The sequence below is a fragment of the Brassica rapa genome, chromosome A03, assembly GCF_000309985.2.
Source record: "Brassica rapa cultivar Chiifu-401-42 chromosome A03, CAAS_Brap_v3.01, whole genome shotgun sequence".
Taxonomy (NCBI): domain Eukaryota; kingdom Viridiplantae; phylum Streptophyta; class Magnoliopsida; order Brassicales; family Brassicaceae; genus Brassica; species Brassica rapa.
The window spans coordinates 24,636,174-25,765,940 of NC_024797.2; the positions used below are offsets into that span (position 1 = coordinate 24,636,174).

Here is a 1,129,767-nt window from a genome sequence, read left to right on the forward strand (position 1 = left end):
ATTTTTAATTAAGTTTTTAGATTATGTGTTATATTCTAAATTTCCAATTAAGAAGTTATATACTAACAAAAAAAGTTAGGTTTTTCTTTTTTTGTTTTATATTTGTGATTTTTAGATTTTAATGAAGATTTCATTATGCCAGAGAACCAAAACTAGTTGATGTGATTTAGTGTTAGTTTATTTCCGTTATTGATCATTTATTATAATGATTTTTTACTTTTGGTTTATTTTGTATAATTTAATTTATTATTCACATTAGACATTTAAATATTTATAAATTTTATATCTTTATTTTTTTGATGTCATAACTCTTATCTTGTTAGACAAAATTATAAATAGTCTAAATTATTTTTTGATATTTTGTATATCAAATGAAAATAAAAATATAGTAATTAAAGTTAAGTATTTTCTAAATGTTATTTAACATAAAAATATACATATCTAAACTATTATTTTATGTTTATAAAAATATTTAGAAAATATTAAACTTTAGTTTCTATATTTTTATTTACATAGCTGATATATTATTATATAATAAAATTAATTCATTTATTAATCCGCGGTTTGCCCGCGGTCGATCCAGTGATCCAGCAACCCGGTAAGTCGTCCGGTTCAGTGTCCGGATCGGGTTTAAAAACATTGCCCGTGAGCAATGACAAGTCGATAGGAAGCAGATCGGGAGCATCACGTGACCCACTAGATTTAACGGTCATGATTGGATATAAAACCCATTTATGGTCCCCCTACAAAACGAAAGGTAACCTGTCACATTCCTCAAGATGCCGTAATCACTGCCACGTATCTTGGATTCACAAAGTAGTTGAGCTAAATTCTAGATTAACATAATACTAATAGGTTACATATTCGTAGTGCCTCTTTATACATGGATAAGTCATAGTTGGATGGATAATTGCTGGCCACTGGATAAGAATAACGTCAAAACGATATATCAGTTAGATTTTTTTTCAAAAATAGACATAATGTTATAAAAGCAACATCATATTCTTGCCCATTTTATTTCTTAATTTTGAATAAAAGCATGGAACTGTTCAACCAAAAAAAAAAAAACAATTCTTCTTTGTATACAAACCGGCGTCGTACGGTCAAACATAATTTCCATTGTCTACTTTATTATTTAAAAAGCCTGAGCACGTGTAAACACTCAAGGGGTATACTTGTAAATTAAAATACACATGTATGGTAATTTCGACTTTTTCTCCACCCCTGTCCCTGGTAAGTGCTTGTTCATTTATTACTCACCACGACCCAAAACAAAAACAAGAAGAAAAAAGCGCCAAAGTTAGTTTTCTATCCGGCGAGTTTTCTCTCTCTCTCTATCAGCTAACAACTACAAGAAGAAGAAGTAAAGGTCGATGACTTCGGGGACTAGAACGCCGACGTGGAAAGAGAGAGAAAACAACAAACGGCGAGAGCGGCGGAGACGTGCGATTGCGGCTAAGATATTCGCGGGGCTTAGGATACATGGGAACTTCAAGCTCCCTAAACACTGCGATAACAACGAAGTTCTTAAAGCTTTATGCAACGAAGCTGGTTGGACCGTCGAAGACGACGGAACTACTTACCGGAAGGTAATCCAACAAAACTCAATCCTCTCATCTTTCATTGAAAACTATGAATAGATGATAGATCTGACCTTTTAATTTTGATAGAAAAAAAAATGTTTTCTAAATTATACTAATCGTACGGCTGTGAATTAATACTGGCCGGTTTAGTTGTCAATGCAAACGTCAGATCAAAACCGTTCTGGTGAACTAAAACAAAAAGCATGAATGTTGTTGTAAGTAAGATTCGCTGATGCTTAAACACTCTCTGTTCACATTCAGATCAGAATATTAAAATGTAATGACTAGTTTACCCTAAGCTTGTTACACTGTCTAACAAAAATTTGTCTAGGGTGTTATCGTCATTTGGACCATCTACTCGTTTTTTTCAAGCAGTAGCTTTTTCTTTTTTTTTGGCTATAAATTTTCATTTTGTGTTTTTGTTTGGTTCCCTTTTGCTTTAATAAAAAACTTTAGTACAACGATCGAGGAAGACTTTTTGCCCTTTTCAGACTGGCGACGCTTTCTCTGAAATTTCTGTTTTTCTTTCTTTTTTTTTGCTTACGTTCACACTTACATTTAGTTACATTGACATTAAGAATCAGTTAATTAACCTTCCAAGAAACTATCCATTTTCACATAATAAAGGACCTCGCACGAGTGTTTATTTGTTGCTTGTTAAATACTTAAAACTAAATAAATGTCGTAATTCTTGTTGAGTAAGTCAATGGGTGAGACTGGGAAAATGATTTCTCTTTTGCCAACATCTAATGATGATGTTTGGGTTTTGCTTGTATGGGGGAAGAATAAAATGGAATGATTCATTGTTTGACTATAAAATGCCAAAAAAAATCATTCTTCTTTTCTTTCTTATTTGCATTTGGATTTTCAACTTATCAATGATGGTGTCATCTTGTTCGTGCTCACCAGCTTGTGCACTAGTAAAGATTGATCTCAAACAAACAAAATCATTGTTCTATGCTTTCTTTCTTTATTTCTTGGTACATATGGAGTTTCAATTATCAATCATTATGTCATTTTTGTTCGTTTCTAACCAGCTTTTGCATTTTTGTAAACTCTTTTGTAGGGATGCAAACCAACGGATCGAATGGAACTCATGAATGGTTCCACTTCAGCGAGTCCATGCTCATCGTACCAACCTAGCCCTCGTGGCTCCTACAATCCAAGCCCTTCATCTTCCTCATTCCCTAGTCCTACAAACCCATTTGGTGATGCTAACTCACTTATCCCTTGGCTCAAGAACCTCTCTTCAAACTCACCTTCCAAGCTTCCTTTCTTCAATGGAAACTCTATAAGCGCTCCCGTGACTCCACCATTGGCTCGAAGCCCTACTTATGATCAAGTTACAATCCCTGACTCTGGATGGCTCTCTGGAATGCAAACCCCACAGAGCGGACCATCTTCTCCTACTTTCAGCTTGGTTTCGAGAAACCCATTTTTCGACAAAGAGGCTTTTAAAATGGGAGATAGTAGTTCACCAATGTGGACTCCTGGACAAAGTGGAAACTGCTCTCCAGCTATTCCTGCTGGTGTTGATCAAAACTCTGATGTACCAATGGCTGATGGAATGGCGGCAGAGTTTGCGTTTGGAATGGTGAAGCCTTGGGAAGGAGAAAGGATACATGGAGAATGCGTTTCAGATGATTTAGAACTTACACTTGGAAACTCAAGAACCAGATGATGGTTTCAAAGAAGTATCAACGGCGTTTGCTATCTATCAACTTTCTTATCAAATTAATTTATCTCTTACTTTCCTTTCCATCTTTTGTCTGTTTTCTTTTTAATTCAGTGTGATGATAAAAGGTGATTGAGAGAAAAAGAAACATTTCGAACTCTTTTTTCTTGTGGTCTTTTGACTGAAGTTGTAGTTAAATTTTATTTCATCTCTCCATGTTTTTTTAATTATTTGTAGAAAGTCGATTTGAGATTGGTAATGTTGTTATTATAGTGGAAAATTCATATAAAATATTGAAGCCAAATTGGACTTTTATAACCATTTTGAACGCGGGTTACGTTGAAATCTTTGTACTTTTGCATGTAAAAGATACCAGAAAACTAGGGTGATGATTGTTTCATTAGTTTTTAGTTTTAGTTTTTGGTTTTTAGATTTTAGTTTTTGGTTTTTAGATTTTGGTTTTTGGTTTTCAGCTTTTGGTTTTTAGTTTTTGGTTTTTAGATTTTGATTTTGGTTTTTGGTTTTGCAGTATTTTTTTTATTTTCAAAAATTAATTAATAGATTACTTTAAAATAATACAACAAAATAGCTATAAATATTTAGATTTTACAATTAAAACTTATCAAAATACTGTGATTATTATTTTGAAATAAAATACAATAACATATTTTAATTATTATATTTTTATGAAAATATATTATATAAAATATATATAAATTACACATAAAATTATGAAACTAATTATAAATTTTCTTATATAAATTATTTATATTTTCTTAAAGTTGAATGGCAATTTTTATATTTCAGGATTATAGAATATATTGTATTAATAAAACATATTATGTTTTATAATATTTGTTATTTTTAATGTGACTAATAATTATTAAAATAATTCAATTGTTTGTTTATAGAAACTAATAGCTAAGTTATAATATATAAATTGATTTAAAGATATGAAACACAAATTAAAATATTTCACATTATTGTTTAAATAATATCTAATGTATAAAATATTTTATGATAATTTTATTTTTATGAAAATATTAATTATTAATTATTAATTAATTAAAATATAGTAGTTTCTACAAAATAAAATCAAAATTCGTTTTTCTTCATAAAAGGTCCCAAAAGTTGGTTTTTGGTTTTTCTTCATAAATTGGTTAAATTTTTCAAAAACTAGTTTCCCTAAATTTTAGGGAATCTATTTATTGAAAATCTTGATTGGCAACTCAAATAGTTTTTACAAAAACAAAAACAAAAACCAAAATCTTGATTGGATGAAAAATGGTTTCTACAAAAACAAAAACCAAAAACTAAAACAAAAACTACAAACAATCAAGCTCTAGATTACGTTGAAAGGACCAAAGATATGTCCAGGAAGTCTTATGTTAAGTAACGTAACCCAGTGGAAAAGTCGACGAGAGCGAACCCTTTATAAGTTCTCCACCTAATTGCTTACACTCTTTGGTACGTTATTGTCACTTCATTGCTATAATAATTTATTTTATATTGTCAAACTCCATGTGCAAGGTTGTATTTAGAACCGCTAGGATACTTCCGATCTTCTTCTTGTTCGGCTCAGTTTCCTAGTTGTGATATATTTCAGATTAACCCCACGATACGTAATGAATTAAGAAATAGGATTAATATATCTTTTTCTACTTCTATTGGAAACAACCACGAGGATTTACTGAAGTTGTTGCTCTGATATTCCTAAAGATAACATACTCTGAATTTATGTTTTCTTAACACCTCTCTGAATTTATATTATAAAGTAGTTTTTGAGGCATATAAGGGTTTTGTATTTCACCAGTCTCATTCTTTTATTGTTTTGATATTACAAATATTCTTTTATATAATAAATTTCACATTTCAATAAAAAATGTATATTACCATATTACTAAAAGGAATAAAACCCAACACAACCTTGGATTCAGGATCGTAGTTTTTCAATTTTAGCATCTTTAATTTAGATTGTGGACTTTCTAAACATGTATTGGCTGAAGTTAGTGTACGCTCTAATTCTTTGTGTGTATAAATAAACACACTTTTCACCTAATTCACACCAGAATAATAAAATACTTATTCTTGGGTTCACCCCCTAAGGTGAACCTCTAGGTTCACCAACCAATAGGATTATGTTATTTAATATTCGAAATTTTTTAAAAACGGAAACAAAATATTTTTTCAAGCTATAAGTTATATTATATTTTTTAAAATAAAAAGGTAAAAATAAATAAATTAAAAAAAGTAGTAATTAAAAAAAAATATTTTAACGTCTTCAGCAAAATACTAAACCCTAAATCCTAATTTCTAATCCCTAAACCCTAAATCCTAAACCCTTGGGTAAACCTTAAACCCTTGGATAAATCCTAAACTTCAAATCAAAAACACTAAATACTCAAGGGTTTAGGATTTAGGGTTTAAGGTTTTAAGATTTAGTGTTTTTGATATTTAGAGTATGAATTATCCAAGGGTTTAGAGTTTGTCCAAGGGTTTATAGGGTTTATGATTTAGGGTTTAGGGATTAGGATTTAGGGTTTAGTGTTTTCCTGACGACGATAAAAATATTATTATTTTTTTAATTTATTTTTCTCTAACTACTATTTTTTCTAATTTTTTTAACTATTTTATTTTAAAAATATAATATATCTTGACAATTTTTTTTTTCTAAAAGATATCAAATTTGAAATAATAAAATTATATTGGTTGGTGAACCTAGAGATTCACGCTCGGGGGTGAACCCAAGAATAACTCATAATAAAAAAAGAAGGATCAATCATATTTCCCTGAAGAACAGAAAATGAAGGCATGTGTGATATTAGTGTTGGTGATTTGTGCTGCTGTGATTGTGGAGCAATCAGATGCTAAACAAAAGTATTTAATTATTGACAAATGCCGTCTTTTTCATCTTCCCCCGGGATGTCAGATTCCTCATGGACCTCCTCTCCCTGTCAGCAAATACCGTCGTGGTTGCTTTGAAATTGATCGGTGCCGAGGCGGGGCATAAATCTAACAGGATTTCTTTTTCATTGATCCTTCTTTTATATGATATCTTTTTGCTTTTAATATTAATACATGTAAATACACATATAACAATATTTTACCAAAAAATATACATATAACAAATAACTGTTATACATATTTTTATAGATACATTGTTGTATATGAAAACTTCAGATTATTTATAAACTAATTTTCCAAATTCAGTCACAAGATCATATATCTTTTGAAATCTTTTATGGACAGGCGTCCTAAACACCTATCACACACACGCACATATATAAGTATCTGATTATATTGAAGGGTAACAAAACTCCTTTTTTTTTTTATAAATTGAAATATTTGTATGCCTATCAAATTAAAGCACCAAATGTCAACTCTTTTTTTTTTTCTCTAAGACCAACAAACTACTAATATTCCAAGAGTAAACTGCAGTGTCACAAACTTATCTAGGAACACTGTTGTATCTGATGACATCAAACCGAGCTTTATCTTACGGATCATACTCGATTGGTTTTGTTCTACCTCAAGTTTCACAAGGGTCGTTATGAAGAGATGGCTTAGGGTCTCTTTTAAAGAAAAGAAGTTTGGTCCATCATTAGGAACAAATATCCCAAACTTCTCTGAATTGGTCTATCTAACCCTAAACAAAATCATTGTTCTTTAATTTCTTTTTTTCTTGGTTCATATGGAGTTTCAAATATCAATCATTATGTCATTTTAATTTGTTCGTTTCTAACTAGCTTTTGCATTTTGTAAACTCTTTTGTAGGGATGCAAACCAATGGATCGAATGGAACTCATGAATGGTTCTACCTCAGCTAATCCATGCTCATCCTACCAACCGAGCCGCGTGGCTCCTACAATCCAAAACTTCTCTGGAGCCGCATGGCTCCTAAAGAGACTACAATCCATGAATGGTTTAGAGTCTCTTTTAAAAAAAAAGTTTGGTCCATGATTAGGAACAAATATCCCAAACTTCTCTGGATTGGTCTATCTAACCCTAAACAAAATCATTGTTCTTTAATTTCTTTTTTTCTTGGTTCATATGGAGTTTCAAATATCAATCATTATGTCATTTTAATTTGTTCTTTTCTAACTAGCTTTTGCATTTTGTAAACTCTTTTGTAGGGATGCAAACCAATGGATCGAATGGAACTCATGAATGGTTCTACCTCAGCTAATCCATGCTCATCCTACCTCAGCTAATACTTTTACATATGATTAATCCGGTAATTTCACAATGATTTTATAAGTTTTTACAATTTCTGTTATTTGTTAGAATAAAATAATCTAACATTCTTCGTGATATTACTGAAACATAAAGTAATACAATAAATCAAGAATAATATATCAAATATATTATTTTATTGATAAAAAACAAAAATATAACGTATTTGTTCAGGAATCAATGAGAATTAGGGGGGTTATCGGGAAAACATGAGCCGGAGGACATAAATCATGAAAATAGAAAAATACGTCATACCCTAAATAAAAAGATTGACTTCATGGATGAATATCCTCAACGCTACTTAAAACTTAATATAACTTATAAATTTTAAATTATTTGATATTTGACAATGACGATATAAACACACAAATTTTATTATATCACTATATCAAATAATTTAATATTTTGAAGTTATATTAAGTTGTAAGTATTACTAAAAATTATTAATTTAGGATGTATAAATTAATGTATTAAAGTTTATAAATTAGTTTTAAAGGCTTATATCAATATAAAACAATGTATAAATGATAATAAAGTTTTTAAACCATTTAATGACTTTTAGTGATAAAACCCCTCAACTATTTTTGAATCATAAACAAACCTCTCAACTAAGTTTTCGACATTATAAACTCTCAACTTATAAAACGTTAACGTATGTCACCCTCCGTTACGGTTTTTTAGACGGAGGGTAACATATGTTAATGAAATTAAAGTTGAGGTTTATTTCACAGGATTTTTATTTGAGGGTTTTTTTACGATTAATCTTTAGTTGAGGGTTCTCTTTTTGTTCTTTGTTTTCGGTAGATCATTGGTGATTTCAACGAATTTAAGAATACATTGATCTTAGGTATTCTTAAATTAAATAAGATCTTTGTGTTATCATAGCTTCCACTTCATATTTGTGTTTCTAACACCTCTTTGAGTTTATGTTATAGAGTAATTTATGTTATAGAGTAATTTTTGAGGCATAGAACGGTTTTGTATCTCACCAATCTCATTCGTTTATAGTTTCTGATGTTACAAATATTCTTTTATCTAATAAATTTTATATTTCAACAAAAATTTATATTTACCATATTACTAAGAAGGAATCAAAACCAAACACAACCTTGGATTCGGGATCATAGGTTTTCATTTTTAGCAATTTTAATTTAGATTGTGGATTTTCTAAACATGTATTGGCCAAAATTAGTGTACGCTCTAATTCTTTGTGTGTATAAATAAACCCACTTTTCAACTAATTCACACCAAATTAAGAAAAAATAAGAAGGATCAATCATCTTCCCTGAAGAAGAGAAAATGAAGGCGTTTGTTATATTAATGTTGGTGATTTGTGCTGCTGTGATTGTGGAGCAATCAGATGCTAAGAAAATCCATAAATATATAATTATTGACAAATGCCGTCTTTTCAATCTTCCCCCGGGATGTAAGATTCCTCATGGACCTCCTGTCCCTGCCAACAAATACCGTCGTGGTTGCCAAGCAATTTTTCGGTGCCGAGGCGGGACATAAATCTCACAGGATTTCTTTTTGATTGATCCTTCTTTATATATATAGATATTTTTTCTTTTAATATTAATATATAACAAATAACTGATATACGTATTTTTATAAATACATTGTTGTATATGAGAAGTTCTGATTCTTTATAAATTAATTTTCCAAATTCAGTCACAAGATCATATATCTTTTGAAATCTTTTATGGACAGGCGTCCTAAACCCCTATCACACACACGCACATATATAAGTATCTGATTATTATTAAAGGGTAATCTTTTTTTTTTTTTTCCGTCAAAGTTTTTTTTAAATTAGATAAATGGGCCATGCCCAGTAGGCCGAAGCCCGATTACAGCAAAAAACTGCTACAAGCCCAAAAGATTACGGGTAAAATGAAAAAGGTAAACGGGCCCTCGGCCCAAACTCAGAAGCCACACGACCCAGTCGGATAGCGTGTTGAGGAGGCTGACTCGACACGTGGAAAGATATGCTCCATTAACGCGTCACGCGTCGTAACCGCCTCAACTTGACCGCCTCCGCCTCTACGCCGCCGGAACAAACCAACGAAATCCTCGTTCGTCGGAGCTCAGTAACCGACAAGCCTCCAACGAACCCATAGCCATTCTTCACCGCACTGTCATCACGCCGGAGAGTTCCATCGAACCTTGAGATCTCCTCCGACTTTAAAACACTTCAAAACCTAGATACACGAACCGAGAACCGAGAACCATCGCTTTCTTTCCTAAGTCGTCACCTCGCCGGAGAGCTTCATCGTCTACCGAGATCTCATCTGCAGTGACCCAATCTTACTTTGACGACAACCACGCCGAACTTGACACAAATCAAACCTAGTAACCTTTACCCAACGAACACCGGGTTCTTAAGCGGCAGCGCGGAGCTTTGCTAGCCTCCGCTCTCCGTAACCAAAAGTCGGCGAAGGCGAATTTGAAGGAGATTCCCTTCCCGGAAGCCAGAGTCGACGACGGTGGATCTGAGTAAGCCTCCATCTCTCGGAAAACATCACATATGAACATGCAAGCCGCTCCTTCTCCACCGAGGACCTCCAGACGAAAGCGTAGTTACTCCAAAACCGACCCACCGTTAGGGATGGAAGCGGTACCAGAGCTCGGACAAGGTGTCCTTGATAGGACGACGAAAAAGGAGCGAAGGGGAGCCACTACGACAGATAAGAGAGGACTCCGGCACCGACACAGACGCTCACGCGCCGACCGAACGCCGGTCCCCAAAGTAGATCTAACTTTTTTCTCTTTATTGAAGGGTAATCAAAACTCTTTTTTTTTTTTTTTATAAATTGAAATATTTGTATGCCTGTCAAATTAATGCACCAAATGTCAACTCTCTTTTTTTTCCCTCTAAAACCAACAAAATACTAATATTCCAAGAGTAAACTGCAGTGTCACAAACTTATCTAGGAACACTGTTGTATTTGATGACATCAATCCGTGCTTTATCTTACGGGTCATACTCGATTGGTTTTTTCCTACCTCAAGTTTCTCAAGGCTCGTTATGAAGAGATGGCTTAGAGTCTCTTTTTTTTAAAAAAGGTTTGGTCCATGATTAGGAACAAATATCTCAAACTTCTCTGGATTGGTCTATCTAACTCTAAACAGTTTTTAACCTTTAAGTCTCGCAAGTACCATAGCAAAACAGCAAATTTCTACCAATCTAAATGAACACGCCAAAACAACCTAACAATCACAACAATCATGTGAAAATGGTGAAAAGGGGTAATATCATTCTCACTTATTAAAAAAAAAAAATAGATTTAGAACATCTAATTCATGCAAGAATATCTAATAAAATTATTGCATCAATTTATATTAGTAACGCACGGAATATATAATCCTTTTTAATGCCTAATAATTTGTAAACATTAGCGGGAATGTCTTCAGACATTGTAGTCACATCGTTGTTATTTGATTACCATATAAATTGCATAGAGGCAAAGTTCTAAATGGTATGAAATGCTTCAAGGCCAGTAAGAGAGATAGATAGAAGTACATTGGGTGCAGAAAAGTTGTATGAGATGGAGGAGATTCCTTTGTCTTGGTCATGTGCTTGGTCTTAAAATGGCTAAGAAACAGGATGATATGAAACTGGTTTACTCGGGAACAGTGTGGATGGTAGTCACGAGGATGAAGAAGCCGTAGCAAAATCTTTTGGTAAATCTTCCAATAGAAAGAAGGCTTCTATACGATGGAGGTTGATGAGGTATCTGATGGATTGACAGAGTTCAACATGGATAACTATGATGAAGAGGATGATGGTATGTTCAGTTTTTGTTTGTCTCTTTTGTACAGAACAGAGTTTTTCCACATTGACAGTAACCTTCTTTTTGTTGCTGTTTTGGACTTAGACATTCAACTCTTCAGCTCTGGGATTTGGGATCTTTATTATCCAAGTAATGAGTTGGATCCTACTCGCTTTCTGTAGGTGTAAATGTCTAGTATTGGGGGATCATATGAAAGCTATGTGACCAGGTTTATGTGTACGAGGAATCATCGAAAGCTAGTGCTAGTGCCGACAGAAAGGTTAAGGTTTGGGATGTGGCTACTGGACAACGTAAGATTACTATGGAACATCACACAAAAGAAATAAGAACATGACTTATACATAGTGCTAGTTCTGAGATATATATCCTAATGGTTTTTATTGTTTTGTTTGGCTCACAGGTTCAAGCGGTTGCTTGGAACCATTATGCTCCAGAAGTGCTTCTCAGTTGGTCGTTTGATCAGACTGTTGTATTGGTAACTCCTTTCTTCCATGTTCTATCTCGCATGTTCCAAATTTTTTATCATTAACATGAGTTTGTATATTATTGTTGCAAAAAGACGGAAAACAACCTCCACACTCGGGTTTCAAATGGTCTGCCATGTCTGATGTTGAAAGCTTAGCCTGGAATCCCCACAGTGAACATTCCTCTGTGGTGAGAGCTTCACTTCCCTTTGCTCTCTTATTATAGACAATCTGAGGTTATAGCAGTTTTAAACATTTTCTTACCAACCGTTCCTTTTAGGTAAGTCTTGAGGATGGAACCATGAAAGGTTTTGATATACGCGCCGCACAGTCAGGTTTAGATTCTGACTTAAGACCAAGCTTTACTATCCAAGCGCATGACCAAGACTAATGAGTCTCCTCCTTCTCATACAACATTTCTGCACCCAATGTACTTCTATATCTCTCTCTCTCTTACTGTCCTTAAGCATTTCATATTTTGTTTTTGTAATCGGATCTCACTTTTTTATGATCTGTGATTAACAGCTTTAAGCTACGGGTTCTATGGATAAAACGATAAAACTTTGGGGCCTTACGAACAATGAACGTTTATGCATTGCTTCACACAAACCAAAAGTGGTAAGAACCAATTAAACATAAAATATTTGTTTTACTCATGTATTCTTAACCATTCTGATTTTGTCAACAGGGAGCTGTATTTTCCATTTCCTTCTCAGTGGATAACCCTTTCTTGCTCACCATCGGTGGCTCAAAGAGAGAGTTTCATGTGAGTAGATAGATTAACACAAAGAAACTGATACATATTCACTTTTTATTAGAGAATATAAGTACTTATCTTGTATTTTTTTTTTGTAACACACTTATCTTGTGCTTATATTTGCAGGCTTGGGATACACTTATTAGACGATAATATCTCTCGCAAATATGGGAGCAATCAATCTTGAAAAAAGCCACAAGGATCACTTGTTTCTTTAAATCTGAGATAATTGTCGTTATATTCTTTCACAATTTTGCCAGAGCCTCTTTTTTTTTTAACTTATCAAGAAGATCTAAGTTTGTAAAATCACATTTTTTTTTTTACATTTAGTAAATAAGTTCACTTCGTGCGTTATAAAATGATGAAAATTAGGAAAAAGTCCAAGGTTAAAAGTCCACCTTTGCGGTCACCTCACACGAGTTCGATTCCACTAAGAAAGTAGCGTTGCTTCATGTTGTAGCTATAGATTGGGGACTGGTGACAAACAAAAATGATAAAAACTAGCATTTCCAATTGTTGTATACTTGTGTTGCAAAGTGAAATTATAAATTGAAGATACTGTATACTGTATTTTATGTAGGGTGGTGGAATACATTTAAAAGTAGTTTGACATCTTAAAATTAAACGGAGATATTAGGACCTATGCATCTAGCCTAGCAATCGCTACTAGATGAATTCATATGACGGATTGATTGTTGTGGAGGTACGTATACATGACGTTTCTTTTTTGACTTTCGGAAAACTAGTCATGCTACATTAAAATCCAAACTCTAGACCATAGAGCATACTTGGATTTGACTCTGGCAGTTGAAGAACCCCATGAATAAATTACGGAACCGCGATTAAGTTATAAACGACTTCTACGACAGTAGGTAATTAATTTCAACACAGAATCATAAACAGCAATGTCTAGTAAATAAGTCGTTGTCTGCCACAAAACTCATGAAATCTTAACTAACCCCTTTTATGTTTTTGGCTATAGAGTCAAAAAGCCTAAGATCTTCACAAGATTAAAGCATTTAGTAGCTAATAGTATGTGCCCGTAGCATTTAAAGGCGGTTATTATATTGTGTTGGTTAGTCAAATTTAGCATATATGAATCAGTACTTTTAACTCTTAAGGAAGAGAGTGATCCAACAATGTACATATGCATATTTATTTATTTTTGGTAAAATATGCATATTTATTTTATTGTGAGCTTATCACTTATCTAGTTATCTAACTATGTTTCTGATTTAATTTGTCGTTCTAGTTTTTTAGCTAAAAATGTACACAAATTACAAAGTCATAATATCTTCAGATATATATAAAATTGATGGCATATATGTATACAGAACTTGTTTTCATATCGCTTTGCTGGGTTTTTTATTACCTTAAAGTTTAAACCGAAACTCGTAATTTTGTTCAAACCCGACGCCATAACATATAAAGCATTGATTACTCGAAGTCTCGAACATGCAACTTCTAGGTGATCTATAAACTTCACTTTGTGTATTTTTGCAGTTGAGTTAACAAGACATAGTATTTATGTGACGGGGTCTAATCAATTAATAATTCGTCTAATAAATAAATACTAGCTTTTAAAAATAGTCCATTTTATTCTAAAACCAAATGTATAGTCATGTGGGAATGGGATCTCTGTTGAAGGTAAATGTAAATAGTGGGAGGTTAGAGATTCTGCATGCGCACTGAAAAATACTATAACCATAGTCACTTTTAAAGTACACATTTTCATTATGCTCATCATTAAATTCATAATCATGCTAAAGTCTTTGTTATTGTTAAATTTTTTTATAATATTAATACTATTTAACTGAAACTGTCAAACTCGATGGACGATGCAATAGTCAAAGTCTCGATTTAAAAGAAACTTGTGCATATGTCAATGACAATATTATCAGTTATCTTCTCGACCAATAACATTAGATGGTGATATGAGTAACATTATTACTATTATTGAAATGTTTGTGACATAATTATCATGAAATCACCACGACATTGTGCATTCAATAGATTCATCCCTTTTTCTAGCTTTCTTCACTTATAACTCCGTTGATCTGACGATATTTACTCGCTCCATCTTTATGAAATTTCTTTCTAGACATTGTATGCCAATCAAATGAATCAAATCATCAATCTATATTATTTTCTTAATTGAGATAGTTTTCGTTATGAAACGTTTTACTTATAATCTTATCAAATGCTAAAATAAAATAAATGCATGGAGTTATTAGAGCACCTCTAATGGTAGAGGTACTCACTTTAGTTTCTTAATAATAAAAATATTAATACTTTAATAATGTTTTAGTTTTTTTTTAAATTTTTGAATTTTATAATAAGCCTATTCAATTAAAAAAGGACATCTGTACTGAAGAGTCTAAAAAGGTTCCAAAAATATTTTCTGCAAGAACTTCTTCTGATACAAATATTTTCTTTTTGATTTTTTTAAAATTGGTCAGAACCCATCAATAACTTGTTGATGGAGGTGCTTTTAGTGGTGAAAAGAGTACCAGTTTCTGTAGAAAATGGTTGTTAAGATGTTTTAATTGACACTATAATTAGGTCTGGGCAAAAAAACATGAATCGAATAACCAAACCGGAACATAAATACCAAAAATTGAAATCAGATCAAAATCTTCAAATACCCGAATGAATGTCATCAACAAATTTAGTAAAGGTTTCAATAAAAAATAAAAATAAATTTAGAGATTTATGTTTACATAAATTATTTTTTTATTCTAAGGGATTATAGGCTAATTTTTCATATGTCTATGTCTAGGACCGGTTTTGCTACTATCCCAACAACTTAAGGACCCTCAATCTTGAGTTTCTTCCTTCTCCCTTCCTCATAAGGAAATATGTATTGGGGCCTGAAGTTTATCACCTTATGGCTCCAATCTCGGGGTATTTGTTTATGGTTGATTATCTTCCTTGTATAGTTTCAATTTTTCTGCTTATACTATGGTTTAGTAACTTTCAACGTTTAAAAAAAAGAAATTTAGCATATCTTGAATGATTTAGTTACTAAACATGTGACTAAATTTAAAACGAACTAATAATACTAAAAAAGATTTCCCGTGATCCGTGGCTCATGACCATTATTATATAACAAGTTTGTATTCTGGAGTTTTAAGTCACCCTTCCCTTCCCATGGGAACACAATCCAACAATCGAAAAGTCAAAAATATCTCATATGATTTATCCATACAAAATTCAATGTATGTCCGAAGTATTTAAATTCGGGAGAAATCACAGACGCATAAAAAATAACAGTGGATGTTCTCACATACAAATACAATGACATATTCTCATTTATTCAATCGTGTATATATACATATATCTTAGTTTTCTTGTCACCGTAGGCATACGTCTCCAACTTTTTGGCACATGGGGAACTAAGATTAAAAATTATTGATTTATATGTGATGATTTGAACCAGTCTATCACATATATATACACACATTGAAGCACGGGTTGGGAGACGAGAAGTATAGATTGGTGCAAATTCATGAAAGTGTTTCTAAGATTTTAGTTAAATCCAAAGTTGTGAACTGTATAGAAGAGTATTTTTGGTATAAAGCACATATTTCATTCTTATAGTTAGTCACATGTTAGGACGGATAAGACCGTAACATAGAAATGTAAATTGAATTCTGAAGTGCAATTCGATATGGTCTGGTCCGAACATAGAAGTTATGCCTGCATCTAGACTCAAAAATAACTTTGAACTTTTGTAATAACTCTTGTACTGTTTGTTTTATACTATCAACCATGCGTCCATATTTTCGGTTGGTAGTTGAAGACTTGAAGAGGCCTTCATCAATTCCATCAAGTGACATTTGTTTAATTTCTCATAGATGTTTCTTATCATAAAGTTTGTATGGCCAAAATGTTTTTTTAATGGGTCTATATGCTACGATCAAATATGGGTGTCTCAACATCCAACAACATCTAATCGGAGAAATGAGCAGTGTATCGGAAATTGGAGCATCCAATGTTTTGCTATTCCAAGATCCAAACTGGAGCTTTTTTTCTACATAATTTTAAACATATGCATAATTTTTTTATAATTATGTAATAACAAAAGATATGTGATATATATTTCCTTTTTTTTTGAAAAAAAAACAGAATTAAACCAGAGTCTATTAAAGATACAAACCTAACTTCCGGGTGAAAGATGCAGCCCACGGATACACCTTTTCCGGAATATTCAAATGGACCAAAAAACAATAGTTCATATCCGTATAGGATGATTTAGTTTCATATGATAAATAGATCGAATTTAAAATGTGGTGACATCCCAAATTTTTTCCCTCATCACTTGACTACAAGTTCTCAATCTATATTTCCCTATTTTGAAAACACCTATAACGAAGAATGCGATGTCTTTTATAAAAAAGCTCTATAAGTATCAACAAAATTATTCTTAAGCTGTAATATGACATATCATAAATTTTTATACGGATTTATATCAAAATTTGGATTCAGAAATTTAATTATTATTATATCTAGATATAGCACTACAACATGCAAGACATTAAATTTCATATATAAGTTTTTGAAAAATAACTAGGAAAAATGATAATTTATGGAAAGTTCCTATCCAATAATTTAAAACTCGATTACCTGGCATAACTTTATCGCTCGGAAACATGGATAAATGCCACATCAATGCTATGACGATCACATTAACCACATGATGTGGATAAAAAGTAAATGATTTTCTTTTTCAACTTATGGAAATAATATGCTTTTACGGATAAGATCAGATATATTCACTTTTTTGCTAGTACAGGAATTATATACCAAGAATTTAGAGAATAAGATTACTTTACGAAAGTATAAGAGCAATTATGTAAAAGTATATTTACAGATTAAAACTTACACGTAAACAAACATAAATAACAACAGATTCATGAATGTATAGAGTAACCAATGAATAAATATAGGTAAAGTTACAAAAGAAATATAGGAAAATAGACGATATTATTTTAAAATATTATATACAAAAATGTAATACAGCCAGAAATATTTGTTTATTTTGTCAAAAATTCCCAGAAATTTGTTAAGATTTTCTCTAATTATGGAGGAATTTCAACGCATTAAGATTTTTTTTTTCTTAACTTAAAGATCAGACATATATCAAAAGTACAAAATATGATGATGGGATGACAAAAAAAAAATCAAAAATACAAAATATAATAGCGGAAAAGCTTACACGTGAGTTTTTGTTCTGCTACCCGAATCAGCAGGTTTTGTTTTAGGTTTTTAGTTATTGTCAAAAAAATGTTAAAGTTCTTAGTAAGGCAAAGTAATAATGGTCAAAAAGATATCATGTGCAATAGTTTCCTACTAAACATAACATATCATCGGTTATTAATTTAATAAAATGTGGAAAGTCCAACCTCTTTCTCTCTCCCTGACGATTTGTCAATAAATTGGAGATAATCGCCACCAAACTCTTTCACACAAGTCGTAACGGTCCTTCAAAGATTTTGTTTTTCTTTTCTTCTTTGGTTCTGAAAGAGAAAAAATTACGTAATGGCGGAGATCTCGGGAAACGGCCATGGTGACTCCAAAGAAGGAGCAGTGATGGTGAACATCAACCAAGAAGTTGAACTTCAACAACAACAAAAAGAAGCTATTCATACCACAAAATCCATGAAGAAACAAGACTCAGTCCTCTCGTTCTCTGTCCCTTTCTTACAAAAGGTGCTCACTTCTGTTACCCTCAATCTCCAAACAACAAAAAACAAAAAAGTCTTTCACCGATCTCTCTGGTGTTTAGACTCTCTTCGATGAAAATTTCTTCTGTTCAGTGAAACTAACTCTGTTTCTTATTTTGTTGCAATTGCTCTGTTTTCAGTTGATGGCGGAGATTCTTGGAACGTACTTTTTGATATTCGCCGGTTGTGCATCGGTGGCCGTAAACGCCCAACACGACAAAGCCGTGACTCTTCCTGGGATCGCCATCGTTTGGGGACTCACCGTCATGGTTCTTGTTTACTCTCTCGGTCACATCTCTGGCGCTCATTTCAATCCGGCGGTCACGATTGCGTTCGCATCTTGCGGCCGTTTCCCTCTCAAACAGGTCAACACATACACACAATATATAACACCTATCAAGTTTTGTTTTTATGTGTCATTTTGAGTTTGATGGACAAACTAGAACCTTGACGTTTTTTGTTTGATAACTCTAGCTTATCTGTCTTCTTTATTGTACTGCACGCAACTAATTTTAATACTAATATAGTTTTTTTTTCCCTAGCCGATAAAGATTTTATGGTACACTAGGGTTGGCCCGCCCTACGGGCGGGAAGCTATAATAAAAACTATTTATATTATTTATATTAATTTATAAAGCATTTAAAAATTAGTATAGAATAAATGAATAAAATTATGAGATAGGGATACAAAATAAATTATAGAATTCTGAGACCATATTGTTATTTTTAATAAACATATTTTTTCTAATAAACATGTTTGATTATATTCGTTAATTATTTCGATGATATTTATTTTTATTTTAGTTCTGTTATTTGGTTAATTATATGTGTGAATTATAAATTTTATATGGGATCACTTTTTTAGAAAGTAAGGAGATTGGATCTTAGTATCGTTGCATTTGGCTAAATTTATAATATGATACTTAAAATGGTATAAAAGAGAGCAGTGTTTAGTTTTGATTTATGCTAGAAAGCTAATTTTTTTTTGTTTTTTTACTTTAATTTATGTACGATCATGTTTCACCTACATATTTTTTTCTGGTTATTGTATTTTAACTGAGTTCATCCAAACTATGCGAATATTTATTGTTTTATGCTTCTATTTTAATAAAAAAAATTATGGTAGAGTTTTTTCCAATTATTATACCGTATAGATAAATGTCAACGTCATACAAAAATTATTGATGTTTGGCGAAGAAACTGTACCCATATGTCCCTGTTGTCATAAATATTTTTAATAACATAATCATCCAAAGTCTAAAACACAAAGAAAGTATTTGTTACAAGGAAGATAACTTACCACATTAAATTATTTTACCATTTTCTCTATATCTTAAAAGACTTTGATGTGAAACAATGGATCGACTTGTGCTCGGATTTTTCTTTCAGATTTCAATTTTCCATTATATATATATACTTATTTAATACTATAAACAAACACCATTTAAATATATTAAAGCAGAGATAAGTCCAAATCAGCCTATATCACAATTCACAGCCCATGTATAACACCATATTAGAGAAATGTTTCATTTTGTTCGTCTATTAGTAAGATTTGTAGCATAGAGAGCTTCTTCGTAAAGATAATTTTTTTCCAATAAAGCATTATGTTTACTTTGCTTTTTGCTCTCGCTAGCTCGTCGTTACTTTGTTTGAGCTCAGTTGAGTCATTTTTTTTCTCTGCTTGTAGGACTCTAAATCAATACCAAAATAGCAATTTTTATCTCTATGTAAGGCGTTGACTGGTTATTGAGGGATGAGTTTCTCGTAAACTTGTGGGGTTAGTTGTAGGAATTAAATTCAAGTGGAGCCTCGAAAGGGACTTCGTGCTTCTCTATTTCATCAAAGGTATGAAATTTGGTGTTTCTTTTTAACTTTGCTTTTATGTTGCACACTTATCTCTTGATCGTCTGCTGGGTGTCACTAAAAGTATGAACTTTTCATGGAATATTCAGTTTGTTCAGACTCAAAGGTATGCATTTTGAGTCTGTTTAGGCTCAAGTATAGTCACCAAAGGTTAGTTACTGCGTCCCACAATATGTAAAAATGTATGAATCGAGTTCTGTTTCCATGCGTTAACAATTATCTTATCCAATAGTGGAACAGTTTCCTGACCTGGACTCTTAGCAGACTCGTACACAACATTTTGATTAGAAAACTTTGGCCGAATGAAAAATATCATGACATAAGTAAGGTATACGTTTTTCAAAAAAAGGTATACGTTTATGTTCATTCTCGAGTTATACGCAGAAACGTATGTTTCAATAGTTCTGACTTTTAGTTTGCATTTTATTTCCAGGGCATTTCAACTTCTAGGAGCGTTGATAGCATACTACAGCTTGTTTTGGGTTCTAGTAGTAGGAGAGTCTCTTATTCATCTTGAATAAGTACACCGGTTGAGTCATAACCGAGTCAGCAACTCGTCCGACAGACAACGATTCCAAACTGGAGGAATAGAGTTCCACTTTCCGTGATATAAAGTGACTTTGTAACACATGCTTGTATAAAGCTAATTGACAGAAAAGGTACGAAAAAAATTGGGAGTGTTGGGGGAATCGGTGAAGACGAAGTAGCAGTAGATGCGAAACTCAGTAGATGCAGATGAGACAACCTTCGTTGTGGTGGCTGAAAATACGGAGAGGAGTAAAACGACGGTGTTACGGCGGCGTGAAGCTTCTCCGGCAAGAATATTTGCTTGATTTACCTCGATCGTCTTGCTCGGCCAGCCTCGTGGAGTGAGATCTTCTTCTTCTGTAATATAAAGCAACTTAATTATGTTTGTGGTGTTAATTGAGGAGCTACACGGTGAGAACTGAGAAGCTGTTTCGAAGAGGCGATGCGAGGTAATGCAAGAAGACGACAAAGGTGATGAGACTTGGAAAAAGCTAGTGATAAGTCGCTCGAAACGCTAGATTTGCCGATTGATTGCCTACGGCTGAGAAGAGAGCGTGAAACAATAAAAATTTATATAGGTATGGGCTTAATAAAGCAAAACACACAGACAAAATATGAAGCCCAACAGATTCTGAGGAAAAAAAATGAAAACGGGACGTTTAATAAGATGAACACGTGTTGTCTTTATAGAAAAAGAGTTTCCAGGTGGACACACAGGAGAGACACCAACAATTTTTTATATATATACATTACAGTTTTATTTTTATATCTTTCAAAATTTAATTTCTGAAAATTAGTTTGTCAGACAAGTTTTTTAAAAGAATTTATCCATATTAGATCAATCATTTACTAAATTCCGTATTCAGCTCAAGGGAGGAATTATTTAAAGCCGATTACCTTTAATGCGACATTAAACTACATTTTCTAAAGTTTATCAATATGATTCTTTGATATTTTAGGTTCCGGCTTATGTGATATCACAAGTGATCGGATCAACGCTTGCGGCGGCAACTTTGCGGCTTTTGTTCGGACTTGATCAGGATGTTTGCAGTGGGAAACATGACGTGTTCGTCGGAACATTACCGTCAGGATCCGATTTGCAGTCGTTTGTGATCGAGTTTATAATCACTTTCTACCTAATGTTCATCATTTCCGGAGTTGCAACCGACAATAGAGCGGTTAGTATTTCAAAATCTTCTTACACTGCATGGAAATCATACAGTATTTTTAACAAAATTATATATAGTCAAATTTGATGGCTGTTTGTTGGGGATTCTTGCTATTTTAAGCATGTTCGATTAAACTTTAGCTATTTCTTTTTTCATTTTACCTTTTAAGGTTTTTAATGAAAATGGTCTTCGTACACTATTTTATAGTTTCTCTTAGATTTTAAATTTTCTCTATCGTTTATTTATGTATTTATGTTGTTATGATTAGCTCAGCAATTACATATATTTATGATAAAAGTAATTAATATTGGACCCGTTGACAAAAAAAAGTGATTAATATTGGACCCATACGTAACAATCAGATTGGAGAACTTGCCGGGCTAGCTGTAGGGTCGACGGTGCTACTTAACGTGATAATTGCCGGGTAATTGTTTTTACTTGTAACATATTTATATTTTACCGTTGTCCAGATATATATAATTTTCTTTACCAAAATATTAAAATGATATGGGTTTGCTTATCTTTAAAAAAAAAAATCAGACCGGTGTCGGGAGCTTCGATGAATCCAGGAAGAAGTTTGGGACCTGCAATGGTGTACAATTGCTACAAAGGAATTTGGATATACATAGCGTCTCCAATTCTCGGTGCAGTTGCGGGTGCATGGGTTTATAACACGGTTAGATATACCGATAAACCGTTGCGTGAAATAACCAAAAGCGGCTCGTTTTTAAAGTCCGTGCGAAATGGTAGCTCTCGTTAACAAAACAAAGTCATGAGATACGTTAAGTTAGTCATCGGAGGTTATGTTGTATTATCAATAGAAGTAATGACTGTTTTGGTAATTGTGTTTCTCTAAATGGATACTACCACTAAAAGTTTAAGGATGTATGGTATGTAACGAATATATAAAGATAATTTACCAAAAAAGAATACATAAAATTATGAGTTTTTAACTTTTTAGCATATAATCCGTTATCTTGCGTAAATTTACAAAAACAATCATCACCAAAACAAAATACAAGTCAACCTTTTACGTAATCAAACCTTTGCTGGTGTTGGGATTGTATAATCCGCATATACCGTGTACCGTTTTGAACAGTTACAACCCCATGAAAATATGTAATGGAAATTCAAGCCCTTGATCTCTAAGAAACTTACATTAACACGTTATCATTTTACCATGACAAATATATAGATGTATTCAATAAATCTTTGTTGCTTATCGAACAAAAAAACATAATTTGATACTTGTCCAAAATTTTCGCCGTACTCTATCCCGTCGCAACTACCCAACTCGGCGACGATTAAACCGTCTAATGCGTCACAATTATTAGAAAATTTTCTCACCGTCTAATTTGTTTTGGTTTGTGGTTATGCTATTTAAAGTTTTGTATATATACATGTATATATTGTAATTACGATCAAAACTGTTGTGACAAAATGATAGTGTGTTTCAAAAAAAAGAGAGCTCAGAGGTTTGGATTTTCATTTCAGATTTCTAGATCTTTTAAAATGTTGCAAACGGTATAATTTTGATAACTATACATGGTTATATACGTGTTGTAAAATCTATATAATAGAAGTTATACTTACAATTTGGAAAATCAGACGTTATAAAAAAAAATTATACTTATAATTGACTCTATAACGAAAGGTTTGCTTACATTTTATTTTTTTAATAATGACTATTTCTCTACATTTAAGCGAAGTGAGGGTTTTATTTGAAAAAACTATAACAACCTTGACCAGGCCTTACGTATGGTTGTAATTGTATGAATTTTTTCGATCTCTTCCTCTCTTTTTTTTATGCGAAATATTCGATCTTCATATTTAGGAGGATAATGAAATCAGTTATGGAAGCCGACAAACTTTTCTTTTAAAAGCAATTTTTTTTGAAAATTACTATTTAGAACTCGTCAAAAGAAGCACAAAATACGGAATTGCTAACATTGCCAAGTGCGCAATACATTGTCCAGAGGACAATCGACCAAGTGTAACTTTGTCCACAAAACGCCAATGTTAACATCGCTATTATTCGCCACATCTGAACTCTATAACCATTTGCCACATATAATAACTTGTTACATCCAAACCATCGTCATATTTTCCTCATGCAACATCACTCCTGTCAAAAAAAAAAAAAAAAACATCACTCCTGTCTTGTAAGACCCATAGCACAGAACAAGGCTTTTTAGTCGTTACGCGATGGCGTCAAGTGATAAGGCTCCTGTGGCGTGTCCAGCAAGCATCGGAGAATGTAAGGAGCCAATGGGAGATCCTACGAAGACAACTACGGCGATACTAGAAAAAGGAACGACTACGATGCAGTCTATGAAACCAATCAAGCAAATGAGTCTCCACATGTGTTCCTTCGCTTGCTATAGCCACGATCCTGGCCGTCAGATCGAAGTTCATATCTATGATCACCGTGTAAACCATGACTTTCTCCAGTGTGCTGTCTACGATTCCAGTTCCTCTAATGTCCTGGTTGTAACGTTGAGTATTGAAGCTTTTGCGTTAGATTATGACTTAAGATTTATGATGTGTTTTTATTGTATTAAATTTCTAGGGATCGAATATATAGTGTCAGAGAAGTTATTCGAAAGCCTCTCACCGGAGGAACAAAAGCTTTGGCATTCCCATGATTATAAGGTTCTTGATTTTTCATTTTGTATACATTTCCGGTATGTTTATTTATTTTTATCAAAGAATCAAAGATGATAAAATTGTACGTATTGTTTGTAGATCCAGATGGCTCTTCTAGTAACTCCAAGGATCCCAGAGCTCGTTGCAAAGCCGGAGCTTAAAAATCTTGCCAAGTCCAACGGAAAATTTTGGTGTACATGGCAGATCGATCGCGGTAAGCAACTACTCGTTGTAAAAAAAACCATATATTATTATTTTTGATCAAAAATAAATCATATTTTCATGTAGAGCAATTTTCGGCAAAGTCTTATGAAACATTCATGTTGGCTCCCAAATTTTAATATATATATATATGTGTGTGTGTTTTACGGTCCCAAATTATAAAGGAATATTTTATAGTAACAATTTTGTAGTAATAAATATTTCAGGACAGCCTCTCTCATAGTATGAGTTTCAATTAGGGTTTTTCGTTTGTTTTAGGGGATAGATTACCACTAGGTGTACCATCATTAATGGTGTCTCCACAAGATGTGAATCTGGGGAGGATAAAACCGAAACTTGTGAAAAAGAGAGATGAAGAACATGGGATCTCAACGGAATCGTTGAAGCCGTCACGGGAAGGGATTTGCGGACCGGGGAAAAAAATTTTGGTTGCTGATTATTTGCGCTTGATGTCGTTGAGACAGATATGAAGATAATAGCTCCCTTCCCGTGACTTTCTCTTGTTTTGATTTTGTTTCCTTGATGAATTTCGAGATATTATGAGTTCGTAAGCTTATAGTACGTGTTTTAATATATGCGTTTCAGTCTATTCTATACAACTTCTAGTCAATATCATCTTGTGAATAGGAAAAATTTCGTGGACCAACTATGATTTTGACTCGACGAATCTTTTTTTTGCCAAAATGTGAATTACCATTTAATAGGAACGGGTTTGTAACTTATTACAAAAGATTTAGATCCAAATAGGATTTACCTTGGCAAAAAAGTAAAACAAGGTAAAGCCTATGATGTTATGCTAGTTATTAAGAGAACTGGTTACAGCTCAGTCATAGCGAAGCCACTCCTGCATCAGAGTACCATATTGCCTTCGATTTCTCTTTGACAGAATGGCATCCCTGATAAAGCGATCCAATTGCTTGAAGATCGTTCGAGGAGAAGTGGAAATGTTGTCATGAAGCCTTTTATTTCTTTCAAACCAGATGCAGTAGATTGTTGCAAGGGCCACAAGGCGTTTGAGATACCTTGTGGTAGTTGCATCTTTGATATCCAGCCAAACTGAGAAGGCTGTCCAAGTATAGAATCCTGCTACCGTGACACCTAGTCTGGAGAGAGTAAGACGCCACAGTTCCTGGCTCCAAGAGCAGGTTAGAAAAAGATGATCCCTGCATTCAATAAAATCATCACAAAGACAACAAGAAGTAGGAGTATTAAGACCCCAACTAGCAAGCCTAGCTCTTGTAGGAAGTCTATCAAGGTGAACAAGCCACATCAAGAAAGAATGTCTAGGCACATAACCCTTGAACCAGACATGGCTTGTCCAAGATTTAATAGAAGCACGCTGTCTCATGTCTTCCCAAGTGGATTTGGCTGTAAATTTTTCAAATGGCACATCATTCACCAGCCAAAAGTAATTGTCACTCGGACTTTCAACGGAGGGAAGAGGGATGGTGGTGAGGTAGACTTGTAGCTGTTCTGCGGCGGGTGAACGAGCACCCGGAAGGGCCCATCCCGAGCTGTTGCATGCTTCAGACACAGAGGCAAAGAGAGGTACATTAAGCTCCCTCGGACCAGTAACCCCAAAGAGATTGATAAGTTGGCCTAGTGGTGTCCAATGGTCCCACCAAAAACTGATAGAAAGACCCGTGCCCAAGTTGGCTCTGAGATAGCGAGAAGCAAAACATCTCAAGTTCAAGACAGAGCGCCAAGTCCAAGAAGAAGCTTTCTCCACATCACAGCTCCATACATTCCCTTCCTTAATTCTATAGCTTTTAATCCATTGAGCCCAAAGGGAATTGTTATCCGCATATAACAGCCAGATTAGACGGAGGCATAGAGTCTTATTCCACCTTCCAAAGTCTCTCAAGCCCAAACCACCTTCATTTTTCGGTAGGCAAATAGTTGTCCATGAGACTTTGTAATTGACCGGGCCTGTAATACTACCACTCCAAAGAAACCGGGAACAAAGACTTTGAAGCTGTACTAAGCACCCCTTTGGGAGAATAAAAGCTGAAGCCCAAAAATTGATAGATCCATATATAACAGAGGAGATAAGCTGCTTCCTCCCTGCATATGAAAGGGCTCTAGCCGACCAGTTGGTGAAACAACCCGCTACCTTGTCCAGTAGAGGTCTATAGTCTGATATACGCAGCTTCCTATGCATCAGCGGCAACCCGAGATACCGGATAGGAAGGGAACCAAGAGTGAAACCCAGACTTGTCAAGTCAGAGGTTTCAGACTGGTTCAAACCCCCTGCATAAAGCTCTGTTTTCTCTTTGTTCATCGTCAGACCCGACCATCTTGAAAAAGCATCAAACACCTCTGAAATATTCTGAAGAGAGGACCTAGACCCATCGAAAAATACCATAATGTCGTCTGCGAACGCCAAGTGAGACACTGCAGGGTCGGATGCTTTTGGGTGGTAGCCTATGGAGCCGTCTGTGTACTTAGCTCGTAGGAGCTGAGAGAACACTTCTATGCAAAGTACAAAAAGGTAGGGTGAGAGAGGATCACCTTGACGAAGACCTTTAGTACCTTTGAAATACCCACACAGCTCCCCATTTATAGCCACTGAGAACCGAGTAGTTGATATACACTGATGGATCAGATTTCTGAAAGCCGGTGGAAATTCCATAGCCTCCAAAGTATTCATGATAAACCCCCAGTTGACTGTGTCAAAGGCTTTTTTGAGATCCACCTTGAGCATACACCGTTTGGATATTGATTTCCAGTTATAACCTTTCACTAGTTCAGTCGCCAGCAACACGTTTTCCACCAGCAACCGCCCGGGGATGAAAGCAGACTGTGCATTTGAAATGAGCTGAGGCAGAACCGTCTTAAGCCTATTAGCTAGTAGCTTAGATATGACTTTGTAGACTGAATTGCAGCAAGAGATCGGTCTGAACTCCGTGATTTTGGATGCATTTGTCTTCTTTGGTACGAGAGAAATTATTGTTGCGTTCCACTGCTGAAGGAGACGTCCCGTGGTGAGGAATTCCATAACTCCATCAATCATATCATTACCAAGTGTAGACCAGTGAGCTTTGAAGAATTCTCCCGGGTAACCATCAGGGCCAGGCGCCTTACTCTTAGGTAATGAAAAAAAAGCTTCTTGAATGTCAAGTCTGGAGAAAGGGGCTGCTAGAGTTTCTATCGCAGCTGGGGAGCATTTAATACTGACCAGGGTCACAATTTCCTGAGGCGATGAAGTAGTGGGGGTTACTACCCCTCCTAGCAAATTCTTGAAGTAGGAAACCACATGATCTTTAATGGCATCCAAAGAGTGGATCACTGAACCATCCTCATCAATAAGGAGATCTATCTGGTTTTGGTCCCTGCGTGATTTGATAGCTCGATGATAGAATGCTGTGTTGGCATCACCCTCAGATGTCCATTGAATCCTTGATCTTTGACATAAAAAAGAGTCCTCGGCTTTTGCAAGCGTTGACCACTTCCGATGAGCTACCTCTTCAGCTGCAGCAGCAGCAGGTGAAGGAGAATTGAGGGAGACCTGCTGACAAGAGATAAGGTTATCAAACGCTTCAGCCACCCTTAACTCCAGATTAGAGAAATTCTCATTACTGAATGTCCTTATTATATTCTTCAGCTCTTTTAATTTCTTGGAAATAACAAGCTGCCGAGAACCTTCAAAGTTAAGACCAGACCAACAACCCTTTATAATCTCTGCGAAGTCTGGATGGTTGTTCAGATGCGCAAAGAACTTGAAGGGACGCTTTTGTTTCGGTCGTAATTGATCAGTGAAAACGCAACATGGACTGTGATCCGAGATCCCAGGCTCTCCAAATATTCCAAGAGAATCCGGAAAAGCCAACAGCCAGTAATCATTTACCATAATTCTATCGAGCTTTTTGGAGACATGCCTGTTGGACCAAGTCATCGAATTACCGCGGAAAGGAAGATCAGAGAGACTGCTGCGTTGAATACATTCGTTAAAGTCTCGCATCCCTCTTGTAGTGGAGAAACCGTCTCCATTAGAATGTTCCAAGGAGGAGGTAATTTCATTGAAATCACCGAGAATTAACCATGGAGAGGCTGAAGTGAATAGACCACATGCTGTAGTTTCAATTTCATTCCAGAGAAGACGCCTCTCTACAGTACAATTCGATGCATACACAATAGAAACAATTATCTCAGTGGCGACGAGTGGGAGCTTAACTCGACATGTAATCATCTGAAGAGACTTTGAGATAACCGAGACTTTAACTGATGGGTGCCAAATAACCCAAATCTTCCCAAGATCTGAGAAGTCATAATTACTATCAAAAGACCAACCCGGCAAGGAACGATTTACTATATTCGCTGCTTTAACCGGCTGTACATGCGTCTCAATAAGACCTCCGAAAATAGGTTTGTTTTTCTTCATCCATTTCCTAAACCCACGCCGCTTTACAGAATCGTTGAAACCTCTAATATTCCAACCAAAAATATCCATTAAAGAGGTAAAAATTAGAGGATTAAAGGGCCTCTAGCCCTAGCCTTCGCCTTCTGTCTCTGCTTGTATCTTTTCGCAAAAACTTCAATGAATTTATCCTCAGGGTTTTCCTCTTCTTCTGTCAATGAATCCATATCCGAGGTAGAATCTCCTGATCCAGACGATTGTGACGTCAATGAGGTCTCAAAAGTACCTGAGAGATCAACACAGAGGGATCCCGTACTCAAGTCATGGACAGTGATTTTTGAGAGCTCATTTGATGGAGTTTTCGAAGTAGAAGCAATATCCGCACGAGGAGGCTTCAGAGCTCCTAAGGGAAATTCTGATTGTCCTGCATGGTGTTCCAAGGGCGCAGCAGCAGGAAGAGAAGGAGGGTGATTGGAAGAGACCGGTGGGACGGATTTCAACACTTCTCTGTACACTGTCTTCAACTTCTTCCTTTTGGGAGTAATAGGCAGCAGACTCTTTATTGGAGCCTTGCCTTTGTCCTTGACAGGAACACCCTGCCCTCTTGGACAAGCCGAAGTTGGGTGCTTTACTGAATTACACAATGCGCAGGTTTTAGGAGCAGCCTTGCAGCGTGATATACTATGACCCACTTTCTTGCAGTAAGAACATAAAGAAGGAAGCCATGGGCTTGATACTCCAATGCGTCGGGTATCACCACTCTCAAACCTTGCATTCACAAACTTTGGTATAGGCTTCCTCGGATCAATCACAGTGTAGACCTTGGCGACCTCAATGTTTGTCAAGTTTGCAGTCGAAGGGTGCAGACAGACTGGATGGCCCACTATGCCTGCAATCTCTTGAAGGGCATCTTTGTTGAAGAACTGAAGAGGAACTCCCGTGAATTCCAACCATACAGGAACCATTTCCAGCTCAGGTTTAACCTGTTGCAAGCCTGGTGCCCATTTGGCTACAAACATTGTCTGTCCGTCAATTTGCCAAAGTGGCTGACTCAGGATTCGACGCCTCGCATTTGGACAGGGAACTCTGAGAAGAAAAGCATTTCCTTCCATTTTTGAAACTGAAATGTCTCTTCTCTGCTTGCTCCATATACCATTAACTATCGCATGAACCGCTCCGCGGGGCGGAGCCTCCTCGTAAAACTGCCCAAGAATGAAACACTCCCAAGCTTTTTTATTTTTCTCCACTACAGCATTAGGGATAGTGACACAAGCTTCACCAGATTCCAAAGTGTAAGGAGTTTCCTTCGGCTGCAGCTTTAGTTTTGTCGGTTTTACAAAACCTTTCCAAATATCAGCTGAAGACTTCCTTTGTTGCAACTGTTCCTGCGAACCACCTAACTGGTCGGAGGATGAAGGTGGGCTACCACCGGTTACAGCAGAGATGGCCAAAATTGGAACTCTGTTGTTATCAACAGAAACCGTAGGTACAGAACTCGGATTTGACACTGTAGCTAGGATCACAGCTTTGGGGCTTTCCATTTTGTTGGCGCAAGTCTCTGGACTCAGAAGATTGGCGGCAACAGCTTGATGAGATACCATTGAAGGATTCTCACGTTCGACAGTAACATCTTTAGGTAGTGACGCGACGGCGGCTGTAGAAGAATCAGGCACCGAAATTGACAGATCTACTTCAGTGGCTCCACCGGGCGCGGTAGAAGACAGAGGAGCAGGTATTTCAGGCAGAGCAGCAACGAAACTGGTCTGATTTGCAACGGCAGAGGCTGGCTCAGTCGAAGCTTTCGTCGACGAGTTCGACGCAATAGAACGAGAGGGTGTCGATCCAGTGGGGACACGATGAGAGGCTTTGTTTTTGGGGGGGTTTTTCTTTGCCATGGAGGCGGGTGGGGACCGCCGCCGTGAACAGCGACGGTGAAGGAAGAACGAAAGGGATCTCAGGTTGGAGAGAAAAGTCTTCAGCGCGTGAGAAATTACTATACTCGACGAATCATTTACTCCATTTTTTTGTTAATCTTACTAATATATATTGTTCAATGAAAGAAAGCTGATTCGATAAAAACCTCCCTTAAGAGTAAAAGGGTGTGGTCTTTATCTCTGTTTTAAAACACAATTTGATTCAGGAAACTGCATCGACTTCGTTAAGGCTCTCAAGATAGGAAAGGTAACTTGTCAAAATATATCAAACTTTTTTTTGAAAAAAGTTCGTTACTTCAAATATTTTTCTGTGGGTATGTTGGTATATTTGGATAGCTGAAGAACAAGCTAGTTTTAGAAGGGAGACAGATCACCCCGGAAAATACAGTATCAAAAACCATATGGATGTTAGGATTGTGAAATCCCATGTCCAATTCTATATTATCCGTTTAGTACGATATTGTTCATTTTGGGCTTTAGAAGCTGGCCCGCATGGATTTGCTTTTGGTTTCCATTCCAAAAGGCCTCGTACTAATAGAGTTGGTCATCTTCTTATATATTAGACACTTTTGGTCTAATTCTCCAATGTGGGACTTAATTTGTTATCTCACATTCTCCCCCTCAAACTAAGGATCACATTCATCTCGTGTCTCACATACCCATTCATCACTCATTCATCATTCAAAGGGTATTTCGGTCTTTCTTACAGATTTCTCGTCAACTGCGCTCTGATACCAATTGTTAGGATTGTTAAATCCCGTGTCCAACTCTATCTTATCTTATTAGTACGATATTGTCCACTTTGGGCCTTAGAGGCTGGTCAGCATGGATTTATTTTTGGTTTCCTTCCCAAAAGGCCTCGTACTAATAGAATTGGACATCTCTTTATATATTAGACACTCTTTGTCTAATTCTTCAATGTGAGACTTAGTTTGTTATCTCACATTCTCCCCCTCAAACTAAGGATCACAATGGAGCGCAAGGGAATGGAATATGGCCAAATTGGATACTCTCTTTCGGACTCAGACACATTGCTCAAACAGTTCATTGATCACTCCCGACCTGGATGATCTAATTACATGTTTCTCAGACACCGCATGGAGACTCGAAACAACATGGCAGGGTTTGGATGTATCTTCAAGAACAAAGCGGGTGGTACTGATCACCAAGCTACTGGGGTGGAACTAAATATCGCCTCACCGCTCGTTGCGGAAGCACTGGCTCTCGATGGGCTCTCCTCACAGCTTACGCACGGGACTACTCCAAAATCTGTTTCAACACAGATTGTCAAACGCTCTTAATAGTGATCACTTCGAAGGCTCCTCCGGCTGACCTCTATGGGATCATCCAGGAGACCAGGACATCGATCAACTATCTCTACTTTTCATCACTGTTTCCTTTAAATATGTTGCTTGATTGTCAAATTCAGCAGCTGATCATCTTGCTAAGACTGCATTATGTACGGCTATTTCATCTCTTTCCTCTTCCGGAGGTCTGAGCTTTTAATCAAAAGTTATGTTTTGTGTTAAAAAAGAGTAAAATAAATTGTTTAGGCTTCGTATAAGCCCATTAGGTATAGTAGTAGACACGGAATTTTTATAGTCTAGATAATCCGAGTAAAATATATGCATCTTGTGGGATTATTTCTCTAGTATAAGTCTAGTTAAAGTAGTTTGGTCTCCTTGAATAAGGGTGAACTATCCAAGGATTTGAATTATTGGATTTTATATCAGAATGATAAAAAACGATTTATGAATAAAACAATAAGGATCTAATCAGAAATGTTGTTGACATTTGTTGCACTACCTACTTAAATTCTTTTCCAAAAGGTTTGAATTCAAATTAAACGATAAGAAATTTTAAAAAAGTTTTGGCGATGAGATGATTGATAGACGACGAATGCCCTTTGCTAAAAAAGAAGACAGTGAAGCTTATAATTGCAAAGAGGGCCATCGTTCAAAGCTCCATCAAATTAAGTAAGCTTAACCCTCATGGACTTAAAACGCCAGTCTTATTTTCTCTTCACCATTAAACTGGAAGGGACAGTTTTGCATCATTGTTTCGTTTAGTCCATGACATTGACCGGTTAGGCCCGGTCCACTTTTTGTATCCCCTAGGTTGATAGAAGAATGCTGGCTAGATAAACCCACCACACGACAGAGATATTAACAAACAGTTTGAGTTCATTCTACATCATATGGGTCACAAGAGGCAATAGAGGGTCTCTCTCTCTCTCTCTCTCTCTCTCTCTCTCCATCTCTCCATCTCTCTATTGAGATTGTTGTTTGTTGGCTTCTGGATTATGTTTTATTTAGTTGATTATACTAAGAGACACTTTTTGACTTTCTCTTACACTTAAAGACACTTCTTACATGTGACACACTTTGTTGTGGGCCAGTGGTAGACTTTGGACAATTTTGCCCTTAATGAAAATGACAATTGTGGATACTAAAGTGATGTGTGGACGGATGATGCGTGGATGGGTGATTTGTGGACGGAATATACGTGGACGAGTGATGTGTGTATGAATGATGAGTAATGTGTGGACAGACGATGTTAATGTGTTTATAGTAGATAACGTGGACAAACTCTCTGTTTTGATTCCACAAAATTGTAGGAAATTACGTGGACATGGACTCATGTTACTAAAGTTATACCACAAAACGTAGACACAGACTACTATCAAAACTCTCACCAAAAGAAAAAAAAAAGATTTTGTCCATACATAATTTCTTTATTTTGATACACAAGTTGTGGACTAAATCAAAACCAACAAATATGTTTTTGATACAATTCCATGATACTGCCAAAAACTATAACGGAAACCAATAATATATGGATAGAAAACAAAAGTTGTGGACAAGGTTTTGTGTCCACGTCCACAAACAAAGTTTAATCAAATTTGTCGTCTTCCTCCAAGAGAGAGAGAGAAAGCGCTTGAGATCGTCATCACCAGGACTTCTGAATTAACCCAGGAAGAACGACTCGAGTTGGTGGAATCAATCGTTGAGTTAAGCTTCTCCTCTCCAACAAACACAACACATCCTCTCCAACGACGACCTGACTCGTTCCTCACTCACCACAACCAGACGCAAGTTCGAACCCAAAATCCATGATGTTTCTCCTAATTCATCCTCGCTATCTCTATGGGTTCACTCCCGAAACAATCTCGTTGTATCACAACACAAAAGACTAAAAAACTCTAATACTGAGTCGACTCGAACAAGACTCATCTCGAGTCGCCGGAATCACCACGAAACCATATTCTCCATTGAAGATATTGACAGATCCTATTTCAATTTCGTTCTAGATTTGTACCCTCGAGGGTCTGAGAAATTAAGATGCTTTTTCAATGGGGAGATATGGTTTTTGTGGAGAAGAGAGATTCCACCATTGTAGTACAAATGAGATGTGTGAGGATCTGGGAAAATTAGAAAAGATTCTCCAAAAACTGACCTTGTATGTCGGGATTTTTCCAATCTACGGGATCTCCGTTTCCTTATGCCTACAGAACTGGAAATTTTTTTTTGTCAAGAAGAGAAGGTTTCACCTCACGAAACTGATTTCGCCAACCCTCGACTGTTATTCTTTCAATTTTTCAATCTCTTTCTTCTTTCCTAAATCTCCATTACAGAAAGCTTTCTTCTTGTCAGAAGCTCTTATGGGATTTTGTCTCATTTTTCTTCGATCGTCAGGTGATATGCAAATAAAATAGAATAAATGTTTTCGAGAAAAGCGTGAGAATGATGAAGACAGAGTGAAGAGGAGAGAATAAGGTTTTGTTTAGGTTGATGCTATTGACAATGGATTGTTTCGTTGATGTTAATAGGGTTGTGTTCTTGGATTCAGTTTAGATAACGAGAGAGAAATAGGATGTTTATATAGAGAAAATAATGTTTGAGTTGAAAGAAGGGTAAGATGGACAAAGAACACTCATAATGTGTTTGTCAAGTGGAATGTGGCTTGGGATGAAATTGCAAAGTGAGAAAGTGTCTGAGAGAGTAAAAAATTTCTTTTATTTGTGTCTAACATGCTTCTTTCTTGTACATGTTTGTATCAGATGAGGCCATTCACATATTTTCAGAATTTCTAACACAAGAAAAAACATAACTGGGATATGAGCAGCCATAGAGGCCCATGACGGCTCATCATCCGGTTCACATTTATGATTCTTTTAACAGGTTAAGAAATTGTTCTTTTGTATTCCTTCCGATTTAGTGCCCCCCTGTAATTTTGTTCTATTACGGAGAGTCTTCGTGTGGATAAAAGCTGCATTTTTATTATAGTATAACAATTGTTGTGAGATCTATGGTTTTAACCTCAACATATATATGCTGTTGTATCTAAAATTGGTGTAAATTTTATGAATCTACCTTCAATATGTGGTCCTTTGATTCTAGCGCAGCGAGACTATGGCACTGGCTTGAAATTTTCCCTATAATAACATAACGCTTAGTGGTTAACAAAAACAAAAAAAAACAATAGTGATCAAATTATGGTAGAGAGCAACCTCCATCTCTTTCTAAAAAAATCAAATTTTGAAAATAAAAGTTTATTTTAAAAGGATATATGTTTTACATTTTATGAAATATTAATTAATAAAGAATGATACATTATAAACTTATAAAAATAAATTGCAGTTATTAAAATACCATTGGTTAAACTTATGAAAATATTTAAGTACAAAAAAAAATGTATTTATAATCAACTGTTACTATATTTTACTAATATATGCAAACACACAAAAACATACATCATTTAAAAATATAGGAAGTAGTTTTTAAAACCCACTCCGACCATGGAAGCTTTATCCAAAGGACCTGAGTTGTTAACTCTTATGAATGACCTAATAAATTTATCTATATGTATGATATAAAAACATATAGTTTTTTATATTTTTACTAATTCATACATTTATCAATTATTTTCACATGCTAGGGAAATAGAAATGTAGTGTTTAGTTATGTAATTTCTTACTAAAGGTGTAACTGGTGACAAATAGAAAGAATATGTGGAATGATAGAAATTATTATTTCTGGAATTAAATAGAATGAAATCAGTATTCCATTTATTTCAAAAAAAATTTGGAATGGGATGAAATGGAATATACATTCCATTTTTAATTGTAACTGGTAAATTTTTTTTGAAATACACATGAATTAAACATTCAGGAAGTTTTCATTCCAAAAATGCATTTTTGCAGCCTAATTCTACTATAACTCTTACTTTAAAATACTTTAGAGAAGGTAATCTATTAAGTTAGAATAATATCAAGAATTACTAAATTAAAAGGTCACTCAAAAGAAAATGAAGTACCTTGTGCAAGTGGGTGCATATAGCCAATTGCACGTTGCTCAAAAAACAAAAGCTAATTGTACACAAAATATGAATATGCATTGTATATTGGTTTCTTACACTCTCTCCAATTACCCTAAATGGGTTCATAAAGATGGAGATCAAAGACTACACATCACATGCTATTCTCCCTCTTCTTGTGGCATAATCTTACTTAATTTATGCATTGTGCTCCCCAATAATTCAATATGTTTATTTCAACTCAATAAAGAAAAATATCAGAAAATCTACACTTTTCATTTCCTCCACATACACAATATTTCGCTTTTTATCTAATGCCGGGGGGATCTCGATTATAAGAAGTTGATATTCTTGTCATACAAAACATATATAGTGGTCGACTTTTATTAAAATTGCGATGGAAGAACTTAAATTTTGAGTAGTTGGAGATGAGAGAAAAAGTCTAGTTACCTTCTATTTGAGTCAGAAGCATTACACTTAAATAACTTTCCAAATTAAGCCATACGTCTTGTTAAGCCCCATAAAAGTACGGGTTCATCTCCCTATGTCCCCTATATATCAACCCTAATACCCTATTTATCTAATTAAGTAACCAATTTGTTTGTGTCAATATCACAACAAGTAAACATCATTAACTCAAAATCACAGTAAGACATAAAAAGTATGTTAATTTTCTTCACAATCTGATTAATTTTCTCATTTGTACATCTTTTGACTCTCTATTTTCCAGAAAATAAATAAACATATTCGTACTCACACTAATGTTCAGTTTAGCCAAATAGATGTCTACAGAATATTTCTTATTTGTTACAACACACAATCAGTTCACATATGAAAAATAAACTTAACAATTTAAGTTAAGCATGTTAAAAGAACATTTAACTGAAATAGTTTTTCCTTAACATTGAAATTGGATTTTTAATAATTATATTGACTTTGGTTACTATTCAAAATACACTTAGGGAAATATTCTTTCAAGTAATATTAAGTCTAAGCAGTCAGATATTCTATTTTCTTAGAATTAACGAGGAGTTGACTTATCCCTTATATATTAATTGAGGAACATTTGAAAAGATGTAACCTCAATTTTGTATTAATTAAAAGAAGCCCCAATGCATAGGTGGCACTCAATTAGGTAGTCAATTACATTCAATTGAAAAATAAGTAGGTCCACATTCGATTTTTATATGTTGTTAGATACATAAGTTGGTAAAACTATATGATATAATGATATGATATGATATTTTCTTTCCTTAAATAAAACCTACGGAATTACCATAAAGGACTAATATATATATGACAATTAATGATTTTAATAATAAAGATTTGATAACAATGTATATCTCCTCCATCACTTTTTGTTTAATTTTATATTATTAAAATAAATTAAACAATCAAATTAGCTATAAAAATAAAATTTAGTTTTTTTCGTATATGTTATATTTTGAATTTTTAAAAACGACAATAAATGACTAAAACTATTAAAATTATTATGTTAAAAATTAATGATCAATAGTTTAACATTTTTATTATAAGAAGATACATATGATTTTAAAACCATATGAGCAAAAAATATCATTTAATAATAAAATAAATATATATATATATATATTAAACACTATATACCATAAGATTACATAAATATTTTAATATTAAAACTTTCAATGAATTTTCAAGAACATTTAAAAATTATAAACTTATTAAAGATTTCAGATTGAAAATTTTGTTATCGATGATTTAAATATTTTGTTATAAAACGATATGAACGATCATAGAACCGTATGATTATAAATTCCTATTTAATAAATAACTATACAAAATATACTATTCCTAGAAAAATAGGTTGGTCCATCTTAACTTATATTACACTTTTTATTAAACTAACTATCGAATTGATAAATAACGTACCAAAAAATGTTTTGCACTTTCCTTAAATAAAAGCTACGAAATTACCTAATATGATTAACGTATATGTGAAAATTAATTATAATGAATAATAAATATTTGATAACAATTTTTGTTTCTTAGTTCTTTTTTTAATTTTATATTATTAAAATATATTTAAAAATCACATTAAATATATAATAAAAACATTTAAATTTTTTCTTATATGTTATATTTTGAATTTTTCAAAACGTCTATAAATTATTAGAAATTTGAAGATCCCCACTCTGAAAATTTTGTGATCAATAGATTATTTTTTTTGTCATAATAAGTTACAAATGATCATAAAATTGTATTAATATGAACTTTTATTTAATATTATAAGAAGATACACATTATTTTAAAACCATATGAGTAAAAAAATATCATTTAATAATAAAACATATATATATATATAGATTATACTATATACCATAAGATTACATAAATATTTTAATATTAAAACTTTCAATGAATTTTCAAAAACATTTATAATTTATAAACTTATTAAAGATTTCACATTGAAAATTTTGTTATCGATGATTTAAATATTCATTTATAAAATGATATGAATGATCATAGAACTGTATGATTAAAAATTCTCATATAATAAATGACTATATAAAATATACTATTCTTAGAAAAATAGGTTGGTCCATCTTGACTTACATTATATTTTTTATTAAACTAACTATCGAATTGATAAATAATCTACCAAACTTTTTTTTGCACTTTCCTTAATTAGAAGCTACGAAATTACCTAATATGATTAACGTATATATGAAAATTAATTATTATGAATAATAAATATTTGAGAACAATTTTGGTATCTTAGTTCTTTTTTTTTAATTTTATATTATTGAAAGATATTAAAAAATCACATTAAATATATAATAAAAACATTTTTATTTTTTCTTATATGTTATATTTGAATTTTTCAAAACGTCTATATATTATTAGAAATTTGAATATTCCCACTCTGAAAATTTTGTGATCAATAGATTATTTTTTTGTTATAATAAGTTACAAATGATCATAAAATATAACGCATATGAATTTTTATTTAATAAATATTCAAACTAAATAATATATATATATATATATGTACACTAATGATTTAAAACAACAAGATTGGCTGATCAATTTAGTCGTCCAGTTGAAATCTTTCAAAAGTATGTGAAAGACTAAAGTCAAAGTAAATATGGATTTAGAATAGTAGTTATATTTTACTAACCAAATATCGAAAAAACCGAACCGAACCGAAACCAACCCGATATCCGGATTGAACACCTGTAATCCAAATGAAGCCAAACTATTGTTTCATTCTCCAAAATATAATAAAAATAATAACTTAATCCCGCGCAAGGCGCGGGTCTTATCCTAGTTAATATTATTGTTAAAACCCAAACTCTTGAATCACCTAATATGAGTCTAAGGAGTCGCATATTCTATTTTCGTTAGGAAAATATCTTTTTTTCTAAGAAAATATCTTTTTTTTTCTAAGAAAAAATTAACTTAACATGATTTGAACTTCACCCTAGAGATATGTATGGATCCAGAATTTTCTAGTCATTCAGGAAAAAAACAATTGTTATTAGAATTATATAGATGTATATCCACACGTACAATTTTTTTGTATTACTATATACAACTTCCATAAGATCTTATACATAAAATTTCAAAAAAAAAAAGAAAAGGGAATAGATTTGATAAATTTTCCTTTTTGAAAAGATCAAAATTTAGTAAAAACAAAGAAGAAGATCAAAAACTTTTATAGGAAAAATAAAAAATGTACTGAGATTTACTTGCCCAAATTAAGATTTTAGTGCCTCAAAAACTTTCACATGAAAAGAAAGACAAGCAATGGTAAGTAGAGTCTGCATCTCATGAGTGGTTGTCCAACTTAGCCCTCTTTTCATTTAGACATTTGAAGACCACACAAGAACTTATCCACCAATAATAAAACTCTCTTTTCTTCTTCCTTTTTTTTTTTTTGAACAACAAACTTGATTAGATGATAAGATTAAGTCTAGTACATTGCATGAGAAGCAGTACGCAGAGCTGCTTTAGCTAGAAAGTCAGCTGCTGAATTCTGGTCTCTCTTCTTCTTCCATTTTCATCCTTTTCAACAGTTTTTCAATTCGGGATATCCTTGATAAGTATTATATTATATTTATGAAAATTCTAGGCGTATGGTCGGGTATTAATTATGGTAATTAACCCTCTACTTATTTTTTAAGTTTATTTCATAAGTTTCAAAAGCTGCTGTACTCATGATTTATATGAATATAACTTTTAGATCGGTATTTGTCAAAATATTTTTTTATTATATTATATCTAGTTTCTGTTTTAATTTAAAATGAGTAACATTTCAAATAACTAAACTCACAAAATAACAATTAAGTACACACCTCTAGTTAATTATGATGATCTTACACCGTAGAGTTTCATATTCTGATATATATGTTTTAGAAAGTGCATGTACATCACCATCTAATAAAGATGAACACATAATACTTATCTCTTAGATTTGATTTATGAAACAACACTTTGGTAAAAACAAGTAACTAACCTAAATTGACAAGTGCACAATATGGATAAAAACTTGGAAACTAAAATGGTGATAAAAATAAATAATTAAAAGAAAATAAATTATTCCTTTATAAATGTACCTATCTCTTCATCAGCACTACCTTACCTTCCATTTTTGAAACTTCTCCAAATCTCATACTGTACTTTCCAGAAAATTATTTTCCCAAGAAAAATAAAACGTTCCTCTTTGTTCATCTCCCCCCAACAGGTCAGTCTAATATTTTGGTGTTCCCCAATCCTTCCAAACATTATCTTCTTCATTATATTACTTTGTTTCACTTACTTTGGTCCTTATACCAAATCTATGTTCTTCTTTAGTCTCCTTTTTCCTTTTTTATAATTTGATTGTTCTACTATTTTTTAGAGAACAAGCTTCAAAATCCTATATATGATCTTCTTTGCTCTTAAAATTGTCTTTTCACAGTCTAGATTTACTTGTTTCAAAAGATTTGTCCTAATTTCTACTTGTTTTCTTTTCCTTTCTTCCCACACAACCAGATAATTTTTTAAAAGTCTCATGGTTAACGCTTGTTAATTAGGAGAATATGAATTACTTCCTTTCTTTTAGTTGTGTGTCGGCAAGAGATTAAATTAAATATTTCTAATATAAATTTGATCTCAACCATAATTCAAACGAATAGAAAATATGGCAGATCTGGAGCCTTTTTCAAGAACCTTTGTTCATGCTTTTCTTGGATTCTTGTTTTTGATTGATCAATTTTGCCCTAAATATTCATGGTTTTGTAGCATGTCAAACATGGCCTACCAAATGGAGCTAGGAGGAGATTCCTCTCCACAGAGGAAATCTGCAGGGAGAGGAAAGATCGAAATCAAACGGATCGAGAACACAACAAATCGCCAAGTCACTTTCTGCAAACGCAGAAATGGTTTGCTCAAGAAAGCTTACGAACTCTCTGTTCTTTGTGATGCTGAAGTCACACTCATCGTCTTCTCTAGCCGTGGCCGTCTCTATGAATACTCAAACAACAGGTTATACTTCTTCTGCTCTGTTCTTAGTTTCTAACTAATACTAGTAGATTAATAATTAATTTAGGGTTATGTCAAAACTCGAATCTTAAGTAGGGTTTTCGATCTTCTATGTTAGATTTGATTTGATTCTTACGGTTGGAACCCTCTTATGGGTGGAATAATATTTTACTTTGTCTTGAAGTTTGTGAGAATCTTTGTTGGTACATATAAATGTTTATCTTAATTAGCTTGGAAATGATCTAGACCTAGTTCGAATTCATGTTCTTTCTATAATATATATAGGGAATTTGTTATATAATACGAAGTGAAGAAAATGGTACAAAGTTATGGAGATCTGAGCGAGAGTTAGATAATAAATGAAAAAAAACAATTAGATTTTCTAATGTGGCGTTTTAGATTCAGTTTTGTGGAACTAAGATTCACATTGTTGGGGTTTCTTTCATCACTCATTTCTGTTATATGTAAAAAATTCTGATCACTTTCTATATTTTCTACTAAAAAGTACTTCAAGATTTAGATATATTTTTAGATCTGGTGTTGTAATAGGTAAAATCTTGATTTTTATTACTATAAAAGTAAGTTTTGGGAAACAAATTGGGAGAGTAAGGACTATGAGGTCATGTCTTCTGGTTTGTGATCATCCCATCCTCCATTGTTGTTAATTTTCTGTGTCCCTCTTTTCTTCTCTCCTTTCTCTTTCTTTCCTTTCTTATCTTTGCCTCTTTCTCTCTCATGAATTATCATATCATGTATTTGATGCAACCACATGTGAAGACAAATGAGTGTAAAATATGGTAAAATAGATGTTTGAATGTTCATATCTTGAGTGATAGAAATCATGGGAAATGCAATTAGGACAATATGGTCATAAGTTTTTTTTGTCCTATGGATGTTGAGTTTTATTTGTTTAGCTATCGAAAATTTTCAAATAATATCTGAGCTGGAATTACTTAGAAGTGGTCATAGCCAAAAGAATTAAAAAGTTGTTCTACTATTTTGAAATTCAATTGGAATTTCAAGATTCCAAACTCAAACTAGCAAGTACGTAATAGCTATTTCCACATGTAATTTCCCATATTCATTAGTATACGCGTGAGTTTATCACGTTAAAATAGTTGAAAAACATAAAACATTTAAAAATGAAATGGTTTACAGTCAGTTTACCACGTTATAAAAGTCTCTTTTTTTCCTAATCGCTTACAGTTGTCAGTTCATGTCCTAAAATATATTTTGCTCATGTCCAAAGAAAATAAAAGCTAACAAAAACTTCCAATCAACCTATCAAAAATTAATCTTCATTTACCTAACAATATCTTTTATTCAGTGGGGACTAAACGTAATCAGAGTTTTGTTTCTCTTTATAACTACTTTCAAGTTTTTTTAGAGATTGGTATTGAGCGCAATGCTAGGTTTGGTCTCTGTATGATTTGTTGTGTTTGTTACAGAATTTTTTATCACGTCATCACACGGATGTTATTTATTTTATTTATCATTTACATTTATTAGCAGTAAAAAGTTGTGTTAGTTCAGTTCTTGACTTCTGACAAAAATGTTTATGTCACGTTGAATTAATTTGGAAAGTACTTATAAATTCAAAATATCATAGTACTACATTTGACCCCTTAATATTCAGCTTCACATTTGGACAATACCCATTGTAATTATTCCTCCTAATGAAAGCAAAATAAAAATTGACTTCATATTAGGTGTATATATACACCAAGAAAATACACAAAGAGACAAATAAATAAGGATATACTTAATATGTTTCATATGTCTAAGAAGTAAAAGATTAATGATCACTGATTCAATAAATCTGGTATAGATACATTTATGCAATTTATGTTTGGTGTAGATACATTTATGCATTTTCTGTTTCTTGTTTTTAATATATGTTTTTGTATTGTCTAGACAGCTAAAGTTAGGGCTTTTCTCATTTTCTCTCTCTTTATGGGCAGAGAAGAAAGTGGGTTTTTTCGTACGGGTCCACTTAATTAAGTCTTTTCAGAAAATAAAATTAAATACAGTCTTTGTTTTGCCTTCTGTGATTCCAAAATGGACGCAGTGATTCCTCCATCGAAGGTTCAGACATCATAGTCTATGATATGTCATCGTACTTAGTATGTATATGATGTATTGTGTACATAAAACTCAAAAAAAAAAAAAAATTGTGTAGAATAATATAATGATATTCTAAATAAGGAAAGAATGGAACGTTGTGATGTTACTCGGACAAGTCATTTGGTTACATCCCAGTTAAATTAATCCGATGGTTAACAATTTAAAACTATCAAATGTCTACTGGATTTACCAATATGTAATGGTTTTTCGACACGTGTCACATGTCTGAAACCCTAGACATGTTCAAACCAATCTTGTCACTCTAATTTTTCCAGCGTGTCATTTGCAACCCAATCACTAGCTCGGTAACTTTAAGGTTTCAGAGGAACAATGGTTCTTTTTTTATTATAAAACGAGTCTTTTTACTAGTTACAACTTTACATTTTAATTATCTTCTTATATCTATTATTTTCTTCACACCATGTGTCACGTTATGTCTCATTGTTCTGACTCATAAGAACTAATGTTAGCTTTTGAGGTTTCGTATTAAAATCACTTAACTGAGCAAGTGGGCGATTTGACCCTTACAGTTATTTTTGTAAATGCTGATTTAAGCGTAAATTGTATTTTTAAACTTCTAATTAACGTATCAATTCCTTAACAAAACTGTTGCAGTGTAAAAGGGACAATCGAGAGGTACAAGAAGGCAATATCGGATAATACTAACACCGGAACCGTGGCAGAAATTAACGGACAGGTAACTTAAGACTACACATATGAATCAAATTTGCTTATTAATATGCCATTTATAATAAATTTTATACTTTTTCTGTTCAAGTATTACCAACAAGAATCGGCCAAATTGCGTCAACAAATTATCAGCATACAAAACTCGAACAGGTTAATATTACCTAAATAACTTGAAATTGATTAATTAAACTATTTTTTATTAACTGTCTGATTTATTAATACTTTTGAAAACTTAATTAGGCAATTGATGGGTGAGACAATAGGGTCAATGTCTCCCAAAGAGCTTAGGAATTTGGAAGGCAGGTTAGACAGAAGTATTAATCGAATCCGATCCAAGAAGGTAATTTTATTTAGTAAATATTCTCCGAAATCAAATTGTTTCCTACAAAATTATTTATATATTCATGTTTGCTAAATTTATAAATTATACTTTAAAATGTTTTTGCAGAATGAACTCTTATTCGCTGAAATTGACTACATGCAGAAGCGAGTAAGGCACATCTTATTATTTCCATTGTTAATCTTTATATATATGATAATTTGGCTCACTTCATTTGTAATGAAAGTCTATGCAGGAAGTTGATTTGCATAGTGAGAACCAGCGTCTTCGTGCTAAGGTAGATTCAGACTGTCTTGATTTGTTTTAACGTCCAAACGATTCGTTTCTACATATATAACACCAATTTTTTTTTAAATAATGAAATACTAAACAAATATCTATGATATATTTGGTATATAGATAGCTGAAAATGAGAGGAACAATCCAAGTATGAATCTTATGCCAGGAGGATACGAACAGACTATGCAGCCGCCTCAAACGCAATCTCAACCGTTTGATTCACGGAACTATTTCCAAGTCGCTGCATTGCAACCTAACAATCACCATTACTCATCCGCAGGTCGCCAAGACCAAACCGCTCTTCAGTTAGTGTAAGAAAACAAATATTGGTGTTGGATGATCAAAGCCACTCTTCAGCATTGATTTGATCAAAAATTAACTTCGTTTCATTTTTTTTGCAGGTAATATTGGGTGGAAGCCTTCAGGGACGAGGAGTGAATAAGAACCAGGGATTAGGTTAAGGAATGAGCAATATAAAGCTAATGCAGTGTTATTATAAATGTGTAATATCTATATTTATATTTCACGAGTGTTGTGTCAGTGATTTCTATACTTATTTAAATTGCTTATGGCGATGTGAAATTCTACCTTAAAGACATGTCATTAATGTGTATAACTGTATTTTTAGTTCAAATGTTTTACTTTACCAATTCATGCCCTTGTGTTTTACTTGTTGGCTCGATATCTACTCTTAGAACAAATAGTGCTCATTGTCAAGCTTATTTTCCATGCCTTCCTTTCTAGATTTGGAGGGAATGCAACATCTGGCCCCATTGCTAGGAATCTCAACCAGGAACTGTATTTAGTGATGGTCCATCTATACTAACTTTTCTGTATTAATTCTCTTGTTTCTTAGAAACTTTTTGAAAACATTTAGTGTCTTATTATTCAACTAGTATACCCTTTACACTTAAGTTTTCTACATTTAAAGCGTAACTGAACTAAAAGTTTTAATATTTAACCAAAAATATCATCAAATTGCCGTTTCACTCTGGTTTTCAATTCCATTTCAACTTATGTCTAGCTTGAATTTATGGGTCATATATTAGCTTTTAAACATCAGAACACTGGGCTAGGCCCGTTTTCCTCTCATGCGTTTCAATTTTCAAAACAAGAATATTCAAAAGGAAGTTATCATTTTCAACACGTAAATGTGTGTTATGACAGAACAACATCCAGTGAAAAGTTAAGTTGGTGCTTGGTTAAGATCGTCAAAACATCCCAAATTTTTAATCATACATAAAAAAAAAAGAACAGAAAATTCATGTCATTATAGAGAACAATGATACATTAGCTCCACAACACAAACAATTCTTCTGCAACAAAAAATAAAAACAAGTATCAAACACAAGCAAAAGATTATATATATATATATATATATATATATATATCTCTTTTTCTCTCTTTGTTTGTGTGGAGTAAGTTTCATGAACTAGAGCATAGCAAGCTGCTGGATATCATAAGGGTGAGCATCAGATGGAGATTCTCTCCTAAATGATCGACTACCGATCACGATATTCGCTGCTTCTCCCGGATGAAACGCGTCCCAGAACACAAACTCATCCCTGTTCAGACATGGAGCTTGACCTGGAAGACAAGTTATCTGTCCATTGTTCCTCCCTACTCCACAACATCCCGCGTTCGTCACCCTAAACCCTGAAACCATTAATGTAAACTAATCAAAAAAATGTTTCAGGCAACTACAAATCCCATCGTGTTATGGTTTAAGAAGGTGAGACTCTTACCATAGCGAGAAGGATTAGCTACCATGTCTTGGAAGATACCATAAGCATTGATGTAAGTGAACTTAGCGTCTCGTGTGTTTTGGTTGAAATAGTCCACCAGAGACACGAGCTTGCTGTTGAAGATCCTGTTTGCTGAGTTGATCCTTTCGTCACAAGTCGTCCCGTCTCTGCTGTTCTGCGCCAGCTCGTTAGGGCTACATCCTATTGCGCCGATACCAATTAACGCAAACTTCCTCGCTCCATTGTTATACAATATCTACTCCAAACCAAACAAAAAAACAGAGGAAACAGAGTATATATAAACATTAGACACAAAAACAGAGGAAACAGAGGATATAGCACGAGTAAATGAACGGACCCTGAGTTGCTCGGTGTATCGGTTGATTAGATCGTTGGCAAAGGAATCTGGAGAGTACTGGTTACCGGTGGAGTAGTATAGAGGCATAAAGTAGTTGTTGAGATAGTCGTTACTTCCCAAACCGATCGAGTAGATGCATTTACTTAGGTAATTAGCAGCTTCGTTCTCGTCTCCGAGAATGTTCACCACTTGCGACACAGTGTTCACGTGATTAGCTACTTGCCCTGCAAACGTTATTCTAGCTCCCTGAAACCAAACAAAAGTGGAAAGACAGTTATGCTTCCTAGTCAAGAAACTTAAACCCTAAAAGTGATTGAATGACTTACCAGCTGACGGCCGGTTTCTTCTCGGACTCCGGCAGCTGCAGAAGCGTAGTTCACTCCTCGTAGGATGTCTTCCCCGCTTGCTTGAGAATATGGTGTAATGTAGTCATCGAAACCAAGAAGCTCAGCTTTTCAACGAAAACACAACAAGTTAGTTGTTTTTTTTTGTTTTCAGTAACATGTTTTTTTGGACAAAATAAGAAATAACAGAAAAAGGGTGTTGTTATAAGATTACTGATGACATCGACGGTTGTTTTGCCGTTACAGAACCTGCCGGTTGGACCAAACTGGAAGTCGATGCCGTAAGGGAAGTAGTCAGCTCTTGCTAAGGACTGAAGCTGATTGTTGTTTCCACTATCAACCAAAGAATCACCAAATATGAAGTAACACGGTGCTATTGGTTCACCTATAGCCACGTTCAAGACCATAGCTACTACCATCATCATAATCATTACACAAACTCTAGCCATCTCTCTGGAAAAACCTTATCCGGTAAAAGAGAGAGAGAGTGCGTGAAGAAGAGGAGAGAGACTTGTCTGAGAACGTGAAGAATGTAAATGGGTGTATATAATAGAGGTCAGAAGAATATGGAGGGAATTACAAAAGAACAATAAAAAAAAAAAAAGTTTTGAGCTTTTGATAGTTGGAGAAGCATTTAATGTCACGCGGTGATAATGTTTTGTGTAGATATGTAAAGTAACTCTATAAATATGGATCTAGAAACAGAAAGAGTGTAGCAGAGTTATTAATACTCTGTTTCTTAAAGTACTCAGGGCCAACTTGTATGTAATGTGATAAGTCTGTTATTACACTTTGCCAGAAAAATTAAGAAACTTTATCTTAAGAGGGAACTACATGTTTCAATCATGATTGGATTGTTGATGGGTTATTAAAGTATTAGGAAGTTGATATTTGAAACCAAGATTGAGATGGTGACAATGACTTCTTTTTTTTGCTAACATTTGGTGCAATGGTGACAATGACTTACTCTTTTGTTTAGCTTGTTTTGCTATAGATGGCAAATTGTAATAAAATCATGAGATGTGAGTGAGGGCCACTTGCATAATCTTGATCATGTGTCCTGTGTCCTGGGATTGTGGCTATCTAACGGTTAAGACTTATCATGGTTGGCTTTGAGGGTGAGGTATGGATGTATGTATTAATGGAGGTAGATGGAAGAAACATTAAATGGGAAGAGGAAGAGACACTATGGCATGAAGATCATCATCATGATAAATAAAATATGGTAGTTGGAGTTCATAAATTCTTTGTCTTTGTTCATGCTTCTTGTTCAGTGATAAATAAACAAAGTAATCACTTTGGGACACAGATTCAAGTTTACTGTACTTAGTAGCCACCAAACGAATTAACAAAGACGAAATTAAAATAGGGTTGGTAAATAATGAAGATAGAATGGAGCATTTAAAGAATGATAAATGAAGTTGTTGTTATAATGTGACTTTGAAGTTTTGAAGTCAGAGGTACATAAATTTGAAGCATGATCTTGTGGGGTTTTGGAACAGGGTAAGTTAGTTAAGCAGCCACTCTGGATTCTTTACCAAAATAAAGAAACCATTCAAAAAAAAAGAAAAAAAAAGATAAGAACAGAAGAAATGATCATGTCTACACCAACCACATGCAACTATTTATGAACACTACAAAGCATGAGTGTCATTTAACACTGACAATTCATTTGTTTTATCAAGAAAAATGATAAGTTTATTAATGTAGATTCTTTCTAGCATCTTCTTGGTGAATTAACAGTTTAGATATCACAATCAGGATTTAAGAGCTTTGGGGTAATGTTTTTCACTAGACTACTCGACTCGTGACACAATCGATAGCAACACTTGCACTTGAGGCATAGGAAGCCATGTTGCTTACTTGAATCACACGGTGCGATTGGCTTGTCTTCAAAGCTCCATAAACCGCCTCTTTTTTCATTTGGGAGTCCATATAGCTGCTACTTCAGAGTTGTAAACATCATGGAATGCTTTATTAGCGTTCTATGATGTGCTTTCTTCCATTACTTTATGTATCTCCTTCCTACAATAAAAAAAAAACAAAACTTACTAGCTAAACAACCGAAAACCTGTACTTGTAGTTTGGTGGTGATTAACTTAAGGGCAAAAACCCAATACAGTGAAACCACCAAGATTCGAATCCTAGCCACTAGGAAATTAACATTTCGGCATCACCAGAGACAAATAACCGATATGTGACTAGTCTAGACCACTTCTGTAGGGTCATGATACCCATGTATAATTCAAAAAAAAAAAACCAAGACAAGAAAACGTAAACAGTTACTCAGGAGAGATATGGAACCATACTTTAGTCAAAACTACAAATATCACTTGTTTGATTCAAGAACTGATGAAGAAGATCAATTGAACTCACTGATAATTCCTGCAGGGGGAATCCCAGGAGATTCAATACAAGTTACATAGCGCCATTACTGTTCTGATTGAAGATTTTTTATAAAAGGAACGGTGCAAATTGATTCAGGGTTTATAGATTCGAATTCGAGTGATGATTGATAATTCAGAAGAAGCAATTTGGTAAGCCGAGGCAATTCTGTTAATTTAATTACTACACCGACTAATAACCGAAACAATTTTGGTTAAAATTTTAAGTCAACCTGATGATTTAGAATGTATATATTGGGCTTTTAAATTAAATATGGGCCTCATTTGAACCATTTTCAGCATTGCTTATTGCTTGCTAATTGTTTATGACTGAGCAAGTTGGAGTTCCTCGGTCACTCGGTGTCTGATTATCTAGGAGACTAGGACATATGATCTACTATTGTTTTAGTAAACCAAAGCAAGTTGGTTTAACCCCATTGTTAAATGATTAGACCGTGTATGTCTTCAAAAAAAAGACCTTTTATATACATAAAGGTGGGCATCACTCTTTGACTCTTTCTATTTCTTTTTTTGGTCAAAGTAGCATAAGTTTAAGAAAGACTTCTCTTTTACATATGATACATAACAAATGGAGTATATTTTAATCATCTATAAGTTTTACTTGAATTGATCATTTAAATTTTAGTTCTACAGTATTAGATTTCATTTTTTAGAGTATGTGATCCGTGATATTGATTCCGTTGATTAGGACGATTTGAGGTGTTTCATTTTAGTACATGATGACTATCGTCTATGACCATCTCCAATCAGGGGCGGATCCAAGATGAGTTTTAGTATGGGACAATTGCACAAAGCTATTTTCTGATAATTCAAAGCTTATTATAGATGTAGTTGATTAAATTTAGTATTTTCTCCGTTTTAAAATGATCTATATTTTAGAAAAAAATTATTTCTAAAAGATTCTTATTTTACTTTTTCAATGTATGTAATAATGGTAAATTTTAAATTTCAAAGACATTAATTGTATTTACTAAACTTAGATTAGTTAAAAATCATAGAAAACAACTAAACACGGAAAACAATGCATCTATTGTCAAAATATTACGTATTTTTTTTAATAAGTGTGAAAGCTATAGAATATACAATATTTTAAAACGGAAGGAGTGTTAGTTATTAATGAGAAAAAGGTAAAGTGTGGCACATGCCACACCTCCTCATGCCTTTTGGGTCCGCCCCTGTCTCTAATGATACTCTATAATTTATTAAGTATATCACTTTAAAATATAGTAACTTTATTATGGAACTTGATTTGTTATAATGATTTACTCTATAATAAAATTACTCTATATTAGAATAGAATATAGAGATATGTTGTTTTTTTTACTTTAAATTTGAAGTAAAAAAACATTATTTTGGAGATGGTCTTATAGAATAACTCTATTATAGAGTAAATCACTAGAGCAAATCAAACTTTATCATAAAGTTACTCTATTTTAGAGTGAAATATAGAAAAAATTATAGAATACTATTAGAGATATTCTAAGACAGAAAATCGAACAATGTTCATTGTATCTTTGTGAACTTGAAACTAGGCGGTTGATTATACCATTAAAAAATGTAGATCACTCTTTCAAAGAATGTTAGACCTAGGAATATAACTGACTCTGTACACAGTTGCTCTTATACCATTAAAAAATGTAGATCACTCTTTCAAAGAATGTTAGACCTAAGGCGCATGGATTTCCAATTTAGTTACTATGTACTCCCTCCATTTCAAAATAATACATATTTTAAGATTTTCACGCTTATTAAAAAAAAAAGTTTTAGTTATTAATGCATAATTTTTTGTAATTTTATATTTCTTATATTTCTAAACCAATAAGACTTCAAGAAATGCAATTATTGTTCTTGAAGTTTATAATTTTTGATTATTAGTTGACAAAAAATGCATTAGAAATATAAAAAACACATTTTCTTAAACAAAATTTATTTCCAGAATATGTAACTTTTTGAAAAAGAGGGTTTTCTAGACTTACATGTGTCTAGTTGAAGAATAGGTGTAAATAGATATTAACAGATTCTAGCAAGACCAAAAAAAAAGGGAACTCTTCTCTATTAAAAAAAGAACTCTAGGGAAAATTAACATCAACGTCCATGTGACTAAGAAGATTCCATACAAATTGGTATATATAGCTAACACTTTGTCTCTATCTCCACTTCTCCCCAATTAAGTTGTATTAATATCATGTTAAACCATTTGTAATTAATCAAGGCACACAATCTATGATTCATGCATGATATGACTATAAACATATGATATATGAAAAAGAGAAGAAAAATGCATCTAATGCACCGGATTGCATATATATACGCTTATTTGAAATTCATTAAGGGGTTACTAGCACTAATGCACTGAATCCCATAAAGCTCTAGCCAAGAAATAGCATTTTTTTTTTTGCTAAACAGAAATAGCAAAGATTTTAAATAACAAAATGTATAGATGGAAATGATAGCATGATAATATATAGTTGTGTAATGATAATTCATATATAGGAAACAATGGTAACATATAAAATGACATTACGTACATAGTGTTAAACAATTATATTTTTGAACAAACCATATATTCATTAACTTAAAAGGCTGCAAAGTTGATTTTGCAAGAGAGAATCAGCCTCAACATTACGAAGTCGCGGAACAAATTTAAAAGAGATAGAAACAAGGGATCTAGAGGGGATATGAATATCATGAAAAATGCCTTGGATGTCCATAAGCTTATCTTTCGAAGACAAAGCTGAGATAAGGGTTTTGGAGTCTGACCAGATAGTGATCGAACTAAACCCTGCCGACACTGCATCTGAGAGAGCAGTTTTGACCGTAAGAACTTATGCAACTAGGTCAGAGCCGACATGGCTGCGGTTTGGAGACATAGACCATGAAACACCAGAGATAGGATCGTTAATGACCCAACCAAACCCACCAAGTTGTGACGCCAAACTCCATGCTGCATCTACAAAACACTGTGGTTCCGCGGGCAAAGTATTGGGTTGGTTAGACTTACTGGTAGTTATCGGGAGAGAGAAGGGGGCCTTGCATTGTTGAGCATTCTGCCATGGGCGTGCTTCCTTGATAGCCAAGGTAGCCACTTCCTGTTCAGAGAGCAGAACATTTTCAAAACATAACTTATTCCTTGCAGTCCACAGGTACCAAAGGACCCAGGGAGACAGGGCAGCATCCGGTATGAGTTGTGTGGTCGAGTTGACATTGATAGACGATGGCATATGAAGAGCTGGGATGAGATTCCACACGCGGTTAGCAAAAGGATACTCGAGGAAGAAGTGGAGGTCTGTCTCATGTTGCCCACAATGTTTGCATCTGATATCGCCAGAGAGACCTCTCCCTGCCAGGTTCAATCCAACTGGAATGGCACCGTTTTGATTTTCCAGAGAAGGTGTTTCAGTTTTAACATTCAAGATGCATGCTTCCCAGTTGAATTCCAAGTTAGGCGATTCAGAATTGATTTCAGGAGCGCATATCCTGATTTAGTGGAATACTTTCTAGACTATGAGGCGAGCCAGACTATATCATCCTGCATATGAAAGGAGCTTGGAATAATCAGTCTAATTTGATCCTCATACTGAGGTAAACAATTAGTTCACCTTTTTATCAAAGAAAACAATGGTTTCACTTTCGAAATGTAAAGTAAGAATGTTGTTTATGTTTTTTTCTTAATACTAGCAAAGCAGTATGCACCAAGATCACAAAGCAGGATACGTAAAACTAGCAAACTAATTATTTGAGTTTGTATGTATTTGGAATGGTTTCAAATTATGAGTATCCAACATCTGAAATTATCGAAGGGACCACTAGGAGTAGGAACCACACTTGTCCAAAAATATCCTAAGTTTTGTCAAGTCATTGTCTTTATGATGAGATTATTTGCATCTATCAAATGCCCCAATTCGTCCAATGTCCAATTCACTCGACTCTATCTGTCTACCGTTCTGTTCACTTTGATTGTCTCTTTTCACTTTTAAGATTTGTAGTAGGATAAGCACAAAATTTGATTTCACCGAATTGTTCCAACATTAAATCATATAATAAATAATGGTGTGTGCAATAATGCATTTACGTACCGTGTTTGTTTTGTTGTGAACACGTAAAAACGTAAATACAAAACTACTATACATCTTAAAACGAATTGTTTTGTTTTGTTGTGAACACGTAAAGACACCACTAGTCATATAAATATCTATACTACAAAAATACAAAAAGGAGCATATAACAATAACTTGTGCCATCCTAATTTGAAGTATTGTTTTCTGAACAAAGAAAAATCTTTTTAATCATTGGACATTTCAAAACTATTACCTAACTAAAGCCTGATAATTTGTATACTTTTGAATTACCACTTAAATACATTTTTTTTGTTTACTTAAAGTTTGATATACTTCCCATTCAATATTTCAATATTTGGTTTGTTTTGTTTGCTTTGCACTAAATGCATTTATTTCGTTTGTTTTGTTTCACACCTATCAATCATTCTCTAATTTTAGTTTTGTAAGATTTAACAACTATATGATCAAAATCACAAAAGAAAATTTTGCCTCAACCATCGAAGGTTCCTAACTCTATGATGGTTTGATGGAATCAATCATTTTCAGTAACCCTTTTTGTTATATGTACCCCTCAAGGCATGTCTTGCTCACTAATAATCGTGTCTCAATTAATAAAATCTTGCTTTTGCGACAACTTCACGGATAAATTTTTTTTGTCAAGAAAATATAACTAAATAACTCAATAAATTTTAAATTTTCTTTGGAATCACTCAACCAAACCCAGAGAAATATCAAAGAAGTTCTGTTATATTTCAAGAAGTTCCTCAATATTTTACTTTTAATAACTTACTTGATATTTTTAATTTATTGAGTTATTTTGTTATATGATTGAAAGATTAACTTCATTACAACTTCATGCCGTACTAACTTAATACTCCCTCCGTTTTTTAATATAAGTCGTTTTACAGCTATGCACATAGATTAAGAAAATCATTAATTTTTTATATTTTCTAAATAAAAACATCATTAATTATTTACCTAATCACATTTCAACCAATAGAAAAATAGAAGATATATTATCATTGGTTAGACAGCATTAATTATTAATAAATTTTACATAGAAAACCGAAAACGACATATAATTTGGAACAAAAAAATTTCTCTAAAACGACTTATATTAAAAAACGGAGGGAGTAGTTTGTATAGCGCGTTAATAATAATCATACACACAGTTTGTTTCCTTTAGAATCAACATTAATATGCAGTTTTAACAATTTAGAAGATGACTTTTTAAGCCACATTTGATTTTTTCCCTTTTTCTTCTCCGAAAGCAACGAATTGTTGGCCGTTAACAAACGCCGCCAAGTAATCACCAATGACCCAGTTCTGGATAATTCGGACACGGCACCGTGTGGTTCAAGTTAGCGCACGAGTGGAAGGGAATATCATAGCGTTGAGCGAGTAACCGCGCAGCCACGAAACGCGCAGGACTTGCTTTCAGTAGCGTTACACCTACTCAGCTTCGCAATCATTGAAATTTCGTAGCAAGTGTAAATAGAATTTTTTTTTCCTGAAGATGTAAAATAAACTTAATTTAATAATCATCAGTAGATGAGTTAATTTTTTTTTGTAGATGAGTTAATTAATACATACATCAACAATATATTTATTTAAACAGCTAGATGCAATGTCAGATAAAGAAAATGTTAAGAACTTTGAAGTTTGAACTATAAATTACTAAAATATTATATTTGTATTTATATTTCGATCCACATAATTTATATGCTAAATATATTCGAATAGTTGAAATTATTTTATAATAATATATATACAGGGCCAGACCTTAATATTTTAGACCCTCAAAGATATCAAATGTATTGGCTCATTAATATTAGCTTTTGAAAAAAAATTCAAAAACGGATTTGAATTTGTGATCTTCATTATGCACACAAAGACAATTACCAATAGAGTCATAGGCATTTTTACTAACTATTTACCCCTTAAATTATTAAAACAATTTTAGCCCCAAACACATATTTTGAGTAGCTTCTAGTTTTTTTCTTCCCAAATTGAAATTCATTCATTCACAAAATACCAGTATTCATACAAAAGCCGGCGGCCAAACTAAATAACCTCAGAACCAAGAGCCCATAGAAAACGACAACTAGAATCCATATTGGGGCGACTCGAACCCACACAGGGATGACTTACCAAAAAACATAAAACTAGATTGACAGTAGAACCAGGAACATTTAACATATATGCGTAACACATCATAACACCTAGCAGTCTTTCGAAAAGAGAAAATGCCAATGATCAGGAGTTACCGTTGCTGCTTATAGCCCGCCACCCGGTACCTTCCACTTCTGCATCCAAACCACACTTATCGCTGCTGCCTCGCCCACCAAACGATAAGATCAAGACCCAGAGACTTCAAAACTCGACAAGGAGAACACGCTAATCGATCCACACGCCTTGGATACATAAACACTTTACGATCTCAGAAAGAAGCCCACCCAAACACCAAGACGATGAAGCCTTGCCAACCGAACGTCTCCATGAACACTCACGGGAGAAGAACCAAATGCCAAGCAACCAATGGACACATTACCCCTAAAAGAGAGACTGCTAAGTCACAACTATCAAAACGCTTACTACCTTTTCCATACCGATTAAGACTCACAAACACAAAGATACAAGAGTCCTTTCAACACTCTAATTATTGACCAGAGATGCAAAACACGGGCTTGATACACCCGCCACTACGACAAGACATGCTTGAGACACCCACTGTCCTGAAGACCGAAGCCATCGAGACTCATCTTGAGAAGAGTTGAAAAACGACTCCGAAGCCGAGATATTAAGGCTACCGAAGAACAAAGACAACGACTTCCTCACATCGCCACGGAGCCAGAGACCAGAACCGCGACAGGAGACTCACTTCAATGACCATCCACCGGCGGAACGGAAACAGATCTGAAAATTGTCCGCCAGATCCAACAACTCGAAAAACCGACTCCACCTCTTCCCTTGACACCACAACCACGTCTAGACACCGGAGACGACCACCATCCTTCCGATCTGTCACTGGATCTCCAGATCGAAGGCCCTAAACTCCGACGGCGCTCTAGGGTTTCGACAAAATGGCTATAGGACGAAGGGTTGAAGGAGGAGCAAATATAAAAGAGGAAAGGGTTAGAGGGGAGCCACCGGCGAAGGTGCAGAGGCCACCAACGCCAGCGTAGAGAGAAGGAAGGGTTTGTTCGCAGTCTCCGCTTTGTTTGCCGCTTTCATGTGTATTTCTCTGTCCTTGTTACAATGAGTAGCTTCTAGTTAGGCCGGCATATATATATATCACAAATTGGGAAACTAATAATAAAATTCTTTATTCGTTTCAAAATAATCCATGTGTTAGAGTTTTCAGACATTAATAAAATACTAGGGGGTTTTCCGGGCTACGCCCGGATTTTTTTCCTATAATATTAATTTTTAATATGATAGTAAGAAAATTGTATTTTTAATTTTAATATTTGAGATCAAAATAGATTTCACTGCAATATCTTTTTTCATTTTTCCTTATTTTTTAATTTCCTTTTTCTGTTCCTAACTTAATTGGGTTTGATTGATCTTTATAATGTATATAACTCAATTTCCTCAACAGCTTATACAAATATTGGATCTGGTCATCTGCTTGGGAGTTAGCCTTCTCATTTTCACCTTTATAAATACATAATAGTTTTGAATGATTTCCCAAGTTCTGATACATATACACACTCTTTTTTGTATCTTATTTGTCATAGAGTCAAAAACATTGAACTCATGTGATATACTATTAAACAAAAGTACAAAGTGAACTGAAGAAGCAAGTTTCCACTATGAATCCCTTAGATCGCAAGAATGACTTTTTATTTTTAAACTCTAATTTTCCGAGTCTCTACTTGTAATGTCGCTATTCTATAGTTCAGAAGCTAGATCGCAAGATGACTATATGGCTCAACCCTATAAGCTATGAGCAACACACTATACCATATCCTACCGCGGCTTAGACATCCTTTGGCTTGGAAAAGACAAAAGCCACAAATCTCATCTAAAACTCGTAAAGCATCAGCTCTAATGAAACTAAAATGATCAAACATTGAACTCAAAAAAAGAGATCATTGTACATAGTATAGCCAACACAGATCATAAGAAAGATAGTCAATGATGCAAAGATAAAGTCTGAAATTGGAAAAAAAAAAACAAAGCATAGAGTTTCAGTAACCATAAAACCACCACTTAACACACCTTAGCCACATTTGGCTCGCTTGGGATCTTCTGCCTCAACATTATCAGCAGTTCTTTTCACCCCCTGACCATCAGATTCTTCAAAACGTGTGGAAGGACCATCCTCAGCAACTCCCTTCTGCAAAGGTTCATGGGCATCTGGTAAAATCACATTTCCTACTAAATTGCCTTCAAGTTCTAGAACTTCTGGAGTGAGCACCTTTGTCACAGTCAAAGACTGGGTCTTGCCGGTCAAATTGTGATTTGATACCTTCACAATGAATTTGTGAGTCTGTCCTATGGAATCGATCAGAGCTTGAGGCACCGGGACCAAATGATCATCTCCTACATCCTCATTGGCCTAACATACACTTAAAACAATTATTACTATATATTTCTAAATATATGGGGGAGAAGACAGTTTCACATAACAAAGAATGGCAGGTTTGCAACTACCTCGAAATAACTCTCAACCAATTCAGAAGCTTTCTTTCCAGTCAACTCATGACCAGCATCACCAAGGAGAACAAAAGACGCATGATCATCATTATCGTAGACAGAGATCCTGGCTAAGTACCTGTGTCATGGGCAGATTATCAATGAATGTATTGAAGTATGAGTGTATGTAAATCTGAGCCACTTACTGTGCAACACCAACAATATCGCTTTTCCCACATTTTTTACACATAAGGGTGGTAGGCCCTTTGGTTGCCTTAGTATGGCACACACCACAGCCTATGTAATACCATGCTGAACCATGCGCAACATCACCAATGGTTGCTATGCACTCGAACCAAGCAACCTGCAAAATATTAAACAATTAAATGAGAAACTATGACTATCATATTGAATGTGTTATTCATTGGCACTGTACGACCTTGGCAGCTTCTTGCTTCATAAAGGAAAAGAGCTCGCCTATAGTCACTGTCTCAGTCTTAGTGACAACGTCTGCATCAACTCTGTTAGCAACAGCTAAGTTCGAGTTCAACCTGAGCAAACATCCAAACATCAAATACAATGATGGAATAACAACGAACAACATTTAATAAAGGAATGCTTACCAAGTGAGATAATCACGGGTTGCTTGGACATCACTGTCCAAAAATACACGTGATGATGTCATAGTGGAGAGAGTTAGGGCACCTATAACAGATCCAGTGTTATAATACAGAGTCAAAATTTGATGTAAAATGAGATGTATAATAATATATATATATCCATAATATTTGTTATCTCAGAACATAACGGTTCCCTCATAGCTAATAAGCGCCAATTTCTATCAAATGCAGTCATATTAGTTAAAACTAACATGACCAGATAGATTCATTAACCATCCTATGTACTTCTTAAAACAATAAGTAAAGTTGATAATACGAACCTCCAAATCGTTTCGGGTTTAAGGTGGTGACCAAAATAACACGTGCAGTTCCTCCAGATGCTTTAATTTTTCCACTAAAGTCAAAAGCAGCCTTATCCCATAGGTACAACTTCATCACCGGACCACTACAACATCGAAAACTCGTGTGATAAGAGAGACAAAAGGATGGATGAATTTACCAAAATGAAAAGTAAAAAGATACAAATTAGCTTACTCATGAGTTTGAACATGAAGCAGAACTCGGCGGGATGAAGCTATCTCAGCATCATCTATCACGATACTGTCACTAAGAACCTGCCCATTCACAAGTTTGATGTGGCCAACATAATCTGCAAAATAAAACAATCAAACTCAATGCTTTATATTTTATAACCCAGCAACGAAATCTAAAAATGTAAGTCGGGATCAAAACACAATCCTAGCCAACAATGCTGAATATATTTGATCGATTGAAAACATATCATCTAAGATCAGATTAAACATTATCCTATACAACAGTGAGGACCTACCATAAAGATCCCCTTTCAAGTCGCAAGCAGCATCGAACTCCTCATATCCACGGAACCGGAAACGGTCCTCAGGGATACAAACCAAACTGTCCTCTAGATCAGAGAGGACAGAAGTCGATGAGAAGGTGATGGTGACACTTGGGTCGGCTACCCGATACAAAGTCTTGTTCTTAGACCCGTAAAAACTGTTGAGCCTGTAAATGCCACCAGCTTCCATGTGTGGCAAATAAGTCTCTATCCTCCCAGCTGGAATGAAGCCCTGGATAACAGTTTCCTGTTAACAACATTAAACAAATTAAATCAGAAATGCTAGAGAGGAAATCTTAAAAAAAAAACATTAAAGATATATAACCCGTACTGCATTAAGCGAACAAAAGAATAAAACGATAATTTGGATTTAAAATGATTTATCAGTATCTCAGCTAAACAATTTTTAAACTAAACTGTAATAAAGAATACGGTTTATTACCTCTTGGTCGATGAGAAGCATCTCGAGACCAATAATCACCTTCGTCAGAACATTTCTAGCTTCCCAAAAATGGATCAACCGAAACCTCAACTCGCCTTGATTAGGTCCGAATTTCACATCTTTGAAAGCCATCACTTCCCCAACATCGGAGACAATGGCTTTTCCCTTGACGCCAGAGGAGACAGCAGCTTTGCCTCTGACGCCTGAAGAGACACCGGTCTTCGTGGTGTGAATGATCGTACCTGCAGATGAATATGAACGTTGCCATCATCAAAAAAGGAAACTCAACTCTGTACCACAATTACATATGCTTTTTAAATTTCTGAATAATCAAATATAATGATTATAAAAAAATTATATTGTTCATCTCATTATCTTAAATCACAAAGCTGCAGACTCTATAATTTTTTTTGGCAATCAAAAAAATTATATTGTTCATCTCATTATCTAAAATCACAAAGCTTCAGACTCTATAATTTTTTTTGGCAATCAAACGGACTATATAATTGGACAACGAAACGCTACGGGTTCTTACCATTGAGGTTCTTGCCGATGGGTTTAGTCAGACCGGAGGAGACCGACGTCTGGCCTTTGGCTGTCTTCGAGTGGGGATCGCCGATCGTGAGGCCGGAAGAGACATAGGGTGCACCGATGGGCTTGATCGGTCCGGGTAAGGAGTCAGCCTCAACGCCTTTTGGTTTCTCCGAGTTGGAATCACTTGCAAACGTGGATTTTCCGATGGAACTCATCGCAATGTACTAATGAGAATAGACAACGAAGCTTAATCGGAATAAAGCTCTGATCAAGAGTTTTATAAATTAAATCTGAATGAGAAAAGCCTAGAGAAGCCATAAATAAATGAGGGTGAAGGGAGATGTATCGATTGTTCGTTTGTCAGATCGTGAAACGGAAGAAGAAGTGGAAGAGCAAAGGAACAGAACAAAGAAAAGGAAGAGCAAAGGGGTGATGAATCGATCTGAAAATTAGGGTGCGTAGAAATGAGAAAGGGCGAGATCAAGAGGTGAGGTATCAGATGTCCGTCTCGCAAATCTGATGGGCTACATGGGCCAATAATGTAACACGACATATTAACAAAAGAAATCGGTAAGCCCAAGTTATACAACCACAATCTAACGTGGAAAAAAACTGTAATGTGATTGGACGATTATAATGTCCTACGTGGACAGGCTCTCTGATCAGCTTATTCCCCTTTTAATACTTGTTTGATATTATTATTTTTATATAAATTCATTATTATGGTGACAAAATGCATTATTTTTATTAACTACTTTTTACAAGTTTTAGTAAATAACAGTACAGTAAATACTATTAACTATTTCGAAGTGTCTAATTTACCTTTACTACCTAATAAAAAGCATATTGAAAATATAAAAAAATGTATATTTTATAACAATTTTTTAAAACATGGATTATTTTGAAACGAGTAAAGTATATATTTAAGTTATAACTTTAAAAATAGAAAACATTGAAAATTATATATTTTGCCCCGTTTCTAATAATTGTGGCATTGTTCAAATTCCCTAAACGTCATTTATGAGAAACTTTGAATCAAACGAGGCATGAATGCATGATGTTACTAATTAGTAATTACATACCCACACGGATTACGATTATTTTGTGGCAAATTGATGTGTAAGTGTATACAAAGTCTTGTGTAATTTACGATACTTGTCACATCCTTAATGATTAATTAATTATTACATCGAATCCCTTGACTTCACTCAAACACATTCACGATGACGCCATCTGATGCAACACAAGAAAATATTAATACACACACATATACAATATATATACGTGTAAAACATGAGATTCTGTTAGCGATTATATAAGTTCCATTTTCCCCCATAGTTGTGTCTTCTTGTCCTAACCACGCTCTTCAATAAAGTCATTTCCCTAACGTTCTTGGCAAAGATATTTTCGACCTTTCAATGTCAGAAGAACTTCAAGAATCAGAGGTTATATTTTCCGATGAATATTATACCAGGAACAAGAACAAGAGTAGCATCGACGAGAACAACAAAACAAAGACGACGGCGATGGAGAAAAAGTCATCTCCGGTGAGAATCCCGTCGAGAAGTATTTTCCGGCGTGCGGAGGAGGAGGAAGAGGAGGAGGGAGAGATCACTCCGCCACATATAATCATCGGAAAACGAAGAATGGAGGCGCAAATGGCGTTTTCCTTTTGTACACTCAAAGGGAGAGAGTTGAGTCGTCACCGTAACTCCGTTCTTAGGATGACCGGTTTTTTGGAAGTATAATTGAAAACATTTCCGGTTTAGTTTGCTCTAGTTTGGTTCGGTTTCATATCGTTTTTCTCAATTCTTCCTTTGGGGTGTATACAACAGCACAGAAAAGAAACAACGGAGAACGATTTTTTCCTTTACTTGCTGAATGAAAGTTTCAAGTAATAGGAATATATTTTCCCATGTTTTATCAGGTAACAGTAAGATGTTAATCTTTTAATATTATTTATATTAACTTATTGTTTGGTTTCTTGAGAAGAGGAAAAACCATAAGAATCAAATCTTATGTTTAAATGAGTTATATATGGGTTTGCTTGTGAAGTAATTGGTTTCTTGGCTTGTAAAATTTGTTTTTGGTCCACATCCGTGGGATTCTCCAATCTGCTTGCTAACATGAACCATAAAACTTTTTTTCGCTATTGTGAACTCACCAGAAAATCGACATCTGGGAAAGGACTGTTAAATTAAATACATGATTTGTTTAAATAAACCAAATTGATACCTTAAAAAATCAATCTTACTTTTGGTTGGGTATATGCAGATGATCCAAATATATATACTAATCAACATGGACTTTATTTTATGTTCATGGAACGTTACATGTCATCTATTGAACACACGAGTTAAAAAAAGAAGTAGTTGCTTAATTACAATTTATAAAGTTCAGATCAATTAGTCATTCGAGTATACGACTAGTCACGAATGACTAATATATCTGAACATATAAATTGTCAGCAACTACGACTAATCACTCGTATACTCGTAGTGTATGTTTAACTTCAACCTATTTATTCATTAGCTCCTTCCCTATCTTTAGCTTTTATTGGTCCATAAGGACTACCATTTTTTATTTAGAATTGGCTTCCATAAGGACTACTTTACTACTAGATTAAGGCTGGTATAAGCTTAAACCTATTTCTCAAAAGCTACGCTCTCAAGCTATATGACCGTTAGTCATATCCATGTAAAATTTATTTTGCATTTTAATAGAATACCATTAAACAATATAAATAGAATACCATTAAACAATATAAGGTAATAAAAAAATAAAATAGCAGATTAAGATTTTTATGGTATATAATAACGCAACAATGAAGCTTACGTTTTGGTAGATTTCGATTTTTTCATTAACTATAAAATTTTAACATGTGTGCTCTATATAAGAAATATTTTAAAATGTAAACGTGAAAACATGTTGAAATCTATAACAAAAACACTATATATATACATACTCGGGAATCAATTCAACTAATTAATGCTATAGTTCAGCCGATACCACCGGCGTGGACCGGTTCCGCCTCCGTCTTTTCCGTGCTCTATGCACTTTGGTATGACTACCACCAAACTTCAACCGTCCTGTATCCCTAAACCGGTCCTTCTCAGCTGTTAAAATCACGCATTCCGGCGGAGGTACCGCGTATCGTACGGTATCATAACAATACGAATAATACATGTAACGCTCTCTGAACCGTCGCATTGCAGCTGCTTGTTTAGGACTAATGGTTGAGTAATCGCTGGTCATGAGAAGTTGGTCCGAGGCAGAACAATTGATATTGTTGTAGTTATCTCTGGTGACGGTGGTTAGTGACTCGGAGACATTACAACCGTCAAGAGCAATGTCTTTGAACTCAGAGACAAAAGGTGAAAATGTGTAATCGACTCCGAATTTACCGCCGGAAGTAGCCCAGCTTGAGGCGTCCCAAATGGTTGCGTAGAGAGACATTGGCTTTTGCGGGTAGTCTCCTTTCATTTCTTCTTTTCTTTTGATTTCTCTAATTGGCACATCGTCTACCCAAAATCTGTAAATTATAAATTAAACAACATTGTTATATATTGAATTTTATCTTCCATATTTTTCCTAGGCTAATTAGAGCAAGTTTATCAATATGATTTTCAAATCTTGTGACCTAAACCGATTCAGTCTTAATCAAACTAAATGTGATCATATTCGTATATATACTATGCAAATCCAGAAATAAATCCAAAGTGAACAGGATCATTACTCTCATGCGTGTAAATGAGAATACATTTGAAATATGTGTTTGCCGTGTACATATTGCGGTTACATTTCATGCACACTATGAAAGCTATTCAAAACCACATGCACTATCTTTTTCTTGACTTGAAAAACTACTTTTCTAGATCACCTAACAATGAGTTTATTTTTTTTTAAATTAGCTCGAAACAATACTATTTTACTCTCCAAATCATTTACCTAACAATTTTTAAAACAATGATTATAAGTTGTTGAGAAACAAAAGAGTGAGAAAGAGGAAACTAACATTATTTTGGTAGGGTTCCAAAGGATGCTATAACGGTGAAACTCCTTGGAAGGATCAAACCAAAGACGGTAACGTTCTTCACGGCCACGGCTTGTGCTACCGTTTCCATACATATTTGTCTGAAACCGCCACGGCTTCCCTTCAACGTTCCCTAAAAACTCTATGTCTAATTCGTCGTGGTTCTTCACAAACACATCGCCGTTTGATGTCTGGATTGAATGTTACTTCACATCCAATCACTTTTACTAAATTTTAAGAAATCGAAAAAGATTAATGACTTACATAGAAGGCGACTACAAGACCGGCCGTGTTAGCTCCTGGCAACTTTATCAACGAACTGAAAAATCCATGTTGATACATGCTTGAAGATATGAATCCTGACCCTATGGAATTCATTTATATAATTAATTTCGTATTAAATCTATATAATTAAAAACCCAACGACTTTAAGTAGTGACATATTTTCAAGAAAATTTATTAACAAAGTTGACAAACGGTGAAATAAATAAATTGAGTATGTCACATCATTTGCTTTTACATGAACATGATGATTGAATCTAGATCAAGATTTTGCAAAAGTCCTTTTTTTTTTAACTTTAATTTTGCAAAAGTTCATGTTTGGTAAAAGATGGTATAATCGCATGATCATGTGAAAACCATTATAACCTGATTGAATGTATGATACAAGATGGTTTAATCGCATAAGTATGTTATCACCATCGAGTTACCATTCCATTCATATCCATTACTATAATGTCCATGCAACTCACAAAATTAAAAGTAGAGATTATCATCATTATCAAAAACCTAAAACTCGAGTCTCTTAACGTGAAACTAATTGTATTTCTTGAGAAATCTTTGTACTAATAATATCTAAATAATTACTTGAAAGACAAGAAAATTACCGGTGTATTTGTCGAGGAGTAATCGAACGCTGCGATCATCAGGAGATCGAATGAGATTAGATTCACCAAATAAATGAGAAAGACCTTCATCGAAGAATATGGGATTTATGTTCTCCAATCCCAAAACACATCTCCAAGAAACGATCGCCATCATCATCACCATCACCTTTAGTCGATATTTTAAATCACTCATAACTTCTTTTGTTCTCTTTGCAATTTTGAAACACAAAGAGAAGATTGATTTGTTTTTCTCTTTCTATGACTGGTCTAAGATGTTTGTTATTGGTTTTCTTCTCTTATGATGGCGTCAAAGTGGGAACAAAGACCATAGAATTGTCTAAGTTTTGCTCCTATATATATACTTTCTTTTTTGGTTCTCAACTAGTTCCTTTGCCAACAATAGATAAGTAAATGTCACTATTGTTATATAGTAACCTACTAAACCCATCTTGAACTTTTACATTAGACTTTTTTATATAGTAAAGATATAATTCTAGAGCCGGTTAATTAAAAATGATTAATAATTTAACACGTTTTTGAAAGAATGGCGTGGAAATATGTTAAAAAAGAGTTAATACCAGAGATAGTGATGGCTGGAAGATCAATTGCAAAATCCTTGGTGAATACTAGAGAATGAATGCTATTATAAAAATAAAATAAAAAGTTGTTTATCCGTTTGGGTTCATAAGATATATTCAAACTCCCAAAACGTTTATACAGAGAGAGTAGCATTCAGACAGAGAACTTGACGCCTTCATCATCTGCTGATGTTCCTTTAAACAATGCAAGCTTGCCTTTGTTCTCTAGCAGCTTCAAGGCCCTCATTAGAATAGTCCTATCAATCCCTTCAAGTTCTGAAAAGAAAGAGAACATATTAGCATTCACATTGTACAAAACAACAACAACACCATACTTATACTATTCAAAGCTAATAAAACAAAACAGAGCATGTACACTACTATTCAAGATACAAACTTGAAGCAAGATGTGGAGATTGAACATATAGCTAATGAAAGATTAAATGGAATCACCAAACCGGTGGTTATGTCAATTGAACAATACACAACACAGAACTAACCATGGAGAGCTTACAGATGGTAAATGAGTTTGAGAACATGTCTGTTTCAAATATCTCAAAGTCTGAGACAGGTTTTTGTCAACTAACAATAAATCCCTAACTAAAACCGCCGAGGATAAGGTGAATCGGTCTGGAGAGTGGTACCTGACTCAGAGGTGGTGATGAACAATGAAGATGATTGATGCCTTGATAGAGAGAAAAAAAAAAGCGAAGACGAATGTTTCTTTTTTTTGGATTGATTACTTCCCCAAACCAAACCGGCTAAAAGGCTTGTTCAAAATTCAAATAGACAAATCCAAACCAGAGAAATAACTAAACCGTAATTGACAAATTTAAAACAAGAGAAGAACCAAACCGAGCTAATAAAATCAGAAAATAACATTAAAAAAAAGAAGCATGGAGAGGATGAGATATATTCAGAAAATAACATTCAAAAAAAGTTTTCACACAAAATACATCTTTGTGCTTTGTCTCTTCTAAAGTAAACTTGACTACTCATACGTCCAATTAATGGGGGCACTTACTAAGCAGGCATTTACACTATTGACGCATTGTAAAGAGGATATATAAACAAACTTTTTTTTAACTATGAACTGATGTTACAGAAATAAACATTGATGTATCGAATCAAGAAGAAGCTAAAGAAGTGAGCATTTCCAAAGAGCCACCAAACACTTCTTTTTTTTATGTGACAGAACATATATGAAGTTTGATGGTAATTTCTCAAGGGGGGTTGTTAAGGAGTCATACACTATATTATTAACCTGACTCCAGATTTGGAACTATAGCCGAAGACAGCTCTATATGCGAGACCCGAACCGCACCTATAAGCCTCTCCGGCAATTCTTCCGGTGCATTTGCCTGCCAAAACCAAACCAGATTTGTTGTATAATACAATAACCCCAACTACTTGAGAGCAAAACTTATAACATTATGTGTCCGTTTGTCACCTGTACAAGGAAAGCCATTTCGACACCCAACGATGTGATTACACCAATGACGAGGCCCAACACTCCATTCGCAACAGTTGATGAACCAATATCCACATCAATCTACACACATGAACACGATGAATCACTGAGTGATTATTGTTTACAGAGAGCTTTGAATTCAACACTATACAACTTCACTCACTTCTAAGTATGTCGGGCCACGAATGTAGTTGCAGTCCACTGCTTTCCCTAGGAGACATGGAGTGCTTCCCACGCTTTGCCTTACTATCCATGACCCCTTGTATAAATTTCGGTTAAATAAGGAAAAAATGTCAATATACTTGTTAGTTGTAATCACAAAGAGAAAGAGAAATAAACATACCTTAGGAACTAAAGGTATAAGCTTTAGCCGACTATTCCGAAATTCATCATCACCATCCACAAATCGTTGCAATAGAGACCCTGGTACAAGTTCTTTTGTCACAAAATAAAACACCATACTGTAGTGTGTTGACCCTGGAACCTATACAACCAAATATGACTTTGAGGTTTGTACATTATGTTCTGAATCTTAATAATAGTTTGGTTGGCAGAACTTACTTGAACATTTACCACCATTGAGAATAGACCTTTCTCTGCAGCAACCTGAACACATTTATCAAACGACTCAATAATCATGGAGATACCTTTCTAAGATGAATCCAAAGGCAAGAGAATAGTATGGGAAGGGAAGTATTTGAAGATTTGATTGTAATAGTCTCTCCTTTAACTAACTAAAGAAGGAAGTTAACGAACAAAAGTCAAGTTGTAATGTATCTTACTTGTGCTGCACAGCCCTTACGTCTAGCCACATGATCTATTCTTTTACTGTCTTTGAACCAATCAACAGCAACGAGATCCATTAGATTCTTCCCAGCAGGAATCTTCAGCATATGATTAAATAGACAGGAACTGAAATTAGCTGGATACAAGAACCGAACCATTCTAAAGAACTAAGTCAAAAAGGTTTACCGACCTTTCTTTTATCATCACAGAAGTTCTTGCTACGAACTTTGAAGTTGTTCCCATCAGAAGTCCTCCAGCAGTTACGTGCATTTTCATTTTCATTGCGCTTTAGGTTACCGGAGAAGCATGACAGATCAATCTTGTGAGCAGGTTCTTCTTCTGAATTTTCAATTCACATAAAACTATTAGATCTCAGGGTAGAATTTTTATACTTAAATCATAAGGTGCTCGCCTGTTTTCTTGACATCAGTCTCTATCTTACTTGTTTCACCCTGAAATTGTACACAAGAATGACGATTCAATACCACATGCAGCTTAATATTAGATGATGAAAAGGCTTGATATTCAAACCTCTTGTTCTGATTCAGCTATCTGAAACTCATCATCATCATCTGAGTCTTCATCCATGAGCACAGAGTTTCTGTTGGCGGCATTTGTTTGATCAACAGAAAAGGCAGACTGATGCAGAGACCTTCCACTCTTTCTCAAGCTCAAGGAAGATGATGCCATGTTAACCATAACAGGGATCCGGGTATGAACACCTCTCTCATCTGTCTGTGAAAACCATTCCCGCAAACCTGTGATGTTACAACGGATGATAATAAGTAGCCAGTGGGATTCTCGTACCCTAAGGACCTGAACAAACCAGCGGAAAGGAAGCATGAGAGAACTTACCAGCAACACTATTCAGCATCTGAAGAAGGCAATGTTGTTGAAATGCTGGAAGGTAGCCTGCACCCCACCCTTTCAGATCAATTTGTATTAGATGTTGCACCTGTGTTCTTGGCCTCCCATTTCGTGGCTTTAGTGGGGCAATATTATATCCTCCACCTAAGATAAACAAAAAACTAACAGGTTAGATATCAATACATCAAACATTTAGTTAATGCTGAGATATGTTTAGGTTCATAAACTTACTCTCAAGATGAGCACGGACACAACCAGGTTGTGGACCACAGTTATCATGCTCCCTAGAACGGAACAACACAACTTCACAGAAAGAGCGAAATAAATAACCGACAAGCTATTATAAAAACTACCTTTCCAGATTATAGCATGAGTAAAGGAGGAAAGAAAGGTACCATAACTCCCATCATCATTCCGGCGCCAATAGCGGACATAACAAAGGTCACGAGGCCACACAACCCTGGAGCCATTTGATATAATTAGGATAAAAGAATCAAAGTAAACTAAATGGTAGAAAAAAAAATCAACGACAGCATACAATCTAGGCCCTTCAGGACAACCGAGTCTATTTAGCTAGAGATGTATCAAATTATCACTTGTCAGTTATTCATTAATAGATTATGTTCGGAAGGAGTGACTGTAACTGGACGATGATATTTTAGGTGCAACATTACATTGGAAACCAGTCGAGCAAAAGTCTATGATAGAGCACTGCTGTGTGACCATCCACCTCTTCCACTAAGCTACCATACTGAAAGCTGCAGTCCCACCTGCACCCCACAGGGAAAGAAAAAAAAGAGGAACAAAAATAACTTCAGGTACAGACCAGAACACTTAGAACAAAACACTTCTGGATGCATACTATAGACAGAAATGAAGAAAAATGAACACCGTGCAGACATGGAGAAACAGAAAGCAGAGAAGCACCTACTCATAACGAGTGCCATCCATGCTCATCACAAGTTCGAATACTTCCTCACATGTTGCCTCCACTACTCCAACAGCTTTCATTGCCCTGCTGTAGCTTCTCGGCTGCACATGTAGCACTCAAATTAGCGGTTCTTGTCTAGATAAAGTTTCTACATAATCAGCTGGCAATCACGCCACAAAGATGACAAGCTATTAGAAACTTCCATACAAGGTAATCAACTTCAAGAAGCTCTTCAAAAATCCGAAGACCTGTAGAAAAAACAGAAAACAAAGAAAGATTAAGGTCAAATTCTAGCTCTTTCCTTTACCAGTTCCTATAGAAGATATAGCAGATAACTAAGGAGAGCGCTTGATTCCACAAGTTCCACACAAGATATATAATTTTGTGATTTAACATGGGAAAATACTAAACGATGTTGCATTGCAACCCTGCAACACCACTAACCATTTTGGCACTGAAGAAGACGCCAGTGTTTTCTAGAGAAAGCTTGGTTATCAGAATTCTGGTTCGCCAACTCTGCATCAAACTCCTTAGTCCAGTCAAGTACAGATGGCGGGGGACCTGCACATTTGCTTGAGGTGATTAGATTACAGTCAGGACTGCAGCTGACCAGATTAGCTCATGAATAAATGATTTCGGAACGAACCATTCCCAATAGTTGTCCGTCTAACTAAACGACGCCTAGAGTCATCTTCATCCTCCGGTGCACTGAATCTTAATAAAATTGAAAATATTTAGTGCATAACTATATGCATATTACATATCAGATAGGGACTCACTGGCTTTCATAATCTGAAGATGAAGCAGTCCTTCCAGTATCCATTCCAGACTTATATTCAAATGCAACATATTGCTGACCATTTGGAACTTGAGACTCTTGATGCTGCGCCAGTGCAAACACACAGTGAGGTAAATCAGATAAAAGCACCAATGTACGCAAGTCTAGATAAGTAAATAGGCATATGACAGACCTGGTCTATAACAGACTCAATTTTCTCCTTCCACATAAGTGCTTCCTGGATGTTGAACGCTGCCATCTAGCAAAGAATATACTACTCCATGATTAACTAACAAGGTAAAAGGTAGTGGTAGCTATTTTGGGAAGTAAAGAGAAGATACCGTTATTCTATGGTGCTTTTCTTTCTTGTTATAGACAGACAACACGTAAACCATCTGCAGAATAGAGTTGACAGCACAAACAAATTTAAACGGCATTAGTGATGGTACAGTCAAGGTTATGATAAATAGGAAGTAAACTTGGCATGAAGAACCATCAACTGATTCACAACAAACATTATCAAATGTCTTTAAACTGCAGAAAGAGATTGTAAATGCTGTAAAAAGCTGCCCTTGCTTTAGATGACCTCTCTAATTTATTTGTTTAAGCTGTGGGAATTTTATAGCATACATATAAGCAACATGTGTGCATTAAATGTTAATATTCTCAAGAAACATGGAATACATTTGCTAACCAAATTTAGTTGAATCAAGTATTCTACATATTTACTTAGCTCAGATAAGTTTTCCTCACAACTAAGAAAATATTTCTCTACCAAGCAGCCACTCCTACTTCCTATAATAGAAGCCTTCTTGTCCTACTCATTAAGCCGGGAAGAGAAAATAAGCCTAAATTTTTTTCTGAAAACCAAAAAGGCAAAGAGATGTATTTATAAGAAAGCTAGCTTAAAGACATCATATCAAGATGAGTGGTTGCAATTCACAAAACCATATGCCATCAATCTATAAACCCTTGTGAGTGACAAAATAGTAACAGAAAGAGTAAAGTTAAGACTACTGACATGTCCATGATGCGTCTTCAAGCCTCGATCTTCAACTCTGCAGTTGCCATCAATTAACATGGTCTTGATAGGAACCTGTATTCACCACATGTAGAAAAGCATCATCATTCATCACTCACCCATGTACAAGAAGAAAACCCTGAAACTCAAATGGCAACTACACACACATCCCATAAGTTTATAGTAGACTTTTTTTTCCTATAAGCATAGTGCCTTACAGTCTACTCTACTATCTCACAAACATACTTGGAAACCCAGAGACATTTAAATTAAGAAACCCAAAAGGGAAAGTTTGAAACTTGCAACTAATACCTACTCAAAACAAGCAAATCAAACAGATACAATTAGATGAGGTTTAGACCTGAGAATACTGAGGTTTCTTCTTGTAATAGGCCAAAAGACGAGGCTCCAAAACGAAGTACCTCATGTGAATATACGACCGTCCGATCTTCCTCCTTCCATACCTCACCATCCACCCTTCGTACACTACCTTTGACATTCTCCTTGTCCGTACGAGAAGGAAGAACAAGGACACAACTTTCCCCACGGAAAACCGAAACTATGTGTATTTCCGCGGGAGATGATCATATACTACTAGGACATGACCTGTGTTGTTCATCGGAGCTCCGGCGCCGGAATCTGGTGTTGGATTCCGGCGAAGATTTTAAAGAGCTCAAAGTTCCGGAGAAAGAATCAAGTTTGTAGACGACGAAAAAATAAAGAGAAAGCGATTCAACTTTGACAGAAACAGAAAATTGATTTCTTCTTCAGGACAAAACTGTAGAGAGACAAAGAAACAAAATAAAAACTGATTTAAATGGACAACAAAAACTAATCACGCCAAAGATGTCTTCTTGTTGGATAAACAAACAAAACATAATTAATATGGTAATAAATTTGAGTACTCACTATAATTCATTAATTTAAAATTAAGACATGTCAAATCAGTTCGAAACACACATTTCCGATTTGTCGTCATGTATAGCTGACTATTGGAGGTCGCTGACGGCGAGCTTATATTCCGTTAGACACGACGACGTATCAACAAATTAGATGACGTGTGAGCCACATACCAAAAAGTTTATTTTTTTTTTTGCAGCGAATTATTCCTGCGTCAAATTTAAAAAACTCGTAATTTCAAAACTAATTACAGATCAATAACTGCATTAATAATTTTTTTTTTTAAAGAAATCACAGATCAATTTTGCAGTGACCAGATACGTATAGATTTAGCAGTGTATTGGGTTTTGTTTTGTTGTTTTATAAACATAAACAAATTTGAAAAAAAAAATATTACATGGTCCAGTGGTCTTGCTATGTGCTGAGCTAACGAATTCAAAACCTCTTAGTCACTAAATAAATGATATGAGTTAAAAGAAAACTTATAATACATGATGAGTATTGAGTGAAGAGGATGAAGTGCTTGAAGCATAACTACACTTATGCACTCTGTTTTCCTTTACCTAACCTGAACTGTCTGTCCATAAATGCTATTGCCAAACACCAAACCTCGCACATGTATCTATGTAACTGTAACATGGACTCACACACAAATGCTTCAGGTTTGTTTCATAGTGTGCCCTCCAACCAAGACAGGAAAGTAATTATTCAATCAAAATCTCGACAGGAGCGTCTCAGATGCTTGAGATCCTCGTGGTCTAACGTCATTACATAGCTGATGAATCTCCACGTTTCTTGTCTTTCAAACCTGAAAATAAAGTTTGACACATCTTTTACTGTTTTCTCTATCCACTTTGTCCTAACAAACAAAATGATCGATTCTATCCACTTAATAGAACAACATCTCCAGACTCCAATCTAGAGAATCGTTTATAATAGCACGAGACTGAAAAATGTTGGAATGCTCAGGATATAGAAGCCATAATTTATACCTTTTCTTGTATTAGCAAAACAAGAAATCTTAAGACAACAATATGTCTTATCAATGACAAGAAAACAGATAGAGAAGAGCTTTAAAACATTAATAGAGAAATAAACATATAGACAGTGAAATGTACCTTTGCGCATATAGAGAAGATGGATCCCAGAGCTTCCACAATCATGTGGAATGAACAAAGGCAAACTTTTCAAGTCAACGGCATCATCTAAGAGAGGAGGCTTCTTGTTAAAACCAGAGCACATCTCACTGACTTGTCTCTTCAACCCAACAAACTGAGGCATAACATCGCTCCACCCATCAATTGAAAGACTATTACCAAACAACTTAATAGCACCCTTTCTAGTTGCTTCTACAGCTAAAAAAATAACATGAAAAAGAAGTTCATCAGACGAAAGATTACTTGTAATCAAGAAATTTCATAGAAAGAAAGAGAGAGAGTGAGTGTGTGTGTATCTACTGTTATAAGGAGCTGCAAGAAGAAGGTTTGTGGGGAGACCAATGCCAAGACCAGCGAGCGTAATGCCAACACTGAAACCAACGCCGCAGCCAGCACCGACGTAGCCAATGACCTCAGGGCCAAAACCAGGTCCCCATCCGACGCCACAGCCAATGCCAATACCCATTCCCCAAAAGGCTCCATAAGTAGGATGAACAGGATTCCATTTCTCATACCTCCTGAATATACCCTTGATGATCATCACCACCTATGAAGTAGGTTTGAAACACAACCGTAAGATTACCATTGACCCACTAGAATGATGATCTTCAATACCCAAATCAAATGCACGTTGAAAGCTATAGACAATTAAACCAACACTATGTATAATATCACCAGCAAAGCATAAAGTAGATATGAGAAACCAGTTCACTTGGTGGCAAACCAGACAAATGATGAAAACAAACATTCAGACCAACTGGGATAAATCTAAGAAGAAACAGAGACAAATAACAGAACAGAACATCTAAGGTTTACCATTAATGGATTGCTGTTTCAGCTTTTCTCTTCCGTTTCGATCTTGTTCCTTCTTTGTTTTTCACCTTTGATTGGATTTGCATCAGCCTTTTCGCCGACGGTAACCACTCGTCGTTTAGCGCTTGGATAAAAGGAGGAGAAAAAAAGAACCGGTCCAGCTATGCTTGACCGTATAATTCGACCCGGTTTACCATCCAAAAATCAAAAAATTGAAATTAAATCAATAATTGGACCGGGTAAAGCGGATGTATACCGGATCCAACTGAACCAGCATTAGAGGATAAACCTTATCCATTTCCCCCCACTCGAAAACAGAACAGAGAAAGAGAACACAAAATATTTTCCTCAAGCAAGAGAGAACAGAACAAACACAGCTCCTTTGATGTTTTCTTGAAACCAGTACAAGAACATACTTCAAGAGTGTACATCTGCCAATCCCCAAACGCAGCTATAGCAATGATTAGAAAGTACCCAGGTACAACACAAATAGTCCCAAGTCGAACTTTATTGCAAACCATCAAGTCAATCGTCACGCATAATACAAACCATCACACGACCGAAAGTATGAAAAGAAAATGAAACAAGAGCTGCAGACGACACATGACCGTCGTGTAACTGAAAAGACATTAAGGTATTTGATTTTATGGACAAACCAGAGTATAGAGTAAGATATTTATCGTAAAAGTATTCTTCAGAAGAGGCTTGTGTTGAGGTTTTTTTTATTTTGGGTCAGCCGGCGACTTTCCTAGAGTAGGCATTGGTGGTGGATTGTGTTGGTCTAATGAACATGTCACGTGTTTCTCCTACACATCCTGCCTTCATCTGCAGCGGCTTCAGCTGCTGTTGCTGCATCACAGACACTGAGTGTCTTCTAGACACGGTTCCTCTGATGCTCATGTTCGAGAGCTTATCACCAGTTTCAGATACACCACGAGCGACACGGTTCTTGTTCACCGATGAACCTGCTGCATTACCTCCAATTGAATGGTTTTGTTTTAATCAAATGAAGAAAAACAACCATTGTACGTGTATAATAAGGGTGGTTTTAAGGTTTTTACTTACAAGGACTCTTTCTTCCGGGTGGTCTGTATATGGTGTCTTTGACGGAACTTCTCACAGGTTTAGTGTTTCTCGTAGCATCTTGTTTAGCCAAATCGAGTTTCCTATGGACACCACTACCAAAAGCAGCATTCGACTTTGGAGAAGAATGGCTGTTGAAGGTCTTAGCTTTAGCAAGAGACACTGGTTGCCGTTTAACTGGTTGCTGCTCGAATGATCCCCTTGGTCCAACTAGAAAACATCACGATATGAAATTTAGTTTTGCAACAATCTCAATACAGATATAGTAGTAATCCATATCCTGATATCGGCAACCAACAAACTAAAAATATTTTACCAGGCGGAGTTCTTGCAACAGATGGTTTGGGTCGGAGAGATGGTTGGACATAAAAGCAACTCTGCCACATGAAAACATGTTTTAATCAGCTGATCAAGAGTGGAGCTATAAGAAGAGAGTAATTTCCGGTGTACCTGAAAGAACGGGTGCTGCAGGGCCTCCGCAGCAGTCGGTCTGTTGCATGGATCCCAGGAGCAAAGCCGCTGAACGATCACGAAAACAGGTAAAGATTAGTGTCACGAAATATGTCCACAGCTATAGGGCAACTCCTTTTAAAAAAGTGTTAGTTACCGTAATAAGATTAATTGCATCTTTACTAGCAGATGGCATCAGGCTTGAAAGAGGAACGCCAGAAAGCTGCAAGATGACAACAGTTAGTCCTTGATAAAGAAAACTATGGAGGCTCAAGACACATTCAAGCTCGAATAATACCTGGGGGAATTGATAGTTTATGGTGTTTGCAAGATTAAGTCCCTCTAACCAGGTCTCTTCAGTTGGACTGCCTATGACATCACAGATTTTGTAGATTTCATCTGCTTCACTACAAGGATGATACGACAACATTTTCACTCGTTTATTAGCTTTTAACTCTGCAACATTTCTAACCACCAAACTACAAAGCAATCACTGCTAAGTTACCTAGCCCCTGGAAATATAGGACGAAGAGACAACAACTCAGACATAATAGCTCCCATCGCCCACATATCTGGAAAAGGAAAATTAGCAAATTGTTTAGCACTAGATCAATAAAGAGAAAATATATTTATTCCTTACAACAGTATGGATACTAACCAACTTTTGATGTGTATACATATGACTGAAGGAGTACTTCAGGTGCCCTATACCTATTAGTACAAACACTTTTGGGTCAGTACGGCAGCAATTTATAGCATCTAATCGACATATGACTTGTGAGTAAAAAAAGACTCATTGCAACAATAACAAAAAAAAAGAAAGAGAAGTGAATCTTACCAGCGTGTAGAAACATACTCGGTAAAAGGTGGACTCGAATTAACCTCCCTTGCCAGACCAAAATCAGCAATCTTGATGATGTCTTTAGAGACTAATAGATTTTCTGCAACAACCAACACAGTATAAAGATAGATTCTTGACAAAGTATTGAAACATGATCGCTAGAAAGACAAAGTGATTAAGGCGATCGATTACCTGGCTTAAGATCGCGGTGGAAGTAACCACGCTGATGCATATAAGAAAGGCCTTGGAAGACTTGAAAGCACCAGTTTCTAATATCAGCTTCTGCGAAAAGCTTTTTTCGATCCTTCATAAGCTGATAAAGATTGCACTCCTGATCAAGTACGAATGACATGCGCAGATTCAGTTAAATGAATTAAAGTGTACGCAAAAAATAGCAATCTACAAGCAGGAAGAAGTATACCATGTACTCAAAGACAAAGTATAGGATATCATGTTCCCGGATGACTTCCTTCAGCTTCACGATGTTTGGATGATTCATCCTCCTAAGGGACTAATAGGAGAAAAGGGGATGAATCAGTCAACATACGTTAAACAAGACAAAAGAGCATGTCAACAAAGGAAATTCACACTACCTTCACTTCTCTCAGATTAATGCATTCGTCCCATGAGTAGTACTTCTTTTTCATTTTCTTAATTGCAACCTGCTCATTGAAAACTTCAGTTGGTAAGAAAACCAAGAACAGAACATTATGCAGGCATATATAGCTCTCAAAGAAAGAAACATACAACTTCACCCGTTTGCTTATTGATAGCTCGCCAAACAGTACCAAAAGTTCCATCACCAACCTCTTTTATTAACTTGTACCTATAAATTCAGGTCAGGGAGAAGCAAAATTATAAGCAATATATCAAGGAGACATATACCAAAAGGTGTTAGAAAAAAGTTGAGAGATCTTTGAGCTACCTGTCCATATTCTCTCCGGTAAAGCAAAGTAACCTCTTTATTTTATTTTACTTTTTATGTATGTAAAGAACTTCTGAAAGATTTATATAGCATTAATCTTTCAGTAGTTCGTAGCAAGGACTGGACACCAAAGCAGTAAAACCAATGATTCTCCAGCTGGGTAGACTGACCGTTATTTACTTTGAGAACCAATGGGTTGACCATTAAGGAAAAAGAAAGAGAGCAAGAGAAGAGGAAAACACATACTGAGAACTCAAAGACACAAAGGAACCAAAATGTGTTGGCTAACAGGAAGGACCCGAAGCTCACAACAACTCAGGTAGGGGTTCAGACTCAAGAAAATAGCATCATGTAAACTTGAAAAGGAAATTGGTATATTCTTCTTCAACCAGCGCCCATAAGAACAAGAAATGGAAGAGGGGGCTAACAAAGCTTTTGTCAGCAGGGGGCAGATAAAGAGGTTTCTTTAGGACTATGCGAAGGAAGAATTTGCAGACTTCAACCTGAAAAAGAAACAAAATTTCTTAACTTTTAGCAGTTTTACCATTTCTTATACTGATTTTGCATTTACCAGTTTAAAAAAAGTGAAAATATCTAAATAAAATCAACTAAAACCTCCAATAGGAATATTTTACAAGGAACTAAACATGTACTAAATACATATCACGAACTAAAGTTCCAGCAACGGCAGTCATATAACGAGGGAAGCATAGTGTAGAACAAAAACAAAACTGTCAACAGCTTCAACTGAAAAAAAAAAACATACCTGTTTGCCTCACGCCTTCCCTAAAGATGATAGGAGAGAGTTTGAGAACTAAGTGCAGTTAACGAAAGAGCCAACAAGGAAATCAGAACGAACAAGAAACCGCCAATCAAGCGCTTCTTGGAAAGAGAAAAGCCGATGATGGAAGCAGCTTGGCCAGACGAGAACTTGCTCCATATCTCAGAAAAAAAACACACAATCCACCCAAAACTAAGCCTGATACAACCTGTACCAACGATATGAACCAATCAGATCATGCAAACCCCAAACACCTAGCAGGAACAAATCAAAATGCAGATGCGATCACAAATCACAAATCACAAGCATAAACTCCACTTTAGCTCATACAACATTTCTAATTCGAAGATATATCTATCAATTCCACCCAAATCGATCTCCGTAAACCCTAAAATTCAATCAATACATCAAATCAGCCTCCCCTACACACGATTCCACGCATACAGCTAAATTAAGAAAGAAAAAAAAGCCGAAATCAGATCCAATCTGATGAAAACGCGAAAACAGATTGATAATCAAATTCGCAATAAGCAAACACCAGAGACGGAGATTTGAGATCAAGTACCTCAGAGCCAACAGGCATAACCACCGTCGCCGCCGACGGAAATCCAGAGCTTCTGCTACCTCTTTCACCTTTCTACTTTTCGATTCCGTTACAGCAAATATCAATCCTTCCCTCTCTCTCCTCTCTTTCTGTGTGCGGTTACCTCGTGAAAGAGAATATTTTTCCTTGCCTTTGATATTGTGGTCTCGTTTAAAAAAAACTTATGATCTTCTGTGCAGCACTACATGAATATACGGTGTGCTTTTATATATAACCGTCGGATTATCAAGGGGTGATAGGAACCGTCCGATTATGAGGATTTTCACGGTATCTTTACGTGGCCGGCTCTTTACTCTTTTTCTTTTTATTCTTGCCTTCCACGATGTAACTGATATAAAATACTTATTTCTTTGACCTTTCGTGATTGTATTAAATATGATTCAGTAATCATGGCGGGAGATTAACAAAACTAGATTACACCTTAAATTTTGCTTGTTAATAATTTCATCGAACAAATAACTTCTTTACAAAAATCAAATGACAATTATATGGTTCGTTGATTTCATTATACGCTAAAATGAATTAAAAAAGTCAGGTTGATGTGAAATTGTGAATTGTGAACGAAAAAATTGGTAATCATAGTCAAATAATGGACTTTTACTTACTACCACTGTAAAATAATTTGGAGGGAAATAGATTTAAATAGTTGTGGGTGTTAAAATCTAGAAGAAAAACAAAGTTTGTTTCCCTCTAATATAAATTTAAACTTGTAGCATAATGCCCGAATATACGATTTTTGGAGGTATAAATTAAAGGAGATCGTTTACTTTTCGTCTTTTTAATTGGATTTCATGGACTAATGTCGATTTTTTTAGTATCCTTTTGTTTCAAAATATTTTTATAAAATTGTTATGTCATATTCAATTACAAACCTTCCACCTAACCAAGCCGACCATATTTACTTTTCAGTTTTAAAATACTCCCTATCATTCACTGTCCTTTAACTTTTTGGCTACAATATTAAAAACACGAACCAGATCATTACCACAAATGGTAGTCTTCTTTATTTGGTAGATATAATTGATGGAAAGATAAAACAAACACACAACTATTTTCTTTATGCAAGAGGAAAAGTTGGATAAAATTTGTAATTGATTAATGGACCACCAACGTAATAACGTGTAAAACAATACAACTGTATCTCAAATCAATATACCTAACTTTGGAGAAATCTCGACCTTAACCATTTAAAATTTAAAATTACAGTTTAAACAAAAAGATCAATAATATATTTCTCACCAAGCATATACTATAAGCAAAAATCGAAAGTTGATAAATATGCTGGGATAATAAAATAAGAAATGGCAGCTGCTTTAAACACCTTTCTTGGCTTTGAAGCAAGACAAAGAACCTATGTTTGTTGTAGTGACTTTGTTCTCAAGAAACCTCCAGGACACACAAAACCAAGGCTTTAAGCTTAAGCTTAAGATTTTGCCCCTCTCACTTTTTTACTATTTTGTTTCTGACGTAGCGTTAGAAGAATACCACAGCTTCTTCTGGCAAATCAAGAGCTTCTCATTCTCCGATTCGGACTCTGTTTGTTCCTTACGGCAACTCCATCTCAGTCCTTTAGCAACCGATGCAATATTATCCACGAAATAGCTCGACTCGCGTATAATCGCATACCCATTAGGACGCAAGATCCGATCCATTTCCAGCATTACATACTTCATCTCACACCTGCATAATAACATATCATTACTTAGCACTTATATCACAGCATCAACGAGTTTCAAAGGCTTTGAGAATTACCTTTGGCTCTCAGATGTAAACAAACCATCAACGTGAAGAAGATCGTAAGTTCTTGGATACGTCGAAAAAGCCTCACACCTGTCACACAACATAACGCATTATGTATGCAAATTCAAATTGATTAAAAAAAAGTAGAAAGAATAGGCTTTTCTAAATTTTACCAGTCGTGATATGTTCCAATCAACCCACGATCAAACACCACAGGAAGCGTATTCGCAGCGTAAGAGGAAACAACGTTCATAACCCACAAAGGATCATCGACCAAAGCAGCAGCCAAACCACCATAAGCAGTGTTCATATCCATCACATTCCTTATCTTATCAGACCCAACAGCAGGCAACAGCTTCTTGTAATGCTTAGCCCTCGCTTTCCACTTGCTACCATCGCGCTTAAACAAACCACCGTTCCCTCCAGGAACATCAGAGATCCTCTCAGGAGTCGCGTGCAGTCTCTGAGGCCATTTGGGTGTAGACTCCAACCCCGTCTTCTTAAGCTTAGGGCTCGGAACCACCACGCAAGGGCGTATGGGAGTGTACCAAGCGGAGTCCGGCTCGAGGCTGTCGTCGCATTTCGGCGGGTACGCGTCGGGGTCGTTAGACAGCTTGTTGTAGCACGTGTTGTCTGAAGATTTTTGCCACACCGCGATGTCGTCTTTCTTGGCGTACATTTTGAAGCACATTGAGGTTAAGAGATCCTGGAGCTTCTCGTAGTTTGATCTCTGCGCTTCGACGGTTGTGTCCCATCCTTTCCAACGGTTCTCGTAGTTGACTGGGGGACCGGATAGGACCCAGAAGCCACCGGGTCTTAGGATACGGTGAACCTCCAGGAGATAGACTCCACCTGAAGTCAGCAGCAAAGAGAAAAATACTTACATGAGTTTTCATCGTATTATCAGATAATGATTAAATGGGTAGCCGACAAAAAAAAAATTAGAAAATCAAGATAGCTCTTCATTACCAAACTCAGTCCATGGAATAAGGCATCTTGAGCAATGAGCCATGTCGAATGAGTTTGAAGGGAAAGGGAGGCGTTGAGTTGAAATGATGCCGAGTATCGCAGGGATACCACGTTCTAGAGCAAACTGGACTTGAGCTTCGTGGTTATCTCTTGGGGCGAGTGACACCGTGAGGATACCACGGTCCAATAAGTCTCCTCCCCAGCTTGCAACCTTTAAAACAGAGCAAAAATGTAAAAAGTTGAAGAAAAGGAACCTCTAATGTTTTAAGTTGAAATTTCAAGAAAATGTATAAACTCACCCCACAGCCAGTGTCAATGGCAGTTCGTATAGTCCCATCTTTCATTTCAGGGATCAGGTCTTGCATTAAATCGACGTAAGCACTAACTCCATTTGGAAACATTGTGCCTCCACCAGGGAAATGGAATTTATCACCCTCTTTCTTTAGCCAATGCTGGTTAGATTTTTGTTTGTTAATCCAATCATATGGCACATTCCTGAAATTAAATCACATCAAATTGTCACTTAACTTTAAATATGTGAGGACAGGAGAGATCTAGAGAAGCAATATTTACCTGTACCAACATTCATTTTTACTCTTAGGCCATCTTATTGGTGACTTATACCCATTAGGAGGAGGGACTAGACATTGCTTTCTATCAAACACAGGAGGACAATGACGTTCCATGAAAGTAAGCCTGTGAGTACCATACTTCTTCCATTTCTACCACCATGCCAAAATTGAAAAATAAAAAAAAATTAGCTAAATATATTTTTCAAGATTGATCAAGGACTAAAGTATACTTAAGAAAATTGAGTGTACCCTTGGATCCGTGCAGGGAGTGTAATCTTGGTAGTCACTACTGCACTCTGGAAAAGAAACAGATTTGACTTGAGGAGAGTTATCAACAACATCCAAGGAAGATCCAGCTTTTGCAACATCGTTGACTTGGAGTTTGTTCTTTCCACAGTAAAGTCCACCAAGATAGAAAGAAAGCCCACATAGCAGAATCAGTAAGACTGTCTTGGGCAAGATCTTTGTTGAACCTCTCTCAGCTTTCTCGTACTTGTCATCGTTATCCTTCATCGCCTTTGGACTGAATTAAAGATATAAATAGAATTTTTTCTTTTGTTAGAAACTTGACAACACCAGCAAAAAACCAAGAACTAGCCGTAGTCAAGAACAAATATAACAATAACTCATGTAAAAGGTCAAAACAACAGTTTGGATCAAGAAATGACTAGACAAGTACAGCATGAAACACTGCCATTACCAAAAGAAATTTTACTAAAGAGGAAAGATAACTTTTTGGGTAAATCTTGAATAAACAAATGATGGGACAGACACTCTTTTGACAAATGAGTGACTTGAGGAAACAAAAGGACGTAGAGATCTAATAAAGGGACAAAACAACAACGTTGCCGACATATAGAGAGTGTTGCTTTAATGTTAATCACATGGTGTTTGGGTCCCAGATTCGACCGCCATAACATGCTCTATCAAAGTAACAAACTCAAGGAGGACAAAAAACAATTAGATGGATAATAAATAATAAATGCATACACATGAATGATTTTATTTTGTCACTGACACATGAATGATTTAGAAAATAGAGATAACGTTTGAAAGTGTTTCTTCAGTTTCGCATTTAAAACTCTAAAAGCTTGCAGACAGCTAAAAAGGCACAAAGGGGAGTCAGGGGAAGAGAACTAGCATTAATCATTACTTGGCAGACACGGAAAGTCTTTAATCTTTTTGTATTTTACACATACAGTAAAACCAGAGAAAGCAATAGATGAAGACGAAACACACAGAAAATTAACAATGAATGAGTCAGTACTCACACACGAAAACAAAACTTAATGATATGCAATCAAACGAACACAAATGAAGAAGAACCACGGATAAAACTTTAGATCTGGTTTAACCTTGGCTTGAACTAGAATAGAAAATCAATGAAGAACACAAATTAAAAACGAAGTATGTAATTACCGTAGATAATAATTCTAATGGTCTCCTAGAATTCCTGAGGAGAGGATTTTCTGGCGACGGGGAGAGACTTCAATTCTCTCTCTTTTTCGATTTTTTTTTTCTGAAAAAATCCAATGAAAAAAATATATTATGGGGAGAGAGATGAAAGATTGCAGAGAAGCTAATGTTAACATATATAGCTTCTTGGGTGTACACACAATTATTAATTATTTTCTTTTTTTTCCCGTTCACTCTGTGTCTCTCCTTTCGTTTTCTATCTTTTTCGTTAGTTTAATTCTGACTATTATTTTCCACTTAATTTCACTGTTTGTTTTTATCTAAATAATAGTCACATGTTGTGTTCTTTATTACGATTCAATACTATTCTCTACCAAAATACTTCCGGTGGATATAACTAATTTCTAATGAGAATATTACCACACACTAAAACAAAACTGTAAATTATAAATTATCGAGAACAATAACAAAACAAAAAAGAAAAGCTCTCTAGAAACAAACGCTCTAAAAACAAACTCAGGAAACCTTGTTCAGCTCCGGTGTCCGGCGTCCTCAGCTGGTACCGGAGGCGCTCTGTTTCTTTCCTTTAGATCTATGCTCCGCCCTCTTCTTTCTCTCTCCCTCCGATATGCTATTGACTCTGGCGAAGGGATACGTCGACGGCCTCCTGCTCCGCTCGAGAGGTTCGCAGATCCGGTGACAAGGTCCTTCCCTGGAGCCACGGCGAGGTAGGTTGACAGCGTTAGAGCACGGAGTCGGCTTTTTAGGGTTTCGTGCCCAGATCTATTTTCCCCTCCAGATCTGGTCCTCGATGGAAGAAAGCGGCGGAGTCCTGTTGCTCTGTCTCTGCTGAGGTCTTTGCGCTGGTGTCTTCAACTTCGTTTCCCCTTGTGGGTGACTGGGATTCTTGTTGTAGTAGAGAAGAGTGGCGAGGGGGTAGGTGTTGAAATCGTACCGAGGAGGTTTGGGGCGGCGGTTGTTTACTTTCCTCGTCAAAGAGTGCACCAGAGGTTCTTTTACTCGGTGGCGCGTGCAGGATTGTGTGTTTGCTGTGTGGTGGCGCGTGGTCTCTGGTTCCGGCGTGTGACAGGTCGTCGGGCTTCGTTTTTGCCTTGTCGTCTATGGCTAGGTGATCTAAGCTTCATCGACTGTCCTCTCTTCCTTCAAGCTCTACCAGTGTTTTGGTGTCCTTCTTGTCCTCCAGGAAGCTTGTCTTTCTCTGAGGTGTTTTGACTCTCGGGCTCATCCTTCTTTCCTCTTTGTTGGCACCGAAGGGACTTCTCACGGTCACTGTTTCTGATCTGTTCTTCGGTTCTCGAAGACAGGCTTATGGCGTGGAGCTGGTGTAGTCAGGTTGTTCTCTGGTTATACGGTTTCTCGGTGGCTCCATTCGTTAGGATTTTCGCATCCCAGTACCAGCATTGGTCTTTTGATGTGTTGGTAGCGATTCCTTTTTAGATGGTGCAGGTTTTACGAGTCTCAAGGATTTCAGGACAACTTTCGTCGCAAACCCGTTTTTAGTAGTTCAGTGCTTGGAACGACACAGTACAGGTCACGTCCGGGCAAATAAATGCTCCGTCTGGTTGATGCGGGTGTGCGTGGCCTCTCCCTTGCTGTGTTCTTGGGGACAGGTGCTTTTGAAGTCCTCGGCAAGCTGTTCTCGGATGGGCCATTATCTTTAAGAGCGGATTCATCGGGGAGGCCAAAATTACCGGGTTCCGACTCTCGGTTGAACTTGGTTCGTTCTTTTGCGGCAAGCGGTTGGTACTAATTTAGCTGAGCCTCCGGCTTTCGGTTTGGGTTGTTGTGTCTGCCCCTGTTTAGGCTAGATAGAGTTTGTGTTTAGACTTTATTTTTATTTATCCGCTCCTTGTCGTCCTTGTAGTTCTGTCAAAAATATAAAATCCTGGTAATAATATCTTTACATTTTTACCAAAAAAAAAAAAAAAATTATAAATTATCTTACGTGTAAAAAAACATACTCCAAAGTACGAATTTCTATAAAATGACAGATCCTCCTCGTCTAGGAAATATTACAACGACTGTTTTTAAATCGCCATTCACGGAATTCTATGTTAGTTTTGAAAAGTATATTAATTGTTTTCCTTTTACTAAAGTAGCCAATCGTCTCTTTTAGGATTCTTATTTAGATTATTAAATATAGATAGTATAAGTGGTTCCACCACCGACAAAAGGAATCACCGTCGGCATCAGCGATACGACTTTCCTCACCATTCCCATGCATATCTACATAAATGGAAAATACCAATTTTCTGGTTATTATATTTTGGGATTCAAATTTGAATACCTAAATGAATAATAGCTGTGAATTTTCCATGTTTTGAAACATTTTTATAATCTAAATTCATAAAACTGTAAGACAGACGAATCGAATTTTGAAATGATTTTTTTCTTTGCACTTTTAAAGTTTGTTACACAAAAAGAAAACCAGACAATATACTTTGGATAAAAACCAGAACAACATTGTTTCAAACCAAGAAAATATCATGACTGTAACCTATATGTAGGGTCTGGAATTATATACACAAAATTATGAGAATATTTTCAATATATTCGAAATTAATTAATTAATTAATAGAAACTGTTGGGATCAGACCGAGTTAGTCGGTGGGTTTGTCACTTGAGATAGATCCACGAAGACACTGAATTATTAAGTGTTGACTAATTAAACCGCGTTTAAGTACACACACACTCTTCCTCCAAGACTATAGTGTATTTATTTGAAAAGAACAAAAATTAAAAGACTATAATGTGTATATAAATATTCCAGATTCTACAGGTTATGTAGATATTGCCAGTTTAACTAACATCGTCTGGTACATAATGTATTGTTCAATATCACTATGCAAGAACTATGATTATTTTAGATCTTGTTTTTTTGCCGACAAGAACTATGGTTAACTACTCTTCTGTATGTGATATAACCCAAGCTGATAAAAACAAATTCTGGTCAAAGTAAGACACAACTACAGTTGACTTTTATTTAACATATATTTTTTGTCTAAATTTCTTTTTTGACGACTGTAAATTTTGAAATTCATATAAATTCATTGTTTTCTCTATTTTGTTTAATCTTATAAGTTGTACTCATAATTGCAATCACAAAACGTCATATCAGCCGGATCTAACATCGAATGATCATGGGTCATAGGCTATGAACTGTGACATACGAACCAAATACTTTTGAATAAGTCTAAAGTTCGAGAAAAAAAGCATGAAAGCTGACCTTTATTTCCCCATGTGGAATCAGTTAATGGTGCATCATCTTCCCATGTGAGTGATTAGGTCTTTTTACACAAATTATTTGTCTTATTTTTATAATTAAAGAATAGGAATAGACGAAACCTTTGTAGAGGTTTAATGTCGATCATAATGACAAGCGATGCAATGCATTCCATCTTTTTTTGTTGTTGTTGTTGTTGTTGTTGTTGTTGTTGTTGTTGTTGTGTGTTTGCATTGCAGCATGAAGATATTTATGAATTTCAGAAGCATAACATGTCTTCATTTAATTATGTTATGTATCTTAGCTCTAATCTGATTTTTGTTTCTAAAATTTAAGTATCCGGTTAATTCTTTATTTTTAATTCGATTTCATGCAGATTTACTTATGCTGAAATGGATTTTGAACGCTGTTTTATTAGAATGCTAGTCATTTGTTGATATATTAGGTCGATGAATGTCTTCTAAATCTTACTCTAAACAGCTGTCCTGCCTTTTGGGGCATCATTCTTTTTTTTTTAATAATGAATGTTAGATTTTATTCACCAGAAAACTGTTTTACAATGAAGGCTTTTTTTTGTTTGAAAAATGATTGAAATGCAAAGATCAAAACAAAACTAGAACTAGGGCTGATATCTTCAAGTGTTTCTCCTTATACAGTTCTCATGTTGAACCACTTTCACGGTGCCTTGTTGAAGCTCCGGAGCTTCAATCTTGGGACAGGTAAAGTTTTGAGACAGTAACGTTTATCATGTGATTGTTGGTAAATCTGCTTAATCAACCGACTCTGTTACTGAAGGTATAAAAGAGAACAGAGAAGAGGTCACAAAAATTGAATGCTTCTCACTATCTAAATAGGAGTTTGTTTCTTGGTTCATGTCTTGTCTGGTTCAGTGGCTTCTGCACCATGTCACTCCGAGCTCTCTGCTCATACAATATCTTCTTCTTCCAGGGTAACCTTCTCTCTCGATCTCAATATATCCTTCTGTGTAGTATACTGAGGCTGAGTTGACTTGTTCCTTCTCCTCTTTCTGTCGACCAATCTGGTAGCATTGATTCAACTCGTTCCTTCCTTGAAACTTCTTTTGGTTTACCAGTGGTCTCAAAATCACTAATATAGGAGCCGCTAAACGATCATGAAAAAAAGAGATAAAAGATTGGTGTCCGAGAATCGAAGGCACCTGATGGAATACTTTAGTATTGATACTAACCAACTTTTGATTCATAAGACTATAGAAGTACTTCAGGGACTCTAATTTACCTCCCCTGCCAGTTCAAAATCAGCAATCTTAAAGATTCCTTTAGAGACTAACAGACTTTCTGAAACAACTAACACAACATAAACATACATTCTTGACAAACTATTTAACCATGATTGTTATAGAGACATAGTGATTAAAATCAAAACTGTCAATCTTCATAGCAGATGTTTGAAGTTGTGTATCAATTAACACACCAAGGCTATCAATTACCTATCAATTACCTAGCTTAAGATTGCGTTGGAAGTAACCATGCCAATGAAAGTAAGAAAGGCCTTGGAAGACTTGAAATCACCAATATCAAAATCAACAAAAAGCTTTTACCAATCCCTCGTAAGCTGGTAAACATTTCACTCCTAACCTAATAAGAATTGCATACGAAGATTCAGTGCCAATGAACCAATGTCAGCAAATATCAAACTGGAAGCTGAAGTATAGCATGCACCCAAAGACATAGTATATCTCGCCAAGCATTACCAAAAGTTCCATCACTGACCTCTTTGATTAATTTGTACATATGAGTTCAAAGCCAACTCATTAGTCATAAGCCACATGTTCATCGTGTTTCAAGTAATAAGCAAAATCTGAGCTACATGTTCATCGTATTTCAAGTAAAGCAAAGTAGCCTCTTTATTTTATTTTATGTATGTTAAGAACTTCTGCAAGATTTATTAATTTGAACTTATTGTTTGGTTTCTTGAGAAGAGGAAAAACCATAAGAATCAAATCTTATCTAAAATTGAGTTATATATGGGTTTGCTTATGAAGTAATTGCTTTCTTGGTTGTAAATTTTGGTTTTGGTCCACATCAATGGAATACTGCAATTTGCTTGCTAACATGAACCGTAAAAGATTTTTTTTTTTTGGCTATTGTTAACTCATCAGAGGAATCAATATCTTGGAAAGTATTGTTCTTAAATTAAATACATTATAATGATTAGTTTAAATAAATCATATTCATACCTAAAAAAAACAATCTGACTTTTGGTTGGGTATATGCAGATGATTCATATATACGAATCAACGTGGACTTGATTTTATGCTTATGAAATCTTACATGTCATTTATTGTACACGAGTTAAAAAAAATTAAAGTAGCTGCTTACAATTTATATGACTAGTCATGGGGCTGATTTAGCTGAGTTTTGATATGGTGGATACAATTTATTATTTAATCGATCAAAATAAAAAGAATTATGAATATGCAAAATCAATTATCATATAATTTTTTACGTTGAAAGTATTTAAAAATCATACAAAGTTGAAAACAACAAAATCTATTTTAAACTGTTTTGATAAATCATGAATCAAAATGATGCAATCATACTTTTGATGGGACTACGAAAACATCTGGTATCCTACTTTTGGAGCTTCTTATTAAAGGTTACACTGGTGATCTCTACATAAATGTGTTTGTCGAGTATGTTTGTGATCCATAGATAGGAAATGAGAGACTTTTGAGATGCATTATGGTAAACAAACTACTAGTAAGCTATTTTTGTAATCTTTTTCCCATCTCATCTTATGTATAGTTATATGCCATTCTTCTTCTACTTTCCAATGCACTATGTCTGTACTAAATTTTTCTCGAAGAAGAAAACAAGAAAGAGAGGTGCGAGAGGTAGGATGATTTCTGATCTTAGTTTCTCGTAGGCTCAGAAAAATGTAATTTGATATTTGTATTTCCATATACAAATCTAAAAAAGAATAGAAATGATTAGTTTTAAATGTATTTATGATATTTGGTGAGATGATCAAATTTGGGAATAACATTTTATTATAGTCAAATATTAGTCAAAAAGATTTATAGCATATATTTACTCAACCATTATCATCTCTTCTTTCTGCTTGATATATGAAATTGCTAATTAGTCTTAGATTGTTATAGTAATTAAGGGAATTACCTCTTTTGTGTTAGACACGGTAAAAAGGCTGAAAGATAATAACACTAGGCAACACTTGTACATCAAGTCACAAAACTATATAATCTGGTGCATGATTACTTATTTATTTCAAGTTGGTGTGATCGGAGTAACAAATTTTTATTGGATTGGATATAGGCAACATAGAAAGATATGAGCAGTCTTGGCTCTTAGATCTAAACCAACCATGAGCCAACCTTCCTTTTTCTCCTAAAATTTGGTGCTCATTACTATAGAGTATAGAATTAACCGGCTCATAAAATACTCTAAACGCGTGTATATTTAGCATGTTATGTTGAAAACATTCAATCATTCAAGCCCATCATCAACCTGGGCATTCGGGTATTCAGGTTCGGTTTCAGATAGGAACTATTCGGTTTCGGGTATATCAGATAAATATTTTTATATCCAATAGGTATTTATGAGATTTCGGTTCGATTTCGGATACCCGTTTAATATGTGAATCAAGTATATATATACAAAATCTATCATCTAACATGTTAATATAAGTGGTCTAATAGTTACACACTTGCATATTTATAAATCCAACTAGAGTTCGAGTCACTCAAGTATTTATTTTATAAGTATTTACTCTATTTTAATACATAAATACCATATAAATATGTATAACATAAAAGATAATATAAAAGATAAAATGGTATGGTGGTAATAATGTTTTCATTCTTCCTGTCCAACTTGGATTCTAATGGGGTTGATAATATTTTATTTTATATTAGAAAGCTGAACCTTATTTTTTTTTTAGATATTCGGATACCCGTTCGGTTCTTGGTTCGGTTCCGATTCCAGTTCGGTTATTCAGATATACAAATATTGAAACTACTCGGATATTTGAAGATTTCAGTTTAATTTTTTTGTTTTGGTTCGGTTTTTGGTTCCGGTTTTTTTGCCTAGGGCTATCCATCATCGTTAGCCATTGATTTGGTTGAGACTGTAATCCTTACTAGATTTTTGTTCACGCATATTATGTATTATAACTTTGTCTAATGTTTTGATATAAAAACAGTGTGATTAAAGTATATGTCTTTTCGTTACAATAATAAAAATTAGTGTGATAAAAGTATATGTCCATCAAATATAAAATAAATAAATAAATGTTACACTACTCTTTTGTATGTGAAACCCTTATATTTTAAGAGTTCTATATTTAACCCATGCTGGATAAAAACAAAATTCTGGTCAAAGTAAGATACAACTACAGTTGACTTGTATTTTACCACAGATTTTAGCCTAATTTTAAATTTTGACGAATATAAATTTTGGAATTCATATAAATTCATAGTTTTCTGTATTTTGTTTATTCTTATAAGTTCTACTCATAATTGCAACCACAAAACGTCATATTAGCCGGATCTAACACGAATGATCAAGGGTCATAGGCTGTGAATTGTGACTTACGAATGAATAAAGTCTATGGGATCAGTTAATGGGTGCATCATCTTCCCATGTGCTGTGATTAGGTCTTTTTACACACATTATTTGACTTATTTTTATAATCAAATTAAGAAAAGGAATAGACGAAACCTTTGAAGTAGTTTGATGTCGATCATAAAAATTTCCAACTTTTAATTTGTTGTGTCTGCACTGCAGTATGAAGATTATGAGTTTCAGCAGTAATAACGTGTGATCATTAATAATTTTATAAATCTTCCAACATGTTGTATGTTTTTTGCTGTAGTGTTGAGATAAACAATTTGAAATCTGCTTCCATTTTATCCTTGATGGACGCTACAAGACAGTGTAGTTTTAGAAAAGTATGGAAAAGCCAAGTTCCAAAGTCTCTTGCATCAACCGCATCACCACCATTACACGCAACAATGAATAGCCCGAGAGGCTTTGTGACCGATCCTAAGAAAGCCAAAATGCAAAGACCAGACTGCTCTGAACTTGCGATGACTTCCAGAGATAGTGACCAGCAGAATGGATTACCACTCTTCATTGGTCTGATACGTATGAAACTCTTTAAAAAATATCTTAGATGGTTTCTGTTTTCATGCCAACACAATATACTTTTGCCAAAAAATCACCATACATAAAATGAGACTCAAATGTGAACAAAAACTAGTTTTGAAGTTTTTGCAGAATGACAGAGAGAACATAATATCATAAATAACCTACAAAGGCTCCAGAAAAGCCTGCCATTATACCAAAAGTATACAACAGAGTGAGCGAATCATCAAATGATGATTGTAGTAACTTCAGTAGCTTCCAACATGTTGCCTTGGTAGTCCTCCTCCATAACTCCCCGAGCCTCCATAAGATCCTCCACCCATGTACTGCCCTTGAGGCCCACTCCTAGTGTTTGGACAGTTTGCAGAAACATGACCAGTGTTTCCACAGACATCGCAGCTCATAGCACCACCACCACCATGAGGCCTAGCGCCATTGCTAGACTGATTCCCATATTGATCTGATTGGTTTGCAGGTAAACCAAACTCCCTTCTTTCCACTGACGAGACATCTCTTGTTCCTGAGGTTCCAACACCAGAGCTGCCAGCCTCAGCGGTCCTGAGTTTCTCCATAGCATCTAGAATAGTCCTGGTATCTGATGAGTAGTTTACCTTGTCCACTTTCACAACCGTTGCTTTCACAGTAGGCTCATCCCCATACGTCTCTTCTTTAACCTTCAGCTTGAAGATGTACTTGGTAAAAGCAACCTTGCGGATGATATCTTCAAACTTCTCCTCATCATTGTGCTCATGCTTCACATAATACAAATCTTTAGCAGGCATTCCCATTATCTCCTCACCAGCCTCTTGAAACGCTGTGACCCAAGTAAGACCTGTATGGTCCTGTAACTGGAGCTGCAGTATATACCTGTAGTCACACTCATCCACGCACTTATCACACTTCTCGCACCGCCACGTCCCGTCTCCGTTGTCAGTCACCTTTTTGTTGCACTGACGATCACCGTTCATGAGAGGACAAGCCGTGTAGTAGAAGTTGTCCACCTTCATGTATATAATAGTGGCGTTGACTGTGATCCAGTCAGGCTTCTCCGAGGTCCCTAGCTTCTCGTCCTTGATTTGAGAGATGGTTTTGCGAACATCTACTCTGCCGCCACCGGTGAACTCTCTCGAAATGGAGATGCAAGGAGCGCTCCTTCCTTCTCTAGCAAACCATTCCTTAAGCTTCTGAGCTTCAGCGAGGTCTGGCTCAACGAAGAGCTGGCTTGAACCAATGGTGCTCACTGCCTTCCCGTTAAACTCGCTGACCCTCCCCGCCTTAACTGCAAGAACAGGAAACTCACCAGAGTCGCAGAGACTCTGCAGCTTCTGTCCCTCTGCGTTGCAGAAGCTACCCCACATGGTCACCTCAACGCTCCGACCAGACATGTCCTTGAGCTGAAGAGATCTCTTCTGCGTCTCAGTACCCGTTTTCTTCATTATTGTTCCAGTGGGGCTTATGGACGAGACAACGCCAATCACATCTATGATGCTGTTAGTCTCCATGCTTTCGATATCGCCAATGGAACGGAAGTTGTACTGATTCTGAGGAATGGCAGCGTCCTCCTCGTGGCATTGCTGTATCGTTGACACTTCGTCTAGCGAGATTTCGTAGTCGTTAGGGAGGTGATTATACTTCTTCTGAGCAGGACGCAGGTTCCCCCTTGAGATTAGGTAGAGATTGCCAACGACGACCTGGTCAAAGAACTGATCAGCCACTGCGTTGAAGCAAGTGACTCGTATCTCTCCACCATCTCGGTCTAGAAGGTCGAAGTTGAACACTTTCCCACCGCCGCGCTGATTGTTGTAAGTCCTGAGATCTCCTTTACTCGTGACCCTGGCCTTGATGGTCCACCTGCCTGAGTAAGGGTTGAGAGCATTGATGGGAGTGATCCTAGGAGGTGCCTCGTTCCTCGCCACTGGTCCCCTGTTCTGATACATCGATGGTGGTGGCTGGTGGCGCTGGAGGGGATAAGTGGGTGGAGGGTCACGCACAAGACCTGCAGATGGATTGTTGTAGGACCGAGCAGAAGGTGGTGCTGATCCAGGTAAACTAGAACCAGAACCAGAACCATACACTTGTTGTCTCTGTTGGCCAATACCTGCATGACTCGTCCCTGTCCCGTTGTTGTTGATTTGACGACCACCAGACAAATCACTCCTACCATGTTGCTCAAAACTAGAGCCAGAACCAAACACTTGTTGTCTCTGTTGACCAACAAGACTTGTCCCTGTCTCAGTGCTGTTGATTTGACGAGCACTACTCACATCACTCCTACCGTGTTGCTCATAACTACTGTTACCAGCGTCTCCTCCTTGCTGTTCATTAGCCTTTCGCCCTCGCGCATGATCTCCAATAATATCAGACTTAGTTGTAATCACTTCCAATTGCGCAATAACAACAATCCTAACATCAAACAAAACAAAACAAAGATCCAAACTTTAATAAACCTTATTCCACAACTAATTATCATTCAACAAATACAAATCAAACAAGCAGGCCAAAGTGACTTACTTTTTCTTCTGGATCTCACTACAGACGAAATGATCGAGCCTAAGGATAGAACCAACTTGAAGAACCCCATCTTTGACAAGAGGGTTGAGAGTAATCCCAAGCATCCCTTGAATAAAGGCCGTCCCGTCTGATAACAAGACTCTAATCCGCTCCTTGGACGGTTCTTGCTGAGCCGTGAACAGCTTCAATTCCGTCACTTGAAGAACCGGCTTCATGTGTTCATGGTTCTTCACTGTATCGTTTCTTATCATCTCGATTACCCCCGCCGTCAGAATCTCCCCCATCGAATTCGATTTGACCCACAACCGGAAAACGAGAAAAGGATTGAACTTTATGAATCAATTCGAAAATTGAGGAGAGGGTTGGGAAGGGAAGGGGAAGATTTGGATTAAAAACGGTGAAGAAAACTTTTGAGAAGCCCTAGAGAGTGGAAAGGTGCGAACTTTACGCTCCGATAGAGAGAGAGAGAGGGAAACTGAAAAGGTTCGTAATTGCATATATGCTCTTCTCAAAATTCCCTTGCAAGCTTCGTTAGGCCCATTAAGTTATGGATAGGCCCATTTACAGGCCTATAAAGCAAATAAAAACACTTGCTTAGCAAGTGTGCTGCTGAGTCAGCCAGATATCTGATCTCACCAATCACATTCACATTGAACACCTCTTGTCTGAAAAAAAACATTATTTTAATTTTATTCACAACTAAAACTGTCGCGACGACAAGAGAATCAAAGAAAGGGCAATAAAAATCAACCGATTTGATTTTTCCGGTGAACCGTCGTGGTTTTCATGTTTCGATCACTGTGAAAGAAATGGATATTCGCTCTGATTAAACTCACCGGCGAAGAAGAAGAAGAAAGCTTAAATGGATTCAGAAGAAACGGCGTCGTCTGTGACGAAGAATCAAAAGAGAGTTTTCTCTACGTTAGCTTTGCGATTCTGTACAGCGATAGTTTTCTCGATCATCGGCTTCTTCTTCTTATCGTTTCTATTTGGGATCTTAGTGATTCTACTCAGCGAATTGTGGGTTTCTTCTTCTTCCTCCTCTGCCTCTCTTGTTTCCCGCTGCAAAATCGTCTCCAGCTGTAAGTTAAAGCTATAACCTTTTTTGGTAACTCCATCATTAAATGAATGATAGGTTCTTCTTAGTTTGTAGTACAAATGATCTATGAGTAGTTTGAGACTGAAAGTTATCACATTGATTTAGTTTGTTAACTCGAGTAATTTTGAGTTTTGGTGAAGAAAGAGAAGGCTTTTATAGATGAGAAGGAAGTGAAACTGATGTTGGTCTTACTTGCTTTTTTGGATGTAGCGGTTGATCTTAGGTCGTCCAAAGTGTGCAAGATTGGACTTTTGAACATCAAAGAACAACATGTGTTTTACCCTTTTGAGAGAGATAAATTCAGATGTCGCTATGATTACTATTGGGCTTCTGTCTTCAAGGTCACACTTCTTTCTCCTCTGAATTTGTCTCTAAGGTTTAAGCCATTGTTTATCTTTTGGTTATGAGTAAAACGCCATTCATGTACGCAGGTAGAGTATACAGATCACTTAATGGGTCAAACAAGGTTAGCCTTCTCAGAAGCACCTAATAAAGCTCTTCCTCCTGAGTGCAGACCTAACTTTGGTGCCGCTTTGCTTACCAAAGACAACTTCAAGGCAAGGTTCTTTTCATCATATACAGATACTTAGACTGGAATACACTTTGTTCTCTATCTCACTGTGTTTTGGATTACAATCATTTTTTTGTTTCGTCCAGGTGAATGAAACTTATGACTGCTGGTACACACTAGGGATTCCAAAAATCAAGCTTTATATGGATGGCTTTTTCGGTTGCCAAGCAGATGATCTGTCTTTCACCGACATTTTTAAACAATACGCTGTCTTGTAAGCTCATAAGCCTTCTTTTCTTTATTAATGTTGGAGTTTCAATCTTTATGCATTTCATCATCACTAAGCTTAGGAAGCTTGTCTGTTTAGTTTCTCAGTCTTGTCTTGTTATTGATCATCATTCCACTTGGTTTTCTTTTCTCCAGATTCTCTAAATTGTTACGGTCGTGGTTAAGTGTAAATGGAAGGCGGAAGTACTGGAGATATGATGTGATCGCTGGCATTGTATCTGGCTTCTCAACTTCCATAATCACGGTCTTCATTGTAAGCATCTTGAGACATGCGAAATCTTGGTTCCCTCGAGCTTGCTGTTCAGTTAGAAGCCAGCTTTCTAAAGTGAACCTCTTGGTGCAAGTGAAGCGTGCTTGTTTGGTTGTTGTTTACTTCTCCATCCTAGGGTGGATGGTTACACAATACTTGAAAATTCTAGAGAGAGAGAGAGAGAGAGAGAGAGAGAGAGAGTTGTTATGTAATGATTCGTATGTAATCTTATCCAGCAAAAGAAAGCAATGCAGAGAACAGCTTTGATTGATTGATTGATTAGCTAAAAACGATCAGTTACTAGAGAGTATGATGGATGTTACAAGACGTTTCAAGTAGAAATTTCCGATGGAATAGTGTGAAGTTTCATTGTTTGGTTCCTCAGTTTCTTCATTTTGATCAAGCTTATCAGTGTCCTGAAGATAGTGTAGAGCAACTTTTGGCTTTTGCGATTTCGAAGAAGCATTTTCTTTCTCCTCTTCATCGTCACATCTTCAAAATCCCTTTCTTTTCAAATCCTTGTTATCTCCTTCAATATCACAACTCTCTGGTTTCACTTCTGTCTTTTTCGGTTTCTCTTTTTCACATTCTTCAAGGAAACTCCCTAAAGACAATAGAGTTCTCACAACTTCCAAGTGTCCCCTTTGGGAAGCAAAGTGAATGCCAAAAAAATGGTTTAGAGGAAGAGAGTGATAGATTATTGAATTGGTGTTAAATTAGTGAATCACATAAGTATATCAATGAATTACATCTCAACTGAAACAGATAAACATTTTGCTCTCATGAATATTTCCTTTCTTTTTCTTTTTAGATTCTATAAAACAGGAAAAGAGAAAAAAATAAATAGTGTGGAAGTGATTAAAAAAAAACCGTGCCAATAAACGTCTTCTACTACATCTTAAGCCAGCGACAAACTAAGATCTTCTCGAGACTGTGATCTCCAGCTTTGGAGACGCATTTGACTCCTGCGAGGTGAGGACCAAAAGGAACTACTACCGTCAACTTGCATTTCTCCTAAGCTATCAGAAGAATAACTATGCATAACGCTGCTGCTCGATGAGTACAATGAAGAAGACTCCATGAGTTGTATGCTGCTTCCAAAACTAAATGGCCTATGCGGTGAACTCCTCACTGTTGGACTCAACGGTGTCTTCACCCCTGAATGAAAAAGGAATCAATATCTTCAAGAACATGCCATAACTCAAAGATTATGCAAATTGAATTACCTGGGCTCATAGGACCCCATCGCTGGAACTTGAAGGGATATGGTATGTTAAGGGAAGCGCTACTGTGTCTAAAAAGTGGGAGATATGACTTTCTAAAGAATCTTGGCATACAGTTGAGAAGCAGAAGCAATGAGACGAGCAAACCATATATAAGGGCTATTGGGTTTATCTTCATGCTCAGAGTCTCATAGCTCTTTAGTCCCAATGTAGAAGAAGATAGAGCCTTCCCTGCTTCCAAAAGAGCTACTCCGAGTGTCCAAGTTATACTCCCAGACCCAATTACGATTTGCTTATCCGTTATATACAAACCTTCTCGTAACAGGGAGACTATGTACGGTGCTCTAAAGCAGTACTGTTCAATGAAAGGCTGTGGAGAAACACTGGTTCTGGTTACTTGCCAAGCCTTTTCACAAAAATCCCTTCCCCTTTCCAAGACATCGTCAAGGGAAGCTTCAACGCTTAGATTGAAAAACCGGTAGACCACGAAGAATCCGGATACAGCGTAGAACTGACCGTGGGGACGCGGGTAGCCATCAGGAAGGGCACAAGGCTGCAAGTCACAATCAGCTCCATGTTCCGTGTTTGACCACTCAGAGCTATTAACAACAATTTTTGCTAGAGCGCTGCACTCTCCCCAGTTTGGAGCACCAACGAGCTTGATAGGAACTCCTGTCTTCCCATTTTTACGTCGTCGGACACTGGGAGCACACTGAGAACATATATACTGTCCCTTGTATCCAGAATTCAAACAAGGATGTTTCATCTCCAGTTTTCCTCCAATCAAATCAGATTTATTGACATATGTCTGCCTCTTTATCAGATTAACAACAGACCATTCAAACACATCGTTGAGACCATATCCGGCGAGAGAATACACACTAAGATGATGGTTAACCGACCCAATTCTGAGATTCAGGTTGGTCTCATTATGCGTTTGCTCCTCGTTCTCAAACGTTACCTGCAACGATGAGCCGCCTAAGTCAAGTGCACCAAAGGTTGCCTTCTTTGGAACGGCTCCTAACATGCTCGTTTGGTAATTAAGAGCCGTCCATCCAAAATAAGCTTCCTATGTACCACTGATGATCTTAACCCACTCCCTCCTACAAGTGAAGGGAGACTTCGCCAGTACAAACCACACATTACCCAGAAGCCAGCTTGAATCAGTAGCACGGAGCCTCCTTACACCCGCTGTTGCATATACAAAGAGAGACGTGGTTCTATGAGCATGCTTGGGGATTTGCTTCTCTGCCCACTGGATAAGCGGCTTTATAGCAGTTTTCAACCCCGATCTGTTGTTGACAAGCTTGTCAAACCCAGGTTCTGTCTCCATCCGATCGTAAGCACGGCCACTAGTCTTTCTAGAAAAACCTTCCGTCAGAGACTTCATAACAATGGGAAGACTACTAACTTTCCTGTAATTTATAGATGCCCGATAGACATAAGCACGAGTCCCTGTGCTTCCGCAGTCAAACACAACATAGTATCTTGACCCCCCGCGAGACCAGTTTGTATAAACATACATGGAGACTATATCCACCAGAAAAGCAAACAGAACCAAGCACATAAGGATCATAACCGCACGGACCCATTTACGCCAGCTCCTAGATGGATTGCTCCCATTAGGGAGACCTCCCTTGTCCTTGGAGAAACTAGACCCATTTTTTCCCCATGTTATGTTTTGCCGAGCGAGAATGGCTTCTTCAGGATCAAAGCCGTGATAGGAAGAGAAGTCTTGGAGAGACGCTGAGTGTCTCAAACCATTCTTTCGTCCACTACTACCAAAACTGATGGAATCTGGCGCTGAGGTCCCGTCTACATTGGGAGTAGGCATATATGGAAGAGAAGGTTGTGTAGCAGCTCCAAACTGATTCGAAGCAGCAGTGAATAGTTGAGTGATCCTACCAAAAAACATGTCTCTCTGCTACACTCAAAGCCTACTTGGAGACGGCACAATAAGACATTTAAAAGAGTCAAAACTAGGTTCGAAGCTCAACAACGTCTTCAGATGTGAACTGCACAAATCAAATCAAACGCATTCTACATTAGATAGAACCACAAAAAAAATCAAAACTTTCTACAGTTTAATCGAGCGATCTTCAGTAAAAACCAACACTGAAATGATTTCGAAAGTTAGGGTACGGTACCAGAAAGAAAGAGGCATTGGCGAACACGGACGAGCCACCGTCAAAGCATTTTCCCAGCACTAGATCTACGAAGCACAAAGCTATTCTACGAATTGTTCTACAAGAGAATCTAGAATCTCCGGCAGATCTGAGGAGGAGTATCGGTGCTGAAACCACGACTCACACCAGAGGAAACAAAGACGAAGAGAACGATCTCTATGGCTTTGTTTCCTTCTCTATGTAGAAAGCGTCTTGCTCAATTTTCCATATCTGGGGAATATTTGGAACATCTGAAAACATTTGGGGTTGAAACGTAAATAAAGCCTTCTTTAGTTCCTTTTTTCTAAAATATTATTGCAATGCTGGGCCCATAATTTGACCGACCCAAGCCCAATATAAAGCGAATCGGGTCAAACCTGTCGGAAACTGACAATCCAGAGAAGCCCTAACATAATAGCTTTTCGTGTCACTTGGACAAGGCATAACTCCAAGGCGCGTGTGCTCTCTCTCTCCGCTGGTTCCTTTAAAAAATCGACACACGCTTCTTCACCTCCATCATCCTCGAAGCTCAGCTCAATCTGAATCTCTCGATTATCTCAGGTCCCTCTCTCTCCGTTGAACCTTTTGATTGCAAGTTCATATGATTCTCCATATCCTCTGGGGGTTCTCGATTGATTCACTGTTAAGTCTTTACATCTAAATTTTATCGAAAGCGTCGATCTTTCTTCAAAATAACTTCTGATTACGTAAAAAAAAAATGTTTATAGATTATTTGGTCTTTTTATCACTCTTTGTTTTTGATACTTTGGAAAGTGTCAACCTTTGTAGCTGTTTAGATGATTTATCTGGAAGAAAAAAAATTGCTTCACCTTTTTATTCGAAATACTGAATTTACGTTTATCCAAGCGTTAAATGAATAGTGTGTTCTGCTATCAGATTGTGTATTTAAATATGCTGAATCTTCATCAGGCAGTTAAACTTTTGGTATTGCTTATTTATTTAGAAGATCTTTGAGAGATGGCAGATCGATTGACACGTATTGCTATCGTGAGTTCAGACCGTTGCAAGCCAAAGAAATGTCGCCAAGAGTGTAAGAAGAGCTGTCCTGTGGTCAAGACAGGTACTTTTTTGGAAAGTGTTTGCTCTACTTTGATTGATTGCTTGTGTCACCACTCTTTGCATATGCGTAGTGACTTCGTAGTGGTTAGGCGACGTGTGAAGCCATAAGTTTGTAACTTCATTACTACTGACTTGATATGTTTTGTGATCACTCTAAAAATTTTAGTGCCACTTATACAGTTACTTATGTTTATCGTAGGAAAACTTTGTATTGAGGTGACTGTTGGTTCCAAGCTTGCTTTCATCTCAGAGGAGTTGTGCATTGGTTGCGGTATTTGCGTGAAGGTATGTCTGTATATACCATTTCTGTTACCGAATACATACCTATGTACATTTAACCATAACTGGGACGCTTAATACTTTATGTTGTTGTACAATGGCAGAAATGTCCATTTGAAGCTATTCAGATTATCAATCTTCCCAGAGACTTAGAGAAAGACACGACCCATCGTTATGGTGTAAACACATTCAAGTTGCACAGGTTTGTTTATCTTTTATGTGTTCCTTTGACAAAAACTGATTCCTCTCCTAGTTTTAAGACAATGTAAACGCTGTCTTTGCCCCTAGGCTTCCAGTTCCAAGGCCAGGGCAGGTCCTAGGGTTGGTTGGGACAAATGGTATTGGCAAATCAACCGCTTTGAAAATTTTGGCAGGAAAGCTCAAACCAAACTTGGGCCGTTTCACTGTAATAGTCTCTCCTGTCCTGAGTTTCTGAATTTTTGTCTGAAAATTACATCTCTGGAGTCTTGACTAGTTGATTTATAATAATTTCTCCTTCTTGTGCAGAATCCTCCAGACTGGCAAGAAATCTTGACTCACTTCCGTGGTTCTGAACTTCAAAACTACTTCACCCGTATTCTTGAAGATAATCTAAAGGTATAATTGTAAATTGACCTTTCATTGAATGACATAAATTGAGATTTTGGTGTCCACGACAGGCCATTATAAAGCCTCAATATGTCGACCACATCCCAAAAGCTGTGCGAGGCAACGTTGGAGAGGTCCTTGACCAGAAGGACGAGAGAGATAAGAAGGCGGAGCTCTGTGCTGATCTGGAGCTGAACCAGGTCATTGATCGTGACGTTGAGAATTTATCTGGTGGAGAGCTGCAGAGGTTTGCTATCGCTGTTGTTGCCATACAAAACGCTGAGATATACATGTTTGATGAGCCGTCTAGTTACCTTGATGTTAAGCAAAGACTCAAAGCTGCTCAAGTCGTCCGTTCCCTCCTTAGGCCTAATAGGTTTTTGTTTTTTTTTTTCCATCTTCTGATTATTTTGGTATAGAATAAAGCTACTTACGGTTATTTTCCTTTTTCTTCCAGCTATGTCATTGTGGTGGAGCATGATCTCAGTGTTCTTGACTACTTGTCGGATTTCATTTGCTGTCTGTATGGGAAACCAGGAGCCTACGGTGTTGTGACTCTCCCCTTCTCTGTCAGAGAAGGAATCAACATTTTCTTGGCTGGATTCGTTCCCACAGAGAATCTACGTTTTAGAGAAGAGTCGCTGACCTTCAAGGTAAACTTCTTTCTTTTGATGGTGATGTCGCTTCACAACGGTAGTCAACATTGTTTCCTTAATGAGTTCTTCTTTTGTTGGAAGGTTGCTGAGACTCCACAAGAAAGTGCTGAAGAAATACAGTCGTACGCTAGGTACAAGTACCCAACCATGACCAAAACTCAAGGAAACTTCAGGTTGAAAGTGACGGAATGTGAATTCACCGACTCTCAGATTATTGTTATGCTTGGGGAGAATGGTACTGGGAAGACGACATTTATCCGGATGCTGGTATATTCTCTTCCTCCGTTATAATCCTCTCTTTTGTTTAAGAGTTTCAGACTCCTAAACTTGTATTAATTGGTAAAAATTTTAACAGGCGGGTTTGTTAAAACCAGACGAGACAGAAGAATCAGACATAGAGATACCAGAATTCAATGTTTCTTACAAGCCACAAAAGATCAGCCCCAAGTTTCAGAATTCTGTTAGGCACTTGCTACATCAAAAGATTCGGGATTCTTACATGCATCCTCAGTTTGTGTCGGACGTGATGAAGCCGCTTCAGATTGAGCAGTTGATGGATCAGGAAGTTGTCAATCTCTCTGGAGGAGAGCTGCAAAGGGTTGCATTAGCTCTGTGCCTCGGAAAGGTGAGTATCTTGTGTTGGAAGTTTATTTTTCTTTGTCTCTCAGTGATCTCATGCATACACAAACTTTTGTGCAGCCTGCGGATATATACCTGATTGATGAGCCAAGTGCATACCTCGATTCAGAGCAACGTATTGTGGCTTCTAAAGTCATTAAGCGGTTCATTCTCCATGCAAAGAAAACTGCATTTATAGTCGAGCATGACTTTATAATGGCTACCTATTTAGCCGACCGGGTCATTGTCTATGAAGGACAGCCATCCATTGATTGTGTTGCAAATTGTCCTCAGTCACTACTCAGTGGAATGAATCTCTTCCTCTCTGTAAGTCTCCTATACTCTTATACACTCATGAGCAAGCGAAACATGACCTAATGTTTGGTGCTAATGATTTCTATTTCTTGCAGCATCTGAACATCACCTTCAGACGGGATCCCACAAATTTCAGACCAAGAATCAACAAACTAGAGTCGACTAAAGACAGGGAGCAAAAGTCTGCTGGCTCATACTACTACTTGGACGATTAAGACAACTACCGTGAGGTTCTTAATCTCTAAAATACCAATGTTGTTTTTATCAATCACACAGCATTTGATGAGAACCAATATCTGAAATGTTTGTTCTCTATTTATTTCCTTTATGGATTCACAGAACTAGGGCATGATCTGGATATAGAAACATTGTCTGAATCCCATGAAGGTCTTTCGCTCTGAGGAAATTGATCTATGAGCTCGCAACCATCTTTTTCCGAGGTCCTAAGGAGATGTTTCTCTTCTCAAGCTTTTGATTGTCAGTTCAGTTTTGCTACTCAGATTTTGCTGTATACTTGGCAAGGTTTTTTATTACATGAGCAATAAAACTCTTTGATCTTTTTAACTATATGTACTTTCTTTACTGTTGTAATGTTATTATTTAGATTTTACAAGGAATCTACTGCCTATTACTATTTTATCTACTTCTCACAAAGCCTAAACTAATCACTGATATATGAAACTTTCAAGAAACATTATCCTACAATCCTACACTAACGTCAATACTACTGTAACCAGGAAGCTTCTTTAATGCTTTATCCTCCACTGTCTTACGTAGCCGCGCAGCTTCTTCCCATGCTCCCAACCTAACATATGTATTCGACAATGAAACATAGTAAGATGCATTGTCTGGTTCCATTTCGAACAAAACCTCTGCAGCTTCTTTCCCCAACTCTGTATCTCCATGATAGTTACAAGCACTCAACAAAGCTCCCCATACACCTGCTTTCTGTGGCTCTCCACACCCTTTGATGAACTCATAAGCTTCTCTTAGCTTCCCTGCCCGGCCAAGCATGTCAACAACGCAAACCCGATGCTCTGTGACTGGTTTCACCCTGAATTTATCCTCCATCTGGTTGTAATATTTTAGACCTTCTTCTACAAACCCTGAGTGACCGCAAGCTGAGAGAACACTGATGAAAGTGCTCTTGTTTGGTTCCATCCCTGAGAGACTCATCTCACTGAACAGTTCAATTGCCTTGTCTCCCATTCCATGGAATCCGTAAGCAGAAATAACTGAGTTCCAAGCAGCAATTGATCTCACCCCTGAGTTTCTAAACACCTTCATGCCGGTTTCTACCCTCCCGCAGCTGCTGTACATGTCCACGAGCGCGGCACAGATGAAAGGGTTAGCTTGAAATCCACGGCGGATGAGATAACAATGTGCCTGCATACCATAGCCTGTAAACCCGAGCTGAGTTGAAGCTGAGAGAAGGCCAACGAATGTGATCTCATTCGGCTCTACCTCGAGTTTTCTAAACAGCTGAATCGCTTCGGGTCCAGCCTTGTTCTGAGACAAAGTTGATATCACACAGTTCCAGGAACATAAGTTAGGGTCAGAGATCAAGCCAAAGACCTTCACTGCACTATCGATGTCTTTACATCTACCATACATGGTGATCAACGTGTTCTGCAATTGGGTCTCAGACTCTCTCAAAGTCTTAATAGCAAGTCCATGAAAACATCTTCCTTCTGAGACTAGTCCGAGGTTTCCACATGCCGAGATAGTCCCCAGAAGAGTAATCATGTCATGGCTAACTTTCCCTTCATGGCTCATTGCTCGAAACGCTCTCAGTGATTCTGAATGGTGACCATTCGATGCACAGCCATAGATGACAGAGTTCCAAGACGCAAGATCCCTAGTTTCGGATATCATCTCTAACAGCAAAAACGCTGAAGTTAGGTCCCTGCAGCCGATGTACATGTTTATAACTGAGTTAGCTGAGAGGATAGTGTTCCCAAATCCTATCTTTAGCTGCCAACAATGTACTGATTTGCCAAATATGAGAGAATCAGATGAACAACACGACGGAAGAATTGCCAACACGGTTGACAAGCTAAACTTTGAACGAGAATACTCACTGACAACTTCCTTGAACAGATTCTTAGCTTTTTGAGTAAACCCATTTTGCACAAAAGCAGAGATCATCGAGTTCCACGAAACCAAGTCTCGGTCAGTTGTTATCTTGAACAACAACTCAGCCTGCCTTGCTAAGCCACACTTACCATACATATCAATAAGGCTGTTAACTACCACTAACTCTTTGGACTGCTTCTCCCTGCGAACAGTGTAACCATGAATTGCTCTCCCCTCTCGCGACAGACACATATCACCACAAATAGAAGTTACTGTAACCACCGTGGCGATATCAGGCTGAATCCTATTCAACGACTGCATTTCCTTAAAGATACCAAATGCTTCTTGAAACATCCGGTTTGAAGCAAAACCATTGAGGATTGCATTCCAAGAAATCACATCCTTGCAAAATAATTTTTCGAACACGGTCACAGCAGCATCGATGTCCCCACATTTGGAGTACATCGAAATGATCGAGTTGGCCACAGAGACATAAGCTTCTGGGACATAACCTGATCTAATAACCATCCCGTGGAAGGCTTCACCTAAAGAAAGCTCTTCAAGAGAAGCACAAGCTGAGATAACACTCGAAAAAGTCACATTATCAGCTTCTTGTCCTGAAACAGTCATCGACTTGAAATATTTCAACGATTTCCAGTATTGGCCATTTGCAAGACATTTTGTCACGATTGTGTTCCAAGAAACAACGTCTCGGCGTTCCATATGCGTGAACACACGCTCCGCAGCGCTCAAATCCTCGCCTTGTGCATAAAGATTCATCAACGCGTTGCATAAGTTGGCATCAGATACCAAGCCAGCCTCTATTCCCAAACAATGAACCAGTGGACACACTTTCGAAAGGTTTAAACTTGATGACGCAGACAGTGCAAGTAACAGCGTTGTCGAATCAAACCCAGTCCCCTTCTGAATCATCTCAACGAAAACTCCAAGAGCTGCCGTGGAGCGACCATTGTGGGTCAGAGCAGTGATCACACTGTTCCAAGCAATCACATCTTTCACTTTCAGCTCACTAAACAGACCCAAAGAAGACACAAAGTCCCCTGCTTTACCGTAAAGCGTCAGAAGCTTAGAAGACGCATGCAAATCTTGAAGAAACCCACTCTTCAGAGCAAAACAATGGATGCTCCTCGGAGTCTCTGCCTCCGCTCTCATCATGGAGGATCTAAGTACATCTCGAACGAACATATAGCTCGACTCCACCGTCTTATTATCTCTGTTAGGCATTTCGTCGAACACCTTATGGTCAATAAGAGTATCTTGAGACGAAACAGATGAAGCGAAGTGTCGTTCATGTTTTTCTTTACTGGTGTGAAAATGGGAAGAACAGTAACCGGAAAGAAACTTCCGGCGAGGAAACGAGCGCCTAAAGGAGTAGATTATGTGACCGGAGCAATAAAGTCTCAGCTTTTCCGGTGAAATTGTAGAGCTTCTTACCATCATCCAACACCTGGACATGTCGGGTTTCCCGGCGGCGGCAAAAACCATTTAAATTTTTTCTAATTGGGCCTTTACTGGGCTCATTTCATAGAGCCTTTTTCTTAAATTGTTTTTTTTTTCCTGACACGAATGTTTTTTATAAAGTACATGCATGCATGTGTATTGTCTTATGGTTGGTTGGCGAGTAGTTATTCCCTTTGGGACATGAATGCTCATCTTATTCCTTTCAGACCATTTGTTTATAAAATTTAAAATAAATAACTAAGAATTCTATACTTCTTATACACTACTTTATTATTGTATTACAAATTATGCAAATTATTAAGAGACCATTCTACAATCAATAATTCTATTTGTTAGAATTTACGTCCAACGATTCTACTTTCACCAATGAACCATATTTCCACTACTAGTTTGAAGTACAATTATACAAGGGCTCTTCAACATATGTGTAACATCCTGAATTGTGATATGTGAAAAAGCTTAACAGAATTGATTTGGCTACCTATGTCACCAAAGTTGATATACCTTTTCCGAAGTACATCCTGAAAGAATTCCAGAGTTAAGCGTGCTTGACCTGGAGTAGTGGAAGGATGGGTGACCTATTGAGAAGTGATTCGCGATAGCGTGCGAGCGAGGTTAAAGCATGGGAAAAGGTCGGGTGGTGATTGCAGGGTCAGTAAACAATGATTTCGAGCCTTTAAAAAAATTAATGGACCGACCGTCAGACGGGATGGAGCTCACGGGCCGAGAGAGCGGGCGTGGGTGGTCCATTAGCCGTGGGCGGGTCGGGGCGTTACAAGTGGTATCAGAGCTGGTTAGCCATCTCGGTTCTGACCCGAGAGGCGTCTTGAGACCTGTCGTGGGGCGCAACGAGGACGTTGCGTTCTTTGAGAGGGGGTGAATTGTAACATCCCGAGTTGTGATATGTGAAAAGGTTTAAGAGAATTTATTTGGCTACCTATGTCACCAAAGTTGATATACCTTTTCCGAAGTACATCCTGAAAGAACTCCAGAGTTAAGCGTGCTTGAGCTGGAGTAGTGGAAGGATGGGTGACCTATTGAGAAGTGATTCGCGATAGCGTGCGAGCGAGGTTAAAGCATGGGAAAAGGTCGGGTGGTGATTGCAGGGTCAGTAAACAATGATTTCGAGCCTTTAAAAAAATTAATGGACCGACCGTCAGACGGGATGGGGCTCACGGGCCGAGAGAGCGGGCGTGGGTGGTCCATTAGCCGTGGGCGGGTCGGGGCGTTACAAGTGGTATCAGAGATGGTTAGCCATCTCGGTTCTGACCCGAGAGGCGTCTTGAGACCTGTCGTGGGGCGCAACGAGGACGTTGCGTTCTTTGAGAGGGGGTGAATTGTAACATCCCGAGTTGTGATATGTGAAAAGGTTTAAGAGAATTTATTTGGCTACCTATGTCACCAAAGTTGACTTACCTTTTCCGGAGCACATCCTGAAAGAACTCCAGAGTTAAGCGTGCTTGAGCTGGAGTAGTGGAAGGATGGGTGACCTATCGGGAAGTGATTCGCGATAGCGTGCGAGTGAGGTCAAAGCATGGGAAAAGGTCGGGTGGTGATTGCAGGGTCAGTAAACAATGATTTCGAGCCTTTAGAAAAATTAACGGACCGACCGTCAGACGGGATGGGGCCCACGGGCTGAGAGAACGGGCGTGGGTGCTCCATTAGCCGTGGGCGGGTCGGGGCGTTACAAGTGGTATCAGAGCTGGTTAGCCATCTCGGTTCTGACCCGAGAGGCGTCTTGAGACATGTCGTGGGGCGCAACGAGGACGTTGCGTTCTTTGAGAGGGGGTGAATTGTAACATCCCGAGTTGTGATATGTGAAAAGGCTTAAGAGAATTGATTTGGCTACCTATGTCACCAAAGTTGACTTACCTTTTCCGAAGCACATCCTGAAAGAACTCCAGAGTTAAGCGTGCTTGAGCTGGAGTAGTGGAAGGATGGGTGACTTATCGGGAAGTGATTCGCGATAGCGTGCGAGTGAGGTCAAAGCATGGAAAAAGGTCGGGTGGTGATTGCAGGGTCAGTAAACAATGATTTCGAGCTTTTAGAAAAATTAGCAGACCGACCGTCAGACGGGATGGGACCCACGGACCGAGAGAGCGGATGTGGATGGTCTATTAGCCGTGGGCGGGTCGGGGCGTTACAATATGATTCTTAGGGATTAAACTAATGTCTCCAAGACCACAATGGTTTAATAGTTTATCAATTAATAATAGTCGACGAGATCCGTACTGTACTCGTTAACTCTCCCGAAAGCATTGCATATCATAAGTTTCGTGTCCCCGAAAGCATTGCCTATAGTATTTTTTATTATTGACCAAATTAATAAATCTTGTTTAAAATGCATTAATTGTTAACAAACTACTACGTACATTATTTTTGTTAATGCACATTGACTTTCTATTTGACTTTGAGATCGATATACCTGTGACGTACACCTGTTTTCATTCTCATCAAACTAAACCTAACCACGTGGCTTCTGCATTTACTAGTATTATTGGTCAATACACTAATATTAAGCTTGCATCAAAGTCAAAAGAATACTTTTCTTGTTTTTGTCGAGAAAAACAGTTTATTATAATGAGTCACGACGATCGAGTTGTTATAGTATTGAGTAATAATACATATGAAGGTATGGTTGAGTTTTTGCATTCAGCTTATATTATAATAAGAGTTCATTTGTCGTAACTGAGTTATGTGCAATAATTTGATTATGCATTGACATAAAATGTTGATTAATTATATACTGACTATACTTTCTAAATAACTACGTGTTCCTATCATAAACACTGTTAAGAAGTTTATAGGAGTGCAAATCAAATTGTAAAACCCTGATCGGTATGCATGGATGAACGTTGCTAACATGATGCAATTGACAAGTTAACCAAGTGGTCTTGGTCTAGTGATAAAGGGGTTCCAGCTGGAGCTTTCGCCCTGAGTTCGATTCCCTTTGGTCATCTATAGACGTTTTAAATGACAAAAAAATCCGAATTTCTATGAGCCTCTTTATGATTAGTCACTGGGATTAGAAAACCTTTGGGATCACACCGAGGTTATAAAAAAAGAAGACAAAGTTACGTACATATTAATTTATTTAATTTTTGATAGTGGGTCAATCAATATTGGCTAAATACTTCTAATCACATAGTTAGTTAAATCAGATTTGCTTATTGCATAAAGTCTGATATATATATATATATATCAACTTGTACACGAATTGCTCCGTCACTTTACATTGGGCAATCTAGTGTTTTAACTTTTCTTATAGTTTTATACTATATGCCTCATAACTGCTTTATATATCATAGCATTGTAATTTCGTATATTCGTAAAACCAACAATTGTTAATGAATATAATTTTTATTGGAAAAGAACGAGTTATATACATTATTAATGTACATATGTATGATTCTGAACTGTCATTTTGTCTTATATAATACGTATGCATCCTAATGTAAATTTTATTAAATAAAACTCGACAATAAGAACCACAAACTGACAAAACAAAAGGATCAGCATATGAGCATAAGAATATTGAAATGCAAAATTATATATATTCTAGCATATTAAAACAGATAAATATATTGGTGTGACAACTAGCAACTTACGAGTAACAGAAAGCTATCCATAGTTTCAATCGATACCGCTTAGTGAAGCCCATTGTTCTCTCTATTTGATTCATTTTCCTACGTCTCTACGTTTCTTTCATAACGTAGTTACTAATCAATCTTTGTGTTTTATGGGGGTAATATTGTTTTTTTTTGTTGTGTTTTCTCAATTATTAATGTCTTCCTTATTATTATTTTATTACTATAGAAAAAGAGTATATTTCGTATATCGATATTTTGGATGGCAACTAAAATAAATGGTCGGTGAATTAATTTCGAGTTGACTTCTAAGCCCGGTATAAAGAAATGTGTAAATGTTTTTGGGGTTCCTGAAAGCTTAATCGTCATGGCAAAAATTGATTTTGGACACCAAAATTAAATAACTTGTGGAAATAGTTTATATATACAATTAACATTAAAAAGATAGTTTACAAAAAAAAACATTAAAAAGAGATATATATATATATATATATAAAATAAACATTTAGAACAACTTTTCCTTTTTACATCAATTTTATTTTCACATTATCCATACGAATTAATACAATTATTTTGTCAGCAATTTCATTAAAGTTATGAAATATTTTTTTAGAAAACAAAAAAAAAGTTTAGTGTAAACAGGGAAAGTATAATTTCTCAGAACGACTTTTTCATTCTATTATAAAAACGATAGCATTGAGAAACCAAGCCCGTTCTTCTCCATCCAGAAACCTCCATGTACGTAAACCAAGTAAAGAAAATCATTTCGAACACGTACGTACGAAAATTATATTTTTTTTTCAAATGTAGTCCTTGGCGCATATATGTAGTCAAAACTCAAAAGAGGGGATAAATACGAGCATTATCGAAAATGTGAATATTTTCAAATTTCAAATACAAATGTGACACGTGCATTTTCTGATTGGACACTTTTCTAGTTGGTCAAATTTTGTGAACTTGATATGTAAATACTCCACAATCGACATTTTCCAGTCTAATAAGTGGGAACATACAGTAGCTGGAATTTATTCGCACCATTTTGATTCTATATCACTTTTCAAATTCAAATAATACTATTCGATCGACGATTTGCTAGTCTAATAATTAAAAAATGTCTATTAGACATTTTACCACTCCGATTCTATTATTATTGAGAATGACTATTTACATTATTCATGTTTATATTCACACCATTTTGATTTTATATCACTTTTCAAATCTAAATAATATTATTCGATCAACGTTTTATCGATCTAATAGTAAAAAAATGTCAAATAGATCAGATACGAATATATGGAAGTGCTCTTTAGAGAATGTATTTATCTAACCACCACTTAATCTAGTTTTAATGTGCAAATGCCAAAAATATGACATTATTCCACTCGAATTCAATTCTCGTTAGAAATAATTAATTACACTAATTGGGTTTATGGCAAAGAGTTAAACCCACTTTTTTAAATGGTGGCTTTAGTGGTAAAAAACTTAGGTATGGTATAAACTCATATGTCTTGAATTCGATTCATTCTAGGAACAAAATCATTATTATTTGGTCAATATGAACTTGGGTTTCATCCCATTTAGTTTATATGGTAGTACATTAACAAATGTCTGGCTACAACTTGGTATTAGTCGAAAGATATATACTATAAGTCCAATAACATTAAGTAGATTTCTCCTAAGACCGATTAGATTTGCCGATTAAAAAAAATCCATTTGATAAGACCCTTGTTTTGGCGTCTTGAAACTTTAATTTTGTAGAATCATTGTAACATAAACAGTTATATATAAATTAACATATTTTCCAAATTGGATTTAAGTTAGGTTTTAGAATGTAAAGATAATAATATAATATAACACATTGACACTATTAAAAAAAATATCAAGAATGGTATTGTTCAAATGGTTAAACCATTAAAACAAATTTTGTATAGTTAGATGTTTTTGAAAGTAGATGCTATTCGTCATAATTATGTTTGCATGGTACAAATTAATAACTTTCATAACATTTTTCATATTTGACTTGAGAGTATATGCACTCGTATCTTTACCACTGAACCACGCAAGTCAATTTTATTTATCAAGATCAAAATTTTAACCAACCAAGAAATAACCGTAGCTGCGTTAGATCAGAAAGATAGCTAGCTATATCAATTACAAAGCATCATCTTATTCATTGTTCTCTTTCTGTAACAGATTATACATAAATATTCATTGAGAATTATTCCCTCTGTTCCAAAAATTTAAATTTTCTTGATTTTTGTTCTATAAAATAAAATTATTTTTTTATTTATATATTTAAAAAAAATTAAAAACTGATTAAATCTTATTGTTAATAGTTACTATAAATATATAATAACAATGAATAGTAAATTAAATTGTAGACATTTACTAAATTCTTAGCATACATTAGTACTTTTTTGTCAAGGCATATGTTAGTACTTTAAAAATCTGGAATTATATAAGATAAGATTTAAATCCTCGGAAAAGGGAACAGTGAGAGCAATGGATGGCAGATCTGGATCTAGGTCGTAATCCAGACTCATTGAAGGCACAAACCGAACTAGTACCACCACTTTTATGGATAAAAAGAAGAGGGAAAGGCAAAAAGAAAAAAATTCATTAGTAGACATAAGGTTCAACCAATGGTACTAGTTCCGATTGAGGATTGGGCGGTTGAGACTTTTGTAATTTTAAAGCATTCATAGCCAATATTTATGTAATCAAGTTTTGAAGACTTTTTCTATTTCTAAAATCTATAGTCCTTTTAATTATTTTTCTTCTTTTGCGCTAATGATTTAAAAAAACAAGTAATTTGTGGCTTTAAACATCTATACTATACTAAAAGTAGAATAACTTGAAAAGAGAGGTTGTCCACATCAACAAAAAAAACCAGCCAACCATATGTTTTCAAATTGACATGTCATATTCCTTTGCAAAAAAAAATACGAACTTTGATTATTAATTTATTAAACCATAGCCGACGTATACGATGCTCCTCCTTCCTTCGATCTCCACTTCGCTGGCTAAAAGAAAACCAGAACGTCAGGTGTTTAACTATGAATCTTTTTTTTTGGTCAACTCACTATATATCTTATATATCTTTATCTCCTTATTTTCCATGTTCTCCTGTAATACACCTTTTCAGATTCATAATATATAATCACCACTCTTATATAATAACATTATACTCTCAAACCTCAATATTGATAAAGTAATTAACATTTACATGTAAGAACACTTACGGAAAAATATAACTTATTAAGTTAATGTTGTAGAAAAGAGGAACAGAAAATAAAAAAAACATACATAACATATTTGCAACAAATTAAAATATATAAGTCAGTAGTTGGGTGTAGCGCAAGAAAATCTCTACGATTTAAGCCAATTTTAGCATTCTCTTAGAGTGTACTTCATATGATATTTTCAGATAAACAGCATAAAACGTTTAACTAACTAAATGAATACATTGTGTTTAATTTGTTAAAAAAATAAAGAAATCATATTTATAAATAAAAATTAAAATTCAGTAAAAATAAAATTAAAAATTATCTTAAGAGTTACTTTGATGTCTACTCTAAATGTTTTATAAAATTGATATCAAAATAAATTAAAACAAAGTTATGCCAAAACGTTTGTCAGAACATACAAGATTTGTATATACTAAATAAAGTAAATAATTAATGAAACTTTGTGGCTTTTGGTGTGTACCACTGAAACAAATCATCATATACTATTAAAGTAAAAATTAAAATATGTTTGTGGCTTTTGATTAGCTCATTACAAATATTTTTCTGAGAAGTTTTTTAGGATGACCTAAATTTTTTTTGTTACAAATATAGCATTCAAGGGTCAAAATGACAAAAAGAGATTTCATTAAAAGATAAATAGACATTTATACTTCTATGGTTAACTAATATAGAATTATGATTTAAGTTAGAGGGGTGTGTACATGATTTTTCTTTTAAACAAACTACACATTTTCAACATAAAATTTTTTAGTTTCAGTAATAATTTGGGATTTCAAGTTAAAATATTGAAAAATCTGAAAAAATAAAAAATTTCGAATTCAAAACTGTATTATTCAAAAATAAAAAGTATTATTGTATTGTTATTTAAATAATTATTATATTTAAATCTATAAAATAAATGTAGAAAGGTCTTTTACTTCTTTAATGAAACATGTTTTAGTCAAGCTCCTCTTTGTGAGTTATTAAATCTTAAAAGAATAATTTGAGAAAATTTGCCGTAATTCTTTTAGTTGTTATTTCCAGTCTATCATATATATATATATATATATATATATATATACCATTAGATTAATTTTCCATCATTTATTTATAATGTTAACCCAAATAATTTTGTGTAAACTTCAATTTAGTCACCAATCAATGCATTATGAAATAATTTTCTGTAAAGATCAATTTAGATTAGAACATCACCAATCAATGCAATATGAGAAAGTTTTTCAAATCTCGAAAAATTTATATTCTGATTTCCGCTATTTTAACTCCATTTTAAACTGTTTAATAATTAATAATTAATAGTTAATTTAAGAGTGTAAAATAGTAATGGAAGTATGTTTCTACTCTAACATGCAAACAATATTGCAATGTCATATATACATATATATATATTATTTTCTACACAACAATAATGACTAATAACATCTGCATATTTGAAATACGCATAATCTATCCAAAGTACTTTTACGTAGTATCTAAACATGGAATCATTCTACATGAAATCTCCAGATTTCACATTTTTTAATAAATTATCATTTAAAAAAAAGTAAATACCAAACAAATTTTAATATTGAAAAACTATAGTTTCAAATTAAAGATTATTGAATAATTTTTATTGGTTATCAAACTTTACAGATTTAAGTATTCAAAATGATTACACATTTATGAAAATATATATATATATATATATATATATATATATATATATATGAAATGAAGGTCATTTACCCATTCTTCAAATAATAGTTTAAAAATTAAATCAGATTACTTATAAAGAAATATATGAAACATAAAAAAATAGAAAATATTAAAATTTATTAAATATAGAGTATTTGAACTTTTAATAAAATTTAACATGATTACTAAAAGATTAATAGAATTTTTAACTATGTTTAAATATAAATATATATTGAAATATAAATAAACAATATTTCGAAGAAAAAACTTATATTTTTTAAAATAATCCTTCTAATTTGTGAAATATTATATCAAAACAAATAAGTTAAATAATTAAATTTTGCCGTTTAAGTTTAATATTAAAAATATACATGCAAGTTTTATAGACAAACAAACCGCGCATAGCGCGGTGATACCTCTAGTTTTCTTAAAGTCACGTTTAACTTTTAAAATCTAAGAGTATCAGCAGAAATAAAAGCTCTAACAAAAAGCTCAAATTATAAGATTAATATAATTTTGTGCATTGATTAAACCAATAAAAGCTCTACCAAGAAGCTCAAATTATAAAATTAATATAATTTTGTCCTGTGGTTAAATTATAAACACAACAAAAATCATACTGATAATAACATAACACCTATTCTCACTTCTTATTTTTACGTTCATTTGAGAGCAGTCTCTCTTCTCTGTCCTTATGTTTTTCTTTATCTCTCATACTTTTTTCACCGATACCATTATTTTAATAATAAGAACACTTGGAAGGTCTCTACAACAAATTTTTTAAAGCCTACAGCCTCTACAACAACTTCCAGTCGGACCCAAATCGTGTACGAAAAGAACTTTTGTTTTTTATTTCAAGAACCGGAGTTTTCTACTATTTCAAAAAAAAAAGTTTAGTAACTGTCACTGAAATTGAAGCTGTCTACATGCATGCATTAAATGGTTTGTGCTTATTCACTATTGGAGAATTTGATTATCAACTAGATTGCGATAATCCTTGGTCAGAGTTCACAAAGAAATTAAGTGGTTCTGCAAGTTTTGGGTTTGACCTTTTTTGTTTACGTTAATGTCCTCTGCGCATCCGTTGGTTTCTCTTTTGATCTTTGTATAAGTGTTGTATTCCCCTTTTGTTTAGGGCTTAAGCTTCTGGGAAAACTTTGTTTTCGCCGGGGAATTAACTAGTTTTCCGCTGGTTCAGTGTATAACCCTTGTATCTTACCTTTGAATCCTTTAATGTTATAATATTTTCAGGGTTCAGTTCAAAAAAAATATTTTCAGGGTTAAAAAAAATATAGTAACTGTCACTAACTACACGTATGTGATCACTATAAGCAATATTACTTTTATCTTTCCAATCAAATAACCAAAATGATCCCCCACCCCTTCTCAAAGTACTCTTGGATCTGCTTTATTTGTAAGTTTTGCGGCTGAAATGGGAGATTAGGGGAAGATATTATCATATACATCATACCATACTAAAATCGTTTGGTGATATATTTGATTATTTAATTTAGTGGAAAAATCTTGGTTGAAAATATATATGCAAGAACATGTACGCCTCCCTACTTCAATATCCAGTATTTACATTGAGAAGGATATATATATATATATATATATATATATATATATATATATATACATGAGGATCTCGAATGCCTCCACACGGCGCATACGCCATTCCACATTTCTTAATACAAGAAAAATTAATATTCTAGATTGAAACATGTAATTCCTCTGTGTCCTTATATAATAATTATTTTATGAAATAATAATTTTAGAGTCTTTTAACAGTGACATGTTTTATTAGATAACTTTTTGTTAAATCACTAATTTTTTCCAATCATGGTCTATATTTTTCTGAAATTACAAAAGAGAAATTCTTCTTTTTAGTTATAGAAAAAACACCTAAAACACTTATATTTAGCTTGATTTTTTTTATGAAATCATTAAATCTTATCAAACATACAATTATAATCTCACAGAAATATATCTACAATCACTGCAAAAAATTTACAGTTGCAAGAAAATAAGAGTCAATTTGCTCATAATACAAAAATAACATAGATATTAACAATCTGCCAGTAAATTTTGGTGTCTAGCAATCAAGGTACCATTATGTGGGATTTAATTAGGATATTCACCTAATTAGCAAGAAATTTTTGTGTACAGGGTACAATTTCTCAAAATAATATATCGCCTTAATTTTTTTAAATGATACTTCCTTAATTCTATAGCAAAAAAAAACTAAAACTACACATTGTTTCAATCAACCTCTTATTAAATAATAATTTGAATATGTATGTATATAAGTGGTTGTAAGTAATTGATATAAAATCTTAGATCCCTTTATATAAACCCTGAAATTCAATATTACTAGGATTAAATAAACTAAAATTTTCTTCTTCTTTCTTAGTTACACATTACCACAGTACCTATGTGTTGCATCCAAATTGAAACCTAAATTTATCATATTTATTCTGCGACATAGGTGTTCTTGTAGATCCAACTAAGATAAATTTAGTATAGTCTGCAGCCTTCCTTTTCTTATACTAATTCTCGTTAGTTCTTTCAAAATATTTAATAGCTTTTTTAGTCATTTTGACAACCTAGTATTCTAAATTTGTATGCTAATGCTCTGCTCATCTAGACATCTACAACGGTGTCCTGTCATGCAATTAAAACGAAAAGTTGTAAAGCTTATATTTTTATTGTCTTTATAGAATGTCAACAAGTTAGATGCAATTAAATGTTATACTATAATAATACAAGTTGCAGGCTTGGTTGAGACAATCTTTTTTTTTTTTTTGAAACAAGGTTCAGACAATCTAACTCATCATTGTCACGTCCATTTTTTGTTTTTGTAATTACTTAGACATGATACCGTGTGGGGGCATATAAAGAAACAAATACAAATCAACATTACTTCTAAATGTCTTTATGAACGACAGTAGTTTGGTAACTTGATAGGGTTTCTCTAATTCTTATTTACTTGATGTACGTAAAATAAAATTAGAGTGTTTTCTCTTTTCTCTAATTCTTATTCCTTTTGCTTCAAGCCCCCCTTCTCACCCGCTTCCGATATGTGGCCGTTCCTGGAGCTCGCTTGTCCACCGGCGGAGGAACCTAGGCTGATTCCGGTGGTCCTTTCGGTCCTCTGGTGACGCTGCGAGGTGGTTATGGTGACGGTGGGGGTGTGGAGTCGGATTTTGGGTAGGGTTTCGTCTGATCTCATGTTTTCTCTTTTTGAGATCTACGGCGAACCCCTTCGATTGGTGGCGCGTGGCTTCGTTTGGGGGCTCCTCCGGCCCGGATCTACTCGTTTACCGGTGATTAATGTCTTCGTTGTCCCAATGGAGTGGCTTGTGTGCGCGTGTTTCTCCAGCGCTCGAGGCGTCTCGAGGTTTGGGGTTCTCGCAGCCCATTGTGCAGTTAGTACGGCGAGGTTCCTCCTCTTCGGCGCGTCTGAGGTATCTCTGGGTTCGTCGTGTGTCGGCTCCGGCAGTGTCTCGTTGGCGTGTGCGTCTGCGGCTTTGGTTCGTTTCAGAGTCGTCTATGGCTTTGTCTCTGCCCGTGTTCATGGTGCTTCTTTCTTGACCCCCTCAGGCCTCGGCTCTTCCCCCTTCGGCTTCTCCTGTGTTCGTCTCGGCTGCGCTTAATTGTTCTTGCTTCTGTTCCGGTTAGCTAGCTGGTCAGTGTCCTGGTTCTCAGGATCTGTCCATGTCTGAGTCGCTCTTCCTCTCCGAGGGGTCTTCGGTTTAGGTGGTGTCTCAGGTTTTCTTGGTTTGAACTCATCATCCCAGCACTGGAGTTAGTCGCTTGCGTTCTGTCTTCGAGTGTATGGGTTCTTCCGGCTGGTGTTGATGTTCTGGTGTGCCTTTGTGGAGATGTTGCTGTCCTCAACCCGTTTTGTAAAGGTCTTTGGCGCATAGCTACTTTGTGGCTGTCCGTCGGAATAAGGCTCGGTCTTGTTATGTAGGTGTGCTAGGCCTCTGGCTTGACTGGTGTCGTGTTGGCGGATGTTCAGGAAGTCTATCTCGAGCTGTTTTTGGTCGAGCCAAATCATAAAGAGCAGTTCATCGGGGAAGCCAAAATTACCGGGTTCTGTCTCTCGTTTTAACTGTGGTTTAACCTCTTGCGGCAAGTGGTAAGTATAGAATGGTTGAAGCCGCTTGATTTCGGTTTGGTTGGTTGTGTCTGTCCCTGCTAGACTAGATCGAGTTGTTGTTTAGATTTTGTTTATTTTTCTGTTTCTTGTTGCCTCTGTACTTCTGTCAAAAATTTGAAAATTGGTAATAATATCTTTACATTTTACCAAAAAAAAAAAAAATTAGAGTGTTTTTATTTGATTTGGTTAATTGGTTTTAATTAACTTTAGTGGTTTTATTAAAGAAAGTGTAGTCAAAGATTACGATTCAGCGATTTTTTTTTCCCAAAAGACTTGACATTGACTAATCGGTTTACCACGGCCACGTTTCTTTCTAACAAACAATAAACGAATTTTTTTTTTCAATTCACTTAATATTTATTAAAATATTTATAGTCTCGAAAAGATAATATTTACTTCATATCCAAAATAAGAGATACGATTCTGTATAGATACGATTTACTGAATCTGTATCCATATGATGATAGGAATATGACTTATCGGTCCCATATTTTGAGCAAGAGGCTATGGACATAGCCAACTCGTGTACAGGAAAACAATTATAACGCATAACGTTAAAACCAATGATTTCTTTTGAAATTATTGAACTCTGCGGTGAGAAATTCCAAATTAATTGGGAGGCTCGAATATAATGTCCTCTCAGTTATGATACTGGTACGATGGTCGATATAACATTATAACATATCAATCTCAATTATTGTTTGTGACATTAAATTCTCTCTAGCCATAATGCTCTTCGTCGACATTCATATTTAAACTCGAAGAAGAGAGTACTTTTGTCATATATTACATCTATGATATATGTAAGCATCTGTCGACATGTGCATATACGCATATTCTGCAGAATGTGAATTTTCATATCTATTACGTATATCAAATTGGATCGGTTGACAGTATAAATATATATATAGAGATAGGAGTTTAACAGTCATTAAAACATAAATAATAAGAACTGCTAAAAAATAAATTGTAAGAACTACCGGTTCTGTGGTTCCAAGCTGGGCATGTAGAGCATCAATCTTAATTTTGCAGATCAATCGGTGACAACTTATCATACGGAAGAATTGTTAAAGGGTGAGATCTTGGATTCGAGGAATGTCATGCGCACCAACAACTAAATTAAAGAGTCAACGAGGGTTCATAAGTGAGGGATTGGGGTTTATGCTCTGCAGGGTCAGCCTTGAGCCTACGAAGCACGTTGTTACAATAAAAGTTGATTTTTATGTGACAACTCGTCCCGCGGACCCAGTCTTACAGCCCTGCAAGACACCAACCTTAACCCTTCACATGTGAACCTTCAGTACTGACTCCCCCATGTAGGTTATTGGTGCGTTTGGCGTTCTTCGAACCCAATACCTCACCCTTTAACCACATTCCAACAGTATAAATTGTCACCAATTGATCAAAGGACACCGACCCTAACCCCTCACATGTGAACATGGGTCTGCGGGACGGATTGTCATACAAATTTTATACTCGAGTAGTTTCGTCATGTTGAACGGTAACAAGAACTGAACGATGCAAGGAGACTTAGTAAGAGACCATTTTATATGGCACTGGAAAAAACTTTTTATACGTACCCATGTGTCTAAAGTTCTGTTGCAACCTTTGCTCGTATATATATATATATATATCAGTATCGGCAGGCTCGTCTTATTTTATCATGGTTTAGTATTAATGGAACTTTTTTTGTTGGAATTTTCAATGTTAATTGAACATTTGCGAAAACTTTATTTCCTTAACCAAAAAAATACAGTTGTCCACTGTATGGTACAAATCTTGAAGATGAGAAAAAGACCCAAGCTAGTAAAATCGATGGGTCAAATTTTCATACTCTCGCTAGAGAGATCATGTTTAACAATTTTATGCATATTTATATATGGCTAATTAGTTTATCACTATTTGGCCAGTATAGATGTGAGTTTCTATCCAAATATGGTGGATTATAACATATGATCGGTATTTTTCCTAAGACTAGTAAAAAAGTATTCTAAATTCGAGTCATATAGTACGGTAGTCAGTCCACTCTGTAGCATTAAGTGCGTTTTTATGAAACTGACCGGTCAGTCGTATGATATAAAAAAAATTGTTTGCGGGATTAAAAATGTCTCCTATTCGGGTATCAATACCTATTCTTGTTAGGATGTATATACTAACTGTAAATCATAATAGAAAAGAAAGGAAAAAACGAATTCTCTACTTTCTTTGTCAGCATTATGGAAAAATGTGGATGTAATATTGCATGGATGTTGAATATCGTGGACCTTGGTTATATGCAGGCCCGTCCCTTCTATAAGGCCAATGAAGCATTGGCTTCAGGCCACATATTATAAATACAAAAAATAGGTCACATTTTCAAAAATTACTTGTAGCTTAGATGGGAAAAGTAAGAGATGTTAGACCTTCTGGTCTCTAGTTCGAACCAGACCACAGCCAGTTTTAAATTGGTAATTTTTATGAAGGGCCACATTATTTGACAGGCTTTAAGCCTCATAAATCTTTCGGACGGCACTGGTTATATGTTTAATCCCATTACTAGCCAGAGAACTACTGCCAAAGAGGCGCACGAAAAGGCATATTTTAGTTTTGTTCGAGCTAATTACATGTGTTGAAGTTTGGTGATACCAATATTCAGGGCTGGCTCATTACCATGTAGGGTCTCGGACAACATAAATTTATATGCCCTATAATTATTAGTTTTAATATTATTTTTAAATATTAATATTTAAGATAATATCAAAAACCAATAAAATAATTTAAACAGACTAACTAATTTTATTTTAATCCAGTTTTATGATTAAAATATTTTACATTAATATATTTACAAAATTATTTAATCTAAATCAAATATTTTTTTGAGCAACCACATATTATATTAAAACTTGGGAAGATTTTTTAGCCCAAAGGCCAGTCCATAGAAAGATCAGATACAATAGAGTGGGCTTTTAGGGCCTGTTTAGCTAATGAGTCAGCAGCCATGCATGTTTCGGGAACGAGGGATATGCTAAAAAAAAGATAGAGACAAACTCAGGAGAAGCTTGATCGATGTCGTTGAGAACACTATAGATTTCCTTGAACTGCAGTTTGTTGTTAATTACTCTGATGAGCGTTGAACAATTGAAGAAGAAGGTGATGCTGGAGATTCCTGTCTCAATAGCACTTTTAATTCCTCTTTAGAGAGTTAGGGTTTCAGCCATGAAAGGGGAAGCTACATTGTTGATGATTTGGGTTCCCGGTCGGGGTGGTCCGTTCACGATCCATGCGATACCTGCTCTGTTTGTGGCGGCATCGCAGGCTGCGTCTATTGAGCACGAGAGCGGCATCTCCAATTTGAGCTGCTTTTCATGGATCTTATGGTTTATTTGCAAAAATCAGAATGGAAAAATTTATAAGAATCAGAGAAGGGATCCTTTCGAGCTCCTCCGGACTGCAGAAATTGAGAGTGTCACGTGGGCGGAGTCACAGACCAAGGATTTTCCAAATGTGGGGTCCTCATATAATGTGGATAACCTTATTACAGGTGATATAAGTAGGTGTTATATCGATGGAGCATGGAGGGCACAAGACTCGTGCACAGGACAAGGATGGGTTTATAACGCAGGTGAATCAACTGATACTATGATGGGAGCCATGTCTATTCGCAAAAGTCTATCACCTTTACATGCTGAATGTGAAGCGTTGATATGGGCGATGGAGTGCATGAAGACCCTACGAATCTCAGAAGTGGTGTTTGCAACTGACTGCTCTCAACTGGTGAAGATGGTGTCTACACCAAAAGAAAAGTCGGCGTTCACTACACATATGGAGGAGTTTCTGCGATGTAAGGAATTTTTTCATCCCTTTACTATTCAGCATATCCCGAGTGCACAAAACACAATGGCGGACAAGCTAGCACGAGGTGCTAGAAATCAGCTTGCTGCTATGGTTTATGTTGATTCAATTCCCCCGAGGTGGTTCTTGGTATGAATCTTTTTAGGTCTCTTTAGTTTTTGTTGAAAGAAAAAGAAAAAAAAGTGCAAGTTAACTACCAAAAATTGATGTATTTTCAATACTGATACGTGTATGTCTCTTTCTTATTATTATTCCCGAAATACTTTTTTATATTGCCGTGTTGATAAACAAATTTATTATTGATATTTCTATGTATATATACAAATAAACCTTGCTTATATAGTATCTGTAAGTGGCTGAATATGCGATGGCAGAAAATAAGACTTTAAACTATATTAAATGGTCTGTTTTATTATTTACTCTTTAAACTTTTAAGAAATAAGAAAACAGAGAAGATATATATTCCAAAGTTTTCTTACAAACAAAAATTTAGTGGTGGTCGTTGTAACTTTCTTATCAATCTGGTTTCCTATAAGCCACATCATCTGGAGCATTTTTGGATCTAAGAAAAACACCGGACCTTGTATAGTTTTCTTCTAGTGCAATAAATGACAAAGCTTATACAAAAATATATTGACATTTGACAATATCATTGTGTAAGTGTGAGTAATGAATAGACCAGACCCAGTCTCACTTTTGCTTGTCGCTTTTAGGAGATGATACGATAGATGCTCTTTTACCTTTCTCTTTGCAGCTTGCACATTATATCCGGACACGAGTCCTCCTAAATGGTTGTTTTTTATCGCAGAAAATATTATTATAACAGTCTTTTTAGAGCTGTAACCACAAAAGACTTGCATGATAACGCCATTATATCTAAAATAAAGAGATCAGTTCAAAGAATTATTAATCTATTTCTGTGAATCTGCAGTCGAAATATAATGACATGTGGTCGAATCATATCATATCTTATTTATTATATAGATTCATGTCCTCATCACAAGATATAGAATAAACACCTACACTTTTTGTTGGAGAAAATAGATATACAATCCGTTTTAATGATATAAAATTGATATATTCCCACTCGGCTAGCTATCAGTAAAAAAAACTATATAGTAAAATATGAAAACTATATAAGCTTTTAAGGGTATATTCTAATCTTTGAAAAATATTAACCAATAAAAATTGACTAGTTTAAAAAAAAATAAAAAAAAATTCAGAATCTCTAAAAATAATAAATTATTATTTTCCTCATTTGTTATGAGTTTATTGGTGAAAATTTTTCTCTTTAACCAATAGTTTACACTAAATTACTTCTCCATCCGTTCCATTAAGATAGACTTTTTAAAAAAAAGTTTACTTCACAAAGATACATTTTTTGTGTTTTCTGTGAAAAAATTATAAATTTCGAAAAAATTAATTGACTTTATTGAATTATTATTGGTTAAAAGTTATTAAAAATTAAAAATTATATAAAACGATACATTTATTATAGTAGTTTAATGTGTTTTCTTGATAAATCTGTCTTTACGAAACTAATGGAGTATAAAATAATAAAAGAATAGAATAGTATTCTAAAGTGAACTAATGAATTATTTTGTTTTGAATTATTTTATACGATTTATATTTTGATTGACAAAGCATTTGCAAAAGAAAATATGCTTTTTACTATCCAATCAATTATTACCGTACAATCAAAGTATACTTTTTAATAATATGGTTTTGACTAAAAGTACAAATGAGCAATGAGAGCGAAACTAAAAATATTATGGGAACGGAAGCATACTTTTTAATAACTAACATATGTGACCGATCATCATACAATTAAAACAAGATATTAACGTATTAGAAAAATTAACAGAAAATTTAACGGGAATTTAAGAATTAAGAATGCATCAAACCGTTGTAATGCATTAATTATCATGAATAATATTTTTTATTTGGCCAAAACACATGAGAAAGGATAAGTTAGTTAATAAAAATGTGAAAAACGAAGTCCGATACTCAGGATTTCGATATTAGCTATTAAAAATTAGTAACAGAAAAAAAGAAAAAAAAAACATTAACAGTATCAACGTTTACTTACAACTTAAAAAGATTATTTAGTTGACAAAAACGATGATGACGTTTTTATATGGCCCCCAAAAGAAAATTGGTAGAAGAAATCATAGGCAAATTCGTTTTCTCTACAGTAGACACGTCAAGATATACAAAGAGAACATTTTGATTAATGTTTATATTTTAAAACCGAAAATGAATCTATATACATAAATGTATCAGTTTGGAATACGGAAACCCTAGAAGTCGTATAGAGAGGTGATCACTAACGACACGTGTGAGAGTAGCCACATGTAAATTATCCTTCGCGATTCTTAAAGTTCTCTACCACGTTTAGGCGTTAGGTTCGATCCTTATTTAATTGCAGTTCTACTTTGTGAAGTTTTTAGTCTATCCTTTATACATACTTACATTTGCACAATGTATTACATTCATAGTTTTGTTTGAAACCATTCATATTCGTAGTTAAATACGACAATGTTGATGAAATACGTTTATAATGATGAAATACGTTTATAATGCATACTTAATTAAGCAAGTATGCAGCCAATAATATTTTCAAGGCAGCCTTGTCCAATTATATATCTAAATATTGAAACTATTAGATTTTCAGGATCTTAACCTCTTTCTACATTTGCAATCGATCTCCTGTTGTTATTCGTTTATTCAACAAGTTTGCCCTTTAAAGACTCACTAGAACTTGACCCGCACCCCCGTGCAGGTGTTTGATTTAATTTGTGTTTAACATAAAATCATAAACCGCTGGTTTGATTAAAAAAATTTCATATATATTTTTTTATGTTTTGTAATGTACATATAGAGTAGAATCGTCTATGTAATCTTTCTCATATCATAATTGTAATATCATAATAAATCAGCGTTAAAAAAAGAGAATAAAATATATTATTTTATAATATAGATGTTTGATAATAATTTTTTTATTTGTACATAATATTATATTATTTTTTATAACTTAATGTAATTTGATGTAATTGTATAATTCATATATTGATCTGTTGTTTTTCTGTTAAGGAAAACATGCCTAAAATTTAATTTTTGTATTAGTTTTCTATGAATTATTATTAATTTTATGATATTTTATTTTCTTGAAAATTAAACTCTCAAAATTTTTATATTTGACTAAACTAAATAAAGTAATACTATATTTAAAATTCTTTTATATAAGATATACTATATATTTTAGTTTTTTTTTTATATTTTCACTATAAAGAAACAACAACCATTGTAATTAATTAATTTAAATTAATTTTAAATGTAGTGGCAGAATCTATAAATAAAAATACAAAAAGGAAATATATAATTTATAATAAATGTAATGACTAAATGTGTAAATAAAATAAAGTAATTAATCTGCTATCCATGTTACCAAACAAATTCTCATTTATGTTTTATCCTTGTTTCCAAATAATTCTCATTTATGTTTTATCCATGTTTCCAAACAGTACTAAAATGTACTTCAGTTTTAATAATATAGATGGTTGAGTGTTTCCACTTTTTAGATTAATATTGGGTATTCAAATCAGTTGAAGGGTTTAGAATAATATCAATAAATTGTTTTTTAGGCCAAAAAAATGATAATTATATCATATTAAGCTAACCTCATAACTTTATGTCTTACTAGTCTAAATATTTTCGAAATTACAATTAATAAAACAATTTTTAAATATCAAAATATAACTTTTAACTAAAATAATTAAAATAAATATTAAAAATTCTAAAAAAATAAAGTTCAAAGTTTTTTTTTCTCAAAGGAATCGATCAATCCCATAAGCAACCATTTGATCTAAACTGGTCGATCCTGATAAATAAATCTAGAACAATGAAAATATGCATAGCATATAGTGATCGACCAAGCCCGCAGAAGCTTAATCCCACTTCGAACGGTCGCGTCTTCGGGATCGATCGATCACGTGCCCATGTAAGTCTTCCAAATCGATTTTTTGGTTTTCGTCGGTTAAATCTGGTTTGATTCTCACTTGATTTGAACCGAACAAACGCGAGCTGAACTCTTCAAATTCAATTTCTAATCAATCAAACTCATTTTTCTCTTTTCTTTGAAAAAACAAAGGGGAGAAGAAGATGGCATGAAACAAATTTTCAAATCAATGTTTTAATTTTTTTTAATTTAGAAATTGATTTTATAAATCACTATTTTTTAAATTGATTTAATAAATATAAAGAAACTAAATATTTCCAAATATTATCTTTCCATATTTTTTGGAACTGATTATCTTTATCCGTAGAATTTGTATTCTACTATATGTTGAACACAATAAACATGTTTGAAATCGATTTCTACCTGTTTTAGATTTATAGTAATGTGTAGATTCCGATTTCTACAGGTTTTAGATTTATAGTAATGTGTAGATTTCGAATTCTACAGATTTTAGAACGATAGGTTAAGCATGGAATGTGTGTTTCCAAATATTTTTAGATTGCTATTAGTTACGTAGATTACGTATTCTAAACATATTAGATTCAATGAAAACAGTGGATTACATTTTCTACTGTGTAGAATGTCAATTCTACTTTTTGTAGAATAAAATATGAAATTATGATTTAAACACTTCTAGAACTGAAAAAAATATCAATAGATTGATATAGGTATTTTATCAGTAGTTATTATTTTTGAATTATTTTTTTGTAAAACTATTTATTTGATTTATTTTGAAAAATACTAAAAAGTATTAGAGGAAAAAATATATAGTACAAAAAGAAATTAGTCTAATAAGACATATCTATCATTTTTTGTCATAAAAACAATTTTCCTTAAAAAATATAACTCTGGATAAACACTCTATCCGGATATGCAAATAAGTTGAAAACAAAAATTTATATCCAACTTAGCTTCTTATAGTAAATGAATCAAATCTAAAATGTGTCCGAAGTCCGTTTTTTTACCACTTAATCACAAAAATTCCAGACAATAGTTTTTTTTTTTTCAATTCCAGACAATAGTTAAATAAATAAAACTAGGATAAGACCCGCGCTTTGCGCGGGATTAAGTTATTATTTTTATTATATTTTGGAAAATGAAACAATAGTTTGGCTTCATTTGGATTACGGGTGTTCAATCCGGATATCGGGTTGGTTTCGGTTCGGTTCGATTTTTTCGGTATTTGGTTAGTAAAATATAACTACTATTCTAAATCCATATTTACTTTGATTTTAGTCTTTCACATACTTTTGAAAGATTTCAACTCGACGACTAAATTGATCAGCCAATCTTGTTGCTTTAAATCATTAGTGTTTATATATATATATATATTATTTAGTTTGAATATTTATTAAATAAAAATTCATATGCGTTATATTTTATGATCATTTGTAACTTATTATAACAAAAAAATAATCTATTGATCACAAAATTTTCAGAGTGGGAATATTCAAATTTCTAATAATATATAGACGTTTTGAAAAATTCAAATATAACATATAAGAAAAAAATATAAATGTTTTTATTATATATTTAATGTGATTTTTTAATATCTTTCAATAATATAAAATTAAAAAAAAAGAACTAAGATACCAAAATTGTTATCAAATATTTATTATTCATAATAATTAATTTTCATATATACGTTAATCATATTAGGTAATTTTGTAGCTTCTAATTAAGGAAAGTGCAAAAAAAATTTTGATAGATTATTTATCAATTCGATAGTTAGTTTAATAAAAAATATAATGTAAGTCAAGATGGACCAACCTATTTTTATAAGAATAGTATATTTTATATAGTCATTTATTAAATGAGAATTTATAATCATACAGTTCTATAATCATTCATATCATTTTATAACTGAATATTTAAATCATCGATAACAAAATTTTCAATGTGAAATCTTTAATAAGTTTATAATTTATAAATATTTTTGAAAATTCATTGAAAGTTTTAATATTAAAATATTTATGTAATCTTATGGTATATAGTATAATCTATATATATATATAAATATATATGTTTTATTATTAAATGATATTTTTTACTCATAAAGTTTTAAAATAATGTGTATCTTCTTATAATATTAAATAAAAGTTCATATTAATACAATTTTATGATCATTTGTAACTTATTATGACAAAAAAATAATCTATTGATCACAAAATTTTCAGAGTGGGGATCTTAAAATTTCTAATAATTTATAGACGTTTTGAAAAATTCAAAATATAACATATAAGAAAAATTATAAATGTTTTTATTATATATTTAATGTGATTTTTAAATATATTTTAATAATATAAAATTAAAAAAAGAACTAAGATACAAAAATTGTTATCAAATATTTATTATTTATTATAATTAATTTTCACATATACGTTAATCATATTAGATAATTTCGTAGCTTTTATTTAAGGAAAGTCCAAAACATTTTTTGGTACGTTATTTATCAATTCGATAGTTAGTTTAATAAAAAGTGTAATATAAGTTAAGATGGACCAACCTATTTTTCTAGGAATAGTATATTTTGTATAGTTATATATTAAATAAGAATTTATAATCATACGGTTCTATGATCGTTCATATCGTTTTATAACAAAATATTTAAATCATCGATAACAAAATTTTCAATCTGAAATCATTAATAAGTTTATAATTTATAAATGTTCTTGAAAATTCATTGAAAGTTTTAATATTAAAATATTTATGTAATCTTATGGTATATAGTGTTTAATATATATATATATATATATATATATATATATATATATATATATATATATATTTATTTTATTATTAAATGATATTTTTTTTACTCATATGGTTTTAAAATCATGTGTATCTTCTTATAATAAAAATGTTAAACCATTGATCATTAATTTTTAACATAATAATTTTAATAGTTTTAGTCATTTATTGTCGTTTTTAAAAATTCAAAATATAACATATACGAAAAAATCTAAATTTTATTTTTATAGCTAATTTGATTGTTTAATTTATTTTAATAATATAAAATTAAACAAAAAATGATGGAGGAGATATACATTGTTATCAAATCTTTATTATTAAACTCATTAATTGTCATATATATATTAGTCATTTATGGTAATTCTGTAGGTTTTATTTAAGGAAAGAAAATATCATATCATATCATTATATCATATAGTTTGACCAACTTATGTATCTAACAACATATAAAAATCGAATGTGGACCTACTTATTTTTCAATTGAATGTAATTGACTATTTAATTGAGTGCCACCTATGCATTGGAGCCTCTTTTAATTAATACAAAATTGAGATTACATCTTTTCAAATGTTCCTCAATTAATATATAAGGGATATGTCCGCGGTTATATACAATCGGAGTAGTGAAAATTTTCTAAAAGCGCTGGTTACAGAAGAATCTTAATCCTTACATGAAACAAATGTGATCACATGTTTTAAGTCCGAACTGATTCCACATCTTTTGTTATTTAGAATCGTCTACATAAGAAATCAATACCAAATTATATTTTCTAAATTAACTACTGTTTTTCTGTTTCTTCGTCGGTCAATTGCATGGAGGGGAGAATTTTGTTTAGATAAAAGAGGTTTGAATTTAAAAGAAAAAAACAAAGTCATGGCTCCTCAGTCCTCAAGAATATTCATGATTTGACATAAAATACTTTTGGCTTGCAACGAGAGTATTTTTTTAAAAAAATCATCATTTGTAATCTCTTTATTTTTTATGTCGACTTTTGTTTCGACAAAAATTACCCTGTTAACGCTGCATTCGGAAACGAATTAGTACATTAAAAACCAAAAAAAAAAAAATGCAGGCGAGCGACAGTTGTTTTCGATAATGGAAACCGAGCTGTATCTTTGGAAAAATACCTTTCTCCTTAACCAAAAAAAAAACTTATCCTTCTTTTATCTTTTTCTAAAATATAAATAGAGCGATACGGAAACCAACAACATTTTCAGAAAAGGTATAAAATAATGTATCAAAAAGGTCTGATTTCGTGTCCGCGTACGTACATAAATGTACAATACTGGCCATATGTAGACAATATAGCGAACTGACTCAATAAAGTCTTTTTAGTTGTGTTTGTCACTACGAAATCAATGCAAAAAGGTAAAGGCTAATTAAAAATGATTTTTAATTATTTATTCAAAATTATGTACATTCCATATTTTGCCTTATCGGGACATAACTCGCATCCTGATCTGTTGTGGCAAATATATAATACCTTTTTGGTAAGCGTTTTGAATTATTAATCAATGTTCGTAATGGTGCCCATAACCCATTTGTCTTCTTCTTTCCTTCGCAAAATGTTTATTTTTCCGGCAAAAAAGGGATAATTTAAAAAAAAAATTAAAAAGAAAAGATATGTACCCAATTGGGAAATTGCCAACGTAACTCCTTTTTCTTTTTTGGCAAATGCCAACGTAACTCTATATAAAGTAATCTTCTGTCAGGCACGCAAATAAAGGTCTGCATGTTATGAAAATTATGGTCGGTCGAAGAACGATCTACCTTTGGGATATTTAGTTTTCCCCCTAATATTATCTTCCTATATTATAAAAATAGGTGGTTTGCTAGTGTTTGTAGTACATATACACGTAGAACTATTTGTTCACGTGCATTTATTGAATTTAAATTCGTTGGAATACTATTCGTTGTAGATTGTCATATTTCATTCTTGATTATGTTTCTTAGATGATTTAAAAGATGATTACATTCCAATTTTTAACTAAGCTTAGAAAGTATGTAGTCGCTACTATGTCAATTTTACAATGATAAGAAAACTTAAACAAAAAACAATCACCAGTATTACAATAGCATATCAATGATCATGAATGATTCATGATCACTTCTATCACTTGGTTTTATATGATACTAAGAGCATCCCCATTAGTGAACCCCATGAAAGGGGTTCACAAAACATTTTTTTATTTTTTTTTTTTGGGTTGATTTTTGTTTTTAAAAAAAAAAAAAAAAAAAAAAAATTATTTTTTCGGACCAGTCGCGGGCCGCCACGTGCCGTGGGGCCCGCGCTACAGTGATGAACCAGGTTCACTGAGAAGGGGTGGAGAGAGACAGGTTCATCACTATTCCTTATTTTAATAATTTTTTTTTTTTGGGAATGTGTGTGAACCCCCCATAAGTTCACTAATGGGGGTGCTCTAAATACTTTAGTAAAGTACGTAAACTAATAAATTGTTAAAGCAAAAAAACATGTCAAGTTAACTAATTAATTCGTATGTGCCTACTTTTGGGACTACTCATTCTTAGATAAACTTTTGAAATAGTTAACCTAAAATGATATATACGCATAGTGCAGTGAGGATGTTAGTTATATTATGTTGTTTAAATTAGAATAGGTCATACCATTCGTACGTACAATAAGCAACCACCCCGCAATCAATATATTTCCGACCGCGTATGCTTCGTGTTGCCAAAACATTAAATTTGGGTTCGCCTGTATGATCTATAAATTATATATTCAGATTCAACTTGACTACTTGACTGGGACAAATTTATTTAACTAGTTGAGGCATTGAGCTACCCGGCCGTTAGTTGTTTTGTTTGTATATATATAGTTTTGCTAGTATATATTCCTGAAAAAAATCGCTTCGTGATGTCCAAATGCAGTCTATTTTGAAAAAGGGAATCTAGCCTTCATTTGATGGTTCATTTCATTTGAAGTAATTATAAGTTTGTATAGATTCGTCGTCAGGTTGAAACATTTTTAAATTATTCGTTTTTAATAGTCTGACATTTATATTATATATAGATCATGTAGTAGGATGTGATTGGTAAAACTTGGCATAATTGAGAGGAATATAATTTGGTGGAAATGAGTGAAAAGGTAATTAAAGAGATAAAAATAACGCTGGAGTAAAAGTTTTATCCATAGGAAAGAGAAAGGATGTTTTGCGCCAGAAACTCAGAAAAAGACAAAACAAATTACTCTGCATCAAATGTTACTTTTTATTCTGATTGGTTTTGTCCTAGCGTAACTGAGCTGAAAATAACTTTTACTCCAATATTTTTACTCTAGAAAGGCTATCCAATCAGACTCGTAATGTGGTATTGTGCTTACAAATATGAAAAGTTGATCTTAGTATTTTTATCATTGAGATCGATTAAAAAGAGGCCTGACGCATGGCGAGCCAGGTGTCACTGAAATGTTTTGACGACATGAAAGTCGTCGCCGAACTTTTAAAACCGGGAGAAATAAGTTTTGATGGTCCCAAGTTCAACAGTCACAGTTGAACATAAAGCAATTTCGTGAAACAAAAGTATCTGAATAATCTAAGCTAAGTCATACATTGCATTTGCCATTTATACACATAGAAATGTTCTTGTTTTGATCAAATCAGGCTAGGTTTAAATCCCATAATTGGGTTCATTAATTAATTCGAGAAAGATGCTTTTAGTTATATAATACTAATAATCATTGATATTTGGTTGTGTGTACGCTAATGTAGCAAGTGTTTGTGATTAGTAAGTCAAGAGAAATATGACCAGGAGATGTTTGGTGTTTTTGCTGATGCAATCTACGTATAATAATTCAGATTAAATCTAAATAACTTATATTCTTGACAAACAAACAATACATATGCGTCTTTATACGTAATTACGTATCTATTAATTATTGTAATTTTCCTTGACAATGTTGTAGCTGGGTTGTAGCTAGTCATTACCCATATATATACACATATGTGTGCAATGTATTTCCTATAAATTATAGGGTTTGATTGGTGACATGTGGTAGGGTTGATTAAGTTTGAGTTAAGCTTGTAACTCAAAAATGTTACCAATCATGCATTAAATTTAATTTTTTGATTTTAAGTTTGATTTAAGATGTGTTGTAGTTGAGTTACAACTTTGACTTAAACCCTTTATAAAATTGCTAACTCAAAACATAAACCTACATCAACTAAAATCCCATGTTTTAAGAGTTGAGTTACAAATTTAATTGATTTTTCTGTTTTAAAAAAAAAAAAATCGTGAACAAACCTTCTTACAACAAGAGAAAATCGTGAACAACCATTTGAGTGTCCCATAAATACTCTACCTAAATTTATGCTAGTTAAAGATTTTATAATCTTTCTTGTTCCTAATTTTTTAAATTATTCAAATGTTTAGTCAATTATACAAAATCTTAAGCATAAATTCTATTTGATAATTCAAAAAAAAAAAACACTTGTCACAAAATTCTATATATATTGACCTAAATTAGTGTGGTATCACGTCATTTTCAAAACCCGAAAGCTTAAGGTCTGTAATTTTTTTTTAATTTTCACGAACATTTGTAATTTTTTTCTATTATTTGGTTTTTTAATTTAAAGTTCATGATAATAATATTATTTCATTTAATTTAACTTATTATTGATATTAAAATAAATATTATTAGTAGTTATTATAATACTTAGAAAATTATATATACTGAAAATTATTTTTTAAAATTTTATACTTATTTAAAAAAATTATTTCTATTTATTTTAAAAATAGCTTAATACGAAAATATTTATTTCTCTGTTTTTATATTCAATTCTTTTATTCAGAACTCATACTGCAACTTATACATCAAAAATGTTACCAGTCACAAGTTTTAGTAAAATGATAACTTTTATTTTTACTGCAAAACTTACCACATAAACTTGCCGTTTTTACCACATACTTTTTACTGCAAGTTATATCGAACTATAAATTACATGTTCAAGTAATTCAACTCTAAAACTACATGTCACCAGTCGGAGCCATAATCAAGTTAACAAGTTAAACAACATATGAAATCAAAAAGCTAAACAAAAGATTAAGTCAACAAGTTAAACAAAATAATTATTTGCATATCCGATAAGGCATGCTGACGTAGTGTTGGATCTTAACATAGATGGGGGGGAATCGTATAAGTGGATCTTAACATGGATTTACAATGCCATCTAATTAAACGTTTAGGCCAAAGTTTATTGAATTTCTTAGGTCTTGATTAGAAAAGCCAATGACAAAGCAAATACTGATATACTATAAAACAGTATGTACTACGCAGTATGCTGCAGAATTTTTTGTCTGTATATATTTACTGATGTTTTCATTTTATTAAAAATTATTATACGATATAAAAACCACTCATCTTTTTTTCATTGAAAGTTCCATTAATCATAAACAGAGATTTACATGTGACGAGATAAAAATCTACCAAGTTAAAACTTACCTCTAGAACCAGCAAGCAGGAAACAAATCTTTCTCTGGAAGAATAAGCCGACAGAATTAACCAAATTATTTGGAGATAAAACAACTAAAACAAAGACTAAAATACAAACATATATCAATTCTAGATCGAAATTACAAGACACCCACCCATATACGAGGAGACACAGAAAGATCGAGGGGAGGAGCATAGCGGCACCCAAACACCAAATTTTATTAGGAAAGAAGCCACACTTCATAATTTTCCTTTGAAGATTACTCCATAATCTACGAGGAAGAAAGCGGACCATACAACTCATGAAGATGATAGACACAATTTTTAACATTCAAACTTTCACGGCAGAAGGCATAAAGAACCAGAGCCCCAATTCCTTGAGAAAAAACCAGAGATTCTATCCACCAAGACAAACGATAAGGAAATCAATCCGGGATCTATTCCATGGCAATATATAGAAGCCAAGGAAAAACCAACTCTTACAATCCTCAGTAGAACCACCACATGAAACTGATAAAAGAAAATGCAACCAGATCAGGATGGAAAAACCATCGAAAGAAACAAAGACTCTTGAATTAAATACACAGCGAAAGATCTCTGAAACCAACAATAGAACCTAGAAAAAAAAAAAAACATGCTAGGGCAGAGAATAAGCTTCAATAGTTTACATAAAACATAATTCGGAGCAACACTTGTTTCTAAAAAATACGAATAACTCAAAAAGGTGTTTAAATGTGTTTATTTGAGATTTAACATGTCCATGGACATAGTTAATGGAAAACAATACAATGGTTAGTTCTTTAAAAAATGAGATAATGAAATTGTTACGCACAAGATGATACATTTAAGACCAAATAAGCCTTTAAAGCATAGCCCTTCAATTAAAAAAAAAGGGTCCACGGAGTTCTGACTAAATAAAAAAGACATAAACCTTTCCCGTACCTTACATTTGTCTCTACTTAAGGTTAAGGGCCAAATTGCTCTTAATTCTTTCATTGTATAATTGATTAAGATTAGGCTTTATAATAAATAAAAACTAACTAATTAGTCCTTTTGAGTGGCTCTGCATCTCTTTTAATTTAGTTGCTTCTCTTTAATAGTTTGTTTGTTTGTTTGGTCAAAATCTCACACGCTCTTTTTGCATGCTCTTTGCCACGTGCTATCGTCGTCTCTCTCAAATGAGCTGTCTCTCTAATCAGTGTTTTTCTGTATAGGAACCTCTCTCTCTCTCCCTCTCTCTCATCGTTTTTCTCTCTCATCTAACACATGAGAAGAGCCTATAAAACCCCTTCACATCTCCCACTTGGTTTGCATCACAATACATCTTCCCATTACACAAAAAACAAAAATATAACAAAATATCTTTTTTCTGTTTTGTTTTAAATAGTTTGAAGTCACAAGTTCTTTGTTGTTCAGCTGTTTCCCCCTTCCCACTATCATCATACGAAGTGGGGTTTCGCTGGACGAATAAACGAAAACTTTAATTTTTATTAAAGAAAAATGGATTTCTCCGCCTTGCTTCTAACTCTCTTCACCGGAATTATCTTCCTCTACTTCCTCCGGTGCTTAATCTCTCAGCGCCGCCGTGGACCCTCGAAACTCCCACTCCCGCCGGGAACAATGGGTTGGCCTTACGTCGGCGAGACTTTCCAGCTCTACTCTCAAGACCCTAACGTCTTTTTCGCATCAAAACAGAAAAGGTCGGTGCTTTAGAAAAAAATTGCTATAATACTAATTGCCAAAAACAGAGGATCTCGTGTTGAATAAAGCTTTGGTCTTTTTTTTTGACAGGTATGGATCGGTGTTTAAGACACATGTATTGGGATGTCCGTGTGTGATGATCTCAAGCCCTGAAGCTGCCAAGTTCGTGCTCGTGACCAAGTCTCATCTCTTCAAACCTACTTTCCCGGCGAGTAAAGAGAGGATGCTAGGGAAACAAGCCATCTTCTTCCACCAAGGTGATTACCACGCGAAACTCAGGAAGCTCGTCCTCCGTGCTTTCATGCCTGAAGCGATCAGAGACATGGTTCCCGACATCGAATCAATCGCTCAGGACTCTCTTCGAAACTGGGATGGAACAATGATCAACACTTATCAAGAAATGAAAACAGTAAGACGCATACTTCCTCTGTTTCGCCCCTCAAAACAGAGCATCTCTGTTTTTTTCTCTCTATATACTCTGTTTTTTTTTTTTGAAACTGTTGTTTTTCTTTCTTCAGTACACATTCAACGTGGCGCTGCTCTCGATCTTCGGAAAAGACGAGGTTCTATACAGAGAAGATCTGAAACGATGCTACTACATTCTCGAGAAAGGCTACAACTCGATGCCTGTAAACCTCCCTGGAACGCTCTTCCACAAAGCTATGAAGGCTCGCAAGGAGCTCTCACAGATCCTCGCTAGGATCTTATCGGAGAGAAGGGAGAACAGATCCTCACACAACGATCTTCTCGGTTCTTTCATGGGTGACAAAGAAGAGCTGAGCGACGAACAGATCGCTGATAACATCATCGGAGTGATCTTCGCCGCTAGAGACACGACAGCGAGTGTGATGACGTGGATCCTTAAGTACTTGGTTGAGAATCCCAACGTTCTAGAAGCCGTTACTGTAAGTTCTTTTACTGACACGTATTTGACGTTTTCTGGTAATAAAAGGGGTAGTTTTGTAATTTATGTTGTTGTTCTTGATGGTTTTTATTTTTTTGGTGTTTAACAGGAAGAGCAGATGGCAATAAGGGAGGACAAAGGAGAAGGAGAGTCTCTAACTTGGAGCGATACAAAGAAGATGCCAATAACTTCAAGAGTCATTCAAGAAACATTAAGAGTTGCTTCAATCCTATCTTTCACATTCAGAGAAGCTGTAGAAGATGTAGAGTATGAAGGTATTACATAAAATTTTCATAAATCCCAAACCTTACTCTTTGAACTTGTCAAATTTATTCTAAAAACGTTTTTTTTTTTGTTTTTTGTTATTTTGGTATACAGGATATTTGATACCTAAAGGATGGAAAGTTCTGCCGCTTTTCAGAAACATTCACCATAGTGCTGATATCTTTTCAAATCCTGGGAAGTTTGATCCATCAAGATTTGAGGTAATGTATTTATCTTCTAGAAAATATCTTTTTTTTTTCGTTTTGGAGATTGACTTGTATTGATATTATTATTTATTTGGTACGTAGGTGGCTCCAAAACCGAATACTTTCATGCCATTTGGCAATGGAACCCACTCGTGTCCTGGAAATGAACTAGCCAAGCTTGAGATGTCTATCATGATACATCATCTAACCACCAAGTACAGGTGTGTGTACTATTTTTACTTATTTACCTTTTCATTTACTTTAAAAGTGTTTTGTTTCTCTATGCTGATAAGGAGTACTTTTGTAATTGCAGATGGTCGATAGTTGGAGCTAGTGATGGGATTCAGTATGGACCCTTTGCGCTTCCCCAAAACGGACTGCCCATTATGCTGACCCGGAAGTCGGAAATCGATATGTAGAGTTACGTGATTGTCCCTTAGCAATTCTTTAGAGGGAGACTACAGAAGAGAAACTATAATTGATTTTTCTTGCTAAAGAAAAATAGGGAGAAATGGAAAGAAAAAAAATCAAGATTTTGGTAGGTAAAAAATTCTCAAAAATGGGAAAACAGGAGAAGCACCAATTGTAAAAAAAAGAAGCAATTTTTCTTATTTATTTATTTTAGTTTAAGATGGGGAAAAGTTGGTCATTGAGTCTTCAAATTCAAGGAAAACGTTATATGAATATCTTAATTGTATTTCATTCACCCCAAAAATATCATGAATATATTTAACTGATTCGTCCCGTACTTGGACTTTCCAAGTTTTTTATTTAGTTTTATAGTATACACCTATATGTGTACGTGTTAGAGCATCTCCAAAGAGACTCTATTTTTTTTTCTATAATTTATATTAAAATAGAGTAATTTTATTATAGTGTATTTTGCTCCAATGGTGTTACTCTATAAGTCTATTATAGAGTGAAATATAGAGAAATGTCATATTTTATTCTATATTTGGAGTAGAAAAGTGACATCTCTCTATTCACTCTATAATAGAGTTACTCTATTATAGAGTAATACTATTGGAGCAAAAGTTACACTATAATAGAGTTATTCTATTTTAGTGTAAATTATAGAGGAAAAAATAGAGTCTCCCTTGGAGATGGTCTTAGAGCATCTCAAAAATACACTCTATAATTTTAAATATAAAGTTTTTTGCTCTCTAAAAAGGAATTTCAAAACTTCAAATTTGAAGTTTTGAGAAGTGAAACTCTATATTCAAAGTTTCACTACTCAAAATTTCAAATTTAAAGTTTCATATTTTTATTTGTATTTTGGTCCTTACAATTACACATAACATTTATGATTCATAAATAATTTTTTTGTTTATTGTTTTAATACTTATAAAAATTATATCTCATAAATATTTTAAGTTTTGTTTACAAAATCTAAGTTTTACACATAAAATTAAATAAAATTTTAAAAGAAAATTTAAAATTAGATTAGACAACAAAAATATACAAAAGAAACTTAACAAAAAAACTTTTAAAAAATTACATGAAGATATAACTATTATACAAAATATTACAACACCACTAATAGTAATGTAAGTTTGATCCGAAACCTTCAAAATTTTCAAATATCATCTAATTTTTTTTTTGTAACTGAAGATGGTTGTTGTGGATGATGTCTTTTTGTACAATTATTTCTTGTTCATATTGAATATATTCATGAGTATTAATATCATCAATAAAAGTTAATCTTTTAGCATATATATATTTTATGTTTCTTTTTTATTTTCTTGTTCTGATCTAATGTATTTACAAGTATTAATATCACCCGATTTCAATAATTTTTTTATCTCTAATCTACAAATTAAAAATGAGAAGAGCCATTTTTACTTTTAAATGCATTAGTAGATCATATATGCATTATGAAAATCACTTTATGGAATAATATGATATTTTGCTTGAAGTTTAATATTAATTAAGTTAGTTTGTTTAAAATTTTATATTATAATATAATATGTTATTAATTAATATTGTTATAATTTGTTTATATATGTGCTAGTTATTTACAAAAGTTTTATGAATTCAAATTAGTTATGTCAAATATAAAGACCATATTATAAAATACAAATAGTTTTAAAGTTAAGTTTGAAGTTTTGCTTTTGGAGAAGAACACGTTTAAACTTCAAATATAAAGTTTGGAAACTTCAAAATAGAGTTCCTTTTTGGAAATGCTCTTAATGATATCCCAAAATCAATATTTTACAGTTTGTTGATCTTTTTCGTGCATTACACAATAATCTTTTGAAAATGACAGAAAATACTTGTACTACAAAAATTGGATGAAATTAACAAAGAAGCCATATATCAAACATAACATGCGTTTTTCTGCTCTCGTATTAGGCACTGGAGATCGTGTGGTCTTTTCTGTCCTTATGCGGCCTTGGCGTTGTAGCGGTAATTTTACTACCCGCGATTGGGTCTTCTTCTAAGCTTCGGTCTGTCTCGTATCCGCTATTTTGTTGTGTGCTTCAGAGATAATTAAGATTGCAAGACTAGTAAGTTCATCGGTAACTAGCTACATTGGAGACGACGTGAAGAGACCCCGGAAACCGAGGAAATGAGGCGAATCTCTCCTCCTCACATTCTTCATCAAAGGTTGAGAACGGTGCTCGATACTCAACGATGTAAGAATCTATTTAGTGGAACGCGCTTCAGATTTGAGTAATTTTGTTCGAGCCAGTCTTGTAATCAAAATTATTCTTCCCGTTCTTAGGTTGATGTTATAAAATTTAAATTAGAAAAAAAACTTGTGTTTTGATATGACCCAAAAATATTATAAGCTATACATATGGCTCCGCGCAAGAATCATGCTTACGCCATCTTCTTATAGAAATACTTTCGTTCCTCTCTAGACAAGTGCTCAAGTAAAAAATACCTCTCCTTTTCGAGTTGCTAAAGCACCTGGGATGAACGTCCTCTGATCTAAATAAGAGCTCCTAATTGCTTTCTGGCAATGAGCTACATGATATTTACTTTTCATCGAATTAAAAAAAAATTATTAGTATTGAAAGATTAATTTTACAATGTCCTAACAAAAGAAATAAAGTGCACACTGATAGTTGCTTTTGTAATATATACGTTTTTCTGAGATTATGTCTGAGATTATGTATGTTTATTTAAGAATTTAACTCGTCATTGCACCATCTCACTATAATACATACTATATATAGTAGTACTATCTTATGTAAATTTTGAGGATATTTATTTCGTTCCAAATATCCTGTAAAAATGAATGAGGATACTTAAATAAATTATGTTGTTCCAAACTTCCAAATATAATTTTACACCACAACATAGTTTGTTTGCAGACTCAAGTAAGTACCAGATCAATGAATGAGTTTGGAGTCGTTGGAATTGCCACAATGTTTATAGACATTTGTTAGATTGACGGACGACTTTGACCATCATTCACCTATGAATTATGTGGTCATCGTCGCTTTATATAACTTTATATACTTATATCATGATTGAAGATATTGATGCACAGCTGTAATTGATTCCCCGGGGAAAAAATATCAAACGGGCTATCAATTTCTAGTCACTATCTGTCTTATTATCGTGTTATTTCAATTACTTGTGTATTTATATTCTGATATAACTTATAGCAGATAGTACTAAATAGTATCTTATGAGTGTTGACAAAAAAGTAGCATCAATATGGGCAAATGAGCAATGGACAAGTGAACCAACAGTACACTATGATATATAGAAAAAAACAATTCTGTAAGATTGTCTTCGAATAGAAAATCCAAACAGAAATCCTGTGCGTCCTTTCTCACTGAAAAGTTCCATGACAACCAGGTGTAAATTTGATGTTTTCACAAAATGATGTGTGAGATTACAGGAAAAAAACGGATGATTACAGATTACTATGGAAAAGAAAAACAAAACAAGTTTATATTTCTAAAAAAAAGTTATACTATAGACCAAAACAATGTTTACTTGTTTTGGGGACTTTGTATTATTTACGTCATATTGTCGTCCTTTAAATGTACCAAGCTTCATGATTTTCACGTTCATATTCTAAATTTAGAATAATATAGATATTTCATGATCAATGGTCCCGAAAATGTCGGTCCGTGTAGTGATATTGCATTATCTTGTTTTTACAAGTTCGTAAGTATATACATGGGGAAAAAATTCATATGTAAAACCGTGTAGTGATATTGCATTATCTTATATCTCAAATTACTTTATGTTAACATATATAATTTTCTGAAACTACTAGGTTCCCATGAGTTTTTAACTACATAGTAAAAATGTACAGCTAGGTATGGGTGAAAACATCTACAACCATTTCGCATATAGAATTCAAAATCAAAACTACGGCCAAACGATATCTAATATGATAAATTTAAGACCATAGTTTAACTATATGTCTATTTTATCTGCACAAATACACCGTAAACCACATATGAGAATATGCATCGATCTAAATGCCTTTTAATGTGGAAGTACGAATACATCACATATATACCGCTGGTACGTTTCAACCCAACTCCGACAATAAACCATAAATGAGCTTAAGCTTATAAAACCCCAGTCATATCGCAAGCCGCAAGGGGATTAGATTTCAACATAAGTTTGGGCATTTCTTTCTTGTGAGCATTGTGACTATCGATCTTTTTGAACACTTGTTTAGATTTTTTCCAACCTCCATATAATCTTCTCGTTATTCCACTTCTTTCATCAAACAATAGCATCCTGGATTCACTCTTGATCTGACTGTGAACTGTAATCTTCTCATGGGTGTCACGTATTTTATTAACCATTGCGAATTATATCAACCAAAACTCCACTCTTCACAGTGTTTACAAGAATATTGACCTTTAGTATACATTTTGTAGATAGTAAAAAACTTTACTAAGCATATACAAACCCAAAAAAAAAAAATACAAGAACTAATTAAAAACATTTATAGGATATCGCATACCGATATTTTCTACGTAATCATATTCTTTCACAGCCCTACTTTCATTTATTTGGTACCAATCGAATATTTTTACGTATCCGTACCAAATCGGCCAATCGACGATTTGTCAACATATCGCATATAGAATAATGATGTAGTCACAAGTAATCATAATGTAAATAATTTTTTTTAAAAATATGTCGTATTCAGCTGTACTTATGCAAGTAATGATTCATGAAGAAGCAGGCTATTTGCTTTGACCACAAATAAATAACTTAGAACTATAGCTCTTATACGTAGAAATATCTATTTGACTTGTGAACATATTAGTTATATATTTGTAAGTTAAGTACGTGTACTATCTATCAACTCCATTACGTGGATTGTTGCAGGATAAATATATGTGCTCGTTTAATTAATTACGAAGAATAAACAGTCTGGCATAGAGTGTTTGTATATTAGTTGACTTTTGGCTGCAAGCCATAATCTTAGATCAAATATATACTACAGTATAAGAAACTAAATAATTATTTACGAGAAACATATAGGCTAATTAGTTCTATGGCCGTTCGATTGACAGAAAGACTTAGATCATTCTCTAATGTTCTGCTCTATATCTTTTTAAATAGAATAACTCTATAATAGAGTTAGATTCTACTCCAATCATATTCTATTTTAAAATAAAAAATAGAATAATGAAAAGATAAATTAATTCTTCTATTTATTGAATAAACCTAATTCATTCCTTTAGTTACCACAATTCATGTTTACTTTCGAACATTTTCACAAATGCATTCTTCATTAAAGAGGCAAAAAAATTTTATGACTGATTTATAGATATAAATATAAAAAATTATTTAAATAAAAAAATATTTTATAGTTTTATATTATACATTATCAAATTTGAAATTTTGGTAAATTTTTGCAAATTTTCTTTTTGAAATAAGAAATTTCTTTTAGAAACTATTTTTAAAATAATTTTAAATTTTTTGGGCATTTATTTATATATTTTTTAAAATCATAAAGCACACCCCATAACTCTAAACCTAAGTCTTGATTAGTTAACCCTATCTATTTACCTCTTTAAAAGTGAGGGGGGGGGGGGTAAATGTGATTAATATAAACTTGAAAAATAGTATTATAAATATGGTAGTTTAGTGTTAAAAAGAATGTGGTAGTTTAAACAATTTTTCTTGATCAGTATATACCGAAAACTATTTAAACGTTAACTGCTATATTTTCTTTGGTATTCTAACAAAGAAAAACCAATACCTAAATTTAAGTAATTAGATTGAACAACGAAATTTCGTTTCTCAGTCTAATTTATGATTTCTGGTTTCATTATGTCATAAGTCATAGGCCAGATTAATTACATACCGCAAATAAAATGATCTTTCTGACATTAAATAGTTGATAAAACAAACAATTTAGATGTGAAGTGTAATGGAATCATATCGTCGGTAGAAAGTACACAATCACAATGCGTTGTTTGTTGAGTGACTCGAGTCCGAGTCATCCATTATGAATGTCTACTGGTACACCAACAGTTTCATTTTGTTTATTACGAATATTTGATCATTTTCAAAAAACATGTGTAAAGTCACAAGATGATCAACGTTCAACAAATATTATTGTTGAATAAACAAATATTATTGTTGAATAACAAAGTCACAATATTTTTGTTTATGTAGTTTCATAAAAAAATATGTTTGTTTATGTAACAACTTATGAATTTTCTCAACATCTTTTCTAACAATAGAAAGTATTTCAAATTAAAGCAAACCAAAGTACCACTCATTTTAACTGAACCACAGAACCATTTTTTTTTTTTTTGTCAACCACAGAACCATTTAATCAGAGACACAAACAAAAACTGGTTTAATCTAGCTTCTCGGCGGTTTACACATGAAGCAAGAGTCGTGCATTGAGGCCCATTACGTTACCTATTGCCCATACGATTACCAATTTCGTTACCTATCCATTCATAATGTTCATTATTCATTCTCAGTCTTCGTCATACATGAGCACTTATTTACGGCTCACTGAGGCCCAAATATGATCATAATGTTCATTATTCATTCTCAGTCTTCGTCATACATGAGCACTTATTTACGGCTCACTGAGGCCCAAATATGAAGCTACCGCCAACGCCACACGTAATCCTGGGCCTATTATCCGAAACCCTAAAACCAAACGGAAACCGAACCCAAAATCCGAGACCAAAACCGGATAAAAAATTACAAAAACCCGAATGGTTCTTATATTTTTAAATCCGAAAAACCGAAACCGAACTTAGACCGAACGGGTATCCGAATATTTTGAATATATTGAAAAAAAATTATTTTAATACATATAAAATAAAATTTATAAATAAAAAATATCTTAACAAATCCGAATAACCCGAATAACCTGAATATTTTTTTGGTTTTTTCCGGGTTTAACTCGGGTTTTTAGGATTAATCAGTTTTTTGGATTTTAAACCCTAACCAAACCCGAATTATTTGTAATACAGTTCCACTTCAGGTTTTATAAAAAAAATAGAAATCTAACCCGAACCGAACCAATCCGATGGTTCCTAAACATTTCAACCCGAATAACCAAAAAACCGAATAAACCAAACCGATCCGAACCAAAAATCCGAATGCCCAACGCTAGCCACACGGGTTGTCTTTCCCTTTGTTTTTAAAACCAAGGTTTTGTCTTTCCAAATTCCTATAAATATCAACCAGCTTACAACAAAAGCAATATTCCAACAAGAGAGCTAGAGCAAGAAACTTTAATAGTCAGACTAGTTCCTCTTTGAGTTTCATTAGAATGACGAAGACTGAGAATTTGCAGTATCCCTTGACTTGTCCATCATCATTAATTACCTCCTCCCCAATATCAACATCCAGAACTGTACATAGAAAGCTTCACCAACCTGGTTACTAGCTATACAAAGGTGTTCTATGTCATCTTGATTCCCAAGATTCAACACTAGGTCTGCGAAACGGTATGGATTCTATTTGAACCCTTCAAATCAATAACATTATGTTTTATGGTATATAGTGATGTCAAAAATTAATTTAGCTACATATGTTGTTGGATAAGCTTGAATAACTTAGGGAATAAGTTAACTATTTCTTACCGAGATATGGATTAAGAAATAGATAAGTCCTTGATATTTAGGAGTTATCTAAATATCATATGTTTAGGAGGATTAGGACTTTGCGATTTATATAAATAGAGATGTCGAGGTGTGGCATCCTAGTGTGAGTTGTGAGCTTTAGTTTTGAGAGGATTTTCTAAGGCATTGAGATATTAATAAGAGAGCAAATTCTTATTGATCTTGTTTGAGTTATACATTGATTCTACACGTGGTATCAGAGCTTAACCAGAGTTCGATCACTAACAATGGGAGACATAATACCAGCTTCAACGAAGCTTAAAGATGGCGGACCTTCCTCCTTTAAATGTCCTATGCTAAATTCGACAAACTACACTGTATGGGCAATCAGGATCAAGGTCTTCCTTAAATTACATAAAGTTTGGGATGTTATTGAAACAGAGTCTGATGACTCTGAGAAGAACAACGTGGCGATAGCAGTGCTCTTCCAATCCATACCCGAAACGCTTATATTACAGGTGGGAGACTTAGACACCGCAAAGAAGATTTGGGAAGCAGTGAAATCAAGACACATGGGGGCAGAAAGAGTTCGCGAAGCTCGACTTCAAACTCTCATGTCAGAGTTCGATAGGTTAAGAATGAAAGATGATGAGAAAATAGATGATTTTGTGGGAAGGATAGCAGAAATCTCGTCTAAATCAGCCGCTCTTGGAGAAACCGTTGAAGAAACAAAATTAGTAAAGAAATTTCTTTCAAGTCTTCCCCGGAGAAAATACATACACATCGTAGCCTCTTTGGAACAGGTTCTTGACCTCAAGACTACAAGCTTTGAGGAGATTATCGGACGTATTAAGACGTTTGAAGAACGTGTGTCTATGGAAGAAGAAGAAGCACCAGACAATCAAAAACTTATGTACGCAAACTCAGATGCTCTTTCTACGAACCAAGACTCAAATGGTTCTTATCGTGGTCGTGGACGTGGAGGAAGGTACTACAACAGAGGTAGAGGAAGAGGTCGATACAATGGAGGATATAATGGACGTCACAATGATCGATACTACAGCGACATCGACCTATCCAAGATTACGTGTTTCCACTGTGATAAGACCGGGCATTATGCGTCTACATGTCCTGATCGTTTGTTGAAATTACAAGAAGCAACAGAGATTAAAGAGAAGGAGACTGATACAACAGAGGCAGAAGAGCTAATGGTACACGAAGTCGTTTACTTGAATGAAAAGAATGTCAAACCAAGAGATCTCGAGAGCGATTCTGATAATGTTTGGTACTTAGACAACGGCGCAAGTAACCACATGACCGGAAACAGGAGTTACTTCAAGACCATGAATGAATCAATCACAGGAAAGGTGCGATTTGGAGACGACTCTCGTATAGATATAAAGGGAAAAGGATCAATCCTGTTCTGTAGCAAGGATGGAACAAAGAAGGTACTAGCAGACGTCTACTACATACCGGACCTGAGGAGCAATATAATCAGTCTAGGCCAAGCCACAGAATCCGGCTGTGAAGTAAAGATGAGGAAGGATTACCTTACATTGTGTGATAAAGATGGAAAGCTCATAGCTAAAGCAAAGAGGTCTAGAAATCGATTTTATAAAGTTCTTATAAATATTATTGATCCGGTGTGTCTGCAGGCTAAGGTTTTGACTGAATCTACTCGATGGCATGCACGCCTTGGTCACATAGGAAAGGAAGCTACGAAGAAGATGATCAAGAAGGACTTAGTTTACGGGATACCTAACGTTGAGGTAGAAAAGGATACTTGTACATCATGTATGCTTGGGAAACAAGCAAGGCTTCCATTTCCACAAGCAAGCGCTTATCGAGCTGAGAAGATACTAGACTTGGTTCATGGGGACCTATGTGGTCCCATATCACCTCAAACCCCGTCTGCTAAGAGGTATATTTTCGTGCTTATAGACGACTGTTCTCGTTACATGTGGTCGATCCTTCTAAAGGAGAAAGGAGAAGCGTTTGAGAAATTCAAGATTTTTAAAGCAGTGGTAGAGAAGGAAACAGGAACCACTATCAAGACGTTTAGGACTGATCGTGGAGGAGAGTTCATCTCGAGTGAATTTAATCTATACTGTGAGACCGCAGGTATTGTAAGGCATCTAACAGCTCCTTACTCTCCACAACAAAACGGAGTGGTGGAGCGACGCAACAGGACTCTAATGGGAATGACTAGAAGCATACTAAAGGCGATGGAATGTCCTAATTATCTTTGGGGTGAGGCTGTGCGGCATAGTACCTACCTTATCAACCGAGGAGCAACACGAGTACTTGAGTCTAAAACTCCATATGAAGCGCTAAAGGAAAAAAAACCAACAGTTAATCACTTAGGAATATTTGGGTGCATATGCTACGCTAAAGTTGAAGGTCCATACCTCAAGAAGCTTGACAATCGCTCTCGTATGCTTGTTCACCTCGGGACAGAACCAGGCTCAAAAGCCTATAGGTTATACGATCCTAGCACTCGAAGGATAATAGTAAGCAGAGACGTAGTCTTTGACGAAACCAAGATGTGGAACTGGAAACACAGCTCAGAAGAGACTGGAGGCAGCTTCAATATTATTCATGATATGTTTGGAAACAGAGGAATAAAAGAAGTCGAGATAGAAGGGACAGACAGCAGCAATGCTATTGTTGTAAGTGATCAAAGTGCAGAAACTCCGAATCTTGAAGCAGATGAGGATCAAGATGAGGATGAAGATGGAGAATCTGCACTTAGAAGGTCCACAAGAGACAGAAGAAGACCAGCCTACCTAGACGATTATATACTCCTAGCTGAGCTTGATGGTGAGCGTCTTCTTCTTACTATGAATGATGAACCTTGGGACTACAATGACGCAAAGGGTAAGAAGGTATGGTGTGATGCATGTGATGATGAGATTGCTTCGATTATTAAGAACAAAGCTTGGGAGCTTGTTGATCTTCCCATTGGAGCAAAAGCTATTGGCTTAAAATGGGTGTTCAAGGTTAAGAGAAACTCAGATGGTAGTATTAACAAATACAAAGCTAGACTAGTGGTGAAAGGTTACATACAGAGGCATGGGATTGACTTCGACGAAGTCTTTGCTCCGGTAGCTCGCATTGAAACAGTGAGGTTTCTAGTAGCATTGGCGGCTTCAAGAGGTTGGCAGATTCACCATTTAGACGTGAAAACGGCGTTTCTTCATGGTGACTTAAAGGAGGAGGTATTTGTCAGTCAACCACAAGGTTATGAGCTTAAGGGACAAGAAGGCAAGGTATACAAGTTGAGAAAGGCGCTCTATGGCTTACGACAAGCACCGCGTGCGTGGAATGAGAAACTTAAAGTGTGCTTGGGAGTTTAGGCTTCTTGAAGTGTTCTAAAGAGCCTGCACTTTACCAGAAGATGGAGAAAGAACACGCCCTTCTAGTAGCCGTCTATGTGGACGATTTACTGATAACTGGTACAAGTCTGGAGCTCATAAACGAGTTCAAAAATGGAATGGCAGAGAACTTTGAGATGAGCGATCTTGGTAAACTCACGTTCTATCTAGGTATTGAGGTGGATCAACGTCAAGATGGAATTACTATGAGACAGGAGAGGTATGCCATGAAGATACTATCTGAGTCTGGGATGAAAGACTGCAATTCAGTACATGTGCCGATGGATCCAGGCTTGAGTTTGTCTAAGTCAGTAGAAGAACAGAGTGTGAACGAGAAGGAATACAGGCGGAACATAGGTTGCCTCAGGTACTTGCTACACACGCGACCAGATCTTTCTTATGTTGTTGGAGTTTTGAGCAGGTATATGCAATCGCCTAAGATATCTCATGAAGCTGCATTGAAGGTTGTGTTGCGTTATCTGCAAGGAACATTGACGTATGGTCTCAATTTTAAATGTTCAAGCAATGAAGGAATCGTAGGATACAGTGATGCATCTCACAATGTTGATGAAGATGACGGAAGAAGTACGAGTGGTCATGTGTTCTACTACGCTGAATGTCCGATAACATGGAGCTCACATAAACAAGAAACAGTGGCTCTGTCCTCTTGCGAAGCTGAGTTTATGGCAGCTACTGATGCAGCTAAGCAAGCCATTTGGCTTAAGGATCTTTTGGGAGAAATAACAGGAGCAGAAGGTATGAAGGTGCCGATCATGATTGATAACAAATCGGCCATAGCGCTGACCAAGAACCCAGTGTTTCACGGCCGCAGTAAACACATTCATCGTCGCTATCATTTCATTCGTGAATGTGTTGATAGTGAGTTGATAGAAGTATATCACATTGCCGGAGTTAGGCAAAGAGCAGATATATTAACCAAAGCGTTAGGGAAGCTGAAGTTCAAGGAAATGAGAGAGATCATAGGAGTTGAAGATGTATCAAGCTTAAGGGGGAGATTGTTGGATAAGCTTGAATAACTTAGGGAATAAGTTAACTATTTCTTACCGAGATATGGATTAAGAAATAGATAAGTCCTTGATATTTAGGAGTTATCTAAATATCATATGTTTAGGAGGATTAGGACTTTGCGATTTATATAAATAGAGATGTCGAGGTGTGGCATCCTAGTGTGAGTTGTGAGCTTTAGTTTTGAGAGGATTTTCTAAGGCATTGAGATATTAATAAGAGAGCAAATTCTTATTGATCTTGTTTGAGTTATACATTGATTCTACATATGTTACCAAAATTCATTTATCTTTTCAGTCATATATCCATAAAGAGCTATAAGATGAATTGTGTTTAAACTGGGATAGTGAAAAGATGGATAACTTGCTGAAAAGTAATTTGTGATATCAATTATGAAATCATCGTAGGATTATTAAACAAGTCTTTCGAGATAGGGTGGATCCAGATGCCTAGAAAGAGCATCTGGCACACGAGAGGGGAGGCATACATGGGCGTTACATATCCGTTTTGATTCTTCCCTTTTCTTGTTCATCAATTTTCTTTGAATTTCCATGTAAAATAGAGTTACAATTTTTGATATACTAATCCTTTTTTTCTCTTGATTGTTTTTGTGCAGTGATATGGTATGGTAAAGAGGGGAGGAATAACAACGGATTTTAGATTCCGTTTTCTAATGACGTTCACAGTTACCTTGTCTCCAAGACGACTCAAATACGTCTATAGAGATAAAGATAACTATTTATATTGTAATTATCTATAGTTATCTTTATCTCTAATTTATGTCCTTATCTCCTCTATAACTTCTACTTGTGTTAATGTGTATCAGTTTCATTCTTGTTTGTGCTTTCGTTTTCTAAACAAATCATACTTTCCATTTTATTATGTGCCGTCAACTTTTGAAGAAAATAATAGTCACTCTTCCATCGAGCTTTAGGAGTTGTGGTTATCATTACGGTTATGGTAGCTTAGCAAGAGAAGCTACGATCAGTAAAATTCTCCTGATACCATGAAACCACCACTCCCACTAATGTCCTCATAGTACGTTCATAACGGTGCAAAGACACGCCAGAAAGTTCCATTATTAATATCCAGCAAACCACAAGCTGCTACTACAGATGATTCTGATGCTGAGGGACCTGTCGATGATGGATCACAGATCGCTCTACCACAATATTTCGGTTCAGATTTCTACCATGATCCTTGTTTTATGCCTTGTGATGAGCGAAATCATCATCAAGCTCCTACAAACACTACCTCCAAGCTGGTGTTTGCTCCTAAATTTTTCTTTACCACTTTTTTGCCGGGAATATATTCATATCACACACTCTCTTTTACATTACATGATGTCACTTTAATACAGAGAGCATCGCACTAATTTTACTTGTTTTTTTTTCTTCTTTCTAGATGGATGAAGGATTCAATTTTGAGACATTGACTGAGAACATCATCATGCATTACGGGTTATGGGGTAATCTTCAAGGAAGCAACAAAAATAATAAAGGGCATCCTAATACTATTGATGGATCTTTTTACCGGATTTCGCACAATCCATTTGATCCTATCGGAAGACCTTGCAATGCGTTTGGCCCTACCGAGCGACCCTTCCCACACCTTCCCTCTAGTCATGAACTGGCAGATTTGTGCTTTGTGTTAAAATGGTATCGCTGTGGCACATATCATTGACGAGTTCATGTGTGATTTTGTCTCATGAATTTTTTTCTTCTAGAAAATGTTGTTTCTGTTAGTGCAGATGAGGCTACAAAAAAAACAAGTGCAGAAAGTAAAACACACAAAATTTATTAACGGGGTTCGTTTCCTACATCTCCGTGACCTCGTCCATATTTCACTGAATTAGAACAAGAAGTAACCTACAATTGTTATATGGTACAACACACACTAGTGTTTACATTCTTTTCTAAGTAAGTACTTTATGAAAATAGGAACCAAACACACATGCATAGATCACTATCTGGCTCACCGAAGCTCTCTGTTTTCTACAGATGCAATCTTCACAGACCACCACAATGAAACTGCATGTGCTAAACTCCACCTTGAGTCTAAATCTTCCACATTTCAGAAATACTTCACCTAAGTACGTCACCACCAACGCACACCAGTGACACAAAACGCTTGATCCCCCAAGCATACACGAAGTTCACCACGAGTTACACACGATGGCTAATTTTACCACACAAAGCGTCAACTCTAACGTCACCAAACTAAGTCCACATCAGACTCCATCAAAACTACTTCACATTGCTTCAACACCAAGCAATAACAAACACCAAAGAAACTTCTCTCTCTTCTCTAAGGTCTGGTTTTCTGATAAGGCACGTCCTTCCTTATATATCAGACCAGAACTTGTTTTCCACGTCTTGAACTTGCTCTTCAAGTTTCTAAATACTCTTTAAGCAAAATTCCTTTTCCATTTAAGCAATTTTCCTTTTCTTGTAAAGGTAAACCTTCTCTCCAAACAAAATCTTTTTGCTTAATGGAAAACGCTATTTTGTCTTGAAGCACACATTTCTTTCCTTTTTCACGCTTAGAAAGCCAATGCACATCACAAAACCCGTACTCCAGTATAGCCCAGTACTACCGATCCTGTTCGTGAACTGGTACAAGTCATATTTCTGTAGAAACACTTAAATTCTACGAGAATACGTAGCAAAATCATGTTTATCTAATTATCCATGTACATATGTATATTTAAACCATAGTATATTTACTTATATAAGTAAAGAAGGAGAGAGCCGGTACGTAGAGAAACAGAAAGAAACAATCAGACGAAGAGCGCAAGAACATGATGCCCTTGAATAGAATATTTTATACGTTGCAGAAAATGTAAATCTAAATCGGATAGAGAAACATTACAAATCATGTTTATCTTTTAAGGAAATATAACATATATTTCAATTTCTTCTTTCCTATATATCAGCTTAGAAAATCCTTATATTTCAAATTTGACAATACTGCAAACAAGAAGCGAGGTACAGGAGGAGAAAAAAAACCCTAACCAGACTTAAAGACTCTTCGTCTTTCTTAAATTTCACTTTAGTTTGGTCGGAATGATGGCGACAGATAATTTCCAGCGTATCTCGTCATTGTCATCATCTTTACGGAAACCACAGCCACAAAATCCACATCCCGTCGATTACATTGGAAGCTTTATGACACTGGTCTCTAAATACGGTTTACGATACCAAGGCTTTCTCTATCATCTCAATCACGATGAAAAGACTCTATGTCTTATAAACGGTACGATCTGAAACCGATCTGTTTGAGATTTAAATAACCTGATATGTAGTTTTCGTTTAGTTTACAGAGAATATTTCGATGAAGTAATTGTTTTTTTTTTAATGTTGTTTTGATGTTTGTGCAGTGATATGTTACGGCACGGAGGGCAGGAACCTTATCGGGTTTCATATTCCACCTTCTTATGAACTTTATAGTTACATTGTTTTCACCACAACTCAGATAAAGGCAAGTATGTGCGTTAACTTATGTACGTATCATCAATTTAATATTCTTTCTAATTTGATGCTTTCTTGGCTAAACTCGTTCCTCATTTTTTTGGTAATTCATTTTTGCAGAATGTAGTAGTTGATTCTCCAGCGAGCTTAGCACGAGGACTAGGTAGTAAGATTTATCGTCCCCCAAAACCACCACTCCCATATGTATACTCGTCATACAATCAAGACGGTGCTAAGATACGCCAAAAAGTTCCATTATTAATTTCCAATGAAAAGCTCAGCAAAACGGAAGCTATTTATGATTATGATGCTTCTTTAAGTATGGGATCAGTCAATGATGGATTACAAATTGCTTGTAAACCTCTTGCTTTACAGCAATATCCCGGTTCAAATTACTATGATCCTTGGTTGAACCATCTTTACCAACCTGTGCCTTGGGCTCCACTATATCAAGATCCTGCATATGCTGCACCGTCATCGATTGCTTCTCAAAGTTTCTTTACCACTTATCCATCTGTTCCATTTTCTCTTGGGCAGGTAATATATATCATCATTCTCTCTTTGTTACATATATCTGCATTTTATTATGTATGTCACTTTACTTGCTTTGTTTTGGTTATAGGGTAATGGAGGGTTTGATTTTGAAGCATTGACTGAGAACTTCGAGCCGTACAAGCTATGGGGTCCTGAAGAAGACAACAAGCAAGAAGATCAAACTTCTTATACTGTTGATGGATCTTCTTATCAGAACGAGACATGGAATTATCAAGGAAACAACAAGCAAGAAGATCAAGGTGCTTATAGTGATGATGGATCTTCTTATCTGAACGAGATTTTGAATTATCTAGTAAACAACAATCAAGAAGATCAAACTGCTTATACTATTGATGAATCTTCTTACATGAACTCGCGCAAGCCGTTTGATCCTATCGGGATACCTTGGAATCCGTTTGGCCCTATCGAGCGATCCTTCTCATATCTTCCCTCTAGTCATGAACTGGCAGATTTGGGATTTGTGTAAAATCTAAATTTCAAAAAGGAGTGGGTGGCACATATCATTGACAAGTTCAAGTTCATGTGTGTTTCTTCTGTCTAACTAACTTGCCTTTTGTTACTTATGAATTTTCGAATCTCACTTTTATTGAAACATGAATTAAAAAAAACTCATTTAAAATTTAGTGTTATTGAACTTAACATTTTTTAAAGTATTCTGTAATCCACTGTTATTGAAAATATTTTAATTTGTGGAATTTTAAATTTTTCAAGTGATTTTAGAGTGTTTGGATAGAGTTTTTTATTTAAAAAAATTAAACTCAAATCTCATGGTTTTAGGTGATATTCATGAATGGTTTAACAAAAATCATTTTATTCTCTGCAATTCCTTAAAATCATCTAAAACCTAATGAGAAATCAAATCACTTCAAATTTTAGATTGAATACACCATCTAAAAGTCCTTGAAGTTTTTCTACTTCTATATTTTGTTTTTAATTCCCTTTTGGACTTTGACATAAATCTGACAAGGTCAACTATGGTTGACTTAGATATTAGTGCATGGTGATGTATGCATCTTGAAGTTTTCTTTTCATTATCAATGTTGTACATTACCTTAGACTGGTCAGAGTTATGTGGAGCATTAATAGTAGCTTGTAAGGTTATGATTGGTTAAAATCTTCTTAATTGCATGTCATAAATTGATTAGATAAAGCAAATAAAATATCATAATGTAAGACAAAAATAGGATATATGGCAATTATTTTACCAGGACATAATCAAAAGAACAGTGGGTAAAGTAGGGATTAGTAATCTTGTAACCAGGACATATTTTCTTTTGGTTACTGTCTTGTGGTTTTGGAACACACCTACGTTTCCACTGATCTGAGCAAGAGAGAAGCGAATAACAGCGGCTGTTCCGAGCACAAACGCATGGCTTCCTAGTACATAGCAGTTCCTTTATGTGTCCCATCGAATATCTTCTTTCTGGGCAGAAGGTTGTGCAATGTGCATAGTTTCAATGAATTCTGTGCCTTTGTTAGATTCGGTTCCTTCTGAATGGAAAAAATCAATCGGACGCAAGTACATATGTGTATAATTCTACAACACACAGTAAAGGTTCAATCTTTTTGTCAACTAAATAAGAGAAAAGCTTCGAACAAAAGAAACAAAATAAGAGTGGGAAAAAGCCATAAAGGATAGTGTTCTTAACTTTTTGTTATTTGAGGCAGCTTCTCAGAGAAATTTTCTTTGTCAGCTATATATTAAATATATATATATATATATATATGAAAAACCTGGAGAATAAATTATAATATAAATGGATAATATTTTTAAAGATTCTAAGGAAACAGATTTGAGTAAAAGGGAGGTCGGTGTAAATTATTTGGCCTTCATAAACAGAACAAAAGCAAAGTATTGATTAACTTAAAACATTTTGTATTTTGTATTTTTTTTTTTTTAAAAAAGGGAAGTTAATTTTTTTTAATCCATCTATCGTATCTTTACTCTCTTACTATTTATTTTATCAAATAAATTTTCTGAAAAAAAAAATCTAACATCTATCTATCTATACTATTATTTACGAAGTAAATTTTTGGAATCGAGCTCTCATATTAAAAGTTAGAGTGGTTAATATCGTTTTTACCATTAATGAATAAATAAAATGTATAAATAAATTAAAAAATAAAAACGAAATTTTAATTTATTTGATTAGATAATTGATTAAAATTAATAATAGTAAAAATTATCCAAAATCTAAAAATATAATTTTAAAAAGAGATAATTTTTGTATATATAGTATTGTTATCTGAAAAAGTTTTTTAGTGAAAAGTTAAAAACATAATTATATATCTAAATATTAATCAAATAAAATTCTTAATTATATAGTTAAAAATAGAATATTGAATTTTTCAAAATCTAAAAATATAATTAAAAAAAGAAGATTATTTCTATACATATATATTGTATTGTTATCTGAAAATTTTTTTTAGTAAAAAGTTAAAAAAACATAAATTATATAATTAAAAATAGAATATTGAATTATTTTAAAATTTATTTTAGTGTAATGAATATAGCGTACAAAGAACTTTTTAAAAATTTATGAATAGTTTAAGCCCGCATCGCGGGCAAGCACCTAGTTCCCAATTATTCAGAATGAATGGAATTATTGTCACTATTCTTTACCAGAAATAAACTTTTCCAGATTTAAATTGTACTCTAATAAAAACATAAGTTTATTAAAAAATTATTAAGAAAGCATATTATTTTTTTTTTAATATGAAAAACTTAAGTCTAGTATAAACGAGACTTCACTTCTTTTTAAGAGCCCCAACAACATTAAGTCCAATACAATAAGCAATTGACTGAACGGTGACCATCGGATTAACCCCTAAAGCCGTCGGAAAAACACTTGTATCCGCCACAAATAGGCCTTCGACCTCCCAAGTCTCTCCCATTGGCCTCACCGCAGATTCTTCGGGTCTTATCCCCATCCTACAACTTCCCATTTGATGAGCTGAACATATCTGTCCAGACAAATCCTTCAAGCTCTTTGAACTCTCTTCTCTCACAAACCTCTCAATCTCTACCGCACTCGCTGTTCTAACGTTCAAACTCTTACCTTTTGAGTTATGTGTCCCGATCTCCTCAGCTCCAGCCGCTATCAAAATGTTCAAGACACTCTCAAGACCTTTCTTTAGACTCTCTTCGTCTTCATCGTTTAAGTTGTAGTCGATGTAACTCTTTGAGTTGATTGTTCCGGTTCCTTTATCTCTCAAAAGCGTGAAAACGTGTGCGGTTCTTGAGAATTTGAGCATTCGGGTTTTGAAATCATTGCTTGACGTCCAAGGAATGACCCCTGAGAACATCCCTGGATGAAGAGAAGGCGTTTGGATCACCGTTTCACCATAAGTAGTCTTTGCTTCTGCGTTTAAAACGCTAGACATTGCTGTCATTATCCCTCCCTCGTAGCTCTTTTTCTTCTTCTCTGGCCACTTCTCCTCCTCAGGGAACCATCCCCAAGCCATAACAACTGGATGTAAACAAAGGTTTCTCCCAATGTTACCATTCTTCAAACCGCTGCGTTTCAACAAATGAGGTGTTCTAAGCGCACCGCAGGCCACTACCGTGGCCCTAGACTCCACCACATAGATGTCTTCCCCAAACGCAAACGCAATTCCAGTAGAGGTCTTCTTCTTGTTCCCGCCTTCACACTCGTACAAGACTTCCATCGCTTTGCAACCTGGAAGGATCGAACCATTACCAGATTCCACTAAATCTACAAGCCAAGTCTCTGAAGTCCCCTGCTTTTGACCTTTCTTGCATCCCAAGGAACAAAACCCACAGTAATGATCCTTTGAAGCATTCCTCGGAATATTCTTCACTTTTAACCCTAGTTCTTCACAACCTTTCCTCAATACCTCATTATTAAACCCTTCTTCCACAAATCCGCATTGAACACCCATTCTCTCACACACAACATCCATTGCCTCTCTATACAAATCGCTTTCAAACAACTCGAGTTCTGACTTTTCAGCCCATTCCTTCATCACGTGTTCCGGTGTCTTGATCGAGGCCGACCAGTTAATGGTTGAACCGCCTCCGACAGTGGACCCGGCGAGAATCACTACGTTCATATCGGAAGTTGCTAGTAACCCACCGGATAAGTACATCTCATCCATTGCTTGCCCCTCAAGTTGAGAGAGATTGCTTCTTGCATAGTAGTTTCCTTTCTCCACCACCAAAACTTTAAAACCCGCCTTGGCTAAAAGTCCGGCCACTACTCCTCCGCCGGATCCAGACCCAACCACCACGGCATCACACCGGATTGTCATCACTGGGTTAGAAATAGATGATCTGTTGTTATTGCTCTTTTGAGTTGATACTGTGAAGCCATGATCTGTTAACTTCTTTGTCACGGCTTCTCTAGGCTTTTTGAGATTGATGATGCCATTGTATAGTGGTCCAAAGATCTCCTTAGGCATCTCTTTGTTAGTCTTCGTCTCATTTAATTCTTCTTCATGATCACTATGATCTGAGCTGGGTCCATTGTATCCTATTGCTTTCCACGCCAAGTTCTTTCCTTTTTCATCCACCTGAAAATTATTAAATTATTTAAAATAATTAATCTTTGTAATATCAAGCTGTCAATTTTTTTTTGGTTGATATACATGGGCTTCAACCTACAATCCAATTTTAATGTCCGGTTATATATTCCCTCAGTATTTTTTTCTTTTCTTTTTAAATTTGATTTATTTAAGAAGACCACAAAGATTAGTTTTTATAAATTTCTATACAAATTAACGTTTCTCAATACGAAATCACGTGAATGGAAAGCAAGTTTAAACTTAATATTGCTTAACTTTTAAAAAGTGTTTAAAATTATAAAGACAAAACTTAAAGAAAGATAAGGAGCATAAATGTATATGTAAAAGATAAGGAATGAAAAAATCTAATGTTTTGCATGGGGTTAAATGTTTACCTGGGTAAAGAAGACAAGGGCAGTGATAAGTTTGATGGACCTAAAGAACATTCTTAGGAGTAAGAAATAGCTTGAAGCCCAATTGAGCAATGTCTCTTCTCTCTGTTTCTTTGGCAGCCGGCAGAATCTCTGGAAGAATGGAAAGCCGCCGATGAAACTTCTCCGACCACACAAGACGAGACTTCCAATCCATGTGGAGAGTGACCACAGTCCAACTCTTAAAATCCACTTCCTTGGGTGGTGAAGTCTCTGACTCATTAACCTCGCCACCTATTATTGTGAATTTATGACATAATAAAAAACGCAAATAAAACTAACCAAGATAATACAAATCAATGATTAAATAATATTTAAGTCTGTTTAACCTATATTAGTTTTCATATTGTTATTATAAAGCTAGTATTTGTCTGAAATTGGACCCAAATGTTTTGGTGTCCACGTTTTACAGTTTTGGCCATCGTATGACAAGAAAAAGAGACATTTGTATCAGCTATCGTAGTGATATTAATACCATATAGTATATAACCATAATAATAAGTATAAGCAACCAATAAGTGGTTGCGAAATGAAAATAACGTATGTGACAATCAATTTTGAGATATATTTTGCATACGTGACGATCGACGGATTTTAGTTGTACTCGAAACCTGTCGGCTCTATATTTCACTAAGAGTACTGACTTTTTGTTCTCTTCTTAAGTGATGATTCTTTTATTTCAGGGATGAAAGGACTGAATCACATGCATGCAACAATATCTATGTTGTTACAAAATAATGTCATGCTTTATTAAAGAAATTAATAAAACATATACATATTTAATTGCTAAAAATTCATCTAGTTCAGTTATCGATAGTTTAAGCAGTGAAACTGTGGTTTCAACGTTGTCAAAACCAGCTGTGAATAATGAGAAAGAAAAGGTTCTGCGTCTTGTTCTACAACTTTTTTTAAAATGATCCTGAACCAAGAAAGACTACAAACTTAATTAAGTTGTGTCGTCTATTAATCATTTAAGTTGTTTCTATATTAAAGAACTGTCAATTTATTGGTTTGTTACTTTAAACTTAAGAAATACAAAAGCCAAATTAAGTTCAGTGGATGTAAAAATTCCAGCAACCAATGGTTTCAAATTATATAGTTTCAAAATTCAAATCACTCACAAAAATAGGTTATATTCTCTTTTGTTTGTAAAAAAAAGGTTAGCTATAAATATATTCAAATGCATGTAACATATATAGTTGAGGAAGCATATATTTATATATTTACAGAGTGAAATGGATAGGTAGATATAGAAAGATTGTCTTTAATTACATGATCAAGCATGTGTATAACATATATAAATGAACGTAAATGCATGTTTGTATATATACACACTTACACGGTCGGGAGTTCCAGTATGAGAAGCAGAGGCGGAGTAGTATCCAGCGACGCCGTCATCCAGGTGTCCTACTTCAGCGCCGTCGATAGATGGTATTAGAGTATCGCAGATCGCAACCAGAGATTCCATCTCACGCGCCGTCAGTGAGTTCGCATAAAGCGTTTTCGTTTCATCTTGCTGCCGGGGACTTCCAAATTCGACGTCAAGTTTTGCTTCCGTCGAATCTTTATGAAGACTGCTTTTGTTTTGATATTCCATTAACTCAAGAATGGTTTTTGTTATTGTGACTGGTAAAGAATGTGTTTTATGTGTTTATATAGATGGACAATGGCTAATTATACATGCACATTTATTAAATAAAATATATACAAATGGAATGTGTAGTATTTGGACAAGTCAGTTATGCGTGAACCATATCAAATTTGGTACCAGCAGGAAAATTCGGATACCGGCAAGAACACAGGATTGGTCCCAACTATTCACCAAACTATTCTATTAGCACAGTGTCTTCTTACGATTGATATATATGTTTTCTGTAAAAATAATTGAGTTGTGTATTTTTATCGACCATCTTGGTATATTATCTCAGAGATTTGTAAATTATACACTAAGAGGTACATCCATCTCATATGAAAAATAATTAAAACTCAATGAAAAGTCAACTCATAGAAAAAGCAACCATAACCTTTTAAAGGAATGGATTGCATAACCTTTTAAAGGAATGGGACTGATCTCATAACACATTTGTTTGATACAAACCAAATTGGGGTAATATATATACGTATAATTATTTGTGTATGTATCGCAAATCTACTCCAGATAAATGACAATGAGAGGATGAGGATTAGCCAATATAATTATGATGAAATATTTTTCTTCAAAAAGGAAAAGATATATGAGTATATTTATTATTTTATTTTGTTCAGAGCTTTTATAATCAAGGCTATGAATGGTTTAAATGTTTCCATTATACTAGTTACAGGCTAAATAGTTTATTCACGACGCGTAGAAGTAGTTCCAGTGACGTAACTATTTGTGTTGCAATATGAAGTGATCATCTCGGTTTTTTTTTTTTTTTGAAACATCATTTCATGGTTTTAAAACATTGTTTGCAATACTCAATTAAAAGTCAACAATTTTACAAATATTTTGACCTCCACGTTTGATGACAAAAAGCTGATTCTAATGATGAATAAACGTCTTAAATTTTTTTGATATTACGTTGGAAGCCCTCGAGGCTGAATCATACATGTGAATGCTGCTAGATATGTGACTCAAAATAAAAGAAGTAATGATAAAGCATAATTTTGAATGATTAGGAGTATTTGGTAATAATGCTAAAACAAATTGACAATGTTCATAAATATGATAGAATCAATAAAAGTCCAGAGATCAAGAAAGGACCCAAGGACTGCATGATATGAGTATCAAACTGGACCCAATGAAAAAAAAAACAAAAGAATTGAATGTCGAAGACAGTACAGTTAACAATACCTGTCCTCCATAATTGTATCATTCATTAAGCTTCTGATTTTCTCCCAGATTTAGAGTTTATTTTCCCTCTTTTATGTAAACTAATACGTGCATTGATATCATCGATTGTCCAATGCAAGTTGACGTTGGGGTAGATGGAATTTAATAGAAATGTAGTGTTTCGTTCTTCATATATTATTATTTATTAGGTGATAACATGCGCCTTGCGCAGGATGAATAGATTTAAAAATATAATCACTTTAAATATGTTGATATTAAAGTTATAGGAAGAAATATTACATGTTATAAAATATGGGTTTAAACGAAATTTAGTATGTCAATACAAATTCTGTTTTTTTTTAAACTTGTATATTTGTTTTGTTTAATTGAAATATTTTATCATGCAAGTAAATCAATAAGAATAAATAAATATTAATATAAAATAAATTATGAAATGACAATTTGAAATTCTTTGTATGGAGTAAATGGATAAAAAAAATACTGACTTTCAAATGAAGTAAGCTATCCATGTTAAAAGTAAATAATTAAACTAATGTTAATATATCGAGCTCTTTAACTAAGTGGTTTAACACAAATTGTTCATGTGATGCCTAAGCTTTAGCTTAGTATGATATATATACACAAAATATGATGTTTAAACACATTTTATTTTGGTGAAATGAATATATTTTCAGCATAATTCAATCATAAAATTCTTGATTTCTCCTTTCCAAATTTTAATTTTTGGAAAGTATTATATGCAAGGAAAAAAATATGAAACAATATATTAATCATGATATTTGACCATAAACTTAATCATTTCAAAATTTTAAATTGACTCATAATTTATCTATTACCATTTATGATGATTTTCTAATTACAAAGTTAAATGTGTGATTAGAATTAGTGATTACAATTTCAAATATTCACTTTCCAATCATCCATGTTGAAAGTGATTTTTTTTTATGGAATATTTGAAATATTGATTATTAAAAATGTTTAAAAATGTTTTTTTAATATTAGTTTCCATTCATTATTGATTTCTTATTCATATATTCATATAAAATATTATCTAACATGTACCCATATAAAACTATTGTAATTTAAAAACTATTTGAAATGTTGATTATATACACCATGTGTATTGATAAAATTAAAACTATAATCAAAATCGTAAATATATGGACATAATAAAAATGTATACTTTGCGAACATTTAAAAGTTGTTTGACTATCTTTTTGATGATATATATTATTCTTAATATGAAAATTTTATATACATAACTTAGTATATTTGGAATTTATAATGCAGATATATTTAAAATTTGAAGAAAACAATTGTTATATTGTGAAACGTAATTTATTAGCAAATATATGAATATACCATAAATGATTTGTAACATACAATTGTATACAATATATTCGAAACTAATTAATATGATCAATGGTAATTTATGTAATTAATCTAGTAAACTAATCCTTATTAGATAAAAGGGCTGAGAGTGATTGTAGAACTGCCACGTGTAAATGACACTCTTGTAAATCACATGAAGACAAGGTTTATTCTTAATAATGTTCCTATTTTAATATATAAGGGATATATCCCTAATGCTCGTTAAATAATTGCGTAGAGTGAGTGAATTATTTACATTCAAAGTTTATGACGTAAGCAGTTCGAAAGATAGACCTACAATCATAAGACCACCCGCATCGGGGGTTTATGAGAGAGTCACGGGCTCGGTATCATAGGCCTTATCGATTAAAAGAAATAAATAAATGGGTTTCAACCCGTGAACCGGGTCTTCCAAGTGAGCCCGTATGATACGGGGTCATGCCACGCGGCGCAGAGGGAGTGGCTACGCGATCGCGCGGGTTGAGTGCAAAAAAATGGGTTTCGCGTGAAAGATCCCATTTTCCCTTCTCTCTTCGAAATCTAGGGTTTCTCCGTCTGTGAGGCGATTTCGTGTCGGAGTCCAGAGCCGGAGATTTTCTCGATCAATTCGCCGTCGGAGTCACTCGTAAACGCTCTCAGGTGAGTCTCAATCACTCCGAGGACGAGATAGCTTCGATTTGATCTCGAGAGGTTTCTAGGTTAAGGAAGTCGATTTGGGGGTTTCGTCTTAGGGTGGGAAATCGAGAAGGGGGTTTCGATTTCTTGGTCAAAATCGACATACGGTTTCCTTTTAGGGTTCGTTTATCATGGATTTCATTTCGATTTGGGGGTTTCGTGTAAGGGTTCGAAATGTAAAAGGGGGTTTTAATTTAGCACATGAATATAACCGGACTTGGCTCTTTTAGAATTGTTTTCATGCATGATAGGATTAGACCTTTGAACCGAATTTTTGACATAGCAATATAGATAGCATCAATGGTTACTAGTCGATTAACAGCTTCAATATGCTTTCTTGAATGGAAAAACAAACCACATTTTTGATTTCTATAGTTCTGTGGTCCTGTGTGGTCTATAGTAGTTTGATGCCATTTTTTTTAAATTGGAACTCGATTAATACATGTAATTGGAACTCGATTGTTGCAGATGGAAACTCCCCGAGAACCTCATTTCTTCAAGCCTCTTCTTCCTGGTTTTCAAAGTGGCGTCGCAATACCACTTGACTTCTACTCAAAACACATACAAGGGGCTGAGATCAATAAACCATGGAAGCTAAGATCGGACGCTTCGGATCAAATTTGGGAGGTGATCCGAGAAGGCAGGACACTCACCAAAGGTTGGAAAGAGTTCACCGAAGCACATGATCTTCGAATCGGTGACATTGTCATCTTCAAACACGAAGGAGACATGGTCTTTCATGTGACTCCTTTTGGTCCTAGCTGTTGTGAGATTCAGTATACACATCCTCACATCGTTAAGGAAGAAGCCGACGCGGATGATGCTCCTACTTTCTCATACGACTACTGCTTCTTGGCTGAGGTTACTCCTACAAATCAAAAGGACGACAAAATGGTGAGTAAAATTTAGTTATTTATTGTGTGATTCTAGTACTGCTTCTTGGCTGATGTTATGTATGTGTTTGTAGTTTCTTCCTGTGGAAGCTATGAGGTGTGGTGCTTTGAACCAACAATGCAAAGAGGTCAAACTTGTCAACAAGGAGGGAAAGTCATGGACTGCGCGCTTCGGATTTAGCGAATCAGACGGTGCATATTACATCAGCAGAGGGTGGAGAAAGTTCTGTCGTGATAACAGATGCACCAACGGAGATTTGTTTGTGTTCAACGTGGTTGGAGACGGGACGACAACTCCATTACTGTGTGTATGTCCGGAAAGGAAGGAGTGTACTGAACTACTGATCAAGCACTTCAGCAGAATCGATGGTAAGTCTTCTCATTTGACTTTTTTGTGTTGTATATATCTTCAATGTTACTACTTTGGTTCTGCTTTAACTTGTGTTCTCTTCTTCTACAGGTAGCATTGCTTCTACCTCACGAAATTAGATGGCTCTTTTGCGGTCTTTCCTCTCTATCATCTTAACTTGTTTCTTTTTGTTTCATTAGCAACTTATCAACTTATGTATTTCGGTTTGTAAAACTTGAATGGTTTTTCTATGTGTACTTTTATCCTAAGTTAAACATTCTCGAACTTAATTCCTTTGTTGAATGCGTAGACTGATCATCGAACAAAATGTTTCTATGAATTGAATTTAAGTTAAGAAACAACATAAAATTTTAAAACATAGCTTTTCTACATTTGAAAACACAAACCAAAATATTAAAACATATCTCGAAAGCCAAAACTTAAACTCCAAAACTCTAACATAGCTTTTCTACATCTGAAAACACAAACCAAAATATTAAAACATATCTCAAAACCAAAACTTAAACTCCAAAACTAAAACATAGGTTGAATAAAATGTTTTCATAAATTTTATAATATATTTTAATATTTTATTCATGTATTCTGAATAATTTTAAATTTTAAAACAAATAAAAAAATATTATTATTTTATTCCTATGAACTCGTTCTTCGGATTCACTAATGCAGAAAACAACAAATTTGGGTTCATAACTGTTCATGAGCCCACAAAAAATATTAAAAAAATTTGGTGAACCCCAAAGTGGGGTTCACCAATGCTCATGCTCTAAGTACGGGTATGATTACCGAAAATTCCGAGTTCGGATTTATAGTTTCATATCAAATCAGACATGCATCATTAAGTTTTTTTTTTCTTCTTCTTCTTCTTTTTATTCAGTAATGTATACCAACCATTTTAATTTTTATGATGGTTTTCTATAAATCCTTCTGATTTTAATGTTTTATGTAATGGAATATATAGAGTTTAAACTTTAATACTTTTTTGTCAATAACCAAAGTCATCTTTAGATTATATTTCAAAATAATTTCCACCTTTCGGTAAGAAATCAAATATAACTATAATAAATCTTTATAAAGTAACGCTTGATCAATTAAGACACTATGAAACAACACGTTTTGTTGATTCAACCTTTAGGGGGAGAACATACGCCAAAGAGACTTGATTTATTGGAAGCATTATCGTGTGAAATCGACTCTGAAGTGTCGAGATTGCTAATGAACAGCTCGTAAGTCCCATTCCAAAGACGAACATCATAGTTCCAAGAAGGTGTATCTACAAATATGGTGTATATCATAAGCAACTTATCGATTTAGTTGTTATATATGCATTAGTGCATATAATGTTCTAAAGCTAAACCATAGATATACAAAGTCTCATTAGCATGATTATCCCTAGCACCTCTAATAGAGTTCTTAATCAAATTTTTTAGTAATAAATGGGTGTTAAGCACTTAATTTAAGAAATCTCTAAATTGTTGTTCTCCAATGCAAGTATCTTATTTAGAGGTTCTTATAAAATAAAAAAAAACATTGAGACACAAAATATTTCAAACACACTCTACAAAAGTTCACAAGAACACAAGTAATAGCATCGTAGTCATGACAAGAGACATGAATCATAAAGAGTAGAAGTATTTCAAGACACAAAACATTAACATAAGAAGTGGATACCTTCTTGATCCTGAGCTTGAACAAGACCAATAATAGCAAAAGCTCTTAGTACCATCAACAATAACGGTAGCCACACTCTCTGCACTGGATCACATCCCCACTGCAAAATGACATATGTCTCAATGAATCAGAGGAATTAAGCAAACAACAAGTGAGATCAAAGAGGTCAAAGAGGTCAAACAACAGGTCAAAGAGCCGGAGCCGGATCGTTATCCTCCTCCTTCTCCAGTGGTGGTGGATCAACAGCTTGATCAAGAAGAGGTTCGGTTCCTCCTTTGAGGAGAGAAAGAGAGATGAGAGAGAGAAATACTTTGTCGACGTGTGTCCCATAAGAAGCGACTCTTGTAATGCTTAATTAAGCAGCGCCTCTTGCATTAATAGGTAATTTTTATTTTCTTTTAAATCATAATTATCTTAGCAACCCTATTAAGCGCCTGCGATATTAATGCTCTTAGTGGCTTCTACCATAAGTATTATCACCTTCCCACGATTCACAGAATATTGCACAAACGACTCTGCGACATACAGATGTCCCTGCACCGATCAAATACCAGAGGGACAGATAGGAGCTAAAGCTCACGAGCACCCATTTTAGGTGCTAAAATTTGTAAAAAAAATTATAGAAAAATTGTAGGGCATCAAATTTTTTGGTGTAATGATTTATGGGTAAAAACAAATTTCGTCCTTTAGGAATCCAAATACATAAGATCGGGCCTGGGGAGAGCATAATAGTTTTAGAGTATAATGTGTTGCTTCTGTAAGATGCAAATAGATAAGATAAATTTACACTGAGGATTCAAACATTAAGCAACTAAATACTGATACAACTCTCTTTATATTCACGCGGGTGATTATATCGACAAATATCTTTGTACAAACCCAAACGCAAACGCATGCACTTATAAATTCTACGACAATCCGATCTGCCGATCCAATCCTAAGCCCAATATTCTCTTTGGTTTCCAGTACTAGTTAATTCGGTTTAATTAATCGAAATATTATACTTCTCAACTCTTGTACTTTTCTGCCAACAGTACATGTTAGCATGTCACAAGAATAATGACACTCTCATCTTAGAAAAAATAAAAGAACAAGAAGAATGACATTCCCCTTGTCCGAACAACAACCACATGGACTTGATTTGCGCGAGTTTCAATCAGTTCTCTTGCCCACATGTGTTTATCTGATCTATCCTAGCCACATATCCACCACTACCTTCTTAATCTTAAGAAATTGTTATGACCATTTCCAATAAGGTGCTGTTCTTTTGCTCATCCAGGTTATCCATTTGGGTGAAGATGCAAATCGATGTTTGTTTTATACATAATAATATTACATCAAAATGAATCATCCAGCTGAATTTTAAAAACTCATCTCAATTTTTCACCCAAATGAGGATGAATTTTGATGGTGCATCTGCATGCAAGTGCATCTAATTAAGTTTAAAATGATAAATGGCAAAATAACTTCTTAAAATCAAAATATTATTTTCGAACCAAAAATCCTATATTTTCCCTTATACATTTTTCCGTCAAAACCGAAAAATGCATTTTCTCGCCAAAACTGAAACACACTTTTCGCCAAAACCACAAAAATACGTTTTTCCCCAAAAAGCGTAAAAATGCACATTTCCATAAAACATACATTTCGGCCAAACTAGTAACCCACACTTTTCGGCCAAAACGATAAAAATACACTTTCCCGCCAAAATCTTAAACCGCACTAAAACCGAAAATCATACTTTCCCGCCAACACAGTAAAAACACACTTTGTCGCCAAAAATTGCAAAATACATTTTTCCACCAAAACTGGAAAACACACATTTTCTCGCAAAAACCGAAAAAATGCATTTTACAGTCAAAACCGAAAACGCATTTTCCATCAAAAACGTAAAAACATATTTTTCCGTAAAATCTAGGGGTGGGCAAAAAACCCAAACCGAACCGAACCAAACCAACCAAACCGAAGTTAAACCGAACCAAACCAAACCGTGCTCTTTATGTAACCCAATTGGTTCATGTTTTACTCAACCCGAACGGTTTGGTTTGGTTTGGGTTTAAACCGAACCAAACCGAACCAAACCGATAATCTAATATATATATAGTAAAAATATATATGATATATATATATATGTATTAACATATTGCAAATTTTAGTTAAAGTTTCGTTTTTCATTTTTTCATAATTTCCATATCTTAAAAAAAAAATATAAATACGATTCAAATAATACTATTATATATAAAATCATGTAGCATAAGTTTTTATATTCTCACTCTATCGTTTATGAGTTGATTATTTTTTAATAAAAGTATAAAACTGATGCCTTCATATTTTATAACTAACCCGAACTACACCGAACCAAACTAGACCATTATAATGTAAACCGAACTAAATCTAAACCAAACCAAACTGAACCGAACCGAATTAAACCCAAACCGAACCCAAACCAAAGCTACTTTGGTTTTAATTGGTTTGAGTTTTATAAAACCCAAATTACCCAAACCAAACCGAACCCAAACCGAACCCGAAACTAAACCGAAATGCCCACCCCTAGTAAAATCTGCAAAACACATTTTTCCGTCAAAACCAGAAAAACGGATTTTTTCGCCAAAACCGGACATACACATTTTCTCACAAAAACCGGACAAACGTATTTTCCCGCTAAAAACGCATGTTCCTGCCAAAATCGAGAAAATGCATTTCCCGCTAAAAACCAAAACCGTATGTTCCCACCAAAACTGCAAAACGCAATTTCTGTCAAATCTGCAAATATACGTTTTCTCCAAAAAAGCGTAAAAATGCACATTTCCATAAACACACACTTTTTGGCCAAACCAGTAAAACCTTACTTTTCGCCCAAAACGGTAAAAATACACTTTCCCGAAAGCAGCATATATCATAAATACGCTGTAAAATGCGTTTTTCTGATTTTGGCGGGGAAATGCGTTTTCTGATTTTGGCATAACGGTTTTGACGGGAAAATACGTTTTTCCAACTTATTTATTTTTGATTTTCGAAAATATCTCTTATTTATTTATGTAAAAACGTTATTTATTTACAGAGTATCTCGAAAGCTCAGCAAATATCTCTATGAAATGCATTTTTCTAATGTTATTGATGCGAAATAAATAAGAGATATTTGCTGAGCTTTCGAGATACTCTCCCCGTTTCAACGTATTTATGATATTTTAAATAATTTTTGTTATTTCATAATAAATGACGTTTTTACATATTTAGGTAATTTTATCTTTATTAAAATTGGTATAACCAGTTACATTTTAGTATTTATGTTCATAGCTAAAAATTAAACTTAAATTATAGTTAATGTAATTTTAAGAAAAAATAATTTTTGTAATATATGTGCATTGATGCAAAAACATCATCTAGTATAAAACAATAGGGTATTTTTTATTAATAGATATTTTCTGGAAAAAGAAAACTGTCGGCGTCGTAAAAGACTGCAAAATACCACTATATACATTCACATACATTGGTTAAGAATCTATACCATGAACTGTACACGCTTGTCTATTATCACAGAAATAGAACCAGGTTCTCTTTAAAGTGATTTGATTTAATTTGACAAAAAAAAGTGATTTGATTTAATTTAATTTTTAATTAGAAAGAACTTCAACGTAAAAATTCGGTGATCATTAATGTTTACAAATATAATAAAACCTTCTGGATATCCTTTGTTGTGATGTTTCCGGATATTCTGATTTAGAGAAGACTAAATGTTACTAATTTTACGAATATAATTAATTAAATTATAGAGCATTTTAGAGAAAGTAGTTAACATCACTTTTTCTCTTTTCGACAGATGAATTCTAAACATTTCTAACCTAACACTAACTCTATTTAATATGATTTCATACAACATTTTTTTAATCCAAACATGATTTCATACAAAAAAATTTCAATCTAACATTAAAAGTCACAGTATTTTAGTGTAATACTATAGTGTTTATATTCAGTACATTAAACACTATTCACTTATGTTTATTAATAAAATATATAACTAAATAAATGATAAATAAGAAAAAAATACATATCAAATTATAAATTAAATATTTATAGTAAAATATTATATGTATTGAAATACTAGATATGTATTTAAATATTATTATATATTTAGTAAATGTTTATTATAATGTGTTTTATGTAATATATTACATAATAATTATCTATGTTTAAATATTAAATAAAAAGTTTTAATTTAATAATATGATAACATATTTAAAGTGAAGTTTGGTGTTGTGCTTAGAGACTATTTTTTTAGTGTTGATTGAAGTTAAATTCAAGGTCAACGGCCACAACTATCGTATCCCATACTATCTTACCGACAGAATCTATCCGAAATGGTCAACATTTATCCAATCCATCCAACTTCTTCAAGGTCCTAAAGTAGAACTATTTGCTGAACGTCAAGAATCCGTCAGAAAAGATGTCGAACGTGATTTTGGAGTATTGCAATTGAGGTTCGCAATAATTAAAAACCCAGCTTGACTATAGGACAAGGAAAAGATTGGAAGGATTATGAGAACTTGTGTCATACTGCACAATATGATAGTAGAAGACGAACGACACAGATACATTCTGTTTGATACATCTGACTTCATAGCAGGAGAGTCAAGCAGAAGTTCCCATGTTGATTTCTCGTACTCTACGGATATCCCGTCCTATATCAGTAATATGCTTTCTATTCGCAATCAAATTCGGGATCAACAGATACATGATCGTTTGAAAGCTGATTTAGCTGAAAATAAATGACAAAAGTTTGGTAATCTAGATGAATAATATTTGTATGTTCATGAATTCTCATTGTATTAAATAAAAACTTTTATAAAATATTAAAAAAAATTTTTTTTAATTCCTAAGAACCCCGTCTTCAGGTTCACCAATGGAAGAACAAAATAGATACATGTTCACCACTATTCATGGCCTCACCAGAAATATATTAAAAAATTTCTATGAACCCCAAAAAAGGATTCACTAATGGAGATGCTCTAAGTGCCTAGCCACTCTTTTACAATGTCACTACCTAGACTATACATATGGCATTGATTGGAAAATAATTTGCAAAAATATTATGCTCTTTATTATTTAATTAAACAATTATTAAAAAATATTTTAAAACTGTAAATGCTTTCTAAATATTTTTAACCAATGCTTTTATAAAATTTGTTTGTTAAAGATCATGAACTGAACCGCATGAACTACTTCCACCGGAAAAGAACATAACCTAAATGAAGAGGGACGAAGAAAGGTGAAGAACAACCCATCTCGCATCACCACCACCTAAACACGACGAGGAGACAACCGAAAACGATGAACAAGATAAAAACAAAAAAAATGCATGCACAATAAAACTTACATATCCAAATAAATTATCTTGTTCAAAATCAGACAAAGAATAGACTAATCCGAAGGACAACTATTTGCCAAAAACATATATATATATATATATATATATATATATATATATATATATATAACTTTTCTTGTTCTTATCATCAGAAGTTAAGAACATTTCGACGTTAGTGTTTTAGAGATAAAGCAACTAGATACATGACATGTATTCAGAGTTAAACATATGTCTATTCCAATACCGGTCCAACATTTTTAAATTTTTTTAATGTCTTATGCTCAATTAAAATTTGGCCAATTTTTTTAAATAATTATTTTTAAGTTTTTGTCACAAAATAACTCTCAAAAAATAAAATAACCAAAATAATTTCTTTTCATTTTGAAATTTTTAATATATATTTTTTGTTTTTTAAAATTTGAAACCGTTTTCTCCAACTCTAAATTCTAAGTCTAGATTAGTTAACTCTATGGTAAAAATACATTTGACCTTTTAATAAAATTTTAAAAAACTATCATAAAGAATTTCTCTTTAAATTTAATTTGTGCTGTTGTTATTCATGTAAACTTTTTATAATGTTTATATACAACTAAAATCATTACTTTAAACGATCGGGCTCTTTGCCTACACTCCGGATCGGCTCTGGGTATGTTCCAGATGATAAGTAATCAAATGTAAATATTTCAGTTCTGCATGTTATCTTTCTTTCTTTTTTTGTCAACACATGTTATCTTCTACCAAAGATATTATTTTATTGTTTTTTTTCAAAAACACTCTTATTAAAAAAATTATTTATACAAGAAATTTCTATTATCTACCAGACTACTATTTACACCATAAAGTCAAAATTTGAAGACGCAGAAGTAGTTAACGTGACATGTACAGACCAAGCTCACGTGGTTTAACTGTGGAACGACGATGGCTTTCCGTAATTTTTTTATTTAGGTCGGAAAATTCATACTTCGTGAAACTCAATCTACAAATTAATATTTAACAAGTTTTTAAACTAATGAAAATTTAGACTAAACCAGTTTAAAATTTAAATAATAAATGATGATATTGTTTCTATAAAAATATACTATGATTTTATCATATCATTGCCTAGTAACTAATAGTTTTTCATTTTAAGTAAACAATGTTTATAAAAAAAAAATTGAAGTTATATCATGTTTTTGTTTTTATTATTGATTATAAATTACAACAAAAATTTTAATTATTATTTAGAAAAAAAATTATTAACTATAAATTAATAACTGCAACTATATATAAAATATTACAGTTGTAGATTTTTAGTAGAATTTGATTTATACTTATATCACTGTCAATAAAAGAATGGGCTGTTAGAGGATTTCTAGTCTTAATTTATTTTTACTCTATAATAAAGTAAAGATTAGATCTACTCAATAAATAAAATAATACAGTTTTTTGTTTATTCATTACTTTACTTTTTACTTTAAAACTAGGGATTAACCCGGGCTACGCCCGGGATTTTTATTATTTTTCTAATTTAAGTTGTTAAATTATTTATATTTAAGGTATGATATATATTTATATAAATGTTAATATGCATGTCATAATTAAAATTTATTTTTAAATTTTAACACGTTAAATTAACATATTTTTTACTATTTAAATATCTTTTTTGTAATATTGTTGGCTATCTAGTTATCATATTTAGCAAAACAATCCGTTGAGTGTTGAAATAAATGTTTTAGATATTTAATTAAACTGTAGAGTATTTTCGGATCGACCACATGCTCAACAATCGATCCATCCGTAAAAAGATGGTCGATCTCCTTGGCCAGGTAAGTACAATTTTAGCAAAAATATCTTTGATTTTCAAATATTAAGTATATAACTATTCTTTTGAATATTGTTTTTTTGAATTGTATTTTTTGATTAAATTATTGTATTATAATGTTTATGTAAATATTTTTTGATGTTTGAATTTGTGTTGTTCGTATACTTAACCTAGATGATATTGATGTTTAACAATTTATTGTTTTCTGGATATAGAAAATAATGATATATCAAAACATATCTAATACTTGTTAAATGATAGTATAATGTAAATTACTTCCATTATTTGAAAATAACCATTTGTTGTTTTTATTTTTGTTTTTAATCAGAAATTATTTTTATTTAAAAACATCATTCATATATAATATAATTGTTTAAGTTTGGAAGATTAATCTATATATATATATTTATGTATATTTAAAAAACAAAAATTTAAGATATTATATATTGAGTAACTGAATAAAAGCTGAATTTCTTATCTTGAAAATCAAATATTTATAGTTTTGTCTTCATGTTATACTCACCAATCCATAATTGATATTTATAACTCAGTATGTTTTTTAAAAAACTTAGTTTTAAGTAATAAATAAATTTAATAAATTAAATTCATCCCCTATAATGTGCTGTAAACTATATTTAAAAACTCTCTAAAATTATATTTTAAGCATAATATTACTATTATTTAATTTAAGTTATTTTAAGCATAATATATGCTAAACCATCTTAAATTATATTTACAATAGGACCATCCTAAACCGGTTAATAAACCAAAAACAATACTAAACCAACATGAACGAATACCTGATTCGGCGAGGAATGAAGTGTTTCGGGATAAACACTTGAATGGTTATTAACTGTAATGGTTTGATCATGAAAGAGTTAGTATGAATATTAACAATAAAATTATGGATTAGATTAATTTAAATTTGTAAGAATATCTTTGAGTCTAAGAAAAGCAATTCAATTCCCATGAATAAGTTTGGCTTTTGGAAGTTGCGGGTTTTCCAACAATGAATCCACCTAACAAAAAGTTTGTTGTTATAAAAAATCTCCTTCAAGGTCATTAAAGGTTTTTGGGAAGGCAAGATTTGATGGTGGAACCATTTTTTTGCTCGAGTGCTATGAAGTTTTTTTGATAGTGTGAGGTTGATGTTGATAGAATAATGAGTTTTATAGAGACTTTCTTGATGTAAAACTATATTTTTTTTGTTTAATGTGGTATTTTCATTTTTACATAATTTACTACCATTTTAAGATAGATGTCCATTTTATTTAATGTACTCCTTCCATTTTTTTGAAAACTGTGCATTTACTTATTATTGTATATATAATTCATATATTTATATATTTATAATATTTACTTATTATTTATTTTTCTATATATTTTGTATTTCTCTTTCTTATATTTTATATTTTGTTAATATCTATATTTTATATTTTAAGATATATGTTTAAATTTTAATGTATTTTTCCATTTTTAATGTAAAACGGCAATGTTTAATAGAAGAACTGGACAAATTGTCAAATAGTTATATTTATGTTTTTTTCTTTTTTTATAAAATGGTAATGTTACATTATGGAGATAAACCGTTTTTTTTTTTGTGAAAAATGGTAATCTTACATATGTTTAATGTTGTTTTTCCATTTTTTATGTTGTATGTTTACATATTATTTTTAAAAATGTAAAATAGTAATCTTACATATGTTTAATGTAGTATTTCCATTTTTATGTTGTATGTTTACATATATTTATTATTTTCGAAATTATATATAATGTTTTTTGAATTTTTTTATAAAACGGTAATGTTACATTATGGAGATAAGCCGTCTTTTTTTCAAGTGAAAAATGGTAATCTTACATATGTTTAATGTAGTTTTTTCATTTTTTATGTTGTATGTTTAAATATTATTTATAATTTTCTAAATTAGTAATATTAAAATGTAAAACTATATTTTATGCCACGTGTCATCTTTCGGAAGAAGTTTTTTTTGCTTATGTGGACGCTCTATGGAGCCTCAAGGTTATAGAGCAAATTACATGAGTTCATGGGTGTATCTACGCCAATTACTCTATATTTAATGTAGTATTTTCATTTTTTATGTTGTATGTTTACATATTATTTATTATTTTCGAAATTATATATAATGTTTTTTTTTACAAAATAGTAATGTTACATTATGGAGATAAACAGTCTTTTTTAGTGAAAAATGGTAATCTTACATATGTTTAATGTTGTTTTTCCATTTTTTATGTTGTATGTTTACATATTATTTTTTAAAATAAAAATGTAAAATAGTAATCTTACATATGTTTAATGTAGTATTTCCATTTTTATGTTGTATGTTTACATATATTTATTATTTTCGAAATTATATATAATATTTTTTGTTTTTTTTTATAAAATGGTAGTATTACATTATGGAATTAAGCCGTCTTTTTTTTTAAAGTGAAAAATGGTAATTTTACATATGTTCAATGTAGTTTTTCTATTTTTTATGTTGTATATTTCATATTATTTATAATTTTTGAAAATTAATAATATTAAAATGTAAAACTATATTTTATGCCACGTGTCATCTTTTTTCGCTGATATGGACGCTCTATGGAGCCTCAAAAGGTCCATTTTATTGGTAATATTACATTATGGAATTAAACCGTCTTTTTTTTAAAGTGAAAAATGGTAATTTTACATATGTTCAATGTAGTTTTTCTATTTTTATGTTGTATGTTTCATATTATTTATAATTTTTGAAAATTAGTAATATTAAAATGTAAAACTATATTTTATGCCACGTGTCATCTTTCGGGAGAATTTTTTTCGCTGATGTGGACGCTCTATGGAGCTTCAAAAGGTCCCTTTTATTAGTAAGGATTGAAATTTGAGTTGGATTGGAACTCAAGAAAATTACATTAGAGATGCTTACGTGTGTTAAAAACACTACAAAAGAGGCTAAGGTTGTCTCTGTTTGATAGGGTTCTCAAGAAAAACAGAAACACTCTTTTGCCTCAGAACGCCGTTACACAAACCTTTCTCTAAACTTGTGCTTCTCTCTTCATCCTTCTTCGTACTCTTATCTCTCTCTGTCTTCGTTTTCTGTTGTTACAGAGATAGAATCACCGTCGGGCTCGGATTCGCTTGGTGCAGGTCGGGACACAAATCACTGGTGCTTTTGCCTTATTGGTTTGTGAGCAGGGATTGGCTCCCGCCTTGCATCAACTGAATCGGAGCCTCCAATGGTGAAACCAATCCTATTAGATCTGGAACTTATATATATATATATATATATATATACTCTTCTCCTCTCTTTTTTTTTTCTTCTCTTGAATTCTAACTTATATTATAAGACCAAACCTAGAAATTAAGGATTAAAAAGTGTGTTTCTTTGAATATTAAATCATGTTGTTGGCAAATAAAAAGTTATCTAATTTTGTTTGGTTTTAAGCTATTGTGTTTCCCTCTTCAATCTCTGTTAAGTTGAATCTTTATTGTAGATTTAATATTTTAGTTGATATTGTCTATGTTTGGACAATTTTTAGAATTTGCTAGATGCTGGAGGACAGTTTTATTCAAGATCTAGGGTTTGAATTCTTACAGTCCTACTTCATATAATTTGATTTCTTAGGGTAGAGATTACGATAGCGAGCTCTGTTTTTTTTCTCTTGAGAATCTTTATGGTGTATGATTGGTTTTACTCTTAAGTTAAAATCATTAATAAAACGTCTGTTAATGATAATTGAGGAAACGTATGGTTCAAACTCTGTCTTGTTGTCAGTCCCTGAAGTTTCACATTCAAGCTCAACCCAAACCTCTATATAGAAACATATGGTCACAGTTTCAGATTTTGTTTACTACAGTTGGTCTGGTTGGTTATATATATAAGAAACTACTTCATTCTTTGATTTTCACATTTCCACATCCAGCAATATGAAGAAGAAGAAAAATATAAAGATCTTGGTGCATCAGCAAATCTCTTGTCTTGATTTTCTCTATGTTTCTCTAAGAAGGTTCCATCTACGTTTTGATTTAGTTTCTTGATGAAATGGTAATCTCTTTTCTTACGTAAGAAAATGTTCTTAAATGGTAATTGCAGGGTATTTCCGCTATGTCAGAGGAGTAATCTGCATTACCTGAAAAACAATGACGACTCTTGATATCAAGTTTGAAGCTTGTGAATAACAAAATTCAACAAGACAAAAAGACTCTGATCCCGCTTCAAGAAGTTGGCCAGTTTCAGAGATTACAAAGCAACAACTCTGGATTTTTACAGGACTGGAACTGGATCAAAACATTTGTATGATGAGACGAGTTGTTAACAAAAATGGAACTTTTTTTTTACTGTACCCACAACAGGCATGTACAAATTGATATCTGATGCGCATAAATGAGAAACCAGACTACAAGTTTCAAATCCTATATTATTAAACGACAAAAGAAAGCAAACAAAAACTTACACTGGTTGGATCCAAGAACAAAGGCTGCACTTGTCTTAAAATCTTATGCCTCAGCAGACATCAATGATTCCGATTCATTAGTCTTATTTCTAATACGTATGGTTATTATGAAAGTGCATATTTTGGCTTCCCTCGTTTGCACATCAAAAATGCTTGTTGGATTTGAGTTTATAGAAGTTAGAAACATATACTAAGCAAAATGAATACAATGTAGCCCCTTGTATCTAACCAAATCTGATGGCTTTCCTTGTATTTGTGATCTCTCTATGCTCTGTTCGACCGATGATAACCCGTTAGGAACTTGTTTATCAAACCTCTTTCTCCCTTAATTAACTTTTTAAGCACTGATCAACAAGTTCACTACAAGCTTGTGAAATTACAGATAACTAGCTGTATTAATAATTTGCTAATAACAACAAAATCTTGTCTTGATCATCAACATCAACCTGACTAGGACGTCTAATCATCACTGGATTAAAATCGTAATGATCAACGACTAATAGCCAATACTAGTTTTATTTATATCACCGTCAATATAACTTCTTTTATTTGTAATTAATTAGCCTATGTGATCACTGGTCATATATATGATCATTTTTTTCGTAACTGTATGTATGATCATATATATGATATTTTTTTTTGTAACTGTATATATGATCATTTGCTGCTACCATTATCAGTTTTTATGTTATTTATTATCAGTTCATCATCAACAACTTCATATATAGTTCTAGAAGTAATGAAGAAGAACATGTCATTCGTATTGAATGGGATAGGTAAAGAGTCAAGTCAACATAAGTTACCATATATAGCGGTGCAAAGACATTTATGACTTTTGTAGAGCATATAAGCAATTTGTAATTGTGGTCCTCGTGAAAGTTAATAATGTAGCTACAATGTTATGCATGTGATTCTTCATGCATGGACAGTCGTGACGTCGTGTTACTATTCATACGTACAACATAATTTAGTACACACTCACAATTAGATCAGTTTAGACCTTAGAGTCTTTCGCTAAATTTCTTTTGGCGTGTAAAGAAATAGTGAAAGACTCCAAATTAGTTAATTAATGACTTAATTCAATTGTGTAGTGAACGCAGAACTGGTGTTGGACATAGTCAAATAAAATATTGGCTTTGGCTCATCTTATATATTAAAACAGAAGTCATGACTTTTTTTTCATGTGTGATTTTTTTAGTTTAGACAATTCCTAAAAAATATCATATTTTACATAAGTTCATTATTATATCTTTTAATATCTTTATATTTTTATATGAAATACAAATGAATATATTTAAAATGTTCTAACAAAATCTTTTTAAAATCTTCTTAGAATCTTTTTAAATTTACTTTCAAAAATAAGTTAGTTTTAATTTAAATTATCATAAAATATAATTAGAAATTAAAATTGAATACAGTTTTGGTTTATATACGAAAATTTAAATAAAATGAAATTAATTAATTTCAAAAAAACATCTACTAATAATTTTTAAAGATTTTGTTAGAAATAAATATTTATTTCTATTTTAATATTTTCAAATGTGTTTCCTAATAAAATAAAAATCATGATTTTTTGATGAATGATATTTTTATTTGGACCATCATTTAAATCTTATATATTAAAACAGAAGTCATGACTTCTTTTCATGTGTGATTTTTTTTAGCTTGGACCATTCCTAGAAAATATCATATTTTACATAAGTTCATTATTATATCTTTTAATATCTTTATCTTTTTATATGAAATACAAATGAATATATTTAAAATGTTCTAACAAAAATGTTTAAAAATCTTCTTAGAATCTTTTTAAATTTACTTTCAAAAATTAGTTAGTTTTAATTTAAATTATCATAAAATATAATTAGAAATTAAAATTGAATACAGTTTTGGTTTATATACGAAAATTTAAATAAAATAAAATTAATTAATTTCAAAAATAAATCTACTAATAATTTTTAAATATTTTGTTAGAAATAAATATTTATTTCTATTTTAATTTTTTCAAATTTGTTTTCTAATAAAATAAAAATCATGATTTTTTGATGAATGATATTTTTATTTGGACCATCATTTAAATTTTATATTAAATGTATATCACTAATGCTAATATATATAATATTTTTAACTACTTTAATCATAATATCTTTTATATCTTTTAATTTTTTTTAAAATTTTTTAAAATTCTAACAAATCTCTTGAAAAATATTATAATAAGATCTTAATTGTCATAAATTGAATATAAATATTTTCAACTAATTTTGTAATTAGTAATGAAATGTTACTAAAAGAATAAAATTATATCCTATTTTATCAATTTTATAATAATATCAATCATTTAAAAATAAAAATTTTATATTGAACAAAATATGATAAAATTATTTTAAATTGATAAGTTAACATATTTTATTTTCATAAATATAATATGTTGGTAGAATGGGTTAATATTAGTAAACTATATAATACATGTATAAAAATTGAATTTATCTTAAACTTTTTAATATACAGTAATTTATTATATAAAATTAATAAACATTAAAAAATTACAAAAAAAATCTAGCGATTTGAATTAGAGATCATGATTATAATAAATTAAATACAAAATTGTTTTCATATATATTGTTTCATGCATTAAAAAATTTAGTTTAGCAATCAAATGCAAATTCAATAGGACAAATATATAATAAGCAACATATATATGTGATGATTTTAATTTACATCATGAAAACTATAAAATTATTATATTTGGCATAATTATACAAACATTTAAATATGTGAGTAACATTAAAAATATATAATAATTATGTAAAACAAATATCTATATATATATATATATATAAATGTGAAAATATATACTCACACGGTTGTGCGGATGTAAATCTAGTAATTTATTAAATTGAGTAGTGACGCAGAGCTGAAATATTCAGGCTTTGATTGAACGTCACAAATAGCGATATATATTCGGTGGAAAACATATTTACTCTCATTTCAACCAATATTCAACCAATTAGGTTGAAAACTTTTCACTTACTTTTCTGCTGGTTACTATTTAAATAGAATAAAAGTGATTATTTTGTTCCTCTTGATTCAGGTGGAAAAAGTGTGTTGCGCTGGATTCAAAATTTTTTTTATTATACTTCCTCTGTTCCTAAATGATCTATATTTTGGAAAAAATATTTGTTTCAAAAAGATATATATTCTATGTTTTTTATGAAAAAATTGCAAACTTTAAAAAAATTAATTGGTTTATTAGATTACTATTGTTTAAAAGTTGTTGAAATTGAAAATTACAGAAAACGATAAATTTATTATAGCGATTTAATACGTTTTTTAATACGTGAAAACTCTAAAAAGTCTATCTTTTAAAAATGGAGGGAGTTTAATCTATTTATTGTTACTCTCAGTTCCTCTTTATTTATTACGCTCTCATCGATACCAATCACACTCTCAGTTTCTTAGAGCAACATTAACCCTATTACCCCAAAAGGGGTTCTTAATGCTTTTTTTATTAATTGATTGTACTTTTTTTCACCTAAGAACTTAAGTTAAGAAACAATTAGAAATGTGTCCTCCAATGGTAGTTTCTTAATTAGGGGTTCTTAATTTTTTTTTTAAAATAAAATTTATTTATTAAATAAAACATAATAAAAGAGGACATTTTAAATGTAGATTTTGAATTAAAAAAAAACAAGGATTACTATAATAAACGAGAATAATTTGAAAGAAACATTCCGAATTCAGTTGTTGTCTTCACCACGTCCAAATTTACTCCATAAATGTTCAATCAAATCATGTTTGAGTTGTTGATGCATTTGTCTATCACGAATTCTAGTTCGAACACCCATCATATTGGCGATATTTGTAGGCATATCCGTAGAATAATCGAGATCGACATGTGAACTTCCGGTCTCTTCTCCGTGTTCGAACTCTGAAACATTAAAGTGAGCATATCCAGCTCGTTCGTCCTCGACTATCATATTATGGAGTATGATACATGCTCTCATAATCTTCCCAATTTTTGCTTTATCCCAAAAAAGCGCGGGGTTTTTAACAATGCGAAATCGAGCTTGCAAGACTCCAAAAGCACGCTCGACATCTTTTCGGGCAGCTTCTTGATGTTGAGCAAATAAAACCGCTTTCGGCCCTTGTGGCATTGAAATAGATTGAATAAAAGTTGCCCATTTCGGATAAATACCGTCGGTGAGATAGTAACCCAAATCATAGTCTCTTCCATTGACAGAGAAAGTCACATGCGGAGCTTGACCTTGTATTATGTCATCAAAAACGGGTGAGCGATCAAGAACATTTATATCATTTAAGGTACCTGGAGGTCCAAAAAAGGCATGCCATATCCATAGATCATATGAAGCAACCGCTTCTAAAACAATCGTGGGTTTTCCCGAACCACGTGAATATTGCCCTTTCCAAGCGGTGGGACAATTCTTCCACTCCCAATGCATACAATCGATGCTTCCCATCATGCCGGGAAATCCACGGAACTCGCCAACTTCAAGTAGACGTTGAAGATCAGCCGGTGTTGGTCTTCTGAGGTACTCATTGCCGAATAAATTTATTATTCCTCACACTTTCTCTTCTTAGCGCTTCCACCAATCTTACTAGTAGCATGCTCACACCATTTCTGGTCATAGCGGAGCTCCTCCCAAGCATGGTGAAGGTTAAACTTAAGCTTGTGATCGTTGAAAAAGATCTCGTGTGCCAGTTTCACAACATCACTCTCACTCTGCCCACTTGTCTTCTGTCTTGTTGCAGCCGCATAGGATCCACAGAACTTGCACACAAGATCGTTCAGCTTCTGCCACCTCTGCTTACACTGAAGAGGTTCTCGCTTATCACCCTTTTCCACCTTTGGTGAAGCTTCATAGTACGATGCAATGCGGCTCCAGAAAGCACCGGCTTTCTGCTCATTGCTGACGACAGGATCTTTACTGGTATTTAACCAGGCGCTAATGAGTACAAGATCATCAGCGGGAGTCCACTTCTTTCTTTCTTTGCGCTGGGTATGTGAGTCTTCACAAAAGCTTGATGTCTCAGCACCTTGGGAAGTAAAGACAGGGCGCTGCGAAGAACCGAATTCATCAGGGGGATAATCTTGTTGACTGTTAAGCAGATCAACAAAATTAGGGCCCTGGCTATATGGATTATAGGAATCCATATTCTAATTGCAGAACGAAGAGAGAAGAAGATGTTGGAAGATAAAGAGAAGAAACAGAGTTGAGAGATGAAAAGAAAGACAAGAATGATACTCGAATTTAAAGAAGAAAAAAGAAGAAGATGAGACCAAGCATTGAGGTGAGTTGAACTGAAACAAACATTTAACTCACTAAGCATACTCGATTGATACTGAACTGACATATAGCTAACGTATTTATTACTTAACCATCACCTTAAGTAACGCTAAAACAAGCATTTAACTCACCAAGCATACAGCTTTATACAGAGACCAAGCATTGAGGTGAGTTGACATATATCTAACAAGCATTCAGTTCTATCCACTATTGAAACATTAATCAGACGCATTCATCACACACTTTAACTCTAACCACAACCTAATTCTCACAACCAGATAATCTTAAACTCTATCAACTACTACCAAACGCAATCAATTAAACGCTTTTAGGAATTGAACGTTACCTGGACTAGCAATCAGGAGCAGCTTCAGACACTTCCAAGCTACTCTCCTCTGCTCCGCCTCTTTGTTCCCTGCAATATAAGCCCACAAAATTAAATTAAAACTTGTGGAAACTATTAACTTGGACGACAATAAACAAGCATCTACCAAATAGTATATGCATTTTACAATTAACAAAGGAAAGTATACCTTCAAGAGTAGAAGCCGTTCTTGTTCTCAGGATCAGTGACATCAATCTGATGAACAAGAACGTTGTCCTCTATTATCTTCTCAGTCACTCAACAGTTTCAATTGCTCCGGTAACTACAAAAATAACAGAGAAATAGAATCAGAGACATCAAACGATTTGAAGAAAGAGAGAGGAATCGAGGGACTCGCCGTGGAACTGAGAAGATTGGACGAATCGATCGACAGAGGAATCGAGGTAGAGAAGGATCGAGGGACAGAGGAATCCAGAAAGATCGAGGGACAGAGAAATTGTCGGCCTTGGTTGTGGGTTTCCATCGGTGTTGTGTTTCGATCCTTTCTCTGTCACGGAGAACACGAGAAGACAGAGAGACAGTGGTGGTGAAGGATCGGTGGTGGGTTCGAACCTTTCCTCCGAACGGTGGTGGTTTCGATCGGTGGAGGATCAGTGGTCGTTTGGAGGATCGGTGGTGGTTTTGATCGGTGGTGGTTTTTATCGGTGGTGGTTTCTATCGGTGGAGGATCGGTGGTGGTTGCTATTGGTGGTGGTGGCGATGGGTTTCGCCTCTGTCTTTTGAACGGAGAAAACAAGAAGACACAGCGACGAAGGCAAAAAAGAAAAGAAAGAAAGAGAAGAAAGAAATAAAAGAAAATACAAAATATAACTTAATCTATGAAATTGACACGTGGCTTTAACACTCCACATATAATCGATCACCAAACACCTAAATTAAGGATCGGTAACCCCTTTTTTCTTTTCTTCTGATTTAATTTTAATCACCTTTTTGCCTAAGAAACCTAATAAGGTTCCCCGTTAATGATGGTCTTATAATGTCCAGCACATAAATACGAAACTATTTAGCTCTCTAGTCTACTCGGCATTTGTAATATTTTATTACGTGTATTTTTTATGATTGTACGTAAGTCGAAATCACAACGCAACACGGAATTAATTTAAATATAACATTAATATTAGTTACATATATTGACGTATTTTTTACACATATACGGACTTTCAACACATTAAACAAAACGAAATGCTAAATACAACTTTTAATCACGTATGCTTGGATATTAAACTAATTACTGTAGGGTAAAACTGGAACAGAAAAATATGGATCGACCACAACCATAGTGCTACTCCCAACAGAAGTATCACAAGAAAACTCATTGTAAAACGCTCTTGCCTTCCTTAATATAAAGCTTATGGAACATTTCATGTACCACAACAAGCTCAAATGAGCAACTTCACGTCTCAAATCTATGTCTTTCGTTGGGATGATCGACTTACCGTCGTCTTTGTGGTTGCATATGGACAGCTTCCCGTGTTCTTGTTGTGTCGACTCCTCTTCTTTAACTGGTTGATGTTCCATAAAGAGTAGTGAATTAGTAAGAGGGTCTGAATTGTTTAGGTCATTTTGATAGATTTCCGTAAGCGTTTTCCCAGGAAAAACATTGTTGAACATGTTCTCGCTTATGGATTTGGATGGTTGGGGCTTGTTTTGGTTGCATCTACGAGGTTTTCTGGTCGAAATTGAGATTTTGGGGCGGTGGACTTGACCGAGGGTGACGAATTTAGTAGCCATGAGAGTATTTGCTATATGGTATAAAGTGATTGGTTGTGTGAATTGCTATTCACTCCTTTCTTAGGATATTTATATGCACACATCTATACATACCCATTACATAAATGTATGGCATGTATATGTGTTAAAGGTTTGGTATAACTGTAAGTTTTTTTTACCTAAAATTAAACCAAAAAGCTGTTGATGGGTACGTTTTACAGGGATGGGAACTAGAAAGTGATAAGTTGGTCTAACCGTCCAATTTTAATGACGAGTCACTGTCAAGTTTTTTCTTAGATTTAGACCAGGATTATCGCAGTAAGTTTTTTCTTAGATTTAGACCATGATTATCGCAGTAGATAAAGGAGTTTCATAGTGTGTAGGCTCCGCAAAAAATGTTAAAAAGCGGTGACATAAACCACCAAATAAGGATCGCTTGTTAAGGATCGCAGACCCTACCGACACGTGGCAACCCGCGACTGATTCGATTTTTTTTTTTTCAAATCAGACAAAATAAAAATTTAAGAAACCTGTAACGGTTTTTACGATAATCCTGCTCTTAAAGTATATTCTAAAGTATTTGGTCTAAATTGGTGAAAAGAGGGGTCATGAAAGGTGGATAAAATGAAATGTACTTTCCATTAACAAGTGACTTTACCTCTTTCACTTCACAAAATATTTACCTACAAATGACTTAATTATGGGATTTAGACTAATCACTCACACATTGTTTGAGATATAATGAGAAGAAGAACCTAGAATCTATGGAATCTAGATACGAACGGATGTAGAGAGTGAGAATGGTCCATACCACGAGCGAATAGTTTGGTATCTGTATGTGTTTTCCATTGTTCTTTTCACTAAAAAGCATGTGGTCTTACGTATTTTCATGTTTTCCACGGGTCTAAATTGAGATTTTGATATGAAAGGTTTTTCTCTAAATCAGTATTTTTCATGTTTTCCACGGGTCTAAATTGAGATTATGGGGGGGGGGGGGGGGGGGGGGGAGGTGGACTTGAGCCGAGGATGATGAATTGAGTAGCCATGAGAGTGTTGAGTGTGATTGTTATATGGTAATTGGTACGAAGTGATTGGTTTGTGAATTGCTCTTCACTCCTTTCTTAAGATATTTATATGCACACACATCTATATGTATATGGTACAATATGGTATATTGGTATGTATATGTATTAAAAGTTTGGTATAAGTGTAAGTTTTTTTTTTGGCTAACAAAGTGTAAGGTTTTTTATCCAACAATAAACCAAAAAGCTTCACTTGTTGATGAGTATGAATATCTTAAAGGGATGGAAACTTAAAAGCGATAAGTTGGTCTAACCGTCCAAATTGTAATGAAGTGGCAATTTTAAGCTTTCTCAATCTTTCGTTGTATATTGCCTAACAATTAAAAGGCAAAACCTATATATAAAGAATACTTAACTACATAGATTGTTTTCTTCTAAACGTGATGTTTTCTTGACATATTTCTAATCGGTGATATTTATGAATTATAAAAATACATATTAGTCTTCTACTCTTCTCTGTACATGCTCAGACCATACGAGTAAACTCATGTTCTCATATAATGAGAAGTGAAATCGCATGTTCTCGGACTAAATATTCAATTTGCAGGTCCGTACTGTACGGAATGTGTTTGATGTATGAAGCTAAGGATGATTCTATAATTCTATGTGACATACTACGCATACATAAACTGTACATATTATAGTGTACCTCAGATCATGTGGTTGCTGGATCTAAATTGGTGAAAAAGAGGGGACATGAAAGTTGGATGAAAATGAAATGTACTTTTCCATTGACAAGTGACTTTACCTCTTTCACTTCACAAAAAGTTATAAATGATTTAAATACGGAACCTAGAGTAATTTCATTCACAAGGTATTTGAGATAACAGAAGAACAAACTAGAGACGAACGGATGTAGATAGTAAGAATGGTCCATACCACGTGATAATAGTTTGGTAGCTGTATATGTGTGGGCTTACATATCTTGTATGTTTCAGAGATCCCCAGCTTTCAGGGTAATTGACTCTCAACTTACCCAAAACTTAGGTTCTTTTCAGTCGTCCCAAGTGTGTACAAGTTACTTATTATCCGATCCATACTAGGCCTTAGGTGAAAGAAAGTGACAGATATTAATATATCCATAATACAATTTATTGGATAATGGCAAGTAATCTGTGACTGTGGGTAGTGTATTTTTTTCTTCATGCATCCAAGAGTCCTAACTTTCGCCATCTTCTATATTGAATATGAGTAGTTAAGTATTAAAGTATATATTTTCCATACAGTATATGTACATCTAAAACAATATTTTCATCAGCTATGTATGGGTTTGCTCCATCCCTTAATGTTTGCTTGTGACTATGCTCTCTTTGAATGCATACCCATCAATAAGTGCTGTATAATGAAAAACATTCGGTTCCAAACCCTCCTCCTTCATCTCCTCGAGGAGGAGTTTCGCTTCCTCAACAAGGCTAATTACTGACAACCCCTTTATTAGTGAAGTATATGTAGCACAATTAGGTGAGATTCCTTTGATTCTCATATCTTCACTGAGATGAAAGGCCATTGATAGCCTCCCACTTCTACAATATGCTTTGATTAGATGATTATAAACAACACTATCTGGCTGCACGTTCTTGCTCATCATCTCATCAAACAGTTTCTGACCCTCTTATACTCTTTCAGCTTTACAACATCCATCTATCATGATTCATGACTGAATATGTATTAACATCTGGAAGCATACCGTTCCGTTTCCAAGAACCCCAAAGCTGTATGGCCTCCTCGACTTTATTCAAATCAAACATCCCACGGATCAATATGCTGTAAGTATGATTGTTAGGCTTAAGTCCTCTCTTAGCCATTTCATCCATAAACGTAAAAGCTTTTTCCAATTTCCTCTTTCTGCAAAATCCAGAAATCAACATGTTATAAAAATGTGTATGTAATAAATCCACGCCCTAATATCTCTTCTCTAATCCTAAGAGCTTCCTCCAGCGTCCCTTCTTCACAGAGTCCATGAAGCAAAGCATTTGAAGTCTTTGTGTCTACTACAAAACCTTCCGGCCTCTATTAAACCATCAATCAAATTTCTTACCGTGTCGTATAATCTGAAGGAGAAGCTAAGCGAGTCAGAGGCTTAGTTGAAATAAATCTTAAGCAGTCTTGGGTTAGCTTTGGATCGTAAGTCAGGGAACTCATGAGGCGATAAGATAGTTATGAGTTGTTTAGACTGCTCATAATCTAGAGATATCTTAGACAAACAGCCTCGGATAACCATGCCGATCACAGGAAGCTTCTTCGGAGTTACCCGCCAGGCGAGGCTTCTGTTGCAGGTAGTGGCGCTTTAGTACGTAGCTTCCGCGGGAGAGTCTCCTCATATCCATGGGAGATAGAGCGAAATGTGAGGAAGTCACTTCGAGGGAAATTTGATAAAAGCCCATGATAGTGATAGATATCTTGTTATGATAATAACACGAACTTGGATATATATATACACATTATATAATTGGGCTGAAAGATGGAAACTTTTGACCCACCATAAAATTTTGTATTGTTTTTCGTTTCATTACTCTTCACAAACATTTCATTACTATTGTTTTCATTATTCTATAAAATAATGCTAGACCTAGATGTTCAGGTATCCATTAGGATTCATATTCGGTATTGTGTTTTCAGGATTTTGGTTCAATCTCCTAGGCTCTATTAGAGTTTTATATATGTTCTGTATAGATTTTGTCTTTGTATAAGATTCATTTTGAATCCTGAATCCAATTTTATTTTAATTTGGGTTTGGCTATTAAGATAATTTTATATATAACATCAGAATAAACATGAAACTGAGTATTTTTATTTATTTATTTAGGTTTTAAATACTATTTTCATGTATTAATTTGGATCTTTTTTTTTGTCGAGGATTTATTTAGATATTACAATTATGAGAAAGATTACAAAGACGATTCGATAACCGACAACACTACCTGCCTTATTAGGATCTACACCTAACCGCATAATTTGAGCCGTCCTATGAAGATCACGCCTGACCGGATTTACTTGCACCATGTTGAAAAACTCTTGTAAGCCTTTCTTCCGTAATCGCATAATTGTTGAATAAATCGCTTGCTCCGGGAATTGAAACCTGGATTTCCTGTGCAATCTGCAAGAAATTGCATAGTCTGGGATTTGAACCCCAGAACTGGGTGTAGAAGCTTTTAAACCTTAACCAATAGGCTACGGTGCTTCCACTAATTTGGATCTTCAGATTCAACTTTTTAGATTATTTTGGTCTCGGATTTCCGTTTGAATTCATGTTGGATTTGGATAATACATATAACTCAAAATATCATCTTAGATTCGAATATTTTTTTTTAAATCAGATATGAATTGAGTTTTCTTTTTGTTTCGGGTTCGGTCTAGATCTCGGATTCAAATATAAAATATTTAGAATCACGTAGCTATAAACTATAAACTTGTCAACAATTCGCTCACATGAAATCATAAGAGTCAAGAGTTCTACGGAATTCTTCATAATCACAGGTTCTAAGAGCATGAGCATTGGTGAATCCCACTTTGGATTTCACCAAATTTTTTTAATATTTTTTTGTGGGCCCATGAGCAGTTATGAACCCGAATTTGTTGTTTTCTGCATTAGTGAACCCGAAGAAAGAGTTCATAGGAATAAAATAATAATATTTTTTTAAATTAAAAATTATTGAGAATACATGAATAAAATATAAAAATGTATTATAAAATTGATGAAATCATTTAGAGTTTTGGAGTTTAAGTTTGTAGTTTCAAGATATGTTTTAATATTTTGGTTTGTGTTTTCAAATGTAGAAAAGCTATGTTTTAAAATTTTATGTTGTTTCTTAACTTAAATTCAATTCATAGAAACATTTTGTTCGATGATCAGTCTACGCATTCAACAAAGGAATTAAGTTCGAGAATGTTTAACTTAGCATAAAAGTTCACATAGAAAAACCATTCAAGTTTTACAAACCGAAATACATAAGTTGATAAGTTGCTAATGAAACAAAAAAAAACAAGTTAAGATGATAGAGAGGAAAGACCGCAAAAGAACCATCTAATTTCGTGAGGTAGAAGCAATGCTACCTGTAGAAGAAGAGAACACAAGTTAAAGCAGTAGCAAAGTAGTAACATTGAAGATATAGACAACACAAACAAGTCAAATGAGAAGACTTACCATCGATTCTGCTGAAGTGGTTGATCAGTAGTTCAGCACACTCCTTCCTTTCCGGACATACACACAGTAATGGAGTTGTCGTCCCGTCTCCAACCACGTTGAACACAAACAAATCTCCGTTGGTGCATCTGTTATCACGACAGAACTTTCTCCACCCTCTGCTGATGTAATATGCGCCGTCTGATTCGCTAAATCCGAAGCGCGCAGTCCATGACTTTCCCTCCTTGTTGACAAGTTTGACCTCTTTGCATTGTTGGTTCAAAGCACCACACCTCATAGCTTCCACAGGAAGAAACTACAAACACATACATAACATCAGCCAAGAAGCAGTACTAGAAACAAATAAATAACTAAATTTTACTCACCATTTTGTCGTCCTTTTGATTTGTAGCAGTAACCTCAGCCAAGAAGCAGTAGTCGTATGAGAAAGTAGGAGCATCATCCGCGTCGGCTTCTTCCTTAACGATGTGAGGATGTGTATACTGAATCTCACAACAGCTAGGACCAAAAGGAGTCACATGAAAGACCATGTCTCCTTCGTGTTTGAAGATGACAATGTCACCGATTCGAAGATCATGTGCTTCGGTGAACTCTTTCCAACCTTTGGTGAGTGTCCTGCCTTCTCGGATCACTTCCCAAATTTTATCCGAAGCGTCCGATCTTAGCTTCCATGGTTTATTGATCTCAGCTCCTTGTATGTGTTTTGAGTAGAAGTCAAGTGGTATTGCCTGCAAGTAAGAGAAGGAAGGAATAGTTAAACATAAATCCTAAATACCAACATACAAAATAAGGAAAAATAGGCTTCAAGAACTGAGAATACCACGCCACTTTGAAAACCAGGAAGAAGAGGCTTGAAGAAATGAGGTTCTCGGGGAGTTTCCATCTGCAACAATCGAGTTTCAATTACATGTATTAATCAAAAATGTGGTTTGTTTTTCCATTCAAGAAAGCATACTGAAGCTGTTAATCGACTAGTAACCATTGATGCTATCTATATTACTATGTCAAAAATTCGGTTCAAAGGTCTAATTCTATCATGCATGAAAAAATTCTAAATGAGCCAAGTCCGGTTATATTCATGTCCTATGTATAGTTCTATGATTATGTTCCTGTCCTATGCATGCAACTATAGACCACACAAGAAGATTATGTTTTTGTCCTATGCATGCAACTATAGACCACACAAGACCACACAAGAACACACAAAATCGACAATATTTAACACAACAAAATGAAAAAATGCAAACTGAAATCGAACCTTCCTAACGATTTAAACAAAAAAATGCAAACCAAGAACGGAAAATCGATTAGAAATCGATGAGAACAGAACCATTAAACATACTACTACTCGATTTAGATCCCTCACCAAAAACTCCCAATATTTTTTTTTTCACAATTCGATTTAGATCCCAAAGAAATGAACCTTAAAACATAATAATGATGGAATATGATTAAACGAACTCTCAATCGAACTCCCTTATCGATTAAGAACCCTAAGAAAAAAACCCCCAAATCGATTTTGAATCACACAATTCGCAATTCGAAAAAACTCCCCAAATCGACTCTAATCCATATTTAATCAACTATATACTCACCTTAGAGCGTCGAGAACAGAGACCGTCGTCGATTTGATGGACAAAACCTACGAAATTCGCCGTCGCACCAAAGATCGCCGCAGGGATGAGAAACCCTAGCTTTTTTGAGAGAGGAGAGAAACGCAAAATCCCGTCTTTCCACAACGTCAACGCGGAATCGACCAGCCAATCTGTGCGTGACGCGTGGCTTGAACTCGCCCCTTACGGGTTCATAACTAAGGCCCGGTTCAGCGATATATACCCATTTTATATTTTCTTTTAATTGATCGGGCCTAAGATCCCGAACCCATGACCCTCCCATAAACCGCTGATGCGGATGGTCTAAGTGTTTTCGTTTGTTTAGCCTTAGCCACATAAAAATGTAGCTATATAGTAGATAATTCTACTAGTGATGTGCAAACTGCAATGAGGCAGTCGTTGTAATACCATCCCAACCTGCAAAATCATATGTTTTAATAGCATTAAGCTCCGTAAACCTTTCTAAGTTGTAAACACTAGTGTATCATGGGCATCTTTAATAATTTGAAATTAGGTTTTTATTTATCCATATAGGCTCCGTTGAACCCAACTGTTAGCTGCTCTGATACCGTGCATATTGCTCTACGTTAAAGTTGGTTTCGTCGAAATTGCTCTATATTTGCTATCTGTAAATTTGGAGGCAATGAGATACTAAAAGAAAGGAGACTTGGTAACAAAAGTAAGTATGATGCAGCTGTAAGTCTTTGTCTTTTGTCTTTACTTCGTCTTCAGTTGACGAAACTTTCATTTCCTCAGCGAGAATCCTCTTATTTAGTGAAAATGTTTATTTTATTGGTTCTAAAGTGAAGTGTGGTATCATTTCTGCGTAGGAGATTGTAGTATAACGTGTTTTCTGGTGGCTATAGCTGCAGAAAGTCACCCAATAGAAATTGCATGGGTTAAGGACAACTTGCAATTAAAGTTTAATTGACAAAAGAGGCAGAAGAGGTGTCCATATACATGCTTGATGTCCTACCCCAAACAACATAGATCTTGAAAACTTTCAAATTAGAAGAAAAAATATTTTAAGCAAGACTTTAATAAAACATCACTGATGAAACATTTTATTTGATACTAGTCTACAATTTTTTTTTTACATTATTATAGAAACAATGGGTTTTTCCCATCTGAGAAAATCTTCAAAAAAATGAAAAAGTAGAAATATCGGAATTTTTTTCTTTTTAGGTTTTAACTATATAAATTTTATATATCTGGGTAATGATTGATACTTAAGAAACTGAGTTTAACCCCCAACATGACAAGGAAAAAGCATAAGTAATACGATTATCATATGTATTTCATTTCTGGACAAAACTAAAACCTGTTTTCCAAAGAGAATTTCTTCTCATATGATCGAGTGCTTCTCATCTCAGTACACTATATATTTAGCATTTTTTATTTAGAATCTAGATTGTTTTATCATAATATCTAGATTTTATACTATATTTATCTAAGAAGATCTCGTTGTAGTAGTCATAAAAATTATCAAAACTTTTCGGTTTCGGCTTAGTAAATAATTTTGATTATTGGTCCAACATAAAAATTCAGTCAAAAACAAGTTAAATAATACAGCATGGCCTTTTCCACTTTGTAAACTATTATTTTTATTGTTTTAATTTTAACTTATTAAAAGGCGTTTACTTCTTTTTTTTTACTTTCATTGAGGGTTCACTTTATAAATGGGACCTTCGTATAGTCTGAAACTATCGGGTAAACCGAACCATGTCTTCTCATGCCTCTTGCATCTTCCTTTTCCTTTTCTCCTTCCTCACTACTAGCTTCCGAGCTACTGCTGAAAGTCCCTATTTCTTTCACCATCTTTGTCGGAATACTACAAGGTATTCATCGAACAGCATTTACTCCACCAATCTCAAAACACTTCGGTCCTCTCTCTCTTCCACCAACGCCTCATACTCCACCGGATTCCAAAACGCCACGGCCGGACAAGCCCCAGATACGGTCACCGGACTTTTCCTCTGCCGGGGAGACGTCTCGCCGGAAGTTTGTCGTAGCTGCGTCTCCTTTTCCGTCAAAGATATCGTAGCCAAGTGCCCCAATCAGAGAGAGGCCACTATCTATTACGACGAGTGTATGCTCAGATACTCTGACCAGGATGTTTCCTCGAACCTCACACTCGCGGACGATTTTTGATGTATAACGATTACAAAACTGCACCTAAGGATGTAGACCTGTTCAAAAAAGTGGCGTCGACCACGATGATGGAAGCTGCCTTTGAAGCGGCGAACAGTTCTCGATATTTCTGTACGAGAAAGGCCAAGTGGATCGACTTCAAGGATTTGTACGTCCTGGTTCAGTGCACTCCTGATCTGACAAGAGACGACTGTTTGTTCTGTCTGCTACAATCCATAAACGGTTTGAATTTTGAAAGTATTGGATCAAGACATCTTTCTCCTAGCTGTAATTCAAGGTACGAGGTTTACAAGTTCTACAACGAAACCGAAGTTAAGTCTCCACCACCCCTAGCTTCGTCTACTACTCCACGACCTAGTTAAGTCTTTCTTCTTACTTGCTTTTGGCCCCATTTTTTGAAATAATCACATACAATTAGAGATTTTTTTATTTATTAATGATTTTATCCTTGTGATTGATTTTATATTAAACAAATGGTCTTCTAGAAGCAGGGAAACGTGGGAACTCGAATGTGTTAGCCATTGCCATCCTTGTGGCTATTATAATGACTTTGCTACTTTCCATAGCTGGTTATTGTTTCCTTGAGAAGAGGAAAAAGAAGACTTCTGATAATGCACCAACCTTTTATGGTTAACATTTGAATGATTAAAAATCTTAATTGAGTTTGATTAGTGATTACTATCACTGATCAGTCTTTTTTTTTTCCTTACTGATTACTACTATATTTATTGTGCACCAGGAGATGATATAACAACAGGAGACTCGCTGCAACTTGATTATAGAACAATTCAAGCTGCAACAAATGATTATTCAGAGAATAATAAGATTGGGCAAGGTGGATTTGGCGAGGTTTACAAGGTATAATCGGTTATGTAATCAGGATTTTAGGGGCCAAAATCAATATTGGATTATTTTTATTTTATTTAAATTTTGCTATATAAATTATTATTTTATAGAATTTTGACAAAATATGAATATTTATCAGAAATATAATTTCTATTATGATAAAAAATATTATATCTTGAAAATAAAATTATATGAAATATAATAATTAAATATATCTATAAATATGATAAATAAAATTATAGTTATAAATTAATACAGTAAATGTAGAAAATGTTATTATATAAAGTGATTTAAAAATAAAATATATTTGAATAAAATCACCAAAAACAAAAAAGCTGTTAAATACATAAATTTACTATAATGGATGAATTTGTAATTAGTAAAATAAACAATAACTGAAATACATTCTTTAAAGATTTTTTTTGTAAAAATTATTACCATATATTGTCAATAATTTACTAAATTATAAAGGACTTATTGATGGGTTCACCCCATAGGTTACCTCTAGGTTCACCAACCAATAGAATTGTGTTATTTCATATTCGAAATATTTTAGAAAAAAAAACAAAATAATGTCAACTTATATTATGTTTTTAAAATAAAAAGATAAAAAAAAAAACAGTAGTAGTTACAAAAAAAAAAATTCGTCAGCAAAACAATTTTAAACTCTAAATCCTAAAATCTAACCTTTGGATAAACTCGAAACTCTTGAATAAATCATAAACTCTAAATCAAAAACACTAAACACTAAAACACTCAAGGATTTAGGATTTAGGATTTAAGATTTAGGGTTTAGTGTTTTAGTGTTTAATGTTTTTGATTTAGAGTTTAGAATTTATCCAAGGATTTAGGGTTTACCCAAAAGTTTAGGGTCCATGATTTAGGGTTTAGTGTTTTGTTGACGACGTTAAAAGTATTTTTTTATAATTTTTTTGTAACTATTGTTATTTTTATTTATTTTTTATTTTAAAAACATAATATTACTTAGATAATATTTTGTTTCATTTTTAAAAAAAATATGGAATATGAAATAACACAATCATATTGGTTGGTGAATCCAAAAATAACTTGTTAAATACACCTCTTTTTCTATGCCTAAGGCACCGCTCTGGATACTACCACTAGTATACATTATTAACTGCACAGACCTGACGCTGTATATTTTTCTCTGAAATTTTGTGCCAACCTATTTAAATAATTCGAATGATGCTCATATAAATGGATAGGGTACATTTTTGAATGGGACTGAAGTTGCGGTGAAGAGACTGTCAAAATCATCAGGCCAAGGTGAAACAGAGTTCAAAAACGAGGTTGTTGTTGTTGCAAAGCTTCAGCACAGAAATTTGGTAAGGCTTATGGGGTTTTCTCTAGAACGAGAAGAAAGGATATTGGTCTACGAATATGTGCCCAACAAAAGCCTTGATTACTTCCTCTTTGGTCAGTAGCATTTATTGATTTCTTTCGGTGAATCTTTAGACTTTTTAAAAAAAATTGGGGACACCAATGTTTAAATTTACCATGAATATACAAACATAGACCCTACAAAGAAGGGTCAGCTATACTGGACACGGCGATACAAAATCATTGAAGGGATTGTTCGAGGGATGCTATATCTTCATCAAGATTCACGGCTCACAATCATTCACCGTGACCTCAAAGCAAGCAACATCCTCTTGGACGCAGATATGAATCCAAAAATCGCTGATTTTGGAATGGCAAGAATCTTTGGAATGGACCAAACTCAGGAGAACACAAACAGAATTGTCGGTACCTAGTAAGTCATCATACACATTACTTCTCATATTTAAGTTGATGTTTGTAGAACATGATTTTGTCAATATACTAAATTTTGGTGAGGATTTCAGCGGTTACATGTCCCCCGAATATGTTATACATGGCCAATTCTCAATGAAATCCGATGTCTATAGCTTCGGAGTGTTAGTTCTTGAGATTATAACTGGTAGGAAGAATAGCAGCTTCTACGAGAGAGACGGTGCACATAACTTGGTCACATATGTAAGTTGAGGCAACCATTTTTTCTATATATATATTTTTATCACAAAGCAGTTTTTCTATATATTATTTTAGTTTAATATATACCTCTCTTACTATAAGCAACGATTGCAACAATTAATTGGTTGATTGATATTATAGGCTTGGAGACTCTGGACTAATAAATCAGAGTTAGATCTTGTGGATCCAGTTATAGTAGATAATTGCCAAATGAGTGAAGTGGTTCGATGCATCCATATCGGTCTTTTATGTGTTCAAGAAGATCCTATAGAGCGTCCGACCTTTTCAACCATTTTGATGATGCTCATAAGTAACAATGTGATTTTACCAGTGCCTCAACAACCAGGGTTTGTCACTCAGACTAGACGGAAAAAAGATCTGCCTGATTCGAATCAATCTGCGATGACCAAGTCTGGTATAGGGTCTGTTGGTGATGCGTCTGGTCACTGATTTCTATCCGCGTTGATTATGGTGTTAACCTTCACGCTTAACTAATTGGTAATTATTGAAAACACGTGTTGTTTTTGGTTGTTAAAAAGTTCAAAACTTGTTTCAGCGACCTTTAATTCGGTACGTAGTAGTTTCGTTTTGATTTGGTTTTATTACTCTCTGTGTTTCTAAAAGTATGATGTTTTTAAAAATTTTGATGTTCCAATATATAAAATATTTTTATTTTTTTAGGTAATTTTTATTTTATTAAAAACTGTGTATCCATTCATATTTTACTAGTTTATTTTGTAACTGGTTGAATATCATTAATTTATAATATTAATGATACATTCTAGACAAAAAGTAGTTTTCTTAATATGTGTATTTCTACTTAAACATCTTATATTTAGGAACAGAGGTTATAGTTTTACAAAATCAACATTTATGTGATTTCTCTCGTATTCTAAATTTGGTTGAGTGGCGAATAAGCACAATTCAGACTCGCATCTAATAATGAATAAAAAATCTTATCACCTTCAGGAATAAACCTTTAGCATTTGATTCACGTGGAAACAAAAGGATTCAGAGAAGGCGCCTTACTAACATTCGTACCATTTTTTTCTGGTCAAACTAACATTCGTACCTATCACTCGTTGTGTCCATAATTTAATTAAATCCATCTTTCAACCTTTCTCTAGCATTCCATTATGTTAATAGTATATTTGATTACGATTGCATATATGATAAAAATGGAACATAATCGGTGAAAAGCTTTAATTAGTGACGCAAAGAATCGGTAACCAAGTAAGCTGTAACTTTCACATGCTGCAGTATCATTATTGTCCAGTAGTCATTTGTTTTTCCTTCTGTCGGCAAACGATTCTGTAATCTTATAAAGTAATAAATTTTCAACAGTTTGATTCTATAGTAGAGATTATGCAACATTGATCTAAGAGACAAAACAATCTTTGGGAACTAAATCTTGCAACATTTTTACTAAGTTATTAGCTTTTCTTTTGATGAGCATGAACTTGTAACAAAGTTTAGGTTCAGCTAGGAGCCTAGGAGGGAGATATTTTCAATATATATATTGCATGCAATAGCTTGATGGTGTCTCCATTCTTGAAGCTTATGAGGGTGAGTGTTGCTGACTAGAGCTGGCATTTTGAACTCTTTGAATCTCCACAAAAGTTCTTCTATCCATACAAGTCTTATTAATCTGCATTACAGCTTTGTAAGAGCGTATATATGCATGCTTCCATCTCTAAGGATCTTTAAGTGGGCTCTATAGAGGTTTATCCCTTGAGAATAACCAACATTTAACCACTTGTGGTTTATATGACACCGATGATCTATCTACAAACACAACAAGATGTGTTTGCTTTGACTATAGCTTCCCGGACTGTTTTTGGGAACCATATATTCTCTCTTCCTCATTTTACAATGAGTAAGTATGAATGTGATCTTCTCTGGATCTGTAGAAGGAAACAGTTTCAGACCACATGCATAGTTCCATCCGTGCTTTACTGCTAATGTTAGTTTGGGATGGACCATCTCTATCATTTCTCAAATTCATTTTCCAAGTCCTCCATATCAAACGAAAGGGAACAACGTAATAGGAAAGACTGATGGCTATATCAAAGTACAAATTCTCAATACTGCCAGCTAGTGACTTATTTTTAAGTTGCTTACTTGGAGGATGTTGAGCCGGAGAGAGCTCCCAGCCTCCCAAATCTCTCTAGAGAGAGCATTTGGTTACTGTTTTCTCATTATTTGTGTTTATTTTTAGCAAATGTATTTGCACTTAAGTAAAACTAAATAGAGACATTCAAGGATTGTGTTAAAAAAAAAAGAGACATTTAAGGAGAGAAAATATAAATACATTTTTTGACATATACCATAGTCCTTAACATATACCTTACCGCCATTGCTAGACTCTAGTCATCTCCAAAAGACACTTTTAAATCTTTTGCCTTTGAAACTTTTAAAATCAAGCATAAATCTTATTAATCATTTTTTTTAAATGGTTACATTTATAAATAAATAATCAAAGTTTGACACGTAACATGAGAGTTGTTATAGTATAATAATATAATTTTAATTTATTTGGTCAGCAAAATAATTGTTTTATTTGTAATATAAACACACACACCAAAGGAGAAAGTTTCACACTCACACACAACCACCTCGCGTTCTCTCTACCATACAATTTACAAACAAAACCAAAAACTAAAATAAACAAAACCAAAACCTCAGAGATTCGATCTTCATTCCCCGACGACGCCGGCGGAGCTCTTATGGCGGGACAGTCGCGAAAATGGATGATTCTAGTGGCGACGATATGGATTCAGGCTTTCACCGGGACGAACTTCGATTTCTCGGCTTACTCTTCGGAGTTGAAATCGGTTCTGGGGATTTCGCAGGTGCAGCTTAACTACCTCGCCGTGGCTTCCGATCTCGGGAAGGTGTTCGGGTGGTCGTCGGGGCTCGCGCTGATGTATTTTCCGATTTGGACGGTGCTTTTCGCGGCGGCGTTTATGGGGTTCGTCGGTTATGGAGTACAGTGGCTCGTCATAACTAACTTCATCTCTTTGCCGTATATTGTGGTAACTACGTCACTCTTCTTTCTACTTTTTGATCAAACTGTTTTTCATTCATTTAAATTGTTTTTTTTTTAATTATTGAGAACCACTACTTTATAAAGTACTATTCTATCATATTCTTCTTTTTATTGAGATTGAGAATCCTACTTTATGATTGAGCATAATTCGTTATTAATTAATCTAGGAGATAATATGTTCATGAAAAAAATCGTGAAAACATAAAATAGAAATGCAGAAAATGTATAATCCACAAATTATCTTCATTTTTGAGAAATTGAAATATTATCCAACAACGCATTGGTTACACAAAAATGAAAAAAAAAAGTTTTAATTTTGAGTTTGTATTTTTCGTGTTAGACTGCAAACCTAGTTTAGTTAAGGTGACGCATATTTTTTCATGATTTGTTACAGTTTTAACTGTGGCTGTTATGAGCTTATGAAATGATATCTTTTTTTTTTGAAACACTTTTTTTTTTTTTTGAAACACTATGAAATGATATCTATGGTGACTTTTTTCTTGAAATATAAATAATTTGTGGAAGAACAAGTATCAGGATTTCACTCAATTTTTTTTTTTTGCTCATACGTACTTAATCGATTATTTAGTTAAACAGACAAGTGTGTTTAGTTGACCCACCATAAAAAGACAAGACAAGTGTGTTTAGTCGAATTGTTATTAATATAAAATCCAAACATTAATTTTTGAAAGTTGAAGTATAGACGACTTATCTTGTAAAATTATTAGTTATTTTAATTGATATAATAAAATTTATCAAATTGCTGAAAGATACAAGACATAGTTTTCTTCTCTAATAAAAACTATTTTTTGTTCGTTTGGAAAGTTTAGTTAGTTTTCTGTTACCATAAAATAACTTGTGTTAATGCCAATTGGTACATATTTAAAGTTATTCATATAGTTTTGTTGCAATTCACAACTCACATTTTTTGTTGTTGTCGTTTTGTCCTTTCTTTCTATTGGTAAATGCATTTATTTTTTAAAAAACTTCGACAAGGTTCCAACTGTTAAGCTAGATGGACTTCCAACCTAAAACCAATTGGTGCTAAGTGGAGTTGCACATCCATCTTATATATTGCTAAGGATCCCTTCCAATATCCGATGTGGGACATTTATCCCTAATACGCCCCCTCGAGATGATGGCTCTTTAAGCGTCAATCTCGGAATGCTCGGGCAAGGATCGATGGGCCGACTTTGGGCTGGATCGATAATGGATCGGATTGGACTGCGTGGATCGGGCTCTGATACCATGTTAAGCTAGATGGACTTCCAACCTAAAACCAATTGGTGCTAAGTGGAGTTGCACATCCATCTTATATATTGCTAAGGATCCCTTCCAATATCCGATGTGGGACATTTATCCCTAATACCAACAAGTCTTCTTCTTGTCATTTTCGGCTTGGCCGCCTTGTGTTTGATGGCTGCTTCAAAAACCTGCAATTATTTTTGATATAAAATATGAATAAAACAATTTTATCTGCATTGTTTTTTAAGAAACTTTTGATTAATCTTGGTTACCTTCTGTACAGGTGTTCCTCTGTTGCTTACTCGCTGGTCTAAGCATCTGTTGGTTCAACACAGTCTGCTTTGTCCTCTGCATCAGTAACTTCCCTGCAAACAGATCACTTGCTCTTTCCCTCACCGTCAGCTTCAACGGTGTAAGCGCAGCTTTATACACTCTCGCTTACAACGCAATCAACCCAACCTCTCCAGAGCTCTACCTTCTCTTAAACGCTCTTATCCCTCTTGTCATCTCTTTCACTGCCATCATCCCTATTCTTCGCCAACCGCCTTTCGAGCCTCTTCCACCAGATGGTGTTCGCCGTGACTCTCTCATGTTTCTAATCCTCAACATTCTCGCTGCTTTAAACGGTGTTTATCTCCTTCTCTTTGAGTCAAACTCCTCTGCTTTAACCTCTGCTCGTCTCCTCTTCGGTGGAGCTATCCTCCTCTTGATCCTCCCTTTATGTATTCCCGGTTTAGTCATCGCCCGGAACTGGTATCTTCGCACGATCCACACCAGTTTTCGTCTCGAAGGCTCCGGTTTCATTCTTGTTGATCCTGATGAGCTTGAGTTGCATAAAGGGATGCTTGCACATGAAGCCAATAGAGAAAGCTACCAGTTGCTGACCGATGATGTTGTGCCAAACCCGGTTAAGACTATAGCTGTGGAGGAAGGTGATGCTGATGAGTCTTCTTGTTGCAAGAAGCTTATCACAAGAGGTCAGCTTGAGCTATTGGGAATTGAACATTCTCTGTGGCAGCTCTTAAGCAGAGCTGATTTTTGGTTCTACTATGTCGCCTACTTCTGCGGTGGAACCATTGGACTTGTGTACAGCAACAACCTCGGACAGATTGCTCAGTCTTTAGGACAAAGCTCAAACACCACAACTCTTGTCACACTTTATTCCTCTTTCTCGTTCTTTGGAAGATTACTCTCTGCGACACCAGACTATATCCGAGCGTAAGTGAAATTTATTAATTTACTGTATTTATTAATTTATCAAATATTAATCTATAGAGTTTATGGTTTGGTTCTGCGAGTTTTGACTTGGTTTAAGTTGTGCAGGAAGGTTTATTTTGCAAGAACCGGGTGGCTAGCAATCGCGTTATTACCAACACCAATCGCGCTCTTCTTGCTCGCATCATCAGGAACCGCGTCAGCACTACAAGTTGGAACCGCTCTGATGGGTCTAAGCTCAGGATTCATATTCGCAGCAGCGGTTTCCATCACATCAGAGCTTTTTGGACCAAACAGTGTTGGAGTTAACCACAATATCTTGATCACAAACATACCAATAGGATCATTGATCTATGGCTTCTTGGCTGCATTGGTCTATGATTCACATGGTACGACAGGGATCAAGTCCATGACAGACTCGGTCGTGTGTATGGGACGAGGTTGCTATCACATGACGTTTGTGTGGTGGGGATGCTTGTCGGTACTTGGACTAGGTTCGAGTCTTGTCCTGTTTATAAGAACTAGAAAAGCTTATCAACGGTTTGAACAAGCTCGGATAAGTTCAAACATTGATTCATAGAAACTTGTCTCAATCCCCCAATGGCTTGTGTGTATATCGTTATATGTAGGATCTACATTTTATGACAGAAGTTATAGTGGACTGTTATAGATTTTTATATAAACAAAGATTCACTTTCCATTTCAGTACTTACAACTTTAGGGATATATACAAAACCTCTGATCTTTAATACAAAGAAACAGCCGCTCATAAGCCAAAGTCATCTTACTCGCTGTGAACATCTCCGCCGCATACTCTTTACACTTCCTCCCTCTCTCAGCCAACCTCTCGGTTCCTTCCGCCACCGCGACCTCCATAGCCGCCGTCAGAGCCTCCACGTTAGGTGCAAACATAAACCCAAACTCATCATTCACCAAAACACTCCCCTTTATGCTCGGATACCTCGACGCCATCACTGGTTTACCACTCAACATCGCTTCCATCAGCGTCAAATCAAGCCCTTGTGGTCTAAGCGTCGGATTCACGAATATATCGATTCCATTGTAAAAGCCCTTGAGCTCATTTGCACTTAGGGATCCTAAAACGGTAACTTTATCGCCAAGTTTCTTGTAACGTTGCTCCCAAGGTCCTGTTCCAGCTACCACGAGGTAAACATTAGAATGCGTTTCGATTAGTTTCGAAAAAGCTTCGAAGAGCAACGGATGTCCTTTGTCTTTCACCAATCTCCCTGCGACTCCTAAAACAATCGCCGATGACCTTTCTTGTAGCCCAAGTTTCGACCTAAACAGAGAACGTAGCTTCTTGTCTGATGCGAATCCCTTTTCATCGACCCCGTTGAGGATCACATGAACCCTTTTCTCAGGGATCTGGTAAACGTCTCTTAGCATTTCCCCGCAGCTATCGCTGATCGCTACGTGATGAGCGTAGTTGTGAAAGAATCTGATTTCATCGAGTATCTTGGGAAGCACGGCACTGTATAGACTTGCGTTAAAGCTTTGTAATCTTGGTTCTCCTGGTTTGCGAATAAGATCTTGGTAAAGGCTTGAGTGTAAGCTCTCTAGCGCAATGCCGTGCCATGTTACAGCCAGGTTTGGAACCTCCCGGGCCTTCCAGTACGGTAAGGCCACGCTCTCGGAGTGGACCACGTCAAAAGGTTGTTTCTGGTTCTCTTCTTGGTAAAGCTCCCAGGCTTTTCTGTATTGCCATTTGCCTGGCTCTGAACCTCCGTGGGAATGTATTTTAAGGTTTATGATTTTGTTGGTTTCAAGGGAAGGGTGTAAGGGAGAGGTGAAAACGTGGACACGGTGTCCACGGCGGGCTAAGGCAGTGTAGAGAGTGAAGGCGTGGCGTTCCATGCCGCCGGGGTTGGGTCCATCGGGCCATTTACGGGAGAAGACCGCGAGTTTTAGAGTTTTGGGAGGAGGGTTGGTTAAGGAGAAAGCAAGGCGGTTCCAGGGAAACTGGGCGGTTCGGAGGTCGCCAGACCACGGTGGCTGATATGTGTAAGAAGAGGAGAATGCGGCGGTGGAGGAGGAGCATGAGGATGTGTGGAGGAGGAAGAGAGATAGGATGCTAAAGGGGACGGTGAAGAAGAGAAAAGTGCAAAGTCTAGGTTTCTTGTGTTTGGTTTTTGAAGGCATTGTTTGACTTTTTCTTCTTCTGTCTTTACAGATTTTAGCTCGTCTTAAAAGAAAAGATTTTAGCTCGTCTTATAAGAATAAAAACGAATAACGAAAAACACGGAACGAATCTGGCTCAGCTCAAGCACAAGAACACAAGAACTTTGAAGTGAATCAAGAGCAGAGAGAATGGATTTTGAGTTTTTATTAGTCTCGAGGTTTTTAGTCGACGGTGGTTACTTGATTCCACATGCCGAAAAACGCGCGCATCACATGGCTCATGGTTTGAATAAATTGTTATTGGGTCCTCATATGTTGTGGTGTTTCTTTAATTGGCAAAGACTTTTAATTATTGATCAATTTGTTTCTTTTTAAAAAAAAAATGTCTAGAAAATAAATTATTTGGAAAGCAAAACAGAATACGAAAAAACTCAAAGACAAAGTAGACTTTGGCAGGAACTATACTATTTATATATTGAGCTTATTTATCATGCAATGATTTTATATCCACAATATAATATATTATGCAAGATTGCAAGTAGATTGTGATATTGTATACTGTTTATATAGTGAGCTTATTTATCATGCAATAAGTTTATATTCACAATATAATATATTATGCAAGAAGATTTTGATATCAATTATACTATTTATATATTGAGCTTCTTTATCATGCAATAATTTTAAATTAAAAATATAATTATGTATAATAGTTTTCTCTCCGCAATAAAAGTTAGGACAATTTCTTAAAATTTTTTTTTTTAAGTTTTTATCACAAAATAGCATTTAAAGAAGAAACGATCAAAATAACATATTTTGTGAAAATAAACTAAAAAATTTTATCCTAGGGAATTTTTCTCTATGAAAATAATTGTCATGATTGATCTTTACTTATTACCAGATATTAGGCTTTGCTGGCTCTATGTAACGATGAACAGAACACTCATACTCAGCAAAAGAGAGTTCTTCCTTTATTCTTTTCCCGTTTATTAGCTCTTCTTCTTGTATACAGAAACGGCCTCTCTTGGACACAACAGCTTCATCCATTGCGGTTTCAGTTTCTTTTCCAGATACCGCTTTCTCGAGGCTACTCTCATGTAGTCCCTGCAATCTACAATCATTCTCATCAGGTGCATATAACAAGCTCATCCCACATTTCACCACCTCACAGCAATCTAGCTTTCTTTTGGATACACCATCAGTAACAAAGAACTTGAACGAGGCTGTGGTGTTGCAGCATCGGTTGAGATCATGGCTTTTCTTGGCGTGGAAGCAGTTGTTGTAGCTGATGAAGACGTGATCAGAGGTAAGCTTTCTTGGTTCTTCTTCGCGGCTAGATGATGATCCACATTGCTCTTTCCATCCTCCGAGATTACAAGTAAAGCTGATGCAATCACCGTCCTCGTTTCTGAACTTGCACTTGCATATCACTGAAAATCGGTTGGTTTTATCTACATAGTCCTTGAATGAGACAACTACGCAGAGAGAAAGTCCGATGAACTTATCGTCGCACCAGTGTGGAGGCAGGTGGGTTTCCATTGAAGATCCCATTCTCTGATGGCGGAACCATAATGGCAAATCGTTTCCTGGAAAACTTGCACTAGCTAAAGGCTCCGAAACAAGTCCCTGAAATGATTAAAAAGAATGTTTAAGCATGTGATGTGAATAAAAATGTCACTTGAATAATAACAGAGTAAAGAGAGTTGGACCTTATGGTTACGTTGAAGAGATCCATTCCCTAGTATTTGACTCTTGAGTTGAGTATGAGCCACAATACTTTCTTGCGCATCTCTGTTTAGCTTGAAACAATCAGTGAAGACGAAAGTAGACTGGTTCCTTTCAGCTACCACAAGAAGCGTCATGGGTTTAGCCACTGTTTCGAGTGAGATACAGCCATGAGCATCCAGATACTGCAGATTTGATGGAAGCACTGGAAGAGAAACGAGCTGTTGACAATGCTTCAAGTAAAGAGATTTGAGATGATGAAGTTTCTTGATGCTTCCAGGTAGATTTTTGATATTGTTTCTGCTCAAGCATAAAGTCTGCAGCAAGGATAAGCAGCTAAAGCTGTCTGGCAACTTGTACAGATTACAATCTGTGAGATACATGTCTGATAACCGCGAGCAGCCAGAGAAAGGCAGCAGCTCCAAACACGTGAGATCATGGACTTTAGATCCACCAAATGAGAACAGCTTGAGATTGCTCATATCCATTTTTCTGGGAGTTTGTTTGATGGCTGTATCATCCATGAGCAGAATCTCTAAGCTTTCCATGTCTTCGTTGATGTCCGGGAAACTCTCTAGCTTTGAACATCCAGAGAGAAGCAGCTCTTTAAGAGACTTCAGCTTGCAAAGAGTGGTAGGGAGATGCATCAACCTGGAACACTTCTTCAAATTCAACACGGTAAGTTTCTGGAGATTTTCTATGGATTCAGGAACTCTTTTAACCGCTGTGCCATCCAAATACAGAGATTCTATGTTTTCCGAGATTGTTGGAAATTTCTTGAGTTTTGAACATCCACTGAGGATAACAAACTTCAGAGACTTCAAACTGATTCTCTTTGGAAGACTCTTGAGGTTTATGCAATCTCTGAGATTCAGTGAAACAAGACTGTCCATCTGCCGGATCGCTGAACACTTGGTTAAACTTGTACAGTTTTCAAGATTCAGTCTCTCGAGTTTACGAGCTTCCAACAAGCCAGTTAGATTCATCAACTCTTTTGAATAACTGAGATCGACCCACCTTAACTCTCCTGTGTTCTGCAATAAGCAGATCAATAATTTAACAACCACATACATAATAAGTACTAACTAACACTTTAAAGCTGAATTTGTACCTTCTCATCTTCACACAGTTGCATAATGTTGCTATAACGCAGATTAAGATAAACGAGTTTCTTCGGGTTGAAGTTGGATGGTAGATACTCCAGAGGGTACCCTTGCCAGTGGAGATAAACCAGCTCATCTGGAAAGCAATCAAGACCCTTGGGAAAACGTAATCGACAATCATTCTCACACCACTTGGAACAATGAGAATTGTAGAACTTGAGGAACTTAAGATTCCACATCCTCGCGAAAATATCAGCACTTAGCTTCATGCTATCTACATTAGACATATCTAAGAAGATGCCTCTGATCTCTGCAGTACCCTGGAAAAATATAATGTCAATAAAAAAGCCTAATAGAAGAATCACATTCATAAGACAAATGAAACATTCTGGCTCACCGTTTTGTACTTTAAAACGCGACAAATGTCTTCTTGGTTCCATAACCGCCCGCGGTTACCAGCCTCTTTGATGGATGATTCATAACCAACCTCCCTCCCCATTGTAAGCAGTAAGTCATGCATCTCAAGCCGGTTATCCGAGACTGTTATCAAGCACTTGTCAATAAGGTCACTAATCAGAGTAGAAGCATCGGTATGGTGAGTGCTCAGAACACTCGAAACAAAATCCAACTTCTCTGATCTAAAGAAGCAAGCAACATCCAGAAAAATGCTCTGTTCTTCCTCGCATAGTTCCTCATAGCACACTTTCAGCACGTCATGGATCTTCCCATCTGGTCTTCTCTGCAACCTCTCCCATTTCAGCTTCCAGTAAGACTTATCTCTTTGACATAGATCAGAACCTAACAGCTTCAGAGCTAGTGGATGCCCTTTAGAATAATCCACAAACTTGTTTGATAAGTCCATTAGCTCCGGAGTGGCGCAGAGATTACTAGAAAACGCACTCAAGCAGAAAAGCTCTAGACTCTCTCTTCCACTCAACCTCGGAACCACGTATGTTTCATTCACAACCTTCTCTAGGAGTTTCTTGTTACTTGTTGTTATAACAATCCGTGTTCCTTCTCGGTACAGCTCCTTTCCCGCTCCACCAATAAGATTTCTTAGTTGATTTTCGTTAGCCACATCATCAAGCACAATAAATAGTTTCTTGTTCCCAAGTCTATCTTTAAAGGCGTCATGCGCACCTTCAGGAGCTCCAACATCAAGATTGTCTTCATCTAATAACTTACGGAGGAGTTTCCGCTGCAAATGATCTAATCCATGGAGCTTTGACTCGTTCTGAACGTTTGCAAGAAAGCAGTAACCATCGAAGCGATTGTAGTTCTGCTTATAGACACAGTCTGCAACAGTTGTCTTGCCAATCCCAGCCATGCCAAGAACTCCGACGATCCGCACACAACTTGTCTCTTCAAAGTCAATTAACTTTTCTAGCTCCATCATACGAGATTCGATCCCCGGAAGACCTCGAAATTCTGATGGAGACAGCTTGTTTAGCACCTTGAACGTTTCCTTGGCAATTTTGTCAACAAAGTCACACTCCGGGCTGCCAAAATGCATCATCACGTCAACAAAAGTAAGGTTAACAATGAAACTAAAAAGGAGAAAAGTTTAATCTTCATGAAATTTTGTTGACTTGCATTAGAAACTACAAGAGTGATACAACGCAAAGCACCTAACTTGGCATGAATAAGGTTCCTATTAGTAAACCGTAATTCAATTAAACTCGAGCCACTGAGCCAGCATCATCCAGAGAGTAAACCGAGACTTAACCAGATGATATACCGGAGCTCAATGAAAACACTCAACTCAACCTCCTTTAAAAAGGTAAACCGAGGTCTCAACCAAATATAAACCGGAATTCACTTACAATTCTACCGGACTTGAATTACAATCCTAAACCGAAAATTTCAGATCCAATTATTAAACCATATCGAGAGAGTAAACCGAGACTTAACCAAATGATATACCGGAGCTCATTGAAACACACGACTCGAGTCCCTTAAAAAGGTAAACCGAGACTCAACCAATTCTAAACCGGAGTTCAGTTAAAATTCTAAACCGGATAATTCAGATCCAATTTCATATGGCTAAGGTACCTTCTCTCCGGGAGCACATAGCCGGCGATGTCAGATGCAGCTCTTAGAGCTTCTTTCCACGCCGGGACTCTGTGTTCAGATCCCTGGAAGACCTCTTCAGATCTTTCGAACGGAGCTCCGAATTTCCCAGTTTGGTACCTCACGTCCGACGCCGGAACTTTGTAGAAGACCGGCAAAACCACCTGATCGAAAGTCCTCTTGCAGTCCATGATCTTCGCGAGTTCCTCTAAGCACCACGCGGAATTCGCGTAATTCTCGGAGAAAACGACGATTGAGATCTTCGATTGCTCGATTCGTTCGAGAAGCCCCGAGAGATCGTTGCCTCGCCGGAGTTCCTCGTCGATGAAAGCGTCGATCCCTTTCCGGCGAAGAAAATCGAGGAGATAGCACGTGAAGGAGTGGCGCGTGTCTGCGCCTCGGAAGCTGAGAAAGACGTCGTACTGCCGGCGGGAAGGATCTGATTTGCAGGAAGATGCGGCAGCCATGGAAGAGGAATTCGAGGTATGAAATGAGGATAAGCATAAAAACTTTGGGATCTTATTTTGAAAGCTAAATTGGATATATTTAATAAATCAAGTGGGGTTTAACAATGTTATAAACACACACAAATCAATGAGGTGGGTAGGTGAAAATGATTGTACTATGAACAGTGAGTCTTCCCATTTGATATTTTTTTTGCTAATTCCCATTTCGCAGATCACACTGGTCAAATTCAATGGAGATTCTCTTCGAGAAATGTTTGACAACCAGCGATCTCAGTAACCTTGACACTAATGTCGTCACCGCCAACGAGGACGTTGGTAAGTACTTTCGCTTAGTCACCGTCGTCGTCAGAGGTACTGAACAGATCCTTAGAATAGAGGATGAGGAAGGCAAGCCATGGCAGTTCGGGTTCACAGACCTCAACGTTAGCCAACGCTACGTCTTGACCAAAGGTTGGAGCAACTACGTTAAGGAGAAGCAGCTTGGTGTCGGAGACTTTGTTTTCTTGCAGCGGCTTTTTACGGACAGCAGCAGGCTCTTCATTGGCTTTAGAAGGCGCGAAGCTGTTCTCGGACAGTGTCAGGATTTAACATCATTGGCCACAGCCTCTGAGAAACTCAAGGAAGTTGAAACTCCTCTCCAGCTAAGAAGTCCTAGGCATAGCGTTACAGGGTTCGACGGTATTTTACTGGTTTCTGGTGGTGACAACCAGGACTCCGAGGAGAGATACTTCATCAGCTATATCTCCAAAGAGCTGTGTCTCCGTGGCTTTACCCCTTTGATATATGATCTTACAAAGAGCACATTGGCTGGTGTGGAGATGCTGCACAGATCACGGGTGGGTATTATCATTTTCTCCAACAACTATGCTTCTTCTAGACAGTGTCTGGATAAATTTGTGGCAATCTTGGACTATTCGAAAGCAAACAACTTTGTGCTTCTTCCGGTATTTTTTAAAGTGAAGGTGTCAGACATTAGGGGTCAAAGTGGCTCCTTTCGAAGAGCATTCTCACGACTTGAGCATTCAGTTCTGTCATCCCAAGTTCCCACATTAACTGCCATCAACAAATATCAGTATATGAAAGGGTAAATATTTTCTCTCTTTTCTCAGTATGGTGTGGTAAATGTCTTTGATTCTGATATATTTTCTTCACAGGGAAGATGTTATACTTGCCAAGAGTATTGTTAGTGATGTCTGTTTGCTGCTCAATTCTGAAACTAACATGAAACTAAGAGGAAGGCTTCAAATACAAAGTATATTGTCTTTACTAAATTGTTCTCATTTCTCAGCCCCACATATTGTTGGACTTTGGGGTATGGCTGGCATAGGGAAAACTGCCATCACTAGAGAAATTTTCAGAAGACAAGCTGAGAGATATGACGTCTGCTACTTTCTGCCAGACTTCCATATAGTGTGTCAAACGAGAGGGCTGAGTCATTTGCGTGATGAATTCTTCTCGAGAATCTCTGGGGAAGAAAAGGTTACTATAGACGCATGTGATACTAAACTAGGTTTCATAAGGGATAGGTTCCTTAGTAAAAAGGTTCTCGTTGTTCTTGATGGCGTGAGTAGTGCTAGAGATGCAGAATTTTTGGTTGGAGGGTTTGGCTGGTTTTCTGGTGGACATACACTCATCTTAACATCTAGAAATAGGCAAGTTCTGGTACAGTGTAACGCTAAAGAGATTTACGAAATCCAGAAACTATCCGAGCGTGAGTCTCTTCAGCTTTGCAGCCAGTTTGCCACTGAACAAAATTGGAAGGGAAGCACGTCATTGGTCTCGGAGCTGGTAAACTACGCTAGTGGGATACCATTGGCTCTGTGTGCCTTAGGATCGTCCTTACAAAATCAATGTATTAAAGATGAGAAGCAACATCTGAAAAGATTGCGTCAAAATCCTTTAGTTGAGATTCAGGATGCATTCAAAAGAAGTTTTAATGTACTAGATGGCAACGAGAAGAATACATTTTTGGACCTTGCATGTTTTTTCCGAGGGGAGAATAAAGATTATGTAGTGAACATCCTAGATGGTTGCGGTTTTCTTACAGAGTTAGGAATCTATGGTCTCATTGATGAGTCTCTCATCAGCATTGTAGATAACAAAATAGAAATGCTCAACATTTTCCAAGACACGGGTCGATTTGTTGTTTGTCAAGAGAGTAGTGAGACAGGGAAGCGTAGCAGATTGTGGGATCCTTCTGACATTGTTGATGTGCTGACCAACAACTCAGTAAGTCAGAGAAAATGTATATCTGTTACTTCCACTGCTAGAAAATGTATATCTATTACTTCCACTGAAATTTAGAATACTGTTTAGGTTCCTTTGTACACTTAGAAGCTTATGTTTCTGAACTCATTTGCCATTTTTCTTCAGGGAACAGAAGCAATTGAAGGCATATTTCTCGATTCAACTGGCTTGACAGTTGAGCTGAGTCCTACTGTTTTTGAGAAGATATATAGACTTAGATTCCTCAAGCTCTACAGTCCAACTTCTAAAAATCATTGCAACGTATCTCTACCTCAAGGCCTGTACTCTTTGCCTGATGAGCTACGTCTACTCCACTGGGAACGATGTCCTTTAGAATCCTTACCTCGGAAATTCAATCCTAAAAATATTGTAGAACTGAACATGCCCTATAGCAACATGACAAAACTATGGAAGGGAACAAAGGTATGTTTTGACATTATAGTGTTATCTGCTGCATAGATAAAGTAATTAGCTCTTACTTGATGAGCCATTTTGTTGTTGCTGTTGTAAACAGAATCTTGAGAACCTAAAGAGGATCATTTTGAGTCACTCACGACGGTTGATTAAATTCCCAAGGCTTTCAAAGGCCAGGAACCTTGAGCATATTGATCTTGAAGGATGTACGAGTCTGGTTAAAGTTAACTCATCTATTCTTCATCACCACAAGCTTATTTTCTTGAGTCTTAAAGACTGTTCACATTTGCAAACAATGCCTACCACGGTTCATCTAGAAGCTCTTGAAGTTCTCAATCTTTCCGGCTGCTTAGAACTTGAGGACTTTCCGGATTTCTCACCGAACCTGAAAGAGCTATATCTAGCTGGGACTGCCATAAGAGAAATGCCATCATCAATCGGTGGTCTCAGTAAACTTGTTACACTAGATCTGGAGAACTGTGACAGACTTCAACACCTGCCACCAGAGATAAGAAACTTGAAAGTTGTGGTTACCCTTAGCGCCAAACGTCCTGCTGCTTCCATGAATCTATCTAGCGTGGAGGATAAAGCACCACCATACACGAGATGTCGATTGAAGAGAGTTATTGAATCTGTTATTCTGAGCTTAAGAAAAAAGAAGCGAGAAAATACGGTCCCTAGGGCTGACATGAGGGTTAACGAGAAGACAATGGAGGAAAAAGAAGTAAGAGAGAAATCGGTTGATGGTGACAACGATGACGATTTCGATCCGTTTGCTACTTTGTGTGATGACAGGAAGAAGAGTATTCTTAAAATTCAGGAGAAACTTGAAGATCCTGATCTGGTTTTCTTAATTTTTTTTTGCTTGAATCTAGGTTGTTTCCTTTGTATTTGATTTCAGCTTTAAAGATAGATTTATTTGTTTGTGTTTCAGTCTGAAGAAGCTTTGGTTGAGTTGCTTCAGAAACTGGAATATGTGGACATAACACTGAAAGATCTTCAGGTAATATGACCACAATCAAATTCGTATAGAGAACACTCTTGATTCTTCGATTGTTCATAGTTTTTTGTCACTTTAGGGAAGTAATATCGGGCGGCTTGTGAATTTAGTGCAGAGGCGTCGAACGGGAAATGCTAAGAGATTAGCTCAACAGCTTATCAAGTACGATCAAATTCAGAAACTTTTTCTGCTCAAATTCAACCATCAAGAACACTCTTGATTTTCCAGTTCACTGTACTTTTTGTCTCTGCAGGAAATGGAAGGAAACAGTAGAGAAAACTCTCACAGATAAACAGCCTAGTGATCTCAAACCTCCGAATTTAATAGGTAAAAGAAAAGAGTGCAACTCTGAATCTCAGAACAAGCATCGTTCTCATCCATTTCATCATCCAAAAGACACGGAAACCTCTGTGCCGGAGGGTTCCTTGAACCTCGAAGGCCTCCCCTTACGCCCGGTAAGCTACGCATAAACTAGTGGTAACAGACGTCAATTTTCCTTTCTTTGGACTTCATCATACAACTATCCAACAGTAAACTCTTGTTTGACTTCAACCTGACGTCTGTTTTGTCCATCTCATTGCATTCGTCTGTGTGTTTCACGCTCAATTTTTTTCTCTACTCTTTCAACAGGGAAAACCTGTGTGTGCCTCGTATTTTCACACTGGAAGCTGCATCTCCGGTCCTACTTGCATTTTTGATCACCCATCGTTGATACCAGTTCACAAGACCACATCTCTGTACTCGAATCAGCTGGGATTGTCTTCTTCAATTGGAGATTCATCAAGTGACCTTGTGGGACCAGCAACTAAGCAACGAAGAATCCATAAGAACACATCTTCCATGGCTTCTGAGACACTGCACTCGAGTCCACTAGGATTTGCTTCTTCAATTGGAGATTCATCAAGTGAGCTTGTGGAAGCATCAACTAAGAAACCTCCAGTACACAAGAACACGTCTTCTCTGGTTCCACAGATGCCGCATTTCAATCCGCTAGGATTTTCTTATTCCATTGGAGATTCGTCAAGTGAGCTTGTGGAAGCATCAACTGTGTCTGAGATAACACACACAAACGTTGGTAGAAACCCCTCTGATTCATGGGATGATGAAGAAGACTCTCAGTTTTGGTTGCATCTATGAAGCACGGTTGTTAATTGAGGATTCATCAAGTGAGCTTGTGTAATCATCAATGTTGAAACCCACAATTAGGACCTTCTTCTTTGCTTAGCTTAATCAAGTTAGCTTGTGGAATGGTATGTTATAACACAAGCAGCCGTCAAGACTCCATTGGTTTATGGTATGTTAATGAAGATGACTCAGTTTCGGTTACATCCATTTTAAAACCCTCAAGTTTACTTTCTTCTTCAGTAGCTCGTCTTCTTCCTCGCAGAGCTGACTTATCTTGGCCACAACAATAGCCTCACCTGTCATTGAGCATCTGTTTCTTCTGTAGATACAGCTTCAGAGATATTATTATTACTATGGCTTTTAGCTATCTTTTGGTTCCATCGATAGCAGAGAATGTGTCAATGTAGATATATTAAGAGTAACGGTGGAAGCACACCATAATGAAATAAATTATCTGCTAGAGACGAGTCTGTCTGAAGCAGAACATGATTAAGTGTAATGCTTTTGTCGTAACTCACAACAAGAGGTGTAAGAATTTGTTGATTGTTGATGAAGAACCAGATAATCTTTCTTTTTTTTGACAACGAAAGAACCAGATAATCGATTGTATTATTATTACAGAGATTAACAAAACAATAACAGTTAACAAATACACCATGAAAACTATATTTTTATTCAATGGAATGAAAACAGAATGCAAATAATCGGATCATGTTACAATTACGATATTAATAAAATATTTCTTTTTATGTAGATGACGTGGATAGTTAATCGACCGTCCACTGTATCTTCTCAGTGATACCCAGCACTTCTCACGAGTCACGACCACCCCCACCTCTCGACTCGAACCATCTCACCGAAGTCTCGACCCAGAGGCTTCTTCCTCAGTCCAGATCCAAACCTCACCATTTTTGTCACACGATTCGATCCACTCTCTTCCAAAATCTCTAATCCCATTTCGAAATTCAAATTCACTTTCGTTTCATGATTTTGATCTCCTGAGCCCTCATGGATCCTCACCCTTCCTTAACCGGAAGGTCCATCGGAAACAGCAACCGATCCAGCTTAGATCTCGGCCACTCTTCCTCCTCTTCATCACATTCACCCTTAACCAAATCGATCTCCGACGCAAGCAGCCAAAGCCTCGCCTCGATCCTCAACAACCCGCACGTCGGCAAATCCGGCGTCTACGGCACCGACGCCTCCTGGGTCGGCTGGTGGTCATCCTCCGTATCCCCCTCCGAGTTCTCCCCCCTCGCCGCAACAAAGCTCCCCGGCTCGGACCTAACCAGATCCGACTTCAACACCTACCTCTCCTCCATCTCCGACTCCCACAACAGATTCGAAGACATCATAAACCACACTAAAGAGGAATCGAGCTCCGACCTCGATCAGGAGCGCCACGTGTCCGGTCTAGCTTCCTGCCTCCGCGAGGTCCCTTCCCTCTACTTCAAGGAGGATTTCGCGTTAGAGGACGGAGCCACATTCCGCTCCGCGTGCCCCTTCTCGAGCTTGAACGAGAATCTAGCGCTTCAGGAGAAGTTATCGCAGTATCTCGATGTTGTGGAGATGCATCTCGTGAAGGAGATCTCGGTGAGGTCCGATTCGTTCTTCGAGGCGCAGGGACAGCTGGAGGATTTAAATGTGAAGATCGTCGAGGGGTGTGGGAGGATCCGTGAGTTGAAAGAGACGATTCGGGTGATCGATAGGAGTTTGGTGGAGTCGGCGAGGCGGATTCAGGAGCTGAGCTCGACTAGGGTTAATTTGTTGGAGCTGCAGCGTAAATTGAGGGTTATTTTGTATGTTAACCAAGCTCTCACTGCACTCAAATTGGTAATTTTTTTTATTTTTTTATGATTGGTTTTGGTTAGAGTAGTGTTTCAAAGTTGGATGCTTTTTGTGTGTGTGGATGTTTGATTCTTTATTGTTCCAGCTTGTTGCGTCTGCAGATTGTGCTGGGGCTTTGGATATAACTGACGATCTTCAGAACTTGTTGGTGAGTTTTGTTTGTGATTGTTGTTTTGAGGGTGCTTTTTCTTGAGAAGCTAAAGTGGTTTCCGTCTTTTTTTTGTAGGCTGGAGATGAGCTAACTGGTCTACATTGCTTCCGTCATCTTCGTGATCATGTTACTATTTCCATTGATTCCATAAACAGGTGCGTCTCTTTTCGGGTTATGATAATGACGAAAATATGTTAGATTCAGTCTGCTTGTAATGCTCTTTTGGGAGAAGCTTTTCGAGCTTTTGTTTTAACGCCGATTCTGAATTTAATGTTTAGGGAAGATGTGAAAAATGTGATCTAGTGATTATGTTTTAGTTTTGCTGTTGAACCTTTGGGAGAAGCAACCAACTTTCATGTTAATTGTGCCAAGTAACCTACCATAGCAACCGACTAATTCTGAATTCAATTCTTGTAGATAAGAGGTGAAAATGTGGTCTTGGGATTACGTTTCTAGTTTTGCTGTTCAGCCTCTTGGAATTTTTGTACAACCTGTAGCAAACTAGTCATTTGTGTCAATTAAATGTTTAGTATATGGATTTTCTTTGGTATTGCTGTTTCGTGAAGATGATTTAGTAGTTCACCTTCTATGTTTACTAGTCATGTTTCCCTATCACTCTCATCTTTTATTTTGTTTATTTAGTCTATTGTGTGATGGATTGTTGATTTTTCTTTGTAGTATTCTCACAGCAGAATTTATGCGTATCTCAATACACAATACTGGGGAAATAGATGTACTGATCCTATCTTCAGCAAAAAAACGGGGATCCATTTCATCTAACCAGGAGACCGGTGATGAAGTAAGTCTCATCCGAAAATGCAAATTTTAATGAATTCGGGCGCTTCTTTTGTACTACGTGGAGCTTAGTTGTGGGTGTAAAAACTAAGTAGAAGATCTTAACCTGTCAGAAGCTCTAGATTAATCAGAAAAAGAACGAGAATAATATTCAGCATGAATCTTATCTTTCACCTTTGCAGGTTAAGCTAGAAGAAGAAGAAGATACGTCTACCTTATGTGATCGGCTTCTTCCTCTAGTAATTGGATTGCTAAGAACGGTGAGTGGCCGGTCCTGATTATTTTTCAACACATGTTACCATTGAGGTTGACAATGCTTTACTGTTTTAATTTCTTCGTTAGAGCTGTCTCTGGTCATTATTGTTGGTTTGTAGTGCTCATTAAGTTTTTATTCTGAATCCAGTTCCTTATTTGTTTTTCTTGGACTGTATTCCGTAGGCAAAGTTCCCCTCAATTTTGAGGATGTATCGTGAGGCACTAACATCTGAAATGAAAAATGCAATCAAGAACGCAGTTGCTGAGCTGCTTCCAATTCTTGTTGCAAGATCGCTGGAGTCTGACTTTTCACATGGGGAGCGCTCAGTAGATGTTGATGGTAAAATTATATCTGTTATTGCTATGTAGTTAGATTGTCATGTGAATTAGTTTTTGCATGAAATCATAGTTGAAGATAAGTTTAGCACGTGAAAAATGTGAAATACCAATATTCACATGCTTGTTTTCTTTTTGTTCTCTAATTTGATTTGAGACCTGGCTGAAACATCAGTGGAAGAAATTAGTCTACTTAATGAATGTTGGCCGAAACTTACTTTTAGGACTACAATGAAATTTTTTATCCTTTCTTATGATAATGTATTCTACTTCAGTGGTAATTTGTCACTCTAGAATCCATGCTTATTCCTAGTGCTACTACAGGTGGTGGCTTATCTCTCGCAAGCAAGTTGAGGACTCTGTCATCGGAGGCGTTTGTTAATCTCTTAACTGCTATATTTAGGATTGTTCAGGTAATATATGCATCAGTTATAGGACTTTTAATTACGTTAACAAACATCATAGGAGATACTACATATATGTCCACTTATGTTAAACCTTTGGCAGCAGTTTTAGTTTGATTTTGATACATCTACTATATTGAGGTTTGGGACCTTTCACTTCATATAAATTATCTTTGGTATTGCTGTTTCGTGAAGATTTAGTAGTTCATGCTTCATAATATTAGTTCACCTTCTATATTTACATGTCCTGTTTCTCTATTACCATAAGATGTAATATGATTTCATTTCATTTAGTGAATGCAGGCACATCTCGTCCGGGCTTCGGAAGTGAAAAAAGCAATTGAATGGATCCTCTGCAATATCGATGGACATTATGCAGCTGATTCCGTTGCAGCTGCAATTGCTGTTGGTGCTATAGCGGCCGAATCAGCCCAGGAATCAGGTTTCCAAAGCGGACAGGTAGTGTCTTCTCCATTGGGTAAGACTACCTCAAAGACCCCTTCATTGCAGAGAAAATCAAGCGACGCAACAAACTTGATGAACATGTCAAGAAACTTCAGGTTTTCTATTTTATTTATGTTTATATGTTCCAAATTGTCGTAGTTGCCTGCAACACAAGCTTTGTTATGCTTGGAACAGTATTTAGTTTTTTCTTCTCCATATAGGGCCGATGTCTTGAGAGAAAACACAGAAGCTGTCTTTGCGGCCTGTGAGGTTACTCATGCTAGATGGGCAAAGCTACTAGGAGTCCGTGCTCTTCTTCATCCAAAATTGAAATTGCAGGAGTTCATGAGCATTTATGATCTCACCCAAGAATTTATAACAGTTACGGAGAAGGTATTTGTTCAAAACTTCTCCTCATAAAAGAGATAAGAAATTGCATTGGTTATTCTTGCGTGACATTTGTTTGGAAATTCACAGATTGGCGGACGGTTGGGATCTAGTATACGTGGGACGCTGCAATCACAAGCCAAAGCCTTTGTAGATTCCCAGCATGAAGCTCGGGTTAGTCTCTGTATATAAATGGTTATAGATTTTACAGAAAGGACATGTAGTTATTTTTTTTTAGTTTCATGGATGACAAAATTTGTGAAAAGTACATTTTATAACCGAGTAGTGTTGAGCTATGTTGACTTAATCCCATAGATGCATATTCCGTAATTAGTTTACCATCACATTTCTTTCAATATCAAGAGTTCTGGTCGTTACTCTAATTTGTATTTTGCTTTACTGTAGATGACAAAACTAAAAGCCGTGCTTGATCAAGAAACATGGGATGAGATAGATGTTCCCGAAGAATTCCAATCCATAATCAGTTCCCTTTTTGCATCCCAGGAGTTGATTTCTGGGAAAGGTGATGATGCTGATATTAAAACACACAGAAACCCGCTTCCTCTCAATGGGTCTCTCACTTCAGGAACTGAAGATCAAAGTACTGTATCACGAAACGAAAAATCGGAATCTAGTGAAGGTGCTGCAGGTAGTAACGCACAAGTGAAATCTACAGTCAAGGCTGGTTCTGTTACGAATAATCAAAGTAATCAGAAGGCGCACGGAAAATCTAACCTTTTCTATCAAGGAGTTGGTTACCACATGGTAAACTGGTTAGTGTTCATGTTATGCATTTTAACCTTTGTCTAGTCGGTTAGTTTTCTTGTTATGCATTATTAACTATTTCTAGCGTTTGATAGGTTTAGATTGCTTAATATTTAGTTGCTGTCCAGGCTTGAAATGTTAGTTAAGCTGGTGCATTTCCTTTGGTGTCTGCAGCGGGTTAATATTGCTCAAGATGTTGTCAGAATACATTGGTATGAACAATTCTTTGCCAGCTTTGTCCTCGGAAATTGTTCTTCGTGTTGTTGAAGTGTTGAGATTTTTCAACACTAGAACATGCCAACTTGTTTTGGGTGCTGGTGCTATGCAGGTAAAAATATGCTTTAAATGGAGGAAAATAGTAGCTTCATTGCTGATTTGCTTTATTAAGTTTTCTAACTAGTAACCTGTGATCTATATTTTAATCAGATGTAGTCTTCTGCAATTGAACCTTAACATAAAAGAATTTTAGTTTCTATTCACACAAAACAGATGTAATCTTCATTACTTTTGACCTTTTGGCCATACGTACGTGCTGTAGGTGTCTGGTTTGAAGTCTATTAAGGCAAAACACTTGGCGCTTGCAAGTCAAGTAATCGACTTCACTTACACTATTATTACTGGTATGTGATATTTTATCTTCTTCTTTTTCCCTAACTGTTGCAGTCATAATATGCTCGCTAAGATTATATATATTCATATCATTTGATTCTCCTCTGTAAAATGTTTTACTTGGTGTTATCCAAGCATTTCCTTATTCACCTTTTGGTCCAAAATATGTGGTTTCTTATGGTGGTAGTTGGATGTTTTTACATGTCCAATATTTTTCTAAGATGTCAGCTTAGTCTCTCCGCTTTTCAGCTTCCCAATGATTTTTGTTTGAATCATCCCTAACTCATTATCCCATGCATAACAGTCTTTTTTTTTTGTGGTTGTAGAATCCAGAAGAATTATGTTTTCAAAAGTACCTGAGACTAGAAAGCCACTATTGTCGGTAGAGATTGATAAAGTTGCTCAGGTACGTTTTTCTCTCTGCATTCTACCTTTTGTCTCTTTACTCTTACATGGTGTAAGGTTTTTGAGGTTGTTGCACACCTGATAAGGAAGTAGTTTGGGAAAAAGTTCAAACTAGTTGGTTATCTATAGGTTTCTAGTATATAAGTTTTAAAATGGCGGTCTCCAATAACTTCGGCATCTGGCCAATTCTCAGGATTATAGGGTTCATCGAGATGAAATATACACAAAACTAGTTCAGATAATGAGAGAGAGGCTATTGGCGCATCTTCATGGGTTGCCTAAAGTTGTTGAGGGGTGGAACAGACCGCCAGACACCAACAAACAAACTAAAGAGTTTGCGTGGCCACTCACGAGGGTGATTTTATTCTCATTCACTAATCTTGTAAATATAATAGTAGTGTTATTTTGTCTAATTCTCATTTAACAATACAGGAAGTTGGCTACCTTCACCGTGTCTTGTCCGAGACACTGCATGAAGCGGATGTCCAAGCAATCTTTAGGTGAGAATTCATGCAACTGTCATAGTATATACATTCAGGCATGCGCAAAAAAAATATCTTTCTTATAAATGCTATAGCCAGGAAGTAATCTTACAGGTTCTAAACTCACTTCTTTTTTACATGCTCCTTAATTCGTTTTCACGATTATTGTAGGCAGGTGATTTTGATAATTCACACACAAACTTCCCAAACGCTGGCCAACATGGAGATAAGCTCTCCAGAGGCAAAGAAAAGGTTACTTTATATCTTTCCTTCGTACATAAAAAACAAAACAACTTAGCCTCTGTAATAAACGTTCTTGTTGTCATAATCAGGTTGAAGCTTCACGTTGAGCTTATCCTCAAATGCATCAGATCGTTACCATCCGACAATACCAACCAGTCAGGCATCCCAAATTGGGGGCAACTAGATGAATTCTTTGCACAACACTTTAGAGAAGAAGAAGAAGGAGGAGGAGGTGAAGCTGAGTGATGAAGTCGTGTCATTGTACAGCAAAATTGTTTCTTCTCACTTCCTTTATAAGTAAAAAGAATCAGAGTTCGAGTATGAGGATGGATAACGTCCTGTAGATTTAGCTTACAGGTAACATATTTCTTACGTCTTACTCCATAAACAATGAACCATTATGGATCTGTAATCACCTCCTCGTTGTGTTTCATTCCGTATCCGAAAATAACCACGTTTTGGTTCAGCTTCAAATTGCAGGTACTACAGTTGCGGTCTCATATAAAAGATATATCAAACTATGGTTTGTTATCGCTTTCCTTGATATCTCTTTTCTTATTCTCTTTTGACCCGATTTGTAAAAGTCACGAGTGATTGAACTAGAGTTTTTGAGAGAAGTAGATTTTTAGACGTACATATATGTTTCAGTGGGAGAACATTTTCATGTGCTTTACTATATCCAGTACTTTCATTTTAACAAAGAAATCTAATGTCAAGCAGCATCTGTTTAGACTCCTTATTCTCTATCCGATTGCATAATCAATCAATCCCAAGCTAATCAGCTTCAAAGATTACTCTCGGACCAAGACCACATCTCCCAACAGCATTTTAAACACTTGAAAGGGTTACTCTTCTTGTTTCCATGTTGCTTTCTTCCCAAGAATTTTCCGACATCACAGCATTGTGAATTTTGGGTAAGTTTCAACTTTCAATACGTGTTGTTTGTCATGATGCTCATATGTATCGTAGCCTTCAATTTTTATACTCATACAAGGAAAGTCGAAGACCTCGTACTTTTAATGTATTCGACCTAAAATTTTCAACGCGGAACTTCCCATAAAGATGATAAAATTTCTTCGGTGATTATAAACAAAGAGATATATGGGGCCACGATTTTGTGTTCTGGAGGAAAAGAACACTTGCATGTTATATAGATGGAACCTTTGGGGTTGAAGCAAAAGGTAGTTGTTGTGTTGGAACATTGACAAAGAAAATATAATGGCCGGAAATACTTGAATGATACAAACTGAAGTTATCATCAAAATGTAAGTTAAAACACAACACCAATAAAATACACGAAAATAAAGACAACAATTTGGGTCTTGGGTAACTTTATAACAGCCATGGAACACAATATGACTAGACAGCATACGAAGATGGAGGGTAAGGCTGAGCTCCGGTATTGTAACCTTGGTTAGCTTGTTGTGCAGTCGGGTAAGCCGTAGGCATTGCTGGTCCACCAACATTAGTTATCCCTTGATGTCGACCCATGTAGAAGCATCCTACACAACCAGCAACGGCTAGAAACACCATGAATATGAACAATGGTAGCGAGAAATACACAATGATCATGGCTTAAAAATCTCTGGTTTTGTAGTTAAACAAAGGAAGTGAGTTTATGGATTTATAAGGGAATGTTGTTGAAGCTGTTGGAAACTGCAAATGTCAGACGAAACATAAAATAGTAATGACTGGCAAGTGTTCTTTGTTAATAAGATAGTACAGAGTTACATAATATGTGCATCAAAAGTCAGATGAGCACATGAAATTAAAGATTGATCTAAATTCTATGAAAGTCATTTTATTGTTTTGACTTAATCATTAACATTTGTTATATTTGAGTCCATGAGAATCTTAGGATTTTTTTAAGTATTAACATTTGTTCATTTGGTTGGTTATTATCTAGTGAAAAAACCTTAACTGGAGTTTAATTCTATTGTATGAAATTGATATAGTTAGATATAAAAAAGTATCTTGATTTTAAAATTATTTAGAATAATTTCTGAACTAATTTTAAAATAGTTTCTGAAACTATATGCCAAAATGTGAAGAAGTCAAGTGTCTCATATAACAAGTCAATTGCTTTAAAATTTATTGAGTTTGGTACAGTTGTATTATTTGTTAGGACTTTTTTTTGAAACTGATTGTTACGACTATATTGTATGATTATTTCATATGTATAGGCTGGCATTACTTAAATATAGTTTATTTTCCACCATGTCTAATTGACTTCTCCATATAAGCTTCGTGGTTTCCACTTTCAAACTAACTTACCGAGTTTTGGGGTCTTGTTAATAACTATTGTTTTTGGATATCGAAAACATGGCCGGTCTTAAAATTTAAAATCCATAAATATTTTTAAGTAAATTTTAAATTTTTTTCCTTACAATTTGAAGGCATAACATTTATATATGATAAGTTTTAAAATGAAGATGAGAAGATGAATGTTTAATAAACATGAAAGAATAATATGAGAGGCAAACAAGATAAATCATATGCACAATCTTCACATCAAGAAACTAGATTGTAATCCTCTTCAATTATAATTTTAATTATAGTCTAAAACATAGTCTCCAAAAAAATAATTCTTGATAATACAATTAATGAAATAGTTAGAAATAGAAAAAGGAAAATAATTCTTGATAATACAATTAATGAAATAGTTAGAAAAAGGAAAAAGGAAAAAAATAATTCTTGATAATACAAAAAACGCTTTCACGACTGAAGGAGAGATAAAGTAGATCTAGTTTTTTTCCGGCGACGGACGGCGCGTGAGCGTGCGTGCCGTCGCCGGAGCTCCTTTGTGTGACCAATCAAGCTCGTGGTTCTCGTTTCTAGCTCGCCTCCTCTCCTCTCCGCCTTGCCTTAGCTCTGAAACAAGCACCCACGGTGGTTCTCGTTCTGGAGTAACGGCGCGGTCACGTTGAGGTTGGCGCGGGGAAGCTGTCCGTTTTGTCCAGTTTGTGGTTTATCTCCGAGAGACGGAGGCTGAGTCAGCCTCGTCGACGTCGGTTCTGTTATCGGGAGACGAAGGCTTTGCCAGCTTCGCCGTCGCCGAGTTTGTCGCCGGAGGGTGAAGACTCCCTATGTCTTGCGCTGTCGGCTAAAGTGGGTCCAGGTCTTTGGACTTTTCTGGAGCGGTTTGTGATCTGATTTTGGATCGGGTTTTTTCTAGGGTTAAAGTTAGAGTTTGGGTCACGGCGGTTGGCTTTCTCGGTAGTCGATGAAGCCCTCCGGTGGTGGTGACGAGGGTTTAAAGGGAGAAAGTGGTGGTTCTCGTTTCGCATGTCCAGTGTTTGAGGTGGTTCAAAGTCGGAGAAGCCGTGATGTGGCGGTGAAATTCTCTGGCGTGAAGACTTTGCGGAGTAGATTAGATCGAGGTTAGTAGAGGCGGTTTGGTTCTTGTAATCTGTGAGGGGTTCGTGGGTCGCCGACGATGAGATATCAGTTTAAGCTCTCCGGCGACGGCGATGAAGTTTTTAGAAGAAGTTTATGCGGTTCTCGGTTCGACTGTCCAGCGTTTCTGGTGGTCCAAAGTCGGAGGCGTTCTCGGTTATCTGATGAACCCTCCGGCGTGAAGACAGTACGGCGGTGAACGTGTGTGTACGTGCGGAGGCTCTGCAGGTTCGGAGCTCCGGCGGTAGTGTCTAGGGCGAACGGCCCGGTTTCTAGTTGTTTGGCCGTGTGGCCGTCGTGTATTTCCTGGGCTTGGCCCATTGTTTGTTTATGTCTTCTGGCCCGTTTCGTGGGTTTTGTTTAAATTCTGTTATCTTTGGGCTTCGGCCCTGGGCTTGGCCCATCTATTAATAAAAACAATTTGGGAAAAAAAAAAAAAAAAAAGGAAAATGCGCACTTAAAGATAAGTAAGTTATGCTTTATACTTTGTAATAAATGCTATCAATTTAATTATAAAAGACAACAAATGAAGTAGTTAGAATTAGTTAAAAAAATCTGTAAAAACGAAATAAAAATAAGTATTATTTTGTAATTTAGTTTTAATAGAATAGACACCTCAGTTAAGGTATGATCAATTTTAACCTCCTGCTCCAAGTTAACTCTTCTCACATTATTTCCCCCAACATCACTCTTCTTTTTATTGTTACCAGGAAATTTCTTTTTTTGGCTCAAGAATTTGTCTAGGAGCCTATTCCAGATACAGAGGAGAACAACCTAGCCGTCAAACATCACAAAGCCTTGTCTATCCAAGTTAAGAGGTTTGAGTTATTTAAATGTAGAAAAAGTCAACATGTTAAAAAGGTCTATGCTAGTTTGTATATCCAAGTGTAACCTGTACTTGTCCATATGCTATTAAGTACCTAATTTGCTTGGTTATCAAGAAAGCCTTTGGCTACGGAAATATTATGTCCATGAACATACTGAAAGAAGGCACGTAAGGCCTATCTACTACGTAATAAAATATCCAAAATTCACTATAAAACCAATGTAAACAAAAAGATGAAAGTAAATTAAAGGGTAATACAGCTTAATAACTTAAATGATCTGGGGACTGTAAGCACAGCATTCAAACTTACAACCTCTCCCAAATCTCTAACTGTAATCCGAAGAAGCACTTCTTCAACTTGATCACCGCACACCAATTCTCTTGTTTTTGCAGACATGTTTCCGCATTTTCCCGGCCACTGAAACTCGAGTGAATGTAGCTCGTCCCATAAAACTAGGATACTTCCACAACCATGGTTAGCTAACAGAATTGTTGTATGGTGGTTAACATGAGGCTTGGTACACACATCTTTCAAACCCTTAACACTGAACCAGTGTCCACACTCATACCACATAAGCTTGCTTTAAAAACACTAAACTTTACATTGTCTATAACGCACCAAGGTCCATTCCTAGTATAAGAAAACCCTGGATGTTCCTTCCATGTTCCTTGTTTGGGGTCAAACACATACTTTTTATGATTACTTGTGGTGGCCAATAGCTCTCCTCTACGAAGCTGAACCTCAGGGTAGTCGTTGTCTTCACTAAGGCTAGGCAATGGATTCCAAGTCTGAGACTTTAGGTCGAAAACCTCAGACTCCTCTGTCCCTCCTCCACCTCCAACTACATAAAGATGAATAACGGTAGAAACATCCTACACAACCAGCGATGGCTAGGAACAACATGAATATGACGTAAAGTCATCGCTGGTTGTGTAGGATGCTTCTACATGGGTCGACATCAAGGGATAACTAATGGTAGCGAGAAATACACAATTATCATGGCTTAAAATCTCTGATTTTTTCGGTAAACAAAGATGTAGACAAGCTGAAAGTCGAAAGAGAAAGAGAAGGAAGAAGAGATGAAGAAACAAAGGAAGATAGTTTATGGATTTATAAGGGAATGTTGTTGAAACTGCTGCAAGGTGCAAATGTCAGAAACATAAAATAGTAATGATGGGCACGTGTTCTTTGTTAATAAGATAGTACAGAGTAATAGAATAAGTGTGTCAAAAGTCAGACTATTACATGAAATTAAGGATTGATCTTAATTTCTATGAAATTTCTTTTTATTGTTATGACTTATCATTAACATTTGTTATATGTGAGTTCATGATTAGGATTCTAAAAGCATTAACATTTTTTTTCATTTGATTGGCTATTTATCTGGTGAAAAACCTAAATGACCTGGGTTTAAGTCTTTTGTATGAAATTGATGTAGTTAGATATATATAAAAAAAAGTATCTCAATTATAAAACTATCTAGAATAATTTATGAAATTGTATTCCAAAATGTGAAGAAGTCAAGTCTCATATAATAAGAAGTAATTCAAGCTTTAAGGTTTATTGAGTTTGGTACGGTTATATTAATTGTTAGGATTAATTTTCTCTTAACTGATTGTTAGGACTATATGATGTATAGACTGGCAAAAGATTTTTATTTTATCACTTTAAGGATAGTTAATTTCAACTATGTCTAATTGACTTCTCCATGTAATTAATCTTCGTGGTTTCCACTTCCAAACGAAATTGAATTTTTGGCTTATGAAAATTCATAGCTTACAACTGAATTTGTCTAGTTAATAACTATTGTTTTCAGATATATGGATGTGTAACAAGATAATATCAAAAACAAGGCTAGTCCTAAAATTTAAACCATAAAATATTCTAAATTTGATATCTTTCTTACAGTTTGAAGGCCTAACATTTTTTATATAATAACTCTTTAAAATGAAGATGCGAAAACTAATGTTAACGAAATGAAAGAATACTTTAGAGACAAACAAGAGAAATCAAATGCACAAGAAAAACACATAAGAAACTAGATTGGCTTCCTCTTCATTTAAAATTTTAATTTTAGTTTGAAACATAGTCTTCTAATAAAAAAATAATAGATACTTGATAATACATTTGATCAATAGCTACTTGGCCGAGCGGGTTACCGAGAGCAAGCTTGAGCTCGATCCAGCGATAGCAGGTGGTGATTGGAGCGTTTGGCCACTCTCAGAAGAGAAGATACTTATGTGAACCATGTCTCGTGTATATGAGAGAGGTGTGCAGTGTAGTTAGTGTAGCTGCTTAGTTAGGAATCTGATGATGATGATGATGATCTGATCTGTATGAGTTCTATGAATCGTTTTTGAAACTTTGAAGTAATTAATTGCTCATGATTTATTGATGAAAATAGATTCCTCTTCCTTACGCATTGACTGATTTGTTTTCATGTGGTATTAAATTTGTTTGATTAATTTATTGTCCATGATTGAACGATAGTGAAAATACAATGTGTTTCTTGGAGCACACTCCATCTTGTTGTTTGATGATGGCTTGATCAACTTTCAGGTGGGAATCTCATCTCACGGAAGCAGGCCAGACGTGAAACTTTCCCTCAACAAGGTGTGCTTGATCGCCCGTCTTCCCGGTGTCCTTCACGGTGGGAGTCGTTTGGCGGGGTTCCTGAGCAATGACATTTTTTTGGCATAAAAAAATTTTTCCAATAAAAATTAACCGGATTTATGGCTTTGCATCCTCTGAATAAAATAAGTCAGAATGGACTTCTACTATCGTTTAGATTTTATTTTTAAATTATCAAACTTGATCAATCATAAGGTTTGATTTGAGTATTAAAATAATCACAATTTTTAAACTTAGTGTTTTCTTTTAAAAAGAAGTTGGTGTATTAAAATGAAAAAAAATACTAGACTCCATAGTAAAAAAATTGGGCATTAAAAAACTTAAATGAAATTTAATTGGGGTGTTTTAATTTATGGATTTTCCCATTTAAATACAATTGTTTTCATTGGTTTTGTGAGATATCCTAAGTTGTGAACTATGAATAAATATGTTCTTAGAAGCATCAAACATCGATAACGCTTTATTAATGACACAAAAATGTGCTGCGTTTCATAAGAAAAACTATAGTTGAGAAAAACATCCAAACAAAATTAAATAAAATGATTGCAGAAACATATAAACATATATATCCACAGAAGCAATTAGAGAGACATGAAGTTCTCAATGTCGTCAAATCCAACAACGTCCCATCTTTTGGTGTTGTAGCGGTTGGATTTTATGTAAACTTTTCTCAAATGATTCTTTTGTAGATTGTAAAGAAACACGTAGAAAAGAGTTGTAACTTGAGGTAAAACGATAAACTGGTCGTCGGGTCCAGTAATATGTTGAGGAACCAAGATAACGTCACCGTTTCTAGTTGTACCTTGTACCCTCAAACTCATGTTGTGGACTATATGCATTTTGACCATATTCATATGAGAAGGATGCAACACCAAAGTCTTCCTTGACCAACTATTCTTCTCTTCATCTTCCCTCACCCATAGTTCCATCACACCGTCTTTTACAAGATCGGAATAATCTAAAATAGCTAGTTTTCCATCGTATTCTATAATCTCAGTATAATAATACCGACACCAAAAGGCATCTTCAACATTTTGGAGCACGCTGATTTTTTCAGAACTAATATCGAATCTCACAAACACAGGAGAAAGCAAATCAGGAACCAAACCTAGGTAATACATACGCCCATTCATTGTCAATCCTTGTGTGAAAGGACTATGTTGTGGACATGGACTTGGTATCTTTCTCCATTGTCTAGACACACCTCCTCCTAGTGTGAAGACCCAATGCTCCATCCTTCGAACATTGTGTGTTGAAACTATGCAAACCACTTTATATTGATCATGAACTGGGTCGTGTCCGATACGGTATATGACCTTCCTAAACTTGTACTCTTCAGCTATAATGTTGGATTCTTCTATCTCAGGCAAGACAACAAGTTGCCTAGTGGTTGTGTTAAAAATTTGTGCATTTGTGCCATTTGTAAAGCACATCAACCCGCGATAAACGTGAGATACCGAGTAGCCTTTCATCGCTGAGATTGTCAAATCTTGGTCAATTACAAAGGAACTGTCCAAGTCAGGAGAAGAAGACGATGATACTAATATCTTTTCTTCGTCGAAGCCCAACCACATGTATATACGTGGCGATGATGAAAGGTTGGTGAAATATTGGGAACAAACAATGGATGACCAGAGCTTTGAGACTGCTTTGAACCTCATTAGAGATTTGGGAGGGAGTCTCGTGAAAATCTCTATCACGAGATCTAAAGGAATCTCCAGTAACGGTTCATGGCTCTTACATATGTCTCTACGTCTTCTTCTTCTTATTACCTTCGATCTCCTCTTCGTTCTTTTTGTGTCTCCTTGTAAGATGACTGCTAGGTCAAAAGAAAAAACCATATTTTTTTTAGTATCACGCAATATTGTTTGTGATAGAAAACACTGATTATGTGTTTTTTTTGGTATCTAATTTAAACCCGAGAAACATCCTTTTTCTTTTTGAATTAGGAACTAGGAACTTATTATTAAAACGTGGTTTGCTTTGCAAATAGTAAAATACTCACAGATATCAATTACTTGATTCGCAAGAATGCAAACATAACTAGAATTTTAACAAAAGAGATATTCTCTCAAGAAACCAAGAGATAATTTTACCAAAAAATTAATTATTAAAAGTTAACCGATAATGGCTTTGCAACCGCCAAATAGAACAAATCACAATGGACTTCTAATATTTTGTTTAAATTGTATTCTCTCTTAAGAAGCTAATGGCTTGCTTGATGCCAGGATGCAGATATATTTCAATTCTCTTTCCATTAATACCTGAGTACATATACAAATTAGCTAGAGCAAAAACATTAAGCAGCTCCGACTTTGATCAGCTTCATTGTTAACGACAAGAGGGGAAGGATTAGATAAGTGAGAAGATGTGAAGCTCATAGATGATGATGGCTCCATTGCAGACAATCCAAACTGGAAACATCTATATAGGAATTTTTCTTTAACCCACACATCTGATTATGTCAAGTAAATAAATACCATAAATAAATCAGCAAGAACATTAATCTTTCTTGCAAGATTTGTAAAGTGATCAAATTCTTTTTATATATAATTGCAAACAGTTTCATACAAAGTCATTTCTTGGAGTTCATCAAGAAACTAAAACTCCAACAATTTCTTTTGGAGGGCGAGAGACTCTCTTTAGACCTCCTCTCAACCCCATCATCATTCTACTCCACTTTCACTGGCTATTAATGTACTCTTCATAGTAATCATCACTTATAACCGACACAAACCTCTCCAGCCAAGGTAGCTGGTGTATATCTTTCATGGCTGCTTCAACATACGATGACTCTCTACATGGAGGCTGCAGCGGCGGGGACTGATAAAAAGTATGGTGATCACTGATATAAACCCACCACCCGCTAAGAACCTTTGGATCAGAGCAAGCTGAGATCTTTCTTGCTCTGAGTAAGCATCCATTACACTTGGCATTGAGCTGAATGCGTCCCAAGGCCATTGTTCAAGTTCTTGGATTGTGTTTTCTTGATATTCTTCTTCTTTTTCATCATCCCAAAAATCACAAGTGCAACTCTGTTGTCCTTCTCTGTACTCTCCTCCACAACAGTAGCAAAACTCATGCCCACACCTGCAACAAAAACACAAAGAGAGGTTTTCAACATTGATATGAGAAACATTCTGTGGAATGTAATGTAATGTCTTTACCTGCAAGTCATGTGGTTGCAGCCTTGAGCAAGCTCGACCATTACACGGCACTGCTGACACCGTCTCCACCTCTTATACCTAGCCAACCGATGCAATGTGATATCATCAACAGGAAGAATCTGAAACTCTTCACAGCGCATTTTCGCTTCCTCGAATGATCTGAAAGATGCGACAGGAAGAAACAATTTGCATTCTGAGGCAGAGAGATGATTGTTGCATTGAACTTGAGGACACCTGATGGGAACTTCTGAAGACTCTACTCTCCCTTGGACATATGTTTTCATGCAATAAGAACAGGACTTGTGAGTGCATTTCAACGTCAGCATCATCTCGGCTCGACGGTCTTCACAGCAGATGGAGCAGTTCTCACCTTGTTTATCATCCACAACATCAACATTACAAATCCCAACCGCTACTCGAGCAAGGGTAAGAGCTTGGTCAAGATCACATAAAGGAGCAAGCTTTAGAACAAACCCATCAAGGCTACTTATTTTCTCCAACACCCTTTCTCTCAGAGCTACAAAGATAGGGGTCTCAAGCTTCTCCTTATTGGTTATCTGCAAAAGCCATTTGATATAAAACAAACAAAGCTAACAAAAGAGAGATAACGAAACCATTTTGAAAAAAGAGGACTTGCCTGATTATAAAGCAGCTCTGAGTCAGTTACAGCAACCACAGAGCGGAGATTGTTCTCTAAAGCTACTGTAAGACCATCGAGTAAAGCTAAGTAGTTAGCTACAGAGTCTTGAGCATAAAAGTCCAGCTTCTTCTGGACCTGAATCAACTCAAAAATCTTCTCCTGACCTCTTCAACACAACACCGATTCCTGAATGACCAGAACTTGAATCTCCTCTCTCGGTTATTGAAACTCTTTTGAAGAACAGCTTAACAGAGAACTCATCATCAAGTTCATCTCTCTCTCCTAGAATGAATGACGTAACTCAACAGTTTTGTACTTTATTTTCAGGATTCGGGTATCCATTTTGTATATGGATCTAATTGATTTTTCCAAGTATTAAATTTTCAGGTTAAAAATTTGCAAATACTGGGTCAGATTCGAGTTGGATCCTCAGTTCCTCACAAATTCCGATGGGTCAGTTTACTGATATGTAAAAACCAGAAAGTAACCAATTATCTATTGTATTTACTTTCTATTGTAGTTGATGTGGGTTTGGATATTTTAAACCTAAATAACCAAACTAAGATTTGATTCAGATATTTTATATTTCAACTATCTAAAAATTATTAAAATATATATTAAATATGGTCAAAATCATCATAGATACGATTGATTAGGGGACTTTATATCCAAGCTATCTAATTTTATTTATAAAAAAATAGCTAAAATATTTGATTTATAATTTTTATTTTAGTTATTATAATTAATACATATATATATATATTATGATACTTATTTACCTTTAGGTGCGGATTATTTTTCGGTGTGGATTAGGTTTGGATTTTTGAATATAGTGATATAGGATTCATTCGAATATTTAGATTTGATCCAATTAGGCTTGAATTCTAATTTTCGGATTAACTCTGAAACGATTGTTCGAATGTAAATACTTTATTCTTTCTTTTAATTATTTTTTATTTACTTCATGTATTTCTTGGCTGGTATTCTCGAACTTTGATGCAAGTTTATACATTTCTCCATGGTTTCATGGTTAGTTAGTACTCCCTCCGTTTTTTAATATCAGTCGTTTTATAGAAACTTTTTTGTTTTAAATTATATGTCGTTTTCGGTTTTTTATGTAATATTTATTAATAATTAATGTTGTCTGACCAATGATAATATATCTTCTATTTTTCTATTGGTTGAATTGTAGTTAGGTAAATAATTAATGATGTTTTTGTTTCGAAAATATAAAAAATTAATGATTTTCTTAATCTATGTGCATAGCTTTAAAACGACTTATATTAAAAAACGGAGGGAGTAAATAATTAAAATATGTGAAGACAGAAGACTGATTAAGTTAAACCTGTAATCGAATTGGATTAGTCCCTGAAGAAGTATAGCTTAAGAAACCAAAGAAGCACATGGACTTTGTCTCCTCTTGTAATAGAGAAAAACAGCTGTAACTTCATAAAAATAGTAGTTTTATTCCTTTTCTGACTTTCAACGTCCAATAGCCACCACTATTCCCTTTAAATAAAGATAACAAAAGGAAAAGTTAAATTTTAAAATGAACTATTGCTGCCATAGAAAACATTCAAGAACACTCGTGGCAGCAACAAGTTTGAAACTGGAGACATCAATCATTAGCTTAACTATTTTAACTTAAATTAAATAGGGGAATCTGAATATCGACTTAATAGCTTTTTAGAGCATTTCTAACCCATGACACCATTTTAATATCAAAATTACATTATTTTAATATAGTTTTAGCACCAAATTTTTTTAACCAAAATATTAAATGTTACACCAAAACAGTATATTTTTCATTATTTTAATAGAAATCATAATTAAAATAATAATTATATTTAAATATAATATTATAATAATATATTATTAAAGCATAATGTTACATGAATTAATTAAACTCACAAAATTTAAATTATAATATACTAAATCTAAAGATTATAATATTCCAACCACACATGTTTAAATAAATTTTTATGAATTTTAAATTTAATTTATATTTGCTTTATTTAAGCTAATAGTTATATTAATTAAAATATAACAAAACAATGATGATATACAAAAATTATTTAATTCAGTTGTAAACTAATCATACAAATCAAATGTAGTCAAATATAATTAAACAATACATAAATAAATAGTTATGATCAAAAAAAAATCTCGCTACAGTGTCACACCAAATATAGCGTGGCACTGTAGCAAAAAGATAATCGCATAAATATGTAGTTGGATTAGAAAAAGAAAACATCAAATCAGACACTATTTTGGTGTATTTGCAGTGTTGTTGGAGTTAGCCTGCAGTGTTGTGGCAAGGGAACAAACAATACAGAACAAGAGAAATAAACAAAACAGATGTGATTGCTAAAAGAACAAACCAAATAAATTGAACAATAACATCCCTTGAATGATGATCAAACTAATATAACATTGTTTTCACTACATTAAAAAACAATGTAATAGATAATATTATATAAGCCTATAAAAGAGTTTTCAGATATTTTCAAACTTGTTTTTTGAAAAAACGTACACTGATGTATTAAACTTGTAGATAATATGTATCTTAACCAAGATGAAAATATATTTTCGGTTTGATGTATCAGTCTAAGGAACAAAGTTATATTCCACTATTTGGCAAATATCATCACACATTGGCATTGTCGAGTTCAGTTAGTAGTAAAGTTATTCTTATCGGAAATACACATTCTATGTACATATTTCACATATGTTGTCAAGTGCAATTATTCTGAGTGTACCCTGAAAGAAACACACTATATGGGCCTGTAGATAAAGCAAATAAGCAATATAGCCCAATATAAATAGATGGGCCAATCAAAGTTTTCTATTTTTAATATTATTATTATTATATTATAGTTTCTTAATAATTTTTTTTAACTTAGCAATGTGTATTTATTTTGACGCTGATATATATATAACACAAGACATTTTCCCCTTATAAGAGTACTAAACTACGTGTATGGTTTCGGCATGATCCACACCCTCCACCCTATTAAACAAGAATAAGATAATGTGCAATACAATTCAAAACCTTTTGTATCTAACAATGTACACACACTGTCAATAAAATCAGGAATTTGATTCTCTAGCTAGTGTAATCTTTTTTTTCTTCTATTGATTTAGCCCATTATTTATCAGTGACTTCCCATACCAGCACCGATAATAGGCCGGCAGATATGCCTATATAAACCAACCAAAAGACAAAACATTGATTTCATCAAACATCAATACTATATTCTAATGGCTACCAAACTCGTCTACATTCTCCTCATCCTATTCACATTCACCGTATCTCCGGCGATCTCAACCGCCCCGAAAGATTGCGACCTCGGCTCGGAGAATCCGTGCATCAACAAATCTAAGGCTTTACCACTCAAAATCGTCGCCATTGTAGCTATCCTCACGACAAGCTTGATAGGTGTAATGACTCCTCTTTTCAGCCGTTACATTTCTTTCATCCATCCTGACGGCAACGGTTTCATGATCTTGAAGTGTTTTTCTTCCGGAATCATCCTAGGAACTGGTTTCATGCACGTTTTGCCTGACTCTTTCGAGATGTTGTCATCAAAATGTCTTAATGATGATCCGTGGCATAAGTTTCCTTTTGCGGGATTTGTCGCTATGGTGTCCGGTCTAGTCACTCTAGCCATTGACTCCGTTACCACCAGCCTTTATACCGTCAAAAACACAGTCGGACAAGAGCCTGAAGAGTATGGCATTGATCAAGAGAAGGCGACTCACACTAGCCACGGTTATGGTGTTGTGCTAGCAACTAAAGATAATGGATCTTCTGATCCACAACTTCTACGGTACCGTGTCATTGCTATGGTTAGTGTAAATGAAAATAATTTGAGCGACGTTACATTTCAAATAAAATAATACTTTGATATAAATCTTGAACCAAATTATGAAATTCATGGATAGGTATTGGAGCTTGGGATTTTATTTCATTCCATGGTCATTGGACTATCTCTAGGAGCAACTAATGATGCATGCACCATTAAAGGACTCATAATAGCTCTTTGCTTCCATCACTTGTTCGAAGGCATAGGTCTCGGTGGCTGCATCCTCCAGGTACAAATATACATTCATATTCTCTTATCTCAAATTATTAGTTAGAGATTTATCTTCATATATATGTACACAATTTATGTGAAACAGGCAGATTTTAGAAATGTGAAGAAGTTCTTGATGGCATTCTTTTTCGCTGGAACAACACCTAGTGGTATCTTTCTTGGGATCGCATTGTCAAGTATCTATAGAGATAACAGCCCAACGGCGTTGATAACGATTGGGCTGTTAAATGCTTGCTCGGCGGGAATGCTCATCTACATGGCCCTCGTCGACCTTCTGGCTACCGAGTTCATGGGATCAATGCTCCAAGGTAGCATCAAGCTTCAGATCAAGTGCTTTGCGGCTGCTTTGCTCGGCTGCGCCGTAATGTCTGTCGTCGCCAAGTGGGCTTAAAACACTCTAATTAACATAATTAATCAATTATTTGATTCATTATATACATTCAAGGTGAAAATGATTCGCCTCTGTACATTTGAGGGTGTAGTTTTTAATTTTATTCCATACATTTTATTTGTATATTGACATATTGATTATTGACATGGCAATATGGCATTGTAAGAGTTTGAAATCTACTCTATTAATAGAGTCCTACTTTTTATTTACTTAAAAATGTTGTCATTTTAATTTGGATATATTCACAATTCTTTAGAGTAATTATAACATCTATACTATTAAAGCAGAATACTTCTTATGAATCTGCCCCTAAATTTTTCTATTAATTACAAAACATTCCATTTTTTTTTCAATTGTTTTTTCAATTGTTTGAAATGTTTTTCGAAAATGAAAAGCCCAACAAATTTGCTACTTACATTTTTGTTTTAAGCCCATTAAGTCGTTTTAAATCTCATTTACTCAGAAATTTACGGAATCAAATCAAATAAAAAGAAAATCCCCTAATTTGAGGAACACGCAGAAAAATATTTTAATTATTTGACATGGTAACTGAATTTTCGAAAACTAATATTAAAATCTAGAGAGATTCGATTTTAAAGAAAAGATCCCCCAACTTTCTCCTCAAGTTTTTCCTAAAACCTAACACTTTGCTTTGAATCCGATCAATATTATAAATAGGCAGCACCTGTTTCCTATTATTAAATATTTATGTTATTATAATTTAAAATTTATGAATTAATTAAAAATATGTAGAATGAAAAATGTAACGTCTATTACATTTTTCATATAAGATTTATTTAATAAGTTAAAATTATAAATAAATAACCTTACCAAATATATTATCACAATATGATTAAATTTATTGAGTAGGAATTTACCATTTTAAAATCTTTTAACTAATTAATTATTACACAAACAAAAAATTTTATTTTAATAATAATTAAAAAAATAAAGAAGATAATATTATAAAAAATGACTATAAACAAATTAAAAAATCTATTAAAATATAGATTAGACAAATATTTATTAATTTAAATGAAATTTTAAAAAGAATCGATCCCGCGCTTTGAAAGCGCGGGTCAAAATCTAGTTCCTTATTATAGCTTATACAATATAACTTCTGTTTAAAAAACAAAGTATATTCTTAAATTTGATTCTTCTGTCTGGACCTATTCACAAAAATAACTTCGTATTTGAATCGTTGACTGTGTAAACTATACTTCTTTTGGTAAAATTAAACTATAATTCCTTTGAAAATATTAACCAAATTTAACCAATACGACATACTTATCAATTATTCAAACATTTACACAGTTTATACGGTTTCTCTTTACAAGTTTCAATTTTTTCTTCTCCTCATTATCTCATGTTTGAATCTGTTGAAGTAACTCTAAATAATAACTAAGTTCAAAAAAAAACTAAATGATAATAATTTCTTCTCCACACTGTAATGGATGTATTGTTTCTCATAAAACAAATTTACCCACACCTCATCTTCATTCATATGTGGATGATTGAATTCATCAACATCTATAATAAATTTTTGCAATTTGTATTAGTTTACTTTTCATGTGTTCAAGAATTAATATATTTAACATTTTAAAAAAAAAATTTCACTTTATGCTCACAAATATTATATATAAAAAATTATATATAATAAAAATAAAATGATATGTTTAATATATTGTTTATCATAAACTTTCAATATTTTAAATAAAAATTAATTAAAATATAGTTTTCTTTGATTATAAAAAATATTTAAAAATCAAATAATTTAAAATATAAAAAATATAAAAATTTAAATTAAATAATCAAAATATAATTATCGTTCACATGAATCAATATCTACCATTTTGGTTCATAGAATCTGTATAAGTCTGCAGTTGATGTCAAAAAAAAAAAATATATATATATATATAATCTGCGTAACGCGGATAAGAATCTAGTAATAATTACATATGACCTTGTAAATGTTTTTTTAAGAATCTGGGATTTATTCTTCTTTGGATATTATTGGGTTTTGCTGATTAATCATCAGTGGTAGTTATAAATTAGGTCTGAATTCTGAAACTACAGTGCCATGGATATCAAAGCTATACGGATTAATGCTATATCTCATATTAGAATTTTATCGGCTTAAAATTAAATTACACAGTATTCATGACAACTACCAACATTAACAAACACATATAGGGCCACGGATAGGGTACTCTAAAAATAGCATAAACTCATTAATAACAAACTAAAGCACATAAAATTGTATGTCTTACATTTCTTTAAAATGACCTCTAAGTCTCTAACCATATTCTGTCAGATTGGATACACGAGAATCATCTATTTATATATTTATCGGATTACTTATGTACATATTTGAGCTTATCCTTTTTACCAATATATATATATATATATATTTGAACTTATCCATTGTACCCTATAAATTACAATAAAATACATAGTAATTAATCAAATTGCATATATGTAGTTCATTCCACTTCATTTTTTTCAGAGAACACGGTAAATGGAATGACTGAAGAATAGACTATATAAGTTATGCCAACTGGAATATTTGTAAATTTTGAGTCTCTAGAGACGAACTGAACCATTTCATTCTTTTATCATCTTGTACTATTCATTTCAAGGATATGTAAATGAATTTTGAACACGGTGTTACAGCGACTTAATATAGTTTTAGCATTATCTTTTGTAAAATTATATACTTTTCTTTATATATTAATTGAGAACATTATAACATATGGGTTTTGTCCAGTTCAAAAAAAACATATGAGTTATGTTATGTATCACACTATAATAATTATTAGAGATTTTAAAGAAATATATGGGTTTATCTAAATATATATTGTATTTCTTATTTTTTTTTTTTAACTCTTAATAACTTTCATTCAAATAAGGGGCGGGGGGGGGGACAAGATAGACCTCAGTCCAAACCAGTTTGAAAACAAACAGAACACAAGCAAATAAATTAAGGGAACCAATAGGACCCAGAAACAAGCAAAGGAAGTAGAAACGTGACACCACAGACAGAGGGGAAGGTGAGGAATGAGACCAGACCAGTCATGGATAAGGTCTTATCCATTAAGAGACTTCATGTGTCGTCCTTTGCATCCTCTTCAATCAGCGATCGTAGCCAAAATGGTCCACCACGAGCTACGTATGATTGATACCGCTGATCCCTAGTAACACTTAGAGCTATTTCGTGGGCGCATCTATTGCCTTGGAGTTGTGCATATGAGATGTTCCACAGTCTAAAGCCACTCAGTTTATCACGGATATGAGCCAACAGGTCTTGAAAACCAAGGAACATTTCAGGTCTGAGGATCGCTTCACCTGCAAGGTAAGATGATGATTCAAAGACAACTTGACCAAAACGTAAGTCTGAGAGACAATCTATAGCCCATGAAAAACTTAAGAGCTCTGCCTCAAGCTTAGTAGAAATGGCAGAGAAGGATCGTCGGCTATGCAACAGAGGCTCCCCTGAACTATTACGAAGGAGCCAAGAAGCTCCAGTGTTCTCATTCTCACTGACCCACGACGTATCGATGTTACATTTAACAAAGCTTAGGGATGGTTTCTCCCATTTCACGATCGCAGTACCAGCAGCCATGTCATCAGACTCTTGAGATGAATTTAAGATATTTACCTCTGCCCAAGCATTATAATCATTCTGAGCCTTGTCCATAACTGTTGCTGCACCAAGACGAGTATTAGCAAAGATGAGTTCGTTCCTCCCCTTCCAGATATGCCATAAGACCCAGGGAAACAGAAGACGAAGATGTTGAGGGATCGATTGCTTTGTACTACACTGCAGTAGGTACTGTAACTTTAACAGTACCGAGTTAGGAGAGAAACCCATCGGAGGCAAAGGAAAGTCAGACAAACGCCAGACCTCCTGAGCGGTAGGGCAGTTAAATAGGACATGGCATATTGTCTCCGGCGCTGACTGACAAACTTTACAAATAGGATCAATCTGGAGACCTCGAGTCCGCAAACGATCAGCCACAGCTAATGCCCCTGCAAGCGCCTTCCACAGAAAGTGTCGTAGCTTAGGCAAGGTTTTCACTTTCCATAGATTGGACCATAGTCGCTTCTCCATCGGTGGCATCGTCTGAGGGTGGGTAGTAACCTCCTGTATGGTTTCAAGTAGCTTATACCCACTCTTAGTGTTGTACATACCATTACGCTCCAGCCCCCACACCACTGTATCAGCTCGGTTCATATCAATTTTCAGGCCCAAGATGTAGTTTGCGTCTTCTTCAACAAAGAGATGCCTGACTCGTTGTACGTTCCAAGTACCATATCTTCTATCAATAAGTGCAGAAACTGTGAGAGATAAATCAACCTCATCAGTTCTGTATCGTGGAGGCCGAGGAACGTCTAACAAGATCCAATTATCATACCAAACATGTGTACTCTGGCCATCCCCAACTCTCTTCATCAGACCTTGCACTAGCAGTTCCCTTCCATGCATGATACTTCTCCAAGCATACGATGGTCGCGTACCTATGCCACACTCTAGGAACGTTCCATTTGGAAAGTACCTGCTCTTCATGACACGGGCTAGTAGGGAGTGAGGTTTAGACCATATCCTCCAAGCTTGCTTACACAGCAAGGCCTGGTTGAAAAAAGCAATATCACGGAACCCCATTCCTCCAAGTTCCTTTGATTTACAAAGCTTTTTCCAAGCCACCCAAGCGATCTTTCTTTTCTCAGCACTCCCACCCCACCAAAATTCAATCATCACGCTTGTGAGCTTCTCACAAAGACCCTTAGGAAGTTTAAAACAAGACATGGCAAAGACCGGTAGCGCAAGCCCAACCGATTTTAAAATGATCTCCTTCCCCGCCGGGGATAATGTTGTAGCGCCTCCCCCACGTAAACGAGCCTGGACTTTCTCATGGATATAGTTCAGTAGCTTACTCTTGAAACTACTAAAGCATTCTGGTAGACCTAGGTAGGTTCCTTCACCACCCTCAATAGTTATACCCAAAGCCTCTTTTATAGCTTCTTTTACTTCCCCATGCACTTTGGATCCAAATATGATTGAAGACTTAGCCTTGTTTATAACCTGTCCTGAGGCATCACCATATAGTTTAAGTCTTCTAACAATCTCTTCACTCTCTGCAACCGTAGCTTTGGATAGAAGGAGACTATCATCAGCAAAGAGTAAATGATGAACTGCTGGACCTTGTGCACCAAGTTGAATCCCAGTAAGGCTTCTCTGTCTCTCAGCATTGTTGAGAGTGTTCACCAGCGCTTCAGCACATAGTATAAATAGAAAAGGGGAAAGAGGGTCCCCTTGTCTAATACCCCTCTCTAGTTTTATGAAGCCGTGTTGCTCACCATTCAGAAGGACTGTGTACGTCACAGAGCTGATGCATGCCATTATCCAGTTTACCCAGAGTCGAGCAAACCCCATCCTTTCCAATAAAGTTTCTATGAAACTCCACTCAACCCTATCATAAGCTTTAGACATGTCAGTCTTAATAGCCATAGAGGTTTCAGCAATCCCGCTCTTAGTTCTCAAGGCATGTACCATCTCATGTGCCACCAAAATATTATCTGATTTAAGCCTGCCATCAACGAAAGCTCCCAGTGTATCAGAAACAATATCAGGCAGTATCCTCTTGAGCCGGTTACAGAGTATCTTAGATACTATCTTGTAGTGCACCGAACATAAGCTTATCGGTCGCAAGTCCTTCATCAGCGAAGGGTTAGGAACCTTAGGGATGAGGCAGATTTGAGTATGGTTCCAGTCCGAAGGGAGGACAGCAGTTTGGAAGAACTTCTGCACCTCTCGTGTAGTACTTGGCCCTACGACCGACCAGAACTTGTTATAAAAAACTCCAGTGAGCCCATCAGCTCATGGTGCACTGCTACCCTTAATAGCAAAGGCCGCCTCTTGAACCTCCTCCTTAAGGACTGGGGAGGTCAGCATAGTATTCATCTCGCTTGTTACCTTGCTGGGGAAGCTATCAAACACGCTCTCCAGATCCCAAGGGTTCGAGCTAGTGAAGATATCCCGAAAGTACTCAGCTGCGATATGACCTTTTGAGCCTTCAGAAAACTGTTCTCTTCCTTCGGCGTCACGTAACATCAATATTCGATTCCTCAGCTTGCGGCTCCTAGCACAATGGTGGAAATAACGCGTATTTCTATCTCCCAATTTTAACCAGAGCTTGCGACTCCGTTGACGCCAGAAAGCCTCTTCATCCCTATGGGCCTTAGCAAGATCCCTCTTTAGTCGTGTCATCCGTACCGCACACGGTAGCAGTTTAGAGATCTCCTTTTCAAGCGCCATTTTAAGCCTAGCAATCTTCCCTCGAGAGCCCATCTTCGTTATGCGTTTTCATTTAGATAGTTCAAATCTGCATCGTCTTATTCTTTCCACCAATGGTGTGTTAACCTCCGACTGGTCTTCACCCCATCCAAGCTTCACAATATCAGCAACCCCAGCCTGGGACAGCATACGCTTGTCAAACACAAACCTCCCACGACCCGTAACTCTCTCTTCCCAGACAAAACTTATCAAGATAGGTCGATGATCAGAGGCTCTCATGTCGCAATATTCCATGTGAGCACGAGGGAAAATGCGATACCACTCATCATTTCCAAAGCTTCGATCTAACCTGCATTGAACCCATATCCTATCTCTCCACCCAGTCCAAGACAGCCAGTTACCAGAACTTCGGATCTCCTTAATACGGCAATTATCTACCATATTTCGGAAATCCCAAAAGGTCGATTCTTCCCGTGTAGGTCCTCCAACCTTCTCATTCGCATTCAAAAGCTCATTAAAATCACCAACAAGTATCCAAGCCTCGTCTCTACTAGCTCCAATACTTGTAATCCTGTCCCAAACAAGGTTCCGTCGAGCACGAACTGGATCACCATAAATACAAGAGAGGAAAAAGGTTAGGGACCCTATCTTCACTCTTAAGTCAATAATCCTTTTATCCGCCGTTAGAACCTCAACACCATAACATTGTTTCCAAAAGACAGCCAAACCACCACTTAGACCAACTGGTTCCACTGTCAAGACTTCATCATACCCATACTCCTTCTGTAACCCAACCATGTACGCACGTTTCTGTTTAGTTTCCGACAAAAATAAAAAATCCGGGAAATGATCTTTCCTCATTTCTCGGAGGCGCTGAACTGTCTCGTCGCTTCCTGCTCCTTGACAGTTCCAGCTCATAATGCTCATTGGGATGGCAGCGGCTTCAGATCGGAAGCCACCGAAGGTAGGGTTGTTTTTGAAGATTTAGGTAACTGTTCTTCTGCAGTCAAAGGAGTCTTACGTTTGGAGATGGTGGTACCAGCCAGGGGAAGCAAACCATGATCAGACTCACGCAGGCCAGTGTCAGAACCATCCTTATCAGGAACAGAGGCAGCAAGTAGATGAGGCTTATTAATTCTCTTCCAGCGCTGAGGACGTCGACGGTTCTTTCTCCCCTCACTCCTAGTCCCGGGAGGAGGGTTTCCAGCTGAAGAGCCCATAAGAAAGCCCGTTGGACCCGGCGGGAAGGAGGCAGAGGATGCCTCGTGATCAGAGGAGTCATAATTAGAGTTAGAGTGTGCTCGCAGAGGACTCCTCTCATAGTTTCCAGGTACATCAGTCATAGTAGAGGACCGTTTTAAGGGCCTATCATTCTCCTGGAAGACAAAGACATGTCCCTTTCCCTTATTCAGGTCATGGGAGATTATGGGTTTCACAACTGTGGGTTCCACAAACCCTGGGGCCAGAGACTGTTGGACACGCAAAATTCTAGCTTGACGTTCCGTAGCGTCACTATGTGATATATATAGCATTGCAGCATTGCGCTCCTCTATTGGCAGCTCTGGGAACAAAGGAGCAAATCTTGGAGGAACACTGAGATGCTGGGAAGAAGGTTGAGTCGGTAGAGGCTGGAGCTGAGAGGAAGAGGGCGGTTCAATCTGCTTCATCGGTGTTTTGTTCACGTCCCTTCTCTCTCGGGGCTCTTTAGCTACTGCTTTCTTGGTAACAAAGGGACAACTCGGTCTCTCATGTGTAAGTCGCTGACAATGAAAGCATCTCTTTCTTAGTTTCTCATACTCAAACTCAATGACCACACGTCCACCAGATGGGAGGTTCATGGGCTTAATCGCAATCGCAGGGTTCGCAATGTTAAGCCTCACTATCGCCCTTATGTAAGCCTCCTTTTGTGAAGCTTTCGGATCATATGCAATCTCCACCACATGACCAATCTTGGAAGCAAGGAAGTCCATCGTTTCAATACGATAATGGTTCATCGGGATGTTCCTAATGCGAACCCATACATCAACCGTGGTGAGGAAATTAGCTGGAGGGGAGGGGATCCAGCGATCCAGCAGCATAGTCCAGTTGTTGTACGTCCAAGGACGGTCATTCAGAACAGTCATCATATCTTCTTCTCGCTTGAAGATAAACTGGAACTTATCCCGGGAAAGAGCAATCCCCCTAACCCTATCATAGACTCTCCATATTTGAGGCATAGTCTCGATCATCTTGTCCATAGGCTGGCAATCAGGGTTAAGGAGACGTCCAAGGATACTCATAGCATTTTCCTCATACACATGGAAGCTCGGGTTGTCGGGGAGATCAACAGGTTCTTCATCATGCAGAGACAAGGAGTTAATAGCGGTATGTAGGTGCTCTGCCATCATGTTGCAGCCACGAAAACGGTGGTTTGTTGGGAGGACGGGAGCGGGGAGCTTCGGTAGCAGATCCACACAAGAGGAGGAGGAGGAGGAGGAGTTAATGCAATTATTGTCGTGATATTCATGAATGATTTTAAGAGAAATCATTATGATTGATATCTTGGAGAATACTCAAGCCACAAAAGGGAAAGAAAGACGTTGAAAAAGGAAATATTCCACGACTTAGGGTGATGATCAACGAGAATATGGAAAAGAATAAATTAAACCACCAATGATTGAGATGTAAAAGAGGAAATAATAGAAAACTCGCAGCAAGTAATAATTATCAATTCCAAAGAAGGAAACTCTAGACCACCGCACCAAAATAAGGAAACCAAACCGGAAAAGATTTCCGGTGGAGAGCTAAAAAGAGCTAACAACGACTTGAAATTTTGATTGTATTTCTTATTAAACTAGCCAAAAAGTAATATACTTGCCAAATATTGAAATCTTTACATTAATTAATTTAACAGTTTCCGAAACGAGATATAGGGATTTTGTCACGTTGGTGGAGTATATATGAGTTTGGCACGTAGTGCTTCGTGCTTGTCCAACCATATGAAAACGTGGAAACTAAAGCGACAATTAAACGATATTATAAACCCAATTTTGATTTCTTTACTTCTTTATTTATCCTTTGACCCAAAAAATCGAAATGACAAAACAGAAATTTTCCGAAGTTGACATATAAGGAGGCATGACTTTAATAATGGGGAAATTAGATACATACTTGTTATGAGAATGACCAGTATTACAGGATAATATGAATAAATTTATTTTCCTTTGCTATGATTTTCATGCTTATTTTCATGACAATCGATCTAAACAGTATAAAATTAATACAAAATAGATTCCCTTTTTCATAGTATAGGCTTTTTCGAGTGTTGATTGTGTCTCCGTTAGAAGTTAAAACATTTACAGACATAAAGAAGAGATGTGTTAATTAGGGCAAAGAAACTTTAAACCAAAAGAAAAAAAGGAACACAACCTTTGAGAAATAATTCAAAGAAAAGAAGGCATATAACTGAACAGAATTCAAGAAGAGTGAGAATCACTGAATCAGTGCTCTTGTCCGAAGGCTGGAAGAGTGAAAATAGTCGGTTTTGCATTGTGCGATCTATTCTGCGAATGATGTCTTGTGCTGTCTGAGACATTTTTTTTTTTTGACATCAAGTCTGAGACTTATATACATGTAAAAGTTTGCAATAACTTTCCACCTACCTCATTGGTTTGTTTGCCTTTTTTCTTTGGCTATAAGCCATAAGAGAATCTTCAACTCCATTTCATATGCCAAAATAGAATTTGAAGTAAAAAATAATCTATTTTATTTTCTACTTCATTTTAGAGTTCTATTTTAAAGTAACAAAATGGAATGGTATATTGGAAATGCTCTAATTTCATCGGTTTAATCTTTTGTTTTGATTTTTTCATGTCATAATTATTCAAAACAGTCCTAATATTACATGAAAATTGTACATAAGTCAGCCATTTTTTTTTATTATAAACTAGAGATTGATCCACGCACTTACATTTTTATACATTGATATTTATTTTTCATAATTAGTATTATATGTTTTAGATGTGTCGTAATATAACTAAGTGTATTCAAAAGACCTAAACCGAATCAGGTAATACGGTTATTTTGGTACAAATATTCAAACCCGTTTCAGATACATTTTTTATTTAGATATTTTTAGGTTTCTATACATTAGAACCGAACTCATCCAGACCTAGAAGAACCCAACTCAAAACCCACATATAAATTTATAATATTCAAACGATGCTTAATTTAAAAAAAACAATGATACCCGAAAGAAACAATTTGTACCTAAATGGATAGCCAATTTTCATGCCTAACTAATTTTATAAACTAATAAAAAAGACTCTTTCTATGTGTTTGGTTAAATCAAGTGAAATAGAAAAAAAAATTATTTAGTAAAATACTTATATGGAGTGGAAAATTAAGTGATAATAAATATAATATATTTTTATTATTTTTATTTAAGTTATTATTTTATTCACAAAAACATGTTTTTGAATTATGTTTTTGACTACTTAATTTTCCATCGATTGAAACTAAAATAATTTTTTTAGTAAAACAAACTAAACCGAACGTTTAACCATATGCAAAATCCAGTTATTGTACATTTTTTATTTTATAATTGGCACAAACTTAATGTTGATAAACTAATAAATAAAAATTTGTACTATTATTATTATGGTAATAAAATTAATAATGTGGTGTATTGTTGAGTTAATATAATTAAATAAATTGTGAAACTGAGTGAAATATGAAAAAAATAATTTTTGTAATTATATTAATGAAATTATTAAAATATATTATACTTCTTTTTATATTGTTATTAATGTTTTCAAACAATTCTCATTTATACTACTATTCATGTTTCAAAACAATTCTAATGCATACTTCAGTTCTAATAATATAGAAGTCATAGTTACTATTTTCCGAGTGTTAAGAAAGTTAATTTATGGGTTGTTAATAAATTAAACCTGCAGATATATAGTTCAAATAAAAAATCATTCTACCGTTGTTATGAGTAAACTTAATTAATAATGATACATGCAATATATTGAAAATTCAAGCTATGAAACAAGGAATTTACTTTCATACTGTGATGAACGTATGTCTGGATGATTCGACTGCAACAATGCATGCACTGAGCACGAGCTCGTCACGTGTTATTTTGTGCTCGTCGCAATCATATAAAGTAGATATAAACCTGAGTCACAATTAGTACGTATCTGCTTAGTCAGCTAAACTTAAATAAAGGATTAGAGTAACGTTTCGGAGAGTTGACGAACAGAAGTTGCAGAACTATCTAAAAGACGCATGGGCTTGACTTCCACCGCGCTCGACAAACGGCATGAAAATTGCGGTTATGGAATTCCCCTCTTCAGTCGATGGATGTGAACATGTGATTCGAATTTAGATGCACATTACTAAAAACCATTTAAATATATCAAAGTATGATTCAGTTTTTGGATTGCTGGTTATTTTGGTCCAGAAGTGAAGCAGATGCAGCTCCAGAGGCTACACCTGCGGATGGGCCCTATTCGGTTATTGTATAACCCATTTTTATGGTGAACCCGAATAATTGCGTATTAGTCTGTTACATGAGCGCTATAAACAATAATTCCATGCACATGAGCTCATCTCTAAAAACATTTTTTTTCTGGTCATCATCTTTAAAAACATTCTTCCATTAATTATAATTATATTTACTTAAAGAACAATTTCCCGAAAATTATATACGAACACAGATTTGTTTGATGAATACAAAAAACTACACATGCTTGTTACAACCAATCCTCACTAAGCAGAAAAAAAAATCAAGCTAATTAAAAATAAAAAGGTACGACGACAAGAAGAGAGAAAAAACCCACAAAATTACTATATTATCTTTTCACGTAGATGCTTGAACTTTCGTTATTTAAGCAAGTGGCTAACATAGATATCTATATTATTAAAACTGAAGTACCTTTTGGTACTGTTTGGAAACTTAGATAGTAGATTAAATGAAAGTTGTTTGGAAACAAGGATAGCAGATTAATTTTTTTTTATTTACATATTTAGTCATTGTATTTCTTTCTCATTTACAGATTCTGTCGTTTGGAAACTTGGATAGCAAATTAAATGAGAATTGTTTGGAAACACAGATATCAGATTCAATATTTCTTTTTATTTACACATTTAGCCATTGTATTTCTTTCTTATTTACAAATCTGTCACTTCACTTAAAATCAAAATTTTTAATTAATTAATTACAATGAATTGGTATTTCTTTTTGTTGAAATAAAAACACAAACTGTAATATATAGTATATATTAATCTGCTACAATACAATTTTCAAGAAAACCAAATATCATAAAATTCATAATAATTCATAAAAACCTAAAAATTAAATCATTTTTAAATAAAAAAACAAAAAAAACCAATAGGTTAATATATGAATATTACAATTACATCAAATTGCATCAAGTTATAAAATTATAAATCTAATATTACGTACAAATAAAAAATTATTATCAAACATTTATATTATAATATAATATATTATATTCTAAATATATTTTACAAAACATAAAAATATAAATTGATATTTTATCAAATCAATGGTTTATAAATTTACATTGAACGCAAGTTAAATCCAACACCCGCGCATGGGCGCGGGTCAAGATCTAGTAAATATTATGTTACACATATTTTGGGAAACTATAAGAATGGGGTTAGCAGCGTTAGCTTGAAAGACCTATAACTAAAATTTAAAAAGTAATATTAAATCTTACAATTTTTTAAGAATTCTCGTTAGTATATCCTACGTATATGTGTATATATATATATTTATACCTGCAGTTTTATTATTTGTAAAACTCAATATCTGATAAGCATTAGTAAATCTACAGCTTTTATATAAATCTTGTAAACTATATGGTATAGTCTTGAACTTGTAAATAGGGCTTCAGACTTCAAAGGACTCAAAAACAAAAAGTATTGCATCTCAATATATATATTTTATAAGTTTCTTGGTAAGTATCCCCTTTTGAAATATTGATTAATTTTTTTTCACACTCCACATAGCAACTAATCTTCATCATCAATGACAACAAATGGCATGAAAACAACAGGCACACATTATTATATAACTTGACTCATCTAGTAAGTCCAAAGCACCTTAAAACAATCCAAACACACAAAACTCCAAGAGAAAACAAAGATGGCTTCAACTCCAACAGTTCTCATCAAAACAGTCTTCCTCGTACTCATCTTTGTCTCTTTTACAATCACTCCGGCCACTTCAACGGCGCCGGAAGACTGCGCAAGCGAGTCCGCGAACCCATGCGTCAACAAGGCTAAAGCATTGCCTCTCAAAGTCATAGCAATCGCCGCAATCCTCATCGCAAGCATGATTGGTGTTGGATTACCTCTCTTTAGCCGGAACGTGACGTTCCTTCAACCCGACGGGAACATTTTCACTATCGTTAAATGTTTCGCTTCAGGGATTATCCTTGGAACTGGTTTCATGCACGTTTTGCCTGATTCTTTCGAGATGTTGTCTTCACTATGCCTTGAAGAAAACCCATGGCACAAATTTCCTTTCTCAGGGTTTCTAGCTATGCTGTCAGGTCTTATTACTCTTGTCATTGATTCCATGGCTACGAGCCTATACACTAGCAAGCATGCAGCTGGGATCGTACCCCATGGTCATGGTCACGGCCCCGGAAATGACGTTACCTTACCAACAAAAGATGGCGATTCCGGGAGTGCACAACTCTTGCGATATCGAGTCATTGCTATGGTTAGTACACTTAAGTAGTCAGTGTTAGCAGTTTAAATGATACATAACCAAATCTAAATGGTATGAATACGTAGGTACTGGAACTTGGAATCATTGTTCACTCTGTAGTCATTGGACTATCTCTAGGAGCAACAAGTGACATTTGCACCATTAAAGGACTCATCGCAGCTCTTTGCTTCCATCAAATGTTCGAAGGCATGGGTCTTGGTGGTTGCATTCTCCAGGTATATAGAACTATTTATGATTAAAAAAATTTTTATCTCCTGTCAAAATGTTAAATTGTAAATAATAAAATGTTAATGTATTCAGGCTGAGTATACGAACATGAAAAAGTTTCTCATGGCGTTCTTTTTTGCGATAACAACACCATTTGGAATAGCGTTAGGGATAGCTCTTTCGACCGTTTACAGAGACAATAGCCCAAGTGCATTGATCACTGTTGGATTGCTCGATGCATGCTCGGCCGGATTGCTCATCTACATGGCGCTTGTCGACCTTCTTGCGGCCGAGTTCATGGGACCAAAGCTTCAAGGTAGCGTCAAGATGCAGATCAAGTGTTTCATCGCGGCTCTTCTAGGGTGCGGCGGCATGTCCGTCATTGCCAAATGGGCTTAAAGGACTTCCTCGGATAGTACTGCAGAATTTGAAGTCATGTGGATTTCGTTGTGGAACTCAAAACCTTATTAGGTTTAAGCCCGACTCTTTATCGTGTTTTCCCTTTTACAAGATATATTTACGTGGTATCTATCATATTTAATGTCTTTTAATAGATATGTATTGTGATTGGTTCAACGAGTATTTCCTATTGTTTTCGAGGTAATAATTCTTGTTCGTCGTATACAGAGTCGTGCCTAAGGCATACAAAATGAAGCAATTGCCTTAGGCCCTCTCCAAAACTGTTAAATTTAGGACTCCTTTTTTCCTAGTACTTAGTTTAATTAGTTATATTAATTACATTTAATTTTATAATTTAGTTAGTTATTATATCACATGGTAGTTTGTACATTGAATTGGGATTCTTGAATTTGCAATGTTATATTATCTATTTATACTATGAATAAAGATATAAATTTATAAATAGATATATAGTTTTATTTTTCATGGTTGTAAATAAATATAAATATCTACTATATTATAAATATCTTATTTTATTTTCAATATATATATATTATATTCTATAATTATAAAATTCTAAATTTTTGGTACAAATATAAAACCTTGTACAATTTTATTTTATTAATAATTTTTGTAAAAAAATTTAAACCTAGATAAAACTATATTATTTGTCTCGGACCCTCACAGTGCTTCGCACACGGCACTGGTCATATAATGTTATTTCATGACATTTAAATAAATAAGATTCTTTTTGAAGATTAGCAAATTATAGAAAACAAAATAAATTTTACGTCAGTTTCAAAAAAAAAAAATTGTTAAGTACTATTATAAATCCCGCAAGATGAATTAATAACTAAAACATAAAAGTCTACACAGAAGTAGGCAGCCGGTTACACCATAAGATTTATTCTATAAATAGAGTAGCATTTTTATTTTTTGTTCATTATTTTATTTTTTACTTCAAAACAGAATTAAGGTTGAAGTTGAAGTAAAAGTAAAATTAATTTCATTATAAAATTATTCTATTTTGAAGGAACAATAAAATTTTATATTAGAGCGGCTCTTATGCTTGCCTTGGACTGGGTTTTTTTATCGTTAAAAAATATGCATACCATATTGGTTCAAATCTGAAATTTATTTTTCTTTATGTATTCGAAGTGGATTATTTAATTTGTTGATACACATTTCTTAGAATAAAAATATATTATACTTCAAAACAAGAAGCTAAAGCAGCTACCAAATGACGATGATGAAATGGTTGAACGCTTATATTTTATGGAGTTGGGTTCTCCTAACATCACTCATAACAAAACCTATTATATAGTTTTCCTTTTAGCTGATTTTGTTTTTCTAACTCTTGGTCCACTTTGAAACCCCATCTTTTTGTCCCATGCAAAAGGCAATGAGATCTAATCGCGTGGGTGGGACAACTAGGACCGATTGTGGGCAAAACCTAACAAAATATTGGTTCTAGATCCACAAAAAGTTTGGAAAATTTTTTTAAGCCTCCAAATTTACCAAAAATAATTTTAAGCTGAAATTTTTTGAAACCCGTCCACAGCCCCCTAAATCTTAGAGCCAGCCCTGGAGACAACCAACATTCCAGTACAAGTCCTGGGCCAAACAATCACTAACTAAAATTTCTTTTATGAATTTGAAAACTATGTCAATAGTCTTTAATTTCTTTATTCTCCATAAGTCAATAATCTATATCGCATAATTTCTACAAGGTAAATAATAAGAAAAATTTCAAGATTTTGACAGTTGGCTATAACTAGAATGCCTTGAACAAAAGAATCAGTTGCACAGTAATTAGTTATTCGTTTATTGCATATATCTTTCTTTTTTGATCAAATCTTTATTGCATATATATCTGTTCAGGAATTCGTTAGGCGTTTTGCGTAGATACATTTGTGCCTAAAAATTTATTGAAAAAGTTAAAAAAATTAAGGAGCATCCAAACGGTAATTTTTGTATATATAATACCAGGTGCACAAAAAAGTTTATATATATAATACCACATTTTTACATTTAATTTAAAATTATGTATGATACAATTCTCATGTATCAAGCAACATTTAAAAAAAATATATCAAGTTAGATCATAAATATAATTTTACTTTTTTTCATTTCACATCTAAAAATATAATTAAACTAGAAGAGATACAAAAACATATTGTTTAGATTTTAAGAATAAAATATAATTGTACTTCTTTATTTATTGGGTAAAGAAATATAAGTCATTATGTATTTAACTTAATTGGTTTGTGACTTGTCCATTTGAACTGAACAAATGAATCTGTAATTTTGAATATGGACAAAGAAAGTTTAAACCCATTAATCGTCTGTTTTACTTATTATACAATCACATTTTTAAAATTTTATGCATTTTATGGTTTCTATGCGCTCCAACAATTTTTAAAATTAGAGTTTTTTTACTTAAGGCATTAAATAAACTAGAGTTTATCTTAACATTCACCATTTGCTTAGCGATTATTTATCTGATTAATCGGCTAGACAACCGTGTTTTAGGAAAAATCCTATCCAATATATACTTTTGTACAGTATACTTGCATATACCCAATTAAAAAAATAATATTTTAAACCATGACAATAACAATGATGAATATGCAAATAATTGCGAATGTAGTTACATCAGCGTCATCAAACTAATTCATTGTTTTCTAAATAACTAAATTTACTAATTAAACTTTCACCAAACTTTCCTTCATGCCTATCCATCTTCCTTCTAGTTTATGTTCCTACGATTGCATATACTCTCTTCGTTTCATATTAAAAGTTGTTATAGAGAAAATAAGTGTCGTTTTCGACTTCCAATGAAAAATTTATTAATTTTATTTAACAATTTTTTTATTGGTTGAAATATAGTTAGGGGTATATGTAATAGTATTTTTATGTAAAAAATACAAAAAATTAATTGTTTTCTTAAGCACAAACTCAAAATGTACTTAAAATGAAAGGGAAGAGACTATAAATTAGGAGGGGCTTTTCATTTGAATATAATAAGCATGAATATAAATATTTATTATATATATTTACCTTCTATGCTTTCATTTGCTATCAGTATGATGAATAAAAATATTCATTTTCAAGCTGTCTTCTTCTTTTTTTTTTTGTCAACTCGAGCTGTCTTCTAAATCTTTCATTTTCACCCACATTTTGTTTCTAAATGTGAAATTCGACTCCTCAACGGTTCAAACCGACTACTGTTTTATTAGTGCGATTTTGAAAAAAATTGTGTTTCGAATTATTTACTAAGATCAAAACGACGCACGTGACCAGAAGGCATGACCCCTAATAGAAATTTTATTTTTATATTTATGATTGTATTATTCTTTGGTGTGAAAATAGTTTGAATCATATTTTAATCATTTTTGGAAAAGATAAAAAAAAATTGAACACAAATAAATGAAACCTGTAAAAACAGAATATATCAAAGTGATGATATTCAAACGTACCCAAAAACAGTTTCTTATTCGAAGGGAACAACAATCAAGTTTAATGATCATAACTTCAACGTAGTAATTGCATAATCAATACTCCCTATGTTCCCAAAAAAAAAAGATTTTCTAGGGTATTTACATATAATAAGAAATCAACTAATTTTTTATAATTAAATTTATTATTTATTTTACTATACATTTTTCAATAAATATCAACCAATAGTATTCAACTAATTCAAATATTTTCAATTAATGTTTTTCAAAAATATACAAATTTTCAACATTAACTACTTAAAATACTTTAAAATATTAGAATATCTATCATTTAGAACAAAAAATAAATTCAGAAAATTCTACTTTCAGGAAAATAGGGAATACCAATTTAGTGGAAAGATAAAAAAAAAAAAAGGAGCACATATGAGTTATGACAACCAATAACATGTCTAACGTCTATGTTCACAATATTCGCCAAAAAAAAAAAACGTCTATGTTCACAATATAATATTCCTCATTTTTAATATATTTATTATGTTTCAGACTAGATAACGTTTTTAATTTTCAATATAAAATATATTTACTTTTTATGCTGTATAATTTATTTTTGTATTCTGCAGTATATTTTCTATTTGTTAAATTGTGGTTAAATAAATATTTAAATATTTTTTAAATTTTGGGTGTATAAATCTAAAACTTCAACTAATAAAAACTGAAATAAGAGAGAGAGTTTAATACACCAAACTTTAAAAAAAAATCAGTTTATATTTTCCATGATTATATAATAACACTTTTACAAAACTAATATGCATACACATATAATAGACAATATAAATTTTATTTTTATCCTAAGGAATATAAATAGTATGTTAACTAAAAACAATAATTTCTTCATCAGCGACAATAAATGGCATGAAATAAACCAGCACACATTACTATATAAACCGACTCATCCAACAAGTCCAAAGACACATAACAATCTGAAACACAAAACTCCAAAAGAAAAAAAAATGTCTTCAACTTCAACACTTTTAATCAAAACAGCCTTCGTTGTACTCATCTTTGTCTCGTTCACAATTTCTCCAGCAACTTCAACGGTGCCTGAAGAATGCGCAAGCGAGTCAGCGAACCCGTGCGTCAACAAATCTAAAGCTTTGACTCTCAAAATCATAGCTATCGCCACAATCCTAGTCGCTAGCATGATTGGGGTGGGCGCTCCTCTCTTTAGCCGTTCGGTGCCGTTCCTCCGACCCGACGGTGACATTTTCACAGTTGTCAAGTGCTTCGCCTCCGGGATCATCCTCGGAACCGGTTTTATGCACGTGTTGCCTGATTCTTTCGACATGTTGTCATCACAATGTCTTGAAGAGAACCCGTGGCACAAGTTTCCCTTCACGGGGTTTCTCGCTATGCTGTCTGGTCTAATCACTCTAGCCATCGATTCCATGGCTACGAGCCTCTATACTAGCAAGAACGCCGTTGGGATCATACCCCATGGTCATGGTCACGGCCCGGCAAATAATGTTACCTTACCAACAAAAGATGATGATTCCACGAATGCACAACTCTTGCGATACCGAGTCATTGCTATGGTTAGTAGTAAATACACATATGGAAATATTATAAACCTATTAATCGACATTACCATTTTTTCTTCTTTTTTGACTTTATCAGTTTAAATAACATATTACTAAATACCATTCAATTTAATTTCAATGGATATTTAGGTCTTGGAGCTTGGAATCATAGTTCACTCTGTGGTCATTGGACTGTCTCTAGGAGCAATTAATGATACTTGCACCGTAAAAGGACTCATCGCAGCTCTTTGCTTCCATCAAATGTTTGAAGGCATGGGACTTGGAGGTTGCATTCTCCAGGTATATAAAATTATGTATAAAACTTTTATATCTTCTTCAAATGTTTGATGTTTGACATATTTTCAGGCTGAGTATACGAACTTGAAAAAGTTTGTTATGGCGTTCTTTTTCGCGGTGACAACTCCATTCGGTATAGCGTTAGGAATCGCTCTATCAACAGTTTACAGAGAAAACAATCCCAATGCTTTGATAACTGTTTGACTTCTCAATGCATGCTCGGCCGGATTGCTCATCTACATGGCACTCGTTGACCTTCTAGCTGCAGAGTTCATGGGGCCAAAGCTTCAAGGCAGCATCAAAATGCAGTTCAAATGTTTAGCTGCGGCTCTTCTCGGGTGTGGTGGAATGTCGATTCTCGCCAAATGGGCCTAACTAATGCTGCGGCATGTGGATTTCCTTATCGAACTGAAGAACCGTTTTTAGGTTTAAGTCTTGATCCTCTATCGGTTTTGTTTCCTTGTAATTCACTTACGTGGTACTATCTATCACATTTGTAAGAATATGTCTTCTGGTAGATATGTGTAATTCGTCCCACGAGTCTATAGTCTTTTTCAATGCGTTTTTCCTTCAATGTCTCTTTTTCAATGTTCTTTCTATATTCTTGGTGTTAGCTCTTGGCGTGTACCCAACTGTTTGTTACAAAACCAGACATATTATATATAGTATTTAGATAACCAAACTGTTAGGTTACATGCACGAGAAAGACAGTGTTTCCAATGTAAGTATGTAAGAGCAACATTATTGGTTTTGTCCCAAACCAAGTCCTTAACATATTTAATGAATATATTATAGTTTAGGACAAATATAAGGACTTTTGAAATTTAGAAGATTATTGGTAGGACTTATTGAGTCTTTAGTTTTTTTAACTGTTTTTTTTTAATAATTAATGACATATACAAGTTAAGTCTTAAATAAAACATATAAGTGAGAGATCGTCGTGATTGAGCGGTCTGAGCGGTCAGTAACTCGTCTATCGCCTACAAACAGAAAGACAGCTTTGAAATCGTTGTAACAGAAACAAATCACCAAGTTTTGGGAGATAGATCGGCTTTTAAAACGCATAACGGAGGACACGAGAGATGAACAAATACCTGCTGTTAGATTTGCTGTGAGATAGATTCGATTTGCTGGAGATGCTTTAGATTCGATTCGCCGGAGAACGGTGTCGATTGATCGAACACGAAGCTGTGTCGACGAAATCGCAGTCGAGACAAAGAGGAACGGAGAAAAGGAAACCTAATTTCTCGACACCAAAAACACGAAGGTTGGCTTTGTTTTCGGTAAAGGCTTAACGTGATGACACATGCCTCATAAGGACGCTCCCCAAAACTTTTTATTTAACCCACGTCTCTTTTATTTTTGTTTTTTTTTATTTATTTTTCAACATAAAAACTTTAAGGACCAACGTTATATACGCCGATAATGTTGGTCTAAGAGCATCTCCAACCCCACTCCATATTTTACTCCAAAATTGAGAAAATGGAGTGGAAAATAGAGTGATGAACAAAAAATAAAAGCATTACTCTATAAATGGAGTAATCTTTTTATTTTTTGTTCATTACTCCATTTCCCACTCCATTTTCTCAATTTTGGAGTAAAATATGAAGTGGGGTTGGAGATGCCCTAACGTACCATTTCTAAGTAACTAGTCCTCACAGAGACCAGTTTCATTTTGGTCACAATTTATTCAATGTAACGTACCATTTTAATCTAAACTATAACATATTTTTATTACCCAAACTGAAATTTATTATTACTATATATTTTTGCTATATTTTTTTTTTGAAACTAGGGCTTTCAATTTTTTTTTGCTATATTTGCCATTAACATGGCTTCAGAAGACAAGTTAAAAATGATGGCAAAAACGCTTAGATATGAAAAGGCTTTAAAATGGGAAGACAACTTCAAAGCTGTGAGATTGATTCTTTCATATCCAAAAGAGTCACTACTACATGCAAAGTTTAATCGGAAAAGTATAGTACAATTTCACTTCTTTTATAGTATTATTTTTTCTTGAATCCTTATAGATATACATTGCGTTTTATGAAATTAACTTGTCTTTTACGTTCAAATTAAATAAAGATATTTTCAGATGTTAAAATAAGTAAATGATTCATCACTGGTACTTTGAGTTACTGGTTTTGTATATCGAATTAGTTTCATTGTGCCATTAGTTTGATTTCCATTGAGAATGATGGTTTACGTTATGTCTAGGTATTACCAGTAGTCCACCCAAGTTTAAAAAATATTTAGTTTGAATGTCCAACAAATCCTGGTTAACAAAGAAAAAGTAAATAATGACTTTTTTTTAGCAACAGAAATGGTACTATTGTTTTTTGTTCGCACTCATCGTAACTCGTGTAGTCAAACGTCGTATTCATAGTTACAAGGGACCCTAGTTTTAATGAGAATTGATATAGCTAACATCCAATTTTTATAGGGTTTTCGTCGTCTATATGTTCTTCACATGATATGAACCGAATTTGAAATATTTACCACACCGACACGACTATAATGCTATGTACCGCAATGTGGCTAAAGCAATTGAACTCGAACGTATTTGTTTTTTCACTATTTTTATAATTCCGTTAGAGAAATATTCTTCTTATTTTAATTACTACTACTATCTTATAGGGATGAGAAGGAATCGCACGTAAGCCGTAAAGGTATTTCTATTTTCAAAGCCTTCGCCTTCACGAAGTTCGAGTATCACGTAAAGTGGTATATCTTGAAATATAAAACACAGTGCCAAACTGCAAACGAGATGATTCAAGATTTAGAAATCTATTTAAGATAGATATGAGGTAATGAGATGTTGTGATATAGTGGTATTATAGATAAATGAAAATCTATCCAATACTCCATTTAACATAGTGGCTAATCTCGAAAGAGAAACTTGTGCCACGCTCATTTTTGTCTATCTGAACGCTTTTCAGCAGACCATATACCATAGCGACTAATCCCATTCAGGCTGAATGACTCCATGGCTACCGAGAAGTAATTTCATGATCGTTCTGGAACAAAAACTAAACGCATTTTAGGTTCAACTCTTAATACTCGTACTCCCTTACAAACAACAAAAAAAACTAGTTGCGTGGTATTAGTGCTTACTCTTTTCTTGTCTTTTCTATAATGGAGCTGTCATTGAGTTTATGTAAACGGATCTGTCACATTATATTGAACATGTCGTCTTTTGGTAGTTTTGTAATGAGATTGGTCCCACGAGGTATAGTCCTATTTTCCTTTCTTTTCTCAAGGTAGTCTTGTCGTGTGATTGTTATGCATTGGGTAACAAAAAATACATAGTATGCATCTCTAAATCAATTAATTACTTTCATTTTATTTTTGTTAGAGATTATCAGGTTGAATAAAAAAGAAAAGAAAATATAATTGTTGATGTGAAAAATTGTTTGCTTGCTTCGCATAAGAATCAATATTTTATGTTAACCAGGTTCTGCTGGCTAATAACTAAAACATGGATACATATTGAACAGCCCAAATTATAATTTGTCCCATTAACAGAATATGAATTTTTTTTGTGTGTTATATTTGACATTATCACTATTTCTCTTAAAATATAAAGATTTTTTTTAATTTTGAATATACTAATCGGATGATTAATTTATTAGATACAATCAATATGCCCATAATTTTTTTTTGTCTTCGTTTTCACATGATAATTATCTCAAAATTCGAGGTGGTTACAATCCAAATATATATATATATATATATATATATATCAAATATATATATAGTATACATATATATCATATAAACTAGTGAATTTGCATCGTATAAACAAATTTAAACGACTATTTAGATATATATATCTAAAGTGTAATTGTCATTTACGTATTAATTTTGGACTTTTTTACTCCTACTCTTAGCTAATCAAATCGCTTAAGGCAACGTTCCAGAAACAACAACAGAAGGATTGAGAGGTAGATCCGCATTGTAAATAGATAATGTTTTAGTGAGTTTTTTATGAGTTACAAAAAAAAAAAAGAGTTTTTTATGTTTTAAAATAGATGGTTTTTATATATCAATGTACTTATTAACTTTATCAAAAATTGTATAACTAATGATATTTTGTAGTTTATTTTGTGATTGGTTGAATAATTTTTAATTTATATTTTAATTATATTTTTAAAATAAAAAATATGTTTTTGTAATAGTTGTGCACAATCCTAAATTTTATGTATTTTGAAATAGAAGGAATAAAAAAATTTAAAAACTGTCTCTTAATCGAAGTCAAGAATCTCAATTAAAAAATTGAAGTTAACGATGGTCTAAGTTAATTCCGTCAGCTCTTTTTTTACTGCAACTCATTTGGTTAAGTACTGTACGAACCCTCTCAGAGTCGTACCATTTTCATTTTGGCCACTATTTATGTACGTGCCATTAACTCCTATCCATATTTATATAATACAGAAAATATTATAATAGAAGGAGAAACTTTGAAATAAATGATTGGAGTAACGTTTCTTGGACGCAATCATCGTAATTCGTGAATTTACAGATCGTATTCATCGTTCTTATTTGGTTACTATATTATATATATTTTCTCTTCGGTCAACAATTTGGTTTATATAATGTATATACTTAAATATATAATTTAAAATCCATTTGAGTGGGTTTTTTTTCGTTGTCTATACATGCACTGCACATGATATGAATCATATGATCCGAATTTGAAATATTTATTACACGACAACTATAATGACTAATGAACTGAAAATGTCGTTGAGGCATTCGAATTCAGACACTTTCTTTTTTGATGATTTATTTTATTTTCGATAGCGAAGTATGATTCTTCTTGTTTTATATGGTTCGTGGGGTTGGAAAGATAAAAGATACCGCCAACTTGCAATAGTATATATATATAGACAATTTTTATAATTTTTCAATTTGTGTCGCATTCTGCAAATCTATCAAAATGAAATTAATTAGATAACTCAAACTCATGTAATTGACTTTGATTATTTTTTTTTGTCAACAATTTACTTTGATAGTAAGATGAATTTGCGAGATATCTAAGTTAAATAAATTAATTAGGTGCAAATCAATGATTTTGACGTAATTAACAAACAAATAAATGTGTTTTTTTCATCCGATTATAATCCTCTCAAAAAAGGTTTTTAGATAATGGGTAAATTATAATTTGTTTGATGGATATAGGATGCAATTTCTTTGATAATATTTCTTTCTTTCTATTCATTTGCATGGGATATTTTCTTATAAACTGATTACAAAAAAAATATTCCAATTTTGCTTACAAAAATAAGATAATTATTTGACTAAATGAAAATTTTCCTATAAACTGATTACAAGAAAAAAAATATTCAAATCTTACTTACAGAAAAATATTCCAATCTTACTTACAAAAATAAAATAATTATTCAGCAACTTTTATCCATGGATTCGCTCACAAAAAAATGAATAGAAAGATTGGAATATTTTTGTAAATAAAATATAGTTAACAAAAGAATCTAACTTACAAAAATAAAATAACTATTTGGCTAAACGAAAATTATATTTTTCGATCTTAATCCTTAACTAAAAGTTATAAGAAAAAAAAAACAAAATATGAATTTAATTGCACAAAAAAGAAGAAAAAATGGTCAAGCAGACATGTTAACATGTACACTAGCGTTCATGACCGAATCGCAAACCGGACAAGTTTGTAACAAAGCCGAACCACAAACCGTACACAAACACAAATGACGACAAGGTAACACCAACACACTCGCTTCTCTCTCACCACACCGCTTGCAACCACCACCAACCGCAGTAATAGCTTCACCACCTTCGACGCAACTTCCGCTGCTCGACTCCGCATCGTCTTCTGCAACGGTTGGTGCGGTTGGTAACGTTTGGATTTGAGCCAGAACTTGGTCTAGGTTTGTTCGAAGGTTGTTAGCGTGTGCTTCGCTGGTTTGAGCCATATCGTGCCATATTTGGTTTTCAACGTAAAGACTCTTGACTCGCTCTTGTAATATCCAATTAAGATTTCTCATACGTACGATCTCGTCATCTTTCTCTTTTAACTTCTTGGCTATCGCGTTTTGAACCGCAGACGCTAACATCCGCGTTTGCGTTCGCTGACGAGCTTCAACCTCTATTCTAAGCTTCTCCGTTTGTTGAGCTACGAACTGATCAATCTCCGACTGTTGTTGGTTTTGGATCTGAGACACGAGTTCAGCGTTTATCAACGATGAGGTTAAGCTAAACGCACCGGACCTCCGTTTAACCGGAGACGCGAAATGAGCGTCTGAGTCAAGGTATTGAGATCCTCTCGGACGTTTTGCGGACGGAGGAAGAACAGAGGATGAGTTGAAGTTATAAGTGGGACCATTTTCTGATTTGTTGAAGTAAGCTTTAGCTAAAGGATCTACGGCGAGAGATTCTCCGGTTACAAACGGAACTTCGCCGGCGGGGAGATGAAACTCGCCGTGGTTCATGTCTTGTTTGAGTTTAACACAATCTCTGCAAATAACAAACAAAAATGATTATGGGAAACCCATTTGAATAAGCCCGAGAGAGCTTTAAAATGAAGGACATCAAGAAGAGACCATTTCTTGTCAAGAAAACAAATAAAAACCAGTTTGTTAGAGTTTTGTTACCTGTCTGATAACAACTGAGGAGAGAAAATGTTCATGTGATGAGCTTCAACAGCCATTGATACTTCGTATAAAAAGCTCCGAAAGACTATATATATATATATATATGATTAAAGAGAGAGGGAGAAGGAGAGTTGTGGCGACTGGTGAAGAAATCCATGGGGTTGGCTTTCATTTAAGGTGAGAGAAAAAGTCAAATTATTTAATTTTCTATAAATAATTGTTTTCTATTTTTTTCTAGTATGACTAGTTATTTAGACATATATATTTACTTTCTTTAGAAAGAATTGTCAATTCTGTGAAAGAAAACAATTTTATGGTTATAATTACCATATTTGCTTCGTCCTTATATGAATTACCATATTTTTTTGGTATGTTTTGGGTATTATTAGATTTAGTTTTAATAAATTAGAAATTCTGGAAACAAAAAATTATGAGCTTAATCCAAATATTTACTTGCATATCTATTTATATATAGAGACAAAATGTATGTGTTTATGTGTTTCTGGAAATTCTCGCAATATTGGGTTGTAAAAAGAAACAAATCTGTAATATTTTATAGTATTTCTTTTTGTTCTTGATGCACTCATGCATGTTTCCTTGGCACACAAACGTATGGAACAGTGTACCTTGACTAGTCAAAGCATCTTTATAATATCAGTATCTTATTCTGTGTTACTTCTAATCTTAAAATTAAATATATAAGAATGTACTACTATATAAAACTGTTTTCCAATCAAACATGTTAATTCATTGTACTCTGTCTACATTAATTATAATTTAATCTCCTTTCAGTCAACTAATATGTATCTTATAGATTCTTTTTTTTTAACTGTATCTTATAGATTCTTTTCCTTTTCTGGTGATAAATAAAATTAAAATTTAATGATATTTAATAGACAATTTAAGGAAAATGATAATAAATATTCACATTCTCGATTTTCAGTTTTACTGATTTAAAAATTTAAACCATCTCAAAAGCTCTCTTCATGCAGTTGTAGTTACGAAACTCCACCATGGCATATCGGAGACCCGTGAACCTATACGTTTTTTATATTCTGAATTTCTGATAGCTGTTACTTTTTTTTCTTTTGCGGTGGTTTATATTTTATTTTAATAGTTGGCTATTTAAAATCCTAAACGAAAAAGCATTTCAAAATATTTTTGTTTTTTTAAATAAAAAAAATATTTTTGTTACCTTATTTAAATATAACGATTTGTAATACTACATGTTGGGCATCATATGTATTTTTATAGAAATAATGATCAAATGCAACTATAAAAAGAGAAGATCGAATGCAACTGAATCTTATTTTTGTCATGTCAGATACTCATTTTTTGAACAGATACCTGTACGTCAAATCAATTGTCAAAGAAAAATATATATGACTGTAAAAAAACAGCCATGTTTTTTTTTACTAAAATTACTAGGTAATAATCCGCGCCTTGCGCGGCATGTGATTATTAGTTTCGTTATTTTTAATAAAAACACATTAAATCTGTTTAATCTAGATATTGGTTCGGTTTTAAATTATTTTTTGGTTTTTTTCTGTTAGAATGTTTGATTTGTTAGTTTTTCGGTAAAAACCAAAAATTATTATTATTTGTTAATTTTTATGTTATAAATTTTAGATAATTGTCATGTCGAACCAATGGTTTCATATTATAGTTTGTAAACGGATAATAGTTCAAGAAAAAGAAAAGAAAATTATTAAGACTAATCATTTCACTACAATTTGGTCGGTAGTGAAAGAAGCATTAAGAAAAAAATATTTCAACTTCAAAAAAAATATAGATATTTCAGTAGTGGTAAATACTTATAAAGTACTCACATCAAGGTGCACATGTATGTGTATATAAAAGTATATAAAAATAAATGACAAATATATAAAGATATTGTTAATTAATATTAATAACATTTTTGTTCTAAATAATACATGACAGATAAAATTAAAACTAATTAAAAATTAAAAAGGCCTTGACATTAGTAAATTTTTTCATAAAAAAAAATCAACTGTATCCGTAAATAGAGGTGAACACAGATCGAATATCCGAGTATTTGGAGGCATTCATGTCGATTCAATCTTTAGTCACTTGGATAGTCGGTGACTATGATATCCGAAATGATTTAGAATTTTAAAGAATATCCGATTTGATCCGTAAATAAAATTTAAAAAATAATTGAAAAATTAATAATAATGTTTTATTACAAAATAAAATATTATTTACTTTTTAAATTTTAATACCTAATATAATAAATTGAATTCATAAAAATATTGTAAAACTTATATATAATATATATAACATATATATATATAATTATGTACCTATATGTATATATATGCAAATGAAATAATAGATCAAATTTGACAATTGCTCCTAAAAATATTGGTATTTGTGATTTGCTTTTTTTAATTGTATTTTAGTAATTTATTTGCTTCGTAGAGTTACGGATATCCATATTTTTTGGTTCAATTCAAAACGGTTAACGAATTGAATCAAAACTTATAAATATTTTGCCCAATTTTATCGGTAAACAATAAAAATAAAATATATATAGTTTAGCTTTTGATTCGTTATTTGTTTTGATTCGAACCAAAAAATCTAAAGTTTTATTGGAACCTTGTATATGAGTTTTATATTAAAAAAATACAAAGTATATAGTGTAAGCACATTTATGAATATAGTGTGAACGCGTTAGCATATTTATTATCAAATCATTGTGAGGCTGCCACGTGTCTATTATAGTGTGAATGCATTTATTACAATGCTTCTCCTTTAATATATAAGGGATTTACGACGAGCTCTCCATAGTGAAGATGCACGTGCAAAAAGTGTGGGTCCATAATGTGAAAATTGTGGCCACGTCTAAGTGGGACCAAGCGAACCTTTCTGTTTCATTTCTTCGTGAAACTACACTGAAAAGTATTTTAGTAGTATTAAATAAAATTATTGTTTCGGTACCACCATTTTGTTTGTTTCTTCATTTGTCGTTTCACATCGCTTTTTAATCTATTATTTTTTTGGAATTAATAATGTATTAATAAATATAATTTAATAAAAAGGATTGAAAGAGAAAATCGGAATCATTCGATAATGTGTTTGTAGTACGGACAAGTAGGTGTTGTCATAACTCGGGTGATTTTCGCTGTGGGACAGGTCGACCACAAAGAAAATAAAAATCTTTATTCTTCTTACAGTCATGCGGTGTCTTATCTCTTTTTAATTATTAATATTTTTAAGTCGCTTGCGGATCTAGTGTATAAAACTTTTTTATATCAAGAAAGTATTATGAATAGTTTCTCATATATGTTAATTTTATTATTTATTTTTTATAATAAGACCAAAAGAGTATATAGTATTTTCTATAAAGTTAATATGAATGATGTTTAGAAAGCATAGGTTTCCGGGGTAAACCAAACTAGTAGACAAAGACATCTTCGGTTGTCTAATTTTATTTATTTATCGTCTTGGTTTGTATTTTATTTCTTATCAACCAATTCGTTTGTCTAATTTTCCATATTGCTTCAGTGTCAGACACTACGCCTAACATCATCCCTATCTTAAGACTCGCTCACAGCTTTTTATTATTTTAGAATAGACTTATTTCGTCCCATTATACGTTTTCATATTCCATTTTAATTTTATTTTTTCAATATAATAGGTTTATAACAAATATTGATTTCATAAGTTAGACCAAACGAACAAGATAGATGGAGACATGCGTGGCTGAGTTCATGCTTTGAAGAAAACGTGACAGGATGATCAATAGACAATAATGTAACTTAAATTGATTTTACCAAAAAAAAATAAAATATAACTTACATTTATTCAGAATAAAGTTATGCAACTAGTGTGAAATGGATTTTCATTCCTAGAAATAGATTATTGTTGTCAACTGCATTTGATTTTATAAACATATTATTAATATAATCCCTTCACGTCACGGATAGGTTTTTAAACTAATCAATTTTATTTTTCATTGTATATATTGTCATATTACAGTTGAGCTTTTCATAGTTGCCAAAACAGTTGAGCTTTTCATATTTGTTTTGTTTTGTTTTGTTCTATATGCTATGTGTTACGTATATTAGATAATGACATTTATGTTTACATTCATATTATACATATATTTCGCAACATTACATTCATATTATATAAAAAGGGGGAAATTACGAGAAAGTGGAAGAAAGATCAAAGATGTATAGTGTTGAAAAATCAAATTGGTCCATCCTTATCCACACCAACTACTGGTAGGTGGCAATCAGATTGATCCACAGCGGCTCGGTTGGATCACGGGTTTAACATTAATTTCGTTAGCTTGTATGAGTACGATATAACCCAACAAACTGTAAGAGTATAAAGTTAAATGAATTTCGCATAGAAAATAAAATGAATTTGGGTTTTCTGAAGAAGCATTACATCAAACAAGTAATAAAAGGAGATAAAAACCTTAGATAGAGTGTCTATGTAGACGAAAATAATCGGCTAATGAGAAATTATATTTTTACCATATCACTTCCTCTATTTGTTTTTGCAAAATGATCCTTTAACTTTTTACTTAAACAACTATAATTGAAAATATTTTTTAGTGAAATATATTATTTATATAAATATAATTATATTTTTTATTTACATAATAGTTTGTAAAGAACTATTAAGTGTAAATAATATCATAATTTTATAAAATACTAAAATATATTGGGCTGGTTTTCAACTTTCACAAATAAAAAATATTATTTGTAAACTTAGAAAAGAATATATCAAAAATATTCTTTTTCAAGAGAAAAAATAGAAAAATACATCGGAGACAAATCCATCTCTATTATGAAATTCTTCTATTTTAGTGAAAAAATAGATGAATACATTGGAGATGGTCTAAGGGATGGCCAACGTAAATGATCGAGGTTGAGATTTAAATTTTTCTGATTCTTACTATTCTAATGTTTCAATATAATTAAAATATTCCTTTTGTTTTATAATATAATGGTTTAAAATTTTTTTGTTTCACTATACAAATTGTTTTTATATTTCAATGTAACTTTATATTTATTGGATATTGTGTTGCCAATTAAATTATGTAAATTACTGTGTAATTGATTAAATTTATATATTAAATGATAGTTTTCTAAAGTAATAACTTTTAAATATTACAAATTTTAATTAAAATTTATTACATTTTGAAACAGATAGAGTAATCTATAAACTAACACTATATAGATATGAGGACAAAATTGTAAAGTGGTCTCACCTTGAATTTCTCTCATTCTGTGCATTATCAACATCTAACATTATGTTACTCTCAGTATATTATAAATGGTTGAACCGTAAACCAATTAAGGATGATATAAGAAAGATATAAAGATGTATTTTCAGTTATCACAAATATAGAATCAATTGATAACAACTTAATTATGTCCAGAGTAGGACAACAGAGAACAGTTTTCATACCTTCTAATATTATAATATCTCACTATGTTAGTGGCTAAATCAGTTTTCTCTAGCACAAATACTCACTATATTCTTGGAGTTTAAGTTTTTCTATCTGATGATATTAGTAGTTTGATCACAAAAGAAAGAAACGATCGAACTATACATTATAATGGAGAAAGCAAACAAACAAAAATCAACCGAAGACTTTTAAAGTATATGAACAAAAATTGGAAATAACAATTCTTTACAATTAAAGAATAAGGCAATAAAATTGTAAAAATACAAAAAAAAATATACACAGAAAGAAAGATTTAATAAAATAAAATTATAATATAATTTTCATAATTGATAGTCCTTAGTTACACTAAAAAGTCTAAATTTACAACATACGCAGTTTTATTTACATCTTTAAACCTATTTTCTATTTAAATGATTCAAAAAAAAGTGTCAGCAAGAAGAGTTAGAAAATATACGATAAAATATAATACATAACATTAAAAATACATTATCATTGATCACTAAAAAATCATGTTAGTAGTAATAAAAATGAAATGACAACACATTTATTAAAACCATAGAACGGCACGCAACAAGGTGTTATTAAGTATACAAACTACAAATTAAATATGCTCAACGCAAACACACATAAAAATGAGACATCATATTTGGATATATTTAAATAAATAATTTTAAATATATTATATTCTTGATAATTTTAAAATTACTTAAAAAGAAACTAAATTATTAAAAAATTAATATACAAATAAAACTAAAGAAATATTTTGTAACGTCAAAATAATAAATGAATAAAAAAAATATTATGTTAATAAAATAGATTTTAGATTTTAAAGACTTCTAATTCATGTAATATTACAAAATTCAAAATTTGTTTATTACAATTAATATTTTACCATTAGATATATTAAAATAATATTCTAGATCGATATTCAATTGTTAGTTTTCAACTATTACACGTAAAAAAATATTATTAAGTATGCCTTTTTTTTTGAAAAGGGGGTTTTATATTTTAAGTAGGTTATTGGAGTACTTTTTATTTTCGTGAATTTATTAGAGATGAGATTCCGATCTTTTAAACTAAGATAATTTATGTTCTATACATAATTATATATTTTTTACATAACTCTAAAATTTTGGACTTGATTCTTCATATTTTATTAGTTAATTGTGTTACATATAATAGAAATACTTACTTCAAACTATAAATATAAAAAAATCAAATTTAAAAATTAGTTATATATAATTTAATATACAAAAATTCACATACAAATAAAAATGATAAATGTAATAAATTTAAATATATTATCTGCGTGTAACGCGGAGAAAGGATCTAATAGTAGATGTAAATACTGGACTAAAGCAACGTATGACTAAGGAAAACACCAAGATAGATAATGGTGTGACGACTCCTTAATAAAATGAATGAATGTAGGAAGACCTTAGCTATATTATAAGTTTATTATAACTTGTTGATATACTTAAAAATCTAATCGCAAAGTAAAAGGTTGATCGCTCTTGCTAAAAAAGAAAAAAAAGAAGCAGGGAGGGCATATATTATGTGAAGATTTTATTGTACTCTTAGATACACTTGCAAATCTTAAAACTAATTAATGGGAACCGATCAGAACCTATGGCTAATTTGTCTGTATTATGATCATGAGAGCTAGGCCTCGGACTTTTATCTGAGATCCGATCCGAAAATCCGGATATCCCGATCGAATCCGGATAGTAAAATGTTGGATCCGTCAAAGTCAGATCCAGATCCGGATATCTTAATTTTTTAGTTTGGATATCCGGATCTGTAAGTTTTAGTAATAACTATTTCAAAAATAGTAATATCTATATATAAAAACTAATTTTATTTAATATATTTTTATTTTTATAATAGTATATATAAATTTTATGTAACTTTTGTAATATTATACATAGAAATAATTAAAAACATTGTATAGATTTTTATTTTTAAATTATTGTTAATATTATATATATATATATATATTAATATTATTATTTTTATTTATTTTAAGGATCTACTGATCTAGATCCGAATACGGATATCCGCTGGATATTATAATTTTTAGAAGGATATCCGACGTATGGATATCTGAAAACCCCGGATCGAGATAAAGATAATAAATTATGGATCTGCCAGATAAAGATCCGGATCCGGATACCTTAAAATTTTCCTGATACCGATCCGTCCCAGGCCTAATGAAAACATACACTTTACATAAAAACCTTAATTAAAGTCCTATAAATGCTTAATCATGTGACAAATTTCTAGATCACCTTTTTTCCTGATATTACTCTTTGAGAGCAGATAATCAAGCTCTGTTACAAAATAATTTTCAACTTCATTCCATTTAACATCAAAATGAAATTTGAAATAAAAAAATGCTATATTGTATTTTCTACTCCACTATACAGTAGAAAAATCGATTACTCCATCAATGAACAGTAGTTTTATTTTTGTCATTATTTCATTTTTTATTTTAAAGTAGAATAGAATTAAAGTAAAACTCAATTCTATTATTGAATTATTTTATTTTAAAGTAAAAATAAAGTAATACATTGAAAATGTTTGAGCTACGATAACTCGGTTACACATGGTGAAACCAATTCAAATTTGATACATGTTTATTTGTGTATATGTATGTTCATTTGGGTTTGAATTCAGATTTAGAAGAAAAACATGGTATTGTATTAATTATTTTTTGTTAAAGGTATTGTATTGTATTATTAATTATTAAGTCTAGTGAGATCTAAGTAACGGAACTTAGAGCTTGACTGGTTGCCACCACCCGCAAACGTAGCTTTTACGGTTGGTAGCGGTTGACAGCGTTTCGAAACAATCATACAAACCGCTACAAATCGTTTCAAACCGCTCCGAACCTCTTAAAATCAAAAATTGGTTCCAGCTAGCGTTTGCAGTTACGGGAGGATAATTTTTTTTTTTTTTTTTTAAAAACCATATAAATAAAAAAATAAAAATATTCAATCAATTTTTTAAAATGAAATTATGAAAATACTAAAATATATTTATTATATTTTAATTAATATTATAAAATTTTAAAATAAAAATATTTTCTATGATTTTAAAAATTTAAAACTATAACTTTGAAAATATAATTTACATATTTATTATAATATTATGATTTTGATATTTTTATAATTATATAAAATATAAATATTGTTAATTTATTATTTAACCGCTGCTGTATTTGGTAGTTAACCAATCATAAGTATCCCGCAAACGCACTAATTTATAACCGCAGAACCAATCATAAAAATCTTTTAAAACCGCTAGAAACCGCAACCACCCGCAACCGCAAACATCCGCAACCGCTGCGTTTGAACCAGTCAGACCTTTAATGGTGCGAAGCATCACAAAAATATTACAGAAGGATTCAGAAGTGGTGGACTACACATTACACATGCAGAAAGCATAACAAAAAGAATAGAAAGTCACTTTTCCTTTTTAACCTGATTTTCAAGTTTCTTTATTTTTTATTAATATGTTCTTTATAATATAAAATGTATAGATAACAGATCTATGTTTTTCTTTTTGAAAAAGGCCATTACCTATGTTTCATATCTCAGCATTTGTTCGAAATTTTCTTTCGTGTGTTTTCTTGTTGAAATGTTACTTTATTTATCCAAAAAAAAAAATCAAAAATTACTTTATAGACTTAGTCAATGAAAAAAAGTGACATAAAAATGTAAACCAATTTATAATGAGAAAGTGCATAAACGTAGTAGATTAGTTGGAATATCTAATCTTGTTTTCCTACACTAATAGTATTAAGATATTTATTTTTCCGACTATATAATGGTAGGAGTCGACTAAAATCTAAATTTAGCTCGGGTGTTGATTCACCATTGAGTTCATATATTTGCCTATCAATATATACGATTAATTTAATATTTTGTAAGATTTGTTTTTCATTTTTTTTTTCTCTAGCTGGTTTAGCTTTAGCTATGTTTTCCTATAAATATAAAATCAGATCAATAGTTCAAAACAATGTCCACCACAACCTTTCAAAAGAAAACATACAAACAATAGAGAAGGATTGAGTAAAAAAAAACTATAGAGAAGGATACCTCGTATTCGCCTTCATACTTTTGTTTCCTGAACGTGTGACGATACACTTCACTTTGGAACAAATTCTTGTTCTCTTTACTTTTGTAAAGTAGTTTATTTGCATATATGTACAATCAATATGTCTAAATGGATCAAGGATACTTATACGTCTTTTTTTTATAAGACTTATACGTCTTTCTTCCGATTATCTGTTTACATACAATACCAACTTTTCTTACTATATATTGTTATTCCTCCAAAGAATACTTGCTAACAGAGTTTTATGCTATCAGATACTGATTTCATTTTTGAAACTAATTTTAAAAATCATGTTGAACGAATGGTTTGCATACATAAATTGGTAAATATTATTGCCAAACTTGTTTTGTTTTCTAAAAATTAACTTAAATAATTTCGTCAGTTACGTTGATTTCTTAATTAAAAATCTGCAACCATTGGATGCTGATAAAGCGCATTATACTATTTCTGCGTTGAACTTGCAGTTTGATGCTTGTGGTGACTCCTATTTGCTATTTGATGTATAGTATAACTATAAAATTAATAATGGAAGATCACAGCTAATTGTACAAGTATATGATAATCATTGTCTAATGATGTCAAGAGAAAATATATCAAATATCTAATGTTTAAAGCTCTTAAGTTTTAACCGATTGGACAAGTCACATTTTAAAAGAAAATTTATCCTTTTACATATAAAATCACATTATCTAAAGCACCAAGAATTATCCTCTCTCTGTTTCAAAATACATGAAATTTTAGGATTGTGCACAACTATTAAGAAATTTGATTTTTATTTTAAAAATATTATTAAAATATAATTAAAAATTATTCAACCAATCACAAAACATATTGCAAAATATCATTAGTCACACAGTTTTTGATAAAATTAAAAAATGTATTGATATATGAAAACATCATAAGTGCATTGATATATAAAAACATCAATTATTTTAAAACATCAAAAACTCTTTAAAATATCTATTTAGAAACAGAAGAAGTATTTAAAAGCAAAGTCTTAAACCACGGAGCAAACTCGAAAATATGCAAAAAATGATCGTAAATTAACGGAAGAACGCTATATTATAAAGAAACTGGAGTTAGGTCAGATTCAGAGTCATTACTCATTAATTATCTTAATCATTCATCATCATCGTCATTCGTCAGCATCAGCATAATCGTCATCTAAAATCGAATAATGTTAAGAGTTTTCTAATGTAATTTCTTTTTCCCCACCAATCCCGCCGATTAAGTTTTCACGACAACATCGATCAGATCTAATCACACTTTATCAAATATATTTAGTTTTTATATTTTTTTCCTATAAAACAAATTTGAAGTAATACGTTTCATCTGGATTACAATGTCATGATTTGGACAGACATCGACTACCCTGCTAATCTTTGAACAAAAAATGCCTTAAACATTATGACCAATGGTGCATTATTATTTGGTTTACCGTTTACATTACAATGATAACACTTTGATTAGATAGACATTTCAGATTTTATTTAATTAATAAAAGAATAAGCGGCCACTCATATTCTTGTTTATAATTTATATTATTTTTGGTATTAGATCTTGTAATTCCACTTATTATAATAAATTTTAGATAAATGACATTTGGCTACCATTTTAAATTATATACAATACATGATTATATGTGAGAGTGACTATACGATATACACATGTCCCATATATAGCCATTACTATCACGAGATTTGTCAATAACAGTAATAGTGTTCAACCACAAATGTCATAGGAGCGGGGCCAAATAAATAATCAATATCGGGTTTTTCTAAAGTTGAGTACGTTTGACGTGACAAAAATGTGGGGTTTTCTTTACTTATCTCGTGTACCATAAAACTAAAAGTTGAATATGTATAAGAGATAAGGACAAAATTGATTAGACGTTCTACGATGGTATTCTGTTTATTTTTGGCTTTCGATTGTTGCTAGGGAAAATTGACTTTTAAATCCTCAACTTTCAAAAATAAGCCAAAAAAATCTTCAACTCCAAAATAGGCCATTTTAAACACGAACTCTTGGTCAAACACGAAAAAATCATCAACTATCGTTGACCATGCCTAATTAAACCTTTAATTAATGGTCCGTTAAATAATGGTTAACAGACGTTTAGTCACTAAACGTCGTCGTTTTGTCTAAACTAAAAAACCCTAATCTAATCGAGCAAAAGCCCCAATTCATCAACATCAAATCCCTAGTTTCTTCACACAAAGCTCTCTCGTTCTCTATCTCATCTCTTTCTTCATCTCTTCCTAGCATCATGAACCGTGGGATTCCTTCGAATTGTGGATGTGGAGGAGAGATAAGGACGTTCACATCAGGCACCCAAGAGAATCCAGGACGTCCCTTCTACCGTTGTGAAACCAGAGGAGAGGTAATGTGGCTTTATGAGTAAGGTGACTTCGATTTTATGTATTGTGAGCAGTATGTGTAATGTGCCTTTGATTTTCTTCAATTTAAAGGATCACTTGTTCAAATGGGTGGAAGAAGCTGTACTTGAAGAGGTTGAAGATGTATTGCCTAAAGTAGCAGTCCATGAAATCGAAATTGCAAAGATGAAGGCTGATATTGAAGATTTGATGGAAGTTGCTTTGAACAACAAAGTCGAAATTCAGAAGAACAAAGTGATGATCAAAACTCTTATGGTGTATTCTCTCTTTGTCAGTGCAGCGTTTGTTGTGTATGTGCTTTACTGATCATATTATGATTGTCATTGTCTTTGTGGTAAGAGATTTGTTTATGATTGTCTTCTCTGATAATGTATGATGATGTATGATGCTTATGTATTGTCTTTGTGGTAAGAGACTTGCCTTGTTATGACTGTCTTCTTTGATAATGTATGACATTATGGTAAGAGATTTGGTATGACATTGTGTTCTTATGTCTAAATGAATCAGATATTTGTGCATACATTTTTGATTTGTTACAACCTGAAACCATCTTAAATACAATCATCCAAGATACAAGACCATCTTAAACATCTTTAACATAGATAAAGCATCCTGAAACACAGAACAAAGCATCCAAAAAGCATCCAAGATACAAGACACATCATCCAAATATAAGACACACATTTCCGAAACAGAGCATCCAAAACACAAGAAAACCGCAAACAGAAAACATAAAACTGAGACATCTGAGACAAAGCATTCCATAAGACAGCCGAAAACACTTCATCCTATTTGTGATCCTTGAGGAATCTCTTGTGATGGTCCTTGAGACAGCCCTTCCGATGTTTCTCCCTAAAGAATAAAAAAAAAACAAAGATGTCTTAATATGCTAACTTGTATGCTAACTTGAACAATATGAAAAGTGATTTGTTAAGGTGTAACCGTACCTGAAAATGAATTCTTGGTCGTCCTCTTGGCCTTTTTGGTGGTGGCTCAACAGTGGAATTTGTGCATGTAGCTTTGTTGTGGTTTTCTTCATGGCAGTTAGAACAGGTGATCACACGCCTATCTCGAGATAACTTTGTTGATGAAGAAGATTCATTTTGGCCTTTCTTTCTCTCATAGTTGCTTGGTCGACCTCGGTTTCCTAATCTATAGGGCGGTGGTAAGACAGGTAACCTATTAAGTCTAGGCCATAATTTCATACCTTGAACAGGTCTAATACCACGAGAATAGGTTAACCGCCACATGTTCGCTGTGTAATAGTTAGACACAAAGTCACCAAAGCTTAGCTTCTTCGCCATGATAACACATGAGGCATGGATACACGGTATGCCTGTCAACTGCCACTTTATACAGCCGCAAGTTCTAGCTTGCATATCCACCGTGTATGCAATATCAGATTCTACAATCTCATGAAGATCTCCACAAGCTGTAAACCTTCTGCAATCCTTTGCCTTTTCTTTAGTAGCTTCTATTTCCTTATGTGCTCTCTTAGTGAATCTTGTCTTCAACCGTGAAGCTACCAAAGCTCTTTTGGCATTACGAACCATACACTGTCTCCTTATGTCGTCTAATAACTCAAGCAACGGTTTCTTTCTGGCTTCCTTTATGGTCTTATTGAAAGACTCACTAAGGTTGTTGAGGTTGTCATTACAACATGATCCTATTCTAAAGTAAGCCCTAGACCATGCTTCAGGGTTTGTTCTAAGTAGAGAATCATACGCACCTGGACTAAAATCCCTAAGGGCTTTCAGATTGTCCTTGTAATCTCCTTCGGTGTAGCTGCGTGCTATTCTCCAAAATAGAATCTCTAGTTGTGGATCTTTGCTATCTCTCTTCCAGTTGGCTAAAATGTGTCTTGCACACATTCTATGTTCAGCATCTGGAAGCTCTTCTTTCACAGCATTCACCAGTCCCTACAAGAACGCCAATACACAATTTTAGAAGGTTGTTGAAGGGAAAAAGTTGTTGTCATGAGCTACGGCATACCTTTTGCTTGTCCGAGATTATTGTGATCTTAGCACCACTTTCCAGTCCCAAATCAGCTTTGATGAGCTTCACAAACCATTCCCAATTGATATTATTCTCAATCTCAACCACAGCCCATGCGATTGGTACTATCCTATTATCTCCATCTCTTCCAACAGCAGCTAGTAGATGGCCTTTGATATCCCACTTCAAGAATGCACCATCTAACCCGATGATAGGCCTACAACTTTCAACCCAAGTTTCTCTTTGTGATGTAAAACAAACATACATGCGATCAAATCGCTGTTTGCTTGTTGGAGTAGCCCCTGGAATAGTCTCAATCACCACAGTAGAATATGGGTTCGATCTCATCAGCTCTGCCTTATAATCCCATATGCGCGAGAAGTGTAATTCATGACCAGCTTTCCTTTCTCGGTAGAGTTTTGACTTGGCTTTCGCGCATTGCTCCTCAGTGACAATTAAATTGAACTCTCTCTTTATCTCAGCAACCATTTCCTTCTTAGTGAACTTCGGGTTTATCCTCAATCTATCTTCGAAGATTGACGCAATTGATGATCTTTTTAACATCTTAGAGTAGCCCGATCTCAGACATATATGCTCATTGATGTAGACTTTAATCTGCATTTTGTGCTTCCTCCTCTCATAAGAACAATACACTCTCCATGGACACTCTGTCTCTTTGTCTGAACATTTTGCACCAAGCTGCTTTGCATTTGACTTGTAGAGTTTAATGTCATACCTAGTCCGTAGAGAGTACCTTAGCAATGCAACCTTGAAATCAGCAGCACAGTTGAACGTCTTTCCCAGGAACAAGAGCTCTTCACTGTCGACTGTATTGGCACGCGTCTCCTTACGAATCACAGCTTCTTCGTCGTCGTCAGATGATAATGGATCGGGAATGGTATCTTCATCCCAGATGTCGTCGCCGCTGTCTGCATCAATATCTTCCTCTGGTTCTCTAGCAACATCTCCAAAGTGAACTCCTAAATCTTCACAATCTTCTTCATCGACTCTGATTCCATTGACCTCGTCCTCTTCTAGCTCATCCTCATCATCATCGACAATAGCTTCACAATCATCTTCTCCATCGTCTTCTCCTTCTCCACCCGCTTCTCCTTGTTCACCCGCTTCTCCTTCGTTGCCCACTTCTCCTTCTCCACCCGCTTCTCCTTGTTCACCCGCTTCTCCTTCGTTACCCACTTCTCCTTCTCCACCCGCTTCTCCTTGTTGACCCGCTTCTCCTTCTTTACCCGCTTCTCTTTCTCCACTTCCTCCATCGTTTCTTTCTGCAACAGTTTCAACTACTGTCTGCTCGGTTTGAACCTCTTTTTCAACTCTACTCGAACCTTTTTTCTTGTTGCTACGTCTCATCTTCGGACCCATCTTTTCCCTCTTAGCAAAGAAATGAATTGAGAAACTAGGGATTTGATGTTGATGAATTGGGGCTTTTGCTCGATTAGATTAGGGTTTTTTAGTTTAGACAAAACGACGACGTTTAGTGACTAAACGTCTGTTAACCATTATTTAACGGACCATTAATTAAAGGTTTAATTAGGCATGGTCAACGATAGTTGATGATTTTTTCGTGTTTGACCAAGAGTTCATGTTTAAAATGGCCTATTTTGGAGTTGAAGGTTTTTTTGGCTTATTTTTGAAAGTTGAGGATTGTGCACAACTATTAAGAAATTTGATTTTTATTTTAAAAATATTATTAAAATATAATTAAAAATTATTCAACCAATCACAAAACATATTGCAAAATATCATTAGTCACACAGTTTTTGATAAAATTAAAAAATGTATTGATATATGAAAACATCATAAGTGCATTGATATATAAAAACATCAATTATTTTAAAACATCAAAAACTCTTTAAAATATCTATTTAGAAACAGAAGAAGTATTTAAAAGCAAAGTCTTAAACCACGGAGCAAACTCGAAAATATGCAAAAAATGATCGTAAATTAACGGAAGAACGCTATATTATAAAGAAACTGGAGTTAGGTCAGATTCAGAGTCATTACTCATTAATTATCTTAATCATTCATCATCATCGTCATTCGTCAGCATCAGCATAATCGTCATCTAAAATCGAATAATGTTAAGAGTTTTCTAATGTAATTTCTTTTTCCCCACCAATCCCGCCGATTAAGTTTTCACGACAACATCGATCAGATCTAATCACACTTTATCAAATATATTTAGTTTTTATATTTTTTTCCTATAAAACAAATTTGAAGTAATACGTTTCATCTGGATTACAATGTCATGATTTGGACAGACATCGACTACCCTGCTAATCTTTGAACAAAAAATGCCTTAAACATTATGACCAATGGTGCATTATTATTTGGTTTACCGTTTACATTACAATGATAACACTTTGATTAGATAGACATTTCAGATTTTATTTAATTAATAAAAGAATAAGCGGCCACTCATATTCTTGTTTATAATTTATATTATTTTTGGTATTAGATCTTGTAATTCCACTTATTATAATAAATTTTAGATAAATGACATTTGGCTACCATTTTAAATTATATACAATACATGATTATATGTGAGAGTGACTATACGATATACACATGTCCCATATATAGCCATTACTATCACGAGATTTGTCAATAACAGTAATAGTGTTCAACCACAAATGTCATAGGAGCGGGGCCAAATAAATAATCAATATCGGGTTTTTCTAAAGTTGAGTACGTTTGACGTGACAAAAATGTGGGGTTTTCTTTACTTATCTCGTGTACCATAAAACTAAAAGTTGAATATGTATAAGAGATAAGGACAAAATTGATTAGACGTTCTACGATGGTATTCTGTTTATTTTTGGCTTTCGATTGTTGCTATCGCGTTGTGGACCAATTCATGTTTTCTTGTAAACGAATAAATGTTAAATATCCACTCAATCAAAGTACTTTGTTATTGTGCCGTCGGAATTAAAAACTCAGATGAAATTATTGTATATTGTATAACCAAACTAGCCAATAACCATTGTACTAATTACGTTCCAATATAACCAAACTATTGTAATATATTGCGCTAGTCTAAGAAAATTAAAATTCTCTAAACTAGGTAATATATATATATATATATATATATATATATATATATATATATATATATATATATTTTTAGGTAATATATTTAACCAGCAAAGAATTTTAAAATAGCAATAGACACCTTTTCTAATCATCTAAATTATTCTTCTGATATATTATGAAAATAATTATAAATAAATCTGTACATAGAATTTTATTGTTTTCACAAAAATCCACAATCAACATATTTTGTTTTCAACAAATGCACGATATAAAATTATATCTTAAACATGTAAATCAAAACAACCGACTCTACTTATACTAAACTGGAAATTTTCCGTGAGTGTACTCTAACAATACAACTAATTTATCGGTCTAAAAAGATTGATGAGTTATTTCCTCAACCGTTGACCGTTACTAACATTGCTATGATGTTTTGCTTGCATCCGTTTTAGCTGATGATTGTTTAGTAGTTTTTGGTTTTAATTTTTAGTTTTTGGATTTTAGTTTTTAGATTTTGGTTTTTGATTTTCAGTTTTTGTTTTTAATTTTTCAGCTTTTAGTTTTAGTTTTCAAAAGAATAATTATATATTACTTTAAAATAATACATCAAAATATCAATTAAATATTTAGAAGTTACCATAAAAATTTATCAAAATATTATGATTTTATTTAAAAATAAAATACAGTAACATGTTTCTAGTTATTATATTTTTATAAAAAATATATATTATAATAAAATGTAAATCATAAAATAAATATAAGTTGAAAAATTAAAATATTTTATAATAATAAACTATTTAGAAATTTTCGTATATAAATTATATTTTATTTCAAAACTTGAATGACAATTGTTTTATGATATAAATGATTAGTTTTATGTGTAATCTTGAGTTGACTTGTTTTGTTTATGTTTCCATTTTCATGTAGTATCTGCCAATATGTAAGAAACTATATGTAGATTAGAAGAGGAAGAGTTTTATAGAAAACGAAATTCAACATAAAACCAATTTGATTCGAACATGGCGTTTTCAATCTTACTAACCTGGAAGTTACGTTCATTTGCCAACTTTGTAATGAAGCTCCGTTTATCTGTCCACATCAAATTTCTGTTTTCTCAATTCGTTGAATTTTTTTTTTTGATTTTTTTTGTTGTGCCACCGTTTGACCGTAGACTATGTTTATATGGATCTACAGTTGTTGATTCGACACTGTAGATACACGACCATTAGAAGTTTTCATCACACTTTAGAAAGAGCCAGAAAACCGTTTCAAAGAATTTGAGAATTTATAATTTTGAAAACAAATAGAAATGATTTAAAGTTTATGGCATCATGAGTTAAATATTTTATACGGAAAAAGATTAACAGTTTCCAAATCGTGAAATCGTGGTGTTGTGTGAGAATTGTTAGAGATTTTTTAATTTTTTTAGTTAGAGAAAAACGAAACTATTTTTTTTCTTTTATTTAATTTGTGATAAATAATTTTTATGTCTCACAATTTTATTGATCGAATGACTTATACTTTAGTATACAAAGATGTTCATATCTGATGTATTGGTTCCTTTATATTAATGGAAAGTATTATTCAATGAAACCTCTATAAATTAATAATGTTGGGACTATATCCAAAATATAACTTTTTATTAATTTATAGAGTTATTAATTTATCGATATACTAACTGAATCAAAAATTCAATTTAGGACTATAAAATTATATTATTTTATAGAAATTTTTAGTGTATATTAATTTATAGATTATTAAATGAAAGAGGTTTTACTGTATAAGTAGCCCAAAGATTCTATTCCCAGGCCGCTAATATGGCAAAAAAGAAAACAAACAATAGGCGTCTAGATTATAAGAAAAAAAAACTATCAGTAAAAATGTGATTTGGATATCTTATATATTAAAACAGAAGTTATGACTTCTTTTCATGTGTAATTTTTTAGTTTGAACCATTCATAGAAAATATCATATTTTACATAAGTTCATTATTATATCTTTTAATATCTTTATCTTTTTATTTGAAATACAAATGAATATATTTAAAATGTTCTAACAAAATCTTTTTAAAATCTTCTTAGAATCTTTTTAAATTTACTTTCAAAAATTAGTTAGTTTTAATTAAAATTATCATAAAATATAATTAGAAATTAAAATTGAATATAGTTTTGGTTTATAAACGAAAATTTAAATAAAATGAAATTAATTAATTTCACAAATACATTTACTAATAATTTTTAAAGATTTTGTTAGAAATAAATATTTATTTTAATTTTAATTTTTTCAATTTTGTTTTCTAATAAAATAAAAATCATGATTTTTTGATGAGTGATATTTTTATTTGGACCATCATTTAAATTTTATATTAAATGTATATCACTAATGCTAATATACATAATATTTTTAACTACTTTAATCATAATATCTTTTATATCTTTTAATTTTTTTTAAAAAAATCTAACAAATCTGTTGAAAAATATTATAATAAGATCTTAATTGTCATAAATTGAATATAAATATTTTCAACTAATTTTTTAATTAGTAATGAAATGTTACTAAAAGAATAAAGTTATATCTTATTTTATCAATTTTATAATAATATCTATCATTTTAAAATAAAAAAGTTATACTGAACAAAATATGATAAAATTATTTTAAATTGATAAGTTAACATATTTTATTTTCATAAATATAAAATATTTATGCTAAAAATATAATATGTTGGTAGAACGGGTTAATATTAGTAAACTATATAATACATGTATAAAAATTTAACTTATCTTAAACTTTTTAATATACAGTAATTTATTATATAAAATTAATAAACATTAAAAAATTACTAAAAAAATCTAGCGATTTGAATTATGGATCATGATTATAATAAATTAAATACACAATTGTTTTCATATATGTTGTTTCATGCATTAAAAAATTTAGTAATCAAACGCAAATTCAATAAGACAAATATATAATAAGCAACATATATATGTGATGATTTTAATTTACAGCATGAAAACTATAAAATTATTATATTTGGCATAATTATACAAACATTTAAATATGTGAGCAACATTAAAAATATATAATAATTAAGTAAAACAAATATCTATATATATATATAAATGTGAAAATATATACCCGCACGGTTGTGCGGGTGGAAATCTAGTTTGTAGCTAAATGTCAATATCTGTGTGAAATATTCAAACCCATTTGTTGATGAGACTGTTTTACTATCCCGGTCTAAGCACAACCAGACATAATATTTGTCTAGGTTCCCAAAAGCTTAGTGGCAACATTATTAGACCCCTCAACTAATTGCGAACATTGCAGGGATACATCATGGTAAGCTTTGAGTTTTCCATGTATTAGATTAAAAGTGGACTCTGAATCTTGCAAAAGCTTAAAACAAAAAATCGAACATGGAGTTGTATTGTTAAGATTTAAGTACACGAGGTACGTGATTCGTTTGCTATATACAGGACACAGACACAGACACTTAAACACATTACAAAGGTAAGAAGAGTAAGACGCGCTTTACGCATCAACAGAGACACTGACAGCATTGAGCTCGACATGTTGTCTACCATCGTTTTGTGAATGGACTGTTAACGTCGCACGAGCTTCAGCTCGAGGGTTTTGATCATCCCCGGTTCGAGACACTGATATGGAGCTAACGCTTGACGCGGCTGCGCCATCACTGTTGTTGTCGTCTGATGTGATGTCCCATGATTCTTTCACGGAAGCAACCTCCAGACCGTTCTCGTGGTGTTCCTCCATTTCGAATGTGGTGGGAAGGATGACGTAATCGTTTATCGGGTTGTAGAACGGGTCGGGTTCTCCTACGTTTAGCCATTGTTTGAGCATACGGAAGACACGGTGATCGTTGAGGATCCCTCGGTGCTCACCAGGGACTCCAACTCTAGCTATTGCTTCAAGCCCATCCGCCTAGAAAGACACAACCAAAGGAACCGTTAGAAATGATAATATTCAGTATTTTTAGAGAAACACAATAATGCAACATACCATGGCAGACTCCACCGGCACAGTGCCATCACCATCAACACATATATACGTCGGCTGAGATCACAAGATCAGAACATGAGTTACTTGTCTATTATAATGATAGTTAATACAAGGGATGAACTATGTGGTTACCTGGAAGTATCTTAGGTTCGTTAGATCTTTGACAGGCATCTTCTCATTACCATAGCTGCACAGGAGGAGTACATAGATCGAATTTAGAGAAGGCAGGACAAATAAACACTGAAATAAAGAAACATTACCAAACACTATGAGGAGTTTCTAAATTGGTCCCATATATGTTATAGAATTTGACTTTCGGAGGAAGCTTGGCAGAGTGTAACACTCTCTTGGTTTCGTTAGCCCACTCCATGATTTTCCAGTTAAATGGAAGATCAATAGACTCTCCATTATAATCAGCCTGAACATTTGTGTAAAGAGAAGGATCAGTCACTGCAACCTCTATGCGTTCGTCATTTTAATTAAAGTGTAACTTACTTTATTATCAGAAAGAGACTTTGTGAAAACTTCAAGGCTTTCCAGACTACGGTAAGACTCAAGAACAACACCAGAGGTTCCGACTCCATCATCACTCTCTTTCTCTAGCCACAGCTCTAAAACGGGAGGGAGTTCCCATTTGAAATAAGGGCAACACATCAGCTCGTATATGGATGGACACTCAATAAGCTGAAACAAGGAGAAAACTTGTATCAGAAGATATATAATCAAAAGAGATTATTGTTAACTGATCATCATTTACCAGTTGATGCATGCTCCATTTTGATACGAAAAAGTTCTGTTCCCAGCCATTCACAAATGACATTCCATTCAGTAAAGTTGACGTAATATATCCAGGAGCACCTGAAATCAATAACCAATCAGTCTGGTAACTCTCTTGAGTACAATCGTAAGTACTAAAAAAAGTCTGTGAAGTTACCTCGAAATGGAGCAGCAATAGCAATCCAATTCTGTACATACTTCTCGAATATCTAATAAGAAAAAAAAATCAGATTGAGATGTAAAGATAACATTAGAACTGAATTATATATAAATATACATACATCAGTGTGCAGACTCATGAAACATTTCACCAACAGTCCTCCCATAGAATGACTAATAACATTAATCTTCTTCTCCCCTGAAGCTTTGTAAACTGCTTCCAACTTGTCAGCAAATAACTCCATAATTTCCTGAAGTCTACATACCATTTTACAAACACCAAAACTGTTAATAAACTAATCAGTTAAGAAGAGATATATGTTGTTTTAACACCTGTTGCTTTGGCGAAAATCAAAACCAAAACCAAAAAGGGTTTTGCCTTCTTCGAATCCCCAACCAAGCATCTCAACAATCATCTCATGGAAGTAGAACACTGACTCGCGTCCAACCATCTACACAAAAGTCTTTAACTTGATCAACAATCTACACAAAGCTAACGTGTAGAGACTATATAAACATTTACCAGATCAGGGTCTAAGACATCGATTGCAAGCAGACCAGCTCTGTCTTGAGGAACCACAATACTCGTGTTTGCGTCGAGAGTAATCGTCTTACCTGTTACACATGAAAACGTTTCCTCAGAGAGCTTAAACAAAGCTAAAAGCTCATGACTTTTCTACAAAAAAGGAAACTTTTTTTTTATTACCAGTTGTAGGATCGAAGCGAGACCACATCTTTGTCCGAAACTCGTGGTCGGCACCGAAGATTCTGACCCAGACACGCTCTTCTTTCCCGGTGTCATGATCAACGGCGTTGAGAATGGAGCCGGCGATACCCGGGACGAGAAGAACCGGGTCGAGGTTCGGGTCAACGTAGGGTTTCTGGGTTGAAGTCTTGAGCTTTAGAAAGGTCTCTACTGATCGAGTGATCTCTTCCAGTAATAAAGCCATTTGTTGAATCGATTTAAGAAAATCCAATTTGGGGAAATTAGGGTTTGTGTGAGAGATGTGAAGACAAAAGGGTGGAACTTTGGAATTTAAGCCGTACAAGTTAAGGAGGGAGAAAACAATCTTGTAATCTATATCCATTAAATAAATGATTTAATTTTTCAAATGGATAACGTAAGATTGAAATAATTGACACTTCCAATAACAAATTAATTAATAATTTAATAATATTATGGATAATGGTCGCAGGCTTAATATTTTACACAAACCCCCTATTTTGTTTCTGTTTCAGTTTGGCTCTCTGATTTTGCTTTTGATCAAAGAAGCCCACAACCTCAGGGATCCCGGTTGAGATAGCAGCTGGAAAATCCGGTTCTGGACGTTCAATTTTGTGGAGACAAACAAACCAGCTACAGGCTTGGAAAAATCAAAATTGTTTTGAGTTGCAAGAATTTTTATCAACGAGGTTCCTAGCAAGATTGTAAATCTCACATGAAGCCTCGAATTTCAGGAAACGCAATGTTGTAGCCGGTAGAAAAGTTTATTTATTATCATCACACCAACATTGTCTCAACTACTGAGACTACAAACTGTAACATGATAAACATCAACCTTTTTTTTTTCTCAAAGCATACAAAGACAAACTTTATTTGGAAACTTTCTGAAGACAGATTTCAAGTGCAAAAGACTTGTTATTTTATCATTTGGAGAATCTGTGTCGATCATGAGGCGAGGAGTAATCGATGTTTGGACCATGAGGGATGATCCCAAAAGGGTTAATAGAAGGGTGGCTTCCATAGTAATGCTGCTTGATGTGATTCATGTTCACGGTGCTACTCATACCAGGGACTTGAAATATATCTTTCGTGTAGTTGAACAGATTCGGATACTCCCTTAACAGTTTCTTGTTGCACTTGAAGTGAACCGCGTAAACCTGCATCATCAACGTTTCAAAATCACATACTCGTTCCCTTAATTGTGTTCTTTTTCAGTTCTTGTCGGTTTTCACTTACCTCGTCAAATCTTATAAGCGTCACAAACAACCTGATATCTGTTTCAGTCAGAGTGTTACCGCAGATGTAACGATGCTTTCCAAGAATCTCCTCGCATCTATCTAATGCTTCATACACTTGCTGCACTGCCTACAAACAAGAACCATAACTCTCATGGGTGGGATCAATAATAAACACTATGTAACGTTTCTAGCACTTACCTCCTCGTAAGGTTCTTGTTTTTTTGCAAACCCACATCTATAGACACCGTTGTTAATCCCACTGTAGATCCATTCGTTAGCTTCATCGATTTTAGCTTGGAGATGAGAAGGGTAAAGGTCAAGATCAGGGTTTCTCGCAATATGATTGAACTCGGTGTTGAACATCCTGATTATCTCTGCGCTCTCATTGTTCACAACGGTCTTGAGCTTCTTATCCCACAGAACCTGTCATTAAAAAAAAGCCATCTAGTTCCAACTCAAGAAGACTTTAACAAAAAAAAAAAAAAAGACTTACAGGAACAGTATACTTCCCGGTGTAGTTTGGACTAGCAATCTCATAGAGTTCTCTTACACTCTTAGCACCATTAAGATGGTCAGGCTCAGCTCCTTCGACCTCATTGTCTGAATCCGGGAAGACCCATCCCATATGCTCATCACTTTCTTTTGTTCTTCCCCAAATGGGTTTAACAGACTGATGCAAACCAAACAAGGAAACTATTATTGTAATGAACATAAGCAGTTTGAAAAGGGCTTTTGAGTCAACGAACCGAGAAGCTTATAGCATCGTCAAGTCCTTTAATCTTCAAGTATGAGATGCATCTAGAAGCCCATGGACAAGCATACGATATGTAAAGATGGTATCTTCCAGATTCAGCTGGAAACTGAGAGTTAGAATCTCTTGAGACGAAGTTACGGAATGTTGAAGCAGTTCTTTGAAATGCTCCCGAGTCTGATGTCTCATCAACCGCAGATCGAGCCATTGCTATTGTACACTTATGACCAAAAAAAAAAATCAAAAGATCAGACTTTAGTTTGAGAAACAGAGGTTTCATGAACAAAAACAGAGTATTTTAGTTTGGACACAGAAAAACGGATCGAAAGTTGGAAACTTTTGTCTCAAAATCAGTAATCTGATCAAAGACAAGAAGCGATGATGTGTACCTGAAGACGAGATCCACGAGTAGTGAACTTTGTAGCGAGAGAGAGGAAGCTGTTGTGGCTGAGGATCGTGGAGAAAGACATCAACTAAAGCTTCTATATATTTATGTTTCAGCTAATACAGTTTATATACATAAATCCAAAAAGTTTAGAGAGTCAATATTGGCGACGGCATTATGTCATTGCTTTTGTCACGCCCACTAAACGAGCCACCTGTGAGCAGTACAATGACAATCCTAAAAAGCACACACCTTTGTCTTGGAATAAAAACAAAAAAAAAAAAGTTCACATCTTTCTAATTAGTTAGTGTTAGATTGTCAGGTATCCGTACAAATTTGATATCTTTTAGAAATCCGAACTCTTTCTGGTCAAAACTATTGTACTTTTACATGGGTAAAAAAGAAGAGAGGTTTTGTACTTCACATCTTAATAGATAGATAGATATCACACCCATTTCTTTGTCGAAAATCCCGGTGATAAAACCAGTATGAACTGATTTAGAATGCAACAACAACATTACACATGTCCTTCCCTCAACGGTTACATTCCACGGTTTTACCAGACTAGGAACAAGCCGTAGTGAAATCAGCTAAAGGTAACACGATCTGCGATACCATATTAGGTATAATATTATATAGATATATGAGATGATAAAATTGTTATTTACTTCTTTTTGTTTTCCTTTTCTAATTAGTAAAATATTATTATTTACCTTTTTATTTCTATTATGTGATTTGGGATATTAAAAAATTAAAAGAAATATTATATATATATTTTAATATCAAAATTATTTTTCAAAATGAAGATTTATTTTCTTTGTGTAAAACACACACATACCAGATACATATATATATAAATTAAATCTATACATTTTTAGTTTTTGTTGGTATTTTTTTCTGTTATTTGTAATTTGGGAAAATAATTATAAAGAAATAAGGAAATTAAAATTATAAACCTATTTTGAAATAATTAAGAAAATGAAAGCAAAATAAAAAGATTTTAATATTGAAAATTAGGTATATTTTTTTGTTCATTAAAGATATCTCGCTAATTTTTTTTATCAAAGATAATATATCTCTAATTAAACTCCCTAATAATTAATTTAAAAGGTATAAGTAGAAAACTGACTCCTCTCGCCAATATTATAGTGATATGGCTTTTTCTTTTGACCTAGCCGTCGTGTTACAACGGGATAGAAGTAGAACGAAGAGAAGATCAAAGGACATATGCAAGAGCCAAGAACCCTCGCAGGAGATTCCTTTTGATCTCATGATTGATATTCTCACGAGACTCCCTCCTAAATCACTTATGAGGTTCAAATCTGTCTCAAAGCTCTGGTCATCCTTGATTTGTTCCAAATATTTTTCCAACCTTTTTCGAAAAGTTTCATCACCACGGCCGCGTCTATACATGTGGTTGGGCATCGACAACAAGAATGTATTAGTATCATCGTCCTCTTCTCCTGACTTGGACGTTAGTACTATGTTATCCTTAGTAGTTGATCAAGATTTAACAATCCCAGCGATGGAAGGCTACTCCGTCTCTCAAATTTTTCACGGTTTGATGTGCTTTACCAATGAGCAAAGTGCTCAAATATATAATACTACCACTAGACAGCTTGTTGTCTTACCCACCATAGAAGAATCTAGCATCCTAGTTGAAAACGACAAGTCTAAGAGGACAATGTACGGTATCGGACACGATTCTGTTCATGATCAATATAAAGTGTTTTGCACAGTTTCAAAACGTGGTGAGAGAGTTGGGAACTTAGTAACATGGGTGTCAGAGCATTGGGTCTTGCTACTAGGAGGACGAGATGTATCAAGTCGATGGAGAAATATTCCAAGTAGCTGTCTACCACATCGTCCTTTAACACAGTTTAATACGGTCAATATCAATGGCCGTATGCTTTATTACCTCGCTAGGACGCATTTGTCTAAGTGTGTGCTTGTGAGTTTCGATATGATTTCTGAAGAAATCAGTGTACCCCAACTACCTGAGGATCTTGTCTTTTGGCCGCGGCTGCCTATTATGATTGACATTGTAGAATGGCATGGAAGGGTAGCTTTTTTAGACTATCCTGTTTTTGAAAACGAAGGTGATGCTTTTGAAAACGAATGTGTGATGAAGGTATGGGTTATGGAAGATGCAGAGACGAATCTGTGGTCGAGTAAGACATTAGTGTTTCATCCTTCTCAGATGCCTGTGGTCGTTAACTCGAGTTTGATGCCACGAGGTACAATTAGAGAAGGCGAGGTTATCCTTGTACCTCAAATTATAAGGTATTCTAAGCGAACTCTCAACATTAGCATCGACTCACAAGAAACAACTAGGTCCTATGTTTTTCTTTACAACATTCAAAAGAACCATATGAGAAGAGTTGGAATCACAAAATCATCAACCCGTTATGTAACAACAAATTGGGATGTTATTGGAATGGATGATGTTGAGAACTTGATGTATCTCTAAACGCTTGAGCGTTTTGGTTGTTGTTCTCCTTTTGTTTGGAAACATTTTATCTACTTTTGTTTCAATGTTTTTTTTTTTTTTGGGTCTATACAAATCTTGAGTCGATGCATTTAGCGTACATTTCACACCGTCATTGCCCATGTGCCACCTCAATTCTCCATGTCTGTTTATGCTGTTGTTCAAAACCGATTTGTACCCAGGAGGTGATCCTATCCCTTGGTGTCCAAGCACACCATGGTCACAAAGTTAAAGATAGCTAAGGGTCTGAGAGGATCTACGATATGAGCTCATGCAACTATAGCAATGCACACAAATTTGTAGACAAATATCGGCATTATATTCACGTCAAGTTTATGGTCTATTATTTTCGGTATATGATGAACAATTACATATTTTATACTTTCACAGGTGTTTTTAATTGTCACACGCTAAGTGCATCTTCTTTAATTTACCTTCAGGGTTGAAGTTGTACTTGGTTAAAGAAACATTGCGGATGATAGTTTTGAATATTTTTCGTCCCTATGTTCACACCTCACAGTATACAAATCTTGGTCCATATGCTCATCACTTTCCTTGGTCCTTCCCCAAATGGGTTTAACAGACTGATTGAAATCAAATAAGGAAACTATTCAAATCAATACTGTCATGAAATGGACATAAGCAGTTTCAAAAGGGCTTTTGAGTCTACGAACCGAGAAGCTTATAGCATCGTCAAGTCCTTTGATCTTCAAGTATGAGAGGCATCTAGAAGCCCATGGACAAGCATACGAGATGTAAAGATGGTATCTTCCAGATTCAGCTGGAAACTGAGAGTTGGAATCTCTTCAAGTAGTGAACTTTGTAGCGAGAGAGAGGAAGCTGTTGTGGCTGAGGATGGTGGAGTAAGACATCAACTAAAGCTTCTATATATTATGTTTCAGCTAATACAGTTTATATACATAGATCCAAAAGTTTTAGAGAGTCAATACTGGCGACGGCTTATGTCATTGCTATGGTCACGCCCACCTGTGATCATTAGAACGATATACAATTCTTAGATTAGTTACAATACGACGTCGGTTGGTCCACTAACCGAGTCACCTGTGATCATTGCTTTTGTCACGCCCACTAACCGACCTTTGCATTAGAAAAACAAAACAAAATAGGTTCGTATCTTTCTACTTACAAAGTTGATATCTATTAGAAAACCCACTTCTTTGTGGTGAAAACTAATGTACTTTTTACATGGGTAAGAAAAAGAGAGGTTTTGTACTTCTTTTTTTTTTTTTTTTTGCTGAAATTTTAAATTGATTATGAACAAAGAAAAAAATTACAGGCCACTAAGGTTTATACTTTCAATCATGAACACCATCAATAAAAGAAACTGGAAATAACTGGAAATAACTAGGAGGTTTTGTACTTCGCTGTCTTAGAATCTTGGTAGATAGATTCACACCCCTTTATTGGTGATCATAGTCGAAATCCAGCTCTCAGTCTTTCAAATTCACTAACAGTTGATAAAAAGCGGTATGAACTGATTTACAATGCAACAAACAACATTCGGCTAAGGTAACACGAGCTGCGGCTCCAACAATTTCTACAAGAACAGAGCTGCGGCTCGACTTTCTTCTCCACAATTAGCTATAGTATTATTAGAGATATAAGAAGATGGATGGTAAGTAGTAATAAATGGAGCACGGCACCATCATAATTTAGTATGATCTAAAGTAAATGATGATCTGCATGCATATAGAAAAAGCAGTCTAAAAGCAACCACATTACCCTTGAAAAATTATTAAAAGAGAAACATAAATTTGGATTCAGTGACCTGGTTTCTTTTCGAAAGGGAAAAAAAAATAATGAATAATGCAACCAATGTTAATCAAACCTTGGATTGCAAGGTTAGAAAAGTATAACTCAGAGCCAACGTGGCAACACAGAGTTTTAGGCTCTAATTGATATGACTATTTAAAAAATATTATTGACTGTGCCTTCCCAAACTTAACGAGAAATAATATATGCTCTACCGAAAAAAAATGAGAAAGAATGAAAAAGAAATTATTCTTTATAAATTGGGTAATTTTATAGGAATGATAAAAAATTAAATGTTCCTCATCATTTATTTCGTCACCATTCAAAATCTAATGTTTCATGTACAAAAAAATATTAATATAATGCTTATTTTATTATTAGTAGTATTAATTATTTTTGTCCGTAAAGCCTTCTCGCTCACCTCTAAAATCTTCATTTTATCTGTCACCAAAATTCAAAATCGAAAACTTCATTGTATCTCTAGCTCGCTCTCCCTGTTGATTTCTTCAGTTTCCTAAACAATGGAGAACAGAAAGCGCAAGGATCGTTCATATTCTTTAAGTATCAGTGGTTCAGTTTCGTTAGGTTTCACATCGTATTCCATATTCGTTTTTGTTTCAGATGATTATCAGTCGTAAGCGATATGATGTATTTTGTTTGTATCAAGCATGGATGAAGTTTGTTTTCACTTGATTGATTTTGCTTGGGGAACGAATCTGATACTCCTTTTGTTTTGCTATGTGATTGTGGCTTTGTTACCAAAAATAGATTAGGTGTTGTTTCATATGATTAGCACTTACTAGTTATGAATTTTGATATCTCTTCAAGATATTGTGAACATGCTGATACTTGACTATCACTTGTAAGCGGTGTATTTTGTTTGTATCAAATAGCTATGAAATTTGTTTTCACTTGATTTATTTAGCTTGTGAACTAGCTGATACTTGATTTCTTTTTCCTTGTCAATCTTTCTAAACAAACCTACTATGATGTATTTAGCTTATGGAACATGATTTTTTTTATCTGGATGAGTGCTTGTGATGAAGTTTGGAGATCGATTGATTGTGAACTTGCTTATACTTTTATTTCTTCTTTGACCTCTTTCAAGCATCTCTTCACAAAAAGTCAAAGCCAAAGCTCCTAAACATGGTGACAACAAGGTCATGCCTATCATGGTAATATGTGGGTCTCTAAGTCTAATCAAATTAATACTAATTTCAAAACTTTAACTACTAAAAATAATTATTTTCTTTGCACAAAGTTTACAAAGACTTGGAATAGTGGAAACTTCTTCAACAAACACCTATAATATATGTAGTAATAAAAATATTAAATTAATCATAGAAGCTGATCTTTGAACATAAAAATCTAAGTTTTAATCAAATAAAAACAAGTTTTACATTTTATTCTGTGAATATCTTGATATTGAAAAGTACATTTGTTTAGTAACTGGTTAGCAATAATTAAACCTGGAGGGGATAAAAAAGTTGAACCAAAGTAAACAATCTCATAAATGACAAGTTAAGAAACAATTTTAAGGTGAACAATGAACATGTAGAACAATTAGATATTAACATGAATTGCGAGGTAATATGAAGTTTCAAAATGTAGCTTTATTAGCAACATTATGGCAACAATTTAGTAATTTTAGATTGTATTTTTATAACTAAGTTCTAAGGAACAAATATTTAGGCAGATTATATTTTTCGTTGGGGTTCTCTTTATTTATTTATATATAAATTTGAAAGCAATAAAAATAAACATGGAACATATTAGCATCACAGAATACATTTGGGCTTATATATTTAAAGTATTTTAAAGACTCCTTGATTTTATTTTGAAGTATTGAAAACTCATTTTAAGTACCATTTTACTCTGCTAACATGATTTTGTTGGTAATCCTCTGCTAACATGATATTATGAATGTCTTTTACATGTCGAAATAAAATAGATATATTTTTGCTTTCTAAACATCATGAATTAAGTTAAGAATTAAGCTTATACATATTTTAACATATACTCTTTCTGTTTTACAAAAAAAAAAAATCATTGTGACATATTTTACTCTAATTAAAAAATTTATAAAGTATACTAGTCTATCTTTATTTAATATACAATTAAGTAAACAAACTTGATTTTGATAAAAAAATATTGGTTATTGAAAAGACAAATAAATAAATATATAAAGTTACATTGAAAATATAAAATCATTTAGAAAATAACTGATATTTTTTGCGAAACAACGAGAATGTGATATATGGAATATCCTATCCATACAGTGTCAATAAGTATGAGAAAAGAAAATTTAACTTCTTTTTTCCTGGTTTGTTCTTTTTTTTTCAAAAGTTGGATATGTCATGTCTTTTTTTTCCTTCTTTTTTGTGTGCACGATTGGTCATATGTCACAATCAGAAATTGAAGTATATGCCAATATTGGAAAAAGTGTATACTGATACAATAGTAAACACAAAAAGAAAAGAAAATTTAACTGCTCGTGTGTGTCTCTGCCACTAGTCTTCAATTTTGTCAGCGTCTTCTGAACTTAAAAAGTTGTGTCATTCAATCTACAGCTCTTGTTCTTTCTTTTCTTCTCCTTGGTCACTGTCTGTTGTTGTTAATATCTGAAACGAAGAAATAAAGAAGAGAGACAAAAAGACATCTTTTCGTATAATCTTCATAGTTGTTAAAGATTCTTCTTTTGGCTATTATATTATTATATCATATTTATCATTTCATTGCTGGTTCTTCTGATAAAAAGGGCGGTCCCTTTCTTCACCAGGTTCTTTCTGGTGTAGCCTTTATCCAATTCCATGACAGAACCAGAGTTGACAAGACACAAGTTGTTATGTAATGACTCGACTTGCTTCTTTTACTTACGTAAAGAATTCTCATCTCAGGCGAATCTTTCCCCAAGTGACTCCCGATTTCTAGGGCTCGAGTCAGTTTAGGGGAAAGTTCAAGAAGCTAAGTTGTTGTTTCCTGATTACAAAAATGTCGGAAAGGGTAGAAGCATCTGTAGCAGAAGGAGAGAACACGATTGAAGAAAGACACATTGGAGCTATGTGGGAGCTAGAGCAGAAACTTGATCAATCCATGGATGAAGAAGCTAATAAGATTAAGATTATGTACAGAGAAAAGGTAATGACTTTCTCTGTTTTACCCTGTTTTACCCTGTTTTACCCTGTTTTACCCTGTTTTACTCTGTTTTAGTTTCAAGAAAGTTTCCATATTTTTTAATACGACTTTTCGACTTGTCATCAGGGCTTGTCAATGTGGATGCTACTGAGACTATCATTCCAAAGTCTAGGCATAGTTTATGGCGATTTAGGGACTTCTCCATTGTATGTGTTCTACAATACATTCCCTGATGGGATTAAAGACAGTGAAGATGTAATCGGAGCTCTTTCTTTGATCATTTACTCTCTTCTGCTTATACCTCTCATCAAGTATGTGTTTATTGTCTGCAAAGCTAATGACAATGGTCAAGGTAAGCTTTTAAAAAGCTTGATCATTGTTTTTAACCAAACCGGTTTAGTTTATACTCAATGTTTGTGTGCAGGTGGGACTTTAGCTATATACTCACTGCTTTGTAGACATGCTAAAGTGAATCTCATCCCGAATCAGCAACGCAGCGATGAGGATCTGACTACTTATAGTCGAACTTTAGTCGCTGAAGGGTCTTTTGCTGCTAAAACAAAGAAGTGGTTAGAGAGTAAAGAATCTAGAAAGAGAGCTCTTCTCTTCGTTGTTCTTCTCGGGACTTGTATGATGATCGGTGATGGTATCTTAACTCCAGCCATCTCTGGTAATTAACAACCTTCTTGTCTTTTTTTTTTTTGTACTCAAGGTTGATGACAAAACAATCTTCTCATAGTTCTTTCAGCGACTGGTGGGATCAAAGTCAGTAGCCCAAAGATGAGCAGCGGTAACAAAACATTCACTGCACCTTTATGTCAGTTAGTTCCTTCTAACTTTTCTACTTGTTGTTGTTGCAGACATTGTTGTGGTTATGTCCATTGTCATTTTAGTAGGCTTGTTCAGTATGCAACACTACGGTACAGACAAAGTCGGGTGGCTCTTTGCCCCTATTGTCTTCATTTGGTTCCTCTTCATTGGAGCCACTGGCATATACAACATCTTCAAACACGACACGCGCGTTTTAAAAGCGTTTTCGCCAACATATGTATACTTGTACTTCAAAAGACGAGGTCGAGATGGTTGGATCTCCCTCGGCGGCATTCTTCTCAGCATTACAGGCACAGAGGCTCTATACGCAGACATTGCTTACTTCCCGTTACTAGCGATACAGCTCGCTTTCACCTTCTTTGTGTTTCCTTGTCTTCTTCTATCGTACTGCGGACAAGCTGCGTATCTCGTGAACAACAAGGATCATTACGATGACGCGTTCTATGCATCTATCCCAAGTTTGTTCCTAAACCTTGTTGCTTAATTTAATGTTCTCTTCGTTAGTGCTGAAACTCTCTTTTGATTTTTTTGACTACATAGGGAATGTATATTGGCCAATGTTTGTAGTTGCCACTGGAGCTGCAATCGTTGGGAGCCAAGCTGCGATATCAGGGACTTACTCGATTATCAAGCAGGCTGTGTCTCATGGATGTTTTCCTCGTGTTAAAATTGTACATACTTCCAAGAAGTTCGTTGGTCAGATCTATTGCCCTGATATTAACTGGATGCTCATGCTTGGCTGCATCGCCGTCACTGCTAGTTTCAAGAATCAGAGCCAAATCGGAAATGCATACGGTAAGATGTATGGTGATAGTGACGAAATGAAAGGGTTCTTGCTTATTATTGGAGATACTTATAGAGCAAGAATATGTATACAAAAAGACTTAAACCTATGTCAACCAGGAATAGAACTTATCTAAATCTTATGATATATATCTAAATCAGCAAATCATTGTCACAATAATATTTATATAATATCTTTCGGTTTGGGATCATAGACTTTATAGTTGGATTTTAATACGTAACAGTTGGTCCGCAAAATGCACATCTTGCTTCTCGAGTTATCTCCAATACGTATCATCTGACTGTTTTGGTTATATCTTGTTGAGGTTAGGGACTGCGGTTGTGCTTGTGATGCTTGTGACCACGTTACTAATGGTACTAACCATGCTGCTCGTGTGGAGGTGCCACTGGATCCTTGTCCTTATATTCGCCTTCCTCTCGCTCGTGGTGGAGCTGTCGTACTTCTCGGCTGTGCTCTTAAAGGTCAACCAAGGAGGCTGGGTTCCGCTAATCATAGCAGCCATCTCTCTTCTAGTAATGTCGGTTTGGCAGTACGCAACAGTCAAGAAGTATGAGTTCGAAATGCACAGCAAAGTTTCCATGAGTTGGATACTCGGTCTTGGTCCTAGCCTCGGGCTTGTTCGTGTCCCAGGGGTAGGGTTAGTCTACACAGAGTTAGCGAGTGGTGTCCCTCACATCTTCTCTCATTTCATCACTAACCTGCCCGCGATTCACTCTGTGGTAGTCTTTGTCTGCGTCAAGTACCTTCCGGTCTACACTGTCCCTGAAGAAGAGAGGTTTCTTGTGAAGAGAATCGGACCGAAGAAGTTCAGAATGTTCCGCTGCGTAGCCAGGTACTGTCCTTTCTTCTTATATGTTCTTTAGACAAAGCGTTTGAAATCTCTATAAAAAAATGTTATAGGTATGGTTACAAAGATCTACACAGGAAAGACGATGATTTTGAAAACAAACTGTTAACTAACCTCTCCTCTTTCATCCGAATCGAAACTATGATGGAGCCAGCTTTAACCTCAAGCACCTACAGCAGCGCGTTCTCAGTCAACTATACACAAGAGTCTAGAGATGAGTTGCTCCGTAACAATAGCAACCACAACAACAGCAACATGGATATGTTCTCATCGATGGTGGACTACACTGTGTCAACCCTAGACACGATAGTTCCAGCTGATTCACCCCGTAATGCAACGAGTTTAAGTCAGAACAACACGGTGGAGGAAGAGGAGGAGGAGGAGGAGGATGAGTTGGAGTTTCTAAAGACATGTAAAGAGTCAGGGGTTGTTCATATCATGGGGAACACTGTGGTGAAAGCAAGAAATGGATCATGGCTTCCTAAAAAGATTGCGATTGATTATGTATATGCGTTTCTTGATAAGATTTGTAGAGAGAATAGTGTTATCTTACATGTTCCTCATGAAACCCTTTTGAACGTTGGACAAGTCTTTTATATTTAGTTTTGTTCTTCTTTCTATTTCTTTTTTCTTTTTGTAAAACAACTGCAGATGAAGGGTAATAAAGGATGCTAATTACAAAGGCTAGACCATAGAAACTGTTGTATTTTGAAATTGAGATTTCATAAAAAGCTTTTGCAAGCACTGCAAATAATATTTTCAACAATATGTTCTTGTTTCCGTAACAAATTCAAACATGAGAATCCGAACTTGAGATCAAAGCTTTGTTCTTCGATAATTTATTAGCTTCCATCAGTTGATAGTAGATTTACTACATTTTGGAAATATCACACGTTTACGATTGACAAAGAAAATGGCGGCAACAAGTGGTGATATAAAAAACATGGGAGCAAGAGAGGGTTTAGAAACTCTCTCTAGTGTCTCTCTTCCTCATCTACGAACCCTAGTATCCACCGTCATCGATTCTTCCTGGGAGGAGATGGGCTTCAGCGTCTTCGCTGTATGCTCTTCTCTGTTTCCCTTTCTCTCTTGTGTCGTTATGTCGATTGTGTTCTTGGCTCTGAATTACGGTGGTGTTGTCTACTTCGGTAGAGCTTGAGATATGCGTTAGAAGGCCTAGATCTGGTTATTGGTGGGTCAGATCTACTCGAATTTTTCTGGATTGCTAGCCCTTCTCCTTAGTTTGGTTCCTCTTGCGCATGTCTCTGTCTTCTCTTGTGCCTTCGTATATTTCTATGTTCCTCCTCTGTTGTTGGTGTGTTCGTGTTTTCTGAGGTTGTCCTGGTTCTGAAAGTTTGGTTGAGATGAGTGTCTCTTCACATATCAAGCCTGCTCTGTGCTCTTTCCTTGCCGCCTTACCCTTGTCGATGTGTTCTGTTTCTGTCAAAGGCTTCCCTTGTTTCTCTCCGGCTTTTCTGACATTGTTTCTCCTCGGCTCTTTCTTTGGATGATTCTTGGATTGTCCTTGTTTTGGGTCCTAGTTAGTGACCTAGTCAGTGTATGTGCTTCTTTCCCTTGCCGCTCTGATAGGTTCAGATTAGTGATTGCGGCCTGTGCTTCTTCTCTCGCCACCAACATCTTGATCCTCCTCAGGTTTTCACTTTTGTTGCATCACTCTACCATGTGCATTCTCCTCTAGAGCAGTTATGTTGACTGTCCAGGTACTCTCCTCATGAACAATTTGTAATGTGGGTTTGCTACTATTATTTAAACCAAAGGGATTTGAGCCATTTAGAGATTCATCGGGTCTTTGGTTGTCGGTTGCTTGGTCTCTGTGCGTTGGTAGCTTCTTCTGTCCTCTCAAGGATTGGCTTAGTACATGTGGTATGAGCGGTACCTTCAGTCTCAGTTCATGTGCGCACCTGGAGGCGGTTGGGTTTAACTCATTTTAAGCGGTTTTTGGACTTCTTTTGCTTTTGGGCTTGTCTCCTCTGTTTCGGTTATCACCCTAGAAGCTAAGAATAAGCTACCATAACTGTTGTATGTTCTGTAAACTCTTGCATTGAATATATAGAGAAGTTTTTGCAAAAAAAAAAAACAAGTGCTGATAAGCAGTTATCAACCAGCTAGCAAGCATGCGAGAATGGAAATGGTATATGATACTTCAGACAAGTCTAAAAGATAAAATCGAATTAAAGTTGTTGGTTCGGATCTAATATTTTAAATCCTAAACATATATTAAAATATATTAAATAACCAAAAACATCTGAAACTACCTAAAAATAATGTTAATTTTTTTTTTTTTAACTTCAAATCATGAATAATACAACCCAAAGGGTAAAGTAGTGAAACAGAGTAATAGAGACAACAAAATATAAACACTCAATCTTAAAAAAGATCTACGAGTGTATAAGGTTTGCTTCTCTAACAATTTGTTGGTGAAGCCATGGTCCACCCATTGCCAAATAAGATTGAAAACGCCCGTCGCGCAGCACGCTCTTAGCAATCTCCCGTGCAATACCATTTGATGATGCAGACTCAGATTCAAAGGCCACAGAAGGGAAGGACAAACAGAGTGTACTCACTCTTGACAGTATTGCCCTGAACCTTGGCCAATTTACTTGTCTCATTACGGCATTGATAAGATCATGCAGATCAGACCCAACCACTACATCCTGATAGCCGAGATCTTTCATACTTTGCAGCGCCCATTCCAAACAGCGCAACTCCGATGTTAATCTATCAGGAGAGAACGTGAATGCTTCTCGCGCATGATGAAGAACATCTCCTCTATGATCACGAATCATAAAAGCGCCCCCACTATGCAGTTTAGCGTTTCTCCAATTCGAGTGAATATTACATTTCACAGTACCTATTAATGGTGGATCCCATCGCCTGTTCTCTCCCATCAGGCCACCTATAGACTCCAGCGGTTGCTGCTCTACATTTAACTCATTCCAGATCCTAGCCTCTTCACCTGCCTGAGTAACTTGAGAAGCTAATGAGTCTTGAGAATCTGCGTACAAGACCTTATTTCGATTCTTCCAAATGCTCCAGAGAACCCATGGTATCGCTCTTCTTTGTGAGACCGGATGGGAATCCACCGACATTAGTTTGAGGTAGCTTGACAACCAACCAATCAGACTATTATCAGTTATCGATGGACCTTGTTGAAAACCCGCTAAAGACCACATCTCTTGTGCAATCTCACATTCGAAAAGAACATGTTTGATCGACTCGACTCCTTGTTTACAGAGCTTGCAGACTGTATCCACATGCATCCCACGTGTATTCAGTCTTTCAGAGACAGCTAAGGCTCCAGAAACCGCTCTCCACATAAAACTTCTAATTTTTGGAACTGTTGGGACCTTCCAAATGGCTCTCTTCAGCTCCAACAACCCTTGAGTAGCCAAACTCATTTGTAAAGCCTGCTGTTCCTTTTCTTTTGTAGCCACCATGTATCCACTCTTAACCGTATAAGAGCCATGAGAGGAATAAGCCCAGATGTCTTTGTCCGCTATGTTACCCACAGGCATATGTAATATCCGGTTAACCTCATTAATAGGAAAGATCTCTTGAAGCTTATCTCCGTCCCATTGATTCTCATTCAGCTTAAGATCGGAGACTTTTAGGTTAACATCAATCATCATCTCCTTGTTAATAGGTCTGCGCGGCACTTCATCCATAATCCATTTCTGACTCCACACCAAAGTTGACTGGCCATCACCGATGGATCTAATCAGCCCCTTACTTAACAACTCCCTGCCAAAAAAGATGCTCCTCCACGCGTACGACGGTCTATACCCTTTCCCACACTCCATAAAACCCGTATTAGCATAATACCTTCCTTTGTAGATCCTCGCAAGCAAACTATTAGGTTCATTTAACAACCTCCAAGCCTGTTTTGCTAGGAGAGCTTGGTTGAAATCCTCAATATCTCTAAATCCCAAGCCACCATTCTCCTTAGAAATGCAGAGTTTTGGCCATGATACCCAATGTATCTTCCTCTTTTCGTCACACTCATCCCACCAAAAACTCGCCATTGCACTCATGATTTTCTGGCAGTGATGCTTTGTCAATCTAAAACAGGACATAGCATAAACAGGTAAAGCCATAGCAATTGACTTAAGGAGAACCTCCTTTCCACCAAGGGAAAGCTTTTTGGCAAACCATCCTTGAAGTCTTTTACCCAGCTTTTCCCCTATATACGCAAGCAACTTCCTTTTAGAACCACTGAAGCATTCAGGTAATCCAAGATACTTCCCATCACCACCTTCATTCTCTATATTCAGGAACTCAGACAACAATCTCTTCATAACCGGATCGATCCCAGCACCAAATGTTATTGCAGACTTTTGAAAATTGATGACCTGGCCTGAAGAGTCCCCATACAACTTCAGACGACGAAGAAATTCTGCACACTCTGCTAGTGATGCCCGGCATAGGAAGAAGCTGTCATCTGCAAATAAAAGGTGCTGCACCGCAGGACACGTTGGAGCTAACTTCATCCCTGATACCAGCCCTTGGTGTTCCGCTTGATTCATTGTGTGGACCAAAGCTTCAGCACACAAAATAAATAAAAATGGTGATAGTGGATCCCCCTGTCTGATCCCCTTTTTAGGCCTAAAGTGGCCATAGGACTGTCCATTTAGCAAGACGGAGAAAGACACTGATCGCACACAGCACATAATCCACGAAATCCATTGCTGATGAAACCCCAGTTTTTGAAACAAAGCTTCAAGGAAATCCCATTCCACTCGATCGTACGCTTTCGACATGTCTGTTTTTATAGCAATAAATTCAGACTTGCATAGAGGATTCGTCCTTAAACCGTGCACCATCTCATGTGCAACTAAAACATTGTCTGAAATCAACCGGCCTGCAACGAAAGCTCCCTGGGCAGGAGAAACAATGTGAGGAAGCACAATCTTCAGGCGGTCACAAAGTATCTTAGACACAATTTTATACACCACTGAACATAAACTGATCGGTCGCAGATCCTTCATCTGGTTGGGGTTCTGAACCTTTGGTAGAAGGCATATCTCTGTAAAGTTCCAATCTGCCGGTAACTGACCCGACTCAAAGAAACTTCTGACCTCCAAAATCACCTGTGGTCCAACAATGTTCCAGAATTTTTGGAAAAACTGTCCAGTCATACCATCAATACCAGGAGAACTGTCACTTTTGATCGCCTTGACTGCTTTCTTAATCTCTGCATCTGAGACCGGCTTAATCAAACCTCTGTTCATACGTTCAGAAATTCTTGGAGTCATTCCTTCCAATAATTCAGTAGAGTCAGCAATACCAGAGGAAAAATGAAAATGTTAATTTGGAAAAATAATTATAAGGAAATAAGGAAACTAAAATTATAAATATATTTTGAAACAATTAAAGAAAATGAAATCAAAATAAATTTTAATGATGAAAATTAGGTATAATATTTTTTTTCATTAAAGATATCTCTAATTAAACTTTCTAATTATTAATTGAAAAGTATAAGTAGAAAACTGACTCCTCTCGTAGTATTATAGAGAGATGGTTTTTTCTTTTGACCTAGCCGTCACCTTACAACGGGAGACAATAAGAATGGAGAGGAGAGACATATGTAAGAGCCATGAACCGTCGCAAGAGATTCCTTTTGATCTTGTGATTGATATTCTCAGGAGACTCCCTCCTAAATCCCTTATGCGGTTCAAATCTGTCTCAAAGCTCTGGTCATCCTTGATTTGTTCCAAATATTTTTCCAACCTTTTTCGAAAAGTTTCATCACCACGGCCGCGTCTATACATGTGGTTGGGCATCGACAACATGAATGTATTATTATCATCATCCTCTTCTCCTGACTTTAATGTTAGTACTATGTCATCCTTAGTAGTTGACCAAGATTTAACAATCCCAGCGATGGAAGGCTACTCCGTCTCTCAAGTTTTTCACGGTTTGATGTGCTTTACCAATGAGCAAAGTGCTAAAATATATAACACTACCACTAGACAGCTTGTTGTCTTACCCGTCATAGAAGAATCTAGCATCCTAGTTGAAAACGACAAGTCTAAGAGGACCATGTACTGTATCGGACACGATTCTGTTCATGATCAATATAAAGTGTTTTGCACTGTTTCAAAACGTGGAGAGAGAGTTGGGAACTTAGTAACATGGGTGTCAGAGCATTGGGTCTTGCTACTAGGAGGACGAGATGTATCAAGTCGATGGAGAAATATTCCAAGTAGCTGTCTACCACATCGTCCTTTAACACAGTTTAATACGGTCAATATCAATGGCTGTATGCTTTATTACCTCGCTAGGACGCATTTGTCTAAGTGTGTGCTTGTGAGTTTCGATATGATTTCTGAAGAAATCAGTGTACCCCAACTACCTGAGGATCTTGTCTTTTGGCCGCGACTGCCTATTATGATTGACATTGTAGAATGGGATGGAAGAGTAGCTTTTTTAGACTATCCTGTTTGTGAAAACGAAGGTGATGCTTTTGAAAACGAATGTGTGATGAAGGTATGGGTTATGGAAGATGCAGAGACGAATCTGTGGTCGAGTAAGACATTAGTGATTCCTCCTTCTCAGATGAATATACTCAACATGCCTGTGGTCGATAACTTGAGTTTGATGCCACGAGGTACAACTAGAGAAGGCGAGGTTATCCTTGTACCTCAAAATATAAGGTATTCTAAGCGAACTCTCAACATTAGCATCGACCCACAAGAAACAACTGATTTCTATGTTTTTCTTTACAATATTCAAAAGAACCATATGAGAAAAGTTGAAATCACAAAATCATCAAGCCGTTATGTAACAACAAAGTGGGATGTTATTGGATTGGATGATGTTGAGAACTTGATGTATCTCTAAACGCTTGAGCGTTTTTGTTGTTGTTCTCCTTTTGTTTGGAAACGTTTGATCTAATTTTGTTTCAATGTATTTGTGGGTAAATTCATGCTCCAATAATGGTACACTATTCTGTACTATCTTGTGTAATAGACAAAACAGCACACCAAAAAATAGTATCTCCTTTATACAAATGCTGACTACAATCATGCATGAATGGGACAAGGGTATATAGAAGAATCTGGTCTTTTTCTGTGCAAGGGCTCCATCAGTTTCAGAAACCAGAAGAATCTTCCTTATTGAGGATCCTATCTCTGCAAACTTATCTCCACTTTTATGTATGCCTTGAGCGAGCTTCTGTTCGAGTAAAATCTGCAGCAAGCTGTTTGTTATGATGTGGTTCCAAAGAGAGCCTTCTTTATAAGTTGGTGCCTTAATATTAATGTAAAGGCCTTGGTCTAAAGTCACGGAAGCAAAAGAAGTCTACAATCTTTGTGCATTGACATCCTAGCTTCTTTGCAACTAGTAAATTACTGGTTTTACTACAATATGTACATGAAGCAGCTCATGTATAACATAAACCTTTTTTTAACAGATGAAACTATTAATTTGATACAAAAACATGGGATATTTCATGGGATCTTGTGATATATTAAGGAAAAATCAAATAAAAAAAATTGAAGGAAGAATACAAAAAGTAGGAAAACGTTTTATATTTCCTACCAGTACGGTACTGTGTGAACTATAATTTTCAACCATCAAAATATTGAACGTATTCAAATCAAAATTGACGTGATAGAATAATGTTTTCCGGTTAATCAAATTATAACGCATTATTGATTGTTGTTTCCCCGTCATTTAATGCAGTATAAAAGTACCCACAATCTATACTATACTAAAAGGGGGATATAAGCCATGGAGAGGGTGTCCACGTAGGATAGAAAAATCAACCAATCAGAGAGCCCGAAATTGCCACGTCATTTCATTTATTTTTTCGTAAAAAAATGAAAAACAATGCGAAGGAAAAGATCGAACCCGGGTTATTATGACATTAATATAGGACAGTTACCACTAAGCCATTGAAACTTTCTTGAACACATATACAAGAATCACTAAGTATGTAATCACAAATTCTTATGTACAATTACAATAATATGAATTCAACTTTCAAGACTCCGATACTTTGTTTTGTAAAAAAAAATAAGTAAGTGACTAAGCTAATATATTCTTTGATAGTGTGAGAATATTGAAAAATATGAAAAAGCATAGATTTTTGTTTTCGTGACAAAGTTAAGAATTTTGTAAAAGTAAATTTAACATATAAATTTCCGTGACAAATATGAAAAAACATAGATTTTTGTACAATTTTGACAAAACAACTCAAAACATAGTTCTCTAATGTCTTAATAAAATATTATTTAAGGGTGCAATAATTAAATATATCAATTTAATAAATTTTGTAATTTATAGACAAAACAATAACACAACAAATTTTGAAACATTTCAAATTTTGAAACATTTGTTTAACCTAACGATTTCTTTTCATGAGAATCCAACTGAACAAGATAAAAAAAAACAATTAGATTTACAAATATTTAATTACCATTTTATTCAATTTTGATTAATTTCAAATTGTAATAATGTATCTTTTTGAAATTACAAAAAATAATGTTCTTTCTTTATTACACTAGCATTATATATAGATTCTATATACACAAATAAATATAATATAACAACATAAGATTGCTTTCTCCGATTCATATGAAAACTTTTTAAGTTATCCACCAAAGCAAATTAATTAAATCAATCAAATTGTTAGAATACAACAAATTAATATATAATTTTATTTTAAATTAAATTATTTAAAGGTGTATTTTCATTAAAAACAAAATAATAAAAGAAGCTTAATATGAAAAAAATCTTAAATACAAAAAACTCTAAAAATTGACAAAAAAACTAACAAAAATTAAACTATGATATCACTTGAAAGCTTCTTAGACAATACTAATAAAATATTTTAGCGATAATTAGAAAAATTTGATTTTTTTTGCCAGTCAAAATTTTATTATTAATTAGCATCAATTATTTCAAGATGTTTAAGAATGGATGGACAAAAAAAACTAGGATGGACATAAATGATATATGAACTATGAATAGTACTTTGTAAAACTGACTTAGATAACACATATGCACATCCATTTCCAGTCCTTTTTTATGCCTAAATTCAATTACTTTAGAGTAGTTATTCCACAAAGAGATCGTATAAGATATTTTTTTGATATTCAGATTTGTTTCTTGACTTTTAAGAAGATTGATAACTGTAAAATGTCTTCTTCGAATATAATATGTCTATAACCGAGTCCCCAACTTGAGACAAGGTTGTTTAAAAAGTAAATAATTTTATTTTTCTTATATTAAAAATATAGTTATTCATCTATCACATATATCTATACAAATATGCGAATCAAGTACAACAATCAAACAACATAATAATTTTCACAAAGAAAATTAAAAAAAATATTTATGTTATATAGTCTTATTTTATATTCTTTAAATAATGTAATACAATATTATACATTATTTTTTTAGAATTGAGAAATACATATAATATCTTATCCGCGCGTAGCGCGGTTAAAAACTCTAGTATTATTAATTTTGGGTCAAATTCTTCATAGTATTTCCACAAAAATCAATAAATATTAATTACATTTCCGAATTAATAGAAATAAAGTTGAATTTGGAAATACCGTGAACACTTTGACACAAGAAAAAACACTATGGAGGAAAGAGTCTACTTTTATTTCTACTAGAGGCATTGCCTCCGCGTAAGTGCGGAGTTGTGGACATAGTTCTTATTTCATCTTAATATTTGTTTGGGTTATTGTAGTTGTGAATTTTGCGTTTTGAATTGTTTTTCAAGTTTTTTTTTTATAGTTATAGGGTTAGAGTTATGATGATGAACTGTGTATGCATTGTTCTCCACTTATGAAAGACTAAACTGTGTTAGTAATGTGATTGATATAGTTCGTGTTGTTATTTGTTATGTCACTGAGATTTATTATTTGTTTCTTGTACTGTTGAGAGTACATAAATTATATTAAAGCTGTTGAGAGTTTTTTTTTTGGATATTTTTTCTCCAGCTTAGTTATGTAAGTTGTGTATATTAAGTAATAATTTTTCTTATCCTTATTATGTTTGTTATATGTTTTTATTTTATTTTTAAACTTGTTGCTCTTTACCGGACCTTTAAAACAAATACATGAAGACTTGTAGAAATAACTATAAAATGAGTGACAGTTCTGAGTATTTGGGTTTTAATGAGTTTTAAACGAATATATGTATTTCTCATAAGAAGACAATAGCATTGACATGTTGACATTGGGCATATAAGCTATTTTATCAGGCAAGAAGAGTGAGCAGGTGGAGATGTTGTTGCCGCCATTGTGTCTGTCGGGATTGTCTGTTGTATCTCCTGTTGTGGTTGTGTTTGTTTTTGTTTATCTTTTATTTGATGGGTAATATGTAAACAAAAATCATTGTTCGTTGTATTTATCAGAGTTCATAACTTACTCTGTTGTTTTTTGTTTAGGTAATTTCATTGATCTTGGTTGCCGTCTTCGTCTTCTTCGTTGCGAAAGTAAGTTTGTAAATTGTTAAATAGCTGATCGTGTAGTTTGTATTTGTTTAGCTGACTCGATGTATGTGTCATTGAGTTTTAGTTGAGGTGATTGGTTTGGTATATTTATTTTGAAGTTTATTTCTAATATTAGACAAAAAAAGAGGTGATCATTAATGATTCGTCTTTTTTGGAATTATAGTTTTTGGTGTTTTGATTGTTTGGGTTGTTGTGGTTTTTTTTAAGTTGTAAAATAAAGGTTTGTGTAAAATTAGTTTGATAAGTAAGGGAGATAAATAGACGACCACAAAATTTGGGTAGGAAATATTTTTGATTATTGATGTTAGTACAATATAGATGGTAATATAAAGGGAATTGTGTATTGATTGTTTCTTACGGATCAATGAGGAGACGGATAACGACTCGAGTTGTTTCTTTACTAAGGTCAAAACCTTGGACATAACGGATTTGCCCAACCACATCTGCAAGTTTAAATATCATTTATGACAAAGACAGATATTATAAACCCATATGCAATATGATAATATACCTGAGAGTTCTAGCACCCATGATGACTTCATCAATAATAGTTGGTGAGATGAAACAAATGAGAAATGGATGATCAATTATCTTGTACATGCTTGAGCACCTAACAACCTCAAAACATTCAACTTTCACAATGGAACCGGTTTTCAAAGATGACATGTAATGATTAGCACGTCCGGCGGGAATAAACCCATGAATAACGAAATCTGCAAATAATATTATTTAACAAAGAATCAGGAAATCAATTAAAAACAACTATATTAAATAAGTGTGATAAATTGAAGATTAACTTATCTTTTCATCAAGGAAAAGAACCGTGATTCCTATAAACTCACTGTCTTTCTTGAAGTTCATGAAATCCCATAAGCGAGGAGGTTAGAGGCTATGCTCTGACTACTACAACCAACACGGAGAGACTCGAAGGTTGAGTGACGGATGCCGAGAATGCCGGTTTGAGGAACTGGAGAGGCAGATAGACATTTTCTAGAAGATTGTTAAAACCAAGAGGAAACAATGAGTTTTGTGGAGATGCAGAATGGATTCATCAAAGATGAGAATCATATATATATGGTTTACAGAAATGCTATAAATCAGGAACATTTAAGATCAAGCGATTTAAGATGGGGAGATGAAGAGTTCACCGGTGAAAAATAGATTACGAATAGACACAAGGGCACAACTCTGTAACTCAGATTTGTTTGAGACAATGATGAAAAGAACTCTAACTCGTGTTAAACGAAGACAATTTACAATATGGAAAAAATATAATTGTTGTTTTTTTCATATAACGTGATTAATCTCATTTAAAAATGAAACTTATAATACACTTGTAAGTCCGATCTACAGAGAAAACTGAAAAAGCAAAGGTTTCTGACTTTCATAAATATATATTAGTTTCAGTCATGTACAAAGTATCCTTTAATAAAGTATATTTTAGTTTACTGATATAAATATTAATGTTTATATCTAAATAATTTGGATTCGAGCCACAAGCACACTTTTTAAAAGTGCGACCCACCAAAATGTTGATGTGTCGCCTCATGTAAAAGGTACTGTACTATTATATTATAGATTACTACGTATCTTAAATAATGTTTCAATATTAACACACGAAATTAGGTTTAAAAATTCTCTATTACATGCTTTTGTAAAATTGAAATTAAGAAACGTTTAATCTTTTATCTTTTAAGCAAAAAATATCATTAATTATTCATATAAGCACAATTCGATCAATAATAAAATAAAATGATTTAAAGATTCTCTATGTAAGCGTGTACACAAACCGTATAAATATCAGTTTTATATATTTTGCGTGGTTCACGATTGCTTATAGACTTGTATATAGTCAATGGGATTTAATGTTTTATCATACCCTAACAGCTTACAAATTACTGTTGGTGTATTAAATGCTATACCTTTTCATCTAGAGACCTTAAAATCAACTAACAATAATTGAGAAAATTCACACATATCGTTCTATATTTTAAATCGTCTATTTTAAGAATTTATTTGCTTTAACCAATTCTTGTTAGTATGAGCACTCATAACATCACGATCGGCAACCAACAATAACTAATCTTTGGCCATCTACTATGTACATCACAATTCGTATATATACTCGTACTCTTCTGGATTAGTTATATACTCGGTCGATAGGAATATAAACAATAGGAATATATACTCGTACTCTTCTGGATTATAATTGGGTCGTGCGAAGAGCATACAAGTATTCTTTGTCAAAAAAAAGAGAGTATACAGGTATTGTTCTATTGTCAGTTTTATCTTATAAAAGGAAGAGATATTATTAGCATATCCGATCAAGATGACTGTTTGTTTAACTTGGGTCTTTCCGACTGATGGTTCTTAAATTAATAATATTATATAAAAACTGATATTAAAATTTTTTTTTTGCAAGAGATGTATATGCGTTAAGGATGAGCACGAATCAAATATTAGGTTTTGAAATATTTGTGATCTGATCTGTTTCATCCGAATAATCAATAATTTAATTTCATCCGCTACCGAAATGTGAGAAATTTTGGTATTTTGATATTTGAATTTTTTTTATATATTTTTAATCATTTATCCAATTTGATTCGTAAAAACAAAATTAATATTTTTTAAAAGTATATAAATAAATAATTCAATTAAATAAAATTCTTAAGTTTCTATACAAAATATATTAATTTTATATTATATAACCATTTATGTTTTGTGCTTATTTTAATTTTATCATTGATCGAAATTGTAGTTGGCTAAATAGTTAATGATTATATTTAGAAGAGAATTATTATTTTTAATCTGTACGAATAATTCTAAATGTCATCTATATAAAAACAGAAAAGAGTATTTTATTATTGTGAGTATACGACCCATTACATGTGTACCTAAAAAGGATTTCATGGTACACGATTATAAAATTTGTGCGGCATGTGTCAGACTGTCAGGTTGGTGAAAACAACACCAAAGGAAAATACACAACCATTTTCACACGGTGTCAATAACTTATGATTGCTTTGTCAATAGATATTACAATCAGAAATCGAAGTATATGCCAATATGTGAATGCAGAAAAGTATATACCACTCATCTATAATTTTGTCAACGTCTTTCAAACTATCATTTGTTTGACTGATTCTCTTTATTTCTAATTTAAGAATTCTTATAAAAGGGGGTGTCGCTTTCTTCAACAAGTTTTGAAAATTTTTTTCTTCCGGTGTAGCCTTTATTCAATTCCATGACAGAACCAGAGTTGACAAGACATTACGTGCTCTGTAATAACTCGACTCGCTTCTTATATTCATGTCAAAACTTAAAAGAGTTTCAAGTTTGGTCTCATATCAAGATTACAAAAGATGGCAGAAAGGGTAGAAGCATCTGTTACAGATGGAGAAAGTACGATCGAAGAAAGAGACAGAGAACTTATGAGGGAATTTGAGGAGAGACTCGATCAACCCATGGATGAAGAAGCTAATATGCTCAAGGACATGAACAAAGAAAAGGTAACTACTTACTCTGTTTTACTCTGCTTCACTCTGTTTCAGTTTCATATAGATAGTTGACCAAAAAAAGGAGAAAATTTTAGGTTTTTTAATTGTGTTTTCAGGGCCTATCGACGTTGATGCTACTGAGACTATCATTCCAAAGTCTAGGGATAGTTTACGGCGATTTAGGGACTTCTCCATTGTATGTGTTCTACAATACATTCCCTGATGGGATTAAAGATAGTGAAGATGTCATCGGAGCTCTTTCTTTGATCATTTACTCTCTTCTGCTCATACCTCTCATCAAGTATGTCTTCATTGTCTGCAAAGCTAATGACAATGGTCAAGGTAAGCTTTTAAAAAGCTTGATCGTTGTTTTGAAACCAAACCGGTTTAGTTTATATACTAATTAATGAATGTTTGTGTGCAGGTGGGACTTTAGCTATATACTCATTGCTTTGTAGACATGCTAAAGTGAATCTCATCCCAAATCAGCAACGCAGCGATGAGGATCTCACGACTTATAGTCGAACTTTAGTAGCTGAAGGATCTTTCGCTGCTAAAACAAAGAAGTGGTTGGAGAGTAGACATTCCAAGAAGAGAGCACTTCTTGTCGTTGTTCTTCTAGGGACGTGTATGATGATAGGTGATGGTATCTTAACCCCAGCCATCTCCGGTAACTAAGAAGCTTCTCTCCCTTTCTTTCTTGACATTTTCACTCAGACCTTTCAGTTTACAAAACCTTCTTTTTAACAGTTCTTTCAGCCACTGGTGGGATCAGAGTCAACAATCCAAAGATGAGCAGCGGTAACATGTCAAATTCAGTTTTCATATCTTTTTTGTTTTTGCTCACTTGCTATGATCATGTTGTTTTGCAGACATCGTTGTGCTTGTGTCCGTCATCCTTTTAATTGGACTGTTCAGTATGCAACACTATGGTACAGACAAGGTAGGATGGCTCTTTGCGCCTATCGTTCTTATTTGGTTCCTCTTCATTGGAGCCACTGGCATATACAACATCTGCAAACACGATACAAGCGTTTTAAAAGCGTTTTCGCCAAAATATATATACTTGTACTTCAAAAGAAGAGGGCGAGATGGTTGGATTTCGCTCGGTGGCATTCTTCTCAGCATAACAGGTAAAAGTAGCTTCAAAGAGATTTTTTTAGAGCTATCTTTAAAATGTTTTAATAGGTACAAAGTCTCACATCGGAAGTTGGAAGCTATCTTTAAAATGTTTCCTTTGAAAAAATTGTAGGCACGGAGGCACTATTCGCGGACATTTCTTATTTCCCTTTACAAGCGATACAGCTAGCCTTTACACTTTTTGTGTTCCCTTGTCTTCTACTAGCATACTGCGGACAAGCTGCGTTTCTTGTGAACCACAAGGAACATTATAAAGACGCCTTCTATGCATCTATCCCTGGTTTGTCCTAAACATTTTTCAAAAGCTTTACTGGTCTTGAATTTATAGTGTGCTCTTCCAGAATACTGAAGCTCTTATTTGGGACAAAGTCCCATGTTAGAAGTTAAAAAAAATCTTAATTATTATAAAGGATATGAGTCAATCTAGTTACTGTCATTTGTTTTATTTTATTTGGAAACTTGTCTGATTTAATATGATATCATAGCCCGAAAACTCTAATCCATAGTCGATATTTGGTCCGATATCCTGAGATTAATGGTCAAAGAACTATCATGTAATTTTAAGTTGGAAGCTCATCTTACTAAGTCTCTTTTGCTTTGACCCCATAGAAAGCGTATATTGGCCGATGTTAATAGTGGCGACCGGAGCTGCATTCGTTGGGAGCCAAGCTACCATCTCAGGGACTTATTCGATAATCAAACAGGCTGTGTCTCATGGATGTTTCCCTCGAGTTAAAATTGTTCACACTTCCAAGAAGTTCCTAGGTCAGATCTATTGCCCTGATATTAACTGGATACTCATGATTGGTTGCATCACCGTCACTGCTAGTTTCAAGAACCAGACCGAGATCGGAAATGCATACGGTAAGATGTACAAGGATTAGAGGTTGGCATTTTGGTTAGATTTTAAGCTTTCATCTGACTGTTTTGGTATCTTGGTGAATATTAGGAACTGCGGTTGTGGTCGTGATGCTTGTGACTACATTACTGATGGTGCTGACCATGCTTCTCGTGTGGCGGCGCCACTGGATCTTTGTCCTTGTATTCACCATTCTCTCCCTCTTGGTGGAATTGTCGTACTTCTCCGCTGTGATTTTAAAGGTCAATGAAGGAGGATGGGTTCCGCTCATGATAGCAGCCATCTCTCTTCTGGTAATGTTTGTTTGGAATTACGTAACAGTCAAGAAGTATGAGTTTGAAGTGCACAGTAGAGTTTCCATGAGCTGGATCCTCGGTCTCGGTCCCAGCCTTGGTCTTGTACGTGTCCCCGGGATCGGGTTGGTTCACTCGGAACTAGCGAGTGGTGTCCCTCGCATCTTCTCTCATTTTATCACTAACCTCCCCGCGATTCACTCCGTCGTAGTGTTTGTATGCGTCAAGAACCTTCCGGTATACACTGTCCCTGAAGAAGAGAGGTTTCTTGTGAAGAGAATCGGACCAAAGACATTCCGAATGTTCCGCTGCGTAGCCAGGTACTATCATTTCTTCTTCTCTTTAGAAAAAAAAAGAGTTTTAAGACCGTTATAAATCTCTAAAACTTTTTTTTCTAGGTATGGTTACAAAGATCTACACAGGAAAGACGACGATTTTGAAAACAAACTGTTGGATCATCTCTTCTCGTTCATCCAAACCGAAACAATGATGGAGTCAGATTCAAACTATAGCCCTTATTCCTTTAACCATAGACAAGATTCCAGAGATGAATTGATACGTAACAACAACAACCACGGTAGAAAAGATAAAAACATGGTTATGTTCTCATCGATGGTGGACTACACGGAATCCGCGATAGTTCCAGCTGATTCACCACATAGCGCAATGAGTTTCAGTCAGAACTACCCGGTGGAGGAAGAGGAGGAGGAGGAGGAAGATGAGTTGGAGTTTCTAAAGATTTGTAAAGAAACAGGGGTTGTCCATATCATGGGAAACACCGTGGTGAAAGCTAGAAAAGGATCATTGCTTCCAAAGAAGATAGCCATTGATTATGTTTACCGGTTTCTTGCTAAGATGTGTAGGGCTAATAGTGCTATCTTACATGTTCCCCATGAAACCCTTTTAAACGTTGGACAAGTCTATTATGTTTAGCGTTTTTCAACTTTTGTAAAACAATTGCTGATAAAAGGGTAATAAAGGACACTAATCACAAGGCTAGACCATACAAACTGTTATGGTTTTGGTGTTGTGAAATCAATCAAAGTTTCATATTGAAAGTTTAGATAAATAACTCGAAACCAAAAATCCATGTTGATTTTACCGATAGGTCCAAAGTATCATATTAATAATATTAATAGGTTCCAGAAGAGTTGGACATGGACTTGAAAAAGCTCAACATTTGGTCATGGTGAAGTTTTTTTTATCAAAATGAATCTTATTGCATTTATTAGAAGTCCTGAAAAAATCCCAAGAACCAATATTCAACAGATGGCTAGATGAAGCAGCGTCACTCATGATCAGTGGCCATCTTTTTTTTTTTTTGATAATTCATGTATCCGGACCTCTCACTTAGTCCGACTATCCCACCGCGTCCAACCGGAACTGACGAGGAAGGTCCTGGAGACCAAACGGAAACCATGCTAAATTCGCTGTGGTCAGGGCTCGAACTCGTGATGGCGGACACCTCAGCCGAGGTTCCTTTACCACCAGACCACGAGGCTCGGTTATCAGTGGCCATCTTGCAAACACGAGAACAATCAAACTTGTTTGCCAAGGCGTGATTTACTTTATCTTTTGCGCCGATATTTTATCTAAGCTACTTGGAAAACCTAACTAAATTGAACTAGATTTTCCGGTTATTAGCCAGTTTTTTGTTTTACTATCTAAACCGAACTGAACTGAGAATTATTCGAACAGGTCCAAATCGATACAAACCAATATCCCTCAATTCTTAAGTGGATCCTTGACATCCCATGATCCCATCCTGAACTATACTTGATACTCTGGATTACCGATACAAACTGAAATGAATATCCAGACACTCATGCCTAAAAGAAACTATTAGTTTGATACAAAAGATGGCATATTTCACCTGAGCTTATGCCATATTAAAGAAAATTTAATTGTAAAGGAGTGGCCAATTGGTTTTGGTTAGGTAATTTGGATTAATCAAATCAGTTTTTGTTTTGTTTTATTAACTTCTAAGTTTGTTCGTAAGCAAAAATATGAAGCAAACTTTTATGATAAGATTCTTCGATAACTTGAAGTAAGAATTAAAAAAAAAATCTACTAGAATATAGTAATTTGAAAATAGTACATAGACCCTTTGGTGCCATAATTTAAACTAGAATTTCACCCACTTTTCCAAGTGTGGGATTATTATTAAGTTTAATATATAATTTGTTTAAGTTTGTGTATATAATTTATGTTTAAATTTGTATAAATAATTTTTTAATTTTTTTTTAATTTTTAATTTTAAGCTTTAAGAAATTTTTTTGACAGTGTTATATTCAAACTATGTGAAAATAGTTTATTAGAAAATGTCACTATCAAGGTTTAATACAGTGTTATATTCAAACTATATAAAAATATAATTATTATCTTGTGTCTTAAAGATTGAAAAACTAAAAATTTATTAGTTGTTGGTGTACAACTAAGTAAACTTCAATCTTTAAGACACAATATAATAATTATAACAATAAATTATAAGATTTTTCTATAGAAAAATAGTTATTATATGTTTTATATGTATTATATTTTTATAATATTATATATATGATAATAATTTATGTTTGTAGATAACATTTATTTGTGTGTTTGTTTATCAATTAGCTCCACATTAGTTTAGTTTTATATTTAATGATTTAAAACTGAAATGAAGTACTTTATATTTTTATTGTGTCCCACATTGGTCAAAATTCGTTTTAACATTTATGATAGAAATAAGTTCATGTGTTCGTCACATATTTGATAGATAATTTGTATGTTTGATGGAATAAAATGCTAAATCTCATTTGAAACAACATTAATTGTAATCTGATATACTATGTAATCAAGTAATATAAATATTTTCTATTTAAAATTTAAGAAATTTGATTTTATAAATGAGTTATTATTAGATTATATATTTATTTTTCAGTATTGTTTACAAATGTTTTGAAATATATTGTAATTCCAAGAATTTGTGCTATTTTATGTGTGTACTACTCTAAATTGATTTTATAATTTATAAAATAAATAATATATTTAATCATTTATATATATTTATTATTAGTGTGGTAATTTAATTATACTTCTTAAATTTACTGATAAAATATTAAATAAATTTTTATATAAATTACGACTGAGCTCATATTAATTAATATATTATTTTAAAAATAACACAAAACTATTTAATTGCTTAAAAGTTACAAATTTATCATAATACAAAGAAATATATAAGAGTATATTTTTAGTTATTTTATTTTGGAAATATTTTTAATTATTTTTGTGATCAAATTTGATATAATGATAATAAATTAATAAAATCTTAAATATATTAAAAAATCTGAATGACATAATTCGTATTATACCACGTAACATCAATACTATTTTTAATAATGCTTTTGTTTTAATAGAATTGATGAATATCAAATTGTTGAAATCATTGTTTACTTTTGATTGTATAGGCTTTTGTCTCAGTCATTTAATTTGGTAGCTTATAAAAAGAAAATGATCTTAACTTAAGTGGGAATATGCGTCAATCTGTCACAAATAGGGACTGAATGACAAACTTTTTTGATTTTCTTATCAAATATTTTGAAGTAAGAAAACGATTGTATGTTTCCTTGGAGTATGATATTGTGTAATTTTAACCATCAAAATATTCCAACATATTCAAAAGTGAAATTTACATGATTGAATAATATTTTTCTTGAGGTATATGCTGAAATGATGCAAGAACTAATACGACAGCAAAAGTGACACAAATTGTAGCAAAATAATGTAAATTGTAACAGATTTTTTCAAGAAAAATATGTACGTACTAGGGAAGGGTGTATTCAATAGAATGGAACATGGTGGCTTGTAAGTATTACTATTTGATGTATCTTGTAGTTTTACTATTTGATGTATCTTGTAAATATTTTTACATTTGTATACATTCTCTTGTGTACATTTATTTCACTCATTATATAGATGGTTGGTTTAAATAATATCCATCGCACCCATCAATGAAATATGTGATTCAGTTTATAATACTGTTTCAAATGGTTTTAAATGTTGAAAATTATCAACTAAAAAAATAACAAATAAATTTGCAATGGTGTAGATCGGTATTGTTGTATGTTGGAAAGTTTACACTTTTGTGTACATGTGAATATCATTACATTAATGTACACATGGATATCGTTTCAATGGTGTACACAGAAGATATCATTACAAAGGTGTAGAGATGGATTTAGTCTCTACAGCCACCATGTTCCATTCTATAGTCTCCACACACAACATGCTTCACAAGATCCCTAGGACAATTTCAAATATACTATATGCTCAGCATCTCTCCGGGATCCCTAACATACTTGGATGACTTCAAAACAACTCAGCCCTCCACGATCACGAGTTGCAAGATGGTCTCCACTTTTATCAAACTCAATGGCATGAACCCAGCAGCTGTTCCATATCTTTGGTGCCTTCAAGCACATTCCTAACCAGCAGAAAGTACTCTAACGATGAGTAACAGTTATTCCTCTTACTCGGGAACTGGTCCGTCGTAAATAAACCTGTCGGTAACCTCTCATTCCCACTTATCAACATCTAATATACGCTTTAGTTGAAACACAAAAACAGATCCAATTAAAAAACACAAAACTCACAGTCGTCTTTTTCTTTCCCTGCTCGCTTCCTCCTCTCTGTCATTGTTGACTTCGTCTCAATTCACCGTCAAACCTCCGTCGTAAGTAACTTCCTTCGCCGTATTCTATCCCGGCACCAAAAATTAGGTTTAGTTGATAAAGATGGTAAATTAGATTAGTTTCATTTTTATACGGATCCAATGTCCATTTATTACCCGTCCTAAATTTTTTCTCCCATACACCAATAGGATTCTTATATTTTTGAAATTCAAATCCACTAACCAATCTAAGCAGAGAGAATTGGTCTTTTACTGAAATATTTATGTTTGGTTTCGGTTTTGAGAGCAGAAAAAAGTTTTTCCCGTCTAAAAATGTGTCAATAGCACAATGTGCTTTTTGCTGTAATAAAAACACATAAAGTGTTTATTTGTGTTATAAATTCTATAAATAAAGAGGTGACAAAAAAAGAAAAGAAAAGATATTTCACGTGCGGCGTGTCAGGACTCAGGTTAGTGAAAGCAAGACAAAAAGAAAATAAACAACCATTTCCACACGGTGTCATAAGTTATGATTTCTCCAGCAATAAAATTTATATTTTTGAACTCTATAGTTTCTTCGTCGTATGACACAGTCACAAATCAAATTATATGCCAATATTTGAAAAACGAGATAAGTATATACCAAAACAGAAAAACTCACAAAAATTCTTATAAAAAGGGAGTGTCGTTTTCTTCACAAGTTTGAGGTTCGTTTCAGTTGTAGCCTGTGTCCAATTCCATGACAGAACCAGAGTTTGACCAGTCATTAGTTCCTCTGTAATAACTCGACTATCTTCTTATACTCAGGTCCAAACGAAGAAAAGTTTCAACTTTGGTCTTAAATTTTTTTTCTTCAGATTACAAAAATGGCGGGAAGGGTAGAAGCTTCTCTTACAGAAGGAGAAAGCACCATTGAAGAAAGAGACAGAGAAGCTATGAGGGAATTTGAGGAGGGACTCGATCAACCCATGGACGAAGAAGCTAATATGCTCAAGAATATGAACAAAGAAAAGGTATCTACTTACTCTGTTTCAGTTTCATATAGGAGTTTAGGTTTTTAATTTTGCGTTTTCATCAGGGCTTGTCGATGTTGATGCTACTGAGACTATCATTCCAAAGTTTAGGGATAGTTTATGGCGATCTAGGGACTTCTCCATTGTATGTGTTCTACAATACATTCCCTAATGGAATTGATGATAGTGAAGATGTGATTGGAGCTCTTTCTTTGATCATTTACTCTCTTCTGCTTATACCTCTCATCAAGTATGTGTTAATTGTATGCAAAGCTAATGATAACGGTCAAGGTAAGCTACAATATTACCCGAGCTTGATCGATGTTTTGTAGTCAACCAGTTTAGTTTATATTGATGAATGTTTGTAAGCAGGTGGGACTTTAGCTATATACTCATTGCTTTGTAGACATGCTAACGTGAATCTCATCCCGAATCAGCAACGCAGCGATGAGGATCTGAGTACTTATAGTCGAACTTTAGTAGCTGAAGGGTCCTTTGCTGCCAAAACAAAGAAATGGTTGGAGAGTAGACATTCAAAGAAGAGATCCCTTCTTGTCATTGTTCTTTTAGGGACATGTATGATGATAGGTGATAGTATCTTAACCCCAGCCATCTCTGGTAACTAGTTTCTTACCCTTTCTTTCTTCTTTAGCATGACATATGTTTACTCAAACTTTTCCGCTAATGTTTAAGAAATCGTTAGGTGGTACTTAAGCCTTTTATAGAAGATTAGTGTATAGGCAGATGCCTACGTGCCGACTAAACAAAATTTAAAAAAAAAAACTTGTTGTAAAAAATCATTTCGTATGACTGATTTGTTGTCTAGACCGGCGCCTAGGCGACGATTAAACGATTTTTAGAACACTGTTTTCATCTTATAAAACCGTCTTTGTTTTTACAGTTCTTTCAGCTACTGGTGGAATCAAGGTCAACAATCCAAAGATGAGCAGCGGTAACATGTAAAGTTCAAGTTTCTGGTCGGTTTAGTTTTTGATCACTTGTTATGATCCTTTTTTTGCAGACATCGCCGTGTTTGTGTCTGTTGTCATTTTAATTGGACTGTTCAGTATGCAACACTATGGTACAGACAAGGTCGGATGGCTCTTTGCACCTATCGTTCTTATTTGGTTCCTCTTCATTGGAGCCACTGGTATATACAACATCTGCAAACACGACCCAAGCGTTTTAAAAGCGTTTTCACCAACATATATATACTTGTACTTCAAAAGACGAGGACAAGACGGCTGGATTTCTCTTGGTGGCACTCTTTTTTTTTTTTTTTTTTTTTTTTGAATTGAATGTTAAATTTAATTCAAAAAGAAAAGACCTTGTTACAACTATGTGTGACCATTTCTTAGTTTTTCTATACAAGTGTAGATAAAAACCAAAAAGAAACTAAAAGCTTTCCCTTCCACTCATCAAACCTCCTCATCCCTTATCAATCTTCTCCCTCTACCTAGCTCTCACTCCTACTAGGCAGCCAGCTCTCACTCCTACTGGATGTCCCACTCCTCATCGCATATCAACCTTCTAAAATCTACCTAGCTCTCACTCCTACTAGGTAGCCAGCTCTCACTCCTACTGGATGTCTAGCTCTCACTCCTACTAGACCTTCTCAATCAGACTTGTAAAAATGAAGATCAATCGCTCCATTACATCAAGTGCTTTAAACAATACTCCCCCCTTCTCATACCTTCTCAAATCCCTAATTAAGATTGTCTCGCACCGAACCAAATGGCCATTCCTCCTTCATACTCCCTATCCCCTCTTCTCCTAATCATTGTGAACATGTTCCTCATGTTTTTGTCTAGTCTCTGTACTAGTAGAGTTGCAGGAACAAAATCTTCACCATGCCTCCTTCTGTTTCGCTCTCTCCAAATCATATGTATAGTTGACTGAAACATATACCTCGTGATGAACATTTTAATCTTGCTCCAGTTAGAAGTCCTTGTAATTAGACTCATTAGTCTTTCCCAGTTCACAGTGTATTGATCTTCTAGCAGACCTTTCATAAGCGCTTCCCAAACTTGCATAGAATAAGTGCACTCAAAGAACAGATGGCTTAGGGTCTCCAAAGGCTCCTGACATAGAACACATGATGCGTCCACATTCACGTTCCAACGTTGCATTCGATCACCTGTAGACAATCTCCCATGCATTGCAATCCAAGTGATAAAGCAGTATTTTGGCGTCGCATGCTTGAACCATACAGCAGGATACCAGGAACAGATAGGATGCGTTTCTCTTATACTTAGCCATGTTTCCTTTGTAGAGAATGTCTTCTTATACTTTCCCTTTTCATTCTTCCACAATGAAAGATCTTCCTCCTGCACCCAGTTCTCTTTAAATCTCTGTATCTCCATCTCAATTCTGTTAAAAATTTCAACTCGGTGGTGCTTCCTTCTGTGGTTCCGACTATCCTCTACTTTCGCATGAATTGGAATACCAATGTCAAAACAGCTACCTTCCCTTACCATATCCTTCAGACATCCCAAGGGGGTCCACTTCTCATGCCAGAACGATGTGTTTCTACCATTATGCACCTCCACTCTGTAGAATTGTTTTGCCTTCTCTCGACAGTGAAGAATCTTTCTCCACATCCACGAACCACTTTGTGTATTATCTTTGATCGTCCAGATTGAGCCTTTCCTGATTAGATAAAGCTTAATCCAGCTAACCCAAAGTGAACTGGCCGAAAGGATCCTCCAAATTAATTTAAGACAACACACCTGATTCACTTCTTTGAGTGGTCGTAGACCTAAGCCACCTTCTTGTTTCGTCTTACAGACTTCCTCCCACGATATCTTTGCTTTCCTTCCATTCATCTCTGGCCCAGACCACAAAAAAGCTGAACATAATCTCTCTATCTCCTTAAGACAACCACTCGGGAGTTTAAACGCTGCCATCCAGAAATTTGAGAGGCTTCGTATGACAGAGTTTATGAGCTGCAATCTTCCAGCAAAAGAAAGAAATCTTCCTGTCCAAGACCCCATCTTTTTCTTGATTTTTTCTACCAATGGAAGAAAATCCGTAACCGTCATATTCTTAGTTAGCAGGGGTAGGCCAAGGTAGCGGACTGGTAACTTTCCTGTATCAAAAGGGAACTGCCTTAAGATCTCCTCTTCTCTCTGATTTACTCCGGCCATGAATATAACAGATTTCTCCATACTGATCTTCAGCCCACTCATCTTGTCAAACTCTTCAAAGACCTTAAGTATCCCTTCTATCGAGTTTCTTGTTCCATCCGCAAATATCATCAGATCATCCGCAAAACATAAATGAGTAAGCACGATGTTTTTACACCTCGGGTGATAACCAATTTTCCCTTCCGCAGCTGCCTTATCCAACAACTTCGACAATACATTCATACATATCACAAATAGGTAAGGGGATAGAGAGCAACCTTGTCTTAAACCTCTCCTACTCTGGAAATAACCTGCAAGCTCCCCGTTTACTTGCACTGAGAACGAAGCTGAAGTTATACACAGCGAGATCCAGCTTATAAATTTTTCCGGTAATCCTAGAGCTGTCAGCGTGTTGATCAAAAACGGCCATTGCACGGAGTCAAATGCCTTGGATATATCAATCTGCATTGCGCATCTAGGTGAGATATCATCCTTATGATAGTCTTTGACTAATTCCGTAGCTAGCAAGACATTCTCCATTAGCAAACGCTCTTTAATGAATGCAGACTGATTAAGAGTTATACACTTAGGCAGGACACTCTTCAATCTATTTGCAATGATCTTAGAGATTACCTTATATAGCACATTGCAGCATGAAATTGGCATGTAGTCTTTCATCATCTTTGCTTCTTCTTTCTTAGGAATGAGTGCCAAAATTGTAGAATTCAAACCCTTCGGTAGAAATCCCTTGACAAAGAAAGATTGAATTGCCATGATTACATCTCCTCCAATAACTGCCCAAGCCTCCTTGAAAAATTCTGTTGTGAACCCATCTGGTCCTGGGGACTTGCTTCCTGGCATCTTAAATAAAACTTCCTTTATTTCTGCCCCTGTGACTTCTCTAACCAGCTTGGAACAGTCCTCTTCACTACACTGAAACCCCAGAAGCTCTGTTAGTCTATTTGTTGTAGCTCCCTCAAACTCCACTGGTTGCAATCTCATAAACTCGGCGAAAAAATTCACAGCTTCTTCTTGAATCTCTTCTTCTGTATTGGCTATTGATCCATCAACACGTAGAATTTCATGAATAGCATTCCTTACTTCCCGAATTTTTGCTGCACTATGGAAGAACTTGTTATTCCCATCCCCAACATCCAGCCAATGAACCTTGGATCTTTGTTTAAGAAGTTCTTCTTCAAGTTCTGCTAATCTGTGCCATCTAATCATCGCTTCACTTTCAGCCCTTATCCTAGCTGCAGTTGGATTCTTCTCAGCATAACAGGTAAAACTAGCTTCAAAGAGATTCTTTTTAGAGCTATCTCTAAAATGTTTCTATTAAGGACAAAGTCTCACATCGGAAGTTGGAAACTATCTTAAAATGTCTCCTCTTTAAAATTGTAGGCACAGAGGCACTATACGCAGACATTTCTTATTTTCCTTTACAAGCGATACAACTAGCTTTTACATTTTTTGTATTCCCTTGTCTTCTACTAGCATACTGTGGACAAGCCGCGTATCTTGTGAACCACAAGGAACATTATCAAGATGCCTTTTATGCATCTATCCCTGGTTTGTTCAAAACCTGTTTTCAAAATATCTACTAGTCTTGACGTCATTAGTGTGCTTTTACAGAACACTGAATCTCTCTTTTGCTTTTACCACAGAGAGTGTATATTGGCCAATGTTTATAGCAGCGACTGGAGCTGCAATCGTTGGGAGCCAAGCTACCATATCAGGGACTTATTCATTAATCAAACAAGCTGTGTCTCATGGGTGTTTTCCTCCAGTTAAAATTGTTAACACTTCTAAGAAGTTTCTTGCTCAGATCTATTGCCCTGATATTAACTGGATACTCATGATTGGTTGCATCGCCGTCACTGCTAGTTTCAAGAACCAGATCGATATCGGAAATGCATACGGTAAGAATTAAGTTAGATGATTTTCCAACCTAAAACTAACTAGTAGTGTTATCTAACCCATATCTCTTATATATATTTAAGATTTGTTTAAACTTAGGATGTGAAATTTTGTCCTTAATTCACCTCTTAGAGATTATGGCTCTTCGACCACTAATCTCAGAATATGTGTGGAACGATTAATGGACAAACTTTGGGCATGATCGATTGGGTTCGATAGTACTGATTGGAATTTCATACCATATAAGTTAGATGAGCTTCTAATGGTAAAACCAATTAGTGATAAGTAAGATTGGATCATCTCTTTTAATATATTAAATAGGACCCCTTCAAACTTCATGTATGACTTTCAATGATACGCATCCTTGAGGTAATAGCTCTTTGATCATTAATCTTGGAATGTTTCAGAAATGATTGATGGATCAACTTCCAACCGAAAACTATTTTGTAATAAATGGAAGGGTTCCTTTCAAAATTTCGATGTGTGACTTTGTCACTAACTTAATAGTAAGATGTACATGACTAGAGGTCAGCATTTAGGTTAGATTTTGAGCATTCCTCTTACTGTTTTTGTATATTGGTGAATGTTAGGGACTGCGGTTGTGATCGTGATGCTTGTGACCACATTACTGATGGTCCTGACCATGCTTGTCGTGTGGCGGTGCCACTGGATCCTTGTCCTTATATTCGCCCTTCTCTCGCTCGTGGTGGAACTGTCATATTTTTCGGCTGTGCTCTTAAAGATTAATGAAGGAGGCTGGGTTCCGCTCATCATAGCAGCATTCTCTCTTTTGGTAATGTTTGTTTGGAATTACGTAACAGTCAAGAAGTATGAGTTTGAAGTGCACAGTAGAGTTTCCATGAGTTGGATCCTCGGTCTCGGTCCCAGCCTTGGGCTTGTACGTGTCCCCGGGATCGGGTTGGTCCACACTGAACTAGCGAGTGGTGTCCCTCACATCTTCTCTCATTTCATCACTAACCTTCCCGCAATTCACTCTGTCGTAGTCTTTGTCTGCGTCAAGAACCTTCTGGTATACACCGTCCCTGAAGAAGAGAGGTTTCTTGTCAAAAGAATCGGACCAAAGACATTCCGAATGTTTCGGTGCGTAGCCAGGTACTGTCCTTTCTTCTTATCTGTTCTTTAGACAAGATTTTTAAGACCGTTTAAATAACTAATACCGTTGTTATAGGTATGGTTACAAAGATCTACACAGGAAAGACGACAGATTCGAAGACAAACTGTTCGAGAACCTCTTCTCGTTCATCCAAAACGAGACAATGATGGAGTCAGATTCAAACTATAGCAACAGCGTGTATCCCGTCAACTATACACAAGAGTCCAGAGATGAATTGATCAGTAACAACAATAACAACCACGATAGCATCGATAACAACATGGTTATGTTCTCATCGATGGTGGACTACATGGACACTATGAGTTTCAGTCAGAACATCACGGTGGAGGAGGAGGAGGAGGAGGAGGATGAGTTGGAGTTTCTAAAGACATGTAAAGAGTCAGGGGTTGTTCATATCATGGGGAACACTGTGGTGAAAGCAAGAAAAGGATCATTGCTTCCAAAGAAGATAGCCATTGATTATGTTTATGCGTTTCTTGCTAAGATTTGTAGGGAGAATAGTGCTATCTTGCATGTTCCTCATGAAACCCTTTTGAACGTTGGGCAAGTCTATTATCTTTAGCCTTCTTCAACATTTGTAAACCAACTGCAGATAAAGGGTAATAAAAGATGCCGATTACAAGACTAGACCATAGCAATTGTTATGGTCTTGGTCACGTTCTTCTTTATCGAGATGAATCTTATTGCGTGTATTAGAAGTCCTGACTCAATCCCAAGAACCAACATTCAATAGATGGCTAGATTGGAATTATGGACTTGCTCTGACAATCTCGTGTGAGAAAGAAAATTTATAGTTAACAGTTTCTGGCATCAAACGAGCATCGGTATGGTCATAGACTTCAATTCGCTGGCGGAAAATTAAAGCCGGACAACTTTACAAATGAAAGCATTGGCCCTAGTATTAAAGACGAATGTTAATAACTTAATATACCTAATTATTTTTTGCTCTATACTAAATACCTAGCTAACTTGAGTATAAATTGATTTTCGTCCGTAGATCAAAATTCGTTTTTGTTTTATGAGTGTTTTGTTGTGTACTTGAAACGAAATAAGTAGGGTCGGAGCTCTTTTCCAGACTTTTCCTTACACTAACAGGTAAGCGTGTGTTAACTTCGGACCAAAGTGGAAATGTAATTACTTGGTGCTCTGATTTTTCCCGAGCTCTTTTTCTTCTTTGATGTTTTCCCTTTTTGTAAGTTGACGTGAGATGGTTTTTCTCTTCACATATACTTTTGCTTTTTGGGGATTTCTTGATGGCGATATTTGAACGGCTTAATTACAAAATTTATTGTCCTGGTTGTAATGGATTTTTTGGAAAAATCACAACTTATACGTCCATGCTAGGCTGACGATAGACTCACGGAATCCTCTTACCACTCTCCATTTATTAAGCATAACAAATTTGATCCCACATTGACAATTCTTAACAAGTATTAGAATCCAAAATAGATGTTTATCATTAGTTTGGTAGAGCATATCCTATAAAAATAAAAAAAGAGAAGTTTGGTGGTGTAAGCCAAATATTTGTATTATTAGCCAGTAAGCTATCAACTTCATACCCTGGTCAAATCATTGTTCGTATTATGAATTACTTGACTCGTTAACTTAATTTGATTAATAAACGGAATAGTACAATACATGACGGCATCCACGACTAAGTGAAATAACGTGACCAAGACAAATATCAAAAGACACGTGTTGTGAACATAATGGAAGAAGCGGTCCACTAATTAATGTGCACCAATTTCAACAAAACAAATAAAATAAAAACCATTTTGATGACCAAAAACATTTTACAAAAGTAAAAAACAACCCCTGATCTTTGTTTTTGTTGTTGCCAGTCCCTTATGTTTAATCGGCTTTATGGTATTTGTCTGATGTAAGTATTAAATATCATAACCAAAGTATTATTTTCCCCTATAATGTTGAAGACTCAAAACAAAGGAGAAGGACTAGTTGAATGCAACTATGCAAGGTTTGAAGTAAGATTAAAAGGAAGGGACTTTCGATCGGTTCGATGTTGTGATCTCACTCAGTCTAAGGCATATACTTTGTTGATGAAATAGAGGCTTTTCAAGTTTGATAATATCGTTGCAAACAAAAAGTTTGATGATATTATATACTATATATTTTTTAATACAAATAAAGAGTATAAGATATTTCAGTGCCCGTTTCTCATCCACCAAATCATCCCTCTCTGGGATTATTCATATTTCTCTCTGATTTTTTATTTTGGTAAAAATGTTAAGTTTGATTGTTTATTGTTCCACACTTTGTCCCATCATCTGATTAGTAGTATAATAGCAAAATTCACAATTTAAAATCCAAACAACGATTCATAAAAAAAAGACCCTGACATAAATAAATGCATTCTGTAATAAAATAAAATAAAACGACGCCCTTTATAAGAACCGACAAAATAAACAGAGAAGAAAAGTGAGAAACGCTTGAAACCTTCTCAAGAACACATGAATTCTCCCTCTTCTTCTTCCTCCTCCCCTAGTTCCCCTTCAAAGTTTCTTGATTTGGGATCTGTGTTCGGACAAAAAGAAGTGAAGAAAATCTTGGTCTTGTTTCTCGGCTTAACTGCTTCATGTCTACTTCTTTACAAAACAGCTTATCCTCTTCCTCAAGAGCTCGATGTCAACAATCTCACTTCTTCTCGTCCTTTGCTCGATCACTCCTCTTCGTCTTCTCCACAAAGAGTAAGCTGTTAATACTTAATACCAATGCATATGCCTCAATCTGTGCTCTGTCTGAAATGGGTTTGCTCTTCTTCTTCTTTTTGGAATCTTTAATGAGAAACTTGTTTCTTTCAGAGGCCAAAGTCAATCAGTTTTAGGGAAGTTCTCGAGAATGCATCGACAGAGAATCGAACAGTTATCGTAACTACGTTGAATCAAGCATGGGCAGAGCCAAATTCTCTGTTCGATTTATTTCTTGAAAGCTTTCGTATTGGACAAGGAACACAGAAGCTACTTCAACATGTGGTTGTTGTTTGCTTGGATCCCAAGGCATTTGATCGGTGCTCACAACTTCACCCTAATTGCTACTATTTAGAAACCTCAGGAACTGATTTCTCCGGCGAGAAACTTTTTGCTACTCCTGATTACCTCAAAATGATGTGGAGGAGAATCGAGCTCCTCACACAAGTGCTTGAAATGGGATTTAACTTCATCTTCACGGTACTCATCTTCATCACCCATGTCTTTGTTCTTTACAAATCTTTTGGATCAATCTATCTGTATATAACTTACGGTCGTCTTACATGATGTGCTTTACATTTGCATTTGCATAGGACCCATATAAAAGTTAACATAAATTATCTATATTTTCAATTCCAAGGTTTTAAAAAAATTAGTTACACATAATGTATTGTCTGAATTTAATACATTACATTGAACAAGGCCCTACGCAGTTAAAAAAAATATCACAGCTTTTTTTTTTTGTAACACAGCTAATATTACATCTACCTAACTAATGCATGGTAGTCCATCAATAATTGAAGAGTTCACAGTAAATAATTTAAAAGCAAAATTATTGTCCAAGTGTGTGAATTTTAGAAAAATAAAGTACAACCATATGTGTGAATAATAAATGCTACATTTGATATAAGAAATTCAATTAAACAAAACGATGTTAACTTTGAAAATCTCCTATTTATATATTTAGGATGCAGATATAATGTGGCTTAGAGATCCATTTCCTCGGCTATATCTGATAGGTACCATCAAGCTTACGTACGCAGGAAGAAGAGCAGAGGAAGTTTAAATGAAGGTGACGTGGAGGGAGTCGTTGAGAGTTTAAAAGAGTTGGGCGAACCTTCTGAACCTTTCAGAGGCTTTGCAGTTACGGATGAGATTCAAGACTGAAGATCAGCTTATATAGAGAATTCAATTCCTTTATTCATTTTATGCTTTGATGTTGTAAGTTCTTAGACGATATGAGTCTAGAGCTCTCGATCGCCATGAGATCGATGGATTGAACTTGTATTCGTTATGAGAGTACTTGTTTAGTTCATACCTCAGAGTGTAAACGTTTCTGGAGATTTATAATACAAGAGTTCGAGTTCGTTGAGTTACGAGTATCAAGACTCTATCATTGGTGCGGTGAAAAGTTCGGATACGGCGGTGACGATGGCGACGATACCTCCGACGTTGCGAGCGGGTGAAGAAGAGGATTTTGACGATGTAGAGGCGGAGTGGAAAGCGCAGGTTTACGAGCTGGCGCAGAGCGTGACTCGATTGACGAAGGAACATACGGTTACGAATTCAACGGTGGATTCACTTCAAACGACGATGAAGGAGCTCAATTCTTCGGTTCAAGCGATGATGAAATCGATTGGGAAGATGCCGTTCCGAGAGAGTCCTCCACCGTCGGAATCTTTACGACAACCGTCTCAGGTATATCCTTCTTTATCGGAACGAGACGGAAGTTTCCCGCTAGGTTATCGATCTGAGGGATTGAATTTAGCGAGTCGTGAATCTATGTTAAAAAAAGTGGAGATGCCTTGTTGTGATGGTTCTGGTGTTTCTGAGTGGATTGGAGATATTGAGTATTTTTATGCTCTTGGGAGATACAGTGATGAGGCAAAGATGGATTTAGTTCCATTGTGCTTACAAGGAGCATTAAAGAAGTGGTATGGTTGGGTGAGACGTCGAGGGGGTTTTCGGAGTTGGAATGATTTTAAACAGAGATTGTTGATCAGGTTTTCAGAATCAATTGACGATGAACCAGAGACAAGGTTATTTGCTTTGAAGCAGACTGGATCAATAACGGAGTATGTATCTGCGTTTGAAACATTGTCAGCTCAAGTTCCGGGATTATCTGATCATTTGCTTGAACGAATCTTCTATAATGGTTTGAGCACTGAGATGAAAGAAGTTATAAGGATAAAGGATCCTCAAGGGTTACAAAATTACATCTCAGCGGTGTTGCGGATGGAGACGAGTATGTTTTGCAAAGTGGTTAGCAATGCGTCTTCTTCAGCAAACAATACTCAACGACGTCAATATTCAAATGAGAAGCAGACAACAATGGCGTCGAAATGGCAATCTAATGATAAGCACAAAGGGGAGACCTTGCCGCTTAAGGACAATTCGAGTCAGGGTCAAGCTTCTCAAAGACCACGCCAGAAACATTCCGATGCCGAGTTGGATGCGATGAGGAGGGCAAAGATTTGTTTCAAATGTAAAGCTCCATGGTCTCGTGCTCATGCTGACGTCTGTCCTAACAAAGAATTGCGTATCTTATCTTTACTAAATGGTTGGGAAGTTGAAGTTTTAGATCAAGAAGAAGAGATACTTCTTTGTGACGACATTAAACAAGGACAAGAGTTGATGACTTTATCATACAATTCTTTTCTTGGGATTTCTTCTCCAAAGACAACTAAGATGCAAGGGAGAATTAATCAGAAGGAGGTAATTGTCATGCTCGATAGTGGAGCATCCCACAACTTCATTTCACCATCAGTTGTGAAGAGGCTACATTTGAAAGTTTCTGCTGATTGTGGCCTAGATGTGTTGTTAGGGAATGGAGTAACTGTCAACGCATTGGGAGTATGCCGCGCAGTTACTTTTGTTCTACACGATACTGACTTCACATCAGACTTTATCTCCTTAGAACTGGGAAGTGTTGATGTCATTTTGGGTGTTCAGTGGCTGGAAACCTTGGGTAGATGTGAAGTTGATTGGAAGCAGCAGGAACTCACTTTCATCTACCGAGGGGAGAGAATTACTTTGTTGGGAGATCAGGAGTTACACAACAGTAAATTCTCTCTCAAGTCATTGGCTCCTAATCGCTCTAGTGGATTACCTGGAAGGGAAGTGCAGTTTTCTGCTACAGCAATGACATCCTTAGTACCAGATATAATTGAAGAACTCCCAGCGGTTTTGGATCGTTATGCAGACATTTTTGCTTTACCGGTGGGCTTACCTCCCATTCGTGGGCAGGAGCACGCAATTACATTGGTTCCAGGCGTGTCTGCAGTTTCGGTTCAACCATACCGTTATCCTCATGCTCGAAAGGTAGAGATGGAAAGGATGGTCAAAGAAATGTTGGATTCAGGAATTATCAGACCAAGTATCAGTCCATTCTCTAGTCCTGTGCTCTTAGTCAAGAAAAAAGATGGTGGTGTACGTTTTTGTGTTGACTACAGAGCAGTTAATAGGGCTACCGTTCCAAACAAGTATCCAATACCTGTGATTGATCAGTTATTAGATGAATTACATGGCGCTTGTTTGTTTTCCAAGTTGGATCTCAGATCAGGTTACCATCAAATCCGCATGAGGGAGGAAGATATAAACAAAACAGCTTTTCGTACTGTGGAAGGTCACTATGAGTTCTTAGTCATGCCTTTCGGCTTGACTAATGCTCCTGCGACTTTTCAGGCATTAATGAATAAGATCTTCAAACCATTCCTCCGGGACTTTGTGTTGGTTTTCTTTGATGACATCTTGGTGTATAGTAAATCAGTAAGCCTTCACCTTCAACACTTGGAGTTGGTTCTGCAAGTTCTTAGAGACCAAAAGCTATTTGCGAATCGGAAGAAATGTTCATTTGGTGTCTCTCAGGTGGAGTATTTGGGGCATATTATTTCTCAAGCTGGCGTAGGTACAGACAGTCAGAAGACAGCTGCGATGAGTAACTGGCCAACACCGAAGTCTGTTAAGCAACTGCGTGGCTTTCTGGGGTTGACAGGGTATTATCGCAAATTCGTGAAGGATTATGGGATTATAGCTCGATCACTGACTTCGTTGCTGAAGAAAGAAATGTTCTTGTGGTCTGATGAAGCGCAAAGGGCTTTTGAGCGCCTGAAGCTTGCAATGACTAACGCTCCTGTTCTTGCCTTACCTGATTTTACTAAAGTGTTTGTAGTGGAGACTGATGCTTCCGGGTTTGGTGTGGGGGCTGTTTTAATGCAAGATAAGCAACCAATTGCTTATTTTAGCCATGCGTTAACGGAGAGAGAACAGAGTAAACCGGCGTATGAGAGGGAACTTATGGCAATTGTCATGGCAGTAAGGAAGTGGAAACATTATCTTTTGGGCAAGAAGTTTCAGGTTCATACAGATCAGCGAAGCATTAAGTTTTTACTGGAACAGAAAGAAGTTAATATGGAATATCATCGGTGGTTGACTCGTCTGTTGGGATTTGATTTTGAGATTTTTTACAAGCCTGGGTGTGAGAATAAAGCAGCAGATGGTTTATCAAGGTGTATGTCGGTTTCTTCCTTATTATTGGCATTAACTGTTCCTCGGATCATTCAGTGGGAGGATTTGTATCGTGAGATTGCAGAGGATGTGTCTATTCAGAGTATAATTTCGCAGTTGACATCGAAGAAGTTGGTTTCAAAGAAGTTGACGGTGATTGAGGGGAGATTATGGTCGAAACAGAGGTTGGTGATACCAAAGACATCTCGGTTTATTGATTTGATTCTTCATGAGTGTCATGATGCTAAGATTGGTGGGCATTCGGGTGTGGTAAAGACACTAAAGCGTATTCAGAATTCTTTTACTTGGAAAGGAATTAAGAAGCAAGTTCAGACTTATGTTGCTGAGTGTGAGGTATGTCAAACTCATAAATATTCGACTCTTTCTCCTGCGGGGCTACTACAACCTTTGCCTGTACCAAACCGGATTTGGGAAGATATCAACATGGATTTTATCGAGGGATTACCCACGTCTGGTGGAGTGAATGTTATCTTGGTGGTGGTCGATCGTTTAAGTAAAGGAGCTCATTTTATTGGGTTAAAACATCCTTTTACTTCTGCGGATGTTGCACGGAAATTTGTTGAAGAGATTGTGCGTCTGCATGGTTTTCCAAGCAGTATTGTTTCGGATAGAGATCGTTTGTTTCTGAGTAACTTTTGGCGGGATTGTTTTAAGCTGGCGGGGACGAGTCTAAAGTTCAGCACTGCCTTTCACCCGCAGACCGATGGTCAAACAGAGGTTCTTAATCGTTGTTTAGAGACTTACTTGCGTTGTTACGCCTCGACTCATCCGAAGACATGGTCTCAGTTTCTGTGTTGGGCAGAATATTGGTATAATACTTCGTTTCATTCATCTCTGAAGGCAACTCCTTTTAAAGTGATGTACGGTCGCGATCCGCCTGCATTGGTGATGTTTGAACATGGCTCGACTAAGAATTTTGATTTGGAGGAGTCTTTATTACAAAGGGATGCGCTATTGCAGTACTTGAAGGATTGCCTATTACGAGCTCAGGAGTTAATGAAGCGTCAGGCCGATAAGCATCGACGTCAGGTGGAACTTGCCGTAGGGGATATGGTGTATCTCAAGCTTCGGCCGTATCGTCAGCAGTCGGTATCTCGTCGTTTTTGTCAGAAGTTGGCAGCCAAATTTTATGGGCCCTACAAAATACTTGAGAGGATTGGCAATGCTGCATACAAACTGGAATTGCCGGTGGGGTCTCGCATCCACCCAGTGTTTCATATCTCACAGATTAAAAAGGCTTTGGGGGATCATGTGGTCGTTTCTTCTTTACCTCCGGTTTGCTTGGGAGAGAAGTTTGATGAATTGTTTCCTTTGGATGTTTTGGCTAAACGTTTTGATGTGAAGGGTCGTTTGGAGTTATTGGTGCATTGGAAGGACAGACCTTCGACGGATGATTCTTGGATGTCTTCAAGGGAGTTTGTAGCACGTTTTCCTTCTTACAAGCTTGAGGGCAAGCTTGGTTTCGATGGGCGAGGTATTGATAGGTACCATCAAGCTTACGTACGCAGGAAGAAGAGCAGAGGAAGTTTAAATGAAGGTGACGTGGAGGGAGTCGTTGAGAGTTTAAAAGAGTTGGGCGAACCTTCTGAACCTTTCAGAGGCTTTGCAGTTACGGATGAGATTCAAGACTGAAGATCAGCTTATATAGAGAATTCAATTCCTTTATTCATTTTATGCTTTGATGTTGTAAGTTCTTAGACGATATGAGTCTAGAGCTCTCGATCGCCATGAGATCGATGGATTGAACTTGTATTCGTTATGAGAGTACTTGTTTAGTTCATACCTCAGAGTGTAAACGTTTCTGGAGATTTATAATACAAGAGTTCGAGTTCGTTGAGTTACGAGTATCAAGACTCTATCAATATCCAGATGGGGATTTTCAGATGGCGTGTGATCGATTCTTCGGTGATCCTTATGACTCAGACAATTGGGTAAACGGAGGCTTCACTTACGTGAAATCAAACCACAGAAGCATTGAGTTCTACAAGTTTTGGTACAAATCTCGTCTAGATTATCCAGAGTTACATGACCAAGATGTGTTCAACAAGATCAAACACGAGGCTATAGTCTCAGAGATTGGGATCCAGATGAGATTCTTTGACACGGTTTACTTTGGTGGGTTTTGTCAGACGAGCAGAGACATAAACTTGGTGTGTACGATGCATGCTAATTGTTGTATTGGATTAGAGAAGAAGCTTCATGATCTTAATCTCGTTCTTGATGACTGGAGAAAGTATTTGTCTTTATCTGAACAAGTTAAGAATATGACTTGGAGTGTTCCTATGAAGTGTTTATGAATTGTAAAGACTCAAATTCAGCTGAAGGGGGAGGGGTGGACTTTATTGTTTAAAGAATAAAACTGTGAAAATGGATAATTGTGTTGAAAGAAATTATCTTTCTTTTCGTAGTTGGTCAAAGCTATATTCAAGTCAAGAATCAAATCAAGTATAGTTAGAGTTTTTTTTAGGTTCACCCCTAACATCCTACTATATAAAAGCTACTAATTTTGAGGCTTCTTAGGAGTGCCACATAGGATAAAATATTCTCCACCAATCAAACTGCCACGTCATCGCGAATGTTTAGATGATGGGTCTCGAACCATCCAAACCCATCAAAATAATCAGCCCATTGTATAACTTATAGCTTCTTTTTCTTTAGTCTACTTACCTTAGACGTCTCCAGCGACTCCAAATCTGTTCGTCTACCCAACTTCACCGGTGTAACTCCTACGACTACAACAATGGCACTTCAATGCTCCATTATAACTCATGAAGTGAAGACTCTTTGTACCTCTCCACATCCCTCCTTTCAATCTCTTGCCCAGTTCCTTAAATTTGTTTTGTCACAAAAAGTTAGTGCATGAGATACTTTTTGAAATTCAAATAATACTAGGTGTTTTTCTGCACCATGTGCAAAGATAAATTTTTTAAAAGTTAAATTATATTTAAAATGAAATTTATTAATATTATATATTTTATTATTTTTGACTAATATATTTAATATAAAGTTAACTATTTTTGAGACTATAATGTTTGCTATTGTGATCAACACCTTTTTACAGTACATCTGTTTGTATCTTCTCTTATTAGTCATCTTCCTGTTCTTTTTTTCTTTTTGGTAAAATGATTAAAAAAAAGACTGAAGCTAAAATTAATCTTTTTGTTCTTGATCATTCACGTTATCTTCAAAGTTAATAACATGGCCAACGTAAATGATCAAAGTTGAGATTTCAGCTTTTTTGATTTTTACTATTCTAATGTTTCAATATAATTTGAATATTCTCTTTGTTTTATAATATAATGATTTAAAAGTATTTTTTGTTTCACTATATAAATTGTTTTTATATTTCAATGTAACTTTATATTTATTAGATATTGTGTAGCCAATTAAACTATGTAAATTACTATATTAAATAACAGTTTTCTAAAGTAATAACTTTTAAATATTACATATTTTAACTAAAATTGATTACATTTTGAAACAGATAGAGTAATGTATAAACTAACTCTATATAGATATGAGGACAAAATTGTAAAGTGGTCTCATCTTGAATTTCTCTCATTCTGAGCATTCCTAATTGGAAGGAAATAATCAACATCTAATTTTATGTTACTCTCAATATATTAGAAATAGTCAAACCGTAAACCAATTAAGGATGATGTAAGAAGGACATAAAGATGTATTTCCAGTTATCACAAATATAGAATCAATTGACAACAACTTAATTATGTCCAGCGTAGGACAACATAGAAGAGTTTCCATACCTTCTAATATTATAATATCTCACTGTATTATTGGTTAAATCAGTTTTCTCTAGCACAAATATTCACTCCATTCTTAGAGTTTAAGCTTTTCTATCTGATGATATTAGTAGTTTGATCCCAAAAAAAAAAAAGAAACGGTCGAATTGTACATTATAATTGGAGAAAGAAAACAAACAAAAATCAACCGAAGACTTTTAAGGTATATGAAACAAAAAATAGAAATATCAATTCTCTGCATTTAAAGAATAATGCAATAATATTGTAAAAATACAAAATAAAACAAAAAAAATACACAGAAAGAAAGATTTAGTAAAATAAAATCATAATATAATTTCCATAATTGATAGTGCTCAGCTACACTAAAAAGTCTAAATTTACAACATACACAGTTTTATTTACATCTTGAAACTTATTATCTAATTAAAATGATTCTAAAAAAAGTGCCACCACGAAGAGTTAAAAAATAAACTAAAAAATATAATACATAACGTTAAAAATACATTATCACTGATCACTAAAAAATCATGTTAGTAGTAATAAAAATGAAATGACAACACATTTATTAAAACCATATAACGACACGCAATAAGGTGTTATTAAATATACAAATTACAAATTAAATATGCTCAACGCAAACACACATAAAAATGAGACATCATATTTGGATATATTTAAATAATTTTAAATATATTATATTCTTGATAATTTTAAAATTACTTAAAAAGAAACTAAATTATTAAAAAAGTAATATACAAATAAAACTAAAGCAATATTTTGTAACGTTAAAATAATAAATGAATAAAAAAATAGTATGTTAATAAGATAGATTTTAGATTTTAAAGACTTCTAATTCATGTAATATTACAAAATTCAAAATATGTTTATTACAATTAATATTTTATATTAGATATATTAAAATAATATTCTAGATCGATATTCAATTATCAGTTTTCAACTATTATACGTAAAACAATATTATTAATACCGTTTTTTTAAAGGAGGTTTAATATTTTAAGTAGATTATTGGAGTACTTTTTCTTTTCGTAAATTTATTCGAGATGAGATTCCGATCTTTTAAACTAAGATAATTTGTGTTGTATTCATAATTATATATTTTTTACATAACTCTAAAATCTTGGACTTGATTCTTCATATTTTATTAGTTAATTGTGTTACATATAATATAAATATTTACTTCAAACGAAAAATAAAAAAAATCAAATTTAAAAATTAGTTATATATAATTTAATATAGAAAAATTTACATACAAATAAAAATGATAAATGTAACAAATTTAAATATATTATCCGCGCGTAGCGCGGCGAAAGGATCTAGTAAATACATAATAGCCAATAAAAATTTGCCAACTCATATAATGTTTCTAAAATAAAATATAAATATAAATAAATAGTAGTAATTGTCCAATTTTTTTAACTTTATTAAGGGCGTCAGAAAAACCATAAACCATAAATCCTAAATATTAAACACTAAATCTTTGAGTAAACTCTAAACTCTTTAAATTCTGGAATAATATTTGAAATTTATTTTTTAACTTTTTGATCCTTCAGTCAACTTCTCATTGTCTCCAACATTGTTTTCGTTAGTTGCAGATAAAAGGAAATATATGAAAATTTATGTTCCTCTATGCCAAGCTTGCAACATTGGAGACTGGAGATCAGCTGAAGGTTTCATCAACAAAAATCCTGAGATTCTCAAAAGAACCAGTTATCCACATTCAAGTAACCACTATTCAATAACACTATATTTAAAGATTTTTTAAAAATTCAAGTTTAAATGACTTTAAACTTTTCATTTCAATACAAATCACTAAATCAGCTCAAATTCCTAATTGAATTCATCCATTGAATGAATTGTTAAATTGAACCATAGGAGGGATAGTTGTTATTCATAATTTAATAGGAAAATTTTCAAAATTTTGAGAAATTCATACTAAAATCTTTTGAGAGATGATCAAAATTGTAGTATCTTGTAACAGTTTTTTATATATATATAAAAAAAAAAGGAGACCGGAAACAAAAATGGTTTAATTAATTAATTATTAAAATAACCAAGCCAATTAAAACATTGAAGATTCATATAACTTAGCCCAAAATGAAGAAGTATAAGGCCCAAATAACTAAGATACACAGTGACACTACTACTCCGCGCCAACTAAACGACAGTAATCATCACTCTATCCATCCATCATCCATCCCTCTCCTCTCCTCTCTCTCTTCAATTTTGTTTCCTTAAACCCTTCTTCAGAAATTAGGGTTTCTATGAAAAGATGAATCTGATCTCCAAATCCTTGACGAGAATCGAATGCTCCCCGCTTTTCCATCCCCAAATCCCATCCGGGAATCGAATCACCCCTCAGCGAATCCGTTTCCACCCCGCCGCCGCCGCCGCTGTCTCCGGGAGCGGCGGAAAGAAACAAAGAGCCAAGGCGCCTCCGGAGATGGTGACGGCGAAGAAGGAGAAGGAACCGGGTCGGCCAAATGAGGTAGCTTACGAGAAGGAAGCAGCGAATTGGGTGAATCTGATTGGGTTTGTGGATCAGCCGGTTCAGTTCGAAGCTTCTTCCGACGGAAAGTTCTGGGCAGGCACTGTTATCTCTCAGAGGTCTGCTTCAGGTTCCTCTGCTTTCTGGTACTTCCTTCCTCCAAACGCATTTGCTTGGTGTGATTATGATATTTTTAAAAAGAAAGGATGTGACTTTGGTTGGTTGTTAGGATTCCGATAATTTTCGAAGGTGATTTAGCGAAAACAGCAGATCGTTATATAAGTAAAGACGATCTTATCCATGTTTCTGGCAAGCTTTTTATTGATTCCCCTCCTCCAAATATGACTTATGCTCAATCCAATGTCCAGGTTAGCATCAACAACACTGTCTTGTTAAAGATTTCAATGTTTGAATGACATGAGAGGAGGCTTTGTAACTTGTGAAAAGACTACAATGTTACCGCATTTTCTCTTTCAGTTTTGTTTGCTTGTTTTCCCTTTGAATCTGTTTGTTTCTGGTTCTACAGAATCTTTGTAACCTGAGGTGGTTTTGCTGACAACAGGTATTGGTACAGAATCTTAGCTTTGTGCAGCCTGCTTCTCCGCCTTTGGTTATATCATCATCATCTAAAAAGGAAGAAAACGGCGTTAGGAAGCGGCCTGCTTCACCGCCTGTGGTTGTAGGATCATCTGAAAAGGGAGAAAGTGACATTAAGAAACAGCCTGGTATATCTCATATCAACTCTTATTCAATGTCATGGTACAAAACCCATTTTTTTCTTATATCCATATAGGTGTGAGCAAGGCTCTTAGGAAGCTTAGTTTTTTTTTGTATCTCTTGTAATCTCTGTCTAATGGTTTGATCAATTTTTTTTGACTCTCTAGCTAGAGCTAAGAAGAATATAGTTATGGATGAAGCTTCTGATTCTTGGAATCACCTCATTGAAAATCCTAAAGACTGGTGGGATCATCGTGAAAATAAAGCCAATGGATTGGTAAGTCGCCCATATGCTTGACAACTTATTCCCGTTGTTTTGATATGGTGTTTACTAAATTTTCTAATAGTTTTTGACTTCTCTGTTTTTCCTTGCATAGGTAAAACCAAGGCATCCTGATTTCAAAAGCAAAGACAGCAGTCTCTCACTGTGGCTCAATAAGGCTCCTGCTTGGGTTTTGCCGAAACTCCAAGGACTTGAGTTTGATGTTCTTGTCCCTAAAGGTAGAGGAGTGAAACAACTCAAAGGTAAAGTTCCGATTGTTTTCCATGTTTAAGATGTGTGCATTTATGTGGTATTTGTTCATTATGTTTCTCTGAACCAAAACCTGAGCCGAAATGGTGTGTAGGAGAAGAATCATGGAAAGAGTTGGTTGAGAATCCTGATAAATGGTGGGACAATAGAATTGACAAGGTAGTACATATTGTGTTTGCTCAATTTTGTCTGATCAATCTTTTGAATATCGACTATTTATCACAATATCCTTGTTGTTTGTGTGTAGAGAAACGCAAAAGCTCCTGATTTCAAACACAAGGAGACAGGTGAAGCACTTTGGCTAAATGAGTCTCCAACTTGGGTGTTATCAAAACTGCCACCAGTCAAGACGAGACAAGAAATCACCGTCTCGTAGCCTTATTAGAAACGTTATCGCCTTGTAAAGAGCTCCAAGTGTTTACAGAATTAATCATTTTTTCAATCTCTAGTTACGCATCAGAGTTGCTTTGAATCTTTCGTCACTATACTGGATACAAAATAGCTTAACGGAAATGATTAAAAATCTCAAGTAAAATAGGCAGGCTGAATTTTAAAAGAATGATTTGCAAAAATGTTTGATGCAACCAAACAACGTAGAAAGATGACTAACAAAACTATGTACTCTACAACTTAATAAAAAGTGTTGCTCTGATTGTTCCCTCCTGATTCAGCTCATTCCACAGCAGCAGGCATCATGCCTCTGTCTAGTATCTTCTCCCCTGTGGCAACTGAAAATATTGACTAGATCAGCAACAAATATGTGAAAAATGGAGTGCACTTAAATGCAAGATTCATTTACGGTCAAGAACTTACTTGGTCAGAACCCTGTTGGCCTACTGGATTATTGTTGTTCCAGTCTCCAGCAGCATTCCTCTGACCAGCCTGTGGAATTGTTTGATTCACCTCTTGTCCAGGTCCAGCATATCCCTGACCATATCCAAGATTGGGATTTCTAGCTCCGGGTGCAGGACCATAGTTTCCATTCATAGGTCCTCCTTGGTTGTAACCTCCTTGTGGTCCTTGGCTATAGTTACCAGGTCCCCCTTGACCGTAACCACCTGGTGGTCCTTGGAATGGAGGCACCGGAGATCCCTGGCCTTGATTGTAACCTGCCTGATATGGAGGTGGTGGAGATCGGGGCGGTCCTTGGTTGTAACCTCCCTGAAATGGTGGAGGGGGAGCTTGAGTTCCTTGTCCTGGAGGACCACCACCATAGCCTCCTCCACCACCTTGCATTGGCGGTTGCTGACCATAATTTGGGTTTCTTTGGAAATTTTGAGGACCGCCTTGACGGTCAGATCTCTGATTGAACCTATCACGGGTTCTTCTGTTAGCCTGAATTGGTGGCGGCCTGTGTGTGATAACTCCATTCTCATATTTATCTCCTGAAGAAAAACAAGAAAATATTAAAAAACAATTGTAGAGTTGCAAGAATCAGCATGGGAAGGTTCTGCAAAAACCCTGCTCACCTCCATACGCTTTGTTCACGGGATCAATGTATGAATCTGGCAACACGAACACAACTCCGGGTAGATCTGTTAACATGCCAAAACAAGTGAGAAATCTAGTGAGAAATAGCTTCTTCGAAAGGAAAAGAAAAAAACAAGGCTATCAGAACTACACACCCTTGAACTTTTCGGATTCTTGTTCAGTCATGATAGCTTGAAACCCTTGGTATGTTGTTGTGCTACAGGCATACATCTTCTTCTTGGCCTCTTCCAAGCTGACTCAACCACAAACCACCCAAAGAAAGACAAAAAAAAAAAAAAAAGTAAATGTAAGCTAATGTCAGTCTTGTTTAGCTTCGAACAAAAAGCATCAGTAAAACATCCCCAGCAGAGACAAACCTATCTAATGTACTCCATATCCTAAATGAGTAAAGGAACAGAGACACAAACAAATACAAATAGATGTGTAATAAAAGAAAGCAAAATTTCAAAGACCCAGACTTTGAAACTCCATGTAGTAAGAAACACAAAGCTTGCAGATTGTCTTAGTGTCCAACTAAGTAAAACATCCCCACAAGAGACAAAACCCAATCTAACGCATTTCATATCCTAAATAATCAATAGGAACAGAGACCACAAAACGCACACACATACAAACTGATCTGTAATAAAAAAATCGACATAAGCTGATCTCTTGTCTTAGTTACGAACTAAAGCATCAGTAAAACATCCACATCAGACACAAACCCATATAATGCATTCCATATACAACATGATCAAAGGAACAGTGACCACGAAAGTACAAACACATACAAACTGATCGTGTAATAAAAGAACATAAAATTTCAAAAGACACAAAAGACTTCTGTAATAACGAACCTGATACCAAGCCCAGCGGCGCAAGTTTGCTCGTAGGTAGAGACCATTTCTTCAGGAGACAAAGGATTATCCTTGGGGAAGTCCATGGTGATGAGCCAGTGATTGAAATCGCATCCTTCGAATAAAACAGTGTCTTCCGTGATCTCATCGCCTTCTTTGTAGAGCTTGTACTGCCTCGTCGAAAACAGCCTCACCGGAGCTCGAGTAGTTGTTACTTCCGTTAAACGCGCTAAAACGGATCTCTGTACCAAAGGGGAATCCGCTGTTGGAGAAACGGAAGATGTAGATATAGAGACTGATCGGTTAAGAGATGAACTTGCTGTGAGTAACGCTCGCCGGAGACGGTGAGATATCATCGCCATCGCTTGCCGGGGAAATGTTGAAAGACGAGTGACGTAACTAGGGCTTTGTGGGGTTTTACGATAAATTAATAAATAGTAATTACCTTTAAGGTCCTTATAGTTAAGATTCTTTTCAGATACACCCCCTATGTTTTAATTGAAATTAATCCAAAAATATTATTGGGCCAAAAAACTTACCTCTTGATGGGCTTTAAGCGCGAAGCAAAAGAGGTTATAAACGCTGTCGTTTTGAAAGTTCGCTGACAACGAAATCTTCACGACTGTTTCTTCTCTCTGTCTTCTCCGGCGGCCGTGGAACTATGCGGTAGGCGACGCTTGCTTTCCCTTCCTTAGTGGCTTCTTCAACTTCTCTATCATGTTGCAGAAACCGTAGACTTCCGAAGATTCAAGCTTCGCTGTCTAGTTACCCTCTAGCGAGCAAAATCATGGTCAGAAGTAAGTTTATGCCTTTCAATATTATTTAGACTATCCTCTGGTTCAGATTCTAAGTCGACATTGTAGCTGTAACACATGTGATAGTGTCCTGACAACGTTTTAGATATTAGTTCATGTCCTGAAGCATAACAATCATAGTGAAACTGAAGTTGGTTTTTAGTTTCAGTCTGGTGATTTCTGTAATGTTAATAGTGTTTCCTCGCTTTTGAAATCTGCAGATTTGCCGTTTTCGACAAGTGAAGATTTTCTACAAAAGGAGTTTTCAGCTTTTGGTGAGGTATCTGAAGGTATGTTAGCTTGGCTGTGTCTGAAGTTACTCTGTTTCATGTTGTCTCCAAATCCAACTTTGGATAAGGTTAATTGATGTAACTTCATTCTTTTTTTCAAAAACAGTGAAGCTTGTCAAAGATGAGTCAATGAAGAGATCAAAAAGTTATGCCTTTATACAATTCACGTCTCAAGATGATGCATTTCTCAAACCGGCTCACATTATACATATACTCCCTCAAGATAGATGTTTTAGAAAATAATGTGTTAAAAAAAAAATAATGAGTTAAATTCTCATTAGGACAATGATCAAATATGAACACATGTTGTTTTACTACTGATAAACAATCACTGACACGGTTCCAGTTACAGCTCTATCAGTTTCTACAACTACCACATTGTTTGAAACATTAGTCACCGCACTCGCAGGAATCTGTCCGGATTGAGCCAAAAACGAATGCTGGTAATGTTCTATCCGGTTAGGGAATAATAAAACATTTGAAAAATCAGCGACCCATCTCGTCCCATTACCAGAAACTTTAGACCTCCCGGTCGTTGATTTCAACACCATCCCTTCCACATTGTTCTGATCAATCACAACCTGGCCAACCTCATGAAACTCTCCTTCTAGCTTAACCATCGGGAAATTGTGTTTAGGATCACCACTAAACATGTTATTAACAATATTCACACCGTTAATCCTCCCATGCACCGATCTCAACACGATGTTCGCATCTCCCAAGAACAAAGCGTTCGTGACATGAACGTGAACGGGGTCTTCAATGACTATACCTGTGTAATCAAGGTAACAATTGTCTATCCTCGTCAAATGAGCCTTCACTAGAATGCCGATTCCACCAAACCATGTAGCCTTATTGTAGCAATGCACGCCTGTGACCATATTGGCCTGCCCATTCAACAAGATACCGATCCCGGCAGAGAAAATGACAACATCCGTTATTGCGTTATCGGTACTAGAGATATCGATCCCTGTCCCGGAGAACTGTCTTTCTTGTTTGTCCCCGCCTACCGTTGAATGTTGTCCTAGGAAAGTGTTTGAGATGTATGTCTCGTGGCCTCCCTGGACTTTGATCCCTTGTGTTGTGAAATGGAGGAAGTAGCAATCTGTTATGCGGATACGAGCTGAGTTGATTACCAAAATGCCCCCACCTCTGAAGCTTGAGTCGAATAGAACGTCTTTGAAGGTGACATCCTCAAAGAAGATCCCGGAGTTTTGGTCTTTCTGGTCGGAGAACGTATCTTCTAGCGACATTTTCATTGATGTCACGAGTTCGACCAAATGCCGATCACCAGGAAACACTTCTGATGCCCGGAATGTCCCTCCTTTTACCTGAATTACACCCAAGAAATTGAGTCAATTGTTCAATATTAGTTTACAACTTTCTCTAACAAAGTCCAATTTGTTGAATTATATAGGTAAATAATTACGAAATATTCAAAAAGGTTATTCAAAATTTTCTAAAATTATTCTAATTTTTGTATAAAGTTTCTTTAATAGAAAGTCTAATTTGTTGAAATATAAGTAAATATTCAAACTTTTTTTTTTGCAAGTTTCATAAGCAAAGACTCTAAAGGGACTAACCAGGAGGTTTCCGCCACCGGAGGAAGGGAACCTGAGAGGTTTACCGATCTTGTAACTGCCACCTTGGAGATCAATAACAACACCTCCAAGATCAGCAACACGTGGTAGCATGTTCAGCTCAGTTTGTAACTGAAAAGCATCGGTTAAAGCTTCAAGTATTGCGTCACTACTGTCTTGTCCACCTGTCGGGTCAGCTCCGTAGCTAATTGGGTATATCACTCTGCCCACCTGCACCAAAACAAACTCACACGCTCACAAAATACATTCACACGTGCGTGTGTATACATACTGAAAATGTGGGTAATGCTTTACCATTTTGGGAAATGGAGAAGAAGGAGAAGACAATGGTGGGAGAGAGGGAGTGACTGCGAGTCTTTCTTGGATCTTCTCTTGGATTTCAAGAAGCTTTGTCATGTCTCTTCTTAAGGATGATATCTCGTTAAATTTAGTTGAAAAAGTGATGAGAAGCAGTAACGAGCAAACAAAGTAATAGAGTCTCATCTTGTTCTTCTTGATTTTTTGCCTTCTTCTTGAGAGAACGAGAGAAACGATGAAAGAGAGTTAACTATGAGGAGTGGTTATTATAAAGAAGATGCAGGTTGATAGTGTTTTAAAGGTCATTATTTGTGTTGGAAATGTTTGCTTTTGCTGTTCCAATGAACCGACTCGAATTCCGATATATTTAACACGAAAAATGATTTTTAGTGGGTATTTTTGCTTTATTCACACGAAAAATGCAAAGACTAGAAAAAGATCAAGCATGCATGTTGGTAGAAAGCTGAAGTTCATAAAGTTACATAGAACTCTTTGATGACTAGCCAATGACAAAATAATTTTGTGATTTTTTAATCATAAATTATGCTTTCGTAGTTTATGTTATATCAGTGTATATAATAATTAAATATATGTCGTTTACGGTTTCAACGTTTAAATCAACCAATTATTAATTTATTTGTTTGATTCTGCAATTTTACTATGCATATTTCATGTTATACGAATTTCTGAAGCATTATTGATTTTATGAGAAAATAAATCTTTCGTATTAGACTTTGCTTACACCCAATGTTATACTTTAATCGGCATAAAGTTTGCTTTGTTCCAAATTATTCATCAATTATAAGAGAATAATACTTTTGATTTTCACCGACTTTCTTTGTTAATAAAGTTTTAGCTTTCTTTATGCAAAAAAAAAAAAAAAAATTTGCAGAATGATTAATGAAAAATTAAAATGGAGACTTAACGTTGAAGATATAAATTACTCCAATTTACTTTAAGGAGAACACCTAAATAAGTAGATGCAGAACCTTGAAGTCTCCTTCATAGATCTTTCTTCTTTTGTTGCCGACTTTGTTGACGACTATTTACATTAGGTTACCATTATTTGATTCTAAATTTCTAATGTAAGGAAAAATAGAGCAGATAGTTGTTGGCCAAAACATAATTTCAGAAGTAATAATACTATCAAATTTATTGTTCATTGCATTGAATTTCATCTCAGAGAAACTAGTAAATATTTTTGACAAAGTAAAATAAACTAATAAATGTATTGACAAAGTAAAGGAAACTAGTAAATGTCTGCCAACAACTCTTCAACTGTAATAACAATCAAACTCATTGATCCACCGTTACATACACTTTTGCATAGTGCTGGGAATATGAATCATTATCCGCGGGTCCCGCCCCATTTGACCCGCTGCGGGGCGGGTGCGGGTCGAGTAATTTGAAAATTTTGGTTCGCGGGTGCGGGTGCGGGTTGAGTGATTTTTATGCGGGGCGGGTGCGGGTCAGCCAAAATTCAGTGCGGGTACCCGCCAACCCGCAAAAACTAAAAAAAAAAGATTTTTTTTGAAAATATTATTTTTAAATAGAAAATTTTTAAAAAATAATTTAATTTTAATTATAAATAGATTAATATTTATTATTTTTAATAAAAAATATTTAAAATATTAAATTTTATTGTTATTTTTAATAAAAAATATTTAAAATATTAAATTTTATTGTTATTTTAATAAAAAATATTTAAATTAATAATTTTTAATATTATTAATATTATCCGCGGGTCTAGCGGATCACCCGCGGGTTTTAGCGGGGCGGGTGCGGATTTCATATTTTCTTCTTGCGGGTCAAGCGGGTCAAATTTTTTAAGTAAAAAAAATCAGTTTACCCGCGGGTTGGCGGGTCAGCGGGGCGGGTTTGACCCGCAACCCAGCTCTACTTTTGCAGTAACAGGTGCGTTTGTCTCAACGACCACTCCGGTTACCCGAAGCGTTTCTCACCTGCTCACCGCGTGAACAAGAAACCCACCACCTTCACGCGCTACGAGCGTGCACTGCACCTGGCTGATTTAATTCGGAAAGAGCAAAACCGGGTTGAAAACGGTCCAAGACGTTCCGTTTCCATCAACCGATCCTTTAGCTACCGTCGATCTCATTGCCATTCCAGTCACTGTTCCGGTCAATGACCACTTGGTCAACATTCTCAAACGCCTTACTCGTCTGATCCAATTGAATAATCTGGACTCCATTACTCGGCCCGGGAAACATATTGCCAACAATATCAAAATAAATACATCGCCCAAGAAAAACGTTCCAGATACTTGTAGCTGAACCGGGTTTTCCGCGACAATACCGGTATAATCCAGCTATGAATTCACAATTCGGTTCTGAGTTAAACCAGGTAGTTTCAAATAAATCACGGTCCCGCCAAAACCGGTTGCTTTGTTATAACAATGCACACCACAAGAAAGGGTTCGCCTGTCCTGATATCACTACCCCGATAGCGCGGAGAGAAATATAACGGTGTCCGTGATGGCGTTATGGTTACCAATCAGATTCACTGCGGTGCCAGAATATTTTCTCTCTCCTCTGTCTCCACCGGCGGTTATGTGTTGACCGAGAAACGAGTTTCTAATATAAGTCTCGTGTCCTTTCTGGACGAGAATGCCGTTAGTGTGTCCGAATCGTATGATGTAACAGTTGTCGATGCTTGTCCGGAGAGAATTGATGACGGCGTTTGCTCCGCCGCGATAGTTGCAATCGATAAGAAGATCTCTGAGAGTTATATATTCGAAGATGTACTGTAAGTCTGTAACTTTGACGACTAGTCGTTGAGTTCGATTATATACGTATCGTATTAGAGGAATTGAAGTTGAACAGAAACGATCAGAGCTCACACTCTCTTGAGAGAGAAGAAGATGAACTCAAGATAAGAAAATGAATAATGTTTCTGTTAATCGTAAATGAAGAAGATACAAGCGTTTATATACATCATAAGCTATCCGGTTTATACCGGTTCTAACTAACCAAATCACAAACCAACTATACATACTCTAATACTCCCCCTCAAGATGTAAGGAACTTGCATCTTGGACTTGAAAAACTTGTGAACTGGGGAATCTCTGGTGGTCTTGGCAGAGAACAATAAAGGAGATCAAGTATAGACTTGAACCAACCAGAACCTGCCACAATAATATGATCAATAAAAGCAAAGGCTAGGTTCAGTCCTTGTATAGAGAGTGAAGGAAAACTCTGTTCCCATTGTAGAGCATGAAGAGTCGAGGCTGCTTGACTTCCACTTGAATCAGTCTTCAGAAAGTGCAGAAAACCTGAAGCAGCAGAGAGATGTAAAACAGGAGATGCAAGCATATAATGCTTCAGCTGTTTCAATACAAGACCAGTGGAAGATCTCTGCATTTGCAAAGTAATAAGTAGCTTAATGAGCTTGTGATAGCAAGAATCAGCAGACAAAAGACCTCCACAGTGATGAAGACCAATCAACAAGAAGCAGTAGCTGTCAAATGATATGTCCCTTTGCTGAAACCAACTAACAAGAAGAAGCAGCGGCTTTCTCACTCTCGTGCAATTCAGTGATAGACACATCATCTTTCTAACAGCATGTGTGTCGTCTAACGCTTCAAAACGCATCATCTGCATCGGATCAACTTCACAGCCATGGGTGACCAGATACAGAAACGTACTATGCATACGACTTGCTAACAGTTGCTCCGCCTGACTATAAACATTTTGATGCCCAAAACTAGCTTCTAAAACCTTTTTCAGTCTATAAGCAACACACCAATAGACAGTTCCAGAACTAAGATGCCTAGAGACTGAATGTGTTAACCAAACACATACCAGTTCAGAGAAGCTACACCAAGAACAATAGGTGAAGTAACTCTCTGGTGGTCTGCATAGAGAACCATTGCTGAACTCACACTTGATCTTTGAGGTTGCTTCACAAAGGAAAGCTGATAGGAATGACTTAGCCAAAGAACAAGTTTGAACCAGTGTTGGAGGATAGGAAGAAGCCATTGAATCAAACGGAGATGCTGACGTCAAAGACGATATGAGATGCTGATGAATCGCCTTGAAGAAACAGATTCGTTGATCAACAAGCAGAGAATGTAACTGCAAGAGAATCCAGCTTGACAAGAAAGCTGAACAAGAATCACAGACGAACTCTGATCCAAAAGAAAACGCGATCAACTCTGATCGGAATAAGTCGCACAAAGGCGAATCAAACGGAACGAAGCCGCAAATACGATCAACACTGACCAAAAGAAACTCGATCAACTCTGATCGGAATAAGTCGCACAAAGGCGAATCAAACGGAACGAAGCCGCAAATACGATCAACACTGACCAAAAGAAACTCGATCAACTCTGATCGGAATCGCACAAAGGCGTAAACAGTGGAACAAAGCCGCAGAACTCCACCGCAAAACGAACTCCGCCGCACAATGAACTCGCAACGAACTCCGCCGATGGAGAAACACAATCGATCGCCAATCGATTGGATACGGAAGCACGATCACCACTGATCGGAAACAAGAAGACGCGATCGGAATGAAACACGATCGGAAGAAAACGAAGCTCGAACGGATAAAGAACGATTCTAAAGTGACTCCAATCAGGGAGATTGAGCTGAGAATCAGTGATATCAACCTGAATCGGAGAGATGAAGCTTAGAAACGAAACAATCCGAGCTCAAATCGATGAGATCAAGCTCGATTCAAGAAAACAAAATATAAACCAGAACGTGATGTGATGAAGATGATGATGAACAGTGAATCGAAATCAAGCGGAAGAGGATCAGATTGGCTCTGATACCATATTAGAAGAATTGAAGTTGAACAAAAACGATCAGAGCTCACACTCTCTTGAGAGAGAAGAAGATGAACTCAAGATAAGAAAATGAATAATGTTTCTGTTAATCGTAAATGAAGAAGATACAAGCGTTTATATACATCATAAGCTATCCGGTTTATACCGGTTCTAACTAACCAAATCACAAACCAACTATACATACTCTAATATATCGAATAAAATCATTTGATGTCCTAAATGTTCCTCCGCTGATCTGACGGGTTACACAAGTGACACGTCAATAAAAAGAAACCATTAATATCAAATATATAAATGTATATGCAAAGAAACAGCGATATTAGAACATGTAGAAAGAAAATATGGAATTAGAGGACTTTTCAAGTTGAGATTTTTTAAACAAAAAAAAACTATTTTAATAATTTTGAAATGATAATATAAAAAATGATGATATAAAGTATGGTTTACACTAAATTTCAGAATTTCAAACTTCTTCTTTTGAATTCAAATATTTTCATTATTTCAAACATTATGACATTTTATACTTTGAATACTTTATATATATATAGAGTATGTATACTGTTTGAAATTATGAAAGAAACATGCATAGAAAGAAAGAAATCATTCTGTTCTCTTGAAATAAAAAAATAATGATCATTTATTTCGTTTTCGTATGGTTCACCAAACCTACGATCGAGCATGCATCTTTAATCAAGTTTACGTTTACACTAAGGTTCTGTTGAGAATGTCATGTTTAAACATTTATTTAACACATGGAAGCAGTCATATCACGTCACATAGAGGGCCATAGAGACATATTTAAATGAAGATTACCCGCACCTAAAGTACCTAACTCTACTTGTAAACTTGCCTTTGACAAATTTAATATAGTTTGACAAAAAGAGATACTTACTACGAGAGTACCCGCACCGGCTGAGGGAAACCGGAGAGGACGGCTGATTAAGTAGCTTCCACCTTCAAGATCGATTCTTGCTCCTCCAATATCATTTATACCCTCCATCAATACTCCATGATTTGGACCATCAAACGCATCTTCCATAGCTTTTATAATATAGCATTCGCGGTATCCAATTTCCCTATGGGATCGGCACCATATGATGCACTCGTGGACCGAGTACTACTGCCTACACCAAGCATGCATCACATATATTTCATGTCATCTAATCAAACAAATAACCTAAGACAACAGCTTTTGAACAAAAGTCAATCATACATAAACGGTACGATCGTCATGATAGATAAGGTTATATTTACCCGAGGAGGTGTAGGAGCCAGGAGGACTAGAGGAGATATAAAAGCCGACAGATTTAGACGAACAATTGATGTCTTAGAGCATTTCCAATGTAAAACTCTATTTTTTTCTCTAAAATGGAGTAAAAGTGAAAATGAAGTAAAATTGATTCAATCCTATTCTATTTCCCATTTCATTATAGAGTGATGAACAAAAAAAAAATAGATTACTCCATTTATAGAGTAAATTTTATTATGGAGTGAGATATAGAGTTGGGTTGAAGCATTTCTTACTTCATATTCACTTTTACTCCATTTTAGAGGAAAAAATGGAATATGGATGAAGATGCGCCCTTAACAGCTTGCATTTCTTCTGTTTGAAGTCATTTGGTTTTGGTAGTCCTTGTCAATAATCTTCCCTAAGCCAACTAATTAATTTTCTCTGATTTATTTCACTAAATGAAATTAATTTCGAGGCTTATATCATTTTGAATACCTTAAGTTACTCCATTTCCTATAAATTGGTTTTCTTCAGTCACACTTAAAAGCCCTAACTAAAGTCCCTCTTAAAGTTTACAAATGGTTTGACTTATAAATATGAAGTGTTAGCAATTAGCTACCCCATCATGCCATACTACTAGGTGAAGCTGCCTCTTCTTTTCTCCTTACGAATTTACACAGGAACATAATCTATAATATAATGAGGGAGTTTCTCTCCTCCCGAGGTGACACGTCAGCACTTTTTAAAGGGGCCAAATATAGTATAACACTTACGTCGACCTGGCTATAACAACTAAAGTCTACTTGGCCCAGTGGTATAACCTGCTCATAATAAAGCTTGGGTGTACGGGTTCGAATCCCCCTGGCTTCCTTTTTAATTTTTTTCTATTACACCTTCATCCACGAAGTCGCCACGTGTCCCATTTACTTATACGTATGGGCTTTGTGTTTCAATGGGCCGAATATATTTTCGTATAAGACTTACGTCGCCCTGGCTATAACAACTAAAGTCTACTTGGCCCAGTGGTATAACCCGCTCATATTAAAGCTTGAGTGTACGGGTTCGAATCCCCCCGGCTTCCTTTTTAATTTTTTTTTTTATTACACCTTCATAATGGGCCGTTACTTGCTTCCTAGAGCCCAAGCCGTGCTGTATCCAATACGTCGTGGTGAAACGCTGTGTTTTCTTCTAGGGTTCACGTGAGTTCATCTTCACAGCTCCAGGAGAAGAGACGACTTCGTTTGCGCAGCCGATCCTTCACCTTCCTTCCTTCCTTCCGTAACTCATCTCATTAACGCACAATTACACCGCCGCTGATACGATTTGGCTTCTTCTAACGCTTCTCCAGTCTCCATTATATAGCTTCTTCCAAGGTTAGCTCTCGGTTGCTCCTGACTTTTCTCTCTACGTTTTCTCTCTGCTTAGCTCTGTAACGCCTGCTCCGAAAATGACTACCGCAGTTTCTCCGGTCGCTAACGCCGTCGTCGCCCGATCCACATTCAACTCTCTCCGTCTCGGACGAACTTCTCAGTTCTTTGTTGGTCGTCTAATCCGCTTCTGGGATTCCCGCAACATCAAGAAGAATGGGGAGTTCATGGGGATCACGATACTCCTCCTCGATGAACTGGTACTGAATTTTGCCTTTAGATCTCTTTTGTATTATAGATCTGCTAGCTTTACGTTTTTTTGGTGAGTACTGAATTTTGTATTATAGATCTCTTTACGTTTTTTTATGATTAAAAGGTTCTAATTGTTGATTAAAAAAATCTGATATTTTGATTTTAAAATTTCCTTGCAGGACTCGGTTATTCACGGGTTCATTCCCGCTAATCGAGCGAGTCACTACCGTCCTGATCTGAAGTCTGGTTCTATAGTAAAAGTGGATCGTTTTGAAGTTGCAAGGTGCGCTCACACGTACAAGATCACAGAGCATCAGTTCGTGATCCGTTTCACCCCTTCCACGCGTATCTGCGAGGTCCTCACTGACGCGCCTGTGATCAACTCTGAAAAATTCATGGTGCGGCGCTACAACCACCTTCACGTTCTCTCGAACACGAACCTGGAGCTCCCCGGTTTGTTTCCATAATTACAAAAACTATGATTCAATATTTCTTTTATTTTTGCTTTTAAAATAAGTAACTTTCCATAAACTGGCAGACGTCGTGGGTGAGATACGCTCCGTCCAAGGGTCCGATCTCCGGAACGATGCAGCAACAACCAGAGTGGTGGTCCGCCTCTTAATCGAACCGTAAGTATTAGTTTATTTTCTTACAGATTTTTGTAATGTCTCGAGAGCATTTTGATTAGTGGAGTCCGCTGATTCGTAGCTGTTTAGTTATTGTTGTGCTGTGTTTTATTATTATGTGGGATCATCTTGGTAGGTCGAGTTCGCTGTGTTTTATAACTAATGAAATCATCTTGACAAGTCGCGTCCGCTGTTTGGCTGTTTATTACATTGTTATGGTTTGTTTTATAACTCTGTGGAATCATCTTGATAAGTCACGTCCGCTACTTATATATCTGTTTAGTTCATTACTGTGCTTTGCTTTACTAATGATTACTTATTGTTTCTCCGACAGAGATGTGACTGTCTACTTATCTCTGTGGGATGAGGCTGCATCGACCTTCAGGGGTCTCTTGAAAGCAGGCGATAAGACCAAGTCTGTGATGTTGGTGACCACGGTCAATCCTAAACTATTTGGAGGTTCTGACCATTTACTTACTGCTTCATTCCAATCTGGTCTCATACACGTTTGAACTCAGAATCCTCTAACATATTGATATATCTAATAGTTTGGTTTTTTTTTTTTTTTTTTTTTTGACCAGGTAACATGTACTTGAACTCCACACCAGGGACTCGCTTCTTTTTCGACACCAGTCTCCCTGAGATAGCAACGTTTGTCAGCATGGTTGGAGGTGAATCATCCAAAGTGTTTCCTCTTGTCGACACTCTCCAAGGAATTAAGAAGAAGGAGCTTGTCTCAATAGCAGATCTCAACACTTTCATCTCCAACTCCAATGAGCAGGTTGTGATCTTACTGTGTCCACGTTTATCTGTGTATGCTGCGATTTTAGATTACAGTGACTGACGTGTTTTCATGGTCAGACTCAGGAGGCTGATTTCTTCTGCAAAGCACGGATTGTTGGTGTCGTCCATGAGAATGGGTGGTCCTTTGTGGCATGCACTGGCTGCAACAGAAAATTGGAGAGGATTGGAACTTCACTAAGCTGCAACAGATGTGTAACTGATGCCGTTACCGGTGTTGTCAGGTAACTTTGTATGCTATGCTCTATTTATTAAAAACATCTTACGCTAAGCATTCACTGACCATGTCATTGCTCGATCATAGGTTCCGTGTTGAGCTTGCTGTTGATGATGGCAACGATAGCACCACATTTGTCGTCTTTGATAAGGAGATGACAAAACTTACCCAGCAAGATGCTGCTGTCCTCGCCCTCGATGAGGTTCTTTCTGCTTTTCACATTTAAAATATTCATTCCCATTGCACTCCCCTGCTAATAAGTATAGTTACTGAATATTGCTGACGTGCAGGCTGCAAATGGCGGAGAGGAGAACCTCCCAATCTGTCTTGAAGAGCTAACTGATAAGGAGTTTGTGTTCCAGATCCGTGTGACACCTTTCAACTTCACACCAAACCACCGTACTTTCACTGTCTCGACTATAACTGAAGATATCATCTCGCTGACCCATGGCAAGGTTGTTCAATAATACTTGTCGATATGTTTATTGTTTGAACCTTTTGTTTGAAGCTAAAGTTCGTTTATCTCAGGAGGAAGATGAGAACATTCTTGGAGGCAATGAAGGTGACAGCGGGTTGAAAGCACCACCTTCGGGTCCGTCTGTTTTGGGAGAGAATGTCGGGGAGGAGTGTGGTACCACAGATCCCCCAGAGATTGCAGTCACTCGGAACAACCGCAAGCGCTCCCGTGAGTGAATGGAATGATCCATTCCTATGAACCCGTCAACTACTTAGTTTTTGCGCTTTAAAATAACTACTACTATCTTTGTTTCCATTTCAGACTTTGCATAATTTTCTTCTGCCATCTTTTTCTGTTTGGATGCTTAATTTCTCTTTGCTTATTAATGAAATATTGACGGGTTCTACTTATGTTTATGATCTCATGTTTATGAATATATATATATATATATATAAGTTAGAGATAATAGAGAGAGCTATTGATTTGTAAGTTATTGCCATTGCTGGACTACAAAAATAGAGGAATAAAGGTCTAATTCTTATTATGTGTGTATGCGGTTGTCTTAATTGTTCTATCATCTTATTGTTAAAAGAATTTATGTATAAAATTTAAAAAATAGGCAGAGGCAAAGTTTTCCAGGGAAATATACGTGCACATAAAGAGTTACACCTATTGGTTATATAAAAGATTTTTTTTATCTATTGTATATATTTCTAGCCTATAACTTTTGGCAAGGCCATCCAGAAGCAGCATACCTCTTTGGGATTCTGCTCATGTGTTTTGGCAAGGATAAGAAGGGTAAGAAGGTGATCAACAACTTAGCCGAGACCAAAGGCATCACTGTTGTTGAGGACTGCTGGGACACAGTCCAGACTGCCTTGAGCGGCTTTACCCTCTCTATGAGAGATGTTTACTTGAAGTCATATGAAAATGTGCAGCCAGAGATCAATTGCCACACCGATGAGCTCAACACAGCATGTAGTAAGTGTTTTCACTTCTTCCTGGTGTCTGAGTTCATTGAGATGATCATGGGTCTCAACAACATCGTCAACCGCTGAGGAGTTCATGTGTTATGGCCTCCAGTTTTTAAGTTTTTTTTTCTAATAATTGTGTTTCGCTTTCTTCTCCCACGGGACCATGAACACTCATTTCCATTTCCAGTTGTTGCCGAGCGTAGACTCGATCTTTTGTTTGTTGTTTTCCTAATTCAATAATTAAAAAGGCAATGATAATTGCCACAAAAAAAAAAAAAACAAACTCTGATTATTAACCGTCGTCTCCACCAATTCACAATTTAACAAGGACTCTGACCTGATATCAAGCTGTTGCATTTGAACTGATAAGAAGTTGTGGGACAAGAGAAGATAATAACTGTATTACTGATTCCAAGCCTTCATGGGAAAAAATGAATTACTCATAATAACTGGTGCAAGCCCGTTAAACGTCCTCCACACGGCAACGCACAAATTCCACTATAATATCCACCAATTTTTTATTAATCTTAAAGATCAACTTATGTACGTCGTAAAACTGTTGATGCGAAATTCCTACAACTCAACAATTTAAATTGTAAATATAAACATTATCTATTAAACAGAAATTTAAAATAAAATTAGCAAAATTTATTAAAACTCCTACGTATCAAAGGTCCTTTTATTATACCTCAATTTCAGTCCACTACATTATCATATTAATTTTCTGTAAAAGCACCAAAATAGTAGAGTGAAAATAAATGGGGTTCATTATGTAAATGTCTCCACAACAAATATACGTTACGTAATCAAACCAACAATATCACGACTGTTCATCAGAATTCCTACACCCCGTCTTTAGGACTAACACGCACAGAGTTTTTACACCAAAATCACAACTGTTCATCATGGGAAAAAGGAAAACAGACGATCCAACAGCAACTGAATGGAACAAACGCTACAGACAAAGCACTCTCCTCCGATCAGACACGTCGTCAATTATCCCTAGCTCCTCTGGCGAGAACTCAAACCGTAAAGGTGAGCTTCACCCGTAAACCTTACATATAAGAATATTTTATATTCTATATGACCTATGTTTCTATTGGTTTAATATAAAGTTCAAGTTCATATTAATGTTTTAGATTCTAATATAAAAGGCGATACCGTGATGGATCGGTTTCTATTAAAGAGTTAGAATCCGGGTGTATTGATAACCCTCCTACTTTACCTTATATTTATAAATGTCCTTAATCTCATGATCATATATGTAAAAGATAATAATAATGGAATATATTACCATAAGGTCAAATATATATGATGATATATTATAATGCACTTGTGCGGTTAATATCAAAGTGTTGTGTGGAAGAGGTGTGTTGGTTAAGACACACCCTTTGATTAATATAAAAGTGACTCATTCATCATGTGTTGGAGATACGTATTCTTACGAGTCTCTCTAAAACACAACACAACAATAATATTTATCAAAAGGAGAGATTAAGGAAGGTTTGGGATTTCTTGTCCATCAAGGAAATCACCAAAAAGGAGAAGGTTAAAGAGGAGAAGATCAATTGGTGGAATTGCATCTAAGCATGGATCAAGGTTAGTGCTTCTACCTTCTTTAGAAATGTGTTAGGGTTGAATTAAATCAAATCTAGATTAGGTCTTGGTGTAGATTTCATAATCGAAATCATAAAATTAATTAACATGTGGTATCAGAGCCAACTAGATTTGTTTAATTCACCGTTACTGAACGTATGGCGTCAAACACTTAAACGTATCGGTAATTCTCAAGCGTGTGTTCATGATCGTCATTGCGTTAGAAATTCTGGAATGCATTAGAAAGTCGCGTTTGTTCGTAATTGTTTAGAAGTAACTAACGTAGCATGCATGATTAAGTGATTCTGGAATTTTGTCAACATGTGCATTCGTGAGTTTGTCTTTTGCATCATGCGGTAGTGTTTACGGTTGTAATCATTAAGGCACATGCATAAATTAATTTTTTTTAATCTAGAATAAAATTTTTTTTTTTTTGTTCATGAACATATACGGTATCAACCGTTTTAAAGAGTGTTCATGAGATTTGTTTTAAATCACAGTAATTAATTTGGCCTTAAAGTAAGGCATCGTAAGAGAAAAGAATGTATATAATGATTTGGTATCAGAAGATCAAGTACGTTATTCTCGTAATGATTTACGATGCCATAAGCTTTACGTGTCTGGAATTTCATATGCATGACGTTAGCATATGGCAATTCATTTAGTGTGTTGTATACACGTGAATTATCTATCAAACTAAATGAATATTTAAATTAAACAAGATGCATTAAGTTGTTGTTGTCATGTTTCGGTTAATGGTTCGCTCGCCAGTAACATTGAACATGTCACGAAAAGGCATGAATAAATATATACTTAACTGAAGTTTATTTTATTATAGTTATAAAAAAAAAAAATGCTTCCGCTGCATTTTAATGATCAAGTAATTGTGTTATGAAATATTAACACAATTTAAGTAGTTTTCCCTTAGATATTTTAATGTTTATATGTATATAATATGATAGTCGCCAAAGTGACCTTGTTATATGACATATAGATATTAAAAATAATTATAGAGTTTATAATTGATCAAGATCAAGGATGCTAAATGACATAAAAATTTGATCAATCAATTAATTTATTATTTATATTCTAGGAGATCACCCAAAGGTGGATCATTGAATATGATTAATAATAATAAAAGAATTAATCATTTCTTACTATAGTCGATAATATGTATATCCAAAGATAACATACTTATTTGATTAGTGTTTGATTTGATTAATATTAAAGTATTTATTACTAGCATCACTGAAAGTACTTGTATTTAAATATTGCCCAAAGGTTATTTAAAATACAAGTGTTAAAGTTTCTATTAGTCTGAATATATATTAAAGTTTCAAAGCACTAACGGGTAAACATGTATGAATGCTTGCAGCTACATCAAATGTGTTTGCATCTGCTAACTCTGTGGTAAAGTTTAATGGCCTCAACTATGGTGAGTGGTTCGAGCAAATCCGGTTTACACTGGGTGTAATGGCTTTGGACTCTGCCATACTAACTGATGAGGAACCCTCAGCTATTACAGTAGATAGCTCCGAATCTGAAAAGTCTCGTTATGAGAGATGGGAGCGATCTAACAGGCTGAGCTTGAACCTTATGAGGTTGACGATGGCAGAAAGTATTAAACCATCAATGCCTAAGACAGAGAAAGCAAGGGAATTCCTAGAGAAAATTAAGGAGTGTTCAGAATCTGAATTGGCTGACAAGTCGATTGTAGGAAGTCTCATGAATGAGCTAACTACAAAGAAGTTTGACTGGTCTCAGCCAATCCATGATCATTTGACGCATATGTCTAATCTGGCAGCAAAGTTAATGACCTTGGGAATGGAGGTACATGAGCAATTCTTGGTCCAATTCATCATGAACTCTCTACCCCTTGAATTTAGCCAGTTCCAGGTGAATTACAACACCATTAAGGATAAATGGAACTTTAAGGAATTAAAGGCTATGCTAATTCAAGAAGAGGGGAGACTAAGGAAGATGAAAGAACAAGTTGCTAACCTCGTAGGTCTTGGAAGTGCCAGTAGCAGCAAAAGAACATCAAGTAGGAAAGGCAAAAGGAATGCTAAAAACTTCGTGAAAGGACCTCAAAGTCAAATCCAGAAGGAAAAGAAGTGTTTCTTTTGTAAGCAAGTAGGACACTTCAAGAAGGATTGTCCTAAAAGGAAGGATTGGTTCGACAAGAAAGGTAAACATTACAGCTTTGTTTGCTATGAAATGAATCTTGTTGAAGTTCCTAATAATACTTGGTGGTTAGATTCTGGTGCTACTACTCACGTGTCTCATATTAAACAGGGATTCAGTTCGATCCAACCCATAAGAGGACCTGAACAGTACTTGTTCATGGGAAACAGGATGAAGGCACAAATAGAAGGAATTGGGACGTATAGATTGATCTTGGACACTGGAAGTCATGTGGATCTTGAAGGGTGTCTCTATGTACCTGAGTGTGCTAGAAATCTTGTTTCTGTTAGTAGGTTGGACAATTTAGGTTTTAGTATTAAGGTTGCACATGGTGTTTTCACATTGTACCGAAATGATTACTTTTATGGTAGTGGTATTTTATTTGATTCACTTTATAAGTTCAACCTTGATGCAAAGTTTTCTGAATCCCTATTTAATGTTGAAAGTCGAGGCATTAAGCGTAGCGCAATTAATGAAAGTTCTGCTTTCTTGTGGCATCAACGACTAGGTCATATTTCCAAAGAAAGAATTAAGAGGTTAATAAAGAATGAAATTCTTCCTCAGTTGGATTTCAGTGACTTAGATGTATGCATAGACTGCATTAAGGGAAAGCAGACGAAACATACTTTAAAGAAACCAGCCACAAGAAGCACTCAACTTCTTGAGTTAATACACACCGATATATGTGGCCCTTTTGATGCTCCATCATGGAGTGGCGAAAAATATTTCATCACATTTATTGATGATTACTCACGGTATGGATATACCTATCTACTGCATGAAAAGTCTAAGTCTGTGAATGTTCTAGAAATATTCATTGATGAGGTGGAAAGGCAGTTAGATAAAAAGGTTAAAATAGTGAGATCTGACAGAGGTGGTGAATTTTATGGAAAATTCGATGAAAGTGGACAATGTCCTGGTCCATTTGCAAAGTTACTTGAAAGTAGAGGCATATGTGCGCAATACACAATGCCTGGTACTCCTCAGCAAAACGGTGTAGCTGAGAGGCGGAACCGTACCTTAATAGAGATGGTTAGGAGCATGTTGAGTAATTGCTCATTACCCCTTTCTTTGTGGATATATGCATTAAGAACTGCAACATATTTGCTGAACCGGGTTCCTAGTAAGGCAGTTCCTAAGACTCCTTATGAGCTGTGGACGGGAAAGAAACCTAGTTTAAGACATCTACGTGTGTGGGGTTGTCCAGCAGAAGTAAGGCTATATAATCCACATGAAAAGAAACTTGATTCTAGGACTGTCAGTGGATTTTTCATTGGCTATCCTGAAAAATCAAAGGGGTATACATTTTATTGTCCTAACCATAGTACGAGAATAGTTGATTCGGGTAATGCTAGGTTCATTGAAAACGGTGAAACTAGTGGGAGTGGTGAACCACGAAAAGTGGACATTAATGAAATTCAGGTTGAAGTTCCTTCACCTGTAGTTCCACCTGAAGTAGTTGTTCCTATTGTTGCATCAGACTCTAATGACACAATAGGACAACATAATGATGAGCCAATCCTACTAGCTGAAAATACTGTTGATGAACATGTCATAATTCAAGAAGAGAATAGTGAACCACAAATACCTTTAAGGCGATCTGGAAGAGAAAGAAGATCCGCTATTTCAAACGATTACGTGGTTTACACTATTGAAAATGAATGTGACATAAGCATCGATGACGATCCGATCTCATTCAAAATGGCCATGGAAAGTGACAATTCTGAAGAGTGGTTTGATGCCTCAAAAGAAGAAATGAAATCTATGGATGATAATCATGTATGGGACTTAGTAGAGTTGCCTGATGGTTTCAAAACCATTGGTTGTAAATGGGTCTATAAGACTAAACATGACTCGAAAGGTAAACCTGAAAGACGCAAGTCTCGCCTTGTTGCTAAAGGTTTCACCCAGAAAGATGGCATTGACTATAAAGAGACCTTCTCTCCGGTTTCAAAGAAGGATTCTCTTAGAATTGTTTTGGCTTTGGTGGCTCATTATGATCTTGAGCTTCACCAGATGGATGTGAAAACCGCCTTTCTGAATGGAGATCTTGAGGAGGAAGTATATATGGACCAACCTGAAGGATTCGTGGTCGCAGGAAAAGAAAATTTGGTGTGTAAGCTGAGAAGGTCAATATATGGACTAAAACAAGCTTCTCGACAATGGTATATAAAGTTTAATGATACCATCACTTCATATGGTTTTGTAGAGATCATTGTTGATCGATGTATCTACATTAAGATCAGTGGGAGTAAGTTTGTGATTTTAGTCCTATATGTTGATGATATTTTACTTGCTGCAAATGACATGGGTATGTTACATGATGTGAAGAAGTATCTCTCTAAGAACTTTGAAATGAAAGATATGGGTGAGTCATCTTATGTGATCGGGATAGAAATATTTCGAGATAGATCACAAGGACTGTTAAGTTTGTCTCAGGAAGGATATATCAATAAGATCTTAAAGAGATATAAAATGGAGAAATGCTCTGCAGGAATAACTCCAATTCAGAAGGGGGACAAGTTCAGTAAAATGCAATGTCCTAAAAATGAATTGGAGCGTAAAGAAATGGAAAGAATTCCCTATGCATCGGTGGTTGGGAGTTTGAACTATGTTCAAACATGTACTCGACCTGATATCAACTTTGCTGTTGGAATGTTGGGTCGATATCAAAGTAATCCCGGAATGGACCACTGGAAAGCTGCAAAGAAGGTTCTCAGGTACTTGCAAGGCACCAAAGAGAGCATGCTTACATATAGGAGATCTGATCAGCTGGAAGTCATTGGATATTCAGATTCAGACTATGCCGGATGCGTTGATAGCAGAAAATCGACGTTGGGCTACTTGTTCCTATTAGCTGGGGGAGCAATATCATGGAAGAGTGGAAAGCAGTCTGTCATTGCTACTTCCACTATGGAGGCTGAATTTGTGGCATGCTTTGAGGCCACAATTCATGCACTATGGCTGCGGAACTTTATCTCAGGGCTTCGGATTGTCGACACTATAGCCAAGCCGCTGAGAATTTACTGCGATAATTCTGCAGCTGTCTTCTTTTCGAAGAACGACAAGTACTCGAAGGGTGCTAAGAACATGGAGTTAAAGTACCTGTCTGTTAAAGAAGAAGTTCAGAAACAGAGAGTGTCATTCGAGCACATAAAGACGGACATGATGGTAGCGGATCCGCTAACTAAAGGTTTACCACCCAAGGCGTTCAATGGCCATGTAGAACGTATGGGTATTATAGATAAGGCTTTGCTATTTTAGTTATGGGATGCTCATTATGTATTTGACACTGAGAATTCACATAAAGTTATGTTTCTGATTTATTAATTATGTTATCATTAAAGTATATGTATACACTTATGGTTCGTAGATAACATATAGTTGGTTTGAGAAATAAAGGTTCTTCTCATGTAAGGATAATATAAAGTTAGAATTGGTTTGTGGTACATGGAAGGGACTATGCCGATTAAATGACATACAACCGCCATGATTCGATCAGTTTTAATTTTAGTAAAGATCAAGTGAACTTGATATTAAAGTGCACATTAAAGTTATTAAACCCTTAAGTCGACACAAAGGTCAAGTGGGAGAATGTAAGAATATTTTATATTCTATATGACCTATGTTTCTATTGGTTTAATATAAAGTTCAAGTTCATATTAATGTTTTAGATTCTAATATAAAAGGCGATACCGTGATGGATCGGTTTCTATTAAAGAGTTAGAATCCGGGTGTATTGATAACCCTCCTACTTTACCTTATATTTATAAATGTCCTTAATCTCATGATCATATATGTAAAAGGTAATAATAATGGAATATATTACCATAAGGTCAAATATATATGATGATATATTATAATGCACTTGTGCGGTTAATATCAAAGTGTTGTGTGGAAGAGGTGTGTTGGTTAAGACACACCCTTTGATTAATATAAAAGTGACTCATTCATCATGTGTTGGAGATACGTATTCTTACGAGTCTCTCTAAAACACAACACAACAATAATATTTATCAAAAGGAGAGATTAAGGAAGGTTTGGGATTTCTTGTCCATCAAGGAAATCACCAAAAAGGAGAAGGTTAAAGAGGAGAAGATCAATTGGTGGAATTGCATCTAAGCATGGATCAAGGTTAGTGCTTCTACCTTCTTTAGAAATGTGTTAGGGTTGAATTAAATCAAATCTAGATTAGGTCTTGGTGTAGATTTCATAATCGAAATCATAAAATTAATTAACAACCACTTGACTCAATAAGAGAATTAACAACGCCTACCAATATATATGACTCCTAACAACTATTATACCTGCAGATACTCTCCTCCGATCAGACACGTCATCAATGATCCCTAGCTCCTCTGGCGAAAACTCAAACCGTAAAGGTAAGCTTCACCCATAAACCTTACATATATATGAAACCACTTGCCGCAATAAGAGAATTAACCAAACATACCAATATATATGACTCCTACCAACTATTATACCTGCAGATACTCAAAGAAGAGCAAGGGAAATGCGGCGAGCCATACTATTATCAAAGAAGTCAATCCGAAAGCACCCAAGTAAGCAAAAAGATATCCGACCATGGAATAGCTTTCTCCTCCTTTGTCTTCAACTTTTTTGAATATGGAAATAACAGATTCACCTACTCTCTTCAAATATGAAATGACCAATCACCCATACTAACTTTTGGCAACATTTGTTTGCGTAGGCTCCAGACCCCGCACTTTAGGGAGGTCATCACGCACTTCAGGGACATCACGCACTTCTGGGAAGACGTCACGATCTCTTAAAAAGGCAACTAATGGGATCATAGAATGTCCCCTTTGTCATGCTCTGGTTTGGGAGAAAGAAAAAAAAGGGACCAGAGGTCCTAACAGAATACCGCTTTTCAGTATATGCTGTCAACAAGGCCGAGTAAAACTCCCACCAGAACCAGAAGCTCCACCCGCCTTGAAAACACTGCTCCTCAGCTCCAAACATTTCCAGCATGATATCCGGACATATAACTCCATCCTCGCATTTACGTCAATGGGCGCACAGATTGATCATTCCGTAATGCACAAAACAGGGCCTTTCACTTTCAGAATCCATGGTCAAAATGCACACAGGATCGGGTCTTTGGTTCCTGGAGCAGGACAACCTCCAAAATTCAGTCAGCTCTACATCATCGATACCGCTAATGAGATTAAAAATAGAATCTCCACTGTCAAGCGTACGGCCACAGTAGGTGAACTGGATCCTAATATAGTAAAAGAGCTGATAGAAACAATGGACACTCACAACTGTCTGACTAAGATTTTCAGAAAAGCTAGAGACATCCATGAAACTGATAGCTGCCAGGAATTTAGCATAAGACTGAAAGGCAAGTCAAAGCGTGATCGTCAATATGATATGCCTCAAACTGATGAAATTGCTGGTCTGATCGTTGGTGACTTTACGGAGGATATGGGCGAGAGAGATATAATTGTGCAACACAGATCTTCAGGCCTGCAGCATATAAGTGATATGCACCCACTCTTTATGACTTTGCAATACCCAATCCTCTTCCCGTATGGACAGATAGGCTTCAACGAGAACATACCGGTCATAAATACTGACGGAGAGCCTAGGAAAAGGGGCTACATCACAAAAAGAGAGTACTTTGCTCATCAAATACAAACCCGCTTAGCTGAAGGCATGGTTATTGTGAGGTCCAAAAGGTTGTTCCACCAGTATATTGTTGACGCTTTTACATGCATAGAGCAGGAAAGGTTGCGTTGGTTCCGCTTAAACCAGAAGAAAATCAGAGCAGACCTATACAACAATATACAAGATGCAGTCATGAAAGGTGACACAGATGCAAAAACAATAGGAAAAAGAGTCATCTTACCCTCCAGCTATACGGGCAGTCCCCGTTATATGGCAGAAAAGTATCATGATGCGATGGCAATATGTCGATGGCACGAGAATCCAGACTTATTTATCACTATTACAACAAATCCTAAATGGGAAGAGCTATCTGACCACCTCAAACTGTATGGAACCGACGATCCCAACGACCGGCCCGACCTCGAGTCTAGAGTGTTCAAGATGAAGCTCGATGAGTTGATGTCAGATTTCAACAAAGGCATATTTTTTCCCAGACCCAAAGCAGGTACCATTCCTGCAAATAATATTGTTATTAATCAACATTAAGGTTTTCTATACAAACACACCGTTTCTAACCAACTACTCTTTGCCAAACAGTTGTCTACACCATAGAGTTCCAGAAGAGAGGCTTACCACACGCCCACATACTTCTATGGCTCGAAGGGGACTTCAGAAATCCCACTGCAGCTGATATTGACAACATCATCTCAGCAGATCTCCCTGACAAGGAAAAGGACCCTGAAGCTTTTGGTTTGGTGGAGCAACACATGATGCATGGTCCCTGTGGGAAAGACAGATTATCATCTCCTTGCATGGACAATGGTGTTTGCACAAAGAAATTCCCCCGCAGTTATGTTCCACACACCCAAGTTAATGAATCAGGCTACATCTTGTACAAGCGCAGACAGACTGGGCAGTTTGTTTCCAAGGGAAAGATCAAGCTTGATAATCAATTTGTTGTCCCCCACAACCTCCAGATCTTGAAGAAATACAAGGCCCATGTCAATGTCGAATGGTGCAACAAATCAAGCGCCATCAAGTACCTGTTCAAATACATTACTAAAGGTGTTGATAGAGCTACCTTCAAAGTTCAGAAAACCCCAGAGCATTCCGAACGGTCAGAGCCAAAAAAACCAGAACAGCCAAGGAATGAAATTAATGAATACATTGAGGGGCGGTACCTTTCAGCATGTGAGTCGATGTGGAGAATTTTTGTGTTTGATATTCACCACAACAGTCCAGCAGTGCAGAAATTACCAATTCACCTTCCTGGCGAACACATGGCTGTTTTTGATGAGAATGAGGACCTCCAGAACGTTGAAGACAGGTACCTACATGGCCGGACTATGTTAACGGAATGGTTTGAAATGAACAGACGTTATGAAGAAGTCAGAAAACTAAAATACATCGAGATGCTAACAATGTTTGTCTGGGACAATTCAAACAAGATTTACATAAAGCGACAGCAAAGAGGGAGCATTGGAAGGATTGTAAACATAAACCCAGCAGCTGGTGACAAATATTATCTTGGGATTTTAGTCAGCTTAGTTCGAGGCCCTACATGTTATGACGATTTATATACGGTGGGTGAGATCAAATATGATACCTTTCAAGAAGCCTGCTATGCTAGAGGCTTTCTCGGAACAGACAAGGACTGGCATGATTCTATGTCTGAAGCATCTCAATTTTCATCACCAAGATCTCTTCGCTACCTCTTCGTACTAATACTCATCTACTGTCAAGTTTCAGAACCAAGGAAACTTTGGGATCATTCTTGGGAATATATGGCAGAAGATGTCTTGATGCGCCAGAGACGCCTTCTTCGATTCCCAGACCTCCAGCTAACCCCAGACGAACTGCAGCAATACACACTTATTGAAATAGAGACCCTGCTTCAGAACTACGAGAAGTCATTGACTGAGTTTGCAGGCATGCCACTTCCAAACAAAGCTATCATGGACGAAATGAAGAATAGAGCAATGGCGAGGCACAACCAGTTTGATTTAGCTGAAGAACAAAAGGTTCACCAGGAACTTTTCTGCAAGCTCAACAATCAACAGCGGGCAGTATATGATGCAGTGATCAAGTCCGTTCGTGAGCACCAAGGAAAGCTATTCTTTCTCTATGGAGCAGGAGGAACGGGGAAAACATTCCTATATAGAGCAATCATTGCAGCTTTACGATCAGGAAGTAAAAAGGTTATACCCGTGGCATCCTCCGCCATTGCCGCCCTTCTCTTACCTGGTGGTCGCACAGCACATTCAAGGTTCAGTATTCCTCTGAAGCTTTATGAAGATTCTTACTGCGAAGTGAAGACTGGATCAATCCTCGCCAACTTCCTCAGCGAATCAGACCTCATCATCTGGGACGAAGCTCCCATGGCACATCGCCACGCCTTTGAGGCTGTTGATCGTACTCTCAGAGATATAATATCCGTATCAGATAAAGCGGCCGCCATGAAACCTTTTGGGGGGAAAACCGTCCTTCTCGGTGGTGATTTCCGCCAGATTTTGCCAGTTATACCACAAGGAACAAGACAAGAGACAGTCAACGCTGCTCTTAATCGTTCGCACCTCTGGAACCACTGTAACATTTTTCTACTCACCCAAAACATGCGTGTCGAGCCAGAAGAAAAAGAGTTCGCAGACTGGATTCTTCAGGTAGGTGATGGCGTAGCAGCAGGTGAGCCTCATAGCCTAGGCGACTGTGAAACACCAGAGGACAAAATATTCTTAGATGACACTGTCCTCCTCCCTAGAACTTCAACTCCTTTGGAGACACTATGTTCTTCTGCTTTTCCAGATTTTGCAAACCAATACACGGACCTGAGAAAACTCAAAGAGACAGCCATTTTAACACCAAGGAATGTGACAGTTGATGAAATCAACAATTTTTTGGTTTCAAGAGTACCTGGACCAGACAGAGAATACTTAAGTGCAGACACCTTTGCAGAGGATGAACAGCATTCAGAGGAGTTCAAAATGTCCTACCCATTGGAATATCTGAACTCCTTGGAGTTCCCAGGCCTACCAGCTCACAAACTCCGGCTGAAAGTGGGTGTCCCAGTCATGCTCCTGCGTAACCTGAACCAGAAAGAAGGCTTATGTAACGGCACAAGGCTAATAGTGACACACATGGGTGAAAAGGTTATTAAAACCGAACTGCTTACTGCTACAAAGAAGACAGATCCTATCCTGCTGCCACGGATCATCCTGTCACCACTAGAATCCAACCATCCTTTCACCTTGAAACGTCGCCAGTTTCCAATCCGAGTTTGCTATGCGATGACAGTGAATAAAAGCCAAGGCCAGACTTTATCAAACGTTGCTCTATACTTGCCTAAACCAGTCTTCAGCCATGGTCAGCTATATGTGGCCCTGTCAAGAGTCACAACACCCAAAGGTCTCAAGATTTTAGACATGAGCAGTAATGTGGAGGGAAGCAAGACGATAGACAACATTGTCTACAGAGAGGCCTTCAAAGGCCTCCCAAAAACAACCGGTACGCTAACTACTTTCTCCACCTAAGCATTTCATAATTTCCTTGTGGTTTCAAGCCTTAACAGAAATAAAAAAACCTAGGAAGTATGGCTCTAACGAAATATCTGTCAACGAACCATGTGTCTCAACAGCTAGACTTTCACAAATCTATTTTTAAAAACAACCTCTTTATTGTCATCATAAAACTTCATTAAAACGTATATGACATGATCATTTTTAATCAAGGGGCAAAACAACAAATAAAAAAAAAAAAATTCAAACCTACTCTCTTGCAGGTGTAACATACGACGCCGACGAGGCAGCCGAGGATCAATGACAACGGCGGAATCAGATGGACCTCAGGTAAGCCAATCTCTCCTCAGTCAGTCAAATCAATTTACAACACAGATTGAAATTGAACATCCCCGATCCCAACACTCCAATGTCTCTTTGCAGGGCATGAATCTTTGGTCTCTGTTTCGTTTGTTTCGCACAGTCGCTGTTCTCCGTGACATTCTCCCATGTTGTCTCCGGACCGGTTTTTTTCAATTAAACCAGTTTTATTTTACAAACAATTAATTAAACAACTACTATTTTTGGGTTATCCTTTTTCCAGGCCTTCTAACTCACCAACATCTAATGTCGAACAAAGCCCAGTTAAAACTTTTCTAAACAACATATCAACTATTTTTAAAAGCACTTCTATTATAATTACAACTTACCCTCTAATTTTAATGCAATTCTTTTTTATTACAAATCTTATGTTTAATTAATTATTAATTATGTTTAGAAATACTATATCCATTTATTTATTTACGGATTTTTTTTAAAAAAAAAACAGGATTAGGTAAGATTATAAATTACTATCGAGAGTTTTATATATATAGATATCTCCAAAAACATATTAACAACTAACTACGTACAGAGGCCCATAAACTTATACAGTTATTCCATGCACACGTTAAATACATTAACGTTATATCAATTCATTATGCAAACATATATGTAAAGTATCCAAACACTAATAACCAACACCAGAACCAATTCATTATATCAATTCATTAACGTTATTTTAATATCCACCTCATACCCACTGATAACCAACACCAGAACCAATTGGCTGACCTATCTTCTCCACACCTTAGAAAACACGAAAACTGAAGAACACACATTCGACAAAAATTCCTAACACAGAACTACACGACAGAACGGCAAAGTATCCGGCCCCGCGCGTGCGCGGGGGCTGTGCCCCTAGTAAAACTAGTATTTGGGGACCAAGCCCGACTTTTCAGTTTTTAGCTGGTCCGCTTCGGTTCAGCTTAGTACTCTGGTTTAGGAAAATTACCAAATAGAAGTTTCGAATGGGGCTGCTCTTCGGTTGAGCCCAATATCTTCAAGTTCTTTTGGCCCATTTGAATTGAGCAATATTATGTAGATCATTTATAAAACAAAGTGGAATTCTTAGTTGTATTATATTGCCACCAATTTATATATAATCGGCCAGAGATCCTTCTTCTTCAACTTTGTTTTTATTGGTTGTCAAAAAAAAAACTTCGTTTTTAATGAAAGTTCACAATTTTATTTGATTTTATTATTTTGTATATCCAATTTTTTATATATTTACCAAAATAATTAATATATATATAATATAATAAACAAACATAGAGTCTAAATAATGTACCCAAACATTTTTCTTTTACAAAGTGATTTATTATTGGTTAGCGATTTCTTTAACATTAGGCAGTATAATATACACCCAAAATATATACTAGTGGACAACTGGATACAACAACAAATACCTATTGGCTGAATGACTGTCTTCACATTAGTTTCATTAACTGATAAGTCAGAATTGTTCCCAAAAAAAAAACTGATAAGTCAGAATAATTAGCTTTCAGAGTAAATTGAAAATTACATTAGGGATAGAGAGTAACAAAAATACAAATTCTTAAGACTCAAAGCGGCTCTAACTATAGCTCTAGTTGGACGTGGTCACATTTATTTATCTACATTTCAATTGCTTCCGCATTATAAAAGTTGGTAATACTAGTCGATCAACCCTACACGCTTCAGTGAGTGATGACTAGTGAGTAAGCTAACACTTAACCCTAGGTTCTGTTAAATGATACATATTTTAAAAATAGTTTTATATAATGAATTAATTACATTTGCATTTGTTGTAAGCAAAATTCCAATATCCTGAAAATGGATTTGTCGTATCAACAACAAACATATTGGACAATTATATGGCTTCTTAGTTTATTACTTTAATAAATGTTAATGTGCATGACTAGATATGCAATAATTGAAGTTGGACAATTTCTATATTGTTTTGTAAAGTTGGACAATTTACAAACGCATTGTGGCTCAGATTTATTCAAATTAACAAAATGGGCTATGTGGCGTAAACTGATAATAATATATATATAACAAAAAGAAAAATTAATTCAAGATCATAAATTTACTTTGGTTGGACTAACATTTTGAGCTCAATGAACTTAAAATCATATGAAGATGTTATTCCTATTCGATTTATAATCCACTTTTAAATGCTAACATCAACATATATACATAGACAAAACTAATTCTGTAAGTAAAGTTCCTCACAGTCATACGGTATAAGAAAACTATAGTGGTTCTGACATAAAATTTATATATGATTTTACAACGAACAGTATGATTTATGTCTCATGAGTCATGAATCATGAAATTTGTTTTAATATATTAAGTATATTAATCAGGGAATAGTTATAAACCCAAAATAATATGTGCCCAACCTAATTTTCTGCCTGAACTTTATCCACCATGACAAAGACTACGTACGCCACATGAGCTATTTATATAAGTAACAGTGTAACACTAACTTAATATTAAACTTTTAATAAAAGTATCCACACGGTATAAACTGAGTGTCACGTGCGTCGATCACGTGAAAAGTAGGTCGGGTGCTAGAATCTTCGTCCTGTGGTGGTGGAGTGGATCCCATTTTTTGTTCTATGGGTAATAGGAAAAATGCATCACGACTCACGAATCACTGAACATTTCAATAAACAAATTACTGGTTAAAGACATATTATAAAATATCCAAATGTATATAAAAAAGAAATAAATCAATAACGGAAGAGACGTAAAATACCAAAAAAAAATATTTGATACGCTAACGTTACCATCATGATTTTCTGGATATCACTACTTGTTTAGTTTATATCATCATAATGCGCGGCGTTATAAAACGATCAAAATAGTCGAATATAATTGCTGAAGTGAGTTGCCAAAAAAAACAAATTACTGAAGTGAGACGGGTTTGCTGCCTTGCTGGTAATGGATATAGGCAAATAATAAATGTTATAGTTCTTTGATTCTTTAAATATTTCTAGACGTTACATTTATATAAAAAAAAAATTGTTAACAATTTCACTTTAGATTTTAGTTTAGGTTGATATTCAGTAAGGGGCATTTACAGTTTTACACAACCACTTGATTTGTTTTATTTTTTAAGAAACAAATTGTTTAATACTGCATGGTTTTAACTATTCATTTTGGTCGATTTAATGCTTATCGCCTTTGTTGACACTGGTTTATTCAAGATTAGTGGACATAATAAACTTTATAGTAAACAAAAACAAATAATGTTCCGTTCATTACAAGATCCACGTGATTCCTTCACTACATGTGACCTTCTCCACAAGATTCCACTGACAATTGCCACGTCATGACTTAATATGGGCCCCAACCTGACGTCCAAGTTGGACTACGGGCCCCACCAGCCGCCTCCTCTCCACCATTGAAACCATCCTCATATATAATAACGACGATAGCATTGAGAGTCAGTGGTCTGGTTCCGTTCCGTGGCTGTCTTCTTTGTTTTCATCGTTTTCTTGTAAAGCTCTTCTCAAAGCGGCAGCCATGGCGGTTCTTCATCCTTCCTCCTCTAGATCTTATCATATCCTCTCTAATGCCTACCACACTAGCTTCCATCACCATCATCATCATAACCATCACCATCATCATCACCCTTCGCTTGTGATCTTCTGGTGCCTCGTGATTTCTCTGTTATCTCCTCTCGCTGTTTCCTCTTCATCCTCCTCGTCTTCTTCCTCCGCGTCGTCCTCGTCGTCGTCTTCTCAAATCTCCCTCGGTAAATCTCTATCTCTTTTGTCGCCTTTTGTGATTCTTGGTTTATCTCTCCATTCTTGATGCTGCTTAATTTGTTCATGTCGATGAGTCATGGCCATCTCTTTGTTATGTTTCTGATTTTATCTGATTGTCGGAAAAGGAATCGGTGAAACGGAAGGGACGAAGCAAGATCTGCATCTGTCGATCCTCAGGGACGAATCTGTGGCAAGGTTACACGAGCTTGGACAGGTAAATAAGAATGTTCATGGCGATTCTATTGCTTATAGCTTTCATTTATTATATGTTTTCAAGATTGTTACGGGTCAATATGTATTCTAATGTAACGTTTACACCTTCTTATGACATATGTCTTCGAATGTTTGCCTTCTCCTTTGACCAATATGATTGATAAACTAGATTGAGTGTGTCCTTGTCTCTCAGGGTTGTTCTTATTTTAATCAAATATTGTACTTAAAAATTATTTTCTGGCTAATGAAACATTTATTAAGTTTCTTATACGAAGGGATCCAGCTAGTGTTATCTTGAAAGTGAATGCTTCTCTGTTTTAGATGGCGTCTAAATGCCTAAGAAGATTTCTTAAAACTCAGGAGATCATACTTAGTTTTATTGACCATCTGATAAATCTCTTTGAAGATCACACTGTTACATATATTAGTATTTTCTTGATATAATTTTTTTAAATGTGTAGGTGAGTGATGCAGCTACCCATTTAGAGAGGACTTTCATGAGTCCAGCATCCATAAGGGGAATAAAACTTCTTCGTGAATGGATGGAAGATGCCGGTTTATCAACGTTAGCTTTAGCTTCACTCTCTTTGGTTTATAGTCCTTACCTACAAAACTTTGCTTTGGTAAATTAAAAAAAAAAACAACTGGATTTTTTCAGATGGGTTGATAACATGGGGAATGTACATGGTCGAGTGGAACCAAAGAATGGAAGCACGCCGGCACTTCTTATTGGTTCTCATATGGTATATTCACAATTTTCATTTTCTTGTTACCTGTGGGGTGATCTTGAGAGAGATGATAGTACTGACCATTTGATCTTTACTTGTTTAAACAGGACACTGTTATTGATGCTGGTAAATACGATGGCTCATTAGGCATAATCTCTGCTATCTCTGCATTGAAGGTTCTGAAAGTAAATGGGAAGTTGGGGGAACTAAAGCGACCTGTTGAGGTTAGCCCTATCAAATTCTGCCAAGTAAATATGATAGTCACTTAGAACACATCATTGATCATTATATGTATGTATCAGGTGATTGCGTTTAGTGATGAGGAAGGTGTGAGATTTCAATGTACTTTCCTAGGTAGTGCTGCTCTTGCTGGTATCATGCCAGTTTCTCGGTTGGAGATTACTGATAAAAGGTTTTACTCAAAGACCTTAGCTTCTTCTCTCTCTCTAGACTTGAGTATACAATACTCACCTTTTTCCATATTCATTCGCTCAGTGGTATAACTGTGCAAGATGCTTTAAAAGAAAACTCCATAGACATAACAGAGGAAAATCTTATGCAGCTCAAGTATGATCCTGCTTCTGTTTGGGGCTATGTAGAGGTAATAGAGCCTTTTCAGTTAAACATACAAACTAGTATGTTAATTACTGATTGGTGTATTCTCATGCAGGTTCACATTGAGCAAGGGCCTGTGCTTGAATATGTTGGTTATCCACTAGGAGTAGTAAAAGGTATTGCAGGACAGACTAGACTCAAGGTAACGTATTCATAACTAAAATTTATGTTTTAAAATCTTTGGGAAGGCTAACCAAGATGGACAGAACTCTACAGGTTACTGTAAAAGGCTCTCAAGGACATGCTGGAACAGTTCCAATGTCACTGCGTCAAGACCCTATGACTGGTGCTGCTGAACTCATTGTACTATTGGAGAGTGTTTGTAGAAACCCTAAAGAGTATTTAACTTGTGAAGGCCAATGCAACGAGGAGACAATAGAGTCCCTTGCTAATTCACTTGTTTGTACAGTTGGAGAAATCTCTACATGGCCAAGTGCTAGCAATGTCATCCCAGGACAGGCAAGAGAAAGAAACTAATCTCGTTTTTTAGATTTTATTGCTCTTGTGAATGTACTCTAAATGGTTTCATGGAAATGGATCCAGGTAACTTTCACTGTGGATTTACGTACAATAGATGACGTAGGACGCAATGCTATCCTCCATGATTTATCAACTAGGATGTACCAAATATGTGACAAAAGATCCCTTTTGTGCTCCATTGAACGAAAGGTAAATGAGTGTTGTATTCAAAATTGTTATACACTCTGATGTCTTCTTCTTATCAACTGATTTCTTCCCGGGTTTATCATCATTGCAGCACGACGCAGACGCAGTAATATCAGACCCTCATTTGAGTTTACAGCTGAAATCAGCAGCTCAGAGTGCTCTTAAGAAGATTACAGGAGAGGTCCAAGACGAGGTCCCTGTGCTAATGAGTGGAGCAGGACATGATGCTATGGCTTTGTCTTACTTAACTAAGGTAATCGAGTTGAAACTCAAAAACAGTGTATAATGTGTATTTCAGGACATTTAACCGATATGTTTTGTATTTTTTTTTGGACAGGTTGGGATGTTATTCGTTCGGTGTCGTGGAGGAATAAGTCATTCTCCGGCAGAACATGTCCTGGATGATGATGTTGGTGCAGCCGGTTTAGCCATCTTGGAGTTTCTAGAGTCTCAAATGTAATTTATTTTTTCATAAGAATGAATAAAATATATGAGACACAAAGTGGAGTCTTGTGTCATAGAGACTCCGTGAATGTACAGTGTCATTTGTTGTGTTATTTGTCTTTCTTTGGGACTAAATGCATTTGTATAGAACTATATCCGATTTAGTTTAAATGTATGAACATTGTTAGCTTATATATTTGATGGTCAATTTCTTGTTTCTATTTAGCCAATGAATCCTATAGATAACCTAACACTGATCTCAACAAAAGCACTGTTGATACTAAATTTCAAAGCCCTAAACCCTAGTTGAAATAAGAGCATGATTAACGGAGGTTCTTAGAGGTATGGTTCTTAGCGTAATTTAAGAACCGGTTCTTAAATTACGCTAAGAATTCTACCTCTAAGAATTTCCATTAATCATGGTCTAATATGGTTAGCACCGCTTGGGTATCTCTTCTCTATGAATTCATATACTTCCTGTGTCATGAGAAGGGAGATTGACGACTGAACATGTAAACATATTGAAAAAGCAAAAATTGACATCGGTAATCATAAGATAACTGTTAAGTTTCATGTGCTCCCAATTTGAAACCAATTGATGACCATACATGAATTAGATCAAGTCTACTATATATTATTTTGTCTCACTAGAATGTATATCCTTTCACACTTTTTAGAGATTAAGGTCTATGGTCCATTAAACTCTATAATACCGATATGAATTTCAGTATACAATCATCTTTCATCATTCTTCCGTCAAAAAATTATGAAGATACAGTGCAGAGACGTTTTTATTGTAAAGTGTAACATATTATATCATCGCGTTTAGTTACTATCTTTTTTTTTCTGTACCAAATAGTTACTATCTATTTTGCTTTTATATAAACTAGTTTAGTAATTTTAGTTTTTTCAAAAGCTATTTTCATTATTTTATGCTCAAAAATAATATTGTTAATGAGCATTTTGTTAATTTTATAACGATTTAAGACTAGTGAACTCTGTGTTTATATGTCAATATACAATCTTTCATCATTTGTCCATCAAATATTTTGAAGTTGCAGTGCATATACTTTTTTTTTGTAAAATGTAACATGTTATATCATCGCGTTGAGTTACTATCCATTTCGCGTTTGTATAAACTAATTTAGTATTTTAATTTTTATGCTCAAAACCTATTTTCATTATTTTATGCTCAAAAATAAATATTGTTAATAGAACATTCTGTTATTTTTATGACGATTTAAGACTAATGAAATCTGTGTTTATATTTCAGTATGCAATCTTTCATCATTCGTCCGTCAAAGATTACGAAGTTGCAGTGCATAGACGTTTTTTGTAAAAGGTAACATGTTATATCATTTTTTTTAACAGACAATAGGGAATCCAGGTCGGACCAGATGGAGTCAGAGCCGGCTCTTGATGTCTGCGAGAGGTGCAAAAGCACCGGGTCCAGTTTTTTTTCAAAATTTTTCTTTATAATTAGGACCTGTTTTTGATAATCTAATATAGTTAAGGGCTTTTTTGTGAGAAAAATATCTTTAAAATAATACACATATGAATAAATTAGTCAACCACATATACTATGTACAGTGTCCATCAAATTTATGAGCCGGGTCTGATAGGGATACAACATAGATAACAAAAAGAAAAACGAAATCTACAATACAAAGACACTCTTACAGTAGATTCAAGAGACGGAACGACCAGAGAGTCGTAGAGAAGTTAAATGGGGAATACAACAGAAGATGGAAAGACAATAAGTGGGTATTTGCGACATGCCTCTATACCAGCTGCCTCGGCCAGATCAGGTTTATCAACTCCATCTGGTCCGACCTGGACTCTCCAGTCAAACCGTTTCACAAGATTTGCTATTGTCACTTCAACCAATACCAATCCCAATCTGATTCCAGGACATAGTCTTCTCCCTGATCCAAATGGAATGAACTTAAAATCTTGTCCCTGAAAATCCAAAGATAATTTTAAATGTCTCTCTGGCTTAAATTCTTCTGCATCTGGTCCCCATGTGGCATGATCTGGTTGGATTGCCCACGCATTAATCATCACCTGTATATTGAAATATAAAAAAGCTAATTGTTTTAATATTAACTGGGTTCATAAGACCTGATATAGGACGTTAATATTTTGCTTCTGTATTTGTACTTATTTTTAAAGCTAAGATATAAAATTAGTTTACACTAAGAAAATGTACACTTTCTAAAATTATTTGCAAACTATATACGCAAAATGTAGAATTCTTATTCTTATTTTTTCATTTATGTTACAGTTTCCAAAAATAATCAATTCATGGTGGTCCAGTGAATTATATTTGATAATTTCTATGTTGTTTTTCATCTAAAAGTAAACATAATAATTTTGCATGTAATGTAACACGTAACATATAAATATGTTACCTGTGTGCCTGCAGCAATGTCATATCCTTTTACTCGGACATCTTCGCTTAATAGGTGGGGGACTAGTGCTGGAAGTGGAGGATGTAAATGAAGTGTCTCCTTGATTACAGCATTTAAGTAGCTCATCTTCTCAACATCACCCTCGTTCACATATGAATTATGCGTTGAAACGGAACAAATCTCGTCTCGAAGTTTCTTCATACATTCTGGATGTCGCATAAGCTCTGTCATCGTCCATTCTAGTTGTGACGAAGTTGTTGCTGTTCCCGCTATGAACATATCCTTAAAAAAAAAAGTTGATTTTACACATTACTTTTGAGTTTTGAATGTATCATTCAAAGTATCACTTCATAAGAAATCATATAATTCAATCATATTTTAGTCACACCATTTATCAAACCGGACATAGTGATGATGTGTCTTACCAAGATGATGAGTTTTATGTCGCTTCTATCAAAAACAAAGGGTGTCATCTTCTCTCTTTGAATCGACAACAACGTAGCAACAAAATCTGATCCTTTTTTATCTGTATCTACATCATGTTCTTGCACCACTTTTTCCAAAAAATCATCGAACGTTGTACTTATTTCTTCTACTTTACCGTCCAATCTGCGGATCCAATCTATCCATACCAAACTAGGAATGAACTCCCCTATAGGGAATGTGCCAAAAATCTGTGTGAATGTCCTCACTAAGGTCTTGATATCGACTGTACCTTCGCCACTGCTATATTTTCTTCCCAAGGCAACTTTACTCATTACATCGCTGGTTAGGGTAATAAAAAGTTGGCTAAGGTTTACTGCAGAAGAAGATGAACTCGCTTTCTCCAACTTTTCCATCATAATATTAATCTCTTCTTCTCTCTCTTTGTGAAAGGACTGAACCATTTTGTTGCTGAGAAGATGAACTATGCATAAACTCTGCATCCAAATCAGTTTAAAGGCGAAATTAGGATATATCATTAATAGGCCACTGTTATGTCTTATATATAAAATATAATTCTATAATTTAATGCTCAATAAATTAATACACGCAAAAATTAATAAATTCATGTTTACCATCACTTAATAGACATTTTCAAAAATATTGTTTTTATTAAAAGACAAAATATTCTTATACTCTTACTCTCTATATATAATAATTTTTTTTATGTTTTCGAATTATATTTTTTCAAATTCAATCTTCTTCTATATATTTTTTATTTTTTTCGATTTTTTTTTCAAATTTTCTTTTTGAAACTATTTTTAAAATTTTAATTTTTCTTAATTTTTTTTTATATTTTAAGAACCTTAAAATCCATATTCCAAAAACCCTATCCACTCCTTAACTTTAAATCCTAAGTCTAGATTAGTTAACCTTAGGGTTATGAATGTTTTTTTTTCTCTTTAAAAATAAAGGTAAAAGTGGTTAACGTAAATATAAATATGGTATTTTGGCAATTTTCCATAATAAATCTTGTTAAATCCACATATAAATATATGGCCTCATTAACTTTGCAATTAATAACTGATATTTATATATTCTATATAAATATATAAATTATTGTATTTTTCTTATTCACAATGAAATCTATCTCATATTTTCTTTCAAATTTAAAATATTTTGATAATATTAGACAATATTTAACACACATTTATATTATATATTACATATCTTCACACCAAATTATCATAAAATAATATAAAGAATTAATTTTGTATTATATAAACCATGAAAAAAGTTGTCTCATTAAATTTTATAACTACATAAAAAAAAACTTACAGACTAACGTGATGATTGTTTGTAGTTTTCGCATTACTTTTTGGTTTTTGTTTTTTTCCAAAAATCATTTTTATGCAATCAAGTTTTAATTTTTAGCTTTTGTTTTTATAAAAACCATGATTCACCAATCAAATTTTTTAATAAAAATATTTATTAAATTTAAGGAAACTAGTTTTTGAAAAATTTAACCAATTTATGAAGAAAAAAAACTTTTGTGAGCTTTAATAAAAACGATTTATGTTTTTTTTTTGTGCGTGTAGAAAGTACAGCATTTTAATTATTAATACTTATTATTTTCAGAAAGATAAAATTTCATACAAATTTTTGTACATTATATCATATAAACAATTATGTGAAATAATTTAGTGTTATTTCATATCTGGAAAATAAATTTCTTTATTTTATAAATAATATTAGTTAATTGTAAGCACTTAGTTATTAATTCCTTTAAATAATAGAATTGAATTATTCTAGTAATTATTACACACATTAGAAATAACTAAAAAATACAAACATCATGTTTTTAGTTTTATTAATACAATATACTGTAATAATCTTGAAAAAATAAAGAATAGCCATGCAACTTAAAAAAAATGTATAAGAAAATTTAAGTTTTGTATAATTTATATATATTATATGATTATATTTTTGAGGAGCACATAGCTTCTTAGCTTTTTGTTAGTATAAATATAACATGTATCCACATTGAATAAATGTATATGTTGCAAAGTAAATGTATTCTTATTTAATAAATATTTTGTATTATTCATAAGTAAAATTATTGTTTATATTTTTAGTAAAATATATTATTTATTAAAATATGACAAATTTTGAAAAACTTTAATTGAATTTTTTTAATATATTTTAATTATGATTCATCTTTTTCAAAAATCATTTTCATCCAATCAAGTTTTAGAAACTAATTAATAAAAAGGAATAATATTATATACGAAAAACTATTGCCATTCAAGTTTTAAAATTTTTTAAATAGTTTTAAATTTTTAAATAGTTATAAATCAAGTTTTAGTAACTAATTAACAAAAAGGAATAATTTTTAAGAATTTTTAAATAGTTTTAAATTTTAAATATTTGTTTTTATTTTTGTGTAATTAATATATATATATATATATAATGATTTATATTTAGTATAATATATATTTTTATAAAACTATTTTAACTAAAAACATATTACTGTATTTTGTTATAAAATAATAATCACATTATTTTGATAAATTTTAATGGTAACTTGTAAATATTTTATTTCTATTTTGTTGTATTATTTTAAAATAATGTATTAATTATTTTCTCAAACTAGAAAATACCGTAAAACAATAAACCAAAACCAAAATCTAAAAATCAAAAACAAAAGCTGAAAATTTTAAAACAATAACCTGAAAAACAAAAAAAACAAAATCTAAAATCTGAAAACCAAAAACTAAAAACTACTAATACAATCATCACCTAAACTATATACAGTAAAATCTATACGATTACACATTAACCTATTATTCACTATGAAAATATTTTAAAAATCGTAAATTAATAATTCTATAATTTTAATAAAATATATATATTTCTAACAATATTTTTTCCAACTCCTAACATTATTATTATTATTTTTTTTTACCAATCCTAACATTATTATTTATATAGTCTTAAATGTATATCATCGTTGAGACATTAGATGATTTAGATCATATGGATAACAAAGAACGATTTACGTGTTGTGATATTTTTTGATGTGGGTATTTGTTTGTTGGCCACATATATTAGATGTCTTAAATGACAAAAAAACTTGACTTTTTAGTTTCTAGATTAGTTATAAATTTAGTTTCTAGAGAACATATATTAGATTGAGTCTAGACATTAAATTATACGGTTATCAGAAAAAAGTTTAGAAAAGTGAAAACCTTCATATTCCTCCAATATTCGCCATAGGGAGCAAAGACAATATCTCGCCCACCTTTCATAACTTTCTCCATAGCTTTGATTATAGGGCGGTTGGCGAATATACGATCGTGTGTTTTCATAATGTCTTGAGCTATTTCAGCAGAGGAGACCACAAGGACGGGGACACGGCCAAAATGAAGGAGCATGACTGGCCCATAACGGAGGCTAAGGGAACGAAAGGAGCGGTGAGGGTAGAGACTAAGCTGGTGGAAGTTTCCGATGATGGGAAGCCGCCACGGAGACGGCGGTGGGTTAAGTTTGGTGGTGGTTGTTCGTTTGAAGAGTCGTTTTAGGAAGAGAAAAGCCAATAAGGTGGCTAGACATAGAGAAATTAAGATCATCTCCATTTTTTTTTTTTTTTTGAAAGTTGGTTTCAATCAGAAGTCGTGTTTATTAGTGTTATTGCCTATTAGTGATTTGTGCATCTGATGGTGCTCACGACTCTCTATTTTATAGAGAGATTCCATACCTGCCGTATAATATTATTGTCCTAAAGTTTTGGATAGCACTTTTATTTTTGTACCTAAACAGAACAAAGCAGCCCAACTTTCTATATTGCGTGGTTATACATAATTTCATTTTAAATTTTTAAATTTTAATCTCTTATAATTCATAATTTAATATTTTATAATTTATAGTTTATAAGAGATTAAAATTTAAAAATTTAAAATGAAATTAGATCGTCTACCAAAAGTGATAACATTAACACGAAAATTTTCACACAAAATTAATAATTGTGACTTATTTAATTCACTTCTTTTTATTATTCGGTGAAAGGGCATAATATTTGTTTGATGTGTAATTAACTTAACCTTTTATATAAAACTTATTGTTTACTTCATCTCCCATAAAGGATACATATCAGTTTAAATATCCTAATAGAGTTGTCACTGGACTTATTCCCAATGAAACAAGATAATCTATAAAAAAAAGGATGAGGAATTTTGTGACAACCCACCCCGTGGGACTACCCGTCCATGGGCCCCAGGCTCACAGCGCTGCAGCGCACCGACCCCAACCCCTCTATTATGAGTTCTCTCTAACTCCATAATTAGGTTGTTGGTGAGCCTCGAACCCAGGACCTCACCCTTTAACAGCATTCCCACAGGACAAGCTGTCACCAATTGATCTGCAGATCAATTGGTGACAGCTTGTCCTGTGGGAATGCTGTTAAAGGGTGAGGTCCTGGGTTCGAGGCTCACCAACAACCTAATTATGGAGTTAGAGAGAACTCATAATAGAGGGGTTGGGGTCGGTGCGCTGCAGCGCTGTGAGCCTGGGGCCCATGGACGGGTAGTCCCACGGGGCGGGTTGTCACAAAAAAAGTCGACTTTTTTTTGTGACAACCCATCCTCTCACTAGGAACCTAGGTTCACAGCGCTGCAGCGCACCGACCCCAACCCCTCCATTATGAGTCCTCTCTGACTCCATAATTAGGTTGTTGGTGAGACTCGAACCCAGGTCCTCACCCTTTAACAACACTCCTCCAGGATGAGTTGTCACCAATTGATTTTTGTGACAACCCGCCCCGTGGGACTACCCGCCCATGGGCCCCAGGCTCACAGCGCTGCAGCGCACCGACCCCAACCCCTCTATTATGAGTTCTCTCTAACTCCATAATTAGGTTGTTGGTGAGCCTCGAACCCAGGACCTCACCCTTTAACAGCATTCCCACAGGACAAGCTGTCACCAATTGATCTGCAGATCAATTGGTGACAGCTTGTCCTGTGGGAATGCTGTTAAAGGGTGAGGTCCTGGGTTCGAGGCTCACCAACAACCTAATTATGGAGTTAGAGAGAACTCATAATAGAGGGGTTGGGGTCGGTGCGCTGCAGCGCTGTGAGCCTGGGGCCCATGGGCGGGTAGTCCCACGGGGCGGGTTGTCACAAAAAAAAGTCGACTTTTTTTTTGTGACAACCCATCCTCTCACTAGGAACCTAGGTTCACAGCGCTGCAGCGCACCGACCCCAACCCCTCTATTATGAGTCCTCTCTGACTCCATAATTAGGTTGTTGGTGAGACTCGAACCCAGGTCCTCACCCTTTAACAACACTCCTCCAGGATGAGTTGTCACCAATTGACAGCTTGTCCTGTGGGAATGCTGTTAAAGGGTGAGGTCCTGGGTTCGAGGCTCACCAACAACCTAATTATGGAGTTAGAGAGAACTCATAATAGAGGGGTTGGGGTCGGTGCGCTGCAGCGCTGTGAGCCTGGGGCCCATGGGCGGGTAGTCCCACGGGGCGGGTTGACACAAAAAAAAGTCGATTTTTTTTTGTGACAACCCGCCCCGTGGGAACTACCTGTCCCGTGGACCCCAGGCTCACAGCGCTGCAGCGCACCGACCCCAACCCCTCTATTATGAGTTCTCACTAACTCCATAATTAGGTTGTTGGTGGGCCTCGAACCCAGGACCTCACCCTTTAACAGCATTCCCACAGGACAAGCTGTAGATCAATTGGTGACAGCTTGTCCTGTGGGAATGCTGTTAAAGGGTGAGGTCCTGGGTTCGAGGCTCACCAACAACCTAATTATGGAGTTAGAGAGAACTCATAATAGAAGAATTGGGGTCGGTGCGCTGTAGCGCTGTGAGCCTGGGGCCCAAGGGGCGGGTAGTTCCCACGGGGCGGGTTGTCACAAATTTATTGGATAACCAGAAAGGAAAAACCAAACAAAAATTGATGACAGCAACAACAAAAAATGATTTTTTGCCTTCTAAAATTATCCATTACATCATCAAAATTTAATCGACTTAATCTCTTATGCAAAAAACTCATGTTGACTTCATCTCCCATAAGAGGAAACCAGATCAGTTTAAATATCTAAATATCGTTGTCATTGGTGCATTCCCAATGAAGACAAAATTTTATAGAAAATTGTAGGGGGTTTGTTGAAATAAGCCAAAGGAAAAAACAAATAAAATAAATAAATAGTGAATGAAAGCAACAACAAAAATAACAAAACTAAAATTTTCTAAGTGTAGTTGACAATCTTTTGCATTCTATTCTTGTCATCCAAGTTTCGGTCGTGTCCGTGTGGTCTCTTGGTTTCGTTCCTCAAAGGTATCTGCTTTTCTTTTCTCTGGAGCTAAATCTTATTATTGATCATGTTTCGGATCCAGACTGTTCATAAACTGTGTAATTAGCTCTGTTTCTTCGAATTGACTATGTTTCGAACCTTCTGTTTTTCTACAGCTATATTCGAGGGAAAAAAGATGGAAACTTTGTGTGGAACATCATCAATCAATCAATAGCCTACCAGATAAGGTTTTAAGTCAGATCCTGTCTTTGCTCCCTACTAAACATGCTGCTTCCACATCAATTCTCTTAAAGCGGTGGAAGAATCGGTTGCCTCTACAGTAGAGGCTCTACTTCACACCCTTGATTTTGATGAGTCCATGGTCTTTTTTTAATTCCGACAGAACATCAGTCACTAGTGTTAGTGGCGGCTTCTTTGATTTTCTGGATAGAACCCTTGTATTGTTGGGCGATTCTTCCATCAACAAATTCTCTTTGAAATGGAAATCCAAAATCGAAGAGTCTCTCTCGGCACAGTTCACTTAAAAGATCATGAACTTTGTAGTTGGTTTTAGGTAAGTTTTAATTACTCGGAATGTTACAAAAATACCAACTACAAAGTTCACTTAAAAGATCGTGAAATTATGTTTTAACGTTATTGTATTTTTGTAACATATCGTGAGTTGTGATATACTATATAGAACAGTTTAAAAAATTGATTTTAGTGTCTATGTCACTAAATTTGACTTAATTTTCCCGTCACATATTTGTTTAAAATTCCAAGATTAAGTGTGCTTGAGCTGGAGTAGTGAAAAGATGGATGACCTATCGAAAAGTGATTTGCAATACCGTACGAGTGAGGCCAAAACACGGAAAAAAATCGGATAGTGATTGCAGAGTCAGTAAACAATAATTTTAAGCTTTGGAAAAATTAACGCACTGCTCATCAGATGGAATGGGTTCACATGCCGAAGAGCGGGGATGGATGGCCATTAGCCGTGGACAGTCGTGGGATTCTATAATTTTATACAATAGTATATGAATAATATGTGAGACAAAAATATGATTTGATGATAATATATGAAGATTATTCTCATAGCAATGAAAAAATGAATTCTACGCTTGTTTTGCCAAATTTGGGTCTCTAAATAAACTTTCCTAAAGGTTGCGATGTTTACTTGAACTTATAGATATTCGAGGGATATATTTTGCAATTTAAGAGTAACTAAAAAGAAGATTCAATCATGCTTTCATTGAGAGTTGAACTCAAGACCTCCCGCTTACTAAACGGGTGCTCTAACCAACTGAGCTATGAAAGCTTTTTGCTTAATAATTTAAAACCAGAATATGAAAGCCTGTAGATATTCTTCTGTCTCTCTTCACAACCTGGTCAACACCTTTACTGCAAACCTAAGGGTTCTTGAATCCTTATAAGTCTAATCTTCAGGTGAGATGGATTGAAACTCTTCTGAGATAGCTGGTTCTGCAAGAGAAGCTCATAGATCCAAAGCTTAAGCCGGTAATGCCATTTGCATATGTATCGGATACTAGCAAGTCCTATGCATATTTAGCCAAGTTATAAACCTGACCTTTTCTCCCCCAATCGAGCAAAAGAAGATGCAAGTCTTGAACAGTATAATCAATGAAAGGGTTTCTCATTCGAAATTATTAGCCAGATTCAGATTGTAGAACACAAATCTTTAGGTTCATTAAGCAAAAGATAACCAGCTCTAAGAAAAGCTGCAATTTTACAGGGAAGATCAAACAAAACAAACAAGCACTTGAGATGACTTCAGAGGAAGACTTCAAAGATCACTCAATTAATTAATCCCGATCTTCATCTGCATTACAACAAAACAAACACACAAAAAGTTTGAATATCCCAAGTAAAAAGGTCAAAATACCTAAGTACGCAAACCTATTCAAAACCCAACAAAACAATGAAACGATAATTCACCAAGTAGAGATTTCGACATGGAACTAATCTCCTTGAATTTTGAACATATGTGTAAGGTTTTGTTAAGATAAGTTGGTGGAAACTTATCCATTGCTTAACATAAAAAAACTTCCACAAAAACTAGACAACAATGATTCCCTTCAAATTTGAATCTGGTTTCTGTGTAGCCCATAATTGCAATAATATTAAGTTACACCGTATCTAACTCTAAATTAAATAAAGCACCAACAAATAATCAAAAGTACCTATCTTTCCACTCTTGCTTCTTAATAGGTTGCTCAAAGTATCTAACTTTCAAACAGAGCATGCCTAAAGTGACTAAACATCCAAAAAAGATTCAACCTTTGAGCTAAACAAAGAACAATCAAACCATACAAAAAAAAACGAAAAGACAAGAAAAAGACTTTTAATTCAAAAACAGTACCAAAGTAACGGCGCTCGTTGGCAGCTCTAGCCTTATCGAGCATCACGTCGAGATCTTCCTTGAGCTTCACATCCCATTTCACGAGCTGGTTCGCGAACACAGCACCGAGTCCCATCCCCACCACATGCTCCCACGGATCTTAACCAAACAAGAATCATAACCGGGGAAATCAAACCGGAATCGCATTTGATCAACCAAGAACCAAAACTAGGGTTGTATTAGTGGACTTACGGCGCATGTAAGGGAGCTTGCGGAGAGCGTTGGAGTACATCTGGGTGCCGAGTCCCAGCAGAGCTCCCACCATTGTCGCACTCAGAGGCATCCTTTCTTCTTCTTTCGATCTTTTGAAACTCTTGTTGTTTGGTCGATTACTCTTGCCTAATTAGCTGCAGTACGTTGGCCCCACATCACTTGGTATGACGTGTAAGAAATTGATTGGTTTGTCTTTTCTTATTTATTTATTTATGATTGTGCAAGTCGTATTCTAATGGGCTTACTCCGCGTAACAATAAAATGATTTGTCCTTATCTGTGCAGATTAGGGCCCAAGGGCCTTATACCTAAGAAGTGTGTAGAAAACTTAATTAAGTAATTTTAGTTTTAATGCTCAAAATCTATTTTCGTTAATCCAAATCATTCACTACATGGTCTTATCTTATTGAGGAGTGCTACTGAACACTATCGAATACAATTATAGAAATGATTCAAGAAACAAAAAAAATCGCATTTATCATTTAATTAGTCATTCCATTTTTTTCTTATTGGGTTGAAACACGATCTTAAAATTATCTAATCTACTATATAACTAGTCAAGTGTTGTTGACTTCATCTTCTATAAAATGAGAAACTATTACTGGCTACAAACATGAGACCATGCCCAAGATCACGACAGTCTCAAAAAGATAGATCTGCCTGCACGAACTACCTAGTTTTCATATTATCAAAGTATTTGGAGGGTAGTTAATTACTTGCATCAGTGAAGACCATAAGCCACCTAGATCATAAGCTCAGCATTAGCTTCTGTTTAAACTGAATATCTGTAAACAACATCAAGTGATGGGTCATTAGAGGAGTGCGAACTAAATAAAGTGATGAGGATTTTTAAGGAGCTAGAGAATTTTATTGGAGGGAGAGAATAGTAAAACAAGATTAACAGAATTATATAATGTGGATAGTTCAAGACTCGAGAAGTGTTGAGAAAAACATGTTCTTGCACAAGAATGATAAAACAGAAAACATAGTATACAAAGATAAAGGAGACAAATCTGAATAGTTCAACAAATATACGCAACTGTTAACTTCTTTCAACTCATGATCTTGTAATCTGTGTGATATCCTAACATGTCATGTACACAGCTTCCATCATCTCTGGGTCTTCAGGATATACCCTCACTACATGTCTTCTGGTAAGGATCAGTGTCTGGCAACTTGGCAAGGCTGGTACCATTCGTATATTTTACGATGATTCGGCTCAGCTCGGTACTTAATTCATATAACTGGCCTAAACTGTACCACCCTTCCGATCTCCAAGTTGGCAACCAAAGGCAATAACTAATGTTCTGGAAAAACAAATGTACGAGGAATATTTGGTGTGTGTGGTGTTTGTGGCTTAACTTACTGCTAGTTACAAATATGAATATGTTTGTTTGTATTATTAATATATCATCAAATAAAATATTTTCTCTCTAGCTCTCTTACTCTAGGTCTTTTCATTTTCTAGCAATTAATTTATGATTTATTTTGTTTTGCACAAATAGGAAGAGAAAAAACAGGAAAACAACGATTAATAGCATGTGGAGATATTATGATCTCCGAAAGGATATTTGAGTATTCGAGAAAAAAAGGAGAGACAAAATGAATAAATGAAAAATGTGAATTTGTATTTCCTTAAGCTTTTATGAAAAACGTGATTTTCCCCATAACAAGTTAAACAATATTCCTATCTTATCAATTTCTACATGGATGTAATTTATTAAATGAAAGATATATTTTATTTTAAATTTTAGAGTTAGACTTAAATTTTGTAAAATTATATATCCACATATATCTCCTACAAATAATGTTTTATGTAACATTTAAATTAAGGATAAAACTGGAATCATGAAAATTGTTGATACTATATATTTTTAAGAATAACATGTCACATCACAGTATTTTTCAAAATTGTTTTTAATTGACAAATTAGCATTATTATTAAGGAAAAATAATTAGTCAGATTAGTTTAGTTTCTTAAGCGTATTACCTTTGATTGTTATATGCATGCTTATGTCCACGACTTAATCATACCAATAAAGAAGATAGTTTGATTGCTTTACCACTTCCTTTGAGGCGCTCACGTTGTATGATCTTCCTTGTGGCCCAAGTTCTCTTTCAAACTCTTCGAAAGTATCTGTCATAAAGTTCAACACGAATTTCAAATAATCAGGCTGTTTATCCATGGTATGCTCGTGAGCCCACCTGTACAACATCTTCAGCATCATCATCATCATCATCATCATCATCATCATCATCATCACTATAATAATCATTGTTTTGTTTACTTAATTTTTTGATACCTTTCCAAGCTATTAGCGAGGCCTTCAGCTTCCGGAAGAGATGCATATCTGTCAAATGTGTCATCTAGAATCACTAAAATTGTGAAGTACTTAACCATTATAATCCTTGCACGTGATAATTGTGGCTCAAAGCACATCGCTTGTACAAAGAAATGATTTTCGACGATTCTGTGTCTGAAGTAAGGTGGTAGCTTGGATTCAAACTCTAGATCATTGTACCATCTTGCATCCAAAGTTATAGGTATTTGATTAGAATAGTTTCTGTAAAGAATTTTAATTCAAGTCCATATAAATACCATTAATGTGAAGATATGTTACATACTCTGCAAGGATTTTGAGTTCGTGAAGGTATTGGAGCTGTACTAACTTGAAACTGATTTTAGCGAATTTGAGTAGCATCTCGTCATGATCGTTTTCTTGTTCAAAGAATGAGATATATTCCACCGGGAATAACATCTCCATATTCCAGTGCTGAGGTAGAGTAAGAGCATTTCGAATACGTACTGAGAGATGAGGAGGGCACGTTCCATCAGCAGCCAGTGACTCCAAGTGTCTAGATGTAAATATCAATGCTTCGTCCATTATATAATCTTTTGTCGTCCGCAAATAAGCAGCTTCATACAAGCTCAACATACCCTTGGCATCTCCGACAAGAGATTCTTTGAAATTTCCGTTGTCCTTTGTGAATCTCCTGAATACATCTATTAATCAAAATGGATCAATTTGTTACACTTTAAATAGTTATAGACAACAAACACTTCTATGAGTAGAATCAAAAGCCTAGCTAGGTAAGAGTCTCATTTACCGGAAGATATATGGTGACCGTATCTCCTAAAAACCCAGAAGATGATGGACACTGTGTACAAGTCATTTTCACCTTCTATCATCTCCTCTTTCTTTTCGAAACCTTCTTTTATAGTCTCATCTATCTCGTCCTCAAAGTGATGTGCAAGGCCAAGGCTCACCAACAAATATATCATAAGAATTCTCTTCTTTGCTGAATCGATCCCTTGGTAAGACATGAGCGCCTTCTTCACTTTTGGCTTTAGTACATCGATTTCTTTCCTAAGCGCATTAATTTCCTAAAAGTAAAACATGCACGCATGTGTTCACCTTCTCTAATCAGTGTCCGCCATCAGCTTAGAGCCTCTAAATCCCTTATATATTAAAAAAGAAGCATTGTAATAAATGCATTCACACTATAATAGACATGTGACAGTCTCACAATGATTTGATAATAAGTATGCTAATGCGTTCACATTATCTACTTTGCGTTTTTTAATATAATACTCACATACATAGTTTCAATAAAACTCTGGATTTTTCGGTTGGAATAAAATAGATAACGAATCAAAAGCCAAACTATATATATATTATTTTTATTGTTTACGGATAAAGTTTAGCAAAATATTCATAAATTTTGAATCGATTCGTTATCCGTTTTGATTTGAACCAAAAAATCTGGATATCCGTAACTCTACGAAACAAATCAAATACTAAAATACAATATCCAAAAAAGAAGCAAATCACAAATACCAATTTTTTTAAGAACATATATCTAATTCGATTTGTTATATGCATATATATACATATATGTAAAGAATTATATATATATATATTATACTTTATATCAGTTTTACAATATTTTTATGAATTAAATTTATTATATTAAGTACTAGAATTTAAAAAGTTAATGTTTTATTTTTTGTAATAAAATGTTATTATTAAAATTTTCAATTATTTTTAAAACTTTATTTACAGATCAAATCGGATATTCTTTAAAAATTCTAAAACATTTCGGATATCCTAGTCACCGAATATCTAGGTGGCTAAAGATTGAATCGACACGAATGCTTCCAAATACCCAGATATTCGATATGTTTCTACCCCTATTCACGGATACAATTTTATTTTCTTTATATGAAAAATGACTAATGTCAAGGCTTTTTTATTTTAAATTAATTTAAATTTTATCTTTTATGTATTATTTTGAACAAAAATGTTATTTAATATTAATTAACAATATCTTTATATATTTGCCAACTATTTTTATATACCTTTTACATACACATACATGTGCATCTTGATGTGAGCACTTTGTAACTAAGTATTCACCACAACTGGAGAATCTAATTTTTTTAAAGTTGAAATATTTTTTGCTTAATGAAATAATTTTTTTTTCTTTTTCACTATCGACCAAATTGTAGTGAAATAATTTGTCTTAATAATTTTTTTTTCTTTTTCTTAAACTATTATATATTTAGAAACTATAATATGAAATTATTGGTTGGACTATCTAAAATTCATAACTTGAAAATAAACAAATAATATTAATTTTTGGTTTTTATCGAAAAAACCAAAAAAATTAAACATTTTAACCAATAAACTAAAATGAATATTAATTTAAAATAAAGTTACATTTTAGAAGATTAAAAACCAAAAAAAAAAACTTAAAACCGAACCAATATCCAAATTAAACAGATTTAATATATTTTTATTAAAAATGACGAAACTAATAATCACATTCCGCGCAATGCGTGGATTATTACCTAGTCATACTAGTACTTTAGGGGCCACAAGCAAAAAGATACGAGAGATCTTAATCTAAAATTGCTAAATAAGTAAAATTCTATTTAAGAGCATGTACAACGGTAAAAAATGTGCAATCCTTAGTCAAAATCCTTAATGCTTTTTGATTAAAAAAATATTAAAAGAGGAAGGTAAAGTTAAGAATGATCCTTAATTAAGGATTTAAACACCTTAGTCCTTAGTGACGTGGCAGAGCTTGTGATGAAATCAATTGTGATCTACCATCTATCTATCTAGATAACGAAGAATCTGAAAAAACTAGAAACCGTCAGATCGGAGAATCTGGAGTGTGGTGGTGACTTACCGGATATACCAGCGGTGCAGTAGACGAGAGCGAAGATCATACCACCGAAAGCCCAAGTGATGCCTTGGATTCCAACGGACGCACACATGCTCGGTGACCTCTTCACACCCATGACTGTCAACACAGTGATGTAAAGGAAGAGAAACGTGGCGATGAACTCGGCGATTCCGGCTCTCCAGAAGGACCACGGAGCAAGCTCGTCGGGCTCGAACAACGGCGCAGGAGCTCATACATCTCCGAGCTCTGTTCGCCGTCTTCAGTTAATAATCCTCACCGATCGCTTTCACCGGAACTCTCGCATAAGGTATATCTCCCTCTCCTACCCCGACTCGTACCACAAGTCATTGATTGCCTCGTTCATATGTCAATTTAAGAGATCCATATCGAGAATCCTGTCTCTGAATTCTTATTTCTGATAGATTCATACTGAGCATCCTTCAAGACTCCAAATTTGATTTAGTCTTTGCTTTTTGAAAATTGAAGCTGACTGTTTGATTTGGCTAAGATTGTAGAGAAGTTTTGACTCATGCTTTAGTGATGTATAGCTTCTTTTTTTTTGTGTGTTGTGATGATTTTTTCTCATTGGTTAACAGAGAGACATAAAAGGATGAGTGGGTTTAGAGCATTCAAAGCACAGGTGCCCATTCAATGGAGCGAGAGCTTGTACATAACCTTAGTGAGAGGTCTCCCTGGAACCAGGAAGCTTCACAGGCGTACACTCGAGGCTATGGGACTCCGCAGATGCCATCGCACTGTTTTGCACTCTAACACTTCTTCCATTAGAGGAATGATTCAACAGGTTTTGCTTATGCTTATGCTTTTTTTTTTGTCTCACTTTGTTACATGTCATGTTCTTCTCTCAAGCGTGATACTAACTTCAAACGAGTTTCTTTTGGTGAGCAGGTCAAAAGGATGGTTGTTGTTGAGCCGGAGGAGATGTTCAAAGCTCGCAAAGAAGCAAGCCAACCACAAAGCTCTCCGCCCTCCGTTTGTTGTCAGTCATTCAATCCCTGCAACAGGCTCATCCAACATGTCTTGAGTATTTCAGAGGATGCTAATAAGAAATGTTGGTATCAATGGGTTTGGTGCCTCTATATTTTTGTATACGCTGGATACTTGTGTATGTTTGCTCTCATTTTGTCATATCCTAAGGATTTCAAATTAGAAAACACCATTGGAGATACAATTTTGATTAAGATCCTTAACTATTCAAATTAAAAAAAAATAGTTTAATAATGTTAAGGACTCCAATGGTGGTAACACCATTGGAGATGCTCTAAGAGTCTTAAAACACTAAAATGATCCTTAAATCTATACTATTAAAGCATGATCATATTGTACTTTTTACTTTAGTCTGTCCTTTTCTTTACTAACATTGCATGTTTTATTAAAGGCAATCAAGTAATATTAATAACCATCTATATTAGATCTTTTTTTTGGATCCAGCCCACATCAGATCTCTCTTGGGCCATTTGGGCCGCTAAGGAATCAAATCTAATTCTTACATTTTTTTTTTTCATTTGGCCCATTGAGTCCAAGTTCAAATAATTTTTTTTCAACTATCCTTAATTTTTTTTTCTTAATATAATTTAAGCATTCATAAAAAAATTGAATTTTTTCACTGAAAAGTATAAATCTTTATTAAAAGTATGTAATTTTTTTATTAAAATATTAACCAGTTAATAAAATTAGTTTATGAGAGTTATACCAACTTAATTCATTAAAGAAATAATGTTTATTTTTTTTAACACTAATAGTCATTTAAAATGAAAAACGATAAATAAAGATAAAAAGTTTAAGTCTTTTATATAATAAAACACAAATATATGAAAATATGACATTTACTAAATATTTGTCAATTAAAAAAAATAAATAAATAAATCTGTGCTTTGAAAGCGCGGGTCAAAATCTAGTATATGATTAAGGTTTAATCTAGTTCTAAATTAAAGAAAAGATTAAAGCTAAGAAGTGAAGAAATATGAGTGAGTTAGGTCTACCAATTGTTGTAGCAAAATTAGCGCTTGCTTGTCTGAATAACTAAGTAAATTTTATAAAGTAGCTGGGGCACATGCCACCCCCCCCCCCCCCCCCCCCCCCCCCCCCCCGCCTATTAACGTAACACCAGGTATAATATATACATACTTACGGAGACATCGACAGAAATAGTGTGGAACTGATCAGTCCATGGAGAAGGTAGCAATTCCTTAAACGTGCGATTGCTTTCTTGATCATCACGAGTCATGGTAGTAGTTGCCTTCAAACGAACAAACTTTGGAGGCTTAGTGGGAACCGACATCAGCGGAAAGCAAGAGAGTTTGTTTACTGGAAACAAGTTGTGATTCGGAGAAGGAAGAAAGACTTGAGATCCATGTTTTGGCACAAAAACTGCTATGGATTTCATTTTCACTACCATTGATATGTAACACATGTTCATTATCAAATTTATAGGCACGGGGTATTTGTTCACCCGACCACAAATCCATGATTCTCACATAAGACAGTATAGCATATGTAAATAAAATTTATTTAAACAAAAATAGTACGCTTTGAAAAAGAAAAAAACAAGAACAAAAAACAAAATAGTATGCATATGATCGTATGATTAAGGCACTTCGGACAACACCAACAGAAGGTACGTGACATACGGTGTTACATGCACAAATAAAAGAATATATCACATATGTCAGTATGCATGCACAAACAGACAAACTGGGACATGCATACTACAGATGTGATACTGACTGACACATCACATGTTAAACCGAAATATGCCCTCTTATTAATTGTCAGACAAAAGATCCCTACAAATATCCCTTAAGAACTGTACACAAAATAAGTTTAATAGTACTCTATAAAAGAAATACTGCAAATAGAGTACACTACTAACTTTTTTATAACGATATAAAACTAGTGAAAATCTATGTTTTACATTTCAGTATAATATCAATCATCATTAGTCCGTCAAAGATTATGAAGTTGCAATGCACAGATATGCTTTTGTAAAATGTTAAAATGTCATATTGTTCTTACAGATAACAGGTATACAACATAGATACCAAAAGAAAACAGAAATCTTTTCTCTTGGGTCAAAAGAAAACAGAAATCTATAATGCAAAGTCACTCGTACATTAATAGAGTCAAGAGACGGGTAACAAAAACGAGCACGAGTTGCAGAAAAAGTTTAAATGGGGAACACAACAGAAGTTGGAAAGACAATAAGAGGGTATTTGCGACATGCCTCTATACCAGCTGCCTCGGCTAGATAAAGCTTATCAACTCCATAAGGTCCGACCTGGACTCTCCAGTCAAACCGTTTCACAAGGTTTGCTACTGTCACTTCAACCAATACCAATGCCAATCTGATTCCAGGACATAGTCTTCTACCTGATCCAAAGGGAATAAATTTATAATCTTGTCCTTGAAAATCCAAAGATGAATTTAAATGTCTCTCTGGCTTAAATTTTTCTGCATCCGGTCCCCATGTTGCTTTATCTCGTTGGATTGCCCACGCATTAATCATCACCTGTATTGGAATTTTTTACAAAGTTATTAGTTTTAACATTAATTTTGTAAGAAAATATTAGTATTAATATTTGGGTATATGGTTTTATAAGACCTAATATAGGACGATAATATTTTGCTTCTGTATTTACAATTATTTTTAAAGACTAAAATATTATACTGTATTAGTTTACACTAAGAAAATATACACCTTATAATATTATTTGAAAAATATATACGCAAAACGTGTACTTTTTTTTTGTCATTTGTGTTACAGTTTTCATGGTGGTCCGGTGAATTATATTTGATAAAAAGTTTCTATGTTTTCTTCTTTGAAAAGTATATAGTATAATAATTTCGCATGAAACGCAGCACATACATAAAGATGTTACCTGTGTGCCTGCAGCAATATCATATCCTCTTAATCTGACATCTTCGCTTAATAGTCGGGGGACTATTATTGAAAGTGGCGGATGTAAACGAAGTGTCTCCTTGACTATAGCATTTAAGTAGTTCATCTTCTCAACATCGTCCTCGTTTACATATGAATTATGCGCTGAAACGGAACAAATCTCGTCTCGAAGCTTCTTCACACATTCTGGATGTCTCACAAGCTCTGTCAATGTCCATTCAAGTAATGACGAAGTTGTTGCCGTTCCCCCTATGAACATGTCCTTGAAAAAGGATAAAAATGTTGATTTTAAACAGTGGTTTTAACTGATTCATTCATAATATTACATGATAAAATATATAAATGTGTCTTACCAAAATGATTAGTTTTATGTAGCTTCTATCAAAAACGAAGGGCGTCGTCTGCTCTCTTTGAATCGATAACAACCTATCAACAAAACCTGATCTTTTCTTATCTACATCGAAATCATGTTCTTGCACCACCTTTTCCAGAAAGTCATCGAATGTTTTACTTACTTCTTCTGCTTTACCGTCCAATCTGCGAATCCAATCTATCCATGCCAAACTAGGAATGTATTCCGCTACAGGGAATGTGCCAAATACCCGAGAAAACGTCCTCACTACGGTCTTGATATTGACTGTGCCTTCGTCACTACTATATTTTCTTCCCAAGGCAACTTTACTCATTATATCGCTTGTTAGGGTGATAAAAAATTGGCTAAGGTTTACTGTAGAAGAAGATGAACTTGCTTGCTCCAACTTTTCCATCAGAATATTAATCTCTTCTTCTCTCTCTTTGTGAAAGGACCGAACCATTTTGTTGGTCAGAAGATGCACTATGCATAAACTCTGCATCCAAATCAGTTTAAAGGCGACACTAGGATATACCATTAACATTAATAGGTTACTAGGATAAGACCCGCGCCTTGCGCGGGATTAAGTTATTATTTTTATTATATTTTTGAGAATGAAACAATAGTTTGGCTTCATTTGGATTACAGGTGTTCAATCCGGATATCGGGTTGGTTCGGTTCGGTTCGGTTTTTTCGGTATTTGGTTAGTAAAATATAACTACTATTCTAAATCCATATTTATTTTGATTTTAGTCTTTCACATACTTTTGAAAGATTTCAACTGGACGACTAAATTGATCAGCCATTCTTGTTTCTTTAAATCATTAGTGTATATATATATATATATATATATATATATATTTAGTTTGAATATTTATTAAATAAAAATTCATATGCGTTATATTTTATGATCATTTGTAACTTATTATAACAAAAAAATAATCTATTGATCACAAAATTTTCAGAGTGGGAATATTCAAATTTCTAATAATATATAGACGTTTTGAAAAATTCAAATATAACATATAAGAAAAAATAAAAATGTTTTTATTATATATTTAATGTGATTTTTTAATATCTTTCAATAATATAAAATTAAAAAAAAAGAACTAAGATACCAAAATTGTTCTCAAATATTTATTATTCATAATAATTAATTTTCATATATACGTTAATCATATTAGTTAATTTCGTAGCTTCTAATTAAGGAAAGTGCAAAAAAAAGTTTGGTAGATTATTTATCAATTCGATAGTTAGTTTAATAAAAAATATAATTTAAGTCAAGATGGACCAACCTATTTTTCTAAGAATAGTATATTTTATATAGTCATTTATTATATGAGAATTTTTAATCATACAGTTCTATGATCATTTATATCATTTTATAACTGAATATTTAAATCATCGATAACAAAATTTTCAATGTGAAATCTTTAATAAGTTTATAAATTATAAATGTTTTTGAAAATTCATTGAAAGTTTTAATATTAAAATATTTATGTAATCTTATGGTATATAGTATAATCTATATATATATATATGTTTTATTATTAAATGATATTTTTTTACTCATATGGTTTTAAAATAATGTGTATCTTCTTATAATATTAAATAAAAGTTCATATTAATACAATTTTATGATCATTTGTAACTTATTATGACAAAAAAAATAATCTATTGATCACAAAATTTTCAGAGTGGGGATATTCAAATTTCTAATAATTTATAGACGTTTTGAAAAATTCAAAATATAACATATAAGAAAAATTTTAAATGTTTTTATTATATATTTAATGCGATTTTTAAATATATTTTAATAATATAAAATTAAAAAAAGAACTAAGAAACAAAAATTGTTATCAAATATTTATTATTCATTATAATTAATTTTCACATATACGTTAATCATATTAGGTAATTTCGTAGCTTTTATTTAAGGAAAGTGCAAAACATTTTTTGGTACGTTATATATCAATTCGATAGTTAGTTTAATAAAAAGTGTAATATAAGTTAAGATGGACCAACCTATTTTTCTAGGAATAGTATATTTTGTATAGTTATTTATTAAATAGGAATTTATAATCATACGGTTCTATGATCGTTCATATCGTTTTATAACAAAATATTTAAATCATCGATAACAAAATTTTCAATCTGAAATCTTTAATAAGTTTATAATTTATAAATGTTCTTGAAAATTCATTGAAAGTTTTAATATTAAAATATTTATGTAATCTTATGGTATATAGTGTTTAATATATATATATATATATATTTATTTTATTATTAAATGATATTTTTTGCTCATATGGTTTTAAAATCATGTGTATCTTCTTATAATAAAAATGTTAAACTATTGATCATTAATTTTTAACATAATAATTTTAATAGTTTTAGTCATTTATTGTCGTTTTTAAAAATTCAAAATATAACATATACGAAAAAATCTAAATTTTATTTTTATAGCTAATTTGATTGTTTAATTTATTTTAATAACATAAAATTAAACAAAAAGTGATGGAGGAGATATACATTGTTATCAAATCTTTATTATTAAAATCATTAATTGTCATATATATATTAGTCATTTATGGTAATTCCGTAGGTTTTATTTAAGGAAAGAAAATATCATATCATATCATTATATCATATAGTTTGACCAACTTATGTATCTAACAACATATAAAAATCGAATGTGGACCTACTTATTTTTCAATTGAATGTAATTGACTACCTAATTGAGTGCCACCTATGCATTGGGGCCTCTTTTAATTAATACAAAATTGAGGTTACATCTTTTCAAATGTTCCTCAATTAATATATAAGGGATTTCTATGTATTCTATATAAAAGTAAAAATCTATAATTTAATGTTTGATAAAATAATAAAACGATCTATAAATAAAATTTATTGATTCCAAGCTATCCCAATTCAATATATAATATAATTTGATAACATGATAAATTTTAGAATTTGTTTTGCTAAGAAAAATGTGGTTTCTCTTCTTTACCAGAAATCCAACCATTATAAATAGTCTCTCCCAGTAATAATTGAAACCGAGTGGCGAAGTGAATATTAGACACTCCTTTACCACTATGCCAACAGCTTGTTGGTAATTTAAGAATATTTATACGTAAATATATAATCTCATTAAAATTATAAATACATAATTGATACTCCTTCCTTTTCAAAAATATGCATATTTTAGATTTTTCATACTCACTCTGTATTATTTTAGTTGATGTTTAAGGTTTTTACACAAAGATTAAGAAAGTACAAAATTTTATGTAGTTTATCTTGATCACATAAAAGTAACATTAAATAAAATTAGTTTAACCAATAAGAAAAAAATACAATATTTTATAATTGGTCACAACTTTTTAATGACATTAAATTTTATCTAGAATAATGACATCACATAATATGAAAAAAAATTAAAATCCCTAAATACCACTTAAAGTGATACGGGGGGAGTACATATTAAGAAAACACATTAAAATTTGATCGTGAATGCATTATTTTTGTGAATAACAATTTTCCATAACTTTTAGCCAATAGAAATCTAATAAACACCATTAACTTTTTAGAAATTTACAGTTTTTCATTTAATAATACATTGAAATAAAAATGTATCTTTTTGAAACAATATTTTTTCTAGAATATGAATCTTTTTGAAACGGAGGGAGTATTTTTAAATTATATATAATATTAAATATTTAATATTCACAATGAATTTTATCTCAGTATTCTTAAAAATTTAAAATATTTTGATAATATTTTATTATATTATATTAAAAACCCCTTTATATTATCAAGTGCATATTTGTATACCCCAAATTATTATAAAAATAATATAAAGACTAAATTTAATTTTCATATAAGCCGTGAAAACAATTGTCGTTTTTATTTTCTTAAAATATATTATAAACTCTGTAAATATACAAGCTTGAAAATTAATAATTCTATAATTTATTATAATATTATATTCTTAACATTATTATTTATAGATTTTTTAGATGATATGGATAACAAAGAACAATTTATGACTTGTGAGAATTCCCTATGTGGATATATTCGTTCGTTGGCCACATTAGATTATGTGACAAGAAAAACTGACTTTTTAGTTTCCAATTTTTTTTTTCTGATTATAAATTTAGTTTCTATAGATAACATATATTAGATTAAGTTTAGACATTAAATTTTACGGTTATCAGAAAAGAATTAGAAAAGTGAAAACCTTCATATTCCTCCAATATTCGCCATAGGGGGCAAAGACAATATCTCGCCCACCTTTCACAACTTTCTCCATAGCTTTGGTTATAGGGCGGTTGGCGAATATACGATCGTGTGTTTTCATAACGTCATGAGCTACTTCAGCAGAGGAGACCACAAGGACGGGGACACGGCCAAAATGAAGGAGCATGAGTGGCCCATAGCGGAGGCTAAGGGAACGAAAGGAGCGGTGAGGGGAGAGACTAAGCTGGTGGAAGTTTCCGATGATGGGAAGCCGCCACGGAGACGGTGGTGGGTTAAGTTTGGTGGTGGTTGTTCGTTTGAAGAGTCGCTTTAGGAAGAGAAAGGCCAATAAGGTTGCTAGACATAGAGAAATTAAGAACATCTCCATTTCTTATTTTGAAAGTTGGTTTCAATCAGAAGTCTTGTTTATAAGTGTTTATTGAAGGTTATTAGTGATTTGTGCATCTGATCGTGCTCACGACTCTATTTTATAGGGGGAGGATCCCATACCTGGCATATAATATTGTTGTACTAACAAAACTTTTGGATAGCACTTCTATTTTTGTACGTAAAGAGAACAAAGCAGGACATGAATATATATTTTTTTTTTTGTAAAAAGGCTTTCATTAAAATTTAAAACAAAGTACAGATGTGATTTGTTAGACCACATAGTTTGAGAAAGTGTGATACATGAAGTAGACATAAAAAAGAGCTATAGAAGTTTGAAAACTTAGTACAACTCTTAGCTTAACCAAACTTGGAAGGACATGAATATATTGCATTAGTTTCTATATAAAACAGAGAAATAGTTAACAAAGAAAAAAACAGAGAAATATATTGATATATCACTATCACCTAAGATTTATTGCGTGATATGCGTCACGACGCCAAATAAAAAAAACATGTTTTAATTATTCTATATATTTTTCAAAGTTTTAATTATTCTATAATATCTCTATAATATTATTTGAAAAGTCAGTTTCTTATGTGTCACGCTCGTATTAACTCTCACGCTGGTTTATTACACTTGCACCCTTAATGAATTAAAATATTATTAGTGATTTCCATTTTTATTATTATTAGTGATTTCAATTAATAACAATTATCTCTGTTTTTTTTTTCTTAATAAAACTGTGATTAACTTTTAATGTAATTTTTCTTTTTATTAAAACACATAAATAATAAAAAGAATAAATTTATAAAATATAAACATAGACATTTATATAAAAACGAATTTAGTTTTTTTTATTCTTTATGTTTCCTACAACAAAATTAAAAAATTCGATAACTTTTAAAAATTTATATTTATAAATATATATAAAAATAACTTCAGAAACTTAAAAATATGATAATTCAGATATATTTTTCTAAAAGATAATAATACATTTATTATAAATATGTTTTGATCTAATAATTAATAAAAAAATTTGGAACAACATAAATGATTATTTAATAGAAATCAGTTTTATATGTGTCGAACTCAGATTAACTCTCATCGTGATTTATTACATTTACACCATTGATGAATGAGGAAATTACATGTTTACCACTTTCATGGTACCACTTTTCATTTTCACCACCACTAATGAGACATTTTCAAAAATCTCTTCTTCATTAAGTGGCAAAAGACTCTTATGCCCTTGTTATTTATATATATAATAAATTATTATTTAAATAAAAAAAATACAAAAAAAAATATTAAAAAAATAAAAAAATTAAAAAAATAAAAAATGTTAATGTTTTCGAAATATACTTTTTCAAATTCAAACTTTTTTGAAAATTTTTTGTTTTTTGAATTATTTTTTTCGAATTTTTTTAATTTTATTTTTCAAATTTGTTTTTGAAAAACGAAAATTATGTTTGAAACTATTTTTTAAAATTTTTTTTATATATTTTTTAAGTATTTATATATTTATTAGAATCATAAATTTCACATTCCAAAAACCCTACCCCACCCTTCAACTCTAAACCCTAAGTCTAGATTAATTAATCCTAAGGGTATAATTGTGTTTTACCCTTCATTAAAAGTGAGGGTAAAAATAGTTAGTGTAAACATGAAAAGTGGTACTATGAATGTGGTATTTGTGGCAATTTTCCTTGATGAATTAAAAATATTATTAGTGTTTTTTTTTTATTATTAGTGATTTCTATTAATAACAATTATCTATGTTTTCTTTTTCTTACTAAAACTGTGATTAACTTTTAATATAATTTTTCTTTTTATAAAAACACATAAATAATAAAATGAATTTTTTCATAAAATCTAAACATAGACATTTATGTAAAAACGAATTTAGTTTTTTTTATTCTTTATGTTTCCTACAACAAAAGTAAAAAATTCAATAACTTTTAAAAATTTATACTTATAAATATATAAAAAAAACTTCACAAAAACTTAACAATATAATAATTCAGATATATTTTTCTAAAAGATAATAATATTTTTATTATAAATATCTTTTGATCTAATAATTAATAAGAAAATAATTAGAAACAACATAAATGATTATTTAATTTCTTATTTTTCCAAAAAATATTATATCTTATGATTATTTTAAAACCAAATAAATATTTATAATGTGAGGCTACAACAAGATAAATAGTATTTTATTATTTATCATTATATTTTTGATTGAATGATTAGAATTTTCATGACAAATTTTATTAACACTTCAATTTTTTAATTTTATGGAAAACAGCATATAGCAAATTATGCACAATCTTACAAAATATATTTTTCATCCTAAGATAAAAGTAACAAGATGAGCTTATTTTTGTTTAACCAAAAACATTTGTGATCAGAAAATCGATACAATTCAATATACTCCCTCCGTTTTTTAATATAAGTCGTTTTAGAGAAACTTTTTTGTTCCAAATTATATGTCGTTTTCGGTTTTTTATGTAACATTTATTAGTAATTAATGTTGTCTGACCAATGATAATATATCTTCTATTTTTCTATTGGTTAAATTGTGGTTACGTAAATAATTAATGATGTTTTTGTTTCGAAAATATAAGAAATTAATGATTTTCTTAATCTATGTGCATAGCTTCGAAACGACTTATAATAAAAAACGGAGGGAGTACTAAATTATGAAAAATCAAATCAAACAATTATTAAGATGTAGTGTGTAGTAGTGTTCTGTTGTATAAATTTTCAAAATATTACAAGTTATGTTTATTAATGCAATTCTGATTTAATATTTATGTTTCCTATTTCCTAAAACAATATATACACATTTATACATAAAACACCAATATATTTATAAATATAATAAAATGAACTTAACTACATGAAATTAAGAAAATAATAGTCCAATTTTAATATAATTAAAAAACCATTTTTAATTTAAAATAATATATATAATTTAACACAAAAAAATATATTTGAAACTATACAAAATATTGTATGTGAAATCATATATCCAATTTTTTTTTGACAGCATCATATATCCAATTAAGATGAGAACATAATAATACATTATAAACTGACTTTTCAAATAATATTATTGAGATTAAAATTAACTTAAAATTTATTAACAAAGAATTTTTTTTTATCAATTTTTTTAATTCAATCATTATGTAAATGTTTGTATCCGTGCATGAGCACGGGAAAATCAACTAGTATACTATTATATGTCTATAGATAAATTCATAATATATTATAATTTAATATTTTGTAATTCGTATAAAACTTATAACTGAAAAGTTGAAAAATTAAACTAGTTAATTTACCAAAATAAAAACATTAACACGAAATTTTCCACACACAAAAACTAATAGTTGTTGATTTATTTTAAGAGCAATTTATTTGACTGGTTGTAGAAAAACACTAGAAAATTTATCGCTTTAAGTGACTTTTTTTTGTCAACTCGCTTTAGTGATTTAAGAATTCATAGTATCAGAAAGATATTAGTATATAAATTATTGACTAAAATCTAGATATTGAAGATATCAAAAAGATATTTCTAGATTGGGAGGTTATCAAGTGTTGCCACTGAGTTGTTTTCTTACTTAGAGAGTTGTTTTATTTAATTTTGGGTTTTGCTAATATTATATAGTCTGGAGATAGTAAAAGAGTTATTTATGTACAGATCAGGTAAATTATGTTGATTTAAATAGAAACTGAAATAACGCTTCCAATCATTTTGGTAGTTATTTCTGATGGAAGTTAAAAATACTTAAATAGGTTTTGCTCAAAGTCAGGAAATTGTGTTTTTGATACTGAATCGCAAATGTTTACAGAAATGTATGCCAAATTTTATGAAACCTTTTGTTATCCTTTTCTGATAATCAACGAATACCGATTTAAAATTCATACTGATCTTCAAAACATATAAAATGATACTTTAATAAAAATATTTATATTTTGGAACAAGGGTATCATATACACAAATGTTTAAGAATAATGGATGGGCATAGTGTTCCAAAAAAAAAAAAAATGGATGGGCATCTCTAAAGACAGCAGCGACAAAACTGAATTTTCATAAAATTGCATATTATAACATTATCAGAGTGTAATTGACAATCATTTATATAAAACATATTGTTGACTTCATCTCCCATAAAAGGAAATCATATTAGTTTAATTATTCTAATAGCGTTGTCACTGGACTATCCCAATAAAAACGAGATAATTTAAACAAAGGATGGGGAATTTGTTGGAAAACCAGAGAGGGAAAAACAAACAAAATAAATAAAACCTGTGACTGCAACAACAAACTGTTTTTCTCCTTACAATTGCCTATTAACAACACAATTTCTACAAGAAGAAGTCTAGGTTTCAATTTTCGGAGAAGGTGAATTATGCAGAAAATTAGAAAAAATGCTTACAGAAGATTTTCAGTATGGCGCAAGGAATACCGTCATGAATGGATCTCATATAACTACACAGGGTGATGCAGTCATGCCTGAATCTTCATAAAGGAGGTAGAATTATCGATTGTAATATCGTTTATGTAATGTTTCTCATAATTTGTAATAGTATAATTAATCAGACAAAAAAAAATTGACTATTAACATTATCAAAATGTAATTTACTTAAATCTCTTATAGGAAAAACTATTATTGGCAATCTCCCATAAGAGGAATCCAGATCAGTTTAAATACGTGAGTATCATTGTCATTGGCCCATTCCCAACGAAGACAATATAATACTATAGAAAAGTAAGGGGAATTTGTTGGATAATCAAAAGGAAAAATTAAACAACATAAATAAATTTGATGAAGCAACAATAATGTTTTTTTTCTAAATTTGCCTATTATAAAATTATCAAAGTGTAACTGATAATATTTGGTACAAAAACCTATTGTCGACTTTTTTTTTTTTGCTAAAATATTTTCTATTAACCTATTATTGACTTAATCTCCCATAAAAGGAATCCAGATCAATTTAAATATCAGAATATCGTTGTCACTGGATAATTCCTAATTTTCAATGAATACAGATAATACAAACGCTTCATAACATATAATAAGATCATAATAAAAGAATAGAGAGATAATAAAACGACTTAAAAATATTAAAGATACAATGAATTTTTCAAATGGAATATGCGACAATATCTAGATAGTATATAGCTCATACAGCAGATGCCAAACCAGTGGCGACACGCATTCATTACGAGAAATACTAGAGTTCGATCTGCATGCCGCCTGAGTACTTATTTTTACTTATATATATAAATATTATTTAATTGTATATCATATTTTAAAATGTTTATAAATAAAAAATTAAATAATATACATGTTAAAATATTGATTCGTACGCCATATTAAATCTTCGACAAATATTGATCAATTGATATGTCCAAGTAATATTTCCTTTAATACGAAATGTTTTCCAAATGTAATAATATTTTAAATATTTTGATTAGATATGGGTGATATGGCGAGATTTAGATCTATTAAAAAAGAATATTCGGTCTATAAACATCAAATATTGTTCTACAAGTAATTCAAAAATATTTAAATCTTAGTATAGATATATTTTATTGTTGAAAATAATTAATAGTAATCTAATAGTAACCTAAATGGTTAAATATCAGAATATCGTTGTCACTGAATAATTCCTAATTTTCAATGAATACGGATAATACAAAGGCTTCATAACATATATTAAGATCATAATAAAAGAATAGAGAGATAATAAAACGACTTAAAAATATCAAAGATACAAAGACTTTTTCAAATGGAATATGCGATAATATCTAGATAGTAAGTATAACATTTTTAAATTAACTCTATAAATTAATATACATTAAAAATCTCTATAAAATAATATAATTTTATAGTTCCAAATTGAGTTGTTGGTTCAATTAGTATATCGATAAATTAATATCTTTATAAATTAATTAAAAAATTATAGTTTTGGTGTAGTCCCAACATTATTAATTTATAGATGTTTCACTGTATATAGCTCATGCGGCAGATGCCTAACCAGTGGCCACACGCATTATGTTAACAGTAATTCCAATCAAAGTCTTTACAGACGAATCAGATCAATATAGAGAGCAATAATATATTCCTTAATTTTTCCTTCAGGATGTGTTAATCCTTCACCGTAACCGTAGGCAACGTGGGTCATGCGTGCACAATTGATGGCTTCCTTTAGAACTCTCTTTGGCACATCTTTTATCTTCAACAACTCTTCGTTCACTATTTTGTCGTTGTCTACACGCATTTGATGAAGCTTCTTAAAAGCTTCGCTTTTTGTAACTCCAAATTGCTTCATATAACAGTTGACACCAGTAGTCACATATCCTCTACTCATGTCATCCTAATCAAGTCGCATAAATTTTTATTAAAAGATAGAGAAAATTGCATGAAAATAACACAAGCTATTTTCTATTTCCTTTACAATACACGAACTTTACCCATTTAACTTCACATTTCCTGAAGGAATCATTTCCTCTTACCTCGAAACCGGCCATGTCATTCATCAGACGCCCATTAATAGATAATGATTGGATGAGTTTGGGTCTTGATTTGAGCCACTCATAAGTTTCCTTCGTAGCAATATATCCCATACCCATCAAAGTGCCTGCCATAGTCGCATACATCGTGATCTCTACCTCACCGACCTCCATATAATCCTCAAAGCTAGGCACATGAGCGATTTGCACCCATTTGGCAAGGTCAAGGTTGGATTTCACGAGTCTTTTGAACTGCAGGCTCAAATATATATATAAACACGTTATATTGTGAACTTTCATGCATGGTTTATAAGTTCGGCCCAAAGTCAGATTGAGTAGCCCAAAGATATACTTGATGAAATATATGTGTCAAAGTTAGTTGAAGCAATTATATGTTTTCAAAGTTTGTGTATCCCATATATACTAATTGAGGATCATTTTAAAAGTTATAACCTTAAGTTTGTACTAATTAAAAAGAGACTCTAATTAAGTGTTACTTAATTATGATGTCAATTTAGCTAACGTGGCAGCTTAAGAATCAATTGAAAAAAATGTTAGTCAAAATCTAATTACTACGGAACATTATATTAACCCAAAATATAAAAAACATGTATTCTTTCCTTAAATAAAACAACAGAATTATCTAATATAATTAACATATATATAATTAATTATTATGAGTAATAAAGATTCGATAACAATTTTTGCATCATTTTTCATTTTTGTTTAATTTTATATTATTAAAAAAAATTAAACAATCACATTAACCATATAATAAAAAAAATTAGATTTTTTATTATATGTTATATTTGAATTTTTAAAAATGACTTTAAATTACAAAAATGAAGATACCTTATATGTTATAATTTTTTTTAAATGACTTTAAATTACAAAAATGAGGGAACCTTAAACGTTATATTTTTTTTATATGTTAGATTTTTTCTTATATGTTATATTTTGAATTTTTTAAAACGACTTTAAATTACAAAAATGTAAGTTTTTCTTAAGCTTTGATTTAATTGCCGAGTATATTGGATCAATGTAGAGAATCTGTATTATTAAAAGAAGAAAAAACAAATTACTTAAATATAGTTTCATTTAATATATCAGTGGCATTATGTTGTAAATATTGTGCAAGTTTAAGGGTTTTATGTGTACTTCTGTTTTAATAAAATAAAATTTTCAAATATTGCATATATCGATCTTTTGATCATATAAATTAATTCAACTTGTATGATCTATTATAGAGAAGTATCGATTACTATAAAGATTTCCATTAAATTAACATTTCATTGCTTTGTTTGTGCAGGTTTAATTAGTTATGCGTGAGGAAGAAAATGAGTTGGAGAACATAGAAGATTTATGGTTAGATAAATTTTCATGTGTAGACATAGGCAAGGCTTTAAAGCCGATAGAAATGTTGCGTTGTTTGTAGCTGATTTCTAGAGCTTTGATTTAATTGTCGTGTATATTGGATCAATTTAGGGAATCTGTATTATTAAAAGAAGAAAAGATAGATTACTTAAATATAGTTTCATTTAATATATCAGTGGTATTGTGTTGTAAATATTGTGCAAGTTTAAGAGTTCTTTTATATGTGTACTTCTGTTTTAATAAAGTAGAATGGTTCAAGGTGAAACCTTTTTTTTTTTTTTATGACTCTTATTTTTTTGTTTTTGTTTTTCATGGTTTTGCGAGGGAAATGAGTTGCCTTCATTTCAACCTTTTTTTTTTAACAGTTTTAACTACTTTATAATTTTTTTTCAATTCGTCTATTTTAATTTACTCCCAGAAATTATCCAGTTATCATATTTTTACCAGTCATACCTTAAAAATCTACTAACCATTTGTTTATGTAACAAGTACAAGTTAAGATCCATGATTATATTTTGCGAATATAATAGCCGTAATTTTAGATATAAATACATGTCACACTAGTTCCATCAGAGAATAATAGAAACTTATGAGTTATAATACAAATTATGATCATGATTTTTAATAAAAAATATTTGTATTGGCCAAATGCACTGAATATATTTGATATTCCAAAATAAATCTGAAATTTTTATTAATACCTTAAATCAATAATCCGAACTTCATATGTTTAGTTAGGTATCATGACATATGTTATTCAAATTTATATTTAATATATTATTTTGTTTATAGTTTTTGAAAAATTTAAAATATATAATGAATTTTAAAATTTTAAAGTAATTTAAATGGGTTATCCGAACTCTAACTGAACCCGCAAAAATCCGAAGCGACCCCGAACTGAAATTTAGAAATATTCGAATGGGACTAAAATCTTTGACCTCGGAAACCCAAAACCCAAACAAACCTGAACCGAATCCGATTAGGTACCAGATAAATAGATTCTCATAATATAATGAACTTTCAATTTTTTTGACAAATATAAACCCATTACTTTTTTTTAATATACTGATATTCATGTTTCCAAACAAACATGTTTTTTAAAACTGCAATCTATGTTTCCAAACAAACCTATTTTTTTTACACTGCAATCTATATTTCCAAACAAAATTTTTTTTGTAAACTATATTCCATGTTTTCAAACAATTTTTTTTTAAAAATTACTATCCAAGTTTCCAAACAACTCTCAAATGTACATCAGTTTTAATAAAATAGACTAGATTTTGATCCGCGCGCCTTCGCGGATGTATATTTTGAAAAATATGTTGATATTTGTTTTTCATGTAATTATTAGGGTTTGCCAAAATGAATCCGAGGAACAGAACCGATACCGATCCGAAAGTATAGTACCAAACCCGAACATAAATTAATTAAATATTCGAATTATTCAAAATTTTGTTATTTAGAGAACTGAATCTGATCCGAACCGAAGTATTCAGGTACCCGAATTTATCTAAAAATAGATTTATATACTTATATATATATATTAATTATTTTTTTAGATTTAACGTATATAAAACATCAAGAATGATATATTTAAATTGGTTTAAATACTTGAAAATATATATAGATAGTCAAAAATAAATATCTGAAATAGTTAAAGTATACTCAAATCACCAAAAATACTTAAAATAATTATTGATTCTGTATCCAAAATTTTAAATCAAGCCAATTGATATGTTAAGCTTAGGTATTTTGACATATGTTATTCAAATTTATAGGTAATATATTATTTTATTTATAGATCTTGAGAAATTTCAAATATATACTGATTTAAAACTTTAAAAATAATTTTAATGAGTTATTTAAACCCAAACCAAACCCGCAAAGATCTGAATCGAACTCAAACCAGAATTTAGAAACATCCTAATAGGACTGAAATCTTTGACCCCGAAAACCCAAAACGCAAACCGATCAGAACTAAACCCGTATGGGTACCCCGAAAGTCCATCCCTAATCATTATTATATATTGTATATTGTCATCATATAATTAATCGTACTTTATACGTACCATCATATAAGTAATTATATAATTAATAGTATTTTATATGCACCATCATATAAATAATTACATATATTATATTTTAAAAACTTAATATGAAATATAAAAACCATAATTTGAGTTGGTATTTCAAATTGGGCTTGTATTGTATTTTTCTTATATATATTGACAACATTTTTTTTATAATGGTTATTGAAAAATAGTTTAGTAACAAATTCATTTTTGAATATATGTATATTTTTGAATCAATTTTTTATATAAATCAATTTTTAATTATTATTTTGATTTGAAATATGTATATAAAGTTTAAATTTTCTTTTATGGTTAGTTTACAAAAAAAAGTTTTAGGCAATTAGATTGACTCATTATCGTATATTTTAAAACTGACTCAGATAGATAGTTTTTTATAATATGATGAACTTTCAATTTTTCTTAATAACATAAGCCCATTCCTTTTTTTTTTTAAGACTACAATCCGTGTTTCCAAACGTTCTATTCAAGTCTCCAAACACTTCAATTTTGTAATTGAATTTTAATAATATAGATAGATGTATATGTACATACTAAAGAGTTTTGATTGGTTACCTCTTCTATTGTACCTTTCACGCTGTAAGATATTCCTTCTGACCCTACTTCTCTTTCGAAATCTTTGAATGCATCCAGAATAAATTTAAACACGAATTTCAAGTAATCTGGTTGTGTATCCATGTCTTTATCAGGAGCCCACCTTGTACATCACAACGATCATTCTTATCCTAATGAGTATCATCATCAATATGAATTTTAATTATTATAAATTTTAACATGTAGCGTGTACCTTTCTAGACTATTGGCGAGGCTTTCAGCTTCAGAGATAGATGCATATCGATCGAAGGTGTCGTCGGTAATGGTTTCGACCGTGTAGAACTTAGTCAACATAATCCTCGCACTTGAGAATTGTGGCTCAAAGTACATCGATATCACAAAAAAATGTAACTCCACGATTCTGTCTCTGTAATATGGTGGCAACTTAGATGCAAAGTCGAGCTCCTTGTACCATCTTGCATCAAAACAAAGACACACAAACATACATTTATATATGATTGATGAAAACAAGGGAAAAAATCTTCAAGGATTCTACTTTAAACCATATAAAAAGTGTAGTAATTGAGGAAATTATATACTTCGTAACCATTTTGAGCTCTTTAACGTATATAAGCTGTAGTAACTTGAAATTGAGCTTGGAAAACTTGAATAGTGTCTCGTCATGGTCTTCTTCTTGTTCGTAGAATGAGATAAATTCCATAGCAACTAATATCTCCATATTCCAGTGTTGAGAAAGACCAAGAGCATTCTGTATAAGCCTTGAGAGATGAGGCCTTGCTCGTCCTGCCAACGACTCCATATGTTCCATTGTGAAACTCAGTGCTTCGTCCATTATATAATCTCTTGTCGTCCTCAAATGAGCGGCTTCATACAAGCCCAACATGCCCTCAGCATCCTTGGCTAAGGAGTCCATAAACATTCCGTCATCCCCTTTGAATCTCTTGAAGGCATCTATATAAATTAGAGATTGTAATTAGTTCTTGTTCTATCTTTGGATCGAACAATTGATGAACACGTACGTTAGTTAATGTGTATCAAATTAATAAAATAAAATAAAAAGAATGAACAACTTACCAGCCGACATGTTGTAACCATATGTTCTGAAAACCCAAAAGAAGATGGATATTGTGTAAAGGTCATGCTCATTTGCAATCATATCATCTATCTTTTCAAAGGCGTGTGCCAAGGTCTTTTCTATCTCGTTCTCAAAATGATAGGCAACGCCAAGACTGGTCATCAAATAGATCAAAAGTACTTTCCTCTTCGCGGAGCCATGACCTAATTCTGCTGGGGAAGAGGACATGAGCATGTCCCTGACGTTGGTTTGATTGCTTCAAGTTCGCTTGCAAAGACATCGAGTTCCTATAAGAATCTAACGCAAGTCAGTAGCCTATTTTGTTAAACAAACAATTTACCAGGTATAACAACACTGGCTAGTAAAAATCACTATGAATATGTATCATATGATCAAATATGTTGTCAAAGTGACTGAAAATTTTGAGTGATCTCAAAGAGAATTAAAATTATTTATAGGAATTCTGAGAGCAGGAGGCGAAAGCCCCGCGGTACAGTACGATACGATGAGATTAGAGGGGATGAGCTTAGATTTTCCTAGTAGCGTCATGAAGAGACCTCAAGATTTGCATTAATCATTCACAAGATAATAAAGAAACTTTATTTAATTTCATCTAATTTCCCAAAAAAAAAATCGATACATTATTTATTTAATTAATTATATATTTTTCATAGATATGTGATAATAGTAAATAGACTCACCAATTCATCGATCGGGGCGTAAAGGAAGTAATCATCCCATTGAGAGGGTTGCAACATTTTAAACGTTCGTACGCTTCCATGATCAAAACCAGTTTGAGATCCCATATCAGAGGAGAGAGATTCGTGGGAAGAGAGAAATCGTAATTTTATATTTATAGATGGACGGTAATCAAGGTCTCGGTACAAAAATTTGTATTTTTAAAGAAGTGTGACGCCATAAAAAGTATGTTTTACAGACGACAATCAAAGCTCGAGTCCCAAAACAACCAGAATTTTGAGGTTTTACAAACAAACAAAACGTAAAATAATAATATTATTTATATTATTCTTTTTCAAAAAAAAAAGTCACATGCTTCATGAGTTCATGTTGCGCAAATAGACAATATTTAGTTTGTAAACATATCTGAGATTTTTGCGAATTTAAAACACTTTTAATTTAGTGGAAATTCAGTGTTTTTTTATAATAAATAATAAGATGAGATAATTGGAAATCAGAGGCGGCTTAAGCGGGGAGGACAAACGCTGCCACCGCCCTAAATCTAATGCGATGTCTCTTCGTTTTTCATATTTAAAAGCCTGATTTTTCAAAAAAATATTTTTAATTTTATGTCAAAAATAGATAAAAGGGTCTAGATTTTTTAAAGGTTTATATTTGTTTCATCACAATTTTTTAAAAAATATATTCATAATATTTCATTAAAGAAAACAAACATATTAAAAACTTTGAACCAATATTAGTTCTAAGGATCCAAAAAAATTTTGTACTATGATCTATAAAATTCTTGATCCGGTTCTATTAAAATATTATAAATAAATTAACAGACTATTGAAAAAAAAAAGAGTTAACAAAACTTAAAAGAAAGAATAAGTAAGTAGGAGGATTCGTCAAAAATATCCAATAGTTTTTATTGAATGTTTTTGCAAGAAATATTTTTATTGAAAATTTTGGACGAATTTCTAACAATTGTTTTTATTTAAAGTTATACAGACGTCGGTGGGATTAAAAAAATTGATGGATTTGAAGAAAATATTTGGAAATGTTTGATGAATTCCTAACAATTATTTTATTTACATTATACGGACGTCGTTGGATAAAAAAGTTCGGTCAAAAATTTCGTCTGAAATTGTTGTGTTTTCTTGTAATGATGACTATAAAATTCTCTAATAATCTATGCAAATTGCAAAGCGATGAGTGATACGAATCTTGGCAACAAATTTCACTCGTTTAAAGTTCCCCGTTAGGCCGTTATGGTCACCCGTCTGCGATCAAATCTAAATCACCTTTTTAGAACAAAAGCTATAAATCGGTTCACAGAATTTCTAACTCCACTCTATTGTTTACTCTACAATAGAGTTTAGAATAAAAATGCTCTAATAATATTTGATTTTTCACTCTATAATACAATAAAATATAATACTACTTTAAATATAAAATAACTTATTTTTTTGGTATATCACTCTATTTTCTACACTAAAATAGAATTGGAGCAAACTCAAACTATATTTTAGAGTAAAAAAAAGAATAAACCATTGGAGATGTTATTAAACTCTCTTTAATGGTTACTCTATTTTTTCTAAAATATAGTAATTTTATAAAATAATTTCCAATGGTTCATTTTATTTTTTTACTCTAACATAGAATAATTTTATAATAGAATTGTGTATATACTCCAATAACACTTTATTTTAGAGTAGAAAATAAGATGATGAACAACAAAAAAAACAGCTTACTCTATATATAGAGTAAACCCATTTTTACTCTATTATAGTATTTTTACTCTAAACTCTAATTTAGAGTTGAAAATAGAATGAAATTAGAAATACCGTAATAGAATTAGTTATTGCTCCAATGGTATTTTACATAGAAAATAAAGTGATGACAAAAAAAGAAAAACAAGTTATTCTATGTATAGAATAAACCTACTTTTACTAAAATGTAAAATATCATTAAAATATTTTAATCACTACTTTATTTTATAGCAAAAAATAGAGTGAAATTGAAAATGTTCTTATAATCAGTGGCGAAACTAAAGGTTGGGGGCTCAATTCTTCTAATTAACATATTTTACAAGGATCAATAAGCTGCAATATATTTACAACTTTTTTTAAATACAGGTAAAAAGAATTACATATAAAATGCATGTGGGTCAATTGACCCACTTGCCACAGTGCTGGTCAATTCTTAGACTAACATATTTTACAAGTGTCAATAAACTGCAATATTTTTATAGTTTTTTCTTAAATACAGGTAAAAAGAATTACATATATAAAATGCATGTGGGTCAATTGACCCACTTACCATAGTGCTGGTCCCGTGACTGCTTATAGTTATTTAAACACTGAATAATATTCTTTTGTTTTCTTATTAGTATTTGGATTTGGAAAAAGTTTCCACGTGGACTAAGACCTTGATTTGTAGAGTATTATCATTAAGATTATGTTCCACATTATCTGATCAATATTGGTAATAAAAACATTTAGAAAATCATTTATTAAATGTTAATGCTTGATAAATGATTTCTGGTCAATGCTCTCATATAAAGCTTTTAGAAGATCATTTGCATTTATAATTTATAAAATTAAAAAAAATATATAATTAATTTATTTATTTTTACTTAATAATATCATAATTTTATTTATATCCACAAAATAAATTTTGATTTCTAAAATAAATTTACAATAATTTTTTTTTAAAAAAATAGTATTTCACATTTCAAATAAAACAAATTAACTTTATTTCTTTTTAATTTTATACATTAATATATATATATATATGTTAGAAATATATTCAATAAAAATAAATATATATTATATATTATATACTAATTTTTATAATAGTTTTAAATAACATATTCGTACTAAGGCCTACATATTAAAAATAAATATATATTATATACTAATTTTTATAATAATTTTAAATAACATATTCATATAACTCTACATATTCATAATAACATATTTTAAAATAATATTTTTTTGATATAAACATAATTATTAAATAAAACAAATTAACTATATATCTTTTTAATTGTATATATATTAATATATATATTAGAAATATATTCATTAAAAATAAATATATATTATATATTATATTCTAATTTTTATAATAATTTTAAATAACATATTCATACTGCTCTACCAATTATTCTATTCAACATTTTAGTTAAAACTGCTATGCCAATCAAAGCCTAAATTAATAAAAATAATTATTTTACAGATTTTCAACATGCGTCGTTTTCGCCTTCACCCGTTCTACAATATACTGCCATATTGTTATCGAACACTTCATGTACTATCTCCGGCTAGGGGTGGGCACGAATCGAATATTCGAGTTTTTGGAGGTATTTATGATCTGATCCGTTTCGTCAGAATGATCAGTTATCCGATCAGATTCATCTGCAGCCATTCGGATATCCATTTTTTTAAGATTTTTGAGCAGATATCCGTTTCGATCCTAAATATATATTAAAAAAAAATAAAAAATAAATAAATAAATAATCCTAATTAATATAAAATAAGATTATCTTATTATAAAATTATAAAAATATTTACTTTATAAAATTCTAATAACTTATATAATAAATATAGTAAATAAAATACTGTAAAAACGCATATAAAATATAATATTTATATATTTATCTATAATTTTTTAATATATGTATATATATGCATGTAACGGATCAGATATATGTTCCTGAAAATATTAGTATATGTGATTTGCTTTCTTTCAAACGAATATTTCATATTTCTACTATTTAATTTACTTCACAGAATTACGGATATCCGAAATTTGTTTGTTCGAATCAAAATAAATAACGAATTGAATCAAAATTTGCGGATATTTTGTTCAGCTCTATCTGCATCTATTCGCACACTACTGCTGAATTTCTTTGTAGAATTATGCATAATCATTGAGCCAAAAGAGTAATGACCGACAATTCCCAACTGTTATGGCACTCACAAAAATTTGACATTAACATAACATAAAAAAATAGTGCCATTAGGAAAATACAATCAATTAAGATATTGTGGGCTAAAACTGTTGATTCTCAACCCCCTATATCGTCCTACGCAATCGACTAATATTATACCCGTCCTTCGGCTGTCCAGGACCTCCAGGTCAGTAACGTGGATAGCAAAATCACCTTTTCAAACGGGTATTCATTAATAGGTCGAAGAAAAAAATTGGGATCGACTAAGTTTCCTTCAAATAGCTTCAAAATTTTACAGTGGTCGGAAGAACTCTAACAACGATCAGAAGTGATGAAATGTTAGTTTTATTCGATGAATTGATGAACAAATATAGATAGTAACAGGGGCGAATCCAGAATAAATATCTTGTGGGTGCAAAAGTTAATAAATGTCCTACAGGGGAATTGAAGTTGGGGCATGAGAGGGTGCATAGCTCTACTAAACCAACTCAGCTAGCTGATTTCTTTGATATTTTACATACAAAACGCATAATATTTATAAAACTACGGGTGCACATGCCACCACAGTCTAAGTGCTGGCTTCGCCCCTGGATAGTAACCAACGTCGAGTTGGCCCAATGGTAAAGGAGTTGCAGCTGTAACTTCCACCACCCGGATTCACATGCCACGGGTGCACATGCCACCACAGTCTAAGTGCTGGCTTCGCCCCTGGATAGTAACCAACGTCGAGTTGGCCCAATGGTAAAGGAGTTGCAGCTGTAACTTCCACCACCCGGATTCGATTCACGTTGGAAGAGACTATTTACAATGTTTGGGTTCTCGGCAAAGAGGTGAAAACACCTTTTTTTAGACAAAAAAAAAAAAACAAATATAGATAGTAAAAGATGTATTTAAGATGCATGTAACCGCATATAAGAAAGATATTCCCTTCATTTTGTTTTTTCTTTATGAAAAAATGTTAAATTTCTTCAAATAAAAAAAATTGGCTTTCATCTTTTACTATATAATACTAGGGTCGGTTCGTCCTACTGACATGATATACTTTACTTATTAGTTATATTACTATGGATTTGCATTTGCAAAAAACGTGTATGATACACTACAAAACAAAAGATCATATTACATCACATATATAAATAGTATCAGAAAAACAAATAATATCAATTTGAGACATTTATTAATAAATGATATAAAATATTTGTTTTAACATCAATTATTGTAATTGATGTTGTTATCAACTTATCTTTATCTATATTAATCTTTGTTAACCAAGTAAAGATCAATTAAAGGTTATATTGTATTTTTTATATACGTGTAAGAATATGCAGTTTATAACTTTAATTTTTACTATTTTTCCTGTTGTTCTTATTAGACATCAAAGGTTTGATAAAATAATAAAAAGTTTTTATTTTTCATTAATGTAATTATTTTACATTTTTAGTGTTTGTTAAATTATTATTATAAAAGTAAATAATATAAAAATGCTTGTCACTACAGTTGAAATTCAATACATAAGTTATGAATTATTTTTCATTCTTATATATTTGTTTCTGAATGCGTTGGTACTTTTGTATACAATTTTAAACCTAATATTGATTTAGATAATGTGAAAAATGAATCAATTTATTATTTTTTTCTAAAGTTAAGTTAAGTAACATAATAATCAAAAAATGATTATTTAAGTATACACACATTCTATTAAAACTTTTATCAAGTACACCATATCATCCAAACTTTTATCAAATAAACCATATGAAGCCAAGGTCATACTACATTTTCGGATTAAGTAACACTCATTCATCTAAGCAGGATTTTTTAAAAGTATATTACTATGAAATTAATAATCCCTTATAGTCTATTACTATAATATAAAGTAAAAATAAATTCAAACCAAAAATTATTTTAAAATCAGAATATGTAGATTTCGATGCTATAACACATAATGTATCTTTATGTTAATGGAATTTAAACCAATAAATATTTTGGTTAAGTTCATAAAAAACTTTATGAAGCATATAAAATTTTCTTAGTAAAACTTAGTTAAATTGTTCGGATGACCAATTAGTATAGAGAGATATAGAGAATCGTAGAATTTATGGAACCAACATTGCATCCATGTTGCTTGTATTTCTCTTCTCATTGACATTGTCCCCTGCTGTTACTTCTCGGAGAGAGCCATGTAAAAGCAGTTGTTGCATAATCTTTATTTTTTTTTCTTGATTGTAATTCTCGAAAGAATAAGCAATTATGAAGACATTGGTTTTTGATAGACCATGGATTTGATCCACTTTCACCCATGGTTTATAAGTATTTTAACTATTAATTATTATATTCTAGAGCCTATTCAGTATATTTATAGGATCATGAGTGATTTGAAAAAAAAAATGATTTTGGAGCATTTTGGAGATATTTGGAGAAAGCATTCGAGCTGACCATCGAGCACGACCATTGGTCGATATCGAAGAAGAATAATCGATCGATGTTTACATCTTGACATCGATCGATAGCGAAGCGCGCATGAAACCCGTTTGGACCCAGCCAACTTAGAGCCTAATTCTTCACCAATTTACAAAATTACCCCTGATGAGTTTTAACCTAATTATATAAGCTCTCCAACATGTGAGAGGAAAAAGTGTGTTTTCTTGTTTTACTATTTTCACAGTAAAAGGTTTTCTATGATTTTTAGTAGATTAGAGAGCAGATCCAAAGAGATTTGTGATTGGAACTCCATTGATATCTATCTATTTATCTATGCAGTTTTTATACCTTATTGTTGTTATGAATTGCTTAGCCATGTCTGAGTAGTTGTATTTGATAGATTTAGGGTTTAAATAGGTTATGAGGGATTAGCCCCAACTATAGATTGCTAAGCTGTGATATTCATCTTTAAGATTGTCATTAATGCATGTTTCTAGATTACATACCTAGAACTTTCCCTATAAATTGTAGACATAAGCGATAGCTTTCATCTCATCATGAATCCATCCTAATTGAGCTAAGATAGCTAGAGTAATGCGAGAGCTGATCTAGGAAGCTTAGTGAGCACATTCAACCTGCACACTAAAGCTTGACCAAAAGCGTCGATCGATATTCTAATCGAATAATCGGTCAACGTTTCAACAAGTGTATCGATCGATATTCCTATAGTATCATTGATCGAAACTGGTTAATTGACAAACCTAGAAAGCAAGAGCCTAATGGTTTGTTTATAAGTGTTGAGCTCTATAATATCATGCATACAACTTATTAGGCATATGTAGGATTATAATCCTAATTACCTGAACAAAAACCCTAAGTCTAGCTACCTTCATCTAAGTACCAAAACCTCCAATCAATCAATCGAGCAACAGTCTTGCTCACAAACCTGTCTTTTACATTTAACCATAATCAACCTAACTTAAATCAATTTAATTAGATTTATTAGGTTATATATCTCTCTGAGAATTCGATCCCTGAGTACTACAGTTTAACTTTTTATTTGAGAGAATAATTCACTTTTTAGAGTAATTTGAGTGAGATCAGTTTTCGCAGTTTAAGTAGAGCCAAGGAAATAGATTACAAAGCTTTCATGACTCTGAAGATAACACGTATAAACATGTTATTGTACCACATCCCTTAGAATACACTAACTGTTAGAATAAGCCAAAAGATATAAAGTTGAAGATTAAATCAGAAATTTACTTATAGTTATACCAACTCTATTATTTTCCTTTTCTGTTAAAATTTACAAGATTATCCTACCATAGAAAACGTAAAAAAAAATGTGATCATTAATATTTTTTATTGTTTGCCTTTTTCCCTCATCTTTGTTGTTGACGAATTTATGTTTATTTTTTGCTCTCCTACCTTCGCTTTGTAGAGACAAATGCCATAGATAATGACCCAAGCTTTGCACACAGCAAGGATACCATTGGGAGACTTTGAAGGAGTCGAGAGAGGCAATAGGGTTTTGAAGTATCGTTCAGAGAGTGAATACTTGTTGTGTGAATGATGAACTTGTTATTCATCAGAATTGATATAGAAAGGAACAATGAAAAAAAATTATCCTCTAATTTTGATATAAAATGGTTGTTCCTCTCTATTCAATTATCCTTTTCAATTCATTTTTTCAAATGAATTTTTGTCCAATTATTTTTTTGTTCATTCTATTCATTAAATGGCCACTAATTAAACCATAGTTTTGAAAGAAATTGGAAGAACTTTTCCATTATTTATAACTAAGAGTATTCTTGAGATAAAGTTCACGAAACACCCATTTTAAGTGCCAAAATTTGTAAATATTTTTATATAAAGGTTTTAGACAATGTTTTTAAAACCAACTCAGATATTGAATTGGATTATTCTCTGAATCATTGAATCACTAGGTTGATCATGGTTAAATTTCAGATTTATAAATTAATAAATTATAATATATATATTTATATATGGACATAAAATATAAGATAATATCGCAATTTAAAAATTATTTATTAAATATATTTAAATATTTAAAATTTGATTTAAATTTAAAATTTCATCTGCCTGAAAAACAATATTTGATTAATTTTTAATACTAAACAAGAACTTTGGATAAAAGTAAAAGAACAAATAATTAAATAAAGATATAATAATGTTAACTTTTAAATCTAAAATAAGTAAAATTTATCAGTAAAAAAATAAAACAATAATCTAAGACTATCATATTAATAAATTTTGGTTTCTTTAATTATCATTTTCTTCATTTTTCGGATGATATAGTAAAATTTCCATCAAAATAAAAAAGTGTCACAAATCTTGTAGTTTTATCAATTTTATCTAATACTAAAAGTGTATGAAGTTTTATATTAAGTTTTTTAAAATATTATCAAACCTTTTTGAGTTTTTATCGGGTCAACGGTATCCAGTTATAGGCTCTGTTTTAAAACTCGGTCGAGTTGGCGAGTCAACTCCCGGAAAATAGCTAAACGGTTGAGTACCGTGGCGAGTTAGAGCAATTCGGTCAAAAAAATCGGAGTTTCTAAAAAGTCTTACAATTTCACTCGTTTTAACCTACAAAGAAACTAATCTACATAAGATTCATGAAGTTTACTTGAAAACAACAAGAAAAACAAAGAAATCGATCTAAAACTCGTAAAAATTAGAAGAGCCCTCGAGTTTTTGTTGCAGAAAACCCAGAAAACCTAATGAGGAAGATACTAAGTAAATGATAAATTTACCCCTCATTTAAGTTATAGCTACGGCAAAAATGCCATCACCCTTGCTCAAAGTCAGGTTGCTAAGTAATTAAAACGTCCCTTAACCACTACACCAAGTGAACTTCTTTGGACTTTTTACCAATACACCATATATAACCGAAAATAAATCACCGATTAATCCCCGCAAAATCATCAATTTTTTCATTCGGTGCTAGGCCCAGCCCGAACGTACGAGGAACGTCTAGCGAGTTTTCGAACAGAGGTTATAGGTTAATGTTGAGTTTTTGAATTTTTATCCGTTTTTGAGTTTTTATCGGACATTATCAGATTTTTAATATTAAAAAAATTGTTAAACTCAAATTTATGAATTTACTAATTTATGAACACTGGTTTTAGGGCATTAAATTTTAACCTGATATGACACATACGACTGAAACTTATTTTATTGATATCATTTATCTGACAGCTATAAAACCTTAAATTTTAATCAATATTGTGACATTCAATTCAGTATATATTTTTTCTTTGAGAAAATTGAAGCGTGATAATTAAATAATGTGCCCTTAGTATTTATTATTTATACTAGTGGCATTCCGGCGCTACGCGCCGGGTTCAGCACCGGGTTCGTATGTTTTAGTTTCTAATGAATTTAAATTTTTTTTTGATCCATATGATAATTGATTAGTGATAGTAGTGTATTACTTTGTTTTGAAATATGTTAAAGAGGATGTGTTTGTTTTGTGATTATGTTGTATGACTTTGATATTTGTGTTATTCACATGGAAAATTTTCATGTTTACCATTTTTTTGGTATAATTATTCATGTTTACCACTACTAAAGATACATCTTGAAAAATATGTTCTGAGTCAAAAGACTCTTGTACATTTATTTTCTCTATATATAATAAATAAATAAATAAATTTATGTTTCAAATTATACTTTTGAAATTCGAACTTATTTTTTTGAATTTTTGAAAACTGAAATGATTTTTTGAAACTATTTTCTAAAAGTTTTTTATATTATTTAAGTATTTATTTATATATTTATTAGAATTCTAAATTTCACACTCCAAAAACTCTACCCCATCCGTCAACTATAAACTCCAAGTCTAGATTAGTTAACTCTATGGTTATAAATAGAGATGGCATTTGGTACCACCCGCCCCGCATTGGCCCGCCCCGCTGCGGTCTCTCTCTCCGGCGGTTCTTTGCGGGTAAGCCCGCCGTGACCCGCGGTACTTAAACCTCTGCCCAAACCCGCCCCGCTTACTACATAGGACATTGCGGGCTGGCCCGCGGGTATGCAAAACATGATGTTTCATTGGGGTGAGCTTGAGAAGATGTTGTTGTTGTTGTTGTTGCACGGTGCAACTTGCTTCGGACGAGGAGATGGAGAGTTCCAGTGGAAGCTCGAGGAAGGAGAGAAGCTCCAGTGGTGGTGGAAAGAAGATGGAGAGAAGCTCTGATGGTGGTCTTAGTCGAGGAGAAGAAGAATCGGTTGGTGGTGCTGCTCCTCTGGTGCTCGTTGGTGGAGTCGTGCTGTAGAGAACCCTGATCGCCATTTTCGTCTCTTGACTCTTTTTTTTCAGGTGTAAAGACAGCAAATGAGGAAGTGGTCGCGGGTTATGTCGACCCCGCAAGACCCGCTGAGCCTAGACCGCAAAAGCCCAAACCCGCATGACACTTACCCGCGAGACCCGCTTTTAAATGGGCTTCGATTACCTTTACCCAAATCCGCCCCGCATGGGTCTTGTACGGGCCAGGCCCGCGGGCTGCGGTCAAAATGCCATCTCTAGTTATAAATGTCTTTTTTCCTTTTTAAAAATGAAGGTAAAAATAATTAGTGTAAATATGAAAAGTGGCATTATGAATGTGGTGTATTTGACAATTTTCCTATTCACATTGTATTTCGTTTTGCTGATATTGTGTTTTTTAAATTTCATTTTTAGTTTTGATGTGTTACAATTATTTCTATATTTATTTGGTTTGTTTTAAACTTTCTGCAACAATTTGTTCTCAAATTATCTCATTTTAACTACTGTAATTCATTAATATTGCATTGTTTATTCTTGAAATTTATACATTTTAGGTTATATTATGGTATTGGCCTTTATTATGTATTTTTATCTAATTTTAAATTTTATTTGTTATTTTGCTAATTTATAATAAGAAATAGGTAGGGGTGGAAATACTCTAAATGTATAAAATTATTTATAGTTAATACCAATATTTTATAAATAAAAATATACATTAAATTTGAAATTAATTTTCTTTTAATTATTATGAGGGTCGATATATTGATATTAATTCTCTATTTATCTTTATATATATGATTTTGTATGTCTTGACATAATCTTTGTCCTAACTTTCATCAATTCTGGTATCTTAAGCTTCACATGAAAATGTAGTAATTTTCTGAAAACCATTTTTCTACCTGGCATTTAGTCACTATAATCGCTGATTTGTCGTCATGATTTTTATTTAAGAAATGGGAGTCTGAGTGTTCAAAGAAACCGTATAATACCAATAAGTAATGAGACGATTAGCTTGATATTTATTCGGGTGACTAAGGCCGGTTGATGAACTGAGAGAAATCTCATGTGTATGGGATCCTGAGATAAGGTCTCATTAGTGCTCCTGAGATTATAACTCCTTCCAATTCAATAATAATACACTACTTGTGCTCTATCAATAGCTTGGTGTGTTTTGATCTGTTCCAAATGTTAATTATGGAAGAACATGAATGGCTCTGAAATCTGTAGGCAACTCTAAGACATGATTACACAAAAAGAGCAAAGAGCACTCCGCAGGTATTGATACAGAAACCATAATATATTAACACTTGACAGTGTCAAATACACGTTGATATGTCTGTGGGATACTACCAGAGTTTCTTTCACCAACCTGCTTTAAGAGAAGGAAACAGAATAAGAAGAAGAAAAAAAAAGCATTGCTCTAACATGAAACCTAGTGAGTAAGAATAATAACAGTTTCTCCAATTCAAAATGAGCTCTCAGATCCAACCATTGCTCCCTTGCTCTACCACAGTATAGCTTCTCCACAATTTTAATCCTATAACTTCTTAACTGTACAACAACAACAACAATGCACAATTCAAGTTTTCAGTAACTCGATTGAGTAGATGCTCATAGATATGGTTCCAAATCAACAATCTGAAACCTCAAAAGCTTAAAGTTTCAATCTTTAAAAGTACATTAATAAATGTAAGTTTTACCATATACTCACAATTGCTTAGTAGAAACAGAGACCAATCCAGTTTAAGTTTTTTTTTACCTGAAGCAGCAGTTCTACGTTTGGCAAGCTTGGATCTTTCAAGCTCCATCTGCATATCCATCAACATGTTCATTCGTTGCAACTCAATCTCCTTAGCAGCTTCCATCCTCTGTTTCTCCAACTCAACCATCATCCTCTGCTTCGCACCTTCGATCCTCTCGTACACCTCTCCCAACTTCAGAATCACTCTCGCCAGCTCCCTACACGACGACCCTTCACCTCTAGTCGGATATACCTCATCCACTCCACTCTTCTTCCTCACCACAAACCCCCAATCACAGACGTCATCGTCCTCATCCTCATCATCATCGTCCAAAGAGCTCCCACTCGATTTAGATCCGGCCGCATTCTTCAATGCTGGTTTCAAAATTTAAACACAAATCTGAATCTCATCAACCAAAAAAATGTCGACAACCAAAGGTATGATTAATTGCAATAAATAACATCATACGGAATCAATAGAAGTCGATCCAATAGTATGGGGCCGGGACGAAGAGTGAACGAATCAGCCATAAATAGAGTTGATGCTTGACAGAGAGTGATCTTCGAGATTTCGCAGTGGTGTGGCTGTTCAACGCAGGCAACGAACCCATTTATAAGCGGAGCTACGGTGGAGGATGCTAATTCCACTTTAATGCGAGAGAGTAGAAGTAGTGATGGAGAACTCGTAAATGCTTAGATTAATGGATAAATTGGTATTTACAATAAAGAAGACATTTAAAGAGCATAAATGATTGATAGGAGCTTGCAGTAACGGGGTTGAAGACGAAGTGGAAGAGACGGGAAGATGAACTCTGGATGCTTCAGACAAAGTTAGAGCTAGGCAAGATTGGACTTGATATGGGCCGTACGTAAATGTAGGGACAGCCCAAAAGGAAGGAAGTCCAGTCTCGAGCTTTATTCTTCGGAAGCAGTAGTGACATGGCAAAAATGTTATCTCTCATTGGCTGATTATTTTTGGTGACGTGGCAGCCTCACCATTGAGTATATAGGGCTTTTAGTATAGTATAGATATGATATAGTTTCCATTAATTAAAATCTTTTACATCACATATATGACAAATAAGAATTGTAACTAGGGCAATTGTCAATAATAGCACCTTTTGAAGTTTATATCTCAAAAATAGCACTAGAAGGAGAAAGTCACAAAAATGACATTCATTAATGGACAAAATGTCTCTAATACCCTTCTTTTAAAATTAATTAAACAAACGAAAAAAAAAATCAGAACAACCTCTCTCTCACGCCAAGCATGGCGATTCTTCTTCTCGACGCGAGGCGACGGCGGCGACCTCGCCGTTGACATCGTCTGATTCATTCACTCCCCGACGACCTCACCGTGCCCAGAAGCCACTACCCGATACTCTCCCTCGTCTCCAAGAGTTTCAGGAATCTCACCGCCTCGTCTAAGCTCTACAAGAGGCGATCTCAGCTAGGCATCACCCAACACCGTGTCTACGCCGTCCTACGCAACCGCAGCACCGGTGATTTCAGTTTCTACATCACCCAACAATGTGTCTCTGTTGGTATTCTTCCTTCGGTATTTAGAATTTGCATATGATGTAGTGTTCTCTTCAACTTCTTTTACTGTCTTAATCTAGCTTGGTGGAATCAATTCTCTGTTGGGAGTAGAGTGCTCTTTCAGCATCCCATTGATTAACAAAATTCCCACCTTAATCATGGGTATGGATGTATCTCATGGGTCTCCAGGTCGTGCAGATGTTCCTTCAGTAGCAGCGGTATTGCTTTATTCTTACTTTGCTTGTCCTTTATTTTCCGTCTGTTTACTTTTCATGTCTCAGCCTGTGCTGTAAGGTTGTTGGTTCAAAAAACTGGCAGCTGTGAGAAGTCAGTCACAAAAACTGGAAATGATTGATTCGCTCTTCCAACCAGTTGACGACCCTGTGAACGGAGACAACCGGTATCATGAAGTAAGTGGATGCTATTTAGTCAGCTCGATTTTTTGTTAAATCAGGAAGCAACCAGTTATCACAAGATATTTAGGTGTCTTCTCTTTTGCTCTGACCAAATTTCTGTTTCCAACAGTGAATTGTTTGTGGAATTTTTCAAGACAAGCAACGCACGAAAGCCTAAGCAGATTATCATATTCAGGTACTAGCAGAAAACTGTGTCGTTTGTTTTGTTGTTTAACCTCCAGTATCTAAAAAATGTTCTTACACAATCATGGGCGTATTGGTTAGGGATGGAGTAAGTGAATCACAGTTCAACCAAGTCTTGAACATTGTGGTGGATCAGATAATAAAGGTCGTGTTTCAAAGTTCCTTGGCCAGATCTGGCTTCTATCAAATTATGTTTCTAGTGAAAGTATTATATTGAACAGTTTGCTTATTTAACACAATGCAGGCGTATCAACGTCTTGGTGAGACCGACGTGCCAAAGTTCACTGTCATTGTGGCTCAGAAAAGACACCACACCAAATTGTTTCAAGCTAAGGGTCATGAAAATGTTCCTGCAGGTAAAGAGGATACGTTTTATCTTCTGCATCAGTCACACTACGATTCAATTTTTGTATCATAACTCTTTTATCATAAAAAATGTTTGTCAGGAACCGTTGTGGACACCAAGATTGTACACCCGACCAACTAAGATTTTTACATGTGTGCCCATGCAGGAATAATAGTAAGTTTTGACTTCTTTAACCTTAAGAGTTTCACTCCTCACTGCATATGTTTATGTTTCACCTTGCCGATCTCCCAGGGAACTTCAAGACCGGCTCACTATCATGTCTTGCTGGATGAGATTGGTTTCTCTCCCGATGAGTTGCAGAACCTCATCCATTCTCTCTCCTATGTGTAAGTCTCTCTACACCCTAATCCTCGCATTCGCAACTTACAAAAAACTCAATTCTAATCTTCTTTAATCATCGGTCCAGCAACCAGCGGAGCACAACTGCAACCTCAATTGGTAAACACACTTCCTTAATCAAATTCTCTTTTATAATAAAACACAAGCTTCTCAATATTCAATGTGTCCCTTCTGTTTGTTTGTTTACTTGTTCTCAATGGCTCCAGTGCGATACGCTCATTTAGCAGCAGCTCAGTTTGCGCAATTCACAAAGTTTGAAGATGTATCAGAGGAGAAAGTTCCGGAGCTTCCGCGTTTGCAGGAGAGAGTCGAAAGCAACATGTTCTTCTGCTGAGTAAATAAATAAATAAATAAATAAATATTAAGTAGACGTAGTTCTGCTTATTCGCTAGCCTAATGAACTCTCTTAAGAGGAATCTTATTATTTTGCATGTACGCAATCATCATCTAGCGTACAGTCTTAGGAGTATGAAGAAGGAAGAGCCCTCGTAGAATTTTGTTTTAAAAGAGGCTCCTAGGCTTAAATTATTCTTAGCCCACGTTTGCTTGTTTACTAAATTACTGTAGCTCCTTGATAAATGTCAAGTGCTAGCTTAACATTTTACCAAAAAATAATGAAAATGGCAAGTGCTAGCTCACCTGAGGACTCACCATGATAATAATTATCTCTTTTAGTATCACGAATCCAGATGTGCCATAACTTACCTGGATTCATTAAGGATCATGAAACAAGAATTCCGCAGGAGACAATCCTCAAATTTAAGCTATTTTCACACGGTGAATGGCTCCAAGAGGCAACCGGAAGTATACTTTTGTTTTCTTTTGTTTTTATCACAACTGACTTTCTTCTATGCATATTCTGAAGTAAATATTTTTTTGTTTATTTATGGGTTGGTGGGTAACCGGAATTCAAATTAACTTACTCGACACCGGTTTCTCGCAAAAAAAAAAAACTTACCATTAAACAAAGAACATTAAAATAAGATAGCTTGAAACATTTTCAATAATTCTATCAAGAAAGTGTTAAATGTGGTATCATTATAAAACACATGTTATATAGGATAGCTTTTGGCACATTCAGGCTGGGTTTCCAAAAAAATAAAATGAGTGTTTTTTTGCATAAATATGTTTTCGAAGAGAATCAAAAGCGTGTAAGGAATGTTAGACAATCCTTGTTCAGGATGGCTATCCTAATTTGGAACTTAATCTTCCAGAAAAAAAAACATAATCAAAATCTATAAGAAAATTCACTGACTATAGAAATCAGCAAAATAGAGTTAGTTGTTTACAAAATAGAGAACACATATAAAACATATAACATTGAAATAGGATAGCTTGAAGAATTTTCAATAATTCTATCGAGAAAGTATTAAATGTGGTATCATTATAAACACATATGTTATATAGGATAGCGGTTGGCACTTTCAGGATGGGTTTCCAACAAAAAATGAGTGTGTTTTCTTGTATAAGTCTGTTTTCGAAGAGAATCAAAAGCATGTAAGGAATGTTGGACAATCCTTGTTCAGGATGGCTATCCTAAAATGGAATTAATATTCCAAAAAAAAACATAATCAAAATCTATAAGAAAATTCATTGGCTATAAAAATCACTAAAATAGAATTAGTTGTCTACAAAATAGAGAACACATATCAAACAAAGAATATTAAAATAGGATAGCTTGAAGCATTTTTAATAATTCTATCGAGAAAGTGTTAAATGTGGTATCATTATAAAACACATATTTTATATAGGATATCTTTTGGCACTTACAGGATGGGTTTCCAGAAAAATAAAATGAATGTGTTTTCTTGCATAAGTCTGTTTTCGAAGAGAATCAAAAGCGTGTAAGGAATGTTAGACAATCCTTGTTCAGGATGGCTATCCTAATTTGGAACTTAATCTTCCTAAAAAGAAAAACATAATCAAAATATATAAGTAAATTCATTGGCTATAGAAATCACCAAAATAGAGTTAGTTATCTACAAAATAGAGAACACATATCAAACAAAGAACATTAAAATAGGATAGCTTTAAGCATTTTCAATAATTGTATCAAGAAAGTGTTAAATGTGGTATAATTATAAAACACATGTTATATAGGATATCTTTTGGCACTTTCAGGATGGGTTTCCAGAAAAATAAAATGAGTGTTTTTTTTGCATAAGTCTGTTTTCGAAGAGAATCAAAAGCGTGTAAGGAATGTTAGACAATCCTTGTTCAGGATGGCTATCCTAATTTAATTTCCAAAAAAAGAAAGAAAAACATAATCAAAATCTATAAAAAAATTCATTGGCTATAAAAATCACCAAAATAGAGTTAGTTGTCTACAAAATAGAGAACACATATCAAACAGAGAACATTAAAATAGGATAACTTGAAGCATTTCAATAATTCTATCAAGAAAGTGTTAAATGTGGTATAATTATAAAACACATATGTTATATATGATATCTTTTGGCACTTTCAGGATGGGTTTCCAAGAAAAATAAAATAAATGTGTTTTCTTGCATAAGTCTGTTTTCGAAGAGAATCAAAAGCGTGTAAGGAATGTTAGACAATCCTTGTTCAGGATGGCTATCCTAATTTGGAACTTAATCTTCCAAAAAAAAACATAATCAAAATCTATAAGAAAATTCAATGACTATAGAAATCAGCAAAATAGAGTTAGTTGTTTACAAAATAGAGAACACATATAAAACAGATAACATTGAAATAGGATAGCTTGAAGAATTTTCAATAATTCTATCGAGAAAGTATTAAATATGGTATCATTATAAAATACATATGTTATATAGGATAGCTTTTGGCACTTTCAGGATGGGTTTCCAAGAAAAATAAAATGAATGTGTTTTCTTGCAAGTCTGTTTTCGAAGAGAATCAAAAGCGTGTAAGGAATGTTAGACAATCTTTGTTCAGGATGGCTATCCTAATTTGGAACTTAATCTTCCAAAAAAACATAATCAAATCTATAAAAAAATTCATTGGCTATAGAAATCACCAAAATAGAGTTTATTGTCTACAAAATAGAGAACACATAGCAAACCAAGAACATAATAGGATAGCTTGAAACATTTTCAATAATTCTATCAAGAAAGTGTTAAATGTGGTATCATTATAAAACACATATGTTATATAGGATAACTTTTGGCACTTTCGGGATGGGTTTCCAGAAAAACAAAATAAGTGTGTTTTCTTGCATAAGTTTGTTTTCGAAGAGAATCAAAAGCGTGTAAGGAATGTTAGACAATCCTTGTTCAGGATGGCTATCATAAATTGGAACTTAATCTTCCAAAAAAAACATAATCAAAATCTATAAGAAAATTAGTTGGCTATAAAAATCATCAAATATAGTTAGTTGTCTACAAAATAGAGAACATATATCAAACCGAGAACATTAAAATGGGATAGCTTGAAACATTTTCAATAATTCTATCAAGAGATAGTGTCTACATGACCAAAAAGATGAATCACATACATGAAAAAGAAGATAATCTCAATTACTTTCGAATAGTACTTTACAGGTTAGGGAATTAAAAGTATATAACAAAGACTTAGGATAAAACTTGTAACATCTAATGCTATTATCTTTATTAACCAACAAAAGTACTTCATCACACAAAGGATTAAATACTGCCGCCATATAATGAGAACATTATTGAGATATAGTTTAAATATGCATAGAGATCACGTTGATTTTTAGTTAAAGCCACTACCAAATCAAACCATTGAAGTGGGTGAGTTGTTTATGTCTCTTTCTTTTACTGCTTGAAAACGATCGTTGATCCTTTTTCTCTTTCTGAGTGATGATGATCAGTAAGCAAATCTTGACAGCAAATATAGATTAATACTTTGTAAAACTTTTTAAATTCATTCTGGTTCTGATGTTGATGTTCTGAGCAGCACCACTATATAAAGTTCAAACAAACCACAACACAAAACAGACCAAACCAATTTGAGGTGGTACAGCTGCAACATCCACGAACCAACCTGCAACATCCACGAACACGTCACGTTTGTATCCTTTATGTCTATCCCTGCAGAACAAGAACACTAAGATTCAAAAGAGGACGACAGTAACTCCTGCAATAATGCCAGTTTTTGGCTTGCTTGAATCACCTATTCACCACAGACAAGACACCATCAGCAGAATTAAATTAAAAAACTTTAATACTTTTGAATCTGTTGGAAGTAAAGAAGATATGGTTCAAGCAATGGCGCACAGTAATGTAGCTACCTGAACGGGCAACCTCAGATACACAAGGGTGAGGTTGACCAACACCACAATTCAAGTTGTTTCCTGTGAAACTAAAGTTGATAAAACCATATCAGATCACTGCTAAAGAAAAAACAGATTTAACATAAAGTAGTGGAACATACTTGTATTTTGGGATCTGAAATAGAGTTTGAGGAATCTGGCCATTGAGATTATTGGAATCAAAAAGACTGTAAAAACATAGTTTCAAATTGAATAAGAAAGAGGAGCTTCCAAAAAAAGAAGGGGATCACAGACAGAGAGAGCAGTAACTTACAGATTTATCAGGTTCGGAAGACCAGTGAGTGACACAGGGATAGTCCCGTTAAGTTTGTTCCTACTCAAAGTCCTGCTTGGCCAAATACAACAGCGAATAAAGACGCATGCTAAAATCTGAGAGAGCCATAACTCTGAGAGAGCCATTAGAAATACATGCTGGTATGCAAACTTTCTATTGGAAAACTGGAATTAGCATCACACAAAAGTTTGCACTGCAATGCATAATATATTAGAAACCTTTCTGATGTACCTTGGAAGAGGATAAGTTTCCAGCATTATAAGAAAATGGTGTTCCTTCCTTAAGAAGTTGCGTCCCTGCTGATGATGGTGACCAAAACTCTGAATTGTTCACAGACAGAGATCCCCATGGCAGTCGAGCTCGCATATATGACCTAGCCATGTCCACAGGCGTGGACAATAGCTTAGAAACAAAGAGAGATATGCATTTGAGTTTGTTGAGCATCTTTGAGACCTTCAGCAGCGAAAGAGACTTGATCGAGATTGAATGTCTGATTATAAAGCATGTCGCGTTGTCCTTCATACCTGATAAGAAAGTAATGTAATTGATCAACAATAGCTAATGAACAGAGCTAGCTGTAAACCTAATGAATCCCTTACATTTTCTTCTGCTTCAGAAGCCTCATAGCACGAGCTTTGAGAGCTTGTTGAACAGGACCAGATCGTGTCTTTTGAATCTGCTCTCTGTATTTGCAGAGCTCAACATCAAGCTTTTTAATCTTATCTTCCACTGATTCTCCTCTTTTATTTATCTGTCAAACATTTACAAAAACCACAATCATCTGATCGGTGATCGAACACACGATTTATACCTAGAGAATAAATATCTCAGTAATTCGGATTCATAATTCTCTACACAGGACATTGCAAAACGATTTGGAGATGAGGGAAACGAGAGAGAGGACGAACCCGATCGGAGGCACGGCTTCTAGATACATCACCGCAAAGCTAATATCTGCAATCTAAAGTCTGAGTCATGTAACTTAACACCAGCATCCATAGCTCGGGGACAACAACGACGAACCTGATGACAGCCACAACGAATCTGATGACGACGGATGTACTGACCTGAAGACGGTAGATCTGATGACGACGGAAAGAAACACGGCGGAGCAATGGTATTCCGTCGTAGGTGAAGGACGAGGAAGATGAACACATTTAATTAATCAAAGGAGAGGGCATAAGGGTAAATGATCCCATTTAATGAAACCTATTTTTGTGATTTTGGATCTTGAGTGCTAGTTTGGGAACAAAAACTTGATTTGGTGCTATCTTAGACATTTTCTCTTGTAACTAACTTGTTAAAACTCAGGTAATTATAATCCTTTATATACTAAAGCGCAAGTCGCCTGACGAATCAAATACCGACACGTGGAAAAAAATTTCAAAACAATTAAAAATAAAAATAATTAAAATTTTATTTGCATCTCCTGTTTTTCTGCAGTTTAAATATTAACTGTCCACTTCTATTTTTTCAGAAATTTGAAAAAATAAATCAATTGTGACAGAAATTATTTTAACAAAAAAAATGAATAAACATACTTTTTAGTTTTCAGATCCTAAATTTTCTCAAATCCCCACGATCACTTTAACGTCATATGTAACTCCCAAATTATGGCACAAAAATATCAAACAGTTTCAACTTATATATATTGGCTTTTCTCTTCCTTCTTCTCCATGTTCCATATTCTTCCTCAGTTTTTTTTTCTTCTTATTTTCAGTGTATCAGCAAAAATCAAAAGAGGTTTGTGACTACTATATTCTGTTCATTTTTTATATTCTGCTCAAATCTATATCATTTGATTCTTTAAGCATTATTCAGATAGAAGATGTCACTTGGATATTATACTACCGTTTCAAAGCTAATTTCTTCAAAAGAGAAGGACAGGGAAATCAAAGAGTTGTTTGCGAATGAGGTAAACACAAGTTCATTCAACTCTACTATATAAAAACCTAGCTATTTACAAATCAATTTTGTTACTCTTTTTAAGAAAGGTAAATACGTCAATCAAAGAATTTTTTTTTTTTGGTAATTACTAGAGTGCTTGCATGTTTTGGTGATGATTCCAAAGAAAACGGGTAAACATTCGGTTAGTGGAGCATTAATATTAATACAAGTCTCAAGCAAATGTGGAAAGCTGATTAAAAACAAAAGTAGATAAAGTCATAAAACTAAAATTTAGGGGTTGGCCATATGCAAAACTAGAAGATATTAGAGTTTAAATCATATTCCCAACATTTTCGAAGCACTACATAGTAAAAAGAAATGTCATCCAATAGAAAAGTTAATTGATTATGCAAACTTTTAGTTTTATCATTACTTTTCATAGTTTCGATTCATATTCGTATTACAAACTAGCTAGCCTTTAGTGTTACAAAAAAATCTAGCTAGCCTTTAAGTTGCATTCCCCCGTAAGAATTGATCTTCATTATATCTTATGTTTTCTTTTTATATTACAGTTTTTTCAATGTTATTGTCGGGAGTATTCGTTCTCCCAAGTTTTTTCAATTATTATTACACGATGTTACTGCGGATGCAATATTGTGTAAGATAGGCAGACACAATAATAAATGTTGTGTTAATACATTTTGATTTTGATATCAAATTTAAGAATTTTTTACCCGTACGTAGTACGGGGCCGGACACTAGTTCTAATTAAATGTGAAATAGTTACTTTATTTTATTTAATAAACTAATGATTAAGCTAAAACTAATAAAAATATGACAAATAAAAAAAATTACCTAAAATCATGGAGAATATGACAAACTATCAAAATTACTTATTTAAATTAATAAATTAATGATTCATATAAAAACTGATAAAAACTAATAAAAACATGAGAAATAAAAAAATAAATAAAATTATGAAGAACATTACAAATCAGTAAAATCATTTATTTAAATTACTAAATTAATGATTCAAATAAAAACTAATAAAATGACAAATAAACAAAACTACCTAAACTATGAAAAACATGAAAAATCAACAAATTCACTTCTCAAATAATAGTACAGATAAACATATGTTTTCATTAGTGCTGGGTTTGCGGGTCAACCCGCCCCGACCTGCCCCGCCCCGCTGCGGGTTGAATTATTTTTTTGATTCAAAAAATCGACCCGCATAACTCATAAACAAAAAAATTTCTACCCGCACCCGCCCCGCAAAAACCCGCGGGTAACCCGCGGGTAATATTAATTATATTAAAAATAATTATTTTAATTAAAAATAATTATTATATAGTTAAAAAATATTATTTTTAAAAAATTATATTAAAATAATATATTAATAATTAAAATTATATAAATATTTACGAGATTTAATATATTTTTTATAAAAGAAACATTTTTTAAAAAAAAAAAATCTTTTTTTCTTAAATTTGCGGGTTAACGAGTACCCGCGACTCAAATTCGACTGACCCGCACCCGCCCCGCTTAAAATAATCTTGACCCGCACCCGCACCCGCCATTGCAAATTTTCAAATTCTTCGACCCGCACCCGCCCCGCAGCGGATCAAATGGGGCGGGACCCGCGGGCATTAATTAAAATTCCCAGCTCTAGTTTTCATGTGTTCAACAGAAGAACATACATTATAATATGACACTAGGTGATAATCCGCGTGAAGAGATTTGGAGAGATTACTAATTTGAATTAATAGATATTATAAAAGTACATTGAATAAAAATGGTAAATATTGTAAAATAAAAGTATATAAATAATTGTGCCGTTTCAATAACAAATTAATTCTGTTTTTTTTTTAAACTTGTTTATATTTTAGTATATTTGTCCTATAGGTAGTGTAAAAGAGAAAATAAGAGTTATAAGAGTAAGCAAAAACTAATATACAATCATTTATGAAATAAAGATAAAACAAAACATAAGCAATAGAGTAATAAAATCCTTCAGATACGAAATATAATAAAAACAATTAAAATTGAGAAAAGCATCTGCGGTGAATAGTGTCTTAAGAATTCTTCATTTGCAATCCTAATATGATCATTAAAAAAAGTGACAACCGATGAGAAAGAATTAATTTAGTGGCTGTGATTGCTTGAATGCAGTGGTAAAGTAGTTTTGAGTAGGAGACAATTGTGAGGAGATGTAGATATAAGACATTCATATTTATATGTGTAAGACACCATGCATGTCTAGGGTAAACTCGACGCAATTAATAGTCACAATTTAAATCCTTATATTCGAAATCAATATCTGAATATTTTAATTGCATGGTTTATAATACTACACGATTTTTTTTGTTGTATTATAGGAAACAAACCGAGTATAAGAATTCGTAAATTAATCTTTGAAAGCAATCAGTGACAATCACTTGTTCTCTCACCAATTTGACTCGCTATGATTTTTAGTTTCCATATTATTGTATGATTCGACGTCTACTTTTAATCTATAATATCATAAAAACATTTTTTAAATTACGAAAAAACAAATTGTAGTCATAATCGTATTTACATTCCTCATGAAGCCAAAATTGAGGAAAACACAATTAAACATCACCTATTAATGCATGATTGATAGAGGATTTGATGTAATTTATTTAAATTAAGCATATCACTGGCATAACTAAGGGAATCACAGTTATTTTGCAGGTTTTAACTATAATTTAGGTTGACAAGACATAATTAACGTAGGAAGATCATCAATATCATGTGGGTTGTGACGCAAGTAAATCGTGATTATTATTTCATATTTGATCTTTAGGAATATACATCAAACAAATAAATTCATCATACTTAACGTATGTCTAGAATTTATTTTTCATATAATTTGAATCCGATTCTTATAAAATAAACTTACAATTATTTGATGATTATATATATTGATCGTTTTGCTATGTATTTTGTATAATGATTTTAAGTTACAACATGTCAAACTGTGATTATCACATTTTATTTTATATAAGTTATATACGTAGGAAACCATATGATTCGACGTCTCCTATATAAGTGAGTTAACAATTACTATGTCGAACGCTATATTATTAATATACATGTAAATAATACATGGACAATAATGATGCTGGATCGTTTGATGATATCAAGCCACTAAGTTTTATAATGATTTTTAAATAATATTTTGAGTTAGTCTATGTCAGCCTTAAAGTCAGAAGTTGTATTTTTCATGCTCCTAAAACCATATGATAGACCTACTCAAATATCAGTGATTCATCGATGAGTAATTCTAATTTGTATTGATTAATTTTTATTGATTAATAATCCGTGTAATATAACATGGAAAATAATAATGCGAAAACATTAATCGTAGACATTGTGTTTTTAGTTAGTCAATAAAGAAGAAGCTTATAGCATATAAACTAATGATCAGTGGCAGTTGTTGTAATTAGACTAGTAAATTAAGGGTTTTTGAATATTGTTGGTGAGAGAGTTTGTAGTGCTGACACGTAGAAAATTACACTGTTGTAAATAACACATGAACTAAAGATTAATTATTTCTAGTGTGTCTCAAATAATAAGAAAGTGATTTTGAACATACACGAGATAAGAAGTGTTACCCCTACAGATAACCATATAATATTTAACAATCCCATTGGTAAGGGACCTACTTTGATATTTGCCAACTCTGTTTGATGTGACTGCCAGCTGGCATATTTCCATCTTAAACTATATGTTTACCCTTGCCTATCTGCGTTCTTTTCTATTTGACGGTTGTTCGAATATTTAACTTGTACTGCTGTCTCTGGTCCATTTCCGGTTATCGAAGAAAATCAGAACTAAAATCAGAGTGATACTGAAACCGGTTTACATAAAACCATGGATGGATGATGTATTGAAAAGTATTTTCCGGTTTAATGTTTTGCTTAATTGAGGAGATAACCGCGAAGAGAACAGAGAAACGGTTAAGATGCCAATTGAGGCAAGAGGGGTAAAACGAGAAGAGAGGGAGGGTCAATATCGTAATTAAGAAGAAATCAATGGGTGATTTGAAGAGAACCATGTCTATATCACGTGAAGGAGTTTTCAGAGAGACCATTAATCAGTTTCGTGTATTTCGAAGAACAGATCGAGACGAAGATCTCCAAAGAGATTTACACCTCGAGTAAGTCTCTTTATCAAACTCGTGATGAAATTAACAAATTCAAACACAAACATGTGTTTTTAATACAAGCATGTAAATATATATGCGTCTGCTTCGATCCTTTAGATATGTGAAAATATTCATCTTAACGAACTGTTTAATTACAATTGGTTTGTTGTTCGATGGCTTCTCCATATTATGTAGAGAAACAAAGTTAGTAAATATATAGAGACATGATACATGATTCATTCATGTTTGTGTTATTAATTGTTCTACGCGCAAAATATGAGAAGCTCATCTTTCATAGTAAAACTCTTGACTATTTATTTCCTGATTAGTCTAGGTTTTGATTCGAAAAACACACACACACAACTAAGATAAGCATAAGAATCTTCTTTTTTTTTGCACAAGGCAATTCGAAAATACTAATATCATAAACACATATCTACAGGTTTAGTTTAATTTGATTAAAGAAATATTGTTGAAGGATAAAAACATAATTTTATTTTATTTTAGTGTATTGCTTTCTGTAGTTTCGTAGAACATTAGTTATATGTACTTTTGTTTTTTTATTCACCAGCAGATATGTACCATAGACATATCACAGATAAGTTACGTGGGCCTATTGTGCATGATATATTTCATATTTGTTTTTTTTTTGTTCCAGAAGAATATGTTTTTTTTTTGTCAACTTTCCAGAAGAATATGTAAATAACATATTTCCTATTTCTTTGACAGAATCGTTCGAGTTGAGAAGGTTTATTTCAGGTAAAATAACCAAGAATGGGTTACTGGAATTCCAAGGTTGTTCCAAGGTTCAAGAAGATATTCGAGAAGAGTAGTGTTAAGAAAGCTGCCGCTGCTGAAGCTTGCAAGACCTTTGATGAGTCTAAGGTACATATAATTACCTAAGTGAAATATTCTCTTAATTATGAGGCTATAGGTCCCTCGAGACACCTTTATTTGATCATAAAATATACTATCACGCATATACAAGTTAACTTGCTGTATACTAGGTGTTTCTAATACTCCAGTTTTTTGTTTGATTCCTGAAAATCAAAAACAATAAGCACGTATCGATTGGACTCTAGCAATTAAGGCTTTTTGTCCTGGAATACTTATCCACTCATATTTATTGGTATTTTTATTAGGATATTTGGGGTTTATGTGTTTGCTAATATGGGCACGTATGATGGATCAATTGGGTACGTATAATAGGAAGCAATCAACAAGGAAATTGAGGAGAAAAAGACAGAACTCCAACCGAAGGTCGTGGAAACCTATGAGGCTACGTCTGCCGAAGTCAAGGTCCCTATCTTCATTTTCTTTTCAAGTATCTAATTTCAGAGCCATGGCTGCTAGTGTTATTAAAATTCAAACAAAATTAAAATGGGCAGGCTTTGGTGAGAGACCCTAAGGAGGCTGGTGTGAAGAAAAACTCAGCAGCCGTGCAGAAGTATCTCGAGGCGCTTGCCGCTATCGGTAATGATTCTGTTACGCTTTGTCCTGTGCCTGTTATAAATACCCCGACGACAATATCTGCTCGTCTTATTTTACCTGATTTATCGATTATATAAAAAATTATTGATTTTACACCAAATAGTTGCTGGCAGAAACTTTGGATTCCTATCACGTCCTTTATATATAGTTTTTTCTTCTTTTAAGGATGTATATCTCGAGCTTAATTCATATTCTTATATCATAGAATCAAAAATATTTATTTCTCCTAGTTGTGTATATTAATAATAAATTCGACTAACACATTATAACATTTTTGGATTATATTGAATGTTTCGTCATACTTCACTAATTTGAAAACTTTAGGTTAAACCTCATCATCTTTATAGAAAATGTGTTTTGATATATACTGGATCATTTTTCTTCGTTCATACTTTTATTATATGAAAATAGTGAATTTAAATTTTTAGTTAAAAATTAAGAAACAGTTTCTTATATTTTCTTAAGAACCCGTCCTAAGAAATCCTAAATAATGATGCTCTTATCTGTGCGTCTAATTATGATTTGTAAATTCAGAATTTCCCGGATCAACGGCTGCGAAAGACGCTGCGTCTAGCTTCGGAGCTGGCTATGTCTCCGGACCAGTCATGTTCATATTCGAGAAAGTATGTGTGTTCCTTCCCGAGGAGGTTAAGACACGGGAAATACCTGTGGAGGAAGTGAAAGCCGAAGAACCGGCCAAAACCGAGGAGCCAGCCAAAACCGAAGAATCGGCTAAAACCGAAGAATCAAGTGGTGAGAAAGAGGAGATTGTTGAAGAGACCGTTACAACCGCCGTCGTTGAGGAGCACAAACCAGAGGTTGCCAAGGAGGAGGAGAAAAAACCTGAAGAAGTGAAAAAAGAAGAAGCTGCACCACCCCCGGCTCCAGAGTTGGTTGAAAGTCCGGTTAAGGCACCAGAGACGAAGACGCCGGCGCCAGTGGCTGAGCCATCAAAGCCTTGATTTGATTCAAGACGGTATGGTTGCTTCTCTTCTATGAAAACATCTGAACGTAAATGATGAAAGGAACAAAAAATCTTTTTTTTCATTCTTTTTATTTTATCTTTGTGTGGGTAAATCTCTCTGTTCTTTTTTTTTTTGGAAGTCTTTAATGTGGTTTTATTTACATTCATGTGAATACAAAATGTTTGTTAATGTTTTTTCCTATACAGTTATTCAACCAATTAGTTTATCAGATACACATATATATATAGTTCTGATTTATTATCCTTCAATCAGTTTAGTCCATTGACTGATTCGCATTTATTTGTATAATTTTCTGATCTGTTATTCTCAGATACGATTTTGTAATCTACAATACTATTTGTGAAATTTTTGATTAAACAGTTTTGTTAGTAGATTTTGGAATACTTTATCGATGGAACTACGTGGATGAGTTTATGTGAACGTGAAATTTGATTTGTCTACCAGTAAGAGGAGAGCACAACGGATCTATTTAAGATAGTTGATGCGTGCAAGTAATAAGGAATTTTTAGTTTTCTTAATTCAAATGAAGTGGTAAGCATTTTATCTATATTATTAAAATTAAAATACATTTGTTTGAAAACATAGATAATAATATAAATGAGATTATTTGGAAACATAAATAACAGTATTATATCTATATTATATTTTCATATTTCACTCGGTTTAACAATTTCATTAATTATATTTCCTTAACAGTAATTCATATCATTGATTTTATTACCATAATAATAATAATAATAATAATGCATATTTTTATTTATTAGTTAATTAATATTAACTTCATGCCAATTATAAAATAAAAAAATGTAAAATAAATAGGTTTTGCATATGATTCAACGTTCGGTTTAGTTGTTATACTAAAACATTTTTTACGTAGCCAAAAACCCAGTTATTCAAAAACATGTAATGTGAATAAAATAATAACTTAAATCAAAATAATAAAAATGTATTATATTTATAGTCACTTAATTTTTCACTCCATAAAATTATTTTACTAAATAAAAAACTCTTCATATTTCACATAATTTAACCAAACAAATAGAAAGAGTCATTTTTATTATATTATAAATCAGTTGGACATGAACATTGGCTAACCATTTAGGTTCATGTTGTTCCTTTCGGGTATCGTTCTTTTTTTTAAATTAGTCTCCGTTTAAATATTATAAATTTATGTATGGGCTTTGAGTTGGCTCCGTCTAGGTCTGGATGAGTTTGGTTTTGATGTAGAAGAATCTAAAAATATTTAAATAACTAATGTATCTGAAACGGGTTCGGATATTTGTACCAAAAATAACAATATTACCTGATTCGACCCATGTCTTCTGAAACAATTATTTAAATTACGACACATCTAAAATATATAACACTAATTATAAAAACAAATATCAATATATAAAATTTAAGAACCAATATCCGTGCGGATGCACAGATCATTCTCTAATATTATTTAAGACAGTAAACTAAAATAGTACTCACTGATCCCATTAAATTTTTGTTTTTCAAAGTTTTAAACCAATTGACTCTATCATAAAAGCAAAGACCCGCCCAGTCGGACGGGTTAAATTCTAGTCTATATTATTAAAACTGAAGTATATTTGAGAGTTGTTTGAAAATTTAGATAGAAGTATAAATGAAAATTGTTTGGAAACATGTATAGCAAGTACAAAATAATACTTGCTTATTTTAAGTGAATTTTTAAAAGATTTTTATTCTATTTTTAATCAATTCTAACCACTTCATTTATTATATTTACTAAATAAGTTGATATCATTTATTACAGAAGTACAAAACAAAATTTATTTGTTTTCAAATTTTATTTTATCTTTTACATTCGTTTTCTCACTTTTAACTATTTCTATACATAATTTAAATCAAAATAAAAATTTAAAATTAATTTATATCAAAAATTGATTCAACAATATACATATATTCAAAATTTATTTTTTAATAAAATATTTTCCAATAGCCATTTAAAAATATTTTCAATATATATAAGAAAAATACAATACAAAGCTTAATTAAAAACACCAACTTAAATTAAGTTTTTATATTTCATATTAAGTTATATAAATATAATATATGTGATTATTTATATGATGGTACGTATAAAATACTATTAATTATATGATTACTTATATTATGGTACATATAAAATATGATTAATTATATAATGACATATATATGATATATAATAGTGACATGAAAAACAAAACTTATTTGTTTTCAATTTTTTATTTTATCTTTTACATTCATTTTCTCACTTTTAACTATCTCATTAATTATATTTACTATAATATTTTGCCAGGATTATTTACATATTAACTATAATAATTCGACATATTTAAATGAAAGTACTCTATTTATGATAAGAATTCAAAATGGTTAACAAATGTTTTTTTTATTTCCTTATGTAATCAGTTAGACATGAACATTCGAGTAACTATTCAGCTACGAGTTATTTCTTTGGGTTATCATGCTTTTTGAGTTTTGAAACTAGACTTTATTTTGGTATTATAAATTTTCAAGTGGGTTTCGAATCGGATCCAGATGAATTCAGTTTTGATATATACAAACCTACAAATATCCAAAAACTACTGTATTTGACGCCGGTACGAATATTTGTATGAAAAGTAACAATATTAACCGATTCAATTCAGGTATGTTGAATTCAAATTCAACTTAACCTAAAAATAACCAAATAATCAAAAGTAATCATATTACTCTATTTGATTCAGGTTCAATTATGATGTATAGAAACCTAAAAGTACTTATGCAATTAATTATACTATGACACATATAAAATATATAATACTAATCATAAAAAATAAAATATCAATTTATAAAAAAAGTAAAAACTAACACTCACACGGACGTACGGGTCAATCTCTAGTATTATATTAAGAGGAGAGCACATCAGATCTATTTATGATCTATTTTAGAGCATAATTATTGCTGAAACCGGTGGCACGGTTTCTTAGGAAACCTTTTTTGTTTTTTTTTTTGTCTAAAAAAAAGTAAATCAATCGCGGACCGACACGTATCAGTGGAACCCGCAAACAGTGCAAAAACTCTTTCAATATCAGTTTTTATTTTATGCTTTCTATCATCGATCCTTAACTTTTCGTGGTGTCCACTCAAATATTTAATTATTTTTGTTAAGGATCTCAAGCAACTCTCATGAGCGTTACATGCCTTTCTTTTTCAGCATAAATTAGAAACTAATCATTCTCTAAGCAACTTTCAAAATGGAGGTTAATCTTGGTCCATCCATTTTTGCGTATGGAGCAACTAGACTTGATCCATCTTGAAGCAGACGTTTAAGAAACAGTCGTATATTTGGTCACTTTCTTGAAGCAGAAGCAGAGGTTGATCTTGGTTCATATCTTGGGTTTAGTTATGTAGGTGACACACTGACATTACGAAAGTTTTAGTTTTTTTTTTTGCAAAGATAAAAATAGCTTAAAGTTGTTTAAGTAGTACAAGTATACTCTCACTATGTTGCAAAACATTTTGTGAAACTATCAATGTATTGATCCAAATTAATTATGTTATATGCAATCTCTTTATGTGGCACAGGTCTTTGTTATTCAAACAAATAATTAAAGGTTGTCTTCTTAATGTGATACGATTCCAATTATACATAGAGCATGCTTAACATTTTTCAGTGAATAGTTTTATAGAGGCCTTGTTTGAGCTAAATCTTATAGGGAATGTGTTCAGGGGCGAAGCTAGACAATTTATCTAGTGGGTGCACTATCATTAATAAAACAGAAAAGGTGGAGAATAAGGAATCAAACTCGAATAACTGTGGGTGAACTACCTAACTTTTCCATCTGATTTTTTTTTTTTGAAACAACTTTTCCATCTGATACAACATATTTTCTATGTTTCTGGTAACGAAATTTAAACTATATATAATAATTATGGGTGCACAGACCCCATAGGCCCATAGTGTGTAGCAGCCTGGCTTCACCCCCGAATGTGTTTTGAGACATTTCTTAAGTCCGCAATGCCGAATAAGCCTTATCTGCTTCTGTATTATCTAAACTGTCTACAGTGTATAACAGTTCTTTGAGGACATTGTCATAAAAGAACAGACCTGCCATAGCATAGCATGGACTTATACAACAGTGCAGACACATTATCACCGCAGAACAAAAGAAACACAATAAGTGAAAGAACAAGACGAGACTACACCTAAAAGTGAAGAATTGACAGGATCATCTCATAACCTTTTTTACAATTTAAAAATTCTTTCTATAAATAAATGAAATTCCTTTTTATCCCAGCTGAAATGAACTGAGATTAGCACTTGACCACTTGTGAGCGTAATCAATGAACTAATTCAACTAACACACACAACAGTAAATATAAAAATGGTTTTAGAGTTGAAACAGAACTGTGAGGTGTGAACTAAATATATTACTATCTATCAGATTGATAACTTTCATATATCAAGGACTCATGAGTTTCAAGTTTCTTGCGAGTTAATCTATCAAACCGATAGCTTCAATTTTCTTCTCTCTAGAAATCTCGAAATCATCTTGCTATATGCCTATATCACACGATTATATATGATCGCTATGTTCTATTATACAAATTAAGGCATAACAAAATAATAATATGTTTGATATTTTCCGAAGTTTCCGTTCGCTCCACTCCTTTGAAACCTTAACGGTTCGATTTAAATATTTTAGTCGGTTTACTAAAGAGTTAAGGTTACGACTGTGTGTGGTTTTTGTTTTAGTTTTTGATTTTTGTTTTCATTTTCTAAAAACTATTTTTCATCCAATCAAATTTTTGTTTTTAGTTTTTGTTTTTGTAAAAATTATTTGCCAATCAAATTTTTTAACAAATAGATTCTCTAAAATTTAGAAAAACTAATTTTTTTAAAAAAATTTCAACAAATTTGTGATGAAAGCCAAAAACCAATTTTTGTGGGTTTTCAATACAAAAACGATTTTTGTTTATTTTGTATAATATACTATATTTTAATTAATTAATAATTAAATAAATAATATTTTCATAAAGATTAAGTTCCTATACAATTTTTTTTATCATTTAAACATAAATGTAAAATAATTTATTTGTGTTTCATATCTGTATATTTTTCTATAAATAAAATCATTGAATAATTTTAGTAATTAGTAGACGTACTAAACAACAACTAAAAATTATAATAACTTAAAAAATTTAATATGATATATTATATTAATTTGAAGTTGTAAAACTGAAAATATTTTATGTAATAAAATTTATAAATAGTTTCAAAATTTCAAAATTTCAAAATTTCAAAATTTTAAAATTTCAAAAATATTTTAAATATTTCAAAATTTCAAAAATATTTTAAATATTTTATAATTTATATGTTTTTTATTTTTTATATTTTAATACTACTTAAAATAAATTAATTTTTAAAAATGGTATTTTTTTATTTTAAATAACAACCAATTTATTTTGATAAAATTTAATGGTAAATTTTAAATATTTTATTTCTATTTATTTTAGTATTTTAAAATAATGTATTGATTATTTTATAAAAACTAAGAATATAGCAAAACCAAAATCTAAAAAATAAAACCAAAAGCCGAAAATAGAAAGCAAAAATCTAAAATTTAAAAACCAAAATCTAAAACCAATATCTAAAAACCAAAAACTAAAACAAAACAAAAAACTAATGGAAAAAATCATCATCTTAGTAGTTAGTAAATTGGCGATCTCAGATCAACCTAAAAATGAAACATTTGTCTTAGAATCTTTTATACAGCAACAATTCTTCAAGAAGCTAACCTTTTTAATTGAAGGAAATAATTTTATTATTTTGATATTTATATTTTAAATAATTTAAGATGTGTTTTATTTTAAGGGAAAAATATTGGTAAATACTTACATTTCTGGCAAATTGTATTCCTTTTCATCTACAAAAAGAAAAAGTTTCTTCTAAGAAAAGCGTCAATGCACGCCAATGAAAACCTCAAAACAAAATAACAGAAATACCAAGAGAAAAATTGCAAAACAAATTCATGAGGAAAAGAGACAAAGTCGAAGCCGTAGCCATTTACTAGTAAAGTTAGCCATGAAGATAAAAGTAACCACTCCATAAAGTCTCAATTCAAAACCATAGCCATCTACTGAGAAAGTTTTGCAATTGAAATAAAGTCGAAGAATGGTACCAAAAAAAAGTTTTGCAATTTGAAAAGATAAAAAGAAGAAGCCACCAACTCTCGTTTCTCTAAATTACATGCGCAACAAAACATGTAGAAATGTAGTTGGTACCCTAGTCCCTAGAAAGATGTCCATGTACTTCTTTAATTCTTTTGTGGAAACATTGGTTCCTCCAACGTCAAATTTCATATCCACCTGAGAACATATAAATAGAAAATGATGGATTCGGGTTCTTCAATATCGGTGGTTGTTCATGCGTTTTCCGTCAATGATGTTATAGTATGCTTAAGCCGGACCTAGGCCTACTAACTAAAAAAAAAAAAAAAGTTCATACACGTAGTCTAAAACCAACAATGCCAGCGTTAAATTAGTCCAGTCTGTGACAACATTTGTAGTTCTCACTTCTCAGCAATCACTAAATATAAACGAGGGTTTACGGTTGTATATCCATATTCAAAACCAGATGAATATTTTATTAATTGTTAGTTGAATTAACTATTCTTAAGTGTTTTCTTTCTTAAATTTCATTATGAAAGTTTTCATATGCTTGAAGAAAACTAAAAGTAAAAGATTGAGACGTTCATGATTTAGTTGAACTAATATGCTTATGTGTTTTATATCTTAAATTTCATTCTGAAAGTTTTCATGTGCTTCACAACAGTTAAAAGTAAAAGATCGAGACCTTCATTTTAGAAAAAAAAGAAAGCAGCATGCTCCAAAATGAATAATCAGCTGTCTTCGGCTTTTCTTTTCACTTTAGGCCAGCAAAGTTGATGGGGGAGGGCCTCCTCTTTGTTCTTCTCAAACTTTAGGCATCTCAATAATCTAAAACCGAATAAACTAAAAAGAGCCCATCAAAAACAAAAGATGGATAGATTTGGTTTGGATTTTCACTAATAAACAAATGAACTATAAGGTATTCTTTATCACATTTTCCCACGCCAAGTATTTTCGAAGTTAAATGCTTATTGTTGTATTGTTTCGTACAACGTTTCATGGTGAACATTTTACCTTATGAATATAATTTTGTTTTCCCTTCAACTTATTTTGTACATTTAAATTGCATCAATGAATATACTCTCATTCGAAGAAAAAACTCTTCTAGCTCTTAAACGAGAAAACAATATAGGTCATTACAAAAATTAGTTGGATGAGATATGCATGCTTGAAATAACTAATATTTCTTCGAAATTATATTTACAGAAGAGTTAAACAAGCCAAGAACTTTCACTATCTTAATTGGGTTATAGGTATTACTCACTAATTTCAGATGTTATTTTATTAGAACAACTGGAAAATTCTAAATTGAAACTCAGACCTATCCATAAACCATATGAAAGAAACCGGTATTTTAACTATTTATAATTAATCTGCAGTTGTCAACTATGACTAAACCTATAGTGAATGTATTTGAATTTGATCTTTTATCCACAAAATGAATTAGCCGTTATATTTGTACAACTAGCTCTGAGTTAGTCTATGTTTTTTTCATATAAATAGTTTCTCTTTAGATCATATATATACCATATCAAGTTGGTACTGTAGTTTATCTTATAAACCTGATGCGTCTTTTTCAAACAAAAAAATATCATGGAAAAGGGGAAAATAATCGGAAAGGGCAGTTTACGAAATAATTTGATAATAATTGAAGATTTGCATGTACATATAAATAAGTATCTTTTTGCAGGTTCATGGTGTGAAAATTTCGAGGAGCTTAAGCTGTTGAAACATTGGGTACAGAAACAGAATCCTTGACAGAGAAGTTATTAATTTCTTCTAAAACAACAAAAAACAAAAAGGGCAGCACAATTACCAAAGATTCTAGTTATTTTGGTTTGTACTAGTTTAGTGGTTGGACAAAGACAATGCTTGGCCTCTTAAATCTGATGGATTAGATTTTGATCTTTAGTTAATGGAACATAAAACATTTGAATGACATAAAGGTACGATGTTTATTTCATAATATAGAGTAATTATATGGTTTGATATTAGCAACATGTGAGTGTGTGTCCTCTTTATGATACTGTATGAGTGTTTCTTTTTTTCTACGTAACGATTTTTTAAAAAAAATTATAAAGCCACTTCAGTGTTTTTTTTTTGATAAAATGTGAATTATATTACCAAAATTAAAGGTTTGTTTTAAGTTCAATTTTTTTTCTTAGCTGGTATAAATATAATATAAGAGACAATTACTTATGACTGATTAAAAAATAAATATGATAATTCTCGCTTTTATTGGACTGTTATGTAATCACGCAAACAATGTAAATTCAAAAGTACAATTCAACTATGTTCAATTAATGTATCAAAAAAATTATGGATCTTCAAACAATAAGCTAAAACAGTTATGTCAAAATCAAATTGTCGTACATAGCGGTTTTGATTTCGGACTAAGGTAAGATTAGGGTTCGATTACAACAAACTTTGCTGTTTTTTTTTAAGCACGTAAAATTCATGATCTCATCCAATCAAGCTTTTAAAATTTTGTTATGTTAAAACCTAGTGGACTATGTGACTATGACCTATTATATATATATGAAACCTAATTCAAATAATCCTAAAAAACAAATCAAATCAGACGATAAAGAGAAGGCAAGGGGCATTTATCTTTTAAAATTTATAATTTTCTCTAATAAAGGAAAAAGCGATGATGTGTGTGTGTTCTTCTCATCTTTTGTGAAAGTATATTGCTTTTGCTTTTTCCAAAAGCTAAAGACTCATTAAAAAAAAAAACTAAAGCTCAAATCCTAAAGAAGAAGAATGCATTGGATACATCAACTTTTTTTTCACTTTCTTTTAATTTATTTATTATAATTTTACATGATTTCGTATATTCAAAAAAAAAAAAAAAACTGATGGCATGAAATGATGATGATCCTCTCCACTTATTAATCCACTCACTCCAAGCAGCAACTTCAGAACATCGTGAGCCCCAAATCATTTAAAAAAAACAGTGAAAGCATGATGATGTCTAATGATGATGATCTCCTTCTAGGGTATTGCAACTTCTTCGAAGACCCTTCTTCTCTTTCACTTCTCTGAAACTTCAGATTTGTGTCGGAGAGTTCTTTTTCTTCTTCTTTCTGATGTTACAATGGCAGACAATATATTCACTTTCTTCCTAATCTTGTCATCAGTCTCTCTTTTCTTCTGTTCTTCTTCGAGTTCATCTCTTAATCTCTCACTAATCAGACAAGCCAAAGTCCTTGTCTCTCTAAAGCAAAGCTTTGATTCTTATGATCCTTCTCTTGATTCATGGAACATTCCAAATTTCATCTCTCTTTGTTCTTGGACTGGTGTTTCTTGTGACAGCTTGAACCAGTCCATTACTCGTCTCGACATCTCTAACCTCAACATCTCCGGCACTCTCTCGCCAGAGATCCTCAAGCTGACGAGCCTAGAGTTCTTAAACATCTCCAACAACGCCTTTGAAAGAGAGCTTGCGCCACTCGATTTCAGCCAAATGACTCAGCTCACGACGCTCGACGCTTACGACAACAACCTCAACGGATCGCTCCCTCTGTCTCTAACCAAACTCAATCAACTCGATTACTTAGACCTCGGAGGAAACTACTTCAACGGTGAGATCCCTAGAAGCTACGGAGGTTTCTTGCGTCTCACGTTACTTTCCTTATATGGAAATGACTTAACCGGGAGGATCCCTAGCGAGTTAGGCAACATCACAACTCTTCAGAAGCTGTACTTAGGCTACTACAACGACTTCCACGGCGGGATACCATCAGATTTGGGGAGATTGATTAATCTCGTCCACTTGGATTTAGCTAACTGCAGCTTGAAAGGATCGATCCCTGGAGAGTTAGGGAATCTCAAGAACTTGGAGATTCTGTATCTTCAGACCAATGCACTTACAGGTTCTGTTCCTAGAGAGTTAGGGAACATGACAAGCCTCAAGACTTTAGATCTCTCCAACAACTTTCTAGAAGGAGAGATTCCTCTTGAGCTATCTGGACTTCAAAGGCTTCAGCTGTTTAACCTCTTCTTCAACAGACTACACGGCGAGATTCCTGAGTTTGTATCTCACCTTCCTGATCTTGAAGTTCTCAAGCTTTGGCACAACAACTTCACCGGAAAGATTCCTGTGAATCTTGGCACAAACGGGAAGTTGATCGAGATCGATTTGTCTACTAATAAACTCACAGGCTTGATCCCTGAATCACTCTGCTTCGGAAGAAACCTAAAGATTCTCATTCTCTTCAACAACTTCTTGTTCGGTCCTCTCCCTGAAGATCTTGGCCAATGTGAGACGCTTTGGAGATTCCGTCTAGGTCAGAACTTTCTGACAGGTAAACTGCCAAAGGGTTTGATCTATTTACCTAATGTATCGCTTCTCGAGCTTCAAAACAACTTCTTGACCGGAGAAGTGCCAGAGGAAGAGGAGGGAAGTGTAGGGTTATCAAGTCTCACTCAGATCAATCTGTCAAACAATCGGTTAACCGGACCGATCCCTAGCTCAATCAGAAACCTCAGAAGCCTTCAGATTCTTCTTCTTGGCTCGAACCGGTTCACGGGACAGATCCCTGGTGAGATAGGAAGCTTGAAGGGTCTTCTCAAGATTGACATGAGCAGAAATAACTTCTCTGGCAAGTTACCTCAAGAGATTGGTGATTGTCAGTCATTGACCTACTTGGATTTGAGTCATAACCAGCTCTCAGGTCAGATTCCGGTTCAGATTTCGCAGGTTCGGATTCTAAACTATCTGAATGTTTCTTGGAATTCATTAAACCAAACCATCCCCGCGGAGCTAGGATACTTGAAGAGCTTGACATCAGCAGATTTCTCACACAACAACTTCTCTGGTTCAGTACCAACTTCAGGGCAATTCTATTACTTCAACAACACGTCATTCCTCGGAAACCCTTTTCTCTGCGGATACTCTTCAAACCCTTGCAACGGTTCTCAAAACCAATCTCAATCTCAGCTTCTTAACCAGAAAAATTCAAATTCCCATGGCGAAAACTCCGCGAAATTCAAGCTGTTGTTAGGGTTAGGTTTACTAGGGTTCTTCTTGGTGTTCATCGTTTTAGCTGTGGTCAAGAACTGGAGAATGAGAAGGAATAGCTCGAATCTATGGAAGCTCATCGGGTTTCAACAGCTTGGTTTCAGAAGCGAGCACATTGTGGAATGCGTTAAAGAGAACAATGTGATCGGTAAAGGCGGTGCAGGGATTGTCTACAAAGGCTTAATGCCAAACGGTGAAGAAGTTGCGGTCAAGAAGCTCTTGTCCATAAGCAAAACATCGTCTCACGACAACGGTTTATCCGCAGAGATTCAGACGTTAGGTAGAATCAGACACAGGAACATAGTGAGATTGCTCGCTTTCTGTTCAAACAAAGACGTGAATCTCCTTGTTTACGAGTACATGCCTAATGGTAGTCTTGGGGAAGTCTTGCATGGGAAAGCTGGAGTGTTTTTGAAGTGGGAAACGCGGTTGCAAATAGCGTTGGAAGCGGCTAAGGGATTGTGTTATCTTCATCACGATTGCTCGCCGCTTATAATTCACCGCGATGTGAAATCAAACAACATCTTGTTGGGTCCTGATTTTGAAGCTCATGTCGCTGATTTTGGGCTGGCTAAGTTCATGTTGCAAGATAATGGAGCTTCAGAGTGTATGTCATCGGTCGCAGGCTCCTACGGCTACATCGCTCCAGGTACATGACGGATTCCCAGTACTTGTTTCTTGCATTATACGTAACGTTCGAAACTAGGGCTGAACATGAATTTAGGTTACTGTTCTGTTTGTTTGATGTTTTGGTTTGTATTTAGTTCAGAATAAATAGTAACCGAACTAGAACCAAAATAAACTTAGTTTAGCACGGTTAGTAACTTAGTAAAAATACAAATAACAAAAAATAATCTTATAAATTAAATGTGTAAACTTAAATTTAAAATAATTTTCTTTTTGGTGTTTGGGTCTTTTAAGCCTAATTAATACTGAGATAATTTGATAAAAGTTTCAGTGTTAATCAGAGTTTGGTTTACTTAAACCGATTCAATTTGATTTCTCATTCCTACATAAAATTTCGTGTATAATGGTCGATCTAAATATGTTTTACCTGATTTTTATCATGCAGAATACGCATATACACTGAGAATTGATGAGAAGAGCGATGTGTACAGCTTTGGAGTAGTACTATTGGAGCTAATAACGGGTCGAAAACCAGTAGATAAATTTGGAGAAGAAGGGATAGACATTGTGCAATGGTCAAAGATTCAGACAAACTGTAACAGACAAGGTGTGGTGAAGATCATTGACCAAAGATTGAGCAATGTGCCATTAGGAGAAGCCATGGAATTGTTCTTTGTGGCAATGCTATGTGTTCAAGAACATAGTGTTGAGAGACCGACCATGAGAGAGGTCGTCCAGATGATCTCTCAAGCTAAACAACCCAATACTTTCTAAATCCAATGAATTTATATATATGTCAAATATTTTTTGTTATGTTGTATGTGTTCTATAGAGTTTTTTAGAAATGTAATGATGGTTTGGCGGTGATAGGAGTTTATATTAAGCTTGAAGGGGGAAAGGGGTTAAGGATTTTATCTTCCTGACATAATATATATATCCATTCATGGAGAACTTTAAAGAAGTTCAAACATTATCAATAATGTGAGAGATTTTATATATTTTATATCAAATACAAATATTTATCAAGATAATTGTATGTGTATTGATAATAGATAATGTATGTTTTAATTGATTAGTAATTTCTTATCAGTAAATCAGAGACTAACTAATATGCTTCAGATGCTATTTTTTAAGATAATATATATTTAATCGGTCCAGTTGCTTTTAAACCAAGCCCAGTCCAATTGATTTGATTTTGGTGGAAGTATCAAGTACTTGATATTTTTGATATATACATCTTATAATAAGTGGTTTGATAGGTTTGTTACCTTGACGGTATCCATTTTAGAGCCTAGTTCTAATACTCAACTTGGTGCCCAAGGAAAAAGAAAAAAAGGGTTTCAAGCATGCCTTTTTGGACTCATTTCTCTGCTCACCTTCTTCAGATTCTTCCTCATTGGTTTACCTCTGAGTTGAGAGTAAAGGCCATCTTGAATCTCAACATTATTTCAAACGTTGACCACATGGTTGCTCTCTGATTTAAGGCCAAAAGTAGCTCCAGTGCGGTGAACATATGGAGTTGATGCAACTACACTCAGATTCACCAGTTACATAAGAACATAAATCTTGGAAAACTTTGGATCATGTTTCATGTTTGATCTCACCATACTGTTGTTGTATATAATCTAAATAAGTGACTCCTATTTTTATTATTTGATGGCAACAACTTTTGTAATGGAACTCACTTTGGTCTTTCTAAATTTGTTTATGACCAATGAGTTAAGGTCCATTAAGATCTAGTAGCAATAATAAGGTCAAATAGAGCCGTAAACTCAAAAGCCCAAACTAATAGACTTATTCTTGGGTTCACCCCTGTAGGTTCACCAACCAATAAAATTATATCAATTTAAATTCAGTATCTTTTAAAAAAGGAAACAAAATATTATCGAACCATATTATATTTTTAAAATAAAAATTGTATTAATCACAAAAAGAAGATTTTTTAATCGCAAAAAAAAAAGAATTTGTTTTTCAAAAGTATTTTTAACGCTGCCAACAAATATTAAACCCTAAACCCTAAACCTTTAGGTAAACCCTAAACTCTTGAATAAATCATAAATTTTAAAGTTTAAGATTTGATCCAAGAGTTTCGGATTTATCCAAGGGTTTAGGGTTTGCCCAAGAGTTTAGGGTTTACCCAATGGTTTAGGATTAGGATTTAGGGTTTAGTGTTTTGTTGATTGTGTTAAAAATTTTTTTTTTTTTAAATTCAAGAATTTAAAATTTATCAAAGTGTTTAGGGTTTAGATTTAGAGTTTAGTGTTTTGTTTATGGTATTAATTTTATTTTGAAAACTTTTTTTTGCAACTACTATTATTTTTATTTAGTTATACTTTTTTAATTTTAAAAACGTAATATAATTTGACAATATTTTGTTTCCTTTTTTAAAAGTTATCAGATTTGAAATAATTAAATCTTATTAGTTGATGAACCTATAGGTTCACCCTAAGGGGTGAACCCAAGAATAACTCAAACTAATATCTTGAACGAAAATACTAGGAGACGCTCAGTTTTAATAAGTTATAGTGAGGTTTTGGGATACACTTTACTTTTTTATTTTTGCTAAACTACACTTTACTTTGAAGTATGAGACATTAAAATCTTAACAATAATGAGAAAATAAGATATTTCGATGCAGTGTGCTAATATAGTATTATACTTTACTAAATGTTGACCTGCTTTTATCTGATGTTTGATTTTGATTACCATTAGATAATATTCTTTAGCAGATTTCTGATTTGAAATGTTAACGACCATTAGGGATTTAATTATGAGGCACTGAGGTAAAAACCCACGGGTGGTGATATTATAATGATTATTTATAATTACCCTTTTTAACTTTCTGTTAACAATGTTTTAATTGTAAACATGACTTTTTTTTTTTTTTGAACACCAATCCTTACTAATAAAAGGGACCTTTTGAGGCTCCATAGAACGTCCACATCAGCAAAAAAAACTTCTCCCGAAAGATGACACGTGGCATAAAATATAGTTTTACATTTTAATATTACTAATTTTCGAAAATTATAAATAATATGTAAACATACAGCATAAAAAAATAGAAAAACTACATTAAACATATGTAAGACTACCATTTTTCACTAAAAAAAAGACATCTTATCTCCATAATGTAACATTACTATTTTGTAAAAAAAACATTATATATAATTTTGAAAATAATAAATAATATGTAAACATACAACATAAAAAAAGGAAATACTACATTAAACATATGTAAGATTACCATTTTATATTTAAAAATAACAATAATATGTAAACATACAACATGAAAAAAATGGAAAAACTACATTAAACATATGTAAAATTACTATTTTTTACTAAAAAAAAACAGTTTATCTCCATAATGTAACATAACCATTTTATAAAAAAAAGAAAAAAAAAACATAAATATAACTATTTGACTATTTGTCCAAATTCTTCTTTAAAACATTGTCGTTTTACATTAAAAATGAAAAAATACATTAATATTTAAACATCTATCTTAAAATATAAAAAATAGATATTAATAAAATATAAAGTATAAGAAAGAGAAATACACAATATATAGAAAAATAAATAATAAGTAAATATTATAAATATATAAATATACGAATTATATATACAATAATAAGTAAATGCAAAATTTTAAAAAAATGGAAAGAGTACATTAAATATTAAACATCTATCTTAAAATGTAAAATACAGATATGAAGTAAATAGAAAGTATAAGAAAAAGAAATACAAAACTTAAAAACAATGGAAAAAATTATATTAAGATTTAAACATCTATCTTAAAATATAAAATATAGATATTACGCAAATAGAAAGTATAAGAAAAAGAAATACACAATTTAAAAAAATAGAAAAAGTACATTAGTATTTAAACATCTATCTTAAAATGTAAATCTATCTTTGAGGCTCCATAGAGCGTCCACATCAGCAAAAAAAACTTCTCCCGAAAGATGACACGTGGCATAAAATATAGTTTTACATTTTAATATTACTAATTTTTGAAAATTATAAATAATATGTAAACATACAGCATAAAAAAAATAGAAAAACTACATTAAACATATGTAAGACTACCATTTTTCACTAAAAAAAAGACATCTTATCTCCATAATGTAACATTACTATTTTGTAAAAAAAAACATTATATATAATTTTGAAAATAATAAATAATATGTAAACATACAACATAAAAAAAGGAAATACTACATTAAACATATGTAAGATTACCATTTTATATTTAAAAATAACAATAATATGTAAACATACAACATGAAAAAAATGGAAAAACTACATTAAACATATGTAAAATTACTATTTTTTACTAAAAAAAACAGTTTATCTCCATAATGTAACATAACCATTTTATAAAAAAAAGAAAAAAAACATAAATATAACTATTTGACTATTTGTCCAAATTCTTCTTTAAAACATTGTCGTTTTACGTTAAAAATGAAAAAAATACATTAATATTTAAACATCTATCTTAAAATATAAAAAATAGATATTAATAAAATATAAAGTATAAGAAAGAGAAATACACAATATATAGAAAAATAAATAATAAGTAAATATTATAAATATATAAATATACGAATTATATATACAATAATAAGTAAATGCAAAATTTTAAAAAAATGGAAAGAGTACATTAAATATTAAACATCTATCTTAAAATGTAAAATACAGATATGAAGTAAATAGAAAGTATAAGAAAAAGAAATACACAACTTAAAAACAATGGAAAAAATTATATTAAGATTTAAACATCTATCTTAAAATATAAAATATAGATATTACGCAAATAGAAAGTATAAGAAAAAGAAATACACAATTTAAAAAAATAGAAAAAGTACATTAGTATTTAAACATCTATCTTAAAATGTAAATCTATCTTTGAGGCTCCATAGACGTCCACATCAGCAAAAAAAACTTCTCCCGAAAGATGACACGTGGCATAAAATATAGTTTTACATTTTAATATTACTAATTTTCGAAAATTATAAATAATATGTAAACATACAGCATAAAAAAAAATAGAAAAACTACATTAAACATATGTAAGACTACCATTTTTCACTAAAAAAAAGACATCTTATCTCCATAATGTAACATTACTATTTTTCAAAAAAAACATTATATATAATTTTGAAAATAATAAATAATATGTACACATACAACATAAAAAAAGGAAATACTACATTAAACATATGTAAGATTACCATTTTATATTTAAAAATAACAATAATATGTAAACATACAACATGAAAAAAATGGAAAAACTACATTAAACATATGTAAAATTACTATTTTTTACTAAAAAAAAACAGTTTATCTCCATAATGTAACATAACCATTTTATAAAAAAAAAAAAACATATATATAACTATTTGACTATTTGTCCAAATTCTTCTTTAAAACATTGTCGTTTTACATTAAAAATGAAAAAATACATTAATATTTAAACATCTATCTTAAAATATAAAAAATAGATATTAATAAAATATAAAGTATAAGAAAGAGAAATACACAATATATAGAAAAATAAATAATAAGTAAATATTATAAATATATAAATATATGAATTATATATACAATAATAAGTAAATGCAAAATTTTAAAAAAATGGAAAGAGTACATTAAATATTAAACATCTATCTTAAAATGTAAAATACAGATATGAAGTAAATAGAAAGTATAAGAAAAAGAAATACACAACTTAAAAACAATGGAAAAAATTATATTAAGATTTAAACATCTATCTTAAAATATAAAATATAGATATTACGGAAATAGAAAGTATAAGAAAAAGAAATACACAATTTAAAAAAATAGAAAAAGTACATTAGTATTTAAACATCTATCTTAAAATGTAAATCTATCTTTGAGGCTCCATAGAGCGTCCACATCAGCCAAAAAAACTTCTCCCGAAAGATGACACGTGGCATAAAATATAGTTTTACATTTTAATATTACTAATTTTCGAAAATTATAAATAATATCTAAACATACAGCATAAAAAAAATAGAAAAACTACATTAAACATATGTAAGACTACCATTTTTCACTAAAAAAAAGACATCTTATCTCCATAATGTAACATTACTATTTTGTAAAAAAACATTATATATAATTTTGAAAATAATAAATAATATGTAAACATACAACATAAAAAAAGGAAATACTACATTAAACATATGTAAGATTACCATTTTATATTTAAAAATAACTATAATATGTAAACATACAGCATGAAAAAAATGGAAAAACTACATTAAACATATGTAAAATTACTATTTTTTACTAAAAAAAAACAGTTTATCTCCATAATGTAACATAACCATTTTATAAAAAAAAGAAAAAAACATAAATATAACTATTTGACTATTTGTCCAAATTCTTCTTTAAAACATTGCCGTTTTACATTAAAAATGAAAAAATACATTAATATTTAAACATCTATCTTAAAATATAAAAAATAGATATTAATAAAATATAAAGTATAAGAAAGAGAAATACACAATATATAGAAAAATAAATAATAAGTAAATATTATAAATATATAAATATACGAATTATATATACAATAATAAGTAAATGCAAAATTTTTAAAAAATGGAAAGAGTACATTAAATATTAAACATCTATCTTAAAATGTAAAATACAGATATGAAGTAAATAGAAAGTATAAGAAAAAGAAATACACAACTTAAAAACAATGGAAAAAATTATATTAAGATTTAAACATCTATCTTAAAATATAAAATATAGATATTACGCAAATAGAAAGTATAAGAAAAAGAAATACACAATTTAAAAAAATAGAAAAAGTACATTAGTATTTAAACATCTATCTTAAAATGTAAATCTATCTTAAAATATAAAATTATTAGTAAATAGAAAGTATAAGAAATAGAAATACACAATATAAATAAAAATTAAATATATAATATAAGTAAATACCCAATTTAAAAAATGGAACATTACATTAAGATTTAAAAATATATCTTAAAATTTAAAATATAGATATTACGTAAATAGAAAGTATAACAAATAGAAATATACAATTTAAAAAAAATGGAAAACGTACATTAAGATTTAAACATCTATCTTAAAAAGTAAAATAGAGATATTAAGTAAATAAAAAGTACAAGAAATGAAAATACATATACAGGAAAATATATAATAAGTAAATATGTAAATCTATAATATATGAATTATATATATAATAATAAGTAAATACACAATTTTTTTAAAAAAATGGAAAAAGTTCATTAAGCATTAAACATCTATCTTAAAATATTAAATATATAATATAAGTAAATACACAATTTAAAAAAAAAGGAAAAAGTACATTAAGATTTAAATATCTATTTTAAAATAAAAATATAGATATTACGTAAATAAAAAATATAAGAAATGGAAATAAACATTTTAAAAAAATGGAAAAGTACATTAAGATTTAAACATCTATCTTAAAGGTACATATATCTTAAAATGGTAGTAAGTTATATAAAAATGAAAATACCACATTAAACAAAAAAAATTAAAATGTACTCCCTCCGTTTCAAAATAGATATTGTTTTAGAGAGTTTTTGATGTTTCAAAATAGACGATGTTTTCATATTTCAAGGTATCTGTTAACTTTATCAAAACTGTGTAACCAATTATATTTTGTAGTATGTTTTGTGATTGGTTGAATAATTTTTAATTTATATTTTAGTGATACCTTTTAGATAAAAAACAAGTGTTTTAATATTTGTGTCCCAACCTAAAACTTCATGTATTTTGAAACAGAGGGAGTCAAGAAAGTCCATACAAAACTCATTATTCCATCAACATCAACCTCATACTATCAAGGAAAACTTCAAAGCACTCGAGCAAAAAAATGGTTCCACCATCAACTATTGTCGTCCCAAAAACCTTTAATGACTTTGAAGGAGATTTTCTATAACAACGAACTTTTTGTTAGGTGGATTCATTGTTGGGAAACCCGCAACTTCCAAAAGCCAAACTTATTCATGGGAATTGAATTGCTTTTCATAGACTCAAAGGTATTCTTACAAATTTAAATTAATCTAATCCATCATTTTATTGTTAATATTCATACTAACTATTTCATGATCAAACTATTACAGTTAATAACCATTCAAGCATTTATCCCAAAACACTTCCTTCCACGCCGAATCAGGTATTGGTTCATGTTGGTTTAGTATTGTTTTTGGTTTATTAACACGTTTAGGATGGTTCTATTGTAAATATAATTTAAGTTGGTTTAGCATATATTATGCTTAAAATAACTTAAATTAAATAATAGTAATATTATGCTTAAAATATAATTTTAAAGAGTTTTCAAATATAGTTTAAAGTGAAATTGCATCCCATATACACAACTTTTCCCATAATTAACTCAATACCCTAAACCCCACACTATGGTATCTTTGTTCATAGACACACAACTTATCACATCATGTGCAATACCCTAATTTCTAACTTCTTTGTGGTTTTTTAGCTAATTGACTCTAGTTTATATAACATTATAGGTGATGAATTTAATTATTAAATTTGTTTATTACTTAAAACTAAGTTATTTTAAAAACATACTGAGTTATAAATATCAATGATGGATTGGTGAGTATAACATGAAGACAAAAATATAAATATTTTATTTTCAAGATAAGAAATTCAGCTTTTACTCAGTTACTCAATATATAATATCTTAAATTATTTTTTTAAAAATATACATAATTTATATATATAGATTAATCTTCCAAACTTAAACTATTATATTATATATGAATAATGTTTTTAAATAAAAATAATTTCTGATTTAAAAAAAAAAATTAAAAACAACAAATGGTTATTTTCAAATAATGGATATAATTTACATTATACTATCATTTAACAAGTATTAGATACGTTTTGATATATCATTATTTTCTATTTCCAGAAAACAATAAATTCTTAAACATCAATATCATCTAGGTTAAGTATACGGACAACACAAATTCAAACATCACAAAAAATATTTACATAAACATTATAATACAATAATTTAATCAGAAAATATAATTAAAAAGAATAGTTATATACTTAATATCTGAAAATCAAAGATATTTTTGCTAAAATTGTACTTACCTGGCCAAGGAGATCGACCATCTTTTTACGGATCGATTGATTGTTGAGCATGTGGTCGATCCAAAAATACTCAACAGTTTAATTTAATATCTAAAACATTTTTGTTAACACTCAACAGATAGTTTTGCTAAATATGATAACTAGATAGCCAACAAAATTACAAAAAATATTTAAATAGTAAAAAATATGTTAATTTAACGTGTTAAAATTTAAAAATAAGTTTTAATTATGACATGCATCTTAACATTTATATAAATATATATATCATAACCTAAATATAAATAATTTAACAACTTAAATTAGAAAAAAATAAAAATACCCGGGCGTAGCCCGGGTTAATCCCTAGTTGTAAACATGACTAAGATTAGAATATTCCAACTTATCAAACACCAACCGCAACCTTAAAAGTGGACCAAAGAGCAATATATAAGATTCGCAGTTCTAAGGTCTACATTTTGCCATTATTATTCTTCGGGTCTTTTTTAATTCTAGGCTGTGGAAACCCCATGACCTAATGGCCAGAGGTTTAAAGACGTTTTACAATAAATATGAAGTTTTGTTTCTAAAAAATGTAAAACTTTGCACATTATAAATGTAAACCTATGGAAAAGGGTATCCTAAAAATTGCGACGTATAATGTTTGTCTAAACTGTTCATCGATATTTCATACGTTACAAATAGTTTACATCATTTGCAATATAAATTAGATTATTTGATATCTAGTGTTAAAAATATATTAAACTGTTAGTATATCTTATTTTTCAATAGTAAAATTAATATTATAGATGTCAAAGAAAGACTTACTATAAACAAAAAATGTAAAAAAGGAACCGAAAACAAAGTTGGGTTAGATATGAATCCAGCATGTAATATCAAGAGTTTTTTTTTTTTTTTTTTTGTAATATCAAGAGTTTAATTTCTGTTAATATATTTTCAGTTTTAAGTCATGTATTGTATATAGTATCTGGTTTGGTGATAACGAAAAGATTGTAATATATATGATGAAACATTAACTAAAATATTTTCAAATAAAGTTATACCTGTTTGGTATGTTTATAGTTTTCGCATTAGATACACCAAATTAATTGACAAGAAAAATATTAAAATAAACACCAAAAGTGATAGTAAAACTATGAAAATGCGCCCACGTGGACCAACGAGGAAACAAGGGTAGGCTATTCAAATTTGGGCTTGCTTCTTAGCCCAAGTCAAGTCGTAATTCAAACCGTGTCAATTCGCCTGTAAATTGTGTATGGTATCGAACCTCCTTCGCACAATACTACCAAAACCTCCTTCGACGTCAAAAGAACATTTAAAATATATGATATATTGTATGAAATGAAATGAAAACAATGTTCAAATTTTTATTGTGTTCCGATTACTATTATATTTTGACGTCGGTGTTCCAATTATAAAGCACACTTGTACAAAAAATATTAACAAACTTTTTTTTTGCTAAAAATATATTTAACAACCTTAAGAGTTAAGACTTAAGAGAAGACATGTGGGGATGTGGTTCCGTCGCTTGGTTGCTTCTACGCCGTGCCAGGCCTGATTCGACCTATGATCAAGACATATACACCTTTGAGAGGTTTTCACGTCTCTCTTCTTTTATTTTATTTTGTTAGCAAATGTTTTGTATTTTACATTAGTACATTACTCATTTCCATTATTGTCTTTCCAGTTACAAGGTCTTTAGTTTTCAATACTTGCTAATATTCATGACCAGCGACTTATGAGTTTTTTTGGTCTTTAGTTTTCAATACTTGATAGTATTATTTAATATTCTATAATAAATAAAATTCAGTACTGATTTGTAACATTGTATAAAAATATAAAATTACCATTTAAAATTGCCACCAAACACTGTAGTAATAGGGGCATAAAAGAAAGACAATTAAAGAAAACTCTTTACTTTAAAAAGGACAATAGAAGAAAGTTTGATGTATTATTATTTTTCTTAATAATTTTTTGTACTATTCATGTTGCGTGTACATTTGTGAAATATATATGATTTTATTTATGTTTCAAACGTGGAATATTTAAATCACTAGAAATTTCATTTTTTCTTTATTATTTAGCAATTTTGTTACAAACACCATATTTTCTTTCAACATATTCACCGTCATAATTTTTTTCTCTTCAATCGCTAAACCCTCTTTACCGCACTACTATTTTTTTTTTTGCATTAGTCAGACCAGATATAAATTTAAAAGTACAGGTATATATATTTTTTATTTTTTGCGAAAGGAGTTTGTATATATATATGTTGCCATGATATAAAAAACTCTAATAAATATTTGCATCATTGCATAGCTTATTATTAACTTGTAAAGATAGACCAATGCAGTGAGGAATAACAACGTAATAATTATTACTGGACGTACATATTCTTTTCTAAATCTATTATTACTTCTACCATAATATTCGGTGGTTAGAAATTCAGGTCTGCAAGTTTGTTTTGACGAGACTTATGACTTGTGTAGTGAATGGTTATTTTGTTGGTCAGTTGGTATGCACACAGTATAACAAACGGTAAAACGTACAATAAGTTCAATAACTAAGTCTGTAATTGCTGTTCAAACATGAGATTCAAAATTCTAATATATTAAAAGTGAAATATCAGTGTCGTAGTTACATGTGGAACAGAGGTCAAGTAATGCAATATGAGGAAGATATATGTATCAGAGTAAAATGAGGAGTTGCATGTGAGCACTGGGAGAGAAGATAGAGAAAGCACATGCGAAAAGGTACTCAACTGCCATTACCTAACATTTTCACGTCTCAAGATTGGTGAATGGTCTCTCCATTTTAAATCACCCATGTGATCTTAAGATTTATTCATAGTAGAATGTTAAGACCTAAAATTTTAAGAGTATCCAACCGGAGTAAATGCCATTAGCCAAAGTCGCATATTTTGAGATATTATGTTTGTACAACAACTTTTATATATAGAATTGAGACGACGTACTAAATTTACCTAAAACGAACACTTTATTAAATATAAATCCAACCACTGAAAACACCTTTTTAGAAATTGGAACAGCTTTTCTCTCTCCTAACCCAAGAAAGACGATTTTCGACCGTTAAGCTTCAACCGTGAGTTCCTTCGCCGCTCATCTCCGGCGTCTTTCGCGACGTCGAAATCCGGCCCCAATCCCGCCTTCGGCCCTGCCATTCATCATGACGAAGAAGAAGAACAAGCTTACGACTTCTCGAAAAGCTTCCTCCGCTTCACCTTCATTATCCTCGTCTAAATCCTCCGGTAACGACTCGCAGGCAACCTCCAGGTCCCCTGTTGACTCTTCACCGATTGTTTGTGACCTTGTAGCCGCTGCAGAAGCTGGCTCGGACACTCCACCATCCTTAGATCTGAATCTGGAAAACCCAGCTACAGCTCAAATTGGAGATGTTGAAATCGATCTTCTTTCTAAGGAAACCATCGAGAATATGTCTTCTACCGCAAAATCCACTGTTGCCGTCACCTCTGAGACGCCAATTTCAAACTCAAATGTTGCCGTCATCCTTGAGACGCCAACTGCAAACCCCTCCGCTGTCGTAGACTCTGAGACGCAAATTGTTAACACCACTGTTGCCGTTTCCTCTGAGACGCCAACTACAAACCTTGCGCAAGTAGTCGCTGAGGCTCAGGAGCCTCCCGTACCTAGCCCCTCTGGGAAGGTTACAGATGATACCCTTGCAAACGCTCAAGTTAAACCAAAAAATGACTGGGTCGGGCTATTCAAAGGAAAAGGAAAAGGGAAGGAGTTGGAGAAGAAAGGCACTCCTTTTACTCTACCTTCAGGGGAAATCTGTGTTCAGATCCCCAACTCAGTCATCGAAAAGCATAAAAAATCTTGGGAATGCTTTGTCATTGGCCAGTTCTACTCGGACCCTCCGGCTCAGAACCTAATCCACAGCATAGTCAACGGCATTTGGAGCAAGCAGTACCGTGACATTACAGTCTCAAAGCTTGAAGGCAACGCCTTCCTGTTCCGTATCCCAAATGTGACGACTCGCAATCGAGTCATCTACCAAAGACTTTGGCAGATAGATGGTCAAACAATGTTTGTGGCTCACTGGGAACCGGGAAATCTACCTGAGAAGCCGACTCTCTCCTCTGCCCCCATTTGGCTCGAGCTCAGAAACGTTCCTCTTCAGTTCTTCAACGAAGACGGACTCGAACGAATTGCAGGCTTAGTCGGCCACCCTAAACTCCTTCATCCAACAACAGCAAACAAGACTGACCTCGAGGTCGCAAAAGTTTTGACTCTCATCGACCCGAGAAAGCCACTTCCGGAAGCTGTAATTGTTCAGTTCCAGTCTGGCGACATTGCTCGAATCGGAGTTTCAAGTCCTTGGATGCCCCCAGTTTGCACCCATTGCAAAGAAGTTGGTCACTCACTCAGGCGCTGTCCTTCTGCTCCAAAAACTTGCAAGGGTTGTAACTCCTCGTCTCACTCCTCAGAAGCTTGTCCCAGATCAAAAGGTCACTTACACAAGAAAGATCAGAGTAAAAAAACGTTTTGTGCCTGTCCAAGATAGCTTAAAACCCAAGAACTCTGACCTCCATGGCAAGCCTGCTCATGATAGCTCAAAACAATCAGTTCAATCTCAGCTTCCACCCCCCGATCGGAAAGGAAAGTCGATCGACCTGCAGCCTCACACGTCTGAGACTAAAGGCCCGTCTGATCCGGGAACAAACACTTTTTCTAAGATCCCACCGCATGAGTTCGCTGGGTCTAGTAAAGCTATTGGGGGTTCTTCTTTCTCTGAAGCTGAACCTGATTCCTCTGATGTATCATCTTCTGATTCCGATATGGAGGAAGGGCAGTATATTCCGGCACGGACGAAACGTAGATCCAGGGGTGGTCGGGGCAGAGGCCCCAAACACAATTAAAATCTTTTTATGTGTACAGGAACCATTTTTTGTTGGAACGTGCGGGGTTTTAATAAATTGTCGCATCATAGCGGATTCAAAAATTGGATTCGGAACAAGGATTTTCTTTTTGGGAGCCTTCTAGAAACTCATGTACAGTCTGGAAAACAGAAAAAATTATTGAATGCAGTTTTGCCAGGTTGGCTGTATGATAGTAATTACGCATTCTCGGACTTGGGAAAGATTTGGATCACTTGGCATCCTAGTGTGAAAGTTGATGTCCTGTCCAAATCCCTTCAGATGATCTCCTGCGAGGACGTTCTTAGTTCCTCATCCCCCCCTGTTATTGTTTGCTTTGTCTACGCTTCAACTGATGATATGGACAGGAGGCTTTTTTGGTCTGAGCTTACTTCTCTAGCAGCAGATCAGCGTGTCATGGGGAAGCCTTGGGCTGTGTTCGGAGACTTTAACCAGGTCCTGAGACCTTCAGAAAACTCTGCAGCGATAGGCCCAAACATTGACCTTCCCACCCGTCTGTTTGCAGAATCTCTTAACCAGTGTGCTCTGGCAGATGTTACTTACAGAGGATCCTCTAACACATGGTGGAATAAAAGACGGTTGGAGCCTATTGCTAAAAAACTCGACAGAGTCCTAGTGAATGATGACTGGCTTTGCTTGTTCCCTCTATCTCTTGCAGTGTTCGGTGAGCCTGCTTTCTCTGATCATGCCTCAATGTCTTTAGCTCTGCAATCTGGAGCCCCCAAGCAGAAAAAGCCGTTTCGGTTCTTTAACTACCTGCTCAAGAACGAAGACTTCCTACCCTTAGTTGCTCACCACTGGTTCTCTTATGGTATAAGCGGCACCGCTATGTTCCGAGTCGCTAGAAAGCTCAAGACTCTTAAGAAAGCCATAAGAGATTTCAGTAGGCAGAACTTTTCTGATATTGAGAAGAGAGTAAAAGAGGCATCAGAGGACCTCGCGGCTGCTCAAATTCGTACCTTAAATGACCCATCTGTTGAAAATGCTCAGTTGGAATTGGATTTGCAACAACGGTGGATCACTCTCTCTACGGCTGAGGAATCTTTTTTCTACCAGCGCTCAAGAATCACCTGGCTGACGGTGGGAGATAGAAACACTCCTTTTTCCATCGTATGGCCAACTCAAGACAAGCTATCAATCACATACACTATCTTATTGATGAAGATGGTGTGTGATTTGAGTCTCAGGATGATATTCAGAACCTCTGTGTCAATTACTTCTCCAACCTCCTAGGCAAGCCGGTTGACCCTCCGATGTTTATCCAGAATGATATCACCTCCCTTGTGGATTTCTCCTGTTCGCCAGCTCAGCAGGCTGTTCTCACCGCTCCTTTCACTAGTGAAGACATCCGTGAGGCTTTCTTCTCGCTTCCTCGAAATAAAGCGAGCGGACCCGATGGTTATTCTCCAGAGTTCTTCATTAGCTGCTGGTCTGTGGTGGGTGGAGAGGTAACAGAGGCTGTTGCTGAGTTCTTCAATTCAGGGTGTCTTCTTAAACAGCTGAACGCTACTAACCTCGTCCTGATTCCAAAGATCCCAAATGCTTCAAAGACCACAGACTTCAGGCCCATATCTTGCTTGAATACAATATACAAAGTTATCTCCAAGTTGTTGGCAGATCGCTTGAAACTGATCCTTAACTTGGCGATAGGGCATTCTCAAACTGCTTTTCTTCCTGGTAGATTGCTCACTGAAAATGTTCTGCTTGCCACAGAAATTGTTCATGGTTACAACTCAAATAACGTGGAGCTTAGTGGGATGTTAAAAGTTGACCTCCGGAAAGCATTCGACACATTGCGATGGGATTTTGTAATAGCGGCAATGCGTGCTATTAATGTCCCGGAAATTTTTATAGGATGGATCTCGACCTGTTTAACCACAGCCTCGTTCTCTATATCTGTTAATGGGCACACTGGTGGTTATTTCAAAAGTACTCAAGGGCTTCATCAAGGCGACCCCCTCTCTCCTTATCTATTTGTGCTTGCCATGGAGGTCTTCTCCGGTCTTCTTCGTTCAAGGTTCAGCTCGGGTTACATACGCTATCACCCTAACACAGAGGAGCTTGGAATCACCCACCTCATGTTTGCAGACGATGTTATGGTTTTCTTCGATGGTGGTAGTTCATCCCTCCATGGGATCACCGAGACACTAGATGACTTTGCTGGCTGGTCGGGCCTTCACATGAATAGAGAGAAGACTGAACTGTTCTATGCAGGGTTAAGCCAAGTCGAAACCACTGCGCTCACAGCCTATGGTTTCACGATTGGCTCCCTCCCGATCCGTTACCTGGGGCTTCCACTGATGCATAGAAAGCTAAAAGTCTCAGAATATTCCCCTCTGATTGACAAGCTCAACAGCAGATTCAATCTATGGGCCACTAAGTCGCTCTCTTTTGCTGGTCGCTCCCTCCTGATCAAAACTGCCATTATGGGAACAGTCAACTTTTGGACTTCAACTTTTCTTCTTCCAAGGGGATGTATCAAAAAAATTGAATCGTTATGCTCGCGTTTCCTCTGGTCAGGCGCAACAGATAGGCGTGCTAACGTCAAGATTTCTTGGAAGACCGTGTGCCTACCAAAAGATGAGGGAGGCATTGGCCTCAGAAATTTTAAACTATGGAACATCACCTTATTACTGAGACTTGCGTGGCTTTTATTTTCAGGTAGCAGCTCTCTATGGGTAGCTTGGCATCGCCATCACAACTGCCCTACTTCCTACAGCTTCTGGACCCAAACGGAATCGCCTCTCATGTCCTGGAATTGGCGCTGCATACTTCGGCTCAGAGATCTAATATCAAGGTTTCTTATTGTTGAAGTCCACTGCGGCCTCAACACAAGTTTCTGGTATGATAGATGGACCCCCCTTGGTCCTCTAATCAACGTCTTCGGTACGAACGGCACCCGCAACCTGAGGATTCATATTGACGCGTCCGTAGCTGATGCATATGGCGTGCAAGGCTGGAGGTTGCCACATCCAAGATCAGACATGGAAGTCGCTCTGCACACCTTCCTTACATGCTTTCCTACGCCTTCTCTGGATAGAGGACCTGACACTTTTAGCTGGTCAACAAATGGAAAATCAAGCCCAGCTTTCTCTTCTTCAAAGACTTGGGAAGTGCTAAGACCTCGAGCCCCTACCCAGGCGATAGCAAAGCATATCTGGTTTTCTGGTGCCACTCCGAAGCATGCTTTTCATCTATAGGTTACAAATCTTAACAGATTGCCTACAAGAAGTCGGCTTGCATCTTGGGGTATGCTGATTCTTACGACCTGTTGTATATGTTCTACTCAACAGGAAACTAGAGACCATCTGATGCTCTCTTGCTCCTATGCGGGGGTTCTATGGTCGGAAATAAAAAAGAGAATCATAGACCCGATCCCAGCTCTTTCCAACTGGCAAGACCTCATGTTGTGGGCTTCTTCCTCTACGGCCACGACTCCATCAATCCTGCGAATGATGGTGACTCAAGCTCTTACATACACCATATGGCAGCAGAGAAACAATATGCTTCATAATCAGACACTGCTCCCTCTTCTGGTGGCTTTCAAGGGAATTAATAGGCATATCATAAACTCCATCAATGTAGCAAGGAAGCGCAGAAAGTTCAGCTCCCTCATGGCCATGTGGCTCATATGATGATATCTCATATGACCCATCACAGTGCTCCTGTAGTCTCTCCATCAGCTCGCTCATGGACTTAATTGTATTGCAAAGTCTGATTGTTACCCTGTTTTTTGCTTCTTTTTTGCCAGGGTAACTCTTGTATAGGTTTAATTGCTTATGTAACCAAACCTTATCTCTTAATTGAAATTAACATTCTTAGCAAAAAAAAAAATCCAACCACTAGATCGATAACGTTTTCACCACCAACTGCATTGAGATGTTATCTTTAATACAATTTTTAATCTATATCTTTTTTTTTGTAACACTGTATCTATATGTGTGTATTTCTCTACAACATCTTTTTTTTGGTCTAAAATGATTTTCCAACATCTCTACAACATCTTCATGAGTGCTTTTCCAAAATGTCACTCAGACAGAAGTAAACATACCTATCCCATATCATAAAATGATTTATGGAATTCAAATGTTTGATGTGGCCTATATATATGATGGATAAACCAATAATTCAACGAATATTGCAATATATTTTATGATTGTTTAATGTTGTCAGAAAATGTCAGAAAGTATATTTCCCGTGACAATGGGGTGTGAAAGAAAAGGTAAGAGGTCAAACAAACAAAAGTGTATTGATATAAGCGAACACATGTGATCTGCCATTTACCATTGACCTTCTTCCCCAACACATGTGATTGTATATAACTTATCAGTTTTTTTTTTCTTTCTTCTAAATGCTAGTTTTAATGTTGCAACAAAGCCCTATATTGTAAAGAGATAGCCATCTTCAAACCAATGTATAGAAATGCTTCTGTGCTCTACATCTGTGTAGCTCTTTATGATAGTTTTGGGATATATCATCTAAGGGCCAGCTCGCTGTATATAAGAGATTGTCTAATAGAATTATTTACGGAATTCTCACTTGTATATACATTGAGAATTAAGTAGATTATATGTTAACTAGATTTATACTTTTTTATGCATCAGAATTTTTTAGCCAAAATCATCATTTCTGTCGTTATATATACATTGCAGCATGTACTCAGATTGTTTTTTTTTTTTTTGGGTCAAAGTACTCAGATTGTTCGTCTCGAACTTCAATTATAAAATGGATATACAAATTGTATGTAAGCCCAGTTGAAAACGATATTCCATCTATTTCACAAATAATATCGTTGTAATGCTTTCTGGCATCGAAAAAAGATGCCATAGTTGATATTGCTACTAGGACGTACTAAGTACTAACTAATATTTCTTAGTGTGCTATCAGACTTATTAAAAACTATATAGCTTTATCGCCATATCTGCTGCATTTATTTTAGTGAAAAAATAGTTCAAAAATACTACTGTTTCTTTTTCAAAATAAATGTAGTTTAGTATTAATTTTTCAAAATATTGTTATAGGATTTTAGGGGAAATTATTTATTACGAAGTATATAATTTCCTCTATTTAAAATTCCTTAAAAATGTAAAATACAATATATTTTCAAGAATCAATTTTGTTAATAATACCATATAACTTTTAGTTTATTTCTTACTTAGCATTAAATTATTAAAATTATCGTGACAATGAACATTACTATAAGGAATCCCACGTGGATGTGAGTCATATGACACAGAACAAATTATATAACTGGAGAAACCATATTGAAATCTAGTTTAATTTTGAGGTAAGAAGAAACATGACAATTTTGCTATTTAACATGTCTATGATGCAAATTCGTAGATAAATTAACTCGATTTGCTCGGAAAACAACTATTTTAAATCCGTTACTTTATAACTACATCTTGATTACATTTTTTGCAAGTTCTCCTCATTTATTTAATTAGCATCGAATGTTTTAATATTTCAATTTTATTTACTCAATTTATTCATTTAAATAATACTATAAGTTAAAATTTGAAGTTAAACATTATAAAACATATTTTACATTTGAAATCAGTTAATTTTGTACTAATAAGAATATTACAGAATATGAATTATTACATTATTTACAATATAAATAAAATGATATAAAATAAAATATTTAAAATCTTGTTTAACCAGGGAGTACAGGGAGTACAGTTGTTGACAAAAAAAAAACAACGGAGTGCAGTTTTTATTGAAAGTAAGATACTTAAGATTAGTACAATTTCACTTTAAAATTTGCTTAGATTTACCATAGTTAGTAACGTAGCTAACAACTAAAGCTAACAAATAGCTAGAATGGTTTGATTGTTCATATTTAACCAACTAAACAAAAAAGCAATCAACCTCTAAGGCTTGAGGGAAGGTAAGAGTAGAGTGACATAAATGGAAGGAGACCGACCAGCAAAAGGACCATTAAGGCTTGAGGGAAGGTAAGTTAGTTGGTCGTTGTTGACGTGTCCTTTCGGTTCATAACGAATGTTCCTCTTTCTTAAATTTTGACTCATGACTTTTTTTTATCTAATTCTTTTTTTTTTAACTATTAATACTTAATATAGTATATTATTTCACGTATCTTGAATTAGGAAAGACTCGGAAGACAAATGATGTGTATATTATATTAGATGTTATTAAAAAGAGTAGAATAAAAATATTTTTTTTTAACACAACGAATAAAATTATCTATTTTCTTTTTTTTCTGTATGAATATATTTCCTTTTTTTACTACTTTCCTTGCTGACTCACTTTCGGTATGGTGTTCTTAAAAATATAATTATCCAACTTTGTCTTCTTATCTTATTGTATTTCTCTGGTTGGAATTTTCAGGGAATTATTCTTTGCTTCATGTAAGAAAAAGTGTTCTCGTGTTCATATTCATTAGATCTTGTTCAAAAGTTTATATAATAATTTAAAAGTGTTTTGGAAAACTTGTGCCGACTGCTTTTTTCTTAGCTTTATTCATTTGTGTGTTTTTCAACTCATTAATCTTTTTTATCAATAAAACATGATAAAACCCGAAATCTTTAACTAAGGATATATGAGCTAAACCCGAAATTAACCCCCTGGACATCTGTAGAAATCTGAACTTTTTTGCTATTAAAAAATATATGCATAACCCTTGGCCAAAGTTGACTGAAATAGAATAATCTGAACAAACTTTAGAACAAATACTTTTAATAGCCCTATCGATAAAAATAACTACTGTTTGTTGGGACGTAGGGTCTTGGTCTTATTGATTTCGCTGTTGGGGCCAAAATCATGTTGTTGTCCGGTATCCCGTTGTTGTCCTCGTTAAAAGAAAAAAAATATATTAATTAAGTTTTTTTTTTTTGCTAAATCGTAAATATCATTAATGAAAATGAAGGTTTGGTTACAAGTTTAACTTGAAACCACAATCAGCTCAAGAGCTGATTTGATCCTAGAGACCGTAAAAAAAATTAAAAAACCTCTAGGATACACAAGGATCAATTCCAAACTTCTAACAAGAGAATTTGAAATCAATAGGCAATAAGATCAAGTATAACAACAATATAATTACCCTAATCAAAGCACTTCTTGCTGCATCTGAAACAAATCGGAGGAAGCAAGAGTATAGCCGGGGGAAGTTCAGTCGAGAACTCACTAAAGTGGCTCCAAGCAGGCATCGACGGAGGCGCCTGGCTTACGCCCCGAAGCTCCGCTGGAGGAGGACGTCAACCAACAAATCCTAGCTATCTCGGCTGGGAGACAAAAGTTCAGGCCCGTAGAGATGCTTTTTTCACGGAAGCACAAGTTACGGTCAAGCGTAGGCGGTACAACAGGCTCCATCACCATCCACGCGACACAGATGATGCAGCAGAGACCACGAGAAACACTAAGTCAGACAGCCGGAGCTTTGGAAGCAAGGATATGAAACACTGAAGAAGGTTTAACTCTTCTTGAAAACAGGCAGCTCATAAAGCGGTAGAGAATTCCATCTAAAAGCAAATGAGTCACCTGTCCTCAAACCCTAGCAGACGATGACGGTAGCAAGAAGGGGAAGTCAAACACACCACCAAGAGAAGCCATGGTTGTTGTCACTTGAAATACGGGAGAGGTCCCCGACGAGTTCCTCAGACTCGTCCTTTCGTCTCATGGGAACAAAATAGGGAAGCTCTAAAGTAGCGGCCGACGGAGGAGACAAGGAAGGCAGGGGAGCGGATGCCAGATGAGAAGAGACAGCGACACGCTTCATTCCGGCAAGCCTCCGAGGCGGATCTGACCCAGAACCAATGCAAGACAAACCTAAGTCGACAGCGCCTCCTGCAAGCAAACAGATTATCACCACCTCGCCCTCTCTCCGGAGACACTATACACACACCCAAACGTCCATTTGGTCACCGGATCCGGCCGCAATCCGGTGAGAACTAGAGAAAGAGGAGCAAGGAGGAGGTGAGGAGACAGTAGCTTTACAGGGAGAGGATTGGATCGAGAGGAGCGTTTAGGGGGTGGCGGTCAGCGGTTATAGATTCACCGCCAGCCACCGGAGAAGCATCGAGAAGACCGCCGAAGAAGATGACTCGAGGAGGAGAGATTAAAGAGATTTTCTCTCACATGTCTCTACGTTTTTGTTATAATTGGTATACGTATTATCGATTTTAATTAAGTTGTTGTCCCAGTTGGGGTAAATCTTACTCAATAACGTGGTTGTAGATAATATAACCGCTACACTGTATAGTATTAGAAAATTATAAAATGTTCAGGGAACGGTTCACGTAAACATCGCTGTTTCCAAATTTTGATAAATTCCAGTTTCATATAATCTAACTTATCCACAGCACTCATAAAAAAAAATTATATATACAAATAGTTAAGAGTCGTTCAAAAGAAAAATTTACAAGTTGTTAAGAATATATTTTACAACCCTACATGCAAAGTTGTGCCTGGATACAAGCTGATCAAGCATGTGTTCGAGCGCCAACAAATTAAAAAAAAAAAAAATTGGAGCCAATTTTCTAAATAATTAGATCATTTCCAATGGTTTACTCTATTTTTTACTTTAAAATAGAACTCTATAATAAAGTTGAGTTATATTTCAATGGTATTTTATTTTAGAATGAAAAATAACTTAAGTAAACCTATTTTTACTCTATTATATATAAAGTGAAGAGTAAAGTATCATTGAAATATTTTTACTCAAAAATTTGTTTTAGTATAAAAAATAGAGTGGGGTTGGAAATGCACTTAGCTAGGTAGCCAAGATGGTTCAAACAATTGTTAGTTAGTTTAACTACAAACGCCATGAATTTCAATATCCAATTTGCTGTTTTGTTTTATTTTTGTTGATATTTTACTAATAAACGAAAAAAAAAACTAACTTTACATTATAAATCAAAAATATTAATTATTTTTTTGTATTTATGAATAGTATTGGATATTTTGAATACAAAATTGTCAAACTAAATAGTATTCATGGTTACTTTGGATAAAAATAACTGATTTGAACTGTATACAATGAATATTTTTATTATTTTGGATAAATTTGAGTAATTTGGGTCTAAATATCCAAACTGAATCGGATAATTTAGCTATTTAAAATAAAATATCTGATCTCATATCATATATAATGGTAATTATTCGGTTAATTTTTGGTTCCTATACATTAAACCTAAATTCAATCAGATCTTGGACCTGATTCGAATCCAACCATTTTATAATATCTGAAATGAGATATTTCTCAAAATTCAATAAAACTGATATTTACAAGAGCGACTCGGGCTCGAGGAGATACCTAAACACCTAAACCTAAGTTGGTGGGTGTTATGTTTTCTTCTTCTTCTAATACTATGATATCAATATTATAAAAGGAATCAGTATATTTTAAGTTTTTAACTTAGTAAAAAGAAAACAGTATATATATATATATTTTTTTTTTAATCGAGAAATAGTATGTTAGACCATGATTATCGCAAGAGGTTCTTAAGTTTTTTTTTTTAAATAAATAAATAAATAAACCAATCGCAGGCCGCTAAGTGTCGGTAGGACCTGCAAACAGTGTCAAACCCCCCCCAATTACCGATCCTTATTTGGTAATTTTGGGAAGTGGTTTAAATTTTTTATGGGATCTACGCGTCAGTGGGGCCTACATTTTGTCAAAAAACCTCTTTAAAAATTTTGGGATGTTCATTCTCTTAGAAACACTAAAGTAGAAAAGGAATGGTAAATTTCTAGTTGATGCTTGTTCGCTAAAAGGATGGTAAATAAAATATGTTTTCGCTAAAAATGGTAAATTTTTAAGTAGAAAATCTCTAACGTTTGTCTTTTGTCTGAAAATAAAAAATTCTAAATATCTATTTTATATTTATCAGAGTTATACCAACTTAATTCATTAAAGAAATAAAGTTTAATTTTTAAAACATAAATAGTCATTTAAAATGAAATACGATAAATAAAAATAAAAAATTTAAGTCTTTTATAAAATAAAACACAAATATATAAAAATATGACATTTACTAAATATTTGTCAATTAAAAAAAACCCGCGCTTTAAAAGCGCGGGTCAAAATCTAGTTTATACTTTAAAATGGAAAACAAAATTGTGAAAGGTTTACGTTCTCACTAATCATTTATGATAAACCAGTGACAATCAGTATTTGAATTATAACTAAATTTTGGTATGCATTTACTTTTTTGTAATTAAATTTCCTTGATAAGCATAACAAAATCAGATGCATGTGGACCCACATGATCGTTTAGATCTATGAAAGACCATAACTGCCACTGGTTGTTGTTTTTATATGCTATCTAATGCAATCGTTGTTAACGGTATATTGATTTTCTGGCTACCATCTATATAAGTACGGGTGTAAAAATCGGTGATGTTTTGACCATAGTTACGAAAAAAAAATTCTTTACCATTTGATATATTTTTTAAATATATTAGGTATTGTCGTAGAATTTTTTTTGTTACAAAATAAATATCATTTTAAAAATTTAAGGTAAATTTTATTAATTTTATTTTTAGTTTATCTTTTTAGTTGAAATATGGTTAGATGTATAGCTAATGATGTTGTTATTTAAAAAAAAAATTAAATATTTTTTAATTTGTATGCATAAATTTAAAACGATAATTCAAAATAAAACAGATGGAGTATTTTAAATTTTCAGAATTAACAAAAATTAGAATTCGTTATTTCAGTCTAAATGTTGTTCTCATCCATTATTATAGAACTTTTAGAAAATGTTTACCGACTTTACAAATTACTATATCTATACTATTATTTGCAAAGTAAATTTTTGAAATCGAGCTCTCACGTTAAAAGTTAGAGTGGTTAATATCGCTTATACCCTTAATGAATAAAATATATAACTAAATTAAAAAATAAAAAATAAAAAAGAAATTTTAATTTATTTGATTAGATAATTGATTAAAATTAATAATAGTAAGAATCATCCAAAATCTGAAAATATAATTTTAAAAAGAGATAATTTATGTATATATTGTATTGTTATCTGAAAAAGTATTTTAGTAAAAAGTTAAAAACATGAATTATATATAAAAAATTGAAAACATGAATTATATAGCTAAATATTAATCAAATAAATTTTTTAATTATATAATTAAAATAGAATATTGAATTATCCAAAATCTAAAAATATAATAAAAAAAAGATAATTTATTTTTATATATATATATATATTATATTGTTATCTGAAAAAATATTTTAGTAAAAAGTTAAAACATAAATTATATAATTAAATATTAATCAAATAAAAAAATTAATTATATAATTAAAAATATAATATTAAGTTATTTTAAGATTTATTTTAGTATAATGAATATAGTGTACAAAGAACTTTTCAAAAATTATGAAAATGTTTAAGCCCGCATCGCGGGCAAAACACCTAGTGCTTTATTAAAAATAATTGATAAAAGACAAAGAACAATAATTTGGATCCAAAATTAATTTTTTAGTATCAAAGTTTTATGAACTGCAATAAATTTTTATGGATGAAATAAATTATAAATTAATCTATATACATAGAAATATAGGTTGTCTAGAATATTATCTACACATTATATGAATATGAATTATAGTGGTTTTCCGGGACTCTGAACATTTGTATATTCGTAGATGACTCCAATTTAAGTATAACTGATTTTAAGGGGACGACTGGTTTTCCCGCTACCACCCGCAAACGCAGCTTTTGCGGTTGGTAGCGGTTGTCGGCGGTTTGCAACAATCACTCAAATCGCTCTAAACCGCTTCAAACCACTTCAAACCGCTCCGAATCTCATAAATCCCAAAGCTGGCTCCAGCTAGCGTTTGCGGTTGCGGGCGGTTGCGGGAGGGTAACTTTTTTTTTCTTTTTTTAAAACAATATATATACAAAAGTAAAAATATTTAATCAAAATTTTAAAATTAAAATTATGATAATATTAAAATATATCTATTATATTTTAATTAGTATTATAAAATTTTATAATAAAACAATTTCAATAAATTTTCAAAAATTAAAATTATAACTTTCTAAATATAAAGTTTATATTTATTATAATTTTATAATTTTTGATATTTTTATAATTATATTAAATGTAAATATTGCTAATTTATTATTTGACTGTTACCGCATTTGGTAGTTAACCAGTCATAAGTCACCCGCAAATGCACTAATTTTTAACCGCACTACCAGTCGTACAAATCTCTTAAAACCGCTAGAAACCGCAACCGCCCGCATCCATAAACTCCCGCAACCGCAACCGCAACCGCTGCGTTTGAACCAGTCAGGCCCTAAGTTCGGCCAAAGTGAATAATAATAAAATAAACACAATCTTGTAACTGAATTGTTGGTAGTGGTAAATGAGTTTTTAGTAGACACTTTCCTATTCGGGTTTAATTTTCGTTAGGAGAAATTATTTCGAAATTATTTCTATTGTTTGGGTTTCAGGTAAAGAGTTGAAACAATTTTCTTTTACCAAAAAGGAAATATATATATATATATATATATATATATATATATATATTGAATTTTAACTTTGTCCAATGGACCACAGAATGTAATACATTCAAAACATAAGCCTGTTCTTGGGGAAACATCAGCAAGACATAAACTAAGTGGAAATCTAGTAGATTCGAGGAGAGAGATCTCAAGGAGACATAGTGACAGCACAAATTCGTTAATATCGTGTGTGTACTATGCTTTTCATTTCCGTAAATTTTCTGGTTTTTATTCTGTTTCTTGCGAACCAATATATCAAAATTTCGTCAATCTTGGGTGAGCGTAAGAACTAAGAAACATACGTAAAACTGTCGTTAGGCTGCAGGTTTCTTCAATTATTTTAATATACACGGATAAACCATGGAAGTTTCAGATCTTAGACCCTCACATGCATGAAATAGCTTGAATTCGGGATACAAGTAAACCAACCTTTTTATATTACCAAAACTTTGGTAACTTACACAAACTTTTGGCCACCAAAAATATAATTCACTTATTCTATTTTTTTTTTGGTAAAATGAAAAAGGTGTTTTCACCTCTTTGCCGGGAACCCAAGCATTGTAAATAGTCTCTCCCACCGTGAGTTGAACCCAAGTGGCGGAAGTTACAGCCGCAATCCCTTTACCACTAGGCCAACTCAACGTTGGTAAAACGTTACAGGAACATCAAGTTACCACTATTCTATTTGTTACCACTATTCTATTTGTTAACTGGTTATAAGTTATAACCGATGCATTGAATATTGTGGTTAGAACATTGAACGTGAATTCCATTAAAATGTTACTTTCACGAAATGAATCCATTTTATTATTTAGAAACCAAAGTGTATTTCCGTTAAAATACTAATACATTTTTTTCTGCGTAAGTTTAAATACGTACACATCGTTGTCATCAGTTTGGTATAGATGTCATCAGTTCCATACGTAGTTGAAAAAATCGTTACTTAGCGGTTGGTAACGGTTGCTGGCGTTTTGCAACAATCGCTCAAACCACTCTAAACCGCTCCAAATCGCTCTGAATCTCATAAATTCAAAAGCTGGTTCCAGCTAGCGTTTGCGGTTGCGGGCGTTTGCGGGAGGATAAATTTTTTTTTTCCAAAACAATATAAATGCTAAAATATATCAATTATATTTTAATTAATATTATAAAACTTTAAAATAAAAATATTTTCTATATTTTTAAAAAATTTAAACTTTAACTTTCTAAATATAAATTTTATATTTATTATAATATTATTATTTTTGATATTTTTATAATTGTATAAAATGTAAATATTGTTAATTTATTATTTAACCACTGCTACATTTGGTAGTTAACCAGTCATAAGTATCCCGCAAACGCACCAATTTTTAACCGCAGAACCAGTCGTACAAATCTCTTAAAACCGCTAGAAACCGCAACTACCCGCATCCGCAAACTCCCGCAACCGCAACCGCTGCGGTTGAACCAGTCAGGCCCTTACTAGCTAATGATTGTGCAAGACTCAACGATTTTTAAAAGGAGCGAGCGCATGCATTAGTTAATACCGTTGCTAGATTTGCGGTTCACAGGGCTCAAAGTCCCGTATCCGTAGGATCCGCCACAAATAAAGAAGATATAATCATTTCTGTTATTCTAAATTTACACTCAGAGATGCTTTTTTTTTTTTTTTTTTTGAACACCAAATATTATAAATCTTCCAACCAACTAGTTGGGGAAAGCAGAGCGTAGTACAGACTTGGCCAAAGAGTCAGCCATACAGTTCAGAGAACGAGAAATGAAGCTAAAAGAAATACAAGAGAAACGTAAAGATAGGTTCTCGATGTCCCGGAAGATTCCGTAGAGCTCAACCGAGTGGCACGTCGAGGAGATGGCAGCAATGAGCGCCTGGCAATCTGATTTAATGCAGATTTTGGATATTCCAGCTTCAGAAGCATGGACGAGAGCGGACCGGATAGCAAGGGCTTCCGCCATCATGGCCGATGTGATGAACTCGAAGACGCATGACCCCTTTAGTAGTACATTACCTTCCAAACTCATGATGTACCAGCCGCAGCCAGCTCTGTTCGTCGAAGTCCAAGCAGCATCAGTGAAACAGGAGAGCTCGGTGAGGGGTCGATGCACTTGACGATTCTGAAGGTTGCGAGGCACTGGGGGCGATAACAGGGAATCCTGAGCATTGTTCCATTCCTTGGCTGTACTAATAGCCTTGGAGAAGATGTCCTTAGGTTCGAAAACTCTGTTTTCAAAGATACGTTTGTTTCTTGCTGTCCAAATTACCCAGCAAACCCAAGGGAAGATGGTTTCCTTGACTCCTAGCGGGGGCAGATTGATGAGGGTTGATGTTGCTAGGAATGCTGACGCAAAGGAAGACATAGATGTTGGATCAAAGTCCTGTTTCCATATGTTCTGAGCCCAAACCTGTCTTGAGAAGCTACAATGAAGGAAGAGATGCTCGGCTGTTTCTAATTCTCCACAGTGTCGGCAGGTGATGTGATTGAGTAATCCCCGCTTAGCTAGGTTTTCTCCTAAAGGGAGAGCTCCATGTGTAATCTTCCATAAGAAGAGTTGTAGTTTAGGGGAAACTTTGGCAGTCCAGATTGCCTTGCATAAGGTCTGTTCCACCACTCTCTGGGCCTCTGTTGCCTCTCTGATCTCATCATTGCCCTGGGATGCAGCAACATAGTACCCTGATTTCACAGAGTAGCTCCCTGATTTTGTTGCGAGCCATGCAAAGGAGTCTGGTGCTCCTGTAATGCTAGGACGGAGTTGTAGGATTTGAGGGAGTAGCGCTGGGAGTGAGCTCATGATTCTCGGGATATTCCAGTTCCCGCTTCCTCTACAAATCAGGTCAGATACAACCAGATCTTGGTCGCTTTCGGTCACAGGTCCCATAGGTATACTCGGTTGTTCCGTACTCAACCAAGGGTCTTTCCATACCCTGGTGTCATCACCGTTGCCAATGACCTTTCCCAGCTTGATGATCAACAGGTCCCTACCCGCGAGAATGCCCCTCCACCCATGTGACATTGTCTTTGTCTCTTGAACATGAAGGAACTGAGCAGAGCCACAATATTTTCCTTTCAATACCCGAGCCAGTAGGCAATCAGGCTTAGTGACGATCCGCCACGCCTGTTTCGCAAGAAGAGCTGTGTTGAAGGCTTGAATGTCGCGAATGCTTAGACCTCCCATCGATTTTGGCTTGGTGAGTTTGCTCCAGGCTACCATACACATCTTTTTCTTCTCCGGGGAAGAATCCCACCAGAATCTGGTTAAAGCTGATTGAATGCGGATGCAGAGGCTAATAGGGAGAAGGAAACAGGTCATCGCGTGTGAGGGAATCGCTGAAAGAACAGACTTCAGCATGACGAGTTTCCCCGCTCCTGAGAGCTGCCTTGACGACCAGGAAGCGGCTTTCACCCTGATACGATCAACAATGCTAGTAAAGAGGTCCTTTTTCCGCCGTCCAAAGTGTTCGGGGAGACCCAAATATTTGCCTGTTCCTCCCTCTTTCTCTATCCCGAGGTGTGATTTAACATGTTGCCGTATTACCTGCGGGGTCTTTGCGGAGAAGGAGATGGAGGATTTTGAAGCGTTGATTAGCTGTCCGGACGTCATTTTGTACTTCTGAAGAATGTCCATTAGCACCGAGCAACTTTCCACATCAGTATTGAGGAAAAACATAGTGTCGTCTGCAAACAGCAAGTGGTTTAGACGAGGGGCCGTTGTGGACACTCCAAGACCAGCTAGATGCCCGCTGCGTTGCGCTCGTTTGCATAGTCCCGAGAGAACTTCTCCACATAGGATGAAAATGTACGGAGAAAGCGGGTCGCCTTGTCTTATGCCTCTAGATGGCACAACTCTTCCATGAACAGAGTCATTAACCAAGAAGGAATATGTTACCGACGATATGCATTGCATGATGAGATGAACTAGACCAGTCGCATAGCCGAATCGAAGCAGGACCGTCTCGATGAACTTCCATTCAAGACGATCGTATGCTTTACTCATATCGGTCTTCACCGCCATAGAACAATGTACCACTGCCTCTGATGCCTTGAGAGTATGAAGGATCTCATGAGTGATCAATATGTTATCCGAGATGGCCCGGCCCGGGACGAAAGCTGATTGGGTTTCCGAGATGATGTCCTGAAGCGTCGGTTTGAGGCGTAGAGATAGGATCTTCGTGATGACTTTGTAAGAGACGTTACATAGCGCGATCGGCCTGTAATCAGCCACCACTTTCGCACTAGTCGACTTTGGTATAAGCCTGATGTATGTGGTGTTTGTCGCAGCTGGCATGTTTCCCGTGCGAAAGAAAGCTTGCACCTCCAGAACCAGGGAGGGACCAATAGTGCTCCAGTTGGAGTGAAAGAAACTCGCCGAAAACCCATCCGGGCCTGGCGCTTTATCCGGATGAATTAGGAATAGAGCTTGTTTGATTTCGTCCGCCTCCGGTATGGTCTCAAGTCGATGGTTCTTCTCGTCCGAAATGCTAGGAGTGATTGCTGTAGCCACAATATTTGACATAGTCGTGAGAGAGGCGCCTGATCTGTCTGAGGTAAAAGTATTGTCGAAATACGATGATATTTGTCCCGCTATCTGATCTTCCTCAAAATAAGCTTTCCCATCGACGTCCTCCAGCACTGACATCCTGTTGCGGGCTCTGCGCCCTTTAGCAATTGCATGGAAATAACCTGAGTTCTTGTCACCTGCAGAGAGCCACATGATCCGACTACGTTGGCGCCAAAACTCCTCTTCCTCCTTGTATGCAAGGCGTAGTTTAACGTTGAGGGAGGCAATGTGAGCATCATCCCCGTTGTGGTCAGACATGGCGGTCTCTATCTCCTGTTTGAGATTGTTTATCATCTCTTTGCTGTTAAAAGACTGGGCCCGAGTCCAGTCAGATATCGCTCTGCGGCACCGTGATAATCTAGCATCCATACTCAGAGTGGGTTCTGCGTTCCATACTTCAGCAATAAGTTTCTTCACCTCTTCGTTATTCTTCAGCCTGCGATCATATCTGAATAGCCGGTTTCGTCTTCGGTTTGATGAGTCGAATACAATGATCAGCGGTCTGTGGTCGGACGTGTCGTAATCTAAGTAGTGACATCGACCTGTCGGGAAATGATCGGACCAAGCCGGGTTCACCAACGCTCGATCAAGTCTGCAGTACACAAGGTGAGTTCGTCGTCTTCCTCGCCATGATAGGGGGATACCAGTGTGCTTGAGATCAAAAAGGTCACAGCTGGTTAACATGCTGCGAAAAGCCCCAAAGGAACCTTCAGCTCTTTCCGGGCCGCCAGATTTTTCGCTGTTATCAATGATCTCGTTAAAGTCTCCAGTAAGAATCCAAGGAGTGGTCCTTGTTATTGCGAAGGAGATAAGCAGATCCCATATAGCAGAGCGGTGTGTTGCTTCCGGGGCACCATAAACAAAAGGGGCAAAACAAGTTTCTCCTTTATATGAGATGATAGTATCGATTACATTCTTTGACGAAAACAATATCTGAAGATCAATGTCTTGCTTCCAGTAGAGAGCAAGCCCACCACTATTAGGTCTCTCAGGGGGAACTAAGTGCTTTCGGTCAGCTCCAAGGAACTCTAGTTCTTTCAAAACAAAAGCGTCCGGGTTTTTAGTTTCCATGAGGAAGATTATATCAAGGGAAGCTTGCTGGTTAAGCTCCTTGATCCGCTGGACTGTCATGGGGTTCCCCAGCCCACGACAGTTCCAGCTTAGCATAGCTAAGGAAGATCGGTTTTTGACAGCCGAAAATCCATCGGCTGCTTTGTGGTTGGCGGGATTAGTGTGATCGGGGGTACTGCTGCGGATGGGTTTTGCCTTGAGTTCCGCCCTCGTCTAGAGGTGGGTTGGTTAGAGGTCCCTGGAGAAGCTTGGACCTGCGCCAATTTCCTCTTTCGGGATCCCACTCCAACATAAGTCTTGGGGCTGAGTCTGATCGTGGTGCGTGAAATGTTAGTCCTCGCAGGTCTGCCTCGTCTACGGGCCGTTTTAGCCGTACCAGTGTCCAGCGGTGGTGCCTGGGGTGTTGAGTCTGTCGTGTGGGGAGGAGCTAGCTCAGCAGCAGGTACGGCATTAGCAGTGGAATTTCTCAGTATCCTTGCTGCTGTTTCCTCAATTGTACCATCAACCTCAGTTTGCAGTACTCGTTTTTGACGTGCTGCTCTTTCCACTGGGTCGTCTACATTCAGGTACTGCAGGGTCGATTCGTTGAGTTCCTCCATCACCGATTCCAAGGTTGGTGGGCCAGGAGGGAGTGGAAGAAGCTCCATTCCCAATTTGATTCCTTCTCCCGCTCGAGGGGAAAGGTTCCGTCGCTGTCGAGATGTAGCTTCCTGGTCTGGGATGGTAGGCCTTGCTCGACCCTGAGGTCTCGGAGATCGGCTCTTCGTCACATTGTTGAGATTTTCCTCAGCAGGAGTGGCAATAAGGGTCGGGAAGTCCGTGATGTTTAGATTTCGCCCCAGAGATGGTCGAGGGGAACAAGTTTGTCTTTGCTGATGAATGACTTCCTGATTTGGTACAGGAGATTTAGCTCTCCATTGTAGTGTCGGCGATCGATGGTTTGTGTCTCTGTTGTCTCTGTGACAGTTGGGTCGACGTCTAGAGTATGGTGGCGAGTGATAGGTCTGTTCTCCCTGTTCTGATTGTCGCGGCGGGTATACACGCTCTGTTGTTTGTTGGGGGTGATGTACTGCAGGAGCTATCTTATTTTTTGGTCCCGTGGCCCGCAAGACAGCAGTAGAAACTCTATTTCCAAAAGGTTTACCATGTCGGTCAACTCTTTGGTGGAAGGACTGCTCTTGAGGTTTAGATATCCTTTCAGTATCCAGTATATTGACTCAAGAGCCAACTACCTCTTCCATTCGTTTAGTAGCCCCGTACAGGAAGCTGTCTTGAGATTTTGCCTCGTCGCGAGGTTTTTCGGGGCACTGGGATTGTAAATGTGACAATCTGTAGCAGTATGAGCAATGATTTCCCAAGCTCTCGTACTCAAGAGTGATCATGCTTTCTTCACCCGAATCAAAGTCCAGAGTGGGATCCATAGGAAGTGGTTTTAATTCATCCACAACGAGTCGTATGCGAGCTGAGGAACGAGTAACGATATACATCTCAAGCTCACCTAGTTCAAGCCCAATATTGCGAACCACCTTCTCATGCCAATAGTGGAGTGGTAAGCCCCTGATAGTGATCCAGAACGGTATCTGTGATGGGAAGCTCGGGGAGATAAGAGGTTCCCATCTCTGAACTATGATCATCCAACGACCAAACTGATAAGGCCTGTTGCGGAGCACTTCCTGGATCTCTTCCTCATTCTCAAGGCGGAATTGAAAACAATCTCTGCCTAGGTCAGCACCCGCAGCGGGATCTACACTCCATTTCTTTGCGAGATAAGGTAGGACAGAGCTCATCCTCTGTTCTCTAGCATTAGTAAGTCGCCCCACCACCGTGAAACAGTTGTCCTTAATGAGCTCTGAAGGGTCAAAGTCAGGAGCACGGATCCTAATTCTAGGAGGGCCTGTGGGGTTCCCTGCAATAGATTTACCCTTCTCATCAGCTGAGAAACGCCTAGCCATAGTAGCAGAGGGAGATTTTAGCAGCTGGCGGCTATGTAGTGGAAGGCAGAAGTAGCAGAAGTTCCTGTGTGACTTGGGTATAGTGTAGAATTTGTGGCCGATGAAGACTATTAGAAGCAACGCGAGTGAGGATGATGTAGTTGAAAATATTCCCTTGTTGAGCACCAACAAAGCAGAAGCCAGAGGTGTAGCAGTCGACTCGGCTTCCTTTTCAAAATCCACGGCAATCAACCTGTCCCCCTGTAGGTATGGAAGGAGGCATAGAGGAGGACCCTGATATGGGGGAAGCAGTTCCAATGGCCTTCGCGGCCATTGACGGTGACGAAAAAGGTTTACAAATCTCAGAAGCGGTATGGTGGTTTCAAAACTTTCCACAAAAGGGTGAGAAACCAGGTTGGTGGAAAGTCAGAGGAGGGAAAGATTTGAAACCATAACCCAAAGAGGAAGTAAACCGGGTACACTCAGAGATGCTTTACTGAAAAAAAATCTGACATGAGAAGTGAATATGCATATAGGAGATATGAGTTAACGTATTTATATCTACTAATAATAGCAATCTCAATTAATTCCAAAGGTTGTGAGTCCACTTATGTTGAAAGGTTGTGTCTTTTAAAAAAAAAGTGTAAAAGGTTGTGTCTTTTCTAAAAGTTCTATGTTGGATGGTTGTGTCTTTTCCAATTAATTTCTAAAGTTGTGAATCCACTTATGTTGAAAGGTTGTGTCTTTTGAAAAAGTAGTGTAAAGGGTTGTGTCTTTTCTAAAAGTTCTATGTTGTAAGGTTGTGTCTTTTCCAATTAATTCCTAAGGTTGTGAACTTCAATTATGTTGAAAGGTTGTGTCTTTTGAAAAATATGTGTAGATGGTTGTGTCATTTCTAAAAGTTATATGTTGTAAGGTTGTGTCCTTCTAAAAATAGTCTAAAAGTTGTGATTATTCACTAGTATCTTTTAAAAAGTGAGAAGTTGTGTGTATTAGAAGAATGCGACTATTCATATTAAAGGGTTGTGACTATTCAAATAGGCTTTAAAAAATCTATAAATAGTCTCTCCTATACATTTTTCAAATCAAATTTTTACTAATCTACTAATAATACAATGGTGAAAAAAATAATGTTAAAGTTGTAACTTTTCATCTAAACAAGGTGTCTTTTCATCTCAAAGTGGGATTGCTTTAAAAAATATTGGTTTTATTTAAGTAATGTGTTAGTTTATATAATAAGTGTTGGTATTTTATAAGAACTCTCCCAAAAATTAAAAAAAATATATTATAAATGAGACAGGTCATATTAACGTAAATCAACATATATTTATTACAATATTCAATTTTCTGAATATTCATTTTCAATAAATAAAGCAGGTAGATAAATATACAAAATAACAATTACCAACATATAAATTATAATTGTTTAAAATTATAAACTAATAATTTTAATATTATGTCTTAAATAGGAAAAAAAATTATATATCATGCAAAAAAAAATTTGCATTTTGTTCAAAAAGTGGTTGAAGATAACTATCATGTGAAAAATGTATGAAAAAAACTTAAAAAGGATGAAGACACAATTGTATGCAATATGTGTTTTGATAAAAAATTAAAGGGAACATGAAGGTTTATAAAATATATATATATATATATATATATATATATTTGAATACTTTGTAAATATATTTTAATCATCAAAATTAAATTTAATTATTTATATGATTTAATTTTTTTATCAGGCATATAAAATTATAAATTATAGATTATAATATATTCTTTATAAAATGAGTTCCCGTGCGATATCGCACGGACTCTTTGCCTAGTTATTAAAAGAGAAATACCCATTAAAAAATATTCATAAGTTTTCTAACTTATTTACACTTTTATGCCACTGGGAATTAAATTAAACTACATATTTTAATGTTTGTATTTTCCAGTTAAATTAATGAGTTTTCCTTAATCAAATTTAAACTTATGTCACTAAATGAACCTACATATTTTAATGCTTGTTTTTTTCAGTTAAATTAATGAGTTTTTCTTAATCAAATTTAAACTTAATATCATTAAATGAACTTAAAAATACATCATATTTAACGTAGCTTATTACGGATGAATAAAGCCTAATAATGAACTTGAATTTTATTTTTACGAAAACGTGAATCACTTGATGTATGTAATATTTAAAATATATTAGCTACAGTATAACAAATGCATATAATCTTCCTATACTTTAGTTTGAAATGATCATGCTCAAGATTTATATAGTCAACTTACATCATGCACCGATCGATGTACAATATTCAAATCACTTATAGTTTTCGTTTTCCTTATACGATGTATCAACCAACCAATAATCATATTGATTTTCTAAGCTTTATAAAAAACAAATCAATAAATACAAACTAAAAATCCAATATCTTTTATTAATCAAAACAAAATATCTTCAATATCGTATCTTTAATGTACCTATTAAATATAGAAACTGTAACCATAATTACACTAATTATAAGAATAGATTTGATTACAACCAATTGATCTATTACTTCGGTAATTGATTTGCTTGCAGAAGAGAAAACAATAAATTTAAAATTTGTAAAAATAAAAAGATATAGAGATTCCAACCAATTGTCTATATTTGCGTATGATTTTCGCATAATAAGCTTCAAATTGAACATTGAAAAAGATAGAGAGATTTTTTCAATCTTTTACCGACACAGAACTTAAACAAAATGAAGAGTTAAATGTATTTTTTTGTTACACTTCCCGGAAAAAAAAAACGGTTACAACATGGGCTTTCATAATATGGCTTTTTAACATATTAATGTTATGGACATTTAATAATTATCTTGACGAAAAACAGAGACTATAAATAATTTATTATTAATAAAATTATGAAATTATTTACAATTTGATGACAAATTCATCACCCTTTTTTATATGTTAAATTTTTCATAGAAGTTTAAAAATCATTGTATTTTCTTTAAACATGTATAACTACTTTATATTCTTTTATGCCATACTAAGTCATAATATAATATTTCTTCATATTTTACATTAATAACTATTGTTTTTATATATCGTCTACAATTCTCTAATTACGCATGTTTGTTCTATTTTTTATATGATATCGAATATTCGTCATAAATAGATGGTTTAAGATGCCAAAAAATATTTACTTGGTGAATATAATACATCAAATATTATATATACATCATTTAGTTAAATAAATAACCAAAAACCAAAAATTCATACCCTGCTGAGGGTCTAGTTCATTATCAATGTATTCTTGTTTTGTTTTTTTCAAAGCATTCTCAAATCATTTATATTAAAATATACCATTCACCAAATTATATTAAAGTTCAGTTGATCCGATAAGTTATTCTCATTTTATGATATTTTGTTTTGAGAAAACAATGATGAGACAAACATAATATTGATAAAATTCCGCGGGTATATTAATTTTTCAATACACTTTTAAAAACATTTACTAGGTATATATGTGTATGGTAGTAGGTAAAACATATACAATAGCACATGCAATTTGGTCAATCAAAATTATAAAATAAAATAAAAAATTTGTGGGATGCTTAAGGCCATCTCAATGGCACTCTAATTTCTCTTCTATAATATAGACTAAAATAACTTTTGTTTCAGTGGTGTTAACATTCCTCTATACTCTATAGAGTAACATCATTGGAGTAAAAGTTACTCTATAATAAAATTATTCTATTTTAGTGTTAATTATAGAAGAGAAAATAATTTGTCATTAAAGATACCCTAATGCTAAAGACACATATATTAGTCTTGTTCATTTGCATTTTTTGAGATTTGTGATCTTGATTTTGGATTAGTCGTAAATTGTAACTTCTTTTATATTTTGTTATTTTTTGCATTGTATATTTGTATATATTTATTTTAAATAATAATTTTAACAATTTACATTTTTTAATAACTATTTATTAATAATCATTGTGATTAGTCGGAAATTTTGTAATACAAAAAAAAAATTGATTGCAGATCACAAATCGATAGATAAATATAACCATTATATAAAAAAAATCTTAACAAATCTCCACAACAACAAAAAGAAACCATTAGATGTGAAAATTTGTGCATAGCAGTCAACTAGTTAGGAAAAAAAAATTATTCCTAAGCTCCTAATTAAATCTATTATAAATTATAAAGTAACTTTTGCTCCACTAGTATGACTTGGTATGACTCCATTTAGATGTTCTAATAGGTGTTACAAAAAAAAAGAAAAAAAGATGTTCTAATAGATTTTGTCCTTTCCGTTTGTTTAGAGAGAGAGTGAGATGGATTAGTCTAAGAATTTAGTTGCTAATTAAAATATGAAACACACCCTCTGTTAAGAGTGGAACGCTTATAAAAGGGCCTTCACCATCCGACTATATCTCTCATTCATTTCGCTTCACATTTGGATACAAATCTCTACTTTCAGTTCTCGTTTTATAAAATTAGGTAAGTCTAATATCTCCTCTACTTAAACTTTGATCGTTTCAACTCCTAACATACAATAAAAAAATCAAGAACTCACCAGATTCTTGTTTTGGGTACTCTGTTTCGTTCTTGCTCCTCTCTGTTATAAACAACCAAAACAGGCTTCTCTTATACAAAAAGACACTATCCTCTGTTTTTTATTAGTTACTTGGGACAGATTCTAGATTTTGTATAGCATAATTACTCATGACGTAGAAAAGAAATTGGTCAGAACTCTTAACAACAATAAGTACTTAGGAGTTCTTGAGTTCTAAGACCATTATTCATGGGGACAAAACCCTAAAGCTGTTTTTATGCTCTGTTTTGTTATCTTTATAGCTCTGTCTCTCACTTAAAGTCTTACTTACAAAAGCATATTCTTTCTGTCTTAGAGCCAAGTGGTTAAGGAGGACACAGAGGAGAAGAAGATGAAGTATGTGGTGGTTTCAGGTGGAGTAGTGAGTGGACTCGGAAAAGGAGTCACGGCAAGTAGCATCGGACTCATCCTCAAATCATGTGGTTTCCGAGTCACCGCCATTAAAATCGGTCTCTCTCTTTTTCTTATCACAACAATTCTTTCACGTAAAACGAACATGTCACCTTCTTGTTCTCTCACGCAAAGTTCGTTTCTTTTCTTTTCATTCACTTTTTTTTTGCTTTTGGTTATTTTTCCTCACAACAAAACTGAGAAAAGAAAAAAAAAAGTTTCCGATTTGATTTCTTGGCCCCAACGAACATGAAAAGGGAGCTTATTTTTCTCTACCTTCTCACGCGTGCAGACAAAGTTTTGAAAAAAAAAATCTTGAATATTCCAAGATTTTAATCTTTTCTACTTTCACTGTTAACCCATGTTGAAATCCTCATGACTTTTGTCAGAAAGTTAAAATATTTTTATTTTTGTTATGTTTATTTTTTAAAGATCCTTACTTAAACATAGATGCTGGGACCATGTCACCTATTGAGCATGGTGAAGTTTTTGTCTTGGACGATGGTGGCGAGGTAATGCAACATTTAGTGACCAATTTCTCTGTTTCTTTTATTAGAAAAAATCATTTAATTAGTTAGGTAACCAACCATTATAAAAATAATTTTTTTGTTTGTTAAATGAAAGGTTGATCTTGATCTCGGGAACTATGAGAGGTTTATGGACATTAAGCTCACCAGTGAAAACAACATAACTACCGGAAAGGTTTATAAGGTTTGTGTTGTTTATATGAGCAAAAATAGTTTGGAGTGTTTGATTTTGATTTTTGTAACTTAGACGTTGACGTTTGTGAACAGCATGTGCTTGAGAAAGAGAGGAAAGGAGATTATCTTGGGAAAACTGTTCAGGTAAGTAGAAGAACATGCTGATAGTATATACTAATTAAACCATGTGTTTTTGAAAGATTTTTGAAATTTCTTTATGGGCATTGTAGGTTGTTCCACAAATCACTGATGCTATTCAAGAATGGATTGAGCGTGCGGCTAGGATTCCAGTTGATGGACAGTCAGGTCCAGCTGATGTTTGTGTCATAGAACTTGGAGGAACCATAGGTAACTTTATTTAATTTAGAGAATTTTAACTCTCTGTGTCAGGTTTTGTTCTGTTAGTTTTTTTTAAACATGGAGCTACTCTTTGTCTGCAGGAGATATAGAGTCCATGCCTTTTATTAATGCTCTTGGACAGTTCTCCTATCGTGTAGGTAAGTAACGGTTTGTGTGTATGTTTTCATTGATGTATACCAGTGAAGTTTACTTAAGACCATGCCAAGTCTTAGTGATGTTTTTTACATTTTTCAGGCACTGAGAATTTTTGCTTGATCCATGTCAGTCTTGTGCCTGTATTGAATGTTGTTGGTGAACAGGCAAGTTTCTTGAGTCTTAAAATTTCGTTTAGTCTGGTGGCTTGTCCTAACAATGTCTAGTTGCTTATCAGAAGACTAAACCAACACAACATAGCGTTCGAGACTTAAGAGGCCTTGGCTTGAGCCCCAACATCTTGGCTTGTAGAAGCGCAAAGGTTTCATCCTTGTAACTCTATTTATTTATTTATTTTGGTAATGAATCTTAGCTCTGAGTTCTAATATTGAACTTAATTTTGTAGCCACTTGAAGATAACGTGAAGGCCAAGCTCTCTCAGTTTTGCCAAGTTCCGGTATGTAATAAGCAGAACAAAACTTAATCTTTATCAATGATACAAACAAAGTTGAATAACAAATTATTTGCAGATGGAAAACGTTGTCACTCTCTATGATTGCCCCAACATTTGGCACATTCCATTGCTTCTCAAAGTGAGTAGCTTTCTCATTCCACCATAATCTCAAAGTTTCAGTTATAGCAGGTTGTTCCCATCAGCCATCACCAATATCTTAACATTTTAACTTGTTTGAGCAGGAACAAAAGGCACACGAGGCGATTTTGCGTGTCCTGAACCTTACCGGGTGTGTCTCACTTACTCATATTCTTTATGTACATTGGTTCTTTCATTCAAATGCTGATTCATGTGGGAATCATTGTGTGATGCTTTCATATACAGAGTTGCCAAGGAGCCTGCACTAGAGGAGTGGTCTTTGATGGCTAAAATGAGCGACAAGTTGCATGTTCCAGTATGTGCTACCATAAGACATTTCAGGCTTAGTTTATCTCACTGGTTTTCAGATAGAGACTAACTTCACAATGTCTTTGGTGTTTCAGGTCAGAATTGCTGTGGTGGGGAAGTACACTGAGCTCTTAGATTCCTACCTTTCCATCCACAAGGTACACCTTCACATTATACATCAATTCCAGAAACTATAACCACAAAACTAAGCCTCTTCTCATAACCATAACTATTGTGTGTTGATGACCAGGCTCTCCTGCATGCTTCTGTGGCTAGGCGCAAGAAGCTAGTCATAGACTGGATCTCAGCTAGTGATCTTGAACTTGGAGCAAAAAAGGAGGTATGTCTACTACACTTAATACTAATCACTTCTTATCATCAAACCTTATAAACTGACAGCAAAAATAATTCCCTCATTGCAGAATCCAGATGCATACAAGGCCGTCTGGAAGTTACTTAAGGTCTGAACATTCTTTCATTCCCATTTTTTTGTCAATATGAGTTTCTCTTGATTAGTTACTTATGTAATATTTTGTCTTCAGGGTGCTGATGGTATTCTTGTACCGGGAGGTTTTGGGAATAGAGGTGTACAAGGAAAGATACTAGCAGCTAAATACGCCAGAGAGAACAAAGTTCCATACCTTGGTATCTGTCTAGGTATGCAACTCGCTGTCATCGAGTATGCAAGAACCGTACTTGGTTTGTCAGACGCAAACAGCACTGAGCTTGATCCTAATACCAAAAGCCCTTGCGTTGTTTTCATGCCAGAGGTGTTGTTTTGTTTTGTTCCCTTCCACGTTCTTTTTTTTTCTGTTACGAGTTTTAGTTAACTTAAAATGTAATGTTTTTGTTTGAAGCAGGGCTCTAAAACGCATATGGGAGGCACTATGAGGTTAGGCTCAAGAAGAACTTACTTCCAAGCTAAGGACTCCAAATCAGCAAAACTGTAAGCATGAGAGATAAAACAAGTTGAACTTGATGCATCCTAGAGTTTTACTGATTATCTTGTTTTTCTTTTTTGGAGTTGTTTCAGATATGGGAACAGAAGTTTTGTTGATGAAAGACACCGGCACAGATATGAGGTGAATCCAGCAATGGTTCCACGTTTAGAGAGCGCTGGACTCACATTCCCTGGAAAAGACGAGTCCGGTCAGCGAATGGAGATCATTGAGCTGCCAAACCATCCGTTTTACGTTGGAGCTCAGTTCCATCCCGAGTACAAATCAAGACCTGGAAAGCCATCTCCTCTGTTTCTAGGTGAGGAGAAGCCATCACATACGGTTTCTTTCTTTACATGTATGCTTAAAAGTTAAAAACCTATTTTATTGGTGCAGGACTAATTGGAGCGGCTTGTGGAGAGCTAGACAACGTACTGCAACAAAGCTGCCAAGAAACAGCTGTCTCGCGTCCTCAGTCCAATGGGAAGCTCGAGAGAGTTTACTTGAAAGGCGCAGCGAAGAAGCCAGTCAGTGTTGTATACAGTTTATGCTCATGAACGTCTCATGCATCAAGGATGACTTCTCTCTCTTAAAAAAAAGCTATTTTATCCGGATTTTTTTAACATGGAGGGAGATAGACAAAGGTGTACAGTTTGAAGATTTGGCTTTTTTTTTTATGAGATGGGGTTTGTTAAGAAGAAGAAGAAGAAGAAGAAGAAGAAGAAGAAGAAGAAGAAGAACACTAAACACAAGCAAGTATTATTATACCTTTGTCTTTTGTAATGGGTACTATTTAAAGAGTGTCATGGGATTGACTCTCTCTGCTGCTGTGTTTCTTGGTTTCTTATCTAGTAGTAGTAGTTAGTATCATCGCTCATTAGCCTTTTGTGTTTGTTTCTTTCTTTCTTTTTATGGTTTAAACATTTCCATAGAAGTACCAATGTTAATGTTCTCTGGTATGTTAATGTAGTTACCATGTTATTTGAATGGTTATGTTATACAACTAGTTATCTTCTTTTTGCTTACGGCTATTGTCAAGTTTTTGTTAAGACTCCAATTGAATTTTGCCTCTCATATGTTAATGTTAGTTTTCTATGTTATCCCAGGTACACAAACAAGATTTGATTTGAAGCAAGCAAGTATAAATTAAATAAAATGGATATCAACATTTGTTGTCATTTGCAGAGAAGTGTATGAATAGTATTCAAACTTGCTGCAGTGTCTGAATAGTATTCACTTTTGAGATTAGTGAGTGTAGATCAAACATCGATAGAGAATAAGTGTGTTTAGAGGAGATTTATTTGAGAATATTAGAAGATTAGTAGTGTGGCAAGAGAGAATAGAGAATGAGAGACTAAAACTCCATTGATTTCATTAATGGTGCGAGTACAAGATATATATATATAGGTTTATCTTTTTTAGGGCAACCAAAAACTCACAGAGATACTGTTTACGGAATTGATGCATTTCACTGCACTTCATTGCACTTCTCTCAACTCAATGCATCCTTCTTCATTTCATCTTCATATCTTCATGTCAATATTTATTATTTCAACTCAACAAATAAGACACTTGAAACCATCTGTATATGCAATTCCTTCTTATGGAAACAGTGTTTGATATCAAAGAGCCTGCAATGACATAACTAAGTCAAGAATTGTGTGAAACTCCTCCAGTGAAGCTTCTTCATTACTTGGGTTGTTTTGTTACCAACACAAATATAGTGACTAATCTGGCTAATATTTGTTAAAACTAGGAGCCTTTTTTTATTTTGTTAAAATTAGGAGCCTATTTGCAAATAATTTACTTTTATTTATCTATGGGCCTAAACTTTATTGCCAACAGCCCAGGCCCATGTTTGAATGCGCGCGCTACTTCCTGCCATGGCGCCAAATCCGGTCTCGACTTGTCGTTTCTCAACCTGGCTTTTCGTCTCTTGTACACCACCTGTTCGATGATATGTCTTAAAGAAACCTCGTCCTGATTCATTCGCCTCACTAGTTGCGAGCCTTCATCACGGTACGTCATCGAATTGCTTGTAAGGTTTTTCGCAATCTCTAGTCTTTTTATCGCCCTAGCTGTCGTTTGAAAGGAGCTTACTTGGGTTTCAGGAAAGAGTATCGTCTTGAGTGAGCTTGATACAGCGATTTGTAACTGAATTGCTCTGTTGGTGTCAGATTCTTTGGATTTTGGTTTGTTAAAGCTTGAAGATAAGATTTTGACGATGAGTTGTACTGTTTGGTGGGAAGGAGCTGAGAAGACACGAGTTCTCATTGCCTCAGGTTCTCTCTTTTACTTCATTCAGGTTTTGTTTTATTGTTAACCTTAATGACTATCCAGTGATTTGAAGAAGTTTGGTTTGAATAATAATAGTTTTATCCTCAAAGATTACTTTTTGACTAATGTTCATTAGACATTTTATGTTCATGAGGATTAAAAGGATGTTGCTTACTATCCAAAAAGTTTACTCCCTTACTCTCTCTCATTTGAATCATTAATGCTTGTAAGTAACATGCCTGTTTTTTGTTTCATATGTTAAAGATTCAGGTTGTGGGGGAAACAAACCCGGAGAACTGTTGACACTTCGCCATCCAAAATCAGGTAATGAGATGTAGATTATTGACAAGCTTGTTGTATAGTGTTCTAGAGAAAGAACGTCAGTTAGTAACATCTTATGTGTTTTGGTATGTTTGTTTATATGTCAGAAAATGGAACATGCTACCTTTTTAGTAATGAGATGCTTCAAGAAATTCAATGGTTTAAGCAATCATATGGTTCTTGGTTCCTGGGAGATTACATTTCTCAAGGTTAATTCCACTCTTGATCTTTGATTATCAAGTATAGCTTCCTAGGATTTTTTGAGTCATGATGATATGCAGCAAGCCGAGGAATGTTAATGACTGTTTTCATGTTACAGATGGAAGCTTATATATGGCTACTCCCATTGATCCTGTTTTCATCTTGTTGCCTATTTTCGACGAGGCAAGAATGAAGGTCGCTCACTCTATGCTCCCTGCCTCTTCTCGAATTCAATATTGTTTTCCATCTGGTTTCAGTTTCTTAGAAATGTTAATTGTCGATCTGTAGAAAGGTGAAGATCCTGGAAAGTTCAGACAACTGGATGAGATTTTGTTTGTGGAAGGATATCCTGAATATCAACATTTGCTGCCACTTGCGGAGAAGAGTATGCAGATCGTTTGTCAGACTCAAGGTACATTTCTGGTGTATGGTTTCACACACTTAACTAAACCACAATTTTCAGATTGCTTGTAAACTAAATGCGTCTCATCAATTCTTTGCAGAGGTTGGGTCTATGAAGTTCTATCGGCTTGATAACTCGAAAGTCTTAGCTTGGTTAACTTGTAAGGTATGCTCTTGTCTTAACATGATTCTTTTTTAGCCTTTTCTACGATCTAGTTGAAATTTTTTCTTGATACCTTTCCCATTTGAAAGCGATACGTGTGTCTGAATCACGATGTTTCGCATATGCTTCAGAAATAAGGCATGTTTTATGTCTTTTTGGATTATTGGTAAAAAAATTGAAATTGAAGCGTCCATAGAAAAGCTTATCTTCGATGCTGCATTGACTCTAACTTGTTGTGTTTCACATTCTATAACTCTTGTCTCTGATTGAATTTGAGGGAATGACAATAATGCAGATCAACTCGTATCTGTTTTATTCCTATACTTAAGGTGCTTGCACTTTAATGAACGCAGGTAAGCTGTTTAAAGAAGACTCTTCCGGAACTGGACAAGAACTATGCAGCTCAAGGCGAGAAGCAAACATGTAAGTTGTAGAACAGAAATCATTTACTTTTGTGTTTGGTTCCAGACATGGTGCATGCCCTTTCTTGAAATTGAGCCTTCAAGAGGTGATGTCATATGGCTTTTAAGTTTTAACTGATATATAGCCTTTCTTATGTACAGTGGTGGATGCAGTTTCAATTGTGGGTGAATACCTGAAGACAGAGCCTTGGTTGAAGCTCCTCTACGATCATCTTGGGTACTTTTTCTTTTGTCAAAAATCTGAAATTCTTAGATTAACCATACATCCTTACAAAGGTGTTCGTTATGTCTGGCTTGTCTTGCAGACTCGAGTTTGTTGACCCAACGATGAAAGAAACCAATACAGAGAATCTTCCAAATGCAAATGAGAACAAGATGGAATACTCAAATTCATCACAGGTGTGTGTATGCTTCATTGCAAAATCTGTAGAAAAGTTTCGTATCTTATTTGTTCAGTCTTGTTGACTTGCTAAAGTCTTGTTGTTCCACATTTTGTAGGAGAAGGCAAATAAGAAGACAGGAAAGCCTGGGAAGCAGACAAAGCAAGCAAAGGTAGAGACTGGATCAAAGAACATAAGAGATATGTTTTCAAGGGCTTGTAAGAAAAAATGCTGAAATGTTCGAAACTATCCAACTATTTATGATTTTTCTTTTCAGCTACGGAATGATCTTTGCTTAGTGTTGCTTATTAGCTGAACTATGTATGTCTTTCTGGTACAAGAATCTGCTAATTTTTGTAAGAATTCACGACAAAAATGGAAATAGAGATACAAGTATAGACCATAACAAATAACAAGCGTGGAAACATGTTTAGTCTAGTGGTTTGATTAACGGTTTATCAATGTTTTTACATCATAAATTAGATAATAATTCTCAGTTGTAGATTTATTTGTATAATAATTATCATAGTTTTCTAATTTGTACTCCCTTTGTTCTAAAATACTCGATGTTTTGAATGTATGCACAAGAATTAAAATATACTCTATTTCTTAAAAAAATAACATTAAAAATATAAATTAAAATTAATTCAACCAATCATTAAAAATAAGTATAAAACATCATTAGTCACACAGTTTTTGATAAAACTAAGATTAATATAAAAATATCAAAACATCAACTATTTTGAAACATAAGAAATTATTTAAAACATTATCTATTTTGAAACGGAATGAGCATTTGAATAATAAACTAATGGTGTTAGAAAAACAATTAACAAGAAGGCATTTTCATAACAAAACAACAAGCAGTTTAATCCCATGACATTAGTTTGTCTCGTCGTTTATAACTGTACAAAACGGCACGATGTGTGCTTATAGGAACAAGAAGACAAAAGAAGTTGCAGCGGATAGGAAAATAAGAGCCTTTCATATATTTTTCTTCTCAAGAAGATAAATCTCACTCACTCCACTCTATCCATCCCCAAATCTTCTCCGTCTTCTCCACCAAATCCAAACCCTAGCTTCTCCCCATGGCGATATCCACCCCAGCCGCCTGCTCCTCCTCCAGACTCATCTCTCCTCCTTCCCTCCGCCCCGCCATTTCCACCTCCACCAACCTCAAAACCCTAAACCTCTCCTCCTCCTTCCTCCCTTCCTACTCCCTCTCCACCCTCTCCGCCTCCTCCACGCCTTCCCCCCACTCCCCCCGCCGCTCCTTCACCGTCCGCGCCGCCCGCGGCAAGTTCGAGCGCAAAAAGCCCCACGTCAACATCGGAACCATCGGCCACGTCGACCACGGCAAAACCACCCTCACCGCCGCCCTCACCATGGCCCTCGCCTCCATGGGCAACAGCGTCGCCAAAAAGTACGACGAGATCGACGCCGCGCCCGAGGAACGAGCCCGCGGCATCACCATCAACACCGCCACCGTCGAGTACGAGACGGAGAATCGCCACTACGCCCACGTCGACTGCCCCGGCCACGCCGACTACGTCAAGAACATGATCACCGGAGCCGCCCAGATGGACGGAGCCATCCTCGTCGTCTCCGGCGCCGACGGCCCCATGCCCCAGACCAAAGAGCACATCCTTCTCGCCAAGCAAGTCGGCGTCCCCGACATGGTCGTCTTCTTGAACAAAGAGGACCAGGTCGATGACGCCGAGCTGCTTGAGCTTGTTGAGCTTGAGGTGCGTGAGCTTTTGTCTTCCTACGAGTTTAACGGTGATGATATCCCCATTATCTCCGGGTCCGCGTTGTTAGCTGTGGAGACGCTTACTGAGAATCCTAACGTGAAGAGAGGAGATAACAAATGGGTGGATAAGATTTACGAGCTGATGGATGCTGTTGATAGTTATATACCAATCCCTCAGAGACAGACTGAGTTGCCTTTCTTGTTAGCTGTTGAAGATGTGTTCTCTATAACCGGACGTGGTACTGTGGCCACAGGGAGGGTGGAGAGAGGGACTGTGAAGGTTGGGGAGACTGTGGATTTAGTGGGGTTGAGGGAGACTAGGAACTATACTGTTACTGGTGTTGAGATGTTTCAGAAGATTCTTGATGAGGCTTTGGCTGGGGATAACGTTGGGCTGTTGCTTAGGGGTATTCAGAAGGCTGATATTCAGAGGGGGATGGTGTTGGCTAAGCCTGGGAGTATCACTCCGCATACTAAGTTTGAGGCGATTGTGTATGTGTTGAAGAAGGAGGAAGGTGGGAGGCATTCGCCGTTTTTCGCGGGGTACAGGCCTCAGTTTTACATGAGGACGACGGATGTGACAGGGAAAGTGACCAAGATTATGAATGATAAAGATGAGGAGTCGAAGATGGTTATGCCTGGGGATAGGGTGAAGATTGTTGTGGAGCTGATTGTGCCTGTGGCCTGTGAGCAAGGGATGAGGTTTGCTATTAGAGAAGGTGGGAAGACCGTTGGTGCTGGAGTTATTCAGTCTATCATCGAATGATTGATTATTAGAGTTTTTATCTGTCTACATTGCTTTCTTTGTGTTTTTCCCCTCTTTGATTCAGAAAACTCTTTACTTGTGTCATCTTCTATAAGAAGTTGAAATCAAAATGTTATATATTTCTTGACCCCTTATATATTTATTGCATTCTGATTTGTCCGCAGAGAAGCATTTCCCTGATGCTTTCACATAAGCGAGTCCATAGCTTTTAAACAAGTTAACTTGTTCTGACGAGTAACATGTATCATGTTTCATCTAACTTCTCTTTGCAAGTAATAATTCTACAGATCGATTAATACAAAACCAAATGACAGAAAAGAATCTATTTTCCAATGTCGAAACATTTTGTTCAACAAGAAGAAAATGTTAAAAGACTATTCTAATGTTTTTGCGTAGGCCAATCGCTGCGTTTGAACCGCCGTTTGGTACAGACAAATTTTAATGTTATAAAGAACATAAAGCGCGTTTTAAGACCGCTCTAGTTGTCCGAACGCGTCAAGTAAAAAATAAAAATAAAATAATCATTATAATAAAAAAAAATCGTAAATTGCGAGATAAATCATCAGAAAAAGAAAGAAAGAAAAAGGAAAAAATCGAAATCTTATTGTCCATATCTCTCAATTTGGATTGGCTTCTCTGCATATAGCTCTAGCGTTCGCGGGTTTTGCAATCGGGATCCCTCTTCCATCACCAATCGGTATGATCAAGAACCAATCTTTTTATTTTCTTGAATTTTGTAATCTGGACACTGTTCGTCTGATTCATATGATGATAATGGATGCAGAAGCTTTTTGGCTTTGAATTGGATTTTGGGTTTCGGTTTCAAAGCCAGCTCCTTTGTCTTCCTCCGGGAGAAACCAGGTGACCCTTTTCTTTTCTTTAGGTTTAGTATTGAGACATGTTAGCGTTTTTGTTCTGTCTTTGTGATTTGATTCTTTGATATTAAAAAGCAGATATGCAGGACCAGCTCGTGTGCCATGGCTGTAGAAATACATTGCTCTATCCTAGAGGAGCTACCAACGTTCGCTGTGCCTTATGTAACACTATCAACATGGTCCCTCCTCATCCTCATCCTCATCCTCCTCCTCCTCCTCATGGTATTGACTTGACTCTTTCATTTGTTTTATGCTTTGAAATTGTATTTTATGACTTGGTTTGGATTCTGAACACAGCTCATGCAGGGATGGACATGGCTCACATTGTATGTGGTGGCTGCCGCACAATGCTTATGTATACCCGTGGGGCAAGCAGCGTAAGATGCTCTTGCTGTCAGACTGTCAACCTTGTCCCTGGTATATATATAAGTATCTTCTAGAATCTGTCTTTTACTTCATCAGCATTGCTCTGTCTGCTGAAACTGTGTTTGAATTTGACAGCAACCCCACCCACCAATCAGCCTGCGCATGTCAATTGTGGGAACTGTCGAACAACCCTCATGTATCCTTACGGTGCACCCTCTGTTAGATGCGCTGTTTGCCAGTTCGTTACTAACGTTAATGTGAGTACTCCTGCATGGTTGAGTTAAGTACAAAAGATCTTTGTATTGACATTTGATTTTGTGTGTGTTTCCTTCCATCTGCAGATGGGCAATGGAAGGGTGCCTTTCCCAACTAACCTGCCAAATGGAACAGCCTCTCCTGGGCCAATGCCCTCTACATCCACTGTGAGTTATTAAATTTATGGTTTTGTAGAATTTTATGGAACTGATGATACTTACTATGTTCATGGGTTTAACCTTTTTCCAGCAGTCAACACCACCGTCTCAGACCCAAACCGTCGTCGTAGAAAACCCCATGTCTGTTAATGAAAGTGGAAAGTTGGTGAGTTTCGCAAGGCTTCTCATGTAGCTTTGCTCTTATTATTTACACATTAGAAGGTTTTGATAAAAGTGACTTTAAAAACTTTTGGCAGGTGAGCAATGTTGTGGTTGGAGTGACAACAGACAAGAAGAAATAACCCACAAGAAAAAAAAATGATTGCAGTCTCTATCCCTGCGTCTGGGTTTGTGCATATTACATACGCGGACAAGTGACTGTATATGTTATATCCTTTGACTCCTTTTTTTTAACCCCAAGAAAAAAGGCTTCCAGAATCTCTTGTTTGGTTTTTTTTCTTTCTTTCAAAGTTGATGAACACAAAGGTTTTTGGTCCTACAATCTGTCATTCCTATTTGTAGACTTTGTAAACTTCATTGGCCCTTTGTGGCATTGTTAATGTATGTATTCATATAAAAATCTGATAAACCAACCAAACATTCATGGCTACTTAAGCTGCAGCCATTGTAACGTTCTAGAACATCTAAATGCTGCTGCCTAGAACATTTAAATGCTGATTATCATTTCCAGATTATCTGCTTTGTGAGGTTCTAGTTCTCATAATTTAGTTGAAATTAACAACTTTGTCAACAGAAGTATAAACTTAATACCAAAATCAGTTTATATCTCACCTTCTGTTGTTCATGTTCATCAAGCTCATGACAATAAGCATGACTTTGAAAATTGAGATTTAGGTAAGAAGTAGACATCCAACATTAGTCTCCAACACATTATTCTCTAACTCATCCCTAACTACAATCTCCACTCTATAAATTACAACACCATTGACTCCAATCACCATCACATGCAACTTCCGCACAAAAACAATAACCCTCTCTCTGATAAAAAGTCCAACAACACAAAACAAGTCAGCTACTCCAATGTCAATCTCAAGAGTCTCTCTCTGCCTGATCTTTCTCACCTTCCTCACTTCCCCACTTGTTCTCTGCTCTCGCAGCCCAAAAATGGCGGTAGCAGCATCAGCCGCAGTAGATAAGAAGCTCGAGAAAACAAATGTTCATCCTCCCGTACTTCCGGTTCCTGAATCCACCAAGGTTGATTCATCACCCTCTATGGTCAAGATTGATGATGAACCTGCAACAAACTCTGCGATAGCTGGTTTCTTCAGGTCTAAATTCCCATTCCAAGGCTGGCCTTTCCACAAGTATGGCTCTTTCCCAATGGCTAAGCCTGCAAATCCTTCTGTTCCTACAACACCCGCTACTGGAGCTGAGGAAGACGAATCTGAGAAGGTGCCTTCTTCACCAAGCAAAGGAAACAGAGATGGTGGCAACGCTTGATGAAACGAAGACAAGAAATGTACGTACTACTGAAAGCGTATCGTGTTTAATGACTGTTGAATCTTTATCCACTAGTTTTACATAAATGTATCAAATAAAAACGCACCATGTACTATAAAATGCTATGTAATAGTTTACATGGATTATGAAATGAATACAGTTTATCTTATCTGCTTAAATCGGTGTAATGCAATAAGACGGTGAGATAACAAGACTAAGGTTTAATGGAATCTCTCTTACAAGAAACACAACAAGATAAAAGCAAAGACACACTCACCAAGCCAAGCGTGCGGCGATCTTCTCTCTCTTCGTTTATCTTCTTCCCTTTAGCTGGCGGAAGCTTGCGGAACTCCTCGCAGTCTCCGAGAACGAGGTTCATGTGGCGGTCGAAGGCCATGAACTTTCCGATCAGCTGTCTTCCGTCTTGGATCGTCACTCGCATCCTGTAGTTTATGAACTGGAGCATCTTTGAGCTCTTCGACATCGACATTGTCGCCGATTTGGGAGTGAAAACGGCGACGCGCTTGAGTGGAGATTTTCGGCCGGTGAATCGAGTACGCCGGAGGATTTGAAACGTAACAGATCGAAAGTAGGGTTTTGTCGGAGAAGACACTACTTACTTGCTTATGGACTTTTATATTCTTATTGGGCGTAAATATAATGGACTAGGCTTCACATTAAAAATGTACATTTGTTTCTAATTTTGTATCATTTCACTACGTTTGGGATGTATTATATAGTACCGCGAAATCGCTTAAATATAAAATAAAAATTAATAGTTATTAAATAAACTTAAATAATGTATGATCAAATACTAAAAATATAGAAAAGGTTAAATATTAAAGCTATTTATTACATTTATATTTTTATTTTGGTATTAATTTATATTGATTTGATTTTCAAGGTTTCGAGATAGAGATATGTATTCGGAGGAGTAATTCTTAGGTTCACCCCCTAGGGTGAACCTCTAGGTTCACCAACCAATAGTGTTTGACTATTTGATATTTGATATCTTTTAAAAAAGGAAACAACATTGAATTTCCAAATAAGATTATCTTTTTAAAATAAAACAATAAAAATACATAAAAATAGTTACAAAAAATAAATAAATAAATATTTTTAAGTCTTCAGCAAAATACTAAACCCTATACCCTAAATCTTAAACCCTAAACCCTAAACCTTAAACTTTGGATAAACTCTAAACGTTTGAAAATCTTAAACCCTAAATCATACATTAAAAACTAAATTTTAATAACACTAAACCCTAAATCCTAATCACTAAACCCTAAACCCTTGGGTAAACCCTGAACCCTTGGATAAATCATAAACTGTAAATCAAAAATATTTAAAATTAAACTCTAGAGTTTATGATTTATCCAAGGGTTCAGTGTTTACCCAAGGGTTTAGGGTTTAGTGATTAGGATTTAGGGTTTAGTGTTATTAAAATTTAAACTATTTTTATGTATTTTTATTGTTTTATTTTAAAAAGATAATTTTATTTGAAAATTCAATGTTGTTTCCTTTTTTAAAAGATATCAAATATCAAATAATCAAATACTATTGGTTGGTGAACCTAGAGGTTCACCCTAGGGGGTGAACCCAAGAATTACTCTATTCGGAGATATGTATTAGATTCCAATCCAATGTATGCTTCTATATATTTTTTCTAAAATAAAGATTTCAATTATAAAGGTGGATTTACTCCAATGTATGATTCTATAGTAGAGTTCTTTTATTTTTACAGAAAATATAGATAAATGTTACTTTTTATCTTTATATTTAAAGGTGAAAGTAGTATATATTTATATTTTCCTATTATAGAGATTCGGAAAATATAGAGAAAAAAAATAGAAATGAGTTGGAGTTGGTCTTAGATTTAAAAATATTGATTTGATTTTTAAGGTTTTTCAGTGTTTGGAGATATGTATTTGGATTCGGACAAGGTATGAGTTTTATCCAGTATCCAAAATAATGTGCTATGATTTCTGTTCAAAATATTGTACAGTAAAATCCGTGGTCAAGCTGTGACTTGGAGTCTAATACACTGTTCTTGGTTCAACAATCCTTGAAGAGCTGCAGCGACATCCCACGCCACTATCTCACGGAACTGTAAGTGTTGTTTAGCAACACCATAAGCTGCTGAGTTCGGAGGATCCAGAGTTATGAGCAACACCATGGATTCTACATGAACTAAGCGCAATCTCCCCATGGATTCTGCAAGATCTTCCAAGACAATCAACTGTACAGATGAAATGATCTAGCATCCAACTGAGTATTATACAATCCTTGTATCCACCAGTTCTGAAAGGCTACAAGCCCAGTATTCATGTTGTGTTCCACGACACTAACAAATAACGAGTGTTTTGTGTATAGATAAAATAAATCTATCTGAAATTCGAAATTACATGAGATGAATTCAGTTGAGAAAATGAAAACCAAAAGAAATAAGGAAATAATCCTGTCGGAAAAATAAACTTGTTTAATGAAAATCAAGAAGGGATGACCACAATGCGCATCATGTTCTTGAACTCAGAAAAGTCAACGCGACCATCTTGGTTCCGGTCAACGGAGACGATCATCTTCTCCACTCTCTCCATCTCACTTCCTTCAGGCAACCCAAGCTTCTTCAAAACAGCCTGCAACTCCCTAGCGGAGATAAACCCGTCGCCATTCTCGTCGAACACCTTAAACGCCTCCGCGAGATCCGCCTCCTCTGCGGCGGCTGAATCCGGCGAAGACTCATAGCAATCTCCTGCTCCGCCGAAGAAGGACTCGTCGAGGGTCTTGTGGAGTGAGGTAAAGTCGTCGAAGTCGAGACCGGTGTTTCCAGGCTGGATGTAGGACTCGACGGTGGATTTGAGGTCGGAGAGATCGGCGTCGAGACCGAGACGGGAGAGAGCTTGGCTTAGCTCATCGAGGGTGATTAAACCGTCGCCGTTTTTGTCGAACAAGTCGAAAATGCGTTGAAGACGAAGAGCGTTTAGGCTTGGGCTTCGAAGCCTGAAGGATGACGATTGTCTCTCCACTTTCTTGTTCTCTCCGTTGCTCTCCATTATCTTCGTCTCCATTGTGAAAAAATGAACTTAGTGATTAGAGTCTAATATAGGAAAGTTATTAAGGGAAGAAGTCCGGTTTTGCCGGCGTTGAATTTGTCTGCCCCACCATGTACGAACTCGACCATTCAAACCCCCATTAGGGAAGAGACATTAAAGAAGATTTTACATGATGGGCTGGTTTTAGGTGTCTAATTAATTAAGAGAAATATTATATAACGGAAATTGCTTCAAGTAGATAATAGAGAATCATATTCTGTACATTACGTAACTGTCGTTGGCTTTTTCAATGGGAAACAGACAAGTCACGTCGTAGTAGTTATTACCATTTGCCAACTAGTCTCATGGGTTGTTTTAGATATCAGAAGCTTCCGAGTTTTTGACCCGTTCACATGAAGCCAGGCCGGGTCGAGAGAACCATGAAGCCTAGTCCAGATTTAATTCGTTAAAGCCCATTTACAAAATATCATTTCTTCCAGTTTTTTTTTTTTTTTTGCAAATTCTCTCATCAATCAAAGATTAAAACGATTTAGAAATCCAAATATGTTTTGAAACCCTTTCATTTGGGTGTTTCAACGTCATTTATCTTTTGTTTCATTGTAATGGTCTTTGTTAATTTTTTTCGGCGTTAAGTTTCCTTCCTTCCGGTTGTACTCGTTTAAGCTCTCCAAGACTTCATATTAGATGGTTGCACAAAAAAAAAAGAAATCCAAATATGTTTTAGAATCCTAACAAAACCATAAAAACTAAAATGAAAACAAAAGAGTGGTGAAGCTTAAATTCTTAAATAACACTAACCTAATTACACTATCTTCTTAATGATGCCTTGAGCTAGACTCATACAAAGAAACCACCATGTCATAAATCTGCGTGTAGCTTGGTTGCTTCAACGGTGTTCCGTCAGTACACATAAGTCCAAGTGTAATCGCTTCCTTAACTTTCTCCAATGTTCTATCTTCAATCTTCATCTTCTCATCAACCACCCTCTCTACATTACCCGGACAATGAACTCTTATATACTCAAGATACCTCATTTCCGAATCTTCTTGTTCCTCATTAGGTTTTAGATTTGTAATCATCTCCAAAAGAAACAATCCAAAGTTGAATATATCTGTAAATAACAACAATAACACACACTTAGCTTTTAGTCATTAACAAAAATTTATTTTAAAGAAGAAAGAAAAGAGCCATTACTTGTTGATGAGTTGTTTCCATCTCCAATCTTGAACTGAGAAATCAATGGTTCTTGATCATCACCAGACAACAAAACACTTCTTGTGTTCAGATCAAATGTAACCTCAGGCCATTGTTCCCACAGATACAAAACACCTTCCACAACTCCCATAACCACTCTTAACCTCCTTCTCCACGAGGAAGCCAATGAAGAATTTAGCCAAGTCTCAACGTTTTCTCCATCAGTCCATTCAGTAACCAAAGCTCTCAAGTTTCTGCTATTACACCAACCCAAAACCTTAACCAAATTCTTATGTCTTAGCTTCAAAACCGCCTCGCATTCCTCTTCAAACTCGCGCCTCTTCTCTTTCGAAACCTTCTCTGTATACACCTCGATCTTTGCCTCTCTCCCGTCTCTCAACGTTCCCCTGTAGATATCCACTCCCTTCCTCTTGCTCACGAGTCTCTGATCCGAAAACTCATCGGTCGCTGCATCGAGCATCGCGGATGTGAACTTGTGGCTTCTCCTCCTGCACGTTCTCGGTAAGTAATCAGGTCTTTTGAGACATAACCATCCCAAGCAACAACAGAGAAGAATCACCACTACGGGAAACACAACCAACAAGACCAAGACTCTCATCTTGTAACGCTTCACATCTGGAAGTAAACCGGAGTGTATGAAACTCGAGGCGTTAAACCGGTTAAAGAACTCGGAATTTAAGATCTTATCCTCCGAAAACCGGTTATAAGAGAGATTCAAATGGGTCAAGTTCGTTAACCGGGAGAGATTCTGAACCGGAACAGAACCGGTTAACTGGTTGTAACTCAGGTCAAGAGTGCGAATCTGAGCGCAAGAGAGAACGTTTGTCGGAAACTCACTCTTGAGAGAGTTATTCACGAGCTGGATCTCGACGACGGTTAGAGGGCAGTACTTCCAGAAGAAGTCGAAAGAGAGGTAGAGCGCGGCGGTTTTAGGACGGCCGTGGATTCTGATCTTGGGGAAGGAGTCGATGCAGTTAGGGTTCTTGGACTCGTTGCAGAGGTGGCTTGCGACGATCGTGGAGCGGAAGATCTCAGTGATGTTCATCGGAGAAGAAGAAGAAGTGTTGGTGCAGTAACGGAGCAGAGGATTATGGAGGCAGTTTGTGGTGATGGTGGTGGTGAAGTCGGGAGGTGGAGTGAGGGTGGCGAGATCTTCGAGTACTGTGGCTGAGAGAACAGAGAGAGGAAGGAAGTTTGAGAGGAAAGTGAGGAAGAAGATGAAGAGAGAAGACGCCATTGCGGAGTTTTGCGGTTACGTGAGAGAGAAGGCAAGAGAGGTTGTGTATATAAGGTGTTGTTGGCGGTTATTTTGAAAAAGAGTGGGAAGCCCATTTACTTCCTTGTGATCGTGTGCTTGGAAGCTGTAATGTTTATTCGAATATTGTTTTAAACAAAAAGAAAGATTATTTAAATATCTAATGTTGGTAAATTTGGGGAAAAGAAAATGTAATTTCAAGGTTCAGACAGGTGAGTCCACGTGAGGAATAAAAGAACTGGACAATTTTTTATATTTCAGAACTTGAATAAATAGAAAATATTTTTTTTTGATTAATTTGTTTCTCATCAAAATTGGATAGAAAATATTTATTTCTAAATTTCTCCATGAATAAAAATGTAATACAGTTGAATTTTAATGCTGATAGTTTAACTAAAATTCTAACTTAATTGATATAAAATTTGAAATTAACGAATTCGTCAGTACTATTTTTAGAAGAAAAATATAGTTACCAACTTAAGCTCAATTGTTTCAGATTTTGGAATATCTACACTATTTACAATAGCTTTTTCCTCAAGAAACCGATCCTAAACAAGGAATCGAGAAAATTTGGAGAACAATGTTGAAATTCAAAAAACAAAAGTTGAAATTCAACAGTCTGGATGTACTGGAACCCTTACGGCGGAGTGATGGACGAGATTCCAGCGGCCGCCACAGCGTTTCCTCACCGGAAAGGAAACTTGTTCAAGGTTCAGTACTATGCAATATGGAATGAAGATAATTAATCTCGGTTTGATGAGAGAACTTTACAACGTGGCTGAAAGTGTTGGAGGCAATTCAAGTGGTGAGACGAATAGTGTTGCAAAATATGAGATCTATGGATCAAAGTATTTTTTTGGGAAACTTAAAGAGATTGATGGTTGTTAAAGCTAAGTAAGACCCTAAGAATTTCTTTAGGTACGAGCAGAGTAATCCTCCTCTCAGTGCAATATAACATTAATAATAACCACATACATTTTTAAGAAGAAGATAAAGTGTATGTGAGCATGCAATATTTTAGGCATTGGAAAACGAATAAAAACAAGTTATCATGGAATGAATTCGTGAACGACCACATCATTACTACCAACCCACGTATTTTAATGTAAGCCACACAAATAAGAACACTACCATTTTCAACTTTTCAACAACAACATTCCATGATATATCTCTGGATTAACTCTGTCGACACTTCATTTTACAGCGTTTAGGCCGTAAGGGCTAATTAGGTTTTTAACGTGATTAATCCTGAACATGCCCCAGTGCCCCCATATGTTGTGCATATTTCAGTTTTATGTTACAAATTGCAATATAATGGGATTGTATCGTGTACGTCCTATAAATATTATCATAGACTCGTCAACAAAGGATGCATTTTAATCTCACTTAACGAGATAAAGTTTCCTTTAAAACTGGTTTTAAAAAAAAGTTTCCTTTAAAACAAAAGAATTACGGTATAGTGTGCCTAAAAACTATTTATCTGTACGTCTTTAATGGGATTGTATCGTGTACGTCCTACATATAATCATATAATGTGTCCACTGGAGCTTTTAAAATCGTTAACGGAAGAAGACTTAAAAGTCAGAAACATAAAAGACGAAATTTAAGTTATGCAATTCATATTAGTAATAGTCAAACAAATTCTTAATACGTCTCATTTCTGATTTTGATAGTTGATGAAAATTCTTTATTTATATTTCAAAATGTCATATTCAATATCTTGTATCCTTCACATGGTATGTATTAGTGCTACAGAGAGAACAATACATAGGGACAAATAAAACAATACATTAGAGCCTTCAATTCTATTATTGTTAGAAAGTGGGAAATTAAAGCGAACTAGCAAAAACTTTTTGGCAAAAGATCATGATTATGAAAACTTTTAATATTATATATTGTAAACATATATCACATTTATAAATGGCACGTTGTGTATAGTCTTCTCTTCGAACTTTTCTTTACTCCTCCACAGTCCCACAATCCCGATAGGATTCCAACACCGACGTTGACCAGACTTTTAAACCAGCGATGAAACGGAAATTAACTAAATGTTGACCAATAAAACAAGGAAAATTAAACGAAATTAACGGCTCAATCGTTTCTTTCTAAATTTTTTTCTTTTTGTATCGAAGATCTTTAATATCATTTTCTGTTACAAAATTACTCTCTATTTTATCGGTATCTGTATTTGTTTGTTCAATTTGGTTAATGTTTTAGTATTTTTTTCTTTTTAACAACGTTTCAGTCTATTTTTTTTTTAATTTCATGTTGATTGATGTTTAATGACTTTCAAAAAGAATACAAACGACATTTCTTAGCCTATCCCTAAAAAAACTAAAAGTATTTGTATATCAACTAGCGATAGTTGGTTCAAGAATAATACTTTATTTGATTACAATAGTATAGTAACCAAGAGGTCGTGACTTACTGGTGAGTTTTGAATAGTGATGAATACTCATAGTTTTAGACCAAAGAATAAAAAGTCTCCTTAATTCTATATTTCATAATTCATATAATGCTAATTTCAAATTTGTATGCTAATATAAAATAATTGCAATTTGTTTTTAAATGAATTAAAATATTTTCCGAAACATCTTCACTCATGGGTTATAAATAAACAGAACAAGTACGCACAAGACAAACACAAACACGAGACACAAGAACAATCTCAAATCTCATTTTCATTACACACAATGCGACGAACCTGTGTCTTCTCCGTCGTTTTCTTCCTCCTCTTCCTCTCTCTACCTCCCCCCTCTCTCTCTCAACCATCGCACTCCGTCTACAACTCCTTCCTCAAATGCTTCTCCAAGAGAACGAAAACACCACAACCCCAAATCGCCAAGAACGTCTTCTCTCCGACCAACCCTGCTTACTCCTCCGTCCTCCGAGCTTACATCCGAAACGCGAGGTTCAACACCTCCTCCACCCCCAAACCAACCATCATCGTCACTCCTCGCTCGTATAGCCACGTCAGCGCCGCCGTCCTCTGCTCGAAGCCCTTAAACTTCGTCTTCAAGATCAGAAGCGGCGGGCACGACTACGACGGTCTCTCGTACATCTCCGACAAACCGTTTTTCGTCCTCGACATGTCGAACATCCGCGACGTCTCCGTCGACGTCGCCGAGAACTCGGCGTGGATCTCCGCCGGAGCCACTCTCGGAGAAGTTTACTATAAAATCTGGGAGAAGAGTAAAGTCCATGGCTTCCCCGCCGGAGTTTGTCCGACGGTTGGCGTCGGCGGTCACTTAAGCGGCGGCGGGTACGGTAACATGTTGAGGAAGTTCGGTTTGTCGGTCGATCATTTGATCGACGCGAAGATCGTCGACGTGAGAGGTCGTGTTTTGGATCGGAAAGCGATGGGTGAGGATCTTTTCTGGGCGATCTCCGGCGGAGGAGGAGCTAGCTTCGGCGTCGTTTTGGGGTACAAGGTCAAGCTCGTTCCCGTGCCACCTGTCGTGACGGTGTTCAGAGTGGAGCAGTATATGGCCGGCGGAGCGGTGGACATAGTTCACAAGTGGCAGTTCGTTGGTCCGAAAACCGACAGGAACCTCTTCATGAGGATGCTGATTCAGCCAGTTACGAGGAATAAGGTGAAGACGGTGAGAGCTTCGGTCGTTGCTCTGTTCTTAGGTAAAGCAGACGACGTCGTTTCGCTTCTTAGTAAGGAGCTTCCCGAGTTGGCTTTAAAGAAGGAGAATTGTACGGAGATGACTTGGTTTCAGTCCGCGTTATGGTGGGACAATCGCGTTAACGCTACTCAGACCGATCCCAAAGTGTTTCTTGATCGGAATCTTGACTCCTCTAGCTTCGGGAAGAGGAAGTCTGATTACGTAGCTACCGAGATTCCTAGAAATGGGATTGAGTCTCTGTTCAAGAAGATGATCGAGTTAGGAAAGATCGGGTTAGTTTTCAATCCTTACGGCGGGAAGATGGCGGAGATTGCGGAGGACGCAACGCCGTTCCCGCACCGGAATATGCTTTTCAAGATTCAGTACTCTGTGAACTGGAAAGAGTCGTCTCCGGAGATAGAGAAGGGTTACTTGAACGAGGCTAAAGAGCTTCACAGTTTCATGACCAGGTTTGTGAGCAAGAGCCCTAGAAGTGCTTACTTGAACTACCGTGATGTCGACATCGGGGTGAACGATCACGGGAAGAATAGCTACAAGGAAGGAGAGGTGTATGGAAGAATGTATTTTGGAAAGAACTTTGATCGATTAGTCAAGATTAAAACCAAGGTTGATCCAAGGAACTTCTTTAGGAATGAACAGAGTATACCTACCTTGCCACGCAAGTTTTAAGATATATTGTTTGTCATTTGTTATGAAAGATTGGTTTAACGTTAATAATGTAATGCTTTGGTTAAGCAATATAGAATGCATTGGTTTTGGATATTAATATATTGTATGGTTTCTCTGTGCCTACAGATTGAGAGAGAAGTAATATATCAAAATTGCTGGTGCTGCAAACCAAATCTTGAACGGGTAGACTGTTAGTTAACTGTGATTTTGGACAGTGTCTGCGAAGGGACTGGCCTATTCAACCATTTCCTGTTGTATAGGATCATGATCGCAATACATCGATGTAACGGCTACAACATCGCCGCCAACAATTGGGGACGACGAAGTCACCATATTCAATCTAAAGTTCATCTAGTGACAAGGCTAGAATTGGCTAAATGGATAAAAGTTAATGGATCTATTCAATCCCATCCAAATCACTAATTTTAATAGAAATAAAAATTAGGTACAAATGGATTAATGAATAAAATGATTTAATAGATGTAATAGATTGGATTAAAATGGACAATGAATCATCCATAATCAAACCAATAAAAATTTATAACCAACCTAAATTCAAAACAAATATATAAACAAAAAATCACCATACCAAATTTACAATACAAACCAAGTTTTATTTGTTTTTCTCATATATCTAACTCAATTTTATCTAACTTAATTTTTTTCTTATATATAAACATTATATTTGGTTGCTTTCATAAATCAAGTCTAACCATATTTTCTTCTCAAAACCGTAAATTCAAGTTTTTTCACAAGAATCGTAAAATCAAAATTTTCACCATATTCTGCTAAAACTGTAAAATCATGTTTTTTCGCCGATCAACCGCAAAATCATGTACATGATTTATATTTTATATAATGACCAAGAGGAAGCAACGCTTTTGTTTTTATCAAGTGAATACTGAATGAGTATATCTTGTACAATGTTGTGTGGCTTTTTACTGAATGAGTATATCATGTACAATGCTGTGTGAAGAAACATATTCAAAATTATTAAAAGGATGTGTTTTTGCGTCTTTTTTGCGGAAAAATATATTTTTGCATCTTTAACGGAAAAATACATTTTTACGGTTTTTACTGAAAGCGTATTTTTGTGGGTTTGACAATGAGTATTCACTTGATAAAACGGAACAAGTGGGAGTACTAATTATAATGGCTATTTGAACCTTTTATTTTTATCACCTTATAGTTTTTATAATGTCTACATAATAATTTTCTTTAATATCTTTAGTAATTAAGAAAAACCAAACTGTTAATAAAAATAAATTGATTATTTTCTAAATATTAAACACATGGTAAAATAATGATATTATGTATTTTAAAAATAAACAAAAGTGCATTATGACATACAACTCATCCGTGAAATCAGGCAACAGCCTCTAAATTATTTGAGATGGCGCTTGACTGGTGCGAAAGCAGGGGAGGTCGGCGAAATGATGGTGAGGGCCGGAGGAGCCACGGCAATGGCACATGGTTCTCCTGACAAATAACCAGCCCCTAATGGATAGAGAAGATATAGTAATGCTTTGAATGCCTCACCATGTCATTGGTCGACCTTGACCCTGATAGCATACAACTCTGGAGAACCGGCGACATGTATTGTAAAATATTAAGATTGTTTTTCGAGTTATTTATCTTTTAATGAGATGAACAGAGAGCATCAGTCCATTGAGAAGTTGTAAGTTTGAGAGTATTATGTATTGTGCTAGAAACGAAGCACACCATGACGTATTGTTAGCCATACTTTGATTTGTTAAGATCAAAATTTATGTACTTATTATGATAGTGAATTCTCTTCAAAATGTATAATTTCAAAAACAAAAGTAAAAAATGTGAAGACATGACTAATGTGTGTGTCTACATGATTTGTAGTTCCGAACAATATTTATGGATTTTACATTTATGCATTCTACCAGTAATCAATTTTCAAGTTTCATGATCAAATACTACCTCCATTTCACAGAATAAAAGTTTTAGGGCAAAAAATTAGTTTCACAAAAATATAATTTCATTGAATTTATAAATTTTATGTCTTAATTTTTATTTACTTTTTTTCTTTCGTCATCTTTCATTTTCATCATATTTATTTTGATTTTTAGAATTTTCATTTATTATTAGCTTTTTTAAAGTACGAAAAAAATCAAAATACATGTTTTTATAATAGTAAATTGTAAAAAAAAAATTAAAAAGTGCACTAAATTATTATTTTCTTAATTTTACTGAACATTGATAATAATAGAAAATTATGCAATTCAATTTTTTATATATGTATGAACAATAAAAAAATTATCTTTGTGGACGAAATTTTTTTTTTGGATTTATTACAAATTCACAATGATAATATACGCAAATAAGATTGACTTTCCCTACAAAGAAATCAACACATATGAGAGCAAATCTAATTTGATAAGATTTCGCCAAATAAGTAAAGCAAATCAATAACTAACAATTTAGTCTTCTCGAAAGCTAACTATATTTAAATTAATATGATTTTAAATAAGTTTTACATTTAAAAAAAAATCACTAAACAATGAGTCAAAAACAGTCATCAAACAAGAATATCTTTCATTCTTTTTTGACGCGGAATTACATATAGAAATATGTAAAATTTTCTCTTTAAACCTGTTATTTTTTTCTCCAGATTCCTGTGAAGTTCATGAAACCCAACAACCTTTGCTACAGAGTCACGGACACCAACTAATGCTACGACAAAAGACAAAACAGAAGTATAAAACTAATAACCCAAACAAAATCAAATTATAAAATGTCCAGTGGACTGTGGATCAAATCAAATGATAAAAGGTACATAATAATTTAAAAATCTTCTCCATTAAAATTAGATATTATACCAAAAAAGAAAAAATTATAGCTAATCTTAAAATAATTACTAAAAAACTGAAAAAGTTACAGACATACACTTGTCTCGCTGTTATAAAAGTACATACCACAAAACAGCGAAGAAGAAGCAAACGAATCATTTCAACAATGATTAAAACACATACCCTTGTCTCTCTTCTTCTCTCTCTCTTCTTCTTCTACTCTCTCCCTTTGTCCTCACTCGCTGCACCTCCCTCTTCGTCCTCCGTCTACGAATCCTTCGTTCAATGTTTCTCCGACAAGACTAAAACACCACAAGCCCAAATCGCCAAAAACGTCTTCTCTCAGACAAACCCTTCCTACTCCTCCGTCCTCCGAGCATACATCCGAAACGCGAGGTTCAACACTTCCTCCACTCCCAAACCGACGATCATCGTCACTCCTCGCTCATATAGCCACGTCAGCGCCGCCGTCCTCTGCTCGAAGCCCTTAAACTTCGTCTTCAAGATCCGAAGCGGAGGGCACGACTACGATGGTCTCTCTTACATCTCCGACAAACCGTTTTTCATCCTCGACATGTCGAATCTCCGCGACGTAACGGTTAACATCACCGATCAGACGGCGTGGATCTCCGCCGGAGCCACTCTCGGCGAGGTTTACTACGGGATTTGGCGGGAAAGCAAAGTCCATGGGTTCCCCGCCGGAGTTTGTCCGACGGTTGGCGTCGGCGGTCACTTAAGCGGCGGCGGGTACGGTAACATGGTGAGGAAGTACGGTTTGTCGGTGGACTACGTGGAGGATGCCAAGATCGTCGACGTGAAAGGTCGTGTTTTGGATAGAAAAGCGATGGGTGAGGATCTTTTCTGGGCGATCTCCGGCGGAGGAGGAGGCAGCTTCGGCGTCGTTTTGGGGTACAAGGTCAAGCTCGTTCCTGTACCGTCGACGGTTACGGTGTTCAGAGTGGAGCAGTATATGGACTCCGGAGCGGTGGACATGGTTCACAAGTGGCAGTTCGTTGGTCCGAAAACCGACAAGAACCTCTTCATGAGGATGCTGATTCAACCTACTACGAGGAATAAGGTGAAGACGGTGAGAGCTTCGGTGGTTGCTCTTTTCTTAGGCGGGGCAGACGACGTCGTTTCACTTCTTGCTAAGGAGTTCCCTGAGCTGGGGCTCAAGAAGGAGGCTTGCAAGGAGATGACTTGGATTCAGTCTGCGTTATGGTGGGACAATGATGAGAACGCTACTCAAACCGATCCCAAAGTGTTTCTTGATCGGGATCTTGATTCCGCTAGCTTCGGCAAGAGGAAGTCTGATTATGTAGCGACCGAGATTCCTAGAGATGGGATTGAGTCGCTGTTCAAGAAGATGATCGAGTTAGGGAAGATAGGGCTTGTTTTCAATCCTTACGGTGGGAGAATGGCGGAGGTGGCCGAGGACGCAACGCCGTTCCCGCACCGGAAGAAGCTTTTCAAGATTCAGTACTCTGTTAACTGGAAAGAGTCGTCTGCGGAGATAGAGAAGGGTTACTTGAACCAGGCTAAGGTGCTTTACAGTTTCATGACCGGGTTTGTGAGCAAGAACCCTAGGAATGCTTACTTGAACTACAGAGATGTTGACATCGGTGTGAATGATCACGGGGTGAATAGTTACAAGGAAGGAAAGGTGTATGGAAGGAAGTATTTTGGTAAGAATTTCGATCGATTAGTCAAGATTAAGACCGCGGTTGATCCGGATAATTTCTTCAGAAATGAACAGAGTATACCTACCTTGCCAAGAAAGGCATAGCGGAAAAAGACTTACCTTTTGTTTTTATTATAAAAATTTGAAAAGGTTTGGTTATTTACTATTAAACCAGTAATGTTTGGTGAAGGAGAATATAATAGTATGATTTGAAATATTGAATACATATGTGGAACTCTATAACAAGATTATTTTCATTAAGTTAGAAAAACTTAAAAGGGGTTGGTATTGTTGATGACAAAAGCAAAAGTTCAAAACCGTTTGATTGTTGAGTATATAGCTATACCTGATTTTGAAAATTATGGCACAAATTGTGGAAAATTGTGAGTTGTTAAACCGTTTATGATTCTCGTGACTAAATTGATGAATGAGAGTGTTGACTTACTTGACTATAAGACCCAATTGGGTTGCAATCCCTTTTTTATTATTTGAGGAGCACTATTATTAAATAACCTTTCCCTCATGTGTTATTATCAAAAATGTCATTTCCTATGTGACAACACCACAATCACTCTCGCACCATATATTTAAAGACCCTTTTTTTTACTAGATTAATTACATATCTTGCCATTGATCATTAGATTTTAATTACTATGATATATTATATGCATCCTCATTATTAGATCTAGAAACCGGCTCTATAGTGAACGTTCACGAAATTGATTTGTCCTATGCCAATTTTTTTTTTTTGATTTACCATAGACCATATACGAGGAGGAACTCTCCAACACCTTTATATTCTATAATTATTTTTTACATAAAATCGAGACATCATGATATATTGGTCATTTGCATCATGTATACAAACCACTAAAAACAAAATGACAATATATAATTATCATCGGTTTTTCATATTCCCCATAAAATATATAAGAAGCCATGGAGGTATTTTGAGTATGATGATACAAATGTTACTCTAAATTATTTTAGTGGCTTCGGGATGAATTATTATGTCAACCATTTAGTTAAACCATTATTTTGTAAATAGATTTTATCATATATCAATAGAATAAATAGATTAATATATTTTATTGTATATCAATTGAAATCTATTGAAATTATAAAATAGATTTTTAACAAACACCCAGCTCGGTTTAATAAACCGGTTTCTTGTCTATCAAACCAAATTGAATTGCATTCGTGAATGTATAAATATTATGGGATTCTATGAAATTCATTTGGTGAGAAAACATTTCTGGAGTTATTGATTGTATATTTTTTTTGTATTTTTGGTAGGTGTAAAATTGTTATGAATTCAATTATTTTTTCCTAAATTATGTAATTTTAAATTCTAATATACTTTTTGAACAAGTCAAATCCTTTAATATGATGATTTTAACTATTATTTCCTTAAATTTGGAAACACAAATAAATTTGGAATACTAACATGGAATTACATATGGCAGTCATTAATGTAATATTTTTTTTTGTTGCGTTGATTTATCAGCGAATATTACAATTACGACAAGTTTATAATTGTAGTGGAGCGCAAGTTACGTAAAATTAAATAGTGAGATTTTAATATCATTATGGCGATTTTCTTGCAAAGCTGGTAACCGTAAACTCATGTTTCTCATGTTTTTTTTTCTTAAATTCATAATAAATTTATATTAGTCTTTGCTCACTCTCATAAATTTGATTTTTCATAAGATATACTTAATTGGGCTTATTTGCCAAATAACCCAAAAAAAAATGAAAATTAGATTTTGGGAGAGAGAGTAGAGAGAGATAGGAAGAGAAAGTAGGAGAGAGGGGGAAATTTTGGTTAGTTAGTGTATTTAAGTTTTTTTTCATGTATATAGGGTGCAATTTCTCTACTTAATTTCACCTACCAACTACACAAACTTAAAAAAAAAAAACAAATAAGCTTACATTATAAAAACATGCAAATTTTTGTTCCATAGTTCATTATATCTAATCTTTGTGACTTTTGACTTTCTAATATATATATCTTTGTGACTTTTGACTTTCTAATTTTTTTTTTCATTCATGACAATGTATGATTGCCATATGAATATTTCAAATTAGGAAATTTGAAGCTAAATATGATACTAATTCCGGTTATATATGTACTCATTAATATTGGCCGAATTTGGTAATAGAAATTCACCGTTGAAACCAAAACATATATTAATATTTTTGATTGTCACAGATTGATTTTGAATTTAATTTCGTTGACTAGAATCTCAGTTTGTTTCATATTTAGCACTAAATTTATTTTTGATCGTACCAATATATATATACATATTGTTGACTGGATCATGCAAAGCAACCACTAAAAAAGTTCTGGAGAGCAATCACTAATCTATTGTTTTGGTATGTTACATAATGTTCTTTTATATTGTTTTTTTGTGTGTTACAAGCGTTCAAAAATATTAAATTTTATGACCATTTACTTGGAATTAATTTTGATATATATATTTAAAGAAGCATTCATGTTTCTCACAATTGTTTTGGTATGTTACATTTATGGTTCATATTTATATAATGACATTTGTATATGAATATTAATCATATAACCTCTAATTGATTTGATAGAAGCATTGATCATGGATTATGACGCCGATTGAACCTTATCTTTTGATTGATTGGACAATATAAACTAAAAATACCATTTAATCCTTTAACTTAAGCATCAAAACTCTAAAATTAAGGAATCAACACATCAAAAACGTCAATTTGGTTATATTTGATCAGCTTAATTTTCAAAATTGATATTGTTTTATATATGATGATTTCTTAATTGGGGTTTTTGCCAAAACTAACCCACAACTTGATTTTAATCCCAAACCTATACCCAAACTTGAATCAAATGCAAAACTAACCTAAAAGCCTAGTGAAATTACAGCTCAGCCCCTTGTGACCAAACAAAAAAACAGAAGCCATTTTTACGAATATAGCCCCAGTAAATCGTCTGAGTCGTCTGAATTGTTGGAAGTCGTCTAGACGACTGAAGTTTCAGTCGTCTGGTACCAGCTTATTTTAAAAATAATTTATAAATCTTGTAAAAAATATTTTGATGCGTGAAAAATAAAAATCAAGTAATTATAAACAGTTTTAAGTGATATAAATTAAGATATGATAAAATTGATTTGTTTTGAAGATAGATGAGTGGAAGTAGTGTATCATTATATTCTTTGGTTTAGGAGTTTGGCAAACATATGTTCTAGTATTGTATGTATTGTTAGGGTTAGATCTTGGAAAACTAAAATGTTTTTTTTCAAAAATTAGTTTTCACCAATATGTGTTTATTTCTGTGTATAGTAAACACTTTTCAAGTTTGATTTGATTTTATGAAGTGTTTAATTAGATAAATAAGTTTAGGGGTTATGTTTAGGGTGTGGACGACTTATATTTCAGTCGTCTGTTGAATAATTTACACGGACGACGTATATTTCAGTCGTCCACATCGTACCGAACCTTTAATTTTACCAATGTACGTTTTAACCTAACCGGATCATTTACCGGACATATAAAAGCTATTTTTTTCACTATTTCACAATTTTACGAAACCCTAGCGCCGTTTCTCTCCAACGGCGATTTCGAAGGCGATAAGACGAAAACCCTACCGTGGTCGTGTTCCGCCGTTATCTTCGCCGGTAATCTCTCCGATTACGACGAATCTCGTTTCTCCTTCATGCCGTAGAGTATTTTCGTAGTTTAAACTGACCGTCCGCTTCTTTTTTTCAGATCTGAAATCTCGTTTGCCAAACTCCGCCGCCGGTATGTTATTTCTCATGTATTAAGGCGTTTAGCCGCCGGAAAAACCCTAAATATTTTAGTATTGATTCTTCTTTTCCCTTCGATTTGCAGATCTGTAACGGCTTGGGGCCACATCTTCTCCGACCATATCTTCTCGGACAATATATTCTCCAACTGTAAGTCATTCGTCTTTTGTTTAAAAGATTTTGAGATTGTTGTAGTCTTTTGCTGAAAGATTACCCAGACGACTTCCAGGAAGTGAGAAGACTACTCAGACGACTTCCAGGAAGTCGTCTGAGTAGTCTTCTCACTTCCTGGAAGTCGTCTGGAAGTCTTCTATAGCATTTAGCATAGTGCGCAAACTATGTGTTTGAGATGGTTGTTTGAGATGGTTGTTTGTGATTATTTGCAGGCCTTTAAATGGATTTACCAGAATTCCCGCCGAGGATGTTTACATTAGGAGAAGAGCCTGATGCAATCAGGAGCATTTCGTATCATTCTGATGACACGAAGTTGTTTAAAGCTCTATGTGATTGTCTCACAGCTGACGAATATGAGGATCTGAAGGCGTCGAAGTTAGGAGTGTTCATCAAATTCAAGGAGCTTGACTTTGGTTGGACTTCAAGGCTGGTACATTTTATGCTCTCTTTCCAGCTAGACATCAAGAAGAAGTTTGAGCTCTGGAGTCTTGTCGTTTCACAACCTGTGAGGTTTTCACTGATAGAGTTTGAACACCTCACTGGGCTGAACTGCGATTACATCAAAGACCTGGAAAATCCAAGGTGTGAGGTTACGACGGAGATGGCTGCTTTCTAGGAGAAGATGCGTGTTGATATCGATACTGGGCCAAGTATTGATCAGATAACAGAAGCATTTTACAACTGCGACGAGTGGTCTCGGGATGATCGCATGCGGCTGGGATACCTTGCCATCTACGCAGGGTACATCGAAGGGAAAAAGTTCTCATCCGCTACATCAGCTAGTCTTGCAAGGCTAGTGATGGATTTAGAAAAATTTGAGAATTATCCATGGGGGAGAGTGGCGTTTAAGGTGCTGATGGATTCTCTGAAGGCAAAAGACTTGACGCAAACTGGTTACACTGTTGATGGGTTCATACAAGTGCTCCAAGTGTGGGCATACTATGCTCTGCCAGAATTGGGTGCTAATTATGGGTCTCCCGTACCAAACAGACCGTCTCCACTGTTGCTGGCTTACAAGGGTGGCAAAAGACAACGCAAATTTTTTAAGACTGCTATCAATAAACAGGTACTTAACTTCACTCCTAAGACTTCTCAGACGACTTAAAGTTAAGTCGTGTGGAAGTCATCCAACAAAAGACCACTCAGACGACTTACTTATAAGTCGTCTGAGTGGTCTTTTTGTTGGAAGACTTTCAGACGACTTAACTTTAAGTCGTCTGTGATCAAAATACTTCTCAGACGACTTAACTTTAAGTCGTCTGTGAACAAAATACTTCTCAGACGACTTAACTAAGTTTATATCTTTTATTTATTGCAGACTATCGTGAAGAACTTCGTTCAGAAGGATTTTGATGAAATGTTTCCAAAATGGGACGGAGACGTAGATGACCCTGCCGCGGATAACATAATTAAAGTCATGTTTAATGATCCTGGATGGGAGTGGACCATGGAATGCTGGCCAGTCACCGGTACTCGCAAGGTTGTGAAGATGGAAGTGATTCCAGTGAAGAATGAAGTGAGTCCCGTGAAGTCAGAGAGTGTTGTGAAGGAAGAAAGTAGCAGACCTCGGAAGAAAGCTCGTAAAGGGTCTTCTGTTTCTGCTGAGACACCTGCGGCGGGTAGTGAAGGTCAGCAGATTGAAAAGACCTTGAAGGACATATCTGATGCCATTAATCTTGGCTTTGGGACGTGTCTTAAGGAGCTCAAGTTACTGGCGGATAGGATTGAAGCTGTGGAGAAGAAGGTGGGAATCACCAACAGAGGGGGTTCATCTGATGATCGTCAACTTACAACCACTTCAAATCCACCAAAACCTGTTGACGAACCCGGGGTTAGTACCAAAACCTCTCCCAAAATTGCAGAGAAGAGAGTCACTAGGCAATGTGTTAGGAAGAGTCAGGACTGATGTGATTTGTTTCTTGTGTGCTTTGATGAACATGTGTGCTTTGTTTCTAGTGTGCTTTGATGAACCACTGTATGCCTTGATTCTGAACATGTGTGCTTTGTTTCTAGTGTGAATTTGATCTTTGCTGTAAGGGCTTTTGTTAATAGTTTTTAAACACACTGTGAACTCGAAATTGCAGAGTGAAAGTGTGAATGGGGCGAAAGCAGGACAGAAGGAAGCCAAAGAACCGAGTCTTACTACAGAACCGAGTTCCTCGAGAGAGCTCTGTCTTGGTAGTTATCTTACGTAAGTCGTCTGTAAGTCGTCTCTAAGTCGTCTCTAAGTCGTCTGTAGGTCGTCTGTAAGTCGTCTGTAAGTTTTTTTGACTTGTATTGTTTTATATGCAGCAAATGGATGCTTTTATTAATATACTGAGGCAACTGTACCAAAACCATCCAGAACATTTCAGGAGCGACAGAATGTGCTTTCTTGATCATGTCTTTTCTCGGCAGTGGAGGGCCTCCTACCCTGATTTTAAGAGCGACGCTCCTGATGCCAACGGTTTAGGAAGAAGACTCCCTGGTGGGGCGTGGAATTATCATGCAGGCTTGATACCTTCTTTTTGCCAATCTAAGAAGGTTTGGGGGGTGGATGTGGATGATATCTATGCACCTGTGAACTTCAAGAACCAGCATTGGATTGCTATATGGATATCGATCCCTAAGAGGCACATCGTCGTCTGGGACAGCATTGTCTCTCATATTAGCCCTGAAGAACTCGATGAGGTAATGGAGCCTTTTGTCACAATGGTCCCTTATCTGCTTGTTGAGTGCGCGCTCTCTGACGAACAAAATGTTCAATACACATTGGAGCCATACACATATGCGAGACAAACCGTTGGAGTACCTCAGTGCCGAGCTGGTGATTGTGGCCCCTTCACTCTGAAGTACATCGAATGTCATGCTCTTGGGATAGAATTTCCCACCGCGTTTGACAAAAAACACGGGAAGACCATCAGGGAGAAGATGGCGCTGGATATATTTCGAGAGCTTCCTAAGTGCCATGAATGGGAAAACCAAGACAATGATGAGAACCTGGCAACGTATGATTAGATATTGGATGTGTTATTGCGATTGTATTTGAACTTGATGCTTTTGTGTACTGTTGTTAGGTAGATTAGGGGATGTTAACAGGGTCAGGATAGGATGATGTTTTTTGTAACCTATCCTCACACCAAACTAGAATTCCGTAGGAAATTAGTTTGGTAGTGCAGTAACCTTTCGGAATATGTAATGTTTAACTTATATTTTTTAAATTGCACTGTTGGAATTAGTTTCGGAATATGTAATGCTTAACATAGAAGGTCTACAAAGAAAAGTTCATAAAACATATAAATTCATAACATAGAGTCTACAGAGAAGTTCATAAAACATAGAAAATCATTGGACGACTTACTTAAAGGTCTTCTGGACGACTACAGAGAAGTTCATAAAACATAGAAAATCATTGGACGACTTACTTAAAGGTCTTCTGGACGACTACAGAGAAGTTCATAAAACATAGAAAATCATTGGACGACTTACTTAAAGGTCTTCTGGACGACTACAGAGAAGTTCATAAAACATAGAAAATCATTGGACGACTTACCAGAAGAAAATTCTAATTAAGACGTTGGACGACTAACCAGAAGGTCTTCTGGACGACTTACCAGAAGAAAATTCTAGTTAAGACGTTGGACGACTTACTTAAAGGTCTTCTGGACGACTTACTTAAAGGTCTTCCACGCCAGTTCTTACATTGTGGACGCTTATGGCCAGTTTCTTTGCAGACTGAGCACCTATAAACCCTGTGTTGCTTCCGGGGTTTGCGTCCTCTCATCCTGGATAGCTCCAACCAAGATTGCCATCTTGATTTCTTCTGTCTCCCCGGACCACGCTTTACTTCCGGAGGAAAGCATGTGCGTGCCTCAACAAGTTGTCCAACACAAGGATATATATTCTCTGAGTATCCTGCAAACAAAGTATCCTTTGAGTAGACCGGCCACACAAGTGTGGAGATATGCACACCAGCTGCTGTTCCAGCTGCTATAGCATGAGAGCAAGGTATTTTCTCGACTTGATAGACACCACAATCACACTTTTGAAGTTCCAGATCAACATTACAGTCCCTATTGCCACCTTTCACAAAGAACTTCCATCCATCAATTTGTTGGACTCTCAGAGTATACGCGTTCTCCTCTCGGACAGCAAGCAAGTGTTCAACACCCCGACTATGTTGAGTTGTAAGACTCAAAGCATCTCCTCTCCTTTTCCAGTACCACCTTCCTAGCTTCTCCCTTATGAACTCCAGCAGGAACTGAATAGGAAATCCTCTTGCTCGCTTCAGTGCGGAGTTAATTGATTCAGCGATATTGCTCGTTTTTAAGTTGTACCTGTCTCCCTGACAATGAACCCTAGACCATAGGGTCACATCGGCTTCCTCCAGATACTCAGCAAGATCCGGATTTGCACTCCGTATCTCATCCATGTACCGATCAAAATCGTAAAGTGTATGAGCATAAGCAGCACCTTTCACCAAGTACAAGAGATGCTTCCCTTTATACTTTTTGACAATATTCTCTTGAAGGTGATAATAACATATTCCTCGGGTTGCCCAAGGAAACACCTTTTCACACGCATTTATAATGGAGGCGTGCCTGTCGGAGACTATCACCAGAGGATACTCATCAGATACACAGCTCGCCAATTTTGTGAAAAACCATTCCCAAGATTCATCATTCTCACCATCTACGATCCCAAAAGCCAATGGATATATCTGAAAATTACCGTCTTGTGCGGCTGCAACCAACATAGTACCCCCATACTTCCCACTTAGGTGAGTCCCATCTACCACAATGACCCTTCTCTGATACTTAAATCCTCTGATTGAAGCTCCAAAAGCAAGAAATAGATACTTAAATCTATTCAGAGAATCAAGTTCTATAGCTGTGATAGAACCCGGATTTGCTGCCTTGATTTGCTCCAAATATGAAGGCAGTCGCTCATACCCGTCTTCCGCTGATCCTCTCACCATTTCTTGCGCATATAACAATGCTCTGTATGAAGTGGTGTAATCAAGTGTCATGCCAAACATGTTCTTCATTGCATCTTTGATATGCTGCGGATTCAACCCATCAATGATTCCAACTCGATCTATGAAAAGTCGACCAATGTACTTCGGAGTACAACGTTTCCGCTGAGCGATTCTGTCTGGGATGGAACATGTATGAGTTGCCAAATACTTGGTTACCCAAAACGTTTTAGTCCCATGTTTCACACTTGCTCGGACCTTCCATTGACAACCACTAACACGACATGTTGCCACAAACAGAGTTTTCGTTGACTTGAATATTCTGAAGGAGAACCTACGCCTCACCGCTGTCAACCGCAACTCTGAAAGCAGTGCATCCTTACTAGCAAAACTCTGGTTGACATAGATTCTGTCTGCAGATGATCCTTCTCCTTCACAACCATATGCCCCTTTGTAATCATCAAAACAGATTTCATCATCTTCTTCCTCATCCTCATCTTTAACCTTTCCATACTCACTATAATCCTCAGCATCAGCAACAACAGGGATGTCAGCATCCTCCTCCCCATCATGATCCTCAGCTTCATCCCCCTCTTCAGCTTCATGCCCCTCCTCAGCTTCATCCCCCTCCTCAGCTTCATCCCCCTCTTCATCTTCATCGCTCACATCAGCTTCATCCCCCTCCTCAGCTTCATCCCCCTCCTCAGCTTCATCCCCCACATGATCTTCATCCCTTTCCTCTGAAACCGTTCTCATCTTGCTAAAGCTTGATACACAAAGACGTACTTCATGCGTTTTAGTTATCTCGAGCAAGTTCCGAACTTGTCTATCACTTGTAACATGAATAGGAGGAAGGTCTGGAGCCATATGTTGTAATGAGTAGGTTAGCTCCACAGACTCTGTGTTCATGTCCAGGTTATAATCTTCTTGAGCCATTGCAACAAGATCAGCATGTGTCGAACTTTCATTCAAAAATAACATTCTCGCTCCTTTGAAATGATCAACCACAAAATTCCAACATCCATCTTTCAACAACCATTCTCCATACACTGCATGTAACTGACGCATCATCTGAAAAAGTCAAAATATAACACATTAGCAAACTTAGAACAAAGAAAACGAAAGTTTATTAAAGACTGACGCGGACGACTTCAATCTAAGTTGTCTAGACGACTAAACTATATGTCGTCTGGTCAACGCAGAGAATATTTTTGCAATTGACTTTGAAATCTGTTATTTCGGACGACTGAAAGTTAAGTCGTCTACTATTGTTTGGTTAAAACAAAACTCCAAAAAAGCTAGACGACTTACATTTCAGTCGTCAGAGGTTAGTTTTGCATTTGACTGGATTATTTCAGAAGTTTGACTTTTTGGACGACTTACATTTCAGTCGTCTAGTGAAAATTAAAATAATAATATTTTTTTAAAAGTAGACGACTTACAGTTAAGTCGTCATAGGTTAGTTTTGCAATTGAAAAAAAAAACTTCAAGATTTAATTATATACAGACGACTTATAATTCAGTCGTCCACGAGACGACTGAAATGTAAGTCGTCCAGGATTTACGAGGTTTGACCAGAATCTCGGAAAAAAGTCCTGGACGACTTACAATTAAGTCGTCTGGTGGACGACTGAATTATAAGTCGTCTGTGTATAATTAAATCTTGAAGTTTTTTTTTTCAATTGCAAAACTAACCTATGACTACTTAATTGTAAGTTGTTTACTTTAAAAAAAATATTATTATTTTAATTTTCGCCAGACGACTGAAATGTAAGTCGTCTGGAGAAGTCAAACTTCTGAAATTATCCAGTCAAATGCAAAACTAACCTATGACGACTGAAATGTAAGTCGTCTAGGTTCTTTGGAATTTTTTTTGAAACCAAACAATAGTAGACGACTTAACTTTCAGTCGTCTCAGGTTACAGATTTCAAAGTCAATTGCAAAAATAACTTCTGCGTTGACCAGACGACTTCCAGGTAAGTCGTCTACAGCCAGACGACTGAAAGGTAAGTCGTCTACAGCGAGACGACTTCCCAAGTAAGTCGTCTGACGAACAGATCTGGAAAAAAACTCGATTTCATACCTTAAATTGGTGAGATAAGTTCCTTATCATACATAAGGCTTCTCCAAGCACACAGAATCACAAACGAAAGTCACCCACCCATAATCGTTAGCTTCTATGACTTTATGAACCATAAAAATTTTAGAATCAAAATCTTGGGTTTTTTTAGCTCATTGTGGAGAGAAAGTGAGAGATATGTTGTGTTTAGTTCACAAGAATGGAAAAAGAAGAAGGGTAAATCGATTTTGGGAGCATTAAGAGCTTCAAATTGGTTGTTCATGGTGGTTGTGGTATTGATGACAATGGCAATCTTGTAATTACTTGAAGATGATGAGGGTGAGAGAGTAAAAATGTCATTTTCGGAAAAAAAAAAAAAATTGATGGCATTTTCGTAAATTATATGAACTTGTGGGGTGAATAGGGCAAAACCAATTTTCAAAAAAAAAGGAGGTTAGTTTTGTGTTTGACTTTAAGTTGTAGGTCAATTTTGCAAAAAGCCCTTCTTAATTATAGTACTTTCCATACTTTTAAAATTGGCAACTATAATTAATTTCGTAGCCCGAGCAAATCTCGCCAATAATCCATGCCACTAATCTCGCAAAGTAATATATTTTGATTGACTCAATTATTGTAGCGTAAATTAAAAGTTTTAATTTTCTTTAGTTTATTCACCTTGCGCAAGGCGCAGATTACTACCTAGTTGTTTGTTATATTTTAAAAATAATTAATGTAGCAATCTTTGACACTTTGGAGATCAATGGTTTAATATTGTTAATTGACATTCAAATTTAGTTTTCAAATGATTTACGATGTGGAGCTATACTGATCATTTTAGATCATCAATTAAACATCAATTTTTTCCTTTTTGAATTTACATTAGTCATCTTCAAAGCTACTTACTCTAATGTTTGGTAACCAACTGAATTTTTCTTTTCAACTTCTAAAATAGAAAAACTTAAAAGTATAATCAATACAAATAAAATCTGATAGTATAAGAATTAAACGTTGACAGTTGACACAAAACTAAATTGATCAATCCACAACTGAAACATATAAATATTTAGACTAAGAACATACATAAAATGAAACAGTGGTTTGGGTTTTGAGAACAAACGCCTTTTATTGAACGAAAAATAACTTTATTAGAAGCATTGATAACAGCTAAAAGAGAGGTAAGCTTGTAGGGAAACGAACTTGCATCCATTGCTTCTCATACGTAGCCAAATGGCTCCAACCTAATTCCTCCAGTAAACCCAGTTTCAGTTCGTACAGTTTCTTATTAGCGGTCTGGTTCTCGTTTTGGATCAACTCCTCAAGTACCTGAAAATCATATAATCAATTAGTTTTTAGAGCCATTTGGATCAAATCATTTGCAGTTTTTCATGGTACATTTGAAGATTTGATAGACGTATGTGAATTGTTTACCTTCAATGCGCTCCCAAGTCGTGAGAGGCGTTTCTCTCTTAGAACAGTGAGAGTACCGAACTTAGAAGATTTCACGTCAACCCATTTCGTCAGTTCTTTGAAATTCTCTTCGAACTTATCCTTTTGGCAACTTCCTTCATCTTCTTCATCTTCCTTCTCACCCTGCAAACAAATGAGTTCAGTGTGTAGTTGACCACAATTAGCTAACAAAATGCTAATGACACCACTCGTACTTTCATTTAACATATTCACGAAAGTATCTATAGTCAGATACATATTAATCAACAGTTAACAATGAAATAAGTGAGACTAATTATATCGTCTTACCTTCAAATTCTCGATTCTCGCCATGGCTAACCCTTTCTGGTATAATGCTTCTGCCAGTTGGTCACGGGTCATCTCCATTTTTTTCTTTAAATTCTAATTTGAACAACAATAGCACAGTAAGGTGGTCATCAGAGTCGTAAATAACGCACGTAGATAGTTAATAAAACGCAATAGATAAGATATCACACCTCTGCTTCCCCATCTTCTGGTTCACTTTTGTCTAGCAAGAATCTTGCTAACTCGTCTACGTCAACACTGCGTACTACTTCGTTTGCAGCACCAATAATCTACAAAAAGAAAAACAAGAGAAGACATTTTCAGCTTACATGACAATTACTCAACCATTTATAAAAGCTAAAGGGAAGAGTAAGTTGAAGATTATCGAGCGTTTATAATTTGAAGACTGTATAAGTAGAGAAGTAGTGCAACCATTTTGAGATTAGTAACTCATTTGAAACTTTACCTCTTCGTAATGGCTGATTTTGTCCTCACCTTCAGACCGAGATAGCAAACCTTCCAAGATCTTAGCAAGCAACGGAGTGTAGCTTGGGTATTCAGACTGCCAAGGAACATATGCTCCAGTTAATCATTTCGGATTTGGATACTTTGATCAAAGGTTCCCCAGTTATGTGGCACAAATCATTCGTGATTACGAAAAACAGAAAAGCCTTTAGATGGCAAACCTTGAGACAGGCACACAACTTTTTCCACTCGGAACGCTCTTCCTCTGTTTCTTGTTTTAGGTTCCCAAGAAATTTGATCTTTGTGTCACGAACCTGATTACAAGAAAATGATTTCGTAAAATAGTGTAGACAAGAAAACTCACACCCAAATATTCAGAAAACAAGCACTTGATTAGGTTATATAATAAAACATTCGATCATAAAGTTCAGTAAGAGTTGATATGAAACATGCTTCTGCAAATGATACCTCTTGTTCCAAGCGTTCTGATACTGATTTACAGCTATCTGTAGATGAAACTGCCTTCTTATCTTCCTCAGGCTATTGAATAAAGACCAAAACAACCACAACAAAAGATCAGAAAATTGGAATAAAAGGAAAACCAGATAAAGCTAAACAGAAAATATGAGCTCCTGTAGCCAGATTGCACTGCATAAAGTATCACTAGCCTATAGGAAACAAGAAAAGGTAGTTTTCAGATACCTTATTTGGTGGTACCACAAATGAAATCGGATAAGATACAGGATTATCCTTTGGATTCTTCCCTTCTTTATCATCAAATGACAGTTTCCCATATGAGATTTCTCCCAGCAAGACAGATCCTTGGGGAGTATTCTGCAGGTGAAATCAAAAGTGTACATTTGAGAGGAATATGATGCATCAGAACATTAATTATACTTGTCAACAATCTACTATACCTTGGGTAGCTTATCCTTTGTTGGTGGGCCCAGATAAAACGCTTCCTTCACCCTGCAGGTGATAAATGAGGTGAGAAACACAATCAGAGAACAAGCAAAGTAGCAGTAGGCAGAAAATTTTAAACTAGAAGTGAGCTAAAAGAGTACCCTGGCATTAGAACAGAGGATTTAAAAACACCATTTCCTGTGACTGGACCATCTGGTTCAGAGTGTAAGTTCAGCCGAATCTCCTACATGACCAGCAAAATATATTTAAAAATCAGCTCGTCAGGAATTATAATGTTGCTAAAAATAAAAACATTAACAACGGAATACACGCAAAGATAAAGTCAAACATTTTTCAGAACTTTTTTCTCCCGAAAATGATTACATCTTGCTTCTCAAAATAAAGTAAAACATAATCAAAATCTTACCCCCATATTTCTTTCAATAAACACAGTGAGCTGCTTCAACTTTTCCAGTAACTGCACATTTTCATGCCTGGTGAAAGCAATTAGCTTTTAGAATAGTATACTAAATACGTAACTGTGAAACAAAGTTGTCAACCATGAAATATAGTTTACAGAGGTTGGTTCTGGCTGGAGATTTCGTATGTACAAACTCAACCTTCCAAATTTTAAAACAAACTGCAACCATCAAAGATGTAGCACAAACCTTAGATACAGCTGAAGTTTATATTCTCCCTTAGGGAGTTTAGAAGACTCCGGATAAACATCACCCATTGCATACACACGCTGGAAAATATCAGGACAACATGTTAAGGCAAGAAAATACACTATAAGTAAGACATAAACAAATTTGGTACACAAGAAAGTATAAACGCGTTTTTACAGGACATAACCGAATTAGGGATTCATAAACTTCATCATATCAGGGATTTAGAATGCCAATGAGACTTTATTAGCTAGTCTACACTTGTAGTACCCAGCCTTTTAGGTGGCAAGTTTGAAGAGTACCTTGTTGGCATCAGAGATCATATAAAATTGGGACTCAAATTTAGTGTCGTATATGCGATTGTTCAATAAGGGTATATAAGGTTTCACTTCAGCTGCATCTTCTAATTTGAACTTGTAGCTGCAGAAACAAAAGTATGAAAATTATTGTAACATTTGATAGCTAAACAAGCAACCAACGACACCAAGAAAGCAGAAGCATAACCCACGTTAATGTCAATGCTAGTATCTGTTTGCCCGACAGTAGTCTATCGCGCCCAGTTGATAGAGTCTTGAGTTGTGCATCAACAGGTTGATATGGAACTCGTATCTTCAGTTAAAACAAAACACCATCCATAAGCAATTCTACCAAAAAAAATTACAGAAAAAGGAGAAGATACCATCTCCACACATAAAGTACCTTGTTCAGAACAGCTACGGGAACTAGTTTTTCAGATGCTAATAGTGCTTCAGCTTCAACTTTTATTGGTGCTTCACTTCCATCAAATATCAATTCTTCTTTATTGACACCAATTCCATGGAATTCGATCTAGAAAAAAAGACACATAACTTGCATCAACTCATGTGTAACAAGTCACAACGTACTCGATATAGCAGGCCTGAGCGACTTGCACATAGAAATTTTTGTAACATTAATCTGGGTCAATAACACATTTTCTATACCTATTCACCTGAAATTCGTTTTCAAAACCACTCCTATTGACACCAATTCCATGGAATTCAATCTCCAATACACACATAACTTGCATCAACTCATGTCTAACGAGTCACAGTGTACTCAACATAGTTAGTAGGACCGAGCTACTTGAACATAGAACTTGTTAATAATACTAGTGTGACAACATGAAGACTGGTCATTAACACATTTTATACCTATTCACCTGAAATTCGTTTCCAAAACCATTCCTGTACGAGATTGCATATACAGGCGTGATTATTGCTAAACCAGATACAACATCCAACTATATTGAGGCTTAAATTGGTAAGGGAGCGAAATTGCAGAAAGAAATAAGCAACAAAATGGGCCAAAAGATATACTAGTATGAGAAGTCGGATCAAAGTTAGGAAACCAGTACGAATAAAAATAAGAGGGAAAAAGAACTTATAACTTAAGTTCTTGACCTGACACAAAAGAAAATAAAACACACACACACACACACATATATATATATAAAAATATTATCAGTTCCTACCTCAAAGTCAACGATAGTTGGTTCACGACTTCCAAGGCCACTGGACCAGAACTGAGCTAGAGCTAGTTCCATCGTCTGACCACTAACCACAGGAAATGCAAAGCTTTTAGCAGAGGGAGATGCGAAAGTTGCTGCATTCTCCCACTTGATAGGCCTTCGCAATGGGCAAAGCTGCAAATCAAGTAACGATTAGAACCAAAAGAATAAAAGAAGTGAAGTCTACTTGAATGTGTTCTACCTGAAGGGTATCAATATAAAATCTCCGTGTAGTATCAAACCCCGAAGTTCGTATTGTAGCCTCAGCCCATGTTGCTCCAAGTGGTACCTCGATATATCTTCGTTCAATGTGGCCTACAGTTGGAGTTATTGAGAAAGAAAATATGGAACATAAAAACTGGCAGCCATTTAAGAGGGCATGTTTGTTGTATAAATTACAAAGTTCGCAATCGATAACCTGAGATGAAAGACATTTGTTGAAATGAAATAACTGGAGGTTGATTTGCCACAGTCTTGGAAATTATTATTGTCACTGGGATTCTGAAAAGAGGACCACGCTGTGGAGCTTTGCAATCAATCCCATACACTTCAAAGTAATGCACACCATCCCCGAGATTTGTGGGGTCCACAACAACACTGAAAAAAAGATGATAGTTTACTACAGAAATAACGTGGCACGAAAAAACCAAACCGAACATAAGAAGCTAGATATAGATTGAAAACACTAACTTGAAGCTACGTCCGTTATGAGTGAGAAGGAGATAGTCAGGAACCCGTACAACTCCTTCTTCTGTGGAGTGCAACTCAAGGCATTCCTCAAAAGGGACAAGTTCCTTTAAATTACTTGCGCCTTCATGGAACTTCGGCTCAACTTGTATCGTCCACTGTAAAGTCAAAACTATGCTTGTTTCACATACAGACAAGAGAGATAACCGAGTCTGAAAGTCCAAAGAAATATATTATCTCGTAGGAGATAAAGTCTGCGAAGTAAAATTTCTGACTCCATGACAGGGCCTCTAAGAACTTAATATTCCGGGAAAAGGATGGATATGTCATGTCGTATGAAGATAATGTCATTTCATATAGAATGTAAGTTAGCATGCATTTGAGTAGATTACTATGCATACTAAGATATTTATGTGATGTAGAAACAGCTCACCTCACTAGACTGTCTGCAAGCAGTGGCCTCACGCAGGTAGATTCCCCGTGATGTTGGAGCTGTATTTATAGAGTTCATAATCTTCTTAAAAGAAAGGTCATGTTTTATCGGAAAAAAGAACAAATATGAGGAAACTACCCCGCCCAAAAAACGAAGCCCTTTCAGATTAGCAGCTACACATTGATATTACCACTAAGATGCATGTGCAAAACAAATGATGGAAATCAACACATTGAGTTGTCCTGTTTATCTTTAATGAGAGTGTGGGATAGGTTTCAGCAGCAAGTGTCCAATAAGCTTGTACCTTGAAAACTTAAAAGAATTGTGCAATTTATTTGTTTACATACTTGTTTTTCCCGAGAGATTGACCTTTATCTGATAACATACGCATGGACAGTCCTTAAACTGTTTCAAGTATTCATACGCCCTGTCGTAACAAAATAAATTAGAACTAAATATTCAAATATAATGTCAAATTAATTACAGGGTATAGAACCTTACTTATCAACTTGCATTAGCCCTTGTCCAGTTGTTAGTTTATCCTCAGGTAGATCACCTACAGGGGTTGATGTATTCTCAAGGGCCCTTCTTACACTGTACGGGCTAACTGGGATGCCCTCAGCCTGCAGAAGCATGATGGAATCTCAGCAGCTAAAGGATTTGCTGAAAGAACGAAAAAGGTACAGATGTGCCAAGAGGAAAAGATAATGCTGAAGAAGAAACCTTCATAGCACTTAGAAGTAACGCAATTGCCCCACAGGCAGAAGGAGATGACATCGATGTTCCATTCATGAGCATGCGTCTTTGAAGCGTCCATGTAGGAACAGGAGCAACAGCTCCACCAGGTGCACTTATGCAGACACCAAGATCCCCATCAGAGGTTGGCCCCCGGCTTGACCTACATTATAAAAATAACTGTTTCATGCCTGCTACAACTGGCAATAGAATAAATCAAAATTCAAAAAAAACGGAGAAAGGTTAAATTACCAAGTGTACTCAAGTCCCTCACAGGGAGGTTCCACCACCGAATGAGCACCAGCTGCCATTGCAGGAGAAACATATGCACCAACACCAATGATACTGGAAGTTGTTCCACCAGGTGCACCAACTGTTGTCAATGCTGGGCCATTGTTGCCAGCACTACTTACAAATACTAGGCGTCTCTTGTTCACAGCCTAAAACATACCAGAATGTCAACAAACGTAAGATTAAAAGCATAAAACACAACCAACTAAGTGCTGACTAACAAATACAAGAGTTTGGATAGTACTTCAGTAACAAGATCAACAAAGCGTCCATAGTCTGGAAGTAATGTTGCCTCTCCGTAGCTCATGTTGACAAGATCACAGTTATGCTGTAACATTACGACAGAAGTCAGCATATACAAAAAAAGTGATGACTTGTGTCAATGCAAAGCAGTCACATGTACAGTCCGCACAGATATGAAATTTCCAATACAAGTACTACTTACCACCTGTTTTGTTCAAACTTCAAATGGTATCATTTTAGGAAGTTACAAAATGCATTTTTCAGCTAATGGTATACTACTTCCACTTAATGAATTATTACCTCCAGGGCAGCTATCAATGCCCGTGTTAAGCCAGTTCCAGTCTCCATTGACCCTAACCGCGAGTCTCCAATTTTACAAGATATTATCTGTGCACCAGGTGCCACACCGTTTAACAAGTACTCCTAACATACACATAGAACGAAAGTTAACTGACTGCAACAAATTATCAATGAAAATAATTTATATAGATGAGTTAGCACCTCAGGGTGGTGTGCAGTAGCTATCCCAGCAACATGAGTGCCATGTGGAGAACTATCGGTTACAATGCTTAGGACATTTCCCTCATCGTACACGTTAGCAACAAAGGAGCACGCATCTAGTCGGCTAAACACGCCGTACTTCCGCTCAATTCTGATTTACAAATTAGATTGGCATTGAAAATAAAGTAAAACTGGAGAATTTCCAAGCGAAAACTTTCCAAATTTTAGTAGGAAATAAATATATAAAGAAAGACTTGCCGGTAATTCGTGAGGGGGGAAAAGTCTGCTAGTTTCCCGCAATCTGAATCTTCTTCAAGACTCTGCGTATCAAGTGCAACCCTCCATACTTCTCCATCATGCCACACAACAGCATCAATAACAGGCCCTCTGTCTTCATATTTCTACAGGAAAACAAAGCATTTACAGGACATATTAAAGAAAACGGCGTACAAGTATACAGAATAAAACTTGTAAAGGGAAGTCTCTAAAATTACATCAGCTTGTTTCTTTAGGAAATCAACTCTGCTTTGGAGGTCTTCACGTGTCTTCTTCAGTTTCGCATCATCCACCTTGCTATGCTTCTGGAGGCAAGAATGAAAAAAATGAGGTCACGATATAATATGAATATCAGTGTCAGACTCACAACACTCAGCAAACCAAATTCAGCATCTCTGTATCACCTGATCGAAGTCATACAGAATTTTTACAGCCTTTGCAATTTCTTCCTGATTCTTTTCATCCCATATTTTCCTTCTCTCTTTCTGTGTGGTAAGAAAGACAGATCGAAGTCTTAGACAATAAGATTGCAGATCAGTTACAAAAAAAACTTTGGTGTAAGATATTCCGATTATATAACGAATCCAGCAGAGCAAAAACGGATCACATCTATAATGGCTACCTTAACACGAGAAGTTAAGTCATCAGTAAATAGCTGGTAAACCAACTTGCAACCTACACGCCACTCTCCAGTGGGGTTTTTCCATGAAGAATTGACAACCAAAGGTGCCCCTGTAACAAATTTATTTATACAAATGATCAACGTATGTCATAGCTAGAGAACGGACAACAAACCAACAAGAGCAAGAAAACCAACAAAAGCAAGAAAGATTAAATCACGAACCTGATGCTCCACGAATGAGACCATCTTCATTGGCTTTCACCACTGTGGAAGTATCTATATCCCCACTTCCAGTACTGAGTGATAAAAAAAAAAGAACACCATCAAATCACCTTCATTCGAATGATTAAAGAACAGTATACAACATACCAATCAATGACGTCCAGAACCTTTGGCTTTCCATCAGATGTTACATGCAATCCAGCAGCAGAAGGATCAAAACCAGAATCTACACAAAGCAAACCAGAATTTGACTCGTTACAAATACAAACGAGAGCAGCGTCTTCATAACCAAACAATCTCTCTAGTGATCAAACAATTCAAGCGACGAAAAACTAAACAATCAAACGAGAAGGTAGTACCAAAGATGGCGATAACGACGCCGCGACCATCGTACTCAGGATGAGCTTCAAGGAAGCGATCGGCGCGTATTTCTTTCTTAGGCATGAGAGAAGCAAGGAAGGTTGACTCGTTCAGCTTGAAATTAGCTACAGAAGCGTTATCAGCTCCGGCGCAAGCGACGCCGCCTCCGCCTCCACCTCCGCCGCCACAGTCGACGCGAGAAGCCGTGAGAGTCTCAGAAGAAGAACAAGGCATCGCCGAGGAACCGCTCCGACTTAATCGAGTTCCACGAGAGCAGCTTCTTCTATTGAGTCTTCGATGAAGAAAGGGAGAAGAAGAAATAAAATGGCGTGGAAGAGAGAGTGACGTGGAGGAAGAAGGAGAAGCCCAATAAGACGAACACGAGGGGCCTATTTGACGAACGTGCCGCCAATCTGTAGCTGCAGACTCAGATCCATCTTTGGAATGTGTGTTGGTTACGTGGTAAGGGTATTTTTGTAAATTAACAGGTAAGAGTCATTACACCGAGTTGCGTGAAGACTCGTATTGAGTCCTTTTGTGGATTATGTCAATGGAGGTGGATTATTGTCACTGGTGGCTTTGCTTGCTTGCTTGCTCTAATGGATAACGATATTGTTTTGGACTTCACTCCATTTTCTTAATTATATTGTTTATTAATCTAATAACGAGATAAACGTGAAATTAAACAAGACAATTTTTTGTTGTTGGTCCAGCTCAATAAAACTTGACTCGTAGTTCGGGGAGGCCCATTATCTTCAACCGTATACATGTGAACGAAATGGATTTTCACATGGGCTATTTTAGCAGGGCCCATAATCCCCCCTCTATTTTGATTTCTCAAGGAATAACCAGATTGAACAGATTTACAGATGTATCATGTACTAAGAAACGCATTAGTAGTATACGAAAAGATCAGAATGAAAGGCGAAAGCCACATACACATGACCATTTACATTTGTTGGGAGCACCACTCAGCTAGCAAGTCATGTATACACATATCTAAGTGCTCAGAAGCGTACCTACAATGTATTGAAAAAAACATTCGTCTTAAGCCTCCAATTAATATGAATTTTTTCAAGGTCCTAAAATTTAAAATAATTTATAGTCTAATGATTTAGATTTATTTTTTAAAAACTCTTTCCACATAATAGACTAACTAACCTTCTGAATTCATGTATTTTTTTCTCATATGACATAATATAGCATAAATTTATTCTTTTACAGCGTTAGATTTGTGTATTTGATAAAAGCGAATATCATATTGTAAAATTGTTTTCATTATAGTTGTAATAAGCTTATTTTTAAAATTTGCCTTAGACCTCTAAGACTCTTCGCACGGTCACTGACAGATTGAGCAAGCAATAAGGCTTTCCACTATTTAAGAACTAAAATTGTAGTATATACATTGTATACTTTGAGTTAGGATGAGATTTCAATAAACAGTGCAGCTCATTCATACAACATTATACTGTAGTATATTTTATAATATTTTCCAACAGATACGGTTCCATCTATGGATTCAACAATATTCTCCCATGGTGTGCCTTTCACTGTTAACAATGACAGTCTAGCCGACACAAACGTTAATGCTCTGCCTCAAGTGCCTTTCACTATTAACAATTAATTTTCAAAATATACTATTAACTTGTTTTCCTTCACAGTAAACAACAACTTATCGACTCTTTGACCATTATATAATACTAACAATTTCCTCTGTTCATATGATTTTGTTTTTTAATTTACAGTTTCATAAGCAAACAATTGTAGCTTCGAACTGCCAACAACCCAACAACACTCCCTTTCAGCACCGCAACCCGTTGATCCGTGGGCCCCACCACTGCCACGGAAACAGAAGAAAACAAAATATCTCAAAGACCGAGTCTTTTTTGGTGTTCAGAGACTAGTTTGAGATTTGCAGCAGACCAATCTCAGAATCAGACACGAAGAGAGTGTCAGACCAATAGCTACGACTTTGCCGCTTAATAATCCAGCAAGAGCAATCACTATCATCAACACAATCGCTTTCGTTAGATCCCCCTTTGATTCTTCTTCTTCTTCTTCTTCTTCAATCTCTTCACAGCTCTCCAACAATGGCGGATTCGAACCAATCTCATCTCCCTCAGATACTTTGCTCTCCACTCTATCCTCGGAGTACAAACTCGACACTTCAGTCAACGACTCTTCTTCTTCTACTACCTCTACCGCTTGTTCTTTTTCTTTGAGCTTCATCTTCCTATTCTTCTTGTAACTCCTCAACTTCTTCGGCACAATCTTCTTCGCAATCTTTGATCTCAGCTTCGCGCTTTTACTCTTCTCTTTCGTCAACACCACCACGTCTCTGATCATCTGCACCTCTCTCTCCTCAACGCAATCTCTCGATTCTTCAACGCTTTCGATGATTTCAAAAGAGACCTTGTCTCTCTGTGAGGATGACGACTCTTCTAGCTTCTCTATACGCTTCCTACCTATGAGCTTCCCAATCAGCGTACCGAGCCGAACCTGCGCGTCGGGGCAGAGATTTAAGAGTGTGAACACACGCTCGAGGAAGAGGAGGGAGAAGGCGGAGAGAGTGATCCCCGCTGCTAGCTTCTTCGTGCTCAAGGCGAGCACAGCCACCATGAAAATCTTAACCGCAACCACCATCAAAACACATCCTCCGCCGCGGCGATTACCGCTGTCGTGGTCGTTGCCACTGTCGTCTCTATTCTCCGCAGCGACTAAACATTCCTCGATCTTACTCGCGGCGAGATCCTCCGACGGTGGATCGAGCTTCTGAGGCAGAGAAGGAGGAGGCGGAGAAGAAACGAGCCGTCGTGTCGGAACGGTTTGTGTCTGAGCTTTGTTGCTGTTGTTGTTGTTGTTGTTACGTTTAGAAGAAGATTTGTTGAGACGATCGCGATTCTTAACGAAGAGATCGATAAGAGAGGTTGGGAATCCAGTCTCGACAACGAGAGATCCGCCGCGTTTCGGAGATTGTCGGAGGTCCGATACGAATCTGGAGATCCGACCCGATTTCGATTTCGATTTCGATTTGTTCCAAGGCAAAGGCATGGCGAAGAGAACAATGTAAAATGTAAAATGAAGAGATAGAGGAGAAGATCAAAGGCATTAATAAGACCACATTGGAGAAAGAAAAGGAAGAGAAGAAGAAGGCTTTTCTTTGCGGAGAAAGTGAAGGCGATTGTAAGAGAAAGGCGATTGTAAGAGAGCTATATGTTGGAAGAAGAAACAGTTATAAAGACATTACACGACGACGCGTGCCTTTGACCATTTATTTGTATTTTTCTCTCTTTTTTATTTGTTTTCCATAATAGTATGTACAACTGTACCACACAATACTAGGTGGGCTTTAAGATTTAGCACTTTGAAGTTTGAACTGAACCAACTAATAAACCCATAATTAAAATCAAACCATAATATCATTTATCCCATAGATAACATACATTTAACCTTTGAAACTGAAACTAATTATAAACAAAACACTAAAATTACATAATTAATGAATTTATATATGTTACATCGAACTTACAGGAATTTAGACTTTACACAAACTAATTTTAGCCAGATTCACCTTTATGTAGAAATATTTATACTGGTAGTATATAATACTCACTTCAGTAGCAAGTAAAACTACTGACTTGGGAGAAGCTCCTCAATCATCAGTTCGGATAAACTTATTCGAAATAGGATTTCATCACTGAGAAAAATAGCTGGAAATAAACATGAGAAGGCCATAAAGATATGGTTTGGAAGTAGATGATTTTTTCATCATAAAATTTTGAATAGGTTTTTTATTTCTGTACAAAGAAGCATTAGGTTGTATAATTTTTTGTTAAGTGAATAAATTTAAAATTATTTCATTAAAAAAAAACTACTGATTAGAATCTCAAATTTTTTTAAAGCCAATCTAAAAGAATTAACAAAATCTATTACATTAACGAAAGACATGGAAATGAGCAACTTAGGACTTCTTAGATAAATGAATTTTCAGACCATACTGAATTTTATTTTTATGCATTTGGATTTTGTAAAACCAACAAATTTAATGCCTCAAACTAAACCTAAACTGAAAACTAAATTATTCAATATTGTGTATTTAAATTTAGATACTGGCATGGTTAATCAGTTGTAGTCTTGTAGCTATTTCAAGATTCTTTTGTTTTATACTTTTTTCCAAACATATTTTTTAAAATACCTCCTATCTATTAAACTAGTAACTATAACTCTATATAAACTTTGTTAATAATTACTATTTCTAACCATAGACAAAATTTTATTTATAGTTATATGTTAAAAACATTTTTAACGGCAATTATCCAAGTTGTTATCTTTTATGTTGTTGTTTTTTTGAACTGGCTATCTTTTATGTTGTTGACAAAAAACACATTTCGCACAGCTAAAATTTTGATATGAAAAGAGCATGTATATTTATTTGTTCACTTGAAATGTGTGCAATATATCAACTAATTGTTCTAACTCGTCTACTTTCAACACTTTCAACAGTGTTGTAAATAAACTCGAGAAACCATATTAAGCAATTTGATAGGTTGGAACAACTATTGGCATTGGCCTGTAACTCATTTATTTCGAATTTCTGTTATCAGCTAATCTAGATCATTATGGTGGATTTTCTAAATAACTACAAGCCTAAAAATGGTGTAAACAGATCAATTAGCTCTAAACAACAAAGGAAAACCCACTGATGACGCAAAAATCGAATCTTCTGGTCTTCATATCACATAAAGAAACAGAATCGAGAAAGATAAAAACTATTAGGGGTTAACTAAGAGATCAAGAGAATATAAAGGACCATATTGCAAATTATGACAAGAGTTTTAAGACAAAGAAGAACGTAAACTATATATAGCCGATTACTACCACATTCAAAAGTTCTTTTGTTTTTAATACCCCTCAATCATTCCATCAATTAACACAGAGAGGAGTCGCCAAATACTCTCGAGAAAACGACAAAGCGACCCCAAGGAGAGAAAACACCTGCTGAGAATGAGAGAGATCCTTCACATCCAAGGAGGCCAGTGCGGAAACCAGATCGGTGCTAAGTTCTGGGAAGTAATCTGCGGCGAGCACGCCATCGACCCCACCGGCCAGTACCGCGGCGACTCAGATCTCCAGCTCGAGAGGATCAACGTCTATTACAACGAAGCCAGCGGCGGCAAGTACGTCCCGCGCGCCGTCCTCATGGATCTGGAGCCCGGAACGATGGACTCCCTCAGATCCGGGCCGTTCGGGGAGATTTTCCCGCCGGATAACTTCGTGTTCGGGCAGTCTGGCGCCGGGAATAACTGGGCGAAGGGGCATTATACGGAGGGAGCTGAGTTGATTGATTCGGTGCTCGATGTCGTGAGGAAGGAGGCTGAGAACTGTGATTGTCTTCAAGGTGAGATTCGCGCTTCGTTTTTTTTTAGATCTGCTGTTAGTAGTACACGCTATGCCTGAGTTTAACGCCTGCTTATTATTCGTTAGCGTTTCTTGATTTAAATTTGTGATACGCCGTCGTTTGAGACTAAGCATTTGGTTTTCGGTTTTTTTTTTTTTGTTATTCCTTAACCGTTCATCTATTCTATTAAAACAGCAGTGTGACCCATTGATAAAAAGTTATGTCCAACTTAAATTTTAATAATACATACCTTTTTAATATAACTGCAATGAAATATATATATATTATGTAACCCCCCACTTAAAGTGCCTAATGATCGGCAACCACCACTTTTTGTAACTGTATCCATATATCTTATTTTTGTTATGTAACCACCATTATTTTTACTGTTCAAATCCCAACAATTTTTTCGATGATGTTCATGTATTTCATTTTTCCTAACATAATCCCAACTATTACTCGGATTCTTTATTTTAATTAATATTTTTATTAAATATTTTTACTTTCACCCATAAATTTTTGAAAATTTATTGAAATTATTTTTATTATAAAATTTTATAATATTAATTAAAATATAATAGATATATTTTAATATTTTTATAATTTCAATTTTAAATTTTTTTATTAAACATTTTTACTTTTGTATATATATTGATTTAAAAAAAGAAAAAAATTATCCTCCCGCAACCGCCCGCAACCGCAAACGGTAGCTGGAGCCAGCTTTTGAATTTATGAGATTCGGAGCGGGTTGAAGCGGTTTAGAGCGATTTGAGTGATTGTTGCAAACTACCGACAACCGCTACCAACCGCAAAAGCAGCGTTTGCGGGTGGTAGCGGAAAAACCAGTCGCACAATTAATAGAATTTATGGTATATTTGTATTTTAATATTTTTACATAATTTAAATGAATATCCATATTTGAACTGAACCCGTAATGATCCAAACTGAATCCGAACTAAAATTTATAAATATCCAAATAGGTTTTAATCTCTCATCTAAAGACCAATATCTGAATAGTCGGAATCGAACCTTAACTCTTATCCCTACATGTAGTCTATAATATGAATATATGATCACAGATAAAAACACAAATATGATTACAAAAAAAATACATATATGATATAAGGAAAGACACAAATACATATGGAACTTGATTTATTTAATATACTTACAAAAATTATCTATTCTATTAAATTTATATCATACAAAAATATGATTCTACAAACACACAACCATATAAATTATATTAGACAAAAAAATTTAAAAACAAAACATATACCCGCCCTCTCGAGGGCGGGTCAATATCTAGTTTATGTATTTAAAATTAGATTGTTTCGGTTCAATTCGGTTATTTCAGTTTTCGGTTTAGAGGCTGATGGATGATCTATTTTTTTTTAACAGGTTTTCAAGTATGTCATTCTTTGGGAGGAGGAACTGGCTCTGGCATGGGAACTCTTCTCATCTCCAAGATAAGAGAGGAGTATCCCGACCGTATGATGATGACCTTCTCTGTTTTCCCTTCTCCTAAAGTCTCCGACACCGTCGTTGAGCCATACAATGCTACACTCTCTGTTCACCAGCTCGTTGAGAATGCTGACGAATGTATGGTTTTGGATAACGAAGCTCTCTACGATATCTGTTTCCGCACCTTGAAGCTCTCTAATCCCACATGTAAGTTCACAAAATCTTCTTGGTTCCCCATGTGACTGCACTTTACAAACACTGACTTTGTTTGTTCTTGTTTCTTCTGTGGTTTACCTTAGTTGGTGACCTTAACCACCTCATCTCAGCTACCATGAGCGGCGTCACATGCTGTCTCCGTTTCCCTGGTCAACTAAACTCCGACCTCAGAAAGCTCGCTGTCAACCTCATCCCTTTCCCGCGACTCCACTTCTTCATGGTGGGTTTTGCACCGTTGACATCAAGAGGGTCACAACAGTACAGCGCCTTAACCGTCCCTGAGCTAACCCAACAGATGTGGGACGCCAAAAACATGATGTGTGCTGCTGATCCTCGCCATGGCCGCTACTTGACCGCTTCTGCTCTGTTCCGTGGGAAGATGAGCACCAAAGAGGTTGATGAACAGATGATGAACGTCCAGAACAAGAACTCATCGTACTTCGTTGAGTGGATTCCAAACAACGTGAAGTCAAGCGTCTGCGATATAGCTCCAACTGGTTTGAAAATGGCGTCGACTTTCATAGGGAACTCGACTTCGATCCAGGAAATGTTCAGGCGTGTGAGTGAGCAGTTCACTGCTATGTTCAGGAGAAAAGCTTTCCTTCATTGGTACACGGGAGAAGGAATGGACGAGATGGAGTTCACGGAAGCTGAGAGTAACATGAATGATCTTGTTGCAGAGTACCAGCAATATCAGGACGCTACAGTCGGTGAAGAGGAGTATGAGGAGGACGAAGAGGAAGAAGAAGAAGCTTAAGAAAACATGATCGATTACTATTAGTACTACTTCACGCAAGCTGTAAGCCTGTAAGTTGTGCCACTCATTTTTTTTAATGTTTGTTCCTTGAATTGAAGTTTCTCTCTTTATGTGCTTTGTGTATTTTGTTATTGAACCGAGATTTGTTCTGGAATGTAAAATCTCATATGCCTATGCAAACATTTCAATGTCAAGCCTATACAACTTCTCCGACCAAAAAACTGTATAAACAATTAGATCTTTGCGGTTTTAAGCTGTGACTGCACACTTTCTTCATCTTCCTCTTCGGCCATATCTGCCCAGCTTTTCTTAGATCCACTCTTCAAACAGTCTGCAGTATCTTTGATGTATTCATGGAGATCTTGAATCATGTTCTGGTCCAGCTTCTTTCCCTTCACGTGTTGTTCTCCCTCTCCACTCTTCAAAAGCTTAACACGTTGAGAACCAATAGGTTTGTCAAACAGTAGCTTTCGAGCTGCACCTCCTGTCTCTTCCTCAGACACCCCATTCTTCGGATCCCCTTTGCATCCTCGTGGTTGTGTAAACAGACCTGCAGAGTTTTGTCTAACAGACGCTGGAGAAGGAGGAACATGCGAGTGGTTCCTGTTTGCGTTTCGAGGAGCTTTGTTTTCCTTCATTGTTCCGTTTGCAAATGAACATCCGGCGTAGAACTTATCTGAAAGACCATCTTCTGGATCTTTAGATTCCACTTCTGCTAACATCTCGACGGCTCTGTCGTAAGACTTCGTGAACGGTTCATCTCCGGACTCAATCTCTGCAGAAGAATCTCTCACAGCATCAATCAGAGATTTAGCTTCTGGGATTCGACCCATACGCATCAAGCAGATGGCCAGGTTGCACTGTTTGTTTTTGTCTGGTTCCAAACACAAAGCTCTCCTGTTCATGGATACATAATTGCATATAAGGAAAAGACTCACAAGATCAAACACTAACTAACAAGAACCAAACCTGTAATGCTGCTCTGCAATCCCATAGTTATGCAGCTGTAGATGAACCCATCCCAAGTTTCCTAGTACCCTTTAACCAATAATGGAAACGTCAGCTCAAGAGACAAAAGTACTCATTGAGATTAATAGACTTTTAAGTCTTGGTACCTTGCTTTCTCTTGCTCGACAGTCATGGTGACATGTTTCCCTTGAACCCTCTTTGCTCTCACGATCCTACCACCAAACCCCATTCCTTGTTCAATCACTTTCAGCTTGTGCTCAAGCAACTCAGCTTCTTCTTGAATCCTCCCCGACTTCTGCAAACCCCATTTCAACACATCCATAAACACTTACATAATGAGAAAAAAGATGGAGACTTTGATTTTTACTTTGTAAAGCTCGAGAAGCAAGTTATCAATGGAGTCTTGAGCCTCAAAAGGACAGAGATAACGAAAGGACTTGATGGCTTCGATGCCTTCATCAGACCGGTCAAGCTGTTTCATAACAACAGCCATGTCCTTCAACGCACTATCAACACGATCACCAGCGTTTATTGCAGCCCAGAACAGTGATATAGCTCGGTTCGGATCTTTATACACCAACTGTATATATTAGAGAGAAACGTGTTTAGCAAGAATCAAGAACTAAAATTAGAAACCCTAGATAAGGGGTAAAAAATCAATTTTCCCGCGTGAAAATTTTCAATACCTGAGCATGTTTGGCTCTGACGTAAGGAGAATCGCCAGAAGGAACCTTGTGGACGATGTGAAATGGATCGCGTTTCTCAGATGACGGTGGTCTTCTCCTCTCCGACAACGGCATCGGCATCGCCGCCGCATTTTCTGTTCTTCTCGCCGGAGGCGGAGTCCAGTATACCCCAGGTGGAGCACGACGATCTTCGAAGGGACACATTCTTTTTGGTCGATTTGAGAAAGTTCACTACTTCGGTTTCTTCTGCAGAAAGACTTTTTCTCGGAAGTCAAGTTCTCGTGTTCCTCCCTCTCAGAGATCGTCCGAGTAAAAGATCAAGAACGTAAAGCAAAAACGCAATATCAAAAAACTTCAAGGGCTTGTATATAAATAAACGAACTTTTAAGGCTTTAAGGCTGGGGCAAAATGGTAAATTAAAATCCAGTCAAGTAGGACTGTAGGAGTTACAGAGACGGTTAACATAAGAACTAAACAAGCTTTGAGTTTTACTTTTATACTAACTAGATCCTTTCTCCGCGCTACGCGCGGATAATATATTTAAATTTGTTACATTTATATTTTTATTTGTATGTGAATTTTTGTATACTAAATTATATATAACTAATTTTTAAATTTAATTTTTAATATATTTAGTTTGAAGTGAGTATTTCTATTATATGTAACACAATTAACTAATAAAATATGAAGAATCAAATCCGAGATTTTAGAGTTATGTAAAAAAAAATAGAATTATGTATAGAACATAAATTATCTTAGTTTAAAAGATCGGAATCTCATCTCGAATAAATTCAAGAAAGAAAAAGTACCCCAATAACCTACTTAAAATATAAAACCCCCTTTTCAAAAAAAAACGTACTTAATAATATTTTTTACGTGTAATAGTTGAAAACTGACAATTGAATATCGATCTAGAATATTGTATTAATATATCTAATGGTAAAATATTAATTGTAATAAACCAATTTTGAATTTTGTAATATAACATGAATTAGAAGTCTTTAAAATCTAAAACCTGTTTACATTAAAGATGAAGCTGTAGGAGTCATTTAGAGGTCTTTAATATTAATTTGGAACTCAACCTGTTTATTGAAGATGAGAATTTAATTGCAAAGTATATGAAGAGGTAGAAACTCTTGGCTTTCTGGTTTGTGTAGGCAGCTAATACTAATAGAAAATCGGAAGAAGTAGCAGCAAACCGTCCGTGAAGTTTCATTTTTTTCAAAGAAATATGATGTGGATTTTACAAAATGACATGGCAGTTTGATAACATATGATTAGTTGATTTAATTGGCTGAGGTGGATAGCTTAAAAAGACTCACTCAATCCCTTTTAGTATAGTATAGATATATAAGACGTGCACCTTGCGCGGAATGAACATTATATATAAATTATTTTATGTATTATATGTTTTTTATATATTATGAAATAATAAATATATATTGAAATTTTATGTATTATATTTTTTACATATTATGAAATAATAAATATATTGAATAATTAAAAAATCAGTAACTATTATATATACAATTAAATTGGTGTGGACATATAAATAAATTTTATTAATTGAAACAATATTTTTTCTATTTGATATGATATGTAATTAAATTTAAATGATATTAACATATATATAATATAATTTTAATATTAATATTTATTAAATGATGTTTTTCTACTCATATGGTTTTTGATCATTTTTTATCTTTTATATCAAAAATTTTAAATTACTGATAACAAAATATGGGATTAATAGTTTTGGTAATTTATATTTAAAAGAAATAAATTATCAATATTTGTTCAAAGCTTTTATCAAAAAAAAATTGTTTAAAGTAAATTTTGAAATTAAAATATTTATGTATTTTATATGGTATATAATTTAAGTGAGACTTTCTACTTCTATGATTTTTAATCATTTGTATCTTGTCATAATAAAAAATTTAAACCATGGATCACAAAATTTTGAGTGTGAGACTTTTAACATGTTTAGTAATTTATAGTCGTTTTTAAAATTTTTAAATATAGCATATACATAAAACTTTAATTTTTTTATTATATGGTTAATTTGTTTGTTGAATTTATTTTAGTAGTTTGAAATTAAAAAAATATGATAGAAAATATATTAATTTTTTTATCAAATCTTTATTATTCAAAATAATAATTGTAATATATATACTTTAGCCACATTAGGCAATCCCGTAATTTTTATTTAAGGAAATAATGAAGAATATTAATAATGAATTTACGGTTATTGTAATAAAAATTTATTATATATTTAGATGGATTAACATATTTCTTTAAGGATATTCTAAGAATCATTACAGTGATGACAAGTACCTACACAAAAAATGTTGTAATGTTTTTCAATTAATATATAAGGGATATAGATGAACACATTCATCACATTAATTTTCAATGAGGAAGTGTGTGGAGCTGGCACAAAGAGCAATGGGGTGTACTAGTCCTAATCCAATGGTAGGTTGTGTCATTGTTAAAGACGGAAAGATTGTTGGCCAAGGCTTTCATCCTAAAGCTGGTCAGCCCCATGCTGAGGTTTCTGTAACATGAGAAGACTTTCAATGGTTTCTTTTGCTTTGGGTAGATTTGCATTGTGTTTTCATGCTGAGGTAACAACAAAAGATGCAGTCTTGCTTGGTGGGTTTCTGTAAATGACAAGACTTTCAGTTATTTCTTGTGTCTCTGATAGATTACACTGTGTTTTCATTCTGAGGTAACAACAAAAGATGCTGTCTTGCTTGATGGGCTTCTGTAAATGAGAAAACTTTGGATTGTTTGTTGTGCTTTGGGTAGATTTGCATTGTGTTTTCTTGATTGTGTTATGAGTTTGATTTCGTGTTGAACATTGTTAGGCGTTTGCTCTTCAAGATGCTGGAGAGTTAGCCGAGAATGCCACTGCTTATGTTAGCTTAGAACCATGTAACCACTACGGGAGAACACCGTCCTGCACTGAAGCACTGATCAACGCTAAGGAGAAAAGAGTTGTAGTTGGGATGGTTGATCCAAACCCAATCGTTTCTTCTTCTGGTATCAGCCATTTGAAAGATGCTGGAATCGATGTCACTGTTGGTATGAGGAAGATTTATGCAAGAAGATGAACGAAGGATTCATCCATCGGATGTTAACAGGAAAGCCTTTTCTCTCCCTCTGGTGTTCTATATCTGTCAATGGTTGTTTTCTTGACAAGATGGGAGAAAGGGATTTGGATACTGGTGGATACTACTCAAAGCTATTACAAGAATATGACGCCATAATACTATCTTCCTCGTTAGCTGATGAACTCTCGAGCATTTCCTCGCAAGAAGAATCTGATGTTTTGATCCAACCTATTCAAATCGTAGTAGCTAGCAATGCACAACACTCTCCTCCTATCCTTGCTTCTTCCAACACCGGTACTAAAGATGTATTGTTCACCAAAAATGAACTGGTTGCAGACTCAGGAACCAGCTATGGTGGGGTGGAATTTGTGGTGTTGGAGGATATAAATTTAGATTCTATCTTGGTTACTGTTATGGCCGTGGACTACAGTGTCTTGTTGGATTTGAGGGGAAACATCAAAGACCTTGAAGTGCTTTTTAGAGATGGGTTTGAGCAGAGACTGCTGCAGAAGATAGTGGTTGAGGTTTTGCCGGAATGGTGCGCGAGAGATGAGAGATAGGTTGCATCTATGAACTGTTTAGAATCAGTAGCTTTGAGAGATTTGTTGTCTAAGCAATTAGGTGATAGCGTTTTGCTAAAGTGCTATATCTGATGTATGAATGTGTAAGTTCTTCAATCTTATTTTTTTAAACCATTGTGTTACTGAAGGTCTTTCAGATTTCTACCTGCGTTAATAAAAACAAAATTAAATTATTACTTCATCCTTACTAAACTCAGGTAATAAAGTGAATTAATATTGGTGTCGCAACTAATTTTCACATGTTGAAGAAGTGAGTCTACCACCTTCTATGTGGCCTACCCTACTAGTAATAGGTATCCTATGATCAAATGTTTGTGTAATTTTAAGGATCGATGTATAATAGAATGTGAAGTAACAGTAAAAAAAATTGATTCTTAATGTCGACTGCATTAAATAATGGATAAAAACATTTGACATTTGGTGGAAATTTCTTTTTTTTTTTGGCAGGATGGTGGAAATTTCTAAGTGGACAATAAACACTTCATTAAGCATATTGTCTATATTTTTTTGTTGTTGAAAGCAACATATCCGGAGATGTTTCCTGAAAAAAAAAACATTTTGATTTGACAATTCTAAATTTCAATACAATTTCATTAAATTTGAATATTTTTAATTTTAATAGTTTTAATCATTGGAAGTACTCTACAAGTAAGCTTTACAAAAAAGTGCTCAAGTACAATTACACTATTCTATAACCGTAATACATGCATATGATATAAGCGTCCGACATAAAATAGTAGTCTAGTATGTACACAATAAAGAGAGACACACATTGTAAACTCTATATTGGTGAATGAAAGTTGAAATTGAGCCCAAAAAAAAGAAAAAAAAAAAGAAAAGAGAAACACACATGATAAAGATTCATTTTACAAATTGATGATGGGAACAAAAATATTAAGGAGCATGTCGATAATGTTCGAGTGGTTCAACAAAGTCCACGCATTGCCTTAGCGAAAAAGTTGACCATACTATCCCCACCAATTTCCATTTCACAAACCTTTTCTTTCATCTTTCTTCTTTTTACATAATTGACAACAATTTTAAGTGTTTTTCCAATGATGACGGTATTCAGATAAAAAGACAATGAGTTATATGAAAGTAATTATGTATGGGCTTACGTTCCCAGCTTTATGATTTCAACAAAAAAATGTCATATCAGTGAAAATAATTATAGCAAGTAAATGTAAGTACGATTAATTCTACTTAATGATACTGGAGGAACCTAGAAACTGCTCTAGAACAGAAATACAAAATGTGTTGATATTTTCAGTACACCATGTTAATAGTTTATGAAATTTTTAGGTCAAAACCAATTGATTAACTCATACTCTTAACCAGTGCCGGTCTTACAGGTTTGAAGGCTATAAACCAAAATAAAATAAAGGCTAAAATTAAATGTATGTGTTACTAGAAATTGAACCCATGACCTCTAGCAAAAGCCATTAATCTCAAGACTACTAGAATAAAGTCACATTTAGTGTTTAAATGGCCGCTAAAATATTTAATTCTGTGGCGGCCAGAAATCCATGCTTTTCTTGTTTGTGGCCAGGGCCGGTACTGCTCTTAACTAATTTTAACTACTGTTTTTTTACTAATTTAAACTAATGTTTTTTTTTTGAAAAAACATTTAAACTAATGTTGGTCTCTTCTTAAGTCAAACCATATGAATACATCACAATATTAAAAAGAACAAGTCAAGAATTATATTAAAAGAGATTACTTTTTAACTTTGTCTTTGCTTTCGTTATCATCTATATCTGTATACGGACCTTTTTCGCCTTTTGGTATATATACCCTTTCTTACTTTTACCTAATTTTTTTATTAGCACAAGCTAATTATCATTAGGAGAACCCATATGCCACTTACGCCAACCATAACTTCTTTCTTTATATAAGTGTGGTTAATATTGAGTTTCATAGTATGTGCGAAACACTTCAAGACTAAGAAAAACAAAATGGATCAGGGCCTTTCAAACACTAGTCAGGCAAGATCTGTAGATCGCAAAACGATTGAGAAAAATAGAAGGATTCAGATGAAAGCTCTTTATTCAGAACTCAACTCTCTTCTTCCTCAAACCTCTAGGGTTTTCCTCTTCTTCTTTATCCTCTGATATGCATTTATAATATGCGATCTCATGTCTAATCTATTAATTCATGTATAAAAAAACCTTTCTTTTTTTATATTGGTTATAGGCGCCTTTAACACTTCCTGATCAGCTTGATGAAGCTGCAAACTACATCAAGAAGCTACAAGTGAACGTGGAGAAAATGACAGAAAGGAAGGGGAAACTTGCTGCGACTGGATCTTCACCCATGTCATCGAGTGTCGATGTCTCTGTGCCTAGAAGGTTGCCAAAAATTGAGATTCAAGAAACCGGTCCGATTCTTCACATCTTTCTTGTGACAAGTGTGGAACACAAGTTCATATTCCATGAGATCATTAGTGTTCTCACTGAGGAATCAGGAGCTGAGATCACTCACGCTGGATCATCAACTGTTGATGATACCGTCTTCCACACTCTTCATTGCAAGGTATATTAGTAAACTCAAGAAAATATCTGTTTTTGATCTGAAGATATAGGAAAATCAAAATTTGCTACTACTTCTATGTTTAAATTAGGTATAATCCATGCAATGGGAGTATGGTCAGAGTTCGGTCACTGAAATAATATATACAGCTTGGTGAAAACACACGTTTTTAGTCATTAAAAACCGATTAATAAGTCGATACATATTATATTTATTTATTTGCACTCAGAATGCAACATTGCTCTCATCTAGTTGTAAGTATTGTTGTACGTTTTCAGTCATTAGAAACCGATTGATAAGTAATTGCATGTTATAATTTAACTTATCTATTATATAAAGAATCTTTATTAAAGATGCACTCAAACTGCAAAGAAACTCCCATCTAGTTGGAAGTTGTTTTATTAGTTGATTACTAAATCTATAGATGTCCTCGACCATTATTTTTTGTTTTGTTTTGTTGCTAGTTTGTTAATTTATTTAACAATTTACGTATATAGGTGGAAGATTGTGATTATGGAGCTAGTAGTAGAATTTCTGAGAGTCTGAAGAAACTTGTGAACAAATTCAACTAATATTATCTTTAATAATGTGTACCCTTTTCCCCTCTTCTTGCAGCTTTCTTTTTTTTTGTTTGTTTCCGTTCTATATTATTGTTCCTTTTGTTGAATTTTATCTTGTAATGTGAAAGTGATGTTTCATTGTGAGCACAATACATATCTTTTGATCTCTACTAAAAACTGTGGGGATTTATGGAAATTGTGAAAGTGATGGTTCTCATTTAACTATCTTACCATTAGGTACACTTAGAGCCTAAATAGTTCTGCTAATTCGAAATGATATGTTCAATTATGAGCAAAATGAAAACAACAAAGACATCATTTTGATTTTTATAAATGCCCCAAAGAACCCTGGGGTTGATATACGGATGTTTTCCGCAATATCTTAAGATGCAGCTTTATACGTCAAGTTTGATAATTCCAAAATATTTTGACTTATAGATCATCGAAAAAGAAGATAAAACACATCGTTTCTAGATATTGTTGGCGTATAACTTGAAGGTGACGTCAATGCCAATACCTCTAGACTTCAAAATATCCGAAAACTGCTAATGCTTTCAAAACTCAAATTTTAAGTAACGTCCCAAATCCTAAGGCCTTTTGTACTTGTTCTACATATTTAATTAGCTCTTAAAAAGCCATATACCTACCTTTATCCACACAATTTTAGTAAAAAGATTTGTTTCACAAAGATAATTTTTTGTGTATCTCTATAAAAAAATATTATTTAATAACAGAAAATTTCAAATTAAGAAAATTAATTGAGGTCATTGAATTAATATTAATTTAAATTTACTGAAAATCAGTAATCATAGAAATTGATGTATTAATAATAAAAAAATAGGATGTTTTCTAAAAATATGTAAACAATGAAAAAAATATATTTTAATGGTATAGAGGGAGTATTTGTTTTATATGGAGCTCTCTTGTGCTTGCGAAAGTCTAAATCATTCAGCACGACTTCTTCATTTTGCTGGAATCGCCATTTATGCTTAGGTATATTGTTTCAGCGACTTAATATAGTAATATATCTGTAAATTTATATATATATATATATATAGTTTGGCAGTTAAATCTGTTTTTTCCGCATTGGAGCAATGAGTTCTCTTATGGACAGGATTAATTCTATTAATCCAGGTCATTTTTATTCTGTCACAAAATGTTACACACTGATTCACTGTCGAACCGAAATTAGAAAACTCTAACCAAATGGATCCAATGAAACTTCTCCACTAAGCATTCAGTTTTTATATTTGTTTTTAACAAATCACACCAAATTATTAACTAATAATCGCAGCAACTTCAACAGAAATCATAAACAAACCCCGCAAAGCATCCTTTTAAGTAGTTCATCTCTGAAGCCTTCAATGTCATAAAAACATACTGAAGGACATAACAAGCAGTAAGCAAAAGCAAAATCTAAAAAGAAAAAAGAAGAATAACACAAATGGATCCGAACACAAAAACAATTATGATTTTCGCATTGTTTTTTCTCTGTTTATCTTTCCCCAGTATTTCACTGGCTAACGATGCTGAAGCCGGTATGTTATCTTTTGTGAAATCAAGTATTTTTCTTGTATCATAACTTAATACATATGATTTTAATCATGAAAACAGACGATGAAACACTATTTACGTACGAACAAAATCCAGAGAAGGGACCAGAGGGATGGAGCAAAATAAATCCTCATTGGAAAGTTTGTAACAATGGAAAATTACAATCTCCGATCGATCTCACTAACGCAAGAGTCAGTCTTATTCATGATGAAGCGTGGAGAAGAGAATACAAACCAGCCCCGGCTGTTATTATGAACAGAGGACATGACGTTATGGTGAAGATCATTTTTTTGCTTGACTATATTTTCATTACACTAACCATATGCATGCATGGTTAGATGATTCTAATAATAACAATGAAAAATAAATAAAAGGTATCGTGGAAAGGAGATGCTGGAAAAATAACGATACGTCAAATGGAGTTTAAATTGGTGCAATGTCATTGGCATTCACCGTCTGAGCATACTGTTAACGGAACTCGGTTCGTGTTTTCTTGTCTCTTGATCACAATGAGCTCACAACACCATATTTTCCAAGAAAATTAAAACATATGACTGTTATTTTTATTTTATTTGTAAATGTGTTACAGTTACGACCTGGAGCTTCACATGGTTCACACGAGTGCTCGAGGCAGAATCGCAGTGATTGGAGTTCTTTATAAACTGGGCAAACCTAATGAATTCCTCACAAGGGTATAATAATATTAATTCATTTATATGAAGAATTTTGAGTTTATAACATTTTCTAAGAGTTTTTTTTTAAATTTTAAATGCAGTTACTCGATGGATTAAAAACAGTGGGAAAAGAAGAGAAGGATCTAGGGATTGTGGATCCAAGAACCATTAGATTTCAAACCAAGAAGTTCTATAGATACATTGGCTCTCTCACTGTTCCTCCATGCACTGAAGGTGTTATTTGGACCGTCGTCAAAAGGGTATATTTTTTATTAACATATAATAATCTTTTTATTTATTAGAAATGAAAATTTTGGTAATTTTAAAAAGGGAAATTTGTATATGCAGGTGAATACAATATCAGTGGAGCAAATTGCAGCTTTGAGGAACGCCGTTGACGATGTAAGTACTCGGAATTGCAAAAGGCGATTTCATTAGCTGATATTGAGTTAATGATCATCTACTACTACTAATCATTCAAAAAATTCAACAGGGATATGAGACAAATTCAAGACCGGTTCAAGACACAAATGGAAGACCGGTTTGGTTCTTTGATCCAAATGTTTGAATTATTGTATTAAACTTTTTGTAATTTCCAGATTATTCGAGTTTGAATAAAAGCTATCAATAGATTGGGTCGATGCATTGGAACTGGGCTTTTTTCAAAATGTAAAATCGCAAACATGAAAAACACAAAATACTGAAAATTATGCAGATTTTAATCATTCACTCATATATTACCAAGTGTTTGAGCCAGACTCGTCCAAAAGGGTATATTAGGAAGATATCATTCATATAATTAACACTTAACGAATGAAAAAGCTGATAGATCTACTTTTTTTTTTTTTTTTTTTTTGTAAACGTAGATCTACATATTTTGTTTTCAAGTGTTTTGTCTCTTTATGTATTGCTCTGTTTTCATTTTATTCTCTGTTTCTAAGCTACGCTTCTTCTCTTATATGTGAAGATGCAATCGTATATATCTATGGCAACTTCTTGAATTTTTTAAACGGCAGTTATGTTCAAAATATCAGTTTATATTTCTTCTATCAGTCTCGGCTTCGACCAACATATTCGTTGTCGATGAATGTTACAAAAAATAATAGACGCTGTGACTGGGGTTCGGCAGTACTCCGATAAATTTATCTTATTTTCCACAATAATGTTAATGCCTTTTATTCGAGCTTACTTGTGAAGTAATGCTTATCACAGGCTAGGCGGCTAATAATGGTTCTGAGTCTTTTGACCGTTAACTTCTCGTTTGAGCTATCAGTTCAGGAACCATCTCAATTAAATTTTATTTAAAAAATAACCATTGTACACTCTGTCTTGATAGTTTCACCTGATTCTGATGGCTCTGTTCATCTTCAACAATCTTGAGTTAATGCATGACTCTACTTGTCTGCCTTTTGGATCATCGTTATCCCTTCTGATAACTGACTGGGTCTAAATTGTAATGGGTTGCTTTCTATTTGTTCAGAACTGAATCCTTTCAATTTCTATCTTGATCTCTCTTCGATTCAAATATATTAAAAACAAAGTATTTTCATCCGGTTCACGGCATCAGCAAACTGCTACATTCAGTTAGGATCTTACGAATCTTAACTTGGATTGATGATATCAGAAAACACCTTCGGCAAGTTTCTACACAAGATTTCTCACTTCCAATTACACTCATTTGGTTTTACAAAGAAAATCAAAGAAGAATATAGTAAGAGCTAAACCTATAAGGAGTTAAGGACTTCGTCTCTCTAGGTTATCTTTCTAAGAGATGTCATTGTAGCATGCTCTAAGCAACTTAAGAGGACAAAAAATATAGTCTTCCATTTTATAAAATGAGACTCACAAAACCTTAAAAATCTTGTATGTTGGACTGTATTTTAATTTGTAGTTCAAGATAGAGTTGGTTGAAGTCTAATCTTTAAATCATTTGCATCTTTCTCTTGGGCCTATGAAATGAAACTATTATGAATGTATAACATTTTGATCTACAAATATTGCTTTATTGAGTCTCTTGTCTTCTTGATATTGGGTATTGCTATGTATTCTCACAAGATGTATCCAAATATGAAAAAGACCCAAAATATATGATGCACCAATGAAACACATGCGCGAACGCACATGCTCAAACACATTGTCTTTTCCCTCTTAATAAACCACTAAAAATCTATACTATTAAAAGGGAAGAAGTCCCAAAAAATCTACCTATAAAAAGTTACTGCACCTTTTCATTTAACTCATTATTTTTTTATCTTACCTTAATTTTTTTTAGTTCATACGATATTATCAATAAATATGGTTACCGAAACAGAAGGAATCAAATAGTGGGAACTCAGCCCCTCATGTACATTCCTTTTTTCCCGTCCATATATATACCATTTAATTATTTATTGTTTATACTTTTTGATTAAAACGAAGTACATACTAAGATTAAGTAAACTATACATATGTCTGACAAAAAGTACTATATATATATATAATCTTTTCATGGACCGTGTAATAATATAATCATCTAATTGAAAACATAGTTAAAAATCTTATTTTAAATGAATTCTATTATTACTTTTCATTTTAATGTTATACATTATATTTTATGCTTATCATCTACAATATTCAGATATTAATTATTAAAATGAGTTAGCATATATCATTAAGCATATTGTATCATGTCATCTTACATTATATAGTTTTAAATATTTACAAAATCAAATTTGATAAAAACATTTTTGTGAATCGTATGTTAAAACAAAATTATATATATTACCTTAACTTAATTTTTATAGAAATTACTATAATAAAAATTATAAACTTTTGTCTGAAATACTAATTCATATCCAACTTTATTTATAACCCAAACAAAACCCGTACTTTTGTCTGAATACCCGAAATATATTTTTAGCAGTTTGAAATTTTACCTGAAAACTGAAAGTATAATTGTAAACTCAAACCCAAAACAAAAAAGAATATTCGTAATACCGAAAACATATATAAAACACCCAAATATACATAACATACACAAAATATTTTATGTAATATGGATATTCGGTCGGATCGTGGGTAGGTATGTACTGAACCAAGATCCTCAAAAACAAATATCCACCACGTACAGTTTCCCGGATCCGATATTCTTTTGTATTTGAGTAATTAGTGAATTAATTTATTTGAGATTTTGAATAAATGTCTAAGCTTGAGAGAGAGAGAGAGAGAGAGAGAGAGAGAGAGAGAGAGAGAGAAAAAAGAGAGAGAGAGAGAGAGAGAGAGAGAGAGAGAGAGAGAGAGAGAGAGAGAGAGAGAGAGAGAGAGAGAGAGAGAGAGAGAGAGAGAGAGAGAGAGAGAGAGAGAGAGAGAGGTACATGCTTAGCTCTATGAAGAGAGAAGAGAGACAGTTAAAACTAGGTCAGACTGTCAATCTATGCACGCAGGTTTGTGGGATTGAGTACGGTTATTATTGGTATTAATAAAAAATGTACAGTTGCATATCCATTTGCCTAATAAAATTCTTATCTATAGTTATGGACTGCAAATTCCCTTTATTTTACAATCTTTTATTTCTATTTTATTTTATAGTTATTCCATGTTTATCTCCTTTCTCAACTCCCACACATTTGTTTTACCATTATTATCAATTAAACTAGGGGAAATTACATGTTTACCACTTTCATGGTACCACTTTTCATTTTTACTACCACTAATGAGACATTTTCAAAAATACATTTTTCATTAAGTGGCAAAAGATTCTTATGCCCTTGTTATTTATATATATAATAAATCATTATTTAAATAAAAAATAAATTAAAAAAAAAAATGTAAAATAAAAATAAATTATAAAAAAGTTCGAATTCGAAAAAGTATAATTCGAAAACATAAAAAACTTATGTTTGAAACTATTTTTTTTAAAAATTTATATATTTTTTAAGTATTTATATATTTATTAGAATCATAAATTTCACATTTCAAAAATCCTATAAGAATGGACATACAAAATCTCAAATAAACTAACTAATTCATAAATTATATAATTTTAAACAAATTTTCTTCTTCGATATAATATAATTTTATAATATAATAATGTACAATTATCCCAAAATATTAATTCATATCAAATTGTCTATAATCCAAAAAAATTTGCGCTTCAAAAGCGCGGATCAAAATCTAGTTCCTTAGTTAAGTTTCCTCTCTTGATAAAGCACACTATTACATTCTTTGTAGATTTAAAGTATCTAGGCGCGCGGCTTGTCTATTTCAAAAAATATTTCATATAAAATCTTTCCTACTATTGTTTCATGACTTTCTTACTTCCATTGTATGTGATAGTCAATTCAACGCTTTGTAAACATTTCTTTCTATCCATAAAAATCTTGAAAAACCAATGAGACCGCGCGTGAGCATTCACGCGCGAGCATATTCTCTTTCATGATAAACATCTAAGATTTCTATTGTTTTGCTTAGAATTAGTATTAAACTCTTACTATATCTAGATTTTGTTTTTCTTTATATGATTTGACTCATTCAGTAACATTGACTTGCTTGTCTAATTTCCATACAGACAATTAAGACTTAAGAATAAGAGACCCTTGTTTATTGACTAAGCTTAGCTAAGGTTTAATGTTTGAAGATATACTCATGACTTTATTAACACAAATCTTGGCACGTGAGAAAAACGTATCTCTCCTTCAATATCAATACCCTATATAAGAAGACACCCCCACAACAACAACAACAACAATTAGATCTCGAGAGAAATGGATAAGTTGGTGAGTGAAAAGAAGCCTTCTCGTCGAATGTGTCGAAGGTGCAACTCTGACAATACCAAGTTCTGTTACTTCGTCAACTCGTCTCAACCGCGCTACACCTGCAGGTATTGTCGTCGATCTTGGATTTATCGTTGGGCTTTAAGGAACATACCGATGGGTGGAGAAAGAGGCCGTAAAACCAAGCGACAAAAGATAGATCAACCATCTGTTTCTCAGGTGAATTCTGCTGAGAACCATTTTGGTTCTTTTTCTGTTGTTCTGGCGCTTCCAGCTCAAAATGCTCCACCAAAGGATCGCATGGAGGTCTCTGATGGATCATTTTACCAAGGTTATCACGATGTTGGATCCAATGGCGCAAATCAGGAGGATCCAAACAAGAATCTTAATGCCAGCACTGATCACATGATCAAGAACAACAACAACAACAACGTCTGAAACAAGCGTGTGTTTAGATCCTCCTATCATGCTCCTTGAATTAAAGCCGTTTTACCCGTTTTCTCTTTTTCTTAAGCTAATAATGTTTCAGTTTTTCTTGTTGGGTCTTCTTGTTTTATCTTATCAGCTCTGTTGAGTCTTTTTTCTTAAGTTTAAGTTTTATAAGTTTGCATCTTTGTTTCCCTAAAGATTCAGACATAAGTTACTTGTCTGGTCTTTTTAATAATATATATAAACAAGCATTACCAGTTCGTTGTGTGTTCCATAACCGATGAGTAAGAGAGAGATATGTATTCCCAAGTATTTATGTTTTCCTCTGTTTTAGCCTATTCTCTGTTTTTATAATTATGCATAATCACATAATATATGTAGGAGACGAAATAGTGTACAAATAATAAGGTAAACCTATGGTTACGTCTAAAATATTAAACTTGTATTTCTTCTATCAATCTAAGTTTCTACAGAAGACTGCTGAGGAATTCGTTGTTAGAAGGTCTAAAACTAAATTAAGCCGTGTGTGGTTGGTTCGGAAAAAATTTTTTGGCCGTTTAGAGTGTCACACTAGCCGTTAGGTCTAGGCCTTAGATTCGTACGACATATGATAAAGCAGAAACAGTGTGATGCAGAAGGTAAATTGTGATGTAAATATGTAATTTATACGATTAGTAAAACTGTACTCTTTTCGTTTTATCCTAATCGGTTTCGGTTTCAGTTAGTTCGGTTCAATTATAATTTCACCAAAAAATTATGTTCAGTTCGAGTTTTTGGTTAGTTTTGGTTCTTTAATTTTGCCAAAACAAACTCTATATTTGGATTAGATTAGATTTTGGTTTATTTTTTTCTTAAAACTCGCATAATATTCTAGAAAAATGATTCACATACGCAAAACTATAGAGAAATTTTTTTTTTTTCTTCTGATTTTTCTTAAAAAATAACAATGTTTGTAAAATGGCACATCATATACGATATGAAGAGTTCATATTACAGACATAATTACTTCATAAACTGATATGCAACCAAATATAATATAATTTTTATTTCCGCAAATCTTCTAGATATTGTACTATGCAACCAAATATAAGAGCGCTATGTATTAAATATTTAATTTTTTTAAATTTGTAAAATAATTTTATTTCTCTAACAGATATAATATCGTTCTGTTATTTATATGATTTATGATTTTGTTATCATATCAGAATGCTATCTAAAATCATTCTGCAACAAAATTAAGAAACAGTTTTGCTTTCTGTGAGATTTATAGAACTTCAACATGTTACATTTTTTTTAAAAAGTATCCAGTTCTCTTATTGTAGTTTAAAGTTGACATGAAAATCACACGTATTCTTTTTATAGTTTTATATTATCATGCACATACATAAAATTTTATCGCACAAAATTTTTGAAAAATCAACAAGCAAAAAATAAACAGATTAAAATATTTTATTTTTTATAATCAACTGTAAACATTTTTTCTTTTCATTATATATTCATTGTTTTATTGAATTTTTATTTGTTTATATAAAATTTTAAAAGTTTGTTTTGTTAATTGATATATTCATTGATTTTATTTAATACTCAAATAATATTATGAACTACGTGATTTATATCTAATTATAAACTAGGATCTATTAAAATTGTATTCACTGTTTTAATAATTTGATTACAAAATTATCCTTTTAAACTTAAAATATTTTAAACTAATTATATTTATTTAATATTTAATTAAATTTAACAATGCGCATAACACATAAAAACATCTAACTAAAATCTTTTTTTTTGTCAAAAACTAAAATTATAATTTATTGATTTAGGGTGTCGCCACTTTTTAAATATAGGTTATCTTTATTAAATGTTTTAAATTGTGGTGTAGTAAATGTTATCTTTTGTATCAAGTATTGTTGTGTTAGTTACCTACATATATATATATTTTTTATTTTTTCTCTTATAGGATAATATATTTCTGATGCAATAATAAATCACTTGTTAACACATAAATTTCCGTTTTCGTTTAGTAATTTAGTTTATTTTCTCAAATTGACGTATTTAGATTTATATAAAAATTGGTTGCGGTCAAAATTTCTCCAAAATGCTCGTAAACGCACTTGTTAACGCATGTGTTTTTCCTCTTCTTCTTTTTTTACAACGATAGAGTTGAACTAAACGCATATGTGTGTCTTTCCATTTGGTAATTCAGTAGATTTTCTTGAATTTGGAATTCAAATAAAAGCTTGCGGAGTCGAAATTTCATACCAAATGGTCGCAAATGCATGTTTTTATATAATTTGTCTTAACAAATCATTATTAAACTAATCTCTAAACAAGTTTTTTAAAATAAAAAAATGTATGATCCTCAACACAGTAGAACCAATTTCAAACACGAAACTACTAGCCCAACACTTCATTAGTAAAAGCAAATATAATTTGCACTTGTAGATAATCGAATCTACGACCTATTCCAAATCACAAAATACTCTATCCACTAAGCTACTTTTATTTTTCTTGTTATGGCTTAATTTCTTGTTTTTTATTTTTATTTTGGGTGTTGTTGTCTTAACCATTCAGATCCTGACCAGTTGCATAAATGTTAAACAAAAACAATAAATCATGTAAATAAATATTTACACATACTCTTCCTCATATAGTTGATACCTCGCTGCTTATAGTTCTGCCTTAAATTGTCATTACACTACTCTCAATGTCTCCAGATTTTGTTAATGTTAATACAACTGACTCAGTTAACCATATCTTCTGGATTCTGCATTAATCATATACGGACAAGAGTTTAGAGTAAGAGAGCCTTGGCTTTTAACTAAGCTTAGCCTAAGGTTTATGGCGTGTAGCTAGATCTTCAGATTCATGAATACACAACTTTTGACACGTTGTTCTCATAATCTCACTCTTATAAAACCCGAAACGTATATCTTCTTCAATTTTCACGCCCTAATAGCCTATATAAGTAGACACCCCCACAACACCAAATATCAAAAACAACAAAAAATCCCAGTAAATATATTGACAGAAATGGATAAGTTGAATGTTTTTGTGAGGGGAGACAATCAAGTGAATGAAGAGAAGCCTCCAGCTCGGGTGTGTCCACGGTGTGACTCTGACAATACCAAGTTCTGTTACTACAACAACTATAGCTTGTCTCAGCCTCGCTACTCCTGCAAGAATTGTCGTCGATACTGGACTCATGGTGGGACTTTAAGGAACATACCGATTGGTGGAAGTGGCCGTAAAACCAAGCGTCCAAAGATAGATCAACCATCTGCTGAAAATCAACAGGTTAATAATCACCAACCTTTCTTACATGGTCAAGAAACTAACGAGTTTGTTGGAACTTTTAATGGTTCTTCTTCTTCTGATGTTGTTGCTGGAAACCATTTCGGTTTTCATGAGATTCATGGTGCTATGGTAAACAATGTGCCTCCAGTTCGAAGTTTTCCACCAATGGAGGCCTTAAATATCTCTGATGTATCATCTCGACAAGATTATTACGACGTTGGATCCAATGATTTGATTGATAATCCTTTGATAAACCGCCCAACTGAAGATGATTTAAACATGTGGAACGAGAGCTACAGCAACACTATGAACGTGAATCATAATGCCAGCACGAGTGGAAGGAGGGGATATCTTTAAGCACTCATCTCATGAACGGAATCAGAGTCAAATGTGTGTTTACCCGTTGAATACTAACCGCTTTACCCGTTGTCTCTTTATCTTAAGCTAATAATGTTTCAATTTTTATTTTAAGCATTTTTTCTTTTTTTTTCCTATAATGTTTTATCTTGTGTTTCTTTTCGTAGTGTTGAAAGTTTGCATCTTTGTTCCCCAAAAAAGTCAACATCGAATGTTTTTCTGATCTTTCCTTATATAATTAATATAAATTACTATTTAGTCGTGACCTGTTCGTTATAGTGTTCCAATACATTTCTTATGCTTGTAGCTTATAAGGGCATCATTATCCATTGTCCTTAGACCAGCCGCAACGCTGATCCTTAATGGATCCTTAGCGGGTAATCCGATGGTTATCGGATTAAAATAACAATATTTAACCGAAATAATCCAAGGATCAATCCGTAAATAAGGATTAAACGGAGTTGATCCTTAGAGACGTGGCGCGTTCTGGTTCGTCCGTCGGCTTTGTCATTCGTACGTATCAAAAAAAAACTAATCATTTTCGACCAAAGGCGAGGAAAAAAATACGTCTCGAGTGAAGGCGATATCAAAGGCGATTCGATCCATCCCGAGAAGAAGGTAAATCGTAGGGTGATTTTGTAGATTTATGCGTCGAGATTTTGTTATCTTTGTTGTTTTCTCCTCAAATTAGGGTTAGGTTTTGAAGATTCAATCGATTTGTCTTTTAAAATTAGGGTTTCAAGCGATTTGGGGGTTTCACTCGATTTAGGGTTTTCAATCTAATTTGTTTTGCGGATTTTCTCGTTCGATTACAATCTTTTTGATGTTCTTATTTGTGTAGCTTACGGTTTATATGTGATTCATGTTTGCTTACGGTTCATTGAATCCGTGCTGGTTACTAAAAATCTTTGTTTCTTTCAGGTTTAACCAATCATGGGACAAGACTATTCGTACAGCCAGCCGTCATCGTCAGATGAGTTCGACATGACGTACCTTCTTGAAGCAGAGGCTGCTCTTTACGCGGATGAAGGACAGAGTAGTTTCTCTGTTGGCGAGGCTGTTCGCAACCCACCTGAGGCTGATGATGGCATCCCAACGAGATGTTACTGTGGCAGTGAGGCTGCTATTGCAACATCTTACACGCGAAAAGATCCAGGGAGGTTGTACTACACGTGCGAGAATAGAGATGATGGGGGCTGCCACATATGGAATTGGTGGGATGTGGCAGTCACGGAGGAGGTGTTTGAGGTTCAGAGGGAACTCAGGCTGCTTAAGGAGCAAGGTTACGAGTGTGATCAGAAGCTGCTTAAGCTACAAAAGACCGTATGTGAGCTCAAGACCGTATGTGAGCTCAAGAAGAACAAAGAGTCTACAAATGGCTATGCATTGGAAGTTTGTGTAATGGTCTCCGTATTGGTTTTTCTAGGTCTGGCGCTTATGTTTGTCAATGGTACGTATCTGTCTTGAGTTTTTGTTTGTTCTTCATGATCTTTTGTAGACCTTATGACAGTTTGATCTAATGTTTATGCAGGAAGAGCTTCAAAGATGTAAACGAGAGTGTCGAGAAGCTCGAGTCTCTCTTTAGGTACGATACCACAACTGCCTAGTCTCTTTTCTAATAACTATAAACGTATAGTAGTTAAGTAGAACCTATTTAGTTAGTTGTTTGGTTTCTCTGCATTGGTGGTAATTGCTAGTTGTTTGGTTTCTATAAATTGGTGGTAATTGCTAGTTAAGTAGAACCTATTTAGTTAGGTTTCATAGTTAGCGTTCGTATTCAACCTATGTGTCCTCTTTCAGTTTAATGTGTTTTTCCAAAAGTAATAACTATGTGTGTACTCTTTCAGGTTCAGCAGTAGGGTCACGGGTGTTGCAATGCACGGGTTAAGATTGTCACGGGCTGTGAAGTACTCAAAGTCACGGGTGCTTCTGTTTTTCTAGCATGTGAAGATTGTCACGGGTGCTTTTATGTTTCACGTTAATGTAGTATAAGTAGTAGTCATTGTTGTTTAAACTATTTATCTCTTTCTCCTACGCACTTTGTATTCAGCAACAAAACTTTGTATCTCATCTTCTCCTATTTCCCTCAGCAACAAAACTTTGTAATATTAAACATTGCTTCTCACTTTGCATCTCATCTTCTCCGACTGAATCCACGGTGGACCATTTTATCTATCTTGTTATAAAGGTATGGTCTTCACAAATAGAAATTCTAAATTTGAACCTATAGTAAAAAAGAAATAGAAATTATAAATTTGAATCTATAAATTTTAATTTGAAAATTTAATTTGAACCTATAGTAAAAAAGAATTTTTAATTTGAACCTATAGTAAAAAAGAAATTGAGATTCTAAATTTGAATCTAAAAATTTGAACCTATAGTAAAAAAGAAATAGAGATTCTAAATTTTAATCTAAAAATTTGAATCTATAAATTTGAATTTAAATATTTGAATCTATAAATTTGAATCTATAAATTTGAATCTAAAAATTTGAATCTATAAATTTGAATATGGCACGCTTTTTTTGATATGGCACGCTTTTTTTGGTCCTCCAGGTACCTTAAACGATATTAATGTCCTCGAACGGTCTCCTGTTTTTGACGACATTATAGAAGGTCGAGCTCCCAGGGTAAGGTACATGGTCAACGGACACATGTATAAGTTGGTGTACTACCTCACTGACGGTATATATCCAAAATGGTCAACATTTATCCAATCAATCACACTCCCTCAATGTCCTAAACAAGAGTTATTTGCCAAAGTTCAAGAAGCTACCCGAAAAGATGTGGAGCGGGCTTTTGGAGTATTGCAAGCCCGATTTGCGATTGTGAAGAACCCGGTAAAAACATTGGACAAAGCAAAGATAAGCAAGATTATGAGAGCATGTATCATACTACACAATATGATAGTCGAAAATGTCCGGGATGGATACGGTACACAATTTGATATATCTGATTTTGAAGAAGGGGACGTAACCAGAAGTTCACGGGTGGAAGCCAACATGCCTACAAATCTCAACAACATATTTCCCATTCGGAATGATGTTCGGGATACTCGTATACAGAACATTTGAAAACCGATCTAATTGAGCATATTTGGAACAAATTTGGTGATGAATAAGTCTTGTATCTTTTTATTGAATCATGAATAATAAATAAAAATTTTAATTTTACTTTTTTTTTAAAAAAATATTTATTTATTCTTAAGGATTCCAAATCGAGTATCACTATTGCACACATATTTTTGATTAGGATCCTTAACAATTCAAAAAGGAAAAAAAAATATTATTCTAATCCTAAGGACTCTTGAGATAGTATCACCATTGCATATGCTCTTAGAATGGTGTCCTTATGATTTTTTATTGTTATTTTAAGCTTAGGACATTTGTAAGGACTTTGTGTTGAAATGATGATTATTGGTGGGACTTAATCTTGGTCCTTAGGATTTTTTTTTTTTTAATAATTAGTAACATATATATAAGATAAAACTTATTTCCATTTTACATATTTAATATAACACACAAATTATTGAAAACATACATAGAGAATTAAAAGCAAACACATATTTTATTCAATTCATAGAAACTTTAAAATTACATTGGGAGATGTCCAAATTTATCCCATATATTTTCAACCTCTGTAGGTGGCACTGATGAGCATCTCATTCTCGGATGGGGTCCATTTATGTCTCCTCCCACGCTCCACGGGTATCTCTGTAGGTGGAGTTGGAGCCTCACTTTCTTGTGAACTAAACTGAGGGAACTGTTGAGATAGAGAAGGAAATGTCTCATATGGAGAGTTTTGAGGACAAATACTTCCTTGTTGACTGTTAAGAAGGCCCATATACCCAGTGGACTGGCTATACGGAATCCTTGGATCCATAGAAATTCGAAGACAGAAGCAATAAGAGAAAATATAGCGGAAGAGAATACAAGATAGAAAGAAGATGATGGAGAATGAATGAGCTCTATGAAGGATGGTTTAATAGAGAATTCCAATTAACTCAACCATAATGACCTATCTACCACAGTACATATCACTTAATACGCATCCCACAACCATAATGGGAGAAAAATAACAGTGCATTAACTACCTAAAACAAACTAGACTATCAAATCAATATACAAACAACAGTTCAAGCCTACTTGAAGTCACAGCAATGAAACTAGATAGTTAATTACGAACTAGACTATCAAATCAATATACAAACAATAATTAAACTCTACACGCTAAAGTTGCAATCAAACTTGAGTGTTCAAGACGCTTTGGTTGCAATCAAACTAGAGAGTTCAAGTGTACCACAAGTCCACATCAAGTCTACTACAAGTCTACAGCAAGTCTACAGCAAGTCTACAGCAAGTCTACAGCAAGTCTACATCAACTCTACTTCAAGTCTACATGCTGTGGACGGAAGTTAATTACCTTGAACACTGGACGAAATGGTTGTTTCCTAGTTGTGTATCACTGGCTCTCTTTAGACGAGCCTCACCTCACCTAGTTACCTCAGAAGCAAAGGAACACACATCAGAAAAAGAACACACATATCACACAGAACATCAAATATAATTTATATCCATAAATCAACACCAGTAACTACAATTAAAATTTTATGGTGGATTAATCAAGTAATCAAAGCAATGAACGAGTACGAAAATTATTTCAGATTAATCAAGTAATCAAAGCAACCGTCGGGTAAATCTTTCAATCAGATTAATCAACTAATCAAAGCAATGAACTCGTAAAAATTTCTATCAGGTTTAAACACAAACCGAAAACAATAAAATTCCCAACCAAGTTTATCGAGAACCAACTACATGCAAATACTGAATACAGAGGAGGAACACCCACCCTTCCACCTTCGAATCGCAGAATATGATGTTGATGAGAGGGTAGAACCGTCGACAGAACCGTGGAGAGATCCGTCGGGAGAACCGTTGAGAGACCGGTCGAGAGATCCGTCAAATAAATCCGGTGGAGAAGAGAGGAGAAACCTCGGGAGGAGATCCGTCGGTGGAGAAGAGAGGAGAAGCCTCGGGGGGAGATCCGTCGACAGGAGAAACCTCGGGAGGAGATCTGTCGGTGGAGAAGCAGGAGAACCGTCGGGAGGAGATCGAAGAGAGGAGATCGATGGCTCGAGATTCGTCGGTCGAGAAGAGAGGAGATCGAAGGGAGGAGATCGATGGCTCGACAGGAGAACCGTCGGGAGGAGATCGAAGAGAGGAGATCGAAGGGAGGAGATCGATGGCTCGAGATTCGTCGGTCGAGAAGAGAGGAGATCGAAGAAAGGAGATCGAAGAGAGGCGTTTCGTCGGTCGAGAAGAAGAAAAGGCAAGAAAATTAAATCACAACACTTACCCAAATCGATTATCCCCACCCCGGTTTCATCGCCCAATCACACCAAGCCACGTATCACCTAACGACGACAACAAAAATATCTTAAATTAGATATGTCCTTAGATAATTGTCTCTTTTTTATTTAAATTAAATGTCATTTATGCTAAGGACATCCCATTGGGACGCCGTTAATCTTGCCCTAAGCAGGGTTAACTCTGACATCTGAACTTAAGTTCATGAAACACCAATTTTACGCGCCAAAATTTAAATAAAAATGTAAAGACATCAACAAATTTTAGTGTGATATTTTCTGGACAGATAATTTTTTTATGCTTCACGCATAAATACTAAAGGTCGGACCTGCTTGTAAGTGAGATGTTGTTTCAGTTTATTTTTCAAATGAGTTTGTTTGAGATTGAATTTCTATTGTCATTGACAGATAGAGTATATGATAATAGTGATAACCATTATTCACAATATGGTTGATATTAAACGAGACAGATAATTCAAATATACATCTAAGAAGTCAACTAAAGTCAATAGGTTAGTCCAAATAACGTGGTTTTCTACCAAAAAATAGAGATGTGGTTTTCAATATAATGTGGTTTTCTATAACTGATGGCGTATCAATAATGATGTAATAAGTACAAATTACTCTAAATATTAGTCTTCATTTTCCATCTTGTATAGTCTTCTGTAGGTGATGTGTCTAAATTTTTTTTTTTTTTGTCAATGTGTCTAAAAATTAAGTGTCAAAATAATGAATTTCTATATTTTAACATCTTAATTGTTTTTTTGCCGGAATATGTAATTTTTTTTTTATCAACAACATTACAGATTCATATTGACCATGTAAACCACACTGGGTCCGGAATATGTAGTTATGTATGGATAAAATCTAAACCCATAAAATAAATATATCAAATTCTTATATCTTATTGTTGGTAAGCCAAAAATAGTTGTTCTCTCAGATTTCCTAGAGCCAAACAGCCACTTTCTAAGAAAAAAAATCTAGATATTAAGGAAAATCTAACTACAAACAAGGACATACAAGACTTCCAGATTTTGTGATCGACACGTGGATACGACCGGTTACAGATTACCACGAGATTCAGACGCGGAAAAGTTATCTTCTGTCAGTTATCGATTCCGACAGAGATAGAGATGACGTCTTCCACAGCAAATTTGACACGTGCATCTCAAAACATTTTCTCTTTTTTTTTTCTTTTCTTCTTAACATAGTTGTTTTTCTATTGTATTCAAAAGTTCGCAAGACCCATCATCAATTTCTCTCTAATTTCGATTTTCTTACTTGTTATTTTTTTGTTGCGTATAATTCGTGAGTAAGCAGTTACGCCTAAGTTTACGATCCTTAAAAACGTTTTGTTCAACAAGAGATTATATAGAAATCCAGAGGTTTTAATTAAAAATCTCTTCAAAATTTTTAAAAAATCTGGCGACAAAGAACAATTAAGACGTATAATACACGTGTCCATGCATTCAATTACAAAAGCTAATGACGGTACTAAACGTCAAAAATGAATGCCCTTGGACGTGGGTAATTACACAAAATCATCTATATATATATGAGCTTCATATCTCAAGCAGTCCATAATTAAACCAAGAGATCTCAATCATTCCTTACATACAATTCTTGTTATATATTTGATCCCCCAAAAGAAATGGCTACTTCACGTCTAGCAAGGTTTGTATCGGAGGTTGCTCCGCCTCAGTTTGTGACGGTGATGAGGAGACACAGAGCAGCGAAGCAGAAGCTTGACACAATCAAAGAAGAAGAGTATAAAGAAGATTGTTTCAATGGTGGGGTGATGATGATGTCGTCTAATAAGATGTCATCATCTCATCATCATGCCTATTCTTCTTCTTCCTCTACTTCGGTTTCTAATTCTGGATCTACCTCTAAGAGTTTTTCTCGTTGAGGCTCGAAGCTCTTTTTCTGTCTTCGAAAATTAAGATCTTCTTATATGCAAGGGAGTTATATTTTGGATACTGATCGGGTCCGTATTTTTGTGTGCACCCGTTTCTATATGTAGTTTGCTTAAGATTCGGACCTTTTTATTATTATCTAAAAGGTCCGACATATTTAATTAAAAGTTGTATGATTGTATCTCTTGATGATCAGTTGGATAATTGAGGGTTCTACATGCTGTAACCCTGCTTTAATAAGGATGTTGTTTTGTATACGTTTACACATAATAATATAAAAATTTCTTGATTTCTGTGGGAAACAATAGAGACTGATGCAAATATACTCGCTACACATATTTTAATTGCTATCAGCTCGGTCGAACTATTGGATTTACATGATTACATTACATCACACGTATTTGGCATTTTGCTATATGTAAGCAAGAGTTGAATGCGTGGAACATAACTGTATATCATGCAGTTCAATCGCATTCTCTGATCCACTCTCTAAACACCGGAGGGAGGTCCGGTTTGGTATGTAAAATTGAAACTGGATAATTGATTATCGGGCCCAAATGGGCCTATAATTTATAATCGGCCCAAATAATAACACACTCACTAAACCCAACCCTGAGACGACGATTCAACGCCATTTTGTTCTCTTCATCTTCTTCATTCTCCATCTCGCGCACGGATCTCCCTCAAACACTCCCTTATCCTGTCGATTAAATCCTCTCAGGTAAGCTCCTTCGAAATTTCTCTTAGATCAATCGTGATTTCACATCCCGCCTGGTGGAATCGTAAAGTTCCGTAATTTTCTAAAGATATCAAATTGCATAGAATGACAAAACCCAATTGTTCCCCGTTCTATTACTCATCTGGGTTTACTCGAAAGTGCTTAAATTTTAACAATTTGATTAAAAGTATCGAACTTTACTTTATGATTTCGAGTACTAGTTTTATCAAAAACCTAAATGTTCTTCTGGATTGATGCGTTGTTTGGTGATGCCTGGAGTTGTTGTTAATGTGGGTTTTGCAGAATCATGTTGACGGAAACACCATTTAGGCCAAGAGAGAAGCTTCTGGAGAAGCAGAGGTTGTTCCAGAGCATCCAGAGGCATACTTACCTCAAAGGACCTATGGACAAGGTCACCTCCGTTGCCATCCCTCTTGCCTTGGCTGCTTCTTCTCTCTACATGATTGTAAGCTTTTTCATCTGTTCAGTTCTCTCTATATGTTCATGCTTGCTATGTTTTTCTTCATTTCTATTCTTTTTAATCCTGTTAGTTCCCATACGAGTACACTAGTTAATCTGTTCATCTTCTAACTATACAGGGGACAGGAATCTACAACATGTCGAATGGAATCGGGAAGAAGGAATAAGCAAAACAGCTTCTTCTTCTTTTTTCCTTTTTATTTCTCCTTTTGGAGGGTTTTTTCTATGTTTATCCAGTGGCTAGCATGATGCGGTTGCAGACGTAAGGTTGCACTAGTGGTCTTTTTCTTGCATTTTTGCCAAATAATTGCAGACAATGTCGAAAGTTGAAAGATGTTTGATTGGTATAAAGTTCCAATGTTTGGAAAGTTCTTCATTTGCTTATGACAAAGTTGAATTCTTTTCTTCCGCCCTCTACTTAACTTTCTATAGTATCTCTGCGTTACTCTTCACAGTATTTGAGCTGTAGTGACCTGATGATGTGCGTTGTGTCCTACTTATAAAAAAAAAAAAAAAAAAGCAAAGTAAAAACAACAAAAATCCAAAAATATGATTCAAATACAGACCAATAAGGCCATAAAGACTTTCTTTAATTTTCATAGAAAACCATTTAAATTGATTTTAAAAAATAGAAAATTAGCAAATAACTGAACTTACAAATTTAAGCCCCTTTTTTTTAATTATATTTTTGTTTAAGTTTGTAAACTCATGTTTGCCAATGTTCCCTTTCAAAAATCGTGGTAACACTTTTTGAAATTGCCTTATACCGGCCCAAATACTATAACACTCTTTAAACCCAAACCAAACCTAAAAAGCCTTTTACGACGGACGTTGGTTCTATCATTCCTCCTCCTCCTCCGCCGCCGCGATCGCTCCCTCAATTAGTTTCTTCTCCAAAGGTAAAGCCTTTTCTAATTCCTTCGCACGCTTGTACTCATATCGTTCCGTATCTTCGACGTTGGTTGTTCTGAATTTAATCTTTGAGCGACTCGTTTCGTCGAGTTACTGTTAGCTTTAAAGTAACGTTTGAGTGTTTTTCAAAACTTTAGAAAAAGAAATGCCAAAGGTGAAGACAAACAGAGTAAAGTACCCAGAAGGTTGGGAGTTGATCGAGCCTACGCTTCGTGAGCTTGATGCCAAGATGAGAGAAGGTTCGTTGTTGTCAAGTTTACCTTTTGATTTGTGCTCTCTTTTTAACTAATTATTTTGTTTGTTTGCAGCTGAGATGGATGAACATGATGGCAAGAGAAAGTGTGAAGCCTTGTGGCCAATCTTCAAACTCTCTCATCAGAGGAGTCGCTATGTTTACGACCTTTATTACCGTAGGGAGGAGATATCTAAAGAGCTCTACGAGTTCTGCTTGGACCAGGGCTATGCTGATCGTAACCTCATTGCCAAATGGAAAAAGGTAGCTGCCTTCTTTCTTGACGTTGTGCTCCTCCTTGTAGTAGCTAGTTGTTTGAGGCCACACTTGAAGCGCTTTTGTATCAGTTTTGGAATTAGACATTTGAATTTAAGGATATGTAAATTGTTATTGAGTTAGTTTAGTGGGACTAGTATCCCCCTAGTGCACAACATTGATTTTCTCATATATATATATATGTTTCTTTGTTTGTTGCTAAACTCTATGTAAACTCTCTGTTTTTTTTTGTGTGAATTGCAGTCAGGATATGAACGTCTATGCTGCTTGCGATGCATACAACCAAGAGACCACAACTATGGAACAACATGTGTGTGTCGTGTTCCTAAACACTTGCGTGAAGAGAAAGTGGTTGAATGCGTTCATTGCGGTTGTCAAGGATGCGCTAGTGGCGATTAATCTCTCTCTCTCTCTCTTTTTTTGAAAACCCCTCACTGTTGCTATGTTCTATATCTTGTCAGATCTGGGTTATGTACCCTGAAGTCCCTGTCTAAATTCCTTTTGCAAAACTTCTACTTTATCAACATTCTTGTGTTGTTTGAAATCGCAAAGACGTTCCTCGGTTGGTATGTATATGAATTAAGAGAATGGTTATCGGTTAGATTTGGGTTTAGTGTTTTGACCAAACCAATTAAAATGAGTGTGTACTGTTTTATATGCTGAAATTATGAAATGTCATATTTAGAAATACAGTGCAACATTATAATTTTAACATTATTTACCACATTAAAACACTATTAGCTTTATTAAAACACTATTTATTTTTTTTATCAATAAAATATACAATTAAATAAATAACAAATAAAACATATAATATTATAATATAGTTATCTATCTTATTAAAACTCAAGTACAAAATTGGAGTGTTTGGAGACTTGAATAGGATTATTAAAAAATTTAGAGTGTTTGGAAACATGGATTGCAGTCTTTTAAAAAAAAATATTCTTGTTTGAAAACAAGGATAGTAGTATTAAGAAAAAAAGTAATGGACTTATGTTTTTAAAAAAAATTGAAAGTTATATAGGCCACTTTTAAAATATACCAAAATGGGTCAATCTAATTGCCTAATTTTTTTTTTCTAAACTAACCATAAAACAAAATTTAAACTTTATATACATATTGCAAATCAAAATAATAATTCAAATTTGATTTATATCAAAAATTGATTCAAAAATATACATATATTCAAAAATGGATTTTTACTAAACTATTTTTCAATAACCATTATAAAAAAAAAATTGTCAATATATATAAGAAAAATATAATACAAAGCCAAATTTGAAATACCAACTCAAATTATGGTTTTTATATTTCATATTAAGTTTTAAAAATATAATATATGTAATTATTTATATGATGGTATGTATAAAATACTATTAATTATATGATGGTACATATAAAATACGACTAATTATATGATGATAAAATACGATATATAATAATGACTAGGGATGGGCTTTTGGGTACCCATACGGGTTTGGTTCTGATCGGTTTGTAATTCAGGTTTTCGGGGTCAAAGATTTCAGCCTTATTAGAATGTTTCTAAATTTTGGTTTGAGTTCGATTTGGATCTTTGCGGGTTTGGTTTGGGTTTGGATAACTAATTTAAATTATTTTTAAAGTCTTAAATCATTATATATTTTAAATTTCTCAAAATGCATAAATAAAATAATATATTACGTATAAATTTGAATAACATATGTCATAATACTTAAGCTTAACATATCAATTGGCTTTATTTAAAATTTTGGATACGGAATCAATAATTATTTTAAGTATTTTTGGTGATTTGAGTATACTTTAACTATTTCAGATATTTACTTTTGACTATCTATATATATTTTCAAGTATTTAAACCAATTTAAAAGTATCATTTTTGATGTTTTATATACGCTAAATCTAAAAATAATTAATATATATAAGTATATAAATCTATTTTTAGATAAATTCGGATACCCAAATACTTCGGTTCGGATCAGATTCGGTTCTCTAAATAACAAAATTTTGAATAATTAGAATGTTTAATCAATTTATGTTCGGGTTTGGTACTATATTTTTGGATCAGTATCGGTTATGTTCGTCGGATTCATTTTTCCAAATCCTAATAATTACATGAAAAATAAATATCAACATATTTTTCAAAATATACACCCGCGCGCCTGCGCGGGTCAAAATCTAGTTAGTGTTAAATTTGATGTTGTGGTTGTAGAAAAGCTTATATTTAGTATTGAAACTACATTAAAATAGTTGTTTTGATACTAAAGTAGTGTTATGAATTAGAGATTGATATATTATTATTACCAAGACAAATCTAGATCCTTGGTAAGTGGACTGACTTCAAATTCTATTGGTCCCTACAGTTGACTTCAATTAATACTGTCCATATATTGACAATTAATATGGCTTAAGAGTCGTCGTCATAGTCACATCTTAATATCTTATCGTCTGCGTACGTATACGTATCTGTTTTTCCTGTCACCACCGTATGCATGTATACTCTATCGTATAACACATGATCTCTTATTATTGCTTATACCATCACGCAATAATATATCTACAAATATATTAGTTATGGATGATAACTTGCTACACATGATTTCTTTTCTTTCTGTATTCTTTGATATATTTTTATTTTTTCCCCATTATTGTTTGTTTTGTTTTTCAGTTTTGAAATGAAAGGTCAAAGTATACAGCTACTGGCCAACAAGTGACCAGCTAACAAAACTCATCGATTGATTTTCAGGTTTCCATACTTAATTTTTTGTTTCGTTTTTTCCAGCTATTTTACATAATTAATTAAAAATATCAAAGAACTAATTACAGAAGAATTTTCAAAATGATAATAATGGCTAAGACGTAAGCCAGACTTTTAAGGTCCAATGATTCTCAAGATTCCGTTTCCATTTCAGTTTCATCCTCCTCTCTCTCTTTCTGTACTCTCTCACTTTATTGTCTGCATTCACACCAAACTTCTCTTTATATATGAAAATGATCTCTGAATCTTTAACGAGAATCTGAATCTAAATCAAATAATTCTTTTTCCAAGGAAATGGGATCGGAACATGGTGACGATGGGCTTCGTCGGCGAGGCTGTTCATGCACAAAAGATGATTTTCTCCCGGAGGAATCGTTCAAAAGCATGGGGAACTACTTTAAAGCCCTTAAAGAAACACCGAGTCGGTTCATAGACCGTGTAATGACTCGGTCTGACGACTCGGCGGAGATTCACGACATGAAGGCGCGTAGTGGTAACGAGATGAAGAAAACGTTGACGTGGTGGGATCTTATGTGGTTTGGAGTCGGTGCAGTTATCGGCTCGGGAATATTCGTTCTCACCGGACAGCAAGCAAGGGGTGAGTCCGGTCCAGCCGTTGTGTTGTCCTTCGTTGTATCAGGTGTCTCCGCCATGCTCTCCGTGTTTTGTTACACCGAGTTCGCCGTTGAGATTCCTGTCGCAGGTAAGAGAATTTTTATTTTTATTTTTTATCATCTGAAAATTATCACCAAAATATTCTCAAAACTATATGAAAACTTTTTTTGGTAAAACTATATGAAAACTTTCTTATACTTTTTTTTTGTTTTGCATCTCTGAAAAAGATCTGTGGTTTTGTGAATTTCTAGAAACATATTTCTATTAAACTTAAGATTTATGTGATTTTTTTCTAACAAAATCAGCTAATTATCATATGTTACTGTTGTTAACTAAGATTTTCATCTTTAAACCAAAAAGCATAAATAAATCCTATCCAGGAAACCTCATTTCTCGGAAAGAAATATATTCTACCTGTAGTGTCATAATAAGAGAATAACTATTGGGATTGATTAAATATCATGATCGAGGAAATTACGCAGACGCACAATTTGTGACAACTTACTTCTTTGTTTAGTTATTAATTGTTTAGGTTTAGAAGCTTTCGATTACTGCATTAAAAATAGTATATATTCAGTTACGGCGAGATGGGTTCTCCGGGGTCAACTAGTTGACTTCTGAGAGTGAGTCGTTCACACTTCACGCAATATCTGTTCGTTCACACACATCTGTTAGCTAATTAATTGGCACAACGACATGTTGTTTGGCATTTACAATTAAATAACTGATTATTATTTTAAGCTTTATAGTTACTTGTTGTTTGGCATGTATAGACTGTTTGGTGGTTGACCCCAAAAAGATTGCTCTCTTTTGGTTAAGTCATTTAAAGAAAAGCTAATAACGAACTGTGTCAATTACCTACGCAACCATATAATAAGTCAAATTTGTACAACTTTACGACTTTACGTTACGGACTTGAACCCCCAAAAATGTAGTTTTACGACCTTTTGAAAATAATATATTTGGTTTTAGTTAGAAATAGATATTTATTTTGAAAAATCGTTGAGAAATCCCACTAGCTAGATACAATAGTTTGGTTCCACAAACTACATTATAATATTATATTTTTCTTTCAACCACACATATATTCAAACACTAGATAATATTCAGTATTCGGTTTGAAAAAGCAAATACTTGAACACTATCACAAGTAACAAGCAACATAATTGAAGTAATTTCAAGTAAGCATACATTAATTAAAAATTTTAACATTTGCACGCAAAAAAAAAAAAATCCTTACCAATGTGTGTAGGCGGTTCTTTCGCCTACTTGAGAGTGGAGCTCGGCGACTTCATGGCTTTCATCGCCGCTGGAAATATAATCCTCGAATACGTAGTCGGTGGAGCAGCTGTGGCTCGGTCATGGACCTCTTACTTCGCCACTCTCTTAAACCACAAACCTGAAGACTTCCGCATAATAGCTCACAGTCTCAACGAAGACTATAGCCACTTAGACCCAATAGCCGTCGGCGTTTGCGCGATCATTTGCGTTTTAGCCGTTGTTGGCACAAAAGGCTCATCAGTCTTCAACTACATCGCTTCTATGATCCATATGGTCGTCATTGCGTTCGTGATCATCGCTGGTTTAACTAGAGCTGACCTCAAAAACTATTCGGACTTCGCTCCCTTTGGAGTTAGAGGAGTGTTTAAATCCGCCTCGGTTCTTTTCTTTGCGTATATTGGATTCGATGCCGTGTCAACAATGGCTGAGGAGACAAAGAACCCTGGGAGAGATATCCCCATTGGTCTTGTCGGCTCAATGGTGGTTACCACGGTTTGTTATTGTCTCATGGCGGTTACGTTGTGTCTCATGCAACCGTATAGTCAGATTGATCCTGACGCGCCGTTTTCTGTCGCGTTCTCTGCGGTTGGATGGGATTGGGCTAAGTACATTGTTGCGTTTGGTGCTCTTAAAGGTATGATAAGTTAACAACGGTTTTAACGTTCATTGTTTTATTTTTATTTGTGCTTATAATTACAGTTTTTTTAAAAAAGAAGCTCAAAATCTTTAACACTAAACAAATGTCTGGTTTTAGTTGGGTTTGATTCATTGTTTTGTCTGATTTTTATTCATTCTTGTTTTTTTTTCAAAAACACATTACGTAGTAAAAATTAATATAATATAACATATAAATGGTTTATCGCTAACATATTCAAAATCTTTGAAATGTGTAGGTATGACAACCGTTTTGTTAGTTGGAGCCATAGGTCAAGCTAGGTACATGACGCACATAGCCCGTGCCCACATGATGCCACCATGGCTAGCTCATGTCAACGCAAAGACAGGAACACCGATCAACGCGACAGTGGTCATGCTTGCCGCGACAGCTCTCATCGCATTCTTCACAAAACTTGAAATATTAGCCGATCTTTTATCGGTTTCCACACTTTTCATCTTCATGTTCGTCGCGGTGGCTCTTCTTGTGAGGAGATATTACGTCACGGGAGAAACATCTTCACGTGACCGGAACAAGTTCTTGATGTTCTTAGGTTCGATTCTTGCATCCTCGATCGCCACTGCTGTGTATTGGGCTATGGAAAAAGACGGCTGGATTGTATATGCCGTTACGGTTCCTATTTGGTTCTTGTCTACCGTTGGGATGAAGATTCTTGTACCGCAAGCTAGGGCTCCGAAGCTATGGGGTGTTCCTTTGGTTCCGTGGTTGCCTTCTGCTTCGATAGCTATTAATATATTTCTTCTTGGTTCGATCGATGAAAAATCGTTCGTTAGGTTTGGGATATGGACTGGTGTTCTTCTTGTCTACTACTTCTTGTTTGGGTTGCACGCAACTTACGATACGGCGAAGGCGACGCTAAAGGAGAAGTCGGCGTTGAAGAATGCTGAGGAAGGTAGTGTTGCTGCAGATAAATGTGGTCGGGCAGCTTTATAGATCATTAGTTAGCTGGTTTTAATAATTGCTACAAAGATTGTATTATGCTAGTTGTTGGATTCTTTTGGTGTGGGTTTTGAAAGTTCAAGTAATGCTTCAAAAACAAGAGAAGGGTTAAAGCTTTTGTATGTGATTAAACAAGAAAGAGTTCAAGCATTACGCTTTTATACAGACTTGGCAAAAATAACATGTTCTTATTATTAGATGCTTCTCTGTTTTTGGCTTGTTACAGAGGAGGTATTACTGACTGTTGTGCATAGTTGGACTTGGCAAGTTGGCTGCAGCTTGATGAAGCCTATTGGTGATTTATCCAAATATTGAGATGCTGTAATTTTCAGTGTTCTTGTTAGTAACCCCTCTCAAACATGGAGTGAGATAAAAATCCACACCAATTTTGAATCGCAAATTGCAAAATGCTTCATGAGGAAAAGACTCAGCGAACATATATGCGAATTGTTGTTTTGTGTCGGAACATGCTTGACCACAAGAGATCACAGAGCAACACGTTCACAAACATAGTAGTGATGAATTATACAGTTAGTGATCCAAGAACTAAAAACACACACACATAAACTTGATTAGATTTACCAAATAATCAGATCCAATATGTCTGCAAAGTAGCAATTAGACAAAGGAATATAGACCAATAGTCCATTAGATGATAATAGCCACTAGCCAGGCTTATATACTCTCAAGACTAGAGACTTCCTCAGCTCTCAAAGAGTCAAACCATGACGTTCCCTAGAGAATCGTGGACTTGGTAGCTTTAAAACTTTTGCCATTGCACTCTACACAAAGTGAATTTGGAGTTCTTGGATCAAAATACCGGAAAACAATGCGTTTGAATGAAAACGTAATATAGCAGAAGAAGGATTTGTGGAAGCACCATGTTCTAATAATGGTGTAACGGTCGAGGATTAAAGTTTTTTACACCAAAATCTAGGGTTTGAATTTCAGGCGACGCAATTTCTATACCAATAGGTTTTGGTTTTTAATTTCTGAAGAAAACGAATTATGCAAAAAATTGAAGTTAATGCTTACAAGAAATCTTCGGCATTGACCCAGTCATGAATGGATCTTACAGTGTGAGTCAGGGTGAAGTAAAATTATATGCTATAATTTTTCATATTTTGTAATAACATATTAACCAGAAGAAAAAAATAAAGTAGAAGCATGATTCTTGATAACGTCGTCGTTTCATAAATTGTAATATAAGTTAAAAGCCGAGGGTAGATCGGTCATACCAGCTACTGTCATCAAACTACACTCACTTTTTTTTAAGCCTTCACCGGTTCTTCTTCTTCTCCTCCTCCTCCTTGAAAGCCAATATAGATCGATCCGACGGAGGACGCTCTCTCAAACCTCAGTCTCCGTTGACTACTCACACTCCCCGTCTTCTTCTTAGGTATCCACTTCCGATCTGTAAAAATGCTTCCTTCTCTTCAATTGTTTCTCCGATCTGTTCCTGTCGTAAGTAAGATGCGTGATTGTTTGGATTCTGATTTTTTGTTGATTGCAGTAATCATGGCCCGAGGTCTATCACGGTTCCTAGTTCCTCTACTCCTCGTAGCAATTTGCAATGCTGCTTCCGTTTCTCATCCCATTTCAGACTCTCACCGATCCGCGGCTCTCGATGTCTTCGTGCCACTCGATGGATCCTACAAAAGGTTGGTTTTTTTACCACATTTGTGCTGATTTGCTCGTTAAAGCTCACGACTTTGTACGGACTCGTTTAAATTTGTGGTTTTGTTATAATTAGCTTGGAGGAGGCTTATGAAGCATTGAAGAGTTTGGAGATTCTTGGAATTGATAAGAAGTCTGATCTAAGCTCGGTGACTTGTGAGAATGTGGTTAAAGTATTAGGGTCGCCGTCATCTGCTCTGAAGGATGTGTTCTATGCTTTGAGCGTTAATGGGATTCTTAAATGCAAATCTGGAGAAGATGTTTCTAAGGTAAACATTTGTCTTTTACCTTTTAAGCGGCTAGAGCGTGACTTCATCTGTTCTTTGTTTTCGTCTTTTTGAAGGATATTGTCTCTAAACTTCAAGCTGGCGCTAAAGATGCCAAGTTATTGCTTGACTTCTACTATTCTATCAGAGGCTTGGTGCTTGTTAAGGTAAATACTGCTAGAGAGTTTTCTTAGTTAAAGTATCTTCTTGGCAGAAGACACCTGTGATCGTGATCATTTTATTTTTTCAACTCCGTAGCTTTGTCTTCCTACTTTTCCATTTTGTTGGCTTCAGTTTTGACCTCGCCTTTTCCATAAATGCAGGAGCAATTTGCTGGAACTGATCCAAGTCTTGGTGATGCTGCAGCCATTTTCCGTTCCATAAAGGTTTGAACTTGTGTATAGTTCACCTCCTATTTGTTGTTGTTGAATTTTCAGATCTTAAATTGTAGTACACTGTTTCCTGAACGATTAACGTAAGACTCTAGTATAAGCGTATATAGCTTTGACATGTTACAAATACTCAATTACTATATTACATAGTTATTTTCCGAGTGTTTTTTTTTGGCTTATTTAGTGAATTTGTATCAGGCTCTCAGCCAGAGTGATGGAAGATGGCGCTACAGCTCCAACAATGCGGAATCAAGCACCTTTGCTGCTGGTAAGTATTTCTTATTGGATAAGCCCGTCATACTTCCCGATCCTAAACGTTAAAGTTGAACCTTTTAAATTCCCTTTTGAATCATTCTTCTAAACGTCAATTTGTTTTTCTCTTCAGGCTTAGCGTTCGAAACTCTTGCTGGAGTGATTTCATTAGCACCTTCAGAGATTGACCAGTCATTGGTAAGTGAGATCTTTGGTGTACTAGATTACTGATTCTCTGAGAATATATTTTGGGTCAGAGTGAAACATCACTGCGGTATTTTGGGTTTAGTGTTCATTTACTTTTGATTCTGGAATCTCTTAGTAACTAAATAAACGGTTGTGTGTTTGATGATTATGTATGTCTACCTTATGCCTTTTTGCCTTTTTATCGGTAGTTTGGTTGATATTACTTGGTCATGTGATCATATGATCATTCTTGTTTGTCATCTTGTAGATCCAGACAGTGAAGACGGGTATCCTGAAGCTTTTTGACAGTATCCAAAAATATGGTATGCAGTAAGCTGCTCGCTATATTATGCTTATGCACAGCAGATTTTCCTCAGTCACTTCATAGTATTTTTTTTAAAAATTCTTTTGGTCTATTAGACGATGGGACATTTTACTTCGATGGAAGTGAAGGCCCGATCTCAACAACTGCATCAGTAATTAGAGGGCTAACGTCATTTGCAGCTTCAGAGTCCACAGGATTGAATGTACGTAGTAACCATATTTATTCGTATCCTGTATTCTGCCAGATGTGTTGATAACTCACCTTCGATTTTCCATCATCTCATGCAGCTTCCAGGTGATAAGATAGTTGGGTTGGCCAAGTTCTTTCTTGGTGTTGGAATTCCTGGTGATGCCAAAGACTTCTTCAACCAAATAGATGCACTAGCTTGTTTGGAAGACAACAGGCAAGGCTACTTTCATGCAATTTATGCAATTTATTTGTTACGGCTTGTGGTCCATCATCTTAGAATTATGAACAAAATGACGGCAGAAATGATATCTGTAGAGAAGAGTAGAAGTTAACTCTAACACTTGTGAAATTTCAAGCAGATGCTCATTTGTCATGCTCTCGCTCTAACTTTGTTATTTTATGGGAGCAATAATATGTGCTACGGTTGTTGTCTATGATTTCAGGTTCTCTGTTCCACTCATCTTGTCTCTTCCATCTACTGTAATTTCATTGTCAAAGAAAGAGCCTCTGAAGGTATCCCATCAAAACTTTCATCACGATGGCATTGGCATAGTTTGATATATCCCATCTCTTGTATTCGATAATGACTCAGTCTATCCATTACGTGTTTTGGATATTATATTAATATTCTATTCTCTTTATTCTGGAACTAGGTTAAAGTTAGCACTGTACTCGGTTCTAAGGCACCAGCTCTTAGTGTGAAGCTCGCACAAGCTCTAAATTCAAAGGGTTCTTCTGTAATTAACAACCAGGTAAATAATGTAGCTTCTCTGACTATTTGAGATCGCATTAGTGAGTGTTCCCTTTTTCTCTGCATTAAGCTGGTTTACATTACATGTTTCCATTACATTTTTGGGACACAGGAGCTGAAGTTTGATGCGGACAGTGCAACGTACTTCTTGGACTCCTTTCCCAAGAACTTTGATGTTGGAAAGTATACATTTGTATTTGAGGTATTGCTCTTGTTTGTATATATTACACACAGCACATTCTTCATATAAAATGTATGTTGAGAACATGATAAGCTTCGTTTTTCTGTAGATTTTGCTAGATGAGTCGGCAAATGAAAAAGCTTACATAACCGAAGCTCAAACAAAAGTGCCTATTGCTGCCACAGGAGCTATTAGCATTGAGAACGCAGAAATTGCTGTACTTGACAGTGACGTTGGGAGCGTTGAATCTCAGAAAAAGTATGCATCGTTGTACCATTTGTTGCTTACAAAATATGTTTTTTTGCAACTTTCCTCTTGTGTTATCATCATTTTGTTTCTTGGTTCCCTTTTTGGAACTTTTGCAGGCTAGATTTAACTAAAGATGGAGGAGTATCATTATCAGCAAACCATCTCCAAAAGCTACGCCTGTCATTCCAGTTAACTACTCCACTTGGCCTTGTGTTTAAGCCGCACCAGGTTTGTTCAATTTCGATTCTGCTTTATTAATTGTTTTGCGCTGTTCACTTTCTTGACTTGCTTGCTTCCATGCAGGCATTTCTCAAACTGAAACATGAGTCACAGGTCGAGCATATCTTTCTCGTGAAAACTTCTGGAAAGAAGTCTGAAGTAGTTCTAGTTAAGTTCCTTAAACTACGTCTTGATTGGCTTTTGCTAAAGAATTATCTGATCTATCTTCTTGCTACGGTCTTGGTTGAAGAAATGACTTCCTAAGTACAATATTAATGGTTAATGTTATTTTCCCCCTTCAGGATTTTCTTGGATTGGTTGAGAAGCTCTACTACCTCTCTGGCAAATATGAGATCCAGCTAACTATTGGAGATGCTTCTATGGTAAGTACTGGTTATTTCAGGTCCAATGCAGTTGATTTACGTTTTCAGAAAATTGAACAAAGTTATTTTTTTCCTTTCATTTATCCAGGAGAACTCTCTATTGAGTAATATTGGCCACATTGAACTAGACCTACCAGAACGTCCAGAGAAGGCGCCTCTTCCTCCTCTACAGCCTACTGACCCTTACTCAAGATTTGTGCCAAAGGCTGAGATATCACACATCTTCCGTGTTCCTGAAAAGCTTCCCGCGAAGCAGCTTTCATTAATTTTCTTGGGTCTTATAGTTCTCCCATTCATCTTTTTCCTGATTGGGGTCAGTCTTCTTTCGCTTCTAAACGGATTCAGAAACGTATATCCGAGAAAAACATCATTACATTTGTTTCACAACTCTCATACAAACTTTTTTTATTTCTGTTTCAGCTGACACGGTTGGGGGTGAACATAAAGAGCTTCCCATCATCGGTTGGAGCTGCAACATCCGCTTTGCTTTTCCACGGTGGAATTGGAGCTGTCCTGCTTCTCTACGTGCTTTTCTGGTTGAAGGCAAGTTCTCAAAAACTGGTTCTTGTATTAAGATTATAAAGACCATTGCATCAAAAATCTAATGCTCATCTCGTTGTATCCTGCAGTTGGATCTGTTCACGACTCTAAAGGCACTATCTTTATTGGGAGTGTTTCTGCTGTTCGTTGGACACAGAACACTCTCTAACCTCGCAGCAGCATCGAACAAGTTGAAATCTGCTTGAAGAATATGTATTCGCTATAATGGATTCAGTCTGTTCCATGGATCAGTTTTTTTTTTTTTTTTTGCAGTTTTGTAGCATTTACTTATATAGATTAAGGTGATAAACATAATTCCAAAGGATTTCAGAGTTTACCAACTCTCAGTTTAGTCTTGCAAGTTATCTACAAGAAGAGTTGTTTTCTTGGTGTTAAAAAAAAAATTGCTTTCCTGACCTTTTTTCCGTTGAACCATATTTGAGATGCAAGTCACCCAAACTCCAACTAAACACAAGTTTGATGAAAATAAAAGGTAGCGTTCCCATCATTTATAGATATCTAATGAGAAAAGGAAACAATAAACTCGTCAACGACAAGTAAAAGGGAAAATATCTTTGGTATTTGACCCTTGACATGGCCATACGTTACAACTTTCAAACCTTTACTGTTCAATGATAAAAGTAAAAGAGAGCGGCATGTAGTTGTCACTATGTTGTAGATAATAATAAACTATTTGGTTCATCTGAAAAGTTCGTGTAAGAAAGAACATATCTATCTCTCTGTCTCTCCTCTCGTTGGTAAGTAAGAACGTTCAAATCCAATCTATATCTCCTTTGTTCCAGTTCCGTACATGTTCTTCTTATTCCCTTTCATCTTTTTTCCATCGATTTTGTGTGAGTTTGGTTCTCTGTAAGTCGACTTTTTCTTCTTGATGTTCGTGATTCCGTCGTTTGAAATGGTTTCAGGAATAGATAAAGGTCCTTATTAGTTCCGGATTTTTTTGGCCATGTCAACAAAATATTTTGAACCCTTTTTGGTTCTCTCTCAACTATTTTGAATCTTTGGGTTTATCCCTTTGTCTATCTGTCTATTGGCCTTGGTTCCCAAAACATGTTTGGTCTTGAAATATTCAAAGCAGAGTTTGATGGTGAAAACTTTTTTTGATGTTTTCTGACATGATTGTGTTTGATGATTATTAGCTTTTTAGAAGAGCAATGAGTTATTCTGCAGCCGGACATGGAAAGCCTGGCTCAGGTATTTACTTCCTTTCTTTATTTTCTTAACCAGAAGATTAGTTTTTTTTTGTGTGTGACTATAATCATATGATGTCTGTAGTGCTGGCTGTTGTGGTGTAACATTCATATGATTCTTCATTGGTTTGTGACTGATTCACCCTTGTTGCTTCACAGGTAAAAGGAGAATAAGGGAGCTTTTAACTCAATCTGATAACCGATTCTGCGCTGATTGTGGTGCCCCTGATCCTAAGTGGGCGTAAGTCATCCCTGTTAACTCTTATCATTTGTTTCTAGTGGCTCTCTAACAGTTAGCAATGTAACCGCATCCTTATACCAAATCTTGGTTTGTGTAATCAGTAATTGACTTTATTACAGGTCAGCAAATATTGGAGTGTTCATATGCTTAAAATGTTGCGGTGTCCACAGAAGCCTTGGCACTCATATCTCAAAGGTGATGATCACTCTTTGCTTTTGCTTCTATATTTGCTTCTTGACAAGAATCTTTTCCAAGTTTATTGATAGTTTGAGAGGTTGTTTCCAGGTCTTATCTGTGACATTAGATGAATGGTCAGATGAAGAAGTCGATTCCATGATCGAAATTGGAGGAAATGACTCTGCCAATTCAATCTACGAGGCATTTATACCTCATGGTTTCTCTAAGCCTGGACCTGATGCTAGTCATGACCAACGTCTGAGGTTTATCAGGTAGGTTCTCCTAAAACCCACCCTGACAAAACAGTGTTGTTTATACCAAACATCATACCTATTTTACTGTCAGATCAAAATATGAGCACCAAGAGTTTCTGAAACCAAGCTTGCGGATCACATCCGTGAAGGCCCCTAGCACAAAGAGTTCATCATCATATCTTTCATCAAGCCTATCTAAAAAGTTTATGGACAGCTTTCGTACAAACTCATCATCGCAACATCCGGTATAGTAGTATACACTCTTTTGAACTTGGACATTGCTCTCAGTCTTTTTTTGTTTCATGGTACTGAAAAAAAAAAAGAGTTAAAAACAATGACAGCAACTTGAAGGAATGGTTGAGTTCATTGGATTGTTGAAGGTGACTCTCAAGAAGGGTACCAATTTAGCTGTCCGAGATATGATGACAAGTGATCCCTATGTTAAGTTGACTCTAGGACAACAGGTAAAAAAACTAATTTAAATTCTTGGACTGTACAATCAACTGATCTTTTTCATCTTATTTACCAGACTGTACAATCAACTGTAAAGAAGAGCAACTTAAACCCGGTCTGGAACGAGGAACTCATGCTCTCTGTCCCTCATGACTATGGCTCAGTGAAGTTGGTAAAAAACCTTACTACTTACAATGAATCTTTGATAGAAGTTTTTTTTTTTACTTAAAGGGTTTGTTTGGTGGTGATTATGCAGCAAGTGTTTGATTATGACACGTTTTCTGCTGATGACATAATGGGAGAAGCTGGGATTGATATCCAACCACTGATTACATCTGCAATGGCTTTTGGAGACCCTGAGATGTTTGGAGATATGCAGATTGGTAAATGGCTGAAATCGCATGACAATGCTCTTATAGAGGATAGCATCATCAACATTGCAGATGGGAGAGTGAAACAAGAGGTTCGGATTAAGCTTCAGAATGTTGAGTCTGGTGAATTAGAATTAGAAGTGGAGTGGCTGTCTCTTGAGTCTTGACCAAACAAAATAACAAACTATATATGAACAAAGAAAATGTTATTATGATTGTATTTCATCCCCCTGTTGTATGAGAGATTTTGAAAATTCAATCTTGAAAACTCTCGTTGGTGTCTTTGTTGTAATGATTCTTTTACAAGTTAGACCTTTTGTATTAGCTAAAATAGTCAAATGGATTTATATGTTCTGAACTGATGGCACTGAACAAACACAAAGCCATTCTGAACTGGTTCTCTTTAACAAGAGAATCGAGAAGAGATTTATAAGCGCACAGTGAATGTGTAAGTCTCAATCTTCTCATCGAACCAAACACTTCCAAGCAGTTTTGGTAAGAACCCTTTAATGCATAACACTCAATATAGTGAGGATGAGGAAGATAACATTAAAGAAGAAAGTCAAGAAGGAATCTAGTTCTGAAGAGTCAGGATCAGATGAAAATTGACAAACATAAAGTAGTTTTAAGTTTGATCTGAAATACAATAGTTTTTTTTTGCCTTCAAAGCTTTACACAGTGACACTCAAAAGGCTTATCCTTCCACTTTCGTAATCTTTTTCCTATTGTTTTGACATTAGTAGACTCTTCATTGCGTCTTGTTTTTGACTATTCTAAGCTCTTTGTTAGTAACCCAAGCACAGTCCAAGAAAGCTTCATTGAAGAACTTTGGCTGTCCATCTCTTTTCCTTGCATGATCCAATGGTAGATACTATCTCAACAAGAGTCCACATGATCAAGACATGGTTCTCCTGAAGTCTCATCTTGTCCTTGGTTCGTACCCAATAGTTCTTCTTCTTCTTCTTCTTCCTCTTCCTCTTCACTGATATGCTCACCAACTTTGTTTGGTTCCTCATCTGACAACAACATTTCAGATTTACTCTCCATCTTATCATCAATATCATCTTCATCACTGCTGAAGCCTCCTTCACCTTCACTTAGCTCATTAAGCTGCTTTGCCTTCACCTTAACGCGCCTTCCTTTGATATACCTAAACTCCCACTCCGGTGGAGGATACTTCTTCACAAGCTTCTCGTACTTATCCTTCATCCCAAGCTTCAAAAACACTTTCCCAACCATATTCACAATCGAAATGTTCGGTTTCACTCCAAGCTCCTCCATGTCAGCAAACACCTTGAGATTAAAAGAAAAAAACAGACATCAAATTAGTCTGAAAAGAATCCCTCCTTCTCCTAAGAACCAACTTTTTACTTTACCTCGAAGAGCTTGTGGTGCATATCTCTCTTGTAATAGATAGAGATCATCTTGTTGAAGAACTTTCTCGGAGTTCCTTCCAAATGCTCCATGAACAGTTTGCTCCAAAGCTCCTCAGCTTCGTCGAGGCGGTTATCTTCAGCTAAAGCGTTTAGTAAGGAGAAGTAAGTTCCCATTGTTCTCCCTTGGCCTTTGCTCAGCATCCATTTCGTCACCTGAATGATCTTCCTCCACTCTCTTTCGTCTTCAAGAATAACTAAAGCCTTCTTGACTATAACAAGAGGGAACTCTAGCTCCCAGGCTATGAAGGAGTCAAGCGCTCCGTAGACTTCTTCTTTAACGTTTGACAGTTCTTTAATCTAAAGATAACAAGATTCATCCACCTCAGTTAACAGTGTTGGATCCATTAATAGCCTTTAGGCTTTAATGAAATATGTGAAAAGCAAATGACTTGGGCCTGAGTAATCAACAGCCCAAAGTATCATCATTTATGATGTAAGAGGACTTGTCCCACATCGCTTAGAGGAAGAGAAGTTGAGCAATATATATATGTTCACTTACCATGAAAGCTTAAACAGCTTGGAGAGAGAAGAAAGCTCCCCGCGCGCGCCGCCGCCGCCGCCGTCCGGCCGGCTGGGCTGGGGCTCGGGCTCGGGCTCGGGTTGAGGGCCTTTGGCCCGATAAGAATTATTATTTTTGGACCAAGTTAAGCTCAACGCTTTGCCATTTTATTTCTAAAAAACAGCATGACATTTGTGTATAAACGACATGTAGTTCGTTTAAAAACAACACGAAGTTTATCTGTTCGAAATGGATCAGAACGAGATAAGAGAGAGTCTTGAGGAAGAAGTTTCGGAACTTAACTTCCCTCGATCTCCGCGAGATTCTCGCCCACGTGCAGCAGCTGTTGCGGGAAGTGGGTCTTCTCCGGCTCTTTAAATATCGTCTCTCTTCTTCCTTCATTTCTTAACCTTTTCCAAATCGAAATCCAACAGCAAAAAATCCCTCTGCGTAAGTCTATTATTGCGAGAGTGTTTCGTAGATTTTTAGTTCGATAGGGCGATCACGGGTGAGGCGTGAGTCGTCTGCCATGGTTGTATCCTGGGACTCTATATTCGTACAGTCCCGTCTCACTAACGGAGCGAATATTTTGAGTTAAGGAAAGAGATCATATCTCGCCTCCATGTCTCGTTGTGAATACGATTTCTTATCGTTCTCGTATTCATTTTCTATATTCGTCTATTTCCTTAACTTCGCTTTTATTATATCGTTTACATCAGTCCGGTTTACCGGCTATTACAATCTTAACTCAAAATCGCTTTATGTCTAAAGCTCGAATCGGGTTGAAGAACGATTTATAAAACGGGTTTTGGAACCGTGTTTGCGATTTGCTTCCTAGCACTTCCGCGAAACGGTTATTCTTATTTCATAACGATGTTTGCGATTTGCTATACGCTTATCCGCGAAACGTTTTCTGCGTTATTCTAAAAACGTGTTTGCGATTTGCTTTATAGTACTTCCGCGAAACGTTTCTGTTTTATTTCATTACGATTTGCGAATTGCTTTTTAGCATTTTTCGCAAAACGTTTTTGATACATCTTCAAAACGTTCTATAAATGAATCGTTTCAAGATCGCTTTCTTATGCGAGTTTGTGAAACATTCTAAGTCTTTAAAAATGATTTCTGCGAACGCTTTTAAGCGAGTTTGCAAAACGTTTTTCCAAGACTTATATCGATATGATTTGGTTCAAACACCAAAAATGAACATCGATTTTAGACTATTATTTTATTTAAAATAATATGTTAAATGTTGAATGGAGTACTAATCCGTTTTCATGTTTTCTCTACAGGAAAATGACAAACGAGAACGACACCCCCACTCCCATAGACACCTCGGATGTCATTCAGACTCCACTCAACGCTGCAGCAACTGGCGTGACAACGAGCACTTTCCTCCCTGCGGGGAATGCTGCTGATGAAACCACTCGCCGTACCCTATTCGGTGCTGGTCTTTATCAGACGGGTTCCATTTCAGCAACTGCAAGTGGTCCGGTGGCAGTTCAAACTCCTCCGACTGTCCCTAGTGTGTTCACTCAAGGACTGATGCCAAACCAATTTGATGGCAAAGGCTTCAAAACGTGGCAGAAGAAGATGTTGTTCTTCCTGGCAACGATGAAGCTGGAGAAGTTCCTCCAGGAGGACAAGCCCCTTATGCCCTATGGGATTGATGATGTTCACAGCCTCGCAACTGTTGACATATGGGTGCATTCCGACTTCATCTGCAAAGGCTACATTTTGGGTCGCCTCATTGACCCATTGTACCGTGTCTACTGTGAGATCCCCACGGCGAAAGAGCTATGGAGATCACTAGACAAGAAGTACAGAGGTGAGGACGCTGGCTGCCAGAAGTATGTGGTCTCAAAATTCCATGACTTCAAAATGGTGGATTCAAAACCCATCATGGATCAGGTGGAAGCACTTCAGCTCATTTGCCATGAAATCGCTGCTGAAGGAATGTCCATCTGCGAGACATTCACAACTCTCAGCTTCATTGAAAAGCTTCCTCCAAGCTATGCGGATTTCAAGAACTACTTGAAGCACAAGAAGAAGAAGATGGGGCTCGAGGAGCTCATCACGAGGCTTCAGATGGAATCCAGAAACCGAACTGCTGCAAAGGTCGGTACAAAGGAGCACAGTGTTAACATGGCTGAGCACAAAGGCAAAGGAAAGGCCCACACCTATTCTCCTGCCAAGCCTTCCAAAACTGCTGCAGCCTTGAAGGCTTCTGGAAAAAACTTCAAGAACAAAGGTATTGAGATCAATGCGAATGTGGAGAAGTTCAAGGGGAAATGTCACTACTGCCACAAAGTGGGGCACAAGACAGTTGAATGTCGCAAAAAGATCAAGGATGAGAAGGCTCAGGCAAATCTCACTGAGGAGGATCTCGTTGCTGTGGTGACTGAAGCCAACATGGTTGAAAGCAACAACCCCAAGGAATGGTGGTATGACACTGGTGCAACCACCCACATTTGCACCGATAGGGCGATGTTCAACACCTATCAGAAAAGCAAGACTGAGGAGAAGCTCAAGATGGGGAACACTGCAGTCTCCAAGATTGAAGGACGCGGCAATGTGATCTTGAAGATGACATCTGGACGTGAGGTCACTCTGACAAATGTGAAGCATGTGCCAGACATGAGGAAGAACCTGGTCTCGGGAACCTTGCTCAGCAAGAATGGATTCGCCACAAGCTTTGAGGCGGATAAGCTCGTGATTAGGAAGAATGGGATGTATTTGGGAAGGGGTTATGTTAAGGGTGGACTTGTCAAGTTGAATGTAATGACAGTCACTCCAAAAGTTGTAGCTCCAAAAGTTTCAATGAATAAGAATGAGCCAGTTGCTTATTTGGTTGAGTCTTTTAATATATGGCATGAAAGATTAGGCCATGTAAACTACAAATCTATACAAAGATTAATGAATCTAAATCTAATTCCTAAATGCAAAACAAGTAAACAAAAATGTGAAGTATGCGTACAGGCTAAGCTCACAAAAATGCCATCACCTCGTGTTGAAAGAACTAATAAACCTCTAGATTTAATTCACACTGATTTATGTGATTTAAAATACTTACAAACTAGAGGTGGTAAAAAGTACTTTGTGACCTTCATAGATGACTGCACAAAATATTGTTATGTTTATTTATTACATAGCAAAGATGAAACCTTGGAAAAATTTAAAGAATTTAAACTCGAGGTCGAGAATCAGCTTAAAACAACTATTAAAGTAGTTAGAAGCGACAGAGGAGGCGAGTATGATGGTCCGTTCAATGCATTCTGTAAAGAACATGGAATAATCCATCAAACTACAGCTCCGTACTCACCAGAATCTAATGGAGTTGCTGAACGAAAAAATCGAACTCTAAAAGAGATGATGAATGCTATGTTGCAGGAATCTGGGTTACCCCAGAACATGTGGGGGGAAGCATTGCTTACCACTAATTATATCCTCAACAAAATTCCACACAAAATAACTGGCAAAACTCCATATGAATTATGGAAAGGTAATTTACCTTCGTATAAATACCTCAAAGTGTGGGGTGCCTGGCAAAAGTTGCGGTACCACCACCAAAGAAGGTCACTATTGGACCTAAAACAGTGGATTGCATCTTCATCGGATATGCACATAACAGTAATGCTTATCGATTTCTGGTACATAAATCTGAAATATCAGATATTCATGAAAATACAGTCATGGAATCAAGAAATGCATCTTTCTTCGAGAATATTTTTCCATATAGGGAAAAACAAGGTTCAAAACGAACTCGAGAAGAAAGAGACAATGACAAGAACTCAGAAACTGAGACAAACGTCGAGATTTCTATAAATGATATTTCAGAAAATGAAGAAAAAGATGAACCTCGAAGAAGCAAAAGAGCTCGAAAGGAAAAATCTTTTGGAGAAGATTTCTTAATGGCATTTTTAGTAGAAAATGCTCCAAAAACTTTGGCAGAAGCCATGGCTTCACCAGAAGCTCCATTTTGGAACGAAGCTGTCAGGAGTGAATTAGATTCGATTATGCAAAATTATACGTATTACATAACGGATTTACCACCTGGCTGCAAAGCATTAGGGAATAAATGGATAATGACACGCAAACCTGGTGGAAAATACAAGTCTAGGCTTGTAGTTCAAGGATTCCGACAAAAAGAAGGCCTTGACTATTTTGATACATATTCTCCAGTGACGAGAATAACATCAATAAGATGATGATAGCAATCGCAGCCTTAAGAGACTTAGAAATCCATCAAATGGATGTAAAAACTGCTTTTCTAAATGGTGATTTAGAAGAGGAAATTTACATGAAACAACCTGAAGGTTTTGTCATTCCCGGACAGGAAGACAAAGTATGTCGACTTGTAAAGTCACTTTATGGGCTTAAACAAGCTCCTAAACAATGGCACGAAAAATTTGACAATACAATGATGTCAAATGGTTTCAAAATAAATGAATGTGACAAATGCATATACTACAAAACTACCAAAAATGCGTATGTTTTACTATGCCTATATGTAGATGATATGCTCATTATTGGAAGCAATAAAGACATTATCAATCAAACAAAGAACATGCTCAAAGGGACATTTGAGATGAAAGACTTGGGATTAGTAGATGTAATCTCGGGGTTAAAGTCAAAAGAAATTCAAACGGAATTATCTTAACCCAATCTCATTATGCTCAAACAATATTAGAGAGATTTAAAAATTACTCTAATAGTACGGCAAAAACTCCGTTAGATCCCCAAATGCACTTGACAAAGAATTCAGGTGAAGCGGTTTCACAAAACGAGTATGCACGTGTGATCGGAAGTCTCATGTACTTGACAAATTGTACTAGACCAGATCTGGCGCATGCAGTAAACGTACTTAGTCGATATACAAGTAATCCAGGTCATACACACTGGAAAGCTATAACGAGGGTACTCAATTACTTGCGCTACACCAAAGATTTTGGGCTTCACTATGGTAAAGAACCAGCAGTTTTAGAAGGATACAGTGATGCTAACTGGATATCAGATTCTAAAAACTCAAAATCCACAAGCGGATATGTCTTTACACTAGGGGGAGCAGCAATATCATGGAAATCTACCAAACAAACAGTGTTAGCCAGATCAACAATGGAATCTGAGTTCATAGCCTTAGACAAAGCAGCAGAAGAAGCTGAATGGCTTAGAAATTTTTTGGAAGATATCCCTATGTGGGAGAAACCTGTGCCAGCTATACGCATACATTGTGATAGTCAATCTGCAATAGCTCGGGCTCAGAATAATCTCTACAATGGTAAATCTCGTCACATCAGAAGACGACATAAAACCATTAGACAACTTATCTCAACTGGTGTAATCACAATAGACTACATCAAATCGGCTGACAACCTAGCGGATCCATTTACTAAAGGTTTGCCACGAGATGTTGTTGCTAAATCATCAAAAGGAATGGGTTTAAAGCCTATAACGAATGAGGATGCTTGACTGCAACCCTACCTATCATGACTGGAGATCCCAAGACGTAGGTTCAAAGGGAAAACAAAATCAAACAGAATCTAACCAAAGCACTTGAGACAAAGTAGTCTCTTCCCAGCTCCTAAGATGATAAAAGTGCTAACGAATGTGTGAAGGATAAGCATAAGCTTTTAATGATTCCATAGCTTCTAAGCGGAGTATTACTCAATACTTTTCATGGTCAATCACCTAATGAGTGTGAAATGGGGCCGTTTCTAGGAGAATGAATGCAAGGCTATATTCTCTAAGTTCACTCATGAAAACCAGGAATAGTTCAGGGCCACAATGAACACAATAGAGAACTAAGTTCTACGAGGAAATGAAGCTGCGTTATGCCTGTTGTCTCGGTCTACATAAAACACCGGTTGGTTCAAGACATCATGTTCACCTTCTGGTAAAGTAAACCCGACAGATATTAACTATGAGTGGTTCAAGGCTTAAAAATGCCACCAACTCAAACACAGTGAATTTTTCGCAAACACTCTCGATAAGTCTGTCTAGTCTAGTCCAGATTAGAATAAGTATAGTTTTTAGAGTCTATCGAGTCTGCATTTAGTTTGCATATGTTTAGAAGAGTCATTTCTATTCATGTGGGGGATTGTTGGATCCATTAATAGCCTTTAGGCTTTAATGAAATATGTGAAAAGCAAATGACTTGGGCCTGAGTAATCAACAGCCCAAAGTATCATCATTTATGATGTAAGGGGACTTGTCCCACATCGCTTAGAGGAAGAGAAGTTGAGCAATATATATATGTTCACTTACCATGAAAGCTTAAACAGCTTGGAGAGAGAAAAAAGCTCCCCACGCGCGCGCCGCCGCCGCCGTCCGGCCGGCTCGGCTCGGCTCGGCTCGGGCGTGGGCTTGGGCTTGGGCTTGGGCTTGGGTGGAGGGCCTTTGGCCCGATAAGAATTATTCTTTTTGGACCAAGTTAAGCTCAACGCTTAGCCATTTTATTTCTAAAAAACAGCATGACATTTGTGTATAAACGACATGTAGTTCGTTTAAAAACAACACGAAGTTTATCTGTTCGAAATGGATCAGAACGAGATAAGAGAGAGTCTTGAGGAAGAAGTTTCGGAACTTAACTTCCCTCGATCTCCGCGAGATTCTCGCCCACGTGCAGCAGCTGTTGCGGGAAGTGGGTCTTCTCCGGCTCTTTAAATATCGTCTCTCTTCTTCCTTCATTTCTTAACCTTTTCCAAATCGAAATCCATGAGCAAAAAATCCCTCTGCATAAGTCTATTATTGCGAGAGTGTTTCGTAGATTTTTAGTTCGATAGGGCGATCACGGGTGAGGCGTGAGTCGTCTGCCATGGTTGTATCCTGGGACTCTATATTCGTACAGTCCCGTCTCACTAACGGAGCGAATATTTTGAGTTAAGGAAAGAGATCATATCTCGCCTCCATGTCTCGTTGTGAATACGATTTCTTATCGTTCTCGTATTCATTTTCTATATTCGTCTATTTCCTTAACTTCGCTTTTATTATATCGTTTACATCAGTCCGGTTTACCGGCTAATACAAACAGCTACTAACATTAAAATGAAGAGAGTGAGTACTTACAGAAGCAATCATTTTGGCAGACTTGGAGATAGTTCCAATCCTCTTCCTTGTTTTCCATACTCGAGGGTGTCGAGGCCTTGGACCTCTCGCTGCACAAACCTGAAGATGTAGTTGAATTGTTTTGAGATAGAAGCTTAAGAATATAACTCTTGAAAGAGAAAGGTACGAACCACGACATTGTTAGGCCTCTTGGAGAAGAGTTTGGTTGATTCCGGAAGATAAGGTAATGAGTATCTCAAGCTAAGCATCCTCCTGAGGAATCAATTCACTGAATAAAACGTAAAGTTTAAAGCTTTATCATTTGTGTTTCAAAAAAAAAAAAAAAAAATTAAAGCTTTATCATTTTCAGCTAACAATTCATAAACTCTGTATTCATAACAGATTGATAACACCAGAAATGAAAATCAACAAGAAGAAGATGATACTGGGTACGTTTTCTAGGGAACCAAAGCACGTAAGTGTTCAATGGATTCTTCACAGTTAGGCACAAAAAGCTAAGATGGTGATTCTTCTTCTTCTTCTTCTTCTTCTTCTTCGCTGCTTCTGTCTCTAATGTCTGATTCTCATCCAGAAAAAACATATGAAACGCTGCGTTTAGAGAAAATGGACAAGGCCCATTAGCTTAAAAATGTTAGTACGGCCCATTAGCTTAAAAAGGTTATTACGGCCCATTAACCTGAAGAAAACTTTGACCCGGCTCTGTTCTCGTAACTCTGTTTCGCCCATTTCAGCGATTCCGAGTTGTATAGCTCAAATCTTCTCTCTCTCTCTGGCAGAGTCTCAGGTCATCGATACCAAATCAAGGTAATCTAATTCATCCGTCATTCGTGATTCGTCTCCAATTAGGTATTCAGGCCTTTTAATTTTCAAAACCGACATGGTATTTGGAATCTTGTGGTTCTATCCTGTCTTGTTAAATTAGGGGGGAGTTGAATCAATTGATGTTGTTTCCTTCTGGGTTTTCGCCAGAGAAGTGAAAGATCTGATTTTTACCAGCGCTTTTAAGAGTTTTGTTGTTTTTTGTGTTCTTACAGAACTTTAAGAAGAAAAAAAAGAGATGCATCCTCCACTGACACCACACAGACATCCAATGTGTGTGGAGGTGAGTTTATCTCATTTCTTCTCTCACTTCATTCATACTTCTCTTCCTTGTTACCCTGTGTTACTGCTTCTTTGAGAGAACAAGATCCTAGTTTGTGTACCAATCCTGTGACAGTGTACTATATAAGCTTTTGTAAGTCTTCTTATAGTAACAGTAGGAGTCAAGCTACATAGCTTTTTGTAAATCTTTCAGTGAAGTCAAACTATGAGTTGGGTCAAGCTACATAACTGCATTTTTTTTGGCAAGAGAACATATATTTTACTATTTTTAATCAAAAGGATGACTGACCTCTTGTGTATGTGACATGTTTTCCAGATAATTGAGGAATTCCAAAAGTGTCATTTAGATCATCCCATTGGAAAGTTCTTCGGAGACTGTACAGAGCTGAAAGTAAAGCTTCTTCATTGTTTCCGCCAAGAGGTAACTTACTAATATTAGATATATCTTTAAATATCTTTAACTTCTTAGATATATCTTTAAATATTGGGTTGTGCAGAAAGCTGTGAAGCGGAAGGTTAATTTCGAACAAAGCAAGAAACTTCAAGAAAGACTTAAAGCTATAAGGAAAGAAGAAAATGCAGAGACTTGAGAGCGTTCTTGGGTCCTCATCTCAGATATGTATGTCTATTTCAAAACAAAAACACGTTTCTAAATCGATGATATTGTGCATCTATTGAGTAGGGCTTCTAAGGGTTTGTAATGAAGTGGAGAGTGTAAGGCCACTTAGCTTTGGTCTGCAACAACAGGACATGTTCTTACACAACTTGCTTTATTTATGGATTTACAAGTAGCTACACAACGTGGCTTAATTGTGGCTACAAAATAATATTTGTATTCAATCTCCAAAGCTATTTTTTTGGAAACTGGTACTTGTCATTTTTTTTATTTTATCTCCAAGACCGTTTCAGACTGTTGAGTCTGTATGACATATCTATGAACGTTTATTCAAGTCTTACGACGAGACTCTTTCACCTTCCATTTACTTGTCCTACAAGAATAGCAAAAGCATTATCTCGGAATTGATGCAAACTGTTAGAAGCTCTCTGCTCTGAATTTGCAGTTTTGTATTGAATGTGAACTATATACAAGATCATAGAACACAGAAAACAATGTTACCAATTGAAATACCATTTAAGCTACCCTATCACGGATGTTGTAAAAGAGGTGAATCTTCAGGTGATTGAAATCAGCCGTCTGATTGATTGAACCGACAAGGAGTGAAAAACAAATATAAATACAAAAAAATCGATCATGGTCATAAATAAATGTTTCAGACCGGATCTTAACATCAAGATTCTTTTGTCAAAACAATGCTATGTTCTGTTCTGATTCAGTATAGGAGGAATAGAGCATCGTCTCAAGAGAAAGATCAATAATATATACTCTATCGGTTGAAAGATTAATGTTTTAGAAATATACATTTTTATATTCTCTATGCATTTTGATTAGTAAAATATCTTAGGATAGTACTAAACTGTTTTATCATAAGAATAATTTCCAAAGTTAAAATAATAAGTTTAAAAATATTTTCAAAAATAATTTTTAGATCTCTAAATAAAATTTTTAGATTTCTAAATAAAATTTCGAAAATGAATATATCTTTAATTATTTATTTAAATTTTATTTAAATTTAATACTTATAGAGTAAAGATATAATTGTCATCTACTTCTTTAATCTAATTTCTTTTTGTTATTTTCATGTTTGTGTGTTTCTAAAAGACATTTTTTAGATTTTTTTTGGGAGATTTTCCATTTTGATTAAGTAAAGAGTATTTAATATTTAATGGCAGAGAACTTTTTTTTTGGGACAAATGATAGAGAACATTAAAGCTGTATATTGGCACGTGGTCTCGAACGTTGAACTTATTCTGGAAGTCAACATAAGCAGAGGTTAACCATCTGATTGATCATTTTGTTGCACAAGTACCAAGAAGACTTTTCTTTCTAGCAGCAAAATAACAGTTGTCATTGACTGATTGCTCTGTGCAACTGTTTGATGGAAAATAAATGCATGTGCTTAAGGTAGTCGCCACGTATAAGCCGACAAAGGCTTCAGGGTAACGGTTAGTCTGTTGGACCTAGTTCTAATCATAACGTGCTTTGTTTTTATTTTCTAATTTTATTGTCTATAGTTTGCTTGACCAATCCGGGACCAGAAACCACCTCCATATTTGTCATTCACTTGTACCACAAAGAGTCTGATTGGTAAAATGTAGAGTAAAACAAATAGCATAACATAGAGTAATTGAGTGGAAAAAAAAATGAAATATTAATGTTACTCCCAATTACGTTTGAATAAGGAAGAGGGATAGTATTTGTAATAAAGTAAGAGAGAGAAGAGATATTAGCGAAAAAGAGAGTAAATTTTAGTTTTTATCTTTCCATCTGATTGGATGCAATTTGGTGGAACCGAGAGTAAATGTACCATCCAATCATACTCAAAATTAAACTGATGCACGATCAAAGTCATGGTCGACATCGTGTCACTGATGAATTATGTTATTATTTCAGTTTCATAAAAGAAAATGTTTTCACGGTTTCCGATCGTTTTAGTAATTATTTGTGAGCGAGATGTGATTGACGCATCATTTGGATCATGGCGAGATGTGAAAAGAAAACGGGGTTGGAAATCAACAGTACTACTCCAATTCTCAAGACAATTATAACCTAGTAACTCCTAGTGTAGGTCGACAGTATTAATTGGAAGATATGGTTCTCTAGACTCTGATAGAATGAAAACCTAGGAGTCTTCATTAAAATTTTTTTGAAGCAAGACTACAATCTCTACATTTTCTAATATTATTAGTTGCATGAGCTTTTTAGCAACTCTTACGAAGGTCAGGTGAACGATGAGACAATACACATACACGACTAGACCTGTTTGTAGGTTTTAAAGGTACACAAATATCAAATTTACATTCATGAGAGTTTGCAATTTTTTTAGAAAATTATAGCTTTATATGGTATATCTCTTTTTTGGTTGCTCCTTTGTGTAAGGGATGTTAGCGTTAAGATCGTTCTTTGGATAGATAAACTACATACTGGGAAAAAGTGGGATCAGCATTTGATATATATTTTTGGTCAAACATTCAGCGAACCACTTGAATACAATTGTGAAACCTTTAGTTTACTTGTCCATGTTCTACTTCTTCAACAACCGGAGATCTAGTTTCGATGGTTTAGTGTTTCTGAGATGGGATTAGAGTATGGATTTAGGGTTTTGAATAATTTAATCATTAATTAAACTTTTTAATTAATGTTGTTTTGAAGATTTTTCTCATTGTGTGATATTTTCTGATTTTGTTTGAGCTATGTAGGGATTTTTCCAACGAAAAACATGTCCGAATCTTGATAATCAGTAGTAATATGACATAAGGGAATAATCCTATTTTTATTGTTTGCTCACTCGTTTAGGACATCTCAAGTCTTACCAGTATACAATAGATATTTAGTCAACTAAAAAATAGTGTCTGTGGCGTAACTCTGTACGTCATATATACTGTTATATAGTCCATAAACAAATACTGTAGGACTAGGATAAACCGCTAAAACTAAAGTCATGAAGCAATTATAGCTGAAAATGATATGTGGTGTCAGCAAAGTTCCTTCCTAGGCTTTACTTAATCACCACTTTCTTGAATTGCTATTTTTCTTCACTTATCCACGTGTATGGATAATAAATAAAAGCAGCCGAAAAATAAGCAGGAAAAAAAGGGTCGGTAAATCCCACAGCCGCGCCTCCTTTTGCCTTTTAATGGATGCAAGCTAGCAACCAATTGTGTAAAACCTTTATTTTATCATGCTTAACCACAAATTACAAAAATAGAAAATGTTATGTGAGAACTATGATACTCCCTTGTTTCATATTAAATGTCATTTTGGATTTGTGCAGACGAATTAAAGAAACAATTAATTTTGTATATTTCTTATATAAAAACATAATTATCAATACACCTAACTATATTTCAACCAACAGAAAAATAAATTATTAAATAAAACTAATAAATTTTGCATTAAAAATCGAAAATGACACTTATTTTGTAACGAAAAAAATTCTCTTCAATAACACTTAATATGAAACGGAGAAAGTAGAAGAAATAAAACGATGTGGAGAAGTTATTGGATGATAACTATAATATATAAAAGAATAACTGAATGACCATATATACTTATATTTTTTATTTTTTTTAAACTACCATATATACTTATATACACACACACGTATTGTGGGAGAACTCGAGAAGTTAATTTATGCACTGAAAGTAAGCAAGTGAATATGCATTCAAATTGTGTTGCTTCTGACAGGTTCTCATTCTCAAGTAGACGAATTGGAAAATATAAAAGAGTTTTGTTCTCCAATGTATTATTTATAAAAACAACAAATTGCTGAATTATCTTAATTTTACAATTTTTGTAAATTATTATTATTATAAAATTAAACATTTACTGTTTAAAATTACATTGCATCCTTTAAAGATAATAATTTTGGGTTAGTAATTGATATTGATCTACTTTTATCTCACAAATGATCAACAAATATTTCTCACAAAATTATAAATTTTGACCTTTTTGACTAAGTAACAACTGTCTACAACTTTTGACTAACTTTAGATACTCTGATTTCGTGAAGGGGAAGAGGTTGGTTCCTAAAAGTGTGTCGAACCCCAGGATGGGGGATGAAAAACAGATAGAAAATTTATATTATCGTTGGGAACGTACAAAATAATAATTACAATAAATAAATTAATTAGATCTGTTAAAAGGAATATACTGTAGATAATTAAATGTGTAACCGTTACCAATGCCATATAGCTAGAAAGCAAAGTAATAGTCGTCTTCCTTTTTCACTTGGTCCCCAAGCTTCTCTAGCTTCCATAAGTTTCGGGGCGGCTGATGGTTTAAACTACAGATTCTAGATTAATGCAAATATTAAATAGTGCATAATAATGTTTTCAATTAGTTAGTCTTATCCAATGAAGCGGAACTTACTGATTAATCTTTTGATTAATAATTGATTATGCTAAAACAATAAAGAAAGATTTGAAGAAGAAGAAAAGAAATAAAAAACCAACAGTACAACATATATAGAAGGAAGTGAAAAACATGAGAAACCAAAGACGGTGTCCAGACAATCAAATATTCAAACCTTTGAATGTGAAACAACATCATGTTCTTCAAGACAGTCCAACTTAATTTAATCTAATAATATCAAATTTATTGATCTCCATTATCGTATCTTGTCCACCATATGTTATACAAATACAGACATTACCAATGCCATATCCTAAATATTTTCCTAAGATTTTCCTTTAATTGCTATCAAACTATCCATCTCATATCAATATATGACAGAACAATTTCAGTCTCAAAAGTAATTTTTTACTTTGATGAGTATAAAAATTCCAAATATAAATTAACTGCTACCAAAATTCCTCATACTCATCTAGACGTACGTAGCAAAAGGATGTGCTTACTATAGTAATTATCTTATTGTCTGTCTACTCATTAACAAACAACTCATGTTAAGTAATTAAGGTCAATGGGCGGCAAACCATATTTATTTTCTTTTAAAATTCTTATACTAAAATAAAAATATGAACAAATTGCACTTATACATACAATATATGCATATAGGTGGACGTGTATATAAATATAAGGATTGTGTCTCACCACAACACATATTTTGATAACGTTCACTTTCCATTATCCTCTCTAACTTCCCTCTTCTTGATAGATCTCTCTTGGTTGATACTCATGGATCCACCATTCAACGAAATATACAAAAACCTTTTGTTTAAACAGATCACAAATACAGAAAACAATGTTCCCCAAATACCCTTTAGCTTCTCTATCACGGCTGTCGTCGAAGAGGTGGAGCTTCCACTGATTGACGTCAGCCGACTAATCGATGGAGCCGAGAAGGAGAGGGAGATATGTAAGGAAGAGATTGCTAGAGCCTCGAGGGAGTGGGGATTTTTCCAAGTGATAAACCATGGAATATCAATGGATGTGTTGGAGAAGATGAGACAAGAGCAAATTAGGGTATTTAGAGAACCCTTTGACAAGAAAAGTAAGTCGGAGAGGTTCTCCGCCGGGAGTTACCGGTGGGGAACGCCGTCAGCCACTTGTCTCCGGCAGCTTTCTTGGTCGGAAGCATTTCATGTTCCCATGACAGATATTTCTGACAACAAGGATTTCACTACCCTCAGGTACACAGATATTCTTACTGATACAAATTTTCGATAAATAATTTACTTACTTTGAACAATGTCAAAATTATTTATGGAAATAAAATTACACTTACACTTAATCTGTTAATAACTTTAAATTTTATAGTTAGCTTCTAATTACACAACAGCAGCTAGAGACTAGCTAGTGTTTCTTGGATTGATAATGACTACATGTGATAAAATGTTTGATTAATGTAAGTGTTTGACTATTAGTAACATAATCTTCAGAGAAAAATATATTAAATAGTCAAATATTCGGAACATGGGAGACAAACCCAAATTTAATTCAATATTTTTGAAGCATATAATAGAGTGTTGTCATTTATATTTAATTAGTATTGTTTGGTGCGCATTAACAAAATAAAATCCTAGAAAAATAAAGTTGTTGGGCATTCGGTCAAAGATTTATTCTTCATCTCTCATGCGTTTCTATGTTCTCTCATTTTAGTACTATTTTTATATGTCTAATTTCTTTCTGAGTTATTCTTGGGTTCACCCCCTAGGGTGAATCTCTAGGTTCACCAACCAGTAGAATTTCATTATTTCAAATTTGATATCTTTTAGAAAAAGAAACAAAATATTATCAAAATATATTATATTTTAAAAATAAAAAAGGTTAAAAAAATTAAAAAAAAAATAGTTAGAGAAAAACGAATTTAAAAAAAAATAATATTTTTATCGTCGTCAGCAAAGCACTAAACCCTAAATCCTAATCCCTAAACCCTAAATCATAAACCCTATAAACCCTTGGGCAAATTTTAAACCCTTGGATAATTCATACTCTAAATCAAAAACACTAAATCCTAAAACCCTAAACCCTAAACCCTTGAGTGTTTAGTGTTTTTAATTTGGAGTTTAAGATTTATCCAAGGGTTTAGGGTTTACCTAAGGGTTTAGGATTTAGAGTTTAGGGATTAGGGATTAGGATTTAGGGTTTAGTATTTTGCTGAGGACGTTAAAAATATATTTTTTTAATGAGTCATTCTTGGATTCACCCCCTAGGGTGAACCTCTAGGTTCACCAACCAATAGGATTTCATTATTTCAAATTCGATATCTTTTAAAAAAGGAAACAAAATATTCTCAAATTATATTATGTTTTTAAAATAAAAAAGTAAAAAAAATAATAGTTACAGAAAAAAGAATTAAAATTTTTTTTTTTAATGTTGTCAACAAAACACTAAATAAGTCTTTTTTAATTACTACTTTTTTAATTTATTTATTTTTACCTTTTTATTTTAAAAATATAATATAACTTATAGCTTGAGAAAATATTTTGTTTCCTTTTTTAAAAAATTTCAAATATGAAATAACACAATTCTATTGGTTGGTGAACCTAGAGGTTCACCCTAGGGGGTGAACCCAAGAATAAGTCTTTCTATATAGCAAGTTGGCATGTGAAATACAATGTATAGATAAATATTAGTACTTTTTAAAAGATAAAAGAAATATATACGCAATCTTAGCATGGTTAAGTAATTACGCCCTAGCTAGGTATATATGTTGGTTTCTATTCTTTGACTCCTCGTATGCCTACGAATTTCATCAACTTCAAATTCTGTAACATGTGCTAACATTGCTTATTTTAAAAAATGGCCTGCTATTTTGCTGCACTAGCAACTCGGAATTATTTTTGTAAACATCAACTCATTTTATTTCATATGCAAAAACAAATTAAATTATACATCTATGACTACTTGTCATACTTTGTTTGAATAGAAAACTAGATTTTGGGTCTTTGTAGAAGCGGATTTTGTTTTCAAAAATATTTTTTTTTTTTTTTTTGTAAATAGGAAAGTTTGTTGACATTTTATTTTGATTTAAATATATCATAGAATTTATTATATTTATATATGTTCTAAAGATGTATGTAGTTTCTTAATTTTTTTTTTTGTATGAGAATATATATGTACAAATAAACTTTGAAATGTTTTATGTGATAAATATATACTCCATCTGTTTTTAAAAGATGCATATTCTAGACTTTCCACATATATTAAGAAAACTCATTAATTATGCATTGTTTTTTGTGAATAACAATTTTTCATAAATTTTAGCCAATAGAAATTCAATAAACACCATTAATTTTTTTGAAATTTACAATTTTTCATAAAATCGTACATTGAAAAGGTAAAAAATGTATCTTTTTGAAACAAATTTTTTTTCCAGAACATACATCTTTTAGGAACAGAGGGAGTATTATATTAATGTTAATTATTTAGGGACAAATATTTAGTGATAAATTCATATAAATATTTTCTTATTATAATTTCAGTTCATAGTTTTTCAGTCTTAGTCTTTTTATCCTTTAACAATTCTGTGGTAAACAAAGTAACAATACATGGTTTTCGAAAATCTTACACTTTTATGATTTTCCATTTCGAAATATTCCACAAAATTAAACATATTTTTATGACTCTAATATATATATATATATATAATTCGCCTTAATTATAATATGGATCATGTCATAATGTTGTATTTTTATATCACAGATCAACAATGGAGAAATTTGCTTCGGAATCGGAGGCTCTAGCTTATACTTTGGCAGAGGTTCTTGCAGAGAAATCAGGAAGAAAATCAAATTTCTTTAAAGAAAAATGTGTTAGAAACACATGTTATCTAAGGATGAACCGTTATCCACCTTGTCCAAAACCATCAGAGGTGTACGGTTTAATGCCTCACACGGACAGTGATTTCCTCACAATCTTGTATCAAGACCAAGTCGGAGGACTCCAACTCATTAAAGACAATAGATGGATCGCCGTTAAACCTAACCCTCGTGCTCTCATTATCAATATCGGTGACTTATTTCAGGTAACTAAGCTTTAAGAGTTCTTAATCACGTTTGGTTACATTATGGTTCAATGCTTTAAGAGTTCTTTTAATCACGTTTGATTACTGTTTATGATTTTGGTAGGCATGGAGCAATGGCATGTACAAAAGTGTGGAGCATCGTGTGATGACGAATCCAACGGTGGAGAGATTCTCAACGGCGTATTTTCTATGTCCATCATACGACGCCGTTATAGAGTGTTCAGGTGATTGTCCTACTTATAGAAATTTCAGCTTCAGAGAATTCAGACAACAAGTTCAAGAAGATGTTAAGAAACTTGGTTTTAAAGTTGGCCTCCCTAGGTTCGTTAATCATCTCTACTGATTTATACACTCAGTTTTTAATTTACTTTTAGATGTTTATGATTTATTGTAGTTTATCGTTTTTAATTACTCCTTATTTTTCATTATCATTATTTTGTTGATTTTTCTGAGTAATTATTATTTTATAGATAAATTGATTATCTTAATTCGATAAAAATCTATTAAAAACCTAAGCTTATTTGTAATAAACATTAATCCGACATTAAAGAAAAATTCATATATATCGAATATACAGTTTTAAAAATACATATTTACACAAAAACTGATCCATCAATAGTGGAAGCAGCCATGAGAGCTTGCAAGCTATAGAGTATCCTTTCACTAGACATCCTAGGACCAATCACAGACGCAGTCTCCTCTCACTTAGGAGCTAATCCTTCCGATGGCGTTACAAACTAATTTCTCAAGAGACTAATTCAAAAGAATCGAAGCAATGAATTCACGATAAAACACGACGGTAACTTGCCCAACAATCTTGAAAAGGCAGACATTGTTCTTGTAGGTGTCTCAAGGACAGGGAAGACACCATGCTCCATACTTAGCTTAAAAGGTTTACTAAGTTTCTAACGTACCGATCTCGAACGGTGTGGAACTTCCCAAGACTCTGTTCAAGATCGATTGAAGAAAGGTTTTTGGTCTGATGATTAATCCGGTCGAGTTGCAAGGGATAAGGGAGGCTAGAGCCAAGATTATTTGTCTTGGATCGAGTTTGGACTTTGGAGAGTGAGTACTCTGAGTTGAGTAAGGAAGAGCTTGAGCTTGCTAAGAGAATCCGATTTGGCCAATGATCCGGCGATGCCTCGCATCTCTAAATGCTATTGAATTAATGTGGGCGAATTATAAATAAAACTGTAGTTTATGAAGTAAGGCACAGTAGTACATTCTTAAGTGACCATTTTACTGGGCCAAAGCTAAACTCCATAAGATATATATGTACATATGCAAGCCCAAGTAAGAGAGAACTGAGTGAATTTTTTGTTTTCATATATATCATGTTTTTGTTTGTTAATGTTGTATATAAGTTTTTTTGTTTGTTAAATTTATATATACATAATGTTTGTATTACTTATATTTATTATAGTCACTACCTTTACATTCAGTGATATGTAATATATCTTATCTAACATGATGAAACAGTAAATGCTTAGATATGCATATTAGTTATACGAGTACTAATGTAGTTTGATAAGTGTCGATCGTCGACAGAATTTATGTGTGGTTTGACCAATGATACATTCTAACAGTAACCAACACATATGTATATACATATATATATATATATATATATCTAATTTTTTTTGTTATTATTAATTGTGATGCAGTGATGTGCGATTTATAAACATTCAGATCCTAAGTGACTGTGTACTAATAAACCCTATTTCATACTTTAAAGCCTACATTACAACCATAGCCAGTCATATGTATAACCAATTGAAACATTGGTCCATATCCCTAAATATTTTAAAGAAAATTACATATATATAAGTTTCTAATTTTTTTATAAAAAATTATATATTAGAACCTTCACTAAATCATCTATGATTCTGATTCTTCGAAGTTAAGTTCCCTCTCTTATCTTTTGCTGGATTGTCTATTTAGTTCTATTTAAATGAAAGAAAAAAAAGGAAAACATATAATATGATGGGGTATTTGATTGGGCCTTCCAATGCTATGAATGCATCCTTTCTCTTCTCAATCTACAAAAAGTACATACTTTCAGATGGTAAGGATTGAACTCTAACTCGGAAGTGGTTTTTACAGCTATTACACTGTAGTAGTCTTTCATTGACAATTCCTCAGGTAACTCAATAATTATAAGTTGATTCATGACCATGCTAGTAAAATTTCCTTTGGAATTGGAAGTTGAGTTTGATCTTGGTACTCTCGCTAAAGTTTGTTGACATTTTGTCCTCTATAATAGATTAATTTATTGGAGTCACTGTTCGAGTAATGAGCTATAGAATTTGACTTTTTCCCAGACCTTTCACTCCTTGAAATTTCAGGACCAGTCTTATTCACAACTTCTATAGGTGTTTGGACTTCTTTGAGGACGCTTCAACATGAAACTTTCTAAAAACCACGTTACAACTTTGGTTGTTATCAACACAATTCAGAATATGTTGTATTCTTGCAATTTGGTTTATGAAAGGGAGATGTTACTTTATGATCCGAATACTTGAAGACATCTAAATATGGTAGTAGCTTAGGTGAATAGCATGTGGTGACTTATAAATGCTCCACGCTTGTGTAGGTTCTATCTGGTAAGATGGTCCATATATACCTAAAGTCTGAATTGTATTTCAAAAAGTAATAACTGAAAGAAAAATAAAACCCAATGGAAAATTTTGATATATATATATGTACATAAAGAAATACACCAAATGAAAAACACAAATCAGACCAAGTGAGTATGAATAAACAGAGAAAAGGAATTAAAGGAACAGAAGAGAAGATTCTGTGTCGGGTCTCTCTGTCTCTGTCACAACAGTCATAAACTCTTGTCTTTTTTTTTTTTTTGATCAAAAACTCTCGTCTTAAAGCTTTCTTTTCCAACATTCATATGATCTCGTGCGTGCCCACTGCCCACTTTCTCTATCTAAATATACTCCTTTTCCATTTTTACTAATAAAAAATATACAAAATAACTATTATCACAGCCCTACGCTCTTTGTTTTGCAATGTTCTTCTGATTCATCTCTTCAGATGTAGGTCGGTGAGAATGTGGTATGTACTATAGCCACAAGCTGAAGTCGGTCTATATCCTCTTCATATGTTGTTAATATTAGTCTTAGCCCATATCTCCGGGATTAGACTTGCTGATCGAGAGAGTGAATATGATTAACAAGATCGATCCCATGCTAGACCTGTCACAAAGATTGAAACTTTTTTGAACAACAATTATACTTATTAAATATTAACTTGTGATAGATACTTCGATTTTCAGTAGCGTGCCGTACACGACTCATAGTTTTAATAGATTTATATGTATTAAATGATCTCAGCCAGTTACATTTAGATAAATGCCTAACCTCAATTACTACTAGGTAATTATAGAAGTTTGCAATTTGAGTTATACATTTTGTATTCCATAAATTAATATTCCCTCCGTTTTTCAATATAAGTCGTTTTAGAGGAATTTTGTTTGTTCTAAATTATATGTCGTTTTCGGTTTTCTATGTAATATTTATTAATAATTAATGTTGTCTGACCAATGATAATATATCTTCTATTTTCTATTGGTTAAATTGTGGTTAGGTAAATAATTAATGATGTTTTTGTTTCGAAAATATAAGAAATTAATGATTTTCTTAATCTATGTGCATAGCTTTAAAACAACTTATATTAAAAAACGGAGGGAGTATATCTTTTAAATTAATTAATTAAATAAATTATATTGAAGAAGGAAGTGATAAATTGCTTACAAAGTTGCAAAGAAGATAAGGATTTTCTTCGGATCAAGCATCCAAGAAGTGCGAGAACGTTTAAAACTCGACTTCCTTGCAAATCCAAATCTTCTTTCTCTATTTTGCTCGGAGATCATATTTCGGCCGGTGGCTGAAGTCGTAGTAACAGTGATCTGATGAAGCGGTGAGGCTGAAACAATGGTGGCTGCGGTTGTGTCCGTGCCTACATGATCTATGGGCCTCACAGTGCTTGCCTTTTCCGGCGTGCATGACCCTACAACTCATCAAATGCCATAAAACAAGCTTTAATTAATAACAATGAATAATTGTTTTTTTCTTTATTTGATATAACCAAATAAACTGAATCATAACGTATTCATTGTATGCCGAGTTTAATAATAGTATGAGTGAGCATGCGGCGCAGGAGAATAAATTTTTTTAAAAATAAAGCTACGGTTTGTGTTCTGGTCTGCATAAAGCTATGTAATAATAGCTAACGCATATAAATATTCAAATTGAGAAATCGTAATAAAGTAAAACACTAGGGTGTTTCCTATTAGTTGATCTTATTAGTTATAGAAAAAGTTACTAAGATGTATCAAAAATGTTTTTAAACAAAAAGGATAAGTGGTGAACTTATTTTTTTAATTTTAAAGATAAAACTTAGTTACGGTCTACAGCCGAAAACGGATGGGTTGGTCACGTTATTACACCTAACATTTTGTAATCTTACACCTTAAAGAGGAAAATAACCAGTGGATTAATATTTAACTTTATGTTAGATTAGGCAAACCGAACCTTTTGCACTAGATTAAAATTTATAAAAGTATCAAAAAGTATTTCATAAAGATTGACATTTCCCAGGAAAATATCTAACCACACAAAACAATATAACTCGAATTGTATTATCATTAGGCCAAGATATATTTATTTCCATCCCAAAACTCCCGCACATTGTTTTTGTCAAATTTAAAATCTTTTAAACATTATTAACAGTCGCAGATAGCCCCAAATAAGTATATTATAAGAATCTGCTAGGTCCATTTGATACTATTAAGTAATATACTTCTATCAGATGGTAACAAAAGAATCAAGAAAGAAACAAATTGTACCATTTGGCTCTAGGAAAATGCATTTGTCCATATACATGTAATGAAACGTTCGTTTAATGCATACTTTATTTGAAAACTAATCGACGTATCATGTATTAAATGAAATGATGTATATAGAATGTGATATATAGTACTTTTTATCAAGAAAATGCGACATATATATTAAATAAAGAGAATTCGGCCAAAAAAAACCTCAACTTTACACGAATTGACAAAACAAACATGAACTTTGGGACTGGCCAAAAAAACACCAAACTTTCATTGACTTTAGAATTAATTAACAATGTTTTCGCTGACTTGCCAATTTAGCACGCCATCAACAAATTTAACAGAAATATTTGACGTCGTTTATTGTTGACGTTAAGTGAAACGACGTCGTTTTCAAATGAGATGAAACGACGTCGTTTTACACGATTTGAAATTAAAAATATGTAAAACCCTGGATTCGAACCCAGGTTGGTTGGTCAAATGGAAATGTATTATACCACTGGGCTACTGGCACTTTCAAAGTATTTACAAACATGTTTACTTTTATTTGGTACATATTAAATATAAAAAATTCTCTAAAAACTTAATAAGATCTTTAAAATTTCAAAAAATTAAAAAATAAAGAAGACTAGGATAAGACCCGCGCCTTGCGCGGGATTAAGTTATTATTTTTATTATATTTTGGAGAATGAAACAATAGTTTGGCTTCATTTGGATTACGGGTGTTCAATCCGGATATCGGGTTGGTTTCGGTTCGGTTCGGTTTTTTTCGGTATTTGGTTAGTAAAATATAACTACTATACTAAATCCATATTTACTTTGATTTTAGTCCTTCACATACTTTTGAAAGATTTCAACTGGACGACTAAATTGATCAGCCAATCTTGTTGCTTTAAATCATTAGTGTTTATATATATATATATTATTTAGTTTGAATATTTATTAAATAAAAATTCATATGCGTTATATTTTATGATCATTTGTAACTTATTATAACAAAAAAATAATCTATTGATCACAAAATTTTCATAGTGGGAATATTCAAATTTCTAATAATATATAGACGTTTTGAAAAATTCAAATATAACATATAAGAAAAAATATAAATGTTTTTATTATATATTTAATGTGATTTTTTAATATCTTTCAATAATATAAAATTTAAAAAAAAGAACTAAAATACCAAAATTGTTATCAAATATTATTATTCATAATAATTAATTTTCATATATACGTTAATCATATTAGGTAATTTCGTAGCTTCTAATTAAGGAAAGTGCAAAAACAATTTTGGTAGATTATTTATCAATTCGATAGTTGTTTAATAAAAAATATAATGTAAGTCAAGATGGACCAACCTATTTTTTTAAGAATAGTATATTTTATATAGTCATTTATTAAATGAGAATTTATAATCATACAATTCTATGATCATTCATATCATTTTATAACTGAATATTTAAATCTCGATAACAAAATTTTCAATGTGAAATCTTTAATAAGTTTATAATTTATAAATGTTTTTGAAAATTCATTGAAAGTTTTAATATTAAAATATTTATGTAATCTTATGGTATATAGTATAATATATATATATATATATATATATATGTTTTATTATTAAATGATATTTTTTACTCATATGGTTTTAAAATAATGTGTATCTTCTTATAATATTAAATAAAAGTTCATATTAATACAATTTTATGATCATTTGTAACTTATTATGACAAAAAAAAAATCTATTGATCACAAAATTTTCAGAGTGGGGATCTTCAAATTTCTAATAATTTATAGACGTTTTGAAAAATTCAAAATATAACATATAAGAAAAATTATAAATGTTTTTACTATATATTTAATATGATTTTTAAATATATTTTAATAATATAAAATTAAAAAAGAACTAAGATACAAAAATTGTTATCAAATATTTATTATTCATTATAATTAATTTTCACATATATGTTAATCATATTAGGTAATTTCGTAGCTTTTATTTAAGGAAAGTGCAAAACATTTTTTGGTACGTTATTTATCAATTCGATAGTTAGTTTAATAAAAAGTGTAATATAAGTTAAGATAGACCAACCTATTTTTCTAGGAATAGTATATTTTGTATAGTTATTTATTAAATAAGAATTTATAATCATACGGTTCTATGATCGTTCATATCGTTTTATAACAAAATATTTAAATCATCGATAACAAAATTTTCAATTTTCAATCTGAAATCTTTAATAAGTTTATAATTTATAAATGTTCTTGAAAATTCATTGAATGTTTTAATATTAAAATATTTATGTAATCTTATGGTATATAATGTTTAATATATATATATATATATTTTATTTTATTATTAAATGATATTTTTTACTCATATGGTTTTAAAATCATGTGTATCTTCTTATAATAAAAATGTTAAACCATTGATCATTAATTTTTAACATAATAATTTTAATAGTTTTAGTCATTTATTGTCGTTTTTAAAAATTCAAAATATAACATATACGAAAAAATCTAAATTTTATTTTTATAGCTAATTTGATTGTTTAATTTATTTTAATAATATAAAATTAAACAAAAAATGATGGAGGAGATATACATTGTTATCAAATCTTTATTATTAAACTCATTAATTGTCATATATATATTAGTCATTTATGGTAATTCCGTAGGTTTTATTTAAGGAAAGAAAATATCATATCATATCTTTATATCATATAGTTTGACCAACTTATATATCTAACAACATATAAAAATCGAATGTGGACCTACTTATTTTTTAATTGAATGTAATTGACTACCTAATTGAATGCCACCTATGCATTGGGGCCTCTTTTAATTAATACAAAATTGAGGTTACATCTTTTCAAATGTTCCTCAATTAATATATAAGGGATTTTTATAAAATTAATTTAGAAATTAAAATTAAAAATAAAATTTTATTTTTCTTTTAAAAAATAAAAACTCTTCCAAAATTTTCTAAAAACTTAAAAATATCTTTAAAATTCCAAAAAATTGAAAAAATAAAGAAAATTTTATAAAATTAATTTTGAAATTAAAATAGAAAATAAAATTTTATTTTTTCTTTTCAAAAAAATAAAAAATCTTCCAAAATTTACAATTTTTAATACATTTTCTAAAAGTTGAAATTAATTATACACACATAAAAAGTTGATAATTCTAACTTTAACTTTTGCATTTTATTATAATTTTTAAAAATTTGGATTTTTTTTTTAAAATGAAAATTTTGGAATTTTTTGATTTTTTTTGATTTTTTAAAGAAAAACAAATATTTAATTTTAATTCAAAATTAATTTTATGAACATTTTGGACGATTTTTTTATTTTTTTTAAAGAAAAATATTTTTTTATTTTTTTTAAAGAAAAATAAAATTTTATTTTCAATTTTAATTTCAAAATTTATGTTATAAAAAATTTCTTTATTTTTTCAATTTTTTGGAATTTAAAGTTTGTTTTAATTTTTTAGAAAATTTTGGAAGAATTTTTATTTTTTAAAAAGAAAAATAAAATTTATTTTCAATTTAATTTCAAAATTAATTTTATAAAAATCTTCTTTATTTTTTTAATTTTTTTGGAATTTTAAAGATCTTATTAAGTTTTTAGAGAATTTTTTATATTTAATATGTACCAAATAAAAGTAAACATGTTAGTAAGTACATTAAAAGTGCCAGTAGCCCAGTGGTAAAATACCTTTCCATTTGACCAACCAACCTGGGTTCGAATCCAAGGGTTTACATATTTTTAATTTCAAATCAAATATTTCAGTTAAATTTGTTGACGGCGTGCTAAATTGGCAAGTCAGCGAAAACATCTATATTATTAAAACTGAAGTACATTTGAGAGTTGTTTGGAAACTTGGATAGTAGTATAAATGAGAATTGTTTGGAAACATGGATAGCAGTACAAAATAATACTTGCTTATCTTAATTGATTTTTTAAAATATTTTTATTCTATTGTTAATCAATTCTAACCCTTCATCTATTATATTTACTAAATAAGTTAATATCATTTATTATAGAAGTACAAAACAAAATTTATTTGTTTTCAATTTTTATTTTATCTTTTACATTCATTTTTCTCAATTTTAATTATTTCTATACAAAATTCAAATCACAATAATAATTTAAAATTAATTTATATAAATAATTGTTTCAAAAATATATATATATATATATATATATATATGTAAAAAAAATTAATAAAATATTTTCCAATAACCATTTAAAAAAAATATTTTCACTATATATAAGAAAAATACAATACATAACTTAATTAAAAATACCAACTTAAATTATGGTTTTTAAATTTCATATTAAGTTTATAAATATAATATATGTGATTATTTATATGATGGTACATATAAAATAATATTAATTATATGATTACTTATATTATGGTACATATTAAATATGATTAATTATATGATGACATATATATGATATATAATAGTGACATGAAAAACAAAACTTATTTGTTTTCAATTTTTTTTATTTTATCTTTTACATTCATTTTCTCACTTTTTAACTATCTCTTTAATTATATTTACTATAATATTTTGCCAGGATTATTTACATATTAACTATAATAATTCGGCATATTTGAATGAAACCACTCTATTTGTGATAAGAATTCAAAATGGTTAACAATTTATTTTTATTTACTTATGTATCGGTTAGACATGGACATTCGGATAACTATTCAGCTACGAGTTATATCTTTGGGTTATCATGCTTTTTGAGTTTTGAAACTAGACTTCATTTCGGTATTATAAATTTTCATGTGTGTTTCGAATCGGGTCCAGATGAATTCAGTCTTGATATATACAAACCTACAAATATCCAAAAACTAATGTATTTCACGCCGATACAGATATTTGTATGAAAAGTAAGAATATTAACCAATTCAATTCAGGTATGTTGAATTCAAATTAAACTAAAAATAACTAAATAACCAAAAGTAATCACATTACTCTATTTGATTCAGGTTCGATTATGATGTATAGAAATCTAAAAGTACTTAATTATATCATGACACATATAAAATATATAATACTAATCATAAAATTAAAATATCGATTTATAAGAAAGTAAAAATTAACATCCGCACGCCCGTGCGGGTCAATCTCTAGTTGTTAATTAATTCTAAAGTCAATGAAAGTTTGGTGTTTTTTTGGCCAGCCCCAAAGTTCATGTTTGTTTTGGTAATTCGTGTAAAGTTGAAGTTTTTTTTGGCCGAATTCTCATTAAATAAATGATTAGAAGATTTTTACCTCTAACTGGAGACTGAGGGGATGAGGTCTCTTTGTCATTACCATTTGCGTTAGAATGGAGTTTCCTCTCGTTGTTGCTTCTTAGAGACTCTTTCCTGGAAACACTTCTCTGCAGCTTGTGAAAAATCAATTTTATTCAATAATTAAAATTAAATCATAATAAAATACTCAATTATTGAGTTTCACTAGTATTATTTCTAAATAGAAATTAATAGAGCCAAATTAATATATATATATATATATATATATATATATATAAACTAGCCAACTACAATAAAAAGAAAGAGCTTACTGTAACTATGGGACTCGAAGAAGAGAAGTCTTTGTGGATAACATGAGAGAAACTTTCGACATCGATTGTTACGTATCCATCAGGATTAACGGGTGTATGAAACCCGGGTCCGATTTCTTGACCCGTAACTGCTACACCAGTTTCCATCGATCTGACAAAACCATAAGGAAACATAGAGGATGAGAGATGGTCATCATGTTCAGGTGAAAAACAGTAAATTATTAAATAAAGAAAAAAAAATCTCTTTTCGTTTGTGGAAATTGTAATCATAACTACAGTAGAAATATCAAAAGAACAAAAAGATGGAGTCAACTTACTTATGGGAATTTTACCAAAAAAAAAAAAAAAAAAAAAAAAAAAACTTACTTATGGGAATTGAAGCAGAGGATTTAGAGAGATTAAGACAAAGAGTCTAACGTCTCTGTTGCTCTGTTTCACGATGAAGAAAGAGTCGTTAAGGTTTTCGTTTGGAGAAAAAAGGGGAGAGACTTTAGACCAAAAAAAAAAAAAGGGAGAGAGATTCTGGGGAATGTCGTAACTGAAAGAGATGAGAAGCCTTTTACTTTTATTTATGTAAATGGGTTGGTGCCGCCTTTCTCTCTCTCTTTATTTATTTTATTTTATTATTTTCAAAGATTATTAGAGCATGAACATCAATGAACCCTCATTTAAAGTTCAAGTTTTCAATTTTTTATTATTAAAAACTTTTTTTCTGTTTGATTTTAAAAAAAGAAAATCAGATCAATTGTGGGTCACCACGTATTGTAGGGTCCACTAAACAGTGATGAACTCACCACAGAAAAGTTCACCGCAGAGAGTTTAGGAGGACCAGGCTCATGAGAGAAGAGTTATTTTAATTTTTTTTTACTTGGCAAACGTGTGAACTTACTCCATGAACTCCTTATATATCTTTGATGTACATGCTCTTAGTCACCACCCCCATGAGAGATAAGAGATAGACTAATGAGTAATTACTTATTCATAGTCATGATTCCAATCTTTAAACAAAGCTTAGTTGATCTCAGTGGGATGAAATATGCAAGAATATGTTTTTGCAATTTGTGGGAGGTTTTAAGTATTACATTATCAGAAGTCCATTATAGATTTTGTATTATGTGCAATGAATTATCCACGTATAGATAGAACTTTCTTTTGTTTATTATGCTCAGAATTATTTATTGCAAATTCCAGTTCTCATATGACATCATAAATATTCTCTCCGTTATATGATATAACATATTTTGCTTGAATGTACTAGAATTTAAGATCAAATTGGTAATGGCTAGTTTAAAAAATTTTGCTGTAGAAAAAAATCAGTAGATTTTTTGTTGTGATTTTTAGATTTTATTGTTTTAGAATTTCATGGAAAGCTCCAAAAAATTATTATGGATTTTTTGCTCTGCAGAGTACTTGTACATCTGTAAGTTATTTCGAACCGTGATTTTGAAATTTTTATTAAAGATTGATTGCTGTGAATTTAGTGTTGTAAATATAAATGAGTCTATGGACAACACCTATAACCACTATCAATCACACCCTAAAAAACTTATTTAGCAAAATATTATTGATTAAGCAATTTTCAATAAAATTAAAATATTTTAAAAGTATCAAAACATTTTATATTTTGAAACATAAAAACTTCTTCGAGATATCATATCTTACGGAGCCGAAGGCAGTATTGTTTTTTTTTATAAAAGGTTTTTTCTTCCAACCTACAAAACAGGTTTATTATCATTTGAGGAATATGCGATGAGCAATCATGGTGTGCAACTAACTTCTCTGTTTTATGATCTGATCGCTTGCTTCAGAAGGCACTCTTTCTTTTCTTTTTCATTTGACTCTGCCAAATTGCCAAATTGCCAAATCATTAATGTGTTTATATGAATTTCATATGTATTCAAGTATGCGTATAACTTAAATTAATAATACGTCAACCACAAATATTTTATGTTAAAGTTAAAATAACATATAGAAAATACAGCAACTAGCACATCAACAGTAAATTGCTACAAAATATCACTAAAAAATATTTCCCAGTAACCAATTTTCATTTGCTTTCAGAGTTAATCTCTGTTTTCTAATATTACCGGAAAATCATTGTAATCGTGTTTAACTATGCCTAAGACTTTGAGCTGACCGGAAACAACAGTTCATATGCCATAGTTGTCAATTGGATTATCTCCGCCCATTTATCTATGTATAGATGGACATTTCTGATTTGTGGACAACTGGTGATCATGTCCATTAAAAACTGAATCCATTAAAGATCAAATAATTAACGACCATGTTTAATGGATTTAGTGGACAACTCATATAAACATGGTCGTTAATTATTTGGATTTGAGCAAGAAAACTCAATTTTGAGGTTTTCACGAAAGATTGATTTTACATTTTCAGTAAAAAAAATTAATTTTTATAAAGTCTTATTTTTCTAAATTTGATTTAAGTCAAAACTCTAAAACACTTATTTGAAAAATCATAATCTATATAACCCAAACTTATTAATGTTCATGGTCTAATTGGTCTTGTGAATATTAATAAATTAAATTAAGATGGGCTGAGAAAGGCCCAATTAAACAGGCTTCAGACAATAGCTAACCACGTGGCGAACGGCAAAAGAGTTTAACAGGTTCTTGCGGTAATGACGTGGCACCTGTCTCTAGAAGCAGCTCCATTCTTCTTCGACTGGCAATAATGTCTTTTAAACGTTTTCAAGAATGAACGAAGATCGGCCGGAGAAGCGTCGAGGTGAACAGAGAAGATGGCGGGTCATTACAGATGGAAGAGCTTCGAGGAGAACGAAGACCGTCCGGAGAAGCCACGCCGTTACGGTGTAACGGAGATGCGAGGTCCTCGTTACTCCGTTCTCAGCCAGAACGTTCTTCAGGTACCATTTCTACGAATAAAAATGATCCTTAGAAAGTGTTCGTCAGATTCTGACTAGGCTCTTACGGTTGGTTTGATCGTGTGGTTTAGGAAATATTTGAATCCATGGGGCAGTTTGTTGACGGGTTAAAGTTCTCGGGAGGCTCAAACAGTTTGATTCCAAAGTCATTCATCAAGCAAGCCATTGAAATGGCTCATGAGCACGATGTGTATGTTAGTACTGGTGATTGGGCTGAACATGTTCTTCGTAGTGGTGGTCCTTCAGCCTTCAAAGAGTATGTAGAGGTAAGTAAACCTATCTTGGGAAGATGACTAGGGCCGGCCTAGAATCGGATGAAACATTTGTTTTGGCCTTCAAATTTTAAAGACTTATTTTATATATATATTTTAAAAGATTAACCTAAAAATGTTTATGACTTAAAAAATTTAGATCCAGCCATGAAGATCACCTTAAGTTTCATTTTATGTCCTTATTGCAGGAGTGTAAGCAGTTGGGGTTCGACACTATTGAGCTGAATGCAAATTCGCTTGAGGTTCCGGAGGACACTCTTCTACGATATGTTCGTATGATCAAGAACGGTGGTCTTAGAGCCAAACCAATCTTTGCTGTGAAGTTCAACAAGTCTGATATTCCTGGGAGGAGGAACAGGGCGTTTGGTTCCTATGTTGTTCCGGAGCCTCGATCAAGCGGTAAGAAACACATGGTGCTCTTAGTCAGGACCGGATCCGGATTTTGGAGGCTTGAAACATTTCTTAAAGAACTTTAGTATGTTTTTTTCTTCTTTTTAAGTAATTTTTTTTTTTAAAATCAAGGGGCCTATGGTTATGTAAAAACCCTTTAAAAATTTTGGGGCCAAGGCTTTCACCAGACTGTGCCTAGATCCGGCCGTGTTGATAGTTTTCAGATTTAGATGGTTACTAAGAAAACATTATTTTTCAGAGTTTGTTGAGGACATTGATCTCTTGATAAGAAAGGCAGAAAGGTGTTTGGAAGCCGGGGCAGACACCATTATGATTGATGCAGATGATGTATGCAAATACGCAGATTCTGTCCGAGCAGACATAATCGCCAAAGTCATAGGACGTTTGGGAGTAGAGAAGACTATGTTTGAAGCATCTGATGCCAAGTTAGCTGAGTGGTTCATCAAACGTTACGGTCCAAATGTATCTACTGCTCATTCTCCTCTCTATCATTTCTCGCTTTCTGTTTATATGCTTACGCTTCTCTCTTTCTTGATTTTTTTCAGGTGAATCTCTATGTGGATCATTCTCAGATAATGGATCTGGAGTGCCTCCGTGGTCGTCATCTGGGTAAAGATCACAAGTCCGTTCTTAGTTCCTCCTACTTCCTGTATTAAAAACAATAGCTCTCCCACTACATCTAAGCCTGTGTGAATTTCCCATGTATTATGTCTTATGTGTCTTATGTTATGTGCTTCGTTGATGCTGTAAGAAACGAAACGTTTAGAAGAGCATTGTGATCTCATAATCACTCAGATTGTATGCAACCTAGTAAATTAATGCACTTAAAGGCTTGTTTGTCTTGAGAGTTTCACTGGCTGAAACATTTTGAGCAATAATATAAGCAGTTTCATCAGTTGTGTAAGTATATGCCGTTTACTATTTTCTTGTAGAAACTTTGTAATACCTTTTGATAAATATAGAATAGACATAAATACCTACCATCATCAACCTCCTTAATTTAACAGGAAGCCATTGTTATCCATAAACAAATTTGCATCTCATCAAGAATAGAATAACTGAACATATGTCATGATTAGATATTTTTAATAATTTTGTAACCACAGTTGTCATAATTAGATTCTATTGATAGCTTGTGCATAACCATCAGGGAACAGCACCCCATCTTTGTGCTTTGTTTATTTTTGCTGTTAGTAGTTACAACGTTTATTTTCTGCAAGATTCAAAACAGTACGTGTATTGGTTGGTTGGTTACCTTGCCAGTTTTTGGAAACACAAAGTTGGTTAATCAAATTTAGAAGACATGTCTAATTATAAAAAGGAAAGGGCTTGGAGGATGTTCTCAAAGCAGGTTCTGTCTCAATAACAAAAGAAAAAGAAACATTTGCAGGGGAGAGTTCGAAGAACAACCTCTGAAAATGTTTCTTCCTTTAAGATTGTTTTTTGTTACAATAGCATTTGCTTTTCTTGCAAACGTAACATCAATTGACCTCCCCGAACCCGACTTTACCATCGGTCCCGGGCATGGAGGAGGCGTATGTAGTCTAATTGTTTTTTACATATGGAAAGAAACAAACATTGTTATAATAACGTTCATTAATTGCTTACGTGTTCTCTCACCTATAGGCACCTGATCCCGCTAGAGTAGAGGCACCCCCGGTGGTGGTGCCTTTCGTCCCCAAGTCTCCGGTGAGTGTGTTTAGATACAGGGAAGAGAAAAAGATGGTTGTAGTATGTTATGCGTTCGTTAATCGTCTGATGATAATATATAGGTTTATATCATTTACTTGGGTGCCACGAAACACGCTGATCCCAAGTTGGTGGCTCAATCGCATCTTGAAATCTTGAAATCGGTTCTTGGAAGGTAAAAGATTCGTTGCATGTGTTTATTAGTATAACTTAGTTTCTGAGGTTGGTTATAATTTATATTTCTTTGTTCGAATATTATGTTACAGCGAAGAAGCAGCCAAAAACTCAATGATCTATAACTATCAATATGGATTTTCTGGCTTTGCAGCCAAGCTCAAACCAGCCGAGGCACATAAACTGAAAAGTATTTTTCTCTTATTTATTTTTTTTTTTTTGCAAATTTCAAAAACTCTAAAATGTGTTGTTTTTATTAAACCATATTTTCTGTATATCTGTGTACTAGATCATCCTGAAGTTATTACTCTTGTGATAAACCGAAAACTTCTGATGCAAACAACACGGACATGGGATTACTTAGGTCTTTTTTCAACTCCAGCTTCATCTAAAGGTCTTCTACAAGGGTCCAACATGGGTAGTGGTGCTATTATTGGCGTTATTGACTCTGGTATGCTATCAATCTCTCTGTATCAATCTGTTAACTTATCTCAGCATAATGATTAACAATCTCGAGATTATGTGAGCAGGCATATGGTCAGAATCAGGGGTCTTTGATGACAATGGATATGGACCGACACCGAAACAATGGAAAGGACAATGCGTATCCGGGGACCAGTTCAAAGCTGAAGATTGCAACAAGAAGCTTATTGGTGCTAAGTACTACATGGATGGTCTTAATGCTGATCTCGCAACAAGTATCAACAGCAGCACAGAACATATATCTCCTAGAGATCACAATGGCCACGGGACACAAGTTTCCTCAACGGTGGCTGGTTCTTTCCTTTCTAACTTGGCTTTCCCAGGCCTCTCAGCTGGGTCAATCATGAGAGGTGCTGCTCCTAAGGCGCATATAGCCATGTATAAAGCATGTTGGGACGTGCAAGGAGGGATGTGTTCGGTTGCTGACGTCTGGAAAGCTTTTGATGAAGCTATTAATGACGGTGTTGATGTTTTGTCGGTTTCTATCGGTGGCTTATTCAGGGATCTTGACGTTGAAGTTGACATCGCGATTCCAGCGTTACACGCTGTGAACAAAGGCATCACTGTTGTTTCTCCAGCTGGTAATGGAGGACCACGCGGTACTACGGTTATTAACATTTCTCCATGGATAATAACTGTAGCTGCGACCACCCTTGACCGTTCTTTATCCGCATTTATCACACTCGACAACAATCAAACGTTCATGGTATGTGTGTATACACATATCTCTAACGAGGCAAAGGTTGTGATTGATGGCTCACCTTGTTTCGGTTGACTTTTTTTCCAGGGTCAGAGTATGTACACAGGACCAGAACTTGGCTTCACTGATGTGATGTTTAGTGCCGATATGTCTAGTGTTGCTACAGTAAAGGGCAAAGTTGTGATGTACTTCGAAAAAGAGAGGCCGATGCCTGGACCAGAGATTCTTCAGAGGAATGGTGCTGTTGGTGTAATATATGTGAGAACCCCTAGTAGTCGTTTGGAATGTCCTGCAAACTTTCCATGTATCTACATTGAAATCGACATTGGTTCCAAGATTTATTTCCACATGGAAACTACGAGGTTGTCTTTATATATCAAACTAGTATCTCATCTTCTTACATATGTTGGAGAAACTGATCTTGTTGTTTTTGTTTAATTTGTTTGCAGCTCACCAAAGGTTAAGATAAGCCCATTCAAGGCAGTAATTGGTGAAAGTGTAGCAAGTATCGTTGGAGGCTCATCTTCCAGAGGGCCTAGTTCATTTTCACCTGCCATTCTTAAGGTTTTGTTACATTCATCTCTTGTTCTTGATCTACTAAGTTCTAGACTTATAACCACGGCCGGCCCTAAGATTTATGTACTTGAACAAATATTTTTCTTAATCATTTTTGGGTCAAATGATATTATACACATATTGACCATTAATTAATTAATTAATTAATTATCTGGCTCTGCTTTTAAGTTTTAACCGTCATAACTTTATGTAATGCAGCCGGATATAGCAGCACCTGGTTTGAACTTACTAACACCTAGAATACCGACAGACGAAGATACTAGTGAGTTCGCCTACTCGGGAACATCAATGGCAACTCCTGTTATTGCTGGAATCGTAGCACTCCTCAAGAATTCACATCCTACTTGGTCTCCTGCTGCAATCAAGTCAGCTATTGTCACAACAGGTTTGGTTTGGTTTGGTTTATATGTTTCTTTAAAGATATGTTTTTCTCTATAATAAAGAACTTCAGGAGCTGACAACAAAGACTCTCCATGTTTCAGCCAGGAGCACCGATCCATACGGTGAGCCTCTAACCGCAGAGGGAACCACACCAAAGATAGCCGATGCATTTGACTACGGGGGAGGTCTTGTGGATATGGAGAAAGCCACAGATCCGGGTCTTGTTTACGACATGGACATGAATGATTACGTACATTACTTATGTTCCGCAGCTCTCTACTCGGACAAGAGAGTTTCTGCTCTAACCGGAAACGTCACTACCAAGTGTCCGAGCTCAAGTTCATCGATTCTTGATATCAACGTACCTTCTATTACCATTCCAGACCTCAAGGGAAACGTCAAAGTGATTACCCGAACCGTGACCAACGTTGGACCTGTGGACTCGGTTTACAAGCCCGTGATCAAGGCTCCTCTTGGATTCGACGTAAAGGTTTCACCGGAGGAGCTAGTGTTTAACAAAGGAACCAGCAAGGCTGCGTTTACGGTGAGTGTGTCATCAGGCTCATACAAAGCGAACACTGGCTTTTTCTTTGGGAGTTTGACTTGGAGTGATGGACTACACAATGTCACAATCCCAGTTTCTGTGAGGGCAAATTTCATCGATAACTTTTACCTGTAAATTGCTGTAACCCAGTTATTCATAAGATAATGTTCTTCACGGATGTTGGGGATGCAATAAAAATATCTTTACACTTGTTGTGTCATCATCATGAAAAGAATAATAATTCACTTTATCAATATTTTTAATTACTTCTTTTATGAACGATGGGAGTATTATTGTTCATTATTTATTTTCTCCATTTTTATTATTCAAAAAAATTAAACACATCAATTAAAAATATTTAATATTTTACCGTTTTCTAGATGTTACTAAATTTTTTTTTATTACTTTCTCCCTTTCAATCGATGTAACATACAAGTTTTGCTACAAATATAGTTTTATGATTTCAATATAATTTATTTTAAATTTTTTTTTTTAATTAAACTAAGTTAAAGAATAAATTTTATACAGTTATATTTAGTTTCTTAATTTATCATGTGAAAAACTCTAGAACGACAATTAATTTTTAAAAGAAGAAGTATATACTAAACATCCGATAGTTGCTCGCAAATTTCAACAGAATATATGAAAGTATACTATTTTCTGTAGATTTTGTATCCGATTTTTGAATAAAAATCATTAATTCGCAGTAGGAAGGGTCAAACAGGACGAATTTAACCCACTTACCGTTACTATGTTTTAGTGTTTTCATATATATCAAAAAGCATATCGAATTTTAATTATAAATACTTTTTGATTGAGTATTTCTTATAACTTTAGATCATCTATACTATTATTTGAGAAGGGAATTTGCTGATTTGTCATCTGTTCTATAATTTTGGTTAATTTGCTTGTTTGTCATCTTTTCCACAATTTTAGGATATTTTGCTGATTTGTCATTTTCTTCGAGATTTTAGTTAATTTGTTTACTTGTCATCTTTTCCATAATTATAAGATACGTCATTAGTTTAATTAATATTATTTAAATTTTTATGTTGATATCTATATATTTATCATGATATTTAATATAATTAATAAACATTAAACTATTCAAACGATATATATACAATTATTTTTTTAAATGTATATTTAATATATAATTATTATGATATTTAAAACATTTAACTAATAAATAGATATTAACAATATCTAGCGATAATATCATCATTACTTTTATCTTATATTAATTTTATAATTTTTATGACTAATATTATAACCAGTTTCTCTAATTTTTATTGGAATTATTGATCAAATACAGATTATTAAAAAAATTATATATAAGTATACTAATATATCATAATTAATCGGTTTCATTGGTTTATTCGGTTTGATTGCTTAATATATTGAACCATATTCATATATTGCACTTTCTTAAAATAACGTCCATTTGGTTTATTCAGTACGTAGTACCAAATCCAAACTATTTTATCTATTTTGGTTTGGTTTGCTTTTAAATAGTTCAGTTTTACCAGATTGAACACTTCTAAACTATCTTTAATTTGTTAATGTTTTATATTTTTGATTTTTATCATCCTTTCAGTACCACATGATTTCTTTTCAGTCAAAATACAATATATGTTAATTTCAATACAAATTTCGTAATTTAATTATTACTATAAAAAAAGATTTTGATCTAAAATCTACATATTATAAATAAAAATATGAAAAATAGTAAAATTTAATACATTGATTACCAATATGAATATTAAAATTTTATTTTTTATAATAATATAATTTTTTAACTAATTGAATTATTATTATTTTATAAAAATAAAAGTTAGAATTAAAAAATTTTAAATATATTAATCCGCACAAGGTGCGGGACATCAACTAGTTATAAATTAATACACACAATTAAGTTTTTTCTTAAGTTTATAATTTATTATTAGTAATTAATAAAATGCACAGAAAACATAAAATAAATTTTTAAACATATTTTCAGAACATTTATTATTTAGAAACATAAAATATTATTTTCAAGAAAAAGCAGTTTGATTTTCTTATAATGTTGCTTTGGGATCTTGCCTTGGGATTTCGATAGTAATATAAGATGCTTCCTTCAGGCAAATATTTTCAAGCTTTTGATCAGTGCATAGTCTGATTTTTAAACTAAAGTTAAACATTTTCTTTTAGTTATACACGGATATCTTGATCCCATAGAAGTAGTTCATACTAGTTATGTTTTGCCACGTGTCAGTTTCATGTTTTTAGCAATACCGAAATGTTAATTTTTTAGTGACCGGGACTCAAAACCTAGTAGCCTCACTGTATTGGACTTTTGTCTTCAAGTTAATTACCATCAGACCACAAGTCGTAGTTTAAATTTTATTGTTTTCTGTATATGGACAAATGGACCTTTTGTTCATTGTCTGGTGACTGCTCCTTTCAAGTGTTTAGGGTTGCTTTTGTTTATATGAATCAAAAAAACCTTTGAATGATGAACAAAATAAATGAATCTATATGAGAATAATATATTTTATTAATTTATCATCTTTCATATTTTATTTGATAAACAATGTATATGTGTGGCTCGCTAAACACCACTAAATCAATGTATTGCAAAATGTAAATTATATCGACAACCAAAATAATAAAAACTAAACATTTAGTATATATTTTCAAATATTCAGATCAAATTGTTAATTGCGATTTTTTTTTTCATACAATATTATGGAACCATACGGACCGCTAGACCATACATGTATCATGTCTATATAAATAATCAGTTAATTAATTTGTCAAAAACGTTAATCAACTAATGAGATTTGGTCAACTATATATACACGTGGGCTTCTCGTTGTGGCAAATGAAATGATACACTATGCGCAAGGAAAGCCCTAGCTAGCTTTCGAGAGATTATAGCCTAATATAGCATTAACACCTAACCTTATTCTTAATTTTTAATTTAGATTGACTCAATAAATAATTGGTTTAACGGCATAATTTCGCACCTTGTAACAATTTCGTTTGTCGTTGGACCCGATAGATTCTTCAATCTCAAGCACCGAGACTCATAAGTTAAATAAAAAAAAATATACATATATATATATATATATATATATATATATATTAAGATACATTAATCAACGAAATGGAAGAAGCACCGAAGTCCATAATAGACACACTAATTGTTTTTTTTTTGTCGTATCAGTATAATCTTATTCCTTAATCTCTGCATGTTTAAATTAGATTATCTATTTTGGTCATTCCATTTTGGTTGTGAACATATACAATAACAGAGATGAGAGAGATCAGATTTGTTGGAGAGAGTTGTTTTGAGTAACGAATCAGCCAAATAAGGAAAAGAAATATAAAACTGTTAAAACTGTGTACGTAGAAAAATAGATGTCTGTTGATTTGGACGTTTACCCACATTGGTTTTGTAGTTTGTTCGTTTATTTTTGGTGGATTGTAGCTATTCATGTCTGTTTGTTGTTCTGTAATTGTCTTTTCGAAGACTATATAAGCATCAATGCAGATTAAATAAAAAAATATCCCAATACGAGAAAAGCAGCTCTTCCCAAAACCCAAGAAGATGGGGTTTGTGAAGGGAAGTTCGAAAGCATTTCTCATCATTGGACTCTTGTTCCTTTTAGATTGCGTATTTGCTCAAGAATGCACCACTGAGGAGCCACAGGTTTGTAAAATGGTTTCTGGGCTATGTTATGTTTTTGTTAAATTCTGGCTGATGAAATGTTCTTTTTTGGGGGATTGTGGTAGGTTTATGTAGTGCATTTAGGCGCGAAGCAACACGATGATCCTGAGTTGATCTTAGCATCGCACCACAAGATGTTGGAATCAGTTTTTAATAGGTATATGATATAATTAAACCGGGTTCTTGATCATGATGATGATGACTAAAAATGTCTCGTGGTTTTTGGAGCTGATCGTTTTACTGTATGGTTTTGCTTATACGAAGCTCGGAAGCTGCTAAAGAGTCCATCGTCTACAACTATCGCCATGGGTTTTCAGGGTTTGCTGCCAGCCTTACATCGTCACAAGCTAAGAAACTTAAAGGTTTGTCGCTGTGATTTTTATGACACAAGACAACTTAGTTATGAATTCTAAGGTCGGATCTAAACAAAGCCTAGTAAAACATTGGTTTCGGTCCCTAAATTTTTTGAAGGTTATATAAATAGACATATGCCCCAAATTGTGTAAAAGATTTTCTATTAGAACTTTTAGTAAATGTTTATGGCAATATCCCCGCTAAGAGCTCTGGTGAAGAAAGAGTTGCACTCACATTTTCTTGGTTTTTTTGCTTTCTCTTTCCAGAGCGTCCAGATGTATTCAGTGTGGCATCAAACCGAAAGCTTACGTTGCAGTCCACTAGGACTTACGACTACTTGGGGCTTTCGCCGAATCAGCCCAGTGGAATTCTCCATGACAGCAACATGGGAAGTGAACTTGTGGTTGGTATTATCGACTCAGGAATATGGCCGGAGTCGGCGGGTTTTAGCGACGAAGGGCTTGGACCGATACCTAAACATTGGAAGGGGAAGTGTGTAGGCGGAAGGGGATTTGACCCAGCAAAGCATTGCAACAAGAAGATAGTAGGAGCACGGTACTACACAAATCGCTTTACTGAGAAAACAGGGAAAACTATCAGCCCTGAGGACTATCTGTCCCCTAGAGGTTTGATATCACACGGAACAGAATGCGCTTCAATTGCAGCCGGCGGATTCGTTCCTGACGCGTCATATGAAGGTCTTGCACCTGGACTCATGAGAGGCGCTGCTCCAAAGGCACGTATAGCTGCCTACAAGGTTCTCTTCGATTCAGATGAAATGGGTACTGGCGTTTCAGATTGTACCATGGCAATCGATGATGCCATCAATGATGGCGTTGATGTAATATCGATTTCAATCGGCCCAGATGGACCTCCTTACCATACATATACCACAGTTGGGGAAGATGCTGAGCTTGGTTCGTTCCACGCGGTGATGAAGGGAATACCTGTTGTTATGGCTGGTGCTAATGCCGGCCCAGGTGCTTACACTGTGAGTAATGTAGCTCCCTGGATGTTCACTGTTGGTGCAAGTACCCTTGACCGTAACTTTTATGTAGACGTGACTCTTGGCAATAACCTTACCATACCTGTATGTAAATTAATGGTCTATCTCTCTTTAATTATTATTATTTTTTTTTTTTTTGTGCTCTTGGAAAACTTACTACTTCTCTGTATCAGTGTCAAGCTTTGTATACGGGTCCCGAAGTATCTGGTGAATTAATTTACGTAGAAGACTGGCAGACCGACACTTCTGATCGAAAGGGAAAAATTTCCCTAACGTTTATGAAAGATGATGCGGAGAGTTTGTTTGCTGTGAACACCCTCGGTGGCGCTGGTGCGATCATTGCACGAGGTTCGGATTATTTCACTGAGTTCTTTTTCGAGAAGCCAGGCGTCGCCACAAACTTTGAAGTCGGAAATAAGATTCTACAATACATCCGCTCCACAAGGTTAGTTTTACTTTTTACTTTTTATAGTATGTTATAAAAGACGTACTCATCATTTTTACTTACTTACTCTTTTCTTTCTCTCCAGTTCGCCAACGGTTAGAATAAGTGGAGGTAAAACGTTCGTGGGACGTCCAAAACAAACTACAGTAGCAGCATTCTCTGGGAGAGGGCCTAATCCAAGCGCTCCAGCTATTCTCAAGGTTTTTCTTCTTTTTTCTTTCCTAGTCTTTGATTGTGGTTTTTCCAAGGATTTTTGTGTTAATTAATGACGTACGGATTCTAAATGATGCAGCCTGATATCGTAGCCCCCGGTGCGTTGGTTTTATCAGCTGACATTACAAACGGTTATTTCACAGGATTCGCCATAAATATGGGAACATCCTATTCCGCTCCTGCTATTGCCGGAATCCTCATACTACTCAAATCTCTACACCCTGACTGGTCTCCTGCCGCTTTAAAATCCGCTATCATGACTACAGGTTCTTTAAATCAAACCCCCTTTTCTTTTTTTTTGAATGACTAGGAGATTCCCCGAGGGGTACGTACATCCAGACTAATCCTTTTGTTGTTGTTCTTGTAGCGTGGAAGACTGATCCATATGGAGGTCCAATCTATTCGGAATCAATGCCAAGGAAGCTGGCAGATCCTTTTGACTACGGTGCTGGACTAGTGAACCCGCAGAGAGCCGGAGATCCTGGACTAGTTTACGACCTGAACCTCGACGACTACATCCACTTTTTCTGCGCCTCTGGCTACAACGACACATCAATAGCTTTACTCACCGGGAAAGATGCTAAATGCCCGTCTCCCTTACCTTCTATTCTCGACTTTAACTATCCAGCCATCACTATTCCTGAGGTTAAAGATGAAGTGACCGTCTCCAGAACGGTGACCAACGTTGGACCTGTGGATTCGGTTTATAGAGCCGTGATCGAGCCTCCGAGAGGTGTCAAGATTGCTGTTGAGCCGGAGACTCTGGTGTTCAACGCGAGCACGAAGATACTTGGGTTCAAAGTTAGGGTCACGACGAGTCATAAGAATAACATGCCGGTTTACTTATTTGGTAGCTTCACGTGGACTGATGGTACACGAAACGTTACCATTCCTTTGTCTGTAAGGACTCGGGTTTGAACCTCTGAAAATGAAGATCCCTCAAATTTGTATTAAAATGTTGTTTTATTTTTGTTTGTTTTTTTCCTTTTTATGTATGTAAAACAAAAAAAAAAACAAATAATAGAAAATTGCAATATTATTCTGTGTGGACTCTAACTGAAATCACATCAATAATAATATAACAAAACTGATACCATCATTTCGAACATCCGCGCAATCGCAAACGCCGTACAGTTACGATCGCTAAGAGCATGATTATCCCATGACTCTTAAATGGGTTTCTTAATGATAATTTAGTTATATAAATGTACTTTAGTGGGATTAAGAACTCTAGTTAAGAAACTCTTATTTTGAGTGGTCCAATGGGAGTTTCTTAATTAGAGATTCTTAAAAAAAAAAAATTTTAAGATAAAATTTATTTATTAAATAAAACATATTAAAAGATAACATTTAAAACATAGATTTAAAAGAAAACATAAAAATAAAAATTAGTACAATAAACGAAAATAATTTGAAATAAACATCTCGAACTCAGTTGTTGTTTTCATCACATACAAATTTACTTCATAAATGTTCAACCAAATCAGTTTTGAGTTGGTGATGCATTTGTCTATTACGAATTGTAATTTGAACACCCATCATATTTGAGAGAAGAATGTGAGCAAAAAAATGAAGAGAAGAATGTGAAGAGAAGGAGAAGAATTGATTGTGATTTATAAAGAGAATCAAGTGTGTTTGTGATTTATAAAGTGTCTGTGACACAAGAGAACAACTACAACTTCTCTTGTGATTTATAAATCACCCGCGACACAAGACAACAACAACAACACTTCTCTTGTGATTTATAAACTGTTTGTGCCACAAGACAACAACTACAACAGACACACATATCTCGTGACACTCCAACACACACTCCAACACACACACACACCTTTCCCGAGCCATTCTTGACGTTCTTTGAAGATAGAGTGAGTGATCCTGACATACGAACTAGACAACAAGACCTGCATTACAAGATAAATTTAAACATTTTAGCATGAACAAGATCAACATGAACATTTGAAACAATGAGAAAACAGAACAAAATCAACACCAGGAACATTAGACCCTTGCCCTCCGTATTCAGCTTCACCGAACGAATCTTTCCCACACGAGTAAACGTTTCCACTATCACTTATCAGCATTGTACGGCCAGCACCAGCTGCTGCTTGGATGATTGTAATGATCTGCACAACACACGGTAATAACAATTAACTCTCGAGAGCGTTGATAGCACTTAAGAGGAAGTAGATAGAACAAAGATAAGGTTTCTTAAAACACATTACACAATCACCACAAGACACAATCACCACAAGACACAAGTCCGTGATCCTTCCACTCCCAAGTAACTTTCTACCAACTTCATGCCTCGTGTTTTTTTAGAAACAGCAACCAACTTCATGCCTCGTCTTGTGTCATGTTACCTGCTTAGAAAACAAGACCAAGCCAATCGGGTTGAGACAGTAGCCTTCGGGTCGGATCCTCCAGGGAAAACAGTCTCGACCACCATGACGGGGACGTTTTCACGAAGATGATCATCGGCGGCGAAGGCTGCAGCGGCGGTTAAAGCCAGATCGAAAGCTACTGTACCCACGAGACTGAGCCTATGTTTCAATCTCCAGTAGATACATATCGAACAATCAACAATCAAACACATACAAAAGGTTAATCTAAGCCAATTTAATCACATCAACGAAGATTTGCAAACAGATTCAACTAACGATTAAAAATAATAATAATAAACAAAGACATCGATAAGAGAACGAAAATCTTACTAGTAAAAAAAGGTGAAAGACTCGGCGGCCGGAGAGAAACAGAACGCCGGCGATCAAGCGGGCATCTCTGTCGTTTTTCTTTGAGTCGACGAACACGAGAGAAGAGGAGAGAAAGAAGAGAAAGAAGAGAAAAGAAAGAAAAAAGAGAAAATAAAAAAGTTCCTAAATAACAGCCTGGTGACACGTGTATTAAGAAATCTCTCTATAGTCGGTTGTCAAAACTCTGTATTAAGGATCGGTTACTTTAATTTTCATTTATTTTGATTTAATTAAATGCTTACTTTTGTTTAAAACCTCTACTAAGAACTTGCGATAAAGATGGTCTAAGACACCTCTCTTCACATTTCTCACGTCAGTTCTCCGATCCACAATAGCCATCTTAGTATCCGGCAACTTCATCTTCTATAGCTTCAAAAAACCATCTCCGCAAGAGCTAAGCCGCGTCCTCCTAACACACCCACCCATCTCTCAAGTCCCACTCTATCTGGTTCATAGGAACGTCACCTAACTGTAACAGTTAGAGGGTTCGTTCCTAAGAACCACACCGAGTGGGACTTGAGAGAATCCTCATCTGTTGCTGCTTGGAAAGAATCCTCATCTGTTGCAGGATTGGGATGGACAATTACTGAGAGGAATGGTCTGTCGACCTTTCTAAGGCACTGAAGCTTCTCTCTTATAGCCTTTAATGGCACAAACCGCAGCAAACAAGAAGGTTACGGTGTTTCTAAATCCTTTCATCTCTCCTCACTTTTTTTCTTTCTTTTCGTTTCCCCTTCCTCTTGTACATTTATAAGTATATCTATACTTTTTCACGTACCAATTTTAAACGATTATTACGAACCTAGCAGACAAGCAAAATGTATGTTCCACACTCCATGACTTTTTCATCCCATATCGATTAAACATTCCACAAACTTGTGTCATTCGTCAACTACTATTATATCTACATGTGATTAATTTCTCACGCTGCCAACATAACATATGGTGTTCCGCAAGTGCACCCTTCGATACATTTAAAGTCTGTTGGAAAATCGTTGTACTTTTTCGTTCAAATTAAGCTTAAAATCGTCGAACTAGAGGAAATATCAATAATACATACAACAGTTTTCTATAATTGAAAATTATTTTGAAAAACATTATAAACATATATGGAGTTGTAATTTGTAAACGTCATATGTTCTTTAGAGGGTTCATAAACCAGTCCGTTTTCTCCCTCATTTGAACTTTTAACCGCATGTTTCGACCATTCATTTAGTCAGTCGTCCATTCTATCAACCCATGCTACATGGTAATTCTAAGGAAGAGGTTGAACCTCCAACCGCCTCAAACCATATTACTAATCAAATCCTCTTATATATATTTTTTGTACATTAGTCTTCTCACTAGGAAGAGTTCGAACCTCCAACCGCCTCAAACCAAATAACTTGTGGATTTCTTAATTTATCAATCAAAGCTGAATGAAAAAACCTATGAATAAGCTAACTTTCCCCCATTAAAAGGTTTAAAGAGAATAATCAAAAACATTTACAGATTGCGTCGTCTCTCTAACGAGGACATAACTCAGAAATAGTGACATCATTCGACGACATTTGTAACTCTTCAGTCGAAGAAGAAGAAACATTCTGAGGCATCACACTCTCTGATACAAACGCAGGCCATGTAGGTGTCGGGAGAGTAAACGAATCGCTGTTGAGCATTAGAGCAACCGAAGCCATTGTTGGTCTAGTCGCTGGACTCTCTTGAACACATAGCAGACCAATGTGTATGCACCTCAAGATCTCGTTTGTTGATCCCGTGCTTAAACTCGGGTCGATCACACTTTTGATAATGTCTTCTCTCCAACTTCTCCATACCTGAAAAGAAAATAAATAAAAAGATTCATGTCATAAGACGAACAAAATACTAAAAACTAGGTCATACCGGTTTGGTTTTGAATACTTACCCACGTAAGAAGATTTTCCGAATCTTCATCATCGTTAGATCCACCATTGTTGCTTCTCTTACCTGTAATGATCTCAATGACTAATACACCGAAGCTGAAAACGTCTGTTTTGACTGAGAACTGTCCATACAAGGCGTATTCCGGAGCCATATACCCGCTACAAAATGAAATGAAACAAACCATTTATACCTTGTTTGGTAGAGTTTTTACCAAAGTATTATATGCTATTTATTATCCAACCAAACCAGCTATTGTTAGTCAAATATTTAAAAATCATTTAAAAGTGCAAATGCTTCGCTCTATTCTTTTTTTAGTAAGAATGATTTTACTTACTAAGTTCCTGCAATTCTGTTTGTGAATCGATGTGTAGTGTTTTGGCCTGTGTCAAAGAGTTTAGCTAATCCAAAATCTGCGATTTTCGGGATCAGTTCTTGGTCCAAAAGAATGTTGCTAGCTTTAAGATCACGATGAATGATCCGGAAGCGAGAGTCTTCATGAAGATAAAGAAGTCCTCTAGCAACTCCTCTGATCATTTTGTATCGCACTCCCCAATCCAAAAGTTGACGCTTCTCGAGATCTGCAACGGCGCAGAGATCAACACAGAGCAAAAAAAAATTATGGCAGGATCAATATGGAGCAAAATTTTTTTACCAAAGATGAAATGGTCAAGACTAGCGTTCTTGATGAACTCATAAACAAGGAGTCTTTCTCGTCCATGTATGCAGAAACCTAAAAGCCTAACCAAGTTCCTATGTTGAAGCTTTGCTAGTAGTAAGATTTCGTTCTTGAATTCGATGTCCCCTTGTCCAGAATTTCCTGATAGTCTTTTCACCGCGATTTCTTGCCCATGAAAGGACACACCCTGAGACATGCATAATCCCAAAGTTCATACACCTCTCAAATAACCAAACAAAAGTAAGTTTTATGGAAGAAACTGATAAGAACAATGTCACTTTCTTATCAAGAACAGAGGAATTACAAAGGGAAAGTACAGAGAGAAAGCTATCTTGAATCTCCTAAGAGAAACAAGCCAAAGCCACAAGGCTCTAACTAACCAACTAACTTTCCCAATTACAATTCCATCTATTTATACTATCTTCCTTAGTGTAACCGTTTCTTCTCCTCACTTGCAGGTGACAGGTCATCATTAGCTTCTCACTTAACACGTCATTAGCTTATGTGGTCATATCAGAAACATAGGCCATGTTCGTTTCTTCATTCAACTGAATCATTTGGCTGAATCTGAGCGCGTTGTTTGTTTGGACACAAAAAACATCACTCATTCGAATGGATCAGTTGAATGATTTTCGAAAATTAGGTTGGATGGAGATGGTTCAGTTGAATGAACCGAAACGAAGCAGTTAGATGGAGATGATTCAGTCGAAATATCCAAATGTCGATTTTGCCCTTGAGAAAACTCAAATATTACAAACCTAATTTCATTTTTTTTCCGTCGTAGCTTTCTCTCTGCAACAAACTCAAATCTCAATTTCTCTCTAGCCACCATGAAAGGAGCTTGAAGCTCTCTCTCTCTCTCTCTCTCTCTCTCTCACCCTCTCGCCGTCTCTCTCTCTCTCGTCCTCTCTCTCGTCCTCTCTCTCTAGCCACCATGAAAGGAGCTTGAAGCTCTCACCTCACCGTCGCTCTCTCTCTCGCCGTCTCTCTCTCTCTCTCTCCGTCTCTCTCTCTCTCGCCGTCTCTCTCTTTCTCTCTCGTCCTCTCTCTCTCGCCGTCTCTCTCGCCGTCTCTCTCGCCGTCTCTCTCGTCGTCTCTCTCACCGGTTTGATCTTCTTCTTCATAGATCTATGCTTATATGTTTGAATTCGTTTATGGGTTTGCTTCTGTTTATGTTATGTATTGATTTCCCATTTGAATTTGTCATGTATTACTATGGAGATGGCAAGAGGAACTAGACTTCCATACTAGACATTTTTTAAATTTCAGTTTTATAAACATTATTGTTGGCATTTGAATATCTACTTTATTTGAATATTTACTTTGAACTGTTTGAAAGTTTATTAAAATTTGAATATCTACTTAGAGTTGTTTGAAAGTTTATTAAAAAATTATTAAAATTTGAGTCTATTTTATAAATAAAGTTATATGAAATTTATATGAAATAAAAATTTATAAATGTCAAAATGCTAATTTTAAAATAATTTCAGTGTAAATATATTTTAGAATGAATAATAAAATTTTCTGTAGTTAAAATTGATATCAAATATATGATTAAATCAAAACATGGGTATATATGTAATTTGGTTATTAAACTCATTTGAATGATTCATCTAAATGGAGAAACAAATATAAAATTCATTCAAATGGTTCATTCAAATGACTCATCCAAATGGAGAAACAAACATGACCAAAAATTTGAATGGATCATTTAGATGGAGCACATAAATGGATCAGCTGAATGGATTCATCTAAATGAAGAAACAAACAGGGCCATACCTTATAAACTGAACCAAACCCACCACGTCCAAGTTCATTTTCAGAAGAAAAATTATTTGTTGCGGCCTTTAGATCTTCAAAGTCAATTACAAGAGAATCTGTATTCAAGAACTCATCGTTGACAATTGATCCCGACAAATGCGAATTCCCAAGAACTGAAATATTCAGACAGAAGTTCTCAGGAACATGATTTTTTTTTTAACTTTTAAAAGACAATTTGTTGTTACCTATGACTTTATTTCCAGACTTGTTCTTCTTCCACTTCAAGACCAAGCATAGCAAAACCGCAAATAACGCAACAAGAACTATTGGAACGACTAACGCAGTAATAACAACCTTAGATCCACCTTTGCCCTTTCCTGAAATAAAGAACAAAGACATTCGCAACTAGAGACAAAGATCTGAAGAAGAACACACACGAGACACATCCAAGCATTTCTACACACCTGTTCTCTCAGTTTCTACAGCTGGTGTTGGTGTATCATCAGGAGGCTGACTCGGCTGAGTAGCAGGCGGATCAGCCTCAAGGTCGATTTCAAGCTCATAGAATCGCGACGTCTCAAACCGGAAGTTACAGCTAGGACAAAACCATCTAAGCCCAGTCTGAGCATCGCAACAGCTTGGGATACGCTGAAACCCAAAAGTCAGACAGTCATCACAATCCTGTTCAGACAGATCCGGCGAACACTGCGCGCTTCCGTAGAATCTCCCGTACCCCGGCGACGCCGTACCGTTCCCTTGAGCGTATTTCCTATTCGTCCCACCGGCAGCCGCCATCCCTTTGAGCCTATCCAACAGTACTCTCTGCAGATGCTCAAACTCATCTCTGTTGTTTGATATAGGTGTACCGGAAACAAAAGCCTGTGTCGGGCTCGTCTCTTTTCTTCCGTAGATTGTTCCGTTCGAGTAACGAAACATGCAGTGCGTGAAATAAATAACAGCTTGTTTTGACCGGGGACAATTCTCGGTGAGGTTTGTGGCAGCTGTCTGAATACAGCTGAGACAAGCATCTCTTTTGACTTCTCTTCTACAGAGACCAATGGCGTAAGCACTTTCTCCAGATCCAGAGGAGAGGTTGTAGAAGCCGTAAGGTTGGGATGTTAGTGAGGAGAGAGAGGAGATGAGGCGGTTGAGGTTTCCGGCAAAAGTGCTGTTGGCCGTGAAGTTGGCTCGATTTGAACAGCGGTATCTTGGATTAAACTGATAGGTATCTACCTGAGCTAAGGCGTGAAATGGAACAAACGTTAGGACACAAGTAAAGAAGACGATAACTCTGACATGTTCCATTGGAAAATTGAAGCTTTTTTTTTTTTTTTGGATCAACCAGTTTTTTTTATATATTCTATATGTAGTTTAAATGAAGACTACAGAACATTGTGTTTTTTTTTTGCTGCCTGTTTTTTTTTTTCCTGCTTGTTTTATACGATTTAAATTTGACCGCTTAATCGTAGAAAACAGGCAACAAAAAAAAAACACAACTTGCTGATGAAAAACAACGAAAAAATTCGGTAGCAGACACAAGTGGTCTGTATTTGTGAGGTTATTGGGTCCCCTGCATGATGGATGATACAATAAAAAAATTAACTGACTGTACTGCTACGAAATCAGGTCAACGGTGTGGGAAAACATTATTTAAATAAGAAGTGTTATTGCTTAGTGCTTACTCTTTTCCTGGCATGTGCCAATATCAACCCCCCAAAAAAGAACTGAAACTTTGAATACTTTTTATTTTATTTTTAGTATTAAAACTTTCAACAAAAATGAATTGTAAGAAAACTTTCAACTATTTTTTCAACGTATAAACTAAAAAAATATGAAGTTCAATACTAAAAACCGTTAAATGTGAATAAAAACCATTAAGCGAAAGTACTGCATTGTTACTAAAAGTTAAAGGGTTTTGTTTGTTAAAGAAATAATCAAGGAATTTTCTTACATCTATTTTAGTTGGGAAGTTTTATTACTGACAAATATCAGTTTTGAGCCAACAATATTGAAACCAACTAGGAAATTAAACTTCCAAATAACGGTAATTGGTAAACATACATAACTCGCTGAATGAGTTAACTTCTCAAGATTTGCAAAGATGAATCGCCGCAGTCTTTTCAAACCATTTTAGAATCCGACGGTAGAAAGAACCCAACTCTTGCTGATTGGAAACATTTTATCCAGCGACTCGGTCCAACCGTGTGAAAGAAAACCGTTATATTTTAAATAAAAAGTGTTTATTTATTCCTCACTATACTTTCCTCTCAAGTACCAATTTGAACTCAGAAAAAAATTGACACTTCGAATACTTTTCAAAACCAGCAAGGAATTCAAATAACGTACGTTTATAGTAAAACAAAGTATTTACGTAGACCATCGTGAATCTTACTCGCTGAGCGACTTATCTTATCAAGGTTATTCAAGACAAATGTGTATACTTTACTACAAGTTGCTGGTAATTTTATTATGAGCCATGTTTATAGAGAAGGGAATCGAGCTGCTGATATGTTGACTCAATTAGGATATAAGTTTCAGGCAGCCCCCAGACAAAGTCCTACCGATTATGTATGAAGAGGCACAAGGTAAGATTGTTCTTAGAAGAAGAAAAAATGAATCTAAACGAGTAAACTTTTGTAACATACGTAAATTGCGAGTTTAACATCAATGATTCTTTATTATTCATCACCTAACAACAATCTGAATGCTAAATCAATTGCTTCTCTTTTGTTCTTTGTTTGTTTATTTCAATATATCTCTTTACATTCTGCTAGTCCTTGAAACTATAACTCAACAGCTAGAATCTTTCCTCCAAGAATGCTGTAGTAGTTCTCAATCGTCAATAATCAAAGATATGGTACCTCTAGTTCTAATTATAACCTCGATGCAGCGGTTGAGTCTGCAGATGTGAGCTCTCGGATCTCCTTTATGGCTTCGCTGACTTTATAGATTGCCATTTTCTTCACCTGGATGAAGCAGCAATACATATACATAAAACAACACTCCTTTTCTATATTCAATCTTGGGTACTTACCTCAATCTTGTTTGCTTTCGTTTTGACGCTCTGAGGAAGTTGACTAAGCTCGTCCACTAGTTTGATAGATTCAGCAACGTGCTCAGGTGAGAGAAAATTCAGGACTGCATTCACACAAGACTAGCAAACATATTCCAGAGTTATGTCAATAATAGTAATAACTTTGTGATTATAAACAATGTAAGAGCGTGTTGAGTGCTTAAAAAAAATACCTTGTTCTTTCTATTTTGGTATGGACATCCAGCAGGGACGATGACTGCTTCTCCAACACATTGATCAAAACTCCACGGTTCAACGTCTGAAGAAACAGAATAAGCGTTAAAATAATAACGAAATGGTAAGATTAATAAACAAAAGAATGAAGAATGATACTTACCAAACTCTTCCTTAAGCCTTGCTTTGTGATACTCATCAAGATAGTAACTCTGCTCAAGTAATGGATGACTCACCTGCAATAATAAATATGGAAACAGATCAATGATTGTTTTCTTGTAATAGTGTTTAAACTATCAAACCCAAAACTCACTTGTGTTTTGGTGGAATCCATGGGTACTAGCTCCAGACAGTGGTTCTTAATATACTCAAGAAGTTTAGAAACATCTTGAACCTGGAATACATCCCATTTGGCACCGCAGGAGTTGCTAAGGCTTCCTTCTTCTTCAAAAGAGTCATTGCAACTTTCTCTTTCCTCTACCTTAAACTCACTACTGCCTAAACGGTGTTGTGAAGATTCTGAGTCAGAACTGGAAGAGTCATCCGACCAATCCCCCTGAGCATATGAAGCGTTAATCCTATCTTGTTTCTTTCCCTTACCAACTCTGCTCTCCTTCCCCTTTTCTGAGTTTTTAGATCTTACTTTCCCAATATTTTGCATTAGCTTTCTTATTCTGCAAATCTGTTTTGTTGACACTACTGTTTCAGTGGCATGCAACAAGATATCAACCTGCAGAACAAATCAAAAGCTTGAGAAAAATACAAAAGTCAAAGAAAACGTAGCTGACTACAGTTTTACTTACCATGTCACAAGCTTCAAAACCCAGCTTCTTCACATAATCAGGCTTTGCATATTCTTCACCACTCCTGTAAGATATACTGAGGCATGGACCTAGGTTGGGTGCTTGGATAACATCAGGTAAGCCAGCAACTATATTTAGTATACCACGCTTTGGATCCATGTAATAAGGAATTGGTAAAATTCTCAGTATTTCAGCAAAATGATTTGCGAACTGTTCTTCAAACAAAGAAGACGAAAGCCATCCATCTAGCTTCAGCCTCTCTTGACAAGTATTAGTCTCAGCCTCTCCTCTCAAAGACCCCAAAAAAACTTGTTTCACCCCAATGTCTACCTGCCATTGAATAAAAAACATAACAAGTTAAAGACCAAAAGGGTATTAAAAACCCATCAAGAGAACACAAGTCACTAACCTCAAACCAATCCGCGCAATCAGTTGTATTACTGGTTTTGCTATTGCTCTTTTTAAGATAGCTACAAAACAAGGCTATTGGATCCCAGTTCAGGCTTGAACCTCGCTTTAACACACTACGAACTATAACAGGTTGCCCTTTGCTCCAGTGCGTCTGAAAGTGTTCGAGATTGTTTTGTTGAAAATCCATCACTGTGGGGTAGTATAAAAAGTTATCAGATGCGTCTCCTCTTCTCCTGGAAGCTTCTTTCAAACGGCTTTTACTACTACTACTACTACTAGATGGTTTTTCACTTCCAAGACAAAAAGGACAACCCAAGCGTTTATCTACAGTTTCAGGCAACTCATAGCAACTGACTATTTCCTCTGCACTGGTCTCTAACTTGCTTGTCAACTCCAGAGAGAATAGACTTCTCAAAGAAAGGTTATTGCTGCACCTTTTCACCTCTTCACGCTTCCAATCTACCAGAGCTTTCTTTAGAGATTGCTTACAAGATTCTACACCGTTCGAGCACTTGACTAATCCAACCTTTTTCGATAAGCTCCTTTGATTACAGTCTTGATCAGAACTCAGCCTGAGAATAGAGGAGCTGCGTGTGCACATCTTTTCCGAATCCACAACGGCAGAGTCATGACTACTGCAACTAGGACATATATTAGAGGAATATGTCAGAAAAAAAACTCAAACAGATTACATAATATGACTTAACAGTAAAGAGAACAAGGGAAAAGAGTGAGTACCAGAGCTCTTGTTCATCAGAGGTTAAGTCAGAGCTATGGATCTGCGTTTCTGTTAGATTCACCTCTACTTTGTCTTCAGCGTTGAGTTGTTTTAATACAGGAAGAAGCAGGCACACAGCATAATGTAGATGCAAAACCCTGTCAATATCACTTCTTACTTTCCGAGAATCCTGCAACATGTAGTATACAAGTAAACAACTTTGTGTTACAAAATATCTAAAGAAAGAAACAAAAAAAAAGTCATGTAAAAGTCTTTAGGCTGAAGAACTATCAGATAGTCAGACCTTACATTCAGTGACTCCAGATATAGTGGCTGAGCAAGCCTTGCACCTACATGTTCCACAGCATACAGGGCATTTTTTCCCAACTTCTTCTTTTGATCCCTTGTTCCTAGTTCATTCCAAAGCCCAAAATGAATAAGATGACTGCTTCTAGAAAATTAGAAAGAGTATCTAACATTAGATCCTAACATTTTACCATAGGTGAAATGTTCCTAGGTCCACAAAACTTATTGAATCTAGTGGGATTACTTCTTATTATAACTATTCTCTGATGGAACTACTAATCCAGATGCTGATTATATACTCTAATGATAGAGACCAGTGCTTTCTGTAAACAAGATAAGCAAGAGAGCAAACATAATAACACAAGATACCTTTTCTCAATACAATCTACACAAAAGAACTCTCTTCCACAACTCAGACAGCTAATCAAATCCTCAAATCCTCTGGTTCCACACCAATGGCACCTCTTCTTGGCCTTAACCAACTTCCCCTTGAAAGGAACCACCTTTACAGAAACCACACAAAACCCACATTAAGAAACTAAAAGTGTACACACAAAGTATAAACCTTTAAGCTTTTTTTTTCCATTACCTGCATCTTCCCAATAGGTAAAGGCTCAATGTTCTTAGACCTGAACCTTCTCTTAGTCAAGGAAACAGGTTCTTCACCAACTTTAACATCACAAGGAGAAGGAGAAGACACATTGCTTGTAGTCGGAGAAGGTGGAGAGATAGCCATAATGCCATAAGGAAGAACCTTCGTTAACTCCTCCCCAACGAAATCACCAAACCGTTTATTAACACTAATCTTCTTCTTCTTCTTTGGTTTCTTCTTCTTCGTCTCAGCTTCTCTCTTCAACGCCATCCTTATCAAATCCAACTGCAAATCCCCTCTCTTCAACTTCATCTTCCTCACCGCTTCATCAACAGCCTCCGCTCTCTCCCTCTTCTTCTTCGATCTCCCCAGCCCCTCTCGCTCGATCTCCGACGCTTCGTCTCCTCTTCTTGATCTCGTCGACTCAGCGGCAGCCTTCTGCTTGCTTCGCTTCAGAGTAAGCTGCGAGGTGTGAGTCTCGCACATCTTCTTCCCTTCCAAAGCTCGTCTCTTGCACCTCCATTGCTTCCCGTCGGAGCGGTTGCAGCGAAACTCGTCGGGGACAGCCTCGTTCTCCGACATTCTCCCAATTAACCCACCAGAAATTGTCTGAATTCGGACAGTGATCTGAAACAAGAGAAGAAGAAGGAGCTTTGTAGTGAAAGAGACAGAGAAAAAGGAAGAGGCTTTATGGAGAAGAAGAAAGTGGCAGAATTGTAATTAAGAGAAGAAGCGAGAGTCTTGCTTTGGTAACGTAAGATCGCAAAGCTCGAGAGGATCTTTAGTTGTTCAGTTACCTCTTTCCCCCCCCCCCTCTGGTCTTTTTCTTCCTAATTTTTTTCTTTCTATTTTTCTTTCCAACCCTAATTTATTATCTTTTTTTATCTATTGGTTTAACTAAACAATAAAAAAATCTTTTGCTAGTGATTTTTGGTTTTCTACTGCATATGATTGAAGTTCTAATTTCAATAGTTTAAGTTTTATGCTGCATATAATTTTAATAGTTTAGTTTTGAGAAAAAGACTAAAATAGCACTAAACCAAGTTTTTGTTTCCAAAGTAGCACTCAAGACTAAAAGTCATAAAAATAGGTTTCATTAAAGAGGTAATATACACTTATACCCCTTGGGTTAGTTAATCCAAACCTTAGGGTTTAGAGTTAAGGGGTGGAGTTTTGGAATTAGGGTTTAAAATTTTATAAAAAATAAATTCTAAAATAAAAAATAAAAATTTTAAAAACAGTTTCAAAAAGTATTTTTAAATTATAAAAAGAAAATTTGAAAAAAAAAAAAAAAAATTTGAAAAAAAAATTATAAAAATTTCGAATCTGAAAACATATAATCAGAAACTATAAAAAAAAATTTCTTTTTTTCATTTTTTATTTTTATTTTATTTATTTTTATTTATTTTTGTTTGTTTATTTAATTTTAAACCAAGGGTATTATGGATATTTTACCCTTTAATGGATGTCATTTTTGTGACTTTCTCCTTTTAGTGCTATTTTTGAGACATAAACTTCAAAAGGTGGTATTATTGACAATTGCCCTTTAGTTTTAGTCATACATTAACTTTTAGTTGATTGCACACAGATTTATTAGTAAGCGAGAAAATATATTTAGTTTATAATATTCTGTAACGCATGTGATTTTTAAAATGTTTCAAAGAGTTATTTCATTTTATATTAAAGATTTTTTTCAGTATAGTAGTTATCATGAATCTTAGTGGGGCTTATTGGATTAGGGATTTCATAAAAATTTAGGTTTTTGTCAAATTAATGGGATCAAGCTTAGCATCTATTAATATTAAAGTTTACTTTTGAAAACAATAAATTTATTCAATATATTTATTAATAAAATTCAAGTATCATATTAAAAAATCTTACAGTTATTACTATTCAAAAATTATATAAACTAGGTCGTGGTCCGCGCTATGCACGGATTATTAGTTTATAAAATTTTAGAATTTATGATATTGTATGAATGTGTATAAGTCGATGACAAAAAAAAATCACTCACCCTTAATACAAATTGTATCTGTTGTAATTGTTATATGTTGTTGAGGGTTGTATTTCACATAGGATACTAAGTTGGTTGACCGCATATTGAGAGTTTATTTTGTTCTCTTGTCAAGTTTATCTATAATGTCAATGGTGTTTTAAAGTAGAAGTGTGTTCTTGGTGTTGAGGCGAACAATGCACATATAATTGTGAAATAAATAATTAGATTGTATTTAATTTAACTGGGTAAAGAACCCGTGCGGTATCGCACGGGAACTCATTTTATATAAACAAATAAATCATACTTTATTTTATTATTCTAAAGTTTACCATTATGAATAGTTCCAAAGATTTATCATAGTTGTAATAATTCATCTCTAACGAATACCAACTCTAATAGTTCCAATGGTTTATACATATATAATATTATAAAATAACTAAATTATCCAAAATTAGATTATCTAAATATTTTTAGCCAATTTAAATATTTTTTAAATGCATATAAAATAGATATAAAAATGAACTAAAAGATAACTCATTAACACTTTATGCCAATTTTAGGATAAAATATATATCCTGAGACATTTTGAGAATTCTTTATATACTTATGCAGTTTTTTTAAAAATAAAAAAAAAACTCAATATAATTTTATAAAAATTATGATAAAAACGCATGCTTATATTTTTCACACAATCTCTTAAAACTCAATATAATTTTTAACATAAAAAGATACATCTTATAAAAAGGCATCTCTTGCTTGCACCAAAGTTGTTGGATTTTTAATCGTAGTCCTTAAATTTTTTGGAATTTATTAATTTTTAAAATATAGTGAGGAAGTATATTAAAATAGGAAAATATAAAATAACTCTATTCATTTGGACTTTCTTGTTGAGTTCTTAGTGCTTATCTAAAACCGATGGGGCTGTACTTCATTGACATAAAGTAGTTGAAATTTTAGGGATGTGTTTTCTTAGGCTGTAAGTTGTGTCTTTTCATTTTTCTAAATGCAATGCTACTTAATAACTTTTAATTAGTTAAAATGTGTCTCATCATTCTAAATACGTGTCAAAAAAAAATCAGCATTTTTTTTTGCTATTATATATAGATAAGTTTTCATATTAGTAATTTATGATAAATTGTTAATACATCTTTTACAGAAATATTAGTTCGAAATAAGTAGTCATATTATTAAAATAATTATTATCACACTTTTTACAATTTAAGCATCTTTTACAAAGAATCTATTTTAATTTTATGAAAGGATGTTGACAATTTAAATATAGACGACTTGTGTAGAGATAAAATTTAACAAATTGAGACTCTTACAAATTTTTGGGGGTTTTCAATCATTTAGAAAAGCATTGTTATGTTTATGTAAATAATTTGTCGAGTCATAGAGAAAAAATAAAAATATGTTAATTGGCGTCTCTTCTTCTTCTTTTCTTCTGTTCTACGTAAGAGTTTTTTTCCTATGGTAATTTTGTTTTTTTTTATCGAAAAAACTATGGTTAATTTCGTTTCTCATAACTATTATCATCTCTATTTTTGTCTGGAGTATTTGTTGTCAGTTACTAAATTTTCTCTTTTCAACACTGCCATGGTTAATATGAGAGATTATCTGCGTAAACGTGCACATGATCTCCATCCAGTGTTCAAAATTCATAACACAATTAGAAATTGTGCCTACAATATTCAACTAAACATATATACATTTCCTCTTAAATGCCAGACCCCATTATTCGATCGTGAAAAGTACCAAGATGCCATTGTTATCCCATTCTGATGATCACTCTCTCCTTCCCTATCTTCATCTCCGGCTTTGATGGGGTTAAAGGAAGTGCCACCATTGTCGTCACCAGACACCACTACCACAGGAAAGGCGTGCCATCGAAAGCCACCATTATTGGTCTTATTGGAGTTACGTAATGGATTCGAGAGATGGAGACTTGGAGGAGCGACGAGCAACCGGAGGCACTATGTTCATCACAGGGTAAGATGCTCCATAACTCTCTTCTTTCTTTCTCTACTTCTCAAAAGCATTAAAAACCCCAGTAAAAAATCACCGTATGGATTACAATTATATATCTACAGGTCAATAATGAGGCTTTGAGTTCGACTGAAGAGAGAAGAAGAAGGACGTTACGTAGTGCATTCGAGAGATGAAAACCTGGAGAAGTGACAAGCAACCGAAGCCGCCAAATACATTTTCTTCATTTCTCTAATTCTCGAAAAGCCTTAAAAAACGAGTTATAAAACTCACCGTATTGATTCCAATTTTCAAAAGATAGAAAATTAGATGGGTGAAGCATATAGACGCAGAGAAGGAATAACAGCTATATGAATAGAGAAAAGAAAATAAATAAAAATTTATGCTGTAAAAATTTCAATATATAAGATCTTGAAAAAGTATGTTGTTTGAAAAAGAGACTCTTCAAAGGAAAGGGTTGCGAGAAGACGTAAAACATTTCGTGACTCTTCACTGAAAATTAGTTTATTTTTTATAAAAATACACAACTTTTATAATGAAAAAATACAACTCTTAAATTAATAGATTTTAATTTTTTATGAAAACACAGACCTTTTGGATTTTTAAAATCTATTTGAATAGTCACAACTCTTCGATCTTAATGGTCGCATTATCCCAATAGTCACAACTTTTCACTTTTTAAAATATACTTATAAATAGTTACAATTTTTAGACAATTTTTAGAGAAGACACAACTTTACAACATAAAACTTTTAGAAAAGACAGAATCCTTTACACATCTTTTTCAAAAAACACAACCTTTCAACATAAGGAGTTCTTATTTATAAAAGAAGTTGTGAACATTAAATAAAGAATTTTTTTTTGTTGACACATTAAATAAGGAGTTATCGACCATTTCAATTCTTCCTTTATCAACCATTGCAACTCTTCATGCATGCACTCCATACATCAGTTATTCTTTTTATACATGCACTCCATTAGCGTTACATTCTTTGTTAACATCATTAAATGTGGGGTGTGGTATGATCAGAGAAAAATATATATCCAAAAACAAATAGAGAAAAAGACTAAAATAGCACTAAATCAAGTTTTTGTTCCCAAATTAGCACTTAAGGCCAAAAGACACAAAAATAGTACTCAAGAGGTGGGGTTTAGGGTTTAGAATTTAGAGTTTAGGGTTTAGAGTTTAGGTTTTAGGGTTTAGAGTTGAGAAGTGAGGTTTTGGGGATAAGATTTCAAATTTTGAAAATTAAAAAAATTTAAATTTTTCAAAAGATAAAATGCTATTTTGGTCATTTTAGTTTTTGAATCCTATTTTTGTGATATAAACTTAGAAATGTGCTATTTTGGAGATTTGCCCAAACAAATATATATGGATATATAAGAAATCAATTCTTAAATTATTTTTAAAATGATGGGAAGACATGTCCCTTTAAAAAATAACCATTCATTCCAAACAGTTAACATATAAATAAAACTAAAACTACTTACATACTTCTTAGAATACGCCTATATAAATAATAATACTGTAATATTAAGAAAAAATATATCAAAACAGATAAAACAACAGAAAATAAAAACACCATTTTTGTTTCTATTTATTGCCTTTGTTATAGTGTTTGCTTGACATGAGGGAGATGACTGGTATTTAAAGAACTTTGTGTCACAGACACATATGATCATTGGAACACACGATATCTTGCTCTTTTGATGTTACGCAAAAGAAGCACTTGGTATGTGCGGTTTAGTAACGCGTGGATCAATATAAATATCGTGTTGTAGAAAATAAAATAGAAATCACAAGACGATACGACGTTGCTTTCTTAAGTCGTTAACATTAATCTCTGAAAACCGTATACTAGTCGTAGTTCTTAATTTCTGAAACACATGAAGAAATATGAAGATGCGTGTAAAGATGACTCCACCATTATGAAATCGTCTATTCAATTATAAATTTCTTCCAGTGTATTTAATGGTAGTAACCAGAGATCTAAATATATTAAAAACAAAAAGAAAATAATAAAAGAAAACAACCAGCGTTGGAGTCAACGTCAGCCAGAAATCAAAAGAAAATTGTTAAACAGTCGCTTGGAAATAGCCGATTGAGAGCGAAGAGATGAGTAATGGTGAGAGTGAAATTATGATGATACGTTGGTGCAAATTTTTTGTGAACAACACAATTATATAGAGTTCAAAAGACATAAGAGGGAAATGATACAACTTTATAACGAAAAGATACAACCGTAACCGTAAACGGTTATAAACGAAAAGATACTACAAACAGGTATGAATAAACTTATAATGAAAAGACGCAACCCTATGAATTAATTGGGATTGCTATTATTAGTAGATAAGTTTGTTTGCTATATTTTTTTTTTATATATTTTCAACATATTTTAATATAAATTTAGAACCAGCATATTACATAGCTTTGATTGTTTCATCTAGAATTATTAGCTAATTCATCCACCAAAGTCAGCCAATTTCTAGGGACATAACAAAAGGAAAATTCATAAGATTTGGAGCTTTCCATTATATCTTGTAATATGGAGACTCTGTGGTATGGACCTTTGGGATGGTTGTTTGACCGGTATATTGTTGCAACACATATATGATTGGTTTGCAATCACTGATGAAAGCAACTTTTTTAAAATTTAGCATCCTCATTTGCTTGACTGCCATTCGCAATGCCTCTGCTTTTGGTTTTAGTGATGTGTTTGTAGCTCTGATTGAGGATGATCTTTCACAATGTGATCTCTTTTCTACTGGAAGACTATTGGTACGCATTTTCCATATTCTTCATCTTATGAAGAAATTTAGATAATCTCTTTTATCCTTCTTCAGACTCAACAACACATGGTTCCGCGTTCTATAGCATATTATCTTTATATAATTATAAGTTGACGCTTGTTACGACTATAGTTTAACAAAATATTCAATTTTTATTTCTCCCCGTCATCAAAGTCACCAAAATATTCATATTATTTACAAATATTTTGGTCGAAAAAAAATTAAAAACTTATAAATTTTTGAAATTATTTGTGCCAAAATCAAATATATAGAATATATAATTTTTTATTGTTGACTCAAGTATACAATTATCAATCGTTTTCCTCACTCCGTCTTTTTGCTTATAATACCCTTTCTTTAGTCTCTACCAGACCAGAGCTTGACACATCACCTTCACAATTATCTGTTGGAACAGCCAGTAAGTTTGCGATTCATCATTTAATTCCTTTCCTTCTTCGTCTCTTGCTTCTTCACCAACTTAGACAAAGCTGCAGGTTCTGTAAGAATCATACCCAAATATGTGAGAAACATATTTATTCAAACAATTTTGTAGATTGTTTGTAGCACAATTGCTTCAGAATTTTTTTGTGTGTGAGGTAGAATGACAATGCCATAGTTAATGTATGCGAATAACAGCAGTTACAAAATGATGATTGTCTTGCATTCCCTTTAACCGAATCTTAAACTAACTAAAACAGATGTGCCCCAAACTAACCAAATCTTTTTAACGAATATTTACACATGCAAACTGAACTCATGCATGACACATGAGACTGTTAAGTGTTGTTGCTGATTTCATAGAAATTACATGAAGTTTACTATTAGAGATTTAACAGAAATAGAAAAGTTTTGGTGCCTAAAGTGACTGAGATAGACCATAGACTTATTAAATGAACATCAACTGGAAAAAGGCACTTAATGAAAATAAATCTTGAATGTCTTATTAAAAAACCTTAAGAAGGAACTTAGCAACACATGTGATAGGTATACAAATAGAGCTCTAGAGATAATATGCTAACAATTATTGCACATGCGGGTAGCACAGTTAAAAGCTCACCCGAAGGTTTCTATGGTCTCTCACCAGATGGCACTGGAGGATACTATTAGATGTCCCACATCGGACACATATGTGATCCTTGGGTATTATATAAGTGTGTGGGCAATCCTCTACTCTTGAGCTAGCTTTTGGGTGTGAGTTAGGCCCATCACTAATATGGTATCAGAGCCCATGGTGAATGCCCATCATATGATTTTCCACATAAACAGTTTCCTACCTATGTAGCATGTACAAGTGGCCCATATTGCTGTGGTATGTTCGAGATGTTGGGCTTGGGCTGTTTCCTAAGGACCATTTCCCACCCACATCTCGAGAGGGGCTATTAGATGTCCCACATCGGACACATATGTGATCCTTGGGCATTATATAAGTGTGTGGGCAATCCTCTACTCTTGAGCTAGCTTTTGGGTGTGAGTTAGGCCCATCATTAATAGATACAAACCTGGTTAACGTGTAAGACTCGACTGTTGGAACACATATACTATCGTGAGGATTTGATAATATGCTCTAGAGGTTTAAAATTATGTAAACTCGAAAAAAAACGATGTTACTTACTCTTGGTTTTGAGCTAGAGTGGAGCTAGAGCCAAACTGTGGATACTTCAAGATTGTCCAGTCAAATACATGTCAAACTGAAAACCTGCAAATATATAACGTTAGACAAAATTTGGTTAGTTTTTATAAAAAACAATCTTCAAGCATAAGCTACTGGAATGTGAGAATATGGAGTTTCTGTGAGGCATTTTATCAAACACGTAGCATGCTATGAATATACATATTCCATAAAAAGGAAAGACGGCTTACAAAGATAACATGTTTTGCTCGGATTTGATTACTCTTCCTCAGCCACTCTGAACTGCTAGTGCTTTTATATTAAGCTTAATCCTGAAATGCACATTTTTAATCAACTAAACAAACAGCTTCATGAAAATATTTGTAATTCAAGTGAATGATCTCGTGAATAATGTTTTTCTAAGTTCAAACTAAACAAACTGATACTGAAGAAGGAAACCCACTTGACTCCAATAATGTTTTCCAGGCTATTGAATGATCTCGTGAATGCCTTTTCGAACATACGACTCAACTTAATCGCTGCATGTATTTTGAAAATAATCTACAACATGGAATAGACACGGGTGTAAGTAAAAGTAATATACTTTAGATATACCCACAACTGAAGCTGATTCAATTGTGAATTTTTGATAGGCTGCAATTTTCAGATAGATCACATCTTTACAGATCTCACCCTGTCAAATCCAATAATAAAATAGATGAAATGGAGTATATATAAAATCAAATACCGGTGATGTCTTACAACGCCGATGATGGATGATTGAACTGAGCGTCAGAAAGGCGGCAAATTTCCTAAGCTTTTCTGACCAGAAGCTTGTTGTTAGAGAGATCATGCTTTCTAACTATGCCGGCTTTTATAGAATTGGTGAGGGGAAGCCAAATAGTTGACGGTTTTATGCTTTGGGGAAGAAATTAATGGTAGCAGTAAGTGTTAACGGGGATATTGGCTGTGATAAACGACTCCATATAGTAACGGGTGATTTCTGAGAGGAGGAAGGTTGAAGGACTATGAGCGGCTGAGGTTAGAGTCAAGAGACTATAGAGCTTTTTTGAATGAATATTTTTGCTGTTAAGTCCAGAGTTGGAAAGATAAGCAGAAACCTTTGCAAATGGATTGTTATCTTGACGGGTTTGAATGGTTCGGGGCCCGTCAGTTAAACATCCGCGATGACCTGGCAACTTGATTGGTGAGGAATATTTTGTTCTAAGTGACACCCCTTAGAAGCTCCAAAAATAACTCCTTTTATATAGTAGTGATTTTGTTTACATATAAACACTAAAATTATATGAATTTACAGTTATTACTATTAAAATTTGATTTAATTTTACATGGCTTGTAGTTTTGTTTGTAATGGCTTTTGTTGGGCCTTTAGTGCGATTTTAGAAGTCGTAGTATTTTTAGGCCTGTTTGCAGGGCATTTTCAAAATATTATAATGCTAAATTCTTTCTGCACGGCCTACTTTGTTGGCATGTCAGCTTTTGATCGGAAACTTTTAGAATAATGGAAAAAAATCGATGGTCTTGCCCTTGTACTTGGATTATTGTCCATGTATTGACGACATCAAACACCAACTTTGTGAGTTTCCATCACTTCCAAACAAAACAACAAGATGAACTTAGAAAATGGATATATGTGGATTGGAAGAATATTCCTACTTACACGTATAATAATGTTCTTTTAATAACCATTGTTGAGAATAATAACTTTTTAGAACAATAAATTCACCAGCCGACTATTATCAAACATATTTTTATAAATTAAAAGTTAGACCGGTTAAAGATATATTCGGACGGTTATAAAATTCTCCGTGATCTGAAAAGTTTTTAGCAGTTTTGGAGTTGTTATAGGAAAAATATAGTTCATGTTAACAGTTATGTTGCAGCTGGCTAGACGAAAGTGAAAACAAACATCGACGAAAAATTTAATAAGCATTGGACAGAGGCTTACATATTTTATTGGTGATTTAGCATTAATTGATGGTTTGTATAATTTAAATATCAAGCATTCATAATCTAGTAAGGAATAGGAGAAAATACCGGCATAAACTTTTAACTGAAACAGAATTAAGAAAAACCACTTTTTAAAACTTTTCTAGTTAAGTTATAACTAAAGTCTTGACATTAACCTATAAATAAGTGACAAGTCATGATATAAGGACACACAAAGTCACATTACTTAGTTTTCGATCATACTTCTAATGTAGTTCAATAGGTACTTTTAACAAACTCAATGTAACATTGCTTAAACCAAGTACCAAAAACATAACGCTATGCGTGCAAAGGACACATCTCTACTATAGAGGTGCTTATCTTAAATTTTGAAATTGACTTTATCCGGACATTTTATACCCTGTGGACGGCTGGGACTTTTTATCCATGTATGACTAAAGTGGTCTTACAGATTTTTTTTTACAAAGTTTTCTAAATTGAGCTTTTGTTGTTTTGCTTTTCTAGAAGAAAATCATTTTCAAAAAAAAACTTATTAATAATATGGGCCAGCCGTGATTGGATAATGCCTTTTATTTGACTTTAAAAATCCAGTTCACAAAAAGTATGTGTTAGCATTTTTACAGATATTAATAGCTTCAAAATATATTTATATATATCCTTCTATTTAACAAATTACTAATTTAAGTATACTTAATTCCAATATTGATTACTTTGGACAAAGGCCAAAATTAGGCATTCCTTTATCTGAATCATTATTTTAAAAATAGTATGATGTCATTGTTCGTATAAACAAGGCCTTCCAAATTTATTTAGTATATATCAGCCTTTCTACTCTTTAGTATTGTCTGTAATATTTCATTGTTTTACTATAATGTTCTGTAATATCCTTTTTCTTTTTTCTTCTTTGTCAAAAAAATATCCTTTTTCTTTGTATAATAATGGTGGGGGAAAGTGGATAACCCATTCTGATGTATAAATGACGTACGGATTACGTGGCCATCGACCTTTTATAACTACAATATGTGATTATAGAAGCTTCTGGTCGTACGGACGACAAAAGTTTACTATCAAAGTCCAATAGTCAATTTTTTGGCGACAATATTTCAAATGTTCTTTATAAAGACTACTTCAAATGTTCGCGCTTAATTTAAAATAGCTTTGGGGAAATTTGAAATAGGACCATATGGATGATGCACATCAAAGAGTCAAAACCGATTAAATTAGGCGACACTATTTTCTTGAAGTTTTAAAATCTTCTATGGAATATATATCTTCTTAAAAAAATGAACATCTACATCACAAATTCAAATCTATATTATTAAAAACGAAGTACTAAAATAAAATACTCCTTAAATTTTTAACTTATTTACAATGACATGCTATTAAATTTATTAATTAATCCATCTTTTAAATTTTTTTGTCTTTTTCTGTTTAATTAATGCATTTCTAAAATTAAATTCTAACTCAAGTTTTATGACAACAATGATTAATAAACCTAGCTTTTAATATTCTTTGTCTTTTCTTATTATTATTTTTTTATCATCAATTTATACAGACTCATACTGACTCTATAAACTTCTTATTTTATTATATAAGTGTTTTTAGAAATAAATAATAACCTAGATTTAAATACTTAATGAACAACATTGTTTTAAAAGCTATATAATTGTATTTTTATTATTTATTAGTAATAACTAAATAAAATTCATATAAAAATAATCATATACATAATATATATATATATATTAACATATAAATAATAGTCCAATGTTAATTCAGTATGTTAATGTTGAAAAGTATAAAATATATAGCACCATATATTTTAAATAGTATATACAACAATTTAACTATACACTATCATACAAATTTGATCCATAATAAAATAAAAATACATTTTTATGAATATACATATCATATTCTAAAAATATGGATGATACAATTTGATGGTTTACAAGATAAAATAAAATTACTCAATAAAAAATAAAAAATTATTGTTAGAAATATTATATTAAACAATTATTTAAAAGGGTAAATTTGAAAATATATATCATCAGTTATAGAAATAAATATTTATTTATAAAAACGTAAAACTAAACACTCACGCGAGTGTGCAGATCAAGCTCTGATTTGACTTATATATTGAAAACGATTAAATTAGGCGAACTATTGCTTTAAATTTTTTCATCTTATGTGGAATATATCTCTTTCAATAACGAACAACAACATCACAAACTCAAATTCGACTTACATACTACGAAACATATATCTAATAGTTACCTATAAAACTTAGTAGAAAAACTAGATATTGAACTTAGGAGGGAGTTAAATTAGGTTACCTCTATGAACCTCCAAATTTGACCACAATCTTTTGTATGTTTATGATCAAGTGGTACATATTATTAAACACAACACGGATTGTATGCGAGAGAAAACACGGGTTGTTGTTTGTCATGAACATAGACACACACACAAACGAAAACAAACGGGAGCATGTAAAACAAGGTTTACCTTTTTGTTATGGGTCTGAAATTCATACACGCAACCGCCCAAATTCATTTTATAATTATTGGTAGACTTTCTGATTCTTTGTTTCGAAGTCAATAGATAAATATTGCAGGTTTTTTCTCCCAATTTATAATTTGAACCTTTTACAAAAAATGATTTTTGGGGGATTCATACCCCACAACCTTGTTTAGTAAAAACTTAAAAGATGCAAAAAGAAAAAAGAGTTAGCATTGAACATAAGAATAGGTTATGAATTACAATGTTTTATTTATTGGGTTTTAAATATTTTGCAGAGAACTAATAAACTTTATCATATTATAAAGCTATATTCGAAAATATTTCTTTAACCCCTACCTTTTAGATTAATTATGTATATTTTACCCGCATACACACAAAAACATACTGACTCTGCTTTATTTTTTTTTTTTCCCAACGATATTATTATAAACGGGCCAAGCCCAGGGACAAAGCCCACCAAATCAACAACAACAAAAAAAGAAAAAGCCCAAAACAAACGGGCCGCTAACAAACTACGGGCTTAAAGCCCAACAAAACAGAAACCCTAGCAGACGGGTGCCGCCACTGACACGGCCACGCAAACTCTGCAGCTTCACCGGATCCCACCGGACCTAGAACCACATCGCGAACTCTTAACCTTCCGATCCACGGAGAACTTTCACCGACCGAATCGAAATCTTATCCGCCGCATACCACTTCATCATTCTCGCTTCTTCTAACGGAGAGCATCAATCGATTTTGATCGAGATCTCATCCTTAACCCAAACGAAGCCGCCATACTAGAACCATCTTCAGACTGTCAGAGAGCTCATCAAACATCGAGATCTCATCTGACCACCAAGCACACAAGAAAAGTGAAATGAAACCCAAATCTCTAGAACCACCGTCTCCATCTTTCGGGACACCCCGAGCCGACTACAACGACTCCTGCAGAGCCAACCCACCAAACGCCTTCATGGACAAAGGCCACAGATGCCGGCGACGCAGAGCTAAGAGAGCCTCCACCTCCCGGGAACAAGATCCGACGACAGCAGAGCTATATAAGCCTCTACCTCCCAGAAAACCAAGCTAAAAGGAGAAAAAACGCTCCCTACCTCTCAAAACCAAACACATCAAACAGAGCAAAGAAATCAACACGGTAGAGAAAACACAACGCCGGACCGACGGTGACTGTGGAAGCCCCTCCGTCGGCCGGAAAACCAGATCTCTCTCTTCTCTCTCTTTATCGCTAAGTTGCTGATCACTGACTCTGCTTTATAAACTACAAAGTGTCAGTGATCAGAAAATCATTTTCTCTAAATGGAGAACGCAACCGCCGAAAAAGTCATCGTCTAATATACAGCAATAAATAGTTGACAGAGAGACGGCAGACATGTAAACCTTTTACAAGGTCCATTGAAAAACAATACACATGACAAAGAAAAAAAATCATGTCACAATCACAGCACTTATTCGATCACAAAGTGTTATGTCCACTCCAGGAGTCTAAAATTAACAGCTCACCCAAAAATCATCGTTCGACACGTAACAAACGGGACCTACATATCTATTATTGAGTCCACGTGTACTCGTCTTAAATGGTGTTTGATACATACACTTGTAAAGCGATTACAAAAACTTAGCCGTGATTTCAATTATATGTAGGCTTTCTTTTTTTTAGTTAACATGCCAATTCATCGACATTCATCGACACGTGTCCTCGATCCACTAGTTACTTTAGTAGTCCCGTGGAACAATAGTCATGACTCCATTAACTTCCGCACGTATGGTAGCTTCTACTCCGTCCGCCTTTAATTGATTCATATTCTAGAGAAAACATTTGTTTAAAAAAAAAAATATTTTATATTTTCAATGTAATTTTTGTCAATTAATAATGTCAAAACATTAATTGCATTTTTAAAAATCTTATTAGTTTAAAAATATAAAAAATATAAAATTATAAAAAAACTATACATTTATAGCTAAGTTTTAATATGTTTTATTAAAAAGTGTGAAAATTCTAAAACATAGATTTTTTAGAAACGGAAGGAATATAATTTTTCTTTTTGAGAGAACTGTAGAAGCTCAAAAACTAAAGAAGTATACGTGCAGAAGTTAGTGGAAGCTTTTATAGTTCTATTTGTGTTTCCTAGTAAATATCAGTCTAGAGTTTTTTTCATGCGTGTCTTGTAGTCTTTTCAGTTATTCGTAGTCCCGCAGTTGTAGAGATGATATAAAATGAAATACCAATGTAGTTAATAATTAATTTAAAATATTTCTTAAGATTTTGCTGAGATGCATGTGGTTGGTCTTGTGATCATAAAAAGGAAATACGTATAAAATATACAGGTTATATGGTGAATCATTTGGACCTACAAGTTTGTTTGACTCATACGTTCCCATTAATACCTTTTGGAAACATGTCATAAGTCAATATGTAATTCTTAAATATTTTTCATGTCTATATCAGGAAATTTTAGCATCACATATCAATTATACATATCATTGAGTCAAATTTAATCTTGAGAGGAGAGAGTATATATATGTAAAAGTCAACCCGGCCAAATATAAATATTTAAATATAAAGTGGATATCAATAATGGAAACTCCATTACTAAAAATATATAGTAGTAATATAACCTCTAAAACATAAGTAAAAACAAGAAAACAAATGGTATTTTACATGTAAACAAATGAAAATACAGAAAAAGAAGTCTTAAAGTTACAAAAAAAAGCAAAATAAAAACGATCCAACAATGTATTTATTTTGGTTCTTGAATTTATATGATAACACCATTAGCGTCCAAGAAATCGGAAATATCAAACTTCATGAGATTATTGCAATAGCTTTCCATTTCATCCTCAGTGCTACAACTGCTACTGCTGATATAAGTGGTGGAGCGTGAGTTTAACGTAGTGGGGCTTGAGGATGGTGTGTTCAAGACCGAATTAGTGAAGTTGAAACTCTGATCTGAATGAGAAGGATCTAGTACAAAACTAGAGCTTTCGTAATCGTTAAATGTTGGAATATTGCAATCTTGGACCGACGCATTCGAGGTTGAAGCGAGAGTATGTTCTCCGAAACCATTGAACTGGTGGTCCATGTTACTAAACTGATATTCATTGGGGAATGGCGGCAAGCAAGACTGGAGTTCTTGATGGTCGGTTTGGTATTGATATACTCCTGTTTGGTTAACGTCATGATGATAAACCGTATGATTCTCATGGGTGATCGAGTCATGATCCACCACATTGTTTTGGTTTTGGTTTTGGTTTTGAGAGAAGAGAGAGGTAGCGAGCTTGAGTATTTCGGGGTAAACCAATGGATATTGTTGCTGCTGACGATTAGCATCCATCATGAGTGTTGACATGTTAACATGATGTGAAGAGGAATTGCATATAGATGATGCTAAGATGGTTGAGATGTCGAGGAGATCGAGTCGCGGACTGTGAGTCACTGGATCGATCCCCATTCTCAATAGCTTCTTTCTTATGTGTGTGTTCCAAAAGTTTTTGATCTCGTTATCAGTTCTTCCGGGCAAACGCGCCGCAATCGCAGACCATCTATAAAAATTAATAATAAAAATAAACATAAGAATCTTAAACTAGTTCAAACTTCAAAGTAAATATTGCCGGAGAAAAATAAGTTTTTTGGTAGAATAAAGAAAAGACATAGTTAAACTCACTTGTTTCCTAAGAAACTATGAAGCTTAATAATTGTTTCTTCTTCTTCGAAGGAGAATCTTCCTCGCTTTATATCTGGTCGGAGATAGTTAGTCCACCTTAATCGGCAACTCTTGCCACATCTCTGTAAACCTGATAAATAAGAGATGAAACAAAACGATTAAAAGTGGAACAAAATTATTACTAAAACATGATTTAAAGTGCAAATTAAGAGACATACCAGCATTTTTGGGGAGGGTTCTCCAGTTACCATATCCATGTTTCTGGATATACTCGATAAGCTTCTGGTCTTCCTCTGAAGTCCATGGCCCTTTCTTGAGTCCGTTCTTCTCGCAACAAGTTGATCGTCCCATTTGATGTTTTTGATGATTAATGATTAATCACAAGAAGTTGGTCAATCTGCTTTTATCAATTATGAGCTAATTTGAGAGTTTAAAGGAAATTATGAGAAAGAGAGAAACAAAGGTCGTATGGTACGTAATGGAAAGTACGAAGTATATATAGGCACTGAAGAAGAGGGGAAGTCAATATGGTTCGGTGCCGTCCTCGGTTTCACAATTAGTATACGTGTCCCTTTAATTTTTTTTTAAAAAAATCGAATAAATGTTGTGTTTATACTTATACCATGGTATCTGTTTATTATGTACATGCCTATTACTGGCTTGATGATTTCCTTTTGGAGTTTGAGTTTGTTTTTATGCTTACATATTAACTACAAAATTGAACAGGACGTATATAACTAACCGCACAGATGCAAAACCCATTTTTTTTAAAGGGATACCATTCACAAACTCGAACTCAAGAGAACACCACCGACCATTTTTCTGCTAAAAAATAGGATAGTGAAAGATACTTCTTGAAATTGTGTCATTGTTTCCTCGTGAGTACTGTTGAATTTACTAAACACTAGGTAATAACCCGCGCCTTGCGCGGGATGTGATTATTAGTTTCGTTATTTTTAATAAAAAAGGCAATAAATCTGTTTAATCTGGATATTAGTTAGGTTTTACGTTTTTTTTGTTTTTAATCTTCTAAAATATAACTATTATTTTAAATTAATATTCATTTTAGTTTATTCGGTTAAAACATTTGATTTTTAGGTTTTTTCGGATAAAAACCTAAAATTAATATTATATGTTTATTTTTATATTATGAAGTTTAGATAGTCGTCATGTCGAACCAATAGTTTCATATTATAGTTTTTAAACAGATAATAGTTTAAGAAAAAGAAAAGAAAATTATTAAGACAAATCATTTAACTACAATTTGGTCAATAGTGAAAGAAACATTAAGAAAAAATATTTCAACTTTCAAAAAAATTAGATACTTCAGCTGTGGTGAATACTTAGTTATAAGATGCTCACATCAAGGTGCACATGTATATTTATGTAAAAAGTATATAAAAATAGTTGAAAAATATATAAAGATATTGTTAATTAATATTAAATGATATTTTTGTTTAGAATAATACATGAAAGATAAAATTAAAATTTATTTAAAATAAAAAAGACCTTGACATTGGTCATTTTTTCATCAAAAGAAAATAAAATTACATTCGTAAATAGGGGTGGACACATATCAAGTATCTGGATATTTGAAAGCATTTTTGTCGATTCGATTTTTACCCACCTAGATATTCGGTGACTCGGATATCCGAAATGTTTTAGAATTTTAAAGAATATTCGATTTGATTGTAAATAAAATAAAATTTTAAAAATAATTTAATAATAACATTTATTACAAAAATAAAACATTATATAACCTTTTAATTCTAGTACCTAATATAATAAATTTATATTGTAAAACTGATATAAAGTATAATATATATAACATATATATATAATTCTTTTCATATATGTATATATATGCATATAACATATCAAATTAGATATATGTTCCTAAAAATATTGGTATTAGTGATTTGTTTCTTTTTGGATATTGTATTTTAGTATTTGATTTGTTTCGTAGAGTTTCAAATATCAAGATTTTTTGTTCAAATCAAAACGGATAACAAATCGAATCAAAATTTATGAATATTTTGCTCAATTTTATCCGTAAACAATAAAAATAATATATATATAGTTTAGCTTTTGATTCGTTATCTATTTTTATTCGAACCGAAAAATCTAGAGTTTTATTGGAACTATGTATGTGAGTTTTATATTAAAAAAATCATTAATATAATTATAGTGTGAACACATTTATGATTATAGTGTGAACGCGTTAGCATATTTATTATCAAATCATTGTGAAGCTGCCACGTGTCTATTATAATGTGAATGTATTTATTACAATGCTTCTCTTTTAATATATAAGGGATTTGCTGGAGCGGTGATCAACAGTTTGTTAAAAATTAATAAAAGTATCTTAATAAGCCTATAATAAGCTTTCTTGCTCTATTGAAACTTTGATAACTCTTAAAAGTAGCTGTACCGTTGAAAAATGCTGTTTTGTTAGTCCTATTCATCATGATCGTAATTTAGCAAAAAAAAAAATATTCATCATGATCATGAAACATATATATGATATGAGTCAAAGAACCTAAGATCATTTCTAAAGTAAAACAAGAGTAACCTTTATTCTCATCAATTTCTCAGCAATAATCATTGATAATTTTTTTTGGGTCAAATCATCGATAATCTTTAAAATGCTTACAACATCAACGAAGTAATGAAAAAGAAACGTAACGAAAATTTATAAAATTATCTAGCTTTAGCATATGAGAATCGACGTACCCATGTTTAGTGTAAACATCATACTCACATATTGTAGAAATCCCTTATATATTAAAAGAGAAGCATTGTAATAAATGCATTCACACTATAATAGACACGTGGCAGCCTCACAATGACTTGATAATAAATATGTTAATATGTTCACACTATATTCATAAATGTATTCACACTATATACTTTGTATTTTTTTAATATAAAACTCATATGCATGGTTCAAATAGAACTTTGGATTTTTCGGTTCGAATCAAAACAAATAACGAATCAAAAGCTAAACTATATATATATATATATTATTTTATTGTTTACAGATAAAGTTGGGCAAAATATTTATAAATTTTGATTTAATTCGTTATCCGTTTTGATTTGAACCAAAAAAATATGGACATCCGTAACGCTACGAAGCAAATCAATTATTAAAATACAATTAAAAAAAAAAGCAAATCACTAATACCAATATTTTTAGGAATGGATATGAAATTCGATATGTTATATGCATATATATACATATATGTACAAAATTATATATATATGTCATAAATATTATAGTTTATATAAGTTTTTTATGGATTAAATTTATTATATTAAGTATTAAAATTTAAAAAGTTAAATAATATTTTATTTTTTTAATAAAATGTTATTATTAATTTTTCAATTATTTTTTAAATTTTATTTTATTTACGGATCAAATCAGATATCCTTTAAAATTCTAAATCATTTCGGATATCAGAGTCAAGGCCTTTTTAATTTTTAATTAATTTTAATTTTATCTTTCATGTATTATTTAGAACAAAAATGTCATTTAATATTAATTAACAATATATTTATTTATTTGTCATTTATTTTTATATACTTTTACATACACATACATGTGCACCTTGATGTGAGCACTCTATAAGTATTTACCAGCACTGAAGTATCTATTTTTTTTGGAAGTTGAAACATTTTTTTCTTAATGTTTCTTTCACTACCGACCAAATTATAGTAAAATGATTTGTTTTAATAATTTTTTTTCTTTTTCTTGAACTATTCTCCATTTACAAACTATGATATGAAACCATTGGCTCGACATGACGATTATCTAAAATTTATAATATGAAAATAAACAAATAATAATAATTTTTGGATTTTACCGAAAAAACTAAAAAAAAACATTCTAACAGAATAAACCAAAATAAATATTAATTTAAAATAATGGTTATATTTTAGGAGATTAAAAACCAAAAAATAACTTAAAACCGAACCGATATCCAGATTAAACAGATTTAATGTGTTTTTATTAAAAATAACGAAACTAATAATCACATCCCGCGCAAGGCGCGGGTTATTACCTAGTTCACTTGTAAAAGAAATACGCTTAAATAATCAAATCTCGTTCTTAAGGAGGGGACGACTAATTAACATGATGTAGTTATCGTAGTTAGCGCATAAGTAATGGTAATATGGTATTACTGTATTGGTTACTGTAAAAACGAAAATTGTAATACTATTGTAATTTAATATGCAACACAAGGAAATATATAGTCGATTCACCGCTTTTTAACGCTTAAATATTGGTATTAGTATTACAGATCGATTACTGTAGTTGTATCAAGTAGATAAACTAATAATAATAATAAAAAATCTGAATACCAGAAAATTCGGAGTCGAAGTTAGTAATCTTTCCTAGTATAAAAATTTAATATGTAATATTAATTTCGTCTCAGTTTTCACTCGAACTGAAGATTTCTGCATAATAAAGTTCTATTCGATACTGGTAGGAGAAACGGTATTCTTTTATGTGCAGAGTCAAAAAAAAAAAAGATATCTGGTCACCACCAATGGTCATTTCCTTTGTAGTTGAACTAATTAATGATCTCTTAAATAATAATGATATTTTACCCATAATTAAAAAAAGTTTTGATAATTAAAGTAACAATGGGTTTGAGGATTGTGGAAAGAGCGTCGCTCTCCAAGCTTTGTGAGAAGCTTTCTTATTACCTGTCGCCAACATGAAGACGCCAGTTTCGTTTCTCCCTCTCAGTTTCAACTCCTATCGTGTTTTTTATTCTTTGGACTATATTTTCCACTTTTTGTTTAAAAGTAAACGTCAATAACAAAAACGTGTAATAACAAAAATATATACGTTACAAATTATACTTAACTTTGACCACCCAACTCTTTTCTGCTCGAACTATATATACTATGATGATACTTGGCTCTCTTAGATCCTCACCTTTACAATCTAACGAAGTTTAAGAAAATTTTGGATTACGTAAGTTCGATTATAATTTAAATGTACGAATTACGATTGGGGGATTTTATCTAAAATACTTAGTATACAGTCTCAATGACATATTACATGAGTGGCCATATAATATATTGTCGTCGGATCCGTATTGATCATTTGATCTTCACTTCGATTTGATCAAGTTTCTCCATAATTGGAATAGCGATATGGTTCAGTGACCATTTTAATAATATATTGAGGGGAAGCCCTTTTTAAAAAAGAACAATATATATGAGGAGTTTAAAGATAATAAAATATTTGAAAATGAAGAGAAATAATTTAGTTAAAATATTGGACCAACCGTTTCGCTTGGAGCCTTGGATTACATAAATTTACGAAAGACAATTTTCGGCTATACTTGGCCATTTAATTCGAATGACAATAATGGAGTTTTGGTTGACAAAAAAAAGAAGACAATAATGGAGTTTTGATATTTACCGAAATTTAGAAAACATCAAAATTGTGGACAGATTGTGATAACTTTACAGACCAAAAACATTATTGACCAATCAATATGTGACTGTATATATATTATTTGGTATATATAATGTAAATATTATATTTGCACTCTCACCATATTATATAGCATGTTGTTGCCATCTGTTTCCTATAAAAATGAAGACCAATATTTGTACCTATTAGGTTTTCATGTGTGAGATCTTGAATGTAGATAAATATAAAACATGGTATGTCATTTTTTTTTGTCATCACATGGTATGTGATTGTTGAATGATTATTTTATTTTAATTTTAAAATTAATTGTGTTCTCTCAAAAATTAAGGAGAAACCTTTAGAAATTTAAAAATTAATAATTTAAAATTTTATTTTATTTTAATATTTTGTTTTTTTTATCTTTGTTTCCTTTCTCTCTTCTATGATGAGATGAATTTCAACCGGTGTCTTACGGTGAAATTTTACCTTGGTTGGCTCTTCTTCCGGTGACACACTTTTTTTTGGATGGTTGGTCGGTTTTTGGCTCCAATGTTGCACCTATTCGTTGAAGGTGAACGGTCGGCTTTTGACTCTACATCACACTATCTTTTGTGTTGATGGCGGCTTATCTCCTGCAACTATCCGCATGGTTGGTGGCTCTTTTGTTCCGGTTTGTGTCTGGTGTTAGCCAATTGATGTTTCACGATTTGGAAAATGGATGACGATGGGAAAGAGGAGGTGATTAGTGGTTTCTCCTCTAGTTTATGATTGATGGTGGAGATCTTTGATAGGTTCCGGCTTTGTTCTGGTGTAACGCCGATTAGGTCTTTGTATTTGATCTACGTGTTGGTCAAGATGTGGTGGTTTTGTGATGCGTGTTTTCTCGTTAGTGAAGACTTTAATATGTATTGTGTCCATCTAATATTTTGACGCGTATATCGAGTGGCGCCTCTTCGGTTACGGATTGTAGTTTAATGGGCTTAAGGCTCAAATGGTATCTTTAGTTCGTCCTTCTGTTTTGGATTCCTATTTTTTAAAAATTGTAGTATGTTTGGATTTTGTATTTTGGGAATTGATCCGTTAATAAAAATAGATTAAAAAAAAAAGAGAAACCTTTAGCCGAAAAGCAGCCGGCTCCGAAAAATCAAAACGACTCACGTTACAAAGAAGCTCACGTGCTGAGCCAAGGGAAAATAAAAAGAACGATTGGCACATTTGCATGGCATGATGTGAGGACCATTTGCCGCTTGTATGAACAACTAGATTTACGACTCGTGTTCGCTTTTTTCTAAACTTTTATTTACATATTGTCATACAAATGTTGTTTTTCAAAGATAATTTATTGATTTTTTAATTATTATTTTATTGAATTTCTGTGGCGAAAAAATATGATTCACAGAGTGACAGAGATATAAACAATTTACTCTACATACATCGAATATGGATAAAAAACCAGCACACTTCGACAATTTGTGTTGGTATATATATTAAATAAATTCTTTCTTTTCTTCCCACGAAAGAGAGCGTAAAATAAAAATGTATTGCACATTATAAGAATACATTAGTACATACTGGTATTATTTATAGATCAAAACTTTAAAATAATTAGCAAAGAGATATTATTTATTGATCAAATTCTTAAGATATGGATGATGGATCTAAAAACAAGGTGATGAAGAAATACTGAGATCATAAAATATTTGGAGAAGTTGTTCTTTTTTGGTATGCAACCATATCATTCATTCATTTAAACTAGAGTCATTGAATACAAAGCCTGTTTGGAGAAGTTGTTATAAACAATATAATTGGAGAAGTACTCTTTCATTACTATTGAAGCCCAAAGAAAAGCCCAACCTTATGATCCATTAGAAGCTTTTAGACTAGGGTTATAGACTCATATATATATGTTGTTAACAGTTCTGAAGTTGCAACTTTGGCTGCAGTTTGAGCAGCCTCCTTTCTCATTTTATGAATCAATCGAAAACTCTTTTATCTTGGTGACAACGTTATCTTCATCCTCTCTCTTTGTCTTGTTAAATAAAGCTCACTGAGCTATTTCATTTCTAGTTTAATAAGCTCATTTGAGCATCAATCTATTTAGTTTCAAATCTCTTCAATTACTACATGCAGAGAGTAAAACAATAGATCAATGCATGCAAATTTGTCAAAAGAAAGATATAGTGTTTGCAGATTGTTCATGATTAAAGATAGTGTTTGCATCGATTAGAATAATATGTATTTTCTATTCATCTGAATAAATTCAATCGCTGTAAAAAGTTATTTTCTATTCAAGTTGTTAGATATATTTTTCGCGCAAGAAAGTATTCTAACGAAGAATCTATCAGACAATGTTCAGAGTCTTCCTGTGGCAGAGATCTACACCGCAGTGTGGATTATCGAACCGTTTTAAGTTAAGAACCTATAGACTCCACTGCGTATACTATAGGAACTTCAAATAATTGTGAACAGCAATAGATTTGTGAATAATTAACTGGCATTCAGAAAAAATACTTGTATCACTTTCGATCAATATTATTTGATTACATTTAGACTCCACTGCGTACTAAATCTAATGTAAGCATCATAAAACTATATCTTATTAATCGTCTTATACTTATCAATCCAAATTATTAGGAACTTCACGCATACTAAAAGTTACTTATTATATAACCATTTCTTCCGGAGGTCTTATTAATCTATTTTAGAGACTATTTAAAGAAGCTTAATTAAATAACATTAATGATAGGGTTATATGTCTCGGTGCTTGAGATTGAAGAACCTATCGGGTCCAACGACAAACGAAATCGTTACAAGGTGCGAATTTGTGCTGTTAAACCAATTATTAATTGAGTCAATGTAAATTAAAAATTAAGAATAAGGTTAGTGTTTTGAATAAAGAAGAGAAGACAAGAGAAGAGAGGAATTGGTGTGTGTTATTCCATGAGTAATGAGTCCTTTATATAAGATTACAATAGCTTGCGGACAAAGCCACTTGGAGAATAAGTAAAACTTGGAGAACAAGTATATTTAAGACTTGCCATAATGGCATCACCATAATATTCATAACACTCCCCCTTGATGTCCATTATGCACGTAAGATGCTGCCTCGTTAAAAGCCTCACCAGAAAAACCCAATAGGAAAAAACCATAGTTAAAGGAAAAAGAGTGCAGCGTGCAATGACTTCCCCTCATGTGTACATACGTCGAGATCTCTGAGACAACGTAGTTCAATAAGATGAGTGAGCTTCTTGAAAGTAGCAGGGGTAGCGTCTTGGTGAATGAAACAGCCAAATATTTACTCGAACGAAGTTGTAGGAAATGAACTTCGCCATTCTTCAGTAGTGCATGAGTCTTCATGATCTGATCATTTCTTGTTCCTTTTATCTCCAGAACAATGATAGATTTTCATCTCCCAAATTGTAACATTCTTTTTTGGGTGTCTATCTTTTGTGTGTTCTTTGTTGTCTCGTTAAAACCTTGTCATGGAAAAACCCAGTGGGATAAAAACAATGATGAGGGAAAAGAGTACAACCACACATATTTCACATTTCTTCTCCGGAAAGCAATATCTTCAGGATATGCATTCCAATCAGATAAATCTCTTTTGAACTTGAGAATATCGTAATACTGTTTCCATTAGAGTATTCAAGGTCTATAGATTTCTGGTCCACAATTCTTATTTGATAAAGACAATATTTTCTTGGTCTATTTGGACTTCAAACCAAACTTCTTACATACAATCGTCTAGACATTCATCTCGTACATACGAATAACTCATTCGCAACTATGAAAGTTACTATTATGACTTTCTTTCTTGTCATATGAAATTACATCTTTTGTTATGAAAAAGATTAGTAATTTGCTCAATAACACTTTGAATATAGTACTTCAAGACCAAACATATATGAGCATCTTAAATAAAATCCTTCAAGGATCTTTGCGATAACATCTCATTTTAGATCTCCAATTTGGAATACATAAAGACAATATTGTATTGTCAAGAGCTTTCTTCCAAAATATAATTTCCTATAACTCTTCAGGAGTTTTTGATTATATTCAAATAAATGATTCTATTGATCTATAATCTCTTGATAAATATAAAGATATATTGATTAACTTCAAATATTTCATATATCCCATAAAACATATTTCGATCGAATAGCTAGAGTTCCCGGGAACATTACTTTGATTCAACAATCCTTCAGGGATTACATCTTTTAGGGATTCTATCTCTTAGGGATTACCAGTTTCCAGTGGGTTGTATAACTCAAGTTCTTCTTTTATTGCCAGACAAATAAGGAACATGAAAGTAGTTGTATCTACCACATGAGACTATGTCTCTTCACAATAAATTCCATATTGATCTTTATTTGGTGCAACAACTCATTTCTATCCCACTTGTTTTACACCTTCTAGTGTATGGACTACTGGTCCAAATACTTCTCTCTTTTACAAGAGTTTTTATCTTTGTCTATTGCTTCTTTCTGATTTGGCCAATCATCTCTTTGTGTACACTTTTCAATAGACTTTCTTTCATGATCCTCTTTCTCATTTATCATATCAACTGCTATTTTACATGCATAAATATCATCGACGTCGATTTGTCTATTCGTTCCATTTTATTCTATACATGACATAACTTATTGAGATCTCTTCATTGTCTCATGTACCTGAATTCTTTCAGTCATGTTTAATGTCTCTTCTGGAGATCATTCACAAACTCTTATTCCTGTTGACCATTACTTTATGCTCCTTTCATTTATGAGGATTTTTATCTTTGGAACCAATATGTTTACTACGCGTCAGGCGTAACTAGCAGTTTGATATTGTTCTTCTGGAACATCAATTCTTATTTGGAGCATTTACAGCTGGTATATGTGATTTGATCACTATATTTATTTGGGTCAGTAAATGTGTCTGGCAACTGATTTACTAAGCTATATAATTGAATTATCTTTTGGACTTATCTTTAGTCCGAGGATCAATGATAATTCATTCGAACTTATATTCTTTTCCAGCTGTTTATTTTCTCCCCTTTATGTTGGAAATGCTAATTCACTTTTAGCATTCAAATCGAGCCTTACTTATATCCTTCAGGGATGGCTAAAGATTCTTAAGTATCAATGAAGATTCATATCCAACATATAATTTCAACCTCATTTGAGAATCCATCTTAATTAAAGCTATATGGTGGAGCAATTGGAATGTATATCGCACATCCAACATTCTTTGATGGAAAATGATCGATTTCTAACCCAATACCAATGACGGGGAGAACCAATAATTACTTGTTGGCTTTATGCGATTAGTGTTGCTCAAAATGTTTAACACTTATCCAATGATTTTCTATAGTCGTGAGAGACTTTAAGAAGTGGATTCAACGGTATTATAAAGATGCATAGTGGGTGATCAGTCCACTAACATCTCCTTTATTTATGCCAATTACTTTATTTGGCTGGTGAAAACCGTATTACCATTTTATCTTATGAGCAAGCAACATATGTGAAATCATTCGCAAGAATCTTCTAGTTCTTCAATGAATATTAACTAAATCTTTATGTATCTTTTCGCATCATTACTGAACAAAAATGGTTTAACTGGTTCATGCCAAATATTTTGTAAACTTCTGGTTTACTATATATATATTTCCACTACAATAATTTTTTGTGTAGTACAAAATGGCTATAGATACTTTCTTTAAAATACTTATACCGCTTTAAGCATTTCTTTTGCTTATTGTCTCAACATAAGTGTCTCAAAATTCCAGAGATTACTTTGAGAATGATTCATCAGTCTTAGTTTTAGTGCAAACATAATCTTCTGGATGTTTCACTTATCATAAAATGTGAGATTCTTTAACTCTTCCCCTCGAGATGATATTACTATAGGTTTATCAATCTCGAATGAATCTCATTTTTTGAATCAATAACCTACCCTACATGGGTCATGTATTCTTTCTCAAATCATTTTAACTTTTGAGACTTATAAGAATATGATGCAATAAGGATTTTAAATTGCATTCTTATGTGTAGTAATATTATGTACTCTTCTGGAGCATCATATATATCCTTTTCTTGAATAATCTATAAGGTTTTACTACCTTGTATTGTACTCACAATAATTTTCTCTCATATTTGGGTGATTGAATCATATCTCTTATCATCTTTATTTTCTCAACTTCAAGTGAGAGAATGAGTTTTAAATAGAAACTCTTGGGTATTTCTTTATTACCATCTTTATTTCTCAACTTCAAGTGAGAGTATGAGTTCTAAAAAGAAACTCTTTGGATCTTGACCTTATTTATATCCACATTCACGTTTATAACCACTTTTATGTTCATTTTCTTGAACAATACTATTTGTGTTGATTTTCTTTTTCAATATAAAATGGCATATTCTCTTCAGGAGAATGATTATAATCAACTAGACATGATTTAACATCTAATTTCGAAAGCTCATTATTTTTTTCAGTCTCAAAGAAATAAAATACAGTTATAAATCTCCTTCTTTTTTTTTCAATCGTTTGTCTACTGGACAACATTACTTATATAATATATTGTACTTTAATACATATGCATCATTAAAAACTTCTTCGAAAAATTTTACTTTTAAACTCAACATCCAACATAGTTGAGATTTATTTACAGACTTCAGGTCTTGTAATCTTTAGTTGCAAGATACACAATGAGGTAATCACTTCTGGGACTATACCTTTCTTTGGATTGTTTTCCAAAACTTATAGATCTTTTAGAAAGTAAATAAGCTATATATTCATATATTTGTGTACAAAATATATAAGGCAATATCAATATTTTATGTTTAATGCATAAACGTTTCTCAGAAGTCATAATGTAAACCGACGAACAATTGAATTACTAATCATTCTTATCAAAATTTTCGAAGGTCAACCATATAATCTTTAAGCATTGAACAATGCACAGCTGTAAAACTAAGTCTATATGCAGCCGTAAATTATATGCTTTAGGAACATCAATTACTATGCTTTTACATTAAATTATATGTATCCGTGAATAACAATATGCAACTGTAAACAAGAGCAACATTAATAGTATCAACGCGTGTAGTAATCTCATGCCTATATGATGCCTTTTCAAACAAAGATAAGATATTCTTACTAATTATCATATATATCAACAACAGTTATATATGTGCAGCCGTAAAACCAATATTAATGAAAGTAAGGGATGCAGCCGTAAAGTTAAATACGAATGCTAAACTTATCAATACAATTATGCAGTCGTAATGATAATATGCAGCCGTAGTGATAATAGCTGAATAAACATCTATATGTAACATGTATAAGAGATGCGACAGATCTTAGCTAAACATGCATACATAGCTAAGCAAGAAGAAAATTTACCTAAAATCTAATCAGTTTCACTTGAGTTTTAGAAGCGTATTCAATCAATTGTGATATTAATACTATAAAACATGTTCAGTTGATATGCAGCCGTACGAAACATGTTAATATGCTAAGTGAAACAAAAATAAACAAATTTTCAAAAACTCAAATAAGCATTAGCTTGTCGACAAGATCTCATTTCGATCGAGTGATTTTATTTCCTTGAAACAAGAGTAAATCAATATTGTCGACTAAAGCTCCTAAGCTCATAGTATGTATGAGTCCATTTTTACAAACCATGAATTGATAATAAACATGGTTTGAAGAAGGATTGAATATAGACTAAAAATATAACATAATAAAAATCTATACCTATTAGTTCAAGGTCGCTAGAGATCGTGCTGATAACGTGTTTTGAATAAAGAAGAGAAGACAAGAGAAAAGAGGAATTGGTGTGTGTTATTCCATGAGTAATGAGTCCTTTATATAGGATTACAATAACTTGTGTACAAAGTCACTTGGAGAATAAGTAAAACTTGGAGAACAAGTATATTTAAGACTTGCCATAATGGCATCACCATAATATTCATAACAGTTAGGTGTTAATGCTATATTAGGCAATAATCTGTCGAAAGCTAGCTAGGGCTTTCCTTGCGCATAGTGTATCATTTGACACAACGAGAAGCCCACGTGTATATATAGTTGACCAAATCCCATTAGCTGATTAACGTTTTTGACAAATTAATTAACTGATTATTTATATACACATGATACTGTATTATGTATGGTCTAGCGGTCCGTATGGATCCATGATATTGTATGCAACAAAAATCGCAATTAACAATTTGATCTGATTATTTGAAAATATATATATACTAAATGTTTAGTTTTTATTATTTTGGTTGTCGATATAATTTACACTTTGCAATACGTTGATTTAGTGGTGTTAGCGAGCCACACATATACAATGTTTATCAAATAAAATATGAAAGATGATAAATTAATAAAATATATTGTTCTCATATAGATTCATTTATTTTGTTCATCATTCAAAGTTTTTTGATTCATATATATATATATATATATATATATATATATATATATATATATATATATATATATATATATATAAACAAAAGCCTTTGAACCCTAAACAGTTGAAAGGAGCATAGTCATCAGACAATGAACAAAAGGTCCATTTGTCCATTATACAGAAAACGGTAAAATTTGATACGAAATCGTAATAGTTGTGCAGTTGATGTTGCCACTTAATAAGGGACTTGCGTAAGACTTCATGCAAATTATATATAATTTAGGTACGTCTTGCATTTACCTATTGATCTGATTACAAGTTTTTTTTATTGAATTATTTTTTTTGTCAATTATATATTGGGATTTGATCGATAATAGAGCTGATGGGTGCGTTGACAATTAATATTAAAAGTTATCTTATAAATTTTGGAGGAAAGACAACAACACACTCGAGAACTCTCTGGAATTGTATAGATTCATTTTTGCTTATTCTTTTCACGATTATATGATTAAAAATCTCTGCCAAACGTACAAAATCATTCATACATCGACGCAGTTTAACCAAATAATATAAGTACTTTTGGAGTTGATCCATAATAATGAATTATATATGAGTTTGTATTAGATCAATTGACTGATGTATACTACTTTCATTTTATGATCATGTTGTAAGAGAGATAGTATAAAGATCTCCCCTTAGTTATGATCTAACTTACGTTCAATATATCAAATACATTTCTTATATGGTATCAAGAGCAAACCGATAACCCTAAATTTTTTTTTTTCAGCCGCCAACTTCTTCTTCTCTTCTTCTTCTTCTTCTCTCCTCTCGAGCTTTTCCTTCATACACCCATGGCTACCAATGCTGAAATTGTTGATCCAACAAAAGCTCTTTTCAACCTTAACATGGTCAATGTTACCAAGTTAACATCCTTCAACTTCATGACATGGAGCCTTCAGATCCAGGCTCTACTCGATGGCTATGATCTAGCCGGCTACCTTGACGGCACGACCATAGCTCCTCCTCAAACCGTCACTGTTGATGACCAACCAGTTGTCAACCCTGACTACTCCAAATGGCGTCGCCAAGATCGCTTGATCTATAGTGGTCTCATCGGCACTTTGTCTCCATCCATTCAGTCGCTCGTTACCAACACCAAGACTTCCCATGAGGTCTGGAAATCACTCAGTGCAACCTATGCTACTCCAACCAGAGGACACATCCAACAACTTCGTCTCCAACTGAAGCACTTCGTCAAAGGTGACAAGAGCATTGATGACTACATGAGAGAACTCACCAGCCGCTTTGATCAACTCGCTCTTCTTGGAAAACCATTGGACCATGAAGACAAGATAGAGTACATCGTTGATGGACTCCCGGAGGATTACAAAACCGTTGTTGATCAGATAGAAGGGCGCGACACCACTCCTTCCGTTGTGGAAATCCATGAAAAGCTTATCAACAGAGAGGCAAAGCTCTTGGCAGCCGTCACGCATACCTCTGCTTCAGTACCAGTGACGGCTAATATGGCTACCTCCCGTCCTAAGCAACAACAACAACATCGTGGAAACAACTGGAACAACAACTACAAGACGAACCAGTACAACTCACAGAAACAAGAAAACAAAACTACCAAAGGATATCAAGGTCGGTGCCAAATCTGCAGCATCTTCGGTCACAGTGCAAGGAGATGCCCTCAGATGCAGCCACAGCAAGTCAACCTAACCGGGTCACCATTCCGTCCGTGGCAACCTAGAGCTAATGTAGCTGTCGCTGCTCAACACCCGTCAACTGCTTGGCTCATGGACTCCGGTGCGACACACCACCTTACTAGTGATCTGCACAATATGTCTCTGCAACAGCCGTACCTTGGTGATGACTCCGTGATGATTGGAGACGGCTCAGGCCTATCCATCACACACACTGGTTCAATATCTCTTCCTTCTACTGCACGAAACTTATTTCTAAATAATGTTCTATGCGTGCCAAACATTAAGAAGAACCTTATATTTGTTTATCGCTTATGTAATGCTAACAAAGTATCTGTTGAATTTTTCCCTGCTCACTTTCAGGTGAAGGATCTCAGCTCGGGGGTCCCGTTAATCCAAGGCAAGACCAAGGATGAGCTCTATGAGTGGCCAGTCAACCCATCTACCCTTCAAGCCTTTTTTGCTTCCTTTACCCCTACCATAAGTCTGTCCGATTGGCATTTTCGTCTAGGACACCCGTCTGCTTCTATTCTCAAAACTATTGTTTCTCATTTTTCTTTACCCTGCAAACAGTCTGTAACCCAAAATACTTTGTGCTCAGATTGTGCTATCAATAAATCTCATAAATTACCCTTTCATCAAACTTCCATTACATCTACTCGCCCACTTCAATATATTTTTACTGACCTCTGGAGTTCTCCGGTTGTCTCTGTAGACAATTATAAATACTACCTTGTGTTAGTAGACCACTACAGCCGATACACCTGGCTCTATCCATTGAAGCTTAAGTCACAAGTCAAGGAGACATTCCAAGCTTTCAAAGCACTCGTCGAGAACTTCTTCTCTACAAAAATCGGCACATTATACTCAGATAATGGAGGGGAATTCATTGCTCTCCGAAAAATTCTATCTGATGCAGGCATTTCTCATCTCACTTCACCACCTCACACTCCGGAGCACAACGGAATCTCAGAGAGAAAGCACAGACATGTGGTCGAAACAGGACTAACACTGCTCACTCATGCTTCCATGCCCAAGTCTTACTGGTCCTATGCTTTCGCCACAGCAACCTATCTCATCAACCGCCTACCCACTCCTGTCCTTAAGATGGATTCACCATTTCACAAACTGTTTGGAACTCAGCCTAACTATGCCAAAACTCGTGTCTACGGCTGTCTCTGCTTCCCTTGGTTACGGCCCTATACACACCACAAACTAGAAGATCGCTCTATGCCGTGTGTCTTCATTGGCTACTCCTCCACTCAGAGTGCCTATCTCTGCCTTCAGCCCCACACCGGTCGAGTCTACGTCTCAAGAGATGTACGTTTCGACGAATCAACCTTCCCTTTCAAAACAAACCTTAAGCCTACCCCGACCTCGACTACACCCGCTGAACCACCTCCTCCTACGTATCCCCTAGCTACAACAATCCCTATACCGCTCCAGCCCCAACCACCACCCAACCCAATTCCACCTGTTCCACTCGTAGAGCAAACGGGCACTCCGAGCTTAACCCTCACCCGTCAGTTCAGGTACAATCTTCAACACCTACTTTAAGTATTACTAATAGTGATAATGGTGGTGCAGAGTTATCTCCAGGTTCGCCTTCTCCAAGTGTGGCGGATTCCTCTACTGCATCTCCCTTACCGGCTCTCTCCACTACGATGGCTTCTTCTGCCTCTCAACCTCCGCCATCACCATCACCACCACCAGCACCGATCAATAATCATCCGATGGTAACTCGAAGGAAGAACCAGATCACAAAACCAAGCACAAAGTACAACTACTCTGCCGCTCGCCTGTCTGCTACACCAGCTGAAACAAACACCATCACTCAGGCCCTCAAAGATAAAGTATGGAGAGAGTCAATGTCGACGGAACTAGACGCTTTTGTGCGCAACGGCACCTTCACTCTGGTCCCACGGAAACCGGGTTACAATGTCGTTGGTTGTCGCTGGCTCTACGAAAACAAGTTCAACTCAGATGGTACTCATCGCTGTCCAAAGTCCAGACTGGTTGCTAAGGGATACAAGCAAGAGTTTGGTCGTGACTATGTTGAGACGTTTAGTCCCGTTGTCAAGTCAACCACACTCAGATTAGTTCTTGATGTTGCGATCAGTAACTCTTGGCCCGTGAAACAACTAGACGTTAACAACGCTTTTCTTCAGGGAACGCTGACGGATGAGGTCTATATGGAACAGCCACCTGGCTTCATTGACACAGACAAACCGGACTATGTATGCAGACTACATAAGGCTGTTTATGGACTCAAACAAGCTCCCAGAGCTTGGTACATGGAACTTCGCAACTTCCTCCTCAGTCTGGGTTTCACGAACTCTCTAGCGGACACATCACTTTTCGTTCTACAACACGGGGGCCACCTTATCTATTTATTGGTTTATGTCGATGACATCCTGATAACCGGCAACACCACCACTGGTATACAACGCATTTTAACTCTCCTTGCAGAAAGATTTTCAGTCAAAGATGCAGAGGACTTGAACTACTTTCTCGGAATCGAAGCTCATCGCACGTCGAGTGGTCTCCATCTCTGTCAACGAAAGTACATACTGGACTTACTCCATAAGTATGACATGATGAACGCAAAGCCAGTAACCACGCCGATGGCTTCGTCTCCAAAAATCACTCTCAACTCTGGTGTCTCACTCTCGGATCCAACTCAATATCGCCGACTAATTGGGAGTCTTCAATATCTTCAGTTTACTCGTCTTGACATTGCATATGCGGTCAACCGTCTCTCACAGTTCATGCACAAGCCGACTGAAGATCATTGGCAGGCTGCTAAACGCATCCTACGCTATCTCGCTGGAACTCCGACACATGGTGTTTTCTACTCTGCCAAGAACAACCTCGTACTTCGAGCTTACTCAGATGCCGACTGGGCTGGTGACAGTGATGACTATGTCTCCACAAACTCCTATGTCATCTACCTCGGTCAACATCCCATATCCTGGTCTTCAAAGAAACAAAATGGTGTTGCAAGATCATCTACCGAAGCGGAGTATCGTGCTGTTGCAAATGCCACATCAGAACTTATATGGATTTGCAGTCTTCTCTCTGAGCTTGGTGTCTCGCTTCCAGCAGCTCCAGTCGTTTTCTGCGACAATGTAGGAGCCACATTCCTCTGTGCCAATCCGATCTTCCATTCTCGTATGAAACACATCGCCATTGACTACCACTTTGTTCGGGGACAAGTACAACGCGGAGCTCTAACTGTTTCACATGTCAACACTCGTGATCAGCTAGCGGATGCATTAACGAAGCCACTCACTCGAGCCCGCTTCTTGGAACTGCGGAACAAGCTTGGCGTGACACCCACGCTGCAGCTTGAGGGGGCGTGTAAGAGAGATAGTATAAATATCTCCCCTTAACTATAGTATATTCATTCCTCTGTTTTAGGAAATGTTAGTTATGATCTAACTTAGTCTCCAAGACTAACTCTGTATATAAACCCCTATTGTACATTACGTTCAATATATCAAATACATTTCTTATTACCTTGGATTTGATAAAAAAAACAAGTTTTATTTTTATGTTTTTGTAACATCTATTTCATTGATGAAATGCAAATGTTGATATATCCAATAGAGTGGTACATCCTAATCTCGATAGGTTCCCTAGGGGCGGATGCAAAGGCAAGTTTACGGAGGCATGTGCGCCCCACTGATTTTCAAATTTCCTTACGTAATTATTGTAAAGCCTATGAAATGCCTTCAACTCTAAAATTAATCATAATGGAAATGATCATGTGCCCCCGACTGTTCCAGTGTTCCTACATCCGCTACTGAACCACACATGCTTAAACTCTTAGAGCAGCTCTAACGCTGGTTTTTAAAGAAATTCTTAACTTAAAAAAAGATAAAATTGTAAAGATATCTATACTATACTAAAAAGAGGATATAAGCTCCTCTTAAAGTGTCCACGTAGGCATAAAAAATCGTCCAATCAGAGAGTCCGAAGTTATCACGTCATCTCATTTATTTTTTCGTAAAAAATGAAAACACAATGCAAAGGAAAGGATCGAACCCGGGTTATTATGACATAAATATATGGCAGACACCACTAAGCCATTGAAACTTTCTTGGACACATATACAAGAATCACTAAATATGTAATCACAAACTCTTATGTACATTTACAATGATATGGATTCAACTTTCAAGACTTCGATACTTTGTTTTGTAAAAAAAATAAGTAAGTGACTAAGCTAATATATTCTTTGAAAGTGTGAGAACATTGACAAATATGAAAAAGCATAGATTTTTGTTTTCGTGACAAAGTTAAGAATTTTTTAAAAGTCAGTTTAAGATATAAATTTTCGTGACAAATATGAAAAATCATAGTTTTTTGTATAATTTTTGACAAAACAACTCAAAACATAGTTCTCTAATATCTTAATAAAATATTATTTAAGGTGCAATAATAAATATATCAATTCAATAAATTTTTTAATTTAGAGACAAAACAATAACACAATAAATTTTGAAATATTTGTTTAACCTATCGATTTTTTTTCATGAGAATCCAACTAAACAAGATAAAAAAACAATTAGATTTATTTAATTACCATTTTATTCAATTTTGAATAATTTCAAATTGTAATAATGTATCTTTTTGAAGTTACAAGAAAATAATGTTCTTTCTTTATTACACTAGCATTATATATAGGTTCCATATACACAAATAAATATAATAAAACAACATAAGTTTGTTTTCCCCGATTCATATGAAAATTTTTTAAGTTATCCACCAAAACAAATTAATTAAATTAATCAAATTGTTAGAATACAACAAATTAATATATAATTTTATTTTAAATTAAATTATTTAAAAAGTGTATTTTAATTAAAAACAAAATAATAAATAAGTCAAACTGGTTTGATGGTAATTTTTATGATATATATATATATATTATGTGAAAGAAATATAAGCTTAATATAGAAAAAAATCTTAAATACAAAAACTCTAAAATTAACAATGAATAAAATGATATTTCAAGATGTTTAAGAAATGATGGACTTAAATGATATATGAACTATGAATAGTAGTATTTTGTAAAGCTGACTTTGATAACACATCTGCACATCATTTCCAATCCTTTTTTATGCCAAAATTCAATTTTTTCAGAGCAGTTATTCCACAAAGAGATCGTATGAGATATTGTTTTGATATTCAGATTTGTTTCTTAACTATTAAGAAGATTGATAATTGTAAAAATGTCTTCTTCGAATATTATATGTATATAACCGATCCCCAACATGAGACAACTTTGTTTAAAAAATAAATAATTTCATTTTTCTTATATTATATAATAAATATATATTATTTACTGATAATAAAAATATAGTTATTCATCTATCACAAATATCTATGCAAATATGTGAATCAAGTACAACAATCAAACAACATAATGATTTCCACAAAGAAAATTTAAAAAATATATTTATGTTAGGTAATCTTATTTTATATTCTTTAAATAATGTAATACAATATTGTACATTATTTTTTTAGAATTGAAAAATACATATATATCAGTTAGACAAATTAAGCGATAATTAGACAAATTTGATTTTTTTTTGCCAGCCAAAAGTTTATTATTAATTAGCATCAGTTATTTCAAGATGTTTAAAAAAGGATTGACAAAAAATAGGATGGACATAAATGATATATGAATAGTATTTTGTAAAGTTGACTTAGATAACACATCTGCACATCCATTTCCAGTCCTTTATGATGCCTAAATTTAATTTTTTCAGAGCAATAATTCCACAAAGAGATCGTATGAGATATTGTTTTGATATTTATAATTGTTTTTTTACTGTTAAGAAGATTGATAACTGTAAAAATGTCTCATTCGAATATGATATGTCTATAGCCGAGTCTCCAACATGAGACAAGATTGTTTTAAAAGTAAATAATTTTATTTTTCTTATATTATATAATAAATATATATTATTTACTGATAATAAAAATATAATTATTCATCCATCACAAATAACTAAGCAAATATGTGAATTAAGTACAACAATCAAACAACATAATGATTTCCACAAAGAAAATTTTAAAAATATATTTATGTTATGTAGTCTTATTTTATATTCTTTAAATAATATAATACAATTTTATACATTATTTTTTTAGAATTGAGAAATACATATAATATCTTATCCGCGCGTAGCGCGGTTAAAAAATCTAGTTAAAGTAAATGAGCAAAAGTTTTTAAACTAAGGAGGTTTAGAACCTATTAAAACATTAAAGCAATAGCTGTCACCTTATTAATTAATGTTTCTAGAGTTGTAACAATTAAAATATTAATATATATACTGTAGTATTTTTTAAAACCCCTCACCATATTTACCGATAATGTTTCTCTTAAGCCATCAGCGTTGATGAAGCTTTAAACAAGGAGACTTTGTTCAAAGTTACAAGAGACATTGCTTTTTGCCTATTATTTATTGGCTTATCCTTTTCTAATATTAAATTTTTTGTTTTGAAAAACTGCGTAAAGTTTCAACCACCACGGGTGCCCTTAAAAGCTTGAGACCACAATATTTGAGTGAGAAAATTCCATAAAAATATCCCAACTAAATTTCGTCAAACTTTTTAAACCTAAATTTTTTCGTACTCACTTTAATATCTTAAATAATTATTTTACGCGTTTAATACACAAATTTCTATAAGTATGTCATTTTAATACCTAAACTTTATTTATTATAATCAAAATATTAATAAGTTTCAAAGAAAATGAAAAAAAATATTTAAAATTTCTGCTTTTATTTTAAGTTAAAGGAAATAAAGTAACTAAATGATGGATTTTTTTTTTGAATTTAGAAAATTTAATTTTGATGGAAAAATAAATATTTTTTTTTTATATTTGCAAAAAAAAAGATATTTGATATTTAAAACTTAAAAATTTTATTACAAATTTTAAGATTATACATAATTTAGTTACTTTATTTCTAAGAATTAAAATAAAATTAGAATTTTAAGATTGTTTTGTGAACTTTAGAGATTTTTTAAATTTTATTTATAACATATTCATATTTCTGACTAAAATAAACACAATTTAGATATTAGAATAAGAGTACTGTTTTAAAAGATTGTGTATTAAAATGGGTTAAATAATTAATTGAAGTATTAAAGTGGATAGCGAAAAAGTTTACGTACGTGCCTCTTCTTGCCGAGGTGACGTAGCTTTAAGTAACATTTTTTTTGAAACTTAGCTTTAAGTAACTTGACACAACCTGATTTGATCCATAGGTTTATATATCCATCGCAAAGACCGTAATGTACTGACTGATGTTTAGTTTTTTATACATAATTTTAATCATTACAACACACTGCATCGATGAGAAGCAATGAGATAGAAAACCTGTATTAAGAACTTTTTTGAATCTTGTTAGAATAAGCATGGCAGTTACGTACTCAAGTACAAACACTGCTTGATCTTGTGTTTACAAAAAAGGAAGAGACCCTAACAAATAATGACCCATATTACAAAATAAAAGGCTCAGACTCCTAAAGCCCAAAATATCAAATCATTATTCACCACTAATATTCCGGCACCAGCAGCGAACATATCGGATAAGTTTTATCCTCATCTTCATCTTCCTTTTCTAACTCACATTGAGAAGGAAAAACAACGAGATTTTGGTGTGACAATGAACATCGCCACCTATCATCGTCACTCAAATGTCATGTTAAGTCCTCAGATAGACAAGACTATTGCGAGGAGTGGACAAGCAAGCTCAAATAATGTTACATTCATGACAAGAACACAAGGAGGAGGAGGAAGAAATATGGGATTGTGTTTAGTAAGAGCATGTGCCGGAGAAGAAGAATCCGACAAACAAATTAAGCCCGAGAGAAGAAGTTTCTTGAGCTTAGCAGAAGCTGGTCTTGTCGAAATATCGGGCCTTGGTGCACACGAGAAGTTTCTCTGTCGACTAACGGTAAATTAAACTATTAGTTTACAACCCTTTCGTTTCTTGAATATAATTATTTGCAATGCGAAATGAAGAATAATTTAGTTTTTTTTTTCTAATTAAACAAAGATTTTTCTTATAAATTTAATTGGTGCGAGTGAATTATTAGGAAATGAAACATCAACTTTACATAGAAAACTGAACACATTCATCTTTATGAAGAAAAACATTTAACACATACATAATCAAGAACCGCATTATAGCGCAACTTAACAATGTATCAATGCACTACTAGTGTATATACATAAATTAAACAACTAGAATTTCTTTTTTTGTGAAAGGGTTTAAACAACTAGAATTTCATTTTGTAAAAAAATGAAGAAAGAATCATGTACATTTGATTGTTGAGATATAAAATACGTATTGCACAGTTTATTGGTTAACCGGCCGGGACTTGTGCCCCAGTGGTAATTAATTTGAAGGCGAAACCCAATACGGTGAAGCGATGAGCAAATAATGTAGGCTGACATGTGGTTAGTCTGTACCCAATTCGGTGGAGGCCAGGATACTCCAATATAATTCAAAAAAAAAATTTGTATTGCACAAAAAAAGAAAGATATAAAATCTGTACTAATTTCGGTTTTATTTTGGAACTAAAAATATACAGATATCATCATTGAATTTACTAAGAGTGATATCGGAGCAAGAAGGATGTTCAATAGAAGAGTTGAATGCTGGAAAAATATGCGACTGGTTCTTAAAAGATAAGCTGAAAAGAGAGCAGAACATGGAATCTGCCGTTCTTCAATGGGATGATCCCGATTTTCCATTTTAATATTTTCTTATAATTACATTTTAAGGTACAAAAGAGAGCATGTATGATCATCCATTGGAAAATATTGAGTCGGATTGAAGATATTAGCTTCTTCATTATAACAAAGGGAGTATATAAGATCATTATCCTAAAACCATCATTATAACTGGCTCCTCCTTCTGATGGATAGAACATGATGAGATGCGATGATTAAAAACGTTTTTAGATTCGATCACAAATCAACACACATACACAAAAGTTCTAATACATTTTCTTGTAGTATTTAATTTAGTCTACGCTCAGCACGAGACAATAACATCATCTAGTAGTTACTTTTATGTTATTTTAAACTATTACATAACCACATAACATTATGTTAACCACAGTCAGACGCATTCCCCAGCCTTCTGCTTCTTCCATCTATGAGCAGCTTCAAGAATCTTAAGATTAGCCATCGTCTGTGATTCATCTGGGAACAAATAATCAGTGTATTCTTGGTACCTGCCAAAGATTCAAACAAAATTTTTGGTCACATTAAGCATCATTACCATTTCAAAGATAAAGAAATTGACCAGTTATATCAATGCAATGCGTACGCTGTTGAGCCGTCTTCTCTACTGATGGCTTTTCTTTTCTTGAGCTTCTTTGGGAGAAGCGACTGAACGACACTAACATCCCCGAGGCTACCAAATCCCGCCTCCATGTTAACCCAATCATCCAAAAGTGTAGCACGCTCTTCTTTGTGTGCAGAGTCTTTGTAGTAGGCGTTGGCTCTCTCGAAGATCGCTGAGTATAAGAAAGGAAAAACAGTTAAAACGTGCCACAAGAAAATCACCAAAACTTATAATATATAACATTGTAGTTTGAAACCTCTAGCGCGTCTGATGCAGTCTTTTTTGGTTTCAATAGCAACTTCTTCTTTGTCTTCTTCACCTTTATGTTCAGTAGCAGAAGCTTCAAACTTAGCAAAGCTAACCCACACCTTGTAATGCTTTGTACGCTCCAAGAGTTGCTCATATAAAGCTCGTGTCCTCTCTAACTCTTTTTCTGATATCTCAAAATCAATGTACGTCTGCCAAAATACGTCAACAGAGAATTTAATATTGGTCCAATAGATTCTTAATTCTGAGAGATCTTCGGGAAAAGAAGAAGAAGCTTACCTTCCATAGCAGCTCGGGCATATCTAGAGCTGTCTGAGAGATTGCACGTTCAAAAATAGCTCTAGCACGATCTTTTTCAGAAAGAGACATCTCAAACTCAGCATAGCTTCTCCAAGAATAGCAATTCTCAGGAGACCACTCAAGGTACCTCTGGTATAACTTGGGGTAATAATACATAGAAAATAATCTTAGAATGCAACTGAAATCCATCTTTCTAAATGCTTAATTTCTTCTCATTCCACAAAATGTTCAACAGTTGAAATGAAAAACCATTTCATTTCATTCCATATTGTTCCAGAAAAAATAACAGCTACTTTTTATGAAATACACACACAAGTGAACAATATTTACAATAACTAAAAGGTGAAAAGGTCAATCATGGTTTATGAATTGTGATGTGGTATTGATTCATGGTAAAAAGATTGCTAAAATGATTATTTAGAGTTGATGACGAACCATATTTATCATGGCCTCAAAAAAAGATATAAGGATGGAGTTCTATAAGAGAAAATAAAAATGTGAATTCCTTCCTCACCAAAGCAACTTTTTTTCGTGCACAAGTCAATTACTCAATTTCTTCGGCATTCAGCAACATGGTCGGTCCTGAAATTTTGGGGATCATAGACTATTTAGTAAAAAATTTAGCAGTTTAGAGACCATAAATTTTAGGAACTTATATTTATATATAATTTTCAAAAATTTTGGGAATATGAACCAAATGTTTCATCAAACTTGGTTCAGGATCGGCCCTGTCAAGCAATGTAGGAGCAGATGCAGAAACAATACAACCGCAATGAACTCGCTGCAGAGAGATCCAATAGTGAGGAAATTCATATCTGCACAGGATTTTGGCGATGCAAAATATACTTAAAAAACTTTTTAGCCAATAAACCAGGTAATTTACCTTTCCACATAACTCACAACACGTCCATCTGGAAGCCCTTTGGTGGAAGATGTCTCAGAACTTTCCTTGCTCATAGGCAGAGCTGTAACCAGATTATAATCAACAATATAAATGGATGATAAAATACGAGAATGAATTTGATCAGAGAAAGAAAAACCACCCCTTTGTGAGTTAATGCATAATGCAATTATAAATACTTGCAGACTTTAACTAGTCCGTTTCTTCTTGTGCAAGTGAGATATTCTGATGAAGTAGCATAAACATAAGTCTCTAGAAACCAAACACCATATAGTCTCCACTCATTGTTGATTAGAATGAAATGTAGTTCTCTACTTATCTGATTTTGATGTCCTTTAGTTTTTTACTTCTTCTAGATCTTTCCTATAGCTTTATTTGGACATCTAGAACCTGTACTTTGGTACACAAGAAAAGAAAACTCGGGTGAGAAGAAGAAGAAGAGCCAACCAGGTCGGTAATGCTCTAGTTTAAACTCATTAGGACATTCCCTGTTGAAGCAAGATCTAGAGGAATAGGAACAAGAAGAAGTATATAACATACGCCAAGTATACTTGATATTTGTCTTTATACTTTCAACAGTCGATAACTTATGACTTGATATTTGTCCGTCTTATACTATCAATATTTTGTCCCTACACTGCAAATACAAAAACACACGATGTTTACACCTCAGAGATACAAAGCAGAGAAAGAAAACTCCGTTGGTCATAGGACTGATTTTAATAGACACAAACGTCCTCTCTTTGCTTCTTAGTTGCTGTACGTGTCCCATCAATCAAATTATCGCCACAGCGGAACAACATTCGTGATGTGTCATCCATCTCATGTAATAATACACTTTCTCAATCAGAAACTATTCAGGAGAGAAGAGAGTGGCTAATCCTTGATCAACTGTTATTTGAAGCTTGCTATAAGACATCAGTGCCTTTTCATCACATTTATATGATTTTCTTCCCCTTGCCAATACCTCTCCGTCTGAATCTATGATTCCTTCCTTGTCTTCTTCGTCTATCCGTGCACCCGGCTCCAGCACGAATGCCTTAACCTTTAACACAGTTAAAATCACCGTATCAACATTTTTTAGTTAAGAAACATCAAATGAAAGATTAAAACTATATGGAACGTCGTGGGTTCGGATGACACACCTTTAGGTACGATACATAAGGTGATTGAACATGTGTCCCATCACTCAACTTTGTCATAAGTGATAACAAGGCGAGCTTGGGGCAGTCTTTCATCACAATCAAATCCAGAAAGCCATCAGAAAACTGTTACATCAGACCATATATACATAAGAAGTGTTAGCGTCCTATGAAGGCTTCTTGCTTGTGCACCGCACAAGGAGATGTTATGAAATGTGTAACTGACCTTAGCGTTGGGAGCAGCCAAAGTGTTCTCAGCACCCCAGGGAACATTGTGAAGCCAGACTGAAACAAAAGGGCCTTTGATTTCTCTCCATTCCAGATCTTCAAGATTAGTATCAGGTCCTTGGTATCCTCGTGTCTTATCACCAACAGACGACTCCTTGTCTAGATGGTAACTGGCTGGTTGTCCACAGCTTTCAAACCCAGGAGCCGGCACAAATAGAATTCGTCCATTGTACTGTCTCAAGCATATTATCCTCTGGAGACCCTGCAAAGTCACAAGCCGTAGAAGAGACAACACAATGTCCCATTAGTTGAATAATGGGTAGATTCGAATAGATTAGGCGTACACTTTAAGACCTTCAGTACAAAAGATTGTCAAAAAGATTCAACAAAACATACATAGACATCAAAGCGAGCACTGCCCATCCATCTGAACTTTTCTGACTCGATGTCTATATCAGCCACTAATCCTGAAAATAAAAAAGTTGAATTTATCTCAATACAATCAACAGTATAGTTCACCAAGCTCAGGCACTAGTTTCATATGCAAATACATTTCTGTAGTCAGTTGCATACCCCAAGCAAGCATCAAGACGCTGAAGAATTTGGTAGTCCCTTGTGCGATAGTTGCCACATCTAAAGAACGTCTATGACCTACCAATACAATATATATTTAAACAATGACCTGATTCATACGGAGAAAGAAAACGTTTGAATGGGACAGAGAAAGACCTCGTATAATGGAAACAGTAGCACTTGCTGCACTACAAGACATCCCAACCGGGTCCAGCAATGATTTTATCATGCCATTACCACTTCCTACCATCAAGAATTATATAAGCTTCTCATGCACAAGAGATCAATTTCTCTATCATAAACAGCAATTGTTTCAATCTCACTGAAGGATAATAACTTTACACATCTATACTTTCACATGGAACACACAAGAGACGAGAACGATAAAAGCAGAACGAACCTGCAGGGACCATTCCAATAGGTAGTTTCAAGGCAGTTCTCCAGTCTTCTCTTTCGAGCAGTCCATTCACAACCTACTAAATTAGGAAACAGCACATAATTAAAACAAGAGACTATACTTCCAAAAGAGACAGACACGCATCATCACAACAGAAAAGATTCAAACTTTACCTCAACAAGGACACCGTCGCCACTAACGCAAACAATACCGTCGTATCTCGATACATCCATGGACCTAACCATCTCCTTTGCATGCAACTGATACTTAGTTTCTGCAAAAAAAAAAATCACCAAATCAGATTGTTCTCTTCCAAAAATAAAAAAATAGAAATCAAGAAACCTTGAACATCAAGTTGAACATCAGCATCATCAAACAACGGCTTCACTTCCTCCAAAAATATCTTCCTAGCCGTCTTCTTCCCACCAAAAGGGTTCACAAACACAAGCAGCCTCTTAGGCCGACCTACAAAAAGCATTCACCAAACTCAGCTCCCAAAACGATGTCGTTTTAATGATTAATCCAACAACTAACCGAGAGAGTGAAGGTGTTGACGAAGCTTATCGCACCAGAGGTTTCTAGATTCATCGTAGAGAGGCTCGAACACGAAGTCCTTCCTCGCGTAATCTCCACCGCTTCCTCCGCAGCAGATTGATGATCCCGTTCTCTCCACCAAGGTCTTCACTCTGACCTTGTTGCCTTCCACCGCGAAGCTCAGGATCTCTTTCTCCGTCGTCGATTTCCCGCGGCCGGGTTCCGTCGTCCATTGAAGCTCTCCCTCGGCGGTTAGAGTTAAAGGCGTGACGACGCCGTTTATTAGAACTCGGTCGGAGATTAACGGCGGAGACGGGAGGTGGTCGTTATCCGGCTGAAGAGGATCCATGGTGAAGGAGAGATCAGAGAAGAGTTTCGTGGTTGGTGTGAGAGAGAGAGAGAGAGAGAGAGAGAGAGCTAATAAGAGACGTCTCCAATCAGGTGGGGGAGTGGAAACCACGCGCCTAACGTGGGCGAGTTAGTGAGCTGACGTGGCGTAAATCTTTTTGGTAATTATGACGTGTCAGTTTCTCTTTGGATAAGAGGTAAAATTTAAAACAAGGAAACCTGTAAAAGAAGATGATAACCTCGAAACGACAGCGTTAGTAGATATCTAAGATATGTAACCATCAAAATCAATGTACTAGCTCCGAGAGTAATCTGGTGAGGAATCTTAGTTATGATAATGTACGTTGGAATTGATGCTGCAAGTTTCATCCGTTTCTATTCTATGGTCATTTCTTACGAAAAACAACACATGGACGCACAACGCATACATGAATTTGGTTTTTTTTTGGGTTATTATGAAAACCCACTTGGGTTCGCTTTTGTGAGATCACATTGCACCACCCTACTGAATCGGCTTATGAATGGTTGACGCCGTTAGGTAACACCTACAGATTAGTTTTAATGTCATCCTCAGCTTCGGATAGCTCCACAAGGTCTTTCACCGGATCTTGATAATTTTACAAGAAGTTCTTGGGTGTCTAAAATCTATGTGCACCAGTAAAAAGCCATCATTCGTTGGGTAAACTTGCTATCAAGGTTGACATATGGGGGAAGGATGTAAGAGCCGAATGCCTCCATATCGGTTTAGGAAAATTTACTTTTTCTATACAAGTATGTATTTCTACAGTAAAACGAAATCGGGTTTTGAGATTATTATAATATGGGTTTAAGAGTTTGTAAGTTTATTTTTATTTTTATCACAATACTAAAAACACAATATACTCAATGGTGAAGTTGCCACGTCCTCAAATTAATTCATGCCAATAAGGAGATGACATATCAGCTTTAGTTCCACGTATTACACAAACAAATGGAAATAACATTTACATCTATAGGGGTGGGCGTTCGGGTACCCGTTCGGGTTCGGGTCGGGTATTTCGGATTTTCGGGTATTTCGGTATAGAGGTGTAGAACCCGTTCGGGTATTTCTGTACTTCGGATCGGGTTCGGGTATTTTAAGTTCGGTTTCGGTTATTTCGGATCGGGTTCAGATATTTAGATTTTGAAGAAAAAAAAATGAAAATTTTCATTTCTCAAATTTCTTGTATTTAAATATATAACTTTTCACTTAACTATTTTTTATTTTTAATAGATTGCATGGTTAATAGATTTGGACATAACATTTTCAAACTAAAAAGACATTAATTTGGTTATTGTTTTTAAATTTTGGATGTAACTTTTTGTTAATTGTTGAAATAAAAAGTTTGACATGCATTTTAAGCGAATAACAAATCATCTTCTACGTAATTGTATGTATATCACATGAATTTAAAGTATGTGTAGTATCAATATAAATATTTTATATAAAATGAAAGATGTAAACTATAAATATAAGGTTAATTATCATATGTTCGGTTATTTTCGGATATCCATTCGGGTTCGGATATTACCCGTTCGGGTTCGGATATCCAATTTCTCCTAATTCAATACCCGTTCGGATATTTTGCTACTTCGGTTCGGATTTCGGTTCGGGTTTTTCGGATCGGGTTCGGGTGCCACTTCGGATTTCGGGTAAAATGCCCACCCCTATACATCTATATGCTTTCACTTCAACTTCTTCGTTTTAATCGTTACCCTAATTCATTTCTTCTTCTTAAATCAGTGTTCACCATCAATAAAAATCTTTTCATATTCTGAATTTATCCTGTAAAAATCTGCCATATCCTCCTCAGTTGCACCGTCATGGATTACGAAGCAACCAACAGCGTAGCCATCCGCCACGTAGATCCTGACGCTGGCAACGACACCCAACTTTTTGATCTCTGCTCCAATGAAAAAAATAACTATAAAACTTTCACCGGAGTTTACCTCTTCCTCCCGCCGGCGTGTTGGCTAAATCAGGTTTTGTACTTATCAGCTGCTCTTCGTCTTTATCCTCGAATAATGGTTCAACTCCAGAGTCCTTGAACGAGAGGTATTGTTAATCTTCAATTGCTAAGCTTAATGTCCACAAGGTTTCGTGAAAATGATCAATGAAGCACTTTTTGGCTATAGGGTTTAAGATTTGATTAATATATATTGCAAAATCTGAACTTTTATTGGTTGAAGTGAATCTTGAACTGTGGAACTCTGGTTGTGTTTATTAAATTGTGTTGCCATCATTGTGATTTTCAGTGGCTTAAAGGGGCAGTCATCTTTCCTGGAATGCCTTCCTTCGATGGAAAAGGGTTTTGCTTAAAGACTTAAAGTCAATGGAGCAGCTCTTACTGGAGACGAGGAGCATAATATCAATCCAAAGGTTTCATCTTTTTTTTGTTCTCTGTTTCCTTCTTCACATGTCTCATCCTGTTTCTCGCTAGGCGATTGCAAGAGAGGTTTCAGCAGTGAATCAGCTTGGCATTGAGGTTATTCTCGGATACATTTTTGATCTTACTGCGATTGGGTAACTCTGTAACCATGGATTCATGAGTTATAAGTAGCTAGGTATTATGCGTTGAGATCTTTCCTAGACATGTTGATTGAGAAAGTATGATTAGATGGAAATGTTTAGTACACTAAGTACAATAATAACTGTATAGAAGTTACAAAAATGTGTTCTCAATTTATATATTTCGGGTTAGTTCCCTATAATCCTTCCTTCTTAACAACAAAAATGCTCTGACACAGTCTTAACCACACTGATCTTTGATTTTAATCGATTTTGCAATCACCAAAAAAAAATTAAAAGCTTATTTGCACATCAGTTATAAGCAATCACTGATTGATTCTTTGGTAACGCCAAATTAAAGCTCGCAAGTGTTGTAACATACGTGAAGTAGGATGTTGTGTCTGGGTCGTGGGCATTACAAGGTCATGTATGATGTCTTAATCTTCTTATACTTTTACAACAGGTTGCTATTGTTGTTGGAGGAGGAAATATATCTTTTGTGGATCCACCTGGGCTGGGTGCAGTGGCTTTGACCGTTCCTCTACTGATTGTATCGGGTATCAAATCCATTCTTGACTTTTTGGTCCCAGACGAATGTGTTTTTTTTTCTCGTTTACATAATAAAAAGAAACCCTAAACAGATATTTGCCTCAATACATTTTTTGCTTTTTTTTTTACCTTTTTCAAGTTAATTCGCGTTTGTTCACTACCACGTAAGAAAACCATGTAACTATAAAGATTTTTGGCTTTCAACACCATTTAAACATAGGAACAAACGTGCATACCTGTTGTATGACATAAGCTGATCATATGACTATTTGAGTCTTGCGTAAATATACTTTATGCTTCTGAGGAGCCGGTTGAAGAAACTTGAGAACTGAAAAAAGACTATAATTTTACTGAAATGAACATTGGGTGGGAGATAAACAGCTGCACGCCTCTGTGCCTGTTTGACAACGGAAGATAGTACCAGCATAAATTTTGGAAATTTAGAACAGAAAAAACAATGAACCTCTCTGCTACATAACCTACATTTTCTAAACACTCTCTGCATGGGTGAAACGGTGGACTATAGGTAGACTTAGGGGAGAAGACTTCATCATGGACCACCATAAGATTCAATGTCTCTCTTTATAGAACACTTAGACACTATGACTACAGCTTAGTGAGACATGAGCAGCAGTAAGTAAGGCTACATCAATGTATAGAACAAAGTCTTAGCTTCTATTCTATAGAATCGAAAATGTCAATGAAATGGATCATATAGATTGTATTGAGCCACAGAGAACACAAATTAGATGTGAAAGTATACATAGTCTACTATACAGGGGGCCGGCCACCTGGGATAAAGCCCTTGCAGGTGCTGAATTATGTATATATATATGGCAACAAAGTCTATAAAGTTAATTGTAGTGTAGTGGTCGAAACTGTCATTAGTCTTCCCATGAGGACGGAGTTCGAAGCTTGAACTTCTCTTTTTAGATAGAATATATTTTATAGTTGGTTGCGCTGTAGGCGCCCAAAACCAACGGACTGGACTATACATCATTCAGTGTTGGAACCGTTAACCATTCGTTAACATCATCAATGTACAATTAGCCACTGGTGATTTTTTTTTCAATAAAGTAAAAAAATCACCTTGAATAGTAATCATTGAATGATGTATAGTAAATCATTCAGTGTGGAACACAAATCAAAAATCACTTCTCATTACTCTTCATTATAAATGTCTATACTAATTGTGGTTTGCCTTGCATATTAGTGGTTAAATGTGTGCATTCTTTTAAAAATTAGATTTCCATACTGGAGCGATATATTCAGAACACATCTCATTTATATAATTTTCCATTTTCACAGGTGAATTGATAGTCTACTTGGCCGAATTTGTCAATCATTTGGTCGTTTAAATGGCCTAGTGGGACCGTATGGAGAGACAAGAAAGGCTGTATGGTGAACCAACTTGTCAACAAATTCAATTTAATGTAACCTTGGACAAAAGGAGATTAGGCTACTAATCAGACTTGACATTGCATAGAATTTTGATTACAAGACTAAAATGATACTATATGGTTGTGCTCAATTAATAAGTGGGCCTTATGGATATTATGAGTGAACACCACACGTTTTCTTTTGGTCAAACAGTTGCGGACTAAATGGTTGATGTTTGGAAAATAAACTCATTAGCAAAACAATAATAAGAAAAAATGCAACTAAATTTAATCTCACCCAACTTTCAGCAGACATAAATTGAATTTGGTTTCACCCAGGTTTTGGTATATTTATCTGTATCATGAAAACATCACTCACAAAAGCCCTCCAAGATTTAAATGGTCTTTGAATATCGTATTTGAATATCAAATATCACATGCTTAATTAAATGTAGCCAAGAGTCTATATATTTGTATAGTCTCTCAACATGTTACGTAAGTGATAGAGAGAGAGACAGAAGAGTCTCTCTTGCATTAAAGTGATCTTCACACACTAAAAGTCCACTAATCAATGCCTTAACCGTATTTCAATTTAATGCTTATATCTATTTATAACCATATCTATCTCCCTCAACTAACCCACTTAACCAAAGAAAAATGTTCGCAAAACCGATCCTTTTAGCTTCCCTTCTCCTCATCATCTTCGTCTCTGCAACTCACTCAGCTCGTCAGAAGAGCGGTAACAATGGTTTAGGATTCGCCGGTGTACCCGGATCCGGATATGCCGGGATACCCGGATTTGGAAACGGGTTTCCGGGAACCGGAGTCGGCGGTGGATACGGCGGAGGGTACGGTGGTCCGAGCGGCGGGTACGGGAAAGGAGGTGTGGTGAGACCGACCGTGACTTGCAAAGAGAAAGGACCTTGTAACGGCAAGAAGCTGAGGTGTCCTGCCAGGTGTTTCAGCTCTTTTAGCCGCTCCGGGAAAGGATACGGCGGTGGAGGCGGAGGTGGTGGATGCACCATGGATTGTAAGAAGAAATGCATCGCTTACTGTTAAAAATAAATAATTAAAATAACATATTTATAATATATAGTCATACCAATGATTATATATTTCTATGTTAGCTATATATATTTAATGATCATGAGGATCCTTTTGTCTTGATTTGATTGTAGTAGTTTTTATATGCATAATATATGGTTGTGATTGAATAAATGAGGAAGCTGTTGGGTTTTCTCAGTTTGTCTGTTTGTTGTATGAGAGATTATGAGTTTCTTTTAATGATTTGATCTTTATTATGATAATCTTGATTAATACATGTTTTTGTTAAGACTTGATCATGATCCTTGTCTGAACAGAGACAGGGATCTTAACATCATGAACACCATCAGTCCATGTCAAGCTTCCAAAGAAGTAACCAGTGTTGACTTTATGACTCGTTTTAGCCTTCACCGTGAAAGAAAGCACCTTCTTATCTTCGGAGCTAAACACGAGTGTAGTCGGATTGACGGTGAGAGTTATGCCGAGAGGAGACTCTATTACAGCTTTGTAGATTGACTTGATGGGTCCAACGTTGGTCACACTTCTTGTGAGTGTGACTTCTTTCTCAATATTTGGAATTGTGATTGAAGGTAAGTTCATATCAAGAATTGATGGCTTGGGAGTTGGACACTTAGTCTTTTTACCGATCACACGAGAGATTGAGGAGTCGTTGTAACCTTTGGAACACATGTAGTTGATGTAATCTTCAATCCCCATATCGTATACAAGTCCAGGGTGTGCAGCTCTTTGAGGGTTTACAAGACCTCCTCCATAGTCAAATGGATCTGCGAGCTTCTTGTTTGATCCTTCAGCAAAAATGGGTTCTCCAGATGGACTTGTCCTCCAAGCTTCAAAAAGAGACCGGTTTCTCAGTTTTATTTGTGTAATTAAAGAAGAATAGGTGAAGAACTAAGCAAAGAACCTGTTGTGACCAAAGCTGATCTAAATGCAGCAGGAGACCAATCAGGATGTAGAGACTTTAGGAGAGCTATGATACCAGAAACAACCGGAGTCGACATCGATGTCCCTGAGGCGAGTCCAAATCCATCGTGTCCGTTAGGATCAAACGGACTTAATGCAGCTAGTATGCTCACACCAGGAGCTGCTATATCAGGCTACAGAGTAAAACGTGATTAATAATCTAGTTTCAAAATCTGACTTGAGACACAAGCTTTGTCTATAACCTTGAGAATGGCTGGTGAAACCGAGTTAGGCCCTCTAGATGAGAATTCAGCAACCTTTGTTGTTGCTGGCAGACCGGTTAGTGTCGTAGCTGCGCTGATTCTCGCTGTGGGCGACCCGTGATTCGACGTGGGGATCATAAGAAAACTTAACTTTATGAATATAGTTTTTTCTTTTTTTGTCAAAACTTTATGAACATAGTTTATTTGCTTCAAGATAAAGGACCTGGTGGTACGTATGTATTGTAAAATGTCGGTCCCAAGGTCGTAATCAGTGTAAATGCAAGGAAAAGCATGGCATCGATCAACAATGTCATCGGGATGTTGGGCATATATGACTCCTGCTACACCTTTCGTTTCAACTGGATAGGTACTAGTAGTATCGAAAACAAGAACTATTTTCCCCTTGACATCACCGTTATCATCACTCTCTGAATCCCAGTAGGCTAAACCGGTTGAAATCTCCGGTCCAGTGAACAGAGACTCACCCTAATTATACACCAAAAATAATTAAGAAGTTAATAAAGGTCCAAATATGGCAACTTTTGAACCATTTTTCATAACATAAATAAACATACGAAGAGAGTTTGTTTATTGCCAAGTGTGATCTTTGTAGGAAAAGACCGGTCAAGAGTGGTTGCAGCAACGGTCAAGAGCCAAGGAGCAGCATTAGCAACAGTCTGAGCCTTAGGCCCTTCATTACTAGCCGCAGCCACAACCGGAATCCCTTTAGATACTGCATGAAAGGCCCCGACAAAATCAGGCTTATCCACCTCGGTGTCCTCTGGAAGGTCCCCGGATATAGAAACAGACAAAACATCAACCCCATCGTGTATAGCATCATCAAAAGCCTTCAACATATCAGCAGTTGAACAGCTTCCACCGGGTCCTGTTCCGTCTTTTTGCATTGTGTTCCAACATACCTTGTAAGAGGCTATGCGTGCCCGAGGAGCACCACCTCGGACCGTGCCTTAGAAGAATCCACACATCGGTTAGGAAGTAAACAAACTAACTAACTAATGTCTTATAATAAATCTGTAGCTTCACCCTCAAGCTAGCTTTTGTGGTGAATACTATTCAAAAGCCGGTTTTGAAATTTAGGACTGTTATCGGATGTTTTGGTTAAAAGCAGAAACAATTAAGAAACTTACTTAAAAAATATTATAAATAATATAAAATAAAGTGAATTACGCAATCATAAATAATACATTATAATTTTATTGGTCGACCAATTTTGCAATAAAATAAAGTTGTCTTTGAAATATCAACATATTTTTGAAACACCAAATCTTCTGTAAAAACATCTTACATTATTGAACAGAGGGAGTATATCAGTACCTCGTGCTAGACCATAGAAGCTCACGTTGGGAACCAATGAGCCACCTGCTATTGTGGCTGTATGCGTGCCGTGACCGAGTGCATCCCTGTTGGATTTGAATTCTCTGACTGTTGTTGTTTTGAATGTTTCTCCCATCTCGGCTAGTAGGCCGTTTACGTAGTACTTAGCTCCTATTAGCTTTTTGTTGCAATGAATTGTGGCGTTAAACTTTTCCCCTGGTTCACATTTTCCTCTCCAACGCTTAGGTATTGGTCCAAGGCCTTGATCGTTGAATACCTTTGACTCTGGCCATATTCCTTTATATATACATACATACATGATGTGAGACAAGGATATATATATATATAGAGAGAGAGAGAGAGACCGGTATCTATGACGCCGATGATAGCTTCACTGCCCATGTTGGTGTCATGAAGAAGACCTTTTACAGATGTTGTTGAGGAAGAAAAAGAAGTTGGAATTTGAGAGAGTTCAAGGAGATCCCAAGTTCTTGTGGTTTGCAGTTTCAGAATCCGGTTTGGTATAACATGGATTACTTCAGGATGGTCTGTGCAAGATTCCGGTTTAAAAAAAAAAGATCTCTGATATATGAAGTTTCTTTAGTTTGAGTTTGAGTTCTGTTTAGTACGTACCTGATATTTTGTTTGCTTGGGAAGAAGTAAGAAGTGCTGCGAAACCGGAAAATCCATGTGGATAGCTGTAGATCATCGATTTATGTGCGTCTTCTTTGCTATATGTAACATGAAGATATAAGTTAGAGAGCAACTCATGATGTGCATTAAGAAGTATAACAAAAAGGAGTAGGGCTTTAGTTTCGTGAAGAAACAGAACATAGCGAGAGGATTTCTTTGGTGGCAAGAAACTAATGTTAAATAAAACATATTCAGCAACTTTGATGTCATAGTCACTATGCATACAAAAAAAATCTCACTAGAGATTTGGCCTTTTGAAGATGATTAAGTACCTATCAAGAAATGATTCAAGCATTTGATGATGAGAGGCTGTAACAAGTTCGGGATCATCATTTTCTCTTTCCCCAAGATAAACTATATAAACCTATGGAATTATTGAAAAATACACATTAGATCAAATAAAAGTCAATAATATCTTAGCAAATATGGAAATGTCATTTTTGCGTTAAATGCCTTGGTGTTGTTGTCTATGGCTCTCGCAGGTGAAAGAAAACCCAGCTCCGTGTTAACTAACAGAAACAAAGAAAATGCCAATAGAAGCACAAGTTTGTAACTTGGTAAAGAGTTCTCCATTTTCTTTAATGAGAAGTGTGTGTGTGTGTGGAACAAAACCTATGTGGTTATTTATATATGTAAATGATTCATTCGTCTTTCAATTTACAGTTCATGACCCACTTCAGCACTTAGACGTGGAGTTTTGGGTTAGACTTCGGTTAGGATATGTATTTAATTAGTTCGGCTAAGAGGAATGTCATACTCAAAGGACAAAAACAAGGTCACTTTGATTAGATTTTGTTTTGGTTTAGGTGTGATGATTGTACCTATGAGTAAACATCATTATTTACCATATGACGATGACGATATGACGTAAGCGGAAGTTTGTTAGAGAATAAGATATTTTCGCTCCGTTACCATATGAGTAAACATCATTATACTCATTAATTAGTTTCAAATGTACAGAGTCTGCTTATATACATGACTCAACTGAATAAACCAAAAGTAAATAAATCGGTTTATATGTACCAGTGTACAATCATCAGCTATTAACCAAAACTATACAAGAGTTTTGTACGATAATAGTATCATTAGTCTTATATAATTGCATTGTGTTCAAAAAAAAAAAGTCTTATATAATTGCATTCATTATTTATGTTGATTTGAGAAAATACTTGTCAAACTAAAACCTGACCTCATTGCGGTTCGTTTTGTTTCAATCAATATCGGTTAGTGATCACCCTTACTAGGCACAAGAGTCGCGATAGAAGGGAAATATGACAACAATAAATAAAAAATTGTTAAGGTTTAAAGCATTTTACACCTAGGTCTGAGATTCAAAATTAGAAGCACTGTATCCTAAATTCCTAATGGTTAAGGTTTAAAAGTTTTTACACCCAGGTCGGAGGTTCAAATCCCAGACTATGCAATTTATTTGCAGATTATAGGAAATCCAAGTTTCAATTTATTTGCAGATTATTAAACAATTATGCAAACGTATGGAAGAAAAGCTTACAAGGAATCTTCAACATGGTGCAAGTAAATCTGGTCTAGCGTGGATCTTTATAGGACGGCTCAGGTGATGCAGTTAAGCGTAGGTTTTCATAAAGCAGGTAGTATTGTCGGTTATCGAATCGTCTATGTAATCTTTCTTATATCATAATAAATCAGTTTTAAAAAATAAAAATAAAAAATTGATTTATTGAGTCAACCCGTGCAGGGTCATTTCGAGTCAAACCGGTTTTATCTCTTTTATCATGCGACTAAACCCCACCAAAATGTTTTGCTCCCTTTGTCAGATACCCACTTTCCTTAAAGCCTAATCCTTTCCTGAAATTGTTTTATAGAAATCTATGATTTGTTTAACTAAATATTATCAGTTTGGCCTTTAAGAGGATATCAATCATATCTGACTAATCTAGTTAGTAAGTTAAACCATGGTTTGTTTACGACCATGACTGACGGAATTTGGTATAGAGAGAGATGATTATTATATCTTGATAGAGAAATCCAAACTGAAAGATAGAATCATTGACAAGAAAAAGGTTTTTAGTGATTTAAACTCCGAACTATTTTTAAATCGGAAGAAAAACTACCAACTAAAATTTTATGCTTTTAAATCTTCAACTAAGATTTTGTTAGTGTATTAATCCCTCCGTTAACAGTTCCGATTAAAGTGGATGGAAAACATTAACTTGAAACACTGAGTTTCATTAAACCCAGGTACATGTCATTTTTTAATGAAACTCAACGTTTCAAGTCAACGTTTTCCGTCCAGTTTAGACGAAACTGTTAACGGAAGGGTTGATACACTAACGGAATCTTAGTTGAAAGCTTAAGAACATAAAATATTAGTTGGAGGTTTTTCTTCCGATCTAAAAATAGTTCAAGGTTTAAATCACTAAAAACCAAAAAGAAAACCAATTCTAATTTTTGCATTTATGGGTATACGCAAAAACATGGAATGTGTATAACAACATGAAACTATATGAAAAAAAAACATGAAATCATATGCTAATATTTCTTTTCTAGTAAATTTTGTTCCAATTATCCATATATTCTTATATATATTATTTTTATTTGAATAGAATTAATCTAATATTACTAAGAATTGACACTAAATTACTATACACAAGTAAACTTCTGTGTTACATTTGGATATATACTTTTCATTTGTCTCTTTGTACAGCATATATATTATAGTCATGTGTTCATATTATAGTCTTGAATTGAATGTGTTTTTCATACTTGGTAGATAAATGGTGACCACCAATAGTTGAATCTGTTTGATAGTGGAATCTTCAAAGGTGGTACGACTGAATTTATTGACTCGCTTTTTATGCACGTGCAAGAAATAGATTATTTTGTGTTTTGTTTTTTCTTTTTCTGCCAAATGATTATTGTGTGTTTTCTTCTTTTTAGAAAGCCATGATAAATTGATAGTTAAATACTACTAGAAATCTAGCATGCATCGCTGATAATCCGTAACAAAGCACCGATTGACCCACCCACTTGTCTCTCTTCATAATATATGTCCTCGAATACACGTCTGTGCTCATGTTACTACGTGTTTTCAGAATGTTGTTGTAGTATTGTTCTTAGCTGAGTGTTGAAGAATTTCTGAAGAACACCCTTTCACCTATTTTGTCTTCCTGGAGATTTTTATGACCGTGTTATTGTTGTAGGGTATTTATTGCGCATGCATGATACTTTGATCATACTAGTTTGCGATCATACTAATTAGTGTATGTTTATTTCTGGTTGACTACAAACTACTACAAGATATATACCTAATTTGTTCTAAAGAAAAGACTATCAGATAACAAATGTTTTTACAATATATATATATATATCTATATAAAATATATAAATAGATTGATAATCGTAACGTAAATAATTTGCAAGATGCATTTTTTTGCTTAAGCAAGATGCATTTTTTAATGAAAAGAAGAAATGCGCTTGCGCTTTTACATACGTTAAGTACTATATTCGGTCAACAAAAACCATAGTATGGAAAACATTAATCATTATAACAGTGAAACCCACTTAGCATAGAACTTCAAAGGCCTTCACTAATCACACGAGTGGAGATTGTATTTGAGGTAAAGCTTCTCTGATTTTCAACCCGAAATACTTTATTATTCTTTTTGACCAATATTTCTGATACTTGTTTTAGTTTCAGATTACTATTTTTTTACTAGCAAAATACATTCGTGCAACTAAGAGTGAAGCGACCGTTTGTGTTTCTAACTTTCTATTTCAAATTTTAACATTTCCAGAACTTTATTTATATCTCTAAAAATAATTATAGATTTAGGATAATATTTTCCTAGGTTGGATTTTTATTTCACAAATCTTTTATATGTATAAATATATTATTTCTCCCAATTATATAAATTTATATCAGTGAGAAGGAAAAATATGAGAACAGCTGAAAAAGAGGAAGATAAATTGCTCATGCATGCAGAGCCAGTCTTAGAAATCTTAAGGCTAGAAGCCAAATATGAAAAAATAGCCGAAAATAAAAATTATGTTGGTAGGGTTACTCGAACCCGGTTTTGGGATATCAATACAATGGCTATTCAACCACTGCACTATAGACACATTTTGGAAAAATGTGGCCGATATTTTTGATAATAATTTGCGGCCGGAAGCCATTGCTTCTATTGCTTGGACCCAGGTCCGGCTCTGCATGCATGCGTGGTGGTAGCCTGATAGGGTAGTGTGAGTAAGCATTAGAGCACTTCTAATGATAGGTTCTACCCATTAAAGTTCTAAATATGAATATATGTTTATGTATATATTGTATATGTATACGTAGTTGTGGAGGCCACTAAATAGTGTAGAACCCCTATTCAAAGGTTCTAAAATTTTTGTTTTTAGAACCTTTGAATAGGAGTTCTACACTATTTAGTAGACCTCACAACTACATACAAATATACAATATATACTTACACACATATTTATATTTAGAACTATCCATTGGAAGTGCTCTTAGTTTTAGTTTGCTGTAAAGTATCACCTTCCATATGTCACCGTTTGGTTGGTCTAACGAATGAGGGTGTTAAATTATTTCTCTTTTTATTGGAGGGTAATTAGAAAAAAGAAAAAGAAACATGCAAAGTTTATTATTTTCTCCATCATAAATACACGAAAATATTCAGTATCTATGCTACCTTTGAAGAAAATGAACTTGGAGGTCTCATGTCGAAATTTAAGACATATTAACAAGCCTATCGTTAACGTATGGTTGTAACTAATAAACTAGGATATTGATTCGACACAGTTCGAATTGATAAATATATTGATTCGACACAGTTCGAATTGAAAATTGCAAAAAACTACATAAGAACAAAGACCATGGCATCATACCGCTCTTTTTAATACATTGAATCGATCGAAATCGCTTATGGTTCAGATCATTTTTGAGTTTCTTTGTTTAGCCTTGATCTTCATCACCGATCCATCATCAACTAAACATGAGCTCTTTATGTCTCTTCTCTGTTTTTTTTTTTGTTGATAATTCTACTAATTTCTTGTATTTATTTGGATATTAATGTTAATTTACTGACTTCAGTTTAATTATACTGGTAAAAACGTTAGGTTTCTCCGAGTTCTTGAGCTTACAAAAACAGAGTAAAAACATATAATATAGGTAGAGGAGGATCAAGCTAGACAACTGCTTGTATATGTTGTGATCTGTGGTTGTCGTTGAATTGCTGGTGTTGAGATCGTTGCTGATATTAATGAAGTTGAATTGGCTCAAAATCATGAAACCAGATCGATAAAGTATCAGAGGATGAATAAAAATTTCGATACTTAATTATAAGAATATTATCAAAGGCTATGACACTACCGAGCGGCAATGATCGACATGGTGATTTGGTTCACTGTGAAAGATTCATGGTCGGGCTGTTTACTCCAAGTCGAGTAAGTTTCACGAGAATTTCATATGACGCAATAACCTGGCGGGTTAGGCTGAGGAATATCTACTGCTTCACTTTCCAGCATCAAAACAACTGCCGACATCAGTGGCCTATCATCTACACGTGATTGAACACACAAGAGGCCAATTTGTAAGCGCCTTAAGATTTCACGTGGCCTGAACGTTGGGGATGAAGAATCTTTTATGACCATGTCTACAATCGCTAGACCTTGACCTTTTTTCCAATTCCTCCCGGCTCCACACCTGTGCATAAAGGTTGAATCTATTCTTAGTGACATCGTCATAGATTTTGAGTGTGCAACACAATCAAATTTTAGAGGTTTCAAGCTTACACATTGGAGAAGATTATGGTCACGGTCCGAGTTGTAGAATCCTTTATTCTTCTTGCCACTTATAATTTCAAGAAGCAAGACCCTTTATTCCTCTTGTACACATCTGACTTCATCGAGAATATCCCTTCTAAAGCGTATTCTGGGGATATGTAGCCACTGCATAGCAAATGGTAAATAGAAAATAGCTATCAGGTTTTAAGCTGTATTTGGGTTAGCTCTTGGCTTCAAAAATGTGATGATGTTGTTAACTGCTTACTAAGTTCCGACCACCTTCCTCGTGTTAGCTTCTGTCTCATCTCGTCCAAAGATCCTAGCCATTCCGAAGTCCAAAATTTTCGGAGTCATATGTATCTTTATCAAGCAAGACGTTGCTTGCTTCCAAATCCCTATGGATGATTCGAATGGATGAGTCTTGGTGAAGATACAGAAGCCCTCGCGCAATACCATTGATAATATCAAATCTCTTTTGCCAATTTAGCATACATCTTCTGGTTTCATCTGCACATCGTTCACAACAGAACCAATTCAATTATTAATGTATGGCTGTTATCAGGTTCATCAAGACAATGAGACATGGCCACATAACAGCCATACATTAATAACTGAATTGATTCTGTTGTGAGATGAAACCAGAAGCTGTATGCTAATTGGCAAATGATGATCTTGATCTACGAGTACTTGGAGAATCGACTCTCATCTCTTTGTCTATGATAACAGCCATATATTAATACTTTTAGAAAATCTACGAAAAAGCCATGAAATGAAAAATTGGCTATTTGTATGTAAACTGTGGCAAAAAAAGTTTAAAATAATCATAAAATAAAACGTTTTCAAAATATCCAAAATTTGACCATGAATATTTCGTGAAAAATTATAACAAAATAAGTGGCTAAAACCACAAAATAGGGGATAAATTGTTATAAATCTACCTTGTAAACAACACCAAAGTCACCTTTTCCGATCTTGTTACAATCACAGAAACAGGGGCGGATGTAGTAAGGTGGTAGGGGGGTCAGCTGACCCCACCTAAATAAAAAAAATTATGTGTTTTTCTTGTATAAATTTTGTTTGTGACCCCAGCATAAATTTCTAACTGACCCCACAAATAAAAATAACGCGAAAGACAAAATAATCAAAGAATTATTTTAAGTTATTTTTGGGCTTACTTCATTTTGGACTCAGTTTTAATTTGAATCCACTTTAATATGAATCCACAAATTACTATCTAAAATGTCAACAAATCTTTTACGTTTATTGTTTTATTTTCTTGCTAGTGTTTTTCGTTTTCATATATTTTACTTTTCATTACAAAAAGACAAGTAAAACATGTTTACGTTCTAATTTACTTTAGTATCTGTAGGTCATATTTTATATCAAGTTAGATATGACATGATTTAAACTCATTGAAAATTTAAGATCTATATTTGCAATTTATGTATTTAAATATGTAATTTAGTTTGTTATTCTTAATAGATAATGCATCTGTTCCCAAAATACAAATATTAAAAATGTTAGAAATTATAACGATGTTTTTAATGATGTTTGGTTTTTAGGTGGTTGTATTTATTGTTTATTCAAATAAAATCTAAATATTGTTAAAAAATTGTGATACAAATAAAGAATAGATGAATTGTAATGTAGGTTATTTTTTTAAAAAAAATATGAATAATTTTGTTTTGACCCCACTAAAAAATATTTCTGGCTCCGCCACTGCACAGAAATGTTCGGTGGCTATGAGAACAGCTTCAAACTCCATCAATGGAAGTTCTAAATCTTCTTCTTCGTTCTCTCCAGACAAGTTTTTCTCTGTCTTGGTAATACCACCCCTTAGAGTGAATCTAACCACGTTCATTAGAATTTGTTTTTTCACTTGACATTTGAACACGTAAAGGATCAGAAAATAAAATAAAAATTACTGAAAATTAAATAAAAGTGAAGATTATTACTGATTTACCTATAGGTGTTTTTTAATTTAAAAGAGCCTTATTTACCTATAGGTGTTGCAGTTGTCTTTGCTTGCTTCTGTCTCTTCTTCCAAAAGCAGAACACGATAACACACAGAATAAGCATAAGGCCGACTCCTATACTCTAACCTATTAATTTTATGTCTCTCTCCTCGTCTGAGGAAAGAACTGCAAAGAATCGTGTCAAAATTTGAAAGCTATTAAGTTGACCAACTCGATTTTTCCGCATGAATGGCTATATCACTCATTAAAAGTAAATGTTAGTTGACTTCGACAGGTTAAGAAATTAGTATGAGACTGCGACGTGAGAAAGAAAACAAAAACTATATGTATTACAGTATGTCTTATAGGTCGTTGTCGTATAACATCTCTTGTGTTTGCAAAAAAGAAATTGTTTGCTTAAAATTTGGTGTTTGCAGAATTATCTCATGCATTTTACCTTCTTGAGAATTCATAATCATAATCATAAATATTATTTATTCCGTTTCATTTTAAGTATGGTTATAAACTTTAGAAGATTTTTTATTATAACTGTTATTTTATATTTTTATATGAATAATAGTTTTTTCTACTTTTATCCCTATTTCTTATTTTATTAATTAAAAATTCAAATAAAATTATTTATTAGTTAAGAATTTAATGATTTTAAATATGTGACAAGAACTTTAAATGACATATAAAATTAAAATGAAACTAGATTTTGACCCGCGCTTTGAAGCGCGGGTTTTTGGATTATAAAGAAAAACCACAATTTGATATGAATTATCATTTTGAGATTGTTCTACATTATTACGTTACAGAGTCGTATTATATCAAAGAAGGATATTTATTTAGATTTAATTAGCTTATTTGAGATTCTCAATGTATATTTTTATGTAAATTTTTATTAGGCATATGTACTCTATCCGAACCCAAAAATTTGAACCAAAACTGATCCAAAAATACATATTCAGTTTGGTCAATTTCTAAAACAAAGTACTTATTGGATATACTTTTGAACCCGCGAGTCTCGGTTAGGTCCGAGTTTTATCTGAGACTCGGTCGGCTAAACAAAGTATCCAATTGTTTTGTGTATATTAGGCATATATGGATATTTAAGATTGGTATTATGGATATTTTTAAGTTAAAAGGTGATGCTATCAAAATTTACTTATATATTTCAGGTATTCAAGTAAAATTTTGGATATTTTCTGTTTTTTAGTTCATATTTTGGGTAAAGTTTTGGGTTATATAAACTATTTGAACTTTTTAGAGTTTTGTTTGAGTTTTCAAAAATTTCATGTTTCAGGTATTTTTGTGTTTTTGGTTATTTCAAATCTTTTCGGGTTTTAAATATTCAAATCGGTCAGACTCGTCATGTAACCAAAAATTATAATTATTTGAATTACGAATCTGAACTGATCCGGAACCAACCCAAATCCAAACTTAAATATTCAAATATCTAGTTGGTTTAAATGTCTAAGATATAAAAGGAATCGATCCAACTCGGCCCGAAGACCCAAATATTAAACTTTACTCTCTCTCATTATATTTGGTGTGTATTTTATAATATTTTTATTTGTTGAGTTGATAAGACTTAAGATTTATTTAGCATATTTTTTAATTTAGTATTGCAGTCCCAAATATATAATCTAATAACATAATATGAAACCTTCTACATTGATATAATTTGTTTTGTTAATAGTGTTGATATTGGTATAGCACGTTAGTTAATGGTAGATGTTATAAGTTGTAGATCCTATAAAGGTCAATTACGTTTGGTATTATATGTAGATAAAAAAGTGGATCCAAAAAAATATTAGAATTAAAAGGGAGATTTTTTTTTTGGGCAATTAAAAGGGAGATTACAATATATTTTTAAATGATGGAAAATATTATTTGGTTGCTATATAATAGGAGTTCAGTTATAATATCTAGTTATATATAATAGGTTGGACTAAAAATGAAAGGGTGCAACAACCTTATTTAAGTAGATTTTTTTCAGAATGATTCTCTTTTAATAGTATAGATAAAGGGAGTACTAGTTATTAGCCAGCTCGTTTCATGGATGATTCATATTTAAATATTTTTATTTAGTTGACCAACATAAAAATATTTTTTCATGATTTTCATTTCTACTAGTATTATCCATGCATGTAAAGTGCGGGCTAACTACTGTATTATTTTGTATCTTTTCTTTTTGAAGGAAGCATTTTGTAGGGAAATTGCACCGTATAGCACAAAATAAAATTATAATTCACTCTCTGACGAATTGACCTAACTTACACTGATACAACTTGTATTATATGTAATAATGCATATTTACCCTTTCATTCAACCGGTTCCACCTGCAAAAGAAAATAAAAATAAATTAATATTAGTTGTTGTCTAAAGTAAAACGTGGCATTTCTTGTCACAAACTTCTCAAAATAATTTTTTAATAGGTAAAAACTGAGAAGGTAAATAGTTTTCTTCTCTGTTTTTGAACGACTACGAAAGAAAGCACCGACTTCATTCATGGAGAAGTTTTTTGGAGGAGCACAAATTTTGCAGCCTCTGTCGGTGATCTAGTTGAAGACTTCGCCGGTTCAGAATTTAATAGTTGCGATGGCGGCGTAACGATAAGGTGGAACAACTCTTCCCAGTTCGACTTAATAGAAGCTTATTGAACTGTAAGTTCTGATTTGGGATTTACATGGTCATTCTATTATACTTTCGATTCATTTCGAGTAAATCAATTGAAAATATTTGAGATATCTGAAAGTGAACCTTTTTGTTGTTGCATGTGTGGTTCAATATTTGGAGACACATTGATCCAATGTTTGGGATTTTTTTTCCTTGTGTTCATTCGATTATACATTTCAATCTACTTCGTAACTAGAGTAAAGTGGAATAAATTTAGCAATCTGCGTTGGTGTGGTTGTCTTCTGTTTGCATATGTTATGTAAATAGAATAACATGAACAACAAAGTAGAATAGTACGTGGTGGTTTTGTAAAGAATAGTCGTATTTTTATTTGAAGATGTACATAGTATACTATTTAAAAGTTTAGTTAGATTAAACTGTTTTCTGTCATCTTCAATGCATTTTATTTGTGTCTTGCTTTTTAGTAACTTCTTATATATGCTTTTTAACATAATAACATCAGAGATTCCCGATTCGCCTTCATATATCCATATTTCAGAAGAGAATTTCAAGCCCATGAGTGTCTGTTGGTGGTGAAAAATAGCGACGGTATACCGGTGAATGCATGTCGCCATGTCTGAAAAAAATAAGATCTGATAGAAAGATCAAAGAAGATGACTGGTGCTTGTTCTATTCTATTATAGATATACATAATAGATTTGTAGCATGATATGTATTATGTTTCCTGTTACTTCACATGTAACATTGACACTACCACTGGTTGTTTTCATTAATGTCATCATCCTCTCCTCTTCCACCTCCTTTAAATGTTGCAATGGAATATTGTTTTGTTCTATTCTATCTGACGATTATATAATGTGATTTTACAGTGAATAAATATGTATTATGTTTTAAAGTTATATCATTCGTATGAATATATGGTTATGCATTAACCGCACATAAACATTTAATAATTTCACTCAAATGTACTATGCTTTTTATTTTATTTCATTCTATTTGGGTTTATGAGTTATATTTGGGTTTAGAGTTTATATTTGGATTTAGGGTTTAGTAAATATGGTTTAGGGTTTAGTATGTATAGGTTAGGGGTGGGGTTGGGATAGAGTTTAGTGTTTTAGGGATTGGGATGAAGTTGATATGCTATACTATTTTGGTGATATAGAATAGAATACTTCAAAACTTTCAAGTCATGTAATTGTGCATTCTTTAGCAAAAAAAAAACTTGCTATATGTTGTAAATGAAATAGTTTTATGACCGAGTAGTCTTACTATTTCAGTGATATGGAACAGAACATTCATAAATTTTATATGTATTTGTGCCTTTCAGTTTGTTAGTGCTTTTCAGTTCGTTTCAAGCATAGTTAGTGGAGTCTCAAGCATCCCAAACTACATATGCGGAAACGAAGAATGTGACGTGGGTGATTCACGTGACTTTATGGTGAATAGTGCTCATATTATCTCTTGTCCATATCTTTCTTTGTGGACGTCATCTCTTATTTCTTTTGTTAACTGGATACTTGTAGATTGGAAGGGTATAACCGGATCGCATAGGGTACAAATGTTAGTTTATGAATTATGTCAAAATCATTGTCATATACTTAATTATCATTTTCATTTTGGTTATTCAGCAAATTGATTTTTGCATCTAATAACTTCTACATCCACTATTATTTTTTTTGTCAACATCACTATAAAATCGTTAGCATAATATTTCCATACAAATTTGCTATCAAATTATTAGCTATCACTACGTTACTAACTTACTTACACTGTTCAATAAAACTTCTTTTTACTCTATAATATTTGGCCTTTTGTTATTTACTTCTTTGGATGAACAGGTCACATTTGTTATTTTGAATTTTGAAATAAAAGTATAAAATAATTAATTTTAAACTCTTATTCAAGCATTTTCAACTTAACATATATGGACGTAATATTTCCTCTAATTTTTTTAAAAAAATATGTATAACCAACAAAAAAATTATATACTTAATTAATTAAATAAATTATTCATATATAATTTATTTATACTCTTATTCATTTATTTTAAATTTGGTGAAATATATTTAGGTCACAGTAGATATCTCAGTTTATAATGAGATTGTGATATCCAATTGTTACCTAGATCAACAACAGCCACTTTGACATAAAGATCTTGACCACCGATGGAGTAAGTCCGGATATCAGAGAGGTCTCCGGTCCAAATCACACAACCCAATCCTCCATTTTGAACATCCCCAGCCGCGAACGACGTACAGTCACAATCGCTAAGGCACCTCTCTTTACATTTTTTCGCATCAATCATCCGGTCCACAACAGCCATCTTAGTATCTGGCAGCTTCATATTCTTTAGTAGCGAAAACCCATTTCCACTGCAGCTCAGTGGTGTCCTCCTCACACACCCATCTGATCCTTCTCTCAAGTCCCACTGCTGCCGGTTCTTGGGATCAAACCCTGCAAAACAGTTACATAATTAGGTGACGTGCTTAGGTCGTCATAAGCAATAAGCATAAGGCCCACAGCTTTCATAAATATCGCAGTCGTCCGTTGGTAAAGTCCAGAAAATGTTCCATCCCCATGATGGCGGGATCCACGTGAATCGGTAAAGGTACCCTAACTCACTGATCTTCAATCTCGAGTAGATGCTTTGGTTGGCCATAAGGAACGTGTAAGCGACCTCCTCACTGTTCTCCGTATAATCGTAGACCATGTAGCTTAATCCTTGGACCTCCGGTATGCCACTAAACTCGCTTCCATTCCAGAGATACCAACGCGAGAGTGCCGAGGGTTTGAAGAAACCAAGCTCGAAGACTCCACCGGAAGATACAAGTGTTCTGTTGCTTGAGATTGTGAGAGATTCTGTAGACGACATCATGTTAACAACGATCGAAAGGGTAGGATGAAATAGAATCAAGACGAGAAAGAACGAGAAGGTGTAAGAATGGTGGTATATATTCTGTACACCTTTCATCTTTTTGACGCACGATTGATGAAAATACCTTGCATATATTAATATCGGGTTCCTATTCATATCTTACAATCTTTAGTTACTTTCGCAAGAAAATTTGAAATTAATTAATTATCATCACGAACCTAGCAGACAAGCAAAATGTTGTGTTTCATATTCCATGACTTTTTCACCCTTTCAATCAATTCATTTCCGCGAACCTTTTTATATCATTGGTCTACATTTTTAAATTTACGCTTTAGTTCTCACGCTGCGAAACATAGCATGTGTTCTTCTCAGTGAGAAGAAAAAGAGCATGTGTTCTTCTAAAGAACATAGCATATGGTGTTCGGCAGCTTGTATGGTGTTCTCAAGAGCATCATACGATCCATTCAAAGTTTATTGAAAAAATTTCGTACAATTTCTTCAACGATTATGGAATATTAAATTTAGGATCCGAGTGGTTTCTCCTCTGTCATCTGCAAACGTGGTTTTTTGGCATTTTAAGCTAGCTTTGCGTTGTAAACAGTTGCAGGTAGATAAATAAATGTAAAATTATTTTCAAACAATATTTGAAAATTTAAAATTTAATTTTTAGATTGAAATATTATAAATAAAAATTTAAAATAAATTTTAGATTTTAATTTATATTCACTAACAATGTCAGAATTTATATTATAAAAACTTTAAACCAAGAATATTCTATAATATTTAAGCAAAAAAAAAACTGCTCATGCATGCACGGTCGTAGCCTGGTAGGGCATTGATCAGTTCCATTAGTTGGCCGTAAAGTATAAACTGCCATGTGTTACGGTTTGGTTGCTCTGGGGGATGAGTGTGTCAAAACATGTAACATTTATTATTTTCTCCATCAAAAGACAAAAATACACAAAATATTCAATATATATGCAACATATGCAGGAAATGAACTTGGAGTTCTCAGGTCAAACTTAAGACATTAACAAGTCACAACATGACTAATGTTATAGTTAACATATGGTTGTAACGAATAAACTAGGAAACTTCACGGTTTTCTTTATATGTGCGTTTGTTGTATAAGGGATTCTAAATTTTTGGTGATTTCATCTTTCTAATTAATAAAGATATTGATTTGACACACTTTGAATTGAAATTTGCAACGAACTTCATAATTAGGAACAAAGCCATGAGCATCGACATGGCTCTTTTAATACATTGAGTCGATCGAAATCGCTTATTATTCAGATAATTTTGAGTTTCTTTGCTAAACCTTGATCATAATCTTTGTCTGAACAGAGACAGGGATCTTAACATCATGAACACCATCAGTCCATGTCAAGCTTCCAAAGAAGTAACCAGTGTTGACTTTATGGCTCGTTTTAGCCTTCACCTTGAAAGTGAGCACTCTCTTAGCTGCAGAGCTAAACACGAGTGTGTTCGGTGTGACGGTGAGAGTTATGCCGAGTGGAGACTCAATCACAGCTTTGTAGACTGACTTGATGGGTCCAACATTGGTCACTGTTCTTGTGAGTGTGACTTTTTTTTCAAGATTTGGAATTGTGATTGAAGGTAAGTTCATATCAAGAATTGATGGCTTAGGATTTGGACACTTGGTAATTTTACCGACCATTCCAGAAATTGAGGAATCGTTGTAACCAGCGGAACACATATAGTTGATGTAATCTTGAATCCCCATATCGTAGACAAGTCCTGGTTTTGAAGCTTTTTGAGGGTTTACAAGACCTCCTCCATAGTCAAATGGATCTGCAAGCTTCTTGTTTGATCCTTCAGCAAAAATGGGCTCTCCAGATGGACTTGTCCTCCAAGCTTCCAAAAAGAGACAGGTTAGTCAGTTTTGTTTGTGTAGTTAAGGAAGAAAAGGTGAAGAACTAAGCAAGAACCTGTTGTGACCAAAGCTGATCTAACTGCAGCAGGAGACCAGTTAGGGTGCAGAGACTTGAGGAGAGCTATGATTCCAGAAACAACAGGAGTCGACATGGATGTCCCTGTATCTAGTCCAAATCCATCATGTTCTCTAGAATCAAACGGACTTAATGCCGCGAGTATGCTCACACCAGGAGCTGCTATATCAGGCTACAGAGTAAAACATGATAAATAATCTAAGTTTCAATTTTTGAAGTAAACAACATAGACCAGAGACATAACAGCTTTGTAACCTTGAGAATGGCTGGTGAAACTGAGTTTGGCCCTCTACATGAGAATGCAGCAACCTTTGTAGTTGCAGGCAGACCTGTTAATGTAGTAGCCGAGTTTATTCTCACCGTAGGAGATCTGTGATTAGACTTTGGATCAATAATATTTATAGATAAAAAAAAAAGAGAGAGATGTGACATTATAAACAGAGTTTATTTGCTTCAAGATAGAGGACCTGGTGGTACGTATGTATTGTAAAATGTCGGTTCCAAGCTCGTAATCTGCAAAAATGCACGCAAAAGAATGGCACCGTTGAAGTAGATCGTCAGGCTTTTGGGAAAAGATGACTCCTGCTACACCTTTAAATGTAATTGGAGTGGTACTATCGAAAACAAGAACTGTTTTCCCCTTCATATCAACATTATCATGACTGCTTGAGTCCAGGAAGGCTAAACCGGTTGAAATCTCCGGTCCAGTGTACAGAGATTCAGCCTAGTTAGACACCAACAAGTTAAAATAGCTCCAGACTTTAAACTATAATTGTTGTTTAGGTTTTTGGGTAATAAAAGGTATTAAAACGTACCAAGAAGGTTTGATTATTCCCAAGAGTGATCTTGGTAGGAAAAGACCGGTCAAGAGTAGTAGCAGCAACGGTCAAAAGCCATGGAGCAACATTGACAACAGTCTGAGCAGCAGGGCCTGCGTTACCTGCCGCAGCAACAACCGGAATCCCTTTTGTCACCGCGTGAAAAGCTGCGATATTGTCGAGCTTATCAACCTCTGAATCCTCTGGAATACCCCCGCCAATAGAAACAGACAAAACATCAACCCCATCGTGTATAGCATCATCAAAAGCCTTCCACATATCAGCAGTTGTACACCCTCCAGCAGGTTCTACTCCGTTCCAACACGCCTTGTATGCGGCTATCCGGGCCTTAGGAGCACCACCTCGGACCGTGCCTGACAAGGGAACAAGGTTATGTCTTATTAAACCTATACCTTGACTCCTAAACTAGCTTATATCAGGGACAGATCAATACATTTATTATCAATTAGTTTTATGTGGGAAGTCAATTTTAACTTGAAATATATATAGTTGAATACTATCAAAAGTTTCTGTTGGCTTGGTTTAGTCTCAACTACTACTTATCATGTACCTTGGGCTAGACCATAGTAGCTTGCATTGGAGACGAATGAGCCTCCGGCTATTGTGGCTGTATGCGTGCCGTGACCGATTATATCTCTGCTGGATTTGAAATCTTGGATTATGGTTCGGTTGAATTTTCCTCCCATCTCGGCTAGTAGGCCGTTTACGTAGTACTTAGCTCCTATTAGCTTTTTGTTGCAATGAATTGTGGCGTTAAACTTTTCTCCTGATACACATTTTCCTCTCCAACGCTTAGGTATTGGTCCAAGGCCTTGATCGTTGAATACCTTTGACTCTGGCCATATTCCACTATCTATGACGCCGATGATAGCTTCACTGCCCATGTTGGTGTCATGAAGAAGACCTTTTACAGATGTTGATGAAGGGGAAGAAAAAGGTGTTGAAATTTGAGAGAGGCCAAGGTGGTCCCAAGTTCTTGTGGTTTGCAGTTTCAGAATCCGGTTTGGTATAACATGGATTACTTCTGGATGCTCTGTGTTTATATTACAAGATTCCGGTTTGAAAACCAAAGTCGCTAGTGCTCAAAGATATGAAATTGGGCAATTCTCTCGAACACTCATTTAGAAATTTTTGTTACAAAAATAGCCGTCGATAAGGAAAATGACCAAAATAGATTTTTTTTTCTTTTGAAAATTTAATTTTAATTTGTTTATTTTTAAAAATTTAAAACTTTATACTCAAAACTATACCCACTAACTCTAAACTCTAAGTCTAAATTAGTTAACCCTAGGGTATACATATATTTTTACCTTTTAATAAAATTTCTTTTGGTCATTTTTTTCATTGAAAACTATTTTTATAACAAAAACTTAAAAATGACTATTCTATGAAATTTTCACATATGTGTGTATGGGTTTTGATGAGTACCTGAGATTTTATTTGCTTGTGTAGATGTAAGAAGTGCTGCGAAACCGGAGAATCCATGTTGATAGATGTAGATCATTGAGTTATGTGCGTCTTCTTTGCTATATATAACATGAGAAATTTAAGTGAGAGAAGAACTTATGATAGAAAAAAGAAAAAAAGACAGGAGGGCCTAAGTTATGTGAAGACACATATAGCATGACGAATGAGGTTTCTTGGGTGGCAAGAAGAAACAAATATTTGAATGTTTGTTACCTAATGAAGATAAAAGAGATATAGTATAAACAGGTTCAGTAATATCAGTATTAGTAAGTACCTCTCAAGAAGTGATTCAAGCATTTCATGATGAGAAGCCGTAACGAGTTCGGGATCATCGTGTACTCTTTCGCCAAGGTAAACTATATAAACCTGAATTTTATATTTAGCATTATAAAATTATAAAAACAGTGATAGTATTTAAGAGGTGTTCGAAAATAGGGAAAGGTCAGTTTGCGTTACATGCCTTGCTATCATTGTCTAGGGTTTTTGCAGAAGCAAGAAAACTCAGCTCCGTGTTAAGAAATAGAACTAAAGAACATGCGAACAGAAGCACAAGTTTGTAAGTGTGTAAAGTGTTCTTCTCCATTTTCTTAAGTGAGAAGTGTGTGTGTGGCACTGAAACCTCTGTACGTGGTTATTATATATATAGAATAATATTTCACTCGTGTTTCAACTCACGGTTCATGACCCCACCTCAAGCACATTATTGGTGGTGGAGTTTTGGTTTAAGATTCAAAATCGATTTGGTTCAAGTTTGAGATGGATGTCTAATTCAAAACAAAGTCACTTTGATATGATTTTTGTGCTGGCTTATGTTTGGTTTTACGATCTATCATCACTTTCATATAAAATTGTATTAATTTTTGGGTCTGTTTGGGGACAAAAATATGATTCGAGTTAAACCTGGTATATGGCCGGGTTATGTCAAGTCAGACCGGTTTTGTCTCTTATGTATACCACCAACACGTGTTGCTTGCTCGCCTTTTGGTGTACCTAAAACTATATACATCTTGAATGTGTTTTCGAATCTTCGTAGATAAAATGGTGACCACAATTAGTTGAATATCTTTTAATAATTGGATTCTCAAAAGATGTGGAAATATGAAACACGCGACATTTCTTTCATCATGTTTGAAAAGAAAGAAAAATGATTCTTAATTTTCTTTTAGTTTTAGAACATTGTAGAGATAGTTAATCATGACGTTGGTAGAATTCTTCCGAAGGAAACGGAGGCCTCGTGCTACTCGCAGTCGATTCAACCATCTGCGGTAACGGACCCTGTTAAATAGCAATCTATCTAAGCTCATAGTCATTTAATTTTGTCTTAGGATTTTTTTTGTGGGTGTTAAAAAATAATTTTGAAACTAAGATAATGGTTTTTCACATAGTTATCTTGCAACAAGAGTTTAACGAAACCTTAAATGTCACAAACACACACATACACGCAGATTATATTCTTTTAGGATTTGAGACATCCAATTTAATACTATCTGGAAATTAAATATATAAAGTAATTAAATACATAAAAACTATATTAGAAAATAAATATTTTATCATGGTAACAAATTCTAAATGAAAAACAGTGTCTGAACACTTTTGTTTGGTAAAAGATTATTTCTGCATGAATTCAACACTTGACCTCCAACACTAAATGTTGACTATGATGCCAGCTTAGTTATCGATATTTTAGCAAGCAAATCACATGTAAAATAGGCAAACATAATGTATGTGCAATCTTTTGCTGAAAATACGAATTACGTTTACACATACATTACTCACCATTATCTTAAATTGTTGAAAAAGGACAAACATTCATTATTATAATAGTGCAATCCACTTAGGCTTTCACACATGATATGGGTTAGAAATGTGGTAAAGCTAAAATATGTCCCATCACAACTTAAAATATTCTTAATTCTAGAATTTTTACCTGTACAAATATAGTTGTTTCTTTTAATAAAAAAAAAAGGATTCAATTATTTAGCTTTGTGTCAGCGATATCATTTAAATGTGTTGAATTTTAATTAAAAAATCTTGAGTTGGTGAGATTACTTGCGTTTATCGGAGTTGGAACTGGTACAAATGAGGTTTGTCCATTGCAAGATGATGTATGAGAGTGAGAAAAAAAGAGAGAAATGTTGAAAGAAAGGGTGAAGTCATGATGATGTCTCATGCATGGTGGTAGGGCAATATGTACTATCAAATGGCCAAATGGGTTGTCATATGTCGCCTTGTGTCGCCGTTTCATTTCTTCAAATAATTGGAACTTTACTCGTTTTTACATCAACAAAAAATAATGTACCACATGCAGGAATGGAAGTCAAGAGCGTCATCGAACAAAGTATGGCAAGAAGATCTATGGACGATCACAACAGCAACGATGGCTGTTGATTATTCAAAAACTTGTTATTTAAGTTTTTTTCAGGCTTTTGCTTTGAATGTGTTCAAACATGTTTTGTGACTTAAGGTAACACAAGAGTATCAAGAATCCATAGGACCATAGCCTGTAGGTTTTTTTATTTTCTACCTCAATCTCACTCTCTCTCTTTCTCAGTGTGTTAAATAAAGCAAAACACATTCTCAGGACACGTCCAGAATCTAGAATTCATAGATAAATAAGAAGCTTTCCTCAAAACTTGAAATCTTATTAGCAAAAAAAAGAAGAAAAAAACTTGAAATCTTTCTTTTTCTTCCCTTCCTCATCACGCTTCCTTTTCTTCGAGTTTCTCTCCTCTTCTCTTGCCTCCTCATACTTTCCAAAAATCAAAAATGTAGGCAGAGTTAACAACACTATTTTTTCAATGGCTTTTATCTTGTTATTATTGAACTCACATGTTGTAGTGGTTCTACTACTTACTTGGCAGGTAAAACATTCTCCATGGCCTCCAGTAAACTGATATCCATCTGTCTTTTGCCCCTCTCAGCAAATCAACCTGGTCATATTTACACGCTTTCATAAATTAGCCGCTTGTCATAAATCAAACCGAAAATCGAGGATGTAATACAAAACTAACACGGTCTACTTGACCGAACAACTTCAAAAGATCAAATTACTTCTAAAGTTTTAGCCTCATTTCCAACCAACCATGAACTATCAGTTAAGTATTTGACAACGACATATTTAAAGTGCCTACCAATTCCTTTAGTAAACAAATGTTTGGTAAGTCCGACATAGATTGCTTATCCTTTTCGCTCCCGGCTTGTCTTGAGTGCCAGTTTTAATAACGTATGTGTGTGGTTCCCAACACTGTTCCAGAACCAATTCTTAAGTACCTTCAGGTTTTTTTTTAAAAGGACAGTATTAAAGCATGTTTATTGCAATAACCCCTAAGTAGGTTCTTAGTCAATATTTTAGTATTAAAATTAAGTTAAGAGTTAATGTTAAAAAATACCTAATTTTGGACCTTCAATGCTAGTTTATTAAGTTAAGGGTTCTTAAAAAAAAATTAAATTTTAAATAACTACTCACCTGGTTTGCTTTGCGTCCAAGACTCATCTTCTTCTGAAACAGAAACTTGATCTTCTCCCTCCCAATGCTTCTGAAACAGAAACAAAAAGAGAAACATAATACATTCAAACAAGTTCAACAGAAACATAACAACAAATCCAAACTCGACATACTTCTGAAGAGAAACATTACATAACCAGAACAACAAACACACAACTTAAACAAACAGAAATACCCTAAGCAACCCACTTAAGACACTGCAATAAACATGCTCTTAAAAACCAACCAATAAGAGCTAACAATAAAATACTGCTCGACATCAATTAAAATTGGGTTTCCTACTTGATATAGAGGCCTATCGGATTCCTTTCTCTTCAATTGCATTCGGTGTCTCTGTGCCAGTTGGAGTGCTGAAAAAGGGAAAAACTTTCAGTTTCATACTTGGATATTATATAATAAAAAATAATAATAATAATGAAAAAAAGATATATTATATAATAAACAAACAAATACATCTCAGAGTTGAAGGCAAAACAATACCTTGACAATGTATCAACCGATTCCATGCCGTCTTCTAGTTCCTCTTCATCCATCTCCTCCTCTTGTTCCTCTTCCTCTTCTTCCTCTAAATCACCCCAGAGCTTGCTCTTATCAGTAGGCTCATCCTAAAGATCATGATAAAGTAACAACCCATCACATTTTATGTTGGGTTCCTTCCAGTTTCTTCCTTCCACGTAGAATACAGAATGTTAAACAGAGCAAAGCGAGGTGAAAACACTACCTCATAGATAGGATGATCTTGCTGGCTGCACACCAAACAGATGTCCATACACGTTAGAGATATCTCCTCTTACTGAGGATCGATGATGTGGCAAAGCAGTTAAAGTCGTTAGAGGTTGTTAGCAGCTGAAATGAGTTATATGTGGCTGTGTTGTTGATGAAGAAAAGTGTGTTTACTCGGTGAAGTCTCACAGTCGGCAAGGGGAAGACGGAGAGAAGCTGAGCGATATCGACGATATTCATTTATTTACGGATCGGTTTGGTACAATTTGACTAATTGGTAAGTCGATTCCGGTTATCTACGGTCTGAGCCAAGAACCAGAATTTTGACACGAAAACTATTTAAAGGCTTATTTATTAATTAATTATAAAAATAGAAATATATTAAAAATAAATGGTTGGAGAAAGAAGAAGGGACCTTCGTGTTCCCCTTTAAAAACTCAAAAGGACGAAAGGGGCCAAATGCGTATTCACAATCTCTGGATCTAGGGTTTCTCCTCTCGCAATTAGAACACAAAAAAAAAACCTAATTTCGCCCAATCAAACAACAGATTCATCGGAGAAGACGAAGAATTAGGGTTTGAGGAACTTACACATTTGAGGGACAAAAAAAAATTCTTAAAAAATCAAAATTTCCATCCTTTTTTCTCACTACCCATCAATCAAAACGTTTCCTTTCTCTTGTTTTCTGCTAAAGAACAAGTCAATCAGATCCAATTGAAAGCCAAGGGACAACCAAACACGAAAAGTAAACATTTTTAACGAAACCCAATTTGAGTTTTTGAGACAAGAGACATCCTTTTTGGTCTGTACATTTGGGGAAGCTATGTATAGAGTACAAGTGTATCACGAAGATGGGAGGTTTGGGGAAATGGAGATTCACCCTCCTCCTAGGGAACCAGACGATGATGTACTGAGGAAGAAGAAACAGAGGGAAGTGATGGAGCAAGTCAAGATTGGAATCAGAGTTACCCGTTTCTCTCACCCTAGCGAGAGGTGCCCTCCTCTTGCTGTGCTTACCACGGTTTCGTCTTGTGGCCTTTGTTTCAAGTTGGAAGCTCCAGCTTCTTCGACTGCTCAGGAGCCTCTCACTCTCCTCCACTCGTCTTGTCTCACGGACAACAAGGTATTATTACACCTTATGGAACATCATCTAAGCCAAGGTTTTGTGAACTTAAGTTAATGCCAGAGATGCTGCATCTTGTGTGGTTTAATGTCTATGTATGTTCACTAGAATATGAAGACATAACTGACTGAACTAACTTGTTTTAAGCTCAACGAGATTTGCTTATATTGTGGGTTTTGGTTCTTGTAGACTGCAGTAATGTCACTGGGTGAGGAAGAGCTTCATTTGGTTGCCATGTACTCTGAAAACATCAACAACGACCGTCCTTGTTTCTGGGCATTTACCGTTGCCTCTGGGATTTATGACTCCTGTCTTGTCATGCTGAATCTTAGGTGTCTGGGTATTGTCTTTGATCTCGACGAAACCCTTGTTGTGGCGAATACTACGCGGACGTTTGACGATAAGATTGAGGCGTTGCAGCGGAGGATAAACAACGAGATGGACCCGCAGCGTATTGCAGTTATGGTGGCTGAGATGAAGCGTTATCAAGATGATAAAGTTCTGTTGAAGCAGTATGTGGAAAGTGATCAGGTTGTTGAGAACGGGGAGGTGATTAAAGTGCAATCTGAAATCGTTCCTGCCTTGTCTGACAATCATCAGCCTCTTGTTCGGCCCCTGATAAGGCTGCCTGAGAAAAATATTATCCTGACTCGCATTAATCCCATGGTATGTAAGTCTTGACACTAGTACACGGTTGTTAGTAGCCCTGGGCATTCAGTTCTCAGTTCGGTTTTCTGGTTCTAGAGGTTTAAGATCCGTTTGAGTAGTTAAAAAATTTAGGTTCGGTCAGTTCTCGGTTCGGTTCGGATAACAAAGTTAAGAATAGGCTAAAACTGAGGTAATTTGGAATCCTATTCGGTCGGTTTGGTTCCATTTTTTCGGTTAATTCGGGTTAAAAAGTCAGATAATTTTCGGATTAAATATCATATTATCTGGTTTTAAGATACAAATTTGGATAATTCAGAGTATTTTAATATTTTAGGATAAAAAATATTCTGGTAATTGGTTTGTTTCTTTCTTGAGCACCTAGATCGCTCTCAAATCTCGTGGCTGGGACTCAATTTCTATCTTTGCACACACAGGTACGTGATACAAGTGTTCTTGTGAGGATGAGGCCTTCATGGGAGGAGCTTCGTAGCTATTTGACAGCAAAAGGGCGCAAGCGTTTTGAAGTATATGTTTGCACAATGGCTGAGAGAGATTACGCTTTGGAGATGTGGAGGCTCCTTGATCCAGAAGGGAATTTGATAAACGCAAATGACTTGCTGTCTCGCATTGTTTGTGTGAAAGCTGGTACATTCCTTGTGTTTTTAACTTTGCCTGCTTATTATCTATCATGGTATTGTTTCTTACAAACTTGTAATTAACCACCACAGGTTTTAAAAAATCATTGTTCAATGTGTTTCTCGACGCAACATGCCATCCGAAGATGGCTCTGGTAATTGATGATCGGCTGAAAGTTTGGGATGAGAAGGATCAGCCGAGAGTGTATGTGGTCCCTGCTTTTGCTCCCTACTATTCTCCTCAAGCCGAAGTAAGTATAATCTTTTACTTTGGTTCATTTTCGATATGAAAATTGCACAATCTGAAGAATATATATCCAAAGAATACATATATCGTATTTCCTTTTCTGTAGGCAGCTGCAACACCAGTACTGTGTGTTACCAGAAATGTTGCTTGCGGTGTCAGAGGTGGATTTTTCAGGTGAAATGTAATGTTTAGATAATAGACGTTTGTTTCCTTGACATCTAATGCTAAATCAAAGGTGCTTCCTTAGTACATTCTGACGGTGAAGTGATATTTGAACTTGGTAACAGGGATTTTGATGATAGTCTGCTACAAAGGATTGCTCAAATATCTTACGAGAATGATGTTGAGGATATTCCTTCTCCGCCTGATGTCAGCCATTACCTGGTGCCAGAGGTTAGTGGTGATTCTTACTTACACTGCAAACTGCTTGCCAGTAGCTCATTCTCTTTTCAATGTAGGACGACTCCTCTGGTGTAAATGGGAACAAAGATCCACTTGTTTTTGACGGGATGGCTGATGCTGAAGTGGAGAGAAGAATGAAGGTTATTACATTTTTTTTTTCGGGTTTAATGTTTTCTGTTCAATGATGAGAGTTAAATACATTTTTTCCTTCTAAGCAGGAGGCAATCTCTGGATCTTCAGTTGTCCTTCCAGCGGCAAATATAGATCCAAGGATAGCTGCTCCGGTTCAGTACCCCATGGCTTCTGCTCTTTCTGTTCCCGCTCCAGTTCCAGTACCACAACCACCACAACCATCAGCTATGGCTTTTCCAAGTACTCAGTTTCAACAACCGACATCAATAGCGAAACACTTGGTTCCTTCAGAACCAAGCTTGCAGAGTTCTCCTGCTAGAGAGGAAGGTGAGGTACCTGAATCAGAGTTAGATCCAGATACTAGGAGGAGGCTCCTCATATTGCAACATGGACAAGATACTAGAGATGCTGCTCCAAGTGAACCTCCGTTTCCTCAGAGACCTCCTGTTCAAGCTCCTCCGCCTCCACATGTGCAGCCACGAAATGGTTGGTTTCCTGTTGAGGAGGAGATTGACCCAGCTCCACTTCGTCGAACAGCCTCCAAAGAATATCCGTTGGATTCTGAAAGCTTGAACAGGCCACGTCATCAATCCTTTTTTCCTAAGATTGAGAACTCAACTCAATCTGACAGGTTGCCTCATGAGAATCGAAGGCTACCAAAGGAGCCGCTTCGGAGAGATGAACAATTACGGTCAAACAACAATACACCAGGGTCTCATCCTTTCTATGGTAAGCAATCAATGTTTTTTTTTCTTCTTGTATCATCTGGTTCTGAAGATAAATTGCTGATTTGGGATGGGACTCTCTAGGGGAAGAGTCATCTTGGAATCAGTCTTCTTCTAGAAACAGTGATCTTGACTTCATACCTGGACGAAGTGTCTCAGCAACAGAGAACCCAGCTGAAGTTCTACATCAGATTGCTGTTAAATGTGGATCCAAGGTGTGTGATCATCATCATGATATTCTGATTACCATTAATTCCATGCGCGAGTTGATTTATATATATATTCCATGACAATGTAGGTGGACTACAAACCTGGTTTGGTTGCTACTACAGATTTGCGGTTCTCTGTTGAGGTACATTTACCAAAGCTTTCACTTTTAGATATTGCATGTTCTGAGTAGTTTTGGTGGAACCTATGCTACTATCATATGCCACATCTTTTAAGATCCTCTCTTCCCTTAGATGAGAGTTACTTTTGTTGATTGTGTCAACTGTCCAATTAATCTATGTTTTTTATTTGAAGGCTTGGTTATCTGGTGAAAAAATAGGAGAAGGGATTGGCAAATCGAGACGAGAAGCCCTGCGCAAGGCTTCTGAAGTTTCTATCCAGAACTTAGCTGGTAAGCTGTTCTGACTCATGACTTGGTCTTTTTGCTGAAACCTTCACATTTAGTATGAGAATGGGTTTATATCAATGAGCATGAGACTTTCTGCAGATATATATTTGTCTCGTGCAAATGGCGACCCAGGTTCGAGCCACAGGGATGTTAGCCCCTTCGCTAATGGCAATATAATTATGGGAAACGCAAACGCGCTTGATAAACAGCCATTTGCTAGAGATGAGACAGCGATGCCAGTTCCTTCTAGACCTACAGATCCAAGATTAGAAGGCTCCATGAGGCACACTGGCTCCATTACTGCTCTCAGGGAACTGGTACGCATCCCCCTAATCTAGATACTGTTGCTTGCTCAGTTGTCTCATCTTTGATACATAATTTCAGTGTGCATCGGAGGGTTGGGAGATGTCTTTTCAGTCTCAGCGGCCACTTCATTCTGACATGGTCCACAGAGATGAACTGCATGCTCAGGTTCGCATAACCATGAAGATTATAACATGTTCTTCACGGCCATCAGTGTCTTGATTCTGTTTGTACTGTGTTTCAGGTTGAGATAGATGGGCGTGTTTTAGGGGAAGGAGTTGGATCGACATGGGACGAAGCTAGAATGCAGGTAAATCAACTGAATCCTTGCCTTTTGATCTTTGTTGTTCCCTTTTGTCTGATGTTCTTTAGTACCTTTAGGCTGCTGAGAGAGCACTGTATAGTATGAGATCAATGCCTCCTTTGCATAGACGACAAGGATCTCCACGGTTTGTTCTTTATAGCTTTGAATGTCACAAGTAGATTCGTAATAATTGATTTGCATATCAATTGGTTTTGTGTTGATGTTTTAGATCGTTCGGTGGGATGTCAAACAAGCGTCTAAAGCCAAACTTTCAACGGATGCCATCTTCAGGAAGATATTCTTAACGAAGAACACGTCAAGTAACAAAACACATTCCTCATCAGTTCCATTGTCTCTTGCGAAAGCACTACCAGCTACCACGAACAAATTCTTTGACACGATGAACCAGACACGGAGAGAGAGAGAGTGAGAGAGATTCTGCTCTCGTCGTCTCTTGTTGTAACATGTATGGCAAATCAAGATTTTTGTGTAATCTGTATCAGAAACTCTGAGTGGAAGCAACATCTAGGGGACACCCGAGTACTATGCAGACAAGACAAGCATGCACTTTGGCTTCTTCTCAGACCTGTAAGTTAAGTTACTCCATAGAAAACCAGTAAAGTTAGTTTGTTGTTTCTGCTGTTCTACAACACTTCCTGTTTTCACTTTGACACTAAGATGTTGATGTTATAATGTAATTTTTACTGTGCTATTAACTGGCTTGCAAACATTGTTTATGATATTATATGAGAGAAAAGTTACAATAACTGTTGAGTGGAATCATCAAACCGTCTTTATTTAGAAACATTAACAAAAAAAATTACACAAGGGTAGCCTTAAAAAGGAAACCACAAGACCAGTTTATAAGACAGAACAAGCTCAGCTTTGGACATTACTGTCCAGAGCTTCACAGCGTAACCCAAAACTTTTTTTGTCTCTTGACTCAGACTTCCTCTTCAGCAATGGACTCAGAGAAACTTGCTTCAGACTTTATATACTTATACCACTTCGCACAAACCAGGTAAACCACAAAATCAGCTGCGGTTAGAGCAGCTAAAAGGAAGTAGAATCTGTCCAAGTGTCCTTTGTTGAGATTCCCAGGGATCCAACCAGGCAAATCATCTCTTGTAGAGATCTTCATGACGATGGAAACTAGAAGACTGCTTACATAGTTCCCAAGCGAAATCGAAGCCATACACAGCGCGCTTGCAAAGCTCTTCAGTCCCGTTGGAGCTTGGCTGTTGAAGAACTCAAGCTGGCCAACGTACATGAACACTTCCGATGCACCTATCATCATGTACTGAGGCACTTGCCAGAAAATGCTCAACGAGCTAGAGTTTGAAGCCGTTTCCTTGTGTTTTAGCCTGTATATCTCCACTATCCCTGCTGATATCATCGCCGTTATCGCGATCACGAGGCCTATCCCCATCCTCTGAAGCTCAGTGAGGCCTTTGTTGGGCTCAGTTTTGTTGAGTCTTGCAAAGAGAGGGTCGAGAAACCGCCTGTAAGCGAAGATGAAGAAGGCGACGCTGAGGATGTCGAAAGTAGACATGCTTGAAGCTGGAATCCTGAAGTCTTTGATGTTTGTTTTCATCGCTGCGCCTTGCACAACAAACAGTGAAGCCATTTGGGTGAAGACCACTGAGTAGAGAATGGTGCAGAGCCAGATTGGTAAGAGTCTTAACACACACTTCACTTCTTCAACTTGAGTCACTGAGCAAAGCCTCCAAGGATCGTAAGCTGATCCGCTCTCCACCTTCTCAGCCTCATCATCAGGTGTGACAATCGCAGCTCTATCCAAGAATCTGCATTAGACAAGAACATAGAGTCAAAACCTGATAGTTTCAGAGATTATAACATAATCTCTAAAAGTATTTATCTATACCTGAAGCCTTTGGTATGAAGAATCTTCTTGTCTCCGGTTCGTTGAGTCTCTGAATCATAGAGATTCATATCATCATAGTTCACATCAATCTTGGCCTTTCTCGTTGAAGCAACCAAGACTTGGCAGAATCTAGACCAAGGGCTTTCTCTAGGTTTAAAGTGCCGGTACTTTGGCGTGCCAGCCAAGAAAAGTACTAAACCAGCAAAAGCAGACCCTGCAGACGCCCAAAACCCTAGCGGCCAAGCCCCTTGATCCTCAAAGTAACCCAAGACTGTATTCGAAAGGAGCGATCCGAGGTTCAGAGCCAAGTAGAAGTAACTGAAGAACGCGATTTTCGAGTGTCCTTCAACAGAGTCGTCTGCATCAAACTGATCAGATCCAAAGGTAGCTATGTTGGGTTGATAACCACCATACCCTAACGCAATCAGATACACCGATAGGTAGAAAATAACCGTCTTGACCGTGGAGTGTGGCTTACAGGGAGACTCTTCAACACCACAACCACTTGGTTCGAGTAGTAACGCACCAGTAGATAAAGATAACATGACTAATCCCTATAACAAACACATAAAAACAACGTTAGCGTATTACGCAAGAAACGAACCCTAAAAGAGAACAGAGGAGTTGTTGAAAAGGGACTTACTGCAACGAAACTTGCTTGAAAGATTGCACAAGTCTTGTAACGTCCCCAATAAGAGTCACTGAGGAAAGCACCAAGCAAAGAGAAGATATAAACAGTTCCTGTCCATTTACTGACATTATTGGCAGCTTCTGCATTGTCTTGTCCCATCACTCTTGTCAGAAACAGAACCAAGTTCACTCCTACACCAAAGAAGGCAAGCGTCGCTAGCCCTTGGTTCACTGTATTGATCAAAAACCATATCTCTTTAGGACCTAAAACACTTTTAACTACAAGAACATAAGTGTTTATGTATATATAGACTTACCAAGAATGAGAATAGCAGTGAGCCATTTGCCGGTTTTGGCTCGGATTGCTGGATTACCATGACGATCAACGCTTCCATCTTGAGTGCAAACTTCAGTATGTCTTACTTTCTGATCCATCTATGCTCAAAAAGATTCCTTATCTTGATCCTTGAAGATTGATTTGGAGAGAATGAAAGAGAGCAACCTTTGAATCAAAGAAGAGACAAAAGGAAGGAGGAGATACAAAGAATCAAGGAAAGTGAAGAAGAGAAAAGGAAGTGAAAAAGATAGACTTTGTTTGTTGAGATTTGAGTTGCGATAAAAGTGTGAAGAAGAGATGTATTATTTATAGAGCTAATGAAGTTGATTTAGAAGAGATTCACTCTTTGACGGCTCTTTCTTTCTTTGGTATTTTAATTTAATAATTCTTTTAAAAATATTAAAACGAGCTGCCAAAAAAATTTATGTTCGGTGGTTTTTCTCAACAGAATTTTAAATCAATTATAGTAATCTTACATTAAATTGATTAATTTTTTGAGCTAGTTCTATGAGAAGATAACTGCTGATATGAGGCTATACGAGCAATGCCATATAAACAAAATATTAATTTAATATGTGTAAAACTAATTTTATTTTGCTTGATACTTATTTTATTTACTTAAAAACATAAACACCACTAGTATGACCTGGTATAGGAAAATATGACTGAAAACATGCATGTATCCTAAAATATAAAAAGAAAGAAAGAAAGAAAAAACACCTGGTTAAAGGTAAGCCAAGCTTAATGTGTGCCCAGTTACACCTGGTGGGCTGCTGGAAGACACTAAAAAAAAAAAAAAAACTAAAAACGTGAGAAACAAAATAAGTATGAAAAATGTAAAACAAAAACTAATTTTTCTTTGTAGAAAATTGAATAACAAGTGGGCAACAAGTGAAAGTAAAAGTGTTCCCCATTAAAACAAGACTAGGTGTCTCTTTCAAGCGCGCAACGCTCGTGCGTAGCTGTCTTGATTGCGATTTTCCTCACTCCTAAACTTATATTTTAATCATCTTCTTAATTGGTCATTTAAATCCCTAATTTAAGTCCAATCTTTGAGACGTTTTGGTACTCTCTTCTAGTTGTGTTAGATCTTTTTGTGTGTCTAACTTTCAAACATATAATGATATTTTATTTCATATTTAGATAGACAAATACCAACATGTTTGGTATTGATAATCAAAATTTGATACAAATTAAGTGTTTGTTGATATTTATTTATAAAGACAACTATATTCTAATGATGTCCCAAATTTTGTTCTTCACCAGCGAAACGATACGTCTTACTAAATGAGTTACTGAAAAGGCTATCATACATCTTGGTTAAGAATATACATTGAATTTAGGGTTTTCAGGTCAGTCGTTGAAGTGTCCATATTCGTTGATTAAAAACTACTTTCCCCAAAAACTTACTAAACGATTAATAAGAAAGTTTTTTTATATATGCGTTGCAAATTTTTTTTTTTTTTGAATTATACAGATGTATCCTGGCCCCATAAAAGTGATCCAGATTAGTCACGTATTATCACGTGTCGGTCCTCTGTCTCTGACGATGCTGAAATGTTAATTCCCAGTGGCCGGGATTCGAACCCAAATGGCGGTACTCACAGATGTAAAGGTGTAAGCTCTTTACCACTAAAAATTCAATACCTTCGTTTAATAGGACTCGGTAAGAGTTACTATAATTCCTAATTCCCAAAAGTATTTGGAGTTTTTCTCTTTTTGTCGGTCAATTTTATTTAATTTGCTTATTTTGTTTTTTTAGATGTCAGCTTATGTAATCTGATTGAACTTCTATTCTCGCTAGAATAAGTCTATTTAATCTCATGATTAGTTAGTTCATAAGAGTTAGATCTCTCTTTTATAATGATGTAAGGTTAATTTGGGTAATCGTGTATTTTCAGCTTAAAACAGACTAACCATATATATGTGAAGCGTCACGCAAAGTACGTGGTGCATGTGTATACGATATGTTGAAATCGTAAAAGGAACATTTACTTTTTCAACAACAAAAACAAATATTTAGTTGTCAGAATAATATTTATAATATACATACATATTTAAACTACGAATTAAAATGTTAGATATTGTGATACCAAACTGGTGTTTGATTTTGCTGTTTTCTACGGTTGGTCGTCAAATTAATATATATAAAGAATTGAGTTTTAATTTGCAGATGTAATTTGGGATGCTAGTAGTATGCAAGTTCTTAGATTTAGTGTAAGTTTGGACGATTAGTTTGGTTTTGATGTTTGGTTTGGTATGAGTCGCTTTCTTATCTCTTACATGATGTGAAAACACGGTTCTAAAAGGTCCAACGCTAGCTAGCTAAAACATTAGTTGAAGCTGCTAGTGGCGATAAATGGCTAATTCGTCGTTGTTGTGGCCAAGTCATCTGTGATATATTGCTGCTGTATATATTCTCTCACTGTCCCTTCTCTCACTCATGTAGCTGTCCGAATATTCACTAATAGAGACACGTTCAGGATGACTACAAGCCAACTTTCTCGACCAAAGGCTACAAGTAAACCACCAATAACCAAACATGGAGTCGTATTGTCTGGGTTTTTTCAAGGTCTCACACTTTGCTTTGATCACATGGCTAGCAATAAAAACTTCTCTCCATCAATGCGAGAACTTGTTTCTTCTTCGATGAACCAAATGAAACCAGAAATCATATTTGCTTTATCGTATTCGTGAGCGGTTTAGACTGAGCTTTATGGGCGTTTACGAACAGTAGACTAATCTTGTAACATACCCTTATTTCAAATACTACAACACTGAAAATCACATGCCGCAAAATAATTCTAGTTAATCTATATTATAAATTCATATAGAACATCTTTGATTATTTCGAATAATCGATTTAGTGCGATGATTGTTGGTAAAACAAATTACTACAAGTTATCAAGAATAAGTTGATCCTACGAAACCTTCTAAACCAAACATAACACGAGACTGGAACACGTAATAACAATTTGATTCAATTTCCGCCTGTTTTTGAGCAGGTAAATTAAAGAAAAACTCAAAAGAAACACGCTAGAGATGAATTAACGTGGACCATTAGGACAATAACTAACCACCAACTTATATATAACGACAAAATATAATATATTAATTCTTATAAAACTAACAAGTGAGGTTTATTAACTTAATAGTACATATTTTTAAGCATGCTAAATTGCTAATTAAGCAGCCAATTCGAGGAATCAAATGGAAACTTGAAGGATGTTTCGTTTGCAAGCTGTTCTCCAAATTCACTTTGAATATTTCTAAATTCATCCAACCAAAACAGCTTTATGTCTAGCAACGAAAATGACATTCAGAAAAATCAGAACTTTAGTAGACAACACTTTAAAAAAAAAAATTAATAGACTAAATGGTTGTGGCTAAAACGTAGAAGTTAGTAATAAATAATATATGCCTATGTTTTTAACTTCTGAAATACTTTTAGAATTCAATATCACAAACCAATGACTCGGTAGTTAATAGTACATATCTAACCAAGTTTTGGGATTTATATCTGACTCCAAAGGGGTGACTAAAACTTTTCATGGAAACATTATATCACTAGTACAACTTAGATTCAAATGTATATACTGTATAAATTATTTGGCGTCATATCGTATATTTACTACCAACTACGATTTTGGTCGATCTACTTTCTCTTAGAAAACAATTTGGCCATTAGTGATCGGTGGTTACTACGTGGAAACTGCAAAAATGATAGGAATAAATATACCAATAGACAACAGTGGCACCTTTTGACTTTGATTCCACAGCTCAAACTATGATTGCATCTTCAACTTGGCGTTTCCACTAACAGCTCTTTAAATAAGTAATAAGTCTGTGATTAGTTATTAAACCACGGGATTATGAGAAAGTGCTTTTGGTCAATATATTATAAGCGCTATCAATTATCTATTCTGCTTTGTACATTGCTTATCAACTTTATTATCATAACCAACCAAGGTGCTTCTACTTTATTTACTTTTAGTATTTAATAATAGAACAATGTTTCCACATTGTTTGAATATTTTATAGTTAAATATCACTCCCGAGTGACATCGCCGATTATAGGTGATATAGCTGATAAGTAATGGTTAGAATATCCTCTAGGTACCATATCTATAAAAATTGAGGTGATAAGAATTTATATAAGACCGCATGTTTTGAAGAACTTGTCCATTACTTATAGATTATATTTGTACAAAATGTTATCCATAACAATCTAAATGGTCATAACAAAATATATAAACAAAAATTGGAGCGTGAGCATCTAACGTTTTAACAAACAAGTAGCATAAGTTACGTTGATGACTTTGTGTGTGAGACTACAAAATCAAATGATATAAACGTGAAAACACTACAAGAAAACATCGGGATACTGAGGGAAAAAATCGTCGGTATGTCGTCGGAATAACGCTATTCCGAGGACATACCGACGAAAAAAGTCCTCGGAAATAACTCCTCGGAAATTCATAATTCCTCGGAATTCCGTCGGAATTTTCCGACGGAATTCCGAGGAAACAAAATTCCGAGGATACTCCGAGGACACGAAGTTCGTCGGAAGGTTCCTCGGAAAATACCGAGGGAATTCCGATGGCCCAATCCTCGGAAGTTTCGACGAAATATTCCTCGGAATGTTTATCGGAAAATACCGAGGAACATTCCGAGGAACTCCTCTCCCTCGGAAAATTCCGAGGGAGTGGAGTTTCTCGGAAAATTCCGAGGAACTCTTTCCCTCAGAAAATTCCGAGGAACTTAAAGTTCGTCGGAATTTGCCGAGGGGAGAAAGTTCCTCGGAATTTTCCGAGGAACTCCATTCCCTCGGAATTTTGAAAAAATTTATTTTTTTTTAAAATTTATTTTTTTTTTAAAATTAATTTTATTTTTAAAAATTAAAATTTTTAAAATTTAAAATTAAAATTGAATAAAACATAAAATAAAACATAGTAGATAATATTCAAATTTAAATAAAACATTCAGAGTTTTTGGAAAAAAAAAAAACTACGGGTCTTGAATGTTCGGGAACGTCTCGTTCGGGTACATCCTCTTCATCATCTCCATCATCTGCTCGTTCAGCCTCTTCTGGGTCTCATAGCCCGCCTGTTGAGCTGCCATCTGAGTCTCCAACGCAGATATCCGATCATCCTTGTCCTTCAGCTGAGCCGTAAGAACTTCTGGATCAACATACGCATGTAGTGCAGAAGAAGGAGCAGCCGACCGGGAGCGACGACCCAAACCGACCAAACGTCCCTTTTTCTTTGGAACCGACTGAAATATAAATAACCAAGTTTAGATAATTTAAATTGATGATAAAATAAAAATCAAGAAATAATTAAATTGAACTTTTAAAAAAAAAAAAACTTACCGATTCAACGATTTCGTTGATTCGAACCCGAGACAAGTTGGTCGAGGCCGTCGAATCGTCATCATCGGTTTGAAGCTGAGACACTTCGTCATACACCTGAGTTTGGACCAGGTCGACCACGTCCCTCACAAGACCATCATCAATCTGGCCGGTCTTCTTGTTGGTATACGCCCTTTTCATAAGGGCGAGATCATCAACTGGGTGACCTTCATTTTCTTCCGCCTTGAAAAAAAATAAATTAGACAAACATTAGGTCGACGCTAGTCTGTTTCCGAGTCGTCATCACCAGATGAATCTGAATCTGGATCTTGGTGAAACTCTCCAATCACTGGTTCATCATCTACGTGAACGGCGGCTTCTTCTCCGAAGTCAGTTAAATCGACTACAAGGCCAACTCCACCTAAATCTTCTGCTGCACTTAAGTTGCCGGATGTGCTTGGTTGTAGTGGGTCTTCCAGCTCAGAACTTCCCTGAACTCGGCCTCTCGGGTTGAGTCTTGTAACAGTAACCCATGGATCATCTCTGTTCCTTACCCGGGGGTACTTGATATAACAAACCTGATCGGCCTGAGAAGCAAGAATGAAAGGATCATAATATTGCAGCTTCCGTCTTGAATTTACTGATGTAACACCAAATGCATCTGTTCTCACACCTCGATCTGGAGTGTTGTCGTGCCAGTCACAATAGAAAACAGTACAGCGCAATCCAACCATGCCCAAATACTTGATTTCTAAAATCTCATTTATGTGTCCGTAGTATACATCATCTCCTGATGCAGAACAAACACCAGCATCGTAAGTCGTACTCGAACGTCTCCTCTTCTGAGTTGTGAATGCATATCCTCGAGTACAAAATCTCGGATATGACTTCACAACAAAGTTTGGTCCAACGACCATCTCGCGTATCCAATCGTCAAATGTTTCGCCTCTGGCCAAACCATCACTCACATAAGTAAACATCCATCCACCAAATTCTCTCTGCTTCATTTCTTCTAGTTCGTCCTCTGTGGCGTATCTATATTCTAACCGCTTTTCTGCCATGAAAATCCTTTCATATTGAAGAACATCTTCGCAGTTGGTGAGTAAATATGTTTGCAAATGACTGCGCTCCTGATCAGTAAGTCGACGGTCCTTTGGTTTTCCGCTAAGTCGTCCAACGTCTGTGAAAATGTCTGGAACCTTCCAATGATATGTTGCCCGTTCGCCTCTATCATCATGCCGAGCAGGTCTTCTGTTTTTGGTCTGAACTTCTGCTGGAAAGTAGTACTCGGCAAAGTTTGAAGTTTCTTCATTGATCATCTGTGCGACTATAGACCCTTCCACCCTACTTAAATTTTTCACCATCTTCTTCAAATGGAACATATACCGCTCATACAAATACATCCATCTATACTGCACAGGACCACCAAGTTCCAATTCTCTTACCAGGTGAATAACAAGATGCTCCATAACATCAAAAAATGAGGGAGGAAATATCTTCTCAAGGTTGCACTGAATCACAGCTATGTTAGTCTTCAAATTTTCAATACCTTCAAGAGTCACTGATCTTGTGCATAAATCGCGGAAGAAACCACTTATCCCTGCAATTGCTTCATGAACATTTCGTGGTAATAGTTCCTTGAAGGCAAACAGAAGGAGACGCTGCATCATTACATGGTAATCATGGCTTTTCAAGCCAGTAAACTTTCCTTCCTTTCTGTCGATACAGTTACGCAAATTAGATGTGTAACCGTCTGGAAATTCCACATCGTTTGAAATCCAATCAAAGAACGCATCCTTTCCCGCTGCATCAAGTCGGTATATGGGAAAAGGAGCCCTACCACTCTCATCAACATGAAGTTCTGAACGAGCACATATATCGACTAAATCCAGTCTTGACTTCAAATTATCCTTTGTTTTACCTTGAACATTAAGGATCGTGTTCATGAGATTGTCAAAAAAGTTCTTCTCGATATGCATGACATCTAAATTATGCCTTAGTAGATGATCCTCCCAGTATGGCAGATCCCAAAAAATACTTTTTTTGTGCCAGTTATGTAGGTTTCCAACACCATCTACCGGAAAATGCTCATGTCCACCGACGTCTGGCGTCCTTTCTGCACCAAAATCTCTAAGTTGTGTCTTCAAATCTTTCCCACGAATTTCCGGAGGTGGACTGTCAAACACCCTCTTGTTCTTCGTAAACAAATTCCTACTTCTACGATATGGATGATCTGGTGGTAGAAATCTCCTGTGACAGTCAAACCAACACGTTTTCCTTCCGTGTTTTAGTTGGAAAGCATCAGTGTTATCTTGACAATATGGACATGATAGCCTTCCATGCGTTGTCCATCCAGATAACATACCATATGCTGGAAAATCACTTATTGTCCACATTAGTACTGCCCGCATTTGAAAGTTTTCTTTATACGAAACATCGTATGTTTCAGCACCTTGAGTCCATAGTTGTTGCAACTCATATATTAGTGGCTGAAGAAACACATCAAGTGATCTCTTAGGATGCTCTGGTCCGGGAACGAGAATCGAGAGAAACAAAAACTCTCGTCGCAAGCACAAGTTTGGGGGTAGGTTGTATGGTGTAAGAATGACTGGCCATAGAGAATACTGTCTTCCACTCTTGCCAAACGGGCTGAAACCATCAGTACATAATCCAAGGTAGACATTTCTTCTCTCATACGCAAAGTCGGGATACTTTGATTGGAAATGCTTCCACGCTTTTGCATCTGAAGGATGTCTGATCTCACCATCTGTTGAGTGCTCCGCATGCCATCTCATTGGTTGCGCTGTGCGTTCAGACAGATACAGCCTCTGCAACCTTTCCGTCAAAGGCAAATACCACATCCTTTTATATGGTACTGGAACTCTTCCACTCGTATCTTTATAACGAGGCTTCCCACAAAATTTGCATGAAACCCGCTGTTCATCCGCCCTCCAATAAATCATGCAGTTGTCTCTGCATACATCTATTACCTGATACGATAAACCAAGACCAGCTACGAGTTTCTGAACCTCGTAGTATGAGCCAGGAGCTACATTATCTTCGGGTAGAATACCTTTTACATAATCAGCAATCGCATCCACACAGTCTTCAGCCAAATTATAATCCGTCTTAATGCCCATCAATCTTGTAGCAGATGATAAAGCTGAATGACCATCTCTGCAACCTTCGTACAATGGTTGCTTTCCAGCATCCAACATATCATAAAATCTCTTAGCTTCGGCATTGGGTAAATCTTCCCCTCTAAAATGATCATTTACCATCTGCTCAGTACCTACACCGTAATCTACATCCGTTCTAATTGGATCTTCTAATCTAACCGCTGGCTGAGGTTCGCTAGTACTACCAAGTTCATAATCAGTTTCTCCATGATGATACCAAATTTTGTAACTTCGTGTAAACCCACTCAAATATAAATGAGTCCAAACATCCCATTCTTTAATAACTTTTTTATTTTTACAATTAGAGCAAGGACATCTTAACATACCTGTTTTTGCTTCCGGTTGTCGGTGAACTAACCCCATGAATTCGGTTATACCTTGTTGGTATTCTTCCGTAAGCAATCTCGTGTTCGGATCCAAATGAGGTCGATCGATCCAAGAACGAAAATAATTTGAAGAAGACATGTTTTTTATGAATCAAATTCGTGTGTAAAGAAAGTGAGAGGGAGGATGAAGATATGGTGTGAATGAAGAGGAAGAGGGGTGCTTGTATTTATAGTTGAAATCCTGCCGACGGTCCGAGGAAATTCCGACGGAATTCCGATGCAAACGGCTAGTTCGTCGGAATTTCCTCGGAATTTTTAAAATCCCCCCAACGGCTCTCCAACGGCTCTCTAACGTCTATAATATTTCCTCGGAATTCATCGGTTTTTTCCGAGGAATACTAGTTTCCTCGGTATTCCGTCGGAATATTCCGACGAAATGAATTTTCCTCGGAATTCCGTCGGAATATTCCGACGGAATTCCGAGGAAGCAAAATTTTGTGTTTCCTCGGAATTGCCTCGGAAATGCCTCGGTATATTCCGAGGAATTCATTTTCCGTCGGAACGTCCGTCAGAATACCGCTGTTTTCTTGTAGTGAAAGAAAGTCTTCACTCCTAGCCACTAGGAGATAAGATTGTATTACTATAAAATCAAATGATATACGAGAGAGCGTATATCACACGAGAACGAGGTCGTTGTGATTATCTTTTTTTTTTTTGAATAAATATTAAATTTCATTCAAAAAAACTGTTTTACATATGCTGTAATAATAAAGTTGAAGAGTAAAGAATGAAACTTCTATTTACAAATCATCTTGTACTAAACCACATTTGAAGTCCCTCCTCCATTTTGTGATCACCTTGTCGCCGTATGGTTGATAGCCGGTTCCTCACCGTCTTATCAATTGTTTTTAGCAATAGACTATAAGGGTACTGCTCCTCTCTATGTCTTCTCCTATTTCTCTCCCACCATATAGTATGGGTAGCAGCTTGAAAAGCATATCTCAGCAGAAACAACCTTACTCTCTCCTCTCTACTATCCAGCAAAAGGCCTGTACTACAGCTTCCCATTCTTCAGTATATCTCAAATGTAATAATCCCTTGACCAGTTTCTGCCAGATCTTGCTCGAGTATGAGCACGAGAAGAATAAGTGGTTGCGAGTCTCCACACATCGCTGACACAGAACACATGTAGGGTTTATGTTCTGGTTCCACTTAAGCATCCGATCACATGTGGAAAGTCTATCTCTCATTACTGTCCACACATGAAAAGCATATTTAGGAGTAGCATGCTTAAACCAGACTTCTTTACTCCATTCTTGAGTGGCATAATTATTCCTGATCTCAAGCCAAGTGTTCTTTGAAGAGAAGCTCCTTCTATATATCCCTTCTTTACTTCTCCATAAAGGAATATCCTCCATCTGAGAATTTTCAGTTTTCACCTTTTCCATTACTTCTTCCACTTCATTAAGGATATTAGAACGATGATATCTTCGTCTATGATTTGCAATAGCCTCAGCAACTGTTGCGTTCGCAGAAATACCCAGGTCTATTCTGCCTCCTATGCCCAGCACTTCAATCAATCTCCCCATTTCACACCAGTGATCATTCCAGGAAGATGTATCTTCTCCATTCTTGATATCAACTCGATGAAAGCCTTTAGCAACAGCTCTTGTCTTGAGTATTTTCTTCCACATCCATGATCCAGCTGTTGTATTATCTCTAGTGGTCCAAAGAGATCCTTTGCGAATCAGATAGATTTGAATCCATTTCACCCACAATGATTTTTGTCCAGATAGAATCCTCCATATCAATTTTAAACAGGCGACTTCATTCACTTCCTTCAGGGGCCTTATCCCTAGTCCACCTTCTGATTTCTTTTTACTAACTTCTTTCAAGCAACTTTAGATTTTCTTGTACTCAATTCAGAACCAGACCAAAGAAAAGCTGAGCATAAACTTTCAATTTCTCCCACACATTTCTTTGGCAAAGTCGTTGTGATTATCAATACTAGCACTATATAGAATTTGAGCTTATTGTCAATCTCGTACATTCTAATCAACATAACTAAGAAAAAAACACTTGTTCGATGTTTAAACATACGTAAATATTGTTTTTCATGTAGTTTCTGAAGTAATATTTTTTTCTTGTACGTTTTAGAGATAAGTATAAGAAGCAATAAATGTGAAATTTGGCTGACGTCGACTTCAGTAATTGCTGTCTAGGTTCGGTGGATCCGTTAATGGATTAGGTCACGTACATATATAGAATCCGAAGAAACGTACGTCGAAACTCGAAACCATATCAATCTCAAGAACGTACAAGAACAACTGAGAATTTATGCCATTTAATATATAGCGATCAAGCAGAACTTAACTAATAATGAACTTAGCTAATAATAAATCCATCACCATTCGATATATATGTTATTAGACGAATATTTTGTTGGTGTATCAGATTATATGGTTTATTCACCCTAAATGTATACGAACATGAATGTGGTTAGCTTGAACAACTTAGAGACTAGAAGGATATATATTAAATCAAATGATTAAAGGTAGCGCTTATGTAAAACGAAGTAGACTCCCTTGGGGTCATCAACATGGGAGGTTATATGTTCAAAAAAAACATGGGAGTTTATGTCCACCTCAAACACCTTGATCAACGTAACTAAAAACGAACTCACTTGCACATTGTTTAAACACACACACGTATCAATTGTATTCTTGTTCAACTGTTTATTCATATTTTTTATTTTTACAATTTAAAAGGATAAGAAGAAGAATTGGTGACAAAAATGGCTGATGTCAGATTTCTGACTTCAATGTTACTTTTCTTCGGTGATGAATTTAATAGACTACATATCGAGGAAACCACGGCTTAAATCTAAAACGAACACGACAAAATCTGGATATAGAAATATAAGTACAATGAATTATCCCGTCGAATCATTCATCTTATCAAACTTTGGGTTTTCTTTTTTCTTTATCTCGAGATATAAGCAAGTGGCCATTTAGTTTATAGATAATCCATTTGATTAGCAATTAATACTGATACTAGGTGTCCAGTCCGCGTGGACGCGGGCACAATGATTTTGAGAATATTAAACAGTTAAGATGCATCATAATAATGTCCTAAAAGCAAGAGCAACAGGAAATTGTCTCTGTCTCATCCTAAACGGAAATCTGGTTTATGGTGGAGAAACAAACATTCTTGGGAGCAAAACTTTTTGGCCAACTTTATCACCGGTTATAAACTTGGCTTGAATGACGTGATTTGCTAATTGTGTTACAAGTAACCTTGTACCATTGCATAGTCCACCTTTAGGGTCAATATTCCTAAGCAGCATAATAGGTGCACCGATTTTCAACTTTAGATCATGATTTGGTAATCCAAAGATCTTAATGCTGTTTAAATATTCTTGAGTGTACACCATATCACCTATTTTACTTGTATCAGAAGTATCTATATTATCTGAACTGAGATACGAACGCTCCTCACCTATTCAAATATTCAATAGAAAATAATCAACATTAATGATTTGACATGAAACCAAATACTTCTTCTAAAACACACAAAATAAACATCAGACAAAAGATTTACCTTTTATTTGAGATAGCATATATTCATTGATCTTGTCGACATCTTCATTCTGTGGACTCAAGACACCTAAAGACAAAAAGGGGTTAAATACCACACACGTATAATAAACAAAGAAGAACATAACTTACTTTGGTTATTATTTTCCTTTCTTAATTTGTGTAATATATCTTTTGTCAAGATTCTCCATGTTGCGTTCCAAACTTTAACAGGCATAGCCATACTATTAGAAAATAACATTATAGCAAATAGCTTTCTTAAAAAGTTCCATGTTCCCCATAAACTGGCTTCGTTAATTGCTTCGATATACTTTTTATCATCATCCAATAATCCCAATGCATAACATGCATCCTTATATATGTCTTATAAACAATACCTTTGACTGTACGTATCTCTTCATAACTCCTTGGGCCTTTAACTATGTTGAGCAAAACTCTTAGATAGTACTCTCTCTCTTTTTAAAAAATAGACTTTTTAGTATTTTCACACATATTAAGAAAACACATTAAATTACCATAATAACTATACTGTTTTCTGTAATTTTTAATTTTAATAACTTTTAACTAATAGTAATTCAATAAAATCAATTAATTTTCTTGAAGTTTACAATTTTTTCATAGAAAACACAAAAAAATACTTCTGAAACAAACTTTTTTTCTAAAAAGTCTATTACTAAGGAACGGAAGGAATATGAGTTAACATATTTAGGTGGAACATATGTAATCCTTCCTATTGCAAAACCTTTGTCACGTGGCTTCCACTCTCTCGTCTTTTGTACCCAAACAAACCTTGTGGGGAATTCCGCATACGTTAGACCTCTTGCTTCCGGATATTTACAGTTCTCCTCCATCCATGCTAGAAACTTTGACCGCAATACCGCAGAACGATTTAAAACATCATCAATAGGATCATCTTCATTATAAATTGCCATTTGCTGATTAGGTAAATGGAAGGAAAGCTTAACTACTGTGGTTGTTCGGTAATGCGTAGGAAAAGCTAGTATTCTCCAAGTTGCTTCACACGCTGAAATATACCTGCATCATCAAATAAAAGCAATCTGTCAACACTATTTTGAATTTAGTTTTTCTATTTGATTGGAGTTGTTAATATATTTTTTCTTTTTAGTAAGGAACTGGTCGTTTTAGAAACATTCATATTCCCACTATTAATTATGTACACAAGTAATTCTCTAAAATTTTGATAGAATATTCCTAACTTGATTTTAAATTACACAAATATATTCTCTAAAATTTTGTCTCATCTTAGTTTTTAAATTAATCAAAATAGAACTAAAATCAATATTTCATGTTGTAACACTATTAAATCAAGAGAGTAGACAGTAGTTGATTTGGCTAAACTATGCCTATGTTTCATCTCCTCCCCGAGTCCTAATTTCTTTTTTCTTCTTTTTTTATAAAAAAAAACTATGGACTCAAGAGAAAAAACATCAGAAAGAGACAAAACAGTTTGTATATTATTAGCACATACCTGCAACTAAGGAACTTCTGTATCTCATCGTCGATAGTATCATCTGTATCATCCCCTTGGACCGAAGCTCTAACATAATCTGGCCCCTTTGTAATGTACTTAAAGATACCCTCAGACACTTTTCCTTCATATATTTGTATCAAATCTTCATCAATGGATGCATGTATCCTTGTTCCCTACAATTGAATAAGTTAGATAATCTTACATAAACTAAAAATAGAAATCATCAAAAATAATATTGTAGTGTACTCACAGTTGCATCCACAAAAACCATCTCAATGGAGACAACTTTTTTTGATCTCCATAGCTTCCACAATTTCATAAACTGCACCTTTAATTTGTAACTATTGTTCCCTGGTTTAATATCGTCAATAAAGACTAAAGTAGCTGTCTTCCTTCGTGGATGGGACATGTTTTGCACTGAGTAAAAAAATGTTATTTAGATATTAGAAGTTTGATTTTGAAGCTTTTAAGGACGTGGGGATTAACTTACATACTAGAGATTGATCCGCACACCCGTGCGGGTGTTAATTTTTACTTTCTTATAAATCGATATTTTATTTTTATTTTTATGTTTAGTATTATATATTTTATGTATCATAATATAATTAATTGCATAAGTACTTTTAGATTTCTATACATCATAATCGAACCTGAATCATAATAAGACTGAATTCATCTAGACCCGATTCGAAACACACATGAAAATTTATAATACCGAAATGAAGTCTAGTTTCAAAACTCAAAAAGCATAATAACCCAAAGAAATAACTTGTAGCTGAATAGTTATCCGAATGTCCATGTCTAACCGATACATAAGTAAATAAAAAAAATATTTGTTAACCATTTTGAATTCTTATCACAAATAGAGTGGTTTCATTCAAATATGTCGAATTATTATAGTTAATATGTAAATAATCCTGGCAAAATATTATAGTAAATATAATTAATGAGATAGTTAAAAAGTGAGAAAATGAATATAAAAGATAAAATAAAAAAATTGAAAACAAATAAGTTTTGTTTTTCATGTCACTATTATATATCATATATACGTCATCATATAATTAATCATATTTTATATGTACCATAATATAAGTAATCATATAATTAATGTTATTTTATACGTACCATCATATAAATAATCACATATATTATATTTATAAACTTAATATGAAATATAAAAACCATAATTTAAGTTGGTGTTTTTAATTAAGTTATGTATTGTATTTTTCTTATATATAGTGAAAATATATTTTTTAAATGGTTATTGGAAAATATTTTAGTAAACTTTTAAAAAAAATATATGTATATATATATTTGAATCAATTATTTGTATAAATTAATTTTAAATTATTATTTTGATTTGAATTTTGTATAGAAATAATTAAAATTGAGAAAATGAATGTAAAAGATAAAATAAAAATTGAAAACAAATAAATTTTGTTTTGTACTTCTGTAATAAATGATATTAACTTATTTAGTAAATATAATAGATGAAGGGTTAGAATTGATTAACAATAGAATAAAAATCTTTTAAAAAATCAATTAAGATAAGCAAGTATTATTTTGTACTGCTATCCATGTTTCCAAACAATTCTCATTTATACTATTATCCAAGTTTCCAAACAACTCTCAAATGTACTTTAGTTTTAATAATATAGATATATACACATCATTGGTTAAATAGTTTGTTTTATTTAGAAAGATAAATCCAATGATAATAGGGATAATAATGACGAATTAAAGATAGAAACAAATTATGTTGAAATCAACCAAATCATATAATGAAAAGGAGACGTACATCAAACGTGACATATAGATAATTTTCTCTAAATAAATTAATTATATAAGAAATAATATATATATAAAATTCACTAAGGGTAGTATAGATATTAACCGCTCTAACTTTTAACGTGAGAGCTCGATTCCAAAAACTTACTTCGCAAATAATAGTATAGATACCTTATAAAAATAACGATATACGTCCATGATAGATGAATACGCTTTGTATATTACGTCCACATACGTATATAAAGACAAAACGGATATTTACGATCACAAAGTTTTTTTTTTTTTTGTCATCTGTTAGATTAAAATTAAAATGTTATTAGCACAAAAAAATATTTGTAAGAATGTTATTTCTTATAAAAATAGAAACCTTTTAAACATATATGTTGCGTTTGAGAAATAAGATCCAAACATAAGTAATGTTTTGAAATAATTGTAATTAAGCAAACAAATAGTCAATTACAAATATTATTACAAAAATATTAATTGGCAAAAATATTGGACAATACTGTGAAACAAAGAAGCTTAAAAGCAGATTGCGGTTCACGTTAATGTTTTTTGGTCTTAAGTTCACCTTAATGTTGCACTTGTCAAGTCTTAATCATATATATAGGTACATGCTCATTTGGAAGTCAAGTCTTACAATATTGATCCGAATTTTTTTAATGTGATCTGAAATTAGTAAACTAAACTAATATTACAAATAGTTAATAAGAACAAATGAAAAGAGCTACAGCAATCTGTTCATTTTTATTGACATGCAACTCAATCTTGTCTTTTCGTTTTTGGGTGTGTAAATAATAATCCCTTTTGTGTGAACATAAATTGTTACATAGTGATTATAAACTTCAATAATCCAAACAGTGTCCCAACACTCCGTTCTGTTATAGTTGTTCAATATAAGAGTAAGTGGCACTTGAACAAGAACATAGGATTCTTAACAACACAAAACATTATCGTCCAGCTAGTGTTCTTTACATCAAAAGATTCTGGTGCTTGTGGTATCAACTATTAGGTCGATGAAGCAAAACTCATCTTCAAAAGTCAAAACGCATAGTAAGAAGAATAAGAAAATCTCAGCAGTGACTTCTTGTGCTGAGAATAGCCATTGTTTCTTCATTGGTTTCAATCTTGTCCTCTTTCATACGCTGCAACAAGGTGTCAACGCTGCTTCCGCCTTCTCTTATATCAGCCTTGACAAGAGCATGATACATCTCCCTGTTCACCCCCATACAGTTCCTAAGAGACGCAACAAAGCTTTCTACTTCCCTCAAGCTCCCTTCATCCCCAACCCAACTCAAAACACTTGTCACCACCTTCACCCCAGGTCTCCACTTCCTCTTCCCCACTTCTACATCTAAAGCCGTTTTCAAACACTTGTAAGCATTATCCAAAACACCTTTTTCAACATAAGCAGCAGCCACAAGCCCCCAAGAATCAGGCGTAGTACCTTTCCCTCTCCTTCCCAAATCTTCAAGCATCGCTTCTGCTCTCTCCTCCATACCTCTCCCAACATACCCACGAATCACAACGCTAGGGACTCGAAAATCGTAACAGTTCCCTGACGATGCTTCCCATTCTTTAACCACTTCCTCAGCTTCTTTCAAAGCATCAATCTTCACAAGCGACTGCAACACGGTAAGATAGTCCTGGTTGATCCGTCTCTTACACGCGTCCTTCTCCAACTCCCATAGCCTCAACACCTCTCCCTTGTCACCTAACTTAGAATAAAGCGTTATAAGATGATTATACCCTTCACCATCTTTACTCTCCAATCTATCCTCAGACATTCTCAAAAGCTCAACGGCCTTACCACGGTCCCCACCGTCGATATAAAACTTCGCAGCAACAGCGTAAGTGTTCCAATCCACTGTCTCCATATCCCTCAAGATCTCACCAATCCCCTCAAGATCATTCATAACACCAAAAGCATTAATACATAACCTGTAACTATAATTATCAGGAGCAACATTCTCTTCCTTCATCTCATCCAACACACGAGGAACCTTCTCGTGCTGGCCTAAGTTAGTGTAGAGACACATGATGTTGTTGTAAGTGAGAGAGGAGGAAGCGTAACCCAACTCCTTCATCTTCTCGAAATGAAGTAGAGACTTCTCCACGTCCTGCTGCCTGACGTAGCAGTTGAGAAGCGCGCCGTGAGTCTTGTCGTTCTTGTGATGCTCCTTGAGGCTTTCGAAGTAGGCTTCCGCGGAGACGAAGCCGTGGACTCTGCCTACGAGGTCGAGGTGGACGGCGTGTTCCGTCGGGGAGAAGATGCATACGCCGGTCTCGTTCATCCATTTCGAAACCTGTGGGAGAGGATTAAAAGGGTTAGAGAGAGAAAGGTACTTGCTTTTAGAGAGGGAGAGGGAACCTCGAGGGCGTGGAGGAAGCGTTTGCGTCTGCGGAGATCGTGGACGATGCGGATGAGCTCGGCGACGGAGACTTTGTTACCGGAGTGGACCCAGTTCTGGAGTTCTGGGTAGACGCTTGATTTTGGGTTTCCTAAAGGACTGATTTTGGAGTAAAGGGTCGTCTTTTTTACTCTGTTTGTGTAGTAGTATCTGCTTGTGAACAGATTCGCCGGGATTCGTCGGAGTATGTTCATGGTGATGAAATGCGGCGGAGACTCTGCTTTGAGTTCGTAAGTTCGATTCTGAACAGCAACTGAACTAACGTGTTTTAATGTTTTTTAAAAAGATTTCTGGTATTTGCAAATTAGACCTTAACCTCTGGGTAAAATTTAATTTAAGCTTTATTCTTTCTTTTGTCTAATTTTTGAACCTGTACGGCTGTACCGTCAAGAGTCAAAGAACCCTTTGTTCCTTCTTCGGGTTCCCTGATGTGGTACTCTATATGCAAGTATGCAACTAACTCAACGATGGAGTTTGTTGAGGTGGATGAAATTTCAAACCCAATATAGGAAGACAGGTTATGACAGAAACATGTTTAGTGGGGTCATGGGATTCATTGAGAAGTGATACATTTCTTCTCTACTGAATCATTCGAGACACTTTCTCATCATCTTTCTTGTTGGAAGTCATTATGTTTTAGGCCAAAACTAAGACCAAGCAGGAAAATACACTTTCTTTTCTCAAATTAGCTTCAGCTTTTTTTTTACTTTAGCTTGTTAAGTACTCCCGCAGAACAAATTAATGTCCAAAGACAAAAGTTGTATCGTTATTTTCTTAAACATGAGAGCATACCTCTCTAGCTTCTAGTTTCAGAAGTGCAAATAAACGACACAAGAATTCGTAGTTTGGTTTCGTTATAAAGATATACTAGCAAAAGAGAACAAAGTTTTCTCACTTCCTGCCTTTGGCTGATTTAAGGCCTTTGGTAAGCATCCTTGGTGCAATCGCCATTGACATAAGCTCTTGAAACAGCAGTTTGCAAGCATATGGAATGTGAACCTGTGAAAATATTTATACATATGAAATGGCATCAGACAAATGAGAGCATGAACGAGATATAAAAGTTATAAAAGATGAAACAAGAACGTCTATAAACACAATCTGGAAACTTACCTGAACAATGTCTGTTTTGTTCTTGCAACCTCTGCATTCAAAAGAATTCTTCTTCAGATTTGCAATGGCGATGAGCCCACAGGTTTCACACACATGCACCCTATACGCATCGCTCTGATCAAACAGCCTCTCTTTCAAGAAGTTTGCAGCTCCATGTGCAATCATGCAGTCACGCTCCATTTCTCCAAATCGCAGACCACCGTCACGTGATCGCCCTTCAGCTGGTTGTCTTGTTAAGATCTGCACAGGACCTCGTCCACGCGAGTGAATCTTGTCATCCACCATATGCTTCAACCTCTGGTAGTATGTTGGTCCAAGGAATATCATAGCTGTGAGTGGTCTACCCGTGTGCCCATTGTACATTCTCTCGAATCCACGCATTTGGTAGCCACACTTATGGAGCGCTTTGCTTATGTTATCCACCTGAAAACACCACAGTGGTCAAATTTATACAGTCACAACAAACCGAGCAGCTAAGGGAACATTGTAAGTTACCGTGACATCTGTAAAAGGAGTCGCATCTCCTTCTTTTCCCATGTGAGCTGCCACTTTTCCCATGATGCACTCGATAAGCTGACCAATTGTCATCCGAGACGGAATAGCATGCGGGTTCACGATGATATCAGGAGTGACGCCTTCAATTGTCCAAGGCATGTCCTCCTGTGTGTACGTCATGCCAACGGTTCCCTTCTGACCGTGTCTACTACTAAATTTGTCTCCAATCTGAGGAATACGAACTGATCTCACCCTCACTTTCACGAACCTCAAGCCATCTGCATTTGTGGTCAATAACACCTACAAGAGAAGTTCAGAAGGTACATGAATAGAGAACTATCAGAACCCCAGGTTTATGTTTAAACAAGATATGATCAGTTGCCAAAATAGTTCAGTCCTGAAACTAACTAAACTCTAACTGCAAGGAAATACCAAAGTTACCTGATCAACCATTCCGGTTTCACTATGTCGCAAGCTTATACTGTGATCACGTCTAGTGTATCGCGATGATTGACCTTGAGCCTCGTCTTGAGATATTGGAGTGGTTTTCCCAATGATTACATCTTCACCTGAAACTCTGGTACCCTATACCCGAAAAGAAAAAAAATTGTATGATATACATTCCTAATCAGATCAGATATAACTACTAAAGTAACAATAAGTTTTATACTTACAGGAGGTGCAAGACCATCATCGTCCAGCTTCTCATATGAACCATGTCGCATACCCTGCAGCAGAAACACTAAAGTGTTAAACGCGGCTAACAATAAGCACCACATACATATATGAGTCGCAAGTGTCAAATTATGTCTTACCATTGTACTTGCTCTATCTGGGCGCCCAAAGTCTTCTTTGACTAGCGTCCCCATTTTTTTCTCCTCATCTCTGCCCACAGAAAGATTGCAGTATAAAAAAATGGACAGACCAAAAGAAAATGTCCACATGTGTGGCGGCATACTCACCTGTAAGACCGAAAGAACAAGGATCTAAAGAAACCACGATCTATTGAAGACTGATTCATGATGACAGAATCTTCCTGATTATATCCAGAATAGCAAGAAATGGCAACAATAGCATTCTACACAATAAGAGAAAATCAACATTTGAGAGAACTGATAGAAGAATAAAAGCTGGATGCTGAAAGATTTTAAGCAAATTAACTCACAATTCCTGCTGGAAGTTGCCTAAAGTGAAGATGCTCCATAGCTCTTGTGGTGACCAGAGGCTTTTGAGGGTAATAGAGAACATAGGCTAAGGTATCCTGGTTAATAGAACAATGATAACAGTATCATTAAAGCAAGTAGTGTTACAACAAGAGATGGGAGGGAAAGCCTAGAAACATACCATGCGAAATTGGTAATTGGTGACATATATTCCCATCGCTTGCTTTCCCATAGCAGATTGATACGTGTTACGGGGCGACTAAATTCCAAAAAAAACGCAGAAGTGGCAGAAAAAAGTACACGAGATAGTTAGCATAAATTTGAATTTACATAACTAAATTGTTTCTTATAGACAAGTAAATTAAAGAGAGAAAAACCTGATTATGGTCAGGAAATGGTATAATCGAAGCACAAACGCCCAATATCAAAGAAGGGTGAATCTCACAATGTGTGTAAGTTTCGGAATATGCCTCATCGGGACGGAGTCTAGCTTGAACCAGATCCTGAAACAAAACTAGGATTGAGTTTTCTGTGCAAATGAGTGGCCAAAAGATAATATATTCACATTTTCAATTCAACCTTCAGACATTCTATTACTCACATTAATAGTCATGGATATCATAGTAGTCTCCTCTTCCTCTGTGTCAATGTATTCTATAAACCCCTTTGCAACTAGATGATGCCAACCATCTTCTTCTGCACTTTCCTGCGTTATAAAAAGAATGTTGGTTCAATCAAGTTATAAGAAAAGGTATTTTGAGAGCAGAAGACCAAAAATTTACCCTTTGTTGCAAAGCATAGATATCTTTCTTCTTTATTAACAGCCTCTGGTTATCCACAATAAACAAGGGACGACTACAACGACCATAATCAGTGTAAATCCGGAGCTCTTTCAGACGAATATCTCTAACAACGCCAACTTCAGTGTTAACATCAACCTGCAAGAGTAAACGTAATATATCACTTCTACAAAACGTTGCAATTTAGTGGCGAAAATAATTTGCAAACGGGAAAGAAACTGCATGCTTACCCTTCTTCTCAAACGTCTCAAAGTTTTCACCAACATGTCAGGATCTCGATGAACTCCAACCCACATTCCATTGACAAAGATTTTTGTGGCTTGGGGTATTACTGATGGAGAGATTTCCTGCAATTAAGTTAAAACCTTGAGTACCCGAAACAAAGTAACAGAAATTGAGTAAGTAACCAACTGTGAAGTGCTACAAACCTCAAAATTCTCAGTCCCCCATTCTTCCAAGAATTCCAAGATGGGATAAGCAGCTGACCCAACTGTAATGTAGACCATGAGCGCCAAATTTTTCACTAGACCACAAGCCTGGAAAAGCAAAGCCACAATAAGCAATGGAAGTAACTGAAACCCAGAACAATCTTATTTCTATAAATTTAACAATTATACCTGTCCTTCAGGTGTTTCAGCAGGGCACATCATACCCCACTGTGAGTTGTGCAGTTGTCTTGGTTTCGCCAATTTTCCTGCCATATACGACTCGATTAGCATTCAAGTGGAAAATGAGAACTACAAGCCAATCTAACTTGCAAGGATGTGAATAATAAATTGAACTATGACTAAAATACACGAACTGCACTAACAGAAAAAGTGACACAGCATATAAGTGCAGGAAAAGAACGAGGCCCCTTACCTTCACGCCCAATAGGAGAATTGAGACGCCTCAAATGCGACAAAGTGGAAGCATATGTTAACCGATTTAAAACCTGGTGTAAGTGAAGACTTTTTAGAACCGTAAATCATGTGACAAACTATGATAAACCAAAACTGTAAAGCTAATGCCATATCTAAGGAAATGATCTGAGCTGAAAAAGGAAGAAACAAATAAATAAATATCCTAACCTGAGAAACTCCAGCTCTTGTGCCAGCAGCGTTTGCCTGGCCCCAGTTCCCAGTAGCAAGAGAATATTTCAGGCCAGAGGTAATTGTTTTTGCCTTAATGGCAAATTGAAGATTGACTTCTTTTCCATTGTCAACGCACTGTTAAAACGACATGAATCAGACTTCCAAACACGGAATAAAAACTACAACTAAACTTCTCGACTCAAGAAAGAGCAACTATGTAAGAGACCTTCTGAACATAAGATCTCACATCCCTCGTTAGCTTTCTGAAAAGCTGCATTAACGAAGATGTTAAGTCAACAAGGGATCCACTAAAATGATAACTTCAAATTCTTCAATGCATGATTATGATGCGAACCATTCTAAACAGCCCTCCAAGTAAAGGACCAGCAAGATCCAGCCTTTTGTTACCATAATGATCCCTATCATCTTCTGGCCTTCGGCCAAGTGCACAAAGCAGCAGCCGGTGTATGATATACCTGAGGGGGTTATTGCATAGTTTGAGCATCAGAAGAACATATGAAATCTCAACCAACACGAATGAGCTGAATATTTACCCAAAATAGTAAGCTTTCTTCGTCTCACAAAACTCCCCAACTCCTACATGAGGAAGCATTTCTTTCTGAAGGATATCTCTTGCATACCTGCAATGATAATATTGCAATTGCAAACCTCCAATATCAACACCACACTAGTTGATATCTTAGATCATAGCACCCAAGTCAATTGGTTCAAATGATCACATACTTTATCCTCTTTTCCTTGCTTACACCCACGCCCATGGGTTGACCACGTTTCCCAATATAGTCGAGTGCAACCTGAAGCAATATGAAGGTTGTCAACTAATTGCAGGATAAAGCCAGAATAAAAATTGATTAACCAAATGAAGAAACAGTGGATACCAGCTGATTTTGAATAACGAAAGCTTCTTCCAAGGAAGGCCTAAGCAACTCCATCATCTGATTGTCGGCAAAATCATAGCAAATATGTTCCAATATGTCCTTATCGGCAACAAATCCTAAGGCACGAAACACTATGATAATGGGAATTTCTGCTTTGATGTATGGTAGAGTACACCGAATATACTGTCCAGATGAACCCTGCATCCATTTGCCACATAGAACGCAACTTTTTTCATCGTATTCTAGAATTTACCAACAAATATTGAGAAAGGATATTGTAAAAGTTATGACTATTAGCTTAATCTTACCCCTTTCGCACTAGCACGAGCAAGCATACGCACAAACATTGTGCTGGGAGGCCTATTTTGGTTCTCAGCCATGGAACGGACTTCAGCAACATATGCATACTTATTTGGCTGTCGCTTCTTGAAAACATAAACATGGTTCGTACTCATCTTCTCCTGGGCAATCAGAACCTTTTCACTGCCATTAATAATAAAGTATCCGCCCTGATCATAAGGACATTCTCCAAGCTCTGTCAAATCTTTCTCAGAGTTCTGAAACAAGGTACAGTAACTAGACCGGAGCATGATGGGAACCTAGGAAAAAATCAATACACTGTCAGAACCATACAGATGATGCAGCTCATTACATCTTCCACACACACCAAAAAAAAAAAAAGAAGTTCACGAACCTTCCCAATGAAAACTTTGGTAAAATCCTGCGTCTCTGTAACTTCCTCACCATCATGCCCTTTCTTTATAACTCTCTTACTAACATCGACATACAAAGGAGCAGAGTAGGTGAGGTTTCTCAACCTTGCAGCCTTGGGGAACAAGGTAGCCGTCTCTCCATCAGATTCCGTCATCATGGGTTTACTCAGATAAATCTGTCCAAAACTAATCTTGTAGATTGTCTGCAGGAAAATGAAGCTCTGTCAGAAAAGAACCAAACACGTTCCTAGTGCTAAAACGCTTCACCACAACATTCAAAACCACTGAAAAATCCACCTTGAGAAAACAAAGAGCTCAAGCACAGAATACAAAAGTGATCTCGAGAGCTCAGCTAGTCGAGAAGCGCAAACACTAATCGCAACGACACTGTACAAGAAGCTAAAACTAGACAGTCTGCAGAAAAAAATAAGATACCAAACACATTTACTTAGTGCTAAAACTGATTAGAGCTTCACGCAATACTCAAAACCACTGTAGATACACCTTCAAAATCGAATAACTCAATCATTCAAATCAAATCAGCTACTCAATAAGCCAAACCCTAATTGCAACAAGCCTCTCTACAAGCTAACTCCGAAACAATTCAAAAACCGCCACAAACGTTCGATCCCCCTAAGAAGCCCTAGAACTGAAAAAAACCGAGGAAGGAACCAGCGAAAGCACCTCGGCGAAATCAGATTGCTGGCCAGGATTGTGCTGAGACTCAGGACGGATCTCGATATCCGCAGACTCATCGACGATCTCTTGCATAGTGTTCTGAATAAACTCATCGAAGGAATCGAGCTGCTGGCGAACGAGACCTTTCTCCTCGAAATAGGCAGAGATAACCGCCCAGGCGTCTTCCTGGGTGATCTCCTCATCGTCGTCGTCTTCGATGTAAGTCGGTTCCTGCTCGTATTCGTTATTATACTCCATTGCTATCTGAGAGAGCGCACAACACCACACTGCTCAAGCGAACAGCAAAAGAGGATGAATGAGACGGCCTCGAGTGTTTTTATAAAGGGAGAGGTCGGCTAGCTATTTATGGAACTAACCGGCTCGATTAGATAACCGGTTTCGGGGAATGTGATAGAAACCGTCCGGTTTGATTATAAGGGCGCTTGGACTGGTGAATGACGATAATACCCTTATCTATATAAACAAACTCCCAGCTCTGATATTTTCGGGCGACGGAGAGTGAAGGCGGAGGGAGAGAGAGAGATGATACCGCAGCAATGGACGCCACCGTGTGGGAGTCAATGCACGCACAAGTATGCAGCTCTTACGCAGATTCCATGTAAGTATCTCCATTGTTGGCTCATTTGTTTGGATGGTTTAGCTATGTAATGATTACAATCGCTGTTTCGAGAGTTCTCGTTAAAATCTGGTAAATTATTTGAAATGGATTTTGATATGTGAATTAGGTTTCTAATTTCTGGATAATGGATGATTCAGAAGGAAGTCCATTGGTCTACATTTTTGTTTGGGGGAAATGTTATTGTCAGGGTACTTAGCTTATTAAGCCTAATCAATTGTTGTTAGCGATCATACTACTTTACTGAGACATTGTCACATTGGGAGAATGATTACTTCTTTGGTTAGATGAAGATTTGTCCAGAGAAAACTCATTGTAGTAGTTGCACGTGTTGAAAGAACACCGTCTTGCTTCTTGGTTAGTAATGTATATTTGTAGAATGTGGCATGTCTCCATCGAGCTCATGTATATGTGAAAATGTTTAATAGGAGGTAGAGGAAGATAAGTTGAACAAGTGTAGTAAAGATGCTTCCGCATCGATGTTGCTTCTCTGGACTATAGACAAATATGTATACTTAGTAAAAGGGCTTGGTATGGACGTTTCTGATGAGAGTTTTACATTCACCATCAGAGAAGCTAGCTGAAACCCTTTGTGTTGTTGTTGTATAGCACTCTCTTTCAGGATTATAGAAACCCCTTTTGATTATCCTGAATCCGTGTTGTAGGGAGAGTATTCTGCAAAAAGGGATGTGATGCCGATAGTGACTCATGGGAAGATTGTAAGCCATTTCTCTCTAATCTCTGAAAATCCGTGATGAAATTGTTAATGAACTGAGGAGTAGAGATACATCTATCCTTCACTACGCAACTTTATAAAACCAAACGTGTCTCTTACATTACATTATATATGTTCATGAAGGCATCTCCTCCTCTTTGTACAGGTTTTTATTTCCTACTTAATGAATTGGTGTAATAGTGTGTGCTCTTTATAGGTGTGTCAGATTGCAGTGAGATATGCTACAAAGATCCTGTGCTAAAAGACCGACAATGGAGTGCTTATATAGATCGTTCTCCTGGAGCTGCCAGCTACTCTGAGGTATTTGAAACAAAAACCTTTTTCTTAAACAGAGTAGTAGTAGACTGAAGAACTGTACTGTATCTAACTTTTTTTATATATCTCCCCTGTTTATACAACTTAGGAATGCTTTCATGCATGTGTCGCAGGCTGTGGTTACAAGGTTTGATATCCATGTTTCAACCCTCATTTTGATGCTTTTGCATTTTTTTCTTCTTCTTAACGCATTGTTTCTGTCATCGTACAGTTTGAAGTTGAATCTGAGGAAGTCAATAAGGTGAAACCAAAGAGACCACCACCACCGCCACCAAAGCCACAACCACCACCACGAGCTAAAAGACCAATGCAGCCTCCTTCTGATGAGGATGTTCCTACAAGTTCTGCTTGACATCAAAACGCTTTGTGAACTAACTTCTCAATACTCTTCAAACATTTGGTAATCTGACATGAGGGAGTATTAATGTTAGTGGGCCTCGTCCCATGGATGGACCTTGTGACCTTTTAGTCCATAAGGCATATTAATGAAACTAGATATTGATATTTGGGTTTTTGCTATCTAATTCATCTTTTACAAGTTCTTTTACTCACATGTCACAATAGATAAACGTTATATTGTGAAATTTGAACATGTAGTGCTTATATTAAACTAAAGAACTCAATATTGAATCCAGAAGTAAATTAGTCAAATGAGATGAGTGTTTTTATGTTGCAAATCTTGATTTCTTGTTAATGAAGGAAACAAAAAGAACATCATGACCTAATCTTGTCGATTAAGAGTTGGTGACTTGGTGGTGGTATCTTCTTCGTCACACCTAACCATTTATGAACCCACATAACAAACGGTGTCGTTTGAGCTCATCAACATCATCTACATAATTTAAAGAGAAAAATACACATGAAAAAAAAAAGAACTCTCTCCCTCACATGGCTCTTCCCTTAAACCGCGTTAGATCGTCGTCTATCTTCACGTTCACTGTTTCATTCGTCTTCATCTTCGCCGGAAAATCATTCTCCCAAGGCATACGACCTTCCGATCATGGCCTACAGTACCAGTTCAGCTCACCACCGACTGAATCTCACTCACCTCCCGGTATAGTGATGTCCTTCTTCGGAGATTCCCATTCTCCTCCTCCTCAGCTCCTCCCAAAAGCTTCGGAAGCAGACGGCGACGATGACTCGTGGTGGCGTGACGGAGCCGCGAACAGACGCGATCACGTGATGAGGCACGTGTTTCTTGCGGCCAGTATCATCTGTGGCGTCTCCGGTGTTGCGCTGCTTGTGGTTTTCACTTTGGTTTACTTCTTTAGGTATCGCAAAAAAAATCCATCGAACTTACCGTGTAACGATTTAAAGTAGAAAATTCGATTTTGATTTTTTTGAAATATGATTTTTACCTTACGTGTATATTACACGAATTTTTATTATTTTTATTTTAAAAAAAAAACATAAAGAGCACTTTGCTTTATTCTGAAGAGTTTTATGTTTTGTTGCACACCCACATATTCTCCATTTTTAAAAAATATATATATATTTTTCTAATTATTGTTGTAGAAAACAAATAAAATTATAATATTGTGTGGTTATTATTAGCCATGAGGATCTGTGAGGCTTCGAATATGATCTGATGCCCAAAATAAAATGATTAAAAAAAAAGAAAAAGGACTATTATTGTCTGTTCATTTAAATAACTTATGAAAATGGTAGGTTCGTGGCAATAATTGATGGAAACTTATTTACTGCTCTGAATTGTCTATTTTTATTGTTAACCAACTGTTGTCGCCGAATTAAACAATTACGTTAACTAACTTCCACATTTATTAATGTTTTTCAGTTAAAAGTTTAATGTTGAGTATTAAACAATCACTTATAAAACAATTAAAAACGATGCCTTCTGTAGTTCTACTTATAAATTTATAGCTAGGAGATATACATATTTTCCAGAAAAGCAAAACTCATAAATCCGACTTATCAGTGATAAAATAATTTATATGGAATCTTATAAATGTATAAAAACCAAGTCTATCGCATCGTTCCAGGCCATATATGCTCCTTTTTCTTGTTAGCCGTAGCCATGATAAACATAGCTGTACCTAACAGGACTATAACTAAGACCAGATTAAGACTAGGTCAAATTAGTCCATCACAATACTCTATTTACGAGTTACATATAATAAAATAGTTCAAATTTTGGAACGAAGGCCAAATAAGTCGATCACATAGAGCGTTTGAATTTCTTCAATGTTATAAACCATAGATCACTTCACCTTAGAGCATGACCAACCACAATATGCTAATAGGTCCTTAGCTAATAAAAAACTAAAATTAATAGTACAGTAAAAAATAAAAAACTATTGGTTTTAAGAAATGATTTTTTAGAAATTTACTGAAAAGTTTTAGAGACAAATGTCTTTTTTTAATTAATCAGACTCTATTAAAAATAAAATTTAAATAAAAAACTAAAATACATCAAAAAAAATATTTCTGTTTATTAAAATCTTCATTTAAGCATACTCGTTGGTGATGCTCTTACAATACATATATTATTTTCAGCAGTCTCTTGCATTTGTCTTTATCTTTAAATATTACGTGAAGGTTATTGGTTGTTGTATTTTAATAGATTTGAAAATCCGAACTAAATCTAGTATTATTGGTTCCATAATTTTCAAATATATATTAAAATCATGTGTTATTGGTTTAATGATTCATAATTCTATATCAAATCAAGTGTTATTCAATCGTACGGATTTACTAATAAACTTGATTTTATAATGGATTTGAATGGATTTGTTTGGATTTTTTTTGTTATAAATACAAAAACTCAAATCCGAGGAAAAACCTCCGGATTTGTAAATATTAATCCGAAAAAAATTTAAAATCTGAATATTTTACTTGGATTTATAAATACTACATGAATTTCTAAATCAATCAAAATATATAAACCAATTAATTGGATTTATAAATACTACTATTCTCGATTTTTTTTAAGAAAACTCCTAAACTACAGGCTTCAGCCTTTCATTGTATTTAAAATTGTATGGCACTGGTCATTGTATGTATATACAGCTAACGAACATTATAGTTGTCGAGGTATCAAAGAAAGGTAGAACACATAAAGCGTGTGTTGAACAAATCTGCGAAAGTTGCATTGTTTAATTCAATATGCATGCATTATACAGTTGTGACCATTGACTATCATACTGCTCTAAATCCTATATTTTCCTAAGTTTTCTTATGAAAATTACTAATTTGCTGCTAGTAGATTGATATAAACACACTATTGGTGGGAAATGATGATGTATACAAACTATATTAATTATGATTCTAGTCGCTCAATCAAGAAATCAAAATCTACCTAATTAAGATAAATGAAAACAAAATAACTGACAGAAAGTGCTTCTTTTGTCAATAAAATCGCTGAATGACAGGAATCTTCGAACACAAATCTGTAAAAATGATAAAATCGAAAATCACAAACCATTGTCATCCACGTATTACCGTGTTCTATTATATGTTATAGTATCACGACTAGGCAATGTTTATCTATTTTCTGAAACATTCTTACAATAATAGACTAAGAATCTTTTGTTAAATAAATTATTAACATATATGATTGTATACGACAAGTAGTATCATGGTTCCCCACTTTCTTATATTTTTCCCGATCAAGCCATACTTCTTCCTTCATTCATCTCCACCATCACAATTTGGCTATATCTTGATATTTATTGTGTGTTCTGTATGGGATACTATCTATTTGCTTAGAGAGACACATATGTTTTGTGTATGTTCATTCAGAGGCTTTCTCCATCAACCACTATCTGTAATCTTTAGGTACATACTATTGCGCTTAATGAATACTCTCTTTTATTTTGAGAAAAATAAAACTCTCTTTCATTTCTTCACAATAATATATATATATGTGTGTGTGTGTGTGTGTGTGTGTGTGTGTGTGTGTGTGTGTGTGTGTGTGTGTGTGTGTGTGTGTGTGTGTGATATGATAAATATTGTGGGATTCTTATGTCATTTTGAGAGTTGCAATTTCTGTCTCTTAGGTAAAAATTAAGCATTCCTAACTTTAATAGCATCATCGGTTACTATTTACTAATGTTCCTATATTATAATCAGATGGATCATAGATTGTTGAAGCTTTTGAGTGCTCATAAATTGAATGTGCTAAATCTTGTTCCGTATGGGATAAACCATCACATGTATACGTATATATTTCCCTTGCTTTCCTGTTGTTTATGTTTCCTATTCTTTTTAATTTTTCTAAGAAAATTTGTTTTTTGTATTACTTTTGTAACAGATAAGAGATAGTGGTTGTGTTAAGCTTATTACAATAGAAGAAGCTGATATATACATTTGGAGGTGGCTAGTGATCTTCTCAATAGACAATCAATAATGACAATGAAGATGAAGGGAATCTACAAAAGCTTCAGATCGATCTCTCATATATTTGGTATCATTTTTACCATATTTTCAGTTACTTCTGATCGTATTAAGCTAAGTTATATGATTTATCAAACTTTCTTGCAACTTTATACCATATAATTAGAATCTGTAAGTTCTGAACAAGAAGTAACTTATAAAAAAAAGTAACCTTAAGACATGAACGTCTACATTTCTGAAGTACAAGTACGCCTCACACGCAAAAAAACAAAAATGCCGGTTCATTTTTAGCCACAATCGTCCATTTTATTCATCCACATGGGAACACCCAATTATCTTAGTCTTAGAGATGTTTTAAGTGATAAAGTTATTTATTTATGAAAAATAATTTGGTCAACAGTTGAGAAAGAAAGAGATTTGGAGATTGGGTACCCAACCGAAGTAAAGCATGTGGCTCATGTTGGCTGGGAGGGCTCCTCTGGCAGTGCTCCTGCATGGGTAAAGCTCTCTCTCTACTTTTTGTTTGTTTTTTCTTTGTTTTTATTTTTACTTTTGTCTTAGAAAAATAATTAGGGTATTTTTCTCATACTGTATTTTACTTAGCAAACAAAAACCGACTTTAGGAGTATGCCATCAACTCTATGGTTTACTTGCCATAAACTCTAGTTTTCTGCTGATGTTGATCTAAAATTTTAATCGTTTTTGTGGATGAAGATGAGTGAATTTAAAGCAGCAGTGGAGCCTTTATCTCCAAGAGCATCATCCTTTAGTCATGCAACACATTCAAATTCTTTCTTGGTCACTTCTTCATCCACTGGTAATTTATGGTTGCATTTTAAGTAATGAAATGTATGAACAATTCTATATACATTTTCAATAATTTCTCAATTATCTAAATTTATATTTCTTTTAAATGTAGATTTTGAACAGAGCTCAAGCCAACCAACTATATCAGATAGGCTAAGGGATGTGCCTCCAATTCCAGTAGGTCTATCCAAGGTTCATACTAAGAGCAAGAATAGGAGAAAGAAACCATCTTCATCATCACCAAGATCCAAATTACAATCTCCAAAGTCTTCAAGATCCACAGGTTTATCTAAATATTCGTTCAAATCAATGACAACTCGATTGAACTCTAATGCATGAAGGTGAATTTAAACAAACAAAAATCATTACTTGTGTCACACATTATGCATAAGGAAAGTTTTTGATAGTTCTGGTGATTTTTTTTGTTCAAAGACATTTTGTTTTGTAGTTCTCGGATTTGAACAACTTCTATGTACATTGTCGAAAAAAATTACAAAAAAAAAGATAAATATTATTTGTGCGAGAGAAAATTATTTACTTTCTATTGTAATCTGGATTCGCAGATTGGAGAAATGGATTTCCTTATTACAAGGAATCAATAATTTTAGGCTGAATTTAATAGAAAATTAGAAATTTAATCTAATATCTCTCTCTCTTGATTTTTTTCCTTAAAAGAAACTAGTTTAATTTGTTGTCAATTTTAATTTTCTTTTAGCATAAAGGGTATGCAAGTATGATTAGCCGTTAGGAGCTGTACATGAGTTTTGAAATAAAAAAAATTGTTTCAAAAGAGATACTCCATGTTTTACATTTACTATTTTATATAATTAGTTAATATTAATAAATTGTAAATTTCAAAAAAATTGTATTTATTCAAAAACATTAATTTTAAATTATTGAAAATAATTAAAAATAAAAATTAATATATGCATAATCAATTTTTAATATGTGTGAAACAGAAAAAAAAAGATATATCATTTAAAAACAAAGGAGTAAAAATTAATAATTAATACAGCCACATCCAAAAATGTGAGGGAAAATGAACAACGATACTCTTCTTTGATAAAAGCCGAGAACCGAACGTAATATTCTTAGTTTACCAAGGCCCATATCGCTAGTTCGTGTTATCATATACTTCAGTATCAAACACATAGTAGACTGTGTCATGTTAGAACTTAGAAGTACATGATTGGACAAAGAGGCGTAGTTCAAATATGTAGTAGCCCGAAAGACGTCATCAATAACATGAGGCTGAGGTTGGCTAGAGCCTTGACGGCCCTATACTTAATTTGTTTAATTTGTGATGACGGAAATTGACAATGTTCATCCTGATTCGTTGGAGAAGATGATAGTGACTCTGTTCATTTCTTATGTGAAAAGTGCATGATAAACAGTTCAAAAATTTAGAGTTTTCAGTAAATTTTCTAGGTTTTGTACTAATTATTAAAAATTAAAAAAAAAACTTTTTCATAATAAGCTTTATAATACAATGTATTTATATTATTAAAACTGAAATACATTTTAGTATTGTTGGAAACATAGATAACAGTATAAATGATAATTTTTTGTAGACACAAATAGCAATATAAAAATAAAAGTATATTGTTATTTTAGTAATTTATTAATATAATTACATCAATTATCTTTCCACATTTCACTCAGTTTAACAATTTCGTTAATTTTATTGCATTAATAATATATCACATCATTAATTATATTACCACAATAATAATAGTGTGGATTTTTATTTATTAGTTAATCAACATTAACTTTGTGCCAATTATAAAATCAAAAATGTAAAATAACTGGATTTTGCATATGGTTAAACGTTCGGTTTAGTTTGTTTTACTAAAACTTTTTTATAATTTAGTTTCAATTGGTGGAAAATTACGTAGCTAAAACATAATGCAAAAACATGTTTTATGAATAAAATAATAATTTAAATCAAAATAATAAAAATATATTACATTTATTGTCACTTAATTTTTCACTCTGTATAATTATTTTACTAAATAAAAAATTCTTTCTATTTCACTTAATTTAGCCAAATACATAGAAATAATACTTTTTATTAGTTTAAATATCAGTTAGGCATAAGCATTGGCTATCTATTTATGTACGAATTGTTCTTTTTATGTATCATTTTTAAAAAAAATTAGGCTCCGCTTGAATATTATAAATTTATGTGTGAGTTTTGAGTTGGGTCCTTCTGGGTCTAGATGAATTCGGTTTTGATGTACAAGAACCTAAAATATCTAAATAACAAATGTATCTTTGTTGGGATATTTGTATCACAAATATCATATTATCCGATTCGGTCGAGGTCTTTTGAATATAATTAGTTATATTACGATTAGAATATATAACACTAATTATGAAAAGCAAATATCAATGTATAAAAATGTAAGAGGAAACGCTGACCAATCTCTAGTTATACACTTGAACTAACAAACAATTATTTCAGTGATATTGAGTAGAGGCACATAAAGACTACATTAAACTAGTTGTAAAGTAAGTATTCTTATTCAGGTTAATCATACAATCAATAATCTATTGCAAGTAATATTACAGGTAGCATTTATATCCAAATATTTGACTATTGGTTTCTTCTTAATAGTACTAATAACCAAAATAAAATTGCTTTAAACAAAAAAAAGTTATATAGCTTTCAGAAGTTATAAGAAAGTAGTAATTAGGATTCTAATGTTTAGTTTCTTATTTTGGTATAATGATCCTTTTATATCGTTTCTGAAGTGTAGTCAGTTTTTTTTTTAAATAACAATAACAAAATGATGCATACTTTCAAAAGTCAAAACGTCCTAAGATTCAAAAACTAAGAAATGATTCATTGTCTGAAACTTTGTTTCCATATTACTGGAAAATCATTCACTGGACCTAAAAGTTAAAGTTAAATGTAAATAAATAAATATAATGAAAATTCTGATTTGGACTTTTGAGTTTGGCGTTTAAAATGACACATTGAACAAAAAAAAAAATTGAAGGCAATAAATGAGTTAGTTGGTAGGCAGAAGTCACTCTTTCCCACTAGCTATTATTAGAAGATGACGTCCCCACAACTCCAAGGCGTTTCAGCTCCATTCATTTACTCAATTACCCTCCTCCAATTCAATGCACCTTTTACACACCTTGTCGTCTATTCTAAACACAGTGAACTACCTGTCGTTTTACCGGATCGTTAGGATTGCAATTCAGGAGTCCCTTCAAAAATACGGTCTATTTGTTATGACAAATTTATTTTTTGTCAACTTTGTTTGTTACAAATTTACTTAGGTGTGATTGTGTGAATGATGAATTAACTATGTAAACAGTAAGCGTCAAGAAACATAACTTAACCAGACATAAATATGAAGCTATAAATATTGTGATACAAGTATATAATCATTAATAATAAGACAATTAGTTGAAAAGAAAGACAATTAGTTATTGTTCCCTCTACGTCGTTAGCAATGAGTATTAGTGTACTGTTCTGGAATTTATAAATACTTTAAATACACAGAATTACACAGGCGTGGTGCATAATAAACTTAATAAATAAATTAAAAAAATCGTTTCATAAAGATGCATATTTTTAAAAATATCTTCTAAATAGATTGATGATTAATTGTGAATTTTTTTTTAAAATTAGTTACACCTATTGAATTCTTATTGGTTCAAAATTATTAAAAATAGAAAATTACAAAACTATATATTTTATTATACTAAGATTTAATATGTTTTATTAATATATATGAAAATTGAAAAATAGTATAAGTTTGAATCGGAAAGAGGATATTAAACAATCAACATAATTAACGCAATAAGTTAAAGACCTTTTCATTGATTCTAAAACTATCTCTAATTCATTTTTATATTCATTTTTATATTTTTTCTTAAAATAGAAAAACTTTGTCATAGAACTGGATTTCTTCTAATATATTTATTTCCATCTTCTATTTTAAGAAAATATAGAAAAATGTTATTTTCATTCGTAAATATAGAGATAATATATAATTTCTGCATATTTTCTATAGAAAAAGAAAAACTTTATTATAGAGTTGTATATTGGTGCAGAACTAGTTCTATAATAAAGTTCTACATTTTATTAAAAAAAATATAGAGTTGTACATGGAATATGTTCTTAAGTCATACTACATAAATCAAATTAGAAATGATAAAAGATGGCCAATTATATCTGAAAATTTACGAGGAAGACGACAACTGCAAGAAAAAACAGCTAATATGTACAGATCTTAACATAATCACCATTTTAAAATGAATGAGTTAATTTAGATCACACTAAAAGTGGATGTAAATTAGTGTGCATGTAATGCACCTCTCCACACATCATCCACTTGTTTTATTGATTACTAGATTTTTCGTCCGCACGTCAGTGCGGGTAGATTTTCATTTTATAAATATATAACAGATACCATCGCAAAACTTTCAAAGATATAACTAGATTTTGATCTGCGCTTAGAAAGCACGGGTTTATTTTTGAAATTAAATAAATTCTTATATAAGAGATAATGTATAGGTTTGAGTACATTTACCCGAGTGCACTGAACCGTAGCAAACTGGGAAAAAAAACTCAAAATTAAGCTAAATTTCATAAATAATCGAGCATATAAAAAATAGAAACCAAAGTAAGGACCAAATGAGTACTTAAAATTTTAAAATACAAATTATATACCTATTAAACATAACTAAACCATTAAAAATTTATACTATTAATAGAATTATATGTGGTAATGATCACATTTGAATAATCTATCATATATTCATATGGATTTATTGTTAGAGCAATTATATAATAGATTATGAGAAAATAATAAATGAATTCAATTAAATTATGCAAAGTATTTAAATAGTTAGAGAAATATAAGTTAAGACCAAATAAATAGTTAAGTCTAATGAAATGGTCCAACAACCTTGTTTAAGTAGATTTTTTAGAAGTGATTCCCTTTTAATAGTATAGATTTACATTTTAGTGTTATATATTGTATAAATCTATAGTGTTATTGGTTATGTTTCTTATTCGATATTATTAATGTATAATGATTTGTTTTATACATTTTACTTTATTATTAACTGTTATTATATATTAATATATTTTTCGAGTTTGGTAAAATAAATTCATAGTATGAAATAAACAAATTTTAAATCTCCTTCATTTTTTCTAATTTTTACAGACTGAATGCAATACATTTTAAAATTTTATTTAGTTATACTATAGAACTGATATTTTCTTAGCATAATTTATATTTCTATGTTATTTATTTTAGTATATTGTGGGATTTTATAAGTAAATAGATTATAATAATATTATATTATTAATTATGAAATCAATCGCTGCATTAATTTAAAAATATTTTAAAATTTTATTAAGATTTTGTTAGATTTTTTTCAACATATTTTGTTATAAGTAAAAATAAAATTTGAATTTACAGTTAAAATTTATTTATTAATATCTATATAATTTTTATGATTTTTTAAAAATGTTATATATTAAATAGATAAACTTAAATAATCAAATAGATATAATTGATGAAATAGACCTAGTATGAATTGTTTATGGTATTTCTTTTAATAAAGAAGATATAGAATATAATTATAAAATTTGAAAAATAGCATACACTTTTATTTTATTTTGTTTTATAATAAAATTTTATTTAAATTAATGTATAATAGTATATATTATTAATTACAAAATTAATCAATGGTATTAATTTAAATAAATATTTTAAATTTTTAGAAAGATTTTGTTAGATTTTTTTTCAACATTTTGTTATAACTAAAACTAAAATTTAAATTTACAGTTAAAATTAATTTATTATTAATAGCTTTATATATTAAATATATTAATGTAAATAATTAAATAAATATAATTAATGAAATAGACCTAATAAAACTAGTATGACTTTTTTATGGTAGATAAAAACAGAACAATACTTAGGTTCACCCCTATGGTGAACCTTGAAATTCACCACTTTCCTTATATCCAATAAATTTCCATATATGTAAATAAATAATATATATTAAATTAAAAAGCTAAAATAACTTAAAAAATAACTAAACTCTAAACTCTAAATCATAAATCACTAAACCTTAAATCTAAACACAAACCCTAAACCCAAATCCAAATCCTATACCCTAAATTTTAAATCCAAATCCTAGATCATAAACTCAAATCCTATATCCAAATTCTACACCTTAAACCCTAAATTTAAACCCTAAATCCTAGACCTAAACCCTAAATCCTAGACCCTAAACCCTAAATCCTAAACCTAAACTCTAAACCCTAAATCCAAACCGTAAACCCTAAATCCAAACCGTAAACCCTAAACCCAAACTCTAGATCTTAAACTCTAGTTTTGGGTTTAGGGTTTAAGATCTAAAGTTTGGGTTTAGGGTTTACGATTTGGGTTTAGGGTTTATGGTTTGATTTAGGGTTTAGGGTTTGAGTTTAGGATTTAGGGTTTAGGATCTAGGATTTGGGTTTAGATTTAGGGTTTAAGGTGTAGAATTTGGATATAAGGTTTGAGTTTATGATCTATGATTTGGATTTAAAATTTAGGGTATAGGATTTGGATTTGGGTTTAGGTTTAATGGTTTATGATTTAGAGTTTAGGATTTAGTTATTTTTTTTGTTATTTTAGCTTTTTAATTTAATATATACTGTTTATTTATATATATGGAAATTTATTAGATATAAGGAAAGTGGTGAATTTAAAGGTTCACCCCAGGGGTGAACCTAAGTATTGTTCATAAAAACAGTACTTATATTTTAATAGAGAAGATACTAACGACATCCCATTTATTTTAAGATGATCTATTCACTTTCACATCGGTTTATGGCCAATCTAATCAAAAAGTTGGTGCAGTATAACCTTCATGTAAGGGTCAACTGCTAAATGTACAATTTTTTTGGTATAACTAAATGTACAATTAATGGCATACAACATTGTTTTGGATATTATTAGTCACATAGTTTTACAAATTTGATTGATATTTTTTTTTATCGATAGTTTTCTCGAACGTCAAACCACACACGTACTGTATAAATTAGGCACTTTCAAGTGTCAAAAACTCGAATTGACGAACGCACATTCACCATTTTCCAAAAAATGACTACCACCAAATGAGTTGCTGTCAATCTCGAACCTGTGAACAAAAATTCAACCATTTCTATATAAGACAAGTGTCAACCAACCTTCTATAGAGTATATATGTATAAAGGGTAGTATAGTCAATTATCTAGACCTAGTATACCTTCTGTATTCTGTATATATACGTGTATTCCTACTTCTAATAAGATGATTCAGTTCCATAAACCTATATGGTATCAGAGCATTGATCCATAACCTAAAACCTAGCCGTCAAAGTTCAAACTCTCTCTTCCCTCTCTTTTCTCCATCGTCACCTTTCTCAAAACTGAATCCATGTCGACATCTCAGACATCATCTCACGAGACCATAATGGTTTCCGACTCTCAGAAGATTCTCAGCATCAATATGACCAATGTCACTAAACTTACGGCTTCTAATTTCCTCATGTGGAGCCGTCAAGTTCAAGCTTTACTTGATGGTTACGATTTGTCCGGATACCTTGACGGATCTACCATCATCCCACCTCCGACGATCACCACCGACGGTGTCGTCACTGCCAATCCAGCGCATCAAGTGTGGAAACGTCAAGACAAACTTATCTACAGCTCGTTGCTTGGAGCCATCACGGTCGCGATCCAGCCTATCCTGGCCACGACAACCACATCTGCTCAGATTTGGGAAACGTTGTCTGCGACTTACGCTAAACCTAGTCGCGGTCACATCCAACAATTGCGTCAACAGATCAAGACATGGAGCAAGGGTACGATGAGTATCGATGTGTACTTTCAAGGGTTCAAAACTCGTTTTGATCAAGTTGCAATTCTCGGGAAACCCTATGATATCGAAGATCAGATTGAGTTCATCTTAGATGGACTACCCGATGAGTACAAACCGCTCAAGGATCAACTTGAAGGCCGTGAGTATCCTCCATCTCTCACAGAGATTCATGAAAAGCTCCTGAACCATGAAAACAAACTCCTTGCAAAGCACGCTACTCCTGCGATCATTCCGGTTACCGCAAATCTGGCAAATCACCGTGGCTCCTACAACAACAACAATTACTCTCAGCGTCAGAATCAGGGTTCATCTCGTCCCAGCAACAACCGCTCACAGCAAACGTGGCAGCAACAGCAATTCTCGCCGCGCAATGACACGGCTCCAAGGGGTTATCAAGGGCGCTGTCAGTTGTGTGGGGTTCACGGTCATAGTGCTCGTAAATGTTCTCAACTTCAGAGTGCTGCTGCCTCTTACAACTCGAACTCAAGGTCACAGTCGCCATCTCCTACTTCATGGCAACCGCGTGCTAACATGGTCACAGCTCAGGCCTACAATCCAGGCAACTGGATCTTGGACAGTGGTGCTACACATCACTTGACCACTGATCTGAGCAACCTGGCGCTTCACCAGCCTTACACCGGTGGCGAAGATGTGACTATCGCAGATGGGTCCGGTCTTCCGATCTCGCATACGGGTTCCACAACTCTCAACTCCTCTCATCATTCTTTTCATTTAAACAATATCCTATATGTTCCTAACCTACAACGCAACCTTATCTCTGTTTATCGCTTGTGCAATTCCAATAACGTATCTGTTGAATTCTTTCCTGCTCATTTTCAGGTGAAGGATCTCAGCACGGGGGTCCGATTACTCCAAGGCAAGACTAAAGACGAGTTGTACGAGTGGCCGGTTACTTCCTCAAACACAATCTCCCTTTTCGCCTCTCCTACACCCAAAACCACTCTATCTTCTTGGCACTCCCGATTGGGACACCCATCTTTACCTGTTTTGCAAACTGTTATTTCGAAATTCTTGTTGCCTATTTCTTCTTCTTCTCAAAAAGAGACCCCATGTTCTCATTGTTTCAGTAATAAAAGTCATAAACTTCCTTTTCATACAAATACAATCACTTCTTCTCAACCCCTTGAATACTTGTATACTGATGTATGGACTTCTCCTGTCCTTTCCATCGATAACTTCAAGTATTATCTCATATTTGTTGATCATTTTACCCGATATACATGGTTCTATCCTCTTAAACAAAAATCCCAAGTCAAAGAAACCTTCATCCACTTCAAAGCCCTGGTTGAAAAGCATTTTGATAAACCCATAAAGAACTTGTACTCCGACAATGGAGGCGAGTATGTGGCTCTCCGCGCCTTTCTCTCTGCGTCTGGCATCTCTCACTTCACCTCACCACCACACACACCTGAACATAATGGCATCGCAGAGCGCAAACACCGCCATATTGTTGAAACCGGGCTGACCCTACTTCATCAAGCTCAGCTACCGACTACATATTGGACCTACTCGTTTGCGGCAGCGGTATACTTGATCAATCGGCTCCCATCGCCGGTTCTTGCTCATCAGTCACCATATTTGAAGCTATTCAACAAACCACCCAACTATCTCAAGCTTCGGGTCTTTGGTTGTCTCTGCTTTCCTTGGCTTCGACCATATGCGCAACACAAACTGGACTCTCGCTCTCTCTCATGCATCTTCCTTGGCTACTCACTGACTCAAAGTGCTTATCTATGTCTCCATCTTCCGACTGGCCGACTGTACACATCCCGCCATGTCCAATTCATAGAGACCCAGTTTCCTTATCCCACGCAACCAGCTCCATCTCAAGATGCTGAGGAGGTCCAGCCACCAGTCTTTGCACCACCTACCCACATACCTCTCTCACCAACACTCGTACAACCCGTCTCGTCTCCTCCCCCGTGTCAAGATTCTCACCAGAATGTGTCTAACACAACGACACCTAGTGTCGGAACAGGAACTAATTCCACAGGTACGCTTGTTGGTTCTGTGCAGGTACATGAGCAGAGTCCTACACCCGCATCCTCCTCCTCTTCACCTATGCAGTCACAGAACCTACCTGAACCCACACCACAACCTGAACCTCATCCAACACCACCTTCACCTATCCTTACGCCACCACCCCCTTCTCCTCAACCTGACCCCACTCCATCTCCACCACCAGTTAACAATGTTCATCCCATGCGAACAAGAGCCAAAAACAATATCATAAAACCCGCTCAAAAATTCTCTCTTACCGTCACCAGTAAACCCATTTCTCCAATACCCATCTCCATTGCCCAAGCTATGCGAGATCCGAACTGGCGGAACTCTATGGGAGATGAGTATAATGCTCAAATTCGTAATAATACGTTTGAATTGGTTCCACCAAAACCGAATCAAAATGTTATTGCTACGAAGTGGATTCATACTATTAAGTATTTACCTAACGGTTCTCTTGATAGGTACAAATCTCGGTGGGTTGCACGAGGTGACAAACAAGAATATGGCGTTGATTATGCCGAAACTTTTAGCCCGGTGGTCAAGACTCTCACCATTCGCCTGGTCCTTCAGGTTGCGGTCAGTCGCTCGTGGCCTATCAAACAGCTGGATGTTAACAACGCCTTTCTCCAAGGCACGCTTACTGATGAGGTCTACGTCTCTCAACCTCCTGGCTTTGTTGATCCAGACCGACCGCGTCATGTTTGTCTTCTTAAGAAGGCGCTTTATGGGCTCAAACAAGCACCACGTGCTTGGTATCTCGAGCTCCGGAACTATCTCCTCCACATGGGATGTACAAATTCGGTCGCTGATACATCCGTATTCATCTACATTCATGGTGATCATATTGTTTATATCCTTGTCTATGTGGACGATATAATTGTCACTGGGAGCAGCAGTAACTTGGTTCAAGGGGTTATCTATGTACTCTCTTCACGGTTTTCCTTAAAGGCACCTACTGATCTCAGCTACTTTCTTGGTGTTGAAGCTACCCGCACTGCTACTGGTCTCCATCTGATGCAGCGCAAATATATCATCGATCTTCTCACCAAAACGAAGATGCTGGATTCAAAACCGGTTTCCACACCGCTGCCTGTCTCTCCCAAACTTACCCTTCAATCCGGTCACCCTATTGATGATCCACGACAGTATCGTATGGTGGTGGGGAGCCTTCAGTACTTGTCGATTACACGACCCGACATTGCCTATACGGTCAATCGTCTCTCACAGTTTATGCACCGTCCAACGGACGAGCACTGGAACGCTGCGAAACGGGTCTTGCGTTACCTAGCCGGCACGTTATCTCATGGTATCATGCTCCGTCGTAACACACCACTGTCTCTCCATGGCTATTCTGACGCTGATTGGGCTGGAGATCAGGACGACTTCATCTCCACCACGGCCTTTATCTTATATCTTGGTGCCACTCCTATCGCTTGGTCGTCCAAGAAGCAATCTGGAGTGGCTCGCTCGTCAACTGAAGCTGAATATCGAGCCGTTGCCACCACCGCTGCAGAGATGAAATGGGTCCGTTCTCTTCTCACCGAGCTTGGTATCATGCTGAAGTCTCCTCCTGTTATCTTCTGCGACAATGTAGGAGCTACTTATCTCAGCGCAAATCCAGTTTTTCATTCTCGCATGAAACATCTTGCATTGGATTTTCATTTTGTGCGCGAAAATGTTCAAACTGGTGCATTGCGTGTCACACACGTTTCGACAAAGGATCAACTCGCAGATGCTCTCACTAAGCCGCTTCCTCGTCCGCGCTTCACTGAATTGATAAACAAGATTGGAGTGGTTTCACTCTCTCCATCTTGAGGGGGTGTATAGAGTATATATGTATAAAGGGTAGTATAGTCAATTATCTAGACCTAGTATACCTTCTGTATTCTGTATATATACGTGTATTCCTACTTCTAATAAGATGATTCAGTTCCATAAACCTATACCTTCTTCCAACCAAGAGACCTTGGGTTGCTACAAACATTTAATAGTCATTATATATGTAAATATTAACATTTATACATGTATATAATAGCCATATAGGCAAGGTCGTGCGTGAAAGAAACATATGACCCCAAATTATTTAATACTGCTATTTGTAATAATTTTCTATGTGTTTTATGAGAAAACTTGTTCGATATGTTTTTGCATTACGAGTTTTTAAAGTCTTGTTCGTTTACATTAAGTAGCAGGGTTCCGTTTTCTGAATCCACGAAAATCCATATACTTCAACACGGTCTTATACTCTTATGTGTATATGAGCATTCCTAAAAATGAATTTGTCATCTAGCTTCATAATACAACACCATGCACATAACACGTCAGATAAATCAAGACACCATTGACAATATAATGAGTGTGATTGGTTAAGTAGTGGAGTAATTAGGGTGAAAAAAATGAAGTGGAAAGGGGAGAAATAAAAGGTAATAAAGTTGGAGTAAATCTTTTTCATCTCATAAAAGTTGAAGGAATAATTACTCTAGTTTTAGTACAATTTTTCACTTTTTTAGAGTAAAATGAGCTGAAATCATTTTCCACTTGATCGGATAAAATCAAAGTAAATATGCTGAATTTTTTTTCACCCATTTTATTTACTCTAATTATACCATACAATCACACCCAGGGCCGGCCCTGGGCTAAAGCCCATAAAGCAAAAGCTTTAGGCACCAAAAAGTATTAATCGTTTAGGGGCGCCAAACTTTGTTAAAAGGCCGTTTAGTGTAGTGGCTTTGAGATTTGGCAACTGTCTTTCACGTGGGTGGTTCAAAGCTCTTCATCCTCTTTTTATTTTCTTTTTCTTCTTGATAATGATGACTATGAAATAAAACACGATGGAACACCATCACTTGTAAAATAAATAATAGTTTCTTCTTTTTTCATTAGTTTCTTTTATTATATTAAATATGATGTATAAGATAAATATTAAACAAAAACCTAATTAATAATTCATTATACGCTTTATGTTTTATGTTTTAATTCTTTTCAATTGTATTTTATTCTAAAGCTACGTTCACATTTGGTGATGACTGAAGTGGTTGTGTTTCCCACCTCTATATATGCCTTCTTCTTTTATTTCTTCTTATTGGTTTTCATACTTTTTTTATAATCTATTTAAGAATTTCTTGAAATCTGAATAAATATAACATTATTAGAAGTTAGTTGTGTTTTCTGGAATTCAGTAAAAATTCAATATAATTTTATAAATGAAAATATTGCTAAATCTATTTTAGTCTTATGAAGAAAATTCATTTTATGGAATTTGATTACCTAAAAAGAATGTTGACAAGAACTTACAAAAACGATTGAAGTATTAGAATTTTTCAAAAATAACGAATGATTTTTATCCAAACAAAAAATTGCTTGTGTGGAATGTTTCTCCCAAAATTTTAACTCTTTAAAATTATATCTCTCGTGAATGATTAACAGATTTTATAAATAATATATTGATATTTATGAACTACATTTTTTCAAAAAAAAAAAAAGTTTTAATGATAGTTTTCCTTGTTGTGATGATATTTTTTTAAAAAAAATTAGAGGTAAGGGGCAACAATTTTTGTGTCCGCTTTAGGCGCCAGATGAGTCCGGACCGGTACTGATCACACCAAATATGTATTATGTATATGCGTACATGCACTTAGTTTCACACATCATACACAATGTATGTTAGCATGAATGGTATATCTATGTGATGTAATTCTTAATGTGTGAGCTGTTTCTTGGACAATGGTCCACAAGGATATTGCTCCCCAACTACATGAGTCAATGGAGTACTGGCCAATTTATAATTAAAAGAATTAATCCAAACTACCATTAAATATAACTTTGACCTTTTTAATTCATTTTTAGATATTCTTGGAACTTCCGTAGTTTCCATCTCATCCCTTTCTTTTGCTCCTTCAAAGAGGGTCCAATCGCGAAAGTTATCTCATATATCATGTATTTTGGTATGATATATAATTATATAGGTTGACAAAAAAGACCATTATATGATAGTGTGCACAGTGTGTTTTTCGTTGCAGTAATTCATCAGGTAACCTGAGACAATCAGTTTGACATCAGCCAAAAAGATGGAATGGTTGTAAAATAATTGTCTTTAAAATTTTATATTTACTCTAAAACATAATAATTTATGTTTATTTGCGTTTATGAATAAGTTGCACTATTTTCTACGTTTCAATGAAAATAGCTAACTTAATTTTCCATTTATTCATATTATTTATTAATATTATTTCATGATTAATACAGTTTGTGTATTAAAATAATTTTTATGAAGATAGGGTGTCCATTGATTCTAAATATTTTTAATTTTTGACGTTGGGGAACTACTTGATATACTAACTGAACATGATTTTAGAGTGGTTAATTTGTGATTGGGATGTATGTAGAGGGTTAAACTTTTTATTTACAATCAATATGAAAATGTGGATTCATTAGTTGTTTTTATGACAACCCCGGTAATGACGTAGTGTCATGGATTCTGATGCTTTAAATTCTTCTCTTAAACTTGCACCAACCATTCGAATTGTATAGAAACTTACTTTCAGATAAAATGAGTAACTACTTTCATAATGACAGTATAACTAAGAGCCATGAATGTAGTCGTATAAGGTTCTTGCTATATAAATTAATATCGTCGCTAATCAACCATCAAAGAAGCTAATTAATAATAATGATTATACCCTGCAGGTTTCCAAATAAATTTTATTAAGCTCAAACATCATGCTAACAATTGTATTTACATTTTATTCAGGGAATCAGAATCATGATGCAATATTGACTGACATAAATTATACGAAGTGGTGTGTAAACCAGACAAAGCATTTATATGTCCATATTTAATTTCTTGGACATACATGTACTTAATGTGCAATATGCACAACACATGCAAATAATTAATCTGATATAGCATACTTAATTAGGTAATAAACTATAACCATGAACATATATATAGTAAGTTAATAACCATGTAATGGCAAGCATTTTAAAATTTTCGTTAATTATTCTTCTATTGTTTTTCTTACCTACGAGAACCCGTGAAGTCAAAGAGAAACTGTGATTTTTTTAAACTATTTTCAAAACTGATGAACTGAAACTCTATATCTAGAAAATGTATCTATAAGTAGTGGTATGAATTTTCTCTCACTAAAAGCATTAATGGACCTTTCGATAATCATAAATGCGATGCACCCTCTCTATGCATTTCGCAATAACTCCTTTTCCTTCTGCCACATCCTCTCCTCACCTATTTCGCTTCTTCCTCCTCTTTCCTTAGTTCCTCCTTCAGCCAATTCTCCATTTGTGTTTTTCTTTGCTATCTCCTTAAGAGAATCCTCCGAAAATCACCGGTTATGTCTTGACTAGGGTATTAACCCGTGCCCTTCTGATTTTCGCATATCTCTGCGTCCATCTCTTTTTCTCCACAAAAGGAGAGCTCAAAAATTATAGAAGAGTACTCAAGCTAGGGTTTCATTGTATGTCCAGAGGTAAGATCACTCGCTCTGTCTCTCTCTCTCTCTATATATATATATATTATATAAACCGATGCTTATATACATACATGTGCATATCTTTGTTTCGTTGACGAATGGGATCTATATTGCATGTCTGTTCACACTAACCGGATCCGTTCCTTTTTTTTTATAGTCTCTTTAAGATCTGCATTTTCTTTTATCTATTAAAAACTAGTGACTTGTTTTTTCTGTGACGATTTTAAAGAAAAGCGTAACAAAAGACTCCATAAACCTCTTTGGAGTTATAGAAGTGTAAAAAGGGGTTTGAGTTAGACGAATTTTACTTAGTAGATGTAAAAAGAACGTTGACTTAATGTCAACATTATTTTAACTTATACTATTAGTTAATTATTATTTTTCTCAATTCTTTTTAACCTTTTCAAATTAGGTTTTACTACAAACGAAGGTCAATTTGAATTTTCTGTAAAAAAAAAGACTTTTTGTACTAAAAAGACTTCATTTATTGGCTTCGGTAGCCTGTGGAGTTCTCTATCTCGCTACCTTTTATGTAGAATAGTAGATAGAAAAAAGAGAGAGAGAGAAAAAAAAAGATCCATTGATATCGATCCAAACCTACACTTAAAAAAAAAAAACACAGATCTGTTTGTAGAGTTTCGATATTTTTCCCCTTACAAGTCGACTTTGCTTCAGCCAAACATTATCGTTTTGGAATCACTCTAACAAGTAAGTAAAAACATGTAAGTTTTGTCTTTATGTAATCTTATTGAAAATTAGGTTTTCCTCAAAGACAGTCTCTTCATTCGTTCTTTGTTTTCTCTGCGTTTACTTGTAGATCCGATGATGTATGTGACTTTCAAGATTAGTTCTATAATATATATTGATTGTCTGTTTATGCATGTGTATGTAAATTCTAATTAATGGATATCTATGTGCTCTAATTTTCTATAACACTTTTTTACTTCAGTTTCTCTTTATTCTCTTTTATTATCCAACATTTCACTTAAATATTCATCCGAATCTTCGTGTCCCAATTTTTAACTAGAAATTCCCAAATTGTTTGTTTATATGCAACGAGCTTATGTCACGTAGTGGGTGCATTTATATTCAGAGCCTTTTTGATAAGATGAAATCATATGCTTATCTAAACGTATAGATATTAATAACCATAAAAATAGACAAAATACCAATATTTTGCTTTTCGTTTTGAAATGTGAAAAAGACTATATATATATATACAATAAACGTATGTATAGTTTCATATATCTAGAGGATTGCTTTCCATAATTCCAAGATCCATCTTCCGTTTCTACTTTGATCCTCGTATATATAAACACCATTTTATCTTTGATTTTGGACAGTGGGATATATACGTGGGAGTAGAAAGTCGATTTAAAGCAACGAAAATGATTTGGATGATCATCTAATAGATTTGAAGGGAATACAAAAGCTCAAAAAAAGAAAAACTCCAAAACCGATATAAGGATCAATAATCGTCAAAATCATCATGTATCAGCCAAACATGTTTGAGTCTCATCATCATATGTTCGATATGACCCCCAAAAACTCGGATAACGATTTGGGTCTTACGGGGAGCCGAGAAGACGACTTCGAGACCAAGTCTGGCGCAGAAGTCACCATGGAGAATCCTTTAGAAGAAGAGCTCCAAGATCCTAATCAGCGTCCCAACAAAAAGAAGCGTTACCACCGTCACACGCAACGCCAGATTCAAGAGCTTGAATCGTAAGTAAAAGTTCCCACTTTAAAAGATTTTTTTATGTTTTATGTTTTGGGATTTAGGGTTTATGTTTGTTTGTTTGGTTTCAACTTATAGGTTCTTCAAGGAGTGTCCTCATCCTGACGATAAGCAAAGAAAAGAGCTGAGCCGAGAGCTAAATTTAGAACCTCTGCAAGTCAAGTTTTGGTTCCAAAACAAGCGCACCCAAATGAAGGTACATACTAGAGCTAATTGTTACTCATTTTGTATATTCATTTAATTTGCATATGAATTTTCATTAGTGACTCATTATATTCATTTAATTTGCATGGAATGGGTCTTGAATCTTCATTAATGCTGTTTCTTTTTCATATTTAATCAAATGAAGTCGGGGATAAGGTAATCATTACTACCACGTTTGATTCAGTTTGCATAACTATATGTAACCATCTTTAAAACACATGTAGTTAGTTAATTGCATAGTTTAGGTCCAATATCAAGGAAACATATTGGTTATTACATATAATTATCCATTTGGTGTGCTTTAATACTCTTGATGACTTTAAAAACCTAAAGAAGATAACTTATGATCTTTATAGGCACAACATGAGAGGCACGAGAACTCGATTCTGAAGTCAGACAACGACAAGCTCAGAGCAGAGAACAATAGGTACAAGGATGCTCTAAACAACGCAACATGCCCAAACTGTGGTGGTCCTGCCGCCATAGGAGAAATGTCATTCGACGAGCAGCATTTGAGGATTGAAAACGCTCGTCTACGCGAGGAAATCGATAGAATCTCTGCCATAGCTGCCAAATACGTAGGGAAGCCATTGCTGACTCACTCCTCCTCGTCTTTCCCTCAGCTCACATCTTCACACCACATACCGTCTCGCTCGCTTGATCTTGAAGTTGGCAACTTTGGAAACACTAACAATAGCCAGACAGGTTTCCTAGGGGACATGTATGGAACAAGCGACATTATGAGATCGGTCTCGATTCATAATGATGCTGATAAGCCAATGATTGTTGAGTTAGCTGTTGCTGCCATGGAAGAGCTTGTGAGAATGGCTCAAACAGGTGATCCCTTGTGGGTTTCAAGCGATAGTGCGGTTGAGATTCTCAATGAGGAAGAGTATTTTCGGACGTTCCCTAGGGGAATAGGACCAAAACCTTTGGGTTTAAGATCAGAAGCTTCTAGAGAGTCCACGGTCGTCATCATGAATCATATCAATCTCGTTGAGATTCTAATGGATGTGGTAACAAATCTGTTTCCTTATCTTTCTCAAACCTAGCTAAACAAAGATTGACACTTATGGTCTTCTTTCTTTGTATAGAATCAATGGTCTAGTGTGTTCTGCGGGATTGTATCCAGAGCATTGACGCTAGAAGTTCTATCTACTGGCGTTGCAGGGAACTACAATGGGGCATTACAAGTGGTAAGAGGCTTAAAAAACTATTAATTTGATTACTTGTTTCACAAGCTATTATTCTGAATCATTTTGTATTTGTTTTCTGAAGATGACAGCTGAGTTCCAAGTCCCGTCACCACTTGTCCCGACACGTGAGAACTACTTTGTAAGGTATTGTAAGCAGCACAGCGACAATACTTGGGCGGTTGTTGATGTCTCTTTGGACAGCCTAAGACCAAGTCCTATCACTAGAAACAGGAGAAGACCCTCTGGTTGTCTGATTCAAGAATTGCAGAATGGCTATTCTAAGGTATAGTCTAACGGGTTGAAAAGTATGAGGTGGATAGTTTGAACGTAAGACTTATGTATTTTGTTATTGACATTTGTTGAAGGTGACATGGGTAGAGCATACGGAGGTGGATGACAGATCGGTTCACACCATGTATAAACCGTTGGTTAATACCGGTTTAGCTTTTGGTGCAAAACGTTGGGTGGCTACACTTGACCGCCAATGCGAGCGGCTCGCCAGTTCAATGGCTAGCAACATTCCAACCGGTGATCTTTCAGGTACGTTATTACTTAGAGGGCCTATTTGATAAATTGATAAACTATAAGACTAAATTGAAATAGTATTAACTACTTATTGAATTCTCCTTCACTTTGTTGTAAACTTGTAATTATGAATAGTGATAACAAGTCCTGAGGGGAGAAAGAGCATGTTGAAGCTAGCGGAGAGAATGGTGATGAGCTTCTGTAGCGGAGTAGGCGCGTCGAATGCACACGCATGGACGACACTGGCCACCACAGGCTCCGACGACGTTCGGGTCATGACCAGGAAGAGCATGGATGATCCAGGAAGGCCTCCAGGTATCGTCTTGAGCGCAGCCACTTCGTTCTGGATCCCAGTGGCACCTAAACGTGTGTTTGATTTTCTGAGAGATGAAAACTCTAGAAGCGAGGTAAAGAACAAAACCCTTTTGGTTTCTTTAGTTTCTTGACCGAACGTTCTTTAATTCAGTTCTTGATTTCTCAGTGGGATATACTTTCGAACGGAGGTTTGGTTCAAGAAATGGCTCATATCGCAAATGGTCGGGACCCTGGGAACTCTGTCTCCTTGTTCCGAGTTAATGTAAGATTATGTTCTGCAAACTCTTTTTTACTATTGGTAGTGCCGCCTCAAATCATTTCTAAATCCTGTTAAGAAAATATTAAGAGTATATTTAAAGAGTTCATGATATAGTTTTAAAAATTAATAACTTCATTAATATATGTTTTATCATAAATTTAGATTCATAACTAAAATTAAAGGTGAGTTTCAAAAAAAAAAGTTTCAGAAAAAAAACTAAAACTTAAAGGTTTAAATCATAATTTTTGAATTTATTTAAAAATTCTACTATTTTTTTTTGAAATAATTTAAAATTCTAACTATTTCTTTAAACCATGCTAAAAACGGTCATGTTTCATGATTTCAAGTTTTTAAACATTATTCTTGATATCGTAACAGAGCGCGAACTCAGGACAGAGCAACATGTTGATCTTACAAGAAAGCTGTACGGATGCATCAGGATCGTATGTGATATACGCACCTGTCGATATAATGGCTATGAACGTTGTCCTAAGCGGCGGGGATCCAGACTATGTCGCTTTGTTGCCATCCGGGTTCGCTATATTACCTGATGGCTCTTCAAGAGTGAATGCTAGTGCTGGAGCTGAAGGAGGGGATGGAAATAATCTAGAAGTGGTTACTTCCACCGCAAGTAACTGCGGCTCGCTACTCACCGTAGCGTTTCAGATTCTTGTTGACTCTGTTCCAACCGCTAAGCTCTCTCTAGGCTCAGTGGCTACAGTCAACAGTCTGATTAAATGCACCGTTGAGCGAATCAAAGCTGCCCTGGCATGCGATGGGGCATGATCGAAAATTTCTCTAAGGTAAACATTTTTCTTTATATTTATTTTACCAAAAAAAAAAAAATCTTTATATTTTTATTCAAATAATCACATCTTCTTGATGTATTACACGATGTATTACACGAGATTAACATATGGTTTGGTTTATGTTTCTGTAGAAGTGAAAGAGGAGGAAGGTTTAGGAGTTTTTTTTCATGGTAATATTTGTTTCTTGTTTTTAAAAGATTTTCCAAAAGGGAGTCAAGAACGCACCTTTTTGCGTTTAATCTCACTGCGCGTTTGATTGCGAGCGGGCCAAAAAGAGGCTTGAGAAAGAAAGGGTAAAGAGGTTCGGGTATTGACTTCTGCTGGAAACCAAAAAAAAAGTGAATCGGTTTGTTATCTTTCAAGCGTTTAATTTGCGTTTTCTCTGTTATTATTTTATCATTCAGTAATGAACATCTTAGCGTTTTGGGTATTGCCGCTACTTTCAGAGTGTATGTTGCTACTCCTTGTTATTACTAAGGCACTATTGTAGTACTGATATTATATTATTGTCGATGAAGCTCATTTATTTTATTTTTAGTTTATAAATATAACTAAGAAATTAATGGAATTCACAAAATATAATTAGTTTGGTTCTTCATTTTATTGAAGACAACAATAGCTAGAATGATGTGCCAAGTGTGAAATGTCCTTTCACTGACGACAACAATGGCTACAATGATGTACCAATCATTTGTGATATACGTGCATTGTTGCCACTAATAATTTAAAAAATATCGTTGTCTGTCCTGGAAATCTTGAGTCCATTTCTTTATAAGTGACCCATGCATAGTATGAAATTTAATAAGATTAATCATTCCCAAGAACAGAGCAAATCATTTGGTTGGTCCATCAAATCTTGCATACTATTGCCAGTTTTCATCCGTCAAGATTTTTCTATCTTCAGATCAGCTGTAGCTGAATTGGTCAAACATCATTATCAACCTATGAATGACGAAGCCACTCATTTTCCTCTTTATATAACCCTTACTCTTGAACAAGAAGAAAATATCTATAGTTTCTGATACATTGGAGACCAAATTATCAATGTACATTTCTGTGTGTCCACTGTGGATCCTCTGCTTCATCACCATAACCTTGGTCTCCTCCTCCTCATCAACAACATGGTATGAAGATCATGTCTCACTGAGAGAGATTAACACCCAAGAAAATTTCAGTTTCCCAAACGACTTCCTCTTCGGCACTGCTTCTTCTGCTTACCAGGTTTTTACATTTGTTCTTCCTCTTTTACTTAAATTCTCAGTAAAACCAATTTTCACTTTTACATGTGCTCCTATGGTATGATCAGTATGAAGGAGCTTACTTAACCGACGGAAAAACCCTAAGCAATTGGGACGTCTTCACAAGCATCCCTGGTAACATCTCAGGAAACCCTTTGTGAATAATGATCTAAGCTTAAAAAGGAAAAAAAAAATCAAACTTATAGGGTTTTGTTCTCATCCTTGTTGCTCAAGTCACAAGAAAAAACATATATAACTTCATTACCTGATTTAAATGTCATTTGCATAGGGAAAATCTCAGATGGAACCCATGGGAAAGTCGCTGTTGATCATTACCATCGATATCCGGTAACAAATATCTAAGCAACTGACTAGAAAGACAGAGTTGTGACTTTTTATTTCAACAGGAAGATTTGGATCTGATGCAAGACCTTGGAGTTAATAGCTATCGATTTTCTTTATCATGGGCTCGGATTCTTCCAAGTGAAGTTCTTGTTTTCTTGATTTCTGTATCTCTTTGAATTATTTTCTTTTCAGAACCCTTTTTGTGTTTGCAGAAGGAAGGTTAGGAGATGTGAACATGGAAGGTATTGATCATTACAACAGAATGATCAATGCTGTACTCAAAAGAGGTAATAACTGATAGATTCTAGAGCTACTGTCTCAAGACCAAACTTAGCTCAATACCATTCTCAGGGATGGAGCCATTTGTCACTTTGACACATTATGACATTCCTCAAGAACTCGAGCATAGATACAAAAGTTGGCTCAGTCCCCAAATCCGGTAAATATATTTATTAATAATGAGTTTAATTCACACCCAAATTTAACTCAAAGAGTCCCAAGATTGTCACATACTTATACTGTCCATACTACAAGTAGTCTATAATAAAAACTTCGAAATCTAACTCTCATATCATATCAGTAATGATATTAATTCAGACCTACGAGTATCTTAAAAATTGAGAATTGTCAAATATTATGTATTGTTACAAATCTCTAAAAAAATCCTGATGTGGGACATTCTAATATATATATACGCATGTCAGGCGTTGGCGTAGATACGCAAACTGTTACATTATTTAAGGACGACTAAATTATTTTGCAGGGAAGATTTTGAACACTATGCAGCGATTTGCTTCCGACACTTCGGGAACAGAGTTAAGTTCTGGTCTACGTTCAACGAACCAAACGTTCAAGTAATTTTAGGTTACCGGAAAGGGACTTACCCGCCTTCACGTTGTTCCAAGACTTTCGCAAACTGCACACGTGGCGGTTCAGACATAGAGCCACTTGTCGCTGCTCACAACATCATCCGGTCACATCTAGCCGCGGTCAATTTATACCGGACGAAATTTCAGGTGAATCAATATCATAACCGTACCGGAAGTTTCAAAAACGGTTTTGTTAACTCAGAGTTGTTTGGTTTAATATAGGAAGACCAAAGGGGAAAGATTGGTATTGTTATGAACACGATCTGGTTTGAACCGGTTAGTGATTCTTTAGCAGATAGATTAGCTGCTGAGAGAGCTCAAGCTTTCTACTTGACTTGGTAAGCCGGTTCGGTTTAAAAGATTGTACTTCTCACCCAAACATACAGACTTTTAGAATCGAAAGAGTGTAAAAATATAGGTTCTTGGACCCGGTTGTGTTTGGAAGATATCCAAGAGAAATGAAAGATATTCTTGGAGAAGATCTTCCTGAATTCACAAAGGATGATCTTAAAAGATCCAAGAATGGATTAGACTTCATTGGGATTAATCAGTACACAAGCAGATACGCTAAAGATTGTCTGCATACTGCATGTGAACCGGGCCAAGGAGGCTCCAGAGCTGAAGGTTTTGTCTATTCAAATGCTCTTAAAGACGGTTTACCTTTAGGAGAACCGGTATGTAGACCAACCCATTCAAAATAAAACCTATTTCAGAAACATTTTGAGGTTTTTAGTGGTAATAATGCAGACAGGAGTAAACTGGTTTAATGTTTATCCTCAAGGAATGGAAGAGATGTTGATGTATGCAACAGAGCGATACAGAAACATCCCATTGTACGTTACAGAAAATGGTAAGCATGTGACATAGATTGTATGTTTAAGTTTGTGCGGGATTTGAAAGAAGTTTGTAGTCTTATATCTCATCACGTATGCAGGTTTTGGTGAGAACAATACAGGAGTTTTGTTAAACGATTACCGGAGAGTGGAATTTATGAGTAACTACTTAGATGCACTCAAAACAGCAATGAGGTAATAATGCTTCAGCTCAAAAATATGTATTGGTTCCAACACACTAACGCTCATGAAACAGGAAAGGAGCAGATGTAAGAGGATACTTCACGTGGTCTTTACTTGACAACTTCGAGTGGATATCTGGTTATACCATAAGGTTTGGTATGTACCACGTTGATTTTGATACTCTGGAGAGAACCCCGAGATTATCAGCGTCTTGGTACAAGAACTTCATTTTCAAGAATGTAGGTCAACGGAGAAATGATGATGATGCATGAAACAAAAAGCAAGTCCCATGTTGTTGTATTTCTTGTTTAATTATTTAACAAAGCAAAATATAATAATAGTGTAAAACAGAGCTGTGAAAACAGTTCCAATAAACAAGACATTTTCAATGCTTATAAGTTCTAACAAAACTATTCATGATACATGAATGTGATGATGCCTGTAACAAAGGGAAGACACATATAGTTGTCTTTCTGTTTGAATCATCAGCAAATTAAGCTGGAAAGTTATCTAAAATAAAGTTGTTTTATGGAATGATCAAGTTCTAATAAAGAAGACATTCATTTGGGTCAAATATTCATTTGTGATAATGGCTTGAGAATCTAGTTTGGATCCAGAGGATAGATAAGATTAAAAGAATTCTTTAGTGTATGCTTTATTGCACATTATAAACTCCAAAGTAGCACTTAATGTTTTTTTTATGATTTTGGTGTGATCCCAAAAACTTTCTAAGTCTAAAGACTACCAAAAGGTCCATAGAAATCCGGGTTTTCTTGCCACTTAAGGCGTCTATGGGTGGCCAAGGGGAATCGAACCCAGAATAGAAGTAGCACTTAATGTAAAAATGTTTTTTTTTCATGAATACAATTTAATATTTATTCAGAAAAATATTTGTTTGTGTTCAGCTTGAGTTTGCCAATATTAAGGTTTATTGGAATCAGAGAAAGGTTTTTTAAAACTTCAGATCGAGTTTGGGTTGGATCCTCTCGGGTTTTGGTCAGATTTGGAATATTTTGGATTTTGGATTTTTTTTCCAGATTTTCAGGCCGGATCTAAAAAACCATTTGATGCAGCTTCTGGATGTTGATACGATGATCAATGAGATCATACCAACATCTTCTTGATCTATTAACATATGGTTGGTTTGTGTTTCTGTACAAGTGAAAGAGGAGGGAGATTTAGGAGGTTTTTTTCATGGTAATATTTGTTTCTTGTTTTCGTGAAATTTTCCAAAAGGGAGTCAAGAACGCACCCTTTTGCGTTTGATCTCATTGCGCGTTTGTTTGCGGGCTGGCCAAGAAAGAGGCTTGAGAAAGAAAAGGCTAAAGAGGGTTCGGGTATTGACTTCTGCTGGAAACCGAAAAAAAAGAAAGGAATCGCTTTGTTGTGTTTCAAGCGATTTAGCGTTTTGCGCATTGCCTCTACTTTCAGAGTGTATGTTGCTACTCGTTATTATTAAGCCACTCTTGTAGTACTGATATTACAGTATTGTCGATGAAACTTTGTTTATTCGTTTTGTTTATTTATTTTTAGTTTATTAATATTTTCACAAAAGATAAACAATTTGGTTCGTCTTTTTATTAAAGACAACAAAGGCTAAAATGATGTATCAAATGTCTTTTTATTGAAGTCGACAATGGCTAAAATGCTGTACCAACCAATCATTTGTGAGATGCGTGCTTTGTTACAACTAATAAATTTAAAAATATCGTTATCGGTCCTGGAAATCTTGAGTCATTTTCATGCATGGCATAAACTTTAATAGATTAAAATATTAAATCATTCCCAAGAAACAAAAAATCGTTAGGTTGGCCCATCAAATCTTGCATACTATTGCCCCTTTTCATCCGTCACAGTTTTTCTATCTCCAGATCAGCTATAGCTGCATTGGTGATGGTGAAACATCAATATCAACCTTTTTTTTTTTTTTGTCACATACATCAATATCAACCTAAAAGTGCACAAAGCCATTCATTATCCTCTTTATATAATAATCCTTACTATTGAATAAACAAAAAATATCTTTAGTTTCTGAATAGACCAAAGTATCGATGTACGTTTCTCTGTGCCCACTGTTGTTCCTTTGCTTGATCATCATAACCTTGGTCTCATCATCAGCATCAACAAGATGGTGGTATGATGATCATCTCTCATTGAGAGAGATTAACGCCCAAGAAAATTTTAGTTTCCCAAAAGACTTCCTCTTTGGCACTGCCTCTTCTGCTTACCAGGTTTGTAAATCTTCTTTCTTTTACTTCAATTCGCAGTAAAACAATCTTCACTTTTAATATGTGCTCCTATGGTATGTTCAGTATGAAGGAGCTTACTTAGCCGACGGCAAAACCCTAAGCAATTGGGATGTCTTCACAAGCATCCCCGGTAAAATCTCAAGAACCCCTATGTGAATAGTGATCTAAGCTCAAAAGGACAAAAAGTTTAAAAATTTTAGGGTTTTGTTGTCATTCTTGTTACTCAAGTTACTTGATATGTCAATTTGCATAGGGAAAATCGCAGATGGATCCCATGGAAAAGTCGCTGTTGATCATTACCATCTATATCCGGTAAGTTAATTGTAAATCTACACATTTATACAATATATCTAAGTAACCGTCTACAAAAACAAAGCTGTGGCATTTTATTTTCAACAGGAAGACTTGGATCTGATGAAAGACCTTGGAGTCAATAGCTATCGATTTTCTTTATCATGGGCTCGGATTCTTCTACGTGAGATTCTTGTTTTCTTTATTTATGTCTCTCTTCATCGAACTCAGAATCATTTTTGTGTTTGCAGATGGAAGGTTTGGAGATGTGAACATGGAAGGTATTGATCATTACAACAGAATGATCAATGCTATTTTAAAAAAAGGTAGTAACTGATAAAAATGTCTCATGACCAAAGAAAAATATCAAACTTAAAAAAAAACAAAAACAATAATAATAAGAATAATAAAACACCAAACTTAGCTCAAAATCATTCTCAGGGATGGAGCCATTTATCACTTTGACTCATTATGACATTCCTCAAGAACTCGAGCTTATATATGGAAGTTGGCTTGACCCCCAAGTCCGGTTAGTTAGCACATACAAATGCATGTCACACGCTGGCGTAGATACGTAAGATGATACATTAAAACGTAATTAATGTTCTTTCAGGGAAGATTTCGTACATTACGCAGAGATTTGCTTCCGACACTTTGGGAACAGAGTTAAGTTCTGGACTACCTTCAACGAACCAAACGTTCAAGTGATTTTGGGTTACCAGAAAGGGACTTACCCGCCATCACGTTGTTCCATGACTTTCGCAAACTGTACACGTGGTGGTTCCGACATAGAGCCACTTGTCGCTGCTCACAACATTATCCGTTCACATCTAGCCGCAGTCAATTTATACCAGAAGAAATTTCAGGTGAATCAATATCATTACCGTATCGGAATTTTCAAGTATTAGGACAATGTCACCGATTGAAGTATAAAATAATATTTACCTATTTTTAAGTGAATTCTTACAGATTTTCGTTCTTTTTTAACGTATTCTAACCACTTCATTTATTATTTTCTAATTAATTTGACTATATTTATTACAGAAGTACAAAACATAACTTCCCTATTTTTAATTATTTTATTATATTTTTACATTTTTTTAATTTTTCCAAACTACTTCATTAATTTTATTTACCATAATAATTCAACATCATTTATTTTATATGTTAATCTTAATAATTTCACAGGTTTAAATGAAATTGTTATATTCATAACGAGAATTCAAACCGGTTAACAAAAAAAAAATTTGCTTACAAAATTAGTTAGATATGAGTATTCAGGTACACGTTCGAGTATATATCGGTTTTTAGGTATTAGTTTCTTTTGAATTTTAAAATTAAACTATGTTTGAATATAATAAATTTTTAGATGGGGTTCGAATTAGATTCTTCTATGTCTGGGTAAATTTGTAAGAACCTAAAATTAGACAAATAATCTATGTGTTTAAAAATTTCAATACGCCATTTATAGAAAAGTAAAAATCAAACCCTCGTGCCCAAAAACTAAAACTCAGGTCAAGCTCTAGTTAATATACAAATTAGATGACCAATACATTTATCACCAGTTGCATAATGAGAACCCGAGCCAAAAACAACTTCCAAGTTCCAACCTAAGATTCTATCCAACTTTTGATGTTATACTTTGTCTGTAATATCAAAAACGGTTTTTTACTCCAATTGGTTTCATTTATACAGGAAGACCAACGGGGAAAGATTGGTATTGTTATGAACACGATCTGGTTTGAACCGGTTAGTGATTCTTTAGCAGATAGATTAGCTGCTGAGAGAGCTCAAGCTTTCTACTTGACTTGGTAAGCCGGTTCAGTTTAAAGATTCTAATTCCCACCCAACCTAACCGGAATTTTAGAACCGAAATAGTGTGAAAATGTAGGTTCTTGGACCCGGTTGTGTTTGGAAGATATCCAAGAGAAATGAAAGATATTCTTGGAGAAGATCTTCCTAAATTCACAAAGGATGATCTTAAAAGCTCCAAGAATGGATTGGACTTCATTGGGATTAATCAGTACACAAGCAGATACGCTAAAGATTGTCTGCATACAACATGTGAACTGGGCCAAGGAGGCTCTAGAGCTGAAGGTTTTGTCTATTCAAATGCTCTTAAAGACGGTTTACCTTTAGGAGAACCGGTATGTAGGCCAAACAATTCAAAATAAAACCTATTTCTGGACACAATTTTGACATTTTTAGTGGCAATGATGCAGACCGGAGTAAACTGGTTTAATGTGTATCCTCAAGGAATGGAAGAGATGTTGATGTATGCAACAGAACGGTACAGAAACATTCCATTGTACGTAACAGAAAATGGTAAGCATTCTGATCATGTGTCCAGATGAAACATTCGTCTTAGTCTTCAATTTTTTTTTAAAATGAATATACATATATTGGTTGGCCTCGAATGATAAATTTTTGCTAATATTATAATAAAATATTTATAGCTTCCAAAATATTAGCGGCCATGTAAAGCATGTGCCCTAGTTTGTGCGGTCTTGGGTGGAATTTTGTAATCTTGTATCTCATCACTTTTGCAGGTTTTGGTGAGAACAATACAGGAGTATTGTTAAACGATTACCGGAGAGTGAAGTTTATGAGTAACTACTTAGATGCACTCAAAAGAGCCATGAGGTAATAATGCTTCACCTCACGTATGTCTTGATTCTAAAACCTGAAAAGCTAATGGTGTGATAACAGGAAGGGAGCAGATGTAAGAGGATACTTCACCTGGTCTTTACTTGACAACTTCGAGTGGATATCCGGTTATACCATAAGGTTCGGTATGTACCACGTTGATTTCGATACTCTAGAGAGAACCCCGAGACTATCAGCTTCTTGGTACAAGAACTTCATTTTCAATCACATAGCTCAATCCAAAGATAATGAAGATGCATGAAACAAAAAAGAAGGCCCATGTTGTTGTCTTTCTTGTTTGATTCTTCAATAAAGCAGACAAATATAATGTAAAACAAAGCTGTTTTATGAAAACAACTCCAATAAACAACAATTTCAATGCTTATAACAAAACTACTCTTGATGCATGAAACAAAGCAGGAAAGTAATCTAATATGAAGTTGTTTTGCGAAGACAAGTTTTAATAAAGAAGACATTTTAATTGTTAATAATAGGCATGAGCTTCAAATACCTCTTCGGGTTCGGTTTTGGATATTGGGGTTTGTTGAGATGAGGGTGTAAGTTCTATTCGGGTTTTCTATATTTCGGGCCTGAGTCTGTTCAGATTCTTTTGGATTCTAGTTGGACCCGGATCTAAAAAGCCATTTGACGCAGCTACCGGATGATCTCAACATATTCAGATAAGATGAGTGTTTTTGGAAGGAGAAAATTGTTAAATACAAGGGTTCAAATAACGTTGGAACTTGATAAACTTCACACATTTGTGTGCATAGCAGAGATTCCAGAGGTCAAGAAGAGAATGAAAGAAGTTTTTAGTGGCTCAAAAAATTCATCTATAGCGAGGTGCTAAAAATGATCTCTTACGCTGTCTATGGGGTTGCTAAAGATTTGTCTGGTTCTGATCAAATCCGAGGTGGAAATGACGCAGGCCACATGGATCGTTTAAATCTAAATGACCGTCAAAATTTAAATCATTGAATATTTGTTTGATTATCCTGTCCACATACACATGCATGTTTTCTGAATCCCCCACCAGTTCTTTGTTCCTTCATATATTGTTTCCTTTCCCGCAGTTTATTATGTAAGAACACACGTGTTTTTAATGTGTAACCTTAGCTAATTCTAGATTTGTCTGGTTCTAATGATATCATAATGTTTTCAATAACCTTTTTACTTTTGGTTCTAAAAATGTCTTTTGGTTCTAAAAATGTCTTGCATTAGCCTCTTTTGGTTCTAAAAATGTCTTTAATTTTTATTTTTGGGGTAATAAGAAGAGAAAAAGACTAGAATAGCACTAAACCAAGTTTTTGTTCCCAAAGTAGCACTCAAGGTTCAAAGTCACAAAAATAGGTTTCATTAAAGAGGTAAATATACACTTATACCCCTTGGGTTAATTAATCTAAACATTAGGGTTTAGAGTTAAGGGGTGGAGTTTTGGAATTAGGGTTTAAAATTTTATAAAAAATAAAAAATAAAAATTTTAAAAACAGTTTCAAAATGTATTTTTAAATTATAAAAAGAAAATTTGAAAAAAAATAAAAAAAAAAAAATTTGAAAAAAAATTTTGAAAAAAAATTTATAAAAATTTCGAATCTGAAAACATATAATCTGAAACTATAAAAAAAATTTTATTTATTTTTATTTTATTTATTTTTATTTATTTTTGTTTGTTTATTTAATTTTAAAGCAAATGTATTAGGGATATTTTGTCCTTTAGTGAATGTCATTTTTGTGACTTTCTCTTTGCTATCTTTGAGACATAAACTTCAAAAGGTTCTATTATTGACAATTGCTCTAATAAGAAATTTATTTTAGTTTTATTTTTTTCAGTCATGAAAATCATAAAAAATTCATCAAAGGACGTGTGAGAGAGAACAAGCCAGAAGCTACAGACAGCATACACCGTGTCGTAAAAATCGCATCACTTACAACCGTTGGATCTTCATTTCTATCTCCTTCTCCCTCTCTTTCTTCTTCCTCCTCTCTTCTGTCTCTGCCATCTGACCTGTGGGTTATTACAGATATTCAAACAACTCTCACCCCTATCTCCTTCGCCTCTCTCTCTCTCCCTCCCCGATTCTAAAGAGCTGATTAGGATTTCTCGATTTGATTCAAACCGTACCTCACCGGATAAGAGACGAAGATAACAGATAAAAGGAGGAGGAGGAGGATGACGGATTCGAGCGTGGAGATGGCACAAATCTTGGCGACGGAGATGACGAATTGGTGGGAGGAGGTTAACGAGTCAACTCAATGGCAAGACGGGATCTTCTTCGCTCTCTGTGGAGCTTATGCTCTTGTTTCCGCCATCGCTCTTGTACGTTCTCACCGCTCAAAGTCCTCGTCTTTCTGATAAAAATCAAACCTTTTTGCTCTCTAGGTTCTTGATTTGAGGTGTCTAGGGTCAAATGACATGTCTTTCCTCTTATGTTGTTATCGTGTGAGCGATTGAGAAAGTTATGTACTTTATTTGGATGTGTTGTTGACATTTGTGTGAATTGGATTGTGGATGGACAGGTTCAGTTGGTAAGGATTCAAATGAGAGTGCCTGAGTATGGGTGGACCACTCAGAAGGTCTTTCATCTTATGAACTTTGTCGTCAATGGAGGTTATCATCATCTCTTTGTGTCCACCTCCTTTGGATTATGGTTTCTGACAAACCTTTTTTCTCTATGTGTGTGTGTGTAGTTCGCGCTGTTCTGTTTGGATTTCACCATCAAGTATTTCTCGTCCATCCCAAGGTGAGAGAGTCTCCATAATCTTTGGTTTGTTGTTTGTTTGATTTTTGAAGGCTGCATTTTTTAAAGTATCTAATGGTGTCTTGTTGGGGTAAATGCAGGCTCTTTGCTGGATATTATTGGATCTTCCGGGGCTCCTCTTTTTCTCGGCTTACACACTGCTCGTACTGTTCTGGGCAGAGATATATCACCAGGCAAGAATCTAAAAAGGAATTTTTCTTTTACTCTCTTTTTAACCTGCCACACAAACTCTGAATGTGTATATATGTTGCTGACTCTTATGAGCAGGCAAGAAGCTTACCAACGGATAAGCTGCGGATAACCTATATTTCAGTCAATGTTGCTGTTTATTTGGCTCAGGTTCATCTTTGATTCTTATTGTTTTCTATTTCTATTTTCTTTTTTTTGGTATGTTGTGGTTACTGAGATTCTTTGTACCTTTCACACTTTTTTGTAGAAATTTTGGGTGAATCAAAAGACTTAAGTTTGATATTGTAATTGATGTCTCTTCTCAGGTTGTTATATGGGTATGCATTTGGGTAAATGATAACAGCACTGTGGAGTTAGTTGGAAAGATATTTATGTCAGGTAGGTTTTTTCTCTGGTCAAACAAGTTTGTTAAGCCTGTTACAGCTCAGTCTTCAATACTATTATCTCTCTTATCTAAACTCTTTATTGATTTTTTGTTGTTGTTGTGTGTTTTTCTTCTTCTAGTTGTATCTTTCATCGCTGCGTTAGGCTTCTTGCTGTACGGAGGAAGGTAGTGTTTTTGTTCATCTCTGCTGCTTATCTCGTAAATTAAAGTGTCCGAAAGTTTTTAAATGGCTTTTCTTATGTGTTCCCTTCCCTTGCATGCTATGTAGATTGTTTATTATGCTAAGAAGGTTCCCTATTGAGTCAAAAGGAAGAAGAAAGAAGCTCCATGAGGTAGCCATTGTACTTGGGCAACTTTGTCTTAGTTTCACAGAACTTTAAACACAGTCATCCTGGCATTCAAATTCGATTAGCCTTTGTAACAGAAAAGTTATTCAATTGCAGGTTGGATCTGTGACAGCCATATGCTTCACCTGCTTCCTCATAAGATGCATTGTGGTAAGCTCTGAGATATAACCAAAAAAAGACGAAATGTTTATCTTCAGTTACTGTGCTGATCATTATTCCTTTTGATCAGGTGGGTGTATCAGCTTTTGACAGGGATTTAACACTGGATGTTCTTGATCATCCGGTTCTGAACTTAATCTACTATATGGTAAGTAACTAACCCCTTTCTTTAATTCTCTCTCTATCTCTTAGTGTATGCACTAATGGAAGAAGAAAAAAAAAAAATTACACAGGTAGTTGAAGTACTTCCATCGGCACTAGTCCTCTTCATTCTGCGTAAGCTACCTCCAAAGAGAGTATCAGCTCAATACCATCCGATCCAATAGACTAATGTCTGAAGCCCATCACACGGTGAGTCTGATAATGTTTCAAGAGAGAGTAAAGAATCAGTTGGGGGTAAAAAGACTAAAGAAGAAGAAATCGTAGTGGAATCTGCGTGAGTTTTTGGATTGCAAGATCATACATGATTTTACAGCTTTAGTTCTTTCATGTTACTACTTTGAAAAATCTGGTCAGGACAAGAGGGTTAACATTTGTTTGGAGTGTTTATGTTATGTTGGGTTGAAAATAAACAAACTGTTTACTTTGGTTAATTGTTATCATCTTCTTCACTTTTGAATTTACTATATTTGGTTTTCCACCCAATATTTTTTATCTGTGTAAACTGGGTGGTGAAATCCTGTCATCCTAATGAGGTTTGAATAAAAACAAATCTTCTACATTTTGCTAGTTATGTTAGCGTCTTTTCCTAATCAACTTGTTGTGAACATTTTAATTTACTTTACTATTTTCTAATGAGTCATGACACGTGTCATGGAAGTAGCAAATAAGTTGGGAACTAAACCGTCCCACATCGGAGAGACATAGAACGTATCGCTTCGTTATATATGTCTAGAAAGCATCAGTGGTCACGACCTTACTTGAACAGGATCTGTTCTATAGGCTCGTACCTCTGTATCCTTGATTTCTAAGGAGACAGGCCCCAAACCCTGGTTGATGAAACATAGCCGTGTTATCTGAGTGTGATTAACGGTGAAGATTGTCTTTGGACTATCCAAGCTGTAGAGGATCGCTATCTGGTTTGGTCTTGACCTAGCCAGAGTGGTCGCACGGTTGTCTGACAGGTTTCTTATTTTTTTAATGTTCTCTCCTTTCTTTTTACTATCTGCTGTTATGTCTCTAGTCTCTACCATTGTTGCCAGCATCTATATAGAGGACACAGTCAACTACAAGGAAGTTATGAAGCAGTATCATTTGAGGCTTAATGGTGGAATAATGGCATCTCTCAACTTCTACGCTACTAAATTCAACGAGGTAATAATTGCCCTGAAACGATGACTTTCATTACGTATGATGCTAAGGTCCCTCTTCAAAGCCAAAGAGAAGTAGAATTGTAACAAGAACATAAAACGGGAACGCAGTAGAAATCAAGAACTAGTTCTGCATAAGACTAGGTTTCTTATTGAACAAGTAAAAACCAAAACACGTCACCTCGTCTATTCCAAGTATCTTGATGACTTCCTGACTGCCACGTCAGCTGCTTTGTTAGTCTCAGCTCTAGTTCCATTGTCAGCATCTTGTAGCATCCTATCATGTGATGCTGGTTCTCTTGATTGTTCTGTTTTTGTGTTGCCACTTCTTATAGGTTGTCTCTGTGATTGAGGAACGTGTAGACTGCAGACAAGCTTGATTATGTTCTTGCGGATACTCCTTGGCCAAATAGAGATGTGCTACTGGAGGTTGATGAGCACTTTCAGAGTGAATGATGCCATATATGAGGATGATGATGAGGTGTTTCTATACATATAGTCAAAACCATATCTTTCATACTTTGCTGTTTTTGTCCGTTTCCTTTGCCTTATTAACCATGGAACTGAATCTCTTCGTGAGACCTTATCTATTTGATCTAGTGACTGTTTTATAAACTAGAATTTTCGAAGATTTTGTACACAACTTGCGTTCATATATGCACAAAGGCAAAGACACAAGAAGTTCAGACATAAAACTAACAAAAACATTATTCACCAATCTTATATGATTTGATTATACGACAATACCAAGAGTCTGAAGACGTTAATTCAACGCCCTTATTACTACTAGCACTCAGATCGAAACACAGTGCGAGCCAGCGGGTGGGACACAAGTAAGCAACACACACTACCTTTTCTTTAACACACAATACAAGTAGATTATTATTACAAGGCTGCGTTCCCGGGTGCGAACTTGAGGGAGACACTGTTGACACAATGTCGCTCATCGGTAGGAGTAGGGAAACCTTCTCCTTTGAAAACATGTCCGAGATGTCCTCCACAAGCTGCACACGTGATCTCTATTCTCCTCCCATCTGGATCCGCCTTTTGGGTAAAACATGTTTTAAAAGATAAGCGGTTCAGTTACTACCCAAACCATGAATGATGTCTTGATTTTTTTGAGAAACTTACGGTTCGGTTTATAGCGCCGGGGATGCCGTCAAAGAAAGCAGGCCAGCCACAACCAGAGTCGAACTTGGTGGCGGATTTGTACAGAGGAGTTCCACACCCTGCACAGCTATAGATCCCGTCTGTGAATACTTTGTTGTATTCTCCCGTCCCTGGATATCTACATTTACATGTGTAGAAACAATGATGTTATAGAACTTGAGACTCTACCTCACTCCCTAAGAGACTAAGATACTCATTGATCCTTCAACCACTGAGAACATTCTACTACAGATTCATCTGCTTATTACTGTTAATGTAAAGAGAACCAAGCAGGAGTAATGCATAACAGATCAAGACACAAGAGTGAGTAAGGTTCATAGCAAACTAAGACGATCAGATACAAGAGAAACAGAGTTATAACGTGAAAGAAAAAAAAAAGGTGAAAACTTTGAAAATAGTAAGATGCATAGTCATCTGCTACCTGACCTGAGACATCTCCTAAGAGTATTAGAAACAGAGTTTTAGAAAAAGGTGAAAACTTTGAAAATTCTTTTGAAAGTTTTAATCTTTCGGAAAATGGGTCTCCTGATTGTTAATCAAGAAACGTGTTTATTCCACAAAGGCTTACTAAACTCAATATTGATGAGATATAATTGAATCAACCCAACATGCCCGACGAATCAAATCACTGTGATGTCAATCTATCTATAAGAAATGACGCTTACTCAGTGCCTTTCTGCCTGAGGATTCTGAACTGCTCGGGAGAGAGAATCGCACGCCACTCTTCCTCTGGTTTGTTAACCGATCCGGGAGCAGAAGAAGCCATTGCTGCGATACGACCACCGCGAAAACCTCGACGGAGAGATGGTGGAGAGGAGGGGACGCGAAGGAGGTTGAGATTCGGGGGAGAAAGAGAGAGTCGATGGGTTGCGAGAGAGAGGGAAGGTGTGACGAAGGATTTGATGGTGGAAGAGAAGGTCAAAGAAGTGGCTGAAGATACACGCACAGATGATTGTATCACGTTCAACGCCATCCTCGCCTTTTTTTTTATCTCTTTCCTCCTTTTCGGACAGCTTTTTTTTTATGTCGTCGGATCTTCGGTTTATTTGGGCTTAACTTTTAAGGCCTCTTAAGCCCAATCTTCACTCATGCATAGTTTATATGCGATTTTGTGGATTGATAGTTAGAAATAAGGTTTTGATGAAAATATGATTATTGTTACAAAGTCAAGAACTTGCGTATACAAGTTAATGTGGAGCCCATCATCATAAATTCTTACAGTATTATTTGTCTGATTCTTCTTCTATATAAAGCATGTAATGCATTGTGATCAGATTGCCCCTTTCGAACGTAATAACATCAATCTCTCTTATTTGGTATACTACTTCTTCTTCTCATTTATTAAGATTATTATTCTTTTCTACTTTCTATTATTTACGTAACATGATCAAACAAATAGACACCTCTTATATATGAAACAATATATAATATAATTATAACACGTTATCAGCACGATCACTCTATTATTATAATTCTTTCTTTTGATTATTATGTTCGGAGTGGGGCCTCCATTTTATTTGTTTATGATTACCGGAGTGCGGCCCTGCCGCCCCGCCTTTTATTGTTAATTTTACAATGGTTGCTTAAGGCACCATGATGGCCGGTATACCGCCTAAACATTTAACTTGTTATTTTATATTTGAGTCCATTATCATAATTTATTATTTTACAGATTTGATCACCTTAATATTTTTGCTTTCAAATTTGACGGATAATTTTATCCCCATAGATAACTAAATATATTTAAGTAGGCACATATATTTATATATATGTTTAAATTGATAAATTTTATAATTGCTCACTGATTGTTTATGATTAATTTTTTTTTCTATCTTATGTTTTTCTTTTACCTCCAACGGTCATATATAAATTTAAAAAAAAAAAAAAAAAAAAAAAATTACTTTCTAAACGGCTAGTTAACGGCTATGAACAGTGTTTTTATCTATAAATATACTCATTTCTCACTCATTTACTTCATCCAAAACATTTCATCTTCTCTCAAATATTTTCAAATCGCTCCATTACGGTTTATCATTACAAAAAGGATGATTCGCATATTTTTGGTTGTATGTGCAATTCTAATTTTTGCTTCTATGTACGGTCTTTTTATCGGAGAATTTGCTCCTGAGGAATTTACGCTCAATGTCGGTTTACTTTTCTATGCGCTGTTTCTCCTTGTAATTGCGTGTATTATTAATATAAATGGTTCATTTTAAAATTATGAAATTCTAATATATTATTTGATTTTAGAAATCCAATGGCAAACATGGAGAAGCTCCAATTCCCCGCTCTAGACATCACCGGCACCAACTACATTTCATGGGTTACAAATGTCGAACTTCATCTTGAATCTCTTGGTCTATCCGAGACCGTTAAAGAGATTAATACTTCAACGCCTCAAGAAAAGGCTAAATCGGTGATCTTCCTTAGAAGACACCTTGATGAAAGTATTATTTATGACTATGCCAACATGAGAGATCCTAAAGAGCTATGGAAGTCTCTGAAAGATCGTTTTGATCATCAGAAAGACATAACACTTCCACTTGCTCGGGATGAATGGCAGAGTCTGAGATTTCAAGATTTCGACAAAGTGATGAATTACAACTCGGCTGTGTTAGGAATTGTGGCCAAATTGAGATATTGTGGTGAAACAATCACCGAATCTCAAATGCTTGAGAAGACATACACCACATTCCATAAGAGCCACATCACCCTACAACAACAGTACAGGTTGCGGGGATATACCAAATTTTCAGAATTAATTGTGGCGCTTCTCATAGCAGAAAAGAACAACGAGCTTCTGATCAAGAATCACATGACTCGTCCAACTGGTTCAAAACCGTTTCCTGAAGCAAACGCGTTAGATGCGAAGAAACCAGTCAAGGAAAATAAAGCCTATTGGGGTCGCGGTCGTGGTCGTCAAAACTACCGTGGACGTGGACGAAAGTACAATCCACAAGATAGGAAGTCATTCCAGTGGGTCCGCTCTGAGCAAACCCCTAAGGGAAAAGAACACCAAGGAAATACCTCCCAGAAGCGAGAAGAAGCTTGTTTCAGATGCGGTACTAAGGGACATTGGTCTCGTTTATGTCGTACCCCTGCACACCTTTGCGCTCTATACAAAGAGTCCGTCAAAGGAAAAGAAAAGGAAGTAAACTTTGCGGAACATTCTGAGGGTACAACGCACCTCGATGCGTCTGACTTTGTGAATGATTTCGAGGAGACCGCTATCACGGAAGCCTAAGTGCCCATCATGTGACTCTTGAAATTCCACAATTATATCATAAATAATTGTTGTTTGTGGAAGATTAATGTATAATTATTGTGTGCTTTTCACCTTCTTATGTATAATTATTATGTGTTTAATGTTTGCTAATGATGTATAATATTTTATGAATAATATTATCTTATGTTAATTCTTTTTGTTTGTCTCAGAAATGGACATTACAAATGGAACATCAACCAAGATCAATGCTAGAGATATTTGTATACCAGATAGTGGAACAACGCACACTATTCTGAAGCACAGAAAATATTTTTCTGAACTAAAACCGACAAATATCACTGTTAATACAATATCAGGTCCTGCAGACTTGATCGAAGGGATTGGTAAAGCCCATTTCACGTTACCCAACGGGACAAAATTCTCGATAAATAATGCACTATTTTCTCCAAATTCTAAAAGGAATTTGTTGAGTTTTAAAGACATATATCTTCAAGGATTTGATACTCAGTCTGCAACTGAGGATGGAAAGAAGTATATGTATATTACTCTTGAGAAATCGGGAAAACAAAAGGTATTGGAAAAATTACCAAAACTCTCTTCTGGTCTACATCATACATATATAAGTGCCATTGAATCACATTTGGTGATCAAAGAAAATTCTAGTGATTTTACACTATGGCATGATCGTCTTGGTCATCCAGGCACTACAATGATGCGAAAAATCATCGAGAACTCACATGGTCATTCACTGAAACCCCAAGAAGTTTATCAAGGGAATAAAATGACATGTACTGCGTGTTCTCTTGGAAAGTTGATTATAAGACCATCGCCAACCAAAATAGATAAAGAGTTACCAAAGTTCCTTGAACGAATTCAAGGTGATATTTGTGGACCTATACATCCACCTTGTGGACCATTCTATTATTTTATGGTAATGATCGACGCGTCGAGTAGATGGTCACACGTTTGTCTATTGTCCTCTCGAAATATGGCATTTGCGAGATTTTTATCTCAGATAATCAAACTAAGAGCTCAGTTTCCTGATTATCCGATAAAGAGAGTTAGACTGGACAACGCTGGTGAATTTACCTCCCAAGCATTCAATGATTATTGTATGGTAACTGGAATTGATGTTGAACATCCTGTTGCTCATGTTCATACACAAAATGGTTTGGCCGAATCATTAATTAAACGTCTGCAACTGATTGCAAGACCATTGATTATGAAATCTAAACTCCCAACTTCTGTGTGGGGACATGCTATTGTGCATGCAGAAGTATTGATTCGAATAAGACCAAGTGCATATCACAAATACTCTCCAATACAGTTAGCCTTTGGACGAGAACCAAACATTTCTCATCTAAGAATTTTTGGTTGCGCTGTATATGTGCCGATTGCACCTCCCCAACGTACAAAGATGGGACCTCAAAGGAGGTTAGGGATATATGTTGGTTGTGACTCTCCATCAATTATACGATACCTAGAACCGCAAACTGGTGACGTATTTACGGCACGTTTTGCTGATTGTCACTTTGATGAAAAAGTATTCCCAGTTCTAGGGGGAGAAAATAAACAAGTAGGAAAGGATATCAAATGGTGTGTACCATCTTTATTACACCTTGATCCTCCTACAAAACAATCGGAATTAGAGGTCCGTCGGATTATGCATTTACAAAGCATCGCAAATCAACTACCCGATGCTTTTGCAGACACCAAATTGGTTACAAAATCCCATATACCGGCTGCAAATACTCCTGCTCGCGTAGAAATGCCACATGAACGTGGAGTAGAAGATAATACACGAGAGTCTAAAATACGCTTGAAGCGTGGTAGACCTATTGGTTCTAAGGATAAGAATCCTAGAAAACGAAAGGAGTCAGAAAAACAAAATCTTTCCAATATAGAAGAAAAGTTGGAAGAGATTAACAACGAGGTCAATGACAATGTTGAACATCATGATTCTGAAGAAAATCATGAGATTTCTATTAACTACATTCATAATAGAAAAATATGGAATCGAAACAAAGTGAATGGTGTTGATGATCTTTTCTCATACTTTGTTTCGAAGGAAATAGATGAAGAGAATGATGACCCTGAACCAAAATCTATCTTGGAGTGTCAAAGGAGACATGATTGGATAAAATGGAAAGATGCAATACAAGTCGAACTTGATTCACTTAACAAACGAGAGGTATTTGGTCCCATTATAATCACACCTGAAGCTGTGAAGCCAGTTGGTTACAAATGGGTTTTCGTTCGGAAACGAAATGAGAAAAACGAGGTTATGAGATATAAAGCTCGCCTTGTAGCTCAAGGATTTTCTCAAAGACCTGGAATCGATTATGAAGAAACATATTCTCCTGTTATGGATGCAATCACATTTAGATTTTTGATGAGTCTTGCGGCTAATCAAAATCTAGAGATGCGTCTAATGGACGTTGTTACTGCATACTTATATGGATCTTTGGACACTGATATTTATATGAGAATCCCTGACGGATTTAAAATGCCAGAACCATTAAGTTCTAAACCTAAAGAGTTATGTGCAATAAAATTGCAAAGATCATTATACGGTTTAAAACAGTCTGGACGCATGTGGTATAATCGTCTCAGTGAACATCTAACTAAAGAAGGATATGTAAACAATCCTATATGCCCATGTGTTTTCATCAAGAAAACATCATCTGGATTTGTTATCATTGCCGTATATGTTGATGACCTAAATATTATTGGGACTAAAGTCGAAATACAAAAGGCATCTGATTATTTAAAAGGAGAATTTGAGATGAAAGATCTCGGACAAACAAAGTATTGTCTTGGCCTACAAATTGAGCATTCTCAAAAGGGTATATTTGTACACCAGTCTACATATACGAAAAGAGTGTTGAAACGATTCAACATGGACAAATCGACTCCACTTAGTACTCCTATGGTCGTCAGATCACTTAATGTCGAAAATGATCCCTTTCGACCACACGAAGAAAATGAAGATATACTTGGTCCTGAAGTGCCATATTTAAGTGCAATAGGAGCACTTATGTATCTTGCTAATTGTACTCGGCCTGATATATCATTTGCTGTTAATCTTTTGGCAAGATTTAGTTCATCCCCTACGCAAAGACATTGGAATGGGATCAAACATGTCTTTCGCTATCTCCAAGGAACGATTGATTTAGGATTATTTTATCCTAATAATACTAACGGAGAAATGGTTGGCTTTGCAGATGCAGGATATTTATCTGACCCCCATAAAGCTCGATCACAAACAGGGTACGTCTTCACGGTTGGAGGAACCGCTATATCATGGCGATCCCAGAAACAAACACTTGTAGCCACTTCTTCGAACCATGCTGAAATAATTGCTCTTCATGAAGCGAGTAGAGAATGTGTTTGGCTCAGATCAATAAGTAAACACATCCTATCAAGTAGTGGGATCAACGTCGACTCAAAACCGACCATCATAAATGAAGACAATGCAGCATGTGTCGCTCAAACAAAGGAAGGATACATCAAAAGTGACCGAACCAAACATATTCCACCAAAGTTCTTCTCATATACCCAAGAACTCGAGAAGAATAAAGAAATTGAAGTGAGATATGTTCGATCCTGTGATAATGCTGCAGACCTCTTTACGAAGTCGCTATCCACTACGACATTCAGAAAACATGTTTACAACATTGGAATGCGTCATCAACAAGACCTGTAATGATCGTCTATTCGAGGGGGAGCTTCTGAGTTGTACTCTTTTTGCCTTACTATGGTTTTTCCTACTGGGTTTTCCTATTAAGGTTTTTAATGAGGCAACATGATGCTGGTCTCCAAGGGGGAGTGTTACAAAGTCAAGAACTTGCGTATACAAGTTAATGTGGAGCCCATCATCATAAATTCTTACAGTATTATTTGTCTGATTCTTCTTCTATATAAAGCATGTAATGCATTGTGATCAGATTGCCCCTTTCGAACGTAATAACATCAATCTCTCTTATTTGGTATACTACTTCTTCTTCTCATTTATTAAGATTATTATTTTTTTCTACTTTCTATTATTTACGTAACATGATCAAACAAATAGACACCTCTTATATATGAAACAATATATAATATAATTATAACAATTATAACGTTTTGATGAAAAACTGAAAAGAGAATGCAAAAATACGGTTATGTAGATTTTATAACGAAGTTGTGGTTCATAACTGATCATTTAATAAGTTACAAAGCCTATTTAAAAAAAAATGGTCATCTAAATTCAGTAGCTGAACCAATAAGTCAGATTGTGATATGTTGGAAGATTTTTATTAAGTCAATATGTAACATTATACTCATTCCATCCATTGTTCCAACTTCCAAGTACTAATCCAAGCCACTAATTCACAAAATAATCTACTTAGAGACAGAGCCGGCTTAACATAACCGGAGTCCCCTGGGCAAAAAAAATTTGGGACTCATCATAACTAGTCAGTTTTAAAAACATTGTGTTTCTTTAACTTTTTAACTCATGCGTAGCATCAAGCAAGAATTTATATTTGATTTCTTAGTTAGAAAATTTTGTAATATTTATGTTTTTATATTATGTCTTAAATAAGATATTTAAGAGCCGATTCTTAGGGTGTGACTGGTAACCATCAAGGAACATTAGAAATGATTAGGAAAAGAATGAATAGGAATAAAATTTTGGGAACAATGAGGAACGAGGGTTCCTTATCAAAATTAACAAGGAACAAATTTGCATTATAATTCTCTACAAAAAAGAGAATGAGAATGAATGAAGAGGAAAAACTATTCCTCACGAATGGTAACATTTTTGAGGAACATTAAGGAATGCAGTGTTCCTCTTCGTTCCCTTGGTTACCATTTTTTAGTTAAAAATTAAGAAACGGATTCTTATATTTCGCTAAAAATCCCACCTTAATACCCCTCCATTAATCATTCTTTTAATCATGCTCTTAAACAAAGAACTGAAACATAAATATATTGGCGAGTATTAACTCTTAACTACTGAATTGATGGAGATGCTTCTTCTTCCATGGCACAGTCCACCTTCTTGTGTTCTCCCTCAAACAACTTCGCTATCAGTCCAGTCTTGGACACAGAGCTTTTAGGATCTGTCTCCATTTCGGTGCCATTGTTGTTCTTGTTGTTGTTGTCTCCGCTCAATATACTCTTGTTCCCAAGCTGTAGCTGAAGCCCCTGCGGCACTTTCTCTCCTATACAAACCGATTCCTCCGCCATAAGATCGAACCCACAACCCACACCAGGTGATTTCTCTTGCTCTTTCTGTGCCAAGATAAGGTTCTCTTGACCAGTCACAATCGTCTTCGTCTCTGGAGCTGAAAAAAACTCCACCAGACGAGTCGCAGCTTCGCCATTGCTCTCCTTGGACATTAAAGACAAAGCTCGAGCAGGTTCAGAAATCTCCAAGTCAGTGAAAACATCTTTCATTGTTTCATCATTAGGAGGTAGAGACTGATCATCATCACTTTGGTTCTTGGTTTCTTCTTTTGTGAACATTTTAACATTAGGAGCTACGTCGTTAGATGGAGTCACCGGCATAACTTTCCCCCGTGCGAACACGATACCTCTCAGTTTAGTGTCACTGTCGTCAACCTTGAAGTTGAGAATGTATCCTGCATCGAAAGATCCTGCGACCACACCAGAAACAGTCTTGCCAACCAGATCAACGTCAAGATTTGGAGTCACACAAGCATTTTCTTGTTCATCTTTGCGTGGACGACCTCTCTTTCGCTTCGCCAAGAGATCATTAGCAACAGGAGGGGGTGAGCTTGTGCTGGCTAGGTTCAACGGATTCATTCTAAGATAACATAAAAACAATAAAACGTGATTTTGTTTAGTTTTCATGCTAATATATATATATACATTAGTGGAATGCGATTTTTGTTATAATGTCAAAATATTCTGTAACAAATCGGTCTGTCATGATTCTAACAAAACAAATAATCACTAATCTACATAACATTCTAGGGTTTCACTCTGACACAGTATGATTGTTATATATATTTTCTTCGGAATTATGGATCTGATTTAAGAACAAATCAGAACATAGAAGAAATCTAAAGATCAAGAGATCCATCATTTTAGGATGAAAAAAAAAGGAATGAAGATTCTAATCATCACTAAACCAAGAAACTAAAAAACGTATCAAACCTCTGTATGATTGAACAAAAAAAGACCAGAAAGTTTTGTTAAATGTTTTTTTTTTTTTGAAGTTTTGTTACCTTTCAACCAAATTTGAAGATTCAATGTTTTCTGGAATACGATCGCAAATCAATCTTTTGAGTGTATTTGGAATTCTTCTTTGGCTACTTCTTCTCCTTCAAGTTTTGCTTTCTTGGAGTTTCTGTGGCCTTTGGTTTCATACCTTCACATTCCTATTTATATGCAACATATTGGGCTTTTCTTTACGTACTGAATTTTTTTGTTATATTTAACTATTCTCGAAATGAACATCTCCTTCTAATTCAATTTGGTTCCAAGTATCATAACTTTTGTTTGTGTAAAATGCCAAAACCCCATTTTGACAATTAACAGGTTGGCAAATTAATGAATTCTATAAGATAATGCCAAAGGTATAAGACATGACTAGAAATAATGATTCAAGTAACTTTTCATAATATTACTCCCAAATAAATCTTATTATTCTTTAATTTGAAAATATCACATGCCTATCATTTATTTGAATATTTACTATAACGTACTTAAATTAAGGTTAGTTCATTAATAAATCAATATTTTTAGTTTTTAATTCTTTTATTGTTATATGATTTTACCAAAAAATTGTATTTTCTATTTTGTGAAGATCACATGTTTATTGTTTACTCTTGAGAATTGATGACTTAGCACCATTATTTTTGTAACAGTAAAATCTAAATTTTTATTCTGGAAATGTCCATTAAGCACCATTTTTAGATATCCACTTAAATTCAGCTTGACTCATTACTTAAGCACCATTTTTAGTTTAAGCCTTACTAGCCTTAATTTATTAAAGAATAAAGGCTCTGACCTAAAATCCACAAACATATTGATTTTAAACAGCAAAATTTGTCATTTTCAAAAAGAAAATATTGTATAACGATTTGAAAGCACAGTTACGCAAAATACATTTTTTATACGGTAGTGGCTTGTATAGCTGTGAAAAAACTTCAAACAAAAGGTCGAAGACCCAAAATTAGCTTTTTGTGATATTTTATATTATGACAAAAGAATATAACTTCCGGCGTTAAATTATTAAATTATTAAACAACTTTTTCTACAAAAGAAATTATAAAAGTAGAACTATTAAATCGGAAACTGAAGTGTCTTCCAAAATTGAGACATTTTGTGTGGCAATTTCTTTCTGACACATTACCAGTTTCAAAGAATCTTACAACTCGAGGGATTGTTTGCAATACACGATGTAATATGTGTGAGGCAGAAGAGGAATCAACTAACCATGTACTCTTCGAGTGTTCCCGAGCTTTACAAACATGGGCATTTTCTAGGATTCCTTCCTCTCCAGCGATCTTTCCATTGTTGTCCATTTTCACTAATATGGATTATCTATTTTGGAGACTACCAAAGGAGGAGGATCTAAATTATTTTCCATGGATATTGTGGTATATTTGGAAGGTTAGGAATGATAAGATTTATTCAAATAAGGATAGCAATCCACAGGAGATATTGCGGTTGGCCGAGGTGGAAAGTAAGATATGGTTGGAGGCACAATTAACCGTGAATGGTCCTAGGGAGAATTTCTATAATGGGAGTTTACAACAATCTGCGGATTTAGACCTGGAAGTTTCTAGAGTTTGTTATATTGACGGAACTTGGAAAAAGGAAGTCATATTTACGGGACAAGGTTGGTTTTGCAGAAAGAGTGGATCGACTGATGTCATGATGGGGGCAATGAATCTTCGTAGAAGTTTGTCACCCTTGCATGCTGAGTTTGAAGCACTATTTGGGCAATGAAATGCATGAAGACCCTCCAATTTTCTGACGTAGTGTTTGCAACGGATTGTTCTCAGCTGGTGAAGATGGTGTCGACACCTGATCAATGGCCTGCTTTCTCTACACATATAGAAGAATTCAATCGCAGTAAAACTTTTTTCCCTCACTTCCGGATCAGACATATCCTTAGAGCACTAAATACTTTGGCGGATAAGCTTGCACGCAGTGTGAGGAGTTCTCCTTCAGCTTTGCTTTATGTCGATTCAATCCCACCGGTTTGGCTTCCTAGACCGGTTGGAGTTTCTAGTTAGTTTTTAGTTAATGTTTTCAAAGAAAAAAAAAATTAAATCGGAAACGATAATGTAACGGTTCGAACTTTTTTTGTCCAAACGGTTTGAGCTTTTACTAGTCTTTAATCAACGGTCAAAACAAATTTGTGTTCTAACATCGAACGGTCGAATTGAAACAGTGAATAATAACATACATTCAGTTGTTGTTGCATGTCACACCATACATTAGTTATTCCATAATTGTGGTTAAACATACATTATTCTAGTTGAAATTAACGAACCATATATTATTCATGATTCATGTACCTTCCAAACATTTTTCAATTTAGTTTAGTAGTGGCTCCTTCTTGTCATCCCACATATCCAAACGTTTTCTCGCCTTTTTCACCTAGATCATTACATGGCAATAATAAAATCTCAACAAACCAAATCACAATTTTATAAAATATGATTTCAAATCAATATGATGTGACTTGATATCACGTAACACGTACCTCCTTATCCCAATCTGTTCGATACGTAACGTAAAGCAAGATGAGGGTTTGCATGAGGGTACCTCCAATCATCCCGGTCCATATTCCCTATCACAAAAATTCACAAAAATTAATTTACTATATAGATAAAATGCATATATTATAGAGAAAATATTAAAAACGAACCTTGGCTTGTAAATTGAAAGTAAACCCGAGAACACAACCAATGGGAATACCAACAACATAGTAACAACCAACATTCACATATGCCACGAATGTCTGCCATCCACATCCCACTGCCACTCCTACAAACACATACCAATTCAAGATTTATTTGGCTCGGTTAAGTAAATGTATAAACCGGTTTTCTCCGGATTTAGCTAAAATTGAATTGCACGTATATACCGGACAAGACAGGTTGGATTCCGTTGAGAAGGATGGTAACGGCTAGAAAAGGACATAGCTCAGAGACGGCCTTAGCCACCTCAGCATCCGACGTGAAAATGTAGCCGATGTAGTCCCGCGACGCCATCAGGGCGAGCGCCTCCGCGAGGGAGATCACGAAGGAGACGAAAGTCGCCATCCATGAAGAGAACATCGCCGATTTTGGATTACCTGCTCCAAGCTCATTACTTGTCCTTACACTGTCACAGTTTTTAATTAATTTTTTTAATCCATTATATTTCAGTAGTGTTGGTTAAAGAAAAACGGTGATTAATGATTTGGAACTAATTAAGAAGAATTCCTAACCTTACAGCGGCATTGAAACCGACGGATACCATGAAAGATAATCCTGAAATTGACATACTGTAACAACGATAAAATGTTGAATAAAACGGTAGAAAAACCGTGAAATATTTTTTGGAATACTTTTTGGGTAAAAATGTTAAAAATACATGTTAATATAATCAGAAACTTACCAAATGGAAAGAGAATCTAGGGAGAGAGCATGATCGTTGAGCAAACCAGCAAGAAGTACCAGAATCTGTGAATACCACATTTCCAAACAGATCATAACAGCCGAACCAGCAGAGAGTTTAAAAAAGCTCCAAAGACCATGGAACGATCTCCAACTAAGACCAGTCCACGTGTGTCTGAACGTTGGACTTGTTATAATATACAAAGTTTGGGACATAACTATGAACCACCAAGAGATGGTAAGAACATAAGCAATGCCCATAAGACCTAGGTCGATTACGTAAACAGTGGTCCACGTCAGCAAAATCTGGAGGAGAAGGGCGGCGCCTGAGATGTACGCGCTGGGGGTCACCACGCTTTGGGCTTGGAGAAACTTTTGGGCCGTGAAGTTGACGGCGAAAGCGAAAATTTGAGGGATGAGTCCGACGATGTATAGAGATGCCATGTACGAGACTGTTTTGGGCTCGCCTAGTAGGATTAGAATCGGGTACGAGAAGGTGTATAGTACTGTCATGGGCAAACCAACCAGAGCGAGGACGATCGTTGCTCGTTGGAGATAGATCCCAAGCATCTCGTATCGGTGGGCACCATATGCTTGTCCACATAGTGTCTCGACTGCACTTCCCATACCTAACTGTACAACAAACATTAAAAGCCAAAAATAACGTTTAATTGTATGCTTATATTTTTGGTTAGGCGTCATATATCAATTTTTTTTTTAAATGGTTAAGAATCCATCTACTAATATTTCTTTGACTTCTATTTCGAAGCATTCGAGATTTCTTACAAAAGGAATTTAAAATAAATGATTTTACAGAAAACTTTATCAAACAGATTTTAGTATACTAACCCAAATAACACTTAAAAACGTTATAGTTTTTTTCTAATCATCTAATCATTAGAAATTCAAATCAACAAAAATAATGAAGAGAATCATTAGACATCTTAATAAGAAAATTAATAGTTCAAAAAAAAGTGAATGGTTAACTTCTTTTTTAACTCGGAAATTTGGTTACAGTATATTTCCAGGAAAACAGTTCAAAAAAAAAAAAAAGATTTCCAGCAAACATATGTTTTTGGGAGTAGTTGCGTATGACCAGTTTCGGTCCTTGATGAAAACATATCAAAATTTATTTACATATATAAGACAAATAAATTATTTTACATTATTGTTTAAATGATATCTTATCTAAGAAACTTGTATGAAAGATTTCTCTTTATAAAATATTATTTATTTAATTATTAATTACATAAATGCAGTACTTTCTATAAAAAAAGAAAGAAAATTTGTTTTTTATTAAAAGCTCACAAAAATTGGCTTTTGGTTTGGTTAAAATTTTAAAAAACTAGTTTTCCTAAAATTTAGAAAATCCATTTGTCAAAAATTTTGATTGGCAAATCAAATGGTTTTTACAAAAAATAAAACTAAAAGTTAAAACTTGATCGGATGAAAAATGGTTTCTACAAAAACAAAAACAAAAAACTAAAGCAAAAACCACAAACAATCAACCTTTTAGTTGGTTTGTGCCATAAACTCAATACACATAACACATGTGGAAGGTTTGAACTTTTATAATAAAAAGTTTTTTTTTGGTAATCATGTCAAATTAATAATAAAAAGTTTGAACTTTATCTTTGCTGCTTCTAGTTTACAAAAAAAATCAAGGAAAATATGTATCAGAATTTTAGAGTAATCAGCGGTGATAACTTGAATAGTTATTATAGTGTAAATTTGTCTCTATACTGTAATCAGAGAACACTTTTCCTCTCAATGTATGTCTTTAAAAAATATTCATTTAATTCTTCTTTTAAATATAAAAATGTTATTTTTAACTCTAAGAAAAATAACATTCTATTAAGAATAAGAAATAGAAATCCAATTGAATATTTAACGCCTCTATAAATAATTATTCTTATAATATGCACACACATATATATCAAATTGGAGAAGAAGAAAAAAATATAATATAACTAATATCAACGTGCCTCCAAATATATGTGCTTGTGCTAGCTGGTGTGCACGATGACGTAAAACTTACCATGAGGCCATAGACAAGATTAAAGCAGCTGTTGCCGATGGACACGGCTGCGAGTTCTTGACTGCCGATATGTCCGGCAAAGATACGGGTCGAGATACTCATTCCGCTGTTGAGCAAATAGACCAATATCGCCGGAAGTGCCAATCGAAAGAGAAGTTTCATTTCTATACGCGCCCCTAAGTACAAGCGCCTCCGTGACGGAAGGCTGCTCTCCGTCAAGATGCTCTCGAGTGATTTGACGTCCCTCAGTGGTTTTGGCTCAGAGTCCGTCGGATCCACCAAAGGTTGCCGGAGAATTCTCTCCGCCGTCTCTATTGACCTATCCATAGGTTATTATTTACGTTTTTGTTTTTTATTGTATGTTTTAGTGTCTTTCTTATTTAGGTGATTGATTAGGTTATAAGCACATTTGGGTCTTAAATAGGGACGCTTGTACATAATGGCGACACTAAAGTTTGTTGGAGTCAAAATGAATTATACTAGTATATACTCTTTATGTTTCATATTAAGTATCGTTTAAAGTTTTTGCACACAAATTAAGAAAATTTAACAATTTTCTGTTTTCCCCTTATTTAGTGTAATTTTTTTTTTGGTTTTATTAATTAACAAATTAAAAATAACAGTAAAAATTAAAATATTTGTTTAAAATATGCATTAGAAATGTGAAACGACACTAATAATCAAATAAAATTGAAAATCTAAAACAACACTTAATAGGGAAGAATATTAAGTTTCGTCCGGTTGGTAGTCGAAAATATGATTGGTTCAGATTTTTTAGATATTTTCTTTTTAAAAATAATTATATTTAAATGAACAAATAAAATAAATTTAAGAGAACATATAAAATTATAGAACTCAATATTTTTTTAAAAGAACATATGAAAACTTAAATGTAAGAGAACACAAACCCACATTTTTAGAAAATGACAAGGTATTTTATCACCTAAAATTTGGAATAACATTTTAATTGGACAAAATTTATTTTGATTGAGAGCTCAAATGATTGATACATATATTATAGATAAAGTGGAGACTAAATGTTTTTATTTTTTAATAATAAAAAGAAGAATACATAAAATTTATTTTATATGTTTTTTTGTTGGAAAAAGAAAGAGTGCGAAATTAATGAGAGTCAAACACATAAAATTAATACTGGCTATATTCCTAAATCTGTACAAAAACTATGAAGACTTTATATTTTAACTGGACAATAGACCCATAATTTTGTAAGTGGGGTCCGCCTTTCCAACAACAGGTAATAAGGTATTGTTAACCATACCAGTTGCAGTTGAAAAAAAAAACATACCAGTTGCAATATAAACTATTTGGGTGATACAAAATGTTTTTAGTCAAGTGGTTAAATGTCAGCATGCTTTTAGTCGATCGGTTAAGTATCTACCTTTACGATATGTTCTATCAAAGTTCAATTTCAATAAATTATGTTTTCTGTATTGTAAAGCTGGCTTGTCGATCTAATTAATGACAAAAAGTTATTTGTGCTAAACAAAATGAATAAATATACCTAAAACATACCAATGATTAAGATAAATTCAGGCGGTTCTAAACCACATGAATGCTTTAATTTTGGCGAAATTCAGTTGACATCATCAAAACCAGCCAATATATATATATATATATATATATATATATAAATATTAAAATGCCAAAATGGAAAATATTAATATATTTGTGATCTTAGTCTAGTGGTTCATTGAGTAGTATATTTGTCATCTTAGTCTAGTGGTTCGTTGACCTGGTGGTGATGGCTTTTTGAGGATTTACCACCAAGGAAAATTGAATATAGTCACTTAAAGTATAATAAAAAAAGGGTAAATTTGATGAATATTTATATTAGACCCTAATATTAAGTTTATAGCTATTTTACAGTGGAAAGTTTCTGAAGGAACTAGTTACACCCAATAATGTCAGGAATAACCTTGCAAGCGCGTGTGCGTGGAGAGAGGAGTGAAGTTAAAAACACATGTGCTTAATGTGTGCCCACATGTTGGGTTATAAAAAAACGAAAAGGCAATACAATATTATAGTCTATGTAGTCTAGTTAAGTTCTGCCACACACAAAGTCACAACAATTGGTAAATGTGTATTCATAAGGGGTTCGAAAGTCCGAAAATATACAATATACCCATGCACGGGAACGAGACTACCCTATATTCAATATACTATGCCCACATTTTGGTAATGTTCCAATACATGTGTAGAAAGTGACCCAAACAAATCTATACTATACGATATATGGTATAGTTTAGACAAAGAAGCTAGATCCTCAATACATGCGTTCAGACAAGTTGCAGTAGCCTAATGTTATGACTTGGATTGAGGCGATATAAACACACAGAAGAGAAGGCAAACACACGAATAATTGCCTCTAAACTCTAAACCGAAACGGTAGACCATTAAACCCTAAACCCAAACCGTTTACCCTAAACCTAAATTCTTATCCCAAACCGTAAACCATAACGGAGCTACCTAAACCCTAAACCAAAACTCTAAACCATAAACCCAAACCCTAAACACAAATTCTTAACCCAAACCATATACCCAAACGGAGCTACCTAAACCCTAAACCCCCTAAACCCAAATTCTAAACCCTAAACCCAAACCGTAAACCCTTAACCCAAACCCTAAACCCAAATTGTAAAACCAAACCATCGTCCATAACAGAGCTATCTAAACCCTAAGTTTGAAGGTCTAAACCATAAACCCAAACCGTAGACCATAAACCCAAACCCTAACCCAAAACCCTCTTAAACCCAAACTCTAAGCCCTAAGCCCAAACTGTAAACCCTTAACCCAAACCCTAAATCCAAATTGTAAAACCAAACTATCGCCCATAACGGAACTACCTAAACCCTAACTTTGAAGGTCTAAAATATACTATATTTCATTTAGAATAGTATGGGAATTGATGATAGTTATTATATTGATGAATGGGAAAGGAGGAAGATGGAGAGGGTGAGGAGCAGGAGGGGAGGAGGAGGAAGGAGGAAAGATAGAAGTATGTAGGAAAGGAAGGAGGAATGAAGAGAGAGACAGAGAGAGACCGGGGAAGGGAGGGGAGGAGAGAAAGAGTAGGAGGGAGTGTAAGAGTGAAAGCGATATAGGAGGAAACTATACTATTTTGATGAATAGATTTGTATACTATAATGTAATGTTTATTCAAATATTGTATGAAAGCTATATAAACTGTGAATACAAACATGTATGTGAATCTCCATTAACTTAGAGCATTCATTCAACACAATAGCAAAATAAAACATATTAACAAAGAGCATTGTTTTTCTTCTCCAATGCTACCCACCATCTAATTCTGAGATGGTTATTAGTGGCGGTGGTGCTGAAAAATAGGACAATGAAGCTGATGGAGAAGTGAAAGAGAAGAATTAGAAAGCGAAGGAAATACACTTTGCCGAAGAGAAAGAGAAGAATTAGCATACTATACTGTAATTATAAAATAGAATAGAATATGTTGCACAACATTACTGTTCATCTTCCCCAATTCAATTTATCCTCTGCTTCTTTATCACTATCTCCAATCCAACGAACCAAACATCTTGCATATATAATCACCCACAATACAACCGCCACAACCAATCACCACAAGAACCCTAAATAGCTTCTCGAACACCCTCACTCTCGCAAAGTAAAACCGTAGAAACTAGTGGGCCCACCCCTATCTTACGCGCAGCTTCTGGTTTTTTGGTCATTATCCATAAATATGAGTTCTACATTGTAGCTTAACTTCCCCTGTGATTAGAATTTTAGTTTCTATTTTCCCTATAGTTATGCACTCTAATTCCCCATAAAAAAACATAGGAACAATTGAATCGGTATATTAAAAAGGATACAGAAAACAAAAAAGTTTAAGATTGATATGCTAATTCATCAAAAGGTTTGCCAAAAAAGTATTTCAACTAATAAGTTAATAGTCATAACAGATTTAGAGAAATTTTGTTTAATTTCACGTTTGGTGGATCAATTTTCAAAAAGAAATCACCAACATAAATACCTTTTCAGAACAACCAGTTTCGGTATATCATTTGATTATTGATTAAATTTAAGATTATAACTTCTTGAACATTACGGGACATTGGTAAACTGGTGGTATATGAAACAATATTATTTTGGAATTTTTACAAGATAAGTCTTGTTTTTGCAATGCTCCTATATGTGATATATTTTACTATTTCCAGTGTGAATTGCAAATAGTATTTTCTACGTGTGATATCGTATATAATACGTTTATATGATAAATAATTTTTATTACTTCCTAAAATGTAACTTAGTATTCTCTCTATTTCTTAAAAAGTGTTACTAGATCTTGACCCGCGCTTCCAAAGCGCGAGTTTTCTTACAATAAAAAGTTTAATAATGTTAATGATTTTTGTATGTTATTATGTTACAATATTGGATTATATCAAAACATAGAATTTTATAAAATTATATGATTTATGAATTAACTTATTTAAAATTTTGTATGTATATTGTTATGTAACTCTTTCTTAGGTCCAAACATTTTGTTTGGTTCGAACAAAAACCGATCCGAATCGGTTCATATCCAAGTCTACGGCAAAGTATCTATTGGATATATTTCAGACCCGCAATGTCGGTTTAGGTTTGGATTACAGAGATCTGAAACGGTATCCTGAGTATCTAAAATGTATTGTGTATATTAAATATATTTTTCTGTTTCAAATATGTCTTCGGTATCACGATTATTGTTTTGTGTTTCAGATTCGGTTTTCGGTTAATGTTTCAGATTTCAAATAAAATATTAGATTTTTAGAAACATATTTCGTGTATACGCATAAAATTTTGAATATAATTAAAAAACTTTAAAGTATTGTCATGTTTCTATACATTATGTTTTATATAAAAGTTTTACATTCTGGATAAAAAAAAATTGGTTCATATAATATGTTAATAAATGTTGTAAATCAGCCTTTATGTTTAGCGGATAAATGATCATCATAGCTGACAATATAAACTATATCTAAACATTATCTTTCTGGTATTTGAAAATAAATGTTATTGTAATTATTTTCTGTTAATAAGCATAAAATCTGGTGGCAGAATCTTTTAGTTTGGCACAAATATTAAACATATTTTGTGGAGTTGATTAATTAAGGTGATATAAAATATAACATTCTAATAAAAGGGTCCAACAACCTTTTTATAAATATATTTTTAAAGACTGCTTCCCTTTTAATAGTATAGATTATAGCATTTTTTTTCTTGTTTCAAAAAGTGTTTTAAATGTCCCATGCAATTTTTTATACATAATCTATTTCTTACCATTTTCGCTAATAAATAGAAGTTTATTTAAATTTTTTATTTAAATAAAGATATACTAATATATTTTATTATTTTTTAATCTACGTGAAATATGTAAAAAAAAAATTATTTACGAAACAGAGGAAATACTAGTTACTAAAAATAATATTATCTATCTTATTAAACTCAAGTACAAAATTGGAGTGTTTGGAAACTTGAATAGGACTTTTAAAAATTTGGAGTGTTTGGAAACATGGATTGCAGTCTTTTAAAAAAAAATATTTTTGTTTGAAAACAAGGATAGTAGTATTAAGAAAAAAAGTAATGGGCTTATGTTTTTTTAAAAAATTGAAAGTTATCTAGGCCACTTTTAAAATATACCAAAATGGGTCAATCTAATTCCCTAAAACAAATTTTTCTAAACTAACCATAAAACAAAATTTAAACTTTATATACATATTTCAAATCAAAATAATAATTCAAATTTGATTTATATCAAAAATTGATTCAAAAATATACATATATTCAAAAATGGATTTTTACTAAACTATTTTTCAATAACCATTATAAAAAAATATTGTCAATATATATAAGAAAAATATAATACAAAGCCTAATTTGAAATACCAACTCAAATTATGGTTTTCATATTTCATATTAAGTTTTAAAAATATAATATATGTAATTATTTATATGATGGTATGTATAAAATACTATTAATTATATGATTACTTATATGATGGTACATATAAAATACGATTAATTATATGATGATAAAATACGATATATAATAATGACTAGGGATGGGCTTTTGGATACCCATACGGGTTTAGTTCTGATCGGTTTGTATTTTGGGTTTTCGGGGTCAAAGATTTCAGCCTTATTAGAATTTTTCTAAATTTTGGTTTGAGTTCGATTTGGATCTTTGCGGGTTTGGTCTGGGTTTGGATAACTAATTTAAATTATTTTTAAAGTCTTAAATCATTATATATTTTAAATTTCTAAAATGTATAAATAAAATAATATATTACGTATAAATTTGAATAACATATGTCATAATACTTAAACTTAACATATCAATTGGCTTGATTTAAAATTTTGGATACGAAATCAATAATTATTTTAAGTATTTTTGGTGATTTGAGTATACTTTAACTATTTCAGATATTTACTTTTGACTATCTATATATATTTTCAAGTATTTAAACCAATTTAAAAGTATCATTTTTGATGTTTTATATACGTTAAATCTAAAAATAATTAATATATATAAGTATATAAATCTATTTTTAGATAAATTCGGATACCTAAATACTTCGGTTCGGATAAGATTCGGTTCTCTAAATAACAAAATTTTGAATAATTAGAATATTTAATCAATTTATGTTTGGGTTTGGTACTATATCTTTGGATCGGTATAGGTTATGTTCCTCGGATTCATTTTTTCAAATCCTAATAATTACATGAAAAACAAATATCAACATATTTTTCAAAATATACACCCGCGCGCCTGCGCGGGTCAAAATCTAGTTATTAGATTATAGCATCTCAATGCTGGGTATAATAATTGATATAAGGAAAGAGTTTTTTCTAATATTATAGATATTTGAGAGCAAGTGGCTTTGGAGAATTTTTAAAACTCTTAAGTAAATTATATTAAAAATATTAATAGTTTTGGTTTGAGAAACTTTCCATTAGTTTCTCGGTTATGTCATAGCTATAGAGAAAACATAAAATATAAAATGTGTTTGTATGTCAATTTCAGCAATGTTTTAAGAAAGTGAACACAAACAAAAATATCAAATTATAAAGAAAGACTACGGTTTGACAAAAAAAAAAAAAGAAGACTACGTGGTTGATGTCTTTTCCATGACATTTGACAATGCAATAAAGTGAACACTGCCGACAAAAATCAAGTGAACAATGAGGACAGATAAAATTATAAAGAAAGACTATATATGTGAATGGTTTGTTTATAAAGGTATCAGATGCTTTGATGCGTTCAAAAGACAAACAGAAACACCAAATTGATAACGAGTACAGAGAGCGCAGCACTCTCATTCGTTCAGCTTTTAACAACAAGTAACCAATCGTAAATCCGACAAGTAATCTCTGAACCAAGCTAGATAGTCTGATATCATCAGATTCACCAACCAAAATGGACTGTATAAATATCCCCTTTCTCGCAGCTAGTGTTCGAATCCAAGATCTGACATGACCCCACTATATATAGCCTGTCACTGATTACTGATGATTTAACCGGTTAAGGTACCGTCTATGAATAACTTTAACAATTTCATGTGTCAACAGTCTACTATGATATATCTTGCAAAGTGTGGTTATGCGAGTGATGTTTTGCAAAGTGTGGTTAATAATCAGAGAATATGTTGCAAAAGGTGGCTAAAATGAAAAGCGCATTTTGAATCAGAACTTTTTTTTTCTGTTAAGAAGACAAAGTTGTGCTAATAACTAATGGCATGATGATCTCTTTACGTTATATTCATAGCATCTCCAAAAAACACTCTATAACTTCAAATATGGAGTTTTTTACTCTCTAAAAAGAAACTTCAAAACTTCAAATTTGAAGTTTTAAGAAAAAAAACTCTATATTTGAAGTTTCACTACTCAAAAAGTTTCATATTTTGTTTACATTTTGGTCCCTACAATTACATATCATATTTATAATTCTTAAATATTTTCTCATTTATCATTTTAAACCTTTAAAAATTCATATCTCGTAATAATTTCATTTTTTTTATAAATTTAAGTTTTATATAAAATTAAGTAAAACATTAAAATAAGATTTGAAATATTTTAAAACTAGATTTAGACAACAACAATACAAAATAAACTTAACAACAAAAAAACTTTTTAAATTACATGAAAACACAACTATTACACAAATTTAAAGATTACAACAATACAAATAGTCAGATAAATTTTATTTGGAACCTCCAAAATCTCTAAAATATTGTTCAAAATTTTTTTGTGTAACCGAAGATGGTTGTTGTTGTTGTTATTGTTTTTGATGTCATTTTCGTATGATTATTTCTTGTTCAGGCCGAATGTATTCATGAATATTAATATCATCAATCGATAGAAGTTAAGTGTTTTAGCAATATTTTATTTTCCTCTTTTACTTTCTTGTTCAGATCTAATGTATTTACAAGTATTAAGATCACTTGATTTCGACAATTTTATCTTGTAATCTACAAATTAAAAATAAAGAGAGTCATTTATTTAAATACACTAGTTGATCATATATATATTACGGAATAATATGATATTTTGCTTGAAATTTAATATTAATTATATTATTTCTATTTAAAATTTCTATTTTAATATACATTTTATTAATTGATATTTTGTAATATTTTTATATATGTGCTAGTTATTTATAAAAGTTTTATGAGTTTAAATTAATTATGACAAATATAAAGACCATAATATAAAATACAAATAGTTTTGAAGTTAAGTTTGAAGTTTTACTTTTTAGAGAAGAATGTGACTAGTGACCATTTGAGGAACACTGGGAACAAATAAAAAAAGAATGAAAAAGAATAAAATTAAAGGAATTAGTGGTAGTGATTGTTCCTCTTCAAAAATAATGAGGAATAATATTACGTTGTTATTCTCTACAAAAAAAATGATAAATAATAGAAAGAAAAATTAATTTCTTATGAATGGTGTATTTTTATGGGAACCATAAGGAATTGAATGTTTTTTCTCATTTTCTTGGTCACCAATCACACCATGAACACTTTTAAACTACAAATATAAAATTTTAGAAACTTCAAAATATAGTGTCTTTTTGGAGATGCTCTGAGAGAGGATTAAAGAGAGAGCTGATGGCTTGGAAAAGCTACAAATGTACATTTAGGGCCTGACTGGTTCAACCGCAGCGGTTGCGGTTGCGGTTGCGGGAGTTTGCGGATGCGGGTGGTTGCGGTTTCTAACGGTTTTAAGAGATTTGTACGACTGGTTCTGCGGTTAGAAATTGGTGCGTTTGCGGGATACTTATGACTGGTTAACTACCAAATGCAGCAGCGGTTAAATAAAAAATTAACAATATTTACATTTTATACAATTATAAAAATATCAAAAATAATAATATTATAATAAATATAAAATTTATATTTAGAAAGTTATAGTTTAAATTTTTTAAAATATAGAAAATATTTTTATTTTAAAATTTTATAATATTAATTAAAATATAATTGATATATTTTAGCATTTTTATAATTTCAATTTATTTTTTTATTAATTTTTTTTTATTTTTGTATTTATATTGTTTTGGAAAAAAAATAATTTTTTTTTATCCTCCCGCAAACGCCCGCAACCGCAAACGCTAGCTGGAACCAGCTTTTGAATTTATGAGGTTCAGAGCGATTTGGAGCGGTTTAGAGCGGTTTGAGCGATTGTTGCAAAACGCCAGTAACCGCTACCAACCGCAAAAGCTGCGTTTGCGGGTGGTAGCGGGAAAACCAGTCATACCCTTAATAAGGAAGAGGAAAATGTATATTAAGCCAGAGAGGGTTAAAAGAGAGAGCTGATAATTCTATTTGAAGTCTAATCAGAAATGGTTCTTACATGAAAAGAAAAAAGAAGGAAAATGGAGGCTACTTAAGCTCTTTGGGAAAATATTGTAACTTGTAAATCCCTTTCTTATTATTTGAGGATCATTAAAAATAAATAACTTTTAGTTCATGTGTTTATTACAAGTGTGTCATTTCTTATGTGGCAACTCCACAAGCTCTCTCACATATTCTATTTAAAACCCCTTTGTTAACTAGAGTAATTACACAACATGCCATTGATCAAAACATTATAATTACCTTAGTTTTGTCTACATTTGTCACATATATACGTTGATACGTATTACATCAAATCTTATCATTTATTTCTTGCGTTAGTTACCTTAACCGAAGTTCTACGTATTATATCAAAAAATTTAAAGTTATGTTAATTACCTTGACTGAAGTTTTTTCATTAATTTGTTTCAATACAAAAACATTACTGACATACGTAGTGGTCTAATTTTTTAATTCAAAAATGAATATAGATGCGAAAAATTAATGTTCGATTATCAACCAAAGTTTGTTTTTCTGTAAAATCCTAAAAAGTATTTGATGATCAATACGTGCTCAAGTGATTGATTTTCTTAAAAATGCGAAAAAATATTTGTTCTCTTAAAAATTTATCAAGAAAAAAAACTTTTTTTCTTAAAATAGTGAAACAGAAGAACCATGCATACGACATATACTTGCCCCGTTTCATTAAATTGCTAGATGATCTCCGCTTTGCGATTGTAGAAACTAAGGTGCAATACGATTTTCTGGCATACATATATAAAAACTTACCTTAGGTGATCTATCGTAATTAAGATTTTAACGCCAACTTGCATAATGCAAATAATGGCGGAGCAAATTGCCCATGATTCAAATGTTATTTGCAAGGAAGAAATTGATTGATGATTGGGAAAAATGAAACTTCTAATAACTTTGACATATTTTTAAATTACAAATTTGGTAAACTGATGGTAATAATACGTGATTTGCAAGGACTTGATTTTTGTATATAAGGAACGTAGATTAAGGTTCAAATGATTGTAATCAATTAATAATCGTGAACTTTTTTGAATTTGTTCAATTGCGATTGATAAAAGGAAATTTGCATTAACTATTTACAATATTAAAGTAATTCTCAACTAAGATTGGAACGCAAGTTATGTGTAATATTCAATTTAGTTACGACCATTATTTTGAATCTATATGACCACACAGCGATTTCTTTTTAGTATAAATATACGGCTTCTATAATTCAGAAAACTCACCACACATTTTTTCTCGACTTTGCTCATATCAAAACATTCTCTTAAGCAATCAAATGGTTGGCTTTAACTTTGTTTCCGATTTGAAACCATTCAAGACATTGTTTCTTTTATATTTTATTAGTATATTATTTATGTTTTGTTTTATTTTATATTTATAATTTATTTTATGCAAATAAATATACAATTTTTAAACAAAATTTTCACAGCTTAATTTAGATTGACATATTAAATTTCGTCTAACCCTTACTTTATAACATATAGTATTTTTTGCTATGACTTTAATTTTTATTATGTCTACATATTAAAAGTGATAATATTTTGAAATCTATTTATTCTGCGCATGGCGCGGGTTATCACCTAGTTTAAATCTTATAGTAGTAGTTGTGCACCCAGCGAAAAGAATTTGGTTTCGCCCCTGTTGATAACAGTACGAAATATCGCTAAAGTCTTACCGTTTTGTGATTGCTGATCAAATTAATTAAAATGAACAAAAAAGGAATTCAAACCAAAGTAAACCTTTTTTTGGTCGAAAAAGAAACTGCCATCCACCCCCATTGGTGTGCTATAGCTAGTTTAACTACGTGTGCATCACTCCTAATATTACACTAGAGTTTGACCCGCGCGGATGTATATTTTGAAAAATATGTTAATATTTGTTTTTCATGTAATTATTAAGGTTTGACAAAATGAATCCGAGGAACATAACCGATACCGATCAGAAAATATAGTACCAAATCTGAACATAAATTGATTAAATATTCGAATTATTCAAAATTTTGTTATTTAGAGAACCGAATCTGATCCGAACCGAAGTATTCGGGTATCTGAATTTATCTAAAAATAGATTTATATACTTATATATATATTAATTATTTTTAGATTTAACGTATATAAAACATCAAGAATGATACTTTTAAATTGGTTTAAATACTTGAAAATATATATAGATAGTCAAAAGTAAATATCTGAAATAGTTAAAGTATATTCAAATCACCAAAAAGACTTAAAATAATTATTGATTCCGTATCCAAAATTTTAAATCAAGCCAATTGATATGTTAAGCTTAGGTATTCTGACATATGTTATTCAAATTTATAGGTAATATATTATTTTATTAATAGATTTTGAGAAATTAAAAATAGATAATGATTTAAAACTTTAAAAATAATTTAAATGAGTTAACCAAACGCGAACCAAACCCGCAAAGATCCGAATCGAACTTAAACCAAAATTTAGAAACATCCTAATAGGACTGAAATCTTTGAACTCGAAAACCCGAAACGCAAACCGATCAGAACCAAACTCGTATGGGTACCCGAAAGCCCATCCTTAGTCATTATTATATATCATATATTGTCATCATATAATCAATCATATTTTATACGTACCATCATATAAGTAATCATATAATTAATAGGATTTTATATGTACCATCATATAAACAATTACATATATTATATATTTAAAACTTAATATGAGATATAAAAACCATAATTTGAGTTGGTATTTCAAATTGGGCTTTATATTGTATTTTTCTTATATATATTGACAACCTTTTTTTATAATGGTTATTGAAAAATAGTTTAGTAAAATCCATTTTTGAATATATGTATTATTTTTAATCAATTTTTGATATAAATCAACTTTAAATTATTATTTTGATTTGAAATATGTGTATAAAGTTTAAAATTTGTTTTATGGTTAGTTTAGAAAAAAAAAAGTTTTAGGTAATTAGATTGACCCATTTTTCGTATATTTTAAAACTGGCCGAGATAGATAGTTTATTATAATATGATGGACTTTCAATTTTTCTTAATAACATAAATCCGTTACTTTTTTTTTTCTTCTTAATACTACTATTCTTGTTTCCAAACAAAATTAACTTTTTTTTAAAAACCTACAATCCATCTTTTCAAACACTTCAAATTTTTTTAATAGTCATATTCAAGTTTCCAAACACTCTAATTTTGTACTTGAGTTTTAGTAATATAGATTTGAATTTAAAAATGGTCTTCGAGTAATATACAATAGATCAATTTAAAAACAAATTTAAATAAGATTTGATAAAACCATCCATTAGATCAGCCAACAAATATTATTACAAAGAAAAAGTTTCAAAAAGAAGATCTTCTTTTCAAATACCTCCACAGACCACCACACATGTCACATGTTATTCTTTTTTGGTCTTTCATTCCGGCAGACATAATAACCTGCATTTTTTTTATATATTAGTATTATATTATGTTTAAAATTTAAATGCTAGCTGTTTCTGATAATTAATTTTTTATTAAGTTCATTACTAATTTTGGAGAGAATTCTTCTTGTCGTCCCACATATCCAATCGTTTCCTAGCTTTTTCCACCTTTTTTGTATAACAATAAGAATCTCAATAATATGCAGAAACCCTTAAAACCATATTTAACTTAAAAATATGATTTTAAACCAATAGGATGCGAGTTCGTATCAAGTTATATTTACCTCTTTATCCCAATCTGTTTGGTACGTGACGTAAAGTAAAATGAGGGTTTGCATGAGGGTACCTCCAATCATCCCGGTCCATATTCCCTATCACCAATTAATTCACATATAAATTTGATTTTACGATATAGATGAAAGCATATATTATACAGAAAGTTTACACCAAAAAATAAATTATGCAGAAAATATTGAAAACGACCTTGGCTTGCAAATTGAAAGTAAACCCAAGAACACAACCAATGGGAATACCAACAACATAGTAACAACCAACATTCACATACGCCACAAATGCCTGCCATCCACACCCCACTGCCACTCCTACAAACACATACCAATTCGAGATTATTTGGTCCAGTTTAGTAACCATATACACTGGTTTTCTCCGGTTTGAAGCTAATTTTAACTGCACGTGCATATACGTACCGGACAAGACGGGTTGGATTCCGTTGAGGATAACTGTGACGGCGAGAAAAGGGCAGAGGTCAGAGACGGCTTTAGCCACGTCAGCGTCCGACGTGAAAATGTAGCTAATGTAATCACGTGACGCCAACAGGATGACTGCCTCCGCGACGGAGATCACGAAGGAAACGAAAGTCGCCGTCCATGTAGAGAACAACGCCGATTTTGGATTTCCCGCTCCGAGCTCATTACTTGTTCTTATACTGTCACATATTTTTCAGTTCATCATTTTTTTTTGTCAACTTCATCATTTAATTTTAATAATCGTGGCTAACAAGTAATGATTTAATATTTAAGACGGAATAAATACTAACCTTGCAGCCGCGTTGAAACCGACCGAGACCATGAATGATAATGCTGAAACTGCCATACTGTAACAAAAGGGAGTAAATGTTATACATATCGCACAAGTTATAATTATGTCAAATCATTAGATAGGTGAGGTCTGCCTCAATAATGTACACCAAAAAAACATAATTCACGAGTCTCTCTCAATTATTTTTCTCGTGGGGATAGAATAAGTGGTTATTGTATCTAAAAGTATAGACAAGTCCCCTCAACCAAAAATAGACCTAAACATAAAAATATTTGTTGGAAAAATTCAAGATATTAATCAAATAATGGACTCATAATAGACTTACCAAATCGAGAGAGAATCTAGAGAGAGAGCAGGGTCTTTAAGCAGACCAGCGAGAAGAACCAGAATCTGTGAATACCACATTTCCAGACAGATCATAACCGCGGAGCCAACAGAGAGTTTAAAAAAACCCCATAGACCTTGGAACGATCTCGAGCTAAGACCAGTCCACGTGTGTCTGAACCTTTGACTATTCTTAATATACAAAGCTTGAGCCACAACCATAACCCACCAAGAGATAGTAAGAACGCAAGCGATTCCCATAAGGCCCATGCCCATTACGTAAACGGTGATCCACGTCAACAAGATCTGGAGGAGAAGGGCGGCGCCTGAGATGTACGCGCTGGGGATCACCACGCTTTGGGCCTGGAGGAACTTCTGGGCCGTGAAGTTGACGGCGTAGGCAAAGATTTGAGGGATGAGTCCGGCGATGTACAAAGAACCTTTGTATGATACTGTTTTAGGTTCGCCTAACAGAAGTAGAATCGGGTATGAGAAGGTGTATAGCACTGTCATTGGCAAACCCACTAAAGCAAGGACCATTGTTGCTCTTTGGAGATAGATCCCAAGCATGTCATAGCGTTGGGCCCCATATGCTTGTCCACATAGTGTCTCGACTGCACTGCCCATGCCCAACTGAAAAGGAAATAAAAAAACTTAATTGAATCTATAAAATAAAGTTTTCTCGATCTGCAATAGCTTAATTGTATACTTTAACTCACAGCTGAAAAAGGTAAGACGTATTTTCAAACGTAGAAAAGGGAAGAAAACTTGCAAGATGATAATTTTCGGGTAAATTTAATAAATTTGGGGATTTTCTATAAGAATATCTTTATTTGTATTTAAAAGTTAGGGGGTAAAATTATGGGTAGTCTGGAAGTTTTTTTTTTCGGTAAAAAACATTAGAGTCTAGCAAAAACAAAAATGCAAAGTAGAAGTTGGTAAATGTCACGACTTCGGGCATCAATAATCTACGTATATACTGCCATTTTCTTTTTGCTTTTTCAGAAGTGCGAATCAACCATTCATTATTTCATTTCATTTCAAGAGAAAGAGGATTGAGTCCACGAGAATAAAAATTCATTTATACACTAATTGTTAAAGTGAGTAAACTGAGAATTTTCAAAAGAAACACTTGAAAATAAACGATGCTACCCAAGATTTTATGTTACACATTCTATTAAGCCAAACCAGACTCGAAATCGTTAAAAGTTCTTATCGAAAAAATCGCTATAATAAGAAAATGAAAGATTATTTCATTTTGTACTAAATGAAGAACTATATGTTTACGGAAGTTGCTGCATACATAAGTTTGATATTTTTTTAAGAACATTGAATCGTTAAGTTACCTTCAGGTACACATTCTATTAAGCCAAACCAGACTCGAAATCGTTAAAAGTTCTTATCGAAAAAATCGCTATAATAAGAAAATGAAAGATTATTTCATTTTGTACTAAATGAAGAACTATATGTTTACGGAAGTTGCTGCATACATAAGTTTGATATTTTTTTAAGAACATTGAATCGTTAAGTTACCTTCAGGCTTCAGTGCAACCAGAGGTGATATTTTTTTAACAATACTGTACTTGCTGCTGAGCCTAGAGACTAGAGTAATACGTATTTAACACTTAAATAAATGACTATCGTTGTATCCGCACATATACGTATATTTATAAGTTTGGTAAGATTAGATAAGCTTAGCATTTTATATCAATTTTTATTAGATTTGGTGGGAATCGAAGAAGAGAGTATCGACATTCAAGTCAGCAACAAAGTAAAATTTAATGTTCACGCGCCACACGAGGGAAATTTTTAATTCTTAAAACTTCAACTGGTCATCTTGGTGGCGGTTGACCGTAAACATTGAATACCAAATGCAGAAGAAAAAAACAATGATATTAATTCTTCATACACACTACTAGCGAAATAAAGTGTTTGTAATTTTGGCTCAAAAACTATCAAAGATAATATAAGATGACAAAAGAAAAAGAGTGTTTGCTTTTACAATCTTAAACTTTTCACCAAAAAACTCTCTACTAAACACTTCCTCTGTTCCTCGTCATCTCGACTATTTTTACTAAAAAAGTCAACTCTATGACCAAATGGTCATTGCTATGTGGTGTAGCGTGAATTAAGAAGTTGATATCATGAGTCAACAGAAAAAGAGTTGATAATTTTAAATAAAGTTAATACCTTACTATCATGAGTCAACAAAATAAGAGTTGATAATTTTAAATAATTATATCATTCACCGTGTAGTGTAGAGTAAAAACGTACCATGAGGCCATAGACAAGAAAGAAGCAGCTATTTCCGAGGGACGCGGCGGCGAGTTCCTGACTGCCGAGATGTCCGGCGAAGATACGAGCGGAGATACTCATGCCGCTGTTAACTAAATAGACAAGTATAGCCGGACGTGCCAACCGGAAAAGTAGTTTCATCTCTATGCACGCTCCTAGGTACACGCGCCTCCGATAAGGAAGGCTACTCTCCGTCAAAACGCTCTCGAGTCCGACATCATTGTGAGGTTTTCGCTCCGAGACCGTCGGATCCACCAAAGGTCGCTGGAGATCGGTTCTTCTCTCCACTGTCTCAATTGGCACAACCATTGGTTATTGTGTTTGGTTTTTATCTTGTTTTAACTTGTAAGTTTTATAACAAGTCTTACGAGAGCAGGGTTTATATAATAAAGACCGAGGAGGGAGTTGGGGCGGGGGCGGGGTTGGGGGGGGGAGGAGATATGAGGATCTGTGCGGTTTTAAAATAGTAAAAAGGCCTATTTTGGTGTATATACAAAAAGTGGTCGGTAATTAGGCAGATGGTCATAAGTTTTTTATATTTGCAGATTTGGTAGGAGATTGATGGTGTAATGACAATAATATCCTTTTCATTGTGTGTCAAAGATCTGCAACCAAAATCTTCATCCTGAAGTAATTGTCGTAACTGGTTCCTTAAATTGAAGGCAAGCAATCCAAATCTAATATAGGTTTCATCCCAAATAGAATCATTTAACCGGATCACATAAACCATATATTTAAAAAATAAACTTAAGAACATGAAAAAACGTTGTTTTCCCAAACAAAATCACAAATCCAAGATCTGCAACCAACAGTAGGGAGAAGCAAATGCCTAACAAGCTTCACTCTAAGAGGTACAGGCAGCAAACAGACCGAGCAAACTGTTGTTGTACAATTAAAAAGAGAAGACCTTGCAGCTGTTATGGTGAAACAGAGACAGGTGGAGACGACAGATCTGATTCGCTGAACATGTCGGGAGGGTCAGAGGATCAGGAGGGTCGGGGGCAGGGATCCCACCAAACAGATCTAGAGGAAGAGCAGATGGCGGTGTTCAGGAAGTGGGGGAAGGAGCAACAATGATTCTGAAACTGGAGAAGTCACCATTAATCCCATGGAAGAAAGGAAGAGGAGGGAGAAGAGAGAGACATAAGAGAGAGAGTTGGGTAGAGGTAGATATACAAGGGTACATTTGGGTTTATAGAATTTGCACAGTGACTTATCCATCTAGCTAATTATATTTTCTTTCATAGCCATCTAGTGCAAATCCCCTAGTAAAAAAGAAATGAAGATAATTAAGAAAAACCAAACCATTTGTGTTTTGTGCTAAAGACAAGGAATTGAGTGGCTGAGAGGTACAAGACTTGTCCGGTGGGTTTCAAGAGGCAGTGTAAAAACATTTTTGCGAATTATATAAAACAAAAGCATGATGCAATTATTCTAAATAACCTGTTAAATGTATAGAAATCGGAAAACATATCTAATATTTAATACTATGTTAATTATTGAAATTATAATACAGAAAAATATTGATAATTAACTGGAGCAGACGTTTTAAAATTATACGGAAAACGAGTTTTGATTTAGTTTTTAAAATCGTGTACGAAAGAAGGAAACAAACTAAAGTGAACCTTTTAGAATTAAAAAGAAAAACAAAAACGAGAAAGAAATTATAATTTTAAAATGATTTATTTAATGTAACTGATCATTTTTTTTTGTCACGTGCTCTATTCGTCACCAGTTCTCTTACTGAAAATATATAAAATTAACTATATTATAATATCTCACATTATCTCTACATATGATAGTGTGATATTCAAGACCATCGTAACAAAATATTTTCTATACAGTTTAACAATTCCAAAATAGCTAGGTCTTGTTTTTTATTCTGTATGAAATCAATATTTCAAGATTAATCATATAATCTATAAATTATGAAATACTATTTTCGACAATGTTGTAATAACGTGAATACTGACGACGGCCAAAATTATCAATTGAAAAAGAATGACTATGTGGACAAAAAAATTCAAACTTGCCGGAAAACATAAAAATGAATTTCACGTTGTATAATCTACCAAGATTTTATGGTTGTAGTTAGCTGGACAACATTGTCCTTACTAAGCAGTGAGATTTCGGCACCTTTCGTCTTTTGTCTTTCCTCTTCTTTCATCTTTGCATCCTTTAAGTTACTGTTTGATCACATCAATTCCTACAAACTGAACCAATTTTTCCATTTGTAAACGACTAATATATGGTATCATTTTGAAATTTAAATCAGTCACAAATAATTAGTCTATCTACTCGTAAAACACTACAAAGAAAAATAGAATATTGTGTTATATCATATTGATACGTAGTCCGTTTTTAAATAAGTGTTTTTTTTTTCAGAACACGATATTCTCGCGTATCATATCAATACTATTAAAATTGAAGGACCTTTTTTGAGACCACCTTAAAGTTTTGAAGTATTTACAAATCTTTGCCACTGGAATATTTTAAGTCTATGCTTTTTATTTAGTGATATATTAACACGAAATGCCTTTTAATTCCACAAATGATTTTAGTTTCTTTTCCCTTTACGTGTAATTAATTAAAGTTCCACCTACGTTTAATAAAAGTGAGGTTTAGCTCCTCGAATATTCAAGAGATTAAACACTTCAAGATGATTTTAGTTTCTCAAATTTACGTAACGTTTATGTAGTATTGCTTCAGAAATTATATTCAGTTTAAACTAAAACTTTTGACCTTTAATTAAGTCCTATAATCAAAGCTTTACAAAAATTTTATGAAGAAAAATTTCTGTATTTAATTTAAACTCTCCCTTTGACCTTTGTAACATATCCAATACCAAATTACCAATCATGACAAAACCTTATACCATAAAATATAAAAACGGTCAGTCGTTACATATACAATCATTATATGTATCAAATAAATGTTTTATTTATAAGTATGAACTTATCATATTTAAGATAACTAATCACCACACAAATTGCATATCTTTCTCACGAACAATATTTTACATTTCGGAATATGGAATATATGGATCATTCGAACTTCGAAGTATGGATCTTTCATAACTGTAAAGATTATCCACTAGATTTCCATTTGATTTCTAAATCCCTATTCAGGCTCAATATATTAACAAGATCAGCAAATAATATTACTGAGTTTAATTTTGTTAGACAACCGACACACAAAAAGGTATCTTTCCAGAGATACCAATCAAAATATACATATAATTTTGCATTAAAAACTAATAAATGATGCTCTACGCTATATGCTTTCCATTCAGTTACAAATTAAGAAATGCAATATCCTAAATTATATTTTTAATTTTCTATATTAGTTAGTTTCTAAACCCGATTCACTAGGAAAATATTATTGAATATCCCCGTGACCTGTTTAACATTATTTTCCAGTGCTATATATACACCGTAATTGGCAGAGGTGGCAGCTAACACAAAATACCAATAGCTACATAGAAAACATGAAGCTTACAGAGAAGTTATCATACCTCTCCGAAGTGAAACCTTGCAAAACGAATTGGTGGATCCACGTGAAAGCTGTTCACATGCACATTTAAACAATTCAATAAACAATTTGGTGACACATCAGAATCATTTTATATGACAAGGTAAACGATTATAAGCTAATTTAGTCAAGAAATATTTGATATTTCATGCGTCTGTCATGACTTATTAATTATTCATATCTTTGTTACAGTGTATTAAAATTCATGCAACAAGAAAAACTATTTGGTTAGTTTGGGGAGGACTGCCGTATGGGTGATTAGAAAAACCTTGAAATGTTTTACTTAATTTCAGCACTGGTGAATACCGACCTACCGCTCACTGTTTATAAAATGGGTTTTATAGACCTCACCATAATTACTCCATATGAATTCAGTAGTGACCGATATGTTTCTTTCTTTTATGGAGTTTGAAACTATTTTAAATGGAAGGCTAAACACAAGTTTCTTGATTGATAAGCTTAAAAAGTTTCTTAAGAAAATCGTGATTGTTTGAATTTTGTTTGACTGAATATTGACTTATGTAGATGTTGCGTTTTATGTAGATGTTGTGGGGCAAGCAGTATTTATTGGAGAGCTACCCTCCAATGTAGTAGAAAAGAAAGAAAGAAAATAAAATTCACACTTGGAGGCATAAAGTAAGTTTAGTTAGAAAGCTCAATTTAAATATCATTCTGCTAAAATGTAAAATAATATTGTATATCCATAACATTATATTCAATAGTAAAATCAAAACAGCTACTATTCATATCCCTTATATATTAAAAGAGAAGCATTGTAATAAATGCATTCACATTATAATAGACACGTGGCAGCTTCACAATGATTTGATAATAAATATGCTAACGCGTTCACACTATAATCATAAATGTGTTCACACTATGTACTTTGTGATTTTTTTTAATATAAAACTCACATACATAGTTCCAATAAAACTCTGGATTTTTCGGTTCGAATAAAAATAGATAACGAATCAAAAGCTAAACTATATATATATTATTTTTATTGTTTACGGATAAAATTGAGCAAAATATTCATAAATTTTGATTCGATTTGTTATCTGTTTTGATTTGAACCAAAAAATCTTAATATTTGAAACTCTACGAAACAAATCAAATACTAAAATACAATATCCAAAAAAGAAGCAAATCACTAATACCAATATTTTTAGGAACATATATCTAATTCGATATGTTATATGCATATATATACATATATGAAAAGAATTATATATATATATATGTTATATAAATTATACTTTATATCAGTTTTACAATATAAATTTATTATATTAGGTACTAGAATTAAAAGGTTATATATGTGTGTTTATTTTTGTAATAAAATGTTATTATTAAATTATTTTTAAAATTTTATTTTATTTACGAATCAAATCAAATATTCTTTAAAATTCTAAAACATTTCGGATATCCGAGTCACCGAATATCTAGGTGGCTAAAAATCGAATCGACAAAAATGCTTCCAAATATCCAGATACTTGATATGTGTCCACCCCTATTTACGAATGTAATATTATTTATATATGTAGTATATATATATGTTATATATATTATACTTTATATCAGTTTTACAATATAAATTTATTATATTAGGTACTAGAATTAAAAGGTTATATAATGTTTTATTTTTGTAATAAAATGTTATTATTAAATTATTTTTAAAATTTTATTTTATTTACGAATCAAATGGAATATTCTTTAAAATTCTAAAACATTTCGGATATCCGAGTCACCGAATATCTAGGTGGCTAAAAATCGAATCGACAAAAATGCTTCCAAATATCCAGATACTTGATATGTGTCCACCCCTATTTACGAATGTAATTTTATTTTCTTTTGATGAAAAAATGACCAATGTCAAGGTCTTTTTTATTTTAAATAAATTTTAATTTTATCTTTCATGTATTATTCTAAACAAAAATGTCATTTAATATTAATTAACAATATCTTTATATATTTTTCAACTATTTTTATATACTTTTTACATAAATATACATGTGCACCTTGATGTGAGCATCTTATAACTAAGTATTCACCACAGCTGAAGTATCTAATTTTTTTGAAAGTTGAAATATTTTTTCTTAATGTTTCTTTCACTATTGACCAAATTGTAGTGAAATGATTTGTCTTAATAATTTTCTTTTCTTTTTTTTAAACTATTATCTGTTTAAAAACTATAATATGAAACTATTGGTTCGACATGACGACTATCTAAACTTCATAATATAAAAATAAACATATAATATTAATTTTAGGTTTTTATCCGAAAAAACCTAAAAATCAAATGTTTTAACCGAATAAACTAAAATGAATATTAATTTAAAATAATAGTTATATTTTAGAAGATTAAAAACAAAAAAACGTAAAACCTAACTAATATCTAGATTAAACAGATTTATTGTTTTTTTTATTAAAAATAACGAAACTAATAATCACATCCCGCGCAAGGCGCGGGTTATTACCTAGTCTATATTATTAAAGTTGAAGTACACATTGAGATTGTTTGGCAATATGAATAGTAGTTAAAAATGAATAGTAGTAAGTTAGAAAAAAAAATAATGGGATTATGTTACTAAAAATTTGGAAGTCCATTACATTATATTAAAAAGTAATGGGTCTATATTACTTGATAATATATATATTAAAATCAAAATAATAATTTAAAATTGATTTATATCAAAAATTCATTCAAAAATAAACATATATTCAAAACTTGATTTTTACTAACATATTTTTCAATAACTATTATAAAAATATTTTCAATATATATAAGCAAAATATAATACAAAGCCCAATTTCAAACACCAACTTAAATTATGGTTTTATATTTCACATTAAATTTAATAATATAATTTATGTGATTATTTATATGATTGTACGTATAAAATATTATTAATTATAAGAAAACTGATTTGATGGTACGTATAAAATATGATTAATTATATGATAACACATATTTTGTAACCTATGATGACACATATAGGATATATATATATATATATATGATATATATATATATATATATAATAGTGATTAGGGGTGAGCGTTCGGGTTCGTTTTCGGGTCTTTTTGGGATTTCGTGTTCATTTCAGATCTTTGAGGATTTGGTTCGGATTTGGTTCGGATTTGGATAATCAATTTAAATAGGTTTGGTTTAAATATTTGGTAGAGAATTAATAATTATTTAAGTATTTTTGGAGTTTTGAGTATATTTTAACTATTTAAGATATTTATGTTTGATTATTTGTATATATTTTCAAGCATTTAAGCAAACTTAAAAGTATCATATATATTTTGGATGTTTTTATATATATAAAATCTTAAAATAATTAATATATATATATATATATAAATATATATTTTGGATATCCAAAATACTTCAGTTCGGATCGGATTAGATTTCAGTTCTTCAAATACCAAAATTTTGAATAATTTGGATATTTAATCAATTTCGGTTCGGATTTAGTACTACTTATTCGGATTGAGATCGGTTCAATTTTTCGAATTCGAGTTTTTTGTCAAATCCTAAATAGTGACATAAAAATCAAATAGCATCATATTTTCTTTAAAAAAATACATCCGCACGGGCGTGCGGGTCAAAACCTAGTTGTGTTTAAATCACAAATTTTTCTGTCTGTTGTTTTAAAATTTTGTTCCAAAAATAATCACTAAATCGTAAATCCAAATATTACGATAATTTTGATTGAATATATTTCTGAAAAGTTGTATCCAATTTAGTGTATCTCAAGCAATTTCTCATTTAGTTTTGTTGTCTCTTGTCACAATTATTGGTTAATCTTTATTTAGTAATGGGTTAGATTAACTTATGGATGATTCGAAGATTATGTGATGATCATGATTTAGGTGGTTTCTGGTTAATTGTGCTTATTGATATATTTGACTTAATTATTCAAATTTAGCATTCCTTGCTCAAGAATGTCGACGGAAGTGTTTAGAACCAACCTTGTAAAGATTTTTTTCTTTCTAGCTAATGCTAAGCCTAAGATTATATTGATTAGTTTAGCATAGTCCTGGAATATTGTTGATGTAATACTAGCTAGGAGTGAATAGGTTGCTTATGATTTTTGAATAAAATTCTCAATAAAAATAACTCTGAAAATCTATTAATTTTAGCTACTTAGAAACATAAATTACATTTTCATGAAATCCATTACTCGTTAATTTTGAAGAGATTCCTTATCGTCCCACATATCCAATCGCTTTCTCGCTTTTTCCACCTGAATTATTGTATGAAGATAATCTTGATTATTTTGATTTTGACACACCCAAACCAAAACTAACTTATAAAGAATGATTTTAAACCAATAGGATGTGAGTTCATATCACGTAATACTTACTTCTTTATCCCAATCTGTTCGGTACGTGACGTACAGTAAAATGAGGGTTTGCATAAGGGTACCTCCAATCATCCCGGTCCATATCCCCTATCACCAAATTCAAATAAAATTAAGTTTACTATCCCTTATATATTAAAAGAGAATCATTGTAATAAATGCATTCACATTATAATAGACACGTGGCAGTCTCACAATGATTTGATAATAAATATGTTAACGCGTTCACACTATAGTCATAAATGTGTTCACACTATGTACTTTGTGATTTTTTTAATATAAAACTCACATACATACACTACAAGAAAACGTAAGTTTAACGAGGATAATTAACGAGGAAAAATAATCCTCGTAAAAGTACGTTGATTTTGCGAGGAAAGTACGTGGAAAAAGAGAAGCCTCGTTATTTCGTTGTAAGGTAACGACAAAACAATTTCGTCGTAAAGACGATGTAAATTGACGTGGCTTTTACGAGGAAATACTATTTCCTCGTAAATACCACGTAAACTTCGCGAGTTCTTTACGACGAAATACTTTACGTGTACTTAACTAGGAAATTTTGAATCCACCAACTTGGTAGGTAGCTTACGTTTTTTTTGGCCATCCAATTAATTTTCGTCGTAATTTCACACGAGGCTATACTTTTCACACATATGAGTATGGTAGACAGCGGGCGACCAGTAACTATGGAATATGTGTGAAAGGGGAAATAGATTTCTACGGGATCTTGACGGAGATTATTGAAGTCGAATTTCCAGGGATATTGAAGCTGAAATGCGTCCTCTTCAAATGTGAATGGTTCGATCCCGTCGTCAACAGAGGTGTTCGGTCTAACAAATTCGGTGTAGTTGATGTCAACGGTGGACGAAGGTACAACAAATTCGAGCCTTTCATCTTAGCTTCACAAGCAGACCAAGTTAGCTTCCTTCCATACCCTCGAATGAGAGATTCAGGTATAAATTGGTTAGCTGTGATCAAAGTTACACCCCGAGGACGAATTATCAGTGGAGAAGAACCACCATTGCAAGAAGAACAGATAAATGAAGTCGAGGAACCTGAACAAGAAATTGATGACATCCTTCTCATTGATCCGCATAATCACGAGTACGAAGATCTTACCGACGATGCCACAGACAAAGCTGTTGAAGACGAGTTTAATGAAAATGATGATGTTTCTAGTGATGACGAGAATGTTGATGTATCCGATTGATGTATTTGATTTTATGTAGTTTGTTTTATGAATAAGATAATGTGGGAGTTTGATTTATGAATAAGGTAATGTGAAAGTTTATTTTAATTATGAATAAGGACTTGTGGTTTGGGGTTTGGAATATATTATAAATAAGGTTTGAGGTGAAAGAATAGATTGAGGTTCAAGGGTAGATGAGTTTGGGGTTTGGAATATATGAAGTAGAAGATAAGGAAGATGGGGTTCGGGGTTTCGGATTTTAGGGATTTAAACGTAATACTCGTTAATTCCTAGTAAGCCAAAATCGTCGTAAGGTTGTCGTAAGGCCACGAGGAGTTTACGACGAAATTAAAAAAAATAAAGAAAGTGGAGCACGCTAATTCCACGCAAGCCAAAATCGTCGTAAGGTTGTCGTAAGGCCACGAGGAGTTTACGACGAAATTAAAAAAAAAATAAAGAAAGCGGGGCACGCTAATTCCACGTAAGACTCTCTGAGTGAATGAAAATAAGGAATTGTGGTTTGGAATGAAAATAAAGATAGGGTTTGGAATATATGAAGTAGAAGATAAGGAATATGGGGTTTGGGGTTTCGGATTTTAGAGATTTAAACGGAATACTCGTTAATTCCTCGTATGTTAACGTCGAACTTACGACGAATTCCTCGTAAATACCACGTAGGACAGATTCGTCGTAAATACCACGTAGGAGAGATTCGTCGTAAATACCACGTAAAGTAAATGATGAACGCGGCCCACTTTAATTCCACGTAGGACGGAATCGTCGTAAACACCTTGTAACCAAAATCGTCGTAAACACCTCGTACCGTAAAAACTAGAAAAAAAAAAGAAAAAGAAGAAATATACTGGATTTACATGTGGCAAAACTTCCAGCAATTATATTACTTAAGTCTCACCAACATAAATTCCAATATCTTCTTCTCTTCCTTTTTTCTCAAATTTTTATAATTTGAATAGAATTAGATTTGAGAGTATGAAGTGAGATAAGGTGTGATTTGGGAGTTTGGGTGTGGGTTGAGAAGGAGAGTTACGGGTATATTTATAGGGAAGCTTTCCTTGGTAATTCCACGTAAGCAAAATCGTCGTAACGTCCTCGTACCTAAAAAACACGGGCCTTTGTAATTCCTCGTAACTTCCTCGTATAATAAAACGTGGGCCTTTGTAATCTCTCGCTGTTTCGTCGTAAAAAAAAACACGGGCCTCTGTAATTCGTCGTAAAATTACGAGGAATTTGCGATGGAATGTAATCTTATATATACACCCCGAGCGCTCACTCTTTCTTTCCTCTCTACTTCCTCTCCACTTCCTCCCTGTTTCGTTGCAATGGTAAGCCTCTCTAATTCCTCTCTTATTTGGTTAGTTTAGGTAGATTAGGTGGTTAGTATAGGGAATTTAGATAAGTTTATAGATCTTATGTTATTTAGTGTTGATTAGGTGGATAATGTTGGAAAATATACTGTTGACGGAAATTTAAAAAATTAAATTTTTTTCTCAGGTTCGAAAAGGTAGACTTACTGCCCATTACAGAGAGATGTTCGGTGAGCCGGGTAGTCACCAACTGACGACTCACATGCCGAGGCGGATGTAACGGCGAGGAGTATTGAATTCTACCGGGCGATTAACGACCCTTAGTTCTTTTTAATTTCGGTTCTTGTATTATGAATTCAAAACTTATTTATATATAAAATATTTTGGTTTTGATTTTTTTAGAATTTTAATTTTATTAATAATTTAAATAATTTAAATTGTTTTTTTAATTATACTTTTTTTATTTCTGTAAAATAACGAAACGAAGTAAATTCGTAGCTATTTTGCGACTTCTTTACGTGGAAGCTTAACGAGGTTTTTACGAGAAAATGTTTACAAGGAAATGACGTGGAAAATTCACGTGGTCTTTACGAGGAAAGCTATCAAGGTATTTACGTTTACTTTACGAGTATTTACTTTCGAGTTATTTACGTGGCTTTAACGAGGAATGGCTTTCGAGGTATTTACGAGGAAATTTAGCGACGTCCTTACGTGAAAGCTTTACGTGGTCTTTACGACGAAATATTCTTCTTCGCTTTTACGACGAAATTATTTCTTCGCTACGTTACGACGAATTAGCGAGGATATATGCGTTACGACAAACGTATAACGACGAAACGGGTTTCCTCGCTAATTCCTCGTAACAATGCTTTTACGACGAAGTCACGAGGAAAACTGCCCTCGTAAAACTTGTGTTTTCTTGTAGCGATAGTTCCAATAAAACTCTGGATTTTTCGGTTCGAATAAAAATAGATAACGAATCAAAAGCCAAACTATATATATATATTATTTTTATTGTTTACAGATAAAATTGAGCAAAATATTCATAAATTTTGATTCGATTTGTTATCCGTTTTGATTTGAACCAAAAAATCTTGATATTTGAAACTTTACGAAACAAATCAAATACTAAAATACAATATCCAAAAAAGAAGCAAATCACTAATACCAATATTTTTAGGAACATATATCTAATTCGATATGTTATATGCATATATATACATATATGAAAAGAATTATATATACTTTATATCAGTTTTACAATATAAATTTATTATATTAGGTACTAGAATTAAAAGGTTATATAATGTTTTATTTTTGTAATAAAATGTTATTATTAAATTATTTTTAAAATTTTATTTTATTTACGAATCAAATCGGATATTCTTTAAAATTCTAAAACATTTCGGATATCGGAGTCACCGAATATCTAGGTGGCTAAAGATCGAGTTGACAAGAATGCTTCCAAATATCCAGATACTTGATATGTGTCCACCCTTATTTACGAATATAATTTTATTTTCTTTTGATGAAAAAATGACTAATGTCAAGGTCTTTTTTATTTTAAATAAATTTTAATTTTATCTTTCATGTATTATTGTGAACAAAAATGTCATTTAATATTAATTAACAATATCTTTATATATTTTTCAACTATTTTTATATACTTTTTACATAAACATACATGTGCACCTTGATGTGAGCATCTTATAACTAAGTATTCACCACAGCTGAAGTATCTAATTTTTTTGAAAGTTGAAATATTTTTTCTTAATGTTTCTTTCACTACCGACCAAATTGTAGTGAAATGATTTGTCTTAATAATTTTCTTTTCTTTTTCTTAAACTATTATCTGTTTAAAAACTATAATATGAAACTATTGGTTCGACATGACAACTATCTAAACTTCATAATATGAAAATAAACATATAAGATTAATTTTAGGTTTTTATCCGAAAAAACCAAAAAAATCAAATGTTTTAACCGAATAAACTAAAATGAATATTAATATAAAATAATAGTTATATTTTAGAAGATTAAAAACAAAAAAACGTAAAACCTAACCAATATCCAGATTAAACACATTTATTGTCTTTTTTATTAAAAATAACGAAACTAATAATCACATCCCGCGCAAGGCGCGGGTTATTACCTAGTATAGATAATAAAGCATATGCAATCCATAAAATGTTTTTGGAAAACAAACCTTCGCTTGAAAATTGAAAGTGAAGCCGAGTATACAGCCAACAGGAATACCAACAATATAGTAACAACCAACATTCACATATGCAACGAATGTTTGCCATCCACATCCTACTGCCACTCCTGCATACAATTACCAGACCGAGAATTATTTGATCTGGTTTGGTCACGTTAAACCCCTTTTCCTCCGGTTTTAGTGACATGTTTATTGTATGTATATAATATACCGGACAAGACTGGCTGGATTCCGTTGAGAATGATGGTGACGGCGAGAAAAGGGCAGAGGTCAGAGACGGCTTTAGCCACGTCCGCGTCCGACGTGAAAATATAGCTAATGTAATCACGTGAAGCTATCACGGCAAGGGCCTCTGCGAGAGAGATCACGAAGGAAACAAAAGTCGCCGTCCATGTAGAGAACAAAGCCGATCTTGGATTACCTGCTCCTAGCTCATTACTTGTCCGTATGCTGTCATTGTTTTTTATAATTAACGATTTTGGTTTCAGCAATGTTGATTAATGATTCGAAGCTGATATTAAATATAAATACTAACCTTGCAGCTGCGTTGAAGCCTACGGAGACCATGAAGGATAATGCTGAAACTGACATGCTGAAAAAAAGAAGAAAAAATGTTAAAAGAAATGAACATTACTAAAACACAAGAAAATCAAGATTATAAAATGGACTTACCATATGGATAGAGAATCTAGAGAGAGAGCAGGTTCTTTAAGCAGACCAGCGAGAAGAACAAGAATCTGCGAATACCACATCTCAAGACAGATCATAACAGCAGAACCAACAGAGAGTTTGAAAAAACTCCAAAGACCATGAAACGATCTCCAACTAAGACCAGTCCATGTGTGTCTAAACCTTTGACTACTCGTAATATACAAAATCTGGGCCACAACTATGACCCACCAAGAGATAGTCAGAACATAAGCGATGCCCATAAGACCTAAGCCCATCATGTTAACGGTCATCCACGTTAGCGAGATCTGGAGGAAGAGGGCTGCGGCTGAGATGTACGCACTGGGGGTGACCACGCTTTGGGCCTGGAGGAATTTTTGAGCCGTGAAGTTGACGGCGTAAGCGAAGATCTGAGGCATAAGCCCGACGATGTACAAGGAACCCATGTACGAGACCATTTTGGGCTCACCTAACACAAGTAGAATGGGGTACGAGAAGGTGTATAGTACTGTCATGGGCAAACCAACTAGAGCGAGGACAATAGTTGCTCTTTGGAAATAGATTCCAAGCATGTCGTAGCGGTGAGCTCCATATGCTTGTCCACATAGAGTCTCGACTGCACTTCCCATGCCTAACTGTATAAAACAAGTATAAATGGTAAATTATATAAACACTTTTTAAAATTGTATATAAAAGAAAATACATTATCCATTTCTACAAACAACATCGACATATGTATTTACATCTATCTTATTAAAACTCAAGTACAAAATTGGATTGTTTGGAGATTTGAATAGGATTTTTAAAAATTTGGAGTGTTTGGAAACATGGATTGCAGTCTTTAAAAAAAAAATATTTTTGTTTGAAAACAAGGATAGTAGTATTAAGAAAAAAAAGTAATAGGCTTATGTTTTTTTAAAAAATTGAAAGTTATCTAGGCCACTTTTAAAATATACCAAAATGGGTCAATCTAATTCCCTAAAAAAAAATTTTCTAAACTAACCATAAAACAAAATTTAAACTTTATATACATATTTCAAATCAAAATAATAATTCAAATTTGATTTATATCAAAAATTGATTCAAAAATATACATATATTCAAAAATGAATTTTTACTAAACTATTTTCAATAACCATTATAAAAAAATATTGTCAATATATATAAGAAAAATATAATACAAAGCCCAATTTGAAATACCAACTCAAATTATGGTTTTCATATTTCATATTAAGTTTTAAAAATATAATATATGTAATTATTTATATGATGGTATGTATAAAATACTATTAATTATATGATTACTTATATGATGGTACATATAAAATACGATTAATTATATGATGATAAAATACGATATATAATAATGACTAGGGATAGGCTTTTGGATACCCATACGGGTTTAGTTCTGATCGGTTTGTATTTTGAGTTTTCGGGGTCAAAGATTTCAGCCTTATTAGAATGTTTCTAAATTTTGGTTTGAGTTCGATTTGGATCTTTGCGGGTTTGGTTTGGGTTTGGATAACTAATTTAAATTATTTTTAAAGTCTTAAATCATTATATATTTTAAATTTCTCAAAATGTATAAATAAAAGAATATATTACGTATAAATTTGAATAACATATGTCATAATACTTAAGCTTAACATATCAATTGGCTTGATTTAAAATTTTGGATACGAAATCAATAATTATTTTAAGTATTTTTGGTGATTTGAGTATACTTTAACTATTTCAGATATTTACTTTTGACTATCTATATATATTTTCAAGTATTTAAACCAATTTAAAAGTATCATTTTTGATGTTTTATATACGTTAAATCTAAAAATAATTATATAAGTATATAAATCTATTTTTAGATAAATTCGGATACCCAAATACTTCGGTTCGGATCATATCCGGTTCTCTAAATAACAAAATTTTGAATAATTAGAATATTTAATCAATTTATGTTTGGGTTTGGTACTATATCTTTGGATCGGTATCGGTTATGTTCCTCGGATTCATTTTCCAAATCCTAATAATTACATGAAAAACAAATATCAACATATTTTTCAAAATATACACCCGCGCGCCTGCGCGGGTCAAAATCTAGTATACCTATTATAACGTATGTTTTGTAGTTATACAAAACGGAAGGAATATTTTCACACATTAAAGAATTTATTCTTTTGATTTGGGATAGTAATATATTGTGAACGATAATCTGGCAGCAAAAGAAAAAAATGGCTAAGTAGATGTTCATAATTTTCACAATTCCTTTATCCTGTTCCAGAAATTCAAATCAAACTTTGGATAAAAGTCGAAATCATTGTTACAATCTCTTCATAGAGTGGTACTATATTAATTTATGACTTTTTGTAAAATTTAAGAAGGGAACTGATATCACAAGAAAGTAAAAAGGTCACTTCTATACTAAATTACAAAAAGAGAATCTAAATGTTTGACACTGCTATTTCTAACTACATGAGAAATCTTAGAACAAAAAACATTTTTTTTTTAAAACCTTGTTGTACTGCACATTTTTTTAAAACAATTGTACTACACATTTTATCAAGCAAAGCCCCACTGCAAAATCGTTGCAGGTTATAGACTAACAAGTCACTACACGTAGTATAAGAGTTGAAGATTCTTTTTATTTTTAGCAAAAAAAAATGTTATTCTCTTTCGAACTCCAGATTATTTATTTGCTTAAAAAAATCAGGTTAAGTTTTCAAATTGGTGAGATATTAGGGTAAGTTTTCAAATTGAAGTTTATCCTACTATATAAAAGGAACTAAATTTGAGACTCATAGACTATGCCACATCACCCAAAATATTTATATCCAATGAAAGTGCCACATCATCAAGATATACATGTCATCATCTAACCTCATGAAATCTGTATCCATTCCCTTCTCTAACGTTCCCGGTATAACTCCTAAAGACAATCCAAAAACTTTAAAGACAACCGTTCAGCAGCTCCGTAACGACCACTTAGATTCCTGAAAGCCTTATTTAATAATAAACATTCCAATGTCAGATGCCCCTTCGATATCCCCAGCTCTATTATATATATATTTCTAGGGTTTTCGATCTTGCACTATTCCATAGGCCAGCAAAAAAAATTCCAGATTTTATGGCTTCAAAATCAACCTTCATAGTTCCATCGGCAGTTTCCAGTGAAATTTGGGACGCTCATTGGCGTTGAGCTGCTCTTCCTTGACGATAAGGTACAGCCTCATATTCTCAAACCAATAAATTTGTTCCCCTTAATATCAACCTTCATAGTTCCATCGGCAGTTTCCAGTGAAATTTGGGACGCTCATTGGCGTTGAGCTGCTCTTCCTTGACGATAAGGTACAGCCTCATATTCTCAAACCAATAAATTTGTTCCCCTTAATTGCAATTGATATGAATTAGTGACAATGTTCTTGAAATGATTTTTGGTATGTGTTTAAATTCCTTGAGATGCTTCATATGTTATCATGACTCTATTTTTGGTAATGATATTATCATGACACTTTCTGATGGACCTTTTGTTTTTGCAGGCAAAACCTTGCAAGAGTCTATAAGTGGACAGAACAAGCCTGAGTGTCTCAAATGATGACCTGAAGGTATAGTTTAGTAAATTTAGAAATCGAGGATTTAGGTTTCTCTGGAAACACAAGACACAGCTTTCGTTGATTATTACGAGATTGACGATACTCTACAGACAAGAAGCACGAATGTCAAGCAAATGGGTGGTAGTTACTTGCATGATTTTCTTCGACCACAAACCCCAGGTAGTAAGATCTCTTATGACATAACTTTTGATAATCAAAAACACTTTAACAACATATTTTATTCTGAAATAAAGTTGCATTTTATTTTACCTTTAAGAACAATGAGCTGGCTCTTACGATAACATGCATTGTAAATTATAAATCGCAGGTTAATTTTGAAGTGTTTAAAGTAGTTTGTCTCATGTTGCTAATGATATGTATCTGTTATAGTTGTTTTGATGTTTTATTATATGCTTACAGTATCCACACTCGTATGAAGATGCCAAAGGAGATGACCACTCAAGTAAGGTTTTGTGGATTCTTTTTAGGTGAGATCAAGAGACAAACAATTTTTTTCAATGGTGTCAAATCAGACTAATGCAATGAAAAACTGGATTTGGGAGTCATTTGTTTATGAAAAATGCAGAATTAACAAAAGTGGTTTACTCATCTTGCTCTAATAATATCAGCAACAACAAACATGTATGCAACTTCTCTCTTTCATCCCTCTCTAAATAATAAACACATTAACAACTAACGTAGTTTCCATCCCAAACATTGTCCACGTCTTGAAAGGCAACTGTTACTCACGTGCCTGAAACCAAACTTCTTATACAGTCTCACCAATTTCTATGCAACCACTCAAGCAAAGACATGTTCAAGTCTACCATTCTCACAATATGATTCATTGACAAAATCATCTTTAAAGTAGTATCTAATTAATGATATTTTAAACAATCTCTCAAAATATGCTACCAAAGAAATCAAAAGAAAAATATCTAAAAGTTTTTTTTTTGCTAAAAAAAATATCTAAAAAATTAATAGATATATATACTAACTTATCGAAACTAACTTCAAAAGAGTCCAACAAAACAATGTTAACAAGTTTTATTTTACGGTAGATTACATGAGAATCATACTCCCAAACTAAATTAGAATAAATAACAAATAAAAACCATCAATAAGAAATTTAACTTGATATGGAAGCTCTTTGAAAAAGAAACATGAAAAGCTTTAGCTAATAGTTTTTTTTTAAACATTCCTAAGGAAAGCACAACTTTAAAATAGTCATATTTATCAAAAAGAAAAAATCAATGTAAAAGTAAATTAGAAAAGGAAAATACTATCTAAAATTAGTTGATATCTATGCTAAATTTTTGAAGAAATAACATGAAATATTTTTAAATGAATCATAGATTATGTCAAACATACGGAAATTGAATATATCAAAATAAAATAATATTTGTCAATATAATTAACCTGATAAAATTGAAAGAGAAAAGAAGATACATGGAGAAAATATTGAAAATAAAAAAAATAAAAACATCAAATTATTAAACAAATAAATAAAATTTTGAAATACAAAATCTATCAATATAACAATGTTTTAAAAAGGGAAATACCAAAAATACCACATTCTTAATACTGGGTTTTTGGAATATGAAATTTAGGATTCGAATAAATATATAAATGAATCATTATTTAGAAAAATAAAAAGTAGTTTCCAAAAGAATTTTAAAATTTCAAAAGATAATTAAAAAACAAATTCAAAAAAATTATTAGAAAGTTCGAATTTGAAAAAGTATAATTCAAAAACATAATTTTTTATTTATTTAAATAATTATTTATTTATTTAAATAATTATTTATTATATATACTAAGCAAGGTCTTTTGATTCTTAATGATGAAGGTATTTTTGAAAATGTCTATTTAATGAAAATAAACATGATTAATGGTACCAATAATGTAGTAAACATGGAAATTTTTTTTTTTTAAATGTCTTTTTATTGAAGGTAAACATGAATAATGTACCAGGTGGTAAATATGAAAATTTCCTTTTAAAAATTTTAATGAAATATTTCATCTATAATCACCTGCATTATTGCTTTAAAAATTTCAAGAATTTTTTTCTCTAAATTAATTCAAAATAATTTTAAATGTTCAAAATAGTTTAAAAGTTAAATTGTTTATAATATAGAATCCGCGCGTAGCGCGGACACGGATCTAGTATCCCTAAAAGAAAACTATCTTTTGAGTTATAAGTTAATGAGAGGTTACCAGCGTTAATAATTTAAATAGTGACTTTAGTATTCCTGAAAAATTCATAATATTAAAGATTTAAGGCCAAATAAAATTATTATTTCGTTAGATATGCTAACAGTTTTTATCAAAAAATAATTATTCAGCACGATGACAAACTCGGAACCATCAACCATAAGAGAAAAAAAAAACAATTTCGTTATATTTCAATATTTTATATTAACACACTAAATTCGCAACTTGGTTTTTCCTGGTCAAATGGAAACACTATAGTCTTTAACTTGCTATAAGTTATCTCTTAAAAAATATTCCCTCCGTTTTTTTTATATAAGTCGTTTTATAGTTATGCACGTAGATTAAGAAAACCATTAATTTCTTATATTTTTTAAACAAAAACATCATTAATTATTTACCTAACCACAATTCAACCAATAAAAAAATAAAAGATATATTACCATTAGTCATACAACATTAATTACTAATAAATTTTACATAGAAAACCGAAAACGACATATAATTTGGAACAAAAAAATTTATCTACAACGACTTATATTAAAAAAAGGAGGGAGTAATAATATAACAGGCCACGAGAATAACTTAACCGTAATTTCATACATGGGTCCCATATTCTTACGGTCTTACCTATTATCCTGCTAAAAATGCGACAAATTACCACGTTTAACATTATTCAGCAACGAGCAAACAAAAAAAAGTAACTAATAAAATCATGTTTCCACCAGTCTACATGTACAAAAACAAACGTACCATGAGGCCATAGACGAGACTAAAGCAGCTATTTCCGATGGAAGCAGCGGCGAGTTCGTGGCTGCCGATATGCCCGGCGAAGATTCTAGCAGAGATACTCATTCCACTGTTGACTATATAGACAAGTATCGCCGGAAGTGCTAACCTAAGAAGTATTTTCAGTTCTATACATGCGCCTAAGTACACGCGCCTCCGGTACGGAAGGCTATTCTCCGTTAAAATGCTCTCGAGTCCGACGTCCGAGGGTGGTGGTTTTTGGTCCACCAATGGTCGTTGGAGATCGGTTCTCTCCGTGGTCTGCTCATTTGACGCATCCATTAGGCTTCTAATTATTAACAAAAGTTAGGAAAGGTCTGGTTATATAAAAACTGAGAAGGAAATTGAGTGGAGATGTGTGGCTTGATAGGGGTGTGGATTTCTGAAATGATGAAGATTCGAAAAAACAAAACCTTTTGTGTATAATTAGGGATTGGACACATGTATATAAATTGCCACGTTCAACATCATTTCTGAAGTAAGTGTGTTTTGGAAAATTCTTGTATAAATAAATAAATAACAAAAATAAAGTGGGTATTGGAAAATAAGTGTTTGTGTTTCTTTTTCCTTGTTTTTTTTGTTTTGAAAAATGAACTATGAGACTTTAAAGAGAGGACGGCATGAAACCCCGGGGTGGGTGGGATCCATGAATAAACGACAATACAAATAGTGTAGATTATTTAGATAAATGTATAATTTACTTACAAATTCGAACAAAGTAATATTGATCGATAAAAAGTACAGAGGATTAGTAAACAAAATTCACAGAAAACGTGTATTAACTGAATTGATTCTATTAATAGTTAACGAATAAAAAAGACTAAATTTCAATGTCGAGAATTTATTTAACCAATTAACCGAGTTTATCTCACTTAACTAATTAACCGTAGCGCAATTCTTGTTGTTGTTTGAGTTTGTTAAAAACACACATGATTTTGTTACCCAGTTCTTTTTCGGTATATCTGAGGAAATGATGATAATTTCAACGATTCACTAGTATCAAATGTATACAAGAGATTTCTTACACAACAACCTCTATTTTTTTTAATCATTTAGGACAACACAACAATAAGCGCTAAAACTTGAGCTTACTGAACTTATGTGTGTAAAAGATGAAATCCACAATCCAAAGAAGAAGAAACAGTCTGAAACTCTTAAGCTTTTTTTTTCCTCAATTTTTTTGTTGATGCTCCTTCAAGCTATTTTCTTTGCTTTTGCTTCTTATCTCTCTCTTTCACTAATGGGGGTTAGGAGGCAAGTAATTAGGTTTAAAGAGTACTAGGGATTAACCCGGGCTACGCCCGGGATTTTTATTTTTTTCTAATTTAAGTTGTTAATTTATTTATATTTAGGTTATGATATATATTTATATAAATGTTAAGATGCATGTCATAATTAAAATTTATTTTTAAATTTTAACATGTTAAATTAACATATTTTTTACTATTTAAATATTTTTTGTAATTTTGTTGGCTATCTAATTATCATATTTAGCAAAACTATCTCTTGAGTGTTAACATAAATGTTTTAGATATTAAATTAAACTGTAGAGTATTTTCGGATCGACCACATGCTCAACAATCAATCGATCCGTAAAAAGATGGTCGATCTCCTTGGCCAGGTAAGTACAATTTTAGCAAAAATATCTTTGATTTTCAGATATTAAGTATATAACTATTATTTTAAATATTGTTTTAATTGTATTTTTTGATCAAATTATTGTATTATAATGTTTATGTAAATATTTTTGTGATATTTGAATTTGTGTTGTTCGTATACTTAATCTAGATGATATTGATGTTTAACAATTTATTGTTTTCTGGAAATAGAAAATAATGATATATCAAAACGTATCTAATACTTGTTAAATGATAGTATAATGTAAATTATATCCATTATTTGAAAATAACCATTTGTTGTTTTTTATTTTCTTTTTTAAATCAGAAATTATTTTTATTTAAAAACATTATTCATATATAATATAATAGTTTAAGTTTGGAAGATTAATCTATATATATAAATTATGTATATTTTTTAAAAAAATAATTTAAGATATTATATATTGAGTAACTGAGTAAAAGCTGAATTTCTTATCTTGAAAATCAAATATTTATATTTTTGTCTTCATGTTATACTCACCAATCCATCATTGATATTTATAACTCAGTATGTTTTTAAAATAACTTAGTTTTAAGTAATAAACGAATTTAATAATTAAATTCATCACCTATAATGTTATATAAACTATATTTGAAAACTCTCTAAAATTATATTTTAAGCATAATATTACTATTATTTAATTTAAGTTATTTTAAGCATAATATATGCTAAACTAACTTCAATTATATTTACAATAGGACCATCTTAAACCTGTTAATAAACCAAAAACAATACTAAACCAACATGAACCAATACCTGATTCGGCGTGGAATGAAGTGTTTCGGGATAAATGCTTGAATGGTTATTAACTGTAATAGTTTGATCATGAAATAGTTAGTATGAATATTAACAATAAAATGATGGATTAGATTAATTTAAATTTGTAAGAATACCTTTGAGTCTATGAAAAGCAATTCAATTCCCATGAATAAGTTTGGCTTTTGGAAGTTGTGGGTTTCCCAACAATGAATTCACCTAACAAAAAGTTCGTTGTTATAAAAAAATCTCCTTCAAAGTCATTAAGGGTTTTTGAGACGGCAATAGTTGATGGTAGAACCATTTTTTTGCTCGAGTGCTTTGAAGTTTTCCTTGATAGTGTGAGGTTGATATTGATGGAATAATGAGTTTTATATGGACTTTCTTGACTCCCTCTGTTTCAAAATACATGAAGTTTTAGGTTGGGACACAAATATTAAAAAACTTGTTTTTTATCTAAAAAGTATCACTAAAATATAAATTAAAAATTATTCAACCAATCACAAAACATACTACAAAATATAATTGGTTACACAGTTTTTGATAAAGTTAAAAGATACCTTGAAATATGAAAACATCATCTATTTTGAAACATCAAAAACTCTCTAAAACATCATCTATTTTGAAACGGAGGGAGTACATTTTAATTTTTGTTTTGTTTAATGTGGTATTTTCATTTTTATATAATTTACTACCATTTTAAGATATATGTACATTTAAGATAGATGTTTAAATCTTAATGTATTTTTTCTATTTTTTTTAAATGTTTATTTCCATTTCTTATATTTTTTATTTACGTAATATCTATATTTTATATTTTAAAATAGATATTTAAATCTTAATGTACTTTTTCCTTTTTTTGTAAATTGTGTATTTACTTATATTATATATTTTACATTTTAAGATAGATGTTTAATGCTTAATGAACTTTTTCCATTTTTTTTAGAAAAATTATGTATTTACTTATTATTTATTTTCCTGTATATGTATTTCCATTTCTTGTACTTTTTATTTACTTAATATCTTTATTTTACTTTTAAAGATAGATGTTAAAATCTTAATGTACGTTTTCCATTTTTAAAAAAAGTATATTTCTATTTGTTATACTTTCTATTTACGTAATATCTATATTTTAAATTTTAAGATATATTTTTAAATCTTAATGTAATTTTCCATTTTTTAAATTGGGTATTTACTTATATTATATATTTACTTATTATTTATTTTTATTTATATTGTGTAATTCTATTTCTTATACTTTCTATTTACTAATAATTTTATATTTTAAGATAGATTTACATTTTAAGATAGATGTTTAAATACTAATGTACTTTTTTTATTTTTTTTTAAATTGTGTATTTCCTTTTGTTATATTTTCTATTTGCGTAATATCTATATTTTATATTTTAAGATAGATGTTTAAATCTTAATATAATTTTTTCCATTGTTTTTAAGTTGTGTATTTCTTTTTCTTATACTTTCTATTTACTTAGTATCTATATTTTACATTTTAAGATAGATGTTTAATATTTAATGTACTCTTTCCATTTTTTAAAATTGTGCATTTACTTATTATTGTATATATAATTCGTATATTTATATATTTATAATATTTACTTATTATTTATTTTTCTATATATTATGTATTTCTCTTTCTTATACTTTATATTTTATTAATATCTATATTTTATATTTTAAGATAGATGTTTAAATCTTAATGTATTTTTTCATTTTTAATGTAAAACGGCAATGTTTTATAGAAAAACTTGGACAAATAGTCAAATAGTTATATTTATGTTTTTTTTTATAAAATGGTAATGTTACATTATGGAGATAAACTGTTTTTTTTTAGTGAAAAATAGTAATTTTACATATGTTTAATGTAGTTTTTCCATTTTTTTCATGTTGTATGTTTACATATTATTTTTATTTTTAAATGTAAAATGGTAATCATACATATGTTTAATGTAGTATTTCCATTTTTTATGATGTATGTTTACATATTATTTATTATTTTCGAAATTATATATAATGTTTTTTTTACAAAATAGTAATGTTACATTATGCAGATAAGCCGTCTTTTTTTAGTGAAAGATGGTAATCTTACATATGTTTAATGTTTACATATTATTTTTTTAAAATAAAAATGTAAAATGGTAATCTTACATATGTTTAATGTAGTATTTCCATTTTTTATGTTGTATGTTTACATATATTTATTATTTTTGAAATTATATATAATGTTTTTTTTTTTTATAAAACGGTAATGTTACATTATGAAGATAATCCGTCTTTTTTTAAGTGAAAAATGGTAGTCTTACATATGTTTAATGTAGTTTTTCTATTTTTTATGCTGTATGTTTACATGTTATTTATAATTTTTGAAAATTAGTAATATTAAAATATAAAACTATATTTTATGCCACGTGTCATCTTTCGGGAGAAGTTTTTTTTGCTGATGTGGACGCTCTATGGAGCTTCAAAAGGTCCCTTTTATTAGTAAGGATTTATAATGTTTTCCTAAATTTTTACATTAATGAGTTTTCGACCACTTAAGCCCAAAAATAACAGATTTTCTTTTAGGCCTATTGGACTTCGACCAATAAAGCATTTACAAAATAGCATCTATCAGAGTATTATCAATATGAATTGTAAACATTAGATGATATCCACATAATATCATCCACATATATATCCACAGTAAATGTCATCCACGGGATGATATCTATCCAGACCAATTGCACATAATCAACATTTAATTTTGAATTAGTTTAGAAATTAATCGTTAAATTTCAATCTTCATTTATCAAAAACTCTTTTATTGATAGCGCAAATGCCTATTTCCACAGTAAATGGTATCCGCGGGATGACATCCTTCCATACCAAATGCACATAATCAACATTTAACTTTGAATTAGATTAGAAATTAATCGTTAAATTTTAATCTTCATTTAGCAAAAATTCTTCTAAAAAACGTTTATATCGATTAGGCCTGAGACTTTTATCCGAGATCCGGATTCGATCCGAGATCCGATCCGGATCCGATCTGAAAATCCGGATATCCGGAGGAGTCGAATCCGGATCCGAATAGTAAAATGTTGGATCCGTCAAAGCCGGATCCGGATATCTTGACTTTTTTAATCCAGATATCCGGATCTATAAGTTTTATTAATAACTATTTCAAAAATAGTAATATATATATATATATAAACTAATTTTATTTAATATATTTTCATTTTTATAACAATATATATAAATTTTATGTAAGTATTGTAATATTATACATAGAAATAATTAAAAACATTATATATATTTTTATTTTTAAATTGTTGTTAATATTTTATATATATTAAGGATCTAGATCTGAATCCGGATATATGCCAGATAATACAATTTTCAGAAGGATATACAACGTCCGGATAATAATAGCAAAATTATGGATCTACTGGATAAGGATCTGGATTCAGATACCTTAAAATTTCCCGATAGCGCAGTATGTGGATCTTGATTAAGTCTTACAGAAAGCCGTCGTCCGCATCAGCCTACCAAGCGAACTTTGACATTAATTATAAGAAGTTTTTGCGCATTGACAACTTGTGATGTGATGCATCATATCGGGCGTTGGAAGCAATAATTTTGTTTTGGGCTACTCTGTGTTTTTTTTTTTTTTTTTTTTGTCGACAACATTACAGACTCATATTGACCCTGTAAACCACACTGGAAGATGTTGATCCATGTGAACGACGAAAGACGTTTGTGTCCTGACACTGCGTGCTAGGTTATCCGCCTTTGTATTTTGCGTTCTTGGCACATGAATAATCTCTGATCGTATGAAACTCTCTTTCAGACTCTTGATATCTTCCAAATAACTTGCAAAAGCAGGCCATTCTTCTGGTGCTGAAACCATCTTCACCAATTGAGAACAATCCGTTGCAAACGTAACCTGAAATTGTCGTAAGTTTCTCATACATTCCATAGCCCATAGTAGCGCTTCCATCTCTGCATGTAATGGTGTTAGAGATGCCCGTACATTCCTTGCTCCCATCAACCCCTCAAATCCTTCTAATGTACTGAACCAACCCTGACCAGAGAAAATATCACCCTCTTTCCATGATCCATCTGTAAAACACCATCGTCCGGAAATTGACGGAAGGGACGTAACCTGTATCTGAGTTTCCATTTTCTGTTCATTCAAAACTTGTGCCTCTGCCCAGAGTATAGATTCCGTTTCTGCCAGTTTTAGAGTATCCTTAGGATCCATATCCAAATTGCTAAAAACCTTATTGTTTCTTCCTTTCCAAATATACCATAGTATCCAAGCAAACTGATGATCCTCCATCTGTGGAACAACCCTCCAAAAAAGATGATCCATATTCGTAAAAAGAGAACTCGTTGGGAAAATGACTGGATTTGTTGGTATCTTTGAAAGAGCCCAAACCTGAAGTGCTGGAGGACATTCGAAAAATACATGGTTAATCGACTCCTCCTCCGCTCCACATCTTGCACAACAAATCTCACCTTGCATCCCTCGCGCCTTCAGATTCTTCTTAACTGCTACACACCCTGATACCAAGGAATAACTATATTTTCAAGGAATCAAACATGTTAATGATTGTGTTCTTTCGATTAGATCCACTATATAAACCCATAAACTAGTAGTTTTTAGATAATATATATTTTTGATAAAAAACAAGATAATATATATTTAATTGACAAGGAAGGAAAATCTAAAAACATTGACAACTTTTAAAGATTGGACCTTCCTACTAAGTTCGATATTGATCATATATATATAGGTGATTTATCCGCATCTATAATATTAAAAAAAAAAAAGTTATTTATTAAATTATTTATTTAGTTAGTTTTATATTTTATATTATTTTAGTTAAGACAGTAATTTACGAGTTATTAAGTTGGATGTTTTAACGTACTTGATTTTTAAAAAATATTTACTATTATTATAATATTTGTTTGTCAAATTCTAATTTGATTTTAATTTGGTTTACATAATTTTATCACTTGTATGGTTATGTTAATTATAGTTTTATATTTTGTTTATTATTGGGGTTTGTGAATTTTTGAAACCGTACAAATTACTTATAAAACTTATAAACTAACAAAATTCCCCCACTGAAAAAATTAGGACCATTTTATTAAAGTGAAGATTTATCATTCTAATTAAAGGTGTTAATCAAAAACAACCAAATGTTAAAAAAAGATAAATATAATTTCAATTAAAACTACTTTAAGTTTTAGAAAACATATTTGTAACTACCGTGGTGTTATTCTTTCATGTACTTTGAGAGAGTTTAAATCTAAACATAATCTGCTGTTATTCAAATGATGATTTTAAATTCTGTTTTAAAATCTAATGTTATTTAATGAATGATTAAAATCCAGTTTTTAAAATCTAGTGTTATTCAACTTTCAAGAATTTTAATTTTTTTTGTATTTTGAGTTGATTTCAAATCCTCTCTTATGAAGTTTCATGAACAAATCATTAATTCAAAATCCAAGGTCTATTGCAGAGATTTTAAAATCCATCAACTTAAAATTTTAAACTTTGATGGATTACAAAACATTGATTGAATAACACCTCAACATATTTGGTTTTCTTTTGTGAAGCAACATTAATGGGAAAATGTATGCGCTACATTCTAAATAAAAATCTTGTTCGTAGCGAAATATCATATATTACGGACTCTATTATATGTTATTACGTTTGTCTTGACAACATGTGTAGCCAACTGAAATTATTTGAATTGTTTTTAGTTACATAGTCATTTTATGATATTACTCTTTGATCTTTCATCTATTGAAAGATGAATGATCTCTAATAAAAACGAACGGTGTAGATTTTACATAGAAAACATAATTTGTATGGATGAGTTAGAATCTTAGATATTCAAATATACATGTTAATGGTTCAAACTTGAAAGAATTAAATGTTTATTTGTAGAGATATGTACATCCATATAATATTAGGACTGAGAATTTTAAGTTAAGAAAATTATTGATTTAGAGATTAAAATTGATTTAATATAAAATTAAATAGTAATTCAGATGTTTTAACTAACTTAAAATAGTAAGGAAAATTGATTTATTCACGTAATTTAAAAAAACCCTGTAATTTGATAATCACAAATTTGAGATTTTAAAATAATTTTTTTTTTAAACCACATGTTTCAGATTCGAGAGAAATTGTTAAATAATTTTATAGTTAATATATTTCTTTATTTGCGAAGTAAATTTTCGCATCCGAGCTCTCACATTAAAAGTTACAGTGGTTAATATCTATACTACCCTTAATGAATTTTTATATAATTAAAAACGAAATTTTGTGTTAATAATATTAGATTTCTATGTGATATTAGATAATTGTAAATTATGATAAATTTCTAAAATAAAAACCTATATTTTTTCATGGACCTAGAAATATATACGATTTGTTTTTGTGACCTTGTAAACATTATCTATATTTTGTTGTTATCTTAATGTTTTCTACTATAAAATTTTAAATTTAAGATAGAAAAAAAATTAAATTTAATATCAATTAAGCAAAAGTTTGTATAAAGATAAATTGTCAAAATAAAAAATATTTTTAAAAAGACATTTCTTATATATATAAATTGTGTTATTATCTGGAAATAGTATTTTTCAATTATGAAATTAAGAAAAAAAATTAAGAAGATTATGTCCGCATGTGCGGGCAAAACACCTAGTAATTTTATAGTTAATATATTTCTTTTTTTGATATTAGATTCCTTTATATATAATATTTTTTTACTAAATAACTAACTTTAAATTAAAAAATTTGAAATATTTAAATATTATATTTATTATCTTTTATATTATATCCTTTTTGATTTATATAAAAGAACTCTGTGCATGTTTTAAATATTAATATTGAAATTTTATTTGTATTAAAGATATTTCATTCTCTCAAATAGCACTTTTTAAATTTTTGTCACAAAATAACCATCAAAGAAGAAAATGACCCCTTTTATTTTGAAATTTTCAACTTTTTTAAAAAAATTTTGAAACCCTATCCCCAAAACCCCACCCCTTAACTCTAAACCCTAAGTTTAAATTAGTTAACCTTAGGATAAATAAGTATTTTTATCCTTTAATAAAACTTATTTTGGTTATTTTCTTTCTTGAGTGCTATTTTTGTGACAAAAATTTAATAATTGCTATTGTAGGAAATTTCTCTATTTCATTTGTATATTATATTATTTTTTATTTATATAAAAGCAAATTTTTAATATTAAGCTACAGATTTTAAATATAGAACGATATATATATATATATGTGTGTGAAAGGTAATACCTTTTTGATTATAAAGTGATTTAGAAACAAATATTAACAAAACAATTTAAATTTCTTTTATATTATTAAATTCCTATATATATAATACTTCGTTTTATATTAGCATATTTATAATAACATATTATATTAAATTACATTTTTATTTATATAAAAGGAATTGTTTTTACTAAATTACATGTTTTAAATATATAATGATATATATATATATTTATGTGAAAATGTTGTATTTTTGATAATGAAGTAATTTGTAAAAAAATATTAACAAAAAATAAAATAAAATTTTGTTTTATGGCTTTATAACGAGTGATTGGAATTACTCGAGTGATGACACTTGAGATCATTCGAAGAATTGCAAGACATCACTCGAGAAATTTTAAAGTTGTTTGTTTTCGGATCATGCATAAACTGTTTTTCATCCTTTCAAAATTTAAAACATGTTTTAAAATTGTTTCTGAACCCTTTAAAAATGTTTTCAAGCCCTATAAGAAAAATTTCTGAGCCCTTCAGAACATATTTCTAAGCCCTTCATAACATGTTATTGAGCTCTTTTGAACGTATTTTTGAACCCTTTTAAACATGTTTCGTATCCTTTCAAAACGTATTTCTGAACCTTTGAAATAAAGATATTCAAAAATGACATTACAAATTTTGAAATATTATATAATTCTTTTTATATAATTAACAATTTTATTACTAAAATATCCAAAAATTTCTACAATTTTTTTTAAAAGTTACAATTTTAATCATAATATCATTAGTTTATTTTATATAAATACAAATTTGATAAATACTGTTTAGTTTTAACTTTTTAAAAAACATTTAAATTATATATCAATTTTTTTTTCATTTTATATAAGTTGATTTGATATATTTAACCAAAAAAATAGATAAAATTTTGTCTAAAATTATAATTATAGATATATACATATATTTTCTTAAATATAATTACAAAAAAATATTTTTAACTTAATTTATGTTCAATTAAATAAAATTTATATTAAAATATTGGTAAAAAATAGAAATATTTACAACACTAGTAAAATTTCATTTTTAAAAATAATTAAAAATTAAAAATTTATTACTGTCATGAAAATACGTATATATATATTTATATGGTTGATTTGGTGGCTAATTGCAAGTGTCACGACGCGTGAGACGAGCAGTGCCGGTCCAGACTCTCTCGGCGCTTAAAGCAAATAAAAAATGATGCCCTTGACTATAGTGAAATTCGACTATAATTTTAATTTATAATCAAAATAGTATCAAATATTATTACAATTTATGATATTTTTAATGAAATAAAATACAAAAACATCAAAACATTTTGCAGCTCATCTTGAATGTTGTTCCTTCTTATTGTGCTCATAAAATTTCAGAAAATATCAAACTTTATGATAGTTTTAAAATTCAAGTTTCTAACGAAATTGCAAAATTCTTACAAAACAAGAAAAACAAAAATATTTGAGAGTTATTTCGACAAAGACCAGTCACAATGAAACAGTAGAAGATAAACAACTAATAATTCACGTTAATAAGATATTCATACAGTTATTTTAGCAAAACAGGAACCCCCAAAAAAAAGACAGCAAAAAAAAAGGTTATGTTTTATTTAATTAAGTTTAGCATCTAATAACATATCATTTAATTAGTCTAATATGCTTATACAAGAAATTAATTAAGCTGGTTGGAAGAGGTAACAAAATCTTTAATAACTTTGAATGAATAAATTGTTAGTTGTTTGTTATTATTCTTAGAAAAAAAAATGTGATGATTATAAAAAAAAAAGCAAAAAGAAATGAAAAGGTGGCCAAGTGGGTTCGTATCTATGGTAGTGTAAGAGAAAAAGTGATGAATACAACCTCTAGACTGAAGAGAATTTAGTAAAAGATGGTGCCCATAAAATACTTATTATGTTTGGCGTCTAAAGACTTTGCTACCTCGGCTTTAGCCCAGGGCCGGGCAAGGAGACGAGAAAATGTTTTGTTCTTCTAGGATTTTTTTGGATTTTGTCCTCAAGTGTAGTTTGGTATGTGTAGTTAGAAATTAAATGAGAATATTGTCACGTTGTTTTAACACATCTTTTCAGAATACGACTATGCATGGTAAGTGGTACTGGTACCCCCCTGAAGCCCGGACCACAAAAATACTAGGGGAAATATTATAGTTGGCATATAGAAAACAAGAGTAAAGCGACTCCAATCAATAATAATAATAATGATTTACAGCAGAGATGAAGAAGTCAAAGTTTTGAAGTCCAGTGATGAGGAGGTAGGGACAGTGTCGCGCGAAGGTTTTCGGAGACCCGAGGCGAGTTCAAAAATATATTTTACATAATATATATAAATATAACACTCAAAAATTTTGAATTATTACATAAACGTTTTCTAAACCTTTTTACCAAAATTTTATAAAACAAAAATTTTAAATCATGAACAAAAAGTATGAATTTTTAATATAAATACAAATACATAAATTTTTGATTAAAATGTTGGTAGCTGTCAAAAATGTAAATCTTAGCATTTAAATTAACTATAATAAACTATATATTTAAAATATTATATTTTCTTTATTAAATTCTCATAAATATATAAAATAAATCTAACTCATAGCATATAAAAGAAAAGACCAATGTGATCAAATATTTACAGTTTTTTAGAAGTAGAATCTTTATAGTTTTATTTAAAATATAACAAAAATGATCACAAACCTAGTTACTTTAAACATAAGTCCAATTTAAATTCAAATAAAAATAAAAATCTAATTAGGAGAATATGTTAACTACCATGTAAAAATATTTTTTTGTAATTTGGAATCTTAAAATTTTTACAAAATTTGAGAGTCTTAGGCAAATGCCTTTTTCAAAAGCCTCTAAACACGGCTCTGGGTAGGGGTTAGCTAATAACAATTAGCATTCTATTGTATTGAAAGATAATCAAGTGACTAGATTTCATTTACCTTTAATTCAAGTGACTAGATTTCATATAAGTAAACATTATTTCTGCAATACAAAAGACATAATAGCACAACTTTTAAACATCTATTCTAAGATATGTGATAAAAAACAAAGCCCACCTTTTAGTCGTTAACTTTCCTCATCTTCTAGTCAAGACTGAGCCAGTAGAAACTACATGACCCTAGCTCCTTTCCGTGGACCTGAGCTGCCTCCGACCTTGATCTCCCTTGCAGATTTGCATAAGATTTGTCCATCAATTCGTATGCGATGTAAACAATTACGAATACTTCCAAATGGAGCAGTATTGTCTCTAATCCCCACAGTATGTGGAAACATGAGTAATTTTTTTTTTTTTTTGATAAAAGATTTTCTATTAAAATGCAGGAGAGAGCAAATTTTACAAGCAAAGCTTAGTAGGCTAAGTAGCCATTACATATAAAGAAACCCAATCCAAAAGTGAGGCCCAGAAAGGAAGTGGTAGGAAAGAGAGGCCCAAGTCCAACATCGGGAGTCATCAGGCATTGGAGTTAACGGAGAGTCGGAGTAGGAGCAGAGAACCAGATGCATAGCCAGTAGCGAATCCAAACTATTTATGACTGGGTGCACACTGTGTAAATTTACCAATGACAATATGTGTATATATGAAATTAGGCTGAGGAACACACTATTTTTTGAAAATATTATGGGTGCATGTGCACCCCCTCTCTCCTTACTAGCGCATAGCATGTCCGATGATAGTTGAGGAGCGTCATGTCGTATACTGGCGATCCTTCTTCTTACAGTTTGATCAATATCCACAGTTAGAGAGTGAGAAGATCGGAAGAGATGGCGATGGAGCCTGCTGTTTCGTTCAGACCAGAGGGCATAGATCGTTGCTTGCCAAGCAAGGAGGAGTAAGGTCCTCTCAGCTCTATTACCCGCAAAGTTCCTAAGCTCCTCAATGATTTCCTCCCACGATCTGGAAGAAGAGAACCTGAGACGATTTAAGAAGCTTGACCAAACAGGCCAAGAGAAACTGCAATAAAAAAAGAGATGAGATCTTGATTCGAGTGAGTTATTGCATAGGAGGCATGATCCATCAGTGATGATCCCCCATTGGAGTAGTCGATCCCGTGTTGGTGATCTGTTTAGTGCCATCAGCCAAGCAAGGAAACGATGTTTTGGAATTCCTCTGGAGAACCAAACTTCGTTGTGCCAGCTCACCGGGTTGCGCTCGTTCCTCAGAAGAATGTAGACTTGTCGGGTGGAGTATGATGTTTTTTGAGTACCACCGGGACACCAGAGGTATGAATCACTTGCCTCTGCAATTGTCAGTGTTAGAAGATAAGAGTAGAGTCTCACTTGTTTCTCGGATCTTGCAGGAGGCAAAACCCAGTGATCAATCTCCCATAGTTCCGTCAAAGTAGAGGTCGAGGGAATGCCTGTTCTGGAAGCAGGCTCGTCCTTCAAGAAAGCAGTTAATTTACCAAACGGTGACCAGTTGTAGGACCAGAAGTAAGTAGTTTCTCCATTGCCAACAGCTCTTGTTATCCAGCTATAAGCGTGGTCCCTGAGTAGTATGAGTTGGTTAGCCTGCCAGGAGTGCTTTTGTTTAGTATTGATGACCCAAAACTTGTTCAGGTCCCCTTGCAGGATCTCTGTAATGAACCAATCCGACCAGAATGTTTAAAGAAGAGGATCCAAAGTAGCTTCATCACAGACGCCAAGTTCCATAAGTGTAAGTTCTTTAAACCCAGTCCTCCTTCCTTCTTCGGTGTAGTGACTGATTCCCACGAAACTTTTGCACAATTCTGACCCTCCGTTCTGCCTTTCCATAGGAATTTACTGCATAAAGAGTCAATTTCCGCGAGACATCCTTTGGGGAGGATGAAAGCACAAGACCAGAAATTAGTGATTCCAGCGATGACGGTGGCGCGCAGCTGGAGTCTTCCTGCAAAAGAGTGTCCGGGTTGTCCAGGCGTGGAGTTTTGACTTTATTGATTGCAGTAGCGTGGCACAGTTAGGCAAAGTCAGCTTCTTAGTGCATAGAGGCACACCAAGGTATCTGACTGGGAGACAACATGAGTAACTTCTAAGAAGGAGACAGTAATGAAACATTAGGAACGTTTTCATGGTGGAAGGGGACGAGAGTTGTCTTTGTATCGTTGTTTTGATATCAGCCGGACTGAAGAAAATGTTAAAAATACAATACTGTTTTTCCAAAATTCATACAGTTTATACAGTGTAATCTGAATGGAAAATCATTTTTTTAATAAAAAATAGAATAAATAGATGTATCCCAACTATTCCAAAGTAGTATTGATAAAAAAAAAATCTTGAACATGATTCTATACTCAAAGCTCGCACTCTGAGATTTAGAAGTTACAAACCAAAAGCCAAAAATAACCACACAAATTGAAACAATTAGACTAAATACATTTTTTTTGCTTTTATAATAATAGACTAATAGTTGACCATTGAACAATTAGACTAAATACATTTTTCTTTAATTTCATGGCTAATTAAAGATTTAATAAAATGGTGGTTGGAAGCCATGTTTCTTCTGCTTTGGGCTAGAACTAGCTTTTTTCTCCATACCTGAATTATTGAGCTCAGTTCTTATTGCTCTGTTTTGCTTCTACTCTTTCAGCTTAAGCAAAAATAAAGCTGATTATTTGATATTAATAACCCCAAATATAGCTATCAGTACACATTGATACCATTTCCTACAACATGATCCTTAGTACAAAACCAGCAAATCATTTGGATATCAATTTGATTTCATAAGTAAAGAACCCTCGGATTTATTGACCCGTAATTCCCTGGAGGATTTTTAGGAATCCGAAAGCTTAATGTGTTTTCAGACTGTAAGATGCTCGTATCCATCCTATCCTCCAACTCGACGGAGGTTGAACATAGAGGTGTTGTGGAGGATATTTGCAATTTAGCTTTTTCTTTTAGTACCCTCTATTTTTGTTTCATTCCCTGCCGGCAAAATGGGGTTGCTGATAGCCTCGCTAAATCGCCTCTTTTGTTTGTGAACAATTACTCTCTTGCTTGAGTTTATAATTTATGAAAGTTTCCCTTGATAAAAAAAAAGAAGTAGAAGGGAAAGCTGGTTATAAAAACTTTGATCTACTGTAAACGTACTGAATTGAGTATTGTAAATTTTGTGATGCCTCCATTACTTTGACAGACGTACACATGTGTGTAAACATGGACTAAGCTTTCTTAGTCCAAACCAACTTTAGCTGTGGACGATATAATTGAATATATCAACACTTGTCCTTATGTCGTTTGACTTAATTTCAATAACTGTTCAAATCGGTGCCTCTATTACGAATGCACCATTTGGATAACAAAAATTTAAATGTGATGTACAAAATAATCTGGTATCTAGGTACTAAAGTATGCATCTAACACAAATTAATTCTTTTAGAAGATGGAGTTAATTTTGCATTCAAACAGAACATTACAAACATTATTTACAATAAACAATTGGAAAAACATTACAAATAATATTAGATTATTCAAACAAAATTTCTAATATATGAGCATCTGGATGTTGCATCCAAATGTATTTTGTTGGAAAAGAAAAGATAATTACAAAACAAGCATGTACATAATTTTTAATTAGCTAAGATCACTGATTAAGTGATTAAACTCAGCTTTTTCTAATCAATTCACCAAACAAAAACATTAATCAATCTCAGGGATGCTCTGTAACGCTGGTCTCCACGGCCGTTGGTGATCATTGGATTGATCAGCGGCGGTTCCGGTTTGATCTCCCCCGTCAGAAAGAAAGTTAGAAAAAACCTCTTCCGCCGTCAATCCCTCCAAACTAATGTTTCTCATGAGATCTTCAAATTCTTTCCTCGTCATCTTTATCTTAATCTCTCTTCCTCCACACGTGGATGAAGAGCTTGATGACGACACGTTACTTGTTTCCCCGAGCAGCTTCTCTTCCACCACGTCGTCGTCATGGAACACGGTGGATCCTCTTCTCCTTCTTCTCTCTGTCGTTGTTTTGTTTATTACACATATGCAGTTTCCCATTTTGTTTGTTTTTATTTTGTTTTATTGTGTGATTGATTTAGTTGCTGAGATTCAGAGCTTAAAGAAAGGTTATAAGTATTTATAGTGTACCAAAGAAATAGGTTTCTCTTTTTGTAATAAGAAAATGGATAAAAGGCTTGAGGAAAAGGATTAGATTTGTACGGCCATGTCGGGAGAGATGACAAAGGTTGATTAGTCTTTACGTGGAATGTCTTTTTCAAAGTTACGTTGTAACTAGTTGACCAAAGTTGTGTCATCCTCATCCACTCCTTGTAACTGAATTACTTAATAAAAAAAAGCAAAAGATAATCAACAACTTATTTTCTTTACAAATTTTTTTTAATTATAAAAACTTCTATTTCACAAAATAATGAATAACATTTTATTATACCTTCTCAAAAGAGTAAATATGATAAAAAATTGTTACGAAGATATGTGAAAATAAAAAATGATCTGAATAATACTCCTATTATTATATACTTGCTATCACGAACATGTCCTATTACAATATTGAGTACATTACTCGTATTCACAACCCACAACAAAAAAATAAAACACATTTAAAACATTGAACATGTCCTATTGAGCACATTGAACGGATTTTTTAATCTTATACGTAACATCTACTCTAATTAGTCCTTAATTAAACGTGTCATTTCCTAATTTAGTTTTGATTTCGTCTCAATTAGTCAGAAATCTAACTAGAATTAAAATCGTCATATTTTTGTCTGTAAATTAATTTATTGTTCATTTGTTGTATTGTTCAATGCCGTATAATTATAATATTAGATTTTGATCCACGCTTAGGAAGCGTACATTGATTTTTAAAATTAAAATAAATTCTTTTTATATAATTTATATATAAGATAATCTATAGGTTTGAGTACATTTACCCGGACGCACTGAATTGTATCAAGCTGAAAAAAATAAAATTAACCTGAATTTCATAAATAACTGAGCATATCATATATCTGTAAAACCAAAAAATAGAAACCAAACTGAGAACCAAATGAGTACTTAAATTTTTTAAATACAAATTATATACCTTTTATATTTAATTTCTAAATAACCAAATATCCTAAAAATACAATTTATAAACCAAATTATGCAAAAAAAAATTAATGACTCAAATATTTTTTATTCAAATAATTGATAGTTAATTATTTATCCTATATATTTTTTTCAAAAAACCTAAACTATCCGATTTAAAGCGCAAGATATTTTATATTTGTGAAAATTCAATAAAACGTATCATATGAATTGTTAGAATTTGTAAAATAAATAAACATGTTCTATTTAAACTAGTCTTTCTTTTGCTACTAATTCCACTTAAATTGCCAACCCGTTTAGACCCATTTGATATTTTTTACTATAAAATTAATCATTTAGTTAATCTAAGATCAAATCTTAATAATTGATTGCATGTAATTAATTAAATTAATGTTTCATAGTTGAATAGTTGACATTAAAGGTTTTAGTTTTCAATTCATGTAAAAATTAAAAAAAAATTGTTATACACCAGAGGATTCTCCACTATAACCTATATTAAACATAACTAAACCATTCAAAAATTTATACTATTAATGGAACTATATGTGGAAATGATTACATCATGTGTAAACATGTTTGAATAATCTGTCATATATTCATGAAGATTTATTGTTAGATTAATTATATAATAGATTATGAAAAAATAATAAAAGAGTTCATTTAAATTATGTAAAGTATTTATATAGCTAGAGAAATATAAAGTAAGACTAAAAAAATAGTTAAGTTTAATGAAATTGTCCAATAATTTTTTTTAAGTAGATTTTTTAAAAATCCTTTCCTTTTAATAGTATAGATGTGCTCAGCAATTATTGTGCACATGAATCATGCAAGAATAACAAAGTTTGTCTATATTTTTGTATGCTTAACTTTTCGAAAAATGTATTAACGTTTATTGAAATAGTGCCTATATTTTTTTAAGAAAGAAGAAAAGAAATAGTTCCCTATTTACAATACTGAAAAGAATCTACGATATTTTAAATGAATTCTAAACCAATTCTTATGATAACTGACATAATTTAATAGTAATGCCCACTAGTTCTGATATGCATAGTTGACTGTGGACAAAAACTATAATTATCAAATTATTAGCAAATTGGTGAAGTTGACGGGAGTGGACCAAACGTTACTTGTTGAAATGTTTTGTCTATTGTGTCGGCCGTGCACTTCCAAAGACTAGTTAGAGTAATATGTGTAGTTGTATTAATTTTAATAAATACTAGATCTTGAACCGCGCGGATGTTTTTTCGGTTTTAAAAACATATATATATATATATATATATACATTTATTTGAGTTCATTAGTGGTATATAATTTTAACGTTAACCATATATTTAAATATTTATATACATGTTTCAAATATAAGAATTTTATAGTTTACATGGTGTAACAATCAATAGTATAAAACTATCATATATATTTGTCACTTCTTATTATATATTATGTTACTGTATTTAGATTTTGTTACTAAGCAAATTAATATATACATGAAACAACATATTTGAAAATTATTTTGTATCAAATTTATATTCAATTCTGACCCGCCAACCTTCAAAGTCGTATTTCCTTATATCAATATTTTTTTACATTTATTCATTTTAAAAATATATTCTTTGAATATACAAAAATCTAAGATATGTCAATTTTTATACATTTATCATATAGTTTGCGAATGCTAAATGGTTATGTCATCATATTATATTTTTAGCATAAATATTTTATATTTATGAAAATAAAATTATAAATTTATCAATTTAATATAATTTATCATATTTAATTCAATATAATATTTTTACTTTAACATGAATTATTATTATTATAAAATAGATAAAAATAAGATATATTTTTTTTGTTTCATTTTATAAACGATAATTGAATACATATTAATGAATAATAATAATAGTTCATTGGTAATTGCAAAATTAGTTAAAATATTTATATAAACTTCCTGAAAATTAAGATATTGTTAAAATATTTTTCAACAGATTTGTTAGAATTATATATATATATATAGTTAAAATGAAAAGATATCATAATTAAAATAAATACAAAGATTTTTATATTATTAGTTTTAATGAAATACATTTTAATTTTTATACATGTATTATATAGTTTGCTAATGTTAACCCCAGTTACCAACATATTATATTCTGAACATAAATACTTCTGATAATAAAATATACAAATCTAATAATTTAATATAGTTTATCATGTTTATTTCAATATAATAATTTTCTCTTAATATGATTGATTATTTTATATAATAGGTAAAATAAGATAAAACTTTTATTCTTCATTTTATAAAATATATTAATGTATAATAATATTTTAAAACTAATTACGAATTATAAAAAAAATTTACATAGAATTTTTGAAAATTAAGATCTTGTTAAAATCTTTCAAACAGATTTGTTATATATTTTTTTTTAAAAAAATATTTATATTTAAAACTAAAAGATATCAAAAGATATTATTTAAATCGGTTCAGTATTTTGAACTATATAATAGTTTACATTACTACTATGTATAATTTATTATGGAATCAAATATGTGTTTGTTAACCAATCCGGTTTTATAGGAGTCGATTGTTATATTATGAATGATATATTATTAAGCCATATTATTGGGAACAAATGAATGATAACTGTTTTCTAGTGAGAGTTCATTTTTTAAAATATCGCACATGAATCAAAGTTGTGACTTCTGTTTTAATATATAAGATTATTAGGAACAAATGAATGATAACTGTTTTCTAGTGAGAGTTCATTTTTTAAAATATCGTACATGAATCAAAGTTGTGACTTCTGTTTTAATATATAAGATGATTTTAGCTGTTGAATAATTTTTTTTGTTCTGATGTACCTGTGTCTTTTGATGTTAGGAGTTTTCAAGGCTCCTAAGACAAATGTTGTAGTATAAATGATTGTCGAACCAGTTCTGAGGGATATCAAAGCACTGAGAATGCAAGTACTCACTTAATCTAAGTGCAACCAATGATTTAGATGGATTTTAAAACTATGACTAATTAAAAGGAATAACTAAATGATACTTTCTTGACTAAGGGAAAAGAGAACTCATGGGCATAGGGATTAGACCTTGGGTGATCAAGTATCGAACTAAGGATGGCAAATGATCAATCAAACTATCAACCTTAAGCCTAGACACAATTCTAAGCAAGCTCTATGTCTAGATGAATGCTCATTTGCTAACATATCTCAAACATCAAATGTCTTTGGTTGAATAATATGAAAGCAATCATTACTAACAAGTCTATTAGCTATCTTAGCATCTTTAACAACAAATGTCTTTGGCAAAGTATACTAAAAGCCTAGGAGAGTTGTCTCAGGCATTTCATCGAACACCTTTTGGGTGGGAAATGTCTATTGATCAACTTTTGAGTGGCCAACTCAGAAGATGCATTATGAATACTCTACTAGCAAGGAACAAGAATGATCTACACTAAAACATCCTAGAACTAACCTAATCACCCTTAATCTCCCTAACCCATGAATTCAAAAGGTGATTACTCACTAATCTCCATGATTCCTCTTAAACCCATATTGGATTTCAGATTAATCATGTAGAGAAATACAGGAAATAAAAGGAACACAGAATTTCAATAACAAACTGATCAATTCATTCAAAGAGATCCCTTTCCAAAGGTTTTTGGTGGTTTTTCTCAGAACAAAGATTCTCTGCCTCCTCGTGGCTTACAGAGTAATAAAACATAGGTTTAGAAAATAAAAACGTGCATAATGAAATGACCAAAATGCCCTTGAAAAATCACAAGTTCGAGCAGAAACAAAACACGGAGCGACCTCAGCCCGTCGCTCCGACAAGTCGCTCCAGGCTTCGGGAGCGACCTCGCTGGGTCGCTGCGAGAGGTCGCTCCGAGAGCGATTTCTTATCTCCGGGAATCAAGATGGCGAGCGACTTCTCCCTGTCGCTCTGGACAGGTCGCTCCAAGCTTCGGGAACGACCTCGCTGGGTCGCTGCGAGAGGTCGCTCCGAGAGCGAGTTGTGTGTCTCCGGACGTGAAAACGCGAGCGACTTTGTGCAGTCACTCCAACGGGTCGCTCTGGATCGGGAGCGACCTTGGTAGGTCGCTCTGAGAGGTCGCTCCAGGGTCATCTAAGACTGTTCGGAGTAAAGAGAACGCGAGCGACTTCGTGGCGTCGCTTTAGGAAGGTCGCTCTGAGAAGTGGGACACAGCGACTTCGTGATGTCGCTCCGGGAGGTCGCTCCCATGCTCGGTTCGTTCAATGGTCACCTTTTCACCTCTTTTGAGCTCCAAATAGCCTCATGTGGTATTCGAGTACCTAATAGAGACTCATGTATGCAAAATGCAACCTAAACATGTCTGAAACCTAATCTATATGATGAAAATGCTCATGGATGAATGGATAAAACAATGCAAATATGCAAGATATCAACTCCCCCAAACTTGTTCTTTTACTTGTCCACAAGTGAACTTTCTAGAACTCATAGGGAGAGAGGTTGAAGGAGGGAGCACATAGCCAAAAGAAACACAACTAGCACACTCTCTTATTACACTCTAGCTTCTCTAGGCCTATCTTAACTCTTTTTGTTCTTACACTCATCATCAAGCATCCACACATTCAAATCAACCAACTCTCACATTCATTAAGCACAAAACATCAGGTGAATTCTTGCAAATGGTCAGTTGGTCCAAGTCATTTGGTTGGGTAAGGGAAGGCTTTTATTCAAGTGATTCAAGAGGTTCAAAACATATGATCTTTAAGGTGGTTTACTCTCAAAACAAGTAGCCTTGACATTGCACATAATATATCTAAGAAAGGGACCAACTCATGCATACAATGCTCAATCTCCATTGTTCTACCCTTTTCCCAAACATATCATTACACAATCATTCCCAAATGTCAAACCCAACTCACATCTCTCACCAAAAGATCTTAAGAACTTTAACTCTTTCTTTTTGAAATCTACAAGGGATTTTTCTACAACCTCAAAACATTTCTTAGCTCTTAACAACTTTGCTAGCCCCCTTTTCTTTCTTTTCTCTTTTTTTTTTTTTCGATTTCTTTTCTTCTTTTTTTATAATAATTTTTTTTTTTTTAGGTTGGGGGCCAAGACTTTTCAAAACTAGAGCTAGAGGTTCTCTACTTATCCCAGAAAATCAATTCACTTAAGCACAATGAGTCTATCCTTTTTATTTTTTTATTTCTCCCAAATCATGATCACAACACTCACCCCCACCTATAGCTAGACAATAGAGTGTCCAATCTAGCAAGAATGAAGATCAAGCATTGTCGTTCCCGATACTCTCAACATTATGCACATGTAAGACTTTCCGAAAAAGGCCTCACTCATCAAACAATGAAAGCTTAAAAGGAGGAAAAGGTTTTGGGAGTGGTCTACCACTAGAGTTTGTCAAAAAAAGATTGGTATAAAAGATGTGACAACTCAAGTGTGTATAGCCATGACTCAGTACACAAGGGACCATGAGCAAGAAGCATTAAGTTCGTTCAGTTCAAATAAGGTTGTAGTTGGCTTCAAAGACTGAGTTTCAGCAATCAACAAGTTTCAGGAAGAGTTTTCAAGGCTCGAAACATACAAGTCTTTTTGAGAGGTGCAAAAGCTAGTCAAGTGCAACGTAGTGTTCTTTACAAGGCATTTAAAATCATTGCTCCCAATGCAAGTGAATGCAATCTATATGCTCTAGACTCTCCTAGAAATGCAAATGATGCAAACTAAATGATTGTTTTTTTTTTTTTTTTTTTTTTTTTTTATATGCAAATAGGTATGCAATGCATGACTCAATGAAACAACATCAAAGCAAACATGATCAAATACTTGGTACCTCCCCCAAACTTGAGTTACACAGTCTCTGTGTTGTCAAGTAGAGAGAGATACCGAAAAGAAGACTAATATGCAAAAATGAAATGGTATATACAAGGGAGTGTGGTGGGTTACCTTCTATAGGGAATGAGTAGAGGGAGATGCTCCCTCCTCGTCGTCCTCAGGTGGTAACTCTTCAAGGTGCTCATCAGCAGGGGTGTCCATCTCTTCAATGTAGAAGGCTTGCCCGAACACAGTTGGTTTCCTCATTTTCCTCTTGATGTCAAAGTGGAGGATGTTCTCTTTACCCAAATGGAGATCAATCGTGCCCTCCTTCACATTAACAATAGCTCCTGCTGTAGCTAAGAATGGCCTTCCTAGAATCAATGGATCTTGAGCCTCCTCACCCATCTCAAGCACCACAAAATCTGTAGGTATCTCATACCTTCCAATCTTCACAGGGAGGTCCTCTAAGATGCCCACAGGATACTTCACTGAACGATCAGCTAACACCAGAGAGAGTCTACACTTCTTGTACTGAGTGAATCCAAGCTTCTTTGCAACAGACAAAGGCATCAAGCTGACACTAGCTCCCAAATCGCAGAGACTTTTCTCAAATACCATAGGTCCAAGAGCACAAGGTAGTGTGAAGCTTCCTGGATCCTCTAATTTCTCTGGAACATCAAGCCTCTGGATGATGGCATTGCACTCATGGGTAAGAATCATCATGCTTCCATCTCCTTCTTCTTTGCAGCTACAACATCTTTCAGGAAATTGTTGTATTGAGGAATCAACATGAAAGCATCGATGATGGGCATTGCAACCTGAGCTTCACTCATTTGCTTCTCAAACAGAGCTTTGTATTTCTCTAGCAGCTGCTTCTTGAATCTACCAGGGAATGGAAGTTTGGGTTCATAGGGAGGAGGAACAAAAGAACTTTCACTTGCTGGAGTAACAACTTCACCATCTTTTACTGTCTTCTTCTCCTCTCCAACCTTTCCTTTACCTTTGGCTTCCACTATCTTCTCTAAGATCTCGTCATTGATCTTCTCATCAACAATCACCACTTCATCATCTATGTTGATGGCAACCCCCTCACCTAATTTCTCAGCATCCTTGGTGAGGGTTCTAGGAGGTAACTGCTTACCACTCCTAAGGGTGATAGCTTTGGCCTCCTTGGGATTTTGATCAGACTTTCCAGGTAGAGATCCTTGCTGGCGATTCTGGTGAGTGTTCATGGAAGCAAATTGATTCTCTAAATTCCTGACTGTAGAAGCAAGGTGTGAGAATTTGTTGTTGAGCTCATTGTAGCTCCCATCAATCTTGGAATGAAGGTTCTTCAACTCATAACCAACTTGCTTCTCACTTCTAGTCTGAGACTCCAAGATTTGCTTCAGTAAGGTATCAGTGCTGCTCTCTTGAGGAGCAGAGGAACCAGACGAGGGGTTTTGCTGGGGCTGATAGCTGCCTTGCTGGTTGTTTCTTGGCGGATAGCCACTCTGTTGGTTGTTTGGATAGGATTTCTGTTGGTAGTTGTTGTACTGAAAGTTGGGCTCCTTTTTGTACCAGCTACCATTGTTGTTGATGAAACACAACTCCTCTTGACCTTCCAAACCTTCAACCTCATTGACAGCAAGTGGATCTTCCTGCTTGGAGTTACCAACAAACTTCAGCTGCTCTTGGGTTGCTTTTTCAGCAATGAGTAGGTCGATCTTGTCTTCCAAAGCTTTGATCTCTTTCCTCGTCTGCTTATCATCTGTTCTACTGCCTCTGTCGTGGTCTCCACTGTAGACTGCATCACTCTTTACCATGTTGTCAACCAGCTCTTCTGCATCCTCCTCAGTTCTCCCCAAGAAGAACCCATTGCTAGCTGTATCCAGTCTGGCTCTGTACTTAGGAAGAGCACCACGGTAGAATGTGCTCAGCAAGCTCTCCTTAGAAAAGCCATGGTGTGGGCATTGAGCTTGGTAGCCCTTGAATCTCTCCCAGGCTTCACTGAAGCCTTCCAAGTTCTTCTGTTGAAAGCTGGAAATCTCGTTTCTCAGCTTAGCAGTTCTTGAAGTAGAGAAGAACTTCTCCAAGAATGCTTTCTTGCAGTCATCCCAAGTAGTGATGGAGTCACTGGGTAGAGACTTCTCCCACTGACGTGCCTTATCCCCCAAAGAGAAAGGGAATAGCTTGAGCTTTAAGGTATCTTCGGACACACCATTGGTTTTTGACAACCCACAGTAGCTGTCAAACCTGTCCAAGTGATCAAATGGATCCTCTAGAGCCAAGCCATGATACTTGTTATTCTCGATCACGTTGAGGAGTCCTGACTTGATCTCAAAGTTGTTGGCTGCCACAGCGGGTGCTCGGATTCCCAATCGATGACCATGAATGTTTGGACGGTCGTAAGTGCCAATGGGTCGAGCTGCTCGCTGTTGGTTAGGTGGGCCATTGTTGTTAGCGCCATTGACGCCTGCATCTTCTTGATGAACGTCTCCCATGTCAGTGTTCAGTCTCTGCAATTGAGCCTGATGTTCTTCTTCTCTTCTCTTTCTAGTACACTCTCTCTCTAAAGCCCTGATGTCTGCTGCTCTTGGAACTAGGTTTGATGGACCCCTGCTCCTCAAGTTCATACACCTGTAGATTAAAGGGAGGTGAAGAAGAGTCAGTAACAAAAGAAAATAAAAATGACTTAGTCTCAAGCAAGTGACTAAATCTCAATGTTCAAATCTACTCAGAATTTGGCAACGGCGCCAATTTGATGTTGGGAGTTTTCAAGGCTCCTAAGACAAATGTTGTAGTATAAATGATTGTCGAACCAGTTCTGAGGGATATCAAAGCACTGAGAATGCAAGTACTCACTTAATCTAAGTGCAACCAATGATTTAGATGGATTTTAAAACTATGACTAATTAAAAGGAATAACTAAATGATACTTTCTTGACTAAGGGAAAAGAGAACTCATGGGCATAGGGATTAGACCTTGGGTGATCAAGTATCGAACTAAGGATGGCAAATGATCAATCAAACTATCAACCTTAAGCCTAGACACAATTCTAAGCAAGCTCTATGTCTAGATGAATGCTCATTTGCTAACATATCTCAAACATCAAATGTCTTTGGTTGAATAATATGAAAGCAATCATTACTAACAAGTCTATTAGCTATCTTAGCATCTTTAACAACAAATGTCTTTGGCAAAGTATACTAAAAGCCTAGGAGAGTTGTCTCAGGCATTTCATCGAACACCTTTTGGGTGGGAAATGTCTATTGATCAACTTTTGAGTGGCCAACTCAGAAGATGCATTATGAATACTCTACTAGCAAGGAACAAGAATGATCTACACTAAAACATCCTAGAACTAACCTAATCACCCTTAATCTCCCTAACCCATGAATTCAAAAGGTGATTACTCACTAATCTCCATGATTCCTCTTAAACCCATATTGGATTTCAGATTAATCATGTAGAGAAATACAGGAAATAAAAGGAACACAGAATTTCAATAACAAACTGATCAATTCATTCAAAGAGATCCCTTTCCAAAGGTTTTTGGTGGTTTTTCTCAGAACAAAGATTCTCTGCCTCCTCGTGGCTTACAGAGTAATAAAACATAGGTTTAGAAAATAAAAACGTGCATAATGAAATGACCAAAATGCCCTTGAAAAATCTCAAGTTCGAGCAGAAACAAAACACGGAGCGACCTCAGCCCGTCGCTCCGACAAGTCGCTCCAGGCTTCGGGAGCGACCTCGCTGGGTCGCTGCGAGAGGTCGCTCCGAGAGCGATTTCTTATCTCCGGGAATCAAGATGGCGAGCGACTTCTCCCTGTCGCTCTGGACAGGTCGCTCCAAGCTTCGGGAGCGACCTCGCTGGGTCGCTGCGAGAGGTCGCTCCGAGAGCGAGTTGTGTGTCTCCGGACGTGAAAACGCGAGCGACTTTGTGCAGTCACTCCAACGGGTCGCTCTGGATCGGGAGCGACCTTGGTAGGTCGCTCTGAGAGGTCGCTCCAGGGTCATCTAAGACTGTTCGGAGTAAAGAGAACGCGAGCGACTTCGTGGCGTCGCTTTAGGAAGGTCGCTCTGAGAAGTGGGACACAGCGACTTCGTGATGTCGCTCCGGGAGGTCGCTCCCATGCTCGGTTCGTTCAATGGTCACCTTTTCACCTCTTTTGAGCTCCAAATAGCCTCATGTGGTATTCGAGTACCTAATAGAGACTCATGTATGCAAAATGCAACCTAAACATGTCTGAAACCTAATCTATATGATGAAAATGCTCATGGATGAATGGATAAAACAATGCAAATATGCAAGATATCATCTTTACTAAATTTGATTATATGTGTAAATCTAAACTATCGATTTTTATTGTTAATTAGCATTCTTTCTAATTAAGAAAGTATAAATTTATTTAATTAAGCCTTTTACAAAAAATATATATATTTATTTACTTCTCCTTAATTAAAACTCTGATGTACCTTTGTGCTGGAAATGTATATATACAGAAAAAACGTTTTTCATTTGATAAAAAAAAAAAGAGATGGTCTTGTGGTGGAAATTTTTTATATACACACTGTAAAACTGTTCCTGAGCTGAGTTCAATTATTTTTTGCTTAGGTTAAGATGTGTTGTTTACTGTTTTAGTCAGGACATTATAAAGTCCACTTAGCTTGAATGATTGACAAAAATGTTTTTTTTTCGAGTTGACATCTCTGAATAGTAGTTCGTATGCAAAATTCTGTTGATAATAATATTTTGTATACCAATTGAATCAAGTTTCGATAGAGGGTTTCGCCAAATATCATTAACTAAATATGCTAGTATAATTATTTTATATGATGAATATTATACTTGATGATACATAAGTGATTCACGTGCTCGAATGAATAGTAACCAAATGAGTGAGTACTATGGTTTCCAAGAGTAGGTGAAAAACCTAAAACTAAATTATACAAAAAAAAAATTCTTGAAAAAAAATATATTTCTTTTGGTTTCTGCTTTTGACTAAAACCATTGACTTTTAGAAAGAATTGTCAGCTATTGCATTTGCATGGGAAGATAGAGCATCATTAATGGAGTTCTTAAACCGTCTTTTAATTTTTAACTAAAAAAGCTAATAAATCCCACCTTAAGAATTCCCCATTAATCATGCTCTTAACGGAATATAAAAATCTGTCTCTTAACTTTTAACTAAAAAAACTAAGAACCGGCTCTTAAATAGAGCCCCAGAACTTTTCGTACGGTTTTAATTCTCCTGTCTCTCTGTTCCACCAGTTTTTTCGTATTGCACGTGTACAAATTGTATATAAAAATTCATGGTCATTGTAGTTTGATCACTTTGCTCTTTGTATGAAAATAATCTGGTCAAAAGTATATATTACAAATTTCTACTAAGAAAAGTCAAGTCTGGTGAATTGTTTTTATGCATTTAGATGTATTGAAGCGACAATAGTTCTACTGAAACTTTTGCATTTCATTCAGAAGCTCACATTTAGTACTCGAATAGGCCTGGTCTACGGGTCACAGTCCGATAAACGTTAGATTGGATCCCGTTGTGTTTTTTACGCGGTTCCTCTAATAGACAATTCATTTAGCTACAATGCTGATGAGGATGATAGTGATTGAATTGATCGAGAGTATCTGAACCGAAGCCCAACTAATCTATTCAGACGAACGGTATTGACGAATATTCCGATTCTATGTTTTTAATGAGATCTAAGCATGTCTTCATATTGTCTAACTAAAATATTCAACCTTGATCCTAGCAAAATATCATCATCATCACCACCCACCACAACAATAAGAATCCAAACCCGTTAATCAGGAAATTGAAATCCATCGCTGTTCGAGAAACATAGACATTTCTTGGCAAAACCTCTAAAGAAATCAAGAAACTCAACGTATTGGATCACGAACTAGGTCGAGGCTAGCTAGTTCGGTATAGCCTACACTTGCAACGAGAATTTAACGTGGAAAACATACGCATGCAAATCAATACTCAAGAAGAAGCTAACAAGAAAGCAAGACATCGTCTCGAGGTCAGATGCGCTTACGAGGATAGACAGTCGATGTGCATCTTGTGATGGAAATGAGCGTTGTGCAGATTCGCCATTTCCATGGGAGGGATGCAACGTGAATTCAAGCCTGAGAATTCTTGCTCGCTACTAGTAAAGATGGGGATGCTATGCTCAAAGCTACTGACTTTGGATTGTCTGTGTTCATAGAAGATGGTGTGATGTGTAATCATCAAATATTTGTCTTTGGTTTTGTTAAGATTCTAATGAATGCTTGGAGTTATGTCGTGGCTATAAGTTTATAGATATAGTCTATAACATATGAATCTGATCTCATTTAGTACATAGTGGTATGCTTCAAAACAGAGGCTTTGCAAGTTTTAGTATGGGTAATTAATTGTCGGCTTGATACACAGTTACATTGTCAAGTTATGCCATTTTAATTGATAATTTTGTGTGTTGTATGCTTACAGGAATATTGTAGGAAGTGCTTTCTATGTGGCTCCTGAAGTATTAAGACGAAGCTACAAGAAGGAGATCAGTATCTGGAGTGCAGGGATTATTCTATACATCTTGCTTTGTGGTGTACCTCCTTTTTGGTCAGGTAATATAAAGCTAACGTATTATTTGATTGTTTTATCCATTTAACTATGTAATTTATATGGTTTGTGAATCTGTAATAATGTAGTTGTAGTAAAGTTGTGTAATCAGCATGCTTTCTAATGTCTTCATAGAACATCCTTGGATCAGAGGGGGTGAACAAGCTTCAGACAATCCTATTGATAGTACTGCGTTATCTCTGATGAGGCAATTCCGAGCAATGAGCAAGCTGAAGAAGCTAGCTCTAAAGGTAAGAAAAACTACAAACTTCTCTTGTGGAAGTAAGAGTCAGCCATGAACGAGATTATTGACATTACGGGAGATGAAGCAAGGCATGAAAGAAGTTATAGCAAGTGGATACAGATTATGTTAGTTTTCAAACTATGCTTCCAGTCTATTGATTGATTAATCGAAAAGGAGGAACTAAATATTTCTGTAAAATCTTGTGTGTAGAAGTGTTGCAGAAACGGGTTTGATTTTGTTTTGTTAATCGATTTCAACAAAGATTATGATAGCAAATTGTTTGCTTGATATTTACGATATAAAAGGAATGCATCATTATTATGATTATGCACATACATGCATTACATATATATGCCGGCACATTTGTACTCAAACCCAACATAGCACAATGATAATCTTAATACAAATACAGCAAAAGATGCACATCAACTTGAAAGGAAGGTTTTCCAAAAAAGAAGTTATCAGTGAAAATGTGAGTTGTTTTTTTTTTTTCACAACTTCCATTAACACGAGGGAGCCAAGGTTTCCAGAGGATGTAGCCCGCATTCTGTAATCTCCCAATTGTTTTCCGTGTATTCGAACTCAAAGACTAACTCGGGAGCACTCACAGTTTCTTCAATTTTGAATACGAACAGATGCTCCCCTGAAGTTCGAGGCAATTTGACACGTCTTTGAGAAGAATAACCAGCTGGTTTAACACCATTGAGTTTGTCCTTGATGCAATAAGATATTTTAGCCAAGACCCAATCATCAGCAACAACGTCACCTTTATAAACTAGTAAGAGGCAAGCTTTAAATCTCAAGGATGTAGGAAAATACTGTGTATCTAATCCATTCCACGTCAATGACAGGGCACTCCCGGTGGCTCGGTACGTGAAATATGCAGGCACTGATTCTCCGGGAAAAACTGCCAGGTCTCTTGTCGATGTCTTGATGATAAGGTCTCTTGCTTCTTGATTCAGTTTAAAGCAGTTGATAAAGCTGAGCTCTTCTAACTTTGTCTTGTAGAAAGAGCAATCCAGTCTCTCGAGGGACTCACAACTGTCTGCGACTAGGGATTTTAAGGAGTCCGGAAGCTGTGGAAGAGAAACCAGCTTCGTGCACCCCTTGATTACAAGTCGACTTAGATGAGACATTTCCTTGATCCATGGAGCAATTTCTTGTATTCTTGTCTCGCTCAAGTATAACCAACGAAGACGAGGCCATGACATTATTGATCGAGGTAATTCTTCTATTGAAGTTCTAGTGAGCTCTAGAACGCTGATGTTTGTGGAAATCTCGGGAAAACTTTTCAATGACGAGCAGTCAGTGAGATCAACCTCATCAAGAGATTTCATGTTGATGTTGATCGGAAGGGCCTTTAGCTTTGAGCATCTTTTGAGATACAACTTCCTGAGATTATTCATATTCCCAATGGAAGAGGGGAGCATCACAAGACTTGAACATCCATTAAGATTCAACGTCTTCAGTCTGATTAAATCCCCAATGGAAGAGGGGAGCTCTACAAGACTTGAGCATCCATCAAGATCGAACTTTTGAAGCCTAGTCATATTCCCAATAGAAGAAGGTAGCTCCCGTAGACTTGAGCATCCATAAAGAGACAATACCTCGTCGTAACTTTCCATTTCGGAATATATAAGACAAGATAGAAGAAAAGAAGAGGGGAGCTTAGCTAGATGTGAGCAGCTCGTGAGATACAATTCCTCGAGAGTAGTGACATTTTCCATAGAAGAGGGGAGCTCAGTTAGACTTGAGCAACCAGAAAGATCCAAGCTTTGCAGATTAGTGGCAGTTGAGAGATCGGGAAGCTCCTTTAGATTTTTGGAGTTCGACAAATTCATCAATTTCAGATTTCTAATCGTCTGTAAAGGAAAAGAAGAAGAAAACCATCAATAAAAGAAGGTCCGCCAAGACAAATATAAAGATAATCGTTTCAGCTGACGTACATTTACAAAAAGACAAATAATAGATTCGAATAAAATAAGTAATACAAAGTACAAATATTATTTTTACTTACTTTATTTCCTTCCCACAATTTCTCAAGGAAGTTGCTTTTAGTCAAGATTATTTCCACCAGGAACTCCGGATTAAAATTAGAAGGCAGGCATGTCATCGGAAAAGAATCCCAATCCAAAATTCTTAGATTTGAGGGCAGACATGTCACGGGATCTATGCTGTGAGGATATGGCTTACTGTGATATTTCACTCTTAAGAATTGGACATTGGGCATTCTTTTAAAAACTCTGTCACTTATCTTCAACCCCGTCTCCAACAACTTTGAATCTATGCCTATAACATTTCGACTACCCTGCAAAAGAACCCAAAGATACATAAACAAATATGATTTTTTTCTAAAATTTTGTAGGGAGAAATGCAGTGAACGACTAATGTGACAACTTACTAGTGTACCATCACGTAGTACTTGGCATATATCTCCAGCATCAACCAAAAACTGGCGCTGCCCAGGTTCATGAATGGATTTTTTACGAACAATTTCTCTACCCAAAAGTGCTAGCAAATCATGCATCTGTATACGTCCCCACTCGAAGTATATGAAAGATTTCTCAGCTAAAACACGAAGACAACCTTTCACACCAACAAAATTCTTTTCAAGACACCTTTCCACAGTTTCCGGCAATTCGTCTTTGAGAAAGCATGCTAAGTGAAGAAATATAGCTTGATTGTCATCGCATAAGGCATCATAACTGAACTTTAAAGTACTTTCTATTTCTCCATCAAGTCTACTTCTTAACCTTGGTAGTTCCTCTTGCCACTCCTGCTTGGGCCTTCCTTTGAAATGAGATCCCATAACCCTCAGTCCCAAAGGGAGCTTACCAGCAAGTTTTGTAACCTCCCAGGCAAGTTCTTTGAAGCCATCAGGTGGATACTTTTGACCAAAAGCATACCTGCAGAAAATTTCAAGAGCCTCTTTGTCAGGTGGAAGCTCGACCAAAAAAAAAAAAAAAAAAAAAAAAAAAAAAAAAAAGGAAGCTCGACCTCGTAAATATATTTAACCTCATGAGCAGTCAAAAGCTTTTTATCTTGCGTTGTGATGACAATTATACTTCCAGGACCAAACCACTGAGCTTTTTCCGCCACGGCTTCTAGTTGCAACAAATGGTCCACGTCATCAAGAACCACAAGCACTTTCTTGCCTTTTAACCTGTCTTGCACAACTTCTAAACGATGAATCTTGATATCTTTTTGGTTGATTAGTTTGGACAGGAACTCTTCCTGTAATTGAATTTGTGCACTGTACGTATCGATATAAGGTCCCCGATAACGTCTTTTAATTTTCTCCATGAAGACACTAAACGGGAACTGATGAGAGTGTTGGTTAAATAGAACTCTGGCGATGGTGCTCTTACCAATTCCAGAAGGACCCCAAATCCCTTTCATCCTCACTTCATTGGTGCCTAGGAGCAACAACGGTTTCAGATTTATCATATGAGCTCTCATGCCAACAAAAACTTCGAAATCCCTTGATGGCACAAAATTAAAGAGCTCATTTGAAACGTCACTGGCAATTGTTTCGACCATGGATGCTTCATTATCCCTAACAAAGAGAAAGATGAATACATCAATTTAAAGTCATGAAAATTTACTAAACCCTTTAACAAAAGAAAAAGTCATGAAAATTACAATACATAATCAATAAAAAATATTTAAAACAGATAATTAAACTAAGATTTCAATAGGTGACCGCTTTTTAAAAAGAAAATGATGATGAATTTGTTACCAATTAAACTAAACTAAAGTAATTATACACACAAAATTAAAGCAATATCCTAGATTTTCTAGTATTAATTTAATTGATAAAATATTCTAAAAATAAATATTAAATCAAATATAATTAATTTTAATTTTAAAAATATATTTTTATATTATAAGTTACATCAATATATGTTTACTTGATAAAATAAAATATAAAATATTAATTAGCTAATATTTATATTATTTGATAATACTGTGAAACAGACTATGATTAATGTTTTTACATTATAGATTTTTTTTTTTTTTGACGACTTACATTATAGATTTATACAGGTTTATTCTATACAATGTATATCATTAGGGCCATTCATATAACAACTAAACAGAATACTGTTGTTCTCAACGCTTATACCAAAGTTGATTTATCAACTAATATATTCTCTTTTCTCACAACAAAATGTCATACCAAAGTTAACGAATATATGCGTTCTAATTATAAAAGAGAAAACCAAACGTATGATTGAACCTATTCAAGTATTCATGCATTTATGTCATAACTATGAGCCATACATATCATATTTTCAAAACAAACAAAAATCCTGTCACCTATACCATTTCATGTACTTATTTGAAATAGAGTTAATGTATTTTTTTAAACAGTCTAATATTTATAAGTCTTTCATGAGTATTATGTGTATTCATGAAAGTATTCATATACAACATCTCAAATATACTACTCCCTCCGTTTCAAAATGATTTATGTTTTAGAAAAAAAAATTATTTCTAAAAGATACATATTTATATTTTCAATTCATGTAATAATGATAAATTATATACTTCGAAGACATTAATTGTATTTACTGAATTTTGATTGGTTAAAAATTGTAAAAAATAATCAGTCATGAAAATTAATATATTTATTATCAAGAATTTACGTGCTTTCTTAATATATGTGAAAACTCTAAAATATACATTATTTTGAAACGGATGGAATAATTCTTAAGTTATATAATTTTAAAAAATATCATTTCATTTTCTCAATATAATACGATTTTGTAACATAATAATATACAACAAAACCAAAATAGTAATTCATTTCAAAGGTTGTTTATAACAAAAAGACGCCTTTCAAATCTAGTATTATTTATAAAGAGTATCAAATAAACATATAATATTATATTAAATAATATGTGAATAATTTATGTACTTGAAAACAGAGGAAGTGATCTATCACAGAGAATTAATTTAATATTTTTTTTCCAATTTTTTGGTTTTGATAAGTCTTTTTAAAATTAAAACGAGTTATCTGAATACAATAATAGTGTTTATGTCTAATAATCAATTAAAATATTGATTTATTTTTATATTATATCATAAAAATTTAGAAATGGCTTCAAATAGTCAAAATATACAACAAAACCAAGATTAAAAGGTATTTTTTAAAGGAATAAATGAAAATTATACCACTTTTTGTGAAATATATCTTCTTATTTTTTTTTCCAGAACTGTTTTTTTTTCAAATATTTTTTAGAAATGACATTTTTTAAAAAAATTAAAATTTTAGTTTCCTCAACGTGTATATGCATATTTAAGGAAAAAAAAATACTGAATAGCTATAAAATCTTCTTAGTATTTAGGAACATATTGATAAATATGTATAATATTTTAATAAAAATTTTAAAAAACTTTCATAGATGTATATCGAAAAATAAATTTTAAATGTATATTTAGAAAAACTTTGATATACTTATACACGAATACCTTACTGATTTTGAATTATATATGTATTAATAAGATATTTTTTTAATATGTATATTATCTTCCTAAAAGTTTACGAAACCTTTCCACAATAAGAAAGACCTTCCTAAATATTCATACAAGTTTAATTAAAAGTCTAATTACAAATTTTCAAAGGCATTCATGAATTTGAAGAAACATTTTACTACTTCAAAAATATATCATAGATATTTAGGAATATCTTACTAAACATTTTTTAAATAATCTTTTTCCTACAAATTTAAGGAAAAAACCTTATTTGGAAAATGTTCGAAAAGGTTCAAACAATTGTGAAAATAATATTTTTATTTTATTTTAATATGTATTATTTTATATATATTTATTAAACCAGTTAAATTAAATTATAATGAGGTTGTAATTTTTATTTATTGCTTTAAATAAACCTAATTTGGTCACTTTGATATTTGAGAGCTGTTCAATATAAAAATAAAAGAAAAAGGCTGTTTAGGAGGATTTTCTCTATAAATTTAACTTACCTGATAATTTTTTTAATATATGATAGTTTATATAAATTTCAGAAGAATTATTAAAACCTACACCAAATAATATATATAATTAAAATGACTTAATATACCAATTATTTTATAAATTATAAATTAAATTTAGGTACTTGTACATAAAATAACGCATATTTATATTATTTATAAATTAACAATAAATAATTTATCAAATTAAATTTATAAAAATATGAATATTTAAAATTAAATCAATAAATATTAAGTTAATAAAAGCAAATAATAATAAAAAAATTATTCTACTTAATTAAATACACGATCATGTTATAATTGATACTTTTGTGATATCAGTTTTTTTGCATGTTGTTTCAATTAGCATGAAAAGATATTTTTTAAATATAATATAAATAAGAGAACATACTAGCTCCTTTCTAATATAAAATATTACAATAATTTTTGGCTAATGTGAAATACATTTAAAATGTGAATTATTTCATTTCTATTTTAATTTATTAATGTAAATAAATTTAGAATTAATATGATACGAATTAAAAAAATTAAAAAAAAATAAATTTTACATATAAAAATATATAAAATATCATAAATAAATAAAATACATATAAGACTTACAATGTGTATTTTATCAATAATAAGATATTAGATTTTTAAAATTGTTATCTAACGAAATCAAATATAATATAATTTAAAATATAGTTTATATTTTATATTAAAAATTACTGTTCACAGTCTCAAACTATATATATATATATATATATATATATATATATATATATATATTCAGTTCCACAAGATAAAGATTATCTTCATTAACAAATATAAAATAAGAAAAACAATACTTTTCCAGCTAAAGTAAGGGTTTTTGCCAAAACGAACCCACAATTTGATTTTAACCCCAAACATATACTCAAACTTGAATCAAATGCAAAATTAACTTAAAAGCCTTGTGAAATTACAGCCCAAATTTTTGTGAACAAACAAAAAAATAGAAGCTATTTTTACGAATATAGCCCTAATAAGTCGTCTGAGTCGTCCGAGATGTTGGAAGTCGTCTGGACAATTTCAAAGTAAGTCTTCTGGTATAGCTGATCTTAAAAATAATTTATAAAATATTTAAAAAAATATTTTGATAAGCGAAAAATTAAAATCATGTAATTATAAACAGTTTTAAGTGATATAAATTAAAATATAACAAAATTGAATTGTTTTCAACATAGATGAGTGTAGGTAGTGAATCATGGTATTCTTTGGTCTAGGGTTTGGGAAAATATGTTATAGTATTGTATGTATTCTTAGAGTTAGATTTTGGAAAGCTTGAATGTTTTTTTGAAAAATTAATTTTTTACCTATACGTGTTTTTTTTTTTGTGTATAGTAAACACTTTTGAAGTTTAATTTGATTTTATGAAGTGTTTAGTTAGTTAATTAAGTTTAGGGGTTATGTTTAAGGTTTAGACGACTTACATTTCAGTCGTCTTGTGAAGAAATTAAAACATGTAAGTCGTCCAAATATTCACGCCTAAATTTTTTTTTTAAAATTATTTTCCCGCTTAAATAATTTAAACCAGACGACTTAGGAAGTCTTCTATTTTAGTTTCTCGCTAAAAAGATTTTAATTTCCCGCAAAAATATTAAACTCTTTTGGGCGACTTACGAGTAAGTTGTCTGAATCAAAAATATTTAACCTAATTGGATTTTTTTGTCTCCCTATATAAAGAAAAATTTACACATTATCTATCTTCCTCTCAAATGGCTGCAACAAAAATGTAATGTTCATCATTCTATAACTCTTCAACCTCTCTCTAATCTCTTTGACTTGAAAACACCAAACTTTATATGAATTTTTCAGTTTTGTCTCATGTAATTCTTACTAATCTATCTCTTTTACAGGTTTTTAATCAGATGGTACTCATCTTCCACTAATTTAAAGGTAGATCTATTAATTTTAGATATGTATTTTTGTGTGTTCTATCAAGGTAGATTTATCTAATATTTCACTCATTTTCTCTGTTTTTAAGTCATTTGAACGTTTTTGGATATGCATGTTTTTCAGATCTGGATTTGATAAGCAGGTTTTTCAGATTTGGAGGACTTCTGAGACGACTTACATGTTAGTCGTATAAAATATAATGCACTAGACGACTTCTAGGAAGTCTTCCAGACGACTTCCAGGAAGTCTTCCAAACGACTTCCAGGAAGTCTTCCAGACGACTTCCAGGAAGTCTTCGAGACGACTTCCAGGAAGTCTTCCAGACGACTTCTAGAAAGTCTTCCAGACGACTTCCTGGAAGTCTTCTGACGAAGTCTCTCTTTCATAATTGATTTGAACGTTTTGGTAAGTTTTTATATCTGATTTTTCTTCATTTGGTAACTTCTTGTTGTATTAAGTTCTTACTTTTTTCCCAAACTAAAACTCTCCAAACCCACTCTAATCTCTTTTGACTTGAAAATACCAAATTTGTATGAATTTTTCAGTTTTGTCTCATGTCTTTCTTACTAATCTATCTTTTTGTAGGTTTTTAATCAGATGGTACTCATCTTTCACTCATTTAAAGGTAGATCTATTAATTTTAGATATGTATTTTTGTGTGTTCTATAAAGATAGATTTATCTAATCTTTCACTTATTTTTTCTGCTTTAAGCCGTTTAAATGTTTTTGGATATGCAGGTTTTTCAGATCTAGATTTGATATGGAGGTTTTTCAGATCTGGAAGACTTCTGGGACGACTTACCTGTTAGTCGTCTAAAATATAATGCACTAGACTGTTTGGGTCGAAAACGGTTACGACAAAGTTAACGTCCAAATCTCCGGAAAAATCATGCTCGATCAAGAGAACGTCACAACATATCTTCTCGAGATGAAGTTTTATTCGAATTCTATTTAGATCAAACATAAGCCGTCGGAAACGTACCCAAACCAGTTACGGATAGGTTTGAGTATAACAATCGGAACACAGACAAACCAAGCTCGGTCATTACGCGACTACCGCACATGCACGATATCCGATCACTACGTCGCGACCGAGCTCGAGCCAAGCTCGGCGCTACGTAGCGACCGAGCGTCCGTCTCGCTCGGTCGCTATGTAGCGACCGAGCCCGGCAAAGCTCGTCGATACGACACTAGTCCATGCATTCTCGTCTATCCTTCGATGCTATCTCCCGAAGACCGTAGCGAACTCATTTCTTGTATTCCGCCATTGTAAGTAATCAATCAAACTTTGCGGTAAAAGCCGCGGAAAGTTTGTTCTTTGTCGAAAGAAGTCGTAATAAACGTTTCGAGTTGGAAGATGGCCCAAAAGGACCTAAGACACGACTCGAGGTCCAACTTACGATTTCTTAACCAAAAGCCCGTAAACCGTAGGACGGTTTACGCTTGGTGCGCAAGGAAATATAAATATTAAGTTTCCGCGGATAAATACAAAATTTTGAAAATAATTACGAAAATCGGAAAAAATGGAATATCTCCATTTTTATGCTATGACGGTTTAAGGGCCGAAGAGTAAAAGCGTAAACCGACCTAGGAGCGACTATATAAGGAGTCCTAGGCGAGAGGCATAAAGAGAGAACTTTTTCAGAGCAAACTTAGCACTTAGAGCGATTTAGACATTTTTCCGTTTTTGTTATTCGAGCTACGACTCAATTAGGTTTTTGCCGTCTTAGGGTTTTAGAACTAGGAATCTCGCCGACAGCTCTCGTAGCCCAGGCTTATACCTTGTTGTAACGCTCAAACGCAGATTCAGAATAAGATCTACTTTGCTCTCTTTTGGATTTCTTATTTTTCTCGTCTTTATTTCGTATTCTGATTGCTCAGCGTGTGGTATTAACAGATCTCTGGGACTTCTGGGAAATTACGGTTTTCCTAGTTTCCTTATTTAAATGGAAATCGACAGTGCGAATTTCGGTTCTCACATAGACGACTTCCACGAAGTTTTCCAGACTACTTCCATTTCAGTCGTCTGGAGTTCTTGAAAGTCGTCTGGATTTCTTAGAAGTCGTCTGGACTTCCTGGAAGTCTTCTGACAAAGTCTTCTTCCATATCAAATGGAGTCCAAGCTTGTCTTTGTAGATGAATAATCTATAATAGTATTGTTTGTGGTCTGTTTTGTGAATTGCATGTCTACTCTTTTAGTTGTAAATTTTTTGTAAAATCAGTAATAATGTTTCCCAAGATGTAACACATATGCTACAATGTGTTTACACATTTACAAATCAATGAAATTATAGACTTCAATAGCCTTTTTCTTATCTTTTGATCTCTCATATGCAATAATAAACTCCAATAGCTTTTTTCTCATCATAATAAACAAGAATGTTGGTAGTTTCATATTGATACAACATTTTAAGAAGAATTTTAACCCTTCTTCTAACTCATAACAATAATCATCATTAGTGTCTATAACAATAATACTTAAGAGATGGAAACAAACTATAGTAACTAGTCAAGGAATATCATATTTTTTATTTGAAAAACTTAGTCAAATTTAGTAAAACTAAAGAAGAGAACATATTTTGTAAATATGAGTTTTACTTATCTTGAAGTTACTTATCATTCTTAAAAATACAAGTTATTCTAAAACTAGCGTAGAAGACATAAAAACTAGCGGAGAAGACTTCCACGTGAATGTTGGTAAACTCATAAATATCACCAATTAAGTTATAAATTTCATTCAGTAGTCGAAATATTCATTAATAAACATGAATTAACAAGAAAATGTTGAAAAGTCTTTATATTTTTAGAGAAAATGCAAGTTTATTAAACATTGAAGCAGACGACATCCACGTAGGTTATCTAGTAGATTTCCAGAGAAGTCGTCCATTTAGGTCGACGCAGACGACTTCAATCTAAGTATTCCAGACGACTAAAATATAAGTCGTCTGGTCAACGCAGAGGTTATTTTTGCAATTGACTTTGAAATCGTTTATTTGAGACGGCTGAAAAATAAGTCGTCTACTTTTTTTTGGTTAAAAATAAAACTCCAAAAAAGCTAGACGACTTACATTTCATTCGTCATTGGTTAGTTTTGCATTTGACTGGATTATTTCAGAAGTTTGACTTTCCTGGACGACTTACATTTCAGCCATCTCGTGAAAATTAAAATATCAATATTTTTTTAAAACTAGACGAGTTACAATTAAGTCGTCATATGTTAGTTTTGCAGTTGAAAAAAAAACTTCAATATTTACGAGGTTTGACCAGAATCTCGGAATAAAATCATGGACGACTTACATGTAAGTCGTCGGGCGGATGACTGAATTGTAAGTCGTCTGGGTATAATTAAATATTGAATTTTTTTTCCATTGCAAAACTAACCTATAACTACTTTATTGTAAGTCATTTAGTGTTAATAAAATATTGATATTTCAATTTTTACCAGACGACTGAAATGTAAATTGTCCGGGAAAGTCAAACTTCTGAAATAATCCAGTCAAATGCAAAACTAACCTATGACCACTGAAATGTAAATCGTCTAGGTTCTTTGGAGATTTTTTTGTAACCAAACAAAATCAGACGACTTAACTTTTAGTCGTCTCAGAAAACAGATTTCAAACTCAATTGCAAAAATAACATCTGCGTTGACCAGACGAATTCCAGGTAAGTCGTCTACTGCCAGACGACTTCCCATGTAAGTCGTCTGACGAACATATCTGGAAAAAAATCGATTTCATACCTTAAATTGGTGAAATAACTTCCTTAGTACACATAAGGCTTTTCCAAGCACACAGAATCTCAAATGAAAGTGACCCACCTAGAATCGTTAGTTTCTATGACTCTATGAACCATAAAAAATGTAAAATCAAAATCCTGGGTTTTTTAGCTCAATGTGGAGAAAAAGTGAGAGATATGTTATGTTTAGTTCATAAGAATGGAAAAAGAAGAAGGGTAACTCGAATTTGGGAGCATTAAGAGCTTCAAATTGGTTATTCATGGTGGTAAGAGTATTGATAACAATGGCAATCTTGTAATTACTTGAAGATGATGAGGGTGAGAGAGTAAAAATATCATTTTCGAAAAGAAAAAAAATTGATGGCATTTTCGTGAATCATATGAAGTCGTGGAGTGAATAGGGCAAAACCAATTTTCAAAAAAAAAAATGTTAGTTTTGTGTTTGACTTTAAGTTGTAGGTCAATTCTGCAAAAAGTCCTTACAGTAAATCAGAAATTGTATTGTGGTAAGTTATTTTCATATAAATTTTCAACATAGAGCAGAAAATGATTTTTTCTCATAATTTAAAATTTGAATGTATTTAATAAAATTAATTAAAATAAAATACATAAAAAATTTAAACATAACTATAAAAGACATTAAAATATAATTTTTATAAAAATTAATCGTGCATTTGAAAGTAAGAATCTAGTAATATATTTTTAGAAACAGTCTGGATCAAATTTAGAGTCACTAATATATTAAAGTAAAATATTTTTTTTATACAAATTTAGTTCGTATTATTCACAAACTCTAACCTGACATAAATATAGACAAATCCTTCCATTTATATTGAAATTACGTTTCATCTTTTTCAAAACTAAATATATTCGACATTTCAAGTAAAGTTTCATTTTTACTACTAATTTTGAAATAAAAAAGTAAGAATATTTAGCTGTTGTAAATTTAAAAATAGTACTTAGAATCATTATTAATCATTAAATTTTTTAATATTTGCCTTAAAATAAATTTATATAAAACAGGTCAAAATTATTCTTAAATGAAAATTTCAGGTCATTTAAATGAATTATATAAATTTTAAAAATAAATAAATTATATTCAAGATTTACGATGCTAATTAAATATTTAGCTGACCAACATAGCGAAGTTTCACATTATGTGAATTAAAAAAAAAAGAGAAAATTGCCAAAAAAGTACAAAAATACAACATAATTGTCTCTTTAGTGTAATATCATCATTAAATTGTCCTTTTAGTATAATTGTTTTTCATAAACCAAAACTAACCTTTAATTAATCAAATAAATAAAATTTAAAGTATTTAAATATCAAAAAACGAATTAAAAATAAAAATAAAAAATTAATTTAAAATATGTTTATATATAATTTTAGGTCAACATTTTAGAGTATATTAATAAAAATTAACAAAAATATATATATTTCACGTTTTTATATTAATATAATTTTATTTGATATAAACAATTGAATTGTAAATAATTATATAAAAATACATTAATAAAAGAAATAAATATATTAATAAAAATTTAATGAACATAAAGAGCACACAAAAAAAGTTAAATATTTCATTTTTATAAATTGTACGTTTAAATTTACAAACAGATATTTCCAAAATATCGATTAAATTTTTTTATTGTATGTATGTTAACAATTTTGTAAATATCACTTTTATGAAATTCTTTAAATAGTTATAATAAGTAACACTTATATTAATATGTTTACGATAATTATATACTTAAATTTTATTATTATTTTTAATATATAGTGTCAATTAAAAATAAAATATTCTCATACATAACATGGGCAATAATATTTATGTATTCCCTGTGATATACACAATTGAATTCCAAATATTTTTAGGATATTTTTTACCGAACTTCCTAATTTTTTTGCAAAATCAAGTTTTTTTATCCGTAGAATGCATTTTCTACACTGTGTAGAAACAAGACAAAAATTCCATAAACAGATTCTACCATATGTAGCCATTGGAATTGTGTCTAGATTTCACATTTTTAAAATTTTATAATGCCTCATAAAAGTAGAAACTGCATTCGGAAGAAAAGTAAATATCTTTATAATTAGTAGAATTCGCATTTCCTACTTTTAGATGTTTAATTAAAAGTAAATTTTTCGTTCTAAAAAAAGTAGATGAATTTTTTAAATTTAGAATTCACTTTCTACTAACTCTTTTTTTCGTTGAAGATGAAATCTAGTTTTAGTAGAACGTAGTTTTAAAATTTAATTTATCAAGTTTTTCAGTCAAAAAAATATTAGTTAGTGTAAGTGAGTGTTTTATTAATTGTTTCTGTTTTTTATAATTTTTTGATTCATAATTCAATTTATTTCAATAATTTTTAGAATTGGAAAGGGCAATATAGAGAGAAAATATATAAAAAAGTTTTATATCAAAAAACAACGATGTTGAATTTTTGTTCTGTTTTTGTAATTTTCCCTAAAAAAAAATGGGAAAATTGCTAAAAGAGAACAAAAAAACAAGGTTGTTGTCCCCTTGGTATAAAACCAACATGAAGTTGTCTCAATAGTATAATTTTTCTCATAATCCCAAAACTATCCCTATATTTAATCTAATTAAACACAATTTAAAAGTTAATTTGAATTTAAAAAAGAAGTTAATGGAAAAAATGAAAAAAAATTTGAAAGGCAATCGAAAAAAAAAATGGTATAGATATGCATCATAGAGAACAAGAGTTTGTGAGAAGAATCAAAAGAAAAACTATGGAAAAACCATAGATTGATGAAGAAGAGAAGGGAGAATCATTTTTTCTTTAATTTTTTCAAGTAAAATCGACCATAACACGTTTTAGGAAGTTATAATATTTTTAGGAGATTTTTATAATATTTCCTTAACTGAAATTTCATTAATTTTCGCAAAAAATCAGGTATTCTTATCCGTAGAAGGCGACTTCTAAAAGTTTAGAAGAATGATAAAAATTTTGAATACATTTTCTACTTTGAGTAGACGTAAGAGTACATTGTAGAAAACACATTCCCTAAAATTTAGAATACTTTATAAACGTAGAAAATGCATTCGGAAGGAAAGTGGATACCTTTACGATTAGTAGAATGCACATTCCTCTTTTTTAGAAATTTAGTAAATAGTAAAATGGACGTTCTAAAAGAAGTAGATGAACATTAGGACATAATGGGAGCGGCTAGGGTTTTAGGCGACGAGCGAGGCGACGTTCAGATCTAGGAGACTACCGAAGATAAACGACGAATCTCTCCCGTTGGCTCTTGAGTCCTAGGCCTACTATACAAGGATAACCTGTTTCCCTTGGATAGAGCTGGTTTCTGTGAGCCCCGAAAGAGTCCGTGTCTTTACGTGCCAATCACGTTTTACTATATTGCTTGAAGTTACGACTATTCTTTCTAGCCTTTGCTAAGATCTGTATTCTCTTAGTCTTTTGGATTACTCTCCTTGTGGTAAACCAAGGAGATCTCTAGCCCTTGCTAAGTTTTGTATTTGACTGATCATGTCGAACCGTAGAGATCTGATCTCGACACATGGAAGCCAGAGACCCGGCTCCAGCACATCCCATGCCATCCGCCGTCTCGATATTGAAGATGATGAAATCATAAAACTTCCTGAATGTGACCTGGAGGCGGCGGCGGAGCGTTTGAAGCTGACCCTCATCGGACGCGTCTTTCAACTGAAGAGTAGGAGCATTGATGCTTTGATCAATCTGCTCCCAAAGCCACGAATCTGGAACGTGGAGGGCAGAGTCCGAGGAACGAATCTCGGGAATGGACGCTTCCAATTTGACTTTGAGAATGAACATGACCTCCATTCGGTTTTAAACAAGAGGCCATGTCATTTTAATCAATGGAGCTTTGCATTGGAGCGATGGGAACCCTTTACACGGGACGACTTCCCTAACTCGATTCCTTTTTGGATTAGTGTTATGGGTGTTCCAGTTCACTTCTGGAATGATGGTACTTTCTCAGAGATTGCCAAGGCCCTGGGAAAAAAACTTACACTGGATTCAAAACGAGCAAAAATCCAAGTTTCCATCAACGTGGATAACCCCTTACAATTTGAAAGGAGAGTTGGTTTTCCCAATGGTGATATAGGGAGGGTAACTTTTGTGTATGATGGTCTACATCGATATTGCTTCAACTGTAAACATATCTCTCATGATGAGAACTCGTGTCCGTTACTAACGGAGAAAGAACGTGAACACAGGAGACTTCAACGTCTTGATCAGAATATCAACAATGAAAAGAATCTTCAGCTCGAGTATCCGAGGGGAGCAAATGAGAATAGAACAAAGCGGCTGAGATCACCCCCCAATGATCGTATCGTACGATCAAACCTGCCACTGAGATCAAGGATGGAAGAAGAGAGAGAGGAAAAGAGACAACGTCATGCCTACCATGGTCCGAAAGATCACCCTAACTCTTTTTACGGAGCCTCGAAAAAGAGTTCTGATCGTCATTACCCCCGTGATTCGGGTAGAGATGCTGACCGACGTACGGATGTCTGGAATAGGATCGAACAGCCTCAAGAACCCCGAGATTCTGGCTCAATGCCACGACTTTACCCCTCTTTGAACCATAATGCTAGAGTGCGCAACGGATCAAGGGACCATAGGTCTCGTACGAGCTCGTACCAAAGAGAATGGAGACCCCGTACCCATTTAGCATCACACCACAATGGGGAACGCCGAAGCTCCGCTATATGGGGTTCTGACCACCGCCCAATCCTAACTCGCTTTCTCTCCAAACAAGGAAGGATTCGCCGCGGTTTCAAGTTCGACAAACGGTGGATTGGTAAGCATGGCCTTAGAGAAACGATTCTACAAGGATGGAACGTCCCCGGCAATCTGCACCCGCCTGATCTGTATGAGCGTATAGCCAAATGCCGCAAGGCAATCTCGCACTGGAAACGCCTGAACCCATCAAATTCGTGCATACGAATTGAAGAGATCAAAGATAAACTCGAGAAGGCTCAACTGAATGATGCTATCTCAAACGACGCGATTCTACAGCTCAAATGGGATCTATGCGCGGCTTTCCGGGACGAAGAGTTGTATTGGAAGCAAAAGAGTCGAGCTAACTGGCTGAGGGAAGGCGATAGGAATACCAAATTCTTCCATGCCAAAACGAAACAGCGTCGCGCTAGGAACAGGCTTTCCAAGCTTAAGAACCCCCAGGGAGGATGGGCGGAATGTGAAGAGGATATAGAACGGGTTGCAGCGGAATACTTCCAAGTTCTCTTTACCACATCAAACCCGGAAAATTTTGATGAAGCCCTCCGGTTTGTTACCGAGAAAGTTACTACACGATGTAATGAGACGCTTACAAGTGCCCCATCAGATGCGGAAATTAAAAAAGCTCTGTTCGATATCAACCCGGAGAAGGCACCTGGCCCTGATGGGATGACGAGCTTGTTCTATCAAACATTCTGGGGAATCACCGCAGGGGAGATCTTCCGTACGGTGAAAGACTTCTTCTCGTCAGAGACACTCGATGCGCGACTGAACCAAACAAACATCTGCCTTATCCCAAAGACAGATAGACCATGCGAGATGACGGAGTTTCGTCCCATAAGCTTGTGTAACGTAAGCTATAAAATCGTGTCGAAGATCCTCAGTAATCGACTTAAGCGATTCCTCCCGACTTTGATTTCGGAGACCCAATCGGCCTTTGTGGCTAAGCGACTCATCACAGATAATATCCTAGTCGCCCAAGAAGTGTTCCATGCTCTACGGACTAACCAAAGCTGCAAGACTAAATTTGTCGCCATCAAAACCGATATGAGTAAAGCCTATGATAGGGTGGAATGGACATTCTTAGAAGCACTTATGCGCAAACTGGGATTTTGTGAGCGATGGATCTCCTGGATACATGTTTGCATTTCTTCAGTATCATACAATGTACTCATCAATGGAGAGCCAAAAGGTAACATAATCCCAACCAGAGGTATCCGACAGGGTGACCCATTATCTCCATTCCTGTTCATTATCCTGACAGAGGCGCTTATATCCCAAATACATGGAGCAGAAAGAGAGGGCAGACTCACCGGCCTAAAAATCGCGAGAGACAGCCCTCCTGTCTCGCATCTCCTGTTTGCCGATGACAGCCTCTTCTTCTGTAAAGCAGAACCTCAACAATGCCGGGAACTCATGAAGATCATTAGTGAATACGGGAGAGCATCAGGACAACAGTTGAACGCCGCCAAATCTTCCGTTTTCTTCGGCAGCAAGGTCCCAACGGAACTCAAAACTGAAATAAAAGAAGCTCTGGGTATATCTCGCGAGGGAGGGATGGGCATCTATCTGGGACTACCGGAGAAGATATGTGGATCCAAGAGACAAGTATTTGCTTTTATACAGGAACGCCTTTTGGAGCGTCTGAACTCTTGGTCTGCGAAACTTCTTTCAAAAGGCGGAAAGGAGGTTTTGATCAAATCGGTGGCACAGGCACTTCCCTCCTATGTTATGTCATGTTTCCTACTTCCTCAAGACATTATTAAAAAAATGTCTAGTGCCATCGCAAGGTTCTGGTGGAGTACCAAGCAAAAGAATGGCGGCCTACACTGGATCGCATGGAATAAAATCTGCGTACCGAAGGATAAGGGAGGCTTGGGATTTCGAGATTTAAAGAATTTCAACATTGCCCTGCTGGCCAAGCAACTGTGGCGCCTTGTACAATACCCGACGTCCCTATTGGCTAAAGTCCTGAAAGGAAGATATTATCGCAATACAAATCCGATTGATGTCGAGAAAGCAAGTTCACCATCTTACGTATGGCGCAGTTTGATGGCAGCAAAACCCCTCCTGAAGTCGGGACTGAGAAAGGCAATAGGCTCTGGCTATAATACTAGAGTCTGGGACGAGTCATGGCTCCCCACAAGCCCCCCACGTCCGCCTACTGGGGTAAACCCGATCCAAAAACCAAATTTACTCGTCCATGAGCTTATCGATCGAAACTCCAAGAATTGGAACTTGGATCTGTTGAAAACTTTGATCGCCCCAGAAGATATCCCATTGATATGTAGCCTGCGGATTAGTAAAGCCTTCAGGGTAGATAGCTACTGCTGGGTTCATACGAAATCCGGAATGTACTCCGTCAAAACTGGATATGATGAGATGTGTAGACTGACAGAGGAACTTCCTACTGATTATTGCTCAGAACCGAGCATTTCTGGCTTAATTCAACAGGTGTGGGCGAGTAAAACTGTGCCAAAAATAAAACACTTCATGTGGCAGGCCCTGACTAATTGTGTTCCCGTCTGCAGTCGTTTGGCTGACCGGCACTGTCACCCTGATCGGACATGTCCAAGATGCGGGCAACATGAAGAGACTATAAACCATATGCTATTTGAATGTCATATGGCCACCCATACCTGGTCCCTTGCGGCACTTTCCACCATTCCGGGAGAGTTCCCGAGCTCCTCCATATACGGAAACTTTGACTTCCTACTCAACAGGATCCACAAACGACATAGCACAGAGGAGTGCAAAGCTCGGATCCCTTGGATCCTCTGGTTCCTATGGAAAGCTCGAAATGAGAAGGTCTTTAGTAACAAGGATATCTCGCCATTGGAGGTGCTGCAGTCTGCAGCTTCAGAAACGACTAGCTGGTGTGTGGCGCAAATTATCCCGGAAGCACCAGAGGTGAATGTAAGCTTGATGATCCCGGAGCCGCAATTTACACCTTCACGGAGGCCTTTTTGCAGGATAGACGCATCATGGAAGGAAGATGACGCCCGCTACGGTGGTGGGTTCGTGATGGAGAATGAAGATGGGAGCACAATGTTCGGTTCAATTGCTAGTAACCGTGTGTTGTCTCCCCTACATGCAGAGTTCGCAACTTTGCTGTGGGCTATGAAGTCTTCGCTATCTCTCGGTCACGTCTCGATGGCTTTTGAATCAGACTGCTTGCAGCTGGTTAGGCTGATTGAGGAAGAAGAAGAATGGCCAAGTCTTATGGCAGAGTTTGATGAGTTTCTTAATCTACGTTCTATGTTCCAATATTGCTCCATCTCTTTTGTTTCACGTTTAAAGAATATCCGAGCCGATTGCCTTGCGAAAGGTGCTCGGTCTCGCGGCTTTTGTTTTTCCCATGTACTTCCTGAGGTCCCAACTTGGCTGGTGCTCGACACCACTTGGTTGGAATCATCGTAATAAAAATATGGAGCTTTCGATGTCAAAAAAAAAAAAGAAGTAGATGAACGTGTTTATTTTAGAAATTGTTTTCTACTATACTATTTTATGTTGAAGACGCATTCTATTTTTAGTAGAACGTATCTTAAAAATCTTATTTACCAAGTTTTTGAACAAAACAAAATTACCAACTTGTGTATATAGATGTTTTATTAATTTTTTATATTTTTAATAATTTTTTTGATTCTCAAAATTATTTATTTCATTAGTTTTCAGAAATACAAAGGGTAAAAAGGAGAAAAAATGGACAAAACTAGTTTTATACCAAAGGGACAACAACCTGGTTTTTTTATTCTATTTTTGCAATTTTCTCAAAAAAAATTCACATTTTGTTTCTAAAAAATTTAGGAGAGACTCAGTAGACTTTAATGGTCTTTCCGTCCACCTAAATTGTGTGACTTGACTGTAAATATTATATTTTGGACTAACGGACTAACCAGTTGTAGGAATGGTATCCAGCGATTGTGGCCACCTTCTCCAAAGCTTGTTTCCATCTTCCAATGTCCTCCTCACCTTTACCCTCACAAGTTTTTCTGAAAACACTCCCGAAATCACCGGTCAGCTTCTTTACATCAGATGGATCTACTTTGTAGAAAATGGCCATCACAGTTTGACCCAATTCTTCCCTGCACTTCATAATCTCCACCAACTCCTCAAGACACCATGTTGAAGAAGCGTAGTTCCTCGAGAGCAAGATGATGGCGATCTTAGATTCTCTAATCCCCTGTATGAGTTTGGGACCGATGGATTCTCCTCTCTTGATCCCATTATCATTGAATGGTGTGATTCCCTTTCTTGTAAACTCTTTTAGAATGTGACTTAGAACGTCTCTTCGAACATCTTCCCCACGGAAGCTCGGAAAGACATCGTACATCCAGACATGAGAGGAAGAAGATGGAGAAGCCGATGAAGGAGACAAAGCAGATGGAGTTGATGAAGTAGACAAAGACCTAGAAGATAAAGAAGATGGTGGTGATGATGGAGACAAAGACGAAGTATCGATTTCATTGTTTTCTGGATTGAATCTGAATCTTCGAATCACGAAGAAACCTATTGCAGCAGCAACGATGGTAAGGAAAAGAGAGAAATCCATTTGTGAGGTGGGGAAAAGGATCAATGAGCTTGCTACAGATTGTGGAGCAAAGAGTGAAACAAAGATGCTTTTTGTATAATTGAACAAAGCTACATGAAAAGTTGACTCCGTTGACTGAGAGAGACTTTGTGGTGAAAAAAGATTCACAGATAAAAATCACTGTGCCTAAAGTTGAAAGGTAATGCATGGCTCCACCATTCTTTGTAGTGGGAACAGTGCGTTGGGGGCATCCTATGCTAAGGAGGAAAAGGCAAGGAAGAGCTGAAGCAACTTCAAGGAAGTAGTGATTGAAATCAGTGTCTCTACATCAATATTAATGAGTTCACACTTGAAATTTTACAGCGAAGAGATTAATCTTCTCTGGAAGTTTCCTCCTGGGCTTCAACTCTATTGACAAGAAAGTAGGTTTAGTAAAGTATCTGCAATCAGCTTTCTTCTTCTGCTTTATCATTTAAATATAAACAAATGTTTTAGATTTCTTAAGATTATGATCATACAATAGTTTATAACTTAAGAATCTGATCTCATTATATGTTTTAGCACAGATGATGGTGAATGGAAACTTTGATCGTGTGTAGAACTTTAGAAAAAGTAGGTTATGGTGAATGGGAACTTCATTTAACTGACTTGGGACAGATTGCAGACATTTTTATTTGTTTTCTGTTTTGTTAACAATTGTTTGCTTGATATTCAAGGTATAGAAGGAATGAATAATTTATATGATGCACATACTCTTATAAACATATATTTGGCTACACATTTTTGTTCAAACTCAATATCACACAATGATAATCTTACACTAATTAATACAGAAAAAAATGCACATCAATTGAAAATTAAGGATTTAAAAACAGTAACTAATGAAAATGAGATTTCAGAGGACGTAGCCCGCATTCTTCAATCTTCCATTTTATACTTCTTCAAATTCGAATACGACCAGATGCTCCTTTGAAGTTGGATAGAATTCGAACCATAAAGTTGAATGTGTAGATTTAACAACATTCGGTTTGTCCTTGATGCAACAAGAGATTTTCATCTCCCTCCAGTCACAAGCCTCAACGTCAGGCTTATAATTGAAATATGCAGGCACTGATTCTCCGGGAAAAAACTGCCAGGTTTCCTATCGATGTGTTGATGATAATCTCTTGCTTCTTGATTCAGTTTAAAGCAGTTAACAAAGCGGAGCGTATGAAACTTTTTCTTTTTACTGTGCTCGCTACTAGTAAAGATGAGGATGCTGTGCTCAAAGCTACTGACTTTGGATTGTCTGTGTTCATAGAAGAAGGTGAGGTGTGTAATCAAATATGTGTCTTCTGATTTTGTTAAGATTCTAATGAATGCTTGGAGTTTATGAATCTGATCTCATTTAGTACATAGTGGTCTGCTTCAAAACAGAGGCTTTGCAAGTTTTAGTGTGGGTAATTGTCTGCTTGATACACAGTTACGTTGTCAAGTTATGCCCTTTTAATTGATAATCTGGTGTGTTTTATGCTTACGGAAAAAGTGTACAGGGATGTTGTAAGGAGTGCTTTCTATGTTGCTCCTGAAGTATTAAGACGAAGCTACAAGAAGTAGATCAGCATCTGGAGTTCAGGGGTTATTCTATACATCTTGCTTTGTGGTGTACCTCCTTTTTGGTAAGGTAATATAAAGCTAACATATTCTTTGATTGTTTTATTTATTTATCTCTGTAGTTTATATGGTTTGTGAATCTGTAATGTAATTGTTGTAAAGTCCACTTAGTCTCTTTTTAAAACAAAACATTAAGTGTGGTTGTGTAATCAGCATGCTTTCTAATGTCTTCACAGAACATCCTTGGATCAGAGGGGGTGAAGAAGCCTCAGACAATCCTATTGATAGTGCTGCGTTATCTCTGATGAGGCAATTCTGAGCAATGAGCAAGCTTAAGAAGCTAGCTCCAAAGGTAAGAAAAACTACAAACTTCTCTTGTGGAAGTAAGCATTCTCTTCTGTTTTGCCTCTCTGATCATTGCTTGTGTTTCTGATTTTGTATAGCAGATTATTGCAGAGAGTCTATCGGAAGAGGAAACTAAAGGTCTTAAAACCATGTTTGCGTAATATGGATAACGACATTAACTCAAGAAGAACTTAACACCGGACTGGTTCTAATCTCTCTGAAGCTGAAGTAAAACTGCTCATGGAAGCTGTTAGTACTGTCATTTCTTTCCACGCTTCCATAGTCATCTTAAAAATGATTGAGAAGCCTTTTTTATATTTTCAGGCTTATCTCAGGGACGTTGCATAGATACAGACTGGATCAAGATGATCACTTATTCAAAGCCTTCCAACACATAGACAAAGACAGCAGCGGGTAAGTTTTTTCAAGTGGAACTGAGAAAATATACTTAGCGAAGATGGAACTGGCTTACACAGGTTTATCACAATGGATGAGTTAAGAGTCAGCCGTGAACGAGAGTATTGGCATTACGGGAGATGAAGCAAGGCATGAATATATATGCCGACACATTTGTAGTCAAACCCGACATATGCATACAAATAGAGAAAATAGAGCAAAAGATGCACATCAACTTGTAAGTAAGGTTTTCTCAAAAAGAAGTTATTAGTGAAAATGTGATTTGTTTTTCACAGCTTCCATTAACATGAGGGAGCCAAGGTTTCCAAATGATGTATTCCGCATTCTTTAATCTCCCATTTGTTGTTGTTGTTTCCGAACTCAAAGACTAACTCGGGGGCACTCACAGTTCCTTCAATTTCGAATATGAACAGATGCTCCCCTAAAGTTGGAGAGAATGCACCCAATCTATAAGAAGAATAACCAGCTGGTTTAACACCATTGAGTTTGTCATTGATGCAACAAGATATTTCAGGGCAGCGCCCATAACCAGCATCACCCTTATAGACCAGCAAGAGGCAAACTCTAAATCTCAAGGATGTAGGAAAGTAGTGTGTATCTAATCCATTCCAATTCATTGACAGGGAACTCCCGGTGGCTTGGTACGTGAAATATGTAGGCACTGTTTCTCCGGGCAAAGTTGCAAAGTCTCTTGTCCATGTGTTGATGATAAGGTCTCTTCCTTCTTGATTCAGTTTAAAGCAGTTAACAAATCTGAGCGCGTTAAACTTTTTCTTGTTAAAAGAGCAATCGAGTTTTTCGAGGGACCCACAATTGTCTGCGTCTAGGAATTCTAAGGAGTCCGGAAGCTGCGGAAGAGACACCAGCTTCGTGCATCCCTTGATTACAAGTTCACGAAGACGAGGCCATGACATGATTGATGGAGGCAATTCTTCTATTGCAGTTCCAGCGAGCTTTAGAACGCTGATGTTTGTGGAAATCTCGGGAAAGATTTTCAATGAAGAGCAGTCAGTGAGAACAAGTTCATCAAGAGATTTCATGCTGATATTGATGGGAAGGGCCGTTAGGTTTGAGCATAGATTAAGAGACAGCTTCCTGAGATTAGTCATATTCCCAATGGAAGAAGGGAGCTCAACAAGACTTGAGCATCCACCGAGATACAACTCCTCAAGATTAGTCATATTCCCAATAGAAGAAGGGAGCTCCCGTAGACTTGAGCATCCTCGCAATTCAAATTTCTTGAGGTAACTGGCGGGAATATACAAAGGGAGCTCCACAAGATTTGAGCAACCACTAGAAAAAAAAGTCTTGAGATTAAAGGAATTTCTAACAGAAGATGGAAGCGCCACCAAACTTGAGCAATTCTCGAGATACAACGTCTTGAGATTACCAATGGAAGGTGGGAGCTTAGCTAGATGTGAGCATCCCGTGAGAAGCAATTCCTCGAGAGTAGTGACATTTTCCATAGAAGAGGGGAACTCCACTAGACTTGAGCAATGACTAAGATTCAAACGCCGGAGATTGATAGCATTTCCAATAGAAAAGGGGAGCTCAGTTAGACTTGAGCAACCAGAAAGGTCCAATGTTTGCAGATTAGTGGCAGTTGAGAGATCAGGAAGCTCGTTTAGATTTTCGGAGTCCGTCAAATTCATCAATTTCAGATTTCTAATCGTCTGTACGGAAAAAAAAAGAAGAATAAAAAGATCAATAAACGAAGACGTACGGTCCATTCAAACATTTAAATAGATTCGAATAAAATAAGTAATACAAAGTACAAATATTATTTTTACTTACTTTATTTCCTTCCCACAATTTCTCAAGGTAGTTGCTTTCAGTCAAGATTAGTTTCACCAGGAACTCTGGATTAAAATTAGAAGGCAGACATGTCAGCGGAAAATAATCCCAATGCAAAATTCTTAGATTTCGGGGCAGACATGTCATGGGGTCTATGCTGTAAGGATATGGCTTCCTGTCTTTGACTCTTAAGAATTGGACATTGGACATTCTTTCAAAAACTCCGTCACTTATCTTCAACTCCGTATCCAACTCTGAAAAGTCCAAATCTATGCCTATAACATTTCGACTACCCTGCAAAAGAACCCAAAGATACATAAGCAAAGTTTGTGTGTTCAAAAACAAAAAGATACATAAGCAAAGATGAATTTTATCAAATTTTGGAGGAAGAGAACGGCTAATGTGAAAAACTTACTAGTGTATCGTTACATAGTACTTGACATATATCTCCAGCATCAACCAAAAACTGGCGCTGCCCAGGTTCACGAATGGATTGTTTATGAACAATCTCTCTACCAAAACGTGCTAACAAATCATGGATTTCTGTATATCCCCCCTCGAAGGATATGAAAGCTTTCTCAGCTAAACCACGGAGACGACCTTTCACACCAACAAAATTCTTTTCAAGACACCCTTCCACAATTTCAAGCGTTTCATCGTTGAAAAAGCAAGCTAAATGAAGAAATAAATCTTGATCATCAACGCGTAGGGCATCGTAACTGAACTTTAAAATACTTTCTATTTCTCCATCAAGTATACTTCTTAACCTTGGTAAATCCTCTTCCCACTCCTGCTTGGGCCTTCCTTCGAAATAAGATCCTATAACCTTTAGTCCCAAAGGGAGATTACCGGCAAGTTTTGTAACTTCCCAAGCAAGTTCCTTAAATCCATCATGTGGAGACTTTTGGCCAAAAGCATACATGCAGAAGATTTCAAGAGCCTCGTCGTCAGGTGGAAACTCCACCTCGTAGATATCGTCAATCCTACGTGCATTTAAAAGACTTTTATCTTGTGTTGTGATTATTATCCTACTTCCAGGACCAAACCACCGAGCTTCTTTCGCTATGGCTTCTATTTGCAACGAATGATCCACGTCATCAAGAATGGCAAGCACTCTCTTGTCTTTTAACCTGTCTTCCACAACTCCTAAATGCTGAATCTTCATATCTTCTTGGTTGACTATTTGGTACATGAACTCTTTTTGTAATTGCAGTTTCGCACTGTACTCATCATAGTAAGGTCTGGGAAAACGTCTTTTAATATTCTCCATAAAGACACTAAATTGGAACTCACGGGAGTAATGGCTGAATAGAACTCTGGCGATGGTGCTCTTACCAATTCCAGAAGGACCCCAAATCCCTATCATCCTCACTTCATTGGAGCCTAGGCGTAGCAACAGTTTCAGTTTTATCATATGAGTACTCATCCCAACGAGATTGTCGAAATCACTCGATTGTGCAGAATTATTCAGCTTGTTAAAAACATCGGTGGATATATCCTCGATCATGGCAGCTTCATCAACCCTAAAAAGAGAAAACATGAATACATAATAAAATAGTTATTGTAAACAAAATTGATACAGACATGATCAAATTTAAGAGTTTTTTTTTATAAAAACAATTGAATCAACAAACTTTCACATATTGTGGTTAGAAAAAAACAAGAATTCACATTTTTTTCCAAAATTATTACCGAAATCCTAATATTTTCAAAACACCACAACTTCCCCTATATATTAATCATGGAGCATTACAATATGTTTTTGTAGCCACGTGTCAAAACTATGATGATTCTTAGAATTCTTTAGAAAAAATAAGTTGGTCCATATATGTTATAATTTTTATTAAATTAATTATAAGATTGATTAATAATGTACAAAAGAATATTTTCAATTTTTTCTTAAAAAAACTACAAAATTACATAATATGATTAACATATATATGACAATTAACGATTATGAATCATATTATATAAAAATATAAAATAGGTTAATTCCAAAATTTGCATTGAAAAATTATTGAAATATTAATAATTTAATTTTAAAATTTGTATTGAAAAATCTCACATTAAATATTTGTGATTAATAATTTAAATTTTTGTTACAACAAATATACAAATGTTAATAAAATCATATAAGTAGGAAGTATCAATAATAAATATTTATATCAAAATATACTATATATATTTATGTCAAAATGATTGATTTGATTTATTTACCAAAAACATGATTGTAAATAAATAAAAGGTATTGGTTTTGATTTATGTGCTTACTCTAATGTATATATTTTTATGTATACAAATTATTTTTTAAATAAGTGGTTTCTAATATGTTATTTGATCATGACAATCTTATAAATACACTTCTTCAACTCAAAATGATTTTTAATATTGGAAACATTATATATATTATTTTATTCAAATTAAATAACTTAGTCTTGACATTTATATTTTGGATGTGTACTTATATTCTATAACAACTTGATATATTATATTTGAACACTAACCCGTGAATACAGTTTGCCGGTGATTTTCTTCAAAAATTTGATTCTTAGATATTTTTTTGGAGTGGAACTAATTTTTAAAGATGTTTATCTTTTTAAACTGATACGTATGTAATTCACATAATAAGTTAAAAAAAACAAACTCATATCAGTAAAACATAAACGAGAACGAAAGCCAAATTTAATAGAGGTAGAAAATAAAATCACTTATGGAGAATCAATATCAAACAAATCGAGAGCAAAAAACCTAATCCCATTTGGTCATTTTACAATCGATATTATCTATCTAGTTTTGGTGATTTGTGTCATCCGCAAAACTTAATTTCCGTTTATACAGATGAAGTTCTTAAAATGACCTATAATATGTTAACTCTTTAACAACGATGATGCATTTAAGTTACCAACATTTGTATTGATCATTTTACAATCGATAAAGATTGTAATGTTGCAAAATGTTAAAACCATTTAATGAACAAACATTAGTATAAAAAGTTCACCCCGCTCATGCCCGCTTATTATCATCTAGTTCTGTCATATTTTTGGAACATTTCTCAAATCATGTCATATAGTCAGGCATGTATATAGTAAGCTGAAAAGTTGTTTATTTTGAGTATTTTTTTCTGTACATATAATATTTTGAAAGATGGCAAGTAAAAGTTAAGCGGACAAACCAGTTGCATGAATGGTAACCAGCTATTGTGGCCACCTTCTCCAAAGCTTGTTTCCACCTCCTAATGTCCTCCTTAGATTTACCCTCACAAGTTTTTCTGAACACCTTCCCAAAATCACCGTTCAGCTTCTTTACATCAGATGGATCAACTTCATAGAAAATGGCCATCACAGTTTGACCCAGCTCCTCCCTGCAGTTCATAATCTCCACCAATTCCTCAAGACACCACTTAGAAGAAGCATAGTTCTTAGAGAGCAAGACGATCGCAATCTTAGATCCTCTAATCCCCCGTATGAGTTCGGGAGCGATGGACTCTCCTCTCTCGATCCCATTATCGTTGAAAAATGTGATTGTCTTTCTCTTAAACTCCTTTTTAATGTGACTAAGAAAGTTTTTGCGGACATCTTCCCCACGGAAGCTCGGAAAGACATCGTGTAACCAGACGTGAGAGGAAGAAGATGGAGCCGATGAAGGAGACAAAGCAGACAGAGGTGGTAGTGGAGACAAAGAAGACGGAGGTGATGATGGGACTTGAGTTTGGCTCTGGTTTTGCACTCGGATTTTCTTTCTCACTGGTTTAGCGATCGGATTTGAAAGCTCATCTGCTTTCCTCTTCTTTCTCTTTTCTACTATCTTTCTCTGTTTCTTAATTTCTTTCAAAAACGATCGAAATCTCATTTTTGAAAAGTTTTTCTTTTTGGGGAATGAAGTATTAGTATATCACAAAACAAAACAGTGGAGTTGAAGAAATAAGTAGATAAAAGGAAAATTGATTTCTTGATGGAATCTGAATTTTCAAAAACAATATGAAGAAGCATATGCAGGAGCAGCGACAGCGAGAATGGCAAATGAAAGGGAAAAATAACCAATCTGTGTGGTGGCTAGAGGACCAAGTCTATTTTTGTAGATACGAAATGTAGCCAATGAAACAAAAACACGTGTGGAAAACACGTGCGTTAGTCAAAAAAAAAATAAAAAAAAATTCGTATGTATAATTGAGTAACTGACACGAAACGTTTGTCACCGACGAAAGTATGGAAAATTGCACCCGAAGACCAAAAAATATATTATAATTCAGTAACTAACCAATAATAATTGACCACAATATTCAATATATTTTTTTTGTCAACATATTCATTTCCTTGAAATGAAATGCCCAATGGGCTTAGAAGATAAATCAGAAGTTTAGGTGCACTATCCACTAAATTACAAGATCGATATTAACCTGTGATCTGAACCTATCTTCCTCAACGTTCCGAACCACCTGTGATCTTGTAACTTCGAACGCGCCTCCGTGTAGAAAGAAATCCGACATCGCACCACCGGCTAAGTCACCATTAACACCCATTTCGACGCCAGACTCCGATGAACCTCACTTCTAATCCCGATCACCTTTCACGCCAGACTCCGAGGCCTTAGTCCACCGTATGAGACACCGAGGAAGCTTAAGTCGAATTGAAGGAGGACTCTTCGTCGGACCGTTACTAGAACGCCAACATCTACTGAATCCGCTCTTCAGGGTGACTTAACGAGACCATCAAACTCAACCAGCGAAATAAGACATCTAATCAACAGCCAATCGGGATTTAGATGTAACCAAGTGAAAGGATAGAGATAATCAAACCAAAACTCGATGATAAATGATGAAGAGTAAAGAAGACCATCGGTTTGATTTGAGAAACAAAAAACACAACAAAATCCGGCCTCCGGAAATTTATTATCATCCGCTACCGGAATATATATATCGGCAAACCGAAGGGAAGTCTGATCTAAGATCAGAAAACAAAAACCAAAATTATAAACCTCATCTCTTCTCCTCTGTGAAGGATACGAGAGAGAGAACAGAGGAAAGAAGAGAGAGGTCCTCCCATATATATTTTCTTTAATATATGCCAAACTACTTTGACAATCAACTGGTAAACTTTTTTTTTTTATTCTTCTTCTACTTTCAGATCTCTGCTTCTGTTCTCTTAGTATTATTGACGGACACAAATCAAAGGTCATCATGTTTTAATCACTTCCATCTATACAAATACAATCAACACCTTTGTCACCACCAATTTTTCACTCTGTCACCATATCTTTCTTTTTCTAGTAATTAAACTCCTCTGACTAAAAATAATCGTTAAAAAAACTCTTTGCTAAAAATTCTCTGAAATAAACCATCAACTTTAATTTCGTTAACATATGTTATCCTCTGTTTAAAAAATCATAACGAATGGTGACATACGTTAACGATTTATAAGTTAAGGGTTTATAATGTTGAAAACTTAGTTGAAGGTTTTTTTACGATTCAAAAAATAGTTGAGAGGTTTTATCACTAAAAATCATTAAATGTTTTAAAATATTTATTATCATTATACATTTTTTATATTGATATATAAACTTTTAAAACAAATTTATAAATTTTAATACATTACTCTATAACCGATTTATAAAGCTTCATAAATATTTAATACTTTTACATATGATTAATACCGTTTTACAATGATTTTATAAGCTTTTAAAATTCCTGATACAATAATAATAATAAACTAGATCTTGATCCGCACAACCGCACGGGTTTTTGTTTTCATTTATTTTTATATAAATATTTTGTTTTTAATTCTAAATTGTGTATATTATAATATAATAAGTTTACGGTATATTTTTTTCATTGAATAGATTGTTTCAAACTTTCACATGTATTTTTATCTTCTTCTATATATATATTTTCAGATTATTATTTCACTATTAAAATCGTAACTATGCATATAAAAATTAGTAAAATATTGTTTTATTGTCATATTCGAAGATATTGTAACATTTCACAAATTTAGAAAGTTTTTAAAAAATTAAACTTTTCGCTTCATAGATTTATATTATCGAGTAAATAATTAAATATTTATTTTTTGTTTAATTTTTAAATGTAACATGATTTTCTAGGAATAAGTACATTAGATCCATTTTTTTTTTAAATCACAGATGAATCAAGATTGTGACTTCTGTTTTAATATATAAAATTGATTTTTGAGAGCCAACCAGAGTGCTAAAGATGAAGATTTGTTTTTTTGTTACAAGTTATTAATGAAAATGTGATTTGTTTTTATCTCAGCTTCCATGAACGTGAGGGAGCCAAGGATTCCAAAGCAATTGTTTCCAACTCTCCAGAGGACGTAGCCCGCATTCCTCAATCTCCCAATTTTTGTCATGGGATCTGAACTCAAAGGCTAATTCGGGGGAGCCCACTTTTTCTTCAATTTTGAATACCAGTAGATGCTCCTTTGAAGTTGGAGAAGAGCGGTGCCATGAATAAGCATAAGCTACATAACCAGATTTAACGCCATTCAGTTTGTCCTTGATGCAATAAGATATATCAGGCCAGCACCAATCACCAGCATCTACGTCACCCTTATAAACCAGCAAGAGGCAAGCTTTAAATCTCAAGGACGTAGGAAAGTACTGTGTATCTAATCCATTCCACGTCATTGACAGGGAACTCCTGGTGGCTCGGTAAATGAAATATGTAGGCATTGTTTCTCCTGGAAAAATTGCAAAGTCTCTTGTCCATGTGTTGATGATAATCTCTCTTGCTTCTTGATTCAGTCCAAAGCAGTTAACAAAGCTGATCCCATGAAACTTTGTCTTGTAAAAAGAGCAATCCAGTCTCTCGAGGGACCCACAATTGTCTGCGACTAGAAACTTTAAGGAGTCCGGAAGCTGCAGAAGAGAAACCAGCTTCGTGCATCCCTTGATTACAAGTTCACGTAGACTAGACCTTTCCTTGACCCATGGAGCAATTTCTTGTATTCTTGTGTCGCTCAAGTGTAACTCACGAAGACGAGGCCATGACATTATTGATCGAGGTAATTCTTCTATTGAAGTTCCAGTGAGCTTTAGAACGCTGATGTTTGTGGAAATCTCCGGAACGCATTTCAATGAGGAGCTGTCAGTGAGAATAAGTTTACCAAGAGATTTCATGTTGATGTTGATCGGAAGGGCCGTTAGCTTTGAGCATCTTTCGAGATACAACTTCCTGAGATGCTTCATATGTCCAATAGAAGATGGGACCTCCACTAGACTTGAGCATCCATTAAGAGACAACTTCCTGAGATGATTTATATTTCCAATAGAAGATGGGAGTTCCACAAGACTTGCGCATCCATTAAGATCCAAGTTCCCGAGATTATTCATATTTCCAATAGAAGATGGGAGTTCCACAAGGCTTGAGCATCCATTAAGATGTAACTTCATGAGATTATTTATATTTCCAATAGAAGACGGGAGCTCCACAAGACTTGAGCATTCATTGAGATACAAATACAAGAGACTAGTCATACTTCCAATAGAAGAGGGGAGCTCCAGTAGACTTGAGCATTCATCCAGATACAAATGCATGAGATTAGTCATATTTCCAATAGAAGAGGGAAGCTCCCGTAGACTTGAGCATCCACTCAAATCAATTTTTTTGAGATCAGTGGCATTACCAAGATAGAAAGGGAGCTCCACGAGATTTGAGCAACCATTAAAAGTAAAATCCTTAAGATTAATGGAATTTCTAACAGAAGATGGAAGCTCCACCAAACTTGAGCAATCTTTGAGATACAATTTCTTGAGATTACCAATAGAGGATGGGAGCTTAGCTAGATGTAAGCATCCCGTGAGATTCAGTTCCTCGAGATCAGTGGCATTTTCCATAGAAGAGGGGAGTTCCATCAGGCTTGTACATCCACTAAGATCCAATACTTTGAGTTTAATTATAGCATTCCCAGATGAAGATGGAAGTCTCACTAGACTTGAGCAATGACTAAAATCCAATTTTCCAAGATCAACAAGATTCCAGATAGAAGAAGGAAACCCCACTAGACTTGAACAATGACTAAGATTTAATCTTCGGAGACTGATAACATTTCCAATAGAAATAGGGAGCTCCGCTAGATTTGAGCAACCATGAAGATTCAATTCTTGGAGACTAGTGGCAGTTGAGAGATCAGGAAGCTCCTTTAGATTTTTGGAATCCGACAAATACATCCATTTGAGATTTCTAATCGTCTGTACAGAAAAGAAAAACATCAATAAAAAGAAGACATTCCAATTAGATCATTTTTTTTCTTTTCAGCTAATGTACAGGCGGACAAATTATAGATTCGAATAATACTGAAGTAACACAAAGTCTTAGATATATATAAATATGTTTACTTACTTTATTTCCTTTCCACAATTTCTCAAGGTAGTTGCTTTTACGCAAGGCTATTTCCACCAGGAACTCCGAAATAAAATTAGAAGGCAGACATGTCATCGGAAAAAAATCCCAATGCAAAAGTTTAAGATTTGGAGGCAGACATGTCATTAGATCTATGATGTGATGACATGTCTGCTTGGGACGTCCAGAATCAGAACCAGAACCAGATTCTAAATCAGAATCAGAATGCAAAAGTCTTAAGAATTGAACATTGGACATTCTTTCAAAGGCCCTGTCACTTATTTTCAACTCCGTCTCCAACTCTAAAAGCTTCAAATCTATGCCTATAACACTTCGACTACCCTGCAAAAGAACCCAATTATTTTCCTATAAAATTTTGTAGGGAGAAACGCATTGAATGACTAATAGGAAAAACTTACTAGTGTATCATTTTGTAGTACTTGGCATATATCTCCAACATCAACCAAAAACTGACGCTGCCCAGGTTCGTGAATGCATTGTTTACGAACAATTTCTCTACCCAAACGTGCAAGCAAATCATGGATCTTTATACATCCCCCAACAACGGATATGAAAGATTTCTCAGCTAAGACACGGAGCTGACCTTTCACACCGACAATATTCCTTGCAAGATACTCTTCCACTTTCTCAATCCGCTCATTGTTGAAAAAGCAAGCTAAATGAAGAAATAAATCTTGAGTATCAACAGATAAGGCATCATAACGTAGCTTTAAACTACTTTCTATTTCTCCATCAAGTCTAGCACTTAACCTTGGTAGTTCCTCTTCCCACTCATGCTTGAGCATTCCTTTGAAATAAGATCCCATTACCTTTAGTCCCAGAGGGAGATCACCGGCAAATTCTTTAACTTCCCAAGCAAGTTTCTCGAAGCCATCGTATGGGGACTTTTGACCAAAAGCATACATGCAGAAGATTTCAAAAGCCTCACTGAAACCTGGATACTCAACCTTGTAAATATGGTTGATCCCATGTGCAGTCAAGATTTTTTTATCTTGTGTTGTGACAATAATCCGACTTCCAGGACCAAACCAGCTATGGTCTTTCGCCATAGCATCTAGTTGCATCAAATGGTCTACATCATCGAGAACCACAAGCACTCTCTTGTCTTTTAACCTGTCTGGCGCAACTCCTAAATGATGAATCTTGACATCCTCCTGGTTGATTATTTTAGATAAGAACTCTTCCTGTAATTTCAGTTTCGCGCTATATTCATCGGAACAAGGTCTTGGAGAACGTCTTTTGATATTCTCCATGAAGACACTAAGCTGGAACTCATGAGAGTGCTGGCTAAATAGAACTCTGGCGATGGTGCTCTTACCAATTCCAGAAGGACCCCAAATCCCTATTATCCTCACTTCATTGGAGCCTAGGAGTAAGAACGGCTCCATCTTTTTCATATGAGCTTCCATCCCAGCAAAACCTTCGAAATCACTTGATATCACAAAATTAATAAGGTCATTCGAAACATCAGTGGCGATTTCTTCGACCATTGATGCTTCATCATCCCTAACAAGAGAAAAGATCATACACAAAGATGAATACATCATTTGAAAATTTACAATACATAATCAAAAACAAAATTGATAAATAAATGATCAAGGGTTTTTTTTTAATTTAAAGTTGTATAAAAATTAAGCAAATTATTTGTACATATATAGAAAACTTTCAATAAAAAACGAACTAACAAACTTTCACATTTTGTTAACTAAAACATTTCACATTTTGTTTTCTTAAATTATCACCGAGACCCTAAATTTCTTTTTTAAAATGCAATAACTTCTTCCGCTTCTATAATTATAGAAGGAGATGAGTCATCGGAACTGTGATGTTTTTGAAACCATATAAATCATGTTATATCGAAACTCTTCTTTGAATTTTGTATTTCTCAATATATACATATTATATTTTGGATGTATGTAAAAGATAGCAAGTAAAAAGCATGAAGACAAAACCAGTTGCTTGAATGGTAACCAGCTACTGTGGCCACCTTCTCCAAACTTGTTTCCATCTCCAAATGTCCTCCTTAGTTTGACCCTCACACGTTTTTCTGAAAACCTTGCCAAAGTCTCCGGTCAGCTTCTTTACATCAGATGGATCTACTTTACAGAAAATAGCCATCACAGTTTGCTTCAGCTCTTCCCTGCACTTCATGATCTCCACCAACTCCTCAAGACACCACTTTGAAGAACCATAGTTCCTTGAGAGCAAGACGATCACAATCTTAGATCCTCTAATCCCCCGTATGAGTTCGGGAGCGATGGATTCTCCTCTCTTGATCCCATTATCGTTGAAATATGTGATTCCCTTTCTTTTAAACTCCTTCTGAATGTGACTAAGAAAGTTATTGCGGACATCTTCCCCCCGGAAGCTCAGAAAGACATCGTGTATCCAGACTTGAGAGGAAGAAGATCGAGGAACTGATGAAATAGATAAAGAAGATGGTGGTGATGATGGAGACAAAGAAGACGAATAGAAAGATCGAGGATTAACTGACAAAATAGTTAAAGAAGACAAATCGAATTCTTTGTTTTCTTGATGGGATCTGAGTTTTCGTAAAATGAAGAAGAAGCCTATTGCAGCAGCAACGATGTTAAGGAAAATAGATAAATCCATTTGTGTGGTAGTGGAGAAAGGATCAGTGAGGTTGGTACATAGAGTTGTGGAGCAGTTACGCTTTTTGTGTAATTGAGCAAAGCGACATAAAACGTTGACTCCGTCGGGGGACTGAGAGAGACTTTGTGGAAAATAATTTCACCGGTCAAGGTTGAATGCTCTTTGGGCATCCTATTCAAAGAAGGAAAAAGGCAAAGGAAGAACAGAAGCATCTTCAAGGAAAGTAGTGATCTATATCAATATGTCTCTACATCAAAATTGATGAGGTCACACTTGAAATTTCACAGCAAAGAGATCAATCTTCTCAGGAAGCTTCATCCTCGGCTGCAACCCCATCATTTTTCTTGTAGAACTTTACAAAAAGTAGGTTATGTTGAATGGAGACTTAATTTAATTGACTTGGGATTGCAGTCATTTTTGTTTTCGTTTGTTTTATTAAGGAATAGAAGGAGTGAATAATTATATAATGGACATACATATGAACAAACATATATTTGCAGGACACATTTGTATTCAAACCCAACATCACACAATGATAATCTTACACTAACACAGAAAAAATGCACATCAACATGAAACTAAATATTTAAAAAAGTACTAAATGAAAATGAGATTTGTTTATATATTTATAATTTATTCACCTTTTATTACCACTTTAAATCCTGCATTTGTTTTTTCCTAATATTAAAATCGTTCTATTAAATGTAGGAGATTATAAAATAGTGTGTTTTACTTTTACAGATCTTCTCAGATCCAGTTTCTGTTTCAAATGAAAAGCCCACAAGTTAATGTAATAAAGAATCAACATTAAATGAGACTGAACAAAGCCCATATAAATAAACCCAAATTGAAAATGTAGTCGGCTCTCTTGGCTGAAGTCTTAGGGATCCGATCTGCTCTTCAACACGCCATTCATCTTGGCTACTCCCAAATCTGGCTTCGATCAGATTCTCTTATGCTCGTTCGAGCCATAACTTCGATCATCAAACCAAAGATCCTCCATGGAGTTATATCGGATATCTGAGCTTTGTTATCTCTGTTTAATTTATGCGTTTTTTCCTTTACCTCAAGAGAGCTTAATGAACCAGCGGATCTATTGACAAAAGCTACTCTTTGTAATATGAATTTCTCTTGGGCCTAGCCCAATCTTTAATTTATAAATGAATGAAAGATGGTTGCTCAAAAAAAAAAACCCAAATTGATGTAGTCATTTGAATTTTGAACTATGTCAGCATGTCACCAGTGTGATTGGAGTGAATAACTCAAAAGAGTATAGCTAGAACCATCGTCACATGCGGCCGATCGAGAAAGAGGTCCCAATACCGTCTCATGTTCAACACATTCTGCACTTTTGTTCTTCTCTTGTAGATTGATAATTTCATGTTACAACTCAAAACTCATCAGCTAAAAAAGCCATCGTCCACAACTCGAATCTACAGCCAAACGGTTAAAGCCTCATATATTCCAACATATCATTCTAATTTCACAGTTTCTACACTTTCAATGTACATGAAGTCATGAGCTTTGTAAGGAACAATTGTTTTTTTGGCCAAACGGTTAAGTTCTTTGAGGTTTTTTCTTAAGTTCGGCTCGAGGTCCTTTACAAGTTAGGGTACATATATCTTTTAAAATTGGAGAGGTTAAATAAGAAACTTTCACAACTTAGAGGTGTTATATGAAAACTACACTTTTCCATACATCGTGCTTTCGAATAACATCCCTTGTGAGGAGACCCACGAAGCGTTTGATTGGATAGACTAACAAATTGATTTTCAGAAACTACAAATCAATTTGATTCTTGCCCCACCAAAAAGTTTGATGTATTTACGTGTGTACGAACACGGGATTCAGATTTTTGGTGTGATAAATACTACTATAGAGTAACTTTCTAGAACACATTTTCAATAATAATACGTACTTCACAATAGAAAACCAAGAATCTTATAAACTTAGTTTAAATGAAACAATTAAGCAAAGATTCTAAAAAAGGATAATATAGAATGCTCACAAGTTCTTTTTGGAGAGAATTTTACATATTTGATATTTCCTCTTTAATTCCTAACAAAATCTGTATAGCTAAAAAATGATTAGAGAGTACAATGTGGGTTAGGAAAAAGATTGAGATAAAGCAAGTCTTTTCATATAGTACAGTTTCTTTGTCTTCTTGCATGAATCAGACTCTATCAATAATTTTGGCAGGTCTTAGTAGAAATAGTACCAAAGGCTACCACTCCTCTATGATCTAAACCTTTTAATTATTTTATTTATTATATATTTAATTCATAGTTATGGCACCCCAAAAAAGTACGAAATTATTACAGTTTTGGATCTTTATGAATCCTCTGCCTATTGTGGAGGCTTTTGATTCCCTTGAAGCAATCAATGCCTACATGTCTCTCATTTGCCAGCAAAGAGAGATTGTTTAATGTTGTTTATGGTTCACATTTTTATACATCTCACATTTTCACTGAATCTTCCTCTGCTTTTCTCAGGTAATTTACTACTGTCTCTCTCTCTCTCTCTCTCTCTCTCTCTATCTCTATTTGTTCTTTCTTTTGGTTTTAAGATAAAATGTTGGAGTATTCTCATTGATTCAGGAGGAAGAATACCACTTAGTTGCAGCTAGAAGAAGAAATTCAGTAGGGTTTTCTTGAGTGACAATGGAAGGGGGAGAAGAGTTTCAAGAAGAAGATGTGTGGTCAGTTTTGAGAGAAAAGGAAACTCAAGGTCCTCAAATGAGAATTTCCAAAAGTAGCAATCTCTTCTCAGCCGCTTCTTCATCTTCTGCAAGGTACATTCCTAAGGGCAAGGAGGTCTCGGGGGAAAAACAGTCATCTGCTCCAATGAATGTTCCTGACTGGTCCAAGATTTATGGGAATACGAAGAAGAGCACAAGAAGCAACCATTTGCATTCGTGGGCCACTCATGATGAAGATGATGATGAAGACTCAATGGTTCCTCCACATGAACTGGTGGCAAAAAGACTTGCAAGAACGCAGATCTCATCTTTCTCCATGTGTGAAGGAATTGGAAGAACACTCAAAGGAAGAGATCTCAGCAAAACAAGAAATGCTGTCTTAACCAAGACAGGCTTCTTGGAATCGAACGTCACATCCACATCATCGCCACCATAGTTATGTCATGGTATGGAGAGCATGATCAATATCTCGTAACTCTCTTTACCCCCACCATACCATCTCATTATCATGAATTTAAACCTAAACTTTATGGTATCCACATGATTTATTTAAAAATGCAATGTTATTGTCGTTATCATCATGTAGGGAATCATGACTATACCAATATGGTTGAGTTCTCTTTCTTGTTTTTTGTTGTTAGGTTTTTAGAGTTTTTAGATAAGTATGATGACGATGAGGATGACTTGTCAAGCCCATGCATGGGACCCATATCATTTTTTCTTATGTTGTCTTGAGTTTGTATTAATAAGCTTAAGATTTTAATTTTCGGAAAATGGCATATCCTTTGGAACCTTTGATAATGAATTTTGAGAACCCCTCGATCTACTCGCCATTTGCTGTGCTCGATCAAGGAGAAAATGTTGGTGATGATACTATCATTTTTGGTCCGACATAAGATTAAGGGCTCGTGCCATATTGCTCATTAGCTTTCCCTTTTCATTGCTGTATAAGTCCTATCAAGTAGAGATGGTGTTGCTAGGTGATGGGTATCTTTTACCCATTTCAGGTTTTAGTTTTGGATATTTAGTTTGAAATTCTCTCACAGCTGAAAATCATTTTGTTTTGTTTGAAATCTGTTTATTTTTCTAAATATGTTTTAAAATATTTGAAATTTGTTTAATTTCTCTTACAAATCACTTTCAGAATGTTTTTACTTTAATAAGGCACTAATATTTATTGGGTTCCCAATATTTATTTCAAACTAATATATTATTAACTGCACTATGGTTGGGCATTGGTTTAGTTTGTTCATTCTATTAACAAAACACTAGAGCTTGACTCGTGTGACCGCACTGTTGTTTATGTAACGATTTATGTATATCATAATCATATATCATATATTTTGTTAATGTATTGTGTTATATATATATTTATTAAATGTGTGTTGGAGCAGTTATGTAACTATACAAAAAGATTGGATGTGAATACATATATATATATATATATATATTATATATATATATATATATACTATGTTGGATCAAATTTATATTGATATTTCTTTCATATTTAATTGTATAATTAAAATGTATTATTAGTATATTATGCGTTTGGGTCAAACTAAAAATGAGTTACAACTATTCTAAAACCCCAATTGGACGGGATATAAATTGACCCGTCTATTTAGCTAAAACCATGAGAATAAAATTAATTTTATATTCAAAATATGAAACTGGTAATGCTGGAATATTCATTTTTTATTAAAAAAAATTAATGATAATATTCCAAAAAGTTTATAATAAGGAAGTTTAAAACATAAGTGAATCACAGCTAATATATATGCATAATATTTTATTGGTAAGTTATAGTAATAAGCATTAATTTTGTTTATATATGGTAATGTATACATATTATAAGACCAAAAGCGTGGAAGCTAGCTACTAAATTATTTTTCATAGTTTAGGTTGTTTCAATAGTTTGTTAATATTTGTTTCAATAGTTTGTTAATATAGATGGATTTTAAAGTTGATTTAATTACATTTAACTCAAATTTATTTGAGGAAAACACATTAATCTAACTGAAAAAGAAAAACATTAAAATAGAAAATTCAATTTAATTCTCAATGGCATGAAAGTGTAATTAAATTTAAAATCTAAGGGGTATTTTTGATGAGTACTTCTCTTTTAATAATATAGATACGAGGTTATAAACATAATTAGTTTTTTCAATCTTCAACAAATTTTTCTTTACTTCAAGTAAAATTCAGTTTAGTTTCTGTACTTCGATCCTATCTACATTCTCACTTAGAGTCAGCTTTGCTAGCAAGTAGCAGCAACTATTTTTACCCAAAAAAAAGTAGCAGCAACCAGCAACCCCGTTACGTGAAGGCCATTGTTTCATTGATATATACCCAAAACCAACATTCTTTATACATGATTTATTTATTCTATAATTGACTCTTCCGAAAGTTAAAATTTTGTTTCTGTGATGACAATTGTGCCATTAGCTTAACACTATGAAATATATGAGAAGCTATACAACTAACCGAATAATAAGGCCCACTTGAGCCCAAAAGGCTCGAAATAATTCCACGGTGCTGATGTAAGACAGGTGTAAGAGATTGCTTGTCGTCCAATCAACTATCAAAATACTAAGAGCCAAGTGGTTAACGATTCCACAAACAGTGGAAGTAACGGTTCCGTGTAGGCAACCCTTTTAGAAAGCCCTAAATCAATTATTTACTTTTTGGTTTAGTTTTAATACTCTTTAGCCTCTTTTGATATTGACTTCTTATCCTTATCAAATCGTTTTTTCTCCAGCAGAACCCTAAGTTTCGACGAATCGCATACAGTTTCTTCTTCGGGTATGTTTCTAGGGTTGTTCTCTGTTTATTAATTTCTTGATCTCGCATAAGGTCGAGTTTAATCATAGATCGTGTTTTATAAATCTCGAGATTATGATCTTTGCGTGTTTGAAATTTCCAGAGTCAGATCGAATGGCCATGGCTAAGAGTTCCTTCAAGCTTTCTCATCCTCTCGGTTAGTTCCTCAGATCCTCTCGTTTTTGTTTCTTAAGTTCTTTTATTACCGAACATAAGTTTCTGAGTTTTTAAGTTACAGAACATAAGCTTCAGGTCGTTTAGTTTTGTCGGTAAATTTTACAGAACCTTGTTTTGGTTCAACTTTTGCATATGATTTTTATTCCTCTCTCTCTGTTTGTGTTCTTTCTTGCTTCCTAGTAATACTAATTAAGACTAAACCAAAGCCTAGTTATTCTCTAAACGCCAGATTTATTCTAATGTGGTTTGATTTTTTGCTTTGTTATTTTGTTAAATCAGAAGCAAGGATGGGTGAAGCTACTCGAATCAGAGAGAAGTACCCTGACAGAGTCCCTGTACGCTCTCACTTGATTAACTTAAACATAATATTCTTTTACTAATTTTGGTTAAGCATTGTTCTAATCTTAGAAACTTATATTGTATAGGTGATTGTTGAAAAGGCTGGACAAAGTGATGTTCCTGATATTGACAAGAAGAAGTAAGTTATTTGCTTAGTTCATCTTCTCTCTAATCCTGAAGATTATGTATGCTTAATAATCAACACACAAATATTGTTTGCTTAGGTATCTCGTCCCAGCAGACCTAACCGTTGGTCAATTTGTTTACGTGGTTCGCAAAAGAATCAAGCTTGGTGCTGAGAAAGCAATCTTTGTCTTTGTCAAAAACACATTGCCTCCAACTGGTAAGTGGACTCTTTCAAGACTTAATAACATTCATGATCAAAGTAATTTTTAAAAGTCTCATGTCTCTTGTTTATTAATTACCAGCTGCATTGATGTCTGCAATCTATGAAGAGCACAAAGATGAAGATGGGTTCCTCTACATGACTTACAGTGGAGAGAACACTTTTGGATCTCTTATTGCTCATTGAATTAAACTTTGATCTTTTCATGACTTTGATGATGTATATACATAAACTAGGAAGATAAGATGTACATTCCTCTTCCTACTTCTCTGGCTTTTGCTTTGCTTTTCATGTTTTGGATTTATAATATTTAGAAACTCTTTTTTTTTTTAAAACATTCTTTTGTACTCCAATATTAAAAGTCATGTTGGAAAACTTGTTTACATAATCATATAAGCAAACATAGTACAAAATGAAAAGTTTGGTAAACAAAATATAAGCACAAAAGCAAACATTTTAACCACAACTATACATTCAGTAGACGATCTCATGATCTTCATCTGTTCTAGCATTCTGGAACAAGACTGAATGGTTCTTTAACTCATCTCTTTCACATCGAAAAGTCGACGGATTTTTAGCAGTTTTTACCTAACAAGATTCAAGAAAGATGTCAAAGAATCAACATCCCTCTTCTCAGATGGATACTTGATAGGTCTTGAAGAGTTCTTCGGGAACACAAGTATCGTCGGAAAGCTCCCTAGCTGCAACTCACTCTTAGCAAACTCCTTCTGGTCACCATCAGCTCTAAACTTAGCCACCTTCACGCCATCTCCTCCCCTCAACTTATCCGCCAACTCATCAAACGAAGCCTCCATCGCTTGGCAAAACGGGCACCAAGGCGCGTAAAGCACAACGATCCACGCCTCCTTCCTGTTCTCAAGCTTCATCAGATTCTCAATCCCTTGCCTGCTCAAGCTCACAACGTTCTCGCTTTTGAAAATATCATCGACCGTTGACGTTGTCCCATTGCCATTAACCGCTGCGTTGTTTCCGTTGCTACTCTCTTTGATGTTCCCTTTGTGAAGCCCACACTCTTTCGCCTTAGCGTCTTCCCACCACCACCTCCCTTCTCTCTCGTGCTGACCTGGCAAAACCGCTCTCGTGCACGGCTCGCACCCTATGGAAACATACCCCGCAGCGTGCAGCGTGTTGACGGGAACATCCATAGTCCTCAAAAAGCTCCAAACATCGTTCCCTTCAACGTTCGCAACGGGGTTCCACTTCACCAAGCTACCAGCTCCACCGTCTAGTCCTTCGAAAACTGGATCAACCTGAACCACAGGGATCTCTGATCTTGTCCCTGGTGATTGATCTTTTCTTTGTCCCGTGATCCAAGCGCGTAAACCTTTTAAAGCACGTCTCAACGGTCTCACTTTTCGGATACGGCAACACTCTTGGTGACCGTCTTCGTAGAAAGAGAACAGACCTTTGCTTCTAACCAAAGCTTGGACCTCAACAGCGTCAGGAAACATGTACTCGATTCGAATACCGTAGTGTTTCTCCACGGTGTCGAAGAGTCTGTATGTTTCTGGATTCAATCTCCCTGTGTCTAAGCTGAATACCCTGTAAGGTCTTCCTGTTAAATGAGCATACTCAATGAGAGCAACGTCTTCAGCTCCACTGATAACAAAAAAAACAACAAATAAATTAGCAAAAAACGTTATTAACTGAAAAAAGTTTTAATATTATAATGATTTATTACCTAAACGCAATTGCAATGTCGTTTCCGAAATTTTCGAGAGCCTTGTCCATGATTTCAAGAGGAGAAGCAGTCTCTAGCTTCTTTGCTAGCTCCTCAAAGTCTTCCACTTCGATCACATCTACTTTCTCTCTAATCTCTGTTTTTGTAGAAAAAGGAGGACAAGATCATTAGCATATATATATATACTAAACCAACAAAAACTAAACCAAGATCCGATTTAAAATAACTTACCAGAAGCAACCATGGATGCTGCTTGAGGAGGAACCATGGATTCCTTTGTGATTGACTGTACGTTCAGAGCTTTCACCGAGGATCGTTTCCCGGATAGACTCAGAGACGCAGATGAGACATTAATTCGATCCGATAACCTCAACGAACCGATTTGTGGAGCTTTCAGGTCTGAAGAAGGGAAGCTAGAGGTTGAGATCGAAGAAGAAGATGAAGAAACGTTGATTGCTAGTGCCATTTCACACAAAACAAAATTTATTTTATAAAATTTTCAGACAATTGTACGATCTAAGTGTTGTTTTGTTTGGTTTGAGATCTCTCTGTCTGAACAAATGAGGGGTTATAAAAGAAGCAGGTGAAACTAGGTTCATTGAATCTGGACACCTTTTTTTATTTTAAGTGGCGGCATCTCTTTTTTATCATTGCTTGCGTCAGTTTTGGTCGTGTGGTACAGAAGCTTGGTCAACAATGGCCGCACAAATCTTTTTTTCTCGAATATGTAACTCATTTTCGATAATACGAAACATATTTTTTGACGCTAATTGTTATTCAAATTCTATTTATAGATTTTATTTTATTCTAGAAATCTGATTAAGATAAGAACTAATTATTTATCTAATTTCTAATTTACAAGAAAATATAGCTTACTGCCTTAGTTTGATAAGATTATCATAATATATTTATGGTTTATGTCGAAACACGATATTAGCTTTATTAACAAAATCTCATCAAATCACTTGTCTTTTTTAGCTTTCTCTTCTTCCTTCATCTTCTTTCTCCCACCTTCTCTTCTGGTAATCAACAAGCATATGAGGTATCTCCAGCATCAGCTTCGCAATCCTCTCTCTTTTCTCAGCTGAGATTCTGTGGCACTTATGACATTTCCTATTCGTCCTCAATCCTCATCGCTTTCCTCTCTGGATCATAAGGCCAATCCTCTCCGGCAATCAACATTTCTTTCCTCGGAGCCGGCCTTATTATTAACTATTTTAGTTTTAACTAAAGAGGTAATTACCTCCGTAAACTCAACAAAAGCAACCTGTTCATTGTGTATATTGATATGAATATGTAACTAACACAGTACTATTATTTATCACATTTATGAGGTTTGAAATAAGAATGGACTATGAGCTAAATGATCAATATAAATATTTAACTAATATTAGAAGATAATATATATACACGAATACTCTTTGAATGTCGATTTCATGTTCATCCATATAGGTATAATAGGACTCATTTAATCCATAAAGGATCGTGGGAATTGTTTACCAACTTAATCATATTCTACTACGTGCTTCACCTACCTAAGCATTCCAGTGCATGTGACAAAATTCAACTACTCGTAATTTTGTCAAGAAAAAAGCATTGCGAACTCTAAATATGAAAGCCACATTACAAAAAATAAATAAATGTCGAGAAAGGAATTGATTTAGTAACATACAAGGAAAAGCTCTTATGCACATTTAAGTCATGCCACAAACCAGTTGTTGTCCCATATTATCGGCATAGTAGCTTGGAGTTTAGATTGTGAATGGCAAGAAACATAGACAAGACAAAGATGAAAACTTGTTCTTTATTAACTTTTTCAACTTGACGGCAAAGATTAGCTTTTTACATCTTTTTATACATTCATCAAAATTAGGTTAAGCTCTACCCACTACAGCACAGCTGTCCAAACATTCAAATATGTTCTTTGTCTTGACACAGTGAGCTGGTCTGTTCGTACCATACTCACGTAAGAGATGCTTGCTTTATTTCTCTGAAGCCGACAAAGACATAACGGTCTTCTTCATTTCCTCCATTTGGGCTTTATACACAGGCCCAATATCATTATGGCCTTTACTCCCCCTCATACTTGGCGTATACGGCACGGAGACTCCAAGTTTGTTACGCCATTTAAAAAATGATTCATGCGACAAAGATTTGGTAAATACATCCGCAATTTGCATCGTCGCGGGGATGTGTTTCACCTCCAAAGCCTTCATTGCAACCCTCTCTCTGACATAATGGTAATCGACATCAAAATGCTTCGTCCGTTTATGAAACATCGGATTGGCGGTAAGGCAGACTGAAAAACAGATTGTCGCACAATAACATAGGAGTTACTCTTTGCTGTAATCCCATTATCTTCAGTAGATTTTGTAACCACACTATCTCTGATGTTGCTGCTGACATCGTTCGATACTCTGCCTCTGTGGAAGACTTGGATACAGTATCATGTCGTTTAGCTGACCATGAAATCACATTAGTTCCCAACATTGTACATAATCCACCAGTTGAGCGACGAGTATCTTTGCATCCAGCCCAGTCGGAATCACTGTAACATATTAGAGTAGAATCAGTGTGACCTTTAATACTGATCCCCATATCAAATGTTCCCTTAACATAACGCAAGATTCGCTTTAGTATACTAAAATCTGAAACACTTGGTTGATGCATCTTCTGGCATATGTAGTTGACTGAAAATTGAAGATTAGGTCTTGTCAGAGTTAGGTACTGTAGTTTACCAGCAAGACTTCTGAAGTATGATGTCTCAGGGAATAGTTCATCATGACCAGGAAGTTTATCTGGCTTCATTTGGAGCGGAGTAGGTATGGGTGAGCAGTCTCTCATACCAGCAGTTACTAGAAGATCTTGAGCATACTTTGACTGATTTAGGAACAAACCATCATTACACTGATGCACTTGAATTCCAAGAAAGTAGTGTATTGATCCGATGTCCTTCATACGGAAGACTGAATTGAGCTTTTCAAGGAGAACTGTCAGCAAGATCTCGTTGTTTCCTGTTAAAATCATATCATCTACATATAGTAACAGATAAATAACATATGTATCTTTATGATAGATGAACATAGAAGGGTCTGGAAAGCTACACTGAAACACAAACTCTAGTAAGAAGGTGCTAAACTTATCAAACCAAGCCCTTGGTGCTTGTTTAAGACCATAGATGGCTTTCTTCAACTTGCACACATGATCTGGTCTCGTTGGATCCTCAAAACCAGGAGGATGCATCATATACACTGACTACTTTAGATCTCCATGAAGAAATGCATCTTGAACATCAAGCTGCTTGATCTTCCATTTCTTTGTAACTACAACATGTAACACTGTCCTTATAGTAGCGGTTCTAACAACTGGACTAAATGTCTCCAAAAAATCAACTCCTTCTTCTTGTTCGTTTCCTCTGGCAACCAAACGAGCTCTAGGTTTCAAAACTGTACCATCAGCATTTAGTTTTATCTTGTAAACCCATCCACAGCCAACCGGGTGTTGATCTTCTTCTGGTGGAACCAATTCATATGTCTCTGTTTCTTCCATGTTATTTGTCTCTTCTTGCATTGCTCCGTTCCACCTTGGATCTTTCAAAGCTGCTTTGACACTTTTAGGCTCATGACAGTCTGTTTTGATGATTACCATTGCGTATCTTGGGTTTGGTTTGATAATATCAGCTCTAGCTCTTGTAGTCATAGGATGAGGATTTTGCACAGCTGGAACTGGTAGAACTATCTGTTCAGCTTCATCGTTATCAGTATCAGACTGAGAATTAGAAGAGGTTGATGCAGTCTCAGTTGTTGAGTCCTCACCATTTTGATTCTGAGGCACTAGACTTGGTGGCATTTGAACTATCACTTGTCTTGTGACAAGCGAAGGTAAATCATCTTCAACTACTTCAACTTCTCTATATTCTTCTTCTTGTACCAGATTCACACTCCTCCAAGCATTTAACAATGTTGAATCTGACTGTTTGTGAAAGCGACTATACATATCTCCAAAAGAAAAATGATTTTCATCAAACAAGACATGTCTTGAGATGAAAACCTTCCAGTAGGTGGATATAAGCACCGATATCCCTTATATGTTTTGTTGTATCCCAAGAACACACACACAAGTGACTTTGGATCCATTTTATTCTTCATATATGGCCTGAGATAAGGATAACATTTGCACCCAAAAACTCTTAGTGAAGTGTAGACCGGAGCTGTTCCATTGAGCACTTCATATGGACTCTTTCTATCTTTGAGAACAGATGATGGCAATAAGTTACCAAGAAATGCTGAAGTGAAGAACGCCTTCACCCATAGCTGTTGTGGCACTTTACTCTCAAACATCATTGTGATCGCAAGTTCAATTATGTGAGTTATGTGTCGATGTTTCCTCTCTGCCAAGCCGTTTTGCTGCGGAGTGTGGGGACAGGACACAAGCTTCTTAATACCACAAGTCTGCAAGTGTTGCATATGATGCTTGTATTGGTTCTCAACCATTGTTTGAAACCGGAGAAAGATAGAAAAGAAGTCAGACTTGAGCTTGAGGGGATAAAACCAAGTGAATCTTGAAAAATTATCAATGAAAATGACATAGTATCTGAACCACTGGGATGAAACCACATGACTAGGTCCCGACAAATCACAATGAATCCTTTCTAATGGATGACTGGAGACAGAAACAGAGTCTACAAAGGGAAGCTTGGAGCTCTTTCCTAAATGACAAGCATCACAACAGAGACGTGAGCTTGTCTTATTCATAACTATTGCTAGACTTCTGGAGAGATGCTGAAGAACATCCGCATTTGTATGACCAAGCCTTTTATGACACACACCATCACTCGCTGCTTGCTGTCTGGTTGAATAGAATGCTTGAAACTGCAGGTCCTTCAGCACATAGAGATCTTTAAGTCTTTGTCCTTGAGTTATCACCCTCTTTGTTGTTTTGTCCTTAACACATACAGAATCACAGTCGAAGGTGAACTCACAAGGATAGTCAGACGTTAACTTGGAAACTGACAACAGTGACTTAGATATACCAGGACAGATCAACACATCATTAAGAGGTAAGGTACCTTGGGGTGTTTGAAGAGCGATAGAGCCTACATGGGTGATTGGTAAGTAGTCTCCATTACCGACCATGACTTGATCATTTCCAAAGTAAGGTTCTGAGGACTGGAGTTGTCCACTGTTGCTGGTAATGTGATCTGTTGCGGCTGAGTCCGGGTACCATTCATGTCCTGAGTGGTGACCTTGATCAGAGACTTTCATTGTAGCAAGAGTGGTGTGAATGTTGTTTGGTGTTTGAAAATCCTGATCAAATCTATTGTAGCAGCGAGCAGCAGTGTGACCATATCTCCCACAGATTTGACAAGTAGGTCTTGTGTTTGTGTTTGATCCAGAACCTCCTGAGAATTGTTGTTGAAAACCTCTTCCTCTGGTGGAGTATGACATGTTACCACGACCACGGTAACCTCCTCGATGATTATAGCTTCCACGACCTCGAGTGTTGTAACCTCTTCCAGCGTGAAAGGCTAAGTGGGGATTGACTTCAGGTTGTTGAGTGAACGTCTGAAGTTTCTCATCAAAAGCAACCAACTTGAACACAACATCTTCAAAACTCATGTGTGGAACAACGTCCATGGAATGTTCTATCACAGTGCAGATAAATTCATACTCTTTGCCTAACCCACTGAGTGCTCCGTAAATCATCTCATGATCAGTAAGTATACTTCCTATAGAGTCCAATTGATCACAGACACCTTTGACTTCTCCTAAGTACTCAGTCATAGACTTTGACCCTTTGGACATACCTTGTAGTTTACGTTGTAGATCTAACTTGCGTGTTTCAGAGACTCTGTTGTACTTCTTCCCTAGACTGAGCCATACTTCCTCCGCTGAGTGTAGAACATACACAGAACGTAGAGCTTCTTCTGACAGAGACCCAAACAACCACGCCATCACCAACTGATCTTTACGAACCCATTTGACGAAATCTGGATTTGGTTCTTCTGTAACATCATCACCGTGTCTTCTTGTGACTGTAGGTGTTGGGCGCAGAGTAGATCCATCTATGTAACCAAGCAGAGACTGACTCGAAAGGAACGATTCGAACTGAGTCTTCCAGAGAAGATAGTTCGAAGATGAGAGCTTCAGAGTAACACAATGAGAGATACTCAATGTTGGAGTTGAAAACGTTTATGAAGCCTCTTCCATGGCTCTGATACCATGTGAATGTCAAGAAACAAAGACAAGACAAAGATGAAAACTTGTTCTTTATTAACTCTTTCAACTTGACGGCAAATATTAGCCCTTTACATTCGTTATATACATTCATCAAAATTAGGTTAAGTTCTATCCACTACAGCACAGCTGTCCAAACATTCAAATCTGTTCTTTGTCGTGACACAGTGAGCTTGCCTGTTTGTACCATGCTAACGTAAGAGATGCTTGCTCTGTTTCTCTGAAGCCGACAAGACAGAACGGTCTTCTTCATTTCCTCCATTTGGGCTTTATACGCAGGTCCAATATCATTATGGCTGGCCTTTATAAATAATCATGAAGGTCGGGATAAAAATGATAATCAATAAAATATTATCAATTTTTGTTAATGCTTTAATTAAAAAACAAAACAAAGAAGAGAAAGCCCAATAGATAGTGATCAATCATTCCTGAAACTTGGTAAGAACCAACTAGAGAATGAAACAGAGGAAGAAACAAGTTGTGGTAGTTGTTCAACCTTCTTTGTAATCTCATCACCAGTGAAGTAAATGGAATTACTAATGACGCCTTCCTAGTCCTTAGCAAGCACTGTAATACCTAAATCCAAAATAATCGCCTCATCTCCCAAAGAAACAAAACGACTCCAGCATATTTGATACATTTTGCAAATAATGAAGATACCGTATTCTTATTTAAGATTTGATGAAATTTGTAAATATAGAAAAAGTGTATGTTTTTCTTCTAAAATTATGAACTTACGATATGCATAAATCTTATGTACATGTGTCCTATTCAGTGTCCAACATTTCCAATTTTTTCTTGATGCTCCAAGCTTACTTAAAAATTTATGCTTTTATATTTATGATGCCCTATGAATAGAGATATGTTAACACTCTTATGTGTTTCATGCATTCGTGAAAGACTGGGTTTGCTATACTATGTGGAGAGCCGCCTGGTTAATCTTTGTATAATGGTCTTGAAGAGAATTGATGAATGCATACATTAATTGTGTTCTTCATCAGATCATCTTCCACGTAAACATGAAATAGTGTATTAAGTGTTCTTTACATGTCTTAACTTTTTATGCGTTTTTGTTATACTCGAAACGAACATACATTTTAAACACACACCTTATGTATGATTTCTTGCGTACATGATTTTTGTGTGTGTACATCTTTTATGCGTGTGTTTATAGTTTACCGTTCCGAAAATATTCTTAAGATCTGATTTTAGAAATGTACTCAAATGTTTTTGCTAAATATTTTTTTTTTGCTAAAATGTCCTCAAATGTTCAGTGACAAAAGGGTATAATATTTTGTTTTACTAATATACATGTGTCTTATGGACATGCGTGTGTTTATAGTTTGCCGTTCCGAAAATATTCTTAAGATATGATTTTGGAAATGTACTCAAATGTTTTTGCTAAATATTTTTTTTGGGAAAATATCAAAATAGTGTTTTTAGGCCAAAAAATGGTAATTATGTCTCATTAGGTTAATCTCATATATTTTATGTTTCAATAGATTAATTACTTTCAAAATGGCAATACTACCCTTAATTTTTTAATTTTAATTTTTAATTTGTAATAAAATTTAACAAAATATATATTTTTTAATTTTTTTATTTCTTTTAAAAATTTTAGTTTTTGTTTTAAATCTTGATTTTTACATATAAGGAAACAGAATATTTTCAAATTTAAAAAATATAATTTCGATTTTTTAAAATTTCATTTTTAAAAATTTCGATTTTTCTGTTAAATAGTATTTTAATTTTTTTTTGATTTTTTCATATAAGGAAACAAAATATTTTCAAATATTTTTTTTCCATATTTTTAGGAACTAATTATATTTATTCGTAGAACACAATAAATTTGTAGAACTCGGTTTCTACTGGTTTTCAGATTTATAGCAATGTGTCGATTTTGATTTCTACAAGTTTTAGATTTCTAGTAAATATGTAGAAATCAGTTTCTACATCTTTTAGATTTATAGTAATCTGTGGATTCCGATTTCTATAGATTTTAGAGTAATATGTTAAGCATATAATGTTTATCCTAAACATAGTAGATTCAATGAAATAAGTGGAATTCATGTTCTACTTTGTAGAATGCCAATTTTACTTTATGCAGAACATAATCTGAAATTATTATTTAAACATTTTTACAACTAGAAAAAAGTATAAGTAAGTTCATATAGGTATTTTATAAATAGTTACTATTTTTCAAATTTTCTTTAGGTTATAAAACTATTTATTTCATTTATTATTCAAAATACAAAAGGGCATTAGAGGCAAAAATGGTAAAAAAATAGAAATTAGTCTAAAGATACATAGTGACCATTTTTTGGTTTAAAAAAAAATTTCCCCATTTTTTTTTGCTAAAATGTACTCAAATGTTCAGTGACAAAAGGGTATAATATTTTTTTTACTAATATACATATGTCTTATGGGCATGCATCAATTAAGGTTTTCCAAAATTTGTAATCATTATATAAACAAATAAATGATTATTGCCAAATACAAGATTTTTGTTTCCTTAAAAATGAAGCTGTAGGCTATTAAAGACATATATAAATATTTATAATACTTTTCAAAAGTTAGAGTAGAAAATATTTTTGTAAACTTTTGAACAATAAATAATTATTTATTATCAAATTAAAAAGATATGCAAAAGATACGTAAAAGATATGTAAAAAAAATATTATTAGTTGGTTAAATGTTAAATTAACTAATTTAATATTTTATAATATCAGCTTTAATGATTATCTAGAAAAGTAAAAAAAAAATGATAGATAAAGAAACATCAAATATTTTGTCCCAAAATGGAAGGCTTTGCCGTTAAAGTTTCGTCAGATGGCTTCACCACCGTTATAGCCTTAGGCCTTAGCACAATAGTATTTCTTTTATAGTAATATATAAATTATAAAATAACATAATATCCGTGATGGAAACGCATGCTTATCTTATTTAAAGGGTAACCGATAATCCCTAAGTTAGCTCTTTATAAACTTTCTCCAATAGAAAGAGAGAACGAAAAACCTACTTTTCTCCCAGATTCCGCCGGATGGCCTCTCACGTTGCCTCTGCTATGGCAGTCACTCGACCAGGACCAAAAAGAAAACTCTGTTGCTGGTCCGAGCTTCCTCTAGATATCATGCGATTGATCTTCAAGCGCCTTGGATTTGCTGATTTTGAACGAGCTAAATCAGTTTGTTCATCTTGGCAAACTGGTTCGGGACAATCTAAGCCAAACAATAAGATCCCTTGGATGATTATTTTCCCGGAGGAAAAGAATTACTGTCTCTTGTTCAATCCTGAAGATACAGAAGGAAAGCTCTACAAAACTCAACATCTTGGCGACGACTTTGCAAAGAGTTCTTGTCTGGCGACTTGTAGAAGCTGGCTTTTGATGGAGTATTGTCATGAAAATCCTCTTTACATTTTAAATCTCTTAACCCGAGAGAGGATCAATCTACTACCTACAACATCGGATCAACGACTTGACTCTCCGATATTATGGATAGACGATAAAACCAAAGAATACCTTGTTATAGGAGAAACTCTGGTTTATTTCAAGAAAGGTGATAAATCGTGGAAACAAATCCCGGAACAGTTGTCAGGTATCCGAGACATGGTATTCAAAGATTGCAAGCTCTATTGTCTCACCAATGATGAACTCCAAATTTTCGACTTTTCTGGTGAATTTCCGCTACAAGTTTCCAAAGTTAGCGTAGGAGGGGGATGCGTAAAACTAGCAAAAATAGGCGGCCGGATGAGATTGCCTCGAATTCCATGGCATGTCCAAGCGGTTCGCAGGAGGAAGAATGTGGTAGTCACTGTACGAGGAGATGTCTTAATTGTTAAGAGCGAAAGTCCTTTTATGTCCGAAACATGGAACTTTAAAATCTTCAAGATGGATTCATCAAAGGGGTTAGAGGAAATTGTTTCTTTGGGAGATGAGGCGATTATTTTGGATTTGGGTATTACAGTGCTGGCTAAGGACCAGGAAGGCGTCACTAGTAACTCTATTTACTTCACTGGTGATCAGATAAATTTGGACGACACTGAAATCTTTGTATTCAATCTCGATACGAAGAAGGTTGAAAAACTACCTCAACTTGTGTCTTCCTCTCTTTCATTCTCTACAGTTCGTTGGTTCTTACCAAGTTTCATGAATGTTTGATCCATATCTACCCTTCGTTGTTGTTTTGAATTTAAGCTTTAACCATGTACTACTTACGATAAGCTGCGGGAGGTTTATATAAATTTTATATTTTATTTTGTTAATATTATGTTTAATTCAGATAATATAATTCTACTACTCCAGATAGTATATCTGTATTTGCTTAAGCTTTTTGGAAATCTCAAATTACACTTCAATATATATTATGCTTAGGTAAATATATATTAAATGACAAAAACGCCCATCAATGAAAACTTAGGACCAATATTAAATTCAGTGCCATTTTATGTAATATTCCATATGAAAAATATATTTTATATAATATTTAAGTTTTGAATTTTTAATACTAAGATAGATGAGCGTAGCAGGTGTGGCAGGCATTGAAGAGGTTGTGTTTATGTGTTTTTGAGTTGATGCGTCTGCAAGGAATATCGAAATCTTTGTTTGTTAATTGTAAAGAAGCGTTTTGTATGTAATTACCTAATTCGAACTTTATGCTTTGATTAATATATTTAAAGTTGGAATTTTTATAAGGATGATCAGTTATCTTGAAGTTCTTGGTTGCAATATCTGTATCAAGTAGAAACCACTGCGCTTCATAAAACATATCAAGAATGTGTGCGGCTTAAGTGAATGATTTACTACATGCAAAAATCAAGTCGAATAGTCATTAAAAAAGAACCAACAATTTTTTTGAAAATAACTCAATTTATGTCGCTCAACTCAAAGAAAACTTTATCATAAGCAATATAATAAAGCACATCCCTTCAAAAAGTATTTTGTACATATGGGAACTCGAGAAAATTTAAAAAGTGAATATGCGATATTCTGGCTGATTGTTTACACATGCATTTTTCATTACAACATTTCGAAAATACATCTACGGTATCAAAATGGAAATGTAACATCTTTATGACCTATGAAAAAAAACTGTATTCATTATTTTCAGATAGAGATTACCTCGCTGTACTCTTTTTCTCTCGTCGTAATTTTTATCGCTGTGGGAACCGAAATTCGCACTGTCGATTTCTGTTTAAATAAGGAAACTAGGAAAACCCTAATTTCCCAGAGGACTCGGATATCTGCTAATACCACACGTCAAGCAATCAGAACACGAGAATAACAACGATAAAATATAAAAATCGAAAAGAGAGCAAAGTAGATCTTGTTATGAATTTGCGTATGAGCGTTTACAACAAGGTATAAGCCTAGGCTCGAGAGCTGTCGGCGAAATTCCTAGTTCTAGCAACCCTAAGACGGCTAAACCTAATGGAGTCGCAGCTCGAAATAACAAAAACGGAAAATTGCATTAATGCTCTAAGTGCTAAGTTTGCTCTGAAAAAAGTCTCTCTCCATGCCTCTCGCCTAGGACTCCTTATATACTTGCTCCAAGGTCGGTTTACGCTTTTACTCTTCTGCCCTTAAGCCGTCATAGCATAAAATGGAGATATTCCTTTTTCCCGATCTTCATAATTATCCTCAAAATTTCGTATTTATCCGCGGAAACTTGACATTTATCCTTCCTTGCGCGACAAGCATAAACCGTGCTACGGTTTACGGGCTTTTGGTTTAAGAAATCGTAGGGTGGGCCTCGAGTCGTGTTTTAGGTCCCTTTGGGCCGTCTTCCGACTCGAAGCGTTTACTGCGACTTCTTTCGATAAAGAACAAACTTTCCGCGGTTTCAATCCGCAAAGTTTGATCGATGATTTAAAATAGTGGAAAACATGGACTGAGTTTGCTATGGTCTTCGGGAGATAGCATCGAAGGTTTGACAAGAATGCATGGACTGGTGTCGTATCGACGTATTGGAAGAGCTCGGTCGCTACGTAGCGATTGAGCTTTGACTTGAGCCCGTATGCTACGTAGCGACCGAGCGGGACGAGCGCTCGGTACCTACGTAGCGACCGAGCTTTGGCTCGAGCTTGGTCGCTACATAGAAACCGAGCGGGACGAGCGCTCGGTCGCTACGTAGCGACCGAGCTTTGGCTCGAGCTCGGTCGCTACGTAGCAACCGAGCGGGATGGACGCTCGGTCGCTACGTAGCGACCGAGCTTGGCCGAGCTTGGTCGCTACGTAGCGACCGAGCTTTGGCTCGAGCTCTGTCGCTACGTAGCGACCGGACAGCGTGCATGTGCGGTAGTTACGCAATGACCGAGCTTGGTTTGTCCACTTTGAGCCTTCAAGGATACTTCTTCGTAAAAACTTCGTATTGGTTAATTTTTACGAAAATCATATTTTTCTCTTACTATCTTTTCGGAAATACGATTTCCGAGGGTTTTCGGGTGTTAATTCCGTCTTAACTGTTTTTGACCCCAACAGTTAGCCCCCCAGCCCGTTAGGACCATGCATCGTAGGGCCCTATCGTGCGGTTAGGCATGTTTGACAAGTTAGGCGTGTTGGATGGAATTAATATCCGAAAGTTCGAGTTTGAATAGTAAATTTTCATGCCTATAAGAAGGTGGAGTTATTTCTTCACAATTTATTCACTTTCTTGTTTTCTCTAAGATTTCTCTTAAGAAAAACTTTTTTTCTTTCTCTCCATCTTTTCCTTCTATTTTCCCAAAAGAGAAGTATAAAATGTCGAGTAAGAAAAACATTGCGAGGAAAGGGTCTTCGTCCGCAAGTGCTCATGAAGAGCTCCTTGTTCCGAAGATAGAGTTCGTGCCTCACTCGGTAGATCCCGCCGAGAATGAGGCGTGGTGGGTTACGCATTACGGTTCGATGACTCCTTCCAAAGAGAAGTCGTTCCCGGTCCTGACCCATCGTGCGATCGAGGAAGGGGCACCAAGCAGGAGTACCGACGAGTTCCTCGAGATCATGCAATCGTTTTACCGCATTCCTTGCTTTGGCTCGAGCTCGGTCGCTACGTAGCAACCGGACAGCGTGCATGTGCGGTAGTTGCGCAATGACCGAGCTTGGTTTGTCCACTTTGAGCCTTCAAGGATACTTCTTCGTAAAAACTTCATATTGGTTAATTTTTACAAAAATCATATTTTTTTTACTATCATTTCGGAAATACCATTTCCGAGGGTTTGCGGGTGTTAATTCCGTCATGACCGTTTTTGACCCCAATAATCGCAATGAATTTTACCATAACTAGATTGTTAACGACTAACGAGGCACCTATCACTCTTATTAGTGATGGGTTTTGACATTACATATTTGATGGTGATAGTTTTCGACGTATAACCCTCATTGATTATATGTCGATGGTTCCCCCATCAAAGGTGATATATTAAAAACTGTTACCACCGATGATATGTCGAGAAGCTCCAACATCAATAATAATATGTATGATAACGTTACCATCGTTATACATATAGAGAAACTGTCACATATGGCAAACATCAGACAGACTATGAAAACATTCTCATACCAAGTACCCCCAAAAATCTACCATGCATAAGATTTCAATCTTCATATTAGTACCCACTATCACCCCCTAAAACCACGCGTGGATTTTTGCAGCTTATAAACACGCAACACATACAATGTAAATTATGTTTAGGACATAATACATACTATTGATAAAAGAAAACGCATGTAATGTTATCCAAAAAGAATTTTCACTCTCCTCTATCCCCTCCTTCTTCCCGACCACAAAACTCCAAAAGCAACAGTCGTCTATCTTCGGCGCGTCCGCGCGTGTGTGGCCGCCGGAGGACCCCCTCCTCCCCCTTTTTCCTCTTTTCTCCTTGCTGTTCGCTAGATCCATAGTCCTCTCTCCGATATTCTCGTGGTCCTGCCGTTGGGTTTCTTTCCGGTGCGAGGTCGCGCGCGAGATCTTCAATTCGGGAGACGTCTCTTCTTCTGGTGGCTTCACGGCGAGGTTATGAGACTGGTTTCGTGGCGGATGGTCGGCTTTGGAGTTGGGAGAGAATCGATTTTCAACTCTCTGATTCTCTCCGGTCCTTTGGAGTTGCTAATTAAACTGTCTAGAAGCATGTTCTTAGACAAGCGATCTTTCAAGACCAAGTCTTGTTGTTTAAATGACACCATAGACTGAAACTCCTTGGCCGCATTCTCCTTCTGCGCATTCTCCTCAACCACTGTTGTAGGCACAGGGGGGGGGGGGGGGGGGGTCTAACCCACGAATTGGTTGAATGGTGGAACCAAGGTTTAAACCTGAAAACAAAGAGAACCGATTTTTATGAGTTTAGAATTTTTATGATGCAAACAGAAACAAATATGAAAACGAATGAGATGATGATGATAATGATAATGATAATAAAACAAGATAAATAAACAAAGGATAGGATGGAATAAAGCTGCTGGTTGTGTAACACTCTCAGCTTGATCAAATGACGGTTTGAAGGGATAACTAAGCTTCCTGGGAACCTTATTGATGGTTTGGAATGTGCTGAGGTCGTGCCTAATCTGAAGGAAAAAGAGCTGTTGGAGTTTTAATGCTTGAGACTCCAAATAAGGCAAGTTGAAGTAAATGAGGATCCTCATGATCCAATGTTGGCTGGTGCATTGTATAAACTTGTAGAACTATTATGGATCTCTGGATAGACTTCCTGAATGTATAGATTGATCTCCTGGTCGCCAATTTCTGGTTTGAAGCTGATTGAACCGGCTAGTTTCCAATTGAGGCAAGTGTAGAACTGGTTTGGCCGGTTTTGGAGATTGGATCATAACTTCATAATTCTGTGGCCATTTCTCCTGGTATTGGGCTTTCTGGAAATCTGAGAGATTCTTCTTGAATTCTATATAGGCTTTGGTTCAGGCCGCTCCTTCCTTGGGCTGGAATCTCCTTCTAAAGTCGGGTACTCGCAGATGGACAGGCTGGAAAACCTCTGACTTGTAAAATTCATAACTTCTTGCTCCGTGAATATTTTGGCCCAATTCCAATTGGCCTGGACTCCTTCTTGAGTGTAGAATCCATAAGAATTAGCCTCGTGATTTAAACCCTCCTGGTTTGTAAGATATCTCATTGTTAGTGCACGTATGTCCTGGTTTGCACCTTGGCTGGTTGAGTAGGGCTTTGGGTTGACCTCCGGTTCAGTTGCTGATCTGATGACCACATCAACCACTGTCTTCTTACCACGGGCCTTAGCGGCTTTAACTCCCTCTGGACGCATTGTTTCACTTGGTTGAGAGCTTGAACAGTCTGCCCCGTCCTCATCAACCTTTCCTTTTTTTGAGCTTCCTGCGTTTTTGGAAGATGAAAGCTCACACCACTTCTGATCGTTCCTCAGCTCCTTCCAAGCATGTTCAAGGAGAAATCTCTTATTATAGTTGTTGAAAAAAAATTCATGCGCACGTTTCACCACATCATTCTCGTTCTGGCCACTACTTCTCTCCCTTGTTGCAGCTTCATAGGCGCCACAGAACTTGTAAACTTGTTCATTTATCTTGTGCCAACGATGCCTACAATTATTTCCCTCTCTCCGTTCGCCTCCATAGACCTGACTCTCTGAAAAATACGCTGCTACTCTTGACCAGAAAGCGCCTAATTTTTGCTCATTGTTAACCACTGCATCCTTGCTCGTGTTTAACCACGAGCTAATGAGCAACATATCATCCGAAGGCGTCCACTTCCTCGTTCCTTACGGTCAGGAGGAGTGTTTCCAACGAAGTTCGAATCAGCTGTACCTTGAGTGGGAAGAAAAGGAACTTGGCTTAAAGATAGCTCGACACTATCTTCATAGGAACCAAATGCCACATCTTGTTGACTATTTAGAAGATCAACAAAATTTGGATTATGTCTATATGGATTGGAATCCATATCCTAGGATGGAAAAGAAAAGATAAATTAAAGAACAAATGGGAGGAAGTGGGGTTCGGGTTGTTCAAGAAAGAGGAGAAGGACACAGTTTAATAGAAGGAAGAGAAGCATTGATCACAACCAAACCCGAGTGGACATATATCTAACACAATTATCACACTACACCATCCATATCTAACAAACCAAAACTTCAATTTATTATCTTAACACAACCGTACTTTTAATTTATTATCTTAACACAACTCTAACCTAACGTAATTTATTACGGTTCAAGAACAAGAACTCAAACATAAAGTTAACCACAAAACACCAACCAATTCAAGACAGCAATAAAATTCTAATACAATCGCAACTGAACTCACCCAACACCAACCAATAAAAACAACGGTTTAACCAATTCAACAGAGCAAAGATCAAGTATTTATCCAATTCAAAAGATCAAAGACAGAGGTTTTACCTTCATTAACTATCGTGGGTGTTTTGTCTGACAAAGAGAAAGTTCCAGCCTCGATCATGTCTCTTGATCAATTCACCTCAAGACACAAAGACAAAAAAAAAATCAGAAGAATGAAATCGTTATGATTCAATATGACAGAGAACAATCTAATTGAAATTATTTAAGACATGCATAATTGAAATTTTCAAACATTAAAACTAATCTTTACCTTTCGATTTGTCTGAGCATCAGCAGTCACCGTTTTGCTTCCTCGGAGAAGAACCACCACGAAGGAGATCTCGCTGTTTTCCTTGGTCGAGGAGAGGAACCGATAGAGGAACGCCGTTTTCATTTGCCAACAAGCCCCACTGAGAGAGATACCGTTTCGTTGAGGAGATCCACCGTCAAGAAGTGAAATCGCCATTTGATCGCCTTGGAGAAGAGACACGGAAGAAAGAAAGAAGGAAAAAACAAAAAGAAACAAAAGAGACGCAACCCGTGTCCTCTCTCTCTCCTCTATCCAATGAAGCTCCGACGCGTGGCACCGAGGGACGGACGCTTCACGGTACTAATTAGGCAACGGCCCTTTGCTTAATTCATGTTTTTCATTTATTTTTAATCTTAATTTACCTAAGCGTCTCTTAATCTTTTTTAATAGCATTTAAAGAGAAAAGTTAATAAGAGACATAGTTAAAACCTTGAGATTTTGTGTCCCTCCATTGCAAGTCTCTAATTTAAGGTTTCTTAATAATAAAAAAATATTAAACTTATTTTATTACAAATTTTTAATTAAAAGATAAAAAGATACCATTTAAACATAGATTTTTAAATAAAAACATAAAAACAAAGATTAGTAAAATAAACGAGAATAATTTGAAAAAAGCATCCGAGCTTACTTGTCGTCTTCGACCGCCAAATTTATCCTATATATGCTCAACTAAATCATATTTCAGTTGGTGATGTATTGGGTTATCATGAATTCTTGCTCGAGCATCCATCATATTTGCGATATTTGAAGGGATATCTCTATCAATATCGAGATCAACATGTGAACTTCCGTTTTCTTCTCCTTGGAAAGACTCTGAAACATGATTTAGAGAGTATCCATCTCGTTCGTCTTCTACTATCATATTATGGAGTATGATACATGCTTTCATAATCTTCCCTATTTTAACTTTATCCCAAAAGAGCACCGGATTTTTAACAATGGCAAAGCGAGCTTGCAAGACTCTAAAAGCACGCTCGACATCTTTTTGGACAGCTTCTTGACGTTGAGCAAATAAAACTGCTTTCGGCGCTTGTGGTAAAGAAATTGATTGGATAAAAGTTACCCATTTTGGATAAATACCATCGGTGAGATAGTAAGCCATATGATACTGTCTTCCATTGACTGAAAATGTGAGCCATATGATATTGTCTTCCATTGACAGAAAATGTGACATTCAGAGCATAACCTTGAATGATGTCATCAAAAACATGTGAACGATCGAGAACCTTGATATCATTTAATGTACCTGGAAGTCCAAAAAATGCTTGCCATATCCAAAGATCGTATGAAGCAACCGCTTCTAAAACGATTGTTGGTTTACCCGAACCACGAGAATATTGCCCTTTCCAAGCGGTGGGACAATTCTTCTACTCCCAATGCATACAATCGATGCTTCCTATCATTCCGGGAAATCCACGGTACTCTCCAACATGAAGTAGACGTTGAAGATCAGCCGGTGTTTGTCTTCTTAGGTACTCATCGTCTAACAAATTTATTATTCCTTCCACGAAATGTTCTACACATAACCGAGTTGTTGTTTCACCTAGCCGGAGGTATTCGTCGACCGTATCAGCCGAAGAACCATATGCCAAGACACGAATGGCTGCAGTACACTTTTGAAGGGGAGAGAGACTGATCCTTCCGAGACCATCATGCGTTTGTTGAAAGTATTGAACTTCGTTGGAGAGACGATCAACAATGCGCATAAACGATGGCTTGTTCATTCTAAAACTTCGTCGAAACAAATTTTTGGGATACGTGGGAGTATCACTGAAATAATCATTCCACAAATGAATATGCCCTTCTTCGCGATTTCTTTCGATATAAATTCTTTTTTTCCTTTCTTTCCTTGTTTCTTCTTGAAGACGATTGGTAAATTTCTCAAAGGTTTGCTCAAAATATTGATCAAAAGCTTCATCAAATGCATCATCCATTGGATCTTGAAAAAAATTTTGAGAAGAGGAAGCCATATTTATGATCCAAACAAGAAGAAGGAAAATGATATTTGGTTTGATCACACGGATAGAAAATGAAGTTGGTATGGTGAGAAGAGGGAAATTGGATGCTGCGAAGAAACAAGGAAAGAGATAGAAAATGATGTTGGTTTGAATTTTGATCGTTATGTAGTTTGATTGAAAATGAAGTTGATTGAAAATGAAGTTTGTTTGATCTAATGTTTTCCTCGTTTTGTATGGTGAGAAGAGAGAACATTAAGTTGTTATATATAGAGATTGTGGTGTCACAAGGTTACATAAGGTTACAAAATGACACACAAGAAAAAGACTTAAGTCTGTGACTACACTAAAAAAGAAAAAGACAAGACTAGAGTACTAGACTCCACATGCATACGTAAGTCTGTGACTAGAAAAGTACTACACTACACATGCGTACATAACTCCGTGACACTAGATTACAATAATTAGACACTGTCAAGTCCCAGTACTGCTAGCTTCTTCACTCCCAACGCTCCTGAAAGTCACAAGAACAAGACAGAGAGATGAAATCAGTATCAAAAACAAGACAGGCATAATATCTATATGAAGAACAAGCAAGAGACAAGACATTTTTTAAGACAAGCAAGAACACTTAGGTTAAGCAAGAACACAACAACACAAAATATTTTACAAGCAAGAAGAAACAAGAACACAAAATATTTTACAAGCAAGAAGAAACAAGAACACATTTTTTAAGACAAGCAAGAACACTTAGATTAAACAGACAAGCAAAAGAAAAACATAACCGAGAAGTTACACTTAGATCCCGTCAGACACCAACGCTCCTATGAGCTTCTTCTTTAGAACTTCTTCTGCATCATCTAGGTGTAACTTCTCGGTTATGTTTTTCTTTTGCTTGTCTGTTTAATCTAACCGAGAAGTTACACTTAGATCCCGTCAGACACCAACGCTCCTATGAGCTTCTTCTGCATCATCTAGGTCATCTTCGAGTGTGATTGCCTCAGGATCAAATCCTCCTTCTTCAGTTCCCACATATGATCAAAATCTTCCCGATCCTTCCCCTCAACGACCGCCTTCTTCCCACGCCTTTTTTCTGCCTTAACACCCAAGGGACGACCTTCATCACCATCTACAACATCATTTTCATTCATCTGAGAGCTTACAGAATGTGAACCATCCACAAACTTCCTCCTTTTCGAGCTGCTATCATTTTTCTCTGTAGAGAGTTGACACCACTTCTGGTCATTGCGAAGAGAGTTCCAAGCATGTTCAAGTGTGAACTTCTTTTTATGGTTGTTGAAGTAGATTTCGTGGGCTAATTTGAGAACATCATTATCATTCATACCACTGCTTTTCTCTCTGGTTGCTGCTTCATAAGCCCCACAAAACTTACCAACGACTTCATTCAGCTTGTGCCAACGTTGCTTGCATTGATTACGCCCTCTTTTATCACTCTCAGGAAACTTGGGACTAGCCGAGAAGTATGTTGCTACTCTTATCCAGAAAGAGTCTCCCCTTTGCTCATTGCCTACAACTGGATATTTGCTCGTGTTCAACCACGCGCTAATAAGCACTATATCTTCTGTGACCGTCCACGTCTTTCGTTCCTTACGCTCAGCTGGAAGGTCGTTACGTTGACTGCCTACGGATGGGGGTTGTGAGGAAGAGAGTGAAACACTTCCTTGACTGCCAAAGACAACATTTTGCTGACTATTAAGTAAGTCAACCAAATTTGCCGAGTCCTGAAATGGATTGAAATCCATTTTCCAAGTCAAGGAGAGCGGAGAAAGAAGAGAAAGAGGAGAAAGAGGAGATAGAGGAGAAGGAGGAGAAGGAACTAGAAGCCGCATACATCTGCCCTAAATTGAATTCACCAGAACCTACACCATTTCATTACAGACGACAAGCTACACCATTTCATTACAGACAACAAGCTAGACCTTTTAATTTCAGAGCAGAGGAAATAGAGAAAGACTAACCCGTCATGCTGCGAATTCCTTTGTCCAATGACCATATTGATGAACCTTCCCAAGCTCTCTTTCCACTGAACATATCAAACGGGAGTTGATCTCTTCATCTCACCACACAAAAACAGAAACAAAATAAATATTAATCACCATAAAAAAGCTAAATCTACATTTTGCAACTTGCAACCATCAAAACGAGATTGAATCATAAATATTATTAACGAGAAAGAAGCCAAATCTACATTTTTTAACTTGCAACAAACAAACCCACATGTATGATTGAAGAAGATGCAACAGAAGCTTTACCTGAGCGATTCGCGGAGAGCCTTCGACAGAGACCTCCCTCGCCGTTGACGTGAGCCACCGCCAGACCAAATCGAACCTACAAACAAATAAAACATCCGATCACAACAAGAACAAGTCTAATCTATAACATGCATGATTGAAGAAACAACAAGACATTTACCTTCCGATTCAAGCATCTCCAGAGACAGAGCCGTCCTTCGCCGTCGAGGAGACCCACGGAGAGGGAGATTACCTAATCGGCGATGAACTCGAGGAGGCACGAAGAGAGAGACGTCCGTCGTCGGTTGATCGAGGAGACACGATTCAAGGAAGCCGATGAGCCACGGAGACAGGGAGTACCACCGTTTCATCAAGGAACCACGGGGACAGAGAAAATCGCCTCTGAGAGAGAAGACGAAGATGGAGAGGTTTCGGAGAAAGAGAGAGAACAGAACCAGATCACGAAACCGAAGCCACACTCTTCCTCTCTGCTCTCATTTTGCCCACACGTGTCATGAATAAACGTCTCTTTCCTTACTCCAAATAAGGAACGCCTCTCCTGTTTATTTTTCTTTTTGATTTTCTTTTTAATGATGATTAACAGTAGAAACCCACTAAAGACGTGCGATAAGGGTGCTCTAAGAAACGAGCGAAATTTATAACTACAAACTTGTTTAATTTTATAACTACAAAAAAAAAAGATGACGTTACGTTTTGCCCCATAATTAAGTGTTTATTACGTGTCTACCTTTTTATGCCTTTCTGTTATACACGAAACGTACATGCTTTCTGTGTGTATATCTTTTACGCATGTTTATACAGTTTACCGTTTGGAAAATGTTCTTTAGATTTTATTTTAGAATTCTCAAGATTTTATTTTAGAATTCTCTTATATCACAATACTAAAAGCACAATAAGCTCGACGGAGAGAGCTGCCACGTATTAAATTAAATCGACCAATTAGAAAGCAGTATGGTGCCAGGTCACGCCAGTTTTGTAGAAACCCTACCTGTCTTATCGTCTTCACCTTCTTCCTCCGCATCAGAGAAACTAATGCGTTTCTAAATTCTCCGATCCTCATATATTATTTCGTCTTCCACTCCTCTGGCTCAAACCCATATCTCGCTTCTGCTCACTTTGCAATATTCACCAAATAAATAAGTAATCACATCAAGCAATGGAAACCAAAGCATAATCCACCAGCAAGGCGCTAATGGCTGTTCTTCAACGATGTCTCTCATGGCTTGGTGGATCGCCTTTCACATGCTTTTACTTTCTTGCTTCTCTCTTTTATCGAAGTTTCTGAGGAAAGATTACAATAGCTGTAGTGATCTATTGTCAGCTTAAGGCATTCTTTTACTGTGGATAGAACCTGTCAGAACTGGTTTAGATTGAAATTTTTTGATGTGTCATCTCGCTTTGCTCTTTCAGATTCTTTTTTACCAAATTCACAAGTCTTCCTCCATTGTTTGTGAATAAAATCTGGAGCTGACTCTTGCAAGTAAGTTTCTCTTATTGGCTCTCTCTATATATATATGTAAATATTGTGTGTCAAGTTTATATTTTTGGATTTTCCCATCAATTGCATGTAACTTTTCTCTTCTCATTAAGACATGGGATTACATACTTAGTTTTGGTCTATATCTCTGAAGCTCTCTGAAGCTTACAAGACCTGATGAATTGTGTCAGTTTTTCTTCTTCTTTGGTTTGTATTACTATACAGATATGTCTCTTGACCACTTGAACTGGTGGTTTCAGTGATTATAAATTTTTATTTTGTAGTTTGGGATCTTTGTTAAGCAATGTACACAGAATATTTCAGGTCCTACTATCAGTCTTGCGAGACTTATCGGAAGATACGTGAAGCTTCAAGAATAGACAGCCACAAACTTATACCAATGTGGTTCAGGGATAAAAGAGAGAAAGAGCAACAACGTCTATGTAAGATCCAAAGAGATGATGATGCTGTAACATCACAAGCACCTCAAGAACCTACGACTCCTAATGCTGGTGATGCCTTACGTAAGACTCCATCATATCATCAATCAGTTAGAAGTTACATTATATAATCTCTTACGCTCTTCTTTCATTGCTCTGTTTTCAGGTTCACTGTAGGATCAATATTGAATCACACATGAATCGACCAACAAATGTAAGTATATGTCTTCTTACAGAACCCTTAATAGATCTTGAGGCAAAACGTTTCAAAATTTAAAAAAAAAAAATATATATATATATATATATATTTATAGTTTGGGATCGTCTTGAACAACGGTTTCAAGATAACTTCAGATCTTACTATGAAGCTCTTGCTGTATTTGTTTGTTCTGCTGCATAGATGATTTGGATCGATCAATTTTGTAGATTTCTCCTCTTAAGGATTATCTATGAGCAAGCTGTTATTCGGAGCGTAAAAAATGAGAATCAAGATGCTTTTCAAAGATTACTTCCTTTTGACATTGGCAAAAGTCTATTTCCAAAAGGGGTATGGTTTTGCTATCCTCTCTTTGTACAAGTTTAATGACACTTGATGATATATTTAAATTTGACTGGAATCATATTTTTATAATTCTCATACTATATTTCATTTTAATATTGTATCATCCATGTTCTTTTTTTTCCATAAAGTTTCTACTCTGTTGTTCAACACGTAGAATTAAGTGTGGACTTTTCTTGATAAAATCTTGTGAACAAGGCGAAGACATCTTTGGAGGAAGAGTAGTAATCAAGGTTTCATACTTTGGATTTCATGTACCGACATTCATGACCTCTGTGATGAGACAGGCTGTCTGATCGCACCAGACAGCTTTGTACTTTCTCCTTCCCAAACACTTACATTTACACCACCCATAAGATCTCTTAAAATGTGTTTATTAATATCTTGGTTTCAATCTCAATGCTTGAACTTAGGACATGTTTATTTTCTAAATGGTTTTGAGATTGCTTATATTGGTCTGTCATTTGATTTGATACTCACAATCTTATAACTCAACAGGGTTGTCTCAGTGTTTCCTTTTTCTATGGAGCTTCGCTGTATACATGGTCAATCCATTTCTCAGGCCATGAACTCCAAGAAAGAAGAAGAGGAAGGCAATGAAAGAACCACATTTGAAAACGTGGCAAGAGAGATTATTAAACAATAGATACACCTCACTTGACTTTTTCAGGTGGTTTTGGACACCAATGAATATTGCTATTGTAATGAAATATGCTAATGGAGGTGAACTATTTGAGCATATATGTAGCGCTGGAAGATTCAGGGAGGATGATGTGAGCTTGACATTTATAGATGAGACTATATATATTGTTCATATATAGCATTATTTTCAGAGGAGAGTTATATATTGTCTAATGTAGTTTTGACGAAAAGGAATAGAATTTACATAGATATTGTATCTGTAGTAGCTAGCATAGGAAACAAATGAGGTATATGATCTATTTTTTTATCATTTGTAGCTTTCTTACTTTAGGTCTCAAACTTTTGTACTCATCTTTTTTTGCTAGGCAAGATCATTTTTCCAGAAGATTATTTCAAGAGCCAGCTATTGCCATGATGTAGTAAGAAATGACTTACGAAGTTCTTCTTAACTCTCGCAGACGTACTGAAGCTTTGTTTATCATTCCTGTAGTCACATTATTTTTCTTTATAGTAATAGCAAATATGCCAGTGTTAGGAGAAAACTGGAAAAATATCACTATGTTTATAATTAGGGACATCTGCAAACATATATATGCCTTCGGGCTTTCCATTTTGGTGAAAAGATTTTTGTGTATAGGATAAGGGTAATGTCACCTTGATTTAAATTTCATCTATGGGATCCTCATTCTCTCCGTAACCTGAACTCTTTATTAATTAATCAAATTCTATATAACCACAAAATAAAAAGGGCAACAAATTATTGACAGAGTCTGGATTTTTCAGATTAAGCTAAAAATTTAAAAGAACATAAAAAGCTGGTTGTTTATATGACACCAATAAACACCTCTGAACTAAAATTAAATAAATAAACACACCAGAAAATTGGTCTTTTATATGATCCATCAATAAAAAATATTTTGATTAATTTGTAAATATCTTAGAATGGGTTTTTAATGTTTAGTTTATTCATTTACAAGCCATAACAACACAATTTTTTTTCCTCACTCAAATAACAAACCTAGAAATCACAGAATCAAAAGTTGTAGCATATCATGTAAAAGATTGCTAAAATTAGAATATATATATATATATATTTTACAACTAATAAGTATAAGTAATAAATATGTAACGAAGAATTAATAAATATAAGAAAGTAAAATACTATTAAAATAAAGAAAAATAGTAAAAAAAAACGCATCCTAACACATACTATCACTATTTTAAAATCGACTTGGACACTGAACCAGATTATTTCCAGAGTCACTAGATCACTGGATCTAATGTTGTTAAACCATAGATTAATAAATTAATAATTTTTATTAAATATTTAGTTATTAATATATTATTATTAATCATCTAAAATAAAAAAAATATCAAAATCATGTTTTATTTTAAAAATATCATTTTAATTTTTATTTTAATATCAGCTTTTACTTGTCATGAAAAACAAATTATTTCACAAACTTATATAATATTATAATTATGAATAACGATTATTTTGAAAAAAAAATTGAATAGAAAAGAAACTTTTAAATCTAAAAAATGCATTATAAAGATCTTTTAATTTGGTACCTCCAGTTTATTATGTATACTAGATTCTCACCCGCCCTTCTGAATGGCGGGTATACTTTTTTTTTTAATTTTTTTAAGAAATTTAATTTTGGTATTTATGTTTTTTGTAAAACCGTTAGAAAAAAATATTTATTTTTTTTTTGTAATCATAATTTAATTTAATATAATTTTTGATAACTATATTAAATATATCAAGTTCCATAATTATACACTTATGTCATATACATTTTAGAAATTATTTTTTAATTTTATTCCAAAAATATGCAAAATATTATATTTTCTTAATAGTTACCTATCATAATTAGTTAAGAATATTCGTATAAAAAGAACCGATTCGAAATCATCCCGGAAATTAAAGTCTCATAATCTAATAGCATATATACTCAAACAGTTTTTAAAATATTATATCCGAAAACCAATATCAAACCCAACCTACACCGAAAACGGAAAAATGTTTGAAAAATTAATTTTTTATATATTTTGTTACAAAAAAATATATGTATATATATATATGTATATCTTGATGCAAAAGTCAATGAACCATTGTGGTATAGTGGTAAAAGACACGGCTATTATCAAAGATTATATGGGTTCGCAGCATGATCTGTTTTTTTAGATTTTTATTTCTTTTTTTCTCACTAATGGCAAATATGTAAATACTTTATCTTCTCCATTTATCAAGGCTTCTATCTTTCTGCAATTTTTTTCCACCGCCGCAAACATAATCGATCTAATTTTTTGATGTTTCCTTTTCATTTATGCATCAAAATTGAAAATTTGTTAATTATCATCCAGTTTTAAACATCTTAACACACAAAAACTTGAATGATTTTGATAAACTTGATTTCACTGCCTAGCACTCAATGTTTTTGAACGATATATGTAAATAGGTTAATCAATAATCCAACTATTGCAGTTGAAGAGAAGCACAATTTCTTGCCAATAGGAAACTTAGACTCATAGTTTACAAATAACTGCATGAATAATTTCTGAGAACATGACTGTTTTTTTTTTGCTGAATTTCTGCAACTCTATTAAATCATGAAAAATTGATTGTTAGACTTTTGCAGGAAGAAGCATAACTGGTTTCGTTATAGAACTTTATATAAAGAGAACGTGGTTAGTTTTTAAGTTAAAGTAAATACAGTTATAGAATATTTTTAAGTTAATGTAAATACAGTTATCAATAGATGTAATATTGATATTAAAAATAATTGTTGGACTAAACTAATATCAACCGGACATGTTCCAGCTTTAATAGTATTGATACCATTAGAATTTTTCATCTTTATTTATAATGGTATACCAAATAAGTTTGTATAAATGTCAATTTATGTTAGAGCATCACCAATCATTTCCATCACTAAAATAATAATGGAAATATGTTTCTACTCTAATATACAAACAAAATTGCAAAGTTGTATATTTTGTAAAAATTACCAATGACAAATATATATGCATACGTACACATAATATATCCAAAGTACTTTTATGTAGTATCTAAACACCAACACGTTCATATTGAAATCTCCTACAGATTTCACATTTTTATAATAAATAATTACTTGCAAAATAATAAAACCAAACAAATTTTTAAAATTGAAATATCATATCAAAACAAATAACGATATAATATAAAAAAAATTAAATTAGTTTATTTAAAATTTGATGTTTAAGTTATACTCCCTCTATTATAAAGATGTTTAAATTAAATTGTTTCAGAATGACTTATTTTCAGTGTATTTTTATTAGGTAATAATTGTAAATTGTAAACTTCAAATAGACTAATTGTGATCGTTGAATTTTGGTTGGTTAAAATTATGAAAATAGTTAATCAAAAAATATATTTATAATCAAAAATTAAATGAATTTTTAGAAGGTATAAAATTTTAAAATATACATCTTTTTGAACATCGACATTATAAACAAATAAACTGTGCGTAGCACGGTAAAATCTCTAGTATTATTTAATAAACATCACAACACTTGAGTTAGGCTATGAGTCATCCTTTATTATTTAATAATTAATTTTATGGTTAGATTTCATTAAAAAATATTATATCCTTTACAATGGTTACTTAAATAGATACCATTAATGAATTAAAATACTGTATCTAATTGCCATTATTAAAAATATTTAATAATTTATGTCAATCAAATGTTTATATCAGTCTAGTTTCTCAGATTATTAAAAATTAATTTAAGGCTTAATATTTTTATTTTTTTATATTTTTATATATTTATGCAACATAATCCTACTATATAATAGCAGCTAAATTGGGGCTTTTTAAGCTATGCCACATAGGCACAAATATTCTCATCCAACCAAACTGCCATGTCATTCCGGACTGGGCTTGGATTTTAAAAAAATTAATCTGCTTTGCAGCCCTTTTGACCCATCGTGCAGCTATCTCGATCCCGTTTCGCAGTCCAGCCCATTTGCCCAGCCCTTTGTCGATTCTATTTTATTCCCAGGCCCAGCCCATTTTTTATACATATAGCAAATTTATTGTTCCATATATGATTCTTAGTATTTGAATATAACATATAACATATAGATCTAATAATATTAAAATATATTTTGTTTTTGTTAAGGGTAGTAGAACATCTGACCTGAAAACTGAAGAACTAAAATATAAAAAATGAAAATTATATGATATTCATAAAATTTTCCATCTGCTTTGTCTTTAAAAAAATTAATTACGTTACTAACATTGCATGATGTTACGTACAAACTTTTGTTAGCTTTTATTTTGTAGTTTTATAATAATTACAATAGTATACATAATGAGAATGAATAATATATATAGAAATTATGTCGTTAGTTATTGAAACTACTTTGAAAATTTTAAATATTTATTTTTTATTTTATACAATTTTAAATCTAAATCCCAAATCTCCACCCGTTAATTATTACCCTAAATAACCACATCACACTAAAATCTTTCATTTTACTAAATTTAATAAGTAAAATGACACTAATATCCTAGATATATTAAAAACTACATTGAAAGTGGAATAAGCTTATATTGAAAATGGTGCCCCTTTCATGCTTCTAAGGAATTTAAATCAAAAGAAAGGGTTATGCAATGGAACACGTCTGATTGTTCTTTACCTAGGTGAGCGTGTTATTAGAGGTGAAATAGTTACAGGCTCTCATATTGGACATAAAGTGGACCTTCCAAGAATCATACTATCGGAATCAGTAACTAAACATCCATTCACCCTTGAAAGGCGACAATTTCCAATCAGGTTATGTTACGCAATGACAATTAACAAAAGTTAGGGCCAGAGTTTGAAATGTGTCCTATTGTATTTGCCACAACCCGTTTTCACCCATGGACAGCTCTATGTTGGTCTTTACCGAGTTATTACCCAGTCAGGCCTCAAAATTATACAAGGAAAGGATCAAAAGATAGGAAGGGTTAAAAACATAGTCTACAAAGAAATATACAACGGTCTACCTCGCTTCTCTAAAAAATATTATTTTGCAACACATTTCACAACACAATCCAAAAATACTAAATTCCTTTCTCTCTCCCCCAGAATCACGATCAGATGCTCACCCAGAGCAGATTCCCTGGAATCACAAACAAATTTCTATACCATAAGATGCAAGTAACCAGTAAGTTTGTCGACCAAAACTCTCCGAACTCAATAATGAATCTGTACTAACAAAATTCTTTTATAATAATAGGCCCGCTCGCAATAGAAAATGCCATCTCTACAAGACCATTCACAATATACTTCGCAGACATCGTCTACGTCTTATCTTATTTTTATTCCTTTTCGTTAGCTACCAAACTCTATTCCCTTCGGACAATTACTGACAATTACTTCGCAGGTTTTGGGCATTACTACAATTGGTGGTATGGGAATATACTTGGGGATCCCTGAAAGTCTTGGTGGATCTAAAACACAGGTATTTGGTTTTCTTAATGAAAAGATTAATAATAAGGTCAATAATTGGACGATTAGATTTATTACGAAAGGAGGAAAGGAAGTTTTAATTAAAGCAGTGGCATCCCCTATGCCAACTCATGTTATGTCCTGCTTTCATTTACCAAAAATGGTTACGAAAAAACTTACCAGTACGATGGCTCATTTTTGGTGGAGTGGAAGTGGCAATACAAAAGGAATGCATTGGTTTGTATGGGATAAAATGTGTAAAGATAAACCGGATGGTGGTATTGGTTTTAGAGATATTCAAAATTTTAATATGGTATTATTGGCGAAACAGCTATGGAGGTTAATAGATAAACCTGATTCTCTTTTCGCAAGAGTTTTTAAAGGAAGATACTATAGGAAATCTGATCCTTTGGATCCAATCAGATCATATTCTCCATCATATGGGTGGAGAAGTATTACGTTAGCTAGATCTCTGGTTAATAAAGGGCTAATCAAAAGAGTGGGAACTGGTTCAAGCATTTCAGTCTGGAATGATCCTTGGATCCCTGCTCCTCGCCCGAGGTCAGCAATACCAAAATGTTCGAATCAATATTTGAATCCATTACTTAAGGTGGAAGATTTAATTAATCCAGTAGATCTCTCTTGGAATTTGAATCTGCTCAAAGTTTATATTCACCAGGACGATGTGGATATTATACGGAGTTTAGCCATTAGTCGTAATCCAAAACCAGATTCATATGGATGGCATTTTACGGACCATGGTCGATACACGGTTAAATCAGGATATAGAACGGATAAATTATTTCCGGATATGGGATCTCAGGATAGAGTCTTCGGACCAGATACTAAACCACTTTTGGCTCATTCTTGGAAACTTCAATGTTCACCAAAGCTGAAACACTTTGTTTGGCAGATACTTTCCGGTAGTCTTCCGGCAACTAAGAATCTTCAGTCCCGAGGGATAAAATGTGATGTACAATTTCAAATTTGCGGTGCAGAGGAAGAATCTATTAATCATGTTCTGTTTGAGTGTCCGCTAGCACTACAAACGTGGGCTTTATCTAATATTCCATCATGCCCAGGAGTTTTTCCTACGCAGTCACTTTTCACAAATATGGACTATTTTTTCTGGCGGTTACCTAAGGAACCAGATTTGGGTTATTTCCCATGGATATTATGGTATATTTGGAAGAATAGAAACGCTAAAGTTTTTAAGAATCAGCTAAAACCCCCTTTCGATATTCTTCGGATGGCGGAAATTGAAGGTGTTTTGTGGGCTGAAGCCCAGACAAAGGAGTCTAGAAATCGGGACTCTCTACATATTGCAGAGAACCTTTTTCCATATGGAGTTAACAAGTGTTATATAGATGGAGCATGGAAGGAAAATGATCATTATACAGGACAGGGATGGGTCTACAAAAAAGATGGATCAGCGGATACTATGATGGGTGCAATGTCGATTCGCAGGAGTCTATCACCTTTACATGCTGAATGTGAAGCTTTGATATGGGCGATGGAGTGCATGAAGACCCTACAAGTCTCAGAGGTGGTGTTTGCAACAGACTGTTCTCAATTGGTGAAGATGGTGTCTACACCGACAGAATGGCCCGCGTTCACTACACACATGGAGGAGTTTCTGCGATGTAAGGAATTCTTTCTTAATTTTACGATCCAACATATACCAAGGGCGCAAAATACTCTGGCGGACAAGTTGGCACGAGGTGCTAGGACTTCGCCATCTGCTATGGTTTATGTTGATTCAATTCCCCCGAGGTGGCTCTCGGACCAGGAATCTTCTTAGTTTTATAGCCTTTTGTTGTAAAAAAAAAAACTATTTAGTTTTGAACCGTGTGAACTGGATAACGTTCCCTTTGGATTGGATTGGATTGCGTTTACACAGGTACTAACATTTTATTAAATAATATTTGTTTTAAGCAATAAATATATAATACAATAATTTTTTGTAGATCCAAAATGGTACGTCTAACCATATGGGACAACGAGGCGGCTATATTCAGGGAGTTAAATCGCATATCTACCAAGAAAAACCAAATCGTAATCATCACAAGTATCATTCCAAGGTTACATGAAGGTAATAAACTAAACAAAAATTTTATGTCAAACTAAATGCTTACAAATATTACACTTATACAGGAAAACTATCACTCACAACCACATCAGGATCGCACTTTTACTTTGACACCGACATTGATATCATACAACGCTTCTAAAAGACAAATAAACTGCTATCCTAAGCCTGATAGCAAACGACACCACTCAATACTCAAAAATACTCTTTTCTCCTATGAAATTTGATTGCTCAACACAATATATTATTCAAACTTACTTTTGTTTAGAAAAGAAAAAACTGATCACCGCATCACATTCAAACAAAAACTCTATGGTTAAATCTACAACACACAAAATTAACAAACACTTTCTTAAACTAAAAACTACTAATCAAAAATATAAATTTTCTTAATTTGAACATGTTATCCGCGCACACCGAACCTAGTAGATCTATAATAAGAATTCATAAACCAATATCAATTTTTTATGTTCGGATTATTTATAATATTTTTTAATCTATATTTTATATATTTATAATATAAAGTTACTTAGAATTTTTTTAAAAAAAATATTTTGTAAATATTAATATCCGTTTGTGAGTTTTCAAAAAATTTAGAAAAAAAAATTGCCAACTACACCATCTATTGTATAATATGGTGATAAACATGTCAAGTATTATAATATGTCAAAAACATCACCATCTTTATGTTAATTAATCTTAATTCATGCCACATGTACAAAGTAACAATTAATAGGGTGGAAACTAGATAATCAGGTTCGATTGATTTTAGCATTATTAAATGGGTCGATCTATAATTAACAACCATATTTTAAAAAATCAGATCCGACCCAATACATCTAACCCGACCCAAGCCATATTAGCTTATCTTCCCCTAAATTATTTCCGACAACTAACCCAGAATCACCTATCGAAGTTACAAACAATGAAAAGATTGAGACTTTCGGAGAGAGAAAACAGAGTGTGAGATGGGAAGGAGAACCATAGAAGAATAAAACTCACTACAAATGCATCTGTAAGACTGTAACTCCAAGGATGAAACTTGGCTTCAACCCATAGAGCCATTAAAAGAGGCTTTTGTGCTTAGCTTAGCATCTTAAGGAATGCTAGTAGAAATTGAGGTGGCATAGAAATAGCAAAGCTCAAACGGCAATGGCACGATGTGTTACTCATCGGAGCTTTATTTTCTTCACCGCGGAGCCGATATTGATTCATCTTGTTGCGGCTCAGATTCTGAGGAAGAGGAGGAGACGACTCAAGGGATATGGATTGGTACAGCGTAGCAGCTTAGTCGTCCATTCCGTCTCAAATGCAATTTCTACTAGTAATCCTTATTCTCTCTCTCTCCACTATTGTCTGCATCTCTTTTCTGGATTTTGATCATATGGTGTTTTATTTATGTTGCAGCTATCGGACAATTGCTTTATCCTCGTGATTTTCTTTCTAGGTTAGTTGTCTGGGAAATGATTTAGGGAAAGACGAGTTAATATGGCTGGGTTAGATGTCTTGGGTCGGATCTAATTTTTTAAAATGTGGTTCAAGTTTTATTAATTACAGTTTGACCCCTTTTTTTTTTTAACATCTTAACTTTATTAATATCAAAAGAGAGTTAACAGAGAACCAGAATCGAAACATACAACAAATACATTTTTAAGCTGAACATGATAATAGAAAAGTAATAACACGATGCTTCCTAACTCTATTGCAGGATAGACTGATTCGCTAACCTTTTCTATTGTTGTTCTCGGTCTTATATGATCTTGTGTTTGGCTGTCATCCATTGTGATCCAACACCTTTCATCACTTAATAGATCAGGAGGCACGATCCATTTGTTATATCGTTACCCATTCCATACACTCTTTTGTTGTAATCTCTATCCATTTCCAAAGAAACCCCTCATATTGACCTTGATAATCATTTGAAACCATCATCTTCCACCACATGTCTTCGCACAACCAATCCATCTTTCCTCCTACTATCAAGTAAAGACGTGACCCATCTCCTTGACGTAGTGAAGACACAATCATCCATATCAAATTCTTAAACGAATATGATATCCATATTAGTCCCCACAGCCATGGCGGTTTAAGATTCCTTCTTTTGTTCCAAAGGACTAGTGATTCTTTTGAGGAACTTATGGGAGATAATAAACCGTCGTGCCTGACTAGCCACGGAAACACGCCGACAACGCAGAACATCCAAGTTCTGTTTGTCCGAAGATGATACTCAACAGTTAAGGAGGTAATAGACTCACCAATTAGGGAGAAACTGAATTCGTGAAAGATCTGATCCAAATCCCATACCGGCGCAATGAACCAATAGATAACCACCAGACTGTTTGTCCATGACGAGACAATTTCACCACGGCGGCGGGAAGGGAAGAGACACTGTGACGAGAAGACATGTCGCTTGAAACGAAAATACGTCGAAGATAATGATTTCGATGAAACCATACTTAATGATACAATACACTATAACACAGATAAATTGAAAACAATAATTAAAAACGAGTACGAACCGACGCCGGAGTCGGTGCCGGCCGGTAGTTATCGCCGAGAAAAGTTTGTTCTGTTTTGTCGCCTTTGGGAGAGAAGAGGTGCGACTTTTTTTTTTGACCCTATTTATTAATGATAAAATCAATTAAACCTGATTATGTAGTTTTCACCATATTAATTTTTACTTTGTATATGTGACATGAATTAACATAAAGATGGTGATATTATTGACATATTAGATATTTACCACCATATTACACCAAGTACGCTGACAATTTTTCCAAAATTTTATTTTCTATTATAAAACTTTGTACTAGTCATCATTTTATTTTATTTTTACTATTTTTATAAATCAAAAAATATCAATTTATACAAAAGAATAAGAAAGTATACATGCATATTTAAGATTAAAAAAATACAACTGAAATTAACGAAAATTGCAATTTATTTCAGCACAAAAAATATTGTGGTTAAATTTAAGAAGTAAATACAATTAAAAATACACAAGTATTAACTAAATAGACTAGATATTATATATCTAAATTACATGTCTAATTAAAATAATATATCTATTCTTTAAACAAATGGTACCTATTAATTACAAAATAATTGAATTAAATAATAATATTAATACTTTAAAATATATTTATGTTGTCAATATTTCTATGTGCGCATGAGTAAGGGAAAATCAACTACCATATATTGATTATATTTGCTACAAAGTATTAAAGTATGATTTTCTTTGTATAAATAAAAAAGGTATACTCATGTCTTATGGATATGCATCAAATTAATGTTTTCCAGATTTTTAATCATTAGATAAAAAAATAAATGATTATTGCCAAATAAGTATTTAAAAAAAAAGAAGATTATTGCCAAATACAACAACTTTTGTTTCTTTAATAATAAAAGCTGTAGGCTAGGCTACTTAAAGATATGGAGTTATTATCTCTTAATATATTACTCCCTCCGTTTCATATTAAGTGTCGTTGTAGAAAAAATTTTCGTTACAAAATAAGTGTCGTTTTCGATTTTTAATGCAAATTTTATTAATTTTATGCCGTGATTTATTTTTCTATTGGTTGAAATATGGTTAGGTGTATAGGTAATTGTATTTTATATAGGAAATATACAAAATTAATTGTTTCTTAATTTGTGTGCACAAGGTCAAAATGACACTATGAAACAGATGGAGTATTATAGTCTTTTTTGAGGGAGTGATCTCATGCAACTGATCTTCGAGCGCCTTGGATTTGCTGATTTCGAACGAGCAAGATCAGTTTGTTCGTCTTGGCTATCTGGTGCGAGACAATCTAAGCCGAACAATAAGATCCCTTAGATGATTCTAATCCCGAGAAAAAGAATTACTGTCTCTTGTTAAATCCTGAAGATAAAGAAGAAAAGCTCTACAAAACTCACCATCTTGGCGATGACTTTGCAGATAGTTTATGTTTGGCGACTTGTGGAAGCTGGCTTTTGATGGATCCTAGTAATTACGCAAACAGGGAAGACCCTGTTTATATTTTAAATCTTTTAACCTGCGAGAGGATCAATTTACCTCCTACATCATCGGATTGACGACGATTTTACTCTCCGATATTGTGGATAAACGATAAAACCAAAGATTACCTTGTTATAGGAGATACTCTCGTTTATTTGAAGAAAAGTTATAACTCGTGGAAACAAATCTCGGAAAGGTTGTCAGGTATCCGAGACATGGTATTCAAAGATCACAAGCAATTTTGTCTCACCATTGATGAACTCTGTGTTTTCGACTTTTCTGGTGGTGAATCTCCGCTGCAAGTTTCCGGAGTTAGCCTAGGAGGGGGATGCGTAAAACTACAAAAAATAACACGGATAAGATTGCCTCGAATTCCATTACCCGTCCAAGAGGTTCGCAGGAGGAATAATGTGGTAGTCACTTTACGAGGACATGTCTTAATTGTTAGGAGCAAAAGTCCTTTTATGTCTGAGACATGGAACTTTAGAATCTTTAAGATGGATTCATCAGATGGGAAGATTAAGTGGGAGAAAATTTTTTCTTTGGGAGATGAAGCGATTATTTTAGATTTGGGTATTACGGTGCTTGCTAAGGACCTGGAAGGTGTCACTAGTAACTCAATTTACTTCGCTGCTCATGAGATAAATTGGTACGACACTGAAATATTTGTATTCCATCTCGATACAAAGAAGGTTGAACAACTACCACAACTTTTTTCTTCCACTGTTTCATTCTATGAAGCTCATTGGTTCTTACCAAGTTTCAGGAATGATTGATCCTATATGTTTTTATATAAATAGGTTTGCTGCTATGTAAACTAGATAAGGAACTCGCATGCAAATTTATATTATAAAATAAACTTATCATATTTTATAAAATAAATATATCATATTTTATAGAAAACTATTTACAATTGTTTTCAAATAAATACGTGGATGTGCTACAAAAATATCTTGTATTCAGCTGTATTCCAATTTTTCAAGTCTAAGCTAAGATATAATAATAACAAATAGGAATTTCCGTGTTCATATGTGTTTTTTTAAAGCAATGAATCTCTCTCTTTTATAGTTATGTGTGACTGTTGTTATTTTTTTGATGTAGTTTGTTAATACCACAACTCCTTATAAAGAAGACTAATAATATGCGAAGTAAATGGAGTTACTAGTGACGCCTTCTTGTTCCTTAGCAAGCACTGTAATTCCCAAATCTAAAATAATCGCTTCGACTATTGTAATTTTTGGTGCTAACTATTGCGATTCTTGTTTACATATCTGATTGTCAACCAGTATAATTTTGTGAAATTTGATGATTTTAATAGTTGAGAGGATTTTACGAGTTAACTAGATTTTAAAATTTTTATCAAATACTTTTACATAGATTTTCATTACTTGTGTATAGAATTCTATTGATTGTTATTAACTTTTGAAGTAAGAAATTATGGTGGTACAAAAAAAAAGAAATAAAATCATTTCAATTAAGGCAATTCTTAAACAACTTTAAAAAAAAATTTGTCACAAAAAAGATCTCAAGAAATAAAATGACCAAAAAATTAATTTCTACTTCTTACTTTATAGATATATAAATAATAAAAAATATTTTTTATATAATTTCGAAATATATGCTTTAAATTTGTATTTTTTGTAAAGAAATTTTGAATTTTTATTTTTAATTTTTTTAAAAAAAAATTCGAAAGTGCTTTTTAAAATAATTTTTACAATTTTTATTTAAATTTTTTAATATTTTTCTATTTTTGTAAGTTGTGAATTGTATTATGTTAAAGTTGTGATTTGTTTATTATTTCATTCTTCAATTTGAGTTTTTGTATGTGAGTGTATTTTATTACATTGATTTCAGAAATCTTATGGGTATAGATGATATTCTCAAAGTTGAGTACTATGAGTAAAAGCAAAGAAAATTTACATCCCAATAACAATAGATTTAAAAAGAATCTTAAAATCAATGAAAACTAAACTTTTCCAATAATTAAAGATTTTGAGTGGAATTTAAAAATCATCACCCCAATATCAATGGATTCTATGTAGATTTTAAAAATTCACAAACCAATAACAGTGGAATCTCAAAATTTAATAATTCCTCTAGAATTCTTTGCCCAGTAACCCCCCTAAGAATTATACTGGTTGACAATCAGATATGTAAACAAAGAATCGCAATAGTTAGCACCAAAAACTACAATAGTCTAAGGAACAAGAAGGCGTCACTAAGAACTCCATTTACTTTGCTGCTCATGAGATAAATTGGTATGACACTGACATCTTTGTATTCAATCTCGATACAAACAAGATTGAACAACTACCATCTTCCACTGTTTCATTCTCTGAAGCTCGTTGTTTCTTACCAAGTTTCAGGAATGATTGATCATATCTATATGGGTTTATGTTCGTTGTTGTTTTGTTTTTGAATTGAAGCTTTAATAGCAGTAACTATGAGGTTTTGTTGTCCTTTTATTAATGTTTTGTTGATGAACTTTTTTGGCCATACGGTGTATGTACGAAATTCAGTATTTGCACAAAATTTCAGAAGGTAAAATAGAGTTTAGCATTGAATATATAATAAGAGGAAGTGAGAAAGAAATCATGCATATTGCTCTAAGGGGTCTGTGGTTTTATTTGAAGAATTATAATTAAGAAACCATTATTTATGGGGCGAAATTACGTGAAGAAATATTAAGAGCATTCAACTTAACACTAAACCCAATGATGGAGCCATTTGTTATTTTTTTTTACTAAAAAAGGTTGAAGTAGAGGGTTACTGTTGTTCTTCTCCCTCTCAACAAGTAATGTGAGTGTTTGAAATTTACCTGATGGTTTTGAGTCTCGTTCGGGGATGGAGCTTTTATAATCTGGGAGCTCCTAGAATCACTCTTTCCGATGGATTGGCTACTGACTGTCTTATCTCTTACGTCTTCTCCATCGCTTTGCAACGAGCTTATAAGATGCTGTATTTATAGGAAGCAGTATAAAAGATTGAAAAGAGTTAATCACATCACATTACAAACAATAATACAACTAGGTGATAACCCGCGCCATGCGCAGAGTGAGTAGATCTAAAGAGATTATCACTTTTAATTAATAGTTATTATAAAGGTAGAAACCATAGAAAGAAATACTACATATTTTAAAAACTTTAAAGAAAATTGTGCGTTTCACTAACCATTTAATCTTTATTTTTTTTTAACTTGTATTTTTGTTTGTTTAATTGAATTATAGGTCGTGGAGCTGAATTAATAAATAATAAGAGTAAGCAAATACTAATATAAATAAATTCTGAAGTAGAAATAAAATGAAACATAAGCAATAAACTAATAAAACCCTTCAAAAACAAAATATAAGAAAATAAAAATAAATTAGAAATTGATGGTTAAACAATTCTATGACTGTTGTGAATGCTAGATCGTAGTAGTAAAGATGTTTTGAGAAGGAGAGAATGGTGAGGAGATGTAGATATAAGGCCTAGTATTTATATATGCAAGACGCCTAGGTCTAGGGTATACTCGCTATCATTAATTGCCACAATCAAATTTTCTATTTCAAATCGAAATCTGAATATATTACTTCCTTTGTTCCTTATCATACATTATTTGATTGTTGTATTATAGGAAATTAATGTGGTGCTGGTCAATCAAATTAAATGTAAAAATCAATCAGTGACAATCACATTCCCATTCTAAATTTGACGTAGTTAACAATTCAAAGTTGGTCTTTAACTTAATAATCTGCGCCCTGTGCGGAATGAGTGATTAAAAGAGATTATTACTTTAATCTATAGATATTATAAAGTAAAAAAAGTAGTCACAAATATTAGATATAATAAAATATTGAACGAAATTATGCAGATTTATATAATGTAGTTTTTTTCCCAAAAAAACTTGTGTAACTGGTTAGGTGTAATTGAAGTAGATTTAAAAATATTAGTTTTTGAAGTAGATTGAAGGTGTAAAGCCGTAACTCAGTTTTAAATCTAACTTTCTTTATATACAACCGTAATTGCAGATGAATGATTAATGATTATAAAAAAAATCAATCAATTAAAATTAGGAATTGATATGTAATTTAATTTGTCCAATCAGAATAATCTAACTTTCTTTTTTTTTTTTTTTTTGACATCGAATAATCTAACTTTCTTTATATACAACCGTAATTACCGATAAATACTTAATCACTTAAAAAGGCAATCAATGAAAATTTTGAATTGATATCTAATTTTATTTGTCCAAGCGGACTAATAAATTTTTCAAATTCAACATAATAACATACGTAGCTAACCTGTTAAGTCTATAGCTTAATACATTTTTTTATATATTCAATATAACTATACCTATAATGAGTTTATATATGTGAGGTTGATATAAAAAAAAAATAACATATGACCATTGGACAATAAGAACTTCTGAAATAAGAAAATTAATACAAACCATATAGATCAAGCAGTTATATAGCTTCTTCTACATTTTGAAGATATTAAAATTGTTTTATAGTTGATATCATTTAAGTGAGACGAACTTTCTTACTTATACAAAAACAGATTTATACTTGAGATTTTTATATTCTCAAAGATGATAGGCGTTTCGAGCTATATTCGATTTTATTTGTATTTATATTATAAAGATGATAGGCGTCTCAAGATAGATGAGAAATATTTTTGAACTAAAACCTGTGTTATACTACTTTTACTAATATATTTGTATCTACTTGACGGATATAGAAACATAAAGTGACTACGAAAATCAATAATAATTTTTTTTTATTAATACGAAGGAGGCCGCGTGAGAAATGGGTAATGAATGATCAAATGAGTTATCAGTTATTTAGATAGGAGTCATATAATATATTATGTTAAGCTATATTGTAATGAATAATGGTAATATATGTAATTAGTCTAATAAGGAGAGAGTATTTAATTAAAGAGTGTGAGAGTGATTCTAGTGTTGACACCTAAGAAATGGCAATTTGGTTAATAACACATGAGGTCAATGTTAGTTTAAATTAATGCTCCTCAAATAATATAAAAGGGATATCTGTTATCATCCTTGTTATCATCCTCATCAGCACTGGAACTAAAGAACTATTGATGACCTGAAACTTTTTCATACTTAACCGAGAACTAAAAGATCTGAATTTTTCTTCACTTATAAAATCATGTCTCTTCTCGGAAGCAGCAGAAAAATTAGCATTCATCTAAGTTCTAATCCTCTCAAAAGATTATTGCATTGACTTTAATCTAGTTTCTTTCGGACTCATTCTTCTCAGTTTTGCATCCCTTTTCTTCATATAACTATCTTTTAGAATCATCTGAACTAGGATAACCTGCGCTTTGCAAATGGTGAACTTATATAATAAATATTTAAAATATATAGTATTGATAAACTAAATATATATATATATATTTGACCTTTTTAATATGCATACAGTTATGTTTTCTTTATATAATCACTAGTGTCGGCCCGCCCTACGGGCGGGATGATTTTTTAAAAATTATGTAAATAGTTAAAATAAATATTAAATATAAATTGTTATTGTATTTGAAGACTAAATATTTTATGCCATTTTGATAAATATTTTATGCCATTTATTAGAGTCCAATATTTTAATATAATGTTATGTATTAGAGTAGGAACCGCATTATTATTTGTATAGTAAGACAGAATATTAAATGGTGCGTAGCTTTATGTTCAAGGAAAAGACCCAGCGGAAGATAATGAAATCGTAAACCATATAAAATTTTGTTATACCAGGTCCGACTTTTTCTTATATATGCAAAGGCCCAACTATTTTATAAGCTTTTTTTTACACTTTAGGACACTTTCTCACTTATGAATTACACATATAGACACATGTGGCTGGAGACACACTTTATTGATGTACAATGTCTATCATGCCCTCCAACAAGACTCAGTTACACTTTCTTCCAAGTTCTAACTAACCGATCACTTTCTATACTCTAACTAAGCAATAAAATAATTTGTATAAGAAATTCAAAAATTAATTCTCTCTCCAATTCTGATTTCAAATCTCAGATCTATTTTTTACTTTCCCATATTCCCTAAACCTTAATTTCGAAACTCTCTCCTTCCTCCATCGCTTGTCGAAGAATATCGACAACAACCTCAACCTTTCTCTGCAATGTTTTGTTTTTCTCTGTGTTTCTTTTTGCTTTCAATAATAATATCACAAACCTCAAAAATTCATAGCTCTGTCTCTCGGAAATCTTTAAGAGCTTGATTCTTTGACCAAACCAACTCCACCTCCCAATCTATCTCTGAGCTCGATCCCTTGCGCTCACTACAGCATAGAAACGTCAACACCTCAACAATAATGTGCGACCACCACTGGGTTAGGACCAGATTTGCCTCTGCGAATCCTTAATGTTTTCATTTGATTTTGATTTGTAGAAGATGAGTTGAGGACGAGATCTGTTTGCAGCCATAAGATACGAAGTTTTGGGTTGAAAACTATTTCATAATTGTTTGTTCTGTGACAGTGAAAAGGGGATGTGGAGAAGCAAGAGGATGAAGAAGACGAGAAAGTTGTGTTTGAATGTGTGACGACGGCACCTCTTTACTTCAAGGGAGGACGGCTGAACCTGTGCGACGACAAACGCAGAGAAGGGCTGGAATCGGAGAGGTTCATGGAGCTGATGATGTTGACGGGTTTGATCTGCTACTAGTCGGTGAGCTGGGTCATGCTCGAGAGCAAGAACGACAATGACAAATTTTCAGTTTTTTGCAACTGTGGTCCCTCACGTTTTGATTATTCACGCTTTCACCCAAGATTCTTAAAATGTGCAAAACGTTTTCTTGATTTAGATGATAACCACATCCACACCTTACATTTTTGCTGATTACTCACGAATCCTTTTTCCCCTATCCACAAGATGTGTCGACAATTTATTTTGTTCATAACATTTTCATCTACAAATGTGTTCACAAATGTGTAATGCACTCAAATTTTTTCTGTGGCTGTTCTTTGATACACACCATCCATAACTCAATTTTTATAATACGACGTCCACAACTCTTTTTTTTTTTAATTATACCATCCACATCCACAATATATGTTCATGGAAGTTTGTCCACTTAATTCAATTTTAATATATTAAAATAAATATATCTTTATATGGATCTCAAAATAGAAAAAATTTCTAATTTCTAATTTGTATATATATTATATATTGATTTTATATATTATAATATGTGATAATAACAAAATAAGTATGTTGAAAAAAATCATAACCTTTAGATCTTATTTTCCTTATCAATCAAATGGTCAGAAACAAAAGCCCATAAATCCGTAAACTCATATCTGCTCTACATCGTCCAGCCGTTAAATTTTCATTTTAAATTTCAATCACGTGGTCACAATTATTTCCACCTTCCCATAAATCAACTTTAAATTGTAGTTAGCTGTCTAGGGAGTCCCAACACGTGATTCGATTTCTGGAGGGCAAAAATGTCCACAAAAACTCTCTTCTTCAAAAGAAAGTGTCCCTCCAGCGAGATGTGTCTTATCATGTTAAAAAAAAGAAAAATGTGTCCTATTAGGTAACTCACTCTACAAACATTTGTTACATACAATGTGAATAGTCGAATCACGTCCCAAAGAAATGATTCAGTCTTGAAGACGTGTGAATAGCCATCTCACCACCCCCAAAATATTAATTAATGCGATAAGTTAATCTGCGACAACACTAAGATACAAAAAAAAAATCAGAAAAAACTTACGTGAACACATGGGAAACATAGATAATCATATTATGGATTGTAGACGTATACTCATGCACACAACCAAAAACTTAAGTTTTTGTAATCCATAACATGATTATGGACGTACACTCATGCACATAACATAAAACACAAATAATTTTCACACTCGTATCTATTGTTATCACAATTTCTGGATATATATATATTTATAATTATAATCATTAAAATTGACTAACTCACCGAAAATAAATCAACCACCAATTCAAAAGATCATTTTATAACAACCACAAAGAAAGAAACAAAGGAAAGTGAAAGAAGAAAATCTATAACATAAATAGATAAAATCCAAAAATAAGTAGAATGTGAAAACATTATTAGAATTCAGAACATGGAAAGATGATCACTGACGATCCATATCAATCAACACGCGCCCTCTTGCGCACATTTCCAACTGGCTTCTTTCCAGCACTCTTTGATGTCTCACTACCGCCCTTGCCGGAAGCAGATTTCTCACCACTGGTCGTCCCATCCGGCGCATCATCATCATCATCGTCATCACCTCCCTGATACACTCAGATTGTTAGACATTGCATATGCTAATAACGAAACATCATAACGAACATTGTACTTACATCATCGACAAAGTCAGGAGCTGGTGCACGCTCAACCTCATTGATGATACGCGAGACGGTGAACGTCTGATGATTGACGGTGAAATTGTATGACGTGATTCGGACCTGGAAAGTGTAGGTCTTGCCTTCCATTTCAGCAACGAACGGAGGCACCACGGACTCAGGGTTCACTCCTTCCTCGGCCTTGTTATCAGATGGAATCCGAAAACGTGTTAGTGACGTTATATAATAACTACATAAAGAAGCACACGTATAGCTTACCAATATCTGAACAGCCTCACTTGCCCTGAGATTGTGCAGCTTAGCCATCATACCATGAAAACAAACGAATGTCCCTTCCGCAGTATCATCCGTTATAACCATCTCAACACAATAACTAAAAAAACAAATAAATAGAAGTGTACTTAGTGTGATGCATGTGATCAGAAAAGCGTCCAACTATTATATTATACCAAATTTGCTACATACCGAAGAGACCCGACAGCATTAGTATTATTGCAACGCGCACATTCAAACGAAGTGACAGTGCGCTGCAACTTCTTACTGCACTTAGAGCATGCAACATAGCACCACCCCTTGTCCGCTTCAGCTCGGGAAACTCTCCCAGTGCATAAGAAGTCGATTTCCTACGGTTTATACATCAACATCACATGCAGTCCAAAATTACAAAACCAATATATATACACACGAATGCGCCAAGGTTAAACTAATTACCTGTGACTGAGCAGTGGTGATAAAATTGTTAAGCTCAGCAATTGTCACAGGCTCAACCTTGGCATAAAACCTTAGCAGTGGTGCAGCGGCCGGAAGACCTGTGTCTCTAGCCACCAGTCTGTACATAAATATATGAACGTCAGCATCACAAACTTACAACATATGCTTACACACTCAATACATGCTAAGCTTACCTGTAAAGAAAGACTCCCCTGCATTTGTCTCCTTATCGTAATTGACATGCGTTCCTGATGTCGCGTTGAGGAATAAACGACCTACACATCATAGAAAAAAAATAAGAAACAGGATTCTACATATATCACATGACACCGTACGAAACAAACAACAGAATACCTCCGACCATCTTCGGATTTATGCTCGTTGCAACAATCACTTTAAGATCACCACGCATGCCTCCAAGCTTTTGGTGAAAAGCTACGGCTTGAACGTCGAACATGCTAAGAGTAATAGACACATCACTGCATATTTGTAACAACCATTAGTGTAGTTAAAACGAATAAGCAAATATTGAAGGTTCAAAAGTAAAATCTAAATCACTTGTCTAGTTTAACGGTGACCATGACACGATTTTTGTCCGCCGGAGGGTCAGACACGGTGCTCTTCACTGCCATGATCTCACCAATAATATCTACAGATTCCAAAATCGATATAAGCAAGCTACGTGGTAAACAGACACTAATCCATATAGCACAAAGGCAATATACAAAACAAACATTTATATAACCACATCCGTACCTGGAAGCTAAGTGTTAGTATTGGCCAAACCAACTAACTCAGTTTGGTTACGGAACCGGCATCCCTCTACAGGTAATGGTGAGACCGGATCAGCTAGCACGTCAAACTCAGTTGATTCGTTAAACCGAATCATCAAAGAAGAGTCCGCAAGCTTGAAGTTCTGAGCAACAGCGAACCACGTCGAAGCCAGAGACAGAATACATCGTTCCGGCGGCGAGCCTCTCTCGGAATTTTGGAAGCCGATTTGCGTTGATAGTAGCTTGCATCACAGTTGACGGAAACAAATAAGATCTAAAAATTAGAAAATGAAGGAACACAGATCTAAAGAAAAACATGAAGACTCGTACTTACATTAACGTCCATAAGCAGCATATCGACCCACATCAACTCACCACCGCGCTTGACGTTCCTCGCCTCCCAGAACCGTAGAAGACGTGCTTCGGCGACGGAAGAGCATTTGCCGGACTTCAAGTCGGAGAAGAAGACTCTCGAAATAGCCATAGTAACAGGAATCAGGTTATCGCAAGAGAAATAAGGAGAAGATGCGTTCAAGATAATAACTACTTACATATTTATACAGATCTACACCACTCGGGAACTACGAACGGCGCATCGAAGAGTCTGAGCGATCGATTGAATTTATAATTGGAATAAAGTCAAAGACATAACTCCGGATGTTTCATCCGAGAGGGAAGAATCGCAGGCGTCACGCCGCCGCTGCAGAGAAGATGAGAGACTAAATGTTTCACGCGTAAGTGAAATTAGGGCTGGAGGCTGTCAACGGCTGTGGGGCCAACCCAATACGCGAGGAATGAAGTAAGCCCATCAGATTCTGGTTTAATGAAACGCTGCGTTGACACGTGTCGCACTGTGGACGCTCGACTTTCCTATGTGGACGATGACGTGGAGGCCTGTGAGAGAAGCAAACTGTCTTTTATATATAAAGACTAGGGTCGGCCCGCCCTACGGGCGGGATATACTTTACTGATCTAGATTATTATTTTTATATGATTTTGCGGTTTGTATTTTAGGTTTACATTTGCAAGAAATGTGAATGAGGTATACTATTTTATTAATTTAAGTTGTTGGTTAGTAGTTTGTTTGTAAATAGTTTTTGTTTTGAATTTTTGTTTCTATGGCATCACCATGATTGAGTTGTTATATCATTCTTAGTTGAATAATTTGTATCTAACAACTAATGTATATGACTCTTTTTGAGGTTTTCGTCAGCCGTAAGGCTTATACATAATTTTCCAAACAATTTTTTTTTTTTAACTTTGGTGAAAAACTGGCAATCAAAACATTAGCCATCCAATTGGTTTGGAAATGCTGTTGTTCGGTTGGGAATGTTGTTCATGGTGTTCATCAGTCTCATTTCTTAAGTTTATTTTTATAAGGTATGCATTATCAGGGGTTGCAGTTAACTAAATTTTGTATTTGAGCGTTGAGATAATTTTAATGAGGATATGTTTTATCTTATTTTTGTTGGATATATCTTTTGATATGTTTGTTTATTTTAGGTTGTCAACTCATATAATTTTATTCTTAATTATTCATCGTTCAGTTGTATTTTAAATATGTTGTTTTACCCTTCAGTACTATCATATTGGCTGTTGAATAATATGAGCACCAAAGAAAGGTATTCATATACTAAATAATATATAACATATAAATTTGAACAATGTATGCCAAAATCCATTGCCTTCCGAGGATCGTTCCGGGCTATGTCCGGGATTTTTGATTAAATTTAAATTTTGATTATATATTTAGTATGTTTACTTTATTTATAAATATTATAACTTCTAATAAAAATATAAGTAGCTAAAAAATTATAAAATTATTTTAAATTATTCATTGTTTTTGTTTTACGCATTTTAAACAATTGGGTTGTCCGGCGCTGCGTGCCGGATTTATATAATAGTTTCATTTTAATCGTTTTGGTACAATAATTTAAATATATAGTTAATTGTTAATATACATTTTATTGTAATTGTATAAAATCAGATTTTTCCATCTTAAAATATTTATCAAAAGTATGTATATATAATTTATTTCACTTTATACATCATTGATCCTGAAATCATTGTAAAGAAAGTGAATTTTAACTTATGCATAAATTAATTAACCATTTATAGAATAATTGGTCCTGAAATCATTGTAAGGAAAGTGAATTTTAACTTATGCATTAATTAATTAACCATTTATAGATTGATATCTTATAACCTTTTGTCTGAATATATGTTACTTTGTGAAAAATTATCATAATATATATTATGTTCATTTGAGCAATAAAAAATATATTAGGTTCTTACATTTTGAAAGGAGTTATACATTGATAATGGATAGTCACATCTCATCAACTCACAGTGATTAATCAAAAAGTGAAATCCTTAATAAAGGAAACCAAAGGAATATCATTAGTCAAATTAAAATAACATACGTAAGGGATCCAATATATTTCAGTATCATCAAAACGGATGCCGTAGAAGTTAAAACCGATAAAAAATTATGTAGCATATTTTACCGATTCAATTTGGGAAACTTAGTTTCCACAAAACATATATTTGAATATCAACAAATGGGACACTCCTTGAATTGAGACAAAGAATGTGAAGCATACATTGCTTAATCCATTTAATTTTTTTCACAAATACTCTTATTTCACTCTTGCAGACATAGTTTTCACAAAGACTACTACTTTCAAACTTTACTCGATGAATCCTTACTGATTATTGACGATTATTTTTTGAATTGCTGTATAATTCATTTACTAATTTATAATTCTGTTATTTTTAATCTTTTCGGGTCACGGAGACTGACGAATTAGTAACTATTCATATACCTTTAATTAATATTGCTTTTCAGTTTTAGTTTTATGAAAATTAAAAGTAAGTCGACAGAGTTTAAAGATCATTTTATAAAATATAAAATTGAAATCAAGTTTTTGTTTTTGTTTTTTTTTTTGGTGTGGGTTGTTTGTATATGTACATGGTGTACAGAAACATTAATTTTATTTATAGATTTAATAGTTGCCTGAAATTGCATTCATCGATCATCATCGTAAACTTTGATTCATTAGGTGCAATTGCAAGGTAATTCATATATAGTCCTTTTCTAAGGAACACAACATTTCCACCTTATACTGATCATCTGAGTGGTCATAAGAGGATCGGTCGAAAAATAAACTTAAATCAATGAATCATTTGCAGAAGGTTAAGGAGAAACCCAAGCACAGAGCTCTCCTGTACATCTTCGATGGAGACTGCAGGAATCTGATAGTTAATTTCGATTTTCCTCTTATTTTTTTTTAAGTGGTGAACTTGGCTAAAGAATCAATCACCTTCTTCTTCTTCATCCATCTTGTGAGATTTAAAAGTTTGATCATTTATCTCCCTGACCTAATCAATGATTTTGTTTTCTTCAGTTCCTTCAATAAACAAATCAAGTAAGTATCAATGAAACCTTACAAAATCTTATAATCCCGCATGAACAGAAAAAAAAAAGAAAAGAAGAAGGTGATTTTGGAGTGTATGGAGCCAATTGAAGAATAGATTCTTGAAGATGGGTTCCTTGCTGATTGACTTAATTATGATTGTAGCTTCCGTTTTGTCTCTCGACTAACAAAAGAGTATGTGTGGTGAGCTTAAACTAAATGCTGATGCTTAACAATTCACACACCAATCCAAACACACAAAGTCCCAGATTAGAAAAAAAGAGTGAACTTTTGTTACGTCGATAATGTACCGAGCAACGGCGGTGCGGTTGTTCAATGCAGACCATTGAAGAGCATAGTAGCCCAGTTCATCAGGCTCCGAAACAGAGCAACCCTCAAACTCAACCAATCTATGAAGCTTCTCCAAATCACCATAAGCTGCGGCAGTGTACACATCTCTCTTCAAACTCTCATCTTCTCAGACCACCTTCTCATATTAGCTCCACCTACGATAATGATTGAGTTCTGTCCGTCCATTTCACCTCCCTCTCCACCTTTCTTCTTCTCTTCTCCATCAATCAAGAACCCAGAAACTAACTTTTAAACCTCATCGACTCAAAAATGGGTTCTTCTCCTCCAAAAACTGCATCTTCAACTTCTTCACCGTCTTTGAACTCACCTTCTTCGGCAATCAACAGAGATATCTCTTTTCCAACACTGTTGGTTCACCATCCTCCTGCAAGAAGAGGCGACACTCACCACCTCGTCTCCCTCACATCTACCTCATACGGTTTTCTCCTCCTCATCGATCTCCACGAACCCAAAACCGCCTCCGATCCTTCACGATTCAAATTTGGGTTAGTGGATATTTTAATCACCACGCCATTAATACCTACATGGGGACGGAGGAAGAAGGTGAATCGAAAGCCTATTCTCTGAGCCGATATCGCGACACGTTTCAAGAATGCCCAGTTTCTATTATTCAGGATGGGCTTCACCAATCTTTATTTTAAAATCTTGTGCAATCAAAAGCCCAAACAAAACTTAAACTTGAATAAATGAAACGATGTGTATTGAGTTAAGGGACACGTGTCGCACCAGGAAACTTCGAATTAGTGATGTGGCAGACGACGTGGACACCCTGGGAGAGAAACAAACTGTACTTTATATAATAAGATATATATGTTAGACTGAGCATTTGTAATTGCAATTGTGGACCAAAATCTATTTTGAATTTCTGATGAGCCTGATCGATTTGGGCTTAAAATTTTTATCACCCAGTTTATACCTATAAAAACCGTAATGTGGTCATCAAGTGAATTTTTATTACAAAAACATGTTCTACAATTTTTAAAATTCTTTACTTTAACATCAGTGAGAACCATTTTAATGGTTTTAGAACCATCAACTTAGTATTGTTTCCAAAATCGAATTACTTTGACCTTAGTCTTCCATATAGTTTTGAAGGGTTTCCACTGGACTACGAAATTGATGCAGTCCATTTTCTTGCTTTAAGTCATTAGCTGAATATATATATATATATATATATATATATATATATATATATATATATATATATATATATATTTAATTTGAATATTTATTAAATAAAAATCCATACTAATAAAATTTTATGATTTTTTGTATCTTGTTATAAAAAAATAAGTCATTGATTACAAAATTTTCAAAGTGAGATTTTAAAATTTCTAATAATTTATAGTCGTTTTAAAAAATTCAAAATAGAACATATAAGAAAAAATCTAAATTTTTTATTATATGGTTACTGTGATTGTTTAATATCTTTTAATAATATAAAATTAAAAAAAAAATTTCTAAGATACAAAAATTGTTATCAAATATTTATTATTCATAATCATTAATTGATATATATATATATATATTAATCATATTAGGTAATTTCATAGCTTTTATTTAAGGAAAGTGTGAGAATATTTTTTGTACATTATTTATCAATTTGATAGTTAGTTTAATAAAAAGTATAATATAAGTTAAGATGGACCAACCTATTTTTCTATAATTCTGAATTTTATACTCATGGTGACACTTTGATACAAAACAATGTTGTAATGTTTTTCAATTAATATATAAGGGATAACTTAAATCAGATAAATTCTGACGCATTGCAACATTCTTGTTGTATTATTTTCATCACGACCTGATTGATCTTCACGTTGTACTATCTCTACACCTCCATCACCTGGAACATGGAAAAACAAACTTAAAAGATCAAGTTTTGGTCGTAAAACTTTTAATCTGATCAAACAAATAAAAAATTTAACAGACGCTGAGAATATAGTGTCCGAGTTTCTTCCAACTGTGACATCTCCAAATCAAACGTATTGACTCTTTTCAAAATATATGGACCATTAACAAATTTAACAAACCTGAAAAATGGAATGTTCAACAAAAAGATTATTAAGCTACTTCTAAACTTTGTGTAAGAAAGGATCTGAAAAACATGTTTATCGATGAGCAGACCAATTAGCAATCCTCCTCTCGCTGTGTTACGGGACTGAAAAGCGGGAAGAACATCCTTGAAGGAAATAGCAGCATGAGCCGTGGAGATCGATTTCAGAGCCATGGAGTTGCGGGTGTGTTTTTTAACCGAGTATGTTGACAGAGCCGGTCTTAGAAAGCAGTAGGCTAGGAGGAAAAAACAAAAAAAAGGCCTATTAATTACAGATAAAAAAGGAATATCAAATGTAGTAGAAGGAAGCTTTCTAACCTGTAACCCTAAATAGACCAATGTTTATTAAATAAAAAACTTATCTAAAGAAATATTTTTTATCAAAAAAAAAAAATCTAAAGAAACATTTGATAAAATATTGGCTAGTATCATACTTAATATTTGGTGGCTGGAAACATGGGCTTCATCCGTTTCTGTAAGTGCCGGCTCTGTATGTTGAGTATCAGTGAGAGAACCAGAATGGATTTATAGTGTGGAGATGGGGAAGGTTAGGTGAACGCATATTGGATGAGGGCATTATGTATATTTGTTTTGATTTGGGCTATGAAATGGGCTGGTGATAAACAAAACACACAAGTTAATGAGACAGTTAATGTGGGCATGTTAGGACAGTAATATAAAACAAATTAGGTCGGGACAAAATAAAGAAAAAGAATGTAGAATATCAACGTGTAACTAACGTGTAAATATACTTAGCACTAGGGTCGGCCCGCCCTACGGGCGGGATATACTTTATTTGTGATCTAGGTTATTATTTTTTGTATGGTTTTGTAGTTTGTGTTTTAGGTCTGCATTTTCAAAAGTTATAGGTAAAGAGAGATTATATGTGATAAGATATATTTTGTTTGTTTATAATAGTTGTTTTTATATTAAAAAGTTGTGTCGTTGATATGATGTGAGGACTTCAAATGGTCTTCGTATTGTTTCTTTTTACAAAAATTTGATCCCATATTTGATACGTTATTTGTGGCTCGTAAAATTTGGGTTCGAAGGATTGGGTTCCGGTAGTTTTTTATGTATTTTATAAAAGTATTTACTTTTTATGCTGAAATCATAGTCTTTTGACATGATATTGGAGTGGAAGTGATGATTATTTGAAGTTGCATTTCTTACTAAAAATAAAATGTCATATTAAATGAAAAGAAGGTAGTAATGCAAAGCTGATTAAAGTAAAAAACATTGAAACTGAAAATGTGAAAACTGAGTAGTGGTCGATGCGTGTAGCACCGTAAAACCAACTCAATTTTTTTTCCATTTGCTAATAGTAATAAGAATCACTGTATCGATTTTCTAGATTATTGAGATGCCACTTTCTTGGTGGCATTGTAAAGATCACATTAGTTCCATAACACTTCTTTTTCAATATAGAGATGTCGCATAAGGAAGGTTTGATCTATCTCAGCATTTGTCAGCTCCATATATGTGGGTTAGCTGTTCATGGTGATCCACAAATTTCATGCATTCTTCGTGTTCTCATGTGCTTAGCAAAATTATGGCATAGAGATAGTTACCTTTATCACAGTTTTTGTTTGCCAATGTACAAAAATGTTTAAGCCTTGTTGCGGTTTTGATTCAGTGTTAAAATTGTTTGTTTTTTTTCCTATAATATTAATTCTTGTATAGATTAAGTAAATATTTTCTTACTTAATCTCATACACTGACTTTTATAGTCATTCATCTGAACTGAACGGTTTTGGGAGATTTTAAATTCTAGATGTTACAATTATAATAAAAAGCAAAGAAAAACACACTGGTTTAATACTTAATCGTATGTTAAAGAGAATCTCCGTCCTTTATAGAAGTTATAAAAACTATATACGAATTTACATTAAATTTATGAAACATTTTAAAAACATTGTAGATTAAAAATAATATTATAAACAAATAAATAATGAATAGAATTATGAGATCGTATTGTTATTTTTAATAATCATTTTTTGTTTAAATTAAAGTGACACTAATCTTCAGTACTCTCTATTTTTCAGAGTAAAGAATTTATACAGAGTCAGTGACAATACTGTATATGATCCTTTACAATGACATGGTTAAAATATGTTAGTGAAGCTTAGGTGACAATACAAATTGGATGAGAAAACAATATCTGCAATTACTGCGAGAATACATTACCTAAGTAACCCAACTACCCCAATTGCATTGTCATCATTACATCTTGAACATGTAAAAGATTATGTAGTTTATATATATAAATATATTAGAATGTTGATCAAATTAGTATGTGCATACTAAGGAAAATAGTGGAGAGGGATCATACTTGAAAAGTTTGTGAACTTTCAAAAATAACCTTGTAGGTGAACTTTTTGAGAATGAATTATAATCCTGTGAGAGGACATCATTTTCGGGAGAACTTCTCCAAGTTTCTTAAAAAATAATAAAATAAATAAATAATTAAAATTTGATATGGTAAAATCTGTATTGTGAACACGTGTAGATCTGTCTCCCAAACAGCCTTCATAATAGTTGAACATAGGTGCAAAAATTAGGCTTTTTAACAAAGAAATAATAATAATTAAGCTTTAAGCAGCTCTTTTTCTTTAATTTTTTGTATGTTGTTTACCCAAACCTTTATAATGTAGTGGCAAAGTTTTGTAATAAGTAGTAGAATTATTGTAACGGAAAAAGAAAAAAGCAAACCAATCAAGTCTTGGATCATGGAAAAAAAAAGTCTAGGATCATGGATTTTGATTGCTTGATTTTAATTTAAGATTTTCACAGTTTGAGTTGTATTTTGTTCTTTCTGTCTCTGCAACTCAATCACATGTTTTGGTGATACATCTTTTACATTATGTCTGCCCCTACGCTGTGCATTTTATAATGTAATTATATTACAAAAAATAAATTCTATATTGCAGGATTTGAAATAATTATAACTTAAAATTTGTTTTCTAAATTATATTCTCTTTTCCTTTTGATCATAGGTTTTTCATTATCTGGTTATTAGAGAATCTGTATGATTCATTTTACATCATCAGGACGGACAACTTGTTATCCAACAGTGATGATGATGGACGACATAGTTATCTTAGTCATTGAGGATCACGTCACGTAACTTTTGCTTCCATGCAATCCATTTATATGGTCTTATACTCTGCACTCTATACAATTTAACATGAGGGACATGAGCTATCAGATTTGACATATGAGTTCAACTTCTATCAGATTTTAGAAAAATACACATATTCCAAAAACATAAAATACATGAAATACAACCCTGGCATTGAGACATTCATATTTACCCTCTAACTCCAGCTCTTCCACATTCCCTAGAAATTCAAGTAAAGAAGACAATCGATTGAATCTACACATCATCACTTTGGAAATAAATACAAATGCACAATGGTGTAAAAATATTAGAAGAATTGGAAGAAGACTTTCTGTTCTCGGACGACCAAGTCTCAAATCACATAAGAGGTGATAGACTAATAAATATACAGACTAACAGTAAAAACTGAAAAATGACCATATACGAACTCAAATCAGTAAGAAGCTAAAAGTTAACACAATCACCAGAATCTAAGTCATCATAAATTGCAAAATAATGAAACCTCCACTTGCGTGCTTTCTTTTAGGTTGCTTAGACAGATTTTGTCAAGATCCCAAAAACTGAGTCAAGCAACCTTTTGGGGCTGACGAAGAATAAAACTCATGATCAGCCTCTTATACCATTCCTAAGAGAACATGGTGGCTTAAGTAAATAATAGTGAAAATAATAAATAAATAATCTGAATAAACAACAGAGAGAAAGAAACTTAACTCGCTAATAGAGCAGTGCGATGGAAGAGATTGGTGAGGATGAGACATGTGTACTCCCTCTTCGTAACAGACAACATAATGTCACCAAAAGATTTTAAGTTTTTTTTAATACAAATATGTGATCTCTATAATATCTAATAGATTCACTTACATTTAGATTTACGTGTTTGTCAGTGTAAAGGTGACCTGAAGTTGGCGTGCAATATATTGTCCGTCAGCTCTTGTATCCGATTAACTGAAAAACAAAATGAAGTGGTTATAATATATGCAATGTGTGAGATAATAATGGTTATAGTCGCTGGGAACACATACTCTTGGCACCAATCACCACATGAGAACTTCTTGCCATTACCATCGATGTATCCATTCTTAACCCTCATCTCCCTCCTATTACAATAATAATCACATGTTAAATCAAAATCTATTTAGTTTAAACAATTTTGCATCTTATGTGAGCAATGAATATAGCTATTCAATGATGGTCGATTTAGCTTTGCATTTGCTACCCACAATATTTATCTATGGACTGAAACACAGATTGATCATCAAAACTTGTGAACATCATTACTTGATTAGTTTCTTTTCTTTTTTGAACCTGGCATCACTCTCTTATAAAACTTATTTGAACATGAGGAGATTGTGGTGTCAATTAAAATAAAAATACAAAAGCGAATAACCAAAGAAAAAGAAGTACCTATCTCTTCTCCGGTGATGTTGTATGAGTAAACTCTAGGAAATGGGAATGGTTTGCAAGTGCTTTCATTTGAGAACTAAAATTTTTCCTTTTCTGTAGATATTGTTGGCCTCCTATAGTCAACAAAAAAAGGACTGCAAGCAAGATTAATTTGATGGATGGAGGATGAAATCTATTAGAAGCATACGATGTCAAATCTGTCTCAGAATCGAGCTTGAAAGAAACATGAAGAATGATCGAACCTGGATATGTTTAGGAACAGGAAATCCGCTAAAACATGAAGAATCGCTGCAGAAGACATTTTCCAAAAGGTGTTACGTACACAACTTTTTTTTTTTGTTGGCAATGAACAAATCTGATGAAACGACCTTCTGTTTTCCACTCCCACATGGAGAAAGTCAAGGAAAAAGTGAACTAATGCAAAAACACCTTCCAAGCTTTTGAATCTCTTGTTTTGGTAGATCCAAGCATCTCGTGTAGCAGCCCTGAAACGTCATTAGACTAACCACATCATAACTACAACCAAAAAGAGAGAGAGAGAGAGAGAGAGAGATTACGACCGCAGCTGATCTGACGAAAAAAATTATAATCTCACCCGTCACGGGCATAAGATGTGTTCAAGGAGAGGAATCTAACATATATTTATACTGAACTACACCGCCTCTCAGATCGTGGAGAGCGAATCAATTAGAATAAAGACGAAGACATAAATCAGAGCGTTTCAGGTCGTGGAAAGAAGCTTAAACGTCAGTGCCTCACCACCGCACGGAGGGGAGCGACGGTCCTGGTTTCTTTGCCTCAGACGTTCTAGGGTTAGAGGTGACATCAATCTATACGGGCCAGATCTATTTCCCATTACAAAACCCAATCGCACAACAGCAGACGAAGCCCATGATACAATCGTGTTAGTGATACGGTGTGTTTAGAATAATTGACATGTGTCAACTCCTGGAGAAACGACTTTCTGACCTGGCGCTGATGTGGCATCACATGAGGGACACCAACAATTTTATATATATATAGATTATCTATCACAACACTTAAAGCTCCCACTTCTCACTAAAAAAAGTTTCAAAATAGTTTTCCGCTTGGTGACCGGTGGGTTTTGCCGCCGGTTACCATTTCCTTTATGTCAAAGTCTTGTTTAATCTTTTCTTCCAGCATCGGAGACGTTCTCTGTTTTGTATGGCTGGCCCAGTCTCTGGCGTCATCACCTTCTTCTCTGGTGAAGGCGGTCGGCGTTTTGCTTCCGACTACGACCTTATCATTTCAGGTGTAGTTGGCTTCTCAGGTTTTTATCCGATATGTGTAACTCGCTGTCTTCGTTTTGATCGCTTGGTGATTGGATGAGATATCGATGGTTGGTGATTGATGCTCTTCGATGTTGGAGCTCAAGCGATGACGATGTATGTGGCGTAGTTTCCGGATCCGTTGGGTACTGTGCATGGTGGTTTTAGGAATTCAGATGAGATCTCTATTCTGTTTTGATGGAAGCTCTCCGATGGAAGGATAAAAGGTGTTGAAGAGAGGTGGTGAAGCTCTTGTCTCCGAGGTATATCCGGCGACGGTGTTTGGTTGGCCGGCGGTGAATTTTTCTGGGCGGCGAAGGTGAAAAGGTTTGATTGTGATGTGTGTCTCCTCGTAATTGAGGGCTTAACAGGCGTTTTTGGTTTCGCGTTTATAATCACGTCGGTTTGTCTTTCTTGACGGGCTAGGTAATAGGATTAGGGCCCAAGTGGTTTTTGTTTATTGTAGTTTTCCCGTTTGTTGAGTTTATGGGTTTGTATTATTGGACTTTGGCCAATTAAATAAAATAAGATGACAAAAAAATATAGAATATCTGGCCTCTGTTTTAAACTCAAGTTACATGATGATGTGTCAATTTAATTGGATGAGCATATATTTTTGCCTGTATGCAGGTTAATTTAATTGGATGAGAATATGTGGCACCTCTAGAATTGATTCAATTTACTTCATGTTATAAAGTAGAAATTTGCCATGGATTAGTCATTGGAAATCTACAACTAATAGTAGCCACATGTTCTGTATATTTTATGCCTATGCAGGTTAACTGTTTTAATATGTTGTAAAATATGTTAAAAGAAAATAGAAGTTATAACGTACGATAATATTTTATATATATACTGTTTAAATTAAGGGAAAACTTAATTTAGTAAATTTTATTTATGGTACACACAGACATGTATGTATAAACGATATACATTTATCATTTATGTAATATATAATATATGATATATGTATAAACTAAAGTAATATAATAGTGAATGGTGACATATATATATATATATATATATATATATATATATATATATATATATATATATATATATGTATACCTTATTCCTAAATCGGAAGTGGAAAGGTTGAAGTAAACCTTATTAATCCTAGGAATCGGTAACTAATAATATAGCGACACGTTCTGTAACAGACTAGTTGGAAACTAATTTTACTGCATACTCATTTTTTCTTGAAGATTTTATTATTTTTGTTTGTTCGTCTTTAATAGATTTTAGGAGGGGAATTATGCCAAGTAGCTAAGAAAAAAAAATTAAAAATCTAACCAAAATCCCCCTCTCTTTCCTACTTTCTCTTCCTATCTCTCTCTACTCTCTCTCCCAAAATCTAATTTCTCTTTTTTTTTTTGGTTATTTAGCAAAAAAAAAGCTTTTAGGAATTGGTAAAACTAGAGCTGAGTATTTATTGTAAGAGATTCTAAATGTAAAATTGCCTTATGACCAATGAATGATTCATTGTAATGCTAGAATGGAAATAATAATGGTGTCAACTTGCATCTATCTAATTCGTTGCTAAAATACTCGATCATATCTAGATTGGGAAACAAATAAAAGTAAGTTGATATACACTTGTAGAATATGAAAACGATTAACTGAAGCTTCAGATCATGAATATTCTATATTATAGTACTATATTTTTGTTCTTTAAATATATTTTAAAACGAAAATTTATTATAAACGTTACCGTAGTATTAATATAAGATTAATATAAACATATCATAATTGATAACATTTAGTGTTTGAAAGTTGAGGGGGTTTTGTTTTGACTGATATAGTCCTTACTACACCCTATACATTTATAGAGAAAGTTTTATTAACTAAGAAAACTATATAAGGACGCGTTTTTGCTAAGCTTAATTGCAATTTCAAACAATTTTGTATGTTTCTATTCTTCTACTTCTAGCATTATATCCACTAGTTTTGTTTTGTTAAATACTATAAATAATTTAAAATTTTGGGAATTTTTAAGTATTTTCTTACAAATTTGGAATGTCTTACAAATATATTATATGTACGCTTACAAATATTTAAAATCTATCTATATCCAAAGGAGAAAATTCAGGAAACAAAAAAAAAATTATATAGTAATCTAATTATACATAATAATACATATTTGACTAGGATAAAACTAAATGAGCCTATCGTACTATATAAAAGGGACTAAATTCAAAGCTTTTGGGACTATTCACTTCAGCCAAAATATTCGCATCTAAAAAGAATTAGAAATAAATGTCATTTAGAAGATAATTAACTAACATACAACTTTTGATATTTCTAGAAATTTCAAATTTGTAACTACTAATTTATTAATAGAATCATATATCTATATTGAATTATGTTCTATTTTTAATCGTTAGACTTCAAAGGTAAATAAATTATTAATTTATAATATATATAGTTTATAACTTTATATTGTAGTTATAAATAAAGAGAAAATAACCGGGGAGGGTGAAGAAGCTCATGTAAAATTATGTAATTAAAATGGTAAAATGGTGAGCATGATGACGTGAATCTAAGAAAATTTGTTATACAAATTATGGTGCTTTCTTCGTCCACTATAATGATTTAAAATAAAATGTATATTCACATAAATAAGTCAATATTTGTTGTTTTTTTTTTGTAAGATGTTAAGATTATCATTTTTTGAAAGGTTACACTGTTGTTTTTAAACAACTTATTAGAGCAAGGAAACAAAAACAACCAACAACAACTCAAGGTAAAAAAAGCCTTAAGGAAGTCTTATACAAGAAAGATAAAAAGAAGTAGAGAAGATGAGAAAGAAGAACTTGCCGGGTAAGAGAGGAGACGGTCATGCATCATACGGTCGAGAGAGGCAAGGATGACTGATAAAGGTGAGGAGACAGCTGTGAACACACGAGCATTACGCTCTTTCCACAGCATGTAGATGGCTGACTGAAAGTAGAGCTTGATGACTGGAGTAGCATGCGTATCTGCGTTGACGCGAGGTTGATTGATCCAGGCTGCAACAGAGTGTAGATCAGCCGGAGGAGAAATCCAAACTTCAGCAGCAAAAGGCTCCCATATCAAGCGAGAGAAAGAGCACTCAAAGAAGAGATGATGGTGAGTCTCTATTTCTAGATTACAAAAGACGCATGTTCCTGAGACATTTAACCCCCAACGCCTCAAGCGATCCATGGTTGGCAGTCTTCTCCGCAAAGCCAGCCATGATATAAACGCATTACATAGAATATGTTTCTTGAACCAAATAGTCTTGTGCCAATATTTGTTGTTGATAGTGTTTATATTCTTTTCTGACATTAGTATCTATATTTTTTAGTAAACTGATCCAAAGAGATTAATTTGTGGAGCTAACCAAACAAGGATTATAGTGTTTACTTTGAAAAAAATAATAGGTTGAATGATAGATGGCGTGCGTGCTTTTTCACATGGAAATCTGCACATATATTAAAATCGTAAGATTTGAATCATAGAGAAATATAGTGTATATGACTGAAGTTGGTTCATTCTGAAACTAAAGATGGCTAAAATTCTTCTTTGTCAAAATGCATAGATGTGAATCTTATATGAATAGAGTTCTCCATTGCTTATAACAGTGTAATAAACTCCGTGTGTAAAGGAGAAAAAATGTAATATAAGTGAAAACAAATTTTTTTTTCTTGTGCCTATAGGCTCTTCGCAATTTGAAGAAGAAAGAACATATTGTGTGAAAATCTTTGGCTCGGTCAAATTTTATCCAGTTGTTTATAAAACTGTTGTTATCTGATTCATGTAATTTTTCAGTGTTGATTTAAAAGCCCAAAAACCTATCTATACTGACTTTTTGATATTTTTTTCTGTGATTTGAATTTAAAAAAAAAAGATAAAACTTTCGATAAGTTATGTATACTCAGAACAAGTATTTAGCTTTAGAAAGCATTTACATATTTCAAACTTATAATATATACATATATAATGTTTAAAATTATGCATATAAAACCTGTGTAAAATATGCCTGAATATGTTTCTTTTCTTTAATGTGTTAATCGTACTATATATAACATTACTTTAAAATTTCAAAAAGTTTATGTCACATACAAAAAACCATCAATAAAAAATATAATTCTCCATCTACAACAAGAAAAATGAAAAATTATAAACATATAAATTTAAATTAAGAAAAACTAACATTGGAAAAACAAGAAGTTAATGTAAAAAAAAAGCCCGACAAATAATATTATAAATAAAATAAATTTATAAGACACAATTCGCGCGAAGCGCGGAAAAAATCTCTAGTACAGTTAATAATTCTTATTCTACAAACGTGGTATTTACCAACTATTCTTTGACTTAGAACGCGGAATGAATAATTATTGATCGAACGTTAAGCTAAGTAAGTTTAGATGCATGAAAGCATTATGTTTCTATTCTATCACAAGGGGCATTTAATACTAGTTGCTACAGCTATATGAGCTCTGCTTTTTATTTAAGTGGAATTCAAGCTGTTACAGAATTTCCCCTATTTGTGTCATATGCAAGTTTAAAACACATATAATTCTTATTCTATAAATGTGGCTACCTACTATTTATTTTTCTTAGAAAGCGGAATGAATTATTATTGATCGAACATAAGCTAATTAAAACAACAATTTATGATAATAATAATAATAGATACAATTTATGGACAAAATATTATTTTATAATAATTTACAATTATAATAAAATAAAACTAACACATAATAGTAGTTGAATTGGGTAAAAGTATCTGAGCCTATATACTTAATAATTCTTCTATAAATATGGGGTATCTACCTACTGTTTTTTTGTCTTAGAACGCGGAATGAAGAAGTATTGATCAAACATTAAGCTAATTAAGTTTAGGTGCATGAAACTATTATGTTTCTAGTCCATCACAAGGGGCATTTAATACTAGTTGTTAGCTTACAGCTTATATGAGCTCTACTTTTTATTTAAGTCGAATTCAAGCTGTTACGGAATTTCCCCTATTAAGCTAATTAAGTTTAGGTGCATGAAACCATTATGTTTCTAGTCTATCACAAGGGGCATTTAAATACTAGTTGTTAGCTTACAGCTATACGAGCTCTACCTTTTGTTAAAGTCGAATTCAAGCTGTTACAGAAATTTCCCTATTTTTTTCCTATTTGTGTAATATCTTAAATATAAACCACCTACAAGATTATAAAGTACTAAAAATCAAACAAAATTAGTAAACTGTTTGTAGGTTGATAACCTTAGTTAGGTGGGATAATGCCCTAACTAGTAGTATCCCATTGTCGTATCTACCTACTAAAGAATTATAAGACGTTGAAAAGCCTATAAATATGGCTATTTATCTTCTTTTCATCATTCATTTCCGGTTCTTTTCAACATTCTCCCTAGAAAATCCACAAATGTTTACTTTTAAGAGCTTTTTCTTGACAGTAACAATAATCTTTTGTGCCTTACAAAAATCAGATAGCTCGGCGAGTTTCACAACTAAGAATATTAACGTAGGAGTGGTGAGTTTGAGAAATTTTGGGGATTTGATTTTTTATGGGGAAGTTAGTGTTGGTACTCCACCACAAAAGTTCAACGTAGTGTTCGACACCGGAAGTTCAAACTTTTGGGTTCCGTCAACGAGGTGGCCTACTAAAACCATGTTTCGACACCAAAAGTTTAATGCCAAGGCATCGAAGACCTACTTTCCAGTTCCAGGTCATCATTCGTTTACTCTTCTTTGTTAATTTCTGTTCTGTCTTTCGACTTTGATATGACAAAACAACACTATATATATTCACAAGGCTTAACCGGATTTGGTCTTGAATTCAATTTTTTTTAAATCAGTCTTATCCAAACTTAATTATACCGGGTCAGATAAGTTTCCTCGCTTTCCGATACACTCAGCATGATCGCATCCTTGTCCATAAAAATATATTTAATACTATTCACGAACGATGCTTTATTTTAGCAAATTAATATTATATAGTTAGCTTGCTCAGATTAAGTTTTATGAAATGTAGATGATATTCTCTCTCTCTCTCTTTCTCTCTCTCCGTACTTAAACACATGTATGATTTGTGAAGTTTTTTAGGGACTACCCGAGATGATAGTCTTATTTAAACATATATTCCTTTTATGGTATATGTGTTCCCATTTGCCAATCCACAGTTTTTCTCTCGTCTTCGACTAATCATCAATCTCTCGTTTTACAGACAGACATGATGAAAGTATTGAATATGAAGCTGGTGCACTGAAAGGTAACCTATCCCGAGACAATCTCATGCTTGGTGGGGTTATGCTTGAGGCGCAAGACTTCTTTGTTGGGTTTAACCCAGATTCTCATCTTACAGAAGTCAAATTCGATGGAATACTCGGACTCGCATTGCCATCTCTGAAGATTGCTGGAACTAAGACTGTATTGGAGAATCTGGTGGAAAAAAATTTGATAAGCCAGCGCATTTTTTCTATACGGATGAAGACTTCTCGCAAGCGCAAGAGAGCTGGAGACGAAGTTCAAAACGCTGGTCAAATAACTTTTGGCGGACTCAACAAAAGACACTTCCGTGGCGAACATGTATATGTTCCTGTATTGTCGGGGACAGGCTTTTGGAAAATTTCAATGTCTCAAATCTATGTTGGTGCACATGCTGTCGATGTTTGTATTCCACAATGCTTTGCATTTGTGGACTCTGGCACTACAAGAAAAAGCACCGCATGCCGACAGCCATCTTTGTCGGTAAGTAATAGGAACAAGCTCGAACCGATGGTCTTCTGAGAAAACTCAATTAGTCGGAGTTTGGGTCTCGGAAATGGATTGATGTCGGAGCTGTGTCGGAAATTTCCGACGAGATATATCCTCGGAAATTTTGTCGGAATCGTTTGTCGGAATACACCGAGACCGTTTCGATGAAATGTGAAGCCACAAACTCGTCGAAGCATGCTCGGAAGTTGGTTTGTCAGAAGTTAATCGGTATTTACCGAGGCCTTTCCGATGATACATGACATTGAATATACCGAGGAGAAATCGTTACTACAGTATTTCCGGTGAATCTGTTTTACACTTCTGGGAAATTGTTTGAAGACCACCGTAATACACTAATACATAAAGATGTTTTTTCTGGAAATTTAATAGATAAAGACGTTCTTAACAAAGGAACAAATATACACCATTTGATTATTATAAAGATATACACGGGATATATATTGCTTACAAGAAAAATACAGACTAAATAACTCATAAAAACTAAAAAGTATAAAGGTAAATGTATTGAAACACTAAAACTAAATTTTAAAATATTAAAAATATATCTTCTTCATCTTCGTCTTCTCCACACCTTCTGTAAACTCAACTTCTTTGTTGACAAGAAGAATCTCTTGATGTGCATACTCAAATAGCTTCTTAGTGTCTTTAGCCTTATCTAATCTCAATTGTAAAATCGATTTTCTGCAAACACTCGTATATATGTTTTCAAATTTCTCTAGTTCAGATCTACACATGAAGACACACATGAACGCTTATATAAAGAAATACTGAAAAAGCCATGGTTGGTTTTGCTTCGAATGGCGTCACATGTACGCTAGAAGCTATTATGACAATTTTCCGTCAAATCTTCCGAGATCAATTTCTCCTCGGTAACTGCCGAGAAAGAGCTCCGACAATTTATCGTCTACTTTTCCGAAGCCATACCCAGAAAATAATTGATTGTCGGAAATTGATTGTTCCGAGAAATTACCGTCAACATTTTCTGAGAACCTTCCCACAAAACCTGTTCCTCAGAAATTTTTTTGGTTTCCGACAAATTGCCGACTATGCATCTCGAGAAAACAGCGAGAAAATAGATTCATCGGTAATTTCCGAGATGATCCCGACATAATTCATATGTTATCGGAATTTTATCACAAACATGTCGTTACCTTTCCCACAAAAGAAGTTCTCGGTAAATTTCATCGGAGTGGCCATTGTTTTCTTGTAGTGTGGGACTACCGATATTTATGGCCCAAAGGTAGGAGAAACTAAGTTTTAGTGTGTTTATACAGTTTAATTAGTTTATATCTATTTTTGTTTTGTTAATTTATGTTTCCTGATGTGCAGGAACAAATCAAGAAGATCTATGAAAAGCTTGGAACAGAAAAAGTTTTTGCATGCTCGGAATTTAAAAAGTTGCCGGCGATGATCTCCTTCCTAATTGGAGGAAAGCGTTTATTTATCAATCGAAACAACGTAAGATCCTAATTCTCTATACTTTTAGTTGTTTATTCTCACCATTTGACATATATTATTTTTTTGAAGTACGCATACGAATACACTGACACAAAGGATGCAAAACGATGCGCCCTTCGTCTTGTGACATCTGACACTGGCACTGACACATGGTAAGTTATAACGTTGTTAAACTCCATTTTTTTTTGGAACATTGATCAAAATTTCTTGAACTAATTATTTGAGATTTGAATTCAGGATTTTGGGTATGGCGTTCATGCAAGCTATCCATACGGTCTTCGATTTTCAAGATTTTAACAGACCAAAGATCGGTTTTGCTGAAGCAGTACCATAAGCATGGAGACAAAAGAAGAGAAGAAACACTATTAAAAAACGATACTTAAGTTATATTAAAGTTTATGCAGATGATCCGTAAGCATATTATCTTAATAAAAATGAATTATCTATATATCTTTTTGGTCATTGTTTTGAATGGATTATCTATCATCTTTATATATACTCAAAACGAACTAAAGTAAATAATCACTCAATATGTACAATTTAGACTAGTTAAAAACTTTGCTTCAATGGCTATTCCATGTAACTTGACAACCTCGATCTTGTCCCGAGATCACTCTAGTCAGGCAAAGCTTCTCCTGAGTATCATGGCTACTTTGGTCCTAAAAACTTGCACATTCTCTCTTCTCTCTGGTTTGACGTTTCTTCCAACGGAGTCTCTATATACACAACTCAAACGCCATCTCAACTTCACCAACATGCTCTAACGTGTTGAGCAAGGCAGCCAAAGAAGAACATGTAAGCTTACGCCGAAGCGTGCGCTACAGAACAAGAACGTATAGCAGCAATTTTGGTTAACAAATAACGGTCTAGAGTCTCGTAGACACTTCCAAAACCCTTTAAAACTTCAACGCTATTCCTTTGCATCTCTCATACGTCTTTTTATAAGACATATTATTTTTCGCTAATTCAGTATTTATGAAAATATAGAAAACCCAATCCATTGTTAAAAAAAAAAACAATCCAACATTTTTTAGTATTTTGTGTTACGAGATTGGCTGATTGGCTTCTGTAATTAATTGAACTTCTAACCCGAAATCCATTTTCGTCATCATCTAACTATATCCATCGAAAAATGAATGAAGCCTGCCCCTTCATTCATTAAATAATAGATTTTCTGGTGGAAGATCTTTCATATTACTTTACGTAAAATAGGGTTGTGTTCTCATTAAATCTATGTTTCCTTGTTTATATAACTCAGTGGTTAACTTCAAATGCTGTTTGAATAATTTGATAGTCACTGTAGATGGAGATGTTTTAATTGTTAATAGTGTACGTGAGAGTATGTCCTACATATGGAACTTTAAAATCTACAAGATGGGTTTATCCAAAGGGAGCAAGTGGGAGGAAGTTGTAACTTTGGCAAACGAGGCCATTCTTTTAGAATTGGGTATCACAGTGCTTGCCAACGACATGGAAGGAATCAAGAGAAACTCGATCTACTTCAATTGTTCTGATTTAATAAATCCATATGATGAAAATGAGATTTTCATATTCAATCTTGATACAAAGAAGGTTAAACAACTGAATCAGTTTGTTTGTTTGTCCGTTCAATGCTCTAATGCACGATGGTTCTTACCAAGTTTCAAACGTGAATGATTAATCACTGTAAATATGTTCACTACATTTTTATTGTATTTTATATGAGCAGTTTGGAAATAATTTCATTTGCATTTGTATCATTTTCAAGTTTCTGTGTTAAATTTTCAGGTATGTATTTGGCTTTAAGCCTTTAACTAATGCGTTTGAGATTGTGTAACTTTTTTTTTCTGATACATTTTAGCCAAAACAAGGTTTATTCACGGAAACAAGTCAATAGCTAGTAGTTTTGATAGTTCCAAAAAAAAAAAGCTAGTAGTTTTGACTCACATCTAATCGTGAAAGATATTAAGAAAACTCCATATTCATAGGGATTTTAATGGTTATGATAATTGTAAAATCTAAATGTGAAGGTATAATATAATAAATTTGCAGGTAAGTCTATTTTAATTTGAAAGTTTCGTATAATAAAACTAACAATTCGGAGTAATGGGATTACGATCCTTATAAGATAAAACATATATATATATATATATATTTAGCGTTGCATTGAATTTGTGTATATATGGATGTAAAATAGTTCGATTGGATCTGATCTTATATGATAGTTCTCGTAAAGAAATAAGTTTATACATATATCTCCACGAATTAACAATTTCAAATCTATTTACTCTTCAACTGAAATTTCAAATTTAATTACCCATAAACCATAATTTTATTTGGTTTATTACCAACCAGATAATTCTAAACCGACTAAACCAAACTAACATTCATTTTTTAGTTTGATACTGTTTTCTTAAACTCCGGTTCAAGTTATGAAATTATAATATAAAACCCTTATATCGCCTCAAATCTGGAACCAACGATCGTAAATTAACTACGAGATTGGCAAAAGAAAGCAATATAAATTTACCATACGTGAATTATATTATTGTTTTGGTGGCTATACCAATAGCATTTATTTTTACACTAAATAAATAAATTAGAAAAATAATTGCAGTAACTCTAATGGAAACGCATGCATTTACCTTATTTAATGGTTAACCGATAACCCTTACCTAAATATATGACAGTTGACTACGTACGTCTCTAATGTCTCTAAGAGGTGAGAGTTAGCTCTTTACAAACTTTCTCTAATAGAAAGAACGAAAACGAAAACCCTATTTTCTCCCATATTCCACCTGATGGCCTCTAACGCTGTCTCTTTTTCTATGGCAGTCACTCCATCAGGACCAAAAAGAAATCTCCGTTGCTGGTCCGAGCTTCCTCGAGATCTCATGCGATCGATCTTCGAGCGCCTTGGATAGTTGGATTTGCTGATTTCGAACGAGCTAAATCCGTTTATCATTGCTTGCGTCAGTTTTGGTCGTGTGATAGAGAAGCTTGGTCAACATTGGCCGCACAAATCTTTTTCTCGAATATGTAACTTAGTTTTCAATTTTGATAAACTCTTTGATAAAATACCAAACGTGTTATTTTACTCTCTAAATGTTTTTCAAATTCTATTTATAGATTTTATTTTATTCTAGAAATCTGATTAAGATAAGAACTAATTATTTATCTAATCCTAATTTACAAGAAAAATAGCTTAGTTTGATATCATTATCCTAATAGTGTTTTATATCGAAACATGCTACTAACTTTTTTTTTATTTTTTTTTTTTATTTTTGGTAAAATGTTAAATATTATACCATTTTTTAAGTTTTGACAGAGTTTACAGAGACAACTAGTAGCGGAATTGCAAAATGAAACTAAACAGACGGACAAAAGCAACAATGAATTGAAACCAAAGAAGAGCGACAAACCTAATAACTAGCTAAACAGCGAGACGCGCTAAGACCAAGCGAAACCAGAAGGTCGGAGATAGATAGCCAGTTACCACGAGCTACCGAGAGCTAGGCGCCCTCAAACCTAGAAGCTACGGCTCCTGCAGCTTCCTACCACCTTCCCAACACAACCAACTCGAAGAATCATAGCACATACTTACTACCAAACTAGACAGACGCACCTCCGACGGCACGAGAGAGAGCCTTCACGCGACGATGCCGTCGTTCAAACGGCAGACCTGAAGATTGCCGTCTCCAAACCCGACCCTTTGTGACCGTATACACCCTTTGAACCGAAATCTCATATAGAGAAAGCGGACCGAACAAAAGCTAACCCTCCAGAAGTGAACCTACAAGAGAAGCAGCAAACCCGAGAGCCGAACTGCCGCACAGAGACAAGAGAATGGCCGCATCGACCATAGGAAAAACAAGACAAAGTCACCCTTTGGTTGCTGCCAAAACCTATACAAACGGGCTGATGACAGCAGCAACTCCACAACACACACCACAGCCTCTGCTCAAACCGGAAGAGCCCATCCACTAGGAGACAGAACGTAAACGGCTGACCCCAGTGCTGGGAAGATGAGCGCAAACCAAGAAAACCCGAGAATCCGCCTGAACCGAAGACCCCTCGGCGAGGAAGAGCAACTCGGACATGGACAGTCCTTGAGAACATGCTACTAACTTTATTAAAAGAAAGCGTTATTAACAAAATCTCATCAAATCACTTGTCTTCTTTAGCTTTCTCGTTCATCTTCTTCTCCCACCTTCTTTTCCTGTAATCAAGACGCATATGAGGTATGTCCAGCATCAGCTTCGCAATCCTCTCCCTTTTCTCAGCTGAGATTCTGTGGCACTTATGACATTTCTTATTCGTCCTCATCGCTTACCTCTCTAGATCATAAGTCCAATCCTCTCTATACTCTCCAGCAGTCAACATTTCTTTCCTCGGAGCCGGCCTTATTATTAACTATTTTAGTTTTAACTGAAAGAGGTAATTAACTCCGTAAACTCAACAAAATCAACATGTTCATTGTGTATATTGATGTGAATATGTAACTACCACAGTATTATTTATCACATTTATGAGGTTTGAAATAAGTATGGACTATAAGCTAAATGATCAATATAAATATTTAACTAATTTTAGAGCATAATATATATACATTCATACTTTTTGAATGTCGATTTCATGTTCATCCATATAGGTATAATAAGACTTATTTCATCCATAGAGGATCGTGGTAATTGTTTACCAACTTAATCATATTCTTCTACGTGCTTCACCTACCTAAGCATTCCAGTGCATATGACAAAATTAAGACTACTCATTTTTGTCAAGAAAAAAAGCATTGCGAACTCTGAATATGAAAGCCACCTAACAAAAAAAATGTTTGAGAAAGGAATTGATTTAGTAACGTACAAGATAAAGCTCTTATGCACATTTAAGTCATGCCACAAACCAGTTTTTGTTCTATATTATCGGTTTGTAGCTTGGAATTTAGATAATTATGAAGGTTGGGATAAAACATGATGATCAAGAAAATGTTGCCAATTATTATTAATGCTTAAATTCAAAAACAAAACAACGAAGAGAAACCCCTGTAGTTAGGGATCAATCATTCCTGAAACTTGCTAAGAACCAACGAGCTCTAGAGAATGAAACACAGGAACCCCTGTAGCAGCGGAAGATCTAGATTTCTAATTTCTAAGTCACAATCACAAATCTACAATAATTCACTATAGAAATAAAAACTTTTCAAAAATAACAGTTTTCGTAAAAATTATTGAGAAAATGCAACCTATTGATGAAATATTCTGAAAAAATATTTATCTATCAACAAAAGTTCTTGTTATCCTAATTTCAAAGTCACAACTCCAAATCTACAATAGTACTCTATACAAATGAAAACTTTTCAGAAATAACAGTTTTTTGTAAAAATATTGAAAAATGTAACACATTGATGGAAAATTATGAAAAAATACTCATCTATCAAAACAAATTCTTGTTATCCTTATTTCTAAGTCACAATCCCAAATCTACAACAGTTCTCTATAAAAATGAAAACTTTTCAAAAATAGCAGCTTTTGTAAAAATTGTTTAAAAAAATACAATCTATGGAAGAAAAAATCTGAAAGTATACTTAAATTTCAACAAAAATTCTTGTTATCCTAATTTCTAATTGACAATCCCAAATCTACAATAGTTCTCATTTTAATCGAAAACTTTCCAAAAATATGAGGTTTATTAAAAAGTATTTTTAAAATGCAACATATTGATGAAGTTTTTTGAAAGAATACTCATCTATCAAAAAAAATTCTAGTTATCCTAATTTTTAAGTCACAATCCAAATCTACAATAGTTCTCTATAGAAAATAAAAACATTTCAAAAATAGCAGGTTTCGTAAAAATTATTGAGAAAATGCAACCTCTTGACAAACAATTCTGAAAAAATACTAATCTATCAACGACAATTCATGTTATCCTAATTTCAAAGGCACAACCCCAAATCTACAATAGTACTCTATACATATGAAAACTTTCAAGAAATAACATTTTTTGTAAAAAATATTGAAAAAAGTGACCTATTGATGGAAAATTATGAAATAATACTCATCTATCAAAACCAATTCTTCTTATCCTTATTTTTAAGTCAAAATCCCAAATCTATAACAATTCACTATAGAAATGAAAACTTTCTAAAAATAACAGCTTTTGTAAATATTATTTTAAAAATGCAATCTATGGTATAGAAAATGTGAAAGAATACTTATATATCAACAAAAATTCTTGTTATCCTAACTTCTATGTGACAATCCCAAATCTACAATAGTTCTCTATGTAAATGAAAACTTTCCAAAAACATGTGGTTTTAAAGAAATTATTAAAAAGATGCAACCTATTGTAGAAAAATTCTTGTTGTACAAATTTCTAAGTCACAATCCTAAATCTACAATAGTTCTCTATAAAAATGAAAAATTTCCAAAAATAGCAGTTTTTGTAAAAATTATTGAAAAATGTAACCTATTGGTGAAAAATTCTGAAAGAATACTCTTCTATCAAAACAAATTCTTGTTATCTTTATTTCTAAGTCACAATCCCAAATCTATAACAGTTCTCTATAAAAATGAAAACTTTCCAAAATATCAGCTTTTAAAAAAAAACTATTTTAAAAATGCAATCTATGAAAGAAAAAATCTGAAAGAATACTTATATATCAACAAAAATTATTGTTATCCTAATTTCTAATCCAAAATATATAGTAGTTCTCTATAGAAATAAAAAATTTCCAAAAATAGCAACTTTGGTAAAAGTTATTGAAAAAATGCAACCTATTGATGAAAAATATTGAAAAAATTCTCATATATCAACGAAAATTCTTGTTATCTTAATTTCAAAGTCACAACCCCAAATCTACAATAGTACTCTATAGAAATGAAAACTTTCCAAAATAGCAGTTTTTGTAAAATTTATTGAAAAAATGCAATCTATGGAAGAAAAAATCTGTAAGAATACTTAAATATCAACAAAAATTCTTGTTATCCTAATTTATAAGTGACAATCCCGAATCTATAATAGTTCTCTATGTAAATGAAAACTTTCCAAAAATAGAAGGTTTTTTAAAAATTATTTAAGAAATGCAACCTATTGATGAAAAATTTCGAAAGAATGCTCATCTATCAAAACAAATTCTTGTTATCTTTATTTCTAAGTCACAATCCCAAATCTACAACAGTTCTCTATAAAAAAAGAAAACTTTCGAAAAACATCAGCTTTTATAAAAATTATTTAAAAAATGCAATCTATTGAAGAAAAACCTAAAAATATACATATATATATATCAATAAAAATTCTTGTTATCTTAATTTCTAAGTGACAATCTCAAATCTAGTATAGTTCTCTATATAAATGAAAACTTTCCAAAATATGAGGTTTTTCAAAACTTATTAAAAAAATTCAACCTATTGATGAACAATTCTGAAAAAATACTCATCTATTAAGACAAATTCTTCTAATACTAGTTTCTAAGTCACCATCCTAAATCTACAATAGTTTTCTATAAAAATGAAAACTATCTAAAAATAGCACGTTTTAAAAACAATATTTTAAAAATACAACATATTGATGAAAAATTCTGAAAAAATACTGATCTATAAACACAAATTCTTTTTATCCTTATTTCAAAGTCACAATCCCAATCTACAATAGTTCTCTATAAAAAATGAAAGCTTTCCAAAAATAGTAGGTTGTTAAAATATTATTTAAAAAATAAAACCTTCTTTTGAAACTTTGAGAGAATACTCATCTATCAACAAAAATTCAAGTTATCATAATTTCTAAGTCATAATCCCAAATATACAATAGTTCTCTATCTAAACAAAAACATTCCAAAAATAGTAACTTTGGTAAAAATTATTGACAAAATGCAACTTATTGATGAAAAATCCTGAAAAATTACTCATATATTAACGAAAATTCATATTATCCTAATTTCAAAGTCACAACCCCAAATCTACAATAGTACTCTATAGAAATGAAAACTTTTCAAAATAGCAGTTTTTGTAAAATTTATTGAAAAAATGCAATCTATGGAAGAAAAAATCTGTAAGAATACTTAAATATCAACAAAAATTTTTGTTATCCTAATTTATAAGTGACAATCCCAAATCTATAATAGTTCTCTATGTAAATGAAAACTTTCCAAAAATAAAAGGTTTTCTAAAAATTATTTAAGGAATGCAACCTATTGATGAAAAATTCTGAAAGAATGCTCATCTATCATAACAAATTCTTGTTATCTTTATTTCTAAGTCACAATCCCAAATGTACAACAGTTCTCTGTAAAAATGAAAACTTTCCAAAAACATCAGCTTTCGTAAAAATTATTTAAAAAATGCAATCTATTGAAAAAAAACTGAAAGAATACATATATATATATCAAAAAAAATTCTTGTTATCTTAATTTCTAATTGACAATCTCAAATCTACAATAGTTCTCTATATAAATGAAAACTTTCCAAAAATATGAGGTTTTTTAAAACTTATTTAAAAATGCAACCTATTCATAAAGAATTCTGAAAAAATACTCATCTATTAAGAAAAATTCTTCTAATACTAGTTTCTAAGTCACCATCCAAAATCTACAATAGTTCTCTATAAAAATGAAAACTATCCAAAAATAGCACGTTTTAAAAAACAATATTTTAAAAATGAAACATACTGATAAAAAATTCTGAAAAATACTCATCTATAAACAAAAATTCTTTTTTATCCTTATTTCAAAGTCACAATCACAATCTACAATAGTTCTCTATAAAAAAATGAAAGCTTTCCAAAAATAGTAGGTTGTTAAAATATTATTTAAAAAATAAAACTTTCTTTTGAAACTTTGAGAGAATACTCATCTATCAACAAAAGTTCTAGTTATCTTAATTTCTAAGTCATAATCCCAAATATACAGTAGTTCTCTATCTAAATAAAAACTTTCCAAAAATAGCAACTTTGGTAAAAATTATTGACAAAATGCAACCTATTGATGAAAAATCCTGAAAAACTACTCATCTATTAACAACAATTCATGTTATCCTAAATTCAAAGTCACAACCCCAAATCTACAATAGTACTCTATAGAAATCAAAACTTGCCAAAAATAGTTGTTTTTGTAAAAATTATTGAAAAATGTAACCTATTGATGAAAATATTGAAAGAATACTCATCTATCAAAACAAATTCTTGTTATCATAATTTCAAAGTCACAATCCCAAATCTGCAACAGTTCTATAAAAATGAAAACTTTCCAAAAATAGCTGTTTTTGTAAAAATTATTTTGAAAATGCAAATTATGGAAGAAAAATCTTAAACAATACTTATATATCAACAAAAATTCTTGTTATCTTAATTTCTAAGTGAAAATCCCGAATCTACAAAATTTCTCTATGTATTTCAAAATTAAAAAGTTTTTAAAATTAATTTAAAAAATACAACCTATTGATGAAAAATTCTGAAAGAATACTCATCTATTAACAAAAATTCTTGTTATACTAATTTCTAAGTCACAATCCTAAATCTATAATAGTTTTCTATAAAAATGAAAACTTTCTAAAAATAGTTGTTTTTGTAAAAATTATTGAAAAATGTAACCTACTCATGAAATATTCTGAAAGATACTCATCTATCAAAACAAATTTTTATTATCATTATTTTTAAGTCACAATCCCAAATCTAAAACAGTTCTCTATAAAAATGAAAAATTTACAAAAATAGCAGCTTTTGTAAAAATTATTTAAAAAATGCAATCTATTGAAGAAAAAAATCTGAAAGAATAGTTATATATCAAGAAAAATTCTTGTTATCCTAATTTCTAAGTGACAATCTCAAATCTACAATATCTCTCTATTTAAATGAAAAAATTCCAAAAATATTAGGTTTATTAAAAATTATTTTAAAAATGCAAACGGTTGATTCAAAATTCTAAACAAATACTCATCTATAAACAAAAAATCTTGTTATCCTTATTTCTAAGTCACAATCTCAATTCTACAATAGTTCTCTATAATAAATGAAAACTTTCCAAAAATAGCAGGCTCTTATAAAATTATTTTAAAAATGCAACCTATTGATGAAATTTTCTAAGAGAATAATCATTTATCAACAAAAATTCTATTTATCCAAATTTATAAGTCACAATCCCAAATCTACAATAGTTCTCTATTGAAATAAAAACTTTCAAAAAGTGGCAGCTCTCTGAAAAAATACTCATCTATCAACGAAAATTTTTGTTATCCTAATTTCAAAGTCACAACCCCAAATCTACAACAGTACTCTATAGAAATGAAAATTTCCAAAAATAGTAGTTTTTGTAAAAATTATTGAAAAATGTAACCTATTGATGAAAATTCAAGAGAGAATACTCATTTATCTAAACAAATTCTTGTTATCCTTATTTCTAAGTCACAATCTCAAATCTACAACAGTTCTCTATAAAAATGAAAATTTTCCAAAAATAGCAGTTTTTGTAAAAATTATTTTAAAAATGCAATCTAAGAAAAATCTGAAAGAATACTTATATATCAACAAAATTCTTGTTATCCGAATTTATAAATGACAATCCCAAATCTACAATAGGTCTCAATTTAAATGAAAACTTTCCAAAAATATGAGGTTTATTAAAAGTTATTTAAAAAATGCCACTTATTGATGAAAAATTCTGAAAGAATACTCATCTATAAAAAAAAGTTCTTGTTATCCTTACTTCTACAATAGTTCTCTATAGAAATAAAAAACTTTCCAAAAAAATCAGCTTTCGTAAAAATTAGTTTAAAAATACCACCTATTGATGAAAAATTCTGAAAGAATATTCATCAATAAAAAAAATTAATAGAATCTTTATTTCTTCAATAGTTCTCTATAGAAATAAAAAAACTTTCCAAAAAGAGTAGCTTTTTAAAAAATTATTGAAAAAATACAACATATTGATGAAAAATTCTGAAAAAAATACTCATTTATCAACGAAAATTCTTGTTATCCTAATTTCAAAGTCAGAATCCCAAATCTACAACAGTACTTTATAGATCTGAAAACTTTCCCAAAATAGCAGTTTTTGTAATTTTTTTTGAAAAATATAACCTATTGATGAAAAATTCTGAAAGAATACTCATCTATCAAAATAAATTGTTTTTTTTGTCACAGATATCAAAATAAATTGTTGTTATTCTTATTTATAAGTCACAATCCAAATCTACAACAGTTCTCCATAAAAATGAAAACTTTCCGAAAATAGCAGCTTTTGTAAAATTTATTTTAAAAATGCAATCTAAGAAAAAGTCTAAAAGAATACTTATATATCAACAAAAATTATTGTTATCCTAATTTATAAATGACAATCCCTAATCTACAATAGCTCTCTATTTAAATGAAAACTTTCCAAAAATATGAGGTTTATTAAATATTATTTAAAAAATGCCACCTATTGATGAAAAATTCTGAAAGAATACTCAGCTATATAAAAAAATTCTTGTTATCCTTATTTCTACAATAGTTCTGTATAGGAATTAAAAAAAACTTTCGAAAAATAGCAGCTTTTTTAAAAATTATTGAAAAAATACAACCTATTGATGAAAAATTCTGAAAAAATTACTCATCTATCAACGAAAATTCTTGTTATCCTAATTTCAAAGTCACAATCTTAAATCTACAACAGTACTCTATAGAAATGAAAACTTCCCAAAATAGCTGTTTTTGTGAAAATTATTGAAAAATGTAACCTATGGATGAAAAATTCTGAAAGAATACTCATCTATCAAAATAAATTGTTGTTATTCTTATTTTTAAGTCACAATCCCAAATCTACAACATTTCTCTATAAGAATGAAAACTTTTCAAAAATAGCAGCTTTTGTAAAAATTATTTTAAAAATGCAATCTAAGAAAAATTCTAAAAGAATACTTATATATTAAAAAAAAATTCTTGTTATCCTAATTTATAAATGACAATCCCAAATCTACAATAGCTCTCTATTTAAATGAAAACTTTCCAAAAATATGAGGTTTATTAAATATTATTTAAAAAATACAACTTATTGACGAAAAATTCAGAAAGAATACTCATCTATAAAAAAAATTATTGTTATCCTTATTTCTACAATATTTTTCTATAGAAAAAAAAAACTTTCCAAAAAAAGCAACTTTCGTAAAAATTATTGAAAAGATACAACCTATTGATGAAAACTTCTGAAAAATATTCATCTATCAACGAAAATTCTTGTTATCCTAATTTCAAAGTCACAACCCAAAATCTACAATATTACTCTATACAAATAAAAATTTCCAAAAATACCAGTTTTTGTAAAAATTATTGAAAAATGTAACCTATTGATGAAAATTCTAAAAGATTACTCATCTATCAAAACAAATTATTGTCATCCTTATTTAAAAGTTACAATCTCAAATCTTCAACAGTTCTCTATAAAAATGAAAACTTTCCAAAAATAGCAGCTTTTGTAAAAATAATTTTAAAAATGCGAACATTGAATATGAAAGCCACGTTACAAAAAAAAAATGTCTAAAGGAATTGATTTAGTAACATACAAGATAAAGCTCTTATGCACATTTAAGTCATGCCACAAACTAGTTTTTGTTCTATATTATCCGCTTGTAGCTTGGAATTTAGATAATCAAGAAGGTTGGGATAAAAAATGATGATCAAGAAAATATGACCAATTATTATTAATGCTTAAATTCAAAAACAAAACAACGAAGAGAAACCCCTGTAGTTAGGGATCAATCATTCCTGAAACTTGGTAAGAACCAACGAGCTCTAGAGAATGAAACTCAGGAACCCCTGTAGCATCTGAGGATCTAGATTCCTAATTTCTAAGTCACAATTTCAAATCTACAATAGTTCTCTATAGAAATAAAAAAATTCTAAAAATAACAGCTTTCGTAAAAATTATTGAGAAAATGCAACCTATTAATGAAAAATTCTGAAAAAATATCCATCTATCTATAAAAATTCTTGTTATCCTAATTTCAAAGTCACAACCCAAAATCTACAATAGTACTCTATAACAATGAAAACTTTCCAAAAATAGCAGTTCTTAATTTCAAAGTCACAATCCAAAATCTACAATAGTACTCTATAAAAATGAAAACTTTCCAAAAATAACAGTTAATATTACCAATTAATATTAATGCTTAAATTCAAAAACAAAACAACGAAGAGAAACCCCTGTAGTTAGGGATCAATCATTCCTGAAACTTGGTAAGAACCAACGAGCTCTAGAGAATGAAACACAGGAACCCTTGTAGCATCTGAGGATCTAGATAATTTTGAAGTCACAATCTCAAATCTACAATAGTTCTCTATAGAAATAAAAAATTTCCAAAAATAACAGCTTTCGTAAAAATTATTGAGTAAATGCAACCTATTAGTGAAAAATTATGAAACAAATATTCATCTATCAACAAAAATTCTTGTTATCTTAATTTCAAAGTCACAACCCAAAACCTACAATAGTACTCTATACAAATGAACATTTTCCAAAAATAACAATTTTTGCAAACAAATATTGAAAAATGTAACTAATTGATGGAAAATTATGAAAGAATATTCATCTATCAAAAAAAATTCTTGTTATCCTTATTTCTAAGTCACAATCCCAAATCTACAACAGTTATCTATAAAAATGAAAATTTTCCAAAAAAAAAAGAACTTTTGTAAAAATTATTTTAAAAATGCAATCTGTGGAAGAAAAAAAAATCTGAAAGAATACTTAAATATCAACAAAAATTCTTGTTATCCTAATTTTTAAGTGAGAATTCCAAATCTACAATAGTTCTCATTTTAATTGAAAACTTTTCAAAAATATGAGGTTTATTAAAAATTATTTTAAAAATACAACCTATTGATGAAGTTTTTTGAAAGAATACTCATCTATCAACGAAAATTCTTGTTATCTTAATTTCAAAGTCACAACCCCAAATCTACAACAGTACTCTATAAAAATGAAAATTTCCAAAAAGAGCAGTTTTTATAAAAATTATTGAAAAGTGTAACCTAGTGATAAAAAATTCAGAAAAAAATACTCATTTAGCTAAACAAATTCTTGTTATCCTTATTTCTGAGTCACAATCCCAAATCTACAACAGTTCTCTATAAAAATGAAAAATTTCCAAAATAGCAGCTTTTGTAAAAATTATTTTAAAAATGCAATCTAAGAAAAAATCTGAAAGAATACTTATATATCAACAAAAAATCTTGTTATCATAATTTCTAAATGACAATCCCAAATTTACAATAGGTCTCTATTGAAATGAAAACTTTCCAAAAGTATGAGGTTTATTAAAAATTATTTAAAAAATGCAACCTATTGATTAAAATTTCTGAAAGAACACTCATCTATAAAATAAAAAATCTTGTTATCCTTATTTCTACAATAGTTCTCTATAGAAATAAAAAACTTTCCAAAAAGAGAAGCTTTCTTAAAAATTATTGAAAAAATACAACTTTTTGATGAAAAATTCTGAAAAAATATTCATCTATCAACGAAAATTCTTGTTATCCTAATGTCAAAGTCACAATCCCAAATCAACAACATTACTCTATAGAAATGAAAACTTTCCAAACAGAGCAGTTTTGTAAAAATTATTGAAAAATGTAACATATTGATGAAAAATTCTGAAAGAATACTCATCTACCAAAACAAATTTTTGTTATTCTTATTTCTAAGTCACAATCCCAAATCTAGAACAGTTTTCTATAAAAATGAAAACTTTCCAAAATAGCAGCTTTTGTAAAAGTTATTTTAAAAATGCAATCTAAAAAAACAAAATCTGAAAGAATACTTATATATCAACAAAAAATCTTGTTATCCTAATTTCTAAATGACAATCCCAAATCTACAATAGATCTCTATTGAAATGAAAACTTTCCAAAAGTATGAGGTTTATTAAAAATTATTTTAAAAATGCCACATATTAATGAAAAATTCTGAAAGAATACTCATCTAAAAAAAAAAATTCTTGTTATCCTTATTTCTACAATAGTTCTTTATAGAAATAAAAAACTTTCCAAAAATAGCAGTTTTTTAAAAAATTATTGAAAAAATACAACATATTGATGAAAAATTCTGAAAAATACTCATCTATCAACGAAAATTCTTGTGATCCTAATTTCAAAGTCACAATCCCAAATCTATAACAGTACTCTATAGAAATGAAAATTTTCAAAAAATAGCAGTTTTGTTAAAAATTATTGAAAATGTAACCTATTGATGAAATTTTCTAAGAGAATGCTCATCTATCACCAAAAATTCTATTTATCCTAATTTATAAGTCACAATCCTAAATCTACAATAGTTCTCTATTTAAATAAAAACTTTCAAAAAATGGCAGCTTTCGTAAAAGTTATTGAAAAAATACAACCTATTGATGAAAAATTCTGCAAAATACTCATCTATCAACAAAAATTCTTGTTATCCTAATTCCAAAGTCACAACCCCAAATATATTATGATTAGTTGTTTTAAATCCTATGTGTTTTAAATCATATTATTGAATATTTTCAATCGCATATAACCTAAACTTTAAAAATCACGTGTCTTAAATTTATATAGTTTTTCATATTATGATTAGTTGTTTTAAATCCTATGTGTTTTAAATCATATTATTGAATATTTTCAATAGCATATAACCTATACTTTAAAAATCATGTGTCTTAAATTTATATAGTTCTTATTGTTAAAATATCTTGCATTTTAAAGTTAATTATTATATTTGTAAGATATTTTATGTAACTTTCAAAAATATATTATATTTTAAGTTAAATTATATATAATTCTTTGAATTTTATAATTTTACCGTATTTAAATTGATTTTTATTCTATTACAAAATAAACCGTTTTGGAAATTCTGACATATTTAAAAATAGCAAATTAAAGATCTGATGTGTTAAAACACGACTGGAGGTTTTAAATCCTATGTGGACGCCCTCAATGGTTTAGATTAACTTTTATATAGTGTAGATTATATTACTAACTAGGAAATTAATTAATATGTTATTTATAAAAATATTGAAAACTTTGAGTAAGATTTTGTTAGATTATATCTCTAACAGATTTTGTTATAATTAAAAATAAATAAATTTAAATTTATAGTTGGTTTATTATTATTAATGGGAGGTAAATAATCAAATATGTTATATTAGCATAGATGAGTGAATGTAGATTGAATCATAATAGTCTTTGGTTTAGGGTATGGTAACATATGTTGTAGTATTTTTAGGGTTAGATTTTAAAATCTCATCTTAAAAAAAAACAATTTGACCTATATGTGATGACTATCTAATAACTTGATTTAAATACTTTCTAAATATCTTAAAAGTTTAAGAATGTGTTTTTTTGCTTAGTTATTTGATTACAGGGTCTGGAAGACTCACATAGACTTCTTAAGAAGTCTTCTGGCATATTCCACCTAAATTTTAGTAGAATTTAGGTTTCCCGCCTAAATTTAGAAAAAAATAGGTTTTCTGTCTAAATCGAAGTCTTCCAGAAGTCTTCCCGAATTCTTCTAGGGAAAGTCTTCTCATGTCTTAGATCTTAAAAATAATTAATAAATTTAATAAAAAAATATTTTGAAAGAGAAAAATAGAAATCATGATTAATAAACATTTAATAACGATGGAAATTTAGTTTTACTAAATTTAAATTACTTTTAACATAGATAAGTGAATGTAGGATCTAGAAAACTTCCAAGAAGTCATCTCTTAGAAGACTTCCCAAGAAGTCATCTCTTAGAAGACTTTCCAATAAGTCTTCTCTTAGAAGACTTCCTAAGAAGTCTTCTATATCAAAAATATTTAACCTAATTGAAATTTTTGTTTCCATATATAAAAAAAATTTACACATTCTCTTTCTTCCTCTCAAATGGCTGCAACAAAAATATAATATTTCTCACTCTAAAACTCTTCAACCTCTCTCTAATCTTTTTGAACATCAAAACACCAAATTTAAATCCATTTCTCATTTTTTTCTTATGTCTTCTCACAAATTTATCTTCTTTTTGCAGGTTTTTCATTACATGGTTCTCATGTTTCACTCATTCAAAGGTAACTCTATAAATGTTAGATATGTATTATTGTGTGATTTATATATTATATTCTTAAAAGCTATAGATTCAACATATTGTGACAGTTTTGTTTATTATTTAAGCATTAAAATTATTGAAGTTTTTATCTGTTTTGAAGCCATTTGAATGTTTTTGAAATTGTAGGTTTTCAGATCTCAGACTGACGTTGAAAGATTTCTCAGAAGTCTCTCGGAAGACTTCTAGACAAGTCTTCTAATGTATTTTATCCTAGAAGACTTCCCACGAAGTCTTCAGGAAGTCTTCTGCCCAAAGTGGTACAAATTTTGGATATGTATTTTTTGTGTTTTATATATTGGATTTTAAAAAGTTATAAATTCAACCTAATGTGACAGTTTTTTGTTTATTATTAAGCATAAATTTTTTTTTTGAAGTTTTCTCTGATTTGAAGCTATTTGAATGCTTTTGAATATGTAAAACTTTCAGATCTAAATCAGACTTTGGAGAACTTCTTAAAAGACTCTTGGAAGACTCTCGGACGACTTCTTGGGAAGTCTTCAATTGCATTTTATGCTAGAAGACGTCCCACAAAGTCTTCAGGAAGTCTTCCAAAGTTTCCTGCTCAAAGTTATACAAATTTTGGATATGTATTGTGTGTTTTATATATTAGATTCTAAAAAATTACAGATTCAACCTAATTTGATTGTTTTATTTATTATTTAAGTGAAAAAAAAATATTTTTGAAGATTTCTCTGTTTGAAGCCATTTGAATGCTTTTGAATATGCAGATTTTTCAGATATGAGTTAGACTTTGGAAGATTTCTCAGAAGACTCTTGGAAGACTCTCAAAAACTCTCGGAAGACTCTTGGCAGACTTCTTGAGAAGTCTTTTAATGTATTTTATGCTAGAAAACTTCCCACGAAGTTTTCGGGAAGTCTTCTGCCCAAAGTGGTACAGAGGAATGATTTCAAGTGGAGACCAAGCTTATCTATGTTGAGAAATAATATCTAGTTTCATGTGCAATAGTTTTGTCTATGGTCTGTTTTATGATTTGTATGTGCACTATTCAGTTGTGAATTCTCTTGTAAACTTAAGGAAATGTTAATCAAAAGAATTTTTTTAACCATTCTACCCACTCATAACAAAACACAACAACACAAAAACTTAGTCAAATTTACTAAACCTAAGAGAGAAGACTTCACAAAAAAAACTAAGTCAAATCGACAAAAGAAGAAACTTGAATTTTTAGTGAAAGTTGGAATTTTTTAAGTTTCATGTAAGTTAAAAATTATATCTTATAATCTAAAAAGACACATTAAACCACATGACTTGATATTCATGAAGTTACTTAACACTTTTGAAGTTAACACTTATGAGGAAGACTTACAGAAAACTTATCCGTTTAGCTAGAAACATTATTAAACATAAATGTTTGTAACTTCATAATTATCACCAATAAAGTTATGAATTCGACTCAGTAGTCCAAAAATTGACTAATAAACATGAATTAGCAAGAAAATATTAAAATTTCATTTTAATTTTGGATGTATGTGAAGCTTAATTAATTTTTACGTAGAAGTCTTCTATTAAGGTCATTTTTGTGATTGCAAATTTACGAAAGAAGACTTCTGAAGAAGTCTACTCTACATAAGACATCTTCGGAAGTCTTCCTTTGTAAATATTGGCTTACATTTGAAATTGAAATTTTTTTCGAAATTCTCAGAGAAGACTTCTTGTACTTTTGAAGTACTTCTTGTACTTTTGAATTTTTTTCAAAATTCTCAAAATTGAAATTGAAATAAAAGTCTTCTCGAATAAACATGTTACTTTTGAATTTGACCGAAATTGGTCAAAATTTTGACTTTTTGTAAAAGACTTCTAGGGAAGTCTACCTGGAGAATACTTCAAAAGAAGTCTTCCGGAAGTCTTCTCAATTTTGCAAGAAGTCTGCTGGGTTACTTTTGCAATTGACTATATTTTGACTTTTCGAGATTAGACTTCTTTAGAAGTCTTCTCGAGTTTAATTATGGGTTTTGGTCAAATCTTCGACTGCGAGAGAAGACTTCTCATTGATATTAAATGTTTTATTATTATTTTTCAATTGCAAAAGTTATCCACACAGACATCTTCCGTCATTGAGAAGACTTAGGGAAGACTTTCAAAAGACTTCTGTAGAAGTTTTCTCCAGGAAGACTTTTCTCCAGGAAGACTTCTTTAGAAGTCTTTTACAAAAAGTCAAATTTCTGACGAACTTCGGTCAAATTTAAAACTAACATGTTTATCCGAGAAGACTTCTAAGAAAGTCTTCTCTTAGAATTTCAAAATTTTTGTTTACAAAGGAACGCTAGAAGACTTATAGGGAAGTCATCTATTAAAAATACACAAAATGTCAATTGCAAAACTAACCTATGCATTGACCAGAAGACTTCTAAAGAAGTCTTCTCGATGAAATTAGAAGTCTTCTTCGTCAAACAGATCTGGAAAATAAAATGTGTTTCGCAATTTTATACCTTGAACTCGTGAGATGACTTGTGTGGTTTCTCCAATCACCCAGAACTTCACCACAACAACTACCTACTCGTATCACCAAGAATCGTGAGCTTATGAACCTTACATAATTTGTAATCAAAATCTTCAAATTTTTTTGATTAATTTTGTGAGAAAGTGTAAGATATGTGGTTTTAGTGGACAAGAAATGAGAAAGGATGAGTAAAAATTCAAAACTTTAGGGTATTAACACTCTCAATTTGGTAATTCATGGTGGTTGAGGTATTGATGGCAATGGCAAAGTTGTAGATATTTGGTGAAGATGAGGATGGTAAGGTAAACTATTATTTTCGAAAAAAAAAGAAAAAAAGGTAATTGCATTTTCGTGAATAACTAAAACGTCTAGGGTGAATAGGACAAAACAAAGTTAAAAAAAAAACATAGTTTATTTTTGTGTTTGACTTGAAATTTTGAGTCATTTTTGAAAGAAACATTTTTTTTAAATGAGATTTTTATTATTTGGAAAAATGAGTTGTATATGGTCCTAATGAGATATGCAAGTCTGCAACAAATCTATAATTCATTAATTTCGGATATTATATACTTTGTTTAGAATTTGATGAATTTTGGAAATAATGAAAATAATACATTTTTCTTCTAAAATTATGAACTTAAGATATGCATTAATCTAATGTACATGTGTGTATCCATGATTCTCTTTTCTAAAAAGTAACAAATATGATTTTATGTTTATAATTTTTTTTCTTAGTATATGTACATATGTCTTATGGACATGTATCAAACTAAGGTTTTCCAAAATCATTAGATAAACCTAAAAATCTAATATTTTCTCCCAAAATTGAAGGCTTCACCGTTAAGATTTTGTGAGATGGCTTCACTACCATTAGCCTTAGCCCAATCTCCTCCTCCTCTTCATTGTTGGTCCGAGCTTCCTCTAGATCTCATGCAACTGATCTTCGAGCGCCTTGGATTTACCGATTTCGAACGAGCTAAATCAGTTTGTTCATCTTGGCTATCTGGTTCTAGACAATCTAAGCCAAACAATAAGATCCCTTGGATGATTCTACTCCCCAAGAAAAAGAATTACTTTCTCTTGTTCAATCCTGAAGATAGAGAAGAAAAACTCTACAAAACTCAACATCTTGGCGACGACTTTGCACATAGTGTATGTTTTGCGACTTGTAGAAGCTGGCTTTTGATGGCGATTTTACCTGTAGAACGTCTTTACATTTTAAATCTTTTAACCCTCGAGAGGATCAATCTACCTATATCGTGTGGATCTTACAATACGATATTGTGGATAGACGAGAGAAGCAAAGATTACCTTGTTATAGGAGAAGATCTTGCTTATTTCAAGAAAGGTGATAACTCGTGGAAAAAAATCTCTGAACAGTTGTCAGGTTCCCTAAAAGGCATGGTATTCAAAGATCACAAGCTCTATGGTCTCACCAAAGAAGAACTCCGAATTTTCGACTTTTCTGGTGAGTTTCCTATGCAAGTTTCCAGAGTTAATGTAGGGGGTTGCGTAAAACTAAAAATAAAAAAAATAGGCGGGATGAGATCGCCTGAACCATGGAAATTCTATGAGCTTCGCAGGAGGAATAATGTGGTACTCACTTTAGGAGGAGATGTCTTAATTGTAAGGAGCAAAAGTCCTTGTATGTCCTATTCATGGAACTTTAGAATCTTCAAGATGGATTCATCAAATGGAAAGATTAAATGGAAGGAGATTTTTTCTTTGGGAGATGAGGCGATTATTTTAGATTTGGGTATTACAGTGCTTGCCAAGGACCAGGAAGGCATCACTAATAACTCCATTTACTTCACTGCTCATGAGATGGATTGGTTCGACAATGACATCTTTGTATTCAATCTCGATACAAACAAGGTTGAACAACTACCACAACTTGTTTCCTCTATTTCATTCTCTGAAGCTCATTGGTTCTTACCAAGTTTCAGGAATGGGTGATCCTATCTATAGGGGTTTTTCTTCGTTGTTGTTTATTGAATTTAAGCTTTAATAATAACTGGTAAAAAAATGGTATTTTTTGGGCCTTCAATTTCTTCTTGTGTTTTAACCAAGTTTGCCTATGAATAGAGATATGTGTACCATCTTCTTATTTGTTCCTAAAAATAGAGACTGGGTTTGCTACTATGTGAATATAAGATTTATTTGGATATATAAGAAATAATAAAATTGGATAGGATGCAAATATATGAAAATATAGTTAACATTCTTTAAATTGTCCCTACTAGGATAAATACTTAGTGATCCATTAATTTAGCCAAGTTAAAAAAAAAACTAGTCTTATTTAAGAAAAATTTACTCTCTATGACACTTTTTGTCTTATCAATTACACAAAAAGACACTTCTTGCTCGAGACATACTTGTTGGCTGTGCTTTGTCTATTTTGTCCCTCTTAACCAAACCCACTAGTTGATAGTTCTAGTTTTGTTTCACTTTCTAGCTTATATTCCTTTGGACCTCGTAAAATTAATCTCTCTTTCCTATTCTCTTCCATCTTTTCAAATATAATTTAATTTTTCATTTTCTTTTATCTCATGAACCCTAGTTCGCCAAAAAATCAATAGAAACAAAATTCCAAAAAAATTTCGCCTCGCTGCTATTTCCAAAAAGTGTATTGTATTCTCTCTCCAATATTATATTTACTTTCACTAATTCCCCAACTTTAATTTCACGAAACTCTCTTCTTCTTCTTTATTAACTGTAGAAAACACCATGAATCCATAGTCCTCTTGTTTGTTTTTCTTAATCCTTTTCCATTTTCATCTGCTTTTTATTATTGGCATTGTTTGTCCGACTTAGCACATATCCAGCTCGGGATCCGCCGTGGTGGCCGTTCGGCTGCCCAAATGTTGAGAAGCTTCGGACTCGTCATCTCTTCCATCCAATCCATCACAACCTCCACCCTGGTTTGCTTGATCTGAGATTGCTTGTGTCCTCTGGTTCATAAGATCTTCAGCGGGTTCGCTGTTCCAGTGGAGATCGCGCCGTTCTCCTGCGATTTCACGAGAAGGAAACTAGAAGAGCTTTTGGAATACAAGGTGAAGCTTAGGGTGAAGAATGGCGGAGATACAGTGGTTGTGATGGATAATGGAAATTTACATGGTGGGTCTGTATTTGGAGAGAGATCGGTATCATTTCAAGATCTGATTGGGATTAGGGCTTGAAAGATGGTGATTTGCGAGGGCTTGAAAGTCAGTGATTTGGAATTGGAAAATGGTTCTCTGAGATATGTTTGTGGAACTTATGGGCAGAACTCACGGCCATCCACATCCACATGCTCTCTGTTTATTTTGGTCCGCAACTCCGACTGTCTGTCCACAACACTTTTGTCTATATCCACACACATATATCTTCATCTTGTGTAAGCCATTTTCATCTAATTTATTTGTAACATCTTTAGTTTGTGTACAACATTTTAATTGTTGTATCTTCTTCCTTCAATTGCAACTAATGTTTTGTACATATCTGTACATACCCTACTGTCCACACGTATATGTCCGCAATTTAGCCGTTCACACGTTTTCCGTCCATGTCCACATATAAATTTTAAATGTGAAAATATATATATATATATATATGAAAATGGATGTTCAAATATAGACAAAAAAAGTTTATAATTTATTGTAACAATTAGTTTTGTAAATAAACTACCATAATAACTATTATAAAGGAACTAACTTTTGATTAAAGAAACAATAACTAAACTAGTTTCTAATATAACTAAATACAAGAACACTACGTGAGGCTATTTTCTTGTTTGGTCCCCACAACTAGGGATTATAAAGAGAATAAATGGTCCCACACTCACCAACTAGTTCCATATCTCACTTCGTCCGGTGAAGAGTAGTTTCGTTCAGATTTTTGCCAGAGCATGATGGAAAGTGCCCCTCCAGCAACATGTGTCTAAACATGTCAAAAAGGTGAAAAACGTGTCCTAAATAGTAACTCACTCCTTATTTAAAGGGTAACCAATAACCTTTACCTAAACATACGAGAGTTGTCTACGTCTCTAATGTCTAAGAGGTGAAAGTTAGCTCTTTATAAATTTTCTCTAATAGAAAGAAAGAAAACGAAAACTCTATTTTCTCCCATATTCCGCCTGATGGCCTCTCACGTTGTCTTTACTATGGAAGTCACTCGATCAGGACCAAAAAGAAATCTCCATTGCTGGTCTGAGCTTCCTCTAGACCTCATGTGGTTGGTTTTCGATCGTCTTGGATTTGCTGATTTCGAACGAGCTAGAACCGTTTGTCCCTCTTGGCATTCCGCTTCGAGAATATCTAAGCCAAACAATCAAATCCCTTGGTTGTTTCATCCCCAAGGACAAGAACTACGGTCTCTTGTTCAATCCTGAAGAAAAAGACAAGTTTTACGACACTCAAGATCTCGTCAACGACTTTGGAAAGAGTTCTTGTGTGGCGACATATAAAAGCTGGCTTTTGATGATAACTTATACTGAGGAGGTTTATCTATATAATCCCTATATTTTTGATCTTTTAACACGCGAGAGGATCAACCTACTGAGTTTTGAATCAGATTATGGGTTCATTTCTCCGGTGCTGTGGATAGACGAGAAAACAAAAGATTACCTTGTTGTAAGGATGTTTAATGAAGAAAATGCGGTTTCTATCAGGAAAGGAGATAACTCGTGGAAACCAATCACCCAGTTGCAATTTCCATGTATTTACGAGTGTTATAACATGGTATACAAGGATCACAAGCTTTATTGTCTCGATCATTATAACCTCACGATTTTTGATTTTTCCGGACATGTTCCCTCGCAAGTTTTCGAAATAAGCGTCGATGGATGTGTAAACAGAACAACAGTAGCTGGAGCCATTAGACATCTTGGGACCATTCCATGCAAACACTATTTGGCTTGTTATAAGAATTCTATGGTAGTCACTGTAGATGGAGATGTTTTAATTCTTAATAGCGTACGTGAGAGTATGTCCTACATATGGGACTTTAAAATCTACAAGATGGGTTCATTGACGGGAAGCAAGTGGGAGGAGATTTTTGTAAGAAAAGATGATTAATATGAGACTAAAAGACAATGAGGAACAGAGTAAACAGAGAGATAAGTAATGAAGAGTAAATTAAGTTGAGAATAAGAGAGTATGAGTATCAAGAGATTATAGAAATTGACAATAACCAAGAGAGAAGAGAATGGTGAAGAAGAAAGGGAAACTCCCCTCTTTCAGCTTAGGTTATAATTGATTACAATGAGAGCTCTTTATAACCAACACACACACTAGACAAATGAGAGGAAGAAGACAAAGAGAGATAGATCTGGATTCAAAATGAATGGTTGGGATGGAAAGATCTGAATTAATTTGAATTGGATGGCTGAGATGCAAGAGAGCTTCCAATGTGATAGTGACACTCCTAACAGCCATCTCTCTTCTCTCCAACATGTTATTTTAATCTCCACTTGTCCAGCCTCTCTCTCCAAAGGTCAGAACCTAATTTGAATTTAAATTTGCCTCTCAAGTTGAAGTTGCACGAATTTCACTCTTAGGCACTCAAGTCTGGCACTCAAGTCTGGCAGCTTACTTCTCAAGTTTGGCAACTTAATTCTCAAGTCTAGCAGTTTAATTTTGCTTCATGTCAACACTCCTCCTCAAGCTTAACCATAGGAGATCCTTGGGCAAGCTTGGAACTGAGAGTACTTGCCTCATTAAAAACCTAAGCATAGAAAACCCTTTGGGATAAAACCACACTTAGGAAAAGAGTACAAGCCTCTTAGCCTAGGGATTGGCCAGTGAGTTTATGAGCCTTATGATGATGTTGAGGGACTCATAAACTCTGGATCATGGCCTTACTTCAATGGCAAGCAGACTCCAATGCCTTCCTTGCTTCACACTTAAAACAACCTTTGAGCTTCTTCTTATGACCAGAGCTTGTCTCCCCCTTTCTTCTAGCTTCTTGCTTCCATTTAGGGTTGAATCCAAGCCTGCCTTTTCTCATGAGCTCAATAGGTACCTTGTAACATTTCTGGAATGCTGGTGAGGAGTACTGAACACTTGAATCCTTCACACCAGCTGCTGCTCAACCAGTCTGTGCTTGTCACTCTTGAAGCTTTCAACATGTAGGGGGACGTTGCAACTCCATGATCTGCCACCATCATGTGATTGCTCAGCCAAGAAAATCTCTAGTTGAATACTCCTTGTGTCCTTGCATATATCTGGCCAGATTGTAAATCACCATTTGCTGGCTTCCTTAAACTTCATCAACCAGGTACAAGCACACAAGCTATGGGCTGATTCAAAACTTTCCAACTGAAGGTATCTTTTCTAACTCCATATAGTAGTTGATCCATAGCTTCCCAACCAGAAGGTATTGTTCCAACTGAAGGTAACTGCTCTAACTCTACATAGTAGCTGATCCATAGCTTATATAGTAGTTGATCCATAGCTTCCCAACCAGAAGGTAACTGTTCTAACTCCACGCCTTAGGCTGATCCATAGCATTCCACTCAGCTCCACCTGATTTTCTTGTCAAGTAGTCTATGATGGCCATCTGTTCTAATACCAAGTTGTTGCTGTCCATGTTGATGTTTCTTGCTGTCCATGTTGATGTTTCTTTGTAGTGGGTTCTAGATGGCTGGTGAACTCCACTTCAACTCCACTTCTGATCTCTGGTGAGCCAATGGACGACTTGAACCTTCAGAAATGATGCTCACCATTACCCCTCCTCAAGCTTGATCCGGAGAGTATAAGTGAAGGACCAAGCTTGGAAAGTGAGCAATACTGAACCTGAACCAGGAGCACAACAGTACAAACACCTGCGCTTAAGCCAACTGATCCACCCTTGGTCTATGCTCCAATGCCTTTAGAGGTAACTGAGGCAACAGATGACTTGGACCTTCAGGATTGCTCACCATTACCCCTCTTTAAGCTTGATCCGGAGAAAATGAGTGAAGGACCAAGCTTGGAAGTGAGCAACATTGAGTCTTGAAACCAGGAGCGCATCATCCTAACAGCTGCGCTTAAGCTAACCGGTTCCTCCCTTGATCTCTTCTCCCCTGCCTCTTGTAAGTCTTTTGAACCAGGAGCTCAACAACCAAACGTTCTACGCTTAAGTCAACCGGTTCTTGCAATTCATGAGGAGATTCAGCCTGGTGGATGGCTGATCAAACACTAGTCTGCCTCTCCATCAATACTCCTTCCTGAAGTATCTTCAAAGCTCATCCATATTCTATCTCAGCCACGACTTATTACCATCTGGACTCCTCACACAAACAATCTCTCCATGGTCAGGAATATACACACTGTGTACGCTCTGAACAGCATGGGCAAAGTCTTAGTCTTTGTCTTGATTTGATGATGGACAGAGAACAACACTTGTGTATCTAAAACATCACTCAAACTCCAGCAAGAATCAGACCACACACACTAGGATCAGACCTTGGTAACTCACCAATCCTGATCCCAATGTTTTAAGAAAATGCAATAGATAGAGTCTAAACAACTCATTCAGTTCAAATCCATGCAAACTATTCACTAAATGCTCATGTATGATAACTCATCAATTACAATGCATTTAGGCTATTTTTAATGACCATTTAAGTAACAACATGATTAATTAAATGTCAAAACATGGACTAGATAACTCATCTAATCATCCCAAGTAGTTCATGAATGCATCACAGGACCAGAAACAACATATGGATGCAAACAAGACTAGAAACAACATATAGATGCATTACAAGACCAGGAAACTCTCCTAGACTTCTAGCAATGCAACAAGACACAAAACAGGTTCTAGACAACTCGCCTAGACCTTACACAACTCAAACAATTGACCTAAAACAATAACTAGTCATAACCATGCTGGTAAACTCAGAAATAATTTAAAAACAGAATCAACAAACACAACTTAAGTATCTTGAGACATGAACTAGGTTCAACAACTATAGCAACTTGAACATGTCCCAAGTATACTAAACACACCACACCACTCAACACAACCAGAACCATTTTCCCAAACTCATATCAAAAAGGAGAGGTTTAACTTACAACCAAGGAACCTGAGCTTGTTCCTTGAACCTCCAATACACATGGGTCATGACAATTTGTTGGATCTGAGATGTTGAGTTGAACTTCAACTCCTTCTCTTTAAGTACATGACCTCCTTCTTGTATCCATCACACCAAAGTCTCCTCCTTTCTTCATGCTTGAGAGTTGCCACCTTCTTGGAAGCTCTCTTCTTGGATAGAGAAAGAGAACCACTTGTACAAGGTAGTTTTGAACCTTTGCTAGACAAACTACTCCATAAACTTTTGCTTTCAAGTGGTTTTGGTTGAGCATGATGAGGGTTCTTGAGGCTTAGAGACTTGTATACACCTTGCCTTAGAGCTGGTTGTGGGTTCTTCCTTCTTGGAAAACCTTTGGACCGCTGGACAAAAGGTTGTACCAGACTCAGATGAAGATGAACTGAGAATGAATTAGATTTACGGAAGCTTTTGTGAGGTTCAGGAGTTTAAAGCTCTGATACCATGTAAGAAAAGATGATTAATATGAGAGTAAAAGACAATGAGGAACAGAGTAAACAGAGAAATAAGTGATGAAGAGTAAATTAAGTTGAGAATAAGAGAGTCGAGTATCAAGAGATTATAGAGATTGACAGTAACCAAGAGGGAAGAGAATGGTGAAGAAGAAAGGGGAACTCCCCTCTTTCAGTTTAGATTATAATTGATTACAATGAGCGCTCTTTATAGCCAACACACACTAGACAAATGAGAGGAAAAAGACAAAGAGAGATCGATCTGGATTCAAAATAAAAGGTTGGGATGGGAGGATCTGAATTAATTTGAATTGGATGGCTGAGATGCAGGAGAGCTTCCAATGTGATAGTGACAGCTCCTAACAGCCATCTCTCTTCTCTCCAACATGTTATTTTAATCCCCACTTGTCCAGCCTCTCTCTCCAAAGGTCAGAACCTAATTTGAATTTAAATTTGCCTCTCAAGTTGAAGTTGCACGAATTTCACTCTTAGGCACTCAAATCTGACACTCAAGTCTCAAGTCTGGCACTCAAGTCTAGCAGCTTACTTCTCAAGTCTGGCAGCTTACTTCTCAAGTCTGGCAGCTTAATTCTGATTCATGTCAACAATTTTTTCTTTGGGAGACAAGACCATTCTTTTGGAGTTGGGTATCACAGTGCTTGCCAAGGACATTGAAGGAATCAAGAGAAACTCGATCTACTTTAATGGTTCTGATTCAGTAAATCCATATGATGAAAATGACATCCTCATATTCAATCTTGATACAAAGAAGGTTGAAAAACTGAATCAATTTGTTTGTTTGTCCGTTCAATGCTCTAATGCACGATGGTTCTTACCAACTTTCAAACGTGAATGATTAAAATAATTATAAATATGTTTACTACATTTTTGTTTGTGTTTTTCAAGTTATTAGGGGTTTGGAAATAATCTCTTTTGATTACACTCGTTTGATTTTCAAGTTTCTATGTTTTAAATTTTCATGGTATGTATCTGATCTTTAATTTGTGCGTCTGAGATTGTATAACATTTTAGCTTTGATACAATTCGGCCAGACGGACGCATGATTAATGTTAATTAACTGGGTTCAACAAATAAATAGAGAAAAAACTATCATCAAAAATGGGTACAAAGAGGAAACATACCTATCGTATGAAGCGCTTCAATGTGGGAAATAAATAATGTATATCTTAATATTTTTGTGTGGTATCAGGTGACACCCCGACCTGATATGGTACGCCCGTAACAAAGCCAATTTTTTGTGCCTAGCATCCTGATAGTGAAACACTGTATGGTAAGCCTATACCCAAATCAAGCGATTATTTATCAACTTACAGAATTATTGGTGAGGGATACGTAGAGATATCTTTGAAGACGGAGTTTGAGGAGCTCTGACGGAGATGCATCGGAGACACTTTCTTATTTTTTATATTTTTCTTTGATTTTTTGGTGGAGACACTTCTCTCTTTTCTTACAGTTGAGTCACATGCACAACCACCATGTTCTTGGACTAATCATCAATCTCTCGTTTTACAGGAAGAATAAAAGCTCTCAACTGGTTGGCTCATCGATGGGCGAGACTAGTCCAATTTATTTTAGACGGGCTATGAAGGCCACCAATTAAAAAATATCCAATTGGATAAAAAAATGAATTGGTCCATAGTCCAATTGGCCAAGACTAAATGGACAATGACTGTCCATGACCTTCCAAGAACATATTTCCATGATTTTAGCAAAAGAACATAGTTTTACTGTTTTGATAGGAAAATATGGTTTTTGCAAGAATAAAAATTTTACGGTTTTGATGAAAACAAAAACGTAATTTCACGATTTTGGAGGAAAACATAATTTCACGGTTTTGCGGAAAATAAAATTTCATGATTTTGACGAAAAAATTGATTTCACGATTTTGATGGGAAAAATAAAATTTCATGTTTTCGGTGGGAAAGACAATTTTATGGTTTTGATGAGAAAATTTAATTTCACGGTTTTGACGAGAAAACATAACTTTACATTTTTGTTGAGAAAACGTAGATTTGCAGTTTTGATGGAGAAAAATTATTTCGTAGTTTTTACGAGAAAATGTAATTTTACCATTTTAGCGCACAAGCATAATTTCACGGTCTTGACAGGAAAACATAAGTTTACTGTTTTGTCGGGGAAAACATAATTTTACGGATTTAACAGAAAAACTTAGTTTATGATTTTTCATGAAATTTCATGGTTTTGTTGAAAAAAAAAATAACTTTTTTTATTTTGGCGAAAACATATTTCAAAAGAGTTGGTGGAAAAACTTAGTTTCACGATTTTTCGAAAGAAACATAATTTTTGATTTTGACATTAAAAATTAATTTTCCAATTTTGATGGGAAACCATAGTTGTTCAGACACATCAGCATAATGTAATTTCACGGTTTTGATAGAAAACTGAATTTGTTGGATTTGCGAGATAACATAGTTTTTTTACGAGAAAATGAAGTTTTCTAATTTTAGAAAAAAATATACTTTCAATTTTTGAGAAAAAGAGAAAAGGTATATACACTCAGTTTATATCGTACTTTTTTTTGTTAAATTATGTTTCTCTGTATTTTTAATGTGTAGGAAAAGGCCATCTATACATCACTTAATTTAAAACACGTGTGATTCCATGCGCAAAGGTTGACACGTCTCCCGTGATCTCCTTCATAGTTGGAGGAAAGACTGTATCCATCAGTGACGGAGCCAGAAATTTTTGTATTGGGATCGGAAAAAAATCAAAGACATAATATATAAACGACAATAAAACTACAAAGGTATTACTCCAAAAAAAACTACAAATATACTTGACGCTCACTCATAACTTATTTTTTTGTTTAAGTTTTTTTATTTTTAATGTCTCTGTATTATAAACAATTTGGGTCTAAATCTAATATAATTTAGGCTTAAACTAACTTATTAACAATGTTTAAAATTACAAAATATGTTTAGTGATTTACTAAATTTTTGTAATTATATAAACAATAAGATTAAAACTAATATAAATCCAAAGTTTAAAAATAAAAATATATTAGTGGTGATTAAATTTTGTCTTTAATGTTTTGTAATTATTTTTGTGGGGTCAAATTTATTTTTTAAATGGAGTCCATACAAAAATCATACAAATTTTATCAAAAAATATTTTGTGAATGAAGTGGGGTCAGCTGAACCCCTCCCACCCACTAAGCTGCCTCCGCCCCTAGTATCTATCACTCCAAGCAATGTATAATCCTAGTTTTGTTAAACTTTGAATTGTTAATTTATGTCAAGAAAATGGCATAAAATATATATTCAACCAGAGCTGATTTATTAGCAAAAACCAAAATACATCAATTGCACATGATAAAATCAGTTAAATTTTATTTTTGGGCATATATGGTCGAATGTTCTGCATAATATAGATATTTATAATTAAAAAATTGATATTTTTTCCTATATTTAACTACTACTATTTTTTATTTATTTTTTTACCTTTTTATTTTTTAAACATAATTCAAATTGACAATAACAAAATATTGTCAAGTTATATTATGTTTTTAAAATAAAAAGTAAAAAAAATAGTAATTACAAAAAAAAAATTTAACCAGCAAAACAATAAACCCTAAATCCTAATCCTTAAACCCTAAATCCTAAATCCTAAACCCTAAACCCCTGGGTAAATCCTAAACTCTAAATCAAAAACACTAAACAATAAAACACTCAAGGGTTTAGGGTTAGTGTTTTTGATTTAGAGTTTATGATTTATCCAAGGGTCTAGGGTTTACCCAAGGATAAAGGGTTTAAAAATTATGCTTTAGGGTTTAGGGATTACGATTTAGGGTTTAGTGTTTTGCTGACGACATTAAAAATATCATTTTTTAAATTTTTTTTCTATAATTACTATTTCTTTATTTTTTTACCATTTTATTTTAAAAACATAATATAACTTGACAATATTTTGTTTTCTTTTCTAAAAGATATCGAATTTGAAATAATGAAATTCTATTGGTTGGTGAACCCAAGAATAACTCATTAAAAATCATATTAGTTGGTGAACCTATAGATTCACCCTAGGAGGTGAATCCAAGAATAACTCAATATTTATAAAGTAATGATCAATACCGATTTGCTACATCAAATTAATTCCCCCCCCCCCCCCCACCCCCCACCCCAAAAAAAAAAAAAAAATTGGTTACTTATCTAAGTATGAAGTTTGTTGGGAAATTTTTTTTTAGGCTAAAAAATGATAACTATGTCATATTAGGCTAATCTCATATACTTTATGTCTTATTAGTCAAAATATTTTTAAAATGGCAATACTCCCCTTAATTTCAACTAAAAATTTGAAATTACAATTAATAAAACAATTGTTAAATATTAAATATAGTTTTTAACCAAAATAATTAAAAAGTATTAAAAATCCCCCCAAAAAACCTGACGTTCGAAGTTCTTTTTTCTTAAATGGAATCAATCGATCATGTAAGCAACCGTTCGATCTGAACCGGTCGATCCTGATAAATATATCCAGAACAACGAAAATATGTGGAGAATATACTAATCGACCAAGCCCATGTCCGTCGATCGCAGAAGCTCGATCCCACTTCGATCGATCGGTCGCATCTTCAGGATCAATCGATCATGTGCCTAGGTAAGTCTTCCAAATGGATTTCCTGATTTTCGTCGGTTAAATCCGGTTTGATTTTCACTTGATTTGAACCGAACAAACATGAGCTGAATTCTTAAAACCTGATTTCTAATCAATCAAACCTATTTTTCTCTTCTCCTTGAAGAACAAAGGGGAGAAGAAGATGGCGTGAGAAGAAGTTTCCAAATCGGCGTTTTAATTTTTAATTTAAAAATTGATTTTATAAATCATAATTTTCTTTTAAAAAAACGATTTAATAAATATAATAAAACTGAATATTTTCAAATATTTTCTTCCCATATTTTTTGAACTGATTATCCTTATCCATAGAATTTGTATTCTATTATATGTAGAACAGAGTAAACATGTTTGAAATCGATTTCTACTATTTTTAGATTTACAGTAATGTGTAGATTTTGATTTTTTTCAGGTGTTAAATTTATAGTAATGTGTAAATTCCGGATTCTACAAATTTTCAGAACGATATGTTAAGTGCGGAATGTGTTTTTCAAATATTTTTTAGATTACTATTATTTATGTATATCACATATTCTAAACATATTAGATTCAATGAAAAAGTGGATTACATTTTCTACTGTGTAAAATGTCAATTCTACTTTTTGTAGAACAAAATATGAAATTATGATTTAAATATTTTTAGAACTGGAAAAAATACTAATAAGATGATATAGGTATTTCATCAGTAGTTACTATTTTTTTGAACTTTTTTTTTGTTTGTAAAACTATTTATTTGATTTATTTTAAAAAATACTAAAGGGTATTTGAGAAAAAAAATGGTACAAAAAATAGCCTAATAGGACATAGTTATCTCTTTTTTTTTTGGAAAAAGTTATCATTTTTTGGCCTAAAAAAACAATTTTCCCAAGTTTGTTTAACTCCCTAGTTAATTAAATTGACTCTTAGGATCATAATTGTTCTAAAAACAGTTTAGGTGGTGTTAACCGTTCACCTAAACGGCCAATCGGTCATAAGTAAAACAATTTCTGTACACTGATTTTTTAAATGTTATAAACCATGCAAAGAAGTACGTGACATAAGAACAACAAAAAGGAAACGAAACATGGACCTTTTCACAGCGCTGGCGTTGGAGAGGCAACGGAAAACCGTGTTTGTATGTTTCAAGAGGGACAGAGAGAACTCAAAGACTAATTCGCATTTTTCTTTTGCGAGTTGAACACAATTTTGTATTTTATTCAAAATAAACTGATTTGATCAGAATCTTGATAGCTTTAGATACGGTTTATTAAGTGTTGCCACTATTTTCTTTTTCTTTTTTCTAACAGAAATATTTATTTTCTTCGTTACATTTTCTTTAATGTCCAAAATGCTTTAAGATACACACCACAATATTTATTGAAATTCTGTTTGTCTATAACAAAAGCTAGCAAGGAAAATCACATCGGCATAAATGTTCTTTGCCGAAGTTATTACACTCGCAACTATAAGGCCTGTCGCCTCCGTTCTTAACAAACTCATTTGTGCACGTCTCGTCTCCGTTAGGGCCACATCTACCGACAAATATATCTTTCTGGCTACATAGGTTACCCATTGTAGTAAATCCAGCTTCCCCATCTATTATTTCATAGGAACCACACAAATTCTACACGAAACAATTTAGTTGTTGATAAAGCGACCAATTTAAATTAGTAAATGTTTTATAACTTTTCTCTCTAGAAACAACTTATTCGCAATATGCAATACTTGGATTTTTTAAGTTTTACGTGTAAAGAAAAAATAGATGTCTTACCTATGACATTGTTCAGAATAAAGGACATGAGAACACAAGAAACGAAAAAACAAATAGAAGCAGATCTCATGATTCTTGATGAGTGACTTCGATACTTCAACTCTTGTGTGCAAATTATTTTTCTTCTCTAAAAGATGAATCCAAGAATTAGTCGTATTATTATATGTGATGAAACAGTTTTTGTAAATTTCTATATATACGCATATTCAACAAATGCATTGGTAAACGCAGTGGGGCCTGGTTTGGAAAGTATGTATACAAAGATCAAATCATCTTAATGATACTTTTGAAAATAGTGACTAAATCTGTAAACATGCTTTTTGAGTGCCCGCCGGCCACTCAAACTTGGGCTCTCGCGCTACATCTCTCACTCCAAGAGGAGTTCCCGAGCCCCTCTATCTATAGTAACTTCGATTACCTTCTGAACAGAATAAAAAAACAGGACATGCCGGACGATGTTTTGGCCAGAATCCCATGGATCACTTGGTTCATGTGGAAATCTAGAAACGACAAGGTCTTCGAAGGTAAGGACTTGACGCCATTGGAAATTCTCCAGTCTGCTTCCTCGGAAGCGGATAGCTGGAGCATGGCGCACGTAACTCCGGAGAGGCGGGAGGAGGAGGATGGAACGCCTCTGCCCGCAGCACAAGATTCACCATCAATGCGCCTGTTTTGAAGGTTCGATGCATCTTGGAAAGATGATGATGCTAGGTATGGTGGTGGCTTCGTGATGGAGAAGGAGGATGGGATACCAATGTTTGGTACATTTGCTAGTAACCGAGTATTGTCCCCCCTACATGCTGAGTTTAATACTCTGCTATGGGCCATGAAATCCTCATTACTTCTCGGTCACGACTCGATGACGTTTGAATCAGATTGCCTGCAACTGGTTAAGCTCATTGAGGAAGAAGAAGAATGGCCAAGTCTAATGGCTGAAATTGATGAGTTTGTTGATCTTCGTTCTAAGTTTAATTCTTGCTCCATATCGTTTGTTTCTCGTACTAAGAATGTCCGAGCTGACCATCTTGCGAAAGGTGCCAGAGCTCGCGGCTTTTGCTTTTCCCATGTACACTCTGAGGTCCTAACTTGGCTAGTGCTAGACACCACTTGGTTGGCTTCTTCTTAATAAAATATGGAGCTTTTGTTGTCAAAAAAAAAAATCTGTAAACAATTAATGAGTATTTTAACTAGTTTTGGAAGGTATTGTTCAATTTATTTTCTTAAAGCTATTTTTGGCCATTATGTATATATGTATTTTTTTTTGTACAGCTCCATTATATATATATATATATGTATTTTTTATATATTTATTTTATTATTACATTATTATTCAACAAAGATTAAAAAAAATCGTTTTAAATTTGTAAATGAAATAATGAAATTTCTATTTATTTATGATGCAATCTAAAAACAATATTTGAAATAGTGTCATATATTTAGTATTACTATATAAATAAATAAATATATATATATATATATATATATATATATATATATATATATATATATATATATATATATATATATATATATATATATATATATATATATATATCTTTTACAAAAAGATGCATTTTTGTGACAATTCTTTCATTTTAGAGACTGTTAAAGTACGTAAAAGTTTTAAAAGTGGTTGAATACAAAACAGCTCACCGCTAAATATATTACGATCTATCTAAATTTGTCCATTATTTATTCAAATTCTATCTGCTGGATTAAACCGGTTGTGTGATCATAGCTTAATGTGTACTAGGTGGACCGTCCGCACGCATTTGTGAGCATTAACTTTAATATTAAATTGATCATTACATATTTACAATTATATAATACTTATTTTACATGTGGTTTCATTGTAACATCAGAAATGATTTACAGTTTCATTCTCTAAGCCTTGAGTCAGAAAAGAGTTAATTTTTAAAAAAATATTTAAAGATGTAAATAATCCCCAAAATATAACAACTTATATAATTATAGGACAACGTCAATGAGTTTCAAAGTTTTTAAAAAGCTTTGAGATTACTTTTGGCTCTCAGACGTATCCGAAGAAGATCACGCACAATAAATAAATTGCACTTGATTAGCATACACATCTTATATTATATTCTTGCTAAGTGATTTAACTTTATAAAAAAGAATTACTTTTTTTTAAAAGGAAGGATCAGTTCCTGAATAAACAGAGTCGTCTCTTTTTGTTAGTTGAATCACTGCTGATGCAAAAATATAAATAGAGATACAACATGGAGAGGAAGAGAACAAAAATAAACAGAGAAGAAGAATCCCCCATAAAATTACAAGTAATGGTGTTTCCGTCTATGAGTTACTTATTGATTATCATACACATGCACAAGATCACAAAAGTAGAATTTAAATTAGAACGATCAAAAACATATGAAAACTTAAAAGATAGATGCGTGAAACTAATGGGGGTGGCGTGATATTTATATAGCAAATTAGTTTAAGTTTCTAAATGACCTAGCTTTCAAGAGAAGCTATGAAATAGAATATGCTCTAATAAATTTTAGTTTAGCTATGAGATAGAATATTTTCTAATAAATTTTTAAAGATATTTTGGTTATAATATATACATAATTTTGATAACTCAAATCTTGCTATATATATTTAAATATTAAATGCATGATATTAGAAAATAAGATATCTCGTCAGTTGATTGCAACTGGTTTTTGATAAAACAAATCCCACTATAAAGATTTAAATAATAGATAATAAGGAAAGAATAATAAATTTTAACGTTAAAACCCTTCAACTAAGTTTGTTTTGGGTAAAAAACCTCCAAACTAAGTATTTAACAAAAAAACCCTAAAATTAACTTTATTTAATGAATTAAACTCTAAAATGTCATAACTACAATTACTACCGTAAATCTTTAGTTTAGGGGTTTCTAGACTAAGTAAACATAGTTGAAGAATTTTACCATTAAAAATGAAAAAAATCAAAATATTGTAATAGGAAGATAAATTTTCAAAATACATTTTATAAATTAATGTATAAGCTTCTATAAATGACTTAGAACCTCTTATAATAATTTAAAACATCTGATAAGCCAATATAAATAATTTTTATAAATGTATTTATAATTATATAAATGATTTATAAAGCATGCATTGAATTATTAAACATTAATAGTTATTATGATACTTTATATATAAATATAATTCTTTCTATACGAATATAAAATTATTATATCAATTCAAATAAACATTTTTTTTTATTATTTTATGTAATTTATAAATATATAAAAAAAATTGATTGCATTATTACTCTTTCATAGTTTCAACAATTAGTTACCATAAATAATTATTTCTAATATTATGTAGATTATTTGGAAAGTGGTAATTGAATTATCCTTTCCTTTTAGATATAATAATAATAAATAAAATTAAAAATCATCGGCCAATCAAATTATAACAATTTGAAGAGTTCATTTATGATCAACACATAATAAAAAAATCACTTATGTGACTTCTCAATCAATATATAGTAGGATTTATATTTTTATAAATAATTTATAACATTATATAAATAATTTTAAAATTCTGATAAATTTATTCTTTAAACAACAATAAATAATTTAAAATCATATTAATAGACATGTTTGGATTTTGTAATATTTAAAATAGTTATTATATAATTATATTCGAATACAATTCATCAAGTAGAGTATAAAACTATTATAATTATCTTATTTAAAAATTCGTTCATTATATTTTATAGTTTATAAATATTAAAAATAATAAATAAAACATTATTAATCTTTTTATAATTTCGAAAATTAGTTGTCATAAATTGTTATTTGTAATATTCCTTAGATTATATAGCAAGTGATGTTAAATGTTTTTAGACTTACCTTAAATTTTTAGATCTAATTTAAATAAATAAAAATTAAAAACAATCGACCAATCAAATTATAACAATTTTTTGAAACTTCACATATGAGCGACACGTTACCAGAAATCACTAAAGTGACTTCTCATTTAATATATAGGGGGATAAGTTAGTTAAGGTAATACACACTTTCATTTTTTCTATATTTATTTATTTATTATTTTCTTCTCCACACTTGTTTTTTTTTTCACTTCTAAAAGCAAATAAAATAATTTATCAGAGTACTTTTTTGCTAAAATATAAATTATACTTTGTCAATATTTTGATATTTGTTTTATTATTTTTCTATTTGCAAATGGACGGATCTTGTAGATTTGAAAGATACAACATATGATGGTTTATGTGGTCTCGGTCCATTATTTTTGGATGTACAAAGCAGAGAAAAAAGTATTTTAAAAGTTGGCACATATAATTTTATCAAATTAACTGCACATCAATATTAGTCAATGTTATCATAAATATTTCACTGATAATACAAAATTTCACATTTTAAAAATAATTATTATTTAACAATACACTTATTCAATATATTTTTAAGTAAAATTTATATAAACGAGGGTATACTTTTATACAAATATTATATTTTCAAAGGAATTGTAAATCATATTTACATATAAATAAATAAAATAAACATGAAAAAAAAAATCTACCTTCTTTATATGTTCAGAGTGGTTGTTTGGCTGACTTGCCATTTGGGCGGGCCTTGTATATAAAAGGCTGCCGAATCTCTAACGGATGATCGCATAAGATCGAAAGAATATTTTTACTATGAATTTATCTATATGAACGAGTTATTATGGTCAACTCATAATGCATAAAGTATCGTAGAAATCAATGAATAAAAATTGATGTATGATAAAAAAAACATTGATAATTTATATATATACATATTTCACACATGCAGGATGATGATACCCACAACATCAAATAATTCGTGTAAAAAGGATATTAAACTCTCCTTCTCATTGAACCAGAAGTAATCAAAGCTAATAAATGAGACAGGACATTAACCATTACCAGTCTTTGCAACCTTCATTTTGATATTTTTCTATTTCCAAATGGATCAATCCTTGTAGATTTAAAAAAATCTAACAGATGATGGTACATGTGGTTATAAGCGTGGATAAAATCTTTAATGGGTGATTGCATAAATCGAGTAAGCATTTAAAAGATGAATCTATGTATGAATAGTTATTATGGTCAACTTATCATGTATATATCATAGACATCAATGAATAAAAATTGATGTATGATACAAACACTATAATTTATATAATTTTCACATATCCACTAAATTATTATTAAAAATGAGAAAACATGTGTAAGCTTACAATCCTATGTGAATATAGTTGGTTTAAAGCCACCGGTAAAATCACAATACTAAAAGGCCAATATGCTGAGATTCTAGCATGTCCACGTCACTTAAAATATTTTTACAATCAGAACATTTCATTTGGACACGTCTGACAGGCTTCAATTACTTTTGGGCTTCACGTTTACCTTTTATTTGGAATGGGCTTTATTTGCAACGTCTGTAGGCTTTATTGTCAGAGAATTAAAGATATGTCTTCCTCTGCTCCCGCCGTTGTTGCCCCAATATCGTTCGACGATTTCCGCCTGGGTCGATCTGCTCAGTTCGTCGTGGCTCGCTTCCTGCGTTTTTGGGACTCCAAAAACATTAAGAAGCAAGGTGAATTCATGGGAATCACCTTGCTTTTCCTTGATGAGCAGGTACTGTTCCATTTATTTACGATCAAACTTTTGAGAAAAACCGACCATTTGATTCCGTTAATTTCATCAGTTCTGTTTTGGTCACATGTTTATTTTTTGTTTTGTTCTCAAAATTCTGTGATCCATGGCCGTGTCGGGTGATCTGCTCAGATATTTGATCTGAAAGTCTTATGAGAATCCATATTCTGAGAATCCATACGGATATGGTCACTAGAATGGTTTGTGGATGAAGATCATTTTCTTGCAAGCTCTCGCAAACAATAATTTAGAGGTCCCTGGTTTGTTCTTGAAAGAATATACTCCTTGATTCTAGGAACTCTCAGTTAAGATTGAGCTACCTTATTATTAGGGAAGTTGTAACTACTTTACGTGTACATATTCTCTGTAATTGATTCAATGAAAGGCAAGGGAAATACAACTTCTATCATGGTATCAGAGCCACAAAACCTCTGACCCGTTTCTTCTTTTTTCTCTTTTCTTCTCTTTTCTTCTTCTTCTTCATATATTTGTCTTCGTCAATGACGGCTCCGCTTCCAATGGCCGATCGTTGCTTTGGTATAACCAACATCAAAACTCACATTCCTCTCATCTTGGATCTTGATGAACACAACTACGACGCTTGGCGTGAGTTGTTTCTTACTCATTGTCTCACGTTTGATGTCCTTCGACACGTAGACGGTATGTCTACACCCGATGGAGATAACGATCAACAATGGCTCAAGCGTGATGGGCTAGTGAAGCTCTGGATCTACGGAACATTGACTCCTCCGCTTTTCAAGTCATCATTCAAAACCGGTGGAACAGCCAGAGACGTTTGGATCCGTATTGAGAACCAGTTTCGAAGCAACAAAGAAGTTCGTGCAATGCAAATTGACAATGAGATACGAAACTTGGAAATAGGAGATCAGTCCACCCTTGTCTATGCTCAACGTTTGAAATCTTTAGCCGATCTTCTCTCTAATTTGGAGGCACCGGTGAATGAACGTAGTCTTGTGATGTATATGTTGAATGGTCTAAATGAAAAATTTGACAATATTATCAATGCCATCAAGCACCAAAAACCGTTTCCCTTGTTTGACGATGCCAAGTCCATGCTGCTTGATGAAGAATCCCGCCTCAAGAGATTCAACAAACCGAACCCCCAAAGCACTGATCACGCGTCATCACCGACTGCTCTCCTCACTGATAGTTCACCGTCAACCCAACACTCGCAACACCGCAACAACAGTCGTGGCAGATGAAGAAACAACCGGGGCAGAGGACGCAACAACAATCACCGACAGCAACAGAACTGGAATCCTTACAACTCCTGGAACGGTCCACGCAACTTCAGCAACAACTGGCCAATGTTCTCACCGTGGAACGTGTTTCCTCAACCTTTCCAGAAACAAAGACTCCTTGGACCACGCCCCACACCTCCACAGCCTGAGGCCAGCGTTGCTCAGTCCACTCCGCTCCAACCAACACAAGACTTCGCAGAAGCCTTTAACACGATGATGTTGATGGAACCTTCGTTTGGTGGTTGGTATATGGATTCCGGTGCAACGTCACATTTGACTTCATCTTCAGGTATGCTTCATTCTGTTGACAATCTGAACACTGAAAATTCAATTACAGTTGGGAATGGGTCCTCCATACCAGTTATCAAATCGGGTTCTTCCTCTCTTTTTACTCCTACGTCCTCTTCAACTTCACAATATTCTTGTTGCTCCTCATATAATCAAAAACCTTATATATGTGCATCGTTTTACTCGAGATAACCTCTGTTCTATTGAATTTGATCCTTATGGTTTCTATGTGAAGGATCTCCTAACCAAGACAACGCTTCTCCGCAGTAACAGTGATGGTGAGCTCTACCCTATGATTCCGTTCACCAACAAAAAGCTCACCACTCCAACTGCTCTCGTCTCGGTCTCGCCTGAACAATGGCATCACCGCCTTGGTCATACAAATAACGAGACTTTGAAATCTTTAATGTCTTCTCAATCTTTTTCATGTAATAAAGCGAGATTACTTTCATCTTGTCAAGCTTGTCAATTTGGGAAACACATAAAATTGCCGTTTCAAAAATCAAATTCTTCTTCTCTTCACCCATTTGAGATTATACACTCATATATCTGAACTTTCCCTGTTTTAAGTATCAGTGGGATCAAATATTATGTCCTTTTCCTTGATGACTATTCTCATTTTTTATGGGTCTATCCTCTGCGTCGCAAATCGGAAGTGTTCTCAAAATTTTTACACTTCTCTGCTTATATCAAACGTCAGTTTCATTCCTCAATCAAAATGTTCCAATGTGATAATGGATGCGAGTTTGCAAACTCTAGTTTCCAACGTCACTTTGATAAACAAGGAATGACTTTCAGATTTTCCTGTCCATACACATCTCAACAAAACGGAAAATCTGAGCGTATGATTCGCACAGTCAACAACACCATCCGATCTCTTCTCTTTCACTCTAAACTTCCTCCTATTTTTTGGGTGGAAGCTCTTCATGTTGCTGTGCACCTTCAAAACATACTTCCCTCATCTTCCATAAACAACCAAACATCCTTCTACCTTTTATTCAATAAACGCCCAACCTATGATCATTTGCGGAGCTTTGGATGCTTATGTTATCCTAACCTCAATAATGCGACCATTCATAAGCTTTCTCCAAGATCCTCCCAGTGTATCTTTCTTGGCTATCCCACCCAACACCGTGGCTACCGCTGCTTCGACCTAAACACAAAAAGAATTATCATCTCCAGACATGTTATATTTGATGAAACCAAATTTCCTTCGGTCGATCCACAACCTCCAAACTCGTCAAGTTATTAGTTTCTAACAGACCTTTATGAGATTCCTCCGCTGTTCAAATCCATTCTTCAACAAACAACACCTTCTGTCCCACCCCCTCAACCACCTCCTATTACTCCTCCCTCAACATCTGCTCCCCCTCCACTGAAACAACCGGCTCCCTCAAGTCACACCATGACAACGAGAAGCAAAAGTGGAGTTCTTAAGCCAAAACAAGTCATCTCCCTTCTCAGTACTTATGTTTCCCCGCTTCCAACCAATGTTCACAAAGCTTTACAAGATCCTAACTGGAACCCTGCTGTAAACGAAGAGTATGATGCTCAAATTGTCAACAAGACATGGAGCTTAGTACCCAGACCACAAGGTGCAAACATTGTTAATTCTCTTTGGCTATATAAACATAAGATTGGTGCAGATGGTTTACCGAATCGACACAAGGTTAGACTGGTGGCTAATGGCAAAACACAGGCAGAAGGCATTGACTTTAACAAGACATTCTCTCCGGTCATCAAACCAGCCTCAATTCGTACAGTCTTGCATTTGGTGCTAGCTCGAAACTGGAAAATCAAACAACTAGATGTAAAGAACGCCTTTCTGCATGGCACTCTCTCGGAAACCATCTACATGCATCAGCCTCCAGGGTTTGTAAAGAAGACTCATCCTCATCATGTGTGTAAGCTGAACAAAGCCATCTATGGTCTCAAGCAGGCTCCTAGGGCATGGAATGCGAGATTCACTGCATATCTAGCTCGTTTTGGCTTTATCACAAGCAAATGTGACCCTTCTATGTTCGTTTACAAGCAGGGGAACTCAATCGCCTACCTCTTATTATATGTTGATGATATAATTCTCACTGGCTCTTCCTCTCAGTTGCTTGAACAGATTGTAGCCTTCCTCAAAACAGAGTTTCATATGAAAGATATGGGAAAACTTCATTATTTTTTGGGTGTGAAGGTTGACTACAACAACAAGAGCCTTCTTCTCTTGCAAGAACATTACACAAAAGACATCATTCAGCGGGCAGGTATGGCTAATTGCAAACCAGTCTCCACACCTGTCGATCTCAATTCCAAACTCTCAGCGGATGATGGTGAGAAGATCATCAATCCCACAGAATACCGTAGCTTAGCTGGTGCATTACAATACCTGACATTCACAAGACCAGATATTACATATGGAGTTCAGCAAATCTGTCATTTTATGCATGATCCTCGCACACCTCATCTGAATTCCCATAAACGAATCTTGCGTTACGTGCAAGGCACATTAACGCATGGTTTACAAATGGTTCGCTCATCAAGTCTCAACAAACTGGTGGCCTACTCTGATGCGGATTGGGGTGGTTGTCCAGACACACGCCGTTCCACTTCAGGTTTCTGTCTTTACCTTGGCGATAACCTAATTTCTTGGTCCTCCAAACGACAGCCAACAGTCTCCAGGTCCAGTGCAGAAGCGGAATATAAGGGTGTGGCAAATGCTGTTGCTGAAACGTGTTGAATCAGAAACCTTCTTCTCGAACTTCACTGTCCAATCCGAACAGCCACCTTGGTCAACTGCGAAAACATCAGTTCGGTTTTTGATGTCCAAGAAACCCGGTGCAGCATCAGCGAACCAAACATATTGAGATTGACATACACTTTGTCCGCGAGAAAGTAGCTATGGCTCAGGTTAAAGTTCTTCATGTACCGTCTGCTCTCCAATACGCCGATATATTCACTAAAGGATTACCGTCGACCCTATTCAAAGACTTCAGGTACAGTCTCACCGTCAGGTCACCGGACGATGTGACTGAGGGAGGGTGAAAGAATATACTCCTCGATTCTAGGAACTCTCAGTTGAGATTGAGCTACCTTATTGTTAGAGAAGTTGTAACTACTTTACGTGTATATATTCTCTGTAATTGATTCAATGAAAGGCAAGGGAAATACAACTTCTATCAGTTCTTCGTATACGATTGGTAGTTTAATGTATATGTAATTATATGTTGTTGATGCAGAGTTCATGAATTAAATCTGTTCATCGCATTGCAGATACTGTTGGGAAAATTCAGAATATGACGCTGCGGTGATGACTCGAGTTGTGGTATGTTTCGTTGTTGAACCGTAAGTGAACAAAACCGTTACTTTTCACTTTTTAACAAATATGATGCCATTCTATGTCATAATTGGTAATCACATTGGATCCAGATTCCATGTCGATGTTTCCCTTTCCATTCCATGCTTCTGCTTTTGCTTCCAGTTCTTACTTTCTCAATGTTCTAAGAATTGTTTAATGCTCTTACTGATCTGTTTTTTGCAGAGTGATGCATACTACTGGCTGCTACAATTCTCTTTGCTCAGGTTTTAGTCAAATCAACAGCAACATAGCAATGGAAGCAAGTATCTCTCCTGTCTCTGGATATTGTAACTTGCAGTATGACATCAGCATTCTGATCTGGAAGGTATGTCAAGCCACAAAGAGAATTAAAAAAGATATGAGGCACCTTTAACTTGGCCTCTGTTACTTTGTCACAGGATCCAAAAGAGGACACTGGTGGATGCAATTTAGCAAACGGCTATGTTATAGGATACTTGCCATCTTTTCTCTTCTCCTACTTAACAGAAAGTGCGTCAATGATTGAATGAGGAAGACAAGCGGATGGGCACCACACATCAACGCAAATGGGCAGTGGTAGATTCCCAGAAGAAGGTTTTAGCAAAGCAAGTTACTTCAGGAACTGAAGTAGATGGAAGCGTGTTGTGTTACTTGTGTTTATATATATGTTCGGTCAAACGGTTTTGGTAAAGGGAGATATAAAAAAGGAATTAATTGATATTGTTTGCAGATAATTTATGCTGTTTTCTTTATATGAGGATCCGTTTCTCCATATAGTTTTGTTGTTATATAGTGGTGATCGTTATATCAGATGATTGTTAAGTCTTCAAATTCTTTTTTTTTTTACAATGAAGATCATGGATAATTTTCTTACAAGTCTTTTAATTTTGACTTGGAATTCAAGTAGTGTTATTAGTTTAACTAGAAAAGTAAACATACCAAGACAACATAAAAAGAATACTAATATCGCTGCTAAAAAACAAAAACGCATCAAGGAAGTTGGGAGACTAAAACACAAAAGTGATATAAAAAGAAAGATTAGTAATTAATATAAGACATTTTCCTTTACAAAATCCACTTTGCAGATCTAGAAGAAGACGATCAGATTCGCTAACGATTCATAATCTCCGTCAGTACCAACCAATAAGGTCAGCAATTCACTGCAATTAAACTTGCACTTTCCTTAATTGATTGTTTCTCAGAAAAAAAAAAACAAAATTTTACAACAGGGATGGCGTTTTGATTTCAAAATCACAACGGAACAACTTAAAGCTTGAAGTAGAGGAACATCTAAAATTTCCCTCACCACCAAAGAAGGCAAAAGGGCCCAATTCCATAGCTCCAATTCAATTTAAAACTCTGCTTTTAACTTTCAACCTATTATGGCCCAACAGTATCTGTCATTTTTAGACAATATGAATCATAGTATCTTAGTAGTTAACTTTAGATTTGATCCCAATAGGCTGATTGTTAATAAACATATCGAACATTCTTGAAGAGATAAGTATTAGTATAAACCATAGCCCAATAAAATTATCATCCAGGTACATATCTCTGACTAACACCAGAAGTTAGGCCTGGGATTTTTGTCCGAACCGAACCGAAATTTTTGGTTTTCGGTTCGGTTTTGGTTTTGCGTTCAGTTCAGTTCGGTATGATTTTGGAAAATAATTCGGTTTTTGGTTCGGTTTTCGAATTTTTTAAAAAATAAAAATAAATAAATAACTGAAAATGACCAAAAATAACCAAAAAAAACGAAATACCCCAACCGAATCTAACCGAATTAACCGAAATCATCGAATTTAACCAAAAATATCCGGTTTTTTTTTGAAAATCAAACCGGAATTAACCGAAATCAATAAATTAGGTTATTTTTGGAAATAAAGTTAAAAACTAAAATTAACCGATAATCGAACCGAAATTTTATTTGATTAGTTTTGGAGTTAGTTTAAAATAAATTGGTTAACCGAAAACCGACGGTTTGGTTCGGTTTGGTTTCGGAAAACTGAAATCGCACGCCTACCAAAAGTTACAAGTCTTACGTTGACTCCCCGTTAAAAGTATAACAATACTTAAGATAAATACATTTAAACCTTTTAATTTTGCTTCCAAAAAAAACTTTTAACAAAGTAGTATAATGGGCCTTCTGCAATAGTTGCAATTTCAACTACTAGACAATTAGTAACTTTAAAATTACCTCTCTCGCACACAAAAGAAACACCAAACAAAAAAAAAATGTATCCGAGATAAGACACGAAGGAGAAAAAAATAGGGAAACTGCATTCCATAACCAAACAAAAAACTCAAATTAGCTAAGTAACCAAAATATTCTTCTCTCTCTTCCTTTCCCTTCCTATCTCTCTCATCCCTCTCTCTAAAAATCTAATTTTAGTTTTTTTCTTGGTTATTTCACAAATTCTCCCAAAAAAATACATATATGACAAAGTCAGACAAACAGCAAAACATCTAATCCTAAAAGCGGGATAGACGTCCTCTGAACACTACAACAATACAAACTCACCAGTTATAGTCACAATTATAAACACAACTACTGCACAATTTAAACAAATACTCCATCAACTGCATCAAATCCTTCGCAACATACAGTAACGGGAAAAATCAAACTCAACAACCCCGCGCTTGCGCGGGGCTCCGCACCTAGTTAACATAAAGACTCGATATGGTAAGGTCTAACGCACCTCACTGAATCCTATAGGATAATAATAGAAACATGTAGTTTGTCAATATCGCTCGAAGTTACATTCCTTAGCTGCGTGGGCAACTCCATTGTGTTGTTTGTCCAGTTGACTAGCACAAGAACTACCCATACAAGCCCTTCTACTGGAGCAAAGACCTTAACCTGCGCATAAAAGAAATCAAAAGAGATATGTTTATGAAATCATTTGAGAGAGAAGACTAACAAAAATCGTCGTTAGGAGGTTCACATATGAAACGTGTAATGTGAATTTAATATATTTATGCTACATACATTCTTTGGCATGATTGGCTCAACTGCTCAGCATCTAAATTAATTTATCCATGTGAGTATATAATAAGAAGTTACGTTCCAAATGTGATTTATGTAATATGAACTCTTGTTCCAAATGTGATTATATTATCATCTGAAGTCTTGTTCCAAGTTTCATAAATATATATGCACAAATAGTTACAATACAAATATTAATAGTATGTCGGAAGAAAATATATGAGCTTACTAGTAGCCAAGTTTAAAAAGAAACCCACGACTACATGTGCTAAAGGAAAGCATGATGTTCTTCTATCTTTAATTCAGATGACGGACCTTTAAAATGGCAAGCAGACTAAAGCCACTAAAACAGAAATTCGTGTTGTTTTTACTACGACGAACGGAAGAAACTGAAGAAGACATGTTGCTCTGCAATTGCGTGATGCCTTGGGACGAGATACTGTTTGATCCAATAATGGTGTTTATGTTGGTAGTTTTAGTTGAATCAATACAATAAAAGAATCTAAAGAAGATGAATAGATTCTTTGAGGTTTAAAGAGAAATCAACATAGAAATCAAATAGAAAATGAACATCAAAAGAGTTTATTGATTTAAGATTGTATTACATGTAGGATTACAAGTGTAAATAAATCTAATAATCTATAAACCCTTTGTAAGAAGTGTTCTAAGTCTAAAATGGAGAAGAAGACATCTTTGATAAAGAGAGGTATCTCTCTATTTATACAAAGAAAAAGCTAGGGCTTCATAGTAAAATGGGTCTAATTTATTGTCTAATGGGCCTTGAGGTAGGATGTAAATCCACCTCCAACAATAAGTCCCCCCAAGTTCGTAGAGAGAGATGAAATCGATCTCTGTGAATTTTACGAATAGGGTTTATTAGACAATAAACTAGACACATTCATGCCTATGACGGTTTAGGCGAGTTTATTTTGAACTTGTGCCTAGTAAAAGGCGAGTTTGCTTTAAACTCGTGCTTAGTGAAAGACGAGTTTACTTGACTCATGCTGAGACAGAGGCGAATTTACTGAGAACTCGCGCCTAGTAGAAGGGAAGTTTCTGTAAACTCATGCCTAGTCAAAGACGAGTTTTTGTAAACTCGTGTCTAACAATAAGCGAGTCGACCGCAAACTCGTGCCTAATAAAAAGCAAGTTCAATTTAAACTTGTTCCTAAAGTACACGTTTACCGAATTATTGCCAACCCGAAGTCTCGTGTTGAGATCGTGTGTGCCAAACAAGTAGTTGGTGTGTATGCTTGTCTAGCTATGACAACGTTGAGAAACGTGCTGGTTTGTGTCGCTTGTACTGCTTCCGGCGGCAAGCTCACAGCTGAGAGATCGCCATTCCAAGCATGAGGACATGATAGTAGCATTCACTCGTTGATCCTCTTTGGCTCGACGTTACGTAATCAACTCTGGTTCACAAGAGGAATGATTAGATCACGTCAATTCTAAGAGAAATAAACAAGTTTTGCATAATCACTAAGTAAGCGATGGAACTTGTTTTGCTTAATGCTTGTGAGTTGAACATGATGATGTATTAATTATCAACTTATTAATATCATAAGCTACCAACAGTAAAGCAAATAACAAAACTCACCCCATAAAAAGTCATACGAGAATGTGTTGTTTAATAATATAAACCAAAGCTATAATGCCTAACACATGTGTGTAATTTCAAAGTGATTAAAGCATGTAATGATTTGATAAGAGAGCTTATCTTTGGTGGTGAGGAAGAAACAAGCGTTGAGGTTGAGATTATGTGACTGCCAAGATCGAGCTGTTACTGAGATGATCTCCAAGCAATGCCAAGATCACGTCATACTGAGAAGTAAAGCTCTTGGGGAACAATCGGAGACTGAACATGCTGGTAGAGAGTAGACTTCTGTAGCTGAATCCAATGAAGAGGCTAAGACGCGATCTTGACGACGTCAAGCTCAGGAAGCAAGCTTCTAGCGGTGGAGCTGTCTGTAGAAAACGTGGACAGTGCTCGTGCCAAGCTGTTTGCAGGAAGCGACAAGCTCTCGAGTTAAGATCAGTATTGCTGCTCTTGTTCTTGTCTTTGCTGTTAAGTCAAGGTGATGGATCAGTATTGCTGCTCTTGTTCCTTGGTCCATTTCTGAGCCATCCAAAGTTGAGAAAGACGAGCACCAGGAATCTGATACTCGCAGCTCCTTCTCTGTGGTTCTCTGGAGCTTCAAGCTTGGTCCACTCTCGGTTCGAGCCAAGGAATCTGAGCTCTGCACTCTGTATCTTCTAAAGCAGCAGCAGCACACCCTTGACTATCTCTTGAACCATAACCACCTGAAAGGTGAATTGCCTTTAGAGATCTCCAAGCTTCTGCAGCTTCAACATCAAGGCGAGCTCAGTGGTGGCAAGACCTAGCTCCTTAGCTCAAGATCTCGAGATAAGCTTGCCGTGATTGGCAAATGCTTCTCAAACTTCTCATGAGACATCATCATGGCCCTTGGCATTAACAAGATTCTTGAGGCCCAAAAGCTCTCGCCATCTGGTCACACATGACAAAGGAGGAAGCTTTCTCATGGAGCCTTGCTGTTGATGGAGCTCGAACCCGGTGGAGAGGCTTTGAGCCGGGAAGATTATGACGGCTTGATAAAGCTTCAAACTTTCTCATTTGCTCCAGCAAGAGCCATAAATGTCCCGAGGAGGAGGAGATATATGAAGCCGAGATCAAGTATCGCGAGGTCGTCGTTGCTCAGATCAAGCATCACGAGGTCACCATTGCACAGGCTGAGGCGACGAGTGATTAAACTCAAGACGTGGCGGTGGAGACAAGGTCGAGCTAGCTTCGCCGAGATCAATTCTCGAGGTCTGTTGCAATCGTTCTGAGCCAAGAGGAAACAGAGGCGACCAGCTCCTCGTTGGTTTCGAAGTCGGATAAGCTGTTGCCACCGTGAAGAGATGACAAAGTGACGAGATGATTTGATTCATCGTTACGGCTTTCTTCATGGACTTGAAAGAAGCTCGACAAGTCACCGGTGGATCGAGGTGAGTTCGGCATGTGATTGAACTCGACGTGGTGGTGGAGAAACGAATTGACGAGTTCGTCATCCATGAAGACGAGATGCCCAGATCGGAATTGACGAGTTCGTCACCGACGGAACGAGACTCAACCATCGCGAGGTTGCAATCGCCGCTCCGAGCCATCTCCACAAGCCGAAGGACCAGACGAGGGCTCTCTGAGAATCAAAAGCAAAGCTTTCACGGTCGTTCAAGAAAGCTTCGAACTTTCCCCTAACCAAAGTCGTGTATTGGTGAAGAAACAAAATGACATTGTTGATTTTTTTTTTTGGGTAGATCTAGGGTTTTTCCAAACTTGATTTGTTTTGAAGATAGTTCTCTTTGGCCCCCTCCTTCTAGCGCCAACTGTTTGATCCAATAATGGTGTTTATGCTGGTAGTTTTAGTTGAATCAATACAATAAAAGAATCTAAAGAAGATGAATAGATTTTTTGAGGTTTAAGGAGAAATCAACATAGAAATCAAATAGAAAATGAACATCAAAAGAGTTTATTGATTTAAGATTGTATTACATATAGGATTACAAGTGTAAATAAATCTAATAATCTATAAACCCTTTGTAAGAAGTGTTCTAAGTCTAAAATGGAGAAGAAGACATCTTTGATAAAGAGAGGTATCTCTCTATTTATACAAAAAAAAAGATAGGGCTTCATAATAAAATGAGTCTAATTTATTGTCTAATGGGCCTTGAGGTAGGATGTAAATCCACCCCCAACAGATATGATATCTGATACCATACTAATATGTAAATCATGGCACGTGAGATGACGTGCAACCGCGTGATGCCTTCATTTTATTTGATTTTCATACTTTTATTTTTAAATATTTATTTGGGTAAAAGATCACGGTAGGAAACCACCTAAAATAATGTCCGCAGTTTGTAATGTTAATGGAGCTGTAAAATCTCTGAACTATTGTAGGGATCTTCAAGTTTAATTAATGGAGAACATGTTTGCACAAATAGTAAAGTTTATTAAGATTTGCTACTTTTTTTTCTTATGATTTTAGACACACACAACAACAAAACTAGTTTCTTCTGTGTTAATCTCCATTAATTATTTATTGTTATTGAGTTTTGATTATACCATAACAAAAGCTAGCAAGAAAAATTACATCGGCATAAATGTTCTTGGCCGAAGTCATCACACTCGCAACTAGAAGGCCTATTCCCTTCACCTCCTTTCTTAACAAAGTCGTTTATGCACGTTTTGTTTCCGTCAGGACCGCATCCCCCGACAAATATATCCTTCCGGCCGCATTGGTTATCCATTGGAGACAATCCAGCTTCCACGTCTATAATTATTTCACATTAACCATACAAAATCGTAAAGTTTAAAACAAAAGAATCTAGTCACTGATAATCCAACAAATTTAAATAACTTTTTCCATAGAGAACGTATTTAGCAATAGGTAAAAGTTAAAGTGTAACTAATCAACAGAAGCAGAAAATGGATGCCTTACCTTTGACATTGTTCATGATGAAGAACATGAGAATACAAGAAACCAAAAAAATACTAGCAGATCTCATGATTCTTGATGTGTGAGTTTTACTTTTCACTCTTTTGTGCCAATTTATTTTCTGTATATTGTATTGGATGATATAATACAACCGTATATATATATAGGCGTATTCAATAAATGCCTTGGTAATCAACGTGATTCGGAAAGTATGAATACAAAGACCAAATCCAAAATAATTAATGGGAATTAACTAGTTTTAGAAGGCAATCTTCAATTTATTCTTCAAAGCCATATTGGTCAATATCTTTGAGATGGATTAGTTACTACTCCATCTGTTTCATACTAAATGTCCGTTTGAAGTTTGTTCACACAGATTAAAAGAACAATTAATTTTGTATATTTTCTATATAAAAACACAATTACCAATATATTCAACTATATTTCAACCAATAAAAAAATAAATTGCTGAACAAAATTAATAACTTTTGCATTAAAAATCGAAAACGACATTTATTTTGTAATGAAAAAACCTCTCTACAGCAACACTTAATATAAAACATAGAGAGTATAAAACATCAATTAATATCTTCTGTTACCCTTGGTGATATTAAAAAATTAATAATGTTAAATTAATCCATCTCCAAAAAAAACAGTTGTACAAAGAATGTAAAAGCTATGGTTTGGTTTTATAAATCAACCTACATGTGATGGAAACTTGAAAACCAAAGCGTTTGAAAACAGAGTATCCTTTTACTCTGGAGACTGAAACCACATCGACATTGTTTTATCAAAGTGTGTACCCTACCTTCCAATAAGGTAGAGATTCTGTTACCCACCATATGAAATGTTGATTTAATTTTCACATTAGAAGTTTAGAAAAATAATGTCTAGTATATAAAGTGTCAACTCTTATTAGTATGAGATTTTGACATATTTCAAGATATGCTAACATGACTAAGAAAGTTGAAGATAGATATGACGTTAGTTTTTGTTGGAACAGCCCAAAATCATAAGCGCTCTTCATGTTCTCATCAGACACAACAAAACAACATAGCCACAATGAACACAGACCTAAAGTTAACTTAGACCCCCACGGAAAAGTCTATACAACAGACTCTGCCACCATAACTTGTCTTCAACATCTCTCCGATCTCTCTTTTTTCTCTTAGTTTTGGAACAGCACCATACAGACATAATCACAACCATGACGACATAGACAAGAAAAAACCTAACTTACTAAAATCCCCACCAAAGAGCTTCCAAGTTATGACTAACTTCCCAGCCCCCCTGTGGCTTGTACCCATGAGAAACCCCTCGAGATTATCTTTTTCTGCGCTTCGTTTCCACCTGAAGACAACAATGCCATTGTTAATATCAGCCTCAAGCTTTTGAACACTAAGCAGAAAGAAAGAAAATGAGATTTATAATTGCGAAACAAGCTTTATGAAATCATGTTCTCTCTGGTAACAGTCAATGAAATTTCTAACTCCAATATCTACTAGTAAGTGAAGCGTTACAAAATTAATCTTTAATAACCTTCACAGACAGATGGTTTTGCAGCAAGAAACTGGAGCAACGTTAAGCATAGATCAGGTCCAGACAGGACCAAGAACCACAAAAATTGTGTATCTTTCTCGGCATAGACAAGGAGCGGCAGAGGCTAAGGTTATCAAAGTAAAGTAATAGAACATTTTACACATGCACTTACAAAAGAGAGACACACGAACCTTGACATCATCAGCTGGAGACGCAGCAAACCCGTTCTGCGATTTCTTGACATCATCATCAGAACTGCATTCAGCACACACAAAGTGGTCAAGCTTCTTTGCTTCTTCAATCGTCATTCCCACACACGCAGGATGATACCTACATCATCAAATAAAATCCATGGAAAAAGGATATTAAACTCTCCTTCTCGTTGAACCAGAAGTAATCAAAGCTAGGACATTAAGCATTACCAGTCTTTGCAACCTTCACACTGCACCATGAGATCGTCTGGATTATAAGGCATTTCACATTTACAGTACCTTCACCACCAAAAAACAACCCACAAAATAAAAATAAATAAAAAATCATGGAAAATTACAACGTTTTTATCTGAACTGATTACTTTATCAACTTACACAGCAACTCGGTCAGGGGTGAATGCACCAGTAGCAGCCTTGTACTCGAACCTACAATAATAATCCTCCGCACCAACGTTCTCAAGCCTCGTGTAGTTTTTAAAGGTGTGAACAATGCATTTTCCCTCGATGGTGTGTGCGCTTTGGACATCAAAATGGTCAGACAAGAAAAGCTCTTTGGCTCCATGGAACTGTCTCCTACCGCCAAGAGACTCCTCAGGGCGGTAATACCACCGACAGTGCACCTTCACGTTGTTCCTAGCGTCCGCTTCGATCTTCTCAACACGAGCCACGTACGGTGGCTTACCAGCATCTGAGGGACGCATCAACACGCAATCTCCAGCTGCAAATAACAACCTCATATATTATTACTTCATAGCTCCTCATCAGTAAAACCAATTATTGTAACAAGCCCAACAAAAAAGTAATGGTCTTTTAGAAAAACTTCTTCAAAGAGAGGCGACCCCAAAAAAAAAGCAAGTAAATTTCTTCAAAGAGACCAAAAAAAGTAAGTAAATTTACATAAAAGAAAGCCCAAAAGCAAAACAATTCACTCTGTTTCGGAACAAGAGAGCTGCTACAAAAAGATCACATTTTGCAACATTGCCTAAGACCAAAGTGAAGCTACAAAGGAATGGAATACACATTAAACAACTACACACCAAGAAGACTAGGAAACGAATGAACAATGCAGATAATAGGAGATGTAGTAAAACGAATTATAGTAACAAGCCAAACAAACAAAGTAAAGTAAATTTACATGAAACAAACAATTAACTGATATTACGAAACAAGACAAGTACAAAAGATCACATTTTTGAGACATTGCACAAATCAAAGTGTATGTAGCTAACACAAGAAGACAAAGAAACAATTTGTGAATCTAAAGAGACATTGTAAGAAGAAGAAGATATGAGAGGTTACCTCTGACGAGCTTGTTGGTGCCTTTGATGGTGTAAGAGTCGAGCTCCTTCCTCCCAGTTTTGATTTTCGAGGGGACACCAGGTCGAGTTTTCGCCATGGAAGCTAAACAGGTACCTTGAGATTGAAGATCCAGGATGTGTAGATCGATGAGAAGGAGAAGAGAGTAAATCTGGAACCCTAGATTCTCATCCGGTGAAGAAGAAGAAGAAGAAGAAGATGAGTCATTTGCAATTTGGGACTTTTACTATTTGTCAAGCCCAATTTATTATTTATTTTGCCCCTTTTCTTTTACTATTGTACATTTTTTTTTGTCAACACTATTTACATCATTTTTTTTGTAATAAAATTTGGAATAAAGTTTACTCTTTTTTTTATAACTCCGATGTGATATGATTCCAAAAATTTTATAGACCTAAAGATTAATCACTACGAACCTCGTATAATCCGCATTTTCCTACTTTTTTCTTTAAACATGAATTGATTTGTAACGTGTGTAGTTAATTTGAATTTAGTTGTGTAATCAATTAATTTGGAAAAATCGAAATGCTAAATTTTTAATAATAAAATTGAAAGTTTTTCTCAATTTCTTTGGACTGCGGAGATAGAAGGCATCTTATGGGCTGAGACTCAGACTAAAGAGGATATAAATAAGAATTCTTCATTTGGTGGGAGTTCTATTTTACAAGGGGTAAATCGATGTTATATTGATGGTGCATGGAAGGACCAAGATCTCTTTACAGGGCAATGATGGTTTTACAGAGACGAAAGATCCACTGATAGTATGATGGGTGTAATGTCTATTCGCAGGAGTCTATCACCTTTACATGCAGAATGTGAAGCTTTGATATGGGCTATGGAGTGCATGAAGACCCTAAATATCTCAGAGGTGGTGTTTGTGACAGACTGCTCACAGTTGGTGAAGATGGTGTCTACTCCAACAGAATGGCCGGTGTTCACTACTCACATGGAGGAGTTTCTACGATGTAAAGAATACTTTCCCCCTTTCACTATTTAGCATATTCCAAGGGCGCAAAATACAATGGCGGATAAGCTAGCACGAGGTGCTAGGACTCAGCCTTCTGCTATAGTTTATGTTGACTCCGTTCCTCCGAGATGGTTTTCGGCTCAGGAATTTACTTAGTATAGTTGTGTTTTTTGTTGAAAAAAAAATCAATTAATTTAAGGGCTTATTTGCCAAATAACCAAAAAAAAATGAAATTTAGATTTTGGGAGAGAGAGTAGAGAGAGATAGGAAGAGAAAGTAGGAGAGAGGGAAGAATTTTGGTTAGTTAGTATAGAAATCCAATTTAGAACTCTTATATCAATAATATCGGTGTTGATATTTCAAAATTGTATTGTTTCGATCCGATAATTCTGCAAAATCCAATTTAGAACTCTTATATCAATAATAACTTAAAATATTTTTACTATAATTAGCTAGTATAGAAATGAAAGGAAAATATCATCTAGAAATCAAAGATAGAATTTGTTATGTATATGGTTACATACAGACATAGAGCATTTTATTTATTTATGGCATTTGCAATTTGGGAGTTTTACTATAGTACAAGGGCTATTTATTATTTTGCTCTTTTTATTCTACTACTAATGTAACAAATTTTGGAAATGTATTTACTTTTCTTTTCTTTAGACCAAATTTATATTAAATGTAGTACATATAGTTTGATTTAGACTTAGTGTCCACAAAATATTATTTGAATTAATCAATAGTTTATTATTGTATACGCTATATTTCGTATTTGAAAATGCATATGATCAATTTTAGCTGAATAATCGCTAATAAAAATATTATAGTGAAAAAATAGTAAGCATGAGTAAGTTAAAAAAATTAAATTAACCATAAAATTAAAGAACTCAACGTTTTTTGACAACACTATTAACTCAAAATCACATTGTTTTATCGGATAATTTTACAAAATTTTAGTCTAGATATATTATGTCAATAATAATGGTGAAAGATGTATTCTATAAATGGTAAGATACATACAAAAGTGAAGAAAAATAATTGTACACAAAGGAAAAGATAAAATTTATTATGTTTTTGGATTATAAAGAGTTTATTTTGTTTGTTTTTGAATACATAGAGTTTATTTTATTTGTTCTGTCCTTCCAAGTCGGAATACATAGAGTTTGCATAGATTTGCACTCGGATTACTTATTGATTACTGATTATTATGTCATTGGATTGCACTGAGTTTACATAGACTTGAACTCATGATTACAGAGTTTATATTATGTTCTTCTAACTACTTGAACACGTTAATATATTGGCTTAATCAAACAAAACTAACACATATTATAGTAAAAGCATTTAAAATCATTCTTCGACTAAAAAGTAAAAACCACAAATTAATCATGGGTGGAGTATGTCCATAAATTAGAAACCAAGATCATGAATATTTGATAGAAGATATGTTACTTTGATAATCCCCTATATATTATTTGAGAAGCATTACAACATTTTTTGTAGCCACATGTCATCATTAGAATGATTCTTAGAATCTTTAGAGAAATATGTTGGTCCATCTAAATATATAATAAGTTTTTTATTAAACCATAATAAATACATTATTAATGTACTTAATTATTTCCTTAAATAAAATTACAGAATTGTCTAATGTGGCTTAAGTATATATATGACAATTAATAATTTTGAATAATAAAGATTTGATAAAAATAAGTGTGTATTATAATTATATTTGTTTAATTTTAAGCTGTTAAAATCAATTAAACAATCATAGTAACCATATAATAAAAATTATTTATATATTATATTTTGAATTTTTAAAAACGAGTATAAATTACTAAAACTGTTAAAAGTTCCACATTCAAATTTTGTGATCTATGATTTAAAACTTTTGTTATGACATGATACAAATAATTAAAAAATAATATAAGTTGAAAGTCTCATTTAATAAGTATCAAAAATAAAAGATATATAAATATATGTATCATTTTAAATTAAACTATATGCCATATAAAAATACATAAATATCTTAATTTTGAAATTTACTTTGAATATTTTTTTGATAAAAAATTGAAAAAATATTGACAACTAAATTTTTTGAAATATTATAAATTACTTAAACCATTAATCCCACAGTGAAAATTTTGTTATCAAGACTTTTTGATATAACAGATACAAATGATAAAAAAAATTATGAGTAAAAAGCATCATCTAATAAATATTAATATTAAAATATACCATATATATATATATATTACTATCATTTAAATTAAATTATATATCATATCAAATAGAAAAAATATTTTTTTGATTTATAAAATTTATTTATATGTTCGCACCAATTTAATTATATGAGTAGTAGATAATGACTTTTTAATTGTTCAATATATATTTATTATTTCATAATATGTTATAAACATATAATATATAAAATAATTTATATATATAATGTTCATTCCGTGCAAGGCGCGGGTCTTAACCTAGTAATCTAGTAACTGTTTAGATACGAATCATACGAACTTATTTTTGTGGTCATGTTACAATTGTTTAGATTTGATCTCTAATAAACACAAAACCATATCAATTTTCAGGTGAATATTTGAAAAGATGTTTAAGATCACTTTGTAACCAGACTTTTCATTGTTGTAACATGTAAGGACAGTGAAAAAGTTTATTCAAAAGTTTTGATTTATTCAGATTTTGGAGATTTAGATTTAAACCATATTTATATATTTATAGAGATAATGTTTTCTTTGGGTTTGGTTCTGTTCTTAAGTTTAAATATAAATTTATAAATTTAAAAAAAAAAACTCAAAATCCAAAAATATATAGTATACAAGATGCATATTTGAAAAACAAAAACAAATTCCAAAAATATATTTAGACTTATTATTTGAGTTAATCATTCATATTTTAAATACTTATTTTAGGTTTCTTTTAATATTTTGGATATTTATTCGGAATTGAATTTGATATGTTTATTTAATTTTTGAACTTTTTAGGTATCAGTTTAGAATATGTAAAACTCAAAATACTGTAGATCAAAACCCATTTCAAGTATTTATGTAAAAATTGGTTCAATTCAAAATTATTTTTAGGTACATAAATTTGAGCTATTGCCGTTTTCGAGTTTTGGAGTTTTTTTTTTTTTTTTAAGGTAAAAACTGGTTCGAGTTTTCGAGTTCAATTGTTTTTTCTCTATATGTGATCAAAATTATTTCAATACTATTTTCAGCTATTCCCGTTTGCCAACATGTTGCTTCTCAGCATTTGCACATTACGAGTGGAATGAGAATCAGAAGATCATCACCACATTACTATCATCACCAGATAAAACGACAAAATATTTAAGAATTATAAACTTGATATATAATTATAAAGACCAAAATGCAAATAAAATATGAAATTTCAAATTTGAAGTTTTGAATAGTAATACTCTATATTTGAAGTTTCACTAATCAAAACTTCAAATTTGAAATTTCTGAAATTTCTTTTTGGAGAACAAAAAAACTTCATATCTATTCTATTAAAATAGAGTTACTATTTTTATCTAATATTGAAAAGTCATTGTTGGACTATAATAAAAATTTTATGGTATTTACTCCCTCTGTTTCATTATAAGTGTCGTTTTAGATTTAGACACACGGATTAAGAAAACAATTAATTTTGTACATTTCTTATAAAAAACACTATTACCTATACACCTAACTATATTTCAACCAATAGAAAAATAAATTTTGCATAAAATTAATAATTTTGCATTGAAAATCGACATTTATTTTGTAACGAAATTTTTTTTATAAAACGACACTTAATATGAAACGGAGAGAGTAATAAGTTTTATAATTATAGTGTATAATAGATTAAATATTAAATTAGAAGTACTATATAAATTAAATACGACAATTGATAAGTTTTAAAGATGGGGTCGAATGGGCCCAATTGTAACAGAATGTAAAAGAAGCCCTAATTCTTTTTTTGTAACTTAAAACCCCCTAATTCTTTGAAAAGAGATTCGCCGGTGTCTCTTACTATTAGCCACGAAGAAGAAGCTAAGCCCTAATGATCATAATCTTGTCAGAGGAGATATTGCCATGAAGAAGAAGCTGAACCCTAATTATCATAAACGTCTCAGAGGAGAGGCATCCAAATCCTGGTCCGATCTTCCGTTTGATCTCTTAAATTTGGTTTTCGAACGCCTCAGTTTTGCTGACTTCCAACGAGCTAAATCTGTATGCTCGTCATGGCGCTCCTCTTCGAGACAGTGTGTGCCTAAAAATCACATCCCTTGGGTGCTTCGCTTCCCCCAAAACAACGAAAACAGTTCTTGCATGTTGTTCAATCCCGAGGAAAAAGACAAACTTTACAAAACGCAAGATCTTGGTTTGGAGTTTGCAAAGAGTTCGTGTATGAAAACCTATGGAAGTTGGCTCTTGATGCAAAATCTTCAGAGTAATCTCTTCATTGTGAATCTCTTTACCGGCGAGAGGATCAATCTACCTCCCGTGGAGTCACAGTTTGGAATGACAAAGATACAATCGCCTGTGTTTTGGATTGACGAGAAAACCAAAGATCATGTAGTTTCATGGGCACGTAGCAAAAAGTGTGTGGTCTATTCTAAGACGGGAGATAACTCGTGGAATAAAATTCCCAAATCTTCAGGTTGTCTTGACATGGTTTACAAGGATCACAAGCTTTACTTTTCAAGTTACTCTGGAAAAGTCAAAATCTTCGATTTTTCTGGAGAAATTCCCCAACAAATTGTTATTGACACTACAAGAAAAAGCACCGCATGCCGACAGCCATCTTTGTCGGTAAGTAATAGGAACAAGCTCGAACCGATGGTCTTCTGAGAAAACTCAATTAGTCGGAGTTTGGGTCTCGGAAATGGATTGATGTCGGAGCTGTGTCGGAAATTTCCGACGAGATATATCCTCGGAAATTTTGTCGGAATCGTTTGTCGGAATACACCGAGACCGTTTCGATGAAATGTGAAGCCACAAACTCGTCGAAGCATGCTCGGAAGTTGGTTTGTCAGAAGTTAATCGGTATTTACCGAGGCCTTTCCGATGATACATGACATTGAATATACCGAGGAGAAATCGTTACTACAGTATTTCCGGTGAATCTGTTTTACACTTCTGGGAAATTGTTTGAAGACCACCGTAATACACTAATACATAAAGATGTTTTTTCTGGAAATTTAATAGATAAAGACGTTCTTAACAAAGGAACAAATATACACCATTTGATTATTATAAAGATATACACGGGATATATATTGCTTACAAGAAAAATACAGACTAAATAACTCATAAAAACTAAAAAGTATAAAGGTAAATGTATTGAAACACTAAAACTAAATTTTAAAATATTAAAAATATATCTTCTTCATCTTCGTCTTCTCCACACCTTCTGTAAACTCAACTTCTTTGTTGACAAGAAGAATCTCTTGATGTGCATACTCAAATAGCTTCTTAGTGTCTTTAGCCTTATTAATCTCAATTGTAAAATCGATTTTCTGCAAACACTCGTATATATGTTTTCAAATTTCTCTAGTTCAGATCTACACATGAAGACACACATGAACGCTTATATAAAGAAATACTGAAAAAGCCATGGTTGGTTTTGCTTCGAATGGCGTCACATGTACGCTAGAAGCTATTATGACAATTTTCCGTCAAATCTTCCGAGATCAATTTCTCCTCGGTAACTGCCGAGAAAGAGCTCCGACAATTTATCGTCTACTTTTCCGAAGCCATACCCAGAAAATAATTGATTGTCGGAAATTGATTGTTCCGAGAAATTACCGTCAACATTTTCTGAGAACCTTCCCACAAAACCTGTTCCTCAGAAATTTTTTTGGTTTCCGACAAATTGCCGACTATGCATCTCGAGAAAACAGCGAGAAAATAGATTCATCGGTAATTTCCGAGATGATCCCGACATAATTCATATGTTATCGGAATTTTATCACAAACATGTCGTTACCTTTCCCACAAAAGAAGTTCTCGGTAAATTTCATCGGAGTGGCCATTGTTTTCTTGTAGTGTGAGGAAAAACATATTGTACCTCCTCTCGTGATTCTTAAACCAATTGATTATTCGGTTCATTGGCCGAGCATTGATGCTACAAACATTGTAGTCACAGTAACAGGAGATGTCCTCAAGGTTGTAAAAGTGTGGACATACTGGTCTAGAAGCTGGTCCTTCCGACTCTACAAGGTTTATTCATTAGGCTTTAAACAACATGAACAAGTTTATTCCTTGGGCGACGAGGCAATGCTTTTGGATCTAGGTATCACTGTGCTCGCCAATGACAATGATGGAATCCGTAGAAATTCCATCTATTTCAGTGATTGCAAGAACACAAATAAAGTCTTTCACTTCAGTTTCGAGACACGGAAGATGGAGAGACTACACAAATTTGATTGCTCGTCTGTTCAACTCTCTAGTAGTCAATGGTTCTTACCAAGTAATTCACTAAGACATGATTGATGTCAACTTTTATTTCCTCTTCAGTGTGTTGTTTTACTCTTACTAATGGTACGGTTATTTATACACATGCTAGTTTTTCAAGTTACGAATAAACCAAAAGTTAAACTACGATCAAATGCAAATTAGAAAATGTAATGAAAAATGATATGGTGACTTCAAAGAACTTTTCTTTGTGGTGGAATCGTACTGATGTAGTAGACTAAAAGTAGAAATTGTCCCGTCATAATTTAATAATTTTCATCCTTAAACTATACTATATTTAAGAGTTTTTAGCAAAAACCATGTACCTTCATTACACTGGTAGTTTAGTAACAGTTAGAAAAATTGTGTATATATAAATACTTCATGAAACTAACCCATGAAAATGGGTACATTAAACGTTTATATTAAAAAGGTATTTCTTAATTTACATGAAATATAAGCAAACACGAAAATCTGCTCAAATCCACACATCGGGGTCGTACTAACAGCAAAAGGAGCAAATTAAAAGTGGACCCTTGAGACTACTAAGAGGGTTTGACAAATCATCACTCTCAAAAGCTTACTACTATAAACTATAACAGAAAACGTTAATGAACTTTCTTAATGAAAAGATTACGAAAGCCAAATAAACCATTGGGATTATTAACATTGGCGATATTATTGTCACTCCCAATGTTAATATCTCCTCCACTCACGTCGCTACTGCAGCTTAACCGGCTCCGATAACCGATGCACATAGGCACGTTCAAGTTTATGACATTTGCTTTACTGCTCTCTATTCCAGTTTTACCCCTACGCGCCTCAGAAAACACCCTTTTACCCACCCGCTCGGATACCGTTTTCGCGGTCGGAGCTCCACTTCCACGTCGGACTTGCCAGACTGGACTATTCCGACCAAGATGCACGCCGTTACGACCAGGACTGCTAGGACATTTCCTAGACTTCGTTTCGCCAGTGGAGTTGCTCCGGGAACACGGCTCGCTGCTGACTTTCCGGATCGTCGGAGCTCCAAAAGACATTCTGGGTCGGGTCCCGTTATTACCAGCTGATCTACTTCTTGAAAACGGCCAAATGTTGATATTCAGCTCCGCTCCTGAGCTCGAACCCGAACCCGACCCGCTCTTCTTCTTATTCTCTTTCCGCTTCTCTTTCTTCCGGACCGGTTTATTTTCGCTCTTCTTGAATATATCTCTCCACCGCTTCGAACCCGTTGTTTCCCGGGTCAACTCGGATCCTAAACCGGGTTCAGGTTCTTTTTTTTGCTCTGTGATCAAAGTATCGGACGAGGGAGATGGTTCCGGGGCGCATTCCGAGGCACTCGGGTCGGGTTTAACGAAGAGGAAGTGAAGAGGGAGAAGAACGCCGTCGTGGAAAAGCTCGTCGGCTGAGAGAAGAAGATATGATTCTTGTTGATGAAATGAAGAGTTTGTTAGACGCCAGAACTCGAATTCCGGTGAGTTGGAGTCGCAGCTGCTCCTATGTCGTTGGCTACCACACGAGGAGAGAATCTCCGGCGGTGTTTTACTTCGTATGCTCGTCGGACTATCCATAATGCAGCCAGAGATAGATAGATAGAAGGAAGGGGAGGGTTGAAGATAATAAATGGAAATGTTGATGAAATGTTGAGCAGGTGCAATGTGACCTTATATGCAAAGTGCATAAATGACGGAAATGTATTTCATTTATTTTTTATTGCTTGTTTTATTTATTTAAAACTAAAAATAAATTGATGGGTATAATCTACCATTCAATCTATGTATATCATTTTCTTTTTGGTAACAGATGTGTATCAATCTTGAAACCAAACAAAATTGTGAGTTTTGTTTGTTTGTAGAGTTTCAGACATTCATTCCACAATTATTTATGAATACTGAAATATGATTTCAGTTATTCAGACATTCATTCCACAATTATTTATGAATATGGGAATATTTTATCAACTTAGTATTAAAATAAAAATTTTAAAAAAAATTTCAAAGTTCATTTGCCCTAGATACCATGTAACTGTAAGTAACTAGTCCAGTTGGGATAAGTGTATGGTTTATATTTTGTAATAATATCACATGATGGATTGTTGTGTGCATAATCTTACAGCGAAATTGATTGTCGTGTGTATCAAAGAAACTGTCTCACACAGATAACACCTTTCTCCTTTTTTCTATTGCTTTTTCTTTGCAACACATTGTTTTTGGTGTTTTTTTTGGGTGAAATACCACCTATTAAAATGTTACTACCTCTATTTCCGAAAATAAGATTTTTTTAGAGATTTTAAGCTCGTTAAAGATATAATAAATGTTTACAATCTAATTTATAATGTATTTTTATATATTTTTCAATTATTCTCCACTAATTAAATCTAATCAATTCAAATATTTATAATTAATATATCTTAAAAGTATACAAAAAAATATCTTAAAAGTATAGAAAATTTATCTTTGTGAAATTAGAAGAAAATTTATAAAATTTTACTTTCGGAAAAAGAAGGAATATTATGTTTCTCTCAATCTATACGACCCAACTCATTAACTTACCTCACCTAACTTGATTTTAAGCAAATATAAATATAACTATATGAATCACTTCCATATTTCAGGACACAAGCTAACCAAATTATAAGTTTCAATTTCTTAGGCCAGATTCTTAATCAAGATCCAACTCATGATAAGACCGATCATTTCATTAACCAAACTAATTATATACTTAAAAATAAATACGATATATTTGGTATTGTTGTTCTTTCGTTTGTGAACTTATCCTTCCTATTGCATTTCGCTTCTCTTACATTGTTTTGTTTTTTGTCAATTTTATCTAAACATGAACATGTATGTGGAAGGCAAATAATGAGATGGAGAATATAAATCAACTCCAATTTATCCATGGACCCCTCTGAACTTGATTTTTTCGTTTCTTGATTAATGTTTCCCTAGAAAATAGCACACGAAAGTTCAACTTATATATTGCAAGAATAAAATTTGTATACCATTTCCATGTTTAAAATCTTCTGCAACTATCATTACCCTGAACCCAAAGTCATTTTCATGAAATTTTCGTTTTTTTTTTCCTTTGATTCTTACATAACAACATTTATTAGATTTTTATTGAAATACTAGGGTCGGCCCGCCCTACGGGCGGGATGATAATTTGAAAATAATATAAATAGTTACAGTAAATATTTGATATAAATCGTTATATCTTAAAATATACATATTAGTTAAATTTTGTACATGTTATTGTATTTGAAGACAAAATATACCATACTGTCTTGATAAGTAGTTTTTATTTATTTATTTTTTCATGGTACCATCACATCATTTTTGGTAATTTTCTGGAGTTGGATGAATTTAAAGAATCTAGTGAGGAAATAAACGAACATGTAATTATAGATTAAGTAAATATATGAGTAAAATTTATTAACAGTTCGGTTAATTGTTAGTCAGGTAACCCGAAAATAATAATACTAAAGTATTATATCTCAAACATGCTCGGCATGTTAAATTTGAAATAAACCAATCAACGATGCACTGATAGTGACAAACAGTCAAATGCTTTGTCGGGTTTAAATTTTAAATTTATATATATTATATATTTTGCTTATATGTTACTCTTAAGTAGGTAATTATACCGTCGTTGTGGAAGTTATTATTATATAATAACTTCTGTGGTGCATCTAGTATTTAGTAATATCTTGTAAGTTTTGATTGAGATGTAAGAATAAATTGTAGGAAAAATCTTAGGGGTTTTTTATCTTTTTTTTTTAGTATATGTTGTTTTGACTTGAAAAATAATTATAAACTAATAAGCTGTTAAATTCTCATTGAAATTTAGTGAATGATGTTTAGATATTTATAACAAAATACAAATGATTACATAAATGTACGGAAAATAGTTTACAACTAAATATAACCATGTTAAACTAAATAATTATTCAAAATTTGATTTAATAGCTTCACTGTAGATTTAATATCAATTGTTAACTACTACAACGATCACCTTTTTAATTTTTTTTATCAATATATATATTGCTTCCATCAGAATATACGAATGACTATTTTTACTTTCATGGAAAAACTAAATTTTTCTATAAATATCATTTTTACATATTATTAGTTTTTATGAGATTCTTGTTTTTCATCATCCATATTCCAAGAATGAAGATATGAGACATTATAGATATTAGATACTAAGCGCTGGTAATATATTTGTGTATCGCTGGTATATGAATTCTCCTATTGACTCCCATTAAAGGGAAAAATACATGTTAATCAACATCTTATATTGTAGAATCAAAATAGATTATTAAAAATAAATCAAATAATGTTTTGTTAAAAATAATAATTAAGATTTGGGTTGTGGTATCTAAAATATGGGATTTTAAGCAATTTCTCATTAAATTATGATATCTTTTCTAATGTATTTTCATTTTTATTAAAACTCTTAGAATAGTCTGTATATATATTTTTTTAAAAAAATTGTCAGAATATTTTCAAAAACTTCATATGGTTGTTTGCTGTAAGTTCTGAACATAAAACTCTTTTTTTTTCTTTTGGAATACAAAATTATTTTTACCTTCGCCTACAATTTGTGTTATTATAAAATATTTATAATTTTGAAATAAAAAAAATGAGTAAAGCACTAAAAATAGGAATGTAGTTTGGTCTTCTTATTTGTCGTATTTAACTTGACCTCTTATCTATTTTGGTAAAGAACCTCTTATATATGTTTTTTTTAGCAACCTTTTTTATATTACAATTTTCCTTTTAAAGTTTTAATAATATCACTGGAATAAGTGTTATTAGCACACTAATTTTCCTGCATTGTTTTGAATAAGTTTTTCAGTGGATATGTTATATAATTCGAATAGGTTTTAGATTTCTATATAACATGAGACTGATGATTGTGATTACCATTTTTTTATCGGATTTAAGTGCTCAATAATTGTCTGAACACACTTCTTTATTCATCTTGTATAGAAAGACAGATAAATATGGTATTAATATAAATATTATTCATCAAAGCTTCATTATCAATAAAACTTAGATCACCTCTGTTTATTAAATTATACGAATGACACACAAATGATGGGAACAAATTGTCTTCTTCCTTTATCCTTGTCACTCTTGTTTCATCTGGTGTTTCTCTATGACCTCCAAACTTCGCATCTGTCATAGAAGAACACGTGTATTCATTAACAAATGATGAATCTAAGAAATAGGCCAGTGGCTCACCATGATATATATCAGTCAACATGAATGCATGCAACTATTAATCCAAGGAGCGGGTCTGTGATAGACACCACAAAATTTGCAACAGAAAATGCTATTACCTCATTCACATTCATAATCTAAAATGTATGACATCAACTTTAATTTCTCCCTCACTACAAGTGTGCTCACTTGAGTCTTTGTAAATCCCTCCAGCAAAATTCTATGATGTTGCTGCACCCTCATACAATCTATTTAAAATACCATTAGCTGATGTAGATTTTTAATAGAAGAAGCTTTCATGATTTTGGAAGAAGAAACTAAACTCGGATGGGGAAAATATGACCTTAAAAATTGAGAAATTCATGCTTTCCAGATGTGAAGGTAGAATAGTAGCTCACAAAAATTATGACATAACGTAGACATCATGCTGAAACCTTTTCAAATATATAATTGTACACAAATTAGTTATCAGGTGCTAAGTGACTGAGAGAATGAAAAGCAGCAAAAAAAAAAAAATGATTCCATGTAACTTATTTTCCGAGGCCAACCGTTTGGTATTTTCATTCACATTCATAATCTCATATGCATTCGCTTGGTGGAGGAGGATCACACAAAATGTTTGTTTTGCTTTAACCATGCCTCTGTGTCAGGATCTAAATTGTATGACAAACATATTACTGTACAAACAGTTACTAAAAGGAAAAGATTTGAGGAATAAACATAGTATACCTCTAGGATATCCAGAACCAAAATTTACGTTTATGTTTTCTCCAGTTTTCTCTACCAACCATTCTCTCAAAGCTCTATCTCTTGTTTTCATCAAAATGGTAAGCAACCACCTCCTTTAGAAGAATAACCTCTACGATCTATTGTGGCAGTGATCTGAGGAACAAAAGCTCCCAAATCCAAAGTAACTGCACTGTCTGTCTCTATGTGTCGCTCCAGAGCAGCCACATAAAGAGGTGGTAGTCCTCCATCTGATGCTCTGTTTATCACCTAGTGAAGAACACCACACACACTTAAAAGACGTCTTCAGTTAATCATGTCAACTGAAGCAATAAGTTTTATCTCTTTCAAAACACTGTTAAACTTTTTCGATCAATTTCAAAAAAAAGTTTACTGCGTTGTTTTGACTGAGAAGATGGTTTCAAGGGAATGCAGGCTAACCTTTTTATATTTGAAGATACACCGCCTTGCCTAAGAGAATCTCGAATTGAATGATAGATCGTGGTTGATGGATTTAAAAAGGGGTTAACGCGATGAATCTGTAACCGGAGGCGTTTTGGATTGTTAAAACGAAGATCAAACGACGCGATCAAACTCTGGAACGGCGGAGAAGAAAGAGTGGCATGAACCGTAAAATCCGAAAGAGGCCTAGGATTGAGAGTAAAGTTCATAAAGCCCATATACAAAACAAACCACACGTACATATTTCGTTTAATGAAACGCAAAACTTTAACTTACCTGGACACGTGTCGCAAGCACGGAAGTCGATTTTTCGACGTGGCATCCGACGTGGAGCCTTCAGGAGAGATCCAAACCTTCTTTTATATATAAAGATGATGTCATTTTTTTGTGATATCAAAAGTTTCAATTTTAATTATTTACTATTCATCATGTGATTTTCAATCATTCTTTTTGACTAAAATAATTCGAGGAACAAACCACATTCCTTGACCGCGTTTCATTGAAATATATCTGATAAATCGAATAAATAATATTTTTTTTAAATGTCACAGTTTATCAGAAAAAGAAACGGGAAAACGAGGCTCATGAAAGAAACTCACACATTATTATTTTCCCAATAAATTAGATAAAGAGAAAATTACGCGATCATCAATAAATCTTTTAAAATTGATTTTTAAAATCAGTAAAAAATAAATTAGTATACAAAAATTGCTGGAAGAAGAGGAAAATAAGTGTGATAGCAAAGAGATTTTGTTGGTTCGTTTGTGTTTGGAAAAGGACTTAATAATGTGAGGCCATGTGACAGGTAACATTATCTCACACTCATTTAATAACGCGGGGTCTTTGATTATGAATGTCATAAATACCCGTAACCCTCTTTCTCTCCCTCTATCTCATCTGCACGCAACTTCGACTTTACATAGATTTGGTATCTGAGTCTGAGGTTTTCCAATTTCCAATCCGTACACTGCCATCATGCTACGACTACTAGCTAGCTATCTTTTTAAAGTACTATAGCACACTTTTATTTCTTTTCTTTTAATTAGAGCTTCATAATTGATGATATTTTCTACCACAATTCGATACCTTTCCATGGATCTGTTGGTACATTTGGAAGGCGAGGAACGATAAACTTTTCAATGGAAAAGACGTATCTCCCTTTGCCACCCTCCAACATGCGTCTCTTGAGGCAGAATGTTGGAGGAAGGCTAATGAAAAGGAGAAAGCAGATGAAGATCATGACGATCCTCCTACTATAGAGGTTGAGACAGTGCCCCATGGGATACCCCAAATCCCTACCTGTCAAATTGATGCATCATGGATCAATAATGGCAGTGTCAGTGGCTTAGGGTGGAGTCTTAATGATCAAATGGGCGTGGAATACTTCGGATTACGGGCGTATAACAGGAGCCTCTCAGCTTTACATGCTGAGATGGAAGGATTACTTTGGGCAGCCGCATGTATGAGAGACAGGAGGATCACTTCGGTACGGTTCGAGACGGACTGCTTGGACTTAGTGGACATGATTACAAACCCGATGGACTGGCCAGCATTCGCGACAGAGTTCGAAGAGTTCCAGAGGTTACAAGATGATTTCGAGGATGTGAGACTATCTCATATTCTTCGGAGTCAGAATGGCCGGGCAGACGCGTTAGCGAAAGAGGCAAGATCCAGAGATTATATTTTCTCCCATATAGATCAGACCCGGACAGATGGAGATGCTCCTCGGAGAATCGACTCGTCTGTTCTCCACTTGATCTAGCCTAGATGGGAAGACGACAAAAAAAAAAAAAAAAATTGATGACATTTTCTTATAACTAAAATATGTTGTTCCAAAAAAACACTAAAATATTTATAATACAAGCTTACATGGATAACTAATATAGTAAATTGGAACTAACCTTGATAATATGGCAATAGTTACAGACGGAGAATCCTTTTTGTAGGTCCTTCACAGTTCACACAGCCATGTTCATGGGTTTTTCTGTTTAATTTTATTATCAACGAGTTGTGTTTTTCAAGCTAATCACAGATCCAAAGATATAAGTTTGAATGTTATTTTGGGTATATGTTATTTGCCATTGTATACTCCATTATATGTACACAGACTTTATTACTAGATTACATCTATATATAAAAATATATATATATATATCTCTTATTAAGAAAGAAGAAAAAAACAGCTCAAAAAGAATTACGTATATTTGCATGTGGATTTTAATCTAATTTTATTGTCAACGAGCTGTATTTTTCAAGCTGATCACAAATCAAAACATTTAGTTTGAATGTTATCTTGGCTCTATGCTACTGGCCATTTTATACTCCATCATCTTCAGAGATGCTTTTATTACTCGATCATGTATATGTCTAATTCAGGAAGAAAAAAATCAGTTCAATAAAACATGTATTTGCATATGTTATTCGTTTATAACTAATATTCATTTAAAATTTTTCACTACACTATCGATCGTTCTGCAATAGTAAAACACTAACACAACCGTAATTAATAAAGAAAGTCTAAGAGCCAATCAACCGGCTCTGCACATGGCTAGCTTTTATAAAGACACAAAAAGACCGGACAAAGTGAAAAGCAATACTTGTATATTGTCCTTCTTTTATGGATCATGTAATTTCTCACACAAAAATAGAAGTGAATATGAAGCAGTTGTGGCATACAATCATAGATCAAATAGAGTTGGCCTTTGCGTCTACAGTAGCCAAGAAGCTAAGTTACGATGTCTAAGGTGGCAGGTAGTGGCTATGTATGCGATAAACTCTATTATTCCTTGCCATCTCGAATCATGAGAAACATTCTTCACCACGATGTCTAGGTTAGACAACATTAATGTACCTTTTTAAGATGTTCCAAACCCTACTTTACCAAGAAGCTCACTGTTCTTGAAACCCTTTTTGGCAATGCAGAGATCCTTGTAAGCGAGACTATATGGACCAAACCGAACCTCCCAATCATCAAGAACTTCTTCCTTCTCAAGAAAATCATGTATGACTCTTGTTGATATATAATCATTAAGAAGCCCCGGAAGACAATATGTCTGATGCATTCCCATTGATGAAGTGAAGCCAACGTACGTCCACTCCAGGAGATATGGCAATAGATCTTTGGTTAGAGAAAGCAATGAAATAGTTGTCTTAGCGACATGAACAGGATAAAGTGTGAATTTCAGTTGTTTACTTGAGGAATCATATTCAACACATGCTTCTATCGGTTTTCAAGAGATATCTTTTTGAAAGTACAATGTTCTTTGTGATAAATCTGTTACAACTGATTTCGCTGACATTAAGCTATTGATGTCGATACCAACATGGTTATCATCCGTGTCACTGAACTCAATGCTATGGACTGTATCAAACTCAACTACTACTACATGATTTGAGAAATTTCCTTTATATTGTGAGGCAGTGCCTTGGTAGGACAAATGACAAAAGCTAGGACACAAGGACATATTATTGGGCTTTAGATTTAGATTTAATGGGCCTTGTGAACAGAATCTCTCGCATTTCTTTTCGCATTTACATCAGCTTTCTCAGAAACAAAAGAAACGAACAAAAGTACAAACCGTAATAAAACTTTGTCTCGACGCCTATCACACTCAATGTAGTTACTCACACTGATCGAGAACTTTGACCCGTCCGATTCGTTTCAGAATATGTCAAGGATCTCGACGATCGGACGGTTGCAAAGAGGACACGAGCCCCGGTTCAGCCACAGCTCTCTGGAGCAAACTCTGCAAAAAGTGTGTCCACATGGGATAAACGCAGCGCCTCTCTTTCTTCCCATACACACGCAGCACACCGTATCATTCCCCGTTAACGCCGTCAATATCTCCGTCTCTCCTCCGTCATCAACGGCTCTCTCCGCCGTCTCATCCAGCAATCTCATCAGCGACACTCTCGTCGGCGTCATGTCGACCTCCGTCTGATCTCCCCGGTTATATCTCTCCGCCTCTAACGCCGTCGCGAGGTTCATACCCGAACCCGACCCGGGAGCGAATCGGGTTTCGAGTTCGTCTTCGCTTGAGGTTGTTGGACTGTGGAGAGTATTGTTGGGCTGATGGAGACGCCTAATGGGCCCACAGCATCCGATGCATTTGAATCTCAACCGTTCTTTGAGAGTCCGCTTCCTCCTTGTGCGATCCACACCGCTCATCTGGCGTCGGAGCAAGTCAAGAAACGTCGTCGTGCGGTGTGTCTCTGTTGTCGTCATCTGACTCGTTCCGCGTTCGAGTTCACTCATTATCTCGACTCAGTCAGTTATAACAAACTCTCTAAAGAAGCTCTCTGATAGTGAAACAGGATCACACTATGGGATGGGGGAGAGATTGTTGAGATCTTTGGGTGTAGCGATGATTGTGATGAGATTATAAAGGCTTTTTCAGAGCTTCTTTTGCTTTTCATTTTTCTTTAAAAACGAATTATATATCTTTTTGGGTCAAAGTTGTTTCCGAATATATTATTGGGTCCCACGAATTAGTAGTATTTTAAACATATAAATTAGGGGAATCACACTCAAATTAAATAAAAATTCTCCAATAGAGGAATCAAATGTTATAGAATTTAAACTAGCATAAAGTTGAGTTTTGTTTTCAGAAACAAATCTATGTGATTATCAATTTTAAAAATATTTTCTATATTATTTTATACTTAGATTTTTTTGTCAAAAAGGTTTATTAGTGAATTGATCACCAGACGAAGCCGTACGCTATGATGGCACTATAATGTTATTTTTTTGTTTTTTAAATAAAACTATAATGTTAGTTCTTCTGAATTTCGGGTAGAAACAAACAAAAAAAAATCCTACTGGAAGTGAAAGGAATATTATTTTACGAAAAAGTTAATGCTGTTTCTGTAACTGTACGTCTTATTTTTTTTCATTTTAAACAAAAAAAGTGTTTAAAGAGTCTTGAATAAAGACAAAATCCAAGAATAATTACAATTGATTATTCATTTATTAAAGATATCCTCCATCAGATTTCAAAGTTTCAAACGCAATTAAAGAGATCATTAATCGGACAAAGATAATTATATTCAAAACTAACCTAACGCTAAAATCTGAAATAATGGCGGATGATTTCAAATGTTTTTAGCAACCGGGCAGATGAAGTCTCAATATTGTTTTTAGTTAAAAAAAAAAAGTCTCAATATTGTTCACATATACAGTAATATGAACCGATGGTTTAAAAAAAGTTAATTTTCTGGCGTAATAAATCATTTGAAAACAGAAAAAGAAAAAGGAAAAGAAGAGAAGTAAATTTTAAAGAAGGGGGGGGAGGGGGGGGGGGGCGCATGATTCAAAGCTTTTCCCACGTGAGATGTCACCATATACGACGTCGTATTCGCTCTACACTTTTCCCCAACAAAAACCAAGAAAGTGAAGAGAGAGAGAGATGGTAACGCTAATACCAAAGAGCTTTTTGAGGGAATGATACATTCAATGATTTTGTATATATTTGGATAAAATATAGGTCTATTCTTCAACATAAAGTAAATACAACTAATCTATTTTGCTTCCTGATTTAGTTTGTAATGTTTTTCTTGATGCAGTCTACGATACCTTCGCAATGAGCCTCCTCAGAAACAACACATCCCGACTCTTCATTACAAATCTTTATCTTCTATAATGGAGTGTGGAGAACGGAGACTTCCAAGAGTCTGACAATTGCTCTCATTGTCTTGCAGTGTTCTGCTTCATCGTCTCTTATGTTCACAAACACATCGTATAAATTCTCTGCCCCCAACATAATCACAACACAACGTTAGAGAATCTTAAAAAGCAACACCAAAGCAAGTCACAAAAGTTGATTTGACCTATACATTACTGGCCTTCGAGTATTGGGAGATCTGGATGTTTGAAATTCATCTGTGGGACAAAAGAGAGCCACTTTGAGATACTCCTACTAGTGAAAGGAACAATGACTTCAGAACTCGAGAACATTGATAAAACCTGAAAGGATGAACTTACCAAACAAGTACAAGTCACTTCCGGTGTAATACATAACTGCTATATCAGGTGCAGGCGAATTCTTCAGCTCCTCTGTTAAAAATAAATAAATTCCAAAGTGTAAAAATCACTGAAATATGTTGTGTGATTTTGGAAAAAGATGGATCATCATCAAATGAGTATTGACAATGATAAAACCAAATAGAATTGCGGTCGGAGAATTTGCCAACCAAATAGGATCCGACTATGTCAAATGATCCGACCCGGTTTATGTTCTGGGCATATAATAACTTATGGGCTGAGACCCAAAGGTTGAGACACGTCATCACCAAAGTAACTAGCATTTCCAACTATCCGCCACCCACCGATCTCATCGTCGATGGATCTATCATATTTTAAATACTTGAAATAAGAGTACAGATTGATTATTTCTTTCTTCTTCTTTTTTTGAAAAAAAGGCTTAGATTGATTATTTCATTTTCATATGAAGAATGAGTTGCGGATCATCGCAACGAATATATCCACAAATTTTTAAAAGTAAAAATAATTCTAAAATGAATTATGGGATAATTTGTAAAATATTCTATTAATATTTTGAAATTTGAAAATTACACCTTCTATTTTATTTTTTGAAAACTACACTTTCTTATATGTGAATTGATAATTTTATCCATATTAAATATTTCAATAGTTGAAATATAAATTCAAAATTAATAATAGCAATATTATTGTTGATGTTTAAGATAAAACTGTGTGCTGAGATAAATATATTCGTAAAGTCACTCTAACTTCTTATCATTAATTATTACACAAACACAGCTTACGTATTACAATACTCCATAATCTGGGCCGTATCAATAGACAAAAGGTTCACTTAAACCACAAAAACAGAGAATTGCAAAGATGACAAAGTTACACAGATGATATGACTATAATTTTCTAAACTTAAGAAAACCATAGAATATCGAGATGTGAAAGTTACACAGATCAAATGTATGTTTCAAGAAAAAGAAGAAAATAACAGAAAACGAGAATTTACAAATTAGAATAACACATTAACACTTGAGGATTCATGATTTAATAAACTTCTGAAATGAGTGGAAGCATAAACTATATATGAAACAAGATTAATTTTTTTTTTTTTTTTTGCAAAAAGGGTGGATAATATCTCAAGAAGACGAGACGACGTCTCGATTGTTTTTTTTTTTCAAAATATGAAAAAAGCCTAAGATATATAAAATGAATATTTTGTAGATATTCTTAAGTTGTTTCATTTCAATTTTTTTTATTTTTGTTGAAACTGTTACATTATATTTAAAATAAATTATAACGAAATATAGTTGTGAAATATTCAGGTCGGACAATTTAGTAAATTTGTATATACAAAAGTGTATTTTTCAAAAAAACTTAAATAACAGTGTAGTTTTCAAATTAAAATTTTATTTAAGTGTATTTCTCTAAATTTTCCCATGAATTATTATCTAAAGAACTAATATAAATATTAAATAATATTTATTAATTAATAATTTAATTTTGGATAATATATAACTATATTATTTTAAAATAAATTTTTTTAAAAAATATATAGATTATTATTATAATTGTATTTTTCAGCCACGAAAAATCTTTATATTTAAACATAATAGTTTTACATGTTTTTTTACCAGTTATACGAATCAGACTTTTTGATAGAATTTTGTAAGTCCTCAAAACAGTTTAGTCTGTTTCATGTTTTTAAAATTTTAATAAAAATAATAATAAGCTTTCATAAAATCACTAAATAATATTTATATTCGTAGGATTTGTAACAAATAGCTTTGTGTACATTATCTATAAAAGAAAAATACAAACTTTGGGGTCAACGAACATATCATGGCTGATTTGGTTTTAGCTGGACGATTGTTTAGGCTAGTTCAGCTCATTTTTTTTATTATTACAAACTGGCTTTTATTTATTTATTGAGGTTGGATATGAATTATGTCACCAAACAGTATTATGTCGTTGTTCTTCTTAACATATTTCAACTCTCACAATATTAATGTCTTGTGGAAAAACAAGCCTAGTGACATCCTTTAATACTACGCTATAAGTTGTTTGGAAGAGTAATGAGGAATTATAACCACAAACGGCTGCCCTTACCAAAGTAAGACACCTCTAAGAATTGTTTGCAAGAACAAAGAACCTTGCATAGGTTCAGTCACGGTACAATGTGTCAAGTATCTGAGGGTCAAGCTTGATGATCCATGACTCCAGAGCTAATTAAAGAACTCATATTTGGCTCTTCAATTCGTTCTATCTTTACCAGGAAAAGGTCTTCGGCGTTAAAGGACTGGTCCACCACAACTTTCTCTTCATATTTGGCTCTTTAATTCGTTGCTTGAACTCGATGAATGTCCCTGAACCTTTCAAAGACAACAATAAGTAAAAAAAAAACACTTCAGCCCATACTGTTTTTAGCCAGACAATTGAGAAACATTCAAGTCCAAGTTAAGTTCATCTCAAATAAATTTAATTAAAAACTGACGGGTCTTCAAAATTGAAAATTAATATCTCATGTCTCTTTTTTCTGTTAACTAGTATTTTTGACAATTTCTTTTTGTTATCAGCCAATTTTATTTTATTTTTTACCAATTCAGCTGGAAAGTAGTCGCCAACTGAAAAGTCATACAGAGTCAAATCCAGACAGTAAACACCTAACAAATAAATTGTTACCTCATTTTATTATTGTCACCATAATGACCATTATACACAACTCCACTCCACTAAACCCTTATTAATCATTATTTTAAATATCAAACCGAAGTTAAAAAGAAAATATCACCCTTTCCAAGAACTATCAGCCAAAAATAATGAAACCACATAATATCTGAAAATTAATAAAATAAATATAACTGATATGTTAATACATGTGTTTTAAATTTATAAATTTATATATAAACACTTGTAGTATTTAAACATAAGTCAGGTGACTTATTACAAAACCAGAAAACGCGACTTTTATGTTCTGCCTTTTTCCCCTCTCACTTTGATTTGACCCTAAAAAAATCTCTGAAAGTACCATACCTTCCATGGAGAACGGATCATCGGTTCAAGGATCTCGGGAGCTTCTACTCCCGGCGGAGACGCGACCATGCGCGATCACGATCAACAACAAACCGCCGGAGTTTCCAGCATCACGATTCACCTTCCTGAGCATCGTGCTCTGGTTCGACCAGTCGAGCCGCGGCACAGCTCTGATCTCGTGGTCCGTTTTCTTCCTTCTAGTCGTCGGCGCTCCGTTGATCTCCCACTTCCTCCTCGTCTGCTCCGACTGCGATTTCCACCACCGACGACCGTACGACGCCGTGGTACAGCTGTCGCTTTCGCTTTTTGCGGGAATCTCGTTCGTTAGTCTCTCCTACTGGTCGAGGAAGTTCGGGATGCGGAAGTTTCTGTTTCTTGATAAGCTATGGGATGTGAGCGACAAGGTTAGGATCGAATACGAAGCCGAGATTCAGGTTCGAACCTCCTCTTCCCCTGTGTTTGTTAATTATTTTTTAAACCGGTCAAACATTGTTCTTGAATTGATATTTTTGCAAGAAACCGAGAAGCTTTACCAAATGATGTATTTATTAGTTTTTTTAATTTCCACTCTCATTTTTTTAAATTGGATCATATTAAACGCAACGACAATCATTCACTAACATTTTTAAAAATAAACATATTACTATTTAAAATGTTAGATTAATTATATTTAAATCATTCAATATGTGAATCTTTTGGTATTTTTCTTTGAAAAACGTGAAATAATTGAAAACAATCAATAAAATATCTGAATAAAAGTCATTGACCAGGAAAGAATCTTTATATTTGTCGCAGAACAATTCCTTTTCTTTTATTTCTGGCCGGCAATTTCCCTTTTTGTACGGCTTTAGAAAACAAAATAATTTTGAAAAAATAAAAAAATATTCCGACCTGCCGGAATCGAACCAGCGACCTAAAGATTTGCTATCACTGACTACAGTCTTCCGCTCTACCAACTGAGCTAAGGTCGGACGTTGTATTGAATATGTTTTCACTAATTAATTGTTTCTTTTGTTTCTTCATGATGCAGCGATCAACGAAACGCCTAATGATCTTCGTCCTCCCATCACTAACACTCGAAGCCATCTACAGAATCTGGTGGTACATCTCCGGCTCTAACCAGATCCCTTACTTCATCAACCCTGTTCTAAGCAACGCTCTCGCATGCACTCTCCAGCTCTCTTCTTGGCTTTACCGTAACGCCATCTTCATCACCGTCTGCATCCTCTACCAAATCACTTGTCATCTCCAGACTCTTCGTCTCAATGACTTCGCACGCTGCTTCTCCTCTGAGATCGCTGACGTTGGCGTAGCTCTCGCCGAGCATCAAAAGATCCGTCGTAATTTGAGGATCGTTAGTCATCGTTTCAGGAGATTCATTCTCTCGTCTTTGGTTCTTGTTACCGGTACTCAGTTCATGGCGTTGCTTACCACCACGAGGGCTAGTGTTGCAGTTAATATCTATGAAGTTGGCGAGCTTGCGGTAAGAGTTGTTTAAGAATGATTATATTTGTTAGATTAATTACTACTACTAACCAATGTGTGTTTTGTGTATGTTTTTATTACAGTTATGTTCGTTGTGTTTGGTTACAGGAGTATTCATATGTTTGAGAAGTGCAACGAAAATAACTCACAAAGCTCAATCTGTAACCAGCCTTGCAGCTAAATGGAACGTGTGCGCCACGGTAGACTCGTTCGGTCATCTTGATTGCGAAACTCCTACAGGTTCAATGGTTGAGTCCCACAGTACACCATTGCATCTTGATACAACATCTGATGATGAAGAAGGAGAAGGAGACGATGATCTTGCTAATACCAAGATTCATCCCAGCTACGCCAATACAATTTCTTATCAAAAACGTCAAGCCCTAGGTAAGAAACAAATATTTCTATGCATTAATTAGATATAAACTTGAATTTATACTTGTTGATTGTTATGTATTGCAGTGACATATCTAGAGAACAACAAAGCTGGGATCACAGTGTATGGATTCCTTGTGGATAGATCATGGTTACATACGATTTTCGGCGTTGAACTTGCTCTTCTTCTATGGTTACTCAATAAAACAATCGGTATATTGGCTTAGTAACCGCTCTGTTTTCTTATGTTATAAACAATTTGTAACTCTCTTTTTTTTTATCTTGTCTTTGGTTTCTTGACAGTGAACCTACCATGAATAACACTATAAATATATGAGTGAATGGTTTTTGGCATGATGTTTTCTCTCGAAGATATGACGGAAAACTGTAGGGAGTTATTTATGGTGGTGCATGGTTATAAGTCTCTCTTCCTCCTGTTTTATTTGATTACATGTAAGGAGATATGGCAAACTATTCATAGATACAAAACATGTACGTGATGATATGATATATTAATTTGTTTTCTTTTTCTCTTGTCTGATTCGTTCTGAGTTCAAGTAAATACATGTATCGACTTAAGTTACTAGTTAACTCTAATATGTATGCTTTCGAGTGTAGAATGATGAATAAATATCGCAATATGTTTTTGATGTCGACTGCTCAATTTGTAGTCAGAAAATGATAATTACCAGCAGTCGTAAAACATCATTACGCATAAGTAGTAAATGAGATCCACAAAAGTCATAGGGTTGCAAAAGGAAACGAAGTACTAAAGACTTGTAGCAACAAAAAAATGATGGATGGTGCGACATAGGGATTGGGTTCTCATGAGTTGGTCGTGCTCAACAAGTACGCAGCTTACAGTTATCTGCTCATACAAGCCAATAAAAATAGAAAAAATGATTTAGGCACAACAACAGTCTTAGGGTTCATCAAAGAAAATCAACAGTTATTATTTGTAGATATTTAGATGGTGACTCACCTGAACACAAGGCAAGAATGGTATCTTAGTTGAACTTCAAAGCCGGACGAGCCAAGCTAATCTTAAACGACAGCTTTGAAACGTTTTGGAAACTCTCGTCAGATAATATCACCTGCACAAAATAACATACATTACGTTTCTGACTTATTAGCGCAGGCGGGCGTGCAAGGAGTGTTAATGAGGATGATGATGATGACTTACTGCATGAGATGGCATCAACGTAGGCGGAAGCAAAGATGAACCAATTGTATCCTTAATGTATTGTTCCTGCCCACAAAAAGATGAACGATAAGATATTCTCTTACTACTATAGCAGTGTACCTGACAAGCTGGAAACTGAAACGAACAAACGCAGTTACCTGAGAGCTCAGAACTTGTTGTAGAACAGATTCATCCTTGTCCAATGATTCAATGTACACTTCCACAACGTCTGTTGGTTCCAGACCTGACTTCTTCCGTAGTTTTTGGACCCTATTGACAATCTATATATATATATATATATATAACACAGGGAAAGAACAGCTCATAAGCACAGCATCGTAAAATTGATTAGATACAGAAAAAGGGACATCGATAGTATATAACAACAACATTCTTATAAGAAAATGTATTTTTTTCCTACGGTTTTTTAATTAGGCATATTACGGAATTGTTATTTTACCTCACGAGCAACACCTGCTTCATACAGCGAATCATCTGGTCGTAAATCCAAAAGCACCAAAACATCACCTGCATCATTAACGAAAGCAAAATGTTACATGTTATATCATTTACATTAGAGATTAAAGATTTAAACAAAAAAAATAGAAAAGGTAATCCCGTACCATCTCCATTTGCATCAATCTCCGTATCTTTCAAACCATCCGGACGTTTGAAAACCCTGACAATCTGAACAACACATGAAACAAAAAGTGTCAGCATCATCTTCATTCTAAGAGAAAAGCATAGGATGAGAGAGATACCTTGATATCTGTTAGCTCCAGTGTGTGTCCAGCAATAGTAACTTTTCCGGCCTCCTCGAAACTTAAGATATCTTGCTGAGACATTTCTTTAACTTCTTTTGCAACAAGCCTCATTGACTTCCCAAGCCGTTTTCCCAATACACTACAGAGCAATATGAATAAATCAAAATTGCTTTCTACATTGAGCACAAAAGGTTCAAAAGCAGGAAGAAAAACTTGACCAAACCTGAAATCTGGTTCTGCTTTTAGAGACGCATACTTTAGAGTATCATTGCATGTCACAAGAGATCTTACGTTAAGCTCTTCCAAGACATACTGCAAAAAGGAAAATCAAAATATTACTTGACTATCAAGAGATACAAAATAACTGTAGAGACATGTTTTGCTGATTACATTAACAATCTCAAAAATTACTTGTAGATATTTTATATATGCATAATAAATTAAAAAAAAAAAAAAGAACTTCAAGAAGATACACCACAGACCTCTCTTAATTTTCCAGTTATGTCATCCAAGAAATCTGCATCTGGATGAACCACAGTGATTTCCCTGATACAACAAGGATAAGCATGTGTTACTTTGTTCAGTATAGGCTAACCAAACAGATGCTGCAAACCAAAATAGTGATAAAGTTCAACACTCACTTTAGTGGAGTTTTCAAGGGCAGCTTGTGACGCTCACGAATGTTCCGAGCAAGATCAATGACTGTCATCATCCTTGTAACACTTTGCTCAATCCTCCTCTCCACTCTCTGGTTAATTTCAGATAAACAAAAAGTCAGACAAATCATATGTTACAGAGATATGGACTTCAGTATTACCGTTCCATCCGCTTCCGGAAAACTGCAGTAATGAATGCTTTCCTCAGAACCTTCACATGCTTTCCGCAGATTCTGGTATAACGTCTCAGTGAAGAAAGGTGTAAAAGGGGTCATCACTTTGCAAGAAGTGAGGAGCACCTGAAAATCCACACACAATTATTTAATTAGTCATTACACAAATGTTCAAATAATATGTCACCATAGTATTCCCACAACTATTTACTATATATACATACATTGTATAGAGTTGAAAGAGCAATGTGACAATCATCTTCTCCTGTACGGCCTTTTAACCTCTTGCGGTTGAATCTAACATATATGTTAGTGAGATTGTCGAGGAACTTCAAAAGATAAGGAACAACCTGAAGAAAGAAAAGAAAAAGAAGATGTGATAACTTGTTTTCTAGTATAGACACCACCTCATGCTGAAAAAGACATGTAAGTAGCTTACAGTATAAAGCCGATAAGCATCCATCTCCTGGCGGACAAAACAAACAAGACTCTGGGTAGCTGAGTGAATCCACTGATCGAGAACGTTTGATGACCGTAAAGTAGCTAGATCAGTAGGAACAAACGGTCCAGAACCCTCAATCTCAAGCCTCTTTGCATTCTGAACAAGGAATCTGTATGCATTGTACCATGGAAGAAATACATCTTTGACCTAGTGATCCCCCCATACAGAGACCAAAACAGTTCAGACAAACAATGGATTGGATCTCTGCTCAAATATGGAGAGCAATAAAAATTAACAACCAAGATTACTCACAACACCAAGTACTCCTTCCTTTCTGAAGCGTAGTGGCTCAGCGCGTACGACCGGAGAGTTTATGAGGTACAATCGCACAGCATCCTGTCAGCGTTCACAACGTAAAGTTACTAATTAATGACGCCAAGATTTTCCATAACTAATAGAAGATATATAAGTTTTAAAAAAGCATATTACAGGGAAGAAAACTTACAGCTCCATACTCATCTATGACTTCCAGAGGAGGCGGATAATTCTTTTCACTCTTACTCATCTTTTTTCCATCCTCAGCAAGCACAAGACCATTGCAAATCAGATTTCGAAATGCTGGCTTTCCAAATAGTGCAGTCGATAGCACCATAAGAGTATAAAACCTGTATATGCCAAACCAGCAGTTAAGATGTTATTAACTGTCTACAAAGCAGAAAAAACAATATTGTTTTTTTTTTTCTTTCAATACACTTCTAAAATCACGTTTTCTTTATACTAATAATAACTAACACCTTCCATTAGCCTCGACTCATTACTTTATTTAAGTAGAGTAATTGAGGATAGTTAAGAGATGCAAGTTTCACATACCATCCACGAGTCTGATCAAGCCCTTCAGCCACAAAATCACCAGGGAAGTTCTTCTCGAAAAGCTCCTTGTTTTCAAAAGGATAATGGATGTACGCAAAAGGCATTGACCCACTCTCAAACCAACAATCAAAAACGTCTTCTACACGACGGAGCACACCAAACTCAGGCCCACGACTAGATGGGATTGTAATTTGATCAATATGGTGACGATGTAGATCAAAGACCTGCTTCATCAGAAAGGCAAAATGAGACAAGTAGTTGAAGGAGAAATATATGACAAACGAAACAAAACAAAAGAAGAGTGACCTTGACACCAGAGAGCTTTTCAAGCTTGTCGACAGAATCCATGACAACAACTTCCTCACCATCATCACTGATCCATATAGGTAGAGGCGTGCCCCAAAATCTACTTCGGCTAATACACCAATCCCTTGCGTTTTCAAGCCAATTGTGAAAGCGTTTGTCCTGAGTTGGGCAGGGGAGGTCAATCAAGAAGAAGGTATTAGAATAGCTTCATTAACTAAAGCTGCTAAACTTGTAATGTATATTATAGAGTATTGATCCTTCTTCCACTGACCTTCACATGACTAGGAACCCAGTGCGTCTCTTTGGTGTTTTCTAACAGCTGTTCCTTCAGCTGCTCATCCACTCGCATAAACCTGAAGGTCAAACACAAACCAACTTCAGCATCCTTGACCATAACGATTTGATGTTCACTAATTATTGAAATAAATACAATATGGAAATGAAAACATGGTAATCAAGATATCCTAAATAGTTTGGCAATTAACTGTCAAAAAATACAGAGTAGTCGAAAAAAATAAAAAAAAATTATGATAATCTCTTAAGCAAAAACTCAATGCAACAACCAAGACCTTAGCTTTTAAGGTCATACGAAGCAAGAAGCATACCAACTGGGAAGGGCTCTATTTAGGAGAGGAGTGTCTGATCGAGGGCAAAATGGATATTCGTGAGTAAAGCTCCCAGTTTTAACAAGTCTGCCTTTGGCCTGAGATAACAAGAAATATATAAATTAACAATAAGAAGCGGCTTAAAATTAATAATCCAAATGCAAATCAATACTCACCTTCACGGCTTCAATGATGTCCTTGTCTGCATCTTTGACATAGCGGCCAAAAAAATGGGTAATCCTCTCAGTAAACAACCCATCCTCATCAACAGCCACAACTAGTCCCTCACCCTGAAATTGAACATTTACCATTATGAGATAAAGAGTAGAGACAAAAGCATGGGTCCTTAAGGAGAATGTGTAGTCAAAAAAATAACCTTTTCAACGATGTTGTTCTCAAGACAAACACGGTAATCATCTTCACCAAAGGCAGGAGCACAGTGGACGATGCCAGTACCACTGTCATCAGTGACATAATCATCTGCTACTACTCGAAAGGCCATACTTGAGAAATCACTAAAGTAGTCAAACAAAGGTTCGTACTTCTTCCCAACAAGGGAAGCTCCATCAAACTTCTCCAAAATCTCATAAGAATCAGCAGCCGCACTGTCACCACCTTTGTTGGCTTTCTTGGTATCAGCAGCAGCATTAGCAAAGCTGGGAAGAGCTGAGAGGCGAGGTTCAGCAACCACGTAGACTCTCCCATTATGCTTGTTACGAACCTTGAGATAAACAAACTCGGCATTGACACACAAAGCCAGATTGCAAGGAAGAGTCCACGGAGTAGTAGTCCACGCCACGAAAGCAGCATTATCTTGATCCCCAATGACTGGGAACGTCACCATAGCCTCAGGATCCGAAACGTTCTTGTAGGTCCCTTTCGCTTCTGAGCTAGACAAGGGCGTCTTTAGTCCAGTACTATAAGGCATAACCTTGAAGCCTTTGTAGATAAGATTCTTATCAAAAAGCTGAGCAAAAACCCACCAAACACTCTCCATGAACGACAGATCCATCGTCTTATAGTCCTTCTTGAAATCAATCCAACGACCACTCCTAGTGATCACCTTCTCCCACTCCTCCACGTAGAGATCCACGACGCTCCTACACTCTTCGTTATAGTTATCAATCCCCATCTCAAGCACTTGGGATTTCAACTTGATACAAAACTTCTTATCAATCAAATTCTCGATGGGGAGGCCGTGACAGTCCCACCCGAAGCGACGCGTGACGTGGTGGCCCGTCATGGTCTGGTAGCGAGTCACGATGTCCTTGATGGTGCCGGCGAGGATGTGGCCGTAGTGAGGGAGACCGGTGGCGAAAGGAGGACCGTCGTAGAAGATGTATTCGGGGAGATGCTCAGTTCGTCTGAGCTGTGTTTTGAAGGCATCGATCTGAGTCCAGAAGGAGAGGACTTTCTCTTCCTCGAGAGGAAATGAGAACTCCTTCCCTTCGACTACTTCTTCCATGGCTGCTGTGGAGGGAAGCGGAGAGAAAATAGGGTTTCTTTTTTTTTATGCGGAGGCAACAAATCTGATTTGGCTGACTTGTCGTAATATATATAGCTTGGACTTTACGTTTTTTCCTGTTTCCGTTTTTGGCAATATTAAATCTATCTTTATTAAAATAAGAAAAATTAAACAAATAACTTATGTGTTTAAAAATATCATTAAATAATTTATAAAAAGTAAAAACTAACATCCGGGCATACGTGCGGATTAAGCTCTAATTTTTATATTACATAAAATGTCACTACTGCTTAATAAAAAATTAAAATTGTATTAAACTAATTATGTAAACAATATTATAGTATTATTTATGTTTCCAAATAATATAATAATTAATCTCATGTCCAAACAAAAAACATTAGATTCTATTTTTAACAACTTTTACTAAGCTTAAAAAAAATAAAACACTCAAATAACTTATGCAAAAAAAAAAGTATACCTGTTATTTTTAGATACTACAAAACAATTTCATAAATAAAAAACTTACATTCGCTAAAACTTAAATAAACCTTCATATATATTAAATTAAATATGCTCTAGAAATAAAATGTTAGAGTTAATAAATTGACATCAAAAAAGTATAACTGTTATTTTTTAGATACTACAAAGTAATTTCATAAATTAATAAAAATACTTACATTCGCTAAAACTTAAATAAGTATTGATATTAAATTAAATATTTTCTAGAAATAAAATATTCGGGGAGATGCTCAGTTCGTCTGAGCTGTGTTTTGAAGGCATCGATCTGAGTCCAGAAGGAGAGGACTTTCTCTTCCTCGAGAGGAAATGAGAACTCCTTCCCTTCGACTACTTCTTCCATGGCTGCTGTGGAGGGAAGCGGAGAGAAAATAGGGTTTCTTTTTTTTTATGCGGAGGCAACAAATCTGATTTGGCTGACTTGTCGTAATATATATAGCTTGGACTTTACGTTTTTTCCTGTTTCCGTTTTTGGCAATATTAAATCTATCTTTATTAAAATAAGAAAAATTAAACAAATAACTTATGTGTTTAAAAATATCATTAAATAATTTATATAAAGTAAAAACTAACATCCGGGCATACGTGCGGATTAAGCTCTAATTTTTATATTACATAAAATGTCACTACTGCTTAATAAAAAATTAAAATTGTATTAAACTAATTATGTAAATAATATTATAGTATTATTTATGTTTCCAAATAATATAATAATTAATCTCATGTCCAAACAAAAAACATTAGATTCTATTTTTAACAACTTTTACTAAGCTTAAAAAAAATAAAACACTCAAATAACTTATGCAAAAAAAAAAGTATACCTGTTATTTTTAGATACTACAAAACAATTTCATAAATAAAAAACTTACATTCGCTAAAACTTAAATAAACCTTCATATATATTAAATTAAATATGCTCTAGAAATAAAATGTTAGAGTTAATAAATTGACATCAAAAAAGTATAACTGTTATTTTTTAGATACTACAAAGTAATTTCATAAATTAATAAAAATACTTACATTCGCTAAAACTTAAATAAGTATTGATATTAAATTAAATATTTTCTAGAAATAAAATGTTAGAGTTACTAAATTGACATCAAATAATCAAATAAGTATAACTGTTATTTTTTAGATACTACAAAATAATTTCATAAATACAAAAATTACATTCACTAAAACTTAAATAGCTTTAATATTAAATTAAATATTTTCTATAAATAAAATGTTAGAATCAATAAATTGACATCGAATAAAATTTCTGACTCACAAGTCTAAATAAAATGTTACGTCAAAACGATGTTGCAACATTTCTGGCTCGCAATGTCCATTTTTTTTTGTAATGGCACTTGTTGCTGAGATGGCACCGGACACAAGAGTGAACGCGTTAGCTCTTGTGTATGCATTTCACAGAGAAGAGGCAATGAGGAGACAACTCTCCTCAATAGGATTTAATTTCTCATATTTAAAAAATAACACTATTATGGAGGAAAACATACAGAGATGATGGTTATCTATATATATAAAAAAATGTTCGCTTCACTCCTGTGCATCCACGTCACTAAGTCAATTCTTCTTAGTGTGACACGTGTTCAACTCTGGTTTTTTCATCTTTTTAATTTGTTTTTTTTTGGGCTTCCGTTCTTATTAAATGAGTTATTGAAAATTATTTTCTGAGCCACCATCCAACCTTTTCTCCAACCAAAAAAACTGAGACAGATCACATCTGTAATCCAAGCATTTTTTTAATCCAAACAAACTTTTTTTCCGTCAAAAACTCCTAAAGATTACATCTAAGCCTGCGAATTAGGTAAATCTGGAAAAAATCGATTAAGTTAAACTGTTTTCTCTTTTTTTTTCAGACTGAAAAATATCTATATAATTGAACCAAACAGATAAAATATTGTCACTTTATGTTGATGAACTGTAAATCAAATCCTAATTTATCAAGTAAAACAGAAAAGAAGAAAGTGAACGACGAAGCATAATTAGATGAAAAGGGAGATTAGGTGGTGAAGAAGAAGATGGGGTCAGGTGGTAAAGAAGAAGGTGAGGTGGTTAAACGAAGAAGATGGATGAGATGAAAAGGGAGATTAGGTGATGAAGAAGATACGGTGAGGAGGTGAAGACGAAGGTGAGGTGATGAAAAAAGAATACGGGTCGGATGAGATAGTGAAAGAAATAAGAAAATTAGGTTTAGTCGGCTGAGAGAAAAACAATAAAAGAACTTTTTTTTCTTTTTTAGTTCAGTTAACCTTTCGTTTAATTTTTATGTACCCAATCAAGTTAAAGTCCACTAATAACCCAATAACTAAAATTCATTAATACAAAATATGGATAATAGACAAAACAAACTCAATCATGCATTCACATATCAATTTAACTGGAAAAAAAAATCTTACTAAACGCCTAAAAACATGACCATCAATTTAAAAATAATACATAAGTGACATTATTCTCAAATCAGAACCCTAGAATACATCATAATTTATTTATCATTTATATTTCTGATACTATTTATGTGATATAATATGAATTTTTGTAGTGTATCATACATATTTCACGCAAATGAAAACTTAAAATACTAACTATAAAATCATACAAAAATAATAAAATGATCACAAGTAAAGTATATCCCGCCCGTAGGGCGGGCCGACCCTAGTTTTAAAATAAAGGTATGAGTACATTGTTGACATTCACACAATAGAAGACAAAGCAATTGTGCACACAAACTGACTTATCAGAGTTTAAATAACTTCATTTATTAACTTGATAGTCTCCTTTCCGTATTCAATTTGGGTCTTGCTTTCTCACAAAACTTGATATGGAGCTTGCACATGGACGATATGGGAAGCATTAGTAGATCACTGGTGATCCTAGCATTTTCCTTGTCGGTTATTGCATAAACACTAACTTTGACAAGCTCAAGACATGTGAGTTTCTCTAGGAAAAACTTCATTTGCTCAAGTTCTCCAACTTCTCCTCCATACTCAGTTATCTTCAGTACTTTCACAGGTGAAAATTCATACTCTCGTTCAGCATTATCAGCTTGCATTGGACCCTGAAACAAGGTTAGAGATTTAGAGCTTGTCCCATTAAAGTAACTTTCAAGGGTGTGGTTTTCGGTAATTACATTGATGACAAGAATCTATAAATTTGGAGACTTGTTTAAAAGTAGTGGCAGAAACTCTCAGTCATAGCTTGGGAAATCAATTGTAATAATTAAGCGGGACAGGCTGATAAACACTAGAACTGCTTCACGCCGAGAACAAAATGCCTGACAAAAGAAAAAAAAAAGTCTAATCATCACCAGCTTCTTCATCTGGCGATGTTGAAAAGGATATTGCACAAAAAATGCATGGTTTAAAAAAAAAATTATTGGAGTTACGAAATGTAGCGTGCTTGGGCTAACAAATTGTGTGTTAATTAAGAAAACATACATTAAACTAGGTTCGACTTAATTCAGAACATTTTAACAAACAAACAGACGTTAAACTAGGTTCGATTTAATTTCAGAACACTTAAACAAGCAAATATTATCATAAGATTTGAGTTTAGGAAAGAAACATTGGGTTAAAAACTTACTACTCCGGTAATCATAATGGTTTAAATCAGGAGAAACAAGAAAGAGATCAATATCTCCTCCCAAAATTTTCTACCATCTCTTATTTCCTTAGATATTTGTGTTCCTCCTTCCTAGCTCACCAGCTTTCTTTATATGTAGGGATTTGGCATATTAACTTTCTCGCCACCTTCTTCATCAGTAGTCTTGTCATCTTCCACATCAAGAGACTCATCAGTAGACTTATTTCCATCGCCGCCTAAGAAAAGATAAACATAGCGGAGTCAACCTCAGACACATACATAATTTTAATATAGACAAAAGTTAGAGAACGAAATTACTGTCTGACATTTTTTCATCGCTCTTGGAAGATTGTCCGGTATGCATGAAGCATCTTTTTTATAGCCTCTTCTTCAACCTTGCAACATTTTTTCATCCTACTCCTCAGCATGTTCAAGGGTAGAGTCTCTCCACTGGACATAGAGTTATGTAAAGATATATTCATTTAATTATTTATTTGTACTTCTATTTTAATAGTATATACATTTAAAATATTATAAAATTCAATCATATATTAAGAAATTGAATTTATTGTTACTCGTCCATACATATGTGAACATAGGCAAATAGAATGAAGTAGATATTAACATTGATTCTTTTATTTATGTTTTGGTTAATGTACGAGGCGTCTTACTATATAAAGGGCATATGGCATATCTCTCTCTCTCTTTCACACACACACACAAACACAACCAAAACAACTTTTTTTTAAAAGAGTTTTTAGGATACTTCAAAGAAGACCGCCTGTGACGATTATATGATCATGAATTTTGTATTTTTAATTACGGTTAATATATTCCACTTACAAAAACATCACACAAAAAGTAGAAAATATTATTTGATGGATGTTCATTTGCCCGACATGCATTGTATATCAATAATTAATTCGACTGAACATTAGCAAATACTCCCTCTGTTTTTTTCATGTAGGTAGTTCTAGGTGAATGTACAATTATTAAGAAAGTTATTAATTTCTCCAAAAATAGCATTTGATATATAAATTAGATATAGTTAAACCAATCATAAATAAGTATATATTATTTGATTGGTCACACTATATTCAATAAAGTAAAAGTTACTTAAAATTATAAAAACTACTTATATTTTGAAACAAACAAATTTTACTTAAACTACTTACAATAAAAACAGAGGGAGTACTTTTTAGTTCGAGGAAAAAAATGATTTCTGTTAGAAGGTTTCTAGCTGCTTCTCATTCTCTCACAGCCGCTATGCATTATGTCCCATATCATATGTTTATAATTAAATAAGTATGTTTCAGTTTATAACATGTTAAAAATATATGCCAAAATAAGCAAAACATAAGCAAGAAAATAAGCCAAATTGTTTAGTTAAATTTTGAACTGATTAATTAATCATTAATCTTCAAAATATTTGTGATATATTCAACGCTGGTAAAAAATATAATGTCTTAACATGTTGTTTTATTAAAATAAAATTTATAAGGATAGTTTATTAATAATATTACATATGGAAAGGTTGAGTGATTTTGTTTTAATAAAATACTAGATTTTGATCCGTGCTTTCAAAACGCGTGATTATTTCTTTTGTCAAAATTTAGTTTAGTTTAATCTCGTTATTTTTCAAAGTCTTGAGCCTAATTGCATTTCAATATGTTGACTGATTTATTATTTAAATTGGTCTAACGAAGTGGATTTATATTCAATACAAATAATTAAAAATGGATAAAAAAATGTGCTTCCATAGAAAAGTATTTATTATTTTAAATTACATGTTAGTTTAACCTTTTAAATCATAATGTTTAAATTAACACCACGTTGTAATACAGCATTTTTGTTAATATCGGTTCTCAGTCTAAGTCAAACAGTCTAAGTCAAACAGATTACATTATAAATTACGCATCACTTGCAAATACATAGAAATCATCCAACCACATCTAATAGCAAATAGAGCCAAATAGAAGTGTAAAAGAAGAATATGATCAACCTTGTACGATGAAATCTTTTAGTTCAATCATCAAATTCTTGTCAACCTATTTAGCCAAAAAAAGTTCTCCATCATATGCAAACTGTTTGCATCAAGCTCGGAGTGGTAAATCTCGTGAATTTTGTCAAGGAATTTTCTTCCAACCCCTTTCTGTTCAACAGGATGCCCATCATAATAGAAGAGCACCACTTGTTCAAGATCACAAGTAATTACATTGGTTATACATCATTAGATGAAATGAACATGACAGTAGTATGAGTAGTATGAACACGTACACTGTATTGGTGGAAATATTCATGAAGATTCGCAACATTGACTTTGAAATGGTTAGTCAAGAGTGGTATCTTCTGACCCTTTAATCCAAACCCAAGACGAGCCATAGGGACTCTCGGATTTTTCTTCTCAACAACTTCAGTTTTAACCCGCACTGGCTCCACAATGGGAGGTATGATCGGCGGAGGAGGTAGTGCGTCCACAACCCCCACTCTCATTTGCTAACTCAAGATCAACTCCATTACCGCTAATAGAATCCATGTCCTACACACACAAAAAAAAACAACAACAACAACAAAAAGAAAAAATAACTTTTTGTCGTATCTATAAAATAAACATTTTATTTTCAAAAAAAACATACCAAAAAGCACAAACCTAGAAGCATTACGAAGCTATGAAGCTTGAACGCATACAAAATCATCACAAGTTTTAAACATAGTCGTGCATGAACAGAGGCTGGTAGATATTTTGCTTGGGGCCAAAAATCGGATAAAAGTTTTAGAGGCCAATTTTTTTGCAAGAGTTGCTTACAACACAGTTGGTAACCATCCGCATTATTACTCTAGGTTCACGTGTTCAAACACACAACTATAGAATTTTAAACATTTTTCCAAAAAATAATAGTTTATGGCCAAGAAAAATTTCTACTTAAGAACCTACAATATTCAGGCACGGCCTAGCTTTAACCGAAGAAAGAGCAAAACCCTATAACCACACATGTGAATGTATCAATGAAAGAAACATGAAACCCTAAAAATGAAAGTTTCTTTGGATTAGTCATTAGTTGGTTGAAGTCTCTATTTCTCTCCCATGTTATTTTTTTCAAAATTTCAACTGTAGCAGCCCAATTTATATATTTTTTGCTTGTATTCTACGGAACTTCCGGGCCAGGCCTGAGTGAACACAACCATAATCATCATGTTTATCCAATACATATGTGAAGCTCCTTTTGGTAGGCTTATATGTAATGTTGTATAGAAGCATTGGCAGCACGAAATCGAGTGGGATAAACCCAAACGGTCCTACCACCGCGGTTATACCCCCAAAGAAGGGTAGCATCGCTGCCATGAACCCACAAGTTGCGTCTTAGAACATCCCTTTAGTTGTATCTGCGGATTTTTTCTCCATTATCTTATACGCAACTTTAGATTAAAATCCCCCTCTAAATGTTAGTCACTGCCAATTTGCTAATCTGATCTAACAATCTTGTAAATGTATGATGTATTGAAGATAAGTTGGGCCGCAAGCTTGATGTACAAGTAACCTTCAGTACGATAACTTCAGTTTTTTGAACTTACAAGGTCAATGGCGAAGAGCTGAGGAAGAACAAAGAACTTACAAGTAACCTTCAGTACGATAAAATTCTTAACCTATAAGTGGAAATACTTAAGTTTCTTGTGATGCAATGAATAGTAAATGGAACATAATATTTATTTAAGCATTTACAATTTGGAGCGTTATGTACACAAAACAAAACATAAACCCCGAAGAAGGGGGCAAAAAGAACAGCTAATAGGGTCATCGCAAAACACACTCCTCTCATTCTTTCCTCAGTCTCGTGAGCCTATCTCTTAAGCATTTATATAATTGAATTTTTGGGGAAAAATAAGCATTAGATACATATTTGGTTTCAGACAGGGATGACATCAGCGTTTTGATTATCGTCGCAGGTGATGATTAGGCCATCTGCGTAGGTCGGGAGGAGGCAGCGCCACCACCGGCAGCCACTGGAGACAGGTTCTGCTGGAGGAACTATCATCAGAACGTTGTCGTGTCTTCTCACCATACCCATCACGCTCACTGTGCTTCCTTCTTTTATGTATCTGATCATATCACCACACAACCAAATATGATTTTAACTCGGAATAAAAAAATGATTCTATCTTTTTAATTGCAAATGTGTATTCAAAGATCATTTCTACTATAAAAATGTGACTTTTGGGTCTCACTAACTTTAGTCCCTAATTCAACCTTATAAGCCTGTGGACTTGAGACTTATCAAGCACTGATGTGAGATGTCACGCCGTTTACGTTGACAAAACTAAATGGATTTCTACCCACTATTTGGATGGTGACACTAATAAAAAGTTTCTTATTACTTTTTCGGCTAACATATCTAGTAAGAACAATCTAAGATGGGTGTGGAATATAGCACACATACCCTTCTTTGAGACGCATGATACGGTTATCAGCAGAGAGGTTGCGATCGGAGAGCCACTTAAGGAAGCTGGGAGACAAATCTTTGTTCTGAGTAGTTACATTAGCCACTGTTGCCGGTTTGACAAAAGGAGAAACTTTTGATCCATATCCTGCTTTTACCAGCGCTCTCAGTCCAGATTGAAAGTCTGATATGTAAAAATCCGAAACGTATCTCTGCCAAAGAGAAACATAAACCACATCAGACTTTAACCAGATCTTGTACTGGTCAATGAGACAGAGATCATATAAACTAACCTCTGCGTGTCTAGATCCCCAAGAAAAGCATCTATGTTTTGTATTTGCGGATCTCCCACCAAGACCTTTGTACTCATACAACTCCGTGGAAACATAGACGCATCTTGGTGTTCTTTGGTATGATGACTCCAGAGGAATGCTTCCACATGTCACAACCTACAAAACATTTCAAACAAAACAACGATAATGACATTCTAAAACACCAAACTGAAACTATTAAAAGACAAAACTAGAACTTAAAACACTTGAGAGATCTTTGTCCTAAGCAGGGTGAAAGCTTACCCCAGTAACTTTAACGAACTGTCCATCAACGGCGCCTCTAAGCTCAGCGTCTGGATACTTCTTGATGAAACTCAACAACCCTTTCCTTCCCCAAACGCAGTTCCAGACCAACACCACGACGCCGGGAACCACCGCCGCTATAACCGCCGCAATGACCACCGGTTTCTTCACCGCCACGGTTAGAAACGCCCCCACAAGCAACCCCATAGCCGCCACAATCAGCACCGCCCAGACAACCGTCTTCGGCACTTTAAACCCGACCCGAACCGGGTCGGTATTCAGACACGTCACCGACGACCCGTATTTCGCCTTGCTCGATCCCAAGTTACTAACTTGACGGTCCATCTGACCCGACCGTCTGGACCCGGACCCGATCGGGCTGGATAGCGAACCGGAGGTTATTAAACCGGTTGGCTGAAGCTGAGAGAGCGGACCGGAAGACTTCTTCATCGAACCGGAGTTGGGTCCGGACCGAACAGATCCACTGTTGGGGTTCGAAGAAGAACCGGAGACACGCGGCGGCGCATGCTGCCTCGAGTTCCCGCCGCTGCTATTACCGCCGACGATGAGCTGCGGCGGCGGAGGACCTTGGGGATCGAGGAGGGAGATGTCGAACATCCTTCCGAGCTCGCCGGAGTTCTTGATGTCGCCTCCGGTGTAAGGCACGGCGCGAGCCGCCATTGTCGGTGGTCGGTCTTTAGGCTGCTCGAGCTTTCCCGAGACGTAGAGTCCGTTAGGAAGCTGGTGGGATTGGATCCGACCCGCCATTTTACTGTAGAGACAGAGAGAGAGAGCTTTTACTCTCTTGAGTGCTTCGGAAGAGAGAGAGAGAGTAGTCGCGCGTGTAGGTGTGAGTGGCAGTGAAGGTGGAGAAGCAAGAAGAAGAAGGAAGGATGTTAAATGACGATAAAAGGTATATAGATATTATTATCTTACGAGTTTGCCACTTTTGTTAAGAGAGGTTTTGGTTTTTGATTGGTTAATTTGTAACAGTAATCCCTACAATCGTTCGCGCTTTTTTTATTTACACTTTTTTCTATTTATGTTTCTAAAAATCGCTGAATCTTGTTTCTTTACATTTGATATCCTGAGTTGAAAATTTTGAGTAATTTTGACAAATAAAAGGTGACTGTTAAACTACGAGTATCAATTTTTCAATTTTTTGTTAGGATTTTTTATTAATTTCTTAGTTGTTACGTAATTGATATGTTTATACCAATCTCGTCACCTACGAAAATTTTCATGCATAGACTGCAGGTCTAAATATCATGTTTCCTAATTTGGCTAATGCAATAAGGAAACCACACACACATCACATGTGAGAATCTTGAGAACTGTTTTAGACTATGGTCTTCTTTGTATATACATTACAAACTCCTGCCTTGGAACGACAAATGTGTAGCCTTTGACCATTGTTTACAATACAAGCTTGAACATCAAATTTGGAATCCTTTGTTTAAAAAAAAAAAAAAAATCGACATTGTTGTTGCCTTGTTGGTGTTGTCATTATTATTATTATTTTATTAATTTTGTTGTAAAAGAAGTTTATTAGAGTTTTGTTGTTGGAGTCACAAGATTTGATAGACCTCTCTTAGGGTAGGACCATCGACTCCAACGTCCCAATGCCAGCGTTTCTATAATCATTAATAAGTTCATACACGTATAGATTTTTTGAATGAGTATCATCTTGTCTTGTTACTTTCTCTACATTGTAAACTTTTACATTTTAAATTCCGAATGATGTTTTAATAATTGAAGCAGTTTAAAATATACACTGTAGTACAAAAATAGTTAGTAGATTGAAATCTTTGTTTCAAATTTCAGCGGCTATACCACTTGTTATTAATTATTCAAAGCTTAAGATAATACATCGGTTTGATTATTACTTTACTTCCACTATGAAAAATCTCATCAAGTAGTACTTGCAGTCTTGGATAATACTTTTAAACATTCACCTAATGATCATTAGGTGTGTTTGGTTATAATTTAGGTCTAGGAGGCTTGCTAAATTCACGTTTCCTTTCGATATATTAAACCTTATTGAAAGTTTGTGTAACGCCCGACCATCCACGGCTAATGGTATCCGACCGAGAGATCGTCTGTGGGTTCCATCCCGTTGTAATGATCGGTCCGTTAATTTTTCTAAAAGCTCGAAATCATTGTTTACTAACCTTGCAATAGCCACCCAATATTTCTCCGTGTTTTGGTCTCACTAACACGGTATCACGAATCACTTCCCGATAAGTCACTCATCCTTTCACTACTCCAGCTCAAGCACGCTTAACTTTAGAGTTCGAAACAAATGTGTGATGGAAAAGGTAAGTGCACTTTGGTGACATAGATAGTCAAATCAATTCTCTCAAGCTTTTTCATATATCACAACTCGGGATGTTACAATTCACCATCTCTCAAAGAACGCAACGTTCTCGTTGCGCCCCATGACAAGTCTCAAGACGCCTTTCGTGTCAGAACCGAGATAGCTAACCAGCTCTGAAACCACTTGTAACGCTCTGACCACTCACGGTTAATGGGCTGCCACGCCCGCTCTCTCGGCCCTTGGACTCCATCCCGTTCCAACGATCAGTCCGTTAATTTTTCAAGGTTCGAAATCATTGTTTTCTGACCTTGCAATCACCACCTGACTTTTCCTCGTGTTTTGGTCTCACTATCACGGTATCACGAATCACTTCCCCATGGGTCACTCATCCTTTCACTACTCCAGTCTAAACACGCTTAACTTGGGAGTTCTAAACAGATGTGTGACGAAAAAAGTAAGCGTACTTTAGTGACATATGTAGCCAAATCAATTCTCTTAAGCCTTTCCATATATCATAACTCGGGATGTTACCGTTTGGTTTAGCAATAACATAATTTATAAAGATTTTAAGCATAGTTAGATTCAAATATTAGAAAACAGTCGCACATGTCTGTAAATATCAAAGAAAATATGTAGTAGGAGTATATATTTTTCTTCACTTATTAGTGGATTCTTGTTCTAGCTGTCACTCCAGTGTCAAGATTCTGTAATACAGTATTTGAATTTTCCGAGGGATAGTTGTGGGAAATTGCAAATAGTCGGTGGGTGTAGCTGAGAGAATCCAAAGAGATAAAATGGGCGCAAATGGGAAATTATGGGTGTAGACCAAAATACCCCTGCAATATCAAACAGACCCATGCAACTCATTTGGATTTTCTTTATTGGCTTATGTCGGATCTAATAATAGTTCACTAGTTAAATGATTTCAAACTTAGATATCGACATATGCTGAAACTATATTATTAAAATCGTTTTCTTTTGTTCAGAAGAACATACGCTGTTAAAACTATGATGTGAACGTTTATCTTCTTTATTACGTTAAATAAATTCCACTTACAAAAGCATCATTTTCACAAAATTTAAAAAATATTATTTGATGGCCATTTACCCGACATATATTGTATATCAATAATTAATTTGAACGAACGTTAGCAAATACTAAAGATTTGTATTTTTTCACGACAAAAAATAAACGATTTGCATTTTTTTGAGCTATTGATTTATTTGAACAAGTAGCTTATATAAGTTGTGGTTCTCTTATATCTCATGGTGTTGACAATCCAAAAAAGAAAGTATATTGATGCTGTCTTCAAATTCAAGTATTGGCATATGATTTTTATCAAATCAACACAAATCACAATAACCAAAACCAAACTAGACCCACTAAACCAAAACCAGTTTGACAACCAAATGATGAACTGAAGTAGTTACTCTACTCATCATTTGATTTTGACCTGTTCATACTGTAAAGACTTTGCAAGACCTCAACAAGTCTGTATAAGTGTGTTTAATTCATTTAAGGACCAAACAAAGACATTCTTAAACTATGTGGAGAATATATATATATATATATATAAGTTTATGTGTAAGTGTGTTCAAAGGCTTTCACATATTATTACTCGAGAATTTATATTTGGCTTTCAACTTATTATGACCCTGTTCCTCTTCAGATTGTTTAGATCTCAACTTTATGATACATATATTTTTGTTTGTCTCTTTTGTCACTCATTCTCTCCCTCTCAGAATGTTTTCATCATCTGGGATCAAACACATGGAGACGAATGTTTGTTGTAGAAAATGTCATTTAGATTATGCTGATAAATCGACAAAGTTGAAACATCATTTCCATATGTTCAATCATAGTTGCACAATCTTCTTATCATCCAGTTAAGCAAATAGATAACTGAAGAGTAGTTGGACAAACAAACTCGATCTCAAAAGCTTTTAAGAAGAAGAAGAAGAAGAAGTCTGCATCCTTTGTTTGATCCATGACTCCAGATACTGAAGCTCCTCATTACTGATTGAGTGTCCAAGATCAGGATATGCCTGCAGATACACGATTGGTTCAAAAGATAAAAAAAATAGAAAAATAATCACGGGGGCAGCAGCAACAAGTGATTCTAGTATTTAGATTTGACTGACTCTTATATATGATTGCTTACCTTGAATTCACAAGTAACACCAGCTTGTTGAAGGAAAGGAAGAGCTGCTTGACCAGCTTCGAATAGTACAGTCTTGTCATCAATCCCATGAGACCACAAGATTGGTGTCTACATATGATTAGAAAAGTCAACATTTGACAAGAAAACAAAAACAAAAATAGAACAACAGATAGAAACACCTTTATAGCATCTTTGGTAAACTGATTGATGACTGAAGAATTGAATGGAACCCATCCGCTAAAGACTGCACCTCCTCCAAGAGTTTTAGGGTAAAGCAGAACACTAGCCAAGGTTAATGCCCCTGTTAAGAAAACCATAGTCAGTAGACGCAAGACTATATCAAGAAGAGACTATATCAAAAGGGAGAGATCACACCTCCTTGGCTAAATCCACAGATATACACGTTTTCTGGCTTGATTCCTCCAGCAATCTCCTTATCTATAATGGTATGAACGTTCTTAACTGCTTCAAGCACGCTGCTTTCATCATTCGGAGAACCCTAGGCACATAAAAGCCACACAAACTTGAATACAATCCTAACAATGCAATAAAGGTAACTCTTGAATCTACTCAGAAACTATACCGCTGTAAGAGGAAGCTCACGGATGTCAAACCAAGAAGGCATGACCATACCATCTGCACAAGACGACAAGACACAATAAAAAACTAGAGATTTCTTCAGACACACAAGGACCAATCAAATCAAAAACCTATAGAACAATGAGATTCACAAACACTAACAAACACATCCATAATGATGTATTAAATTTAGAAACTTTTAAAAAGATCAATCTTACAATTGCAGGAGACTGGATTTGGAGGAGCGGATGGGAAGAGCCACTTAGTGTTGCTAAACTCCGGGGACTTGAAAAGTGACTTGATGGGTTCGTTGGCAGGTCCGGAATCTCCAAGCCCGTGAAGCCACAAGATGAAGGTTCGAGCCATAGAGTCTGGGTTCTGCGAAGAAGAAGAGTACGGCTTGTCCTCGAAGAAGAATGCGAAGAAGAGCACGGTGCTCAACAGTGCGATCGAGAGGAGAACGATCGGTTTCGTCAATGTGCTTCTTCGCATGTCAATATCGATCCTGCCTTCACCATTTTACTTTTGGACAGATCTCTCGAAGTTGTGTTTTTTTATTTTCTGACAAAAGCAAGGAGATGTCCGCTAAATGACCAAAATACCCTCGATATTTTTGGTTCTTTTCATGACGTGCAAGCAAAAGATTTGATTCAATGTGTTTGCAAAGCAAATACATTATACACACATTATAATTCTCATGTTAATTACCAAATAAAATAAAGTAACACAACAAATGTTCTTTTGCTTACACGACCATTAGTTAGTAGTAATCAATGTTCTTCTTTGTTCTTCACAGATAACATGAAAGGTACGATATAATTATATTGAATAAAAACATTGCTTTAAGACACTCAAGAAGAAGACGACGAACTCTGCATCCGTGACTTGATCCATGACTCTATATACTGTAGCTCCTTGTTGCTCATCCAGTGCGCAAGACCTGGATACGCCTGTCAAGATAGAGGCTGTTTAGTATGTTTGGATGATCTTTCTTAGGACTTGAAAGATAAACTTCTAAATTATTACCTTGAATTCGCAGGTGACACCGGCTTGTTCAAGAAAAGGAAGAGCAGCTTGACCGGCTTCAAAGAGCACAAGCTCATCATCAGTCCCATGAGACCACAATATTGGTGTCTTCATTTTGCAAAAACAAAACATGGAAGAAAAACTTAGAAAACTCAATAACAATGACAAGATATATACAATTGATATAACCTTTTTAGCTTCTTCTGGAAATTGATTGATGATTGAAGAAGTGAATGGAACCCAACCACTAAGGACGGCTCCTCCTCCAAGAGTTTTGGGATAGAGAAGAGCACTAGCCAAGGTTAAAGCACCTGGCATCATCAGAATCTTATTGTTATTAAGAGCCACCCCAATGCTAGTGTAGGTGATTCATGAAAAGAGGCAAGGAGAGTGAGAGAACATAACACCTCCTTGGCTTAAACCACAGATAAAAACGTTTTCTGGTCTTGTTCCTCTTGCAATCTCCTCGTCTATAATGGCATGAACGTTCTTAACTGCTTCAAGAATGCTGGCTTCATCAATTCGAGATCCCTAACACATACAAAAAATGTTAGTTTTACAAAATGCAATATAAACGAAAAAAGGAAGTACTGATTAGCCGATGTAACGCCACAGGTTTAACAAGCCAAGGGTGGTACTAGCTAGCAGTTTAGATAAAGAGAGAATTAAGTAATACCGCTTTAAAAGGAAGTTCAGGAACATCAAACCAAGAAGGCATCACCCGACCCTCTGCACAATAAAAACAAGACAAGGATCTATAAGATTCTTTCAGACCCGATATGTATCATTATTTGGACACCAACAGCTACTACGGAGAACGCTAATAATGAATCAAGAATTTTACTGAATCCTTGAACTATTCAAACCATTTTACCAATGAAACAAAACCAATAGAACAAGGGAGATCGTACTGTTGCAGGTAACAGGATTGTATGGAGCAGAAGGGAATAGCCACTTAGCGTCACTCAGCTCCGGGGACTTGAAAACAGTCTTGACGTGTTCGTTGGCAGGTCCAGTCTCCAAACCCGTGAAGCCACAAGATGAAGGGTCGTCGAGCCATGGCGTCTGAGTTCCCTGAGCAAGAAGAGATACAAAGGAAGCAGTTTCTCAATAGCTTGACCATTAGAGAAGAACCAAGTTACTTCTCCTTCTGTGTATTTGAACGCAATTTATGTTGTACCTTTGCTTCGCCATGGTGATCTCTGAAAAGTCTTGACGACGACTTTTGAACATGTCTCAAAAGTCAACTGAGGAAAACAGGGGAGAAGACTAAAAGGCCCTCGAGTGCAGGCTATGTGTCTAAACGACATCGTATTTAACAGCAGCCCTTTGGTAAAGAAGAAGAGAGACACGAGGAAAGGAAAAAAGAGAATCTGGGGGTGGAGAGGAGAGACGGAAGATAGATTGAATAATATCAAATGGCGACATCGAGGCTTCAAGCTCTGTGGAATCACCCTGCCGGACCTAAAACCAGTGAGTCCTCCCTCCTCCTCCTTTTCAAAAAGATTACACCTTTCTTTTTTTCGATTTCGATTGTACCCTCGATTTTGGATGATTGAGCAATCTGGGACTGATTGTGATGAATCCTCATTTGTTTTTGACTTTGAAAAATCGAAACTTTGTTGGTGGGTTTTTGACTTTTCGGATTAGGATTGATATGAAAATGTAAGAACTTTGATGGTACAAAACACAAAGAAGGATCACTCTTTCTTTTATATGTCAGTGTGACATGAATTGATAATCCAATCCTCGTGTTTTGTGTTATGTCTTTGTCATCCAATTCTCAGAACACAACTGTAGTTAAACAAGTGATGATGTTAATAAGTAGTTTGTAACTGGTTGTGTGTCTTGTTTTGTCAGTTCATTTCTGGGCGCCAACGTTCAAGTGGGGAATCAGCATTGCTAACATTGCAGACTTTGCTAAACCTACTGATAAAATATCCTACCCTCAGCAGATTGGTATTACAACATCCCACTTTCTTTGATTGCTTTTCCTTTTTGTCTTTGTCATATGCCTCTCAATGATCTTACTCTGATATATATATATATATCTCTTAGCTGTTACATGCACTGGAGTGATCTGGTCTCGCTACAGCATGGTTATCACTCCCGTGAGTTTTCCTTTTTTTTTGTTTTTACACTCCTTCTCCTCATAAGAAGGCTATTTTCTGACTTTTGTTTGATTTGATTGACAGAAAAACTGGAACCTCTTTAGCGTCAATGTTGCTATGGCTGGGACTGGCATGTACCAGCTTGCTCGTAAAATCAAGTAAGGAGATCCCACTTCTTCTTGCATTACATTTATATATGCAACAGAACACTCGGCTACTGGAAGCAGAACTAACCTCTTCTTTTTTTTTAATGAACATTTTGTTGACTATTGTTATGTTTGTTTTGCTCTACAGAAACGATTTTGCATCTGATGTGGAGCCCGTTGTTGCTAAAGAATGATTACGACGAAAAAACAAGAAGAAGATGAAACATCAAAGGAAAGATGGGATATCATCGTCATATTGCTTGTGTTTGCAAAATCTAGTTTCAAGATATTTGATTTTTCCTTTTCATTCCCAGATCTTAAGGGGCGAATTACCAAATAAGTTTTCTTTTTAATACCCATAATGCTTCTCTCTGTCTTTGATGCGGTATCTATGGAAACTTTGCCACAGTGAGCTCCTCCTGCGTCTCGTAGGTGCTGAGGTTTTTTAGTCTTAAGACACATTGAACAGTCCATCACTATGCCATTCCTAGCAGAAGAACATGAACAAAAGACTCGATATCAAAAGTACCATAGACGTAACAAGAATGTAGTAATGAATCTGAAACATCATATTGCAAAGTTTGTTATTTGCTCAAATGATCAATGACGTTAAAAGCTCTATATTCATATACTCTCAAAGTGCATCATTCATAATCAAATTAAAATTCAGAACAAAACAAGAATCTTCTATGAACCGAATGTTTAGTTCCGAATGAATGAGCCTAAGTCTGGTCATCAAAAGAAAAAGAAAGAACAAGCCGTGGACGTGCAGAGCAGAACAAGGATCTGCATCCATCTCTAACAATTGTTTTCTACTTTTATGTATGTCTTTGTTACTGACGACAGTGAAACAGGGTAAAAGAATGACGCCATTTTATCTCTCTTCTAATGGCTCGGCCCCTTTCGGATTGTTCTCAGAATCTACATCGTTTGCATTCAAGTTAAGTCCTGAGTCCTTAGTGCTTTCGTTCAGATCTTGTCGCACTGTTTTTCCTTCCTCCTGAAAAGAAACAGAAAGAGATGTTCAATATCTAATTTAAGATCACATCTTCAAATAAACACTGGCGAGTGAACATATTCTAAAGTCCAAGCCTCCCAAGGAAGATGCTTAGTAGCCATAATGGTGAGTAAAGTTTTATTTAACAATTCTACCAAAAGAAGCGACATTTACTCTCTTTAACAAATGGTTCCAGGATCCATCATCAATGGCTTGTCAACAGACAAAAAACAAGTAAATTCACAGGAAGGCAAAGACGTAAGTTGGGTAAGGCTAAAAGGAAGTTAAAAAAAAGTGTTACCTGATAAGCTTCCATAGGAACATCATTCATGTCTGGTTTTTCCTCAACTTGTGCTTTCTTCTCGCTTGGCTCTGCTGCAGCACTTGCGTCTTGCTCAATTTCCTTCTTCTGCTCCTCTTCCTCAACCTTATCATCTTCCTCAATTTCTGTAACTTCGTTCTTTTGCTCCTCAAGTAATGCGATCTACACCATTCAATCAAACCTAAACTTCAAATGGACCACAATACAACCATACAGCAAACGCAACCCCAAGCCTAGATCAACACCTTTCTTGCTACAAAATCAAAACTTTAAGAACATTTTAAGACATGCTCTACTACCCATTCCTCGGGTTAATCCAAAATGGCTATACAGAGACGTAAGATGATAGTCTGGTGAGCCGTTCCAATGCTAATACGATGATTAAACCCTGATCACTGTCTAACCAATCTAGTTCCTAGCAAAAGCCGCAAAGCTCAAATCTTTAAAGGCTAAATCAGAAACTAACCGGCACGTATTTGAACCTACGCCGCGGAGGATCTTCTGCTGCTACCGTTACAGCAACAGCGTCTTCGCTAGGAGAAAGACTCTCACTTTTACCATCTTCGTTCCCGTTCCCGGTCTGAGACAATGGCGCCCACTTGAAGAACAGCAAATGCGATCCGTTAGCGGCGTCGGAAGCTGCGGAGGAGGAGGAGTGATTGAGCTTCTTGGTGGAGGGAGAGACGTGAACCCACTTCTTCTTCCACTTCCTCACCGGCCCCGTGAACACCGTCGCCGGTCCTCCGTAACGAGTCGAGGACCTTCCTAACCGACCTCCTACTCCTTCCATAACAACTCGCAGTGAGCTGATTCTTCGATGATCAAATCAGATATTCCAATTACACTAATAAATTTTATCTTCCAGGTTCTAAGGAAGTACAGTAACTATGTTTCGTCTCTTCCTCCTCCGTAAGAACAAAGAAGGATCGGGTCTTTCAGATCCAATTTTGCATAGCCGATCTTATTGGTTTTTTTGGAAGAAGAAGAAGAAGACTCTCGATGAACTAGAGGGTTTCCCTTATATAATAATTCACGCCCGTTACATGAACCAAACCAAACCAAACCAAACCAAACCCATATTCTACCAAATAATGTAAGGTATTAACTGAAAATACATAGTTATACTTAAAATTGCAAATTTATTTTTGTCATATAAAACTCAACCAACACATGAATGTGACGACCATATATGTGCTTCCCTCAAGATATCACAATATCATGATGAAAATCATGGATTATAAAACGCACATATGAATCTTGCCTCAGGCAAAAACAAAGAGAGAAGACAAGTATGAAAATCTTCAACTCTGAAAATCTTCATATGATTTTAATTGTTTTAGGATGCCAGTTCTTATTTTATTAGGTTATCTGGTTAGTGTGACTTCATCTTTGCCAAGTTTATGTTTTTTGTTAAGAAATAATTACTTGGATGAAATTTTTTCACAAGTCAAAGTTAACTGGAAGGCCTTAAAATCAGTTTTCTGCTTGCAACTCTGAGAAGCTTCATATGATTTTTAATATTTTTAAGATGCCATTTTTGTTGTTGTTATAAATAACTAGTGGTTTGCCCGCGCTATGCGCGGGTTGGTTGTCTATTATATTTATAAATGTTTTGTTTATGTTGTACATTTTTTTACTATAGAGATTAGTATTTTGTATGTTTAGTTCTTCATGAAAATTGCCATCCACGTTATGGTTTGAATAGTGAATATATATTTAATTTAGAAAACAAAAATATACTATTAATTCATAGTACATAATAGTTATTGCATTTTGAATTTTATTATTGAGATTACACTAAATTAAACGTTTCAAATGAAGTATACGAACACTATGTGATTTTCTTTGTTATATTATGTCTTTTTGGATAAAATATGTATTTTCAATAATTTTATTGTTATATTTGTTGTATCTTTTTATTTTTTGTCTTTCAAACTCTTTTTTTGTTAATTTTAATTTTGATTATATTTGTCATTTATTGAAATTTTGTTATTTTTTATATCATAAGAGTGAGGATGTTATGGCTCATATATATGTATGAATAGTTATGGTTCTTAATTTTTTTTGGTTTCTTACATGTAACAATGACCCGGTCAACTTTAACTTTCGTAGTATATTGGATCTATGAGCTACACTGTAATAAGAGTAAAGAAGTTATGGTTCATCTATGTGTATGGAAAGTTATGGTTATTTATTGTAATAGATTACAATGTAACAGCAAGGAGTGTTACAAAAAAAAAAAAAATGTAACAGCAAGGTGTAGAAAATATAATGTCAATATGATCTTGTTAGTAACCTGCTGCAAAAATAGTTTATGATTAAATATTATACTCATTTTAATTTTTTCCCAAACATTTAGTTATACATTGGAGTTTATTGTCTTAGTATTTTTTTCCCAAACATTTAGTTACATTGGAGTTTATTGTTTTAGATTTTCATTGTCAATTAATTTGAACCAAGATTTTGTTAATAAGAGAAAAACTTGGATTCCTAAGTAAAACATGCACCACCATAAGAGTCTAAAATACGAAGTTGCTAAAACTTAAGATATAAAGCAAATGAAAACAAAGATTTTAAAAATGAAAGTAAATGCGGTGGTGGGGTGCGACTCTCAGGTGACTCTATGCCAATCGTGGCTTCTTATTCTTATTCTCTTCTGCTTCAACAGCTGGTGTGCTTGTTGCAGAAGGCCCTTCTTCTGGCGTAGCAGATGACGAAGTTTGATGGTTCTTTTCTGTAGTTGAACCAAGTTCAGCTGCCTTGTCACCAGAGGTCTCAAAAACAGTGCTACTATTACCAACCGGCACCAAACTTGATATTGGATTCTGATCATGTTGACCACCCTGTCCAAAACCCAGCAAATAACTTAGTCATATTATAAATAGCAGATCAGTTTCAAAGTCATTGAAACTCACATCGCCCACAAAGTCTGGGAGTGATGCACGCTGAGCCACTGTAAATATACGGGAGATCGTGAAGGTTTGATGCTTAGAAGTGAAGTTGAACTCTCCTAGCTTAATCTGGAAAGTGAGTCTTCCCAACAACGTCAGTGATAAACTTGGGAATCTCAGCTTCCACACAAGCATTGACACCAACTCCCTGCAAACATACACAAATCCTATTTTCAGAACTGAACATAGTAGATAAATTATACTGCAATTCTAAATAAATGAGAGAACAGCCTACTATAACTTGCACTGCTTCAGCGGCAGGAGTGTTGGTTAACCTAGCCATATCCAAATCAAAAGTAATAAATACTGCATCACCAGTATTGTCTGCTACAGATAGCTCCACACGGTACCTGAAGTCGACAACGTTACAGTATCGAGATTAGGTTATCGATGGTTTTTTATGTGCCAGGATTTTCACAGTAGGAGAGTTACCTGAGTGAAGCGACAGCGCTATTGTTATCACAAGAGAGGCATGTGAAGGATGAGACCTCTTTCACGAGCTTCTTAGCACAGCTAGCGCAGCCAATATAGAACCATACATTTCAGACTGGATACCAGTTACTTTGGCAGTACAGAGGAACTCGATCACCTACAATCAGCAAGTTGAGTTAAACAATAAAGTGTGACTTTTGGCAGATTGTTGAATATATTTCGTTCTATTACCTGAGTGTCAGCTGAGAGGACATATTGGTTAAGCTCAGAGACAGTGAGGGGTTCTATCTTCTGAGCATGAATCAGCTTCGATGAGAGGATGTTTGATTTGAGCCATCTCCAAACAACCTTAACAGATGGTTATGTTGGGTGAGGAAAAAACCAAATCGAAAAGTATCTATAATATTCATAGGTGAGTTACTTACGCTAAAAACAACAATTTTGGGTTAATCTAATAAATAAAGCAATCACAGCAGCATGTTACAACATTTTCAACTCACTATTATTTTTTTTTTCTAAATAATATAATAGACAAATGAATATTTCAATTCACTTCTATTTATTTTGTGAAATAGAGATTGCTATTTTCATCTAGATTTAGAGAAACAAATAACACTGATCTACTATAAAAGCATGTTAAAGAAATACTCCCTTTACTTTATATTTTTATTGCTATGACTAAAAATAAATATTTTTAGAGAAATATTTTTAGAGAAATATATTTTTTTATATAAATACAATCATATTTTTGTTTACATAATATTTTTGAATTATGGCAGTAGAGTAAAGCCAGTTCCATATAACTCACCTCCAACAACCTCGGGGTTGATGCTAGTGATCAAGACAACTTTTGGTTCACCCCCTAGCTTGTCATCTTCTCAGCAGATGCGAAAGCTAAACAGTCAAACAGGCTAACATATACATTCATGTTCCTGTTTCCATTCAATGGTAAGATTATTCATTCAGTCTACGTTGAGAAATACAGTCAAAAACGTTAATCTACAGTTTAGTTTCATCTGCAGCAAGTACCTTTCTACACGTAGTGTAACCATGACACACTGCGAACCATGTGTTCCATCATTGATGGTGCTCCTGATAGCAGTTAACTCGCCAAGTATATCTTGCAAGTTATCAAGAACAGTTCAATGAATAATATGATCACAACTTCTCCAGCCGTCAGATGTAGAATAGCAAAAGCCTATCAGAAGCATACCTGGTAGTTGTCTATTGGTATTTGCCAGTGCCAATAGCTGGTCGTAGCTCGGGAATCGAAACATCTCAGTTGGTATCGACTTATGCTGTACCACCGGTGAATCGAATGGAGACAGGGGCATCAGAGAGACGAAACTTGTTGTCCTCCGTGTAACGTCAAAACCACTAAGCCAGTACACAGATCCCTCAAAGAAACGGTCTTGATACGTGTTGACGCACTGACGGTTCCTTGGATAAGCGTCGACTGTTTCAGGGAAGAACAATCAGATCTCAAGCAGTGACTATTAACCTGTCTATAAATATAGTTAAAGGAAGATTTACCTGCTCGTCCAAGAAAAGCATGTTGACACTCATCAGTTCCCCACCTTTCCCGATATTCCGAGCCTCCCAAAACCTATGTAGCGGGACCTCAGCGGTGTTGGAACAGCGACTGACTCTGAGATTAGCAAGCAGCGTGTAGAAAGAAGCCATTTCTGATATCAAAGCTTGATGAAGGTTTCACTTTGAGATTTCGATGAGCTGTATCTCTTTCATCGCAGCAGAAGAACGTATTTATAGTGCAGAGCTTGAAGCAGCTACCTTTGGATATAATGATGATGTTTAATTCATAGAGAGTGGGATGAGTAGTGGGTGAGAAGTTAATAATGAGAATAATGGATAAAACGGAAGACGTTACAGAGATTGAGTCGCAGACTCTGGAAAAAAGAAGAGGATGGAGGGGGAGAAGAATCCCGATGGGAAAACATAGAAAGCCCTAAAGGAAAATGGGCCAAATTAAAATTTCTAGAACAATAAAAGAGCCCAGAGCTCATGATACAATAATTTATCCAGAGAAAAAGAAGGGCCCAAGGAACAAAAAACAAATGAAGGCTCGTAAACGAAATCAGGCGAACGAAAGCTTTGTAAAATAGGAACACGTGGCACGATTTTAGATAGGGAAGGCTGGGATGGGCTGGGAATTTGTTTTAAAATCTGGCCCAATTGCAAAGCGACAGAGACATGAGTTTCGCGGACGAAACCGGTTAAAGGGCTGGGATGAATTTTCGATTTCTTGGTATGGGTTCCCTGTGACGTGGCAAAACGATTGGTCTGGAATATTTGGTCTAGGTGGCACCCTTTAAAAACTCCAAAATTAGTCCCTATTATATAGTGGGATTATTTAAACAAATGCCTTCCAAAGTTAATAAAGCAAATCAAAAAAAAATTATTAATAAAATCAAGCCAAATGATTGGATGATAAAGTTGAATTCCTAAATCAGGTGAGAAAGCTTTAATTTATGTCCCTAAATGGTATTTTTATCAGCCACGTTGATAACCCAAATACAAATTTAGTACTTACTTTTTTACTATTTTACCATCATCATTCATCACATGTCGACGGTGTAGTTACTAGTTACTGGTCAGCGCCGCTCTCTAGGTCTTTCTTTTATTCATTTTTCTTAACTTAATCCAAAATCTCGTTAGCTAGAAAGACGATAATACCCCCTCAATTGTCGAAACAGTGAAGGAGAAATAGAGAGGCTCCGAGAAAGGTCATCCCGAAGATTTGTTCGCATCTCATCACTCCGATCTGCCATGGCTAAGAGGTTTTGCTAACAACGCTATAAGAAATTCGATTTCGCTGGGTGAAGGAGAGTGATAGATCTCTTTTCGCACCCTTTCATCGTCTCGATCGAGTAAAACGGTTTGTTCTTCGCTTGTTTCCTTGCTGTATCACGTGGATCGGTTTCGTTTGAGTGTTAGATTCTCTTATTTCGATCCCTGGATCGTAAAGTTTGACTTTTTGGATCTGGGTTTTCGTCTAGATCATCCCTTTGTGTTGACCTGGACAAGCATTACTATGACCTAGATCCTCCATTGCTCTTTAGCTCTCCTTTGAGATTAGTTTCTTATGGGTTTGTTTGTTTTGGTGTTTACAGTGTCTAAAGGCTCACACTTTAAGTGTTTTGAGAGGATTAGAAAATGGCAGATGGGATATCTAGCTTTTGGGGTCCCGTGACTTCCACCATAGAGTGTTGTGAGAAGAACTACGCATACTCCTCTTACATTGCAGAGTTCTACAACACCATCTCCAACGTCCCTGGAATCCTCTTGGCCCTCATTGGTCTCGTCAATGCGTTGAGGCAACGGTTCGAGAAGAGGTTCAGCGTCCTCCACATATCCAACATGATCCTCGCTATCGGCAGCATGCTCTACCATGCCACTTTGCAGCACGTGTAAGTTTCTAGCTTTGTTAGCTTCCTCATCCAAATTTTGGTTTAATGATTCTATGTCCCTTTGATCCAAGCACAGGCAACAGCAGAGTGACGAGACGCCGATGGTGTGGGAGATACTTCTCTACATGTACATCCTTTACTCACCAGACTGGCATTACAGAAGCACTATGCCAACTTTTCTCTTCCTCTACGGAGCTGCCTTTGCTGCTGCCCACGCTTTCCTCAGGTTTGGGATCGGTTTCAAGGTCCATTACGTGATCCTCTGCCTTCTCTGCATCCCTCGGATGTACAAGTACTACATTCACACGGAGGACACTGCGGCTAAAAGGATTGCGAAGTGGTATGTTGCCACGATCCTTGTGGGTAGTGTTTGCTGGTTCTGTGACCGTGTTTTCTGCAAGAGGATATCTCAGTGGCCTGTGAACCCTCAGGGACATGCTCTGTGGCATGTGTTTATGAGTTTCAACTCGTACTGTGCGAACACGTTCTTGATGTTCTGTCGAGCTCAGCAGCGTGGATGGAATCCAAAGGTTAAGTACTTTCTGGGGGTTCTTCCTTACGTCAAGATCGAGAAGCCAAAAGAACAATGAGAAGAAAGATTTGGGTAAAGAGAGCCCAGAAGAAGAGCATGAATATAGCTTTTTGTTCATCGTTTTGTCAGAGATTTCGACTTTGGTTTTCATCTTTTTTTGGAAGTGAAACTGCTCTCTAGATACAGAGTCTAGATTTTTTTTTGTTCTTTGTATTAGTTTTCTTGGGGATGATGATCTTATGAAGAATTGATTTTTAACTCGTCTTGGTGCATTATCATCTTTAACTTGATCACATTCTTCATTATCAAGTATTAAGTTTCTCTTATCAATTTAACAACAATCTATGGGTTGTGTTTCGTCAACATTTGTTGTATGGTGATAAAACTTGCATTCAAGGTCTTCAGGCTTCACAATACCTTAGAAAGAAGTGGGGTTTCTAACATTTTACATAGCGAACTGTTTTTTTTTTGTCAAACTGTTTAAAATCTCAAAATGATGCATAAAGCTGTTCCCGAAGGGCCAAAACTCATATTTTCGTTTTCCCTTCAATATGACATATCCATAGCTACTACACGTTTTCTCCTTAAATTAAGACGATCAAGTTTGTCTCCAAAAAGCTGTGAAACAAGTTTCTAATCTCAGTCCTCAATCCAAGAAGAAACCTGGAAACTAACACTTAAAGCAATGAGTAAGTTTGTTTTCTGCAGCTCTATTCCTCCTGCAGCTCATATATCTGCATGTATGCTTCCGATAGTTCTACCATTTGCGGAAGTGTTTCTGCAACATGCAAATCCTGCATCTCGTACCTGAAAGAAATGGACATTAATCTCATCAAATTCAGCAGTTTTATGCTAATTTAATTGTCACTATGTAAATAATGAAAAGCACTTAAGTTTTGTAGAGGAGAGAAAGCTTACCATAGCTCTTGTGACTTGCGCTGCACAAAGACCCTGAAGTACCCATCCTCAGGCTTACCATCATGCACAATGTTAGCGATTAGATTGTACTTGGAAGAAACCTTCCCGCCTTCTGCAGCAGTAGGCAGTGATGGTATGTAATCCCTCAGCTCCATGTCCTTCACTGGGAAGTTAACTGTGTAATCGACAAAAATTGAGTCGCATTAACCAGCCAATAGAGATCATTGTAAAACATTAATGTCACCAAAATCCAAAGAAACTCACCCAATGTAGGATTCTTCTCTTTGAAGAAGTTATTCTTCTTGAACCGAACCATATGGAACATCAAGTACGGAGGAGATTTGGTAACTCGATATCTCATTCTGGCTAGCTTAGGGCGAACCACCTCTGTCACAGTTTCTCCATCAAACTTCTTCAATAAATCAAATAGAGCAACCTGACCCAAACATCAAAGAACATTAGCTTCTGCTTACCTCACTTACGCTAACTATAAACTCAAAGACGCAATGGCAAAAAAATTTGCAAGGTTGAAATAGCCGTAACTAAAATGTCCAAAGCAAGAGGTGTGTATACCTGCGGAATAATGTTTTTCTCCATGACATCTTTGAAAAGAGGAGGCGGTGGCAAATCTAGCCCAAGCATCAGAAAAGGCATCCTGGATATTTCTTTGCTTTCATTGCCTTGATACTCTCTCACAACCTCCAGCTCACCCTGTGATGATTAGCAGATTACATGAAAATGCATCTATCAAACTACAGTGACGTGTCAAAGGATAGACGCATACCTGGAAGCACTGATGGATGATACTGCTGGCGTCCTTTGAAGTTCTAAGATCCATATGCAAAGTGTTGAGCAGCCACGACATGAACTCTACTGGATCAGATTGTTGGCCTATCCTGAACCGTTTCTTGCTGGCCTTCATGACAGCTTGCAAGAATTCATGTGGACTCACCTGTTGACGCAAAGGTAAATTTTGCATTAGCAAAGTCCTCATTAGGTGAGGACATGGAAAAAAAAACTATAAGAGGTGAGCATGAATGGAATCAGACCTGTCCTTTAAAGTTTCGAGCATGCCAAATCTTACGAGTGAGTTCCCCAAAGCGGTGAACAAGAGGAGACTTGCAGTGCTGATAATTCTCAGGGATAAGGAAGAAGTTCCTTAAAGGAGTAACTCTCATCAACGATTGGATTGTAACATTCACAAACTCTGTCCTCTGTATGTTGTTCAACCCCACCTATTGTATAAAGGAACTTTTAGAAGACAAACTTACTCAAAGACAAACTGTATTCAAAGAGAGAGAGGATTACCATTCCGGGAAGATAGTCAGAGCCATCAAGAGCCCTAGACCACTGCTTATTCCTATCAAGTTCCTCTACCTGTGCCCTACTAAACCTACAAACAGATAGCACCAAGGCCTTTATAAGAAGGAACTAGCAAGAAGAGAAACCAATGGAGACATACCTTGGATTCAAGACATGTCGAATGTCATCCAAAGAAGGGTCATTGATCTCGTAGCTATCAGGAAGACAATACACCTTCTCCGTCAAAAGATTGATGTAAACGTGGTGTCCTGCTTCCAAGCTATGCGTATAAGCATGAGACTTCTGGCTCCTCCCTTGGAAGTACTTCCCGCAGACGAGACACGCGTACACGTTCAGATTCGACAAGGAGACAGAGCAGAACCTCTCGAAATCAAAATCCAAGACCTGCAAACAACAAACCAACCAAACATAAAAGATTACAAGTTACAACAAAGCACATGACTTTGGTCGGTAAGTAAGATGATGATTTTACCTGACGGTTGACGGTATCGAGGTAAGGGCAATCGCGACGAACTTCGACGTTGCGAGAATGCTTCCCACGACCCTTAAAGGCGTCGTCTTCGAGCTCATCCAGTGGTGGAGACTGTTCCTTCTCTCTCTTCCGCTTCAGCTCTCTCTCTTCCTCCTCCTCAACACCACCGTTCTTGACTTCTTCTCTCTCACTTTTCATCCTCTGTATCTCCCTTACGAAACAAACGCCCTATACTTCGAATTAGCAAACTCGAATCTACTCGAGCATCAAGAACTTGGCTCGCTTTAGAGATCTGTAATAGTGAGAATCAGGCTTTTATGTTTCTTGTTGGGCCTTCTTGTTCTAGCCCATCAGTAATATTGGTTTAATGATTTATTTGATACTCTAGATTTACTTTAATACTTTTGTTGAAGTTAGTTTTTTTTTCCAGATTTTCAACTATATCAAAAAGTTCTATTTTTATTATTTTTATTATAAACAATTTCAAATAATGGAATTTTTTTATAATATTTCAATAAATTTAATTATTTTTATTTTTAATGTTTTATCATTATTAATTAATAAAAAGTAGAAAAACTTTGAAAATCAATTTCTTAAAATAACCTTTTCTTTAAAAACAGAGGAAGTATTTCTCGTCTATTCAAAGAAATGGAGAATGGGATAATTAAGTTTTTTTACATCAACAGAATAATAATCTGTAATCTTTTTTTGTTGTTGTCACAAAACTATCAATCTGTACTAACTAATAAAGATTCACGATCCAATGGTGACAAAATTCCATTAATATCCTCAAGTTTCTCGAAACTAACAACAATAAACGCGTCAAAATCTCAGGGGACGAAGACGACATTTAACAATCGAGTGAAAAGATGGGTTCAAGTTACAGCCAGCTGGCCCAGGAAGTAAAAGCACCGAGGTCACCAAAACGACCATACTACCCTCTACCCATAACCTTTAGACACCATGCTCACAAGGCTAATACGGACATTTAAAGTAAGTAGATAAATCAAAACCAACCATAAAGGGTACGTTCGTCATTCACAGAGTTATAAAGAGAGAGACAGAGAGATAAAAACAGAGACAAAGGTAAGAGAGAGAAAGGGACAAGGGTAACAGAGAGAGAGAAAGATTTGTTTTTTTTTTCTCTCTTACAATGGTGTCGGACCAGGATCTAGCGAAAGGAGTCGAGACTCTGCTCCGACAATCCGACCCTAGCTCCCTCACTTCGTTAACCAGCGTTGTTCAGCAGCTTGAAGCTAAGCTAGGGTTAGACCTAACGGAGAAGACAAGCTTCATCAGAGACCAAATCAATCTCCTCCTCCGTCCTCACCCACCAATCTCCTCCTCCTCCGCCTCTGCTTCCGCATCAACCGCACAATCTCCTCCACCGCCGTCGCAGCAGCTGCATTTCGGCGTCAATGTTCCGGGGAAAGGGCATTTCGCACTTCAGCATCCGTCTCAATTCTCTCAGCAATACCCTCATTTCGCTCTCCAGCCTCCTCCTCCTCCTCCTTACCACGCTTATGACCTCAATTTCCGGCAGCCGTATCCTCCTTACATGCCGCCTCCGCAGCACCAGCATAACCAGCTACAGTCTCCGCGACAAGGACCCTCTGTTCTGGTTTCTCAAGCCCCAAAAGAAAGGTCTGTTATTGGGGTCTTTTAGGGTTTGCATCTTACTATTTTGGGGGTTTCCGGTTTAGGAAAGTCTAAATCTTTAGGTTTACTTTCCCAATCTAGAGTTATATTATAGTGTGTGTTTATCTCTTTCTGCTTCACCTAAAAATTGGATTTTTCTTAACAAAGTTTTGTAATTTTCACCCAAAGTATCAAACTTTATGAAGTTTAATGAGTTTGGTTTTGTGTAATAATGTTCTCTCTGTTGCAGTGTTCCTCCAGCTGGAACTAAAAGAAAGGGTGGTCCTGGAGGGTTAAACAAAGTCTGTAGGGTCTCTCCAGAGCTTGAAGTTGTTGTTGGTGAACCGGCCCTTCCAAGAACTGAGGTTATTATCACTGTCTTCCTTGCACGATGATGACAATGTGTATAAGCAATTAGAGGGTTTGTTATAAGGACGTTGATGTGTTTTTTTTTCAGATTGTGAGGCAGTTGTGGGCTTACATAAGGAAGAACAACCTCCAAGACCCGAGTAACAAGCGGAAGATCATATGTGACGATGCGCTGCGTGTTGTTTTCGAGACTGATTGTACTGACATGTTCAAGATGAATAAGTTGCTTGCCAAGCATATCCTCCCCCTTGATCCATCAAGTAATGGTTTCTTTACAAGCTTCAGGCTTATCTCTGAATGTCCTTGGTTAGTTCAATGTTACTGACTGTTTGAAATCTCTTTTTTTTTTTGGCAGAGGACTCCGGTCAAGCTAAACGGGCAAAAGCTGAAGTGGAGACTAAAACTGAGACCACAGAGCCTGTTAGTTCAACTTCAGCTGTTGCATTATCTGAGCCACTTGCAAAGTTCTTTGGCACTGGTGAGACTGAGATGACAGAGGAAGCAATCATTCGCCGTGTTTGGGAATACATAAAGCTCAACAACTTAGAGGTGGGTTGTTGAAATACTCTGCTTGCTCCTTTACTTCTTCTTATATGTTTCACCTTTTGAATGGTTACTAACAAGAAAATTAAGCACCCTTTTGTTCTGCTTTTTTGATATGTCTACAGGATCCGGCAAATCCAATGGCTATTCAGTGTGATGAGAAGCTCCGTGATCTTCTTGGGTGTGAAAGCATCTCAGCTGTGGGGATAAATGAGATGCTAAGGCGCCATATGTACAAGCCTTCCTGATATATCTTCTGGTTCTGACTTAATTAACTAGGAACTACTAGTGTAAGTGAAAGCTTTTATCTCACTGATTATGATATGGTTTATATATCAGTATTGGAGTGAGTTATGAGTGACGATTCTCTTGCAGGTGTGTATCTAGGGAACCTACTTATGACTCCTGGTGGGTGTAGAAGAACTCTGATAAGGAAGAAAATGACCATTTTCACTTTTAACTTCCTGCAATGCTCTGCTATTTTCATCTTCCTTTGGGTTCTTTGTTTCTTTAGTTTGTTGTGTATCGACGTACTGAAAAAACTCTAGTGTAATGGGTCAAATGGCGCAGATGTTTTGTATGTAACGCCATTTTCCCATGAATGTTTTAGGAAAAACAAAAGTAAAAGATAATGTGTTCAACTATGTTTTACAGATTGGAATGATTTGCAATGTTAGCCAATGTGTTCAACTATGTGGAATCAGATGAAATCTGCAGTCTGAAAAGTTGTCAAAATGAAATTATTTGTTAAACAATTGAATAATCAGGTTTGATGCCTGAAATAATTCGATGTTACAATGTTAATTGTTACTTCAGCTGAGTTAAATGAAACTAGACCTCTTACTTCTCATTGACTTGACTGGTTCTTAAATGAAACCAATAACTGTGACTTGTGAAGTTTAAAGTCTACAGTTTGAGAATCCAGTTCTGCTAAAAATTTGATATTAGAGTTTTTTTTTTCTTGTATCAAGCAAAGAACTTGGACTATATCATGTATCGTTAGCTGAGTAGCTTGTGCCTCCAATTGAATGTTGTGAAGCTCTCTCTATGTTTCTTTGTTTGCTAAACTTTTTATGGCGTTTTGTATTGTACAAATTATACAAAGTCTTGCAGTTTAATCAGTGGTATACCTTCAGTTACACTGGCTGTTCTTGCTACAGTTGCCATATTATCTTGATTCAAGATTGTGTTATTTTTTAATCAAAGAAACTGTGCTATTGTTTTTGGTTATTAATATGATTCAGCCCGTGTGCTTTTGTAGTGTTAGGTTCGTTAACCTTTAAATACTATATGTGCCATCTCTTGTTCCATGTCTTTGGTACTTATAATTGTTCGGATCAAGGACATCTCCAACCGTACTCTATTTTTGACTCCAAACTTCATTTTGGAGTAAAATTTTCTCCATCCCCATTCTATATTCAACTCCAAAATGGAGTAATCTTACCTATTACTCTATTTTGGAGTTGAACTTTTTTTTATTTATGAAAATGTCCTTTTAATCTTGAATATTTTATTTTATACTTAAATAATATTTAAAATAATACAATAACATAACATGAAAATAAATATAATATTCTAAATATATTATTTAATATTTTTACATAAAAGACGCATAAACTAATAAAAATCAAAACTAAACATAAATAATATAATATAATATAATATAATATAATACAAATAAGTGATTTAATAATTATGTAAATCGTTTTTAGAATCAGTGAAGTATCATTCAAACGGAATAGATGAGTTTGTTAATCATGTGGGTCAACCTTTTAACTGATAACATTTGTACTTGTTAAGCTTAATATATGCATAAAAATTTGGATCAAGTACATAATTTAAATTACAAAACAAAACTTTGTTTTCTTCTTTGAGTTTTTTTAAATGCATCATTTTGTTTTTGAATTAGGAAAATTGCATATGATGAAAATCACACCAATTGAAGTTAGAAGAAAAGCTCTAATTGTATTTTTATTAATAAATATTTAATTTAATTAAAATGTATTTTTAAAAAAGTTTTATAAATATAAAATAATTGGGTTAATTGTTAAATTTTTATAAGTTGAAGGTACTATTAACAATTATTAACTAAATAAAAAGAAAATTATTTGTGAATATTTTTTGGAGTAAGAAAATGGAGTAGAACTCAACTCCATTTTGGAATTACACCATTTTAGAGTAAAAATTTGAGTATTACATTGGAGATGCTCTAAAAGACTTATTTGGTCTCAGTGGCGAAGCCAGCTTGAAAGGTGTGGGGGCCTGTGCACCCACAATTAAATTAAAAGTTTAAAAAATTGTATGTAGAACATCAAATATTTGCTAGCTCATAGGGTAAACAACAGTTTGTGCACCCCTAGTTTTGCAAGTTCGATCTTTTTCCTATGCATATTTATTTTTCATTATCAAAGGTGCACCCATTCATTAAATTGTCTAGCTTCGCCCCTGTTCGGTCTTATACTTGGATAAGGGTTAGTCACCACGTACAGTATAGATTCACACCATTGAAAATGTTCTGATTCTTATGCAACAATTAATGATACACAACGAATGATGCATAAAGGTGGATTTAGTTTGGATGCATCAAAATGTATATATGGGAGCCTTGAACACACTCGCACAAACTTCATATTCTTCACATAGTCTACACAGGTACCAAACATTTATAGGATACCTACCTATACCCTTCAAATCCTTGAATATTTACTCTTGCCACTATGTTTGATCGTTGGATGCTTTGGTCACTTCTCCATCACTTTTTTATGATGCTAGACAGCCTAGACGGCTAGTTTAACCTTCTTAATTTTTATCTGTTCTCAAATTTCCAAACTACTAGCCCGCCCAAAACAATGGTTGAACCTAGGAATTATTATCGTGTAATGAAATAATAACAAAAAAAACAAAATAATTCCTTGTTTACCAAAATCAATTCCTTGTTTACCAGCCTAGGAATTATTATCGGTGAAATAATAATAACAAAATAATTCCTTGTTTACCAAAAAAATTAAAAAAAAAATAATTCCTTTTATATAGAAAATAAACAAAGTAATCAAAAATTTATGTATATAATAGAAATAGGACATGTAAAGAAAAGATAATTAAGGGAGAGAGGGTCACATGGTTGTTTCATCTCTTTCACCTCATCTAATGGAACCACTTGCATCTATAGTTTGATTAGTTCAATTCGGGTTTTTAGTTAAAGAAAATTATTGTTTGATTATACTTTTTGAAAAAATAGAATCAAAATAATTGATTGCTAGACATAATGATAATTGTTTTATCAATTGACCGAATCAAACCAAATTTTTAATTGAAGTCGAACTGAAAACTAAAATTTGGGTTTGATTCCGCTCAACCGGCTTGGTCCGGAAAAAGAAATATCATACCTACTTGCATATGTTCCAACCGGCTTGGTTCCGCTCAACCGGAACTGAAAACTAAAATTTGGGTTTGATTCCGCTCAACCGGCTTGGTCCGGAAAAAGAAATATCATACCTACTTGCATATGTTCCAATATCTGAGATAGACAAATGCACAGATATAAATCACACCGATGCATCTATCTATCTATATATCTAATTATATAAAGTAAAAGTTTTCTTTCCTTAGAGAGTGCCACGTCAATAATTCGTTTCTTCCCAGCGCGACATGTGTCCTCCTTAGCCAAAACTCACAGTTTCAATTATGCCTTTCTCATAATTTGGTGGGCCTTGCTCTTTATTCATCCCAGAACAATGAGTCCATCATCAAGAGTATTAGGGTTTCACGTTCTTCTTCCATGATGAAGCGAAGAGACCTTCGATCTTTGATACATCGATGGAGTTTCAATGTTTGCAATCCATGTTAATCATGGCTCTAAGAATCTTCGATATGGCGTTATGTCTTCTCTTTGCGTAGACGAAATATTTCCCCTAAATGATTCGAGGTATATCTTTCTTGATCTTCCATGGCGTCGTTCTGGTTACTCTCCTAATCAGCTTAAACGCTCCGGATTACAGATCCATCCTTTATCGTCTTCTTAACTCCACAGACCGAAGTGAGACATGACCTGACACTGAATGCGAGTTTACCCTCTGCAAGGCGGTGTTTCTACACTATATAAAGGTTAGCATCATTCCCTTGAACATCATTCTCACAAATCCTAATAAAACTTATATTTAGTAGCTTTTGATTATTTTTTATAAAACTGTAGATTTTATTTGTCTTTTTGCCTTTCTCTTTCCGCTCCACAAGATCATTTGATAAATACTTCGGATGGATTTTGATCGTTTTTGTCTTATCTACAGTTGGCTGAACACAAACCACATGGTGGTGGAAGATCTTTGCTGCTGTTGCTCAGTGTGAAGCGGGCTTTGTGAAACCGCGAGCGACTTCTCCCTGTCGCTCCCATAACGTCGCTCCCAGCTGGAGCGACCTCGCTGTGTCGCTCCGAGAGGTCGCTCCGGGCTCGTTCTCGCGTCTCCGAGTGATGAAACCGCGAGCGACTTCTCCCTGTCGCTCTGGTTAGGTCGCTCCAGTAGGGTGATCAGAGCGACTTGGTGGTGTCGCTCCGGACTGGTCGCTCCCATGCCTTGCTCGCCCAATGACCACTCTAAACACTCCTTTTTGAGCTCCAAATACCTCCAAGTGTCTCCAAGAACTTCATGTGGTACTCCAATACCTGATAAGGACTCATGTATGCAAAATGCAACCTAAACATGGCTAAATCCTAATCTATATGATCAAAATGCACATGGATGAATGGATAAAACAATAGAAATATGCAAGATATCACTTTGTCGGAAGTTTATGATGAAGATTCTCTGTGAGGAGATGAGTTGAGATGAGGATGAGAGTTATTTCTTCTCTTTGAAGAAATTGATCGACGCTTCAAGACAATGACTCCACTAGCGCCGGTGAACCTCTAGGAAGAGCTTTTGTTGTGTTTGGTTTACTCGCCGGCGTTGAGGAAGTTCAATTCTTCGTTAACTCTGTCCATGTTTTCTCTTTTAAAAACATGAAAACATCAAATTCAAGGAGTTCATACAACAGTTTAGACACCATGGAAGGTGAGTCTCTTTGTTCTTTTTTTCTTTCTAATTATGAATAGCTGGGTGTTGCTTAATTGTAAGTGAGATTAATATGTCACATTCAGTCTTGATTTGAATATTGGTTCAGGTTCTTCCTCGGCTAGAATAATGTGACGCAGTTTTCTCTCTGCCGTTCAACTTCTGATGAAGTCCATCATGCCATCTTTAAAGCCTCCAAGGTTGTGTACTCTGCTCCTTACAATGGTTGTTTTATATTACTTGGATCTTTTCTCGCCAGTTGCATTTTTACATATGTTTTTGGAATTTATTTCAGTTGCTTTATGGTGATGATGAACTGCTTATTACATATATGCCAAAGGAAGAGGTTGAAAGGTATCATATCTCTCTCGAAGACCTCTTTTTCCCATCTTTCTTTGGTGAAAACAACAGTGAAAGTCTTAAACTGTATTTATCTCTCTCCTGCCTTTCATGTATCACTGTTGTAATTGTTTCTAAATGCTTTTTTCTGGCTATCATTGCAGCTTATTTAATGCTTATGAAGATTCTGACTTTACAAGGACTCGCAGTAGAAACGGTTTATGACTAAAATTATTGCCACTTGATAAGCAAACAAGCTTGATTGTGTTAATCTTCATTACTGATCAACACTGTTTTGGTACTATTGACTGATCAGGTTGAACTGAAGGGAGGTCTTCTAGAACGGTTCACACATGAGATGGAACCGTTTCTAAGGAAGCAAGGTATGCATGTTCGGCTCAACAAAAGGTGTATCTTGCCACTTTCAGCTTTCCTCTTTCACAAAGTTAATTTCTTTTCGTGATTTATTATGTAGGAATAAACTGATGTTGATCATGTTACAGTCAGATGTATCCCAGCCAAAATTGGAAACATAGGTCTGAGATGAATTATGAAACATGATAAGCAGAAAAATTGGAAACTGAGACAATTCCTGATAAGGCATGCAATGGCACCTCGATATTAGACAGTTTGGAAGAATCGAAGATGGGTTTGGATGTGAGAATGTGTAATGGTAATGGGCTTCAAGGGGTTTCAGTTGGGTTGGCAAGTAGTATGATTTATGCTCCTACACTCAAGAAGGATTATGTTAGGAGGAGTAAGTATGAGAAACAATGGGAAGTCAAGGAATTTCAAATCTTTTACATATTTGTTTATGTTGTTGTACTTTTTTAAAAGTTTGCACCGTCTCAGGCATTTTAAAGTGAAAGAATTATAAATCCTGCTACAGCATCCTTAATTCCTTATCCTTTCCCTAACTAAGCATCATAACTATTAAGAAATAAGCAAAATATGGTTTCATAGCATCTGCATATATATTAACGAAATTAACATGATACTCAAAATTAAAACTTTACGAGAACTAAATACACAAAACATGCTTAATACTTTATAGTTATGCAGAAAACTTTTGCTTAAAATATGCAGAAAAAGGTTTATGTGCCGTATTCTACTTACTCTAATTGTAAATTTAAAAATCTTTGTGCCTTTTTGGTATAGTTAAACTAAAACAAACACTGAGAGAAAATAAATAATTATAATTTTAAAGTTTTATTATAACTAGACAAGTTTATAATTTATAAAATGAAGAATAAAATACACCTTAATTCTATTTTAAATTAAAACTAAAATAAAATTTAAAACAACTATAAACCTTAATTCTATTTTAAATTAACACTAAAATAAGATTTAAAATAAATTTGTACTATTAATTTTATTAGACGGTTTACCCTAGTAAGTAACAAAATATGCAAAACTTGTTTGACTTAAATATATAAAAACTTAAATTCGCCATATATAATTTTTTTTTGTAACACGTTTGACTTAAATATGTAAAAACTTAAATTCGCCATACAATAAGGTGATGACTGTTTTGCTAGTTTTTAGATTTTGGTTTTTGGTTTTTAGATTTTGGTTTTTGATTTTTAGATTTTAGATTTTAAATTTTAGTTTTTGATTTTGCAGTAGATTCTAGATTTTTGAAAAGCATGAATGGTTGTTTTAGATTTTGGTTTTTAGTTTTTGGTTTTTAATTTTTGGTTTTTAATTTTTGGTTTTTGTTTTTAAAAATTAAGAAAATGAAAAATATGATTAATAGTAAAAACATTTTTATGAAAAATATAGAAAATAATATTATCAAAGCACATATGAACTTATTTTAAAAATAAATAAATTATTTTGTTGATTCTTAATAATTTCAATTCATAGTTTTAGAAATTAAAAATTTAATGATAAATAAATTATTTTGTTGATTCTATGGTCATGATTGTTTGTTAGGCTAAGATTTCGATTTTTAATTTTTAGTTTTATTTTTAATTTTGGATTTTGCAGTAGATAATTAGTTTTCTGAAAACAAGAATGAGATTTTGATTTTTGTTTTTAAATTTATTAAGATATTTAATCTAATTTCTTTGTTTTTTGTTTTTTTTTTCTGTAATATTAGTTCTTAGAATATGTTTAAATTATTATGGAATTCATTTAAATAAAAAACCTCTAATAGTTTGATATGTGGAAAATATTATTTTCGTGAGTTTGTGTTTATTTTATAAAATGTTGATGTGGTTTTATATATTAATATAATTAATAGCTAGTTAAAAGATAGTTACAAAAAAACTAGTTAAAAAAAAGAGAAAAAAAATTAGTCATGGGATGATGCATTAGAAACCCATAAAATCTGGATTTTGGTTTTTATGAGTAAAATGGCAAAAAAAGTTAAAATCTGGTTTTCCTAAAAAATAGAAAATCTATTTTACCAAAAATTTTGATTGGAAAAAAAGTAGATTCTACAGAAACAAAAGCCAAAATTTAATCTAGAATTTGCAAACAATCAACCTCTAAGACAGAACTGAGAGTTCGTGGATGTGTTAAAAAAAATAAAGAGTTGGTCGATGACAACTGTCATTCCACTCTCCAGAGTGGAAAATAAAACTCGTCGATTACAAGTTGACAACTCGCTCCAAAGATGATAATAAAAAAAATCGGGACCGCATGCAGTTAAATGAAAAAAGGGAAATTGGAGCGTATAACCACAAAAAAAACCGTAATTCATCGTCTAGCTATTTACCCTAACGATTCTATACACGCTGCTACATATATATAATAATACTGTAATACCCTTGAAACTCAACCGGCACAACCTGCTACGAAAATTAATTAAATATCTTAATTATTCACAGCACAAAAGTCATTCGTGTCTTACCCTTGTTCACATCTTCCCTTTTTCACTTCTCTGGTAATTTTGTTGCAGTCGAACAGTTTCCGGCACCGTTTTCCTCCAACGACTCAACAGCTTTTCCATCTCCTGCCTCCTCCCTTTTCAATCGTGTTCGGCGTCAGGGTTCTCCGTTACGGTTTCAGCAGCGGTTAGTAACACACCCTTCCAACCCAACTTCACCAACTCAATTTTTTCTCAGATCTCTCAACCTCCCGTAAGTTCTCCTTCTTTTTTCGTAGATTCTCTTCACCGTCTCCTCCTCTGTGCTTATTTTCTTTCAAGTTGGGGCTCTTCTCAGAATTAGGGTGTTATACTTGTTAAGTCTGTACCATCGTCCGCGTAAATCCCATCGTTCCCGATACGTAATTAGTCTCTTTCACTTTCCAATTTGTTTTAGGATCTCAAGTTCCCGATACATTACAGATCATTAAGGGAAATACATAGTAAATAGTATAGTAATATAATTTGTTATATGGAATAACATCTGTAATACAACTTGCCTGCGTGAAATCTCTTACGCCAATTTTATTTGAGATGGAACAGAAAAACTATATGTTCAGACTATTCTATTTGAGATGGAATCTATTGACAACTTATTCTACTTGAGATGGAAACTAGCTATTTGTAACGTATGCGCTACCATTTTTCATCAACAATACTGTTTGTAATATAAAAGGTTATTTTCTATATAAAATAGAACGAATTACTCTGTCATAACCATGTTTCCCTCTTACTTTGTTCTTTAGGTTTGGCATGAACGATTTAGGCCTTTCAAAAAGATTGTTCGAGACAGGTTTTGAACCCACTGAAAAGACAGATTAACAACTATTTCAACCTCCGTTGGATTGAGGTGATCAAGAATGCATTAGAGGGTTCAATCTTGTTCGTTATTATTTCATGTTCTCTTGATATGAGTTTTGTATCAGTGTATATATATATTTTATATTAGTGTGTATAAGATTTTGCATAGATAAATAATATATTGAACTTAAATGGAATAAAATTTATTATGACATCAAATAAAACAAAATACAATGTGATGTTGAATGAGAATGATATTTATATGATGTTGTCTCTTCCACCTATTTTCTTTAATGTCGTCAATCTTCATTTCCTTTGCTACAATCAATCTGAATTTGGTGTAAGCATTACTTCCTTCTCTGCAATTATAGACACTTCAACATTTGAACAATATGTATTGTATTATATCGTTTGTCACATTTCTATTCTATATTCTCATGTAGAATTGGAAATGCATCTTACTGGTATTTCGAAATTTGGGTTTAGTTTATGAAAGATTGGGGTTGACATTGAATTAGGGTTTATATTTGGGTTAGGGTTTAGTGACTAGAGTTTAGGGTTTAGTATTTAGTAAGTGAGGGAGTATGGTTTGGGTCAGCATTAATTTTTTCATGCAATTATAGACATTTCATAATATCTCCAACATGTGCTATGTCATTTATTTTGTTCCATTCTATTTGGGTTTAGGGTTTATATTTGGGTGAGGGTTTAGTGATTAGAGTTTAACGTTTAGTATTTAGAAGGCAAAAAGGTATGGTTGGGATCATCATTAACTTCTTTTATGCAATCATAAACATTTTATAATTTCACCAATACAGATTATGTTATTTATTTTGTTCCATTCTATTTGGAATTCATGTTTATATTTGGGTTTATAGTTTATATTAGGGTTTAGAGCTTATGGTTTAGGGTTTAGTGATTATAATTTAGGGTTTAGTATTTTGAAGGTGAGAGGGTATATGGTTGGGGACTTGGGGTCATCATTAAGTTCTTTCTTGCAATTATAGACATTTCATAATTTCACCAATATATACTATGTTATTTATTTCGTTCTATTCTATTTGGGTTAAAGTTTATATTTGAATTTAAAGTTTATGTTTAGGTAAGGGTTTAGTTTCCATGTTATTTGGTTCACCTATTCTATTTCGTCATCATGAGTAGCAATGTTAAGGAATTGGTTTCTCCGTTACGTTCCCATAAGTTGTAATACGCGTACACTTAGTATTACTTTATTTTCCTTCGTAATGTCACTATTATACGTGATAATTACATCTGGCTTCTCCCTGCGTATATGTATATGTGTGTTTATATTTGACACAAAAGCACCACGTCGCCTATTTTAACTATTGTAACTGGTAACTTGTAACTTAAAAGGACATAACCGGCTAAAAGGTGAGCAAAAAGACAGATACTGAATTATGTCAAAATCAGTGTTAGTTACCTAATTTGTCTCTGAAAAATGGCTATTACGCTAATAAGCCCATGAAAAAAGACCCATGCTTCATCCATGAACCTAATCGCAACTTTCGATGACGAATTACGAGTGAAGGTACGTATTTGAATTATCCATATTTTGATTAAAAGATATTCTTTTTTATAATTATGCAATTTGAGTTTTTGGTGTGATAGTAATATGCAGTTTGAGTTCAAAATTAATTGACACTAAAGAGTAAATTATCTCATAGCTTTTTTTGTATATTACTTACGTCTTATTTACAATCTCCATGAGGAATATTTCCATCACCCACTCGTGATAAGAATCAGCCTTATATGTCGCTTCGCTGATATTTTGTTATGAAGTAATTTTAGGTTAAATTAGCCAGACTAATTTGGGTTAGATCGATATCAGTTAAAATCTTTGGATAATTTTGATAGACTGAAATCAGTTCGGATATACATCAGATTCTATTACTACTACTAGGTAAGGAGCCCGTGCGATGTCGCACGGGATCTCTATTTTATAAAAACAAATAAACTACATTTTATAAATGAATTTTTTTTATAAAACTGTTATATAATTGCTAACGAACATCATAAGAAAATAAGATGATTTCCGACCGAATTACTTTAAAAAAAAATCCATAAGAATTTCTCACAAAACCCCGTGAAAAATAAAAATCGCACAAATCTTTAGAAAACCATCAGGAAATGTGTGTGTAGTTTTTGATCCAAATTAGATGTATACGTGACTACACAAATATATGTGATGGTTTATAAATATATAATATTGTAAAATAACTAAATTATCCAAGAAATAAATGACATGATATTTGTACTCAATCTTAATATTCTTTAAAAAGTAAAATAGATATAAAAATGAATTCAACTATAACTCACTAAAAACTTATGCAAATTTAAGATAAAAACTAACAAGATGAAAAGCTACATACTTATACATTTTGACAATTTATTTTATTTCAATATAATTTTTAAGATGAAAAAAACACAATCTTAAAGTAAAACTTACAGTTTACTTATTTTGACAATTTCGTTTAAATTAATGCAATTTTTATGATGAAAACACATTGTTAGATAAAAAAATATTACTATATATTGACAACTTCTTTTAAACCAATATAAATAAAAAAATACAATTTTAAAATGAAAAGTTGTTAAAAAAATTGAAAAGTTACATCATCAGACATTAATTGAGATTCATGTTATTAGAAAGATACTTATTGAGATATTATAAGTAGAGAAATTCTATAGGATAGACCTAAAAAAATTTATGTCACAAATATAGACTTTAAAAAAAATTGACCAAAATAAACTTAAATATTTTATCAAAAGAAGTACATATACACTTATACCCCTAGGGTTAATTAATATAGACATTAGAGTTTAGAGTTAAGATGTGGGGTTTAAGATTTACGGTTTAAGGTTTAGGGTTTAAAATTTAGGATTTAGGGTTTAGAGTTGAGGAGTGGGGTTTTGAGGATAGAATTTTAAATTTTAAAAATTTAAAAAAGTTTAAAATTTTCAAAAACAAAATGTTATTTTGGTTATTTTAATTTTTGGAGTTTATTTTTGTGACAAAAATTTAAAAATATCTATTTGAGATAATTGTCCTTCTAATTATTTGAAACTAATTATTTTTAACGAAAGAACACAATTTTTAATAGCAACTCAATTTTGTTGCTAGACGAGGTAATCATTTTTCTCATAGGAAAATAAAATCTAAATCCAACGGTTGCGTTTTCAATACTTTGTAATATTACAGACAAAATTTTCTTTCTCCTATAAAATCCAACGTTATCAATCTCTTTCACTAAAAGACGTGTTCTTCTGGTCTTTGCCCTGATCAACGTTTCTCTAAGAGCATCTCCAACCCACCTTTATTTCTACCTCTATAATAGCATTTAGAGGCAAAATCACTCTAACCCATCTCTATTTTTGCCTCTAAAATAGAGATTGCTATTTTTTCCTCTATTTATAGGGGAAGAAATAGCATTCCTCTATATTTTGCTCTATATATAGAGATCTCTATTTTAGAGAAATACATTGGAGTAAAACCCATCTCTATTATAGAATTCCTCTATTTTAGAGGTAAAAATAGAGAAATACATTGGAGATGGTCTAAAGGATGCACTCCTTCTATAGACGCTCCTTTGTAAAAGGTATTTCATTTGTTTTCTTTTGGATTCAACGCGTCTCATCAATTAATACACCTTTTGCAGTCACTCTTTTTTTTTCAATCTATATATTGAAATTTCAAATTTATTTTCCCTTTCAACTCATCGTCATCCAAGTAACATTAATTTTCCTCTCATTCAGTTCCATCATCTCCCTTCGTAACTGTTTTTGTCTCTGCAATATTTATTACGAGTTCACCTTTGCTTTGTTAATTATAAGAAAATAAATCAATCAGTGGTTGCTGTTTTATCTGAAGGGGCATCTATCTCTTTTAAAATGTTTCGGATTGCATGGGAGGAGATGGAGTGAATCATGTCTTTGTTTTTTGGCCAACCAAGATTACTTACCGATTTCCAACTTATTTCTCTCTGAGATTGGTACTTTCCAAGTTTTTTCACTGCAGTTAATTATAAGAGTTCTAATTATAATGTTTTCTACTCAATTCTCTTTTCACTTTTATGTATTTTTGTTAATTGATATTTGATGTTTTGCCAGAAGAACTGATCTGAGAGTAGCTTTCTATTTTCTAATTCTGTTGACGTCACTTTTCGTACGTGTATGAGTAAAACTAATTATAAATGAGACAGAATTATTCAAAAAACACCGAATTAGAATTTAATAAGGAACAACTCTCATTAAGGCACTGAAGGATGTGGGAGACAAAACGTTTGAAAAACAGAGAAGGTTAAAAATGATTGGCTAAAGAATTTGATTATGTTTTCCAGAAAGAAATTGGTTTACGAATACAAATACAAGCATTAACTCTTCATAATATAACGCACTCTATGTATTAATTTTAGTTTATAACTCAACTGATTACTTTATCTTTGAAATGTCTCATAATATATATAGACAGTCAAGAAACACTATGTGAAGAGTCACATATGTTCAAAGAAAATATACATATGTTCACTAAAGAAAAGATACATATAATCAACAAAGAGATACATCTTTAAAGTGAAGAGTCATATATCTTCGTTTAAAGAAAAAATCAATCTCTTTAGTTTTTTATATGAAAAGTTGCATTTATTTGTTTTTAATATGAAAAATTGCATATATTGCTTGTGAAAAGATACAACACTTAAAATTTATATATTTTAAAAAGTAAAAAAGATGAAAACATACAACATTTAAAATTATAATGAAAATTCAGTTTTTATGAACA

General features: G+C 34.2%; 146 protein-coding genes, 12 long non-coding RNA genes, 6 other non-coding genes and 7 pseudogenes across 254 annotated transcripts in view; 90 read left to right on the forward strand and 81 right to left on the reverse strand.

Moving 5' to 3' along the window:
* The first annotated feature begins 775 nt into the window (after window positions 1-775).
* LOC103861022 (BES1/BZR1 homolog protein 3) lies at window positions 776-3,510 on the forward strand. Its single transcript, XM_009138721.3, has 2 exons — window positions 776-1,589; window positions 2,650-3,510. The coding sequence occupies exons 1-2, from the start codon at window positions 1,374-1,376 to the stop codon at window positions 3,262-3,264; spliced, it is 831 nt and encodes a 276-aa protein (XP_009136969.2). The 5' UTR covers window positions 776-1,373; the 3' UTR covers window positions 3,265-3,510.
* A 2,310-nt stretch (window positions 3,511-5,820) lies between these two features.
* LOC117132808 lies at window positions 5,821-9,232 on the reverse strand. The gene is made up of 2 exons (XR_004456400.1): window positions 8,738-9,232; window positions 5,821-6,205 (listed from the first exon to the last, which is right to left on the reverse strand). It is a non-coding gene; the product is annotated as an uncharacterized LOC117132808 (long non-coding RNA).
* Window positions 9,233-17,858: 8,626 nt separating this feature from the next.
* LOC103861023 (aquaporin NIP1-2) lies at window positions 17,859-22,748 on the forward strand. Its single transcript, XM_009138722.3, has 5 exons — window positions 17,859-18,215; window positions 18,370-18,594; window positions 21,583-21,801; window positions 22,155-22,216; window positions 22,333-22,748. Exons 1-5 carry the CDS (start codon window positions 18,045-18,047, stop codon window positions 22,550-22,552), a joined length of 897 nt encoding a protein of 298 aa, XP_009136970.1. The 5' UTR covers window positions 17,859-18,044; the 3' UTR covers window positions 22,553-22,748.
* Window positions 22,749-22,970: 222 nt separating this feature from the next.
* Window positions 22,971-25,374, forward strand: LOC103861024 (oil body-associated protein 2B). The gene is made up of 3 exons (XM_009138724.3): window positions 22,971-24,444; window positions 24,538-24,652; window positions 24,919-25,374. Exons 1-3 carry the CDS (start codon window positions 23,998-24,000, stop codon window positions 25,128-25,130), a joined length of 774 nt encoding a protein of 257 aa, XP_009136972.1. The 5' UTR covers window positions 22,971-23,997; the 3' UTR covers window positions 25,131-25,374.
* A 3,695-nt stretch (window positions 25,375-29,069) lies between these two features.
* Window positions 29,070-37,459, reverse strand: LOC117132807. The gene is made up of 2 exons (XM_033287994.1): window positions 34,706-37,459; window positions 29,070-34,593 (listed from the first exon to the last, which is right to left on the reverse strand). Exon 2 carries the CDS (start codon window positions 30,910-30,912, stop codon window positions 29,125-29,127), a length of 1,788 nt encoding a protein of 595 aa, XP_033143885.1. The 5' UTR covers window positions 30,913-34,593; window positions 34,706-37,459; the 3' UTR covers window positions 29,070-29,124.
* Window positions 37,460-40,859: 3,400 nt separating this feature from the next.
* LOC103861026 (floral homeotic protein AGAMOUS) lies at window positions 40,860-45,856 on the forward strand. 4 transcript variants are annotated; one of them, XM_018657217.2, is made up of 9 exons: window positions 40,860-40,990; window positions 41,530-41,772; window positions 44,509-44,590; window positions 44,672-44,733; window positions 44,824-44,923; window positions 45,032-45,073; window positions 45,150-45,200; window positions 45,323-45,513; window positions 45,604-45,856. In XM_018657217.2, exons 2-9 carry the CDS (start codon window positions 41,531-41,533, stop codon window positions 45,605-45,607), a joined length of 774 nt encoding a protein of 257 aa, XP_018512733.1. In that variant the 5' UTR covers window positions 40,860-40,990; window position 41,530; the 3' UTR covers window positions 45,608-45,856. The 4 variants fall into 4 exon arrangements, with proteins under 4 accessions (XP_018512733.1, XP_009136977.1, XP_009136975.1 ...); XM_009138727.3 differs by lacking the exon at window positions 40,860-40,990 and having other exon boundaries at window positions 41,073-41,772; XM_009138728.3 differs by lacking the exon at window positions 40,860-40,990 and having other exon boundaries at window positions 41,082-41,772; window positions 45,159-45,200.
* Window positions 45,857-46,410: 554 nt separating this feature from the next.
* LOC103861027 (GDSL esterase/lipase At4g18970) lies at window positions 46,411-48,277 on the reverse strand. The gene is made up of 5 exons (XM_009138733.3): window positions 47,864-48,277; window positions 47,632-47,756; window positions 47,306-47,551; window positions 46,948-47,203; window positions 46,411-46,858 (listed from the first exon to the last, which is right to left on the reverse strand). Exons 1-5 carry the CDS (start codon window positions 48,096-48,098, stop codon window positions 46,635-46,637), a joined length of 1,086 nt encoding a protein of 361 aa, XP_009136981.1. The 5' UTR covers window positions 48,099-48,277; the 3' UTR covers window positions 46,411-46,634.
* A 6,255-nt stretch (window positions 48,278-54,532) lies between these two features.
* Window positions 54,533-61,482, reverse strand: LOC103861174. The gene is made up of 10 exons (XM_018657549.2): window positions 61,207-61,482; window positions 60,672-60,913; window positions 60,203-60,476; window positions 59,908-60,022; window positions 59,694-59,818; window positions 59,377-59,458; window positions 59,193-59,304; window positions 58,960-59,117; window positions 58,772-58,892; window positions 54,533-58,676 (listed from the first exon to the last, which is right to left on the reverse strand). The coding sequence occupies exons 1-10, from the start codon at window positions 61,418-61,420 to the stop codon at window positions 58,338-58,340; spliced, it is 1,782 nt and encodes a 593-aa protein (XP_018513065.1). The 5' UTR covers window positions 61,421-61,482; the 3' UTR covers window positions 54,533-58,337.
* A 1,085-nt stretch (window positions 61,483-62,567) lies between these two features.
* On the forward strand, window positions 62,568-63,196 carry LOC103861028. Its single transcript, XM_009138734.3, has one exon. It carries the CDS (start codon window positions 62,624-62,626, stop codon window positions 62,951-62,953), a length of 330 nt encoding a protein of 109 aa, XP_009136982.1. The 5' UTR covers window positions 62,568-62,623; the 3' UTR covers window positions 62,954-63,196.
* An 898-nt stretch (window positions 63,197-64,094) lies between these two features.
* On the reverse strand, window positions 64,095-66,510 carry LOC103861029 (probable xyloglucan endotransglucosylase/hydrolase protein 29). Of its 2 annotated transcripts, XM_009138735.2 has the most exons (4): window positions 66,126-66,510; window positions 65,503-65,603; window positions 65,221-65,429; window positions 64,095-64,737 (listed from the first exon to the last, which is right to left on the reverse strand). In XM_009138735.2, the coding sequence occupies exons 1-4, from the start codon at window positions 66,316-66,318 to the stop codon at window positions 64,197-64,199; spliced, it is 1,044 nt and encodes a 347-aa protein (XP_009136983.1). In that variant the 5' UTR covers window positions 66,319-66,510; the 3' UTR covers window positions 64,095-64,196. The 2 variants fall into 2 exon arrangements, with proteins under 2 accessions (XP_009136983.1, XP_018513015.1); XM_018657499.2 differs by lacking the exon at window positions 65,503-65,603 and having other exon boundaries at window positions 66,126-66,215.
* A 239-nt stretch (window positions 66,511-66,749) lies between these two features.
* LOC103861030 (protein ENHANCED DISEASE RESISTANCE 2) lies at window positions 66,750-73,563 on the reverse strand. Of its 2 annotated transcripts, XM_018657687.2 has the most exons (23): window positions 72,919-73,563; window positions 72,558-72,632; window positions 71,878-71,931; window positions 71,730-71,795; window positions 71,538-71,641; window positions 71,405-71,472; window positions 71,203-71,319; window positions 70,966-71,006; window positions 70,759-70,859; window positions 70,502-70,597; window positions 70,223-70,287; window positions 70,059-70,130; window positions 69,816-69,971; window positions 69,492-69,718; window positions 69,373-69,412; window positions 69,151-69,299; window positions 68,957-69,058; window positions 68,736-68,780; window positions 68,518-68,658; window positions 68,338-68,433; window positions 68,154-68,255; window positions 67,348-68,064; window positions 66,750-66,979 (listed from the first exon to the last, which is right to left on the reverse strand). In XM_018657687.2, the coding sequence occupies exons 1-22, from the start codon at window positions 73,054-73,056 to the stop codon at window positions 67,963-67,965; spliced, it is 2,157 nt and encodes a 718-aa protein (XP_018513203.1). In that variant the 5' UTR covers window positions 73,057-73,563; the 3' UTR covers window positions 66,750-66,979; window positions 67,348-67,962. The 2 variants fall into 2 exon arrangements, with proteins under 2 accessions (XP_018513203.1, XP_009136986.1); XM_009138738.3 differs by lacking the exon at window positions 72,919-73,563 and having other exon boundaries at window positions 71,730-71,810.
* A 222-nt stretch (window positions 73,564-73,785) lies between these two features.
* LOC103861031 (cadmium-induced protein AS8) lies at window positions 73,786-87,526 on the reverse strand. 2 transcript variants are annotated; one of them, XM_009138739.3, is made up of 5 exons: window positions 87,516-87,526; window positions 75,431-75,517; window positions 74,915-75,161; window positions 74,576-74,812; window positions 73,786-74,265 (listed from the first exon to the last, which is right to left on the reverse strand). In XM_009138739.3, the coding sequence occupies exons 2-5, from the start codon at window positions 75,431-75,433 to the stop codon at window positions 74,225-74,227; spliced, it is 528 nt and encodes a 175-aa protein (XP_009136987.1). In that variant the 5' UTR covers window positions 75,434-75,517; window positions 87,516-87,526; the 3' UTR covers window positions 73,786-74,224. The 2 variants fall into 2 exon arrangements, with proteins under 2 accessions (XP_009136987.1, XP_033144513.1); XM_033288622.1 differs by having other exon boundaries at window positions 73,786-74,338; window positions 74,478-74,812.
* LOC103861033 (cyclin-dependent kinase F-4) lies at window positions 75,918-80,315 on the reverse strand. Of its 4 annotated transcripts, none has more exons than XM_009138742.3 (16): window positions 80,073-80,315; window positions 79,493-79,715; window positions 78,727-79,229; window positions 78,549-78,627; window positions 78,395-78,463; window positions 78,223-78,312; window positions 77,994-78,132; window positions 77,799-77,901; window positions 77,619-77,671; window positions 77,466-77,532; window positions 77,259-77,367; window positions 77,118-77,183; window positions 76,961-77,029; window positions 76,827-76,887; window positions 76,493-76,720; window positions 75,918-76,392 (listed from the first exon to the last, which is right to left on the reverse strand). In XM_009138742.3, exons 3-16 carry the CDS (start codon window positions 78,732-78,734, stop codon window positions 76,160-76,162), a joined length of 1,374 nt encoding a protein of 457 aa, XP_009136990.1. In that variant the 5' UTR covers window positions 78,735-79,229; window positions 79,493-79,715; window positions 80,073-80,315; the 3' UTR covers window positions 75,918-76,159. The 4 variants fall into 4 exon arrangements, with proteins under 4 accessions (XP_009136990.1, XP_009136989.1, XP_009136988.1 ...); XM_009138741.3 differs by having other exon boundaries at window positions 75,918-76,395; XM_009138740.3 differs by having other exon boundaries at window positions 75,918-76,404.
* On the reverse strand, window positions 81,186-84,999 carry LOC103861035 (probable methyltransferase PMT21). Of its 5 annotated transcripts, none has more exons than XM_009138747.3 (8): window positions 84,812-84,999; window positions 83,642-83,915; window positions 83,394-83,542; window positions 83,120-83,315; window positions 82,821-83,031; window positions 82,025-82,703; window positions 81,864-81,941; window positions 81,186-81,791 (listed from the first exon to the last, which is right to left on the reverse strand). In XM_009138747.3, exons 2-8 carry the CDS (start codon window positions 83,903-83,905, stop codon window positions 81,563-81,565), a joined length of 1,806 nt encoding a protein of 601 aa, XP_009136995.1. In that variant the 5' UTR covers window positions 83,906-83,915; window positions 84,812-84,999; the 3' UTR covers window positions 81,186-81,562. The 5 variants fall into 5 exon arrangements, with proteins under 5 accessions (XP_009136995.1, XP_009136994.1, XP_033144509.1 ...); XM_009138746.3 differs by having other exon boundaries at window positions 83,642-83,968; window positions 84,812-84,984; XM_033288618.1 differs by having other exon boundaries at window positions 83,642-83,965; window positions 84,810-84,969.
* Window positions 87,527-93,253: 5,727 nt separating the features above from the next.
* Window positions 93,254-96,225, reverse strand: LOC103861037 (replication protein A 70 kDa DNA-binding subunit E). Its single transcript, XM_009138748.3, has 2 exons — window positions 95,708-96,225; window positions 93,254-95,599 (listed from the first exon to the last, which is right to left on the reverse strand). The coding sequence occupies exons 1-2, from the start codon at window positions 95,989-95,991 to the stop codon at window positions 93,445-93,447; spliced, it is 2,439 nt and encodes an 812-aa protein (XP_009136996.1). The 5' UTR covers window positions 95,992-96,225; the 3' UTR covers window positions 93,254-93,444.
* Window positions 96,226-96,325: 100 nt separating this feature from the next.
* On the forward strand, window positions 96,326-98,235 carry LOC103861038. Its single transcript, XM_009138749.3, has 5 exons — window positions 96,326-96,789; window positions 97,017-97,147; window positions 97,238-97,363; window positions 97,464-97,591; window positions 97,741-98,235. Exons 1-5 carry the CDS (start codon window positions 96,570-96,572, stop codon window positions 98,120-98,122), a joined length of 987 nt encoding a protein of 328 aa, XP_009136997.1. The 5' UTR covers window positions 96,326-96,569; the 3' UTR covers window positions 98,123-98,235.
* A 314-nt stretch (window positions 98,236-98,549) lies between these two features.
* Window positions 98,550-100,993, reverse strand: LOC103861039 (probable apyrase 7). The gene is made up of 2 exons (XM_033288623.1): window positions 99,082-100,993; window positions 98,550-99,013 (listed from the first exon to the last, which is right to left on the reverse strand). Exons 1-2 carry the CDS (start codon window positions 100,103-100,105, stop codon window positions 98,754-98,756), a joined length of 1,284 nt encoding a protein of 427 aa, XP_033144514.1. The 5' UTR covers window positions 100,106-100,993; the 3' UTR covers window positions 98,550-98,753.
* Window positions 100,994-101,602: 609 nt separating this feature from the next.
* LOC103861041 (ABC transporter E family member 2) lies at window positions 101,603-105,396 on the forward strand. 4 transcript variants are annotated; one of them, XM_009138753.3, is made up of 13 exons: window positions 101,603-101,804; window positions 102,208-102,324; window positions 102,523-102,608; window positions 102,707-102,804; window positions 102,891-103,008; window positions 103,110-103,199; window positions 103,262-103,566; window positions 103,648-103,843; window positions 103,928-104,113; window positions 104,202-104,471; window positions 104,546-104,791; window positions 104,875-105,009; window positions 105,119-105,396. In XM_009138753.3, the coding sequence occupies exons 2-12, from the start codon at window positions 102,222-102,224 to the stop codon at window positions 104,992-104,994; spliced, it is 1,818 nt and encodes a 605-aa protein (XP_009137001.2). In that variant the 5' UTR covers window positions 101,603-101,804; window positions 102,208-102,221; the 3' UTR covers window positions 104,995-105,009; window positions 105,119-105,396. The 4 variants fall into 4 exon arrangements, with proteins under 4 accessions (XP_009137001.2, XP_009137002.2, XP_009137000.2 ...); XM_009138754.3 differs by having other exon boundaries at window positions 101,640-101,804; window positions 102,211-102,324; XM_009138752.3 differs by having other exon boundaries at window positions 101,642-101,804; window positions 102,178-102,324.
* Window positions 105,354-109,043, reverse strand: LOC103861040 (pentatricopeptide repeat-containing protein At4g19220, mitochondrial). Its single transcript, XM_009138751.2, has one exon. It carries the CDS (start codon window positions 108,359-108,361, stop codon window positions 105,479-105,481), a length of 2,883 nt encoding a protein of 960 aa, XP_009136999.2. The 5' UTR covers window positions 108,362-109,043; the 3' UTR covers window positions 105,354-105,478.
* Window positions 109,044-136,674: 27,631 nt separating this feature from the next.
* On the forward strand, window positions 136,675-140,880 carry LOC103861043 (abscisic acid 8'-hydroxylase 1). Its single transcript, XM_009138756.3, has 7 exons — window positions 136,675-138,757; window positions 138,849-139,167; window positions 139,277-139,663; window positions 139,772-139,937; window positions 140,041-140,147; window positions 140,235-140,353; window positions 140,446-140,880. Exons 1-7 carry the CDS (start codon window positions 138,558-138,560, stop codon window positions 140,549-140,551), a joined length of 1,404 nt encoding a protein of 467 aa, XP_009137004.1. The 5' UTR covers window positions 136,675-138,557; the 3' UTR covers window positions 140,552-140,880.
* Window positions 140,881-155,570: 14,690 nt separating this feature from the next.
* Window positions 155,571-158,690, forward strand: LOC103861045. Its single transcript, XM_033287398.1, has 4 exons — window positions 155,571-155,817; window positions 155,942-156,114; window positions 156,153-156,569; window positions 156,655-158,690. Exons 1-4 carry the CDS (start codon window positions 155,628-155,630, stop codon window positions 157,051-157,053), a joined length of 1,179 nt encoding a protein of 392 aa, XP_033143289.1. The 5' UTR covers window positions 155,571-155,627; the 3' UTR covers window positions 157,054-158,690.
* A 546-nt stretch (window positions 158,691-159,236) lies between these two features.
* Window positions 159,237-163,385, reverse strand: LOC103861046 (long-chain-alcohol oxidase FAO4A). Its single transcript, XM_009138759.3, has 3 exons — window positions 162,882-163,385; window positions 161,507-161,776; window positions 159,237-161,120 (listed from the first exon to the last, which is right to left on the reverse strand). The coding sequence occupies exons 1-3, from the start codon at window positions 163,137-163,139 to the stop codon at window positions 159,336-159,338; spliced, it is 2,313 nt and encodes a 770-aa protein (XP_009137007.1). The 5' UTR covers window positions 163,140-163,385; the 3' UTR covers window positions 159,237-159,335.
* A 1,333-nt stretch (window positions 163,386-164,718) lies between these two features.
* On the forward strand, window positions 164,719-167,948 carry LOC103861175 (B3 domain-containing protein REM9). The gene is made up of 3 exons (XM_033288114.1): window positions 164,719-167,315; window positions 167,389-167,683; window positions 167,775-167,948. Exons 1-3 carry the CDS (start codon window positions 166,890-166,892, stop codon window positions 167,801-167,803), a joined length of 750 nt encoding a protein of 249 aa, XP_033144005.1. The 5' UTR covers window positions 164,719-166,889; the 3' UTR covers window positions 167,804-167,948.
* Window positions 167,949-168,642: 694 nt separating this feature from the next.
* LOC103861048 lies at window positions 168,643-170,717 on the reverse strand. Its single transcript, XR_631456.3, has 3 exons — window positions 169,537-170,717; window positions 169,353-169,452; window positions 168,643-168,954 (listed from the first exon to the last, which is right to left on the reverse strand). It is a non-coding gene; the product is annotated as an uncharacterized LOC103861048 (long non-coding RNA).
* On the forward strand, window positions 170,390-174,759 carry LOC117132829. Its single transcript, XR_004456449.1, has 2 exons — window positions 170,390-170,631; window positions 170,708-174,759. It is a non-coding gene; the product is annotated as an uncharacterized LOC117132829 (long non-coding RNA).
* Window positions 174,760-179,395: 4,636 nt separating this feature from the next.
* Window positions 179,396-182,264, forward strand: LOC117133042. The gene is made up of 2 exons (XR_004456889.1): window positions 179,396-180,523; window positions 180,610-182,264. It is a non-coding gene; the product is annotated as an uncharacterized LOC117133042 (long non-coding RNA).
* Window positions 179,630-179,762, forward strand: MIR168C (microRNA MIR168c). The gene has a single exon (NR_128641.1). It is a non-coding gene; the product is annotated as a microRNA MIR168c (primary transcript).
* Window positions 182,265-184,545: 2,281 nt separating the features above from the next.
* LOC103861176 (glutathione S-transferase T3-like) lies at window positions 184,546-186,604 on the reverse strand. The gene is made up of 2 exons (XM_018657376.2): window positions 185,341-186,604; window positions 184,546-184,877 (listed from the first exon to the last, which is right to left on the reverse strand). Exon 1 carries the CDS (start codon window positions 186,138-186,140, stop codon window positions 185,541-185,543), a length of 600 nt encoding a protein of 199 aa, XP_018512892.1. The 5' UTR covers window positions 186,141-186,604; the 3' UTR covers window positions 184,546-184,877; window positions 185,341-185,540.
* Window positions 186,605-187,742: 1,138 nt separating this feature from the next.
* LOC103861051 lies at window positions 187,743-188,643 on the reverse strand. Its single transcript, XM_009138760.3, has one exon. The coding sequence runs from the start codon at window positions 188,387-188,389 to the stop codon at window positions 187,883-187,885; it is 507 nt and encodes a 168-aa protein (XP_009137008.1). The 5' UTR covers window positions 188,390-188,643; the 3' UTR covers window positions 187,743-187,882.
* On the reverse strand, window positions 188,510-192,492 carry LOC108871191 (pentatricopeptide repeat-containing protein At4g19440, chloroplastic-like). The gene is given in 4 exon segments (XM_018657377.2): window positions 188,510-191,098; window positions 191,100-191,343; window positions 191,345-191,460; window positions 192,343-192,492. Coding segments are annotated over 4 exon segments (876 nt in total). The 3' UTR covers window positions 188,510-190,732.
* On the reverse strand, window positions 192,110-194,477 carry LOC103861052 (B3 domain-containing protein REM7). The gene is made up of 3 exons (XM_033289010.1): window positions 194,415-194,477; window positions 193,960-194,322; window positions 192,110-193,889 (listed from the first exon to the last, which is right to left on the reverse strand). Exons 1-3 carry the CDS (start codon window positions 194,475-194,477, stop codon window positions 193,500-193,502), a joined length of 816 nt encoding a protein of 271 aa, XP_033144901.1. The 3' UTR covers window positions 192,110-193,499.
* A 2,400-nt stretch (window positions 194,478-196,877) lies between these two features.
* On the forward strand, window positions 196,878-200,990 carry LOC103861053 (annotated as a pseudogene).
* Window positions 200,991-202,635: 1,645 nt separating this feature from the next.
* On the forward strand, window positions 202,636-206,429 carry LOC103861054 (protein NUCLEAR FUSION DEFECTIVE 4). Its single transcript, XM_009138763.3, has 3 exons — window positions 202,636-203,252; window positions 204,795-205,729; window positions 205,835-206,429. The coding sequence occupies exons 1-3, from the start codon at window positions 202,944-202,946 to the stop codon at window positions 206,304-206,306; spliced, it is 1,716 nt and encodes a 571-aa protein (XP_009137011.1). The 5' UTR covers window positions 202,636-202,943; the 3' UTR covers window positions 206,307-206,429.
* On the reverse strand, window positions 206,174-208,309 carry LOC103861177. Its single transcript, XM_018658062.2, has one exon. The coding sequence runs from the start codon at window positions 207,884-207,886 to the stop codon at window positions 206,444-206,446; it is 1,443 nt and encodes a 480-aa protein (XP_018513578.1). The 5' UTR covers window positions 207,887-208,309; the 3' UTR covers window positions 206,174-206,443.
* Window positions 208,310-208,551: 242 nt separating this feature from the next.
* Window positions 208,552-213,243, reverse strand: LOC103861056 (disease resistance protein RPP2B). Its single transcript, XM_009138765.3, has 5 exons — window positions 212,746-213,243; window positions 211,091-212,192; window positions 210,702-211,013; window positions 209,575-210,624; window positions 208,552-209,491 (listed from the first exon to the last, which is right to left on the reverse strand). The coding sequence occupies exons 1-5, from the start codon at window positions 213,228-213,230 to the stop codon at window positions 208,760-208,762; spliced, it is 3,681 nt and encodes a 1,226-aa protein (XP_009137013.1). The 5' UTR covers window positions 213,231-213,243; the 3' UTR covers window positions 208,552-208,759.
* On the forward strand, window positions 213,011-218,515 carry LOC103861055 (disease resistance protein RPP2A). Of its 2 annotated transcripts, none has more exons than XR_631459.3 (9): window positions 213,011-213,246; window positions 213,442-214,314; window positions 214,385-215,459; window positions 215,604-215,900; window positions 215,992-216,735; window positions 216,826-216,894; window positions 217,002-217,053; window positions 217,145-217,346; window positions 217,522-217,938. XR_631459.3 is itself a non-coding variant. In XM_009138764.3 (9 exons), exons 1-9 carry the CDS (start codon window positions 213,218-213,220, stop codon window positions 218,026-218,028), a joined length of 3,879 nt encoding a protein of 1,292 aa, XP_009137012.1. In that variant the 5' UTR covers window positions 213,011-213,217; the 3' UTR covers window positions 218,029-218,515. The 2 variants fall into 2 exon arrangements, 1 of the variants encoding a protein (XP_009137012.1); XM_009138764.3 differs by having other exon boundaries at window positions 216,971-217,053; window positions 217,522-218,515.
* Window positions 218,516-218,721: 206 nt separating this feature from the next.
* On the forward strand, window positions 218,722-225,856 carry LOC103861057 (vacuolar protein sorting-associated protein 54, chloroplastic). Of its 2 annotated transcripts, none has more exons than XM_033289006.1 (20): window positions 218,722-218,887; window positions 218,952-219,849; window positions 219,950-220,012; window positions 220,091-220,170; window positions 220,694-220,814; window positions 220,993-221,070; window positions 221,249-221,405; window positions 221,726-221,814; window positions 222,109-222,365; window positions 222,471-222,642; window positions 222,727-222,810; window positions 223,042-223,409; window positions 223,576-223,729; window positions 223,940-224,021; window positions 224,337-224,416; window positions 224,609-224,770; window positions 224,848-224,915; window positions 225,069-225,149; window positions 225,230-225,497; window positions 225,608-225,856. In XM_033289006.1, exons 2-19 carry the CDS (start codon window positions 219,025-219,027, stop codon window positions 225,384-225,386), a joined length of 3,078 nt encoding a protein of 1,025 aa, XP_033144897.1. In that variant the 5' UTR covers window positions 218,722-218,887; window positions 218,952-219,024; the 3' UTR covers window positions 225,387-225,497; window positions 225,608-225,856. The 2 variants fall into 2 exon arrangements, with proteins under 2 accessions (XP_033144897.1, XP_033144898.1); XM_033289007.1 differs by lacking the exon at window positions 218,722-218,887 and having other exon boundaries at window positions 219,025-219,849; window positions 225,230-225,411; window positions 225,454-225,497.
* Window positions 225,857-226,442: 586 nt separating this feature from the next.
* On the reverse strand, window positions 226,443-234,292 carry LOC103861058 (F-box/kelch-repeat protein At4g19930-like). The gene has a single exon (XM_033289009.1). It carries the CDS (start codon window positions 233,833-233,835, stop codon window positions 232,576-232,578), a length of 1,260 nt encoding a protein of 419 aa, XP_033144900.1. The 5' UTR covers window positions 233,836-234,292; the 3' UTR covers window positions 226,443-232,575.
* Window positions 234,293-234,523: 231 nt separating this feature from the next.
* LOC103861179 lies at window positions 234,524-237,507 on the reverse strand (annotated as a pseudogene).
* On the forward strand, window positions 236,078-243,282 carry LOC103861180 (fe(2+) transport protein 2). The gene is made up of 3 exons (XM_009138882.2): window positions 236,078-239,650; window positions 239,747-239,896; window positions 239,984-243,282. The coding sequence occupies exons 1-3, from the start codon at window positions 239,063-239,065 to the stop codon at window positions 240,287-240,289; spliced, it is 1,044 nt and encodes a 347-aa protein (XP_009137130.1). The 5' UTR covers window positions 236,078-239,062; the 3' UTR covers window positions 240,290-243,282.
* A 4,193-nt stretch (window positions 243,283-247,475) lies between these two features.
* LOC103861183 lies at window positions 247,476-251,062 on the reverse strand. The gene has a single exon (XM_009138884.2). It carries the CDS (start codon window positions 249,110-249,112, stop codon window positions 247,508-247,510), a length of 1,605 nt encoding a protein of 534 aa, XP_009137132.1. The 5' UTR covers window positions 249,113-251,062; the 3' UTR covers window positions 247,476-247,507.
* A 2,678-nt stretch (window positions 251,063-253,740) lies between these two features.
* On the forward strand, window positions 253,741-255,137 carry LOC103861059 (fe(2+) transport protein 1). Its single transcript, XM_009138769.3, has 3 exons — window positions 253,741-254,322; window positions 254,397-254,546; window positions 254,632-255,137. Exons 1-3 carry the CDS (start codon window positions 253,741-253,743, stop codon window positions 254,935-254,937), a joined length of 1,038 nt encoding a protein of 345 aa, XP_009137017.2. The 3' UTR covers window positions 254,938-255,137.
* A 3,950-nt stretch (window positions 255,138-259,087) lies between these two features.
* LOC103861060 (fe(2+) transport protein 1) lies at window positions 259,088-265,859 on the forward strand. Its single transcript, XM_018657545.2, has 3 exons — window positions 259,088-259,987; window positions 260,123-260,272; window positions 260,339-265,859. Exons 1-3 carry the CDS (start codon window positions 259,202-259,204, stop codon window positions 260,471-260,473), a joined length of 1,071 nt encoding a protein of 356 aa, XP_018513061.2. The 5' UTR covers window positions 259,088-259,201; the 3' UTR covers window positions 260,474-265,859.
* LOC103861061 (E3 ubiquitin-protein ligase BOI) lies at window positions 265,715-268,345 on the reverse strand. Its single transcript, XM_009138770.3, has 2 exons — window positions 266,896-268,345; window positions 265,715-266,758 (listed from the first exon to the last, which is right to left on the reverse strand). Exons 1-2 carry the CDS (start codon window positions 266,949-266,951, stop codon window positions 265,894-265,896), a joined length of 921 nt encoding a protein of 306 aa, XP_009137018.1. The 5' UTR covers window positions 266,952-268,345; the 3' UTR covers window positions 265,715-265,893.
* A 10,130-nt stretch (window positions 268,346-278,475) lies between these two features.
* Window positions 278,476-279,323, forward strand: LOC108869375 (uncharacterized protein At1g43920, Chloroplastic-like). Its single transcript, XM_018653696.2, has 2 exons — window positions 278,476-278,843; window positions 278,932-279,323. Exons 1-2 carry the CDS (start codon window positions 278,730-278,732, stop codon window positions 279,163-279,165), a joined length of 348 nt encoding a protein of 115 aa, XP_018509212.1. The 5' UTR covers window positions 278,476-278,729; the 3' UTR covers window positions 279,166-279,323.
* A 117-nt stretch (window positions 279,324-279,440) lies between these two features.
* On the reverse strand, window positions 279,441-282,501 carry LOC103832722. The gene is made up of 3 exons (XM_009108786.3): window positions 280,852-282,501; window positions 279,807-280,778; window positions 279,441-279,711 (listed from the first exon to the last, which is right to left on the reverse strand). Exons 1-3 carry the CDS (start codon window positions 282,232-282,234, stop codon window positions 279,643-279,645), a joined length of 2,424 nt encoding a protein of 807 aa, XP_009107034.2. The 5' UTR covers window positions 282,235-282,501; the 3' UTR covers window positions 279,441-279,642.
* Window positions 282,502-283,737: 1,236 nt separating this feature from the next.
* LOC117132943 lies at window positions 283,738-285,243 on the forward strand. Its single transcript, XR_004456712.1, has 2 exons — window positions 283,738-283,936; window positions 284,000-285,243. It is a non-coding gene; the product is annotated as an uncharacterized LOC117132943 (long non-coding RNA).
* A 2,050-nt stretch (window positions 285,244-287,293) lies between these two features.
* On the reverse strand, window positions 287,294-289,961 carry LOC103861062 (lecithin-cholesterol acyltransferase-like 4). The gene is made up of 11 exons (XM_009138771.2): window positions 289,571-289,961; window positions 289,388-289,479; window positions 289,198-289,316; window positions 288,987-289,122; window positions 288,863-288,914; window positions 288,686-288,786; window positions 288,424-288,612; window positions 288,189-288,346; window positions 288,061-288,115; window positions 287,929-287,982; window positions 287,294-287,850 (listed from the first exon to the last, which is right to left on the reverse strand). The coding sequence occupies exons 1-11, from the start codon at window positions 289,950-289,952 to the stop codon at window positions 287,440-287,442; spliced, it is 1,749 nt and encodes a 582-aa protein (XP_009137019.1). The 5' UTR covers window positions 289,953-289,961; the 3' UTR covers window positions 287,294-287,439.
* A 372-nt stretch (window positions 289,962-290,333) lies between these two features.
* LOC103861065 (glutathionyl-hydroquinone reductase YqjG) lies at window positions 290,334-292,180 on the reverse strand. Of its 2 annotated transcripts, none has more exons than XM_009138773.2 (6): window positions 291,967-292,180; window positions 291,573-291,797; window positions 291,320-291,496; window positions 291,025-291,249; window positions 290,825-290,953; window positions 290,334-290,745 (listed from the first exon to the last, which is right to left on the reverse strand). In XM_009138773.2, the coding sequence occupies exons 1-6, from the start codon at window positions 292,045-292,047 to the stop codon at window positions 290,512-290,514; spliced, it is 1,071 nt and encodes a 356-aa protein (XP_009137021.1). In that variant the 5' UTR covers window positions 292,048-292,180; the 3' UTR covers window positions 290,334-290,511. The 2 variants fall into 2 exon arrangements, with proteins under 2 accessions (XP_009137021.1, XP_009137022.1); XM_009138774.2 differs by having other exon boundaries at window positions 290,821-290,953.
* A 635-nt stretch (window positions 292,181-292,815) lies between these two features.
* On the forward strand, window positions 292,816-295,118 carry LOC103861064 (F-box protein At4g19940). The gene has a single exon (XM_009138772.2). The coding sequence runs from the start codon at window positions 293,116-293,118 to the stop codon at window positions 294,430-294,432; it is 1,317 nt and encodes a 438-aa protein (XP_009137020.2). The 5' UTR covers window positions 292,816-293,115; the 3' UTR covers window positions 294,433-295,118.
* Window positions 295,119-295,126: 8 nt separating this feature from the next.
* LOC103861067 (potassium transporter 9) lies at window positions 295,127-302,523 on the forward strand. 5 transcript variants are annotated; one of them, XM_009138775.3, is made up of 8 exons: window positions 295,127-299,361; window positions 299,485-299,710; window positions 299,783-300,028; window positions 300,098-300,148; window positions 300,219-300,647; window positions 300,730-300,984; window positions 301,304-301,826; window positions 301,895-302,523. In XM_009138775.3, exons 1-8 carry the CDS (start codon window positions 299,215-299,217, stop codon window positions 302,442-302,444), a joined length of 2,427 nt encoding a protein of 808 aa, XP_009137023.2. In that variant the 5' UTR covers window positions 295,127-299,214; the 3' UTR covers window positions 302,445-302,523. The 5 variants fall into 5 exon arrangements, with proteins under 5 accessions (XP_009137023.2, XP_009137024.2, XP_033142725.1 ...); XM_009138776.3 differs by having other exon boundaries at window positions 300,107-300,148; XM_033286834.1 differs by having other exon boundaries at window positions 299,485-300,028.
* A 4,798-nt stretch (window positions 302,524-307,321) lies between these two features.
* LOC103861068 (F-box/kelch-repeat protein At4g19930) lies at window positions 307,322-309,467 on the forward strand. The gene has a single exon (XM_009138778.3). It carries the CDS (start codon window positions 307,377-307,379, stop codon window positions 308,700-308,702), a length of 1,326 nt encoding a protein of 441 aa, XP_009137026.1. The 5' UTR covers window positions 307,322-307,376; the 3' UTR covers window positions 308,703-309,467.
* Window positions 309,468-311,130: 1,663 nt separating this feature from the next.
* On the forward strand, window positions 311,131-957,076 carry LOC103861069 (potassium transporter 9). The gene is made up of 14 exons (XM_009138779.3): window positions 311,131-315,842; window positions 315,947-316,172; window positions 316,255-316,500; window positions 316,581-316,631; window positions 316,703-316,963; window positions 317,083-317,250; window positions 317,580-317,834; window positions 317,920-318,442; window positions 318,521-319,626; window positions 493,270-493,280; window positions 954,110-955,430; window positions 955,513-955,560; window positions 955,773-955,893; window positions 956,404-957,076. The coding sequence occupies exons 1-9, from the start codon at window positions 315,696-315,698 to the stop codon at window positions 319,053-319,055; spliced, it is 2,412 nt and encodes an 803-aa protein (XP_009137027.1). The 5' UTR covers window positions 311,131-315,695; the 3' UTR covers window positions 319,056-319,626; window positions 493,270-493,280; window positions 954,110-955,430; window positions 955,513-955,560; window positions 955,773-955,893; window positions 956,404-957,076.
* LOC103861070 (potassium transporter 9) lies at window positions 323,640-325,351 on the forward strand. The gene is made up of 6 exons (XM_033287399.1): window positions 323,640-323,786; window positions 323,852-324,077; window positions 324,159-324,404; window positions 324,688-324,738; window positions 324,808-324,936; window positions 325,263-325,351. Exons 1-6 carry the CDS (start codon window positions 323,640-323,642, stop codon window positions 325,349-325,351), a joined length of 888 nt encoding a protein of 295 aa, XP_033143290.1.
* Window positions 328,593-330,525, forward strand: LOC117132631 (potassium transporter 9-like). The gene is made up of 3 exons (XM_033287400.1): window positions 328,593-328,830; window positions 329,419-329,941; window positions 330,018-330,525. Exons 1-3 carry the CDS (start codon window positions 328,593-328,595, stop codon window positions 330,523-330,525), a joined length of 1,269 nt encoding a protein of 422 aa, XP_033143291.1.
* Window positions 339,079-339,492, forward strand: LOC103861185 (uncharacterized protein At4g15970). The gene has a single exon (XM_009138887.1). The coding sequence runs from the start codon at window positions 339,079-339,081 to the stop codon at window positions 339,490-339,492; it is 414 nt and encodes a 137-aa protein (XP_009137135.1).
* Window positions 343,108-345,185, forward strand: LOC103861072 (protein OSB2, chloroplastic). 2 transcript variants are annotated; one of them, XM_033286857.1, is made up of 7 exons: window positions 343,108-343,581; window positions 343,692-343,830; window positions 344,025-344,187; window positions 344,347-344,456; window positions 344,557-344,704; window positions 344,806-344,870; window positions 344,959-345,185. In XM_033286857.1, the coding sequence occupies exons 1-7, from the start codon at window positions 343,247-343,249 to the stop codon at window positions 345,085-345,087; spliced, it is 1,089 nt and encodes a 362-aa protein (XP_033142748.1). In that variant the 5' UTR covers window positions 343,108-343,246; the 3' UTR covers window positions 345,088-345,185. The 2 variants fall into 2 exon arrangements, with proteins under 2 accessions (XP_033142748.1, XP_009137032.1); XM_009138784.3 differs by having other exon boundaries at window positions 343,115-343,608.
* LOC103861071 (multiple organellar RNA editing factor 1, mitochondrial) lies at window positions 345,215-347,457 on the reverse strand. Of its 2 annotated transcripts, none has more exons than XM_009138783.3 (5): window positions 347,039-347,457; window positions 346,337-346,434; window positions 346,181-346,246; window positions 345,525-346,096; window positions 345,215-345,439 (listed from the first exon to the last, which is right to left on the reverse strand). In XM_009138783.3, exons 1-5 carry the CDS (start codon window positions 347,398-347,400, stop codon window positions 345,416-345,418), a joined length of 1,122 nt encoding a protein of 373 aa, XP_009137031.1. In that variant the 5' UTR covers window positions 347,401-347,457; the 3' UTR covers window positions 345,215-345,415. The 2 variants fall into 2 exon arrangements, with proteins under 2 accessions (XP_009137031.1, XP_033142747.1); XM_033286856.1 differs by having other exon boundaries at window positions 345,221-345,430; window positions 347,039-347,403.
* Window positions 347,700-348,471, forward strand: LOC103861075 (annotated as a pseudogene).
* On the reverse strand, window positions 348,258-351,352 carry LOC103861073 (polygalacturonase QRT3). The gene is made up of 3 exons (XM_009138785.3): window positions 350,018-351,352; window positions 349,706-349,933; window positions 348,258-349,453 (listed from the first exon to the last, which is right to left on the reverse strand). Exons 1-3 carry the CDS (start codon window positions 350,204-350,206, stop codon window positions 348,437-348,439), a joined length of 1,434 nt encoding a protein of 477 aa, XP_009137033.2. The 5' UTR covers window positions 350,207-351,352; the 3' UTR covers window positions 348,258-348,436.
* Window positions 354,879-360,188, forward strand: LOC103861076. Its single transcript, XM_009138786.3, has 10 exons — window positions 354,879-357,431; window positions 357,519-357,685; window positions 357,857-358,130; window positions 358,216-358,306; window positions 358,638-358,762; window positions 358,885-359,084; window positions 359,165-359,328; window positions 359,409-359,523; window positions 359,612-359,776; window positions 359,850-360,188. The coding sequence occupies exons 2-10, from the start codon at window positions 357,653-357,655 to the stop codon at window positions 360,012-360,014; spliced, it is 1,332 nt and encodes a 443-aa protein (XP_009137034.2). The 5' UTR covers window positions 354,879-357,431; window positions 357,519-357,652; the 3' UTR covers window positions 360,015-360,188.
* On the forward strand, window positions 370,893-376,778 carry LOC103861187. The gene has a single exon (XM_033286833.1). It carries the CDS (start codon window positions 370,931-370,933, stop codon window positions 373,688-373,690), a length of 2,760 nt encoding a protein of 919 aa, XP_033142724.1. The 5' UTR covers window positions 370,893-370,930; the 3' UTR covers window positions 373,691-376,778.
* On the forward strand, window positions 377,458-380,676 carry LOC103861077 (allantoate deiminase). Its single transcript, XM_009138787.3, has 12 exons — window positions 377,458-377,780; window positions 377,919-378,007; window positions 378,468-378,571; window positions 378,665-378,749; window positions 378,842-378,958; window positions 379,037-379,146; window positions 379,230-379,335; window positions 379,405-379,491; window positions 379,566-379,808; window positions 379,893-380,018; window positions 380,107-380,268; window positions 380,353-380,676. The coding sequence occupies exons 1-12, from the start codon at window positions 377,549-377,551 to the stop codon at window positions 380,473-380,475; spliced, it is 1,584 nt and encodes a 527-aa protein (XP_009137035.1). The 5' UTR covers window positions 377,458-377,548; the 3' UTR covers window positions 380,476-380,676.
* Window positions 382,182-383,101, reverse strand: LOC103861078 (cytochrome P450 71A16). Its single transcript, XM_033287401.1, has 2 exons — window positions 382,871-383,101; window positions 382,182-382,523 (listed from the first exon to the last, which is right to left on the reverse strand). Exons 1-2 carry the CDS (start codon window positions 383,099-383,101, stop codon window positions 382,182-382,184), a joined length of 573 nt encoding a protein of 190 aa, XP_033143292.1.
* Window positions 390,841-390,914, reverse strand: TRNAT-AGU. Its single transcript has one exon. It is a non-coding gene; the product is annotated as a tRNA-Thr (tRNA).
* Window positions 391,230-392,497, reverse strand: LOC103861080. 3 transcript variants are annotated; one of them, XM_018657658.2, is made up of 4 exons: window positions 392,208-392,437; window positions 391,977-392,114; window positions 391,798-391,870; window positions 391,232-391,436 (listed from the first exon to the last, which is right to left on the reverse strand). In XM_018657658.2, exons 1-4 carry the CDS (start codon window positions 392,296-392,298, stop codon window positions 391,433-391,435), a joined length of 306 nt encoding a protein of 101 aa, XP_018513174.1. In that variant the 5' UTR covers window positions 392,299-392,437; the 3' UTR covers window positions 391,232-391,432. The 3 variants fall into 3 exon arrangements, with proteins under 3 accessions (XP_009137037.1, XP_018513174.1, XP_018513173.1); XM_009138789.3 differs by lacking the exon at window positions 391,798-391,870 and having other exon boundaries at window positions 391,230-391,436; window positions 392,208-392,497; XM_018657657.2 differs by having other exon boundaries at window positions 391,798-392,114.
* LOC103861083 (putative terpenoid synthase 7) lies at window positions 391,235-400,099 on the reverse strand. Of its 2 annotated transcripts, XM_033286855.1 has the most exons (8): window positions 399,570-400,099; window positions 395,336-395,612; window positions 394,853-395,231; window positions 394,531-394,752; window positions 394,291-394,432; window positions 392,208-393,534; window positions 391,977-392,114; window positions 391,235-391,436 (listed from the first exon to the last, which is right to left on the reverse strand). In XM_033286855.1, the coding sequence occupies exons 1-6, from the start codon at window positions 399,855-399,857 to the stop codon at window positions 393,352-393,354; spliced, it is 1,491 nt and encodes a 496-aa protein (XP_033142746.1). In that variant the 5' UTR covers window positions 399,858-400,099; the 3' UTR covers window positions 391,235-391,436; window positions 391,977-392,114; window positions 392,208-393,351. The 2 variants fall into 2 exon arrangements, with proteins under 2 accessions (XP_033142746.1, XP_009137040.1); XM_009138792.3 differs by lacking the exons at window positions 391,235-391,436; window positions 391,977-392,114 and having other exon boundaries at window positions 393,398-393,534; window positions 394,218-394,432.
* LOC103861081 lies at window positions 396,909-398,659 on the forward strand (annotated as a pseudogene).
* LOC103861188 (cytochrome P450 71A16) lies at window positions 400,392-407,675 on the reverse strand. Its single transcript, XM_009138889.2, has 4 exons — window positions 405,926-407,675; window positions 401,690-402,184; window positions 401,317-401,598; window positions 400,392-400,946 (listed from the first exon to the last, which is right to left on the reverse strand). Exons 1-4 carry the CDS (start codon window positions 406,310-406,312, stop codon window positions 400,605-400,607), a joined length of 1,506 nt encoding a protein of 501 aa, XP_009137137.2. The 5' UTR covers window positions 406,313-407,675; the 3' UTR covers window positions 400,392-400,604.
* On the reverse strand, window positions 412,311-421,361 carry LOC103861084 (putative terpenoid synthase 7). 3 transcript variants are annotated; one of them, XM_009138793.3, is made up of 7 exons: window positions 418,634-421,361; window positions 417,932-418,219; window positions 417,436-417,808; window positions 417,090-417,311; window positions 416,858-416,999; window positions 412,842-413,090; window positions 412,311-412,702 (listed from the first exon to the last, which is right to left on the reverse strand). In XM_009138793.3, the coding sequence occupies exons 2-7, from the start codon at window positions 418,164-418,166 to the stop codon at window positions 412,409-412,411; spliced, it is 1,515 nt and encodes a 504-aa protein (XP_009137041.2). In that variant the 5' UTR covers window positions 418,167-418,219; window positions 418,634-421,361; the 3' UTR covers window positions 412,311-412,408. The 3 variants fall into 3 exon arrangements, with proteins under 3 accessions (XP_009137041.2, XP_018513172.1, XP_033142744.1); XM_018657656.2 differs by lacking the exon at window positions 418,634-421,361 and adding an exon at window positions 418,432-418,488; XM_033286853.1 differs by lacking the exon at window positions 418,634-421,361 and having other exon boundaries at window positions 417,932-418,416.
* Window positions 429,309-443,986, reverse strand: LOC103853736. 7 transcript variants are annotated; one of them, XR_004456106.1, is made up of 8 exons: window positions 439,436-441,257; window positions 439,321-439,366; window positions 439,012-439,163; window positions 438,644-438,936; window positions 438,392-438,463; window positions 438,240-438,305; window positions 438,097-438,167; window positions 429,559-437,978 (listed from the first exon to the last, which is right to left on the reverse strand). It is a non-coding gene; the product is annotated as an uncharacterized LOC103853736 (transcript). The 7 variants fall into 7 exon arrangements; XR_004456104.1 differs by having other exon boundaries at window positions 439,321-441,254; XR_004456105.1 differs by having other exon boundaries at window positions 429,664-437,978; window positions 438,644-439,163; window positions 439,436-443,986.
* Window positions 444,249-447,161, forward strand: LOC103861191 (plasma membrane-associated cation-binding protein 1). Its single transcript, XM_009138892.3, has 5 exons — window positions 444,249-444,482; window positions 445,200-445,355; window positions 445,680-445,769; window positions 445,859-445,943; window positions 446,496-447,161. The coding sequence occupies exons 2-5, from the start codon at window positions 445,245-445,247 to the stop codon at window positions 446,921-446,923; spliced, it is 714 nt and encodes a 237-aa protein (XP_009137140.1). The 5' UTR covers window positions 444,249-444,482; window positions 445,200-445,244; the 3' UTR covers window positions 446,924-447,161.
* On the forward strand, window positions 455,395-459,787 carry LOC103861192 (leucine-rich repeat receptor-like serine/threonine-protein kinase BAM3). The gene is made up of 2 exons (XM_009138893.3): window positions 455,395-458,781; window positions 459,205-459,787. Exons 1-2 carry the CDS (start codon window positions 456,207-456,209, stop codon window positions 459,531-459,533), a joined length of 2,904 nt encoding a protein of 967 aa, XP_009137141.1. The 5' UTR covers window positions 455,395-456,206; the 3' UTR covers window positions 459,534-459,787.
* LOC103861195 (CTP synthase) lies at window positions 497,126-501,868 on the forward strand. Of its 4 annotated transcripts, none has more exons than XM_009138898.3 (20): window positions 497,126-497,344; window positions 497,755-497,908; window positions 498,282-498,361; window positions 498,474-498,560; window positions 498,644-498,694; window positions 498,781-498,898; window positions 498,991-499,047; window positions 499,145-499,209; window positions 499,281-499,364; window positions 499,449-499,499; window positions 499,573-499,635; window positions 499,739-499,785; window positions 499,881-499,950; window positions 500,039-500,101; window positions 500,194-500,283; window positions 500,366-500,404; window positions 500,486-500,713; window positions 500,804-500,889; window positions 500,977-501,200; window positions 501,278-501,868. In XM_009138898.3, the coding sequence occupies exons 2-20, from the start codon at window positions 497,791-497,793 to the stop codon at window positions 501,436-501,438; spliced, it is 1,782 nt and encodes a 593-aa protein (XP_009137146.1). In that variant the 5' UTR covers window positions 497,126-497,344; window positions 497,755-497,790; the 3' UTR covers window positions 501,439-501,868. The 4 variants fall into 4 exon arrangements, with proteins under 4 accessions (XP_009137146.1, XP_033142742.1, XP_033142741.1 ...); XM_033286851.1 differs by having other exon boundaries at window positions 498,300-498,361; XM_033286850.1 differs by having other exon boundaries at window positions 497,284-497,337; window positions 497,751-497,908.
* On the forward strand, window positions 502,152-505,450 carry LOC103861193 (ribonuclease H2 subunit B). 4 transcript variants are annotated; one of them, XM_009138895.3, is made up of 11 exons: window positions 502,152-502,919; window positions 502,993-503,163; window positions 503,423-503,482; window positions 503,587-503,688; window positions 503,799-503,875; window positions 503,969-504,092; window positions 504,184-504,248; window positions 504,599-504,668; window positions 504,809-504,884; window positions 504,973-505,066; window positions 505,166-505,450. In XM_009138895.3, the coding sequence occupies exons 2-11, from the start codon at window positions 503,106-503,108 to the stop codon at window positions 505,280-505,282; spliced, it is 843 nt and encodes a 280-aa protein (XP_009137143.1). In that variant the 5' UTR covers window positions 502,152-502,919; window positions 502,993-503,105; the 3' UTR covers window positions 505,283-505,450. The 4 variants fall into 4 exon arrangements, with proteins under 4 accessions (XP_009137143.1, XP_009137145.1, XP_009137142.1 ...); XM_009138897.3 differs by having other exon boundaries at window positions 503,059-503,163; XM_009138894.3 differs by having other exon boundaries at window positions 502,152-502,900.
* LOC103861196 (elongation factor Tu, chloroplastic) lies at window positions 506,037-507,716 on the forward strand. The gene has a single exon (XM_009138900.3). It carries the CDS (start codon window positions 506,136-506,138, stop codon window positions 507,561-507,563), a length of 1,428 nt encoding a protein of 475 aa, XP_009137148.1. The 5' UTR covers window positions 506,037-506,135; the 3' UTR covers window positions 507,564-507,716.
* LOC103861197 (protein LSD1) lies at window positions 507,960-509,827 on the forward strand. 4 transcript variants are annotated; one of them, XM_018657100.2, is made up of 8 exons: window positions 507,960-508,260; window positions 508,348-508,424; window positions 508,517-508,660; window positions 508,736-508,855; window positions 508,940-509,061; window positions 509,146-509,226; window positions 509,309-509,383; window positions 509,475-509,827. In XM_018657100.2, exons 3-8 carry the CDS (start codon window positions 508,519-508,521, stop codon window positions 509,517-509,519), a joined length of 585 nt encoding a protein of 194 aa, XP_018512616.1. In that variant the 5' UTR covers window positions 507,960-508,260; window positions 508,348-508,424; window positions 508,517-508,518; the 3' UTR covers window positions 509,520-509,827. The 4 variants fall into 4 exon arrangements, with proteins under 4 accessions (XP_018512616.1, XP_018512617.1, XP_018512618.1 ...); XM_018657101.2 differs by having other exon boundaries at window positions 509,312-509,383; XM_018657102.2 differs by having other exon boundaries at window positions 508,745-508,855.
* LOC103861198 lies at window positions 510,083-510,857 on the forward strand. Its single transcript, XM_009138901.3, has one exon. It carries the CDS (start codon window positions 510,259-510,261, stop codon window positions 510,676-510,678), a length of 420 nt encoding a protein of 139 aa, XP_009137149.1. The 5' UTR covers window positions 510,083-510,258; the 3' UTR covers window positions 510,679-510,857.
* LOC103861199 (calcium-binding protein CML42) lies at window positions 513,030-513,998 on the reverse strand. Its single transcript, XM_009138902.3, has one exon. The coding sequence runs from the start codon at window positions 513,744-513,746 to the stop codon at window positions 513,168-513,170; it is 579 nt and encodes a 192-aa protein (XP_009137150.1). The 5' UTR covers window positions 513,747-513,998; the 3' UTR covers window positions 513,030-513,167.
* LOC103861200 (putative leucine-rich repeat receptor-like serine/threonine-protein kinase At2g24130) lies at window positions 514,213-517,617 on the reverse strand. The gene is made up of 2 exons (XM_009138903.3): window positions 514,926-517,617; window positions 514,213-514,842 (listed from the first exon to the last, which is right to left on the reverse strand). The coding sequence occupies exons 1-2, from the start codon at window positions 516,181-516,183 to the stop codon at window positions 514,547-514,549; spliced, it is 1,554 nt and encodes a 517-aa protein (XP_009137151.1). The 5' UTR covers window positions 516,184-517,617; the 3' UTR covers window positions 514,213-514,546.
* LOC103861201 (berberine bridge enzyme-like 19) lies at window positions 518,783-520,625 on the forward strand. The gene has a single exon (XM_009138904.3). The coding sequence runs from the start codon at window positions 518,895-518,897 to the stop codon at window positions 520,500-520,502; it is 1,608 nt and encodes a 535-aa protein (XP_009137152.2). The 5' UTR covers window positions 518,783-518,894; the 3' UTR covers window positions 520,503-520,625.
* Window positions 520,869-525,230, forward strand: LOC103861202 (berberine bridge enzyme-like 21). The gene has a single exon (XM_009138905.3). It carries the CDS (start codon window positions 523,488-523,490, stop codon window positions 525,105-525,107), a length of 1,620 nt encoding a protein of 539 aa, XP_009137153.1. The 5' UTR covers window positions 520,869-523,487; the 3' UTR covers window positions 525,108-525,230.
* On the forward strand, window positions 529,587-530,870 carry LOC117132633. Its single transcript, XM_033287402.1, has 2 exons — window positions 529,587-530,030; window positions 530,283-530,870. Exons 1-2 carry the CDS (start codon window positions 529,587-529,589, stop codon window positions 530,868-530,870), a joined length of 1,032 nt encoding a protein of 343 aa, XP_033143293.1.
* Window positions 532,201-534,986, reverse strand: LOC117132634. The gene is made up of 3 exons (XM_033287403.1): window positions 534,639-534,986; window positions 532,619-534,545; window positions 532,201-532,214 (listed from the first exon to the last, which is right to left on the reverse strand). The coding sequence occupies exons 1-3, from the start codon at window positions 534,984-534,986 to the stop codon at window positions 532,201-532,203; spliced, it is 2,289 nt and encodes a 762-aa protein (XP_033143294.1).
* LOC103861204 (tripeptidyl-peptidase 2-like) lies at window positions 536,935-546,116 on the reverse strand. The gene is given in 35 exon segments (XM_009138906.3): window positions 536,935-537,301; window positions 537,407-537,568; window positions 537,734-537,826; window positions 537,922-538,020; window positions 538,197-538,292; window positions 538,417-538,509; window positions 538,664-538,735; window positions 538,898-539,029; window positions 539,113-539,164; window positions 539,260-539,342; window positions 539,526-539,592; window positions 539,767-539,846; window positions 540,069-540,186; window positions 540,275-540,375; window positions 540,466-540,594; window positions 541,259-541,429; window positions 541,497-541,609; window positions 541,713-541,891; window positions 541,985-542,139; window positions 542,415-542,473; window positions 542,762-542,841; window positions 542,916-543,037; window positions 543,138-543,312; window positions 543,402-543,589; window positions 543,685-543,768; window positions 543,984-544,106; window positions 544,185-544,335; window positions 544,443-544,585; window positions 544,679-544,765; window positions 544,865-544,945; window positions 545,083-545,192; window positions 545,305-545,378; window positions 545,452-545,530; window positions 545,664-546,056; window positions 546,059-546,116. Coding segments are annotated over 35 exon segments (4,146 nt in total). The 5' UTR covers window positions 546,102-546,116; the 3' UTR covers window positions 536,935-537,142.
* LOC103861205 lies at window positions 547,270-550,678 on the reverse strand. Its single transcript, XM_009138907.3, has one exon. The coding sequence runs from the start codon at window positions 548,713-548,715 to the stop codon at window positions 547,558-547,560; it is 1,158 nt and encodes a 385-aa protein (XP_009137155.2). The 5' UTR covers window positions 548,716-550,678; the 3' UTR covers window positions 547,270-547,557.
* Window positions 550,669-553,696, forward strand: LOC103861207 (tubulin beta-9 chain). The gene is made up of 3 exons (XM_009138910.3): window positions 550,669-551,062; window positions 552,464-552,733; window positions 552,826-553,696. The coding sequence occupies exons 1-3, from the start codon at window positions 550,669-550,671 to the stop codon at window positions 553,497-553,499; spliced, it is 1,338 nt and encodes a 445-aa protein (XP_009137158.2). The 3' UTR covers window positions 553,500-553,696.
* On the reverse strand, window positions 553,688-555,651 carry LOC103861206 (protein POLLENLESS 3). Its single transcript, XM_018657002.2, has 5 exons — window positions 555,155-555,651; window positions 554,836-555,048; window positions 554,615-554,763; window positions 554,469-554,537; window positions 553,688-554,396 (listed from the first exon to the last, which is right to left on the reverse strand). The coding sequence occupies exons 1-5, from the start codon at window positions 555,356-555,358 to the stop codon at window positions 553,733-553,735; spliced, it is 1,299 nt and encodes a 432-aa protein (XP_018512518.2). The 5' UTR covers window positions 555,359-555,651; the 3' UTR covers window positions 553,688-553,732.
* LOC103861208 lies at window positions 556,851-559,689 on the forward strand (annotated as a pseudogene).
* LOC103861209 (transcription factor bHLH162) lies at window positions 559,974-562,159 on the forward strand. Its single transcript, XM_009138911.3, has 3 exons — window positions 559,974-560,932; window positions 561,042-561,380; window positions 561,875-562,159. The coding sequence occupies exons 1-3, from the start codon at window positions 560,804-560,806 to the stop codon at window positions 561,947-561,949; spliced, it is 543 nt and encodes a 180-aa protein (XP_009137159.1). The 5' UTR covers window positions 559,974-560,803; the 3' UTR covers window positions 561,950-562,159.
* LOC103861210 (alpha carbonic anhydrase 4) lies at window positions 563,378-567,982 on the forward strand. Its single transcript, XM_033286866.1, has 4 exons — window positions 563,378-563,475; window positions 563,552-563,766; window positions 563,866-563,972; window positions 564,081-567,982. Exons 1-4 carry the CDS (start codon window positions 563,382-563,384, stop codon window positions 564,187-564,189), a joined length of 525 nt encoding a protein of 174 aa, XP_033142757.1. The 5' UTR covers window positions 563,378-563,381; the 3' UTR covers window positions 564,190-567,982.
* On the forward strand, window positions 568,100-580,565 carry LOC103861211 (dof zinc finger protein DOF4.4). Of its 2 annotated transcripts, XM_033286860.1 has the most exons (3): window positions 568,100-574,446; window positions 574,528-574,581; window positions 574,844-580,565. In XM_033286860.1, exon 1 carries the CDS (start codon window positions 572,211-572,213, stop codon window positions 572,994-572,996), a length of 786 nt encoding a protein of 261 aa, XP_033142751.1. In that variant the 5' UTR covers window positions 568,100-572,210; the 3' UTR covers window positions 572,997-574,446; window positions 574,528-574,581; window positions 574,844-580,565. The 2 variants fall into 2 exon arrangements, with proteins under 2 accessions (XP_033142751.1, XP_033142752.1); XM_033286861.1 differs by having other exon boundaries at window positions 568,100-573,614; window positions 573,918-580,565.
* LOC108871192 (dof zinc finger protein DOF4.4) lies at window positions 568,908-569,354 on the forward strand. The gene has a single exon (XM_018657378.1). It carries the CDS (start codon window positions 568,908-568,910, stop codon window positions 569,352-569,354), a length of 447 nt encoding a protein of 148 aa, XP_018512894.1.
* LOC117132508 lies at window positions 580,877-581,878 on the forward strand. Its single transcript, XM_033286869.1, has 3 exons — window positions 580,877-580,997; window positions 581,298-581,460; window positions 581,594-581,878. The coding sequence occupies exons 2-3, from the start codon at window positions 581,302-581,304 to the stop codon at window positions 581,639-581,641; spliced, it is 207 nt and encodes a 68-aa protein (XP_033142760.1). The 5' UTR covers window positions 580,877-580,997; window positions 581,298-581,301; the 3' UTR covers window positions 581,642-581,878.
* LOC103861214 (protein BUD31 homolog 1) lies at window positions 582,107-583,495 on the forward strand. The gene is made up of 4 exons (XM_009138917.3): window positions 582,107-582,373; window positions 582,524-582,625; window positions 582,695-582,882; window positions 583,138-583,495. Exons 2-4 carry the CDS (start codon window positions 582,532-582,534, stop codon window positions 583,291-583,293), a joined length of 438 nt encoding a protein of 145 aa, XP_009137165.1. The 5' UTR covers window positions 582,107-582,373; window positions 582,524-582,531; the 3' UTR covers window positions 583,294-583,495.
* On the forward strand, window positions 585,017-589,357 carry LOC103861215 (cationic amino acid transporter 1). The gene is made up of 4 exons (XM_009138918.3): window positions 585,017-585,637; window positions 585,941-586,352; window positions 587,517-588,179; window positions 588,439-589,357. The coding sequence occupies exons 2-4, from the start codon at window positions 585,944-585,946 to the stop codon at window positions 589,152-589,154; spliced, it is 1,788 nt and encodes a 595-aa protein (XP_009137166.2). The 5' UTR covers window positions 585,017-585,637; window positions 585,941-585,943; the 3' UTR covers window positions 589,155-589,357.
* Window positions 590,379-595,156, forward strand: LOC103861216 (dolichyl-diphosphooligosaccharide--protein glycosyltransferase subunit 2). Of its 3 annotated transcripts, none has more exons than XM_009138921.3 (20): window positions 590,379-590,576; window positions 590,674-590,821; window positions 590,914-591,106; window positions 591,181-591,270; window positions 591,427-591,489; window positions 591,694-591,763; window positions 591,881-591,945; window positions 592,202-592,256; window positions 592,354-592,460; window positions 592,546-592,661; window positions 592,891-592,960; window positions 593,101-593,199; window positions 593,311-593,400; window positions 593,489-593,637; window positions 593,745-593,856; window positions 593,932-594,015; window positions 594,150-594,230; window positions 594,319-594,543; window positions 594,651-594,773; window positions 594,860-595,156. In XM_009138921.3, the coding sequence occupies exons 2-20, from the start codon at window positions 590,679-590,681 to the stop codon at window positions 594,974-594,976; spliced, it is 2,052 nt and encodes a 683-aa protein (XP_009137169.1). In that variant the 5' UTR covers window positions 590,379-590,576; window positions 590,674-590,678; the 3' UTR covers window positions 594,977-595,156. The 3 variants fall into 3 exon arrangements, with proteins under 3 accessions (XP_009137169.1, XP_009137167.1, XP_033142739.1); XM_009138919.3 differs by having other exon boundaries at window positions 590,384-590,559; XM_033286848.1 differs by having other exon boundaries at window positions 590,401-590,579; window positions 590,672-590,821.
* On the forward strand, window positions 595,380-597,799 carry LOC103861217 (ADP-ribosylation factor GTPase-activating protein AGD12). 3 transcript variants are annotated; one of them, XM_009138922.3, is made up of 9 exons: window positions 595,380-595,528; window positions 595,931-595,985; window positions 596,141-596,222; window positions 596,342-596,417; window positions 596,508-596,671; window positions 596,745-596,898; window positions 596,995-597,117; window positions 597,183-597,278; window positions 597,363-597,799. In XM_009138922.3, the coding sequence occupies exons 2-9, from the start codon at window positions 595,946-595,948 to the stop codon at window positions 597,642-597,644; spliced, it is 1,017 nt and encodes a 338-aa protein (XP_009137170.1). In that variant the 5' UTR covers window positions 595,380-595,528; window positions 595,931-595,945; the 3' UTR covers window positions 597,645-597,799. The 3 variants fall into 3 exon arrangements, with proteins under 3 accessions (XP_009137170.1, XP_009137171.1, XP_009137172.1); XM_009138923.3 differs by lacking the exon at window positions 595,380-595,528 and adding an exon at window positions 595,540-595,640 and having other exon boundaries at window positions 597,363-597,759; XM_009138924.2 differs by lacking the exon at window positions 595,380-595,528 and adding an exon at window positions 595,607-595,624 and having other exon boundaries at window positions 597,363-597,759.
* LOC103861219 (pentatricopeptide repeat-containing protein At4g21190) lies at window positions 597,641-607,090 on the reverse strand. 5 transcript variants are annotated; one of them, XM_033286858.1, is made up of 6 exons: window positions 606,900-607,090; window positions 606,645-606,726; window positions 606,475-606,573; window positions 598,854-599,210; window positions 598,463-598,770; window positions 597,641-597,824 (listed from the first exon to the last, which is right to left on the reverse strand). In XM_033286858.1, exons 1-6 carry the CDS (start codon window positions 607,052-607,054, stop codon window positions 597,812-597,814), a joined length of 1,014 nt encoding a protein of 337 aa, XP_033142749.1. In that variant the 5' UTR covers window positions 607,055-607,090; the 3' UTR covers window positions 597,641-597,811. The 5 variants fall into 5 exon arrangements, with proteins under 5 accessions (XP_033142749.1, XP_009137174.1, XP_009137175.1 ...); XM_009138926.3 differs by lacking the exon at window positions 597,641-597,824 and having other exon boundaries at window positions 598,007-598,770; window positions 606,645-606,742; window positions 606,907-607,045; XM_009138927.3 differs by lacking the exon at window positions 597,641-597,824 and having other exon boundaries at window positions 598,007-598,770; window positions 606,907-607,035.
* On the forward strand, window positions 607,043-608,461 carry LOC103861221 (COX assembly mitochondrial protein 2 homolog). The gene is made up of 4 exons (XM_009138929.3): window positions 607,043-607,278; window positions 607,509-607,576; window positions 607,892-607,996; window positions 608,073-608,461. The coding sequence occupies exons 2-4, from the start codon at window positions 607,532-607,534 to the stop codon at window positions 608,163-608,165; spliced, it is 243 nt and encodes an 80-aa protein (XP_009137177.1). The 5' UTR covers window positions 607,043-607,278; window positions 607,509-607,531; the 3' UTR covers window positions 608,166-608,461.
* LOC103861222 (gibberellin 2-beta-dioxygenase 8) lies at window positions 608,794-617,097 on the forward strand. Its single transcript, XM_009138933.2, has 3 exons — window positions 608,794-613,785; window positions 616,301-616,622; window positions 616,726-617,097. The coding sequence occupies exons 1-3, from the start codon at window positions 613,331-613,333 to the stop codon at window positions 616,963-616,965; spliced, it is 1,017 nt and encodes a 338-aa protein (XP_009137181.2). The 5' UTR covers window positions 608,794-613,330; the 3' UTR covers window positions 616,966-617,097.
* Window positions 619,291-629,457, reverse strand: LOC103861223. 4 transcript variants are annotated; one of them, XM_033286863.1, is made up of 5 exons: window positions 627,433-629,457; window positions 627,057-627,383; window positions 626,765-626,873; window positions 620,387-620,642; window positions 619,291-619,828 (listed from the first exon to the last, which is right to left on the reverse strand). In XM_033286863.1, the coding sequence occupies exons 2-5, from the start codon at window positions 627,324-627,326 to the stop codon at window positions 619,753-619,755; spliced, it is 711 nt and encodes a 236-aa protein (XP_033142754.1). In that variant the 5' UTR covers window positions 627,327-627,383; window positions 627,433-629,457; the 3' UTR covers window positions 619,291-619,752. The 4 variants fall into 4 exon arrangements, with proteins under 4 accessions (XP_033142754.1, XP_033142753.1, XP_009137183.1 ...); XM_033286862.1 differs by having other exon boundaries at window positions 626,765-626,879; XM_009138935.3 differs by having other exon boundaries at window positions 627,057-627,207; window positions 627,423-629,457.
* Window positions 629,694-631,539, forward strand: LOC103861224 (protein HEAT-STRESS-ASSOCIATED 32). The gene is made up of 5 exons (XM_009138936.3): window positions 629,694-629,943; window positions 630,033-630,227; window positions 630,422-630,632; window positions 630,883-631,106; window positions 631,190-631,539. The coding sequence occupies exons 1-5, from the start codon at window positions 629,818-629,820 to the stop codon at window positions 631,298-631,300; spliced, it is 867 nt and encodes a 288-aa protein (XP_009137184.1). The 5' UTR covers window positions 629,694-629,817; the 3' UTR covers window positions 631,301-631,539.
* On the forward strand, window positions 631,974-635,507 carry LOC103861226 (subtilisin-like protease SBT3.1). The gene is made up of 10 exons (XM_009138937.3): window positions 631,974-632,179; window positions 632,271-632,333; window positions 632,417-632,508; window positions 632,600-632,697; window positions 632,797-632,958; window positions 633,038-633,696; window positions 633,778-634,052; window positions 634,140-634,254; window positions 634,465-634,651; window positions 634,749-635,507. Exons 1-10 carry the CDS (start codon window positions 632,063-632,065, stop codon window positions 635,324-635,326), a joined length of 2,346 nt encoding a protein of 781 aa, XP_009137185.1. The 5' UTR covers window positions 631,974-632,062; the 3' UTR covers window positions 635,327-635,507.
* On the forward strand, window positions 638,733-641,960 carry LOC103861227 (subtilisin-like protease SBT3.12). The gene is made up of 8 exons (XM_009138938.3): window positions 638,733-638,885; window positions 638,969-639,060; window positions 639,168-639,265; window positions 639,524-640,347; window positions 640,437-640,708; window positions 640,794-640,908; window positions 641,001-641,187; window positions 641,289-641,960. Exons 1-8 carry the CDS (start codon window positions 638,784-638,786, stop codon window positions 641,837-641,839), a joined length of 2,241 nt encoding a protein of 746 aa, XP_009137186.1. The 5' UTR covers window positions 638,733-638,783; the 3' UTR covers window positions 641,840-641,960.
* LOC103861228 lies at window positions 642,506-643,148 on the reverse strand. The gene is made up of 2 exons (XR_004456107.1): window positions 642,915-643,148; window positions 642,506-642,825 (listed from the first exon to the last, which is right to left on the reverse strand). It is a non-coding gene; the product is annotated as an uncharacterized LOC103861228 (long non-coding RNA).
* Window positions 645,046-649,565, reverse strand: LOC103861229 (cysteine-rich receptor-like protein kinase 29). The gene is made up of 7 exons (XM_009138940.3): window positions 648,478-649,565; window positions 648,259-648,390; window positions 648,032-648,186; window positions 646,229-646,439; window positions 645,911-646,154; window positions 645,578-645,734; window positions 645,046-645,488 (listed from the first exon to the last, which is right to left on the reverse strand). Exons 1-7 carry the CDS (start codon window positions 649,316-649,318, stop codon window positions 645,180-645,182), a joined length of 2,049 nt encoding a protein of 682 aa, XP_009137188.1. The 5' UTR covers window positions 649,319-649,565; the 3' UTR covers window positions 645,046-645,179.
* Window positions 650,615-654,964, reverse strand: LOC103861230 (lysine-specific demethylase JMJ25). 2 transcript variants are annotated; one of them, XM_009138942.3, is made up of 11 exons: window positions 654,088-654,964; window positions 653,868-654,001; window positions 653,497-653,602; window positions 653,213-653,382; window positions 652,473-653,109; window positions 652,064-652,393; window positions 651,574-651,990; window positions 651,424-651,496; window positions 651,260-651,345; window positions 651,048-651,167; window positions 650,615-650,979 (listed from the first exon to the last, which is right to left on the reverse strand). In XM_009138942.3, the coding sequence occupies exons 1-11, from the start codon at window positions 654,670-654,672 to the stop codon at window positions 650,887-650,889; spliced, it is 2,751 nt and encodes a 916-aa protein (XP_009137190.1). In that variant the 5' UTR covers window positions 654,673-654,964; the 3' UTR covers window positions 650,615-650,886. The 2 variants fall into 2 exon arrangements, with proteins under 2 accessions (XP_009137190.1, XP_009137189.1); XM_009138941.3 differs by having other exon boundaries at window positions 652,473-653,115.
* On the reverse strand, window positions 659,128-671,689 carry LOC103861231 (transcription factor MYB102). Its single transcript, XM_009138943.3, has 3 exons — window positions 670,849-671,689; window positions 670,631-670,760; window positions 659,128-670,508 (listed from the first exon to the last, which is right to left on the reverse strand). Exons 1-3 carry the CDS (start codon window positions 670,979-670,981, stop codon window positions 669,725-669,727), a joined length of 1,047 nt encoding a protein of 348 aa, XP_009137191.1. The 5' UTR covers window positions 670,982-671,689; the 3' UTR covers window positions 659,128-669,724.
* Window positions 693,736-695,082, forward strand: LOC103861233. Its single transcript, XM_009138946.3, has 2 exons — window positions 693,736-694,138; window positions 694,779-695,082. Exons 1-2 carry the CDS (start codon window positions 693,848-693,850, stop codon window positions 694,944-694,946), a joined length of 459 nt encoding a protein of 152 aa, XP_009137194.1. The 5' UTR covers window positions 693,736-693,847; the 3' UTR covers window positions 694,947-695,082.
* On the reverse strand, window positions 695,133-697,270 carry LOC103861232 (pre-mRNA-splicing factor CLF1-like). Of its 2 annotated transcripts, XM_009138945.3 has the most exons (5): window positions 696,621-697,270; window positions 696,086-696,244; window positions 695,796-695,997; window positions 695,522-695,711; window positions 695,133-695,426 (listed from the first exon to the last, which is right to left on the reverse strand). In XM_009138945.3, exons 2-5 carry the CDS (start codon window positions 696,173-696,175, stop codon window positions 695,312-695,314), a joined length of 597 nt encoding a protein of 198 aa, XP_009137193.1. In that variant the 5' UTR covers window positions 696,176-696,244; window positions 696,621-697,270; the 3' UTR covers window positions 695,133-695,311. The 2 variants fall into 2 exon arrangements, with proteins under 2 accessions (XP_009137193.1, XP_009137192.1); XM_009138944.3 differs by having other exon boundaries at window positions 696,086-697,270.
* LOC103861234 (sphingosine kinase 1) lies at window positions 697,545-700,290 on the reverse strand. Of its 2 annotated transcripts, XM_009138947.3 has the most exons (10): window positions 699,882-700,290; window positions 699,690-699,812; window positions 699,521-699,621; window positions 699,351-699,423; window positions 699,107-699,193; window positions 698,951-699,028; window positions 698,774-698,844; window positions 698,376-698,639; window positions 698,153-698,275; window positions 697,545-698,052 (listed from the first exon to the last, which is right to left on the reverse strand). In XM_009138947.3, exons 1-10 carry the CDS (start codon window positions 700,228-700,230, stop codon window positions 697,861-697,863), a joined length of 1,461 nt encoding a protein of 486 aa, XP_009137195.2. In that variant the 5' UTR covers window positions 700,231-700,290; the 3' UTR covers window positions 697,545-697,860. The 2 variants fall into 2 exon arrangements, with proteins under 2 accessions (XP_009137195.2, XP_009137197.1); XM_009138949.3 differs by lacking the exon at window positions 699,882-700,290 and having other exon boundaries at window positions 699,351-699,426.
* Window positions 705,192-706,003, forward strand: LOC103861236 (ATP-dependent RNA helicase A). The gene has a single exon (XM_009138951.3). The coding sequence runs from the start codon at window positions 705,342-705,344 to the stop codon at window positions 705,741-705,743; it is 402 nt and encodes a 133-aa protein (XP_009137199.1). The 5' UTR covers window positions 705,192-705,341; the 3' UTR covers window positions 705,744-706,003.
* LOC103861240 (subtilisin-like protease SBT3.13) lies at window positions 705,959-730,900 on the reverse strand. Of its 10 annotated transcripts, none has more exons than XM_033286845.1 (12): window positions 715,642-715,693; window positions 714,969-715,098; window positions 714,713-714,868; window positions 709,394-714,623; window positions 709,213-709,304; window positions 708,881-708,978; window positions 708,613-708,795; window positions 708,248-708,544; window positions 707,488-707,879; window positions 706,913-707,398; window positions 706,651-706,843; window positions 705,959-706,576 (listed from the first exon to the last, which is right to left on the reverse strand). In XM_033286845.1, exons 4-12 carry the CDS (start codon window positions 709,511-709,513, stop codon window positions 706,014-706,016), a joined length of 2,424 nt encoding a protein of 807 aa, XP_033142736.1. In that variant the 5' UTR covers window positions 709,514-714,623; window positions 714,713-714,868; window positions 714,969-715,098; window positions 715,642-715,693; the 3' UTR covers window positions 705,959-706,013. The 10 variants fall into 10 exon arrangements, with proteins under 10 accessions (XP_033142736.1, XP_033142735.1, XP_033142732.1 ...); XM_033286844.1 differs by having other exon boundaries at window positions 714,969-715,210; XM_033286841.1 differs by lacking the exons at window positions 708,881-708,978; window positions 709,213-709,304; window positions 709,394-714,623; ... (1 more) ...; window positions 714,969-715,098; window positions 715,642-715,693 and adding exons at window positions 726,417-726,514; window positions 726,730-726,821; window positions 726,916-730,310; window positions 730,441-730,565; window positions 730,682-730,900.
* LOC103861241 (RNA polymerase II C-terminal domain phosphatase-like 1) lies at window positions 731,152-736,558 on the forward strand. The gene is made up of 16 exons (XM_009138956.2): window positions 731,152-731,806; window positions 731,996-732,472; window positions 732,889-733,099; window positions 733,183-733,340; window positions 733,443-733,510; window positions 733,624-733,729; window positions 733,795-733,878; window positions 733,957-734,599; window positions 734,680-734,810; window positions 734,894-734,947; window positions 735,118-735,214; window positions 735,311-735,528; window positions 735,596-735,682; window positions 735,759-735,824; window positions 735,896-735,963; window positions 736,048-736,558. Exons 1-16 carry the CDS (start codon window positions 731,507-731,509, stop codon window positions 736,121-736,123), a joined length of 2,844 nt encoding a protein of 947 aa, XP_009137204.2. The 5' UTR covers window positions 731,152-731,506; the 3' UTR covers window positions 736,124-736,558.
* LOC103861243 (protein NRT1/ PTR FAMILY 7.2) lies at window positions 736,589-742,938 on the reverse strand. The gene is made up of 4 exons (XM_009138957.3): window positions 738,651-742,938; window positions 738,347-738,564; window positions 737,704-738,257; window positions 736,589-737,623 (listed from the first exon to the last, which is right to left on the reverse strand). The coding sequence occupies exons 1-4, from the start codon at window positions 738,766-738,768 to the stop codon at window positions 736,762-736,764; spliced, it is 1,752 nt and encodes a 583-aa protein (XP_009137205.2). The 5' UTR covers window positions 738,769-742,938; the 3' UTR covers window positions 736,589-736,761.
* LOC103874165 lies at window positions 748,542-749,219 on the reverse strand. Its single transcript, XM_009152581.1, has one exon. The coding sequence runs from the start codon at window positions 749,217-749,219 to the stop codon at window positions 748,542-748,544; it is 678 nt and encodes a 225-aa protein (XP_009150829.1).
* Window positions 755,232-757,255, reverse strand: LOC103861244 (pentatricopeptide repeat-containing protein At4g21705, mitochondrial). The gene is made up of 2 exons (XM_009138958.3): window positions 756,773-757,255; window positions 755,232-756,707 (listed from the first exon to the last, which is right to left on the reverse strand). Exons 1-2 carry the CDS (start codon window positions 757,004-757,006, stop codon window positions 755,475-755,477), a joined length of 1,467 nt encoding a protein of 488 aa, XP_009137206.1. The 5' UTR covers window positions 757,007-757,255; the 3' UTR covers window positions 755,232-755,474.
* Window positions 757,489-764,004, reverse strand: LOC103861245 (DNA-directed RNA polymerase II subunit 2). The gene is made up of 25 exons (XM_009138959.3): window positions 763,753-764,004; window positions 763,050-763,271; window positions 762,664-762,954; window positions 762,356-762,553; window positions 762,201-762,271; window positions 762,011-762,097; window positions 761,812-761,932; window positions 761,683-761,727; window positions 761,454-761,591; window positions 761,245-761,317; window positions 761,001-761,077; window positions 760,812-760,919; window positions 760,614-760,730; window positions 760,366-760,521; window positions 760,185-760,289; window positions 759,961-760,086; window positions 759,765-759,842; window positions 759,586-759,681; window positions 759,383-759,498; window positions 759,236-759,305; window positions 759,095-759,148; window positions 758,862-759,005; window positions 758,421-758,720; window positions 757,926-758,348; window positions 757,489-757,811 (listed from the first exon to the last, which is right to left on the reverse strand). Exons 1-25 carry the CDS (start codon window positions 764,002-764,004, stop codon window positions 757,704-757,706), a joined length of 3,576 nt encoding a protein of 1,191 aa, XP_009137207.2. The 3' UTR covers window positions 757,489-757,703.
* On the forward strand, window positions 764,227-765,975 carry LOC103861246. Its single transcript, XM_009138960.3, has 5 exons — window positions 764,227-764,365; window positions 765,049-765,102; window positions 765,316-765,419; window positions 765,523-765,561; window positions 765,646-765,975. Exons 1-5 carry the CDS (start codon window positions 764,290-764,292, stop codon window positions 765,784-765,786), a joined length of 414 nt encoding a protein of 137 aa, XP_009137208.1. The 5' UTR covers window positions 764,227-764,289; the 3' UTR covers window positions 765,787-765,975.
* On the forward strand, window positions 766,079-766,863 carry LOC103861247. Its single transcript, XM_009138962.3, has one exon. The coding sequence runs from the start codon at window positions 766,323-766,325 to the stop codon at window positions 766,752-766,754; it is 432 nt and encodes a 143-aa protein (XP_009137210.1). The 5' UTR covers window positions 766,079-766,322; the 3' UTR covers window positions 766,755-766,863.
* LOC103861248 (CRIB domain-containing protein RIC11) lies at window positions 766,486-774,818 on the forward strand. 2 transcript variants are annotated; one of them, XM_033286865.1, is made up of 5 exons: window positions 766,486-766,705; window positions 769,705-769,857; window positions 770,188-770,285; window positions 770,502-770,604; window positions 770,707-774,818. In XM_033286865.1, exons 2-5 carry the CDS (start codon window positions 769,800-769,802, stop codon window positions 770,931-770,933), a joined length of 486 nt encoding a protein of 161 aa, XP_033142756.1. In that variant the 5' UTR covers window positions 766,486-766,705; window positions 769,705-769,799; the 3' UTR covers window positions 770,934-774,818. The 2 variants fall into 2 exon arrangements, with proteins under 2 accessions (XP_033142756.1, XP_009137211.1); XM_009138963.3 differs by lacking the exon at window positions 766,486-766,705 and adding an exon at window positions 767,299-769,229 and having other exon boundaries at window positions 770,707-774,229.
* On the reverse strand, window positions 776,534-785,452 carry LOC117132509. The gene is made up of 2 exons (XR_004456108.1): window positions 782,449-785,452; window positions 776,534-777,804 (listed from the first exon to the last, which is right to left on the reverse strand). It is a non-coding gene; the product is annotated as an uncharacterized LOC117132509 (long non-coding RNA).
* LOC103861249 (homeobox-leucine zipper protein MERISTEM L1) lies at window positions 785,721-791,565 on the forward strand. 2 transcript variants are annotated; one of them, XM_009138965.3, is made up of 11 exons: window positions 785,721-785,985; window positions 787,332-787,713; window positions 787,805-787,922; window positions 788,287-788,946; window positions 789,025-789,126; window positions 789,209-789,409; window positions 789,492-789,666; window positions 789,787-790,058; window positions 790,133-790,228; window positions 790,604-791,028; window positions 791,166-791,565. In XM_009138965.3, the coding sequence occupies exons 2-10, from the start codon at window positions 787,478-787,480 to the stop codon at window positions 791,009-791,011; spliced, it is 2,268 nt and encodes a 755-aa protein (XP_009137213.2). In that variant the 5' UTR covers window positions 785,721-785,985; window positions 787,332-787,477; the 3' UTR covers window positions 791,012-791,028; window positions 791,166-791,565. The 2 variants fall into 2 exon arrangements, with proteins under 2 accessions (XP_009137213.2, XP_033142738.1); XM_033286847.1 differs by lacking the exons at window positions 785,721-785,985; window positions 791,166-791,565 and adding an exon at window positions 786,494-786,696 and having other exon boundaries at window positions 790,604-791,011.
* On the forward strand, window positions 791,892-794,924 carry LOC103861250 (beta-glucosidase 47). The gene is made up of 12 exons (XM_009138966.3): window positions 791,892-792,255; window positions 792,341-792,407; window positions 792,562-792,620; window positions 792,680-792,755; window positions 792,830-792,904; window positions 792,969-793,056; window positions 793,381-793,633; window positions 793,709-793,824; window positions 793,905-794,160; window positions 794,234-794,336; window positions 794,421-794,514; window positions 794,576-794,924. The coding sequence occupies exons 1-12, from the start codon at window positions 792,079-792,081 to the stop codon at window positions 794,772-794,774; spliced, it is 1,563 nt and encodes a 520-aa protein (XP_009137214.1). The 5' UTR covers window positions 791,892-792,078; the 3' UTR covers window positions 794,775-794,924.
* Window positions 796,439-801,832, forward strand: LOC103861251 (beta-glucosidase 47). The gene is made up of 13 exons (XM_009138967.3): window positions 796,439-796,733; window positions 796,815-796,881; window positions 797,005-797,063; window positions 797,151-797,226; window positions 797,294-797,368; window positions 797,484-797,571; window positions 797,656-797,908; window positions 798,738-798,853; window positions 798,934-799,189; window positions 799,265-799,367; window positions 799,592-799,685; window positions 799,752-800,769; window positions 801,519-801,832. The coding sequence occupies exons 1-12, from the start codon at window positions 796,554-796,556 to the stop codon at window positions 799,948-799,950; spliced, it is 1,566 nt and encodes a 521-aa protein (XP_009137215.1). The 5' UTR covers window positions 796,439-796,553; the 3' UTR covers window positions 799,951-800,769; window positions 801,519-801,832.
* On the forward strand, window positions 801,560-804,155 carry LOC103861252 (tobamovirus multiplication protein 1). Its single transcript, XM_009138968.2, has 11 exons — window positions 801,560-802,005; window positions 802,206-802,296; window positions 802,377-802,429; window positions 802,528-802,620; window positions 802,715-802,786; window positions 802,942-803,014; window positions 803,141-803,186; window positions 803,290-803,353; window positions 803,465-803,518; window positions 803,598-803,675; window positions 803,761-804,155. Exons 1-11 carry the CDS (start codon window positions 801,859-801,861, stop codon window positions 803,851-803,853), a joined length of 864 nt encoding a protein of 287 aa, XP_009137216.1. The 5' UTR covers window positions 801,560-801,858; the 3' UTR covers window positions 803,854-804,155.
* Window positions 804,438-804,654, forward strand: LOC108871089. The gene has a single exon (XR_004457079.1). It is a non-coding gene; the product is annotated as a small nucleolar RNA U3 (small nucleolar RNA).
* LOC103861254 (peptide methionine sulfoxide reductase B5) lies at window positions 805,509-807,011 on the reverse strand. Its single transcript, XM_009138969.3, has 3 exons — window positions 806,673-807,011; window positions 805,969-806,125; window positions 805,509-805,881 (listed from the first exon to the last, which is right to left on the reverse strand). Exons 1-3 carry the CDS (start codon window positions 806,978-806,980, stop codon window positions 805,723-805,725), a joined length of 624 nt encoding a protein of 207 aa, XP_009137217.1. The 5' UTR covers window positions 806,981-807,011; the 3' UTR covers window positions 805,509-805,722.
* LOC103861265 lies at window positions 808,265-809,251 on the forward strand. Its single transcript, XM_033287405.1, has one exon. It carries the CDS (start codon window positions 808,265-808,267, stop codon window positions 809,249-809,251), a length of 987 nt encoding a protein of 328 aa, XP_033143296.1.
* LOC103861256 lies at window positions 813,879-815,588 on the reverse strand. Its single transcript, XM_009138970.3, has 2 exons — window positions 815,470-815,588; window positions 813,879-815,045 (listed from the first exon to the last, which is right to left on the reverse strand). Exon 2 carries the CDS (start codon window positions 815,042-815,044, stop codon window positions 814,229-814,231), a length of 816 nt encoding a protein of 271 aa, XP_009137218.1. The 5' UTR covers window position 815,045; window positions 815,470-815,588; the 3' UTR covers window positions 813,879-814,228.
* LOC103861257 (protein DETOXIFICATION 39) lies at window positions 815,454-826,537 on the reverse strand. Its single transcript, XM_009138972.2, has 7 exons — window positions 820,898-826,537; window positions 818,861-819,492; window positions 818,691-818,747; window positions 818,346-818,584; window positions 818,127-818,245; window positions 817,962-818,048; window positions 815,454-817,855 (listed from the first exon to the last, which is right to left on the reverse strand). The coding sequence occupies exons 1-7, from the start codon at window positions 821,222-821,224 to the stop codon at window positions 817,793-817,795; spliced, it is 1,524 nt and encodes a 507-aa protein (XP_009137220.1). The 5' UTR covers window positions 821,225-826,537; the 3' UTR covers window positions 815,454-817,792.
* On the reverse strand, window positions 834,038-842,206 carry LOC103861258 (protein DETOXIFICATION 39). The gene is made up of 8 exons (XM_009138973.3): window positions 837,873-842,206; window positions 835,600-836,231; window positions 835,273-835,329; window positions 834,923-835,161; window positions 834,699-834,817; window positions 834,500-834,586; window positions 834,322-834,383; window positions 834,038-834,231 (listed from the first exon to the last, which is right to left on the reverse strand). Coding segments are annotated over exons 1-8 (1,527 nt in total). The 5' UTR covers window positions 838,203-842,206; the 3' UTR covers window positions 834,038-834,230.
* LOC103861266 (protein DETOXIFICATION 38) lies at window positions 845,184-858,064 on the reverse strand. The gene is made up of 7 exons (XM_033286854.1): window positions 857,747-858,064; window positions 851,199-851,830; window positions 851,062-851,118; window positions 850,738-850,976; window positions 850,515-850,633; window positions 845,798-845,884; window positions 845,184-845,677 (listed from the first exon to the last, which is right to left on the reverse strand). The coding sequence occupies exons 1-7, from the start codon at window positions 858,062-858,064 to the stop codon at window positions 845,618-845,620; spliced, it is 1,512 nt and encodes a 503-aa protein (XP_033142745.1). The 3' UTR covers window positions 845,184-845,617.
* Window positions 873,889-877,444, reverse strand: LOC103848695. The gene has a single exon (XM_033286868.1). It carries the CDS (start codon window positions 874,512-874,514, stop codon window positions 874,158-874,160), a length of 357 nt encoding a protein of 118 aa, XP_033142759.1. The 5' UTR covers window positions 874,515-877,444; the 3' UTR covers window positions 873,889-874,157.
* On the forward strand, window positions 883,323-883,429 carry LOC117133118. The gene has a single exon (XR_004456959.1). It is a non-coding gene; the product is annotated as a small nucleolar RNA R71 (small nucleolar RNA).
* On the reverse strand, window positions 888,492-919,165 carry LOC103861267 (probable disease resistance protein RPP1). 4 transcript variants are annotated; one of them, XM_033286832.1, is made up of 5 exons: window positions 916,472-919,165; window positions 891,223-891,781; window positions 890,627-891,175; window positions 890,243-890,533; window positions 888,492-890,087 (listed from the first exon to the last, which is right to left on the reverse strand). In XM_033286832.1, the coding sequence occupies exons 1-5, from the start codon at window positions 917,146-917,148 to the stop codon at window positions 888,729-888,731; spliced, it is 3,435 nt and encodes a 1,144-aa protein (XP_033142723.1). In that variant the 5' UTR covers window positions 917,149-919,165; the 3' UTR covers window positions 888,492-888,728. The 4 variants fall into 4 exon arrangements, with proteins under 4 accessions (XP_033142723.1, XP_009137229.1, XP_033142722.1 ...); XM_009138981.3 differs by lacking the exon at window positions 916,472-919,165 and adding an exon at window positions 908,516-911,495; XM_033286831.1 differs by lacking the exons at window positions 890,243-890,533; window positions 890,627-891,175; window positions 891,223-891,781 and adding exons at window positions 913,300-913,593; window positions 913,715-914,822 and having other exon boundaries at window positions 916,472-919,149.
* Window positions 902,625-908,499, forward strand: LOC117132506. Its single transcript, XM_033286829.1, has one exon. The coding sequence runs from the start codon at window positions 903,384-903,386 to the stop codon at window positions 908,037-908,039; it is 4,656 nt and encodes a 1,551-aa protein (XP_033142720.1). The 5' UTR covers window positions 902,625-903,383; the 3' UTR covers window positions 908,040-908,499.
* LOC103861268 lies at window positions 919,263-924,632 on the reverse strand (annotated as a pseudogene).
* LOC103861270 lies at window positions 926,688-927,806 on the forward strand. Its single transcript, XM_009138984.3, has 2 exons — window positions 926,688-926,778; window positions 926,884-927,806. The coding sequence occupies exon 2, from the start codon at window positions 926,947-926,949 to the stop codon at window positions 927,418-927,420; it is 474 nt and encodes a 157-aa protein (XP_009137232.1). The 5' UTR covers window positions 926,688-926,778; window positions 926,884-926,946; the 3' UTR covers window positions 927,421-927,806.
* Window positions 929,603-931,000, forward strand: LOC103861273 (autophagy-related protein 8a). 2 transcript variants are annotated; one of them, XM_009138986.3, is made up of 6 exons: window positions 929,603-929,789; window positions 929,911-929,964; window positions 930,264-930,319; window positions 930,410-930,462; window positions 930,548-930,666; window positions 930,752-931,000. In XM_009138986.3, exons 2-6 carry the CDS (start codon window positions 929,922-929,924, stop codon window positions 930,853-930,855), a joined length of 375 nt encoding a protein of 124 aa, XP_009137234.1. In that variant the 5' UTR covers window positions 929,603-929,789; window positions 929,911-929,921; the 3' UTR covers window positions 930,856-931,000. The 2 variants fall into 2 exon arrangements, with proteins under 2 accessions (XP_009137234.1, XP_033142758.1); XM_033286867.1 differs by lacking the exon at window positions 929,603-929,789 and having other exon boundaries at window positions 929,892-929,964; window positions 930,752-930,997.
* Window positions 931,004-932,924, reverse strand: LOC103861274 (5'-adenylylsulfate reductase 3, chloroplastic). The gene is made up of 3 exons (XM_009138987.3): window positions 932,603-932,924; window positions 932,372-932,507; window positions 931,004-932,289 (listed from the first exon to the last, which is right to left on the reverse strand). Exons 1-3 carry the CDS (start codon window positions 932,835-932,837, stop codon window positions 931,254-931,256), a joined length of 1,407 nt encoding a protein of 468 aa, XP_009137235.1. The 5' UTR covers window positions 932,838-932,924; the 3' UTR covers window positions 931,004-931,253.
* LOC108871194 (uncharacterized mitochondrial protein AtMg00810-like) lies at window positions 933,199-935,663 on the reverse strand. Its single transcript, XM_033286859.1, has one exon. It carries the CDS (start codon window positions 935,615-935,617, stop codon window positions 934,640-934,642), a length of 978 nt encoding a protein of 325 aa, XP_033142750.1. The 5' UTR covers window positions 935,618-935,663; the 3' UTR covers window positions 933,199-934,639.
* On the forward strand, window positions 941,370-942,870 carry LOC103861276 (F-box protein At1g69090). The gene has a single exon (XM_009138989.3). It carries the CDS (start codon window positions 941,648-941,650, stop codon window positions 942,764-942,766), a length of 1,119 nt encoding a protein of 372 aa, XP_009137237.1. The 5' UTR covers window positions 941,370-941,647; the 3' UTR covers window positions 942,767-942,870.
* A 6,201-nt stretch (window positions 957,077-963,277) lies between the features above and the next one.
* Window positions 963,278-971,479, forward strand: LOC103861734 (annotated as a pseudogene).
* Window positions 971,480-976,035: 4,556 nt separating this feature from the next.
* LOC103861735 lies at window positions 976,036-978,437 on the reverse strand. Its single transcript, XM_033287406.1, has 9 exons — window positions 978,288-978,437; window positions 977,975-978,195; window positions 977,739-977,876; window positions 977,535-977,659; window positions 977,362-977,455; window positions 977,181-977,298; window positions 976,935-977,092; window positions 976,467-976,842; window positions 976,036-976,397 (listed from the first exon to the last, which is right to left on the reverse strand). The coding sequence occupies exons 1-9, from the start codon at window positions 978,435-978,437 to the stop codon at window positions 976,251-976,253; spliced, it is 1,527 nt and encodes a 508-aa protein (XP_033143297.1). The 3' UTR covers window positions 976,036-976,250.
* A 4,798-nt stretch (window positions 978,438-983,235) lies between these two features.
* LOC103861284 lies at window positions 983,236-990,600 on the reverse strand. Of its 8 annotated transcripts, XR_004456682.1 has the most exons (8): window positions 988,959-989,260; window positions 988,691-988,838; window positions 988,565-988,610; window positions 988,323-988,435; window positions 987,941-988,015; window positions 987,780-987,863; window positions 987,630-987,687; window positions 987,166-987,543 (listed from the first exon to the last, which is right to left on the reverse strand). It is a non-coding gene; the product is annotated as an uncharacterized LOC103861284 (long non-coding RNA). The 8 variants fall into 8 exon arrangements; XR_004456677.1 differs by adding an exon at window positions 983,236-983,587 and having other exon boundaries at window positions 983,849-987,543; window positions 988,565-990,600; XR_004456680.1 differs by having other exon boundaries at window positions 988,565-988,838; window positions 988,959-989,269.
* A 3,650-nt stretch (window positions 990,601-994,250) lies between these two features.
* Window positions 994,251-1,003,173, forward strand: LOC103861285 (cardosin-E). 2 transcript variants are annotated; one of them, XM_033288381.1, is made up of 7 exons: window positions 994,251-995,311; window positions 995,809-995,853; window positions 995,947-996,286; window positions 997,572-997,599; window positions 997,689-997,817; window positions 997,887-997,969; window positions 998,055-1,003,173. In XM_033288381.1, exons 1-7 carry the CDS (start codon window positions 994,939-994,941, stop codon window positions 998,149-998,151), a joined length of 1,095 nt encoding a protein of 364 aa, XP_033144272.1. In that variant the 5' UTR covers window positions 994,251-994,938; the 3' UTR covers window positions 998,152-1,003,173. The 2 variants fall into 2 exon arrangements, with proteins under 2 accessions (XP_033144272.1, XP_009137238.2); XM_009138990.3 differs by having other exon boundaries at window positions 994,283-995,311; window positions 995,809-996,286.
* Window positions 1,003,174-1,003,422: 249 nt separating this feature from the next.
* On the forward strand, window positions 1,003,423-1,005,923 carry LOC117132910. The gene is made up of 2 exons (XR_004456648.1): window positions 1,003,423-1,005,581; window positions 1,005,740-1,005,923. It is a non-coding gene; the product is annotated as an uncharacterized LOC117132910 (long non-coding RNA).
* Window positions 1,005,924-1,011,804: 5,881 nt separating this feature from the next.
* LOC103861286 (F-box protein At1g69090-like) lies at window positions 1,011,805-1,020,880 on the forward strand. The gene has a single exon (XM_033288163.1). The coding sequence runs from the start codon at window positions 1,018,197-1,018,199 to the stop codon at window positions 1,019,295-1,019,297; it is 1,101 nt and encodes a 366-aa protein (XP_033144054.1). The 5' UTR covers window positions 1,011,805-1,018,196; the 3' UTR covers window positions 1,019,298-1,020,880.
* A 1,646-nt stretch (window positions 1,020,881-1,022,526) lies between these two features.
* On the reverse strand, window positions 1,022,527-1,033,758 carry LOC108871111. Its single transcript, XR_004456467.1, has 2 exons — window positions 1,027,197-1,033,758; window positions 1,022,527-1,027,134 (listed from the first exon to the last, which is right to left on the reverse strand). It is a non-coding gene; the product is annotated as an uncharacterized LOC108871111 (long non-coding RNA).
* Window positions 1,033,759-1,038,419: 4,661 nt separating this feature from the next.
* Window positions 1,038,420-1,039,142, forward strand: LOC103861737. Its single transcript, XM_009139450.1, has one exon. The coding sequence runs from the start codon at window positions 1,038,420-1,038,422 to the stop codon at window positions 1,039,140-1,039,142; it is 723 nt and encodes a 240-aa protein (XP_009137698.1).
* A 7,204-nt stretch (window positions 1,039,143-1,046,346) lies between these two features.
* LOC103861288 (putative defensin-like protein 234) lies at window positions 1,046,347-1,050,959 on the reverse strand. Its single transcript, XM_018657529.2, has 2 exons — window positions 1,050,280-1,050,959; window positions 1,046,347-1,050,111 (listed from the first exon to the last, which is right to left on the reverse strand). Exons 1-2 carry the CDS (start codon window positions 1,050,344-1,050,346, stop codon window positions 1,049,915-1,049,917), a joined length of 264 nt encoding a protein of 87 aa, XP_018513045.1. The 5' UTR covers window positions 1,050,347-1,050,959; the 3' UTR covers window positions 1,046,347-1,049,914.
* A 283-nt stretch (window positions 1,050,960-1,051,242) lies between these two features.
* Window positions 1,051,243-1,053,602, reverse strand: LOC103861289 (chromatin remodeling protein EBS). Of its 3 annotated transcripts, none has more exons than XR_004456368.1 (5): window positions 1,053,327-1,053,602; window positions 1,052,403-1,052,745; window positions 1,052,238-1,052,306; window positions 1,051,816-1,052,145; window positions 1,051,243-1,051,626 (listed from the first exon to the last, which is right to left on the reverse strand). XR_004456368.1 is itself a non-coding variant. In XM_009138994.3 (5 exons), exons 1-5 carry the CDS (start codon window positions 1,053,421-1,053,423, stop codon window positions 1,051,550-1,051,552), a joined length of 744 nt encoding a protein of 247 aa, XP_009137242.2. In that variant the 5' UTR covers window positions 1,053,424-1,053,595; the 3' UTR covers window positions 1,051,243-1,051,549. The 3 variants fall into 3 exon arrangements, 2 of the variants coding, with proteins under 2 accessions (XP_009137242.2, XP_009137243.2); XM_009138994.3 differs by having other exon boundaries at window positions 1,051,988-1,052,145; window positions 1,053,327-1,053,595; XM_009138995.3 differs by having other exon boundaries at window positions 1,051,252-1,051,626; window positions 1,052,007-1,052,145; window positions 1,053,327-1,053,587.
* A 2,991-nt stretch (window positions 1,053,603-1,056,593) lies between these two features.
* LOC103861738 (probable F-box protein At4g22165) lies at window positions 1,056,594-1,061,392 on the forward strand. Its single transcript, XM_033287407.1, has 2 exons — window positions 1,056,594-1,059,158; window positions 1,060,365-1,061,392. Exons 1-2 carry the CDS (start codon window positions 1,058,409-1,058,411, stop codon window positions 1,060,809-1,060,811), a joined length of 1,197 nt encoding a protein of 398 aa, XP_033143298.1. The 5' UTR covers window positions 1,056,594-1,058,408; the 3' UTR covers window positions 1,060,812-1,061,392.
* On the reverse strand, window positions 1,061,127-1,067,479 carry LOC103861290. Of its 3 annotated transcripts, none has more exons than XM_033289089.1 (2): window positions 1,067,462-1,067,479; window positions 1,061,127-1,067,371 (listed from the first exon to the last, which is right to left on the reverse strand). In XM_033289089.1, exon 2 carries the CDS (start codon window positions 1,062,341-1,062,343, stop codon window positions 1,061,381-1,061,383), a length of 963 nt encoding a protein of 320 aa, XP_033144980.1. In that variant the 5' UTR covers window positions 1,062,344-1,067,371; window positions 1,067,462-1,067,479; the 3' UTR covers window positions 1,061,127-1,061,380. The 3 variants fall into 3 exon arrangements, with proteins under 3 accessions (XP_033144980.1, XP_033144982.1, XP_033144981.1); XM_033289091.1 differs by lacking the exon at window positions 1,067,462-1,067,479 and having other exon boundaries at window positions 1,061,127-1,065,952; window positions 1,066,727-1,066,854; XM_033289090.1 differs by lacking the exon at window positions 1,067,462-1,067,479 and having other exon boundaries at window positions 1,061,127-1,065,952; window positions 1,066,117-1,066,281.
* Window positions 1,067,480-1,070,642: 3,163 nt separating this feature from the next.
* Window positions 1,070,643-1,073,617, reverse strand: LOC103861291 (E3 ubiquitin-protein ligase APD1-like). The gene has a single exon (XM_033289093.1). The coding sequence runs from the start codon at window positions 1,071,438-1,071,440 to the stop codon at window positions 1,070,847-1,070,849; it is 594 nt and encodes a 197-aa protein (XP_033144984.1). The 5' UTR covers window positions 1,071,441-1,073,617; the 3' UTR covers window positions 1,070,643-1,070,846.
* A 2,367-nt stretch (window positions 1,073,618-1,075,984) lies between these two features.
* Window positions 1,075,985-1,078,602, forward strand: LOC103861292. Its single transcript, XM_009138997.3, has 5 exons — window positions 1,075,985-1,076,641; window positions 1,077,238-1,077,690; window positions 1,077,776-1,078,079; window positions 1,078,155-1,078,280; window positions 1,078,371-1,078,602. Exons 1-5 carry the CDS (start codon window positions 1,076,213-1,076,215, stop codon window positions 1,078,382-1,078,384), a joined length of 1,326 nt encoding a protein of 441 aa, XP_009137245.1. The 5' UTR covers window positions 1,075,985-1,076,212; the 3' UTR covers window positions 1,078,385-1,078,602.
* Window positions 1,077,093-1,077,178, reverse strand: TRNAY-GUA. The gene is given in 2 exon segments: window positions 1,077,093-1,077,128; window positions 1,077,142-1,077,178. It is a non-coding gene; the product is annotated as a tRNA-Tyr (tRNA).
* Window positions 1,078,603-1,078,735: 133 nt separating the features above from the next.
* Window positions 1,078,736-1,085,207, reverse strand: LOC103861295 (isoleucine--tRNA ligase, cytoplasmic-like). Its single transcript, XM_009138998.3, has 21 exons — window positions 1,083,443-1,085,207; window positions 1,083,243-1,083,356; window positions 1,083,067-1,083,164; window positions 1,082,733-1,082,814; window positions 1,082,462-1,082,620; window positions 1,082,156-1,082,379; window positions 1,081,791-1,081,950; window positions 1,081,598-1,081,681; window positions 1,081,283-1,081,492; window positions 1,081,068-1,081,193; window positions 1,080,832-1,080,969; window positions 1,080,656-1,080,762; window positions 1,080,497-1,080,560; window positions 1,080,238-1,080,326; window positions 1,080,012-1,080,153; window positions 1,079,874-1,079,937; window positions 1,079,711-1,079,778; window positions 1,079,409-1,079,531; window positions 1,079,251-1,079,316; window positions 1,079,050-1,079,161; window positions 1,078,736-1,078,935 (listed from the first exon to the last, which is right to left on the reverse strand). The coding sequence occupies exons 1-20, from the start codon at window positions 1,084,529-1,084,531 to the stop codon at window positions 1,079,075-1,079,077; spliced, it is 3,294 nt and encodes a 1,097-aa protein (XP_009137246.3). The 5' UTR covers window positions 1,084,532-1,085,207; the 3' UTR covers window positions 1,078,736-1,078,935; window positions 1,079,050-1,079,074.
* Window positions 1,085,208-1,092,313: 7,106 nt separating this feature from the next.
* On the reverse strand, window positions 1,092,314-1,094,537 carry LOC103861296 (uncharacterized membrane protein At1g16860). The gene is made up of 4 exons (XM_009138999.3): window positions 1,093,644-1,094,537; window positions 1,093,362-1,093,517; window positions 1,093,069-1,093,280; window positions 1,092,314-1,092,730 (listed from the first exon to the last, which is right to left on the reverse strand). Exons 1-4 carry the CDS (start codon window positions 1,094,409-1,094,411, stop codon window positions 1,092,538-1,092,540), a joined length of 1,329 nt encoding a protein of 442 aa, XP_009137247.1. The 5' UTR covers window positions 1,094,412-1,094,537; the 3' UTR covers window positions 1,092,314-1,092,537.
* Window positions 1,094,538-1,097,744: 3,207 nt separating this feature from the next.
* On the reverse strand, window positions 1,097,745-1,099,251 carry LOC103861298 (probable carboxylesterase SOBER1-like). 2 transcript variants are annotated; one of them, XM_009139003.3, is made up of 6 exons: window positions 1,098,920-1,099,240; window positions 1,098,706-1,098,758; window positions 1,098,498-1,098,621; window positions 1,098,302-1,098,423; window positions 1,098,123-1,098,230; window positions 1,097,779-1,098,006 (listed from the first exon to the last, which is right to left on the reverse strand). In XM_009139003.3, exons 1-6 carry the CDS (start codon window positions 1,099,191-1,099,193, stop codon window positions 1,097,905-1,097,907), a joined length of 783 nt encoding a protein of 260 aa, XP_009137251.1. In that variant the 5' UTR covers window positions 1,099,194-1,099,240; the 3' UTR covers window positions 1,097,779-1,097,904. The 2 variants fall into 2 exon arrangements, with proteins under 2 accessions (XP_009137250.1, XP_009137251.1); XM_009139002.3 differs by having other exon boundaries at window positions 1,097,745-1,098,006; window positions 1,098,123-1,098,423; window positions 1,098,920-1,099,251.
* LOC103861297 (carboxylesterase SOBER1) lies at window positions 1,097,789-1,100,874 on the reverse strand. The gene is given in 11 exon segments (XM_018657953.2): window positions 1,097,789-1,098,006; window positions 1,098,123-1,098,230; window positions 1,098,302-1,098,423; window positions 1,098,498-1,098,758; window positions 1,098,920-1,099,651; window positions 1,099,728-1,099,835; window positions 1,099,917-1,100,038; window positions 1,100,135-1,100,258; window positions 1,100,404-1,100,456; window positions 1,100,639-1,100,742; window positions 1,100,744-1,100,874. Coding segments are annotated over 7 exon segments (717 nt in total). The 5' UTR covers window positions 1,100,851-1,100,874; the 3' UTR covers window positions 1,097,789-1,098,006; window positions 1,098,123-1,098,230; window positions 1,098,302-1,098,423; window positions 1,098,498-1,098,758; window positions 1,098,920-1,099,552.
* Window positions 1,100,875-1,100,962: 88 nt separating this feature from the next.
* On the forward strand, window positions 1,100,963-1,102,396 carry LOC103861299 (mitochondrial pyruvate carrier 4). The gene is made up of 5 exons (XM_009139004.3): window positions 1,100,963-1,101,200; window positions 1,101,588-1,101,686; window positions 1,101,786-1,101,838; window positions 1,101,923-1,101,996; window positions 1,102,133-1,102,396. Exons 1-5 carry the CDS (start codon window positions 1,101,146-1,101,148, stop codon window positions 1,102,176-1,102,178), a joined length of 327 nt encoding a protein of 108 aa, XP_009137252.1. The 5' UTR covers window positions 1,100,963-1,101,145; the 3' UTR covers window positions 1,102,179-1,102,396.
* A 192-nt stretch (window positions 1,102,397-1,102,588) lies between these two features.
* Window positions 1,102,589-1,104,354, reverse strand: LOC103861300. 2 transcript variants are annotated; one of them, XM_033289092.1, is made up of 4 exons: window positions 1,104,210-1,104,354; window positions 1,103,770-1,104,166; window positions 1,103,283-1,103,465; window positions 1,102,589-1,102,984 (listed from the first exon to the last, which is right to left on the reverse strand). In XM_033289092.1, the coding sequence occupies exons 2-4, from the start codon at window positions 1,104,091-1,104,093 to the stop codon at window positions 1,102,859-1,102,861; spliced, it is 633 nt and encodes a 210-aa protein (XP_033144983.1). In that variant the 5' UTR covers window positions 1,104,094-1,104,166; window positions 1,104,210-1,104,354; the 3' UTR covers window positions 1,102,589-1,102,858. The 2 variants fall into 2 exon arrangements, with proteins under 2 accessions (XP_033144983.1, XP_009137253.1); XM_009139005.3 differs by having other exon boundaries at window positions 1,103,770-1,104,265.
* A 735-nt stretch (window positions 1,104,355-1,105,089) lies between these two features.
* On the reverse strand, window positions 1,105,090-1,106,473 carry LOC103861303. Its single transcript, XM_018657968.2, has 2 exons — window positions 1,106,219-1,106,473; window positions 1,105,090-1,106,146 (listed from the first exon to the last, which is right to left on the reverse strand). The coding sequence occupies exons 1-2, from the start codon at window positions 1,106,387-1,106,389 to the stop codon at window positions 1,105,925-1,105,927; spliced, it is 393 nt and encodes a 130-aa protein (XP_018513484.2). The 5' UTR covers window positions 1,106,390-1,106,473; the 3' UTR covers window positions 1,105,090-1,105,924.
* A 2,849-nt stretch (window positions 1,106,474-1,109,322) lies between these two features.
* On the forward strand, window positions 1,109,323-1,110,909 carry LOC103861305 (alkaline ceramidase). Its single transcript, XM_009139008.3, has 3 exons — window positions 1,109,323-1,109,582; window positions 1,109,818-1,110,114; window positions 1,110,191-1,110,909. Exons 2-3 carry the CDS (start codon window positions 1,109,861-1,109,863, stop codon window positions 1,110,702-1,110,704), a joined length of 768 nt encoding a protein of 255 aa, XP_009137256.1. The 5' UTR covers window positions 1,109,323-1,109,582; window positions 1,109,818-1,109,860; the 3' UTR covers window positions 1,110,705-1,110,909.
* A 195-nt stretch (window positions 1,110,910-1,111,104) lies between these two features.
* LOC103861306 (U4/U6.U5 tri-snRNP-associated protein 2) lies at window positions 1,111,105-1,113,704 on the reverse strand. Its single transcript, XM_009139009.3, has 9 exons — window positions 1,113,360-1,113,704; window positions 1,113,027-1,113,271; window positions 1,112,873-1,112,957; window positions 1,112,614-1,112,799; window positions 1,112,349-1,112,516; window positions 1,112,138-1,112,275; window positions 1,111,829-1,112,000; window positions 1,111,565-1,111,739; window positions 1,111,105-1,111,453 (listed from the first exon to the last, which is right to left on the reverse strand). The coding sequence occupies exons 1-9, from the start codon at window positions 1,113,555-1,113,557 to the stop codon at window positions 1,111,357-1,111,359; spliced, it is 1,464 nt and encodes a 487-aa protein (XP_009137257.1). The 5' UTR covers window positions 1,113,558-1,113,704; the 3' UTR covers window positions 1,111,105-1,111,356.
* Window positions 1,113,705-1,114,406: 702 nt separating this feature from the next.
* Window positions 1,114,407-1,116,585, forward strand: LOC103861307. The gene is made up of 6 exons (XM_009139010.3): window positions 1,114,407-1,115,003; window positions 1,115,248-1,115,362; window positions 1,115,455-1,115,626; window positions 1,115,722-1,115,915; window positions 1,116,035-1,116,199; window positions 1,116,285-1,116,585. The coding sequence occupies exons 1-5, from the start codon at window positions 1,114,513-1,114,515 to the stop codon at window positions 1,116,155-1,116,157; spliced, it is 1,095 nt and encodes a 364-aa protein (XP_009137258.1). The 5' UTR covers window positions 1,114,407-1,114,512; the 3' UTR covers window positions 1,116,158-1,116,199; window positions 1,116,285-1,116,585.
* Window positions 1,116,586-1,117,706: 1,121 nt separating this feature from the next.
* Window positions 1,117,707-1,120,265, forward strand: LOC117133059. The gene is made up of 3 exons (XR_004456904.1): window positions 1,117,707-1,119,834; window positions 1,119,908-1,120,013; window positions 1,120,196-1,120,265. It is a non-coding gene; the product is annotated as an uncharacterized LOC117133059 (long non-coding RNA).
* Window positions 1,120,266-1,120,683: 418 nt separating this feature from the next.
* LOC117133060 overlaps window positions 1,120,684-1,129,767 on the forward strand; it is a 9,385-nt gene continuing 301 nt past the window's right edge. Inside the window, exons 1-7 of one of the 2 annotated variants that reach the window (XR_004456905.1) lie at window positions 1,120,684-1,120,957; window positions 1,121,067-1,121,157; window positions 1,121,253-1,121,311; window positions 1,121,461-1,121,513; window positions 1,121,613-1,121,679; window positions 1,121,772-1,128,586; window positions 1,128,859-1,129,767. The exon at window positions 1,128,859-1,129,767 is cut by the window's right edge and continues 301 nt beyond it. This is a non-coding gene — a long non-coding RNA (uncharacterized LOC117133060). Of the gene's footprint in view, window positions 1,120,958-1,121,043; window positions 1,121,158-1,121,252; window positions 1,121,312-1,121,460; window positions 1,121,514-1,121,612; window positions 1,121,680-1,121,771; window positions 1,128,587-1,128,858 lie in introns of those variants that run through there. The other variant, XR_004456906.1, reaches the window with a different exon arrangement.

Excerpts from the sequence above, each read along its gene's own strand:
- LOC103861022 (XM_009138721.3), top strand. The coding sequence starts at position 1,374 with ATGACTTCGGGGACTAGAACGCCGACGTGGAAAGAGAGAGAAAACAAC. Across the intron at positions 1,590-2,649 it reads ACGGAACTACTTACCGGAAG|GGATGCAAACCAACGGATCG; the intron begins GTAATCCAACAA and ends ACTCTTTTGTAG.
- LOC103861023 (XM_009138722.3), top strand. The coding sequence starts at position 18,045 with ATGGCGGAGATCTCGGGAAACGGCCATGGTGACTCCAAAGAAGGAGCA. Across the intron at positions 18,216-18,369 it reads CTGTCCCTTTCTTACAAAAG|TTGATGGCGGAGATTCTTGG; the intron begins GTGCTCACTTCT and ends CTCTGTTTTCAG. Across the intron at positions 18,595-21,582 it reads GCCGTTTCCCTCTCAAACAG|GTTCCGGCTTATGTGATATC; the intron begins GTCAACACATAC and ends TTGATATTTTAG.
- LOC103861024 (XM_009138724.3), top strand. The coding sequence starts at position 23,998 with ATGGCGTCAAGTGATAAGGCTCCTGTGGCGTGTCCAGCAAGCATCGGA. Across the intron at positions 24,445-24,537 it reads GGCATTCCCATGATTATAAG|ATCCAGATGGCTCTTCTAGT; the intron begins GTTCTTGATTTT and ends TATTGTTTGTAG. Across the intron at positions 24,653-24,918 it reads TACATGGCAGATCGATCGCG|GGGATAGATTACCACTAGGT; the intron begins GTAAGCAACTAC and ends CGTTTGTTTTAG.
- LOC117132807 (XM_033287994.1), bottom strand. The coding sequence starts at position 30,912 with ATGGCAAAGAAAAACCCCCCCAAAAACAAAGCCTCTCATCGTGTCCCC.
- LOC103861026 (XM_009138727.3), top strand. The coding sequence starts at position 41,429 with ATGGCAGATCTGGAGCCTTTTTCAAGAACCTTTGTTCATGCTTTTCTT. Across the intron at positions 41,773-44,508 it reads TATGAATACTCAAACAACAG|TGTAAAAGGGACAATCGAGA; the intron begins GTTATACTTCTT and ends AAACTGTTGCAG. Across the intron at positions 44,591-44,671 it reads TGGCAGAAATTAACGGACAG|TATTACCAACAAGAATCGGC; the intron begins GTAACTTAAGAC and ends TTTCTGTTCAAG.
- LOC103861027 (XM_009138733.3), bottom strand. The coding sequence starts at position 48,098 with ATGGCTAGAGTTTGTGTAATGATTATGATGATGGTAGTAGCTATGGTC. Across the intron at positions 47,757-47,863 it reads AACAACCGTCGATGTCATCA|CTGAGCTTCTTGGTTTCGAT; the intron begins GTAATCTTATAA and ends TTCGTTGAAAAG. Across the intron at positions 47,204-47,305 it reads GATACACCGAGCAACTCAGG|ATATTGTATAACAATGGAGC; the intron begins GTCCGTTCATTT and ends GGTTTGGAGTAG.
- LOC103861174 (XM_018657549.2), bottom strand. The coding sequence starts at position 61,420 with ATGAGTTCCATCGGAAAATCCACGTTTGCAAGTGATTCCAACTCGGAG. Across the intron at positions 60,023-60,202 it reads CTTGAAAGGGGATCTTTATG|ATTATGTTGGCCACATCAAA; the intron begins GTAGGTCCTCAC and ends TTTATTTTGCAG. Across the intron at positions 59,305-59,376 it reads ACCCGTGATTATCTCACTTG|GTTGAACTCGAACTTAGCTG; the intron begins GTAAGCATTCCT and ends ATGTTTGCTCAG.
- LOC103861028 (XM_009138734.3), top strand. The coding sequence starts at position 62,624 with ATGTCAGAAGAACTTCAAGAATCAGAGGTTATATTTTCCGATGAATAT.
- LOC103861029 (XM_009138735.2), bottom strand. The coding sequence starts at position 66,318 with ATGAGTGATTTAAAATATCGACTAAAGGTGATGGTGATGATGATGGCG. Across the intron at positions 65,604-66,125 it reads ACTCCTCGACAAATACACCG|GGTCAGGATTCATATCTTCA; the intron begins GTAATTTTCTTG and ends TGAATTCCATAG. Across the intron at positions 64,738-65,220 it reads TGGAACCCTACCAAAATAAT|ATTTTGGGTAGACGATGTGC; the intron begins GTTAGTTTCCTC and ends TATAATTTACAG.
- LOC103861030 (XM_018657687.2), bottom strand. The coding sequence starts at position 73,056 with ATGTCAAAGGTAGTGTACGAAGGGTGGATGGTGAGGTATGGAAGGAGG. Across the intron at positions 71,642-71,729 it reads TTGAGTCTGTTATAGACCAG|CATCAAGAGTCTCAAGTTCC; the intron begins GTCTGTCATATG and ends GCACTGGCGCAG. Across the intron at positions 69,719-69,815 it reads GATGCTGAATAGTGTTGCTG|GTTTGCGGGAATGGTTTTCA; the intron begins GTAAGTTCTCTC and ends GTAACATCACAG.
- LOC103861031 (XM_033288622.1), bottom strand. Across the intron at positions 74,813-74,914 it reads TCTTGCAGCTCCTTATAACA|CTGTAGAAGCAACTAGAAAG; the intron begins GTAGATACACAC and ends TTATTTTTTTAG. Across the intron at positions 74,339-74,477 it reads AGACATATTGTTGTCTTAAG|AATCGATCATTTTGTTTGTT; the intron begins ATTTCTTGTTTT and ends TTAAGTGGATAG.
- LOC103861033 (XM_009138740.3), bottom strand. Across the intron at positions 77,533-77,618 it reads TGTATACACATCAAAAGTTG|ATATGTGGGCGATGGGAGCT; the intron begins GTTAGTATCCAT and ends TTCCTTTTCCAG. Across the intron at positions 77,368-77,465 it reads CCTATATTTCCAGGGGCTAG|TGAAGCAGATGAAATCTACA; the intron begins GTAACTTAGCAG and ends TCATCCTTGTAG.
- LOC103861035 (XM_009138747.3), bottom strand. The coding sequence starts at position 83,905 with ATGAAGGATAACGATGACAAGTACGAGAAAGCTGAGAGAGGTTCAACA. Across the intron at positions 83,543-83,641 it reads CTCCCTGCACGGATCCAAGG|AAATGGAAGAAGTATGGTAC; the intron begins GTACACTCAATT and ends GCATGGTGGTAG. Across the intron at positions 82,704-82,820 it reads TATTCCATGGACTGAGTTTG|GTGGAGTCTATCTCCTGGAG; the intron begins GTAATGAAGAGC and ends TGCTGACTTCAG.
- LOC103861037 (XM_009138748.3), bottom strand. The coding sequence starts at position 95,991 with ATGGGGGAGATTCTGACGGCGGGGGTAATCGAGATGATAAGAAACGAT. Across the intron at positions 95,600-95,707 it reads AGTGAGATCCAGAAGAAAAA|GATTGTTGTTATTGCGCAAT; the intron begins GTAAGTCACTTT and ends GTTTGATGTTAG.
- LOC103861038 (XM_009138749.3), top strand. The coding sequence starts at position 96,570 with ATGGATTCAGAAGAAACGGCGTCGTCTGTGACGAAGAATCAAAAGAGA. Across the intron at positions 96,790-97,016 it reads CTGCAAAATCGTCTCCAGCT|CGGTTGATCTTAGGTCGTCC; the intron begins GTAAGTTAAAGC and ends TTTTGGATGTAG. Across the intron at positions 97,148-97,237 it reads ATTGGGCTTCTGTCTTCAAG|GTAGAGTATACAGATCACTT; the intron begins GTCACACTTCTT and ends TCATGTACGCAG.
- LOC103861039 (XM_033288623.1), bottom strand. The coding sequence starts at position 100,105 with ATGTTAGGAGCCGTTCCAAAGAAGGCAACCTTTGGTGCACTTGACTTA. Across the intron at positions 99,014-99,081 it reads ATGGGGTCCTATGAGCCCAG|GGGTGAAGACACCGTTGAGT; the intron begins GTAATTCAATTT and ends TTTTTCATTCAG.
- LOC103861041 (XM_009138753.3), top strand. The coding sequence starts at position 102,222 with ATGGCAGATCGATTGACACGTATTGCTATCGTGAGTTCAGACCGTTGC. Across the intron at positions 102,325-102,522 it reads CTGTCCTGTGGTCAAGACAG|GAAAACTTTGTATTGAGGTG; the intron begins GTACTTTTTTGG and ends TGTTTATCGTAG. Across the intron at positions 103,844-103,927 it reads AAGAGTCGCTGACCTTCAAG|GTTGCTGAGACTCCACAAGA; the intron begins GTAAACTTCTTT and ends TTTTGTTGGAAG.
- LOC103861040 (XM_009138751.2), bottom strand. The coding sequence starts at position 108,361 with ATGGTTTTTGCCGCCGCCGGGAAACCCGACATGTCCAGGTGTTGGATG.
- LOC103861043 (XM_009138756.3), top strand. The coding sequence starts at position 138,558 with ATGGATTTCTCCGCCTTGCTTCTAACTCTCTTCACCGGAATTATCTTC. Across the intron at positions 139,664-139,771 it reads ACGTTCTAGAAGCCGTTACT|GAAGAGCAGATGGCAATAAG; the intron begins GTAAGTTCTTTT and ends GGTGTTTAACAG. Across the intron at positions 140,354-140,445 it reads CATCTAACCACCAAGTACAG|ATGGTCGATAGTTGGAGCTA; the intron begins GTGTGTGTACTA and ends TTGTAATTGCAG.
- LOC103861045 (XM_033287398.1), top strand. The coding sequence starts at position 155,628 with ATGATGGCGACAGATAATTTCCAGCGTATCTCGTCATTGTCATCATCT. Across the intron at positions 155,818-155,941 it reads GACTCTATGTCTTATAAACG|TGATATGTTACGGCACGGAG; the intron begins GTACGATCTGAA and ends ATGTTTGTGCAG. Across the intron at positions 156,115-156,152 it reads ATTTGATGCTTTCTTGGCTA|AATGTAGTAGTTGATTCTCC; the intron begins AACTCGTTCCTC and ends TCATTTTTGCAG.
- LOC103861046 (XM_009138759.3), bottom strand. The coding sequence starts at position 163,139 with ATGGAATATCAAAACAAAAGCAGTCTTCATAAAGATTCGACGGAAGCA. Across the intron at positions 161,777-162,881 it reads ATACTGGAACTCCCGACCGT|GTGGCGAGGTTAATGAGTCA; the intron begins GTAAGTGTGTAT and ends TCACAATAATAG. Across the intron at positions 161,121-161,506 it reads CCCTTGTCTTCTTTACCCAG|GTGGATGAAAAAGGAAAGAA; the intron begins GTAAACATTTAA and ends AATAATTTTCAG.
- LOC103861175 (XM_033288114.1), top strand. The coding sequence starts at position 166,890 with ATGGAAACTCCCCGAGAACCTCATTTCTTCAAGCCTCTTCTTCCTGGT. Across the intron at positions 167,316-167,388 it reads ATCAAAAGGACGACAAAATG|TTTCTTCCTGTGGAAGCTAT; the intron begins GTGAGTAAAATT and ends ATGTGTTTGTAG. Across the intron at positions 167,684-167,774 it reads GCACTTCAGCAGAATCGATG|GTAGCATTGCTTCTACCTCA; the intron begins GTAAGTCTTCTC and ends CTTCTTCTACAG.
- LOC103861176 (XM_018657376.2), bottom strand. The coding sequence starts at position 186,140 with ATGGATTCCTATAATCCATATAGCCAGGGCCCTAATTTTGTTGATCTG.
- LOC103861051 (XM_009138760.3), bottom strand. The coding sequence starts at position 188,389 with ATGGCTACTAAATTCGTCACCCTCGGTCAAGTCCACCGCCCCAAAATC.
- LOC103861052 (XM_033289010.1), bottom strand. The coding sequence starts at position 194,477 with ATGGAAACTCCCCGAGAACCTCATTTCTTCAAGCCTCTTCTTCCTGGT. Across the intron at positions 194,323-194,414 it reads CTGGTTTTCAAAGTGGCGTG|GCAATACCACTTGACTTCTA; the intron begins GTATTCTCAGTT and ends TCTTACTTGCAG. Across the intron at positions 193,890-193,959 it reads ATCAAAAGGACGACAAAATG|TTTCTTCCTGTGGAAGCTAT; the intron begins GTGAGTAAAATT and ends ATGTGTTTGTAG.
- LOC103861054 (XM_009138763.3), top strand. The coding sequence starts at position 202,944 with ATGGCGGGACAGTCGCGAAAATGGATGATTCTAGTGGCGACGATATGG. Across the intron at positions 203,253-204,794 it reads TCTCTTTGCCGTATATTGTG|GTGTTCCTCTGTTGCTTACT; the intron begins GTAACTACGTCA and ends CCTTCTGTACAG. Across the intron at positions 205,730-205,834 it reads ACACCAGACTATATCCGAGC|GAAGGTTTATTTTGCAAGAA; the intron begins GTAAGTGAAATT and ends TAAGTTGTGCAG.
- LOC103861177 (XM_018658062.2), bottom strand. The coding sequence starts at position 207,886 with ATGCCTTCAAAAACCAAACACAAGAAACCTAGACTTTGCACTTTTCTC.
- LOC103861055 (XM_009138764.3), top strand. The coding sequence starts at position 213,218 with ATGCGGCAGCCATGGAAGAGGAATTCGAG. Across the intron at positions 215,460-215,603 it reads ATGTGCTGACCAACAACTCA|GGAACAGAAGCAATTGAAGG; the intron begins GTAAGTCAGAGA and ends ATTTTTCTTCAG. Across the intron at positions 215,901-215,991 it reads AACTATGGAAGGGAACAAAG|AATCTTGAGAACCTAAAGAG; the intron begins GTATGTTTTGAC and ends TGTTGTAAACAG.
- LOC103861056 (XM_009138765.3), bottom strand. The coding sequence starts at position 213,230 with ATGGCTGCCGCATCTTCCTGCAAATCAGATCCTTCCCGCCGGCAGTAC. Across the intron at positions 211,014-211,090 it reads GCGTTTTAAAGTACAAAACG|GGTACTGCAGAGATCAGAGG; the intron begins GTGAGCCAGAAT and ends ATATTTTTCCAG. Across the intron at positions 210,625-210,701 it reads AACTGTGTGAAGATGAGAAG|AACACAGGAGAGTTAAGGTG; the intron begins GTACAAATTCAG and ends TGCTTATTGCAG.
- LOC103861057 (XM_033289006.1), top strand. The coding sequence starts at position 219,025 with ATGGATCCTCACCCTTCCTTAACCGGAAGGTCCATCGGAAACAGCAAC. Across the intron at positions 220,815-220,992 it reads ACCAGGAGACCGGTGATGAA|GTTAAGCTAGAAGAAGAAGA; the intron begins GTAAGTCTCATC and ends TCACCTTTGCAG. Across the intron at positions 225,150-225,229 it reads TCTCCAGAGGCAAAGAAAAG|GTTGAAGCTTCACGTTGAGC; the intron begins GTTACTTTATAT and ends TGTCATAATCAG.
- LOC103861058 (XM_033289009.1), bottom strand. The coding sequence starts at position 233,835 with ATGGTTTTTTCTTTTGACCTAGCAGTCATCTTACAAGGAGACACAAAA.
- LOC103861180 (XM_009138882.2), top strand. The coding sequence starts at position 239,063 with ATGGCTACCAAACTCGTCTACATTCTCCTCATCCTATTCACATTCACC. Across the intron at positions 239,651-239,746 it reads GGTACCGTGTCATTGCTATG|GTATTGGAGCTTGGGATTTT; the intron begins GTTAGTGTAAAT and ends ATTCATGGATAG. Across the intron at positions 239,897-239,983 it reads TCGGTGGCTGCATCCTCCAG|GCAGATTTTAGAAATGTGAA; the intron begins GTACAAATATAC and ends TATGTGAAACAG.
- LOC103861183 (XM_009138884.2), bottom strand. The coding sequence starts at position 249,112 with ATGATTTCTCTTAAAATCATTCATGAATATCACGACAATAATTGCATT.
- LOC103861059 (XM_009138769.3), top strand. The coding sequence starts at position 253,741 with ATGGCTTCAACTCCAACAGTTCTCATCAAAACAGTCTTCCTCGTACTC. Across the intron at positions 254,323-254,396 it reads GATATCGAGTCATTGCTATG|GTACTGGAACTTGGAATCAT; the intron begins GTTAGTACACTT and ends ATGAATACGTAG. Across the intron at positions 254,547-254,631 it reads TTGGTGGTTGCATTCTCCAG|GCTGAGTATACGAACATGAA; the intron begins GTATATAGAACT and ends TAATGTATTCAG.
- LOC103861060 (XM_018657545.2), top strand. The coding sequence starts at position 259,202 with ATGCATACACATATAATAGACAATATAAATTTTATTTTTATCCTAAGG. Across the intron at positions 259,988-260,122 it reads GATACCGAGTCATTGCTATG|GTCTTGGAGCTTGGAATCAT; the intron begins GTTAGTAGTAAA and ends ATGGATATTTAG. Across the intron at positions 260,273-260,338 it reads TTGGAGGTTGCATTCTCCAG|GCTGAGTATACGAACTTGAA; the intron begins GTATATAAAATT and ends ACATATTTTCAG.
- LOC103861061 (XM_009138770.3), bottom strand. The coding sequence starts at position 266,951 with ATGGCTGTTGAAGCTCATCACATGAACATTTTCTCTCCTCAGTTGTTA. Across the intron at positions 266,759-266,895 it reads CCTCAGTTGTTATCAGACAG|AGATTGTGTTAAACTCAAAC; the intron begins GTAACAAAACTC and ends TGTTATTTGCAG.
- LOC108869375 (XM_018653696.2), top strand. The coding sequence starts at position 278,730 with ATGAACCGTGGGATTCCTTCGAATTGTGGATGTGGAGGAGAGATAAGG. Across the intron at positions 278,844-278,931 it reads GTTGTGAAACCAGAGGAGAG|GATCACTTGTTCAAATGGGT; the intron begins GTAATGTGGCTT and ends TTCAATTTAAAG.
- LOC103832722 (XM_009108786.3), bottom strand. The coding sequence starts at position 282,234 with ATGGGTCCGAAGATGAGACGTAGCAACAAGAAAAAAGGTTCGAGTAGA. Across the intron at positions 280,779-280,851 it reads TAATCTCGGACAAGCAAAAG|GGACTGGTGAATGCTGTGAA; the intron begins GTATGCCGTAGC and ends GCGTTCTTGTAG. Across the intron at positions 279,712-279,806 it reads GACCAAGAATTCATTTTCAG|GGAGAAACATCGGAAGGGCT; the intron begins GTACGGTTACAC and ends TTTATTCTTTAG.
- LOC103861062 (XM_009138771.2), bottom strand. The coding sequence starts at position 289,952 with ATGGATATAGATTACAAGATTGTTTTCTCCCTCCTTAACTTGTACGGC. Across the intron at positions 288,787-288,862 it reads TATTGCTGCTCCATTTCGAG|GTGCTCCTGGATATATTACG; the intron begins GTAACTTCACAG and ends TATTGATTTCAG. Across the intron at positions 288,613-288,685 it reads AATGGAGCATGCATCAACTG|CTTATTGAGTGTCCATCCAT; the intron begins GTAAATGATGAT and ends TCCTTGTTTCAG.
- LOC103861065 (XM_009138773.2), bottom strand. The coding sequence starts at position 292,047 with ATGTCTTTCTCCACGATCCTCAGCCACAACAGCTTCCTCTCTCTCGCT. Across the intron at positions 290,954-291,024 it reads AACAAGAACCTTACGAGGAG|GCAGTGCAGCAAGTGTATGA; the intron begins GTAAGTGCTAGA and ends TCTTGTTTGTAG. Across the intron at positions 290,746-290,824 it reads CGCTTATAAGATTTGACGAG|GTTTACGCGGTTCACTTCAA; the intron begins GTAAGTGAAAAC and ends TTGATGATGCAG.
- LOC103861064 (XM_009138772.2), top strand. The coding sequence starts at position 293,116 with ATGGCTTTTTCTTTTGACCTAGCCGTCGTGTTACAACGGGATAGAAGT.
- LOC103861067 (XM_033286834.1), top strand. The coding sequence starts at position 299,215 with ATGTCGGAAAGGGTAGAAGCATCTGTAGCAGAAGGAGAGAACACGATT. Across the intron at positions 299,362-299,484 it reads AGATTATGTACAGAGAAAAG|GGCTTGTCAATGTGGATGCT; the intron begins GTAATGACTTTC and ends ACTTGTCATCAG. Across the intron at positions 300,648-300,729 it reads GTTCTATGCATCTATCCCAA|GGAATGTATATTGGCCAATG; the intron begins GTTTGTTCCTAA and ends TTGACTACATAG.
- LOC103861068 (XM_009138778.3), top strand. The coding sequence starts at position 307,377 with ATGGTTTTTTCTTTTGACCTAGCCGTCACCTTACAACGGGAGACAATA.
- LOC103861069 (XM_009138779.3), top strand. The coding sequence starts at position 315,696 with ATGGCAGAAAGGGTAGAAGCATCTGTTACAGATGGAGAAAGTACGATC. Across the intron at positions 317,835-317,919 it reads CGAGATCGGAAATGCATACG|GAACTGCGGTTGTGGTCGTG; the intron begins GTAAGATGTACA and ends GGTGAATATTAG. Across the intron at positions 318,443-318,520 it reads ATGTTCCGCTGCGTAGCCAG|GTATGGTTACAAAGATCTAC; the intron begins GTACTATCATTT and ends TTTTTTTTCTAG.
- LOC103861070 (XM_033287399.1), top strand. The coding sequence starts at position 323,640 with ATGGCGGGAAGGGTAGAAGCTTCTCTTACAGAAGGAGAAAGCACCATT. Across the intron at positions 324,739-324,807 it reads CAATCCAAAGATGAGCAGCG|ACATCGCCGTGTTTGTGTCT; the intron begins GTAACATGTAAA and ends CTTTTTTTGCAG. Across the intron at positions 324,937-325,262 it reads CCTCTTCATTGGAGCCACTG|GCAGCCAGCTCTCACTCCTA; the intron begins GTATATACAACA and ends CACTCCTACTAG.
- LOC117132631 (XM_033287400.1), top strand. The coding sequence starts at position 328,593 with ATGTTTATAGCAGCGACTGGAGCTGCAATCGTTGGGAGCCAAGCTACC. Across the intron at positions 328,831-329,418 it reads CGATATCGGAAATGCATACG|GGACTGCGGTTGTGATCGTG; the intron begins GTAAGAATTAAG and ends GGTGAATGTTAG. Across the intron at positions 329,942-330,017 it reads ATGTTTCGGTGCGTAGCCAG|GTATGGTTACAAAGATCTAC; the intron begins GTACTGTCCTTT and ends CCGTTGTTATAG.
- LOC103861185 (XM_009138887.1), top strand. The coding sequence starts at position 339,079 with ATGGCGTGTGATCGATTCTTCGGTGATCCTTATGACTCAGACAATTGG.
- LOC103861072 (XM_009138784.3), top strand. The coding sequence starts at position 343,247 with ATGAATCTGATCTCCAAATCCTTGACGAGAATCGAATGCTCCCCGCTT. Across the intron at positions 344,457-344,556 it reads AAAATAAAGCCAATGGATTG|GTAAAACCAAGGCATCCTGA; the intron begins GTAAGTCGCCCA and ends TTCCTTGCATAG. Across the intron at positions 344,705-344,805 it reads AGGAGTGAAACAACTCAAAG|GAGAAGAATCATGGAAAGAG; the intron begins GTAAAGTTCCGA and ends AATGGTGTGTAG.
- LOC103861071 (XM_009138783.3), bottom strand. The coding sequence starts at position 347,400 with ATGGCGATGATATCTCACCGTCTCCGGCGAGCGTTACTCACAGCAAGT. Across the intron at positions 346,435-347,038 it reads GCCGCTGGGCTTGGTATCAG|CTTGGAAGAGGCCAAGAAGA; the intron begins GTTCGTTATTAC and ends TGGTTGAGTCAG. Across the intron at positions 346,097-346,180 it reads CGTGAACAAAGCGTATGGAG|GAGATAAATATGAGAATGGA; the intron begins GTGAGCAGGGTT and ends GTTTTTCTTCAG.
- LOC103861073 (XM_009138785.3), bottom strand. The coding sequence starts at position 350,206 with ATGAGACTCTATTACTTTGTTTGCTCGTTACTGCTTCTCATCACTTTT. Across the intron at positions 349,934-350,017 it reads CTTCTCCATTTCCCAAAATG|GTGGGCAGAGTGATATACCC; the intron begins GTAAAGCATTAC and ends GTTTTGGTGCAG. Across the intron at positions 349,454-349,705 it reads CCGGTGGCGGAAACCTCCTG|GTAAAAGGAGGGACATTCCG; the intron begins GTTAGTCCCTTT and ends GGTGTAATTCAG.
- LOC103861076 (XM_009138786.3), top strand. The coding sequence starts at position 357,653 with ATGGGGATCACGATACTCCTCCTCGATGAACTG. Across the intron at positions 358,763-358,884 it reads CAATCCTAAACTATTTGGAG|GTAACATGTACTTGAACTCC; the intron begins GTTCTGACCATT and ends TTTTTTGACCAG. Across the intron at positions 359,524-359,611 it reads CTGTCCTCGCCCTCGATGAG|GCTGCAAATGGCGGAGAGGA; the intron begins GTTCTTTCTGCT and ends GCTGACGTGCAG.
- LOC103861187 (XM_033286833.1), top strand. The coding sequence starts at position 370,931 with ATGATGCATGGTCCCTGTGGGAAAGACAGATTATCATCTCCTTGCATG.
- LOC103861077 (XM_009138787.3), top strand. The coding sequence starts at position 377,549 with ATGGCGGTTCTTCATCCTTCCTCCTCTAGATCTTATCATATCCTCTCT. Across the intron at positions 378,959-379,036 it reads AACTAAAGCGACCTGTTGAG|GTGATTGCGTTTAGTGATGA; the intron begins GTTAGCCCTATC and ends TGTATGTATCAG. Across the intron at positions 379,492-379,565 it reads CAGGACAGACTAGACTCAAG|GTTACTGTAAAAGGCTCTCA; the intron begins GTAACGTATTCA and ends AGAACTCTACAG.
- LOC103861078 (XM_033287401.1), bottom strand. The coding sequence starts at position 383,101 with ATGACAGAGCTTATGCGACATCCAGAATGTATGAAGAAACTTCGAGAC. Across the intron at positions 382,524-382,870 it reads ACATTGCTGCAGGCACACAG|GTGATGATTAATGCGTGGGC; the intron begins GTAACATATTTA and ends TTCAATATACAG.
- LOC103861080 (XM_018657657.2), bottom strand. The coding sequence starts at position 392,298 with ATGCCTCTGAGTGCGACAATGGTGGGAGCTCTGCTGGGACTCGGCACC. Across the intron at positions 392,115-392,207 it reads CAAGCTCCCTTACATGCGCC|ATCCGTGGGAGCATGTGGTG; the intron begins GTAAGTCCACTA and ends TGTTTGGTTAAG.
- LOC103861083 (XM_033286855.1), bottom strand. The coding sequence starts at position 399,857 with ATGAACATGTGTTACATATCAATGGTAGTGAAAATGAAATCCATAGCA. Across the intron at positions 394,753-394,852 it reads GAACTCAAAATCCTTGCAGA|ATGGTACAATGATCTAGAGT; the intron begins GTATGTAACATA and ends TTTGGATGCAAG. Across the intron at positions 393,535-394,290 it reads TGAGCGCCTCAAAGGAAGTG|AACATTAGTTATTGCCTTTG; the intron begins GTAAAGCAATCA and ends TTGTTTTTCCAG.
- LOC103861188 (XM_009138889.2), bottom strand. The coding sequence starts at position 406,312 with ATGGAGATGTTCTTAATTTCTCTATGTCTAGCAACCTTATTGGCCTTT. Across the intron at positions 401,599-401,689 it reads ACATAAAACTAATCATTTTG|GACATGTTCATAGGGGGAAC; the intron begins GTAAGACACATT and ends TCCTTTTTCAAG. Across the intron at positions 400,947-401,316 it reads ATATTGCTGCAGGCACACAG|GTGATGATTAATGCGTGGGC; the intron begins GTAACATCTTTA and ends ATTCCAATACAG.
- LOC103861084 (XM_009138793.3), bottom strand. The coding sequence starts at position 418,166 with ATGCTCATGTCCTCTTCCCCAGCAGAATTAGGTCATGGCTCCGCGAAG. Across the intron at positions 417,809-417,931 it reads TGGTTACAACATGTCGGCTG|ATGCCTTCAAGAGATTCAAA; the intron begins GTAAGTTGTTCA and ends TAATTTATATAG. Across the intron at positions 413,091-416,857 it reads TGAAAGGTACAATAGAAGAG|TTCAAAAGACTCGTGAAATC; the intron begins GTAACCAATCAA and ends TTGAGCCTGCAG.
- LOC103861191 (XM_009138892.3), top strand. The coding sequence starts at position 445,245 with ATGGGTTACTGGAATTCCAAGGTTGTTCCAAGGTTCAAGAAGATATTC. Across the intron at positions 445,770-445,858 it reads CTACGTCTGCCGAAGTCAAG|GCTTTGGTGAGAGACCCTAA; the intron begins GTCCCTATCTTC and ends TAAAATGGGCAG. Across the intron at positions 445,944-446,495 it reads CGAGGCGCTTGCCGCTATCG|AATTTCCCGGATCAACGGCT; the intron begins GTAATGATTCTG and ends TTGTAAATTCAG.
- LOC103861192 (XM_009138893.3), top strand. The coding sequence starts at position 456,207 with ATGGCAGACAATATATTCACTTTCTTCCTAATCTTGTCATCAGTCTCT. Across the intron at positions 458,782-459,204 it reads CTACGGCTACATCGCTCCAG|AATACGCATATACACTGAGA; the intron begins GTACATGACGGA and ends TTTATCATGCAG.
- LOC103861195 (XM_009138898.3), top strand. The coding sequence starts at position 497,791 with ATGAAGTATGTGGTGGTTTCAGGTGGAGTAGTGAGTGGACTCGGAAAA. Across the intron at positions 499,365-499,448 it reads TGGCTTGTAGAAGCGCAAAG|CCACTTGAAGATAACGTGAA; the intron begins GTTTCATCCTTG and ends TTAATTTTGTAG. Across the intron at positions 500,284-500,365 it reads AACTTGGAGCAAAAAAGGAG|AATCCAGATGCATACAAGGC; the intron begins GTATGTCTACTA and ends CCCTCATTGCAG.
- LOC103861193 (XM_009138895.3), top strand. The coding sequence starts at position 503,106 with ATGAGTTGTACTGTTTGGTGGGAAGGAGCTGAGAAGACACGAGTTCTC. Across the intron at positions 503,689-503,798 it reads GGGAGATTACATTTCTCAAG|ATGGAAGCTTATATATGGCT; the intron begins GTTAATTCCACT and ends TTCATGTTACAG. Across the intron at positions 504,093-504,183 it reads GATCGTTTGTCAGACTCAAG|AGGTTGGGTCTATGAAGTTC; the intron begins GTACATTTCTGG and ends AATTCTTTGCAG.
- LOC103861196 (XM_009138900.3), top strand. The coding sequence starts at position 506,136 with ATGGCGATATCCACCCCAGCCGCCTGCTCCTCCTCCAGACTCATCTCT.
- LOC103861197 (XM_018657100.2), top strand. The coding sequence starts at position 508,519 with ATGCAGGACCAGCTCGTGTGCCATGGCTGTAGAAATACATTGCTCTAT. Across the intron at positions 508,661-508,735 it reads TCCTCCTCCTCCTCCTCATG|CTCATGCAGGGATGGACATG; the intron begins GTATTGACTTGA and ends TTCTGAACACAG. Across the intron at positions 508,856-508,939 it reads GACTGTCAACCTTGTCCCTG|CAACCCCACCCACCAATCAG; the intron begins GTATATATATAA and ends TGAATTTGACAG.
- LOC103861198 (XM_009138901.3), top strand. The coding sequence starts at position 510,259 with ATGTCAATCTCAAGAGTCTCTCTCTGCCTGATCTTTCTCACCTTCCTC.
- LOC103861199 (XM_009138902.3), bottom strand. The coding sequence starts at position 513,746 with ATGGAGACGAAGATAATGGAGAGCAACGGAGAGAACAAGAAAGTGGAG.
- LOC103861200 (XM_009138903.3), bottom strand. The coding sequence starts at position 516,183 with ATGGCGTCTTCTCTCTTCATCTTCTTCCTCACTTTCCTCTCAAACTTC. Across the intron at positions 514,843-514,925 it reads TGGAAACAACTCATCAACAA|ATATATTCAACTTTGGATTG; the intron begins GTAATGGCTCTT and ends TGTTATTTACAG.
- LOC103861201 (XM_009138904.3), top strand. The coding sequence starts at position 518,895 with ATGCGACGAACCTGTGTCTTCTCCGTCGTTTTCTTCCTCCTCTTCCTC.
- LOC103861202 (XM_009138905.3), top strand. The coding sequence starts at position 523,488 with ATGATTAAAACACATACCCTTGTCTCTCTTCTTCTCTCTCTCTTCTTC.
- LOC117132633 (XM_033287402.1), top strand. The coding sequence starts at position 529,587 with ATGCGTGTTGATATCGATACTGGGCCAAGTATTGATCAGATAACAGAA. Across the intron at positions 530,031-530,282 it reads AGACTGCTATCAATAAACAG|ACTATCGTGAAGAACTTCGT; the intron begins GTACTTAACTTC and ends TATTTATTGCAG.
- LOC117132634 (XM_033287403.1), bottom strand. The coding sequence starts at position 534,986 with ATGCGTCAGTTACATGCAGTGTATGGAGAATGGTTGTTGAAAGATGGA. Across the intron at positions 534,546-534,638 it reads AGGAAAGGGATGAAGATCAT|GGGGATGAAGCTGAGGAGGG; the intron begins GTGGGGGATGAA and ends GAAGCTGAGGAG.
- LOC103861205 (XM_009138907.3), bottom strand. The coding sequence starts at position 548,715 with ATGCCTTTGCCTTGGAACAAATCGAAATCGAAATCGAAATCGGGTCGG.
- LOC103861207 (XM_009138910.3), top strand. The coding sequence starts at position 550,669 with ATGAGAGAGATCCTTCACATCCAAGGAGGCCAGTGCGGAAACCAGATC. Across the intron at positions 551,063-552,463 it reads GAACTGTGATTGTCTTCAAG|GTTTTCAAGTATGTCATTCT; the intron begins GTGAGATTCGCG and ends TTTTTTTAACAG. Across the intron at positions 552,734-552,825 it reads GAAGCTCTCTAATCCCACAT|TTGGTGACCTTAACCACCTC; the intron begins GTAAGTTCACAA and ends GGTTTACCTTAG.
- LOC103861206 (XM_018657002.2), bottom strand. The coding sequence starts at position 555,358 with ATGTGTCCCTTCGAAGATCGTCGTGCTCCACCTGGGGTATACTGGACT. Across the intron at positions 554,764-554,835 it reads TGCTTCTCGAGCTTTACAAA|AAGTCGGGGAGGATTCAAGA; the intron begins GTAAAAATCAAA and ends TGGGGTTTGCAG. Across the intron at positions 554,397-554,468 it reads ATTGCAGAGCAGCATTACAG|GAGAGCTTTGTGTTTGGAAC; the intron begins GTTTGGTTCTTG and ends ATCCATGAACAG.
- LOC103861209 (XM_009138911.3), top strand. The coding sequence starts at position 560,804 with ATGGATCAGGGCCTTTCAAACACTAGTCAGGCAAGATCTGTAGATCGC. Across the intron at positions 560,933-561,041 it reads TTCTTCCTCAAACCTCTAGG|GCGCCTTTAACACTTCCTGA; the intron begins GTTTTCCTCTTC and ends TATTGGTTATAG. Across the intron at positions 561,381-561,874 it reads TCCACACTCTTCATTGCAAG|GTGGAAGATTGTGATTATGG; the intron begins GTATATTAGTAA and ends TTACGTATATAG.
- LOC103861210 (XM_033286866.1), top strand. The coding sequence starts at position 563,382 with ATGGATCCGAACACAAAAACAATTATGATTTTCGCATTGTTTTTTCTC. Across the intron at positions 563,767-563,865 it reads ACAGAGGACATGACGTTATG|GTATCGTGGAAAGGAGATGC; the intron begins GTGAAGATCATT and ends AATAAATAAAAG. Across the intron at positions 563,973-564,080 it reads CATACTGTTAACGGAACTCG|TTACGACCTGGAGCTTCACA; the intron begins GTTCGTGTTTTC and ends AATGTGTTACAG.
- LOC108871192 (XM_018657378.1), top strand. The coding sequence starts at position 568,908 with ATGGATAAGTTGGTGAGTGAAAAGAAGCCTTCTCGTCGAATGTGTCGA.
- LOC103861211 (XM_033286860.1), top strand. The coding sequence starts at position 572,211 with ATGAATACACAACTTTTGACACGTTGTTCTCATAATCTCACTCTTATA.
- LOC117132508 (XM_033286869.1), top strand. The coding sequence starts at position 581,302 with ATGTTGACGGAAACACCATTTAGGCCAAGAGAGAAGCTTCTGGAGAAG. Across the intron at positions 581,461-581,593 it reads CTTCTTCTCTCTACATGATT|GGGACAGGAATCTACAACAT; the intron begins GTAAGCTTTTTC and ends CTAACTATACAG.
- LOC103861214 (XM_009138917.3), top strand. The coding sequence starts at position 582,532 with ATGCCAAAGGTGAAGACAAACAGAGTAAAGTACCCAGAAGGTTGGGAG. Across the intron at positions 582,626-582,694 it reads TGATGCCAAGATGAGAGAAG|CTGAGATGGATGAACATGAT; the intron begins GTTCGTTGTTGT and ends GTTTGTTTGCAG. Across the intron at positions 582,883-583,137 it reads TCATTGCCAAATGGAAAAAG|TCAGGATATGAACGTCTATG; the intron begins GTAGCTGCCTTC and ends TGTGAATTGCAG.
- LOC103861215 (XM_009138918.3), top strand. The coding sequence starts at position 585,944 with ATGGGATCGGAACATGGTGACGATGGGCTTCGTCGGCGAGGCTGTTCA. Across the intron at positions 586,353-587,516 it reads CGTTGAGATTCCTGTCGCAG|GCGGTTCTTTCGCCTACTTG; the intron begins GTAAGAGAATTT and ends CAATGTGTGTAG. Across the intron at positions 588,180-588,438 it reads TGCGTTTGGTGCTCTTAAAG|GTATGACAACCGTTTTGTTA; the intron begins GTATGATAAGTT and ends TGAAATGTGTAG.
- LOC103861216 (XM_009138921.3), top strand. The coding sequence starts at position 590,679 with ATGGCCCGAGGTCTATCACGGTTCCTAGTTCCTCTACTCCTCGTAGCA. Across the intron at positions 592,461-592,545 it reads CAGAGTCCACAGGATTGAAT|CTTCCAGGTGATAAGATAGT; the intron begins GTACGTAGTAAC and ends CATCTCATGCAG. Across the intron at positions 594,774-594,859 it reads ACGTGCTTTTCTGGTTGAAG|TTGGATCTGTTCACGACTCT; the intron begins GCAAGTTCTCAA and ends TGTATCCTGCAG.
- LOC103861217 (XM_009138922.3), top strand. The coding sequence starts at position 595,946 with ATGAGTTATTCTGCAGCCGGACATGGAAAGCCTGGCTCAG. Across the intron at positions 596,223-596,341 it reads GCCCCTGATCCTAAGTGGGC|GTCAGCAAATATTGGAGTGT; the intron begins GTAAGTCATCCC and ends ACTTTATTACAG. Across the intron at positions 596,672-596,744 it reads CAACGTCTGAGGTTTATCAG|ATCAAAATATGAGCACCAAG; the intron begins GTAGGTTCTCCT and ends TTTTACTGTCAG.
- LOC103861219 (XM_009138925.3), bottom strand. The coding sequence starts at position 607,054 with ATGTTTTTTCTGGATGAGAATCAGACATTAGAGACAGAAGCAGCGAAG. Across the intron at positions 606,574-606,644 it reads AGAGGCCTAACAATGTCGTG|GTTTGTGCAGCGAGAGGTCC; the intron begins GTTCGTACCTTT and ends CTACATCTTCAG. Across the intron at positions 598,771-598,853 it reads TGCACCACAAGCTCTTCGAG|GTGTTTGCTGACATGGAGGA; the intron begins GTAAAGTAAAAA and ends TTTAATCTCAAG.
- LOC103861221 (XM_009138929.3), top strand. The coding sequence starts at position 607,532 with ATGCATCCTCCACTGACACCACACAGACATCCAATGTGTGTGGAG. Across the intron at positions 607,577-607,891 it reads GACATCCAATGTGTGTGGAG|ATAATTGAGGAATTCCAAAA; the intron begins GTGAGTTTATCT and ends CATGTTTTCCAG. Across the intron at positions 607,997-608,072 it reads TTCATTGTTTCCGCCAAGAG|AAAGCTGTGAAGCGGAAGGT; the intron begins GTAACTTACTAA and ends TGGGTTGTGCAG.
- LOC103861222 (XM_009138933.2), top strand. The coding sequence starts at position 613,331 with ATGGATCCACCATTCAACGAAATATACAAAAACCTTTTGTTTAAACAG. Across the intron at positions 613,786-616,300 it reads AAGGATTTCACTACCCTCAG|ATCAACAATGGAGAAATTTG; the intron begins GTACACAGATAT and ends TTTATATCACAG. Across the intron at positions 616,623-616,725 it reads ATATCGGTGACTTATTTCAG|GCATGGAGCAATGGCATGTA; the intron begins GTAACTAAGCTT and ends TGATTTTGGTAG.
- LOC103861223 (XM_033286862.1), bottom strand. The coding sequence starts at position 627,326 with ATGATTACAATTTCCACAAACGAAAAGAGATTTTTTTTTCTTTATTTA. Across the intron at positions 626,880-627,056 it reads CTTCGAGTCCCATAGTTACA|CTGCAGAGAAGTGTTTCCAG; the intron begins GTAAGCTCTTTC and ends ATTTTTCACAAG. Across the intron at positions 620,643-626,764 it reads CCCTCAGTCTCCAGTTAGAG|GGTCATGCACGCCGGAAAAG; the intron begins GTAAAAATCTTC and ends GATGAGTTGTAG.
- LOC103861224 (XM_009138936.3), top strand. The coding sequence starts at position 629,818 with ATGGCGGGTCATTACAGATGGAAGAGCTTCGAGGAGAACGAAGACCGT. Across the intron at positions 629,944-630,032 it reads TCAGCCAGAACGTTCTTCAG|GAAATATTTGAATCCATGGG; the intron begins GTACCATTTCTA and ends CGTGTGGTTTAG. Across the intron at positions 630,228-630,421 it reads CCTTCAAAGAGTATGTAGAG|GAGTGTAAGCAGTTGGGGTT; the intron begins GTAAGTAAACCT and ends TCCTTATTGCAG.
- LOC103861226 (XM_009138937.3), top strand. The coding sequence starts at position 632,063 with ATGTTTCTTCCTTTAAGATTGTTTTTTGTTACAATAGCATTTGCTTTT. Across the intron at positions 632,334-632,416 it reads CTTTCGTCCCCAAGTCTCCG|GTTTATATCATTTACTTGGG; the intron begins GTGAGTGTGTTT and ends GATAATATATAG. Across the intron at positions 634,652-634,748 it reads GTCAGCTATTGTCACAACAG|CCAGGAGCACCGATCCATAC; the intron begins GTTTGGTTTGGT and ends TCCATGTTTCAG.
- LOC103861227 (XM_009138938.3), top strand. The coding sequence starts at position 638,784 with ATGGGGTTTGTGAAGGGAAGTTCGAAAGCATTTCTCATCATTGGACTC. Across the intron at positions 639,266-639,523 it reads ACAAGCTAAGAAACTTAAAG|AGCGTCCAGATGTATTCAGT; the intron begins GTTTGTCGCTGT and ends TTCTCTTTCCAG. Across the intron at positions 640,348-640,436 it reads GCAATAACCTTACCATACCT|TGTCAAGCTTTGTATACGGG; the intron begins GTATGTAAATTA and ends TCTCTGTATCAG.
- LOC103861229 (XM_009138940.3), bottom strand. The coding sequence starts at position 649,318 with ATGGAACATGTCAGAGTTATCGTCTTCTTTACTTGTGTCCTAACGTTT. Across the intron at positions 648,187-648,258 it reads GTCTGGAAATAAAGTCATAG|TTCTTGGGAATTCGCATTTG; the intron begins GTAACAACAAAT and ends TGAATATTTCAG. Across the intron at positions 646,155-646,228 it reads TCTTGACCATTTCATCTTTG|ATCTCGAGAAGCGTCAACTT; the intron begins GTAAAAAAATTT and ends GCGCCGTTGCAG.
- LOC103861230 (XM_009138941.3), bottom strand. The coding sequence starts at position 654,672 with ATGTCGGAGAACGAGGCTGTCCCCGACGAGTTTCGCTGCAACCGCTCC. Across the intron at positions 653,383-653,496 it reads CTGGAGTCACTGAATGTAAG|GATTCTCGGAAAGTAAGAAG; the intron begins GTCTGACTATCT and ends TACATGTTGCAG. Across the intron at positions 651,346-651,423 it reads AAGGCTTAAGGAAGAGTTTG|ACGTTGAACCGTGGAGTTTT; the intron begins GTAAGTATCATT and ends CTGTTTCTTCAG.
- LOC103861231 (XM_009138943.3), bottom strand. The coding sequence starts at position 670,981 with ATGGGACGATCAACTTGTTGCGAGAAGAACGGACTCAAGAAAGGGCCA. Across the intron at positions 670,761-670,848 it reads AACCCTCCCCAAAAATGCTG|GTTTACAGAGATGTGGCAAG; the intron begins GTATGTCTCTTA and ends CTTATTTATCAG. Across the intron at positions 670,509-670,630 it reads CATAGTTTCTTAGGAAACAA|ATGGTCTGCGATTGCGGCGC; the intron begins GTGAGTTTAACT and ends TAATTTTTATAG.
- LOC103861233 (XM_009138946.3), top strand. The coding sequence starts at position 693,848 with ATGAACATCGCCACCTATCATCGTCACTCAAATGTCATGTTAAGTCCT. Across the intron at positions 694,139-694,778 it reads AGTTTCTCTGTCGACTAACG|ATATCATCATTGAATTTACT; the intron begins GTAAATTAAACT and ends AAAAATATACAG.
- LOC103861232 (XM_009138944.3), bottom strand. The coding sequence starts at position 696,295 with ATGGATTTCAGTTGCATTCTAAGATTATTTTCTATGTATTATTACCCC. Across the intron at positions 695,998-696,085 it reads TGCCCGAGCTGCTATGGAAG|ACGTACATTGATTTTGAGAT; the intron begins GTAAGCTTCTTC and ends GTATTTTGGCAG. Across the intron at positions 695,712-695,795 it reads CTGCATCAGACGCGCTAGAG|CGATCTTCGAGAGAGCCAAC; the intron begins GTTTCAAACTAC and ends TCTTATACTCAG.
- LOC103861234 (XM_009138947.3), bottom strand. The coding sequence starts at position 700,230 with ATGGATCCTCTTCAGCCGGATAACGACCACCTCCCGTCTCCGCCGTTA. Across the intron at positions 699,424-699,520 it reads GCGACGGTGTCCTTGTTGAG|GTTGTGAATGGACTGCTCGA; the intron begins GTAAAGTTTGAA and ends CTAATTTAGTAG. Across the intron at positions 698,276-698,375 it reads TGGCTGCTCCCAACGCTAAG|TTTTCTGATGGCTTTCTGGA; the intron begins GTCAGTTACACA and ends CTGATGTAACAG.
- LOC103861236 (XM_009138951.3), top strand. The coding sequence starts at position 705,342 with ATGTTCGCAAAACCGATCCTTTTAGCTTCCCTTCTCCTCATCATCTTC.
- LOC103861240 (XM_033286841.1), bottom strand. The coding sequence starts at position 727,038 with ATGGAGAAGAACACTTTACACACTTACAAACTTGTGCTTCTGTTCGCA. Across the intron at positions 708,796-726,416 it reads ACAAGCAAATAAAATCTCAG|ACCATCCTGAAGTAATCCAT; the intron begins GTACTCATCAAA and ends AATCTTGCACAG. Across the intron at positions 707,880-708,247 it reads CTTCTATGGTCTAGCACGAG|GCACGGTCCGAGGTGGTGCT; the intron begins GTACTGATATAC and ends GATTCTTCTAAG.
- LOC103861241 (XM_009138956.2), top strand. The coding sequence starts at position 731,507 with ATGTATAGAGTACAAGTGTATCACGAAGATGGGAGGTTTGGGGAAATG. Across the intron at positions 732,473-732,888 it reads TGACTCGCATTAATCCCATG|GTACGTGATACAAGTGTTCT; the intron begins GTATGTAAGTCT and ends TTGCACACACAG. Across the intron at positions 734,948-735,117 it reads ATTTGCGGTTCTCTGTTGAG|GCTTGGTTATCTGGTGAAAA; the intron begins GTACATTTACCA and ends TTTTATTTGAAG.
- LOC103861243 (XM_009138957.3), bottom strand. The coding sequence starts at position 738,768 with ATGGATCAGAAAGTAAGACATACTGAAGTTTGCACTCAAGATGGAAGC. Across the intron at positions 738,565-738,650 it reads CACTGCTATTCTCATTCTTG|TGAACCAAGGGCTAGCGACG; the intron begins GTAAGTCTATAT and ends TGATCAATACAG. Across the intron at positions 737,624-737,703 it reads CTTCATACCAAAGGCTTCAG|ATTCTTGGATAGAGCTGCGA; the intron begins GTATAGATAAAT and ends TGTCTAATGCAG.
- LOC103874165 (XM_009152581.1), bottom strand. The coding sequence starts at position 749,219 with ATGTGGAAGAAAATACTCAAGACAAGAGCTGTTGCTAAAGGCTTTCAT.
- LOC103861244 (XM_009138958.3), bottom strand. The coding sequence starts at position 757,006 with ATGAACATACTCCGACGAATCCCGGCGAATCTGTTCACAAGCAGATAC. Across the intron at positions 756,708-756,772 it reads GCTTCCTCCACGCCCTCGAG|GTTTCGAAATGGATGAACGA; the intron begins GTTCCCTCTCCC and ends CCTCTCCCACAG.
- LOC103861245 (XM_009138959.3), bottom strand. The coding sequence starts at position 764,004 with ATGGAGTATAATAACGAATACGAGCAGGAACCGACTTACATCGAAGAC. Across the intron at positions 761,728-761,811 it reads TTGGAGGGCTGTTTAGAATG|CTTTTCAGAAAGCTAACGAG; the intron begins GTTCGCATCATA and ends TCGTTAATGCAG. Across the intron at positions 759,843-759,960 it reads CATTTCCTGACCATAATCAG|TCGCCCCGTAACACGTATCA; the intron begins GTTTTTCTCTCT and ends TTTGGAATTTAG.
- LOC103861246 (XM_009138960.3), top strand. The coding sequence starts at position 764,290 with ATGATACCGCAGCAATGGACGCCACCGTGTGGGAGTCAATGCACGCAC. Across the intron at positions 764,366-765,048 it reads AGCTCTTACGCAGATTCCAT|GGAGAGTATTCTGCAAAAAG; the intron begins GTAAGTATCTCC and ends TCCGTGTTGTAG. Across the intron at positions 765,420-765,522 it reads GAGCTGCCAGCTACTCTGAG|GAATGCTTTCATGCATGTGT; the intron begins GTATTTGAAACA and ends TATACAACTTAG.
- LOC103861247 (XM_009138962.3), top strand. The coding sequence starts at position 766,323 with ATGGCTCTTCCCTTAAACCGCGTTAGATCGTCGTCTATCTTCACGTTC.
- LOC103861248 (XM_033286865.1), top strand. The coding sequence starts at position 769,800 with ATGACAATGAAGATGAAGGGAATCTACAAAAGCTTCAGATCGATCTCT. Across the intron at positions 769,858-770,187 it reads ATCGATCTCTCATATATTTG|TTGAGAAAGAAAGAGATTTG; the intron begins GTATCATTTTTA and ends TTTGGTCAACAG. Across the intron at positions 770,605-770,706 it reads GGTCACTTCTTCATCCACTG|ATTTTGAACAGAGCTCAAGC; the intron begins GTAATTTATGGT and ends TTTTAAATGTAG.
- LOC103861249 (XM_009138965.3), top strand. The coding sequence starts at position 787,478 with ATGTATCAGCCAAACATGTTTGAGTCTCATCATCATATGTTCGATATG. Across the intron at positions 787,714-787,804 it reads CAGATTCAAGAGCTTGAATC|GTTCTTCAAGGAGTGTCCTC; the intron begins GTAAGTAAAAGT and ends TTCAACTTATAG. Across the intron at positions 790,229-790,603 it reads TCTCCTTGTTCCGAGTTAAT|AGCGCGAACTCAGGACAGAG; the intron begins GTAAGATTATGT and ends ATATCGTAACAG.
- LOC103861250 (XM_009138966.3), top strand. The coding sequence starts at position 792,079 with ATGTACATTTCTGTGTGTCCACTGTGGATCCTCTGCTTCATCACCATA. Across the intron at positions 793,634-793,708 it reads TATACCGGACGAAATTTCAG|GAAGACCAAAGGGGAAAGAT; the intron begins GTGAATCAATAT and ends GGTTTAATATAG. Across the intron at positions 794,337-794,420 it reads ATTGTACGTTACAGAAAATG|GTTTTGGTGAGAACAATACA; the intron begins GTAAGCATGTGA and ends TCACGTATGCAG.
- LOC103861251 (XM_009138967.3), top strand. The coding sequence starts at position 796,554 with ATGTACGTTTCTCTGTGCCCACTGTTGTTCCTTTGCTTGATCATCATA. Across the intron at positions 797,227-797,293 it reads ATGGGCTCGGATTCTTCTAC|ATGGAAGGTTTGGAGATGTG; the intron begins GTGAGATTCTTG and ends TTGTGTTTGCAG. Across the intron at positions 799,686-799,751 it reads GCACTCAAAAGAGCCATGAG|GAAGGGAGCAGATGTAAGAG; the intron begins GTAATAATGCTT and ends GTGTGATAACAG.
- LOC103861252 (XM_009138968.2), top strand. The coding sequence starts at position 801,859 with ATGACGGATTCGAGCGTGGAGATGGCACAAATCTTGGCGACGGAGATG. Across the intron at positions 803,015-803,140 it reads TGGAAAGATATTTATGTCAG|TTGTATCTTTCATCGCTGCG; the intron begins GTAGGTTTTTTC and ends TTCTTCTTCTAG. Across the intron at positions 803,187-803,289 it reads TTCTTGCTGTACGGAGGAAG|ATTGTTTATTATGCTAAGAA; the intron begins GTAGTGTTTTTG and ends CATGCTATGTAG.
- LOC103861254 (XM_009138969.3), bottom strand. The coding sequence starts at position 806,980 with ATGGCGTTGAACGTGATACAATCATCTGTGCGTGTATCTTCAGCCACT. Across the intron at positions 806,126-806,672 it reads CTCAGGCAGAAAGGCACTGA|ATATCCAGGGACGGGAGAAT; the intron begins GTAAGCGTCATT and ends ATGTAAATGTAG. Across the intron at positions 805,882-805,968 it reads CCGGCGCTATAAACCGAACC|GCGGATCCAGATGGGAGGAG; the intron begins GTAAGTTTCTCA and ends TTTACCCAAAAG.
- LOC103861265 (XM_033287405.1), top strand. The coding sequence starts at position 808,265 with ATGGCAAACATGGAGAAGCTCCAATTCCCCGCTCTAGACATCACCGGC.
- LOC103861256 (XM_009138970.3), bottom strand. The coding sequence starts at position 815,044 with ATGAATCCGTTGAACCTAGCCAGCACAAGCTCACCCCCTCCTGTTGCT.
- LOC103861257 (XM_009138972.2), bottom strand. The coding sequence starts at position 821,224 with ATGGATAGGTCAATAGAGACGGCGGAGAGAATTCTCCGGCAACCTTTG. Across the intron at positions 818,049-818,126 it reads CTTTCAATTTACAAGCCAAG|GGAATATGGACCGGGATGAT; the intron begins GTTCGTTTTTAA and ends TTTTTGTGATAG. Across the intron at positions 817,856-817,961 it reads GAACAGATTGGGATAAGGAG|GTGAAAAAGGCGAGAAAACG; the intron begins GTACGTGTTACG and ends GTAATGATCTAG.
- LOC103861258 (XM_009138973.3), bottom strand. The coding sequence starts at position 838,202 with ATGGTTGTGCCAATTGAGACAGTGGAGAGAAGAACCGATCTCCAGCGA. Across the intron at positions 836,232-837,872 it reads TTCTTGTCTATGGCCTCATG|TTGGGCATGGGCAGTGCAGT; the intron begins GTACGTTTTTAC and ends TTTCCTTTTCAG. Across the intron at positions 834,818-834,922 it reads AATCCAACCCGTCTTGTCCG|GAGTGGCAGTGGGGTGTGGA; the intron begins GTACGTATATGC and ends ATGTGTTTGTAG.
- LOC103861266 (XM_033286854.1), bottom strand. The coding sequence starts at position 858,064 with ATGGATGCGTCAAATGAGCAGACCACGGAGAGAACCGATCTCCAACGA. Across the intron at positions 851,831-857,746 it reads GTCTCGTCTATGGCCTCATG|TTAGGCATGGGAAGTGCAGT; the intron begins GTACGTTTGTTT and ends TGTTTTATACAG. Across the intron at positions 850,977-851,061 it reads GGCTTCAACGCAGCTGCAAG|CATACGGACAAGTAATGAGC; the intron begins GTTAGTATTTAT and ends AAACAATGACAG.
- LOC103848695 (XM_033286868.1), bottom strand. The coding sequence starts at position 874,514 with ATGGGAAACTGCATATGTGTAATAAACAAAACAACGACAGAGAGAAGA.
- LOC117132506 (XM_033286829.1), top strand. The coding sequence starts at position 903,384 with ATGTCGAACCGTAGAGATCTGATCTCGACACATGGAAGCCAGAGACCC.
- LOC103861267 (XM_009138983.3), bottom strand. The coding sequence starts at position 917,148 with ATGAGATTTCGATCGTTTTTGAAAGAAATTAAGAAACAGAGAAAGATA. Across the intron at positions 914,823-916,471 it reads GGTTACCATTCATGCAACTG|GGTTGATGAAGCTGCCATGA; the intron begins GTTTGTCCGCTT and ends TTCTCTTTTTAG. Across the intron at positions 913,594-913,714 it reads TACTATGTAACGATACACTA|GGTAGTCGAAATGTTATAGG; the intron begins GTAAGTTTTTCA and ends GTTCTTTTGCAG.
- LOC103861270 (XM_009138984.3), top strand. The coding sequence starts at position 926,947 with ATGGAAGGGGGAGAAGAGTTTCAAGAAGAAGATGTGTGGTCAGTTTTG.
- LOC103861273 (XM_009138986.3), top strand. The coding sequence starts at position 929,922 with ATGGCCATGGCTAAGAGTTCCTTCAAGCTTTCTCATCCTCTCG. Across the intron at positions 929,965-930,263 it reads CAAGCTTTCTCATCCTCTCG|AAGCAAGGATGGGTGAAGCT; the intron begins GTTAGTTCCTCA and ends TTGTTAAATCAG. Across the intron at positions 930,463-930,547 it reads CCTGATATTGACAAGAAGAA|GTATCTCGTCCCAGCAGACC; the intron begins GTAAGTTATTTG and ends TTGTTTGCTTAG.
- LOC103861274 (XM_009138987.3), bottom strand. The coding sequence starts at position 932,837 with ATGGCACTAGCAATCAACGTTTCTTCATCTTCTTCTTCGATCTCAACC. Across the intron at positions 932,508-932,602 it reads AGCATCCATGGTTGCTTCTG|AGATTAGAGAGAAAGTAGAT; the intron begins GTAAGTTATTTT and ends CTACAAAAACAG. Across the intron at positions 932,290-932,371 it reads GACATTGCAATTGCGTTTAG|TGGAGCTGAAGACGTTGCTC; the intron begins GTAATAAATCAT and ends TTTTGTTATCAG.
- LOC108871194 (XM_033286859.1), bottom strand. The coding sequence starts at position 935,617 with ATGATGCATCCTCCTGGTTTTGAGGATCCAACGAGACCAGATCATGTG.
- LOC103861276 (XM_009138989.3), top strand. The coding sequence starts at position 941,648 with ATGGCCTCTCACGTTGCCTCTGCTATGGCAGTCACTCGACCAGGACCA.
- LOC103861735 (XM_033287406.1), bottom strand. The coding sequence starts at position 978,437 with ATGGCTATTTCGAGAGTCTTCTTCTCCGACTTGAAGTCCGGCAAATGC. Across the intron at positions 978,196-978,287 it reads TGCTGCTTATGGACGTTAAT|CTACTATCAACGCAAATCGG; the intron begins GTAAGTACGAGT and ends CTGTGATGCAAG. Across the intron at positions 976,843-976,934 it reads AATGCTGTCGGGTCTCTTCG|TTATTGTGTTGAGATGGTTA; the intron begins GTATGTAGCAAA and ends TTGTTTTTTTAG.
- LOC103861285 (XM_009138990.3), top strand. The coding sequence starts at position 994,939 with ATGGCTATTTATCTTCTTTTCATCATTCATTTCCGGTTCTTTTCAACA. Across the intron at positions 997,818-997,886 it reads TATTTATCAATCGAAACAAC|TACGCATACGAATACACTGA; the intron begins GTAAGATCCTAA and ends ATTTTTTTGAAG. Across the intron at positions 997,970-998,054 it reads GACACTGGCACTGACACATG|GATTTTGGGTATGGCGTTCA; the intron begins GTAAGTTATAAC and ends ATTTGAATTCAG.
- LOC103861286 (XM_033288163.1), top strand. The coding sequence starts at position 1,018,197 with ATGGCTTCACTACCATTAGCCTTAGCCCAATCTCCTCCTCCTCTTCAT.
- LOC103861737 (XM_009139450.1), top strand. The coding sequence starts at position 1,038,420 with ATGACGGCTCCGCTTCCAATGGCCGATCGTTGCTTTGGTATAACCAAC.
- LOC103861288 (XM_018657529.2), bottom strand. The coding sequence starts at position 1,050,346 with ATGAGATCTGCTAGTATTTTTTTGGTTTCTTGTATTCTCATGTTCTTC. Across the intron at positions 1,050,112-1,050,279 it reads CATCATGAACAATGTCAAAG|ACGTGGAAGCTGGATTGTCT; the intron begins GTAAGGCATCCA and ends AAATAATTATAG.
- LOC103861289 (XM_009138994.3), bottom strand. The coding sequence starts at position 1,053,423 with ATGGCGAAAACTCGACCTGGTGTCCCCTCGAAAATCAAAACTGGGAGG. Across the intron at positions 1,052,746-1,053,326 it reads CACCAACAAGCTCGTCAGAG|CTGGAGATTGCGTGTTGATG; the intron begins GTAACCTCTCAT and ends TGTTATTTGCAG. Across the intron at positions 1,051,627-1,051,987 it reads GGTTCGTGTGTCTCTCTTTT|GTGGAAACGAAGCGCAGAAA; the intron begins GTAAGTGCATGT and ends TGTTGTCTTCAG.
- LOC103861738 (XM_033287407.1), top strand. The coding sequence starts at position 1,058,409 with ATGAAGAAGAAGCTGAACCCTAATTATCATAAACGTCTCAGAGGAGAG. Across the intron at positions 1,059,159-1,060,364 it reads GGAACAAGCTCGAACCGATG|TGTGAGGAAAAACATATTGT; the intron begins GTCTTCTGAGAA and ends GTTTTCTTGTAG.
- LOC103861290 (XM_033289089.1), bottom strand. The coding sequence starts at position 1,062,343 with ATGGATAGTCCGACGAGCATACGAAGTAAAACACCGCCGGAGATTCTC.
- LOC103861291 (XM_033289093.1), bottom strand. The coding sequence starts at position 1,071,440 with ATGAGTGAACTCGAACGCGGAACGAGTCAGATGACGACAACAGAGACA.
- LOC103861292 (XM_009138997.3), top strand. The coding sequence starts at position 1,076,213 with ATGGAGAACGGATCATCGGTTCAAGGATCTCGGGAGCTTCTACTCCCG. Across the intron at positions 1,076,642-1,077,237 it reads AATACGAAGCCGAGATTCAG|CGATCAACGAAACGCCTAAT; the intron begins GTTCGAACCTCC and ends TTCATGATGCAG. Across the intron at positions 1,077,691-1,077,775 it reads ATGAAGTTGGCGAGCTTGCG|TTATGTTCGTTGTGTTTGGT; the intron begins GTAAGAGTTGTT and ends TTTTTATTACAG.
- LOC103861295 (XM_009138998.3), bottom strand. The coding sequence starts at position 1,084,531 with ATGGAAGAAGTAGTCGAAGGGAAGGAGTTCTCATTTCCTCTCGAGGAA. Across the intron at positions 1,081,682-1,081,790 it reads TCATAGATGAGTATGGAGCT|GATGCTGTGCGATTGTACCT; the intron begins GTAAGTTTTCTT and ends GAACGCTGACAG. Across the intron at positions 1,080,154-1,080,237 it reads AAAGCAGAACCAGATTTCAG|TGTATTGGGAAAACGGCTTG; the intron begins GTTTGGTCAAGT and ends ATTGCTCTGTAG.
- LOC103861296 (XM_009138999.3), bottom strand. The coding sequence starts at position 1,094,411 with ATGGCGGGTCGGATCCAATCCCACCAGCTTCCTAACGGACTCTACGTC. Across the intron at positions 1,093,281-1,093,361 it reads GGGGATCTAGACACGCAGAG|AGATACGTTTCGGATTTTTA; the intron begins GTTAGTTTATAT and ends TCTCTTTGGCAG. Across the intron at positions 1,092,731-1,093,068 it reads ATCATGCGTCTCAAAGAAGG|ATACATAAAAGAAGGAAGCA; the intron begins GTATGTGTGCTA and ends TGATATGATCAG.
- LOC103861298 (XM_009139002.3), bottom strand. The coding sequence starts at position 1,099,193 with ATGCGAAGAAGCACATTGACGAAACCGATCGTTCTCCTCTCGATCGCA. Across the intron at positions 1,098,622-1,098,705 it reads GTGAGCTTCCTCTTACAGCG|GGTTCTCCGAATGATGAAAG; the intron begins GTATAGTTTCTG and ends TTATGTGCCTAG. Across the intron at positions 1,098,007-1,098,122 it reads GTGTTACTTGTGAATTCAAG|GCATATCCTGATCTTGGACA; the intron begins GTAAGCAATCAT and ends GTGTATCTGCAG.
- LOC103861299 (XM_009139004.3), top strand. The coding sequence starts at position 1,101,146 with ATGGCGACATCGAGGCTTCAAGCTCTGTGGAATCACCCTGCCGGACCT. Across the intron at positions 1,101,201-1,101,587 it reads CCCTGCCGGACCTAAAACCA|TTCATTTCTGGGCGCCAACG; the intron begins GTGAGTCCTCCC and ends TTGTTTTGTCAG. Across the intron at positions 1,101,997-1,102,132 it reads CAGCTTGCTCGTAAAATCAA|AAACGATTTTGCATCTGATG; the intron begins GTAAGGAGATCC and ends TTTGCTCTACAG.
- LOC103861300 (XM_033289092.1), bottom strand. The coding sequence starts at position 1,104,093 with ATGGAAGGAGTAGGAGGTCGGTTAGGAAGGTCCTCGACTCGTTACGGA. Across the intron at positions 1,103,466-1,103,769 it reads GTAGGTTCAAATACGTGCCG|ATCGCATTACTTGAGGAGCA; the intron begins GTTAGTTTCTGA and ends TGAATGGTGTAG. Across the intron at positions 1,102,985-1,103,282 it reads TTCCTATGGAAGCTTATCAG|GAGGAAGGAAAAACAGTGCG; the intron begins GTAACACTTTTT and ends GTTTCTTTTCAG.
- LOC103861303 (XM_018657968.2), bottom strand. The coding sequence starts at position 1,106,389 with ATGCTTGTGTGGAAGCTGAGATTCCCAAGTTTATCACTGACGTTGTTG. Across the intron at positions 1,106,147-1,106,218 it reads TCCCAGACTTTGTGGGCGAT|GGTGGTCAACATGATCAGAA; the intron begins GTGAGTTTCAAT and ends GGTTTTGGACAG.
- LOC103861305 (XM_009139008.3), top strand. The coding sequence starts at position 1,109,861 with ATGGCAGATGGGATATCTAGCTTTTGGGGTCCCGTGACTTCCACCATA. Across the intron at positions 1,110,115-1,110,190 it reads CATGCCACTTTGCAGCACGT|GCAACAGCAGAGTGACGAGA; the intron begins GTAAGTTTCTAG and ends ATCCAAGCACAG.
- LOC103861306 (XM_009139009.3), bottom strand. The coding sequence starts at position 1,113,557 with ATGAAAAGTGAGAGAGAAGAAGTCAAGAACGGTGGTGTTGAGGAGGAG. Across the intron at positions 1,112,517-1,112,613 it reads CTCGAAACTTTAAAGGACAG|GTGAGTCCACATGAATTCTT; the intron begins GTCTGATTCCAT and ends TTGCGTCAACAG. Across the intron at positions 1,112,001-1,112,137 it reads AGAAAAACATTATTCCGCAG|GTTGCTCTATTTGATTTATT; the intron begins GTATACACACCT and ends TGTTTGGGTCAG.
- LOC103861307 (XM_009139010.3), top strand. The coding sequence starts at position 1,114,513 with ATGGTGTCGGACCAGGATCTAGCGAAAGGAGTCGAGACTCTGCTCCGA. Across the intron at positions 1,115,004-1,115,247 it reads TCTCAAGCCCCAAAAGAAAG|TGTTCCTCCAGCTGGAACTA; the intron begins GTCTGTTATTGG and ends TCTCTGTTGCAG. Across the intron at positions 1,115,363-1,115,454 it reads CGGCCCTTCCAAGAACTGAG|ATTGTGAGGCAGTTGTGGGC; the intron begins GTTATTATCACT and ends TTTTTTTTTCAG.